This window comes from Aptenodytes patagonicus, chromosome W, assembly GCF_965638725.1.
Source record: "Aptenodytes patagonicus chromosome W, bAptPat1.pri.cur, whole genome shotgun sequence".
Lineage (NCBI taxonomy): Eukaryota > Metazoa > Chordata > Aves > Sphenisciformes > Spheniscidae > Aptenodytes > Aptenodytes patagonicus.
In genome coordinates, this window is record NC_134981.1 from 1,907,539 (window position 1) to 3,050,031 (window position 1,142,493).

The 1,142,493-nt window shown below is 44.1% G+C and overlaps 9 protein-coding genes across 22 annotated transcripts; 2 read left to right on the top strand and 7 right to left on the bottom strand.

Annotated features, from left to right (window-relative positions):
• Positions 1–85,777: 85,777 nt before the first annotated feature.
• On the bottom strand, positions 85,778–661,485 carry LOC143172078 (netrin receptor DCC-like). Of its 2 annotated transcripts, none has more exons than XM_076361323.1 (29): positions 661,297–661,485; positions 448,162–448,482; positions 391,461–391,745; positions 376,536–376,686; positions 376,036–376,172; positions 311,065–311,219; positions 309,410–309,530; positions 263,881–264,037; positions 256,467–256,621; positions 239,273–239,421; positions 237,900–238,038; positions 228,990–229,039; positions 182,626–182,767; positions 179,945–180,055; positions 174,715–174,909; positions 158,920–159,015; positions 154,776–154,921; positions 150,411–150,549; positions 146,192–146,299; positions 143,196–143,390; positions 138,045–138,077; positions 127,622–127,687; positions 125,154–125,316; positions 118,830–119,056; positions 116,200–116,316; positions 111,819–111,974; positions 103,214–103,426; positions 89,407–89,549; positions 85,778–87,030 (listed from the first exon to the last, which is right to left on the bottom strand). In XM_076361323.1, exons 1-29 carry the CDS (start codon positions 661,385–661,387, stop codon positions 86,941–86,943), a joined length of 4,251 nt encoding a protein of 1,416 aa, XP_076217438.1. In that variant the 5' UTR covers positions 661,388–661,485; the 3' UTR covers positions 85,778–86,940. The 2 variants fall into 2 exon arrangements, with proteins under 2 accessions (XP_076217438.1, XP_076217437.1); XM_076361322.1 differs by having other exon boundaries at positions 154,776–155,014.
• Positions 661,486–888,890: 227,405 nt separating this feature from the next.
• LOC143172050 (RNA-binding E3 ubiquitin-protein ligase MEX3C-like) lies at positions 888,891–906,174 on the top strand. The gene is made up of 2 exons (XM_076361273.1): positions 888,891–889,569; positions 904,356–906,174. Exons 1-2 carry the CDS (start codon positions 888,891–888,893, stop codon positions 905,579–905,581), a joined length of 1,905 nt encoding a protein of 634 aa, XP_076217388.1. The 3' UTR covers positions 905,582–906,174.
• A 10,117-nt stretch (positions 906,175–916,291) lies between these two features.
• On the bottom strand, positions 916,292–943,730 carry LOC143172275 (mothers against decapentaplegic homolog 4). Of its 3 annotated transcripts, none has more exons than XM_076361500.1 (12): positions 943,666–943,730; positions 933,630–933,995; positions 932,553–932,727; positions 932,102–932,131; positions 930,264–930,479; positions 928,348–928,443; positions 928,106–928,216; positions 926,225–926,275; positions 923,929–924,112; positions 922,782–922,950; positions 921,395–921,533; positions 916,292–920,208 (listed from the first exon to the last, which is right to left on the bottom strand). In XM_076361500.1, exons 2-12 carry the CDS (start codon positions 933,876–933,878, stop codon positions 919,997–919,999), a joined length of 1,632 nt encoding a protein of 543 aa, XP_076217615.1. In that variant the 5' UTR covers positions 933,879–933,995; positions 943,666–943,730; the 3' UTR covers positions 916,292–919,996. The 3 variants fall into 3 exon arrangements, with proteins under 3 accessions (XP_076217615.1, XP_076217613.1, XP_076217616.1); XM_076361498.1 differs by having other exon boundaries at positions 928,348–928,467; XM_076361501.1 differs by lacking the exon at positions 928,348–928,443.
• Positions 943,731–950,663: 6,933 nt separating this feature from the next.
• On the bottom strand, positions 950,664–955,886 carry LOC143172285 (zinc phosphodiesterase ELAC protein 1-like). Of its 6 annotated transcripts, none has more exons than XM_076361534.1 (5): positions 955,399–955,755; positions 954,931–955,253; positions 954,140–954,318; positions 952,279–952,746; positions 950,664–951,655 (listed from the first exon to the last, which is right to left on the bottom strand). In XM_076361534.1, exons 3-5 carry the CDS (start codon positions 954,294–954,296, stop codon positions 951,192–951,194), a joined length of 1,089 nt encoding a protein of 362 aa, XP_076217649.1. In that variant the 5' UTR covers positions 954,297–954,318; positions 954,931–955,253; positions 955,399–955,755; the 3' UTR covers positions 950,664–951,191. The 6 variants fall into 6 exon arrangements, with proteins under 6 accessions (XP_076217649.1, XP_076217646.1, XP_076217645.1 ...); XM_076361531.1 differs by having other exon boundaries at positions 955,192–955,253; positions 955,394–955,755; XM_076361530.1 differs by having other exon boundaries at positions 955,394–955,755.
• Positions 955,887–959,180: 3,294 nt separating this feature from the next.
• On the bottom strand, positions 959,181–992,977 carry LOC143172284 (NAD-dependent malic enzyme, mitochondrial-like). Of its 3 annotated transcripts, none has more exons than XM_076361528.1 (16): positions 992,872–992,977; positions 985,255–985,382; positions 975,317–975,450; positions 973,758–973,907; positions 972,055–972,130; positions 971,136–971,297; positions 970,506–970,609; positions 970,050–970,159; positions 969,843–969,940; positions 968,686–968,799; positions 968,479–968,593; positions 967,197–967,339; positions 963,611–963,713; positions 962,897–962,967; positions 962,086–962,184; positions 959,181–961,703 (listed from the first exon to the last, which is right to left on the bottom strand). In XM_076361528.1, exons 2-16 carry the CDS (start codon positions 985,360–985,362, stop codon positions 961,554–961,556), a joined length of 1,737 nt encoding a protein of 578 aa, XP_076217643.1. In that variant the 5' UTR covers positions 985,363–985,382; positions 992,872–992,977; the 3' UTR covers positions 959,181–961,553. The 3 variants fall into 3 exon arrangements, 2 of the variants coding, with proteins under 2 accessions (XP_076217643.1, XP_076217644.1); XM_076361529.1 differs by having other exon boundaries at positions 992,857–992,977; XR_012997312.1 differs by lacking the exon at positions 962,897–962,967 and having other exon boundaries at positions 961,616–961,703.
• Positions 992,978–1,008,068: 15,091 nt separating this feature from the next.
• Positions 1,008,069–1,052,646, bottom strand: LOC143172048 (mitogen-activated protein kinase 4-like). Of its 3 annotated transcripts, XM_076361266.1 has the most exons (6): positions 1,052,583–1,052,646; positions 1,030,478–1,031,904; positions 1,021,735–1,021,879; positions 1,015,729–1,015,890; positions 1,013,394–1,013,595; positions 1,008,069–1,011,531 (listed from the first exon to the last, which is right to left on the bottom strand). In XM_076361266.1, the coding sequence occupies exons 2-6, from the start codon at positions 1,031,021–1,031,023 to the stop codon at positions 1,010,844–1,010,846; spliced, it is 1,743 nt and encodes a 580-aa protein (XP_076217381.1). In that variant the 5' UTR covers positions 1,031,024–1,031,904; positions 1,052,583–1,052,646; the 3' UTR covers positions 1,008,069–1,010,843. The 3 variants fall into 3 exon arrangements, with proteins under 3 accessions (XP_076217381.1, XP_076217382.1, XP_076217383.1); XM_076361267.1 differs by lacking the exon at positions 1,030,478–1,031,904 and having other exon boundaries at positions 1,052,583–1,052,634; XM_076361268.1 differs by lacking the exons at positions 1,008,069–1,011,531; positions 1,013,394–1,013,595; positions 1,015,729–1,015,890 and adding an exon at positions 1,017,756–1,018,030.
• A 20,791-nt stretch (positions 1,052,647–1,073,437) lies between these two features.
• LOC143171935 (SKA complex subunit 1-like) lies at positions 1,073,438–1,090,798 on the bottom strand. The gene is made up of 7 exons (XM_076361122.1): positions 1,090,697–1,090,798; positions 1,089,684–1,089,788; positions 1,088,595–1,088,719; positions 1,087,790–1,087,881; positions 1,084,167–1,084,304; positions 1,079,184–1,079,353; positions 1,073,438–1,074,485 (listed from the first exon to the last, which is right to left on the bottom strand). Exons 2-7 carry the CDS (start codon positions 1,089,769–1,089,771, stop codon positions 1,074,337–1,074,339), a joined length of 762 nt encoding a protein of 253 aa, XP_076217237.1. The 5' UTR covers positions 1,089,772–1,089,788; positions 1,090,697–1,090,798; the 3' UTR covers positions 1,073,438–1,074,336.
• Positions 1,090,799–1,091,004: 206 nt separating this feature from the next.
• Positions 1,091,005–1,111,317, bottom strand: LOC143172065 (tetraspanin-36-like). Its single transcript, XM_076361299.1, has 7 exons — positions 1,111,231–1,111,317; positions 1,097,154–1,097,345; positions 1,096,220–1,096,294; positions 1,095,656–1,095,751; positions 1,094,925–1,095,077; positions 1,094,116–1,094,199; positions 1,091,005–1,092,699 (listed from the first exon to the last, which is right to left on the bottom strand). Exons 1-7 carry the CDS (start codon positions 1,111,288–1,111,290, stop codon positions 1,092,613–1,092,615), a joined length of 747 nt encoding a protein of 248 aa, XP_076217414.1. The 5' UTR covers positions 1,111,291–1,111,317; the 3' UTR covers positions 1,091,005–1,092,612.
• Positions 1,111,318–1,119,472: 8,155 nt separating this feature from the next.
• LOC143172072 (cilia- and flagella-associated protein 53-like) lies at positions 1,119,473–1,137,233 on the top strand. Of its 2 annotated transcripts, none has more exons than XM_076361314.1 (8): positions 1,119,473–1,119,550; positions 1,120,211–1,120,440; positions 1,122,781–1,122,954; positions 1,129,327–1,129,630; positions 1,133,062–1,133,280; positions 1,134,369–1,134,585; positions 1,135,107–1,135,209; positions 1,136,695–1,137,233. In XM_076361314.1, exons 1-8 carry the CDS (start codon positions 1,119,488–1,119,490, stop codon positions 1,136,933–1,136,935), a joined length of 1,551 nt encoding a protein of 516 aa, XP_076217429.1. In that variant the 5' UTR covers positions 1,119,473–1,119,487; the 3' UTR covers positions 1,136,936–1,137,233. The 2 variants fall into 2 exon arrangements, with proteins under 2 accessions (XP_076217429.1, XP_076217428.1); XM_076361313.1 differs by having other exon boundaries at positions 1,119,486–1,119,550; positions 1,134,372–1,134,585.
• The last annotated feature ends 5,260 nt before the right edge of the window (positions 1,137,234–1,142,493 follow it).

The window sequence follows — 1,142,493 nt, forward strand, 5'->3', positions numbered from 1 at the left end:
CCTGTGCATAGTGCATAAACAATATAATAAAAACTAATAAATATACTCGGAGATATTTAAAGCTTTCTCAGGTAAGCCGTGACAGTTAGTTTAGTTACATTTAGAAGGAAAAGGAAAATATAAAATATATTGTGAAGACACAGCACAATTCGGTTTTTGTTCTTACAGTTCTACCCACCATCATCAACAGAGCTCTGATACGCTTGTCTGGTAGTTATATTATCCCAGGTAACTTCAGACCATAGAGACAAGAGGATGGAGAGGGAAGACCTAACCAAGCACAGCAGGGAAATTTAATCATTCATCATGGCATCTTGAAACTAGTCCTCACTTCTTGGATATACACAAGTGGTTGAAGGGCATATCTTCTTGTTAACCAGGCTCCAAGTCAGCCAGCTACACACCAAATCTGCTCTGGAAACTGTCCATGGCATGGGCAAGTGAGAGTCTGCCTCAGCCAGGCAAGGAACATCAGCCGTCACCTCACTCGCCTCTGCTCAGCAGCAGACACACATCCCTTCTGCTCACCAACCCTTCCAGGTGAGGAAGTGCTGTAATCTCTTCTACAGAGAGGAGATCAGGTTAAAGAACACCAAAGCCACACCAGTATAGCCTTTGTAGGCAGGCTGGAAGTCTTGCAGCTCCTGAGCTAGAAGATACCACCTCAGTCATGTCTGTGCTGTCAAAGTTGCCTTTGTGTTGGACTGACCTCTTTGCTGTACTTTTTCCACGGAATTGTTTGTCCGCAGCAGAGCTATGTGAGTTTTGTTCCTTGACAGCACATGCCCCTCCTGCCTGCACCCACTTCAGCTCCAGGGAGAGCCTCATGCAAAAACAATGGCTACCAAAACATGTTTCATTGAATCCAAGAATCATGGAATAATTTAGGTTGAAAGGACCTCTGAGGGTCGTGTGGTCCAGCCTCCACTAAGCAGAGGGCAACTAGGAGGACTAACTAGATCAGGTTGTCCATGGCCATGACTGTCAGTCTCCTGGTTGGCTTCTTGCTGTGTACTCGCTGTATTCATACAATCCTGAGCCTAAATTCCCTTTGTGACTCCAGCTTTGAGGACCTAAATGCTCAAAAGGATCATATTGACCTCCATCAGAATAATAAAATGCTGCAATCAAACTAATGTAAGCCAGACCAACTCATCAAAAATTCCTACAAATTTAAAAAAAATATTAATCAGCTATATTAAAATAAGATGTGGATGCATTGATTCACCTCACTGTAGTGGGTATTTGGGCATCCGCTTGCAGGAATTCTGCTGAAGCTTGCAGAGAAACTAATCCACCTTTCAGCTTAACATCTGTTTTTAGCAGAGGGCAATAAGTGATACATGAGATACCTCTGAAGATAAAGTAACAAATCAGTATAGATAGCAAAATGTTCTTTGAGATGAAGATGATATTCAGTAGCCTCAAGGCAAGGAATATATTTTCAGTGCTGAGAGAAATAAAGACTACTTGCAGAAAGCAATTCATGCAGCTACAAAGGCCATAAAGAAAATTGTGGTAGCAAAGAACGTGTACTGCAAAGGTGAGCAAAAAAACATACAAGCAAGACAAGAGCTGGCAACGTGGTAAGTGTCTTTAAATATAGCGAGCAATGAACTGTTATGTGGAAAAATATGAAAAAAAGCCATCTGAAACAAGTAGATGAACATGTCAGAGTGTTCCCTTACCCAAGGTGAATGGAGTGAAACATCTGAGCTGACAGAGAGAAGCGTTGGGCAAACTTACTAACACCTTCAGCCATTGACAAGTTTACTCTCAACCTTCCTCAGCAGTGATTATCCCCTTGTTGGATAATTACAGTGTTCGTATCAGGCTGGTTTCACACAACATGGATGGAACAACACTTCTTAGGTGGTGGTGGTGCAATCCACCACCAAAGGACCTATCCGTATCGCTCCAGTAAGTGTTTGCAGTATGAACGGTGCCAATGAACACTGGGGATTTTACTCAAGTAGAAGATCGTGCCGTTTAGAAATCAATATACTCAAGTGGCATATGTCAAGAACATACTGATAAAATGCGAAGTTTTGAATGCCTAGAATTAGGCACTTATTTTTATATAATCACTGCCTCTATGGTGATTGGATTCATTCAGCTTCTCCTCAATCAAAACTGGTTTCACTCTTTCTGCCTCAGAAAGAGCTCCCCGAAGGTGAGGTGAGCACACGGGGTCCTGCCCCGGCAGTCAGGCCCTGACCATGGTCCAGAGCAGAGTTTAGCGTGGATTTACAGAGGGAAAGGTCTTGCTGTGACACTGCAATGGAATAGACACCTGGTGACAGGGGAATGTGTTTAAAAAAAAAAAAAAAGTTTCTCCACATGCAAACTTATTTGATTTAGAAAAGTTTAGATATTTTTATTGTTGTTACATTATCCTAACTGGCCCTTCCATCACTAAGTATTAATCTCAAATGTATTTATATAGCTGTTACTCCAGAAAGAGCATTTCATTTGAAACTCGCTTTAGCAATAGAGAGAGGAATTCATTGCTGTGCTCTATCTTTGTGCCTAATCAACTCCTTTCAACACAGAACCTTATTAGCAAATCCCTTGAGGAGCGGTTCTTGTTTGTGTTGGAAAGCAAAATAAAGTTCTTGTGCATTCAGTGATAACGGGTTAGTTGCCACATTTTATGAAGGGCATTATCTCTAATGTGTGTCATTTCAAAAAGACTGGAATAGCCATTTATTTGATAGTGAAAAATGAGTTCTAGAAAGTGACAAAAGTTTGTGATTACTCTGATCAGACCCAATTTCAAATTTTCTGAGTTAAGAAGAAAAAAGTCTGCCTAGTTCAATGAGGAAATAAAAAGAACATAACCTGATGAATACCTAAATGAACCTAACTGAACTAAACAAGCTCAAAATTCATGTAGTTCAGAGAAGAGGCCACATAGAATGGATGATGTTCTGCTTTTCCTCTTTGCTAAAATATGAGATTCAGAGGCTAAATGGGACAAAATGATTTTTTGTTACACCTATATAATTCCTGACTAATATTTGATCTGTTCTTAAGGCTTCTTCAAATGCTGGATAATCTACCATTTCCCTAGGAAATCTCTTAGAGTGCTTAACAGGTACGTACGCATCATCTCATGCTCTATCCATTTTGCAGACCTGTGAAAGCGTGGAGGAAAGTGAGTTCTCTCACTTTCAGCCAAGAAACCACCATATAATTCTCTAAGCCCCCTGTCACCCCACCAGGATTGATGGGGACACAATCTACTAACTGTGGGTGGAGGGGAAATCCATGGAATTTGTGTTTCACCCTTTAGTACAAAGGGAACAACCTAGTGCACAAACTACTCTGCCACCCCACCCTACCCCACATTTATCAGAGAGCTATGAAGTACTTGTTCCGCTTTGGACTTTTTATTATAGTAATACAATTACTTTTGTCAAGAAATATATCACTTAACCTGATTCTAAGAAAAAATGGGCAAGGATTCTTAATAATTAATAAAATGACATCCCTTTAAAAAATGTCACCAACTTTATTATACTGAGGTTGGCATTCACAGTCACTTAACTACCTACAGAATGAGAATTTCTTTAGCTGTTACTGAAATCTGCAGAGAAGCGGGACATGAGCTTGTTGGATGACAAATGCTAAAATTTTGGTGAAAGACCAAGCAGGGTCTTTGCAAAAGCTGAGGTTTTATCCATCCAATTAGAGTGAGATAGCAGGAGCTAAGTCCACCTAATGAAAGCCATAACTTCAGATTCTTGTGTATTTAGGAACTCAACTGCTAATGATTTATGCTAAATTCAGGAGCCTAAACCCCCTTACGTTCCTCACTACAGTGTTGACTAGACCAAGGTCTGTATTCCTCGCACACATGCAGGTAAAATTCTTGTTGGTATTGACTAAAATTTTGTAGATTAATATAGTGTTTGATGGGCATATAGCAGATACACGCTAGCTACAGGGGCTGCTCTGTCACATCTTGCACTGATTTTTTTTCCATCTGATTTCAGGCAATCCATCCATGAACTAAGATTTGAGAGTTGAAAGACATGTTCAGCTGTCAGCTTTTAGCTTGGCTCGGTGTAGATGTTGCTCCGACTCTCAATTATTACCTAATCTAGAAGACCTACAAAGCAGGTAGATATGACCTTTGAAAATAATCCTTTTACAGAGGCTTGTGAAGATGGAATATGTACTCGAGTTGCTTGACCTGATTTCATCAGCAAATGCCGTTTCATTGAAATAAAAACATTTTGCAGGAAATACAGCAGTTTTGATGGAACTTTCACTAATTCACAGGCAGCTTGTGGGAAATGGCTGCTTTTAGACCAGCTCACCTGTCTGCTTGGAGGTAATCCACTCTCTGTAACTCCAAGACATCCCTACCCATGGCTTGCGGGCAAATTCTTCCTCCTGTTTCCAATGGCAGCAGGTACACTGAGGCTCCCAGATCCCTCCCTGTGTTTAATGGGTCTTTGCTATGGAGGTGAGAACTCTGGTTCCAGCCAGAAAAACTACCCACCTGTGCAAACTTTCTGCAATGTTGAGGTCTAGCTCCGCCTTACCTAGCTTCCAGCCAGTTGGTGAAGATCAGAGCTAGGACTACAGCTGTCTTCATCTGTACGCTGAACTTTGTTAGGGGCAGGCACTTTCAAGGAGCAATCTAGGCCACCTGAGGTCTGAATCTGTCTGTGGAAGTGTCAGTTCTCTCCATTTGTTGTACAACATGACTGCACTCTGAAACAAGGCACAGCTCTAGGTACTTGAACTTAGGCATTGTGAACTGAGACCAAATGAACTTCAGTGAGAACTGCGCCTTGGGAGATCTCTTTAATGACAATTTTGCTAACAGCTTTTTTGGTATGGCTACCGCCTGATTATTTTAACCCTTTCTATGTAGAGTCTCATCCTAAATTCTTATAATGAATGACTTGTAACTTGTGTGACCTTTCATACCAATATATTACCAGAGACTATATTAATGATACTTTATAGGCAAGGAGAGATTTACCATGTCAGGCTGTCTGTCGCATTAAGTGCAACGTGCTTCAGTCCAAGTAAATGGCAAGACTGGACCCAAATTACACCCACATACATATATAATATATGAGAAGTCCTAAATTCATTTGGATACCTTCAAGGAAGCTGAACCCTGCACAGATTAAATTGCAATAAACCAGCAATTACTGTGCATGCCACTCTTCAGAGAGGGGAAAAAGTCTTGGCTGTAAGAACCATTTAAAAGCAAAATAGATCAGTTGCTAAGTAGTTGCCAAGATCTGAGCCTGAAATCAAACCCCTTTAAATGCTAAGTACGAGAAATAAAGCATTGTAATTATTTACACAATACTTCTTGTGTTGGGCTTGCCCTTGACACTTCGTTACTGAAAATGGGGATGAAATGAAAATCTGTGTCCTGACTCGCATGCTTTGCAGCAGTATGAAGTCCTTGAAAACTGGGCTGTCACTGCATACCCCACAGCTGAATCGCTGGCTGGAGGGCTCCAAGGGATGCACAGAGCCACCGAGTTTGTAACAGGCTTGTCTTCCAGGCAGGCATCCCAAATTCAGTAGTGTGACTCTCCCTGACTTTTCTGTGCGTGTTTAATGAGCTGCCCGTGCTGCACTTTCCTCCCTCTCCCCTCCTCTCTCCAAGAGGATATCAAGGTTGCGAAAGAGCAGAACATGAATAGTCAGCTAATCAAATCAGCGAACACCGAAAAGGTCAAAGCCGTTGAGGGAGAGTGTTGACTTTCACAAGCTGTCACGAAAGGGAACTGCGGCATTTGAACACTGTGCAGAGAATTCAACCCAAATTTGAAAGGGAAATACGAGGTGCCTCTCTACTCTGGGTGCTGAACTAGCAGGAGCAGCAAGCAAGAGCCTCACTGATCACACCTTCACAGCTCTCTATTCCATCTCCCGAAAGCCCAGGGCCCGGATCCCCTGTTGCTGACCTATTGCTGCGCACCGGCAGTAACTTACTGGGGTGATCCTTGCTGGCACCAGCCGAGGCACAGCCTGCTGTGCTGCCTCCGGACCCCAATCCCATTACCCAGCTACTCACTGAAACAATTCAGGGAGCGCCATATGGAATTTACTTATTGATGCCATTTAGTTTCCCCAGCATGGACATAACTCTCAGAAACTACTTTGTGTGGAGCTGGGGAATGAGTATTTGCCACAACGGACAGAAGACGAGAGTGAGGGCTTGTGTATTTTTAGCGAACACATTATTCCTGGCACTCTTTTGCAGTAGACCCAGTTGTTAAAGCCTCTGTTCATCCATCCAGCTTCCCTGTTTAAATACAGTCTGCCACTTCTCATCTGCTCCTCTCTGGGCTGGTGGTTAGTCACTTAATCACTTGATTCTTGAGGAATAAATGGGAAAAAGAAACAGACTAGCAAAAATCTGAACTTCTTCAGTAGCTGGATATCAAAGGGTGGAAAAGCTGATGTATTTTGAAACCCGCTGGCAATAGTGTCAAACGGAAGCCACTGGGAAGCCATCATGGGTTTTGTTGTTATTGTTTTAATAAAAGACTAGATGATTGACTTCTCTGTCTAAATGAAGTAATAACTTACACTGAAAGGCTCTACCACCATGCAGCTACTTGCACCTAACGCAGTTTAGCTGAACAGTTTAGCCTAAACCAGGCTGGAGTGAGATAGTTTAGTCTGAGCAGCTTTGGAATTAGGCTGTTCATCACATTGTGTGTCTTGTTTCAAAGCAAGGGAAAGCTTTATTTCTGCTGGGCAAAATGAGTGGGCCCCCCTTTGCCTAAACAGTTACCGGATAATGAATAATAGATGTCTGTTTCTCTTAATAGATATTTCTTAATAACCAGTCTAGTACAGTATCCATGACTGATATTCAGAAATATTTAAGCACTGGAAAAGAAAAATTATTCAAAAACATGTATTTAAAAAATACCACCCCACTTTGTTGACAAGTACATCGCCAAACTGAAAAATACAGACCACTTCTGTATAACGCTTTCCTTTGAAAACAGGGAAGCTTCTGAATTTCATTGAAATCAGGCCTGTGTTTCTGGGTAAATTCTGGTTTCCCCATCATTTTTTTAATTCTGGCTTAGACCGTTGGAGACAACTTGATCCAGGGTCAGTGTCAGACAGAAGACGTGCAGAAATGGTAGCAAGACCCTGCGTTTTGAGTAACCTGGTCTTCTTCATGCCTCTCATTGCAATTGTTTTCTGTGCTCCCTGTTCTTGCAGCCATCTCCTTTGGACCAGAAGGGCAGAAGCCCCCCTGCCCCGGAGCCGATGCCAGCATCCCTCTCGGGATGCCTGCCGGGTGGTGCTGCATCTCCCCGCCTTGTGAGCTGGGGACATCGCTACCCGTACACGTTAACTAATTCCAGAAGGAGATGTTTCCTGGTTTTGCCCTTCTCAGCCTAATCTGTTTAATAACATTTAAGGTTTATTCAGTTCCGATGTTTTGTAACACTGCAGAGATGCACCAGTTTGAGTCGTATCAGCCTCCTCACAGCCAGCCTGGCCACACAGTGCCTCCAGCTTGGCTCAGCGATGTTCCTTCTTGAGTCCAGCTGCATGCTGCTGGGGAAAAGGAGAGAAGCACTGTCCATGTTGCAGAACAGATAAATTCTGAAATATTAAAACTTGTTTCCCTGCACCTGTGAGTCAGAAAATTTTCAACATTTTAACATGTACCATGCTCAATTATTAAAAAAATTTTCCTGAGCTGGTATTAGAGATCTTTCTCTCAGCAAAGATAACCATATTAAAACACATTTCATACCATGGGATACTCTGATCCTCAGGCTAGCTTCATTTACACTGCTGTAAAGCAGCAGTGATGTTATTGAAATCAGTGTATCACCTTCAGGCCTAAGTAGTGAGGCAGAGGAAAGGTAATGCATTATTCTAAGATAAACAGCAAATTAGGAGCAAGCAATAACCCTGACAGCCCTGTAAGTTCTGAGTCTTGGTTTAGATTCATCACACTTCTAGCAGGATCCCTCCCTGTGTCATCCAAGATCATTATTGTCTCTGTCCAGATGATAAAATCCTGTAAATCTGAGGGTAAAATGCTTTGCTTTCCCATTTATTGTTTTTTCCTGAATATCATTTTGTGCACCCAGGGAGAAAACAGCTGCTTTTCCTTTGCTTTCTTTTCTTAAAGGGATGCAGGTAAACAGAGAACGAGATAAATATATATAAATATTTGTTGAATTTTATCAGACAAGCAATTCCCTTCAAGGGCATAAAAGATTTCCTCCTGTAGATGGCATTACCTCCTTTGTGCCTTTAGCAGGAGGTATGGAAGAAGGGATGACAGACTTGCTAAACCCTCCTCATCCCTGATAAGTTAATGCTTGCAAATGCAGGAGCTGCTTAGGGTAAACTGGCAGCGTGTGCTATGGGCTAACTTTGAATAAATGGGCTGGGGCACAGCTGCTACGGCCGGGCACTCAGACAGGCTACTTATCTCGGAGGAGACACCACCATGGGTAGTTTCTCTTGAGCCTGGAGGAACTTCTTAGGGCTCCTCTGCTGCAACCTACCGCTCAGGTATGTTGGTAAAATGGGTCTGGAGATCCCAAATCCCTGAGGTTTCCAGCTGGGTCCCCCCAGGCTCTGGCTGTGCTGCTCCAGCCTCTGCTGTAGACCAGGAGCATTTTCCCAAGGAGGGCTGGCAGCAGGTGGGAGGCTCTATGCTTGCTTTCCAACAAAAGATGTGTGTGCCTTCTGTAAGAATACATGAATTTTGTTAAATTGGTACCTTTGAACAGAGAAAACATTCTGCTGAAAGGCTGAGGGCTTCTGGAGCAGGCTATCGCTCTTCTTGATCACTCCCACAGCCTTCTCCTTGTGCTGCTATAATATGTACCTTGCTGCAGGTGATAAAGCTCTCCAGTTAAAAAGAAAAATAAAAATTGTGTATCATATTCTGTTCTGCATGGCATAATGTGGGTATGAGAAAACAGCAGGGCTTGCTCTTGATTTGCATACGCTAAAATGGTGGAAGATTTTTGGTGGTGTTTTTCTTTAATTACTATTTTTCAGCCTTATTAAAAACCCAGTTTTAAATAAAGCCTGTATGCCATTTCCCCCAAGCGGGTGTGATCACAAAATGTCTGTCCCAGGCTGCCTTGTCTTCCACTTTTTCGAAGTGGGAGTTTTTATCCCTCAGCATATGAATAATGCTGAGGAATGGAGTGGCTCATCACAGCCCGTTAGCTCGCACTAAAATTTTTCTCCATCAACAGCTTTTTGACTAAGCTGTGGCTTGAATTTAAAACAGCCAAGTGACTGTGCTGTTTGCTTTGCTGAGACGGTTTTATTAGTGCCGCAGGATAAGGGGTAGGATCTTTACAGGAGTTTTTGCCATCGATTCAGAGTGAGCAGAGTTGGTGGAGGGACAAGCCCTTCTGAAAGCCCTCGTCTGCTATTCAGACTCCGAAGGTTCAGGTGCATCACGCACAGGCAGCAAGCTCAGATTACTAAAGCTTTTGGTTTCTATCCTTTATGAAATGTAACATCCATCAGAATGCACAACGTGTCATTTTAATGAGGGATGTTTGCAGAGAGTCTTGGACCTCTGTGTTTTGGCATCATTTATTTAGAAAAAGAAAAACAAACACTAATATCCTTCTGATTCCTAAAAAAACCCAAAATAACCCCCCCCACCAAAACCCAAGGAGAACAACAGCACTAGCATTCCACCAACATGGCTTAGAAGTAGAATTTCTTAAAAAAAAAAAAAAAAATCTACTGATTGATTTGGCTAATTGGCAAAAATATCTTGTCTACTTATCTTGTGCTGTAGCAGTTCCAAGCAGCTCCATCTTTCCCTGGCTTTTTCTTACCCTGAAGAACCCTCAAAGGACAGATGTCGTTGCACAGCCCCGCATCTGGGGTCTCTCCTGGAGCACCAGTTGAGCCCTTGCCATCAGCCCCTGTTATCCTTCTCCTTCTTTTGCCTCTATGACAAGATGGCTGGTGGGACTGGAAAGCAAGCTAGCCAGTAGCAGGACACCAATGAGCTTTTTTTTTTCTCAGGAGAAGGCTTGATCACTCTGACGGTTCCCACAAGCCCTCCCTTTTCCCGTGGTGTTATTATCCCGGCAGCGTGGGCAGATGTGTTCCCTCCTGCGAAATCCTTCCAGCACAAAGCCTTTTGTGATTTAGTGATATGAAAAGTGAAAATGCTTGAACCAAATTATTATAGTTGCGCTTGCAATATTTTCTTATTAAAAATAACTTCCTCTCTGGAACATCATTTGGAGTGGGGAGGGAAGGAAGGGACATGGCTTTAGGTGTAACCCAGGGCATGAAGGGCTTCCACTGCAAAATGAGCGGAGCTGTGCTCCCCCTTCTGCCACTGCCCTTCTCTCCAAGCTCAGCCCAGGGATGAGGCTCTCCTCAATACCACAGTTGCTTCTCTTGCAAGGGGGGTTGAAGATGATTCCTGCCTCCATTTAATAATAATAATAATAATAATAATAATAATAATAATAATAATAATAATAATAACAACAACAACAACAACAACAACAACAACAATAAAAAAATCCTGAATCTAAACTAGATGTGTAAATTGTGCAAGTTAGCATTCTAGTTCCCCACCATGTGCTAGGGTACCAGTATCACAGGCTTAAATACCCACGGTAATAGAAAATGATGTGTATATACACCATGCATCTAATTCCAGCAATTCCTACTCAATGGTAGCCAGAGAGAGGAGATTTGTGGAGCAAGCTTACAAAGTCAAAATGGTATCGCTATGCTAATTAATTTTAATTGAGCCCAAATAAATCTCTCCCTTCTTTTTCCAACAAAGAGATTTTATGTTTCTCTTCCCTCAATATCTCCTCCAGAACCTCAGTGGAAATATTCCTTTGTATGCATTTTTTTCCTACGTGTGCAGAGGATTTATGAAAGGAAGAAGGTTCCTCAAATTGTCATGCAGAGGAAGCTTTTCTTCACCCTTTCCTGGGCACAGTCCTGTTCTCCCAAGAGCTGCAATAATTCTAACGCTAAAGTGGCAGCTCACATTTCTGAAGTGACATGTCTTTTTCTCCTGCCAAATTAACATTTTCTCCCATTACTGCACCCCTCAAGAAGGACGTTTATAATCGGCTCTTCCAGGTCTGCTCATCCAACAGCAACGCAGAGACGTGTACAACAGCTGGTGCTCGATGATTATTCACGTGTCTGGAAAGGTGACTGTCACACAGGCATCCTCACTGGTGTTTTTAAAGGACTCCTTTCTGTCACACATATGGTTGAACTCAAACTGGAAGCTCTATCATGGGGGCGAACGAGCGTGCGTGTTTTTCCCAGCTGGATGAAGTCACTCTCACCTGGACGGGTGAGTACCGCACCAGTGCCCAATGCCACCGCACAGGTAGTGGCCCAGTCTCTTTTCATTTCTACTTTGCATGATGTAATCAGTTGGGTCAAACTGGAGCTTACTGAAATCAGTGGGGTTATTGCTGCTGAGTTTTTAATGGGATCACAATTAAGCTAAACTCCAGCTCAACCTTTCCAGGATTTCCTTGTTAATTTTGGCCTGATATGCTCATATAGCATTACAAAAACAGACAGATGCTGGATAATTAAAGAAAAATAACTGTTTATCTTTTAAATGTGGACATGTGAAGTGTTGTCTTGATGAGGAGTGTCAAAGCAGAGCCCATCTCCGGACCCTGCAGATCTAACTCATTTCAATGCTTAGGTCAGTGCTCTGTAACTCTCTTCTGGCAATTAACCTACATAAGAGGCTACAGGACACAGTTTCACAAGCATTTCTTTAGGTAATAAAACCAGTTTAAGGAGATGAAGACTTTTTGCCCTCCGTGTTGTTCCCTCTCTCGCAGTGCCCAGTAGCAGCAGTATCATCAGATAAACAAGATTTGGGAACTATCAACACAAGACCAATTTTGACCCAAGAAAAGTGATTATTGGTATTCCAGATCCATTTAGTAGTCCAGGACAGCCTGTGACTGTGCAAATATTTAAGCTCCCAAATGGTTAGCCCTCTACTAGTCACTACCTTCTCCTGACGACTGTCCTGAACTTGGACGCTCGTTCAGCCACCAGATTTCCCAAGCAGTGCTGTCCTGGCCGCAGGCATTTCCAGAGAGCAGAGCCAGGACTGCGCCTAGTGCCTGGCAGTATGGGAGAGCAATGGGTTTCCCTGTAGAGCTGGACTGGAAAATGCTACTAGGTTTTAAAGTAATTTTGAAAGTGCTATTCAGTGAAGAGAAACATTGAAACCTTATAAAACTGCCACGATTTGGGTCAGCAAATGAACATCTCTGCTTAGGAGGGATGATATGCAGAAATAAGTGCTTTATCTGTTGTATTTCAGGATGCAATCAGCCTGGTTCACAGAGATCTTTATTGCAGTTTGGGACTGCTACAGACCACTGCAATCCAAATAATCATCACCAGTAGTAAGGGCCTGGGGAATCAGTCTGTTCGTGAAAAAACAAGCTCCTTTGAGATTGAAGATGGAGAAAAAGCAATGCACCATTTAGCTGGAAAAAGCAAAGCACAGTTTATTGGAAGAAGTGTAAAACAGGGATGTTTTGATCTAGGAGAAAAGCATTAAGGTAAGTGTAAGCAAGAGGCCGGAGTGAGGACGAGCTGAGCTCTGTGCTCCGAGTCCTGGCACAGACTCTCTGCATCGCACTAAAATCCATGTCTAGTGCCTCTGCACCTCTCGCAGCCCCGGTGCGATCCTGCCCTCCCCGAACAGAGCAGCTCTGACTGCAGAGACAGGACTGCACCCCGAATCCCGGTGTCCTTGAAGGTCTGATACAGTTCAGTGAGGGTTTGGGACCTCTAATATCAGATAGCCCGTGTTCTCATGGGGTGGGAGGAATGGCAGCTTTGCTCCCCGGGGGTATAGGGCATAAGCAGTGTCTTTGATCTGTTGTTATGTCTGTGCAGGATACAGAAAGAAAGGGGGTGAAAAAGCAATTTGATACACATGCCCAGGCTTTGAAAAAAAAAAAAAAAAATTGCATTTTGGGTTTATTCAAATAAACCAAAACATCTGAAATAAATGTAAGATTCCAAAATTCACTTTGCATGATTAATGCTTTTGAATATTTACGTTTAACTTTCCAAGAAATGAGAATCTTTAGTTTCCTGTTAGATAGCTGTTGCTCGATAAAAGATTCTGAAATTGGATGTTACAGGTCATGGAATTGTATTTATATACCTATTTCATGCTTCAGAAAATCAGCTTCTTAAAATGTAATACTTGATTACAGAAAAATTCTGCCTATCAAAATAAATAAATAAAATGGCTGCTGTGCCTTCTGCTATCAGAGGCGGGATGTGGCGGCTGAGGTGAGCTGTGAGAACTATCATCAAAATGCCAGCTGCTCTAATGAAGTTGTTATGCTTACCCTTTTAAAAACAAGTGGCAAGTTCTGTTTATTAGAAAATGGGTTCCCTGGTGTATAATAAAGCAGGCGCCCAGGAACGGCTGTGAACCAGCCAGAGGATTTCAAAGTGTGTCTTTGCTGGATGGGATGATGCTAACCCGTGATTTGTAGTTTGCTCTTGCTTCCACAGACGCAATAAGCTTTTAACAGCGGTTCCCGGGCTGAGCCTCTCGGGATGGCGTTACGGATCGTGCAGCGCTTGTGAAACCACCGCGCCAGAGGGGTGGTGAGATACTCTCGTTAAAGAAAATGGCCCGGGCTCATCTCTTCTCCTCCCGCGGTCCTTCCTCGCCTCTTTCTTTAGGAAAATCCCCCCCGGGAGGTCCCTGGCCTGCGGTGGCTGGGCAGTGGAGTCTGCTGGAGCAGGCTCCTCACCCAGCAGATGCGTCAAGGCATTTCTGTTACTGCACTAAAGGAAGGGTCGATGCTCACGTGCAGATATCTCCTACCACGTGGCCTGTAGCTGCTTGGTTTGCTACAGGCACCGCTGCTACCATCCTTCCCTCCGGCTGCGTTTCACAGGCACGTGCAGCGCCTGTGCTTTCCCCGAGCGAGCATTGCCCCTGGCCGGAGGTGCCACCCTCTGCCTTCCCCCTCCTGGGGCTTCAGGAAGTTTTTAGTAATGTTCCTTTGAGTTTTCTCAGGCTTTTTAAAATTTATTTCCTCAGACGTGAGGAATTACAGCTTAGAAGATACTGCTTAACGTTACATATTGCTAATTTAACTGTGATTGAGATCCTGAGCTGGCAAAAAACTTTCTTAGTTGTTGGTGGTTTTTTTTTTAACCTCTATTAATTACAAACGTGTAGCTTGGTAGTCACCTTTCTTAGGGCCTGAGGTACACGGACAGTTATAGATCAGTGTAATATTTACCACTTCTTCATTTAATCAGACTTTATATGGATTCTTTCTTAATTTTGTGCCTTCATAATACTGAAACTTCATTTTAAGCAAAAATATCAGACTACATGGCTATTTCTAGATCTAAAGACATTCAGGGCAAAAGTATGCTTCTTCTGAAAAAAATTATATTCTTTCCTTTGGGAATTATCTTAGTAGACACCTTTGGAAATGATTGCATACAGCGGCCTTAAAGGGAGGTAAAAATGATAAATTTCAGGTTGATTTTGTATTTTAACACAAATATTTTATCATGTACTCATCAGCATATGGATGAGGAAGAACAATGTGTGAAGAACGTGGCTAATCTGCTCTAAAAGAGAGGCTGGACCCAGAAAGATGCTCCTGCATCGCACAGAATTACTAATGCAATCAGTATCTCGCAGTCTCGCCTTTCAGCCCGGTTCTGGAGGCACAATAAACTCGGAAAGTAAGATTTTTTGTCTTTTTATTTTTTTCTCTGACAGCAGTTTGAAATTCTCCTTCAGAGGGATCCCAGCACTATTTAGCACTGGTAAATTAAGTTTTCCTGGCCGGCGTGTCCCTGAGTTCTGCTGCGCTGGACGTTTTGCTTTGCTGGGAGGTGCCGGTGCTGCCTTTTATCAAAGGCAATCTTGCACCGTGTCAAGTCCCTGTGTTCGGAGCGTACTTCTGAACGGGGCGGGAGAGGATGGCACTACTTTTTGTAGCAAAGCAGCTAGAAATAGTGGAGGCTACCACCCAAAGCATTTGTGAGGTCTTGTGTGCAGATGAACTGCCTCAATTTACAGGTATTTCCTTCCTGAACAAAAGGAGTGAGTTCACAGCCTGGTGCTACAAGCACAGCAAAAATTACCAGGAGGCAAAAAATTACCAATGGGTATGAGTAGGCAATTATCTGTAAAGTTCCAGTAGCAATGTGAGAACTCAGCATTTAAATCAAAAAGGGGATGTGATTTCAGGCTGCCCATATTGTCAGCTCAGCTTTTGATTTGCAGATCTTGCACGATGGTTGGATTTTTAATATGAGAAGTTTCTTTTAATGTTCTTTTCTCTTCTGAAAATGTTGAAGGCTCCAAAGAAAAATGATGCCACACAGTGTTGGAACAAGAAAAAAAAAAGACTTCCGTATCTACTTGGATTATGCATGCAATCATATTATGCAATCTCTATCTCACCGTGTAAATTCATCACCACCTCATCTTTCGTCAAAAAGGTGATCTGCCACCTCAGTGTAATTCATTTCCATCTCTCATACTGATGAATTGAAAATCAGTTAAAAAAAAAACAAACCAAAAAAAAAGAGGCAAAACCCAGGAAGGGATATACCAAGGACGTTCAGAATATGAAACTAAGTGCTGTAATATCTAGTGCTTTGCAAGAATCTCTCCTGTAACTTTAGGGTCTTCAACTTATGAGAATTCCTCTCCATTTACGTAACAGGAATGGCCTGGCTAATTTTTCCCTCCCTGAACCTTTTTCCCAGTGTCCATTTGTACATCAAGGCTGCAATCTAAATTTGACTGGGCAAGCTATTTAAGTTATGGTGGCAAAGCCCTTGCAATCCATAATGGATGTTTCTGTGCGTATGGCTCAAGTTCCCACCTGCTGTGCAAATTGCTGTAGTGAAAGAAAGCACCCAGAAAGTGGAAGAAGGCAAGGGGTTAAAGATATTTTATTTTTCTGAAAATAGGATTAATGCCATTACAGAGCTTAGAGCACAATAACAAACATTAGTCTTAGCAGGCAGGCTGTCACATCAGGCGGGAGCTGCAGCAGTGCCCTGTCGCTGCTGTGGCGATGGATGTGGCTTGAAACCTTGAGGAACTGAAAAATTTGAAGTCTCCGGGAAAGAATGAGTAAGAAATTTTTGCAACGAAGCGAGCACATAGTTTTGTTTAAGTATCTTTGCCTAAAACCTGCTTTTGAGGACTGAACATGTTGTGATGAGTAAAAGCGAAAAGGCCACCTATTGTGTCTCACCAGGACTTTGTGAAGGCTGCTGATGAAGTCCTCGGCTGCGCTGTTTGGCTTCTCTTCCCCAGCTGACAGTGGTCACTTATACCAAGCCCTAGGCAGAGAGCAGAAATCCCACCTAAGTCCATTTTATCGCTGTTTTGTGTGGACTAGTATTTTCATCTTCTCAGACTCTTCAAAGCACTTGCAAAGGCACTCAGCCATTGACTTAGCATGGGTTAAGAGTTTAGGTCACTGAATTGTATATCTGTCCTTGGTTTTTCTCTGGTCTGCTCAAGAAGTGTTGAAGTCCACAAGCATCTCCCTACCAAGCTATGAGAAAAAGTTGTTATCGGAGACGGGGATGTTTGCTGTCCTTGAGATGTGGATATTGACTCTATTGGTGGGAACTGCTTGAGTAATCCAAGTTTTTACTGAGCCACTCTTTTAAGGGTTTGCTCTGCTTTCTCTGAATTCCTTTTCAGTCCTAAAATAAAACAAAGGAAAACTGGTTTAAAAAAAAATAAGGAATATATTTGGGGGGAAGTTTGGAGGGGAAGGGAGAAGGTAAGGAACAAACCCCTCCATCCCTGAAGTGACAAAGTTTGGGTGTTTTTCCCAATTGAAAGCATTTTTTAGGATATTTTTTCTCAAAAGGCTTTGGTTGGGGGAATGACAATATCTGGGCAGGATTAATTCAGTGAAGATGTCCAATATTAAATTTACTAATGAACACAGGCTTCTCAATTCAGCTGCATCCGCACAGACGTCAAAGAAAGCTTTTGGGTTTCCTGTATTGAAAGATTTATCTGCTGTTCTTTTCTGCCTTATTGTATTACAATTAACTGTAACCAATTTCTTTTTGTTATTCCAGTCTTTGTCAGACTCCAATCTCTTAAAAGGCAAAAAAAAAAAAAAAAAAAGAGATTACCAGCATCATTATTGCTGCTACATGAGATGTCTATTTTTAAGCTACTTCTATGAAGGCTTTATAATTAAGCTTTATCAAGGAATGCAAAAGTTAAACTTCCCTTCCATGAGATTTTTTTTTTTTAATCTTCAATCTCTTTGCTTTGGTAGTCCTACAGGAAAAAGAAAACAAAAGTTAATACCCTGAAAAGACTGTGGTCATTCTTTTAAAGACAAAGAATAAAAAACATTACTGCAATGAAAGAGGTAATAGTCTTGTCTCCCATTCTGGACAATAATTCTATCCCTTATCTTTATTAAATAGTAATGCATTTGCCAGTATAAACAGCTTCAAAAAGGGAAACTTATGAGCATACAGGGAGATGGAAATTGGAGCGTGTTGGCAAGGGCTGGGGTGAAATGAAGCAGAAAGCACCACACAGATCCCAGGGGTTGGCACTCAAGTCAAACCCGAGCATTTCTGGTCTGAGGCTGAACCCAGTTTTAGGTGCCCCTGGGTATTTCTGGGCTCCGTGGCATCCGTGGAAATGCTTCGTAGCTGAAGGGAGACTGCTGGGAGGAGGACAGACACTGAGGATGCTCTCTGTAGCGAGATGAGAGCAGTCAAGTTGCTGAAATCCTTCCCAATATGCAACATCTCTCTCTGTAATGGGAGCCCTGGTTCTTACCAAACAGGGGTGGGCAGAAGGACTCTTATACCTACCTGACTGTTTGCATCTTGTGCACGTTTTCAAAGACAGTCTGGTCTGCAAAGGCCGCGTACATGGGACCTGTGGGTGGATTTTGAGAGGAAACAGGTTGTACTTCTCCTTAAGAGAAAGGAATGAGACAGCCAGTTACAGAAGAGGTAATTTTCTAACACAGATGCGAGCTGAGGTGGAGTTGTTCAAAGCCTTGCAATTGAAGAAGTTTAATTTAGAGTTGACAGTAGGAGAGTTTAGAGGGAGAAGGTTGAAACATAGAGATAATGGGCGACTCGCAGAATGGCCTGCCTTTGTTCTGCATGTGAGAGGGTTATCAGGTGTTATGCTGCAGAGATGTGGAATTACTCCACCTTTAGACTCCACCTGAAAATTGCCTTTAACATCTCTCTCTCTATAATGGAGAGATTTTTCCTTTTTTTTTCCTGTTGCAGTCTCCTTGCAGATGAGATCACTAGTCCTTATGGTCGCTTTCTTAGCATTTTTTCAATGGCTGCAAGTTTGTTATGATAAATGCAAAAAATCTCCTGAGCAAAAGATAATAGCGGAATTTAGCGAAAACTAGAGATGAACTTTATGCTCGCACGGACAACGATAAAATGTCTCACACATGCACCGCTGAAATCCTTTTCCTGTGATACTGTACGCCTGTTGCACTGAAAGACAAGGGCATTGTGCAGAGTCGGGTTAATGCCGCTATAACACAACCAGAAGATAACCATGTTGTTTAAGTTCTGTGCAAACCCTCTCCTCCGGAATGAATGTCCCCTTAGATGCATTTGCAGAAGCAGCATGAACAAGAGCTATATTGATCAAGAGTCTGAAGCAAAGCCGGAGCTGCGGCTCTACAACTGTTGCTCCTAGATTAAAACCCTGGCAAGAATTCAACACGCCGGAAAGGGTAACGATGGGGGGAAAGCATGTCCCAGGAAAACAGACTGTGAATGTGTGGGACTGACATCTCCATCTCCTTGCTGCCAATCCTGGCCTGGAAGCAGGGTCCTGCAGGAAAGGCAGGACTGGAATACTTTTGGGAGAGGCATCCGAGTGTTGTAACCTTTAATGTCACACTTTTGTCATACCCGCTTGTCACACCTGATAACGAAGGGAAGCGATGTGATCTACAGCATGCTGCTACAAGCAAGATGGCACATAAATAAATTGCCTAGCTGATAATACAGTCCACTGCTGGAGGTAAGGGGAAGGGTTTAGGCAGGGGAGGTTTAGATTGGATGTAAGGAAAAATTTCTTTACTGAAAGAGTGGTGAAACATTGGAACAGGCTGCCCAGGGAAGTGGTGGAGTCCCCATCCCTGGAGGTTTTTAAAAGACGTGTAGATGAGGCGCTTAGGGACATGGTTTAGTGGGCATGGTGGTGTTGGGTTGACGGTTGGACTCGATGATCTTAGAGGTCTTTTCCAACCTCAATGATTCTATGATTCTAAGGGTGATGTGTTCGTAACAAGGAACATCCCATCAAAAGCAGCTGGATTTCTCACAAGCTGTGCCTATCAATAAGTCACTTTTTCTACAGTTTTGAAAAATATCAGGCTGTAGTGAAGAAGATGGAAAAGGAGTGAATGTCATGGAAAACCCGCAGGGTGAGATTGCCAAGTGCTCCTAGTGAGCAATGTTTGTCAGGATGACTGAGAGCCGTCACAAGTAACAACGGCTCCAAGGGGTGAGATGGGCTTTTAGCAGCTTCGTAGGGAGAGAAGAGAAGAAAAGAAGCTACTTTGGGCCGTAGCAGAAGATGATCTTATGTTCAGAGTTTCTCATTCTGTATTGTAGAAGATTAGGAAGAAATTATTAAGACTTTTTCACTGTTAGTTAGTAACAAAATATGAAAAGGAGAAATATGCTGACGGTTCCATTACTTTCTTTACAGACCTTATCAGGCCCAGGGCATTGGACGTTTTTGTAGGGGCTGTAGGGAGCATGATTTTCAAGCATTCAGATAGGAGGTTAGGAGATAAAGATGTCATGCAATGTTGGACACTGACTTCCCCTGGCTTTGGCAAGTCCCTTTGACCTAATGCAGAATATGTGGACTGTTTACTGACTGGACATTGGATGTCTAAGGTTGGGATCCAGCCTTCCTGCCCTCAGCTTTACACTGGGGATAAGATGTTTTTGGACGCCTTCAGAGGCATCTAACCTTCTCTACTGGTTTGACAGGTAATTTAGGCACTTACGTTAGTAGGACATTTACATGAGGCATCTAAACTTTAACCTTATGAGTGATGAGTGATTAGGGAGGGAAAAGGTAGGCACTTCTCTTTGAGGAAAATCTTTCCGTTCTGTACTTCCTATCTTTGTTTTGCAGCAGCCTATTTATAGAAGTGACATCAGCTCAAATTTAAGTATTCAGTTAATGACAAATGCTGCACTTCGGCTGTCTTGCATCTCAGACGCTGCTTTTCATCCTAGTAGGCTTTCAGTGACCTTTGACTGGTGCAAGTGGCCGAAGGATGGGTTCATTGCTGAGAGTTACACTTCTGTAAGAGTGAATGAGCACCATTTGCCTCTGTGAGAAAGCATGGGCAGCTGAGTACAGAGAGAAATGAAAATGTTTATGATACTGGAGGAAGCACAAGAATGTTATAAGAAAAAGGAGAGCTTCTCCTGAGAGTAGACAGGCGGTAGGATTCAGAAATCACCATAATAGCCTTAAATTTTGACCTGAGTTAAGCAAAGCCTGATTTGCTTTTTGTGCATGAGCGATTGTCACCCAGAGGTAGATGTGCATGATTTTACCGCTTTTGTGTACTCTGAAAAAGCCATTAGCATTTTTCAAAATAGGGGCATTGCACAGGTGGTGATCCCCTTGAAAAAACATACAGCCCTGAGTGGCTACATGTAGATTATCACATACTGTTCCCACCAGAGCTCTGGGGCTTACTGATTTCTTCTGAATAATTAGTTTCCCAACATATCCTGTCTGAATTTTCACATATGAATCAATTTCCCACAGAGCAGTGTAAATAGTGCTTTATTTGGGAATGGTCTAATCTTCTGCGTCATTGACTATTCTTTGCTTTGCCCATCACCTTGATCTATTAATATTTCCAGTGCCTACCCGAAAGTAGCAAAAGAGTAACAATATAATTACTCGGAAAATTAATTAACTGCTTATTGTTATTAATTATTTATATGTTCGTAGAGACTAGGAGCTTGGATGAATCATGGAATAATTCTCCATCACGTTATATAAAGTCACGGGAAAAAGATGGTGCTGTCATGAAGAGTTTATAGTTTTGATAATCCAAGTATGCATTGTACCATAAACCAATTTTTCCTTTGCATTCTTCATTACCGGTCAATAAGAGGCATTTAAGAGCCATAACACTCCATAGCCAAGACTAAGTTAATAGGAGCGATGAATAATCTTATAATTGCAACTTTTGACTTCTGAATTTACGATGTAGAAGAAAATCTTCAAAGAAGCATGACAATAAAAATGACACAGTTTTCTTCCAAAATGTGACCTAAGGTAGTTCCTTACCTTTCAGAACTGTAGACACCTGAACATGCAGCTGGGTAAGACCACTTGGCTACTGTGTGCAATTGTTGAGCTGCCCTTCTTGGGGAAGTCTATTACAGTAAATTCATAGGACAGCAACAAAAATGATGAATGGATGAGGTAGTTATTTATGGTTCAAGTGTACAAGATAAATATCTGCATAGTGTCTTGATTAAATGGTGTCTAAACAGTGTAAGTGCAGGATTACATATTTCTAAGAGGAGGAGTTGCATGAAAATGAAGAGGTGATATTGCATTCTGTGTAGTGTTTGTAAAGACAATAAATGGGTCTAGTTCTGGGATCTGCGTTATAAGGAAAATGATGAAGAAGTGAAAGGAGGACAGAGACAAACCCCTAAAATGATTTGAGGCCAGAAATTTTGCCCTGTGTGGAAAACTCTCTATTTTACCAAGAGTGATCATAGGGTATAAGAACTCTATTCTGCAAAAAGTGTAAAATGATTAAAATGCACAGCCTGATAAATTCCAGTTAGAAATGAGGTGCCAGTCTTTAACGGAGAAATTGAGTAACCATTGAACCAAACTTCCGATGATTGCAACAGCATGATCATCTCTTCAGCTCAAGCCTGGGTACTTGCCTTGACATTTTATCTTAGTGTTGACTTGGTGAAGGATGAGCTAGATGAAATCACAGAGGCTGGGTGATTCAGAAAGTCCAGATGAACTGATATGAGTGTCACTGTGAAGTAATCACTTTGTGAATGGCACTATTTGTTATGGTCCAAGAGGTGTTGGAGTAGTAGGGTGAAATGATAGGTTTCCGGGCTCCCTCTGCACTTGGTGAGGACACAAGCTCTTCCAAAGAGCAGGTTACTCCATCCCCTGATAGAACAAGTGGGTGGCATTGCTGTTTGGGGGTCTGTCACTTTGCAGTGATTGTGGAAGAAGGTGTGAAGACAGTTCACTTCAAAAGGCTAAGAATAAATTGCAGTTTTGACCAAATTAAAAAAAAAAAAAAAGGTAGCATTGTCTCTCCAGAATGAGTCATGGATGATTTGTCTTTCAAAATAGTGAAATAAAAGGGTTAACCGAAGAACTGTGCTTTATACTATGTGAAATACATACTTTGAATTACAAGTCAGAGTGTCATTCTTCTGGTATATAAAATCAGATATAGAGATAAAGAAGTTGAAATGTGATTGGTATGACGAAGAGCATGAAGGGCATGCCTTACGAGGAGAAAAAGAATAAAAAAAGGACTCCTCAGTTTGGAGAAGAGTGAGATTGGTGTATGAGCAGATAAAAGAAGTACTTTACACAGTGGAGCCCCCCTGGCAGGAGTAGAACAGTGCCTGCTTTCTCGATCCAGGCAGCTTAGCCCTGAGATAGGTACAACGGCACTTCCAGGGAAGCCAAGAGGAATTCGTACTTTAATGTGAAAGACTGATGCTTGTATAGAGCTCGTGCGTATCTGTTAGTTGTTGAGATGTTTTGGGGTGGTATTCTGGATTTGCCAAGGTGTCTAGTTTCTTTCAGAGACTTGGAGCCAAGTCCAGTAGAGGAGTCCTTCCACTTCTCCATTTTGGGAGAGTGATCAGAACCTGACGTGTCCTGAATACTCACCATTAAGAGAAGCTGTGATCAGTGTAACAGCAACGAGGACATTATGCATCAAAGCATCGTTTCCTCTTGGGCTGCAATCTGAAAGGCCAGAAACCTCCATCTTTTGTGTAGCTCTTTTGTTATTGAAAAGACGAATTGTTATCTTTGTTCCATCCAGTGTCAGCCATCATTGTGACCCCATCAAAACTCCAATATTATAATCTATTTCTTGTAAGACAATGCCTACAGAATAAGAAAATGATTTACTGAATCTTTTTCATTGCCTTTTACAAACACCTGTTGGGTGGTTCGACGTAAAAACACTTTGCCCGAGCTTTCAGGTTTTCTACAGTGCTGTAAAAATAATGTGCAAAATTTCACTTAAGATCACCCTACTGATAAACTCTCCCTTCGTCCCAGCTGTACTCAGTGCTGCAGCATACTTAATAAATCAGTTCAGCTACCAGGACTGTCCCTGTCCCAGTCCTACAGCTAAGCTGCTGCCGTGCACACCTTGACTCACGTAAAGGAATGTGGAGGTGATGTTTTTCCAGCCCAGTCTGGAAAAACAAGGAAGGAGGTATCAGAAACATCCCGTCAGCCTTCGCTTTGTCTGCGCTTCTGTCAGTGTTTCGGTGGCATTTTAAAATAAAGAAAATGTCAGCTTGCTCTTCGTATCTCCCTGTCGTATCTGTCGTCATCAGAGATGTTTAAGTCAGGTCCTGGTCGTTAGGACTCCGGGATTCTCTTCCCATCTGTAGTCCAAAATAGCCTGAAATTTATGACTTCTGGGCACTCTGCAGAAGACACTTTTTGACAGATTTTTGCATGTAAGTAAGAGGAATGGAAAAGATTTGAATAAAAGGTTGTTTGGCAATGTGCACTTGTGTTTAAGTGCTCCCCAGGATATGTTGTGATACGAAATCCTGGTCGCACTGAAGTTCATAGCAATTTTGTCATTGAATTCTAGGGAGGATTGGTTTAAAATCAATTTAAAATCAAAATTTAAATAGCTAAATTTTTTTTTCTCAACACACTGTTTGAGTAATTCCACTTAATTCTCTTTAATTTAAGTTCAGCTATCTAAGAGTGTGTTGATTACATATGGGAGTATTAACTTCATTGGGAGGAGGAATGATGAACAACAAAAACTTGTTTAGCTGTAGAGCACTTTAAGCTGGAGGGCAATTTAGAGAAACACACAGCGATGACATTAGTCGTGAGCAAATCTAGTGTGGAAATTAGGAGAAGGTTGCCAACCGTGGATGGGGGAGACTTCAGGAACGGCTTTCTGGAGGCAGAACAAAGGCAGGAAACACAAGCTGGACTTTGATGCTTTATAAATGTTGTTATATGATGTGGATGCTCATGACAGCGAGGAGCTGGGCTGCACTGCCTGGCAGTCCCTTGGAGCCAGGCAGCTGGACAGATATCTGCTTCGTTCAGGAACAGTTTGGCATTCAGCATGGAGCAGCGTGAGCCATTGCCTGGGGGGGTGACACGTTCCAGCTGGTTTCTGGAGGTCCCTGAAAGTCATGGTGAAAGTCTCCAAATGGTGTATTCAGGCCGCATGACAAGGACAGTTCCTTCTGGTTTATGTTGTTTGACTGACCTTGTCTCCTCAGTAAACATTTATTTTCTCTTTTCCCTCAGCTAGTATTTTCCCCTTCCTAAACTCCTGTTCTTGTCTCTAGAGACTTCTCTTCCTGCGCAATGTTAGTGACAGTGAAAGGATCTGATCTTCTTGGAGGATATCTTGATATCTTGGAAGGCAATTAATAAATTGTGTTTAAATGATAGCTATAAATTTTCATTGAGTTATAAAATACATGTCATTTCAGGTCTGTCTTTTGTTACATGTGCTGAACCATCCTCAGTTAAATGATTTAGAATCAGAGCTGGGTCCCTATTGGTTTAAGTCCAGTTATTACGGGGCACTAGTCTCTGTTATGGCATAAATTTTAAAAGAAAGCATTTTTGTAACAGGTTTTCCTCAATACTATCTACTACAAAAAAAACCCCCACGGAGCAAACTTGGAACAAAGTGACAGGAATGCGTTTATTGTCAGGAGGAACGTAATTCAACAGAGTCTTTTGAAAAAGATGCTAGCACAAACTTTAGCGATGAATAGGATGGTTCCTGATCATGAGATTGCTAATGAAAAACCCGTGGCAGCTTGAAACCTCATTTAGTGAACAATGCACTCTTAGGTGGCAGCGAGCTAGCTCACAGGTTGGGGAATTTAAAATGAGTGTGAAAGCTTTGAAAGAAAACCTTGAATTCTTCTGACTTGGGTTTGTTAGAGTTGTTACAGCCTATTTCCTACACAATAACCAAATGGCCCGTTTACGCCATCTGCCAAGGTGCTGGGAAGTGAAGTAGAAAACCGAAGCTTTGGTTTCCTTCCTGTCTTCCTAAACAAAACTCGCACTTGTCAGACAACAGCCAGTGTTACTGAACAAAGGCTTGACAGCTATGGGGGAAAGCAGATTGCTTCTCCATTACCCTGCTTTATCCCTGAGGTAGCAGGGTACCCCAGCAGCACGCTGATTGCATGCTGCTTTACACCGGCTTGCCTGTCGTGGGGAAACTTAAAGCACTGTCAATCCAGGCCAAATTTTCTAATTAACCTTTCTCGTTGGATAGATTTGACCATTAACTGTCTTCTGTTAAACTGGGTAACTCACACACCAGTTATTTAAAGCCCTTTTATGCAGGGGTATGACTCCAGAGCCATCTAGACCTGTGGAAGGACAGGTCTCCCTTGCCAGGAGAGCAGCGCTTGCAGCAGGGAATTGTCCTCTTAGAGACGGGACGGTGGAGTTTATATCTGAATTTAGTTGCACTGGGGTAAAGTAAGATGAGGGCCAGGACATACTGATGCTCACTGCCAGAGGAACAAAAATATAAAATAAAAACCCACTAAAATATAGTGCAGCCCATCCGTTGATGAGAGTGTGTCCTGGTTTCATAATAGCTGTTCTGCTGGCAGAGGAGGGGAAGATACTGCTTGGCAATATCCAACCTGTCAAAACCAATGAGGGATATCGTTGTCCCTTTTAATCAGAGATTCCAATACATTTTTCACTTAAGAAACTAACAGACAGATAACACGTTTATATGGGTATATTTTACGGCTGGAGAGAAGCACACATTAATTGTTTTTAAGAGCAAAACAGTACTAAAGTCTACCGAAAAAGGCACGTGAAGTCCTGCTGAAAACCTCTCCAGTCCTGCTCAGATGAATCTCGCACAGCTGTTCAGCTGGGTGCTCGGGAATTAACTTTGTCTCTGTTCATTATGAATTATTCCATGCAGCTATGATGTCTCATAATAGATAGACTATGGAGGGGAGCGACTGTTTTTGATAAATTTTTTCCCCAAAAAAAATCTTTGATTAAACAGAGTATAGTGCTACCACTTGGGCCATACATAGATAGAGAAGTAGGGGATCCACATGTAGACAGATGAAGGCAGTGGCGCTGTGTGGTGATGGCAGCTCTTCACTGAAGGATCTTGAAGCACTTTTTACTTGTATGTTATAGAGTTATGTGCACCTTTTTTTTCTTTTTTCTTTTTAGAGCTATGAAGTGAGTCTTTATTCACATTTGCACAGAGCTGAGCACTATGGATTTCTGGGGTTTTTTTTTTCCTCACTCCAGGCCCTCTTGCAGAAAGCACAATAAATAGGACTGCTGCAAGGCGGATGCCGTCTGTACAGCTCCGTGCCCCACTCACTGCGATGCAGCCACGCTTTCAACAGACTGCAGCGTCTGCTCAGGTTCACATGGCTTAGAAAAAAGGATGTAAAATAGTGTACCTGATTGGGAATTTTGCCGTGGCACTGCCAGCATAATCACAAAACAGCACCGTGTAGATGTTGACGAGCATAAAATAGTTTGGACTGTTCTCCCGCTCAAGTATCCTGAAATACTGAATGCAGGTTTAGAGACATGAGGAATTGTGGCCTAAAGAATAATTTTCGGAAAGTTGTAGCTGCCAGACGAGAGGTGCTTAGAAGGAAATTGCTGTCTCAGCCTGTGCTTGATGGCAACAAGTTAGTGACAGAGAAGGGATGTTACACAGGAGGCTGCTCCATAGGAACAGCATATTATTTTTGCAAGAGGAACAGCAGAATGTGTTATTCTGAAATCTCGGCTTGTTAGAACTGAGTTCTTTTTAGGCTCAAATTAGAGATGATTTATAGGGGAAAAAAAACCCCAATTTTATTGCAAGAGGTGAATGGGAAGAAAGTAATAAAATTTGTGTGGTAAATGCCACATTTCTTACAGCCAACATGAACTTTTAGCAAACAGATGGATTATTGACACAGTATGGAGGTTTAGTGATTGATATTCTGTTTCCATCACAGATGCATTTTCTGTCTAAAATTAAATTTTGATTCACCTGCAATTGATTTGATTTTTAAACCAGCTTAGGAAAAATAAACTTTGACTTTGTAAATAGAAGAGAAAAGAAAAGATCACACTCCAGTTGGCTTTGGCTTACCTGCTGCTGCCTTGGTAACAATATAACCAGAACCAAGATGGTTTTAGCCATTTCTTACTGTCTGTTCCCAAATCTTTATGCTCAGCCTCAGCAGCATTGCCCACCATAAATGAGGGTAAAATCTCCCACTGACTTCTGTGGGTCTCTGGAGGCGAGTGGGAGCTCAGCGTTTTTGGATGAGGCCAGAGAATGAAGGACGGAGCAACTGTGGGTCCTTGCGGTAAGAAAGGGCAACTTGGGCTGTATTAGCCAGGCCACAGCCAGCACGTCAAGGCGAGGAATGCTTCCTCTCTGGTGGACGCTTACGAAACTGCATCTGGAGTGATGTCTCCAGTTTTGGGCTTCCCATCAAAAGAAAGGCATTGATGGTTGGGGGACTGGAGAATATGACCAGAAGAGGCTGAGATGACTATGTTCACTCAGCTTGGAGGAGAGAAGGCCTGGGGAAATGTTATGGCTATCTACAACTACCTGATCAGAGGACACAGCAACGATGGAGCCAAACTCCTCTCAGAGGTGAGTAGTTGTAGGATGAGAGGCAACGGACGCAAGCTGGCACATGGTGGATTCTGATTAGATGTTGGGAATAAATGTTTTACCATGAGGGTGGCCAAACATTGGAAGAGATTGCCCAGGGAGACCCTGGAATCTCCACCGTTGGAGGTGTTTAAGGCTGGATGGGTCACAGCCCTGAGCAGGACTGCATGACCTCCAGGTGCTCCTTCCAGCCCAAAGTGCTCTATGACTCTGTTTTAGAAACCGTGACAATGAAAGTCGTCCTCTCCTGCAAGATGAAGTGTAGGAAGGTGTTTGGAACATCTTTCAGAAGGAAGATGAGTTTTATTGACCTCAAGGCTGGAAATTATCCACATTCTTGGATTTAAAAAGAAATAATATGAGCTGAAGAGTGAAGCTGACATTCAGGTATTAAGCACAGCGGTGTATGGAAAGGGTCTTTTTTTTCCTGGAAATACAATGTTTTTACATTTCCCAACACTTTTTATCTTGAATTTCTTGTTTGGAAGGATTGTAGATAAATTTTGTTTGATAGACAGAATTGGACTTGGTCTGAGGTTTGGACTGGAACCTTGCTGAAAAACAAAAAATGTGTTTCCTGTGAACAGAAAATTTAGGCTTTCAGTCAGTTAAACCAACATCTGACAACTGGTTCAGCATCTTGCGTTATTGTGATGGGAGAAGACACAGCCTGTGACCCCAAACCATTGCACTCGATGTGAACTGGGCTGCTTGCAGGCAGTGTGGCAGCGGTCCAAAAGTGAATCATTACACACAACATCTGCTTAACTGTTCATGCCACAGTTCTCTTTTTAATTCAGAATCAGTGAACCAGTCCACCGCCTTTTATACTCTGACTAGTCTGATGCTGCAGAACAACGGCTGCGCCGCTGCTGCTTTCTACCACTGCTGACTTCATTGATGTTAAGTATAACAAAACAGATTGGCATATAATTCATCATTGCCTTGGCCAGCGTATACCTAACTGGATGCTGCTTTGACTGATGCTCAGGCTTCCATCTGCAAGGAAGCCTGCTAGCAGTACATCCTTCATTACAGACAAGTTGCTGAGCAACACAAAAAAAGCTTTAAATAATAGTTGCTATATTTAAAAACAGTGTTTTGGAGTTCAATGCAGAACAAAACTTTTGTGTTGTTGTGGGCTCTGGCAGCACCTTAGCTTTCAAAGGCCCTGCCAGATGGAAAGAATGGCCTCATGGCAAATCTCCATACAAAATGAAAGTCAGGCTAAATCTGATAAAGGACTCAGGCAGCATTTTAGGCATACTGTATCCCAAAGAGTGCTAAAAAAGTTGCTGCCAATCCCCGTAGGTGATCAAACACCAGTGCTGCTTTACCTTTTTCTCGTTGGAAGTTTTCTCCCTGTTTCTGTGCATTCCCAAAGCTGTGAACATGTTCAGCCTGCGCCTACGCACTGAAAAATAACTGGGCTTTATCCGAAGTCCCAAGGGGGTGCAGTATGTTAAGCTTCTCAGATTCTGCATAGGAAGAGCCAAAAGGTTGTAACCCTCACGTAAAAGGATGCAGACCCTCTTTTCATGGAGACTTAGACTACCATCACAGGAGGTGGGGGACGACAGACGTTCAAATCCCGATTCACCTTTTTTACAGATAGCTATAAGCCACTCCTGGCAGGAATTCAGAACATCAGACAAAGGTATTGGTGCAGGTATACGGTGGATGAGAGCGTGCCTTGAGCCCTTCCTCTCACACTGAAGCAAAGCATCACGTAGCAGGAGGTCACTCCAGCAAGGAACTATAACTTGTTGCCTGAAAGTTAAAACACCTTGAAAAAGGATCCCTGGCATCTGGCCTCTTCCTTCAGGCTTATGTTTGCCCGGAGTCATTCCCCGGAGAAAGGTATAGACTCACCTCAGCCAAATTTGAGCTAAAAACCAGGCGTATTTTCCTTTGTGCTCTCTGCCAGGCTCAGGAGTCTTTAATCTTCTCCTGTATAAGGGGCTGGCTTTTGAGATGAGATAAAGGTGATGGCCCCCCGGAGCAGCCTAGACCTGGTTTGCATTTCTGTTCGGGGGCTTCCAGCTTTCCTGGCATATTGTGCAGGAAGCTTAGTTGCCTACCACAGGATTTGGTTTTTACTCAAGGAGCCAAGCATTTCAAAGTTATTAAAACGATCTTTTATTGTTTCTGGCCCTAACGGTTTTGCAGCTGAAGGTCCGTGGAGATACTAGGTGAAGGAACGGTTCTCTGCAGTAAACCTCTCATTTCCCTTCATATCCCGCTGCGCACACGTATAGTAAACAACTATGACAACAAGGACAGTTAACAGGGAGAACGATCCTGGAAGGGCATTTAATATTGCATGAAAACTCTCATTTCTCCGCTGTATTTTTCAGTAGGGGGTGTTATGGACTGTTACGCATTCCCTCGTATTACTCTGATTATTATTCTTGACTGTTATGCTGAGTTTAAGATTTAGCTGAGAAGCCTTAGTATTATTTAGGCAGATTACTCAATCTCATCTTCTTTAAAAAAAAAAAAAAATTAATGCAGAGCATAAATACTAGAACTGAGACTAAATTCATATGATTAAAGCAGAAGCAGCTAAAAAAAAAGATCCATTTTTCTGGTGTTTGTACTCATGTATGACTTCGGGACAAAAGGAGACTTCCTTAAAAAGGAAGGACACTTTAAGGAGAATTCTTTAAAAAGCTTATGCAGTGCTGAATTTTAAATATTTAGCCTTGACATTAACTAGAATTCCAATGGCCACAAATCCACATATTCTTCAAGCCAAGGAATCAATGCTCTTTTACACTATCTAAGGAGAGAAGCCAATATGCTTAATGGGAATTAACTCAAGTGTTAAAACGACTTCCCTGCTCATGACCAAGCGTAGCGACGGTGGAGTTGATGAAATTTTTGGTTCTGTGCAGACTTCAGACTCTCTCCTGGATCAGACGAGCACCATTGCTAGTTGGGCAAGGCCCTGTATAAGTGAAAGCAGGAAGACTGTAACCTACATCTAACTTCATGTCCTTTCCCGCAGATACGTCGTCCTGGCAGTCCTGGAGAAAGTGGTAGAGGTAGACTCTGCCTTCACACAGGAGCAAATGCAAGGGCACGAGGTTTTTATGGGAGCAGGGTTTTATCTCACACATGTGACACGATCCAAAGCCAGAAAAATGCAAAGGAAAGTCACTAAACTTTGAATTACAGCCCTGTGAATGCAGTTCTTACAAAGAACTACATTTTTCCTGGTTTCTCAATGAAATTAAGTGTACGCAACAGCATGGTTTGATAGTCTCTGCATGCCCAAAACCCTTCATGCACTGACCAGTTTCAACCAAACGTGCCAGAAGGATGGAAGTTTCAAACACAAGAAGTTTTATGAAAACTCATGTTTTAGCAGAAAAGAGTCAGTGCCTCTGCTTAGGGAAAAAAGTGAGAAACTCTCTTTCCTCCGGTCTGCAAACCAGGCAAGGGGGCATCGCACAGGTAGGGCTCAGCGCCAGCCCAGGGGGGGCTGCTCCTTCCCCCCAGGGCTGAGGGTACCTGGGAGGCAGCAGGAGCCACCGCAGGAACCACCAGCTCATTTATTTTCCATTTGGGTGAGGAACAAGGTACTGATTTAGAAACGATGCCGCACCTCTGTAAACGCCACAGCTAAGTGCCGTTGCTTACTAGTCTATTCTGAAATTTAAAAGAAAACCACCGCTGTGGAGCTTATAGTGAGTTTAAGCATAAATTGGTAAACAAGCAAATGAAGAATCAATGGCATTTCTTGCAGAAGGTGTAAACATTATGAGCTAAAAACTTTTACTAAACTAACTAGAACTTATCCAGTATAATTACCAGATTAAGGTCACAATTGATTCAGTAACTTAAGGCATTTACAACAAAATTGGGTTGCCAATTAATCAGGTAGTCACATTCTTAAAGACACAAATCAAATGATGAGATTACTACAGGAAATTCGTGATTAGCGCCTGCAACTGCTGACAGTAGTAAAGTCAGAAGTGAATAGTTTTACTCAGCGACCTCGTAATCAATATATAGACCCTTCTGCGTTCCTGTAGTTAGCAGGTATAGGGTTGGCTTCCTTCCCAGGTGAAGCAGTGCTTTCAGGAGACCTGGGTTTGTTTTCTGATCCTATCGCTGGTTTGCCAAGTGTTATTGGCTAAGTAATTCCACCTCTCCGACCCTCATTTTTTCATGTGAAAACTGGCATAACAATAATAACAATACTGACCTCTGTTATTAAGCATTTGGATCCCAGCAATAAAAAAAAATATTAAAAGATCTGTCATTACCCCACAAATAATGTATACTACCTTAGTTAACAGAAACACATTGTTGGCTAACATGCACTAAAATTTATACATACAGGTGTGGAAGCACCCATGGTCCCCACGATCAGTACTGTAAATTTGGTGTTAATAATTCCAGAAAGAGAGCTGCAGTTTTATACTGAGAGACATAAATGTCACTGGAGGATGCTCCTTTTCAGCAAGTTGTATGCTAGAAGTTTTGGGTTATGAGTTTCATGGAACAAACGAGCAGGTATGAATTTAGTAAAGATTAAAACAAAAAAAAAAATCTCAAAAAGCACTTCCATGTACCCGATGTGCTTTTGAAATAGCTTTTGCTAACTTAGCATTATACTTGGTGTTCTGCCCTTGGCAAATCTGCCAACGCTTGCTGGAAGCTCAGTATGGGTCTTTTGGAAACTGTCTCCCTCCATTTGATTTAAATAGAGCTGCACCTCATCGTTCATCGCTGTTGCAAACTCACTTGTTAAACTCCACGAGATAGCTGCCATTTGTCAGGAGCTCTGCTCTTCATCATGATCCTGAATGTGCCCATTAGGCTTATGATAGAAAGAAAAAAACTTAAATGACCTAAATTACAGGACCAAGGGCCAGGAAATTATTAAGCAAGCTGTTCTGTTGATTAATGGGAAACAAAAGGATGCTTGTCACAATCAGATAGGTCAGCTGATGGGCAGAAAAGATTTGTGGATGGTTCAGCAAGCTGTGTTATCAAAGATTTGGTGTACACTTTATCACGGTTAATTGGACAGTCTGCAGGTAAATGAGAGATGTCCTTTGTGAGATTCTTACTGCATCGAAACCAAGAAAAGCATTTTTAATATTTCTTAACATAGTTTCTATGTACAACGGTGATCACAAAAGATGCTTAAAAGCTACTCTAGTAGGTTTAAAATCCTGACGTGTTTCCAATGGAGTAAGGAGGCGTGGACTGTCAAGCTAGTAGAAATGGTCTATGCTGAAGCAACTCGAGGTAGGTTTGTAATTTCCCTGCGTCTGCACATTTCTGTCTCAAAACCAATGTCAACTAATATGACGTGATTGTATTCACCTTTCTAACAGCTACACATATTCTACCAGCTATGCATGTTTTCTTCTTATTTGTTTAATGCAACATCTAGTTTTGAAAACATCATCGATGATTGTTGCAGAGAACTATGCTTTTATTTTTCAAACTAAGTGTGCTTCTGTGGATTTTCCACATCTGCAGAGAAGTAGTGGAGAACAGGTGAGGGCAAGAGGCGCAAAGATAGTTAGAGCATCATCTTCTTTGAGCTCCGGCTTTCCCATTTTTCTATTTTTTTCCACCAAAGTGCAGAAATCGGGTGTGGAATTTTCAAATCTGTTAACTGTAGCCCTGCTTCTGCCAGTGAAATGAAATACTTTCAAGGCAGTAAAAGAAACTGCCAAGCATAGCCAGTACAAGAAGAATTAAATTGATCATTAAGACTTTAATCTAGGGGTTTTACAACAGCATACACTTTCAGTAGTGTAACTCAGGCTGCACTCTTGGTTGGAGGAAAGGTGTTGTAGACTAATGCTGAGCAAGGCGCTCTCTACATTACCACCTCCTGAAGGAAAAAGAAATTAGAATTTCTGCAAATTTTGCTAAGCTGGAAGCCAAGACGGTAGGGGAAAATGATGAAAAAGTTCACAGTTTAGGCAGCAAAATCTAATTAACTGAAAACTTCATCTCTCAAGTACTCATGCAGCTTCAAGATGATTCAAGGGCACTACTGCTGCTGAGTGTCAATGGGAACACTTATGACAAAAAAAATAGATCTAAGAGGTGGTAGTGCCAAGTGTCTCTCCCCAGAAAGAGGATTTCGGCTGGTGTTCTGCTAAGGTAATATGTATGCCAGAAGTTCTCTTTAGGGATAAAAAAGGATGAGCTTGCAGAAAGCCTCCGATAAGGAAATTTCCAATTCTGAAGTAGAATACGTAACTATCATAACTTTGATTAGAGCAATCAAGGCAGATGTTTGCTTCTTGAATGCTCTTGAGTGAAGATGGTGGTTTGGTCCTTTAGATTTTATTTTTCGGAGGGACTGCAGCAGTACCTCAGGCTTTGAGATAACTTGAGAGGAAAACACAACTTTGTAGACAAAGGAAAAGAAGGTTCTCTATTTTAGATAGCAAAGCTCAGTTTCTTTCACTTGGAAATGACATACATTCAGAGATCCAACATCACCCTACAGCACCCAAGGCTCTGCATTTCCACCCCACAGTAATGCTGTGAAAGGCAGGAGATCTTGGCGATGCGAAGGTGTACTAAACCTCTACGCAGACCGGGATCCTACCAGCCTTGGGAAACAGCAGAAAATCCCATTTCTTTGTAATCTCAGCCTTCCCCGGACTGGAGAATGGAGGATCAACATCAGAGGAGGCAGAATTCTGCAGGAAGAGGAGACTCCTTGTCATTGCAAAGAAAATGAGCCCAGATTTTGTACTTAAGGCTGGAGAACAAACTGTAGGGAGGGCACTGCAGAGCCTGTAAGAGTTGGCCACCACCCAACAAGTGCTTCATTTTGAACTAAGGTCATGGAGTTGGAGGAAAGATTGGGAAATAAGGGCTCTGTTAAGCAATTAGGATTCTTGTCACCCTCCCATTAGCATGAGATTCTGCTAAGAAAGCCGTTGGAAAAGTCCATGGTTTGGAAAAAATCTTGGATAAATCCTGGTTTCTTGTAGTATCTAAGAGTATAGAATATATTCTTAGTATAGAGTACTTAATCCAGGAGCATAATCCCCATCAAACAGCGAATAACTAGCCACAGCTGAGACATGACATTGTGAATAAAATTAACCCCATACGGCTGATCTTTTCCCTCGTTTTTGTCCTTGCTCAAGAAGACTTGGTCTAGGCATTAAGTAGCAAAGCACTCTGTCATGCTATTTATCTTTGCTAGGTATATTTATTTTATTGATCTGCCTGTATTTTATTGATCTGTGATAAAAGGAAGACTAGGGAAAATGTGGGCCCTCTCTGGGAGGAAACGGGTGACCTGGTTACCTGGAATATGGAGAAGGCTGAGGTACTCAATGACTTTTTTGCATCAGTCTTCACCGGCAAGTTCTCAAGCCACACTGCACAAGTTGCAAAAGGCAAAGGCAGGGACTGGGAGAATGAAGAACCACCCACTGTAGAAGATCAGGTCCGAGACCATCTAAGGAACCTGAAGGTGCACAAGTCCATGGGACCCCATGAGATGCCTCCACGGGTCCTGAGGGAACTGGCAGATGAAATTGCTAAGCCACTATCTGTCATATTTGAGAAGTTGTGGCAGTCCGGTGAAGTTCCCACTGGCTGGAAAAGGGGAAACATAACCGCTATTTTGAAAAAGGGAAAAAGGGAAGACCCGGGGAACTACAGGCCAGTCAGTCTCACCTCTGTGCCCGGCAAGACTATGGAGGAGATCCTCCTGGAAGCTATGCTAAGGCACATGGAAAGTAAGGAGGTGATTGGTGACAGCCAACATGGCTTCACTAAGGGCAAATCGTGCCTGACAAATTTGGTGGCCTTCTACGACGGGGTTACAGCGTTGAGATAAGGGAAGAGCGACTGACATCATCTACCTGGACTTGTGCAAAGCATTCGACACTGTCCCACATGACATCCTTGTCTCTAAATTGGAGAGACATGGGTTTGATGATTTGACAGATGGACCACTCGGTGGATAAGGAATTGGCTGGATGGTTGCACTCAAAGAGTTGTGGTCAATGGCTTGATGTCCGAGTGGAGACCAGTGATGAGTGGCGCTGCTCAGGGGTCGGTATTGGGACTGGCACTGTTTAACATTTTCGTCGGTGCCATGGACAGTGGGATCAAATGCACCCTCAGTAAGTTTGCTGACAACACCAAGCTGTGTGGTGTGGTTGACACGCTGGAGGGATGGGATACCATCCAGAGGGACCTTGACAGGCTTGAAAAGTGGGCCCGTGTGAACCTCATGAGGTTTAACAAGGCCAAGTGCAAGGTCCTGCACATGGGTTGGAGCAATCCCAAGCACAAATACAGGCTGGGCAGAGAATGGATTGAGAGCAGCCCTGAGGAGAAGGACTTGGGGGTGTTGGTCGATGAGAAGCTCAACATGACCCAGCAATCACAGAATCATAGATTAATAAAATCATAGAATCATTAAGGTTGGAAAAGTCCTCTAAGATCATCAAGTCCAACCGTCAACCCAACACCACCATGCCCACTAAACCATGTCCCTAAGCACCATGTCTACATGTTTTTTAAATACTTCCAGGGATGGTGACTCAACCACTTCCCTGGGCAGCCTGTTCCAATGTTTAACCACTCTTTCAGTAAAGAAATTTTTCCTCATGTCCAATCTAAACCTCCCCTGGCACAACTTGAGGCCATTTCCTCTCGTCCTATCGCTTGTGACTTGGGAGAAGAGACCGACCCCCCACCTCGCTACAACCTCCTTTCAGGGGGTTGTAGAGAGCGATGAGGTCTCCCCTCAGCCTCCTTTTCTGCAGGCTAAACAACCCCAGTTCCTTCAGCCGCTCCTCATCAGACTTGTTCTCCAGACCCCTCACCAGCCTCGTTGCCCTTCTCTGGACACGCTCCAGCACCTCGACGTCCTTCTTGTAGTGAGGGGCCCAAAACTGAACACAGTATTCGAGGTGCGGCCTCACCAGTGCCGAGTACAGGGGCACGATCACTCCCCTACTCCTGCTGGCCACACTATTTCTGATACAGGCCAAGATGCCGTTGGCCTTCTTGGCCACCTGGGCACACTGCCGGCTCATGTTCAGCTGGCTGTCGACCAGCACCCCCAGGTCCTTTTCCGACAGGCATCGGAAATGTGCGCTTACAGCCCAGAAAGCCAACCGTATCCTGGGCTGCATCAAAAGAAGCATGTCCAGCAGGTTGAGGGAAGTGATTCTGCCCCTCCGCTCCACTCTCGTGAGACCCCACCTGGAGCACTGAGTTCAGCTCTGGGGCCCCCAATGTAAGAAGGACATGGCTCTGTTGGAGCGACTCCAGAGGAGGGCCATGAAGATGATCAGAGGGCTGGAGCACCTCTCCTATGAAGAAAGGCTGAGAGAGTTGGGATTATTCAGCCTGGAAAAGAGAAGGCTCCAGGGAGACCTTATAGCAGCCTTCCAGTACCTGAAGGCGCCTACAAGAAAGCTGGAGAGGGACTTTTTCCAAGGGCATGTAGTGATAGGACAAGGGGTAATGGCTTTAAACTGAAAGAAGGTCGGTCTAGATTAGATATAAGGAAGAAATCCTTCACTGTGAGGGTGGTGAGGCACTGGAACAGGTTGCCCAGAGAAGTTGTGGCTGCCCCATCCCTGGAAGTGTTCCAGGCCAGGTTGGACGGGGCTTTGAGCAACCTGCTCTAGTGGAAGGTGTCCCTGCTCATGGCAGGGGGCTTGAAACTAGATGATCTTTAAGGTCTCTTCCAACCCAAACCATTCTATGACATTAGTTCTATGTCTACATTGGCCTAACAGGCCACAGAAGACACTTCCGAAAAAGTAGGTATATAATGATTTATTTCTTGTTAAAAATACTGGTTATTTTTAATGTTATACAATAATTTACTTTTCTTCTTTTATCATGCTGAACTCTTTGAATTTCACATGAAATGAGCAATCAAGCTGTGGTGGCTAAAGAGAAGAAAATTAATATTCCTACAACATTGTCCACACAAAAGTGCATCTGATTCCTACCTGGTCGCTCCCTACCTACTCTCTGCTTGGTACTGGGAAGCATAAAAAGATAAGGATGTAATGGGTTTTAATTCGTGCATGTAACTCTCATACCTTTATACCTTGATGCTATAGGCTTTTCCATTATTGAATTTCTCATCAATAAGAACAGAAGCTGAGGACAGCGTTGAGGTGGATGTATCAGCACCCTGGGGCCATTGTGAGATTCATTAATTAGTTGCCTGTAAAACAACCCGCAAACCTTTTGAATCAAAAGTGGGGTTTCTTGTGAATCAAAGCTTTATTGCTAGGTAACTGCTGGGATGGGGATGGTTTGCTGTGACTGCTATCAACAATTTGAGCAAATCTTCTGGGAGCCATTCTGAAATGGCCCATTTAGTTCTCAAATATCCAGCACAATCTAGACCAGTGCATGAGAGTATCTGGGGAATTGCTGGCTCAGCTTTTCAGAGATGAGGTCTGCTCGTATATTCAGGTCTTCAGCACCAAGCCACGGTCATCTTGTGGCACTGATGCTAAAGGGTGATTCTGTGCAGCAGCACAAGCACTGTTAAACAGAGCAATTTCTGTAACTGCAGTGGTGGTGGTGCTCAATATGCTGAAGAGCTACAGTAACACAGTAGCCTGAAAGTGTGACTTCCTGAAGATGGAGTAATATGAGATTTTTGTCTCAAAAACAAGTGCACACAATCACAAGCCTTTCACTTGAGCTGCTCTTTGTTCCACCTTCTGGTGAGAAAATATCACCAGAAGTTAATAATTCACTGGAAAGAAGGCCGGAGGAGAGTCAATAGAACTGAAATAAAATCTATACTGTTGTATCTGCATGTACTAATGCTGCTGGCTTTGATCAGATGACTAGTAGAATTGAAAAATAGATGCCTCATAACTGATAGGTATTTTAGATTACCCTCTGCAAATATAGCAACCTCTTCTGAACTGAAGAGGTGGGTATACTTACGTAGATGGGTCTTCCCTATGGAAATGATGATATAGGAAAAGCTTATCGTGTAATTAGGAAAAAACAAATCAGAATTTAGATCCTGTAAGTCAAGTTCACTGCTGCAGTTAAAGGGAATAGGAACCTAAGTGCTTCTCATCAGTGAGAAGTGCTCGAGAAAAATATGTGAAGAGGTGGTAAATAGATCGCGTTGGTTTGGAATGGAATAAACTAATAAGTGTCACAAGTAAGAATGGTCACTTAGCATCAGCTTCTGGGACTTTCAAATGTCGCAAAAAGGTGATTTAAACTTTACAACTCACTGAACCAAATTCTGGTCTTTGTTAGGAAGGTGGTACAGCATCAAACAGCAGGTAAATTGTCACATAAAATTAAAATTTAGTGTCTCTAATTTTTTTTGTTTAAAGGTCTGCAACCATTACTGAACATGCCTATATGCTTCCTTACTGGTGACATCAATTCCTTGCTGCTCTGAAGTTAAATAGGTGTCGGCTAATGAGTTATCGATCATTTGATTGAAAGTGAGGGGTTGAATAGACTGATATCATGGAAGGATAACCCTCTAACTGCCAAATTCACACAGTCATCAATCATGGATTATCAAAATTAGACATTAAAAAAATCCTACTAGGTCATCTAATCTGCCTGCCGATATTGCCTGTAAGCAGGGCTGGTCAAGAAAAAGGATAAAACCACTGTTTGCTAAATTGAAATGTTCTGTATGGATACACCTATTTGGAGAAAAAAAAAAAAAAAGAAGTTATTTTTTAAAATATGCAAAATGGAAATAGTTTTATTAGACTTTCTCATTCTGTTTTTCATTCTGATTTTTGTTACTAAACTGACCTTGTAAAAATGAATGTGTTGATTTCACAGAGGAATCTAATTTTCATTCATTTGTTGCAGTGCTCTTTATCCTGATATTTTGTGATTTACATTATGACAATCTTATTTCAATTTTGGAAAAAAATCAAATTTAGAAATACAGGACATTTTTGTGGAAACAGAAGTACTATTTTCTAGTCGGGTCCATTTAAAAACACTTTGACTAATCTCTTTTTAAACACCCTTTAAATGTGCAACACTAGCTTTCTAACCATATGAAAATTTCTCTCCAGCCTTGAGCAAGAAGCTCATGTCTGTAAGAAGCTACCAATTTAGACATTTCCTACTGAATAGCTTATGTGATTTTCTATTCATTTTGCTGGTTAGTATGTAGCTCCTAAGCTGATCTGTAATTCATGTAGAAAGCCTGAGTACCTAGTTCTAGGGTTTTGATTCTTTTCTGTGTGTAGCTGTCTAAAAACTGGGTGAAATATGCAGTGTTGCAAATCTAGAGTTTGTTGTAGACCGAGACGTAAGTTCTGTCCTACATACAGCTGGTGAGTTACTAAGCATTGGGATGGGGGGGGGGTGTGTTATTTAGTTTTATTTTTAAAACTCCCATTTCCTAGAATCTTTTCAGCACTGTGGAAACAGCGGAAACCAGGCAGAGCTGAAAACGGGTCTTACTGTTTCCTTCAAGACTCTAGACTTTTTGGGCTGGCTGAGGTTTGGACTGATTTGGAAGGGAGGAGGGTGGAGAATCACAAGAGTGGGGTATGTCCAGATATGAGCTATCATCTGTCTAGATGACTCTTCCAGTGAAGAGAAATAGGCACTTCTAGCATAGGATTCCTATTGCCATTGCAGAACACCAGACAACCAATGCAGATAACGACGTTTTCATGGTAGCCAATTAAAATTAAGTAAGTTATATTCAGGAGGGCTGAATATAAACAACATAATTCATTAAAGCCACTGTGCTTTGGTTGAAATGCATAGTGGAAAAAATACACAAATAAATCCTCAATATTGTATTAGTATTGGATAGTTAGTAAAGGAGGGTGCAGGAGGAAAATAAATCAAAATAGTTGCAGCTTGATAGAGGATATGTTGCATTTCACTCTGTGAAGCTGAATGAAGAGCGTGGTGGGGAAAGCAGCAGTAGCGGAGGGATGCACCTGGGCTTTGAGACTTGCAGATTGGATTGTCTTGTCCAATTATTCTCTTGCCCAAAGCTGAGTACTGTCCCACAACACAGTTAGCTGTTGTCCCAGCACCAAGGGAACCCACACTTCACCTGATTTTCTTGTGCTTTGTTGTTTTCCCTGACTGGAAACAACCTGACTTTTGATTTATGGTATCACTCCAGAGGGATCTTTATGCCCACTCACCCTATTAGACACAGCCCCTTTTGTTTGCTGTTTTTCTGACAGCATGTCAGACACCATCCCTTTTAAAAAAATTTCCCCAGTGGTTGCAACTATCAGTTGTAAAAGATGACCTGGAGAGAAAGTCCTTCCACTCTGGATCACTGCCCAGAGAAGCGCATCAGTGCAGCGAGGTTCTGGAAGAGGGATTTGGGAGGAGCAGCAGACATGGGGAACCCTCCACCCCAACCCTCTCATGAGGCGGACATCAATAAGTTTATAATGCTGTAGTTGCCTATGACAACTGGATCCGGCCTCAGTGATGCAGAAAGTCTCTTGCCCTGTTTTGTTACGCTAACTGCAGCAGTCTCTGCAAACCCAAGTCAGCCGCTGTGTGTCTCCATGTATTTCATTTGTTTCCTTTGCCCAGCAAATGCCTCTTCATACTGGCTAGTCCAGGAACCTGCGGTGCAGGTAAAAATTGATAGTATTCCTTGATTCAGCTGAAGAGGCGGAAGATTGCTGTTATATATAATGCAAGCTTTTTAACATCATGGGACTTCAGAAACAGAAAAGGGACTGAATTTTTTTCCTCCACAAATAAAATGTATTCTATCCGTTCCCTTCTGCAAGAAATTATGTATACTCCATTTCATAGAATCATACAATCATTTAGGTTGGAAAAGACCTTTAAGATCATCGAGTCCAGCCGTTAACCCAGCACTGCCAAGTCCACCACTAAGCCATGTCCCTGAGCACCACATCTACGTGTCTTTTAAATACCTCCAGGGGTGGTGACTCCACCGCTTCCCTGGGCAGCCTCTTCCAATGCTTGACAACCCTTTTGGTGAAGAAATTTTTCCTCACGTCCAATCTAAACCTCCCCTGGTGCAACTTGAGGCCATTTCCTCTCGTCCTATCGCTTGTTACTTGGGAGAAGAGACCGACCCCCACCTCGCTACAACCTCCTTTCAGGGGGTTGTAGAGAGCGATGAGGTCTCCCCTCAGCCTCCTCTTCTCCAGGCTGAACAACCCCAGTTCCCTCAGCCGCTCTTCATAAGACTTGTGCTCTAGACTTGTGCTCAACCCAGCTTCATTGCCCTTCTTTGAACACGCAATTTCAGTCAATATACAATTTACATGAATCTGCTTTGCCTAATTCATGCGTGTAACGTGCCAGCTCTGTTTAGGAGTGGAGCAGGGTTTAAAAACCTTTGAGGAAGAAGAAACCCAAAGTATTTGTTCAGCTATTTGGAACAAAATATGAGCTGCTCTAGGCTGATGAAAATGTTGTTTTTAAGCTTTTAAAAATGATTTATCTGCAATGTCCAATTAAAGTATACAGTTGTAAAATGGCTTTTTAAGGGAACTGATGCCTAATTCTCATGCACATTTAATTTTCATTTTGTTTGAACTGGTGACTGATAGAAAACAGTTCTGTGAACTTGTTTCAAACCAGAATTACCTCTAGGTATTTTTTTAATCAAGCATTGAAATATAAGCCCCTTACATAATGACTATGTGCACAGATTTTTAAGAGGAGTGGAGAGTTTGGGAAAGGAGGAAGAATGGTCTCAAATTAGCCTACTGAACGACTAAGTCAAAAAATAAAAAATAAATAAGTTAAAAATCAGTTCATTTGATCTTGCCTGCAGGCAGCTTTCTCTGGGGTGTGTTATTCCCAGAACCAATTCAGAAAGAAACATGAGCTGCTCTTGAACATTTTCTCTGATACAGGATATGAGATAAACATGTATTTGCCTGGGACTATCAGCATGCATTTTCTTTTTTTTCCCATAGAACAACCTTTTTACTCTAGCAAAAGAGTAAAAACCTCTTTTATTCATAAAGCAGCCCCTCACTATCTGTGAATTAGCCCCAGCTGATTATGAAGCGTTGCTGAGCTCCAGCAGTACCTGACTTAGGAGCAGGGAGACAGTGGGTTGAACAGGTACGTACTTGGGGCAAGATTGACAAGTGGAGAAGAGATATAAGAAATATAAATAACTAACATGATTCTCAGCCAATACAGATGATTCTTAGTCAATATAGGCAATGCCAGTAGACTATCTCGAACGAAAGCTTTTGTTTGACCCGTCTAACTTCCACTGCAGTCAACGAAGAGACCTTCATGGAGTTACTTAGTCACTGGTGGTTCTGACTCACGGCCAGAGAGAAAAATATCTCTCTTTCTCTCAGTTAACTGAACAGGTAACATAGAACAATTAGGCTTCTAGCTCTGTTAAATGCCCGTTTAGCTAGCTAGAGGAAATAAATCTAGATTTAGGTTTAACTGTGATACATAGTTGAAGAATTATTTTTGTTCATGCTAAGTTATGAAGCCATATCTCTACCATTACTCAGAATAAGATGTTTTTGTTAGGGACAAAAGCATAAATAAAACAATTTGTGTTCTGCACTTGGGATACCCTGGTTAAGCAAAAGGAAGGCATTTTGTCTATTAAATCAGGTTAGGAAAGATCAAAAAGCTTTTTCTAGCTTGTTTATTAAGCCAAGTGGGAAATAATCATCTTTGAGCATTCGTTTTTGAGTCAGAGCTTGGAAGTACACTTACTGTTATTTGTATCGGTTTTATCAGGTTAACAACCTGATCGTATTTGCCTAGCTGAAGCTTTGAATATTATCAATATTGAATCCTACAAAGGCTTATTGTGCCAAGGGTATCTCAGAATGGCTGACAAATGTTTCATCAAGAAAGAACATTTCTTTATGCTGTACACACTTCATTTTCAAGAAGGGTAATTGTTTATACCTATTATAAATTAATTTGTTAATTTTTATATCTGAGGCTAGATTTAATATAAGCGTTACAAGTAAGAGTCCGCAGCAGCTGTTTGAAAACAATGGCACTAGGCTAGATTTGCATCAATGCAATTTAGCTCAAAATCTGTGTCTAAATCCAGAATATCTTTTCATTGCCCCGGCGTCAGTCTGGTATGCATGCTGTACAATGCACTGTTTGCCCGGTAAAGCCTAGCTCTGGCTTTGCATATGCAGCTATTGTGCAGAGATTCAGCTAAGGCAAGTTGCAGTCTCTGGTTTGTGGGGCTCACAAGCCAGCTTGAGAGCCCAGCCTTTCTGCTTGCCATGCTTTGGCTCTCCCACTGCGAGTGGCAACCAGCCCATGGAACCAGAGCAGCACAAGGCTGAACCAAAACCCCTTGGAAATGCATTGGGGCATTAGGTCCTCAGGACCAGACGTTGTGCTCTGCAGATCTTCTCCGACCGGACAACACAACCGGCCAGTGTAGGCACAGCCACAGAAGAGTTCTGAGAGTTTGACAAGAAAGATTGCCCATGATAAAGTGAGGTCTTGGGAGACTCAGTTGTCTGGCCATCAGCTGCCTAAGAAAAAGATACTGGTCCAAATTTAAGACGTGCTGCGTGTTGTGGTTTGACCGTATCTTATCTGCGTTTAACACAACTGAAAAGTTCTGGAAGAAGAGACTACAATCCAGAGTAATGTACCTTAAAGTAGGCTACAAAATCTCTCCATTTTCTCATTTTTTTCTTCCAATTTTACCTCTTTTCTATTTCTGTCTCTCGTTAAAAATTTATAATTGTCAAAAGCTGCAGTAACAAAAGCCACATAGATAAATACGTCGCTATGAGATTCTCTAAGCTAATTGAATCTAAATCTAAGTGAAATATTTTAAAGGAAATTCAAGCATGCTTTTTGTGATTCTTCAGTACTGAAAGTGTACTCAGATTTATCTAAATCTACTTTTCCAAGTGCAATCTTGTACGCAAACACAAAAAAATCCAAGCACTTTTTAAAGGTGGATTGGGAAAATGACTTTCACCTTGCTGAAAGCCTAGGTTCGGTTAGTAAACAACTCTATTAAATATTTGAAACATCGGTAAAAAAGGTCGTCATAACATAGGAAGATCATCTTTCCATACCGTTAATGTTTTCTGTCCTTTTTTTCCCTAAAAGAGGGACAAAAATATAATGCATTAGCTGGTTCAGAGCACAAACCGTTTACTAAGAGGATACATAAAACCCCATGAACTGTATATGTCACTATCCCAGGAAGTAAAACAAACTTTATAGCCAAGAAAAAATAATGTCATTTCCAGGCAGGTAAACCGTTGGAAAAAGCATTGAGGAACTTTGTCCTCGCAGTTGTAAAGCAAATCTCACTATTTATTAGAGGACTCGCTGCTTGGAATATTGGATGGCACATTGTGACCAAATCCTAGAGGGTGCAAGTGATACATATATCCGGTTAAAATCAGGACTGGAAGTCTTCATGGGGGGATATTTCATAGTGAGAGCAGGAGCCAGAACCGGGGAGCGCAGAATAGGAGCTCTAACCTGCTTTGCATTACCTTGAATGAGTCGTTTAACTTTGCTGTGCCTCTGTGCCATCTGTAAAAAGGCAGGATGACAATAATACCGGCTATTTTACTAACGTGTTAACTATGCAGGAGAGTATAATTAAGGACAGGACAGCTCTGCTCAAGGTTAAGCCTACTATTACATCGTCTCAAGAGCACATTGGAAGAGGACACGTCTCTGCTACTAGAACATGGTAGAGCCAGGACTACAGCTGTAGCCTCTGAGGCCCAGCTTACATTAAGCTTTTCCTTGTTACAGGAAAGCTTCTTTACTCTATTTGTAAAGCATACCTCGAGCTGAGGCAGCAATCATGGCAAAACTGTGATTGGTACCAATATCATAACCTTCTCCAGCTGAAATAACAAATGGCTGCAATATAAGCGTAAGCCAACGTAAAGCTGTGCCATGCACCAGAAAGGCAACACCTGCAGTTTGAGTTCTCTCAAGCATACGCATTTTAGATAACGGTGCACAGAAATAAAATATTATCACTTTCTAAGTCTTTCTCCTGAATTCCTCTCAGGCTCAAGCAGACATGAGGCAGAGCCCAGGCGAGACTGTTCTGCCTCCCTTTTTTATAAGAATGGCAGGTGATGCAGTGCTAAAAGCCTTTCTAAGTGTTTTTGTAGTCATCTCCTGCTTCTTCCTTATCTCCAAGGCCACAACCCTGTCATGGAAGGAAATTAGATTTGTTTGACATGATTTGTTCCTAAAAAAAACCCCAGTGATGGCTGTCTCCTTGTTTTTCTCCTAAGTGTTTGGCAAAATTCTATAACCCCGATCCTGCCCACAGCATCTTATCAAACAGCCAGGGTTTCTGAGGTCAGAAAGCATCAAAAAGCCCTGGACAGCCCAGAGGATTCTTGACCCAACACATGTGATTAATACCCTGCTTTTCCCAGCTGATGCAGAGAGTCACGAGCAGCTGCTGTCATTCCTGACCAGAAAATGTAGTGGCTTATTTAACAAAATAAACTTTTCTTTCCCTTTCGTTCAAACAGCAGCATGGCCAGTACTGAAAGAATTAACCTTGGTACGTCAGCTCTTCCCTATGGTTGCTCCAGAGCCACACCTGCCATTCCTGTGCAAAATCTGTGCAGAATCTGTCAAAAGATTAAATACAAATTCATCTCACTGAACCTAGTATCTAGTACTTGGCACATTCTGGATTCCAGCTGGAATTCAGACTTGAACAGCTCTAGTGGCAATGATGGATGATTTCCTCTTGTTAGTAAACATTTTCATTATTTTAGACCTCCCTGAAGCCCTTTGCATTGTCAGCCATGAGATATTACCTCCCACTTGAGAGAGTGCCAGGAAAGCTACAGGAATAGCTGTTGTTCCTCCACAAGGGACACCTTCAAAGAACAGGGATAGAAAAATACATCTTCAGCATTAAGTCTCTCATCTCTGAAGCCCGTGAAGGTCACTTTCTCGCTGGTCCTGTTCAACATCTATCTACATGAAGATCGCTTGGATCAAAAAGAGCCAGTTAAAAGTGGACCTCATTAAAGAGGCAATCACTTGGAACGTATGATGTTTGGATATTGTATAGCTTGGGTGAAGGTACAAACTGACAAGTGGTCAGTTCAGTCCAAAAACTGACCTTTGTTTTCTGTTTGATTGCAAGCTCTCATCTAAAAATCTGAAATGACTTCTGTCCTCTCCATTTGCCAAGGAAATGTCACCTCATCTCTTACATACCTTTTTCACCATCTCTTACATATCTTTTCACCTCTTTCCTGAACTTCAGCAATAGGATGTTCAAGCTATCAGTCATTCAGAAACTGATTAATAAGGAAGTGCTTCCATGCAAGACATCAATAAACAAAATATGTCAGCCTGCCCTCCACTGGGTACTTCAATACGGACCTGGAGTGTACTGAATCAAGTGCAAGATCTCAGGTTTTATCTTCAACTTCCATAATGGTCTGGGTCCAAGGTACTAAAATATCTACTGAAGTTCCTGGATGAAGGCTGAGAATGGTTAGTTGATTCCTCAGATCAGCACAACTTTCTGCAATAAGGGTAAAAGTCCTCTCTGCAGAAGACAGAAGACCTTCCTTTCTGAGGGCTGATGCAAACTCAGGGATGATATTCAGCAGGAATGAATGACCACTGCAAACCTCACTGTTTTGTCCTCCAAGCATAAAGTGTACTTCTTTGACCTGCCTGCCATAATACCAATACCAGCTAGCACCTACAGTTTAAAAACAAGTCTCACCAGCACTTCATATTCCATTAAATAAAGTTTCTTACCCTTTATTCCCTCTTGAGGAGAAGATGAGGCAATGACATAGGCATCAGCAGCAGGAGATAATCAGGTACTCCCATGAGGAGGAAGGTGTATAATTGCTATTTCCTTGAAAAAAAATTCATTTTAAAAGTGTATTGAAAATTGGCCTCAGCTTTTGACTGCAGCTGGCTTTTACATCACTCAAGCTGCCTCTTCGCAAAACCATCTTCTCATCTCCCACATGTCAGATATTGGAGCAGATGGTGAGACCGAAAGTTGGACCATGGAATTGCTCATGAAACCTTTTACTGCCTATTTCCACAAATGGGTCTTCAATGAGCCCCACAGGAGATAAGAACATCACCAGGTCATGAAACTTCAAGGGATTCTTACTCATAATGACCCTCACTTAGAAAGTGCATGCTAGGGAGGATCCACAATGCAAGGGAAATATATTGTAAAATAGCAGTTTCACAGGTTTCAAGAAAAATAAAATATTTGACAATATAATAAATTACTGCAGTTTCGTTACCATGGTATTTATCTAGTCATTACAATTTCACTGCAATAGCTCTTGCCTTATCAAAATGTTTCAGTGAATCAGGTGTTCTGGCTGCTTCTGATACGGGATAAGAGCCCTGGCCCCTTGGTCAATACATTTGTTTCTGCTAATCATTTCCAAGTTGTCAAAGGGATAAATATCTAAAACAATCGTGCATTCAAAACATCACAATTTAAAGGCTTAAACCACATCATCAGGTTTCCAGCATCACAAACTAAAGTTTCTGAGCAAATATTATAGAACCAAGCTGAGAAGCAGGATGAAGGCTCTACATTTGTTCCAGATTGCCTCTGATCTGTTATGGGAATGGAAAAAAGAGGGGACATTCAGGCATCCACATCCAGTAACAGATTTGGCCTCCAAAGTATGGTGCCAAATTCTGTCAAGAACACAAAATCTAACATTGATCAGTCAGACCCCTCTACAGGGGACCCCGTAGGGCTCAACTGCTCAGGACAGAGGTCCTTCAAGGTTGGGCAGTAGCTATGTTTTGGGTGGGGAATGCTGGATTGAATTTGCTATTAGAATCATAGAATCATAGAATAGTTTGGGTTGGAAGGGAGCTGTACGAACCTGTGTTGAGCCAAATGATGCTGTGAGTTCCCAGCTGTTCTGCGAGGTTGACATACGGGGAGGGATGAGATGTCCATAGCAGCTTTGTATGAAGTGTTTACAAGGAAAAAGGAAGCTAAGAGTCCTGAAGGTGCCCAGGGTGCTGAGCAGTGAAGAAATGCATCTGTGTTTCTGGCTATTTTGGCACCGGGAAGTATTGCAGAAACCTGCCTGGGGCGTCTGCTGGAAGGGACCAAGGCTTCCAGAGGCCACCCAGTACCACCCCTCTGGGCACGGCATGGTGGGCGTACATCTCTGCTGCCTCTGACTGCTCATCAGGGACCCTGCAGTGCAGCAGACTCTGCTCGCAGTTTCACAAGGGGCATGGAGTGGGCAGTGTGGGGCTGAAGTAAATTAGTGATATAGGGGTGGCTGCAGATGGCCCATTCTTACATGCTAGAGCCCTTTACAGGTCAGTCTCACAACTTCACTAGCAACTTTTTTTAAGTGCTATTGCTATCTTCCGGATAGGTAAGCTGAGGCATAGATGGGGAAAGTAAGGATAAGTGGCTTGCCCAAGGTCACAGATGAAGTGACTGACAGAGCTGAAAATAGTACCCAGGAGTCCTAATTACCAGCTCTCTGTTCCAGCCACTAAATAGCAATCAAGAATGATTATGCGGCAAAGGCTCTCGCACATGGGAACTGTCTTACCAGAGGGTTAATTCCGCCGTAGCTACTTACTGTGAGCTGACACATGGTGGTGCAATGAGAACATTAGCCTTTCACCCTTTCGGGATGTTGTTTGATGAGGTGCTAGTCTGGAAAACAAAAGCAAGAAGCAGAGAGGAAGCAGCCAGCAGCTGTAAGTGGCAGCTCAAGAGGAAAGAGTCAGGCGTAGCGGGACTGCTTTAGGTGAGCACAGCCTGGTAGGGCTGGGGGAAGAGGTTCGTGGACTGTCTGCTCCACAGCACTGCATAGGGTCTTCTCTAGCTTGAGGGGATGGTACTGTTTACTAAACTTTTAGTTCTGGAAGCCCTCTTTCAAGCATATTTTTAGCAAAAGGCCTCGTGGGCAGGTTATTCCATTGCAGTCAGACCCTCTCTGACACAAGTGTCAAAATAAGGATACAGCATCACATTTGGCTCTGCTCTGATTCTGTACGACAATTCCTTTGCTCTCATTTTCCTAAATACAAACAGTTGAGTGATTTCCTCTGCACATCACTCGAACAACTGCATTTAAACGTGAGGTCTGTGTGCTGGCCTCTCAGCACTGCCTCCCCTCATTTCAATATTTCTTGCAACAGCCACTAAAAAATTATATTAGCTGATTCCCAATTCTCATTTTGGGCCGGTTTTCTAGAGTTAGATGTTATTTCTTATGCTATAATTCCAACTCTCAATTCAACAGATAGTATTAGTTAGTGAATTTATGGCTTTCAAGCCATACGAGTAATACAATCAATACTCATGAAGTAATGGGTTGGGTAACCATGCCAACACAACTTTCATGCAAGACTGGAGGGCAGGTTAGTTTTTAAAACATTGAAAGGAAAGGTAATTAAGTCTGATCCTGACAAGACATACAGACAAATGAGAAAGCACTGCAAGTCACACGAAAATCTTTTCAATGAAGAAATAAGGCTAATGCTGCAAATAAAATTAATTCAGTGGATAATGCTGTAAAAAATGTTCCCTTGCTCAAGCAGCCATCAGGAAAGTTTTCTTCCTCATCTTGCATATTTGCCTGAACATTGATCTTCCTTTCGTTGCATGGACATCTAGATTTTCTAAGGATTGTTTCTTACCCAGTGGATTTTATGTGTGGATGTGCTTTGTCAGAAAAATAATAGCCAAGTCAATGACTGGGTGATGTGCTCTTCTTACTGTCTCTTGGAAAGAAGGTATTCCAAAGCATGATCCAGTGTATGTAAGACCCATAATTTCTTAACAGAGCTTCTCTATTTTGTCCTTAGAGACTTTCAGTGATGGTGATTCCCCTAGCAGTTCATTCCAGGGCTAAACTCTACTGTTGGAAACATTTCTATCTTTACCTGTGATATGGACCCTAAAGTTCCTTTGCTACAAGTGATGGCAATACGGCAGAGGTTGGCTGTCAGTAAGGAAAGGATCTGTGGGAAGGAGATGTTCGGGTGAAGAAGGGTAAGTTCAGAAGCAACTAGCTATGTGGTGCCGGAGAAGCAGGCGATAGCTTCACATCAAGGTGGAGCATGTGGGAGAAGGTACAAAGGCAAAGGTGGAAGAAGAACACAGAGCGCCAACAGAAAGGTCATGCGGTAACTCAGACACCAGACTGTGATGGAATAACAAAATACTAACAATTCGTGATGCTTTCTGCTCTACTCCACAATGCTGCATCTTCCTGTACTTCTCCCCAAACCTTTCGATACATTCCTCCTGTGCGCTGCTCTGTGCTGACCCTCTGACCCGCTCCAGACTCTCTGAAGACATCAGTGTCATCTCTCCCTTCAGACTCCGGTTTGCCATTCTGCTTGTGGGGAAATCCAGGTGTTTATTTTATCCATGTCTAGCTAAATAGATATTTACTCATCTATTCGCAGGCTGAGAGCATCATGAAATAGAGAACATCTGCTTTTGAATGTCTTGGCAACATCTAGCATAATATCAGACCTACAATAATGCAATAGAGACATTCTGCAAATAATAATGTAGCTGTTGAATATGTAGGTACGGGTGGCCAGGGAACAGAGAGGCGCAGGCAGACCACGAGCACGAGGAAAGGCCAGTCTGAGCCGATAAATGGTTGGAGACTGGGTCTCACTTTACTGCATGCTCAAGGCCTGGACCAACTGCTCCGACAATGTCGGATCGAACCTGGCTTCTGTGAACGAGGATCAGGACTCTGACCTTTTTTCCCAAAGTCCCCTCCTCATGCTTTGCACGAAAGAACTCCCGTGGTTGATATCGGCAGAAGTGTCCTCAACCTCTTTACGGACAGTCATGCCAGGGATTATCATATAAGCATTAAAAGCAATGACAGCCAAGGAATGACAGGCATATAGGGATGAAAAAGAGGGATGGTGTCTCGGTGGAAAAAATATCAAACACCTAATTCTCAGTTACATTTACAAATAATGTTGTGCATTTGGCCCCATATTCGCACTATGAACATGATAATAACAGCTGTCAAATCCGTTGTGCCTTGCTTCTGCGTTGCAGCTTTTAATTTTATTTAAGAATAACATCAGCTGGAAGCTGGCAGAGGGAGTCAGAGTTACCATGTGATGTCTAGGAGGTCCATAAAACCACAACCTGGATTTGATAGCTGGAGCTGTGAGTATTGGCTAATGAACTCTTCACAAGGGCCGTGGGGGCATAGTTAGAAAATACAGTTTGGTGTTATGGAGGCAGAGAGGTAAAATATTAATGCGTTGTATTTTTTCAGGCTTTAAAAAGAGTACAGACCCAAGAAGGGGACCTGTCTTCCGCAAATTATAGTTCAAACAAATCGCTATCAAAATCAGCCCATTTTTCCCAAATAAAGACATCATTGTCAAGTTTGAAGGCTTCTTACCTATGTTATAGTATCTTGCCTCGTCTATGAAACCTGTGCTTCATTTCACAGTAAATATCCTGTGAATATCAGAGACGTACCACTTGGGGATGTACCAATTAAAAAGTGCTATCTTTTCCTGCCAACTAAGCACCAGCTAATAGGTTGCAGTAGTTTGCACAGCTCTGGCAGCTGTTTCTAACGCTGGGGATGCTCTGCCACGGGCCTGAGGTGTACCACGCGCCGCTTGGACCACTGGGCGTGGATTAGAGACGGGCTTCTTGTGCAATACCAGTGCCTGATCCTGCGATTAGTTGTATAAGAGCAAACACCTGTACTTGCTTAAAACCTCAGTGATATTTTTGACAGACCAGATTTCTGTTCCTTTTTTTATTTTATAATCACGTTGCAGATCCCATGGGGAAGAACAATTTAGCTGCACATACCAAATAGCAGGACTGGGGCCTGACACCCCTCTGCTCAACTTCCAGCATTTCTTGTTCTTTCTGTGTTATCTTTACCCTTCTTTATGGCTTTCTTTATCAATTATAATTAATCCACTGAGCTCATTTTCCTGGGATTTATTTTCTTCCCTCTGGGTTGCAGGAGACTGTTGTCCTCTGAGCCCTTTGTTCTACGTGCCTCACGTGTCTTTCTAATTTATATAATTTCTCATGCTTGGCACTGTAATTGCCTGGTCATGTACACTATCTTCTCTGAGCAAGCTCGGAAGAAAACCTGAATAGGTATTTTTTTTAATGTAATTTAATTTAATAAATGAACATAGGTACATCTAACACTGTTCTTCTAACTCTTAGTTGTTCCAAGCACAATTTTGATTTTGTCTTTCTCTGGGCTGGCAGCCTTTCCCTCCTACTCACAGGTACCAATCACCTCTCAGATGGTTTAACTGATTAAGATACAGAGTTCAATTCAGAGCTGTTGTTCTTCGCTTTGAAGATTACTGCTCCAATTTCAGACCTGCACGCTTGTCTGTTTCTTATAAATACATCAGCTGGTCTAATGGAGAGGTATTATCCCTCCTCACTACCTGGCATCATTTACCTTCTTAGAGCATGACAGCTGTAAGAGCATTGCTGCTACCAGCTGCAGCGAATGCAGTTCAGGTCTAAGCCCAGGCTGCGGGTGGCAAAAGTATATCCACCCGTTGTCTTATTTATTGATTCAGATTAGGAGTCAGGCAGTTTGGTATTTGCTTTCCTCTGTGAGCAATGTAAAAGAAACCAGCGGAAGGTGGGAAAACCCACATAAAGGCAATATCTATATCACTGAGAAGCTTTGTCGTGAAATGTGAGAGTTCATGTCCCTTCTAAAAAGCCAGCTGGCCTTGAATGAATGTAGACTGAAATGAAACCTTTTTTTTTTGTGTGTAAGCAATGACATTTTCAAACATCTTTCCCATAAGGGCGATGGAAAGGAGAAAGCTCAGCTACTTTCAAGATGAAGCTTGAATAACACGTGAAAGAGATGATCTAAGTTGCCTAAAATAAGAGGAAGCTGGGCAATGAAGTTACTATTATAACTTTGCATTTCTCTGTTCTCATCTATCTATATGACTTCATAGTTTTAACACTTTAGCTGGATTAGCGTACGAAGAGAGGGTAGGTTTTCAAATTGTTTGTGGTTGTATACTCACACAGCAGTTATAGTTGTCATTTCCACTTGTTAAAGAAGGCATAATAAAGTTCCCGAGTGGTGGGGGAAAGTGGGACAAGAAGCTGGTGTAGAGCTGTGCCAGCACCTCCTCTCTGCCTCTAGTTTATTTAGTTGGCTGTTTTAAAGGGGGGGGGGGGGTGTCTATTTTGTTAGCACCACTTACGAAAGCTGATTTTCAGCTCCTCTCCCTTTTTTTCTCGTCAGCAGCTGCTGTGCGGGGCAATTGCTGGATCAACAGTTTATGGTGCCTCTCCCTGACTCCCAAAGCTCTGCGGGATCCTGATGGGTATTTATTTTCATTTTGATTTGGTTTTTAATTGTATTTCCTTTGCTGGTGTTTGCTGCAATTAATCACCAGGATTTTGCTGCTGTGGTGCTCCCTATTGAGTTTTCAAGTCCTTAGCGTTGCTGCTCTCCCCTGTGAGATACTTAACGGAGGCTTTGAATGTCTTTTGCTGATCTCTGGCTTGGGAACCTTTGCTTTCTATACCTTTCTCTCGCTTACTGGGTCAAATGGTGCTCCTTGCTGGATGTATTGCCATCGAAGTGCAAAAACTACGAAGGACACTGAAGGATAAATCTCTAACTAAATTTGGTGGGAGGGAAGCCAGCTTGTGCACTGGGGATTGCTTTCTATTCTGAGGCAGTGAAAGCTAATAGTTCTGGACTGTTAATATTAATGGTTACGTCTTTATCTGCTTCCCTGATTGACTTTCCTTCTGCGTTTCAGCACTGGAAATTAGTCTGTATTAAACTTACTTTTGGGAACAATAGAAAATTGAAGAAGCTAAAAGAAATCATAGCTTCCATGGTTTTTATCATATTTTATAGTCTTCTATTTATTACTCTCCATTTATAACAAAACCCCCTATTTTTTCACAAACCAGTTTATATTAGCAACATTGGCTGTAGGCTGCCTTGGTTTTCTAAGTCTGAACTGATATTTCAAGCTGAAAGAAGGGAGGAAAAGAACAGGGAAAGAAGGTGGGAAGAGGATATATAGCAACAGAAACAGGCTATCTGGGAGTGGGAAAGACGTAGGTGGGAATGAGGAGCTTCAGGTCTTCATTTGCTGCAGCCAGGGTTTCAGGAGGGGTTTGAGCCTTTCCCTACCAGTCCTCAAAAACAGATCTCCAATAAATAAAAAAAAAGTTGCATTTTTTTTTTCTTTTCCATGTGTTTTGGTGTCAAAATGAACTCAGTTTTTTAACACTATATATTAACTCGGAGTAGCCGCAAAGACATCAGCAGTGTCATATAGGCAGGACTCTGTCTTGGTGAAACCAGCATTTTCTATATGCCCAATGATTTCAGTATTAAAGTTACAAGTTTTTTTCAGAAATCAGGCATGGTTATAATAATGCCATTTGTAGCAAAAATATTATGGTTTTTTTCTACAAATGGTACTATTATGAGGGGGGAAGGGAATGACTAGTGTCACATTTTTCTGGACTTGTTTCTCGCAGAAGCAAACTCCTACAATTTCAAGCAAAATGTTCCGTCGTTTCCCACCTGCTGCTTTCCCACGTCAGGCTGTGCTCCTGCAGCTTGGCTCTTCCAGGTCTTGTTTGCCTTCCCTGCCCACGGTCTTTTACTGCTCTCTCCCGGTTCAGCCCTGAACAGACTCATCGAGCCAATTCCTCCGCACAGGGCTCGGTAACTCAATGGAAGCGGGAGAAGGATGGGATCCAGCTTCCATCGGCTGTCATCTCTGCTGTTACCACACAGTCCTGCCTTGCTGCTGAAGGGAAGGAATGGCAATACCTTAACATTTAAAAATTTTACTCTTAAGTTGTTCTTGTGGAGTAGCGAACTGATAGCCTTATTTTTACAGATAGGCAATAGATAGGAGGCACTGGTAGGAATAAGGGTTTAGCTTCAGGGCCAGAGAACTGTCCCTTCCCTGCTTAATTTACTTGTATCTGCCGCAGGATTAGTACTATCTGCAGTCCAGATATAGACAGGACATGCTGGTATGCTGATGCTCTTGAAGTAACGAGCTGTGCCAAGAGCCTAAGGTTATTATCTGGGTTAATGTGGCCAGGCTGCACGGCAGCGGTGAGAAGCGTGTTGTACAGGGTAGACTCGTTAGGTCTCTCTGCTGGCTCGGACAAATCTGCACACGCCTGGCAAGGTGGTTTTGGATGCAGCAGAAGCATCCTGGCCTCTTAGGACCAAGTGCTACCATCCACTAAAATATCCTGCCTATCCTTTTCTACCTCCTGTTCAGACCGGAGTCACTAGTGTCATCCCGACCTGTCCAGCCAGGATACTCTGCCCATACAATAAGTCCGAGGCAGGGTAAAGGATTCTTCCTGGGTAGGTGAACTTAGCCCTTATTAGCTGCATCCTTTTTTTCTTTTTCTTTCATAAACAATGAGTGGGAGAGATGGGATTAAAATGAATACCATTTCCTGTTGCAAGAAATGCAAAGACAGACTTTTCACGCTGCTAGGAGAAATTATTGCTCTGCACCTGTGTTGTCTGCTCTCTGAACAGAAATGGCTGTCGCTATATTGCAAACAGGGAGTGGACTTGGGAAAGGTTCAATACAATGTGCAAAGCTGCCGGATGAGAAACTGTTAGAGCAAAGACTAGCAAGAGGTGCACCAGAACACGTGCCTGGGGACCCAGGCTCTATTCCCGGCTCCAGAGATGACCCAGCAGGTCATCCCATTGACATGTTTTACCTGGCTTTTTCTTCCCGTCCTTGGTTTGCACTGTTTGTCTAGGTTGGAAACAGAGTAGAGACTCTCCCTTATTAAGTGCTTGTTTATGTGCCCATCCCAAAGGACTCACTGTGGCATCCAAGACTTCTAGGTGCTACTGTAAATACTCATGTTGGGAGATAAATGAAAAATAAGCCGCCATGTAGTGCAAGAGTGGAATGATTTCTGACACGGTTAACGTGTGTCTGCTGAGAATCAGCTGAAGTAGGCTCTTAAGCAAGTTGTCTGAAAACATTCACTTTGCAGGAGTTCACAGCCAGAGTCCCATGAAATATTCAAGCCAGAGTTACTAGTTAATTAAATCACTGACTTTTTTTTTCCACAAGGCAGCAATAAATAGATTCCTTTTTATGAAAATGAAATATCAAAGTAATAATGTCATTGAAAATAAATGCTGTAACTGGTAATGATCTCCTACTGCAAGATAAGTGTCAAGTCATTTATGGAAAATAAACACAGAGAGGAGGCAGGGAAATAGATTACTATACTTTGGAAGTAAGCTTCATCTGGTTCCAAACTCCACTCCAGGAACTTTATTGCCAATCTACCAAATGAACACGTAAAGAAAATACAGAAGAACAAAAACAAATGTAAAATGGAAAAAGGAAAAAGGAGGCACTAGCAGGCATGATGTAGTGCTTTGAAGATGTGGGCTGAAATCTCTCAAGTCATTCAAGAGAGTCATGTTGGCTTCCACGGACGTGGGATCAAGACTTACTAAAAAAACTTTATTCCAATAGGCTCAGGAGAATCTGCACTGGGACGAATAGGCAGTAATACCCAAGCATATTTTTTCTTTCATACAAGCTAACGTGTGGACCATGCCATCAGCATCTCCTAGACTCGCATGAACGCGTATGGCTGAGGCTGCCCCCACTGCCCTGTCACTTGGCACCGCTGTACGTTGGAGGAAATAAAGAAAACAGCTTGTCATGAAAGTGCCTATTACCGTGCCGATGTCTGCCTGGGTTCGCCTGCTAGCACAGTCCTGGCAGCCTTTCCAAACCTATTGCTGCGGCGGGGCAGTTGCAAAGGCTGAAGCCCTTTGGACTGTTACTGCCAGCAGAAATTGCTCTGGGAGTTGCGAAGAGGAAAGCTGAGCCAGTACTGCCTGGTGCTTAGGAAGACTGTAGAGAAGACTTTTTTTGGGTTTTTAATATTGTCTCATGATCTTTGTGACTATAAAGACAAGGAAGTAGATAAAGACACTCCTCTGTCACACTGTGCAACACCTTGAAGTCAACAAAAGTTTAAGGGCCTAAGTTTTGTTTTGCTTCTTTTTCACTCGGGAACCGCAAGTCCTGCAGACCTTCCGCAACTTGTTCAAGTTACTAAGACCTCAGGAAAGAAGCATGCCAAACTGCTGTGAGGTATTGATTTAACTGATATTTTCAATCCCAAGGTATCGTCTCTACCATGCTGATGTATACTGAAGAACCATGCCAAAGATTAATCGTGATGGATGATTCTTAAAATGCTTTCAAAATCGGTTTATTTCTATTTACAAAGCTGGCCAGAAAGCACCCCTATAACTTGTCCTAATCACCTCTTTGGTCTGGAAGCAAATTTGTTAAATCTAAGTCCCTTCAGAGACCTGACCTGCAGTCCCGCCCTGTTTTAACATCAAGGCAAATAAGAGCTGTAAAGCAGCAGGAACAAAAAAATAAATTCCACGGGGAACAAATGAACAATTAATTTATTTAACAATAAATATTTTGTATGAGCTCTTAACAGTAGAAACACAACCCCTTTCCTTCCTGCTGATTGTTTCTTCTTTTTTTCCTTTTGCAACAACAGAAAAAAAAGGCATGAGGACTATAAACCGCTCCGCTGGCTTTCACACTTCCTTAACTGAAGCTACCGCCTGGTGGAACGAACTACTGATGGAAGAAGTGAGTTGCACATCCCTGGAAGTCCATGAGCTGCAAACCTCCAGAGGCCAGGTCTGTGTTGCAGGGAGGTGCCAGCACGCCCCTGCTCACCCACAAAGCTTCACTGGCCACGGGTCTGACTGTTCTAGTTCTGACGGTCAAAGTTTTCACACCAAGATTGTATGTTTTACCAGAAGGTAAAATTTAGTCAAACACATCTCATGAAGTATGAAGGTAATTGGATGAAATTACACGGCCTCTGATATGAAGGTCAGACCAAATAATCCAGCATGCATGAACCTAAGAAGAGGTAGACTAAAGGTTAATCTAGCCCAGTGCCTCATTTTGCTCAGGATTTAAATTATACATTTTATATATAATACGAGTTCATATAAATATGAAGTCTTTCACATAATTCTCATCCCCAGTCCCTTGTTCCATCCCCATACACAGCTGCTGTGGGTTTTCATGATGAATTATGGACTGGTTGTGAAGACGCTAATTTTACACCCCTGAAGGACGTAGCTAGATGTCAAGCCTTGGCCTTGCAGACCTGCAGTGCATCCAGCAGCTCTCAAGCCAGGAACAAGTGAGAGCCCGAGGAAGATCAGCCGAAGCGGTACCTCCTTCTCGCCAATGTGCTTGTCGTGGCAGGAGCTGCCAGCCAAGGTGGTTACTAGTGCCAGATACGTAACTGTATTCCCTTGTGAGCTGTACATTTCAGACACATTACTGAATTAATGGGTTTTAATCCTTACCAATGCGGGTTACCTTGCTTGTGGGGTGAATAACCAGTTTTAACGGCCGTTAGGCATCTACGCATCTGGCTGCAGGTTTAAACCCTCACAGTCAATCCTGAAACTCACTTGAAGCTCATACCTGTCGGAATAATCGTGCTGAATCCAGGTTATCTGCATGTGCCAGGAATATTCTGGTGACTGTTTTCCAAAAGTATAGTTGTATCTTTCTACACTTGGTAAAACAGGATATTGATATTAACTTGTGTATTTATGATGATGATGATGATGATGATGATGATGATGATGATGATGATGCACCCTGATTGTCTGCACCAGGAGTGGTGGATCACATGCAGCTTCTGGGAAACACCCCAGCACCAAGCAAGGAGGTGGAAGAAACGGCTTTAACTAAAGCCATCACTGATTAGTCTTGAATTTAACTTTTGGAAGTGTTTTATGCAAATCTGGGTTTGATTCTAACCAACAGTGCATAATAATTCAGCTCCTGACGTCTTTAAAAAGCTCGTGCTTCTTGCCCAGATTGTTTGGTCAGAGGATCAGGACAGCAGATCAGGCTCTTGCAACACTGACCACTGCAATACGTTTCTGATGGGAGACTTGGGAAAAGGCATGTGAGCAGAAAGCAGAGCCACCCACAGCTCCTTCCGTTCTCATCTCACTTTGTTTTTGCAAGCTGGCAGTAGCTCAGGCTGGAGCAATAGAAATGATGGTTGTTAGGATTATGAGAAAAAGAAACAGCCACCTAAAACAAATATTATTATTATAAATCATTTTAATAGAACAGCCAGCTAACTTCTGTGGCTGTTAAAGTACACCTTCAGTTTCTGGTCAAACTGTTTTGTTTTTGTCAAAATCAGATGCCTGGTCACTGAACCTTTCCTGTGCATGCTGCACTGCTACCCGGAGAGCTGGAAATCATCGGGCACTGCAGCCGGCTACCGTGTACCGTGCAGGAATGCATGGCTTTCTATTTTCCAGAGAATTGGAAACTGGAAGTTACTGCCAAAATACCTCATTTGAGATGCACATTTAATGGAATAATTACTTTCTAGTAAATCCTGAGAGTGACAGGGATAGTTTTTTTCTGCCTAAATGTCTAGCACAGATCATCCACTCACCGGCTCCCCCTCATCTTTGCACGGGAATGAAGACGCTCGTATGGGGCTTCAAACCTCAGGCCCGTCCTTTTCCCTGCTGTTGTCTCTCCAGGCCTGCGAGCTCCCAGGGATGGCCCTTGCCCCACTGCTTTCGCATCCCCAAACTGTAGTGCTCTCTGTAGCACTAAACAGCTTTGCTGGTGCTTCGGCACCCAAGCGCCTGTGCTGGGGTGGGCAGGCAGGGGCTAACATGGGGTGCAGGACGCACCGCTAGCAATGCTCCACTTCCAGAGATGGAAAGCCTGGTAGCTCTGAAGTCCAACACCTGGATGAGCAAGGGAAATGTGAGCACAGCACCAGGGAAAAGGGGTAGAAATTAAGCAGCATGTATATTACAAATAAAATTGTATTGTCGCTCTCATTGAGACTTTCTCTGTGTAAAAATACTCAAACTGTACTAGTTTGTCTTTTTCTGTAACAATTAGAACTAACCTAATAATAATCCTTGAATTAGAGTGTTAAGATTGCAAATTATACTGACAGTAAATTCTTTTTTTTATTTACTGTGCTTCCTTTTTGCCCATAAACAGGACTTCAGGTGTAACATTAGCCACAGTGCTAGCAGCAGTGGTAGTGTTAGCATCCATCGCAGGTGCATTCAGAGTAGAAGTACATTAGTTTGCTCAAATGCTCAAATACTAGTGACAGACGCCATGCAACTGCATTAGAAATAATAATAAAAATAATAAGGCATACAATACTGATGACTATGGTAACTACATATTTGGAAAAAGAATTTGGAACTTAGTTATGTCCAAACCCATAGTAAAATACTTAGTTAACATCTCTTCCTTCTCCTCCTCAGAGAGATTTGCTGAAAGGAACATTTGCTATCATCATTCTTCACTCTGCTTCTGTATCACCTCCTCACCCCAGTTTTGTTTGTCCTCTCTAGTTAGGTTTTTATTAAAAACCACGCAAATCTTGGCGCAATATAGTCCTTTTTTTTTCCTTAGCAGACCATTGAGCAGTAGCGTAAGAAATATGATTCTGTAAAGGAGAGCACTCTAAAGAAATGGCTTGGTTATTGGGAGTGCTATGGACCCACAGTTTCTGTCAGCACTAATAAAAGCTAAAGATTCACATCTACTCAGTTGCTTAAATATCTTTGTATTGCAAAGAGATGGGCTGCCCAGTGAGAATCACCATGGCAGATAGATACCCTGGCTTGCTTTGGAGCTTACCATGGAGCATGATAAATATACAGAGATTTATATATAAGCATTTATCACTTTTTCCACCCAAACAATTCCCTCATACATTAGATTTAGTGGCTGGTTAAGTATTAACTCTTAGAGAAGGAAGGTTGGAGCTGTCTCTCTTTTGCAATAAGCGACTACTTGTGCTCTTCCCTTCTGTCAGGTCTTTGTGTAGCTGTTTGTTATTCCCACATCGTACTGATTTCATCTTTCACCCTTGTGATACTTCCAGGCTTCCTCTCCGAATTAGAACTTCAGCAGCTTTTACTTGACCTTCAAAAAAGATAAATTTTTTGGGCACTGTGTGTCTTTGAGCTGTAACAGAACCAAAGAAACGTAGACAATATTGGTTGTGCTCCTCCCCTTGCTGTCTCAGCCTCTTTCTCTTGGCTAATTTAAAAAAATTCCTTTTCTGGTGCTTGAGGGCCAGCTTGTCACTCACCTCAGCTTTGATCCTAGGAGGTGACTTATGCCTATATTTAATTTTGCATGCTTTAGAAGCCTGTTCACTTCAAAGTTAAACACATCAACAGGCTGTTCATTCGATCAAGGTCTACATTTATCTTGTCTTACTCTGGTCATTTCCACAACTGCTGCTGTTCATCACTTACCTTTGGAAAGTATTCATATAAGATTTTTGAAGCACAGTCTCTCCTCACCAAAGTTAATGGAAAAGCTGATCCTAATTTTGGTAGAAGCAGGATCAAGACTTTTCGTCCAAGGTTTGAAACAGGCATGTCTGTTTTGGATCAGTTTTCTTTCCTCGCTGAACTGTGTACTTAAGCCATTAGCCAGCTGAAGTGGGAATTCATCAGGAGATTTCCCTCTCAGGCAAGATGCTTAGCTCACTTAAAAATTGCTGTCTGATTGTGGAGTTATCACACGATCCTTTTAGCTTAAAGTTTCTGCTTCCTTTGCTTCTACAAAACACCTGCACCCGGATTATTATTTTTGGGCTTCTCAAGCTGTGAGTGCTTTTTTTCTTTTTTCCATCTTTCATCATGCACTTCCCATCTGCAGTGCAATCAAGCATGCAGTTCCTAATCTTAGGGAACATTTCAAAATGATGATTTGTTGTTAGGAGCACGGAGCTGGCTGTTAAAATTTAAAGCAAGGGTATCAGAGTTATTTCAGCTGTCGACCTCACGGAGGACCTCGGCAACGAGCTGCAGCCAGCTCCTGCCCGTGCCCCTCTCAGCTTTCTGTCATCTTCATCCTAAAAGCAACCTGTGGGGTACCCCTGGCTGGAGGCAGTTCCAAAGTATCTCACTGCAAAAAAATACATTTTGCTGCTTTTTCTGTTGAAAGGGCCTCAAAAGCTGCAGTCACATCACCTCTATGCTGCATGCCTTTGGAGGAGATGGGCGACATGTGGGATGCCCTGAGTGGGGACCTCTGTGGTGGGACCTGTGGTGGGGGCATGGGTGTGTGGTGCTTCTAAACAAAGGGGTCACCTGTCTGGCAGACACAAAGGCATGGAAACCTGGTTTTACACTGCCCATAAGGAAAAGCTACAGGACGAGTGTCTTGACCCTGGCACACAGACAAGGAACACAGCCTCAAATCTTAAGGTTTGCAGGAGAAAAAAAATCCAAGACAAACAAGTGCTGTAGTATCAGACAAGGAACAAAAGCAAGAAGCATGGAGCTTTCATATGCCCGACCTGCAGGGTTATTTCTTCCCATCTTTCCTCCCAGACCCCCAAAAAATTTAACCAAAAAAGCCCACTTAGAGAAGTTATGTGCTGTGAGACTCTGACATCCCACCTCTGCTATTTGTCTACTCACAGAAAAAAGTTCCCCCTCAAAAGCATTTGCTTGACATTTAACTGCTCCAAAGCGCAATATTTCTGCAACCGCCTTAAGTGGTTTTCTTTAAAGGTACGTGTGTTTGAGGTGGAAGATCGCAGATGGCTCCGTTGGTGCAGGCTGTGCTCCTCGTGTGTCGCTGGACGAGCTGCTTCACGCTCGTCCCTCAGCGAGCCCTCCCGTACCTGCGGTTATCGGCAGCACCGGGACACGCCTGTGGCTGGGCACAGCCTGCCCAGCACCCCAGCCTCTCCGGGGAAAGCACCGGCAAGGGAATAGATGGAAAAGTGGGTGATTGTGTTCTCCATAACCCAAACCACATGCTTGCCCCATGCCTGCAAGTCTGTTAAGCCAGAAAAAACAAATTATCTTTGAAAAAGTTGATACCGGAGGAGAGAGACTGTGTGAGCAACAGCGAGAGCTGCTACCAAGCTGCAGACGAGAGGAGGGGGATTGGCAGGATTTGAAATAAAGAGGAACAGAAGATCACTGAGGACTCAGCCATAGCTTTGCAACGCGGGCTAAGAGATACATCTACTATCCCAGAGCAGAGCTGAGAGCTAATCACTTTTTTTTTCCACTTCAGCCACTGAAAGTGTTGAAAAGTATTTTGGGTTTGGCTCAGCATTCATGCAGATCTCACCAGAACAAAAAAAGAGGAAATAAATCCTTTCATCTGCATCAAGTGTTAAGAAGGTCTGGAAAACCACCGCTTTCATACTGGAGGCAAATACCAAGAGAAATGAAGGACTCGGTTCACACGCCTGCAGGTGTCGGAGGTGCGTCCTTCGAGTGCCCGTGGCACCTACGGGGAGAGGACTTGTGAGAGCCCCTCAGCTTCTGCACTGAGACATCCCTGGGGTCACTGTGTGACTAAATCAGCATTCACGTGGGCGATGAGCTGAGCCTGTGGGAGGCCTGGGCATCCACAGGTGGGTAACATTAGTCCTGTTTTCCCATGACATGTTAAAAAAGCAGGCTCGAAACTATTGCTGGGTGCCCACCATGGCACAGCATTTGGCAGGTGAACATGGTTGGGGTTTTGAAGACAAGTCTGGGTCTGCCTTGGCCTCTGGCAAATAATTGACGTTCTACATCTTTCAGATCTGTTACAAAAGATCCAAAAAAGAAGAAAAAAAGTTATAGCATTTGGAAAATAAAGAACTAAGGCATTCATATTAACAATATCTTTTATTCTTTTTGTCTTCAAATGCTGAGGGTTTAAGAAAAAAAAAAAAAATCCTGTTTGACGATCTCTTGGATGGCACTACAGACGGGAAATAAAAAAGTTTCCTGAAACAAGCTGGAGTGCTTGTTACTGCAGTTGTTTTTGAAGTCCTGGGCTGTTTCCCTGCATACCGACCAAGACTAATGAATGCATAAAAAGGGAAGAGAATAAACAGCAACATTAGAAAATGTTCTTTTCTATTTGTGGACCAGACTTTTCAGGCACCTTCGCCACTGGAGAACAAAGCCATGGGCCATGCCTGTCAGCCATCCCAAGCCCTGCAAACCTGCAGCTGCTTTGGGGTCTCTTGCGCCTGGCTGCCTTGTTCGGTTGCAGGCTTGCATCAATTTTACAAAGAGCCTTTGTTTTACAAAAGTGACCTTGGCTGGCCAAACCAGATCCTTACTGCATGGAAAGCAAGAAGGGAGAGGTACAAAGAAAAGAAATAAAACCAGAAGGAAAAGCTCGCAGCAGCAATGATATGTTTTGTATTATAGGAGTTATACGGGACTTAAACAAAGCCAGAGAAAGAAGAGAAAGGTCACATTGTCCCCAGTCTCTGGTTTGGTGCCATTAAAAAAGAGTAAAATCCAGATGACAAAGGCCCATTGAGGTTGTTGTCTCAGGACATGGTCTGGCTTTCATTTTAAGGTGATGCTGACTCAGAAGTTGCCCTGCCCTGCTCTCCTGCCTCTTCGTCACACCACACTCCATGGTCTCCAAGCCTGCAGAAGCATTTGTTGTCTCCTGTTGACCAGTTTCTGATGCACTGGTTTTTGGCTCACTGGTTTTGGGTGCCACACCACTCCTACTTAGAAGACCTCAATGGACTTACTGGAGAAAAGGTCTTGTTGGTAACCTATTAGCTTGCGATAATCATTCTTTCTGCCTTTAACTCTTGCTGCTCCCTCCATATACGCTCTTCTAAGAGAGGCTGAGCAGAGCTTCTGCAGCTCCCAGTGCCCCTTGTGCGAGAGCAGCGAGGGAAGCCCATCCCCTCCATGGCACTGGTGCGTGGGCTGAGTGGTACCGCAGCAAGCCTTCCCTGCGCACCGTGTGGCCTTCGGGGGCTACGGAGGGAGCCAAGCTGTAGGAGGGGACGCTACCCAGATTTGCGGCTTCTGCGGGATTGCCAAATACGTTGGGAAAAGATTTCCCTGCCAGATTGCAACTTCTGTTCTTCCCCATAAATTAACTTGCCTTCAGGAGAGATGTCTGCAAACAAGATTGTCTTTAATGAGCTTATTCCCGAACATGTTTTGGAAGAGCATCCTTTCCCTTCAGCAGCACCTCCTACTCCTCATGAGCAATGTTTTTATGCAGTTCAGTTTGTGGTGGGGGCTTGGGGGACACAAAAATAAGGAGACCTTTTACTTAGGCAATCTGTGCCTGAACGGCGCGTCGGGGTAAAGTGGAGATGGGCAGCACTGGAAGGAGAAGCAAGGATCTCACACTGCCTGAGTCCCCTCCAGCCCTAAGAGGGACAGCTTTACACAAGCAAAATGGCTCTTTACGCAGTGACTACTTAATGCTATTAAGGGTACCAAAAACCAAGTCCAACACAAAGCTCCTGTGACAGCTGGAGGGGTACATCCCAGGGCAAGAACTAATCCTGTGGGGTAGGTATTAATTTTTATTTGGGTATATCATGATGCATAGAGGCAGGCTCCTTCTGCACTTCAATAATTATTTCAGTTGTGCCTGAATGCAAAGGTTTTGGCTGGGAAACAAATGCACCAAGCCCCCGACCCATGGGATGGGAGGGGGAGGCACGGAGGCTGCCCGGCACCACTCACCCGTGGGAACACAGTGGGTCCCTCTCCTCTCTGACTCCCATCACTTCCGATTTCCCTCCAAACAGGAGCTTTTTATTAATAGAAAAGTTTCCAAGCATGTATAACACATTATTTTCCACTCAGATTCTCGGAAAAGAATGAGGTTGCTTAAATCCTTTAAGATTTAGTTACTACACTCAGGTGCCTTTGAAAATCCCAGTTTTATTTAACAGTATGGTGAGTTTTCTAATTTTCTCAGTCTACCCTGACTCACACGTTAGCACACGTGAATCCCCGGCAGAGATGGGAGCTGTCCATTTATTTAGCAGTGGAAACTACTAGCTTCTGCCTGAAGACAAAGAGTTGTTTTACAGGGCTTATGAAATTGCGACGTGCTTTGTCAGACTTTAATTTATGAAAAGTTATGAAAACAAAACCCAGAAGACCATGAACAGTCCCATCCTCTGCTTGTGACTAAAACTGAGCAGTCCCCTGAGCGAGTTAGTCTTCAAACACGTTCCTGGAAATTTGGGCTCCCTGAAGTGCAGGCTGCGGCTCGGATGCCTGTTCCCCTGGCGCGATGCAAAGGCATTTGATGCGCACCAAAGCGCTGATGCTTTAGTTGGAGCTGTATCTAAACCAGCTCTGTTTTCTGCTGCCCGTGGCTTGCAGGTGGCCACGCTTCGTGCTGAGCTTCAAAACCTGGCTGCTCTCCCAGAGGGAGAGAGCAAATGCACTTTTATCCCCTCGCACGCCTTTAGTCTCACTACTTCAAAACGCATCAGCACCCCCACCCAGGTAATAAAATTGATGCATGAACCGCTGCATAAGTCACTGATCAGTGCAATATAGAAAGTCAAACTACACGTATGAAATAATCCCTTCAGCCCTTAAAGCTGTGTGAAATCCTTCCTTGGCTAGAGAGTCCTTTCTAGAACTGTGAAAGATTTTCTGGCTACTTTACTTTAAATGGAGATGTCTTCAGAAAAGATTCCCTAAGGTTGAGGCGGGAAAAAAAAAGTAAAGACAGAGAATCAAAGACTCAGCAGGTAATACTGCAAAGACCTGTTATCCACATGGCTCTGAGTTGCAGTCAATTTTGTTCTTTAATGGGATTATTTCTTTGTCAGATATTTATATTCTCCTGCATGGAAAGTTTGTAGAACACGCAGCATTGATATATTAGTGCCAAGCAGATTTATTCATTTAGCTGCTCAAATACTCATTGTAGCCCTGCTGGGAAGGGAAGATTTTTCTCAACTTAATAGTCTTTTTCCTTATCAGATATTCATTTAAATCATTTGCCTATAAATACAGGACATGTTGAGACACGTATGCTATAAATATTTCAGAAGATTTATGCTTGCATTAGGCATTCCTTTAGCCGGACATTAATGTATTGCAGCTACTACAGCCAACTTAAAACAAAAACTCCAGTTATTGAAAATAAAAAGTTCACATGGTTTCAGAGAAGGAGGGTTGCCTGTGTCTCGGCATGTGCCCACCGTTCAGCTATAACCCTCTTTGCCCTTGAAGATAGAAAAGACATGGACGTGTTCTCAGCTGCTGTCAGACGTGGCGGACACTTGCCTTCTCATGGCGTGCCTGTTGAGCAGTACTTGCAACCAAAGTACAAGGAGACGCGGCAAAGCCAAGCCACAGAACTGCAGGTTATCATCAAGTTTTAGCCCTGGTACGTATGCCAGGTAAATAACCGGACCGTATTATTTGCCTGCAGAATCTCAGTGGCAGGTCTGGAGTTAGGTGTCTATCTTAAATTAATGACTTAGCATTCCCCCCGTCAACGGAGAGACACAAGTTCCGGCAGAGGACAATTAAAATGGGATTCATTCCCCCTTGAAGATGCCTACCTATACATTTACTAGAGCCCACGTGACCTGTCGTGGTGTAACCCCAGCCAGCAACTAAGCCCCACACAGCCGCTTGCTCACCCACCCCCCCCCCCCACAGCGGGATGGGGGGGAAGAGAATTGGAAGGGTAAAAGTGAAAAAAGTTGTGGATTGAGATAAGAACCGTTTAATAATTGAAATGTTGTAATAATAATAATAATAATAATAATAATAATAATAATAATAATAATAATAATAATAATAATAATAATAATATTGTAATAAAAGGAAAACAACAAAGAGAGAGAAATAAAACCCAAGAAAGACAAGTGATGCAAATGAAAACAATTGCTCACCACCAACCAACCGATGCCCAGTTAGGCCCCAAGCAGCAGCCCCCCCCGACCTCCCCCCTAGTTTTATTGCTGAGCATGACGCCATACAGTGTGGGATATCCCTTTGGTCAGTTGGGGTCAGCTGTCCCGGCCGTGTCCCCTCCCAACTTCTTGTGCCCCCCCAGCCTGCTCGCTGGTGGGGTGGGGTGAGGAGCAGAAAAGGCCTTGACTCTGTGTCAGCACTGCTCAGCAGGAACGAAAACATCCCCGTGTTATCAACACTGTTTCCAGCACAAATCCAAAGCACAGCCCCATGCTAGCTACTGGGAAGAAAATTAACTCTACCCCAGCCAAAACCAGCACAGACCTATTACACAAGGTGTGATAAATTTAACTCTCAGATACCAGAATGAATAAAACAGAAAAAGAAATACAATGGGATAGAATAGAATAACTAGAACGAGACCCCAAAACAATATCTGCATGGTATTTAAGAGCTCTGAAAAAAACCCACACGTGTTACTCAGCACTTTTTCACCCACATTTTTTTTTTAGCTTGGCTATGAAATGTACAGCTGCTTCCAAACACTGCAGAAATTGAACAGAGACAGCAGGAGGAAACATAACAAAAGTCCAGAGGAAACCATTTCATGAAGAGCCCAAGGTTAAATCTTTACTGGAGGAAGTTTACTGATAGGAAATTGAAAATGCAAGGTGACAAGTGGCATGCTTTTAAGTAAATAAAAATCATTACCGACACCTTGCTTTAATATTAATTTAAACATGTCTGATCATTTTGAATGTGCATTTCAAAGTGGCTGTGAACACCCATTTCTTTGGTTCAAGTTACGCAGGTAAAGGTTAACTGGTCTTCTCAGGTGCACAGCGGGAAGGCTTTTCCTCCTGACAGCCTACAGGTTCTTGGGATATAGGTATTTCTTACTTTTTTTTTGCTTTTTAACTTCCTCCTTTCACAGAGAGTAAACCCACATGCAAGTCTGGGGGGGGGGCAGGTGCTAAGGTTTGGTTGCTTAGATGTAGACCTGTGTGTGATGCCCTTTGAGATACCCTAAAGTTGCTTGCAGCCGCTGGTCCTGATAGATGTGGGTTTTCTGCAAGAGCCGAGTCCCATCCGCTGGCCCTGGGAGATGTCCTGGACTAGCAGACACCTGCCATGAATAGCGGTAGATAACTGTGCTTGGGTAACTGAGTCGCAGCTGGATTTTTCATTGTGCCAGAGCATCGTTGTTTGGCACGCTGGAGAGGAGCATCTCTGTACCACCTCAGACACCTGTGTTGTCAAACAAGGTGCACCAGGGCACGGTGTGTCTGAGCACAGTGGTGTCTCCGACCCCACCTCTCCTGAAGCCATTCACTGACCAGCAAACACTGACCAGTACTCATTCTCAGTATGTTTACAGGACCACACAAAGCCTACGTGCCCAAGAGGCGCCCAGTGGTACCCCAGTGCCAAGCTGGTCACTAAACCCAGGGCTTGTGTAGTCCACAGAAACTGAGATGTTTTTCCAGCCTTACAGCTGAATTTAGGCTTCTCATCTTACACTGCTGCTGCCCTTGGTACTTCCACTGTGACTAAAAGGAGTCAGTCTTCAGGGAGCTGTTCTGTTACCTTTAATTAGGAACACATTCACTTAACTCCCCCTAAACTCTTCCCCATGACAACAGGGATAACAGCTTAAAATTGCACCTGACTTCCACTAAGCGTCTGTGTGCCTGCACCTGATCCCAGGCTACGGGAAGCTATTTAGCGTGGGTTTAGCCGGACAGCTTTAGTCTTGCGTCCGGTGAATTAGAGAGGTATCGACAGACGCATCCCCCCACCACTCCAGGGGCGTATTGCCTAGGCTGGAGAACAAAATCAGAAGGCACGCACATCCCACCGTGGGCTAAACATTCTCCACCTGTTCTGTTAACACGTGCTCTGCAGAGCCAACCAGCCTGGTTTGCTTTGACGATGTAGGGAGACTCCACCTTTCCGTGAGCAGTTTGTTCCAGGGGTTAATTACACTTGCTGCTAAAAGCATAGCGGTCACTTCTAACTTAGGGGGTTTTTGCCTTCAGCTGCCAGCCATGGTCCCTGCCACCCCTCCTCTGCTAGATTTAACAGCCATTAGGTTGCAGTACTAATGTCCTGTAATCCAATCGCCTTGTCATCCTCTTTTTCGAAAAGTTAACAAAACGGAGAATTTTAAGGCACAGAAAGGTACCGTTTCCAGCCCCCCAGTCGTTATTGTGGTGCTGGCATTTTTCAGCCTCTCCCATCTTTCGGTAAAAGCAGAGAGAGCGGATTTGGTGTCAGAGCCGTTGGTGCTGCCTGCAGAGACAAGTCAGACCACCACCACCTTTTCTTGCTGAATATTAGCCCAGTCTTTGAGAATTGATTTTTTTCCCCAACCGTCAGAAGGGTTCCAATTAGATGTAATTAATTAAATTTAACTTTTTAAAGATTTTAGTTATTTTTTTTAAACTAAGTTTTTAGTTTAATTAAATTAAACTAGAAGTTTTTAATTGGGCAAAGGGCACGTCATCAAAACTATAATAATATTTGTTCTGATTGAAAAGCCGTTTAGTATCTGAGGAAACGGGAGCAGCCAGCAGGAACAGGGATAACAACCCTAGAAGCAGGGTTCGAATCCCTGGTTTTCCTGTGTGCAAATTGAATACTTTAAGCTATCAACCTTTCTGTGGAATACTTTTCTTTTTGAAGTACTGTTTCTGGATTGCCAGGAGACTGCCTACGTTGCCAGGTGACTAATTCGAGCAATATCTCACGTGTCTAAGGGGTTTCACGGATGTTTGCTTTAGGTAGTAAGAGGTAAGAAAGAGTTGTTTCTAGACCAAATAAATCCATTTTTCCAACTGTATCTCGTTGTTCTCAAGTACAAAGGAAAACAATTCTTACAATGTAAAAATATCTCTCTTCATGACAAGCTTTATTTTCTTTTCAGTGCTAAGGTTGTGTCTCTTGCCCTTTGTTTTTTAATGAATATGGCAAATACGCAGAGTTTTGAATAAAGAAATTATGAAAAAAAAATTGCAGCTGAAATGTGTAATGATTCAGACAAGACCCTATTATCTTAATCCAATTTCATTAGCAGCAATATAAAATTGTTTCTACTTACTCAGGCTTTCTTTTTTAATGAAACTTGGTGAGCTGGAAAGTTAAATGTTTGTATTTACAGACGCTGCAGATCATCTCATGACCTGATCCCACAAGCTGTTGACTTCTCGGGCTCCAGTTCAGCATGTGCTTAGCTTCAGGCTTCACCACAGGAAGGAGAACTGTCCCACCAGGCCCTGGGTGCCCACCTTGGTCTCACCCATACCAGGAGGGGACATGCTCTGCTCTTGGTGACTTTGCACTGACACAGGAGCAGGGGACAACTGCGGGCTACAAAGGTGGTGGCAGCACCCTGGTACGGGTAGTGACCAAAGTTGGTGGCTGTAGCATGTCACACCACGTCCACGAAACAGTGTCTTAGGGAAGGCAAAACACCTCTTCCTGCTTATCTGGGGAAATTCCAGCTCGGTGCAAGGTCTGGAACCAGCTGGACCAGAGGCGTTTGCGGTGGGAGGGCCACCATTGCCATTGCATCATCTCTCCATCCCTGGTCCCGGGGCAGGGTGTCCCCACGGTCTGGCAGAGCAGTGCTGGGACACCACCCTCTGGGAAGGGGCTCCCAGTGCATCCCCCGTCGCACCCTCCCACAGGTGCCCTCTCGAGCTCTGCTCCGGTGAGCGGAGACATCCTCCTGAGCTGGTGCTAAAAGATGTGCTTAGGCTACACCAATTATTATGCTTCCAGCTCACGCTGTTCCTCCTTGGTTACTAAAATATTCATGTCTGGCGCAGGGTGCTGGGAGGCCGGGTAGCACATTGTCATAATAAAGGGATACTGAATTTTACATGCCTACTTCTTTTTTTTTTTTGTATGGTCCAAACATAATAACTTAAATTTGTATTGCCCAAATAAAGAACCAGAGTTTCATTCCAGACTTGAGAAAGGGTGTAATTTATTAAATCAGATAAACCGTCCCTTCTTTCAAATTATGCCCAGACACTTAAAATTAACGTATACATTAACCTGCTCTGTCATTACATCGGAGGAATGACTTTCCTTTTCTTACAAACATTTTCATGATTTTATAGTCATTCCCACTCTGCCTCTGAAGTTTTTCATGGAAAAGGAGGCGATGAGAGGGGGAAAGCTCACTGGGGGTAGCTGTGGCGTGATGTTCAGAGCCCAGGGGGGCTATGGGGGCAGCTCAGAGCCCTGCACGCCCCACGGGGAGGCTGCAGAGCCGTCCATAGCCCAGGGCAGCCACAGCCCAAAACAAGGCATGGAGTTGCTCTCCAACAGCAACTGTAAATGTCTGCAGTAGCAGCACACGACCATTGTCTTTCTCTTATTTCTCTGACTGGTTTTAATTGGAACTCCATGCAGAAAAACCTGCTCTTCGGGCTTGTGGATCAGCATTTCTTGGCAAGAAGCAGTTTTGTTGGGAAGTTCCTCTGAGTCAAAGCAGAGAGCAAAGCAAACCAGGGATTTAATGCAACACTGAGAACAGCGCTCAGGGTGTCCACCTTACCATGCCACCACGTTTCTGCTGACGCATTTGGGCCTTAAAGTAGACATTCGCCACGTGTCTCCCACCATGCACGTTACCAAATCCTGCCACTCTGGGCACTGCCCCAGGCAACATGCCGCGGTCCCACTCCCCACCGAATCAGCATCCTCCAAGCAGTAATTTACAGACAATGCATCAGCGCTACTTGAGCCGCTTGCTCTGACTGCGCTCTTTGCTCAGTTTGCTGGTGAGAAAGGCACTCACATTAACTCCCACGTGGAAAGAAATGTGCAATTAACTGCTTCATTGCCCCCCCGGTCTCAGAGAAGAGGGAGAGCGTCCACAACGGCTGATGGGGTCCCAGAGCTGACATCCCTGCCTGCTGAAAGCACGGGCACGCAGACCTGAAGAAATGGATAAATTCTGCAAGTACAGCAAAAAGCTTGTTCCCACCTGGCCCGAAGTAGGTTTACAGCTCATGAGATTAAATCTCCACTATATCTCACTGTGGTCTGAGGTACCTGAACAAATCAGCCAGGTCAGCTGGATTTCCATGGACAGGAGAGTGCAGGAGTTGTCCAAGAGTAAGGAAACTCAATCTGCCGCTCTGCTTGGAGCTTCACCCCCAGCCAGGGTACAACATCTCCTGTCCAAGTGATGTCTGGGGTCTCAGGATGAAGCCCAGCTATCCGGAGGTGTTTCGTCAAACAGTAGAACATGCCACCAAACCAGGGGTAACACGATATGCTAGGAAGGTTGTTTGCCTTTCACTTGGTTGCTACAGATGGACCGTCTTGCCTGGGGTGCCAGCAACAGCAGATGTAGCAGAGCATATTGGTTTAAGACTGCTAGCAAATTGAATAGCTATTCCACAATGGAGCCAAAATCTGTTTTCATCCCAAACCAGGGTGAAAAATGAAAAATTCATAGATTTCTTTAAAAAGAAATATTGTGAAGGTATTTGATTTACTCACTTTCTATTTCAGCAAAGTCAGAACATTTTCTTCTGACTTTTACATCTGGACTTTTGCATTACAATATCAGCCGGAACATATGTAGCTTTAAAGCATGATACATGAAAAAAAGTCAAAATATTTATAACACAGCCAAATACTTTGCCACATTGAAACAAGACTGAAATAAAACATTGTGATAATTTCCTGAGCATATTCTGTAAAATACAATATGTTTCAGTGAAATACTTGAGTAGCCTCAAATCAACAGTTTCTGATGTTCGAAAGGAAAAAAAAAAAGACCATTTTTATAATGCACTTAGTGAACAGCATTGTGGCTTGGGACTTCAGCAGAAAGGCAGCCGGAGCCTGGCATGACCGTGGGGCTCTGCCTCCTTGGCTCGGGGAAACTAACTGCTTTTAAAATAGAATAACTTCCTCAGAGAGGTGTAGTTATGCATCTAAGTCCCGCCTGTTCTTAAAGAGGACTTTCGTAAGGCAGTGCCTGTTGCTAGAAAATGTCTAAGTTCATTTCTTTTCTTTCTTTGCAAGATGAGACTGCATATCCCAGCCTCAGGAAAGCCTCCCAGACAATCTGCTGCTTACAAGCTTATGTGCATGAAGGCCTGCCCTCAAAGCTACCCCCAAGGAACAGAATTATATTTATTAAAAAGATTGTGCTACTCCAGTGTACTTGAGCTGGCAAAGCCAGGAGCAGTCTACGGAGACATAGCTCTATGCAGTCCCAGCCCAAAATGCAGCTCAGCCATCCCCAGCTATGACCCCCAGGCGCCTGGGTTGGAGGTTGCTTATGTATTCCAGCAATGACATCGTCTGCTCCTGCAAATACCTCAGCTCCCAGTGCTTCAGCCTGCTTGAAACCAGCTGGAAATAAAAGCAGACATGGAGGACATGCTCCATGCCCAGGCGTAACCAGTGATGGTGCTGGGTTGCATCCCAACCCTTTCCTATTTTACTGCCGGCGTGCTCCTGTGCAACTGCTATAATAAAAATCACCACGAGGTGCTTTTGCGCAACAGCAGATTCGCCTCCTTGCATTTCCCAGGTTTGCTTCTTTTATGGACTGGGCTAAGGGGAAGTTTTTACACACACACAAAACATGTAAGTGCGTGCTCTCCCGAGCTGCTTCCCATGCTGGTGCTTGTCCAGGGAGTGATTTTTGCATACAGGCTCTGCACCTCCTGTCAAACCACCAGCTCTTTTTACTATGTTTGACTTCATTTTGTAGCCACGCGCTTCAGCATCTTGCTGTGGAGTCATCATGAAATCATAGCTGGAGAAATTCTGAGGGAAAAGCCACCGGTGAGCTGCCGAGCCTCTCAGGAGGTAGTCTGCAAATTACTTTACAAAGAAAACACACTGATGGCCAGCTCAGATTTGTTATTATTTTCGGCCCGTGGCTAACTGCCTGGTTCACAGCCAGGCGAGCGGCACCTGGCTCCTCCGTGGTGCATCTGTAGCAAGCTGATTGCTAAAGCGCCGGAGTCACCAGCCACCAAATGCAGGGCTCGAACCCATCCGTGAGTGGCTGCGGGTCACTCACGCTTGGAAAACAATGTCTCAGCCACAGATGCTCATTCATTTATTATGATGGTTTAATATTTACAGGCTGGCTGCAGCCTCTTCTTCTTGACACCGGGAAAAGCAAGGTGATGGACATGCAATGCTTCCCCCAAAAAAACCCACACTGCGACCGCAAATACTGAAGGCAAAGGTCTTCTGACCAAAACACATTGATCCAGCAGTCAGTTGGACTTAAAGTAAAGCAACACTTTCCTCTAAACCATCCACTGATTCATTTCCTATGCTAGCACTATTTTGTTACATGAAAAGCTCAAATAGGTTTAATTTATTGGCCCCAAGAGGGGTTGCCATCTTTTTGTGCATGAAGAAAAATATTCCCACCTGACCAATAAAATCCTGAACCATGATAAATTTATTAGAATGCCACCATTTAAAATTCAAACTAAAGCCTCAACGCATGCAGTTCATCATGGGTTGGTTTACCCTACAGCCATATTCCTCTGTGCTTAAACGTGGTGTACTAGAACGGGCTTCCATTAGTCCCCACTAACAACCCCAAATAGAGCCTTTTGAAGGACTCCAGCATAAAAACAAAAGCAATGGTTTAGGGCATCCCCCCCGATTTTTTTCCTAGATCCTCCTTTGGGACAATGACCCACCTTTGCTTCCCGCAGGATGCAGCAGCCCTGCCTTCAGCCCAAGAAACCAAACTGCAGGCAGCTCATGCCCTTCTTTGGAGGAAAGTCACACTGTGATGCCAGCTTGAGCTCTTTTATTAGGGTATCTGAGGGGGCCTTTCCCTTCCTACAGAGGAGAACCTAACATTTACAAAGTGCCATGAAGGCAAAAGCCCCCAAAGCTTGCATTTCATAGAATCGTTTAGGTTGGAAAAGACCCTTAAGATCATCAAGTCCAACCGTTAACCCAGCACTGCCAAGTCCACCACTAAACCATGTCCCTAAGCACCACGTCTACGTGTCTTTTAAATACCTCCAGGGATGGGGACTCCACCACTTCCCTGGGCAGCCTCTTCCAATGCTTGACAGCCCTTTCAGTGAAGAAATTTTTCCTCATGTCCAATCTAAACCTCCCCTGGCGCAACTTGAGGCCATTTCCTCTCGTCCTATCGCTTGTGACTTGGGAGAAGAGACTGACCCCCACCTCGCTACAACCTCCTTTCAGGGGGTTGTAGAGAGCGATGAGGTCTCCCCTCAGCCTCCTCTTCTCCAGGCTAAACAGTCCCAGTTCCCTCAGCCGCTCCTCATCAGACTTGTTCTCCAGACCCCTCACCAGCCTCGTTGCCCTTCTCTGGACACGCTCCAGCACCTCGACGTCCTTCTTGGAGTGAGGGGCCCAAGACTGAACACAGTATTCGAGGTGCGGCCTCACCAGTGCCGAGTACAGGGGGATGATCACTTCCCTACTCCTGCTGGCCACACTATTTCTGATACAGGATGCCATTGGCCTTCTTGGCCGCCTGGGCACACTGCCGGCTCATGTTCAGCCGGCTGTCGACCAACACCCCCAGGTCCTTTTCCGACAGGCAGCTTTCCAGCCACTCTTCCCCAAGCCTGTAGCGCTGCATGGGGTTGTTGTGGCCGAAGTGCAGGACCCGGCACTTGGCCTTGTTGAATCTCATACAATTGGCCTTGGCCCATCGATCCAGCCTGTCCAGGTCCCTCTGCAGAGCCTTCCTACCCTCGAGCAGATCAACACTCCCACCCAACTCGGTGTCATTTGCAAACTTACTGAGGGTGCACTCAATCCCCTCATCCAGATCATTGATAAAGATATTGAACAGGACTGGCCTCAATACTGAGCCCTGGGGAACACTGCTCGTGACCGGCCGCCAACTGGATTGAACTCCATTCACCACAACTCTTCAGGCCCGGCCATCCAGCCAGATTTTTACCCAGCGTCACATTTGCTAACCTCCAGTCAACAGGGACTTCCCTGGTTAGGCAGGACTGCTGATAAAGGATAGAAAGTGGCTTGGTGAGCACTTCTGCCAGCTCCCTCAGCACCCTTGGGTGGATCCCATCCGGCCCCATAGACTTGTGTGTGTCTAAGTGGTGTAGCAGGTCACTAACCGTTTCCCCTTGGATTATGGGAGCTTCATTCTGCTCCCCGTCCCTGTCTTCCAGCTCAGGGGGCTGGGTACCCCGAGAACAACTGGTCTTACTATTAAAGACTGATGCAAAGAGGCATTAAGTACCTCAGCCTTTTCCTCAGCCTTTGTCTCTATGTTTCCCCCCACATCCAATAAAAGATGAAGATTCTCCTTAGCCCTCCTTTTGTTGCTAATGTATTTATAGAAATATTTTTTATTGTCTTTTACGGCAGTAGCCAGATTAAGTTCTAGTTGGGCTTTGGCCCTTCTAATTTTCTCCCTGCGTAACCTCACGACATCCTTGTAGTCCTCCTGAGTTGCCTGCCCCTTCTTCCAAAGTTCATAAACTGTCCTTTTTTTCCTGAGTTCCAGCCAAATCTCTGTTCAGCCAGGCCGGTCTTCTTCCCCACCAGCTCATCTTTCAGCACATGGGGACGGCCTGCTCCTGCGCCTTGAAGATTTCCTTCTTGAAGAATGTCCAGCCTTCCTGGACTCCTCTGCCCTTCAGAACTGTCTCCCAAGGGACTCTGTCAACCCGGCTCCTGAACAGGCCAAAGTCTGCCCTCCGGGAGTCCAAGGGAGCAGTTCTGCTGACCCTCCTCCTTACTTCTCCAAGAATCAAAAACTCTATCATTTTGTGATTGCTATGCCCAAGATGGCCTCCAACCATCACATCACCCACAAGTCCTCCTCTGTTCGCAAACAACAGGTCCACGGGGCGCCTTCCCCAGTTGGGTCCCTCACCAGCTGTCAGGAAGTTATCATCTTCCACACACTCCAGGAACCTCCTGGACTGTTTCCTCTCTGCTGTATTGTATTATTTCCAGCAGATATCTGGTAAGTTGAAGTCCCCATGAGAACAAGGGCTAGCGATTGTGAGACTTCTCCCAGCTGCTTATAGAATATTTCATCTGTCTCTTCATCCTGGTTGGGTGGTCTATAACAGACCCCCACCACGATATCTGCCTTGTTGGCCTTCCCCCTGATTCTTACCCATAAACACTTGACCCTATCGTCACCATCATTAACAGCTCTAGACAATCAAAACACTCCTTAACATACAGGGCTACCCCACCGCCTCTCCTTCCTTGCTGAGCACAGCCCTGGGCACACGACAATAGCTCCCACTGAGCACCGAGGTCCCCAGCGCCTGGTCCCTGCCTGGATGGGAATGTGCTCGGGTGGGCAGAGGACGAGCACGTGGGATGGGCAGCCTGCGGCCAGCCAGTCTTGCTCAGACCCTACCTGCCTCTGTCACTCTCAACACTGCAAATGTACAAAACTGTCAGGTTTTGCCTTGCTTCAAAAGCAGGATTAATACCCTCATCTATCTACAGAGATAGCTTCTTATTTCTCTTTATATCTCAGTCTTCAAAAACAAAAATCCTCCCACTCGCTTGATGTGATGATTTGGTACCTGCCACCGCTTGGAGTTTAGAAATAAAAGTAGTTTTGATATTAAAAAAGGTTGTGCCAAGAAGATAAAAAGGGCTTCAGAATCCACAAAGTGGTATTAATTTTTAGAAATGAACATGAAAGCTCTGGCCCCATAAACCGCACTGCTTTTTTTGGACAAGACCTTGAAAGAGCAAACAGCAAGAGAAGAAAAGCAATTCCTTCCAGAGAGTCATATTTTTTTATGCAGCCCTAAAAGTTGAGAATAATGGGGGAAAAAAGCCGCCCCCTCCCCCCCCCCCCCAAATGTTCACTTTACACAGAATCTTCCAAATTAGATGAGAAAGAAAAGCTTTGTGTGAAAGAACAAATACGGGCACGCCAGGGAGTTCGCCATGACGTTGAGCATGAGGAATGATTCTGCTGGGAAGCAGAGACACCGAGGAGGATGCGACACCAGCCACGGGGGCTGCAGCGGTGGGCACCAGCTCCTCAGAACTTGCACAGCTTAGAGAGTTGCTCTAATTGTGTTTTATTCAGAATATGGACTTGGCCCTGTCTCCTCTGATCCGATGAGAAGGCACCCATTCTCAGCACCCATATGGGACAGCGAGAGACAGGAGGGGTTTGGGCATAATGTATGTAAAACGCGCCCTTCCCACCTAGTCCTCATTGCAAACTGATTGCAGGGCAAAACCTGGAAACCTGGGAAGCCGATGCATTTTGGGTCCGTTGGCTTAGCAATGAAAACGCCCATGACTCTAGTGGCAGAGCACAAGGGCACTCTGGTAAAGGAGAAACAATTGCAACAACAGAAATGGGGCACAAGAGGAAAGAAGGCTGTAAATTGTAATGAGGGACCAAACCAGCTGCCTTAGTTACCCGTCAGGGTCTGGAGAACATTTGCTGCATGCAGTCCTTGGGCTACGGGGTCAGAGGAGGAGCTGGCAGCACCGTCCCTCTTGGCTGCTGCCTCCTGCGGGTGCTCACAGGTAGGATGGCTGTTGAAATCCATGTGTTGAGTGCTTAGAGCTCAACAGTAATGTTTTGAGGTTGCTCACGTCACCCAACACTGTTTTGGATAACTTCACTACTAAGTCATGATGCCTGCGGAAGGCAGGGTAGATAGGCTCCACAATCACTGGGAAACAACAGTAGGATCAAGGTGCAATGGGAAGAGAGGGGAGCAGAAATAAATCCCAATCCCGGCTCCTCACTACAGGGAGATTGAAAATAGATCGTGAAATGTAATAGCTGGAGGAGCGTCTTGGAAGCCTCTCGTGCCCAACTCAGGGACATCAAAAGTGCCGGACGTTAAAGCTCCCGGGTTTGCAGCACAGCCTGAGCATGGCCGAGGGCAGAGCTGCTGCCGAGCAGCCACAGCCGCTGCGGCTGCTTTAGCACTCTGCTTGCTGGTGGCATTGAGAAGCCAAGCCCAGCACGACTTTTTTCTACTAATACGGGGCTGATTCCCAAGCATGTGAAATTACCTTCCTGCACAACCGTTTGCATGGTGGCATCTTGTTCTCCTACGCAAGAAGTCGTCTTCTTCCCTTCCAATGCCTTCCCCAAATCGACACAGCTCCTGCAGCATCCAGAGTGTACCCTGATATTCACCTTAAATTGACCCCTAAATTGCAAATTGCCTTTACACGGGGCTTGGGGCGGGGAGCAACGCAGCAGGGATGGAGCCAGCAGATGCTGCGGGGCTGGACGGGATGTGCTGGGGTGGGAGATGCCGGGCTGCCCTGGGATGCAGGGACCGATAGCCAGTGCTTGTTGTACAACGTACCAGACAAAGAGAGAGAATTTGTATCAAAACTTTATTTATTAAACAAAAAAATGCACCATTGGAATAACATTTCTATAAAAAATGAATATGAGACTGTTCTACAGTGCATTACAAAACCCCCTTTTTCTTCATGTAGTAGTATACAAGATTGTGTGTAGAAACAGTCATTTATTTTTAAACCGTAAGCAAGTTTCCTTTCTCATAGAACAAGATTTACACTTAAATATTGCAGTCACTATTCTAATTTGGTTAACAATGCTAGAGTCTGACAATTTAAAGAAACTGTTTATAGGCTCAAAATGCCATCTTTAGGCCTTCTGTAACAACAAGATCTTTTTTTTTTTAAACTAAGGCTAGTTAAAGCTGTAGTATAACCCATTTCTATCAGATAAACATATCACTAGTATGCTAAGAATTTTTGAATTACCTTGCAAAGCCCTTTAAATGGCACTCACCAGTGCCAGGACATCGAGTTAGCAGGCTGGAGCCGGTGCTTCACAGCAGCCGTGGGGTGTGTGTGACAGTCGCGGTGACCGGTGACTCAGTGGCACGGTCCCGCTGCCCGACCCTCCCGAATCCTCTCGCTCGGGGTGCGTAATGCAGGGCCAGAGCCCAGCACGCGGGGACATGGGCACACTGCAGCTTTAACAGCCCGCTCTAGGTTTCCAGCCAGGTATCCCTTGTATCATAAATTATCCAAAAGAAAACACTCTAAATAATAAATTAAATATTACTTATAAAAAGTACACCCTCCCCCCCAACCGCCCCATCCCAAACATGGTGGCAATTCGCAAACGTAGGAATTGCCAGGTCTATTTTACAATAATAAAAACAGCATCGTTCCTTCTCCTACCGACGTTGCTTCCTCGCGCTTGGAAATACATGTACAGCATACAGTGAAGCACGCTGGCTCGTGCTGCCTCGCGACGTGTGGGCTGTACCGTGCTCTCCAGCCAGCCAAGACCAGAATGAGGATGTGTTCAATGCCTTTTGCCGAGAACGTTAAAAAAAAAAAGTCATGGAGCCTCCGAGAACCCAGTTCAACACCAGACAGGACACTGAGCAGCTAACGGGGACGCGGGGAAACAAGGCTGACGGGAAAAATAATCTCTGATCACCTATGAAGCAACGATTTTTTTTTTTAAAAAAACCCTTCTTCCATCCAGCTTCCAGGTATCCATTTCAGAAATGAGGCCGAGGGGGTTGCAGTTTCGCCGCCTTCCGCTACCCACTGGCGTTGCCCGCAGAGCGCTTCCCTTACCCACATCTACTTCGGGATTTAATGAGCGCCTCGGTAAGCCAGCTCTCACCCTGCAAACGCTTGTGCCTGGTTTTACCATGGGTATTGCGAAAGGTGGTTCGTGCCTGTTCACGGCAGCATGTGCGAGCATCTGCGTATGGATTTGCAGGATTCAGCGTTAGGTGCCAGCTAGGAGGGCGTCCCAGGAAAGGACCCGCGGTGAGCTACAGCAGGAATTACACCATCAGCTCTGACTACAGAAGAACACGTCTGACGCTTCCCAAGGGCTGGAAGGACCCAGAAATGGCCTCACTGTTCACTCACTCCCATCCTTCCACGTGTGAACAAGCGCTGCCATCGTTTTGCCTGGTGTTTTCTGGGTTGCAGCGTGTGTTTTGGTAGAACATGTAGGAGCAAGTGAGCATGCACTGCAAACATGTCCAGAAGCTCTGGAGAAATGTTTTAAAAAATCATCTAGTCTTTAAAAATGTCAAGGAGAGAATCAGGCCAGACATGCAGCATCCTACCTAAGCTGGTTTTTAAGGAGCTGGCTCTGGGAAGGGGTTGGTGAAAACATGCTCCTGTAAACAACTAAAGACAAGGCTACTAAAAGAAGAGGCTCAAGGAGTGCCCACGCAAAGAACAGCCACTTTGCGGCAGAATCTTATTGCAGCGTCCGACACACGATGGCCCAAGCCGCACAGGAGCCTCGTGGCTGAGATTTCCTTTGCTACCAGAGCAAATTTGCCAGAGCATACTGGGACGTGCATTGCCGCTGGCGGTGGGCTGGGTGCCGTGGGGAGAGCAAGGACCAAGCTTCGAAGCATTTGCAAACCTGTTGGGAAACTCTGGAGCGGGCAATCCTGCTCGGAGCTACAAGACTATCCCTGTGCTTCTCCAATTTCTGGCTGCCTTTTAGTTGGGAATTACCAGTTCCCAAACGTGAGGGTGCACAAACAGCCAGACCGGTATAGGGGATATGATGGTCCTCGCTGCCTGAGAAGTGACACCACAAACCCTACGGCAAAATTTTGGCAGTATCGATGTCCAGCCCCAAATCATGACATAGTCAAGATCATCTGCAAGAACAACAAGCAGATTATCCTCCTCCTTCCAAAAATTAAGTAGCTTCTCAAAGACTGAACCTTTTCCCCAGAAGTGAACAATCTAAGCAGTCCACAGACAAAGACGCTGAGCTAGGGAGCGCCCAGCCTTTTGAACCATTGATATTGCTCCATTTTTAGGTCTTGGAGCAATAAAAACCAGGGGAAAAAAAGAGAAGAAAAAATAAAACATATATCCTATTTTGGCTGCTGGGTTTTTTTTTCCCCACCTATTTATGGCAGCCCTGTTGTATTGATTAGCTAATGATCTTCCACGGTAACACCGAGCTTCACAAGCCTGTCATGCACTGACACATTTCTCATTACATTTTTCTGGGAGCGTCCATGGCTGAGATAGTCACAGGCTATAAGTATTCTGACAGTTGAGGAATTTGTCAAAATCCAAAGAAATTCTCAGCTGAGCTCACTGCAAATAAATAGAGCATCAGCAAAATATAATGTGGAAGATTTATGCTAAAACACTCGTTTGAGTTTTGCAAGTTATGTAGTTCACACATAAGGTGAAATTTTAGAAGAAATGCCTGCTTACTAATTAGTTAGGAATTGTACTAAGATCATCCTCAAATGAAGGTTGGGAATGTCTCCAGGGCTTCTTAGGACAACGACACCCAAATTTAGTGTCATGGGGCTCAGGGGAGGTGAAGGGTACAGCCCTTTCTTGGCTGTCAAGTGAAGGTCTGAAGGAAAATTAAAAAAAAACCCAAAACCTACCCCAAAACTCAGTGTTTATACGGAATAATTTAGTTTTACCGACAGATGCTGAACTTAAATTGAAGCAGAAATTTCTTACTAATTTATTAGAAACGGGGGTTGGGGAGCGGCTGTGTCTTGCTCGGGCTGAGCCGATAGAGTTGTTCCTTCCCGCGGACAGAGTACATGAGGACTTGTTTCGGTGTGGACCTCGGCCTTGGTCTGCAAGTGTTACTGATTGAAATGGGCTGAGCCTGAAAATAGATATGCTTCAAATGGCAGAAGAAAGGCTGCGCTCAGAGGAGTGCCAGATCAATCTGCAGACTTTCAGGGCTTAGCGTTTAAGTTGAAGAGAGATGCCTGAACAAAACGAAGAGGCTGATCAATACCAAAGCACCTGGACACTGCAACGCTTTTGTCCAAAACTAACAAAATCCAACTTGCAAACCTCTTTGTGGCTCGTCTTATTTTAGGCGATTTGGGGTTGTTATACACTTGGTCCTGGATGGGTATTGCGTGATTAAAAAAGGTGCAGTGCTGCTCTTTAACGTCCTGGGGGCAGTTTCTGTTCCCAGCTATCCTGCTGCAAATCCAGGGTAAAAGTTATTTCATAAATGATAAGTGAGAGACAGATTTGACCTTATGTTCCTATTTCAACAATGTCAATCTCTGCAAATATGGATGGGGAGCTATTCAAAAGCTGCATTAAGCCTTCTTTCTTCAAGTTAAAATGGAGGTAGTGATTTTATAGGTTCTAACAGCTGAGCTGGGTTTTCATCGGGAAAGATTTGTGCATTTTATTTTTAGTAGAGGTTTTTGATTACAAAACTTTCAGAACTGGAAAGCTCAGCCTCCCATGCAAATGAGATTTCCTCACTCTCACGAAATATTTCATTAAAATCTTAGTAAATTGAATAACAGGGTATTTTTAAAGGAGCATTTTCACAAACACACTAGAGTTCTTAATGAAGCATTTGAATTCCTCCTTGACATCTGATTTCCTTTCCAGCACAGGGCCGTAGAAAATAATCTGAATTATTACTTCTGTTGCAGTGCCATTTTACTCAAAATATTTTATTCGGAGATTCACATATAATTACCCACCTAATAAAAGGAGCTATTAGGTTGTAAAGATCCTATCCTTTCCATGCTCTTTTAAAATTATGACCCACTCAAGCTTGAAATCAAAGGCAGAGCTGAATGGAATAATTCATCTGAAACTCTCTTATTAGGTTTTGCAGCCTCCTAACTGATAAATATGCAAATTCGTTCCCTTTTGGTGATTCAGCTGCATAAACAGGGATTAACGCTGAATGCAGCTGAAAATTTAGCAATAAAATGTATGCACACAAAATTTAGTCAATTCAACCAGTTATCGTTGTCAATAAACACTGTAATGCGCAGCTAAAGCACTAGGACAAGAGGGAGAGGGAATCCCTAAAGGTGGTTCATGGTGTCCTGCTGCTCACCGCTCTTCGCTTGCTGTTCTCACGGAGTACTGCCAATCTCAACCAGGAAATACTACGCTTGCGGAAAAGCCCTCCTAATTAATTTATCACCTGTTTACCGGCCTCTGCGGTTCTTCCCCCGGGCTCGTGTCCTGCCTGCGGGAAGCGCCTGCTGCCCCTTCACCCTCCTCATCCTCCACCCATCACCATCCCGGGTGGATGGGCCCTCGGAGCAGAGCCATCCCGGGGGGATGTGGGGATGGGAAAGGCTCGGGGAAACTTCAGCTCCATTTTTCCCTCTGCTCCGGCTCGCGGTGGCCCCAGCAGTGCTTCCCAATGTCATCACAGGGCAGTCTGGCACAAAGGCCACCCATACGCAGACGTGTTTTATTACAAGCTTAAGCATGTAATGACTGCGTGTCAGAGAAGATTGCATATTATGTCCTCTTTCTGCAAGTGTACACTGGCTGGCTGGCAGCAGGCCACCAATGCAGACTTTTTTTTTTTTCTTTTTTCTTTTTTTTTTTACATTCCTGGTTCTCTCTTTGCCATACATAAAACATTAACTACGGGAGGATTTACAAACGCTTGCTAAAATGGCTGAATTTTACAGCAACTCGCTAATCCCCACCACTCGTGCGAGATGAGTGACGGAGACGACAAAAGAAATTAGTAATTTGTCTTTTCATTTTGTGCTGTTGGGAAAACTTCCAAATTTTTGGTGTGGTGGTGTGATTATTTGCTATGGGTGTTTCTGTAGTCAGTAATTACATATTTAAAAAAAAAAAACAAACAAACGAGTGACCTACAACACTGTCTAATTAACGGCATGGTCTATGTTTAAAAACATACTCGCATGAGGTAAGACTAGATCTATACAAAGAGCTACAAACCTCTACGGAGTAAAACATGAGTTAGTCATGACAACTTGAGCTCTACGAAGACTAGTAGATCAAAATGAGCAATCCGGTGGCATCAGCTACGACTCCGCAGTGATGATGTCATTCGCCTTGCCACGCTTTCATCACTTTAGATGCCAGATCTACAGTTCTGTAACATTTCCATTATTATTCTTTCCTTTTTCGTCTTTTTATCATTCCTTTTAGGACTTTGCAGGAATCTTCCTTGCACTGAAGGAGTGGTACGGGGAACAAGATGATTTTATGGGGTGGTGTACGTGGGTGGTATGCGTGAAATCCTGGTATGCTGCAATGCTCCGGGATAATTATCGCTTCATCAAGATCTGTTAGAAGGCTGAGCCTGTGATAGCATTGAGTTGCTTCATTAGCCCCTCCAAACTGGCCATCTGTTCACTCAGATCATCCTGCTCATAAACCTGCGAGTGAACAAACACACACAGGTAAGCGGGCAGCGGGATGGGAACCGAAAACCCCTGCACAGAGCCCGGGACATGGCCCGTGGCAGGGACCTCCCGAGGCCCCCCCACCCGAACATCTTCTCTGCATGGCCCTCAGGGACCTGGAGCGTTCAGGGGTGGGCTGACGCTTACAGGCTGGATAACAAAGCCTCTCTGGGCTCAACGCGTGAGCTGAAAACCAGGGGTGACCATGCTAGAGCAGTATTAAATGTTAACGGCCCTTCCCTGCGTCCCCATTTCCCCAGCTCCCTCCCTTACGTTACGTGTGTCCGTGCTTGGGGGGGACTATGAAAACATTTTTTAGCACCCAACAGAGACATCAAATGCTCACCTAAACATGCCCTCTCCTGGGGCAGGCTGCAACAGTTCGTTCAGCAATTAGCTGAACTTCTCAGCCCTTGCTAGTGGTTGGGAATTTCCACGATCGCTTTCAGTGGGAGCAGAAGACTGGGAACAGTTTTCAGAGGCACCTAACTGGGCTGGAAGAAAGTAACCCTTTGGGGTACGGTCCACTGAGAATCTGCAGCGGAACCTAAAATTACCAGCACTGCACCTATTCTTGGGAACCACTGGCCTCAAAAATTACCAAGGCAAGAGCAAGAGGAGTGGTCCTCTGCTTTCAGACACTGAGAGGGAGCTCAAACATTAGTTATTTACGTGGGTTTTACCAAGTAAAAGATCTGAAAGCGCTGTATAAGCCCTGCAGTCCCCGAGGTGGGATGGAGAAGGCAGCTTAAAAGAGCACCCGCAGCGTCAAGCTTAAAAAAAAAATTCCCCAAATTTTAGACTTTCTCCCCAAATTCTGACCACCCAATGAGCTTGCTGCCTGCACCGGCATTGCCTGTAACTGCCTTCACGCTTGTGGAGCTTGAGCAGTGTCTCTCTTGAGAGCTAAATCGTGCTGCTGTGATAAAATATGGTACTGAGAGCTGAAATCGCACTTTGTGTTATCAAATGTCCTGTGTTAAATTACTCCTTATGACAGCAGTTTTACCACGGAGGGCATTTTCCTTCCCGTTCCCATTCCAGTAGGAGATTCCATGTCTCTTACATCATCCTGCATCTCTTTTTCCCAGCAAAACGTGAGAATCCTTCTGCAACTATATGCAGAAGTGTATTTTTATGCCGTTGGTAATGACAAGCAGGAATCAAACACTGTTGTCCTGCATTCATCAGGCGGCAGACCCAAACCCTCCATATGTACGTCTAAAGCAAATCTTTTTTCTTTCCCTTTAGCCAGGCTGAAACCATAACAGGATTCACGAACAAGATGTTGGACAAATCACTGCTATAGTGCCTAGCAAAAAATTCTCCTGTGCAAGTAGATGAAAAGAGGTGATATACAACAAGTATTTAATATAAAGGCTGAGAGAGTTGGGGTTGTTCAGCCTGGAGAAGAGAAGGCTCCGGGGAGACCTTATTGAAGCCTGTCAGTACTTAAGGGGGGCTTATAAAAAAGATGGCGGCAAACGTTTTAGCAGGGCCTGTTGCGACAGGCCAAGGGGGAATGGCTTTCAACTAAAGGGGGGTAGATTTAGACTAGATAGAAGGAAGAAATTTTTTACGCTGAGGGTGGTGAAGCACTGGCCCAGGTTGCCCAGAGAGGTGGTGGATGCCCCATCCCTGGAAACATTCCAGGTCAGGTTGGACGGGGCTCTGAGCAACCTGATCTAGTTGAAGATGTCCCTGCTCGTTGCAGGGGGGTTGGACTAGATGGCCTTTAGAGGTCCCTTCCAACCCAAACCATTCTATGATTCTATATTTCTTTTTTTCCTTATTCCTTTTCTTTTGCACTATTTTGTCTTCTGAATCACATGAGACCTTTCTCTAAGAAAGTCTTAATAGGAGTGAAAAGATTATTCTAATTTCACCACCTTTTCAGTTTCACTTATCTACTTCTTCAATGTTATTTTTCTCACCATTATCTGGTTTTACTATATACTCATTTTTCCTGCCAAAATTATTTTCTTCCCTTATCGCACTTCTCACCCCCTCTTTCTCTTCTCCCGGTATCTCAGGGCGCTCGGGAGAGGCCGTTCAAGTTGTCCCGTGGATAATATTAACACAGAATTGAAGCACTCGCTTCTCCCCTGTATCGCACACGCCAAAGTCCATTAAAGTCAACAGCGAAATTTTACCGGCTGCCAGAACTTTTTGCTAGCTCCCTAAGAGCTATCAGCTCCAGCGTTACACCTTAGGTAAGAAGGGACAGATCGTTATCTAAAACTTAATGTGCAGATTGAGTTTAGGATTAGAGAATTGTGCAGGATTAGAGAATATAACTCGATGGTGACAAGGCTTGCAAGAGGGCTGGCTCTGAAAGATGGTTCTTACGTTTGCGGAGTCCTCCGTCTGCTTGTGGCCCTCTTCTGCGACCTCCGGGGCCGTGGGCACCGAGACGGGCAGCAGAGGTGACCTGGCTTTTCCTGCCAAGCCAAGGGATGCTGTTTTAACCTGAGCCTTGGGGAGGTTAGGCCCTGGAAGAAGAAACAAAAGTCACATTGAGAACCTGTAGGTATGGAAAAGGGGATTGCAGTGAAATTTGGGGATTATAGGCAAAATGCAGCTGGTTTTACCATTGCCGCTTGTGTTTTCAGTTGTAAACGTACAGTCCCCTTCCTAGACAGACACTACTTCTTCCTGGAGGAGCATCAGAGCCAACACAAACACTTCCTAAAAACTCTTCAATGATATTTCATGGCCTCCGCTCCTGAAAGCAGACTCACAGTCGCAGCAGGTTTGCAATTTTCTGTTGTCATTACTTTTTGGTGAAGAATGCTATTCTGCAAACCCAAAAGTTTTCATATGGAAATTTGAGATTTTCCTGGGAAAAATACCTACAAACCCGGTACTCCTGGAAGATAATGAAAACCTGGGCTCCGTGGCCCCTGCCTGGCAGGGAACTGTCAGACCTACGTTGTGTTTGAGGGAGAAAGTGAGACCGAAGAGCAGAGAGCAGTGGTCAGGCTGGGGGAATGGCAGTTATTTCCATGGTTCTCGTCTATTTTTGTTTCTAACTCCCTCAAGCTGACAGCAGCCCTCCAGGTGGGTTACTGAACAAGCCAAAATAAAAATTGTATTTCAACTTTCTCCAAAAAAACAGTTGTTTCTGACTTTTTATCCCAGCTTGGAAGGAGGGAAAAAAATAAAAATTGATTTATTTTTTTGACAGAAAGGGACTTCTTCCCTTCTTAAGCATCTCTGCTGAAACTCCTCCTGCCCACCGCACCGAGCCGCACTACTGCTGCTTGGCAAAAGAGGTGTCGGCAGCAGCACTGTTTGAAGTGCTGCCCTTTAAAGATGCATCAACTGAGATGTCTCAGCTCTCTTCTAGAGGAAATTAAAAATTCTTTGTCTCTTTTAATGATTTAAAACATCAAAGTATAGAAACTTTGTCCTGGACAGTCTGCCTCCACTCAGCACAAAGTGCCTGGCTCTACGCAGGACTCTGTGGAGACACGAGGGCTGTCAGCTGAAACAGAGGCACACAAGACATTTATTCTGAGTACACTGGGATAGCTTTAAAGTTGCCATACAAAGCCAAACTGAGATCATGTATATCTCATGCATCATAGATTCAAGGCCAAAAATGGGGACGGCAATTTCAAGCTTTCTTGCTGCCAGAGTAATCCTGCTCCCCCTGAAGCTACGGCTTAAACATCCCTACACCTGCGCAAGGCCAAACTCATTCCAGTGAGGGTCCTTGGCACTTCTTTCAACCACCTAGGTCCCCAAAATTTATTCTTCCCACTTTCTCTCTATCGACATTAAACCACTTTGATGCCTACTCGTGCCCTAAGGCAAGTTTTGTGTTCATATCTCTAAATATGCAAACTTCAGGCTGATACTAGCTCGGCAGGGGACATCACGTACTGATGTCAAATCCCCCCAGTCTCCCCACCAGGCAACAGCAAATCCCCTCTGGCACAGGGGATGACTCTGGAGTCTCACAGGGCAAGTTTCCGTCTCCCATGGGACTTGGGCACAATTTTTGTTCTGCTCATTTGACTCCCGTTGAAATAAAGAAGACAAATCATAAATAAATAGCTTTTTTCTATGTCTTTCCTCCACTATGACCTTCAGCAAGTTCCCTGCCTTTTTTTCTATTAAGAAAATGTGTACCGTAATAATGATGGTAACAACAGCCATCGCTTTAGTAGCTGATTGTGCTTAGTAGAGGTATTAAAAGGCATCAGCCTCAGCAAGTCAAACAGGCTACCGGACATTGCATCAGAATTGGACCCAGAAAGAGAAAAATAGGTCTTGAGACACTCCAGCCATAAAATGTGCATAGAGGAAGGGGTGTCCCAAGGACGAGCCACAGGACAGGTTTGTATGAGGATGCCTGTGGCTCTGGAGCTGAGACGCAGGGACCAGGAGCATGGGAGATGTCTCCATCCACACGGGACGCACACAGGCTCACTCCAAAATCCACGTCTCAGATCAGAAACCCACCCAGTTTCCATGCAAAACCAAACCGTCTTTTTATGAATCTTAACTTTAAACACCTATTTGTTTTCTTCATCTTTAGATTCCCACCTGATTACCTCTCTTTTCTTATTGATCATTAACATATCATGAAAGCAATGCTCCTGAGCCCGGAGCGGCACTGCCTGGAGAATAACGCCAGCGTAGGAAGGCAGGCAGCTGCTGCAGCTGGAGCAGCCACGGCTCTTGCTCCCCAAATCCCACCAAATCATTGCAGTCATGACAGCTCTCCGCATCCTTACAGCTCCAGCGAGTAGCCAGGAGACAAGAGTTGCAGATTAATCTTCCGGTATTTCAAAGAATTGCGTTTATATTTTTAATTAGTTTAAGGCAGACAAAACACAATGGAGCAGAAGAGAAAACAAAATCCCTCCCGACATCCAGTTGCCAACAGCCTGTTCATTAAAAGTTCCAGTAAAGAGCTACAAGACGGGGGCAGAGAGGGAGAGACTCACAAACACCCTCTCTGTAAGGCTGAGAATCGCAGATAACTCCCGTTTAGCTGAAGCTATGAACGTGTGAAAGCTCAATACAAGCTAAAAGAGATCGCCAGAAAGATACGCTTACTCTTCCACCTCCAGTTTAATAGATAAAAGACTTCTTTAATAACTACTGGGCCTTCAAACTTCCCTGTATCTTAGAGTAAGAGTAGAAGATACAGCGATCCCCAAAGATTCAATCTTCTAAGTGCTGCACATTCAAATCAGTTTTTAAAAAAAGGAAATGTTTTTCACTTCCATTTCTTAATAAAAAAAGCTTATTTCCAAAGAAGCGGCGGGGGGGGGGGGGGATACACACACACTGACACTCGAAACCTGCACCCAGCAGCTACACACTGAGAAACGCAACAGCCTGATCCTAAAAAGCAAAGTGACGAAGCTGCCACCGCAGGCAAATTAACTCTAAGCTGCCTGGCGCACAGACTGTAGCGTCTCAACGGTTTTTTCCCCCTATTTGAAAATACCTGCAGCGCTCAGCAAAGAAGTAAACTGCAGCTGCGGCCCCTGCAGCTGGCAGCTGTGGTGGTACCTCTGTTCTAGTAGCGCTCACGTGCCCTGCTAAAGAGAGATTTGTCCGATTCCTGTCACAGGGAATCTGGATTGCGTCCTGGGATATCACTGTGGCGTGGAGAATAAATAATAAGATACAGCCACCGCAGAAAATTGCATCCATGCTGTTCATTGGTTAGATAATGGACCCAAACAGGCTTTTTTTATACAAGTGACTTCGCATTGCGACTTGTTTGATTTTCATGGGCCGGTGGCGAAGTAAATATTTGCTGTGGTGGTGAGGAGCTCATGTGCAATGCAGAGCATGTTGCTATTGTAATCCTCTAAATCTCGTGGTAAAAATCATGTTTCTCATATGTAACTCATTAATTGTAGTAATTGGACTTAAAGACCCACTTTTCTGCACAAAGACAGATGTTCCCTCCTGGATATTGTTAATGAGAAGCCATAATGATGATTAGTAAGTTCAGTTTGTGCATATTTTTGCCCTTTAGCTCACAAAAAGCGACAGGCAAATCGTAATGCTCATAACTAAAATGAAGCTGAGAAAATTTTCCTTATGCATAGCTGCATATTTCAAGTTCTTCAGCAAATGTTTTACAGCGGTGACCGTTTTCCAAGGTAATGCCTGTAATACGTAATTAGTACAACAGTTGAGCCCTCTTTCCCCAAAGGACGTTAAAAAGACCAAGCAGGCCTCTCAAAGAGAATTCTGGACGCAGAAGGTTGACGTGCTAAGTAAACTAATTTATGCAAAAGAGTAGCTAATTAAATTAAAATCACTTTGGTTTCTAATGTTCTCCAACTCAGCGGGAGTCTCACAAGTAAAAAAGAGGAAACCTTGGAACTTGGGGCCGCAAGAGGCAGAAGATGCCAATACCGATCAGGTGTAACTCTGAGCAGCCCCAGCATGGATGTACTGTTTAAAAGTTGCCTTTTCTCAGCAGGGTTATTAAGCACTTCATCGGCTCATTAGCTAGATGATATATGGCTACCAGGTGCAAACCCCAGCTACCACCGCCTCTCCGAGGCCCGTACTGAACTCACTGCAGTATCATCCTCGGTATTTCAGGAGCACTGCACATCAGTGCAATCCTGCGTCAAGTCAAAAAGAAGCAGTTTTCTAAATCTATATGCATTTGTGCGTATCAGGCCATATGTTATCATGATGGACACCAAGTAAAACCAATATAGCATCCATCCTCTTGATAGCAATACTTTGGGAGAGCTACTTGGCGTTATTTTATTTTGAGATCTGTCAAATGGGAACGTGAGATGACGTACTCAGCCAGGTAAGAACAACTCATTCCAGGGAGAGGGCTCAGGGTTTCTGCTGTTCACGTTGTAGGGTTTCCAAAGGCCAGGCCCTGGCAGCAGGGAGCACGGTGAGCTGGAAACTCAGAAAGTGTCAAAAAACGCTATGTTAGCACTCAATGGATCTAGGGTCTGTATCAAACTTGAAGACCAAAAATTCTTGTGTGGTTCATGCGTTACAGGCATTCTGGGTGACGATGCAAAACAGTGACATGGAAAAAAAGAGTTAAAGTGGAGAAACTGAAGATGAATGCAAAAATTGAAAGGAGCTAGTTTATGGCGAGACGGCAAGAAATCATGCTCAATGGAGAATACTGGAGTAGAAGGCGGCTACCAGTGGAATTCCTCAAGATCCGGATCTAGGACCGATTCTTAATATTTTGATATATACAATACGTGTGTGATTATGAAACCGATTTACTAGCAAAAGCTTGGAAATACAGCTGGAGCTGGAGTAACACGAAGAGAACTGCACGAACCTTTCTGCCTATCTGCTGCTCAGCCAAACTTTCAGACTTTCACAGCAAGGAGGCGAGACCGTGTTTCACATCCCTTCAGCTGAATTTCACATCGCTTCAGCTGTTTAAAAGTGAGGGATGAGTCTCTGCTGGTTCTTTCATCTCCCTCGGTAATCTATGGAAAGAAGCACCTTCCAAAGTCTGCGGAGAGGTTGGGCGAATTGTCTTTCAGGAGATCCTCTCTCTCTCCTTTGGCTGCACAGTGAGCTTATGTGACTGGCACAGAGCAGACACCTATTCATCAGAAGTCTAAAATTAGCTAGGAATGAGTCATATCTCGGAGAAAAAGGAACGGGAAGTTTTGCCATAAATCCTGTTGGGTCTAACAGAAGGAAACCAGGGAAGAGAAAAGCCTGGACGCTTCTGATTTCAAGCCTACAAGTGGGTATGTGCCTCAGAGAAGTCAACTACAATCTTTGGATGTGTGAGGGAAGCAACGTTTGGCAGAAGCAAGGTAAATAGCAATGCCGTTTTACAAAGCATTGGGAAGATCCTGTCTGGAAAGCTCTGTACAAGCCTGAGGACTGGCACGCAGTAAAAAATGAACTGTACAAAGTGTTGAGAGGGGTTTACTAACTGCCAGTGACACAGAGGAAGAGTCTATACGATATGGAACAGAGAATGTGATAGAATCAGCTTTGCCTGTGAATCCCGCGCTTCTCAGAAAGATTGCGGGAATTTGGTTTCGCCAGGTGGTAATGCAAAACTCAAAGGCAGTGAGAGTCTTTCCATTAACCTCAGCGAGATGTGGATCAAGCTCGCAATGCCAACGTGTTCTTCACAGAGATCACTGGCAGTTGGGCTTAGGAAGGACGTATCTAGACTAAAACATCAGATAGTGACCACAGTAATAGAAAGGACATCTAGCATTTTTAAAACCTAATATTCTGCTCTCGGTAAACACGTACAACCATCATCAAATACAATGTCTGACAGCAGACAGGACACCGGAGAAACTCTGAAAAGAGGATTTTGCAGTAAGATGCGTTGTGCTGTATATGGGCTACTGGTTCCAGTTTTTAACCTGCAGCCATTTTAGTCTACTGATTCCAGAGTTGGACAAAATGCTCTGTTCAGTATTTGATTAATCTCAAGCTGATTTTTTTGTTGTTGGTTTAGGATTTTCAACAAAGCAAAAAGTATTTTGGATCAGGCAATGTATTTGCGGGCATGTCTCATAAAACCGATTTGGAAATTTAAATAGAAAATTTCCAAACTGGGGATACAGATATATTCTTATATTCAATAGCCCAACAGACAGGGCATGCATCAAAGATGTGAAGTTGAAGATCTGCAGTTGAAGATCACCTGGTCTGAAGAAGCAGCTGAAAATTGATCTACCTACTGGGGTGCAAACAAGCCTTTGTCTTCATAAGAACTGAGAAGATTCTTGGAGGATGAAGAGTACCAAGATGAATCCTCTATAATGAGACTACAAAAGTCAAAATAAGCTGCAGAAATCAGAAGGTAATGTCAGACTTGTAACTAAATGAGGATAATCTTTTCTGGCCCTGCATCTCACACCTTTTCCGCATTTTTTTCTATCCAACAGGACAAAAGACAAACACTATCCGTGTCATTAACTAGAGCTGCTTCTAGTAACGAAGATCTGCAGGCACGGGGGAATCTGCAAGGATGCTCCCACAGAGATATGTCACAGCTTGCAAAACTGAAAGCGATCAATCTGGAAAATTAAAATTATTTAAGAATTTCGTCTGTCCCAGATGCTTCTGACAGTAAGGAGACTGGCAGCCTTAACTTCAAGCGTGGGGAAGGAGGGCTGTATAGCGATGCAAAGCCAGATGTTTTCCCTACTAAGTAATCAAAGCTGGTGGGGTATACTGCTTACCTTGCAGTCTGAAGAGGTAATTTTCTCATAAAAGTACAACAGAAAATCACAAAAGGATCAAATGCCACTTACAGGTTATTTGACATTTCCACCTGTAAAAACAGCATCAGTTTAAATGACTTAAAAGTTGAAACATAAAGATGAGAATAACATATAGAAGTGAGCTTACTTGTGGCAGGATGTTCCTGTTTAAGTAAGACGGTGCCTCTGAGGGGAACAGAATATGTAACTATATGAAAAATATTATTTGAAGACTCAGCTGTTTTACATTACAGGTGGGAAAAATATTTTTCATTTTCTAAATGAAAAAATATTTTCAGTTTCAGTTTCTAAAAATGATTTTTGAAGCGATAATCAATGGAGGCTTGGCTCATTCCGCAAAGGAAATTGTTCTAGAAAAAGGCAAAGTTCAATTTAGAAATATTAGATAGTAGGAGAAATAAAGTAAAAAGAAAACACAAAAGAGAAAGAGGTCATTTAATCACTCTCCAGAACACGGTACCAAGCAAGCACTGGGACTGCCTATTGGGGAGGCTTTTGAAATAGCACTGATGAACTTCACACATTTTTACGTGCTACGGCTTCAAAATAGGTATAGAAACAGTGAGCTTGGAAAGGACACTTCGAGACAAAAACAACACAGACTGCTCAAGTATGTGGAAACATGAGAGAGATTTGGTCTCTCTCTTCGCAGCTGCTCTTCATGTTTTTAATCTATTTGCTGGAAATACTATGTGGGATAAATAAGTATTAGGGCAAAAGTGACTCGTTGGCTGCAACTGCTCAGTGATAACACACACAGTCCCAAATTAATATGGAGAAATTGTACACGCAGTGGAAAAAGTTTTACTTCTCTGCTTATGAAACACAGGAAGATGGAACGGCCCATCATTAAATCTTTCTATGGATTTACAGTATAATTAGCCAGATAAATATTTTTAATGATTTGACTGCTGCCTTGTATTGAAATAGATCATTTATATCAAAAGGGAATCGGTTCATGTATCCAGACAAGCACCTAAATCCACACTTCACTTTACACCTTCCAGTAGTCCCGTGGATTTTGCTGAGACGACTCAGGTGTCTCAAGTTATCTGCAGGCGAATTGAACCTTGCTGGACCGGGGCCAGGTTTCTCTAATAGACAGGACTGACCCTTTCATGACACTTCTGTGTCAATGTATCTCCCAGATGAGTGAGGAAAGCTTGTTTTCATAAAAAGAAACGTGGAAGAAAAAAACATTTCAAAATTGAAGGGGGGGGGGGGGGGGCAGGTAAAGGCTTATGAAATAAAAGAATAATTTGCCTTTGAATCTGCAAGTTACCAGTGCAAAAAGCTAGGATTTCAGAATAAAAGGTTCAAGAATGAATCATTTCCATATTTTCAGTGAATTTATAGACCTTGCTTGTAGACTATGATAAAAGAAGTCCATAATCTCATTTACACCCATCGTTAAAATAAGAAAAAAAACCCCTACGACAGAAAGATTTTTATGCCCTATTAACAAAAGAGTTCTTAGTTGCCTTTCAATTCAATGGCTGAATTCAAATTAGAAGCAATAGGTTTTCATTTGCGTTTCATATTGGCACTGGCATTTTTTTATTGTGAATGGTAAACTTCCAAGAAAAAAAAAAAAAGGACCCAGAATTTGGTTGTATAGCTAATTAATTAGAGCTAATTGATTGTTCAGAATAAATGCACTCACAAATTAACTCCCCACTTTGTATGAGAGGGGATTAAACACTCTAAAAAATGGATAGCAATTAAATGCATAAATTGAGCACCAGAGAGTTCTAAATTCATGTCTCCAAAATTTGCCTAATTTGCAGCCAAAAGTTTTGTTCTTGGAATTTCCACCTCTAAACGCTCCACCTGAGACCCGATATTCAAGATACTTGTGTAACAATGATTTTACCAATGCTCCTGTGAGGAGCAGTCTATTTTCAGCACGACTGAAAAATTCTTTCAATACTCTTTCTATATTCACTCTTTTAAGGATCGCTGTAATTTCAGCATCTACTGTGGCCCCAAAGCCTTGCTACTTGAGAGCATTATGGCCCAGGATTCACTGCTTAATACCAATATACCCTTTTTTCTTCTTGATTTCATCCCTTATTTACTTGACCGTTAGCTCATGGTTTTAACACTGGCTTTGTGAACCTTTGCTCTTATCTTGTTTTTCTGGTTCTTTTCTTACAATAGCTATAGGGGAAAAAAAAAAAAAGGCAGCACAAAAAACACCTCATGGAGCTCATTTTCTTATCAGGCTTTCTTATCCCATTTGGTAATGAAAACAGTGTCTGGGCCAGCCTGGATATGGGAAGGATTTGTACTAATGTCCAGGCAATATCCAGCTGCTGCTTTTTACACAGGGATGTTTACTGCCAGATTTCTTCACCTCATTCTTCACTTTTACTCCCCAAGCCACCTGACATCGAAAAGACAGGATTTTTTTCCAAAGCGGCAAAGAAATAAATCTTGTGCAGTTCATCTGCAGTGCAACCCTTCCCCTGCACTCGAGCCCACAGCCAGTTTGGGGCATACCCTAGCGCTGAGCAGGAGGAAGGAAAATCGAGCTCAATATTGCTGTACAATAAAGTGGTTTTTAACTCTGGGGTATCACTGAGTGATTCCAGGAAGACCGAGGGGACGACAATTTAGATTTCCAACTACACTTTTTTGGTGGAGTAGCGACAGAAAAAATGCAGCATTTTTACAGTCTCACAAAAGATACGGGAGCCTGAAAAGGCTGAAGTTTTAGAACTGTGACACAATATGAAAACCACCACTTCACAGGCGGTATTTTCTGTCACCTCACGCTTGCTTCTGCAGAAGAAAAATGACCTCCTAATTCAGGTTCATTTAAAATGCAGCTGATCATCAAGACCTAAAGGGAATTTTCATTTGTGAGGGGAAAAAAAAAAATCCTTCCTGTCCATTTGTGGAATTTATGTCAGATCTATAATGCAATAAGCTCAACACTCCATCAAACATTTTCTATTTAACCTGAAAGGGGACTAAGTCAAATCACTTATATGCCTATGTGTATGATTTGCAAAGAGGAGCAAGTGCAGCCACAGTGGGGACTGGAAATACCATGGAGCGATTCTCACGCCTTCAGAATAAGTATTAGGAACCTCAAGTGCTCGATCACAAAGCAGTGATGAAAAGGTGAGATCTCCTATAAAACATCAATGGGAAGGGCTTAATGTGAAGAGTTCAGATTTACTGGGCTCAAGCAAAATAAAAAGGAAAAAAAAAAAAAGAAGAAAAATGGCAGATTTTAGCTCTGGATTAGGCTGATGTCATGACCCAAAACCAGGAGCACAGCCTTTTAAATATTTATTCATATCCTCATGGCAAAATCCCCCGCAACTGAATAATGATCTCTGTATGTCTTTTTTATGAACCATATGATAGAGTTTAACAGCTAATTATAATGCCACTACAGAGATATACTGAACAGATAAAATATTGGAGGAGATACCTCCTTTTAGCATCAGGTCAATCAAAGCCAAGAAAAAGCCCTGTACTCATCTATCCTCTGGGCAGGATCCAAAAATTAATTTCAATACTAATGTTGTATGAGGGCAAGTGTTAGACACCAGCTCCAGGACTATAATCTCAATATACAAATACATCTGGAGCTTCAGCAGGCAGTTGGCTGTGGGGCAGGCGGTGGGGATGGTTGAGGACCAGAGGACACCACTGCCTGGCATTTCCATACAAGCTACTCTATAAAAGGAGATGTAAAACTCATAGGGCTAGACGGAGGAGAGTCTGCAAACCAGCAGTGAAGGGATTTCAAGGGAAAGGTCCACTTAACTTCACGTTCCTGCTTTTTAAAGTCTTTGCTGGAAATCTCTGGATCAATCTCTGCAGTTCTCTGTTGCTTTCTCCCCTTCTGAATTCTGCAGGATTGTTCCATTAGAGTTATGTATTGTCTGAAGGGATAAGACACCTGATTGACATGCATTTAAAAAATAGGAGAGCAAAGCAAAGAGTAGTTTAATTGGTTTAAGTGATGATGAGTCCATTACTTATTGTGCTATTACTTTATTACGGAGGATATGTAAAAATGTCTTGAGTTTAAGAAAAATGTAATGAAAATTTAATTAATTCTATCTAGCTGGTTAAGGAAAGTAACAGTTATTCCAACATGGGAATTTCCTAAGAGCCTTTTAAACCTGAGATGTCCGTAAGTGGGGTATAATTAGCAGACGCGGTCCATAAGGGAATTTGCTCAGCTGGCCTGCAGAGAGCTCGGCCACTTTTGCTCTGCCAGTGGGGACTAGGGAGGAGCGACTGTGCAGGGACGTGTCAGTCATCTTTTCTAGGAGCTTTGCTCAAATAGACAAATACATCACAAGCTTCGTAAAGTCACAAGTATCTTCAAAATTTCCCTTTCATGGGTACCTAACAATGGCTGAGATATCAGCCATATATGTTCAGCCTGGAGAAGAGAAGGCTCCGGGGAGACCTTATAGCAGCCTTCCAGTACCTGAAGGGGCCTACAGGAAAGCTGGAGAGGGGCTTTTTACAAGGGCATGTAGTGATAGGACAAGGGGTGATGGCTTTAAACTGAAAGAAGGTCGGTCTAGATTAGATATAAGGAAGAAATCCTTCACTGTGAGGGTGGTGAGGCACTGGAACAGGTTGCCCAGAGAAGCTGTGGCTGCCCCATCCCTGGCAGTGTTCGAGGCCAGGTTGGACGGGGCTTTGAGCAACCTGGTCTAGTGGAAGGTGTCCCTGCCCATGGCAGGGGGCTTGGAACTAGATGATCTTTAAGATCCCTTCCAACCCAAACCATTCTATGATCCCATCATCATGCTAATGGCTAGTATTAAATACTCAAAATTGCTGGTGAAACAAAGTGCTCTTTCTCAACATCTCTTTTTCAATGCTTTCTCTCTCCACTCCCATTTTAAGTGAAAAGAAGAGTTCCAGAGGAATGGGATTCAGGAGTGGGTACTGAAAGAGCAACCTAGTTTTGAGGGATCATGTGCAGGACCAGGATCAGTTCTGCACACCCCACTGCCCCGAGGCACAAATAGAAGTTAACATTTACAAAGGAAACCTTTCTACAAGAAACTGGTAAAGGAAACAACATCAGTCTGGCTAATGACTCTGAGGACAAGTACCTTGAGAAAAGCAAGAGAAACCATACATAGAGAGAAATAAATAGCCCCCAACACCGCAAAATAGCCCGAGGCAGATCAGAAATGAAGTTATACACAATTCTAAAAAGTAAAAATTGTGGTTTCAGTATAACAGTGAGTACAATAGTTTGAATGCCATATATAACCCAGCAACACGTTTTCGTCTATGTGACAGAATCCAGAAAAACAGATTTTTTCATTGCTTTAGCATTTGCTTTATTTATTTCCATTGCTTTATGGCAGATTATTGCCATCAACTTTCAAGTCTTAATTTTGCCTAGCAACAAAGTTCTGCACGTTGTTTGTAGGAAACATTGTATCCGCTTACGTGAGATTACTTACTCAAAAAAAGGCAATTTTATTTTTCAGGATGATGGGGTTCTTTATGAAGATAAGTAACATGCCCCGACCTCCTCTCTCTTTACCACGCCTGCTAATTATAATGGTTAAAATATAAACTCTGATTGCCTTAGAGAACAAACAGTCCTTTCGAGGTAACCAGGCTTACTCACTAGAGTAAGACAAGTAGAATTGGATCCTCATAAAGTAAAATGCAGTACTGCATAAAGATGAATGGACTCTGTTATATATAAAAAATAATTCACCAGCACTACTTGGCAAAAGCAGTTCTCCAACAAATAAGGATTTATGTACTTCTGTCCGCTGTCAGAAACTGGATTACTTGCTGATGGATAGCAGGTGTTTCTAGTAAAAATGCAGAGATGTTTTGGTAGCTTTCTTGTTGCAAACATCGACCTAACATATGCTGTATGGCAAGAAAGCTATGCTCGGAGAGCAGCATTAGAATAGAAAAGAGTAAAGCTGAAATCTCAAAGGTTGTCTGAGCCAAACTAGAGATTATCCAAGCTGAAGGAGTAGGGCAAACAGTTAAAATGAGATACCAGCCTGCAACCCCCCCCCTTTTTTTTTCCTTAATAGCTCTAGTAGTTAGGGTCACGAAGGCAAATGTTGTTACTCAAATTATACCAGTCCATGTGAAGAACAATTCTAGCACTGGGCCTACTTTACGAACAAAGCAGATACCATATATATATATATAATAGAAATGTCCTCATTTGATCCAACGGCGAAGTTTTAAAACAGCTCTCTAGAAATGGTGCTGCTCTGGAAACAAACCCAGGAATGAGCTGGAGAGGCACCGCTCCCTCTTGCTCTGCCGTGCCCCACGCTGCCATGCCCCCCACCCAGGAACGGATGCTTCACTACAGCCATACGCAGCCATTTCATCTAACCCCGAAACCAGCCCACGGCTTCATTCAACAGTGGCACTATTCTACAGCCCTGTTTTGTTTTGGGTTTTTTTAAATAATAATTTTCTTTCTGTTCCTTGCACGCTTGCTATTTAATTTTTAAGTAGGTTGCACACTGGAGTGGACTGCAGTCAGTTCTTCTCCAGCATACATAAATGGTCCTTTCATTATTGAACAGGCAAGCCTTGAAACAAGAGTCAAGCATTTGGCACTCGTTCAAGTTACTGTAGCATAACAGGAGACTGGAAACAAGACCAAGTGATTAATTTGGCATCGCATCTAATTCATTTTTATCACTTACTTGTTAACTCTGATTTTAAGCTATTGCCTTGTCCTGAGTTTTTATTCCAGATTGTCAGAATGAAATACTAGATTATGATCATAAAATTGTATATATCCACTTTCCATTCTGCCACAACTTACAGATATTTCTTCAAGGTATGGGACAGTCTTGTGCTCTCTATTTTTTCCTGAATTGAAAGTCAGTGGTTCAGATGAGCGGTACCGGAGACTTTTCCCCCATCACTCTTACCTGTTTGAGACAGAAGTGGTGTGTAAGGGACTTTCGGTTCTATTGCACTCATGGGCGGAGGTAGCAAGGGGTTGGCAAAGCTGCGGAGAGGGTGCGTAGGGCGGACGCAGGCGGTGGGGATGGTTCTGCTCGGGGCGTCCTCGTTGTTGGAGTGCTCAGGCTGCGTCTGCGGTAGCAAGGACGGCTGCTGTGGTGCTGGTCCTTCGCTCACAGCTGCAAGAGAAGAGTCAAAAAAAAAAAAAAAAAGAAAAAACAAAGAACTATCATTGATGTGGTTTTTATGTCCCATTTCCTACTTTTATGGTCATTTTCAGCAGAAGGGACAGCATTAGCCTCCACCCTCCAAGAAGGTGCAGGAAATGTGCAAACAGTTCCATCAAAATTAAAAACCAGATGTCCCTCAGAGCGGCCGTGTACCATGTGAAAGTCAATGCATCTTCCTTTAAAGAAAAAAACAAAAACCGAGCATGATATTTTTATCTCCTTCTCTCTATCTTTCCTCTCTATATGGTTTTAAATATTAAAAATCAATAAACACATAAATACATCATGTGGAGATTGAAACAAGGTACGACTATGGAAACATATTCAGCACAATGGTGCTGTTCTAGTCATAGTGGAGAAAAGCTAGAGACAAAGAAAGGAGTTAATTAATTTCCACATAACCGATCACCAATATTGTTTTTCCTTGAGACAGTTGTAACATTTAGTGTGCCAAAGGAGTAGGTTGCTGTTTTATTAGCCTATATTCAAAGTCAATTCTTCAGAGACTGAAATGTTCCATGTCAACCTTCTAATATACAAGGCAGCTTCCCTATATTCTGCAGTGTTTCTTAAAAGAAGCTTTCAGTATCAACCTCTGTCATGGACTTTCCATGGCAGAAAACAGAAGGAAATGTAGTATTAAGGAAAACAAAGGTTGAGACAAAGAGAAAAGCCCTTTATTTCTACAGCCCTCTAGAAACCCATGTTGTACCCAAACTATAAATTACAATATGATTGTGATTGTACAGGAGTTTTCAGGATGGGTATGGCCCACAGCGTTGTCTAACATCACCAGTACTTTGAATGCAGAAAAAGGTTCTCCTGAGGTTTATTAGATGCAAAATCTTCTAATCCTGTAGTCTAAAATTAGAGCGTCTTCTATGGAGTGTGTGCAGTGAAGAAGATGCTGCGTAGGAAGAGGGATAGAAGACAACAAGAGGCGGGATGCACACTCACACATCCCGGTGGCATCGCCCAGATTTATGGCACTGCTCTTTACCTAACACTGACTCTTGGTCACGAAGAGAAACTCACTGCTGCTGTTTACACAGCAGTGTAAACAATACTGTACCACATTACTCAGACTTTAAGAAGTTTAAGAAAATAAACAAAGACAGAAAGAAGAATCCCAAAGAAAACATTATTTTGCTCTTGTAAGGGAACTGTAATTGGAATAAACAACCATCTTCAAAGTTTTGAGAAATTTAAAATCTGTTCCTGACCACTATGCCTACCATGACAAGCCGAACTAGTTAAGAATTAATTACAAGGGGGACTGATAAGTGTAAGTCTGCTGTGGTGCTTTATGGATGGCAGCAAGAAGTTCATTTCCCCATGCCACAGGAAAGAGCCTGCCACTTCTACCTCTATTTTCTTCCTATTGCAGGACGAGAATAAGTGAATTGGATTGAAAACACCATCTCATATCTTCTTTTCCAAATCCTGCATCACGAGTGCCGTTGAGGCTTCCCCAGAGCTCGGGTCTGTGGCCTCTCCTGGCCCCTCTCCCAGCTCCTGCCCCACTGCCCCAAGGAGCAGCACTGGAGAAAGTTCTCCCCTTGGTGAGAGTGCCCACAAGGCCTGACATTATTTGCAAGCAGAACAGTGGAAGGAAGCAAACTGGTTAGTGAAGAGCCTGATCACAACAGGAGCTTACTTAATTTGAGCGTGTTGGTGTTGTCTGGTGTCTCCACAGTATCTATGCCAGCCAGGATGGCTCACAGCACAACCGTTAATCATGCAGCTTGTGGCAGGAAACAGAAAACTAGCAAAAGCTCAACCTTTTACTGAAGAAAACAACCTTCCTGACACACAGATATCAGAATTAGTTATTATACTGGGACCCAAAATGCTCCAGAGGATCTGGTTTCTTTCAAAGCCTGCTGCAACAACCAGAACTCATTGTGCAAATAACATGCAATTACACAGCCAAGTCAAATCTCAAGGCATTTTATAATAATTAATGTCAAAGTATATAAGTAATTACAGCCTACTAAGTGGCAAAACCATTTTGAAAAATGGAAATGAGGATTTCTCCTCATTTCCACAGCCCCGTTGTTTGTTCCTATGGCAATATCGCAGACATCCCTGGCAATATTGAACACCACGGATAGGAACCCAACTACAGGATCAGACCAAGGTCAAAATCATCTACAGTTTGTAAAAGTTTGCCCGGCTGTGGCTCATTTTCCTTGGTTCCACCTTCAAGGCTCTTTGCATTATCATGCCATCACCCAAGCTCTGCTTTTCCATTTCCTTCCTTGCCCAGCAGACCCCTCTCTGTTTTCTTCTCCGAGGACTAACACTCTCCTTAAGGAGGCCAGAGGTATTGAGGTTATTTGTAACAGGGTAGAGCAGGATGATAGTTTAGCTCATTCCACCCTTACTCACTGCTCACACATTCAAGAAGGTGTTGCTGTGTACGTTGCAGCGTGTTGCTGCTCTAAGCTACCATGGGCATTGGGCTCTTCTCTCCCTTCACCCTGTCCCAGCCAAGGAAGATGCAAAATAGCATGTGAGTCTCACAGAGGTATGCATCTGAGGTTACAATGCTTTCTGGAGCAAATCCTTGGCAAGGCCTTCGCTTAAAGTAAAAATAAAGCCTTTTGTCTATGCTTTTAGCCTCAAAACGTCTTTCAACATGTTTGTCAAAGTCTGAACTTCCTACGCAGCCCAACGCTTTTCGTTGTGTCCTTAAGGACAGTTCTTTTGGGATGCTCTTGACCTGCTTGGAGAAACAAGTAAATCAGACACTTACTGCTACTCGCCATCAAATACCTTCTTGGTATTTTCTGCAGTGGTGCTCTCAGATAACAAAGCTTCGTCAGCTTTATCAGCTCGCATCAGCGTAACGGTCTCTGCATTAAAAGCCTTTGTATTAAATTACTGGTTTAGCATATGGGTATGTTTTATCTTATGGATTTAGTTGTAAAATCTGGAGACCTACATAACTGTTATTACATAAAAGACTTCAGGTTCTCCTCCAGCTATTACTGAAGAGAAAGGTGTGATGACTCTATTAAAATTAGAAGCTAGAGTTGGGATTTAAATATTGAAGGTAAGTGGCCTAATGAAGGTGCTTCATGCTTGAGAAGACTTTTTTCTAAAATAAGATGTGCACACTTGCAAACATAATGAGAACCATCAATTTGCAATTCACACAAGTCCCTGCAGGAAGAGAGGATGGATTGTTTATTTGAAGGATGGATGAAGACGAGCACATCGCTGCTGCTGCCTGCATCACCTACAAGAATCCCCTGCCTAGCAGCCAGATATTTGCCTTCATACACCTCAAAAAAAGTGCCCAAGAATTCTGATTATTTCTACTAATCCAATTATTACCTTTTTTTTTTACAGAAAGTAGACTCCCAATTGACCTTTAAGATGAAGCAGATAATACCATGCTGCATTCCAGTTGTGATCTTTCGCTCTTGAATTTAGTAAAATATTTTACCACAGTAAAGAAAATATTATGCTATACATGAAGATCTGTTCTAAAGCCCAGTAAAACCAATTAGGGTCTCTCATTGCTTTGGAGAAGCCTTGCATAAAGCCCTACTTGCATTCACTTTACGTGTGAGGAACACTGAGAATGAGCTTGCTTTGAACTTCAATAGCCATGGACACTGCTCACCAAGCAGAAGAATAAATATCTGATACCAAGTCTTTTGATCTTCCCTTCACTTTTGCATAATTGTTGGTTGGTACAATGCTGTTAACCAGTTTAAAGAATTTAGGTCTCTGAACATATTTTTACAGTGTATATCTTCTATTCAGAAGTAACACTGGAAATACTCCCACTTGGATTTGTAGCTATCGGCTCTGCCACAGTCCGAGGTAATGAAAAATCAATACGGATTGAACACAAAAGGTAGTAACAATTCAAAGTACGTGATGGTAGATGGGGACTTAAAATGACTGAACTTTATTCCATATCTGCTAATGACTTTCTGTGTATTTTTGAACTTATACAGGTTATAAATGTCATGTGACCAAGACTATATACCTCTTTAATGCTGACAAACCAGGGCCTCGTTCCTGTTGGGATCTCTGGATGTTATCGTAGCACAAGCAGCAATATTTTTTTAATGCATCTATTGTCAGGTTACTACTCATGTGCAATTTTAGGTATGTCCCAAAGAATACTTTTGAGAAATACTTTTAAAAAATTGCTAATCTAAACCTGAATCACGGGAACATGGCAGAAGCATTTTTAAATCATATGTGGTTACATCCAAAGAATTACATACTGAAAAAAATAAATTGCTTTGCTGATGATTCTGTTGGCAAAGGAAAACAAAGAAAGCGAGGCGCTAAACAGGACCTTACCCACAACTCCATTACAGCACTCATCCCGCTTCTGTGAGATGTGGCATCCCCTGCTGAAACCAAACTGGACCGTTGAATAAAAATGACCATTTCCACTAAGTCCAGAACGCAGCTACTATGGTAGAAGGGTTTTAAGCTTCCCAGCTGGATGGGCTCGCTGCAGAGCTGACTGTTCACAGCCAGAAAGCCAGCTCCAAGAGGAAATGTGCTCAGGAAATATTTGCTTTAGTGCACCTCACTTTAACAGATTAATGTAGGTAAAGTTATCTCCATTCCATAATACTTTTCTATGGCTGTCTCAAGCTATTAATATAATTGTTGTTTTATTGTTCTGGTTTACACTATTTTCCATCTTTCTTTTTAATACTAGAAAATAATGTATCTTTATTTTTAAAAAAACGTATTTTCTGAACATCTCCAAGTTTTCATTATGTGGATTATTAGGGCGATACACTGATGAATGGCTCCCTCTAAAAATGGTGCTGTTAGACCAGTTGTCATCTTTACGATTAGCCTGAAGAAAAGTACTCTGCCTCCTGTAGAAGTGTGATCAGGATGGGGCCAGAACACAATCTGTTTCTGCTGACCAGCACGTGGATGGGGATGGGGCAGGATGGGGATGGGGCCACCCCAGTACCTCCCAAGTGGGAGATGGTTTCCTCCAGCTCTCTTCTTTCCCTGCTGGAGACCGTGATGGCTCAGCATCTCCAGTACCTGCGGCAGAGGAAGAAAAAGAACATCTTCTTCCTTCTGTAACACATGGCAAACTAGGCATGTCACCATCTTCCCCTACCTGTCTTGATAAAATTGTAAGCAGCGGGTGCGACGGAGCTCTGCAGGAGACTGAAGAAGAAGGCAAACCATGGGAAGGATTGCTGACCAGACAACAGTCACTTTATTACGGCTCAGACATGTTTTCTGTCTGGAAAAAAATGATATTTAGCAATTGTATTTTATGGCTAGTAGTGTCATCAGCAGTAATTAAACAGGCAAGACAGCTTGCCCCAGCTCTGGCTGGGGCCTGACACTCCTTTCCATTTTCTTTAGTTTCCTCTTCAGTAGAACATTTGTCCTAAAGATAAGTTGCAGCGCTCGAATCTTCGGGTCAATGAAAAAGGCCTTCAGAAACAGAGGAAGGTGTTCGAGCATTGTCTGTACGGCAGGATGCAGAGCAACACCCTTGCTAATGGCATGGCATATGATTTATTCAGGGATTGCTACATCTTGATCAATAGGGTGCTCGGTCATGCAGTACCGCAGGTAGGCTCTGTCTCGGAGGAGTTATCACTGGGTATTTCTTTTTCAGACACAGCTGCAATTGGTCAAGCGTCAAGTGAATTTTTCACTGAGGGGTAAAACACACGAAAAAGCTTTATGTATCATCTCTACAGTCTCTTTAACTGCTAGTTGCTCTCAACTGCATGATCATATTAAGAAAACAGACAAAAAAGAAATAAACTCAAAGTGTTAGAGTACTTTTGTTGATCTATCCCCATTCTCTGCTGCAGCGAGGTGGTCAGTGAGGCAGTGGGAGGTGAGCCACAAACGAAGCAGCTGCTTTTCAGTCGGATGCGCTGGAGATTGACTGCTCCCCCAGATGGGCTGACATCGCCAGCGCCAGCATTCGGCAGCAACAGCACCGGTGCTGAGAAAAGCTTCAGGCATCATATTAGAAATGTACTTTTTCTATCCCTTCATCCCTCCTCGGACTGAAAAGTAATGAACACTGCCATTATATAAACCTAGAGAACCGCTTGGCTGGTTGTGACGGTGTCAAGTGTCACTAGAAAACAAACACTATTTCCACGTCCTTGTCTGCGGCTCCGCTTCATTGCCGTGGCGGTGAAAATGTAAGGCACAGCGAAGGAAGAGAATATGTCATTTGGAGGTATTCTGTATGATCTGGGAGCTTTGGAAGTCAATAGCCTTTGCTAGAGAGCACAACTGCAATGGCTGTAACAGGTTGTCATTGCACATTGTAACGGGCTTAGATAATTCTCGAAATACCACAGAGTCTTCATTACCCAGCCCTCAATAATCTGAAACTAGCCGTTATCCAAACAAGCCTATGTCCACTGCTTTTGAATTATTTAATGGGAAATTGCCTAAATTATCTGAAGTCTTCACTGCTTGAGCTTTTCCAAGGCCCATCAGGTCTTCTGAATAATTAAAGCTGTTTTGTAATCGAGCTTCTTGCAGAAAACTTTTGTGTATTAGCAATCATCTGTTCAGCTCGCAAGCATGCTGCACTTGAAAGACTTGGGCAAACCCAGACCTTTCTATACAGACCTTCCCGCAGGAACAGCCACTGGATCCAACAGGATCTCAAAGACATTCCTCTTTTTGAAAATCTCACCTCCAGACTACTACACCTGTAAATCTAGTGGCCGGACCAGGCAGAAGCTGGATGCACCAGGCATGTGTGATTTTGGGGGTTGTGCCTAACCGATCCCTCAGCAATCGTGTCCCTGCCAGCACTCCGTATGGTATTTACCAGCTGAGCTGCCTGCAACCCTGAGGCATCAGCAGAACTAGGGAAACCTCCCTCACTTTCACAGCTAGACTTTGGATCTGAGGACTGAAGATGCTCAGGTCCTTTACGAGCAAGCCGAGATGATGATGGCTGAGCAAACAATTCAGTCTTCAAATTTTTCTTCTTCCGTCTCCATGATCAGGCAGGGGGTAGTTACTTTTATTTTTTTTTTTCCCCCCAACATTCAGTGTGTGCCAAGCAAGAAACTGAATCTACTTTGTTTCTGTGCATTGCATTTGTGGTGGATTTGGTATTAATTTAAGCAGCAGATCAAAACCTGATTATGCCAGCGAGGCCCTCCAGGGGAAATTGCCGTCTAGCTTTGAAAGGGCCTCAGCAACCACGCTGAAGAGAGGGGGAATGGCATTAGGGTGATGACTAGGACACCAGAACCCACCTTTTACCTACAATCCCACCACTGGATTTCAATCACCGGCCCCCAAGGACCTGTCTGAACTGACTGAAAGCAACAATCAAACAGGAAAAATCAGTCATTTCAAGATGAGTTCCCCATGGACCAGCAGCACAGACTCTGTGATGTGAAAAAAATGTGTAACAGATTGACATTCATCTGTCAATAACTCAGACTTGATATGCAGTAGAGTTAAGGGAGAAGTATAAGAAAATATGAGCCCTCCAACTGTAATTAATGTGCCAGAGCACGCTCGTTAGGCTTGAACAAAGAACAGATGGCTGCCGGTGGGGAAGAGGCTTACAAGTAAGTTGTGAAGGTGAGGCCGGGGGCTCGCGCTGCGTGCGTGCACTTTCCCCAGACCATGAGAAGGTGAAGAACAGTTATGGGAACACACGAGCCACAAATCTATTACTGCAGAGGAGCAAATATGAATATAGAGCTCGCTCTAGAAAAGAGGCGAGGTGAGACAGGATAACACTATTCAAATGTATACAGGGATCTGCAAAAGGAAGAAAATAAACTGTTCTCTATGCCTGCTATAAGCGAAACAAGAAACAATTGGCTTAAATTTTAGCAAGTTAGATATTAAAGAAAATGTTCGTAGCAGTGAGGGCAGCTAAGCCCGGGAAGACACTGTGTGGAGAGGTCGTGTAAGTGCTATCATGGATGAATTTAATGCGTGATGATACTAGATTCTGCCTTGGGATGAAGAAGAGCTCGTGAAGCCTGCATTTTTCTGGGAATATCCTTATGAATAAAGCAAAGGAAATGAAAGAACAGTGAAATGACTGACAGACCTGCAGAAAAGACAAGATTGAATTAGAGATGCAGTGACTTTTAACCTTTAAGGTGTTCAGTAAAGATTGGAAATTCCAACTGGAGCTGCTGCTGGAGAAGAGGCAGCCCATGGCCAGTTGCTGCTACCCAGACCGGACTTACCCTGGCTCCCAAAAAGCAGGGCAGCATGATTTGCATTGGCTAGAACTTATACATCCCAATGATACAAAGCAACCTATTTCCAAGCACTTTAATAGCGAAGAGCAGAAGAAAAGCACTGTACTGACTTCTTCCTGCTCCAAAGGTCCTGTCCACAGAGAGGGTCGGGAACGGCACCGGCCGAAGGGTGAACTGCGGGTGCGGGTATCCGCAGGTCGGGGACGGCAGGATCCCGGGGTACTGGGCACTTTCTAGTGTTGGCACCGGAATGGCACTGACCACAGCTAAAAGGAAAGAAGGAGAGAGAGATTAAATGGGTGCTTTCGTAAAATCAAAAAAAAAGTCCTTAGAGGGTCAGTAGGGAACCAGAAACAACCATGTTTCGCAAGCGAAGTACCCAAATGCTCGGTATAAAACGTGCCTCTGCCCACAGAAGCCACCTCTGTATACAGAAATACGCCTCTTTGGTACACATCGGATAACTGCAAGTGCAGTCTGCTATTATCTGTAAAATTAAATAGCTTTTTGTCTGTGTTCCAGCTATTCAGCCGCATTTCGGGGGGTGCTTTATATCCCTTGACAAATAAGCGAGAAGGAATGGATCAGGCCATTTAAGGGCTTATTTCAGTTGTCTAAGCACAGGTCCCTGGTGCCATTTCTGATGCCTTAGGAGAGCCTGCTGCCCTCAGCCGCTGCTCTGGAGGAGTGTGGGCTCCTGCAACTCTTCCATCATGTCTGCCAGCTTCACACCAATGTCCCTGACACCCTCGGATGTCCCCAGTGGCACAGGACCCCCCTGTTTACCCATCAGCTGAGGCTGTCTGGGCATCATTCCCCACTCAGGAATGCCCAAGCCTGTAAGGAACAGGGGTGAGGTGTGCCAGCAAACCGGTAGCTAAAAGTCTGAAGTTGAAGTTGAGTTGAATCGAAGTGAAACGCTTTGATTTGAAAATCTCAAAACATTCATCACAGCATGATGAATTCAGGCTTTCCTGTGAGTTATCTCCTTTATTTTCAACAGTCAACGCTTGAAGAGTGGGTGATAATAATGCTATACAAATCATAAATTCCTGTGTAGCTTTTAGGAAAAACTTGGAAACTCTCATTAAAGTTTTGCCCAGCTAAACAATAAGTAGAGATTTTTGGGTCATTGATGATAAGGTTTGGCTTATCTAGCACCTTTCACACATGAATTATAAACAATGCTGTAAACCTTAAGATAGTAATTACAATTACTTCTAGCTCCTACTACATCCATTACACAGAGTGGCGAATTGGGCTACCTGCCCAAGGTCACGCAAGAAGCCATGACGGTGCCAAGACTTTACGAGGGTGTTTTTAAGCACACGGCTTTCAGCGAGACAATGCTGCACTTCCAGAGGTAACGGACAAGTGTGGAGATGAAAAAAACTCATGAAGAAATGCTAACCTGGGTGATTTGAGCTTCAGAGTTGTCTGGGTTCAATTCAACCACTCTTAGAAGAGAATTTCTACTATTCAGACATTTCATTTTGTCTGTATAAGACATTTTTATTGACAATATTTATAACCTTGCTGACAGTGAAAAATATCACTCTTTATTGAATCCTATTAAAGAACAACTTGTTTTTCAAAGTCCATTCCTTCATTTCTTTTTAGGCTGTAGATACCTAGCGCTTTCATTTTTAAAATAAGACCGGATTACTATTCATTGCAGTACTCTCTTGTAGAGAAGCTGGAGAAAAGGTAACATCAAACATTTTCAATAAATCTTTGCAATTTCAAGCAGGTATGACAACAAATCTGTTCTGTCATAGCCTGTCAGCAATTGAATTTGCACTTAATATTGATATACTGAGACACTGAAAACAGAAATTCTCTGACCAAATCATGGAGCTCCCTAAACACTGGTCTACATTTACAATGTACTGTATCATCTAAAAAAAGCAGCACCCAAGAACAGCTTACAGAAATGACAAAGTAGGACACTCTGGATTGCATTCAAGCACCCCAGAGGCTGCCAAAGCAACTGAGTCGACATGTTCGTATTTCCCTGAAAAAAAGAATTGTTGTGATTTTCTGCCTTTTTAGGGAGGGCGATAAACAGAAAAAAACCTCCCCCAAAACAGCAGAAGTCTCTCTCCAAACTGATTTACTCTGCAAGCATTTTATTTTCGTCTTCCGTAAGTAAAGATTACAAACAGAAAACAGGAGAATTGCAATACTTGAATGCAAAACCCTGCAAAGACTTTCTCAATTATTTTTCTCTGTATATACTCCTCTCCATACGACAGCCTTGGTATTTGTCACTGCCTGTATTTCAGTAGCATTAGAGCCATCAAAGACATCACTAAAATCTTATCAAATTTATCTGGTTCATGCTCCTTCCACTTCAGTATGCAAAGGCGCATTATGGAGTATATTTGTTCTCAAAGACTGCAAATACTGATTACTGAGATGAGCGTGAATACTTCCAGATTTGGTATTTAACAATTAACAGTATGCGTTTTTTACTTCAGAATTATGATGTTGCTTCTTCAATCCATTTACTCGCTCACTGCTGACAATTTCTTTCAGTATCAGGCAAACGGAGAGAAATTAATTAAAGCATCTAATCTGACAAAGCCTCGATTCTATTTTCTGGGGAAAGAAACATATTAAGTGTAACTCAGCCTGCACAAATGCACAAACAAGACTTTTATAAATCTGAGTTTATTTATTTGCAAACAATCATAATATGTTGTCACTGTAGATTAGATTTATACTGTTGAAAATATAAATATATAGAAAAGAGGACATCATTTGTCAAAATGCATCATTTGACTGAAAAAACTAAGTATGTTTAAGAGCACTTTTATCTATAAGCTGTAGAACAATGTTGACTTGACTTGTACTTAACTAACACTGCTATTGACCCGTTGTAATTACAACTGATTTGGTTCCGATTTTGCTTACACCGCTCCAAATCCATCCATTTTCTTGGACTGCTGCCCTCCTTCAACCCAGGCCAACCCAGGAGGATTCCCACTGAGCAAAGGGCAAATTGCCTGATTGTGAGATTAGTGTGGTTACAAGATGGGAATACTTCCCGCGGCATGGTCAGGTGGAGTAAGAGCTTTCTCCCCCTCAACCCAGAGGTCTTCCTTCCAGACCATAAAGAGGGTGGAGGCTGAAATGTGGAGATATGTCCAGCCCAAGGCATGAAGAACTGGCATCCAGTCTCTCCCTGGGCACTTGTGGTTTATCCTCGCAAGGGCTGGGTACTGAGGCTGAGCAGCACGACCTGAACCTCACCCATAATGAACACAAATCGGAGGAACCAATACTAGCTCCTACTAACTAATTTACTGAACAAAGCCATGGCAGGTTATTCCCTCCCCTCCCCTTCATTCAGTTCCTTCTGGTTTTTTTTAATATATCATTTGTGATGTGCCCTTCCATAAACCTACAAACAGTCACTTTCATTTAACCATCAGAGCTAGAAAGAAATTTTGTGATGAAACGGATTTCTGTCAGTGTATGTTCATTTTTCTTAACTCCGACTATTTACACGGATGTACCAATTCCTATAGATTTTCCATCGGGTCTATTTTGTGAGGTCAAAGGTAGAACTTCTAGCTAAAAGCTGAGAGCTACCAAGAGACTGATCACAGGGCTGCTCAGAGGAAAGGTGGAGACCTGAAGCCTCATCCTCCCCCAGGAACCTGATCAGTGCCAAACCCTGTCTCCAGTGCCTCGGGCTCGCACGTATCCCTTTCCTTTGCTCAGATGTGGAACAAGGTCACTTCAGAAATTTTAATAAGTTCTGCAGGATGGGAGAACCTATCTAATGTTCTCCAGCCTTCCTGTCTTTCTTGCGTGCTTTGCTGCTTTGAAAAAGATTCACTTCACCTATGAAATTTGTTCAATGATAAACGCTCTGTGGTCACTAAAATTTAACACCTATTAAAAATATCTTGTCTCCTCATTTACTTGGCTTTATAAGAGAGCTGCCCCATATTAAAAAAGCATATAGTGGCGTGGCCAACTACTATAGACAAAAGAAAATACAGCAGAAACTGCAATAATGTCCAGCTGATTATAATGATGATGATGATGATGATAATAATAATAATAATAATAATAATAATATCATCACAATTTACATGTGCGTATTGCAAAGCCTTCTGCTCTGGCAGCTTGAACTCTTAGCCCTGTTTTTAAAATTTTATGGGAGGGAGACGGGGGGATTTATCCATCACTATCCACCTGGCAAAAATAGGAAAGATGACTCTTTAGGCTTAGCCTGGGCTGAGTCTAGCAGAAGTATGGTTTCTGAATTCTCTCCATGGTTTTTCCACTGATGCGTTGTGAAGCCCTGGCAAGCTTCCAGACCTTATACTTTTTTTTAGATGAAGAAAATACTGCTAATGCTATTTAACTTTATGAGGCATAACTAGATCATATTCGAAAGATCGTATGAGATCTTCAGATGGGTGAGCGTGGCTTGTGGGGTGCAGAAGGGGGCTGGGGGAAGGTCTTGGTACTCACGAGGGTTGTTTGGTTGGGAATCCATGGGGATCATGAGCTTGGCACGGGTGGCTCTGCGGGCAGCAAGCGAGCGCTCTAACGTGGACATGCTGCTTCCAACATCTTCTGTCTCAGGACCTAGAGAAAAACAACACGATAGCTCAGCTGAAAATGCTGTAAATGCATGCTTCTCTTCACCCTACATCTAGCAGAACGATCAACAGGCTTTTTTAGAATTCAGTTATTTTAACCGATCATTAAATATCACCACTTGCAAAGAGCTGCACAGACGATTTTGGCTGCCTTTTCTGAATAAAATTATTGTTTGCATTTTTCTGTAAGAGAATTAAGATATCATGTCCCCTTTTTCTTTGCCTCTGAAATTATCTTCATAATAAGATAAATAAATATTCGCTTCATAAAAATAGGACATTTTTCTTGTAACTTCCCTTTTATAAACTTATTTTAAAATTCAAGTATCAAGACCAGAAAAAGGCTGCATAAATTCAGGTGCCTACCAAACCTGGCAGCCAAGAATTGTCTTTGAAATACATCAGAAGGATGAAAATGACCTTCCTTGTGAGATGCCACAAAGTCCCATGTCCTGATTGTCCGGTAATTCACGGTGGCTCTTCCAGCCTGTGCATCTTTTTTTTTCTACAGAAACCATGGCAAGTTAAAGATGTGCCTGGATCTTCCCCTTATTTGGTCCTGGATCACAACTAGCACATCTAGATCAGAGAGCTGAGATAAGCTGCCTAATGTCCGATCCAATTCAAAACTGTCCCAGCAGCTATAGAAATGAGCTATTCTGTTTAGGTATTGAAATATGGATGCTCTAATTTAGTCACATTAGTATAGGATACTGGACGTATTCAAAAATTCTAGAGAATACACTTGTCAGAAAGAAAGTGTGCCTGGAACTGGATGTTCGGTGGAGTAATTTGCAAGGAAATAAAAGCTGTATTTCTCTCTTCGTACCTTGTTTCACATGAACCTTGTATTTATGTTACTTTTGCTATTTGAATAAACCATGGGTGAAGTCAGTTTAGTACTGTCATACAGTTAAGCTTAATGCCCACTCAGAATATTCATCTCAGATGTACCCAAGCAAACACATATCCCTTAAAAAAGAAAGAAAAAGATTTGCATGAAAAGACTATTTTTTTCCCAAATCACTCTTCTCTGAATTGCAGGACTGAAATGCCAAGTCTTCTATCGATGGCCATCCAAAGACCTAATTGCTAGTGAAAAGCCAGGGACAGTAGTACTGAACTGTGTATGCCAGAATGGGAAGAAACATAAAGGCATTTATTTACAGTCCAAGGCGTTTACACGTAAAATATCTAGCCCAGCCTTCGTCGTTAACTTGCTCATATGCTGTGATGACTTCCTACCCTGCACTCGACTGCAAGCCTACTGCAATCAATGCAGCTCTCACACTGATCTTTCTGGATCCTGGCTCAGCTCTCCTGATCATCAGCAATATCTGTTTAGGCAAAGGGAAACTTCTGGTTATGTTTTCCCAATGTCTAATACCACGAGGACCTTTGCATCAAAACCAACAGAAATCACCGTCACAATTATCTTCTAAATGGTAAACTATCAGCCCAAAACACAATGTCAGAAAAAGAAAATTAGATCCATTTAGACATTTGAAAACTGTTCCTTTTTAACTTTTCTTTCCTTGCAAGAACAGGAGCTACGGAAAAGGGACAAAAACATCAGAGGCGTCTGAAAAAGTCACCTTCATTATTTACAGCCCCAGCTGATATTCTGGAATTATTTCACCCCGTCACCCACAAGCAATGTGTTCATGATGAACTCAAGACAAATATGTTTATGTTTTCAACTTCCATGCTGTGTTTCACCCTCCGTCCCCCTCTGTACACACCACCTGTCTCTCCCAAGTCTTTCTATTATTATGGTGGAAAAAATGTTATCAGCTAAAGTGAAACCCGTGATGTGCTGTGTGCACTAAGGTTAAAAAAAGGAGGAGGAAACTTCACTGAAACTACACTTTTCTTACAGAATTTCTTTCTTCATATCTGTAAGTTTTCTCAGTCTCCCTGGCTCAAATTCTGCTCCTGGTGATGCTGCTGACCTTCTTCCTGATCACGTTCTCCCTTTGCTCCATTTTTCATTTCTTTTTTCCCCCGCTTACTTCTCCGTGCCCCCTTTTTCCTCTCTGTTTTTCTTAATACGGTATGCAAATTTAATAACATTTGACTTCCAGTTGAATTCCTGAACTTAAAAAGTTAGAATGGTGTAAAAATAAAAAACGATGGGTATTCCCCTAGTCTGAAACCACTGCAAAAATCATCTAGGAACATCTCTCCTGGCACCCGTAGCAGAGCTGTCAATTCTTCCAGTCTCCTCCTGGATCTTGCCAGGTTTAGCCCTCTGTTAGAGACTCCACGTGCTGGGCTAAGGTCACTAATCAGCAATATCAAATTAATTTAAAGAAAATTTATATCCTGGTGATGGAGAAAAAAAAATTGGGAGTACCTGGAATGGGGTTGGACCAGACGACCTTTAAGGTCCCTTCCAAGCCAAACCATTCTATGATTCTACGATTCTAATTTCCCCAACTCTACAGAGCAAGTGAAGACCAGCCAATTTCCATCCCTCCTGCCCTCGGAGCCCCTCACCGGGCTGCGGGGTGCTCTTGCTGCCCAGCTGCGTTTCCGACTGGCTGTGGCTGACGGGGGTGATGTCCTGGCAGCTCTGCATCGGGGAGTCCCTTCCTGCAGGGTCCGAGCCTGCCGGCTTCTCGATGTTCTTCATTTCCATCTCCTCGTGGTGTATCCACAGATCCGGGGGTCTCAGGTCCTTCTGGCTGCCCTTCCTTTTACCAGCGCTGTGGGTTGCACGTTTCCTGCAGCGAACAAAGATCAAAACTGCCACGTAAGAACGTTTTTCCCCTTTATAAGACCAAAAAAGTGATGTCTCCTCATTGGTGTCTCTCTAAGGAGCCCCTCTGGTTGTGTCCTTCAAAGGACAGCAGTTATCTTGGTGTGGCCCTATGCTTCCTGGAGTCTGCTCCAGGGGATGGGCCTGGGGCTCAGCAGGGTGGCTCATTTTTTGCACCCCCTGATGTAGAAGCTGGGGGAAACCACTCTTCCCGGAACAGAAGGGAAGTGGCCGGTTTCATCTCGGGAAGAGCAGCACTTGTGGAGTGCCTGCATCTAAAAACAGCGACTGAAAACTGCTGAGCTCATTTCCGCCAGGTTATGTGCATCTTATACCCCCCGCAACTGCGTGCAGCATGTGTTGTATTTCTTTAAATATACACTAAAGCGGTATTTTTATTACAGAAAAGCTCAGAAATCCAGAGTAGCATTTCCCAGAGCGACATTAACTCTCCTCTCTTTATGCATAGGTATTACAATACGCCCTCGTGTCAGCGGGCCACCTGCTCCGGGGAGCACACACCAAAGAAAACCTTGATCTCCAGGGGTACTGAGTGCTCTCAGCTACTCGTTATTCCCGTCTACGTTCACCCCAAAACACAGCTGTGCACCTCCTGAAGGGAAGGCTCTTTCCCGAATCCATGGAAAGCAATGCAAAACCATTCACCGGCGTCCCTAGGACTCGCTCCGCGTGCGTCATTTGAGTACGTGTGCTCAGATAACTGCCCTTCCTATCACAGGTGCAGGCAATATTGTGGAAGGTGGCATGGGGTTATTTTAGCAGAAGAAAGTTTGAGGAAATTTTAAACTTTGAGAAACTCCAATTGTTGGAGTCAATTTCTGTTCTTTTCTAAATTTTCTCAGTCTGGTCTAGAAAGCAAGAGATGCGTGTCACAACTACGTGCATCACCAAACATTTTGCTTTCAAGAGAAGGAACAAACACATCCTATAATTTAAAATGTCACCGAGGGCACAGCCCTGTCTCAGCCCCAGGAGCCGATGGCAATGACAGCAGAAATATCCCAGTCCTCAAACTGCCACCCTTAAAGGCAGAAATTGTTTTAGGTCCTTTGACTGGTCGGTACCCCAAAAGCTCTTCAAGGGTCAAAAGATTAATTTTAAAATGCGATCTGGAAAGTTAGCAGCGGAGGCGACGCTGAGGTCGTTCAGAGATTTTTGTTTATAGCCCACAAGAAATAAGAGTGATGGCCTCTGGTCATAGCTGCTTCCTATGTTTAGTCTGTTACTTGCTAATTGCCAAAACTTAATTTAAAATGACAGTATTGCAAACAACAGGAAGAAAGAACACGGAATAAAGACAGTTCTTTAACGCCTTCTTGCACAGACCCTAGTACCATCCTGATTAACACCTACAAGAATAATTATGAGCACTTTCATTCAAACCTTCAGGTATGACCCTCCTGAAGTTAAAAAGTAAAGTTGTTCTTTCTGTCTCATTCAAAAAAAGACCGTAATTTTGGTTCTAAACAAGGAATTACTTTCTTCACTTCGGGATACAGCAGCTTTTTTGTCACTTGCAATTGAAAAGAATTCATTTCTCTAGACTTGAGCTAGGCAAAAGAAATTTCAGCCCCAAAGTAATTTTAGACACAACTGTAAATAAGGGGTCATAATGAATGTGTCATTCCAGCCATAACTATAAAACCACTACAGCAATGATATCATTTAAAAATATATGCAATGATCTAGCTTGGTTTGCATTGTTTTTTCTCACAAATTATTGATGTTCTGACAGCTCGTGGGTAGCAAATTGAATCAGAGCCAGGAGCGCATACGAAAAGGTCATCAATAACAGATGAAAATAAATCCTCCCCTGGAATGTTTTGTTTATGCAATGCAGAAGTTGAGGTTCAGCTTCTGAAAATGCATCTACCCTCAATTTCAGGGAGAGGCAGGACCTTTGCTGCGCCAGGCGAGCACATTATATCTACAGAAGACAGTCATAAAAGCTTCAACATCAGCTTCAAACCTCAGCTGCAGCAATGGAAACTCATGCTTTGGAACTTGAGTGTTGATATTTACAGTGGGATTCAAATTTAGTCCATTATCCATATTATAACTGGATTGGGAAGACAAAGAATTTGGAATAGAAAAATTGATCTTGGATGGCAGCGTTTCTGTTGTTCAATTATTTTACAACATTAAGTGCATCCTGCTTGCATACTATAATGATATACATTCTTTTCCCAAGGATGGATATAAAAACAGAGTTCAGCTCTGCCCTTAAATTATATATTATGGTCACGCAATCTTGAATAACGACAGCAGAACTTAAGCTGTACTTTCAAAACAAATAAACTCTCTGGATAGGAAACTCTCGTTGTCTCTTTCTATGGTTTCCAGCACAACACCGCCTGGGCAGTGACTCCAGCAATTATACAGCACACCCACATAGGTCCTAACAATATACACATGCTACATAGAATAATTTTTCAAATACGCCAGAGTGAGATTACTCTTCATTGCCTTCATTTTGGAGTTACATTACCCCAGAGAAAACAGTTACGGTTATAACAACTCAGCCTAGTTTATTTTTTTAACAACAACTGAAGATGTCTCCATCTGAAGATCTCAGAAATAAACTGTTCTCCTGGGCAAAACAAGTTTTTGCTTGTAAAAAAAACCCCATGGGTAACCACCCAGTCCCGGTGCGATCAGATGCCTTTCTCATGGAGCAGGGACAGTTTCGGAGGCAGGACACAGAAGCAATGGCCCCATAAGACGTAACCGCCTCCCACACGAACCCTGAGCCTCCTGTGCTACTGTTTGCAAAGCACTTTGAAGATACTCAACAATGAATGTGAACATTACTTCACCTTAGTTATCCCTCTGATGCATGGGTTAGTATTTTATATTTTTTGCTCTTTACTCTTAACCTGGCAAAAAAATGTGCACTTTGCCTTTTGGGCCGTATTAAAGGCAATTCAACTCGTATAGAAGTCCTGTACACAAAAAAAAAAGAAGACAAAACGATTCTTTCTCCAGAAAATCTCCCCCAGTGTTTACAGATGAAAAATTATTTCATTTTGGCCTCTTTATTACCTGCCAGCCATCCTGAAAAGCTGAAACACCAGTACCTGTCTCTCCCATCATCTGGCTTCGTGCTCCTCTCCCCCGTGGTGAGATCCAGCCTCACGCCACCGTGCAAGAGATGGGGCAGAGGCCACAGCTAGCGAGCAACCCCGGCGTGGAGGAAGCACAGAAACCAGGAGTATCTCCAGGGAACACAGCAGTGACATACGGAGGCTCTTTAGTGGCTGCCAACTCATTCCCCGCTAGTTTGAGTTTGATTACGCTGTGGTTAATGCCTCCCCCGAGCCTTCCCAAATGTATACTGACACAACCCTATTACTTACACAGGACTTAAACTAGTCTTAGCTTATTTTTTGCAGCCTCTTTTTACACCGCCCCCCCACCCAGCACACTAATTGGCTGGGCACTTGTCCAAGACTATGCTTCATTTTTAATGGTTTAAATATGCACTATTTACATACCAGGCTCGGACTAGATGTCCACCTTCACCTTCTCTCCCATGTAGTCATAACCTCGTGTTACCAGTCCACAGGCTAATTGTTCTGGCATGTTGCAAATTTTTGTTACACCCTGAAGCCTTAAAAAATTCCTGGAAGAAGCAGGTCCTGCAGTTCGGGTGTATGCTGTACAAAGCGGTATTTTCCCTTATTTTAAGATTCAACGGGGATTCGTCTTCTCTAAGCTTAAGCTCTGAACTGACCTGCCTGGACCAGGAGTGCACTGAAGGACGGAGCTGATGGGTGGCCCCGTCCTCCGTCCTCTATGGCACCACATCAGCAGACACTGCCAGCACAAGGCAGCGAGCATCTCGTGCTGCGGAAGATGTAATTACGGTGAGGGTATGAATCTCAGTTACTGCAGGAGCCATACGTTCCCCTTATGCACAACTGGCTAAGTTATTGCACCTGAATCTTTACTCACATTTTTCTCCCCTATTTTTTTACTGTCGTCAAACTGTCACAGGGTTTGTATGGCTGATATTTCATTCTTCCCTAGATGGCAGAGACAGAAAATACCTACTAAGCCACCCAGGTCAGTACCAGGTTGTTCTGTATAATATGCTTTATTGTGCTTTGTTCAGCCAAGTTTTAATTAACTTAAGAAATATGACTTTCCTCCACTGAAGGCTTACAGGAGATCATTCCATCACCTGCAAGTTTTTGCTCTGGGGAAGGACATACGCATTATCCAACGAGACCTGGCCTCTACCCTTACCGCAGTCCTTTTGTTCAGTAGTTCATCAGTGATTTTAAACTAAGAACCAGCTGCCAATAAAAGTCTGAATCTAAACTCTTTGTATCACAGTATGCATCTCTCCAGGCAGGTCAGAAACAAAGTAATTCCCACCAACAACCTCTGTTTTGAGGAAGTCAATGTTTTTTCCTGTTGTGCTAAATTTAAGGTCCACTGTTTAATTTTTATTGCCCTATATTTTCCCCACTTTCAGTGCAGAAACGGTTGGTTTAGGGTAACTTGGGTGCGATTCACCTGCCCATAGTATAGACATTTAGACGTTAAACAGCAAATCCAAATCCACCAGCTTCACATTTTTTTAATCAATGGACAGCAATAAGCATCTTCAGACGGCAAGTCTTCCGACGTCTTAGGATAAGACGAATGATTCTTTGAACGCTCCTGTTCCTCCCCAGGGGCTACAGAAGAGGTCAAGGTTGATTAATTCAAACTTGGATATTTAAGTTTTAGACACCTAATTCTGGATAGATTAATCTCTCTATTTGCTTCTCTTTCTTGTAATTCCCTTTTCCCTGTTAGAAACTCAAAAGAGCTTTAGCCTTGATTCACCAAACACTACTCAGAAGAATTTCCACTGCCTTCACATGATGGCCTGATTTTCACATGTTAAGACTCACAATAGAAACAGATTTTCAAATCAGTCCATCATTCAACTACCTCAGCACTCCTAAAAGCACGGGCCCTTACTTTTCTGCCTAAATGAGAGCTTTCTTATTTAAAAAATCTAGCCTCAAACATCCATCTTTAGAGAAAGCTCTTCCCCCAGGGACCGTAGAACACTACAAGCTGCCACCTGCCTGTGCTCGACCAGCCCAAAGCTGATTTCAGCAAACATGGGAGCTGTTCAGTCCCCCGACCATCGCTTCTTTCCTTGTGCCACACTTTAAGCATCAGTGCAAATCAATGTAATAACGTCTTGCCCTTAGTGCGAACATGTATTGTTCTTGTGGGAAGGCTATCACTAAACTTTCTCATGTCCAGTCTTTCACAATGGTATAATAATACAATGAAGTAATAGTAGAATAATGAATAGTATCCTAATTTTCAATTAATTAAATGTGTCAAGCCCACCTCCATTTCAAACCCACCTCTAATTTCTCATAAAAACTGAAAAAACCTTTGCGCTTTAGGCTGCTGCCCTTTTATAGCCTTTAAGAAGAATCCTAAAGGTTTTTTCCCCATATTTTTCTATAGACTTTTATTTTTTCAAGTATATGAGAATTATCTGGAGAAATAGTTGTTGATGCTTTTTACTGGAAGACTTTTGGAGACAGACTGTCTGGAGAGGATAACGTCCTCACAAAGGTTAGCCAGTGAGCAGGACTGTCTGTTTCTCAGCTGTGCAGGTGCACGGCTGTGGAGTTAGAAAGTCCGACAGCATCACCAGGCACAGACAAGTACTATTTTTTTTCCTTTAAATCAATGGAATTGATTCGTTCCTGTGTCTGAATTACACTTGACAATACAAACAACAGAGAGCTGTGCATGGCAGACTTATTTTTCAAGGCTCGCCGTGTCAGGGGTACTTATTCTCCATGGATTACTCTGCAGCCTTGGGGACAGGGGACATTCTCCACACACCAGCGATGGCCAGCTTCCCCAAGCCCAGCCTCCAAAAACTACAAGAGATCCAGACCCAAAATGCAGTTTGGTCCCAGAACCCACGTCTCCACAGTATGAATGTTATTGCCCATATCTGTTTTGAAGCTGAGCATCACTGCCTTTTCCTTCTGTCCCGTGATTTCAGAACATACTTCCTCTGCTGCGCCGAGGAGCGCCTGGTGCAGATGACGGCCACCACCACCACCACCACCACGGTGATGACGCCGATGGTGACGACGATGATGACGAGGAGGTTGCTGTTCTTCTGGGGCGTGACGCTGCCGTGGGGAGGGTGCATCTGCCCGATGGGAGGCTCTGAAAGAAGATAGACAATGAGGGGATGGTTAGCGCTGGATTTGCTCCCCTCCCTCTTTAGGAGTCACCCATAAAATAAAACCCATAAAGCCTGTCAGGTGGCCTGAATTCCTCTGAAAAAGCAGACGGAGGGTACAGAAGGGTGTCAGAAAGAGCTGAAATTTATGTCTTGCTGCATTTCAGTGGCACAGCAAACAGGAAAATATTTAAACAGTAATGACTGTGCATTTTCTGGGTGTTAATAACCTGATGTTGGGAGTCAATAACTCTCAGCTCATTTTTGCTATTATCAGCTGAAAATGGAAATACAGGGACTATGGATTTTTTCTTTATGGCCCGTATAGTCTTTCCCGGCATTTGCAGGCAAATACATAACCTTGTGTATCAGCCAACCTGAACGCCTGCTTCATTTGTCAGTACTGCATTCACCCCACAGCCAGTCTCACATCACATTATATTTCGTTTCTTGCTATGCTGACCAGATCCCTGTGCAACGCTCGAGCAGGTTAAGGGCTCAATCTTTTGAAGTGATGAGCTTCCTTAGTTTCAATGCAGCAGCAAGACTGGGACTGAAAATAGCATCATTTCTGGTGTCAAGTCGCAGTCAAACTGACTTCAAGTGGTCACTTCACACCGGTCCCTTGCTTTCAGCCGTATTTTCCCCATTGCACTGGCAATAGCACAGTTTGTATTTTTATAATCTTGTTGGATGACGCCTCTATTTACACAGCGTTGGGCCAAACGTTACAGACACCTGCACAAAACAGCGGGTGATCCTTTTGCTCTGTCTGCTAAGGCGATCTTATAGGCATCCTATAAGATTACAAACTCACAAACCGCAAAATATCCTTCCACTTAAGCTTAGAGAAAAACCGAATATTTGGTGCAATGGGATGCCAAGGGAAGAGCTGTGCTACAGAATGTCCAAGATTTCAAAAGAAAAGTAACTCAAGAGTTTTCATATGGCATCATCCCCACCACGTCCCATGAATAAACTAAACAATACTTGTCTGGGATTTCATTTTGCCTTTAGTACAACTGAATGTGAAAGGAAAAAAGGACAAATCTTTCCAAATAACAGTTTTAGCTAGCGATAGACGTAATTTAATTGTAATATTCTGCCTTGATTTTCTGACCTAATAGCCTTTCTTTACTTAACTAATTATGCTGTTTAAATAATTTGCCCTTTTCTCATAGCTTTGTCAGGCAACTGAATAAGACAAGCAGCTGCGAGTGCCATCCTTTCAGCATTACAACGCTCTAGTACAGAAATCCCAAAGATTTGGGGGTTTGGTTTCTTTTCATTTCCATGCTGAGTAAAAGGCATTGAAGGAATATACCACACAAAATACAGCAACTATCAAGAAAAGCACATTTTTTTCTCTCCCTACCCTTTATTGCAGGCCCTGGAACTCTCTTTACTTCTCAAAAGTCCGTTTTCCTATATTTATGAGGAGCTGCTATAAAGAGCAGGAGAAAAGCCTAAAACAGTGGTGTGTTGGCTGCAGCAAAGTACGACAGAAAAAGGTAACAAAATTTTGCATTCCCTCCTTGTCTTGACTAAGGAAAATAATCACTGTGAGTTAATCAGCTATGTGCCTTGTAATTATTTTGTACTTTGAAACCTCACTTGATACCACATTTGAGGGAATCCTGTCTGTTGTTTCATTCGATAATGTGAGATGACAATGCTCCATTAGGTAACGGAGATGGGGTCAGGAATAAGAAGTTACTGATAGCGTATCTACACCCCAGCTGGCACTGATTAGGTTCAGTTAATTTTTGTTAATCCACAGGGTTTCCTCTCATGTCTTCCTATTTTAGGGCAGGATTAATGATTAAAAAATGGTATTTTCTGCAGAAAGCTTAAATTGAAATATAATAATGTAAAATGCATTTCACAATTGTTTTAAAGCTGTTATTTTTTTAGAGGCATTCCCATGGCCTGAGATGTATCTAAAACTTTTCTTGCGATGGGATTATCATACCCAGTGACAGACTTTTGGGAGTACTGCATCAGCTGGAAATCTGTTGGGTAGTTTGGGGATCCGCTTTAAGAAAGCCGAAACAGAATATATGGTGTCCTGACCCTATTTTTTGTTAACATTTCTGGTTAAAACTACTGTCTTTCAACAGCTGAGATAACTCTTCCCTACAAAACAGCGAGCGTGAGACCTGTGGGCACGTTGGGTGGCCTCCAAACCATGAGAGAAGAATGAGAGAGCAATAAAGAGAAGAAAAGTAGGAGGTTATCACCAAAACTGCACTTAATTATGGAGGGCGGTTGGACGGAGCCTGTATTTACCGTTCAGACTGCTCCTGTCAATCAGGTTGGTGTCCACCGGCCAGTAGGAGCCATCCCCGTGACGACCTGTTGGCAGAAAAAATGCATCAGACACGGCGTGGCAGGTAAACCAGCAAAGTCAAGTTTGCTGCTTGAGACAGCGCCTGTCTGACAACGTTTAAACCATTAAACAGTGCGGGAAAAGCCATCCCATATGTGCTGGGGAAAATCTGTCATCAAAGCAGGCTTTGGAAAGCAAGCTGAATTTCAGTCCTTTGAGCGGCTTGCCTTGTTCTGTTGGTTTTTTTCCCTCCTCCAGATGTCAGAGTGACAAACTAAGGTGTGATGGCAGCACCCGGCTGTGCCCCCTCCACGGGTGATGGGAATAATTCAGCTGCTTTTGCACACAAGCGGCTGGAACTGCGGCAGAGGGACGGGGCTGTACAGAAAATCACCGGCACGTTCTCCACCTGCCAGGTGGCTTTCCACCACTATCAAGCAAGCTTTCTTTAATTTGTTTTCCCGCTTGTGGAAACACAGTTGTGGAAATACAACTCCGCAACTGCTTGCTTTTAACAAAAAGATTGCCTCTTTTCTAACCCTGACGTAAAAAAAAAAAAAAGGCAAAAAGAAGGGATACGATTATTATTCCATAAATGTTTTGGCTGTTGAGGCAACATTTGCACTCCAAATTAATATAGTAAAATTTGAGGTGTTCATCTTTTCCTCTGCTTTATTTTCTCCTATTTATCAGCTTTGGGCTGAATAGCCGCGATTGTATGTCCATGTTTCTGCCAAGAGCAGCATCTCTGCTTCCTCATGTCTGACAGAAGAAGAATCGCAAAGGTTGGTAAAGTCCTACCAAGCACCTCTTCGTCTCTACCGGTATGGGATTGAGTAGTCAAAGTCCACGGCAGAAGAGGTTTGGGGTAAAAGCCGCTCTTTCTGGCAAAGACCAAGCTTATGCCAACAGCACGCTCTCGGTATGGGCATACTGCACTATAGCAAAGCCCAGAACGTGGCCATCTCATTCCTCCAAAGCGAATTATTTTTTCATTTAAGTCAAATGAGCCTTCCCAGGTGGCACAGTCTCAGCTGACGCAGTCGCGCTCTGCTAGGACAGTGGTTCGGGGAAAAGACATCTTCCCCCGGGACGGGCAGAGGCTGCCGGAGCAGCACATCAACACCGACTGCATAAGACCCCTGGGCACTGTCTTTTTTGGCTCTGCCATCCCTCAGGTCAGACAAATAGTACCTGAGGGTGGGTTTGGGTTGGTGAAGGGATTATGTAAAAATTCTGAAAACTTAGCGCAGGGCAGGGAATTACCAGGGATTATTGCAGATAACTTCTACCTCAGACAACCACCATCTACATCAGATCTCTTGGCAGATTAGCAAAAAAACCCCCCATTTTCTCACTTTCCTGCAGTTGTTTGTTGCTGCTGTGCACTGCTAAATAACTGCCATATTCCTCTCCAGAGGTACTTGTATTTCTGTGGATCACAAAGTCAGTCACGTGCATAACTTTGTCTACCAATTTGGAAAGTATTTTGTGATGAATGGCCCTAAATAAATGGCAGATGATTATCATCAGAAGAGACTTCAATGTAATCATCTTTTCAATCAGCATAATTGCACAGCTACAACAACTTCATCCCAAGAAAGCAAGGTTGCAAAACGTTTAGCTGCAAAAGCAGACAAAATAGAGATAAATGTAAGGTATACAGTAATTCTGTTTACCGAGGTGATGCTCTAAAGCAGTCCTATTCATAGTGCTACACTGCAGCGAGTGAATACGTTGTGACCCCGGGGTTATATTGTGCTGAGGAAACTGGGTATCTCCATGGGACATTGCTAAATGTTACTATTTTTTATATTTAGCCCACACTGAAACATCTTAGCGGGAGCCTAACACATTGGAAAATTTAGTCAGGATATTGGAGACTTAAAAAAACTAAACCTGCATGCCCGGCTCTGAAGTTTAGTACTTTTTTAATTAACGTTAGAACACTTTTCAAGGCATTATACATGACACTTTCATTGTAAAAGTATTTGTGTAAACAGCCGCCCATTTCATTCCTGGCTCTAATACGGTGACTGGCACCTGGAGATGCCATTTATTTGGGAGGGCTGCGACACGGAGGCAGCCAGGCAGCAACCGGGGAAAGGTTCGGGCTACACCGTCCATCTCGGAGGGTTCTTGGGCTAGAAATGTTTCTGAAACGATTTATGTTTTAAAACCATCCCAAGGCAGCAGAGTCTTCCAGTTTTACTCACTGAGGGTAACTCTTTCAAAAGGCCCAGCTTCTGATCAGAGGCAATTTCACTGATAAGAGACAGGAAAGCAAATAACTCTTAACAAACAGTATTTCAACAACACTGTTTGTCAGGGATAGCCAAGATTGAATTTATGGTAATTCAGCTCTGTTCTGCTATTAAGACATACAAACATTATTCAATATTTGGATGAACACGGAAATCTAAGCACTTAGGAGATGGGAGGTAAATCTCTGATGCATTGTAAGGTTTTATATGTTAAAGGGTAGGTAGGGCTTAAACTCCTAAGGATTATCCATGCTCTGTTCCAAGCCAACACCCCTCCACGGATCATTTCTATCTTTAGCTTTCACTCGGCAACAGTTTAGGTTATATTTCCCTTTAAAAAACTCAAATGACGTGCAAGAGCATTGCTACTTCGAGGCTATTGCTTCATCCAGTTTCAAGGCCCCAGGTTTCGACTACCTTTATAATAATCTAATTTAAAAAGTAAGCTAACCTGTGTGCTTCCACTTAATCTTCAACACCTTTACCGCGCTCACCTGTTCACACTGTACTCACTATTGCTGTCGCTCTCCACCTCCTTCCCAAATCCACCAGTGGGTTTTTTGTCTTACAGAAGACAAGTACAAAACTCCTGTCCCACTGAGTTTAGATGTAAACCCTCGGTGTCAGCCGGAAAGTCACGTACAAGGTGGGCATAACTCCACAGACGCGTCCAGATCTCATGTGGGTTTTTTTGGGGTCAGACAATGGACTCCCTCTTCAACTTCCACCAGTTTCCAGTGGAGCTTTTTGTCTTTGTATTATTCCATCTTTTGGAACAAACCATTATAAAATCTTGACTAATCAGCTGTTTCTTTGAGAACTGCCTTTTTAAATGGAGGTTAAACAGTCTTTAAACTTGATTTTCCTACTTTTTTAATGAGTTGTATTAAAGGTGGTAACATAACTTTCAGAGGTACGAAAACCTGCATCCATATGAACCTACATATCATTTCTCACCTCTCACTTCTCTGTTTAACTTCTGTTTTTCCCCAGGTCTGTCTTTCAAATGTTTCAGTAACTCGAGTCTTTCTCTGAAAAAGTGTATCCTTTTCCCACAGCTGTATCTCAGGTGCCATTATATGAAATAAACATTTCAACTTGGTCTTGTCAAGGCAAAAAAAATCAAGTTGTGGGTGACAACAACAGTTCTTCATCCTCTCAGGTCTCCAGCACTTGGAAATTGGCCAAAAATTCTGTTGTCATTTTGCTGTAAATCTCTTTCCTTTTGCATGCTTTACTCGAGCAGCCTCCTTATTTGCAAACTTCAGGTATCCCCGCGCGGCACGAGCAGATTGGCAGACGTTGAGCGAATGCTCTCTCCTTGCAAAACACTTGCTGCAAGCCAACTACCTGAGCTGGAGAGCTGGAGGGGGAATGACGCTTGCCGTTGTATCGTCTGCCTCTTCTGAACCAGGCATGGCCCTGCACTACCACTGTTGCTGTATTTTGCCTTAAACAGTCCAAAATACAGAGAAAATTAGCTGAGTAATATTCTCATATGAGACAGCAGAGACTGTAAGTGATATTTCCTGCCCCATGGGTGTCCCCAGCGAGGTTCAAGCATGCAAACTAAGTCATTGGCTCTCACAGCCAACACAAGCTGTCAGGCATACGGTGCCATCAGAAAAGCTGCTCTTCTGCTTCCACGGAAAAGCTGAGCTCCCTTAGTTATGGCGCTGAGCACTTGGAAACCTGCTCCAGGATAGAGCAGAAGATAGAAGATAGCAAGTTGCCTTCAGGGGGCAGCTCTAGCTCGCTGCTGACCTGCAGCCCTCCTAGAAACCTGGTGGAATAAGGAAGCTCAGACATAGCAGAGTAAAAGCCGAGTAAGGAGGATGGCTGAAAAGAAAGGCACAATGGGAGCTTCTGCCCAGAGCAGACACGCAGACATCTGAGAAAAAGAAAGCAAACCCCTAGCACATTGTTCCAATTCGGTATCATCTTCTGGGAAGGCAGAAATACAAGTCAGAAGTCAGAAAGGTTGAATAAGACATGTTATGCAGTTCAGTATCGCTCCAGAGGCTGCTCTTCATCCTGGAAGATGGACACCAGATCAGCCTGAGATGGGAAATGCTGTGCGGCCACATCGCATATTCGCACACCCAGCCGGGAGGAGGAGCGGTGGGTCACACGCTGACTTCAGAGAGCACCAAGGTGAGGATCCACCTCCATGTGCACGGCCATTCACAAGTTCCCTCTTTGGTCAACGATGAGAGAAGGAAACCTCACAACCACAATTGAACCTGCTTATCTTGGATGGGAAAAGCTGGTTTTTGAAGGTACCCCCCTCTCCCCCTTGACCACACTATATGGCAGACTTTGGGATGTACAATATTAGCTTTCACCGCTGAGGTTCTGCATCTATTAGCGTTTAAACAAGTCAGAGCACGAGGACTTGTGTCTTCTTGATGAGAGGAAATGGCCTCAAGTTGTGCCAGGGGAGGTTTAGATTGGATGTAAGGAAAAATTTCTTTACTGAAAGAGTGGTTAAACATTGGACCAGGCTGCCCGGGGAAGTGGTGGAGTCCCCATCCCTGGAGGTATTTAAAAGACGAGTAGATGAGGCGCTTAGGGACATGGTTTAGTGGGCATGGTGGTGTTGGGTTGACGGTTGGACTCGATGATCTTAGAGGTCTTTTCCAACCTCAATGATTCTATGATTCTATGATTCTTCCCGTCTATGGTCAGCACCTGATCACGAAGGAGACACCCACGTTGTCCTGGTGACAGCTGAAGAGCTCAGTGAAGGCAGGGGTGTTTGCAAGTTTGCTTATCAGCAAGTATAAACTGGCAGACTTCTTGGCACGATGCTGGGGCTCAGGGCAGAGATACAAGATTAGGTGAGCAGATACCACAATACCTGTTGACTTTCTAGTCCTTCTGTATCAAGTGCATCCAGAGATAGTTGTCTCAACTATGTCTCAGCGTAGCAGGAAACACAACCAGTATGCAGGAATAACCCTTCTTCTTTAAATTTCAAGCATGCCTTGCCTTCTGAGATGCTTTCCATTGTTTGGACCTTTAGAAAGAGTTCCTACACCTGCTTGGTAAACATAGCCAGATGACAGAGTTTAAAAGGCTTTTTTTTTCTTTTTCCCCCCCAGAAGGGGTTATTCTGATAAATGGGATGTTTTTTATTTCTTTTCTCTAGCGAAAAGTGTTACAGACCACTGCATTATTTGTTTAGGAAGCAGCTCTTTGAAAAAGATCTGAACTGCTCATCCTTTCACTCCTGCTACACTCAGAGTTTGCAAAATAGCTTCAGAACCGAAAGCCCAGAGCCATCAAAAGCTTTAACAGAGAAAAAGAGGCAAACTTGATGCCTTCTGCAGTCACAGTATGAGACGATGTGACTGTTTTGGGGCTGATATCAGGCTGTAGAGGTACCGGCAGCCGTTTTCACGCAGGAAGGCATGTGCAGAAACGCCAGCACAGGAAGGTTTCAAATGGGCAAACAGCCAACACGCCTGCAATAATCCAACATGGCAAAGGTTGAATTGCAAAAGCCAAATTCCAGGCATGACTAGACTGCGCTTCAAACCCTCTTGCTCTGAAAGCTGAAACAAGTGGTGCACTGTTAACTCGTGAGATGGGGAGCACCGAGGTGTAAAATAGCAGGTCTGCGGTCAAGTACCCAGCGTCCATCCCCTGTTCAGGAGAGGCAAAGTCCCCCAGCATCACTTGGAAACCCTTCCATGTGCCTCCAGACTGGATGCAAAACAATGCAGACCCCCGTTTTCCTCGGGATTTGGAAACAAAAGCTGTGGATTTCTGTCTCGGATGATCTTCTCCACGGGTTTTTTGTGGAGCCTGTGTATGGTCACTGGCCCTGCTCCGGGCATGGGGAACAGGAGACCTCCCACTGGCCTCACCATGGCAGTAAACATTAAATCTGAACTTGTAAATGTCCAGTTTATGGTTTAAAAGGAGTAATGTCATACAAAAAAAAATCGTACCTGTATTCCAAATGTAACAGTTTTCCATAGTGATACACGAATTTATCTAGATAGTTTATATGACCCATTTCATGGGAGGCACGTTTTCAGAAAACAATTGAACAATCAAAACATATTGAAATTTCCTAAGATAAGGAGAAACATTTGTTCAAAATTGTGTATGTTTCCTTTTATCAGCATTTACAGGGGACCTTATAAAACATTTGGAGTCCAAAAGCAGAAATCAGCTTTTTCTGCTCTTGCAGCGATCGAATTCCGATGGCAACACATAACTGTTGACAAGTCCTATACTGACAAAATATGGACTAAAGAATTTAATATTGTTTTATCAAATGGAAACTGGGGCAAGATAAAACACAATGAATTAATCTCTTCTTTGCCCAGTTTGCCTCTATATATTTCAGATGAAAATCATAAATAGAGTTTTTAGACTCCAGGAAGCCTCTACCACAGCTCATCTGAAAGCAGCTTGTCGTGTCCCACATGCATAAGGATTGTGACAAAAATTCTCTCTTGAGCATCTGAAACTGTAATTTTATTCTTACTTTTATATTACCATTTTTGCTACCTTTGAATATGCCCTGCTCTACCAGTTGCATACAGGCAAAATAAAAATCTGAAAGGAAGCTGACACATTTACGGGCTTGGCACCCACTTCAGATTTAAGGGCTCTCTTGGGAAATGTGTGATTTGATTCTCTAGATGCCGACGCTCCTCTTTTTGCCCTTTGGATAACAGAGTTTGCACCCTGGAAGCATTATTTGCATTTCATCAACAGGATTTCTCATTCTCCCTCAGACAGCTGTAGACCAAAGCTTCCACAGGACGGGACGTCCATCACTTATGGGCAAGAATGAAGTAACAGAGGTTATGTATCTCCTGCCTCCTTCCTCTTCTCAGTGGTAGCCCCTTCTTGCAGCGGCTGGTCTCTGCTCTCCCAGGGAGCTGCAGCAACAGGGAGCACATTTGCCCTGACCAAGAAACCTCTGAAGTTCTCCCTAAACTCTCCTCTCCTCCCCATCTCCTTTTTTGCATCTAAGGATGGCAGCAGTTGTACCGGCCCTTCTAGCTGACCCCACATCTGGGATCTTCAAAGCTCTACCACCTCATGCCCTGAAACCTCCGTGTCTCTGCCCAAAGCCCCTCGCATGTCCCACACCCTCCAACAGTGCTTTGCTGCCACGTAAGTGCATTTTGCTTCCTGAACTCGGGAACCACGAGCCGGCTTTAGAGACAGATGACCTACCAGAGTTAATTCGTGTCACTCAATAAGAATTGCATTTGTGGCAGGGATGGCCCTAAGGACCTTGTCCAAAGCACAGAGTAATTTAAAAGGCTCCCACTGCCTTCAGTAGGCATTGGTTCAGGATGATTAAAGAATTAGCTCTGATGATTTCTAAGACAAATGAGCTTTTAGAAACTTTGACTTTGTTTGTCTTAATGCTTGTGCTTGGAGTACAGTTACAGCGAGACCTGGCCCCATCGACTTCTCTTTAACAGAGTTGCCTAAAGATCAAGTAAACGCCAGTGAAGACCTCAGACTCCGTCTTATTAGAATTCATCATCGGGGGCACATAAAAATGGAAACTGGGTTTAAATATCAACAAGGCTATGGAAGATATAACAAAAGGCTGAGAATTTCTCCTCCTTATATACTACAGTCCTAAAGAACGAAAACGCAGTGTATTTCAAGTACCCAGGTGAAAGACAGTTTTTATGTACTAGGAGTGACTGTGTTTAACTCATGCTCTGCATACCTGCTGTCTGCTGAAGACACGCTAACCTAATTTCATTTTTGTAAGTTATTTCACTCAAATCAAATAAAAAAAAAAACCCACCGTACCTGAAGCAATTGGGAATTCACAGGCTACGGCTGCAATCCCAACACACAGTTACCACCCAGGGGGTATGCTTCAGCCAGACATCACGCTGCAAGTAGTTGTACCAGACTGCTTGAAATCTTTCCTGTTTTAAAGTCTATACGGAGTATCGTTCACTGAATAGGTTGCAAACACTGCTCAGGCTGTACAAGAACAATGAATTATTCTGGTGACAGTTTTTCCATAGCAAGGAAAACCTGAGCAAGGGGCGCAGCGTTCCCAGAGGAACACGATGCGCAGAAGGAAAACGACCCAGACCTCTTTTTTTCTGTGGTAGTTTGAGGAATATGTATTCACTTACCACATACAGCGTAGCTGCACTTAATCTGTCATGCTTATTTACATCTCCCCATTAATTAAACTACAGCACAAGGTGGGATAGGCCGGTCTCTGTGCAGAGGATCTGATTCTTTATATCCTTGTGACGGACATAAGTTCACCACTCCGTGGAACATAAAAACGCTTTTTCACATTGCCTACATTTTTTTTCTTTCCCATAAAGCATCACAAAAGTAGTATGTAGAGCATCCAAGAAGTTCGGGATTTTCTGCAGCGTTACATGGCAAGAAGCAAGCAGAAACTCAGGAACAAGCCTGACGCTGCTTTCACAGATATCTGCCTCACCAGCAGACGACGTGGGACAAGTATTGAGAAAGAACGGACCATGTCTATAGGAGCGGTTGTCCTGCGATGGCTACAGCAGGTTACGCCTGGCAGCCTGCTGTGACTCTGGTGCTGGCTTTGCCACTGGAAATCACAATCTGCGGAGAAGGCAGATGCTCCACGTGCTATGCCGTGAGGTCCATTAAATAGCACTACAGCATGGCCATACAACCATACAGTTATGCTGAAACAGAGCTACGCGCTCAGTGAAGGACTAAAACACAAACCCTGATTTCCATCCAGCCTTACTTTTTTTCCCTTTTTTTTTTTTAAACTGAACTTGACACTTTTTCAGCCCTGTTTACCAGATGATACCTCGTGCTGAAGCCTCTCCTAGGTTTTCCAAACCTGCCTGAAAACATTTTAAATGCAAATTTGAGAAAAATATACCGACAAGTTACATTCAGGCTTCTTTGTAACCTAACACTTTTACCCTTTAAGAATAGTTTTTATCTATTCAAACCTGACATTTTCAATTTGTGTGTGCCGTGGTGCAAAAAATCATACTGAGAAAAACCAGCTTTTAATTTTATAATATGTATACTTCTACTTCTTTCAGCAAACCATATGCTGAAATCAGAGGGTGCTTTTCCAAAACTGGCTGAGAGCGGGTCTCTCCAATGTGCTACCTTGCTGTGAGACTGCATGTGGTACCTGGTACAAAGCAAAACCCTAATGAAGAAATATGCTCTCGGTTACCTCCAGGGATGCTCCAGGTCAAAGTAAAACCTGTGAAAGGGCCTAGAGTTGACTTTGATCTTCTAAATAACGCTTTCTTGTCTTCCCTAGGAATTATCTATTGCGGGTTAATTCAACTCACTAAATTGGGATAAGACGGGAGCTGTTACGTGAAGCCAGGAATTTGAGGTTGACACCTCACTTTGCCTTTTAAACTAGTGTGAAGTGAGAGTTCAAATCCAAATAAACCTCCCAAGATCAGGCCTGAGTTTTCCAAATGTCACCGTGACTGTTTCCTTGGGCAGATGTCACACAAACGTACAATGCTCTAGCTGTAATTGAAAGAAATACTTAGGAATAATTGGTCTAAAGTAAAAAAAGGAAAAAATATCCTAGCAACCGACTTCAAAAGTATTCAAAAGGAGATAGGAGCAAAGGAACTGTGACTAGTCAGACATATATTCATATTCGGAAAACGTAATGATAATGCCTTGAAAAGTTGACTAAGCTTCGCTATTACTAAACAGGAGCTGCTGGTTTGAGAGAAAAGATGATTTATGATTTCTCACTGTGAGGCTTTTGAACTTTAATCTATAACCCACGAAAGGGTGCAAGAGGAGCCTTGAAATTATGCTGAGCTTAATTATACTTAATGTGAATTATTCAGAAGTGCAGCAGAGAGACTAAAAATGTATTTCATACAAAGAAGCTTGACATTTTAATTGGTCCTTCAGAAAAGAGACAAAACAATTTTCTCTCCCGAAAATTTACATCTTCCCCATCAAAGCAGCAGCCTCAGCCAAGCAGAACTTCATTAACAAGATTAATTATCACGCCAGCGTCTGCCTCATCAGGTGTGCAGCCCAGGTGAAAAGCGCGGCCCCCTCCCCGGCGCGCCCCCGAGGCTCTGGCAGGAAAGGCGACAGATTGAGGGCACCGTACCTTGGTCATTAGCCATTTTGTCAGGGTGCTCGACTGCAAGAAAGAGACAATGTCATTAGAGGCTGACAGCTCCTCGCAGGCAAGCCGACACATCGCATGAACTATTGTGTTAGGAGGTTGGCGCGGGGCGGTGCTGCCTTCCCGCACCGGGGGCGGGCGGCGCAGGAGGACAGGGTGAGCTTTACCGTTCCCTTTTTCAGAGAGATCCTGGAGAACTGAGGGGACAAACACAGAATCACAGAACCACAGAATCACAGAGCATCTCGCGTTGGAAGGGACCCGTAAGGATCCTCGAGTCCAACTCCCTGCTCCTCACAGGACTACCCGAAACTAAACCATCTGGCTAAGAGCGTCGTCCAGACACGCCTTGAACTCTGAACACAGGTTGAACCATGCCTTATACCAGGTATTTTCACCAAGTTCTTCCAAATGTGAACCCTTTACCGCAGCATTTTTTCATTCTCTTGTTCTTTTTCGGTATGATCTGGGAAGTTTAATTAAGCAAGAAGGGAAAGAGAGAGAGACACTGCTTCTTTAAATAATTACAGTCAAATCACCTACAAGTTGAAGGCTCAGTCTGACTTACATTATCATTGTTCCAGCTTTTTACAAAGGGGTTTAAAACTATTTACATGTTTTTGCATAATAACCATAAAAGATAACGTGATCTGAAGTGCACCAGACAAGACTTCAAAATTCAATAGATATATTAAAAGCTTTCCTGCACAGCTACAACTTCTGACTATTTATGATATGGCTGAGGGAATTAAACTTTCCTTGGATTCATAAGTAGATACCATCGTAGAGCATTAACGAGTCCTCTGCTTAATAAATTATGCAAGAATCTTAAGCACAGGAAATTGGGGGAAAAAGAAGTGGTTTGGCACATGAATCTGGAAGTCAAATAACCACTGCCTGCAGGTGCAGAGCGTGCTGCTCCCCTCGCTGCTAAAATCACGACAAAACCTCCTCTAGATCATGGCATCACGCTAGGAACAAACGGAGGTTCTGAACTAGCAGTATTTTACATTTACAGACACAGCTGTGAGCTCCATGCCTGTGGCAGAGGGGGAATAGCTCCTTCGATGACCCCCAAACCCTCAGCTAATTTTTTTTTTCCCCTCTCAGACTTTTTCACATGGATGCAGAGAAGCAGGGTATATGGAGCACATTGCCTCCAACTTTCTAGAAATCTGTGAGCCTGCGCTTCCCCACTGAGCCGTACCTGGGTTATCACCTTTCCCTTAGGACAAATGTATTCATGAAAACATGAAACCTTGCTCGTGACTGCAGTTACCTCCGTCCGAGCGCCGATGCCACTTAGACGCCGCCCTGGCACCACTCGGCGTTCGCTGCCTTCTCCAGGCGATGGAGGAGGCGAAACCCCTGACACCTCCAGTGCCATGAAATGCCGCAGCCCGGCTGGGTAATATCTGCTTCTGGCCGGTCATGGGGGTTCACGTTTGGTGCCGGTTATGAACCGGGATGCGCTGTTGAACCACGACGCCAAGGCAGCATTAGAGGGCACTGCAGTGCTAGAAATGCTGCCCCACACCATCCTTGCCAAAAGGGGGGTTCCAGGGGCGGACCGGCATCGTCTGCGATTTCAGGGCTCTTTTTGAAATGGTACAGTGGCAACTTTTAATCTGGTGTCCTGTAGAAAGCCCATGAATACAGTTTTCCTTGCCCAGATTAGCACGATGGGAATATCTGAGAGTGTACTGAAGCTCAGCCCATGACCTCTTCCTCCCCCTCTCTCCCCCTTTCCACTCATCCCTTGGAAAACACATCTGATCCAGTGTTTTATTCACGCTTGACATTATGTCTATAGGTGCATTAACAGGCAACTTTTTTCAGGTTGTATGTATTGATGTAATGTTTTGTGTGATTCCGATAGGCAGAATGCTACTCTTTAATTTTCTGTAATTAAAGGAGCTCAGCACTCGGGGAAGGTCTGTTTGTAAATGCTGGCTGAAATCCAGAATAGGTACGGCTGAGCAGAAGAAAGCATAAGCACATTTAGTAAGTGCAGTTCTGAGACTTGCTTGTTTCTGTAATAGATGAGAAAAAAAAATCGCTGACAAGTTATTTAAAAGATGGAGGAAATCCTCCTTCCTGCCTGCCTGTCACCGGTTCGTTCATTCACTCTTTAGTTGTCACGTTTCAGTGGGCAGTTGCACATAAATTTCAGGCTATTTATTTACTTCTGCAACTTAACAAATTTCTGAAAATTTACATGCCATAAAAGTAACGTAACATCGAGAGTTGGAATGTAACTTCAGGGGCAATCCGTGACAATACACTGCGAAAGGCTGCAAAATACACATACTATTTGGGCACCCTCTGCTTCTCTTCCATATACACATATACATATATACATGTATACATAATATTTACTGAAGTCATCCAGACTCAGTAAGGAGTAAGAAAAATCCTAGTAACGACCTCAAATTTTGGCCCAAATAATATAACAAAAAAAAGGTGGGATGTTCAATCACATTCTACCCTTCTATTCCAGGTCCTTAGGAATGTGTGTATCAGATTCTTCATCCTTTAAGTGATAAATTTAACCAGCCAGAGCATACAAAGCAGATCCTCAACTGATGTAAACTGTCGTAGATTGATTGAAGTTCACAGTTTAACGACAATTTACATAAGCTAAGGATTTGCCCATTTGCCTCTGTGTTATCATCAGTGGAGCTGAGGTGGAAGAATAGAAACTCATTGCTCTGTGGTAGTGTTATTTACTACTAAACATATCTCTTTCTCACAGATCACTACATTTTCATTAGTAAAGGAAAGTCCCTACAAATACTCACATCGCAATTACAACACAAGTAATGGCTTGGTTTCCTTGGAGGAGCTTTATGTGCTATGATACATGAAACGAGACAGTGGGTGACTTAGGGGATCTTTGACGCTTGTTTAGTTCCTCGTGATTTAAAACTCCCTCTGATCAGGACATAGATTTGCCATCAGAGCACACATTACCATATGGCACGTACGCATCTTCTGTTAATAATCATTAAGGGCAGGATACCAACATTTTTGCATAATTCAGAATGCACTCAAGACTTCAGAAAGTCTTTTCACCTCAAGTGTAGGGATAGATTTGTCAAAAAAACAGTTGAATATTATTGAACGTGACATATTTAGGGTGGATATCATTAAGCATTCATGGCAGGGTATTAGACATAGTCCTTGTAGGCTATTACAAGATGTAACAAATGTATAAATTCATCTTTTTGGTATCTGTTGATGCTGTCTGATCCAGAATTCATTTCCTAAATGAGTTTTATGGTACTTTGTGTAAACATTACAAAGTAGGTGATATCAAGTGCATTAATCTTTTGGTCTAGTTAGATACCCGGGTCTCTGTATCTTCTCATATCTCATTAGTCTGCAGTTATTATATTTTGATGCCTTGGCTCATTTTAAACTCAGTCTAATAGACTTCTTCTGCTTGGCACAAATTGTGAGCATGAAATTAAGTTGGCACCATCCGCTTGATAGAGATGAAGCACCCACAAAGTGCTATCTCTTCACATTTCATGGCAGTGGAGAATGAATAATCAGGATCTTACCAATAATTCATTCAAAGTGAAACATGACTTGGACAAGTAAGTCCTGCAAACCTGGGCAGGCGGTGATAAGCTCAGAACAAATTGATACAATTTTTCATTTTTTTCTGACTCTTGCTAATTTGTGAAAACTGTTGTATGAGGCTTTTCACTCCCAGCCTGAATGGTCGATAGCATGCTTTAGAGACACTGATATCAGTGAAGCAAAAAGGGCAAGCTCGCTGCCAGTGCTGCTGAGAACACTGGCTCATTCACTGAAATCCTTCCTGAAAATGGAGCTTCCCCTCCTTCCCTCAGAGGCAGCAGAAAAATTTGCTATTCATATGAAGGTTTGCTGAAAGACAAACTCAAATACAAGCTCTCGCCAAACAAACAAGCAAATCCCCCAAAGGGAATGATGTGGGGTTGTGTGTCACCCCTTCTCTGCAGTCATTTTGCTTGGCTTTTGTACAGCTCGCGTTAAATGAAGTCACTTACAATTGATTAAAAAGAGGCTTGCGTGTGAACGCTAATTCCAAGCCTCTCAGGCACAGGTTGGAGTCTGAATTTCCCTAATTTCCCTCCAGTCATGACTCCTCGGGCCCAGCCTGCGTCCAGTTTCAATTACCTTCTGCCAAGATGTTATTTTTATATACAGATCCCTGGATTTTCTCTAGAGAAGACACAGCAATAACGTGCTCTCTCATATGCCATGCTTCTTTCCTGGAACAGGTTCGCTGTTTATGTCATTTGAGTTTTTCATTAATTACACATCTTTTTAAAAGTAATTTCATACCTTTGTGCAAATGAATGAGTGACAGTTAAAATATAAGGAGCAGAGCTGCGGCAAGCACCCTGCTTCCCACGCACAGTAATATTGCTTACATCTTCATAACTAATAATTTCTGGGTAGATCATGTCAGGGCTTCACACAGACAGGCAGCGGGGAAGAGAGAAGAGGAATATCTCTCCATGTTAATTTGAAATTGAGTCTGATACAAGTGCAGTCCTTTGCTCTCATAAACACATTGGTGCTGAAATACCAGCCAAAAAAAATGGGTGCCCCTGTTTTGCCTGCTCCTTCTCACTGGTCACACTAAGGGAGAGGGATCAGGTATTAATTAGTCTGTTAATAACAGGTACTGAAAAACATGTTGAAAACCAACAACTTTCCCCACGCAAAGTCAAGTTGCATCTCAGTTTGCTGAGATTTTTAATCATAATTTTGCATGCCTACTCTGTTGATAGGAGTGAGTCATTACAGGTTCCTACAGCCACCGGAGGATCCAAACCGAAAAGGGACCTCCCTAGAGAAATCCAGTCAGATCCAATCAGCTTTATTATTGATGGTAGAAAGTTAGGTGGTGTCAGAACGCTTTCCCCCAGCTGACTGAATCTAAAAATATAGTTACTGCCTCATTATGTGGTTTACTTTTGTCAACTACTGTATATAGCATTTTGCTTTTATCTCTCAATAATAGTTTCAAGTAGTAGGATCTCTTCTGGCTGACACGGAATTAATTGCAAAGCTCCCACAGAGGCATTAGAAAATTCTATGTATCATTAATATCCAGATGACACAGATCCAAACCTTTCAGCGTCCGGAAGAAAACAGGATCGGAGAGGGGCCCGACTCCCTTGGCGTTGCGAGCTTGGATTCTGAAGTAGTAGACGGTGTCCAGGTTGAGGTCCATGATCTGGTGGGTGAGCCGGTCGCCGCTGATGGACTCCATAATCCAGTCGTCAATTGGAGCATTCTTGTCCAAAGTATAGAAGAGGATGTAAGCTGAATAAACACAGTCTCTCAGTTAGTACCGCAATCAAATTTTAACGTGCTTCCGTTACGAAACACATATAAAAATCAGATTTCTTAAACATCAGGGGTTTCTTTTTAAAAGCAGTGATGGCAGGTCTCCGATAAAAATAGCTTTGAGGAACATTATGACAATACGCATCTGTCTATTTTTAGAACAAAATCACAATTACAGTATTCACTGTAAGAAATATAGATTTAACAAATATAAAAATAGGTAGCACACATTAAAAGGCTGTTACAAGTGCATTTCTCAAATGCAGGCGCACCATTCGGTCTGATAGCGGCCATAAACCATACGATGTAAGTCTTTAGTGTTTCACTGCCGAAATAAAACTAAACGGCATTAATGATACACATCAATTACTGGCTGCTTATGGGAAGCCATACAATATTTCTTGGCAACTATAGGGGAAAGTATTTTGGGGAAAAGAATGAAGAATTAAAAATTTTGGTAACTCAGAATTTTGTTAACTTAAGAGTACTATGATAACTACTTACCACTGAATAAAACTTGAAAGTTTTAGAACTCAGAGAGTAGAAGTACCAGTGTCAGGAAACGATACTAGTTTGTAGGAATTACCTTGCCAGCAAATGAAATTTTGGGAAGAAGAAAAAAGCCTGTGAGCAAGGCTGAGAAGTCTGGCACACCCTCTGTGCCAACCCAGCCCCAGCTGGGGACCTGCAACGCCAGGCGCTGCCTAAAGTTGAAAACATTTTCTTTTTTTTTTTTTCCCCTCCTTTCTTTTTCTTTCCTGTTTTTCCTGAAAGGCTCCCTGGCAAATCAGTCATACGCAAAAAACCCACTCTAAGTCCAGTCTTCAGTGCTGTGCCGCAGGAGTGAGCTACTGGAGCAGAGGGAGACCGAGCAGGTCTTTTGGGCTTCATCTTTGTGCCTGGATCCAAAGTTACTACAAAATTGGTGTAAGCCTTATTACTGCTATTTCCCTATTCTTTTCTGAAACAAAGATGCTTTTCAAAACTTATTCCACATGAATGGTTACACTGGTCATGGACAAGCAGAGTTAGGATGGAAATGATATGTTTTTGTGTTGTTTTTTTTTTTTTCTTGTTTTATATTATGGGATTTTATTTAGAGGCTTGTAGTTTGGGGCTACTAAAGCAGTTTCTCTGACCATGACATTTGAATTAATATATATAAAGTTATGAAAATATAGATATGTTTCTCAAATTAACACAAAAACACTCGCTCAAGCATTTGCAGGGATGAAGATTTGGTTGTTAGGGACATTCCTACTCTCCACAAGGAGTTGTTTCCCCTGGTTGATATGGCTAGGAAACATTTGACCCCATATGCAGTAAAAAAATCCCTATGAGAGTCATTCTTCAACCAAGTGCTACAAGGAGAAGTTTGTGCATGGATGTCAGGGGACCCAGTCTGCTCTCAGGTCTGAATGCCGCTGTCGATGGAAAAACTCTATATAAAAGTTGCTACCGTGGAGTCATTTCACACCTTGGAAGTCAGGAAAGCTTTTATTTTATTTTGTCTTTTAGTCATAGGGAATCAGGACCATTAGCACTCATTTCAGTGTGTTGCCCATCAGAATGATCGTTTCTTCTCTCTAACGGCTAAATTAGGTTAGTGTAAACAGAGCCATTTCATAAAACATCCTCCTTTCGGACACGGTCACAGAGTGTCAAGCGCTGATGATAATGTAGAGTGAAATTATACACAGTTATGCAAGTCTAACCTAGGAATCGTTATTGCTGGGCGATGTCCACACGGAAATATATCCTTATTTTATCGGTGACATAAAGTGAGATACCTTCCTGGTGTAACTCACAACAGCTCATCTGATGCCAGTGAAGCCCTGCCGAGTTACAACCGTTAAAATCTGACCCAGCGCTCCTCACTTCTAATGGCTCACACGGGACGTCATTCTGAAGCATTCTTCCTCTTACACTGACATTTCTCACTGCTTCAGCAGCGTGTCGCTGGGATTACCAGCAGTAATGGTGACGTGTGCACGCTTTCTCCCACACGAAAATATGTTGTAGAACTGGTCTAACCCAACTGTTTGTAGTAATGTGAACATAATGTGCACGTTTTTGAAGATGAGCCGTATTTCTCCTAATAATTATATGCCTCTGAGATGTCTATTAACAGACTAAAATGATCATTTAAATGCAAAATCTCAGATAGAACTCTACTATATTTTTCAAACTAAATTAACATTAAAGGTTTGTAATGGATTTCTTAATTAGGCACTAAGGTTATGTGCAATATTTTGGAAAATAAAATCTGTCATTGTGAAGCACCTATTAAGTTCAGTTCTTGTCAGTCAATATTAGGGTTTTTTTCCTGATCATTGCTGCCTTAAATTGTTATTGTGAAGTTAAATATCTACCAATAAATTCTCCCATTATGTGCTGCACCGAGCAACCTATCATTATGTATATTATGTATTGCATTATTGCCAAAGTACTTATTAGTCATTTCTAATTATCATTGAGCAGCACGTACCACATAACCTTTGCTTAAAGTGCTGCATTTTTAAACTTATATTACTGCTCTTAGCATTCAAAAATATAAGATCTACATCCTCTAAGTTCTAGATCTTGCAGTATTCTAACATTGCCTTGAATCCTAGACCAAGTTGGCTGATAAAAGCAGGATAAAATAAAATAACGTCAGATCAAATAGCATTCTAGAAAAAAACCAGAGATGTTTCCACAGAAAATAGGGAACAAAAGCAGCACATGATCAGAACAGTAAAATAAAAAGGAGAATGCAGGATAATGTAAATGTTTACCAGTAATTTTGCCATTGGCTTCCAACGGCGGCTGCCAGCTGACAATGACGGCCCGGGGCTTCCCTTCCCGTGTAATGACTGTCAAATCCTTGGGAGCAGAGGTTGGAGCTGAAAATAGTGAAAATAATTGAAAACAGAAGTTATTCACCTTCTTTTGAATTCCTTACACACTGTAGCAGGCGTGAACTACCCAGTAGGCTTTTACCGCTTTGTTAGATCCTTTCAAACGCGAGTGTCCTTAGATGCATTTCAAACATGTAACATATGATTTGTCCAGAAGTGATATTTTAAAAGTGGCAATTGTACAAAACACTGCGTGTGGACACGTTAGGATGTGGTGGATAGCTCTGATCCTCTTACCATTCATATCGGTCCTTACAGCTGAACAACCGCCGAGGTATCCAAGAACACCTAATACTCTGGGAGCCCTATACATTTAATAACAGTAATAATATTGTGGCCTCTCTGTTAGGAACATTTGTAGGTAGGTACCAGTATAAAACAAATATAATTGTGTATATTCATTAAACACATGCTCAGCTTGGGACATTTTAGACACGATAGAAAATTCTTAGCTTTTCTATTTCTACTGCATTGAAGACGGAAGGCTGGATTTCTGAGCCTGCAGTGTCTGCTTTGCACCCTGCTTTACTAATGCTGGCCATGAGGTCTTGCACAGCATCTCAGGTACTTTAAAATCATATCGCAAGACTGTGAGGAGAAAGGAAAAATGGGCAGTTATTAAAAAATAATTGAGAGAGAGGGGTAATATATTGGTGCTGAGTTCATCGTTTGTTTACTTAGTTTTGATACAGGTTGTCGATGACTTAGAGCATATAGATACCATAACAGCACGGAGAACACAGCGTACGAGCATCCCATCATCTGTGTCCTACCCATATGGCCACTAAACAACTTTCTTGAATGTTCGAAGAACTGCTCCAAAGTCACTTTACGAGGTAAAGCTCTAAAAATCTGTTGGATCGTGCTGAGCTAAACCAGCCCGGTCTAAAGCACAGACACAAATCTTCAGGGTGACGAACATTTAATGATCTTAAACAACAAGAAGGAAGGAAAGAGCCAGTTGCCGTACAGGCTCTGGTCACAAGGAATCGATCCCTTTGAAATACCACCGAGCAGATGGTCTCACGGTACTTGCACCAGCTGAACTTTTCAAAAGTGGGAACCAGAAAGCAACCAAGAAATCTGTACACAGAAAACAAAAGTTTCTTTACCATTGTTGTATTACTAAGCAGGCGACTACTCGTCAGCTGGTGCTCTCTGTGGCAGGTTTGTGGTGGATTATCTCTTTGCTATATGTGCTGGAACAACACCTTCAGTCTGGTATGTCCACAGCCAGCACCAATGGGACTCCCAGTGTTTCACTTTAGTCTCGTCACATTAGCGGCTCCTCGCTGGAAGCATCTTTCTTAGCCTGAAGCAGGCAGGCCACAACACAAGCTCACAGATCATAGAATCATAGAATAGTTTGGGTTGGAAGGGACCTCTAAAGGTCATTTAGTCCAACCCCCCTGCCGTGGACAGGGACATCTTCAACTAGATCTTTGAGAGGTCTCTTAATCCTCGGCAATGCCCAGCATGACGTGAGCTCCCACATTGCTAGGGAAGTTTGCATTATTGTTAATGTAATTAAGTATTATTATCATCATTATTATTATTATTATTATGCCTTGAGAAGGTTGTGTTGCATTTAAAAGCTACTCAGCTTATAGCCAGCTTGGGACACTGGTTCATCAGTTTAACATACTAGAAGAAACATCTTGGACTGCCTTGCTATTTCAGGGAACTGCAAGAGAGAACCCTTTTCATAAACTAATCACACTCGATTTTAAAACTAGAATTGTCCTCCTTTACTTTTGCTTAAGCTTATTCTGCAATATTCTCCACCTTCATATAAATGATTGTATTTCTACCAAAGTGCATCCATCTGTCTGTATGGAAACAGCATCTTTATCTTAAATACTGTTTTCTGACATTAGCCCTTTTTGACACATTTTCATGAACTAACCCTTTCCCCTCCTAGGCTTTCTGCCTTTTGTGAGGTTAAAATTGTAAAGCTTGTAAAAATTGTAAAGCCCTTTCTATACCATAGGCTTTCCATGCTGGTGATTACCACGTGAGTCCCACTGAGCGGCTGAAGCTGAGCTCTGCTTTCAGCAGATTGTGAACATAAGATATCATGAGAAAAATCAAAGCTTTAGATGTTTCCCTTAGCACTCATTAACACCCCTCATATCAGTAAGACTTGTGTAGGCAGATCTGGGGATGGAACTTGGCTCTGATAGTTGCTTTTGAATTATGGGCATAGCAACTCTCCCCAGCCGTGGTAGTAACCTCCAGTGAATTCTGTATCGATGCTGATATGTACGTTCTTTAATATCATTACGGGAAATTCAACATGCGGAATGGGTACAAAACAGGCAATAAAGATCAGCAGTGCAGGATGCCCTTAATTAACAGAGCTGCTCCATCAAGCTCAGATAATTGCATTGCAATCACATGGGAAAATCTAAGGACACATATATTCCCTCTTATTTTCCCTTTGTTAATTAACTGGCGTGTACTGTGGTTTTCATTAAAAAAAAAAAAAACAACAAATCAATATTTACCAGCAGACTTCATTTGGTATCTGCTGGTAGAAACTGATTTGCAATGGCACCTAGAGTGTTTTCAAGGCCACTAGTCACCCTCAGGAAAATATAGCATGTACTATGCTACACTGGTGTCCAAAGGTACATATTGCTGGCTACAACGGATGAAGAAGAAAAATATTTTAAACAAAACCATAGGCATTCTTATCTATGGACTAGGGACTACAGCAAGACGTACAGGCAATCATAAAGGCTGTGGAAAATCTAGTAGTTCTGCGGTATACGGCCTCATGCAGTTCAGTGGATTTACTTAAAAGCAAATCTTCTTGGGATTTTCAAAAGGTGGGCTCAACAGCTTATTCTAAAAGAAATGCAAATTTAATGGAAGACCCTGCCCTTGTTTAAAGACAGCCTAGGGATCAGGATACGTGCTTCCATTAACGCCTATGTGATAACTAGAAGTAAAGCCCAGGCATACCATTTCCCTACTGCAGTTAACTGACGGCACACAAAAGAGAAAGAAACAATTATGTTTTGGAGAGGATGTTCTTATCTGCAGAGATCACTACGTCTCCATCCCTTTTCAAATATTTTTATCCCACTGAACTAGGGTTACATATAATATGCATCTGGTGTCTGTCATCTGTTATCAAAACAGCATTTAGTCCCCTTCAGAATCTGAAGTATCTTTCAGGTCATAGCTTCCTGCTTGGAAAATACCACTCAAACGCTTGAGAAGAGCAGCTAAATTAAGCCTTCCAAGAGTATTTGTTTATTGTAAGCATATTGTTAATCTTAACAATGGCTGCTTGCTGGAAATGAAATACAGATGTATAAAACCACTGAGCACAGGAAAGATGCCTTACCAAACTGCCAGCAGGGCATTTATACAAGTCAACGTTCTGCAGAGGGTAGATAATTGTGTCTTTACAATAAATAATGTACAAGCTGAAAAGACTGCTCAGTTGACACCCTGCCCCCCCCCCCATTTCTGTCTCTAATTTTGCACACACAGTTTCAGTCGCTGTAACTGTAGGTCTTGGCTGGACGGGTGCGTTGGTCACCAGCACAGTGCACAGCAAACAGCTAAAATGTGTCCACGTAGTATTATGATCAGACCTGTGGTTGTTCAGTTTTTAAACACACCCCTTGAGTCAAGAAGGACGTGCGTTACATAGAAGCAGCCATTGTGCCCTTTTTACTAGGCGGGTAAGATGGGAACTCATGGGAGACACGTAGAGCTTCATAAGTCAAAATTTTAAAGTAGCAAAATCAGTATCTAATAATAAGGGAATAACTGTTCTCACCTGATCTTGGGTTTCTTTGAAAAGTGAAAAATATTTTAAATCATTAGCATTAAATGTCACAGATACTCATTATATTATTGGGCAAAGTATTACACACGTACTACCATCTCCTACCTTCTTGCAGTGACACCAGAGCTCAGTAGACTGACTGCTCTGCTTTGCTACCCGTGAAAAAAAGTGAAGAAATACAGTTAGTTTTGTACGTACGCTGTGGGTTTATGCAGTTCGGATGAACTTGTACAAGGCTTTTGATGACAAATAGAAAACCAAAGCAAGCCCTTCCAGCAGCTCTTGCCGTACCTGCTTCATAGGTGGTGGCGTGCGCGGTCATGCTCCAGGTGCTGGACCGCCGACCTTTGGTGACCATGACGGAGAACTCGTACATGGTGTTTGGCTTCAGACCTATCACGGTGTGACTCAGAGCGGTCGTATCTGCCGACTGCAAAGAGATGGAGCGGAGAATGTCTTTAAAGCCACTCTTTTTGCTGATAGCCAAGCAAAACACTGTTACAATGGATTCCTTTTTTCAAGCAAAATAGCTCTATGGCTACTGTGTACCTTAACGGGAGTATTTTTAGTACCATAAATATGATACTAAACTTGCTACCTATAATTTAGGCAGTTAAATAAATTATTGTGATGCTTTCTCGTTCTCTTTTCCCAGACAAAGCAATTTGCCATGCGTTTTTTTCAAATGTAAATTGGAAGCTAATGCTATGTCCTTCATCTATGCCCATATGAGGGAAAAGAATAGGAACATTTCCATAACTTAAACACTCATTTCCAGCCTCTTTGATGGGTTCCTTCTAAAAAAAAAAAAGTTTTTAATATCTACGGATTTTTAGTGGAGGCTCAGAAAGCATTTTTACCCCTAGAATGGTCCTGACTAAGGCTTCCCAGTTCCTGGGGTTAACACATATTTATGATAGAGATCAAAATATGACCCAGGACCCCTGCATAAAGATGCATTTTTGTATTCATAAGACACAGTTTTGCTTGGTTAAATGTAATATGTTTATATATTAGATTATATTTGAAGCATATTATTGATCTGCCTCACTGTGATGAACAACTAAACATATTGATGTTGATGTGAATATTACATTGTACGTTTATTTTTAGCTGATTTAGCTTTTAACCTCAGCCTGCAGTAAGGAACAATTCGAGGCAAACTGCACTAGTATCAAAAGAGACGAGTGAGAAGAATATTATGGGACAAATTGGTGACAACTGAATAAAATCAATCCCCACGCTTTTCAAGCTGCAGAGCCTGGTGTGCAACCCTCCAGCGTCAACAACTTACAGGCCAGTGAGTTAAAGGTGCCGTGCACTTTCACACATTTATATACCGATGGACCTAAAGTTTACTGAGTAAGGACAACTTATACACGACTTTGCATTGGTTGACTACCTTGGTGTTCACATTTGGGACGCAGTTCAGAAGAAGGCATCTTGCTGGCATGCACCAGTAATGCCATTCTGATGCTAATCATCAGATGATTCCAAAATAAATCGACCTTTACTAAAAATGGTACCTCAAGTTGCCAGCACACCACGGAATAAAGCAGTGACATTCAAGGGGGCGTGGGAGGAATTTGCTTTGCAGAGACATTAATGAATGGGCTATATATGCCTACACGGTACGCTGTTTTATCACAAGTGCTCTGACAGATGTTTTGCATGCTACTTAATAGGAAGACTTAATGCAATACCAGATTTTATCTTCTTCATGCTCCATTAAAATTCCTAGTTCTTGGAACTAAGCAGTTTTGCAACTTACCTGTACTAGGGGTTTACTCCAGCAGAGAATGTCCCTCTATAAAAAGTCTTACTGAAGCAAAGACAGCACTTATAACCTACGTGTTCATAAACTACTCAACCAAACTACTCAGCCACTTGCCAAAGATGGCAAAATCTACCTGCTAGAGTTTATACAAATTATTCTTTGACTAAAGGCTGGATTTAAATATGGGGAACAATAATTTTCTCCCCCAGGAAAGATTTTGGAAGAAATTAAATTATTTACGGCATAAAATACTCCTCAGCATGACTGAGGGTAACTAAATCTGTTAACTATCACTGTGGAAGTGATATGATATCTGATATGCTCAGATATTACAGGATCAGGAAAAACGCACATGGAAAAAACAATAGGGTTTGAACCTATTCCTGGACAAAATAGTCTTTAGTGGAACATAAAGACATTGGGTTCTTTTTTTGGAAAAAGAAAGTTATTTGTCTCCAGCTGAGTGTTTTTCTTTGACTGTTTCGCTCAATACTAAATATTAGCATTTCAATAGCCACAAACATCCTTGAAGTTAATATCACATTGAGATGAAGGGGGTGTAACTGTAGCAAGTACCTTTAGTAACGCCACCCCATGCCTGTTTGGGACAGTTTGTACAAAGTAAAGTTGGCAGGGCAAAGTTAAATTTATAAACTTCCAACTTCAATGGGAAAGGCTAAACCCTTCATTATATTAGATGTGATATATATTTTTGAAGCAATGGGAGACTTTAATGGGAAAATCTCAAAAGAATTGGAAATTCAATGCCAATGCATAGGCAAGTGCTACGGGAACCTATTTGTGAGCCTGATCCAAACCCCTCTGAAGAAAACGGAAGTTTTCCCCGCTGTTTTCAAAGAATAACATAATAGGTTTTATCTTCTTTTCTTGAAAAAATGTGGTTATTTCAAGAAAGCAGACCCTCTTGAAAGATTTTTGATTGTTTCTGCTTCTGGGTGATTGAACTGGAATAAATGAATCAGACCAGCTCTTTACATGCTACCCACAGACTGGTCAAACTAGAGACGATGGCAAAAAAAGGCAGTTTCACTCTTGCTCCTCTCCTCTTCTCCTGCTCCTTGATGGCTCCCGGAGCCCTGTGTGGTGGCTCTGCGAGAGATGTCCACCTGCTCGTTTTAGCAGAAGGCCAACAAGCTCGACACCTCTGAGCAGGACATGCTTCTCCTGCACAGCAAATTAATAGGGCTATTTTTGATCAATTTTGCCTGTTACCCACCATTTTCCACTGCATGCAGCTCAGCAAATGCATTGGGAAACCAGAGAAAACGTTCTGATTGACTGTGATTGGCAAAACATAATGCTGTCTTTTCTGGAGCTTTGATTTCATCACTAGAGCTGCAAACTGTGACCCGCTGTACTTCCCTGTGCTATACTCTGCATTTTGTTGGGCATGGAAATCCATCTGTAAGTAGGAGTCGGATCAAGGTACGGCATTCAAAACATTACAATGCATCGTTTTGGCATCCTTAATTACCTAAGAGCTTGCTACAACTGCATGAGCATACAAAATTTGGGTCTAATATTGCAGACCATCATGCCAGCATCTGAGGGTGTCAGAAGTACGGCAGTAGACGTAAAAGCAAAGTATGGGCTTTATACTTTGTAAAGATGTGCTATTATTATTTAAAAGCTTTACAGTGGGTCAGCACCTGCAGCAAAAAGCCAGCTGGCCTGAGCCTCCTCTCAGCTGACGTGAATGCAAATCAGGGGTAATGCAACTGCAATCAATAGTTCACGGCAGCACACGGACTCAGCCGAGAGCCAGCCAGCCAAATTCTGATGGAGATGTGTGAGGGGGAGAGCTGAAAAATCACAATCAGAAAAGAGACTGAAGGCAAGAGCTTCTCCACCATCATTCCCACTTCGTCCAAAAATTACCTGGGAAAGGTCTCGAGATGAGAGTCTGTGAGTACAGCTGTACCCCAAACCTAACGAGGCGGCGAGCCATCCTCTGGGGTTTAGAAATGCCAACCTTTATTTAGACACATCATTCAGGCTCTAATCGGAGGAGCCTCGGTGCTGGATAGAGCACGGCCTGTTCCACAGTCCTTGTAAAAATGACTTGTACGAGGCCGCTTTTGTTAGGACAGAGAACAGTAAAAAATGAGGCATCCACTTGCAGTATAAAAATACATCCATAGCAAACAACTCACTATGGATCAATACGATCCCTCAGACAAGCGAAAACAACTATTATGGTAGGGCACGGGAGGAAGGACATGCTCATCATGGGGAAGGTGGGTGTTACATGAGATGCAATATATAAGCTGACGATAGTGGGGAAAGGTAGCTTATTGTCCAAAACCAAGCAAACAAAAAAGCCTAAAGGCTGTGCTTGTTCCTTCCCATTCCCTGTCCCACCGTATCTCTTCGCTGCACCGCACGGGTTTTGGTACTGCTTTCATTAGGACTTGAGAAGAAATTCTCATACAGAAAGTAGCATGCTGCTGTCATATCCACTCAAATTGAGTTTTCTCATAAACTAACCTTCATTTTTTCCGATTTGGGAATACATGATATGGGTGAGTGGAATTGCCATATGGTGTGGGTGGGTTTGCAATTGGTATTTCTTCCTATTCACTCTACGATATTGTGCTACCAAATCTGTGACTAATTTATATGTGATTGGTAAAGATTAAAGATCAAAACTTTCAACAGTTGGCATGTGGAATTAAAGTACAGCATTTTCATCCAACTAAACACATAGGTTTCTAGGAAGCAGTAATTAGTCAAGTCTCCTTTTGACCGAAATGGGAATTTTGCTTGAGGGAAGTTCATAAAAGCCAATTCAGAGCCTTTGCAAATAAAATATGAACAGACGAAATAGCTCATAAATTCATAACGTGTTAAAATTTCACCTTGTACTTAGCACTCGTCGAATAGCTCGTTCTCCATCGGACTGTGTAGAAGCGAACCTCCGTAGTCTTTTGGTTCTTTGGGACAGAGTTGTCTGCCCAGATGACCCTCACTGCATCATGCGTAAGTGCAACAGCCTGGACACCTACTGGTGGGAGCATGGGGGTGGAGATATCTGGGACTGAGGTAGGGAAATCATCAAGCAAAGGATAAAAATCAACTTCTAATGGATCAATGGGGTCTGGGTCCATACATCACCAAATGAGCATTCCAAAATAAATGAATAGGTAAGTTAAACAGAAAAACAAACCAAAACAAACCAAAACACAAACAGCCACCAAGGGGCACACATCACAATGGGTTAAATGCATGGCATTAATGAGGAGGAGGAACATGAGGAGAACAGAAAGAAAGGCATTAATGCAAAATGAGAACGCATCAGCAACATTTCAGTTACATCGCTACAACAAAACTAACCAGCGCTAAGTGCTATTTTTCATGACTTGTTTAAATACTTCCAGGTATGCTGCGTTTTCTTCACACGAGATGAAGTCAATGCACAGTGTCTCTCCTTAAAATGATTTACATTTTCTGAAAAAATTCAATCACTTAAATGATACATTATTGGAAACACCTACAGAGTGGAGAGTGTGTCATCTTCCAACTTGATTTACAGACATGACATACTCTCACGTGTAGGAGTTACCTATGCTTTTCTCTCTCAGCAGCCTCTTTCAGGCTCTTTTGCTGTTTTAGGCCCTTGAAAGGAACATATTCTGCATCTGCTTAAACGTTTGTTAGGCAAAACAACATAACAATTTCACTGCTGAAGTGAAGAACTTGGAATTGTTGGTTTAATACTGTCAGCGTGTTAGATGTGCACATCCAGGCGTGGAGACATGGGTTATTTTCAAGTGGGCTTCTTCCTCGAGGAACAAGAACAGTTCCTCTCCCATGTGTCTGTGATCGGGTGGTCTTTGGGGAGCAAGACGCTGAGCACCATGCGCAGGCCACGCCGGTGCGCTATGCAATGTCAGAGGAAAATTCTGGGTGGCTTAATTATCGGGACAGTGGCACATTTCATTTCACTTCCAAAAGTTCAGGCCTGAGTGGCGTGCTGACACATCCAGTTAACTGAGCCTGTCCAGATTTCTGTGGCCACGCTTCTCCTTCCACTTCGTTGCAGAGGAGTTTTCTCTGAGTTACGGTGGCGTGAGAGAGGAACCAGACATTGTGTCAGCAGCAGATTCCTGCTCTTACAGTCACGGGAAAAAAAACACCAACCACCCGTGTACAGAGTTCCTCTCCTGATCAGCGTTCGGTTCGGCCCCGATGACATCCACGCTCTTGGCTTCTCTGGGGCTCTGCCTCTGCGCTTTGGGGCTGCACGGCGATGGCACCCAGGCAGGAACCAGAGACCGCTTCTGCTCGGTTTAAATACCTCTGTCCTTGTTGAAGCACCCAGTCAACTTCTGGCCTATCACTTAAAACTATACTTACTGACTCACTATTTACCAGTTGTGATTTTTCCAAATACAGTTTCAAAATGCAGTGGGTAAAGTGCAGCAAAAGCACTCCAAAAGGTTGCCTGGGGGTTTTTCCCCCTAAAATAATGTGCTAATTAATTAATCAAAGCATAAATGACTCTAATATTTCCTCACTGACAGTTGCTACAGTTTGTCTGCTCCATGTGCAATTCCAGCTCCTGACACTCTTTGATCACTCCTGTTTTATGGTTTTGTAATTCTTACTCAGAACTTCTGGAGGTCCCAGCCTTTGGAAGGAAAAACAGAGGAGACAAGGATGTTTAAAACGTATGATAAGCCATTAGGTTCAACCTGCTTCTTGTGTTGCTTCTTCCATCAAAAACTGCTTTGTAAGAAGTTTGAATATGAGTGTTGAAGGAAATGAAGCAACCCGGTTGTTGTTGCAGTGATCCAAAACTCAAACACACGATCCACACGGGAAGGAATGGGCAGCTGAATCTTTTTTGTGCCCCAACCTGGTGAATCGAGCTTCTGCAAGCTGAAAGTTAACAGTTTCTTTTCCTGAACTGAAGTTTTCCAAGAGAATTGGCTGTAAACTTTGGAAGGTGAGCAATACCTGTTTCTGCTGGGTTTTTTTTTTACAAACTTATGATGGGAGCTGATGTGACTGGAGCTGAGTTGATATTTTAGCAAATACTGCACTTCCTTTCTCTTTTTCTTTCCCATACTGAAAACTTCAGTCCCGCTGTAGAGGAGATTATGAAGAGAGGCTGGGTTTAGCAAAATAAATGGTCAGACTCAATCAAGATAATTCAGTTTCTGAAACACGTCACCACTGACCTGAGGAAGAAGGAAATGTCTATAATCCACCGGTGCTGAAAATAGGTCTCTAAATATTGCCTCCATTTTCCACCAAAGTTTCATTTGCTATTATTTATGCGTGGACATCTGCCATTTGGAAATTGCAATCTCTTGACAGAAAACAGTTTCTTGCTCTCTTTGGAGTTGTTTTGCGAATATTGCACGTTAGGTAACTTTAGTTTGCACACCACATCCACACAAGCAGACACCAAAGGATGTCTATGTATATGCTAAACGGACACACAGAGACACAGTTTTCGGTTTTCTTCGGTGCCCAGAGTGCATCAGCTCATCCGCTGCTTGGGGAACACAGTCCCTGTGCCTTTTTTGAGATGTTCCTCCATGAAGGACCCAGGCCACCGGCTCCTTTCAGAGGCTGCATCCCGTGGGTGGGAGGTGGTGGGAACCTCCGGGTACGGACGTCTCTCAGCAATAAGAGAGAAGCAGCGAGGTGGACTTCTCGCAGATGATCATCGGGTCAGTTCACCAAAACAGAGCCCCAGCCTGAATTACCTTTTTCACACCTGGGTATCGTTTTGTTTATGAGAGGTTATATACAGACATAAAATCAAATCCCACGGGCCAGCCGGCCAATTTTTAAATAGAATTGACAGGGAACAAAAACCTTAAAAATAAAAGTATATATGGATCCTGAGGCAAACTCACTGGAAAAAGATTTTACAAGACACACACTCAGCAAGAATGACCTCTGTAGACTCCAGACAAGAAAAAAGATTAATAATTTTGAGCCATAAGTTCCCTGACACTTATTATATCTAATGTAGCTTGTTACGGTTGCCCTTGATTGTGTAATTAATCACTTTTTTTTTCTTTCTCCTTCTGTCTTTCCAAGATTTCGTATGGGAATACTTCACAAAACCATATGGATAAAAGCTGTTTTTCCTTGCAGAGCCACAGAAGTGCCATTTGGTTGAGTTATTCCTCGTGGTCCACCCAAGCCAGCGTCAGTGATCGGGTTTGCTCTCAGTGACACAGCTCCCCTTCCAGGCAGCTCTGAACACCATGGGTGAAACGCGAGAAAAAAACTTCACCAAATGATGGTGTCGCTCCAGAGGAAAAACACGTTTATTTTTCTCAGTTCTGTTCTTCTAACCCCTCGTCAGTCCCACCCACGCACCAGCGATTGCACAAAAACCACGAGACAGTCCTGAAGACAGTGCTACACAAGAACAATTCTGGTTTTACAACTTTTCTAGCATCCCAACAACGTATCTGTGAGAAACAGCTGCCTAAAAGCACCCTGCTCCATTACTGCTGGGTAATCCCTTCTGCGAGCCTTCTCCTGCCAGGAAAATCTTACCAGTATATTCCTTCACCTTTTGCAACCCCTCTACATGCTTCTGTAAATGGGCATGATGACAGTGTGTTTTTAACTAATTCATTTCAATTTAAGCTGCTTTAAAAATGAAGAAAAAAAAATAATTTCATCTGGGCTTAATTCAGCAAAGTTATTCACCACTATTCTGCCCTGATCTTTAAATATTTAAATTGTTTGGGAGTCATGCTTCTCCCAAGCCACCCCACACCAAAGAGCACGCAATTGTGAGCATCCCATTAAATTTATACAGCCAATTTCTGGAAAGGGTAAATAATTCATTCTATCTGCGTAGTTAGAATAACGTGGAAAACGAAGCTGATTTATTCTAGCAAGGGACCTGGAGGTTGCAGAGCTCTTTTCTTCCCTTGCCTTGACCAAAATGTTTTGCCTAATGTGCACCTTTGTAAGGCTAATGTTCACTGACGGGGAGCAGATTATGAACCAGCATTTGCAACTCACCTGTCATCGACCTGGTGGTGGCACTTTCGTACAGAGGCACCCCTTCGCCGGCGTTGTTGAAGGCCTTTAAGGAAATCACGTAGTGGGAACTGGGCTCTGCAGGAGAAAACAAATGAGGCAAAACAAAGCACACACTGTTAAAGTCAGATCTGGGATGCGGAACGGACGAGTGCTTTCCTGAAAAACAAGAAAAAAGAAAAGAGTTAAGCAAACGCCTGTGCAAAGTAAGCGATGAGCACAACTGCTGCCCATCGTTTTCCTTTCCCTTCCAAAGGCTTTATTTATCTCAGTCTCCTGGTGCTATCTTCATCAATAGTGGGCTGAAGTTCTCCTTTAAATCATCTGCAGCTTTGCCTGCATAAGAAAGCTGGAACCAACTTTGTGCATCAGCCGTACCTCCTGACCCATCGCTCTGAGCAGAGGAAGCCTCAGACGCGGTGCTACGTGCAGTGCTACACGGAGGCGAGGGATGCTGCGGGGTGCCAGTGCCTTTCCGCCGGCTCCCGGCATGCTGCCGGATGGAGCTGGGGGAGCCAGGGCCGCGGCGCTGAGCTCCGGTGGGCAGGGAGGCATCCAGCCCCGCACAGCCCCTCACGAGGACGCGCTGCTGTCCCGGGGATGATGCGGGAAGAGATGGTTGAGGGTCACCAGCGATGTGTTGCCTTGGGATCCTCGACCTGTGGCAGCGAACCGCAGGCGTCCAGCTCTCCAGCGCTGCGTGGGTGGAACTCGTGCTCCTGAAGCCAGCCCAGAACAGTTCATGCACCCCTGTAATCGCTTGCCGGACACTGAGCAAAAAGCCTCCCTCCCTAATTTCTTGATGTCAGAATTACATTGGTAATAGCCATTTTAACCCTTTTTACCTCACCAAGAACACCTCACGCTCTGTTGTAAATAAGAAGGATGTGGCAGACAACAAATAACACACAGGAATTAACTTCTGGGTGCACGGATGTGCTGCGCTGGTTTGCGTGTCCCAGGTTATCACGGGGCTACTCTAAATATATCCCTAAATGAAAACAAAGTGAAATGAGCGTGTCAGTTCCACATTGTTTTTTGCTACTGTTTTCTGAGAAAAACAAGGCAATCCATTTTCCTGATTTTTCCCATGTGAATTGCTTGATCTCCCCACCTTATTTTTTTTTTTTTAGCTGTTAATTCTATTTGTACAGAAGAAAATTGCAGCTGAATACAGTGGGTGCTCATACACCTGCCAAAGATGGGAACTGCCTCCTCAAAGTTCTTTACGGAAAAATAACAAATGTGTGTATGTGAGGAGGCATTTATTAACATGACATTGCAAAAGACCTGCTGCAGAATTACATATTTCATCTACATTAACACCAAATCAGCTCAGCATGATTAATACTATTACAGTGAATCTGAAATGAGTAAATAATCTTTAAGTACTTATTGCATATTGTTACTAATATCCTTTCCACCCACATATTTTGTACTTAATTTTACGTCCAGAAGAAACAGTGACATATTTGTTTAATATTCAGGTGACTTCTGTGCTTCTATCACAAAAGAGCTAAACTTTAAAAATTGCCAAATGGATGACTCGTGCATTAATAACTCCCTGCGCTAAGTATTCTATGGTTATTAATTCAGTTGGTACTCACTGTAATATCATTAGTCATAAGGAAATTATTTTGTATTCAGAGAGATGTAGTACATATTTTCATATGATTTCCACCATATATTAGCATACTACTTTTAATTTCTAATTTAACTAAGTGTTGTAACTCTCCAGATTCCACACGAAGATTTATTTATTGAGACACGAAGTCATTATTTAGCTGAGAGTTTAATAATGTCACATTCAGTAGTTTCTGCAGAAGAAAAAGAAATTCATATGCACAGCCTAGACCGACTCCATCTCTTCCTTCTACCCATGTCCCAGCTGTAGTGCCCATTTAGGAGTTTTGAAAGACGTCTGGCAGAGTGATGCAAGGGGTTAATACAGACCATTCACTAGGTTAGACTGTGGCAAACGCAGGGAAGAATACCAAAAGACGAAGTTTTAGGACTTTGAGACATACTATTTGCTATTACCAGCAGTGAACTCGGTGACTATATTGAAGGGGACACACAGAGACGGACAGTGGATTAATCTTACTGCCTTCTGTCAGCTAAGCACGTGGTTTAGTTTATAAGGGCTGTCCCTATAGTGACTGGAGAGACAAGCACCTCTGAAGAACAATTCATCCCATGCTAAGATAGGTATTCAAGAAATATAAGATGAATCAGCCTCTAAGGGTTGGTACATATCTCCACTGATTATGGCCAGAGCACAGATGTCCGGCCGTCGCTTGGCTTAAATTGTAAATAACGAGACATTAGTCAGAAAAGAATGTCACGCTGAACACTGATTTTTTAAATGTTAAAGATGACTCGAGAAACCTGATTCTAGAAATTACTGTCAAAACCCCCAAAAGCCCACAGAGCTGTCACGTCTAATCAAAAAACATTGTGAATTCCCAGTAATGAATAAGCAAAACGAGTGAATTACTATTAATTTGATCATGAAAAATATACTCACAGAAATTGATAAATTAGGTGGAAAAATGTGGTAAGTTCATGGAAAATTTAAAAATGGAGACTATATAGCACATACCTCATTACAACTGCCCATACAGCACAATATATAGTCCATCAAATTTTATAAATTGAACAGACTGACATGACATATGATTTATGTTTATAACTAGGCTGGGCAAGGTTACATTTGCAAAAATGAGCTGAGGTTGGGATGAGGATGCAGTCGGTAGCTTTCTGTTAAAAACATGAAAAATTCAGGTGGTTAATTTGAGCTGCTGCTAACTGGAGCAATAAATAATTGCTTGAGTCTCCTCTTAGATAAGAGGGAAAAAGGCAATTTGCCACGGTACAGTGTTTGAACACAGTATTAGAGTTCAGTTTAGTCCAATACAATGAAAAAGTGAAAAAGCATTCGTATTTTCATGTGGCAGACAGTTGCTTGTAACACTTACGGGGTCATTCTGGTGCTCTTTTTGGTAAAATGCCACTGACTGGACCGCGAGTTCAAACGAGGAAAGCTTTTTAGTGTAAACCTACTAGTAAGTGCAGCAGCTAATGGAGCAGAAGGGTCATTAGCGCTCCTGGCAGAAACAACGCAAAGAAAGAAAGAAACGGGGGCTTTAGAGATGACAGTTGCAGTGCAGCTGCAAGAATTCAGAGGTAAATTCTGACTGTTTCTCCACCTGTAACAATGACGTTACCATTTGTATTTGCTATTCTGGAGCAGGAGAGGCAGAGAATTATACGCTTTTTTTTTCAGAAGAAATCTCTTCTTGCCTTTGAAGAAGCCGAGCAAAGAATTCAGCTTTAATTAGAGCATCAGCCAAGAATCCCCATCTCAGTGTTGGTGTGGAACATGCTCTGGAAATAAAGTTGTGTTCTGCAGTTCAACTTAAAAAAAGAAAAAGGACAAGAAGTTCAAACTAAGCATGAACAAAATTGATTTCTTCTACTGACAGATGTTGTTACTGGAAAGAAAATAATCAACAAATAGCAACTCATTCAAGATACCACAGTTATTTTCTTCTTTAAGAGTGCAAAATTGTGACATCCCTACAGCCATTACATGGGGTCTTTTGACAAATGTTGAGTTTTCATGTAGAATTTAATTTCCTCTTTAAACTATAAATATAAAATAAACGCTTGACAACTAGATGGGAACCCCAATCCAAGGAAAGCTCCTCGCCTTAAACTACAGTGTTGGAAAGAGGGTAGCGCACTCTGCTGATTTTCCAGATCAGCTTCTTTCTCTCTCAAATAAAAATTCATTCTCAAGTCCTCTTCTCATTTCCTGTTTTAACAATTACCTGACACGAGGGACCTGCAGAGTGCTCTACAGATCGGTACCCTGGGAGAGCCGAAGCTAAGATGGGGTCTCCTGATCATCATGAAAACGTTGCTCATCCCATCATACCACTCAGAGCCACTGTCTTGCATTTAAAAACATCTGAATTTCTTCTAATGCAATGTAGCCAATAAAATAACAACAAAGATAAGTTATACGTTCAATAATCTTCTCCCAACGCCTTTGCCAGTGCCTTTCCTGATCCTAACCAAAAGTGAAGTAGCAGTTCATTGAGATCTGATCCCTTCTACTCTGCTTGAGCACCAGCGTGTATCTACGAGTACAGTGTAATAACGTGCTCATGCTGCCAGAGCTTGCTGAGGAGGAAACCTGCCATCTTTTGCTCCCCCCCCGAAGCTGTTTTTAACTGTAGGCTACAGGAGTCTACCCTTGGGATGGCAGAGACAGTAGTAAGGTATCCATCATGAGGAGCTATGGCCTCCCTGTAGACAAAGTAGAAACAAAGATATCTTGTCAAAACAGATGGGGTCTGACAATATCCTCCAGTAAAAGGACAAGGTGGGAATTGCAGCAAGAGAAATTCTTGTTAGTTATTAGGAAAAAAATAAATATGAGGGTTGTCAGGCACTGAGGCAGGGGTCCAGAGAGGTTGTGGAACGCCCATCCTTGAAGGTGCTCAGAAGTCAGCTGCAGATGACAGCGGTGTGACCCAGAGCTACCTTCGACGCTGGCCCTGCTTTGAACAAAGACTTGGACCATATGACTTGAGAGATCCCTTCCAACCTCAGTAATTCTATGATAATTAATACCTGCTCACATAAACATGGTGAGAGCAGAAACCTGGCTTTGCTGCTGAGCTGAGGAGGCAGTTCTAAGCCAGCTGCTGACAGAGGACCCCTCTGTCCTCTCTGTTGCTCTCACCGTTTGCTTCACCAAAAGCATGCTGACTCCCCTTTATTGGCAATGAAAGGAGTGGAAACACAAATGCTAGATTTTGTTGTAAGCAGAGTAACTCCTGCGGGAAATGCTCTTTTAAAAGAGAGAGGGTCTTCAAGAGAATTATGTCTATGCTCTGCGTGTCCTGCCAGCGTCACTGATGCTGAAAGACCCTCTAAAGGGCAGAAAAGCAGTCATTCACAATTATCTCAAAAAGCAACCAGAGAACAGCCTCATTTATTCCTGTCTGGGTTTGTGAGAACATTACACCTAGTAATCAATAGCACCAGTACCAGTTCCTAGACCTAGTAACATTAGTTTATTGCCAGGGAAAGGTAATCTATCTATAGGACAAATGTCAAATTGAAGTATAAACTCTGCAGACAAAGGTTATTGAATTCTGAGAAATCGGGAGAGAAAAGCACTTCCAACATCAGTCTCAGATGTAGCGTACTTCTTCGGTAACCTAGACCTGAAACGCAGGGTTGTAGGTAGGGCTGTGGCTGCCCAGACTGCCAGGGCTGGGGAACGCTCCCAGGAACACGGAAACCACCCTATATGCGTTAAGGAGCCCAAAGCACAGTTTACAATAAAGTTTACAACAAGCCCAAAGCCGGTGGCGTTCCTCCTGGAGATCCTGCTGCGTGGGACAGCTCAGAGGGAATCGGAGGGGTTTCTCTGCAAATTCAGGAGGAATCTCTTCACAAGGGAGGGTGCCTGGGTCAGACCTTGGAGAAAACATTCTGCATTTAGCAGACTACTAAATAAATCTGTGCTTTGAGAGCTGCAGTGTCAGGGCTAGCCAGATATCCAGGCATAATACACTGTGCCACATATGATGTTAGAGCATCAGCAGTGTCTTGCCTGGAGCAATTTGGCCTCCTCTGTGCAGAAATTACCATCAGCCCAAAAATAATGGCGCCTTGACTCTGATTTTACAAATATCCACCAGGCACCTAATGGCCAGCAGATTAAACCCCATTAAAAGAAACAAGAAGTGATGTATTCCACTCCTTGGACAACATACACTTCCTCTGGAGAGCAAAGCTTAGAAGCACATTTTAGCATGTCTAGGGAAATGATATCGACATAAAAAAAAAAAAATCTTTTAATCATATTAGCAAATTTAACTATAAATATTCCACTAGAATAGACTATCACGGTGAAATTCTCCAAATTAGTTTCTCCCATGTTGTCAGCTAGAGAAAAACAGTTTTATTTTATTCCTTCTAGGCGCTTTGTACATCAGCAACGGCTGCATTTCAGGGGTGGATGAGGAGATAATTTCTGTGATATTATTTCATCGAATATATCAGGTAATTTGGAAGGGAGTCACTATCAGAAAGGCTAAAATGGGTAATAAAGAGCTCATGATCACCTTCAATAAAATAAGAGACCTACCTGTGAATTATCCTTTCTCTAACACAACAGAATTAGCATATATTTACATCTTCTGGTGAACTGAACAATCCATAATAACAGATAAGAACTTTGTTCAATTAAGTTGAACTTGCCAAATGCTGTAAAATTCAAGAATGCATTTTCCAAGGTTACAGAGGATGGGCCTAATCTCTTCTTTGCGAATGGAAAGCACAAAATGTAAGTTTTGGAAATTTGGCACATTTTTTCCATGCCAAAAGGTTTCATCCAGCGTTTAAACAAAGTCAGCTAAATAAAACGTTTTTTAAGCATCAGGAGTACTAGTATCTCCTGAAAATCAATTCCTTCTGTTTAGGATCCGGAAAAGTAGAGTGCTGACTGAGGCATCCAAACCTGAAACTTTTGTCCTGGGAAAATTCCCGAGTGTTAAACCCCTCTTTAGAAAAAAGCATTTGTTTTGAAAGTGAATATAGAGAACAGTGGGAACTTGGCTTCAGATCTGCAGTATGTCACAAACGTCTCAAGAAATGATGGACAAGTCACTGGGTTTTGTGTGTCTTCAGTCCCTGTGGTATTAACTTTTTTTTTCTTCTATTTCCTTTAGTCTTTTGCCTATAAGCTCTTTGAAGTAGCGCCTTACACTGTGTTTCTATGTTAACTAGACAATGAAACCCCAATCTCGCCTCGAACCTCTGGGTATTACTGTTGCACAAATAGTAAAGATATGTTAATACACCGACACGCTTAAAGTATCTCCTAAAGTTAATTGAAAATTGTCCCTCAGGAGCGCAGTTCTGCCGTCTGCTTCACAGAGATGTGAGGGACGAGGGACGGAGGGGGGTCCTACACGTCTACACTTCAAACAAATACTACCTAACCTGTAACTTTTAATCCAATCTCACCGTTGAATCTGTTACAACTGTTGAGGGCATGTCCGAGCTCTTTGGACGATAAACTAGGATTTCAGTCATCTTCCAAAAATCTGGTTAGACAGCAATACCTGGGGCTTTGCCTTACTCTGCTACAGTGTGAGCTCCAGCAACGTCCTTCAGCAACAGCACCTCCTTGTCTTCTCACAGGCTGCGTCTCGGCAAGACATCTCTCAGTGAAGTACCCTGTGAAGTCAACACAGACCTACCCCGGAGCCATGGTGCCTTTGGGTGGGCGCACCATGCAACGCAGGGAGGACATGACCCTGCAGTGAACCAGTGAAGGTCACGGCATCAAAACAGGTCGCTGCAGCTGGGTGACAATGATGTGCCCCACTATTCTGGGGGTGCCTGTATATTTGTAGGTACTCAGGCTGATTCTGGAAATATTTAACTTCTAAAACGCTAGGGAAAGTGTTTAACAGAGCAAAGAGAATTTATAATGAGAATCTGTTAAGTGCTTTTATTTTAGTGTCGTTCAGGAGATGAACAGCAAATCCATATTTACAGTTGTTTTTAAGATGTCATCTCATCATATATTATGCCTGCTTGCTGATTTCTCTTGTGAGCTATGTCCTGTGTGCATTATAACAAAGTGTGCAGGGCTTTTTTTTAAGCAAAGGCTGTAATTTGAGCATGCTTAGAAATAGGTCTTGTCTCCTGCGGAGATGTGAACCTTTACAACTCCCGTGGTGCATTGCAAGCTCAGTGCACTCCGTGTCGGTAGGGATGCGAAACAACAAAAAAAATCCCTATGCGTATCACATACATTTGTTATTGATGTTACAAATGCAGCCAAACTCAGGAAAAGTAAAGTAGTGTAGCAGAAAATGAAGTGTAAGACATATGGACAAATGAATAAAAAATGAATAGCCGTGACTCGAGATGCTTTCCGACATCAGAGGAAGCGCCATTAATGTACCACGAGGGTTAACTTGTGTGTGGGCAAGGTTTCTTCAGGTACTCGTACACAAAAAATAACAATGAAAGTTGCACGACGAGGAGAGGTTGTGTTGTCCTTTGCAAAAAATAAGTCTTTCATCCAAGCTAATGCGCATCTATAAGCCTGGGTCACTTAGCTGTTTTGATCTCCTTGGCATCTGTGACTGAGACATCAGTAAGACCGGAGAAGGCAAAGCACAGTGTCGTATCCATCCTTTTCGCTGAAAACTAAGCCTTGCAACAAAGCTTCCTTTTTTTTGTTTTGTCGATGAATGAATATAAAGAAAAAAATATTCTTGGCTATCTGTATTATTTATATTATAATTTGGGATTAAGAGTTATTCTTAGGCATTCTGTTCTTTACCAACGAAGAAGAGCAATATTCAGCTCTTCCGTTCCATCTGTTGTCAATAGATCCTAAACATTTTGTCAGGGAAGCCTGTTTTGCTATTTTTTACAGCTGGAGAATTGAGGTGTAAACAAACTAAAATCTCTTGCAGAAAGTCAGCCAGAGTGAAGTGTATGAGCGGATTCCTACACACGGGCACTTGGGCAGGCTAAAAATCACTTTAACGTGAGGACACTCTTAAAATCCACACAGTATCTGATTTGGGGGTGTTACGCAAGATCTGTTCGTAATGTAAATAGTGTGTGGATCTCAAACTGACCCTTTGCTTGTGAGCCATTTCTCCATACTCTGTAAGCAAAGCAAAGTCAGGGAGAAATGAAAGGAAATTGTTGCATGAAGTATTTGCAGAAATGGCAGCATTCTTTAAATGACAGTCAGTTTTCAAAGGCAAGAAAGAAAATGAACAGTCCCTGGAGTCTCAAAGTGCCTTTACTTGTTAGTGTTGTGCTTTAATGTGATCTATGAGGGAAACAATGAGATGCATAAAATTTAACATATTTTTGTTTGATTTTCACTGCTCCATTTTGTATTAAAAATGCAAAGAGAAGAAAACAACCCAAAACTACATTCAAAAGCTTTTTTGTTGCCTTTCATGTCTTTGTTATAATCCACAACTGTCATCTGCAAAGATTAAAGAAAATTAAGAACCTTCTTTCCCTCCCTTCGCAATAAAACAAAATGCTTTTTTGCCTCGTCTATGCATAAGGGTCAAATTTAATCTGATCCGCAGTTAAGATGAAGGTGAATTTGATGGAACCCTTTGTATTCCTACTGGTACGTTTGCTAAAATAGAAATTCAGATCTAAAAGCTTTATCTTCATTTCTTGTCACTTGTAATTGTTGATTATTTTTTTAAGTTTTATTCCTTGAATAAGGCAGGGATCTGTAAAGTTTAATGTTTGAGCCATCCAAAACGCTAGTGCATTACCTGAACAGTAACACTTGCGTCAAGGTATGCAAAGACAAAACCATCCCGACTGCCAATCTCTCGCCGTGTCGTATAGAGCCCCTTACGCCGGTCCGCATAGACCAGGGGGGACCGTGCAGCCCCCTCCAGCATTATAAAATGACTTACCGGTGTGAGTTGTTAATACGTTCTTATTATTTATATGGTAGCTCTAATTCTCCAAACTACTAATTAAGCAGAAATCATTCACATCCATTAGATTTTCTCTTCAGAGTTTAAAATTTTCAGATGTGCGTAGCTTCAGGCTTTGTGGGAGGAGAGGGAGTAACTTTGAAAAGTCTTTGCTAGATTTTGCTGCATATTAGGCACTTTGCTTTCATTGCTGGGCCAGGAGGATCAAAGGTTCAAGTTAAAGAGAGACATGAAAATAGTATTTCAAGACGTGCACGCCAGCTTCCCGATCAAACTCTTTCAAGAGGGTGCATACGAATTCCTACACACTCGAGGAGATGAATGTAGCTTTTTCTTAGGTCACGCAAAGGCAGCTGTACTTAAAAACTCTTTCTAAAATTACACCTTGTTCTTCTGTTCTCACATACGTAAGGGGGGAGGAAGGGAAGTGCTCTGAAGAAGAAAGTCCACATTTCTGTAAGACTCTGGGATTTGGTACAGCTTTCCCATCATGTTTAGTTTTTAAATGGTCTGAATATCTGTAAAATAGTCTGAATATCTGTAAAATAGTCATTTCTATACACATTTTCTCATGGAAAGACTTAGGGCATTTTACAGGTGGAGGTATTATTATGGATGCCAGAGGAATTACCTCTTCTGATCAGCTTAAAACTGAGTCTTGGGTTTTCAAATCTGCACCTCTCTGCTTTCTCTCACATGGTGCAAACTCCCTGTCGTCAGCTGCAGAATTATTCTATTGTTCCTATTCAAACGCTTTTTTAAAGCATTTTTGCTGTTGGGATGTCACTAACGTGAGGCCACAGCGTGCAGCAACGGGAGGCTAATGGTCATTCTCCAAGCCTCCTTGTGCCCAGCCTCCCACCCTTCTCATGTCAGCCTCCCACCTTTTTCCCTTATTCCAGCAAGTTATTAAAATATTCTTGACTGACTTATCAAAATATCCCAGCATGACATAACAATGTTGTTAACATATTGGAAGACGCCATGATAAAGTTACCATGTTTCATTTTATCAATACATTGCTTAAAAATACAACTTTGTGATCTACTAAAAGTTTTATGCAAATTATTACAGCTAGTGTGGTGTTTCAGATATTTTGGGGTTTATGTCTGCAGAATCATAGAATCATTGAATAGTTTGGATTGGAAGGGACCTTTAAAGGTCATCTAGTCCAGCCCCCCTGAATCGGTAAATGGAAATCTCCTCGGCATACTTCTTCCCTTTTCTTTTAAACTTTTCTTTCATGAGTAAGCTTTAATACAAAGCTCCATGGAGATGAGCCCAGTCAGCTCATTTACTACGCTTAACGCCTTCTGAATTGGATCAGTACAGAAACCGTTACTTCTAATGCATAAAAGATCAGAATTGACATCTGTGAATTTTCCAATATTATTAAAACCACCATTAATCAGCCAATAACCTTGCCATTTATAATCACAAGCACAGAATTAAAGAATATTAAAAAAAAAAGAAAAGAAAATGAAGTGGCTCACTAGAAGTGGGTCTCCTTGTTAGAATTATTCATTGGAGAGTCAGTCAAGCACTGATTTCGCTGTCACAGAAAAGGTTGAATGAGAGCAGGGGATGCTTGCTCCTGAAATTTATGAGACTGACATGAAATATCTTTCATACACTTCAGAAAGAAAATACAACAAATTCTTCACTGACAAAGCTGAAGTCTCTGGATATTCTTATATTCTTCAGCACCTGTGGAGAGTGTCTCCAAGGCAATAGGACCACTCAGTCATGAGAAAATCACTCTAATTCATTCTAGAGTACAAGTGTTACCTCTATATAGTTGTATTCACGATGATCATTGCACAGAATGAAGTTCTCAATCACTATTATGAAAGACTGAGTACTTTTCTTCATGTTTTTGAAGTGATTTATTCAGTAGCTGAAGTGTACTACTCAGACAAGTGCTGTAACAGCTTGGGTACAGGCCGATTCAGGCACTAAAAAAGTTTTGCTTGAAGGAAGTAATCAATTAAGTACCTGAAAAGTGATGCAAGGCTGCCATATGCCTTGTGCGTATTGGTGTTGCACTTGCATTATCAAGAGGGAAGGAATTAAAAAGCTGGCCACTCTGTGAGCGTGTAGGTCTCCATCCTTCCCCTACGGGTGATCTACTTGAGGAGATCGTCCATCGCTTTCAAGCCTTCTACTTTCAAGCAGAGTTTTAAAAGTATTTAGGATTACGAAGGTGCAGTGAAGTGTCTAATAGGATTTCTAAAGAGACTTCGATACCTGACTCCCATCCAAAACCAGTAACTACTACACAGAAAGCATTTTTAGTTGATCATTAGCAGCAGACTGAAGGTGCAAAGATGTTTGGAATTTCATAATTAGCTCTAGAACGGCAAATCCTGATGCGCAACAATGCACACGATGGCTAAGTTACCATTATGGACATCCACCATGGTCAACAGGGAGAAAAAAAATCAGATGATGGGGCTGTTGAATGGGCTGAACTATCCTTGCTGTTGTCTTTTCCTGCTTGATGGACTAGAGAAGGAACGCGGGCTGATATGGCTCAAACTCAGGTGACTCAGTTAAACATCTGAAGTTGGGTAAAATAAATAAACTGTCTAGAGTGTAGGTCAGAGAGTTTATCATTAGTTCTGCCCTATCACAAAGGTTTCACTACCGAACACTGACAGATCGCGACCATAAGTAAAGCTACCGTCTTCTCTACAACCTGACTGCAGAGAAAATAAACAGTCCTGAGCTTAAACCATGGGCTACGTTTTGCTTCTGGCTCTGCCTCAAGTTCACTTTGTGATACCAGGAAGTAATTTAGGATTAGATTTTAGAATTATAGAATTTTGCATAAAAATACAAATCGCAACAAATTACTGTACTTCCAGACATGTGTAACAGTCGTACCCAACCATCCGCATTCGTAGGGTGTGCGTGCAGGTGGCCAACAATGACCCGCGGCTGCACAAACAACTTAGGGAAGGAGGAACAAAACCCGCACAAATATCGCCACGAGGAACTGCAGCCTTACATATCCAACAAGCCGGAACTGCTACAGCAACCCTATCGCACATCTATGGCAGGAACCGCCACACAAAGGGGGATCACGAAGGCAGGAATTTCCAGGGCAACCGTATCGCCGATGCTGGGAAGGGAATAAAGCCAGTGGGCCAGCCTGGGGGCTGGTAGCTTCCACTTTCAACACCCATGTGCATCCCTCTCCTCAATCTCTCAACTGTAAGGTCTTTGGAAAGATGTCCAGGAGGTGTTATTGTGCAGGTCTGAGCACAAAGAGAAGAAAATTGTTCCCAGGAAAAAGATCAGTCATGCATGTATGCACACAGGTATGGTGTCAGGGTGTTTCGCATCCCTGTTCAACCCGGAGTTCTTCACCATCACTGCTCCCAGGACTTATAGCAGTAAAATAATGCCTGACATGGACCTGGATTATCGGGTTTGGGCATCTGTGCACGAAAACAGTGACTGTAAATGAGAGTCAGGCAGGATTTCTGAAAGGCAGCCAATGTCAAACAAATCTGATTGCTCTTTAATGAAAGTATCTACCGCGCTAGAATCTAAATGATACATAGGTTTGCAGCGTGCTTCAAAATAGCATACAAAGGAAAAATAAAAAGCAGCACTGCAGTGAACCTCAGGAAGCTGCAAAACTTCAATTTTTCAGCTACATACATCACAGACTGGATTGAGGCCAAGTGGGGTGACCTCTCCGCAGTCTCTGTCTCATGACACAAAGGAGAGCTGGGGAGCCAAGAGGAAGCAGTCGCTGAAAGCCACGAGGATCAAAAGGGATGAGGTCTTTGGAGGGGAGAGAAAACTCACTGAAGTTCATCATTTATTTAGGTATCAGACTTCATTGTCGCTTTCGCAGATTACATTTAAGATCATGTATACCCCTCGTGCAGAGGTTTCATAGGAAATTTTACAACAGGTGGGATGAGTCCACGTAACATCTAGGAAATACTTTTTCCCCTCATTCCTGCCAGCAGCACATTTTGATTCATAACCTTATCGAAAACAGTATTTTTATTAGGAAAAGAATTCTGTCTCATCATATTGTATAATTTTCTTGTAATGGTTTCTAATAAAGTGGGTGAATAACGCAGGAAGCGTTGGCAACTGTTGTAATTTTTTAAAAGCTTTCTCTGGGCCCTTGGTCACATCCATCTGGGGTTCATTTTCTGTGGATATTTAAATGATGGAATTTAATTAGTGCAATTACTCATGGAAATTGATTTTCAAAGTTGTACATGTGAATGTTCAGAGAAGTTGAATTTAAAATGTGCACGTCAGGATTTGTGACCAAAGTGCTTGTATCCTTATCCAGTTAGGGACCAGATGCATGCGGCTTATCTGGACAATGACAATTAAGTCACACTGCTCACATTTTGAATATTTGCAATCAAACCAAAAAATGTACAATGAAAAGATACTTTCCATTTGAATAATTAATAACTTCCATGAAACCTCAGTCTGTTGGAGGATGCTCAGCAAAAAACCAACCAACCCTGATTTCAGTGACTGAATTATTTGTTACTAAATATTTGATATGATCAAAACAGTTTCTTGACATTTTCTAGATGTCCGAGTGTTACTTCTGTAATTAAAGTATATTAGTGAAACATCCTCCCTGACTTGCTGGACTTTCTACGTACTTCTGCCTGTCGGCACAGCCAAGAATATAGAAGAACCCTTTTAATCCACAGAAACAGTTCTAATAGCTGAAGTACACCATCAGCTTTCCACAAATACCGAGTGTAGTTACCCTATTAGAAGGCTTTTATATCTGCAAGTTGTTCCCAGCGTATCTTCCACCTGATGGTAGTGGCTATCAGAGGTGCTGTGAGCAAATATAGTCACTGGTCATTTAATACATGAAGGAAGACAAACACCAAAGCTTCACAAACCCCAAGACATTTCTCCAGTTGTTAATCAAGACACTTTTAGTGAGAGATGACCGTTTAGAACTCTATAAAATTGACCTGTGCAGGCATCTCCTCCTTAGCTTTGGCCAAAGCCAGAGCACATTGGCTTAGATAGCTCTGTCCATATAATTCTCTCTTCTAGTACTTCTGGGTCAACCGTGGTGAAAGACTCAACTGAAAACTCATTAAAGACATGAAATAACTTAAAATAGGCTTGGGAGAATTTAAATCCCTTTTGGAATTAAAAAAAATACTTTGCATTTAATCCTGACCATTAGTTATTAGACACACACGTTCATTAGCAATAGCTTTTATCTTTATATTCCACAAAATTTCTTCCATAGTCCAGTCAGACATCTTTCCATTTTGCATAATAACTTCACACTTGCACAAAACATTATCAAATCTGCCACCTTCTGTAGAACCCACTGAATATTTGGGAGTGTTTATGCATGGCTCTTTGCAAATACCTCCATCATGAAATATACACCTGGACACAGAGGAGCTGTTTGATGAAGTAACAGTGAAAACAGTTTATTCTACTCTCCAGGTTTCCCCAAGAAAACAGCAAAAAGGTTGGATGATGCAGTTTCATGGTGCTATAAAAAAACAATTCCAAAGAAAAGTGTCCCCAGATATCAGAGAGTTTCAGTCCTATAGAATTGAGTCTAGCTGTGCACCCCTAATGCACCAAGTTAATGAATCTTCCCGTAGTATCTGATCGTTCCCAGATTACTAAGCAGAAAACTTACCATTTTTACCTGGAATAGAAGGGCTAAAGAAGAAATGACAAGGAAACCTTTAAACTTTTTGACTTCCTTTAAACTTTGAACTGTTTTCCCAGTGCTAGGAGAACGGTCCGTCACCACTGGAAGGATCCAGGTCCCTGAGTACCATGCTCAGAATTCAGATGAACTGTCACAGAGGCTGTGCCATGAATAATGGATAACCACCTCTCTCTTGGCACCATTTTGACAGACACAAAATAGGAGTTTAGCGATTGCCATTCAATTCAAACATGGGGGGCCAGCCCGGGGAATAACATCTTTAGGTCCAGCTCTCTGCATAAGTGGGAGTCAGTATTAGGAGTACACGACCTAGTAAGATCTACTGAATAAAAAGAATATTTTATCAGAGAAATTTGACATGTTTAAGCGTATCCAGAGTTTTGAAGGTAAGACCAAATGTAAAACGGAATGCAGAAACAGCCTAAGAAAGCAACGTATAAAGGAAGCACCAGTGATAGCCTGAAAATAAACCTACAAAAATAGCATAATCTCAGAGGAACCTCTTTTCATGAAATGAAATGAATGAAAACAATTACTTACCCAAATTTTCAATGGAATAATAACGCTGTTTACTGTCCACCCGCACAGTCTCAGCATACGGACTGCCGACGCCATAGCCGATAATGTACCCGCGAACGACAATGTTTGGGTTCAGCGGCGGAGTCCAACTCATGACGATACTTGTTGTCAAGGGCCTGACATGAAGAGAGCTTGGCTGGTCAGGAACCTGAGATTCTGCGATTAAAAAAAAAAAGAAAAAAAGGATCAATTAATATTCGATTCATTCAATTTTACTATTCATAAAGTTTGAGTTTAGATAAAAATATTTGCCCCAGAGTTACATGCAGAGCTTACGCGCAATTTCATTTCTGAGCTACATCCTTCCCTTCCAAGAGCACTGATATGCCTCATCCTGTTTTAAACAGAGTATCTCCCAGTGCTTTCCACTTTTAGCATAAGGCTACAAGAGAGATTTAAAACGATGTAGGAAAATGAAAGATGACCTGCAAGAGAATCTCCAGTAGGACAACGTTTCTCCTCCTTGGTCTATGTGCAAGTTCAGCAGGATCCTGACAGCTGATTGTATGAATTGTCTTTGTGCTCACAGACTATTTAACAAGACGGTTTACTTTGTTAGCGATATATACTAGTATATTCTGGCAATAATCTGTCTTTTTCCCATGAAAACAAGAAGTGAATTTTAACTCTTGGACATGCATGTCTTGCTTTGAAGCTGCTTTAAATAATATGCCAACACTTCATAAATGAAATGATAGAATATTTTATTTACAGGTATTCCCAGGTAAAATTCATTACTTTAAGTAGTAATTAATCACTTGAAGTCTATTTGCCTTCTATAAGCCTAATTTTACTGTAAAAGACGAGTAGATGCCTTTTGTTTGAGTTTACCCGATAACTACCATATCACAAGTCTCTTCAGAGGAGCCGCACAGTAGCTTGTCTTTTTGAGAGCAGAAAGAGACAAGTTACTATTTTTCCCCAGTAAAAAGGCTTGCAATATAATAGATGAAAGCTTATACGGAAGGCAACAAGGACAGGGTAGGAAAACCAGTAATAATATAAAATGACGTAAACTCCAACAAAAGACAATTCACAGTTGTGAAGCATTCCCACTGTAAACCTTGGAAAAGGTAATAAAAAGAAGAATTAACCCTTTTCAATAACAAGTGCCATACATGCGCCCTTGGTATTTTATGTGCTTTCAGATGAATTCTTATGAATTAGACACATTAGAGTACTCTGAAAACCTGTTGCACCTCCAGGGAAGTCTGATTAGTACATTACCAGTCTGAAACACCCAGCAACTTTAGAAGTCCTTTGCATTCAACCCCTTAAAATTGCAAAGCATGGGTCTTGTTTAAAGGTTGAAGAAAATTCACTGAAAAGTAGCTACTCACACAAAGAAGAAACAGATTGCACCAGTAGTGCCACTGTAAGTCACGTTAAGTTGCCATTTACCCCAACTCCACTCCCAAACTTTGTTTTAATGCAGAAGCAAAAGTTACTTGAGCAGCTATTCCTGAACAGCGCTGTTTGAAAAACAAATGACAGAAGCATTTCTTACAAGCCCCAAAGATAAAACAACAGTTTAATGCCTTGAAATGAGAAGCTGGATAACGTAGCAATACTGCAATTCCTCGAACTTCCTAAAAGCAGCAATTTGCAGGCAGCAAAGGAGGCCAGAGCATTCAAAGAAGCGATTGCCTTCAAATGATAATTTTTACATCTGACACAACACAGGGATTTCAGCTGCAGTACAGATACCTCTAGGCAGCCGTTTGGGTTAAAACTACTTTATTCAAACATTTCCTATTTTTTATTTCAAACAATTCAAAGATACAATTCATGCACTTCAGAGCAAAATCAGGACTTCTTGTTTCAGAAAGCAAAAGGCAGTTTAACTTCTTGTACCCTTCTCGTGAATTAAGTCTGTAAAATGAAGCTGGGGTGAACAACATTTTTGAACTACTTTTCGAATATTAAAGTTTCATAAACACGGCTATTTTTTGAAGATGCATTTTTTTGCCTCAGCTTTCTGTATAAAGCAATTTTAATTACATTTTAATTAGCTTTACTTTCAAACATTTTCTGGAAAAAACATTTTTCTTATTCTGAAACAGCTCCAAATTTTAGAATTTGTGTCATGTATTTCACAACCCAAAGTTAAAAGTCAAAATCAACTTTTTTTTTTCCCCTCAAACAAAATATTTTTTGGTTCTCCTTAGAGCGAAGCACGTCTTCCACAGTAAGGACTTCCGCAATCATGACATACAACCAAACATCTAAATCCCTCAGTTCTTCAGGAAACTGGACCATCCAGCCTTTGCATGGCTGTGCTGATTTTCAGTGTCCCAGCACTCAGATATCCAGGAGTAAAACTCGTATTGAAACATGCATCTCACATTCCTGCTTTCGTTGCGAGGCTATTTCCTTGCAGTTCTAGACCAATACGTTTACTTTTGTTTCTCCTGGGCTTGAACATGATGCCGGAACTACTAAGAAGCAACCTTGAGATCCCGTTCTCCTACGTGAAGTGCCAAAGGAGTTCTTCATCCTAAGTCCCAAATAAGCCAAATTTGCAGTCCCCCTCTTAACTGCGCCAAAAGTTTATCACTTGCTCTCATGCGGGGAAGTCTTTGAGTACTTGTACGCAAATGCTGTGCTCAGACACCCGAGCTGTGGATGTCAGCCAGCCCCACAAACCAGCATCTGGCACACAGGAGGAGAGTTCCTCAGTAGATCTGCCTATGAAACCAGATTTCGTGATGCTGCATTTCTTACCCTCTCCCCTCATGGACAGTTAGGTTCCCAGAAAATGGAAGCTGAAGTTCTGTGTCACTGCCTGGTGTGACATCTCCTCCTGGGATGCCATGTCCACTCACAGGTGCCTCTGAGTCCTTCGCTGTGTTGCTACGTGACGGTTTGAGCACCCACGCCTTCCATCCAGGGAATAGTGCACGTAGTGCTACTTAAAGGTCCCTAATTCCACCGGTAAACTTGAAAAATGCTTTACGTTTGGGTCACTTCAGCAATTTTCTTAGACATTCAAAGATGTGTATTTTACAAAGTCAGGGTGGTTTTAACTCGTCGCATTCTGTTCACATATTTCCCCAATCACTTTTCAGTATAAATCACAATATGACAGCAGTCTAGCCTGTCATGCTCTTAAAGCACTAATTTAGAGCTGAAGCTAAACGGTATCACCATCTAATATGTATAACAGCTTCCATCTGTTCAACGCAGTAATCAGAAACCAAGCGCCCTAAACCCATTTTCCTGGAGGATACCTTTGCAAAGTTGATCAGAGATTCTCTTGCATCCTTGCTCAAGCTATTTAAATCACACCCTCTGGGGAAAGCATTGCTTTCAATTTCTATTTTTTCCTTTTTAAAGCACGAAATTTGAGTTAAAATAAATATTTAAAACCTTCCCAGCTGTCAGTAAAGGCACGCGAGATTTCTAGGGAACCTTGAAGAAGCAGCTATGTTTGGATTTCTAATCACTTTAACAAAACACACTAATTAAAATGAATATCCATTGGGAGTTGATGCCGTTCTCCAGGATACTGTTCGTCTTCGTGTTGCTGGTGCCAACCAGGCTTCCGGTGACAGCGAGAGACACCGCGTTAGCCATAGCAGCAGAGAGGGGACTGCAGTTACCAGCCTGTGCTCCAGCCTTTCCCTGGTTAGCTGACACCTGCAGGGCTCTGCATGGCTACAGTAATAAGTCGATTTCTCCCCCGGGTTCATCAGAGCATTTGAATCTAGTATGCAACACGGTGCATTCCCAGCATCAGGCTGCTGCAGCTTCACGGGGATAATTCAGCACTACTGCAAATGCAAATGCATGTAAATACGATACATGAACAAAACGGCTTTGCCTGAATTTATTCGCATGCACCTACTTCCATCGCGTACCTCCTGTGATTACTCGATTAACATCTTTGCATGCACACGTGTACTCGGGCACAAAAACTTCAAAGCAATGTAGTGTGTACTAAATGCAAATCAAAACGAATGTGCTCAAATGTGTTACTTTCTTTTTGCATACTGCCGTGTGTTCAGAATTTGTCTTGTACTCTCGCCAGTGAGAAGTCAGCTGTTTACACCTTAACAACATCATTTCTCAAATTGCTGTCTAGCCAAAGCATAATTAGAAAGATATCATCATGCACCGCGGCATGTTGTGAGCTGTTGGTATAGTTACAACGTGTCTAGAAGCATCGCGTCTTCTTTAAAACCTTGATGAGAAAGCACAGGTAGTGGTTCTCCCATTTTGCGTGCCATGCACTGCAGTCACTCCCGCTCTGCTGGAAAATTGCGTTTGGACATAGGGAAAGGCAGAAATTCTTCAATTTGCAAGGGTTGATTTTGAGATCATAGGGAAATCCGGCCAGTCAAAAGAAAGGCGACATCAAGCACTACAGTGCATTTAAACTGATTATTTATTTATTCTTTCATCCAGTTTGCCTTTGATCCTTTTTAGGTAACTTATTTTGTTTAAAAAATCATAGCAATTTTCATCAGTTTCCTTTCATTTTCTATTCATCTCCTTTCCACTACATATTTGCTTCTTATGGATTGTCTGTAGTTTTGCCGTGACTTCCATCTGTCAGATTCTTTGTTCCATTTGATTTGCACTCCGTTTAATTTTTTTAGGTAGACTTTTTCACTACTCTCCTTTTATTCCTTTACTACTGCAAATATTCCAGTCATTTTACCTAACCCTTTCATTTCAGTGTTTTTCCTCCCTTTTGTGTCAGCGTCTGCACTGATTTATACGGCCCACAGTTTTCAGGTATCTGCGTCCCGTCATCTTTCACTAATTATTCAGCTTCATTGCCAACCTGCATTTCTAATATCTGCAAATAAAGGCTGGGAAACAGGATTTGACCTATTTGAATATTTACTTAGTGAATTGTTAGGATTCTTGGCATCATTTTCATTGTTTCTTTGACTGATTACATTTATCATTTACGAAGTTACAGATTCCCTTCGCTGTCTCAGGAGCTAAATTCTGGCAGGGAATTATTTTAACAAAGGTTTCTGACTCCTTGGTCCTGGTGACGATGGAGAAACACAACACAAGGCATATGGGATCCAGGAGTATAAGAAAACATCTGTTGGTGGGTGTTTAGACCTCGGGCATCTCACCCTAGCATCGGCCTGGGTGACAACTGCAGTGACACCCCTCGGCTATACGCTAGAAGGCTTTTGGGGACAGCAGCTTTTAAAAGAGATGCATTTACCGTCGAGATCGTTCTCGGGTGTTTCTGCTGTGTACCAGTCCGAGGGGGGCCCTGTCCCATTCACTGTCATGGCAGCCACCTGGAAACTGTACTGGCTTCCTTTCTCAAGTCCTGTTTAAAAAGAAAAGGTGAATAAAAATTCATGCAGAAAGAAGAAGACGAAAAGAACAAATTAATGACAATGCCGGAGTTTGCAATAGACTTTGCGTACAATGAAATCTCTAGCAATAGTCCATTGGATTTCCGTAAGGAAATATATAAATATGCATAATATACGCATATATATAGAAAATATATATGCAAATATATAGAAACGCATTCCCCCCGCACACCGCAGCCCCACGCAGTGTCTCACTGCCCGGTTTGCAGACTGTGCTCTACGGCACACGCACGTGGGGATGTCGTATGGGCAGCACCCTCCGGGCGGGCGCCTGGGCAGGGGTGCAGCAGAACGGCTCTGGGGGGCAGGTCGTTATCCACGCGGGAGAAGGAGATTTTTGACCAAAAGAAAAGGCTTCAAATTGAATGAGGGCTGCATTGGCCCAGGTCTAGTTTGGGTCGTAGTTCCCATCGGTTGCGCTCATACATACAAAATTAACGGAAGTCCAAATAGTAGAGAAATGAAGCGTTGTTCTACACAACTAAGCCATTAATTGCACACTTAACAAAAACAGCTCACCGCTTTTAACATGCAGGGGACTGCAGGTACGCTCTCCTTATGCATAAAATTTGCAGGCTAGGAACTAGGTTAGCAACTGAAGAGCGTTTTGCTTTCCGGTGCTCCTGATTACCTTCAGAGCACACAGTTCAGGCAAAAAACATAAAGTCTTCGCAATATTATGAAATAAGCATGAATTCAGAAACAGACGTTTTCCTCTGTGGCTAAAGCCATCAGAAAACAATTACTGCAGCGTTCCTGAACGTGCCACAAGACTTCCACGTCCCTGAGGTGGGGAAATAGGTTTATCTTTTTGCTCAGTCTATACTGACCACAAAGCACAGGAAAAACCCGTTTCATTTAATTGCAAACATTCTCCGGAGAAGAACGCTCATAATTAAAAAGACCAGTTTAACATTTAGCTGACATGGAAGCCTACTCTAAAATTGATAGCGGCTATTTAAAAACCTGCATTGTAACTCTAAACCCCTCTGCTATTGCAGTTGTTCTTATTATCCTGTAAAGCACCTGCCTACCAAATAGGATTGCAGCAAAGATGTGAAGTGACTACATGTTAATATTTAAAATGTCCGTTTAAAAGAGCCATGTAGCTCCATCCCCAGCAATCACAACATATGCACGCAGAAAGTAATAACGAGATCTGGATATTTTTCTTAATTGCTTTCTAAGATACGTATTCCCAAGCTTCGTGAAGCAAAGCACTTCACTTTGGGCTGCACGGAGGCGAGCTGCGTCGGGGCTGCGGCAGCCGGGGCAGGCAGGAGGGCTGGGGGCTGCCTGCAGCCCACAGTCCCACCAGGATTCCCGCAGCTCTTCAAGCCCGGAATAATTCATGTGAAAGAAAGAGTTTGCTCAGGACGTGGGGATCTACCACAATAGAGATTAATGCGCTCTGCTTCCACAGGGATGGGATCTGCAGGGATGGTGGCAGTGGAGCTACGGAGGTACGTGCCTTCGCTCTGGGGCTCTGACTGCATCGCTATGTTTTCTCCTCTAAACCAGCAGAGCAGCAGCAACTCAAACATCTGAGCAGCTTTCATCATTATTTCTACTTTATCTGCCAGAAAATAGATCCTTTCCAACTTGTCAAACATGCTTAACATGCTATCTCCCCCCCAAAAGTAGTTGTTTGTTGGGTAGCTATTAGTTATGTAGCCTTCACGAGGGCTCCCATGGGGACTTTGGTCAAGAGCCTAGGTTAGATGACCACGTTGAGATTTCAATATTTAAGGTCTTCCTCATAAAAATGTTCTACTTTTACTTTCATTTAATTTTGAAATAAAATACTGCTTTTCCTTATGAAACAGAAAATGATACGGTTTATTCTGAAATATGCAATTTAGAATTACTTCCGATTCTCACAGATTACACTTTACATGTGAAAGTAAACATAATGCAGGTCATTTGAGGTGAAATCATGGTTATACTGAATTCAGGGGCAAAACTTTGACAAAGTTTAATTTTCTCCCTTGATGCTTTGCTGCTTTCTCAGTTGTGTCTTGGGCATAATGCAAGAACCCAGCTGAATTTCATTTTCACCTACCAGAATTCACCGTTACCCTTATGATACTCATCTGGCTACTTTCATTCATCGCAATTATAGTTTTGCTATGATCTACTGTTGCACTTTTTATTCTGTGAGGAGATATTTTCCATTGAAAATCTTGGAAAAGAAACTAGGGAAATCGGTATTTTTGCACCCATGAGAAAACAGGAGATGTTGACTGAGTGCTCTAAAAGAAACGACTGAGGCTTAAGATACTGGACACAAGAAATCCAGCTTCAAATTAATTAATGATAAAATCCAGGAGACAAACATATGATAAAAGCATTAAGGAAAAGATTGGTTTGAAAAAAGCACCATAAAGACTGTCTTTGTACAACACAATAAATGCTACCTGCCAGCAAAGAAATCAATGTTCCCTTGAAGTGAAAGTATATTTTATTCCCAAAGCATTTAATTCATCAAAACCTTGCAAGGCTGTACCATGTGAACACTGACCTGTGAACAAGTACCAGAGGTTGTTTGGCTCCAGTGTTTCAATCTCACCCCTGCGGGTAGTCTTTCTATGTCGGATTTTATAGCCCGTAATAAATCCATTTTGAGTACCCGGTGGTGGAGGCAACCAGCTAACTTTGATGCTCTGTAAAAGAAGAGATATTATTGTTGATTTTTTTTTTCCCAAAGAAATGACAGAAATAAAGCACATAAAATGAATGTAAAGAAAAGGAAAAAGAAAAAAAGCTATATTTTTCTAATAACAACATGTATTCAACTAAGTTATTATTTTGAGAAGAAAACCAAATCAAATCTAAAAAGATGCACACTGGCGTAAAGAAAACTGTACATTCTCTAGCACTGGATGGCTAGATAGACAATGGATTCATATAGTAAATTTTCTCCCTTTTCAGGAATTTTTCACTTCAACAGGCCACTAGAATACCGACGGTACGAGAAATATCAGCTCTGGGGTTGCATAGACTCTGCAACTCATTTCGCTTTGCAGCCCAAAGTGCCAAAGTCGCCTCTTTTTGACTGTAGGATACAAACATCAACCTGAGCAGTTCTAACAATTCTGTGCCATTTTAATTCCACAGACATTCATGGAGACGTTACTGCACCCTCATTATACCGATGTAAAGAGAGTCAAACCTCTTGGGAATAAACTTATTGCCGATCCTAACACGTAAGAGAATTTCCGCTGAGCCATTCGTCAGTCAGCAGCAATGCAATTAACCAAGACCAATCACTTTTTTTTTCCTAAATGTTGCTTGCCAGATCGTAAGAGGGATCTTATCTCAGCCAATAGCCCAAACTGAAACCGTCCCTTCGTGATGGCTCCTGACACTCCCCTACACGGCCAGACACCCGGCTCTGCCACCCCTCTCCTCGGAGAAAGGTCTGAAGGAATTTTGTCACTGTGATACAGAAGCCCGTCCATGTACTCGGCGATTCCTGTCACCCTCTCTTGTACCTTTTCTTCCTTCCCGTGTTTGGCAGAGGGTGCACGGCAGGTTTGCGCAGCACTGCAGTGATAGTTTTCTTTTCATCCCTGTTCATTTTCCGATAAACCCCAACACCCAGCGGTGCTTTTACCGCCGCGGACCACTGTGCTTCCAGACTTTTAACAGCAAGTCCTCCTTCCCGAGCAGCAGCAGCTAGCTCAGGGCACAGCAGCGGGTACGCATGTTTTCTCTGCATCACTTTATATTTACCACACAGAATTTCATTTACTTTTTTATCTCCCAGTCACTCAGCGTTTTAAGGATTTTTAGCAATCAGCTTTCACTTTTGCTACACCAAATTGCTGACCCTTGTTTCCTCACTCTCCATCCCGTGCACTAGCCAGCGTGGACCCCAGCCCACATCGCCGGGTGACCCCACCGCCGGCGCTCCTCAGCCGAGACAAGCCAACGCCTTCTCCATCCTTTGTTCTCTGTCGCATCAGTTGCTTATCACAAAGGGATCTTTTTCCTTATACTGCAGCAACTGATTTCTTCAGGAGCGTTTTGTGAGGGATCTTATCAAAAGGCTTTAGGAAATCCAAGCCATTGATATCAACTGGATCTCCTTGCCCATGTGCTCAATGGACTTTTATGTGCTTCAAAGGACTTTAATAGGCATGTGAAGCAGGACTTTACTCCACAAAAGCTGTATTGATCCCTCCTCGTCATATCATGTTCATCCATATGTCTTTTCATTCTATTCTTTATTACAGTTTCTATCAATTTGTCCGGGAAAACCACCAGATTTACTGGGCTGGACAGATAAGAGAGCTGATATTGTACATCAACATTTCTCTGCTAAAACAATCTGGGCACCAGCTGTTCCTTGCAAGTCTCCAATCCTTCGAGAGTTTTTACTCAGCATGATATAAGGTATTCAGGGTGTTACGGGCTTGGCTTCTCATGGAGCAAGGCCTCACAATTGTATCTATACTATCTCTTACAGCACTGCATTACAAATTTTTAGACAAAGAGAAAAGTTGACCACATCACAGTGGATAGTTTTTGACCAAATACAATTTATTACCATTATTGAGTTGCTTAGTCCCTGCATAAATATGTTATAGCACATATCAAATTAATTATTGCAACAGAAAAATAAATTTTGCACATATACTGCCCCGTGATTTATTGTTACAATCAATTATACATTTCAAAATCAATACTACAGGTTTTCATTGCTGAGTGAAATAATGCTGAGGTTTTTTGCATTAGGGCAGAACAAACTCCATTTTTCAAACCAGAGAACAATTGTTTTAAAAACAGATTTAGTCACTTTGCATACTGAAATTGCCTGCATATAAAATGCTTATGGGAGAATGCAAACCCAGAGAGTGGCTTTAAAACATATTTCTGTTGACAGCTCTGAGGATGTCTACAGGTAAGTCATTGTTTGATACTGGTGCATTCCCAACTCTTCTGGTCTCTGCACAACATTGAGCCACGCTCTCGTCATGGGGACCTCAGCATTTGTTTATATTCCAGCCCAGCTATGAGGAGAAGACACTTTGACTGCCCCATTTCCCAGGGAGAGAAGAATGCAGAGCATTTAGATGTTTTCTCAGAGAAGGAGAGGAAAGAACAACTCCATCCTTCCCCTGCCCCTTCCACGAGCAACAAGAAAAGCACTTCTGAAATCCCAGCTGCACCCATCCTGCAGCACTGACCTAAAAACAGGATGGAAGAGTGAAAACAGGAGCCCATGACATTATTTACCCTTGAACCTTGGAGTATCCTGAGAGGTTGAAGATAAGAAAAAAATATATATGGAGAAGAAACAGTAAAGAAGTGGAGGGACGGGAATGCTTTCAGGGACTTGTTGCACAGCTCGTGCAGGTAGGTGGTTGCAGGAATGATTTGTGGATTGAAAAATTCCATGAGAAGAGACAAATCATGCTGATCTCTCAGTTTGGAAAGCGCACTAACAAACACCCACTTTTACCCAAAGGTGCTGCTTATAGAAAATTTAGAACTGAATCAGCTGATAGAAACCACAAGTGAATTTTGAAAGAAATCCCATAATTTGGAAGACCTTCCGACGACCCGGACTTTTGAGTGGATCTTTGGGTGGTCCACCATTGTTTCCAAACCACAGGCTCCATTTTGCCCATTTATTTCAGACAAAAATGACTGCTGAGCTGTATGTGAGCTAAAACAGCTAGGAGGCCCCAAGACAATTTATTGTCCTCCAGGAGAGCTAGCAACAGTGTTGGTTATGCTCGTTCAGAGGTAGGGTTCTTCAGAACAGTGTCCACCCAAACAAAGAAAAGAGTTTCTTGCAAATGGAACAATACTCAAGCCACGGATCTGCCATTGGGTTGCTTTCACAACTTGATGGGGCCAGCCAGCAACCATTTCAGAGACCTATAGATGGTATAATCATTTTGAAACTGTGTAAAACAAGCAGGAGTGGCTCCAGCCTCTCTTAAGCCATTTCAGCATCAGGTTGCACGAGCTTGGGGTGCTCCATGTGGGACCCTGAGCAGGCAGCGGCGGTCCTACCTTTCTGAGCAGAGAAAACTCTGAAGGCTCCCAAAGGAAGGGCGCTCCGGCATAAGTCACAGTGTCCGAGTATGTTCTCCAAGCATGTGCCCAAACACAGCAGAGGACAAAGCCTGTTGCACACAGGCATAGTACTACACACGCACAGTTACTTGTGAGGTTTATACATGCATAGTTTTTAGGGATATAAGGAACTATTGCAGCCATACTATTTCTAACCTGAACTTGACGCTAATTTGATTTAAAAAAGACAAACAAGAGTTCCAGCAGAAGCATCCAAGCACTTGGAGCTGCGACACCTGCAAGCACTGAGCGGTTTTTATGAGACCCCAAATATCCCTTCCTCTGCCTTGAAGTCAACAGTGACTGCATCTCCCTGCACAGCAGGTCTCACAGAAGCAATGGGTTTGATCTAACGCTCAAGGTAGAATAAATAAGATATTCCTTATGATTAGAGGAAAAAACAGGTTCTTTACAGATCCACCTAAAGCTGTCACTGTAACAGTAACAGTTCACTTTCACCCCAACCTGGTCTCCATGGATACCGCAACGATGTTTTTTATCAATAGTACTTAACATGTGACCCTTTGCTCCAGGAAAATCAATGACTAAGGTTCTGATGGGCTTCTTGTCCTTTCTTCTGCTTAAGAGAGAGCAGTAATGACTACTGCTCTAATCCTTCACGCTTTATGCGAGGAGTAACCAACAGAAAGAAAATATTTCCTTTCTGTTATACCAGGATCCCTAAGGAAACCACAAAATGAAGCCAGCTTCAAGAGAATTTCAGGAACCTGTTAGTCCTGGTTGGAACGCAACGTGGAAAAGCATTGTAAAAGGTTGCTGGCCACATCCGCTTGCTGAAATGATTCTTCTTCAATGGGAGCGTGGTCCCTTCCTTGCACCATTGGGAAATCACCCTGAGCAGCTCAGCGTGAGTGCGGACACCCAGCACTGCCCTCGCTCAGGGCTGCGAATGCCCTGGACATTGCAAAATGGCCCTTTACAGATTGCAAACTACATGGCATGATCCCTCCTAGTTCAACTGTATTTGATAAACCTTTACAGGGAGAACAGACCTTGGCCCAACAGATCTAACCAAACCTGAGCTGAACCCTTAACGTCTCTCCTGTAGTTTCCAAAACCATAGGATACTTTCATTTTCCCATTTTCATGATTGTTTAGTAGAGTAAGAAAAAGCTGAGATATCATCTCTACATTGATTGGAAATGTGGAGCATCAGTAATCTCATGAATTTTATCAGATAAAAGTTTCTGGATGTGCAAAGACCATCTGTCAGTTTATTTTGGTCAATAATCCTCTGGACATAAATATTCATTAACAGGTATTTGCAAATATTCATTCAGTTATGGTAGCAGACGACTAGTACTCGCTTTATGAAGTCTATCTGTTGCACTTTGTCTCTGAACATATGCTTTTCTTCTGATTTTTTCTTTACTAAGTCCATTCTGTGGATTTTTTTTTTTCAATGGAAGTCCAAGTATGTACAATCAAACCAGCTAGATACACAAATCAAGTATTTGATACAATAGAGCCTTGAAGCGATACGCTGGAGGAAGACTCCAAAAACTCACTAAGATTTTAAGTAGAGGCAATCACATGCCTTAAGGGTGTGGGCTATTCTGCCTGAAAAGCAGAGCCAAACTAAACCAAACCGGGAATAACATCTGTGTAAAAACACCCAGGGCACACCGTGAGCTGCCAGAGAGCACAGGGATGGGATGGGATGGAATGGGATGGGATGGGGCTCACAGAGCTCCTAGGACCTTTAAAGGGTACAACAGGCGCTACCCAGGATCAAAGCCCATTAGATCAAAGCCCATTCTGCATTTTTGGAAGAAATTTTGTGGGTTAAAATTTCCCACCTACCAGCTGATGGTGAACTGTATACTGGATGCTTGAGTCAACGCATGTTAACTCAGGTTAAAAGGCAAAGCCTGAACAATTGCAAGGTTGGGTAAGGGAAATAAAGCTAGAGTAAGAGAGTCTGTTGTGAATTTATGTAGATTAAGCATCTAGAACACACTCACCTCCTTTGTAAAAAGTTGGAAAAAGTTCAAAAAAGGAATAACTTGATGATTTCATGCAACAACAAAATGGGCTATTACCCTCCACATACAGCCAGCAGCAAACAATAGCACATTTCTCACTCCAAATATGACCCATCCATGAGCTGGGATTTGAAACTAATTTCCTGAGTCAGGCAGCAGATTTGGGAGCCGGGTGTGCTCTGCGCTCGGTAAGGGACTCAAGCAACGATCTCACAGAAACACTGAACACGCTCCTTCTGTATGGAAACTAGGAATAACCTTTAGGTTACTTTCATAAAGTGTTCTGAGATTTTGCAGAGCTATTTTAAATCTTACGTATTCCTACTGGTGGTGTTTAGCTTTTATTAGTAATAGCAACGGGCACTGAAGATATCCAAGGTCTGTCAAATGCTGTAGTGACACGCATTAAATATTCTTAAGAACAGCAATAAATAAAAAACCCTCAACGCTACAGCCCCTCCGAAGTATCAGTGGTTTCAATACACCAGAGGGCAAGTGTTCCCCTCCTAAGGTTGCGAGCTGAAATAGGGCTATAGGCTTGAAGAAATTAAAATTTAAATACTAGCATAAATAAGCTGGACCTGTCAGAAGCAAGGCTTATAGCCAAAACCACAATACGCTGCCCAAGAAGCAGTTGCAAATAATTACAAGCCCCCAGGACACTGAATAGAAAGTTTCATGACCTTTCACCCTTAAAAAAACCCCTTGGGAGCTGGGTACGCACGTCAGACTGGTCACCACCGAACGCAGAGATGCATCCCACAGAAGGGCTCCTAATGATCTGCTAAGGGCATTCAGAAGTTGTCCTGTGCCTCTGAGAACGAGCCCTTCTGTGCTTGCCAAAATTCATGGGAATGGCTAACTGTGGCTTTTTTAACTGCTATTAATTAATCTTGGCCTCAATAATCTCCTCTGGGTGAACTGTGCATTCAGAGGCATTCAGGCTCCATTTTTGCTAACAATTAACTACTTGAACAGCTCATAAAACATGCATTATCTCCCAAATCAGGTACGTTTTGAAGAACAGCCAGGACTCAAGAAGGGACTTTAAAAAAGACAGTATTTAAAAAATACATATAATCTGCATACATATAATATAGTGCTTGAGAAAATATTAAAATCAATGTGTCATTTGTGCAATAAAATGTGCTAAGCCTGGCATAACTGCAAAATAATAGATTTTACCAAGAAATTAAGCATCCCAAGGTAAAGGATGCTTAATATACTAGCTTTTTGCTATGTGTGAGTTCTCTCCTGAAAGAGAAGACAAATTCCCGGGCAATACTCTATTCTATGCATGTGGCACAGAAGCTTATTACCCTAATGCTATAAGGAAGGTCAAAACTATTTAGAAGTCAGACCTACGGAGCCTACAGAGATCCTGTATGATGTTTTTTTACGAAATGAGGGTTTCTTACTTTGAAAGACTTGAAGTCATTATTTTCAATGCTCTGGGAGAACAAACTAAGATCCGTTATTTGTTAATGGCATCTTGACCATCAACAGTTTAACATGCGTTTGCATGCAATGCGGTTCAGGCTGCCAGCTGTGGACATGTTAGGTTAGACCCGTGTGGGACACAGAAGTGCCTTGCGAAAATACAGGAGGCCTAGGGCAAGGAAGGAAAAAGAAGAGCATTTCCCAGTATGTGCTGTGACCACCCAAAGCCCTGCTAGAAACATCTGAAAGCATCGGTGGTCGAAGCAGACAGGACCTATCACGTGCTGATTTGCAGGTTGAAGAGTGGAAGGGATGAGGTTTGGATCCATTTTTTCCGACCAGTTCTGCTCTTTTACGACCCTTACTGAAATACTTTCCAGCAATGTGATTCCTGGACTTTGATCCCGCGCCTTCGGGCGCAGCCCTGGACTCCACCTGGGCAGCTGTAATAGACTGCTTTATTCCCTGGGCATCCGTCCCCACACCCCTCCACTCGCACCGCCCCGCAGGGAAGGGGCTATTCTTCTACAACCAACGTGTAAACTGCAAATTAATGTATAAATACACGTTGAGGCTGTTGGCAGTTGCCTTGGATACCAGCAATTTTCAAGTCCCCAGCCATGGTGTTTCATAAAACCACTTATTTTCGCCCCAAGAGAAGATAAGAAGGAGCAAAAAAATTGGGAGAACTGTTAAGATATGAAGACCTTTTCAGCCAGTATTATCTCCTCAGGGTATTTCTCTTCTGCACTACGTCTCCCAACTGCTCTTATATTCAAATTGCATGATCAAATACTTAAACCATTTGATCACCACAGTCTTAAAAAAAAAAGAAAAGAAAAGTGATAGTAATGATAAACTGGGGAAAAAAACTTAAGGATAAAAATGCCTCTGGGTGTCTTCACCAACTTGAAAAGACGACAGGATGAAACATAACCAAATACAAGGCTTAGAAGAGTCAGGAACCTCAGGCAAATACTTGGTTATGGTGGCAAAGGAACAAAACAAACAGAAAATAGTGAGGTTTGAAAACAAATAACGAAAAAAGTAATAATTTTCCCTCTCTCTGCAAATACAGAAACTTGTAAGGCACAACAGCTTCCAAAATTTTGTTCTATATATTTAAAAAAGACTTGGGAAATAATCATGTACAGTGCAACTGAGTGCTTTTTAGCTGGGTGACATATGGACATTTCAGAACAGTACGCTTAGACCACCATTTAAAACAATTTTAATGTTTCAAAATCGGTGAGACTCCTCTGAGCTAAGTTCAGACACTTAAAATTAACATGCCAGGCTCTTTTTAGAGTTGATGGTGAAAAAAAGGAATGTCCAAAGAAATTCACCTCCGGTGCCTGCCCCTGGAATTGCCCATTTTCCCCCGACTGCATGGGACAGCTGGCCTAGCCACGGATATCTGACTTTCAGAAGTCCAAGTTAGGACAGGTGAACCTTGCGTTCAGTTTCTCATTCTATTAAGCAGAAAAGAGTAATTGTGGTTTTTTACACATTTTTAGATATTTTAGGGCATTTTTAGACATTTCATTATACAATTAAAACTCACTTGTACTCATTTTGTAAGTACATTTGCAAACAAAACCTTTTGAAGTAACTAAGAGATACCATTAACTTGAAATGCTCTTTACTTTTAAAGAACATCATATTCACAAAAATTTCCAAAGCTTTAACTTCTCATTCAAAGTTGGGCTAGAAAGTTTTCATTAAGAAAAAAGAACCTGTAATAGGAAAACCCATCTATGATATATTTCCATAGCTGTAGCAATATATTTCTTTTCATTTTAACTCATTCTTGTGTGAACGACACCGAACGTTTGCTCTCAGCTCTTCCTCCCTCCGCTGAGGATGCTCTAGGTTTGAGCGACTTGGGGTGCGTGGAGTTGTGAACGCCTGGAAAGCCGACCAGCAAACGGGCACGGACGCTGCCGGCAGCCTCCCGGCCAGGCAGGAGTCCTGTCCCTGCTCAACGGCTGCTGCGCTGCCTGTACAGCCGGCGACGTCGCCTGGACGGCATTTGCCAACGTCAGATGTACAGAGGCAGCAAAACCACCTGCAGAGAGCTGCCTGTCAACATGCAAACTCCTTAAAGCCATTCAACGGCTGGCAAAAACACTTCTGCTCTACGGTACCATTTTTAACGACATCCGCTAGGCAAGGAAAGGTTGATTTTCACCTCCCCAAATATTGCAAACTTGTAAAGAGTTTCAGTCAACTATAAGAAAACAAACTGCAACTTTACAGGCCCAGGGATCAAAGTAACTATCAATACTTCAATCAAGTTTTCAATTACAAATGCACTTAATTGATTAGCACTTAGCAGCACCTGTAGTTGGCTATCACTTTAATTACTGATTATACTGATGCTGATTACTTAAACGATATCTGCCTGAGAGCCTCGTGATTAAGAGTTTATAAAGCAAAGGGCACAATAATTTCAAAATAATTAGGCTATTAAGAGTCAGATTAAAATCAAAATCTCAGGAATATTAAAAAAAAAAAATCCATTTTAAATAATGTTAATGCATGCACCCTTATTATGCTGCGCTGATACCAGGAGCTGCGCAGAGATCCCTCAAAGGCCGCTAACTCCCTCTTTCTCTGGAGGAAGGTGTTAGCTGCCCCGCAGCACAAACGACTGAACACCACCACCGCCACAAACAAAAAGAGGAAATCAAAAAAGCACAATGAAATAATGCATCCCTAAACCTGTTTATTACATATTTATGCTCCTGCAGCGGTAAAGGAGGTTCCTCCTGTTATAACATACGCAACGGAGTGGTGCACGCTGCATCTGGAGACCGACAGAGTTCCTGTGTCCATGGCCTGCGTGCCAGAACCTGTCTCAGCTTTGACGCTAATTCTCTGTGCGATTTTTTATACAGCCGCTGACACTCTCCTTTTTGCAAATTACACATTTTCATAACAATACGACCAAAATACTAACTGCAACAGAGGTTTGCGAGGCTTAGCGTGCGTGAAGGTTATTGTGGTAAGGTAACGCAGGAGCGCAAAGCATACCTGCGTCTCATGATGTGCTGTTAACCTGGAGACCGTGTCTTTGGGCCTCTTATGTAAAAAGCATAAAGGTAGCTCGCCAGCAGAAACGCCTAGATTTAAAGGCCTAATTCGGTAGCAGAAAAGACGCTATTTTGGGTACAGAGGTTAGCTAGTGAGTTTCTGAAGAGAAAGGAACCATCTGGTGCTATTCAGTGCGCATCGTGCGCTGGAACAGCTCCCTGAGCCCAAACGTGGGCATTGAGAGAGGGCTGGGAAAGGATTTGGACAGGATCGTGAGCAAACAGCTAAAAAGAGATAAATTCTACAAATGGGTATAAAGCTTTTGTTGAATTGCTCAAAGATGGAAGATGATGATGAATAATCCTATTAAAAAGGCCAGGGAAACAAGAAGGTATTGAAACATTTGCGGAAGGAAGGGAAAAACTGCCAGATGTTGCCAGGGTTGGCAAGTTTTATCTCCGAAGAGGAATATTCTGGATTGCACTTTTTACAACCAGGGTCCAAACTGATTTATTATCCAAGCGACTGAAGTTACTCATCCTCACTCCTCTCCATGACCAGCTCCTTGGCTTAAGTAAATAATAAACAATTTCACATTCTCCATTTCTTGAGAATAAACAATATGAAAGGCAGAAGAACGAAAGATGCATTAGGGATGATGGAATGGAAAGATCTGAAAGAATCAGCTTGCTTTGCCAGCACCGAAGCGCGGGGAGAGCTCTGCTCCTCGTTTCAGACGTGTGGCAGGATTACAAACGCTTCCTCCTCCTTTTTAACTTGCTACATGCCACGCACCAACACTCTCCTTAAAGAACATTACTACTTCCAATTGATTTTCAGGAGAATTACAGGTGTGCTATGGGGTAACAGGGAAGACAGGACTCAAGTAGTGAGCTACTTCTACTCAATTTTACTCAAACCCAATATTCACATTTTTTTAAAGCTCGAGATCTGAATGTGAAATGACGCCCTGCCCCTGACACCAATGCTGCAGGGGATTTTTAACCTCCCGGTGCAGAACTTCAAGTGCATTTACAGTGGCTTCTCTGCTTGGGAGACAGGGGTAAGAGCCAGTGCACCCAGCAGTGCTTCCGACACACACAAGACATCAGAAGATGCAGGGACAATTAGCCGGGCTGTGGATCTTAAAGTTAAAAACTTCTGCCTCTGAAAAATTTCAGGTTAGGCTAGGACAAGTCCCACCCGGGGACCGCAGAGCATTGCAGAGCAGTATCCAGGGGAAGGAAAGCCCCCTCTCAAGGAATGCAGATACCAGGTATGGGGAGGAACATCGCTACATGTCTGTGTAACACTGAGTTATTTCTGTTTCTTTTCTTTCTGTAACAAAAAGCATACCCTGTGAAATACCTCCTTAAGTTTTGCTGACAAAACTTTATTTCTTAAATTTCTTTGACAACATCTCTGAATTGCATGCATTTTCTGTGCCCTATTGAAAAGTGGCACTTTGAAGTACTTCTGAGCTTTGTTACATCCATCTATTCACAGAAGCATGTTACTTTTCCTTTTGATTATATGAATACATCTCCTATCACTAGGTTTGGGCCTGAATGCTAATAAAATGTGGTTTTGTACAACTGTGTTTTAATGATCACATAGCGGTGAAGTTTATGACTATGAGAAGACCTGAAATATGCATGTACACTGACCTTGTCTCCAATTAAGTCGCCGGGAGAAGTTCAAATGAAACGAGAAGGGCAGGTCCTGGCCCTGTTCTTAAGTTAGTTATCAAACAACTGGCTGGGGGCTGGTGATTGTAAAGTTTAATTGGAAACAAAAATGGAGCGCGAAGACCCACAGGTAGACTTCCAAATTCAAACAAATACCATCAAAAGTAATTTGTGATTCTCTACTCTTACCTCTCACGTGCCACGACTACACGCTGCTTTCGGACTGTATATGCATGCTTCTGTGGCAGCTATAAAACAACTTTATTTACCTGTTTATTCAATACAGTGCATCCAGAACTTACAGGACGGCGGCTCCTCCGACGTCCCAGGCAGGTGCTGGGTGGAAGGTTCCTAACGCTGCCGTCATATATCAAACGCAGCCTCGAAATAAGGGGCTTCTCACACATATGGCTAGGTTATCTAAACGGACACAGAGGCAATTCTCATGGCTCACATCTCCGATGAAAAAGTAAAATTTGGCAGTTCATGAGAAATGAAGGCGATCTGCCATCTTCCCTGGGGTAAATCAGAATACTTAATTCGTCCCAGAGACCAAGGGCAATCCCACTCCAGGGCCCCATCCCTCAGCCTATGTTTATTATCTTAGCATTTTAAAAACTGCCCACTGCTTAATTCCTCCCCATTTTGTACCCCAAGGCTGATCTTATTCATTAATTCTGATTGAACATTATCTGTGCTTCTGCCTTCAGCTTTCCAAGTCTCTCGAACACTGACTGAAATACAAGAGTAGTCCAGGTATCACACGTTGCCTTAAATAACTCTAGCTCCAGCCAGCTGTGAAAATACATAATCTTCAGTAATTATTTCTGGTTTTATCTCTACATTTTTTTGTTTAATTATGTTTCTCTTTAAAACTTGAAGCGCTGGAGGTCCCTGTAATTATCGTGGCACCCAGACGCCAAATTCTTCTGGGAAACGTAAATGACTGGAAGTCACTAGACAACCTAACATACTATATTGATTTTTAGGATTAATGACAAGGGTCATTAGGGTAGACCTTTAAATTTTGCACCCATTGGCATCTGTTTAATCAAAGACTTTTCATTCCCTATGGACATTCAATAACATTAAGCGGGGCTCCAGAAAACGTCAACTCGGACATAGAAATGTATTTTCTATTTTCTAGTTCTTCTAACACGCACTTTTGCTTTAGGGACCTGCAGCTAGACATTTTGCCTCAGCATCAGAGCTGCTGTTGGGACACGTTTGGTATAATTTTTCTCCCCACAAAAATCAGCCTGAATTTGCAGAATTCAATGGAATTTGCCTAATTCTCTGCACACCCAGAAACTATACCAGTCAGTGATAAGCTTAAGGCAAATCTTTGAGGCTTGAAAGTCTTGTCCTGAAGACCCCCTATTAGATGCATTTATAATTGGTACCTTAGTTGATATACAGACCTGCAGAAGGATATTCTTCTACAGTGAAGGACACTGGATCTAGTCCAGCCTCAACTGTTTACTACTAGAGCTGAAAAGTTCAATTTTGTTATAAATCTGCTGCTGGACATTCAAGGTTGGGTTCATCCCCAATTAATTTATGTACATAGCTGAAGCATCCCAGTACTTGGCCAGAGAAGGATGTATCGTCTATCTGAACCACTCTTCAGGAGCTGCTTGCACCTTATCACTAAAAAAAGCAGCACATAGGGTGCTGCATTTCAAATGACTAAATTAAGTGCCTAAGTTTAGGTGGAAGGATCAGGCACTCCATTAACCTGGATTTGCATCTGACCCATGCTGGAAGAGAAGTTAATATCAAAATGACAATGGCAAGCAACAGAAATGTCACTGAAGTACAGAACGGTGTGGGCTGGAAGGGATGTCTGGGGGTCACCTACTCCAACCCCCAAGTATTTATTTAACGCTTTTTCAGAGACACCCATCGTGGTCAATATTTCCAAAGGCAACCTGTGCTGCTGACGTTTCCCCCGTGTTTCGTGGTGACCCGGCCGACTTGGTGTCCCGCCGCGGATGGCTAGCGGATGCTTCCCAAAATGAGAGACTGTAGCCCACACCACACTTTAGAGAGTGCCAGTCCTCGTTAGCAGCCTCGTTATCTTGAATTAAGAACATAAACATGATTATTTAGTTCCGTTTTCTGGGGGCATCACAACCCTCCCATCCGGCAGCTCCCATCCTTAGGCTCAGTATTGCACGTGCCGGGCGTCCCTGCACCCTCCAGCCCTCCCAGCGGAAGAGACCGAGCCTTTTAGCCATTATTTTAGCCATTATTTCCTTGGAAGCAGAGCCCAGATTCACAGATTCACAGGCCAGAAGGGTTCTCTGCAACCGTCCCCTGCCCTGTGTAACAGAGTCTGTCTGGATTAATTCTTGTCTGAACGGGATAAAGGAGGAATCTGGTTATGCCTGACCTTGGGAGAGGCGACAGCTCTGTTCAGTTAAACACACAAAAATGGCTTACTTGGGTATATTTTGGAAGTTTTATCGTATTTTCAAGGAAGAGACAGACTTGCACAATGTCACCAGAATGAGTGACTGGCCAAACTTTGGTTACAGCCCTGCCACCCAGTGCCACTATATTAAAAAAGTTATTTTCCTTTCAGAAGATTTAATGTCATAATGTTACCAATAAAGGAAGGCACAATAGAGTTGTCAACAAAAATGAGAAATAATCCCAGCTACAGACCTGAACAAAGCCCTCCAAAGTACAGAGTGCCTAGCACCCGGTTGTTATTCTTTGACTGGGTAATAAATATAGCAACCTTTAAAAATGGATTTTAGAAAAGAACCTGTTACATTAACAATGGGGTGGATTCCCACCTGATGATCACAATTAACCACCCCAGTCGGGAAGATCGCTAAAAAGAAATGTCTCAGAATAGCAGAGGTAGCATTTCTGGCAGTTTTGACCCTTAGGGCTATATCCCTTTCAAAGAAAAAGCTGCAGTGTAAGAATTATAAAGACAGTGATGTATCTGAGTCCTGCCTGCTCTCATTATCATGGGCACAATATTTAGGTCCTTGAGGGAGAAGAACTGTCAATATCCGAAAAAATTCAAAGTTTTCAGAATTCACCAAATAACTTTATGGCGCTGTGCACAACGTACTTGTTCACTAAGTAAATTAAGCGGCTGGTTTCAAAGCAAGTACGTTTTATTACATCAGACTGCCATAACATCCTCCCTTCACAGGAGCAGATCCTGGAAGAAGCTGCTCTACACCTTTATTCATGCCATTTAAGAGCTTAGGGCTGGGTGGTGGAAAGCCACTGCAGCGGTGGGACTGGAGCCTGCCACCAGCAGCCTTCCCTGGAGTTTGTCTGAATGGAGTGAAGGATCAGGCACCTTCCGGCAAAATATCTATAAATACAGAGAAATGGTGCATGGCGAGTCATAATCAGCTGCTATCATCTCTACTCAGCAAAGCATTGCTCCATAAACGTTACCATCATAGCCCATCCTATACAATTTCCCACTTAGGAAAGGCACGGGACCAGCGCCTGCATACTCTGACCTCTGGTAGTTTTACTAAAAGGCAGAGTAAAGAAGCAGATATTGCAGTCATGATAAATCAAGATCACATTTGATGTTAACGTCTTCTTTTGAGTGAACATGCTGGTTTCTTTTTTTTTTTTCTTTTCTTTTTTTTTTTTCTCCTTACCTTTTCATTTGATTTGCAAGTGGCACTTGATTACTTGGGTACCATCCAGTAGATAAAGAGGGAAATTTTCACTTCACAATACCATATCACGTTGCTAATTTGTCTTAACTTTACAAGAAGAAGAAAGCAACCATTAAGAAATTAGAAACCTTTGTCACACACTGCTTGTGGAGAAATAATTTCAGAGATTTTCCAGTTTGAGTAAATTACACCAGATGTCAACTCTTAGAAATTCCAGGCTGTCATTACTATGTCAGAAGTAAGTATTTTGGTCCTGTTTTTATCTGATGGCAAAACAAGCTATACAGCAAAGATAAACAGTCAGAATAAAATATTATTCCAAAAATCCTGCAAATTTCACTCAAGAGCACAGCTCAGTCTTGTCACACAGATGAAGTCATTCATACCCTACAGATGAACCAACAGAGATGCAACAAGAGCCCAACAGAGATGCAACAAGAGCAGTTAGCAGTTGGGCTTAATGTAGGACTTTACAAACACAGATTTCAGCAGACTTAAGAGCCTCCTCATCAACTGGCAAAACCGTCTCAAGTGCAGAGAGGTCCAAATTGCAAAATCTGTAGCTGTATTTCATCTCCTCGGTGTTCAGAAATGCTTGGGCCAGGATCAAACCTTAACTTCACATATGTGAAGGCACAGTGTAATGCAGAGTATGTACCAGAATGATAAAGCTTTGCCAAAGGTTGGCAATTCTGGTTAAATGGCTTTATCTCCCATTCATAGCTACCGAACAGTGCTGAGAGCAACGATATATTCTACCAGCATGCATTTATTTCCTGACAAAGAAAAGGTTGCAAAAATAGCAAGCATTTATTATAATTAATGCACATGCATCCACAAAAAAATTGCTGAAGACTTACAAGAAGGTGTAAACCAAATAAATACCAAACCCCTAATACCACCTACCGAGGAGTAGTCTTTGTGTAGGGTAAACACTTTTTCTGATACCGCATGAGTTTTTCTTTTAAAATACTCATGTGACCCAGCAGCACTGTTCATCCAAAACCCACACTCCTTATCGCCGTGACTCTGGCACGCCCGCGATGCCAGCGCTTATTGTGGAAACGCTCAGGATTTGCATGGGGATGTGCAGCATATGCCCTGGTCCACAGAAATGCTATTTCTCTTGGTGAACGCTGTACAACCTCTATTTCAATAACTCACTTGGGCAAAAGAAGCAAGGTGAAGAGTATTGCTGTGTGTAAATGGAATCCTTACTGAGGACAAAATAAAAAGGCAGCAGAGAAAGAACACGGGAGACTAAGCATTCACAGAAAAGATCAGAAGTAAATATTTTAGAGTGTACGGAGAAATACAGGAAACAGTTTAATAAATCAAAACAAAGCACGTGAGCAGATTTGGAGATACATATATGTGAGCATACATTTGGAGATACACAGTTCAGAAGGGACTTATTGAATCGAAGTGCTTCAGCTGCTGCTGCAGACGATGATGGAGTCTCCTTCCCCCAGGTGAGGTAGGAGATACCCAGCATCATTTGCCTTTGCTATTTAAACAATACCATAGTACTTATCTCTGTATTTAGTAAGTTTTATGATTCCTGCAAACTACTACAGCTTCAAAAAAGTGGTTCTATATAAGTATCAGATTTTACATACCATCTTTTTCTTCACCATCTAAAGAAAAACCGTGGTTAACAAACACTGCACAGCACTCTGCTTCGCATCTCCTGAACCAAAGTTCCCTAAAGCCAAGAACATTTTTTCTCTTTTAGTTTCAATGGATGCTGGATTGGGCCCATAAACTGTATAATTAGGCACACAATCAGCACCATTTACTCTTCCATTAAATCGTATCCTTGTACACTGATGAAATCATCGACATCTCAAAGATCACTTAGAAGGCAGGTGACAAATCTGTTCCTTACAAGTTTTATTAGATAATCTGCTCACTGGAGATGGCTGAACTGCCTACGTACAGCAGGCAAATACTGAGTTGGCACAAGTCGATTTTACCTTTATTTCAGAACTTTACTCCTGATAACTGTAAATTCCTTTAAAGAAATTATGGCAATTGTTTTGGAAGCACATTGGACTGACACCAAGTGCTCTGCAATGAGAAAGTGTAGGGTGGGCAGAATTGCTGCTGCAAACTCAGGGACACTTCAGGAATGCTTCTCAAATAACTCAGACAACGTCATGACAACTTCCGCCCAGTGAATGGAAAAAAAAAAAAATATATATATATATAAACTAATTCTCTCCTATTGCCACCTACTTTAAAAAAAAAAGAACCACCAAGATAACCTGAAGAGCACTGGAGAATATTACTAGAGCATAAATACAGATTTTCATCATAGACTTTCCAAATTCTCTGTGAAAGATAACATTAAGCTCGTGAAAAGAGTTAATTATGCATTAAAAGGGCACTCTGGGAGTTAAGGCGACTTTCAAAATTCTGAAGCAAAGCTAATTCTGGCATGAATGTTTCCATAAATATCATGTAATTTAAGCCCAGAAATAGACTGTTTTATAATTGTTTTATTCTCTAGAGACTGCTCTGTGGATTTTAAAGATGGGAGCACATATCCTTTTGGCTTCAGTAGAGCTGTGGGATCCAAACATTGGTTTTAGGGAACCAATTTTGGTCTTAGGTTTTTGTTTCTATCCACCCACCCCCCCCAACCCCATTAGGCAAGGCTATTTTTATAACATCCAAAATCTTTTATGGCTTCCCTTTTCATTGGTTCTGCAACATAAATTAACAAGAAACATTATTCCCAATGCCATATACACAATTATCAACAAGGAATAAGAAAAACAACAACAAAAAAGCAAAAAACCCCTTAGGTTATATATAATTAAGACAAAAAGTCGTAAAAGTCATTAAATGGAAAAAGAAAGAAACCCCAGGTCCTGATTTTCATTTAGACCAAGAAATCTTCCACCCATTCTGGCTGTGCAAAAAGGCCTCAAGGAGGCAAGAGTAAATTTACAACTCTTTTCAGGTACCTTCATCCTCCCAGAAGGGCATAAGCAGCAGTTGCATAAATAGAAACCAGATAATAAATCTACTGGAAACAGTTTTATTTTATGTTCCAAATCTTTGGTTGTCTTATAGGACCCTCCAGCAAGTCAGGCCAAGTCAATGCTACGAGGGGAGGCTCCATGATACAGGAGGTGCTGGGATGCCCTCGCTCCCACCCGGTGGGTGCTGGGTGCGGGACCCACACGCCGCTGGGCACCCTGTACCAGGGACAGGCCACCCCCTCTCCCACCCCTGTGCCAAAAGCAAGGGGCTTTCCAGCTCAGGAGTTTTATTAGCACTTTATAAGGCTTAAAACTCTACGAGACACCCACACTGGTTTTGGGGGATGCAAGAATGAAATCCAGACAGTGTATTCAGATTTACAGACCCACTAGAAAAAACAAACCAACCAACCAACCATATTCCATGTTTGTCAAGATGGCCAAAAACATACCAAAAAGTCTGCCCTACAGCTCTTGACTGCAATCAAGATCCAGGCCAAATTTCATAACTATTCAGTAAAAGTGTGATGCCTTTCCTTCATTCCATTAAATGTCATTTCTCAGCTGAACCAAACGAAGTGTGATGACCCCGGCAGCTCCTGCCAGTGAAAGGAGATGCTGGCACCATCCCCATGGTGCACGGGGCGAGGGATAGCCTGGGCAGTGCGGGGGCCCTGGTCTGCACCCCGCGTGGGCACCCGTATGAGCAGATCAGAGAGAAGGGGGTTGCAGGAGGGATGAAGCTATGAAAGAGTGAGACGATGGGTCTCACTTCGCCTTGACCGGTTATCGCAAACGGCAAAACCCCAATGCTTGAGTCAAGACACGTGAAGGTAGGTGTTTTAACAGTGGTATCAACAGTCACACTATCACCAAATACTTTCTCCATCTGGGAGATAATTATATTGTCTTAACATTGCGACCACAGAGGCAAAGACCCAGAGCCATAAATCTTCGAGACGCCTAAAAAGGAATTTTAGACAAACTAAGTGAAAATGCCAGTGGACTCCGAGGTCAGGCTTGGGAACCCCAGCACCAGCCACATCCTACCACCTCCTCGCCAGCGTCTAGCTGAACCCCAAAGCACAGCAGCAAACCCTCCTCTGCCCACGTCCCAGTCCCCTGGGCTTTGGGTACCACGTACAGGGTGGCATTGCTGCACCCCAGAAACCAGCCGAGGGGGACGGATCCCAGCTCCATTTAATGTGTGTCCAACGAAATGTTCTGGTTCTGCTTTGCTGAACTATTTTCATCCCATTTCTGGAGCTAGATTTGCAGCCACGCCATAGCCCCTGCTTCTACTGGATCTGGCCCCAAAGCGTAAGAGAAGCAGTAATATTTTTCCTTCCAACTTCCCATCCCGGCTGAATCCTGTCCTGCAGTTGACATTTCTGCTGAGACCAACTCTTCATTAATGGAGTCTATTCTTTTATATTTTGCCTTAAAAAATGCATTTCTAGTAGAAATTACTTGAAGAACAGTCCATAAAGGGTAATTGCCCTTTTTTTCCACACAGCCTGCTCATTCATCCTCATTTCACTGGGATCCTAAGACCAGAGAAATATTTGGCTTTATTTCTGCTGCTACACGATGTCAGCTAATGCCGCGGTTAGGATTCCTGTGAATGTCATTTTAAAGTCTCAGCAATAACACAGGAAAAATGGTGCATCCGAAATTAAAGTGATTGCCCAGGTTTCCTCGGCAGCGACACTCCTCTTTGCTATTCAGGTGACAGAAGCAGTGCCCAGACACGAATGTTGCTGCATTTTACAGAAGGCAAGGAGGAAGTTTTGTACGTGAAAATCCTGAAGGACAGACGAAGAGGATGAATGTAATAAAGTTTGATAAGAAGGAAAAACAAACCAACCCAGCTGATCCCCATAACTGGAGGCATGTAGGGTATTATTACATCAACAATTATATTTCTTTCTATTTATACAGAAAAGGTGTAAGCTGATTTTTATTAAAAAATCAAATAAATGCCGCTAGTGAAACATTAAATCTGCACAGATAAGATCTCGCAGAATAAGGAAATGCAAAAATTAAGTTTCCGAGAGTAATCACAAAGCCTTTCTACTCTGCAGCGCAGTCTCCTTTCCTGGCTAATTTATTTATGCCTTAAATGCCTCTTTTAAAGCGTACATTATATGCAGTTTAGACAAGCTAACATTTTACTGAAGTCTTAAACACACTTCTCTTCCCCCTCTGTGACTTTGACTGCACATATTTAACAACATAACCATACAGTTTTTAGCACCTAATGTTTTTAATTTTAATAAGAAAGTTTTGTGTTGTTTTTCTTTCTTTTTTAAAGACTGGTTTAGCATGTGTGTATAATGAAATAGGGAAAAATGCAGGGAAAATTTAAATAATTATTAGTATTTTCCCTGGCTCCTTTAAAAACTTGATGTTCCACAACATACGGGGAAACAAATACCGCATCCTTATGATCCGACTGGCTGCTAGAAGAGATGTGATGGGAAGGAAGGAGAAGACCTCAGTGTTTACAGCTGCAGAGCAATCATACCCCAATATGCCATGTTACTGAATATGGCTCAATCTCTCTCCAAATCATCCTTGAACAGAAGGATAAAACTGAAAGAAACCAGGGACAAGCCCCATCCGCCCCAAGGAGTGCAGGGACTTGATAAAAAACCCAAAATATCTGAACTGCTTTGGTTTTGCTCTAATGAACTCTAACTTCAGCCTGTGATAAAGATGTAAGATTACTTGAGACCGCATGTAAGCATAAACTACTCAAGGTGCAAAATCCTTATTCCACTAGTGCTTTTTCTCAGCTACTAAGAGTGAAATGTTGTCCAAAATACATGCAGTCTTCTACAGGACAGCAAAACCGACAGTCACTAACATCATGGGATAATTGATTTTTTCCACACCGGTGATTTCATTCCCATTCCTGACACTCTGGAGCTTCTTCAGAAGACACCAAGGCCAGTTGCATTGGCCTGTAAAATCTAAAAACTAAGAGTTTTCACTGGTTAACTTTCAACAAATTCCATTATGTTACTTTTTCTAGAGATGAACTTTCTCCATCCCTTAGGAGCCTCCATACCGAGCATTTAGTCTCTTAAACATTAGGCTGAATGAAGAATGAGATAGTTTTACACAGTTCACCCCACACAGAAAATTTGAGAAGAATTTGAGACTATCCCACGAGCTCTCTAACAAAACCTGTTTCCTAATAATAAAACAATAATAAATGCAGATGTCATTAAGTAAGTTCTTATATTGCCTCTAAATGAAATTAAGGCCTGACTGTGGTGAAGGTACAGCCGGAGCCGCAGGCGCTGCCCCAGAGGGCTTTCTGTCTCGACGGACAGCACAAACACCTTAGGGTGAGAGGGCACCAGGAGAAACGAAGTGCAATGCTTGAGGCAAGCAGGATGCTCCAGCAGCCTTGCGGCTCCTCGCTTCAGCATCACGCTCTGCCCCGGGTAGACAAGTCACACCAAGGCTTGCTATGCAGCCTCCCTCTGCATGGGAATCCACCCCCCTATCCATCCGTCCATCCATCCGACTCTCATTTTTAGAATAAACCCGATTTTCCTTTTCAAAATGAACTCCTTGAATCTTGCCTATATGCTCCAAAACTTAAACGAGTAGGAAATAAAGTTTCATTTTTCACTTTCCCCCAGTAATCATCTTGAAGAAAGCCACAGACAGTTCTTAATATAAATCTTGTTCCTGGGTAAATTTACCGTAGAGACCTATCAGGTACTTATTTCACTTGCCTGTGTTCAAGAAATCAGTTTTAATGGATACAGCAGGAGCTCTAAGCCAGGTCAAAACAATGAGGCTGCTACAGCACTTCTCAGAGAGGAACCCGAGCTCCAGGTACCTCCTTTTCATAACTTGGAAACAATTATTTCTGTGGCCGAAACACAAAGGAGTCTTCTCCAAATGAAACAAATCTCCTCAAGGTTCAAGCACCTCTAACAGAGGTGCCATTAGAGCATCGTCCTTTGAAATATTGCCAAGCAAGTATGGAAATACCTCAATTTCCACATCGTTGGATTTGACAAGCCAAGACACATATGGCAACATCTCTTTCATATGTGTTTTCAGGGGTTCCCTCCCCATAACTGGAGGATTTGGTCTAAGCCAGAAGTGAAGGTTAAAATCAGATTTTGGAAACTGGAAATCCAAACGACGATACACGTTTTAGGCCAGATGGGTAGTATCTTGAGATGGGTCACGTAGCACAAACAGCAACAGCGTGTGCCAGTGACCTTTGCAGCTGGTCTCATCGCGGCAGCGGTGGGTTGTCCTGCTTTGAGTGAAGAGCAGCGAAGCTCTGAGACAACACTGTATCTGAGGCATACGCCGTGAGCATCGATACGGAGAAAGCCACATGGAGAAAGCTGCACTCCCCTCTCAGGATCCCCTGCTTGCCCATCCGCTGCAGGATGACGAATCACGGCTTCTGCACGCAGCTCCGTGTACGAGCTGTTGGCTCACAGACTCCATCAGCATCATCAGAAAACGGTGGGTTTCATGTCTAAAACCTGGGGCAGAACCTCTGATTAGCACTCCAGAGGACAGTCAGGAGGAGGCTTGGCTTCAACAACTTGGCCTCAATTCCTGGTGCCCGGGAGGCACAGATGCCCTTCTGATCCATCCCCTCCGGCACCAAAATCGTAGTTTCTTTCACCAGAATGCTGCACACACCCCATTATGTTTCCCCTTCCCTGCTCCATTCCACCACGCCTGTTGAACCCGAGCTGCACTCTACTGGCAGTGCCGCTCTGACAGCGCTACGTGCTCTGCGAGATGATCGGTAAAATCACCTCCGTGACCAACTTGCTCACTAGCTGGAGACTGTATGTAAAGTTCAAGCACTGGTGATGCTATTTACTGAGCTCTAAAACAGGAGAAAGTGTATAATATTGTGTATTATTCAAGATATGGAAAGGCTGGGAAGTAGTAAATCAGACAGAAGACAGAGAGTGACTATGGCAGTAATTATTAGTGAACTAAAATGCGGGCTTATTTGCAAATATCTTAATAGCAGCCATGCAGAAAGGTATTCTGAACTACCAGAAATCCCTCTAATTTTGGGGCAAAGGCTGTTATTGTGTTGTTTTGTCATGTTGTCTAGCACAGTGAGGTCTTGAGCCTGTATTTGTACATGTCTGGAGTGCATATATTCCACATTAATACAGGTAATAATAACAGCAACTGCAGTAATTGCGTGCAGTAATGTAACGGGTTTTTTTTTTCTTGCCCGTTTTAATGAAAATCTGTCCTGCAGGGAACTCGGCACACAAGTACTGGGGGAAGAGAAGAGCATGAAGTGTATACAAACTATAAATGTCAACAGCAAGGCATCGCTCACGATGGTACCCAGGGGCATAACTAGGAGCAGCAGAATAACATTAAGAAAGGGAAAATTTAGGGTGTCTCAGGAAAGACAAATAGTGATATCCAGTGAGACGTATGACAGTGACACTCAAAGAGTCCCCCAGCAAACGTGGTGGGAAAACACCAGCACTTAAATGCTTTATCAGTACCTGGGGGAGGTGGGGGAAGAGAGGTAGAGGAGAGGAAAATAAAAAACCCAAACCCATAAAACTGACTGCTGGGACTAGCGGTGCGTCAGCAGCGGTACCGGAGGACACAACAACTCCTTCCAACTCTCATTTCAGTCATTTTGCAGGGGAAACCTTGACCCAGAAATTATCTGCTGATTTGCCACAACTGTAAAAACAACCTTCTTACATGCACTCGGTTAACCTCAGATACAAGTTCCCTTATCCTCCGTTACAGCCAGGTTCAGGTGAGCATGTAACTTCATCACCGAAATGACAAATAAAAACCTCCCCGCCAAGGTTATTCCTGATTTTTTTGTATTACTGCAGATTACAATTTTCTTCTTTCAAAGGCCAATATAAATGGAAAAATTATCTTGAATACCAGCAATTAAAATGCTACAGTGGAAATACACGAAGACAATAAACCAATACGGCCGCATTTTTACTGACACTGCCCAACCTTTTGCAATCGTTTGAGTATGAGAAATGTTCCTATTTCGTTAACTGTCCTGGGCGCATATTGCACTGCAAGATGCGGTGGTTTCGCTTCTGGCCTTCTGGTCCGTGCTGAAAAACTAATAAAATTATTGAGCCACACGACAATTAGTTTATTACCAAGGGGGCGGGGGGGGGAGCGCGCCTCCTTCACCCCAGTCCAAGACAGTGGCTATCACCATCTCTCTTAAATTAATAGCAGCAGCTGAGTCAGGTCACCGCTGACCCCAGCTATGAGCTGGGAACACGCACCATTTGTTAGAGTTACACGTGCAGCCAAGGGTGAATGAGAGAATATTTTTACTCGGTGTTTTCTACTGTACCAGCAGAATAAAGCTGTAACTTTTAATCATGGGCACAAAACCTGGCAGAGGAACTGGGCTGGAATAGAGACATAAAACATACAAAATGCAGCTTCTGTGAGCGGACAGAAGACCCGCACCTCTGCGTAGAAACTCTCCGTAATTACAGTTCTCTTCTTGAATGCAAAATCAATAGGGAGTTAATGGTGGTGTGATACTACCCGCGGAGGAGGGGGCAGGCGGAGCCACGGCTGATGTGCACCCCGCAGCCGAGCAGGAGAAGTGCTGGAGTTACCTCCCTGTGCCACCGAGGAGCCACGTCCACCCCATCCTCCCATTTTGTCCGTCCAAGGGGAAGCCAAGGCAGGCGTGACACAAAGCGGGCGACCGAGGTCATCGCTTGAGCTGCCCCTGCTGCAGGACCAGCCCTCTTCTGGGTAGAGAAGATCGTCTTGCACTCATCTACAATTTTTCCACCTTTGCACCAATTTTTGACTCACTTCTTGCTTTTATACTTTAACTTGATCTCAGATATCTGAAAGTCTTCGTACAGAGTCTACTAACCCCTCTTATCAAAGATAAGACACGTAATCATCAGAGGCTGATAGCGTCTGACTGAAAGCACAAACACACACGAGAGAGAAATAATACTTCAATTACCAAGCCCAACATTACCCAAAAATGCAACAGGAACGTCCCAACTTTAGTCTGAATGGCAACACCAGCCAATAGAAGACACTATTGCTCACACTCAGCTCACCTTGCAACACATTCTCAGCTGCATTTAGGCATCTCTTCATTCTATGTGATATATTAAAATTCTGCCAAGTATTCAACACTCCTAAACTTGTTTAGTTTATAAATTAAAGAAAAACAATGTATAAACCAGCAAAGAACAAGTCTCTGCGAACACAGATCTATTTTTCAAGAACTATCCTCTTTTGGCGAGTAAAACGACCTAGTCAGGTGGTTGTGCGTGTGTAACCATGTGCTGTGGCTACACTGCAAACCCCCCAGGCCCAGAGCTCAGCTGAAAATGTGATGGAAAGCATTCAAATTTACCTGTAAAAAAAGGAGCATAGTTAAAACAGGGTATTTGTCAGCTTCAGAGTTCTAACTTCAATTCCACCACAGCCTGTCGGCTTGTATGTTGCTACAAGCTAAGAGCCAGTTATTTCATGCAACCACTTGTTATTGCTTCAGTATTTCAACCATCTTTATAGCATCTTTAGGAAACGCTCCCCCAAGGAGCTCAGTCAGAGAACTGGAGCTATGGGAGAAGTCAACGCAACCAGTAAACTGGAAGTTCTTCTGATTTTCTTTTCTATTCAGGTATTGCATTTTTCAGTTTTATTTTGTATCGGCCATTTCTATTGCCAAGCACTGAGGAAGCGTTGGGGTGTGCAGAAGGCATCCAAGGCCACCTCAAACCTTGGAGTAGCAATCTGCCTCCTAGGATTGGACCTTTTTTATTCCCTTAATTAAGTTTCTAGGAAAAAACAGCAGTTTCAACAGGCTTTTTACAGACAGACTTCCAGGGCTCTTTCCTTTTAGATGGAAGGAAGACATGAAAAAGCAAAACTAACAAATAAAGCAGACAACTCCCACTTTTACGCACACACACACACTTGCAGCTCGTTTTTCCTAGGAAATGAGAGCGCCCAGGCGGTCCCCTCCAGCCTGGATGCTGCAGCCTAAGGAAGTTTGCTCCTGGTTGCCTTATGACTCGCTGCGTGTCCTGCCCTGCGTTTCAGTCCCCGCTTCCTTGTCTGCCAATAGCTTGAATCTGTGAATCCGCAGCTTTCTGAACCCAACATCTTCTTGCTCTTTTTGTGACTCAAGCAGATACAGCCGCTACTCTGCAGTCGTCTAATTAGGTACGAGACGCCTGCCAAACCCCACAGCTTCCCGGATCACTCTCTTTTCCAAGGTGCGCCAAATATTTTTGAAGAAGGGTATACGAAACAGTTGCCATTAAATGTCATGAAGTACACAGCCGTCCTCTGCTATCATTTAGCGACACCGATAGATTCACCTGCGAGCCCAGGCTCGCTGCTGTGATTACTTCCCCCAGGCTTTGGCAGTGCGCGCCCACGGGCAGGCAGGCAGTGAAAAGGCAGGGAGAGCCCTGCCTGCAGCAGCGGGTACTTCTGGTGGTGCTCCGATTTCGACAGCAGAGATTTGCTTTGTACATCCACTAGCTTTAGGGAAAATAAGCAGTAACAGACGGGTGTCAACCGTCTTACCCATTCAGAGTTGCTGACATTAAGGACAGACTACATCTCTGCATCCACCCGCCCCTCCCCAACAGCTTTTATCACTAAAATAATTTCGTCTGCTTCTATGAGCACCCCAGACTTTGAGAAATGGAAACGCAGACCAACAAACATGCCTGTCCACCCCTGGAAAGGTGTGCATGACACATGCAACGTCCTGCTTACAGATCGGTTAGCAGGAGTTCTGCTAACTTCTGTTCAGCAGTTTGTTGTATACGGCGCCTCAAGAGTGTTCGGCGTTCGCAAGAGATGAGGATTGCCAGCATTCAGGGCATTTCTAAAATAATTTTCTCTTATATTACCATACCATTTGCTATTAATTGCTGATGATACGGGCAAGAAAACAAAACAGTTTGGCATTATCTCATGACCTTGCATCGTATGTACTTTTAAGCAAATAAATTACATGTAAGGAACTGGAGACAAAAGAGAACATGAAGGGTAAATGGCATCAAACACTCCTAAGTGCCTCTAACAATGATATTCCCATCCTGAAGGACAGGAGGAATTTCACCACTATGGAGCAGCTTTTATTTTTTTAATTTTGCATGCATTCTTCTTTACAGTAATAAAAAAATAATTATGGAAAATGTCAAAAATCGTATAAATCTGTACACTCTACTGTCAAACGGCAGAAGATAAATTTTCTTTTATAAATGGCACCAGGCCAATATATTTGAGGATGATAAAAGAACATATTGCCAGTGTGTATCTCTACATAAAAGGCAATTAAAATATGATGTTAAGAAATGCTAAAGAAAATGAGGGAAGCACAAGCACTTGCTGTCTCTTTTTTTTATATACTAAATAATACAATAAAAACAAAATCCAATTAAAAAACTCTGCCAATGCCGCAGAAATCTTATGACTCATTACAAGCCATCGGAAATCAAAGGCAGATAGACACCCAAATTATCTTGCATCTTGAACCACGAGTGCTCAGACTGAGCCCCAGAATGAATTACTTCTGTGTTTATTCGATCATACAGCAGGATCCTGACTCAGTAAACTATTACGACAAGCCGTTCCCAAATTTCTGATGGCTCATTTTATTGTGTTTCAGTGGAGCAAAAGAGCGTTGTCCTAATGAGCGAAGGAATAGCTGTTCGTCATAAACACTCGGGCAGCAGTACGGAGCCAGTTATTTGAAAGGACACATCATTTAGGCTGAGCTTGCTCCATATGCTTCATCTCCTGATATGAATGGGGAAAAAAGCAGGAATTTGCAAGTGCTAGGGCACAGGAGTTAGCGCCAGGAATACGTATTTGTGCTGTGCCACCCTCTCCCTGCGCTACGCCGGCTCGTCGCAGATCCTCCCGTCCAGCCGTTGCAAACAGGGTACATTTAATCCCAGATCTAAAGAGGTTTGGGGAGCATGGAGATGTGCAAAATTCAGCTTTGAACAGGACTTCCCCCAAATGAAATACGATTTTCTGCTTCTATTTCTGTACCAGTTTTTTTCTTATCTCAAATAGTTTTTAACTGTAAGTCAATCAAACCATCCCAACTTCCACAGTTTGGATGCAAAAATCATAAAGTATTGAGCTCAGTCAAAAGAAATTGATAAGCATTTTTTCAAAGGTATTCTCCACTGAATAACAGCAGCTAACCAACTCTGCACTGGGCAAATTGCTTGCTGGCCTGATTAAATCACGGTTCCTCAGAAGCAACACGCCTGTCAGTCTTCATTGAATTTGGCTGCATTAATACAGTTTTACTTCTTTAATGTAATTAGCAATAAATTCAATAAGAGGCTTAGATAACATCTTTCAAAATAAATAGGTAATGAGAAAATGCTGGGAAGAATAATCCAGCGCTGCCTTTATAAACCCTGCTCGCAGCTCCCCGTGTGCTGGGCTGGCGTTGCAGAGCATCCGCAGAGCCAGACGCTACGGGCAGTAGAGTTACAGATCCAGGGGCGAAGTGCAGGAGGAAATCACAACCATCCAACAGCCTGCACTGGGTTTTTCATTTGTAAAAAAAAAAAAAAAAAAAAAAATATTATGATCTTTATAATTCTACGGAAGAGCCACGTAAGGTTTTTCTAAAAAGCCCTTTCTTTTAACCTTTCCAGGCCAAGCAGTGCATGAGCTCTGGCTGTCTTGCGGGTGTATAAATCCAGGCTGCCACCAGTCACTACAAGCTGCTGGAGACAGCCTTCCCCCTCAGCCCTTGCAAACACAAACCTGGAAATAAAACCATAACTGCCCCTTTGCTCAGAGGCATCCTGGTTTACACCAACTGTTGGCCATTAAAGTCCCCTTCACCACAGTGATATTTCTGGAAGACACCTTTCTAGAAACAATACTCCTTCTGTCAGCAAGACTGACATCCTTCAATAGCGAAAATGTTACAATTTCTAAAACTTCCCAAATTTTTAGGTCCACGTGAGTATCATTCTACCTTGGCGGCCAACAAAGAGCATTTGCAAACAGTGAAATGCTGAAACCAGCAGCAATTGCTGCAGTGATCCATGGGGGGGGGACGACACGTAAGCGGTGCTTGCTGGAGCCAGGGAAGCTCTCCCAGTGTCCTGGGAGGACTCTGGAGAAGACCTAAAGGAAGAAAATACCTAACTTATTCATCAGCTTCTGACCAGCCTTGGGGTTACAGGTCCCCATATTTGACTGAGTCAACTTAATTCTCTTGTGCCTGAAAGAAAATATTCTCCCAGCATCCAAGAGATTTGCGTCCTACAATTAATCCTGATTCTCAATTAATTCTAAAAACTTCTTAAGCTCAAAAGATGAGTAGGGTGAAAGCTGCCTGGCACCATCAGCTGCAGCGATGGGCCCCTCCGTGCCCGTGGGGTACTCCCAGCCCCTACCTTAGCACGGCGCAGAGTGGCACGGGGTGGAAAGCGAAGCATCCCTTTACTGCCTCTAGCATGCTCCGTTACAGCAAACCCATCGCAAAAAATAAATAGGAACAAAAGAGGTGGCATGCCTATTCATTTTCAGGCAGTATTATTCTTTACCTTGGAAGTACAGATAGCCTCGACCAACAACTTAGAAAATCACATTTTTCTAATATATCTTTCAGCACAGCAGCTGCTCTGGCAAACTCCTTTTTTTGCTGTGTTCTCACTCTGGTTTGGGTTCCGTTCCTCTTTATGGCACATAACAAACAGGAAACGTTATGCTGGTACTTCACTGCAATGATGTTTTGACTCTTTTTTACAACACTGAAAGCATATTTCGGCTCTGCACTCAACTGTGGCACATAGGAGCTCTGACAAGGTTTTTAAACAGCTGGAAACTTCTGAGAACTTCTATAGAGATGCTGAATATAATTAACACGTAAGAGGAGCTACAGAACATCCGTGCTGAAAATAAGCTTATGAATATGCATGAGACTTACCAAAGTTTGTTCCAGGATATTGGAAGGGAGCAGTAACGTTCAAATGGAAGGTAAAGAAGCAGACAGCAAGCAGAAAAATGTGACTTTTTAGATTAAAAGAAATCTGTTTGATGATGGAACAACTGAAGGAGCAATGACTCCCTTAGACAAGGCAGTGAAACCTCTGCAACAGCAAATTTTGAAGCAGATGAAACATGTAGGACTGAATTACCTTCATTACTAGTGAAGATAACTGCCTCAGGCTGAACTGCTGCAGAAAATTTCAATTAAAAATTTCAACTGCTTCTAAGACCAAAGTACTGAAAAAGTTACTTTGTTCTAGTTAAAAGTATACATATATTCTGGTATAAGGGTTTTTTTCTCCCCACCTGAAGGTTCTGTGAGCCGCACCTGGAAACGCTGCAGGAGGTTGCGTTTGTCCTGGGGCTGTGCCTTTGTTGTTCCCACCCAGCTTCATCCACGCTGGACAGAAAGCCATCCAATGTTTTTGCCAACCTAGAAATCTTCAAAACCAACCCAACCCATTTATAAATCTGGTGGCAGTTACAACCATATATATATACACACACACACATATTTGTTTTGCATGAGATTTCAGCCACGCTGAATGTGTTTGTGCCTGATCTCTGCTCTGGACCACCGTGAGAAAGGACCCCGGGCACCCACCCTGGAGCAGGTTGGATGCGGATTGTTTCACAGTCAACTTCTGCTCCGAGCAACGTGGCTATTATTAGCTGAAACGGCAGAGATCTGCAGAATGGGGCTAAAAACTTTCGTCCTGTTTACAGAACACAAATTTTGTCATGTGATACCCACATGGAGTTATTTTTTCCCCATTTATTTTCTCAATAAGCTAGGAAACCTTTGTAAAAACCATACTGAAATGTCATCATCTTGTGAAGTCAGGATGTAACGGTTAGGAAATGCTGGGAAGCCTTGCCGAGTCCCACGTACCCCGACTTCACTGCTCCCAACCCTTACCTGACTCGTTGCACAGAATCTGACTCGTTTAACTAACAGATACTCATTAGTTTGCTTTCACTGTGCTCGCTCAACTTACTTTTCAATCTTGGTCAAGAGATAGGGTTACTGAGTTCCTCCGGGGATTTCTATCAAAATCTTTGCAAACACTAATGAATTTTAACTTACGTGTTTGTTTATGAGTTTATTTTCACAGCACTCCTGTGGAAAGGATGACATTATCCCCTTCTTCCATTTGACTGGGAAAGATTAAGCTCCACTACTTTAGTGTGCTTTATGATGCTTACTGTGCAATTCTTTAACAATTTTGCTCTGATTTTAGCTGTATTGGAGTCCTTTATTTGTTCAAACCACCACTTTGCAACTGTGTCTGCTCAATACTTGAAAATGAGAGCTCCCAGCCCAAGCTGGTCACCAGAAAATGCAGAAGGCAACTACTGTGGTCACATCTGAAAGACTGACCAGCCCAGTACAAAACCAGGGGCAGGAATAAAACCAGCTCCTAACCACAGGGTCAAACTCTGCAAGGGTCCCTTGCTGTTCACATGCAAAGAAACTCTACGCGATCAACCACCTCCACACAAGCTGACCACGGCCTTGCAAGATGTGGAGGCAACTAGTCATCCACACTTAGCTTAATATATTTCAAAGAGATGTGGCAGCAGGAAGAAAGTCTAAGCCATTACATCAGGGATGGAGGATTTGACTTTTTAAGGTATTATCACACCGTTCTGGCTCCATTTATCTACGTGTGTTTGTGCATGACTGAGCAAAGGATGATATCTGATGGCCACTGGCAAACATGGGTACAGAGGTTTCCAAACCCCGATGGCACGCTCTGCACCAAGCACGGGGCAGGCGTCCACGGGAAAACATGTGAATGGATACAGGCTGAACCTCTGTGTCCTAAGACATGTGCAGAAAGAATCAGTCAAGGTTTCACCATGAAGTCATGTCCCACACTTTGTCTGACTATTCAAACTCATGTTTACTTCTCCTGCAGCAGAGCTGCACGCACATCTAATTTCATATAGATTGCTATACAGACAGCATATATAGTGCCTTGAGGGGGGTGCTCAGCAGCGTAGACAGCTTTGGGCTAGGGAAGCAAATCAAAAAGTTTTTTATGCTCTTCCTTAAAATCAGCCTACTGAGACCAGCAGTGGGATGGCAGCCATCGGCCACCGCCTTGTTAGGCCTTGATTGGTGTCTGCAGAAGCAGATAGCATCGTCCTCCTAAAGAGGTTCAGTGTTGAGGCAGCACTTTTCCAAAGCTAATTGCTTCCCATGCATGAAACCATGCTAACATCCCATGAGGGAACTGCGGGGATTAATTAGCTCTTATTTGTTAACCACTTTGAAGATGAAAAACACTTTATGAAAGTCAATTGTTACTACTCGGTTATTTTTCCTCACCAAGCCAGTGTGTTCTTCCAGCAGAGCTTTCTCTCCTTTGCATTTCAACCACTGCGCTGCTCCAACATACACGTAGATACATCTGAAGAGGAAACTCGGTTTATACTGTGGAAAATCTCTCCTGTTGTTCACATTTTTGCAGATAATCATCCGCCAGAAGTCATACTGTAGCCTCGAGAAGCTGCTTCGACAGCATCTCTACCCTCGCTTCCCATACAGTCCTGTACAGGATCACCATTCAGGCTTTTCTGTTTTATATTCCAGTCATCCCTTCAGAAATAAAGTGGCAAATTGTGCCAATTTGTTTCACCGCGTTTGCTATCTGCCTAGAGAAACTGTGCACGCGCCCGTGACCGCGGCAGACAGCTGAAACGGCAGCCGCAGCGCGGGGCTGGAAAAATGCCTTCATTCCAGATCTACCACAGTTATCAGCCAAATGTCGCGCAGCCCATCATCACACTGCTTGGACCAATTTGCTTCAATCTGGTCTCCTGGTCGTTGCACGCCACATCATGAAAGGCAAGCGCAGTCGCCACTCTCAAAGAATCACAGAATGATTTGGGTGGGAAGGGACCTCTAAAGGCCATCTAGTCCAACCCCCCTGCTGTGGGCAGGGACATCTTCAACTAGATCAGGTCGCTCAGAGCCCCGTCCAGCCTGACCTGGAATGTCTCCAGGGATGGGGCATCCACCACCTCTCTGGGCAACCTGTGCCAGTGCTTCACCACCCTCAGCGTAAAACATTTCTTCCTTATATCCAGTCTGAATCTACCCTTTTTTAGTTTAAAACCATTCCCCCTTGTCCTATCATTACAGGCCCTGCTAAAAGGTCTGTCCCCCTCTTTTTCATAAGCCTTCTTTAAGTATCAAAAGATCGTAATAAGACCAAGCGCATCTCCAGAGGTCCTGAATGCTGCCAAACCTGACCTTCCCAATTGTGAACTCTCTTGCCCCAGCCATACAGCATTCCTTCACAGGCTTTTTATTACCTATTTATTCTTTATTAAAACTTTACAAGCAGTGTTGCTATTGAGGTAGAAATCTTGTGGATAACGCAAATGAAGATTTCCTTTTTTCCCCTCGTCGCTTCTCTTTCTCCACTAAAACCCGCCAACGCAGTACTCAAAGAGCATCCCTTCACCCCGACCCGCAGGCACTCACCGCCGCAGAAGAGGGAACGGGGTTGCTGCAGGGACCAGCCCGTCCCCGAGCTGCCCCTCGGCAGAGATGCCCACGTTCTGCACATCTATTCGAAGGGAGGTGCCGAGTTTCAGATGGGAAACCTGGCCCTTTTATTGGAGTTCATCAAAGGTCGGCTGCTAGATTACATAATCAAATTGAAATAATTCAGGAGTCCTTCCTATGAATAACAATTTTAGAAGGTTATAGTAATTTCTCACACAAACGAGTCACACTGAGTAAGAGACTACTTTTTTTTTTTTTTAAATAAGGTCATTCAAAGCCCCCAGTTTTACTCACTGGACTTTAGCCAAAGAAATCTACATAAATATATGTGATTATAAAAAAATATCACATTAATTTCCCTGTTATGTGTTCCCCCCTTAAAAAAAAACCAGAGGGCCAAATAGAAGAGTGGCATATGAAGGGAGGGCAAGTTAGCCCCGGCTGGCTGTTAAAGGGAAACGTGCAGAAGAGGCGTTTAGGGACACAGGGATGAAAGGGAAGCCACTCTAAACCAGCTTAAGAAGATCTGTATTACATCTGAAATATTAACAATTTCTTGCTATGTTTATTTGTTCACAGCAATTGATTGAACTAGCATATCACTGAGCAGAGAATAATATCCGTGACGCTGGGGAAGCGTCAGGCTCTCAAGCTCTGCTGACGTTCAATACTAAAGAGCTGCGTGGAGGCAGCTCTTGGCAGCCTTTAGGGTGGTGTTAGCTGCAGGATGAGGTGCTGAAGACAGGCAGCTCAGGGACCCTCTAACATGGAAATAATAATAAAAGCAACAATGTACAGACGCGACTGCACACTGTTACCGCCCATCAGCTGGTAGGGGATGGGAAGAGCATGGAGCCGAGGGGGTGAGTTTGGTTCTACTTCATGGGGAAGAGCATGGAGCCGAGGGGGTGAGTTTGGTTCTACTTCGTGGGTCTGACCATCATCATAAAAAATGTCATTCCCCCATTCTAGCACCTGGAAGATGAAAATCTGTTTGTGAAAGGGGGGACCGCTTTAGCAACCATAGGCTGCTTTTCTATGGTTTGACAACAGAAGAAAGTAAAAGGAATTATTTTGAAGAGTGAAGTTAACACCCATAAATTAAAAAGCATCGAACTCTGGCGTGGATGCCCTCCTTCAGAAATAAATTGGCCTTCATTTGCCAGTGTTCCAAGGATGCTCACGCTTCACTGAAACCACAACTTTACATCTGACCGAGAGCATCCGTATGGGGGTTTAATGCCCTTTAATTTATGTCCATTAACTTTACAGCTTTCATTAATTTCCCTTTGCTCCCTAAGCGGGTAACTCCCTTGATTCATTTAAAAAAGGAGCAAATCAAGTCACAACACTGACAAGCGGGACCAGCCCCAGGCTAGTGAGTGTGCCGCTGGCACCGAGCAGCTCTGGGGGGTTCCCTCTATACCAGGGCTCTGAGATTACACTGACGTGCCCCGACGTCGTGCAAGCGATGCGTTCCACACAGCCCATCGGACCTAAAAATCCACAACCCCAAAGCGCCTTTAATTTGCTGCCGGGAAGCTGGAGCGGCACTGGATGCCAAAAGCAAGTCCGACCCCTGTCGTGGTTCTGTTCTGGTATTTTTTTCCACTTGGCCTTGCCCGTGTTCGGATGCTCGGTCTTATTTGTCTCTTCAGCTGTAATAGGAGTGTTACTCTCTTTTACAACCCTGCTGTTCATTTTTTTTTTTTTCTTTTAATTGCAAGATGTTCCCTAGTCAAAACAATTACAGAAAAGGCATTAGAGCACAGAGGACTAAATAACAAAGAAAACCAAAGCAAGCAGTGTGGAATAAAATCTGGCAGTATTGCAAAATTAAAACAGAGAGAACCAGAATTAGAGATGAGTGAATTATTTACAGTGAGTAATTTGTCTTCCTGTCTGCTCGCAAAAGAGGAAAAGTTTGTTGCTTCCTCCACATCATTCAAGAAATCTGAACAAAACATGTTTCTTCACGATTCCCTTATACGCGATATATAGGCTGATGGAAATTCTCTCTATAGGTCACCTAGCATCACGTCTGCTTCTTACAGGACAAGCGTGGAAGCATTTTGACGGTGACAACTTGGATGGCTACATTTAGAGTCTGGTTTCTACCAGATAATGCTGTGGCACTGAAACGGCGCGAAAGCACGGTGCACACCATACGGCTGCAGGGGGAAGAGCAAGCCACTCGCCAGATCACGGTCAATAATATAAACAACATTTTGCTCTGAGACAGAATGAGCACTTTGCAAGATCAATGCAATTCTGGAAGGCGATTAAATCCCTAATTCAAGGCCAAATTGTAACAGGGATCAGAAAGCTAACACTGACAAAAATGTTTTGAAGATGCTTACATAACTTCTAAATGCAAGAGGACTTTATCAAGCTCCAAATTTTGGAAAGAGAAAGTAGGGCACTGCCATAGACAGATGGAACCAACCGACAGAATTAAACCTTTTCTCCTAAACCAGCTGGGATTAAAACACAGACCTACCAGCTCCCAGTTCTCAACTAAAAGTATCGCTTGTTTATATTAGGTTTAAATTTTTTTGCTGGGAAAAGAGGCAGCTCTGCTAAGTTTGTCCGATATTAAAAACAATGTTGTGCTTATCGGGACTAACGTTATGCCGGTAATTTTCAAGGAATGTATTTATAAATGAATAAACTGTTTACCACAACACATCAAATTAAGGAGAAATATATTTAGGAACAGGTTTGCACTGCTTTGGTTGTTATGATTATAAATTATTTTGTCAGTCTAACTGCCTAATTGCAAAAGGATAAGGATCTCTTAAGGGAGCAAAAGTAAATATTGGAACAACTGAATGATGTGCAGCATCCAAACGCGTCTCCTGGCAGGGACGGAGGAATTTGTGCCAACCGGCTTACGGGTTTTGAGGAACTTCTGACAACACGAAGACCCTCATGAAGTGAAGGGTTTTTTTGGGAGGATCTGAATCCTTCTATGTCTGCGTGAAGCAGAGAGCAGAGCCAGAGCTGACAACTGCATGCCCCGGGAAGAGCATGAGACAGACAGATCGCCATGGGACAGACTGAAGGGAGGCCACAGCGCCAGAAAAACTCTTTATTGTCTCAGCAGTTTTCTAAGGCATCGTTTTTTCTGCTCCTTCTTTCCAGCCCAAGCAGTAATCGGCTGAGTGAACTTGGAGGTTTTTACAATGACAAGAAATGGGAGAGCCCTGCTCAAGGCCGGAGTTTTACTGACCGTGTAAATATTAGATTTTGAAGAAAACCATCATTCAGTTGCTCAAAGGAACTACTGCAGGTCAAAAATATCTTTTCCGGATAGAAACACAAAGCAGACAGCTTTCCACGTTCAATGGGCATTAAACACCCTCTCTCTTCTCACTTTGGATGGAGCCTGTGATGGCCAAGCGCATGGCCATGGTACTTCGGTGCCCACGGGTGAGAATTACTGTTTGGCAACATCCTAAACCAAAGATAAACTTTTAACCTCTCTTTCATATTGGAAGTCTCATAATCAAAATATGCTGCTGTATACATCTCAGTCAAAAACCCAGATCTACTCTGACTGAAACCACTGCTCTGTGTACGTCATATGCCGGAGGCAGAGTTTTCAACCAGATGAGCTGCATTAACCTTAGGTACAACTGCATGGAGCATTGGAAACGGCTGTCTTCAGTCCCTTACCAAACCGTGCTGAAGTTGAAGGAAAAAAAAAAACACCAAACACCAAAACCAAATGACATTTTTGTGATTCAGGAAAGTGATTTTTTTTTTTTTTTTTAATATCCTGGAACTTATTTTATACTCATAATCTAGAAGTGAAGTCTATTCTTTGGGGTATATTTGTTTGTTTGGTTTTTAGTATTTAGTGCCTTCTTGATACCATGACTCTTAACTACATCTAATCCATAGATGTAAAATTAAAATATAAAAACATGCAATATAAAGATACTGTGCACTTTTAGTAAATATGGACTGTATCAAAACAGCCTCCTCCGAGAATACAGGAAAAGATTCAAAAGTTGCACATGAGAAAGTGTAAAGAATTACCAAAGTAATACTGGAAACTGCGACGGCTGGGAGTCCAGAGGGAAACACCACAAGCTGTCAAACTGCTGGTTCAGCATCACCCAGCTGCCTCTGGCCGCCCTGTGGTACAGCACATCACTGCAGCCAGGCACAACTGCCTAGAGGCATGCTAGATAACAATTTTAATAATATTTTCCTGGTATCAAGCTTCTACGTAGAGCAGTTACAATCATTTCCCAGGGTCAGTAGGCTGAATATTTTTGCTACTGTTTATATCCCTTTGTGATCCGTGAAGTTTGACTCAGAAGCTTTCCACGTTGCTCACGTTAGAAAGGATATTGGTACTTTCACCTGGTAGCTTTCTTTATTTCCAAAGGCATGCAGAATTTGCGTTGTCCTGAGCACGGAAAAAAAAATCCCAGCATTTAGCCCAGCATCTCCTTCCTCTTGGCTTTGGGTCGGAGGCGCCAGGGAGAGAGGCAGAGCAGCATGCACTATCTGCTCCCCTGCCCATTCCTCCTGACCTTGTCTTTCTCCTTCCCTAGTCTTTTTATTGTTTCTCTCAGAGATACCCAGGAACATATAGCTCTACTAATCAGTGCCATAGCTCATTAATTTGCTTTATTGGTCTCTGGGTAAACCTCTCGAGCTACACTGTTCAGAAGCTACCGAGTCTTTATCATTAAGAAATAACTGCCCAAAGCTCCTACTCTGTGTGTTGCCTGGGTGCATTAAGTGGCTTAATAGTATCTCTAAATTTATCTTAAATGGAAAGGTGGCCAGAACATTCATCACCTTGAACAAGATTTAATCAAATCCCATAACATAATGAATCTGTCCTGTTTTGACACCATAACCTTTGAGAGTTTATATGTACTCAGCAGTGAGGTGTGGGAGGTGGACGATACCTTTAAAGTGCCACAAAAAAATTATCGTGCTATTCAAGATAAATAGCTCTTTGCACTTGTGTGATTCAAGTATTTTGAAGTGCACAATTCTAATGCTTTCTTGATAACGACTCATCTTGCAGCAGGATTAGTTCAAGGGATATTTTCTAAGACAATGACCCACAAACAGTTCTGGTCTCAGAAACGTGTATAATTAAAAGTGAGAATCAGAAGGTACTGATCTACAAGTTTCAGCAAGTTTTCTCCTTTTAAAGGTTAAGCTCAATGCTTGTTTCTATCCTTTCTGATAAGTAATAGATTTAAAGGTTAAAGAGCTCTTTCTCTGTGGTTTCGCCGTAAGTAATATATTTAAAGGTTACATACATTGTTTCTAGAGGACACATCTCTAAATAGTGGTGAGAGTCATTTTGATTTTACTTTTTGGTTCTTTTAAACTACTTATTTGATATCAATTCCTTTACGAGGACTCCAATCTCCATTTCCAGCTCACAGCTCATCCTTTCCTACAGTCACAACATTTATGTATATCTGAGAGCTTCAGTCTCCATGGCGCTTTACAAATATTAGCTAATTAAATAAATTACTATGTTTTTCACACTTTGCAAATACCATGTTAAAATCCAGCTTAACTACCCTGCTGTTCCTCCATCCTTGCCACGAAACGCCAGACAGAAATATCACAGGGCAGCCTTGTGCACAGGGTTAGCCCAAGAAAGCACTTGAACTTATTACTCGGCTGTCATCGCTGCTGAGCTCTCGTGGCTTTTTCATACTTATCGACTCACCATCCCTGCTGGAAGGTGTTTCTTGGTGAATGGTGAAGGTGTGGTTTGTTTGACAGTATAACCTACCAGCTATACTACCTCAATTTTTCCCAAAATAAACTGTTTCATTACGTCTAAGTGTCTCATCACTTAGTAACTTTGTTAGTATTTCACACTTTGCAAAAGTGCTTCAGGTCTCAGTCTTTCTGTCTCTAAAATGGGATACCAGCAGGCTGGGCAACTGCTGTGCTTCGGGTCCAGAACGGGCTCTGCTCCTAGCACGTCTGTAGCTGTGAAACTCAGCACCCGACACGACCGCAGCTGAAGGATGAATCGGTGCTTTGCAAACCTCACCCGCGAGGCCGGAGGGGAGGGCCGGAGGGGCTCCCCATCAGCTGGATGGGAGACAGCTCCTCTGCCCCAGGCCAGATCATTGCACGCCCTGCTTTCTTAGGCAGTTTTAAACGCCATTGGCAAGATAAGGGATAATTATAGAATAGAAAAGAATTAGAATAGAAAAGAATTAGAACAGAAATAGAATATTTTCAGTTGGAAGGGACCTACAACGATCGTCTAGTCCAACTGCCTGACCACTTCAGGGCCTACCAAAAGTTAAAGCATGTTATTAAGGGCATTGTCCAAATGCCTCTTAAACACTGACAGGCTCGGGGCATTGACCACCTCTCTAGGAAGCCTGTTCCAGGGTTTGACCACCCTCTTGGTAAAGAAATGCTTCCTAACATCCAGTTTGAGCATTATAAATAATGCTCATTCAGGGGAAAAATACTTCCCACACCAACCAAATGTTTCACATGTGATAAAAGATGCTAAACAGAATATATAGCACCTACTTCAAGCAGTCTGTCCAGCCTTAAAAGAAACATTCTCTCTTGATATTTCTTTATCATAAAGGGCCAAATCCATCCTCATCCTCCAGTGAGCCAGTGGCACTACACGGGGATGATGTACAGCTCAGCAACAATTCCTCTGAAGGTTTAGGATGCATTAATAGCACATTTTAATGTACATTTAGTAGCAGAGCAATTTTAAGCAGCTGAGCTAAATGCAATCTGACAGAATGGTTGATCTCTTTGGCTGTGCCAGAGCGTATCACTTGCCGTCAGTGCAAAGCAGCCTCCAGACCCAGATGCCAAGCAATGAAATAAAATATTTTTGCAGTGGCAACATCTGGCTCCTGCGTGCCTCACGTCTGTCACGGAGCATCCCAAGGCAAGTCTCCTCGCATCTGCATCTTTCTCAACAGCAGAAATCAATGTGGGGACCAAAATGAGAGGGGCAGGAGGAGAAACTTAATAAAATTTTACTCTGACAGCTTAAAAATTGTGAAGGCTTTGTTCCACTGACTGTCAAAGAGCCGATAGTTTGGTGATGACTTGAATTTGGAGACCGCTAAACGTTTCCCAACCGAGTGGCAGACCTATGTGTAGATGATGTAAAACTCCTGACAAGAGGCTTGTTTCCTTTAGGTCCCATCAGCAGATCCTCTCTGGCCACAGACTGGCAAATATGGGTTAATGTAAAATGTCCCGTAGGGGAGCGGCCTATGAGAGCAGGCAGCCAGATGCCTAACTTCAAGTGCCAAACTCCTTTGGATAAAATAATTTAGAAAAAGGACAGAGAAACAACATAAAAAAATCAATGTGATTTAAAAAAGTATAGCTAGCTCCAAAGTACCTATCTACCCTAAGATACTCTGCAGCACTCATCACCTTAGGCACTGTTCTTCATTACAAAATGTTAAGATGTTTGAACATAATTAAAAATGGAGTTAGCTGACGTGCCGCTGACCACAATCTGCCCTTGTCTGGGCCGATCCCAAAGTGAAGCTCAGCCTTAGGCCAGCCAGCCACGATTAAACCCCCGGCCCGCAGGGCTCGGGCTTGACTAGCTGCTTTGCCGCTGGCAGCGATTCGCCCTGCTCTACCTCCCCCCAAAGACACAGCCTCATGTTTAACTCATTCAACTCTCCAAAATTTTTGGTCCAAAGGCAATAACACCTTGCAGCCCTGAGCGGGTCAAAGTTGCCGTGAATACAGAGCATTTCCAGAAGGCACGTACCTGTGTGTTTAAGCAGTGTGGAATTCAGTGATTTGCTAGGGGCGGAGGTCCTGATACGCACTAGCCCACCCCTTCTGACAGTAAAATACACTCTCCATAGCTGCAGAGACTTTGCTAGGAATAATTGACCACATGAGGCAGAAAGAAGGGGAGAGTTTTGCTCAGGGAATGTTAAACCATACAATTATTCACACTGGAAAGAGCTACGGAGAATACTCAACAAAGTGTTGCGAATGTGGAGTTCAAGTCTACGATCCACAGCCATTGCCAGCTGAAGCCACCTTCTCCTTTGTTAAATTCGATACAAACCCCTGCAATTTTATTAATGTGAACTAATGATTAAGGTAACTCTTCCTTCAGTTTATTTATAGGTATTTTTAAAATCTCATGAACAGCACAAATTCTGATTTGCGGCACGATTCTGCAAACATTATGGGCCGTAATGACTGTGAAGGGTTTTTTATGTATAGATACAAACACGCACACACAAAAGAAATGACAAAAAAACAGATTCATCGCGTGTCTCTCAACCTTCCCCAGAAGAACGTTACCGGTTATGTTCTCAGAGCCCTAACCGTCCTATGAAAAATCTTACCCTAGAAGCAATTCCCATTCATCAAAGGGAAACTACATCCCTGGATTAAATCACTACTAAGTACAACCAAAGGCATTTTGCTTCTACAGCCAGTTACAATTACTTCTTCACTTTTCTCTGTATTTGAAAAGGGGGAGGAGAAATAAAGTTACATACAGTTTTAATTAGATAAATCTGATAGCTATTTATGCGCTTCAGATTTGCTAATTAGTAACATGTATCTAAAAAACGACAGAAATTAAAACGACACCAATATTTAAAGCAAGGAAGTAGAGAAGTAAACAAATACATAAATAGCCACAAACAGTTGCCTTCACGCTGGTGCTTGAAAAGGGTGGAAGAAACAAGCTCAAGGGAAGAATAAAGTCTCCTCAAATAAAAGACAAAATGAGCAAACTCTCAGCTTTGTAGCTCGCAGCCCCCAGCTACAGCAACAGCTGGGCTGTCGCAGAAATCGTATGCCTGCCTAAAAGAGTGTAGATCTGTCGGATCTCCCCCAAAATAAGAATATCTTTTTTTGTTGTTGTTGTTGCCACAGCTAGAGCAAAGTGCAGATCTCCCTGTTCTCTTAACAGGTTAAAGTTTAAAAAAAAAAACTTACCTTTTAAAAGATACAACTTTCGATAATTAGTTTAGCTTAGAATTGCAGGTCTTACACTTTTTTTGGTTTTCTAAAAGCCCACTAATAAAAATGTTTCCCCTTTTTGACCTCCTCTGCTGATCAAAATGTGGTAATTGCCACATCGTTTCTGCCAGAAGGAGAAGCTGTTGGTGCAGATGCTTCTTGGACGAAACTCTATTCACCTATTGAGCATTGTAGACGTCCTTTTCCTTAAGCAAAGGAGGGTATTTTCAAACAAAAGAAATTGGAAATAAATCCCTCATTTCTTATTAGAAACAATCCATGTTATGAAAAAGCGAGGACAAAAAGGGCCGTTTTCAGTTTTCGTGTTGAATTTGGTTCACGCACAGAATTTAATGCCAAGACAGCCATTCGTACACGCGCACGTACATACCCCTCCCATCACCGCGCTCTTTTGCTAAACAAGACACTGCACGCGATTAACTTATAGGAGAAGAAAATCCAGAACGACCTCGAATTATGCAGAAAGTTTTGCAATAAAAATTTTTCATTAAATTAACTCTTGGTCATTTACTACCGAGAGGCCAGTTGCGGTTATGTCTAAAAACCAGCCAGCCCTGATCATCTCTCTCTAATTAAAACTCCGCGCAAGCACCCTATGCATTTTGCCAGCTTCTGACACCCACTTGCCCGCTTACTTGTCTCAGCCGCTTCTGTGCTGCATTTTACAGTGAAATCTCTTTTAGGCAGGGAACTGTATTTCTGTCACAGTCCTCACCGCTATCAATTCTGATCTGACCGAGGTCTCCAGTCACAGAACACCATCAATATTAAGCAATAATCATGATAATAGTAATTCATATCGAGCATCTTCCATTTGCTTGGCCATCTCCGTTATGTTATTAAATTAATAGATCTGCCACCGCCAAAGAAAAAAATAGCATAAAGAGAGAAATCTTATTAAACGAGAGATAAAATTTTAAACAATTCTGGGAACTGCCAAGGCCAGCCTTTGGGCTCGTCTGTGCACCGCTCAAATCCAGTTAGCAAACTATGAGGGTTATTTAGTTATTTGTTTGATTTAATCAGTTTGTGAATTATAAGTGTTTAATCAAATTAATTCTGACTGCTGCCAAGACAGAAGAAAAGCAAGAACATGATAAAAAACGGACTGCAGAAATACAATATTCTGGGTTATTGCAGCCTTTTACAAGAGCGGGAGACTGCATTACAGCTCTTTACAACGTTAGGAGTTTAGTTGTGCCTCAACTACAAATGCCACAGGAGCTGTACTGCAAAAGAATGGGCAAAGGTATTTTGGGATATGGTCTTTCAGGCCGATTCTTCTGCTTGAAAAACCATTTTATTCCTTAAGATTTAGTGAGTCTGGTTCATTTCTGTATTTGTTGTTCCAAATTACCTAGGTGTAAGTGTTTAAATTCTATTCAAGCTTTATCAAGATTTGCTGGAATACATGGGTATCTGTACTTTCCTATGTCCGCAGGAAAAAGCCCAAAAAGAGTCCCAAAAGGTTTCACATCTCTCTCTCTCTCTGATAAAGATCCCCATTCCATACGTACACCCTTAAAATACCTCTTTACACAGTTATTATGTCACACATGGTGCCAGCTTGAGAGCTTAGAAACTGATACTCTGCCTCACGAGAGGGATGCTTTGGAAGGTCTCAGATCTCCCTCCACACAGACGACGTGTTTTGGAGCGGAGGTAAAGGCAGACTCCAGCTGCCCACGGCCACCCTTGCCTCAATCCATGGGCGATGGAGAAGTCCTCGCATCACCCCCGGTGTAGTTCTCCAGCACTCGCGCTTGGTCACATAGAGGAGGGCTGAGACACATTTCTTTTGCCTGTCACGAAACAGCAGCCCTGCACAGCGCAGTTCAGCCAAACACTCAGATCAACATGTAAGCCCATCTTTGTCCAGTACAGCACTTATATCTGCAAATTAATACCTCATCAAGACTTCCAACATTTAGTACTCTGTGATTAGGAGCAGACTGACGACCTCTGATGATGGTGGGCAGGGGGAAGATTTACGCACAGCCCATCCTTTCTTATCCCATCTGTATAAAGTATCTCCACCTGTAAGTACCAACAATGCAATAATACATCCTAGGGTAGGAGCATCCGCACACCACCCCGTGCAGCATCGTACCCTGCAGCTTGTTTCCTATTTTCGTTCTAAGTACTTTAAATGTAAATGATCACCACAAAAGGTCACAAAACACGATCGGCTGCTCTGTGACATTTTACCCTGAGAATAAGGAAGAAAAGGTAAACACAAAGGTTGGGAACAAGATGCGCCAAGACATCAATGCCCTTTGGGCACTATGTGTAAGAGGAATTTAAAAGTAACTGGAGCTGGGTGCACTAAAGCAAAATAAAAATAAATCAGATTATACGTTTGATACCATGAAAATGAGCAGTGGAAGAGAAAGATCAAACTGGCAGGTACTCGGTGTTCCCAGCAACTCAGAGATTATATAAATGTTCCTTAAGCTGCAGTTTATCCTTGTCAGCGAGCTTGGGGCTCCTACTCCTTGGTAGCTGTGCAAGTGGAAATCTCCAAAGATCCAAGGGGACATCCTGACAGGATGCTACGCGGGGGGGGTTTGTGCCTTTCTTTCACGCTCTGAAGTGTGAGCTTTTCCATGTTCAAATGGGCCTATCATTGAAATCAGCTACAGAATAAAAGCTCGTGTAGTTCTAGTAACTGGAAGGAATGAATAAACAGAATAAAAACTTATGTAGTTCCAGTAAATGGAAGGAACGAATAAAAAGAAAATAAACAATCTCAAGATTTTTTCAGAATATATTCAGAAACAGCACCCAACAAGTGGTAAGCATAATTAACACCTATGTACAATATTATATTATGAAATAATATCAACCACTTAATCAGTGATATGGAAATGCTAGACTTTTTTTAAGAAGGAAAGGAGGGGATTTAAGAGAAAGGAATGCACCTTTCAGAAGAAAACAAATACATTTGTTAGAATAAGCAAGATTACAACAGACCTACCTGCCCGTGGTGCATATAACCTACCAACAAAATATTTCTTTCCCGCACCTCCTTTCCCCCAGGAACAGCTCTGCTTCTCGTTATTCCCTGAGATTGTTCCATCTAATCAAAGCGCAGTTACGTTTATTGCAGATGTTAATCTGCAATCAGGGAACAGTTTCTGCTTGTTCACTTAAGTTTAAGTGATACCACTGTTGCTGAAGCCTCTGGAAAAATCACTGCTTCTCTCTACAACATTTCTGGGGTGTTCCAGTTCTTATTTTAACATGATCTCCCGGACAAGCGAAGGGAACCTTCTGCAAGGTGCAGGCTGGGTCTCTTTGTACGTGAAAAAGCTACACAAAGTAGGAATACCTACACAAATACCCGTGATCACTGGCCGTGAGGTGCTGAGCACGTGGCAGACTTACCCTGGAGTTAACCACTTCCAAGGAGACGTTCTGAGGCATCGCGCTGGGCACTGAAAGGGAAGAACAGCAAAAAGAAATGGGAAATATTGCCGTTAGTGTCTAAGTCAGAATAGGTTACATCAAATTTTTCTCTTTTTGGAAAGAAAAGAGTGCAGCTTTTACACCTAGTTTATAATCCGATCACAACCGTGCAGCTAATCCAGGTGGCACTTCAGAGGTCCCCTAGGGAGAGAAAAAACAAACGCATCTGTTCATTTCTTCCCATTTTTGATAGACCTATTAGTAAGCCCTTTAAACAGCCAGTCAGCAGGCTCCCTGCAGCGAGACCAGCTACGTGAATTCAGTTACTTGTTATAAACTTGGTCAGAAATAAACAAGAACGTGCCGCAATTTCTCTGGCTTTTATGTATTAAAGTGCATTTCAGAACATACATTATATACAGACAGAGCAGGGTGTTCCTCTCTCAGTGGCACCGGTGCGCCCCTTTTTACAAGGATGCCTAAGGGGAAGAAGAAAAGAAACTTTGTCTTTAGGTATTATTTAAAAAATAATGTTTCGCATTAGGGCTCTGCCTGTCATACATATTATAATCCATACCTCATTTTATACCACTAAAATTTGTTATATCCGTTCTGATAAATACACCTTAATCCTTAAATGGGACTAATAGCTGTTCAACACATGGTCTTACAAAGATGCCTCAAGAGGCATTAATGAGATGGTCTGGCACCCACGGCTTTAAATAAAGCAAATGGTTCTGACTCAATTTTTTTTTTCCATCATAAAAGTTCCTTTACTCTCACGCTCTCTCCAGCTACAGTCATAGGAAAAACCCGTACGGTGCAGACTCATTTATCCCATCCATCCTGCCGGCTCCCTCCCTGCGAAGGATCGGGCTCACAGGGAGACACGGCGTGGGTACCGGTGAGCGCTCAGCATCTGCACGGCTGGACAGGCCATTAGCAACTAACTATTTACTGACAAATCTCTGCCTGTTTTCCACTGTATCTCTGTATATATATCTCCAATACGCTTGTGCAACGACAGTTCAAATGTATATTCCTCCAGCTGGTGGCAAATATTAATTCAACCACTGAGGAGCCAAGAACTTTAAAAATAAGTTTGTAGTTGGAGATGCATCAACTGCCTGACGTGAACCTTTAAGCTTTAAACCTAAAGCTTTAGCTTTATTTTCCTTTCAGAGAAATAATGCCTGCCTGCTAACCTGGGCTACTGAACACTTGAAAAGCAGCGATGTAGTTTGCACTTACAGGAAGGCGGCTCTGAAAAAAGAGCTGAAAAAGGATCATGGTGAATACCCAATTTAAGAACAGTTTGCAATGCAATGTATTAGGGAAAATGAGAGAAAGTTATTTTTCAAGTATGAATATATCAAGTCAAAGCAAAGTTGTTTAAACCATTTTTATATGATATTGACAAGAAGACTAGGGCAAAATCATTCTCATTGCAGTTGCCCACACATTTGAATTGGTTCAGCAAAGATCTCCAAGAATGATCTGAGACCTGAAACATCCTGGAGACCAAAGAAATGAATTTTATTTAAACAAATGTAGTGTTTAGAAGTGCGTGGATTGTTATCTATCGTTACCTGAATGGGGAAAGGACTTCTGGCTGTAGACAATAATTTAATAGGCAAAGAGCTACGAGCTGGAATCCATCTACACTAGAAACCAGGCATACCTTTCTTCTCAACTTCTTCAGTCTCCACTGAAAATTGCTGTCTAGAAGTGCGGGCCATACACCACCAAGCAAAATGTATACATAAGTATTTCTGTAAATCACTTATTCTGGCCAAAACTTTCACCAGAATGGACTGGTGAGATTCTATGTACTGTGTAGAGGTGGATGTAATGGGGGCTGTTGTCTGTATTGTCTCTGTTTATAGTCTATATTGTCCATATAAGCTGCCAGCTGCGGCAGATGGAAACGATCAGCGCTCAACGTCAGCGCTCTGGAAGAGGCAGGCTGCATCTACCGTGAGGAGTCACCTCTGACCTTGACCTCTATGACTCTCTAAATAATGTAATAGGCACTAATAGGATAAGAAACACCCCTGCGCAGTCACTAAATGGAAGGATCGCAGCAGGTCGTATAAATGAGACTTTCCCCAGATCATTTGAAGCGGCGCTGGTCAGACGGCTCCTCCGCTGGACTCCGTCTAGTCACGTCTACGTTCGACAAACAAATTCCCAAAGTGCAGCACTTTGCAGCATCCTCAGAGCATGCTGCTATTTAAGGATTTAAGTCAGTCAGAGCTAAGTCATTTGTCAGTGCTAAAAAGAAAATAGTATTTTAAATACAGGCTACAGAAGAGTAAAAGTAACAATAGCTAAACAGGAGGGTCCCACTGGCAGCAAAGTCCCACGTTAACAACATTGTCCTTCATGAAGGCTCTGTGGATCATAAAAAGGGGGAAAAAAAAGAAAAAAATTGCATTTGAATCAAAATAATCTGAAAACTCAAGATCGTTTGGAGGCAGAGGTACAGCAAAGTGGGTGACAAGGAATACAGAAACTCTTCCTCAGTCTGGGGATCCCAAGTCACAGAGATTCAAAGTTGGAGAAGATCCAGGGTAAGCAATAGCCTGAGTCAGCTGGGCGCTCCTGAAAACAGCACCTGAGTCTCTGGACTCTTTTGTTAATCCTGCCACAGTTTGATTTGAAGGTATGTGTTCAAGGAATATGCAAAACTAACTTGACATCCTGCATTTTAACCACTCAGACCTGCATCTCCGTCAGAGCGGGTGGTCCAGGCTGGGGGACACGAGCATCCTTGGCTGCAGGACCCGAGCCCTGCTCTCAGCTCTGCCCCGACCTGCCGGGGCTCCGCACGCAAAGTGTTTCCCTGTTCAGTCTCTTTTTTTCTCTCTCCAGATTAGCAGCTTTAGAAACTAGTTGGTCCCTCTAGTGCAGGGACTATTCTTTATTTCTTTCCATACTGCCTACAACAATGCAAAGCTGATCTAAGGCATTGCTGCTGCAACAGTACCGGCAGCAGCAAACAGTATACGAAACATTTCGTCTCCCTTAACGCAGAGGAGATGTCCTTGCTCACACTCCCCTCGTTTTGAAAAATACCAGACAGAAAACTGTCCCTGTGATGTACTTCGTATTGCAAGGAAAAACTGAGATATTTCTGGACATTTCTGAATTAGCTGGATCTGGCAAACGCCGATATCTCCCAGAAAAGCCTTTTCTCACTGGAGAATATTTGCTCTTGTTTCTGAGCAAGTCAGACCTGCTCAGAGCCCCAGTTTCTCAGACGTGATTCCTCTTTTTCTCTCCCCTCTCCTTGTGGGCAGCAAAGGCTTATCGCGACATTTAGCCATTGTCACCTGAAACCTTTCCCTCTCATTACTGACTTTCAAGTTTTATTGCTACTACATATTCTTCCCCTACCAAACTTCTCTTCATTTTTCTTTTTTTTCTTCTTTTTTTTACTATTTGTTTGTCTTTCTATTATTTTGATTATTTCTCCTTGGTGAACGCTTGTCATATTTCCCAATTCTGTTGCATACATGAACATAACTGATGCACTCCTTATCTTTTCTTCCAGATTTTCAATCAAAATGAGAAATAAATCCAGACCTGACCCAGCATCGAACTCAATCACTTCCACAGCAATACTGGGTGCCTTTATTCCTTGCTCGCTGTTCAGTCGAGGAGACGTTTTGCTTTACCAAATCAGAGACCCTGATTTAATATCTCGGGTTGCATAACAATCAGAGCGCTCCCCCGGCAGACCCAGTGCCTGCGAGATTACAATTACTTCCTCCAGTTTTATATCTTGATCAAATAAAGAAATTGGATGCACCTGGTAAAATTTGTTTTTCATTTATTATTCACAGCTTAATGATACCATTAGAAATTAGAGCAGAACTCTTTACCTAGCGTTAGCTATGCAATAAGCAATGAACAGGGACAGATGCATCCAGGGATAACTCAGCCCCTTTGTCTCGTCATGGGGTGACTCAGCGGTGGAAGAAGCCTTGAATATCCCACAGGAGGAGCCTTGCTGCCTGCCTTGGGCCAGGCGTCTAAAGGTAGGTGAGATGAGCCTCGCTGCTGGAGACCTACTGATGGGAAGAAGGTTCGTACGGCAAGGTACTCAGGTTTGTTGGTTTTTTTTCTCTTTTCTATCTGGTGAAATTAAAAAAAAAAAAATATTTCCAGGTGCCCATCAGATGAATCCACATCCTTTGTGGTTTTGCTGTTTGTTTGTTGTTCTTTAGTTGTAGAGCAGAATGGTCCAGAAGGAATGAGACGGCTGAGCAAGTCCCCTGAGTATTTCCCTGCAGCACAGAGACCACCCAGGTCCCCAGGCTGCTGTTTCGGGAGAGGCACAGGAGGGGCAGAGGCACTAACCGGGGACAGCGAGCCGGGACGCAAGAGGGCCAGAGCCAGGTCCCCGATCCAATGAAGACAGAAATGTGTACGCCGGGTAACCAAGCCTTGCCGGTGCTGGCACGAACTCCAGCCACCCAGCCTTCCCACGGAGGCTTCGTTACAGCCTGCACCGTTCCCCAACAGGTTTCAGGGCTGACGCTCACACCAAAAAATGTTTTGCATCAGGAAGCTCCTGCGTAATTCTTGCAGGGGAAGAGGAGGAGGAGGGAAACGGGCCAGTACTTCTTCCAAACAGATAAAGATGGATCGGGTAGTCTGGGGGGGATTCACTATACCAAGAGGCTGGGCTACCGGGGTGGTACGATAAGGGACTTGGTCCCCAGCAGGGTCGTGGCCATGACACCATTCACCTCCGGTAAGTCCATGCTTGTGGCTCCGAGCGATGGGCTTTGCGCACGCCCACATAAATGCCCTCGCAGCTCGGTCCTCCTCGCCCCGCTCTCAGCTCTCGTGCAAACACAGGGATGGCTACCGACATCTGAAAAACTTCACAGGCTGTCTCCTGTGTCAATCTGAACTTCAATCTTCAATTTTTACTTAAAAAAAAAAAGCATTCATATTATAATTATGGATATAAATTATATTTAAATCAAGTACTCAGGAAGCATGAAATAAGACTGTCTGCCAATTGCTGGGATTAAATGCATTTTGATAAATTCATGAGCATGATAGCTCAAAGCATTTCTGAAATGGCACGCAGCTTGGCCAAATATTATCTGAGCTGTATTTTAAACTGAAAATTAAGCATTAAAGATACAGTATGTTCCTTGATCTGGTGAATGCTGCCTGGTGTCTGCAGCTGCCACACTAAATCCCTTTGACTGGGGTGCATTGCTCAGACTATAGATTACAGCCCAGAGCTTCATGGAAAATTTCTGCCTACGGTCCTGCAGGAACTAAGAGTACAGGCTTTTTTTTTGTGCAACTACGTACTGTATCGTACGCTATACAGCAAAGGATTGGCATGGAAAAAATAACTGGCTCAAGCACGCACACTCTCAAGAGGAAGGCAGACTTAAAAATGATCCTGTCATTTTTACAAGAGGAAAGACAGACCAATCTTCAGGACTTTTCTCCCATTTTTGACATTTACTTCTGTTTCAAACCAGCTTTCAGAAAAGCAGCGCGGGAGTCGCTGCCCTTCGAGAGCATCCCGGCTCCTTGCCTGGGGGCTGCCCTCCGGGTTTGGCTACCGCTGCGAAAATAAACTGCCAGAGACCGCATGGACCGAGATGCAAAGACGACATGAAGCGAAGACCAAAGGGAGCCAGTCATGACAAGGCAAGGTGCTCCTCGTTACGGTTGTCTGGTGGCAAAAGCACCAGGCAGGAGCCGGGAAAGGCGGCCAGCTCCCGTCCCTCTGACAGCGGCGGTCCCTGACTGATGAAGCTGCCAAATCTCAATTTAAGCTGGAGGGTGGGTTGCAATCAAAAAAACATAGCGGGGCAGCCTGGGGAGCGTCTCTCCTCCACGGGGAGGGTGGTGGCAGGTGACGCAGGAACAAAACCTGCCCAAAACCCAGATGTGTATACGGGCAACTACAGGCTTTCTCCTTCTTTTATCTCTCACCTATAAAACAGGACGGATTAAATGTCTTTGTCTTTCCTCTACGTAGGCTGTTAGCTCGCCCACGCAGGAGTTATTTCTTGCTGTTTTATTGTGCATCCTTCCAGCAGAAGGGACCTTAACCCTGGGGAAGGTCTCTGCGTAGTACCGTAAAAGGAGAAACTGCAGAAAGTTTTGGTGCTGCAGACTTGCTCTCTCCATTCCCGCCTTTCCTTCTCAGCAGTGGGACAGCTAGGACCAACGCCACCTTCACCCAGACTCGGCCAAAGCCAGGCTCTCGCTGCGGCCCTTTGGCTGCTCTTCTTCGTGCGAGACACCAAAGTGGTTTCAGGCAAACCCAGAATAAGGAGGGTGAAAAGATACCCCCCTAAAGGGATTTTCTCTTCTTTTACACCTGCTCCAAAAAAACAGAAGGTGGCTGGGAAGGCTGCAGCCAACTGACTTCTTTGCAGAACAGCCTTTTGCTTAACTAAAGGAAAAAATAAATACCATCATCTTCCAGATTCCCGAAACAAGGGCACCTACGCACACTCCTGTTTTCTGGAATAGTCTCATGCAAACCTTCTCGTTAGCAATGATTTTTGTTCGCAGACAGGTGAAGTGTCTGAAACGCTTGCAGAGGCCAATTTTCATACTCATGAATAACAATCTTTCCCTTTCTCACTTACGGTGACATTTAAAACCAAAGTGGAGTACAGGGCCGCAGTTCTACACTTCATGGTGTGAATTAAATCTACATACATTATGCAAAATATTCATTTTCACTTGTTTTCCTTTTGTTTTTATAATTATAAGTGTGAAGTAATTTATTCTGCCAAGATCCAGCCTGTATTACAAGGGAAAACTGAATTTGCTGGGTAGACAAGTAGCACTTGAAAAAATATTGCAGAGGTGTCAAACGTAAAATCACAGTGCCGACCGAGCCGGGGGTCTCACGGATGAATCCCACTGAAGATACAGCCCGGAATAAAGCAGATTAAGACAGCGCTGGGGTTCACCAGCTCCCTTGCTCGGGGTTCCCCACACCCCCGGCGCCCTCCACGTCGCTCTTCGAGGGGTCTATTTTAGAGGCTCCTGACAGCTCTCCTCCAGTTCCCTGCATCGAGGTGCCTATTTATTTCTGAATTAAACTTAGGGCAGACTGGCTCAGCCTTTTCAAAATGAAAGCACTGCTCCTCCTGACCCCCCGCAGCCTCACCGCCCTGCCGAAGCCCCCCCTTGCAGACCATGCTTTCTCCACCGCTGCTCCTTCAGAGGCTCAAGGAGACCCGGGGGGGACCCGCAGAGCACAGGGTAATTCAGGGTGGCAGCAATTCCACCGGGAGCGGGCAGATGTGATACAGGAGCACCGCTTCCGTAGGGGATGTCACCAGCCCACGTGTGACCCAGGGACACCTGCAGAAGTGCTCTGTGCTGTAGATGCGCTCAACACACACAAGAGCTTCTCCAGATACCCGGCTCTGCTGATTTTCTCCAGGATCTATACAGCTTCTACAAACACTGCCCAGAAATTAATATTTTTAGTTGATCAGGCAGCATCTAGAAGCAACTGGGTTACCAAGACAGACAGAAATTGCCAATTCTTAACCTCATACAAACGTTCAGCTGTTTTAGGTAGAATAACAAGGGAGAGTTATCAACTTTGTAATAAAATTAGACAAATATTTGTAAATATAAAGGGATAAATCTCAGTCACCCTGGTTCTCCATTCAATTTTTTTCCTCTAGCATCAATCTACAGAATGGAAAGGAACAACAGTGAAATTTTTATGTGACTGAGGCACATGCCGGGCACCGTTTCCAAATGTGCTCCTTAGCACAGGTTATCTGCTATACTTCTGAGGGGAGAAAAGCTCAGCAAGTTGAACATAGCTAGTCGAAGCCCACGGCAACATATTTCTTGCCTACTCCCTGATTTTATACCCTCATGTAAAAGTAAACATTTTTTTCCCTGTGAAAATTACCTTAAATTAGTGATCCAAACACAGCCCAGGGCCACCTGAACTCCCATACCTTGCTTTATTAGCATGAATGAAAAAAAAAGTTATCCAAATTTTTATCAGAAGGAAAATTAACTGTTTATAAATCCCACTTTAAAAGCTTTGTTGGCACCTCATGTCATTTTTAAATAAAATATTGCTATGGAAGAAAACCCCCTGGCTGTGGGGCTCAGTCAGGAGCTGGCACATCCCTGAGGCCTCTGGAGCCTGTCTCTAGTCTGGCTTCTGCTTTATGAACTCTCACTAACCCTGCTGAAAGAATTTTTCCTTCATTTTTATGGAGTTTACACTTTTGTAGCCCAAATGACTCCAATGAAGTTATTCCTGTTTTAGCCAGGTGTGGGGATGAGGCTCAGTGACTTCAAGAGGAGTCAGGCGTGCCTAAGTTTTGTGATATCAGACACAACTAAGTGCTTCCGAATGCAAAATAAAATTCAATTTCTCGCCCGGAGCTTGCGAGCCACAGGAGCATGGCGCGAGCTCGGGGAAGGATGACGGTGCAGCTGCGGTGACAAGCAGAGATTGAAGCCCTGGCACATTTGCTACCCCTGTGTTTAAAGCACAAGGGAAACCCAGGCAGTTGGCTCTTCAAATGCAGCTGTAATAAAACAGCTTCTGTTGAAAAGCTGAAAGGATACACCTTGTGCCTAAGTTAAAGAGAAAATAAGGAGAGAAGTACACTACCCTCATCACTAGACATAGGAATAATGAACCGAACCAATTACCCTTGAAGACGAACACCAGCTCAGAGGGTACCACTGCTGGCAAGTACTGAACCTGATTTCTATCCTGCACATTCAATAACCTCCTCGTGTCATCGCTGCCTCGTCCAAAATACGGTGGCAGAAGAAAAAGTCTGACGATTGCAACCAACAGACGCAACCTGCCCACCCTGGGGCCCCTCCGTCCCCACTCACCATCCGAAAGCGTGGTGACCGTCACGTCCTCGGTGGAGACACCCGGGCCGTAGCGGTTGTAGGCGAGGAAGCGCAAGGTGTACTCGGTGAACTTCTTCAGCCCCTCCAGGCGGTAGGAGAGCCCGTCCACCTCCACGTTCTAGCACACAGAGACAATAAACCAAGGGGAAACGTGACAGCCAGCGCCACAGCCATGCCGCGGGATGAGCGGATTAGAGGCGAGCTTTTCACTCTTTGAGAAGTAGAGCTAAATCCTTATTTAAGTTGATATAAAAGGCAATTTGTAACAGAGTGGCTTGTTACAGCTCGGTTCTTGGCACTCGTCCGCAGCCCTGCCCACGGCTTCAGGACAGGGGATTTCAGCGCCTCAGAGTTGTGTTTAGTTACTTAGGGCACAGGAGAAAAGGGTTGGTTTTTTTTTTTTAGTTAAGCCAGTTACTGCCACTCCACAGGTACATGATAGGGAAAGAAGAAAATAAAGGCAAAGAGTCAAAGGGGAATTTTGGAGAAAAGAAGGAAGTAAAATAAAGCAAGAACACAAAAAATGGGGATGGTATAAAAGTTCCCATAAGACTGCTGAAGCAACTGCCACAAGACTGCTGATGCCTGTGATTATCACGTGCTATCAGGCCAGAAAAAAAAGATGTCTCCGCTTTCTTTCCTGCCCTATTCTTTGCTAAAAACCTATTCAGGCCATACTCTACCCACAGAGCTCATCTCCACTACTATTGCTGCACTCCTATCAAACAGCAGTTATTAAATGTCTGAGCAGGTTATTAAAGCCTCTGAGCAGTTTGCAACCCGCAAAAAGCAAGGCCGCTTGTTTGCCACTCGAAAGCATGTGGTCACGGCAGAGTTAGGAGCGCAATTAAGTGCACAGCATCAACACCAATTTTTACTACGAGCATCTGTTAGTCTGGAGAGAAAATGTATCATTTCTAGCCTGGATTCGTATTATTTTACCCTCCTACTTAAAAGAAATTACAAGAAGCAACTAAAAATACATATTCTACAAAGATCACATGTACAAACTGCCATTAATGTGTTGATGGTTTCGCACAACGTAAAGGGGGAGTCTAAAGGGTCTTTAAATGCTCTTCGGCGTTATTCTGAAATTTCACTGTAAAGCTAAGGAGTGGTTAATATATAAGAGGCTGCCTCCTCTACCTCCTGAACCCATTTTATACTGGTGAAAATTTATTTTGCTTGCTCTGATCTTTTACCACCGGTCTGCACAACATTTACCTAACCTGGAGGATTAATCTGTAAAACCTCTCACTTTGAGCCTTTACAGCGCTCTAAAGACCTGCAGATGCCTACACCAAATATCTCCTTTTCACAGGGAGAGCAGAGCTGCTCCGGTCACCACTCACCTGCTCTCTTCCAGTCGCCGTCTCCGTACAGAAGAGCCTGTAGCCTTGAACGGGGCCATTTGCATAGGCAGGGGGATCCCAGGAGATGAGAATCGAGGTAGGTGAGGTAGACACAGCCCGCAGGTTTTCCACCGGCCCGGGAACTTGCACTGCACAGAAAGGAAAGGACGGCGTGAAAGCCCCGTTCCCGCATCACCCACCACTGCACCCCGGCCCCCAACACGGCAGGACCCAGCCCAGGACACACCTCCGGGGGATGCCGATAACAGCACTGCTTCAGCACCGTACACCTCAGAAACCCCAGACAAAATACAAAAGGGATGATAAACCCATGGAAAATACACTGCGGAAAGAGTGTTGCAGATTTAGCACCATGAATACAGGAAATACTGAAAAGGGTTGTTCCACCTAGGCAACATCTCTGTGCCTTTGGCTCAGAGGATGGGCTTCAGCTTAAAATTGAATTTCTGGGAAATAATTAGCACAAATATCTAACGCACGCAATAGGTGCATTTACCTTGCGGTAGTAGGAAATCGGAGGCATGCAAATCTGATCATCCAAGGCCAGCTCAAGCTAAGGACTGCCTTTAGAAAAACCCGCAGGTAAACACCAACACACAACCCAACACAACTGAAGTCACCTCATAAACACACTAACTCCGAGCTTAAAGTTGCTTTCATGAGAGGCACCGCTTAGCTGTGTGTGTTTCTGTCCCAGCTCTGTACGTACCAGCTTGATGCTATTAAATTACAAATTGATTTGGTGCACCGCAGCAGGCTTTGGTTTCTTTTAGCAAGCAATTAGCCTTCAAAATCCCTCTCCTAGCTTCCACTTACACCATTTGCACATATTGTGCACGTGTATCTGTTTATGCTATCTGTTTAAACTCCTTTACACGTTACTCACTCTATTTTAGCTGCCTGAGGGATCACAGATGATGGCTGAGATGAAGCATTAAGGGCAGTCCTTGGCACGCTCTAGTGAACGAGGGAGCCCACAAATGCTGGGCTCTAGGCCGGTAGCCCCCCGGTTTAGCAGTGGCATGAGACTGCTCCTGCAAAGTCACAAGAACCTGGCAGCACGGAGCAAGGCGATGGATTTGGTCAGAAGACATCATACAGCTCTTCACATAAAGCCCTGGGTGACTGGGCTGATCTCGGAGCTGACCTGCTTTGAGCAGGGGCTGGACCGGAGACCTCTCATCACCTGCAAACCCTAATTTGCCCTTAGAAGTTAGGTCTCAGTAGCATAAGCTCCAATATTAATATGTAGTCCCAGTTCTGCTCTTAAATAATACTCCTGTGTTTGCACGGTGCCCAGCACTTACAGAACTCACCTCATCTTATAAACCAAATAACAACAATAAAAGTGTTAAAATATCCCATCCTTGAAACTATTATCTGGTTTGATTAGTTCTGAAAATACAGAGGTTTGCAAGAGGTTTAGCCTTAAGTAGAGATCATTTGAAATGCAAAATTCAGATTGCCTTGACACCAGATCATGCTGGTGTGTGAAGAAGCATGCAACTCCTTTTCAAATGACAACACAAAACAATCCCTTATAATTGTTAAGGAAACCACACTAGGTCACCTTTTGTTATACAGACTATCTTAAAATGCTCCAATTTCACTCTGAATGCAAATTATCACACATCAACTACATCACGCTTTTGGATGTCAGCTTAAATCGCTTATTGAAACAAAAGAGCTAAAAAAGTTTAATAAACTCCTGTAACTACAAGCAGTACCAGAAACTCACTCCCTGCACGTCTCTGCTGGACCTAACCCCAGTGATAACTGATGCTGGAGATGAGGCTATCTGTAGCTTATCTATGCCTTCATCTCGAACTCAAGCAACACTGGAAGAAAAAAAAACAAATTATAATTGTGGCAAAAATGCAAAGGTCAAGCAGAAGGTTATTTCTGAAAATCTTCAACATCAAATAGTACCTTTTCACTTTCAATAGGGAGGGTGCTGTGGCATAAAACAAACTCACAAGCTATTGGGCGACCGGCAGATAACAGAATTACAGCTCCTAGAACAGGCTTTCTGCAAAGTTACATCCCCATTACAAGGCAGTTTCACACTAACAGCTCTCTTTTGTAAATCTGTAAGCGTGCGGTGAGCAGCGATAGCCAAGGATCGCCTGACCCTGCGCTCCCTGGGTCCATCCCTCTCCTGCAGAACAGGGATGGCAGAGCTGGGCATCCGAGAAAGGCAACGAAATACAGATAGCCTTTGATCACAAGTAATTTCAGGTTTAGATGCAGTGTAGATATATTTAAAATATTTTTATTTCCTTCGCCCAGCTTTCCTTTTAATTCTATTGCAATATTTCTGACAGGCACTCTAACGTGCTTAAGGTCTCAGTATTTTCAGCACACACAAAGCATTTAATAATCTCTCCTGATCCCTTCTGTCAAATAATAATCTGGTGAAAATTGGCATTAAGTTTTAAATCTTTTCCTAAATTATTCTTTTTCTAAATAGCAGAGAGGCCCTAGAATTGCTTTACATTCCATTAAAACAAGACATTAAATCGTGTTTCTTCTGAAGTCAGTCTTTTACAACTAACAGCATCCTTTCTCTAAGAAAAAAGGATAAACAGAAGAGGGCAGGCAGATGACTGATGCATTTTCTTTTACCATGGGCTCCACATAATGCTTCAATATATTCCAAAAACCACTGCTCCTCTGAGAATGCCCTTCCGCTCCCATAAAAGATCAGTTCAGCGCCTCAGACTGTTTCATAAATACAAGCTACAACAACTGCTTGCAGAGTTTGATGCTGCTCTCGACTGCCAGTTTTGGGGTTATTTGGTGGAATTACTCCTATTCAGTAGCCGCAAAGGCAATCAGGCCCAAAGCCAGAAATGGTCGAATACTTTACTTCCCCCCCCCCAATGCTGATTTTAGAAATATGCATTAACTGCCTTCCTGTTATTGCTAATGTTAGCTGTGAGTGTGGCTGATCTTGTACTGGGGTGAACAGCTGTATCCACACTGTGCTGTAAGAATTCGCCTCACGCTGCCCCAAAAGCCACTGTTCCTGGGGCGGAAAGATGATACTTACCATAGGCACCTGATATATACCTTGATTTTAGCTATATATTATTGCAGAAATAAGTACCTGTGTATTGCAGAGCAGTACCGTTGTGTTTCTAATCTGAGCTGGCCCCAGCAAAGAGGGCTGTCCTCTACATAAATGGTGTGTCTTGCTTTTAATCTTCCAGCAGTTCTCAAATCGTACAGACTATGGGCTATTTTTGGAGCTAACCTCCTGCCAGCAGTCCGTATAAACCCAAAGAGGTCATGTGCAGCTGGCAATAGGTGAAGTGCCTCCAGAGAACGTCCATAACTCATTCCCTCCCTCCATCTTACAGAGCAGGAGTGCTGCACATCTGTGTCCTGTCCCGGCTGCTGATGCACCGCACACACGGGGCAAGCTGGGAGCCTCTGGCAGGAGAAACAACACTCACATTCATACCTGCAGAGTACAAGTTGAGTCAATGCAGCTTGACTTTGGGGTCAGCAGACCCAGAGGAGCTCAGCAGGAGGGCTTCACAGCTTGAAGTGGGCAATAGCTGCTGGGAAGACCCAGCCACTTGTAGGGTATCGGGGCTTATAAAACCTCTAGTAACCCTGCAAAGTTTGTTTTATTGTAGGAGCAGAAAGGGCTGGCATCTCTGTATGCCAGTGAAAGCACTTCCTTACCGAGAGACTGGTATTGACCCCGCTCATTTTCAGTTGCATAAAACCAGATGTCCACGTAGTCAACTGCTCCTCGAAACCTGCAGGAACACAATTTCTGCTCTCATGAGCCTTCACTGCTCTTGCACAGAGATTTCCTCTTTGCTATTGTTCACTTAAACCTTTGATAATAATAGTTAAAAAGATATAAGAAAGATACAAGTGCCTAAAATAGGAATATAGGCAACTACGTCAAAAATTGCTTGGCAACTGCCTAAATGTGCTAAATATCTCTCTCAAACCTGACATCTTTGTAAGTTTCTGAAGCTCTGCCTTCTGCACCCCGGGCCACCCTGCCTGCGCTGGTGGGAATCCGGCTCATACTGGAGACCCGGGAGAGGAGCACCTGAACTCCATGAGCAGCACAGCTCTGGCATGTAAAGAGTTAGTTACCCCAAGACCACTGCCTTAAGCTCTATCACAAGACACTGACCTTCTTTCAGAGCTATTCATGAGTTCCAGCCTTGGGCTCTAAGGTGTACTGATGCAGAATAATGCACGGCAGCCTTTGGACAAGAAAGCAGAGTCCTAAAAACCACTTTGAAGTTGAATGCCCGAATATGAGGTGAAAAAGGATCACGGTCCTACTTGTTTTCTCTCTCTCCTTCTGGTTCCAGGGGTCTTGACTTTTGCCGCCTATAGTCCAAACCAACCTCCTGCCTAATGGCCATGATGCTCCTGCACCAAGTGCGCCCTTCAAGGCATTCATGCTCTGAATCCTTTCAGGTAGAAGAGAGCATTAAACCTTTGCATTAAACCTTCCCAGGAGAGAGCACGTACCACCGAGCACATACCACCACCATGCTTTTATAAGGAAAACAAAACCACTTATCCCATCTCAATTTTTTAAAAGGAATATGCCTGTTAATTCTGAGTTAGACTTCCTTGGTCTCCAGCTTTGTGTCAGGCTAGCCATCTCCATCAAGAAGGATGCTTTTTTAAAACATTTTTCCTAGTGATCCATTCTTCTCTATAATGAGATGCAATGATTAAAATGTTCTTGTTATTACATTTCACTTTTCGTTTAAACAGCTGGTTCTGTGCTGATCTGCACTGAAAACATTTCAAACATAAAACATTTATGAAGCCATTTGCAGTTATTGATAATAGAGTGCATGCTTTGATTGCGCCTTTGATTTTTTTCCTCCCTTCTTTCTCTGTAGTTAACAGCTTTAACGATATTTCATTAAAATCTGGTTCCATGCTGCACAGAAAGATGCAACTTCAGAGAGCCTGCAGGCAGTGTAATTATTAACACAGTGAAACCTGCTTCCCCGCACTGGACACGCTCTGAAGACATGACAGTTGTTTGGCAGGACTGCCCCGGATGCCTCCAGTGCTATCCACAAGAGCTGGCGTTGGAGTCAGCTTTTGGAAGTGGCTGTCATTTATATTTTCACACAGCCTTCTGGTTTTCATTAGTTTGCCCTTTAACTCTTCACGTGGTGCCCAGCTGCACACCACAGATGGATGCGCGAATCTAATATTCTTCGTGTGAATCTAATATTCTTCGATTTGTTAAGGAACACGGGACCAGGGACGGTACCACCAAGCAATGTGATGGAGGTGGCTCAGCTCCGAACTCTGCAGCGAAGGGAAAGTGCCTCCTTGGAGCTGCCTTTACCGGAGGAGGTTTGGAAACGCGTCCTCCTCCTCCACCCTCCCGTTGTGGAGGGGCAGAGGCTCCAGGGCTCGGGCAGAGGACGGGGACCTGTGCATCGCCAGACCCCAAATGTGCCAGTGAGGCACAATACCACAATACAAATTCTAGAAAGTTTGGACCAAGAGGCAGGTGGGAGTATGGTGTTATCTTCTTATCCTGGTATCCAAGGACAGGACGCGTGGGAACGGTTCAGAGCTGCGCCAGGGGAGGTCTAGGCTGGACATGAGGAAGCATTTCTTTACCGAGAGGGTGGTCAAACCCTGGAACAGGCTTCCTGGAGAGGTGGTCGGTGCCCCGAGCCTGTCAGTGTTTAAGAGGCATTTGGACAATGCCCTTAACAACGTGCTTTAATGTTTGGTCAGCCCTGAAGTGGTCAGGCAGTTGGACTAGACGATCGTTGTAGGCCCCTTCCAACTGAAATAGTCTAGTCTATTCTATTCTTGCCAAATAAATCCTTGGCCAGAAATGGGTAAAACAGTGGCAGCAGAAGCAACTCAACACCTATACAGGCTCTTAATTAATAAAGAAACTTTTGAAAGTATCTTCAGTACCCAGCATTTCCACTCCCATACTTATTTTGCCTGACTTTCAAACATTTCAGCCTATAGCACAGTGCACAGTTCTAGGAATTGAACCGCTGTAACCAACCTGCTACTAAACTCAGAAAGAGAACAATATTTTAAATGTTTTCCTACTATTATTATTATTACAAGATGCTGATGGGCTGTATTTGTGGCAGGAAAGCCACAAGACTGTGGATGGAGGAAGAAGCAGTCTACTGTAACAGTTTGCACTGGGGAGAAAATGTCTCTGCGTATCAAAATTTGTTAAGATTTCACTAATGTCAATAAGCTATTTGAAAGCAAAGATGGGGTGCAAACATGAACACCAAAATAATGTCATCAACGAAGAAATAGTCTGCAGTCAGTGAGACAAATTCATTTCGAAAACAAGCTTTTGTTACAATATCCATCTGCTTCTGGGTGTCCAAACACACCCTGCATTTGTTTGAGGTCTAAAAAATGGAAGGGAAACCTTTCTGAATGGAAGAGCATTTACAACGGCTGGAGGCCCTGCTATGCACTTATGTGAAATGTAGCATCCGCAGAACTAAAAAGCAACTCCTATTGACTTCAATAGGGACAGAAATTCAACCTTTTATTTTGAGAAACAGTGCACAGAAAGATAGGTTACAGCAATCCTGGCTCTGGCTCAGACTTCCAGAGGGAGTTGGGATAAATAATTTAATGCTTTTATGCTTCAATTTCCTTCCCATAAAATGGCATAATAATGTATCTCCTACCCATTCTTTATCTTACCTATTTATATTGTAAGGTTTCTGGGGTAGGAAGAAAGGCCCAGATAAAACAAAGATGAATGCATGTCAAATGGAACTGAGACAGAATTTCAATTCCTACGTCCAAAGCTATTTTAGAAATGCTCGGCAGCAGCCCATTTTACAGGACATCTTTTCTTTGACCTTCTCCTCCTCATGGTGCCGTGCTACTGCTCCTGCAGAGGACCAGAGCAGTTGCAGCTGAGCACCTCATACCCTCCTAACCCCTGGTAAGGCAGGACTGGTGATGGCAGCAGTCAGGTCCCTGATGGGACCTGAGCGGGATGGTTAATCAAACACCTCTGTGACAAAGTGATGGGCTCGGATATCCCACAGAGACAACCGATATGGAAGGGGCCAATGGACCTGCCTGAATTGTTTAAATGATTTGGCACTTCCCAGGAATAGTAGGCTGGAGTGCATCCCTTGCTCAACTGCAGAGATTCAAGAGTCTGTCTTCTATCTCAGGTCTAGTCCCTCCGTTAAATTTGTAGAAATCATAGCACAATTGGCCTCGATCATAATTTAGGTCTCTAGACACAGCTGTCCTACAAATAAAACCTGCCTCTCCATAGAGATTGCTTTGTTTCTGATCAAAAGGTTTGAGAAGAGCTTTGTACCACCATTCAGTAAAATTTGGTGGCATTGGATCAGCTGGAGGCACTGAGCAGGTCTCTTCCCGGTGCCCAAAGCAGGCTCGGTGAGTTTATTTCATTTCCAGCCCATTACCGGTGCCCCCATCGCCATTGTTTTAAGAAAGCTGTAGGGAGACAAATACATCCCAGTGGTCTGCAGCTCAGCAGAGATTTTGGGATGAATGTCAGCAAAGTGACGCACCAGTGCTCTCGTGCAGAGAAAGGTCAGACAGTGCCAAAGCTAACTGCCCGATCTGGCTGGTGACACGCTGCCCTGTGTCTCACCAGCACCGAGTGGAAAGGACGGCCACGCTGCCCGAGGGCTGCGGCATCAAAACGCTCCCTTGAGGGACATAAGGACGAAGTAAACGGACCCTCGTGCAAACGGGCTTCCAACTGCAACATACTTCATACCGGTAAGGTGACATCTTCATCGCTGTCAACCGCCTCTCAGTGCTTACCCACACCCCCGAACCGCCATCTTCTCTGCAGGCGGGGTAAATCCTGCCTTGGCGAGGGGTGCCAAGGGTGGTCCGTCTGTCCTACACCGCTCCTGGTTGAGGGGGATCCAGGCAGGGCCACTGTGCCTCTGCATTACTGTTTGCATCAGGGACCTATAAATATGGAGATTTCATGCAAATGGTGCAGTGCCTTGATTTGCATAGTTGATTAAGATATGCTCATCTGTTCTGCATTTTTCTTTTTTCAGATAAAAGTGGCTTTAATTTTCTGCTCCTTCTCGGCAAGTCAGTCAAAGCAAAGTATTTTACTTGGCATAATGGTGCCTTGGCACCTCAGCAAACCTGGAGCAGAATTACAATGTACTTTGAGCCAGTGAAGCTTATTATTTATAAAAAGCAATGACTAGGTAACAAGCACTGAATTCTTCATATCAACCACCTCCATGAACCACTAAAAGGCAGGAGCGTGCGGTGTAGACAAACCTCAGAAATGGAAAATCCCTCTTCTCATTTAAAGCATTTAGAATATTTTCACTGAAGCAGATGATTTCTGGTAAACACGGTCTTCACAGACATCAAAACATTTGGAAAAAATAGTGACAATTTTTGCTTAACAAGAAAAATGAAGCAAAGTAATTCCATAACGCTGAAACATCCAGTAATGACATTTTCAAACCAAAATATTTCTTTTCTAAATAATTTTTAAATTACTCGCACCTATTTTGGTGTAAGCTTTTCACAAGTTTTACATACTGGACGACAGAATGAAATATATTGTTTCATTAAAGCAAAAAAAAGGAAAGCAATCAAGAATTGTTTTTGCTGTACTTCAAAATACAAGAGAGCCTCCAGCATAATTGCATGTGAACCCCAAACCGCTGGTCCTTGCCCTAACTCTTGCTATCCTCAACCTGTATTTAAAGAGTCTGATGAAAAACACAAAATAGTTTTGAAAAAGAAGTAGGCACAGAGAGAAATGTTTCTAATAAAAAATACTGTCACTATTCTTTCACAAGTAAATTTTAAGTTCATGAAAAATGGGCAGAGACTATTGTGAGGAGAGAAGATCTGTTAAAAACAATAGGAAAAAATATTTAATTTAACGCTATTTAAAATCCCTGGGAAATATCTGTAAGATCCCTCCCCAGAGAAAAGGTGGCTCTCCGCAGCGGGATGTGCAGCAGGGATGTCTGTCACACTGGCCGAGGCTCAGCAGATGGGAGGAGGAGGAGGTTTCCCCTGCTTGTCGCGGTGCAGCTCCGGGATGGAGGCAGCAAGATCGCACCGAGAGCGAGGGCTATGGCTGAGCAGAGGGTTTACAGTGGGAAACAGGGCCGGATCGTTCTCAGAATCTCACTCAGGCCGACTCCTCTGGAGCACGAGGAAATAAAACACAACTGCTTTTACTGCTTCTGTTATAACTCTCACCAAGGATGCGGTAGCTGATGCTGGGATTTTCAGGGACCTTTGAAAGAACATCTCGAAACCTCTCAGGAATGATGAGGGTCAGAGGTATTTTCAAACCTTACCAAAGCAAAAGGGTTTTTTTACATTTTCTTTTCCAGCAGATATGAAAAGATGGGTACGTGTCTCAGACGAGAAAGTCTTTCTGGTACAGCGACAACCTCAGTAATTAGAAGGAAAACAATGCTTGAGACTGGCACTGATTTGCCTTGCGTTGAATGTACCAGCAATTCTGCCCCAAGCGTGAAGCCACGGAGATACCTACTCGCGACTGCAGCAGCAAGGACTCAGTGAACACCCCTGATATAAAATGTATTCCTCATCTACTGGGTTTCTTCCTCTGTGCAACTGAGGACGCCAAGACTTAAGAAGGTCTCATAAAAGGGATGCAGTGTCATTGGAATTCATTCTTAATTACAATATTTCATAGAGCAATGCAACTTTCTAATGAGACTGACACTTCTCAAAGGAGGCAGAAGAGCTGGTCAGAAAAAAAAAAATCAACCAAACAAAACCCCCAAAAGGAAAGATTTTGACTGCATTATTTCAGTTAATTAAGATGAATGATGAGCAGCAAGCAATTCGTGGTTCTTTCAATTGAACCCAAGACAATTTGAAAACGAACAATTTTACTTTCTGGGTTTGATTCGTTTTTCACTTTAACTCTTAGCCTACCAAGGTGGTAACAAATTCTCCCACTATTAATAAGCCGAATCCACCCTCCTAACTCACAGAAAAGAAGGGCTTGCAGGACATCTTCAAAGGATTAAGATTCCAGCATGTCTTCACCGCTGTGCCCGTTTTAGAAACAAAGGGATGACGATGTAGAGGAATGAAACACCTTGCTCAGTGTCATTGCACACGCCAGCTGGAAACGTCAGCTCCACAGAGCCTCTGGAGTTAGCACTATCGACCGGTCAGAATTAAATAAGTATTTCATCAGGTCCTTTTACAGCTTCAGCGGCACATCGGTGCAGGAGAGGGAGAGCTGGGGCAAGACGGCAACGGGGCAGCACCGCTGTGGCAAGATGCAGGGTGGAAACACACTCAGAAATGAAGACGTCTCAGGAAGATGGAAATTTTTCAACTGAGTACATATCTTTAAGAATCTGATCATGGTGGGGTTTACAGAAATACTGGAAGAACTGACCACACGCTCACCTGGTCACTTTTTTTTGCTGCTTAAACGAGAGGTGAGAATCAATCTAAGCTTCAAGAAAGATGTGCAGAATATTTTCCTCTCCTTTGCGACTTTTTTCCAAAGTCTCTAGGAAGCAGCACAACATAAATTTTCATTTTTCTCTTATTTAATCCCTCCTTGTTGTAAACGGCCTTTAGAAAAGCCTTAATCAGCCCCCCCATGATGCCCAGGGAACCACATATTCAGTGGGTAAGTGCAGATGGAGTCGCTGAATCTGGCTTAAGGTACTGCATTCTGTTCCACAAGAGAAACTAGAAATTCAATGAGAAATAGAAAGAAAAAAAGAAAAGAGAAAAAAAAGGCCATGGCACTAAAGCTAGCCAGAGCCTGAAGAATAAAACAGCACGAGATGATCTTTAATCTCAATTATCAATGCTAACAGTCTCTATTACCCAGCCCTGACTCAAGTTTAAACATACCTAAAAAGCAAAAGCTGGCCTGACCGCCCTCGCGGCACGTACAGACCCAGCCCCGACGTGGCAGAGGTGGACGGGGAGTGCGGGAGCTGGGAACGGGAGCGGGCAGATCGCTTGCCATGGGGAAAATGGCTCAGATTCCCCACAAAATGAAATAAATTTCTACTTTATTTGAAATTAAACCTGGTGTAAAAACAAAACCACAGGAAACAAAAGACAAAATTCATACCACAGATGCGTCCAGGGGATCTGAATTCGTATTTTCCATTGCACAAGAGAGCACTAAGGACACCAGGGCCAGGGCAGACGCATTACGCGGACCTGCGCTGGGGACACCACCGGTGTCCTCATGACCAGGCTAGAGCGAGACCTCATCCTGCTCCTGCAGCAACCTTCTGCAAAGCGAAGCACCTTCCAAGAGTTGAGACTGAAGCAACTCTTCTCTCTCAAGGAAAAGACAAAAAAAAATTAAAAGCCCAGGAAAAAAGAGTGGACGGGAAGCCAAAAGCAGGAATCAAGGGCAGACAGAAAAACAGACGTCACCATCTTTTCCTTTAGGTCTGCCCAACTTGTAGAAAGGAAGATATGTTTAATTAAAATTTAAAGCAATTTAAAACCTCCCCCCCGCCAATGCTACACATAAATTACTCATAAAATTAAAGAACCATGTAAGAATAGCATAAAGTTACCCCAGGGTGTATTTTACTGAGCCATTATGGAAGAATACACACAAATGAGGAGGATATTAATGACTCCACAGAACACTTTTTTCAGTACTGCTTCACCCTTTCATCAAACGACAAGAAAAATTCACTTCCAAGGCACTACACCAGAGATGCTTATGTTTCTGCCTGCCCCAGCTCTTTCATATATTGATAAATATATGAAAAAAATATATAAATATATAAATACCCCTGCACCTTGCAAAAGGGACACTGTCCAAAACCAAAGTGGCCATTCGTTATTCCAGGGATCTTTTTGCACACACAAAATTTGGCAGGGTGAGGGTGCAGACTCAGACAGAGACTTTTTTTCCTTTAAAATAGTGTATGTAATGTTGTTGTAAACTGATGGACGGAGAGCAGGAGCGCCATGTCCTCACTTCATTGCCATGACAGCCGACGCGGGATGGGCTGCAGTAGAGAAGGCTCCTGATGGAGCCCATGGCTCCCTCGTTAGATGGGACTACCTGCAGGTCTTGTAAAAATTGCTATTTTTTTGTTACATCAGTACATGATGGAAAGGGAAATCCCTGCCACAAAGAATATTGTTTAAGCAGCACGGATAGACCTGTACCTGGGCATGAAGAAGGAGAGAGGGAAAGTCATAGACTCAACAAATAACCCAGGTTGAGAGGGACGTTGGAAGATCATCTGGTCCAAGCTTTTGCCAACATTGCTCACTTATGTCCCAGGGATAGAGAAACCAAGAAGCTTCAATGATCTGCCCAAAGCCACAGAGCCTTGCCTCCAGCCCTCCCAACTTCTTAAACACAAGCTCAGCTTTTTCTCCGCCCAGATCCATGGCCATTTTGCACTGGAGAAAGGTGCTTCTCATCTCCCTGTTCCCAAAAACCTGATCAAGCCCACCTTGGTGGGAGGTTTTATAGATAATCTGCAGTGCCTGCCCAAACTCATCCCAGGGCTCTCCTTTCAGCAAGACCCTGACTATCATGAGATCATTTATAGCAACAATGTTATCATCACTGTGACTGAAACTGGTACCCAAAATAGCTGAGTAGGAAGCTGTCCTGGTTTTGGCTGGGATAGAGTTAATTTTCTTCCTAGTACCTGGTATAGTGCTGTGTTTTGGATTTAGAATGACAGTAATGTTGATAAGATACTGATGTTTTAGTTGTTGCTGAGCAGGGCTTACACTAAGTCAAGGACTTTTCAGCTTCTCACACTGCCCCGCCAGCGACCAGGCTGGAGGTGCACAAGAAGCTGGGAGGGGGCACAGCCAGGACAGCTGACCCAAACTGGCCAAAGGGACATTCCATACCATGGGACGTCATGCTGAACAAAAACTGGGGGGAGCTGGCTGGGGGAGCGGGGGCAGCATTGCCACTGCTCAGGAACTGGCTGGGCATTGATCAGCGGGTGGTGAGCAACTGCATTGTGCATCGCTTGTTTTGTATATTCTTTTATCATTATCATCATTATTTTCCCTTCCTTTTCTGTCCTATTAAATTATCTTTATCTCAACCCACGAGTTTTACCTTTTTTCCGATTCTCTCCCCCATCCCACTGCGGGGGAGTGAGCAAACGCCTGCCTGGTGTTTAGCTGCCTGCTGGGTTACACCACGACAGAAGCAAAGGAAGCGCCACCAGTGCCCTCTGAAATATTCAGCATCTGACAGCGGCAGGGACCGGCCTTGCCTGGGGACCCTGGCCAGCCCCGAGAGGTAAAATATCTGGCACCGTCTCTGCACTGGTGTCTAAAATGGACGGGTTTGCTAGGAGACTTCAGAAAATTCAATTACTCCAGCACATGTTTATTCTGCAAACTTAATTTGCGCAGATCAACATATATGCAACTGATTACTGCTTGATAAAATTGTCATCTATGTGGGCTTTAAAGACATCCCTGCCTTCCCTTGCTTTTTCATGTGAAATTTCACTGCATTAATTTTAATGGCCTTTTAATTTTCTATGCGGTTTTGACATCTGTATAAGAAATGCAAGAGATTGCAGTTGAAATTTTGTCTAGGTCTTTTTAACATTTCCTGTGCAATAACTTCAAAGAATATTGTCTCCACTGAAAACACTTGTAGCAAAAAAAAGCCACCACCAAACCCAAAAACTTTAATAGCTTCTGGTGCAATTGCTTTAATGCAGTATTGATGGTAGTTTTTGCTGCCGGTTGTCTTAGCAAGAAAATTCAGGTGCAGCCAGTCAGTGATAAAAAATAAATAAATAATAAATGCTTCTCCACCATTATCAGAAAAAAATGAAATTCTGAAATGACAAAGGGCCCGATTTCTGAGGTTAGATGCACCAGCCCCTAATGGGAATTGAAAGTAATTACAAAAGTATCCAGGCAGGTGTGGATCTTCATGACCAAAGTCACCCAAGTCATCTCTGCAAGTAAGATCACCCTCTAGCTGCTGCAAAATGCCCCACTCACTACATCAATCCACCCCAAATCTCTATATTTCTGTTTCAGAATTTCCATTTTCAGGACATTGGGGTGGGGAGCACAGCTCCTCCCAGCTGCTCCCCACCTCGGGGGCAACCATGGGGGGTCAGAGATTTGCTGCTCGCAGCATAGCACAGGAGGGGGGAGACATATGGGTACACAGCTGGGCTTCTCTTAAGTAGGTATAATAATACTTCCCTACCTCAGAAGGATACAGTAATTAATTATTCCTTATAAAGCCCTTAAAGATGCGCGGGTAGAAGTTGAGATGTCAGTGCACACTAAATTGATTTCACTGGAAGGGAGATAATAAGAGGCGACTTTATGAGGCTGGAGTGATGCCGTCAAGTTTCTTTGGGGCACACCAACATGCCTTCCTATTCATCTTCTCTTTCACCAACTAACACACACCTCACGGAGACAGAGATTTATTAGGAAACTGGTTTTAATTCGTAAGGGCTGTGAAAAGAAGTGAGCTGGTCCCACAGCAGGGAACTGCTTTCAAAGCTCGGACGGACAATGTCAATCCTCCTTGCGAGAATAGATGCGTTTCTTTATTCTCTACTACCAAGCTGCTTTAACAGCATCTTGGTGAGCCAAAATAATAACTCACAAAGTCTCCACATGTGGTATGAAAAGATTAGACATGGCTTAAGCAGGCAGGGATTTAAATCCAGACTGATAATGCCGTAGTGAAATTATATACCATAAAGGCAGAGAAAAAGGGGTCGTAGTTTACTAAAAAAAAAAAAAAAAAAAAAAAAAAAAGAAGGGGGGGTATTAATCTGGGGACAAAAACCTTCATATAAATCCAGCCCATATATTCTGGATGATTATTTCAAAAAGCTAGAACTTGTTCTGTTGATCTTTTAAACTGATTACTGAGCAAATGTATGCACTTTTAGAAACAGGCACTGACAGACATGAATTTCAGATGTCCTTTTTCATCAGCGTTTTCTTCTTTAACAATGCCAGATTGCATAATACTTCTGATATTCTCAAATAATGTGGAAATTCAATTTATGTGCAGCCTTGTAATTTACTGTACAGTAGTTACAGCAAGTTCTAAAAGACAGCCACATAGAGGCTGACTGCCTCCCAGGACCAGAGAGACTTGTTTCAAAATAAGATAATTTGGTCAACAGTAAAAAGTGAAAAAAAATGGAAAGCAGTACCTTCTCCACGCTCAAACGGGACACTTCAGAGAAATCTTGAAGTTATTAAGTAGGAAAGATATTCCAAATGTCTACACTGTGCATTTAACAGAGCCGGTAACCACGCCGTGGCAGCTTCAGACGGTATCAGCAGGGGGTAGCGGTGCCTGCTTTTCACTGGGGCTTTGCAAGGGGGAAGGCATTTTTCCGACCAAAATGTTATTTTACTTCTGTAAATATATATATATATTATATATTTAAAAAATTCAAACATATACAGAAATGTGTATAGATGCATTTGTGCGTGTGTCTAAGCAGAGATAAATTACTAATAGATAAATGATGCTGACGGTTAGTTACTTAATACTTTACTTTCAAAACACCCAGATTCATAAACTGACGTTCAAGATTTTTTTCCCCAAAAAGGGCCGGGATACAACCTTGCTTATGTTCGCACATGGCAGTTGCGTAACTGCAAATAAATGCCGTAAGTGTCAGAGCAGTCTCAGAGCAGGAGCTGAAGACGTATCTAAAACGCAAGGCCATGCAGAACAACAGAAAGCGCCACGTCTCGGGTGATATTTCACTAACATCACTGCTCTCGGGGGTTTGGGAAGTGATGGCAGGGAGTAAAATTCGTGTTTCGTGATAAACAAAGCTATAGACACAAAATCACAGAATAATGTAAGTTGAAAGGTCCTTTCTCCCCTTGTTCACAACATCCCTTGCCTGGTTAGGGGATGCCGCACGTGCTCTGACTGCCCCTAACAGACACCTTTCCCGGGGCTCAGCTTAGCTGTAAAAGGAACCGCACAGTTCAAAAGCCACCTAAAGCCACCTCCGGAGGCTCGCCTTATCACAGGATTTCCATCCAAGCTCCTCTTCTCCTCCACCCCCCCTGTAGAGAGCCATTCCCACCTCCTCTACCTGCTCCCAGCAACAAGTCACCTGCGGCAATGGAGCAAGAGAACACATTTCAGAGGTTTCCAGCACAGCTGTTGTCTTCACACAACGAGCGGTTTTCAGACAAATACTGCCTTTCAGTTAAACTTCTGCACATGGCAATGTGTGACAATGTAAAACAGTTCCTGCGCTTCTGTTCAGCGTTAGATTTCTCCCCTTACTACAGAGGGTGAGCGTATTCTGGCAGGGGCTCGCTGAAGGAGCATAAAAGCACCTGAGCATCCCACCCTTCACCCCTTCGATTCGCCAAAGCAGACCAGTGCCCATCAGTATGAAGCACAGCACCCATCTCTGCACTGAGCTAGATACCACTCCCATTTTTACGGCCAATTCTTCTGAATAACTAATTTTGCCGTGGAAGGGCTCAAATGATGTTTCAATCCTCTCTGCAACAGCCCTTCTTGGACTTTCCAAGAGAGAAAAACTGCAACAGGACAAACTCAACTGGAAGAAATTTCTCTTCTTTCTGGAGACCAGACATGTGGAAATACTTACAAGCACATGAAACGTACAGAAAGAGAAAAGTGTCTACTGAAAGCTTCCACCTACTCCAAAGATTTATAAAACACACTTAGAGTTAAATGTTAACTAATAAAAAATATTTGCTTTTAAACACCAATGAGCCAAAACATTTACTCCAGTGGAAAGTTTTTGTATCTTTCAGTAAGTTTATCATGTTTCCTAGCGAAAACCAACTCCTTATGTACCATAGCACAGCTTTTGCTATCACTTACGCTGTCACATAATAGAAAATGGGATGTGTGATCATCAAAATCATGACACAAACTAGCAACACGCTGCTGTTGAGCAGCTAGATGCTCTGCAAGAACTGCAAGAAATATTACAAATTGAGGAAAGGTTTTATTTACCACGCATAAGGACTGGGCCGTGTTTTCTAAGAGGAGCTATATGAAAACCTTAAACCAACGCACTATGAGAACCGCAGAGCTGCAGTTCAAGGCTACAGCCGTTGCTGCCACCCTCGCCAAGACCCTGTTCCTGCGCACACTCACGCTCCGGCTGCGTGGCGACCTTGATGGGCTGCGAGCTCTCTCCAGGTCCCCACTCGTTGTATGCCACCACTCGGAAGGTGTAGGTCTCCTCCGGCTTCAGGTTGCCCACGGTAAGTTGAAGCGTCCCAGACTGAGATGTGTTGACTGCCCGTTCCCTAAAATAAAAAAAAAACCACAACAACAACAAAAAAATTGTACAATGCATTTGGATCTTAAAGAGTTACTTATTTATGCAGCTGGTAGTCTGCAAGGTATGATTACTTATCAAACTTCAGTTTGAGGCTTGTTTATCTGCAGGTTTTTTTTTATTTTTACTTTAAAAAGCCTAATTCAAGTAATGGGACCCACTGGGAATGCTGCAAGCACTACAAAGACGACTCGTATCTTAACACTTCATAAGGTATATAGTATATTGGTTCTTTGCCTTTCTTAATATAATAAAAATGGAAAATTGATGGAAAGAAATGGCTATTCAGTAAAGGAACACATCTCTGATATAGGAAGTGAGATGCATATTGGACTGTAAACATCCAGCTAATGAAAACTGGGTTTGGATTGCTCTGCAAATCGAGCCCTTCTCAGTGCTCCTGCTACAGCTGTACCTGCAAAACCACCCCCACCCTGCTGTTTCACAGGCAAAGGGACCACGCAGAATTGTTTCTAAGACGGAGCTCCCACTCACCATTTCAGAGGTGAAAAATGAAAACCCGTTTGCGGAGTCTGCACTATGCTCCCCTTTGGCAAAACGAGCACCCAGGCAGTTCAGGGGCAGCTTTCTCCTAATGCAGAAAGCTGGTCAGACACCATCCCATGTATGCAAGCTTGGCCATCAGCTGCTGGGAAACTGGTGCACAGGGGCAGCAGGTTCTTCTCCTCCCGAGCAGCAACAGCGAGCCTGCCTGGTGACCGGCACCAAATTTGTTTCAAGAAACACTGCCTGCATCAGCCAGGTTTCTATTTCTGCCCAACTTGGCCAGCAGTTTGCTATCACTCAGCCACGGCAAAAAATGCAATTGACGCTCCTCCATCAGCTGCTCCCAGTGGCGAGCCCTGGGGTAACTGGCCCGTGGTGGTCTCCAGAGGAAAGGTACAGCCCAGACACTGGGAGGTGGCAGCCCCTGGCCAGGGAGACGCACAGGACATCGTCCTCCCATCGGGGCAAGAGCCACGTGGGTTTTCCTGGCACCATAAGCACCCAGAGCTAAAGGAGTATCTGCACCCTGGCACTGGCTTCTCTGCCTTGGGTCAGGCAAAGCTCTGCCTAGCTGCGGCTTTGCGCCGCTCAGTGAGAGAAAACGATTGGTGAGAAAGATACAGACCTAGAGTTATTAACGTGGGATTACCCGGGAAAAACACAATCCCTAAACAGTAAAGCAGGGTTTAAATTGGATGAAATCACAGTCATTTCATGGACAATCTGCAAACAGAAGTAGGTAAAATTGCTTTTGTAACTGATTTATTATGGGCGGTGTGAGTCGCTCCTCTCCTTTACTAGAAGCCCTCTGAAAAGCAACAACAAGAAGGTAGATTTCATGCTGCAGAAAAAAAAAAATCATTTAAGACCGAATCAACTAATTGTCAAACTTCACGTAGCGCTGCTGCGGTTCTCTGGGCTGCAATAAGCATATAGCAGCAATTCAGAGAACAGAGATTATTGTTCCTTTGGGAAACGTTGCCTCAAAATGAAATTTCTCAGACCAAAGAACGGTCCTGTCCTCCGAGCACCAGGCTCCACCGCGCTCCAGCCCTCCGAGGACTGACTGAACAAAGCTTGGGTGAATGTTCCCTGGGGATAAATGGTCAGATCGTCCCTTAGCAGAGACAATGGGAGTTTAATGCCGGCAGAAAGGTTTTCTGTTGTGCTTGGTAACGCGAAAGCAGAGCTGTGGACGGCTGCTGCTCCCCGACGAGGACACTGGCAGGCAAAGCCTTTGCTCTTTCTACCTGTGCAAGCTGAGCTGTGCTTGACCAACTCGGCTAATTTATTCTCTTGCCTCTTACCTCTGGTGTCTATTTGCAAGCGGTGTAAGTAGGAACCCAGTTGCATTGAAAATGGCTCCAACAGATTTGTAACCAACTAATCGACTCTGAAAGCAGCGGTACTGCCGGGGGGTCAGATGGCCGGTAACACTGAACGGCTACGATATTCTCACAAACCCTTTAACGTGCAGGAACCCCCAGCAGTAAGAGAGAAAACAAAAAGGGTCTTTCTCCCTTGAGCTCCAGTGACCTGCCCCGCTGGCACGCGCTCAGGCTGAAGTTAGGCGAGACGAGCGTCACCCACGTGCAAAAGTCCATCGTGCGCTCCTGCTTACCGGCAAGGGGTTAATGCGCTACAGATGCTACAGCAACGCAGGGATAATCTAAAAAGCACCAAACATCCTTGAATCAGGCACCTTTACATTTGGGTTGGGTTTTTTTCCCCCCAAACCCATCTTGGCCATAAATTACAGTCTAAAAATAAAAGACCTTGACTAAAGTCATCCACTTTCTTGTAAAATGGAGGCTTCGACATGTAATTTCCAGTGACTAAAGATCATGTTACATTATGGCATCAGCACGTAAAAAAAGATAATTACAATTCCCATATATCTCTTAGGTGTGTAACAAATGCTTTTATAATGTTTCAAACACCTAATTAGTTACTTCAAGTAAGACAAGTCATGTTAATGCTCCTTGCTGTGAAATGAATACTATTAATTTTAAAATGGACGGACTTTTACTACCTCGAGTTCTTTTTTTATCTCCCATTATCATTCTCCCACAAAATAATATAAAGTCCTTGATTATAATAAGCAAACCTCAAAACTAATGTAAATAGATCATCTGGGAATGATACTTTAGAACTTCAGCTGAATTCTGAAGACAGGCTTTAATCAAATATAAGTTTTTGTTTCAACTAAGTGGTCCCTTGACTCATTTCTTCAGTCTGCAACATGCAGGAAGCTAAACTCGGAGATCTATTAGCTTGTTGCGGCTATCTATGCGTTTATCAATTTGTTACTGAAAACAAGGTCTAGTGAATGTTTGACTAAAAATAAAACTGGTCCCAATCTTGCAAAAGCATCCTTCGTCAAAGGGTTTTGCATTCAGCTGTAATACTGCTGGTTTCCAGGGCCATTTTCTTCTTCTTCTTCTTTTTTTATTTCTTTTAAGATCAGAGCGTTTAATTTCATTTATTGGGAAAAATGTTTGCTAACAGCCAGTTAAAAAAGAAGGATAGCTAGAAATCAGGACCCATCATTTAAGCAACTTGACATTTCAAAGGTTGCAATCAAAAACTGAATGGTATTTTTGGGCTCTGTGTCTCATCTAAAATGCTAAACAGAAATGTATTACTGTGCAAATATTTCTCATTGTTTATAAATAAATACAGTGAATTTTTTATTGTAAATTAAATTTTTAAAATAGTGACATAAATTCTCACCGGGAAGACAGAATTCATTTAAAACTATGCACAGGTAATTAAATATGTCTTGAGATTACATCTGAGGAGTTATTTTTTGGTTTAGAGATAGATCAAGAGCAAATCGGCAAAAATAAACGTCTCTTTCTTTGCGGTGACTAACACGCTACCGCATAAATACCAAATGCCTGCGCGAATCAATGCTTGCTCATTGAGAAGCAAACCAGCAGAGACAGACGAGAAGAGGGAGCAAACAGTGAGGCTGAGAGCAAATCCGAACATCAAAATCGGATCAAAACTTGAACCTGCCTGTGGAGTGAAATATCGAATGTGGCTCATTTTGCAAATGCTCAGAACAAAAAATCGCTGCTCTAAATCAGTTTGCAGGTAAACGTGGGCAACAGCCAGACACAAATGCTGTTGGTTCGGAGGGGGTTTAAAGATGGAGATGGATTTAAAAAAAAAAAAAAAAAAGGAATTAAAACTACAGTTTCAACAGCATGTGGATGTGAGAGGTGCCGGAGATGATGCAGCACCTCCGCCCGCGCAGCACACAGGGACGGCCCGCTCCCAAGAGCTCACCACCTGGGCAGCGTCCCAGCAGTCAAATGGGAAACCAATCAAAAAGGCAAAGATTTACCCATTACACATTGGTGAACTCTGCGTTTTTAATCTTTTGGGTAACCTTATTACTTGGGCAGAAAAGAGTTGGTTTTTTTTCTTTTTCAGTGAGCTTCTAACATCAAGTGAAACCTAAAATAGCTCCTTTCTCTTCTGGAACAGTTCTCCTGTATGGCAGGATGGATTTTTACAGTCTATGTGCGTGCGTACACGTGTATACCTTGACGAGTGACATCCATCAAAATTCACGCGTTATATTCTACTGTTATATTTCACTATATTTTAACAGAAAATAAGCACAATCAAATGTATAGTGTTACGTATCTAATAATGCTATACATGAAATCCTCTATTTCTGCTCATTTTTTCATCCAGTCTGCTATTATCAGCAAATGTTATAGACTACATCATATAGAATATATCATTCTAAATCTGAACTTTTATCTCAACCAGAAACTTCCCTGAGTGCAAGTGTATTGGTTGACTGTTTACTTATTTCCTAATAGATTTAAGGTTTGTTTTAGCCTTTTCTGAGACGCTTGCCTTTTACCTTTAAGTGCTCTTTCCAATCATCCTTATCAGCAAGCAAAACCATTTGATCCCACGCAGGATGCCTAGCACGAAGATTAAAGAAGCATCCCATCAGAAGGGCTCTGGTGATTACTCTACGGCAGTAAGTGCAATCACTTCCAAAAGAGGTTTGTTTGAAAGGGCTAAGCCAAAAAACCCTTATGAGAGTTCAAAACACGGGAGACTATTTTTCCGGACAGTCCCTGAAATGGCCGTGTGCCCTCTGTGTTGCGTCGGCCTTGGTGGTGCTGCCAGCTGTCTGTCAGGCAAATCCTCCCTGCTCTCGAACCCGGGAAGGTCGCCTTACTCCAGACTTACAGTAATTTCTCTGACAATTCCTTTGCATCCCTGAGGTTAATGTCAAATCCAATATTTATTTTTGCAAACAGAAAAACAGCTCTTTTGTAAAAATAACGTGTAAACAATAAATAATTCAAAAATCCCATGGAAGCTTTTAAAGGAAAACTATGTTAATTTTCTCCGGCTGTTTGCTTGAAAGTTTGCAGAACTACGAGTGCTGCTCACTGCACTGAACTGGGAGGTGCATAGTCAAAAGTTTTAAACCACAGGTGGTATTTTGAGTCTCTTGCTGGAGGGAGCATAGTGGAATTTTTATTTTATCTATTTATTTGTTTAGTTATTTTAACACAGAGCCCGCAGTCTTCTGCAGGAGACTCTCTAACTAGGGACGCATTTAGTTGGGAGTGGGACTAAGGCATCCTTCTGGTACCCAGGACTTTGAGCAGCACACCATGGAAATTCTGGAAGAAAATTATTTTGAAGTGTAAGGGAATCTGGGGTGAGCTCTTTTTACATCTTTTTTAACCTCAGAAACACCACTATTTAAAGGCCTCATATTAGTATTTTCTCTTCACTGCTAAACTAAAAGGCTGAGTCAGAATATGCTTCAATCCGGCCGTGTGTGGCAACTCTGATGTTTTTAAGACAGAGTCAAAACAAATGAGACGTGATTACAACAGCGCCCTGTTCCACTGCTACCGGTGGCGGTGGCTGCAGACAAACGTTAAGTCCCATATGTGCAAAAACATTTGATTCAGCCGTGTGAACCCCGGGTTGGTACCCACTCTGGGAGCAACGAGGGAGCTGCTGAGCATCTTCACTTCCCCCACTGAACTCATTCATCGCTCCTTCTGCATCAGTTACTTTTCTAGGGGCGATTGATACCTTCCCTGAGCGCCTTACGACCTTCAATATATCCCCTTCCTGACGCTCCGCTGAGGTGTCGTTCTCATTTCATACAAACTGGTCACAACTGGAGACTCGACCTGAGGCAGGATGGAGATCTGAACTCTGAACCTCTGCCCCATCTGTCTCGCTCTGCTCCTGTCACTCCTCTCTGCTCAGTCAGGCTCGGGGGGGGTTGTGGAAGGTGAGATGCCCGTGTCTGACCTGTGAACCAAACCCAACAAGCCTGGCTCCCACCCCATGTTTTCACCACAAACCCTCCCCCCTGCCTACGTGCCGTTTATCCCACAAGTGACACCCTGCTGCAGAAGACGCTTGCCTCCAGCACCGGCCTCAGAAATGCCAACTTGAATTTAAGAGCTTTCTGTTACAGAGGGAGGGTGCGTTTCACACTCTTATCCCAAGTGCTTTGGGTGTTGCATCCTTTCGAGGCTGCTCAGCTGGACGAGACAGACACACGTTTCTATTTAGGATACCTGCCTCTTGCAGCAGGTACCACTGCTGTAGCTATCAATGCCTACAAGCTTTGAAACAAATAAAACCCAACATATATGGCTATAAAGGAAAGCTGGACGTTGTTGGAGATTAAGATGAGAAGCTTGTGAATGTCCAGGCAGGGGCAGGAAATTTTGCCTGCAAGACTGAGCCCTTTTGGATGAAGGATAAGCCCCCGCTGCGGCAAAGGGGAGCTCACTGATAACTGCTGGGTCCCACCTTCTTTAGCTCTCATGAATCCAATGTACATCCACTCATTTTTCAATTAGATATAGATTCCGTTTCAAGTCCCCTCAGAAGCTGAGCTGCCATCAGCACACACACAAGTACTAGTCACCAGCCAGTAGCTGAAGTATATCATAAGTGCAGTGAAATACAGGACAGGATACGTCAAGTGAGTTCTTCATAATGATGTACAAGAAGAGAAAAACCCAAGATTATCCTCAGGCATAAAATCATTTACGAAGTTAGGAAAAGAAAACAAAAACCAGGTAAATATGCAGTACCTTTTGGAGTGTGAAATGAGCATATACGATGAAGAATCATGCAAACACCAAACAATCTATAGGGCCATTATCACAAAAGAGCTATCTGCTGTGCAGCTCTAATCCCCATGGCCAGAACAGCCCAGGCTGCTCCACTGGGTTTGCAATCATGTAAAGTCTTCACAACCCACTCCCTAGCCGTTTTCAAGGCCTTACACCGTTTGCACGGCTCTAAAAGCAGTCCTCCTCTCCGGCTGATATGGGCTCAACGAATTCACTTCTGCCAGCGATGCAAAGAACACTCGAGCCTGTGTCTTCAGAGGAAGATGAAAGGCAAAATATGGAGCTAACAATACCTTATGTTAGACGGTCAAGTAATAGCTGGTGGAGGTGAGATCCATAGACGTCGCTGTCAACACAAATGGTCCTTCATACCAAGGCAATGAGCACTGTTATATAAATGTTGATACGATGTCTATAAAAATATACAGCAACAAAAGGCATTTCTAGCCTCACACTTCTTTTACCACGGGACGAAGAACACAAGGCTGAGAACCATTTGGAAGATAGTTGTAAAGACGTTAGGACCATCCCCCCGTCCAGAGGAGACCCGTGGTCTGTTGACGCCTACCTGTTGACGCCATCCCTGGAGAAGAAGACCGTGTACGTCTGGACGCTGCCTCTGGCTTCTGCGGGTGGGCGCCAGCTGAGACGGACAAATCGGCTGGAGACCAAAACAGGGACCACATCTCGGGGGGCAGAGGGGAGGACACTGGAACTTGGGACAGCTGGAGGGGAAGGAGAGGAGTCAGTCAGAGAGACCGGTGGCACGGGGGTGTCGGGGTGGGCGGGAGGTGCTGTGGTGGCCACGACTGAGGTGGTACGGAATAAAGGGCCAAGGTGGCACGGAATAAGCGTGAATAAAGTGACAGGGGATGAAAGAGAGAGAAAAAAACTAACAGTAAAATCACACCTAAAAATACACCATCCTCTAAATTGAACAGCAACATGCAAAACTAGAGTAGGCTACTTCCTTGGGATACTTGGAAATTATTTCTTGCACGAGCGATCAGTGTGATATGTTCCTTTGTTCGCTCCTATTTCACTGGTTTTGTCTCTTGCGCCCCAAGCAGCAGAAGTATTTAACCTCACGAACAACCACGGACTGACCACTCAAAGCCTGAAGCCTACAAACCGACTGGTCTGGGAAGAGCAGAAACTTAAGTAGGGTGCTTCAGCACACGACTTATTAGATAATTGCATCAAAGTGGGATAAAATGAAAAGAAAACAGACAGTGACACTTCATATTAACACCGGTCCCCATGGAAAAGTGCTCAGTCTATGTGCAAAATCCAGAAATGTCTAAACTGCAGATTCAAGTGGTAAAATTAATTTTAGAACATTTAAACTTGATAAACTCTTTACAGGGTTTAAGAGTTTGGTTGTTGCCCACCAAGTCCATGTGAAAGCTGGCCCATAAACATAAATGTAAAAAAAAAATTTTCTTTTTTTTTTTTAAATAATTTAGGTGATCAGCTACCTCCTAATTTAGCACATGCATCTTACGAAGCATCCACAGTCATCTTCTCTGAAGGCCAACATGATGTATAAGGTCTGATTTCACAGGCCACACCAGCCCTGAAAAGCAGGTTTTCACCATTGGCATCGAACCAAAAAGCAACTTATTTTTTTCATTATTGCAAATCTTTTTTGGTCAGTGCCCATGCATATACTGTGAACTATATTAGTAGCATTAATTTACTGTGAGATCATTAACAGCGTTGTATTATCTAAACAGCTTATGAAGAATAGCTTTATGTAAAAAGCATGACGTTCACTGAATACTAGCTTAGCATTTTCTTATATTATCCCTAAATTATCATTAAAAACCATGAATATTGCTATTATTAATAACAAATATTATTACCCCTTATTTATTGTCATCAATCCAAAACCAGAGGGAATTAAGGAATTTCCCAGTGGCATTTCCAGAGTAATGATGTGATGAAAGAAAATATCGAGCCATAGTCTCAGCTCCTTTAGCTGCAAAGTTGTGATCCATTATTTGCACTGAGGTTGTGTTTAGCGTCCTTAGTCACGGGCCACTGATCTAAATAATGTGCAAACACAAGACTAAAGTATAATTCTGTGTACACTTATATTATGACGACGCAACTATTTTGCTTCACGGTCAGAGCAAGCAGATTTGGGCTTCTGGTCTATTCTATATGTTGACTCATGTATTACAAGCGTAAGTGTGTTGTCTTCTTCTAAGAAGGGCTGCGGTAGGTAAACATCTCTAGAGAAGTACCATGGGCATGACTGGATAAAAACACACGGACAAACCTACAAGGCTTTTTCAGTTGAGTTCTGGTACTTAAATCAAACACAGCAATTCAGAAAAAGCCCCGTTATTAACTATTTTGGCACCTGAGGGTCTGTAGAAACTCTTGAGTTCCACCACAAAACACCCCGGTCCGTGGTTCCTCCACCAAAGAGCCATCCTCCTGGTGGAGCACAGCAGTCTGGCACTTCTCTTCCATCAAAACCCATTTAGTATTCAGAAACTTGCACTATGATCAGCCCCAAGTCCAGACATGTACATTTAGGTGACTACAAGTACGTGACTACATATATACGGGTGTCTAAGCTCCCCCCATAGAAAATGAGGACATCTAGCTAACACAGATGATGGAGCCCAAAGAGCTACTCAAACTACCAAACAAGGGGATCTACCTTTAAACACGCTGAATAAAATCTGGAGGTGAATCCGTACCCTTCGTGAGCTCATGCCCGTGAACGTGGCGGCGGCTGACCTGCTAGGTGTCAGCTTATGAAAATAATAGTGAAAAATTGAGGTGAAAAGCAGCAAGACTGGGACTGAAGCTCCAGTCCACTAAGCATGTGTTTTACTCTGGCTTTCAGTAAACTCTGTAGAGCTATCACTGACAAAAGCAATTTCACTTTTATTGTTGCTAACAGTGAATAGCAAACATATACAGTACAACAGTACAATATAGAGAGACATATAACCTGAAATTATCTCAGCAAGTAATGTCTGAAATCCTTCAACCTTTCATATGACTACACAAGATCAATCCACCACTGGTTAAACCATCTTCATCAGAGTCTGACAGGCTCTGATTTTAGCCTGGTGTGGTTCATATTAACTCCTTGCAAAGTGCATCTTTCTCTGCTCTCGTGGCAGTGTGAATAATCATCTACCTCTGTACAAAGCGAGCATAAAACTGGACTGTTTGATTCATTTTCCACATATGTAAATGACTATACAATCAACAGAGGAGGTCTGAATATAGGCCTGATAGGAACCGATCTTCCTGTTTCCATTTAGGAAGCCAAATGGAGCACCTCAAATCCAGAACCAAATCCCCCATTCTTTATAATGCAGAGTCAGCCGTGAGTTTTGTGACCTTATTATTATTATTATTTTGCCAGTAGGACCCATCCTTGCACTCCTAAAGCAAAAGTTCTTCAAAAATGTAGAAATATGCTTGATGCAGGTGTTCAGGACCAGCTTGTTTACAGCTTTTATTTGTAAGATACAGACCAGTTATAAAACATGCGCAAGGCCAACGATTTATGGGGTTTTAAAACAACTAAAGGCAAAACATCGTGCGTGACATCCCATTTCACCACTGCTTCCCATACACAGCAGTCATGGGCTGTCTGTAATTAAAAATAATAGGAATAGGAGACCTAGTTCAAAGAGACAAGGTGTTCGGGGGTTTTTTAATACTTTTCATAGGTTGGTTTGTTTTTTGGTTTTGTTTGGGTTTTTAACATATATGTAAGTGTCTGCCAGCAGGTAGGGAGGAGATCCTATTAGCAGCAGCTGCCTACCCTTTAAACGGTGTTTTTAGAGACCAGCAAAAGCTTATGTGGGATATACAAGAAGAGATGATGAAAGAATGAAAAAAAAAAAAAACCAAATTGTAATTATATCCCACAAGGGATTTGGTATCAAGAAGATATAACATTATTATTGCTAAGCAGAGGTGGCAATAGATGGCATGGGTTTATTCATGAGCCTCTCCTGGTAAAAGACATGGGTGCAAATCCTCTAAATCCAAGTTATAAAACATCTCATTCTCACCTGAGTGCTCACAGGGACTTTTTATATATATTTTTATATATAGATATACACACACGCACCCCCAGACCTCAGCACAGTTTTTGTACCTCTGTACAAAAAAAATATTAATTTGCTTTTCTTTTTCCCCCTACATATTTACCAAGTTGACAGAAAAGGGAAAGAAGTTTAAGGAAAGTTTAAGGAAAGAAGTTTTAAGTTTAAGATGGAAAAATAAGTTGAGAAGTTACTGTGCATACAGAAAATGTTGCTCTTGGATATCAGTAATATTGATCTAAAAGCTGTCCTGGTAATCTGCATTGAGTACCAAGTTCTGAACTGATAAAGATGAATTTGACTTTTCTGCTTTAAAAGCAATTAAAATTTGCCTTTTTTTAGTTACTCGTGTTTAATTCACATAGAACATTTAAGCCTGTTATACACATACCACGTTGCCACACGCCTAAATTAAAAATTATATTCATTTTTCAGGGGGATAAATTACTACAGAGAGAGATTGGGCTATATATAGGAACTGTCTGTATCTCCCAGAAAGTGGTTAATGGTCATGACATTACCCATTTAGTATTTTTTTTCAAATTATAACCTTACCTAAGCGAAGGCTATTCAAGCAATTGCCAGTTTTACACTTAGAGTCTGTTAAAATAAGAACATCTACTATAGGCTATCTATACTTTTAAAATACTGTCACAATTAGAGCTTGCCGATAAGATTTGAAACTCGATACTTTTTCAGCAAAAATGAGAAAACTATCACACTTACAATCTTCAGCCTCCTGCTGCAAATCACACTTTCCCTAAATATCCCACGTACCCTGATGCCAAAATGACATTTCAAGACATCAAATGAAATTTTTCAGCTAAGACACTACTTCAAAATATTTTTTATGCCTTCTAATGACTACTTCAATTCCTTGATTTGAATTTTTTTTAATATCGAGATGAATTTTTTATCTATTTCCATTTTAAAAGACTTTGGAAAATTTCACTGAAAGTATTTAAACATAAAAGGAACACTCAGGGTTTAAGCTAAGCATTTCATTTCAGAAAAAACAAGATGTTTTATTCAAGTTAAAATATAAACCTTGTAGATTAATTCAAGACTCTTCCCTGCAATATTTTCCTTGGGTTTAGCACCTTAAATCAGTTATTTGTACAGCACGAATTTCAAGCATGACAAAAGAACATGAATCTCTTCTCGTCTCCAAATCCTCAGTGTTAAAAGGAAAAGCAATTTACATGGAATTTTAATTCCAGAAATAACATCAAATACGTGCTTGTTGTCTGCTGTTGCTCAGTACAGCCATAACCTGGTCAATCCAGTCTTTTGTTACACTCCCGCATTCAGAGAGTTTAGTCTTTTTTTTCTTTTTTTTTTTTTCCCCAGAACCTTTTTGACCCATCTTACACCTTCCATAGAGCAAACTGTGAAAGTTATAAGCGCGAAAAGAGCTCGCTGCAGGAATATCTGTAACTCAAGAGGTGCTGCATACGTAACACCTAGGACCTGAAAAAGCGAGGCACTCTTCCAGTAAAATATCCTTAAAGAAGATGATCTGTAATAGACACCAATTTTGGTGGATTCGTCATTTTTTAGAATGTAGGCACTTTGGAAAGAATTATTCCCATTTCATTTTACAGAATGCCCTTTTATTTTAAGGGGGCTATGCCATTAAATGGCAGAACTGCGGGCAGCTCAGGAAGCCGAGGGGCCGACAGCGATTCCTGGGGGGAAGCCTCAGAGACGGTTACAGACCCACAGTTGTCACCCACATGGCAATGATGGAATAAAAACTTTAATTAAAATTTTTACTAACTTTAGAAAGGGGATTAAAAAAAAATTCTTATATTCTTTAAAAAAAAAAAATCAATATTCATGTACATTAGGAAAATAAATAGAACAACTCTAAACAAAACATAAAGTTGGGATGTAGAGCATGAGTTGCCTAATTTTACCTTGCACTGGCTATCACACAAATATGAATTTGCAATTATATTAAATTCGTAACACATCACAAATTGTTTCTAATTTAACAGACCGCACCGAGATCAGCAGATGAGAGGAGCTGTATTTTTACACAGAGTTACTTTAACACTGGAAGATTCATTAGACAAACTCAGAATATCAAGGCAATTCACGACTTACACATTCCAGATACACCCACGAGCAGGTTGGGATGGTAATCAAGACCTGTTTTCCTTCAGATCGAGGAAAACAGCCAAGGACAGAGGGTTTGTGCCACTAAAGAACCTGGTTTCGGCATATCCTTTGGCGCAGGGGTCCTGGGGCCTGAAGCCCATCTGTCTGGAGGCACCACTGATGTTAAACCATCTAGTACATGCCTTGAGAGGGGAACACAAGGAAAAATTCTGCATTTCACGCAGGCAGTTAAAAATTTCATCTGAAATTTCATGATGAAATGATGGATTTCATCACCCATCCTCCATGCCGCTTCTAAAACCCAACGCTAACCTGCAGCAGGAAGACATTCCCCGGGAAAGCCCTGGGACATGGATCCACGAGCTCTCATCATCCCACATTAAGTGATTAAATGGGTGACAATTGGTGCAATGGAGAAACAAGAACCAAATGAAATGCGGTGTTTTGGTCTGGTCATTAAATAATTAAATTTTGGTCTTGTTTCCAACACCTAGGAAAAAAGCAGATGTTCTATCAGATGACCTTTACAGAGATATGGAATAGGTGTAATTTACTGTCTCAAGTAAGTGTCAGATTGGACAAGTTACTGGTAGCTCGTTACTTACGGTCAAACGAAATGCTCTTTTCCGCACAAACAACTTCTATTACCTTTCCTGGGGACCATTTACAAAATTTGGCCTCTCCGGTTTTTATCCAGACGAATAATCATACAACACAGTTTCAAAGCATCGCATTCAAAAAGCATTCCTTCAGGCGTTGCGTGCTCAAATCCATCCTCCAAATGCCAGCAGAGATCACGTTGGCACAGCTCGTATGCAAGTGCACGCATCTACATTTGATGTGTTCACACGCATCAGGTTTTACCAACGACACGGAGCACATGCCAGGGTGTCAGGGTACATCAGCATATGTTTAGAGATTTTCAGCCCATATGCAGCAATACTAATTTACCAAATAAAAGATCTGTCCTCGTTGCCATACGTACTTCCTCCCTTCTGGCTTCTTGCACAGTAATTCATTATTACTTGGTGCCATAATGATGTTCTTAGAAACAAGTCATGCAGTACTAATTTTCATTATGCCTCTTTTATGACATTACGAACCTTGCTATAAATCACTGAAGTTCATGTGTGTCAACAACGCCTGATGCTACTGTACGAGGAATTCACTCCTGACTCAGCACCTCGCAGGATTAGGCCAATAGCGCTTTGGAAACAGCACGTACGTATCTGAAATACAAAACCTCACGGAGACCAGGGAGATTTTGATAGTTCCACCCTATGCAGTAACAACCACATCAGAAGCTAAATACACACTAGTGCTTCTCTGTTCTCTCCAGCCTCATTTTCTCAAATACAAGCAAGAGAGATGCACGTAAGGATAACAGCTTAATTGCTGAGTTGTGATAGAGGGAGGAAGGAGGCTAGTTATCTGCTAAACGGCGTGATCTCAAACTAGTAAACAGGGACACCTCCACGAAAGGCAAGCCAGTTTATCTCCTCCTACACACTCCTCTTGATAGGGAGGTGTTGCTCATGCTCACAGAGGAGCACACAGGATCTGTCCCCAGGATGGAGCACGAGACTCTGCAGCTGCAACCGCAGTTAGTGAAGGAAAAATGCCTGGAGGGCCACACCACAAAACCCAGCACCAACACACCCTTCCCCGTCCCTGTGAAACTCAGGACGTCTGAACTGCCCTCTAGCCTACACCTGCAATACAGCCGTACTTTTCTAGGGTTTTAGTCTCCGCTCATCACTGCAACGTCTGACCACCTTGCAGCAGCAGGTGGAAAACCAAGACGAACATCCGTCAAACATTTACTCTTTCAACCTCCAGCCCTGCTTTGTGCATGGACAGGCACTGGAGGGAAGACAGACGGAGAAGACGACCACATTGCACCTTCACTTCTCCCAGAGAAGAGTCAACAGCTTTCATTTTTTCCTCGTCTTCCACGGGGGAGAGAGCCTGAAGGGGTGACAAAGCATATGGAAGACAAGAGAAGGATAAATGTCTGGGAAACGGGATGCCCACTGCAAGATCTGAAAGCTGAGGTATGCTGGGGTGGGGAGCAAGAAGAGAGGCCAGGAGGAAAGTCCATGGAAGAGCACACGTCAGGTGGTCAGAGAGGCAAAAGGATAAGGTCAGGCCAAAGGCGGCTACAATAACTATCAAAGGAATAGCACAGGTTAAAATATAATTTGCCTGGATCTCCTATAAGAGTCAAAAGATGTGCTGTCTGTGTTTACTTTGAAATTCAGCAGTGCAATACAGAACTACAAGACCCCATAATTCCTATTAATCCAGGGCAGTTTTGGCCAATGGTTATACTGAAAGCTATTTTAAGGAAGTTGCAACCCGGACACTTACCTGCTGTTAAATGTGCAAAACAATACCTTGTACAACTGTGGCCCCTTCGGGGAGTTAAGAGTAATTATTTGAACCTGTAGCAGGACGTAAGCAGGAAAGGCAAGGCACAGAGCTTTGCGCAGGGGCCGAAAGGAGGAGAGCATCTGTGGGGATGATAGTATTTGCATTGTCACGGTAAAGCTGCTCGGTCAGAGTTAGAAGGAAGCGATTTTATTTTTCTCAGATCATTAACTATTGTCACCTAAGAGCTACTCTATGCAAAAAACCAGGCTGGGTCAAGGCAATGAAGATGAAGTCCTGCTGACCAAGGTCTAAGGACGCTGGGTGTGAAGAGCTGCCTGGCACCACTATTCCAGCAAAGTTCCAGGTGTTTCTCCACCAGAAAAGGAGACATTTTAGTGGTTTCAGTTACTTTTGGAGAGCTGGTGTTCCCCAGGCTGGCAGCTGCAGCCCTCCACGGACACATGCTACATCCACACGCCCATCACTGCTGTGCCAGCACAGCAACAGCACTATTAGCACAGGCACAGCCACTACCCACTATTTTATTTTAAAAAGTCACCTATAAATGATACAAACTACTTCCATATCATTTCTTTAACTGCAGTAAATCTGAGATATTTCTGTTTTCATACCTGAGCTTGTTTTGGACACAGCTTGGCCAGGAGTTCTCCAAGGGGAGACTCGGACAGGCTGGTATGTGCATGTGCTTCTCTCTTCCCCTGCATGTGAGAGACAGGCACGCCGGTATGCACATCTGTCTGCATATTATATTCCATTTCTTTCCTTTTACAGCTGAGAAAATTGCTATTCACATTTGCAAGAAAAAAAAATCAATGGCAAATATGGCCTTAATGGCTGCTTACGTTCATGCAGTGAAGAGATCTTATTAATTAACTGACACTGCACTGTAAAAAAAATTAAAAAACCAATGGGCAAACCCACCACTGATCAGCTCTCGTGTTCAGAGAAGCGCTATCACTCTCCCCCTTGGAGCTGTGAAGGCAGGGCTGGCGTCACCGTGCAGGTGACATCTGTCATCATCAATTAGTCACCAAGAAAAATGGGGGGGCGAGGGGCAATGGGCTGTTGATTGCAAGAAATTCAATCACCCGCAAATGCTCCCTGAGGAAATGCTGGTCAGTTAATCTAGTCAGCCATCTCCGACCCACCGAACAATAGCTGCCGCCCACGGAAAAAGCAGAAATAAACTAAAGATTTTTAAAGCAGCCAAGGGACTTGGAAGGCATTTCATGGTCAAATGCCAACAGTGTTAAACAGCAACCATAAATGTTGTCATCATCTGTGGTGTTCAAAATACAGCAGGAGAGAGCGAGCACGTTCATTATTTTTGCAAGCGAAACTCAGGGGTGCAGCAGCTGCCTCTAGTAACGACAGGGAGAGTGGCTGGAAGGTCAAGTATTTCCCACTGTTCGTGATCAGCTTCTTGTCTTCTTCCTCCCTGTGACCACCAGCTCTCCTGCAACAGAGTGCTGTGCGTGGCTTTTTTTTTTTTTTTTAGCAAAAGTTAAACTTGCTTTAAAACTGAGCCCTGAAGGGTTTCAAGCTATTCATGAATGTAATGAGGTTGAATAACAGTTTTTGCTGAGGAAAAAAAAACATAGAGGGAAAAATTTGAAAGCATGACAGCGTGAGATGTTCTTATTCTGAGAAATAACCATTTCTTTTAAGAAATATTATAGTATGTCTCAGTTTGTTCTCAGTGAAACTTTCTGACTTTTGATTTTTAAATATCTTCTCATTTTCAATATTTGGATTATATTTGAATCAAAACTGCACCCCCTTGGCTTTCTTCTTTAGAGCACCCCGAAACAGCATAAGCTTGGAGCACCTACCCAGGGGACCGCAACTTGCTGCCACATTTGAGGTTTGGGCACTCTGATGTCTGGTGGACTTTTCAGGGGGGCAGACTATGTACTTAAAACATTTACTCACACTTAGAAATGTCAATCAAGATCCATCTCTCAGTCTCTCTTTTACCTCAAGTTATATTCACAGCAGCATGTAGCCACAGAAGTCCAACATTTAGCACCAATGAGACCTTCAAAGGTCTTCAGCCAACTGCTATTTGAATGTATGAGAAAGTAAAATCTCTAAATTATACTGAACATATACTCATTGCTGCTACTAAACTCCCACAAGGTTTTGCCGATAGACACACACGAGCCTCCAAGCCTTGACACCGTCAACTCACGTGAACCTTCAGCTCACGCACGCCTTGGCAGCTCTTCCAGGAATGGAGCCTCCTCACCAAGCCTAGCCTAGGCTGACAGCAGGATTTAAAGATTTGCTGCTGCCTTTAATATTGGGCTAAACCCTTTGCTTTCAGAGAGAGCGGAACAAAGCAGGTCCCTCTGTGTCAATAAGGTATTTTACAGCAGACTTAAAAATAATAATAATAATTAATAATAACAACTCCAATCTAAGAATCCCAAGTAAAGCAACAAAATGCTTCAGCATCACACTCTCTTCTTAACAGCATTTCTCCTAATGTGGCTAAATGAGGTTTTTACTCAGTATTTTAGTTCTTGTGGTTTCTATCCTTAGGCACCTAATTCTTCTCAAATACTGTACAATAAATTAGTCCTTTTCTGTAGCTCAGGCTTCCACCAGGCACGTTACTCCTTTTATTTTATTTTATTTTATTTTATTTTATTTTATTTTATTTTATTTCTTAATGTTACTCAAAGTTTTGGCAGAAGGTGGCATGTGTTACCTGATTTGTTCAGCAAATTATTTATCAAAATCACTGACACGAGTGTGAATTTTCAAGGCAGCCATGCATGGCTAACGGCGATGCTTTTGAGATCAATCTTTCTGCACCTCTCCTCCTCATCTGAAAAATGGAGAATTGTGAAACCAAGTGTGTTCATCGTTGCACAGAGGTTCATACATTCTGGTACCGAGCACCGGAGAAAAGACCAGGAAAAAAAATTAGTAACACCATCTTCAAAGCAGGGTTTAAACAGCATGAAGGAAATAAGGAACAAGAAGACAAAGCTAAACCTGCAGAGCCATACAAAGTATGGAGTGTTTCCAGTACTGAAGCATCATCTTGTACTCAAGTGAGAAGCTTTAGGACCTTACAATCGCAAGGGCAGCCACGAAGCGTCAGGGAGGCCAACTCCAAGGTGTGCTTTGCAACAGCAGGAATTTATCATACTTCGCTAAAATACCTGTGGATAGCCTGGCAAACTGACCTCTCTCCACCACGCCATCATGAGGTAGCAGCCCGCAAGCTTGATTTTTTTTACTCCCAAAAATTAAATCAAACTTTCCTGCAGCGACTCTTCTTAAACGCACAAGGCTTTGAAAGCTGGTACGTGATGGGAATGGCTTTGAAGAAAAATGGAAAGATACTGGATCTCCCAGTCTTTTAAATTACCTGCCTTTGGTAGGAAATCCCTGAATCAGCCACGTGCTGCCTCCTCACGGGTGACCACATGAAGGCTCCAACACTGCGTGGGCTCGGAGCATCTCCTTCAGCCGTCCCTCTCCTCCAGCGTATATCTGCTAAGGCTTATCGCCTCAATTCACTGGCTGTTTATTATTATTCTTTCCCTAAAATCTTTGCTCAGTCTGCCTCAGCCTCCCACCCACCTCTGTCTCACAGAGAGGAGACCTATCTCCGTGACTTGCCTTGGCAACAACAAGCCTGGTCCCAGACCTGGTTAACTAATGCTGCTCAGGAGCTGCTCCCGTGATGAACCTGATCTTAACCAACCCCTACAGCACCCGCTTCTATGGCTACACGCCGGAATGAACCGATGAATAAATGAATCAAGCCTTTTACAGCAATTTTCCCAAGAAAGTATTTTGAGTTCCTCAATGGAACCATGGTCCACAACGCTTCTTAGGTCTCTCAATAAACTGCAAAAACCTGCCAACTGGTTTTGCTTGACTGAGCATCTGCCATGTCTCGGCCCCACGAAAACTAGGGGAAGAGCAAAGATGAATTCATGAGCTGCTTTACTGCAAACAATATTTATCTGTAAAGGACCAGGTTTGACCTGCCTCAAAACCATCTACATTTCAACCAGATAGCCCAAAGCAGAGATGGAAAAAGAAGAAAGATGGCGGTGTAATAAAGGCACATTTTGCCTGGATTATAGGTGTCCCGGGTTCAGCTGCTAGCTCTGCAAGATTTTCGGTATAACATAGATCACATCTTACACTGCTCCTATCTTTTCCCATCTGCACAATGAAATAATCATACGTATTTTTCATTGCTTTTTTATGACGTGAATTACAACATACAGCGTTCCTCAGGCAGGCAATAAAAAAAGCTCCCAAATCACTTAGCTTGAGACAGGAGTCAGCGTGTAAGTAAACTCAGTAATGTGAAATGCTCAGATCTCACAGAAATAAAAGTATCAAAAGAGACTAATGAGGATCTAAGAGGTCTTCCATCTGCAATTGCTCAGGTGCCATGACTACTTTGCTCTTACTACTACCTTTTTCCTGACATAGGAATTACATCAATTCAGTCACTTTGAATTTCCTATTCGGCCCATCATTTTATTGTATGCTCTGTGTAAAACTGCATGAAATAAACGCTACCATCCAGCTTGAAAATAAACAAAGAGAAGAGAAACATCTGAGTCCAAATTTCCTGGAAAGTGCAAAGTGAGATTTTAAATAATCCAGACAGCTCTTGAACGCTTTCATTTTTTGTAAGACGTGCCACCTTCAGCGAGATGCCAGGAGAGAACCGCAGAGGAGCCAGGTCAGCCGTGAAATCAGCCAACAACTCACAGATGCGCAGCCCGCAGTGCAGCTCCAAAAGCTCCGTGTCCCCCAGCTGTTTCCAGTGCTTGATAGCAAAGCTATACGGAGGGGTCCTGGAGGGAGCCCCCTTCCCTTTCCCGCAGCTGCCCACCACCTCGGGACGTGGGAACAGCTCAGCTCTCCCTCCTGCACCTCCAGGACTGACTCTGATGGCCCCTCTCTGCCCACCTGGCAGTTTTAAAGGGATTCAAAATCTTTGGTCTTCACCCTTTCTATCAGCATTTTAAATTGCCCAACTGAAAATAAATAACTAAAAAGGAGAGGAAGGAAGGTGAGAGGCAGAGGCAGACAGATGGGACACCCAGCTGGTACACTCACATAACCCTTATTTCTTCAGCAGCCTAAAACATCCTACAAGCCAGCAGTGAAAACCAGTTTTGAGGGCCAGCACAGCCGTGATGCGATGTGACGGCACAGAGAGCCGGGTGGCAATCGCGGCACAAGGGTGCACCAGCAAGCCCACGGTGCGTCAGCACGCCCGGCGCCATCCCGCAGCTCCGCTGGGATCTACGATGCTGCTCATCAAGCACCGGGGGCTCAAACAGGTCTGTCAGGAGTGAGACAAGAAGTCTGCCGCAAAAGAGCAGCAGCCTTAATAGACGAAGACGTGTTTAATGTAAAGGAAAGGCAATGCCTACCCAGGATAAGAGAGTTGTGGGTGCGTTTTTCCTCCCCCTGTGTCATAGAAATAACTGGTTTAATAAAGCCTGCAAATCTTCAGCAGAGTAAGCAAAATCATCCAGGAGCTGGAAAACTTCCAGATGCCCTGTGCGAGACGTGCATTGCACACCAAGGTACCTCGAGGATAGCACTTCTAAGAGAGAAAGATTTGCGGTTACTTTGACCTTCCACACTTTTAAAAACAAACTATATGACTGCGCCCAGCATACAAACAATTTGCGGAGATGTAATTTTTTAACAGTAAAAGGTTCTCGCAATCAGCAGATGACCCAGCCGTTACCTCCAAGGTAAGCAGGCAGGCTCAGCATCCCACCACGCACGTACCTTCAGGAGCTCATGAAAGGCCTAGCTATTACTGCTGGGACAGACCTGGGGCTCTGTTCATATTTAACTCAGGAAAAGTCTGTATAAACTCACTAGACTTGTCCTGGTGCACGTGCTAGTTTTAGGAAGACAGGTATGCTGAGCCTCCCCTCCCAGCCTGCCACCCCTATCCCACATCAGGTTGAACGAGCTAAACATGTACTTCACAACCCCAAAGGCTCGGCTAAAAGGCACTAATTGCTGTTTCTTCTTCCACAGAAATCTTCTACAGTTTCCTGAGCTGCGAGCAGGGCAGAGTTGAGACGGGAAGAATGTTTTCTGCCGTGTTGGGAGGAAGAGGGAGTCACAGAAAAAAGAAAATTATTCCCTTTCCATAGAATATAACGTAGCGAAACAATGGTCTCACTAAAACAGCAGGAAAAAATGGCATTGCTCCCTGGTCCTGGCTAATGCTGGAGAGAGTCTCTGCTCCCAAAGCGTCCTATTCATTACGTCTACAGCACCAGATGCGCAACATCCAGCATTTCTCTCCCCAGAAGCCCACAGGGATGCAAAGTCCACACCAAGCCTGGGGCAGGCAGAGGGAAGGGACAGGGGACAGTGCCGTACGAGTCTCAGCTCTGTTGTTATAGAATATATAATACAACCACTGAAGCAGTCAGCGTCCCAGCGAGGTGAGGGGCTGCCCATCCAGCAGGTCCAGGACTCAAAAGACTGATGAACACCAGAGAGGCAAAACACCAAAGGGCTGCTTGTTGTAATCTGCCCTCCGGGGTCCGACGGCTTTGAGAAGTGAAATTACAGCTGCTGCTAAACTGCAGGAGACTGAAGCACTGACCCTAACTGGTCCTAAAGAGAGACTGAACACAAAATTAAATATTTCATTGACTATCGGAATGGCCAGACACAAAAATGGTAAAAGTCCTTACCCCAAAACCCAAAAATTTAAGCCCTAGATTGAAACCCCTGTATGAAATCATCTTTCATGGCAGTTGTTGCCATTTTATATTTTTAACTTTGATTTTTAAGGAAAGCAAGCTTAATGATCATCCCATCTGCCTGTCTTTTAAACCCTCTATGGCAGCTGTTGCGTTTTGGCCAATTCTAACCAAATTTCTCAAGAGATTAAGGATCTCAAATAAAGGAAGTCGTCATGAGTTTAATGAAAATCAATTCTTGGGTGCGGTGTCCCCACTGATGAAAAGGCTTCAATGGGAACTCAATGACCGTCTCCTCAGCCTGATGTACGGGTTTGGCTGATGTCAGCTTTGCACCGGTACCAAAAATGTGATCCCCCATCAGCTGCTTCTTGGTAGGTGGTAGTCAAAAGTGGTGGGGCTGATCGCGTTCATACCTGCTGGGGCCCCAGGGTGTGCTCCTGGGGTGGGAAAAGGGGTCAGAAAAGGACCCCAGCGAAGATGACTCCAGTTTCGAGGCACAGGCTCGTAGGAGGCAAGTCTATAGGAAAGCAGGCTTCATCGGTTACACTGCTCCCAGAACAATTGTTCCACCATACGAGTAACAAAATTAGTAATTAAGAGGATTCCCAACCTGAGAGAATTAGTGCCTCCAATCTATAATAAACCTATTAGAAAGCTCAATGGCAGATCACGCTGCCGCAGGAAAAAAAGAGTCAGCAGAGATTTTAGTGCCCTGTCCTTTCTAAAAATTATCTCCCCACCTAAGCCAGTTTAAAAAAATAGCAATCGAATGGGCTGAATACTAATTCTGAGACCATTACATGGTAGAAAGCACTGAAAAAAAATACAGTAACAAGTTACATATTTCTTAAGGTAAGTTTTTTTTCTAGGATATTGAATTTACAGATAAAAGCAAGAAACCAGCAGAACTAATCTATACATTAATGAAACTCACTGTGCCCCATTAGAAAAGCAGTTATTCTGAGACAACAGGAATGATATTTATAGCGGTGTGTAGTGATACTAATAGTTTTGTTAACGTTATCTACTTTGCCATAGACTTAAAAAGAATTATACATAATAGTGGTAGTTACAGTAGCATCTTAAAAATTGCTGGCTTTCTGCCATTCTAATTCTCTCTTCAATCACCTGTAATTTTCAACCTTTTTCTCACCTATTAGGTTGCAATTTTTCAGTGGAGAATCACCCACTAGTATTTTACGAGGAGAAGGATATGGGGGATCTAATGGGAGAAATATTTTACTCAGTACAGGGCAAAAAAAAAAAAATTTGAACCTATTTTACTTTATATAGGAGCTACTGAGTCAAAATTTGATCTGGAAATAATTCTACTGAATGATCACGTAGGAGTCTGGAAAAAATTATCCTTATTGAAGAAAAATCCCATTCCACCTGGACAAATGGGCACAGCAAGCCCGTGAGATGTGCCAGTGAGGAAGACCCTGACGTCCCCCACATGCACAAGTCTGGCCTGTTGCCGAGGAATGCTCAGTGCCACCCAAAACAGTTTACAAAACCCACAAGTGGCAGGGGCAAGGCGGGCAGGGAGGGCACCCTCCAGTGGAGCTCCCACATGGGACAGCATGGATGGACACCATCAAGGAGAGAAGCAATGGGTGATGGTCAACCACAACAGCGTCTTCTGGGGAAGCCTGCCCTGGTCTTACACTTCTCCCCCATGCATCCTGTTAAGGGCTGTTAGGACAGGCTTCGGTCTGCCCCGGTACCTCTGTTCTTGTGTACCGCAAGCTGCATAAATAGTCCATGAAAGACCTTAAAAGGATCAGAGCAAAACAGAGATGAAGTTTGGGAGAGCAAGCTCAGGGGATTTTAGAGGGACTCGAAGTGAGGCTAAGACATGGAAGACAGAACCAAATAAAATCACTCTTTTTGCACACAACTCTATACAACCAGTACATAAAGTTTCCCTTTTTTTTTTTTTAAACCTCTAAGACACCTCACCGCTATAGTAAACAATTTCTGAATAACTAAAGTGTTTCATTTCCCTTTCTCAAACCCAAGGGTTCCTCAACCGTTCCCTCTGCCCCACCAACCCTATTGCATCCCCAGTTCTCTGCGAAAACTGGGGAGAGATGCTGCCCATGGGGCGGCTGAGATACCTGCAACACCTGGACAGGGCTGACTAGTGCTGGAAAGCCGAGCAGCTCTGACATGTTGTCATTTGAATTTGCTACAGAGGGCTTGCTGGTACAAGCTGTATCAACAGCAGTCTTATCAACTTTGACAAATATTAATACATAATTCACATTTTTAGTACAGATACTTTTTTTTTTTTTTAAAGAAGTTGACAACACAATCCTCTTCCCCCAGTTCTGTTCCTTGGAGAACATAATCACAGCACTTTGGTTTGAAATGTTGCTTGCTTTCTATTCCTCCTGGATAATGCTTTGAAATAAAATAGCATTTCTTAGCAGAAAAATTGGAGGACTAAGGAAAGAATCCTTCCTTTTGAAATATTAAATGCAATTTTATTTTGAACTGCAATGATAAAAAAAACCCAAAAGCTGCTGTGGCTGGGGTTATGGTTCCTCATCATGTAAGACGATAGACTTAAAGCGAGTTTATAATTGTCAGGGAGCTTTAAATAATTGAACAGTAAAACACAGCATGGGAGGGTGTGTTTTTATTGTGTAATAACATCTCAGGATTCATTATTCATAATAATTATGATTATTAGTCTTGCAAGTTTTATACTGTTTCCTTTGAAAATTACAAGACTGATTGTACGAGGAAAGAGAATTTAGAATAACACAGTTAATTTGCTTTTAGTTTATTACGTTCCCCTGCATTAAGTTCATTACCAGAGGGAATAGTCCTCTAACATGCAAAAGCAGAGAAAACAAACTCCTTAATAAAAAAAATTAAGTCCTCTACAGCTCAGTTAAAAATAGCCTGTTTAGGTATGATTCGGCACCTCTTTGGCCTGAAGTCAAGGGCAAACTCCTTGTTGTTTTCAAAGGTACAAAGTAGGCCCATATAAATCTATAAAGAATTAAAAATTACAGTAAAACATTTGACGTTGGAGGGATGAATTATGATAGCCTTACTCATACTGAACCGTGCTTACACTGCGAACGCTTTGATATCAATGGGGCTCTCCATGCCCGACGTTATTATTCAGAGCCAGACAGAAGTGCTTTTCCTGTCTGGAGAAGAAATTTGAGATAAAAGAGAGAGACGTTTCTGCATTCGGATGAGCCCAAGACCTTTAGAAGTTTTTTCAAGCAGAAAGGGAGAGGGAGCTGCTGCCCAGAGCTGTGGGAGAATCCCTCGGCAGAACAAGCCTCCAGCTCCATCATCCCCACCAAAATGAGCATCCTACCTTCGCATCCCCTCGCACGCCCTCAGAAAAGGGACAACTCTCATCAGCTCTGCCATCCTGAACAACGACTGGCTCCAGACGGGGCGTTAACGGCGAGGCTGGAACTGGAGACACATCAGCGGAGAAGGAAAATAGCTGAATACGTCCCTCTTATTAATAGCGTGCATTAGAATGGGAAAGTTGAAACAAAGCAACGGAACAAAACGTGATTAAGTTGGTTCAAGAACAAGAAAGTTTTTCAATCGAGGTATTTCAGGCTGCAGTTAAGATGACAGAAAAATAAATAATTTTTTCCCCACAGTACTTATGAAAGATGATTCACCAAAGATTGCAGTCAGATATAAACAATCACCAACCCCGTCAGCGGAGCTATTTCCCAGCTATTCGCTGATGGGAAAACGGAACTAAATATTTCACTCCCAGCGCTCTTCAGCAGAGGCTGCAATGGCTCAAACCTAAAGCAGCACCATTTGTGCCACCAAAATCTTTAACCTCTCAGAAAGTAACTCACTTCCGCAGTGCAAGCTGGTGCGTAAAACAAGTTGTCCAAGATGCCCAGACATTTACGGAGGTTTAATCTTGGCTTGAAATTTTAAAGTCAGTCTGAAACTCTGCTCTGCGATGTGGGAAAGGATGCCCAGCGAAATATGGAGGAAACCCGCAGGTTTTTTTCTTTCCTGTGTCTTTCTCAAGCTTCATGATTCAAAATGGAAATTCTCAAGCTGAAGGACTAAGGGAATAATGGAATTTTCTTCAACTAAAGATTTCATAGTTCCGAGAACAGATTTTTTGCTTCTAAAACGATACTAAACTTTTCATGTTTTATTTACAAAGGGAGACAAATTACTCAGACTTTAAAGTGGGATGAGTATTTTTTGGCAGGAGAACGCAATAAACACATTTCTGAAAGGATTCAAGAACTCAGAGAACTTAAGAAAATATTTTTATGGATCTTGCTGAAGAAAATTTTTTTATGGATCTTGCTGAAAAAACTGAATTCCGTGACTCCATCTAATAAGGGGGACAGAATATAAATCAGGAATTTATATTTTTAAAAATTACAATTGATACTGAATTCTGGACAGTCAAGTGCTACTAGCATAGCAAGCTAAGCTAATGAAAACGCAAGGCAACCAGAAAAGAAATGGAAACACAATGGATTTTTTTATGTAAAAGAAAAAAGAAACATGTTTTATGAAGAAAAAGGAAGCATCATTTAAAAGAAAGGAAAAAAAAAACCACCTTCTTAAAAACTCATTGACTCCTTGCAGATTGTGATGACAAAGATCATTACAGTATGGGTGATATGGGTGATACATTCTCCACAAAAAGTATGGACATGTAAGCATGAAAGAAAAGAAAGACTTGGAGAACTGTCTGTACAAACCCTGGAGTTGAAGCAATAGATGAGGAAAATAAAAAAAAAGATTATTCTTTTCGGGTCTTTGTACCCAGTAATTGAATATTATGTCCTGAGGAGCTGAAAAAGTGCAAGATATTTCTTACGGGTATTCGAGACCTTTTATCAAGCTTTTATCATGTGTCATAACGTAAAAACATCATACCATGTCATGAGCTCAGAAACGTCAGGCTAGCAACTAGTAACCTTAGGGAACAGCTAATTTATCTCATTGAACTGGAAGCCTGTGAGAACGAAGGCAAGGAGCATGCACTGGTGATTACCTGCTCCATCGGAAGTCACTCCTGAGAAGGAGCCACATCCATCGTCTTCAGACAATAGTCTTAGAAAACTGGAGTTGTGTTCTCTGAAAATAAGACAGCTTGAAAGAGAGGAATATATCGTAGCGTAGTGATAGCCCTCAAGCTTCCTTGAGACAAGGAAGGATGAGAGGAAAGATATCTAATAATGAGAGTAAATACCATCCTGGTGGCTATTACAACCATGGAAGAACATCCTGCTGGAGCCTGAGGAGGTTCCTACTGCTTGAGAAGTTTTCCCTGCTACTGCAGATGGGAAATGCAAAGTGGTGTCATGAGTGGGAGATCAGTCCCTCCCTGGGAGCTGTTTCCAGCCTGGGGCTCTCCTTGTAGGAAGAAATAAGGACGACAACAGACATCCAGAAAAAGTCTTGGAGATGTTTACGAAAGCCACCTACATGTTGGAATAATGACTGCTAAGAAAAGTAAGAAATACAGTGCATAAGTTGCATTTTAGGAGATGTTCACGTGACACCAAGGGAGGTGGCTTGGTCAGAACTTGGTCCAGCACTTGGGGAGTGGACATGAGACATGGCTCACGGAGATGACTTAGCAACAACAGGGAGTCTACATGTGTCCTGCGGCTCACGCTATTACTCATCTTTTGACAACAGCTCATGTTGGTCTCGCTGACTAAATAGAACTACTTTGATAAAGAAGAAACAAGCAAAAATACAGAAACGATACTTAGGAATGATTCTGCATGATGACAGAGGAAAATGAGCCAAAAATCAACATTTCCTGTAAACAGAAACCAATCAAACAAAAAACAAGAAAAGAGAACAAATTCCCGTCCATATGATTGGAAAATGGTGAGGCTGCATGTTTGTGTAGCTCTACTGTGCTGGTTTCTAAGCAGGAAATTATCTGGGGCTCATCACAAGAATTCTAAATCAAAATCTAAGTATGGAAACAATTTCATGCGCTTGTCCTTAAGAAAGCCTGCAAAAATATGCGCCAAGCACAAGGTAAATGAGAGCTACGGTGTTAACGAGCAGCACTGCTTCGCACGGCAGCCACCGCGAGGTTGTGTGCTCGTCCTGACTGCAGCGGGTCTCAGCTCTCAAAATTCAAGGTAATCATTACATTTGAACTTTTTTTTTTTTTTTAATCAGACACATGAAATTCCTTCACGTGTATTCCATTTGGCCCAAAATAAATGAACTGACTTATTTTTATAAATTTGTGAATCCAACCAGAAATGTAATCAAGCAGAGAGGCCTGCAGAAATCTATAGCTGCAGCCCAAGCTATTCAAACTGATTTGAAGGCCTGAGTTATTCTATACAGGAGCAACTCAGCACAGCGTGCCAGGGCTGATCTGCATGTAAATAATCCACCACGAGGGCCTGAAACAATGACAGGCTGCTGCTTGTTTTGCAGCCCCGAAGAGCCATTAGCTTTGTCTCTGTCACGCTGCTGCCACACAACTCCCCTTTTTACCTCCTTTCCAAAGGAGCTTTGGATTTTTGCACCTCCTCAGCTGACGACGCATAGACTTGCCCTCTACCCGCTCCAGGTTGTCCTATATAAGAGCCAGAGCAAGAGAGCAAAATCATTTTGGTTTGCTTACTTACATGGAATTACCTTTCCATGCGAAGACTGCTAACTTATGCAGGAGCTGGTTCTCCGGGGAACACATTATGTTGCTGGCAAACATTTGCTATTCTCCTGCATGCTAACCATCTTCTACAAAGCAGAAAACAGCCATTTAAATCTCATTCCATTTCTGCTGGCATCGCTCATACGCCGCAATAAGGGAAGGGGGAAGTTTTCATTAAAAGCGGGTATCGTTTTCAAACAGGGCATTGCCAAGGTTTGAAACAAATCCTACCAACTGGTGCTGTTAATGCATATTTGGCTGAAAATCATCAAATCCACATGAAAATGAATACATTATGTTTTGCTACTATCACAAAGGGACACAGGACAACACTAACTATATACTCACATTGTGTTTTCTTATTGCAGTGCTGAAATATGGCCTGGTTCACAGAAAGCATAACACCACATTGCAACGCGCCTAATCCCATAACCACTTAAGGATGTCTACCCTTCACAGTGCTGTGCAGAAACTCTCAGTGTACTCAAAGCAATATAACCACATTACTATAGTATCCACTTCTGCTTATTCGACTAGCCGAGAAGGTTGCATTAACCTGGGCAAAGACCTGCGCCCATGCAGCAGTGCTGCAATCCGTGCTGGCTCTCCCAGCTGGTATCTCGAGCAGGTACCACAACAGAGCTACATCTTGCAGCCAGAAACATCTGTAAGCGAGATCAGAAGAGGATTTAAAATCATAGTTGGATCCTGTTGTATGGCACCAACTACAAACACTGCCCGTGAGCCGCCTTCTGGCACAGTGCACCTTTTGCAACGGTGAAAGACAAGCTGAAAACTATCACGCGTTAAAACAAAGCCCCCCTCCAATGGCAGAGAAGGATTGCATCCCACCCCAGCTCAAGAATATGGCCATCAGCAGAGACCTTCGCAACGTAGTATTAAGCCGTGTTCCTTTAATAATTTATTAGGAAGGAGCTAAAGAGATAAGACTTCTCATAATTGCATTATGTTGGATTAATATGCCTTCATTTAATTGCCTACTGTCAATTAATTCTCAGTAGGGAATGCAGAAACCACTACAGGTAAAGGGAGTTCCAGCTTTTGTTGTCACTTCTGGCAAATTAACAGACAGAAACTGGAGAAGTGAAGCATCAGTGAGCTGAACAAGCAACCGGACACATGGCCATACTTCACATATCCCTCGAATGCCTACATATAGCTTCGACAGCAATCTTAGACAATATATGGATGCAGCAAGAACGATGCAGTGACAAAAATAAACCTGTGCAGGCACTAGAAAACATTATGAGCAAAATGACAGACCTGAGCGATGTTTGGTAAGTGGCAAGAAGGATCCTCTGTCACAGCCAGTCTTGGTTATTTAGACAGGCACAAGGAAAAGCAAGAATCACTGAGGCTCGCTCGCCCCAAGACCAGCTCTATGTGAGCTCCAGCACAGGACAGAGAAAAAACAGGGCTCTGTTCCTGTATCCCCTTCCTGACGGGTGCAAAATGCACCAAATTTATTTTGGATAGAATGTCTTACTGCTGGTAAGTCATAGTGAACTTCACTCAGTTCTCTTGAGGAAAAGACACGATGTAAAATGTTTGCTCCTCTTTCCTTATGAATGGAAATACCATAGCAGGAGAAAATAACAAACTCCTCAGCATAGGTACAACTCCCTGGATTTATGTGATGTTCCCTAAATGAAAAGGGGGTGGTTTGATATAGTTTCAAATTCATATATTCAAGTAAAGTTAAAAAAAAAGAAAAAAAGAAGTTAAGACTTGCTTAATGCAAAACACTCCTTTAAACAGTATACCATTTTCTGCTTTACAGATTGTGCTTGCTTTCTCAGGTCATCGGGGTAATGTAAGAAATGGCAGGCAGACAAACTGCCTCCAGCAAAACTCGGGAGTAAACCAAAGAGTACATTCAAACAATGGTCACACTAGAATAATTCTCCCAAGTCTGGTGTGATGGCAAAAAGCAAAGCGTTAGAACAGAAATTGGCAGAGACTGATAAGAAAATAATCTATCTACAGCAAAAAGGCATTAAGTTTTCCAACCTCTAGAAATTCACGCTAAGCTGAAAAGACAAAACAAAAAACCCCGCCACTCCAAGGCTGGCAATGAAAACACATAACTTACTGAAAGTGCAAGAGAACAGTTCTGATAATCAAGATTTAGATCAGATTAAGAGGAGTTGGGGAGGGGGGTGGGTTATGAACAGCTTTTTAAGGGTCAGCTTGCAATCCATTTGCTTTATATTGCATGTTAAAAATTCCACCTAATCAAGTACAGCTAATTTATAAGATTCCAAGAAAAAAAAATCCTAAACGCTACTTTTCTAGGCTTTGCAAACTCCGTGCTCTGTGTGATGAAGGCAACAAACCATGGATAAAAACCCATGCGTTTCAGGTATGCCCTGTGCGGTACGACCAAGGAGTCTTGACATGGAAGGGGATTTTCATCAGTTATGAAGGACCAGCTGAGTGCAGGTTTTATACCAACAAAGTCTTCAGTGAAAGGAAAATACCTACCCTTGGTCTATCCAATAGAGGTTAGAAACCGGGTAGTATCATGGGAGAGCTGCCTCAGTCTGGTGCTTGCTAATGTCCTAAAGCTGCCATGTCTAATGCTTTAAAAGCTGTTTCCTTCACAGCCTCCACTCTTTGGATAATTGCATACGCTCAAGCGGTAGGTCAGGGGGGACACTGTTGTCCTATACGTGCCAAGTTGAAGAAAATTGATTTCATTCCCAAAAGAAAGGAAGAGCTGGCAAGACTGACATTAAACAATATTGATTCTGTGGCACAAGGGTCTTGGAAAGCAGAGCCAAAACAAACAAGCATGCTTTTGGATGCAGCATCCATAATATATCATCAGCCCAGACGGATCTGAAACGGCTCAGCACAGGACACGGCTCTTTTCCCTTTCCTTGCTACAGCGAAAAGATGCACAAAGCTCCTGGTACAAAATCAAACCAGGTCATGTGTAGAGCAGAATACAGCCCAATAGTTTTAACGAAAAAGAAAATGCTGGGAAAATACTCATGCATATCTGATGATGAAGGGAAGCCAGGGTGTGACTAACATATTGGAAAAGCATTTTCCTCTTCATACAGCGATTGCCCCAGCAAATTCTGTCAAGGTTACAAAGACCTTGCATTACAGTTTCTGTAAAGGAACAGCTGTCTACAAACAGACTTGCAAATGTACTTGCGCATCTCAATATTTTTCCCTTATTTTAAACCTTTAGTAGGACTTACTTATTTCAGTAGTTCCCTTTGTTAGCATCAACTATAGCTCCTTCCCCTCTCTCTCTTAAGAGATTTCCATAATAGAGGAGTTTTCTAGAATGGTATCTTCAGTACCCTGTTTAAAAAAATAACAATCATATAGGTGAGAGTACACTACACTTCATTAAACGTGACAATCGCATTCCTCCACACAGTTGGTCTCACAGAATGCATTCTGTCTAATCCAGCTACCTACACCCTGTTTAAACTATCAGCACAAACAATGAATTTTGTTGTAACACAGGAAGAGCAAAATATGCCTTTTAGCTATCCCACTAAGGCTCCTGGAAGAAGAAAACACCCTTCCCTCCACCAGTACCACCCCTCCTCTCCAACATCCCAAACTACCATACTAGCTGAATGAATTTTCATGTCTGAAAGCAGTTGCAATGAAAATAGCAATCTCTACGAGTCTGAATTGTCTTCATTTTTTTCTGAAATGTTTCATTTTACTTCCGAAATATAAATGTGAAGTATTTAATTTTTTATTAATTTCATTTTTACTTAATTTCATTTTTGCCAATTAAATGAACATATTTTAGCTTAAATCAACTCAGTAAAACATTTTTTGGTACTCTCTCTCGCCGGACAGACATCTGTTCTCTCTGCTGGGCCAAACTCACTTTCCACACACAGTTTAGATTGCCCACAGGCAGCTCTCGGGGTTGCACCTCTGCAGTAATATAACACTGGACTCACCATGGATTCTGTGCCCAGTATCGTGTTTAAACGACTTGTGTTTAGCTGAAGGGTATCTTGGAGAAAGCCAGCTGAACCCTCCTTTGGAGAAAGACACCCAGCCCTGACTGCAGAGATGGTCTCGAGAGCGCTGTGGGGAGGCATCACAGCAGCTCCCTCCTCCTGCTCACTAATCCTCCGCTTAGATACCCAAATTAATGCATTTAACGCATTTATCCCTCCTCTTCATAGCACTCATGGGGATTCCTGTTTGAATGCATTGTTCCTCCTCCATCCTTTCCAGGGCGATTGCTTTCCGCAGTATTCCTCTAAGTATTGTCTGCTTTCTTATTCGTATATATATTATTTTGTAATTAGCTATAGTTAAAACACATCATTTGAATAGGCTCAGTTTGCTCAACTGTCCAAGTCACTCTGTGTGTCCGTCTCTAACCCATTTAACTTCGGTAATAAGAAGTTCATATTTATTTTCAGGTAATTGCTCCTAGGCACTGAACAGCATCAGGCCCAATGCCAATCTCTGCTCAATGCCACCACCAACATACCCATCCAGCGATGATTCCCAAGTCAGTAACTTGTCAAGAGCTAGCCAATTTTTAAGCCATTAAACATATGCCAGACTGACAGTGAACAGTGTTTCTGTTTTGAACGAGAACTTCAGGCAGCTCCAGCCGAGCACCTTCCATGCACCAGAGCCTATGTGGTGCTCTCCATCGATCAAACATGTAATCGCATCAAGGAAGGGGATCGGGTTGATTTCTCGACATCATTTTCCACAGAGCCCTCTCTGCAGCTACTGTATCTCCGTTCTTTTTATTCATTAAAAACTGATTCCTGTCTCGGATTGCCTCCCCCGTCCTTCTTGCCAGTATAAGCCAGGTTGGTTAATACTTTCAGAAGTTGCTCACTTGCCATTTTTTAACATCGGCAGAGCAATATATATGTTCACGGTTTTCCTTTCTAGACAGCTTCCATTTTCCCACTCAAGATTTAGGCTGAAAATAAGCATTGAAATATCTTAATTCCCCACTACATGAATTCTGCGGTTTGCTCAGTCCACCTGTAGCTTCCCTGCAGAAAGCCCACGTGGAAGACAAGAGGAGCTTAAAGCCTTACGCAATATTACATTGTTTTACTTATATCCAGTCAAATGCAGGTATTTTAATTTCTTCTCTCCTTTTAGTATTTTCATGCTAGCGATACTTCAGATCAACTGGTGGGTTTGGTTTTTTTTTTTTGATAAAAACTCCTGTTTTCTTTTCCTTCCCAGCACATTCTCCTTCCTTTCCGAAGCCAATCACATCAGTGTTAGCAGAAGAACCTGCTTCTTTCCAAACCTACATACGCATTTTCTCTTATCCCGCTTTAAATGATCCGTCTTCGCCTCTTTCTAAATTCTGTCAACCCAGCTACTCGTCTTAAGTATTTCCTACCTGATTATATATGTAGAATCTTTTTAATCATGAACATCATCTTGCAGTAAGTCTACAATCATATTTTCCTTCTTTTCCCAAGTATTTTAACTCTTTCTTTCCTTTACTCCTTTGCAATTTTTCTCAGCCGTGTTTTAATTACTTTTAACACTTTACAATATTTCTTTGTGAATAAAACAATCAGAAATAATACCCTGCATGTTAAAGTGACTATGATAGTTTTTGCCTCCTTATTTCAATATTAGAATCTTGGGCAAACATTGCAATGCAGGATAAGCATGGCACTTTTTTTTTTTAAATTACAAAAAACAGTTCAACAATTTTCCCCAGTATCAAACCTGTTGCTACAGGACTCTAATGCCCTTCGCTATTTACCACCCCGTCATTCTGTCCTCTCTCTCATGCTCAGTGCGTGCCACACGTTAAATTTCCGAATGTCCTCCTTTCGCATACATGACGACAACAAGGGTGGCACAGACCCCGGGAATAATAAAACACGTGGTATTTCATACAACTGCGCTGCGTTGCTTTAGAAACCCGTTTCAAAGGCATTGTGAAGAGCTTCCGCCGCCGGCTCTATCAGCCAGGACAGATGTTCTGCCAGCGACTGCTGCGGGCTGCCCAGAGGGAGATAACCAGGCCCCCGCGCTCCCTCGTCATCCCCAAAAACCCTTAATGACCCGAATAAGCCACGGGTACTCAGTTATGGCGTGTGGACTGTTTGTCCATGTGCAACAGGAATCACTTATGAGAACTGCATGAACTTAGTCAAGATAAAACATATCGACTGATACAATGGACTGAACTATTCAATTTGTGACAAAAATGTGTGTGCTTGTGTATATGTATATATTTGTATATTATATATACGTTTTCCAGATTGATGCAGAAGTAACCGGTGGAGACTCCTGACCTCAGTCCAGTGCGTAATCACATTCAGCAAATACAGAACATACAATAAAGCAAAAATGGCGGAAAAAACCCAGACCTACCCAAACCTACCGCCTATTACCCAGGATTCTTCAGGACAGGAGGTCCAGTGCAACAGCTGAGCTGCAAATACTGGGCTCAGTGCTGGAGACAGCCAGCACAGTAAGTCAGTAAGTTCACACCGGCCTCTGTGGATATCTAACAGCGTATTGTTAATGCACAGATACATACTGCACGCACACGTTACTGACTGCAGACACAACTGAGCGTACAGCGCAGGAGGAAAATTGTTTGCTGTGATGTTCAATGGCTGACTCTTCCCATTGCAGCAAATCATCCCAAAGCAGCTTTTCCGGAAACCAGAATCTAAAGAAGTTTCCAGGTTAAATTCAGATTTGGCCTGAAGTCTAAACTTTTTTTCTGACCTGGGAAACCATTAAAAACCAGAAACGGTGAGAGGTTAAGAGGTACGCTAACCAAAGCGTTACAAGGAGAGAAGGGCAGGGAAGCGATGGCAGGTGACGGGCACACAGGGTTTCCCCCCGTGCCTGCTCAATATTGTACCAAAGCCCGAAACGCAAGTTTTAGTGCTCAAGGGCTCTACCCCATTACATACCCACGTGGAAACTTAAAGCTAAAACGTATTGTTCCACAGCAGGAGGGCGTTGGCATTTCAGCCCATATATTAGCCTGTTTCACCATAGGGTAACATGACTATATTCCTCAGGTTTGATTGCCTTGAGCGTCCTCCTCCTGAAAGCTCCTGGCATGTCGGCTTGCAGCGAGCGCCTTTCTTCACAATGCATTTTTATTCTTACACCAGAGATATTTTCTTATTAGTTATTCTCTCAGGCTGCATCGCTTCGTCCCCGTTTCCAAGGCGACAGACAGGAAGCAGGAGTTAAGCAGAATCTTTCATCTGGGAGGGGATGATGGGAATGGATGAGGGAGTTTGAGCAAGGTCAGGCATTTACCGCTGAATACAAATCTGTCACGCCTAATAGATGAAGCTCTTTAGTTTCCGAGCTACTCAGGCTGCTCCCAGCATCCAAGGAGAAAATAAAAAGACACTCAAGCATGAATGCCAATCAGCTTGTGCTGGCAACAGTGATGTATATACATGTGCCATAGCAGCTGTACAGGCTTGGCCATGGATGAAAGGAGAAACTAAATAGGTGTCAATAATTATAGAAGGTCAGGATCTAAATCCCTGAATACTAAATATATTTTAATAATATTGGATGGTGAGGCAGAGAAGTTATTAAAAGCCAGGAGGCTCAAGAGGCCTCGACCCAGAGTACAATGAGATGCCGGGGACGCGGCAGCAGAAAAGCGGTGGCACACAGAGGGATCCTGAAAAGCAATGGGGACACTACGCACATATTTAGCAAATACAGCTCTTTTGACTGGCCTGGCCAAACAGCCGTGGCTATGCTGGCTGTGCAAACAAGGGCAGCAAAGTGATGGCTGTAGCCGGAAGATTTGCTGAAGCCAGGGAGAGCTTTGCTGAAGAAAAAACAGGAAGGCGAGAAAACACATCCCAGGGCGTTCCCGGCTGGTTTGCTGTTTGACACAGCCACCGGAGGGTTGCAGACATCAGAGCATAGAGGGGACAGGTATGTCAGGTAATACCTTCCTCCCCTGCCCAGAACTGGGAATCCACATTCAAGATTTATCATCGTGCACAAAACCAAAACTCACAGTGGTCCATCGCCCCCATGAATGCGGTCAGTCGGCCGTAGCTGCAGCTGTGGGCTGTCTGTGGGGTCTCAGGGCAATGGCATGGCCACCTCCTCCCTCCGAACCTGACACTGCCCCAGGGGGATGTCCTCCTGCAGCTTGTCGCTGCAGACGGTGCTGCTGTCGCAGGAGACCCCCTTTGCCTGTAAACGAAGCCAGGAATGGGGTGCAATGCGGACGATACTCTGCAGCTTGCCATCCCCTCCCTGTGGCCGCAGCCTGAGAGATGAATACGCACTACACTTGGCATCATTTACAGAAAAAAAAGGGTTGGTTTCCATGACAAAATATTTTGTGGGGCATATTCCACCCGGCACCACTCAGCAACTTGCAAACTTTACAGAGAGCAAGAAGATTGGTTTAGAATAAGCCACAAAATAAAACATTAGAAACTCCTGGGTGGACAATTCTTCTGGTGGAAAAGAGGCAGCGGGCAGGCATCCCCCCATTAGATGTTTGCTACAAGGACTACTTTCAGCCCAAAGCTTCACGCCCAAGGGAGTGAAGAGATCACTCCCTGCTCGCACACAAGGGGACATGTGTTGCTCCAGAGACAGCAGAATAAATTGCGCCTGCTCCACCCCTGTCCATAGCCACATGCAAACTTGGACCTTCCCTGCTAAAACTGTCTCCTCCGAACCAACGTGCTAGAGTCAGGGTTGCACAGCTCTGCTCCGAAAGCCAGCCGGGATGAACGGCATCGTTTGCTCCTCTGCTTTTCCAGAGAAGCCAGTGGACAAGGGCAGCTCCTTGCTTTGGGAAAAGATCTGTCACAGCACAAACCGATTCGTTGCCCTCCATCCCGCACTAATTATGAACAAAAACCAGATGAAGTGACTAAACCGCGGGCTAAACTGAACCCTCTTGCATGCTGAAGGCAAGGCTTAATGGGATTTCAGTACTGAAAGGCACAGGATAACTACAGTAGTGCAAATAAACAATATTACATATGGAACATTAATTTTTATATGGCTTCATATTTCTGTGAAAAAGCTTGGTTTAAAGTTGGCATTATTAAGCATGCCTTCAACATGATAGAAAAATATCTTAATTTGGGGGTATCAGCAGGTTGATTTTGCTTTTTACTAGAATTACGCAATTACACACAAAGATAAATGTCACAAAGCTAGCTCAATAATATAGTCTTGCAAAAATACCAACAGCAGTAAAATATAATAAGCCGGATTCTCATCTCATACATAGTAGTCAAAATCCAAAAGAGTTGGTTTAATTTTGAGCAACTTCACATCAGAATAATTCAAGCTAGAAATGAGAGTAATTCCTCCTGGCAGACTGGCTATACGTTGTCATTGATTTTTAGGAAACACGTATAGCAAAGGGTCCTGGGACCGGATTAAAGACAGACCTGGCTAACGGTATCTTTTTTGTCCCCTGTTACTATTTTTGGTTTTGTCCTCTCGGCTTCTTCGGTGGATTTTACTTTTGACCGTTCTTCCGCCCTCCGGCGGAAAATTATACCAGTGGACCCCTGGCAGATATTTGTCAAATGACATTTAATGATGGAGATGCCATAACTTCTCAGACACGGTGTCCTGAAGCATCATTAAGACATCGATGTTTCATCAGCCTCACCATCAGAGAGGCTGGGGCATTGCGGTACCCCGTGCCCTGAATCCCGCTTCCTGCAGTGGGGTTTGGAGAGCAAACGATGTTCTTCACTTTTCCATTGCTGCTTGTAAATTTGCAAACTGGGATCGTGTCTCTTCTCAGTCACCTGTTTCCGTACCTAAATTAAAGTCTCCCAGTTCTTTTGGTCTTTCTCCTCTGAACCTCTGATAATTCCCATGGTTTTCCTCTCCGGTGTCTCTCTGGTCCCTTCAGTGAAGGGCTCAAAACTGGAGACCGGACTTCATCCCAAGGCCTGGCCAACAGCGACTAGAGCAGACTTTCATTCATCTTGTCGACCATGCCGCTTCCCACACTGCAATTTGGCTTTTTCAGACAAAGCTGTTTTAAGGAGGATTCATTTTAATTTATTATTTGAAACGTGTACTTTTATCTGGTCACGGATAATAGAAATTAATTTAGGTTTTATTATTTCATAATCTGGCTTGAAAAATGATCGGATTTGATAGTCATACTGCAGCAAAGACTTTGCTTCATGTTACACATCTGGGCTCCAGGTCTGTGAGGAAAATAAGGGGATTTCCCACCGCCACTGGTGTGCGGGGAGATCTCCCGAACACAGCACTGCTGAGGGCAAATCACGGCCGCTGAAGGGAATCTATAGAATTAAACATTGTCCTAATTAAGCCATTAAATTCAGCAGGTTCCATCTGCCTTTACCTTGGTGTGACAGATAATGTTTTGGCCCACAGCGATTATTTCCCATAAAAGAGAAAATGGAGTCTCACATCACCGGCACAGGGGATGTAGGGTCAGGCTCTCCGCGCCCTACCCATGCAAACCACGTCGTTAATTGTCCTATTTCTTGTAATAATTACAAAAAGGCACCCATCATCTCCCAATTCTCAGGCTCTTTACCCAATTCCTGTTTCTTTCCAGAGTTAACAGCTGTGGCAGATGATTCAAAATCCTTCTCCATTCTTCCACACCACTAGATTAGCAAAATTTTGCTCTATTCAACTGAAACTGCTGCTGTAGATGTTTTAACTGACAACAACTGTGAACAGCTGTTGCTACCTGAAGGACAGATACTAAGTTTTGTCAGGGAAAATCCTGCCAACTGTTTCTGTAATGATATTGTTAATATCTCCGAACCGCTCAGAAATCCGACATACGTTAAATTACAAAGAACAGGGGAAAAAAAACCACCAAGAACCCCAAAGCAAAAACAAACAAAAAGGGAAACAAAGGATATCTAAGCTTCCCTTAATCCTGGTTTAAAAAAAAAAAAAAAGATAAGTGTAAGGATATTAAAAGTCTGAATTCCTTAGAAGCAGACCAAGGCACAGCTCCTAACAGTGGCTCCGGTCCTGCAAGGAGATGGATTTATTCCCAGGCAGCCGTTGCAAATCAGGAATACAGCCACCTAAAGTCAACATGGGTAAGCCAACATCTATATACGTGGGACGTTAATTTAATGCCCAGAATAGCTGACAGTACAATAGTTTATCCAGCATTCTTCAGCCATGAGATGCTCACTCTGGTAGGGAGCAAAGGGTCCCTCTCTCTGTTCCTGAGGACGGGAGGGATGCAACGGGGGGGGCTCCAGGTTGGCAGAGGAGCCCTCGGGGTGACCCGAGCAGGCGAGGGGCCTCGGTCTAGCAGGGGAAAGATTGTGGCAGCCCATGGAGATGCAATTCAGCAATGACACCACGTCCTGTGTCCATTCTGTGAGCTACATCCCCAAATCTGGTTCTCCCTTCATTTCCCAGCATATGTCTAAATAGCTAGCGTACCTCTGAATGATCGCTTGGCTATCAGAGGTTCCTTAGTGCCAAAGGTAACTGCAAAGCACTTGTACTCTAAATACAGTATTTTGAAGATTTTTAAAAGATTCTGCCCACAGAGATGTCACAAGCTCGAGACAAGCAAAAAGCGCATGGAAAGCCCAAGTACACGCCCTCCTCCCTCCCTGCTTTCTCAACGGATGACGCTACAGAAGGATGGAGAGGACAGAAACACGTGTATTTTTAGTTTGGGACCAAAGGGGAGAGAGGGAAATAATTCTTTTCCACAGTTTCTCTTTACAAAATATTATTTTCTTTTTCATGTCAAACTGGATTTGCTTGTACGTGGCTTTAAAAGCTTTTAGAGCTATCACCTCCCCCCACCTTTTTTAAAAGAATTTTTTTTTAAATTAAAGAGCTAGATAGATGAAATCCTGGAGCTTTGACAACGTCAGTTCAGACCCTTGCAGTGGGTTGAGCAGATCTGCGCTGTTGGGAGGCGAGGACTCTTTCATCCTCACATTGAAGCTGTCCCATGTATAAAGTAGTATAAAATAGTTACCTCCTCACCAAACTAGAAAACAGGGGCAAAGGAATAACTCTCTAGCAGGGCTTTAGGAAATTCAGTGGAGAAATGTGTGAACTTCTTGAACCTAGTCTTTGCTCTAACTAACTTTTCTTTCTGCAGACAGGAGCCCCATGAATATGAAATGAAATGAACTGAAAACACCTTTCACCCAAAAATCCGCAGGAGGATTAGAACACCCCTCGTGGGATTACGGGTTCAAATCCCTTTAGGTAGAAGACAGCGTTGCCATACACTGCGTGCGGTGGCTGCAGATGCAATTCTGGGGAAAAGATAATTACATTAAAGAATTTGCAGAAAGTAGACCCACGAGAAAGAGAAATCCTTCAAAGTGAATAAAATGTGATGAAATTGAAAGAAGAAAAATATTTCCTCCTGGAGGGGCCAGCACATTTAATTTTGACAGGACGAATTTCAGAGTACGTGCTCCGGGACAGTAGATGGTAACTTTTGATGGCTGCTCACCTCGGCCCTCTATTCCTCAGAGAATCAGGGTGTTTTCTGAACAAACAATGGCTCTCACTGCTTTCAAACCACCCCTCCCTGGCCCAATCTTCCACTCCCAGGGAAAGGAACAGCAAGGCGAGAACGCTGCTGAATATAAATAGGAGTAAAGCACATTATAATTACAGATCTGGCTATCCAATGTACAGCTCTAAACCCTGAAATGATAGGCTGACACTGTCAACCCAACCCAGACACCAATTACAATTACATCTAACCGAGGCCACTGAGCCAGACAGGGGAAGGGGTGGATGAAAGATGCCCCATTCTCAGGGATTCATCTCCTAAACTTCCAAGAAATATCATTCTGCAAATTGTTAGCAAATCACCTGAGCTAAATAATTAATGTTTAAACAAGGGGCATGAAATTATTCCTAAATGGGGGTGGGGGTGATGGGGAATGGGAGAGAAGGAAGGGATGGAGGAGAGGAAGGGGGAGAATATGAGAAGCCTGCTTTTTTTCTTTTCCTGTCACTCAGATAAGACATTTGCATTCCTAGAAGAAACGTGCCTGCTTCCTCCCTTAGGAGCTTGCACAAGGCGCTTTTTTGTGATTTTTTTTTTTTAAATTTTATTTTATTCCCCCTTATTACTCTCTGATCCCACAGATGTAAATAAACATACAAACAGAAAAAGTCCTAATAGGTCTGAATCAACATCAGGAAAGACAGAAAGACAGAAAGACAGAAAGACAGAAAGACAGAAAGACAGAAAGACAGAAAGACAGAAAGACAGAAAGACAGAAAGACAGAAAGACAGAAAGACAGAAAGACAGAAAGACAGAAAGACAGAAAGAAAGAAAAACAACCTCATCATCTTCACCCCCAAGCCCGTGCTCGGCAGCATCAGAAGGCAGGAGCACTGCTTTGATCTTAACAAGAGACTGTCTGCTCCTAAACTCTAAACCGAGCTTGTGCTGCAAAATCAATTTGTGAGCTCATTACATAAATCCATATTAAACTATTTAGTCTATATTTAACACTATAACAAGGATAGTCAGGGTGAATTAAATGGATTTTATTCCAGGTGGCGAAGAGCCAAAGTTTGCCCTTCCTCTTTTAATTCTTTCCCAGACCCATCTTCTGCAACACTGAAAAATTACTTTTTGCACATAGGAGAGCACACACAAACACGCGTACACAGGGATGACAAAGCTCACAACCTTTCATTGTTTGAGCTGTGGGTCCTAATGAAGTCAATATACTCTAGTCTTCAGAGTGATATTGGCAGCCTGTTTTTGTACCTCGTGCATGTTCTCCACGTGTCGCCCTGTACCATTGGCCCTAAGTATGAATAAAAGCAAAACGAATATAATACCGAGCAGTTTCCTAAATGGGGCCACGTGCAAGCCTACACATTTGGGGGTTATTTTCCCTAAATCTTTCCCCTCAGGGAGCAAAGACAGAAAGTTAGTATCACTGACAAATACGCCCAAAGATTAATTTGCTGTTTCCCCCATAAACCAAACACATTCAGCTATTTCTTACCCTTTCTTATCGTTGATCAAATGGCAGCTCAGCAAATAGGTTTCTGCTGGGAAGGTGACAAGGTAGTGCACTACATATAAAAACCCATCAGCGCTCAGGACTGCAGACAATGCATCTCCTGACCTTATTACTCCTGAACTCTGCAGTGCAACTTCATCTACGCTTCTAAAGGAAACTGTTGTGTTTAGGGAAAAACGAGCACCTGCAAAAGGGGGAAAATAGATGACAAAGAGAGGAGTTAACTTAAAAATTAAGTGTGCTCTGGCTTGCGAAGTGGCAGGCGAAGTCAGAAGCCAGGGATGAAACACCCAGCTGTACATGGCCAAATGAACAAGACTAGAAGGACACGAGCCGTACAGAGGTGAATAACGCTTCAATAACTTAAATGCCTAGCCAGAGTCCAGCTACAGAATATATGAACACCTCATGCTTTCTAACGTAGTTATTTTTAGGACACCTTTGATAAACAGGCAAATACTATTGAACTCATTCGATCAGTAGGCATCCCAGTGAGTTACTGGGAGGTTTGTGGCAAAACTGTTGTCGCACCAGGGTCAGACTAGCAGCTTAGGCACCGGTCTGTCTTTCCTCTCTAAGGCTTTTCTCTGTATTTTTCCCCCAATTCCTTCTTTAGAGGCAGTTTAAAGGAAGAAAGTCTATGCCCACACAAGCTGTAAAGTCCAGCAGAACTCCCTAACAACTTACTATTAAATTGTTGAAACTCAGGCCACAGATCTTTCCCTGGACATAAGGGCAGAAGGATCTTGGCCTATGGCCAACCCTCAGAGCCTACAGGTACATTCAAGAATGACCGTGGCTTCGCTGAAACTTGTGCTGTCACCTCTCCTGACAGTAAATCCCCCTCCACCAGTGTCAGCGGAATCACAGCAGGCCTCCTTGCAGGAGCTACAGTCTGTAGTCTCCCCCAATTTTCATTTGGTTTCTTCTTTTCCCACATTTGTAAGATCAGCTGCCTCTGATGCTCTCTTTAATAATTAAATCGAGTGCATTAATACACCTGAGGTCTCTTCTAAACTCCTGATTGTCTGATACCTTTAAAATAAAGAATCAAAAAGGCTATCACATCTTCACAGTCTACTCAAGTCACTTGTATGTAAAAATACCAACCAACCAAACCACTTTCACATGTAGACCGCATGCACAGTGGCTCTTCCCCTTTGTAAGTATGAAGTTCAATTACATAGATATATGGCTATATATAGACACACACAGCTTCCTTCAAGCCGCAAGGAGTCTGACGTTCACAACCCAGGGAAGAAAACAAACCCGCCGGCCTTCGGAGAGCAGAAGACGGGGGCTGCTCCACGCAGAGCTGAGGGGAAGCAGATGCACAAGCGCTAGACCCAGGTGACAGCAGACACCCACAGCCCAAACTCTGAGACTTAGCTGACCTCACCTCCAACTCGAGCTTCTTCAGAACTTGGCTCAGCACCTTTTATGCATTTTTCTACAGCGTTACTTCACCGTGTGATACGTTGCATTGCTCTCGCGAAAACATAAAACGCTGAGGTTATGCCAAACCCGAACGAGCAACTCCTCAATGAACTGTTTGTAAAAGCCTGTTTTCTTTGCACTCAAATTCCTATATGAAAAACGAAGCTTTCTGGTACGCAAGCCTAGTCATTCACACAATACTTGGGAAACCCAAAATCTCCTTTTCACAGTTTAAAAAAACAAAAACCCCACAAACCCAATAAAATACTCATAGTAAGAGTTCCTATATGAAGTCATTATATTCAGTTATCTGCACCAAACTCATATAGGACTAAAAAGTACATCACACTTTCTTTATAACATAGTCGTTTCAGTTCTGCTATTCTGACAAATTAAATTCTAACAGATCTCAAAGTCTTAGAACCAATTGTGCAGTTATTCATTCTATCTTGTGATTATTCTGACATTACCATGTAAAGTCAATATACAGTAACCGATATTTTAATTAACAACACTTAAGCCCTAATTGTATTCCAGTTCCCCATGATTATTATTTATCAACATATATCCTTTATTAAAGACAAAAAATCATGGTAAGGCTGGATTCTAAATGGTTAACGGCATTATAGGAGATTATTACCCTTCTCTGTCTTTTTTTCAAATTATCCTAAATCTATTTTAATGCATAGTTTGTTCCTGTTAGAGTACAGGCAACAGCTCTTTCTCTCCTACGTGCAATAGCTTTCACAGTATTTTCTGTAAAATTCTATCATGTCTCTACAGAACCTTTGTGCTTGGAACACTCTTTAATTGTATGTTTTGGTTTTTTTAAAGAAAGCACAAACATGTTCGTAAACGATTCAGGAAGCACGAACGTTCTTACGTGTCTAACTGACACCTTAGATGACTAAGGTAACCTCAAAAGCGGCTTCTAAAATTTCCATCTGCCAGTCCTGCATTCATCTGCCGTTGACTGCTGAAGGCCCAAGAGCTCCCCAAATACTTCAATCTCTCCCAGGAGCTCCTGGCTCACCTGAACTTCTCTCCCTGGTTGTACAAACCTGCACCCAACTCCTGAGAGCTCCCTGCCTGCCCGAGGCACTGGTGCGTTCGCCCATCTCATCGGGGGTACATTAGTGGTGCCAGAAGAGACACGCAACCCAAAACCCAAGGCGAAAGCACTGAAGCCTCCCACGCCGCACAGCAGCCACCCATCAGCAGCACTCCACAGGGATGGGGAACGTCCAGGTCCACCTGCTTCCTAATTCAGACTTGTAAAAGCTACAAGTACACCCCTCCTACTCATGACAGGACCATTAATTTTGGGCTGCACTCTTCTCTCTCCTGTTGAAGCTGTCTATAAATACCCATCCTGTTCACCTTACCCAGGTCTTTCACATGCAGCAAGGCAGCTCCAGCACAGCTGAGAAACAGCTCACCCCAGAATACCTGACATTTCATAGGAATACATCCATCAACGAGAGGGGAGACATCCTACTTCAGACCAGGAGACATCTCCTGGTCTCACCACACTCTCGCGTGACCCCTCTCCCCAGACCAGGACCGACCTCCCTCTTGCTGAATTTCTCCCCGACTGTCCGAATGTTCAAAATTTTGCCTGCACTGCAATTTCACTCAGTCGGGGGAAAGCAGTGACTCCAGCACTGAAGCTCATCTCCTGAGCTTCAGAGGAGACTGTGGTGGTGTAGAAACCCAGCTGCCAGGTTTTTAAACCATTATAGCTCTTACAGAACAAAGCCACCGATTTTTATATCAGTATTTTAAGACAAGATCAAGCATCTCTAACCGCATCTTTCCAGAATCCGTTACAGTCCAAAGTTTCCAGCAATGCTCGCTAGATCAATGGAAAGCGGAACCAGACATGATCTCATGAACTCAACTAATCCTTTCCTACACCCCATGGCCGGATGAAAACCATCCCTAGCAGATGTTTACCTAACTTGTTCTTAAAGACCTGCAAAGATGGAAGCTCCAAAAATCTTCCAAGATAATCCCTTGCAGTGCGTCTATCTTTTTAAGATGGCCTCTACATACCAACTTTTTAACTAGAAAAATATTCCACTGATTTTGCATTTTTGCATACGTCTGTTATAAATCCCCAGTAAGGTGTCATAATATTATGGCAAAGACCACCATAAAAGCATATAAACAAAATTTATTCTTACTATTATCATGATTATTACTGCTTATGCGGTGCAATAAATATGAACAGCTTACCAGTTGTGCATACCAAAATAAGGACGTTAAATCTCGTTTCAACACAAAAAATCCTGACGCTACGGTTCAGGAGGTTATTCTTCTCCCCATCCCTGAGCAACACATGCTTCTACCACTTTTTGCTGCCAGCAGTTTCCCCCGAAGCACTTCTTTGGCCATCACCAGTGGTGGGGCTCCAGACAGGATGGTGATACAGCACATTAAATTCCTCCAGGGTCCAGAGCCACCAGGTACAGCCCCCCCACAGGCCCCCACTGCCTGGGGCTGTCACCTCACCTTTGGGAATAAATGATCGTGTCTGGGCTACATCGCACTCCATCCTTGGACCTGCATCCCATGGAAGGCTACACCTCATATCCCAAAGGTATATTTACAACTTTGCATGATTTCTTTCCTTTCAAAGCATCTTAAATACTCAAGGCTGTGTTGCAGCTCAGTAGAGTGCAGCTTTTATAGCATAAAACCAGAGATGGGTTGCATGCCATAGGATATGTCAGGGGAAACTCTCCTGCAGCTAGGAGCAGACTTGGAGGGCGCCGAGTCTGCTCAGATAGTGCTGGAGAACCGTGTGCGATGGAGAGTGACACGGCACACCATCTCCCTGTCCCTCCTTGGGAACAGCACCCCAGAGCCATGCACAAGTTTTCTACCTGGCAACGTCCAAACCAGAGGCAGGGAGTGAGCCACCAGCTCGGTGGTGCGAAGGGTCCCTGGTCCAGTGCAGGACTTTGCCCCCACGCTCTTTAATTTAGTGGAAGTCCATATGGTCAGTACAACTTGCACCACATCACTAAATAAGCCTTTGAAAAATAAATACATTTCCACATCCCAGTAGAACTACCATTCTCTGCATTGGGGGGGGGAATATATATATATATATTGTACTCTGAAATTTATGAGCGGGATCTTGAAATAGTCTCTCACTTCTTTCTTCTGCTTTGTCTCTGCCTGCACAATGTGAAGTACCTAGTGCATAGTGAAATTTGCTATTTCTAATTCGGGGCATAAAGAGCAGACTGACGAGACAGCACATTCCAGCTTCCTCTGCGAAGGCAGGATCAGGATTACTAGCACAAAGATATATCTGCCCAACCTCTTTTTAAAATTTCCAATAGAAAGCATTCCTCATGACTACTTTTTTCACTGTTTTATCAATTGTTAAAAAAAACCACACACAACTGTTTTTCCTGATATTTGAAATCATGGGGTTTATTTCAGACTAATTTTAAGGCTAACCATACACAAGCATGTGGTTTGGCTTTCCAACAGGCTTGCAAGGACTGAAAATCTGAAGTTTTAATGCCAATATAAGCTCAGTTTCTTAACATAGAGAAAGATTTTATTTTCTGATTGTTTTTTTAATTGGGAAGTAATTATAAATAATAAGTAATAGAATAAGTAATTATAAATAATACTTACGATAATAAAGGGAGGGGAAATGGTGCCTCACAGAATGTTTTTGTAATAGGAATTCAGGGAGAGAGGAAGGCTTTTGAAAAGTGAGTCAACCCCTGTTTCTTTAGCAAAGAAAAGTAATTCACAGGTTTCCCAATCTAAGTCTTATCATACAGAAATGCAAAGTCTTTGCAAAGATCTTGTGCATGCAAAAATGTTAAATCTGCTAGCTGCTAAGCTGAAAATCAGACGTGAGAAGGAGCTATGCAACTTGTAAGTAGAGGAATTAAAAAGAAAGAAAAAGTACGTGACAAAAATGACAAAGTGAATGGCACAGAAAGCTGAGCCCGAGCAGCAGGGCTTGGAGTTAAACACCCACTCGAGGGGGACCAGCCATCAAGGACCAGGCCACCCACAAGCTTCAGCTCTCCGTACCCTCCCCTGTCTCCCCGCAACATCCATCTTTAGACATCCTCAAACGTCTGGAGATCATCCGCGGATGGACATGCAATCCTTTCTTCAAATAATTCTGGCACTGTGTCCCCTCCTTGCGCAGCAGCACAAACAGCCCGGGTACTGGTTAGTTATGCTACATAAGAGATCATTTTCTTTGTTGCTCTGTTTGTCAAATTAGCTGCTGCTTATAACGCCAAGAGTGAAGACTGATTTACAGCACTTTTACCAGTCTCTGGGAGAGGGTGTCTTCCTAAGCCGAAGATTTTTCTAGCAAGGAATTTATTGCAGGAACATAGCTAATAATTATCCTACCATATACACAAGCTGATTATTTCAGGGCTGTCTTTATCTCATCTTTCACCTGCTAGAATAAAACAATCCCTCCGCACGTCTCGTGGATATCTGAAGGATGGATCCATGAGAAGCCACCGGCATAAAGCAAATAACTGTCTGGGATTTCTTTATAGGAAGGATTTTCCTCTGGGACACTCTCCTCATCTGAAGTTATGCATGTCCATCACTCACCACCACACTGTTCTCTGTTCATTTTCTAGGTGTGCAAATAACAGGTTTTATACAGTTATAAAAATAAGACAGTCAGCTGAGATCTCTTTCATCTGCTTTTTCTTGCTGAGAATTTGTTTTCCAGTACATGTAACCAGAAGTACATATTGTAGGCTTTACTCCTGGTACCTGCTCAATACGATCACGCATGCCCATAGACCATCTAAAGCCCATCGCCCTTTAGCAGAGTTAGAGAGTAGAAACAGAGGAAGCCAAGCAGCCGAGAGGCCTGAGAAACCCAGAATGTGTGTGTTGGAGATGAGAGAACTGAAATCCTTAAACCTGGCTCATTTATTGCTTTTTTTTTTACAGAAATAAGAAGCATTTAAAGTTGCGGGTTTTTTCTCGTTACAAACTGGTGAGCAATCTCTTCCTAAGAGGGTATCATTAAGGTTGTTAATGGGAAAGAAAGGAAAAAGGAGAAGAAACAATCCCAAGCGCCTTTTCCCCAAGTGTGCTGTAATCCACAAACGTACTTTGATTTACTGACTAATGCGTGTATTGCAGACCATCCACCATCACTTATGTTACTCTAACTCATAATACGCTGTTAAGTACAATGCCTCTCCAGTCATCATCTCAGTTTAAAAGGACAGAAATTTTATATTTCTCAGGGACCTCGTTGGCTTTTTATAGTCCAAGCAACACATATCGAAACAGTTTTGAGCATCCTATAGCCACATCTGGAATACTAAAAGTGGAAGCTATTATCTGCGTGAGCTCACAGTCCCTTTGGCTTTCACTTCTCATTTCAGTATTGTCTAATTCCAATTTAGCATCGCTGCCTTAACAAGGGGTATATTTGGTCTCAATCTGAGCTCATTTATACTTGTTTTAATGCCAACTTCTGTGCTGCTACTTCAGGTCCTACAGTTAAAGGTGGTCGGCAGTGGACGTGAATCTACACGTCCGCATAACAACGGTAGTAGGAGCAATCAGACTGATTACACCCTTCTACCTGAACAAAACTTCCAAAATCCCCCAACAGAACATACACAACATACTTAGCCTGCTGGATGGTCCAAATTATTTGCAACAAATAAAAGCAAAAACTATCTGTAGTCTTATGAATCACCAAAAAAAAAAAGTGACTATTTTACCCTGATGTAAGTTTGGGGTAGAAATCACTGTTAGTTTAATAAAGGGTTTATTTGACCCTGGCTTTCAGAGAAAGGAAGCTCAGATAAGCCTTCAGCGTGTCTCCGTTCATGCCACCTCCACATTAATGGCTCCAGAAAGGGATGATAGCTATTAATGAGTATATTGAAACTTCATTGGGCTCTCATAAAAACACGCCAACAGCAAGCGTGAGCTCTGCTGGGTCGTCGCCTGCCCCAGGCAGGGGAGAGCCCCTGCCACAGCCCCCCGGCCAGACGCCAGCTACTCGATGGTGCCACGCAGAGCTCAAGCTAAGCGCCAAACACGTGCTGAGCATGGCCCAACAAAATCAAAGCAGAGGGGGCTGCGTTCTTCCCGCCACGGCCAGCCCCACCACTTCATTTGAATTTACAGCTGGCTTCTCCACCATCTCTGCATGCTGGCCCTCCCTCCATCTCAGAGGAACTGGAGTGGCGTTGTTTGAAGATCTGATCAAATAGCCAGAAAAAAGTAATTCGTCACTTAAAAAGGGAAATGGAGACAGTTTACAATGGTGTCCCGTAGCTCTTTAGGATTTTCTTTTCATTTTCTTCTATTTTAATTTTAATCCAATACCAAACATAACAAACACCAACACAGAGCGTAAAATTTACTGACAGCGTTTCACTTGCAATAACTAGCTGGGAGCTGCAATGAGTTATCCAGTGTCCCCCAGGAAGATCCTAGCATCAGATTAAACCCCACTACAGTAGGAGATGGTCTGTTTCCTTCAGATGTTCATGCGTGTAAATATAATCCCAGTGCACGAACTGAATATGAGATTCGGCTTAAAAGAAAGCAGAAAGAAAACAAACAAAAAACAAAGGCAAAACAACTGCGCATCTCCCCACCGTGAGATCTGAAGTGGAGCAGGTTGTTTCTGAGCAGGATGACGATCCCAGCCAGCCTTCCTCAATATCACAAAGACATTTTTTCTGTCAGTGAAATCTAGTTTGTAAGTGCCTTCTCATTTTCACATTCATCCCGAAGGGAAAATAACCTCATCATCACCTCTGCACAGAGGGAAACACTCATCTGGCAAGATCCTGCACTGCACCAGGTGGAGGGCACGTACGAAAGCGGGAACCCAAATAAATATCTGCCTCTTGATCCCGATACCCAACCACCAACCTCAGTTAGCCAATTAGCACTACAGAGCAGGGCGAGGAGGGAGCCCAGGCTGGAGGGTCACGCTAGCAGGAGGAGGATAATAATGACGACTCCATATGGACATTACATTTCTTCTCCATTTACCCCCCTCCTGGATCTCCCACTAAGCTGCATAGTTTCATGGCTGCAAAGTGTCTGCGGCACGAGCATCTAGGTAAGAGGGAGAGAGGAGCTGAGAGGTCTCTGACAATTCCCCAGTTGCTACTGGAGTTGCTTTCAGGCAGTGGAGAGAAAACAAAGAGGCGAGGCTTAGAAAGGAGAGATGCTGAATCACAAGGGAGAAGGAGTAAGAGGGAGGCGAGCTTCAAAGATGTGCAAAATCCATGTTCAGCCTTTCATTTGGGACCAAGACAGAAAACAGAGGGAGAAACCTTAGCCCTGTTCCCATTTTCATTTGCCTTAAGTATTTGCATGGAGGGGACTTTGCAGACTGGGGATCCGAGGCTTCCAGTGGTGCTTGTTCCTCACTTTTGTCTACCAGGTGAACTCAGCTATGGCCATGTGGTACTGCCACCTCCCTCCGTACTGCCTGGAACAACTCTGGAAAATAGGGCTCATACCACAACAGCTTACAGGACTGAACTTTGATGGACCTCAGCAAACGTTCCTGCTCGGTGTTCAGACAGGAGTCCTTAAGAGTCAGACTTCTGCAGCTAACAAGAACGTGGACCATGGCCATACTTATTTCTCCATTTCCAGAAGGCCAGATTTTCTGCAAAGCTTTAAAACTTCACACTGATGCCGGGTGGAAACTTTTCAAAGGATTTCCCAAAGAAATTCTATGGTACGAGCTATCAGGCTGGGTTAATTGATCTCAGTAGGGCTGTCTCGATTGAGTATTTGTGGGCTACCAAGATTCTGCTCTTCCCAGTCCAAATCGGAGAACGAACAACACTTCAGCATGTTCTCTTGTTCTCAGCTTACTGGCATAATCCATGAGAAGTAGCATGGACGTAAGCGTAACCTGCAGCCCAGTGCAGGTCATTAATCATTTACAACCCAGAAATTTTGAAAGGCTTTTATCCATGTTTTACATATCATCTAGCTTAAGATGAAGATTTCTGTTACTTAAAAACCCATAAAGCAGTAAACACTTACGCTGCTGCACAGTGCAGTCCATAAAACCAAACGCCTATTAATTTCAGAGCAACAAAAAAAAATTAATCCTTCCAGCACATAGACAAAAACCTTCTGATCTCAACGGTTGGCTGTACTTGATATCCCGCTGCCAAACTGTTCTTTTTCTTCCTCTCTTTTTCTTCTCCTCCCTTTCCCCGAGACAAATGTTCTACAACAGCTTAATGCAGAACTATGCATGATATAATTTTCTATTGTTTATGGACTACTTTATTCCATCACCTCACCCATTTGCGATCACCTTCTCATACTTCAGCAGGATAAAGCCCACCAATAGATAGTAAGACATTGCCGTTGGCTTTTCATGCAGGTTTAGTTGGCCTCCAGAGTACTTTCTAGGACAAGGCCAGCATTTGTAATTGCCCCAGTGAACAAAATGCCTCAAACTATCTGATAGCCTGGACATGCTTTTAACTGCAGCCAGCCAGCTGGATAAGTAAGAGGGAGTAAAGAATAGTAGCTGCTCATTTGGGATTTCTATGTTAATAGCATTAATTACATCTGCAATTCTGTACGTCCTTTGCATCTTACCAGGCTCTGGGATGATTAGCTGTGCACTGGCCTGTGCATTTCCAGCTTCATTTTCAGCTACACACTGATAAAAACCTTCATCTGACTTTACCAAGCCCAGAATCCGTAAGTTGCTGCCACCCTAGAGAGACAGCAAAAGAGAAAGAAAGGAAGTGGAGAGAATTAATTAGAAAAACACCATGCAAAGTGAATGCGGATTATAAAACCTTTCCAGAACAGCTATTCTGTGAAACATGGTACTGTGTATGCAATCTCAGCTCCAGCTCACATAGCCCTGGTCCTTAGAGGGCTGTAACCATAAGCCCTTTCTTCAGAAATCTCTTGACACCTGGTGGTCTTTGCATTTTGTTCGATGGTGCCTATGGGCCAAGGGTGAATTCACTTTCCCGCGCAGAGTCCATCCAACACCTTTCTGAAGACTTAAGCTCCAAATTACAGCCGTCACTGGAGTAGTGCTCTGAATTTTGCCTTGGCCCTTTGCTGCAGGGAAGATTTAAAAGAACTTTCAACTTCTGATCTTTGAACAAATACTGTTCTGAAGGTCAAACCCTCCTGATGCCTCGAGGCCTGGAGATGCTCAAGAAAAGGTCACTCTACACTTACTTAATTTGAAAAAGATTTAACTTTTAACTTCTGTTAGCACAAGCAGGAGCCAATTATGTTGGGTTAAAAAAAAAATCTCAAGTGAGGGGTATGCTCTGGCTAAAATGTACCTTCCGTTAACTATTAAGTGAAATGATTTTCTAACACCTCCACCACACAACCACGACAGCTGTAGAGCTGTCCTTTCCTTGGACAGCTTCTGGCTGCTTTTTAATAAGCAATGATGTATAAAAAGGATTGAATTTGCTATTGTATATGGCAGAATAAGTCTATACTGCATGAAAAGCACATTAGAAAGAATCTTTTTTTTTTTTAAATAGGAAATTAAAAGACATGATGATAACCAATATTATTTGTTACAAGGTGAAAAATGAGAAAACGCTGAACCAAGCCACGTCTCTGAACAAGCCGCACCTCGTGGCCTATGGACAGCGACTCAAGTTTTCAGGAGTGTTCCCCAACATCTCAGCTCACTTACAAGTGACACTGCTTTCAGGAGAGGCCAGCTAGATCAACCCTTTTATAAAACACAGCATAAATTCTTAGCCCGTATAATAGCAACCTTTAAACTAAAAGAGGTTGGAGTCTTGGATGGGGATGTTACTTTGGGTAGGGTGCACAACAATTCTCTTTGAAAAGTTGTAATTATGTCAAATGACCCTTACCATTTTCAACCCCCTGTGTCAGAGTACCATTTCCTTGGAGGAGAGATCTATTGTTTTTGTTCACCGAGGACAATGGTGAATGAGGGAAGTCATTAACGCGTGGTAAACAATATTATTAATAGCAACTCAGAGCATGACCTGACGCTGTTATTTCTCCACGAAAAGACCAGGTTCAGCTCTCACTAAAACTGGGAGACAATGTCAACGCACTTGACCTAACACATCTCAATGCAACGTGCCTTCTTTGTGTTAGGAGGCAGCAGAAATTTTGTTTTCTTTGGGAAGACCAATATGTTTATGAAGGCAACGACTGGGTCAAATATCAGAACACATTTCACAACTTAGTAAAAAAAAAAAATTTCTAATAAGTGAAAGCCAGATAATTACCACTATCTGAAAATAGTCGCTGGGAATGACCACTTCTCCATTCTTGATCCACTCCACCGTAGGAACAGGCTTACCGGACACGGCACATTCAAACTCAACATCCATACTCTCGTAGGCATAAAGATTTGAAGGGCGAATTAAAAACCATGGTGGAACTGCAAAAAAGACGGGGAAAAAATGAAAGTGGCAATGAGTGGATATAAATTAAGGCTTAGCAAGTAAATAATTTCAATAAGCCTGAAGAACATTAGACATAAATAGAAAACATATCTGTAATTCAAATTATTCTCTTTAACCCTGAGACTATTAAAAATGAAATCTAGGGAAAGCATTTAGTCTAGAAAATACACTTAAAACAGTTGATGTCAACATTTTTTTTTTGGTCAAAAGAATTAAACCCTCAATTTAGAAGACATGTAAGACTTATGTATAACAAAATATATATATATAATTCTCACTAAGTGAGCATGGGGGTAATAAAATCTCACGCATTTCAAAGGATCAGATGCCAACCGCATACATAACAAGGTCCTACAAGTCAACATATGGACAGGCACATACAGGTACAAAACAAGTCCACTGACAAAAGATACACAATTAGAAGTATTTAGAGTAGACACATTTTCGTATAACCAAGGTAAGGACTGCTGACTGGGTTTACAGAAGATGAGATAATCAATAACCAGGAAAACTGTCCCTAGTGATTGGAAGAAGGAAAAGGTTGAATTATCTTTGCTGAAAATGAATTCTTATTAAGCTAGCAATTATCTGTTGCCTTGTATTACTATAATGTATTCACAGTTTTTCAGTATGCTATATGATATGCTAATTTAATTTAATTTCATCATTATTGTAATACTAGGATGATGGAAATTAGCAATTTGAGGAAAACTGTTAGTAACATCATATTTCTAATGAGCCCCTCCCCATCGTACTGAAAACACATGCAAAAACTCAGCAGCCCACGTACATTTTGTCAGTTTTTGCAGGGGAACGACAGTCTCTCTTATGAATATCCATAGTTGCCAGGAAGCCAGAATAGACTAATTTTTAAGTACCATCCATGACTTATCATTTCAGACAGAAAATCTAATTGTATTTCTTGAGCCATCATTCCCGATGTCTGATTATAATATTTATAAAGCCATAGTATCAAAAACCCCTCTAAATTAAAACAAGGTAAAGATTATAAAATAAATTGCACAGAAGCTAAGAAACCTTCGAATCGAGGTTGCCCTCGCTTCCCTAACTCAGGCCCCAGGTTTGCAAGGATTACAGCGCACTCCTCAATTACACAATCAAATTCTGTTTTTCCGCAGCCTCCCTCGGCACTCCAGGAGGACCCCGCTCGCCCAAAGAGCAATTCAGGATTTAACTGCAAGCTTCCTATTTAGTACGTGGCTTCATACTTTCTAGTTTTCAAACTTTTCTCTGCAAACAAAATGATTGATTTCCCAGTGGGTTTTTTTCCTCTGGTTCCTATTTCTACAATACCTGCGTGATCCACAAATGTTTTTAAACTTGTAGGAGCTGGACACCAAGACGTGCTACTGGCCAAGCTAACAGTGAAAAGGCAAAAGTAGCCCCCTCGTTTTTCTTGTCCCGTTAGGTATGATTTAGAGCAGTCTCTGTTATACAGTATTCAATATCCTATAATGTGGGGGTTTTTGCACATCAGACCAAAAAGTCTCATTGGGGATGCAGAAAATGAGGAAAACAGTTGCAACATATGAACGTGTGGTGTAAGCGACCAAGCCCACGTGCGGTAGGAACGCTATGGCAGACGTACAGATAAAATTGTGTTCTTCAAGGTTTGCATTTCATCACCTTAACTACAAAACTCTTTATTTTGCCTTATTGATAATAGAGTTTCCAGCTTTAGTAATAAATGAAGGCAGAGTCCTAGACAGCATCACCCTCTTCAATCATACGCTCCCAATTAATCCTGAGTGCTCTCCAAACTTGTGCGCGCAATGAGGTAGAAATACCGTTGAGAAATTGAGATTATTTTATTTTAAAATGGTGCATAATGCATAAAACCAAGCAGATCAAAGTAAGACTGCAAAGTTTTTATGTCAGCATTTTCTTGATTTTAGCAATTATTTCTGCTTTTGTGCTAAGTTACCTACACTTAAATAAGCATCTGCCCTGGGCCCCTCCAGCACTGTTCCCATGCCCCATCTTCTCTATTCCTCTTTCAGATTCGTCTCTTGTTTACCATCTATTTAATAATTTAGGATACCTAGTAGCTCCCGAGCCAGTTCAGATCAAACCCAATGGGTGCAAATTAAAACTGATGAGGTGTCCTGATTAACTTAGCTGCCTAATTTCCTATCGGAATGGCTCAGATGGATGCGTGTGCGCGGATCAGAAACGCTCCAGGCTGGGCTCTTCTTGCTCCGCGGCCATACAGACATTAGATCAGGGTCTCCAGACCACGCAGCCACAATGCAGGAAATTTTGTAGATGATTTTTCAAATAAAGCATCACTCATAAGGGAACACCGGTAACTAGGATGCTGATCAAGAGGTTTTTAAAAGAGAGTATCACTTGCACTAGCGATGTACAAAAAGAGACAATTTAGTGGCAGAGTCATGAAGAATCAGCATTGAATAGAATGGCTCAAGGAAAAAGAAACAAGCTGTTTGGGTAAGAAAAAGCTGAAGAAAAAAAATTTAAGCCAGAATCACATTCATATGTTAATTTTTAACACTTTTTTTTTTTTTTTACACTAGAGTCCTAGTATAATTTATTCAACAAACTCACATAAAACCACCAGTATCTATGTAGTTTCTAAACCATATAATTTTTCAGAGCTCTGACAAAATCATAAACTACTCAATCTTCATTAGTATGGTTTATTGCAATGTCACCAGAAGCCTGCAATTAATTTATAGACATGTAATTCATAGATTCCTGCCAGTTATTCTTTACGACGCACACGCTCCAGGACCCTGACCCCGCTTGTCTGCAGCTTTTCATTCCCTCCACCCGAACTGTTGCTCCTCTCCCCCCCATTTCTCTCCCCTTTTTTTTTTAATTGCTGCCATTTTTTCCAGACTGCTAGAAAGCTTGATGCTTTCTTTTTTTATGGTGTATGTTCAGTACATGCATACCTGGGTGTTGAGTTTCATACAAAATGGATGTATTTAACAAATATAACGCACTCACCAACACGTTTCCTACAGCGGGGTAGGTGTGCCCTGTATTTTTCTTAAGGACACCATTAAAGTGAGTAATTTGCATAATTACTTTGGTGGAAATTAGGCAGGTTTAAACACAGGTAAGACACCACAAATAAGGACAATGTAACACCCTAAAGCAGACAGATGTAACACATTTAGACTGGGAATATGTATGCATATATATATATAAAATGTCAAGCACTATAAATATACATTCTATAAATATTTTATATATCAATAAATGTCAAGCACTGCCATATTTGCTCTCTATGTGTTTTTTCTCAGTACTGAATATTTTAAAGGCATGCATATGTGAAGAAGGCTGGCGAGGGAGGTTGCAAAGGAATAAAAACACATGCTGTTTTCATGTTCCTTCTAATTATATTGTGGCAATATGAAAAGGCTTGAACAAACTGCAGACTTTTTTTCCCAAAACCTTACGATGTTTCACAGAAATGTTTTTTTTTTTTTTTTTTCAGAAAATGTCTGTGAATTGTTGGAAAGTGGGAGTTTAGTGAGATTTTTCCAGAACAGCCTCGCACCGTAGGATGCCTATATTGTACTTTGTCCTGGCTCTGGGTGAAAGCCTTAAAATTCTATCTTCAGACAAAAATAATTTAAAATAACATCTCACAAGGTTACACTTATTCCATATCAGGATGAAAACACTTTTCCAAACACTCATTTTCATTATTTCATGTCAACCCAGCCCTATCAAAACGCCCCAGTTGCAGACTGAAGATATTTTACGCTACATACTGCCAAAAAAGGGAGAAACAAACCCCAAAAGGTTAATGGAGATCTATAAAAGATGATGTCCATGAGATTTGGGGTTTAACGGAATTCATATCAGCAAGTAGTATCAAAGCCCTCATGAAACATCTTTGGATAAAGGATTAGGACAGACCCCAGTGTGCAACCCTATTGACTCGGGAGGATTTTTATTCGTGTGAAAGGTGTAACTTAAATGAAATACAAGATAGGAGCCATTTTGCAGCTAAGTAGTTTTGTATAAAAGCGTATGCAAAAGTTTAAAGTTCTCTGTACTACAGTAAATGCTCTTGGTGGGTGCTCAGTTGCCAAGGTTGTCCCCCAGCAGACAGCACATCAGTACGTGGTATCGCAGGCTCCGAGATTCAAAACGCAATAACTTACCCGTGTGCCAGCAGATCCCTGACACCTCTGGCAGAGAAAGAGTGCTTCGTTTTCCGCAGTGCAAGAAAAAAGCAAATTTGAAAATTAATGTGTATACTCCTGTAAAGATCACGCTACAGCCCTGACCTTCACTTGCCCGAAGGTCCCTCAGATGAAGAAGAACGTGCTCTAAAGTCTGTCCTGTTTGCAGGTCAGTACTGAAGCAGGTTGTCACTCTGCGTGGTCTTCTACACAACTCCTCGCAAAGCTGCGTGGGAATTCCGCGATGCCGCGGAAAGCAGGTGTGGGTCTGGGTCTTGGGTCTCGAACACCGGCTTCGAACAAATGGGCTTTTCCCTTTAAGGACCACAGCAGGCTGCGTTTGTTACCAAAAGTGTCAAAGATTGGTTGTAATGAGCCTGCAGCAGAGACTCGGGGACTAATCGAACAATTGCCAGCAGAAACAGCTAGTTTAGAGAGCTGTTTGTTGGGATGACCTCCCTATTTCTAGAAATACCTTTTGCGAGTTGCCAGCTGATCTTGCGACAAGAGGAAACAATTTTAACTCAGAGAAATGTCAGCGTTTCCTAATGCAAAGTGTCTTCTCTTTGCATGTTTGAATAAGGAATGTGTTTCTACTGACCCAAGAAAGGTAACTGCTGTCAGCAAGTAGCCAACCCTGTCAGCCTTCTGAATGGGAAGACTTTCAATTGCACGTACTTAAAGGGTGGCTTTGTCATCTCATAGATTCAACTCCTTTTTAAGAAAAAAAAAAAATCCCTTGTACTTTTCACTGCTAACTTGCACAAACCGTGAATTTAAAATAAAGTTACATCAAGTGAATGTGCCAGGTTGTGCCTGCCTTAAAGGGAGTCAGCACAATCTAACACAAAGCCAATGGAGTTCCTCCAGATCTAAAAATGACAGGAGAATTGAATATTTATATGAATATATTTATACATATATATGTATTTACTACTCTTCCCTATTATAAATGGTAATTCAGGAACTGTGTTATTATTGCAAGAAGTTAAAGAAAAAAAAAACTATAAATGGCGTTACAATGCACAACTCTTTGGAGAGAGTATGAGGCATAAAAAAACCCCTAAAACTCCACTAATGTGTCTTCAAAAAACAGATTAAAATTACTATCTTTCTATCTCTTACCACAGCTCTGTATCTTTGTCTTACTCTAAACTCCATGCCTGACAGGCAGAAAGACAATATGATCTCTATGTATCTCCCCTCAGACCAGCCTTGAAGAAATAAAAGAAAAATGAAGCTGTTATTCTATGTAAAACTCCATTCTTCACCTAAATAAAGGTTATTGCTTGTCTTATTTAATGATTTAGATTATTTTCATGCTTCTTTAGTTCTCAACATGAAGGTCAGCTTATACTATTACTGCAGAACAGCACAAGTTCACGGTTCCCAAGAGAAAAAGAACTGAGCCACCAAAAATTCAAATGATACATCATCGCAATCGCAGGGGCATGAAAGAAGAGAAGATGAGGAGACAACTCCCGCAGCTAGAGCAGGGCTTTTGTAGTCAAAGCGTTCTCACCGGAGACACGCATCCCACTTTGTACTGAATGTATTAGAAAGGTATTTTAATCAGTCTGAATTTCCAGTTCTGCAACCAAAATACACCTGCGTCCCTCAGCATAACTTGGAGCAGCCTTTAAACTTCCAGAGTTGCGCATGGTTTCAAACGCATCCGTACAGTAAAATACTGGGAGCCGAGCAGAGACTGGGGAGAAAAGGCAAAGAAAGCAGCAGAAAAATCCACCGGAGGGGAGAGAACAGAAAGTATCATCGCTTGTTTCCCACTTTGCATTTTCTACGGCAAGCTTTAGCCAACTGAAAAGCTGCTGAACTTTCCACTCTAGCACTACGTAAGTGAAAAATAATCAAATTAAGATATTTTATTGTCACCGAGTACATTACCAGATGTACTTCTATGAATGAGTGCACTGATGACATGCTTAAGGAAAAATACAGTTTCAGTTTTATAAATAATTATGAAGATTCTTCATCATTACATCCAGAAAATACAGTGAAAAGCAAAGCTTATCATCGCTCCCACTTCTCTTTCCAAAAGGTAGAAATCCCTCTGAAACGCTGCGATGATCTGCGCTATACTCGAATTGCTAATAGTCTTGATCTTATCTAAATAAATAGGTACTTTCTCACGGATTTGTAGAAGCCAGCCCCTCACCCCAGTGCAGAGGAAAAGGCGACACTGTTTACGTAAGGAAAACTTGTTATTGTCTCTGTACTGGTTCAGATTGCAGCTATCCTACGAAAGCTCGAACGGGATAAGATTACTTGTAAAGTTTTCAGATGGGGTCAGAGCAGTAGCGAAGGACGGGCTCCGCTGCAGGACCGTACCTCAACAACAAGCAAGGCTGTTAAGAAAACAGAACTTTCTTAGTAATTCACATCAACAATGATTTCATTCATAGATCAGGAATCGAGTAAGAAATTCGTCTCGCAAAATAATACTTCCTCATAGATGTTGCCACTTTGTGTCATTTGCCTCTCTAATAAGAACTAACAACTAATAACAGCTAATGGCTAATAACAACTCCCACTTTTTTGCCCTCCTGGTAGCCAGGCCCTACTAAGTTCAGCAAGGTTGATGACGATCCTGCGAAATCGCTGGGAGCTCCATCTGGCTGCTGCTGGGCTACCGCAATGTCAGCATTGAGGAGCAGATGCAGCAGTTACACGCGTTCATCCTCGCAGAAAAAGTCTATACAGTTAAAAGGTATTGAAACCAGATCAATGGAGGGCAAGTTTCAAGGTCTGGGTAGGGAACGCGTGCACACACTTCATCTACAAGTTTCTGTAGAGTACGCTCTGTATAATTGCTATGAGCAGTATTGAATAAAACCTAGCCACCTCATAGACCACCATATTCATAGAATCATAGCATCATTGAGATTGGAAAAGACCTCTAAGATCGTTGAGTCCAACCATCGACCCAACACCCCCATGCCCACTAAACCATGTCCCTAAGTGCCTCATCTACTCGTCTTTTAAATACCTCCAGGGATGGGGACTCCACCACTTCCCTGGGCAGCCTGTTCCAATGTTTAACCACTCTTTCAGTAAAGAAATTTTTCCTCATGTCCAAACACGTACCACAGCGTAGAATATTTCAGGATTAATGTAAATGTCTGTAAATTTCTGAGTTTACAAACAAATCAGGAGCATAAGTCTTTCAAATGGATCATAATACTAAAATGTTATTTTAACAACAATATTCTGGAGGACTTGTGAAATACAAGGACTTCCCCACCACCAATAGAGAAGTTCGGCACGGAAAGAGGATTTTTCCCCATTAAAACATTGTTTCACGTATGACCACAAAGTTAAAAACAACATAAAGATGAAATAAAGCATCCCCGCCCCTTGTACTAGGTAAAAATGTTGGTCCAGCTCCTGAATGGGTTTGCCTGGCTGGAGACCACAGAAGCAGGATGCTAATAAATGTTCCTTTTGCGTAATGCACCGATAATGGACAGCCTGGGAAGAGAAAACTAAGGTCACCGATATCTGTCAATTTATAACTACCTAAAGATTTTATTTTATTGCTGCCTTTGTGACTTATAGCACAGACAACAGTTATTGACCACATACCATCTGCCCTGGGAACAAATGAGCATTTCATAATTGTGTATTGGGTCAAACTTGTATCTTTAGATGCATTAACGTTATTTCTGTCAACCCCTGTGTAATAGGAACACATGCATCACAGAACAGGCTTTCTGAAGGCTAATATGATACTGACAATTACCTAAACTTTGAGTAAATAACATGAAAGAGAAAATTAGGTTGTAAGAAAGTTGCAGCTAGAGCTGAATCATCTCCTCTTTTTTTTTTTTTAAGTAACATTTTGCCTGTGTACCTAAGGATAGCCTAAATGGATATTAAGGTAGTGGGAACACAAAACTGAAACATAACATAAGGCCACAAAGACTTCCCAAGGTCTCGGAAGGCATACTTGGTGTTTTTTCTTTCTTTCTTTCCCTTCATAAAAACATCAAGATACCCTGAGTTAATTCAAGATAAGTACTTACAGGCACCAACCTTCATCTCATCAAGAAGACCCCAAGAAAAAACAAAAATGCAAGAATATTCTACCACCTTTCCTCCTACGCATCTGTGCAAGAGGCAGTATTTGTGGTTAGATAGAAAAAATAACTGTTGACCCTGGATGCTACACGTTCTCTCTCCTGTTCCCCACGGTACGTTAAGGACCAGCAAAGGATCTTTTCCAGAGCTCTTTGCTGAGATTCGGGCTGACACCAGCATGCACCATGCTATCAGACTTGATAATTGCAACTATAATGCATTTCATTTGGGGATCTCAAAGCAATTTGTAGACATTAAATAATTCACAAGCATTTTACAGATAGATACACACACGTAGAGTAAATGACTTGCTCAAGGTCGTGTAACATATCAGTGACAGATAATTAAAAGCCAGCGTAATTAATAGATGTCCCTGAGGGATTTCTGTATATCTGACTCCCTTCCCTCTCTAGCTGGAAGAGAAAGCCACCTCTTTGCAGTACGGATTTCCCAGGTTTACTTTTGGACTTTCTCTCTGAAAATCATTGTCAGGATCTGCACATCTTCACCGCGATTGCATCCAGTAAAGTCACACCAGCCAGAGCCTGCCGTCACTGGAGCAGGAGCCTGGTCCCTCCGCAAGCCCCGCATTGGGCAGTGGGGACCAGCTCTCGTTTGTGAGCGGGTCAGTTAATGAGCCAGCACCACCCCGCTCCATACAGCTCTCCTCCTCCCCCAGCACTCCTCATTAAGGTTAAACGCAACTGCTGTAACCTCATCAAAAAGAAAATTGGAGAGGCTGAAAACAGATAAAAACAGATTAAAAAAAAACAGACGCGAGGGGAACACTGTATGAGTTTATTACTCTCTTTGTAGCAGTCCTGATCTCTAATAAAGGCTTTTTTACTGCTGTTATTCACAATTTCATTCCTTTTCCACGTTTGCAATGCAACGTTGGTGTGGAGGGACATTTCATGGCTTTCCCCACGGGGAAGCAGCAGGGCCAGAGGGAACGTGGTGGTGCAGCCAGGGACAAGGCACCGCCACAGCTCCCCTGCCATCAACCTCCACTTCTTGTCGGCGTTTCCTTATTTTTTCCACGGTGTCCGAGGGCTGCAGAGCCCATGACAACAGGCTGGGGAAACGAGACACCAGTGAGATAAAAAGTGCACATGAAGGTGGTGGTAGTGGGGGGAACAACACCAAAAAGTACAACAAATTGGGAGTTGCTCACAGAAGGTGCCTTCAGAAACTTATCCTGGCTGATGAGGTGTTTTTAATTCAGTAGCACAATTTCCAAATAAAACGATCAAGAATTGAAGGTGTACAGAAAGTAGCTCGCTGGATTCACTCAGTGACTCAGCCAGGTCCACACACCAGCAGAACATGGATCTGAGCTTGCTCAGGCTCATCGTCACACCCCAAAAGAACAAGGAAACCACACTTTTACCTTGAGAGCCTCCTCCACTCTTAGAAGTGCAAAAAAGAAGAAAAATATTTTTAAAAAAAAAAGCATGGCAGCCCCTCTGTATTTTCCTTTCTTTAATTTCATTCTATTACTCACCAAACCACTTTTTCTTATAATCAAAATCACCCGTCGATCACATATCAATAACCTTTACAGAAGTATGCAAGCCGGTTTCTGGAACAACCCAAAACGTACATTAAGCTGTTAATCCGCTTGAATGACCCCATGTGTAGTTTGCCTGGCAGACTGACATTCTGCCTGGAGGAAGTCCAGTACTAAAGACTGGCAACAGTTTGTCACTCTGCAAGAGGAAAATATTGAGAAAGTGTGCCGAAAAGGTACTTATTTTTGAGCTATTCCTTTGCATGGCCTCAATCTCCATTTTATCACGCTGTCTTAAAAGAAAGGGAAATGAGAAACTGAGGAGCAAATAGATAAGACAGAATATATATTACAGCAGGATATATAATATTGGACATGTTTCTGCAGTCTGTTATGAAACTTACTATACTTTCAGACCCCTTGATGTACCTGGCAGTTAATGGGTGGATTCTCATGTTATTTATTCAGGCTAGTACGTCAACTTTTGAATTATCCCATTCAAACAAAATCATTAACACAAACCGAGGACAGATGCTCAGAATGAGTACCTTGGAAAAGAAAGACTTGAGCCGTGCATGAAAGGCTTTACAAACTAAGCGGTGTAGAACACAGAGAATGAAGAAGTCATTACCAAAACGTAATAAAACCTTCCAATTCCATTTTAAGAACCCAGAAATATTCAGGAGGAATTGCTGGCTTCCAAGCTACCACAGCCCCTAGGTAAAGCACAAGATAGCAGCAGGGTGCGATGCCAGAGCTCTCCCAGTCCTCATTTACCTGTCTCCTAACTCCAGTGCTCATCTCCTTTGAGGAGGAACTGCTCCTCATCCCAGCCAGGTGAATGAAGTAAGCCCTTTTTAAACTGACAATATGAGTTTTATCCCCCCACGTATAATTAAGGAGGAGTCGGGAGCTGCAGGGCGACAGCTGACAGGAGCCGTGGTGGTCACTGCCAGGTTATCATGCTCAGAAGTCAAGCGAAAAATATACTCCGCTCCACTCTACATCAGACTAACGCCAGCTCTTGTTTTAGATGTCAGGCCAGTTAGTGGATACGCAGCTGTCTGTCCATGCTAGCCTTTAAATAAATAAATAAAAAGTAATTTCATCTTCCTTAGAGAGATAAGGCTAACAGCTAGCAAGTGCTAGGTCTTAATGAAAGCTTCTAAAAGCTCCATTTAGTTTAAAAACTAAAAGCATACGCTAGGCAGATTTATTTTGGTTTATTTGGTTAACAGTCCTACCTGCCAACTCTGTACACAAATGTGAGCACAGGCAGAATATGAATTATGGAAAAGACTGCGGATGCTTTCGGTGCAGCTGGCGCGAACCTCCCTCTCCACTGGCTGCTCTGGCACAGGATGACCTTTGTTCTCGGCACTAAAAGTGAAGTGCAGATAGATGAAAGGGACTCAGAGCAGCCCTTGCAGCTACAGGCACTCCATTACACGACCCCCCTTCAGCTCTGGGTGAGGCAGTTGCATTTTGATCAAAGAGAAAGGAATCAACAAGCTCTAATTCGATTAGCAAGCAAAAACATCAAGTGATTTTTAAGTAATCCAAGGTCACTGAGAATAGAAGTGACTGAGGTATACACACACTGTTCACCAAAATATAAATCAGACAGCTATTCTCTCGATAGCAGCTAAGTTGCCTACTACAGGAACCAAGAGCATAACTCTGTTTTCCATTAATTCACCCGAAAGGCGGGACTAAAGCAGCTGACAGCTCTTGTACCACACGGCGAGATGAAACGGGGTGAAGAACTGCCTGTCCTGCAGGCACTGCCGTACAGACCTCGCTACAACCCTCTGTCCCCGGATTCCCTGTGTGCAACCACCAAAGCAGAGGAAAAAAAATGCAGGTTGCTTCAGCAAAGCAGGGAGAAGGGCAGGATGAAGCCAGCGTGCCTCCCGCTGCCCAGCCCTGCATCCCACACCTGGGGGAAACCAGGTCTGAGCTGGCAGCAGCCAAGCGCCGAGCCAACGGAGGATGGTGCCTCCTGAAACACACTTACACAGCTCAGAGAGCAACCAGAAAAGGGGGAATAAATGAAAACTAAGAGCTAGGTCTTAGAAAACACCATGCTTCATTCAATTCTTCCCCAGGATAAGACACGTTAATTTTTAAAAATTGATATAAATTAAACAGACTAAAGGAACGTGTATTCTGTGTCTGCATAATGTCCTTTAGTGCGCTGCTTCTGAATCACAACATTAATACACCACAAACCACACAAATGTAGCTTAAATGGATCAAGCGAGTTGAATTACTGTCAGCCAGCGTCACAGGCAGCTCACTTCTTCCAACTGCCTTAACCTTTGATGCAAAAGTAATAATAGTTTAATTGCTATGACACATTCCGCCTGTAGATATTAATGCGTTTGCAATACCCAAGTGAAGGAGATTGACACCTCACTGTCACTTTACCAACGGGAAAATGAGAGCACATGGATCAGACTTATCAGGAAGGTATGTTATGATGATCTAGTCCAACCTAACGTATAAATCAGAATAGGACTTCCCCAAATTAATCACTTCTTGAATTACTGTGTATATTTTAGGAAACTCATTCATTTTCTCCTAGTGCTACAAAATACACCATGGCCCTTGGTACATTGTTCTACTGATTAATTATTCTCATTTAAGAAAAAAAGTGTTATCTTACTTCTAGTCACTACTTCTCCTTTTTCAACAGTGGATGTTCTTCATATCTTTGTCAGGTAGACCGTAAGGCTCTATTATTAGATTTCTGTTCTTCGCACAGATAGCTACAGACCATGATCAAACCCCTCTGTAACCTTCTCTGACAAATTAAATAAATAAAAGGGGCTCTTTCATCTTAAGTATCTTTTCCAATTCTTTAACCAATGTCATGGTTCACCCTGGATGCCTTTATCACTTCTTTAATTTTCTTCTTGAACTACGGATGCAATTCTTCAGCGGGGTTTTTCCCCAGTGCCAGGTACAGAGGTGCTAGGCTTCCTCAAGGGTCCCGTCTTCATAAAGCCCAAAAAATCACATCAACAGTTTTGGCTGCTGCATTGTGCTGGGTGTGATGTCCAGCTGCTCAGCAGCCAGGACCCTCAAGACTTTCCCAGTCTGTATTTTCCAGCAAAGCCTGCAGTCTGTACAGCTGGCCTCTTTAATCCAGAGTACACATCCGTATGCATAGCATTTGCTTGCACCGAGCTCCCCTCATTACTCTAGATCCGTGACATGTTTTCTTCATTAATTCTTGCTCTCGCAAAACAATGTTATCTGCGCTTGTGTTATCGATGAACTTTGGCAATGCTTTGTTTTCTTTCAGGTCACGGGTCAAAATATTAGAAAAATATTTTATCTGATGTGGAGCCCACAAGCACCGAGGCATCCCCTCCTTGGTCTTTTCAAACCTCAGCACGCAAGCAGCTCTCCTCCTGCCTTCCATGATTTCCCACTATTTCAAGAATTACTAAAAAAGGAACATTTATAATTTAGACACTTGTTCAACCAGTTCTTTTGAAGTTCTTGAATACAATATATTTAGACAAGCTAATTTGAAATTAGACATTTGAAGATGTCTGGTTTAGGTACTTCTGTTAGAATTTCCTGATCTACCATTTAACTCTTACTGAAGCTCCCTTGATGCCGTGCTGTGCTCTGGATATATCATCCACCTTCTCCTCTGATCACATGGAATATCGGCATATCCACAGCTTTACTGAAAATCCCACCGTATATAAACGTACAGCCCAGCAAAACGCAGATCTGCGCCAAACACTGGAGCTGCCGGGGCACAACCCACCTCCTGAAATGGGGCGTGGGTCCAGGCTAATTAGTCCTGCTGCGAGCCCCAGCTTGGGCAGGAGACTGAGCCAGTAACAGTGCACTGGCCCCGCGGGTCCTTGCCAGACATGGCAGCTCGCTCAGGTCTGGACATCTAAATGGTGCTTCAGTAACACTTAGCCCCGCAGTCCAAGGTGTTCTCCAGCTTACAGAAGAAATCTGCTCTCCCACTGCGAAACCGTGGCTTTTTGGAAAGAAGCATAGCTTTAATAAAGTCCCTAATTATCATTTGCATTTTCCTTCTGTCTGATTGGCCTCTGAATTTTCTTTAATTTCATGAATTTGAAGCCTTTTAAGCATCAAGTGTGTATTCGGCATCTATGGGCTTTACTGTCCACACAGAGCTTTCAGAGCCAACATTTTAAGTTAGGGAAGGGAGTAGCTCTTCACTGGCCTTGGACAGGTGCAGGATCAAGAACTTCACCCTGAGCTGTCCTAAGTACCTCAGAAAAAGTAGCAGAGGTAGTGATATCCTCCGATTGCCTTTTGTGAACTATTGACACCGCGGTGTAGGGTCAGAGAGGGGCTTCCTAAATCTGCTCCGTCTTCTCCGCAGGGGTGAGCTCATGCTGGGAGCAGTAAGGGTGAGCATCTCCATTCCCCTACTCCCCAATCTCGGTAGTTAAGACCACCTCGGACAGGGGTGGCACAGCCTGGAGGGAACTAGGCAGGGCAGGGAGCAAAGTGTTCCTCCAGGGATGCCCGGTTTCCTCCCCATCCTTCCTTTGGAGCACTTTATAGAATTACAGCCCATGCCACAACGTCGGGACAGCGAGTTAAGGATCGGCACTTGGCATGAGGTACCCAAGCACTGGTGCATTTTCCAACCACACTTCCTCTCCCAAAATGAGCTGGTGTCAAAATGCATAGGTGCATGAGGTATTCTAAAAACACAAAAGAAAGCTCAGGTGAATACAAGCCTACTGCGTAAGTAAAGCATTAAAACAACAATAAAATTCAAATACAACCCTTCGGTTTTACAGCGAGGTTGATAGGTTACTTCTTGCCAAATTCAATTCAGGTATAGATATGTGCATGCAAGTGTGTATGAATTTTTACAGATGAAACCACTCTTAAAATATATGCATGTATACATATACACACAAGTACGTATTTCCCCCGGCTCACCGTCTTATTTATAGTCTAGATATTATTTATGTGAAACCAAAAGTGACTCCTCAAAAGTACAGCTGCCGATTTCATAATCACTACTGCCCAATATTTTCCTGACAGTTATCTGAGTTATCAGTGTTTTCCTATGTGACCTACCTCAATACGCTGTAGGACAGAGATGTCAATTATACACAGTAATCGGTTGTGTCACACAGCATTCAGGTCTCTAACAATCACAGTCTAGCATCTCTAAAATGTTTTCAAATTTTATCTCACTGTCCTTGGCTATTTTGACCCCTTATTTTCTCCTAATATAATCTCTGCAATTTTCAGCATATGATTGCATCAGGAAATAGTATTAGTTAATTACAGCTTATCGCATTTGCAACTTGGCCTTTTGTTGTGACTCTAAAAGCTCTCAGTGCACCAAGGAGATACGGGAAGTCCTTGTATTTACCAGATAAGCTAAGCTTTGTCTCCACATGTAAAACCAGCTTGCAGCTGAGCCTGCTGCTACAGGTGAGGTGCCAGAAGAGGCGTTCAAGTTAACTCGAGCAGAGCTGGGCGGCCTGCAACCTCGAAATGTCCTCAGAGCAGGTGCTGGTTCACCAGCGGGTGGTGGATCTTCATGGAGATCATCTATTGCACCACAGAAAAAGATAATAGAGCGCAAAGGCACCTGAGCACAAGCATCCTACACACCCATGGGCAGCCTCTTCACCTCTGCCAGGCAGGTGCTAACCCTCTCGTAATGCTTCATTTCTACGGATGTCGCCAAAGTAATTCGTCTGGTTAAAGCTAGGCAAGTGTTTTGCTGAATTAGGGTCACATTACTGAATTTCAGTCTCTGAATTACTAAAACTCTTCCCTGAATTACTAAATCAATGCTCTATCATGCTAGTGGGGACACTGGACTGCTGGGAGCGCTGTCTCTTTTTAATTAAAAATTAAAACTGAAGCCCTCACCATTACTGGTGATGATTAAAATATCTGCAGCACTTTTTTTTTTTTTTTTTTTTTTTTTTTTACACAAAGGGCAGCATTAACTTTAAAATCCTGAATGAATATCAGCAGGAGGAATTAAACTTGTCCACGTATATCTCTCATTCCTTCATATACAATACTTAAAAGCATCGGTGCACATTGCAATACCGTTTTTACAGCTCTTGTATTCCCAGCAGTTTACAGAAGAAATAAAAGCTATAATCTATAACCCTAAGGTCTTACCAGTATGATCCCAAACCTGCAGGCTCCGATTGTATTACTAGGATTAGTGTTTACTACTTCAAGTAATGCTCTTGACCCCTGTTTAATAATAGATATTTCATCTCCTCTGTTCAAACAGCCCACTAATTCACGGACTGTGGGTAAAATTCACCTTTGCGCACAAAGCACGACTATTTCCTTGAAGGTTTGTACAGAATCTAAGATGGACACACAGGCTCTCTGCTAAGCAATGGATTTCATCCAAAGAGCGTCCTTTTGAAGGAACTGTTAATTATTTTCACAGGAAAAGACTACCTTTAAAACAGGACTGGAAGGAGGTACTGGGCTGCTTCTCCCACCCGCCGTGCGATTGCTCATACCTTAATTTATGCACAAGACAAAATTTTCATCTACTTTAAGTACTCAGCTGCTGAGATGTGATACTAATCGCTCTGACAGCTGTCACTCCTCCCATCACCACTTAACACATTTAGCTGTTGAAGGGAAAAGCAGGCTAGCACACAAATAAAAAGGCTTATTCCGCAACAAAGAGTTTAAAGATTTGGCCCTGGAAAGTCTCAGGAAAATTACAGTTTTAAAAGTGTAGATAAGAAAAAAAAAAAAAGAAAAGCTGAAAAAGCTGATGGAAATATTAGTAAAAACCAGCTTGAGTTTTAAGGAATTGTGTGTATCAATCAAAATTCACTGCACTTCAGGGGATGTAAGGAACAATTTATCAATTTATGAAATGCATTTTGATTCTTACTCAAGTGTCTCATTTATTGAGGTAGGAAAACATACTCATACGACTAATTCAGAACATGTATGCAACTCTCCTACCATACGAACTGCCTTGCTGAAGTCCAGTTACTCCCTGAAATACTGTGCTGAATGCCATCGCAATGAGACACTCGGCACAGAGCAAACAGAACATAAAGCCATTGCCTCTGCTGGGCAGGAGCAAACCTGCAAGAAATCTCAATGGCAACCAAACTTTCACCTAAAACTCTCGGTTTAAAGATGTGCTTTCTGAAACCAGATCATGAAGACAGGCAATGGTCAGTGGGGGGCGGGGGGAAGATTCATGCAATGAAAGCAGATCATCGTGAAAAGAGAAAGACTGTTTCCTACAATTAATGCAAAAACTGCACAATTCCAGCTGTGCATGCAGATACGACTCACCAGGGCAAACCCACTAAGTAGCCACTGTGGGTTTATTTGCTTTTTTCCTTTTTATATTCCTATTTTTTCCCTTTAATAATTACTTCTATCAGAACTTGTTGTATTAATTATCAGAAAAATTTCTTTACTGAAAGAGTGGTTAAACATTGGCACAGGCTGCCCAGGGAAGTGGTTGAGTCCCCATCCCTGGAGGTATTTAAAAGACGTGTAGATGAGGCACTTAGGGACATGGTTTAGTGGGCATGGTGGTGTTGGGTCAACGGTTGGACTCAATGATCTTAGAGGTCTTTTCCAACCTTAATGATTCTATGATTATTGGGAGATATTGCATATATACTTGGCAGAGATCCAAGGTTTCACTCCTGTGCGTTCACTTTCTGCCTACTAAGAAAATGAGCCTCTACTGAAAAGTCATCCTCAGCACCACTCTTCTTGAATAGGTTTTGAAAATGAAGTAAAAGCTTTGAAGTTGAGATAAACTTCTCCTGAAAGCATGACTCAGCTCACCATTTAAGCCATGGCTCCGTTTCCTCCGGCAGATAATGTTACTGTGCCTGGAACGAGGAAATTTTCAACACGGTTTTGTGAAACGGTATATAGCTAATGGTTTTGTCTGATGTACTCTGCCATTTAATAGGTGTTCAGTACCCAAGAAAATCACTATTCACTTTCCTAGGGGCGACAGAGCTTCCGGGAAAATCATATATCATCTTAGGACAACACACATGTACACACACACAAAAAATACGACCCCTGCTTTTTCTCCTGTCTGAACTCAACAAAACAAGATGTCTGGTATTTGCTAACAAATACCTTTTAGGCCCTTAATGCAGAGTTGAAAGCCAGGTTTGAAAGAATCCTGTATATAAGTTTATATTCCTTTTGCTACTTCATTAAACAAATGCACCTTTAGTTGTCTTTTTTCTGTCATATTTTAAGTCTTCATTTTCTTTTGTTCTTTTTGCTTTTTTTTCTAAAGAAACACAAATCTTTTAAAAGAAGTTATAGAGTAACAGAAAATATGTTGAAGGCCAAAAACCTTGGCGAAAAAAACCTTGAGAAGCTTTTTTGTTGAAAATTAAGAGCAGAGATGAAGGAAAAAGGAAAACATCCAACGTCATACACAAAGCTTTACAGGTATCAGAAGGAATTTGCCATTTGTCTGGAAAATTCTGACACCCAACATCCAGTTGGGAAAAATGAAGAGATTGGGTTAGAAGACAAGCAGATACGAGCTCATGTCCAAACCTCAGGCTGCATTTCTCTCAAATCTTGATTAAAAGTTTGGGAAATATTTCACTGTTCATAGGTAGGCATGAAAATCCACTGTACGATGGCAGCAATCCCCTCTGTTCTGCGTCTGAAGTATTTCGTTTTAGCACATGTTAACTTTAATTTTTAAAATATCTTCTGAATGACTTACTGGATCGAAATTAGGAACCCTTTCAAAAAAAGCCACACACCCCCAAAAACCATAACAAAACCCCAATCATAATCAGAAAGCCCCACACCAAAGGAACATCAGCCCAGCAATTCTTCCAGACGTACAGGTTGCTCTCGCCTAAGCAAAGCCTCCAGCAGCGCCGGGCGGCTCCTCCACCGTGGCTCCCAGCCCCGGGCTGGGCTGTGCCAGCTGCCCCTGAGCTCACGCAAAGCATCAGCTCCGCTCTCCCGTGACTTTAATGATTTATATTCCCTTCTGCTGATGGATCTCAATAACATCTTTGCCATTTTACTCTATCAAAAAGCTAAAATGATGGCCTCAAGGATTTTCCTATTATAGTCACATGTACTCTGTAGCTTGGTTCATTGCCTCCAGACTTATTTCACATTTGTCTGCATTACACTGTATGTTTTCATGTAATTTTCCCAATAACCGTGAAGCCTAAAACCTTCTAAATGTGGTTGCATTATTTCTCATTAAACACAAAATTGAAATTGATGACAAAGCAGGTTCCAAACTGGAGCGGAGGACATTATAAGCCACAAAAAAATTCTGTACATACGTAAGACCCTAATTTTGTCTCATTAGTCCAAATTTGATATAATCAAATGTTTAATTACTTCTCTTTCCATCCATTTTATTCAGTATATGCAATTATCTATATATATTAGATTTATACATACAAATACCCAAGTAAATGACTTACTTTCATGATCTTTTCATGTAGAATTACTATTTACAGTTTCCAATACGCTGGATCTGTTTTATACACAACGTCCAATTTTACTGTGACTTAGTGTCACAACTCTGAACCTAATCCCAAAATTTTAGTCCCTCGGCTACATGAGGAACTTAGTAAACGGGTCTGAAAGACTTGTAACATCCACTGCCTTGCTCTGGCCTACCAAAAAGGAATATAATGAGAAACCAACAGGTTACTAGACGTTACCAGAGTTAACTTCTCATATTGACTGGTTCTAGTCAAGTTATGTTCTGTCATGACAACTTACACCGTTTTGTTTTGTTATTAACACGTTAGCAATACATATGTATAAATAAAAAACTTTCATTTTTATATATACGAAAATTATTATTCAGAATCATCACTGATGCTACCCAAGAAATTCTGTAGCCTAAGCAGTACTTGGACAACTAATTTCCAACGCCTCGGACCCAATTTAACACTCCCTGAAAATTCAGGTGGCATGCAGCCACGCAGAGCAGCTGAACCAAGCCCTTCAGGGAGCACTTGCAGTGACACGTGCCCTTGCCGACAGCACTCTATTTGTTCTGCTCAGGGGATAAAACTGATCTGCCTTAAATTAAAAAACTCAGGGGGACAACTCCTGTTATGTTATATTTTCAAATACACATCCCCTTCCAGATTTGTTTTTTCTTAAGAATACATGAAAAATGCTACTGGAAATGCCATGAGATATCCTTCCCTCCTAGCTCACTTGAGCGTTTGCCCTCATCACTAGACAAGAACAATAAGGCCCCTAATTTTCAATTTAACCCCTGTATCTGCCCATCCCAAGTAGGAACAATGAGATGGTAGATAAGATTGCCTGTCCTAATCAGAATACACGGACGACTTCTTTTCAATTCAACAGGAAAAATACTGGGAATATTTTACTCTCGCTACTCCTTCAAGCAGAAGAGGAGAAAGATATGGAGAAAAGCCCTTAAGTCTCCTTTGCCTTCTTTTTACCCAGGGAATTTTATGTAAAATATTAATACTTATTTTAATTGTATTTGCATAGATTCAGGAAATAAGGTAGAGAAAAAAAGAATCGCCAACTTGAGCAAATATTTGTCCAGGAAAATGTAGTTTAGGCAATTATTAAAAGACACCTACCTGATGTCTCTACATCTGTCATCTACATCTGATCCTCATCCGCAGGAACACCAAATATTCCGCACTCATGCTGCTTGAAAGAAATTTCTTTTGACGCTGGTAGACTGCAACGACTAATAGACACAATACTAAAAAGAACAGTGCTTGTACTTCTGTATTTCTAGAAAATTCATATTTTAATACTCACTTGCACATTTTCCCTAACATATCTCTCATTAAACTTACTCCTCGCCCTGTAAGCTCAGTCACCAGAGAATGCAATTTCTCTTGGGGTGTGTGGAATAACTGACGGGCACGCAGGCTGCGGCATGTTTGACCACGAGCAGGTCAGCATCCCTTAAGTCAGAGAGGATACGTGACCTTTAATATATAATCTGCCTTTGAAGAAGTCATCAGAGAAGCACGCGCATTTTCAGAGTGCAAACATCCAAACGTGTTTATTTTTCAGAAAAAGAAATGCCGAGTCTTAAACACCCCATAGCCAACGTTGAGGCAATCTCACCTCTTCCAGCTCTCTGCTTAACACGCTGACTTAGGGTGTTCCTAATCTGGTGTATCCTTAAGCAGATGGCAACACTCCACCCTACCCACTCTCTAAGATTTGCTTTCATGAATGACAGCTTTACAGAACGATTTCGTTTGCACACATCACACCAATCTCTCAAATGATACTAAAGGCGAAAGCCAAGAAGCAAATCTCCATCTCCAGTTACAACCTCGTAAGGGAAGGACAACATGCACATTTCCACAGGGATGGTCCTTCGGGTGCAGGAAATTGCAGTAGAAAAAGAAAGTGCGTGAGTTATAGGAGAGGAATCTTTTCTTGTAGGGGAGAATGGGAGCACAGCTCCCTAAATTTTTAACAACTGTAGGAAACAGTTTGATATTGAACTGCTGTCACCTTTTTCAGACTATTTCATAAGTAAAAATCATTATACTGAAGATGGAAAACGTCGAACAAACTTCAGATGAATGAAGAGACTCAAAATCTTCCCAGGGTTTGTGACAACTGCAAAATATAACGTCAGCCAGGAATTCATAGGCAATTTTTTTTCTGGTTGACATCCATTGGCAAGCATGCTCACCCCTAGGTTACAAAATATTCAGGTTAAGTTTAAGAATCCACCTTTTATACTCATGGGTATGTATTTAGGTATTTCAGCGTATTTAGCAACCTATACTCTACCCTTAATTCTTGAGGGTATTTTATAATACTTATATAATTTTATAACCACAATTACTGTGATGATTTTTTTTTTTTAGGGGGTGTCCAGCTGAATATGTCTTTGCTCCCTCAAATGAATACTACAGGTCTGTTCAACGTCATCTCCAACAGATAGGTAAAAAAAGCATCGCGGAAGCTTGCGAATCCCACAGAGCAGTTGTCTCAGATTTTCCAGATACAAGAAAGGAAGAAACCATTTATACCTTTCTGCTAGCAAGCAAAAGGTTAGGGTTTGACCTTTTGGAAGTCATTGTTTTCATCCAACAGAAACTGTATTTACAGTGGCTGGAAGACCACTGAGAACCAAGACTCTGATTCACTAATGGTTTGTAAGCTGCAAGGAGATGTAAGCTGCAACCTGCCGGACTGAAAAACCCCGACATGACATTTAACTACTGCATGGCTGGGATCTGTGGGAGAGGCAGCATCCCCTCGCGGCAGGCACTATTGCCGCTCATGGAAATCCCACGTTTATTTGGGAGCATGAACACAGCGTGCGATGCAAAAGGAGCCTGCGTGGCTTCAGGATAATTAGCTTCTCCAAATTTCCCCTGCATCTTTTAGGAAAGGTATTACACAGTTTGCTGTTGTTAACAGATGTGTAACCCTGCAAGAGGCACTTAAATGCTTTACCACTGAAGTTAAAATTGGAGGCCTGAACCTCAGCTAGCGAGGCTCCTCCTGAGCTGAGGGAAGCTGGCTGCCCTCCGATGTCCAAGCCTGCAGTAGCTAATGTGCAGTCCCAAACCTGCCATCCATCACCCAGGACATGATGCCTTTTGCTGTGCCCTCGGGGTTTCTCAGCGTTCAGCCACAACAGTCCCACTGCAGAACTCATTGATAAATTTAACCCAAGGTTCAGAATCCAAATTACAGTTTAAATCTTGCCCATCTCAATGCGTGTTTCAACACGCTTGTTGCAATTACTGGGGAATCCATAGCTTTGCTCTTCTGAACTCCACTTTATCGGGCATTCGTTGCTTCAGTTTGTACATATTGATTATTTTTTTTATAAAGTGATTTCAAAATACATGTTGTGAAAGTGCTATAAAATCAAAGCACGACATTATTCTTGTTAATGCCTGCAGTCCAAGAAAATAGGCAGAACCCTAATATTTTCTACTTCAGTACCCTGACAGTCTTAAATACAGTACAGATCAAAAAGCTATGAGTACTGGAGAATTAACTCTCTCCAGCCCCAACCTAACAGAGTGTATGCTTAAAAATAAGTCTAGTGGGTTCTAGATCTGGAGAACAGAATCTGGAAGACTGAAGCTTTCAGTTAGGACATCACTGTGTGGCAAAATAATTCCAGATGCCTGAAACAAGCAGGACTATTACTAGAATAATTAAAAACATGACTGCCCTGATCTCAAAAGCGTCATACGTGGGTTTTTTTTCCCTACTGCTGTGTATCGACCAGCCTTCCCAACAACTCTGTTTTTAAAGTCTTAGCACCCCTAAGCCCAGCTCAGCAATATCACTCCTTTCTTCTTCTTCTACATTTTGCCCACGTATCCTGCCTTCATAGCTTGTCTTGTTCAATGGAAATACCCGCATAGTATTAGGAGACTTTTCAGTGCGAGTATATGGCTCACAATCTGGCTATTAATTTGAAAGGAGCTTGCACGTTCATTTATTGTATTAATACTTTACACTTTTGTGGCATTTTTCCATTTAAGAATCACAAAGTACTGTATAAAAAAACTAATAAATTAAATCTCACTATGCTCCTCTGAGATAGCTATTATTAACCGCATTACACACGGGGTGGGGGGGGGGGGGAACCTTACAGAAAGGCTAAATGAATTACCCAAGGTCAGATAAGAAGTTGGTAACAGAGCTCAAAATGAAAAAGTAAATTTTAGCTCATGCTTTTGACAATTCCTCTCAAAAGTCACAAGTACATCCCAGAGAAACCAAAAGATATGGGAGTGAATCCTGCAACTCTTAATGAATCAGTTGGGATTTTCCCTACATACAACTGAGCCTACAAGATCGGCTAAAGCTTTACTAAGGTCAGGATCGGTATTTCCTTAAGGACAGTGCACAGCCCAAAAAAGAAACAAGTGGGGTTTGAGTTATAGCCGCAAGAAGGGATCCGTGTTAGTGGGAGCTGTACTGCACAGCTAAAAGAAACAGTTCTGGGGTAAAAACCCAATGGTAGCAATGCTGATCCAAACACTGCCGTCAGCTATGAGTCAAGGTTCTACTCCAATGGAAGTCTGTCTTAATTAAATATGCTGGCATGTGTCCCACGGACACATAACGAGGATGTGCAAATCCACCTAACTCTCCTGCAGTAACTTCAGATTTTAATAACGTCAAGATCTTTTGTGTGTGTATTTTATATATGTATATAAAATAAATGCACACACACATCTCCCAAATACACCTACAATTAAGCATGTTTCTAACCGCATGCTTTGCTCAAGCTTAGTAATTCTAGCAGGTGGATGCTCAGACTAAATACAGAAAGGCTGTTCCACCTTTTTTTTTTATTAAAAACAAGCAAAACTAAACAAACAGCTTTCTGTGATTAAAATGTCGTTAATATTTTTGCAAGAGCAGTTCCCTCTTGTAAGGCTTCCTGCCCATCTTGAAAGATTTGAGAGGGCCAGAGCAGCACTCAGTTTTAATGAGGCGATACTCCCCTATACACTGGAAATACATAAGTTGTTAACAGAAAACAATTTTAAAAAGTTGATAGAGAGGGGGGTCACTGATAAAACTGGCAAGTAAAATCCAAGATAGAATTCTCCTCCAATTTAAATGCCAACTAAACAATTCAAGTAAAATAATAAGAATATAATTTGGTCTACCATACTTTAAATGTAATGGAGAGAGAAAGAGAAAAAATTCCATAATCCAAATATTTTGATGGCCAGTCATACTTCAAAGAAAAAATACAACACATTATGCAAATAATACCTCCAAGAGTAAGATGAAGCCTGTAATTTGGGACACAACAGAAGAAAATTAAGAGTTGGTTACCTGAAATTTGCAATTCTTTGGACAGATTTACCTCATACAGTTCTTCATTAGGCTAAATATTATAATCCACTATAGGATCCGCAGAAAGCTACTAGTAAAGCCAGAAATTACTAAAAACATACGCTGCAAGCAGTAAACATTGTTTTTCACAGTGAAGAAGCAGTTAACCTCTGCCCTTTACCCCAAAATACCCCATTCCGTCAATCAAATGTTTAATAAAAACAGGCTTTCATCCAATTTTTCTAGAAGTTGGATAATCCCGCTCTGCTTGGAAAGAAATCAGCCAAAGTTATTTCTCAGTTAACCAGAAATGCTGATGAAATTTCAGAGCGACACCGTTCATTCAATTCCCTTTACAACCGCCACCAGGGACCCCAAGCTCTGCTGGTGGCATCGCTCAGCAGAGCCCAGGCAGCCACGGGGCACGAATCGCCGGCTCTTCACACCAACGAAACCACACTGGACTGCTCTGGGTTAAGCCTCTGTTTACCTCCCACAGGACACAGCATCAGAACGGTGATAAACCCCAAGCCACATTGCACTTATGTTTCTCCCATCTGATAAAGAGGAAGACAAATTTTTCTATTTATTAGTGTTTGCATGCAAATATTTTGAAAATACTCCAGTGGTACTTATTAAACAAGTTCTCCTCCGAGAACGGAGGCACACACAGACAATACATCCCACAGCTTGCAGCAAGACAGATGTTTGCAGATCCTGAGCCCAATTTTGTTCCTGCGACTTTCAAACCAAAGACACACCAACCGGCGCAGCATTAGCCTCATGCCTCGCTGTGTGCATTTAGATGCAGCATTTATCTGTAACACACTAAGCACTCTCTACAACCTACAACGCAGTATGCAAGGGTGCAAAAGTTGCGATGAGGAGACCACATCCAGACGCTGGCCAGGCAACCGAGGCAGGACAAGCCATGAGGAATACACTGCTGGAGGTGGAGGAGGACTGAAGAAGCACTTGGTTCTCTCTGAAGATCCACCTCAGCGGCAAGGGCAGAGAACAGGCACGGGAGGGGATGGAGTGGCCCATCCTCCATATGCATTTATCACCTATTTCTCAGTTTCAGCAGTGTCGGGACACATCTGATCACCAAGAATCCCCACCTAAATTAGCATTAAAATGCAGTGAATGGTTCAAAACATCCTCCTCCTCTAAATTAAGATATTCAAACACCTTTCAGAAAAGATCAGGCTGTTCACTCCAGGGAAACATGAGCCTACGCACCACTTACAGGAGTGCTGTAGCCCCAAGGAAATGTCACCTCCTGAAGAGCTGCAATGCAAAGTGCTTGCACCCATAGCCCAGGTGTCCCCTCCCTGCCTCACCTTCAATCCTCCTAATTAATGGCACCGGTCTGAAAACAGTTTTTGTTTCTAAAAGGTATTTCCTACCTGCAGAAGTTTATTCCACTGTAAGAAGAAGAAATCATTAAGCTATCAAAAGCCATCCCTTTTAAAGCAAACACATTTTCAGGAACTGAGATTTGTGACTTCAGGTGTGAGATAAGCAGCATGGGCAAACAAACGTGGAAAACAACATCAGGTTTCATCCAGATTTGTTAAGTGTAAAAAATAAGAAAAAAACCAAGAAAATGTAGAACATAAAATGTAAATTGTTTCTAAATAGAATGTTTATTGAAGATTTTTCAAAGGAATGAGTAGTTCTTTACGTGGTGAGTTATTGGTTTCCCACAGATTATATGTTATACAATCAAATTGAATTATTGAAATGCCTTCCATCCACCAATCTATTTACATCAAATATACTGTGTTATTTTTCATACTGTGATCCCGGCCTTCACAGGAAGTCTTTCCAAAATGTTTTTCAGTGCCTTTTGTTCATAATAGTGACATTTTTACAGTCATTTAATATATGGAATCCAGCCTATTAATGTATTTATCCTGTTTCACCACAGTTATTAAATCTTTAAAGCCACACAGGATTTCTTCTTTTCTTTTTTTTCTTTTTTTTTTTTTTAAAAGACAGTGAAACAAAAGCTCAAGACAAGGAAAAACAAAATACGATATACTGGCATGCATTTAAAAGAGTATTCTGAAAGACAGCAGGGTGGTCTGATGGTCCGACCAAAGACTTGCCCAGAGCGTCGATATCCCACGCGACTACAGCAGCTTGCTCGCTCTGCGACCGCAGGCGATGCACTTACATTCAGAGGTCTCAAACAGCCACAACGTGAGCTCTTAGTACACCGTGGTGGCTAAAAAAGCTTGTGTAAGCCTTGGATGTTTAAAAAGAACAACATCAAGGAGAAGAAAGGGTCTGATCTTGCCTGACTACGTAGCCTTTCTGAGACCACTACTACAGCAGCGTGCATAGCACTGGTACCCGCTTCGAGGGAGATACGGGGATACCAGACCGAGGGAGCACAAAGGAAGGCCACAGAAACAATCCAGGAGCCGAGGACTGTGAGACTTCACGTGTTTAATGTCTTCAGCTGATTGAAAATGCTGAGAGGCGACTGCATTGCTGTGAAGAGCGACTGTATTTAAAAGACTTGTGGCTTACCCAGAAGACTGATAATGCTTTCCATCTTAAGCAACCAGCTAACATTTTTTACACCATTTTGAAATGGTCCATACTTGAAGGATTGCAGAGACGCTATTACATGCTATTTATGTGGATGCTGCTGGAGAAGGCGTGCGACCAGTTTTGTCTCACATGCAGCTACAGCACATGACGCTGCGTGGTCCCCACGCTGAGCAGCGAGCAGACGGCCGGGCTGCCCTTCCGTGCACACCCTGCCTAAGCTGCTCCACTTTGCTTTCTGTCAAAACAAGCTCAAACCTGAATTAAGTACATTAAACACCAAGCTCTATTACCTCTTCACGGAGTCCTTTTTGACTGGAAGGAAGTTAGGAAAAACCTTTGTAGGTTGGTATCAACGGAGAACAAGGTTCAGCCATGGTAGGGAGAGGGAAGGAGCTCGATGGCAGCGGGCTGGGAGGGATTAAAATGGTGTTTAGGATTTGATTTTGCAACTGATCAGCGACAGATCAGTGTCCAACCAACGTGATGATTCACCAATGCTCGGAAAGGACGAGGCTAATCATGTAATTGTTAGCTACTGACTTGGGTTCATTTTAAACTCCAGGAGCACATTCCTGCTGCTAGACAAATGCTAAGCAATCTTATTTCACCTAAAACATAGCAAGCGTAAAAGGTTTTATTCATGCACCAGTAATAATTAGATGTCAGGGTTGCATTTATTCTACTAGTTCATTCAAGAGAGACATTCGCACTTTTTGTCAAAGTTGAAGATATTATTCATTAAAGCCCATATCCATTGCCCAAGTGCTTACAGCAGAGCAATGACAAGTGCTGTGAAGCGCATTTATTCCATGTTCCCCAAAATAAGACAAAAGAAAGTAACAAAGGACTGTATCTGCCTTATTAGAGACTTATTCTTCAAAACAATAATTAGATTAATTATCCCAAACTCGTGAAGAGATAATTTTATTATTCTGTAACAAAACTCCCTAAACCTGCTGTTACTCTAAATCAAGATAACGTATCTGATTAGACAGGGGGGTTGTTGCATTAGATTTTGACAAACTGATCATGGCATGAAAGCAGTCCAGGGATGAATTAGATTTTTGCTAAGATTAATTGCAACATTAACAAAACAAAACCAAACCAGCATGAGGCAATATCACACAACTGGGCCTAATCACTTTCTAAGCAAATTTTAAATAGTAATACATGATATATTTGATTAAGAAAACATCTGTCACGCATACTTTAGAGAGATGTTCCCCTGGCCTTGCTGCATCTTCCCACTAGAGGAAAAAAAAAAAACACTGCAGGGAAGCTCAAATAATGCCAACACCAACAGCACTGACATTTTAAGATCTTCATCTGCTCAACAATCATATAAGGACACACATTGCTTCCCATCAGATTTTTTGGAGAACCGAGTATTTTACTTCCTTCATTAAAATAAGCCCAACATGACATAATTTCTCTTGCCCTTAGAGTACATGCATAAATCATAGCGGTTTAAGACTAGATTGCTGTCATCAAATTGCAATACTTATGCCACTGTGAGGGAGTACCTTCATGATGATTTTGATTTTCTTCCACTTTAATATCTCCTTCTAGCTCTATAGCCCATGGTATCAAAAGGTGATAAAAGAACAAATGAAACTGTTAGAGCAATGTCTGTAAATGTCTCTTTCTAGACACACAGGAGCAAAATGTGATGTTATGACAATGCCATCTCTGTTTTTATTCTACTCTAGATAATTTGGGGAATTTCATGCATAAGGTGAAAGAGATCGTTTTACCACATCAGTTGCCAGTTCCAAGACATTTTACTAACAGGAAAAGACCAGCGCAAAATTTATGGTTACCCCGTATCTCCATTACTGTCTACCATGGCCTTTAAATCAAAGCCTTTCTGTCAGGCAGGAGGTGGGCGCACTGGGGGCAATGGAGGGAAGACCAACGCAGGGACAACCTCGGGGACACACTTCCTCACTGGATGGTGCTGTGCCAAGGACCAGCGCGGTTTAACCCCGGGGAATCACTGAAGCTTTGAGAAAAGTGGCATTTTAATTCCCAAATCAAATTCTTCAGGATGATGGATGAGTAAAGAACGAAACAAAATGAAAACAAATGGTGGCTTGCCAGTATTGACAAGAAAAGGGAAATCTCCTTCCAGCCTAGCCTCCAGCTTTGAAAATCAAACGTACCAGTATAAGAAAGATCGTGCTGGCGCTGAAACTGGAAAGCCGGGCAGCAAGTCACAGTAGGTTTTGTTTTTATTCAGTGGCTTATGGCTAAAACCATCCAGGCAGTGAACATCAGCCTAATCCCCACATTTCCTACACACGATGTCCTTCCTTCTCTTGCACTGCTGAGGACCAAGGGCAGTGGTTGCAGAAGACACACGCTGCCTTTACCCACTCTTGTCCATCCCACACTGGCACCTTCGGCCGAGGAAGGGAATGAGATCCTCCTCGCGAGGATCCCTGCTGCCTCCCACCCAGTGAAGAGTGACGCTGGCCCGTGCCAGGAGCATCTCCTGGATGCAAAATTTCCATTTGGCAGCGCTGCGTGTTATAAACCTCATTTAAATTTCTTGCAGATCTGATCTCTTCCGTCTCATACATCAGCACAGAGACAGTTTTACAGCAGCTGATCTGTTGTCACTGCTCCCAAGCTGCACTGTACCACAACCCTTTCGAAATAGCAAACATTCACAAGTGATGTCACGTCTGGGGCCTTTTGGCTTTTCCTTTCTTTCAGTAGCTTCCACTTTGAAGACTATCAGCTAGGGCAGACTCCCAGATTTATTCTCTCCCTTTGAATTGTACTTCACAAATTCCACCCATCACCCTCTTCTAACCAACTCCTCATGCCTTGATGGATTCTTTCGTTAACTTTCCAGCTCTTACCAAATGATGGAACGGGCTCTTGATACAACTGACAGTTCACAGCAAACAAATTGATGGCCTCCAGTGGGAATGCCGTATCTGCCTTCTGCATATTCAGCTGATGACATCCACATCTGACCTTATTGAAGATTTGCTCTCATATTTTTCAGTGTCAATTTTTCCTATTACCCCAGCAACCTTACGGCTTTAAATTATTGTATCCACATCTAAATCTTCTCTGGTACCTAAAGATTAACATGCAGTCCAATCTTGCCGCCTGTTTGCGAACAGGCAGCTGAAGTACAATATGCTCTTTTCATGAATGCTGTGATTTTTGGGGCACCCACGTGTAAAGCAGACACCTCTCCTCTATCCACGTTCATTTTTGTAGTCCTTCTGTAACAATCCGACATTTCCACCGAATTACACCCAGTAATTCAGAAGGCACTGTTGGTACACACCCAGCCTGATAGCGTGGTGATCTGAAGGTTGCTAAATAATTCCTCCAGCTCTCCAGGGTCATTATCATTTGTTAGGGCACAGCACAAACCTACGGAGACCTTGTCATGCCCTGACTGAACTGAACCAGCTGCCGGATATTTATTGACAGGGCCCATGACTTAAACCTTTCCTCACCAGAGCTGACAAGGTCAGAGCAGCTCGCTGGTGCTAAACTAGCTGGCCAGATCGGCTGCTATATGAGGCGGCTTTGCTAGCAGCCTTTCCTTCTCCAATATAGTTCCTCTGAAATAGAAAACATCTTTTACGCATGAATTGCTCTAGTTTTAGGCAACTTCCAGTGAACGGGCTCTGGATAGCAAACTCATCAGAGAAGTATGACATCTACTAAAGAGATCTGCATGTAGTACGAAGATTTGTTTCTTCATTTTGTATCTTCTGGCAAAGTTGAGTCCTCCCTTAACCTCCTTAAACTCTCTTAACCTTGCTTGGGACTTTCTTTTCTCATAACTCAGCCCTCAAAAAGTACGAGAGGAGATTAATGTCATTCTCTCGGGGTAAGCATTCCCAGGATGTAAACGATATCGTTAAGGAAACTTTCAAGCCACCTCTACTTTGCTCTGATTTGGGAAATTGTAGGGGCTGGAGCTCGCTCCAGGATAACTTGCACGCCCACAGTTATTTTGTAGAACCCTATTTGTCAACTTTAACCAAAACCCGCAAACGTCTTCTCTCAGATCTTAATTTAAAGCACCTCAGAGGCTGATGATCAGTTTTAGCACAGCCGATATGGATATCCCTTGTATTGTTTGTGTCATCAAAAGGTCTCGGATGTTCAAAAAAAATAGCTAAGAGAGAACAGGGCTAAGAAAGGCAGAAACAGTCATTCCTCTGCCTTGGCAGAAGGAAAACGCAAGCAGGATGTGCTAAAGCCTTAGCAAGAGCCTCGGAGATAGTCTCGCCTCGCTGCGCTCCCATTGGCTTCGTCATCGTCTCCCCCAGCAAAGCCAGGCTTTCCCTTACTGAACGGTGGCCTCAATGGGAGATGCCGTGGGAATGGCATTGATTTTCACTCCTCCTTGCTGACATTTAAGGTACACTGGGCTTTGCTCATGGGGGCCGGCAAAGTGGAACAATAACCCCTGTGAGCCACACATGATTAGCGACCTCAGCAGAAAAGAGAATGAAAAGCTACATTTCAGCAGGAAACGGGCATGAAGCAACTCAACTCTAAGCCCTTCTGTGGGACCAAATATGATTTTCTTTCCCAGGACATTTTATTTTATATGAAACATCAACGATTGCGTAAGTTGGTAATTAAGAACATAAGCCAGTGAGGAGCGGTGCCCCAGCGATGATGTGGGAATTGCAGGTATCTGACACCACTCCCTAGTTTGGAAATAACACCTATTGAAAACAAGGAAAATATAAATGAGGATTTCAGCATGAAGCTTTAGACACGTTAAGGTACCATCTAAACAACACTTATTTCAAACCATGTTTTTCTTTCAAATATGCACACATCCACCTCTCAAATCATTTGTTAAATAGTAAAACGCATTTAGATCCACCAGTAGGAAACACTTTGTTACTCAAAAAACTCTTGTTTCTCTCAAAGAAACAAGAGGCCACCGCCACCGCAGCCACCCAGACCCCCAGCAGCAGTAACGGGGAGATGCAGTTCCTTGCAGCCCACCCCAGGAACGAGGCAGGAGCTCACACCACCACATGCCAAAGCCAATCAAAGCCTATTCTCCACGGAGCACACTTGGCACTTCTTACAAAAAGGTTGAGAAAGATGATCATGCTGCTTCAACAAGAAGCACGGAGCTCTCCACGGAGAAATAATGAAAGCAGTATGAACATCAGCGGTCGTGCTGCACTGGGGGACGTCTCTGCAGTCACTTGTGCGATGGGGTTATCCCACAGCTGAAAGCTAGACCAGCGGTGTCTACCATAATAACCCTCATCGTAAAAACACCCAAAACAAAGCAACAACAAAAAACCCAACCCCAAACAACCCACAGAGAGATCAAAATACCTGGGGGGTTTTTGTCCCCAAAAAGCACAAGAGAAAGCTGTCACTGAAGGCAGCTGTCACCCTGGGCAAAGGACAGCTTTTGTCCTTTTGCTGGGCTGCCAGCCACAACTTGCAAGGTTTTTTGGTTTGGTTTGTTTTTTTTTTTTTTTTTAGAGGCAGAGCAAACCCAACACAGGAGAAGAGAGAGCATAACGATGCCCTGCCTCACCCAACGCAGCCTCCATCCCTGCCCAGCGGGTCCACCACACAGCTGCAGGATGGGACAGCACCCACATAGCTTTGCTTCCTTCATTGCCACGAGGAATGTTCATGCCTAACTGCAGCAGACCTTATGAAAGCAATGATGACCTTCTGAGTCACCAAACCCACTTTACAGAGGAATAGCATCCAGCCACAGAGTGCTTTAAACCTGTTTGCTGCTTTGAGCAGGACTTAAGATGTACAGCAAGTGCCAGGGAGCCCTGAGACAAAAAGCTTTCATTCCTCTGTTGCTAGCGCCCTTCTGGCATTTTCCATCCAAACATGTCACCTTTCTAAATAACAGGTGTAAACAGAGATAGGCATATAATAGCATAAAGGCCTTTTTCTTCCTCATTTCTGGATGTTTACTGAATTCTAACAGCAGTGAGATTATTGTGTCCGATGCTCCAGTCTTTTTATCTTCAGGTGCTAACATCTTTGCCACACTTGAAACAGCCTCTGTTCTGCCTCCTGCTGACCAGCGTTCATTTGTGGTGTAGCCATTGGTCATTAGGAACAGGCATCACTCTACAAGGAAATTTGTCTTTCTACGGACAGAGAGATTTTTTCCTTTGTTTTGTGTTTTTTGTGGGGGTTTTTTGTTTGTTGGGTTTTTTGTTGGGTTTTTTTTTGGCTGCATGACACCAAGATCTATATTTCAGTATCTTCCCACAAACAAGATTATTATTCACAAGTATCATTTCTTTCCCTCAGATTTGTGCAGAAGTTAATTAACCCTAGCAAATAACAGTGCAAAATTTATTAGCGTGGTCATGATGGCCATAATTATAATTTTTGAGTGTTTGAACTTCCCATGAAATTCGTCTTCATGTGTTCAGCCTGTCTGCCTGAGATACAGTTGGGGGGGTACAGAGGGAAGGGGGGATAGATTTAGACTTTTTCAAAGGCAGACCCTGGAAGAAATGTAAAGCAAAGAATCATGCTTTCTCTCAGACAAAAGACATTCCTCTCAGCCCCTTTTCTGCTGCTTTTTTTCCTTGGTTCTCCTGTATTTGGATCACCACAGAGCATTTTCAGAAGAAAACCACCGGAGAAGTACATCTCTCTCTTGCTGTTTGCTGGGGCTGAGCCCATCCTCTTCCAACAGAACCATCTCCTGACTGTGCCTACCGGCAGCAGGGACATCTTGAAAATCCTCTTTCTACGGAATCCTAGCTTTTTTTTGCACACACACACCCTTTTTTTTTTTTTTTTTAAATAAACCCCATATGAACAACAACAAAAAAGCCCTCGGCACAAAAGCAGCGAGAACTTACTGCCCTCCTTCACCAAACCAGTTTCTGTTTATATCTCTACACGAAACAGTCTCTTCCATTCAACAAGCTTTGGATGGCCACCAGAAAAGATGAGCTGAAACAGACACTGCGTTTCTTTCACAACCTTTATCTTTTGAAGACGACTGCAATGGACTGTGAAACTACTCACTGTACTAGATATTCGCAAAAGGCATGTCAAGGTTGAAACAGATATCCTTTGTTAAACTTTAAAAATACTCAATAAATTAACAGAAAGAGGCAAAATGGTTTGACTAGAAAGCAAGCCAATACAAGTGGGATTCTGTGGGTTTGCATAACTCCAGGCTAACTTCTTTTAAAAAAAAGAAAAAATAGTAAGACAGCTCTGCTAGCCCTTTTCTTCTTTTAAGCAAAAAAATGAAGTAGGAAAAGGTTTTTTTTTTTTCATAGAGTTAGAAACCACGATCAATGAAGAATAAATATTCAAGTGCTAATGGTTGATGTGGACCATAAAGCGTAGGTCTTATTTTTAAGTGTGAGTTATCAGCTTTCATGCCAGCTTACATACAGAGGGGAGGGGATTCTCGTGACATGGCTTATTCAAGCCAGGTTATCTAACAAGTTTATTCTAACCCCTTCAGAAGTGCGTTTGACACAGAATCACTTAATGGAAGTACCATGATCTGAGCTATGCAGAAAGTCAGATTAAATGCTTTGCCTGACCTTAAATTTCCATATGTTTATGAGACACGTCCTTGATAAAGATAACGGAGTCTGCCACTGACAATCCATTCTGCAAGTATTGTCAGTACTCATTGAAAGAGAAAGGCATTAATTTACACATAAATAATGCAGGAAATTATGTTTTAATATCAAGTGTCATCTTTTATCTTGAAAAAATCTAGCGGGTTTACAGTACGGTAAAATAGCCAAAACAGTTGCAGGTACTCTGCTTACCACAATTAACTGTGTAAAAGAAAGTTGGGATTTCAGTGGTTTCGCCTCCTGCATCACGAGTGTGAGCCCCGGACCCAGCTCCTGCAAAACAGACCCGTCGGCCTTGGCCCTTTCTGTTTAACAGCCTTTCCAATCGTTTATTGATGGCTTTCTTTCAATAGTCAAATATTAAACTAATGATTATTTGGAGCATTTCTAGTAAAAGCAAATGACTGTCTAGGGGCTCTCACAATGCCAAGGAAAACCCTTGGGAAAGCTGATTTATTATAGCACAGTTTTGGACTGGAGTTTCCGAGAACATCAATTTTAATGTATTTTTAGATAAATATCAAGTCCAGCACCACACATATTCATCTTGTGTCTTCTTGGTTTCTACATCCAAGTTTCAAATACAGGCTCCAAAGGCCGAGATCTCGGCTTTTCACCAGCTCGCTGCCTACTGGCAGCGATTTCAGATCTGTAACCGTCTTAAATGAACCCTGGGTTACGGAGTGGTTTCAAAGTCTCATTCCCTCGCACACACCCTCACACGTATGCATCTGTCATACAAATCATAACCCACCCATGGCAATACAATTATTTTTTTGAACAATGAATGTCTTTTTTTCTTTGCTGTGTCTAACAAGTCTTTTCTTGGGCTCTCAGCTGGAATGAACAGATAATAGTAGCTCTGACACATTAAAACGCGTGCCTTGTGCAAGAGGGGAACAGCGCATGGGTGCGCCGTCAGTATGGACATGAGTTTAATCTCTACACTTGAGCTCCTCACAGCAATGAGCTGTAGTCCCTCTGTTATTATGTAGTGCAGCAGATTAAGGCTGGGCTTGCCATGATCTAAATCAGAATAAGCTGCTTGGGTAGAACGCACGCACATTGATATGAGGCGGGGGCTGGCTGTCTCCCCTATCAGCGCTATTGACTATACGGATCTCTACACCACTTCGGTTCACTCCTGAAAGGAGCCATATGCCCGTCTTTCAAACCAGAGGTAAAATGTCATGACAAACAAGAAAAATCACACTGTTCAGGTGCAGGGTGAATGTATGCAGCCTTCCCGTACGCGAGTACATTAGGAATTAAATCCATCAATGATGGACATAAATAAAAAGGAAATTACTATTCAAAAAGAATAAATATGGGGGGAAATGGAGATAAATGCATACTGGCAGCTTTAGACTGATGGCAGTCATTAAGACAAGTCACTCAGTCTGCAAATTAGTCTTTTTTTCCCCCCCCAAAGAGCAATTCTATTAATAAGAATAATAATATGACTACTAAGAATAAAAAAACTCATTGAGAATTATAAATGCAACAGGGCTATAATTATTATAGCTACAACTATCACAATATGTAAAAATAAATTTATTTATGCATGCAACATGGATAACTTTATAGCATCTTTACAAAACCAGAACACCAATTAAAGATTTTTAATATATACGTGTATAAAATTAAACCATCCTCCTACTATTCTATAGCATCCCGCCTTGCTTATCTTTCTGGGACAAAAATTTCCCTCTTGCCATTAATAGCTGTAGGTCACTGGGGAAAAAGACTGTATGTTTTAAGAAGAATTAAATACACTGAGAAGGAGAAATGCTGCCTATATGAAGGTTAAGGAGACGCTTCTATTTTTCCCAAGACAATCATGCACAAGGAGAAAGCTTTTTTCAAAAGGGAATACTTACCTCCTCTCTTCACGTACCTCCACGAGAACTCCCAATCCGAGACAATTTTGGCCGCTACTCAGACTCTCGCCCTTTCTGGGAAGAGCCCAAACCTACACTGGGAATCTTTGGCCACACGCTCTTCTGGCATTATATCATGATACTAAATTCTTCATCAAAACTACCAAAAAAGGAAGGTTAATGGGTTGCACGTTCTCATTGCTGGAAAGCTTTAATTAACGTACACATTTTAAAAACAAAAACGTTTTACATTTTTATCAGACTGAAATTTTCTTCCCTTTGAAGAAAAAGGATGTACCCTGGACATCACTGGTAAAAAAGGACATGAATATATTTACAGCTGTCCTTCAATTCCTTATCCTGTATCTGTCTTGCTCAGTTGTATGTTAGAGCCAAAAGATACCTGAATATTTGCACGGTAAAATGCATCGCAGCTCAGGGCACAGCAGGAATCCCTAGTTCAGGCCGTCTGATCTCCAACTTGAGCATCCAAAGTAAACAACTGACCCCGGCCCTAAATTTGTAAGCTGATATAGTAAAGATACATTGTCTTTTCCTCATGATGAAGCATGATCTAAGACTTTCTCAGTGTGTTGCAGAGCTGTCAGTCACTATTTAGCTGAACGCTCTACACTTTCATGACAATGACAAAATGCACTAGAGCACCGATTTCTCAACCATGAACTAGCAGAACAAGAGATGGTTAATTTACATTTACTTGAGGGTAAAACTTTTATTACTGAAGTTAAAGCTTACACTCTGAACACAATGTATACTTCTTTCAACCCTCTGCTTTCAACTGGGAAGGAACCAGTTATCTCCAAAAAAGCACAGGTCAAAGTCTGAGCTCTGTAAAACGAGTAAAAATCACGGCTATATTTGAAAGAAAATGTTTAACACCAGTAAGATTCACCTAAGAGCCCTAAAAGCTCGTTTTCAGCTGGACAGCATCTAAGTCTGTTACTGGATTAGACTCAAACTCAAGATCCGGAGTGGCTCCCATTCAAAGTAACGGAACTCTCAAGACGCACAGACCCAGAATTTCCATTTATTTATAAAAGATCCATGATTTCTTGTTTTATTTTTTTAAGAGATCATAATTATTTACTCTAAAGGGAAAAAGAAATATTGAGATTGACTTGAATTCTAACTGATGATAGCTGTTTTCCATCTATCCAGATCACTGTGACATCCAAAAGAAGCTTTTATTCTTTCTCTGTAGAACTTTAATTTAAATAAAAGAGAGAAAACTAAACAGAATATTACAAAATATCCAGAAGAGTTTCAATGAATATTTTTCCTCTCTGAAACAGAGGCACTGGTTATCAGTGGCCTATTGGAAAACGCATCACAGTACAAGCTATAGGAAGCACGCCCCATGAGTGAGAGCAAGCTAAATCCCAGCCTAAAATACAGCACTTGCTTGACAGAGTCAGGTGCTGAATGTTAGTCTTCACTATTTTTTTTAGCCTTAAAACATACTCCTCCATAGTCTTTATATACTAAGCACACTCGGATAAAAACGTGTGAAAGCAAAATACAGGAAATAGAAAATAGCAGCAGCTTAGACCTTTTATTTGATCATTTCTTCAATAAATCCCTGATATGGACTCAAAGGAAAAGTCAACAAATGACACAAAAGAAAATAAGGCACGGGCTTATTGTCCTGTTTGGCAGGCAGGTTTTTGGGTGGGGGTTTTTTGAGACATTTTTTCACCTTTCACATGTTAGAACAAGAGAAATGCAACTGATTGGAAAGGTCTGGAAACCTAAAAGCATTGTCTCCAGCCTTCAGGGAGATAAGAGAAACAGAAAGCTTGCAGTAAGAGCCACGGAGGCCAAATTTTGGGAAAAATGGCTTAAATAAATTACAAGTAGGAGGGTTTTTTTGCAGATCATAGATGAACAGAGGCGATTTTTGCATATACATGACCAAAATTCTCCAGGTATGCACAGGAATATGCAGAGGATAAAACTGAGCCTAAGTTTTTCACAGGATGGAAGATCAACTGCAGTGCTAAGAAAGAAGCTCACCACATCCAGACACACACGCAACAAAAAAAAAAAATTATAACGGAGTTGTTTCTGCTTTCAGCGACTGCACGGACTGTTGCACATTACTCCCTTTTCTCTTCCTGGACTTCAGGTGGCTGAAACAGAAATAAGGCGAGAGCAGGGCCAAAGCGACCTGCTCCTCTGCAGGGAAACATCAGGAAACTCAGGTGTCTGCTCATCCCGGGTTCCAACACAACCTCCCGTGCAACACCGTCTGTGCCTACGCTGACAGCCCAGGCTGCATGTCAAAACTCATTCCCATACCTGTTATCAAACAGGAGTTCCCTACAAATTATCCATGAGATCAAACCCCAACAGAGGAGAAGTTAGAGTCCTCCGGAGCACCTGGGGCCCATGTCAGCACTCACGACTTCTGCTCATGAGGGCAACGTGCTTTTCTCTTGAAAAGACTAAAGGCGCTGTCAGAAGAGCAGAGTAGCTGGTGCTTGCTGTCATTTAACATGCGGCTCTGCAGCACTCTGAAAACATAAAAGTTACTGACATGTCTGAATTCCTGAATGATTTAGGCTTTGCTTTCTAAGAGGATGTCTACAGCTTTAGCAAGAAAATAGCATACAACGAATAAATTCTGATACATCAGAATAAGTAAGGGATACTAAACTGACCCCAAGCTGTAGATGCCAAGATACCATCTTCATATTCTGACGAAATTATTCTGTAAGAAAGTGGAGTAAAATATGTTGCCGGATAAAGTTTAAGGTAGGCAGTGTGGTACAGACCAAACGTTTTATTCTTCAGTAATTCTAGCAAACATGAGCTTACAGAAAAGATACACTGATGGAAAAAAAAGAAAATACATCCATATTATCTCTTCCCCCAGTGGTGTACTACAGCTATTCCCTAGAAGAAAAATAAAACAAAAGAAAAAACCCAATAACATCAACTGAAAAACAAAAGGCTGCTAAAAGCTCAAATCCAACATCCAGGACGTGCTTTTAAACCAAAACATATGCCCTTGTTTTTAGCTTTGTCTAGAATTTGAGCATGTTTGCAGAGAGCATTACTCTCTTGGAAGCAGAGAAAAAATTAAGCAAACAAAATTCTAGGAACACTGTAGGAATGCTATTCCGACCATTCAGGAATAACTCCAGCTCGAGTCAGACCCAAAACCTCATCTTGCAATATCAAAGAGCTTGCAAAGACAAATACCCTTCTCTTGGGTATATTATCCAATATAACATGTAAGTCATAAGAATCGTTTTGTCAGTATTAGGTCTCAACACGAAGGGACATAACATCCCCTCAGCTGGAACATCGCGAGTACCTTTCATAAATTCATACAGCATAACAGTCATTTTGAAAGGAGTAGTTTTCATGCGAGTAAAATCACCCATAGACACTGAAAAATTTTCTTCCTTGACACTCTTTGCTCTTTTGTAATGCTTATAAGAATCTAGATGCATATTTAGGAAACGAACAGGCAGCACAGCTCAAAAATTCCCATCGATTTTCCTGTGAATTCCTAGAATGAGGCAGCAATAGATTTTCATTTCATACGTTAAAATGTAGACAAGCCCTGACAACATGTCATAGGCAGAATTTCAATTTGAAGTCATGTCATACATAAGCAATATGTTGATTGCTCTAACCAGCAATTTCTGTGCCATCATTGATCCAGATGCTGAACTAGATCACAATTTGTCACTTGATGCTATGCAAACTAGACTGTAAACACTAATTTTCTTTGCTGTCCCACAAAGATAGGTCAAGCGTAACTCCAATGTCCCTATCCACAGGAGTACGAGGACTGCTACCTTCCCAAAAGTCGGCTCACAGATTTGTTTCACGTTGCACCCATCAGCACAAGTTGTTTGATTTATTCCCAGTGGAGATCTGTGTTCTGTCCCAAAGGCTAAGGCAACTCTACAGTCCCCCACAGCAGACCACCATGACGAGACACGACCTAGCTGTTTAGCCCATGTCCACCCCAGAAGCGAAGAAACCTCCAGCCTCCACCTGCTCTGACAACACTGTCCATCAGGTTGACAGCGCATCAGGTTGTAAACTGTCAGCTACTGCCCAAATGTTGCCATCATGGTGTTTGTCTCCTTTTAACCTTAAGACTGAAGCTACTTCACAAGTTTTCAAAAACTTCTCCAGCATGTCTGATCAAGAAATTCCCCGTTTTTCAGACTCAATACGCAATCTCTCAAAGGAAGGAAGAGAATCGCTTAAAAGGATGAAAAACTAGACTACAGACATCGTATCTTTATCTGCTCCATCCAGTCTCACGCTATTCCTTTCTGTTAACTTCTGTGTTCCCTAGTACATACCACAAAACGATTACGTTTGGCTCTAGAAACATTTATTTTTAATCATTCCTTATCAAGCCAGATGAGGCAAGACACCTATCCTTGGGGACATATAATACTTTAATTCAACGTATTAACAAATCTTTCCCTTATACTGTGATGTTAGGACAAATCTTTCACAGTAAAGGAAAGTAACAAATAGAAGATTTAAAGCAACAACAAAGTCAGAGCTGGTATCTTTTAAAGGAGCATTCGCCCCAGAGAAGATCCTGGTATTACTTACAGCAGGACCAGATTATCTGGCCGCTTAGATAGGACTCTAAGTAGTCATTCGATAAAACTAACCATACTGCGTAAGTGCAAAGAAGCCAAAAGAAGAATAGATGTCTTGCAAGAAATGTGAAACGAAAAGGGAACCACTAGATCACTTAAAATTAAAAAAAAAAAAAGACAAACCACTAAAAATCCGTGCTTTGAAACCTTCTTGCTTTGTTTTACCCCAAAGGGAAAAGAACATATACTACACTCATAGCAGCGACTGAATAATAAATACCAATACAGCTTAAAACAAGATTCAAACCCAAATTCAGTCTTGACTCACCTCTTTGTTAGCATGGTTTTATACTCAGTTTGTCCTAACCCAAAGAACTACTAATTTGTAAAGCAGAGAAAGACGAGGTGAGAATAAAGGGAAATGTAAAACAATAAATCTATCAATAAAAGATTGAAGTTATTCAAGGAACTGAACTCGCTGTGACACCCTGAGTTTACTTTTCCAACTTCCACAAAGGAAATACTTTTGCAAGTAGGAGCTGAAGTCACAGAGGCTGGAAGTGTTTTGAAACGTATGCGAGATGACAGAAAGAGAAGAATTACAGAAAATAACTGAATGCCCTGGCGCCTTTATTGCAACAAAGGGACAAAGTAGCATATTTTGAGGACGAACAACGCAGATGGAGACATCATTGTGCAGAATGCTGGAGGTAATTTAATTTGAAAGATGGAGACAACTCATTGTAATTAAACAAAGACAAGAATAACGCAGCCCGAGCAATGACCTAGGTAAGTGGCTTGGACAATTGCCTTTGGATTTGGCTGCTGCCTTTGGGCTTAACTGAAGGAAAAAGCATGTTCAGATGTTAATTAGCACCATACTGCTGGAGATTTGGTTATGTTTCACACTAACCACTTAAAAATCAGCAGGAAGCCAAATTTTGAAACCACATCAAAATTAAATTCCCCCTGGATTAGCTGTTTAGATCAAAGACAATGAAGGTCAGAACTCAGGGGTTTAAAAGTAGGAAAATTATTATTTTTTTTTAATCACAAAGAAATAATCCTTTCAAGACAAATATGTAGGACATGATTCCCCCCCCCCCATAGGCTTTTTTTGGAAGAGGGAAAAATAATCTACCTGGTGGATTAGAAGAAAAATCTCTGGGGTTGCCAATTTTTTTTTTTTTTTTTTTTAGTTTATTTTTAATATAGCACTCCCACTGATCCGAAAGAGTAAGATCTAGTCATTTCTAGGGCACCCATTAGGAATACAAACACGGTGGAAATTATTTGCCAGCTTCTCGAGCCTTCATCTGTTCGTTTCCTTCTCAAGAGCAGCGCAGAAAATGCACATGCTGTGCCATGTATCCATGTGGCAGGGGACCGATATTCAACACATTCAGTTTCATCCACAGTGACAACATAGTCCTGTTTGCACGATTCCCTCCTCTTCTGGGGAAAGAGGAGCTGATCCACGCCATACACTGCCGACGCTTGCATCGGTTCCTCCAGGGCATCTAGATAATTCTCTGCTTCAGCCTGATACGCCTTCTGCAATTTAGAAACTCGGGAACGTGTTAATGACAGACCCTGCTTATGCCTTCCATTCTCCTGCATGGCACACGTCGCATACCAGAGCTGGAAGGCTCTCCAGTCTCACAAGTTTGTCTTTATTCCCACACTGGTGGACAGGAGTGGACCTCTAACTGTTTTTGTAGGAAAGAGAAAGTAGTCATCCAACCAAAAGCAACAGGAGTCCCTTCCGGATCCTCATTTTCTCTTTCCTTAATGATCCAATGAAATTATAACCAACTGGACCTCCTAGAGTCCCAGCTTTGCCAATCAAGAATTAAGAGTGTTGCAGCCAAACAGCTGGGACCCAAGATGGGTTGGTTCATCCGCGGTTTATATCGCTTTGCCCCATGGCTTGTGCTGTCCTGCTAAGGAGGCCTGCAGAGAGGTTTCCATGGGGTCAGAAGCCGTAACACCACCCATGGGTAGAAACTGCTTTTTTGTTTAGAGAAGGGGAGAACTTGGTGGGCTTTTTGGAAGCGTTTGACCACCTTGCTATTCTTCGCCAGATAGCAAGAAATAAAACCCTGGACATTGCCTGTTAGACTAGTATGTTATCTGCTTCTCTGCAGAGGTTACTATTACGAGAGTGCCCTAAGGGGTCCGCCAAACAGGGGACAGTTTGCATGGATTGTACAAAAACACAGTAGGTCCACTAAGTTTATGCTTTAATATTAAAATCCAAGAATCTGAACAGCTGAAACCAATAAAAAGAGCACCTTAAGATATCTTTAAAAAGAAAGTCCAAGCAATAATGCTTTGTCAATTGATTCAAAATAATAGTGCAAGCTGAGGGAAGACCTTCCTGCTCAAGGGAAAGCCGCTGCAGCGGGGTCAGGAGAGCCGGGTTCTGGCACCACTACCCAAAGCCCGTGTTTTTTTCCCTAGCTTTTACCTCCTCGGTCTGAATGACAAACTGTTTAGATTGCATCAGGTTATTTTTCACATATATATCATATAGAGTATAACAGGCCATTACTCTCAGGTACTATTTCTAGGCTCTACTATCGTGCTGGCAGTAACATTAAACATAATGAATCGTCAGTGGAGTTTTTAAAAAGTCATCAGTGGAAACAGTACAGTTTCTTCTCCAGCTACCATGAAAAACATCCTCAGGATCCAAAACAAGTGCAACACAAATCCAACCATACTTACCCAGGCACCAGCTCCCATTGGCATCAGAGTGGCCTTCTGTAGAATGGACATTTTAAAAACCAGACCTCAAAAATTACAGTTAATTGCCCAGACCGCGCAAACCATACAAGAAGCTACTCTTAGCCTCCTGCTTTCAAATGAATCGGTGGACAGATCACAGACAAGCCTTTACTGTTTGCTGGGTCCCTGGTGGTGTTTTTCAAAAGAATACTTACAGTCTTACGATGTGCTTTAAATAAAAAACTTGCTCAATAGGTGTAGCTTTAGTTGCTGCGATTTGATATAGAGCAAACAAAACAAGCCCGGTATTGCTCATTGCGCTGTTAGAAAATATAGCGCAGGAGGCAGTGAAAAACGACCAGTCATTTCTTTTCTCCCAGCTGATACATATCTTATTTATTCTTTCTCATAATGTGTGAATGCTGTGCCGTGCCCTATTTTGTCTTCTGCCTCAATTAAAATGTAAATTTCTGCAGCCCATCTCTGTAATTCCAAACTGCTCCAGGCAGGGGAATTTAAACTGCTTTTAATAAAACCAACTACAGATGCTGCAATAAGGTTCTTTTCAGAACATTTGAAATCTATATTTTTAATAGTATTCTGTGTATTACACAGTTATGTCACTGCTCTGAACTTTCCCATTAAAGCAGGATCTGGAAAGACTACGCATGACCCAATAAATAACGGGCAGAATCCCAGCTGGCTCCGTGTATACATACGCACACCCCCCCCCACGCCCAAACACCATACGCGCCTCCCACCCCAACAATTACTTACATTAATTGCTGTTTCTTTTACTTTCAGAAGATGCAATATAATACCCTTTGGTCTGCGTGCTTGAGCTTGGCATCTTAAAAATTCTCAAAGCCTTTTCACCAGCCAAGATCTACAACTAATCTTTGGCAAATTAAGTTTTCGGTTAAGAATCCACAAACCTGCATTGACAAGAAGTTGTGCTGGATATTCCCTAATTTTCTTTTTCCCTCTTGCATCAATTCTGTAAAGTTGGGAAGTTCAGATGTGTCCTGCTGAGTTAGTGTACTTAAAAGGTAAGAGTCACACTCAAATTTATAATAATGACATGTGAAGCGCTCTTGAAGTGCCTATTTCTGACAGCGCAGTCCCAACTGCCCAGCTACCTCTAACAAACTCTACAACCGCAACTCAAAATAAACCCCTGCCCATCATACACCCGGGGGAAACCCTCACACCGACAAACCCTGCCTACCTCCCTCCACGACACGGAGACGATGTCGCGTTTATAGAAGTGGTCCCTGAAGAAACAGAGGAGTGGCAAAAGTCCCATACACCAAAAAACTAGAGGATTTACTGCCAAGCTAAGAAATAAAAGTCAAGACACCCATAGGTATCGATTACATTTGTCCCAGGCAAAATCCTACAAAGGAAGCACCAAAATACTAAATTTAACCAACACGCAGACCTACAGCGTATAACAACGTGTTACACACGCTGAGAGCATCCCACTTTAAAGCACAGACGAGCCCATGGAAATATTCACAGTGCTGTTTATCACTTCCTGAATAGCTGGAAAACAAGTGTTTCACTCTAAAACCCTTTCTAATGCAGATTTGCGCAGAGAATAAGAGATGGTTCAGATCCTGGCGTGTACTGCTTACTAGGTATCTAAATTCGTACTTGCAGGTCTCATTCTGAATTTTGTTTCACCTCTACGCTTTTTGATGATAGTTCGTTTTCCACCAGATTTTCCCCCGGCAAATACTGAAGAGGGTAAAAAGCCCAAAACCAAACCCCAAAGAATTAACAGTGCCAGCAGCTAATGAGAGCTGCCAATTTTGGAAACATTTCCAGCTGGGATGCTCTGAAGTGACAAACCAGGGAAAAGAGGGCTTGTAATCGAGGTGGTGCTTCCACTCTCCACCTGCCTCCGCAGGGTACCCGGAGCTCTCCTGGCATCTCCCCCCACCCAGCCTGGAAAGTATTTTTAGTTTCAAATCCAGAAGCAACGTTCATCTGTATTTTTTAGTCAAGAGAATGACAAAGTGATAACTGCCAGCATTGAGATTTAAAAATTAAGAGAAAAAGATTCAACAAAGCAACGCTTGAGAGCCTGAAATCTCTCCTCGATCAGTCTCGGACTCAAATGGGAATCTGACGAGCGAGAATTCACACCATGTTGATATTTGTTTCTTCATTAGCATAAAATCCTGACAGTCAAGATAGACCTTTGAACCTGAGTGCTGGAAAAGCCAAGGTATTTAGTTCAGAGAGGGACTGAAGTGTTTATATTAACAAACTGCCTATTATTGCATTTCTTCTAAACTGTTTTGTCCTTCGGTCACTGTTTGACATTTCTGTTACAAAGGATGACCAATCTTGTCGCTTTTTCATTGATTTTAAACATTTGATTCAGTAAGGTTTTAGACAGCGCAACATTCAAACAAATTTGGCAGGTGTAAAACAGTTACTTAACTGAAATTAATAGAAATGTTACTACATAATATCTAAAAAGCACGTGCGTTGCTGCGGGTTAGTCTGTTGACACGTACATCCACATGCGTTTTGCTGATATTTCAGGTTTCCCATAAAACTGGCCACATATGATCAACACATTAAATACCTGAAACCCTAATTCTGTACCTAAATCAGATGTAAACAAAAGCAAAGTGCAACTCCCTCTATTACTCTGAACACTTCCACATGCAGCAAGCTACCACACTCGTCATCCTTAGAAATGCTTTGCACTTTATGGGATGTAACATGAATTAAAACCTCAAAACTCCAGGCAGGTAAAGAGGAAAAAAAAAGAAAAAAAAAAAAAGAAAAGATCAACCACAGCCCTTATTTGCCTCTCAGGGATTGAACTTTGGTCTTTTTTGTGCGACCCCAATTCAAGTATTTGAAAGACAACTTAAAAGCTGCAATCTCAGACACCTGCATTCCAGGAACTTAGTAATTTTAATTCCCCATCACTAGTTCAGCCAACCCACAGAGAACTGGAAACCCTTGTTCCACCAATGTAAATATGAGAAAACCTTTACCTTCTTTCCAAGGAGATTTTAATAGCTTTTTCAGGGGTGCACGGGGTGAACCCCCTTCTCTCAGATTCACGTGACGCCACGTTCTGCAGGACACCCCTAATGCGGGTGCCACCCCCGAGCACCCTCCTGGTGCCTGGCCAGGCTGCCTCGGGAGTGAATGGCATTTTCGGTACTTGCTCTAGGAAAACTGCCACAGTATTTAAACCTCTTCTCTATATAAAGGGAGCGAGACAGAGAGCTACTTCAAAGCTACGATACCAGCATTTGATTTATCGCATATTTTAAGTTGCCATCTACCTGGATTGCCAACTTCCAGCAGAAGTTTTTAGCTGTAATCCATTTCTATTTGCCCTGGATACATGGTTTGTATGGAGGTTTAACAGCATGACGCAGCTTTATTTAGATGAATATAAACCATATACGCTAGCTAATAACCCTAGGTGAACATGAGCTGCATTCAGTCTGCTTAGATTAGACACTCCTTCAGATGGAGCGAGGACATTGGAAGAATTAACACTATCCTTCTGGATGAGACAGGGTGTGCTGGATATAAATACATATCCCTTTTCAGAGCTCAACGCCTGCGTGCCAGCACCCGTACCCCAGCCGTGGCCGTGGTGCAGTGCCAGGCTGCTACCTGCAGCTCGCTCTCTACTATTTCCAGACCAAGAGGGAACAGCTGAGCAGGGAAATATGGGTCTATATGTCTTCTCCCTTGAAGCTATCATTAGTTTGCAGTTGTCCAGGTCGAAGTGCAGTGTTCAAACTGCAACCCTGGGCAGGGGGGTTGACCCACACAGGTAGGGCACACATTTCCGTGTCAGCAGGTGAATGAGAGGCAATGCAACAAGCATCATTTTGGGGAAAATTCTGCCGATGAATAAAGGTGGGAACCACGTATCTAGACACAGGCATCAAGCATCATCCGTAACATCCAAAATTATTTGAGATGTGGGCAAATATCTCACAGGACCTTTGGGAAACCTGTACTGACCTGGAGCAAAAGCTGGTAGCCAGGCATGTAAAGTGAAGTCTCCGCTTGCCCTTACTGCAATGCAGCACAAGGGGCCACTGCACAAACCTGTTAGAGCAGCTCTTCCGATCCGAATCCAGCTTTTGTTAATATTATGTTTGCTAATAAAAGGACAGATGTTTCCATGCATTCCTTTCAATAGCAGCACTCACGATTTATAAAGAAAACTACTGCAAAATATTGAAGATGACCGTGGTACCTGTGAAATTTATTTTGGTCAACTTGCTAATTGAAATTATATTTTCAGCAGCTCCTTGTTAAAAAAAAAAATAAAAAATGAAGAGTTCAGAAAGCTTCCTGATTTTTTTCTCTCTCTAGAAACCTGGGGGCTAAACTGCATTTTTCTTTGTTTTATTATACGCAACAACAGCCACAAATACAAAGCAAATCACTGCAATAGTAGCAATAGCACAGAACTAACAAAAGGAGGACAGACACGCTGGTGTGTCAAGAAGCATGCTGTTATACATGTGTGCATCTCTACCGCTAAAGCAGTGATGAATTTTCTATCACAAAACCTAAAAATAAGGGCCCTTTCCAAGGTGTGAAACACACTGGAGAACAAGATCTGCAAAGCGCTCAGCTCTGCTAGGCTCAACTTTAAAAAAAAGTGAGAAAACTCTCTTAAGAAAATATTTTTTCTGCATCTTTGTTATTGCAGAAGTATTTTCCAGGTCTAATAAATCCACAAATAATGAATATGCCCTTATAATTATGATTTTAGAAAAAAGTAATTATCTTTTTTTGTAAAGGTTAAGGACTTGCTAATTAGGTTTAATTTTGTTATAAAAGGCTGAGGTTCTTGAACCAAAGACGAAGCATTAAAAAAAATAAAGGGTTTCTTTATGAATTTTCAAGTATTGTTTTTGACATCCAGATACTATAATGCTTTGTTTTTATACGCCCAGATATCGTGGCAATCACTTGTATTAAGAGTGAAAGGACAAAACGCTGTTCTATAAGGGAAAAATCTGTAGTACTCCTCCCAAGTTTTCTATATCCAATATACGCTAAGGATAGGAACATTAAATCTAAATCAGAAGTTCGAAATATCCATTCACCTAGGCAATTTGCATTCTTGCTTCGCTAGACACAATCTACAAGCAATTCTTGCTTCTCCAGACACGATCCAGTTAGTTAACACCATCCTCCCACCAGCCGAAGCCAGGAGCGGTCAGCAGAGGTCCGTATGCAGGGCGTAATTCCCCTTTTCTCTCCCTGAAGTGAAAGGCAGCAAGAAGAAAACCAAATCTTCCCTTTCCCCATCTGCACACTGAAGACAAGGAAGACACTTCATCGTCCTTAAACCCTGGGGGAATAAGGTGGGGATGTCTCTTCTCTCCCTAACCAGAACATCTAGGACCCATTCCTTCTGATTTACTAGTTGATTGACACCGCGGACCCGAGAGAAGCAGTCCTGTGAAATATTATTAGAGTTGCAGAACTGATGTGCAGGGATGAGCAAAGTATGAGCCTCAGGATTTAGCACTGCCCTGCTTGCTAATCCTTCTCTCCTCGGCTGAGCTGTTCCTTCTTCCTCCTCGGTTTCATTTTGTTTTGAATGCAGATGAAGCAAAGTTAACAGTCTGCTGCCCCACATTAAAAAAAAAAAAAAAAAGATATGCAGCCAAAGAGACATTCAACATTGGATTCAATGATGCATTTGAAGATAATGTGGCACAACAAAGACACAAAGCAGACTTAATTACAAACGCTGTATAAATATCATTTCTGCTTTTAGAAAAGAACTTGCCAGGGCCAAAGGCGAATGCAAAGTGCATGCTATGTGAAGGGCAACGGGAAAACAGAAAAGCAGGAAAAAGGGAAAAGAGACTACGTTAGATAGCGGTTTCCTCTGAAAAAGAGCTTTTATCCAAGAGCACCTCACAAAGATGCTCTTATCACACACATGTATAAGCTGCTCAGAGTTTTTATCCCTCTCTTTTGAAGATAAAGATTCAGACCTTGCAGGTCTGATACAAACAAGGCTCCCGCTGATCTCCGTGGATATTTTGGTTGTGTAAAACCATAGGGATGCGGCGTGATCTCTCTCAGATAGCTTCCTTAGAATATCTTCTCTTTTCGTGAGTTAGCCAAACCATGCCCCTCGGGTTTCCACTGGGAATGGCTAGAAGGTCACCGGGAAACAGAGGAACGTGGACACCCCCTGCGCTAACCCGGCCATGGTTCCAGTGGTGCTGAGCCCGTGGGGTTTCGGGTCACAGTTAGTAACTCCCAACAGATAGCTGGGGAGCAGCGAAACTGTGACACCTTGCAAAGCGACTAATCAATCGGGACATGAAGGCTCTTAAAGAGAGAACTTTGAATAAATGCAACAGTAGATACAAAAAAGATCTGAACTGGCTCTGCTAAAAGTCAAGTCTAATACAGAAAATGAGTTTTCTCAGTATTAGCTGTTAAAGGAACATCGCTGGGACAAAAAACCCTAAACAACATCCCGCCATTCCACTGCCCCAAAAACCACCACCACCAGAAAAGACAAAAAATAGTGACTTATCCCCATCTACATTTAGCAGTAGTAACATATTAGTATACCGGTCCCCTAGGGTTTGCATAAACATGCTCACAGGATGATTTTATTTTACAGATATGACTTGCGCTTGTCTATGGAGCTAAATAAAGCCTTTCACGGAGAGCGAGGCAGCTTCGCAGGCTTCCCACCACTGTCCCGAGGCTGAGCGACAACCAGCACCCACAAAGCAGGGTCAGCCCCGAGTCCTTCAGGGGACCTGCTGGCACTGCGCGAGGAAAGGCCACAGAGGCAGAGCAGTTCCTACCTCCTACCCGCTACAAAATTATAGCGTTTGGATGCAAGACCATAGCGATGTCCCATTACTAGTAACCTGCATCAAGTTTTAACTATTATACCTTACAGCCAAAGCCGAAGGGTGAGGGGAACGGCTAATCCTCATCTTACCCCCGTACATTCTCCACGCCACCCACGTTAAAACAATTGATTTTTTTTTTTCTTTAGAAGATGGTTTTTATGGTTTCAGTTGCAAGTTTAAGAAATAAAACAAAATCCAAACCCTCACTGGGAAAATGCTAAATCCTCTTCGTATTTGTCAGTCCATATGAAGAGCTCTTCCATTGGGAACAGCAGAGCAAGGTCCAGGCAAATCAACTGATACATCCAGGAAAGCATTTCAAGCATTCAAAATATCATACAGACAGTCTGATATGAAAAACGTTTCGTTTCCTAAATAATTTGATATATTAATTTTCAGTTGCTGAAAAGCGACTGTGGAAGCTATTTCTAGCCCACAAATCTTGTCAATGATTTCCAGCGCTGTCGGCCATGCTCCTCCTCTTGAAATTTCATCTTTCGGTGGTTTCCAGGGCTCTGCTCTCGCCCAGCTCCCGCTATCTTTATAATTATTCCCTAAATGCATCTTTCAGATGCTTCTCCTAACCTTCCTGCGACACACGAGCTTGGCCTCGACAGCGGTCCAGCAGCATTTGCGTAACGCTTCACACCAGGGCAGCACCGCAGCCTCCAGCTCCAGCCTAGGGCCCAAAGATCACATCTTATTGCACCCCAGACAGCTACTGTCTGCAAAAGAAAATGACCAAGTTCTTTTATCGTTTTATCAGTAGAGAGTAGTTATTACAGCATCCAGGCTCACAAAATAAGTCACATCTTACACTTCTCAAAGGACATCAGGTTTTTACATGGGGAAACAGCAGGGAGCAGTGGCTTGTCCAAGGTCCCTCAAGAAATGATTTGTGTAGGTGGGCACCGAAAAGAGATTTTCTGAGTTGTGGCTTCCCTAGTTACAAGGCACAGTGACAGTCTGGATAGAGCTGTATACAAGCTGCTGGCCTGCAATCCTCTGCATTTGCATGCAAGAAATGCCGAGCTTTCTCCTGAAGGGCTTTGCCTCTCCTGCCGTCCTTGGAGTTCAGAAAGTCCTTTCGGAGCAGATGACACATGAGGTGTCCAGCAGGAGCCTGCTCGGTCTGGCAGTTACCTCCATATCCTCTCCTACCCTGCAGGATGACATTCTTTTTCCTAACAACCTGATTCAACAGAAAAAAGATTACTTCCCTTTTTCTTTAAAGGGAATCATTTTCTGTTATCTTCAACAAAGTAGACTTTTTGCACGTAATAGCCACCTCTTCTTCAGTTAATCCGTACAAATCGGTGGGGAGAGGAACAGGAAAATGGAAGTTAAATAACTAAATATTTTGAAGAGGTCACAGAAGAAATAACTTCACATTAAAGAGCATATTTACTAGACAGATGTCCGTGGGCTGGTGCATAGAGATGACCAAAGAAATCTCCCATGTTGCAAATTAGTGTGAACTAGAGACTGAAGATTTAGGCAAATGATACATGGGTAGGAACGTAAAAACAAAAAAAGGTAAAAGAAAGGAAAAAAGATGACTAGAGCGAACCAACTGAGCAAAAAGCTATTGAAAAAATATTCAAACCGCTGTTTTAAAAAAGATACACCGCTCAACAGCGTTTGACAATTTCACATAACTGAGTTTTAAAACTTCCCTTGCTTTACGTATCAAAAGCATCTGCACCATGAATGAATACACTTTTCCAATATTTAAAGATAGCGGAAGGAAAAATAAACACAAGTTGCCACAGGCCCCCTGCTAACTTAATCAACCTGCAGCCTCTGAGACTTCTCTGTTTGGAACAAAAGATATTAGCTGAAATTAATACAATTTTATTATGCACCTATTAATAAATGATTAATTTTCAGACTTCAAACAGATCCTGTTTTGCGGAGACCTACATTTCCAGCAGCTCAACGCAGTAGAAGTCCAACTCATTTTTTGTACAATAAGCAATTTAGAAGAGGCAGGTTCAAAAGTTAAAGAAATGAAAATTAGCCTAACAAAACCGAGCCCAGCTCACAGTGCTGCAAGACTGTGCTAATTGCATTCTGGTAAACAGGGCTGCAGACACACAATTTACTAAGCCAAATTTGGTGGAAAAAGTAATAGAAATGCAGATTATTGGACTGACCTATTTTGAAGACATTCTTTTGGAAGGAAGATTGGATTCATGGGCCAACTGCCAGTGTGCTAACGTTCCCCTCGGCCTCCAGCTCCAGAATGACGCCAACGAGCTGGGAGCCTGAGAAATACCCTAAATATTGAGAGGAGACACAGCTCCATCCGAGACACCACCTAAAAACCAGACCTTCTGTTCCCAAAAGCGCTGTGGGTCTTTCCTCACCTCTGTGGGTTTGCTTTTTTCCATCCTCAAGCCTTCCCCTCCCCTCCTTCTACCCATCCTTCAGAAGTCCAGCTTGGCCAAACAGCCGATCTTTTCTAATGATCTTTTCTGCTTTGAAAGAGGCAGCTAAAATAAATATTTTAAAAATAGCTTGACACTTGGACAAGGGTCTCAATGATGGATAGAGCAGTACGGTCCTACCCAGAGAGGGTATGAGTAACAGGTCAGAACCACAAAGAAAAGCTGCATTTTCTGGTTTTGCTGTGCTTTTCCTTTCTGTGCATGGCTGTCTACCAGGACCAGAGGGAAACAGCTTAAAAATTGCAACGAGAGCTCCCCCCCATCTCAATTCTCTTCTTTCTTCCCCAAAATTGCATGCAAATAAGGACAATGGTTTGAATGAAATATTTATATTATTTTTCCTCTTCTCTTGTTCTGGCTATTTACAAAAGTTCCCAGAAAAAAAATCACGCAGACAGACTATCATCACAGCAATGAGGGTCAAGTCCTTTTACCCCAAACCTGAACCCCGTGTGAATCTCAGCACTACACATCTCAGCAGTCTGTGCCATTCCATTCACAATTTTGCAAAACTCATGGAGAACCAAAATATGCAAGCTTATTTACTCATTTATTTTTTTAAGGCTCGCCTCTCTGTCCAGTTTTATAAACACCTGCAGTGAACTTTTACTTCAAGTTCATTCTGATCCAGAGCTCAGGTTCAAAGCGCCCAAAAGAGGAGCTCCTGCACAGATTTACCTTCAATTCTTGGGTATCATCCGTGACAAGATACTGAACTCAACCGCTGCCAACACATTATGAGCTCCAGCATTTTTAAGTATCAGTTCAACTCCAGTTTACAAACCTCCGAGTTAATTTGGAAGAAACATTCTCCATGAAAACAAATTTGTTTTCATGATTTCTTCTCTTATGTATAAAAAGGTGGTTAAAAACACGCATGGTTGTGTCTAATTGCCCTACAGCTATGCTTTAATTAGGTAAGTTGTGAGAAAATGTTGCTCACAAACCCCATGCTGTGCATACCTAATACACCTCTCCAAGGTTTAAAAGGGAGTAAAAAAAAGAAAAATAGATGTCAGCCATACAAGTCCTTCAAAACTAACTTAAGTCAAAGTTATTTAAAGTATGTTAGAAATGCTGCACATTTTAAAATCTGGCTTTGACTGAATGTGCTTCTACTGTTCCTAGCCCTTCCCACCTGATGGGCCGTGGTTGTTTCAAATGCCTGTAGCTGCTGTATAGCTGAGGATAAAGCAAGCTTTGCTCGGGTGATGCCGTCGGTATCCTCAACATCACCCTGCCGCTGGGGCTAATATTCAGTGCAGTTGGCATTTCACCGAAATTTTAAGTGCCTCTGTGTGTATATAATAAATACTATCACCACGCACTGCCTGGCTGCATTCATTCTCCACTGGAGAACTTCGCCACTTCAGCAGCTTTTCTGGAGTCCAGGACCACGTTATAGTCAGACTTTGCAATAAGATACGGAATTACAGGAAGAACAAAAGTGATTTTCTGTTAACTGTGTAACTATATATCTAAATATACTCATGAAAATGAACTTGTGCTTGTGTTGAACATCTCCCTTGGGCAGCAGGAAAAAAGAAATCCTGTTATTTCAAAAGCCGCAATTATTTAGCAGTCATAGCGAATTCAGTGCCAGCTTGTTTATGCAGTTCCTGTGAACGATGATGCAGCCAGTGTCTAAATTGAGTTCGCTCTTTCCCCCGGCATAGCAAACTGTTTGTCTAAGCTAATAAATGTACATATTAACCCAGCCACCTCGTAGGAAGCCTGCTCTACGCTCTGTTCAATATTTTCCAGTTAAACTAATCAGAACCATTTGTTCAAAAGTCTTTTGAGAGCCTCTCCCTCGCAACTGGACTACACGTACTTCATATGCTGAATCCGAGTAGCCTCGAAGTCCCAAGTGGTTTTAACAGATCGCCACTACTGTGAGCTGTAAATACTTTCCCAGCGAGCCGTAAGCGTACCGCTGAAGCCAACATAACACACTTTTAGGAATCTGAAAAACAGCAAAAGCTAGGAAAAGTCATGGGAATAGCGCTAGATACTTTCGTTAAGAGTAACAAATTTTTCAGTCTTGGACACTCTCCTGCCTTCTTTTTTAATAATTGAATTTTAGCAGCTGTGTTAATTCATGTTAACTATGTAGTTTAACGGGAACTACTCCATAACATAGTGCAGTTCACCATTCATTTCATTTAGGACCTTTTATAGCCATTAATCAAACCGATGGCCAATCATTCTTGTCACACTGAATCAAACCAGAGCCAAAAGGCAAAGGGAACAAAAAAAGGTCTAATGAACGCTGCCATTCATCTCGTGTTATAAACAGAGAGTACAGAGAATCACAACGGCATGTAAGCGCAGTGATGACAAGTCTCCTCTTACCTGTGAAACTCTGCCCTAACTCTGATTTTAAAGATGTGATATTTCAGGAAAAAAAAAAAGGTTTTGTCCTCCATCAACAAAACTACTCTGCTAACGATAAAAGGGATGACGAAAATCAGGCTGGAAGGGACCCTGAGAAGTCACAGTCCACCCCACTGCCCCTTAGCAGGATCTGCTTTCATTTACACATGCCTGATAACCGCCTGTGCAACCTGTTCTTAAAACTACACACACGTCTTTGGAAACTAAAAGAAGCTGTAATATGCAGACACAGAAGTTACTGATTTATTTTTAAACGACGTGAGTGTGCTTTGCAATGAGATCTGCATATTTTGACTGTCTTATGAAAGTTCCAGGGTGACTTACGCTCAAGCACCTTGCTGCAGAAAGTACTCTGGAGAGCTCGGGAACAGACAGCAAACCACTCCAAGGGCAAAAGAAACCACTTCTCTTGTTACAACAGATATTCATGCAGTTCTCAATTTATAGTACAAGAGATAAAGGATTATTCTCAGAAGTAACCCAGCTGTAAGCTCTTCTCTCCACTGAGACAAAGAAACAAACTAGAAAGTCAGAGCTCAACAGCCAAGGGTCAGGTTAAGTACGGGGAACCACTCCTCCCTGAGGAAGCCTTCTGTTTAAAACATTTCGTTTAAAAAAAAAAAAAAAGCTTTGTTTCTTTGTTGGTTTTGGGGTTTTGTTTTATTTTGTTTTAAACAAGCTGTTTAAAATGTATGTCGACATCTGTTGTTTTTATTTCTCAAATCCGGCCAGCAATATGGGGAAACTCTCATTTCATTTGTGTCGTCTTTACTTATCGTTTTCCATTTTTTTGGAAAGCATATAACATGCTCTCCCTTATTGGCAAGAGCATGGTGCTAAACCGTGCTAATATATTAATTATAATACCATACTATGAAAGATTCCTAGTGTCATTATTAGATGTTCACAGAAGCAGCTGGATGCTACAGAGCAGATGCCATTGCCGAGGAGCTGCACAGTGAAAGAAAATAGACCTCTTCTCTGGGTTTTGTTGTGGTTTTTCTTATCCTGTTTAACGCTCAGAAAAGAGAGGTTTAATTCATACTTAAATGTAAATACCAAAATGCAGTAACTAGTGTAATGCAACAATTACACAGTTATAAAGTAATAATGCTAGCGCTTTTAAAAACAGAGAATTTATAAAGAAAATATGTATTTTTTTTAATACCAATATACATTAAAAGTTGGTGAAATAGCAGCTATAGGTCTTCTGGTGTCATATATGGCTCAGTCCTATCACTGAAGCTAAGCTTTTCCCACTACCTCTAATGCAAAAGACCCACATCCTCCACTTTGAGCTTTCCATATCAACACTGTTCAAAAACCTTCTGTACAACACAATTTTAAAGGGGATGTTTAGTGGTAAAAGGAGATATTTGGTGGTAAAATTTTGAAAAGTGCATTAGACCTACGAAGGAGATTCTCAAACGGGCACTTCAGCTCCCAAACCTCACTGAAGGTCAAGCTGACCCACAACAGCTAACCCACATTTTGATGCCAAAGACACTTCACTGACCCCGCGTTAACAGTAACGTTTGCACACAAGATTCACAGCTCCCCCCGGCATGTTACTCAAGGTCGTATTTAAAAAAACAAACCAAGCAGCAAGCAAGCAAACAGAAAAAACAAAGATTTCTATCTCCAAAGGGTAAGGAGCTTCTCAGTATTGCTCAGGGTCAGACTTGGCTCCCAAAGTTATTTAGGCACTTCTCTAAATCTCATTTAGCACCTTTGCCCATAAGCAAAAACCAATCTTAAGAAATCTATGCAAAGCCCTACAGAGCCTAGAGCCAAAATAGATGTTAAGTTAGAGATGGCTGAAGTAGGTAGCTGGGACAGCAAACTGTGCCATCGCCTGTTGGGATGGGGAACATCTCCGTTGGTCCCATGCTATATTCAAGAGTTACACGGGCAGGACCGTGCACGGCACTACTCTCCCCGTGGCCCCTACAGGAAATCAGCCCGCGGTCACCACGATGGCTCCGCACATGAACACACCAACGCACTCGATGTTTCTGGCAGCAGAAAAGCTCCCTTGTCAGAGAGAAAATAGCTTCTTTAACAAGCTATTTGGCAGAGTATCTCTGCAACTATTGCAGGCTGATCCACACAATTAAAAGTTTAAAAGTCAGACTATGCATAGACCTGGTATAGTTAACTTTCCAACATTCATTCACCTTTGGATTCAAAGGGATTTCTGTATGAATATTTTTTCCCTTAAACATAAACCTGTAGAACATAACCAGACACAGCAATTTTCCTATGATCAGCCAAGTGAGCATCGGTATCACAGAGCTCGGTAGGTATATTTATTTTTAATAGGCTTGAATTTAAACACCATTAGCAGAAAATGGCAACACTGGAGTTTCACTTGAGTACTTTCTACAACTGTCAGGTGCTGAGTAAGCATTTGATACTCTTGATGCATTGACAAGAATTACATTTCCAGAATGGTCTGAATTCGGCACTCGACTCCCATTCCATCCATGGCAATAAAAATTAGCTGACTGTCCTTCAATCGCACATGGGATTAAAGGGATGAGCTTCCCTTTACCTGCGAGTAGGCATTCACCTCATTATTCACAGACTCCATTTAAAGGAAAATCACTCAGAACAAATTCTTCAAACTGCTCTAAAAGCAAAACAAGATATTAAACAGGATTGGAAAAAAAATAACTGTATGGGAATTCGCAAAGATCAGACTGCTGTTCGTTCCAGTCCAGCCTCACTGCCAGTAACAAGCCAGTATCAACAGCAGAGTAAGCTGGGAGAAACTTTGTGGTAAATAGGTATAGAATAATATGTGCTTATATTCTATTATTATATAATAAATATACATAATTATTATATTGTATTATTATATGGAAGTGGATGCTTCTTCCCACAAAGGATTAAGTCAACCCTGAAGTTCACACACACAAAAATATATATAAATATAGATATGCATATATATATCTTCTGTCTATATATATAAAAGCCACACACACAGAAGAGAGACTGTTGAAATCCTATTTTCTATGTTGTTCAATGTGCTCATATCCAATAAAACAATACCAAATCTTGACTCAATCTACAAATCTGTTGGTCCCAAAGCTATACTCCGATAGGAAGCTCCACAGATTAACATAACACTGCTTAAAAGGGAAAAAAAAATAATAGTCTCATCACCTTTAAATTTGCAGCAGAGATGTCAGCACTCATGCCTACTCAAATATTTTGTCTGCCTCAAGGGCATTCAGTCATGACATGAGTTTCCTGACTCATTGAGGATGCCCGATAAGTCAGTCATTCTGCTCGGACCGCTTGGCTGCACTGCTTTATGTAGTTTAAGATATATTTAAAAGAAAAAAAAAATCCATCAGAGCATCAAGCGTCTTCACACGTAAAAGAAAACTGCAAAAATTTCTGCAAAACTCTGCTGATTCCAATACTTGCCCTGACTCAGCACGACTGCAGCAGCGCCAGGCATTTAGTTATGCATATGCTATCTTGTACCCCATCTTCAAGCGTCCTATTAATAAAATACTCTTCACGCACCGCTCTCAGCAAGGACAGCCCCTTTCCCCCCCACCACCCTTTGAAACTGTTGCCACCCTTATGTTTTTCCTCTTTTCAGTTGCACCACTCCAGAAAGCAAAACAAGTCTGAGGTCAAGAGAAACAGAGGAACTTACAGTAAAAACCTGCCAGGGCTCAGCCAGCTTTACCGCAGAAAACCTGTGGCACTACGCGGTGCTTTACAGTTTACTGTTTGTGCCAGCAGAGACCCCCGTTAGTGCCAGAATTCATCAATTCTGTCATAGGGTTACACAGTTCTAGTACTGTGATTTTTAATTTCTTAAGTATAAAAAAAAAAATCCTTGAAGGGAGTAGCTAATGTTTTGAGATCAGCTAGAGGGTACCCCCCCAACACTATTTTACTGTAACTACTTGTATTTAGCACTGTGCGACCGTACCATGCTCCCCGTTAGCAATGCAACGGTAGATAACTGATTTCAAAGGGAAATATTTCAGCTTCAGTTGCATAAAATTCATTTTAAACACTGTCCAAATATATTTTTCCTGGATGGAAAATATAACTGGCTTCTATGAAGCCATTGAATGCTATTGATTAGGTAATACATTTTTTAAATTCTCTAAATAAAGGGGAGTGAACACAGAAAGAGTTATTGACCCATCTAGTCCAGCACCTTCATCTTAGAAAGCCTGGTTATATTTCAGCAAGTAAACCCAGTATTTCCAACAGTTTGGGTTGCCTGTCCCACATTGATACCCTGATCAAGAAGTCTCTTCCCAAAGCCTAATTTAAATATTTGACTTTCATATTTTCAGGTGACAGAACCATTAATTTTCTCTCATCTCAGAGCTAGATACCTCAGCTCCATCAACCTTCTGGGAAAGGGCTTAAGAACAACAGATTGGACACTTCTGTCCGCTTGACTTGACAGAGGAGCTGTAGGGATGGAAAACCTACGTTGCTACGTCACAGACTCAAAGTTACACCTGGAAGAAATATAATGAATGGCATCAATGTTTCCGTTTACACCAAACTTTTCAGTATTGAAACTTAACAGGAAAACAAATGGAAGAGAGGCAAGTCTTTGCTTTGGGGAGAGATTGGGTTTTATGTTCATTTGTCTCATTTTTGCCTGAAGTAAACCATCATGAGATTTATTGTAGATTACTGCGCCAGCTCACATATACGTATGCCCTGTTCCATAAAGAACTATAAACTCAGAGCAGAGGATAATTAAATAGTCTATTCTGTGTTTGGTTTCTTCAACAAGATCGCAAGACACGAGCAAGTTTGATTTACCCCACGGAGCGGGATCACAGAGGAACAGAACCTCAGGTTACTCAAATTTTCTTGGGTTCACCAGTTTCGGCAGAGCTGCTGCAATGTCCATCCGCTGAGGATCCGCCTGCTTCTCTACAGGCAATAGGATAGCTCTGGAAATTATGTTTCAATGAGTATATGCTAATAGGGTACATCACTGGGTTTGACTTTTAACATTAGCAGTAGACTATAACTGCTTGTGTAAATATTTCAGGACTAGTGCGTTTGTGCAAGGTCAGCTGAAGCAGCGCTCACAACAGAAACATCAGAAGGTTTCTCATTTTTCATGCTTTCATTGCTGTGTCAAACCACGTTATGGTGATGCAGGCTTCCTTCTTAATACTACTCTCTACCTAAGTGCTTCACACACAACAACGTGATCCATGCCTGCTTTATTCAGTGCTTTCCGTGACCTTGATCCCTGAATAACCATTTTGCTACAGGAATTTATGCAGCAGAGTCAGAAGTAAAACTGATTTGACCAAGATGCACAGTGCTTACAATCGTTCATTCTTGTCAAAAAGACTTAGGTGATTTTATAAGCCACTTGTCTCACGTGGCCTTACCTTTGATGTAGCTTTTCTTCTGCAATGGCAAACAAAACTAGTGCTAAAACCACTTCATATTAAAAACTCCCTAGTAAAAGGCATTTGCATAGAAAAAAATGCTTCCAAATTGCAGTCATTTGTAGCTTATACATATGGATGCTCGGTAAAAGTTAGCAACAGTGTTTTTCTGCAAACACTGTCTTTCAGATTTTTTTTTTTTTTTTTTTTTGCTTTTTGCTACTACTTTCTCTTACTTTAGGCAATGACCTAAAATTATCTCAAACCAGCATTCCTGACCCAACCCTACTGGTAAACTGTTCCCTTCTCTGGTCCTCCTTAAGGGACATTTTAGGAAGAGAAGATAAAAAAAAATATATATTACCTCAATCTTGATCCGTTTAAAAATAGCTGCCTGATTCAAAGGCATTGATGGTGTAATTCTGAATATATGCATTATTATGCAAAGAATAGTTGACAAAGCTCTCAACCTCAGAAGCAGCAATGCTCTTCTCCTGCCGCGCCAACACTATTAGAGCTATAGTTTGGTCTTTGACCCAAATAAGGGATAGTCCAAATACTCAACAGAAAGAAAAAGAAATGATGAATGATGGCATATAAGCAAATCTATCAGTTCAGTTATGACCACCTACAGAAACCTGGATTTATAGAACTAGATCTCTACCAGGACCCAAAACCCCAGGGTTTTATCCCACCGCCAGACCGGGCTGCAATCAGAGTGAGATCCCACAAGTAGGTAGAGGGTATGGAAAACTTTTTTCTGGATTTATCTCACTTCCAGAACACTTATGGAGTTGGGGCAGGGGGGTTCTTTGCTAAAACAGCTAAGCAGACTTTCAGTCCCGCTTTACAAGACACGAAACAAAAAAGCTATATAAAAAAAAGCCAAACCCTTCAGAGGCCAAAAGGGAACAAGCCCAAAATCCACTTCTGAAAGCCAGAAAACAGAAAATAATTGTAGCTGACACTGGTTAACACATTTAATCATCTTGAAACATTTGTTTAAACACTAAGCTCTCTAAAGCTACCGAGTACGCAGATGATTTATACAGTAACTAGGTAACCTGCACCGGACCTTTTAATTTTCATTACACAGGGAGATGTGGCTAAAATATTGCCAAAAGGCCACAACGCAACATTAAAATTTAGCAAAATACATTCTCTTCTTGCAAATTCATTTGCCTCTTGCAATTTTAGGCCTATGTCCAACACAGAAGGGGTTATTTTTAGCTCTTTAAAAGAACTAACAGGAACTCCATTGTGAAACACACTCTGTTTCTTGCAAATAGCCTCATTATTTAAAAGATCAAAAGCATCTTGGTACCATGTGATGTAACTAACTTTGATCTGATGTTGTCTACTCAGACTTCAGAGGAGATAATTATTGGACTGTTAAATTTTTTTGCACTCAGACTGCAAATGTCTCACTTATCCCTCTTCGCACTACAGATACATTAACAATTAAAGGTTTACATCAATATTAAAAAATGTGAGTCTTGCAACAAAATACTGATGGGCAATTTACAGTTTGTTAAATAAACAAGCATATTAACTCTAAGGAAACACAGAAATATCTGCATTTGTATCTAGCCAAAGAAGAAAATAAAACTATCAATTAATTATTCTGTTTATGAGATATAATGATTACATGAGAAACTTTAGTGCATTTGAGAGTTTCCTACTGGTAAGGATGGATTCAACAAACAAACAGGTTCTGAGCAAGTTCGTAGCCCTGGTATATTGCTCTGGAAAGACAGATATCGGGGATCGCTGTCATCATCTCTCCAGTTTAGTCATGTAATTTCTTTTGAATCCTTTGAACATTTTCTGTTATTAATACAAACATACCTGAACACGATGTTTCATTTCCAGTTAAGTCTGTCACCAATGAGTGATCTAACTCATGAAAATAAGAAATGTACATCAATACTGTGCCTAAGTTACAGCTCCGTTTTCTTTCCATCTGCTCCATATCTGTGAATTCCATATGCGAACACAAACTTTACCAAAGAAACCTCTGATCTACCAACAGGGTCGATACAGTTGCACTGTGCCACAGCAATGCAGTTTTGGTTTCCCCTTGAGACTGCAAAGAGTCAGCAGAGGTGGCATCTTTCACCTTTGTGTCGGTCTAGTTTCATCCTTAGCACTATCTTGGCATTCTGTCATCATCTTCTCCTGGAGATTTTCATCATCTTGTATTCATCCCTGCAGTTGTGTCATACTGCCGTCACATACCTCTCAATGTGCATGAAAGTTTATGTACCTTTAATTTCTACATGGCACACTCACAGCAGAAGGCATAACGAAGCCAAAGCTAGACGCGTTACAGACTGAATGCAGACGGGAACAAATTTTTCAAAAGGTACGTAAAGGACTTAAGATGCAAAACTCCCATTAATTTTCATGAGAACTCCATGGTCAGAAACCATCTATGCAATAATGCATACAACGATCCCGCAGCCACAGTTGCTCTTACCAATAGATACTGCAATCTATTGTTGGGGTGAAATATCAGTGTAATTTACTGCACACTAGATTTGAAATCAACATATTTCAGTAAGGCAAATAAAGTATACTGCCCAACAACTTACCTGCCTTTTCAATATTTGATTCCTTAAAATGAAAACAATTCCATAATAAATGAACTTCCACAATTACAAAGCCACATTTTTATTTTTATCCAGTAAAACAATGTATTACATTAATGTACCTAAAGAAATAGAACTGAACCCTCCATCACCAGTAATTATTGTATTTTATTATGGCTTGATAAAAGGATATTGTTATACAAGCATTGAATATCCTATAATCCAAATTAAGGCTCTATTCACTAATGAAAGTGTTTTTCATGCATAAGCTTTAAAGCCAGAATGCAAAATGAACAGCACATTGAAATATGTTATTGTTTGACTAAGTATTAACTATGCCGTTCTTTAGATCTGACTGAATAACACTAATGTAGCCCGCTATTGTTCAATGGTTTAAACAATGAAAAAAGAAAAAAGACGGCTATTAGGTTTAAGCATATTTCGGATTCCATTAATATTTGCCATGAGGAAGGAGCGTGGGGGAAGCAGGTTCTGTCGGGAGGGCACTTTCATAAGACTTAACAGTGGGAACCCTCGGAGCACCACTGCTGAGTGAGGACTTCGATGAATTTACTTGGACTTTTGTTCATTTGGTGAGAAGACACTAAATACGTTGATTTTTCTTATCTTACCATATTGACTGTTCGTGACCCAAAAAAAAGCAGCTACAAAACCTGATTTTCAACCCACTGTGCTTGACATCGTGCACAACAGGGACATCCGTTGTACTGCCAAAAATAAGGCTTCAGGAAGGAGAAATAAAGGGAAAGGACCGTGCACAGAAGGCAGTAGCAATTAGCATCCGATACCATAAGATGTTCGGCCACAGCAAGGCTACCAGGCACCGGGGGAGTTATTCAAAGATTTACAGGACTTGGTTTCCATGGGTGTGAATACCTGATCAAAGCAGGGAAGGGACTTGTACAGTTTGCAGTTACTTGGAGTTCTGAAAATTAAGTCATTCTGGAAAAGGGAATAATTAAAAATGTTCTTGGAACAGCAAAGTGGGTGCAGTTCATGTACTCACCCATCACTGACAGCTCTGCGGAGCCACTGCTGTTCTCGTTTTTGTAGGTGACTACACATGTGTATGTCCCAGAATCATCGTCAGTCACGTTTGATATGAGTAGGTTACTGCCAGCCAGTAACGAATACTTTTTGGACCTGAAACATTGATAACACATGTCCGCAACGTGTTAAGGTGCTACCTCTATGTAGAAAAAATACACAGAGTAAATTATGCTGTAAGTAATTCTCAGCTGTGATTTTTGCTCTTAATAGCTTTACACTTCCATTTTAAATACCAGCCAGGTGACATTTATGACCAATTTCCACCCTTGGATTCGGTGCAGAGATGAGTTATAGCAGCAGGTTAAGAGACACGTCTAGTCTCATCATTATTTCGGAGGAAAACCTCACGGCCTCCAAGTCTGCCCCACTGAATTTAAATCATTACTCAGTGCCTTGCCTGTACTTTGCTCAAGGAAACGTAGTGTTAGAGATGCGACCCACAAAGGACTGAGCTACCTGACAGGGAGCACTTCATCTCCTCGCAGCCACGTGAAGGTGGGAGGGGGGTACCCAGAAACGCAGCACTCCAGAACAGCATCCTTCCCTTCCATGGCCACCACGTTCGACGGTCGCTGAAGGAAAAACTGCTGCCTGTGCAAGCCTGGATCTACGAGAGCAAGAGAGACAGTTATCATCCATAAAAAAACCCCAACAAAACAAAACAACATTCTTTTTGTTGGGAATGGGGAATGTAAAACGCCTGATCAATAACAGGCCCGAGAGACCACAGCTTTCACAGATTCTTACTGATGGGAAAATAGAAAAATCATAGTACGGACATATAAAAAGTCTATCAAATGGCAATCTTAGAGCTGCTTACAGGTTGAACCCAAGGGAGCAATTTGAAGGCAGAAAAATACCAGCTTTTGGGAAAGCGAGAAAGGACTGTTTGCAGCCTGGTATTAAAGTCAGGTCTTTGAAAGCCACGGGAAAAGGCAGAGTCGTGGCAAGAAAAGACAGAGATATACATAAGGTTAAGAGTGGTGCTGGATTAACGACACTATTTTGGAGTTGCAAGAGGGAAGTTCATAAATACAGCAGGTGAGAGAAGACAAGGAAAGCTTCAAGTCAGGAAAACACAGAAAATGAAGAATGAAATAACTTGAAAAATGTGAATTGAGAAGGAATATGTAGAGAGATTAGTGCCCCAAATTCTCCTTCGCCTGACCGAAGGCGTCCACACGGACGCCCGCATGTCGGAGGCTGTCTGACAGCCCTAGACACCTACCTGTGGGCAAGCGAGCCGAGCTTTAAGATGAGCTAAATCTCTCCATAGTGCCTCTGACTGCCATGGGTGGATCACCACTGACCAGGGGACAACCCACATTCAGGTGACAAGCTAGACCCAAACCCCACCCATTGTGCCCGAGGTACCAGCAACCAGAACCATACACCAAGGAAATCAGTTGGGTTTGTTTGCTGTTTAAAGGATCTGTTCTTTCTCTCAAAAATGACTTCATTTTCTTATCACAGATGTTGAAACAAATGTGCTGGACTACAGCCATTAAACATTACTCCTTGTTTCCTGACACAAACATAAAAATTACACTATATAAGTGAATATTCCCACCAAATTAACAACTACAAGATCTTCCAGGATCATCTGCAAGTAATTAGCTGGTTCTCCCATACAAGTAGAAAGAAACCGTAACTAGCTGCATGCATTTGTTACGGATTTACAACAGCATATTTCAATTTCTTACTGTAACCAGATGGACATGCAATTTCCAGCCATCAGTAAGTGCAACTGATGCAGAAGTTACCACACACGACTCAACAGCTTCAGTCTGTGAAGACATCTTAGCTCATCACAGCGACGCCTTTGGCCTGTGAATGGCATAGTATCTCTTGCGATAACCGCAAATACACATACGACCTTAACATCTGCTAGTTAGCTACCATGTATTTAATTGCATAAAACCAAAGCTTTTTTGTTTGGTTGGTTGGTTTCTTGTTTTATTTTTTTTAAAGTCAGTTGTCCAAAGATGAAAACAGATGTCCAAAAGCAGAAAGCAAACAAAATCCGTAAATAGTATCCAGACCTTAATACGGGAGTGTCTCCTTCCCTTCAAAAGTACTTAGTTCTGAAAACGCAAAGAGGTCGTCTTTGATTAAAATAATGATCCTAGTTAGGACGGAATATGTGAGCAGCAGTAAGAAGCACAGCAATAAAAATATAGGGAAAATTACATCAATGAAGATCAAATTTGAAGTTAGAAAAAGCAGATGATTGATTACTGAAACCAAATGCTTTAGTAGAATACATTTGGCTGAAAAAGTTCTTCAAATACATCCGCAATAAATGGAATCCCAGAGCTGGTATAGGCTGGATATCAGACAAAGTTGCAAAATCCTAAAACACACAGAAGTAGCTCAAAACGTATTTCTGTTCTGTACTTGGATAAAGCAGGATAGCACATTCATATTTTACAGTGACGCAAAATACATTTTTGTTGTATTGGAGACTAGAAACAATGTTAATGAGACATCACTACTGTCTTAACTCCTCCAATGAAAATAATGTTTTCATTATAACTCTGTCAACAATCTGAAGATCAGTTAATAACTAGCACAGATTAAAGCCACACCATACTTCAAGCAAAGTGAAAACCAACAGTATTTTATTTGGGATTTTTCTTCTCTCTTGTGATTTGCCTGGCAAAATTTTGGACATTCTTGAGGGACATAACTGAATGAACATCCCAGTGAAAGCAAAACTGTTAGCGTTAAGGTATGCAGGCAGATGGCTAGACCAAGCACCAAGCCCAAGGTTAAACTAAGAGGGTACCAGCGTGAGAAACTGCCAAACACTGGAAGAGGAAAGTCACTGTCCAACACCAAACTGGGACTCAAATATTTAGACAATAATGGCAGGTAACAGAGGATGGACTCAAAGCTAGGTAAGTATTTTTAATTATTTCGGGATCCTTTAATTAACCTAAAATCATCAAAAGGGCTTTAGTCTAAAATGCATTTCAGATTAGGTTTTTTATTTAACGGGTAGTGTCACATCATTTCAGCATGAGAAAATACCACTACTATACATCCCTGTAACACCTCTGCTTTTATCCCCGCTAAAGCTTACATTTAATAATCATCTTGTCGCTTGCCTAGCTCCCTTTTCCAACACTTATTCTCGTTTCGGACAGCTCCTTTTGCCTCCAGCAGCCATTCGTGCCTGTAACGTGGCAGTGCCTCGGGCTGGCTGCTGCTCACCTGCTCTGCAGAGAAATGCCCCATTGCCTGGAGGAGGGACAGGGTCCCGTGCTCTGCCATAGCACTGCTATCGCCCGCTCTTCATCATTTCCATCTCTTGCTCCATTCAAGACTCACAAACAGAAGCCTAAGCTTGTATTTGAACTTTTCCAAACTCCCTAATGATATAGCCGCTAGCTGAAAAGGTGGCATCTTCTCCATGTCCCTCTTTCATCTGGAAACACAGCTCAAAAGCAGATGGAAACCAAACATCTCAGTTGTGAAGCAACGTTTTGCTGCTTGATTTCCAGTTGAATAGAGAGTGCAGGGTGCAGCCAAAGTTAGCAGCTTAAAGCCACACAGAGTTGAAGAAAATATCTGTTACAGGAAGGAAAAAAGAAAACTCATCTTTTTCAGAAAATAATAGGAGGGAGAGAGTTGTGGTTTCAAACGCACGAAGATCAGAACTTGCGCATTATTCAGGCAAGTCCCCAGCAGGGGCCAAACCTCCCAGGAGGTGGCAGCTGCGCCCTCCGGCATCACTCAGCATCGACTGCGCTGAACACAGCCCACAGAAATCAGTCGGTCCTTTTGGCCGCGTGGTAAAGGCTAGCATCAGTTTTACTACCAGAGGGGTCTGGATGGAATAACTAACACGTTTTGTTTAAGCATCAAGAAGCAAAACCACAGCTTTCATGAGACAAAATGCTAGTTTCCCATGAGTACTTAGTAAGGAAGACTATTAAAGTTGGCATATCACAACCTCTGGCTTTGTACCACCTTCCAAAAAACCAGAGGTGGTCTAAAACCAGAGCTCAGTAACTAGGACATGAAAGGCAGCGTTATCTGAAGCTACAATTACTTAACTATAACCTTACAAAGAACCAAGGAGTCTCCAAAGGCACCCCTTCCTTAAAGCGGACATCCACAATTTCCCCTCAGAGCTGAGATCCAACTTGAACAAGGGGATGGTGCTGGATGTTAAAAGAATTCATTGACCAAAAAAGTCTGTGGGACCACAGACTGCAAACTCTGCAGTAGAGTGTGCCACTGAAGGTGGTGCAGTCTCCACCCACTTATGTTTGGCAGGGGAAAAAATAAAACAAATAATTAAAAAAAAAATCACTTAACATGTTCTGAGTAAACTCTACAAAAAAGCGCCGTGACACAACAGACCTCGTGAGGAAATCAGGCCTTTTTGTGGGCTTAAGGAAGCGGTACACATCAGCACACAATTTCAGCACCTGGTTCAGATTTGTCTGATAAAACTCCTCACAGTTGCACCAAGTGCAACCAGTTATTTCCAGCTGAGAAATAAAAAAGATCAGACCATCAAATTAGATTTTTACATTCGAGAGGAAGGAAAAACGAGTGAGGAGATTTAAAAGACTAAAGGGCCATTAAATCTTGTTTCTTGTATAAGACAGGCCACCGAATCACACCCATCCTGAGCTCAAAAGCATGTTTGAATAAAGCGCATTCCTCAGGAAGGCACCCAGTCTTGATTATAAAGATATCCAAGGTCTTGTTATGCCCTTCTCCACTTGATTAAAGAGCACTCAGTGTATTCTCCCTGACAAGGTACTTGTAACACCATAATCAAGCCCACATAATCAAGTAGCTATGGAGTAGCTTTAGCAGATGAGATGCCCTATGCATGAAGCCCTGGCTCCATTGGAGGCATTGACTTCGTTTCAGCCATGGTTTAATCTGTCATGCCCCAACACGTCATTCGTGGCCTGAGCTCACAGCTACGATGCCCCCATCCACGGGGACGTGACAGGACACCTCTTGGTCTTTTTCAGCATTAGCTTTTCAAGCAAACTGCTTGACTGGGACCACGCGGAGCAAGCTGCTCCCCCCGAGGGGCCACAGACCCCCGTCGCTGCCTGTGCTCACGACGCACACGCTCGGAGCCTGACGCTGGACCAGCGCCTGGGCTGGAAGCACGGGCTACGCTGACTTCCCAGCCTGCAGAGCACCCATCACGTTGCTGGCATTTGTTGACTTTATTTTATATATTAACGTTTAAGAATGAAGAGATATACCTAAAGCCAATTATAAAGCAGTGAGCTGTAAGAACTTATTTTCCCCAAAGCAAAACCTCTCATTTCATATTTAGCATTTTTCTTGAGCACACGATGTGTGGTACAGCTATACACATATTTTCCATGCTTGTTAAATCAATGACAGCTGAAATTCAAAACCACAAATAGGATTTGCGAATGCGTATGTGATTTCAGTAGTCCCCATTACACCGATATCTGAGAATACCACACTATTCGCAAAAAAATATATACCTTCACAAAGCCTTATTAGGATAAGTCTTTTCATCTCCTTTTTATAGACGGCTAATGGAGTAATTGAGATAGTCTGTGATGTAACTAAGGACATATATGTATTCTGCAGCAGGGAAAGGTCCTGAATTATCTTTTTTTCCTCATTCTTACGTTAAAGGCATAGCTTCTGTCATTTTACCAGCATACTTTGTAGTCAATCACTGATCATTCTCTCAGCAAACCCTCAGATTTGTGTCAATATGCATTGATAAGAGTTGAGGACGTACTTAACTCTCGTACCAAATTGGTCTTAAGCAAGTGGAACTCGAGGCAATGCAATTTATTTCTGTCTTCCAAGGAAAATGAAGTTGCAAGGAGTTCACTTGGATTCAGCCATACAGATACAGCTCTTCAGCACTCGAGGAGAAAAATGTTACTGCAGTATTTTAGCCACATTATATACTGGAAAAAAGGAAACGCTTTCATAAAAATGTTTTGCATCCTGTTGTATGGCATCTTATTGTGCTAAGCTACTTCGTGCTACACTGCATTTGTAAGCGTTCTTCAATTGACAAAAGACTCCCATCATATCATACCCATGAACAATTTTCTGAACATATTTGGATAATATTGTACTTTGGCTGGTACAATCTTATTTTTTTATTGCAGCAGTTTTTATATTGCAAATTGCAGAACCGAGATGCCTTTAATGTGACACTGATGTGACGGAATATCTCTAAGTGTTCATAGTCACATTTCTAAATTCGATTAGAAGATATAAAGATTTATACCAAATAAAACCCAATTTTGCTCTCTGCTGTCACTGAAGAAAGGCCAGTAAAATTCCCCAACCTGATCTCACCATCGTGCCTAGAGGCTGAACACTTAATCCCAACGAGAAAGCAAGGGTCATACGTGAACAGCGTTCGAGAAATCTGTCATTAAAATGATATCGATCTCTCAATATACAGAATGCATTAAAATGTATAACCAGAATGCAGTTACTACTTCGGGATTTTGCTTTTTTGCCTCCGCCTCCCAACCCCCTCACCAGCATTTTTCTGCTTCAGCCCTTCTGCCCTCCCCTCCCAAAAAAACCCAAGCCTGGCTCAGCAGAGCTCTGGGATGTGACATGACCAGGAGCATGTAAGTAATAAGGACACACAAAGATCGTAACATTAGCACCGACATGAATCTGGGCGTTAAGACATTCTTCTTACTGTAGTAACTTCAAAATACATTAACTAAAGTGCAAGGAAAATTGTGCCAAGTTCTGCTGCAACAATGAGACTATACATCAGGGGTCCTATTTCTAGCTTTAATGATGATTTCTTGCGAGACACTCAGTTTCCTCGTCCATAATGAAGACAAAAATATTTACAGCCCTTTGGTATGTTCTTCGAGATCCTTAGGTAAAAGAATAACATAAAATTTATTACTGCAGGGGTAGAGAAGGGACATTTTGCTGGTATGTATTTACAAGACAAAAGGAGGAAGCTTTTTCTCTAGCCATTAAAGTTTTGGAGGCAAAATTGAAACAGAATGAGGAACTGTTCCACAACTACATTATCTTCTATCCGGAAAATGGAGAACAGAGCTGAGGCAAGAAAGTAGCAACACATTTACAGTTACTTTCAGCTGAGCAGCAGAGCTTTGGCAGACTTTATTTTAGACCTACATCATCCTTGAGATGCAAAGACACAAGCAATTAAAGAGCAGTGGTTTGATCCAGGTAGTAACTGAATCCAGAGAAGGACCTAATACAAGATTTTCGATGCGGCTCCATGAATATAACTGGAGAGGAAAGAGATTTTACTCCCGGTCCTAGTCTGTTTTGAGTTGAAAAAATAAAAATAATTTAAAAAGAAAATCAAAGACTAGCTTAAGTTAACTTTCAGAAACAAGTAGCAGCCCCAAACTCATTCATAGCTTGTAAGTGGGACAATCTTTTAAATCATTTTTATGGCCATTCTCTAAGCCTCCTCCAAACCTCCTGCAACATTTCTGAAAACGTGGTCGCCTGTCAGACCCACCACGTCACACTGACCTCAGCATGGAAGTCACACGTCTCCTGTACCACGACCCAGCCGTCACCGGCATTACCCTTACCAGGATCTCATTAGCCACTCTCACAGCACTGTCTCACCCATGTTCTGCTGATTACTCAAGATGAACCTCCAAGATTTTTGTCATAGGATAGGGTTTGCTCCAGCCCCTAGGCTCTCTTATGATATGGCCAACAGGACCAGTCACATTAAAGTATTCCTTTCTTTTTTTCTTATTCTGCCCCATTTATAGAGTTCTGTCTAGTGATCCACATTTTCAGTATTTACCACCTCTGTGATAAAAGCATATGCCTTCAATTGCAGTTTTATTGTTATATGGTATATTAGAGAGTACAGGATCGAGAATACATCCCTGGCTCATAGTGAGGACTCCCACTAAGAAAAAAACCGTATCTGCTCAGTAACCATTTCTATTTGGAGACTTGATGGCTATGAATCTGGTCTAGCATATAGATGCTACATTGATTTTCAATTTCTCTATTGTCTTAGGCAAGAAATCCTCCCAGAAATCTACTATAATGTTACAAATTATCACCAAAAACTATGTTGACATCTGTTTCCATACACTGATATCGACTGGTTTTAATTGCAGGGACCATCCTATTATTTCGTGTCTCAAAGGTGCCAGCCTGACAGACCATCAGGTACTCAAGGGTTGCTTTGATCCAGACCACTGGAATCTTCCCTATTCAAAATTTACGGTCAAGAAATAAGTCCTGAAAATTTCTCAGCTCCTCCAGGAGCTACATTTTTATTTGGATATAATGACCTGAAAACATCTGGGTTTGGACAAGCTTTTTAAGCCACTCATGTCAAGATAATACTCATTTTTTTTAAAATATAAAAATATCTTTAAATAATCAATGTCATACGTACAAGCACATATCTTTTCAAAAATTAGGGTGGTTTTTTTTTATTTTTCTGCCTTGTAAATATTGAAACAAGTTCTACCACTTTCACCCATTCATAGTAATATTGTTTCAGTTATATTTGAAAAACATTTGTACCCTGAACTTTACTAATTCTCGCTATCTTCCATGTCTCCGATTCCTTTGACTCTCCACAAATTGTTGTTTAATTCATAACTCCTATTATCGGATTACTTGCTCCAATTTTTAGATTTTTTCTAATTTCTTTGTAACCAGACTGCCGAGGGTTTCAAATAAGACTGCCTTTCCTTTCAGTGTGTTATAGTAACGTTGTATTGTGTATATATAAAATATACTTGCAATTCCCCAGTAGCCATTGGATTCATTCCACCGAAGTTCTCTCTGCCTGCTAACTTGACTCCTGCACGCGGGCGTTCTCCCCTGGTTTGAGAGACAACTTTACGACATGTAGTGGCGATGAGACAGTTGCGTATGTCTTGCTAGCAAAGTGGGCTAATGGCAGAGAAGCAAGCAATGTGTTTCATGCAATTAAATAAAACAAAACAGAAGCCCTCAGAAAACCAAACCAAAACCTACAAGTTCATAAAATGCCACACCTGGATGCAACCTTCAGTTGCATCCCTCATCTCTGATGTTTAAGATCTATAATAGTAATAAGTCATTAATAGTCACTACTAGTCTATTAGTATGTTATTATTGGTTATAATTATTATTAGTATGAAATGGTCCATATTAAAGCTCTAACACCACTATTTAGCATAAAACAAATCTCAAAGCAGGAATGCAAAGACTGTTCCAACACTACAGAATTCCCTTTTGTTCGGGATGCTTTGCAGACTGCATTTTGAGAGCAGAATCAGTGATAAATTTAAAGCGAACTACCTTGTCTTCTCTGTACACCCAAACTGGCAGGCCAGCCTATGGTCCACCAGTTGACAATATCGGCATCCCCAAGCTAGCTCAATTTCATAAGGTTAATCATAAAACAGGAACCTTCCCATAACAATTAACGCTTTCAAAGACATTCAGAAATAAGTTACGTAATATTCTTAAGGCCCTTGTTCTGAACTCAACCTGCGCTTCAAACGTAAGTACTAAACCCAATCCCATTTAGAGCAATCACCGAAACCCCTATGCATACTTCATAAACAAACACACTAATCTGGCAACCAGCCAGGGAGCTGCTGAGCAAACAGCGCTGTAGTAGATATTAGTTATTGTTCTGGTGACTGCACTGATCTTGAGATCAGCTCCGTGCTAAGGGGACGCGCTGCCTGCGCGTACGTCTCTGCCTGCCTGCTCATTTTTATTTCCAGCCAGGCAAGCTGCTGTAACATGGGAAACTGATATTTATATGTATTATGTAAGAGATTACTTAAGCGCTAAGACGACTTATCTTAGGGGAGAGAGGCAAAAGAGCTCATTCCCCAGGACTGTTAATAAGTATTTTAAATTTAACCTTTTTTTGTTAAAGGTCAAAAGATAGCTAGCTTATAAAGTGACCCCAGCAACGCTATTCATTTGGGCAGCTGGAAGTAGGGATAACCCAGACACTGGAAGTTATTACACGGATCTTTTGTAACTAGGAATTTATCTTGTAAGAATACACGTGGAAAGACAACAGCACGTGTGCGTGTGTGAATACTCTCCCACTGCTGCCTTGTTTTCAAACGTGACTTCAACAGAAGACACCTTCGGAGGATATATTTACCAAACAAGAAAATATTTTTCCCCCAATCCACCTAAATTCTACTAATAATTAAAAAAAAAAATCAGAGTAATTACACTATTGCTAAGTAAACACAGCACGTTCTGTGACAGGGCATACCCCATGCAAATGGTTCTCCCCTAATGAGGTAAAAATGAAACCTTTAACAGAAATTATATCAATTCAGCAGCACAAGTGATGCCTACGCCGGGTGCGCTGCTCAGAACAAGGCTTTTGATCCATTTGTTGCTCGGTTTGAAAGGCAGGAGGAGCAGCGACTAAAAATCCAACCTTGATTTAAATGCAATTGACAGAAAATTCAGTACAAAAATAAACAGTTCCAATGGCTATTATTGGTTTTAAGTGTTTAACTTTTTTCTACTTGCAAGAATATAGCTTCAGGTTTCCAGTCATTAGTTTTTCACCTAGTTCATAAAAGACTGCCGATTAAAGAGCCTCTTCCCCCAAGTGAGTGCTTACAGAGCACACTACCAGCAAGTCTATAAAGACCTGGATAAAGTACAAAATTTCCCATGCATTTACCAAAAGGCAGGCTACGTACAGTAAACACAATAGTTCTTTTCTGAACTAGTATTAATTTATCAATATTCGCTCCTTCAGCTACTGCCTCAAACTGGAAGCTCATGTTCAGCTGGTATTCAGATTTCTGGTAACAGAAATCCCTTCCAAAGCATCCTTAGCTCCAAAGAGAGGCGTAGCACGCTTGCGTGCATCACCTTGCTGGTAAACAAACATCAAAATACACGTGGTGCCAACGAGTTCAGCTTATACCATGCTCTGGATCCATCTGTGAAGGGAACCTGACTCTAGTCTCGTGCATCACCCCTGCAATTTCTGCATCTGTAAGTGACACTTTTTTTTTTTGCTGGGGTTTTTGTTTGGGGTTTTTTTGTTGTTGGTTGGTTGGTTTTTATATGTACTAATCAGAATTAGGGCAAGGCACCCCCTGCAGGACATAGGCACTGGAGAACATAAACGTGAAGCTGGTCAGATTTAAAAAAAAAATTCACAAGTTCAGTATGTATTTTAAGTGGACCACATCTCTTGGAAATCTGTTTTCATCTAAGAATAAACACTGTAAAGCACTAGCTGTTGAGGTTAAGAACAAGGTAAAGACCCGACTTGGACAATCACTGGCTGTTAGGGAACGTCCATCAACACAGGGATCCTCCCAGGGTATAAAAGATGAGAAGAAATCTTTAAGTTATCTTTGCACCTGATGCAAGCTCAGTGTGTTGCATGAGGAACTGACGGCTGAGCTTCAAAGAGATTGCGTGCTTGAGCTTAGCCAGACCTTCCTAAAGACTAAGTTTAACTATAAAACTCATATTAAACAACAAACTCATATCAAACAACATAATTCAGTATATTCCACCCCTATCATTTCCCATACAGACATTTACCAAATGGGATGTCCTCAGATAAGGTGCTTCCTGTACTTGCATGACTATTCAAAATCAAGCTAAAACAGTGGTAACTGCAAAACTCTGTCAGTACCACGATGTTACGCTGCATTTAAGTAAGTCTAACATTACAATCGCTCTTCTTCTAAAAAGTGGAATCACTTAAGCATCAGAGCAAGCCTGAGCTCACGAGGCAGCTTCCGTTGCGGGCAGTTACTTAAACATGACCATCAACCTCTTCTTCGTAATTCCTTCTCATGGGATCCATTTCAATGCGGTCCTTTTTGCTGCTGTTATCCTTCCCTCCTCAGAAGCGCAACCGCGGGGAAGGAGCTGAATCACACAGCAGCAACCAAACTCTATTCGCATTAAACAGGAAGGAATTACATGATATTGTTACCTTATCTTGCACTGCAGCTCAGAGTGAGAGAAGGAACCTCCATAACAGACAATACTACAGCGGCAGATTACTTGAACGTCTAAATGATAAATGCAGGATTTTTATTTATAAATAGAGAATTAATAGCTTTCAGGCACCAAACTACTCAACTTTTGCTTTTAAAATATAATCTGTATTTCTGAAGTGTACAGACCTCCCAAAGAAACTTACTCATTAATTCACAGAAGCAATGAATTCAGCTAAGAATTAATTCCTTAGTACTGGTTTGTACAAGATACCCCCCCCCCTTTTTTTACAGTAACATTATTTCCTCTAAATTAATTAGGTGAGTGCATGTAGTTATCTGAATATGTATTGCCTCATGTTTTCAGTATTTGCCAAAACTTTTCACCTGGGATTAAGTTTCTGGACCCCAGAGAAAAGAAGAGCACTTCAATTAGAAAGGTGAAAAAATGTGCATTTGAAATGAGCTTTCTGCAAAAAGCTGCAATAGCTGCTCTTAAAATTAAGAGCAATAGATAAAACCTGACACATTAAAAACTCCTCAAGAGTTTTGCTTAGGTTTGTTGGGCTTTTTTATACAAGTTCTTCAAAATCTGTTCTCGCATGGCCTGCGTGCTTCTACAGGCACATGGTTTCTGATGGAGGATTTAGCGAGGCTGAAGCTTTTTGTAAAAATGTGTTTATTGATGTGCTGGGGGGAGAATCAGCCCCTTCCAGAGCTTCCCCGGGCAGAATCAAACCGCACATCGGAAACACACTTGCAAATGGTCCCTTGTAAAGTGTCTTTTAGTTATCAACGTAAAAACTTCCTGCTCAGTGCTTTGCCCCCCCGCTAGACACATTCATACACCTACAAACCACTTCTCTTTGGTAATGGAGGTTGAAGGCTCAACTATTCCTTCATTTACATGGTGAGTTAAAACTACAGGTTTGGGTCTGGTAGGGTGAATCTTACTTTTTCGTCCAGGCAATCAGTAATTTCTTCATCCAAATATTTTGTTTTTCTAACCTGTGTCATGTCGGATGATTAATTTTTTCTATCAAGAGGAGATCCAGGTATCTCCAGACCCACCATAATGTCAAATCAAATATTTAAGCCACAGGCACTTCAACTAAAGAAACTAAATGACTGAAGATGTTCCCTCGTTCTTTTTTCTTGCATTCTGTTTGGAAGCTGTAGAGAAGATGAGAAATTATTTGCCAGGATTGTGGTCCATTTCGCCACAAATCCTGACAGATATGCTGTGGGTTCAAACAAACCACAACCACTATCTGTGGAAGAAGCAGCATTTTAAAAACACAGAATTATGATATACTACCTACACTTTTTTTGTTGTTTTGTTGCCTATTCCTTTGAATAAGATTTAAGGCTTTTCTTTTTTTTCCTCTCCGCTAGGGGAAAAAGGCCAACCAGAGTATTCCGCCTTCACTAATTATGGAAGAGGAGAGCTGCAACTGAAGACAGATTTCTACCAACAAGCGAAAACAGGAGAAGCAGAATTACCAGCAAAGTATCAGATAGCTCTGAACCATCAAAGCATGCACATGAGAACAAAATTCCCAATAGGCTTAATAAGATCTGAATTTTTGTTTCAGGAGCACCACTCATTTCCTATAAGAGCTGCTGTCTGCTCAAATTATCCTGAAATGAGACCTTGTGCTGCTTGCCCTAAGCCAAAGTCTGACGGACTCCACTAGTCCCTTGTTCTATATTTTCCTCATTATTTGCTCCAGTGTTTCCCTGTTATAAAATTTTAACATGCCGGGAAGACATAAATTAACTCCCTTCTCTCCTGTAGACAGCCTGAGAGAGGCCATTTAGCCAGGATGTTAATGACCGAACCTGGGAAAAGGAACAAACATCAATCCGTCCACAAATAAGCAGAAATGTAGATGCATGGCAAACTAACAATGCTCTGAGGAGGCCGAGAGAAGTCTTCCAAAGTCTGTCTAAAATAAAGTTTTATGATTTTCTTAATTTTAATCGAGACATCTGAAAAAAAATTTTTTCCCTGTGGATCTCAAACTGCCATTAATAACCGCGGAGGCAGGAATGCCTCAGTGCTGCCCGATGCATAAGGAGCAGCACAGGGCTCTAAGGCTCACGGTGAGCTTGGAAGCCCCAAGAACAGCCACCCTGGGGCAGCCCGTTAGATAAACCAACAAACGGGGAACAGGTCCACGCTACAGAGATCGGGCACAAACCCTGGTCACCAAAAGATAGGGAAGAACCTGCAGGTAACTCTAGGTGATGTGGTCATCCCCTGTTGCCAGCTGTTCTGGCCGTTATTTTGCTTTGCAGCTCCAAAAAGGATCAATACCTACTACTGTAGCAGAAAGTGAGGACATGGGCTTTGGTTTGTAATCCTAGGTTTAGAGGGGGGGTGGTTTGTTTCTTTTGGTGTCAAATCGCAAACACAGAAGAAACTGTAATCCCCCAAATTCCACTGCAATAAATCCCAGAGCTATTACAAACCACTCTTAGAAGTGAGGATGAACTCAAGTTTCACATGTTGTTAGTATATGGACACTTCCCTAGGACTGAGCCTGGCCTTCCTGACTTCTATAGCATTTGGACCGTCTCAGAAGTCTGAGAATCCTGCTCAGTTACCCCCTCACTTAGTGAGAAATCACGCAAACCAACAACATTACTCTAGAAAATGCATATATAAAAAAATTTCTAAAAATACATCATCCCTGTCCCATTTAATTAGTGGTTACACGCATGTAGAACTAGAAGGGAAGGAGATTTTGCAGCAATACCTTTTTCAAACCACTCTTTTGGTGCTCAGATCTTGATAGTAAACTGCCATGGTAACCATCTATTTAGCTGATGAGTTTATTAAGAGGGAGAGCAAGATGCTCACTTGACCATGAATTTAGGAACATTACCTGTCACAGTTAAACTGTGTCAGAGCCCAAACTGCGGTCTGGGCAACCTGGCAGATCACATCAGGCACTGAAGTATCCAAGCAACCTAACTTGGAGTAGGTAAATTCAGCAGCTAGTCCCAACAGATTGCCTTTCCAGTTAATGGAGTGAGAGGAGCTCTTCCAGAGAGTGCTCAGGGAAAATAATTCCAGTGCTCTCACCAACACTGTGAGATGGGAAGTACTTGCCTCTCTCCATTGACCATGTAAAAGAGACCAGCTTCATACATATCTAAATTTGGTACTTGAAGTTAGGCAGCATGAATACTTTCCTAAGGTGTCAACTCCTCACCTTTGCATCCAACTGCTTCTAAAGGTCTCCAGGCTCTTCCATGTGAAGAAGAACTTGGAAGCTTGTAGAAGTAACTGGAAAGAAAGTGGGATAAATCAGCCTAGCTGCCCCAGGAGGAGTGACTGCTCTTTCAGAGAACCAAAGGACACGACCAGACAAAAGAGAAAGGCAGTGTAGAAGGGTCCAGTTCTTACCTGCCAAAACTCTGACTTCTGCATCATTTCCAGTTCTCGAACTGGCTGGGTTTTTCGCCAGGCATCTGTAGATCCCGCTGTCCCCATGCTGAATCCTGCTGATCTGTAAAGCTCCGGAGGGCAGGACGGCCACCCGCGTGTCGGCCGGGCTCAGGAACAAGTCGTCCTGGTTTCGCTGCCAGTGCACCACAGGCATGGGCTCTCCAACAACTTCACACTTCAGAAGAACGGTGTCTCCTGCAAAAGCCGTGACAGATTCTGTCTGGGAAAGAAACCTCAGCGGTCCTGCAAACACAAGCAAAAAAAGCAATTATATAGCTGCTGATAATAGAAGTTGCATGCTGTTTCCATGCTGATTTGGATTTTGTTAACAATCCAGAGTAAAAAAAAAAATAAAAAATTTACGTGATATTCTGAAAACTACTTGGAGATCGCTATAATGGTGGCGTAACTAACACTTTCCTTTGGACATTACACTCATTAACATCAAAGAAAAGATGTGTTATCAACATAGAGTAACAAATTGCACCTGTTACAAACTCAGTCAGGAACAGCTTTAACGAAGTACAGACACACAATCATGCAATACAAACTGTTCAGAACAGGGTGGCATTCAAAGGAACACACAACTAAACCTATGTAAGGTTAGGGAAATGTTACAGTCGCATCTTGCTGTATTTCTCCTTCCCTATGCTCTTCCCTCAACATAAAAGGAAAAATACTCCAAAAAGCCTCTGCTAAATAAATCACTTGGGTCACATAATCAAAGACTTCAAATGAGGAATGGCCCGTGTCTGTTCTTCCATGAAACGTTTTTGACTCGCGAGGTAAGGAGAGCAGAGCTGGGAGCTTTAATTGCACAACCTCCAGCTGCCCCAGCCTCACTCGGTGCAAAAACCTGAGGACCACGTCCTTCACGTGCTACAGGAGAGAAACCCGGGCAAGAACAGGACACGGTCTGCAAGATTCAAAGTGCAAGCGAAAGATGATGTCAAGATCATGGACTTTATTACCTGGAAGCGTCGTTGCTTTACAAAGAGCATAGATAAACTCGCAAAGAAGGAAAATAAAAGAAAAAAAGGAAAAAAAAAAATCAGCCCTCTTTGCAGCCAAGTATGAGAAGGACAAATCAAGAAGACAGGCTGAAGCACCTGCTTGGATGAGGGATGTGCTAGAGATGGTGTGGACATACCTGGGGGACCTGCCCTGGCTCTAGTCCTGGCCAGTCCCTAGAAACGACCCTACCAGCCCCCAGCCCGGCCGGGCACACTCGCCTGCCTGCAGGGACAATTTGAAGCCATACCAGTAAATACGATCACTCAGAAGTGTTTACAAACACACACCAAGTGTTTGACAGAGTGAAAAACTTAGAAGACGACACTAAAAGCAACTAAAAAGTATATAGGAAACAAGCATCTTTTAGATTGTATCAGCCAGCATACAGTGACAGCTTTCAAAAAGGAGCTGTCAGTAGAGGCTATTAAGCAGCTGAGGAAGCAAAGAATAAAGACCCCAGCTTCCCAGACAGTAAAATGCCACCCAAACGTTTGGCAAAAGCAACGTACTGGGGAATGATCACATACCGAAAAGACATTTGAGTGGGAGCCCCAAGGTGATTTCCTGGTTCAAACACCTATTTTCTGGTGTGATTTTGGCCACCCACCTCTCGTCTCGGTTCTCCTCCTCAAACACGTTGCTCCTACCTCCCAGAGCATCTGCAAGGATGAGATCTCGCAACCCGGGTGAAGCGCTTCCATGAGCTGAAGCGGGGAAATTCTTCAGCAAGACTGAAAGTGGCTCAGTGAAGGCTTCCTAATGGCATTTCCACACGTGAAAAAGAGCCTACGTGAATCTACTGTTGTGTGGACAGCAGTATTTCCCAATTGCCATGTTTACAAGTTATCCCTATGAACAAAGCGAGTGAAGAAAAGGCAGTCGTTCCCAAACCCATCCATGCAAGCCCTGCCACCCGCTGCACCCTCGCACACGTTCCCGTTACAGCGAGGATGCTACTTTCCAGCCGAGCTATTGGCACAGATGCACAAGCAACAGCTTTTCACCACCAGCAAAGCTGGTGCAAGCTAGAAAAACAGAAGCATTCAACACTTCAATTAAAAAAAAACTGAAGATAAACGCAGTGTGAACAGTGATGGGAAGCTGTTGAAAACTGCAGACTTTTCCAGGAGGAAAGACAGCTAAATTTAACAATTTACTGTAAAAACTAGGACTAAAACAATTGCCACAGAGGGACCTTTTTTCCATGGCAGCACCATACCTGCCATGCCCCTGCGCACAGCCAGCTCACGCTTTGCCCTGTCTCTGCACCACCTCCCTTTCTGCAGGTGCCCCCACTCTTTTTCTTTTAAAGCTTAAAAAACCGTAATAAAATCTATGCGTAACAAATCAGGACGTTGCAAAAAACCTTTTGCTGTGTCCCAGTGAAAAGACACTGACCACCTTTTTCCATGGTTACATTCAAAACTTGTTCATCTCTCTGCAGGACCGTAATACGAGATCTTAAAACTATCACTGGGTCTTTACAGCTCTCCTGGCTTACGCCGATTTATTTTAAAGACAGTTTCTGAAGCTACACAGATGTTTAGGTTGTCGGGAGCTGGCTCAGGGGAATGGACCAACAAATACACTCTGAGAAAGTCACTTTCCGAGACAGACTCTGGAAGGAAACACTGCAGATCCTCAGTGATGCTTCGCTCCGTAGCCAAAGGGTCACAGATGCACCTCCCTGCATTATACTCAAACCTACTTAGGAAACTTAATTGAAAGCGGTACCCAACTCCGATTTACCATGCAGTCTGGTTGGCAGCCTATCAGGATCCCCATCTTTCCTTACAGAAGACCCAATTATTAAGCAATTAAAGTTCACTTAATAAAAAGGCTTATCATTTGGGGGACAGACCTCGGGGTCTGGAACATGTTTGGCTATTGAATATTCAGCAATTTAGTAGCACTCAGTACAATCCCCCAGAGAAGAACTGCTTTAAATGCTTTGTTTGTTTCAAATTAAAGTCTGCAAGGTTACTTAACATCAAGACAAGACCTTTTTTCCCACTTCCAATTCACATAATAGCTGAAGGGCAAGAAACCAAGGTAATGAAAGAGAGTGATTTCTTTCTGCTTGCTTCAGAAAATAGGAAAGAGCGAGCATGGGTGAGTGAATCTGGAAATGTAAATATTTTAGAAACTGCTGTCTAATGCTCTCTTCCACGGACTGGTTTCCAAAAGGGTGCTATACTTTAGTTACTCTATATTCTTTTTTGTTTGCTAGCTCCCATTTACAATTCTGAAAAGATTTGCACCAGGTAATGTGCAGCAGAAGTATCAGAACAAGACCTACAGACTTCACCAAATAATTCAAGTACAGACGTGGTGTTTGGGTTCATTCATAGAAACGGGAGCCAAATAAAACTGTTCCCCCTTCTTGTTGCAAACCCCATCTTATGGGACTGGAAGCCGTACATCTCAGAGAAGATAAAACTGATGAAAAGCTGGACACTCAGATTTCTGATTTAGAAGAAACTAATTGGGGGGAATCAAGTTACCAATATGCATTTAGCAATAGTTCTATAAAGTATTGCCAACCAGGGAATTCCTGCAGTACGGTACCAGACAGCCACTCCTAGTACCGCCTGTCAGCCTAATGAGAAGGACTCATAAGGGAAATATTTTAATATTACAATAAAATGAACATTAATAAGGTATTTTATGCCTTTGCATTTTTTTATACATGAAATTCATAGAATCACAGAATGGTTTGGGTTGGAAGGGACCTCTAAAGGTCATCTAGTCCCACCCCCCTGCCGTGGGCAGGGACATCTTCAACTAGATCAGGTCGCTCAGAGCCCCGTCCAACCTGACCTGGAATGTTTCCAGGGATGGGGCATCCACCACCTCTCTGGGCAACCTGGGCCAGTGCTTCACCACACTCAGCGTAAAACATTTCTTCCTTAGATCTAGTCTGAATCTCCCCTCTTTTAGTTTAAAGCCATTCCCCCTTGGCCTGTTGCAACAGGCCCTGCTAAAAAGTCTGTCCCCATCTTTCTTATAAGCCCCCCTTAAGTACTGACAGGCTGCAATAAGGTCTCCCCGAAGCCTTCTCTTCTCTAGGCTGGACAACCCCAACTCTCTCAGCCTGTCATCATAGCAGAGGTGCTCCAGCCCTCTGATCATTTTTGTGCCTTCCTCTGGACCCGCTCCATCAGGTCCGTGTCTTTCCTGTGCTGAGGGCTCCAGAGCTGGACACAGTACTCCGGGGGGGTCTCACCAGAGCAGAGTAGAGGGGCAGAATCCCCTCCCTCGACCTGCTGGCCACGCTGCTTTGGATACAGCCCAGGATGGAAGTTAAACGAATTTGCCACAAAGGGCACCTCGGTGCGAAGTGAAGGAGAGGAAGGTGCCTTACCGTCTGAGAAGCTGAGGATGGAAACCTGCCCAGTGTTTCAAGAGCAGACGAGGCCAGAAGGTGACACATCAGGTAATCATAGACCTATTTACTATTACCTATTTTCAACAGCAGAAAAGTTCAATCGCTCCTCAAACTTGCATCTGATATTGGAAATACTTCAGCCTGCTAGGAGCTGAATATTTCAAATAATACTTATCCCCATCAGCTGGGACTATACTCAAACTACACCAGAGGAAACAAAATCTTAGCAAGGAGATGCTACTTTGCTCTACAGTCCCAGTTTCCAGCTGCTCTCTTTGCTTCAGCCATTGGCCTGGTATACAGGAGACCATGAATGATCTCTTCCTATTAGCCCTCAATTTTCATCAAATTCACATGCCCAAGCTAAAAATATATAAACAGCATTAATATGTGAGCATTTGTCCTTCACGCCTAAATTAGACCGCCCATCTCCCAAGGGCTTCCTATATACTCGGTGCAGAGAGTAGGGCTTTCCTCTAGACAGGCAGAGAGGAATCCTTCTTGCCTTCACCTGGATGGGGAACCCATGGGGATTACCCTAATTAGGTGACAACATATTAATTGTATTAATACCCAGATGGGATTAATCAATTAAGAGCTCATGACCACTACAAACAGGGCAACATGACTTTTTTTTTTTTAAACACAAACCACATTCAGTACTCTGACTACGCAGAGCACATTTAAATCCTGACAAACTTCACCCTTGAACACCAAGTACTGCAACCCAGCCTGCAATGCACAGACACGGTCCCTGCTGGTAGATGACATCACATACAAATACAGCGTGAAACAGGGAATACGCAGGCCTCTGATGGTTGTGATTTATGATGTGAACATATGATTGCCTGGATTCCTCCTGACTGTGGAGATGCACATAAGCAAAATTAACTAGAAGTTAACACGGCTGTTTGAAAGAACATAAATTATGGGTAATGACTATATAGTCAACATCACATATCAACTGTATCCTAAACCGGTCCATCAGAAAAATAAGATATTGAAAAGTAACTGAGAATTTCAAAGAAAGAGAGCAACACAGCATCCTTAGAAATAAACTTATACAACTCTAAATTTGCTATCTTTTGTTTTCCCCAGGTCTCGGGTGTTATTTTTGCAGCAACCCGGTTGTAACCCACCATCGCAGCCCTCTAGAGATACCAAAATGCAGCCGACTGCTCCACTGAGCATCCAGCAGCTGCAACCAAAGGGAGAACAGACACAGTTTAAAGTCTGGAAGTTTGATTTAAGAAGTCAGACTTCAACAAGAATGACTCTGGCCTATGGCCCTGTCTGCAGGAGATAAGGATCGACACAGGCTTGGCATTAAAATTGTGTAATGAGATCCAAGTAATTACTTATGAAGCACAGTGGCAGGCAGATCCAAATAGCTCCAGATTAACTGAAGTACAGCTACGTACATAGTCACGTACACAATTATTTCAATTATTTTATATGTGTGTATATATATAAAAAAAAATCTGAGTGCATCAGTCTTTAATTTGTATTATGTAAACAAGAGACAATATCATTTCAATTTCTCAGATGAACTGAGTCTCTAAGATACAGTTTAAAATATTGAAAGGCAGCATAGCCACAGAAACTGGCATCCCACTAGCTTATAAAATGTGGCAGCTTCTAACCAAGAAGAGTTCCTGGGGCTTTTTAGGCACTTTTAGAAATGCTACAGTGACTGACTTGCTCGCTCAAGGTCACAGCAGAAACCCAGGTAAGCAGGGGTTTGAACCAGGCTTTCCCAAGCTCTTCTGTGAATATACTAGTGTTTGTTTCTTTCCTATAAAGCTCAGTGGGAGTTTCTTTTGGGGTACCCACAGACGGAAACAAACTGAAATACAGTTCAAGGGCAGCCCAGGAGGGAGAGGAAGGTTGGGTTCATGCCGAGTTCTCAGTTTTTCAGCAGAAAGGAGAGAAATCCTCCTAAGGGAATGAGCTTAAAGTACAATTCAAGCCTGTGGGCTCTGCTGAAGAGGGGTCGAAAATCTACTTCCTGCAAAGAAAACTTAGGGACCACCATCACCAGATACCCTAAAAATAAAACAATACAGGAAGAGTTTAAACAGACACTATTATGTTTAATATTCATTGAACAAGTGTCAAAAAAATACCCACTTAACATGCTTTTCTGCTCTCCTCTTAGCATGTGTCTCATTGCTTTTGGATTGAGGAGTGACTCATCCTGCTTTGTGCCAGGGGAGTTGAAAGCAGCTTAGATGTTTTCAGCCAGACTCATCCCAAACTCCAAGCCAAACAAAGCATTTGGCCTCATTTCAGGAGAACCAAACTGTGATAGCTTTTTTAGCCTACACATTTAAGGGCGAGACAATTATTTTTGCAACTTGTATTTAGCATTCAATTATCATACTAGAAAATGCATCTTGCCATTCTCACTGTGAAGTCCTCCCGTCTTTAGACGGCCCTCAGAGATCCACTGTGAAGACTGAAAGGGGCAGTCCCTGCACTTCCCTCTCTGCAGCCCTTTTGGGAGGAGGATAATTTAGTTGACCTCAAATAGCAGCACAGCGCTGGAGGGAATCTCAGTACTGGGTCAATTTATAACAAAGTCAAAGAAACAAGACACAGATTTTATAGTTGACTGTAAAAGCAATAGTGTGTATATATAAATAGATACATGAGAGAGGATTCAGGGGAAAGTTTAGGCTCAAACACTTAAGCTGTGTTGCAACCCTGATGCTACTTAGCCATGGAAGTGCCCCAGTTCCCCAGGCATCCTCACCTTTTGAGGACGTTTTAATCCTGATAGTTTACTATTACATCAGATTCCTCATATAAATGCCAGGAGAGCCACCGTGTCTCCTCTTAAACTACATGGAGAGGAAGGTCAGAAGCCATCTATTCCTCCATCAGCCCTACCCTCATGTGGACACGTTCACAGGTTCACTGTTGAACTCGCTGTAGATGAGATAGAAACTGTACTCAGGAACAGACAATTCAGAACATCCCACTTCGGAAGAAAGTTTCCCCTTTTCTAGTACGGGGGCACACCAAGGTCTCCTCCAGCACAGCAATTCCCTCCCAGCGTGTAGAGTCCATTACAAATATTATAGTATCAACTCTTGGCAGCAATTTAATTCCACCAAGAAAGGCTAGCTGGAGGAAGATGGAGCCAGGATCTGCCCTTTGATGCCTCTTACTTATCACCGGAAATAAATGAACTTATTTTTCTGAAAAAGACTTTTCCCTAACCTGTGTTACCGATGTCAGCTCAGATTATCAAAACAGCAAGAATTTTAAAATCTAATTTACTTGTCACCTTTTATGCGGCTCGCTTACTGGCTTCGCTCAGCATAACACATGGAAACAATCTATTTTTTTCCATCCACATATTTATGCTGTAGGGGGATTTTCATCAAGCATTCAATGCCTTCATAGTCAGTTCTACTTAGTCTTCGCAGATCTTTCTTTCTGATTCAAAGCACTAGCACAAAGCTGTTGTGCCCGAACACTCCACACATGCAGGATACATTCAGAACAACAAAAATTTCAATTTTAACTGAATCATTCAAGTACAACCCTTAAGATTGCTTTTCTCTTCATTATACAGATTTTTCAGCATTGCAGAGCTCATGAGAACCAAATTTGTCATTCTTCAAGATCACGGCTTGAAACTATGACCACCTTATAGCCACAGGCAAAAACGAATCTCCAGAGCTCCCCGCCTGTAGCTCTCCAGGGCTGTTCAGTCAACGGGTTGGATCTAGTTCCTCTCTCTCACAATTCCTACAAGATACAGTCTTAAGCTGAAAGCTGTGGCTATTGGCTGATTTCTCAAAGAGAAGGGGGAAAAGCACAGTGGATATTCAAAGCAACAAAACTGCTAATATTTATTAACAAGCCTACGTGCTATACTGAATCTCTGGGAGTGTAACTCCCTGTCAGTCACAGTAGCACAATACACCTGTGTGGGGAAAAGAAATACTACCCTAAATTTTTATCATCCACCGACAAGCCCACCTACTGCTTTGCCCCTGTTAATACACAAATCAGAGGGTGTAAATCTCTTCATCTTCCTGTCGGCTGCTCTTGCCAGCACTCGTGGCTTGCAGCCAGCGAGGAGAACAGGCTTCCCGCCAGTCGCCAATGAAATCATCAAATCTGCTCCTCAAACAGGAAATAAGCAAGAAAATAGGCCTTTCTATATTGCTGAAGAATCTAAAAAGGGCCATATTTCAAAATCTCTAGAACAATAAAAAAAAAAGCAGGCTCCCTCATTCATGCGCCATGCACTGGGAGTTCGCTGGTATTAGCATCGTTTAGTCCATTATGTTTAAAGCCCTGCACTTGGAGCAGTGACTTTGCTTTCATAAAGCACCGCAGAAGTAGTATAAAGATGTCCTGAGCAGACCCGCAATCTCTTGATGTAACAGTCTACAAATGTAACATGATATTTTTGTGACTTGCCTCATTTAAAGTACTTCAGAAGCACCTTGAAAAGACCTTCAGAGCAATTAGGTGTAATTCCAGCCACACCTTCCCATAAACCGACAAAGTCTTCAAACAGGACAGAGGCATCTCCAGCTCTGGAGGAAAAGAACAAGCGATGCAGTCGCCCCTGCCTCCAATGAGCAGGGATTGCTCCTGGGCTACCACCAAGCTGAGCAGTACCACGGAACAACAGCAGCCAGAGCTGAAACCCTGTCAAATTGGCGCCGAATGCATAGGCAAGCCATTGCCCAAGCGAAGCTTGCACGGCACGACAGCCCTAGTTACCCCAGCAGATGCAGTAAGGGCTAGTGTGGTCTGCGAGACTACCACAAACCTCTCTACCATGCAAACCCTATCTGTTGCGGCGTCTGAATCCACCTGTCTGCTTTGAGCCTCATCTTTCAGAAACCTGGAATGTCTAACGTGACGTGAACTGTGGTTTATTCTCCAGTGATGGCAGTAGATGTTTCTGATGTGACAGACCAGTTCTGACATATCAAAGGTCGATCTGTTCAGAGAAAGGAGGGGCAGGACTCTGCTACCATGAATAACAGATTCTGCCTAGACAGCAGAGACAATGTTTATGCATGTTCCCTTCCTCTCCCTCAATCCAGTTCATGGACTATCCTTATACAGTGTTTTGGAGAGCCAGAACGTATATAAATTACTACTAATGCAACTCACAGCAAAAGGCTTCTTCTCTGCTCCCTCCTCCACTGACTATCCATAGAAGATCAAATTAAGTTCAAGGCATCAGCCCTCTAGTTTAAGGCACTTAATGGTACGGGCTCAAGATATCTATTTAAAGAAAAGATCCATTCAAAACTCTCAATTATCAAATACCATTCATCTTCAGCAGACATTCATCTCACTTGTGCTGAAGACCAGACTTTCTCAAGGACTGGGACAGACCATGAAGCAAACTCTTGCAAGAAGAAAGATTCATCAGAGATTTCAAAATCTTCAAGACACAAGCACAAGGGGAAATTTATTTTAAGTCATCGAGTGCAACCATAGGGCATCTCACATATGCAGGGTGTGATGGATAAGTGTGCAAGGTATATGTGGCTCTTTCTTAAATGCCTGAATGCAGAGAAAGAGGCCAGACAGCCCAAGCACTGGGGTTGCTCGGGAGAAGATGCAGAGAGGGTTGTGCAAGGTGGTAATAAACAAGTGAAGAAGATGGGGAACACTGGAGTAGAAGATGCACATGCAGCAACTGATGTTCTGGCTGCTGCCCATTTGCTTACTTTCAGCTATTTTATGCTTTTAGGGTTTGTTTCAGTGGGCATCCATATTCACGGCTCTTGCCTGGTGAAAATCTTTGAAAGCCACTTATTCTGCTAAAGCTAACTGCAACTCCTCAGGGGCAGGACATGCCACTAGCGATTAAAGGGACACCACAGGTCAGGGAACTTTGTTTGGACAAGCTTTCAAGAGTATGAATATTAAGCCTTTGACTCCACAAATGGAGTCAATTCCCAATGGGCTGGGAATATCTTACATCACTAATAAAGATGAGACCAACAGGATGTTTAGACATTGTACGCAAACCCACGGGATGTGAAGCAGCTCAACCCTCGATAGGTTTAACTATGCCAAAGGAGGCATTCATTCTCTCAAGTGCTGCAACACAGCTCAAAAGACAAGGAGGGAAAAAAAACCTAAAAGTTCATCTTTTCTCTAGACCACTATCTGACATGCTGCACGAAAGCACACTTGAGTTCCATCTCGCCTCATTCCAGACACTGAGAAGGTGCAAAGCATATCCACCAACTTATCGTACCTGCTTCCCGGTGCGATCCGAGCACCATGGACGTGACTATTCATCCCTGCAGCATCCCTGAAAGGTGGGAACTCCCCTCAGCCCATCGTCGGCCACGGTCCTACGGGGACCGGCAATGCACCTGGAGACAGCGCACTTCAGCCATGCACCCACGGGACAGCTCTTCACCTCAAACACCTAACTCCTCTCTTCTTACATCCTCTTCACATGAGGATATAAGCCACAAGATATTTTACCCGACAGCAAAAACTAGAGAAAACTATAGAGAGAACAAATTAATTGAAAAAGCAAATTCTGACAGATTCCACGTGATACTATGGTGCCCATCCGAAAACTCAAAGTCACGCAGCAAACCACATTCTCAGAAATAATATAAGACTTAAATGAGACGTTAAATGGGATGCTAAATTATTTTTCTCAGTTGGCTAACACTTTTGAACTTACTTTCATATTTTTAAGATCTTCCATTTCAGCTATATTCTTTCCCTTATAGTGTAAAGCCTGTGTATTCTGCTAATCATAAGCTAAGGGTTAAGGACAGCCAGACAATACCCCCCCTCCCCTTAGTTACTAGAAGTATGCCCAAAATACAAGAATTGGCTAAATTTTTTTTTTTAATTAAATTGGCTTGAATTTTTTTTTTAATTTGTCTTCAAAGACAAATTGCAACAGCATATGATCCATATTAGGGAAGACATCACACACTACTCAGCTGAACACATAAGAATCAAGTTAGAATTGTTTTACCATTATAGGTAGCAATATTTCTCTAAAAAAATCAATTCCTCATAAGCCCATAGTATTTACTTATGGGAGATCTATTTAAATGTGCTTTTCCACACATTAGGATTCAGCCTCCACCCTCTTTTTCCCCATCATTAAAACTAGCAAAATTACTATTGCCCCCACCTCCAAGAAATCAGTGGCTTCCTCAGGAAAGCCACTAAAACCAGCTAATAATTTGGGTTTGACAGATTTACCAATGTATCTGCAGGCCAGTGAAGCATTTGAATCATGTGACATATCTTTTTATGAGACAAATTTGGTAAAAGCATGTCAAAGCCCAATCCTGAAATACAGCTCAATAAATGAATTAACTGAGCACAGCGTACTCTCTGTGGCCATTAAAACTGGAAGAAACGCAGGCGGAGGCAAATACCAACTTGAGAAATGCAGACACAATTGGCATTTTATTGAACATTAGCAGGCAACCCTAAATCACCGGCTATGGTTGTGTATAAGTAACCATTTAGCAGCAGTGGTATTTGTGTTACAGCAATTCCCGGGGCCCCAGTGGGCTCTGTTGTTCCATTATTACATACAAACACAGGACCGGTTCAATGCAGCATAGGCACCGGGCACTGCACGTGGAAGTGGAAAGAATAAGGAAAGTGCAAGGAGAGGGAGGTGAGAACTGGCGGCTAACGTAGTGCCACGCTGGCAAAAAACTCCTGACCAAGCACCAGAGCCAGGCCTGGGGAGAGAAAATTGACAGAATCTGTACGTCCTCAGATATGGACACTATTTGCCCATATTTTCCCCATTTTATTCTACAATACATACATAAAGCATATGCTATGCTGCCAGTTCAGGTCGTCTCTGAGCCCAGCTCCGTGTCCTAATTTGCTGAACATCAGCCACTAGGTCTGGACGATGGTAGCTTCTAGCTCGAACTTCAGCCCTTGGGGAAGCCAGCGAAGAGGAGAGCTCATCCTCTGCAGCGACCTGCTGCTCCCCATCAGCTGCGGGGTGGTACAAAACAGCCTCTTCACGTCCTCCCATCCTTCCTGGGCTGTAAGAGCTCTCCTTGCCCCTATCCGTGCAAAGACAAACTCATCTGCTTAAAGCACAACGATTTAAGTTGGCTTGTTCGATTGTGGCAGAAAGGCAAACGGTTCACACCACCGGGTACAGCTGCAACACTGCACAGAAACTGGTCCTTACGGTTTTCCAGCTCACATCTGCCATGACTTGCCGAAGCAGGTCTGTCTAGTATGGACAAAACAGAAGCAGCAACTCAAAAGCCCTGCGGATTTATTGCCTTGAAGACAAGCAATAGACATTTTAGCAATAGCCTGGAAAACAATTTGGAAACAGAGTAGGAGGAAAAAAAAGTATTAAAGTTATACCAGGAGAAACCATCTAACACCAACTTCATAAACCGCAGAATAATCCGGTCCCTGATGCTTTCCCTGGCTTTCATGCACACTTTATCTTCCATTGGCATGTGTCCTCGAACACTGCATCCTCTCCCTCCTCCTTCCACAGGGACCATGTAAGGACTAACAAGGTTACCTCAGGCTTTAATGTGTATGCCATTTTAGTCCACAAAACCATTTAGCAAACGAGTGACCAACGTACCCGTTTCTGACTGCGATGCACTGCCGCAGAGCAGGCAAGGCAGAGGAAGAGAGGTGCGAGATCCAGCCAGAAAACGGTACGTGCTGCATGGTGTCCTGGCCTTGGTCTAGCAACCTCTGTCTCAGGAGATCAGACACTGTCCTGGCACCCAGGAAAAGCCACTGGCTACTCTTGAAACTCTTGTATGCAAGGAGTCAAATCCTGCTTTATTTATGTACACGTTTTCAATGATTTAAGTGCTACTGACTTTAATCATAGAATGGTTTGGGTTGGAAGGGACCTCTAAAGGCCATCTAGTCCCACCCCCCCGCAACGAGCAGGGACATCTTCAACTAGATCAGGTCGCTCAGAGCCCCGTCCAACCTGACCTGGAATGTTTCCAGGGATGGGGCATCCACCACCTCTCTGGGCAACCTGGGCCAGTGCTTCACCACCCTCAGCGTAAAACATTTCTTCCTTAGATCTAGTCTGAATCTGCCCCCCTTTAGTTGAAAGCCATTCCCCCTTGTCCTGTCACAGCAGGCCCTGCTAAAAAGTCTGTCCCCATCTTTTTTATAAGCCCCCCTTAAGTACTGAAAGGCCGCAATAAGGTCTCCCCGGAGCCTTCTCTTCTCCAGGCTGGACAAGCCCAACTCTCTCAGCCTTTCTTCAGAGCAGAGGTGTTCCATCCCCCTGATCATTTTCGTGACCCTCCTCTGGACCCGCTCCAACAGGTCCGTGTCTTTCTTATGCTGAGGGCTCCAGAGCTGGACGCAGGGCTCCAGGTGGGCTCTCACCAGAGCAGAGAGGCAGAATCCCCCCCTCCCTCGCCCTGCTGGCCACGCTGCTTTGGATGCAGCCCAGGATACGATTGGCCTTCTGGGCTGCGAGCGCACATTGCTGGCTCATGTCCAGCTTTTCATCCACCAGTACCCCCAAGTCCTTCTCGGCAGGGCTGCTCTCAATCCCTTCATCCCCCAGCCTGTATTGATACTGGGGGTTGCCCTGACCCAGGTGCAGGACCTTACACTTGGCCTTGTTCAACCTCATGAGGTTCACACGGGCCCACTTCTCAAGCTTGTCCAGGTATAATGGGATGCTCCCTTCTGTCACGGGCCACTTTCTTGCCCATAGCACCAACAAACCTCTGCTGATAAAATGGTCTGTTCCGACAGGGCTTAGCTCTTCTCTGAAAGGAAAAGGTAATGATGATAACAGTAATAACATCACTGGAAACCACAGCCCATTAAAATGCAGCAACCTGCTAGCTCCGTTCTGGTGGAATACTACAGCATTGTCATGCTTTACCACAAATCTAAGATGAATCAGCAGTAGCTTCAGCACCAGTAAATAACTTGAATATTTTTATAGCGTAGCATCTCCGACTTCAGGTTTGCTCTTTATCAATAGCACAGGATAGGTTACATCAAACCAAACTGCCCCAGCAAGTGCCGCAGCGTTACATTTTCTGCACAGGTTTATCCTCATTTCCCCTCCTTCTTTATGACCGCATACAGAATATTATATGCGCCATGTTTGCATTTCTCTGCTCCATATGTCAGGGTTAGACAAGGATATATTGTAGTGATACTAGAGGTACTTAGTGCAAAATAAAGAAAGTTGCCCCCAAGTGCAACTCAGGTGGCCTTGTCAGTTCAGAGGAGAAAGTCATACAACATGTGAAAAGCAGCCTTTTTCCTTCCTTCCCCAAGTGGGAACGCCAGCATTTCGGAAGGAGCTGTTCAAAATCAGCCTTCTAACATCAAAAAGGATGTTGAGTGCAAATAAATAAAATCAGAGAGAGAAAACAGGATCAGAGTAGTTAAAAGGCACGGTGGCATCTTTTTAGCTTTTGCAGGTAATATACAGTGCATTTACACAAGGCTATTTATCCACTGATCTCAAAATAATTTATAAAGTGTTAATTGACTCATGAAGCTTCGCAATTTTCCCCTGGGAGAAAAAGTAAAAACATCATTTATATTACATGAGAGCTGCTCGGGAATTTTTCAGCGTGATGGTGTCTCATCATGATTTTTCCACTTGGTCAGTGGTGATTCTGCAGAGCACAGACCTGGACGGCGCTGAGCTCCCGTCGGCTCTCCTGCCCAACAGCTCGCAGGCAGCTCTGGAGCTGCTAGGCCAACACTACTTCAGCCCTGCCATGCGATTTCTTCCAAGACAGAGACCCGCGGGTCCCCAGGACCCCTATCACAACATCACAAGTCTACAAGCAGTGACTCCAGCAACCTCGCTGTGTACACGGGGCAAGAGGGAGGTGGACTGCAGGCGCAGCATCTCCAGCACACACCAGGCTGTTCTGTGGGCAGGAAAGGCAGCGCTGCCCACCGGGCAGATCATGGGACCGACGTTCTGCAGCCCTTGTGATACCTTATTGCTTCTCTTTTCGGTTTGGGAGGCGAGTTCAGGAAAGTCACTTCCCTGTGCTTCATTCTCTCCCTCTGCACAACTGGGAGCAAGGACAGGATAGAATGTTGTGCCACCTCCTGAGGAAAGGCATTACCTAAGATTCAGGGGACCTTACCTCTATCCTGAAATCAAAGGAAGAACAAAAAAAAAGATTTCCCATTTAAGATGCCTAACTCACAGGGTAGCTACCTCCCCGTCACCGCTGAACAATGGTGCCTATTGTGCGACAATTTACTTGCAATTAAAAGCCAGAAAAACGCTGACACAGTCATGCTGTTTACCGGCACCTGCCAGAACGCAGAAATCTCCACGTTCCAGAAAAGCCGTAGCAACAGGCACAAGGAAGAGGGAAGTTTGCTTCCAATTTGCTCTTGGCACGAATCCCACCCCAGCCGGCAGCGAAAGGCGACTCACTCGACCAGAGAGCGCAGCGTGCGCTCGCTGAAGCCCCCATATCCAGCCCACGCACAGGAACGGGCTCTCAAAGATATGTCAAATCTGGTTTTGCCACAGAAGAGGTTGAGAATATTGCCCCCAAATGAACCACATGACTGCTTCACCTGCCCTGCCCCTAGTAATCAGCCTCAGATCCACATTTGTGCTCTCCATGTTTTCTCTTCTTGGTTGAAGTGACTGAAGTGGAACCAAGCACATTGTAAACTTGTTTTAAAAGCCTCCCTTGCTCCAGAACATAGATCCCCGTTAGAAATGAGCACGGCTTCTTCTCTCCTGTCTGAAACAAGATTTTTGACATTTTCCAACTTCACCTAGAGCCGCTGCAAAACCAAAGAGCTTACGGGACATAAATAACTTCTGCTGGCCCACTCTAGTGGAGTGACTTCCACCCTCTTTAAGCAACTTGGAAATTCGTTATACAAAATTTCTTACTTTTTACTGACAAACAGTACAATTTCCCAGGACTGTCCAGCATGCGTGACCACGTCATCAGGAGACAAATATATTTTTCAGTAGTACCAAGGAAATCCAAAGCAAACGCACACACCTATTCCCCTCCATTTGAGTTTACCTTTACCACCTGCAGGAAACTGATTTTGCGTGACATTTTCAATCATATTTTGCAGCAGACTTCCTCGATCTTCATCTTAAAAACCCAGAAAGGATATGCAAAAGCAGCATTCTGTGGCTCTGGACCACGTGATGGATAAACATAATAGTATACCCCAACTTCCAAAAGTATCTTAACACTGGAAATGCCCTTTTACTATGAATGTGCAACATAGCCACAGGTTTGAGTTAAGAAGTATGATTATGTTGTTCTAATGCCAGTTCAAATATATGCGTTATTGCTAGGGCTGGCAGATACAGGTTCCTAGTTCAGAAAATACGTGGTTATAACTACTGAAAAAAAAAAAATCAAGCTGCAAGACCTTGCTCCGTAACTTCAGCTATCCATAACCCAGATGAACGATCTGTTACCCACTCACCTTTCCCTTTCTGGCTGTCTTGCCTTGCCAACTCTTTCCCCCTCACTAACCCCGAAGTCACGCGCATACACCCTCGTGCCTTTACCATGGCAGAGGTCCTTCTTGCAGCTCCCTTATCTGTCAAACATCCTCCTGACTGCTTCCTTCTGGCTTTCTGGCATTTGAACCCATTCTTCTATCTGGAAAAATTCTATTTAATCTTGTGAACTAAATTTGTAGCTGTTCATTTCTAAATCATTACATGGGGGAGAGGTGATCAGAGCATTCCCAAAACCACCGACACCATTGAGAAGTTTATTAATACACCCACACTAGTGTCGTGCCACACAAAAATGACCCTTTGGTAGCCCACAGCGCAGGCTCTCTACCATGAGTCCTTACAAAGCTGTCTCGCCTGATCAGGAAACACTAAAAGGAAGAGAACTGAAAGCCCACCAAGTTATTACTGCAGTTAACAGAAAAGGAGAAGCAAAGTGCAAAACCAGGAACATAAAATACCTCTGTCTCCCTAATGTGAAGGGCCAGAATCCTCTAGAAGACAATAAAAAAAGAAAGCTTTAGGATGGTGGCTCTGACAAGGACTCTTACATTACAGCATTAAAGTCACATTCCCTGCTCCCTGCAAGTCATGAACCACAGCTCGCAAAGTTGAAGATTGATTTACTTTAACATCTTTTTTTACTTTACCTTTGGAAATTATGATGTTGCGCACAGGCAAGGGTGAGACTGCCACAACCAAAGTCTCCTGGAGTTACAACAAAACACCTGCTCTTTCACATACTGCTGCACTTCCAACTTTGCTCGCCAAGCGACAGTGCTCCTGTTAGTTTCCCCTTGGTCTAATGTTCACAAAGGAGAAATCTCTACTTGTACATCACCATTTATCTCCATAGCCAAATAAAAACTCACAGGAGTTCCACGATCTTTAAAGTCACTACCATTCTGTCAAATTAGGTTTAAATCACCCAAAACGTTCAAAAGTCACCAGGAGGAAGGAAAAACAAGTCTGGAATGTCTTTTCCTTAAGAAAAGAAAAAAAAAAAATACATGCTATTCAGCATCTACCAAGATAGCACATCTTCACCTTAGAAATCACTTCCCAATACCTTTCTGTATTTCACCAGACTATAACAACTTAACAGCACAACACTTCACAACTGAAACAAACTTCAGAGGACTCTGCTAATTCTACCCTGAAAGAAAAAGCTGAAATATTACTATTTTCTTTACTTCTTTCCAATGTATTTAGTATATCTCACAATATATTAAATTATGTACTCCTTTAACCAAAGATTGTTATTTACAGTCAACGTTTGGTTCTTTAACTACAAGATTATTATTATTTTCTTATTGGTACTCTCATTTGGCTCATTAGAGCTCTAATCACTTTTCTTTATCTCGGAGAGAGCTGGTAACCTTTTTGATGACTTTGCTAGTAAAATTTTTTACTCTGCTTCCAAGACAAGACTCGCCTACCCCCGAAAGCTGTACACACAGCGCCTTCGACACCCATGAAGGGTCCACAGCACTCAGCATCCCCTATAGCAGGTGTTTCCATAGGGAACCAGGGCATCACGAGGCAGACCGACCATGACATTACCAGGCAGCAAGTTACAGAAGGAGCTTGCAAACAAATTGCCTCTCATCACGCCTAGTGATTGCTCAGGACATCAAGCATGCTTCATATTTGTGGCTCCTTAAGACTACAGTGTTTGATTTTAATTATATGATATATCACAGAAGCACCTAGCAAGAACAGTCTAATTCCAGCCAGCTTATATCTTCTCAATGCTCCGACCATATCATCGCCAGGATGTTCACAGAATTCTGCCTTATGGGTTTAAATATTTTAAGAGGCAGCAAATCACGTACTGAAGTCTTTGCAGGAGTATATGTTAAGATTATGATATCTATTATTTCAAAAACTAATACAGAAAACTGAAGAGTAATTTTGTTAGCGTAGTTATCATTCCAATATTTTGTAAGAAAAGTCACTAAAACCAGTTTTACAACTCCATCTGTACCAATAACACATCTGTATATCATACAGCTTCATATTATCACCAGAACTTAACGGTGAAGTTCGGTTTATTTGTTTTGCCCAAGCACTGTTTATGTCCCTATAGCTATTTACAGCAGCACGTGGATTTTTCCCCACTTTCTCACAAGACTTTATTTCAATTAGCATTCCTTAGGAAGAAAACACAGATAATATATTATACAAATTCTGAAGTGGTTCATATTCTGCGTTTTTAATAAGAGAACAATGCTGCAACTACTCACAGGGAAGAGTTTCCAATGTCCTTACACATACTGAACATAATTGAATCCCTCATGTAGTCTTACTGAAGTCACTGCAGCGAGGATTAATACTTTACAGAAATAAAGGTGGCAGAATATCTGGAGAAATGTAGTAAATGGTAGCTTTATTGTTCCAGAGACAATTTATTTTCTGTAAGCCAATAAAAACTACCCTCAGCAGTAGAAGTTCAGCATGAGGTGTTCAAATAGACAAGACCTGTACATTTGTTATAAAGTAGTACAAGTTATTTTATTCCTCATTGACTACTTGTTGGATGATGTAGTTACCTTATGCCCCAGGGGCATTTTTAGCAACTGCTGATCGAGGAAGGATTAGGGACTGACTGTGAAGACACAAGACTGTGAAGACCCAAGACCTGTATTTTCGCTAGATTGCTCCACCGGCAACATCCCCAGAAAGCCTGGGAGACGTTACTCCTTGGGCTTCACAACCCTACCAGAACTACTGAAAACTAGTGCTGAGACTAGTCGTACATAATCACTATTTTATCCCTTGGCATTATGTTTAACTCACCTTTTTCTTATAAAAAAAATAAACCCAACAGCTTATTCATTAACATTAATGACTCTTCCAAGTTAATTAAGATGAAACTCCCCCTCGTCACCCCCCCCCAGCAATCAAACCATCGATTTCTTTTCAAACAAATCTGCACTGAAGGCAAAAATAAAAGCCAACTCAAGTTAAATAAAAAAAATGAGCGTCCAAGGTAGCAATTTAAAGCACCTGAAATGGTTCAAATATTTAACATATAGGTAAGTGTGAACAGGCAACCTGGGCAGGGACTTGAAAGTCAGGGAAAGAGGCAGGTGAATGAAAATTTGAGTCAAAATAGTCGTCATCATAGGTGTACAAGAAAAACTTGAAATCTTAGTAAGCGTCATTACGATAATGTCTGCACACCCCAGTGCTGGGGCTACACAGCATCCGTGGCTGGATTCCCAGCCACAAACCAGCACGGCATTTCACTGTATGAGTGTCCATGACCAGTAGAAATCACTTTTTTTTCTTAATTAAAAAAAACAGTCCCTACTGTGTTTGGTGCAGAGGGCTTTTCAGAGTCAGGAATTTCAGCTGGATTATAACTACTTATTAAACACCACCAGAGCGCTGAGGCCAGAGAGGGTGCCAGCACCACGAGCCTGCACATGCACAAGCATCTCTGGGGCCACCAAGCACAACGTCTGCTCCGCTGCTGGAGGTGATGCTGGGAACAGGGGTGCCACATCTTGAATCTTAATGGCACACCTCAGGTCTCAGTCTTTGTGTTCCCGGCTGGTTTTGCTCAGTACTGTTCCCCTGCCAACCCAAAAATCTCAGAAAGGGACTTTCCGTCCCCCGGGTTTTGTTTCATGCAGTCCCTTCCCACTCACAGCTGTGCTCCTTCAAGAACATTATTTACTGTTTCTACTTCACTGTCTCTGACAATACCAACAAAGGTATTTACTTCCCAAACCAAACACAGATGTCATGTTAGAAAGGCACTATGTGAACAAAGTTACTGTGGAAACAGAGCTATTAATCACCACAAGCAGTTTGGAAATAGAGAAGTAAGTGCCTCATTCTCATCAATGTCATTTTACCTAAAACTACCAAAAAAGCAAGTCATGCTTTCTGACAATTTTAAAGACATCTAATTTTTTTTCCTCTTTTTTTTTTTTATTTTACACCAGAAACTCGTTTTATACTAAAACACCATCCTACCAACCCTCTCCATTCAAGTACCAATTTCACGGAACACTGAAAGAATGTTAATATTTTCTGTAAACAGTCTTTCACCTGTATTTATTAAACGGATATTTTCAGGCCCGCATAGCTATTATAGAAAATATCTGGGCTTTGCATGCTGAAAGCACCAAGCTCATCTCTGTTCAAAGATAATTTTGGGGCTCCTGGAGACTGTAGAAACAAGCGAAGAAGTCACCAGAAGCCTTTTCACAAGCTGAGGGATGAGAAAAACAGAATTTAATTTGGAAAGATATGACTATAAAGTAGAAGTTAAATTGGATCTTCTAAGGAAAGACATTTGATAACAGAGTAACTGAATACATACCTGGCTAAGGGCCCAGTGCTTACCCTGCCTCATAATTTTACTATGATTTATCAAGTCCTAATTTTATGAAGATGTGAACTTGTGCTGAACTTCAGTGATCAAATTTCAGAAGTTTACTGTACCCAAGGGATGAGAGCTGTTTCGACACGAGGATCCTTTTTTATTTCCTGGGATACAGTAGTGTATGCACATATCCATACCCTTCCGGCTCAGCACCAAAACCATCTGTTTACTCTCAGTAAGTGATAATTTCCTGCCCATGCATTAGGGAAAATAAAACAGTCTATTTCTGAAGTCATCCTAATGAAATGACTCCTCTTTAAATACCTTTACTAAATGAGATTTCTGAAAGTCTACTGAGGCAGTCTTAAAATCATCACTTCACTGTGAATAACCAGTCAAAATATTACTACAAATATGACAATTTCAAAACAGATTTTAAAAGTTAAAGACTACTTATGTTTAGAATTATAGAAGCGATGAGTAACTAGATTAATTAGCTTTCCTCCCTGAGAACTGGGAGTACCTCCAGATTTTGCAGAGAAACATGGCTGCACTTCTGTAGAAAATCCGACATAAAATCCTTCCTTGATGAACAATCTTAGAGATGCCTTCTCATAATCTAAGTTTAAACACAGAAATACATACCAGGCACAACTGTCTCGCACCACTATTCAGTAACTCAGACTTCTAACACAGAAGCAGCTAAATAAAACACAGATGTGACGAGAGCATCCCAAACCAGACCCAGCAGAGCCCCAAGGGATCCAGTAATGATGGACATGGATATCCCACACAGGCGAGTGGCTGGGACCAGGAGGGGAGTACTTGGAATTAAAAAGCACAGAGAACTTAGGCATAGCTAGACACGTAGACGTACAAGCACCAAACTGCCAGCACCTTGCAAACCATGCCATAGCTACCAGGCACTGGGTACCTCCGTTGGTTGACTTTGAGCCAGACTATGTCAGCAGGACTACAGCGCAGTTTATACACGTCAAGAGCACCTTGCATGAAACCAGTAGCAATCAGTTCTCCTTCAGCCCCCAACCCGCTAAGTGAACTCTGACCTTGATTTTGTTTCACTCGAATGCGGGAGTTCCCAAAGCTCCCCTCTAAGTGGTACCACCATAAAGGCAGCGGGGACCGACACAGGCGGCAGCCGCAGGAGCACACCCCGGCTCTGCGCGAGGTCGTGTACCGCGTTGAACCCACCAGCCTGCATCTGGCATTAAATGTGGGGGACCCCGTGTCCATACGCGATATTGTAACAGAAATACTGTGCTTTAGAAAAAGGAAGGAAAGAAAGGAATGCAGCAAAAAGGAATGTCAAGGAACAGCGAGGACTTTCCACTGCCTAATCAAGGTATAACAGCACCATTTACGAGCCAACGCACAAAAAGCAATATACTATATTGCCTGTAATGCTCTGGGTGATTTAAACGTCAGTCACAGTATTCAACTCATTTATATTTAAGTGTATTATTTTGTTCAATCATTAGGAAAATGTTTGCATGAGCTGCTTTATGCTTGTGGTTACCAGATTTAATAACTATCTCAGACAGCATCAGTGAATGGCTGCACAATTTCTCTCAGGGGTAAGGAGAAGAAAGGCGGTATCAGACTACTTAGTAAAGCGCACATAAGAAACAAGACAGGCAAAGCCTGTAGTTATATTTTTAAGTTTAAACAGCAGGTGCATGTGCATATTTAGCCCCAAGTGTCATAGCGTGGGTACAAAAGACTATTGCACAGTAAGATTGCACACCGAAGGACATAGAAAAACTGTGAATCAGGTGCTACGCCAACAGGATTGCTGAAAGTATTAAGCTCAATGGAATAAAACCTAAGAATGAGACACTAAAAAAAACCCACCAACTATGTCATTTCAGTTTGGAAGGTGAGGTCAGATACTTTAGCCCCTCAAGCTACTGAGTCAATATTTTTCCCTTGCCTAAAAAAAATAAAAAATAAAAAAAAAATTGAGAAAAGCAGCTTACAACCCAGACCACAGATGCTGGCAGACTACACAGTTATTTGATTAGTTAAGCTGGAACCAGCAGAGAAATCAAACAACTAGAATCTGCAATTATTTAACCATTTATTTTTCCCACAGTTTTACTTCTGGAATTCAGATAAGCCAGAAGAACTTGCATTTTTTCCATATTCTCTTTATATTTTCATTTTCAGATAAAATTTGAATCAAATACCTTAACATCCCATCATTCTTCACAATATATCTTCTCATCCCCATAAACTTGAATCACCATTAAAAGCAATAATGAGAGGAAGCCGTATCTAATGATATTTTTCATTTGCTTTTCAAGATCATTGTTTTAGAAGATAATATTTGCATTTTTAAGTTATATAAGGAAATATAAATGCACATACACATCAATATACACAAATTGTTTAGAGACCAATATAAGCAGTACCCAGCTGGGACATACAACCAGCGTTTCTGTAGGTATGACTGCTGTCACATCTCATGAAAGAATGCCCTCTACACACCTGAAACCGGTATTTTTGAAGGATTCAGCAGCTCTTCATAGGAGCCAGCCAGCCATTTTGGTTGTGTCTGTACTCCTGTTGGCCTTCACAGACGCCAGCATAAAGACACAGGCATATTTATGGGAATGCTCAGTTTCCTGTACTTTCAGAATCAGGGAAGAGTTCATTAGAAAAATCAGCCTGTGTGCTCCAAGTACTAGTTCTCTTGGTGATCGGGTCCCAAGATGACAAAACCTTTCCTTTTTGTTCAGAGCGCCTGAAACCAGAGCAGCAGCAGCATCCTTCCCTCCCTCCGCTCTACAACTTGCACGGCATTACCAAGTGACAAACCTTGTAAATTAAAAGACAAATCCAAGGCACAGCTTAAAAATTCTAAATATTTATATAGATTCAGACACAAATGCCTTTATTGGGTATAATGCTGTGCTGGAAACCACACAAGCGGAAACGAAGAGACAGACACCGCTGCTATGCTAGGTGCATCTGAGAATCACATTAGTTGAATAAAAAACCTGCTCGAAAATTAAGGCAGAATCAAGCTTCAAAGTAACAAGCAGCATCCAAAAGTGACTGGGTATAAAAAGTGCTTGTATGCACCTATACGTTTCCTTCAGTTTAGTGAGTATGATATATATTATTGGCAGCTATCTAGGGCTGCTCCCCATCATAGCTTCATAAATAAATTGATTTCTTATAGCTTCAATGAATCACGAAGAGGGAATCTGAAGGATGAGAGAGTACAGGTTTATAAACTATTCTTTTAATAAAGTGTTGTGTAAAAATGTAGTAGAGATATTAAAAGTATCTGAAAGTTGGAAATGACACAAGCTAGTGAAAAAACAGGGAGAACCGGTGGGGAACCTGAAAAGACGAAGGGAAGGTTTTTCCTCTGCTAACCTGCAGATTGAATCTGGGGGGCTAACAGCAAAGGTGGCCACAGAGGTGAAGGCAGGAGAGGGGGGGAACTTGGATGGAGACAACAGCTCGAAGGAGTTTAAGAGCTAAATGGAATGGTGAAAAAATTTGGAGGAAAAAGCAGCAGGATCTGGACATACGGAGCAGAAGCTGGGTGAGAGATGATCCTTTGGTGCCATTTACAGCGACAGAGCAGATGACCGTAGCTGGCAGGTCAGGGAATGGGCCAATACATCAAACAACAACAACAGGACTTTGGTCTCTTCAGAATAATTCAACATGAATCCAGCAGGTAAAACAGATCTTTCCTACTCAGCATGGGTCTCTCAGATTTATATCTGTACAAGACATCACCACGTATGAAACTACTTGTTAACTATTTTATCTGGCCATCTGGCCCTATCCCCTGATCTCTGACCCAATGCTATCACTTGATTAACAGCTGATTTCTAAGTTACCACCCGGCATGTGCAGCGAAAGAGGAGCGCAAGGCTCAGTCCCCTGCGCAGGTGCACCGCTCTGCACGGGACCGCTGGCGGTGACAGGATGCAGAAAGAGGGGTTACAGGCACAGCAAATGCTTCAGTTTTTACAGTTTCAGTTTATGAATGAGCTTCAAATTAAAAAAGTGATTCATGCTAGAAAGACCTCCTTCTACACTCTGTAAAAAAATGTTTCTCAGCTTAATAAGCTGTATTTTGAAAGTTTTAATTGCACGGCTGTATTTTTTCACCAGATGGTATGTATTCAACACTTAAGGCTTTTTTGAAGTCTATATTTGTGTGACAGCACAATTCAGTATTTATTTTAAACACAGAAGTATGCTTTCCCTATAGTATCCAAGCATTTTGGTCAAACTTTTCTTGAAGTGATACAACAATTACGTTATGAAGCACAGAGTGTTGATAACATCTTCCAGTCACCTACTCAGGTATGAAGAACATGTAGCAGACGATTGTAAAATTCATCAGTGAGAGGTATTACAGATGGTTATAAGCATCTGGTTAATCTGCAAGACTCCAATAGTCTAAGAGCTGATTAACTATTCATTAAAGAAATGTTAACCATTCATTAACCCTTTGTGAAGTACGTATGCTCAGCAACTTCATATTATGCATCACCAGCTTCGCAGGGAGTTTGTTCCTAGCGTGAAACAGTCACCAGCTCTCTGTGCTTACTGGTTTTCAGCGATGCCATCGAGCAATGAAATCAAGCTTCATTGTCCATCTGCTCTGCCACGGTCCGTTCAAAGTATCTGTTTTATAGGTGATTTGATGTACAAGGTTGACAACTTGGACACCTACTTCACCCTTACTGTCAGCTGACAATATTTTGGATTTTTTCAGCTCTTAAACAAGACTAGTGGCAATACAGAGCTAGTTCCCAGCTAAGAAGGATCTCGTGTCCCTGGTATTTCTGTGCGCATCCTGGGAACCAAGTCAGGAAGAGATGCCCAAAGAGAAATGGAAAGACAAAGAGTAAGAGATTAAAACATCCCAATGGACAATTCACAGTTCGGGGGTTCTCTCACCAGCTTACTGGGAATTTACTTGGCATCTTCCATTAAACTTTACCATTAAGATCCCACCCTCCGGCTCCACGCATTTGCCCCCAGGAGTTTAAAGCTGGTCTCACCAGCACTTACACTGCGTTACAACAGGTCTCTCCGACCCCGGCAGCATTACAAAGGTTATATGGGTGAATAGTTTCTTCCAACGTATTAAACAGTAAAAAAAGACTTCTTTCCAGCACCCTGCCTGCTTGCCTTTGCAAAGCCTTTCTTCAAAATATGTTTATTGCCAGCAATACCAGACAAACCTGACTCTACAGTAGTGCTTAAAGCTCCACCATGGCCCACTTTTTCCATATCGTGTTGGGGAGGGTATGATCAAATGAGCTTGTGTGTGTCAACACTACGGTGCCTTCTGCAGGTATTTGCCTCATTAGGCTGAAACGAAGGGCAGTGGAATAACCTCACCCCAGACAAAGGACTAAGTTCAGCTCTGGGCAAGATCTCTATTAACTCTGGGGTTCTAGGTTTGCTCTGGGGCTGCCACATAGGCAGGCAATTCTGTATTTGTCTACGTCACAAATTATCAAAAGTTATCAACCAGCAAATTATTTGGCCTGTATGAAAATAATAAAAACCCCAGCATTTCATACATTAATATTTCAACTCCAGTAACAAAAATAGCACCAAACATTCTTGTTGACAGATTTAGCCATATTCCAGCTGGTCAGAGATCTGCAACCCCAAGGGCTATGGCTCAGAAGGACACTAGACAGCATTGTCTTTCAGTAGACTCTGTTATCAGAGAAAAAAAAAAAAGTGTTTTGGAAAGGCACTTCAACTCTGGCAACGATTTTGTTGGAAAAGACCCTCCTCGCCTCCCCTGCTAGGGGCACCGACCTGGGAGGAAAGGCAGCCGGGCTACGGTCCAAGAGATTATTCTGGTACAACTCCTGTTCTTACAAAAACATTTAAATATATATTTGGTTGTCCTTGAACAAAAAGGGATTCTAAAACCTATCAAGCTGTGGCAAAACAGAAAAATCACTGCAGTCTTCCTGCTGTTAGAGAGACTGTAATGAGGAAAGGTCCCTGAACATCCCAGCAGCCGGAGATCACAGTGTGCAACGCACCCGTCTCCTGCCACATTCTAGGGACATGCAAGATTTGAATGAGGGGAAAGAAAAAGTGTTGGTTCCGCCCATTAGCAAGGACCGGTAAAGGGGGAACAGAAAAGTGTTCAGGGCAAGCGGGACTGATGGCTGACAAACAATAGCATCTTTAGGAAAGCAGAGATATCGCTGACTTCCCCCCAAATAAATTATTCAGTGTTGTTTGTGACAGCAAGACAACGCTTGTGCTCTTACAAATAGGCTTTAAAAATCCCTGCTGAGTTCCCCTGCAGGTGAATGGCGGGTCTGTTGTCATACAGGGCTGATATCCCACTTGCTAAAATCACATATGGCTTCATAAAATCTCCTCCTGGAGTACTGAAAAGCTGAAAGCCGAGAGGAGCTAAAAAGGGAGCCTTAGAGATTGGTTTATTCTGCTTGTTTATGTTTTTAAATAAGATTTCCCCGTCTGTTACTCAAGCATATTAGAACTCAGACAGGACCCTGTTAGCGCATGCAGCCTTGTGGGCATTAACCACGGTCACTCGCTTAACCCAGCGGCTTCTGCTGAACCCAGCTTCCCTCTCCCACCCTATAAAGTGGGAGTGCTCAACCTGAGCCCACCACGTCTAAGCAACCCTACGGTAACAACGCAGCACATGCAAGGGTGAAGAAAATTTCAGGAAGGAATTTCCAGGTTCTGTTTTCAAAGAAATAAATAGTAACTGAAAAAAAGGGAACACAGATTTAAAAGGTGTTTTCTTAACATCAGTTGTTTCCAAATCTATTGCGCTATGGAATTAATCCTCGAGCAATCAGTCTCAATAAGATAACTCCACCTAAACTATTCAAAATACATACTTGATAAGACTCTCCAATGTCCAAGGCAGCAGCGGGGTGGGTTGAGCCCAAGTCCTCCAGCAAACATCCGTCAGCTAATCACCATCTCTGGCTGTGCAACCACCGCCGCTAACGAAGGGTTTGCAGTTGTCACTGGTGATGGCTTTAAACATCATTGCTAATTAGTGCTGGAGGGAAAAGGTTCCACAACCCAAAGTTCACGTTGCTCCTTTGTCAAGAAAAGTCTTAGTCTTTTTGCATGTTTTAGCTGACGGGAGGCTGTTTCCTTCGCTGTTTATTGCCGGCGAGGCCTAGCATACAGGCGCACACACCAAGCCACCCCTAATTGGGGAATTACTTCTGCCTCGGTAAAGTGTCTCCAAAATCCGCTTCATCTTCCAAACGTGCAGAGACAGCACATATGAGTTCTCATAAGCTGAGCGCTGCCCTTGATAATACACTAAAAAGATTTTTCTATATCTGATTTCTGTTCTTCAGTATTTCAATCGAGAAAACTTCAAAACGAGATAAGAAAAAAGCACAACTATTCTCTCTCAAACTAAAAAACAATCTGGTTAGGAATCACAAAATACAGGTTAATCCTCTGTTGCGATACAACTGGTAGCAAAATAGCAGATGTTTTCAGGTAAAGACCACGTGGATTTTTTTTATATTGATTCATAGGATAAATAAGACACTGCTTTCACAGAAAAACTGTCAGCTAGAAATATATCCTAGCACATGTAACACAGGCACAAATCCCAAACATCCCACTTTTAACCCATAGCTGATTCATTCCCCTTCCCCCTTCCCAAAAGCCTGTGAACCCATTGGCCCCTTCCAACAAATCTGAGTTGTAGGGCTCAAAGAAACCAGATCCTACAAGTTTCCAGGAGAACAAGAGCTTCCTAGACCAAAACGAATGCTGCATCAGCTGCAAAACTTGCCGTTTGAGTTAACGCCACACACAACACGGGCCAGTTCCCATCCACGTACCTGGGAGTACCCACAGAAGATGCTGCCTGCGGCCCAGCACAGAAGCAACCTCCAGGTACCTTGGTGGGGAGGGACGGGGGACATGCGCTCTGGAGAGGAGACTTCCCTGCTACTCTTCCCACTGAATCCAAAGGGTGTGGTAAGAAGTATGGTCAAAAATCAGGAAAAAAGGAATATATGCTACAAAGGAGTGGGACAGGCTGGGACCACTGAACAGGGGGGTTGGACACAGCCGAGGAAGCAGGTGGATGACTGGCCTGGTGCTGGTTCTTGATAACGCCCAAAATCAAAGAACATCTACTAGCATCATCTTCTACACCAGCTAATGGTGTTGAACAAGATAGAACAATCAGGCACACTGAGGTATTTCTATATGCTATGAGTAGATACTATAGGCAGGGGAATAATAATTTCCAGATTCTCACTGGGAAAGGGGTAAAAAAAAAAAAGCAGCCTAGGACAGCCAGAAGTACCGGGCATAAATGAGGCATTGAGGGAATGCCTTCAGGGCAGAGAGCAGCCCAACTGTCAGATTATAACACGGATCTCCAATATCTAAGTCCCACTTGAAGCACCGTGTACATATATACACGTGTACATATGCATACATGTATATGCCATCATCAAGAGGTAAAATTCAGAATCCATTTCAAGAGCATGGGTTCGAGCGAGATTGCTGCAGTACACCCAGCCCATTTCGGTCTGATCACAAATGGAGCAGATTTTCTGACAGCAGAAGAGAAGACAAGGCTCCGAGAGCAAAACTAACAGCTCCAGGAGCGGCAGCCCCTGGAGAAGAGGCGGGGAGGAGGAGGATGTTCAGGACCAAAACAACAGGCTGCGAAAAAATTATTTGTGCATCTCTACTGTGATGTGGCACGTCAAGCAAGACTGCATTTGTAAAGGTCACTGAAAAGAGAAAGGAGCAATGATCAGGATTTAGATGCTGCTGCAGGGAAAAAGAGACTTTGAAGAATAACGTAGTTAAGAAAAGGAAAGGATTTGGACCTTTACACCAAAGGAATAAGGTCAATCATTTTGCTTACATGATGACAACCTTAAAACAGGAAAGTAATTTCACAGAAGTCCAAATAGTCATAAATCCTGCAAGAACAGGCACACGGGGTATGGACTGTGAGGTGAGCCGCTGAGAGTTCAGCTGATGAGTAAAGGGCAAAAAGAGTCGAGGACAGAGAAGGATGAGAATCATACCAAAGAAGCCAACATAGCAAAGGGCAGAGGAAGAGGGAAGAGATGAGTTGTTGCCTTCCCACGTGTGAATAATCCCAGTGATACCATTCACACACAGAAAAAGCTAAAACAGTACATATTGTAGACTTAAGGTCTTAAAGCAGGAGTTACCACTTTGCCTACAGCAAAAGTCTTCAGAGTGGAACTCCTCATCATGACAGTCTTGCGTGAACATCTGCCAACAGATTACACCATGATTAGTTTGTACTATGCTACTTCATATGTTACATGATAGTCCCACATTAATGCTCGAAGAGCATCGCATTGTTAAACAATATTAAAATAGGGCTTGAATGCAGAAAGAGGGCCCTAAAGCAACACCGGCCTATTTACATGTGACAACTAACTCTTTGAGTAGATCCATAGCCAATAGTTACTTGTTTGCATTCTTCTCAACCATCACAGGAAAGAAAAATCAGACAAGCAGATCTTGTGCCTGTGCTGGTAAATGCCTGCGACTATTTTGCAATGCTGTATTATACAGATTTCATCATGCTACCAATTTTCCATGATATTGTCATCATCTGCAGTTTAATGTCAAGTAACACATCAATATTCCTTTTGCAGTGCAATTCCCAGGGCCTCCAGCCTGTAACATTAATATGAGGGAATAGAAAGTCACCAGAACTTTCTTCTCGGATTTGTATATCAAAGCCACCGATGCTTATTCTTATTTTGTTCTCGGTAATGAGTATAGAAATAGGAGGAGGAACTTCCCTCCACACAAATGCATACATAAGTCAAGGAGGTTCATGCAGCTAGAGCATAAGGACAATATTCGAGGTATTTTTGCCCAAACACTAGCCTTGCCTTCCCACTCAGGGTGTACATTACTCACAAATCTACCATCAAATGTGATTTTTTTTAAAATAATAATCATTGTGGATTTTAATTAACATGCACAGCACTGACAACCATGGACAAGAGCAGCGAGATCTATTGACCCGAGGGATGCATTATGATCAAGGAAAACAGAGTGCAGTTATTGTTTGGTTTTAACCTTAGAAACTAATAAACTTGAAGCTCACTGAAATATGAAATTATGTAACTGCAATTATTGAGGTCATTAGAAAAATCCTACACACTTCCCATTTCTCCAGTGTGTTTTGTCAGAAGTGTAACGAGCTTTTTAATTCAGTGGTTACTTATTACTCTATATACTCAGAGGAAAGAAGTTTAAAAGCTATTATTCAAGATCTAAGAAGAATTTATTTGGGGGGAAAATGTCATCGCATCCAGAGATGACGGATGCCATCCTACAGCACAGATTTGACTTTGGTTGCAAGCGGGACGTCACTAATATTACGCAGCGTGCGGAAACTTCAAGACTTGCTCTTGCTGTTCCGGCACTACAGAGCGTGAGCGTTATGTTTTTGTCTTATCAAGTTTATATCGAATCTGTGGAACATCATTTCATTATATGAAGTTTCTCTGAAGTTCTGGAGCATTTCAGAGACTGATTAGAACCGCTGGAGTATTTACTAATAACCAGGGAAAGATGAGAGGAGCTTGGCTCCACAGATCAAAAAACCCACAGAATTAAAATTCAGGCTTCTTCTTACTTTCCTCTAATGCAGGCAATTACATACCTAAACTGATTATTATTCTTATTTCATAAATTAATTTTCAGTTCCATCTATAGAAGAAAGGTTTGGCTTAACCTACAACGGTAGTGTGTTAGGCTGCACTAGAGTTCCTCTCTTCCAAGCATCGCTAGAATATTTGGAAGTTTTGCCTTTTTTTTTTTTTTTTTAAAACATTTGGGGATTTACACAGGAAACTGATTTAAGATTACAGGAAAAGCTGAACATCCATATGACTAAAATATCATAGAAACATTTAGGTTGGAAAAGACCTTTAAGATCGTCAAGTCCATGTATATAATTATACATAGTCTATATATATGATAATATACATTTTAGATGTTAATTATCTTTACATTTAGGGACTATCTTATCCAAAAATAAGAAGTAACTTTATTTTAAGGTTTGCGAATAATTAATACATTTACATTTAGTAGAATGAGCTTCACACTTGAAACATCATATAGCAACACAACTGAAAATCATTTCTCAATGAGACGACAACCAGAAAAGTTTGACCATTGCAGTCAATTAATATTTCCTGAAAAGCCACGATTGAGTAACGCAACAGGAAACAGGCAGAACAGAAATACACTCACAATAATTCTGATAAAACAGATGTTTCCACGTGCTGTTACCTGCTGAAAGCAATGTGACACAGAACATGCAAAAATCTGTTTAGTTGAGTTTTGGCGTTCAAAATTTATCTTTCTCTCCCTTCAACGGTAGAAAACGTGCTACCCAGTTGCTGTAGAATTACGTGTTCTCATCCACTACAGTCCAGCTCAGACACCCTTAAACTATGTTGCCTACCTGTAAAGCAACTATATTAAAGGAAAAAAGCCTCTCAAGTATTTAACTATTGTACATTTGTGTTGGTTTTGTTTTGTTTTTTAAAAAAAGCACTTAAATACTACTCTTATTCCAGGTTGCAACATCAAAAAACTACAGCCTCAAACTGCGATACGTTTCACCTGCTCAGAGATCAGATGGCAACATTTCTTTACCATTTCTTTTTGACAGTAAATTAAAATGCAATGCAGGTTTTACCTGCATTTAGTCTTGTGCTCAGGCAAACCGGTATAGCTTTGGATGTATTATTTCTTCGCATAGTGAATATGCAGCTCATGGCAACATTTCTCCTTTCTTGAATGATGCATTGGGAAGAAAATAAAGATTGTCCACAAGGCAAGACGACGACTAAGTTGTCAGAGAGATCAAAAACTATTACAGAAAAAAATTAGGTCCTCAGTTTTCAGGCAAAGCAATTGAAGCAATGAACCTTCCATAGAGCTTTCAATAAAATTAATGTTTGCTGGCAGTTTTAATATTTTCTCTTTTACATCATCATGGGCATCGTCACACCCTGATGTTCCAGACAGTTCCATAGAAACAATGAGAATAACCAGGGCTGGACAAAAATCTTCCCACCATAACATTTTCTCTTTAGAAAACTGAATTTTTTACTAAATATATTCCTTCTGTGTACAGGTACCACTTTTTCAGAAATTATATTAAAACATTTCAAAGCATTCATAAGAAACCAGATGACTAAACTAAAACGGTCCATCAAGCATTTGGTTGATAGTAAAAATAATTTTGTTTTAACATCCTACCACGCTGCTTCATGGAGCTACATTTGGATTCCTTCCTGCACAAAAGCTCCTCTAGTATATGAGATGCATCTCCCATCACACACCCTAATAAAAAATCCTGGGAATTCAATTATTGGGGTACTGTCCCTCAAAACAAAGTTCAGTCAGTAAGTTCAGCTTACAGACTAGTAGCATGAATCACTTATATGATAATTGTAAAGGGGCATTAAAGTAATACTGCTTAATTAAAACATTTCAGTTTACATTTCAGTATTTCAGGATGAAGTTTCATTTCAGTTTTCTAAGCTTTCTTGAAGAAAAATACTTTCCCCCCATATAAATATATTCCACTAGGAAAAAGTTCCTACATCTACTAGCTCTAAAAATATGCACTTATTTCATCTAAAAAATAAAGCTACATATCAGGGGGGACAGGACGGACATGTGCTACCACAACAGCAGGCTGAGTTGGGACCCCGAGCGCAGCAGGTGGGACATGGCAAGGAGCAAAGGCACAACGTGATTCTTCACCAACACATCTCCTGGCTTCCAGGTTCTTTTGGTTTTGTTTGGTTCAAATTAAAAAACAAATCACACCCTTTTCAATGAACTACTAAATAGTGTAACAGCCTTCTACTGACATAAGTGGTACCAACTCGTACGTTTTCTCACCAAATCAGTACTGTGCATCTTGCTTGTGCTACTCACAGTATTCATTAATTTTCAAAATTAGCTATTTTAGTTCCATTAGAAAGGTTATTTTTTGAACTAGAACACTAAGGGTCCCCCCCCCCGCCACGTACACAGTTTATTTAAGTTTATCTTTAATCAGCTGCTCATTAAAGAGTTGACAATAAAACTCAGTAACTGTATTTCATATCTTGCATTTGTTCCTGGAAGACATGTTCAAGAATTCATCAGAACACTAATTCTCCAAATCCCCTTGATCCAGATGGGATGAAAAGGCATTAACTAATGCTTAACGAGCACCGCACGAGTACCCACCCTGCTCAGCACACACACACTTGGCCAACACCCAGCGGTAAGCCATGCTTGGATTCATCAGGCAAAGACCGAGGAAGTCGGATGTTTTCACTAGCTCAGCCCCTCTTTGAGCACCAACCTCAAGCTCCGTCTTCCTCCTCACACTGAAGCATTTCTGTTTCCAAAGCACAACATTTGCAGCCCCTCACTGCACCCACAACACATTGACCCTCTTCCGCACCGGCTCCTCCACTCCTGGGAGCCAGACGCGGGCTCCAGCGACAAGGCTGGTGTGTCACAGCACAGTACTGTCTGCCTCTCTCCTGCTCCTCCCTGCTGGCTCCAGGCCTCCTCTTCTCCAAACTGTCCACCCAACCTACCCACTCTTCTCAGTTTTCATGGAAGAAATAGCAGTGGGAGTGGTGAGACATGAGGACACAGGGATGGCGAGACACCCACCCACGTCTGCTTCCATGGATGCAGAAAACTCATCACGACAGTCCTTCATGAACTGAACAGAGAGCTTTTTATGGCTATGCCCCACTTCTTTCAGCTCTAAATACTGCGTTTCTATCCAAAACTTTACAACTTTTAAAAACGTGACTATTGGATGTAGGATTCCAGTAGCAGCATCCACAATTTAGCGGTCAGATGTACGGTCACTTCTCTGCTCCTGACCTGTTGCTGCTTCTGTTCCCCTCTGAGCAACTTTCTGCAAAATCCCGACTGGCAACAAAAAGAACGAGATTCAATTTCTACAAGTGAAGTGCCATCTGTTTGGGGTTTCCCCTGCCCCCTTCATTCCCAATCACTTCAACATTTCATGCTGCTTCTACAAATCTCTTTTTATAAAACAACTTCTTTTCTTACCCAAAGCAATGAGTTTGCCCTCTGGGGTCTCCCAAACAGAAGATTCTCTTGATTTAAGTCAGCTTTAAGTTAGGGTTATAGATACTGCAGCTTTTTTTTTGTTTTCTAATTGGTATTCCCACAAGTTTTTACTCCAATACGTGCATATAAGTTCCTCAACCTCTTCGTCTGACACACCGCTTTGTTGTTATTTGCCATCAGAGGCCAGAAGGACTGCGGCTGCAGCCTGCTCCTCGCTGGGGTCCGTGGCACCGTCTGTCCTGAGCCCTGTTTATGGACTCACCGTTCACCAAATAACAAGGGGCCACAAGTCACTTCCCAACCACAAAGTGCAGGGGAGAGTTTTAGCAATACAAAGCATTAGCGGCCATAGCAACCATAATGCAATGACCTTTTGGCTATTTTATTACAGCATCAATCAGTATTTCTGCCTCGGGAGAAAAACTGGGGCAGTCCACACTAGCCTAGAAGATGCATCTAAGAGTGGAATATTATTTTTTCCATATTAAGATTAGAAATAGTTGTTATACAACAGGATGAGCCTTTAGCCACGAACGGAAAAAAATAATTAAAAAAAATTACACTAAACTCTTGAACTTGCACCTATGTTAGAACCCAGAGCCTACCAAAGGCTGGGATAAGCACTTGTTTGTGTCAGAGTTTGTAAAATTACACAGTGCTCCGGGATTATTATGGATCTTGTCAAAACTACTCCAGAGGCAGAGGGGAGGATTATGGCGGGGAATTGACTTTCTCTGACTGATTTTAATGAGAAGTCAGATTTCTGAGACAACGTTATAATAATGCTTCCACTTCTCCCCGCAGCCTGAAGTGCCTCTGTCTTTCTCCCCCCCTCGCTTGTCTGTCCCTAAGCTGATATCAGCACTTTGATGTGCCTTTTACTGCGGGAGCTGGTCCCCTCCCTCCCCAGCCCTTGCTGCAATACATATGATCGCCAGCCCATAAATATGACTGCGCCGTGTCAGGCTGATCAAAGTGTCAGACTGTCACATCTGCCTGAAAAAAGCAGCAGTTTGCACTTGATCCATAACATATGTAGGACATAGAAATGCTTAACTATAAAATTACTCATCTTAAACACTGCAATAATCAGGCATGGCTGCTACAGATAGCCTGTTATTATAAATGTGTTTAAAATTCAGATAAGGAAAGTCTTGTTATTACTTTTACAAACCCACACAGCATCCTGGTTTCCCCAAGCAACATTAACCAGCCTACTACTGAAAGGACACTGTTTTACAAAGGGACTCCACTCCTTCTCCTAAGAGGATGTTTACACTAGGGTTACACCCTCATTAAACCCAGGAGAGAATTGTGTCAACATGAATAAGTGCAGCGTACTCCCACTTTCTCCACTGCCTTTTATTCTTTAATTGCCACTTCTTCTATCATATGTATGTTTACATATAGATTTACACCTATCCCCAAAGCTTTATGATGAGTGGGGGGGGGGGGGAAGAGGGTTGTTGTTGTTGCTTGGGGATTTTCCTGTTTGTTTTTTTTTTTCTCCCCAAGATCACAGCAAAACATCATACTGGCAATCTCACAATTACATAGTACATTTTGGGAAACCAGCGTCAGGCCGCTAATGAAGCCTCGTGCCTTCCTCGCAGGGTGAACCGGGAGATAATCTGGCAACACTGGCAGAAGAGCTTTTATTCAAATTCACGTGTATGCTATCACAGACAGCACAAAAAAAAAAAAGGCTACCTCACTTTGAGCATAACTATCCTCAGTTTCGGGGTTTGGTTGGTTGTTTGGTTTTTTTCCTTTAAATAAGTGCATTGTCAAATTTGTTTTGGGGCACAGGCTGCAAGTACACAGGCTTTAGGCTTTATTTTGTCGTCGACATGATTTGCAAGCACAGCACCAGCAAGCTAGCGCCAGGCTGCCCCGCAGGCTCCGCCGCAATTAGGGCTCTCTCCCACCTCCGCATTGCTTCTCCTCCTCTCTCCTAATACATTCACTTTGCCTTCTTGTTACCGGGTACATAATGAGCCATTTCTTCCCAGAAGAAACCTCGGAGCGTGCCGCAAGGAGCCAGCACCTGCTTGCGCATTGGGGAGTTTCAGCTCTGCTTTGCCTGCCCTCCCTGGTGTCCTCCAGGCGCACGCATGGACCCTGCGCCATGCCCTGTGCCTCGGAGAGCACAAGCTTACTACTGTACTGAACGTAAGGAAGAAAATAAGTTTAAACTGCTGCTGTGTTCCCCATGCACAGTGAAACAAGGAGTCAATTTTAATGAAAATACTTAAGTTACCACAGAAGGCAAAAAAAAAGCTTCTATTTTTTCTTTATCGGGGTCTGGAAGAAAAGAGAAACCTGGTGATGGCTCTGCCCAGTGCCACTGTGGGATGGGAATCCCAGGGTCAGGTCACCCCAATGATGATGAGAGTTTAACGAGGCTCTCCCCTGCCCCCTTTAAGAGCCATTAGCATTTTGACCAGAGCTGACTTATAACTGATCTAAGGACAGTTTTACCCAAAAAAATCAGCGTTATTGCAGCTAAACACTTGTTTTCAATATATTTTCTTATGAAACCACTATCAAAAAATGCAAAGCATCACCTACCAAAATAATTTTGAGGCACAGGTTCAAAATCCCTACTGAAATTATTTCTAAAAGAGTACGTCTCCAGGAGGCATGTATTGCAGCTCTGCTGAAATAGGACGACCAGATTTCACCACTATTCGCCTCAGTTTCTCAAGTTAAGCAGTAAATAAGCAAACAAAAAGCCCCAACCACAACCACCCCTATTGCTTCATCTCCTTTTTGTTGGACTTCACACAGAAAATGCCGCTTCCTTCCATCGCTCCCTGCCTGCTTGGAAATCAGCCGCGACCTCAAAAGGTAGTCAGGATTTGTATGACATACCGTGCTAACGATCGCTGGCTTGTTCCTAAGGCACCACAGGAAGAGCAGATGAGCTCTCCCATACCCTCAGCCTCCGAACGGCCCACGTTTGCGTCATGCTGGCAGATAAGACATGGCAAAAAACCCTCATACACTCCGAGAAACAGACTTTATAAAATTAATTTTACATCTCATTGCCTACCATACCACTTTGGACTCATTTATCTCAGCAGTGCCAAATTACTCAGCACTTAATAAAAATTGCAAACTTTTTTTAAAAAACACCACACTAAACATATTGAGAAGTAGTTTTGCACTCAAAGCCATCACCGAAGTAAGACCTTGAACTGAAGGCCTGTACTGGATTTCCCACTTTGAAATACTCTCCTTTGAAAACGTCCTATTATTTGTACTACATAGCGACTCAAAGCTTTAACAGCTTGAATCGAAAACATTGGCGCTAGGTGCTGCACACAGAGGGGAAAAACACATTCATCCCAAAGACAAGCAGTGTTGGTTGGTGGCATATAGGGAAGCACTGCTGCCCAGTTGCACAAAGGGACTTAAGAGGAGACTAAGCATTTATTTCAGATTTACCACCTGAAAAAGTTACTTGCTTTCACAACATGGCTACAGGCTCCTTTTAAACCAGCTGTCATGGTAATTCGTGAGCTCTTCCATCTCCTGGGTCAGTCAGGAGCTATGAGAAGTCAACTTGTATTCTCTCCTCCTTCTGCATCGCCTGTTTCATTAGCAATACACAGCGCTTCAAGCAGCAAGGCTTATACAAACATGTTTTACCAGCCACAACATCAGAGCAACATTACATGGCCAAGTCCGTGCGGGTCCCAACCTGCCCAGCGCACTCCAGGTCTCTTGTCCCTTCATGACGACGACATCAAGTAGCAAATTAAATCCTACTTCTCAGGACTTTCCACCACCTCCACCTGAGTGGAGATTCCACCATTCACCTGAGTCCTACTGAGTGACACACACCACCACATCACTGCTGTTACGAGTTTACATGTGCATAACAGAAAGGACTCCCTCTTAGCTTCGTGCTTTTAAAGTATGTAGAAAGCACTGAACATTTATTTTTGTCATTGAAGAGATAACTCCCAACTTTTAGAGAGAACATGGTGGTTTAGTCAGAAAGTATCATTTTTACACAACCACTTAATTATGAACAAAGATGCACTTCAAAAATATTGCTCTCAAGAAGCATCGATATAAAGGCTTCCTTTGTTGACAAAGTACTTGTGGGCAGAAAATACAGTCAGTAAACAAATTTCTACCTTTGGCAGTTCTGTTCTAGCTTTGTATTTTCTTTTTAGATACTGCAGACTTCATCCTTTTGCCAGGCTTCTGCCTTCATCGGGTGCTCATGCAAAAGGACATCACACTATGTCATGACATAGTTCCTGCTTATCTTAAGAGTAGGAATTTTAAAAGTCCTTTATTTAAGAGGTTGATTTTTTTTAATGAGGATTTATTTTCTGGGTAGCCTGAAAGGAAGGAAACATCTCTTACTAACAATTCCTTCCATTCCTTTAAAGTCTCCTTTGTCCTACTCCAAGAATTTTTTTTAGACTTCCAAACAACAAACCAGAAGCATCTTGCTGGGGCAAAGCAAGGCCATATCCAGAGGACTTTTCTTGCACTAATAAGCACAGGCTATTGGAGCATTTCCTATTTAACTGGTACATACAAGAATTTACCCCCAGGAAAAGGAAATGCCGAAAAACGTGCCTTTGCGCCATCATTTGGGAAAAGCTTGAAAGAGCGATACACAGATCCAGCCTCAGCTCCCACGCAGTCCCTCCTCTGCAGTTACCACCCTGGAGAGCAAGGAGAGTCCCACGCCAACATGAAAATGTGGACAAGCCTGTGGCAGTCTGGATACCACGTGCATTCCCGCCGTGTGGTACAGAGCAAGCTCTCTGCTGTGAATCGTACCCCTCCAGCACCGAGGTGGACAGGCTTTCGCCTGCCCTTGCTGGTGAAGCACCCCACCTGACGGGTTACTTTGGATTTTTAGCCCACACACCATCGGCTCAGCCTGGAGGGTCGTCCTTGGGTCCACACTCCAGAACATAAATTTTAGGCTGTAGGACCATTAAACTGCAACACCAATCGCTACGTCATTTCTGCCATAAAGTTAAGCAATCCCCAGAAACAGCTTTAACTGGGTCCTCTTAGAAATAAGTTGTTTCTCGCCATGTACCCTTTTCTGGCCTCTTGTAATTGTCCTCCTGATATTCATGGTTTACTGGCTGGCTTTAATCATAGTAAAATGAAACCCTGTTGAAAGGATAGCTGTGAATGTGGGACTGCCAGGCTATGAAGTGCTCAGTCCTGCCTGACAATTTTTACTTGCCTAAAAGTTCTTCACTGTAATGTCTCCCTCGGTAAGTAGAGCCCATCCCGCAGCGTAGAAGGGAGACCCGTTGTTTGAAAAGTACTTAATGAACAAGCTTGCAGGCTGAATCCAATTCCAGAAGCTGCATCCATAAATAACAAAGGATGAAGACACATAAAAGTGTTAAAGTTCAGGCTACAAATTCAGAGGATTAGAGGAAACATTTCAAACGGAGATGGAAAGAAGATGAAAATCATTTAAAACAAATTTCTTTTCTGTAAGAGGATTTGGCCAAATTGCTGGTCGCTTCCAACAGCATAGAAACATTCCCTCTGAATCTGAGAGACTAGCGAGAGTAAAGACAGATTGCAATGGAAATAAATTCATTTCAGTCAACTATGGATGCTGCCACTACTGTTTTTCATAAAATAAAAAAAATAACGTTTGATCACAGTGTAAGATGCCAATGAAAAAAATCTACACTCACTAAGCAAAACAGCTACTCATTAGTTCTGGTCCAAATTTAAAGAAACAGCTTCTGGAAACAAGAACTTGAAGGAGAGCTTCATTTTCTTTTCTGTTCTGTCTTAAAATCAATTATTTCTAGTCTTGCCAACTGTGGAAAAAGCTGAAACATGTACATCTCCAATTCCGTAGCCAGACAACACATAAAAAGCATTCAACCAGATTTCGTATTTTAAAGCCAATTTCATAGCTTTTTGCTGTCCAGGCAGTGATTGCTCAATGTCCGAGGAAAGCACCACAGGAGGAGGTGCGTGCTACTTGCAACCAGGTAAACCTACATTTTGCATTCAGATTCCAGAGAGCTGCAAACTTTGTCTGCTGGGATGCTCCTGGAAACGTCCTATATATTTTAAACATTTTAAATGTTTACCTTCTAAATATCTAAAAATGTGATGACACACACCTTCCGTTCATTAATTTAAGGACTCTGCATATACACACTATCTGGATAAAGCGAGGCAAGAGAAAGAGTTAAGCACCATATCCCTATTCTGCCTCCCAAAAATAGATAAAATATTCTGTCTTCCACAATTCGGTTCAGGAATCCAGATCAAATCCGTCAAATAGATCTCGCTAGAGAGCAGACTGGAAGTTGTGATTACTACTCTTTACTCAACAAGTCCATGTCCTTCATACCTTCACGCACATGACAGGTCTGACCCTCTGGGGACTCGATTTCACCCAGCCCGGCCTTCCAAGTCACTGCCCCCCACCCCAAGCTACTGAATGTTTTTGGGCAGAATCCTCTTAGAACTTGACCACTTAATTTTTCTCTGCTTGAGCAGAGCATCAGAACACAGTCTAAACCTCAAGGACGCACTGTCCAGCCCCGAAGCTGGAGTCGTTCCTTCCGTACACCTCGAGGTAAAACCGCATCGCAAAGCGCAGTGTAACGTAAAGGTGTCCGAGTTAGCTTTAAATGAGCTAAAGAGGGAAATAAAGTGAGAAAAACAAACCAGGTTGGAAACTGAAATATCCCTGCTGAACTTTTGATTTCATTACTTACTCTATAACCTGAGGCATGATTCTCCCTTGATTTTTCTTCTATAAGATCTGACTAGTAACCACAGTCACTAACAACGAAAAAGTGACTCAAAAATGATGTGTTAAAAGTTTTATGCAAGATCATAAGCATAGCACTGAAGAAAAGAGGCAATGCCCATTTTAAAATCCCTAGTTAACTCAGATCTAGCCAAACAACGTTATTTTCCAAAGGTGCAAAATACTCATTTCTGACTGAAGATCTTGGATGCCAGACACCAGCCCAGGTGAGCTTTTAGGACTGAATTATGAACTCATGAAAATAAGAGTTTATAATGGAAATACTGACAGACTCTCAGCTACAGCTACACTAGTGGGAACCACTATAATAAAATGAATGCAATCACTCATCTCGTTTTTACCAGATTTTATTGCTGTAGAGAAAATTATGAAACTTAACATCTTGCTCTCCACTAAATTGCTTTTTCTTCCCCAGACTTTTTGGTGTGCCCTTTGTGATACCACTTACTTGTAAACATCCTCATTTTTGTCTGTGTGTTAAAACACAAGCATTTAGAGGTTTAAATTAGGATTTTTCTCTCTATAGTGTTTAACTTCCTATCTGGCCACTTTATTCTGAATCTTATTCAAATTAAAGCAGGGCTATTATGCAAGGCACAAAAGTTCAATTTGAGTAAAATCTGGGCAGGATTTTCTTTTTTGCATGAAAACAACAGCATAATAAATGCTAATCATTATAATCTTTGAAAAGTGAAAGCTTTTCAAGAGTATTTTTGCATTTACGAATATAAAACATGCTTCCAATTTACATTCTAAAGGTTTGCATAGAATCCGAGATTAGAGATGGAAGAGACCTATATGTCATCCCTTCAATCCCCTGTCAGTGCTGGATTGTATCATCTGCTGGTAAATATGGAATAAGAAGGTTTAAGAATTATACATTTTAGCTTGTAAACCCATAATCATCCTACATCAATCACCGCATGCAGAGAAATTTGGAAACCTGCATTTCTGTACTGCTACATGTCAATCAAGTCCCAAACTAGCACATACGCCAACTGCTCCTCTTAGTCAGATACGGGCACCAACTGGGGTAGAGAAACCTGACCCCTTGAAATTAAGTTGCTTAGATGATATGTTTTATGAAACTTGAAGACTGACCCAGCTAATTTAAATCTCTCTCCCCTGGAGCGACACAGTGGCATCACAACTGGCCTATTTCTCATTTGCTCAACAGAGGTCATCAAGGACAAATGAGAGGGTTGTAAACAGCTTCTCTCATCTTATTAAACTTCACTTCAGAAACATGTCTAGATTTCGACTAAGCAAGGTCAAGAAACCATTAGAAAGGTTAAATTGGAAACAAGAGAGCATGCAAGGTGGTCACAAGATTGTTCCAAGTCAGAAAATTAAATTAACCTAAAGAAATCCCTGAAGGTGACTACATCTTCATTACTTTTATTAGGGACAAAAGTAAAATCAAGAAATAGGGGAAGACCTATTGGAAAAAAAAAAAGATGCAAAGCACCAGCTACCCAGAAAGCCTTGCCAATTTTGAATTCCCCCCTACCTCCATCTGATCGTGTTTGTTCAGTGTTTCATGTTCACTCTTCATAAGCGATTGCTGCAGTTTTACCAGTACAGATGTCAGCATAAAGCAAACAAATCACATGGAGACACATTTCAAAGTCTGCTGCATTTGTACTCATCCTCAAATGCATTGCACACTCATCCAAAACAGGGATCAGAAGAATACTGCAGGCAAAATAGCACTTAGACACCTAAAGAATACGCTTATTCAGAACTTGGTCAGCTAAACTAGAAAGAGCAAGCCAAAAACACTCCGCAGGACCCACTTAAGCAAATTAAGTGGTATAGATGACTAAGCTGTTGCCAGAAAACATACTTCAGTACCTAAAATGATACTGCTGAATATATCCCAAAGCTTTTCTGCTCTGGCTGACTCAGCTCTCTGAACACTTAGGAGTTTATGCTCCTTGAGATAAGCAAAATTTACAGAACCACCCACTTTCCCAGGCACGCAAGGGAACATTTGACAGAACCCAATGTGCTCTACAGCCACTTTCATTAAAAATGTGTAAAAACGGGCCCCCCGTCCTAAGCTCTTGCAAACTGGCATTTTTGGCCAGACTGCGTTGCAGTTTCACAGGAAGGATAACGGAGATATTCTCCTGGAGAATGGGTGCAACGGGTTCAGACCCCTCCACCAGAATGGGTTTGAAACCCAAATCTCCCCTTTCATTTGCAAGAATTTCAACAAAATAAACATGGCTACTTCTTCTTCTAATGATGCTACAACAAGAACAATCATTCCACCTATGCCCAAGCGTGTGCTATTTTAAGTACAGAAGGTAGTTTCCAGCTCTGGAGCCCAGTAAAGGAAGGAGATGAGGCTGCAGACACATTCCTCCTCAGCGGACGTTGGCATTCAGCACACCAGCTCCTACAAATCTCACTCTCTAGCATTTAAGTCTCCCCAGTCACTGTAAATGACACTTAGGATCCAATTCATCATTATAGATGCTATTCAGAGAGCCAGGTCCCTAATGTTCAGGATACGCAGGGTGAGCAATTTAAGTCTAGATTCACTGTGAACTCCAGATATTATATCCAACTACCCCAAACTACGTGACACCAAGTTTGAAATTTAAGTATCAAATTATACTGAACTGCTCACGGTTAAGAAAATAACACATTTCAGCAAATGTAGCCAAAGCATTTCCAAAGAAATAGCTCTTTGTTCTTCCATAATCTTAGAAGATAAATACAGCTATAAAATTATTCATTTTTACTGGCTTTACATCTATAGGCTTTTTTCAGGAAAAGAGTCCTGGTTGTTTATTGTATATTAGACATGCATGCAAGACATCTAACATTTTAACCCTTGTCAGTAATAATTGCACTACACATTGCCTGGAAGAACAGTTTCAAGAGCCTCCCCATAACACGTTGTTAACATATATACAAATATCCCCCACTTCTTTCCTGCTACCTTGTGCCTTAAGACACTAACAGCACTGCTGTTGGATAAATGTGTATAATCTGGACAGCCACCTAAGCAACAAAACCAGTAAGATACTCGGGAAGATGATGTATACGTCAGTTTAATCAAGTTTGTTTAGTCCAGAAAAAGTAAGAGTAAGGATGAGGGGTCTGAGCAAGAGGTTCAACAGATTTTTAACGTGTTAGATTGTAATTAAAGAAGTTATGATCCCTCTATTCTTCATGATCATAAGTAGAAGGATTAGATCAGATTCCTTAATATTAGATGTAGGTTGGACATCAGAAAATTTGTTAGTGTACCGAAACAAAGCCAGGCCGTTGACTGCTCCACTGTCGTTATGAGCACTGTGATACCTGGAGCACTGTGCAGAAGGGCAAGCGCAGCTCCTCCAGCTTTTGATGCCCATCACCATCTCCCACAGAGGGCCTGATCCTGCCTGCATGGACAAGGCATGCTGGGACTACCCGCTGTGCAATAAGTATCAAGGGGAGAAAGGCAGATGAATGTCTCCTTTCCCACCGAGCTAAGAAATGAGAGGGGCACCCGGCTCCTGCACGCTGTCAGGGCTGAGCAGACATGCACGGGATGGAGCAACCGAGGAAACACAGAGGTCAACACTGCCGTAACTTTGGGCTTTAATTGCTTCCATGGTCAGACAGCAACTGAGCAGGAATTTCAGGGGAGCAAATTTAAATGTCAGCATCTAAATAGGAGCAAGCCTTCTTTTTTTCTTTATTGCTTTTTTTTTTTTAAATCTATTCTTTATTTATTTTCCCCAGTTGTAAAGCTGGGGTAAATATCGCTTCTGATAGCATTATGTCTGTTTCTGCAAAAGATTTTGTAGCAATAGGCTGACAAATACATCTGAAGCGCTTGTATACCACACCGAGAAAGGCTCATAGGAAACAGAGGAGGAGGACGTCGACCTCTGCAAATTCAGGTGTGAGCATTGCTACTTCTAGAGAACAAAAAAAAGATCCTAAAGACGACAAATGTTAAACAATAATCTTTAAACAGAAAAAGTCCGGAGCCCTTGGAAACGTCAAGTATATAACTGGAAGCAAGGAAGGCTGGAGGCACGAACAGTGCAGTGGTTCGAGCTCCACGGCGCTGCTCGGACCCAGCAGCGGCACAGCCTGCCCTGCCAGCCGGGAGCCGGAGACCGGCCTCGGGCAGAGGGTTTGTTCACAACAGCAAAGGAAAGTGCTCCTAAATGAAAACTACCTTCAACAGACTGAACTTGAAGCTGACAGTGCCGGGAACTAAATGCAGGTAGGTCGTCCTTCGCTCAAATGACTGCCACTGGGAGATGGACTGTGGGAGGAGAGGAGACGACACTAAAAAAATGCAGCAAAGAGTAGAAAGGTTTTCAGCAAGTCTCAGAGAAGCAACAGGGCCTGGGAAGGTGAGAATCACGAAGGCTTTTTCTCATTAAAATTACTGCATCAGTTATCACCTGTTCCATCACAGCAGCCCCAGGAACACGGGCGACTTGAACGGTACTTTTATATCAGGAAGAAAAATTTAAAAAGTTTATTTATACCCCAAAAGAAATCAGAAGTCAAGCATTTGTTTCCAGGCTTAGACCATTATACCCAAACAGCACCTTTGTCCTGCACGATAGAGGACAAAGTGATGACACTAAGAAAACTGAGGATTAATTTCCAGAAAAAACATCCTGACAGATCTATTAGACAGTAGGACACAGTCCCAAGGGAGACCACAGGAGTCTTCTCACTTAGGGCTTGTAAAACCAGACCAGACAGATGATCAGCAAACAGGGCGTGGGAACAATCCTTTCCTGGAAGGTAAACTGGCCAGATGATCTATGGGCTGATCGCCATCTCCAGTGCCTATGATCTATTACACCCCATTATTTTAATTCACTGAAACTGCATGGCCTCACTAACCAAGGCTGCTCCTTCTTCGATCCAATCTCCTCAAGTTCAGCCTAAGTAAATCTCTGCCAGGCACTGAAAACGAAAGCAAAACCTTTTTCCTAAATGAAATTTGCTAATTAAAGCCACGTTTCTATGCAGCACAAGAACAGGAAGAGCAGGAATTGCGGTGGCATGCATTCCCGCTGAGCATTTCTCAACAGCCCGATACTAGAAGGGAATACAGTGCAGAAAAGACGGCGCTTCTGTTGACGCTTCACACCCAAACAGGAGGAGTGTTGTACAGAAATGCAGGTCTCAAACATTATTACTCTGGAATGTCGCTCTCCTATGGGTTGACAAACTCATGAAACTGAAAAGGATGAAAGAATCAGTGTGTTGACACAAATTTCATAATTTTAGCTACTGATTTTCAAACTTCCATTTGTATGAGCAAAATAATTTCTGGCTCGCTGATGTCCATTTAAAAACAAACTACAAAAGTTCCATTTTTACCCTAGCTATTTAAGTGTCATAAGTACCAGCAATCCTGCCACTGAGTATGAAAACATGGGATTGCAAAAAGGCAGGCAGTCCCCTCGCGGGGCTGCTACCATCAGTGCTTTACTGCCACTCACTGTGCTGCAGAAGCTTGCAGAAGAGCAGCCAGAAACATGCCAACACCGCGAACAGGAATAAAGGCACGTCCACACCGTGCAGTCAAGAGACACCAAGCACGACAAACAGGAGTACTGAACACCAGCCTCAGTCTTGGAAGAGGCCACAGAGAATACAGGATAAAAAACTTGCTTCTCTCCAAAGATATCTCCTGCTTCAATTGTAAAGTTAAGAGACACAGATGGATGGCGGGCAAGAGAACAAGGTGAAGTAACGAGACAATACTACGCAACAGGAGGAGTATCGCTTCAGACCGCTTGCTTCAGCATTGTCTCAGCATTCGTACATCTTACTGCAAAGAAGGGTGTTACGGAAGGACCGCAGCATATGGGTAGACGCAAAATAGATGCAGTTACAATTTAAGCTTGCAGAAGCAACAGCACTGTAGATGTCCAGCCATCTCCTTGGGGGCACCTTCCCAGCAGAGCTCTAATCCCTGGCTACGCGGCGTCCCAGCGGCACAGCTCATGGGGAGGAACTGCCCAAGCCAACAGAAGAGGATAGCACTAAGCAACCGGAGAGACAAAACAGGATGAAACGTGGTGTCCTGGTACAGGGAAAGACATTTAGGACAGGCAGTCAAAAGCACTGATACAAGCTCGCTGAACACCCCCCTTTGCCCTGCTGAAAGTGGAAAATAAGCACGTGAAATAGTAAGTTTGGCTCAAAGCATCTGTTACCCAGCACTGGGTTTCTGCTCAGTCCTCAGAGGGGAGGAGAGGAGAACACAGAGCAGAGCCTTGACGGTTATGAATCCAGAAGCACCTTTGCTGGCGTGACAGAATGGGAGCCAGCACCTGGGTATGCCTCCGCCCACCGCCTCGGGGATCCCCAAGGACTTGCAGCATTAATGCAGATGAACAGATAGCTGTTTATTTTTGTGTTAAATGTAGAGTTAGTTATTCCTCCTCCTGACAGAAAGCGTACCCAAGAGCAACGCGCACGGATACACATCAAGAGATGTGTGACTGGAGCGGTCCTCTGGAGTCTGCTGCTCCCAAGTCACTCGCTACAGTAATTTTAAAGTCAACAACAAAAGTGAAATTATAAGCTGATGAAAGTGTTTCTGCTAATTATTGTGTTGGTGTTCAGGTACTTGAACACAAGGTGGAATATTAGCAAAGACCTATCTTCAGACATAGCCTACTTCTTCACTTGCTATTTTAAAACCAGTGAAACGTTATGGTGGAGCTATTCCCAATTCACACTGGCAGGGGGAGCAGGCGGGGGGGGAGCAGGTCAGTGTTTAATGGAAAGGTATAGATAGTGCTAGAAAGGTTGATTTGGGGGGGGGGAACAACAGGAAAACAAATGAAGAGTAGGGACTATGTACAGAGAGTTGAAATAGAAGAATGAGTCAAAGCCAGAATTGTGTGTTAATTGAACACCGTAGGGGCTGTCACAGACGTGCTTCCTTCTGACCTCATCTCCAAGGGACCCCCAAGTCATTGGATTCTTAGCACATTTGAAGAGACTTTGCTTCTAATAATTTTTACAGCAAAATAAAATACTCGTTTAAGTAACTGTAGTATTTTTGTCACCTTTAAATATTTAAGTGGCATGTTTAAAGTGAAGGTTAAGCAAAATATCTGATTAGTTGTACTGTTTCTAGACTATACCATACCTAAATAACAACCAACATAACGCTCAGCCTTCTCTACTTCTTGCCATTTGAGCCTACTTTCTATCCGATTCTTCACCCAGCAGGCTTTGATGACTGGCTCCAAATACTCCAAAGCCGCTTTATTCCTTTTACCTGTTCCAAATGAAGAATCTGAGATTTTCAGTGATGGGGCAGAAGTTGGCTGCCACATTTCTCTTGGCACTAGAAGTCAGTAGACACGTATCATTAAAAGCTGCTAATTCTCTTCAAAACCACTTGGTGCTTAGTGGTAACTGTGTTTACGAACAGCCAGTCACCAAAAGGAGCCAGTTACTTATTCCTGAATTTTCACTGGAGTGGATATTCAAGATATAAGTGTTCTGATATTCAATGGTCAATTAAGTATCGAAGTAATACAAGCAGGAGTATCTTGCCTTCTTCCCTAAGTTAGAGTTACTCTCAAGGAAGTAAAACCATCACCTACAAGCTCTTGTGTCCCGCAATGAGAGATCCCATCACAGCTTACCAGGGCGACCTGCGGCAGCTCTGTATATGAGGCACCCAGAGGAGCCACTTCAGTTCCACAAGACTAAAGTTGGGACAAAAGCATAGAGGAATTAAGGATGTAACTCAAAGCCTGTTGCACGCAAGTGGCCATGCAGAACATAAACCTTTCCCACAGCTTTTCCCTTTATATAGTCAAAGCAATAGCCATGAACAATGTTGAAAATTACCATTTAAAAGGAAAAAAAAAAAATCAGCAATCGCATCAAAAGGACAACTACCTTACCAGACATGCTGGGCATTTTGTTTGGGGAGGGTTTTGGTTGCCTATCTCCCTACACCCCCATTTACATGAGAGAAAGTAGGTGCACCTTACACACAAGACAGTGGAAAAAAATTGGGACCAGAACGGCATGTAAAGAGTCAAACATTTACCTGATTTGCTGATGTTTCCTTTCACATTTCAGATCTGTTTTTAAATACAAATGTGCTAATGAGCTTTAATGGCATGACAGGGTATACGTTTGTGCATGCGTGATGCACGTGGATCTTACAAATACAACAAAGGACCATTATTCAGCAGCGATAGCACGGAGCGAGCACTCGGGAATCGTCCGTTCCATTAAGCGAAAAAACTATTAAGCACTACAGGTCATCAAGTGATGTAAAAAGCAGTCCCACAGGCATACATTATTACGGAACGTAGCAAAAAGAAAAGAGAAAAAAAATCTACTACATCAGCTAGCTAGATCATAAACACTGAACTTAACCAGTTCCTGATAGAGTCCTAAGTGGTGCTCGATGCACTAGTACACGCTGTGCGCGCCATATGTATTTATATAAAATAGAAACATAAAAAAGCATACTAGAGGAAAACCTGTCAGCCAAAAGTTCATAAACGTCCATCTGTTTTACTGAATTCACTGTCAAGGGGTGGTACTTTTAATCTAAGTTTTCCAGCTATAATGTCTGTGTTCTACAGAGTTATTCAGACTTACTTTTTTTTTTATTTATTTATTTTGCCATTTATCAAGAAAATCAATTTTTGGAGCTCCAAAATGAGTTTGGGAGGGAAGTGGCATTTGTTTTAGTTTTGTTCACTACTTTTATTATGGCTTATGAATTCACATTAAATAGCCTAAAATTGCCTGCGATTAGGGATCAAAAAAGGTAGGAATAAAAAAAGATTAAGTCAGTATTGGCTAATTTTAGCTGTTATAGATCAACTTATACCTCCCAAATGATTAATTCCTGAAAGTAATTGTCCTCCTTTATAAAAACAGAAAATTACTATCACAGATCCGGGGACACTGTAGACTATGTTTTGTTTACTCTGTCCAACACAGTATTTCCTAAATTTGGGTATAGCAGGTTTCCTGTGTTTATCCTGTAGTTTCTTACAAGAGGTACCTCCTTGTGTCACTTCAAATGATTCCATTTTATCCTTAGTTCATTAAAAACCAAAAATACTGGTAGGCAATAGTATCTAATATTATAGTTCATAATTTCTTAGCCATTCTGTGTGCGCTTAAGTACATCTTTTGGAATTATCAGTGGATTTATGATAGTCTAAAAATAATTTAGTGTTACAGCTTCGTTGTTTTCCTAAACGGGGTTTAAAATTTCTTCACATCTGCAAGACTTTAACCTTGGGTTCCACAGCTGTCCTAGCTACTAGTCTTCTGTTACCTGAAGTCTGGCAGTGCTGTTACAGAAACAGCAATACAGCACGAGGTGCAATCACAATAAATACAGGGCTGTAATTTTTAAGTCCAGTTACCTCGTCTCTTTGGAAACTGCTTGTGTTCTGTCTAGACAAGTACACAATAAAGTTTTGATTCTCACCAGCACAGTTACAAAACACTCCTTGGGGTTTTTTTTATTTTTCTAATACTGATGAAGCAACGTGATAAAACACCGTGGCACGAGCAGCAGCCTCGCGTTCAAAGCTGAGGGACACACTGACGGTGTCAAACACCGTCTAAAAATATCTTTTAAATCATTTAAAGCTCTTGAAGAAATAAGTTGCTGCTTGGCTGACATTTTTGGGGGAGCATATGGGCCGACTTTCAGCTGAAGGAGAAATGTGACAAATGTTTTTTGTTTATTCCGTGGTACTTGCTCAATACATATACCACTTTAGTCCCAGAATAAACGCGGTTGCAACAGCAATTTGAGAAGTCCCCTCTTTTTTCTTCCCTGGATACTAACCTCCAGAACAACATTTCTCCCAAAACCCAGAAAGTTCCTTCTGCGATAAAGAAGTCTAGTGAGACTGCACAGAAGGTGCCATCTTGTGACGCCCGCCGTAACACCACGTTAATAGTCTTTCAGGAGCTCCAGGGGCAACGCTGGCCAGCTGCACTTCTCCACTGACTTCATCAGACAGGAAATATTTTCAACTTCTTTGACCAAGTACGTCTCAACTATTGTTATTCTTAATGGTCTCTTCAGCCGACAACAAACATACACATTAAGTTCGGAATGCTGAAGCTGCGTCTTCCACTTAAGTTGAAGCAAGATTAAACTTCCCCATAGCCCTTCCAGGGACACTCCACATTTGCTTTGTACCATCTTTAAACAGCAGAATGGAGTCCACATTGTTATCTTAAAGGGACACAAGCTAGGTGGGTTTTTTTGTTGGGTTCCCCCTCCCCCCCAAAGTAACCTCTGATTTCAGGCAGGACTGAATCCGTGGCAATATACAAGCGCAAGGAATGTAATGCTGAAAGTCTATATGGGTCAAGGAAGACAAATTTCTTGAAGAAAAAACTAATTAAGAGGCACTTAAACATACAAATGCTACATTCACAACTCAAGAATTTAGAATCATAGAATCACAGAATGGTTTGGGGGTTGGAAGGGACCTTTAAAGGCCATCTAGTCCAACACCCCCGGCACAGAGAACAGGAACAAATTCATCAACACACAGCCCACACTGGCAACTGGTAGAATATTCAGGTGAACTATATGGATATACACTGTTCCTAGAGTCTCTAGACATCTGCTACTGGTGATTACCAGAGCCAGGACATTGGTCTAAATGGGTCTACAGCTGTGATGTAGCTTATCCATTCTTTGGTTCGGAAAAGAAAAATATTCTAAAAAATTTTCAGCATAAATCATTTTCTAGTTATAAGTCATCACCACACACAAAAAATTCCTATCGCATCACATCGGAGAGCCGGTCTTCACCAAGGGGCTGGATGCTCACATGTGGGAATTTCCCTATAAAGCAACCATGGATTCTGCTTTTTATCATCCTCTGGAAGACCAACATTTCAGATTAACAGTAAAGCCAGAACCTTTGAAGGACTGATCCTGCAACAGTCTATAAATAGAGACAACATAAGACAGGGTAGCGTGGTTTCTATCTGAAATCCTACCAATTACTAGAAATACCAATATTCAGCAGTCTGTTAAATTGGGAGTTTTAATAAGATGCTGGAGAAGGAAGCAGTTCTTAGTTTCTATCCAGTGCTCTCATTTCCATTTCAGCCTGGAACACTTTTACAGCTGAAGCACGTCAGGGCCGTAAGGACCCTCAAAAAGTTCTTCGAAACAGTGTATTTTCCCATACATGGCAGGCTTCATGCATAAAATTCTCTACTGATTAAAAACAGTTTTCATTTGCTACATTTTCTTTATTGAAAGCACTTTAAGCCATGAAAGTATAAGGGGAAGGGTTTTAAAAGGGCGATATACTTTCAGTACCCCGAGCAGTCTGCTCCACGCAGAGTTGACTGTTACCTTTTAGCAGTGACTGCTTTATTGACTGTTAATGCTTTAAAAAGCGTGGTGGAATCACGTTCACAGTCTTTACTGCGAGAAAGATATATGTCCCTTATGCATACCAGTGGTTTGGCAATTTCAACCTCCAAAGACATAAATGTTGATGTATTCTATGTTGCCAAACAGCACAGTAAGTACTTAAAATGCTGTGAACAGACCTATAGTTTAAAAGTGACACTACCCAAGATTAGACTGTAATTCAGTGAATGAATCTCTTCCTAAAACCTGCCTGAAATATTAAAGCTCATGATCCTTCCTTTAAAATCTTGCAAGAATGAAATCTTGCATAGAAGTGGGAGACTAAGTGAAATGAGGATATGTACTGTTGACACGAACACCATCTTCCACTCATCAGGACAGTGCAATCACACATACCGTCATCTCCTCCTTTGGAGGAGAGCATCAGGCTGTCCAGAAAAAGTCTGTTTAGCAGCAATACCTCGTACACCACACAATGGGTCAGAAAGATGCAGTTTTCAAGTGTTATCATACTAAACGTAGCTCTGTCTGATCCAAATCCTCATCTCTCTAAAAGGAGGCTTTTCTGAACATCGGAAGTTTATTTGCTTTGCCAAGCAATGATTAACACAACATACTGGAGTGCGAGACCTTCATTTCTCCTCTTGCCCTCTTTCCCTTACTGCTGTGTTTCCATCTGCCAGTGCCTTAACTCAATGATGTTCTGCCAACATTACACAGTGACTCCCTCAAAAAAACCCCAAACAAAACCACAAACCCACAAAAAATTCTGCTCGCTCAGGAATACGTCCTTCAGAGAGCAAAATACCATTTCTGCTTGGAGAACTTGTTGCCAGTTTTAAATGCCATACACCTTATATTCCACCTTATAATATGAACCATTTTCATACAATCAGGAAAAAAAATAAAAGTCAGAATCACCAAGGTCAGAAGGCCCCTGCAGAGATCGTCTAAGTCCAGCGCCCTGCAAAAAGCAGGGGCAGCTACCAGCACATTGTGCTGGGTTGTGTCCAACTGGGTCTTGAGTATCTCCAAGATGGAGACTCCACAGCACGCCTGGGCAACCCATTTCACTGTGTGATCACCCTTATAGGAAAAATACTTATGTTTAAACAAATTTCCAGTACTTCACTTCGCGTGCATTGCCTCTTGTCCTTTTCACTGTCTTTCCAATTAAGAAATCTTTATCAGTTCTCCCAGTTTCAGCCAAATTGTTCTTGAACAGAGTAAATCCTGTCCTCCCCCTCCAAACTTCCCACCATCACTGCAGAGATACAAGATCGGGACCTGCCACGCAAAGCACAGTTCTTCCTATGAAAAGATCAAAATTACAGAGCTGGGCACAGCGCAACAGGGAACACTCACGTACGTGCATTCACTTAAAAAGAATAACTGAAGTGATTTTATTCGTTAGTGGTCGCCAACGACCAAGATCAAGGCCAAATAACAACTTGAACTGGCAAAAAGCCCTACTTGGCAAAGTGTGGCTCTGCAGGCTCCCTCCGAGAGTGACTTGATAACAGAATCACCAATTTCTTTGCATCTGTGGGGCTCTCCATCACTTTGGGTAGGAATCATAGCACAGGAGTACATACAGTGCTGAGGATGTGAGGTTAAACGACCAGAGATTCAGACAGAAAAGTGGTGGGGAGAAGGTAGATTAGAAAAGAGCCAAAACTCTTATTACTATTTTAATCGGGTACCATGAGAAAACATGGCTTTTCTAGCTGGTAGAGAAGGGTTTGGAGGAGGGGAAGTGATCTTCAGTTTAAGGGACCTAAGACTGGAAAAGGCACCAAGTTCCCGAGGGACACTGGAGAGACCAGCTGAGAAGAGCTGCCTGGGCTCCCTCCCAGTATCACTGGTGAGAGTTTAGGAAGACACAGGATGGCAAAACGCTGCAGAGCTCCTAGACTGAACTGGATTGAACTTCAGTTTAATTTTACATCCCCATGTTGTTCAAAATGCGGCAGGACAGCAAGACTAGGTGATGCGTAGACTGGATGCCCGGAGACCTGGAGAAAAGTGCATCTCCCCCCCGACAGGCTACGTGAGCCCAGCCAGGCAAGGCTGAAAGCTTCGATACAGCCTGCCTTTTAACTTTTCCTTAACGTAAACGCAAGCTGCTCCTTCACATAACCAGTGTGCCTGAACAAACTCATGGCTCACCTAGGCACTAAAGGCTATCGGTGTCTATCTTCTCCGCAGCATAAAAGAATATTTTATCCTCTTTTTCCCAAGGTTACTAAGTTGGCACCTGTGGATGGCTGCTCAACCCCTGTCAAGGCAAGGCAACCAGGGCATTCTTTAACAGGTCTAAGTTAGAGCAATCGGCAATACACAGTAGCTCCATCTATACAGAAACATACAGAGAGCATAGAAAAAAGCCTCCCCTTAGAGTTTGCAAAATTCTTAAATAATGATCATAAAGAAAATTATTCTGAACTCTAGCACATTCTAGTTGGTATTAGTTACCAAGTGATTTGATTAGTTACCAAGTTTCTTTGTACCTTTTATTTGAAGGATTTCCAGATATTTTTCTCCCCAATAATTAGATGATTAAAGACTCACTACAGACTGATGAAGAGGCAAAAAGACCTTTTACAAAGGTATTTGTTAAGTCGATGAGAAGCTGTAAGTGTTCTCAGATGCCTGGAAACAAACTTCTGTCCTTTCTGCCATATACGTACACAAGTACTTTAAAGGAAATACAAAGAGGCTGCCAATTCCAGTAAGCTGCATAATGAGTTCTTGCCTATGAAAAAGTTCAGAGGTTCATCTATTTTGAAGACAATAAATAGGCAGCAAATAACTCACAGCAACAAAGAGGTGATTAGACATATTTAAACAAGAATAATACCTTGTCAGAAATAAGTTACTGTCACAGAAGTGTCATATCTAGCTTTACTTCTTGTGGAGGGGGCGGGGGGGGCAGGGAGAAAACCCACAGTACATTTTTTGCTCTTATTTTTTAAAGAAGCAGCTTCTCAAACAGTATTTCCAGCAATCCAAAAGGTAGGAAAGTTTCTGCCTACCTGCTACCATGACCTTAGCTGTCCGACTGATGATAGCTCCAATGCCTTCTAGAGATGCTTCACACTGGTAGAGACCTTCATCTGGCTTGTGGTGCCTGGAGTGGACTATGTTTTGTATCAAGAGGGATCCGTTGGCCAGCTGCTGCCTCCTTTCATCTACTGCCAGGTTTAAGAAGACTGCGTCTTTCTTCCATTTAATAACTGGGGCTCCTTGATCTGATTCTGCTATGCAGTTCAACAGCACGTTGCTTCCACGCATGGTGACAGCATCTGAAGGCTCAATCAAGAACCTCAATGATGTGAAAGTTTTAATCTGTGAACCTGAAACAGCAAAACCATAAGAGACACAGAGTAAATATTGGTTATATGTTTCTATGGAGGAAGAAACATACTACATTCTGTACAGAAACTCAATATAGGGAACCCCCAGAGGCACCATAGATATGACTGGCAAATATTATAAGAAATTAAGCTATGTTTCTCTGCAAATTGTTAACACACACAAAAAACCCAAGCATAAATTCTATTTTTATCCCATCGCTACGAAAACAATATTTGTAGATAAATAGATCTTTGATATGTAAAACATGGAAATAAAGCAAAGCTAAAAATCTGCACAACTATCTACAGCTGAGTTGGAAATTAGCATAAACCACCATACCTCTTGAGGTTTATTTGGAGAAATTAATTCCTCACAGCACCTACTCTTGCCACATGCACCGAGATGCATTTCAGCATGACAAGCACAAAAATAGCGTTGGGCCTCGCTTTGTTTGCTGTTAGCAAACAAGCGGGAGGAAAGCATGCAAGAGTGCAGTCTGACCATCTATCAGAAACAGTGCCAAAACCTCAAACCTGGTGGATCTTCTTCCACCTCACCAGAACAGCGTTCTCCTCACAACCAACTAGTCTGGCCGCTGCTCTCCAGTAGGCAGCAAGACAAAAACCACGCGAGCACGTCCTTTGTATAGAGGAGAGGCAGGGGAGAGGTGTCGAGAGTGCCAGCTCTGCAAGCTGCACACCATCCCTACCACGGCACTGAAGGCCCGAGATTTCCACCTGCTGCAAGAATGCAGAGGTCAAATTCTTACGTGACACTTTGGTAACAGGACGCCAGTCAACTTTGTGTAGTTAGGAGATGAATCAGACTGTAAAGGCAGAGCGAGACGCTCTCAGAGCAGAGCTACAATACGAGGTCTGCTAAAGAGTAGAAAAATCATTAAAATGCTTAAGAACACGTTGATGCAGTTTTATCAAAGGGCTCAATTCAAAACAACATAAGTGGTCCTTTTTCTTTACTGCATCAAGCATTTTCTAATAGTTTATAAACGGGCAAAGCACATACAACTTGTATTTTTAGATGGTCTTATCACAGAATGGTTTGGGTTGGAAGGGACCTCTAAAGGCCATCTAGTCCAACCCCTCTGCCGTGGGTAGGGACATCGTCAACTAGATCAGGTTGCTCAGAGCCCCGTCCAACCTGACCTGGAATGTTTCCAGGGATGGGGCATCCACCACCTCTCTGTCCAGTGTTCTCAATTCTCACTGACTATACTTCAGTAAGAAACTAGCAGAGTAGTTTCTACTATATCATAACAAAAGCAAAGTTTCTGACACATCACCAGCTTGCCTATCCCACCCTGTCCAGGGGCAGCACCTCTGAGTGCTTCCAGGTTTAGATATAGACCTCTGGTTCCCAGACAGACAGGCTGCTCCCCCACCTCCACGCTAGCGACAGCGCTGCCATTCTGCACTCTAGTGCATGGGGAACGGCGTTTTGAAACAGCCGCATATGAATGCAAAAGTGGCTTTTTTCCTTCTTCATCATCAAATAACTCTTTTTACCTCGTTAGAGCAAATGAAAACAAAAAGTTATGTGATAAAAAGAATCAAAAAACCTTTTAGTCCTAAAAAAGATTAATTGTTTCTATTTTATACCTCAAACCAAAGTTTTCTATGAATGTATGTATAACAATGCATAAACAGCCACTTGGCATTTTCTTTATAGAAATTAATTTTATTGTCAAGTACTTGGTTCCACCCGTACACTAATTGAAGTAGCTAGGTACCAGATTTTCCTTCAAAGACTATAAACAAAAACGTTGTGGCTTCAAAAAATTAATAAAATTTAGCAAAGGAGAAAGCAAGAGTCGGAAGCCTCAACCTGTAGAGTATTTCAGGCACAATAACAATAGCACCGTAAGAACTTAGAATAAAATGTATTGTCTAATAACATCAAGAAGAGTTATCAAATCCAGATTTGTTTTTCATCTGTCTTAACGCTTTGATTTCAGTTACTGGAGGAAGCACATCAGAATTAGGCCCAAAAGCTGCCCGCTGGCACAGGGCACTTTTGCCACAAAACACGGGTAATAGTATAGAGGTATATTTACAATGCATGAAAGAGTAGTTATTTTAAAAACATGTTTTCCTTTCCCTTCTCCCAAAGGCAACTGTGTTCTGTTTGTAAATCACAGCTTCTTGTTGGGCATGTTATTTATGTCACCAACACTTATAACAGTTTAACACAGCTGTTTATGACAGCATGTTAATGATTTTATGTGGCTATTATCACAAGTAAATAATCCACTTCTGCAGGAGAAATGGGGTTATGACAGCTTCCAGTGCAGCAAATGCAGAAGTTACAGAAGTTAAACAAAGATTAACTTTCTTTTCGTGCAATTACCCTCACAGTTCAGTTGCAATTTCAGCCATTCACATCCTTTGCAAAAGGCATATTTAACCTAAATTGCTTTACTACGAGGAACCTAACAGCTTGAATAACCTGGAAAGCTTTCTGAATGTGAGGAAAATTCAAATCTTCTTGGAAATATTATTCCTGGAGATGGAAGTAATGGTGCCATCTTAAAAATGGAAGAAAATGACCATGTATTTTCAGAAGAGATTACTTGGAAGGATAAGAATCTAATGGCCATGTTTTTCTAGTATGTAGCTGCTGAAGGAGAAAGGTAGAAAAGTATTTGAAAATCCCATTAGTACCTATTTGCATATTTGAACTATTAGCTCAGTTTGGAAAGCCCAGCTGCAACATTACACCTGAAGGCAGGGCAGCCTGGACAGCTCTCTCAATAACACATCATCTTATCGCACCCTTGACTTCCACAAAATTTTCTCCCTAATTTTTACCTCAAGCAGCAAACACTAAACCTGATTCCTCTAGACCAGGTTACAAGAAGGAATATATTACATCTAATACATAAACCTATTTCAGCACCTGGAAAAAAAATTCAAGTGATTTCACAATACAGCCCAGGATAATTCAACACAGGCCGAGTTTAAGGGAGAGACAAATCCCAGACTTGATCAGACCAGACCACGACAGACTTCCACACCTTCCTTCTATATGCGTAAAACTAAGGACCGTCACCTGAAGAACAAAAGATCCACATATCAAATTAAGTTTTAAACTTTACTTGCAGTAAGAAACCAAACTCTGCTAGAGCAGTTTACGAAATGCACATTGAACACGCTCTGACCAGGCTGACGGAAATTTCAGCTGCTGTAGAGGACAAGTAGCCATACGATACGGCCCAATATCTAGAAGACTACTTCAACACAGTTTGCCTCAAAAAAATGCTTACTTACAGCTGCTTATTATTGGGGGATTCTTCTCAGGGGGCAAATTTCTCAATGAAGATTTCTGTATTCAAGAAATACGGAATACACACACACCCCCAAACCAAAACTGAACCTATGAAAGAATTCCTAAGACATTGTACAAAACACAAGCGAGTACAATTTCTCCAGCAACTTTTCTTAATGGTACATGTAATTTGAGGCCTAAGTCCGAGTTCAGAAGCATTTCCCTGGATCCCTTTTCTCCAGTATACTACCTATCCATCCTGTTTAAAGTGTCAGGATTTCAGTTCATGCTCAAGCCTAAGCTAAACATCACCCATGCTACTGCTACCCCAGGGTAAGCCAACTGAGAAAGTGCGGCAGAACAGCCCGTACTTACGCTGCTCCTATGGATCCTTCGGGTCTCTACTGCCTAAAATCCCCTTGTTCCGAGAACAAGACCAAAACAAAGCTCCAGGTTATGGAGGTCTTTCCTCCCAAGGCACTCGCTGCAGTATACTTTCTCCTTCCACATTCTCCAAAAGCAGGAGCACTGTCTCCAAAACACCCAGTGCCTCCACCCCTGCGTAGTGGAAATCCAGGGTGAAACTCCCAGTCACAGCCAAGGAGGCAGGAGCAGCCTTTCAGTCTCCAGCCTGAATATCAGGCTTGCAAAGCGGAGCCCAGACAGACAGCCGCCTCTCCAGCTACCTATTGCACAGCCTTTTAATAGCTGGAAACGTGAAGATGATGAAAAAGTTCTTTAATATCTCTCCTGGTCCTTGGGCAGCTTCTTCGCCATTGTACATTACAGTAAGCATCTCGAAGCTGAAACAGCTGCAACTGTAAGCTACTTTGCCATTTTCATAAGCAGGGTAGGGGACTCATTTTAAAACAGAGATGCTACAGCTACAATTTAACCCTTATTGCAATAGCTCAGCTGAAACAGAAGGCAAGGAGGGAAGAAAAAAAGGTGGCAGCCAGGCAGGAGAAGTGAGATGAAGAGCTCTTCTAAAAGTTGCTGTAAAACACACTTGTCTTTTCTGTTTCCAAGTTTTGCTCTCAGTGGGAGTAGGTCTCTCCCTTTACTTGGCATTTTTGCCAATACCCTTAATTTTTCATCTGCACTTACTTGCAATCCCTCGGAGCTCCAAGACATTGAACAGCTAAAAAAGGCTATGGCCATTAACAGTCACCAAGTTGTGGAGAATGCACTTGTTCACGGTTACATCGAGCCCTGGTTTGACGTTCCCCAGTATGGTTTGCAAAAAACAACCTACACCCATAGCAGTTAACACTTTCTTCTACCACCTGCACCGCAGTAAGGCCATCCTTACAGCAGCCTCAGGACACCCTGCCTTCCCTGGGCCTTCCCTCCAGGCTCTTTGCCTCTCAGAGGCTCTAAAAGTCAGAACAAGAGAGGGAAGTGCTGTTATAGCTGCTTCATCTGTTGTGGTAAATATATTCACCTTTTATGTGCATGCTCACAGCTGTCATTTGAGGTCCAGCACTCTCATATTCGAGAAAAAACAGACTTAAAGGATATTAAGAGTCCTGCAAACCGGAGGCTGCCGAAACCGATGGGTCCAGGGCACCTTAATGCTTCCTTTTTCCTCTGACTACAGTGTACACAGAACAACTACAAACAGATTTATGAGATCTATGGCTTAACTACAAACTTGAATGGAAGCGTTGTAAAGATTAAATATCTCCTACACAAAGCTACCGTGTCAGCGATTCCAAGCACATCCGTGTCATCAAACAAGCCTGTAGCACTGCTTGGAGATCTGAAGCTCCGAGGTCAAGGAGAGCACCCTTGGCAATAGCCCACATGTCCTTTAGCCAAATAAAGGAGAAGAAAATTTGAAGCTAAAAAGACCCCATCCTCGGTCCCTTGCTGCTTTAGCAACCAAGACATTATCCTATGTGATGACCTGCTTTGTGATACGGGAATAAAACTAATGGGCTTCTCACCCTGACAGGTAACATCAGAGTAACTTCAAGGTTATCATTCTCCAGGCCACAGACAAAATTAACATCTAAAAGATGATCTCTGATGTGCTTCTTAATCAGTCCCTTGCTTTGAATCCTCCACTTTCTGTTCCACCTTTATGAAATGTAATCTTTCAGGATGGGTTTGTTTTTTTTTTTTTTTTATGTTCTGCATCAGTTGCTTCCATTATAGAGAGGGAAGAGATGTCACAGTTGTAAAAGCATTTCACCAGGCCACCCCTGGAGCTTTCTTCTTTTTCCAATAAACATTAAGAAAAGACTTTTGCACACAGACCATTTGAAATCTGTGAATACAGAAATACCCCCCCAGTCTAACTGAAATTTGGTAGCAGAGCATTGTAGCTGAACTAAGTCTGTTACAATGAAGTGTATTTATGGACACTCAGCGTATACATTTTCTCAGAGGATTCCCCCCCCCCCCCTTCATCTACAGAGCCTGCATCAATAAGCTTAAAGGCCAGGCTAATAAGCATTTATTTACATGCTTAGGTAATGCAGAATATACAGCAAAACTCGATACAGTTTTATCTGTTTGCACAAAATACAGTAATATGAAGCTTAATATGTATTAAAAGGAGAACTCTTGTTTTAATGTTTTTATTATAACTTATGATGTGCCTTCTGGGGTGCTGAATATTTCATTTCAGCTCTATGAAATTTTGAAAATCTAGCTTCATGCCTGCATTTGATGTTCAGATGTGGAAATAAAAATTCCTGCTCCAAGAAGTGTACAATGCAACACACAAGCATGTGGTACATGGAAGCATTGTTCAATTTTTATATAAGAACAACATATACTTTTTATCAGGACTTTATCACAGCATTCCAAATCACTGAATTTTTAAGTGGTGCTATCACAGGATTTTGGACTGTACTAGAAGTGCTTGTAACACCAGTTCCATTATAACTCCTCTATATTCAATGCATCATTAGGAACACAGAGCGACTGGCTGTCTGATTTTCACTTGAAAGCTTTAGTTTGATAAAAATAAGGTTTTTAGGTGATTTATCACTAAGGGTAGTGCGCCTCCACACCACAGTACCCCACTGCTTATATCCAGAGCACTCAAAACATCGGTTACAAAGAACTTTTGCTGGGTACAATTGACGAGCAACACTTAGGAAAAGGGCTTTATCAGGGCCAAGTCCGAGAGCACTGAGCAGATCCATCATCCCACCCACAGGTTCAAGCCACCCCTCTAGTGTAAAAATCACAGTCATATAAAAAGAGTAAACGAACCCCGTGAACTAAACAAGCTGAGTTTCATGTGTAGTTCTCCTTGCCAAAGAAAGAGTGACTGACCCCTATGCAACAGATGGGTTTGTCTCACCACCTTACACGCTCAGTGCTCAGACTTAGGCTGCAGATGTTAAACGAACACTGATGGGCTAAGAGGGTTGAGGGCGCACACACGCAGATGCTCCTTTCCACTACCCCTCTGACCACCGAGGTCTCTAAAAGCACTGTTTATTGATTGGACCCGTTTGACTCCTTTCCCAGCAAAGGTATTTGGAGCGGCTGACTAATTCGGAGAACAGCTCCATGGCTGACCTAAGCTGATCTCTGACCACGGTGCAGCAAAAGGGGCACTCCTTCCCTTCCTCCAGCCCCAGCCGTACGCTCCTGGGGCTTCCCTCGCTTTGGCTCCAGCAAGTGGGAAAACACAAGAGCCAGCTTGACCTACTGACCCTCAAAAGAAAACCACTATTCTCAGTCAGATCAGATGCCTTCTAACTGAACCATAAAACACAAGGCAGAGGGCAAGAGCACAACGATTTGGAGGACAAGGGCCGAGGAGGGGAAAAAAAAAAGAGACCAAGTCTTCTGGCAGCTGCCTGCTGTTAATCTGGTTTGGGCAAGAGACAACACATTGGCTAGGCTACCTAAAACGATTCAAACAAGCACCTACACGCACCCACAGTTTGCTTGCTTTGCCCATGCGCTCAGTGAAACTCAGTCTATGGCAGCCTCTGGAAGAGACAGAGCTCAGGTCCTCTGAGCTGAGATCATCTGATGTCAGGCGTAGGTAGGCTTGCCTTAAAACAGTACGAGTGATTCTCATTGCCTAGTTTTAGCCGAATCAGTTTGAACAAAATCTAGTCTCCCCGACCAACAAGCCCTGCAGTATACACTGCTTCTTCAAGCTCCTACATCGATTGAAGTTACAAGTTCATGGGAACAAATTCAGAAGATCCAGTTATCCCTGGAACGAAATGAGAGAATCATTTTGCTTCCTGCGCAGCACAGAGGATGTACGGCACAAGGGTATTGGGCTACATTAAAAAATATGGGTAGCATTGGAGGAGGACTGAGATTTCCTCAATACAGAAGGATAGAGCAACTCTTCTGGTCCAAAGCTTTCCAGAACTTCAGGTAGCAGCCACTGCAGACCTCACTGTCTGTGGGGAAACCCAAACAGAGCCTGGTGTTTTCTTACAGTGGAGGAGGCGGCAAATTGGATTTTCATTTTGAGCCCCCAGAGGAGACTGTTGAACAGTTAATTGCACTGACTCGGCAGTGCAGTTTTTTCCTACGTGCTTTTGTTTCAAACGCTTTAATTACATTATCGGAAAATCATATTACTTGCTGGGTTTCCTGTTTTCCTCAAGATAACCAGTACCTGCACTTGCCAATTTGCACATACGAGTTCCACAAAGAAAGAAGAGATATATACACCCCTGTACAGACAGCAGCACAGCATTGTTGGTACTTTAGTATTTCCCATATATTAGATTTAATATACTTTTCAAGATTAAAGAAATGTAAAAGCATAGCCAAACATGCAAATTCCTGGAGAATAACAACATTTTAAGATGTCTGAAAGCGGTATGACCAACTAGGATGTTATCATAATTTTGAACAATCCCATGAAGTTTTCAAACAGCTCTCAGCAGAAGAGTCCAGCAGAGAAGAGGCTGCGTTAAGCTCGTTTCCCCAAGGTACATCACAACACCAGTGTGTTGCTGGTTTCAGTGTTCTCCCCAGCAGATGCTTTCTGTCTTTCTGACAGTGAAAGAATTTACTCTCACGACTGTTAAATACACATCCAAGACACACCAGATTTCAGGTTTGCCTATCAGAAATGGTCTGTTTTCCAAAGTAGTGCATTTGAGGAATCAGCAGAGTGTGGCCCTGTAACACAGGGCTGAAAAGTCAACTCCATCCTGACAGCTACCGTGTGCCAAAAGCTGTCTACCAACACCCTCTCTCACATCTCGGAGACCTACAGCGCAACCTTCTCATTTAGTAAGTTATGAAAGAGATATGCCTACACTGAATCTTCAAAGCCCCAGCCTCCCCCTGACAGTGTTTCAGTCTGCTGCATCCCAAAGATACATTTCACAGTCCAGACCAGCAGAAGAAAATGCAGAAGAGACACCCCAAGAGGTGCCTGGCTACAGATACGGGACTAAATAAAGCAGAGCAAAGAGAAGTGAATTTTGGGTATAACCGTGGAGGCAGACAATGAAACAAAAGAAAGTCACTTAAATTATTAGATTACATTATTATTAGATTAAATCACCTAGGTAAAAAACACGCATGGGGAGGGGATGAGGGAATCGGGGCAGAGCGGTAAGCAATACCAAGAATGAGAAGGAAGAGGAAATCCCCCAGGGCAGTGGTGAAGGAACAGTCAAGAAGCAGGGAGAAAAAGAAAAGAAAGAAATAAATCAATCCAGCACTGAATCCAAGCCAAGCAGAAAAGGGCTACAAGGGGAGAGAGTTGAATGGAATATAAACAAGAAAAGGCCCACAGATCGGGCCAGATGCAGGTTTTTACCAGTCATTGTGGAAAAAGTCAGACTGCAAGAAGGAGACATGAGCCAACAGAACAGACATCCGTGCTTAGATGAAAGGGCAAAGGAGGGCAAGGGCATAGAAACATATGTAAAGGAAAAAAGTCAGGTGAGAGAAAGAATAAAGAGGATGAAAAGATAACGAAGAGCAAGAGATACTGAGTTAAAACACCAAAAGAACACATCAGTTGCTGAAAAAGGAAATCCCTTGGAAGAGCTTTAAGCTACAGAAACAGGCAGAAGGAGCAAAACCAATGCCCGTATTTCCACAGCTTGATTTTTTTTTTTGAGATGGTGACGCATTTAGGGAAAAAAAGAGCAGAGAAAGAAGCAAGAGTGAAGGGGGTGGGGGAAAAACCAGCCTCCATGAAGAGAACTCTGTGCTGAATTTAAGAGCATTATAGCTCAGAACAGCCTATAGCACAAATACTGCAGCACTCGGAACAAACCCACTTCTCGGGAAGACAAAACATTTAGACAGGGGGTTTTTTGTTTTCATATTTGTTCATTTCTTAAATGCATTCCTCCTTCCTTGCAGGCCATTTGGTAATGCAATAAATTAATTTGTACTTTAGAGCGAACTCTAATCCTTTTTGTTCTCTCCCCTCCCCATCAAATGCATACTACTGAATTTGCATGCATTAGCATAATGAAACATTAATTACATAGCATTTTGGATAGGACAAGCATAGAGCTTCAATCAATCTCAATAACTCACATCAGGAAGGTGAAAACCACTGGCCAAGCTTATCAGGACAAGTTAATAGACACAAACACATCAACGGTGCCTGTTGTGGGTGCGATTTAAACCCAGCATCCGAAACCAAAAAACACTCAGGAAATTACAAAGAAAGTAATAATTATCAATTATGTTAATGATACACAGACAAATTGTTTTCTCCTGGTTTTGTTAGAAACTAGAGCTGTGTTTGCACTGAAGGATGAGCGGGACTGATCTGGCACATCCGACCCGGGGGGTGGGTTATCTCCTTCAACATATTGGGTGACATAGCTGCCAAAAATAACGCGTGCGTACCCTCCAGCAGCAAACTCTTCAATGACATTACAAAGACGGCTTCTGGTCTCAGTTACCATCTCATCTGCAGCCTTCTCAAGCACCTTCAACATATCGGATGCTATCGCTGTGCCCTGCGTTGTAGGGTGCCCCTGCCAGGGCACTCCATGGTACGGAGGGACCACCCAGGGCCCCGCAACCAGAAAGACCTCACAAGCGTGCCTGCGTCTCCTCGTGCATAGCCAAGGCTGACACATGCATAAAGCAAACCAGCACCCAAGGTAAGGTAACAGGAGCTCAGTTGTGCCCTCCTCCCGTTACTGTGCATACAATATCTTTATTATAACATTCTCTCTATTCCCATTTACAAAACAGAGAAAGACAGTTTCTCATTCAATCCTTGAAATTAAAATTCTCCCACTTCTATTTAGTAAAAGGCTCCTGGGAACGCCAGAATGGTGTTCATTAAGGAAACAAACTGCAGTGCTACAATAATGTATGTGAACGTTAAAGAAACAAATGGGGACTTCACTGCAGATGTAGAGCCCTTCCCTCTTTGCACAATGAAAGCACACAGCAAAGCCGATGGACTGTGTGCCCTGAATGCATCATTTCAGCTTTTGAAAAACCCAAAAGAATTAAGATAAAAAAGTCTAATCTGAGCATAATCTGAGTCATAAAACATCCAACAGCAATCGAGACTGCTGTTGTGAGGGATAACCAATGAATATCAAACTGTTCCCATCACACTCCCTTAATGCATCAGCCTTTCCAGCAGGAAAAAAAACACTACTCCATTTTGTTTCATAATAAATCACAGTTTCCTTGGTTTACATTCTTTTAACTCCATCTCTCTCAACTACAGTAACAGAAAAATTGAGGGACTAGACTAGATGACCTCCTGGAGGTCCCTTCTAACCTAAACGATTCGATGAGTCCAACAAAAAGACAAAAAAGCCAACACCCCCCACAACCCTAAGAAGAATCCAGACCTCAAAAAAAAATTAAAAAAAAAAAATAATCACCAGCTAGGAAATGAAGCTCTCCTTTGGGAGTCAGGCACATATCACAAGCCCCAGGACAATGGATTTGTCTCCAACTGAGCAACCTTATAATTTAAGCATAGCCCTATCTCCCTTACTTTTCAGTTTTGCACCAGCATTGGAGGCCTGATTTTTGTTTCGCTGGATAAGCATAACGCTAAAACTTGAGTTCCACGTGTTTTAGAGGAGATCAAGCCCGATATATGATGGGTCAGATTTTGACTTGCACAGTGATGTTAAATTAATTTACATGCACAAAGTATCTGGATCTATATTTTGAAGTTTGCAACATGACATGGTGGAGAGCTTTTCCTGAAAACCACAAAGTAAGAGGACTGGCTTTTGTGGCAGATCCATATTCACAAGTCATTTATAAAGATCTAACGAAAAAGTATTAAATACCATTGTGTTTCAAAGATATCACACAGCCTAGAAGAGACATCGTCCAAATAACATCCAAAGCTGTCAATATGAGTTTACTTGCTGGTTATATAGTTTTTAGTTGGAAATTGGCTTTCTGCAACCTGCACACAGTAAGCAGTATTTCTCATCACACCTGTCCTTTGGGCAGAAATGTCTTCAAAGCCCAAGCCTCATTCTCTGCCAGCTACCAAACACCAATTAAATGAGAATTTCCTAACAAGGAGAAAAAAAAAAAAAAAAGAAAAAAGGAATCAACTCAGCAAATTTTGATCACTGAGCACAGAAGACAGCAGAGCTCATCTGCCTCAGCTTTGGTTGTGCAATGCAGGCTTCCAGCAAAGACTGAGAAGTCATTCTCACCCGGGACTAGAAAGGGGATAAGGAATCCCAAAAGACTATTCTGTGATCAAGCAGCCACCTCTCCTTGTTAGTAGTGAGGTTTCAAGGAAAATAAGCTTCTATGGGGAAAAAGAAACCATTTCTGCCCAGGAATTGAAACACCTTGAATGAGCCCTCCAGCATTCCCACTTCAGACATGCTAAAACAGTGGATTTGCTTGTACCGGGCTAGCTACAACATTTATTTTAATGCACTTGCAAAGTTTCTCATCAAATTGTAAGACAGCATATAGCTTTTAAGTGTTTTGTTCCTGGTCACTCCCTGAACATATGCTGTATTTCAATGGTAGCAAAGAGCATGAAGGAAACCCCCAGGTAAGGTTTACCGCTCCCTCTCCTCTTCCGCGTACATGTCTCCTGATGAACAGTCGTTAACTTGACTCAAAGGACATTTTCTCCTCCTTATTCTGCTCTGAGTTACTTGTCCTCCAAAGGACAAAAAGTCTCAGGCTCTCTCCAACCAAAAGTTTTTCCACTGTGCTTTACTCATCTCTTTTCCTCTTCCCATCTCTCTTTGTAAAGGTGAAGATGCTCCCTCCAAGCTTTCGCAACAACTGAAGGATGCTCTCCTCAAACCCCTCAAGAGCCAGATCACTTTTCCGTTCCTTATCTAACCACAGCCAAAGGAATCAGACTGTACTCCCTCAGGTCCTCCTACCACCAAAGCACTGAGCAAGCACTGAATGAGCCCAGAGATAGTTAAAAAACAAAGTCAAGGCACCACCAAGTAACGCCCCCAAGCATCTGCCACCACACTTGGTGTAGGAACAAATACACAAGGAGCCCTTCTGCCCCTCTCCTGCCCTCTCAGACTGGGATCGGTGGTCACTTGGCCATGCAAGAAGCAGGACTTCTTGCACCCAGCTTCCCTGGCTACTTGCACAAAGATGCATGACCGGAGCCCAAACGGTTCGGGATGAATTGCATTGATTTATGCCCAATTCCTACTGCAGGTCTGCTGAAGAAAACACCTCGCTGTCAAATCACCACAGAGTCACTGTGACCGAGACAGAGCGTCCTGTTGCCTTCGGGCAAGCTGGCCCAAGAACTGGCGTGCACTGAGGCTCAAAACACCCAGAAGGCAAACGCCGAGTTTGCCGTGCAATTTTGGTTTAACCATGGATACTGTTGTATTGTCTCACTAACCTGCTTCTGTAACAACTAAACAGAGACAAATCTGTATCACTCTTCGAGACCCTTGGACATGAAAGTCTTCAGGGTATTGTCCAAGTTCACTTCCAATTCTGCTGAACGTGTGTTTTAAGAACGATCAAGTAAGAGGAGCAGCACAGCACCTGTAGGAAGATAAGTCCTTCACCCATATAACAACAACAGAATTACTGTGTGAAAGCTCAGCTGTTAAAAATGTCTTTTGAGACTAGGAAAAGCTTAGAACTCAGAGCACAAAATTCAGTCACTCTTATTAAAACGTTGTGCATTAATAGTAACTTCCACTCAATTTTATATGTGGAGCAAATAAATCCAAAACATCCTGATGTCCTATTCCCAACCTGAGAAGTTTCCTCAAAATAAAGTTATTTTTAGAAGTTTGCCAGCTCCGAGGGAAAACAGAAGGAGCAGTCCGACATTATATTATTCACTTGAATGAGTTTCCAAATTGAAATCACTAAGATTGCAAACACAGGGTTGTAACTACATGGGAAACCATTTGAAATAATTTCAGATCTGAATATTGCCATACGGTCCCGTTGATTTCGATGAAGAAAACCTACTCATGTGGATAATACTATGCAGATGGGGCAGTGGCTTTGGGGCCTTTTGCCAAGGCTGTGCCTGCTCTTGGCCACCCCTGCAACTAAATGCCTTTTGATTACAAGTATTTCTGGGACAAAAAAAGGCTCTATACCAAAAGTATTTACATCCCTAAGCTATGGACTCAGACTTATGTTGTAGCAGTACATGTGACCTGCTTCGCTATTTGAAGTTCTGGAAAATCAAAAATCAAGGCTGTGGTTGGAGGGGTTTAGTTGGGGTTTTTTGTTTGTTTTGTTGTTGTTTTAAGTAACAAGCAGGGTCAAAATAAATAAAAAAAACTAAATCGAGGCTTGTAAACCAAAAGCACCAAACAAAACCACCCCAGCACATAGAGGCACAAGAACATACAGACACAAAATCTTGCAGACCTCGTTCCTGCAAACCTTGCTCCCACAAACACACTTTGTCCAAGGCACCAGCCTGAACGCACAGACCGGGGAGGTGAAGCCTGCATCAGGATAGATGGTGCGTGTCCTCCAGGTAAAACGGTGAATTGCTAAACCGGTCTAAATGAAGCACTGCACAAACTGTTGAAGAAATAAAGTATTTTTTTCCCAGATCTCCATTCCTGCCTCTGATCACTCTTTCCTTCACACGAGAAAGTTGACTTGCGCAAAAAAGCATCACTCTGACCCCACGCGAGAGGATTTCCTCCAACTCCACTACAGATTAGAAAGGCTCTTTACTTACTTCAATGACATTATAAACTGCACTGTGGTTTAATAAGCTATAAGAGGTGTTTAAGCACATAGCAACCGAACATGCCAATTGCTTTACAGACGACAACCAGTTTCTGCCTCCCCTCACCCAACCCATCCCCAAAGTGCTGCTCTTGCTTTACGCTACAATTTCTGCACATCTCTTTTGCCATTAAGGCTGTGTAATTGGTTTCTGCACCCTGTTTGCTTGTTCAGACAAATCCTGGCCGAGCTACAGAAAGCCACGTTGGCACATCCTACAGCAAACTCCCACAACCAGCCGGGACAAGACAGGTTTTATTTAACATTTCTCTTTGGTGCCTTCCAGCTCTCCACCTGGTTCAAGCTGGGCAAAGGTTTAATTCACACAATTTCAGAAAAAAAGAAAAAATCCAAACCCTGAGCTACATGAGAGGCAGGTAACAGGAGAAGGAAATGTTTGTTACAGTTTTCAGTGAAGTTGTGAAAAATGCAATTACTAACTTAGAAAGACAGTTGGGGGGGGAGCCCCAGACATCGTTTCATAACCTTTACCATCGGTAACAGCTTCTTTTAAATGCAAATTCTGAAATCAGTGCATGCTACGGCTGCAGTGGTACCTCGAGACCCCGGCAGCCATCAAACAGTGCCCCATTGTAGCAGGCGCTGCGCGAGCACACAATACGGACCTTATTCAGTGAACCTCCTACAGAAAGTGGGTTGCGGTATTCTGCAGCTGAGCGAAAGCCACTAGCGTTACCCCGGCTGCCCTGAATACCAATAACCCTCAGGGCGTCAGTCCACCCTACGTACTCTCCGGCTGCAAAGTTTCGAAAGTCTTCTAAAACAATCTCTGTTTGAAAGGCAGTTTTGTTCACCGTGAATTGCTGCGACTCCACCTTGCAGCCCAGCCTCCGCAAGCCACCGCACTGGTACAACTGGGGATGACATCTTTTTAGGCTAAGATCACCAAAATGACAATGCTGAATTGAGAAGCAGCTGCCAAGAGCAGAGCGCAAGTCTGCAACTTCTTAAATTGTCTACTTTGGTTTACACTAACCATGGTAATTAATGAAATTAAAACCCGCTAGTCTGCTTGCTATAGCTGCACACTTGAAACAACATCCCATTCTGCATATTGGTTTTGCATGTCTAATGGTACAACTCAGTCATTAAAAACCTCCCTTCAAAAACAGGACACATCATCCTCCCACTAGACAGCCTTCCTTCCCCAGTAAGAAAACAGAAATCCATCTGACACAAATATTGGGGTAACACCACACTGCAGGTTTATTAAAATTCATAGCGCTGAATAAGCCGATTAGCACATGACATCTAAAAATCAACATAACCTTCATAATCTTTAAGAAGTAGAGAAATATTTCACTTATCAGAACAAAAAAGTCAGAATAAAAAAGAAACTAGGTGAACCCAAGAGTATTTAGCTCCCTGTGATCAGTAGATCAGGATGCCTTCTAACTCCACGGTGCTTCCTTCCTATGCGAAGGAAGCATAATTAATCATATAAAGTTGTTTTGAACTTGATTCACAAATTAAAAGCAGAACAACAAAAGAGGTTTAGACTTGTACCTTTTTGAAAGCACAGCACTAACGTGATTTCAGACACTATCATCATTTACTTAACTAAATTATTAGTCCATCAGTACTCCTTTTCCTTTCTGACATAGCAACGCACATCAAAAGAACCACCGCGCAGCAGCGGGTGGAGAAGAAATCAGAGTCCACACAACCGCAGCTCAGCCAGGTTCCTCTGTTTGGGTTTTTTTCAGAATTAAGGAAAAAAGAGCAAGTTTCAAACACCCCATGAGCCTGTTCTTGAAGAACATCATCACTTTAAAAGCTCCATCTTTAATTAACAAATTCAAATGTTGCCATTTTTTTCCTTTGTTTTGTAAGCTCCACAACAGCTTTCTCAAAGCCCAGTACATTGCTGGCACAGCCCTTGGAGACTCGGTTCCCCGTATTCCTTAACTGCTATGTGTAAATAAAAGCACGTCAATACTGATGGTCTCCGGCTTCCTATATAAGAGGGAAAGTGGGAGACGTGAAATACAAAAACTTGGTGATACTGGAACAAAAAGAACACAAATAAAATCGCTTGCTGTGGTAAGAACAAAGGTTAGGATCAAACATTTTAATTTAAATTACTGACACTTGTGTAGATAAACAGTATTTGGTAATTTCTCTTAAGTACTAAAAGGGTTTTCACTCCCAAATGGCCCATTTCTACCAATTATGCCAATTAATTAGAAAAAAAGATTGAATAGAGGTGCTTTGGTTTCTCTATGAACAAAGATAGGAAGAATGGAAAGCCATTTACATTAATAAGTATCCATCAAAATACTCCGACTGACAGCCAGTGTAATGGAGCAGTTATAGCCCATATGGTTCGTAACCGGCTCCCTCATCGCATCCTTTCCGCGCACTCCACAGAAACCTGTCTGCACAGGGCTCCTCTGCGACGGGAAATAATTGCCATTTCTGTGTTAAATATGGATGCGGCCACATTTAAAACAGAAAAAGTACAAAGAGGAAACTTTTTTCCCCCCAATTTGACCATCTATAACGATTTCCAATCAGTATTTTGCCCCCGCTGTCAGAAGGGTAACTCGCTTCACAGCCAGCAAATATCGTGCCTCATATTTTAACTTATTTAATGATTGGATCAGGAAGAAACACCTATTAAAAACAGATGTTTCTCCACAATTAAGTAGAAGTATCCCCTGAAAATCCCAGTTCAAGAAGCAAATTTCAGATAAGACTTCTTTAGAAATACAAACACTATCACTGTAGTGATAAACAAAATTTTATTCCATCTATACTGTATCTTTCCCCAAAATGCTGTGTTTTAGATTACACACAATCATTAGCAGCAAAGTGCAGCAAGCGTCACTGGGGCAAGTGTCTGCTGGCCAGACTTTCAAGCTGGCCGAGCTTTCGCTGTGGCATGCAGCGACCACAGCCTGGTGTCCAGCACCCAGCTGAGACAGGACCATGCCTTCACAGTGCATTTGTTCTTCAGCCAGACACTATTTTTTTTTTTTTTTTTTTTTAAGCCCTGTCCTGCACTGTGGATCTCTGAGCCCACAAAGGAGATTGGCTTTATCACACCTACCCTGAAGGTCTCCTGAGAAAGACAGTGACTTGAGATACTTTGATACAAGTAGTACGAGGTGGTCGTACGCCTACAGAGATTGCACTGACACACACATCTGGGTTCAGCATAACCGGGGCAACATAACCCAGAGCTGCCGGGTGCCACACCAAGTTATAAGGGCCATGCACAGCCTCCACGGAGGCTGCAAGAGCCTCGGGGACAAAGCAGCCAGAGTGGACCACCTACGGGATGCCACCTCAAGGTGGCTTGCGGCACGAGGGAAACCCCCCAAAGTCTTGTCTGCCATAGGCAACCGAAAGAAAAGTTACCCAGCCTAGTTTCCTTCAAAGAGTAGACTGCTCGCAAGAGATGGTATGGATGTCAAATGCTGTGGTATACCTTAATTTCACATATTCCTGAAGCCACTGTACCACGTGTGCAGCATGGACACAGCCCATTTGAGATGGCAGCTTCAATCAAGAGTTGGTTCTGGCTCTCTAAAGCAGAGCTCCTGGCAAGGGAAAAGAAGTTGTTCCCCACTCGAGAAAAATGCCATGGAAAGTGCATAAAAGAAAAATCACGCTTATATAATTATATAGATTATCTATCTTTAAGCATTACAGCAATTTCTGTGCAAAGCTTCGTTGCATGCAATGAAGCAAGTGTCTGTTCTCCAGTTGAATTGCTTTGTTTAAAAAAAAAATCAGACCTCAGTTTTCATGCAAACATATTGTTTCCCAGGTCCCTTTCCAAACACCCACATGAAACAAACATATTATGTCTCTACTTGCAGAGACAAAGAGGGCACAGACAGCTTACTAGGAGTCCAGGGTGCCATTCTGTAGTGACTAATGGCATTTAGTGTCTCATTTTTACATTTCAGTACATAAATATTTTTTCAGAATATTTTATGGCAGAGATCCCATCCATTCCAAACAAAGTTTGAAACAATCATCATGCAGAACTGATTTTCTTTTTTTGCCTCGCTTCAACTTTTTAATAACTGAATCCAGCGTGGAGATGCGGGTGCACATTCCAGTGAATCAGATAAGAATTTAATCCATTCAGCCTTTGCATTTCTTCCTCCAAGTACAGGTTTTAGTCCTTCTATTTGTTCAAAATCTGACCTGATTTTTAGGCAAAAATCTTGATTCAACACCTTTTATTTTGTGAAGCCAGTTGCATTAAAAAAGCTACCCATCTCTTACTCAATTTGGATGCATCTTCTGGTTTTCATCCCTACTCTAGTCTTTTCTGTATTGTATTATACCGATTTCAGCCATCACACAAAATGCTGTAACAAAAATACTAGCTAGTGAAAGTATTTAAGTATTGATTTATCCTGCAGGGTTTTTTTAAATCAAGCGCAAGCAACCAGCAGAAGTAGGATAAGCAACTACAAGTAGGATACCGAACGAGAACAAAATACTCTGTTTTGACACATCCACTTGTGTATTGATAGTCCCGTCTGTATCCGGCAGGCTCCAGACCTCCAAGAGCCACCAAACAGACCTCTTGGCAGCTGGTTTTTCAGGACGGGTGATTACAGCAAGCAAACAAAGTCAGAGCCCGCTTGGACATCAGCCTTGGAGGAGCTGCATCAGGGAGCGTTTGATCCCTGCTCCAGAGGATGCATCATCCAACTGTTCCCGCTCCAGCCCGGCTCTAGGGAATCCTTGGATGACACAACACAAATGTATCTCGCGCTACATCACCCATTCTTCACACCTACCATCTGCTGAGCAGGACAGCCATTTGTAGCACACAGGTGATGAAGTGGCTGCTTGAAATGACTGCGTAACTCTGGCTAGCTTTCAGGACACTTCGCAGTGAAACAGGGAACATCTTGTTCCATTTTAATAGGATGTCAGAAGAAGAAAATGCGTCTAGATGCTATTTTTTCTTTCCTTCCTTTTCAGCTACTACAAATGACAAACATGTATTTTCTAACCAAAATGCACAGCATCATTGCTGCTATTGTGTGATGCAATTGCATTCATTGCACAGAAATATGTTTTTAGTAAAATATACCCAGTGACAACGAAATCTGCAGTTATATAATATTTGAATGCAAGAGTAAAAGCAGTTTGAAGTTAAACTTCAAAGCAATAAAATAATCTGTCACATCAGAAAATTCAGTTAGAAATGCCTGTAGTTATCAAGAAAAAAAACTCAGAAAAATCAAGGAAAATAATTCAGAAGAGTAGCTGTTGATCATATCGCATAACATTTACACCATCAAAATGTTTATTATTGTGTTTATGATTTAGCTTCCACTGGATATAAATATGCAGATGCATATGTTCAATACAGTTCAGTCAGAGGCATGCTTTTACCGTTTGAACAGCTGCAGTTTTAAACCTTCCCCAGTGCCATCGCTGTAATCAAGCAAGATCCCAGGGGGTGAGGAGACGTCGAGTTTTCAGTCTTGTATGATTTGGGATAGGGACAATCCATGTTTTACCAACATTGTGTTCTGAAATCCTCAGCTTTATTCGTATCCCTCCATAAAACGATAATTCATTTTGCTTGCTGAATAGTTTTTTTTTACATTTAAGGCTATTGAGGTTTTACAGCAGCACCCCCAGGCAGTCCCAGGGATTTCCAGGTGCTGCTTGCTGTGGCCAACAGGGTGCCAGGGCAGCCCGTGCAGACGCGGGATGAGCCTGAGCTCAGCGATACCTTTCTGGTACAACTGCTGCTCTCCCCTACCTCAGCCAAGTCCCCGGTATGCACAGCATGGGGTTTGAGCATCCTTAAGCATTATTTTCATGGCTCTACAAAATCCTGCTTTGGCAGATGTCTCAAATCTTAAGCCCCAGGACATTTCTTTCTAAAAGTCTGGATCTATTTCTTCTTTATTTTCCGCACCACTATTGTTAATTCCCTTCCCCCCCTGCCCTGCCAGCATTTAAGGTACTTTAGAGCACATAAGTCACCAATACTACTCACTCACAGCTCTGCCAGAGCCCATCTATTCAATATTTGGATGTACAAGCATGGAAGAAAGATGTTAAGTAATACAGCAGTCTTGTCCCTGCCAGGAACTTTCATGAGTCAGTGCTTATGTGTTTTTTTAGAAGGACGCGATATAGATCAGAAGGAACGGCCAGAGTCTGGGATTAGGTATTTCACTTTTGGCTATTTTTGAATAGCCAGACACTGAATTAAAAGCAAGAGCCGCACAGTCATAAGACATTATCTAACCAAAACCACTATCTGCCTTTGTACTAAATCCCATTTCAAAATTACTATCAGCCTCTATACTAAATCCCATTTTAAAAGCATTTAGAGCTGAAAACTTAAAATATATTGCAATTATATAGCAGCTATTAGTAATACATGTTATGCAGTTTTATGAAGTGTTAATAAACTCAATAATAAAAATATATTAATATGCAGTGAATTTTTAATTGTGAAATGCAATTACAGGTCATTTGTTTGCTTTTAATCATGCTGAGTAATTGGCTCCCTTGCTTCCCACTGATGCATTTATCATTCTTTAGAGAAGTAGCTTTAACACAATATATATGGCCAGTAATGTTTTATACCTGCTTCACACCTACGCGGACAACTGCAAAAGATATAGGGCAGTAGTGAGAATAGGCATTCACCGAGAATGAAACACCACCATCTGGCAATCAGTGCTTGACACTCACTTTACACAGGTAGAATTGACTACACGGGCCAGGACTGGAGAACCCAGCTCACAGCATCTGGTGTGATTTAGTGAGGCAACCTGTAGGACAAGGGGAAGGGAGAATTTATGGCAGGACTTGAAAACCATCCAGCAAAAAGCACAGATACTGATGGGCTGCAGCTCTCTAAAGAGACAGGCTAGAATTTACAATGCCTAAAATCACTCAGGCATTATACCCTGGAATACTTTTATATCGTACTCAAAACCCTGCACTCAAATATGGAGAGTGAATTTCACCACTTGCTACAGAAACATTACAGGTTTCTGCTTCCACAGCGAGGTGAGAAACAAAGCCTTTTTGAGGCTGCGAAACCCATGTGGCACACAGATAGCGCTGCATGTGAAACTGCTTGAGACACGTCCGGGAGCCTGCGGATAACGAAGCATCCTGCCAAACGCGTTGACCGTTGTACCTCTGGATCTCTATCACATTGCTTAAAGAAGAGAGATGTGAGAAATCTGAACCCACGGGCCCTAGGACAGACAGAAAATGACGGATGAGAGAAATCTCTAGGGCAGGAACAGCAAATGAAGTGCCAGAAGCGGTCATTTAACAAATGAGGAGCTGTCAAGTGAAACAATTCTTCAGATCTTTTAAGCAAAATGTTTTTAAATTACAGCCCGAACATGTCAGGGGCTCAACAGGGCAGGTGTTCAGTGGACTTCTGAAGAGTAAGCTGACTATGGTCAACTACACGAGGAGATTTAGACAGGACTAATTAAGAGGTCCACTTAAGTAGATAGGTAGATAAATGAAGAAGCATGAAGTCAATCCTTACTCCAGGCTTCTGTGAAAGCCACCCCAGATACAGAATGAGACGGCAGCTGTGCCTGAACACAAACATCTCTTTTCTGTACTTGTAGGTACAAATCACAGACTTTCCGAGCTCAGGGGCACCACGACTGACTGCCTAAAAGGTACCAGACAGCACTCTTATCCCAGATTGGAGAGGCACCGTCTCCTGCTAGCGGAATTGCAAGACCTTTCTTTCTTCTCTAAATAATTAACACCAAATGAAGTAAGGAGTGGAGCATCACCAGGATACTCTGAAGAACAGGTCTTGCTGATTAACTGAAAGAGGAAAGAAATCTCAGAATATATGCCTATAATTCAGATGCTTTCATTGACCAAATTTCTGCCAGCTTTTAGCTTCCAAAGGAGAAACTGGTCAAGAATAATTAAAAAAAAAAAATCACAACTTGAACATCAAAGAAGGTTTGAATTAAAACCTGAGGCAGGATCCTAACTTTTTTTCTGGCCTACATGTACAGAATAGCAAGTGTTTGAGGTCTGGCCCTCCACAATCCCAGACCAGAAGTGCCACTCCAAAGGCCTATATTTGCTGGGAAAATATAACAGTGAAAGGGCATTGTGATCTTTTAAATATCTGTAACATACGGCAATTCACACGTAACCCTTCTTTGGAAACCTGTACACTCAGCATTTCTGCAAAAAGCAGCTTTAGTACCTCTAAAGGCAAACAAAAAGCAGGTTGCTTTGAAACAATGCGATTTCAAAGCATCCTTTAGTTTTAAAAAAGGAACAGTTCTCTATTCCAGGGCTACATCCTTAACGTTAATTCCCTATTACCAGTACCTGAAGGGGTTTTTTGCTCTATTATATAAGACTGACTGAACAAATATCTAGTTCTTAAATGGCCATTAGTTCTCTTAATTACAGTGAAAATACATGGTTTGCTAAGGCTGTTGCCTTAGCATCAAAATAAGCCCAAAAACATTGTGTTCAGGATATGTAGAATACACTAAATGCTACACATCCTAAAGAAGAAGTATTACATAAAGCTGATTTCGCTAGGAGGAAATTCTCTCTCCATAATTAGAGATGCTGAAAACTCCTGCAGTCTGCTGAGTGACAAGCCCATTTCTTACTAACCAGGTTATTATTCAACAGTAAAATACAGGAGTAAAATGCCAGTCAAGATCCATCGGTCCTCAGAATAATTTATCTCTGTACTGTAACTTTCCCCAGAATATCAAACTTCACATGCATCACACCACACCTGAAAAGATGAGTAGTTTGGCAGGTGCCAAGTTTGAGCTAAGAATGAAGTGGTTACAGTGGTGGCAGCGAGGATTTTTGCAAGCAATACTAAAGAGCAACAAAGCTATCCATCAAAAACAGCAACGCAGCAAAAAGGAGGTATGGCACAGGAGGAATAAGCCCTTACTCACCTTAGTCTTGATGCTGAAAAACAACTCCCCAGAGGAGTGGGGCTTGGACCAACACCCCCTTTCTCACCAGTAGGCATGAAAGCTTCAATACCTGAAACACCAACCTAGGATGCTTCCACCTTGTCCTCTGCTGGCAAGAGTCGGGCGTCCCTTTCCCTTGCGCCGAGTTAGGCCTATGGCTTTTGCCCAGGCTGCCCTAGCTCTAAAGGCAGCCCCGTGTCCCAGGAGGCATCGCTGCAGCCCAAGGACATGCACGACTGTCACTCCCACAGACTCTCGTGAGGGGCTCAGTCCAAACCTTTCTTTGTTCCTGGCTGTCATCTACCCACCTGATTACTGTAATCCCCCTCCATAGCCTCAGGGAGAGGAGCCGTCCTTCCTCACATGATTGTCAACAGTAAAACTACTGAAAAATGCATAGAGAAGATAAAGCACAGGGAAACAAATAACTAGCAGGTAGTATAACTGCAGCCCATACCACCAACCAGCTCTTAAGGAGAGAGAGGGGACAAGGATGCAGCAGCATCCCTAAGGGGGGGGGGGGGGGGGAACGGGGAACGACCCACCCTCCAAAAAAGCACAATACAAATGCACTGAGAAAAGAAACTGCACAGATGTGTAACATCATAGTAACGGCTGCAGAAACAGCTACAAAAATCCACTGTGTCTAGATATCTCTCAGGTTTGTTTTGTCATGAAATGGGAGTCAGACACACCTAGCCCATAAAAAAGACTGCAAATATGGTCTTTAAAAAGATTAGCTCAAAACTGGTCCTACTGAGGTTAATATTTTCTGTTCAATTCTTAAAATAATTTATACAGAATCTCATCATATTTTTTAATATGAAACTATTTTATTTCAAGTTCTTAAAGCAAATCTTTATCAGCCGGTACAAAAGTAGTACACTTTTCCAGGACCATCCCATCTGAGCCAAATATCCGTGATAAACACTCCAAACCAAAGCACTTTCACAAGCTTTCACTTCTTTCAGCGACTTAGCCTCCTATTGTTTGAACACTAATTTCAAAGAGAAAGGAAGCTCTTGTGTCTTCTGCAGTCAGCACTACAGTCTACGGCTTTTCAGAAAAGCCAGAGAAGGTCCCACCCCTGCCCCAGCTGCAGATGCAGCATTACCTGGGGCAGTAGCAGTAATTACTGCAGAAGCCGCAGTAATTACGAAAATTTTACTGGAGGGAGCCAGTTTCCTCCCTTTTAAGAAACAAACCCCCATAACACGGCACGTGCTCATGAGGGAGATGCAGCCAGTCACCACCAAGAGCAAGACCGAGCAGATGCAACTCCTGAAGAGGCAAGCACAGGCAAGGATGGATGTACCTCAATTAGCAGCTGATTAACACAGTTGAAAGGTACCTACCAAGCAACTCCAAACCTGGGGGTTCACCACATACAGAGGAGGGCTGTGACAGGGGCTTGGCAGAAGTCTAAAAGCTGGAACCAGTCTGCATATCAACGTTTCACTTAAATGCACAGGCTGCAATAGCTCCTTACAGACTGTTCTGTCCTCGAAGCACCAAATTTGCTTAACTGTACGAGTTTACCAGGACAATATTGGTCATCATGCCCAAGTGGAATTAGCCTACAGAATTTCACAGGAGCTAAACTAACAGGATTTCATTGAAGTTATTCTAAAAGCACATAGAATTTAATAGAAACCGAGCACCTTTCTATAGGCTGGGGAAGGCTGCTGTTATTTAGTTTGGAAGGTGGTCTTAAATTCTGTAAAATGGTCCTGTATATCTATAGAAAGGCTCTTATTGCCGGGAAACCACTGCAGAGCTTTTACCATCGGGAGAAACAGCAATAAAAAAAAAGCAAGACCCAACTATCAGCAGGTAACCTAGCACCTTAGTAGGCAAGCAGACCTCTTCCTAACTAACAGCTAATTCTCTAAGCCTGCCTTACTTGCCCGGTGGATAGCACATTTGGGGTAACAAAGCACAGCCCACTTGTTCCCTGCACCAACCCTCCCAATGCACTCGCATGCATCCCCACTTAAGCTATGATTTATTGTACCTGGCAGGACGAAGCAGCATTGAACAGCCACCTACAGGGAAGAGGAAAACAATAGCAAAATATTTGAGAACAAGTTCTTTAGAAAACAGGGGTCTAGCCACCTCTGAAGGGGCTGAAGCCAGAGGCATCCAGCCTGTGGGCTGAGGTGGGTGGCAGATAATTCAGCTCCTGCACATCTGTAGTGTACAAGGGACTCCACTGAAGTATATAACAGCATCATATCAAAGGTAGCTTTAAAAGGGGCAAACCTTATAGAGGAATACCCTGAAACTGAATGATCAAAGACACCAGACAACACGCGAAAAGAAAAGGAGATAGATTTTAGTTTCCTTCATTCCCGTAGCGCAAGGAATCATTATCGCCTTATCTGCCAGCCAGCGCCTGAGACTCCCCAGTGCTCCCGAGCGCTCACACGCCACTAACGCTGTGGGTTATAGTTCTTCAAATGCCAGGAGATTCCCAACCCGCATTCCTTAAGGAGCTCAAGACAGCCGTGCATTTATTGATTCCCATTCAGCAACACCTTGATCTCACTGCTAGTCCCCCAGCGTCACCTGCGCACCGCTGGAATCTGCAGGACCAAGATTTCTGCTGCAGGGGCTGAGTTTTGATCCCACTTACACACAATCTGCAGTGAGCTCAGGTGCCTGCACTTGTGGAAAAAGGTCAAGATCCTGGGGCTCAACAGCATGCCTTCTGATTAAGAACATTAGTAGAGATCTGTATCAAATAAAACATTTTGATTAAGAGGCAAAATTTGGCTCAGATAAACAAAACGAGCAGGCAGTCTTGCAGTCTTCATTCATGCAGTAAAGCCAGCAGACAGGGACTGCATTTAAAAAAAAATAGAAGTTTTTGATTTATCTAATCAATATTCACTTTCTGTTTTCAAAAATCATAGCTCAAGGGAATGAATATGAATTTTTTTTGTCATTAGCACTTGAAACAGATAAACTGCCTGCATCTCCAGGAGACTTCTTTCTATATGAGTTCTTATTTATCTCAGATGAATACTTTAGCGGGGAACACCATCTTTTAGCTGGCTCATCCCTTTCTCCTGAGCGTCAAATCGACACCTACAAAAAGGACAAGTTTGCAGAACCACTGCCAAGGAACCTTGCTTTGCCAGTCTTGAGTAGTGTCAGACAAAATGTCAGAGACTCCAGAACCGCTCTTGGCAATGCACAAGATGGAAACCGTCCAAATTCAAGCAGCTGAAAAGGCTGCACAATCGCTGCACAAAGGAACTGATGTATTGCATATTGAATTGTGTCAATGATTACATATAATTGTATCATTACCTAGAGTGAAATTAATGGAAGTTACCATTCAGGAAAATAAGAAAGAAATTAGCTTTGAAGTAGTATAATGAAAGATTTAAGTTAAGGAAGAAATCAGTCACATATTTTAAATTACTGGTTATAGTGCCACCAAACACACACCATCCAAACCCTGTTTGTCACTTGGACATGACGACTTTCTCTCTCCTTGAAACCACAGTGTTATTCGACAAGAGTCAAGCATGAATAACTGTCTTTACCCTGATTCTCAAATATACAGGCACACACAAATGAATTTGCAGGTGAACGAAAAACTATTGTCGGATCCATGAGAAAAGACACCGTTTAGAGGATCTTTTACAGGAGAAATTCTATTCAAATGCTAGTCAAGCGTCCCATCGCAAAGGGAATTGCATCACTGAGTATACAACTGCACACCTTTCACAGATCAAAGCCATTCAGTAATTGGTCAACAGTTTGCAATGTATATTAAAACTGTTACCGTTAAGGAAAAATAAGATTTACAATTTACAACTTGACATCATTATTTCAGAATAGGTCCCACACATCCTCGCCGGAATGATGTGACTTTATCGTTCTTTGAAATATGTTTGAACAAGTCACAGCAATTTTATTTCAACTAAGCTCATACTATTCCACTATTTCTTATAGATCAGGTTCAAGACAGTCCAATTCAAAAACCTGGGTAAAACACAGGCAGTTCTACTTCTTACATATTTACTAATTGCACATTAGCAGCATTTACAAAGCTGAATGCATCCATCCGAGAGCCAGTTACAACTTTCAAAGCCCTCAAGGCAAAACTAGTTGAAAGCACAGGTAGTAAACTCCAGCCTAACTAACTAGAGAGAGGAAAGAAAAGCACTACATAGAGTTTAACTTACTGTCATTTTGGTGGGTTTCATGAACCCATGAGACCATCAGCTCTGCAGCGAGGGCTGCTGCGGTTAGCCAAGAGCAGCTCTCCACCCTGCGTGCGGCTGTGTGCTGCGTCCCCCCGTGCGACAGTTAATCACATTACAGAACAAGCTGGCAGCAAGGGCTCTGACTCTCCTCCAACTCAGCCAAGTAAGGCTGCTTGCCTCCGGCCTCCCCGCAGCAGTGAAGCTGGATCAGTGGTACCACCAGAACTCCTGTTCTTGGCTTTTAAATATAATGAAACAATGGGAACTCATCTGAAGGCCTTCCAAGGCGCTTCACACCGAGCCAGCTGGAGCTTGCCCTAAAAGCTGTGCACAGACTTCAAAATGTGCCTGATTTATTTCTAGAAATAATAGGGCAAGCTAGACACGCCACTGCTTTATTCAGGGACAACCTCCTAGATGAACAGTAAGGTTTAAGCATCTTATATACCGCCAACAGTACTCAACAATTTCGTAACCCGTTACTGCAAATAGACAAAAAATATCTTCCCCAATTTTGATGCAGAACTTATAAAACACTTTAAGCTTTTTACATCTTTGACATTACTTTTGAGTTGTCATACTTTGCAATTTTTGATTGCACTAAAAAAAAACCCTGCACATCTGTCACCTGATTTTGATATGAATCCATAAGTCAGCTCATGTCTGAAGCTTTTGCTAAGCCTGAAGAAGAATCAGATGAACTAACCTGAGTTAACAACAGAGTTTGTGATACGCTTGGTCGCCATTAGCAGAACTGGGTAGATTCTTGTATTTGATATTAGTGCAACTATGTGCAAAGTCATACCCTTTCAAACTTCTACAGTAAAAAAAAAAAGACCAACAATTTATTGTAGACAGCACTTCTAAAAACTGCGCTGGAGTGAGATGTATCTGGCTTGAAAACAACGTTGTTTTTCTTGGGTTAGTTACCATTTGAAAAAACAGTTTCAATAACCGAAACCCTAACATACATGATTGATATTGTATCAAAACATCTGTTTTGATGTTCATCTATTGTAGAAGTTACGAGACACAGAAGTAGTCAGCTGAAATCTTACAACACTGGGATTCCTCTCAAAACTGCAGTACTTCAGGGAGAGAGGGAAGACACCCGTATTAGCAGCGCAACTTGGATCTCAATAGCACTTTTCAAAGCTCCTTACATCTCTGACCCGCTGTGCTCGATCCACATGGTGGAGCAGTCTTCGAGCACGTAAACTGGATTCCTTCCAGCTGAAGCTAAACCTGAAGCTGTGCTGTACGCATCCACAGGCCCCTGGGATCAGACTGCAGCTTGTTCAAGAAAAGCCTCCCAAAATACACATCACGTGGACACCAGACCCTCTCCACCAGCTGCCTTGCTTTGGTGCTGCTCAACCTGCTAATGCAAACGCAGATATTGCCATGCTCTTTGATTATCACCCAGTTTTCCGCATTGCTATTTCCGGCATCATCTAGGAGGAGAACAGGGTTAATACAGAAAATAATAAAAAAAAATTGTTTGGATCTCAGCAAGTACTTAATTTGGATCCAGCTTGATTTCTGGAGAAGTATTTGGCTGAACAACGATGGCACAGCTCATCAGGCAGCTCGTATAAACGGGCACTGAAGAAATTGCAAAAGTGGACTCCACACATTAACTCTCTTGAAATCTAAAATATTTTAAAACGGGGGGCAAATCAAGATGCTATAAGTAATTCTGATTATCCTTCAAAAGCAGGACTCCGGTTGCTAGAACGCACCTTCTCTGTTCCCTCACTCCCATAAATAATATTCTTTCAAGGGAAATTGTGAAGCCCTGGGGTAAAACTAATATTTTAAAGTTTTATCCCTGGTAGGTTACAAAACTTCTCTGCTGACCCTATATTCTTGGGTCTATATTGATTTTTCAATTAAAAATTTATCAGGACTAGAGGAAGTAATAAAACAGCCAAAGTCACTATGGGAGACCCAGAGATGAAAAAAATAAGGTTGTTTCAGAGACCGAGACAGGCTAGAGCTAGCAAAAGCAGTTCATGCATGCAGTATCTAAATACAGGCAGCACAATTGCTCTACCACAAAGAGAACAAGAAAGAAAGGAAAGGGAGGAGGAAGCAGAAGACAATCAATGGAGTTAGATTTATAGTGAAAAGGTTAATTAAATCTTTTGCTGACTTTTACTTTGGAAGTCACTTTTCCTAATGTAAATATATAAAATGCCCTTTTCTGAGGCTCCAGTTTCAAAAATACTTGGTGCATACAAAACCACCCCACAATAAATCACCACTTCACTTTCTGAAAGGTAACGTGGTGCAACTGTATAGCAGTTGACCTGCAAATAAATCTTACTAGCTAGACATGTCCCCTTCTGCCTAGCACTGTAACTACTGGAGGCATTTCTTCCCTTTAAACAACAGAAACCTTATAACATAGGATTATGGCTATCAGAAAGGATCTGTGCAGGCCTGCACACGTAAATCTGTTCAGATAGAGCAGCCAAGTTACTTCTCCAAAGCTTAAAGAACACAATTTTATAAACCGAAGAAATAGTGAACTTGCACAGTATCATCTTCAAAGGTCAAGAGCAACATCGCAGGAGCAGTATTTTCTCCAGCCCCCCTTTCAGCCAAGCCTCAGCGCCCTTACCATGCCTGTAAATGATGGAAAACAAGAGATTTAAGTTGCCCCAGAATGATGTTCGTGGAAAACACCATCGTAGAACAATTGGGGGATGGAAATCCATACAAATAACATCATCACCCAGAGAAGCCTGTAGGATGCACGGAAGTGGGTCATCCCATTTCGGTGAAAACAGCACAGTTTAAGGACAAAAAACCCTGAATCCAGCCTCCAATTTGTTTTGACTGTATCTTCAGTAACAGATCAATTTTTAATGCTATTCTTGATTTATGTATTTTGAAAGTTATAGAGTCCTCCTGCTACTAAAATAATTGTACACGATGGAGCTGGAAGAGGTGCGGGGCAGGAGGAGGGAAAGAAAAAGGGGAAAATTACTGCACTTTTTTCCCCCTAAACAACATGCCAACATTCATAGATTCTCACACGCTTGAATAGGAACCTCTCATGTGTAAAATCAAAACTGAGGGATGCAGTTTCTTCGCAGAGCTGATCTTTCCTTCTCCTCTTGCCAGACATATGCAAACATATAAGGCTATCCAAACACCGTATCACAAGCTACTTTGTTCAGCCTCAAAACAGATCTTAATAGCTTCATCTTCTAAAGAGGCGGCTATCACACCCTTCCAGCTGCGGAGGAGGTATTGTGGTTTTTTCAGTGATGACTAAAAGTCAACAGTGAAGAAATGGTTGAGCTGGGCTCACAGCTCCCTCCAAGTGCTGGTGTTTCTCCTGGAAGGGTGGAGGGGAGACAGATGAAGCGAGTGCCACAATTATACCTTGCTGATAAGCTATATGCCTCCATAATTTTAAGCCCTGCCACCACTCAGACGGGGGCCAAGGAAAGTCACGTCTACAACATGCTCTGAGGATTATGAAGTGTTGGGAAAAAAAAAAGAAAAAAGAATAAGCCCCAGATGCTACCACCCCCAACGACACCAGCTCCCCCCACTCCCTCAACAAGTGCAGGCAGGGAACAGGCTCAAGCATCCCCTCCATCTCGCCTGCTGGGCACGCACGGAGTCGAGATGCGTGCTTCCCACAGGGACAACCGAGTGACAGCCGTGAAATACGCGATTACACAATATCAGTGTCCAGCATCTGTCACCTTCACTTTTTGTTTTGTTTTCCATGGGCTAAGAAGGAGCAAAGCTTCCCAAAAGGCTCCAGATGCAAAAACCCTGTTTTAACAAACAAAAAGGCCACATTTGTAGCTGGTGTGTCTCCTCTTGGTATACGTGGCTCAGATCCCCAGGGTGTAAAGACCTACACTTGGGGTGAGGTGAAGGAAAACCAGTGTTTTGGGTCAGCTTTGAAACAGAATGTAAATCTACAGATAACAAGGTAACCCTTTCTGACCTTGGGTCCTGAAAAGCACTCGGAAAACTTGAGTTTCTCTCACACTGGTTATTGATAATTATTACCTGCACAGAGAGGCAAGAAGTGCCAAAGTGCTGCCCAAATCTTCCGCGCACACAGATGCGGAGCAAACAACGACCATGGTCACGGGGCAACTCACGCACGGTCTGTCTGTCAGGACTTCCGACCATACCACCTGCTCGCGCCTACGCTTGCACAGGAGACTGTTGTAGAACCAGCGCGAGAAGAGAGCTCAGTCTTCAAAACATTTTTTTTTTTTAATACACGTTTCTTTGGATACGCCTGTAGAGTGGAAGAGAGAAATAGGAGGTTTTCCCATAACATTGTAAGAAAACCACTTAATATTACATATAGCAATTGTTAAATTATTCTATTGGATTTCTAGGGTAAGAAAAGAAAATAAGCTTGAAGTTTCCACTCCTTCCTCCCTGGCAAGAATTTTTTTCCTCTTTAAATACGCTGCTTACAGAAATCAATGCTGGCACATATACCTAAATGATGCCCCTGTAAGGACAAGTAGCATTCAGAAGAAGAAACGGCATCATCTAGACCTTTTAATGTTTTTTTAAGAAAGAAGCAATACAATAGAAGAGAGGGATCAGAAATCATACTTAGCATATTCCATAGAACAAAGACAATCAGCTCATCAGAAGGAATCAAGAGGAACCAGTCAGAGCTATTACATTTTACCATATATGTCCTGTTGTAATTGGTCACAGACAGCATCACCCACTTCGTGTGACTGGCAAGAGAGGCATTTTTTCCCCAAAGATTACTATTCCATGGCCTAGGATCAGAAAGACACAGTGAAAAGGGTGGATTGTTTGTCTTTTTAACCTTTTTTTTTACAAAAACTCATCATATAGCCCAAAATACACTATTTTTCATAAAAAGAAACAGAGATACCTGACTCTTTAAGTCTTCCCCAGCAGGGGTCACTGAATTAATAACGAATATGAAATAAAACTAAAACGTAGACATTTATTCTTCAAAAAAACCTTCTCGCTGCCTTTTAATCTTATGTTTGCATCGATGCCCCTTAAAATGTAAAATTCTTTGTGCAAAAGTCATTAAGAAAATTCTGAGTCAAACCTGACTGACGCAGCTTTATGAGCAGAGTAATAAACACATCATTAACACGGAACAACTACAAATTCCAAATCAGCAGGTGCCCATTGCATACGGCATATAAAAGTCAATTTAACCTTGTCTCTTCTTGTCCCTGTTTCTTTTTATCTAGCTTTTTGATTTGGGTTTTCTTTTTTTCAGGATCACAAAAAGCAGAACAGTCTCAGCTGGTGTAAATTAGCATAGTTGAAGTCTTAGGCCTAAGACTTCAGAATTATGCAAGTATTTACCATCTGTACATCTGGACCCAATCTCTCAGAAGAAATAAAGGTAAAATTGTCTCATTGTGTCTGCTATCTAACTATAAAGCTTAATATTTCCAAAGATCAGAGAAAGTTGACAGGGAATTAGTGTATTTTTAAACAATTCTTTAACTTTTAGTATCAACTCTAACAAACTGGCATCATCTCTGCCACTTTTTTCACCTACACAGCATGTCCTCCTTCTACAAACCTCACTTTGTCAGCTGGAATTTGAACAATTTGTTTGCTGATCTTTCCAAAACAAGACAAAAAAAAAGTAGGGAAGTTTCTGCTCAGTAAATTTTATTTGAGCTTTAAATTAAAGAGGGGGAAATAAGGTGTTTCTCCGTGCAAGTGCTCGAGAGCCAACATTTCTATTCCCCTTTCTAATAAAAACGCACATTTCTCTAAGTTGCATTGTTCGAGCTGAAGTGGTTCCCATTGTTTCCTCCCTCGCTCTAACGAGGGCTCCTGACAGATGACCCACGCAGGGTTTGCTTCTTTGTCTTCCAACCTCCTTATCACCCTTAATTTCTACTGAAAAGGGGCAATCTGCTTGGCCTACAGCCTCTTCCTGGGAGTAGCAGTTGGTAAGCCGGGGTCTCCTCATACCCCTTGGCTTTTATGCAGAGCATGTCCGCATCCCAATTATCCCAGGAGAAGTTCTGCATAAATTAGTTGATATTGTTACTAAAGCTGTCAGGAATAAATTGTTCTTATTTGCCACAACTGTCAAACGGAGGGAGGGGGCTCCGAGATGAGCTTTGACACGCCACTGCTGCTCAAAGGCAGAGATGCAAATGCTACCTCCTGCCAGGGTGTTGTCCTGACGACTCCTAGCCATGCTTGGTAGATGATAATAACAATACTAAAACACACACATACCCACAGCTGCCTTAGCGACTGCAGATATCTAGCAGAATCATCCTCTGGAATATGAATTAAAAAATTATAATAAGAAAATCTGGCATCGGGACAGAGCTCTAAATAACCATGTCTATTCTCAAAACTTGCAGCTACATCTAGGCAGAGTTTTGAGCCGTATGCCCATGGCTTTTAACACAGGTTTTGCATTATCCATGGGCGGGTGTAGGGTTCAGTCTTGATGCTAGTTTAAAAAAAAAAGGAGAAACTTTAAAAAAGAAACAAAACCCAGTATTGTTCTAAGCTGACTTTAATTAACACGTCTACTTAAAGATTTTGTACTTAATTTGCTAAGATGCTGCACTCGCATAACAAACCCTGGCAAAAATAGGTGTAAAGTGGACATAAAACGGTAGCCAAAATACATCATTCACTCCTGTGGGAGACAATTTTCAGGGGAAGAGGAAAGAATTCAGACCATCACTGGGTGACACTCATAGCTCGGATGAGCATCCTTCAACTTGCTTACTCCACTTCTTGCGTAAACTGGAATAAATTCTGCTTAACCAAAACTATTAGATATAAGAATGGAAGAAAAAAAAATAATCTGCTTTGTACTATAAACTAAAGAAAGCTTTCAAAGCATAAAACCACCGCACTCCTGGTTAGTTAATACAGCCATTTTGATTCATACGTGTATGCATAAAGAAAGTCTGACCCAAGACCGTTGCATCTTGCTACCACGTAACAGCTAGATAGCCTGGCTAAAAATTAGTGGTACTACAGGAGGAAGTTACTAGCAATCTACAGCCACAGACATTAGCATGCAGAAGGAACAGAAGCAAAAACATTATAGAGAGAAAAGCAATTTGGTTCTCCCAAGAAATCTGGGGCCAAAGCAAAATATAGTGTTCTTGAAAGTCTTTCCTACTTTAAAAATAAAAATCTTTCCCATACACCAAAAGTAAATCTTGCCCCCACCCCCAAAGCCTCACATTTCGTTTCCCTTCCCACTAGAGTAACAAAGAAAAAGTTTCAGAAGATAAACCAAGAAGTCTTTCCAAAGTGACATTTCAAAGAACTCACAAAATTGTGAATTAAACATGATTAACATAATAATATCCTCAGATTACTTTTCAACTTCCCACTCACCGTATGCCCCATGTATTTCCCAAACTCGGCAAAAGTAAACATATTGTACAGGGGGAAAAACCCAAATATCCACAAAAACCACCCCCAAAACCCCACAACTTTGCTTCCTTACACACAAAAAAAATGTTAATCAGTTTTCTACGGGCTCTACTAGCTGTCCACAGCCCACCAGTACATAACGCCCCAAACAGGAGCGTGTTAACTGCACGGCGCCTTCTTTGACTGGGGAACACGATGGAAAGTCTTCAGCATTTCGCATCTGGTTGCTAATTCCTGCACAACAATTTCAATAGGATGGATCATACCCTTAGTCTTTGTGATCATGTTTTATGCTAATTATAAACCAATACTTTATTAGGAACTGATAGGCATGAAGGAATAACTGCAATAAATTGCACAGGTTAACCTGTTTCCCACCCTTTGTCCACAGAACACTGCACAGGTTCAGTACATATTATTATGTTCATAAATTATATCCAAAAACAAAGCCATGAAGAGGTTTGGTTTTTTGGAGTTTTTTGTTTGGTTTGGGTTTTTTGGGGTTTGGTTTGTTTGGTTTTTAACAACTACATGTATTCCATAGGAATTAGAGTCCCATCAAACCCAGAACATCTTGCAGACTTATCAACGTAATTTCAGAAGAAAAAAAAAAATCTGTCAGTATCAAAAAACGTCCTGACCTTTTGGAATGAAACATTTTTATTTTTCATTTTCAAGGGGTTTTTTGCACCATGTAAGAGCTACGCTGTGCATTATTACAACATGAACATATTGCTTTGCACACACCAGAACTCTAGAAACTTAATTTCCTGATAAATTACATCCCATTTTCTTACACTGCCACCTCATTAATTCCTCCTCTCTCCATTGAGTCACCTCCAATACCCCAGCTCCCTCCCCCCCGCCAGCACCATGGCTGCCTACCGCGGTGGTGAGGTGCCCCCTCAGCACGCTCTGCTCAGGAGACCAGCCATGGTCTCCACCCAAACCCACGCCAAGAGGACATTCGGCTACTGTCCCCCAGCACCGCTGAAACACTCGGTCCTGCCTTTTCTTCAGGCACAGCACTCATTTGGATCTCTCCTTTACTCAGCTATTGATCTCCATTAATTCTGTAGGAACTTAATATTTCTTGAATACTTCCTCCTCCGTCAAGTTTGGCTGAAATCAGACAACACGTTGAAGAGTTAATATTGGCAGGGAGAAGGACTCGTAGATAGGCAGAGGAGTGAAATTCATTTTGTGCTGTAGGAAGCAGGCAAAAATAGTCAGAGTTAAGACACAGCCGTTTTATACAAGATATTTAAATTATTTTAAAAAAATCATCCCAAAGGTTATTACCATTTTTGTATGTGGGGAATTTTGATGTTAGCTTCTTAAAATTTTAAAATTAAGCCAGATTTTGAAATCACGTCCTTCATGAAAACTCCACCTGCTGCACAGCTTTGTCCAGCAGCCTGACCAACATTTCCACTACATTAATGGGAACATCACGCCTTATTCCAAGGAACCTATACCAAATTCTCTCTTTTACTACTACTACTAATCTCAAAACACCCAGTATCACAAGTTAGTCTAAATCTACCCTTTCTGAAATGAAGAGTCAAATTCATTCATTTCAGTAGGGTAACCACTCAAAATGCTTCTGAAAAATCCATAAATTGATTTGAAAGCAATATCTTCCAACACAAACTGAAGGGAAAGAAAAAGTTTAAAACTGGACTCTTCACCTATATAGTTAATGCAATCTATTCCTGTATCGACCAAAACCGGCAACTCTAGGCTCCTTTTCTTGCACTAATGTGTTTGTGGTTTTTCACTTGGCTTTATGGTGGTGGTTTTTTTTTTCCTTCCCCCCAAACTAGGGTTAGTCACTGATTTTCCACCATTTTCTGTGAACAGAATGAATGACTGTACTGGAAGATCTGAGCCCAGAGCATCTACTTATGGACATTAGGGAATAATGTCACTAGACATCTAGTTTCTTTACGGTAATAATGCAGATCCAAAAATACATTGCCCTAGTGATAATAGATTGTTGGCTTATTAATTATTTAATATTGCTATAAAACCTATAAATCTAAACATTATCAAGGCGTTTGACACTAGAATTCTTCAGGAAATTAATTTGTCTTGTTAAACGGAAGATAAGCTTTGATCTCAGTGAAATCGTTCGAGATGCGTGATGAAGACTCTGCTATCCTGTCCTTCTTAGACTTTGTGAGAACATTAATTATGACTCACGTTCACTGTGTATTTCAGCAAACATAAATCAATTAAGTACTTGAACCCACCTCCTCCAAAAGGACATATTACAAAGATTGAAGTTTTTTATTTTGAACTAATTCTATAGTATTTCCACTAGTTATAGTTTCTTACCAGTTTTGTTGGGCAAATGAGTCATTAATGCTTATGTCCATGTCATATAACCAATATACTTCATTTTCCAGAACGGCCTTGACAACAGCGAGCCTTCAGCGGTCCCTCCTCACTCAGAAGTCACTTACCCACAACAGTTTCACATGTTTGTTTGTCCTCTTTACCCAAAGCTGCCATAGCAAGCTGCTTAGTTCACATTTCTATGTTCGCATACTGAGTATTTCTGAAATAGGCCCTTACCCTCATGCATATTCAAGAAAGATGGATATTCTTTGCTTAACTGCCAGCTCTGAAGCACACATGCACCATGGGGACAGGGTTGCCATCGGCAGCTCAGCTGCAGACCTGGCCTTGCCTGCCCTGGTGCGGGGGACCAGCCACAAGCATCTCTCTTCAGAGCAGGGTCCAACACCACGTCAGTGCTCCGATTCAGTTTTCAGGACTGAGAACTGCAAAGATATTGTGCACTTGGAGAAACCCTGGCTGAGAAAGGGTGATATAATGGGAGAGTTCACCCCAGATGAGATCTTGCTCAGGACAGGCAAAGGCTAACGATAAGGCTGTCTCAAGGACCAAATCTCAGCCTTATGGACCTGCTCAAATTGCCCTACAAGCCACCTTGACCGAAGAGTCTGCTATCAGCAGGGAACATGGGAACCACCTTGGTGCCAAAGCCAGACAAGATATAGCTGTAAGGGATGTTCTAGTTTCAGTTCTCCATATCCACCTTTAAATACATTACCCAACTTTCTTGCACTCCAACAGAACAAAGCAAAAGGCAGATGGAGCCTGAAGTTGGCACAGCATCAAAAGTGCTTTCCAAGAGGCTGGTGACTGCCTAGAGAGCTGCTGCCCGGGATTGGTGCAGCAGGGTCCCACCGCCACACCAAGGACGGGGGCTCTTGGGGGACATGGCAGGAACCACGTCCCCAAGAATCTCCTCAGTGTTTCAAGGGCCACTGTGGAAGAATAACCAGCACAGCAGGCAGGGACAGGAGCAACTCACTGGCAAACGTTAACCAGAACCTCTTTGGCACGCCCCACCGCAAGGGAAGCCGACAGAGAGAATAAGGGTCCGCGCTTTGCAGTGTAAGGCCTGCAGAGTAGAAAAGTCTCGGCAAGTATTCTTTCACTAGGCAAGGACACAGCCCTTTGCAGATACCTCTTCCACTCACTCTGCCCTGCAATGGAAGCATCATTGGTCTGGACCCATGCTGCAGCACGGACATGAGCTCCACCCCCTCGTGCTCAGCCTTCAGTGCTGCAGAGACACAGATACGTGCTGCTGGAAGAGCAAAACAGGACTGCACCTCTCATTGCCCAAGTCAGGGAGTCAGCAGCTTTCCCAGGCATGCATTCACTGCCCCTCCCAGCAGCAGCCTGCCCATCCATCCCAAGGGTCAATACTGGATTTATATTACGGGACCAACGCTAAACAGGCTCCCCCTCCCCCTTAAAAGGAAGAACAAATCCATTTTTTTTCATGCTCCTCACAGCATCCTGGAGGCTTAGGGGAAAAAAAAAAGTAGGATGACAGCAAGAGTACATTAAATACTAAAGAGAAGAGAAGGCAATGAATATTATGGCCAGCCATGGCTGCTTTCCAGCACAACTCTGAGTCTTTCAGCAGCCAGCTGCAAGGGAATAAGTGCAAGAGCAGAAGGAAGGAAGAGCAGCTGCTTCTCAGACTGCATGGGGAGAAAAGGTTGTCAGTCTCAGCTGACCCCCTTCACTTTCTCAGGTGGAGAGATGCATGACTCATAACCAAATTGCATCAGAAACTGAGTAACAGGGCTCTAAATACAGCCAAAGCTCACTCCTTCGTTACACATCCAGTGCTAAATGAGAGACCGTTTAGCCCCACACAGAATCCAACCTGGTAACACGCATGGTAGAAAATGGGAGCGCTCTCTTCACTCCTCCTTTCCCTTCCCCTATCACCTGCAGCACTCATTACAGTTACATGTTTTTCCATCTGGCTGCATCTGACAACCCAAATTCACCAGGTATTTAAATGATGGCATATTTGATTTATACAGACCTTTGGTTAAACTCACAGAAGGAGATATGGTTCAGCTCCTTCTGACTCGATACAAGTGTCCAATTAAGAAACAGAAGTCACCTAAATTCTCAGCACCTTCGAAGAGGATTAATACTCTATCACTGAGTATTATTTTGCAGATATAGTAATATAATCAATCCTGTGATATGAAATATCTCATTAGACAGGGATCCAAAAATAACACAGTGCCAGGCATTAGCAAACAGAAAAGGGGGCATCGGCTCTTGGGAACATGGACTCACGCTGATGTTAATTATGATCTAACACTTAAAATCATTACATGGAATTCTATCGTCTCTACCTGGACAGTCTACATCTATCCGCTCTCCATACATATGTCAACGTTTATGTAGGTACGTTAACCACTGTTGGAATAAATCAATATCAGATTACCCAGTTAATAATTGCCAACTTCTGGATGACTTCCAGACTCTTCCATGCACATCTGCTCCACACATTAACAAAATGTACAGCAACCAATGCTGCACAATTCAACACAACAATTTAAATATTTTGTAGAATTAATTATATGTAATTAAATTTAACATCATTACATTTGTGTTCTCAGAGGCAAGTATTTTATAATTGCTGTAATGTCAACAAATTACTTTTTTCCCCCTAGATCAAAAAACAGCTTGGTGAATGGTATCACCATACACACTTAACAGTATTTGTTAAATAACCGTACTACAGAACAGCGGAGAAACAGCCCAATTCATCAGCTTCTCTCTCTCTCTATATATATATACGCTCTTCCCTCACCAACGAGCACGTCACTACAAATATTAGTGCCTTTCCATGCAGGCTGCTCAGCACTCACAAACGAGAACATCGCCGCCTCCGCTCTCCCCGCTTGCCAGGAGATGGGCAGAGCTCCCAGGTACGCCATCACTCAGCACAGCCGGAGCCACGGCTTCGTACCTGCCAACCTCCACGGGTCAGGATTTTAATTAGCATGCAGTGCTGAGAGAGCAGCTGCTTGGTGGCTGTTTCCTCATTTATTTATAGCCCCACCTTTGCATCCTGAGTGTGTAGTGGGTTGTTTTTTTGTTTTTTTTTTTTTTTTTTAAACCCCACATTTGCATGATGAAGATGCATGCAGTGCAACTTCGCCAGCACCATCTCAGAAGACTTTCTGCACTTAAACTAATGGCCCATATATCACTGAGAATAGCAATGAAAAGGTGTCAGTAAGATTTCAGTTTTGAGGCTTTTGTTCTATTGGGACTGATTTATGAGGTAGTTATCTAATAAAAAGCTCTTACAGGCTTTCCTATGACTGCAAAAGTGTTGTATATTATGACCCGACCTCCTTTCTTTAATGGATAACTTGGATTCAGTAGCCGTCAATTCCTTATGACGACTGATTCTCCTGCACTGTTAACCTACTTCTACATTTCCTGATCTACAGAGTTGTAGAAAAGGTAGTTTTCATTTTGCAGATACCTTCCGTATTTCAAGTTTAAGTTTTGTTCTAGTTTGGGTAACTTGATCAAGAGCCAAATCCCTAAACATAACAAGTTTCTATATGTTGGCAGACACGGGGTAATAAGCTGCCTGTGTATGTCCTAGTTTATAGCAAATACGAGGTTATATAAATGGTCCTAAGCCTGTGTCATTTCAAGCCCTACCGCGTTGCTCCTCCTTGCGTTTGCCAGGGGTTAGCACTGTAAGTAGATGCACCACTACTACTTATTAACTACGAAGCTCATCTCCTTTTCCTAAACTGTGGCAATTGCAATGAAACCCTTCCCACACCCACCCCAGCAGGGACCTCTTGGGAGTCTTTTAAACAAACCCAATGGGCAAGTCTAAAATGAGCCTGGCATTTAGACTGGGCCACTGGTTATTTTAATACCACCACCCTTGTCTCGGCTTCTCTCTGGAGCTCTAGGTATTGGCATAGTCCAGAGTTGCACTTGTCTGTCTCTGTCACGTGAGGCTGAAGATCCTGCTCCATTTTTTATAAGAATGATTTCACTGTTACAGCACACCTAGAAACTAAGTGAATCTAATTTTAGTTAGGGGAAAAAAACACCAAAAAAAAATTGTAACAAAAGTCTTGAGCTGGTTTTGTTTGCTTTTAAACAAGCATGGCATTCCACACCCCCGTATATTCCGTACTAGTTTTCTACCTGGTGTTTTAGCATCCTCTAAGAATTGTCAAAAACATTTAAAAGTTTGAGACACTCGTTTGACCTTCTACTTCACGTTTTGAAACCACCGAGGCTGCTTTATATTTTTTCATAAGCGCTCCCTGCAAAAACAACTCCTTTCTGTATTGCTTGCTTACCATTTTAGGGATTGCATAGTGGTGAATTACCATTATGACGGTATGATTGCACAGTGTTGAATCATTGCTTAGAAATAGCTGCACCTCAGCATATAAATGCAACAGCTCACTGAACCAGAGTTTTAAGCCAACGGGAGTACTCCGATTTCAATGGTGAAGCTGCAGCATAAAACTGGAACACGGGACCTGGTCAATCTACTGAGACACGAAGAAGTTTTGCAGTCCATCCAATATCACCATGACCTAATACACCTCTCAAACCTCTCAGCTACACACTGTTAGCATTACTAACTTAATTCCATTACAAAGAGAACCCAAATTCAGCAATGGGAGTAAATAAAATATTAAGTCAATAGTTTCCTCAATCAAAAAAGTGACCTTCCTTATTTGAGAATTACAGTTATTCAGTGTAACAGACAAAGGCTGAGAGTCTGATCCCATCTGTGCTGATAAGTCAAAGAAAGTGAATAGATTTATGATTTACATTTATATCACCTTTCTCCAAGGTAATCAAACTACCTTATTTCTTAGCTTTGTAAGATTAATTACTAACCCTCCAAATAAACAAGTTTTTCAGAAGGGCTTCACGCCATATGACAAAAAATAAAGAATCCACAGCCACACGTAGACTGAAGACCTCCCTCCTACTGTAAATAGAGCCGTATACAGTGTTCATGACAGCGGCTGCAGCACCAAAACCCCAGAGCTCTTTCAGAATTGTGACATTACATGTTACAAATAAAATTCGATTATAGTCTCATGCATGTATTTCAGAAGAATTACTCTTGGTTTTACACCACTTTACATCAGGCCGGAATCAGAAAGAGACCTGAATCAGGCCTTTCAGGAGCTTCCTACACAAGTTTATTACAGAGATCACACGAAGATAAAATTTGAACAAGCCGAAGTTAAAAAATAAAACCAGAACAAAACAGAGAAGCATAAGTCACACAGTGAGGAGTTTAACAGACTGAGTAATACGAAAAACTGTATCCCGCAACGGAAAGCTTTGAATAACCTTAATTACAGGCAGCGCACCTACACTAGTAACACATCGGACAGCGTCCCAGCTGCTGCAAGCAGAATTTGTTTCTATAATCAATAGAAAATAAGCTTTAGTCAGTAAGAACTGCTACCTTCAAATTTGCTTTTAAACAAGCATGGCATTCCACACCCCTGTATATTCTGTACTAGTTTTCTACCTGGTGTTTTAGCATCCTCTAAGAATTGTCAAAAACTTCTAAATGTTTGAGACGCTCATTTGACCTTCTACTTCACGTGAAACATTTAAGTGAGCAACTTTCTCTGGAAACTGTCTTACACAAAAATAATGGCTTAATATTAATAACATTAGTTTATCCTGACAAGCGTCTGAGGAAGTAACATCTGATTTCCCAGGAAAGGATGTGTAAGTCAAACCTTTATCTGTACAAGTTTCAGAAACTGCAAGAAGAATTAAGGTTATTTAAAGCATCTTGGATACAAACCTTCCAAAACAGCAAGGGTCACTTAAGAGGAAGCTCTGTTGCCAGGAGACCATAATGATAAAGAGTGAACATAAAGGCTGTTTATTTTCATTTTTAAAAATTCAGAAACATACAAGGAGCGTACTTATCTAACAAGGCCTAAAGTTACTAGCATCATAAGAAGTTTAAATTCATAGCAGAGGTAAAAGTCCAGAGCTATAGTAAGCAGCAACTAGATATTCATGTACTAAATGTCTCCTCCTACATCCATTTAACAGCCAGTCAACAAGATATGGGTAAATTACAACATCCAAATGAGGGGTTTAATCTTTGAGCTCAATCAGCTGATGCCTGGTTCTTCAGTCCCAGAGGTCTAAGGTTCAACCAGCAGCAACACCCACTCCAGCAGTTACTTCAGCTCTGGCCTCCCTCTACAATAACAATAGCTTTTCAGATTATGATACTTGCACTTTAAGTATATTTCTTTTATAACTACATGACACTAATCGTAGAGACACTTCTATCACTGAACACCCACATGTACTGTACTCGCATAAACTATTTAAATGAGAGCGGGGGGCTGGGGGGCAGAAAAGAGCTATGATTTTTCTGCTGCATACCTTAACAATTCTGAATAAGTTTTCCCTGCATTATATCACCTGGAGCGTAAAACCTTCTGTTTTGCAGAAGAAAAATAAGGGGTCTTATTGCTTCATCACCTACAACTCTGCTGAATGAGCTTTAATTTATAGTGCCAAATGCATCAGCCTTAAAAAACTCAAGGTAATTGTTTGAAAGGCAAAGGAGGTACATGGGTTAATGGAAAAAGGCAAGGGTTCAACTGCTCAGCATGGTGCATTCACCCTTTATGAGTGCTTCAATTCCACTACACAGCACAGAAAATTTATTCCTGCAGTCATGCATGGAGGATTTAAGGCTGGCAGATTTGTATTTATGGCATGTTGCAAAATAAACAACATAAGCAGTTTCATTGCACAGGTGGTAAGGGTGCTTGCTTGAGAAAATACTTCAAGAGAACCAAAATCTCCATTTGATTTTTTTTTTTTTAATTAGAAACGAAAATAAGAGTCAAAACTTCATGTGAAAGGAGACATCTGAAAGTTTTAAGTATAGTCACTAAAGCATTTCAAGTTCAATTTTCTGTAAATAATTTCAGATTCCTGTTATGATGATTCAAGGATTTCACACTGAATGTAAAATGACTAAAATTTAGCATGCTAGTTTTAGAAGGAAAGTTTCATTCTTTGGCCTTTTTTTTTTTTTTTTAAATTGATGGAATTCTTTGAGATGAGCTTGCCTTTGTACACTGAAGAACCAGTTCTGTGGAATAACATATAGGCAGGTAAGCCAGGGATGAAAATCCATTTATTGGCCGAGGACAACTAGCTGAGAACAAGCATATGTGAAGTTACAACCACTCACGTGTTGAAAAAGGAATACAAAACAGTTGCTCAGTTGGAGAAACTGCATGGAATTCAAATCCAAGTTTACAATGAGATTTTTGCCACCGAAATCTATAAATTGTTTCACTCCTATATGTTATCATCTTTTTTTACCTATGTACACTCCTAGTGCATCTGTAAATCCCAGGAAAAAACCTACAGCTATATATATTGAAGTATGCACTATTCTCCATTAACAAGTGCATTTAATAACCGATACCACTCAGACCCTAAGGCTGGATGAGACAGTTTGATCTTCTCATCTGTTCAACTATCTAACAAAGATCATTCAATTAGCGATTTATTAATTCCAAGAGCTTGTCTTTGAACTAAGTATATTGTACAAGAAGGAGGCAGGCGTTAAGAGAGCACGGCAACTGTTCCTGTGGCTAGCCAGCCTCACTTATAACATCCATCTTGCTTCTCATTTGAATTTGCCTCATTTTAACTTCCATTTATTAGTTCCCAATGTTCTCTTCAGCATTAGGTTTAGGAACTCACTGGTTTCTGGCACTTTCTCCTTTTTGTCATCGTTTTGCCTCTCAAGTCACTGACAGCTGGAAAAAGGCCATTGCAGACCTTTTTGCCAACCCACAAATCAGGCTTGTAGCTCTCTATTATGTTTACTATGGTTAAAAAAACCCCAAAGTAATGATAACCCACTATTAAGTACACAATACTAGTAAAGACATCATTGTTAATATTGGACAGAAGAAGGATTTTTTTTTTTTTAAAAGGATGCTAAATCTGAATATGCCTGAGCTAGGCATTTCAAAAAGGCTTCCCAAATTGATACACCATCCAGACTCCTTTGTCCAGAAGCAGCACGCAGGCAGGTTTGGCAACAGACTCTGGTATCTTCCGAAACGCTTCCCATGCCGTTCCGTTCGCTCCCTCTGCGATATTGGCAGCCATCTCGCTTTGTCTCCAGCCTGGAAACAGCGTGAGCGCTGTGAGGCTGAATGGGTGAATCTCAATAGACCCAGAACTAGATCACCTGCAGCATCGGGCTGGTGTCTGTTTGATCAATTATCTGAAGATTACTGCTCTCAGACTCAGAAATGATACCCTGTTCTGCTCAGAGAGGTATGTACATCTTGCCCTCCTGCCCTCAAAGTTGCCAGAGGGAAAAGGGACAGTTTTCCTCAGGAACCAATACCTTCCAACAAGCACCGCAGAAGATAAATAATGCTCAAATAATTAAAACTAAGACATTTGTTAGACATCCCTTCTCAATATCCACAGAACAAAGGCAGTCTTCAGATGGGAGTACTCAAAAGTCATGTTCTGTACTGCTCCCGTCTTCCTGTTTTGCACCAAACCAGGTTACAGATGCTCTGGATTACTTTGTAGAGGCTTAGATGGAACAATTTTTTTGAGCTCCTATGACAAATCTTACCTTCCCATCAAGATTTAACAGCCAGGAGCATGATCACATGCAGAACAATGACTGAAAATCCTATTAGGCCACTGGTCTGCCCTAACATTATAAAGGAAGAAAAAAAAGAAGGCTTCCTGGGTTGGTTTGTTTTTTTTTTTGTGCAAGACAAACTCAATCCGCATCCTCGGAAGCAAAACATTTTAGCCATTAGCTTTAGTAAAAATCCCCACCACCATTCTTCCCTCAATTACAGTAAGGCTGATGGCAATTTAAGAGGCAGAGGAAATGCAAAGCTTGAGCCAGTCAGTAATGAGCAACTGGTTTCAGGAGAGGAGAGTGTTTAACATGTCCCCGGGTACATGTCCATCATCTTAGTGCAGCATGAGCGATAAGGAAGCAAATTGTGCAGGAACACACGCACGTCCCATGAAAACGATGAGAGGTTTTTTTCCGGTGAAAGATTTGTCAGTTGCAAATGCAGGATGAAATACCCAGAATTGCATATGCATAACTATACATCACAGCTTGACCGGCTTTAGTGCAGGTCACATGGGAATCGCTTGACATACAGCCTGAAGAGCATGCCTAACATGTAAAGAAAACCCCACGTGCAGTTTGAGACACCCACTTGCTTTTAATTTCTTCCCTTACACCCTCATTCTCTGCCATTTTCTTGCATTCTGTAGCAATTGCCCCAAAACACAGAAGGAAACAAGATGGTGCCATCTCTGAAAAAAAAAATCATTGGGATGGAACTGTATGCATAATTTATGTTGTGTGATGTTCCAGAAAAACCTTATGCACAGAATTGCATTTTGATACTAAAGGGACCTGATTAGTTCAGTATTTTACCAAACTCTAGTCAGCAATAATCATCTAATAAAAGTTTAATGACGTATGGCCCCAAAGTTGCAACAATGTGATTTTATTCATAGTTACATCAATAACGATACACATAAGGGATTCTTTCCAACATACCCTAAGGAAGTATTAACTACAGCGCTAACCCATGGGTAGCATGGTGCACAGTATTTGTAAAAATTTAATAGCAAATAGTAAAAAACAAAATACAAAAGCAACATAATATTTACATTTCAAATTTTCACTTTAAGCTAATTTATTGATTTAAAGGATTAAGAAGAAATAAAGAGTTTAAAGCTAAATTAACTCTGGAAATTTCCCGTTTGTAATATTTCACTAAGATCCTTGGTGGGTTTGCTTTTTGGCTTCGTCCAGGGTTTGCGGGCATGGTGGCGTTTTGTTTTTTAAATGAGGCACATTTCATGTTTCCCCCAAGTCCTCAAAGCCTGATACCATGTTTAGAGGTAGCATTAAAAAAGCTTACCTAACAAGATCTCTAAAGAGAACACCTTTATTCAAAATTATTTAAGCACAAAAGTAAGTGTATTAAAAAAACCTGCTCTGTATCCCAGAAGGGTTTTAAAAATATCTCCCTTGGCTAATATTAAAATTCCACGGTTATCAATAGACATGGTCATTTAACCACTCGAGTGCCTTTGGATGTGTAACAGAAACCCTGGGAATTGACATTTATTCAGCCTAAGAATACACAATTTGGATTTTTCTACTCTTACTGCTTCAGAGATCACAGCAGGGATCCCTTTAAAACAGGTCGCCACTGGCATGTGCCAAACTGTACTTAGCGAAGGATTTGGCATTTAGAGAGACAATTTAGTTGCCTGATAATTTGCATAATACCACACGCACCCTAGTTTCCATGTCAAAATATGAGAGACTGCTAACCCTCCTGGAGTGTCAAGAAGCACCACAAGAACTGAATAAAATGTGGCAACTAAGCCGAAATAAAATAACCTTCTGCACAAGAGCCGAGTAGTATTCCGTAGGCATCCTTTAAACTACCTCCATCTTCAGCTTCACCCCACAGATTAAGACCAAAGCAGTCTAAATTTATCAAGACACTAATACTGACTGGATACATTGACTCTTCTCCTTGTTTGAGTGATTTTTCCATGGCTTTGAAGAAAAGAAAACAAAAATCCCTTATTACTCAGAGGCTGGCAGATTTCTTATGCGTGTTTCTAGACTAGCAGAAAACACTGATTTGAGAGGTTTGAAGGGATCTGTTGTCTCGTGCTCTCAATTGTACCTGCTAAAGGACACACTTTATTCTCTTCTTTTTGAAGAGCTCTAGACAAACCTATGAGCATGGGCTGCGACTGAAGTGCTGCTACTGTTTTATAACGCTTTAAACTTCGAAGATACAGAATTTCTAGATGATTAAAATGCTTTGTAAGAGGTCTAAAGAGAAAATATCCATACACATACTACACAATTATGCAAGTGCATGATTAGTAAAAATCTATTGCACATTTTTTTTTTTACACTATGTTTTCCAGTAACTATTAAAAAGAACAGTAGAAGTTTATCTTGCTATAAATTTTTAACCTACAGCAAGACCCTAGCAAATTTTAAAATATGTATTTCCCTGAGGTATAATCTACCCATGCAGGAAAACCTATATGCCATGCAAGTCTTAAGATGTGGCTTTAATTTCCCCACAGATACCATGGATAACTGGCATTATTCAAGGACTAACAACTAACTTCACTGGGACATACCTTATTGTAACTAAATACTATTAAAAAGAAAGAAAAAACTTTACTTGACATGGAGTCTAAAATATATCCAGAGTTCTGTATCAGCAAATAATGAACCAGGATGAACCAAACACTTTATCAGCTTGGTTTAAGAGTCTACCTTGCTTAAGCAAGACAGACCACGTTGCATATGGCAGTAGACTGCGACCAGCATTAGAAGGGAAGGCAAACAACATCCCCAAATCTAACTTGCTGTCCCAGCAGCAAAAAAAAATAATTCGAGTTCTGGAGATAATCAAAGTTTCAATTTTGTAAATTTGCAATTGTACCTCTGAACAGAGGGATCTTGCAGCCCAATTCAGTTCCATATTGCCACGTGTTACACAAAAACATGTATGGGAATTCTAGGGGTTGCCTTGCTGCTCTCGAGCATTGCACAAGAGAAGACCACGGATTTCAAGGTCTAGTCATTACTATTTGTACTTTAATTCAGTGATATTGGGGAGGGCGGAAGCCATGCTATTTAATTCTTGTGTCATCCAATTAACACTAACGATTGTCCCAATCAAAAAAAATAAGCAATAGCACAGAGAAATTTTAAAACCTTCCTGTGGTCACTTTTCAGCTTTGCCTCTAGAAGTGCAAAGGCAGAATTAAGAAATTTGTAGATTATCCTCTTCTAGGGACCTCAAAAACTTAAGCTATTCTTAACAGATGGCCCCAAACTGAGTTCTGCAGTAGGTATCTAGGCAATGTTTTATTTATTGTTTCATTTCCTGTTGTTTAGAACAATCACTTACATTTGCAAAATAAAAGGCGGAACAAATGAGGAAAAAGAGTAGTATGCTCATCATGTCTTACTGTGAAGACATCAGAAAAAGTCTCTGAATTCCCCTAGGCTGCTGAAGAGCTTCAATGAATTCAGGACACGGAAATAGCACAAGACAACTAGAAATAAACTATCTGAAGAAAATATTGAAGGAAATAAGAAAATATTATCATTCTCAGGAGAGATTCTGTACAATAGTACCTGGAACCTATGAAATATAGCTAAGCAAAACTTGTAAGAAAGAAATTATGAAGACACATATGCAAGTTCTAGTAGTTGAGCTCAATGCAACGCTGCATCTATCCAAGTTCATCTATGGAAGAGAGAAACTATGGTAAGCTGAAAAAAACCAAAGAAATGTCAGGACTGAAACAAGCAGAAGAAAAAGATTCCCCTGAGTCCATATGATGTAGCAGATAGATCACTGGGCTGTAATAATCTTGCACCTTTGCCACTGACCAGCCTTAAATTTTCCTCACATACATGCCAGTTTACAAACATTATTTAAGCCTTGCAACACCTCCACGAGCAGGTAAATATTATTGGCCCCAGGGAGGATAATGGGGAAATTGAGGCTTAGTAAGTGTCTTCCCTAAAAAAAATCACACAACAAATCAATACTGTAAACAAGGTCTTTTTGACTCCAAGCACCATCCTCCACTCAACTAAGCAGCAGTACCTCGTGCATCAAAATTCACTGCATTGGGTCGTTTAACCTTTGCATGTCCCATTTTCTCCCTATTTAGGGGGAGCATATTAACACTCAGTTAACTACACAGCAATGCTGATGGTGGGCTGCCCACAGCCACCTCTGTCATGACATTAAAAATGTTTCCTCTCACAAACATTCTGGCCCCACAGAGTATCAGAGAGCTCTACATCCTGGAACCTCCACCTGCTTCTGCCAAGAAAGAATGGCCACCAGTATTCCTCCAGCTTAAGAGGAGCCTGTACCTTCAGTCTTTCCAGACAGCATCAAACAACACTAGAGAACAGATGGGTGAGGATGATTCTGCATGAACTTGGACACTTCACTGGGATTGTTCCACCACCAACTTCTGCTTCACTCTGACAAGAGACAACAAAATTGTTGTCTTATCATCACACAGACTTCCTTAAAAAACAGAAATGCACTTAAAGAAATTACCTAGCAACATGTCATTTGCCCTTTATGACTTGGGAACAAAGCATTTCAACCTTCTGTAACCAGGCAGAAGCTGATGTCACTGCATCCACCTGGGCAGCGCACACACAAGTTGTGAGCAGGCAAGCACACGCACACACACGTGCACGTTCTCCTCCTCCCCTTAGATCCAGTTTACGAGGACTGGAAGTCTGGCACAGCCCAAGCTACAAAGCCAAGACAGACTCTCTAATTGTGGCTTTATTGGTTACGTGTCCTTTGAGGTCAGACAAGAGGACTTAAAGCCCCACACCTTCCAATAGCTTAAATATTTCATTAATGGCAGAGGGAATCAAGTAAAGCCATTTATATTCAATAGTGTGGACTAGCAGCCACAACACAAGGCTATGAAGTGCTTTCAAAGGAGCCCTTCATTAACAAACACATGCAGCTCTGAAACACTACGGTCTCCCACATAGCTTCTCAAGTCACTTGTCCTTTTACATGTAAATTATGGGTTCGGACCACAAGTTACACGAGGAGTGACAACTGAAGTCGATGCAGAAATATCCTTTCACTGGGGGAGGAGAATCATACTGCTGACTTAAGTGCGAGGCTATGTTGCAGATAATGAAGTTATTTTTCTCCCAGTTACACCACTGTAATTTTGCATATGAGCACCTATCTGCCTATGAAATTTGAATCGAACACTCTCAAAAGCATTTGGAGATCAGAGAGAGAAAGCAGGACATTTCAAAGTGGTTCCCTGGCCTACGGCAATGACCTGTCCTCAAGTTTGAGCTCAGTCATTGAACTAGATTTCTAATACACTTGCTAACAATCCTTTGGCATTTGAACTGTTACACAGCCTACTATCATTTTCCCCTACCACGTGTATGAAACACATTTAACATTCACGTTTGTACTTCTCTCCCCATACATATGATGATAGGTTTCTTACTAGATTTATTAATATATTTGGCAATGTATTTGCAAAATTCCAGACAGGTATTTGATGGGCTGTACCATAAAACCACTGTGGAAACTATATACATTATTCATGAGGCTCGTGACAATATCCTGCCAAAAGGAGCAACTGACAAACAGCAATAAATTTGAAAAGTAGCCATCAAATTAAATTTATAGCCAGTGATAGTACTCCCTGCGAACATTGCACAATCTAGACTATTCATACACTGGCATTCACACCAGTTACTGGATCATTCAGACGCCTTTGAAGGGTCTGGAAAAAACCCTTAACAATTAATGAAGACATTTAGAAGTTACTTCCCATTAAAACACCTGAAGGGCAAAAGTTAGACATCCAGAAAGAACCCAAAAGGAAAGATTTTCTTCCTAGCAGAAGTGTCTGCCAACAATAGAAATTGCAATAGGAAAAACGAACTATGGATTAACTGAAAGGGTATAGCATCCCAAAGTGACAGATTCACATGGAACAGGCAGTATTTATTTTAATTGCTGGTTTGGTCATTCTATTCTGGTCATGCTAGGCACTGGATGCACCTGTAATAACAAAAAATCTGCCTTGCACAGATGTCAGTCTGAGAACAAGAACAGAAAAAACAATGCAGAAATAAAAATTTTGTCCTAATTTTAAAGGTAGACAGCTTGCTAAAATAATCTGTCAAACTGAAATAAACTGATGTTACCATTTAATTCCTTATCTGTTCCCAAGAATCCTTCCTTTCTAAAACAGAGAGGAGGAACACCTGAAGAAAAGCATTAGGATAAAACATTTTCAAAGTTAAGTATTTGCAGAATTGGCATTTTATCCAAGATATATTAATTATACCAGGAAAAAAAGGCAGGAACATTATTGGCACAACAGAACTAAATTCCTTTGCAAGCCACATACGCTCTGAAGAAAACTGTTTTCCAGCTTCTGGTATACGCTGGCATACAGACAGCACAGACACAGCCACATTTTTGGCATCTCATCAGTGAGAAGCGCTCCTAGGCCTGTTACACACGCTCACAGAGTTGCACTCTCTTCCAAAACACGACTACGCAATCCAGAGCTGCACCGTGAGCTAAGGTCAGATCAGGTTTGAATAAGGATCCGTCTTATGGACGTGTATAAGACTGAGCTCAGACTCCGAAACTGCAACTCCTCACACACGTCTTGTGCTATATTGTATGGGGAAAAAAAGATGACAAGAGGATGGAAAATTCTGTATTTAAGATGACATTTGGCATGAGTTCAGTTGAAATTCGTCATAGTTACGCTTTGGAAATGAAAAGGGCAACAAAGACCAGCATGGTTGAGGCAGGGATATAGAGATTAGCATAATCAATCACAAAGCTTTACAGAAAATATGAACAACTTTCACAAAGGGTACTGAAGTTCCATGGAATAAGGTGAACCGTGTTTTAAGGATCTTTAGCAAAACAAAGAAGTGCTGAATGCAGAGTCACCGTTTCCAGACATTTATTTCACCAGACGTGCCAAAACGCACAAGTGCCTGTGTCAGGAATCAGAAAAACTAAGGAGGCTACACTCACAGAAGTTACCGCTTCAGTCAGTCGTCCTTTAACTAACATCTTTCAATTACTTTGAAGCTGTCTGGAGAAAACATTATTCCTCACTCACGAAGACCTACCTGCCAATAGCTCCACTAGCAGTAAAGGAGAAGCCTGATGAAAACCAAGTAGGAAGATAAAATGTACACGTTGCAAAACCAATTGTATTGTAGTATCAGCTTATTTGACTTGATCACTTTGATTTTTTTTTTTTTTAAATGCTCTCATTTTTCAGGTATTTTTGCATTGTCCTTATCACAGAGATTACAGATGGAGCCTCCTAGATGACATAATACAAATAAGTATATGAAGAAAAAAATGAATAGTACTAACGCTGAGAAATTAATCAGTATGCCCAAATCACTGAATGAGCAGTTTTACTGTAATCTTATACAAATAAGCCAAAAAATATATGTTTTAGTGATACAAGAGAATAAAAAATACTTGAAGATAAAACTCTGAATTTTCATACTACTTATTTTTGGGAGCCCCGTTCCTTTAGCATAAAAACATTGACATTAATAAAATGAAAGCTATTAAGGTTTATTTTACAATGTTGAAAGATATCCATCGACATTAGAGATCACAGTCCAAAGAATGAGCGGCAAGGATTTTCTAAAAATACTTACAAAAATTGAATCCAAAGCACTGTAAAATACTGTTGTTTCAGCAGGGATTTTCTCTGCTTTATTTCATTAGAGTCCTTCAGATGCAAAAGTAAAGTTTTTAGGTGCCAGTTCTCTCAAAATAAGCTTCTGGAGCTCCATGAATGTAATAAAATTGATATTACAAAGCTGAGACACCTTCTAGAGCTCTTTAACCAAAACGGGCGTATTTCCAGTATACTTATAGTTCTTCATAGAGCCAGAAATGTACAGAGAGATCATGAATCTACAGATATAGATAACTGAGTACTACAATTCAGTTTAATATTATTTTCATTGCGATTCAGAACACATTCTTTAATGAAATACATAAATCAGGGACTATATCTGGGAAAACATTTTAAATACAAAACGCTAAATGGAACAGGTTTTTAATGTGTTTCCAGATTATTGTCAATAAAACTACTTAATACCACCTACCGCAGTAGATGAACTGCAGCCAAATAATGACGTGACATAATTACTGTGGTCCAATTTGTTTTTTCTAAATGAGCTTCCAGAATAACTTGGCCGTTTTTCACTTTCCCAAGAAGGATCTTTACGGCCTTCAGGAAGGTGCAACGAAGGACAAATTTTTGAAGACAGTTTCAGGGCTTTATTCCATTGTTTCCACGATTACATGTGGAAAACAAGTTGTTCATGTTCTCCCCAAAGCAGCAAGCCTACTTTAAGAGGACTTTAGGAGAATAAATAAGGTTAAAATACCTAACTTTCTCAGAAAGACCTAGTTCCAGCTGAAAAATCTGAATGGCACCTTGAACTTCCTCCAATTGTTCAGAAGCCTGAGCGGAAAACAAGATGCACAGCTCTATAAAGAGGGAGACTGGGTTTCAGTAATGACTGATGGAGTTTTAAGCAGCCAATAAACCAGAGTTATCAGGGCAGGTTATATGGTAAACATTTATTGCCTGGTAAGATAACAAATTCAAACTTTTGCAAATTAAAGTGGGGTGTTTCCCCCCCCCCCCCCCCCCAGCTGCAATTAGACTTTTGACAGATCCACTGTCAAGGCAAAAGACCGAAAGCTGGAATCATTTTAAAAAGGGAACGGTGAATTAGGAAGCAACAGCGGCCTGCCTCATCCATCCGTGCTGCGAGCAGCAGAGGGAAGTTGCTGAAGTCTGCTGACAACGTTAAAACCCACCGGTAGAAACCAGCTCTCTTGCAGGCAGCCTTGGAAGGGGAGTGAAGGACACCGAGTATATGGTAACCAAGATATCCTCTGACCCCGCAGTGTGGCATCTGGGTCAGGAATGAAACCCATCGTTAGCCCGTCAGCATGCGAAAGGCTGATAAGAAAAGAGATTATTTCAGATCGCCATGGTTATTAATCCCATCACAAAACGAAGGGGTCAAGCTTGTTACACACCAACGGCATTTTCTGAAGCTTTGGAACAAAGATGCTCCAGCGCTTCCAGGGGCTGCTTATCCAGGAGCACAAAAAGCAATTTCTGCCCTCCGAGCCCTTCGCAGCAAGCCATATTCCTTTAAGATCCCAGCCTAAAGACCACTAATATCCCTGGGCTTTCAAACAGTGCCATACTAATATTATATTTCTCATTTCTTTTAAAGACCTGAGGCTCCGCTATCCTTAGAGATTTTCACTTTCACACTTCCTTTGTTACAAAAATATTTTTATCTGAAGTCATTGCTACTGGGATTGCCATGAAGACCTTTTGTCCTCATTTTGAGAAACACTTGGTAGCGAAGAGAGCTATTTCCTACTACCCCATTCCGATACACACAGGCATCTTTCGTCTCTGAAAATACGGGCACATAAAAAAAGGAAATAGAAGTGTCAATTTATATTTCGGTCTAGAGGAACCTTCGCAGTTTTAATTACAGCATGCAAGTCTCAACTGAGTCATTTAATTCTTGCTGGGATTTATGAGGACGCACTCATTTAACAGAGTTTGCACTGGAGCACTTAAAAATGCTTTATTGGGAGAATTTCATATTCATGATTTACTACATGGATTTAGGCTTCTCAGGCTGGTGTTCCCTTCCCCTCCCCCTAATGCCAAAGGTGGATCATTGCCCTCGAAGTGAAATTTCTGTTTGGAGACCACAGGAGGATGCAACGCATTTGCTGCCAGTCTGAGCAAACACAGAAAATTCAAGTGCAACAACAACAACCACCAGCATTACCTGAGCAGCCTCCGGTTTGTTTGTTTATTTATTGTGGCGAGTAGGGGGATATCTTCCTAATGGACCCAATGCATGCTTCTGCACCAATGATTAATTCCACTGTCCTCCCTGACTTTATGGTAAGCCTTAAAGCAGTCTTGCAATGAAAAGATGATACATCGTACTGCCAAACTCAAGAAAATTATTCTTTTGGACAAGAAAAAGGTGAGGGAAACAACAGACGGAAACTTGAAAACATGAAAATGAAAGGTTGACTATAAGGAAAATGAGAAAGTGTTCCTAGAAAAAAAAATTCTATCCACATACAGTATCCTTGAATAACCTTGTTAGAAAATTGCATAAAAATAAGCCAATGTATGTAATCCCGTTACAAACCTTTAGCTTACCGGCTTTATGCAGAGGAACTGTGTAACGAGATTAAACCACAAACATACCCAGCTGTAGCTTGCCGAATTGGACAGTTAAAAAGAAACCTAAAACAAAAAGCCCTAACTGGACAAATACCTGTTACCTACTTCTAAGCCAAGAGCAATTAAGTGGGAAGATGGAGGATGCATTTGTATCGCCACACACTTTTCTGCATGTTCTAGTACAGTTTTCCTAGCCTCGCTTATTTCTTAATGTCTAAGTTACTTCTCAAACATACACAAAGTAGCTAATTGCTCTTAATGAGTATTTCCTATGCTCTCAAAGAGTGGTTCCCAGAAAACCACTTTTTTCCCCCCTTCATTTTTGTCCCTTAAATAGCACTATATTCCCAGCTGATCATTAAGGAGTATTTGATGGGGTTTTTCTTTTTCCAGGTGACATTGCCAAAACAGGCCACAACCATCAGTCCCCTGCTTCCTTACTTTTAACCAACATTCGTTGACACACATACGTTGCTCTTTGACAATTACACATCAATCTCTATCGAAAGCTGCCCAGCACAGAAGCAGAACCTGGTCATAGCAGCAGGTTGCCAGTCTCGGATCTCCCTCCTTCATCAAGATCCCCATCCACCAAGGTAGACGGTGACCACTGCCCTTTGCACATCTCCATCTGACAATATACACTCCTCACACATTTTAAAGTGCTAAAAAGGTAAATAATTATGAAACTGAAGAGTTAGCTTTTTCCCCCAAAATAAGGCACTTTATGGTATTTTAGTACTCTTGCAGTCATTCTATTCTTTTTTCTACCTCTCACTACAGGTTCTTTATCACACCGTGTCCTCCATTTCAGACTCTCCAGGTTCAAGTGTGCTGTGAAGGTGAAAAGTTTGAATTCAATATCCAAACAAATAAAACAGAGACACTTAGAGCAGCAGGGAGAATGACTTATCACAACATCAGCAGAGTAACGAAAACTCTGTAGCTGGAACTTCTTACCTGTGGCAAGCAAAGATGGGGTGCAGCTTAAGCATCTACATGCAAGCCAGCTGCCTAAGTTCCAATTATAGTCAACTAAAAAAACCACAACAAGATCTAGACACCAATTTAATTGACCAGCTTCTAGAAACAGTTTGGCTGCCTGTATGTGGGCTTTACTTCCTTATGATGCCCTAAATCTAGCCTAACTCTAACCATCCTGGGAAAGTCCTCTGAATTCATTACTTCAGATGCTGACCACAACCACCTGAATGACTAAAGGTCATGAGTTGTGTGATGTTTTCTGCACTTAAATGGCCTGCAGCTATTACAACTTCCACTGACAGCCTATAGCCTCAGGTCTCCCTTGTTTATACCAACAACCACCTTACAATTGACATATCAGACAAATTTATAAGAGTAAACAGCGTGTTCCACAACTTCATCCATTAATCAAAAGCTCAGATCTCATCCAATACTCGTTGAAGTCATCCAAAACCTAACGAATGTCTTGTCCTACTAGAACAAAGTTTTTTAAACTGTATTACCTTCTTCAAAGCTATAATGACATTATAAACATCACTGCGTTCTCATGTAGATCCCTACCCTGTCCTGCTGTCACACTAGGGAACAACAACAAACAACCCCCCCCCCAAAGTAATCGCATGCCAACTGCCTACAGATAGGGGGTGACCGATCCAGAGAAAACAGCTTTCAACAGAAACAGATGCTTAGGTAAACCCGTCCCATTTACCTCTACTTCTTTCATGTGTCTATAGTGGAAGACAGACTTTCAGAAGACCTGAACCGTTTCAGAAGTCAGCAAGCGCCTTTCCCTGCCAAACTTTCACACCAATACACATGTACTATTCCTGAAGCCTTGATATTTTTAAACTGAGAATTGACGTTTCAGCGGTGTTTGGGCTACATTATATTTTCATGAAAGCTGTTGTCAGGCAGGTGGAAATCTGACATTTAAGTGACATTTTCTACTGAACAAGACAGAGCTCATGCCTTTATTTAGCATTTGAGAAAAAGTATTTCAGTAGCATCCTCCTCGTGGATGCTGGTGCAGCTGTTGTGCACCATCACTGCATAGATCCTAAGTCAGTACAACTCTTCGTAGAGTTCTTGCTACATCAGCATTTTCTTACCAAAGAAGCAACTGAGATTCAGTTTCAGATTATCATCTTGTCCTTTTACAGTCACCACACTTCAGTTTTGTTTAAAAGCAGAAAAGAGTTTTGGGTTTTTTTTTCCTACAAAAGACAAGAACTTTGGTTTTGAAATAGCTGCTCAAGCTTCATGTATAAACCGTTTATATTTCTAAAAAGTGTTTCATAGAAATGACACTAACCTTTTTCACAGCAGTTACTGTTCTACTACTAGAACAAATACAGCTTTGTAACCCAAGCTTAAGGGAAAAAGGAAGAGTGTCAAGGGTATAGGAGGAAAGGAACAAGGGAGAACTGAAGACTTTAGTACAAGCAGTGGTCTATTCTACTGTGACTATAACTGGTGAAATAAAAAAAAGGAAGTGTCAAGAGAGTAAAAGAAAAAGCACAAAATACCTTACCTAGAAATTATTCACCCATCCAACCATCTCGGAAAGTAGTAAATTGCATTAGGGGAGCCTGAAGATTAGACCACATACCTCTTGTGCTTAAAAAATGCCATGACAACTACTTTTGAGCAACTCCGGCTACCACGCTGTCGGCAGCAGGCTTTCGAGTTGCAGCGAGGCAAGCGCCCGCAGGCAAGCGAAGGGCCCCCTCTTGCCCCATGGTGTTTGGCAACGTGGCTAAGACAAGCAAGGAAAATGATGGAAGGAAATGCCGGCATTTCCCAGCCTAGGAAAATTAGGTAGCCTGCCAAAATAAATGGGCATTTCTATTCCCAGCTTAAGTCTATAGTCCCAGCAAAGCAGCATTCCCAGCACCACCAGGAACATCATACATGACGACAGCAGCATGTCCCGCTCCTTCCTTATCCAAGGTCTGTTCTGTAACTGTACACGTTACGGTGATTCTGGCATACCCCAACTTTCTACTTGTTTAGCTAAACAAGTAACTTTCCAGCAGACATCGCAGTGCCAGTATTAATAGCATACCTGCTATTAATATTATTAATATTATTATTATGCTATACATACAGAACCCAGACTCCCATCCATTGTATTTTTATTAAATACAAATTGCTCTCATCTTTCAAATTTCTCACACTTCTGGCATACATTTCTGAAATACCGTATTCCTTGTATGAACTATTCTACTCTGATTACTTCATCTGAATTTGTACATCTTTGACTCTTCTTTATATCTCATCAGTGCTGACTGCTTTCAAAAATAACATTTAAAAGCAAAGCATTATTTATTTTAACAGTAAACTGAAGCATTTAGTAGAAACCAAAGGTGAATCTATGCATCTGTATTTTCCTCCAATGCTTACTATACCATGAAAATAACCAGAGCAGACCTGCGATTTTGAGATCTCCCCAGTCGGGCGCCTACCTGTGAACATTAATCCTTCACACAAACTCTTTGACCCTTCTCAATAAAATCAGTTTTGAGTCTGACAGGGCCCAAAGGGGGTGGGGAAAAAAAGTCATCAAATCTTACAAATCCAGTACTTTTATTTACTAGCACTTCAGTGCTTACCAAAGAACAGTTTATTCTAAGCTGTTCTTTCTCCTGCTACTTGTTTTTTCCCGACACCCACCTCAAATTAAATCAATATATTTGTGTAGTAAGTATTCCCCACAGTCCAGCAGAAATACAGTTTTCATAGATCATCACAGAGCTGCTCCAATCTAATTTTTATTTTAGTCTAAGTATTTGGGAAGAATGTAAAAGCCATTAACTAGGAATGTCCATGGCCTCTCACCAACTGCAATCCACGCTGGGCAGGGCCATTAGAGCTCTCTGGTAGAAGTCTCCCAATTTTTCCCTTCATTTATCACAATTGGTCTGCGCTTCTACTGAAGGTATTTGAGGGCAGAATTTATTCTCTGTATAAAACTGACTCATGGAACGCCCTCAATATTGCTGGGTAATAATACTATAACGCACGCTTGCAGTCTTGTAAAACAGCTCTGAGGCAGCATTATACTGATCTGAACGACATTACACCAAGTTTAGATACCTCTTAGTGACTTGAATTTGTAAAGGGATGTAAAGGAGCAAGATGGAAGTAAATACATTGGTTTTCATCTGTGTAAACCAGCTTGAGTTTCACCAGATTTTGCTATTTGCTGGATAAATTAATTTTTGTCCTTCAACCACTATAGCTGGGCTGCGAGTAGGCAGGTAAATATGACAGGCATTGGAAAAACATTAAATAGAATTTACAGATTAAAAAAAGAACCACCGTTACCTCTTCCTTAGTGGGCTGTAGAAAGTCTGCTGTATTCAAAATTAACGTGCAATGAAAAATGGCTCAAAAGCAACACTACGACTACAGCTGTGAATGTAGAATCAGCTACAGATACGCAGTTGTGATAGCAAAACCCTCTTCTAGCATGTAATCAAGGCAGTGGAAATAACTGTGGCAGCAGGTAATGAACTTTGGTTTTTACACTTAGGACTGAAGTTCTGCAAAGAGCACCAACTTCAAAAGGTCAGGCTCCCCAGGTTTGCTTTGTCTGCCCAGCCCCGCTACTTGTGGGCGCGCTGTCAGTTTGCAAACAGTAGCTGTGAGGCTACAGTGCCATGGCTGCGTCAGGCTGTAATTCAACACACCGGGAAGAATTGCTCACCCGCTGAGCGCTGCCCTTCAAGTGTCCTTATTGCTTCTTTAGAAGCCACATGCAAAATGACCTGAAACCCAGCGCTCCTCATTTAAGGACTCTTGCCCCCACCCTTCCCTAAGGAAAAAAGTCAGAATATATAATCTCAACAAGTGTCCTCTGATACGTTATTCTTAGGAGGCTACGATGGTAGGTGCCACGAGCCAGGCTGCGGCCAAAGTTTCTGCACACAAACCTTAGGACTGCATGCAAATACATGGACACCAGCAAGCGGCACAAGTATTCCCGTTTCCTACTGGTCTCCTATTTATTTGCCTCATTCCCCACTATCTTCCATCAGCCACTGCCATTAGAAGGCAAATATGACCTCACGAAACTTTAAAACCCTCAGTGTTTAGTTTTAATCCGTGCATTTGAGGCCACCATTTCATATCAGACCTTCAGCTACATGTGAGTGGACCTCTAAATCAATGGTATTAAATTCAATAGGAACTCCCACGCAAGGCCAGGCTACAAGAAACCCTACCAAATTAAACAGTCTAGTTACTCCGATCTGAATTTGGCCCATAAATGCAACAGGTGAAAATCCACAGCAATTCCACCACAGAGATGGTGCACAAGCAGCTTTAATTCTTATTTGAAGCATGGAAGCATCCTGCAGATCAACTTGTCTGCATTGCAGCCAAGATAATCCTTCATTTGAGCTGCTTATCCGAGATCCACCCTGCTGTTTGGATAGGAGGATTTAGCTCTTAAGGGACTATTCTTCAAGATACTGAGCCACTCCTGACAGATACTCAGCCTCCTCAGCTCTTAATGAAATCAGCAGCAGAGGGACTGTTCAGAGCCATGCACAGGCAAGGCAGGACCGCACAGGATGAGGCCCTCCAGTTGCCTGGAGTTCATGGTAGCTTAAAAGAGCCACTTAACTAACCTACTACAGCTCTGCTAAAGGAGAAATGTTTTTATTTTTAAATTATAGCTTTATTATTACCTTCTAATAAAGAAATAAAAGCAAAAGTATTCTCCCATCATTATATAAAAACATTGTTTTGCTTTGCAGGGGAAAAACCAACGCTGCTTAAGGCTGTATGAAAATAAAGGAAATCAGTGCCTGAATCCGTATCTTTCCATAAGATACGGAGGTGAAAGCTCAGCGTTATCAGTTAATCCCCTCCCCCTTTTTTTTAAGCCTTGTATGTCTTCTGATGAGTTCTAATTAATATTCTTCAAAAATATTTTATTTCAGGAATTTCTTCCGCACATTTACCACACGGTATTTTCCATTCTGATTTTTTTTTTTACTAGCACCTAAGGGAATTAAGTAATCAATTCCCAATTTTCCTTATGCCCACCAATATTTAATAACTGCCATGTAACGTTGCTTTTAAGCAATAAGAGGGTGGTGTCTTTATATGTCTTTTATGTAATTGCCTATAGCAGTAAACTATTAAGTAAAGCAATATACAGCCATGAATTTAACACAGAATTCATACGCTGTTACTAAATGTTGAACTCCATGTAATTTATTGCATGTTGCCAAACAGTAAGCAAACATGCATCCCAAAAAAAGGATCATTTAGAAAATTGGCTCCGATTATGAAAATGCCCTAGAAATTCAATTCTCAGGACTGGGTACTTACTCGGTTTCAAGACAAACTCTGCAAAGTAATTTGCAGTACCAGCTCCCAGTGGAGTAGAGGTTAACGAGTAACTCCTACAATACAAGACAAATCCCAGAGCCCTGGACGACCCCAGTGGAAGTTATGGATGCTAAGCAAGTCTCTCATCCACGCACATACTCTATTATTGCAACTCAGTGTAAGTATTTACGATAACACTTCATCACGGGCTACTGAAGCCTCAGCACCATTAAGAAATTGTCCGTGTTTCAGCACTTTACTCGTCTTGCAGATAGATGCCCCTCGTAGCTGCAATTTTCAGAACAGAAGTCATAGTCAGGCAGTGGGACAGATTACCCAGCAAGGCTGGGCAGCCTGCATCTTTGGAGGTTTTGAAGACCCAACTGGTTAATCCCTAACCTTTAAGCAGAAGATGGACTAGATGACCTCCCGGTCCCTCCCAGCCTGAACTAGCCTATGGTGAAACAGTCACTGATGAATGACCACAGTTGCATTCTTCAGCTATTTGCCTACCATACCTTGAAGTAACAGCCACGTACAAGGCATTAGAAACAACCTGGCTATTGATGCCAGTTACTGATGTCTCACAACCTCCAAAGACATCCTTTATTTTTTGTCTCTGTACTGGACTGCTAGGTGATCATGAGCATTTCATTTCAAATCTCTGCAGGAGTCTGTTTCTTCAACTTTAAAATAGGGATAAGTGATACTGGAACCCCAGGCAAAGTAATTAAGAATTTACATTAAAACTCTAGCAATAAAAATATCTACCTGTTACTAATACCTGGCTGGTACTTAGTAAACTGTAACCAGCCCTAATAACTAGGCTATAGCGACATGCTGTTGTGCAGTATTTCCTCCACAACGACCTAACTTTTGAAGTGAGACAATTACAAATAGACAATTTTGAAGCGCATCCACTATTTCAGTATGACATCAAAAGCAACGCGTCATCCAATATGACATTAAAAGCAAAATTAGTATGATCTTCTTGGGACATGTTGCCTTAGTTATACATCTCCAGAACAGGTAACACAGACTTGAAATAAGGGCTACTGAAAAGCTACAGTAAAGTGAACTTATGTCAACCACCTGAACACTGCTGAAACTACAAATAAACAAGGCAATCCATTCCCCAGCAGAGAAAACAAGAGAAGAGACACAGCAGTAGTTGAATTAGGACCCTGTCAAGGGACCGTCATATATTCTGTATTATTTTGGCAAGGAGTGAACAAAGTGTGGTTGACATGACAGCAGAAATATACGTTCAGATTTTAACAGAGATAAACTATTGACGCTAACTCTCTGCCTCTGCTCGCAGACACATGTTTTTGTTCTGGACTTCTGATCATCAGGCAGCTATGCAGATACGTTCAGTAGATTTAAACCACTTGGGGCTTTAAACGCTGTGCCTGAGCACCATATAGTGCTGGTAAGAGCTGCACAAGAGCCCCCTCCGAATCAATATTAAATGCAGTTTAAAGGGTATTTAATTAGCATACCGGAAACATAATTACAGTTCTATTTTTCCATATAAGGCACATTTACACATACGTATTTGTGCATTTTGTATAAGACACAGTCATCACAATTACTATGATGAACTGCCACAAGACTCCCAGGCAGCCTTCCTATAATTGCCAGAAGACAGGAGCCCTGACCTCAGATGGCAACCTATATCATCACCGCAGAGAAGACCTAAGCAACTGTATTGATTGGGTTTCTGAAGGATACCGCAGCAGGATGGAGTGCTGGATTAAATTTTAACTACTCCCATTATCCCTAATCAATTATGTCTTTAATCATGTAACATTCACTGTATGACATCCAAAATCAAGTCAAGACACAGCAATGAAAGATTTAGAGTCAGGAGGCAAACTAGAATCTGACAGACCAGAGCCAGACAGCAGCCAGTTAAAAATAGAGAGAATTATGAATAAAGTCCGTATTATAGAAATGCCAATACACATCACTTCAGGCTGGTGGCTCTGGACAGTTTTGAACCTGCTTTATGGCATTTCATCCATTTGCTATCAAGTTGGGCTTATGATTACTCGCATCCTACATTTATTACGTAGTTTCAGTGTCCTAAGCTACTCACCATTTCAGCAATACCTGAACAAGTAAAAAGCAGTAAAAAGTTTAACTTTTTCATATCGCAACTTACGATTACAGGTTCTTTCTAGTCAAAAAGTATCTACGCTTACACACTGTCATGAGTTATTAGGGGAAAGTTATGTTGTACGATCTAATGACAAGTTAATTTAAAGCAACCTCTGCCGATGACAATTTGAGATATTGCACTACAAAGCTTGCATTGTGAAAAGCAGGTTTTTACTAAACAAACTCATTAGTTTGAATGGCACAGTATTTTCCCTCAGTCTAACACGCTACATTTGATCACACAAACAGAAAAAGCTAAACATCGCTATCTGCCTCTTGAACAGTGACAGCTTAAGCTTCAGTTTAGCTTAGTTGCAAATAGGGAGCAAATTAAAAATTCAAGAGAAAACAAGCTTTTCTTTCGTAAGAAGATATTCATAACCTGATGGGTACACAAAGAAGGAGACAACCAGGTTGGTAAACTTGCAAATAAGAGATTATACTGCTTCATGCACACCCTCTGAAGAAAGTTTTATTTTCTTTTGCATGAAATTTATTCTACCACTTCAAGGGCAGCATTTGTTCACTCCTGCCTGTTTCCTTTTCCATTTCAAGACGAAGGATTTTCTTTTCAAAGCAATCTTTCATTTGTTTCTCAGTTGTGTTCTTTTGGTTTTGGGGGGGTTTTGTTGGTTCATTGTTTTTTTTTTTTAATTTTTTAAAACTTCTTTCCTTTTCTTCCTCTTCTCAAACATCCCCTCACTATAACAAAATTAATTCTAAGAGAGTTTAAAAGAGCTTCATTTTGTTTGAAAGAGCTAAAGGCCACCACACAGAGGTCAGAAAAAACCCTGATCCAAGACCCTTAACAAAGGTCTTCCCATATGTCACTGTTGAGAAAGATCGCATCAGCATCTGCAGTGTTTTAAAGTAAAACTGCACAACCGGTAAGCCCAGCCCTGCCAACACATCCAGTATGACCCAAGCATACGCAACAGACTGGTGCCCTCAAAACTGAGTTGGAGACACACAAGCGAGTTCTGGCAAGAGATCAGCCTCTCAAAGATCAGCTTTGGTAAGAAAGCTGAACTCTGAGGTTTGCATTGGAGGCATTACACTTATTTTCCGAGAATAAAAAGTTGTGTTGATTGCTTCTAAAATACATAGGTTAGATTTTTACCCCATCCCCCAGTTCATGCCATGCCAGTCATCTACTTCCTCCACGGTGAACCTTGTGCATAAACGTGCTATTTTGAATCTCGCTGCAAATACTGAGTGGTGAAACATTGGAACAGGCTGCCCAGGGAAGTGGTGGAGTCCCCATCCCTGGAGGTATTTAAAAGAGGTGTAGATGAGACGCTTAGGGACATGGTTTAGTGGGCATGGTGGTGTTGGGTTGACAGTTGGACTCTATGATCTTAGAGGTCTTTTCCAACCTTAATGATTCTGTGATTCTATGAAATTTCTAAAACATACAGTGCAAACTCAGTGATCTTGTTCTCAAGTTTAGTGATTCTACCCTACAACCATTACTGCGAAAAGGAGGAAGAAAAAAAAAGATATTATCAAATCCAAATCATTACACCACCAACAGCTCCCTGGTAATTCACAGCACATATCTCGCTGGTCTTACACACATCCTTCCCAGCAGTGGGAAGGAAAAATGCATACGTGTCTTACATTTATACACGTTTCATTATGTCCTAAACTGGAGGAACATGAGGTCCGGGTCAAATTCACTACTACCACAAACGAACAAAGATACGCTTCTGGGATCCGAGCTCAAGAGCCTCTGTACACTTCATGGGCACTATTTCAGCTCCATCATCTAAATTGCCCTGCGCTGTGCCACGAGGACATGCTGTCTGTGTTGCCTCCACACTGATGATATGAATCAGAGGGGACAGGATTCTCGCTTGTTATGGTCAACAAATTAAATTCTATTCCCAGTCACGCCATTGTAATTTGTTTTAATTTCTAGTCAATGAGGCAAATATCTACCCTTACCCTATGAAAAGAGATAATGTTTAGCGTGAGAGCAAAACGTAACCCAGAGGATTTGTTACAGACCGACAAAGCTACGAGAGCAGAATTTGATCACCATCTTGTTTCTCACTCTACAGAAGCTAGTAACGCTGCAGCCACGCCAGTTATTTCAGAAACTCCAGCCAGTAGGGTTTTTAACATGCTTTTCCCGTTTTAAAATCCTGAGCCTTGTTTGCCAGCAAGAAGGAATGCAGAGAAAAGATTGAGTAAACATCCTAATTGGTGTGATAGCATATTTTCTGCATTGTGAGAAGTGACAGCAGTAATATTGACCGATCACTGCCAGCTGACAGCGAAATGTCAAGACAGGGTTGGAACAATATACTTCATAATGAACCAACTCTGAATACAAAGTCGAGCAGGGAAAGCAGAAATCAAGTGAGAATGAAAAAGTATAAACACTTCTGATTAACAGCCAATAGCACCAGCTGGAACAGGCAATATAACAGTCCTGTTGGAGCAGAGGGGTCAGCTCCACCGGTGACAGGCTTGGCAACACAACCTTGTTAGCAGCGAGATGAAACCTCATTTGCTCACAAATTTCAGAGGATGTTTCTCAGGCGTCCACAGCAAATTGATGTCAGTATATGAAATTGCATTTAGCCCTGACTTCCTGGCACCCGTCCCCAAAACAACCAACCAAGCCACAGCCACGTTGAACAAGATGACAACTGGCCGGCAAAGCACGTAGGAGAGGCAGGTGCTCGACGGCACTCACAGCACAACCAGCCCAAGTTCTGTAGGTAGGACTGTACGACAGCTTCCCTAGGAAACCCTCCTGAGCGGGCTCCTCTTGACTGGACTCGCACCATACGCCACCCGCCGCCAAGAAAACTTACTCTTCAGCAAGAAAAAAAAAAGGAATTGAATGCTGCTAAACTTTACAGCTCCATTCAGAAGCAGCGTTGTCAGTCAGCTGACAGTGCTACTTCCAGAAAGTCTTTTATAAGTAGGCTTTAATTACAGACAGTTAAAAAATTAACCTCATAAATATTATAATATCTGAATGGTATCCGTCTATAGAAAGTGCTTTATCAAGATCTCATTTTAAAAATAAATGCTAATTTCTGGTCTCCCAAGGTCTCTTTTCAGCACCCCAGCTCTGTAACTCTGCTATCCATTTGTACTTCAGAGCTAAAAATCCATGCAGAATTTTAGCAAATAAGCACACCAGAATTAAAGGAATGTTTTCCAGTAAAATGACTGCGAACCAACAGCCGTCTAGTTCTTCATATTACTGCAATACCAAACGAGGCAGAATTGGACTCCGCAGTCTCTGGGGAGACTTCCATCAACTTCGACTTGGAACATGAACCACAGTCAGTGGGCAGATCCTCGACCGAGATAAACAGGGATAGCTCTACTGCACATCAATTATTAAAAAACACTTAGAGATCTACAAATAAAACAACAGTTAGAGACTACGGTTATTGCTCTGAAGCACGCTGAACGCTACAGGACTGGAGGAGAACCCGCCTGTTTTGAGGGCAGAGCCCGGTGGCAGCTGGCGGGACAAGCAGCCCCCAGGGGAGCGGCTCTCTCCCTGGCAGGTGCTCAGGCTGCACAAGAGGAATTGTTTTTTTTTCCCAGATGTTATGGAACAACCCAAAATTTGATGAGCCCGTCTTTGCATTTCATTGTCTCTTATCTTTAATAGGCTGGAAAGAGACTGTAAACACACCTTTAAGCCACGTGATGCCAGGAACCCCGTGGCTGCAACACAAACACTTGTGTTTCCTTCCCTTTTTCCTTCCTGCTTCCCCCTTCCCTCCCTCAAAGGTATTAGTCTATTAACTTACTTGGAAAGGCCTGAAAATAGTATGTGACATTTGCCTTTTGAGACAGGTAAGTTTCCATGTCCATTTTCCAGAACCTGATATTTTGTATAACCATTTATATTTGCTAAGACTTGTTCTTTAAAGTAATAAAAAAGTCCCTCACGTTACAAAGATAGGGAAAGCATTTTTCTTTTCCCTTTCTTTTCTAAAATCAGATCTCCTATAAACAGAAAACAAGTTCTACCAGCATGTAAAACTACTTTTCTTGTCTAATGCACATTCTTTTTATTAAAAGAATGAGTAAATAATTGGTGAAGTGTCCAAGAATGACTGACTGCTGATTATGAAGAATAATTTATAATTCTCATTAGTTTTGTTTCATTTACTGAAAAGTCCATTAATTACTTTTTAAGGACTTGAATCAGCTGTGCGTTACATTATTAGGAAAACAATTAAGTAGCCCCAACAGCAATAAATGCTACTAACATAGCATTTATAACCAACAGATACTAATATTTTGTATGTTTTCTTATTGGTACAACTGTTCTCATAGCCTCCTGGGAGAGATTTATTCCAACATTTACTTCTACTTTCCTAGAACTCCTAGGAAAAAAAAAAAGTGAGTCATGCAGCTGCACACAGGCCCTTTAATAACAAGGCCTGTAGTTCTGTAAAGACAGACATCCTCTTGGGTACCAAGTCTCAGATTTCTAAGCTAGTATTTGCATCCTCTTACTGAAAACACTGGAACTGGAGGCTTGTTTGCTCTTCTGAGCCTGGCAGAGCATCTAAGAAGTGTAGCAACTTACTCATCTTCCTCTGAAAGCAGTTTAAAAAGTTAGATCAGAAACCTTTTTTGTAAATGCTTTTAATATAAAAAAGTACTTTCAAGTGGCAAACCTTCACCCAGAAGAACTTTGCTGTGCAAACTCTACCTGAATTACAAGAGAGCTGGGTAAGTCAGAAAAATTTCACTGAAGGTAAAGGTAGATACTTCCAGAATTCGGATCTCCAAATCAGACCACACCAGGAGTACAAGAGACCAGGTGAAGCACCACTAAAACACAGCTAAAATAAGCAGCTCCCCAGTTACCTATCAAGCTGATAGGACAGGGAAAAACCCACACCCAGAAGACAAACTTCACAGTGACTGCAGCAAAGCAAGAATTCAGATTCCACCTGCCTGGATGAAAACACAGGGGACATTCACAGAATCATAGCATCATTAAGGTTGGAAAAAACCTCTAAGATCATCGAGTCCAACCGTCAACCCAACACCCCCATGCCCACTAAACCATGTCCCTAAGTGCCTCATCTACACGTCTTTTAAATACCTCCAGGGATGGGGACTCCACCACTTCCCTGGGCAGCCTGTTCCAATGTTTCACCACTCTTTCAGTAAAGACATTTTTCCTTACATCCAATCTAAACCTCCCCTGGCGCAACTTGAGGCCGTTTCCTCTCATCCTAAAAAAAAAAAGAGACTGGGATAAATGAACTGAGCTGTGTTTCAATCAGGATACTGGGATTAATTAATTGGAGCAAGGATTAAGAAAAAAAAAATGTGTAATTTATTAGAGAAATGAAGGCTTGGTGGCTTTGGCTCTAGACAGGGAATTGAATGTCTTTCCACTTACTCCAGTGAGGCTCTTAAATAACTCTGAATTAGTCAATAAATACCCTTTTTTTTAAAAATGGTGTTGCACAAGGAAACCCTGCCCTCTGGCTAGAAGGATTTAAGGTCAGCTACAAGCTTTTCCACAGTAACACTGAGCAACTGACTCATCTCCTGTTCTTCACTTACCATAATTAAAGTAAGGGAAATAATCAGTTATCTTCCTACCCTCTTTCCCCTATGTCGATTTAGAGATCAAATCTTCAAGGCAGGGACTTTACCCTACGTATCACGCATAAAGAATTATATGCTGTACGACCACAGACACTTGGCTTCAGTGTGGTGTCTAGATGCTAGCACAAACCACACTGGCCTTAGCGGTGTTAATGTACTTGCTTGCATAAGATACTTGTGAGGATTCAACCTTTAGATGTTTACAAAGCAGAGTTGCAAAGCAGCTACGAAAACTGTTGATAGGTTCTTGACCTTCTAAAGGTTTTACTGTTTCTCAACTTCCACTTCCAGCTTTGCCAGTTCAACTGACTCCACACGCTCAGAAGACAACCACTGGATTTGGTCTTACATGCCGAAAGGCTGTAACGTTCACATGATTTTGAAGAAAAAAAACCCCAATAAATCAATTCAGGCTGGTCTGAAGCACGACCTATGACTGTCCGAAAGGTCAAGGAGGTTTAGAGAATCTTTTGCAGTAACAGACAGAGCTTAGGCATAAAGCAAAAAAACAATAATCAAAAGACACCAGAAATCAAACCTCTCTCAACTTCTATGTTCGATAGCTGTGCCCACACCCAAACAAGCCACACAATGTGATCAGGTGATTTTTTGCACAGGGTTTTCCCTCCCTCTTTCTAAAAGGATCACACGGCATGCCCTGGATCTTAATATTCCTTCACCATACGATGATTAAGTTCCAGGGCTGGGTTTTGATTCCATCTGTAAATTAAACAACCAGGTAGCAGAATATATTATCAGCTGATGTATATCCTTGCACAGCTCCGCAGGCAGGCCTTGATGCCAAAAGCTAATTTGTATATAACATTTAAAAGGATTAAGAAACATGAAGGGCTCCCACTTTGGTAACACATTTGTTCTGTCTGGTCACCAGCGCTCCGATTTCATTGCTAAAAGCTTCAACAAATTTCTATTTGCTCTTCCATTTATGGCACTATGCAAATATTATGAAATGGTTTAGTGCCACATGCGAGCTCCTAATGCTTTTTCTGTCTTCTCCGAGATGGCCTTTAATTAGTCAATAATTGCTTGAAGGCACCAATTGATTGGCATTAGAAACACAGGAAAATGAAAATGGTCCTTTTATTTCAGAGCTGTATTTAAGGTTTTAGTAGGAGGTTAGCAGCATATCATTAAGTAGAACAGAGCAAAGTAGTCTACAAAGCACATTTAAGAAGCATGACTAAACACCACACTATCCTGCTTTACTTTTCAGATTAGGATAGTGACAAGTAGTAAATGAGGATTATGCATGTGCAGTTCTAGGAAACATCAAAAAACTGTATCCCGTATTGTCTCACTCATAAATACCCCCACAATTCAGCAGAACCTGACAAGCAGCTGCAAACACTCAGCAGGTTTTTTGGTGTCATTTCTGGAGATTTATGTTCTCTTTAGCTCTAGAATGCTATATGTTCATTTTATAAAAGCAGAAATAGGCTTCATCTGTGGTTCTGTTTCTGTGAATTCATTTATCTCTTGTCAGGGCCTAATGAAAAACATTTTAAGCTGGTATTTCTGGAGGTGTCAGGCCACATTCATTTTCCAAACCTACACTTTTCTACTCTTCCTTTATTTCCTTTTTTTTTTTTTTTGCCCCCTACAGAAACCACAGCAGCTGAAGTTCTTACACTAATCACTGATAACACTAACCACTGATAACACACACCACCTGACACTTTTAAACACCAAGATCTTGCTGATCAGTAGTATATATAATATTTTCATGAGGTAGGTGACCAACTCTAAACAGAACAAAAGATTTACACAATTATTTTTCCTGCCTGTAAATAAAATACTTCATACTTCATTCAGGTTTAGACCTGTACCTATGAAGGCCAAAATACATCTTTATGTAAGTGTAACTTAGTTCAAAGTCAACTGAAATCTGTCCAGGCTTCAAGACCACGATTGGGCAAACGCAATTTCTACACAAAGGCTACGCGCCACGCTTGTGAGGTTTCTGCAGGTGTAAACCCGGAGCCAAAGACCTGCACGAGGAAGCGTAACGTCAATTTTTATCCTCTCTCCCAGACTAGATTAAATCATCAGCAGGAAACTGTTGCCCAGTGGTAAGGAAAAAAAAAAAAAGAACAAAAAGAATGTTTCAGAGCACTGTCAACAGAAACATTTTTATACAAGTTTTACCTGTAAGCTATTCAGCTCCAAAGCAAGTCAATACCGATAAGAGAATATTGTTTAAATCTGTGCAGGCTCAGAAGCCAGCGTAGAAAGACAACCACCACACACAGGTATCCCACAGCCCACCACCACCTCTGAGCACCATCCGGCTAGGAGCAGTACCGAGACGTGAACGAGCATCACAGACTGACCAACCAGTCCTTCCCTCCCAGGGCTGCGGTGGCCACCAACCTGGCACCTGCTATTCCCTACTCTATATATCACTCCCCCCCCCCCTTTTTTTTTTAAAGGAAAGAAAAAGCATTCCATATTAGACTATAACATCATTCATTGAACCCCTTTGGCATGGCTTAATATTCCACCACCCCCAAAATGATAGTAACTCGCAATATGAGGAGATTAGGCAGAATATCTCTTTTTACATAAGCAACCAAAACACACTGAGGACAGACGCCAGACTCTACTTATCTCCACACAAACACCGTCCTATCAACAGGCCAAGGGCAGTGCTCTGCAATAAGGGGTCTCCCACAAACCAAACAAACCCTTTCCCCAGTTTTTACCTGGTGAGGTTTCTCTCCCCAGCTCATTTCACCTCCTGCAGCTGTGACCTGGGTGTTTAATTCCCCACTGCTACAGCACCACCAGAACAGGCACACAGTGGTTATTTTAAAGGCATCCATCTCGCTTCTCCTCTCCATACAGTCCTTCCACACAACATTGGGCACATTTACCTTGCTCAAATGCTGACTTTTCAGCAAATTAACTTGCAAGCCCACCTCTAACTCACCCACAATTACCTACAACTAAAGAAACCCATTGCAGCAATGCTTCACTGCTTCGCAGCTACCATAATAAGCTAAAATAGAAGTACTCATGAAATAAAAACAGCGGTTTTTCTTTACCTTGTGTTTTCACAAGGAGTGCCAAGGCTCAGCCACCCACCTCTCCCCGGCGCACACTGTGGAGCAGTTATGGTGCAGTCACTCTTTCCTCTCCCAAAATCCCCCCCAACTGTGGGTGAGGGCTCATTAATGAGCTCTGGCTCGTTAACAGCTCAAGAGCTGAAGGTGAGAGATTGGGGGTTTCAAATGGCACCAGGTGAGGGCCCTCACAACACTAAGGGCATCATTTGCCCCAAGCAGCCTCACCTGGACCTCACTCCCCCCAGTGCCTTTCAGCTGGGGCCAGCCATGGACTCTAGGTGGGTCCCATGGGCCTGGCCTAGCTCAGCTCAGCTCAGCTCAGCACCATCCCTGGCTGCTCCTGGCCTGGCTTCCCAGGGGTACGCGGTTCCCCGACCCTGGTGGGGCTGCAAGGTCTGGCCGCACAGCTCCCCGTAACCAGGCGCCATGCTGGCACAGGTACCCTTCTGAAGTGTCCCCCTCTGGAGATGTTTTGGATGTCCTGCATCAAGCGTGGCATGTCCAAGCTGATGCGTACTAACCACTTTCAGACACCTGGCTGGCCAGGTTTTACCCGTTTTGAGGCATTTTGGTATGTGCCAGCAGAGCACCCACCTCTGTGTTTGTTTAGATGTGCTTTTCCCAGGCCCCGTTTGTAGAGGCCACACTGCTGGAAAACCCGGGGAGCTCTGGCCCGCGCTGCTGCCCCCAAAACAGGCCCCGGCCACGACAAGCGCACGGTAATTTTGTCAGAAGACAGCCCATCTTTCCTATTTATTTCCCATTTTTAAATTTTTTAATACATACTCTAGTTATCAATAGAAAAATCCCTACTGTAGAGAGCTCACGCGTTAGCGTGTGCGTTGTTGATAGATGGATACCACCACTAAAAAAGAACAGCCAGCTTCTGGACATCATCTCCCCGGCTGACCCGAGCGCTAGGTGAAATACGCTCCGCTTACACATGCAAAGTAGCACGGCAAAGGGGACGGTGTTTAAAAAGGACGTGCCACGCTCCTGCAGGCCGACTCCGGCCAGGTACCGGGGTGGCATCCCCCTGACGCACAATACACACGCCACCTTCACTCATTGGTGCCTTTTTTTGTTTTAAAGAGATGAATCAGGAGGCTGTAAAATTCAGGTGGGCACATGACGGCGTACCGGCTTGTGAAGTGACAGGAGAAATTGTGTCCAGAGACTGATCGGTGAGCGCTGCGGAACACAGCCAGCTGCCAGTCACCACCGCGTCCCTGCAGAGCCGCAGCCCGGCCTCCCGCTGAAAGCGAAGTCTGTATTATAAGCAAGCCCAGGAGAGCCATTTTCCAGGATATTTCTCTTCATTAGAAGCTTTTTTTTTTAATTTTTTAATTGTATGAAAACACAAACAGTATTAGTTGGATAGCATTAAAAAACATTATTCATTAACCATCCATCTTTGGAGGCTTTCCCTCATCAAGCTACAGCAAGGCATTAGGGAAATTAGGCAGCAGCATTTCAATTAAATTTAAAATGTTTCAGATTTGGGAAAGAAACAGTGGTTTGTTTTGTGATAAATTAATAAAACAAGCTAGTTTTTAAATGGCTATCCTGCTCCTTGTCAGATGATTTCAAATGGGGTTTCCCTGATACGGCTGTAATAGCATTACATTGTTCTAATCCCACAAGGTAGCTTAGATGTCCTCAACGCATTTTCATCATTTCTCCCACCTACTATATCCCATTTTCACTATTTGACAGACACTGTAGAATAAAAACTTAGAGCCTGTATTCTCTGTAACGAAGCCATCTCCTAGACAGCCGTGATGAAAATCAGAAACAGAAAAATGTAAAGCCAACCTAATAAATAGAGAAGGATGAAAGCATTTTATTTTCATCTATCGCCAAAACAGTTCTCACTATCACGTACTAACAAATTTCATAACGAAATATTCCTCATGGTTACAGTACCAGGGTTTGGCCTTGGAAGTGTAGGTTCTCTTTTCAGCTTTCCTGAGTGACCCTGGGTCACCCTGAGTGACCTTCCTGTGCTTCAATTTTTCTCATCTCTCAAATGAAAATAATTCTCAATATTCATCTCGCAGCAGGATTCTGCTGTTTAATCAGAGCTACTGTGCAGAATTTTAATACGAGTCTGAATTCCTCAGTGGTCTGTCGCACAGTAGGACTGCAAGGCTGCATTTGTAGTGGGTGCCACTGACTACATAGATTTTCTTACTGAAAAGAATTTTTACCGTTCTGCCTCTGCCCTGCCGGTTTTGAGGACCAAAGCATCCTGAGCAAAGGGGTACAGCATGAACGACGATTATTTCAGTATCTTCAAGGACTGCAGCTGTTCCTGGATGTTGAAGGGACATTCAAAGGACCTCTCCTATCTTGGGGAAAACAGCTTTTGTGTACGAATAATTTCAATTTCTGTCTTTCAAGTCTACATCTCAAAAGGGTTCATCAGTTCCTCAGAACAACTCAAAATATGTTGTTAAGGCACAGATATCTTCTTTTCTATTTCAGTTTATGCTCTTATTTATACTTGACATGCCAGAATAACCCCATGATAAGTGAAATACTATTAAACTTATTTTGCAGAAAGGAACAGCAGCACGAACCTAAATTGCAGACCCTCAAAGGAGTCAATGACAATTGTACCTAAGCAGATTTTAAAAGCTGAAATTACACTAAAAAACCTGTAACAAAACTCAGGATTGAAACTTCTCCCAAGTTACAACTCTTGAGTATCTTCTCGTAGTAAGAATATTTGCAGTAATTCTTGATCAAATGTGTTCATTTCTTGTTTCTCACTTCCCTGAATCTTCAAACTTTTTCTGTTCCCATAAACGCTCGTTTAACTCTTCTTTTTCAAGGGCTGACACCCCATCACTGATGAGTGAGGACGGAAGAGGAGTCTCGAGCTCTTTGTTGCTTTACCATGCATGACCGTCACCAGAGCTCCTGTTCCGATGATGTATCCAGAGAACACAAGATACCATTTTTCCCGTACTGTAAACTCCGATGTAGAAGAGGGCAACAAATGTAAAGACTACAAAAGAGCAGAGTGTCTCCTTCAGTGTAAGTCGGAGCCACACTGAGAACAAAATGGCCACTGTGCTTGGAGCAGAAGACAAATTTTGAATATAAAAGTGTGGAGAGCAGAATCACTGCTTCAGAGCATGAGACGTGCGTAAACACTGCACCAAGGGCAACAAGGACTGTCCAAAAGTTGTACATTTAGTCTAAGCTTGCTATGTGCCTTCCCTTTATCTTTAACAGATAAGCACTTCCATATGGCAAGTTTCCCATCTATTTCTGGATAGGATTAATCACCCTTTCATGGTACCCGTATCGCTGTCTATGGGGGAAGCTTAGACTATCAGCCATCTACTCAAAGCCAAAGTTAGATGAGACCAATCCCACCATAACTGATTTATCCAAAGACTCACAAAATACACCTGGCAGAATCAGAAACAAAATGCCTGAATTAGCACTCACTCAGGCCCACTATGTTACAGTTTTTCTTTAAACTGGCTCTGGGGACTTATATATCTCACATTATCCTACTGACTCACTGGAACTGGAAGAATGTCAAGGATTAATACAGTTAACCTGATTCCCCGCCTATCTATCTGTGGTTTTTTCCCCAGTGTTAAGTTTAATTTATTTAGAAGGTAGGAGGGTTTATTTCAGACCATCTCCTGGCTTAAAATGGTAGCAGCCTGGCTTTTTTTGCACGATATACACTTTTCAGGGATGTAAATTTGCACCTGAGAGGACAGTGAAACTGGGAATCCTCTAGAGCTGCAGGGACAAAACACAAACTTAACCCAACGTTTACATAGCAATTGTTTTCCAGCCACCTTGTTGATTATTATAAGGTTGATGCTTTCCTGAACAGCAGTAACATCTCTGAAGAGGTTCATGCTCAATCCTTGTGACAGAAGTTTCTAAAGTAATGCTCACCGTTAATTTTCTGACACCCAGCAGAACCACTTGCTAGAGCAGAGCAGCAGGAAACATCCTGATTATTCCCCCTCGGAAAAACCCCACTCCCTTCTGTGCCGAGCCGGGACTCTCGTTCCTTGTTCAGCAGTCTTGTTTCATTGTTCCATCCGCAAATTAATTCTGAACTATAGTTACTGCCTTATTTGTGTATCAATAATTACTTGAGTAAGTTGTAATTGCTTGTCTGCACCAGCCTTGGAGAGCACAGAGCCTGTGCTCCAAAAGATGAGTAACCGATGCTTTTCTGCTTTCCTCTCTGAACTGCAGACCATGGGCAGCGTTAAAGGGCTTTGTAAGGGTTTAGTTTCAACAGTAAATATTAAATAAAGTCTTTGTAATGACAATGCATGTTACGTAGCAAATCAGAAAGTACAGCTATCCTTGAAAGACACAAAGCTGTAAAACCCAATCTTTCATGTTACCTTGTCAAAGAACTATCCACGCCGCTTCACAGGCTGGCGTTTTTCTCTTCCTTTGTTTTCTTGCAGTTTTAAAAATACCAAGTATTGTGTAATAAGAACAGAGTGAAAGGCATCATCTTTTAACTCAGGCTCGGCTCTGCCAATCAAGAGACTTACATACTGTTTTAGATTCTGCTACAAATTTCCTGCCCAATGCTGGACAAGCCATTTACGTTTGTCATGGATCACCTTCACCGATAATGAAAGACAGCTCCTGATGCTGTCGCATCTCAGTGTTTTTAAGTGATGTTCATAGGTTCGTTCATTCATGTTAACAACATCTCTCTGTGAGGGAAGAAAAGGGTTGATACTGGTTTGGACTTGGGAATGGATGCATAGGTGCAGCTAATGGAAATTAGCACTGGGTGTACATCGGTAGATATACACTAGCTCTGTTTTTGTAGCTCGTAAGTGGATGTATTTCAGGGGTTGCTTGTTTTCACAGAGATCTTATCCTGCTGGAGTAAAATAAACACACTGGCTTTATTTGGCACAGACAAATTTCACTTTGTGAACACAGAAACTAAACTGGCCTTTGTAAACAACATTTTTTCAGTACAGCTGCCTTCCAACTGTCCACCTATGGAAAATTTAAAGCTCTGATTCAAAACTCTTTACTGAATGTTAACTTAATAACTATGTTGAGACATGCACTTTTTTTTTTTTTTTTTATTTCACAGTATGTTACATATAAAGCTTCTGGAAAAAATTGATCGCTAAGACAAAACTGACAGGAAATCTTCAACAAGTAAATATCACTTTTCTTTTCCTGCAGAAGATGACACTTGCACAAAGGACGTTATCTTTAGTGCAACAAAGCCAACAGAGCAGTGAGGTCAAGATAAGTCATTTAGAAATGCTTATCTGAATTCAAAACACAGAGATTATTAAACAGAAGGAGGGAGGAAGTCCAAGATGCTTTTAATGACTAATGTTGCCTCCAAAGCGACCACTGATACAAGCACAACCAGGCCTTTTATAAAATTAGAGCAGGATGACAGGAATGATGAGAGATACGGTGTGGTTTTCATTCCCAGGAGGGACTCAACAGGCTGGGACTCCTTGGAAGACAGACAGTGGTGTGAAAGGATCTACCGGAGACTTATAAAACTATCAGTGGTTCAGGGAAGTTAAATAGGGAATCATTATTCACCATGTCATGAACACGAGAACTGAGAGGTCCCAGTGAAATCACTGCTGAATTTTTTAAATAAATAAACTGAATAATTTGTATGTGCAATGCATAATTAAATTTGGGAACTCTGAGCTGCAGGATGTTATGGAGCCAAATGGTTCAAAGGAGATGAGACAAATACAGAGGGAAGAGCTGATGATGATATTGAACATGACAGACTGAAAGCAGCATTTAGCTCTGTCAGTTCCTGCGTGCCATCTGCCAAAGGAGGGAGGACACGCCAAGGCAAGACCACTCTAAACTTGTCTCTTCTTTAATTGCCCGTTGCTTCTGTCCTGGTTTCAGCAGGGATAGAGTTAATTTCCTTCCTAGTAGCTGGTACAGTGTTTTGGATTTAGGATGAGAACAATGTTGATAACACACCGATGGTTTAGTTGTTGCTGAGCAGTGCTTACACTAGTCAAGGACTTTTCAGCTTCCCATGCTCTACCGACTGAGCAGGCTGGAGGTGCACAAGAAGCTGGGAGGGGGCACAGCCAGGACAGCTGCCCCAAACTGGCCAAAGGACATTCCATACCATATGACGTCATGCTCAGCATATAAAGCTGGGGGAAGAAGGAGGAAGGGGGGGGATGTTTGGAGTGATGGCATTTGTCTTCCCAAGTCACCGTTAGGCGTGATGGAGCCCTGCTTTCCTGGAGATGGCTGAACACCTGCCTGCCCATGGGAAGTAGTCAATGAATTCCTTGTTTTGCTTTGCTTGCGTGCGCGGCTTTTGCTTTCCCTATTAAACTGTCTTTATCTCAACCCACGAGTTTTCTCACTTTTACCCTTCCGATTCTCTCCCCCATCCCACCGGGGGGGAGTGAGCGAGCGGCTGGGTGGGGCTTAGTTGCCGACTGAGGTTAAACCACAACAGCTTCCCATTCCAGGGAGACAGGCCACTGACCTAGACAGGTTTTGTAATCTAATCAAATTGCTGGCCATCTTAAAGCCATCCTGAATTCATGGCTGACTACAAAACTAGTAAAAACTTACTCTCCCTTCCACTTTTATTATAAGCGCTCATGAGACAGAGGCAAGCAGCTAGGTCACTGGACGTAAGCTTTTGGAAGTTACAGTAACCAAAAAGGACCATGTTGATTATACTGGTTCTCAGCCCACACATTCCTAACTCTGCATTTCAGTGCAGGGCGAGCAGCTGCACCAATACCATCCCCAACAGTTTCTATGACATCTACGACAGTTTCAGCTCTTCCCACATCGGTCACTAGCAAGGATAACTTGCCTGTGTCTTCCCAAATGCTCCCAGCAACTTCTGAAGTAGCTGTAGCTCCCAGCCATAGTGGTTTTGCAGGCATTGTACAGCCAAAATTGTTTGCTAGTATTTGGTTGGATTATTGGTTGGTTGCTTGCTTCTTTCAAAGACGTGCCCATTGTTTGTGGCATAGCCTGCTAGTTAGAAATTGTATTCATGTTTCAGAAATATTGGAATTAATTCTCTCAGCCTGCAGAAATGCTAGCTCGTTATCTCCCACCTCCAAAGACAGCAGAGCGAAGACTACTTGGTGCAGAGTATTCTGCGTCGGGATACCATCACGTGAAATTGGACAACTGCACAGCAATCGAAGCAGCACCCTTCTGAGTAGAGGCAAAGCAGGCAAGAAGGAGCTTTACTCTGTATACAGCTGTAAGGAGGGGAGACCTGAGTTCCGCTTCCAGTACCAGCCATAGATTTTATTCTACTTACTGCCTAAAAAGAGAAAAAATGTCTATGACTAAGGAAGAGGAGGTCCAGGTATAGCAAGGAACTTAACAGGAATTTTCCGAGCCTACAGACCTAACTCACACCATTGGAACAAATCCCATAGAGCAACCTCAGTCTGTATTACTTCAGAAAGTATATGGAGAACTGCAAATTCCTAATTTTTAATAGCAGTGTCTTTCTTCTCCCCTGAAAACCATGTCTTAATACTGGTTAAAGACATCTTGAACAAAGAGGAAGAAGAAACAAAAGAGAAAAGCACATCATTATACAGAATCAGTGCAGATATCACCAGCTTAAAACATGGTCATGTTGATAACAAATTCTGAGGGTGGCTAGCACAAATAATGCAAGAAAGACAGGCAGAGACAGCGTAGTGCGCGAGCACAAACATCTACTATTATTACCAAAGGAAGCCTATTACTAGCGTGGAGAGATTCACCTTGATTTACTCATTGAAAAGGTGGCATATTTGCCAGTAAAACTGTTCAAATAGGGGAGGGTATACTGTCAGTAAATTGTGGCTCTTCAGCGATGTATTGTCTACTCTATTACAACCTGCATCACAAAAGAAAAAACTTTAGCCTACCTCTTGGCAGCAAAGGACAAGATGACTGACTATCAGTTTGTATCTTTAAACACAGTGAACCAGGACAGAAAAAAAGCAACAGAGTTGTTGCAGTGAATTCATCCCCTATTCCCGGGGCTCTGGAGTTCTGAAAGTTTTATAGTGTTGAAATATTCTAAACCCAGGAAAGCACTGACTTGGTGGACTGGATTTATTTCCACGAGATTTCTTGTTAAACCTAAATCTGTCCAGTTTTATAATTCACTCCCCGAGATTCTTGAACTCTTCCACATTTTGGATTTTAGAAACTATTGCTGTGCCTAACAATTTATGAAGAAGGTTGTGTATGAGTTGAAATGGTGCTAAGGGGAAAAAAAGATGATGTTGGACAGAATTACTGCTAAAAAACCAAACTGACTTGGAAACCGTACAGATGTTGTGAATTCTGCTGCAGCCAATATGATTTTACTTGAGGAACTTGATTTTCACATAGCCCTCCATACAGCTTCTATTGGCTTTAAAGGTACATTTTTTCTCTGCAAAATGTCAGTGCTACCTTTCTGTGCCTGTAATTAATCTCAGATACAGGCTGTAATAGTTACTTTGCAGGTGCAAGCTGATACGACCATTGTTGATACTCCCCAGAAGCCTTGGGGAAACTGGGTAAGAAAGGATTTTATTATCTCAGAAACAGTTTTCAATTTAAAAAAAAAAAAATCCACTTTGCTTCAGGAAAAAGAAAAGAATCAAAATAAAACATAATCTGTCAAAGATATGCTCTAAAGGAAAGAAAGCCTCTATAAAATCTCAAAGTAGCCATTGTAGTCAAGGTGCTTTGCTAGGACTGGGAAACCTTGCCTGAATTAGGAGGAAAAGGGTCGGTACCCAAAAAAATTCACACCCCGGACCAAGCCAATGACTGACTCAATGAGCCCCCTCTCTGCGTCTAAGCCGAAATTCAACACAGGAAATAAGAAACACTTCTCAACAAAAGAGTTCAACAAAACATCAACAGCACTTCTACAACTTTACTCACAAAAGCTAAAAAAAGCAGAAAGATGGCCATGAGCACACACAAATGGCATGACCACAAACACGTGTAGAACAAAAATAACAAAAGTAACCCCTGGATAAAAAGGTTCCTAAATTTCAATATACACTGTTTTACTGAAAATATTACACGTACATGTCCTCACTGGATTGCAGCCAACAGTGATACAGCAAGAACAGAAAAGTTCCAGTTCCAAGGATTTTAATTAGAAACACATTTACGTGTGAGTTTATTATGTACAGAAGAAGAAGAAAAATGCATGAATTAAAAACATAGAGTTGCTAAGTGGATCAGTGGCATGCATTATTTATTTATACTCTAGGGCAAAGGGATTAATACCAGATTACAGTATGCAGGGTTCTCCCCATGTGAGCATGACCCTTCACACGCGTCCCTAGAAAAGATCATGCTCCTTCAATTGATCTTTCCTATCACTAATTGATAATGCATACTGTATACAATTAGCCTCCATGTCATAACCTATTAAGCAGAAATGCAGTCGTTCCTGTTGAAAACTCCCAAACTGTGAATGCCATGTTAACCCATGCTTAGACCACGTGTATGAAATGATCATGCCTACAAGACTCAGCAATTTCTGCAGAATACCAGTGCAGCCACATACTATGTAGCGTTTTTTAGGGTTTTGTTTTGTTTGAAATCAGTGCTGTTAGGAAAATATTAGCACCATGTTACATTTGGGAAGCTGAAGTGCCAACAGTTTAAATCAACAGCACAACAAAGAACAGAAAAGTGCTTTCTATGACTTTCATGTTCCCTTCATTCCCTTCAATGTTATCCCATCACTCATAATAGTCACTAAATTCAACTGCCTAGGAATCAGATAATTATAGTTTTGGACTCTTGTCTTTTATATGTAGCATGATAAATACATCTTTGATCAGTTCCAAATTTGGAAATACAGTAAAGTTGTCAGATCCCTAAACTGCCAACTGAAGCCAAGCAATGCTGTGGGCAACCTTACCTTTCCTTTAGTCTCCAACGATTGCTGACATTTCTTAGAAGCGATGTTTGCTTTCCAGTAGAAAGCGGAAAGATGCCTGCAGAAAAACTTCTGCTAAGTTGGAGTAGGTGGTTTACAATGTGAAATGCGAAGTAAAGGGAAAATGAGAACGAGGGCTACGTTTCACCCGTATTGTTGCTCCACTGAATTCGACACAGCTATGCCACCTGCATATGTGGAATGAAAGATTCTTCAGTAGAAACTTTCCAAGTGATTAATGATCTATTTAAAATCAGCTTCTCCCTCAAAAAAAGCTTTAAAAAAATGAAAAAAACTTTTAAAAATGTAACATTATGTATGAATTCTTAATACGCTTCCGGAATGAGATGGTCATTATAAATTGCACTATGGAGGAATTAATACAGCATTGTTACCAATTATTTTTCTGCACCATTCTACTACAAAGAATCAATGAACTCAGAAAGATATTTTCATCAGAAATATCAAGGGGCAGAATTGTTTACAGCTTGTTTACCATTAAAATTTCACGCAGAAGCAACAAACTACGGTACCATTTAAAATTAATTTGATGCTTGGTATTGCACTTCATTTCTGGTACAGGAACACTCCTATTGTACATGTAACTGCTGCTCCATGTCACCAGCAAAACTATCAGGGATTTCAATGTAAGTACCATTTAACATGTCATCAGGCCAGGGTATCCAAAAAGCACAACCAACAATCTAATGGAAAGGATGTGCAGTTACTGGTGTCTTGAATTAGTCAATACGCAACTGGAGGTTCATCATTAGCCTGTAATATTTTATGAACTGAATTGTTTAAATAAATGTGTTTGATAAATAGCAATTAAATTAGCAGAGTCCGAGCTGGCGTGTCAGGCTAAGCTTATCTAAAACCACTGAAAAAAAACTGTTTGACTGGTAAAGCTCAATGATAAATACATAACATGCAGTACAGTGTTTGTTGAGCCACGCTCTTCCTGCAAATTCTTTCTACAGCTCACCATTTCTCTAAGACAAAATGAATATAAGCCCTTAAACATTAATGTTCAGGAAGGAGAGACAGTGCAAGAAGAAGAAAAATGTCTGAGGTACACAATTAGAGAGAGGGACTGAATCCAGAACTATTTTTTCTAATTTCAGTTTTCTATGGAACCATCAAAACACAGTATTTCAAAATTCAAAACACATTATAATTAGATCCAAGCCACTCTGGACTGAACTCTACCCAATACCATTTTGTAAGAAAAGATGTATAATGCTGTCCTTCTACCCAATGCTATAAAATATTTGATTTATTTATATACTGAGCTCCAAAATTACTTGCTCAATGCATGGAACCAAACTTACTGCAGAAAGAACTGTCTCGATAGCCCATCAGGAAGGACCTTCACAAGACCTCATTCTTTTGCCCATCTTTGAGGAATCATCTTGTATGACAAGATGATTGCATGACAGGAGCTTTCAATCACCAAGTTTCCCATCATTTTGCATAATAGAATCATAAAATGAAGGAACAGCTTCTACGTTTGAGTCTTGTATTCTAAAACAGACAAAGAAAAGGATTTCAGTGAAAGAGAAAGCACCAGCTTCAGCCTCCGTGGTTCGGAAGCACTTTGTAAGTGACCGAGTTACCAGTGGGCTGTCCAGACTTTGCACCATTTGCTCCAAAGTCTCCTTTGGCCTCTTGACAATGCAGACTCCTTCGGGCAATGGCAAACAAAAATGGAAAGTCAACTTAAAAGAAGAGGGTAGAATCAGATGAATTTGTAACTTTTAACAAGCCTGAACAAGACATTCTGCCTGACTAACATAAACATATTGCTGGAACCTGTTGGCCAGTGAGCCTTTTTAATTGTACCTAACTGTAGCATAGATGGTAAAGCTCCAAATAATTTCATGGAAGAGACATAAGATGCAACCCTGGTATTCCTAGGTTTTTTCATTTTAGTGATCAAAATGAGTAAAGTTGTTGTTCTTCACTAATACAAGACCAGCAAAGGTAAAACAGATTCAAAGGTTTTTATGAGAATTCTACAAATTCCAGCATACCGTGCCTTGAAAACTAAATGAGACATTAACAGAGAATACCAAAGCTTCATTTCTATTGTCATCTAATTTTTATAGATTAAAGTTTTCAGAAAACTTTCAACTTCAAGCAGTAGGACACTTGGCTGCCTTCTGATTTCATTATTCAAATGGAGAAAAAAGCCTGACCAACACAGCTACAGCAGTCACCAGTATTTAACATTCACAAGAAATCGGAAATTAGACACAGCAAAAGAAAAATTCACAGGCACGCACATCTATCAGATCTTCTCGTGCCCTCTATGGCTGTGGATCTGACTGCTTCAGGCTGTCTTGTAAGGAGAGAACAGTTCAAGTAATACAGAAATTTCAGTTCATGATAGTGCGGCAATCCATTTCAACAGCAGCGAAATCCCATTTTATTCCAGTCCTTTTGTCTTTACAGGAATGTTTCTTATATTCTTTTTACGAATCTATTTTAATGCTACCTTTGCACTCCTAGATACTGCCATTCAGGATTTTGGCTCTTAACTCTATAGGAAACAAACTCCAATTTCAGCTAATCATCTTACATAATATAATAAGCTAAACACAGAGAACAAGTATTTCCTGAAGGGGTAAAATAATTCTCAGGGAAAGAATAATCTTGCTCGCTAAATTTAATTGAGGACTTTATCTTCCCTACAGATCATCCACTGCAATCCTAAGTATTTCTTTTCCTCCAGCACCCCCTGTAACTAAAACCCCCAGGAAGGTTTTGTTTAATTTCAGTCTCAAATAAGGTAGGATTAATCAGTTTAAAAACCATTAGACTCTCCCACCATCATCTGGTTTGGTGCTGAATTAAAAATGAAGCCATACATGTTGCTTCTTTCCATATCTTTCTGAAGCAAGGTGTGCAAATAGTGAAATAACGCGAGCAAAACTCTTTTCATGATGTCTGCATAGCACTGGAAGCAGTGTGAGAAGGGTATCAGCCCAAAATTTAATTTTGCAAGATTTTTCTGTCCAGTCTGCATACTTTCAGACATGTAGGCATGGGGGGATTTTCATTCCTACTTATCACAAACTTAAAATCCAGGTTTTTGGATAATCGCCTTTAAAAGTTGCTAAAGAAAACAGTACAGAAAACTGTGCAAAAATAAACCTACAGTCATACACAGTGAGATGTGTGCATTTTAATTTGTTACCAACTACAAAACTTTTCAGTCCCTGGGTTTTCTCTCCGATTACCACCAAAACGAAGTCATAATCTTTAAACACAGGGTGAGAGAGTTTGAGCTGTGCACCGGCAATCCGAGACGAGAAGCATTTTGAATGCTTGGAAGCGAGGAGATACACATCTTCAGAGGTTTCATCAGGGACGCTTCTAACTTAAAGCCCCCAGCGTTATCTGGCATTACAATGAAAGAAGGCAGCAATACGATACTACGTGGCCGTGACCAGTTTCCATGCTCTCCTGCCTAACATCTTCAGAAATGCTTGCTCTCCACTAGCACACTCTGAGTTGTAGTTTTCTGACGAACCCCAAAACAGAGGCAAGTTTTGTACAGTTCTAAATTCTGTATCAATACTGCAAATTTCTGATAATTACTGCTGGGAAAAAAAATATATATAAAATTGCAGCTACCAGAAAACTACTTCCTTACCCCTATAAAGGGTAAGAGCCAGTGAAGAGATGCTCTGGACCACTTACTTCTTTAACAGAAATACTTCTGTAATAAAGATTTAAAAAGTAAAATAAAATAAAACCCAGCCATTTTTTTCTCCCACCCCTTAAATGAAGGGGAGAAAGCAGAAGGAGAAGCAGTGTCAAGGCTTACCGCCCCGGCTGGCCTGGAGATACGTGTTACCCATATGACAACCTGAGCTTATCACAGTGGGGGGACTTCAGCAGGAGATGAACATCTTGAAATGAAGGGGTGAAGAGAAAAAAGGAAGGAAATGCCAAAGAAAATGATCTGAAAATGGGAGAAAACGACCTATTATCGCTTCTTTTTTATATCACACCACTGAGTAGGACTCAGACTAGCTGTCAAAAAGCTTTCTTTGCTGAAAGAAACTAACAGGGGGTCCTGAGAGTCTCGTGGGACAGTAAGTGACAGGAGAAAGGAAAGGGTACTATAAAATGCGAAGGAGAAAGAAGCAGAGAAAAGAAAGGTCTGAAATGGTTAAGGGTGTCAGGCAGCAAGCAGACACAGACATCTCCAGGGAAAAATGGTTTGGGAAAAAAACCCAACCACAAAGCACTAAGAGCGAGCGGCAGAAAAAACACTGCCTACCTAGAAACTGCAGTGCTTGGCCCCATAGAAAACGTTTTTCCTGTCCTACGCCCCTTCCAGCCTCCTGTCAATGTGCACCGAAAGTCTGGATTCTCTTTTCTGAGCGCCCCTAGCCTTGCTTCAGATCCCAGGGAGTTACGTGTGTGTCGGGGAAAGGGTTGGGTCCCCCTTCCTGCAGGTCCCAACATCCAAATCATCGTCAGTCTGCGGCTGCCTCGCTGTTCGCAAGGAGTACTGCAGCCATCTTTTATGTTTCTGACTTCCTCAGCAAAAATACAGGCGTGTTGGTATTTACACTATGAAAGGACTTCTCTTTGCCACAGACTCATCCGCTCAGTGCAAAGCTCTTCACCAGCTAACGCAGGCTGCCTGTTCTCCTGCGCAGAAGAGCCATTATTCTTCTACAGATGGGGAAACAAAATACCAGGGAGTCAGTCCTCTTGATTATACGCATACAGAAAATTTAAGTAAAAAATTGATAATTCAGGTCAGGTCACTTGTTCTTTTTTGGCCGTTACCTAAAAGACACTGTTCCCCTGTACTTGCTAAGGTTGTTATTCAAGATGGGTGCATTAACGTAGCTAACGTTGCGTGGCTCTGAAGAGCATACAATGCGCTTGAATCTCCAGAACAAGACAACCTCATTTTTTGAGTAGACTTCTGAATGGTTTCTGAGGAAAACCTGTATTTTTACCCCAGGAGGAACTGAGGGTTCAGCAGCAGCCACGTGCCTTTCCCACTCCTGCCCTCGAGCAGCCTGTGCTGCTGCACACATGTAGCATTTTTCATGAAGAAATTGAGGACTGGTTAGGGTGGATCTCAAGCATGAACCTGTGCTCTGAGCTGGGTTTGGGGCATCCCAGTGTCCAGGGGGTGCAGAAATACAACTAGTGAACTGGTGCTGGGATGACCGGAGCCATACAGGTCTCTCTAGTGCACGGGGTCTGTTTGACCACGTGGCGAGTACAGAAGGACTCTGGTATCGGTGTGTTGGCCCTTGACGTCCATCCTCTCCTGAGAAGCAAGCTGGAAGAGAAGAGAAAACACGCACAATACTGCCCTGCAGGCATCAGAGGCTTTGCAGGGGAGGACTGATCTCCTGACCACTGCCCCAGCCTCAGGACTGGGCAGGTATCGTATCACCGGGGCTGGAGCTGCTTCCAGCGGCTGGCAGAGCCGTTTACTCTCCACTGCTCTGCCTGTGCCGCTCTGCCTGCTCCTCTGGAGAAGAGGAAAGCTCCTAGAGGGTCCTCTGACAGGCAGAGCAAAAGCCTACCTGGCAGCCCGGTGGCAGAGCTGGAAATGAGGAGGTGAGAGTGGGCACCCAGGGGATGCAGAAAGAGGCAGCAGCTCTCTGTGTCTACACTAACACCGTGGGGACACATCTTTACATATTTTTATTGTTTGGGGGGGAGGCAGGTCATAACACGGGATCCGGAGATAAATGGAAGAATGCTGAAGCCCAGTCGCCTCTTGCTGATCATGCTGCTATTCTCCCTCAGCTGTAAACCCTCTCGCCCGCAGCACAGAGCCGGCCATCATCCCCAGGAGCCGTCTCCCTGCACTCGGCTGGAAGCGTCCATTTCCACAAACTCTCACACGCTGCTCAGCAGGGGCTGCAGGAACGAAATTGCCGTGCACCACTGCCATCCCTGCAAATACACTCACATCTGCAAAACGGAGCTCTCCTCCCCAGCGTCCCATCTGCTGCTTTGTCATTAGAGACTTTGTTCACCCCATGTTAACACTCATTATCCAAAACACCGTAGTCATCACTGGGGGCCTTAATTTTCCCTATCAGAGCTGTACAAGCATCAGAGTTTAAATGCGAGAACTGCTCTGAATTACAACCAATGCTGTGAAAAACTCTTTAGTAGTAATAAACTGGTTGAAAAGACCGTGTTTTGTAAGGAAAAAAAAAAGTAGTCTAGTGAGACTAGTCAGTAGGATCCCCAGGCATCTCCTCTTACTGTGGCCACAAGGCAATGTCTCATATCTCCTCCATTTCAGATTCCTGGCTTTCACAATAAAATCAAGACCATTTTTGTTAGGCACCAAGATCTCTTTCTATTGCAAGGGGAGAGCAAGGGTGCCAGAAAATGCAATCCCAGAAATGCAATGCACGGGGAGATAGCTGAGCGGGAGGCTGCCTTGAACCAGCCAAAGAGGCCATGCTGACGTGAGTGTGAAATAAAGCCGCTCTCAGGGATGTGCCAGGATGCCCGTGTCCCACCGGCAGCCCACTACTCTCTTCTGAAGCCAAGACCCCAAGCTCTTCCCTTTAAAAACTGTTTTTTTTCCTTAAGACCTAACCAGAGAAGTTCCCATTTTATACAGCAGCTCAGAAAACATCGTGCGTTATGAAGCGCCCAGGCTCAGCTCTACCAGGCTGCGCCATCCTGGGGTGCCCCACAAGGACTGGGGGGCCTCCCTCTCCCACAGCATCACCATTCTTCAGCCCTATTGGAAATAATCCAGGTTTAGTGAGCAGACAGAGGGAAGAAAAGCACTTGAGGTTAAGGCACTTACTCAGAAAGGGAAGATCTGCATTTCAACACCTGACTCGAAACCCTGTATACAAGTTACTGGACAAAACACAACAAAACAGGGGGACTGAAAATAGATTTTCACACCTTCCAAAGCAGTATGAACAGCTGTTTTTCCTCTCACCCCAAGCCTGTAGCTCAAACAAACCACAAATGTTTTTCTGGAAAGAGCATCAGCTTTGTCAGTGTAGGGGAGAGTGTGTCTTGCCCCACCAAGCTCCATGCAAACCACTGCAAAACCAGCTGCAGCCTGCTCTCGAGACGCACTGCGAGGTGACCAGACTGTGGGTTTAAATTTTTTAGCCAGCAATGAAGAAATTGAAGCTTTGTTCATCCCTCCTAAGGGCTGCTCTGTGCTGGAGCTTTTCTGTATGAACGGAAGTGAAGTTCCAGTTTTGGTGCCCAGGTCTTTTTGGGTTTCTGCTTGAAAACATCAGAGTACAAATTTAAAGTACCATATATTCATTCTGGTATAATGTCTCACAGATATTTTCAGGGCCTTGTGGAATCAGAAAGTCTGTATCAGGACTTGAATATATATACGTCAGTCCTTCTGGCTAGTCAAAACCCAGGCTTCTCTGCATCCCATAAAAACCACGGGAGACCAGTCTTCCCCTCTACCTCTCCTCTCTCCTGGATTTCTGCAAGGCTGAATATATTTATGCTTTGAAAGTACTTGGAAGTCCTTGGCTGGAAATTGCTACATAAATGCAAAATATTGTCTCTTAAAAAAACAAAACCAAAAAAAACAACCCAGCCCTACCCATATTTAGGTGATGCCTTAAAAAAAAAAAAAAAAAACACCTTATTGCCACATGCAAGACAGAAGATCGATGCTTTTGATAAAAACAAGCACCAATGGAAGGCTCTCTTCCAACCAGATGGGAAGTGGGGGAGAGAGGCCAGCAAAAAATCCCATGGAGACTCATGATTGATTGCAGAATTGCAATACTGATTTGATTTCCTTTAAATAGTGATATTACAGCTTTAATCAAGATCGAATCAAATGACAAATAATAAATCACCGTGCAGAGTTCGGACCTGAATAAATAAGTAACTTGGGGGTGGGTGGAAGAAATGCTTAAGATACTAAGAAGGTTTCAGAGTGGTAACGCTCTCATAATTTTTCTGCAGACTTTTAGCAGTAATAGTGAACGGATCGCGACGCAATATTTACCTGTCTGCCGGATGAGTGCGTACGTCCAAAGAATACTTCAGGCCGGCTCAGATCTGCTGCGAGCAGGCCCAGAGCACCAGGAGAGACAAACATTCTAACCTGAGGTTTTCACTTTTTCTCACTGGATCTCAAGCAGGAGGGTAAGGACGTGTTTTGGGGGCAATTCGGTAATTTGCTAAGGAGTTTGTGGGTGCGGAGCAGAAGCGGTGGCAGGAGGAAGCAGCGGAGGCTCTCACTGAGGTGGTGACACCCCACCAGCTGCATAAAGCTCTCTCAGCACTGAGCCGTCACCGATTTCCTCCTTGCCCCACCTCTCTGCTCCTCGGCAGCTCTTTTTCTTTTCCAAACACCTCCCTCGTGCACCCAGTTTGAGATGGCTCCTATTCTCCTGCTGTGATTAGAAAACTGGTGGCAAAGGTCTCGTTCCTCTCAGGGATTATTTCCAGCGATTCCTCAGCTCGCTGAGCATGGAAACTCATGCGTTTGGGAAGTCATCACCGCCGCTATATCCAATATTGAAAATGAACTCCTTTTCAAGATCTGTTCCAAATAATCTTTTCCAATGCAGATCAAAAAGCAAGGGCAGAAAATTGCAAATAACATTTAATTATGGCAGTACCTTTTACTCAAGGATCTCAACAGCTCATTAATTAAAATCACACCCTGCTCGTGTGGCACATGTGTTGGTAAGCTGAATCACAAATGAGCAAGCACAGCTGTGAAAAGAATAATGACAAAGACCACTTTTTTTTTTAAATTACTTTTTAAAACACAAGTCAATGGGAAATAGCTTCCTTAAAGTCTCAGATGAGGACTGAGACCTGCAAAACAAGGGCCAACACAAGGTGCACCAGAAGCCTGAACAGAATTTTTTCTTTCCTTATCTCACATATATCTTAAAATTATTAACCAATTTTTTTCCCCCCCTTGCTTTTCCTGGTTCTGTTCTCTCATACAACTGACTTGTAGGACTTCAGAAGCATAACTAGGTATATAATTTTCTAACAGCGAAGTCTTCCAAAACCACAGATGATCAGATCAGCCCACATGGCAAGCGGCTGCCAAAGCCAACAACAGAAACCCGAACGCAGCCCGAGCGCCTCGGCCGTGGCTCAGCCAGTCATCATTTCTACCAGTCACTAGGAGGAACAGCCCTCATTTTCAGCCACTGGCCAAAATCAGGGCGTCTGTCCGCCTGGCATTGGCTGTACGGCACAAAACTGCCTCTCACTCACAAAAAGGCACACACTTGCACGAACTTTAAAATACAGAAACAAAAAGACGTATTAGGTTAGAAGTCTACAAAGGGTTTAAAATCGATGACTTTGTACATCGCTGCAGCTGTTTTTCTCAGTGCGGTTTTTAAGACAAAGGTGATCATGCAAAGCCGCTCCTTCGCCAGGACCTCTGCCTCCCCTCCTTTCTCACTGTTGCTTCCAAAACCAAACAGTACAGAACCCGGAGTTTCTAAACTCTTCTAAGCTAAACGCTGGGAGTGCTTCAGGTCATATCTGCCTTCAACAGCCCACCAAGACGCCTCAGAGGTGCAAATCCCAGCAGACGTACAGATGGGAGAAGGTTTCTGCTAGCTGCGTCATTGCCCACAGGCGATAGAGACGCTACGAAGAACTCGGTTACTTGGCAGTAGCACAAAGGAAACTTTATTTTGGAGGGTTTAATTGCGATACACACAAATCTATTTGAGCATCAAGGACAGGAAAACTAATGATTTTACTCTGTTGTCCCAATGTACGTACAGGGTAAACGGAGGTGTATATAATGTGTAAGAGGAAGATTTGCAAGAGTCAAACCAGCTTCTGCAAATCAATTCAAAAAGTTCAAAAGCGGCTCTGGTTACTATGACTGTGACATTTTTCTTACTTTCTGAGTTTACCGTAAAACCTCTCTGGGCAATGAAGACAAATACCAGTTTCAATGTATAAAGAGAAAATCCTAGAAAAATGGACTGAGTAGTAATATCTGAGTTTCTGGTATCTTGGCTAGCCAAGAGCAGAACAAAAATAAGAAAATCTCCACGTGTTTGTAAATGGCTCCTGAAGAGCTAAGTTGTTGAAGCAGAACAAATTTTAGTCGTCTTTTTTTATGAGCTTGCATGTTCAAAGCACCCACAAAAATTAGGGATGGAGGTTTTCAAGTTTGCAGAATTCTCATTAATTCCTCTTAATTTCACAGGCATCTTTGAGAAATCCTTCTTAATTCATTCTTCCATCATTCTGATGGAACAGGGGTCAGCTGAACACATTTCACAGATAGGAAACCACAGCAGAGAGGTGAGGTGACACTGAGTTACCTTATGACCTTTTTTGTATAAATTCATCTTTTATAAATTCATCATCCCTGGCTTTTTTCATGTCTCCATTTCGTCTATGACGGTGCATGCATATCTCTAAGGCATGCTTGGACTCCTAAGGGGAAGGTTTTCATTTGTATGTAATGTGTGGTGGTGTATGAATAAATAAAAAATAGGAATAATTAATAAATGCTAAGTTTATATTTTCAGCAGCATCCATTTTCATCTGCAAACTTTTAGACAGGGTGTGATCTTAGGGTGCTTTTTATTTATTCCAAAGGAGAAAAATGGTTTCCCCACCTTTTTACTGTGAACATGTCACAGGTCTTAGAAGGCTGGATGGATTTGCCTTCAAATTTTCCAGCATAATCAAGTCTGAATAAACATCAAACACTGGCATTTCAAATCCGGTGAGAATTGACTCAGGAAGCGATGCACGTGTGAACCCAAGAGACTAGATCAGAACAGAGCTTTCTAACATTAGCTATAGGCACTTGGTTTTTTCCAGCAATGGTCCAGAGTACAAATCCCAACGGTAAACATATACTACCAAAGGCCAGCTATGAAAAGCAAATAGCTGCCCCTATACAGATAGCTCTCATGAAATAAGCATTATAATTGCACAAGGGACTTTGCACCGCGCCCCCCTGCAGCGGGACCGTGGTCACGCATCTCCAGCACAGCACCGAGGGGTCACCCCACGACCCCACATCCAAAAAGCGTGTGTGACCCCGCGCAGTCCTGTCCTGTGCTCAGAGGCTAAAATACTTCAGAGCCTTGCACGCACTCAAGAGAGACAGGACTGTGAAAACTGTAGCCAAATACTCCTGCCACCGTAAAACGTATAATGAAAAATAATAATATTCCAGTCTACTTTTTTTTTTTAAGGCAGACACAAGCATGTTTACCATCCAGCCTCATTACTAGCAGACCGAAGGAGAGCTACGAAACCCCAGCAGCGCTGCTTTCTTCCTGCAGCTGGAGGAACAACACAGAGAAGACAAGATGCCACATTTTGCAGGGTCACCGTGATGTGTGGCTTTTTCTTTCCCAAACTCAAAGATGAACACCAGTGCCGAGAAGACCTCAGAGCCTTTCCACGCGGATGGATGCGTGGGACCATTTTAATCATGCCCCTCTGCAAAATCCCTGGGCTAAGGCTGTGAGGAGCGGTGTGCAGTGACACGCAGGGATCGTTTGTAGGAGGGCAGCAAAGGGCTGCCGTGCAGCTCTGCCCAAGGTGCTAAGGTTGCCTTCGACACAGAGGATATCCACCTTCAAAGGAAGAGCAAGCCCAGCCCTGATGCTCTATATTCAACTGCATTTTTTTGCTGTTACTCCCTTAATTGCCACTCTGAAATGCTGACAACATTACCTAAAAGTTTAGGACTGCTGGCATTTTCCAGAACACAAAGAAAATCACAGGGAAGTAAATCTGCTTAAAGAGAAGCATCTATAATTTTCAACAGCAGCACGGAGTAACCATGTTGAAAAGTGATGTATGATTACTGTCACAAGTGGTTTGATTGATTATTGATTGCAATCATCTCCTCGCTTCCACGATGAAATTGGCTACAATTCCTTCATGCAGCCCCTGATAAGATGGTGTGCCTCCCGCTCCGGTGCGGTGGGTGCGTGCTGCACCAGATAAATGCCTCTGCAGACAGAGATACCCCCTGCCACAAGGCACCCGCAGGGCTTTGCCAGGCACACGGTGATGCTGCAGGCTCAGGTGGGCACAGGAGGGGAAAAATCCCCTCCTGGAGCCCTGATTCAGGGCAGCAGGGACCATCCCTGGGGCTCACGCCCCACGGCTCTGCAGCGCTGGTGCCCCCCTGCAGCCACTGCTGCCCCACGCTCCCTGGGGCACCTTCCAGGTTGAAATCCCACGGGAGACCAAGCAAAGACCCACCAAGCGTCGCCCAGCCCAACCGTCCCCCTGGGCATCCCCATACACGTGGGGCTGAGCTCTGCGGGAAAGCTGGGGAAAGCCAGCACCCGCCGTCCTCCCGGGGCCTTCGCCACTCCGCTTTGGGGACAGCAAGGATTTAACCTGTGAGGAAACACCGGCACGTCCACCTCCTTTGGGATTTTACACCTCTCCACGTCAGGAACACTTATTCAGGGACAAAAGTAGGGGAATTCTGGTCTTTTCGACTTCATGACTGGGACAGCGCCTTCCTACTGAGTCAGCTGTTCACTCCTGAAATATCAAGCGATACAGAGTCAGTATTTTATTATGCCACGATAATGCATGGAAATAATCACTAAATAATATGGCATAACAAGGAGAAAGATAAAACCTTTTCTCCCTGAAATGTCAAACGATTGCTGAGTGTTCTTCTTTCTTTTTCCTTCTATTGTGTGTTAATAATTTACACGGAAAACTTCTTCCCATATTAATTGTTGCTGCAAGCCAGCAGAGCAACCCAAATCACTGTTTGAGCACCTAATGCAAGACAATTTTAGCAGGCATTAGGAAACAGAACAGGGCAAACGGATCTGATACTTCCCCTCTAATACCCCAACACCTACCCTTCAAATATTTTTATTGTAGGGATTTTCTTAAGTTCTGGGGATTTTTTTCCCAATGCTTAGATTAAAGGGACATTTTCAGCAGCATTTTCTTGTTCACTGGAAATAATTTGTCCTTCTATTATGTGGCAAACAAATTGTTGTCTTTCATTCTGACTGCAGCCTGAATTAACATAGTTCTTTGACTTAATTCCAACTTATCAAAAGTAACCCGGTTATAAACAAACATCTTTATTTGTCTGTCACCCTTATCAGATGATGACAAGTACAGTTCTGAGGATCTGCATTAGTTGACAGCTGCTGAAAAGCCTGCAAAGCAAGCACAAAGCGCTGTATTTTACAGTAACTTCAAACTATGTGCGTAACACCAGGAGTATTATAAATAACACAGAATCCAAGCTCATACTGGTCTCAATGCAAACCTTTACACTAACAAAGCAAAGGAAAACTTCGTATCACTTCTTGTTGGCCATTCATCATGTGTCACCTAAGTTTTCAGGTAAGTTTAGGCTCTGTTGAATGCATCACAGGGAGGCACATAGGCTTCATCAAAGCCTTTCATGCTCAGAGAGATGAAGACAACTACGATGTGCCCCGTTTATTTAAGCTATGACCTTCAGACCACCAAGGAGATGACACCGTCACGCGTGGTTGAACAGTACGCATTCAGGAGGGCTATCTAATTTCGTATTTTGGTAAGGAAAGGTGCCATCAGGACAGGCCAGTCACTTTTTTAATATATGTATATATACCTACACATATATATCCATAGAGATGCACATACATATATAAAACACATACACTACATATACGGTATATAGTTTAACTTCTTCCTCAAAATCAAAATGATTTCTCTTAAATCTTTTCCCTGTTCCTGCCCAAATGTGGCATGGGAGGTGCAGTCTCGGTGCCCCTTCAGCCATGTGTTCAGTGCACAGTAGTACATTTAATTACACATGTAAGAATTAATACACCCATTTAACAACTACTGAACTCCAGGTTTTCCTACCACATTTATTTTCATTCACATTGCTAACAAACGCTGCGATAAACAATGGAATAATACCCCATCGATTAAGTATAATTAAGCTTAATAATTGCTTAAACTTGTCATCCATAAATCATGACCAGTAAACCATTATGAACCAATTAATCATTAGTGGCATCATTAAGTATGTTTATTTATAGAGTATTTATAGAAAACCTAATCATGTGGTAGAAAAGATTAATAAGTACAAGCTGGCAAAGGGAGGGATGGGGGAGAGGTGTTGTACAAGAGCAGGGAAGCCTTGAATGAGATCACGTCAGACAAATAACCATAACGCCTCTATTGCATCCATTAGACATTTAATCTATGAGACAGAAACAGGTGGGAGAATCCAATCAAGGTGTCAAGGAAAAAATTGCAGCTATTAAAGACTTTGCAACAAACAAATAAAACCCTTAAATTTAAATTTGAGACCGGGATGTATTTATTTGTACTGCGGCAAGTGTCTATAAACCCAAGAGAAATGGTCCAATAATTCGCTGTGCTAAAGACTGCAACAGCACTAAACAAAAGGACGGTGCTTTCCCCCAAAAGCACAAGGTCACAATTTAAAGTCAATAATTGACATTTCCAAAGAAACTAGGGAAATTAAACTCTAAAATATCACTGAAAGAAGAGGCAACGGGAAGAGGCACCTAAGCTGCTCTTTGGCTCCTCGGAAAGTCCTAGCATGGATCTTTCCATCTTAAACGCCTGCTTATATTTTACCTTTTTTTTTTTGCAAGGTCAAGATTTCTTCCTCTAGCCCCTAAACTTGTTCCTACCGATAGGTATTTATTTGAACATCCTAAGGGGTTTAGAACATGAGAGTCTAAGTGGAGACAGATTAGGGAGCCAAAGAAATGTATGAATGTTAATGTAATTGACTTTTTTTAATAGACTTTTGAGTTTAAGAAATTAAACTCCTGCTTGGGAACTGGGCTCTGCGAACAAAACAATCTATCCATTGATCCAGCGGTTCACGAGGCTACTCATCACCAAATTAAGACAGCTAAGGAATGGACTGCGTAATGCATACCCGATACTGGCGTTTATTTCAGTGTGCCTCTGGTCTCCTATCTGAATATTTCTTACCGTTATTTATGACATGCCATCTTATTGTCTAAAGACATTTCACTACAGCAGTAGCCCCTTATTTGTTTAACTAGAAATTTCTCCATCACATATACTCTACACAGTTTAAAATAACTACGTTCAGCCTTTAGCCCTGGACCTAGCATGTCTCAGGCCAGTGAAACTTCATCATGAGAAAAAAATTGAAAAAGCAGACTTTAAAAAAAAAATCCACTATTTTCTAAGCTTTCTAGCTCTTCTCCCATTAGGAGGACACAAATGCTTGCTTTTAATTTCCATTTTCTACCACCCTATTATTTCCAAATGCATCTTTCTGTTTTTCATGAGAGTAAACAAGAGTATAGTTTTCAATAAGACCAACATTTCCAATCCTCCTGACCTACCAGCCGAGTCCATGTTTTGCCATTAGCCTACAGCATACTGAATTTGTCATCTTGAAAACAAGCAATTCTGCGTACTCTTCCTAAAATTGCAGCAAACTGCAATTAGCCCTGTGGCGAAGGGCAGAACAACCCAGCAGAGATCAAGGCACAAGCGCAGCTGCATCCAGGGGTGCGGCGTCCAGCGCTGCCACGAAGCGCCAAAACTCTCCTTACATTGACAGGCACATTGCCTTCCTTAGCTAAACAAAACTACCAACATTATGAAGTTAAATAGGTCAAACTGGCAATTGATACCTGGTTTATAAATCAGGCAGCTGACATCTGTTAAAGCCAGGGTTCGCAAAGTGAACCCATAAACGTGTCCGTGACCCTGTTCATCACTCATTACTTCGGCCTAAAAACCCAACAGCAGTCAAATAAAAGATGCCTTATCTCTTATTGAATGGTAGTCCCAATTTCCTTGATATTATCAATAAATAAACTTTAGAAATACAAATGTTAGTCACTGATCCAATGCCAAAAAGCTGTCAGCGTTGTATAAATTAGCATGAACATATGTTAATGCATAATTCACCGTTTGCAACAGGGCTTTGTTGAAAAATTGATGAAAATTCATGAAAGAACCTTTCCAGATTAAGTTGCACAATAAACACGTAGCCAGCGGCATTCATAATGTAAAGGTAATAGTTTAGATATACCCTCTGAACATTTTGTATATTCAGAGACCGTACATTAAAATTTTAACCATCAAACCCAAACACTGAATTACAACGCAGCAGCATGTGTGTATAAGTAAGTGGGTGTTTGCGTGCGTGCTGCAGGTATACATTTCCACCGCTTTGCAAAATACTGCTGCTTTCTACAGCTGTTTTCTATCTTTGCCACACAATAACGTTTTTCAGAAACATACAGCTTTTGTAGAAGAGTAGAAAACTTTCAGTATTTCACCGAGCACCATATGTAAATAGAAGTGGTAGAAGATGTTCTGTCTAGCCCTATTTACTGAATATTGATAACTGTATTACATTTTTGAGAGAGAAAAGTAGCTTGCTGCCCCAGCCCATCCAAAGACATACTGAGTTCAAATTATGCCACAAGCAGTAGTATCTAATGTCCAGGCAATGTTAGAAATCCTGAATACAATATCAGAGAGTCTCTGGGAATCTTTATCCCCTTTGAAATAAATTCAGTGCTTGTACTGAAAGTTTTGGGTTGATTTGAAGTGACCTAATTCATTAAATTAATAAAAGAGAATTTGGATCTTTTCCAAAGAAGTTATATAGTATTTCCACTCCAAACAGCTTGTTCATCTTAAAGAGCTATATTTCCATTGACAGAGTTACATGCATTTGGAAAAAACTAATTTCTCTTGCAAATTCAATGATGGAACGTGTATTTCACCACATTCAACCAACTCCTTGCTAAACTGAGTCCCCAAAACAACTACCTTTAGTCACAGGTGGTTTTGAAGCCCCTTTACAATTTCTTCGCAGGAAGTTGTAAATGGAACTAATATTTTTAAAGACATATTTCTGCCAGTGCATACAGTTAAAAATGAAAGATTATTCATACTAATGGCATAGTTGTGCTCCAGAGGCCAAATGCCTACAGAGACATTATGTCTACCTGGAAGGGCTTCAGATCTAAAAGAACAATACAGGATAGGAGGGGAAGGCAGTCATTCAAACCACAGTCATCATTTGTAAGTGTGTAGTGAATTTATAAAAGCATAGTTGTCTTTTTTTTTTTGTCTAAAAGCACGTTGGAAAGGGGAAAAAACAAATTCTTAGAGTGATAAAAAAAATTAGGTGGGGCTTTCTTGAATTTTCCCACTACTAATCGCGATCTTCAATAGGAAAATGTGCAGAAAACACTTGACATGTCTCAACTTTATGCTGAAATCCAGCTGCAACAATTGCAAGCCAGTATATTACAACTGTTAAACAGTGCCCACACCTTCCCATCCTTGAAGCTGTTATCTTTGATAGGTTGAAGCCACATGATACCAGAGGTGATGGCATTACCACTGAGACCCATTCAGAGAGAAAAAAACCCATGTATTTTCTTTCTCTGTCTCTCTCTCTCTGATGGCTTCTGTCCATCACGGTTCACTAGAAGTTCTTCATCCCCAAATCATGCCTCCCTCAGCTGCCAGGCAGCCCCCAGCCAGCATGGCAATTAGCCAGATGTCAGCAGTCCTATTATCTCCATTCCTCACTTCTACATTATTTAGGCGCTGCACGATAAGAAAGAATTACAGCAGAGGATCCCACCAGGACTCCACTTTAGAAACCTGCATGGAGCCTGAAGGAGGGCCAGAAGAGAGACCAAAATGATGCAAAAGTAGCTAAATACTGTCTCCTTTCCTGATGGCACCCAAGTGCTTCTTTAACTTCTCCTTGGGAACAAGAGCAGGTTGGGGAGATTATAAAGGCATAGCAAACAGTTATTTTTTCCTTGTCACACTTCTCTGCAGCTCCACAAACAGCTCTCTGCTTTTTTCCTGCAATACTGGCATAGGAGAGTAACATCTGATAATGGGAGGGCAACAGGCTGCAGAGAGGCACGGAATCATACATCAGATGGAAAATGCATTAAGTTTTGGGGGGGTTTTTTGCATAAAACAAAATATCATACACAGATTTTGAGTTTAAAACCCAAAGGGTTATGATTTGCCATTCCTGGTAGTTTGTTTTATACAAATTCTGCCTTGCCCATCTGGGGAGGGAGCAAAATCCCATACTAAAGACAAAGGAAAACTTTGCATTTCTGCCTACAAAATATGCCTGGTGAGGGTTTTCTTTTGCATACAAAAAAGCATTTAAGCACAGGGGCATGCTAGTTAGTATTTCTGGGTCATCATCTGGGTCATCAATTAATCAGTACTTCAGATGTCCAGACAGGCAATTCATCAGTGGCTTGAGCAAAAGATAGACTGTGGATGGAAAGTAAATATGACAGCAACACTCTGTAAATACTTAGACTATGATTAATACCTAAAAAGTGACTCTCAAAGCGCCTTTCTTCTCATTTTCTCTCTCATACGGAGTCTTTTACAGAGACAAAGAGTCTTCTTTCTTGCCACTGACATCTTACACGCCACCAACGGCTTAAAATAAAGATGCCTCATTTCCCCTCTTGCCTCATTCCATCTCGCGCTTCCCGCTGGAGGACCCAAAGTGCTTTATCAACATTAATGAACTGAACCTCAGGACAGTCCTGTGAGAAAAGCAGCTTTTATTATTATTAATCCTCTTGGGTAGATACGGAAATCGAGGAAGAGAGAAATTAAGTGGTTCGTTCCCAGGCGCAGGCTGTGATCCCGCTCCAGAGGAGGGAGCAGCCGAGCAGAGCTACGTCCTGGCACTGGGAAGGTGGGGGAAAGGGACATGGAAGGGGGGCACAGGGACACAGACAGGGAGCTCCCGGGACCATATACTGCATTTCCAGGTCTTCATTTTAAGCTGAGTCCAAGGCAGCCCGAGCATCTCAGAGGAGCATGAAAACAGTATTCTGGTAGTGATAGGATCTAAAACTCCGCATGCTCTGCTGGAAGCCTCCTATCGGGTATCCTTCTCAACTCCATCATGATGGCTGTTTTAAGAAGTTTTAAGATTTCCATGAGACGCTGGCATTTCAGAGATTTAAATCCAGAGCCCAGTTATCCCATTAGAGCTCCCAAAGGCAGGTTGGGCAGACCGACGTCTTTGTTGAGCCCCCAGCACCAGTAACTGCTGCTCACCTTCTGAAAGCCCCAGCGACACGAAGTCCTTCGTGGTGGGCCATGATGGCCGCTCTCAGAAGAGGAATATAGCCATTGCATGGAAGAGGGGGTGGCAATGAAGGAGGAGGTAAAGAAGATAGGATCTTGCTGCAACTGGAGGGGGAAAATCAGTTCTGGAGAGATAGGAAGTGTCTAAGGGAGGCTGTGTTTATCTTGTCCAGGCTCACAGCCTAGCTAGGACTTGGGCTGGGGCTAACATCTGTACGGAGCTCAGCAAATAAACCCCCATCACAGAAACCTCCGCACTGCGAGAGCTGCCCCGGAGCAGCCTCTTGCACCACTGCCCCAGCCCCCGTCTCTCCCCAGGGGGAAAACCCAAGGGCGAGAAGCCATTCCCCAGGCGGCATCACACTTCTGAACTCTTCAGCCCAGCAAACCCCTCTTCACCCCAGCATTGCAGATGGGAGCTCTGAAGACCTGTGCGAGGACATGATTTTCTTCTTACCTGTATTTCCATGTTATAGTACTCAATTTTTAGCCTCTCTTGTAGCTCATAGTCCCAAAATAATGCTTATTGATAACATAAGAAAGAAAACACGGGGGAAATAAATGCAACATCTCCTGTGTTGGCTTACTCTATTGTCTCCCTAACTTCATCTGCCATTTACTGTATTAATTGTTCCAGTAACACACAGACCAGCCACGCATTTTGCATTCCAACCTGCTGCCTGCTCTCCTGACAGCACCGTATTTGCAAACACTCAACTAACATGCTTCGCTGTGTTTTGAAAATTCAAAAAAGTGACGGGGAAATAACATCCCATTTCCCGTCTTCTTGCTTACCAGATTTTGACACATTTGATGTGAGTAATTAGTTAAACCTGATTGGTTTGCATTAAAAAGGAAGACAGCTGAACTGCGATCAAAGACATCATTAAATAAGTCAGTTGTTTCTCAACATACCTGAGCTATGGACATCTTCAATTTTTATTTGCTATGACAAGCAGGCAGCACGGTGCAGGGGTTGGAAAGGGACAGACACGGGGACTGTGAGACGGTCCTGAGCTTGTTATCATCTCGGTCACAGGCAAATGCTAAAATCTTGACAAAAATCTCTACATCTCTTAATCGCATCACCTTACATAAAGCTGATGGAGAAGCCCGACATCGTGGAGTTACAGACCACTGAATAAATACAAACCAATCCTCTAGTCCAGGGCATTTAACCATTAGATTTATCATTTTCAGTTAAACAAAAACGTTTCAGATACATACTGCGTAGGTGTATCCATTCATGACAGCCCTTAAAAACTCAAGTGACACTCACAGCGTGTGACAACCAAAAACCATCCTGTTGACCACGTTCACCCACCAGCAAATTCATCTCCCATGCTGCGGCCGCGGAGCCAGCTGTCCACGGACAGCTGAAAATAATGGGACATTTCACAAAATGCCCTGAGGATCCCTGAACTTTTGCTCAGCGGGACAGGTCTTGCTCAGATCTGCGGAGGCACCAAATGGAGGAGCCACAGCTGAGCCTGCCCTGCCAGCAGCCAGCCCCGGGGGGCACGTTTTTAACACTCCCAGATGGAAAAGCTCTCCTGCTATCTGAAATCCAGCTGCCAGTGCAGCTCCACAGTACATCTGGCTACCTACCCTCAATCAATACGAACCATTATGAGACTGGACTTTAAATGCAATTATCTAAAATATCAATGATTCACATACAACAACTGTCACTTCAGATTACCTATACATTTTATCGTCGGTGATTGTTCTTGAATATTTCATTGAAATGCAGGGGGTGCGGTAGGGACAAGAAGTTACAGCAATGGCTAGAGAGAGAGCGCAAGAAGAGATGACAAATTAGCACAGCCATTAATTGTGGCAGCATCAACAAGCTGCACTGAGGTTTCTTCCCGATGACACATTTTTAAAGCATAAAGATCACTGTGGTCTAATTTGCCAATTCCCTCATGAAAATACCTGCTGAAAAGCATCTATCATGGAGAGAAACACGATTAGTCCTGGCCTGTGCAGCTGCTCAAGTGGCTGACAAAATTATTGTTAAATAGATTGCCCCGAGCACTGGAGGTGGTGTGGGGAGAAACACGGACGTGGGGGGCAGAAAGCACCTCAGCAAGGTATTGGGGAGAATCAGACAACCTGAAGCATCCCCGACTGATTCTTGCCTCTCCTGCCCTTAAGAACCGCCAAAGAAAACTTTTCCATAATTATTTTGATATTTGGAAAGCTTTTTCCTAAGATCCAGCTCAAACCTTTGCTGGTTAAGCTGGCCTCTAACAGCAGTGTCCCCAGTAGATGGAAAATAACTGGTAACATCCTCTCTACAACAAAATTTTCTTTATTGTAAGATCATCTCGTGCTTCAAACTTCTCCTTCTGCCTCAACCAGCCCAGAGTTTAAACCTTCCCTTAAAGGTCACCGTTTCCCAAACCCCTAAACACTCCCCAGACTGCCGCAGATTGCCTGCAGAGTTTTAAAGTGCAGTGCCCAAACCTGAGCCCTGTTTTCCAGCTGCGGCCTCATCAGTCTCAAGTGGAGAGAAATAACTCCCTCCGCGCGCTGCTGCACATGACACTTCAGTTAACACAGCAATATTTGCCTTTTTCACAACAGCATCATGCTTTTGGTTACGGGATCCACCATCTCCTCCAGATCCTCTTTTGGCAACAGTGCTGTCAAGCCCAAACCTTTGTCAACCTGTACCCATGCTCTTGTAGGCATGAAGCCCCCATCTTCTTCCCTTTATTTCACTTTATCTCGCCAATTTGGTATCATTTCTGCAGGCTATCATTCCAGTATCAAGTCTGGCTCCTTCCTTCCCAGGTTCTGCCCAGGCTGGTGACACCAGATTTGCTAACGGTACTTTCCATTTTGCTTCCTTAGTCATTTAGAAAGTGAGAGTTGGGTTTTATTCCCAGCTTTGTCGCTGACAAAGCCTTTGGGCAAATTGCTTATGGTGTTTCCCTGCTCCGTGAGGGAAAAGAGAAGCTCAGGAATGTGCAAACACCGAGACCCTGCAGCGCGGGACGGGAGCGGCAGAGCCACCTGCGAGCTCCCGACCTGGGAGGAACTCAGCGGAGAACCCAAAGTCCTCTCCTTGCAGCATCTCCACCTGCCCCCTCATTTCTGTGGGCTTTACACTCCCCTGATCAGGCTGCAGCAACCCATTTATTCTGATATAAATGACAAGCCCTAGTATATTTTATACCTTGGCATAAATCTTTGAAGCATTAGACAGCATAGTAAGACTAGCTATGTATACTCCTTATTCTACACAGTATTTCTGTCACAGCTTTATTTAGGGCAATTTTTTTATTAATATTATTATTATTCCACCAGAAAGTTCTTATTTGTCAGAAGAATGAAGTTTCCTAAGATAAGCTGAAAACCTAATGAGCACACACTGTGACATTAATTGGGACGCTATTACCTGTTTTGCTATAAACACTGCTAATATAATAATACACCTCCAAATCTTTCACTTACAGAGAACGTTATTCACATTAATCATTTAATAATTATTGCACAGACGTTAGGATCTTCTCACAGGATCTAATCTTGAAGCTTTTTATTCAGCCTGTACTTATTCAGTGGAGATTTTTCAGTGCAGTAGGTGAAAATGCCTTTAGTGAACTCAAACCACACCATGGGAACGGATTGGTATAGGTGTCATATGGAAAGAAACAGAAAATTGAGAAACACTAAGCTGAAGCATTGTAAACTGCACACTGCGCTTTCAAAATCAGTTATTTAGCCAACCTTCATTCCCTAAAATAAAAGCAGACAACTTATTAACATGGCAAAACTATGACTATTGGCTTAGTGCTCATCCCTTGGGAGTTTTGGACTGCAAGACCAGAAAAATCAGACAAGATGCTACAGGCACATGAATATATATAATTTTTGCAGAAACTCCAAGCTGTAGATGTGAACATGGTCACAGGGGGGGACACCTGTGCCACAGCCCACCCTACCTGTGAGCAAAATTTGCAGATTTTTGTAAATGGCCTCTTTAACAGACTGGCATATGCATTAGCAAGTCATCTGAAAGTACCACAGCTGTTTCACAGCTTCTTTCTTTTTGTTGATTTTTTTTCCCCTTCTTCAAAACAAAGAACTATTGGACTTCATTTCTCATGCTCAGGCCAATTTGCAGAACACAAAACAGCTCTTCAGATCCTTAAAACAATAGCTCTCAGGTCCATCCCCTCTCTCCCCTCCCCTTACATCTCTCTATATTATAAAGAACCCATTTTACAGCATAGGAAGCGCCGACATCCCGGGAGCAGGGAACACGCGTGGGGCGATGAGGGACTCAGGGACTGAACCCAAGCCCCCCAGTCCACAGGACAACACTGAGGAGCAAGGGAGCAGCATCTCCCAGAGGCTTAGGACAGCCCAAAGACCCTGAGGAATTTAACTGCCGTGGGGATACACGAGACCCAGAGGAAAAGCACATCTTAAGGCTTCTTGCAAATGTCACCTTTTCGATTAATGGTGAAACTTGTCCCCATTCCCGGCAGTGGCAATACTCCCATCACCTTCTCTGCAGCACAGTGTTGCCCAGGACCGGGCAGTGCCAAGACGTCAAGGATCGGAGACGCTTGGGTCAACAACCACCACAGGGTAAACCGAGCAATTATCGTGCTGACAAAGAAGGAACAAGGAAAAACTCCTACAGCAGCAGAATAGCCCCTAATTGCCTACAATTACCTACGTGTGCACATATGGTACGTTTAAGCCCGACACAGCCCACTCAAAAGCAGCCCCGGTGCTCATCCAAGTTAGCAGATCTCTTTCCTCCAGGTCAGTGAGCAAAACAGAAATGACTAGTATAGGACTGTGAAAACCTAATGCCGTATCTTGAGTGTATAATGTAGCTTCACTAATGGAATAGGGCTGGGGAGGAACAGCTCTGTGCTTTCAGTTAATGTGTCAAACATATTTGCTCAGGAACAAGTGATTACTACTTTTTGGCATCTTTGCATTTGAGCTGTGCCGTGGGGCTCCCAAGCAGAACGGGACGGGGTGGCTCAGCGGACAGCAAGCTCGGGAACCGTGCTGCAGGTCTGCCAGCAATTCATGTGCGCCCAAACCCCCCAGATCCCTTCTGCAGCAAAGCATCACAGACCAGCCCCAGGTTTATGCACGTGAATTAATCCCTTACTCAGAAGCACCTGCCCAGCCTCTACATCAAACAAATTCCCTCTACGCTTTTTCTGACAAAATAACGATCTTCCTGGGATACCTTTTCCCAGTCACTGTCACTGCATACATCCTATGCCACCCAGCTATTTTTTCTCTCTATGGCTGAAAGAATAAGAAACGGTTGGCGGATCTACCGTCAGCATGTTGAGAAATTCGCTGGTCTATCGCTAATGGCAGGCATCAGAGGAAACCGGGGAGATGCTGGCAAGGTGTCAGAGAGGGATATCGTGAGTATGTGCAAGTGGAAACAGCATTCAAATCTAGATAGATTGATGCAGTTGCTGTTGCATAGAGAACAGACTGGGATCTTGCAACTCTAATTTAATTTACTATCCTCCAAAACCTAGAAGGTGCCAGCTTGTCAGCCAAGCAAGTATTTGACAGTGGTACCTAGCTATAAAGCAGTACGTAGTCTTCCAGACGTACATGAATCAGCCCTGGAGAAATTCAGCTGCAAAGAGCAGATAAAGGTGGAAGAATTCCTGCCTGTCTCAGGCGCTTTCATACCTGGATCGTCTCTGTCCGCTGGATACTGATTCCAGGAGCTGGGAATCCTCTCTCCCCACTTAGAAAGGCTAATGTGGGAAAGGATTTACATAAATGACAGATTCTCAATAATAAAGAGCTGCACTCCCACAGAAAGGCACCGTACGACAGGCACGTTACAGGCATGTTACCTGTCGGCACCAGAAGGAAATCTGAATTAAGCAAAAAGCTCACCAAAGCCTGGTAACCAACAAAGAGCAGACCACAAAAATGAATTTTCTTCTACCATTTCAAAGGAAATTACAATAAAATAATTATTCACTTAATTATCTGACACCTAGTGACAGAATGAATCCTCAGTGTGAAACTGTGAAGGCCAGAGGTCTTACTGCAGGGATGAACTCGGCTGCTGGAGACACCTCAGAAGTCTGCCATTAAAGTGGGGAGGATGAAACAGCAAGGTTGTATGTATCCGTGAGGAAGATGGAGAAAGAAAGATACTTTCAGGTGCTCAGAAATCTCCCCAAGGCCTGGTTAATAGGAACACAGAAATCAGAATATGTAGGAATTTATGCCTCCGGGGCCCCAACATACCTCCCCAGAAGTATACGATGTACCAAGCCGTGCTGTGCATATAAAACTTCAGGCAATATCACGTCAGTGCAGCCAGGCAGCAGCAAGGCCCCTGCAAGCATGCTGCAAAAATATTACACCATTACACATAGCAGGCAGTATTTTCTGTCCTCCTCTCTGCATCACAAGCTTGGATTAAATAATCTTTATCTGTGAATAACTTATCATTGGGCTGAGCTTTCCAAATAGTTTACGTTTGTCACAAAAGCTTGAACTACATTAACTCAAGGAAGAAGAGTACAACCTTGGCCCCTTCGCCTTTTCCAGCAGCCCAAAGGCCCTGACAGCCACCCAGGGCATCGGGTACCTCCAGTTTAGCTCTTCAGAGCCAGGGAGCATTCGTACCCACATCACCCATAAAGGCACCAAATCTGTCACAACGACGGGGATATCTTTAGTCTTTCCTACAGACACTATTAACTTTATGTAAAATACAGTATATTTAGTGAGAGAAAAGGACCATGTCGTCGAATAGAGAGGCAGGAGGGTTGTCACCAACCCCTACTTCGCTGGGAGCTCAAGGGGTTTACACAAGAAGGACCCACCATCTGCAGACAGATGAATGAAGTCCCATCTTGAAAGTATGCCTTAATATGATAATCCATATACGTTGCAATTATATTTTGCTTTGTTTCTATTTAGTAGCCACCACTGGACAGAGATCCTACGCTAGGGAAACAGCGTGCAAATATCATCTATAAAATGGAGCCGTGAATGCTTTTCCTTTGGTTTCAAGGGCAATAACGCACTCCCACGACAGCACTGAGCATTTAATGATCTTAAGTGCTGACACTTCGGAGAAGAGGATCTGGCAAGCAGAGGTTAAATCGCTTGCCCACGGCCACGCTGCAAGTCAGCTTCAGAGATGGCAAAGTTGGATGCCATAAGACTCCGGTGCTACCCTCCTCCTCTAGTGCCTGGGCTCTCACGGCACGCCGGAGAAACCCTGAAACAAGCGCCACTGCAAGTACCTGCTAATTCTCTGGAGGAGTCTTGAGCTTCACTTGAACTGTTGCTGGCAATTTAATGGTATCAAACACAAATTAGACTTTTTCTCATGCGAGCAGCTCACTTTTCCTTCTTCCATCCCATTCGAAAGGCAATACTCCATCACTACAATTCAGGTCAAAACCAGTCTTCATAATCCAGAGTAAATGGAGTAACTTCTCCTTTTAGGATGACCATATAAAAGCTGGGAAGGATTTCTGGTAGTCCAGAAACGACCACCTCCAGGTCTGACAGCAACCAGAGACACAGACCACTGCTGCAGCACCCAGCAGGTGGAGCTGGAGGCAGGAAGGCACCTCTCCAAACTGGAGAGATGAGCTGGAAACTTCACTGCAACTGAAGGACATCCTAAACCTTGCCTTGGGAGATGCAATGCCTGCAAACAGAAGGGGACAGATCCAGATAGAAATCAGGTCCACCTAGGACAGGGGAAGAAGTCCTCTCCAGGACTGGGAGATGCCCTGCAGCCCATGCTTTCTGCTGTCTGTCACCCACAGTTAGTGGCACCTTGCACCGCTTGCAGCACCAAGAGCCCACCAGGAGATGTGGCTCCAACTCTCCCATTGTCTTGCACAGAAAATACAGTCCCAAATGTTCAAAATCCCTTCTTTTGCATGCTGCTCAATGGGATTCTTGTAAATTGGTTTCCAGTGGAATTATGGTTGTTTCTTCTGACAGTCTTTTATATTTTAGATTTCTCTAGTACAACACTCAAAGAGACCTCAGAACGTGCTGGTTTGCACATCCCCATCATTCAGTTGTCACTTGCTCAGGCATAAAACTGTAGCAATTCCATCTGGGAGTGCAATTACGTTCTGTCCCTGAGCTTATACACAACTTCAAGAGTCTGAAGGTGCTTTAGTTTCACAGTATGAAGAATATTTAAATTATTTTTTTCCTGGCAAAAATCCATTATTGTATCATGCATGACATCTGTAAAACCATTTTCTTTTATTTTACTTTACATTAAGCCTTAAGGGCCAGCGCCTCCTTCACAAAATGATAAATTCTATAAATTAAATAGGAAGAAGCAAATTTCTATGTAACAAATCACATCCTAATTTGCTAATCCATTACTACCTAGTCAGGGATTCTCTGTTCCAAGTCTTCATTTGTAATTCATGAATATTTCACAGGCACCCATGCATTACCAGAGAAACGCTGCGCAGCATTGTTTGCAGACGTTTTACAGGCATCGACTGTGCATGTAGGATGGAGAAAAATAAAAGGTGTGTTGTCTTTCTGCTGAGTCGCTGAAAGGAAACCGGAACACTTGCTCTCTGTCACCTGCAATGATACTCCTCAGCACGGAGAGACAGGAAAACTAATGACAATTATGATAGTATTATACTGTCACTATATACAGGGCACACATTACAGGTGGAAAACCTCCTACTGAAGCGTAGCAGTAATCACTGGTAAAGTGAGCAGGTGTTTGTAGGGATCTCCCATCAACAAAACCATTCCCTTGTCAAAGAACTAGTGTTCCCTGTAATACGTTCCCCAGTTCGTGGCTTAGCCCACTTTTCAATATCACAAGCAACAAGGCCACCTACCACTTTCCCAGGCGAGCTGACACGAAAGCATCAGGGGGAAAGTCTGGCTACCAGCCTGCAGCATTATTGCAATGCTTTTCACTTTTAGCAAAAAATACAACATAGGAATTTAATATTGACTGTGCAGGTCTGGTAAAGCCCATCCTGTGCAGCAGTCTGCCTCCAACAGCTGATGGTGCTTGACAGTTCAGAAGAAGCAAGGGGAAAGAAATCCTCATGGCAAGCAAATTACAGCATAACCTGCTGATGAGAGTCCCAGGGAGACTGGCAGAGCGTTCACGTACATCACTACCCCCGCAGGGCAAAATGCCTCTCGGCCGTAAGGGTCCCCAAGTCACATCCACAGCGACCGGCGCTGGGCTAAGCTGCCCCTCGCCTGGAAAACCTGGGCTCCTCTTGGAAGCTCCGTGCACCTTTTGGCTTGCTGCACCCTCCAAGATTGTCTCACTGCTCTTTTTGCGGTGGGAAACCAATGTGAGCAGCCCTGTACTTGGGAATGACCCTGCAATACCGAGCCAGATTGCATCAGGGCAACTGAGAAAACACCACGCAGACGCCGAACAGATTTTGTATTCCCAGGCAGTTGCCACCAAACATGAGTTAGGACAGGGATGCAAGTGCTATCTCTGAAAATACTTCAGGAACAAGGCAGACCAAACAACACAACTCATCTCAGAGTCCAACCTGCTCTTTTTTTTTTTTTCTCTTTTGTGCAAGAGTGGCTTATGCCGGCTGCAGCTACATCCCAAATCCTGGACACACACGTTGCCCTCCCCAGCATCTCTGTATCCCCAACGCTGAGCATCCCCACCCCACCAGCTCTTGTCTCTCCTGACACGAAGCATGAATTCTGGCACCTTGAATACCATCCTCCTAAAGTGTACTGCTGCTTTTTTTTTTTTTTTTTTTTTTTTTTTTTAAAAAAAAAGCTGTTTGAAATGGTTGGCTTTGATCAAGATTTCAAAAATACACTGAGCATCTGATGACACCTATTACCACTGCCAAGGCCAGTCTTTATTCTTGTTGAAGTTTGTGGGCCCTTTATTATTGTCTTCAGAGGCAGCAGAGAGCATAATTATGTCCGTGCCGGCTCTCAGCATCAGCTTCTGTCCTCCAGCTCCTCTCTGCTACTCCCTCTTGATATATCTAAATGTCCAAACAATTGCAGACTGGGTTTGGAGAGGAGACATTTTCATCATGAAGCTGACATGCACGACCTTAAGGAAAGTCTTTATAGTGAACCAATTGTAAGTAAATACTGGAATTTAAACTGATGAGAAACAGATTGTGTGTTGCCTGTCAGAGCCCCAAAGGCCACATAATAAATGGCTAGGTAACAACGGCTCTGGCTCATTGAAATGCAGACGTTATTCGCTGAAATTTCATATGCACGGCTTACTCTCCACTGCCTCCTTAACAGATGTCAATGAATCAGATATACATGCTCAGTGAAATGAAGTGCAAATACCACTGCAAAAATTAGGGGGAGGCGGGAAGGGAGGCTCAGCCCTGCACATCCCTCCATGCCTCCTGGCTCCAGCAAGTCTGTGGTCCTGCCCCGGCCCTGCAGCCCCCTCCTGCGCTGCCCAAGCAGGAGATGCTCGCATGCACAGTCCACGCAGACGCACCCAAAAGCTTATCTGGTTTTAAGTTTCATATAAACTCATCAAGAGATATTCTAAAATCAGACTGCCACGTGGTTGAAAAAGGAGAACATTTTATACCTACGCATCCCTGAGACTCAAAGCCCCCAGGATGATTTCTGCCATGAAATCTTAAAGTATCAGGATACACTTTTTCACCAAGGGATGTTGAAAGTTGAATTATTCAGTGTTGTGACTAAAAAATCAGTGCAGGGCTCCAGGCAAGCCTGTGTGCCACCAGCAAGGAGATGCTGAGCACGGGAGAGTATTCCCTGTGCCAAGCACCATCTGAACCAGGTATAAAACACACCATTTCCTTCTTGCCCTGTCCCTCCGTTCACTCTGGTTTTTCACAGCTTGCTGGAACGTATCCCAGACTTAGAGCCCTCCATGCATTATAGAACAGGTTTCTTTAGGTCCAACGTGCTATCTCTTCATTGAAGCCAATGGCTAGGCATTAATTCACACCGGCAGAGAACCTGGCAGTATATTTAGTTTCCATTATGTGATTCGACTCCTTGCGTTCAAACATCAAGAAGTTCTTTTCTGAAGCTGCTATGAAATGCCTTACCTTTATATAACTCTTGAAAGGAATATCCTCAACTTAAATATCACCTATGTGTTGATCTAAAATTGTTTAACTTAATAGAACAAATACCACCTAGTTTTGCCATAACTGAAAGCAAATAGAGGGGAAAACACCTCCCTCTGTGTTTGCTTTTCTGCATTTGAACAGATTTGCTGCATACTCAGTTTCACGGTTCTTCCAAGCATCACTCAGTAACTTTCTCTCCCACGCTCCTCACTGCTTCGAGGGGATTCAGATCCCTTAACACAGTAAGAAAACATAACTGTAGTAATTACCAGTGAAAGCTGAAGGTTACTAAATACTTCACAAATTGTAAATGCTAATGGAGATGAATTTCAAATGTGAATTTGACTGTAAATCAGGATGAGTCCCTCCAGCATACTCACATAGCAGCAGAGCAGGACCAAAGGACGGGCTACTGGTGAAGGTTTCTGCCTGAAATACTTGCTGTGTGATGGAGGACAAGTCTCACCTGGCCACAAACAGCTCTGCAGGCAACACAAGGAGGTCTTGCGGGTGACCGCGGATTAGAGGCAGGTGGCTCCGGTCTCTACCAAAGCTGCTGCTTAAGAGTGACAGGGCACAACCTGTGTGCCTCAGGACACGGCTGCAAAACCACCTTCATCACACAACCCCATCCTGGTGCTGCCCCGTGCTCCTGCTGACCGAAACACGGTGCGACCACCTGACAATCCCAACCATGGAAATCATCCCCGTGACTCCAGACTTGCTTTTTGGCTGGGCTAGTTTCATTTAGCCCATAAACCAAACAGAAAATACAGCCGCTTCTTAACAAAATAAAACCTTGTTGAGTTTGTAATCCTTGCCTTGAAATTATAGAGCATTTCTTAATGAGCTTTTACAGGACTGATGTCCTGAGTCAGAGATTCACCATTCACTTCAGTCACTTCACTCCCACTGCTCTTACGTTATAAAATTGCTCTTATTGGTACACAGCCTAAGAGCACCACCCAGGGAGGCATCTATGAAAGTCTACAACTCTCCATAGTCACTCTTACAGCCCCGAATTTACTGCTACCTCACGCAACGCTGGTGTTTTACCACCTTTGTTGTCATAAAATATTTTCATGGTGATTAAGGAATCTGACAACGTACCATAAAACCCATCATTTAAGCTAGAGAAACCCATAAAAAAATCTAAGTGATTAAGGCGTATTGCTTGGAGGGGGGAGGTCACCCAAGCTCCCAAGCTGGACGGGTGAGTCCCTGGTGCCAGGAGCATCCCCAGGTCTCAGGCTGCTGCTCGGACCGAGGTGCGCAAGAAGGGTGAGTGCCCCTCACCAACCGTGTTTTGAAGTCGTTCAGCTTTGCACAGAAAAATCTCAAGGTTTGATGGTCCAGAGGGAATGAGAGCTGGAGTGTAACTGTAGTCCTCTTTCGGAGAAGGAAGGAAAAGGCAGTCCCAAGGCTGCTCCAGGAATTGTTAATAGATTTTTATAAAATGCCAGTTTAAGGCACACTGTAAAAGCAATTTGTAGTTGTGATGCCAGGGACAATCTGTCCAGCCCTTAGAAATCTGCAGAGATTTGGGGAATAGAGGCTCCTAGTACCCTGGGTCTTTGGGGGTTTAATATCTATTTTGGATCCTGGTGCCTAAGCCCCACTTGAGACACACACAGCCCAGTGTGATGCACCCCGCAAACCTCAGCCTGGCTCCCGGGATGCTCCGGGGCTCCCTGCATGGCACACGGCCACCCCGGTGCTCCCCACTGGGTCTGCCTGCCAGGGCACAGCCTGGGGACAGGAACCATGTCTCAGCTCCGCTCCTCTGGGACAGCGCTGGGAATTGGTCCAGATTCCCAAACTCTTGGAGGTTCCTGGTTCCCGGGGAGGGTCTGGAGCTCTCCTGCCTAAAGCATGTACTTAAACCACCGACTGATGGGCACAGAGCCCAAACAGCAATCAGCTGGGGGCCTGTTGGCCTCAGGCAAAAGAGACATAATTTCAGTACGTGCTCTTCTCCTGGGTTTCCCTGCTCATTTTGAGACAAAGAAACGTGCTTATTGCAGGGCCGGGAAATGCAGACTCTGCTGTCAGGTACAGGGGGTGAATTTGGGAGCGGACCCCTGCAAGTCGCCCAGCCGCAGCGGAGCAGACGCCAGCCTGCTACTCGCCTCCTTCTGTGCTCCTGCGGCAAGATTCACTTCTTGATGCTGTTCAAAACTTTCCTGATAGGGACACAAATGATCTTAAATCCTCAGGCAGATCACAAGGCTTACATTTTCTAATCCTATAAGGAGATATCCAGAATAATTTTGACATAGTTCAGGAGGTCCTAGTTCAAAGTCTTCAATGCACCTATTAAAGAATATCTGAGACTTACAAAGCCAAATGCACTTGGGTATATTCAGAAAATTCCGTATGTGCAGCTTTAACAGTTCCCAGATGATGTTCCCCACAAGTACTGAAACTCGGATAACCACCCTGTTGTGGCAAACAGGAACTACTCTTCTTTGTCTTTTCTGCCTCCGGTACAATATGAGCAATACCATTTTTCAACCTCGTTAAAAGCTGCTTTTATATAAATTGCTGGATCTATTAGTATATCTTAATTATGGCATCCTGAGCTGCTCTTAGCCTCTTGTGGGACAAAAATGTCATGATTTATACTATACTAGCAATGATATTTTTACATTAGTAAGCAATTAAAGGACTAAACAGCACCCACGGGAAGTCTAGAAAATCTTGGAAAGACCACCATCGTTCTGAGTTATATCTAGTTTAATTGTATTTACAGAAACCTTATGAAAGAATAATAACTTGTCAAAATATTTGCAGCGTTCAGAATAAATGTGTGTATAAAGAGCAGCATTAATGGCTTGAATTTATGATAAAAGGAAATCATAAAGGGGAAAAAAAATGGCCCCTGATAAGGTCACAAAGAGAAGATGATCACAGGGCTTTAGATTTGTCAGCCTGGATTGTTAGAAAATGTGGGTCATTTTCAGGCAGGTCTTTGCTAGCAATGCAGAGATGACAGGTGTCATCATTACAGCTTGTATTTTTAATGTTATTACAGCAATGACGGCTGTACCGTATTAGCTGCAGCGATGCTCTGACTGCGGCATACATTCGTGGGGACAGGCTGGAATCAAAGCTGGCAATATTTTCCCAGAAAGGCACGGCGCATGGGGCAGATGCTCCTTCCTCTTGTACGGGCTTCTGCACCTCCCAGCAACGAGATGTAAAAAGCTCAGGAAAGGTATCAGACTGTTTTTCAGATGTCTCATAGAGTATCAATGAAAAAAAGAAGTCATAGCCAGACTTGGGCATAGAAACGAAGGAATCCTTGACTGGTTACAGAACTACAAAAGGATTTCTTCTGCCATTGAAACCCCTGGGGGGAAGGGGCAACCATTAGAATTGCCAGGCAGTGGGGTTTTGTGTTCAGTAAGCAGTCCAAAGACATGCCAGATGAACATAATTAGGAGGTTTGGGTCTGTGCTTGTACAATCCAACTCCCAACAATGTAACAGAAATAAGCTACGATCCGCTACCCCAAGAAAGTGTAAAACTCAAAGCACCTGGAAACATTTGAGGGTTGTCGCCAAAAAGACCATTTTTGTACTCTACGAGACAGCCATCTCATTGCCTTGGGATCCTCTGTGGGACCAGTGTGCTCCTGCCATGGGGCAACCTTTGCTCAGGTTGCTCACTGGCGGAGAAATTCATCCAGAAGCAGTAGGTAAAACAGGACGTGGATGCGGCGCTGCTTCTCTCCCTTCGCCTGTCCTTTGCTCTCAGTCCCAGTGCTCCCACGGAGCCCAGAAATGCCGACAGCCAGGCTGGAGAGGGCTCTGAGAGGCTTCATGCTGGGCAGTGAGAGAGGAAGGAGGAGGGTGGGCACGCGGGCACGCACCCAGACCCACTCCCCATGTAGGACATCCCTGTTCGCCATCAAACCTAGATGTCTTCCTGCACCGCCTGGGTGGAGGGGGAAATAATTTTCAACCTCGTATCTATAGATATACATATTTATTTGTCATCACTTCATGGGCACTAAAACCTCAGAAATTTGGTCCCAAGAGACCAAATTCACTGAGTTCTTAGAAAAAAACATCGGCAACTCGCTGGGAGTACACAAGGCGACCTGCTGCCTTGGCTCCACGCATCTTGCCATCGCATCCTCCGACCATCACCTGCCTGGAAAAGAGACTGTCTTTTTCTTTTCCTGGGATTTCTGCAGCCTTCCCAAGGATCGAGGATAACATTTTATTATTATTCTGAAACAGAAATGTGCTCTTACACGAGAGGTTAACAAGGTTTTAAAACCACTCTGCTCATCTTCTGGTACAAATGTAAAACAAGCCATTTCGACTGATGGTGAAAATGTCACCTCTTGCATGAATTATGGGGCTCACACCTTCACAGCAAGAACAAAACTGTTACTCCATTGCGTGCCTTTCCAGATAAATGAAATTTGTCCAGTCTCCTCTGAAGCATTACACATCCTTAAGTAGAAATACTAGAGTAAGACTAAAGACGTGGATCAGTGTTTAGTCCTTCCAATTAAGTATCACAACCTTGATTTTATCACTGTAATGGCAGTTTAAGGAAAACTTGGAAGGCCAGTTAGACTTATTAAGTACATATAATCTAAATAAGCTCCCGGTTCTCTGCTCCTCATAACCAATCCAGCTGAATATTCACTGTCTGGTGTTCCCCAAAATGATTAGTTTGTTCAGGTTAGCTCATATATAAATGCCAATGTAGTCAGAATAGCTGTCCTTTCCCTTTTAGCCTTCACTTTATCCTTTCATGCCTATCTGCGGCAGCACAGAGCAGTGCAAGAGGGTTTCGCTCGCTCACATTGCTGTAGCTCTGCTAATCAGTGGTCTAATGGTGTGCAAGAGTTCAGTGAATCAGAATTCTTCTTAATTAGTTTTTTTGCTCCCTCCGCGATGGAGGTGCAACTCCAATGAAAAATAGGTTTTAATTATTGCAAGTTTCCTATTGAATTTAATTAGTCATGCGGTCGGAACCCCACACCTCACTCTAAAAAATTAGAGCTATTGGTTTCCTAAATGAATGGCAGTAAATATCGCTGCTAAAAGGAAATGCTTTCATGGAAGAAGCGATGACCCTCATAATTCAGTATGCAAATCACAGAAAAAAGCAATACCCACTTTCCTCATCAATCTTACATATCCTAAGAGGCGTAACAATATTATATCTAACTACCAATGCGTATGGAAAAAATAACGGATCGAAACAGGTGATGTTATAGCAATGGTACCAAGAGTCCCATTAATAAAAAGCAAAGAAGAAAAGAATAAAAGATGTAAAACTTAATACTTCTGCTGTAGAAACGGGAAACAGGGCATCAAGAAATAATCTGGTCAGACTATCACGGATTATTTGGGTTGGAAGGGATTTCTGGCAGATGAGTAAATCTGGACCCGGGTTCTGCGGCACGATAGCCCAAGCTGTCTGCAGGCAATGGATTTTTGAGCCTTGCATACCTGTGATGATACATTTCTTCCGTGTTTTGGTATCTTAATTCCTGACTTTGCGTAATTTCCCAGAAGATACAGAAACTTCAAAGGACACTATCGAAACAGCTTTTCACAAAACAATGTTTGCAACCAGACTGAATTTGTTTCTAAAAAACTTCCCTTTAATTTTTTTCTGGATGCATGTTTAGTAGAGAACTAAATGACTGAACTGCATGAATGAATAACGTCTTCGTATAAAAGACTGAGGTTTCAAAGTACAAAGCCATGAATCTGAAAACTCGTGCATGTGAAAAGACGAACGGGGAACGCAATTACTATTTTTGCAGTTCGTATATCTATTCAATTTGAGGTTCCTTTGAAATATTTGAAATACTAGGAAATAATGAATACATTCAAGCAATTTTAAAATGGTACTGAAAGTGCTGCAATACATAAATATACATTTACATGCATAGGGCATCTGTGCATAAGATTTCTCAGCTAAATGGGAAACATAACTGTTGACTGCTTCTAAATATATATAAGTAACATATGCAATCACAACAAATGCACGTACAGAATAAGTAGGTATCTAGCATATATTTTGCAACGGAGTCTTGCAAAATTGCCTGTTCTTCTGAAAATCATCCGCAGATCCCCAAAAGCTTTAGAAATGAGTGTATTTTTACTGCATCTGTATCTTCTGGTGGCCAAAATACACGGAGAGAAAAGACGGCTGCATGACTTCCATCCAGTCCCTTGAGGGAGGGTGCACGGCCGGCGGCTGGAAATGAAAACCCAGCTCCTGCTTCTCATGAGCAGAGCAAATGTTACGTGGCACCATCGAGAGACGATGGATATAGATGGACTCCTCCAGCGGCTTTATTTATTCAAACAGATTGAATATCCAGAGTGGAAACAAATTTCCTACAAAGTCTATCTTCTTTTGGTCCTTTGCCAGGCAATAAAAATCATACAAATAGTAGGAATATAATCATGTTGATGTCCTTGACTACATGACAATTCTCACCAGGCACAGCGGTAAGTTGGTTAAAATTTAGAGCACTGAGCGGGCCCACAGATCCCATCTAAACTTCGGTCCTAGTGCAGTTACAGAATGGCCTTACTTCATTCAGGCTACAAAAGCTGGTCGTGCCACCACTGCAGCCACTGCTACTGTAGCATGACTGGTCATGAGACAAGTGTCCTGAACAGTGTCACTTTTTTTTTTCCATTAGAAAATGCTTTTTATATGATAGTGTGAATGTATCAGTATCAGAAACGCTCACTAGAAAGTATGAATTTTTAATGAAACTCCTATTATAGAAGATTTTCAAGTCCCAGTATGCATGGTCAACATAGGAAAGAAAGAAAGAAGAAAAAAAAGAATTTAACTCATAAAATGTAGTAATTTAGACTCTCATCTAGGATACTGGAAAACATCAGGTTACTTGAACCATATCTTTTGCCTTTGGATATATACATACATGCATTTGGTGTTGGATGGAGGTAGTCCATAGATCTCAGGCTCTGTAGGCTGAAATCGCTGTTTGTCTCTGAATCATCTCCCTTTGGGGATGATTCTGAACCCGTTTATAACAGTATATATATGGGTAATTACTAAGATGAGATAGCTAGACTTATCTTCCTTTAAAAGAAAGATCTTTTCTTCCAAAGAAACACTGTCCTCAAGAAAAAAAAGTCTCTATCTCCAGTGCTCTGAGAGAATGGAAGTGTTATCCTTATCGCGGCAAGTAATTACCACTACCAGAATATGCAGCCCTTACATTTTCACATAACAGCACATGTACATCAACCACAGCCATCTCTATCCACAAAAGCATCTTCTCAACCTGTAGACGGCTGAGATAAGACCTTTTTAGCGATTCTGCACTAACGTAGCCACTTTGAAGTGGACGAAAACTTTGGTTTTGGCTTCGACAGGGTACGCGTACCTGCTGTGTCTCTGCAGCAGGATCTGACCATGGCTGAAAGGCAGCCTCGGAGGGGCAGGGTGGCACGTGAGCTGCCACAGACCAGCAACCCCCATAACAAACCTGGCTTTAAACGCGTCTTCGCTTATTAGCCCAGCCAACCGGCATGGGATGGCGAGTGAGGCGGTGAAACCATCAGTCCTCACGCGCCGCACCATGATTAAAGAGCAAAATACTGTTTTTTCTCCTCCATGAACTAACAAGGAAAGGTCCCAGAGCCCACAGAGCTGGCCCCACCGATGTGCAACTTCACGCTTGTCTGTTCAGACCCTGGGGAAAAGCCGCGCTGCTGCCCATCGGTGGCTGGGTCCTGCGCTGCTGAATGCAAAGGAGGTTTTAGCACAATCCCTTTTGAAATTTCTGTGTAATCTCAAATACGAATAATCAGGGAGTGATTTAATATCTGGTACGCTGGGGTCAGAGTCTTGCAGAATCACATAGCACAACATTTTCCTAAATTGAAAATGATTTTTCTTTGCCGCATTACGCTCTATAATCTGTATTTAATACTGCCCATATCTTCAACTGCTGAAGACACCGTATCATTGGTGTAACTGGTCCATCCAGTACAGAGTAAAATGAGATTTTCCCCATATTTTCTACCAATTGTTACTTTACAGCTCGGGCTAGTTTGCTGCAGCTAGTCTGCTCTGTCTGTTCTAGCAGGCTTTCCTGCATGCGATGGGGATTTATACACCATTAAATACCATAGCTCCTGGGTTTATTCCCTGGCCCTGGTCAGCCACATTGCAGAGATGCTGATTCACTGGAGGACACTCTTTTGGAGAGAAACCACTAACTCCCTCCAAGATGAAGTCTAGTTGTGGATCTGCAGATAAATTGCTCTAAGGATCATTGCTGATAAGCACTAGGGTAAAAAAACCCAAACAAACCCAAACAAAAAAAAAAAAAGAAAAGCCAGTTTTCTTTTTCTGACTACCTCCAAAATCCTCCAACACTACCCCGGCATGCCTTGGATGCTCATTCCTGCACATGCCTTTCTCCTACTTCTCAGGTCAAGCAACACGAGGCCTCAGCTCCACGTCACTCCAGTGCCCTGTCACCTGGTGCCTCCTTTTTCAGGGCTTTGAACTGAAAAAAGTACTATCATGTCTTAAGCTCTCAGGAACCCACAAGGAGCACAGAAGAGCTGAACCACAACTTACATTAAATAGACGGACAAGCCCAGTCTGGAGGGGTTCATCCGGGTGAAAGCCATGCTGCACCCCGGGACACAGGGCCAGCAATCACCAGGCAGATCCTGTCTATGTTTTCAATTTACACTGTTTCTGATATCCTTAGACAATCTTACGATTTTTATAGCCAATATTTATTTTGCCCTGACCAATATGCATATATGCATTGAAACCCTGTGTTGTGGGCTATGCCTACATACAGGTCCATGAAGAAGGATTGCTATTTCTATTTCTTATCCCTCTCGTGAAGAAGTTCAGTACACAGAGTGAAAATTAGGCTCCAAAATCATCCCCAGCTATCAACAGAGCTGAGATACCACAAGCTTTGGGACTTTTTTACATTCAGCATCAACAGCCTCGGGTCTCAAGCTCCTAAACACAGAAATCTTTTAGAAATGTATCTGATCGCTACCTGTTATGAGGCATTTACCTATATAGCCTAGCCAAAATTCTTACAAACAAGGTTATCAAGAGACTTCCTCAATTCTGGCAAGTCCAGAAATAATGCAAAACCCATAAATTTTGTACTTGTCAAAGCTTCTGGATGGAAGCTCAAAGGGCAAAGATGAATACAGTGAAAGAGAATATAAAGTAGAAGTGAATATAAAAGGTTAACCGGAAAAGCCCAAAGTCTGATTGATATTTCTGTTTGAAGGTTAATTTTCTTTCTAGATGTTGCTAGAAATTTGGAGATGTTAGAAGCTAGTGTTTAAGCCTGTTGAGCATAATTTGAAGTCTCTCACGTTTCCTCTGCAGCACTGAAACAAGAAGACCTGTGGGAGGTGACTACTCGATTTTCTGGCATGCAGAACCTCAAAAGGATTTTGTTTGCTCTGTCTTTTTTTTAATGAGAGGATAAGCTGCTGCCTCTTAGGATGCAGAGATGTGTCTCCAAAGGCAACTGATCCCTGCGCTGCAGGGTTGCACAGGGAGAGCTCGCAGGGCTATTCCATGGCCAAGCTGGAAACTTCGATGCTCCTGCAGATGGTTACACCAACACAGCTCCTCCTGTGCTGCATCCCCTTGCAAGGTGAGGACACAGCACACAACGCACACATGCAAAGAAAACATCTCTGCTCCCAACAGACTGTTAGATAAAGTTTAGATAAAGGATGCATCTTAAGACAGACTCTGGGGACTTACCTCTTGCGATGATACTCCATGATTGCATACAGCCTACTGGAAATGAATTTCCAGCCTGAAAATTCAAACGGTGCTATGCACAGTAACTGCAGCTTCTGGATCTCCTCCGGACTTTGGGTGCCTCCCACTCCAGTGCTTGTTAGAGTAGGAGTGAAGAAACTCCATCATGTTTGACAGACTGGATACGCTTGATAACACTATAAATAATTCTCATGTATATGTATCTGGTGATATAAATCTAGAGAGGGGACTGGGAGAAATGGAAATCAGTGCAAGGCAGGATGAGGTGGAAGGAGCAGTCTAACATTACATCCTTCCCTTCCTCCCTGTATGCCTCCTGAGAAGCTATCTGTGCCTTTAGCCATTGTGAGCCTCTCCTTTTTATATGTAGAGTTGCGTGCATTTTTACCACTGAAAAAAAAAACCCCTAACAATCCAAAGGTGGGTTATACATGGCTGCTGAAAAGGTTGAGAGGCATATAACCTGGAGACAAAGAAGGAGATGGAGAGAGAAAGAAAAACAAACCCCGGTGAAGGGCAAGTAAGAAATATATTCCACCAACAGGGAAAGACAGTCAGAAGATTTTCTCTTCTAATTGCTCTTGCTCTCTCGGTAGGGATTCCTTGCCTAGAAACCTTCCTAACAGCCCCTCTCCTCCTAATTCTTTTCTTTCCAGTGAGGGAGATTAATGGGCAGTGCCCTGATTGCAATAAGGTGCTCCCCAGTGTTGAGTCAGTGTCCTCAGTGATTCACCTCCCCGCCAGCTGACTGCGATGCCCCGTCACCCGAACGGATACCTAATGTGCACCTGTACTGCTCTGATGTCACGGTAATAACGGGGCTGGAGTCCCGATGACAGCGATGGGCATTTCAAAATACTGAGGGATCAGCCACTGTGATGCTGAATCAGGCGTACAACCTACTGATAGAACTATCTCAGTGGAGAGCTGCTAAAGCAACCCGATGGGACTGATGCTGTTAGGTGTCTGCAGAAAATTACTAAGTTTGTACAGAAATCTGACTTTCTGAAAACACTGAGAATTTAATTAATATATACTATTAAATTGTGAAGTACAGAGTTCTGTGCAGGGGTATAATTTAACAGTAAACGCTATAAAAATTAAGAACTTATTTTCCATTGCGCTGTAAAGGATTTTCGCACAGAAGTCTACACAATAGCAAAGGGGAAGTTCACGTGTTGAGCTGTTGAACCAGTCCTACTCTGTAATTAATTAACAGCACGCGATGAAAAGACCATCATTCTTTTGTTTCCTCCATTCAAAATATGTACCCAAGAACATGAATGCTGACTAACAGCAATTATAATATTCTAGAACATGACACAGAGTTTATGGATAGTTGGAATAACAAACGACGGTGAAGACACAGGCACTCCCCACCACGCTGGGGGGTCTCTCATGCTCCTCTCTATTTCCTCTATTGATTTTCCACTGCAGGCATGTTAGGACAGCAAAGATCAAATTCAAGCTAACAGAGCATGTTGTCGGTATTTATCCATCAACTCTGGCTTAATGGATTAGTTATGGGAGAAAAAAAAAATCTTTGCAAACATAATTTTGGAATTAGCAGCAGAAGAATATGAAGTCCAGGTCATGGGGAGAGCTGGGTCGAAGATGCTAGCGGTCAGCACGGTGTGCCACGGCACGCACCTCTCGCCAGCCCTGGAGATTGCCAGGGAACAGATTCCTCAGTTTTTGCCGGGAAAAATTTTAAAATTAAAGGAAAAAAGCTGTTCTGGTAAAATTGAAATGGAAAGCTTAGAAGCATTTTGCTGAATGAGCTCCTCCCACTGCTGTCCCTCAAACATTTATTTTGCATTGAGGTGAAATGCTCTGTTTCACCCGAAATTGAGTATTTCATTCCACATTTAACTTATTTAACCTTTATGTTTGACATTTTTTTCCCATTAAACATAAGGTGCTGCTCAAAATGAAATACTGAAAAGTTTCATTGGAAGATGTGAAAATTAAACATTTAAAGCTTTTAAAATAACACGTATGTTTGGGTATTTTCTACATCCTATGTGCCATATCTAAATGCGCTTCTTAGCCAAACTATAAGCTGTAGTTGACCTGAATTATTCAAAAGTTGTTGTTCTGGAAGGCAGGAGGTGCAAAATAAACTGGGCTGCCTTTGGGTTGGCATTGTTAATTTGTCCCCTGGTTTGTTTTATAGTCTTTTGTGGAAGATGGAAAAGCAAGCTGTGTTATGAGCATCATGCCTCCCAACAGTGGGAAAGCATTTCTGAAAATAAGGCTATTTTCCAGCATTTCCTGAAGACAGATTGGATCCAACCATGCACTTCTGGAAAATAATTTTGCAGTCCAACCTCAGTGACTACGGATGCCTCATTCCCAGCACCGGCACGCTGCAGCCAGCGCTCTCCTCCCGCACAGCACTGTCCTGCTGCACAAGTACGAACTGGGCACTGTCCTGGTCTCATCCCATGAGCCAAAAGGAACCTTTTTCTGACCTTAATGGGCTCTGGGTAAATGCTTACCATGGCTGTCCCTTCCAGTAATTATATTTATTACAGTGAGACTTCCCCAAAGCGAGGACTGCTGGGAGTCAGCCCAGGAAACGAGCGGAACGATCCACCAGTAAAGAAGATACAGGCACCAAAATTAATGAAGTCTGCCGTGCAGCATCTTCACCACCAACGATGGTGTTTAAGCTGCAAAGAATCTGCTCCGAGCTCTCGGGACGGACAGGATAAGTGAGTCCGAGCTTGTAAACAGCCAATGCGGTAGGGGAGCTGTGGCGATCAGCAAAAATGGCCTTCCAAAGTGCCACTTCAAAGTTGCTTTTTAGAGTTAAGGTAACCTAAAACTAAGAAAGCAAGTAAAAAATGGAACCAATTTATAAATTTTAAGTGCTAGAGATACCACATGATCCTTTTATCTCTAACGTCAATGGCACGTGAAAACTGACCTTGCACCTCTGGAGCTGAAGGAGTCCCATTTCGGTACTGCCATTTGTTCTTCCCTTCCGTCAGGGTGTATAAAGCATCGTGAGGACTGTTCAAAGGATGCTCGTGTCTTTGACAGTTTTACTGAATTACCAGCAAATGTACGTCTGGATTTCACAAGGGAAAACTCTAAAATCAGTGAAATTTAGATTTCTGTCAAAGTAGTCAAGAGAACAAGTGGGATGAGACTTCTTCCGCACTGCAGGAGTAAGGTAGCTCCCATCAGCCTGCCATTTCTGCAGCATCTCTGCATAAGTGCAACCATATCCGGTCACAAACAGCACTCCCTACAATTCTGCCAGCTGCTTTCTAAAGCGAGAGGGCAAACATCTTGCATGTTTACCATGCAGTGATCCCACATGTTCTGCACACCGTGCAAAGATCAGATGAGAAGGATGCAAGGCCGGCAGTGGTCCCCACTGTTGCTTCTAAAGGTACCTGGGGACCACGCGCTGCACTTTTCTCCTCTCGTGCAACCAGATTTGCTTCAACCAGAGGATGAAAATACAATTGCCCTGACCACACCACACTGCACAACGACCAAATAACGGAGCAAAACAGCTTGCATATGTTTGCCATGTCTGCCAGCCACCTTCATACGGCTGGAGGCACACCAGGCTTAGCAGGACTGAGCCCAGCAGAACCACAACAACCCGGCACCTCTGAAGAACAAAAAAACTGCCCAGTTTCTACACAACTCAAGGCAAGTAGAGGTAACATCTACTGCTAATTTTGGGGCAAACGACCAAGGAACCTCAGTGCTTGGAGGTCATGAAACCCGTCAATTCAAAACTTCCCTAATGTTCACAGAGCCTTCTAACACCAATTCAATAACAAATCAGGGTGGAGCGTGCCTTCTGCGATGCTGGTAACTTATTGGTGGGTATTCAAGGAAAGTTTTTATGCAAGTAGTGATTGATAGAAGTCTCTCAGCTTGAGAGACAAAATCTCTTTGGAGCCCCAAGTGCTATTGCTTCAGGAGATGCATATGAAGATCATTAATTACTGTCTCACAACTTGGCTGTGGACCCAGCAGTTTTTCATCTTCTTTGGAGTACTCGGTTTCTATTTGAAACACTGCGGAATTGAGGATAATGAGTGTCGATTATAAGGGGTGGAAGCAGCAACATTGCTTTATTATAACACAGCATGCTAAATGGTTATGAACTGGAAAGGAAAGAATTAGTCCCCCTCTGAAAAAAAACGTGCATGTTAATTGCTTGCTGACCGCAAATATTTCTTCTCAAGATTTTCTTTTGAAATTCACATCATGCTTCGGCATTTCGCAGCAGCACTGGAACTGGAGGGCCCAAGCAAGGAAAACAAGCAGGTATTTTGGAAGGTTTTTCTGAATTTTAGTATCCTACTGCCCTGCAGGAGGCTGTACTCAAGCAATGGTAAATATACACAGTCCTTTCTTCCAAAGCAAGTAAGATGGAGATTTAGTAGTTAAGTGGCATCTTTCTTCATTACGGTGTGAAAGAAGAGAAGGAATGAATGAGTTTTAAAGTAAGTGCCATAGAAAAAAACCTTACTGTCACTGAGGTTAATGGCAAAAAAGCCATTAACTTCAAAGGACAAATATTTCATTTTATGTTTCTCTATTACCAGAAAAGCAGCATTTCATAACTACCTAACTCTGCTATTACTTATGTCTGGTGGTCTCAATGAAAGAAGGCAAAATCAGAGACAGGCTGTGCCCCCCCCCGCCCCCAAGTTGGTATCAGTTATTTCCCATTCCAGCTGAGCAGGGCGAAAATTGTGCCATTGCACCTGCAGAAGATGAGGCTCTCTCTAGAGTTTACAGGTTTCCACAGAATTTGCAGTATTTCTGAAAGAAAACTTTGTGGGAATTAGCATATGGTTTAAAAGTTAAGTTTGCATTAATGGTTCTTAGTGGGAAAATGGGAAGCGTTTATTAACAGACACAGTAATAATAACTGTTGATCAATGACTACCACTGTTTACTGTTATGCCTTTTGTTTTCTGCTCTAATTAAAACCTCCAGTGGTTTTCTATCAAAATACTTAACCCCACTGCTAATGATTTGTTTTTATTTTGCTTGCCATTCCATTGTACGTATTTGTTTTAAATAACAAACAAAATAGAATGAAAACCCACATCATCTCTTGGCAACAAATACAACCTTGACCGTGAACTCAGATTTACCCACCCCGTGCAGGGCTATCTCTTGCAGATTAATTAAGGGGAGCAAGATTATTATTTTGCATAGCAATTTTTGTCACAAAGACAAATTAAGGGAGCCGGGTCAGGTTATAACGATGGAAGCTGGAGACAATCAAGAAAAGCCATCAGAGACTTACACTTGACAAGCGCGGCAGCAAGCCATCCTCCCACCGTCACCCCAGACAAGTTGAATTTTCTGCTCGTTTTCATTGTCTGAAATTTAATTTGGCCTCTCCCATGCCAGCACGGCGCTGGCCCAGCGCCGGCCGAGCCCCCTCGGTGAAGGAGACCCAGCTGATACCCCATGTCGAGAGGCCACGTGGGCTGCCATGAAAATTCATTGCCGTCACGAGATTGAAGGCCCAAACTGATGCTTTTGACAAGCCTGAAATCAGCAAATGAGGACGGTGAGGAGAAAAAGGCGTGAAACGTTGGCTAATTTTAAAGGCTGGGTCTCTTTTTCTCTGTCCCCACTTGTTTCTTTTTCATTTAAACGAGTGTAACATTAAATGAATTGCTTTTATTTTCTCCTACTAAGCCTATTAGGATTTAACTATGGAAAGTTGAAGCAATTTTTTCCTGCTTAAGTTCCCTCCATCGCACAAGGCCAGGCTCCAGCTGTCAGCCCTCCTGAAGATTCAATGAGATTAGTCCTAAATGTTCTTAGCATCATTTCAGAGGTTGTAACCGCATTACTTCCTCAGACAAAATTGTTTTATCGCTTCCCTAAGTCGAGTAAGAGGTCAGAGATGAATATAAGCGGTTTTGAGATGACCGAAGTTTTCAACATTGTGAAGCTCTCGGTGGCTCCCAAAGGGAAGTAAGATATGGGGTGCTGCCAAAACTGCTTTCGCGTGGTCTGCACCAGCCTCCTCCAGCCTCACCAGCGTATGCGGTGCCAAGGACCCATCAGTTACTCGTGGTTTACAATGTCATAATGCAGAAAAGATTCACATCCATAGGGCATAAGCGAAAACAAGGTCCAACCCTACTAAAATCAAGAAAGCATCAGACTTTGGCGTAAGGGCAAACACAATGAGCTGAAGTACAACCCTAAATCAAGGCCACCTCTCCGTATCCACCAGGTGTGGTCTCAGTCTTTACCTGTTGCAGCAGAGGGACCTGCTCTAATGAGCTACAACAAGTTATTCAGACAAAATGTGACAGAAATTTGTGCTGTTGGAGAACCCTTGTGCTAAGGAAAGGCAAAGCGTTATCCCAAGACGCATGAAACTCCCTGACGTCCTTCTGGATAAGAGCATTATGTATAGTATAAAGAGGTGACAAACATGCCCCAACTCACGAAACCCGTGAGAACTTCTTAGATTTGAGAGACCTGGTCTGTCAAACGCAACGCAGGCAGTCAGAGAAAGGGGTCGGTCACCCACAGCTGCGAGGGGCACTTGCAGACAGGACAGGCTGCCTCCCCACATCGCACCTCCAAGGGCTCATTTCCGAGGGCTAAAAATACGTTCTGTATTTTCAGGGGTAAACAGCCAGGCTTTTTTCAGTATTGGCAATAACTACGCTGCCTCCTGTAAATAAAACCATGAAGCGATGAAGCTTTTCACATGCATGGATTAACTCCCAAACCTGCTAAACTCGAGCAGAACAGCGGTGTGGGTTTGTGAGTGCCCACCATGCACGTGCCAACACCGAGCAGCTTTGGCCATGTAACTGCATGAGAACCATGATAAAACCATCTTTGGAAGTTCACAGGGACAACGTATTTTTGTTTTCATTCTGAACTGATGCCTTTGAAGTTTAGGCAATGAATTTTTTATGCTCTTCATTAGGACTTGCATCTGATCTCCAGTCCACCTCCAAACAGCAGTGCTCTGAGGTTGCTAATTTGGGCAGTGAGATTAGCCCTGCTTAGTTCAGCTCTTTCTTGTTTGTTGGAACAAGGCTGTTGGTGATAGAGGAAACCTCAATTTGCATGTTAATGAGAGCATAAGCAGATTGAGGCCATTCATGCCAGTGTCCATCTCCAATTAGCTGAAGAATTTCCATTCTCAGCTTAAAGAGTTAAATAGTCCCATCAAGGAAACAGCACTTCGTTTAGGCAAGGAGTCAAAAGGACAGACAGCCTGTTCGGGAAGCGTATGCATGACTTCCTAATCCCTCCTCATTTAATAATAACTGCTAAACCATTTGGTCAGTACTTAGGGCTAACAAAAAAACCACCTTGCAGATCCCCAGAGCTTATTTTGAGGAAGGATCATGTACCAACTCACTTGAAAAGCACCCAAATGGCCAAAAAAACCCAAGCTCCTGTTGCAAACAGACAAACCTCAACACAAAGTGCGTGCTTAGCTCCTTGTTTTGCTTCATCAGCGATAAATATGTTCGCTACACTCTCAGCATGCTTTAAAGCACTAAGAAATTCTTGTTGTCAAGCAACCCCTTTGTTCATAGTTGTTTTTTTTTTTAATTATCATTAAGCTTCGAACAAAAATGCAAATTAAATATTTAAAACAGCACTCTGCAGCGTCCACTAGAGAAGAATATTATCTCCTAGCGAAGTGAAAGGGACTTTTTATATATTCTATTTAACCACAGTGGTGTGGGAAACACAATAAAGCAACACAGCTTTCTCACAAAGAGGTCTGAGCATGTGTAGTATTTCACAGGAGGTACAGAACAGAAATGAAGTGGTTTAGGAATATGCTAATCATGGTGAGAAGCCAGCATACAGGGGAGAAATGCAACGTACTGAAGGAGAGACACTAGAAGAAGATAGAAAAGTCCTGAGTTTGGTCCTCAGGTTGGTCTGTTACATGACCCAGGAAAATTTCTCTAACTCTTTGCACTTCTCTTCCACTATTAAATTTTGTTTGTTTAGTGGGACGATGCTGGTCATAGGAAATGCTGATTTGGGGAAGGCAAACCCATATGGCTGCACATCAGTCGCCAGCACGCTCTGTTGGTTTACACTTTTGCGTGCAACAGGAGAAGTCTTTAGAGCTGTTGATCAGCCCAAATTGTGGAGCTCTACTGATACAATGCAAATGGGAATTAATATTCGTTTAATGTCAATACACCGCAAGGTGCGCTCTTTCATGGACCTTTAAAGGGCTTTCAAGCCTCTGAACACAAAGCAATTCAAAGAGGCAGGAGGTGAGGGGGAGGCTGTGGTGGGAGCAACCCCCTGTCGTGCCCACCAGGCCCAGGAGATCTCCAGCACTCACCCTCCCTCAGCACCCAGCAGGTGGAGATGCTTTGTCTCGCTCCACCGGCCACCCTGGGAACCCAGAGAGCAGTTTTAAGGAAAGGAGCTATTTAGAGCAGGGTGGTCCCAGCGTACCTCCCTGCTCATCCTAAACCTCCTCGAGAAGCAGTAGTGCTTTGGTGTAACGGCTCAGCATCAGTTATCCCCCTTGTGCACAGGGGTATATGTCCCAAGCATGATGCTGATTTAGAGCTGGCAAAGAAATACCTCAGGGAGAGGGTGGGAAGAGAAAGAAGATGTACCTGACTGCAGCAGGAGAGGAGATTCCAAGAAAAACAGGTCCCTGTTTAGGACCACCACCTCGACTCCTGCTCCTGCGATGTGGTAGGAGCAGCGCAGGGCTACGTCCCCCCAGCCCCAACCTCGCCGCGGTGGGCACTGATTAAGAGCAATCAGACCTCAGATAGTCAGTGGGCATTTTACTATTTACCTGACAAATATATGAAAAAGCAGCTCTTCTGCTGATCGCTTCTGCAACCTCAAACGTGTTGGGCCCGATCCTGACCTGGCTGTCTGTAGTGTCCATAGTCCCCAGCAAATAACTGATCAATGGCATGAGCAGAGAAGAGTTACCAGGGGGTTCAGTCTGTATTTATGCTGGTGCAATCAAGGACAGAGCCAGCTACATGGTTCAGAGACAGCTAAGAAAGAAATGCAATTGCTCCAGACATTCCCGCAGCGTTCCTCCTGTTAGCTCAGTATTAGACAGCCATTGGACACAGCAGCAGGCAGTTAAGGAGCAGAAAACTCTTGTAAACAAACTCAGCAAAAGCCACGTATGCACCAAAAAAAAACCCAAATCAACTTTCCTTGCTTTTCCCTTTCAGAAAGTGTTATATTCCCGCTAAACAACGCAAGGGGCAATTCAAAAGGATGAGACCAACTCCAGCAGGTTGAATAGAGCCAATAGGTCTAGAGGACTAGACCTTAAACAGATGCTTCTTTTTCTCATATAAAGGCCCTATGGCTTCTTTAGGTAGCCATTGTCTCAGCCGGCTCCCCTGGGGACCGCTTAAAAAACTACCTCCTCCCATCGACAAGATGTGTCTATTGTGTGTGTCCAACTGCACAGTGTGGTCCTGTGCCGGCCCCGCACCTGGGGGCAGCTGCTGGCAGCCCCGGGGGCTGGCAACCCAGCCTGGCGCTGGCAGATGCGGGGTCCCACGCCGGGAGACCCCCAAGAGACCTCATGGCGGCGGTGCGGCCATCCCGGCTGAGACCACCAATGTCCTCCCCATTTATTTCGCCCTCGGCCGTGGCTCGGGGGCTCTCCTGCCCACGCGACATGCACTACAAAAGAGCAGCAGGAGATCTGCTGGGATTTACATCCTGGTGTTGCTGAAATTAAGGAAAATAGGGCCATTTCCTAGAATATAAAAATATATTTCATTATGTAACACAATGTGCCCCAAGTCACATATATATAAAAATATATATACATCACTTGAATGAGCAAAGACCTAAATTCATTCCTTTTACACCACAAAAAGTTAAACATCACTCTACTATTTACTCATAACTTTAATTATGTGAAAACTACAATGTGGGTAGTTATGAGTCAGCTAACAAAAGACAACGGCGTAAGTAATTCCATATAAATAATACTGGAAAGTTAATACCCCACTGCTCACATTTAAAAATACCCACTAATGTTTAGAATTTTAAAGTAAATGCTGACATATGTGTTAGCAGGCTGCATCTGCATTTTTCCCCTTTCTGTGTTATGTTTTAAGAGAGAAATTGGAAATAGGGTAATTCTGCACCTTTTGCACGCAGAGTGACACATCTATATTCCCCAGCTTTTCACTCAGGCAACAAAGGAGCCAGGGAGAACGGTGTTGTTTCCTTCTGCTGTTTGAAGTGGCATTTTAGCTAACTACAAGGGAGTCATTTCCTTTACGGGGACCAAAACACACCTGCGTGAGGAAAGCAATGGGAAAAAGTGGGAACTGTTGTGCAGCGATGCTGTACAACGCCCGTCCTTCTGCGGCAACGCAGTTAATGTCCCCCGCGTGTGCCCAGGTGGGCTTGTGGACTCCTCCTGGTCCAGTGTTGGCTGCAAGTGATGCCTTGAGGAATGGCTTCCTCGGAGGACCACGTCTGAGTCACCTTTGCTCTCGGGCAAATAAATGCTGACACGCGACTCTATCCTGTGAGCTGCACAGCAGCCAGGTCCAGGGAACTCGTATTTTTAACCATCCTTTTGATTGACTGCAACAGTGAGGGACTCATGAGCTGAGGGCATTGCCCGGCACGAAGAAGAGCTGCCTCCCACGGCACCAGGGCCGGCCGTGCCCTCCCGCTCCCCCTCCAGCAAAGGCAAGCGGCTGGGTGGTAACCCAGGGGCCGAGCAATTACGGCATCGACCGGGGGCCGCAGTCCCTAAGTAGCAGCAGTGACGATCTGCCTGCCTGCCAGATGCCCAAAATACATGGGGTGTCCCATTAATCAAAGGACATCTGCCCTCATGCTTTCTCGGTAGCTCCACAACCCCTCGCTCCCCCGGGGACAGCGTGTCCATCTATAATTGACTCTGCTCCTGAGTCTACGTTCTTACTATTATGTAGGAGAGGAGTATTTAGCCCAGGGACAAGGATAACACGGCAAATTCATTTCCACATCTGAACAGATTGTTTTAATGAGACTATGTATGTGTTTAAATGCTCTGCTGGAGTTTTCCCAAGATCTCAGACCTTTACAAATCAAACCCCATACTTCAGTCTCCAGACAGCGCTAAGGTCAGACAGTATATGCTGAGCGAGGCACAACCATCCTAGCAAAAACTAATCCTTGGTTTTGCTCCACGCACACAAAATTTTTTCCCTCTGTAATAAAAAATTTATCAGATCCCCTACCTTGCTATACACTGCTAAATTAAATATGCATACGGAGGATTGAAATCAGCTGGCTTTCTACACTTGCACAACAGCAGAGCCAAATTCGGACATTTCCAAGACACCTCACACTCTCACAGAGCACAAAGGTGAGAGACATCTCACTTATCCCCTACCACTGCGACATAAATCCCTATAGAAAACCTATTATTATTTTTAACAGCCAATAGTCCACACAGTCAATTCTTACCTTCAAGATTCACCAACTCTATCCTTAACAGAAAATTCCTGTAGCTTTCTGAAGGTCTAGAAACTCTGTGGAATCAATGGCGTATCCATTCAATTGTCTTAAACGTTACACGTTACACAAACAGGGATCCTGACAACTATACAATTCTGCCAAAAGATAAACTCTTTGTAATTGTATCTAAGTAGTAGCGCTTTACAAAAACAGTCTGCATTATCTAGGATATGTTGCTAGTGTTATTCACTCAAATACAAGCTTTTCTTCCATGGTAAGGAAGAGGCTGCATCTATCAAAGCTATTTCTTCTACCCCCTCCTATTCTGTTATGCTCAAAAGTTGGGAACTAACTTCTTTTTAGGGAAAGAGTATCCCATTTTCTGAATGCCAACATAAAACAACAACAACAAAATCAGTAATGTTTGGTTTTGTACAATACTTTTTCTTTCCTCTAAAAATAATGCTGGTATAGCCTGTATTCATATGTTTCTAATTAAAAAAGACAGAGATTCAAGAAAAAATATTGTTCATACATGTTGAAACAAGACAGTGCCTTCAGAACAAAAATGAAGCAAACAAAAGATTGCTCCTTTTAGGCCTTTTCTGTTTTAACTTTGTTCTTCAGCCACTCTGCCAACCAGATGTACTAAAAATAGGTATTATTCGTGTTTGCAAAGCAGTATTACTCAATTAAAACTCCCTGCTTAATGGACCAGAATTCAATTTCACACCACTAAAGAGGCCCGAATTTCAACAGGCTGATTCCTTCCCTATCTTGCAGCACTTTCTGCATTTCCTAGCTTTCCCTGAAGGTCCCCATACTGCTCTCCAGGAGCTCAGCTCCCGTCTGGTGGCCCACGTACGGTGCTTCAAGGCTCAGACGCACCCACCGCCCTTTCCACGAAGGCGGCATCCTGGTGTAAAACCTTTCGCGCCCTGCTTGCTGGCGCGGGGATTACGGCGGTGATTTATCAGCTGCCAGACGAAGCAGGCAACGCAGCTTATCCCCTTAATGTCTGCTCCACGCATCGCACCACGGGAGTCCAATTCTTCCACTCTCTCTGCTCTGATTGTGTCTTTTTTTTTTTTTTTTTTTTTTAATTAAAGATTTCACTGACGCTTATTATGAATAGGCATTCATGACTGCAAACGACTCCTCTGGGCTGTAGCTCTGTGAAAAGAGAATCGATGGCAAAGAGCAAGCTTTCCCTCCCCTACCGCTGCACAGGTGGGAAACCTTTCCCTTGCTGGCAGCGAAGAGGCATTTCAAAGGACTGGGACGCAGTGTAGGTTAACACTCACCTTACTTCTATCCAAAATACATTAAAGTTAAAAAACATTGAAAAAGTCACGTGGCCATGAGCCACGCAAAATGAATTTGCAGGTTTTATTCAGCCTACAGGCCAGAAATTTCTTATTCTGCCCTGTAATATATCTGATTGGTTAACTACAGTGGAAAAAAATGAACCGTGTTCACTTCCAGACACCTCAAGCACTAAAGGAGGAGAAGAAAATCTGGTAAATGCAGAAATACTAAAATCCAAGTGAAAATTTGTTCGGCGGAAGGGATACCCACCATCTCTTGCCTAGTCTCCAGCAGTGGGTCTCCATCACCCACAACTCCTTTTCCACGGAGCAGGGCGGCCAGCCTGCATGTGCTGATGTCATCATACAGGCACAAAATATTAAATGAGGAGCAAATATTACTTGTATGAAGAAATCTTACAGCAGCAGATGAAATTATATGGACTGAACTAGTGAAGTTCTCCATAGTTGCAGCTGAAGACGACAAGGGGGCGCTACACTGGCTGGTCTGTGGTCGCACACCATTACATTTCACTGACTTACACCTACATTAAGCCCAAAGATTTTAGCTACATTAAGGCATCTCAAACCACACGTGACTCAACTAGGTGCCAGACGCGAAAGAACAGGAAGATCCACCGTTGTCTGAGGCCTCGCAACCATTTCCACAGCAATCACTAATCCCCAGGGGCCTCATCAGGAGCTGATCTCCCCCCGTCACCTTTAGCAGAGGTTTTTATAGCATCACTCGCCATCGTCACTCTAAATACCGAAAGGAAAGCCATCTTCATCAGATTAATGTCGAAAAAGTCAGACAGCCACATTTTCTCCACCCCAAGGCCACCGAGGCAGGATGAACACACGCATACAACACAGAGCTCCAAGAGGAACTAGAGCATTCAGGATCTGATTTGCAGGTTTCTCTCCTGTTTGGGACAGTTTGGCTCACACTTCCCATACAAACACATGCCAAAAATGCTTCTGCCACTTTTTAGTGCTGCCAGTTAGTTTTGCTGGTAATAAATTATGTTATTCGACTCGTTTCATTTCCAAACATGCTGGTGTAACGCAATGCTGTGCTAGCTATTGAACAGGGAGAATTTAAAACAAATCTAACTGAGTTAATGTATAAAGACAATGCAATGGTGAGAAGCTGCTTCCATCCCTTTGTTCGTTTAATGCCAACAGTCACTTTTGATTTCTACCCATTATGAAAATCAAGTGCTAAAGGTACAACTGTATGCAGCACCCAAAGATTCATATTCAAATAACACATCTGCAGACCTTTAAAGCTTTTCAGATGAAAACTGGGGTAGAAATCTACTGTCTTGTAGTAGATCTGAAGTCAGGAATGGATTGCCTTGCAGGCTGGGACACAGACTTGCTGAGCCCTAGACTCGCTGAGCCCTTCATGCCTCCACATCACAGAAACCAAAATCCTCGTGTTAGCATGTGTAAAGGGTTGTTGGGAGCTGTAAGTGCTCATGCATCGCTCCATCACATCCAAAGACAGCAAGGAAATGGTGCTGTGCTATAAGCTCTCCTGTAGCTGACAATACTTCTGGAATTTGACATGGGTAAGACAAGCAAAATTACCATTAACATTGCATAAAAATCAGGAAACATGTTGTGTCTCTTATTTAACCTTCCTCCTCTCACATTCCTTTTTATTCAGCTCGTATCTTGATGCACTTATTGTTCATTCATTTTTCATGGATTTAGTTTCCATACTCTCATGCAGATTTAACTGTCTTGCAGTCTGTCATTTTTTAAATCTCCCTTCTTTTAACTTTCCTTGCAGCACATTTACCCTTTCGAGCCTTGTCTTTATGTCAGTATTTTTATCCTATAGTCTCTCTATCATACTGCTGAGCTTCCACAGTGAGCCCAGCTGCAGAGGTTGGTAAGAGCTGTACCTCAACAGGCAAAGGAGAACATATGTATGTTTAAATATGCCGATTCATGACCCTGCAAAACACGAGCAGGAATTTTTCAGTGTCATTAGAGTATATCTACCCACTGAGACCAGCCAGACGTGTTAGAGCCACTCCGTTCTAGAGAGACAGTGGTGTCACTGGAAAAGAGAGGAGAGGACAAAGAGCGAAGTGACTCAACAAGGTCAGTGAAATATCCAGGAATTTAACTCATTTCTTCCAGGTTTAGCTGTGTTTCCAACCTGGAGTGGTTTTTATCTCCCCGAAGGCATGGAATTACCTTTGTCCCTGCAGCTATGCCCAGACTGTGCTTTGCAAAATTAGGTCCAACTCCTAAAAACAAAATTGTGCTGCAGAACTAAAGCAAGAAATCAGCTCATGAGCAATGGATTCAAACGGTTTAAAATGGAAATAAATCTTTTTTGTTAAACCTGATCAATTTAATGTAATAAATGCAAATATAAACACACACGTGTTTTATGTATTCATTTGCAACCTCACCTGTAGTTGCCACTTACTAGCTTTTCAACTACTGGGACTGTATGTTCACAGTCATTCGTTCGATGGCCATCAAGAACAAAACATCCGGGACCGAACAGAGGATTTTCATAGGTAAAAGCTGTAATCTGTTGCAATCTGAGCCGAAGACTTAAGTCTTTTTGAGTTAGAGCTGGAACGCCCCTCCTGTATCCTCTCTGATGTGAGGACCAGTGTACAATGTACATTGGTGACAGTGGATGAAGACCCTTAGTGAGGTCTCTGGGCTCTGCTGCAGTTTTAGTCATAGACCTAAATAGTAGCACTAACTTCAGCTCACAGTGGAGTAAAGAAGTACAATTTATAATAAGTACACGTACGAGACCTGCCCAGACATATCTGAGACTGCCATGGACGTGAGCTGTAAAATGCATACTCAGCTGTTTGTAGAGGCTAAGGTTTCTGCATACATTCAAATATAAATTTGGCTTGCAAAGAGCATCTGATCTCACGCAACACTTATTTTATGTATCAATCACAACTGCAGATTTTCAGATGGCTCCTTGGAAGGAAGTCATTCACGAGCTCTGCTCAGACAATTCATACTCCTTCCTATACAGCAGAACACATTTCTTATATGTCAGCGCCATGGAATTAAGGTTAGAGAAAGAGATCATTAATAAACCTTGGGGAAGCATAACTGATCTGTGGAAATTGTAATGACAACTCCAAATGATAAAATACAAAACAACTCTTCGCCACTCCATCACCACGCAGGTTTTCACCAGCAGGGACGATGGGTTCAGTTGAAAAGGCAAAGTCTTAACTTCACTAATGGTATCATGTAAAACCTTTCTGTTGCAAGATATGATGGACTTCCTTATTAATTAGGCAGGCATTTTTGCAGCCCTGAATACATTTCACAGAAAGGAAAGAAGCTTTTTATGTCATTCTGTTAATCCTACAGAAAATTTGTCCCACCTGTCCCTATCCCACACGCATGCCCCAGCTACTAGACTGAAATAGCAACTAATTACATCAAAAATCAATTGCTAATTATGCCAAAAGATAACATTTCAACTAAAGAAGTCTGCAGCTCCCCTGGAAAAAAAAATAGCTCTTTTGCTCCCATCAGTAGCATCTTGCAGCGAAGGCTGTTGAATTCTTACTCCCAAACTCAACAGTGGATCTTAATCTGCATGCTAACGGGGCAGGGCAGGTGGCGGTGAGCAGCAGTAGCTACGGAAATGAGATGAAGTGCTGCACCTTAGGAGGAAGGTCTGGCTAAAAGCGAGGGCACATCATATCATTCACTGCCTTCTAATTTAGCAGTGCTCTAAATGATCCCGTAGATGCCAGCTCCTTCTCCAGCCTCTCTCGCCTTTGTCAGCCAAAGAGGGGTTGCATGGAGATGTCCGCTTAATGGGTCCCTTTCCATTGATTAGGAGCCGTGTCGGTGGAAAATGGAGCAGACGTCATTAGACTTCATTACAGAGCGCAGCTCATCTTATGGCTGGCGATGATGAGGCTGTCAGCGTTGTATTTATTCGTTAATAATGGGTAAGCTTTCCAGGGCTGATGCGTCTTGCAGATGAGGGGAGATGGCTTTTTTCACTGAAAACACAGCACTAAACGTCAGAGGACCAGTGCTATGCTTCCCGTTCCTTCAGGATTATGCCATGTAACAGGGGAAAGTCAGGTGCGCTATGGGTTGGGTTCCTTAGTCTCAACGAGAAACCTTCTGCAGCTCTCTGGGATGGGGATAGCACAAGCACCCATCCTACAAAGGCCCTTGGGCATGCTGCAGCCATCAAAGCTCATCTTTATTATCCCTCCAATATTTTGAAAGGATTTCACTGCATTTTTTCACTGCATTTCACTCATCTTTTTTATCCTCCAATATTTTGACAGGGTCTCACTGCAACCCATTCATTAAAAGGCATCCCTGTGACATGGGCTCACAGAAAAGCTGAGCAGTCAAGTATCCAAGTTCCTCTATCGCTTTCTTAACTACAAAACAGCTAGATACACCTGCTCTGAAGTGGGCATCGTGAACCTAAACAACTAATGCTAGCAAAGTGCTTTGATGCTCCTAATCTCTCCTACTCTTCTCCTGCAGCAAAAGATAGTTGGGGCTTTTGGTCTTTTATGATAGGTGCCCTGAGTTGTCTGAGGGATGTGGAGAGGAGCTCTGTGGGCTCGTCTGCACCAAAAAGCTTGCATTTCCAGGGACCTGGCCTCCCCGACACACCGGTCCTTCCAATTCTGCATTGTTATTCTTGGCTAGAAAGCAATATAGTTAACGTACACAGTGATTATCACCAGGTATTCACAAAATGTCACGCATTCCTACGGCACAGTGGAAAACAAAAATGTTTGGGTTTATGTCAACGTGTTAACGGAATGAAATAAACACTGTGTTAGGGCCAGTAAAAGATTGCAAGTCAAATCAAACTATTTCAATTTAAATATTTCACTATACCGACCCTGTGTTTCCTAAATTTCATTTCAGTTCTACTAGTGTTATTTCTTTTTGGTTAGGCAAACAAACAGAATTCATTAGTCCCTTGGCACTGCAAAGACAAACCTGTGCCAAAATAGATTTGATGCTCTGAAACCTGGTTGATATTGCTCCAAAGTGGGGCATGTCTCTGAAAAGCTCTTTCTGCTTCTTCAATGGGATTAAGAGACTAATTTCACAAACTCAGAGAGTGATGGAGGCCTCCCCTAGGTGAAGAGAGAAGAACCTTCGATCCATCCCTTCCTTCACCCAACACAGCATAGATTAATTATCAATACCTGATCACTAAAATATTAACAACATATCATGATTTCAACTTATTTTTACCTTTCTAGAGCTTCTCTGTGCATTTTTATGATATACTTGCCTCATCTAAATTTTTACTTTGATTTCTTTTCTTTTCAAATTTTTAAAACACTCTTTTCTACTTTCTTTCTCTGAGATGTGATATGCTGCAAGATATACAAAACCTCAGTATCTGGGCACACATGCATTATCTGGGCACCGATCCATCATGAAATATCTTATCAGTGGCAACAAAGCTGGAACAATGATAAACAAAAATGACAGTTTTTTACCTACATCCTTCTAGAAGTTGTTTTAGGGTGAAGGAGACCACAGGGAAGGACAAAATGGTCGTAATCCTGACTCCAGTTGGGTTTCCTATCTGCTTCACGTTGTTTCAGATATGAGCAGAAATGAAAGAAATACTGCCAAGTATCCCCCTGTTATTATTCTTCCCACTAAGACTGCTGCAGCTCTGTTATCCCGAGACTTCCTGTGCAGATCCAGCGCTCAGAGGCCCCTCTCCATACTTGGGTTAAAATCCTGACTCTGAACTTCCTCTGACCAGAAGAAGGACTTAAACAGGAACTCCATCTCTTCGGTCCATCACTACACTTACGCCGTATGTTATAGGTCTAACTTTAATCTGCACGAGAAGTTTAAGGAGAGGGATCATGTTTTACATAACTGAAAAAGTAACAGCAAATTTGGAAAAAATAAGTGTTGTATTTCATTTTGTCTTAATATTCCATATGAGTTAGCCAAGCTGGGAGGAATATACAACTTATTTCCCGCATTACTGAAGGAAAAGGATACATGCTTATCATATACCTATTACTCTACCTTTTATGTCACGTAATTGCTCTCAGTACCATAACAATCGCCCATACCCTAAACACAACTTTAACATAACTAAGGAATTTTTCTTACTCAAACAAAGCAGCATGTGGATGTTTTGCGAATGCAGCTCCTAGCCCCTATTTGTTAATCCCAGCAGGACGATTAATGAGTCAGGATCACTCGTTACACCACTATCCTTACCAAATACCACTGACCTGAAAGCTTTGGAGCCGCAATCTTGCTTCACATTTTCCATCTGCACGGCAGGTTAGCGGCAGCACCCCTGCCGCTGGGACTGCAGCCTGCAGGGTTGCCCCACCGCAGAGAGGACGGCAGGGTCCCTGAGCCGTTTATGACCCACTGCAGTTTTGTGGGAAACCGCTCTGGCTTTTCCCCGCACTCTGGAGCCTGGATCACTTTTCTGGACTCGTTGGCAGAAGACCCCTTTTTCCTCAGCTCTAATTCATCCCGGTTCACTTTCCCGGCAGCAATTGCATGAAACGAGGTGGCAGATAATGGCAAAGACTGGTAACTAAATAACAATATCCACCCATATATCTTTAAAGAAAAAGCATCGAGGAGAGATAAGATGTTATCCTGAGGTTAAAACACTCGTTAGTATTTTATTTATGTTTTTTTTCCCTAAGTCTGTTCACTTGTTGTGTCCTTTTGAGTCATCACCTCTCTGTAACATCTCCAATAACCCACGGTGAGCACACTCTCGAAGGACGGCAGCACCGGTGCAGATCACAGGTCCATCCAGCCCCTACCCTGCCTCTGATCGTCAACAACACTGGGAAATACAGGGCAATCCGATAGAAATACCTCCCCTGAATATTGTCCGAGCTCCCATCGAACTGCCATTCGTTAAAGTCCTCAGCCTGAGGGTATCTTTATAGAAAGAACATTTGAAATATATTTGTAACTACCTTCCTCCCTCCACCTTTTCTCTCTCGGGTCTCTATCAGCATTTTTTTTTTAATTTAACTGAAAAAAGGGGAGTATTTTCATAGATTAGAACATGTCGCAGGGGTGGCTCGTGGAGTCTCATTGATTTCAGTATGAATACAAGTTTCTCACCACTTTGCAGTGTTAGGCCTCAGGGGAACAACTGAAAGAATGAATTCATATTTATCGTGGTTTTTAAGGCCTGTTAGGTTTTATTTCTGTCAGCCACAATGGTGTGTTTTTAACTAAGATGAATTATAAACATATGCAAAGAAAATACTGATTGCAGCAGAGAAAGTGAGTAGATACATCACAAACAGCTTCGTCTCGAGAGCAGACATGTGGCACGTGTGTTATTCCATCAAAAATGCAATCAGAAGCACAAGAAAGATACTTATGGTTGGGCTGCAAAAAGCCGTATGTTTAAGCCATGCCAAAATAGGAAGAGAAGGCTATCAAGGATATTGTAATAATCAAGGCAGGCTATATTTTTCTTGCCTTGTGTCCTCGTCAATACTTCTTTTTTTTTTTTTTTTTAATTCTTTAAATGGGCAATAACAAGGACTCCACCTCATCTGAAATACAGTTTTTCAAACCAATGGGAAGAGTCTTACATCTCCGTAAAACCAAAAAAGAAATTTTTTTACAAATCTCATCATCACAGCCTCAAAGCATGAATGCTGTTTATCATTTTCTTCCAAATTTCTAAACATAATGTAGACAATGGGGAGAAGAAAAGTTCAAATAATCCCAAGCTTTCATGAGCCTTTCCATGGTAGGAGCATCTGCAGCCACTGCTGAACGCTTACTCCTTCAAAATTCTTGTTGACTGTAACTGAAGTTTGTTAACCCCAATGAATCAGGAGTCAGGAAGGTCTCCAGGATGCTTTTCTGCACCTCCTCTGTACGCTCTTAAACACTGAGCATGCAAAATTACCATTGGGGAAACCCGGTTTTCTAAAATTGTTCAACATTACACTGATCTGAGCAACAAATATCTCAGTTGCTGGAGCTGGCGGTTCCCTTGAAGGTTGTCTAAAGGGCTTCCTCTGAGATTTCTGTGATAATGTTAATTTCGGTCATTTGTTTCCATGCATTGGCATATGTTCTCCTCACGTTACTTGACTGCATTCAGCTTCACCCAATGAGCCACAATCTAGCAGAGACTGCACATTTGTTCAACATCCCAGGATTCATTCGGAAAATGATAATGGTCATGCCACAATGTTTGCATCCAGTTCTACCAAAGCTTGAACTAAATCATTATTTTACTACTGACCAGACTATATTACCTAGCTTGGGCTAAATTATTGCATTCAAACGGTGTGGCTGCATCAAAAAGTTCAGGCATTACTTAACGTGAGTGAAGAAGGAATTCGCAATTCAGTATTTTATTGTCATCCAGGTGCTTCTGAAGAAGTTACTCAGCTTTCACTCCATTAATAGTCTTCAGCCCAATCTTGGGCACTGTCTGCACGTATTCCAACCAATTATTTCACCTTGCCATTGTGCATGAACTGCAGCGGAGGCAGTTTGACTCTTTGCTCGCAGAACTGCTAAGGGGAAAAATACTTTCTGAAGTCAAAAAGTGTTAGCCTAATTTTGTCTTAGGAAGCTGCCCTCAAAGTGATGTTAAACGGTCGGTAAAGGTCCTCATCATCACCCGGCGCAGACGCTGGCCAAGCCCAGAGGCAGCGGGGAGTTGAGAAGCCCCACTCGTGCCAGGCAGGGGACAGCAGCGGGACGAAGGATTTCCTGGGGCACGAAACCAAAAATCAGTCAGCTGAATTCAAATGCCTCTTTGGGCCTTGCATGCAATACAGCCCTCCGTTCCCCCAGGAGACGTGATTGTGCTAGGCTCCCTCCTGATTGAACTACGAGGGAGACAAACGACCTCAGATTTGTGCCTGTGGCAGCACCGTCAGTACCGGCCGGGTCTAACATGCTTGTTTATGAGTCAGATCTTTCGAGGGTGGCAAAGGAAATGAGGGCAGCACACTGCCAGCCCCCTCCTTCTCTCGGGTTGATTTTCCTGGCCTGATTTGACCAAATTACTCGTACTAGAGGTTCTGATATTCACATACCTTCCTTTGACCCTTCCCTTTGTCCTACCCTGCAAATGGTAGGGCACTGCTCTGCCGTCCCTGTCTACCCATGCCATCCCCTTCCCTGCTGCTGACCCACCACGCTCTGGGACAGCTGAAACCCCGAGGTCCAGCTGGTCCCCAGCCCCATGGCCCAACCCAAAGGGCTTTCATTTCCACAGTGGCCCTGGAGCTTGGCAGTCTCATCTATCTTGCTCGATACTCGATGGCTTGACAGAAAATCAGGAGTTTAGGATTTCACTTTTACTCTGTGACGGGATGCTCTTGCCCCATTTCAGCAGGTTTTGGTGCTTTGCGGAGCGCAGGTGAGCTGTACAGGTGCCTCCCCGGGTGGAAGACAGCTCTGGGTACAGGCTTGTTAGACAAAATTGGCACAGTGCTGGAAACACACATTTCCAGTGCTAAAAACCTGATTTTTTTACCGGACTCAGCAGAAGTTAATGTAAATAATTGCCTGTGTTAGTACAAAGTAAGGACTTGCACTCTCGCAATGTGCTGACTTCGATACGCAGTGACGTGGGGGTTTGCTGGGCTCCTGAACAGCCTGTTTCAATTGCGTTACCCAAGATCTGAGGGACTTTGCATAGAAGCTCACTGTCCTGGGCAGTTTAGGGGGTGTTTGTGTGTGGAGGGGGTGTTAGGATAAAATGCATAGTGCTTTTAGCTGATTGCAGTTCATCTTTCAGTTTTGCCCACAGCTCAAAGACAGCCGTCCAATATTTTTAGTAGCATCGTAAAGACTGGTCAGGAGTTCAAATTCAAGAGCATGAAGAATTCTGTGATAGATATACAAGATGCCACATAAATATATGATCCCAGGTTCAGGAACACATAAATCACAGGAAAAAATAATCTAATGTTACCTATTATTTTAGAGGGAAAAATAATTTTTTTTAACCTTTCTCTCAGGGGGTTAACAAACATAATTCAACATAATATCAAACATAAAGGAAGATGCATAAAACATAAGATTAGAAGGCTTTGAGAAAAGCTGGATCTTTCATTTAGTTCTTTTATCTCATCACTCAGCAATTTGAAGTGAAGAAACGCTGCTGGCACTGTTTAGCAACAATTCATCAATCTTTTCTCAATGAAAGTCAAGTGCTCCTTACTCCAATCCCAGATTCTGGAGAGCCTCCTTTCTTGCTTTCACTTTTAACTTCGGCTCCTCATGGCTTTTTTTGTTTGCAGAGCAACGCAGCAGGTTGGGGTGGCAGCGGAGGCGGCAGATTAACCAGTCCCGCCGAGCAGGGAAACTGCTATTGCCAATCCTCGGCGAGAGAATTAATAAATGCCCTCATTAAAGCAACTTTAGGAGCTGAATAAGTTTCATGTATTTCAGAAAGACCCATTTTACACTGCAAACCAACAGTAATCCCACGGCCCCTTAATGCAGGCAAAACATTTACCTAGGTGAACAGAGCAGGTTCAGACAGCAGCGGAAATCTGGAATAATGCCACTGAATCGTATTAAGGAAACTTGGGATTTTCTGTTTCGACAGATCAGAGTTTAGCCTGGCGAATGGGGGACTGAGGTGTTTAATTCTCACGTGCAGAGATCCTCAGGTGTAAAAGGAACACCTCGCCGGGGTGGCTTACGCCGTGCCACATTGCAGGGATATGGGGAAGCACGCGCTGTGCCCAGAGGGTTTTTCTAAACACTGGCTTATGCATCATTAATAGCAAACAGCCATGAACTTTGATTTTAATATAACACTACTTAGTTGTAGCATTTGCCATTTAATGAACGCTGAAAGCAATAATAGGCTAAAATCAGGGTAAGGGCTTTTTTACAGCAAAGGCACTGCATCTGGTGGGTCCATCTCTGCATTATGGCTTAGCTTTCGAAAGGGCAATGGCATGAATAAATGTCTCATGCCGTGGCCACGTTCCCTCTTCCCCTCATCCCAACCAAAGGACGCAGGACCGCTGAGCTCTAACAACACACCTTTCATTGACTGTGCCCAACCGGCCTTTTATCCAGCACAAACTACTTCGTCGTGATGGATGGCTATGGTTTACGGTGCCCATCTCATCTGCAGGCAGAATTTGGAAGCCCTCCTTCACCGGCAGCATCCTGATGAAGGCCTCTGTATCATTACCGCCTGCTGAACTCATTAGAGGGAGAGGAAAGAGAGGGTGGGCTGGGATTTATGAACCACCTCCTAATCTTGCGTCAAAAAATAAATTCAGTTTTTCTTTGCGGGTCTGACACATCCTGAACTTTTGTTCCTTATTAAACGTGAACTCACTTCAAAGGTTGAAAACTCAGGCAGGCTTCTTTTTATGTTTTTAAGGTCAAGGAAGGAGAAGGAGAACAAAACCAAGACAAAAATACCCTCTTAGAAAGAAACTTAACTTCATTGATTATGTCAATGAAGAGCAGATGCAAGAAAGACGCTGCTAGCAGAAGACATCAGATGTGTCTGTTGAGGAAAAATAAGATGGAAGTGGGGATAACTGGTTTAGGAGGTCTCCAACTACTAGTGAGGCACTAGCAGTTTTAAAACAGTGAAGATTTAACTGTTTTTAACAAAAAGAAAAAAAGGAGTAAGGAGCAGCAGTTCATTCAGCCAAGAAAGAAAGATGCAACTTGGTAAAAGCCCGTGCAGCAACGGGCTCTGTACAGGTGGATCGATAGTCACACTCCTCGTCCCAAATGGGTCCGTGGCATTTCCACAGGGCTCCTACACCAACCTTTCTGACACTGCAGCATTTTGGTAAGAACCTCCGATCCTTCAAAGAAATGTCTTTGGACAAATCATCCTCCTGTGGTCACAGCCCTCGCTTCAAAACTCCCGGGACAAGGCACTGCCACCCCACGATTCGCTGGGAAATCCCCAAGAAATAAATCAGTGGAGTCAGGCTGTTTCCTAAGCCAACAATCAAAGCAAAGCTAAACACAGCTAATGGACTCCTGAACTGCCGTTTATAAATGAACAGCAGATTAGGCAGTAATTTCTTCCTGTAAGTACCTCTTGGTAGTTTCTATCAACAAACATCTATTTTAAAACACTTTGGAGGTGCTCTCTGGGCTTCACACATAGACTGAAGGGCCCACTTCTTTCAGAATAATTCACATGAACTCTTTTTGGAGCTGTGAGAAAAACTAAATTCGTAAACCAAAGTTAACCGCACCCAGAGCATCCTCCGCCAGCCCTGGAGGATGCTGAAGCACCGAGGGCATCCGCGTGTCCCCCGGAGCTGCCACAGTGCTCACAGATCACTGCAGCGCTCATCCAAATGCACAAAAACGTCCTCCCCAAATGTCATATGCCCTGTAATATTCTTGGTGAGTTCAGCTTTGGGATTTTCAATGCAAGTCCCATAATAAATCTTGCCACGCTTCCGCGGTCTCCTTATGACAGTATCACACACAGATCTGCTTCATGTATTACCACTGTTTCGTGTAACCCAAATATACTCTTAGAGCAGCAGTGCTACTATAAACACAGGTATCAGCAAATTCATTCTGTATTATGACTGCCATAAATCTATCAGGACTTGTCAGCTGCAGAAGGGCCCGAATTGTCCATAAAGCAACAGTGCTTAAAGCTCAGAAATCTCAGTAACATAAAAACAAAATCAAAAGCACGCTGCTAAATGTTGCAGGTCAGACACCACCCAATTTTTTAAGGGAAAAAAAAAAACCAAACCAAAACCAACGTAACAATTGCCTTTCTCTGCAGAGAGAGGCAGCTGACAGATGGACTACGCCATCAAATGTCAGCGCTATAACTCAAACCCCGAGCGCGAGCAAACAGCCCCGCTCACGGGTCTGTTTACCCCAGCCCATTAACTGCCCATGAATCTCACCACCGCTTCGGACTCACCCACCTCAAAGAGCTTCTCCGCACATCCCATGAGTTCACAATGTTTAACTATAGTGACTAATTCATCACTAATTCATCACATCTGGTATTTTAGGCTTCTGCTTCTTCACGATTTAAGGACACGAGGCAGGAAAGCAGAAAAATATAGACTGAGAGCGGGATGCCAAAAGCTCTATCCCTAAATCAGTTAGGAGCACAAGCCCTGTTAGCGAGCAGCTCTTACATCTCCTGAGCGCTGTCAGGAAGCATAACCTTTGCTTTCAGATACTCCACCCAAGGCCACACATCATATTAGTTATTGATATGAAATGATCTCTTAGCCTTCACTTCATGCAAACCTGTCTGAGCAAGGGTTATGATTTCTGAAATGATCTCATTTCTGTGTTTTGTATTAAAAATGTTTGTTTCAAGGGTTTTAGGTATTGTAGTCTGCACTTGATTGCAATGGATTACTGAATATTGCAGATTGGCCCCATGCAAAGAGATCCTGTGAGCAAAGCAGGGGTGCAACAATGCACAAAATGAATAAAGTTGTGCTTCAGAGGTGCAGAAGGATCTCTTTACAGCCCTCTGTGCAACCCAAACTAACATCTGCTTCAGCTCCATCCGCAGGAGGAATTCTCTAGGATTCTGCTGATTAAAGCCAGGAGCTGAAATGGAGGATGGGCGTTTCGGGATGCCTGCATTCATTTTGCATGAAGCAAAAGTGTGATTGCATCTGACTGCACTGCCAGCACAATGGAACAGGAGGCAAAGAAAAAAAGCAGCAAGTGTAAGGAACAGAAGAGCCCTGGATTGGTTTCCTTTAACGAGGCAATCCTGATGGAAAAAGCAGTGTGCTTTAATCATCTATGCCGCACGCTACATCTTCTACCTGAAAGAAATGATTTCTTGTCAGACATAAATAGTCATGTTTCACTGAAGGAAGTTGAGTCTCGCTGGGGTATGTAATGAGGCAAGAAGGAAGAACGTTATTGCTTGGGACAGCTGAAGCTGAATTGGATATCACACCACAAAGGCACCTGAAAAACACACAATGGGGAAAAATCTGCACTGACAGGTAGGGAGGAGTAGATTAGATGACCAGAATACCCTATCTCGACTCTTTATTATTCTATGAACCTGTTTGATTCTCAGGAACAGTTCAAATTCTTACCCCAACAAAGGATGAGTTTAGCTTGGCAAAGAAAAAGGCAAGCCTCTGATTTTTATTATCCCTGTATCTCCTTTTGACAGAGCTCCTCAGGTGGTGATGTGAATAGCGTATTGAAAGCCGCAAGAGAAAGGGTGGGCTGGGGCCAGGATGGTAATCGGAGGTGGGGAAATGGAGTAGCTATTCTATCTTGCACAGAGACAGTAACACTCATTTTAGATAATGTGTCTACAGTAACCCAAATAATCTGGATCATAGGGAATGGCAAGTATCAATCTCAGCAACAGCTAGAAAGCAAGCATCGCCCAGGAGGAGGCAGCCAGCAAAGCGGATTGCTATCATTACAGTGATGAATGGGAAATTCTCCACGACGTTACAGGTGTAGGTCGGGGAACAACTCACTCGTCTGCAGAATCGCTAGTAAGAAAGAGCTTTGCAGGCACGTCGGCGCTGCCACGCCGTAAAGCTGCCCCAGCCTCTTCTGTGACCCTACCCAACGGGGGCTGCGGGAGCCAGGGAAAGGGAGGGAACAGAGATTCCCTATTTTAGTGCTTTTGTCTTCTTTGCCACCTGTTAAAAAACAGCAGAGAAACAAAACAAATCCTTCCACCGCTGGGAGTGCAATGGCTGCTCTTTGCAGAGTACAGCCTCATGAAGCAGAGATGTTTTTTCCTACTTAGACACACGTGGGCATGGATAGAGGCAGTTTGGAGAGGGAGCTTCTGAAGGATCCAGTATAGAAAAGCAATCGGTCGGTTGGCAGAGACAATTTTTGGAGCAGCAATTTTCTAAGTCGGAAGGGTAAGAAGGTTAGCAGATGACAGAAAAGACTTAAAAAGCATCAGCATTGCTACTTGACACTAAGATGACAACAGCAAGGGGCGGAAAAAGTCAGAGTCCTTCTTCTGAGCTCAGCTCGGAGAGGAGTGGGTGGGATGAGCTGGATCTGTCTACCAACCAGCGGGAAAACTAATAACAGTTGCAGAGGCAAAGTTGACCGGGGGCGGGAGGGAACGGGTAACACAGCATCTCTGCAAAGCCTGGCAAAGTTTGGAGGCTGGCCAGTCACTATTAATAATAAATAGTGGTTGTTGCAGATTTGCACCTATACAGATACATATGACCTGTGGTTCTGCTTGCACCACCTCTCAGAGTGCTTATATTAATAACCTCCATCCTATCAAAACTGGTAAGACATTCGATGAAGCTAAGAGCTGGGAAGAACCGAAGCCTCACGGGCTTTCAAATAAGGCTGTTCTGGATGTGCTGCGGTCTGGGTCTTGAAGAGATGAGGATTTTTTTTTTTTTTTATTAAGTGGAGAATAAAACAAGATTAGAACAAAAAGGACATGAGAAGACTTCATGGCGAATTGAGGAACCCCTCAAGATCCCACTTCTGTTCCACTGTGTGTGCTCCACCAAAGGCACGGTTTATTCTGGTGTCACAAGAGACGACAGGCGACACCACCGCCTCAGCAGCCCAGCGCTTTCGCCTCAGCCAAATCCTGCCATATACCCAAGAATAAGACAGACCAATTTTATAAATGCCACTATAGGGCACTTAGGTAACTGAAAATAGATGAAAGTTAAAAAAAAAAGCTTTTTGGTTTTATTTTGTTAGAATTTCAACTTCAAAGGAAAACACATGCATTAGACTAATAAGGTACAGCAAGCACCTGGAGTCTGTGGCTGAATAGAAAATGTGCTCCTACATAAAGGATTCAGCGTCTATAGGGTACAGTGCCACCTTATTTCAGCACCCCATGGGCATCTCCAGGCTGAATGGGGGGAGCGAATGCATTACTGAAGAAACATTAAGAGCAAGCATGCAAGACGTCGAAGATAAGCAGCGGTCAACGGAAATTTCACGAGAGGTACAAGGATCAGCTAATGGGAGATGCGATGTTTTCAAAGCCTGGACAGCAGTGGAAAAAGCATCCTGTCAGGGAGAGAAAGATAAAAGTGGCAAACAGGGCAGCAAAAGTGAGCAGCAGATAAAATAGGGAAGAGGGGAAATCAACAAAGGCAGATCTGACATTTCCGATGCTCTGCTGAAACGCACTTAGGTTTCGGGGATGTCAAGGGCTGAGATCATATTTTCTGCCATGAAGCTTAAAAGGACCACACCACGAGAGTTTGGAAACCGAAGTCTCCGTCACCTTCACGCGTTTTGCCAAGTAAAAGATTCATCAAGTGACCTGAGATATTCAGATATATGCTTCTCTCTGGCAAAACGCATGAGGTGGAGAGCAAATCTGCCCAGTTAGGAGAGCCCAAGGCTTTTCTTTCTCCTTTGTATGCTCACATTTCATATGAAAATGCTTTCCATGCATTTAAATAGGGTACTGATGTCATAGGCACTTCAGAAAATCCTCTCAGTGTCTGGAAGTAAAAGGATATTACCAAAAAAAAATGCTAGACAAGGATAACACAAAGTGCTACAACAACTGCTAAATGCCACAACGATCAAATCAGATGTGCCGCGCCAAGAGGACCCCCTTTGTTCCAGAGCTCTCCTGCGGCACCCAGCCCTTCCCCAGCTGCGCTATTTACACAAGGTGGCATCAAGGCAGGACTTAAACCTGGCTCATCTTGCTCAGACAAGTGGAATCCCCACCAGCTTTAATCACGCTGCTCCAGCTGGGCAGGAAAAGCAGGAGCAGCCACAGCTCTTGGATTGCTGCCGTTTCTAAACGAGACTTCTCGAAGATGACTGAGGGCACTGGCTAGTGGTGCAGCAGCTACAGGAGTAGATTCGCCCAATTCAGCTGGTGGCGAGGTCCCCGCAGCCCCAGCAGCAGCGACACAGCACCGGGACAAGCTCAGCAGGCTGCTTTCTGGGATTTAGCAATACCAGGACTAGCTGGTTCAAAGCTACCCTTGCTCTGGCACCACGACCTGGCCTCACACGCTGATCTCTGCATCAACACAAACCACCGCAGCGGGGTATGACCCTCCTGGTGTAAGGCACTCTCCTTTCCCTCTCATGTGCCAGTTTTCCTTTGGACAGGAGCTGTCACTGTCATACTGTTATTGCCCTCGCTTGTAACCGAGGAACTATGAATGACAGGATCTGGCAAACAGGAATGTAAAGGAAGCAAATGCACACACCCAGCAATTCCCCTCAAGCAATACTAGCTGTGAATACAGTATTTTTGGCCATCCCAACTAGCCCAAGCTATTACTTGCTATGCTTTAAACGTACTAGAACCTTTCTGAGCCTAAAAATCCATTGTGCAACCATCTAACCACTTTCGCTGCAGTAACCAATCGAGACTATAATGACTGCAGCTTGCTGGCACAGCAGGTTGTGTTTGGAGACCACTGATTCAGACCTGAAAGGCTGAGAAAAAGAGAGACAAAAAAAAATCATTCAAGAAACTTGAATGGTCTTGGGAAAGGTCAGAAAGGCTGTGGAGCAGACGAGGGTCTGAGACTCACCGATGATAAATATGGGGGGGAAGAAGCTTTGGCATCAGGAGTGAATTGAGATTTGTAATCCAAACTCAGAAGGAGTCACTGTGTACTATCCCCATTCTGATTAGATGATGTTCTTCCAAAAAAATGAATCAGAAACAATCACAGAGATTGTGCGCTGCTCTATGGACTTGGAGCTGTAAGACACAACGAGGTTGCAGCTGAAAAGCATCTTTATGATCCACCATGCAGCCAAGTGAGTCGGGACCAGTTTACTGCAAAGAAGGGCACTCACGGCACTCTGTAGATGAATCCTGCAGTGATTGCTATCGTCATCAAAGATGCAATGGAACTGATTAAAGTGGAGACATCTCCTAGAAAGAGTCTGCATAGAAGGATAACAATTAGCAATTTTCCTCAAATCGGCAAAGCGGCACTCACGGGATGAATTAGTGCCAGCAGTTTCACACAGCAATTCAAGTACCACCGAGGACAGAAAAGAGGCAGCAGCTCCTCAGTCATATATTTATCAGGAAATAAAATACATTATAGAGGAAGTGGATTATCTAGAGATGCCATTTCTCTCTTAGAGAAACATGCAATTGAAAAATGAAGATTTTTGAATATAAAGTGTAAGATTTACTCAGCAGCTTTGGAAACTCTGTCTCCTGATTTTGCAGCCATGCTCTGATGAGGTCTGAGCACACCCATCGCCTTGCTGGGGGAAGGGGTAACAAAAGAAGCAGGAGAAAACTTCTCCTCAAGTGGGGTGGGGGGATGGAGGAGCAAAGGGGGGTAGGAGGGAGTCATTACCTTCACATTTCCTTTTTTCCTGTTTTTCAAGAAGTTACAAAAACTTCCCTCAGCTACCCCATTATTTGTGCTTCCTATAATACACGATTCAGATAAAAATCGTCCCTTTTCTCGCAGAAAATATAGTCTCTTCTAGCAGGGAGACTTGATACTTAGGTACATTGTCAGCAGGATCCTGGTTTATTAATTATTATATTAATAATATAATTGTATAATTAATTAATACAAATTAATTTTGTATGCAAGTCAAAAAACGGAAGGTAACATGCACAGAGACTCCCTTGTCCTCCCTAACCTTGAGTGAGAGGGAACAGGTAAGGGAGAAAACCAAGCAGCTGCTTCTAACCCCAGAGGAAAAGCCCAAAAGCAGAACTTGAAGATCTTGCTGAAGGTCTGGACCTCGGCCAGTCCAGCCCAGCGTTTTCCTAAGGTAGAGAGCGGGAGAAAAGGTGCATATAACCCATGTCCTCTTCCTACACAAGGGATAGGAGAACGTGAACCAGCTTGAGGGGTACAGACAACTTGCTGAGGATAAAAAAGAAAATAGATAAATTAAGAAATAATATGGCAAAGGACTGCGGTGCAGTTATTCCTGGGACAAATGATGCATCATAACTGGAGCCCCATAAAAGCCCAGCAATACAGCTTGCACAAACGTTATTTTGAAGGGTCTCCTTCCACCCACGGCCATGACAACTTCAGCCAGCGGTATAACCTCTTTGCTACAGTCCTGGGACCCTCCCCTTGTTCCTGATACCAACCCAGCAGCTCAGGCCTGGCTAATCATCCAGGCCTAACAGCACTGTGCCCAAGGAAGGCTAATCCTGCTTTCTGGACAGCCTCTGCCAAGCTCTGGGTCCCTGTGGCTGTGGGTGTCTTTGCCCATCAGCAGAAACCAGCTTGGGAGCATCTCCGTTACTCTGCGGTGACTGGAGGCCCCACAAAGCTCTCAGAAGAGGAGGGGACCACTGAAGAGCACGGGAGATGGAAAAAACCAAAATATACTTGACAATTACAGCTCTTTCTGATGTCCCTAATAAGGTATAAAGATGCCTCAGCAAAGCAAAAGGAAAAAAAAAAAGAAAGAAAAAAGCCAAAGTCAAAGCCTCTGATGACCCAACAAGAGCATTTTTCCTGACACAAATGCGCAAGTCTGACCAGGAAGAGCGGAGAGAAAAAAAGGAAGATTTTCAGCATTTTAGGCAACACAGACTCCCAGGACCCTGCCAAATCCATCTTCTTTAGTAGCCTCCAACAACACCTTGATAACTTTGTCTCCTCTGGTCGCAGCTGTACTGGAAATATCTTCAGAAGAAAGATCTTTCCTTTAGAGAAAACACTACAGAACACATGATAAAGAGGGACTTTCTTCTGTCTGTCAATTCTAAATGCCCTTAAAGATCCTATGAACTTCAATGTAGGCAGGACTTGAATTTAAATGCCAAGTGCAAATGCTGTCTGGAATGTACATCTCCGGCAAACAAAGGAGAAAATACTTTTGGCACGGGTGTCCAGAGCTGTCTAGTTAAATAAGCACCTCAGGAAAAGAATTAATAAGATGGAATGATTTTGAAATGGACTGGCAAAGAAAGTACCCTTTCAGAGGTCAAAAAGTGGAGGGCTAACACTGGAACAGCTGAATACCGAGCGAGTGAGATGTCTAAGAGGAAACCAGAAGTATTTTTCGACATATAGGTAACCTGCCAGGTTAGACACTTCTTTTTACTGCTATTTAACAGTTTATATAGCTGGAACATCATCAAAGGAGATGGTGAGATCTCAGCCGCAGCCTACTCCTCAGGTTAGCCATTAGGCCATTCTCACAGCAGGAGAGAGATGTGTCTTCACATCCTCTGCAGCAGGAGAAGGAATTTGAACCTTGGTCTGAAGCATCCCAAGCGAGTAGTCTACTGAGATATTGGGTAAAGAGGCAATGATCTTCCTCCAGCAGATTTGCTGCTTTTTAATTGCTTCGTTGGTTTTTTTTTCATTGAATGTTTGATTTGGAGCCAAATGGAACATGGCACATGGACTGAAACAAAACGCCGAACATTGCCCATTCCAACAACTGTTCAGTCTTTCATCCTTCTGCATCAGCAAGTGGGCTGAAAAAACAGTTATTTACAGAACCGTTTATGTGAACAAGAAGGGAACATACTTTCCGCATCTACTCAACCTCCTTCAGGCACCCACTCTATCCCTTGAGCTCTTCACCCATGTATGTGTAAGGTAAGCGGGGAGAGGGAGCGAGGGTGGTGCTGGGCAAGTCCTGTAACTGTTGTGCTCGAGGCGGCAAGACGCAGCCACCGAGACCTCTTCACATATAACACCAGGGATACGATTCTGCACACTCCAGCAATCTGGGAAATCTATTTGACTACAGTACCACCTACTGTCATATAGTCGGTGTGCTGATTAAAAGAAAAAAGGTGATCTTACTAATACCTGCGTGAAGATGGTTTGCTTCTCCACCTCCTTATCAGTGAGTACAGAATCCCAGCCTAAAACAGACTTTCCAAAGAGTAGTTCAGTCAAATATGATTTCCAATTGGCACTTCTATTTGCTTTATTCTGGGGTATTTTTAAAGCTCTTTTGCTCTTAAAAAAAATAAACAAATAAGTAAAAGTAAGGAAGCAGAGCCTATCTTCAGACAAGTTGAGATTTATTTTCCTCGTGAATTTTACTAAATACAAAAGGAAGCCGAAGCCAAAACAACAAACAGCAGACAGCTATTTAATTAAAGTAATTCCTGCCTAGGTGAGGTTCACACAAGGACTACACTAAATAAGGTTCTGGGTGTTACTGAGCAGAAAAATTAGACGGCTAGTAACTATGCAGGGAGGCACACTCAGTTGTAGTAAGGCTGTGGAAGGATGATGGTTTGTGGATAGAGGACAAAAGATAAGTGAATGGGGGAAAAAAAAAAAGAGATAAGGAAGGTAGCATTCAAAATGCAAGGCCAAGGAAGAAGTGAAGATGTGTGCCAAGACACGAGGAGAGACAATTGAGCTGCGGGGACGTGACAGGAATGAGCAGCGGCGAGATTTGTTGAGGGTTTTTCTCCTGGTTCCAGATCAGCAGTGTGAAAGATTACTCTGTTTGTCTCGTAACATGTTAAGGAAATCCTTCAGCCAACTTCTCTTGAAAAGAACATTCATGGCGAGAGAAACGAGAAGTGAGAGCCTGGATGCAGGATGTAGGTCAAGGATTAAACCAGAGCAAGGACGTGGGGGATGGGAGAAGAGGGGAGAGGGGATCCTCCAGCTGGGGACTTACTCATTTCTCTGCAAATAGGAGGACTTACTCTTCTTTTTCAAGAGAAATTATCAACTCACAGCAGGTATTTACCTAGAATATGAACCACATCTTTTCTCTATACATCAGGCTATGTACCTACAGCTACACTGATACAGTGATACCCGAACAGATTTTCGTCTACTCCTTTGGGGAATGTAATTCTTGTACCTTCCTCCGAAGAAAGCAAGCGATCAAAGGAAAAGCAAGCAAGCAAGGTGTCCTGGCCCCGAGGACACTCGCTGGCCCTAATGTCCCTGCCCAGCCTCCCCCGGGCCTCCCCCAGCCCTGCCCATGGCGGGACCCCATTTCAGCCCAGGCCGGGGGCATCAGTACCTGCCCCAGTGATGTCCAGATGCGAGAAAAGAAATATGTTATGCCACATACAGCTGCGGGGTAAAGAGAGAGGGCAACACACACACAACCTGTTTCCAACTACCACAGCGATGGTGCTGACACTTCCCTTCAAGTGCCAGCTGACAACAGAAACAAAATACTTTGGGAGTGAGAGGCGACACCGGCTCCAGCATCTGAGGCTGCAGGTCTATCCCTTGCTGAGACAATCAGGTTTTTAGGGAAACATCATAAAAAAAAGATAAATTATAAATTCAGGTCTAGATCAGCTTGTGCACTTTGGCATTGATGATGCATACAAAATAAAAACCTCGAGGCCAAATTCCTTTCCGCTGTGAAAAAACAGTGAAAGAGCCTGGAGAGAAATGACAGAGCTCGGCTCCCTCCTTGCACAGTTGGGCTTGTCACAGATTTTCCTCTCTCTAAGCCATATAAGCCGGACAAACAAAACCAGTGATCAACCAGAAGACGTGAGTAATAGAAATGAGTAATAAAATGCTCATACTAACTACGCACAACTACCATCTTGTAATATTTAAAGTAAATCCACTGCAGGAGTTGACACTTGGGGCAAGTTTTATCCCTTTTACTCAGCCGCGTCCCCGTGTACTTGCAGCAGGGCTGTAGGCATTAGCAACAGTTACTCACGTGGCTCCTACAATGTCTCCCTTAGAAATGCTGTCAGTATGATCCAGGCCTGTTATGCTTACACAGTATTTCCAGTCTCCTGTAACTGTCCCTGTCATGGGAAAAGGAAGGGTCCCAGAGGAATTACACCACCAGATCAGACGTAGCCCAGGGTCTCGTCTGAAGCAGACAACAGGAACAGATGCATTTGAAGAAGATCAAAGATGCCTCGCTCCATCCCTGCTTCATCCCCAGGTACAATCATTAGAAAGCAAAGTAAGAGACTTCATAGCCCTTCTGACGTTTTTGTTAGCTTTACCTCTATCAGCTCAGGACGCTCGGGCAATACACATGCAGCCCAGTGCTGCAAACCGTGAGCGTTATGGTGTGCCTTAAACAGCTCTGGGTTTTTAAACGTGACACTATTGTAACTACAATAATTACTGGAACTGCAAACGATAGCAACAGAGGCCTGTACAAAAGTAAAGGCCAAGTGGACATGTGGTTAATTTGCTGGTGCAGACACAGCTTCAGAGGTGCTCTTGCTCTCGCTGCCTGCAGAGGAGCTGAGGAGGGCATCTCCAGCAGCGATACCTGCCTCGGACATCTCTGACGCTGAGTGCAATGAATCCCATCTGCTGTGAATCAGGATCCTCCCCATGTAAAACTTGCCTTAGTAGAGAAATGGCTATGTTTAATGAGCTCTGCATCATGCAAAGAAAGGGAGGAGCAAGGCATATGTTTAAAATACATTCCCATGTTCCTACCAGAAGAGCAAACTCTCCTCCTAGCTGCTGTGCCGCAACACCCCCATGACCAAGGCAGTAGCTTACGCAAGGTTTTCCCTGAGAGCAAAGACTGTTCTGATTAAAACAAGACTGAATTTTGCTGGTGACGTGGATTAGCCACCAAGTTCTTTTACTCATGTTACAGATTTAACCTAAAGGAAACATCCAAAGCACTCTTCAAGAGTGCTGTTGTACTCCACTGCCAATTTCAGTGCTGAAAACCAGACAGAACTGAGGTCAAAATGAGATTCATTCCTTAATTTTTAATGTAAGAAAATCAATGTGCTTTGACCAAAGAAAATAAAAGCCTTGAAAAGAGTTCAATAAGAAGCACTCATTTTGATGAAGGCACCAGTAAACAGTATCAGAAAGCGTGGAATGAAGTGACCCAGAATGAGAGGAAATTGTACAATTTTGGCAGGTATAGCAGTTATAAAACTAGAAAGTTGTGAACTTTCCATACAGAAATTACCATAAAAATGATTACAAAATAAAACGGTTCTTTACACCACCGTTTGGTTTCCTTCCCACTGAAGAATCGCTGCGGCAATGCCGAAGGTCCCAGCAGTTGACATAAACCCAAACCACATTCAAGGTTTTGGTGGAGCCTAGAGGGGAAGGAGCACAAGGGAGCCCACGCAAGCTGGTGGGCAAATACCACATTTTGCTCTTCTGCTCTGAAGCGACCGACTTCTAAAAAATGCTCTTGTACCCCCCAGGGAGCAGACCCTTAATGCCTGAGATTGGAGGCCTTACAAAATCGTTCAGGGAAGCAGTTAAGGAATGGAGAAAACTGACACTCCATAAACTGCTCAGAGGATATTTATAATACTCAGGGTCCTTCATGTACTCTTCCTGTTTTATTGATCATAAAAAAAAAATCAATCCATAAACTACATATGTATACAAATATAATACACTGACTCTTCTTAAGGGAATTATAGTACAAACCTAAACCAAAATGCACTAAAATGGATCCCAAAATGCATCTGAATGTCTGCAGGCGCTCCCCTGGCCACAGAGCCGGGCAGCCGGTGCGGCGCAGAGCCCTCGGCAGCTGGAGGCACCGGCATCGGCACCGCCGAGGGCCAAAACCAGGTTAATACGGTGAGTGAATCAACTCTCTTAATAGATACATGGCTAAGTTCATAGGCAGGGCAATGAGGGGAAGCTCGCGGCATAGCTCTCTGCAATACGACGGGTCTACAGATAAAAACACCGCAGTCTGCAACGCTGCCAGCTATTTAAGTTTTATTGCATAAACAGTCAATCATGGCTTCTTAAAAAAAACCCCACCCAAATCCCCTCATTCAGACAGGTTTAATTGATTGCTGTTCTTCAGAGAGAGTTCAGAAAAATGAAAGATGTTCTTATCTAAATCCCTTCTTTTAATAGCCCTAATTTTGCACACTACCAGTAGTATGTATTTATATATCAAAGCCTCAAGTCCTGAGGATTTTTGCTTGACTCTTGAGAATTTTCAATATTTGATCCTGAACTGAGGATAGAAAATTAACTTGCAACCTAAATTGTAATCATTTAAAGTGAAAGTAATACAAAGTGGAGAGAAGAGCTGCAGTGTAAAGTGGATGCACCCGGGGATCCCATGGCCAAGCAGGATGCCGCGGGCAGCTCCCTCCAAGCCTGCATCAGGCATGCTGCAAACTTACTGTGTGTTACAATAAATACAACACCTAGGGGAAAAGAAGAATTTATCTGGATTAGAGCCACAAAGACCTTATGAAACAGTTTCTCGGGCTGGTGTAACTCAGTGGCAGTCTCCACTCCGGCTCCAGCAGCCGCCCTACATAACCCAAGCCCGCACCCGCTGCTCTTTGGCAGCTCACTTGCACGGACGAGCCACAACCAGGCACGTTCCTCATCCTGATTAGATGTGCTGTGCTGTGCATTTGGTATTCTCTACAACGTTGCTCGTGATATGACTGTCAGGCTTTTCTTTTTTTTCTTTTCCCCCTTTTTTTTCTTTCTTCCCTGGCTATCTGTGCCGGCACGCGTCTCAGATTGAAACACTAGGGTAACCCACGGGAGCCGGAAATTTATGACACAGAAAACAGTGCCGTTTCAATAACCATTCCATTTTTTCCCCTCATTTCACATCACAGTGCTAATATTACTTATTTATTTACATGTACCTACTCTGTATATATATCCTCCTGGTCTCAACAGTACTGCAGAGTAACAATTTTTTTCTCCTCTGAAGTCTAAGATGAAAATACACCCTGACTAAAAATGTCGCATTTAGTACACTTCAGCTGTGAAGATTCAGAAAAATCAAAGGGAATAAATTAACCTTACGGTCGGATTAACAGCTAATTCATTAGATTAATTCCAGATTTTGGTGTTTATCTGGGTATCGCCTCCTACTCAGTAAAAACCTACATGGCTTCACATCCATGTTTTCATGATGATTTTGATTTGTGCATAAGAGATGGGTTTAGTAGCAGGTTTGTTGTCTCTCTTATTTTTGTTTATCTGTCTCTCTAGTCTTAATCGCCATACCTTAAAAACAAATAAAAGAGTATTAATATTTCTGGATATCTCCCTCTGCATCTTCATGACCTTCAAGATACGCCTTGTATTTTGTCCTCTGTATTTACTGAGCTGGGGGTTGAACTACGCATTGGCATAACAATGCTGAAAAATATTTTTGTGTTGCAGACGAACACCTAAGTGCTTATGTTCTTCGGATACCACTCAAATCTATTCTATACTTAATTTTAAACACTTTTGCCCAAATAGGTTGAATTGGGTGATTCTTAGAAGAAACCAGCCTGCTAGGCATGTACCTCTGTTCTTTTAGAATCAGAGAGTCACTGACGTTGGAAAAGACCCTGAAGATCATTGAGTCCAACCGCTAACCTAACACTGCCAAGTCCACCACTACACCATGTCCCTAAGCGCCACGTCTACACGTCAAGAGGTGATGCTCCACCCTGCTCTGCCAGCCCCCCCGGTCCCCACGCCCACCCAGCACCCCGGCCCCGCCACCGCTGCTCTGCTGCCATCAGGAGGCAGTGGCGGCGGCAACGTTCAAAGTGTTTCTTTCCTTCCAGATCGACTTTCCATTTCAAAGCGTGGCGGGCACGCCGTTGGTCTCCTGCTCTCTGCATTTTTCTGTCTTTCCAAATCACCATCGGGTTAGCTTGCTTTGCGTATCATTTCCCCTCTTGGAGATCCCGAGACATCATCACAGGTAATGGATGCAGTCCAAAGTGCCTGGCTGCCACCGGGATCGGGGAACGGCTGTCGCGTTGAGCTCAGAGATTATCCAGCCATCAGACATTATAACCGGTAATATTCAGATGCCATATGCTTTTTTTTTTTAACAGCAGATGAGATGACATTTGGAAAAAAAATTAAAAAATAAAGACAGCTATGAGTCCAGATGGCTTGAAACCTACAACAAGGATGAAAAAACTGACAGATCTGTGGGGAAAGAAAGGAAGGAAAGGATGAAAGGGGAAAAAAACCCAATGCGGACCTGGCTGGGTAGGTAGAGCACGGCGCAAAGGAAGCCTGTTGTATTTAGAAAGCCAAGCACCATAAATCCAAGAACACCCTCTTAAAACACACATATATTCACCCACATTTGTAAGCTGATGAGAGAAGTGGCAAAAATACTAATTTCATGGTGTGATCATAGCCTCCGATCTCTAAAACAAGCCAACTGGTATCCTCGTCTCTATTGTGAGTACAAGATTGCGTTAGAGGGAAACACAAACCAGTGAAATGTCAAGAGCAATTAACTGCTGCATTTTTCATGCAACACAAAATGGGAAAATTTTATAGGGCTCCTATAATTAAAGTTAATAAAAATGAACATACAATTCCCTGAAGGACTGTAGGTGATAGAAGTTTCTCTAGCCTCAACATAGCCGTGCCCTCCCTGGTTACCTGGTGCTCCATTAAAACACTGGAAAATGTTCTTTTGCCACATTTCTCACAGCTCTGGAGCTGAGTTTTTGAGCCACCCAGGAAACTCTCAGCAGATTTCTCTTTGTGAAATCCACTTTAAAACAGCTTGCTCCTCACCATTGAGCAACCCTTTATTAACTCGGCAATTGTGGCAGCAAGCTGAGCAGGCAGAGGAGTGACACAGAGCGGGGACGGATGAAACACTGAGCAGTGTGATAAGGTGCAAGACGAGGTTTTGGTCCGGGCGCCTGGGGACAGGCTCTTTGAAGGCAGACGATGCTTTGTTTGTCACCGAGGACTGACAGGAGCCCTCCGCTCCCGCCTGACCCCAGGCAGCTCATGTATCACTACATGCTTCAATTTAATGACTTTAAAACATCCATAGAAAGCTAAAGAAGAGGAACTGTTGGCAAGTAGTGAATCTACCAAAAAGAAGCCAATGTGGGCAGTCGGGAAACAATTTGTGTTTCCTCCTGCATTTGAAGGAGAAAATGCAAAGAAAGAAAGGCGGCGAACAGAAAGAAGGCGGTGTCAAGGCTTCTTGGTCCCGTTATGGTGCTGGCTTCCTTCCTCTGCCTACAGGAGCACAAGCCCTCCTCTCCTCCTGCTCAGGGAAATGCCATCATTTTTAGGCTCTGAGATATTTTGGGTGCTGCTGGCAATGCCAGACACCCTGCAGAGTAATACTGATTGATCCCAAGTCCAGGACTTTAATTTCCCATCACACAGGCGAGTAGAGGGACAGAAAGTTACCCCCTCTTCTAAATACTCAAACAACTGGAAGTGGAAAAGCTCTGTGGGAAGAGCCACGAAGCCCCTCCACCCCCAGAGGATTTGGGGCACTTCCAGATGGGGTGGGGGACCAGCCCCATCCCCACCACCACCACCACGCAGCCCCCGGCACAGGCTGTCGGACAGAAAGTACCGGCTCTCTCCCCATCTCCTCAGTGAGTCATTTCTGCAGTCCTTCATTTCTCAGAAAGACTGAGAGCGTAACACGCTGGTGTGGGTTGAGCAGAAAACGTCTTTTGACGTTAATTGAATTTTTCAGATGTTAGTTTTTATCAGGAAAGAAAAAAAGATACATAAGATACATTTTCAATCTGGTTTGATCCAACCCCCTTTTTCTTTCCATTTCAGCTGCTGAACCAGCACAGTCGGATGCAAACGCTTCCCCACCAGAGGAAGGCCCTGTGGATTCTGCTGTGAGTGAGATCCCCATACAGCAGAACAGAGAACGGTGCTTATTAACCCAGGATATCTTTCCACTTTTCATCTCTTATTCTGCTAGTATTTTTACAAAACACTTAAATCTGCGTAAATTTTTGATCTGGGCTATGATGAAATACCTCCTCCAGCTGTGCCAGCATCTTGGGAATACCTGCAAGAGGGAAAGCCAGAGCCAGAGCAGTGACCAAAGCCAGGCAAGAGATGTGATCTCCACATGGGCTTGTCCACCGTGCATCCATCCCGCAGAAGAGCCTCCTGGCTGTGCGACGGGAGGCGTGGGCGGTCAATATCGTGTATGCCCTTGTTTTGTGTGCAAAGCCATAGTTTTACTTTCACATGGACAGAGCAGAGAAATGCACAAATTTTTGGTACACTTCCACCTCCAGAATAACCTCGCAGGGTCGCTCCCGGCTTTGCTTGAAGAAGCTTCGCTCCCAGGAGGGCTGTGGGAGTTCATTCCTGATACAATTCCCCTTTCCTGATTGTTCTTCACATCTCAAACCCACTGACACGCCAGTACAGAGCTCCCACAACTTCCCCATCAGCCCAGGCAGCCAAGAGCTGGCCAGCCTGAAAACCAAAGCCATGCTGGCTACCTACAGATGAGTCTTCACCCACGATCTCCTTGGGTCAGCAGGTGGAGAAATGCTTCTCAGCAGACAATCCTCTGGCTAAGAACTTCATTAAAAAAGACGGAGAGAGACACAAACAAATCTCTTTCTTGGTGAACCTTGATTATTCCTTCTTACGATGCAGTCCACACAAGCGGCTCCATATGCAGCAGGCCATCAAACGGCATCTGTCCCGGAACCACTCTGCAGCAGAATACAGAGTGCCACATGGTGTCCTGAGCCTGCTCGGGCATATTTTAACAGCAGGAGACACGAGTAAGCTAGTGAGCACTGCAATGTCTCTTATCAATTCCTTTTTTCTTTTTCTTTTTTTTTGTCTTTTTCTTTTTTTTCTTTGATGTTGTTTAAAAAAAGCCGAACGGTAATATCAAACAGAACAGACCTTTCAAAAGGTTTTGATAACAGCAGCCTGCTGAGTCCTTTTTAAATGCAATTATTTTATGTGGGACTAATTCAGAGATAAAAGTCAGCTCTGTCAATAGAGCTTAAATCCATTCCTTGCAAAACAGGCCCTTGAATTACTCCTGTTTTGAATAAACTCATTGATACGACACGTTCGCTGGATAGCAGCAGTGGAATGACCCATCATGAATCCCACTGCCATGTGCCTTGCAGAGCCCACATCATCCCAGCAGGAAAAAAAGCCTGCAATGGCTTAACCTGCTTCGTGATACGGTAAAACAGAGGGAAGCAAGAGGGTCTGCCCGGCCGCTCAGCCACAGGGCTGCTTGCTAGAAGCAGCTCCTGCTCTCCAGGGGTCCGGGCAGCGCCGGGGGCTCTGTAACCACCGACTGCATTCAGATTTAGGGCTTAAATTTAGCTGCTACTTGGAAGGACAGAGCGCGGCTGTTTCTCACGCTTTGCTTGGGAAGACAGTATAAATGGGCCACTTATGAGAGCGCTTCTTATGTACGAGTGCTCATACATTTGAGGATGTACCAGCACTTCTTAATTTACTCTTCAGCTACAGTTGAAATCCCCTTCTGTCAGGCAGGTTTTCTGTGTAAAACCTAGTTTGTACCGATTTCTGGGCACCTTGCCACCCAAGCTAGATTATACACAAACAAGCATGCGCGCGCACACATAATCAGGGCCTGCAATCACATATTTAATCAGGAATGGATTAGGCAACCTTTACAAAGTTCAAGCTGCAGACTGAAATAAAAACCACCATGCTGAAAAAAAAAAAAGGTGTTATAAATGGTTTAATGGACTTGGCATTAGGGATGCAAACTCGTGTCTTTACCCAAATGGCACTTTTAAACCCTTTTTTCAGCCGTTTCTTTTGGAAGCGATCAACGCTGGTTTACACCAGCTCGCATTTCAGTGCTAATAATATCGGCCTACAGAGTTTTAATTAAAGGAAGATCCTCCTGTAAAGAAATCGCATGACTATTTTAACAGTGCGTTCACTAGAGCCTTTTGCTGGCTGAGAGACAGCCAAAGGGATTTCGCATTGCCGGTGGACAGTAACACCTACCAGGTTAGGCATCACTACCCGCTGCTACCCAAACTACCTGCCGATGTCTGGGCACACACATGTCCACGCAATGCTGAGTTCTGGTAGATACAAGCCGTAATAAATTCCCAGGCATCAGAAGGGAAAAGCCAACACATGGGAACCGAATTGCCATTGTCTGTGAAATACTTCAGCAGAGCATTTTAATTAAACAATTTAATTAAAGCTAAATTAAAACAATAAAAAAATTAGTTTCTCATGGTTTTGGCAAAAGCTACTTAAGAGTTTTGATCTGTTTTCCTTTCTTCTCAGGTAAACATCTTAATCCCTCACTGGTGTAAATATAAGATATACTCTTCTACATTGATCTTCAACTGCAAAGAAACATCATTCACGCTTCAGTATTTTTGTTCATTGTAATTTTGGTTCTGCCGTAGCAAAGCCTTCCTCTCCCCGTGGAGCAGACAAGCTCTCCCGGAGCCAGGATGTCTGCCCACCACAGTGGTCACCAGCCTTTGCACGGGCTGGGGCAGGGCAGGGCGAAGGCTCCATCACCTGGGGGACCTGCGCTAACAGAAGTCCCTCTCTGACTCAGATCAAATGACTTGAAATCTTGATGACCAAGCCAAGACAACCTTCATACGCCCTAACACCCACAACTGTTGTACAAGTGATGGTAGAGGTTACATCCCAGCTAGTCCCCTAGCACCCGCTTATGGACCTGCCACCATCCATGAATTGCTCTAAACCCTTTTTTCCCGCAGACACCCCTGCAGCTACGACCACAAACTCCCTCCCCACTGCACAAAGAAGCACTTCATCTCTATTTTTAACTCACACCTTTTATTTCTTCTCTCTCTGTGTCATACAAACCAGCGAGGCCCCAAATACTGGATAACCAGTGCACCAAAGATGGGGAACAACAGATAACACCAAACCCAAATTTGCCAAGTCACAATTTACCAAGGCCACCCGGGTGATCTGGCCCCACGGCATTTCCCTGGAGCTCACATCAGCCACGTTCGACTCTCATCCTATACGCGGTGACTTCACCTCCCACTCTTTACCCACTCAAAACCCACCACCACCTGCAGTGGGAACAGTCAATAGGCGAGGAACGGGGAAATGTGCCCTGCACGCAATATTTAATCCCACACCTTAGACATAACCTGAAAAGAACACAGGTTTGCCGTTTATAGTGACACTGAAAAGGAGTAGCATTTTTGTTGTCTCATCAAGTAAGATTTAAAGTTGAGAAAAGCATAAGTTGGTTCATTTTGTCATAAAAAATAGCCCCGATATTCTTCAGCTGTTTTCCAGCTTTGCAGGCTTTCCAGGCACTGACTGCTGATGGATTCCAGTAAGTCCTTCCTGTTGAGTGAATGATTATTATTCACACAGTACGGTGAGGGAAGTCGTCAAGGCTAAACACTTCAATCTCTAGTGTCAAAAAGTTGGATTAACTCAGGAGTGCTGAGGGCTGGCAGCTCCTCTTTGGAGGAGCTTTTTACGCAGCTGAAATGGGAACCACACTGCCCTTCGCAGCCTGGGATTTCTGGACTCTGTGATTTGGGCAAAACCACGATCGGAGCCTTGATCATCTGGGTTAGACCAAAAAATGGCCTGGAACAATTCTGAAATGCTTGGAGCAGAATGAATCCAAATGGTGTCGCAAGCTCCCAGCAAGGTGACGGGACATTGCTCATTTTCGGGCTGCAGCCATTCCTATCCGTCCAGGCACGGAGCAGGACAGAGTTGCCAACGCTGCCCCACCACTGTAAAAAGACCAGAATAAAGTGCCACATGCATCTGCTACCCATCTGCCTCCGGTTTTTTTCCCAGCCTTCAGATATATTTGGCATATCGTTCGGGTATCCATAGCAGTTATTGTAAGAATGGGGCTATAATTTTTAAGACAGTCTCATTAATGAAAAGCTGGAAAAGAGACAAGACAAAATAGAGAACATAAAACACCCAGTAGCTAATTTACAATCTTTTATTTCTGGATCTTAGATGCATTTGCTTCATAACAAGAATATATTCTCTGCTCCTCTCTTTCCCCCATTTTCAATTTCCTGGGTTACTAAAGTTGAAAAATTCATTAATGAAAGCTCTTTGCATCCATAAGTCAGGACATAGAGCTTCTTTTCAAACCTGGCAATAAAGCGTCATTTATAGCTGGAAAGAGTTAGGGCTGGTTAGATCAAATACCAACCTAATCCCACTGAAAGAAACAATGTTGCAAAAGTAATTGCTTGTTAGTAATCACCCCCCAGCTGCAGCACTGTATACTGCTGCCTTTGAGGCATGCAATGCAATGTCAAAGGAGACGCACTGATAGAAAGAAAAAACTTCGGAAAATCAGAGAAATCCATTTGTGCTTCAAATGCGTAATCCAGCAAAGGAACTGGCAGGAAGAGAGCTTGCCCACGATATGATGTTGAAGGAACCCAATGTGCTCTGGGCTTGGGCGAATCAAGAATACAAAAAGACACCTCAGTATTTTTTCTTCATTTTTAAAGATTACATTCAACCTAGACGGGGAAACTTACCATCGGCATGTAAACCGAGACCACGATTTACTCCAGCTCTAGTTCAAAGGAATATGTTTATATCCAAAGGTGTAAGGGCAGAACCTGCTACCAAGCTGTGGCAGGTACCTTCACCTCCTTCCCCGGCATGCAAACCTTGTCTATGCCGCTTCTCGCTGGTAGCCACGGGCACAGATAATGCAGCATTTCCAGACTGATTTTGTGTCTATTGTTGTGCCAAATACAAAAAGGAACCAAAATTTCGTCTCTATTTTTTGCCATTTGATTTTCTGTGCGCACATTGATAGCTAGCACAAGGCACTGAGTGTAAACACTGTCCCTACATCTATTTTCGCAGTTAGGATAATATAACCACAACATTTTGCTAGGGTGTATCACCACTCAGAGTGTTTTTGCCTATTGACTGTCTTACTGAGTGATGGCAAGAGAAACAATCTTATTAATAGAAGTGACATCACGCCTTGATTTTCTCCCCTCCTGTTTCTTCTGAAGTCTCGAGGTTAGAATAAATCCACGTCCCCGCTGCTTTCAGTGGGACAGACAGAAACAAGAGTGGCACAATGGTGCAATAATTACCATTTCAGCTTGTTTACACACATGCACACACACATACACATACTTGCACACTTTCTTTCCCCCAAAAAGTCTTCTGAAACAAGCAACCAGCTTGGTCTACGTCTGGAAGGTCAGTCGCTTAATGATGCATGTTTAATTGCAATTCATTACATCTCAGCGCTATGTAAATTATTACTCTCCTGCTTTAAATAGGATAAAAGGTTTTAGTAATCCTCTGCGTTTAAGTAAACAAAGTTGAGGTTTGCTATCTGGGGCTGCACCTCAGGTCTGTGTCTCTGTTCCCGGGGCTCAGGGAACAACCGTGTTTCCACCCCTCTTCCGCCGCTCTCGCTCGGCTTGAGCATCCCGCCAGCCCTGTCCTTCCTCAAATACACAGGACTTTTGGTCTTCAGGAAAATGACTATTTTTAGCTCACAAAATATGGTATAAATCACCGTATGGGTCAATGCTTGCTAATTACCCATGACTAAGTCCCAATTTAATGTGTACTGACATAGAGATTTCCAAATAATAATGCCTTCTCCCTTGTTGCACTACAGTCGTAAAATATACATTAAAGAGGCCTTCTTTTAGGAGAGCAGGTGCTGAGACTAAGCACTGACAAAAAGGCACTTCTGGGGTGTGAAATACGTTATTGAATTAGCAGCGAATGCATTAGTTAGGTCTCAGTTATGCTTTGAACGTCTAAGACACATGCAGCCATGCCAACTCCCTCCTCACCCTTTCAGCCCATCTTCAGGGTGCAAATTTCACTTGTCGCCTGCTGAATACGATATGGGCATAGAAAAGGGCATGCAGAAAGCCGCGTGAAGAAGGATTAGAGCCATGGGATGTTGGGATGTTTGAAGGAAATAGACTGTGAGGAAAAATGAAGGTTGTGTTGCACGTACAGAGAAGGTGAAACTATCAGGCTGCTGTTAGCCTGCAAGGGGAGACTGGTCCCCAACGCCCTTGCTGCAGCAAGTCGGAGAGACAGGATCTGTTCCCAACTCAATGGGCGACCTCACGCAAGTTTATTCTTAATGCCATTTAAAAAAGAAAACCCAACTTTTAAGGCTGCTAAATGAGAGCAACGCAACTGTCTATCACATCATCTAGAAACCCCAAGCAGCTAAAGCCAGGGGAATGAATAGTTAATGACATCATAAATCTTACGCTGCCACATAAACATAAACACATTTTTTCTTGTCATGTGTGAAGGAATAAATGTTTTATCACACCTTAACCCTGCCGCATTGAATTATTTCCCCATTATTATTACTATTTTAAGGCAAGTATGTATTTCCTCCAAAGAGGCTCTTTTAGGAACAAGTTACCCAGTTATTTATTTGTGAATGGACATCCTCAGCCAAGTCCTTCTGTGGAGATCTAGGCATGTCCAATGTAAGACTAAACAGAAATTTGTCTGACAACAGCAACTGGAAGTTGTAAGAGAGACTCCCTGGCCATTTAGGAGGTGAGACAAGAGAGAAGAACACAGGTCTGGATTGGCACTTCTTGCCTGTGCCAGAGAAGAAGAGGAGATGATAGCTTGTGTGGAAGGCAAGAGCTCTGGGGTTTCTCTCTTGTAATACCCCACAGGGCTCAGCAGCAAGAAATGCCTACGGACAGGTGTTTTGCCTCTGAAATTGGGGAAAAAAAAATCTGTGTATTTCTTAGGATAAACTCAAAAGAAGTGACCGGTTTTTGGAGCCCTCGGGAGTAGGTGCACATCTTTGCTACAGCTGCTGTCCCGGGGGCCGAGCGGTACCCAAAGGACTGCACGCAGAGAAAGGATGCGTATAAGCTACCGGCAGCCAGAATGAAGACTGCAGGATCCCATTTCCATGATGGTGTAAAAGAAAGGGCCCATTCAGGGAAGCAGGGGAAATAATAGCTGTGAAATGGCAGCTCCGTTTCTGCCGGGCAGAAAGGGCACACTCCTGTCTTGGGAGAGCACCAAGTTCATAACTCACCTCTGCGTTCAGGGCATGTCACGTGCAACTTTCTGAGGCTGCACAGAGAAAATTTTACCACCTTTGTAAAACACTTTGAAATCTGAGTGAAAACTATTATTTAAGTGCAAAATATAATTACAGTGAAGATCAGCACGTAGAATGCTGCTGGGGAAAGGGGTGTGACATTACTCTTAACAATTAGGCAGAGAAACACAGAGGAAATGGATTGTAAATAAAAAAGGAAAGAAAGAGAGACAAGGATAAATTAAGCTTAACTAGCAGAAAAACCCTTTCAGAGACTGTTTGGTATTGTGTCTAAACCAGCAAAGTAGAGTTGATCTCCGCCACTAATTCAGTGTGCGTCATCTGGACCCTTTTCTCAATGTCTTTATCTGCAAAATACAGGCTAATAATTGTTATGAATTTTTGATAGGCACAAGTAGCAATACGACAGCTAGCTTTGATTTACTGTCACATATACTTCGAGAATTTCCCTAAAGTACTCTCAGTTCTTTGTGTGAAAGAACTGCTGCAGAGGTGCAAAGTATTATTATTATCATTATTGTGCAGAACATTTCAAACGTGGTACAATAAAACTTGTGGCTAGCAAACCAGTTCCCAGAAAAGCAAGCCTTTACAGCAAAATTGCATCAACTAACGAACTCCCCACAAAAAAGAAATACTTGGATTGAGAGACGACTTCGTATGAAGGGGTGGACCACCAGAGTCAGTCAGATGAAGTCCATACTCTCCCAAGCATATAATATAGATGCCACTGATCTCTACATAGCGCGTAGAGACAGTTAACTATTTTAAGAACTTTTCAATACACAGAGGCTCTGTATAACCTGTTTATAAGGTAACCAAGCTAGATAGCTAGAATTATACAAGGCAAGCCCCTCCAAGCTCCTTTTGAAGCACTGTCAGGTATCACTTAAGTACCATCATGATTCTTTCCATGTATTGGGTGCCAAATAGGAACAAGAGGACCAGGGCAGGCAGCTGTAGGATTAAGGGTAACAACCTGAGCCTTGTAGGTCCAGCTTGTAAAGCCCTGCAGGCTAGTATTTCCCAGCGCCTGGAAGGTTTGCACGATCATCACGTTGTGAACAGTCCCTACTGCACTGCCACAATTAATCCACTCCAAGCCTTTCCCTGCCTATAATCAGGTCAATTCCACCTATATTGAGACAGATAATTACTGTTTAAGGGCCTTTTCTCCACGGCTCCCTACAGGTTTTGAAAAAGCAGACTCCCTCCAACTCCCGGAATATCTTGCAGGCTGTGCAGACCACGAGCACGCGTGCATCCAGGGTGTGCGTGCTCAGGACATCGGGCAAATGCAGCCTTCCAGCATGTTTTCCTCCTCGGTAACATTTCCCAGGAAAGCTGCGTTTCTGGTAGCCCCTCAAAGAGATTTCAGTCCAGACTCTCTTAGCAGCACCTCATCCACTTGGTCATTTGAGAGGCGATGCGGGGCAGGGGGGCTGTAGCAAACGCCCCTCAGGCACACAAGCACGAGCTGCTTTTCCAGCGAAAGCCTTCCTCCCGTTTCTGGACCCTTTGCGCTTTCCCCAGGCATCCAAGGACTACACGGAGCTGCACAGGGCTGTAACTCACATGATGAAGTCCAACCCAGTTAGCTTATGTGATATGAGGTTCCTTGACTACGCCGGCCTATTGATTAGTTTGTCCGAAAATGCTGCCTCATTTATTACTGTTTGATTTAAGCAGATAGAGCGCACCAGAAAGGTCACTCATTTTTATCCATTCCTAGCAAACACCACCCCCAATTCCATTACTACTATTTCCAAATCAATGCTGCTTTACTTTTCCCTTCTGAGCCTCTGGAGCATAGCTAGGATCGATGCTTGTTCTGCCGTCTGTGTGTGAAACATTGCTTAGATGCTGTTGCAGGGAAAGGCTGCTCCTCCGCTTGCTGCTACAGCACAGACGCCACCTCCCATTTGCTCATGCAAACACAGGCAGCTGGATAACGAATGCCATATTCAAATGCATTTGTTAGTGGTTTGATCCTCAGAATGGATTAAAAGATTTGTGCTAGAAAGGTTTCATACTTTTTTCCCCCCCAAAGCCTTAAAATGTAACCAAACCAAACCCTTCCCCACCCCAAAATCGACACTGCCAGGATCCATTTTTCCAAAACATGTTAAGTAACTACGTTGGTGAAATACTCTCTGTTCGCAGAAGACACAATTCCCAGTTTGAGCAAAACGAGAAGTTTGAAAACGGGTCACAATTCCAAAGCAACATATTGTAAGTAAATTTCCAAACTTTCTGGCACAATTATCCTCCACCTCTGTCTTTTTCATATTTAAACCAAACCCAATGTTTGGCTCTCGGCAATAAAAGCAGATTCAGGATATATGGGCTGCCCTCAGCTCTTGCAGGTGAGGATGAAGAAGGGGGATTATCTGCATCGCTGGCCTGTGCCGTTTGCCTGGATTACAGTCTATTTTGATAGACTATCTTCAATGTCATTGTCATTTTGAAGCCAGTAAAAAACCTCTCTGGGTTGTTCTTTAGTCCCTAAGTGGTATTTAAGAACCTTCTTTTACCCCATCGCTACATTACACATTAGGTAACGCAGCATTTGCTCCACCGTCAGAAGGGACTTGTTTTTTAACCAGACTGCCCTGCACATCTCGGGCTGGGGACGTTGCTTCCCTGCTTTCTCACCTAACACCAGTGACACGTTAGCAGCTGTCCATCCCTTCCCAGCTCCCATCTCAGATTCCGGGATACAGCCCCAAGCGAAGCACTCCTGGTGCTGCCTCCCGCCTGCTGGTGTGATCACCGGAGGGGAAGAGATGTGCAAACCCCTCTCTCCCTTACTCAGCCATTTATTAATTAACCTCTCGTTATAAAAAAGGCTAATCACGGTTACCTACGCTGAGTCAGAGGGCTCTTTAACCACCAGCCAAGAACTCTAGGAAAGTTTCCTCTTCTAAGCACTAAATGCAATCACTATCATGTCTCAAATTCCCGTCCCCGCTCACCTCTCGCAATCCATTAAGTGCCGCAGCTTCGCCAGCGGCCGGTGTCAAAATCCAGGTTCCCTTCCCGCCGGGGCCGGAGGCTCCAGCCACCTCCCTCTCCCCGGGATCCTCCCAGCGCCTTTCAGCTCCGCATCGGCTTTTACTGGCCCCATTCTTCCCTTCAGCCCCTTTTCATCCTGAACGTGAACCCATCACTGTGGGTGACACTCAGAGAAAGTTTGCTTCATTTAATATATATATTCCACCGGTGCTATGCAAGTTACACCAAAGTTTGGGGGACCTGGACTTAATTATACATACAAGCCAATGTATGCTGGGAAGACAGCAGTCCAGGCATGCAAAATAGTAACTTCATATGTATGTGCCTTCTAGGGATATTTTCTGGAAAATTGGGAATTTTCTACGAAAGGAGCTAAAATGGGGCTTCTTTGTGAGCAGAGGAGGGAGAGGAGGCACACGGGGCCAAGCACAGGCAGCAGGATCAGTCCAGGACTGTGGAAAGCAAGGAGAGAGCAAATCTCCCTTCACCGCTGTTTGCATAAATAGCATAAAAACCCAAACAAAAAAATCTAGCCGCATTCCCACCCGGGGCGAGCTGTAGCTTCGGGGCTCATGTCCAGCAACCGAGCCAACAAGCGGCTCCTACTGATGCCAGCACACACTCAGACATACACACACGTGCACACGCACACACACGCAGAGTATCTGAGCTAATTGGCCAGCTCTGCTACTCTGTGCAGACAGCAGCTGCACGGGTAATGGTGTTACTATAATCAGCTGTTATAAACCTCCCGATCGGAAACGATAGGAAGTCAGAATAAAACGTGCTCTCTTTGCCTCTGACCTGTGCACGATTCCTGACACTCTGCGACTCTGACCGCAGCACCAGCCCTTATTAAAACTGCAACACGGAAAAACAAATGCAGATGTTGCGAGGCAGTGTGGTTTTGCTCCCTGCACTGCTGTGCCCTCTCACTGCCACCGCAAAATGCCTCGCAGGGTTGCTGCTGAATAATGCAATTACAGAGTCAAGTCACTGGAGACGGAGAGCGAAAAGCAAGAAAAATGCCAGAGTTTCGGTGAAGCTGTGACCACAGTAGGAGAAGCTGCAGGGAAGGAAGAAGCCAGGCAGCTGTTCTCACCGGGAGAAAGTCAGGGGAGGACCTTCACCAGCTGTTACAGGACTGCACGGGCTGAGCCTGGGCGCAGGAACAGGGCAGAACGGGATGGCCGTGGCACTGGGGCTGTTTGCAAAGGCAGCGAGCAGAGAGCTGCTAAAAGAAGGCAGTGCTAATGAATGCGGAGAGAAAAGCAGGAAGATATCAGAAGTGGAAAAGGTCACTCATACGAGACATGGTAATTCACCTCACTTCATGGTGCCACTTTGACGAGGAGCTGAGTCACCCTCCGCTCCCCTCCAGCACCAAGGGGAAGCCGGCACTGCCCACCACCACTGGCCTGGGCTACAGCGGAGCCTGCACACCCCCAATTTCTGCATCTCCATCGGTCCCAGAGTTCCCTAGACCAGTTGGTTATATATCCTCTGGTAGCACACTTGACCCTGACAAAAAATACCAGTTAGGGATCCATAAAGCTGTGGATCCTTTCCTTCTTCGTATCTCTACTTCCTCATGTCACGCCTGCTTTTCCAAAACAGCTCTCTAACACCATCCTGAATCACTGTAAGAGAATGGGTGCATCTGAAGGAAGAAACTGCTGTGTTTGTTAGATATTTTACATAACAAAATAACAAACTGCTCAGAAACATCCACGGCAGACTACGATGGCATACCGCTCGTGCCACAGTATGATGATAATACACACGCTGACTATCAGTGCTTATTGCCCACATGTTTTATAGCTCCCCATCCCTTGCTATTTTTCTAAACTGATTTTACTGCAAACTGCAGAGGAGTTTACCTCCTCTACGGGCAGAAAAACCCAGCCAAGAAAGCAGCACAAAACTTTAACCAGTGCAGTGGCCAGGCCTACGGTAGATGTGGAGGTGAGAAGCTGAAGTGCTGCTGTGGCTTTGATGCCTTCTCCACCAAAGGCATCGTTGATCGCCCCTGCAGCTGAGGAACTACACAACACCTTCCAGCCCTTTATTAACCTGGTACTGTCAGGACAGGGAGATCAAATATCTGAAATGGGAAGGACATGGCAGTGAAGAATGTTGTTCTGGCAGAATTAAGGATGTTTATTCCCTCCCCCCCGCCCCCGTCATCTGAGCAGTGTGTGATACACCAGGCATGGCTATGGCCTGTTTGGAACAAAACTGTGGTGTAGAAGTTCTCAGCTGCTGTCAGTGTTCATCAACACCCCTCCTAAAAATGCCCATACCAGACACAATTTTTCTTTCGTTTTTGTTCTTGAGGACCAGTGGAGGGATAGTGTAGTTTGGATGCTGGGAGAGAGAACGGTCTCTTAAACGTGAGTTGGTGAATTAATATTTAAAGTAAGTGATGGAACTAAACAGACCAGGGACCAAACAATGCGTTCCTCACGCTGCTCTCCACTCCCTCCCATTTCTTTAACTTGCACCTTGCCAATTAAGCTGGAGTCACACCAGAAATGAACTCCAACGCACTACAGAACAAGCCAGACAGAGCAGGAACATGGCCACAAACATCACTGCAGGGTCAGGCTTGAAGCTGCAAGGTCTTAGGGACAACTTTCCCATACGGATAGACCATCCCAGCAGCTAAATAATAATTAGGCCATGTTTAAATTTGCTGTTTTGATGTGCTTTGCCATGTGACAGGCTATTTTAGCAGCACTATGACATCAAAGTGGGCAAAAGCACAGGAAATTTCCAGCATCTGGGTACTACTCAAAAGTTTTCAGCTCAAAAATCCTCTACCACATCACACAAAAGCACACCTTCCCTATTGCAGGAGTCTGTATTTTGCTTTTCTTTCATTTCAAGTTCCGTCACTTGTATTTATCTTCTCCTCTCATCATTTGTTTCCCTCCAGGTTTACTTTTCCTTTTTGCTGGTTGCTCTCTGTGCTGATACAGCACCTATTGTTATAAATCATTAAAGTTTGACTACACTGTTAATATTGGTATTCATGCGGAGTTGACACTTTAATAGCATCCACATGCAGAGATGCGGCATAGAGATTTCCTAATGGTTTGTGTTACCTTTGTTAACATGATTGCTCCTCATTTAACTACAAACCTTAAGACATTTGCCAGCGTGGAGCTCCTGTCATTAGGTGGAGCAATATCAATATTTCAGCGCATTGAATTACATGCCCAAAGTTCAATGAAATTAGCTAGTATCTACCCAAACTCTGCCATCCGTCATGACACACACACATTTATCTGGGACCTCCGCTTCTGCCACTTTACTGAATCCTTCCTAAAAAGGTATTTTTGTCATGGTGACAATAAAATGCTTCACACCGGTGGGGTTATCAGGTATTGATTGCTGTGCAGCTATTGCCTGTCTAATGGATCACTTTCTTCTCCCCTGCTTTCCTCCAGCCGCTTGTGACGCAGCCTGTGTTTCGTCCTGATTTAGCACACACCATTTTTACATGGAGGATCGCTATTTCAAATATATGTGTTCATTAGCCTACAAACAAGTGCCGTTCTTGCCTCTAGGCATCCTAACACCACAAGCAAACGATAGCCAGCAATTGTGTGTCAGCCCCAATCAGTACAAGCCTGGCCCTGCTTCAGGTGAGCAAAACCGAAGAAGAAACACCCAAATTCGGCCGTTCCTCTACGCACATGGGACCTCGCTCGAGCCTTGTTCAGGCAGCACAGCCTTGGCTGAATAACAGCTCTGAGATGGGGCTCCCTTTTATTAATAGTGGTATGGGACAGACACGGAAAGAAAAAAGCTCCTTCTTAAAATCTTGGCGATTCTATAATGTTACTCGTATCTTCCAGCAATCCCACTAATTTCCAACGGCAGACACCAGGTTGGATGTGCGGCACCTGGTCACAGACCTTCACACATGAGGTCCCACGTCTGTGCAAAGACAGCTACAGCAGGTTACTTTACCTAGTGATCTGAGACATTACTTTAATGTAGACATCCGAGACATCTGAAGATTACTTTAAAGACAGCCATTATCCGGTTCAGTTTTAAATGATCAAGGCAATACATCTTCAACAATTTTACATTAGGAAATGGTTCTACAATCCCATTTATCTCATCACATGGGAAACTCTCTGGGTATCAGCCTGAAATCACCTGCGTCCTATACCTTACTTGTAGCATTACCAGCATTTCTTTTCTCTCCTCGTTCATTGTGAAACTCTTTTGATACCTTGCCCTCTTTATAAGTTGGGAAGCAACACATCAGAAAGCTGCATTGGCTTCAGAAGATCCCCATCACAGCCAGGTAGTGCCCTCAAAGCCTGCACATTTCCACAGGACACTTAAAACACCCAAAAAGCCACAGCTTTCCTGGACAATGCCGTTGCAACAAATTGTCGTGACAAGCTCCAGAAACCACAAATGCCATGCTTTCTCCCTAATAGGATCCTTTCTTTGCACAAACCCAGTGGTAACCTCATTCCATTATGGCTAAAGGGCAGATATCTATCTGCCACACTAACACAGCTTACCAGTGCATTTGCTCGAGATTGATTCTTCCACTGGGGGAATAACTGCCTTAATTTTTAATTTATTTATTTAGCCTTCACAGTTTTAGTAAAGAGGCTTCATCACTGGGCTCAGAGGGCACAGAGCAGGAGCGCGGCAGCTGCTTGCTATTCCTCTCGTGCCTCAGCAAACGTCTTTGGAAAGGTGTGCTTTGCTAACGGGACTCTGCACTGCCTCCGCACAGCAAGGTGTGGTGGAGAGAGAGGGGAGAATCATTACCACGATAAATGAAGGCGGCGAAGTTAAGTGACCTGCTTTTGGTGCAGGACACTGTCAGCATCACGGTCATGATCAAAACGGAGAGGTTCCTCAACTCCCGTTACGCATTTGGGGAGCGCAGATTGGGGTGTGCCGATTTCCCATCCACTTCACCGCACAATCAGGCAAGCAGACAGCTTTGCAAAGAGCCCACCGTGTCCTGTCCTGCTCTTTGGGGAAAACCTGGAGAAGAAAAGGAGCTGGTGGATGCCAATTACCCTTCAAAATCTGCCCCTATCAAGGGCGCTCTTTATAACCTGATCCAAAGCAATAACAGCAGAAAACACAACGTATGTGAGCAGGCTTTGAATGTGCTTTTTTCCTTTCTTTCCCTTGTTTAGTGTTTATTGCCTTCAGAACTCATCTACAAAAAAAAAAATGCATTCCTCTTAGCCAGAAAAGAGAAACATATTCTCCTCATAACATTTTGTTCTCAGAAGAAAATGAACTATATCTTGATTGTCAGGTAGCAATGAAGCTCAGAAACTAAGATACAGAGTTAGCCAAAAAGGAGGAGATTTTGCAGTTATCAGCAGCATCAGGCTGTGTCAGAGGGAATTTGATTTAAAAAAGAAAGTAATACTCAGATTTGGTTTACAGAATCTGAACGTAACATAGACAGAGCCAATGAAAAATCAAAACTTGCCCCCTACCTAATCCTGCTGCCGTTGCTCAGGGTTTCCTCTGGAGCTTCCCGTCCCAGCTGAAGAAGGTTGGCTTTTAGCCACAATCTTTCAAGGTGCCTCCAGAAGCTACATGGGGAATTTGAGGCTCTTAACTTCCCTCTAGACAGCCCAACCTTACAGTAATGCTCCTAGCTCAACCTTTGAGGTCTGGGCTTGGGAGCAATCGCTCCGTATTCTTTTAATCCAAGGTGAACATAGGGACTTAGGCTGGGAAGGGCCCGCAGAGGTCCTTTGGTCCAATCCCTGCTCAGGGCACAGATGAGGACAGGCAGAAGGACGCGGTCAGCTCACTGAGCACCACGATGCTACTCAGGCAAGAGCAGTCCAAGGAGTCTTCTGCGTCTTCTGGTTGGAAGGACAATGATGAAAATGAAACCAGTGTGAAGAGGCTGGATGGAGCAGGAAGGTGCAAAAGCCTTAAAAACAACTTCAGCAAGTGTGTGCCCTTCCAAAAGTGCCCGTGCTGTCATGTCCACATTGTCACGCTCGTGTTGTCACATCTAAGCCAGCTGAGCCCCATGAATCCCTCTGACGCCTTTTTTAACATGCACAGATCCTAAGTTGCAAAACCAACTTCTCTACATGAAAAAGCCTAACAGGGACGTTTCTCAAGCCTATTATGGGCAAATCTGGCTTTTGGAGTCACTGTTATCTGGGGGGGCGGTTCACAGGCAAAGGTATTTCAAGTTCAACTTGAGTTTGCAGCAGGGCTACATGATTTATGATTACTTAAACATCTGTTATTTAAATATATCCATTAATGCTATCTGTGCAAATTGATACTACCTTTTATTATGTTCTGAGGAGACATTTTATATACTCATTGTGTTTTTCAGTCAAATTCCAATAAAAAAATAGAAGTAGAGGAATAGAAGATGGAAAAGCTCAATATAATCTGCATTTGTATGTATTTTTATTGTGAATTTAAATTAATTTTCCTCTGGGTCTTAAGGCACTTCATGTTGATGCCATAAAGCAGCTAAGTCAAAATACCTGAAAAATTTAGATTTTGGGCCTTAATATAATACAGACATATCTCCCTTAGTTGGCAAATATCTTTCTGACCTTCATTAATGCCCATAAATATTTTTTTTTACTGCAGTGATTTAATCTCTTGGTAGTCTGCAGAATTGTTAATGAAGGGAGGCTGTGGGAGGGAGCCACCTCCACCATAACGCACTACTGTCTCAGGCATCTCTGAAGGTATTTGAAATACGTCAGGACACACACTGATAATATAAGCTGCCCCGATGCATGATATTATTTTCACCGGCAGGGAAAAGAAAGAAGGAGAATCCAATGATGCTGCTCTCAAATCTGGCAACATATTTAACAGCCACCTCTACAGCTCTCGGCTTGTCTTGTTTCTTCTCTGAGCACGTGCTTGCAGACCACAAGGAGGGAATGGCATAACAGAGCCAGTGAGAGGTTCGTTTGCAGCACAGGGTTGCTCCTCTGCATTGTACGGATTTATTACTCGCGTTGTGTTGAGGGTGGCCCTGGCCCACACAAGTCCTCGCACAGGGACAGACCTCACCCACCCTGTTGCACACAACCTCTGCGTGGGTCTTCCATGCAGGCTTCGAGGGATCAATCCAGCAAATTTAGCAGGGAACCAAGTGGTCTCCTCTGATATTCGGCCACAAGTATTCAATCTCTTCTCAAGTTTTCAGCCATCCTCGCCATACACTACTCAAATTCCCATGTCCACCTCTGGATCAGAGGGAGTCGGTGAGCCTCCAGGCTGGTGCCCAGGAGACAGGTTGGTGGCACGGCACCAGGGACACGTGCAGGTCCATGCCCAACTGTAGCTCTCTGTCCCACCACCACCGGGACCTGACACCTTTGACGATGGCTTCAGCTGCCCTGCGAGCTCTTCAGCAAGGGATGACATCTATCGACATGGACGTCCGTCCTTCATGACAGCTGTGAGCCCCGCTGATCACCAAGCAATTCCAGCGCATAGGAGATGTGGCTTTGCGATGGCCGCGGCTCTCCGCAGCGGCTTCCCCATCCCACATCTCAGCAGCTTCAGCACTGTCTGAGGTTTGAGGAAATAGTGCTAAAAAGAAATTCCAGCTATGGACTCCACATACAAAAATACTATTTAAAAATAATTAGGGACCTTTTCTTGCTTTTCAAATTAGTACCTTGGTTCCAGGCGCCTGGCAAAGGTTACAATGGCAAGCTGCACCTTGTGATTTTTTTATTGATCTCAGTATGATCCCTAATGGGAGGTTTATCATCAATTCTCTTCATTTAAGTCTGAGCACACAAAGCCTATTCAGTTGTAGGGGGGAAAAAAAGGGTTCGAGAAAAGCCTTTAATTTCTCCTGTGTCCCACAAGAGAGTTTCAGCAGTAGAGAGAGACTTTGTAGGAACACCAACTCACAGACCTGTTGGGCAGAAGAATCAAACCGTGTCTCGTTTACTTCCACAAATAAGTTGGCTGAAGCAATGAAAGTAGAATAAATAGCACAAATGCATCACTAGTAACCTGCAGCAGGCGATATATGAACATGACAGAGTATAACTCATTTATCATGCTCTTTAGTTAGTAGCGACCATGTGCATTTCCATTTATCCACTGTTTAATTATGCACAGCAGCTCCTTTCCCATATATAGACATACCAAACGCAGCCATTCATCATTTCTATAGTTTATGTCTTATTCCATTTCGCTTCTCTCTTGTCTTTACTAGAGTTTAAATAGGAGCTTTTGTTCACGCATCTAACCCTCTTTTTTTTTTTCCTTACAAAAAGGAGCCGCCTGCCCCCCCCCCCCCCCCGCAGCACATATGTATCCTCCTCTCCATCCCCTAATCCCTACACGTCCATCCCACATCTGGCTGTCCCACATCTGGCTGCTGCTGAAACCAGGGGGGAATTTTGTCGTGTGCTTCATGGAGCAACAGGATGGGAATTGGAATCTCTGAAGGAAAAGAGGTGAGGGAGGTAGATTTCCCAAGGATTTTACTCTTGGGGAAGAGTCCTCAGCCATCTACCGTGGTGTTACTTCCCCGGGCAAGAAAAGGGGGAAGCCAAGAGTACATCCCCGCGCTCCCAGCATCCTTACGGCCAGCGAGGCAGGTAGCCTCTCCTCCCTGGGCATGCATCTACTCCCCCAACATTTTCTTTCCATTGTGCTCCCTCTCACTCCTCCTCCCCCACCATCTCGTTTTCTGTCTCTCTCTGTCCCACACCTCCCCCACATTCTTCTGGGTCTATTCTCCTCCCGGTATATAACTCACATTAATGTCAATTGGAGTTATGCACGCGTACGAAGGGGAGAATGGACCTCTTGGAGCGGAGCTAATTAAGCTCTTCTTTAGAAGTCAGAGCCTGTAATCTCACAGACATCAGTAGCCTGCTGTCAATCAAGGTGCATCCTGGGCTGCCAGAGATTCGTGCCTACCTGTTCACTTCTGGGTTTCTGACAATTACTGATCAGCTGCAATGGGGGCAGGGAGGGCAGCAGGTGCGCTGGATTTGGCCTCAGCTCCAGCAAAGCCTTAAAGCAGCCCCTTGAATGGACTCTGATTTTTGAAAATGCCTTGAATATGCATATTGCCGGCTAAATTCTGACTCCAGTCAAATCCGTGTAACTCCTCCAGTGCCACTGAACTGCATATACTGAAGGGAGCAATTTGCATTTAACTGTCTAGAAACTTTACTTCCTGCTAGCAGGCATCAGACAATGACATTGCCTTTGAAAAGCCATCTCAGCGTAAGCAGAAAAGGCACCACCAAGGTGCTTGCTGTTCAATTCAAGTTCAATTTATTTCTTCTCCATTCACCAACAGCCAGCCCAGCCTGCAAACCTCCCCACGAACAAGCTGCCACTGCCTCTACCTGCGCTGAGCAAAGCCACACTGGGCTGGGACACCAACAGGACCCTTCCTCCCGCCACCACCCCTGAGCCCTGTGCTTCTCTCCATCAGTTGCAAGCCGGCAGGCTGGGCACAACCTTAGAGTCCTGGCACAGACAGTCCCTTCCAAGCCCTGGTCTAAGAGTCAGAGATGTTCAACAGAAACCCCTTGTCCAGGTAGGCAGCCCTTCTCCCAGCTGCACGCGGGTTCGCTCCCCAAGGGACCAGCACTGCTTTTTTGGTGTCTTCCTCCAATCCCAACTTGCACAAGAGCTCAGTCTTCCAGTAAGTCTGAATGCCTCTGTAATTTCCAAACTGCAGGAAATAATGGATTGGCCATTTCGTTCCATGTAAGTACTTAATAACACAACTTGAATCCAGGGAAATCCCTTTGAAATGTCTGGATTCACCTTCAGTTCATCTTTGAAAGATCATCTACCAACTTGGCACAGTGAACACTGTCACCACTCTCGTCTATCTCACCTTCCCTCCAACAGCTGCAGTTGTGCCTTCAATTTTACAACATTTTTGTCCCAAATTCCCTCTCAGTTACACCATAAAACCAAAGCACCATCAGAGGCATGGACAGCCCTGCGGCAGCCACAGGATCCAGCCGTCACCAGCGCCCTGCAAAACCTCTCTGCAGCTCCTGCCACCACCACCAAGTTTCTGATCAGGAGCCACACGGAAAAAGCAATGTCCGATGCACCATGGGACACTGGACTGAACAACCACACCAGCTTTTTCTAGCCTCATATTCGGTGAAACCTAACTAAAAAATACAAAAATGCAGCTGTAAAATCATTTAGTAACAAGCTGAAAAAGAGCTCACATTGAATACCAAGTAAGGGGAAGGAATTATTTTAGAAGTTATAAAATATTCCTTTGGTGATTAACCCAAAGTAATCCTGAAGGAAATGCACTGTGGTTTGCAATGATCTGTAAATATGCTGTTTTCATTTGCACGTTTTATGGATATAAAAACTTCAGTATTTAAATCTCAGCTGTGAAGTGAAAGGCATAAATATTATATCAGATACACACTCTATTTAATACAGCTTAAGGAAAGGTGAAGGTCCAAGTGAAGTCCCTGCGGCTTAGAATAGATATATGAGAATGTGAAACATGTGACTACGTCTTATACCAAAAAGCCCACTCTAGCTGTGAAAACACTGGTGCCCTCTTCCCTAAGGCTTTTACTGTGTTTCATTCTTCTCCTTACAGGGAACAGCATCGCTGTCTAGCTTAGTGTGGTATTTTGCTGGAGATTTAGAATGGAAAATAACCTAATGATCTAAATTCACCTAAGTGAAATTGGGAGAAAATCCACTGAGTTCAATTAATTGGTTCATTTTCTCTGGCTCCAGATTTGTCACTTTGATTAAACTGCATGTTCAGTAGGCAGGTGGCTTGTGGGAACACGGATATCAGGTAATATGAGTTATTTCCCTTAGTGTCGAATGAAGAAGTCCAAAACACCAACAGAAAATCCAGCCCAGAATCACATTCCCCCCACCCTGGTATCAGCTGATTAAAAGTCATATGAATTCTCAGTAGCAGCCTGTGTCAGTCCAGAGTCCCCAAAATAGGTCCCAGTTCCTCTAGGAAGAAACAACGGGCTCTAGCGAGGAGGTAGCATGGGGTCCTGGTGCTTGCAGAAGTGGGAGAGGGAGGGAAGGGTCCCTGGGTCTCTTGAAGCACCCTGGAGAATTCAATTCAAGGACTACGTTACCGTCAGCCAGAAACTCCCCTTCCCTTCCAGAAACCGCACTCTTTTTGCGAAAAGACTTGATGTTTCAGCTGTCACAACTCATGGGGTATGGGACTCTGCCCATGGGGTGGGAATGGGGACGCAACAAGCCTTGCTATGTCAGTTACCATCCATTTTATTTTATGGCCCGATTTACTACCAAAAATCCACTTTCTATGCAGTTCTCCACTTGACCTGAGTTGTATGTAGGAGATGGATGCCAGGGAAGCCCAGACACTCAGCTCCCCAGATGCTCAGTCCCAGGCACAAGGGAAGGGAACCTTCTGCCCCAGGGGATCCTGGAAAAGTCCCCTTTTCCCCCAGACTTGCAGGAGTGGCTGGTAAATCAGAGCGCTGGCCAAGCTTGTCTCCGAGGGCTTCATTCACTTGTCAAGTTCTCAGCTAGAACTCTCCAGCCTCTTCTCAAAATCTTACCTGTGTAGCCCCAAGCTACAGTCTCAAAAACAGCAAGAGTGATTGTGCTTTCTCATTTACAGTGATGCTGTGAAATTAATTTCATTATGAAGTGCTTTGTTATCCCTAGACTCAAGACAACGCAGAAGTACTTGGCAAATAAATATGATTGCTTGACAATTGCCAGGATTTCATCTGCAGTTATTAACCAAAGAGACTTGATTTCAGTGTTACTCACTAAGCTTTGGGTTTGGGTGGGTTTTTTTAATTCACTGCCTGGTACTTTGCAAAAGACATCTGGTATGGGATCCTGTAATGATCTCAAACAGCACAGAAAATGCTCAACAGCTAATTGAGTTCTGCTTTTAGATGAATCAAAAATCCTGCTATCCAGTACACATTTGTAGACATGTTCCTGCGTGGCCCAGGCACCGTCAGGGACCAGAGCTGGGGTGCAGCCCCTCACCACAGGCTAAGCACCCATGGGGGGCTGTCAGTGGACCCGGACAGCATCTCCGTGGGTCTGGGCAGAGCCACCAGCACGGGGGTGCTGGGTTCCCGGCGCTGCAGAGGGAAGCGCGGTGGTGCTGGGCTCTGCAGGGACTGCGGCAAGGGGTACAGCGGAGACCCAGCAAAACCCCCCGGTCACGCAGGGGGCAGTGGGCAGCTCTTCAGAGCAGGGAAAGGGAAACAGAGACCATGCTCTGCTGCACTTCTGTTAGTCTCTCCTGAAGAGTGGGAGTGAGGATGCTCATCCATTTCATTTATCAATGTCACCTACAGACATAACTAAACAGAGCTGTACACAATAGCTTTTACCTAACATTAATATCTGCTATTAGTATCTGTTGCATAACATCTGTGATTGACTTTGTCTCTCTGTACATACCAGTGCAACCCTTCCTCTTTCTGTTCTTCAGCGGGAGCCAGACCCGCAGAAATTACAACAGTAACTTAAAATTCATAAACTTGAAAGCTACGTTCTTAGGGGCTTGGGAGTTTTCTGCTGAATTTAAAGCCGTATTGTCCCAAAAATGCAGGTCAGGAAATGAATTCCTGTGAGAGAATAAGACTGTGTAGGATACAAGAGCCTTGTATCCAGGATGAGTAATACTGAAAATGTGAAATTATTTTGTCAATAATAAAAAAATCTTTATTATAGGATTGGATAGAACATTAGAGCTCTGGCAGCAAAATCCTTCTACAGTTAATTCTACTCGGAAAAAATTGCATTAAAACTTTATTTAATTTTTTTAAGCCCAAGATACGGAGATGATCACTGAACACTTGTTCAGTTAATACAATGCTTGAAGATGAAATGACAGAAGTGCTACAACTAATTAAACTCTAAAATTTTGTAATATGAGCCAAATTCAAATCCTCCATCATTTGCCTTGTTCATTACCACATCTTGGACAAAAAATACTCTAGGTTTCTGGAAATACTTTTAACATTCTTATAGCCTTTGGTTTTATTCTGACCTTTCTGTAGTAACTGACTGGGTTATACATTTATTCACACAAGTCAGACTTTGGTACCTATGTCCCCCTGAGAGTAACCCAGTACCTAAAAATCTCCCCACAGTCCCTTATCTATCTATAGGTAACTATAAGCGTGCAATTGTCTGTGTGTATGTATATGTGGTTTTATCTACACCTATTTATCTGTACCAAAATATCTCTGAATTAAATATAAAGTTCTGAAAAGACACTTTTAACCAAGATGCTCATAAATGCAATCATCTAAGTGCCACACCGGGTCTGGCAGGCGCTGATGAATACCAGAGTGCTAGTTCTGATCATCTCCATTCGCAAACAGAGGACGGTGACCTTAGCTCAGGAGAAAATCAAAATACAAGGGGAAAAACAGTCCTTTCTGCCTTCCAGTCAAATCTCCTTCTGTGTTGTCCTCACATGAATCTTTTTATCTAAGACAAAGCGTCTCCTGGGCGAAAAGACTTGGATATACACAGAAGGACAGGGGTACCCGAGAGAACCAAAAGCTTCAGCTAATGAACAAAATTAGCGCACCTTAGCTGTGCAGTAAATAGGCTTTCCTGCCCCGAGACCACACGCTGGAAGGAGTAATGTTCAGCCATAATAAGCTGATGTATAATACAATTCCTACTAATAAAATTGGACCCAAAGCTCATTCATAAATCCTCTGGAAAGTACTTACGAAAATTGTAGGGGCCAAATCCTGCTGTTCTTGTCAGAAAATACGTCCCCTTGAAGCCACGAGAGCTCTGAGTGACTGAGCCGTGCAGATCCTGGTCTCTGTTGCCTGCAAATGAATGACTACTGTCTGAATCTATCCCAGCTATTGATTTCCAGTCTCCACACTCGCCTGTCCATCACTGCAATCAAGGTCCTGCTTAGGGGAGAGCAATTTATCGCTAGACTCTCTTAAGACAAGTAGCACAAATTTAGGATCCTCATACTTTCCCCATCACTCACTGAATAATATTGAATTGATTCAGATAGGTTTTCTTTTATCATTCTTAGCTTATTGTCATTTTGTCCTCCGTGATTTCCACACTGCCCCATGACATAAAGCTCAAAGTCAAAACATGGGCAGTGCTTGTTGCTAAGCTGACGCTGTCACCCGCGTTACACAAGTTGCTTGTCCCTCTGATTTTTGACTCCTCAGGAAGGTCAGTTTATAAATCAGCCATGAGATTCCATCACCCATAAAGGGCCACAGGTATGCACAACATTCACAGGGTCTATAAGGTATAGACGTTCCCTAATCCTTATCCATATGTACGTCAGTAATTCATACAGAGAACTGCATGTCCTCTGCCTTGGCAATTATTCTCTGTTGGGTTCGCTTAAACAGCTTGTGAGACGTCTCACCATGACCTTACGGTTCACCCAGCACTGGGCACCAGCGGAGGTGCCTGCTCACCAGCCCTGCCCCTCCTGCTCCTCTGCTGCTAACGGAGAGCAAAGGGCCCCTTCAGAGGGGCTGTCAGATCATTAGCGAGTCCTGGTGGGGTCCGTCTTCCTTCACCGACCGCTTAGGAGGCAGAAGAGGGTCTGCTGGGGAAATCCGGTCCCTCTAATTTGGTCTCCAGCACACATCTGAATGTTGGTGCCTACCGAAGCAGTCAGCAGCCTGAAGCCTTTCAAGACCTCCCGGGGCCAGCCTGCCTGCCTAGCTCATGGCACTAACTTGACAGACAGGATTTTCCTCTGGAGGTCTTTAAAGTAACCTCATTTTCTCCCATGACTAAAGAGGGAGCTTAGGCATTTGCTTTAGGAGGACTGTTTCTTTGGGCACCTAGTATTTAGGGGTAGGTCAAATACCCGAGTGAGGCAGACGGGCTCCGGCTCTGTGTTGCCACAGCAGGTAGACACCACAAGCTAGGCTGGATGACTCTGGGCCACCATAACCTGTGTATAAGGACAGCGTACACTGAAAGAAATGACGCTCACAAGAAAACTGAGGCCACTCCCCGAAGTGCACGGGGCAGTCCTCCCCCTCCACATCCCCACGGGTGAAGGCAGAAGGCAAGTGGAGCAGAGTACTGGGATGGGGGAACACCCAGTACCTGTGTCCTTAAATAGTTTAAGTGTCTTATCCACGTCATCTAGCTAAGGCGTAACTTTGCAAGAGATAGCAGCAAATACTCCTGAGAAAAGTAAAGTGGGAATCATTACATGCACTTATTTATTATGCACTTGATTTACTGAAATATATTACTTCTGTTTTCTGGCTTCAAGGACAAGCCTTTTTTAAAACAGTAACAAAAATTTTAAAAAGCCAAAGCATTCCAGTAAACTAAGGGACAATGTTCAAAAGCCTCCTTAATCTTTCCAAGAACATAAAAATCTCCCACAGTTAAGCCCCATGGATGCAACCTTCCCTTCCCAAAACAGCCCTCAGACCAACAGAAAACAAACAGCTGGATCAAGAAATCCACACAACCAAAGAAGCGATTGGTATCTGTCCAGCTCAGATATGAGAAGCCAAACACTGATTCCCCTTCCAAAAGCTGATCCTTTCCCATCCTTGGAAGCAAACCCAAAGCAATTTCTCCTTGAAAAGTTATTAGATCATTTTTACCACACAAGCCCCTCAGAGATTCCTTTCCCCAGACCCCTCTATCACACATTAAGGACTTTTTGCTTCTGACCATTAATAAACAGGGAACTTTTGGGAAAATATTCCTGTCGGTGGGAAAATATTTTTCAGGTTTCAAAAGAGCGCAGGTAAATCAGGGTAATAACAGGATTTATGCTGCAGTAAAGCACTGAAAAGCTTCGCAGCTTCCCGCAAGAGCACAAATAATTCAGCCTCTGGGCTGGCCCGGCATTGACACTAGGAATATGATGCTCCCGGTCCTCAACAAAAGGCACATCTGCCCATGCTTGATAAATGCCCATACACTTGACGCTGTATTTATTTTAAAGATATTGGGTTGGATTCAGCTCTTGGATAAACCATGCTAGCCAACATAGCCTCCCACAACCCGGGGAGGGCAGGACAATGTGGAGCCAGCTCTCTGGTGAGATAAATGCCCTTCAACGACACCAACCCAAGAAGCAATTTCTGCTTCTGGTTATTGTGTCCAGTACCACACACAATGTCCACAGTCCTACCTCTGCTCCAGAGGCGCATCCTTCCATACATCCCTACCTCTAATCACCAGTGACAGCACTGCTAGAAAAGGCATCCTGATTTTTATTTGCAAAATCTACTGCTCCTCTAGAAATCCCTTCCCTGTATGGACAAACAGGACACAAATGTCAGCCAGTCCTGGCTTTTCACTGACTTAAACAGCACAAGGGACTGATCATTAACTCACATCCCACCATTCCCACTCTCCCACAGGACTGGTCACTTTCTGGAAGTCATTCTCCAAACTTTTTGCTATTTAGTTTGTTATTTAGGCATCAGACATTTGTATGAGCATCCATCAGACGTTTGATCTCTGAGCTCAGAGTCACAGCACAGCCCTGAGCTCATCCATCACGGCAGCCCAGCATGCATACGGTTGAACATTCAAAACAGGTCTCTTAAAAAACACCATGTTTTGGCTTCTTGCAGAGGGTGATTAATTTTTAGAACAAAATTTGCATAAAATCTTTTCACTCTGTTTGCAATTACCAGAAATTGAAACAAGTGACAAACAGCTTTGAGCACTTGTTTTCAGCTGGGTGTTAACCAGAAAAAGCTCCAACTAATTGAAACCCAAAGTTTCAATTAAGAAATTTGAAATACGACTTTTAAGTACTCGAAAGCCCACGGATCTTAAGAATCCAACTTATTCTACTGAAAAGAAATACACAGGGGTTATGTATATTTGGAAATCCACTGGTATACGGAGTGCACATACGCACGTGCACACGTGTATGTGGGGTAGTGGAGAGAAAGGTTCTGTCACTGAGATCTCTTAGTAGAGATGTGCAAATAATTACTTTTTGGGTCAGTGAATGCAAACACAAACATTAGGTTGACAAAGATGGTTTTGCACAAAATGGAAAAAAAAATCAACAGTGAAATATGCAGACGATGTATTTTTTCCAGCTGAAACTATTCACAAGTTTTCCTTGAATTCAACCCAAAAGTGTACGTGTATGTGCTTTAATGAGTGGAAATAGAAGGGACTGTATTTAAGAACGAGGGAGTTACCGTTTCAGTGTAACACGCGTAGCTGTTCCCTGTTATTCTGCCCTGTACAAAGCCTACACTGTGCAATGCACATATGTGTATTCACACCCATTTCTACCGTATTAACACAAGGGTATCCCTCCTCATTTAGGCAGTGCGCCTCTAACCTGCCTGGCCGCTCCACGCATTTCCATTCCATAGGCAGTGTCCTCGTGCTTTGCAATTTGCCTTGTTTCTCACCATTTCACCTCACTTCTCACTTCACTAGTTTCCTATAAATTGGTTCTTTCATGTTAAAAATTACTGCTGTTGCATTTAATCTGGACATCCGACTCTCTTCTCCAGCTTCTCTCTGACTTTCTTCTTTATGCAATTCTTTCTCTTTCTTCTGAGCATCTCGTGCAACAACTCACTTAGAAATAACTGCCCCGGTAAGTTTTTCTGGAAGAGCTTTCACTGTTACCTGCCACCACAATCAGATTATATAGGATCTGCCCAATTAACGCCATCTCAGATAAATGCTACACGATCGACCCAGTTTCAGAGCTGAAGAAAGATGAATCAAGGAAAAGCGAAAGACTTGCTACAAAGTGAGCAGCAGAGCCCGGGCAGAACCGCCGCCTCCTGCCCACCTCCATGGGGTGGAAAATACCGCTGCTGGCAAATCCATCCCACGAGGGCATATAGAGGCTGACTAAATCCCCCTTTCCTTCTTCTGTGGGTTTTTCTATCCGACTGCTTTTGGCCTTAAAAGAAATGAAGAGTATATGCAAGAAGAGGTGTCTTACAGTAAATGGAGATGGTTTATTATGCAGTCTTTGCTGTTCTTACTGCTATTTTTTTCCCCTGGAGAGAAGGAACATAAATAACATGAGAAGTCATTCTGGGGCAGAACCAGCGTGAGCAACCACACTCCATCCCTCAGAGCCCAAACACGCTCCTGCCTTTCATACAATGCAGAAACCATCAAAGCACCCAAGTCACTGAATGCCGAAGAGGCCTTGACAGCAAACACCCGTAGCCTTCCTGCTTTATTCAGTAACAAAGTAGGGAAGACTCTGCTCTATTTCCACCCGGCCCAGTTAATCTAAACCGGCGTAAACATCGCGCCCCTTCGGCCCGGTGAGTCCAGTCCTGCACAGGGCGCATCCTCACCGCGTCTGCTGCACGGGGCTCCTGGTCACCCAGGCATATGGCTGAGCAAGATGGGGATTAACCAGGTCTGACTGCATTTAATTTCTAATACAAACAGCCCAGTGGGAGCCGCAGCAAATCCTCCGTGAGGGGGAAGGAAGACATCACTGCTCTCAATTAAAGACAAGAGCTGGCAGAATTTTTTACTGTGCTCTGGCTGGCCCTGGACAGGATCATGTTGTTCTGTTTTTTAAAAGAGTTAAAAATGGCTTGCTTTAAGGATTTTGGATACTGCTGTTACCATGATTAACTTTGTAAAGTTCCACAACAAATGTCTGACTTGTCCCATTATTAAATAAACCACTGGGGTTGGCGGTGGGCCAGCAACAGCAGGAACCAAATCCAGGTCTTCTGCAGAGCAGAGGACAAGCAAGAGCTGGAAGCCCAGCTCTGTTCTGAGGCTGATACTACGTTAAAACAGCCCTTTCACTGGGACAGAGGAGCACTGCACTGAACGATGCTGTTCCCACTCTTCTCCAATACAGACACATCTGCCAGCAGCCAAAGTCTCAGAGTCCGGCTTGGTGTCTCGATTTTGGGTCTCCTTCCGTTTCCCAAGAAGCATACAGACATTGCTGCCTCTCCTTGGGCGGCTCTTCATAACCATCTATGGGTCTCAAACACCCCATTTCCCTAGCAGTTTAACCCCTCAGTCAAATTTGAGCAAAAAAGAGCCTCTGAGCTCCACAGTTAAGATGAAACCTATCTGGACAATGTGGTCTCCTGCTTACTTGAGTCCTTTCAAGAAAGTTTGCCAAAGGACTTTTCAGCATTCTCGGAAAGATCCCAGCACATCGATGGAGCTCCATGCCAAGAGAGGATATTTTCTAGAGGTTTGGTCGCAGCAGACATTCAACCGTAGTTTTCCTGTCCTTTGACTTCACAAAATGACAAAATAAAGGAAGAGAAATCCGCAGTTACAGAAGATGATGTCATGTACCTTTACTCTGATATTGATTGCCCATTTACAGTACTTCACTTTAAAATAATGAGCAACCCAGAAATAGAAACATAACCAATCGATTATTCTGTCCTTCTAATTACTCAAAGCCAAATCTGGTGGAAACGCTGACTTGCACACCAGCTTCTATGGCATGAGAAAGCCCCTTTAGATCCTTATGAAGAAGTGGGAAGACACAGCATTGCAAACTTTACTTCACTGCAACATAAGCCTGAATAGCAGCCGGCATCCCCGACCGTGGCACGGATCAGCTAACCACACACAGGCACTCCTACAGCTCACGTGCTGTAAGGGGACATTTACTTAAGCTTTTCTACCTGTGCAGCATTTGGGTTGTGCAGAATGGGATTTAAGCAAGTGCTTCATTTGTTCACGAACAAGAGAGATTCTGTGTCTTTGTTTCACCTTGTAAGTGCCAGAACTTCAAGTTGTTGAACTGCTTAAGAAATTTAAGTCCAAACTGAATGTTAAGTGCTTGAAAACCTGGCCCCGCTGTTGTGCAAACCAAAAGCAATGAGAGTGCTGCTCGGCTGCAGCCGTGTTGGCACCCTCACGGTTACAGGACAGTATGATGGGAAAAGATTTTCATCTTACAGCGATTCCACTGTCAGGCCGAATATTAATCAGCATGTTCATATAACACACTAAACCCACCCATCGCCAATTTCAATCTGGAAAATACTGAATATCTACAACCAAATATTCTTGCGAGACGGGCATTTCCATCACAAAATACGGGAGCCAAATTATGTATGTAAAGCTCAGGCTTAATGAATTACAAATCAATGTTTCTCCTTTCCCTCTCCACATTTACCATCTCTGCTCATATAAAGCCAATCATCTCGTGAAACACAGGTGTGAGAAAATTATTCTGATTTCTACAAGAAGTCAGTTGGAATCAAGTTCTATCAAATAGAATAAATCCATGTTAGACAGAAGCTGAAATCTCCACAAGTGTCTATCAAGCCTAAAGCCCTGATCCTAATCCCAAATTCAACCTCAGCTGAGATCGTTGGCGTGACAGGGATTTATCACGGAGCAGAATTTATGCCTCGTGCACATGATTCCTGTTCCAGCATTTCTATGTGTGCAACCACTTTCAGTTAAGGTGACTAGTGATTTGCAGGAACAGGAGGGACCAACAGATTCTGCTTTTCCAAGGTACTTCTTCCAGCCTGTGCTCAAAGTCCGCTCTAACATGGGAAACACCTCAGAACATCAACAGCTTTTTTCCTATCACATAAGAAGCAGCTTTTACAGAGCTCCAGACTTAGACGTGCAAGGAAAAACACTGAAAGAGATTGCAAAGACAATAAAACTTGTACAGAAAAAGTTTGGCACAGGTATAAACGCAGAGGCCAGTTTTTCCTTTAAAAGTCAAAGTTTACCTCACAGTAATTTCATCCCACAGCAATTTTCTAATTGTTCATTAAAAACACATTAATTGTATGTAGAAGGCATAATTTATCGCTGTTTGGAAGTGAAAATAGAAAACCCCAGGGGGGCAAAAGTTGGCACAAAGTCATACTTCCGATATATCCCTATAAAATCTGTCCCTTAGTACTGTTAATTATTATAACTTACAGGAGAAGACACTAAATTTCTATTTAAAAAAATATTTTTAATTAATCCATACATTGATCATGAATATACAATTCTGTAATAAAGCACTACATCTTTCAGTGAAAATCTTATGTTTATTATACTTAGCTCACAAAGCCAGATTTTTGCATGAGTGCAAAACCAATATTCAGTATTTGTAATTCCAAAAAAACCCCACCTAGCAACAAAAGAACGACAGAAAACCCTGCACCATCACGCTGCATGTTCTCATGATTATTGTCTCCTCTTTTAATGAAGACGTAGCACACCACTTTGTAGGCCTAATTTACACTATAGATCAAAACCATGTGAAATATTCTAATTCTCTACGGGGGGAGGGAGACTGCCACCTCTATGGCTTTCAACGCACACTATTATTTCAGTTTACAAAATTAGCATCTGTGTACAGTGGCAAAAGATTGCTAGGATGTGTCTAATCTGGCATTGAACTTCTGATTCTCAGAAGACCAAATAATATTATTGTCATGATTTAACCCCAGCCAGCAGCTAAGCCCCCCCCAGCCGCTCGCTCACTTCCCCCCAATGGGATGGGGGAGAGAATCGGAAGAGTAAAAGTGAGAAGACTCGTGGGTTGAGATAAAGACAGTTTAACAGGTAAAGCAAAAGCCGCGCACACAAGCGAAGCAAAACAAGGGATCCATTCACTCCTTCCCATGGGCAGGCAGGTGTTCAGCCATCCCCAGGAAAGCAGGGCTCCATCACGCCTAACGGTGACTTGGGAAGACAAACACCATCACTCCAAACATCCCCCCCTTCCTCCTTCTTCCCCCAGCTTTATATTCTGAGCATGACGCCATACAGTGTGGAATATCCCTTTGGTCAGTTGGGGTCAGCTGTCCCGGCCATGTCCCCTCCCAGCTTCTTGTGCCCCCCCAGCCTGCTCGCTGGTGGGGTGGGGTGAGGAGCAGAAAAGGCCTTGACTCTGTGTCAGCACTGCTCAGCAGGAACGAAAACATCCCCGTGTTATCAGCACTGTTTCCAGCACAAATCCAAAGCACAGCCCCATCCTAGCTACTGGGAAGAAAATTAACTCTACCCCAGCCAAAACCAGCACAATTACGACTATTTTACCCCTACGGATAATAACTGAAACCTTCAGTTCAAGTCAAATCTTTCTAGCTTATTTTTTTAAATGTTAGCTCACAGTCTAAAGGAAAAAAGTAATTAACACAGTAGTGCGCATTTGCAATTTTTCTTTCAGCTCTTCTAGCAAGCTGGTTTGCTTTTCTAACTATAGTCTACTAAGAATTTGCATTTTCTCTCTCACTGTAGATATATGTGCGTGCGCATACATTATATACCTGTATGTGCACATATGCATATGTGTATCTATATGTATACACCCAGGTATATCTGAGATACAAAAGCACACGCAAGTACAGCAATGCACACACAAACGTACCTACTTACATGCGTACAAAGTCACCATATACAGAATTTAAACCACCTTTGTTCATAGGACTGCGTTTCATCCCCTGTCCACACGTGCACAGCACCCACAGAAGTCATCAGATGGCAAAATGCTGCCCACACACTCTGAAGGGACTGTCAGGCCCCAAACGAACACCAGGAATTAAAGCAGGATTTTGTCTAATCAGGTGCCTGGAGCATCGCTCCGTGAATCTCAGTGGTGATTCCTGGATAATGCCGGTGAAGCTGATCTGCCCTACCTGATTCATTCTCAGAAGAGGAATAGGTATTTTGGTACATCATTTGGTCTTATCAGAAAACAAGCATTTTCTGAATCATTACAACTGTTTTAAGAGCAACATGGAGCTTCAGCATACAGCAAACAACTATGCACTTCTCTATACAGTAGGCTAAGGAGGTTTTTTTATTTTTTTTTAAATCTGCTTAAGTGCAGAGTCATCCAAATGTCCATTTATTCCATCAGGTCATGAAAACAACTGATTTCCTGACACACTAAATGCCAGCGTGCTGCATGCCAGGAGTATGAGAAATGGCCTGCAACGTACTCCTTGCAGGGGGAGGCCACCTTCCAGGGTTAGGAGCAGCCGAAGACCCCGAGTGCCTCCGCTGGCTTTGCTCAACCCCCTGGCCATCCACTGCCACCCATCCACATCAGCCCGGGACAGCTGCTAACAGCTGGAGACAGGCAGGGTGGGAGCCAGGGCTGCACGCACCATGAGGATACGGGCACTGACAGCTACAACTCGCTCAAATACTACTTCTCCTTCAGGGATGAAGAGAAGAGAGAAAGTCTGCGTGTTTATGTTTTAATCTTCATACACCTTCTTCATTACGATCCACACTCACTGCTTACCGCGGTAAGATTGGCAGTAAGTTGTCTCACTTTACATGTTGGCAGGAGGGAAATGTCCTGGTTCAGTTTGGCAGAAAGTATATTTCTGTTTATTTTACATTTAGTTTGTTACAAAAAGAATAAAATAAATAAATAATCTCTTACTATGGGACACTTACAAAGTCTTTCATTAAAAAAAAAAAAAAAAAAAGACAATTCCCTGAGTGATTCACTACCTAAAATGAGGAGGGTGTCCTCGAAGCAAACAGGTCACTCTCAGCAGTGTTGCAGGAATGGCTTGAAAACATTGGCAGAGGAAATTGCCTTTTGCTCTTTTCTAACGTACAGGAGAGTTTGTCGACTTTCAGCTCCTTTTCTTTAGCGTGATCTAGTAGACAACAAAGTTTCAAGAGGATCTGCCCTAACTCTCTGATAATAAGCATTTCCTTGCCTCTGCTTCCACTTACAGATTCTTGCTTGAGGCATCTGGTGCTCCAAGGCAAGCTTTGATAAAAGAGCCTTGCTGTCTGCAGTGCCCCTAATTACAGCGGTTCCGTTTTCTCGTTTGCCCGTGCTCTGTGCTCTAGGTAAATGCCACAAAGGTCACTTTGTTAATTCAATACCAAGCCCACATTAGAAATCATTTACACAAGGCTGAAAAAGTCAGTGTGTTTTTGAATACTGATGTTAAGGTTTTCTTAATACTATACAGTCATAGATACGAATTTCAATTACGGAGGAATAAAGTAGGTACCTTGTGCAGGTTACTGTTCTCCCGAGATAGACATCAAGGCAGGTCAGACGATCCACCACCTGCAGGTGACTATTTTTCTCCACAGATTAACATACGTTACTATGCCTCAAACAACAAGCTTCCAGGAATGTGAAGTTAAAAGAGATTATTTCCCACCGGGTATCACTCACAGCAGGGAGGTCCCAGCAGGCAGGGCTCCAATTTGACCCAACATGTAGAAGGAATGATCCCGCATGGGGCTTTGGATGGGATGGGACAACCACGGTCATCATGCCTACTTCACAGAAGAGCTACCGAATGGACACCTACAGCAGAAAGGTCCACAGAGCTTCACCGCAAGCCATGAACCCCCAGAATACTTGAAGGCACCCTTCTTAAGATCTCGTAAAGACCAGAAACTATAACTACCAGAGGAGATGTGGGAATACTGATGTCCCTGAATATCGCACAAGATGCTAGGAAGCCCAGCAGACCCCACTCTACAGGAAAGGGGGGAAAAAAGAGTCCCTGGCAATCTGACCATTAGGGGAAAATTCCTTTCTGATCCCAAATCTGGCAGCTGTTTATAACTGTGGGTGTACAAGCAGAAGACGGCAGCTAGGCATCTGCAAGGGCTGATGCTAACAGGACTGCAACGGCCCCTTCCTCCACTCTTCCTCCAACCTGCCTCTTTTGTGATCATTTAAGGAGTTTTCTCCCCTAGACATCATATGCGGATTTGTTATGTATTTAAGGACATGCACCAAACTAAAGCCCAAAGCTACAAGACACAAAAAAGACGTCGTAGCATTTAGAGCTGCTGGGCTAGATCCAGAGTCCAGCCTTCACCGGGCTTTACAGCACACGTTGAGCACAGCGCTGCCGTGTGCTGTACTGTCCTACTCTCTTCTCCTCTGCTTAAATCAACTTTCTGTCACGATGAACAAAACTACCACAGGACAAAAAAAAAAAGTACAAAGCAGGATTTACAAGAGGGTAGAAGCAGAGGACGGGATGTTTTCATTAGCGGTAGCCCTTCTAGTCCCGACAGTTGACAATTAAGTCCTGGGCTGGAAATATCGTGGTTATTCCTGAAGTACAAACCGTGAAGCAATAGTTGATACTTACCCTCAGTTTTGTTATTCGCCTGTTGGCTTGCCATTTTTATTTCATGCGAGATTACTGTGCATCTGCTCAGGAAGGCCATTAACGAGCAGAAAAATGACACTACGAGCAATGCTGAGAAGTCACCTGTTGCTGCTCAAAGGAACACAGAGGGGTATTTTTCATCCCCTCTTCAGCTTATTAGGGCTGTGAATGCCAGGAATGTATTTCATGTAGTAACAGAGGGGTGAGGGAAGGCCTTCAGCACTTACCATTTTAAGCCTAATGACCACAAAGAAGGAACATGGGTTTTTCAGTCATAGTTTTGGGAGGCATCTGCCAAAGATTTTTGGGAAAACGTTTACCGATTATAATTTTAAAAGACCGACTTCCTCCCAGGAGCCAAATAAGCTATTCCTAGGGATGGATTTTGGAAACCGTTAGCTGCTCACTTTTTTTATATTACAGAGTAACGTATACGCCATCAAGAAATGTTCTACAAAAAAATGAGAAACAAATTCAGATAAGTTGCTGACAGATCGTGTACTAAGAGGCCAAATTTTCGTCATACATTCACGCAATTACCTTTTCAAATCTAATTTATTGTCAGGCTAACTCTAGTCTCATTCGGAGCTTACTAGCGTTAGGATGATCAGCATTTTATGACAGCCATACATTACAGTTGCGTCGTACCCTTTTACTACGGGAATCTCAAAGCATTTTACCATCCTTCATAGGTCTTCGCAGTTGTTTAGCCTTAACTGTCATAAGCACCTCCCCATCCTCATTTAACTTCGTGGAAAAGCGGCAACGGAACACTTACAAGGCTGTGGCAGCATCACAGAGCAGTTTGGGAAAATGAGATTTTAGAACTGGTATGATTAAAAACCTAATAGAAAATTAGAGAAAAAACTATACCTCAAAGGGGACTGGTCTCAGCATCAGGTTTACTCATGGGAAGGACCGCAGGACCTTTAGCTCTACAGCTCAGCCAAGGAGAAGCACTTGGGATGGAAACCTCTGCATCAGCATTCATGTAGCTGACCGAGAAAACAGGGAAAGTTAACCCCAGCTCCAGGAGTGTCTGGCTGCATTTTTTGATGTTTTTTAGTCATGCAATGACCCAGACTGACCTTGTATAAAGGTTTACTTATTTCTGACACAACCCATTTACCTACCATATGGGAACAGAGCATTTAGTGGCAAAGCCTGGAGCCCAGCAAAGGGTGATGCAGGGAAACTTCTGGCGATGTAGGAGATGTCAGGAACAATCAGAACTAATGAAATAGTTATTGCTATCAGGTATTTGGCATATTAATGCAAAGAGACAGATCTCATTTACTGAGACAGAGTCTGGCAATGTAAATTATTGGACACTCAAATACTGTCATGCTCCACATTTAAGGGCCATTTGAATTGTACTCAGGTAGTTTCACTCATCTGCAATCTGAGGAATGTGTTAATAAATACAGGACTGAATCACACCATTGATTTGTAAGTGGAATTTCCCATTAAAACCTGTCAAGGGTATTACTTTAAAAAAAATTAATGGTATAATATAGCCCAGGGTTCTGCTATAACATACTCCTGGCGGTATAGCTCTCTGAGTCTCATGGGTGATGGATAATCTTGTTTGTTCTGTATTGTCACTGTAGTATCTTTCTTTTGCACTTCTGCTGCAGCCAGAAGTCTCGCTGCCACCAGTAGTAGTCGGTGTCCGTCTCTGGTGGGCAGCAAATTAAACAACCAAGCGAGAGTCTACACCTTTCTTTCCGCTTCCCTGAGAAGCAATGTTTCGTTTGTATGAAATGTATCTCCAACTCAGCAAAAAAATGGAAATCCACCGCTCTGATACTGCCACTTTGGACTCTGCTCCGGTTTCTCTCTGTTTGGATTTGAGCTTGTTCTCCCAAGTCTCATGGGTTTGGTGTCTTTTGGAAAACTAGCTAGTTTTGTCGTTATTGACAGATGCACTTGTCATTCCTGGGCTGTTCTGTGAGCTCTGATATAAAAAGGAGGAGCAATGTGAGTAACAACACAACACCAACAGCCCGGACTTGGCACGCCCAGGGATGCCCCCTGTGATTCCTCGTCGATGGCCTCACTCCACAGTACTTCAAGAATTTGTGATAAAGACAGATTAAGCTTACTTAAGGAGCACCAGAAAAAAAAAAAAAAGAAAAAAAAAGCCAGAGTATTATTTTTTTGCATGTTTGAGATCAAAACTATTTCATACTTGAGTCACAAAAAACAATTTGCCATGAAGCGACCGTGCCAAGGGATTTGGGTGGCTCCAAGCCAGCGTGCCCATTTAAGACGGAAACCTCCCCTCGGTCAGGATCAGAAAATTTGCTCATTAAGAGAGTCATGGTGCTGCCCCATTTGTGACTGGTTGGTTGAGCACAAAGCATTACTCTCAACCTCGAGTGGCCACTGTCCTTGCAGTGATATCATTTTCCATTGATTGTAATTGAGTTCTATTAATGATGTAATTCAATTAGACACAAATCAAGAGATAACTAATACTTTTAATAACATAACACCAGCTTCTGACAAATTCCCTACACAGATGGAAAAGCTTGATAGAGTTACTGGTAACAGAATATCCCCCTCTGGAGAGATGTTAACAACCCTTTTAATATCAATACACCTGCTATAGCAAAGCTATTTGGTTGCAGAGAATCCATGTCTATGGGAGCGTATAAGGAATGCAAATGATCAACAGCAAATTGTGTTAGGAGGATTTTGTTGATGTGAAGGTCTCTCCGCGGAAGTCAGTGAAGATTTATTCAGGTTGAGAATCTGGCCTAACCTATTGAAACAACCATTCTCTCTCTTTTTATAATTGTTTAAATCATTAAAATTTGATGGATTAAAAAAAATCTGATTTATTCTCCATTACTGTGGGCTTAGAGAATTGTGTGGGCAGTATGGAAATACAGCTGTTTACCCAGTTTTCTCCTGAATCTTTCATCCAGATGACCTTTATTTCAGATTAATGAAAACAAAGAATGAATAACGTTTGCGTGAGGGGGAGATCACAGCAAACTGCCGTGTGTAACAGTCTCCGCCAGAACTGAATATATTTCTTATAACACACACCTGCTATTTAGTCCAAAGCGCAGAGTTGTTTTAATTTCCACAAACTGAGTATCCCCTTACTTTTAATGTCAAAAACAACCAGCATCAGAAATCTAAAAACATAAAACCGTATGATTTTTGCAAAAAGCACTGCATGTACAACACCCTCAGTCCTACAGCACTTTAAAATCCCGTGCATGAATACCTTTTTCTAAGCATCCCTATACTGCTGGTTTGCTAAATGTCCTATCAACGCTTGGATCATGGGAAATATCAATCAGCCTCTCTTGGCGTCTCCGTCACAGGCACAGAAAATTTTCTGTGTTTATAAATCTCTGTGGACACTGAAAAAAGCCATTCTGACACTCTCCAGCGGTATGAAACCGTCTCCGTTTTGCATCCTCCTAATCACGAACGGTAAAACAAGAGCTGTCAGATTCAGTTAATTTTTTAACTTACTTCACACTGTTTCTCACACAGGAGGACGCAGTATTCACTGTGTCCAGGGAAAATAAAAAGGTCTGGAGCCCCCATAAATAAATATATAAAAATCCCAATGTCCTTTTCAACAGCAAAGTCTAACTCTAAGACCGTTAGCTACTTTCATATGTACAACAGACTCCTCTTCAATAATTCATCTAAACTTTTTCAATCTTCTGAGCAGAAAACCACGTAGGAAGCTCCCTTCCAAAGCAGAATGGGGGATCGTGGGCCTTTTTGCCAAATTTATAAACAACACAGAGGATATTAGGACAACCAGTCGCGCCAACAGCACGTTCAGCAGCATCTATAATACAATAAAGGAGGGACAAACTAGGGAAAAGGATTTTCAGTTTGGGTAAGAGAAACACAAGCACCATGACATTTGGAAAACGAGTATGAAATTTACAGAATTTGATGAATAGGGGGAAAACCCCACATCACTGCAACCTAAAATATATACACTCCTCCTAAAATATATACATATATACACACCTGAAATGCCACCTACACCCATCTCCCAAAATGCACATCCCCATCTGCTGGACCACCCTCCTCCACAGCCCTCGCGCAGGCCGTTCTGCAGGTGATTCAGCACAAACCCCAGCCAAAACACTGATTACTAATTACAGTCCTACAGAAAAGTTGCATCGGTCCTTCCCTGGGATCTGACACAAGCGCCTGCCGCCAAGACAACAACAATCAAAACCTCAAGCCAAGCAGGAAAATGCGCTGCTTCTTCAGCAGTCAACAGGTTGGTGCATTTGGGTCTCACCACGACCGCGGCCTGTCGGGTGTCTTCAGCACCAGGGAAGAGCAGAGGGAAAGTTTTGAGGGCTTTTTTCCTCTTCTTCTGAGCATCAGAAGGCAGAGAAGAAAAAAAAAAAAAAGGAAGTGAATATGGACGAAGGCCCCTCAGAGCCTTTTTAAATGTCTGTCTTCTTCCCCTGATGCTTCTAAGAGGAAAAAAAGAATTAATATTGTGGATAGAAACTCAGAAGAATGCTTTCAAAATGCTTTTTAGTCTTTGGCTAGTGAGGAGAAGAGTGTCACAGAGAGACTCAGGGGGAAGGAGGTTCATGCATGAACTCTGCACAGAACGAGCCCTTTTGGGTAGCTGTGGGCTAAGGATGAAACACCCAACTCTGCTCGATAACTGTTGCCAGCCCCAAGACAGCCCACTCCTTGCTCGTATGTCAACTCCACTCCTAGGGAAGCAATCTTCAGCTTTTAATTACAAGGTTTTGGGACTCCTGCCTCTAGAAAGAAACACTTTACACAATTGTATCAATTGACCTTGTCCAGAGCTGTCATATTTCATCTAACTACTGCTCTCAGAGCTTCACAGCCAGACAGAAATGCCCACCAGTTTAGCTGCAGGTCACACTGTTAACGTAGCCACGAGCCTTCAGACGCTTTTCGAACCGAGATTTCGCCGATTCACTGAACCAGATTTGGTTGCTGGGCACTTCTGTGTTCCTCCTCAAAATACACTCCAAGAAAAAGGGACAAGGAACCTGGACTAAGCCTCTGAAAAAAATATTTATGAGGTCGGTTTTCAGCTATGCAAAGAGCAACCACCTCTGGCTCACTAGGATTGCTCCTGCCGGCAGCAGAGCTATCGGCACAGGATGGGCCAGGGACGGGCACAGGCTCCGGCTGCACAGGCAGCAGCACAGGCAGATCAGGCATCTGCATCCGTCCAGGATCAATCTGTTCAGCTTGTCAGAAAGGTTATGAAGGTGCCTTCACTGTACTTCACACCTTCTCAGGGAGAGTACACTTAATTTAGCGGGGAAAGGCACAGCAAGAACCAGTGGCAAGAAACTGAAGCCAAGCAAATTCAAATGAGAAACAAAGGAAAAACAAGCAAGCCAAAAGCAACCCAGTGAATGCAATTAGCTATGCCAAGGGAGAATGTTCTCCAGCCCATCGCAGCGCTGCAAGGTGAATAGGTGAAGTTATATGGACTGTCCATACACAGAACAGACTAAATGAGCAAATGATTCCTCTTTTAGTGGAAACATTGTCTGCTCCCATCCTGACCGCGAGACCTCAAGCACATGCACAAGTGTATCGCATACAGGACTCAAGAGGGGACTTGACCTTAGTTCCTTTGCCTTGGGACTCACATCTGTGACCAGCCAGGCAGAGGATACAAACTTCGTGCCACTATTTTTTATGACAATCTCTCTCTACTCAGTGTACCCAAGAGCAAGCAGGGAACTGCAAAATAATAGTTAGCTTTAGCCCAATTTATAATGCTATAATCTCTCTCCCTTCTTAATCTTTCATCATAGAAACTACCCATATCCAAGAGTAACCTTGCTGCTACTTCTACCAAAACAGTCTGTACTTGCAGTGCTGCACTGAGATTTCATCAGGCAACTGTGGACATGGCGGAAGGTACGTGGTGGGAGTAAACAAAAACTTGAGAAATAGGAGACAAGAACGGAGCTATGATATCGAGGGGAAAAAAGGAAAGCAATAAGCAAAGGCAACTTGGAAATACCGAAATGTAGCTCCTCACCCGTGCAGGACAAACACAGTCCCTGTCAGCACATCATCTGAAGCCCCCATTGCCTGACAGGGTACACAGAACATGGACACCAGGCTGTGAAACTATTATTATATATAAATGACAAAAATATGAACTAGGAGACTGTCATTCATTGCAGAGCTCTTCTGGCAATTGAAGAGCTGACCTTAGCTCAGCTAATCTACAGAGCCTCTCAAAAGAGTCATAACCCTGCAATTTATAAAGCTCTCCATCCACTCCCCAACAAGCAGCCTCACCTCCCACGGTACGTCCTCATCCCATGGTACATCCACGTTGTGCAAGCACCACCTCTGTGATTTGGATAAATTCTGCATTTCGTAACAGCGTCACATTAAGTGTCCAACTACCCTACCCTCTCCAACTGAAACAAATGTTTTCATACACACCTGCATTAGTGGTTGGGGGTTGTTTCACTGACCAGGAAGCTAAGTGCACAGAGCAGGAGTTATTCTGTGTCATTTCCAGTATCTTTATTTTACACTTTACCTATCTGTGTCACCCTTTGTTCTTGCTGTAAGACCCCGGAGGAGAATGACAGCGAGGATCTGTTTCAATGAGTGAAACTTCTTGGCTAGTCACGATGCAGTTTCCCAAGACAGAAATTGATATCAAAGCTTTGTTGGTTGATACCAAAGCAAAGTTGGTTGTTGTTCACCTGATTCCAAGCTGGGAGAGGAGGCACCCTGTGAGCCCTCGAGCCCGGGAAAGTGTGACCATGGGCTGGGTGCACGTGATCAAACCAGTGAATCTGATTGTTCATAAAGCACCATAAAAGTAAACAAAATCATCAAAACATCAGTAATCTCCCTGGTTTTAAACTCTACTTTGCAGGGAGAGAAGATACCCAGTTTTCAGCCAGTAATGCGATTCCCAAGAAGATACTATTCCTTCAGCTTCTCTCTTTGACAACCAATATTTTGCTGAAATTTTGGGCAGCAATTTAGAGCAGTTTTCAATGTATTTTGAATACTTCAGAGCATTTATAAAATTACAGCACATATTGGCATTACCATCAACAAATGACTGCCATCAACCGAGACAGAAATTGAGACATTTAACTGTGCGTTTATCGCGCCTCTCCAAGAATTCAGCTTCCTTTACAGTGCAGACATCTCTAAACTCTCGAGCGAGATGTTCTGTCATTAGCCCAATTTAGCTGTAGCCCTTCACATCAAAGCTGAAATTGAGAAACGTTGTCAGAAAGAAACAATTCTGCTAGGTTTACAATTATCTGATGTGTTATCTTTCAGGAATAATATACTCTATTTTACCAGTGAATTTGCTGTCAGAAATCAAGAGATACACTTCACTTTCAGTCACCGCTTTCCATAATTTGTTCGTTTTCCTTACAGGAGGCTGTGCAGAAGACCCAAAGCAGCAAATCTCAAATGCCCGAGCCTCTCCACCCATATTAAAAAAAAGATGCCCAAGCATTGAGCTTCCTTTATCTTGCAGAGGAGACCACAGTTGCTTTTCAACAGCAGAAGTGGTAAAAAAGACTGTGAGGTTTATAGAAGGGGATGGGGAGGAGGAGATGGGTAATGGACACATAAAGCAGATTTATTTCCCGAGGACCAGAACCAGTAACAATTTAAGCCATCCCCACAACAAACATTTGAGAAGAAATTCTTTAAAGTGAACATTAGAAACATTCACCAGGGAGCCGGATAGAAAATAGCATAAACACCAGTACTGAAGCCAGTTCCCTGCAAACCACCTGAGCTCACCTCTGCCTGCGACACAACCTCACAGTTCAGATGAGGAACGTTGTGGCACTTATTTTTTGGCAGATGAATTTTCAGGCCAGCATGGAGAAAGGAATTCCCTTGGGCAAAGTAGAAGTAAGGGTGTTCAGAGGCTCCGGGAACAGCAAACAGCAGCTGGTGGCAGATGCCTTCCAGAGGAGCGGGGATCGCTCTGCACCCCGCAGACTTGGGTGCTGCCTCCCAAGCTGACGCTCTTGCTCCTGGGCAGGAGCACCTCCGTCCAGCCCGGGGCACCATGGCTGCGGGAAGAGGGATGTAAGGGAAACGAGGACAGGGCCAGCGTGTTTACTTTGGATTCCAATGGAAATAAAAAATTTGGGTCAATGTTTCACCCAAGGGATAATTTTAACACAGCAAGTGAATTTTTTTGCTTTTAGTTAATTAATCATGAAAGCCTCAGTGGAATTTGTCAGTATACTTTTTATTCAGGCAAGGCCAACATTTTAAGAAATTTACATCTATTTGTATTACAACAAAGAGACTGGCTGCACTGACTCATGCTGTTACAGATCTGCATTTCAGCAGAAGGGAAAATTAGGCATGTGAAAACGTGGTCCCCTCTTTGAGTGTCAGCTTCCTTCACAACCACTTCGTTCAATACATGAAGTGACTCACTTCTGTAAATCGCATCAATCGAGGGATTTGCAACAGCAAACCTGAGGCAAGAACCTACCTGTTGGCTCATGCGTAGCCTTTGAGTCTGAGTGTCCCTACACCTGCACGGTGGCACAGCTAAGCCTTGTCTTAGGCTAGCATGAAGGGGAACTGGTGAGCTTTAGTCTGGTAAGATGTTAAAATACCAGGAAAGGGCAAACTTCTTTCACAGCTTACTCACATTAGCACATTTGCTAAGTCTCCACAACAACCTCTTCCACCAAGAATGGAGGTGCAAACCCATTGCAGAGTTTTATCCTTGCAGCTGGATATGCCACACAAGCAGGCACATACTAAACACTCAATTTTGCGGCGTTATTTTATCTCATAAAAATTACATTTAAAAAATCAGTACTGGCCCTCTAAAGGACATCTGGTGGAAAATCCGTGTGCCGAGCATCTGATGAATGACTCTGAAAGAGTTATTTTAGCTGTCATGTCACTGGATTGACAGCAGTCTCCCGTTAGAAGAGGCCAACCCAGGTGTCGCATGTAACACATGCTTCAGGGACCAAGCTCAGGCAGAACCCAGATTATTGCAGGATGGTGTTAAACAACAGGCTACTGGGAAATACCAGCCCACCTACAGCACCATCTTTTGCCAGTCAAAATATGAGACAGGACGGGGATGTAAAACAAGGCTCTCCGCCTTCTTGGCAGTGGAGTGAAAGCCTGGGTGGGTTGGGAGAAGGCGGCACTTGCTCCTCCATCTCCACCCGGGCCGCTCCAGGGAAATGCAAACAGCAAGGTCAGCGCACGAGCTCTGAACTTAAGCTCGGTCAGATGATGCAAAGAACTCACCTGGATTGCAAGTTGCACCTGGAACGAGCAGTCCCACAGGTTTTCTTCCCTAAGTTTGAGAATTGCAGATGTATTTATTAATCATTTTGATCCTGGAAGCCCTCACTGCAGACCATGATCCTGCTGTGAATCTGCAAAGCAAAGCCCTTACAGTCCTGCTCCAAAGATCTTACTGTCCCAGCGTAAAACAGGCAATCAAAGAAGAGTTCAGACAAACAGAGAAATACAAGGAGAGTATCTTGATGGCACTGCCATGTCTTGGGCCCTGGAATAGACCTTTCACACTAAGTTTTGTGTTAGGAAGGAGAAGGGAGTAGCAGTCAAGGATAAATGAACTAAGTGTGAAATCTGGACATCATTACGCTTGGCATAATCTCACCGAAAACAAACATTCCTGACTGTGTATTTGAAGTCAGCGTTGGTCCTGTTTCTGTATGGACGTGAAGAAGGAAAGACATAAACCAGGAAGAGCTGTATACAAAAATATTCAAGAAACTATAGAAAGACGACGACTACTCAAATGTAAATTGCTCGTCCTCAGCTAAGCTTATTTCCATTTTTAAAAATACTCCCGCGAATGCAGAGGTTACCCCACTCCTGCAATACATGTGGTGGCTCACATGCCTCGTAACACAGAGGGCAACTGCAGCGCATGTGAAATGGATGCTGTGACAGGTCACTGGTGATTTATACTGCACCACTCACAGAAGTGATTGCCATAGTACCCAGACATCGCTGGGCTCTGACATGCTGCACTAACACTAGATTTCTCACCAAGATCTAGTGGGAGTCAAAGACACCAAACACAGAAGCCATTCACAAAAAGCCTTTGAGATGGAGTTAAATTCCCACCTACAGACAAAAAAAAGGGGAAGGTATTTTGTGGTTACTTTAATACATTCACAGAATAAACCATAGAGCATGATAATGATCAAACACTACATAATTTACATCTGCCTTTGTCAGGAACACATTTTCCATGGTCTCTTTCCAAGATGGCAAACACTGTCCGTCATCTGTTCTTCTGTCCACATATACATGTTTTTAACCAGGGAAAGTCCAATGTTGTGCTTTACTTTTTGTCTCATCCCCCACAACGTTTTGCCCCTCACGCACAATGGCAAACGACAGGCGCAGGACTTGACTCCGGCGCAGAAGCAGCGTGTCCCTGCCCGCACATGGATGCGCCACTGCCCTTCGGCACCAAAGTTTTGAATGCACCCCTGCATGCCCACAGCAGCTCCGGGCTTTGGGCAGGGAGCAAGAGAGGAGCCGGCCCCATTGTGCAGCATCTCCGGGAGCCCTTTGTTAGCGGCGCTCACTGCCTACCCGTGCCCTGCTGCGCAGGGACCGTGCCAGGCACAGCGCACTGCCCGCGCCTCCTGCCCACAGCGCACCAGCTCACGGGTGGAGTGGAAACGCCACAGTGAGCGAGCAGAGGCCACAGCCTTGCCCGAGAGGGGCAAGATCTGCTTTATTCGGTTTTGTCGGCTGACTTGGGATGGCGACAGGGAAGCAGAAACTCTTGACGGCCCCCGGGGCTGCGACGCTGGGAAAACTTTGCCCACTTGCAGCTTGTGAAGCACAGTGCAAGGAACTGGGTGCAACGCAAAGATGCCACCTTCAAAAACAGTGCAATAAACACCTGTGTATCGTAGATGGGGTGTGAAACGCACAACCAATATGCACAGCTGGAAAACAGCCTGTTTCTTCCACATACCACAAAACAATACTGATGCTGTGGGAGCAATGGGTTTGCAGCATGTCTGGCCCCTGACACAGCACACGGCTTCCTTCCCTCCTCAGGCACTCACACACAGAGGCTCTCACTCCATCCCCTCCTTTGGCAGCAAAGGAGCCTGCAAGTCAATCATCTTGCACGAAGGAGGATCACTGCCATGTCTCCCATCTCCCAGCCTTTAAGCTGGAAAGGCAAGAGAGACACTTATTCATTACTGTACTCCCACTGCCCGGGTCCCACCTTCCACGCAAGTAATTGCAGAGGACAACGCTGGCGACACGCATGCACAAGCGCGCACACACGCGCATGCAAAATAAACCTCCTGGTTTGGCAGAGAAGCATCTTCCAGTTTACTTGCTAACTCCCCAAAATCGGGACAACCAAAAGATACACCCACTGGTGTAAAGGAAGCACCACCTCCATGGGCGATTGCCATTTACATACAGCTGATAACCTGAGCTTTGCCAGAAGACACCACGGACCTTTTTGCAAAACGCTTCATATGCAGCACTTTCCCCATCACAAAAACCTGCTTTAGTGCTGGTGTGCATGGTGTGGGGAGTTGGTTCCCATTGTTCCTCCATCGCTGCTGCGAAAGCAGTGTGCACAGACGTGTGCTCGGATCCTTTTTCGTATTTTCCAGACTCCCCCATCCCCAGGTTTCTCCTACTGAAGTGTTACTCGTTTTCTTTTGGAGAAAATTAAATAAGCACTAGAGAATAGTATTTCCTTGCACGCATCTCCCTCCACCATGCACTCACACCCCGAGCCTCCTGCAAATCAAAGCTGCACTTTCTTAGTTCCCGGCACTTCTTGGCTCACGCTCCCGTTTCTCTTTTCTTTCTTTTTGAATAAGAGATCTGTGTACTGCCGAGCCCTTCTCTACCTCCTGCACAGCTAGCCCCAGTGCATCACTGTGTCAGTTCCCTCCGTTCCTGCCCTACCCCAGTTCCACACGCAACCGGCTTTGCCATTTTTAATTAGAAAATGTGCCTGCCAAGTGTGGCGAGAGCGGTGCAGCCCCAAAGAATCGCAGCCTAATAGAGTTGGCAGATGCTTTGCAGATAACTGCGTTTTCTGCCTTGCTAACTCATCTGCTGCTTTTATTCCTTTACCCAGTAAAAGCAACCCCTTCCCTTGGTTTCAGCACATAGACCCAAAAAGCTACAGGCAAACATAGCCAACCGCAAGCGGGATCAGGTGCAAAAGAGAACGGGAACTAACCCTACCACCGCCACTGCACACACACTTACACACCTATTATGCCCCCTCCTGCCACAGTTCTCCTTTATTTTCCGTGGATTTCCTTCTTTCCAGCGCTGCCCTTTCTCTCCAAGGCTACACAAGGCGCTCCTAACCCCGGTGCCCCCTTCCCATCTGTGGGAAGTGATGCAAAAGCTCACACTAGCGAGCAACGACAACAACAAAACCCCCCGAAAAACCAAATCACGCTCGCGGAGGGTGAGAAAAGTCCATTAGCACAAGAGAAACGGGCACATTGTTTTGGGATGCGGCGAAAAATCAACCTCACCCCGGAGCGCAAAGGCAAATAAGGCAGAACTGACTTACCGGAGACTCGAGGATGCAGGCTCGCCAGCGTAAACCCGAAGAGGAGAAAAGCCAGCTTTGGTACCCAAACACATCCAAGACTATTCTCCATATTTCAACACGCACCTACAGATTCGGGTCCTGAGCACCAGCAGCAACCACACATGCACGCACAGCCCCTTCCTCCTCCTCCTCGCCGGGGCTTTTTTTTTTTTCGGTCCCTGCTGACAGGGATCAGCAAAGGGGGAAGGGGTGCGGAGGGAGGAAAAAAAGTTGCATTCAGTCCAGGAGGCTCCGAGGCTCCCGAGCGTGCAGGGAACTAACTCAAGGAGACGGGCAAGGATGGGGAAGGGTCCTCCCACCGCTGGAAAACCATACAGAGGAAAATCCTGCCAAAAAAAAGCCGCCCGGCGTGCATCAAAAGAGTCGCGGCGGCTCCATGTCCAACGCCGTGCGAAGTACCAAAATAAATAAATAAATAAATAAGAACAGGGGGGCGAGAAGCCCCGATGCAGGCGTAGAAAAAGCCGGAGCGGTGCAACCCGGGGAGCGTGCGGCTCTGCCTCCTTCCCGGCAGGCGCGGGGCAGCGCCGCAAGCAGCCGCCGGAGGAAGGGCTGCGGCGTCTCACTTGTTACGGGCGCCGCCGCCCGCAGCCTGCGAGCCCGGACGTGCAGCCGCGGCGGCCATGGGGGCGGGGGCCGCGGAGCGGGGGAGGCGGTGGCAGCGGCGGCGCGGGCGGCGGGAGGGAGGACGGGCCGGGCCCCGGGAGGGAGGACGGGCCGGGCCGGGCCCCGGGAGGGAGGGAGGGAGGGAGGGAAGACGGGCCGGGCCGGGCCGGGCCGCGCTCGGCAGCGGCCGCCGCAGCGCCCCGCCGGGGAGCGGGGGCGCCCTCTGGGGGCCGCTCGGGGAACCGCCGCGCCCCTGCCCGCGGCCCTGCCGCGGGGAGCGGGGCGGGCAGGAAGCGGTGCCCGGCGGCGGGCGGGGTGCGGCCGCCCCGCCTCGGGGGAGCGGGAACCCGCCGCCGGCCCCGGCTGCTCTGCGCCAGGTGCTCCGAAATCGGGGCCGCCTCTGCCTCGCTTATTGCGGTACTGAGGATCCGGCAATTCTACTTCTTTCCTTGTTCTCCTTCCACTTCCCCGCTCCGCGCTTCTGCAGCGCCTCTTCTGTTCCCGCCACCCAACCCATCTCCTGCTCTCTCCCGTGGGACGTCCTCAGCTCCCAGCTTCCTCCAAACACCTCAAGCCATCGCAGCGGTGTTTTTACGGCTATTCAACTGGCCCCTGTGAATTCTCAGGTTAAAGAAACCCACGCAGACAGTTCTCCTAGGACAGAGAACTGTTTTGAACGAGGAAGGCAGGACTCTCCCAAACATCTAATCTTGCGCTTGAGAAAAAAAATTCTCTAAAGAGGAGAGAATCAGAAAGCAAGACCAAGAGACCGTAGGCTCGGACAACGCAAGTCGGCCCAGAGGTCAGCAGAGCCCTGGGAAGATCCTGCAGTGGAGGATCGGCACCAACGCTTCAGAAGCAAGAAACATCAGGGCTCAGGATGCGGGGTCCAGAGCAGCTAAAAGGGCTGTATTAAACCTTAGGGGGGGCTGAATGGCAGCCCAAATACAGCACTGAATACACATGATGTAACCCAGAAAAATACATAATTTGGGGTGAAATGTTAAGAAAAAAGGATTGAGCACTTCCAGTTGCAATCAGGCAGCGAGTAAGCTGGATCTCAGACGGTAAATTGATGTTGAGGAGCTCTCGGGCTGTTTCAGGATAACCTGTCGCAGTTCACAAGTGCTGAATGCTTGAGGTGCTGAGACCCCGTGCAGCCCCACAGCAGCTCCCGTCGCCGGCTGTCGGGGATGAGAGCGTGCTGCGGCATCGCTGGATGTACTTGCACGTGAAGGCGGGATGGAGGGTACTCATCGTCCAGGGCCATGGCCAGGCAGCCTTCTCCTGCAGAGAAAGAGCACCAAGCCGTGGTGGTGGCACCGGCTGTTTCTTCTCTTGAGCGTGAGTTTTGGATGAGTGAGAATCAACAGCTCCAACATTACATAAAGTGCACCTCAGGGGAAACAGGATTCAAATCGCAGGCAGAAGTCTGCAGCTCGGATGTTTTTCTTCTGGGATTCTGACTTTCAGCATGACTTTATGCAAGAATAATTTAAAATAACCAGCAAACCAATATGCTCAGCCTGCAGTCGTTGCTTTGTCTTAATTAGAGCGTGTCATGCCTTAGGTCAAACTGTGGTCTCCACAGCAGCAAAAGCATTGCCAGCAGCCGAGGAACCCCAACCTTGTACAGCTTACTTGGCCGCTCTCCGCTCGCTTTTCCTGCAAGCGGCACATACCGAGCTGCCACATGCATCTCAGTAACTTTTTGGCTGCTGGAAAAAGCACAGGTTGGGTAGGAAGTGAAAGCCGAGGAGCTCAGACAACTAACTGACTAAGTGAATTTCCACTGGTCAGGCACAAGTCTTCTGGAAATGCCTTTTTTACCTGCCTATAGACTTCTCCACACAGGGGAGGTTTCTCTCTAGAAGTTACCCAGGCCAGACTTCAGGGCAAGAGCAGGACGAGGGCACCAAGGGCCCTGGGGAAGGCACCCTGCCACCCTCTTCACTGACTGACCTTGCTCCACCACCCTTGCCATTCCCTGCTTTCAAGGGTGCTCCCGTTGCCGTCCCCAGGAGCTTTCACACACCCAATCCCCCGCACTGGCTTTGCAAGACATCCCTTTCTGCTAAGATTGTTTCTGGCACTTGTTGCTGTTTGTCTGCAATTTGCCTCTGCTGTTCTCTGGTTTTGCTCCTATTTTGGTCTTTTTCCTCACTTCCTCTGTGACCTGCCTTATCTCTGTTTTCAGTAGCACCATCACTACTTCTGCACATGCACCAAAATTATAGCCTGAGCGTTCAACGCAGCTGTCGCAATGACGACTTTCTTACTGGCGGTCAGACACCTCCGTGCTCTGGACTCCTACAGATGCACAAAGGGACTTTCTCTGAACAGCCTTGCTCCATCTTCTATTCTCAGTAAGTATCCTGCAATGTGAGATAACTGCATGAGAAGTTGCATCTGGTCCATTATCATGAAGGTTAAAGGAAAGCAGCCCTTATTGAAAGGGAAAGGACTGCATGCAGCAGGCATTTGTAGTTGGGGATGGGTTTTCTCCTTTCTGCTTTCCCGGCACGATCCAACATGCAGTTCTGTAATTCTGCAGTGCCACGCAACAACATAGTCCTCAGTGTGAGCTCCAAGTGGTTCTTCACAACCTGTTTCTAAAAACTACCCTTCCAAAATCAGCCTTTCCTTGAGCGTCTGCTCATGTAGCAGAAACACTTTTCATCCTGCAAAGCCTAATTTTACAAATACAAAAATGCCTTAACTCTAAATACAGATTTGGCTCCAAGGAAATAGCAAGCTGAGCAAATGCAGGCTTCTGTTTTACACAGAACCAAGACTTCTGCCAGTATGTGGCCAAGACCCTTTCTATTTGAACACACAGAGCAACATATGGTGATAATCTTACAACTTGTAGCCACATTGAGATGGGAGTTTCTCTCTGAGATTCTACTAGTCCTTTGGAGAGCAGACCTTTCCCTAAGAAATAGCACGATTGTCTTCAAAGCACGGGGATCGTCTGCAAGTGCAAGTCTGTCTGACCAAGAATACCACAAGCTGGACTCGAATCTATCACCCAGCACATGACTTTATGCACTATGTGAAGCCTAAAGAGCAAAATGTGGTCAGGGCAAAGCAAGCAAATTTTCTCACTTATAAAAAAGACACACAGAATTTGGATTGGTCAGCCTACGGCTAACGAGTAAACAGGACTGTTGGTACAACCACGCCATTGCAGCTCAGCTGTTTCAAGGTGACACTGAGAGTTTTTGCATTGCAGTTTGCAAGTTCCTATTTCACTTTTGTATGTATTCTAGTAGCGGAAACATAGTAAGTCTTGCTGAATGGCATATGAAAGTAAATGATGAGCAAAGACCGAGTATTAGAAGCAGCCGTTCTCTCTCAAGCTGTCTGGTGGAGTTATATGGTAATTGTGTACTTTTTCCAACTTCTGAGTGAATATTAGTGGAAGACAAACAGAACTGATGTGAACCAAGCAGAAAATAGGCGAGCGCTGTGCTTTCTTCTGACATGTGATCTCTCTTATTTTTGCCTTGAGCTTCTTCAGGAACAGACTGCCAATTGTGCTGCGCTGTGCACTGGGGGTTTATGAGCTTCACAAATGGGTGAGCAGGTTTTCACCACGAAACTCATTTTTTGCTTTCAATCTGAATGCAGATCCTGAGGGATAAAAGGCTGGCGTGTGCCTTAAAACAAACAGGCTCCACGTCAGTGAAAGTAAGCATCGCTGGTCTTTCGGGAAGTAAGGGGATACAGAGACCCGTAAAGCCAAATCTGGGTCTTAGGACAAACAACTGCCCAGTCAGCCACTGCATCATGATGTGGCAAGATGGGTGACAACTGCCTGAGTTGCTCAGCTGCCCTCTTCCCTTAGGCGATGGAAAAGTCTTGCTGTTTTGCCTACAGCCCCAGAGCCAAGCCCTGGGAAGGGTCTTCAAGTCAGATCCAGATCCTATAAACTGCAGTAGATCCTGCAATGGAGATTAAAAATCAGCCCTAGGTTTACTTTTAGTCTTATTGCCAACAGGCTTTTTGCACATACATGTTCTCCAGTAAAACCTGCTGCCTTCCTCAGCCAAAACCCATCCCTTCTACTGTGCCAGAAAAAACCTGGAGATTCTTGGGCTGAGAACTTACATGAGCAAGTGTGACCCTGAAGGTGAGGGGTGAAAAGCACTCACTAGGCTGGAGGAGATTTCCATCGCTGTCCACGAAATGAAAATCTCGTATCCGCCAGCCACTGGCTACAGCCGATATTCTGATCGGCACCGTGGAGTCTGCCCCAGAGCCATAGGAGTTCAGCTCCACAGTGATGGTTTCCATCATGTATGATTTCCTTTGTACATCTCGGCCAGTATGAACAAGTAGGCTTTTCCTTCTCTAACCCCCATGGTGTGCAGTGCTCAACAGAGTATTCAAGGCAGAAGTCTGCAGAGTTTACTCTGTAACACATTACCGCTTTTTCTAGGATCTGGTTCCTTCTACCTCAAGAGACCTGTTCAAAAACTTGAACATTTCTTTTACTGACTTTTACATCCCAATAACCATGTTTAAGGTACTATTATCCAGTGTAAGATTATGTGCAATTACCTCCTTCTCATGTAATTTTGTTCTCCAGAATTACCACTCCCCTTTCATTTGTTACAAGGAATATTTTATACACCTTTATGAATTCATCCAACTATGCAGTAGATCAGAACACGTAATTTCATCACACTTACTTAAGTGCCTTTTAAACATAATTAGAAAATTGGCGCAAGTCAAACTAAGCTGCAGCGAAGTTTTCTCCTTTCCTGCCTGTTTTTCTTCCCACCAATCCTCAACGTGCTGCTCTCCCTGATGTGGGCTCCCGTCAATCCCAGGGCCTCATTCCTCACTGGCTCTCCGCTGTTAGCGTGGTGACCCTCCTGCTAGCAGTGTCCCAGTCACTGCACATGCAATTTGCCATCTCCACCTGCTGCCAAGCATACCTTCTCCTACCGGGTACGGTGGGAATGCTTTTAAAGATCAAAACATCCTGTGTATATTCTTCCACATCTGTGGCATCTTTCCATTATGAAGTGCCACCTAATGAATCGTACAGAGTTGTTGTTGTTGTTGTTATCATTAACTTAATTTCTTTCTTCTTTCTGTTTAGCTCACAGTTTTCTTAATGTAAGCATTAAGTAGCCACAATAACAGCCACATTGATGTTACTCCAGGATTACGGAAACACACCTCAGAGCAGAATTTAGTCCCTCTTACAAAGAACCTTAAATTAACTAAATAGCTTACAATTAATGAGCTTATTAGACAGATGAGATAAAGAGTCTCTAGTTTCCATGCAAAAGAGAAAATGCTTTTCGCTTTGGCAGGACAAGCAACTACTTCAGTTGCCTCGGCACATTTTTTTGAAAGCAGCAGTGCGTCTGTGGCTTCACCCTCCTCTAGAGTAGAGTATTGGATTTGCTGCCTTGAGAAATCTAGGTCTAACGCTGTATGATAAGTTCTTGTTTTCCTGTGATTAGAGTCTAATCACCATTCCTGTTTTGCCACTTGTGAGTCAAGCTGGTAAATCTAAATGTTGTTTCTCTTCTGCACAGCCCTTGCATTGGTTCACATTCTCCTGTGCACCAAGCAGCTTCTAAATAAGTGTCCACACAGCACTTAAGCTGAAATAACTCCTTCCTGAGTAATAAAACTGTCAAATCATCGTAGGTAAAGGTAGCCATTCGCCAGGCTGCTGCCAGTGGTCAGGCCCTCCCGCAAGCACACATCCTCCGCGCTTTTGAATGCCCTGCGGCTGAGCACAGTCAGGTACCGTCCCTGGTTCTCAGCGCTGGGAGAAGGCAGCCGCTTGCCTATATCATACATCCATGCTGGTCCGGAGAGCCCTTCACAGATCACATGCACCCTCAGCCCAAGCTCCGACTTTACAGGCAACCTCACCTAGCAAGGGGTAACTACTGATCTATCACACAGGCTTTGCAACCGCTGCACTGCCAGCAACAGCAGAGAAGATACCACAATATGTGGATAGTGGCCATACTTGTCCTGCAGTTCACTTTTCAGGTTATAGGGACGCAGCTGCATTTTGGACCTTACTGTTATCTCCCTTATTTCATCGAAATAAATGAGTTCTTCCCCTCTCCTCCTACAACTTTTTAATTTGAACAAAGGACAGTAAATCTGCTGTAACAAATAGGATTAAATGGTTTGTCTGCTGCAATATCTAAACTTTTAAAGATGCCAGTCATTCCTCTTTTGATGATCCTGGACCTCAGCAGCTGAGATCCTCTCAAAGTTATCAAGCACAAGCAGCGAGAGATGCCTCAGCAAAGTTCACTCACATGCTGCTCTTCTCAAGGTCAGCACTCTTGCATTTTCACTGATCCTCATTATAATTCTACATGGGCATTTTCTTAGGAAAAGTTTCCTTCCTGTAAATTACATGAAGGTACAACTGGCATTTCTCCAGAGGATCACGAACAAAAACTGCCGACTTTTCTGTTCTTATGCAAGTGGGTACTGGTCCTGTCCCAGCTGGATGAACTGTGGACTTTTCTGGACATCAAACCATGTGGGAGCCAGCTCAGCCTTATAAATTTATGAAAGTGACCTTCTTTCAGAGTAAAACGTAGCTGTGAAATTCTCAGTGACTTACCATCAGATGTTCAGTTACCTCTGGTGCATTATGTTCTCTGATGGATTGCCAAGATGTTTCTTCTCCTAAAGCAGTTTTGAAGTCTCCTGGAAAGATTTGTTTTCCCTAAAGAGAGTGAGGGCAAAGTCTGGAGTACCTTGTGCCAGCACATGCTACAAAAAATCAGCAATTCATGCCTCCCTCTGCAAAAGGCACAGCTTCTCTCTCTGCATTTTCCTGAAGGTTATCTTGAAGTCTACTTGTGCTCAACACACTGTGTCGTGCCCCCATGGTTTACTGAAATCAGAGCACACCCTTTGAGAAATTCTCATGCTTACGTGAGGAAGCTGCCTGTAAGAGTTAGGCTGAAGAGTGAATTTGCTTCATTTTTAATGATTTTGGAAACTACGCTCATTTATGACAGCTTTCGGGAACCAGTTCAGTACATTTTCTGGGTTCCAGATGCCCTTTCTGTACTCTGCCCTCCAGGGAGCAAAGCCTTCTGAGCCAGAGCGTCTCCTCTTACCAGCCCTCTCCCCCAGACAGACTCCTGTAGCCCTAGCTAGTCCTACCCACCACAGGCACCTCTCCCTGCAAGCACTGGTTTCCCTTCAGGAACCTGTGCATCCCCTCCGTGGATTTCAAGTTCTGAGTTTTTTCAGAGTTCAGAGCAAATCCTGATCACTGTATCCTCATCCTCAGCAAACACTGCTGCTCCCCAGAGGAGGTGCTGGAGGAACTCTAGCATTGTCCCAAACTGCCCTGGGAGATAAGCGACAGTGCTGACAGCGAAAGCTGGATTGCCCACGTACTGGCAAAGGCTTAGCAAAGTTCTTTTTACTTAAATCTTCAGCATGTAAAATGCAGATGTCTCCACCTGACCTCATCATCTGAGGTTCTTCATTACAGTCAAGAGAGTGAAAAAACACAGTTTCAATGCGTCTCTCTCAGACACCTCGTTTAGGATCAGGTGATCCAAACTCTGGAAGAGCCTAATCCTTTCCGTTGACCCTCATGCTCAGCCAGATGACCCCTCTGTTTGGAAACAAAGCCATTTTTATACAAATAGCAGGGCACAGAAATTACTCGTAGACAGATTGCCAAAAGACTCTCAGGGACATGCCTGATTTTAAGTGCATGAACAATCAGACAAACCCCACTGATGTCAACAGATTAGTCACAAAAACAAAAGGAAGCAAGAGCTGAAAAGCTTTGCTAAATCATACTCTCACGCAGTAGCAAGCCTCAGGGGATTACAGCTAATGCTATACTAATGTATTAAAATACAGATATTTTATAGCTACTATTAAATGATAAGAAAATCATTTATGACCTCTAAATTTAAATGCCAGAAATTTTGTAAGGAAGTGCCTGCAACTCTTATAAATCAGAGATGGAAGAGATTTCCGTTAGATCCAGCTGAGTTCACAATTGGCCACACCTTACTGCCAAATTGTGACAGACCCAATACTCTTGTGTATGTGGCCCTCCAGTCCCTTTGCTTAGGGCAGCAGCTGATTTTGACACCTCAGGGCACACTTGCCCATCTGACAGCATCTAATCTTTGTGAGCGAGGCTGCACAATCACAATGTCCTCTTGCACCCGACCTTTAGAAGAAACTACACTTTTACTGTAGCTATGACTTCGAATCCTGTGTTAGCGTTATCAGTGATCCCAAGATGTTGTCAGTAATGGAAGCGAAGCCACATGCCCCGTTTTGCTCTTGGCTGTGTTTCTTTGGCCTTGAACCCGTCCCTGTGGAAATCAGCAGGAAAAGTGACAGCACTCATAGTGGGTAATTACGGGATCAAAAAGGATATTAGGTACCCACAGGCAGAGGTGGTCCCTGCGATGAGTGCCTAGAGCCATACCTCTACCTCAGGCAAGGGACCACAGGGTCACAGGGCGCACTTATGGCTCACTTTGGGAAAACTCCTTGCCACTGACTACAGACTGTCAAAACTACTGAGATCCTCTCGCATATCTCACGCAAATGTTGCCTGACTGGGTTGGGGCAGGCGCAATGGTTGGTATGGGTTAAACCAGGGCTGTGTGACCACAGCGCAGATTGCCCTCCACCAGCTTTACGAGCTAAGCCTCTTTTCTGCCTTCCTCTGGATTTTCTCATGTCATGGCTCAGAAGACACCTGTCCCAACACCCAGTGAACTCAGAGCAGTCATGCTGACGACAAATTACACTACTGAACAAATTTTGTTTTCATCTCCTGTCACCTCCCTTTGGAAATTGTTTTGTCCGTGCCTCATTCTTTACACCATCCAGTCCCCAGCCAAAATGTCAAGTCTGCATTATCTACCTCTGAATGACTGCCAGGGCTTGAACTGCTCATTAGGTACATCAAACTTGACGGTTAGACCACTGCGCTCTTCCCTCTGGGAAAGAGACAAACATCTGGTCATTTTTTTCTTTTCTGTGTTGGACTGTTCAGGCTGAGAAGCAGTTTGTTCAAATGTGAAGTCCTTTACTAGGAGGACTGTGTCCAAGATGAGACAAAATTACAGTGAAAGGAAAAATAGCCCACAGCGGCTCAGCTCGCCAACCGAGCCAGGACTCCCAATGAGAAACAGAATACGCTGCCTAATGCTAGTCCAAATGTTAGCCAGTAGTTATTTGACACTTCAAAACCTCTTTTTCCTATAGACCCCCTGTTGTTTTAAAATCCATGTTTCAGCTTGAAGAGCCACCATATTTTTTAATGGAAAGTAAACTGATACTTGCAGACAAATTATCATTACATCTGTTTAATCTCATTGTACTATTGTTGGGCTGCCAAAGAATCGGTCATTAACAATCCACTTACTCAAAGTTACACTTTCCCATTGCTGGAATAAATTCAGCACCTGCAGCTATCTCAGTCAGCAGAGGCTGCCATGGGTTTAATGTTTCTCCATGTAACTATCCAGCATTGGTCACTCCATGCTGGCAGGAGACGTCCACGCTTTTCCCCCAGATACAACAGCTGACAGTCCACAAGGCAGCTGTGGCAACTGAAATCTGCCACATGCTCCTGAGAGCATGCTAAATAACACTTCTCTTCCTAAAATGGATCTTTTTTTCTCTATTTTAGATCAATCTGTTATTATTAAGACATTTGTGGGTTTTACACTTGCACTGGGAGTTAAGGCATGGAAGGTTCTAACACTTCTTTTCCTTGACTTTTGGAAAGTTACCCAGAAGAAGATTTTTGAGACTTCAAACAGATCTTGGAACCCAAAAAAACCCTAACGGAGACCTGACTTTTACAGATAATGGCCCTTTTCTATAGGATATGTTTCTTCTGGGAGCATTTCAACATTCTGAATCAGACGCAACCCCAAAGGTACCTAATTTTTCTCCACTGGCTCCATAAGAAAATCAGGCTTCTGACTTTGTTCAAACACAACTCAATTAGTTGCCTAATGCTGCCTAAAATAGAGGTGTGAATCTTCACTCTCACTCTCCGTCCCCAGAGGCCATTCCTGGGAAATACTGAGTGCTCTAACCATAATTTAATGACAGGAGTTGCTCAACACCTCTCAAAATCAGCATTCCAGACATTACATTTGCTGCCGAATGAAGTATGTGATATGTCCTTCACTGGGACGGACGCTCGCACGCTCAGTATGTCCAGAGCCTTCGAACCAAGGCAGACCAAAGGGGGTTCCCACTGCTATTGCTGTTTTACCATCAGAGCACAGCTTGCAGTCTCAGCGCTTCAAAATGGATGCCAAAATACTCCAATTAGATAAGCACGTGAAACTCATTAACTAACGTCCAAACACTTACATCTTCAGACACAACCCACTATTTTCTAATTTGTTAATCTATTTATTTCTATAAATCGATCATATCACTTCATCCAAAATCAGAAGCAACAAGGTCTTTGCTATCTAAGGTAGCAAGAGAAGACCAGGAATGCAAAAGAGCCTTTCAAATTTCAGCAGTGATACGGGAAGTAACAGGCAAAGATAATATGATAACCTATTTGATGTTATACATGTTGTATAATGTCCCTTCTCTTTGTATTTAGATTATATTTCTCAATGAATATAAATCAATATAGCTCCTAGGTGTCAATTCATATCAAGTTCTATTCCAGATTTTCTCATCCCTCTCCACTTCTTTTGATGTTAATTCAAATTATCATACAAATATAATGGAAGTACCATAATAGTTTGAGAAATATAACCAGCAAGAAGACAAGAGGAGTACAGCACAGGGGAATGTTCTGCTTTAGAAGAGAAAATCATCCTCTCTGCCTCGTAGTTATAGCTCTGGCTATGGAAACTGGCTAGGGAAATGTCTCACTGTATAGTCATTCATGCTAAATGGCCATGGCTTCTGTAATCCCTGCTTGAGACCTGTAGTTTTTAATTAGCTTTCACTTATTTCCAGCATGAAGGCTGATTTCAGGGAATCACTCTACAAAAAAAGTCTTATCATCTCATGATGTCAGGATTAACTTATTTCTCCCAATGCTCCACAGATGTTGGGAAGTGCTTTATTAGGTTTATCAAATGCCCGATAATCAAGTCAATGCAATAACCAGCCCTGCATGCCAGGGGCAACAAGAGATGTCCCGGTGTGATAGGTGTCAAATAAAAGTCTTTTGTAAATCTTCCAGATCACAAAACAGTAACACTTTCAAGGAATTTGTAGCACACAATAAAAAGCTTACCACTGAATACCTGAGCAGAACAACTGAAACCTAAAATAAACATAAAATCCATCTCTTATACTGATATTAAGGATGAGTTTTGGTTTTTTATGTAGCTCAGAAAGGATGTATGCAACGAGAGCTGACATTCAGGAGCAGAGTGAAACAGTAGATTAAGAGAGATGTGAGCTTCCAGAAATCTGGATAAATATCGGTAGCTGTGTGTGTACAGGATTTCCATTTGTGCTATACCTGTGTAATGAAACAGAATATACAACCTCCAGAAGTGGAAATATGGAATATAGCATAACATACATTGCCTCCTTCAGGCATGCTCTATATCAAAACACCCAATGCATGATTTCTTTGACAGAGTTTGCGTTGAAAATGAATTCAGCAGACAAACTTCTACGTGTTGGTTGGTTGGGAGTTTTGCCAACACTACTTTTTGATCATATCTAGTAGAGTTCGGAAAAAAAAATAAGTAACAGGAAAATTTGAAGAATAATGAATGACCTGAGGTACATCACAGGTTGGTCCCTTCCCTACCAGTGGAACATCTATGGTGAGACACTGCCTCCTTACACAGAACAAGGAGCAGAGCCTGCCTGGCCAGTGTAGGCAGAAATAGGTCACTGCTCCCACCAGGAACAAGAACGGTGCAGTTTGGCCATTTCTTATAAAGTTACATCTTTCTTCAGCTATATGCATGAGTTTACACCAACCTCCCACTCGTATGAACTCCAGCACCATCTTTCATTACGTCTTTGAAGACCTTATCAGAGAATGTATGAGGAAGTACATATGTATTAATACAGTGTTAAGCAAATACTGTATTTTTGCTATACACTACAGGAGTTTGCCTTAAAATGTCATATACATTGGTTGCAGCTGCTGATAGCTCTCCTGTCTCCTCTATAGGAAAAAAATAAAATAAAGACAAGTATCAGCCTCAGGGGGAAGTAATCTATACACAATTAAAATGAGATATTTCCCTTATTAAAATGTCAGGCTTAGAGCTCGCTTGGCACACTTCCTTCTCTGACATGGTTTGCACCTATACACAATGGTGCGCAATACTTTTCATAACGGAGCAGTCCTTGTGGTCTACATGCATCGTGCAGCCTTTTAAGGGAGCTTGTTATCAAGGCTGCTTTTTTATTTCCCTCTCTCCTGCTGTAGATCATGTAATGTCATTGCCAATGCTTGGAACATCATGAAGCGTTCCCCCAGAACACCTCCCCAACCAGAGGTTGTTATTTGAATGCAGACATGAAGAGAGTTTACAGACCACAGCCATTTTTTTTATATATATATATATATATGTAGTGTAAAATGTAGGACAGCTGTGGAACAAGGGCTTCTGAAACACACACACAAGCAGAGGCACTTTGCTTTGTTAATGTTTCTCATACTTAAAATTTCATGCATCTGTGTTACGTGCCAGATGCCAATAAAAGTTGTTACGATAATGAACTTGAACTCTCACTAAACGTTTAACCCCAAGATGTCAGTTACTTATCACTGCGAGATGGCAAGTTATGGTCATAGCAGCGCTGTCTCCTGGGGCGAGCCTGATGCACGGTACAGGGCTTGTATTTCCGTGGGCAAGTCCTCTCCCTGGGTAGGAAGCGCCTGGAGCTGCACCCAGGGACCCTCTGACTCCAACCTTCTCCAACAACCAAATCATTGGGCTTTTGAAGTGAAGTTTGTCAACGATCACCCAGGAACCACGGCTGGTAGGTCAATAAAACATTGCTAGTGTGTGTGTAACAGCAAAAGCTCTCAGGGTTCAGCTGGAACTCAAGCTGGACAATACACAATATGCGCAATGTAGCTCCTGTTAATACTACCGGGAGTTGTTCAGGGTTATGGAGCTACCACGATGCTCATGTACAGGAACATACATGGTGTTCAGGAATGCAGAAACAGGTAGAGCAAAAAGCCATCCACCCCCTTCCAGCTCTTAACCTTTGCCACCTACGCCTCTGGGGATAACTCCATTTGCCTTGGCATTCCATGAAGAGTCAGGGCACAGCACGACTGACCCTCTCAGAAACTGGAGGAGCACAGAGGAATTAGATGGGCGACGCGGGAATTAGAAATGGCTTTTTCAGAAGCTTTCTGTATTGGCCTCTGCTGGAATCCTTGCCAACTGCAGGACAGTTAGACCAAAAATGAGTCTGTTTGACTCATTTGACACTACAGCAATTGCAGGTCTCAGGGTCGGCATGTGCTTCCTAGGACTCCTCCGGGCTTCCCTCAGGCTTCACAGCTCCTGTCTCGCTATGCTACATGCTGGCATTTGAAAGCTACAGTCCCGCATCATGCAACATGCAAATTGTGATAATTACATGCAGTCCAAGAGCAAAGTTGGAAAAAAATAAAAGCAGGAAAGAGACATTTCATCTTAGGGCACGGTGATAAAAAGGCATAGGTTCCGTACAGCACAAGCTACAGATTTTAATTCCCAGGAGCCTACAATTCTTATGACAACAAGCAGGTTTTGTTTTGTTTTATTTATTTATCAGGACTGTTATTACTATGCTGCTCGTTATTTACCTCTAACTGTACCTACTGCAGTGGTAATCACAGCATGCGGAGTGGTCTGTGCCTGGCTCGGGGGTTTATGGAGACACCGCAGGCAGAGGATCAGCCAGGCACCTGCCAATTTACAGGAGGTCACTATATAGTCCATAACCTACAGGGCACCAATATCCCTGCATCGCGCTGCCTCGAGGGGGACCACTCTGTCCACGGGCCTGGACTCACGTCTGCAAATAACTCTCACCCTTCTCCCTGCTTCCCAAACCACTCCTTGGAGCACGCTCCCTGTTATGCTTCCAAGGGCATAATAATGGCATAATGTAATTCTTTGATGACTTCTTTTCCCACAAGGTCTCCCTTTGCCAGAAACACATAATACACATTTTTCATTGCACCAACTGCTTGGGAAAAATGGAGTTTTATTTGTGCCGTCTAGCACTTTTTGAAATCAGCATATTACCTATGTTGTTGCTTCTTTGTAGACCTTTTTCTACCATAGTATAGATGTTTAATTATGATTATTTTGTCTCCACCTATTTTATTGTACATTTTCTCCTATTTTCTGCTTCCCTTCCCCTCTTTTTGGCATATAAAAGAAGCTATTTCAGTACCTTCGTTCCATCATGCAATTAACTCTCACTTTTGGCTATTTGCTTACTGTTGAGGGAAACCTGCCGTCTCCAGATTGATAGAGCCTCTGCCCCCTCTATGGCATGTTCTGAATAAAATGGGTTTTCTAGGGGTGAAGGCAAAAGAGCAAATTTTGCCAATTTTTGTTTACATATAAGTTCAAAATAAATTTAAGTGATTTGTAAGAGTTTGATAACTGTGTGTATATATATTGTTTAAATATTCATTTTATATAGTAACGTATAGTAATGTCGCAATTAAAATGTGTATTTGTAGGCACATCAAATGTTACTACTTTTCATCTCTAAATCTCACAGCACTTCCCAAATAACACCTCTCAAGTTTTCTGAGATTTATGAAAGGGGAAAGTGAGGCACAGGGAGATTAAGTGACCTGCCCAAGTCACACAGCAAATAAGTGGCCTGAATCCCACTTCCACATCCAGGCCACTGGGACCTGGATCCTTTATAATGATTTGAACATCAGTTATGGTTAGTTTTTGTTTTCAGAAGGAGGTAAGTTAGTTTCTAGGAGCCTATATAACCAGAGCGGCACAAATCTCTCTACCTCTTCTCACTGCAGGCATGCAAATCCCACTTTTTCATGATTGCGCTACAGCCCAGGGCTCCAGCGAGGGCTAGAGTAAACCCTCCAAACGAAACCACGTCCGTTCAGAGATCTGCACAGAAACCTGTGGATTTACATAGCGCTGACAGCCAGAAATCAAAGTCTTGTGGACTGTAACAGATTACTGAATTATGAAAATGGAGGAGTGCAAACTCATAGCTTGGAAATGATGAATCTGCAGATGGCTCTGAAGAAACAGCAGGCTTTCGTTATCTGAAATGAGCACTAGCAATTAAGGGCTGGCTCCACTGATGTACTGAGAAGTTTTACCTTTCGTTTCAGCAGGAGAAATTTAACCCTCAGCTCCTTCAATTAGTCGTATCTGAATGCAGTTGTGTAAAAGTTCTAACTGACAGATGCGATTATAACAGGCATGTATTTATATATGTCAGGCAACAGGTCTGCTTCCAAAAAGCTTGAAATAAAAGATTCTGGCATAATACAGATGATCTGGGAGGCGAGAGTCTACTAACGTCTTGCAATAGATGTCTTCTCATGAGAATTGAACACTCATTGTTATGGGCAACCTGTAAAGCCAAACTACTGGTCATTTTGCACTACAGCCAGTGCACAGAGCACTGGGCCAGGGCTCAGCAACGGAGGCATATAATCACCTCTGCACCGCATCCTTGCAGCAGTATCTCCTTTCATATCTGCCTTGCTTTTCCCCATGGGAACTGTAAATTGTAAAATTGCAATTACAGTTGGAAATTGTAAAATGAGGTCATGATGCTGGCTTCCCAGGTGAGGCCCTGGGAAATTTTAAACCAAAAGAACTACATAGGAGTGCAATTTATTATTAATTTCAACAGTTATAATTATTGAATCAGTAGTTCCTGGAAAATTAAACCTTGACTTTAGCTTCCTCGTATTTCCACCCAAGACAGCAGCAATCAAAGCTTTCCTGTACTCTCTCCTGATGTTGTTTGATCCTGAGCGGCCTGGGCCAGAGCTTGTGGGATAAGCTGGAAGCTCATTTTCTGTTTTCATGTCTGTTCAGGCTCTTGGACTGCGGGCTGAGTTTGCAACAAAGGTGAAAACGGGGACCAAGAGTAATAAAGTGCTTTGTGAAGGGCGTCAGTCCACCAGGATGCAGGCTAGACTGATCCTCCTAATTCATTTCATGTCAGGGATTTGAATCCGACACGGAGATGAAAAGCTCTGCCTGCTATTACAGCCGTACGAACCATCTCTCCCAGACACACGTTATCACACGCTGCACCAGCAATCATGTCATGCCCAATGTACTCCACTCGGTATCAATTACTTCACCATAATGAAATCACAACGAAGGAAGCTATTCAACTACACACAAATAAATATGTACTCAAGACAGAAAAAGAAATTAGAGGCTGTATTTTGACCACAAGGTCTGCGCTGGTTGTGGCTTAGGGAAGATTAGCGAGCCCGGCCCCATGCCCCCGCAGCCCACAGCGGGCTCGGTGGCGAGATAGGACAGCTAATCTGGTTTTCTATTTCGGCAGTGTCGTTTACTGAACCTTTTAGGGCTCGTATTAGGTGACAAAAAGTGACCATGAGCCCCGTTTGTGCTGCCTCAGCAGAATGATATTTGAAAAAGTTACTCAAGCCATTAATCCTTTAGTGCCAGGAATCTGTATCTGCCAGGGAGCAGCGTTTTCTGGACGGCAGTTATTTATTCGCGATTCCCGATGTATGAAACAGCAACGTGGCAGTAACTTACACTTGCTGCACTTCAGAAACAAACAGACAAAACCCACACACCTGCTCATCACAGCACCACATCTAATACACAACAGATAAACTCCCTCATTTCATCCTGCCTCTGTCCTGCCCTCTCTCTAAATGCCTGAAAGGGAAGGCTGGATTTCCCACACCGCTGAACGAGATGGAAGTACATCTTCTGGTTTTACTGGACACGGCTCCAGCCCCAGCCTTTGATGCAAATATTCTCAGGGGTACGAGAAGTTTTGAGCCCGTAACCGGGTCCGGACTGATTTCCTCCTCGTTCTCGCGCTGTGTGTTGAATTGGCACGGTAGAGCAAGGCGTGCTGCAGAAATTTAAAGAAGGGATTTCTTTCTCCTAAATCTGGCATATGAAAATTAGTTATCTTAGCCCAAGCTCAGCACCTTAGCCCCGTGCAATGCTAATGCACAAATGCAGGTCCTTCTAAAGGCAATTCACCTGACCTGGCATTAAACTTGTCTCAGGGCAAGATGAATTACCCTTCATAGGACTATACAAAGTCTCATTCGGACTTTCACAGCATTCCTATAAAATAGCCGGGTCTAAGGTCTTGTTCTAGCCAGAATTCTTTACTGAAACTCATTCTTTTTTTCTCCTTGCAGTGCAGTGATTTTGGAAAAAAAAGGAACATTTTTAAGACAGAAAAAAAGATCTCATGAGACAAAATAGAAAATTTTGTATTGGAAAAAATACCCACCCATATTCTGAAGTTATACAAGTGTAACTAACGTGTTTTAAAATTACTTTACATCTTTGATGTCACAGTATAGCATTAAAATTAAATAGTTAAAATATTGTATTCTGAATAATTAAGGGCAGCTGCACTTTAGTGCTCACTGAAGTGTGCTGCTTTATTTTCTGGATTAAAACAGCTCTGATAAAATGAAGTAACACTTTTAGGCTGTTGTCATTAGAGCAAAAATAAAGTAGAGGTAGTAGAGATATGTGTGAAGCAATACCAAGGCAGAAATACTAGTCTATTAGTTTGTCACTCCGTGCGCATTGCAAAATAAGAGATATATGAGCATAAGCCATATAATACCTTTTCAAACAAAATTTCATTAAAAAATTGACATGAGAGTTTTTGGAAGTACCCATGGACTTAAATTTGCCTCAGCCATAGTTTGAATGCTGTGGGCTCTCCGACACATTTTCCAATTACCCAGCTACACCTAAAGATTAGGAAAAGGAAAAAAAAAAACACCAACTATTGAGGTCACTACAAAACTGCAAGTGGTAAAAAGTGCACAATACCATCGGCAGAAATTAGCGTCTTGAAACCCATCATCTACCCAAACACAGCTTTGCTTCTCTCTTGTTGAACAGCAGGTCTGTTCCTAGCAAAGTTTGCTTGATTTTACTTGCCCACAGCAGACTCCCCAAGGGAAGCCGGAGCAATTCTGACAGCTTGGCTCAGCAGTTTGCCAGCTCCAGACAAAAACAAGAATTGACCTTTTATTTCAGTCAACACCAGCCTCTCCAGAACATCCAGGTTCCCCCAACGCTGCCTTTTAAAACCATATTCCTTTGTCTCATGTCTCCTTTCATCACATGAATTCATTTTTGTTGCAAAATGCTGTATCAGCATGAATCCCTTGTATGGATTTCATATAATTACTATTATGCTTTCGTTATACTTCTCATGTGCTTTAGCAAGAGGTATTTTATAAATCATGTAGATTTTCCAATCAGTTTCCTTTGAATGTTATCACCCAAGCCTTTTTCTCCATGGGAATCTATTATAATACCTGTTGTAATGAGCAGAATGATACAGTCAAAGATTTTCCTTGAGGTCTAAAATGTCTTGAGATAACAAATTGCTCTTCATTTATACATAAGAACAGATTCCACTTTCACCAGTAAAACTAGCAAGACCTATAGGCTTTCAAATGCTAATTATATTCTGTCCGATGGACTAAATCCTGCCAAAATGCAGCAGGACCACAAGTGACTACATACCATGGTACATTAAAAAATAAAGCTGGGCTAATCCAAACCTCAGCTAATAATCCTGCCAGACAAGCAGTTCTGTCTTTAATGGGTAATTTAATCGCTCATCAGCGACATGTTCAGAAAGCATCCCAGTTCAGGAGAAAACCTGCCACTTCTGGCACGCGCTTACTTCCCTCGACAGCAACGGCCTTCCCTAGAGCTACGGCAGCACCCAGACGTGCGGGACGTGTTGGAGACCAGGAAGGAGAGAGGCTCAAAATGTGTAACTGAATCCAGGAAAACAGGAGAAAGTACCATTTGGAGAAGGAGGAAAACAACCAGAAATCCCCCAGACACAATAGGTTAATGTTTAAAACAGCGGTGCCATGGTCCACGCGGTCCATCCGTGAGGATGCATCTGCTAAAAGCAGGGGGAACACATTCCCTCTGCTCCAGGGACCCCCATCCTGGCTCTGCGTTTCTATCGGAATGCATTTACTCCCAGCTGGAACCCAAACAGGCAATACTGAAGGAGCATTTCTCCAATAACCCAGCTGAATATTTCAGCTGCTGCCTGGCCTCTCCTGCGGCAGTGGCTGGTGCACACGGGGAGGCAGGCAGCCTTGTTCTTGCCCTCCAGACTGCTGGAGAGATCCAAATCCTCTATGAGATCGCACTTCAGAGGAGCATCATTCAACCAGAAGAGCTATGAGGACAGATGGGCGCCCAGGCTAGTCATGGCCGTTTTAAATACATGATTGTGCCCTATTGAACTTTATCCAACACACTGATCACTTTTCAGTGTTTTAATGGAGAATTCAGGAAGCTATTTGGTTTTTTCCCCATAACATACTGTAACCTTCAAGGATCTCAATCACCTCCGTAAACCAAATTTCAAGAAGGCCATTTGAACAGTATTTAGAAGAATTTCCAGGTTATGTCACCTCCCCAGAAGGACTGAAGACAAATCCAAGAAAATTTCAACAGCACTGCTTTCACTTACAGATCTTTGCAAAAATGCAACATTTTCACAACTGATTCACTAAAGACTCCTCCCAGGAAATCACCCCCCTGCATGCTTGTTAAAGAAGCGGATGAAATCTGTGTGGGCACTAGTGGTATTTGAAACCCTTAATTAAACCTAACCAGTTTCTTGTTATAGGCTCACACACATCTCATTATTCCTTGGGAGTATGATGGTAGCAACCCATTAGCCCTCAGGCATCACTTCACCTTTATGTACAATATTCCAATTAACACCTGAAGAAATGTAATTACAGTATTTTTTTAGAAAAACTCATTAGCAACCAAAGACGTGCATCGGATGAGGTACGACAAAAGACACCGTGGCCAATCCAAGTAGATCTGAGGAGAAACTTTAAACAGCGACTTTCAGACATTTATTTTTGTCAGACAAACAAATCATCGGTGTTGGTTTTGTCACAGCAAACAGCTAAAGGCTGGTAGCACAGTCCCTCTCTCATCCCTCTGTATCTATTGCCAAGGAAGCTGCCCACCCCACAGCCTCCAAAATTTCATTCACAGGGTCTGCCAGGTCCCATGACTCTGTCTCAAGAGGGACCATTTACTCCCATGTACAGGAAGTAACTGCTTACAGAGTCTGGTTACTGACGTTTGAACTGATGTTTTTCACGTGGGAATCCTTTACCGTGCCTGACAAATTTGCCTGCAACAACTTTACTCATTCTCCTACCAACCAGCCTCTCTGTCTCTCCTGATAGATGACGCAGTCACAGCTACTTCTGACCTACTTCAAGCTCTGTGTCAAATCCAACAACATTTATAAACCCATTTGAAAGACAAAAGGTGGCTTTCAGGCAGGGATTTTCTTGAGATTCATGGAGCCGCAGGGCACAATCTGCATGCACGTCTTGAATAAGTGCAAAGAAAACTTACAATATGCAAAAAGCCAGACTGTTCTCGAGCCACATTTATCACGCAGCAGAGCTGCGAGTAAGGCCAGCCACCGCGTGCATCTGAAGTTGCTCAGTGGATTCACAGCGGGCTTCATATGTTTGGTATCCAGTGGTGAACCCTTGCAAACCAAGGGGCCTGGAGCAGAGTAACACCACCAAGAAACCCCAACCAGATGGGGGAGGTAATATCTCTGGGCATCACCTGGACAGATACAGACATCTTGTCCACCTGAGCAGCAGATCACCAGTTTCTGGAACAGTGTCTGCTGAAATATATCCAGTTACCTTCTGTTTTGATTTCGCCTCTGGTTTTGGGGTCCATTCTACATTTTGTACAATATTTGAGAAACTCTTGCTAGGTGGTTGCTTGTGAATTATCTAAACTCCACTTCCACCTGCACTTCTGGTAGTCTGGAACTGGTGAAATAACCGGTTACAAAAAAACTGGAGAATGCAATTTCCTAGTTAATGAAAAAGCAACCGCCCTCTCCTCTGGGACTACGGAAATCGGCAGGATTTCCCAATGCCCTTTGAGCTGACCTTCTGCTTCAAAGTACCCAGAGAAACCCGGTCTGTCCCTTGCAGGAAGGGATGTCTTTCAGCAGGGAGGTACCATGACTCCCGTAATTACTCCCAGTGAGACACCCATTCCTACCAACAGTCCTGGATAAAACGCTCGCGTGATTACTCCAGAGGCATTACAGATGTCCCACCTGAACCTCACAACGGCATGGGAGGGTTCAGAATAAATTAAAACCGGAGCTGTCCAAAGGCCAGCAGACCAAAGGGTTAGTTAATAACACATTCCCAAATGCACAGCCGGTGGTAATTTGAATTCTTTACTACCCAATGGTGAGTAGACCTAAAGCTTTTCAAAAATGCCTGGTGCATCCAGTCCAGCTGCCGGCAAACCAGCGTCGGCACCACAGTGACCAGCACATTTGCAGCACTGGTTGGGAAACCTACTAAAAAAGAGCCAAGGGGGATGTGTCAGCTGAGCGACAGCTGGTCAGAAAAGGGCAATGCAAAGAATATGTGTATGATTTTGCTGCCATTTTTACTCCTTTTGAAGGATATCCTAGGACACGTGAGGCAGAACGAGTGACTATCAGCAGCTGACCTGGAGCTGCTGGAGGAGCAATGTGTGAGGTGATGGGAGTTAGGAGCTACAGAAGTGGTTTCCCAAGTCACAGATCCACAACAGATGTCACGCCTGTCGTGGGGTACCTTTGCATACCAAGTTAAAAACAAGACCTTGTGCTGTCCTAACACATTTTCTCCAAGAATTGGAGAAAGTTCTCCAAAGAACTTTCAAGATTTCCACAAATTCATGTGAGAGATTTAGGATTAATGCTTAGTTAATCAATTTGCACATATTCTGATGAAGCTGTGGCAAACCTGAGGAAGGTGCAGCAATCGCAGACCAAAGTGCTGTGCAAAAACCTGGACAGCTGGCAAAGGTCTTCACTTTCAAGTGTTGTCAGTATAATAGTAAATTCATAGAAAAGGTTCAAATCAAGATCATTTCATCCTTTTGCATGTTTTTAATGTGGTTTCTTAAGGAAACAAGGACTATTGGAACACGATCCATCTATTTGTCTTTCTGTCTTTTCTCTCTTTTTTTTTTTTAAGATGTTGGTTCCCTGGAACTGAATTTGATAGAATAGAAATATATTATAAATAGCCCACATTAAAGCAAGAAAAGCCTCAGTCAGAGGTTAATAGTCAGTAGAAAATCCTATCCAGGAGACACAGAGCTATTGAAAAAACAGAAATCTCTCCTATGCACACATCTGCTCAGAAAATAAGTTATTATATTATTGATCTACTCAGCAGAAAAGCAAGCCCCTATTGCACAGACAATCCCTGCCACATAGTGATCAAAAGCTAAATAGACATGACCAAGGCTAAGAAAAAAATTCAGCAGGAACAGCCATGTCACATAATACCAACTACAAACCTTCCTTAAATCCAGGATTTCTGCTGGGGCGCACACAGCCCCCAGTCACCTGCTTTCTCTTTTCTGGCCCTTTCAGAACAAAGAAGAAATTGTACTTCTATGTGGTTCAACTCTAATTCCTACCAGCTGCTACCTGACAACTTGGATTTAGTTCCGGCTGGGTCTAGATTGTTCTTCTTGTTCTAAATCAGCCCTTTCTTACAGGCACATTTGTCTCTGTTCTCCTCTTCCAAACCCGCTATACCTTCCGCCAACCACAGCTCTGCTGAAGTAGGAGATCTGCCCAAAAAATTCACGTAGAAAACCATCATGTCCTCCTTCTCTAAAACCTTGAATGCGTATGTCAAATCTGGCAGGAAACTTGTTGCAAAATAGTGATTTTAAAATAGAAAATGTAAGCTTATGCTTTGATCTAACACATTTCCCTTCCTCCACAGCTGAAAAAAACAAATCCAGGAAAATCCAAATCCTGTCCCTTGGCCTGATCACTTCACAGTTACTTTAATCTGTGTTGGTGAGAGATTCCTCTTCTACCTTTCAAAAAAGCTCAGGCTTTTCTTGGGAGCCCATTCAAAATAGTATGATCAGGGAGAAACAAGCAGTTGCTCAGTAATTTATACTAAAGTGTATAACCAGCATGCTTGGCATTTGCAGTCACATTTTCAGAACAGCAGAATTGAGAAACGTGCGTCCACTTCTGCCTCTGAATTTCCTGACACCAAAATTGGTGACTTAATAGATGGGGCTATGACACAGGAAACATCCAAAAATCAGTATCCAAAGCACTTTCCCAATCACTTGTGTAGGATACCGCTTCCAGCTTGCTTCTACAGTTTCCAAAACCCCACCACTAGCAGTTTTATTTGCAAAGCCCATGTGTTCTCGTGTTTCCCACTAAGAGCACCGGAGGTGCGCCAAACACAACAGCTACTCCTGCTTCAGCTCTTGGTTTCATTCGCACTCTCAGCTTGATTAGTGCTTGAAAATCATTAATTCACTCATTCGGTGGAGAAGACTTGCCGTCTTCTCTGAAAGTAGGGGGAAGCTCTCTCCGAGGTCCCACACACGGCTGCGCAGAGCTTAGGTCCCTGAACAGACAGCACGTTCAGGCTGAGACCAGCTTTGCCAACCGGCCTCGACATCGGAGCTGCTGATACTGGCCAGTGCACTGGCACAGCCTGGGTACACTCAGGCCCCAGGTGAAGCTGCTTGAAATACCTGGGAAGCACACCAGGAAGGGTTAACCTTTGTTACGCTTATGACAGATTTTGGGATTACTCAGCACACTGAGGACATGTCACTGAGAGACCCTGTCCCCTGCCATTTGGGAATCCAGATTCCTGCTCTTTCTTGCAGTAGCGACATTGGTTTTGCCCCAAGGTCTTCAGCCAACATTTTCTTTCCTTGTGCTGCAAGGCAGCCTGCTGTGCACTATTAACCCATCTGCCTTCTGTCCTGCATCCCAAAGGTGCCTGGCAGCTTTTCAGTGCTACCACATGTAGAGCTTGTAGGGCCAACTTCTGCCCTCAGATGTGCGTGTCCAGCTCCCATTGACTTTGTTTGGAATTTTATGCTTTAATCCAAGACCAAATTTTGGCCGTCAAACTGATGCACTTTGGGATGCCGACAGATGATAGATGGTAAAAAACGTAAACTGTTTTAGTCATTATATTTTCAGTCATCATTTTATTGTCTATTGCATTTAACTTAGGAAGAAAGGACATACATACAAACATTCCCTACATCATAAGGAACATACATAACAGTACATCGACTGTTATTCAGCAGCAGAAACATGGCGGTTTTGGATCCAAGCCTTGAAGGCTTGGATGCTTCAAGCTATACTTCCAAGCCTGTGGACAGGTACTCTATAGAACAGACTGGTATTTAGAGGCTTAGAGTACCCCAAACTTCACTGCTTTCAATTACAAGGCAACCATTTAGCTCATCCAAATGTTCATACTGTGCTTCACTGCCTTGTGCATCATGTGGCATTGTACTTCAATCTGCTCTTTTCCAAAGTGCACCAATCTAAAAGCCTGAAAAAAATGTCATTTATACAAGGCCCCTGAGAGTTTTAAGCGTTACTGAATCTGACTATTATATCTAAGATACCTGTCTCACTTCTTAACTTTTAGGATAAAGTTCAGATTTTACTTTATCTATTAACTTAAACAGCCCATTGAAATATAGATTGAGAGGCCTGAAGGTAAGCTTCTGAGTTTAGAAATGTCATCCGTAGCCCTTTATGACATAACACTAATTATCACAAATATAAAAATGAGAAGAATTTATGGAGCCATTAGCAGAAGCCTTCTGTGTGCCAACAGAGTGATGGAATTAACTATTAAGACTGTGGTGATGGTAACTCACTCACAAACACTGATTATTCCTTTACAGCCTGGAATTTAGCCAAGGTAAAGCAAATTTAAAGGTAAGTTGTACAGTCATTCTTTTCTTCATTCTAATTCACGCCACTTTTAAAAAAAACACATAGGATGCTTAGTGACTGTATTTCACCTCTTTGTTCTATAATTAGGCAAAAGAAAGCAGAATGGGAAAAAAATGTCAGTGCATGCAATGTAACTGTAATTTTCTGTCTGAAGAAGAAAAGTACAAAGGAGAAGTGTATATACACACACATAAATAGATCTTTTTTATGGAAAGCTTATTAGAGAACTTACAGCACCTCATTAAAAATAACACATGTAAAAATTGTCAGTGAAATTTGATCACCAAGTGACATCAAAGGGACTGACGTCTTCCATTATTCCCAGTACCCGAGCTCCGCCGAGCCACAGTGGCCACAGACTCCTGGCGTTCCAGGGCATTACAGACAAACTGCCCTGAGAGATGCTGCTGCTTGCAGAAAAATAAGCAGAGTGAGACCCTTAGTACAAAGCCAAAAGTTTCACCCCTAAAAGAAGACAACCAAGAGTCAAGGCACACACCAAACCCCCAAAATCTGTGTCTATTTTTGGCCCTCGGGGGTAGCACTGAGCAGAAGATAATCTTTGGAGCTAGAGAGCAAGGCTGGCACAACAACTATGGCCCAGCCAAGCACATGAGCTTCTTGGAACAGCTGAACGTTATGGAGAGAAGGGTGAGCAAGTAAAGGGGAAGTCGAGGGATGATACGACACGGTTGCTTGCGATAAGAGAGAGCTGGAATTTAGGAAATTCTTCCCCCACCAAGCTGCTGAGTTACAGGAAAGCGATGCACGCAGAGCATACCTGACTCTGCTCTCCTGTGGCAATAAGAAAAGGGTCATAATACAAAGGAACCTGCAAGTATTTTCTCTATCGGGTATCTTCATACTTCTCAAGAGGGAATACTGATTTTGCTGATTAACATGAATATATAATAGGCTCACATTTACAAAGCAAAACATTACCTCCCTGAGAAGAGGAAGCTATTAGAATGCACTTATAAACCATAGCAAGTGATAAAGCAGTTTACAGTCCACTGTGCTAATGAGATGCTCAGCTGGCAAAGTGCACCATCATGCTTACAAATCATTTGTTTCAGTGACACTTCAGATAGCAATTTACAAAGAAGCAAGCATTAAAACCATAACCATCACCACTTCATCATTTTTAACTCCAGAGTTTCAGGAGCTGTGCAAGTCGCAGCAACAATAAATGTTAGCGGCATAGTAATGGTGGATTATTCTTTTTACCATGCAAAGCCATTTGGGTGTCAGGAGCTCGTAGATTTTTGACACTAGAGTGTTGAGAGTTCAGTAACCTTCTTTCCATAAAATGAACATACCAATTAAACTAAATAGCATCATAGCAGATCTGCAATTTGTAATTTTAGGATCTGTTCAGAGGAAAGACAGTGTAGGTCAATGAACAATTGAAGGTCCATGGCTCCGTAACCTCTAGTTCATTTGTCACCTCCATAATGAGCAGTACAGAGCAGGAGGAGATAGGGAAGGAGAAGAAAAGCTGCTTTGGAAGGTACAACTTTTAAAATTACTAATGAGGAAGGAGCAGCACAGTTCCAAATCTGAACTATCACAGTAGACCTGCTTGCAAGGGAAGACCTTGGAGAGACACAGCCCCTAGCTCAAGGAGGAAAAAGACAAGACACATGGCCAGGACACCGGGGGTAGTGAAGAGTCCCATTGATGTGCATTACTTCAGGCTTCCCCCTGCACCCTCTGCCTTCCCCCCCTGCTTTTAACCTATTAATTCTCACCCCTGCACTTCCATGACTTCAGTGATGACTGTGCTCTATCTTCCTCTCACGCTGCTAATAGACCTCGATATAATAACCAAGTCAAAACTTCTGTGACTTCAGGTCACAGCCCTGAAAGTGAAAACTATTTGAGATTCATTTGAATATTACTTTAATAATCTAATATCTGCTGCCCTTAAGATTAGTCATGCTCTAAGCCGCTGGCTTCTTCACCTCCTCTTCCCGAGAGATGAAGAGATGGTTTATTTTTCTCCAGGTTTCAGAAGGCTCAGCAACATGTTGCACTTTTAATTTCTCAAGCCTTGGCTGGAGCAGCACTTTCGCAGTTCACCCACCAGCAAAACATTTAACCAGAGTGCCTATTTCACTGGACTACTTACAAAACTTCAGTAGTTATTATCTTGTGAAATACTTTGTGAAATTTAAATGCAAGGCACTAGAAGAAGCACAAAGAAGGTACCACCAGCCAAGCCATCGCCTGCAGCCACGCAGCTGCCCGGCCCCAGGTGCTGAGCTGGAGCATGCCCAGCTCACACGGACATCTGGCAGAGGAGGCTCACCCCTGCTCGCAATACACTCGCAAACATATTAGAATTATGCCAATAGCAAATATTTCCTAGAAAAAGCAGCCCCACTTAAACAAACATTTGCAGTGAGATCACTTCAGCATGTAGACAATTTTAACAAGTCATGGGTAGTTAAAGGGGATCCAGGAGAGAGGCGAGTCCAAATTTCTGGATCAGGCCCCCAACAACTTCATATTCTGCCTCCCTCTCCGAAGCTGTACTGGGAGCACAGCACCACGTACAGCAGGGACTAATCACTGCTGGAAACTACCAGCAGTACGTGACCAGCTCTGCTCTCCCTTGCTCAAAGCAAGGTGGAATTTCCACCACTTTAAATACACCGTGGAGCGCAGTTTGGGATCCAATATTGCATATGGCAGAGATGAGGCATAATCACGAGCCTCCATTAATCACCCCGCAGTTTTTCGTTCTGCTCATGCAAGCACTGGACCAAGCTTATTTCCTTGGTCAACAAAGGAGGGAAATTTATCGGTAACAATCTTCATCTGCTTGCTATCAATATGCACACACTGGAGCTCTACTCAAGCCCCTGCACAGGCTCTGTAAAGGGATCTCTGGCACTGGGCATCACTGCACAAGCTGCCTCACTGTAGTTATTTTACACCTGAAAGGATTACCTGTCATCCAGGTGCAGACTACAGCTATCACTCCCAGTCTCATCTGATGAGTCAGCAGAGAAGGTTTTGGGTTGGGATCCTTTTTTCCTTCTGCTACCTTTGATGCTGTAACTGAAAAGGTCTTTTTTTTGCATCTCTGTGAAATTGCTGTCTGAACAAATTAGGCAACTCTGGTGACAGGTGACACAGACACCCCTCCATGGTCTCAGAGTGAAATCCGGCCACACTAGATCTATGTTCACAGGCAGGTGCAGTATCAACAGCATCCAGGGGCCATCAACAGCGGCAAAAGACAATGAAGCATGACACTAATCCTTGGAAAAACTTTTCTTCTTGGTGGCCTTTCAAGCAGGCTCAGGCTCCCTGAGGAAACGGTGCATGGGAGCAGGTGGGTGCTTCAGGTTTCCCTAAGCACCCAGCCATGCTGGAACAAGCAGTGACACCAGCCCAGGGCCAACCTGCCACGGCAGTACCTGCAGGGGGTTACAACAGTGTTTTAGTTTGGGGCAGGAAAGTGGTCTCTGGCCATACCCACTCCCAAGCTTTGGTTTGCATTGCAGAGTGCTCCCAGGGCACACAAACTAGATTCCTTTTGGTTAAAATTAAGCAGAATTAGCAAGTTCCAATTGCTAATGGGACCAGAGCAGAGAGAGTCTCAAATGAGCTCTCCCTCAAATGTGCAATGTAGAGATCGAGTCCTCCGCACCAGCTGTCTCACCCTGCAGACCAGCCCCGCTGCCCGTGAAGCTCCTTTGCCACAGACTTGAGCCTATTGCCCAAGGACTAGACTGGGAGCCCCAGGTCACATCAGTCACAATGTGGTACTTTTCACTCAAAACCAGTATCAGGGTACAAACTGATGCCGCAAGTTCCCCAGGATACCTCTCCTTAGAGCAAATATGCACATGAGAAATACAAATGGCCACCACTTGGACAAACTTCTCTCTATACCCTTTAACAGAAGCCAGACCTTATCCCTTGAATACCCCTGAGACGAGCTGAAGTGTAAACAACTTCATACTGCTGTCTTGCAAGCAAAGTATGCAAACACCTCTATCTGCTCCATCTTTGTCTTGTACGCTGCTGTTTGTTCATATTTGAATTACTACTATGCTCTCTCCATTTGCTCTGGGTCTCGTGTCCTTTATGTTTACCCAATAAGCCATTTCTTTCAGATTTAATTTAGTTGAGTCAGTAACAATGCTGAAACTCTGTATTGCAATAAAAGCTATGTACAGCCCACTTGCACATGCGGGGCCTTAGGACCTTGCTCATACATAATTCTTAGGTTCAAAAGACCTGCCATGTAAAACGCACACTGAGAAAATTATGCAGTTGCATAATTCAAGAGCAAGAAAACCTAGTAAAATTGGCGAGCAGGTTGTGTTTTCATATCAGTTCCCAGCTCCGTGGTGTTTCTTTACACAGCTGGGCAGAAAGGAGAGCAAAAAGGTTTTGTCCCTCAGAGCTTCTTTTCCCCGAACGCCCTTTGCTAAAGCCTCTGGTGCTTAGAGGTGGAGAAGAGAAAACATTTGGGCTCTTCCAGGGATGCCCACTCTCCCACTCACGTAATAAACTTGTCAACACAGTCAGAAATAACATGTTGAAACTCCGAAGAGAAATCAAGGGAAGTCACGTAAAAACAGTTCTCTGCTCAACCAAGTTCTATTACGTTAAAAGGCTCCATTCAGAGAAATGATACAAAAAACCAAACAGGTAGAACGCATTCTGTCATCACAGCTATTAGAGATCCACAACACACAGTCAAACAGGCAACGGTGCAGCATTTGTACAAGGTACAGCTTTCCCCGGGATGCACTGATCTGCCGAATGCCTCAGGAGCCCGCTGTACCGGGGAGAGCAGCAGAGCAGAGAGAGATGTCTGAAAACATCCATCCCGGGTACCTGCACGTGCCCAAAAAGCCCTTCCTCCTGGAAGGACAAATAGTAACTTCTGCACGCTGCTGCCCGTATACATAATTCTTCCTATGCCAAGAAAATGGTTCCCTTCAATGATAAATCAGTTAAGTAGGAAAAGTGTCTTTGCATTATACAACCCGTAACACAGCAGGGATGTTTAAAATCAAAGCACTGAGGCCAGCTGATCGCTGTGTCCTGCAGACTACTGGACTGTGATATGCTGTTGTCATATGCACAGCAGCAAACCAGCTATAAAAATAACTTATGCCTCTATTCAAATGTCCCTAGAATACTGTCAGCCATAACAAAGGAAGACAAAAATGTTTATTCATAGACCTTTCATTGTTGCAAACATCGCAGACACATTAATCCACAAGTTAGCACAGGCCAGGGAAGGTTTCCCAATCGAACGCAATAGGAAGAGGAAAAGCAGGCATGGGGAATGCGCTTATCCAAAGCTGGACATCAGAGTAACACCACTATCCAGACCCAAACACGCTGCCATCTGAAGCAATCAAGACCTCAATTTTTCAATTTCATTTAAAATACTGTATCATCAACAGGCTACATTTGGTTACAAGTATTTTGTTATACCAATAAAGATAAATTAGAAATAAAATTGCCCCAGTGATTAATGCTGTATACAAGTAGAGAACAGGAGACATTTTGTAGTAGAGAGAAATTTAAAACAACGCAACAGAAAGACAGGACACTTGAAGAGCTGAGAACACCCCAGCTGGTTGGAATTTCACGGTATAACCTGTTTGATAAGGAAAATAACTCTCAAACTTTTTTTTTTTAATACCTCTGTGACATCTGGCACTGAACACTGTGGAAGAAGGGTCCCAGACTGGGTGGGCAGCAGATCTAACCCAGTGTATTCTTGCCCTTGACTGGTTGAGCTGCTTCTGCTGCCGCCTCCACAGCCCCGTGCCTGGCTGTCCGGGTCCCTGCACGAGCCCCAAAGCAATCCTGATTGACGCTGCTTCGCAGAGCGGCCGTGGAAGAAAGTAATACATCCGCAGCAGGCCGCAGTATGAAATGGCAACAGTGGGAATTTCAAGATTTTTTTTTCATCCTCTTTTGAGCATAACTACTTGTTTTTCCCTAGTGACTACCTGCTAGGTACAGTTAGAAAGTGCTGAAGCTGCATGTTTTTGACACAACTCATCACCTGAAAGTTAGGTGCTTCACATAAATACACTGAGGACATTTGGCCTCCAAATACAAAAAAATGCATCTGAACTCTTATTAAGGGTATGTGGTGTGCAGTGAGGACCAGCTGCAGAGCCAGGGGCACAGAATTAGTTTCTAAGGTGCTGACCTAAATAGATCATTTAAGCTTAAGATAAAAAGATTTGTTTCAAATGTAATTGATCTGACTTGTACTGACAACACGGGCAGCCTCTGCTGCAACACATGGCTCCTTCAAACTGATTGACAGGCACCTCATTTTACTCAAGTTATCCAGCTCAGACCATGAAGGACTGGGCTGTCAAAACCTTCAGCACCCAATCCTCAGTGTGTGTCAATGGCAGTAATGTAAATGCATATTTACGTGGTGACATTATTAAAGGAGGGCAGGCGAAGAAGAGGAAGAAAAACTCTAGAGCGAAGCATTTCACAGCCTCCCAAAATCAGAGACAGTTGCATCAAATAAACCCTAACAGTCAGTGGAAACCTTAGGCTGAAATAACCATCCTGTCTTGCCTACGTTTGTGTAAGAAGATCCTTAAACTTGGTGAGGACTGCGATATTTTTACTACTCCCTAATGCTTAAGCCCATCAAACAAGGATCAAAAAAATCAAGCCTTAGGATGATGCTGAAATTGCAGCATCAGCAGTACCTCGTGTTTCTTGAACAAATGCCTAACGCATTGGAGTGAAGCCGTCACCCTGGCTCCCATGAAGGCGACCAAATACCTCGTCACTCACTTGGCAGCAGAGGATCCCCGCCCCTCAGTCTGTACTTTCCCCTCGCACCTCTCGAAGTAAATTTGGATGATGCCCAGAAAGATAAGCGAGTATCAAACGTGAGCAGGCCCTGTGAAGTCAATCGATCGATGAATCAATAGGAACATGTGGGGAAAGGTACTGCAGGCAAGGAATGCGGTGAAGCTATTGCAGAAGAGCTCCTCGTCCGCAGTGCGGCTGTGCGTAAGCACTGTGCACGGATTCCCCAGTGGCAGCGAATACCTGGGCAGCTAGACAGGTCATGAAGTTAACTGAACCTGACCTATGCCTATCATTAAAATATGAGCAAAGTTTTCAGGAAAAATTAAGATTTGCTCTTCCAACAAGAAATGGTTTGTCCCGTTTCATAGCTCAGATTACTTTGTTATTCCAATTAAAACTGTATATTTTAGCAATATTTATTAAATGTTTGTAGTGGAGAAGACGATTTATTTTATGGTGCAAAGAACTATGAAAATTTAAAACCACTTTTTGACACTGGAGATGCTTTACTGCAGGGAAATCTGCTGGACTGCAGATCATGGATTAAGCTATTCTCTAACAGCTTTCTATGGGAAAAACACTATAGTCTGCAATGAAAGCATATACACATGGGAGCGGGTAGGATGTGAATTTTATGCTGATATTATATAACTCCGGAACTACAAGCAAAGAAGGCTTATGTTTTCCCAACACAGAGATGTGCTCAACGCATTTCACCTTTTAGGGGTATTGCATTTTTATATACGTATACATGTGTCTCTCTATATATACATACATATACGTAGAGGACATTAAAGGGCAAATAATCACTCGTTACTATATCAAAATTCAACTGTTCCATCAACATAATTTAATTCTGAGCTACACAACATCATTTAGACAACCGTTCAAGTCATGATTTAAAGACTTCGAGTGACGGAGAAGCCATCGTACCCCGAGGTAGATTATCCCAACAGTTAATTGCATTCATTGTTAAAATTGTGCACGTTATTTTTTCTCAATCCATCTTGCTTTGGCTTCCAATCTGTGACTCTTGACCCTTTAACCCTGCGAACTTGTCTGAGACGACAAAGACTGACGTCTGCCTTCCAGCACAGATGAGCACCAAATTCAAGCAGGAAGACAAAATTGTCAGAATATGGCAAAAGCTTCTTTTTGCCAAAATAATCTTCAATGGGTTTTGTAAAACGTATGAATAAATAGCATCAAAATGGTTGGTTGGGTTTGAGGGTTTTTTTCCCTTTTTATATGGAGTTTAGGAATCATTTTGTCTTTCTGCATGATTCAATGTCATCTCTTTACTGGAACTGAAATCTCCCCCAGTGTTTCCACTAAAACCGCTTTTTAAAATCCCATCACCAAATTGGAAGGAAGGTTGGGCCGATTTCCCTGCCCCGGTAATGCTAATCCCTGTCTGGATATATTGCTAATTCATCAGTGCCAGCGACGATTTAGCCCGGAGGGTCACAGAACTACTTCTAAAGAACATATTTTTTTCTTTTGCCACGGGTGCAGAACAGATTGCGGCAAACGGCAACGTTTCCCAAAGATTTCCCAGGATGGGAATTTACTGGCTCCCTTGGAGGTACATTTAACTTTCTCTTGTATCCTCAACATACAATATTTTTTTGGAACAAAGCGGGAAGGTTTCCAACAAGTCTGTAAAACATATGTTTGTTTGCCTGCCCACTTGGATCCTGGATATGAGGAAGAGCTTTTGTCTAAAATGGGGAAAGAAACAAACTCCCTTCTGTCAGTACGAGGAGGTTTGTCGTGGGTGGCTGATTAACAGTTTTGTTTGAAGCCCCTGGTTAAAAATATTGGCAACAACCACCTTTGTGCTGTGTGGTTCCTGGTAATGAGGTATTTTAGAAATAAGGAGACAGAAAGGATTTGCTATGAAAAATTATAGGTATCAAAACTGCAAGGACTTTTATCAGCTGCCGTAAAGCAAATAGGCATAGGTTCAATTTGGGAGCACCTCCAAATTTACTGTTTGGCCCTTCAAGCTTTCTCTTCCTTTTTTAGGGCACTCTATGTACAGTCTATAAGGCAAATACAAAGAACCATGTGATAGTGTATGGTGCGTAGGAGAGAATAAATCACTGCATAATGTTTCCTGGTGAGGTTTCTGTACTAATTACCACTTTTCTTTTTTTGTTTTGTTTTCTCCAACTACATTTTTCCAGAATAATGAAATTTTCTCTTGCAAAAGTTTCCATGACAGTTGCTTTTTAAACAATGCAGGAAAATATGTATTTTAAAGCTATAATTATCCAGAATTGATGCATGCAACAAGAAGTTCAGTTTCACTTCTCTGCAATTCAACTTTCAGCATTCTAGGTGGAAAGTATTATTATATAATTTACTTTTAAAAATAATTTGAAAAAGAAGGTAAAGAAGAGTCTCCAGTAACGAAACTACCTTCAACAATTATAGCTAAAAAAAGTTTCTGATACTGTATGCCAGATGTCACTACGATCGGACCCGATGGGTTCTGGGATTATATTTGAACAATGGGAAACCATCAGGAGAGCTGGTAAGAAAGCTGCGATCACCTTGTTCAAGGCTATCGCTGGCCCACCAATATTTCAACAATACTATGGCTTCTTGACATAATAATGCGCTCTCAGCCAGTTGCTTTTACTTGAGCTGCTGGGGATAGATATTATTTTCTTCACCTACCTGAAGAAATTGTTTTAAATCAGCAAATAAAGCAAAATTTGATTGGTATTTGGGTATTTCCAGGTTAATGTAGCTCCAAATTTGAACAGCTTTGGAGAAGTGCTTTTTTAGCACAGATACATATTCCCACTGACAGCAGGGTCTCCACACTTTCATGTGTAGCATTGGCTGTGACTTTCATACTCTAGCACATTTTTCTTTTAATTCTTCTAATAGCAAATGATAACCGATGCCTCAGTTCCCTGATAGCAAGGAGGGATTCCAAGGTGAATGCAGCATAAAAACAACTGCTTTTAGCAAGAAGTTAAATTCAACTATTTGAGCGACATGAAAGATGAGTATTCTAGTTTATTAGCTAACTCCACCCACTCAAAGTTTGTTCCAAGACATCTACAAATAGATTTACATTCTCAGCAAACGCCACGTAATTTCAGGCAGATCTCTATTTGCTGTCTGTTCTGTTCTTCCAGCACATGCTAAAGAAGGAAAGGTTAATGCCAGAGGTTACTGCAAACTAAATAGAAAATAGATTAACACTTTAATATATTGAATCCAATAGAAGACAGTGCAGTAACATGAATGCATTAACTACTCTTGGGATAACATCCTCAGATACCAAGCTAGATGATGATTTCTCTGTGCTGCAGCCTTATTCCAGTCCCTGATGCTGCAGGCCAGGCAACTGCCCTTGGACTTGAAGACAGGGTTTTGCTCTATTTACCCTACCAATCTTGTCAAAGTGAAGAGGTATGGATAGGCAAGTCATAAATTCACTCCCCTCTTCACCAGCATCAGCAGGATATATAAATTACTGTGTTCCTCCGACGGACTGGAGTGCTTCACTATCACAGTCCCCTTGCTGGGGCTGAGAAGATGGGAAGCCAGTGGAAGACAGATGGTCTCAACACTGGTGAGGAGGGACACACTAGCTGGTGTCTTAAGAGCATCCTAGCTCTACCACAGGAAGAACCAGCACTTTCTGCTTCACCTTACAGTTACACAGATAATTCTCTTAAAGACAGTGAATTGCTCAGACCTTAGAGTAGTGGGGACTGCGTAAGCAGCTTCGGAGGAAAGAGAAGGGGTTCATTTGACATTGCACAGCACCTGACTCTACAACAACCAGCCAGAAAGAACAGTTTGCAGCTTTGGACCTTCAAGTCCAACACTTAGATCCCCGGTGCAACATCTGAAACAGCCGCCCTGCTCGCAGGGACGTGGAGAATCCCCAGTTGATAATGGCCTCTCTCTCTGCATGTCCCCTCCCCTCCACCCTGCACTCAGCTTTGATGCAGATGCCACACTGGGAAGCCCGGTGGAGGACCGCTCTGGTACTGCCATCAAAACCAGCAGCTGAGGGGTTGGCAAGAGACAGTCCACCCGACGCCAAACCAAATAAAGGTGTCTTGCAACACAGCCTGCACGCAGCAAAGGATATATTCTGGCCGAGGTCTGGCAGAAACGTGTCTCAGGGGCAGGGGATCACCACTACAGAGGTAATCCAACAGTGCCCGTGTTCATTTCAAGGGGCAAAAAGAAACAGTGTTTTTAAATTATTGCACTTTGATCCTGTTACAAAGAAGCAGTCAGTATGGTGCACTACCTCGAGCAATTCAAGAGAAAAAGCAAGAGCCACTGCTCCAAATATTGCTCCAGCAGAGGACAGGCCCTTCGAAAGGATCTGCCAGTCCAGCCTATGCTTTGTCGCTTGGTGCATCATCTGCCTAAGAACATATGGATTAAGAGCTCTAATGCATGGTGTGGAGATGAACGTGCAAAAAACCCCTTTCATTTCAGGATGAATATCATCCTAGGCTGATCTTCTTCTGTGATGTATTCATAGACATAAAACCAAAAAAAAACCCCCTTTAGAATCCTTCATTTCAAAAAGAGAAGTTTTTTTCTTGGATCTTTGTTTCATTTTGCTTTATTTTATTTTGCCAATTTTTGTATGCATGAGTATGCATTTTTATATACACACCTCCATATGGCAGTGGAGAAGCAAGGATTCCTACCAAAAAAGAAAACTTTTTGCTTTCTTGTACTGGAGAATATTTCATGAGCAACTCCAAGAGATAGGAGAGGGAATTAGAGCAGCCACCAATGGGAGCTGTAAATACTTCTGTAATAGCTGAATTACGCCGCTTTTGCTGAAAAATTCCAGCTGTGCAAAGGCCTGTGATGTCGCTGCAAGTGACTTCAGTGTTTGTGAAGATGCGTCCAGCAAAAGGTGCCAGTTTGGCAGTGACAGGCTGCTCCGCAGCAGCCGGCACCTACAAGGGGTGTTTACGGTTCCCTACTCTCAGGTCTGTGCCAAGATGCTGAACACGAGATGTGTTTGCTAGATACAAGCTCTGTGGCTCCTGTTCAGAAGTACCAAGTTAGGAGAAAAATTTGGGAGGGCTGAGGCCAAGGTGCTGAGGCACCTCTCTGAAACACACTGAATTCCTCCGGCTTCTTTTGAAAATCCCATTGTATCAGCATGGCTGTACGTCCCACCTCGCCACTTGGGAGTTTTTCACCCCCTCGTTGCTGGACAAGGCCATCCTGCAGATTTTCCAAAATCCCGTTGTCCCAGGAAGCCGCTGCCTCGCATTTCTATATTCAGACAAAGCTGCTCAGACGGGAAGTGTCTCTCCCTCAGCCTGCACAGAGCTGAGGAGCTGCAGCCCTCACGCAGTGCCAGGCCCTGCCATCAGACAGCTCACAAGCATCCAGGCATCTCTCCCTGGCAGCAAATTCCAGGGAGACCCAGGAGGAAGAGGGAATGAGGTCCCACACTCCTCCCTGGGCTTGGGGCAGGTGCCCCAACTCTGACGATTTAGAGCCCTGGCTTAGTCTGAACCAGCCCTGCCTGGATTTCTAATTTCTCCTCCGAATGTTGCTGCTCTGTGTAGTTACAGCTTAAAAAAAACCTCAATTCAGCACACCCTAAAACCCTGTGGTTTAACAAGCAGACACCATCTTACAGACTATTCGACAATGCCTTCATTAACCTGAGTATTCACATTTGTGTGTATTTTTGTGTACCTAGCATAAAAAACACAGCAACTTTAAAATGTTGGACACTAGTCACTGGCATCTCCTGACTTTTCTAATAGGGCAGGTTTTCCTTTGCTTTTGTCCCATATGTGATTCAGGCTTAGTCTGTTTTTTTTTTTAAGAAGGATGAAAAATTGCATGGGTGGATGCCCTGTGGACCACTAGAGCATTGTTTTTTCTATGCATGCACATGCACGTTTCTATAACACTGCAAGCATGCAAGCTAATGCAAATTATTAATTGCCCATTCTCTGTTTTACATGCCCACGTCTGGCAGACTATAGGTCACGGTAAAAGCATAAAGCAAAAAAGATGAAAGGTGCATGTTGATTACCACTCAGAATTGAACAGGCTGCTGATCGGTGGGACCGTAATACCTCATAAAGATGATAATGATTCTTCCCCCTCCTTTTCCATCTTCATAAACAAGCTCAATTCCATCAGGTTGCATAAAGAGCTCGAAGAACAATGAACAAACATAATCAAAATTCCAATATGTTTGCATTAAGACTGAAATGAGCAATGACATACCTGCACTGTTTAATGTCTATGCCTTGTGTCCTGGAGTAAAGAAAAAGATATATCTTTCTCTTCAAAAAACGAAGAGGAAGGGCAATTAATTATTCAAGGCTTCTTACTAGTGACCAGACTTGATGCCTAGTCCAACAAACTGGAGCTGGATATCTGTTATGTGTTGCTGTCACCAAGTCACCATGGCCCAACTTTCTGGCTTATGAATTTCCATGGAGAAACTAATGCATTATTTTGCAAAGTAGATGTTAGTTGGAGTTTCTGCTTTATAATCAGTTCTAATCACAAGCTGAACTAATCACTGATGTCCCTCTCACAGCATTCCTTCTGTGAAATCATATTTCTCATCACTGAAGGCAAATTCACTCCCCAGCACAAAAATCAGTGTTGAATTCTCCACTGTTTATAGCTACAAGCTGTACCTTTCCTTCTCTGCTATAATTCTCACCTGCAAAGGACTCTGGGAGACAGTGCCTCCAAGCACCTCTCAAAGCACTGGAGGAGGCAACGCTGGTGAGTTTGGCCCTGGCACTGCTCCTCTCCAGTCTTCATGAACAGCATATGCTTGCCCTGTGTTTAGGAGCAGTGCTTCTACAGGCATCTGTGCTTTTACACTCTCGCTCAACCCTATGCTTTAATGGTCATTCAGCTTTCAAAGTTGTTCCGTGGAAGGCTGCGACTATTTTTAAAATAGTTGGCCTCAATACATCAACTCTGAGAAGCCTTCTGCGAGACAAGCCTTGGGCTCTCACCCTCTACCTGCCATCTCTGAAACACCCCAGGTAAGGCTGAAGTTCCGACCATCGACAGGACGGCACCCAGCTCTTCGACCCACCTGCTCTTTATACCACTGCATTACAGTCAGAAAAGATCCCTCCTGCAGCTGGCCCTAAACATTCATTACCCACGGACCTCTCACACCACCACAGCCCTGCGGGCTAGGAATCCTCCCTCAGGCTCCCGAGCATCTTTGAATGCTGACAAAATGGAATCAAGTCCCTCTTTTGTCGAGGCGGCTCCTGGAGCCTCTCTTCCCGGGCTCGCCCTCCTAATGCTTTGATAAGCCTTGTAACGCTGCCTTTACACTCTGGTGATATTGTGAATATCCTTCTTTAAACCCACTGCCCAGTGCTGGACATGATATTTCAAATGAGGTTTTACAAAGGCTTTGTATAATGAAACCATTCTCTCTCTTGATTTTAACTAATCCTCTTGCTTATTCGCCATAAGACCTGATTAGCTCCTCTTGCATCTGCCACACACTTGGATCTCTACCTTCTAATTATCACATGCTTTTATCCCTAAGTCTCCTTCCTTTGCTGTTTTTGCACATCTGTTATTCAAAGCACATCTTCCTTTCCTTCAAGCTGCCTCAGCTTACCTGCACATGCATTGCAATTTCTAGGACTGTGTCCCAGATCTAAGGGTCTTCTTAAAAATGTCTTCACTTGACAGAATAAAAGTGTTTTAAACACGAACTCATCAACATCACATTGTCTTCCTGAGTCTGCAGACAGCCTACAACAATAATTCATTCCCTTCAGCACCACCTCACTTATCCCGCTCATTTGTTGACTTCAAAGCTTAAATAGGGTGATTTAAAGGTCAACACTCTTAGCTAGTCACTTAACCATAATTTTAGCAGAATTTATTCTGTTAACGTACTTCTTTTCCATCTCAAATTGCCTCCCCAGAGGTCAGAAACCCCATCTGTCTCTACCCTTCCAAAACCTCCAGCTGTGATTTTACAGTGATAAATTGTCAATACAAATATTTTTAACGTATTGAGAAAGCTGAAATGTTCGGCACAGTAAAACAAATACGACTGAAGGGTCTACAGCACTGATTATGTTACCCAGTTGTCTATTTGGTTCATTAAAAAATATCATGCCTATATCTAAATAAAACTACCCCACAATTTCCATTTGTTGCACTAGCAAGCGGCAGAGCTCAGGCTCCTGAACACAACCCTCTTTGGGTTTCCATTATCATTGCCTGAAGGGACTACTGTCATCACCAGGGGCGACCTCTTCCATGCTAGCGGCCACACAACTTCACTCGGTGACCCTGGCTGTAAGCCCAATAACCGCTAGCTGAATTATAGTCTGTGTTTCAGAAAAGTATGTGATATTCAGGTAAAGACCTTGGGAAACAGATATTCTGAAAGGGTATTCCAATGTTATGCCAATGGTTAATTACCCTCACTGTTAGAAATGTGTGCCTTATTTCCAGTTTCTGTATCATTTACAATCCATCTTTGTATCCCTGTACGAAACAGAAGTCTTTTCGGTTGAATATGCACATAAGTACACGTACATGCATGTACAACCCTTAAAGAGAAAAGAGAAGACAGGCTCACAGACACTGTGAATATGAAAAACTGCGTAGCTGACAAGTCTCAGGCTCTGGACATTGTCCATCTCTATGGAAAGCGGTCCCAGCTGAGGGAGCTCTGACAGCAGAACCCTGCCAAGTGCCATTGCTAAGGTCATCTGTAAAACCATCAGGCCCACAACCACCCACGCAGTGTGGATCCATTGAAGCGCAGCATAATTTAACTCAGCCTCAACTTCTCCTATAGAAAAGCGCAGATAAAATGATGATTACATGACGGTCTGAGACAGCAAGGGAGAGTACTCAGGAGAGCAGGAGAGCCCTCACAGTCTCACATTCCTAAAATGAGCCAAAAAAATGGAAAGAAAATCCTCACCAGGAGGATCTGTATCAATTTCTGCAATACAGTTGATAAATTATTAGCTGTTCATCCTTCATCTGTTACCTCATTTATTCCCTCAGACAGCTGTGTCAGATTAGTCAGGACTTATTTTTAGGGACCCCATGGCAGGACGCGGTTGTCACCACCCGCTTCCTGCTCAGCAATGCATCACCTTTTCTCCAGGAACTGATTCAGCGCTGTACCTGAATGGAGTCAAGCCAGATATTGGTAGCTTTTTACGTGCCTTAAATAACGAACACAGGCTTTTGGTCCCCGCTGTCGGACCTCGACATTAGCTGAGGCCGTGCAGAAGCCAGCTGCGAGGGCCACTGCTCAGGTCACACCATTTACCTAGGAGCATCAAAATACGTGGCACTTGGCTGCATGCAGCTTGTTTGCTGGCTTGCTGCCGGCTACAGCCTTGGACTAACCACGTCCTCCTCCCGTCACTCTTCAGTGAAATTGCACAGATGAAACGTAAAATAGAAAATGCAAATCACTGACTGGAGACAAAGGACTCCAGGCAACTAATGATGAGGATTTCAGCCGCCATCAGGAACGACCAACACATGAACTCGCATGCCCAGGTAGCTCAGGTCGCCTCAGGAAACCAATACAAGACAAACCCATCAACAGTTCTCCAGCATAGCTGCAGACGGGGCATTGCTCCGCCCATCAACCTCTGTTTTTAAGAAGGTCTCATAGTAACTAGCTCTCAGCTAAACTGCACTTTGACATTTATTATCTCCAACTAAACACACCCATTAGTCTCTGACAAAGTCTGCCTTTGACAAAACATTTAAGGAATCGGTCAACGGCAACAGAAGCAAGTCACCAGGGCAGAAAGACCTGGTGACCTGGGCACAGATGCTTTAACATGACCAATGGCTCAGCACAAAGCCATTTGCCACAAATCCAAGCCAATACTGCAGGATATAATTGCATGGCAGGATTGTCTCCCCTGCAAACCAGCTCTTCTAGAAGGACCTAGGGAGCGATCATCGTGGATAATCTGTTAAATGAGAGCTCTCTGTACAACACTGGAGTGAACGACAAAAGACAATAATGACTAAGAGTGACAAAACTAAATAATCTTGGAGTAGGAGAAGTGAAATTACCTTTGGGAATGGCTCTGGGGATAACAACACTGTGTCCTGCCCTGTGCTACCAGTCAGGAAGGGTACGGGAAAACTCTCGAAGACTCAAACAAAAGCCTCAAGACTAATTAAAGAGTAAGAGAAAAGCTGTAATATTCTAGCTTGTCAGAAAGAAGATTAAGGGGTAAATAAGGATAACCACAGAGGACTCAAAATTAGTAGAGGACTTCTCAGTTTAGCGTGCAATATGTTGTGACAAGAACCAACAGCTGGAAGTTCTGGCCACAAAAGGAAATTCAACCTAAAGTATGGTACAACTTTTCAAGAGCGACAGTAACGTAACCATGGGACCAGGCTAGCAAGGCCTGCGGTGGGTTCTCTACTGACAACATTCATTTTGTTGGCATGGGTACTTTTTTTTTTTGTAACATCATCTTTCACCTCAGCACACTTATTGAACTGGAAGAAAAAATAATACCACGGCCATTTCATACTCTGTCCTGCCCAAGGAGTCAAACCAAATAGTCACGGTGATGCTGCAAGGTCAACACCCAGCAACTCACCCCCAGGGAAAATTTTGTCCTTAACCCAAGCGATTAGAAGCTTACTTATGAAAAGAAGAGTTTATAGCTCTTTTTTCAAAAGAAACAAGGAAAAATGTTATTCCAGTTTCATACAAACGAAACACGTCTGAATCAGGAAGAGAGTCCATCAGTCCACCCTCAGCAACGCAGCACAGAGCAGAGCTGATCCTATATGGAGGCGAGAGGAAATCTTCCTGTGCCCGAGACACCACTAACAGGATGTCAGTCCATTTGGAAGAACTATTTGATTTATACAGACAACTCTAGAGAAAATAAATCAGAGTAAGGTTTAATTTCTCTTCCTCTTCATTTCCTAAGCGTACACATATCGGTGTATCATCTTTACCCATTAAGAAGCAGTCTGAGATCCAAAACTGATTTTATTGTAGGATTTATGTCTTTAATTTCAATACAAGTAGAATAAATGCCTCTGAAGAAACTTTTTGACCCTGTAAGGACATGCTATTGCAGTAAAAGATTGGACCTGGCCCTGCCGAGTGTGCACTAAGTCCACTTGTCTTAACATGGTGGGTTAACTGACTAACAGAAAGTGTGATGACAGACCAAGACAGAAAGAGAAAACCTGCAAATTCACACTGTCCCCACACCGGCAGGCACTGCTCCAGCCTGCCATGCCATCCTGTCCTGCTACCCCTGTTCCTCCTGGGGCGTTGTATCTAACGGGGATTAATTCAGCTAAAGGGCAGCTTGGTCTCTCTGCTTTAGTCTGAGCAACCAGGCGGGTTTGTAACATTCCTGCGGAGGTGATGCTGAGCAAGCTGTCCTCCCCATAGCACCTCCACGCTGGACCAGACATGCCTGCAGCCCCACCGACCTCACTTTTGACAGCCCGGTGCTAATACCTGCTTTTGCACTTGCACCTTGCAGATCTTAGGTAGAGACACAGCTCCCCAACAAACATCTCATCTCACTCCCATCCTCACTCCCTTGCATTCCTCCCCAGTTACTGAAGTATGCTGCAAACTGTTTTTGCATTGGCCCCTTTAACAAAACTGACTTTCTTTAATCTGCATCTTTGTCCACACTGCATCCAAGGGGGATCTTTGCTTACAAAAAGTCCCACTGGCTTTTTATTCACTGGCCTTGCTGTGCTAGGTAACGGTCCTAGCTTTTTTTTAAAACCCTACAAATCAGGAAATGCTTTCAGACACAGTAGGATTTTTTTGGTTTGTTTCCTTCTCCCCTTTTTTGCATCAAATTCCTGAATCCTGGCAGTCATCAGATAGCCAAGAGAGACTTTTTTTTCATAAGGCAAACTAAAAAAAATAGCACATCTCTAAAAAAAGCAAGACTTGTAGTAGTACGTTATGAGGGAAAAGAGCTCACTGCTAGCCTCAACTAGCCTTAGACTGTGATTTTTGCTGGAGAAGGGTTTGCCCTCTCTCCCTCTCAAAGTCACTTCTCCCTGCTCTAATTTAATAGAATTTTCAAAAAAACCTCATTATTTTAAAGAGTCTATCACCTGGACACTCCAGCGTGGTAGGAGGGCTGCTTTGCATTATAAGCAGTGCCTGCTGCAGCAGGCTAGCACACACAAAGCAGGGCACAAGCAATTTCTTTCCTGTAGGAAGAGAAATAAACATAGTATGAGACCCAGAGGAAGTCTGAGAGGAGCCTTCAGGAACTTTAGCGTCAACCACCAAATATCCAGTTTTGTCTTAGATACGCTGAGAAAGGCGATTGTAGTGCTGCTCTGAAAAGGGCATCCCACCGCTCATCACCGTCACTAAGGTGTTGATTTGGTAACACGCTTCAGCACGTGCTGAACTTTAACATAAGAGCCGTGAGTGAAGCTACACATATGCTGTAAGTACTTTGCTATGTGTGCGCCAAATCTCTTCAATGAAATTCTCACCCGCCTCCTCCTGGCCCCCCACAGCTTCCTTACCTTTCAAAGACAGTTGCCATTAATTTTGGACAAGGATACTAGACCCAAGGATTTAGACCTATGACTGCATCCTGGACAGCAGCTCTTTTCTTTTTTTTTTTTTTGAAACAGACTTTCCCACTTCATCCAAGAGATAGGAAGGCCAGGTGTATTCAGTTAAGAAAGGGATCCCTGTTTTGCTACAGGACTCCTCATATGAAGAGTGCGGCTGAGCATCTCGGCCCCTCTCCCCAACCTGCAGATCTCTGCCCTAAGCGTGCAACAGCCACGACGGTTTCCCAGGCATTGGCCGCTGCATGCTACCTGTTTCTATGCGTATGTATTCATAAAAGAGAACAAACATGGGAATGACTTAAGGTGAAAAATAGAGTTAAGTATCACAACAGAAGAGGGAAGAAGTAAATCCCAAAATATCAGGTTAGTTTTAGTGGACAATTTTATTTATATGCTGCAATGATCACTTACACCGAACTGGAAACTCAGCTGCTGCTGAAAGATTGAGGGATTGCAGCATTCGCCTCACAAGATGTGATTTGAGGATGAATTTTATTTTTCCTAAGGTAACTTGATATTTTTCAATGTTTTCATGTCCCCCCACCCCCAAGTTAAATAATTTGGTTTAATTCCCACATTCTTAATGCATACCTGGTTGGCTTTCTCAGATTACAGTGCTCTGAGAACACAGGGTCTCTGTATCTCACGTGATGGACTTATAAGAGAGTTTCTGTCTCAAAAAGCTCGTCTAAACTAGGCAAGGTAGACTGAGGGAGGCAGGAGATGCCTCCCCGCCATCACCAAATGAACTGAATCGAGTCGGGGTAGGGCCGGTACCTGCAGACTCCCACAGTGGAGGATGACAGCTGGCTTGGGAGCAGGAGGAGAAAGGAGACCACGAGGAGTCAGAACTTTCTGCTTTGGCCAAACAGTGTCTAGATGTGGTGGGCTGACCAGAGAATGAGAAGTTAAAGCCACCATCGGGCTCTCCCAAACCGAAGCCTAACTGGGACTCATCTACATCTCAACATGAATTAGAGCAATCAGAAAGTTAATCAGATTTATGGCTGGATGCTGTAGCCCCAGTGAAGCATTCTGGCAAGAGGATCGCTGTCAAGTCCTCTTTTCCCCCTTTGCTAGAAAGCTGCTTTGGCAATATTATGCTCTCAAGATCCTCTTTGCACAAAGGTAATTTTCAAGAGCCATTTAAACATATTTTTGGCTGCTCTGTACTGTCAGATCAGTGCTAAGCAGCCAGAATACACCAAGAATCAGCATATGACGGAAGAAGAAGTTGGCTGGTGCTCACTGCTGAGACCGCGTGGGGCAGGACACGATCCAGCAGATACAACCATCAGGTTAACACGCAGGGCTACGTCTGCAGTAGTACACCAACCAGGGTCACAGCAAGGACTCGAACACTGACCCACAGTCATCCAGACAGTTCAGCTGTTAGCATGATTCCTGGAAGTGCTTTGGCCCAGGGGAATGAGCACCGGGCAGTGCCCTGGCAGGATCCGAAGGACAAAAGAAACCAAGGGCTATTCCCATTAGGTTGCACATGAACCGTGCTGGGCCATTTGCCCCCAGGACAAGAGAAATGGGCTCTGCCTACAGCATAGTTGTAACCTAGGCTATGAAGGCTACAATTCCAGTTTTGCTACTGGTTTTGCTGCTCATCTTTAGACTTCCATTCAGTCTCTCTCTTGTTCTTTTGCTTTCCTACAGGTAGTCTTTGATTTTGGACTGTAAGATACAAGTCCATTGCGGAGGGCTGGGAAAAGTGTCTTTCCCCAGCACAGTTCTGGATGGAGACCTGATGATTTTACAGATAAAAAGCAAGAAATAACACAGTTAAAATTGCATTTGCTCAAATTTAAATTTGAGCAATGGGTGGCTAGTGCGTACATGCACACACACTAACACAAATGCTATCAATTTCCTCAGAGCTACTTTACAGGAATCTGAGGTAAAGATTATGTTCAAGAACGAGGTTCATCTCCTCTTTGTACTTGCACTGTTTCCTAAACCATGGACCCATGTACTTGGAGCTGGTGTTTTTATAGTAGTTTGGGGACTGCTTGGCTCCCTTACTGGCTGGTGAAGGAGCTGCAGCACAAGGCACAAGTAAGCATGACCAAGCTATATAGGAGAATGAAGAATTTAGGGGAAACTGAAGACGACAGTGCCCAAGGAACGTGAGCTGGAGGAAGAGAGTACATAGATGCCGTGGCTCCTCACTTACAGTAGCTTAAGTGACTTACTCAAGGTCAGCAGAAACTGAGGCCTGGGCCCCAGACTACCCTAGTAATTGCTGAGCCAACTTCTCTTTCTGCTTCTCTTCCCCATTTTTATTTGCAGGCTGTACCTTTCCAGCTGGAAAATATCAACCCAGTGGGACACAGATTGCCTGTGAGGCAATTTGGATGGCTGCTAAATTAACTGGAGGAAAAGAGTCTGCAGCATATCTTCCCTCCAGTGGTAGATCAGCTCATGCCTAGAGGAGGTTTTGCTTTCGAAAGAGATACAACACACATGCATGATTCAGATAAATCACAGCTGTCTCAAAGTGGTCCACCGCTCACACATGAGAAACCCCATAACCGCAGGCGCTGCCCAGATAAAAGGAACCATCTGTCCCCTACCTTTCCAGGATAAAACAAGAAAGGTAAGATAAATAACCTGTGCACGCTGAAAACCGCATAGGCATACAGCACCCTGCCCGAGCATCACTTGACAAAACATTGCTAGCCAGTCTTGGCAGGCTGCCAGTAGGCCCTTCTCCCATTTTAACCCAATCCAATCTAAAGCACCAAGAGGTGTAAATGACTTACTCGAAGCCGTGCCACAAGTGAGTAGCAGAAGTGGACTCCTGAAATCCCAGATCCCTGTTCTCACTTCTGCACTTGAACCCCGACAAGTCTGCTACCAGACCTGGCAGGGCAGAGCAATAGAAAAGGAGAGTTAAGGTGTATCATAAAAACCATTCTATCATGAACTCCAGGACCATCAATACTACTTTATGAATTTCAGTTCCCTGGCTCCCCTTCTCCAGACTATTTTTGTAGTGCTCTGTCAAGAAACAGAGCATGGCAGTCAGTGGGGGAATGGTTATTGCGTGAGAAACATTCCCCCACTGATAAACCCATACAATATCACTTTGCCTTCACCTTCAGCCTAAATTTTCCCTTTGATTTCCTGCCACTTCTGTTGCAGAGCCTGCAGATACCTACACCCAGAGCTCATCATTCCTCCCTACATAAAGCTCCTTTCCAAACAGCTCCATTCCCTTTTAGTTCATTGTGTGACTGCAACCACAAAAACTCAAGAAAGAAATCCCTCTTCTATTTCACATAAGAGAATTAAGAAAGTCCCTGCTTCTAAGAAGTTCACAAAACCACTGCAAGCTGGATTGAAGGGGTCTGTCAGATCTCTGGGTTGTCTCAGCATGAATCAAATGTGCAAACTATGCTCAGTCTAGCATCAGGGAAGGCTTTTTGGCGGCAACAATAGATAACTTTCCACCCTTCTATTAAAAGCATATGGAGTCACGTCAGCTGGATCACAGGACTTGCCATAATAATCCTTGCCTCGCATCCAACAATGTCACATCCTGGATTCTTTGCAAATAGAAGCAAATCCCCTGAAGTTTACCAAAATTATGGCATAGAGTCCCCCTAAGGGAGAACTTCTGCATCTCTGAGTCTGGCAATGAGTCTTAAGCCTCAAGGCATAAGGATGGAGCCTCACAAATTTTATCCTCCCTAAGCTGCCAGTATTACTCATGTGAAAAATGTCATCCAGTCTATTTTCAATTCAAATGTTGTTTGTTATCTGATAACTTTAAAAAGAGAGTGAGTGAACAAAATGTGTTGAGGGCAGGATTTACTGATGGTGAAACTGTGGGACTGGGAGACTCCAAAATAGTGAGTTCTCCGTGCTCTGTAAGCAGAGACGGTACAGGAGATATCCGTGTGTAACAAGGCGTGAGGCCAGCTGGATCATTTGAGTTATGTCAGGGATGAATTAGTAGCATTGATTTCAGATGTTACCATGACCATAGGGAGTGTCTAAGAAAGGGAGCAGGGACCTGCCTGAGCTTTCAGGATGATACAGTTACTATCCTTCAAAATCAAAGTCACTAGCTTTTCTCTCTCTCTCTATACAGGGAACAGATAATACCATCAAAGCCTAAAATATTGTCAAAAGTATTGCTCTGGGGTTAGTTCATAAGCAATGCACCACAATAACAAATGAAGTATGTGTATAAATATAAAAAAGAACATTTCCAGAAGATCAAGACTATGGGAATGAAAAGAATATATACTCTCAGCAGAGGGTAGCTCCAATGACAGCTAAAGGACAGCAAGAGCTTGAATTATCAGGAGCAAAGTTTAGGAGAAATTTTATTACTCTTCTAACTTCTGATCAGTGTCAGGAGAGAATTTGCCTCCACACAGATGGTGGTGAGGCAGGAGGAGGACGCATACTGCAGAGAAGAAAGATACTTGCAGATCAAGGTGTTGGCATGGGAAATCGGCTTTTTCTCCTGAGTCTCAGCACATGAGATAGGCAGGGAACCAACCTGTACAAGCAAAAGGCCATGTCGTATTGAGCAATACCCTGAGCGACTCATTGATTCCGGAAAGTTCCTTTGTGCCTCAGCAATCACACTGGGAGAGAAAAAAAAAAAAACAAACCAAACTCTCTTTCACCAGCTTGTTGAATTTTTTTCACAAATTTTTAATGACAGGTGCAATTTCTTACCATGGCTGTATTCCATATGTAGCATGCTGAGGCTTTGACTTCCTTTTGAGATTGCTTAGTTTCTCCAGACAGAAATTAATAAAACAGCTGCCTTATGAATATTATTCTGCCTTAACTGGCGTTGGATCTCAAGAGCTAAGAATGTAGCATAATTGTTTTGGAAGAAAAAAAAAATCCGTTTCGCAACATACAGACCCATTTTGGCAGAATACTTACACTCATTTCTTGCATTTTCCCCCATCCTTTTGCTTTCTACGAGTGAGAACCTTGCAACCTTGTTTGTGTAAAGTCCATCTGCTCCTGTACCTGAAAGTGCCATAATCCTCCTTCTGTGACATCACTATAATTTCTTCCCCACTACTGTCATATCAAAAGCAGGATTATGACTTCAGGTGGGGGAAATAAGCAGCAAGAGCAGATGGGCCCTTAAGGAACAAAGATCACAAAGATCCTCTTCTCATGCAAATGCACCGACATACTAAAGAACAACTGGGGAGAAATGAAGAGAATTATATGATTCCAGCCCAGCATAATCTGGATGACAGCATAACGTTTCTCAACCCATCTGTAGGGGTAAAACAGAATGTGATGGGAACAAAGTCAGAGAAAAAAAATTTCATCAGGAATAAAGCAGAGAGCAGGGGAAAACGGTCAGAATTTTAAAATGGATGGCAGAGCCAACTCTATGGCAGGCATAGACCAGTATAGGTCAAATGTTTTTAAAGGAGTTACCCTAATTTATACCAGGGAAGAATATGTTGGGCTGTGATGAATGTTAACAATCGCCAACTGAAGTATCACTTGGAAATTATTTATCCCAGGAAGCTGATGTCGACAAAGGAATGAAGACCCTTTCTACCAGCCACATGCATTATAGTTCACTTGGAGATAAGGTCTGGATTCCACTACTGACTTTATGGTATGAGTCTCATCAGCTGGAAGTCCTTAGTCATTGCATTACAGTTTGTCACCTTTACAAGTCTGGTAATCTGCCTACTTAGTTTTTCCAGGTCAGCTAACCCAAGTCCACTTCAGTGTCTTCTCTGCAGCCCAAAGAACAGTTGTATCTTCATTCGCTAGTGCTCTCATTCTGGGGGGGGGGGGGGAACCCACACCAAAAACCTTTACGTAGCTTTGCATTAGTTTTGCCCAAACCAGTGACTCATGCAAGCTCACTCAGGTTTCAACTTCCTCCTGGTTCTGTTTCTCATGCTCCTAAAGAACCTCTTTTCTACAATCCTGCCTGCCTGCTGCTCCACTTCAGAGCTTTTTATAAAACACAAAACCAGCTCAATCAGACTTCCAGACGCAGTCACTCACAAAGCCAAATACCCAGGCTCTGGCTTGGTTTTGGCTGGTTTGGAAAGTTAATGGGAAATCAATCGCTTCCAGCAGCCGCTGGAAGGTAGCTCGTCCCCTCCGTTCTTCAACAACTTGTGTGGCATATTTCTCCAGAGGAAAGTCAGTCCTTACCAAGGTCTCGCTCTGCAGAACTCGGAAGATTCAGGGTACAGCACCCATTGCTCTTGAGGCCGTCTTTCTGCTTCCAGTATGCGGCAGTTTGGGATGCTTCAGACTTCTTGGCTCATCTCCGCTGAACTGTCATATATTTTCAGAATTCTGATCTGTCGCAGTACTGACAAGGTGTTCACATTGCTTTTTATACATAAATAAATGTGTGCTCGTTTATTTTTCCGTCTGTGAAGAATTGCAGCCCATGTGCTGTCAATCTAAATTAGATCAGTTAAGAGCACTTTGTCATATAAAATAAAGCTATAAAGTGGAATTGCATGGGGAGATGGTAATTGTGGATTCTGTTGAGCAACTGTTTTGTATTAGTGGGTGACTTTTACAGTAATCCGTTAATGCCTGTGTGTGCAGTTGCCTAACATGACTGAAGCAAGAGGGTTATCTCTGAAGGAAGGAGGAGGGCATTTAGGGCAACAGTAACCTGAAATGGCACTGACCGCTGCCATTATAATCCCTGGTAAACTCAAGAACGAGAGAGGAGCTCACAGAAATGAGCTATATGTGCAAAGCTTACATAGCTGTTTCAGCAGTAGACTTCCACAGACTCCGAAGGTCATATTCTCAAGGTACTGCACAGTGCTGGGTCTTTCTGTTGTTTTTAGGAATATGCCTTACAGTAATTCCTTATGGCGTAGGTGTTACAAACAAAGATAAATCCAGGCTTAGAGGGTCTGCATAGTTAGTTCCTAAAGCCTGGAGTGGAGCTTGTTACCAGCTTCTGGGTAATTGGAGACCTGGTCACCATGGCTTACTACTGAAATCTACTGGGTGGAAGAGATGGATGGAGCAGAAAACCAGCGTGCATATACCCCCATGCAAGGGGCCTGCCCCTGAAGTCCAATTCACAACGTGTTCACGAGTTCTTTTATGGCATTCTGAGACTGGACAAACAAACCTGAAGCTTAAAACCTGTCACAAACCAGAACCATCATGCCCCAGACAATTTTTACAGCGAGCAAGAGAGGAGAGAGAAAAAAATAAATCACATATTTCACAAGGACATTTAGATTTGTTCTCAGAACAGAGAAGTTGAAGAATTCATTGCCCTTTTAGAGCTCACCAGAAATACAGTAAGGCTTCTCTCAGCCAGCAAAGGCAAAATTTTAAAATATATTTCATCTCAATGAATTTTCAGTTAGGAGGAGCAAGATCAAACTGATTTCTACGCAGGCAAAAACATTCACTTAGAAATTCCCTTTCCTGATCATACTATACTTCAATTACTGACAATATATTTTGTCCTAGAGTGGGTGGGTGTATAGGGAGCTGTTTATAGAGTAAGTTGTTTCTCTAAAGCTGGACCATCTTTGTTATGCTGCAGATCACTTGTGCAAAATAACATCAATTCTTCCATCAGTAGGAAAAGGGATTAGTGCTTTACCCAAGCAGTCTTCAAAGGGGATCTATACACTTTGGTTAGACTCACAGATTTTCCTGAAAGGACCGCTAAAACGTCTAGTGTGACTGCTGTATAACACATGCCATAGGATTTCAGGCTACCGCTATAATAAGCCCCGTAATTCCTCTTTGAAGCACATGTTCTGAGAAGGCATCATGACCTTACAGTCCAAAACGGCATAGTCTGAGTAAATCAGTATCATTATGAAGCTTTTGCCCTTTTTTCCTTGATCAGTGCAATGAGATAAAGGAGTTTTCAATAATGTTTTTCATATACTCTGAGAATTCATGAGACACTTTCATATTATAAGCTCTTCAATATTTATGAGATGAAATACATAAACACAATTAAGCAATAGCAGAGACAAAAAACCCAAACGATGCCAAGGTTTTGCTTTACTATAAAGCACTGCCTTTTGACGGTGAAATAGGCAGAGAGAAAAAGGAGTTGGCACCATAGGACGAAGTCAACCTTGCAGCAGTAGTTAACCTGTAGTGTCAGACTGTAAACGTGGGCTTCTTTGTAGACTTCATTATATTCTTCCCCTTCGTTTGTGCAGCTGACCTGAAAAACGGCCATACCCTTTTGACCCCTTGTTTCCAACGTGTAGGTTCTCCAATAGTCATGTGTCACAAATACACTTTTATTCAAGGTGCGCATTCAGTGATCCAGGAAAAGAGCTGGTTTCTGTAAAAGTGCATGTGGGAGTATCATTATAGTGTGTATTTTTCCTTTTAACTTCTCTACTTCTGACAATAAGTGATTTTGACACAGAATATCTGCAATATGTATGTTAGAGAAACGGCAAAAAATGATGACTTCTGGGTGAATCAAGAAATTTTTTTTCCAGCTATTAAACTCTTCCATGCTGTGCTTGAGTCAGTTTTTAACAGCTGGCTTAGGTTCAGCCCCACACTGGGAATCTGAAGGTCGCACCACAAATAAGGAGCTTGGTTCACATGCCATGGCACCAGCTTCTATGTCATCGCTACCGCTTAGGTCATTGCCAGCTGGATCTGCTGGCAGTCCGGTGGGCAACAGAGTCATCGGTTCTTTTGCTCGTCAGCTGTAAAGGCGGCAGCGAGATGGAAAATGGTGGAAACAGCTCTGTTGACCACACACTGGATCGCAGCTGAGCACCTAAAATCTGCTCCTGGTGTTCGGCATGTCACCCTTTTTGCAGGAAACGAATCACCACAGCTGCAGGAGAGGACATCAGGGGTCGGCACTGCACCCGCTCAGCCCCTTGTGCTTTGCTTTGAGGAGGTTAAACAGCTCTAGCACACAGGCGAGCACAGAGTGTGGGCACTTGCAGTCTCAGCATTGCTGCCATACAGAGATTGTTGCTTAATACAAAGAGCCTTTGTGTTTCCGGAAGGACAACTCGTGTTTCTTCTCTCCTGTCCAGATGACAAAGGAGCTGTTAGAGCTTTACAAGAAGGAAATCCCAGCCAGGTAAGAAACATCCCCAAAGTGCCTTGAATACAATCACCATTATTCCACATTGGAGGAACATAAAAATAAGATGTAAAAATCAGGAAGAATGTGGTCCAGCACCTTGGTGTTTGTCCGTAGTTTGGGCTGTATTTCAGCAGAACATAAGAGGTCTGTGCAGAAGAAAACTGTCACAGCGGAGAGAGAGCCTCCCTGCAAAGGGTCGTGCCCTTGGCTCTTCTGTGCTTGGACTTGCAGCCCGACGCTCCCGCCTCTGCTCATGTCAGCATCTCCCCTCCCTGCACAGCTCTGCCTTAAGCTGGATCTTGCTGCTCCAGGTACCCAAGGATAGCTGACAGCCTGAAGGATTGCCGGCAGGTCCACTTTTCACAGAGATTAAACTTGACTAAGAATCCGGGAAACGGAGATTCTTTACATTTATTTTGAAGTAACAATTTGCTTAAGTCTCTGCCTTCTTCTTTAGGTCATCAGTGGAGATTAACAAACCAAAGTGCACTGCACTGCCCACTCTGAATGGGCAAAAGACTTCAAAATTTGCATGTGAAGACAACTTTGTGGCTAGGTTTTTTTCAAAGTAAATTAAGTTGCAGAACCAGAGACACAAAGAGACAATCCATTCCTGAGGAGCACACCTATCCTGACACAGCCAGTGACTATTTAAAAAAGTACTGGAATAGATGAGCAATCACAAAGTTACCAAATATAAAAAGCAAAATAGCTTCTGAAGTACCCCTTCTAGGGAACTAGGTAATATTTAGAAAGCACAAAGCAAGACAAACCACAGAAATTATTTAGGAAAAGAAATAACTGTCAGTTATTCGTCAACATTAATTGAATTCACTGATGTTTCTCCTACACTGGCTTCAGTCCAGCAAGCAGAAAGGTCAGTGAGGCTGGAGACCATCTCTTGACACATGAACAAAATCTATGACATTGTGACTTCCTTCTTCTAAGCAAACTACCACGAGTCTGAGTCACCCCTGAATGATCATTTAATTCTTCTAAAGATTTACTAGTCAGCAGGCACTGATGTGCCCTGTTTTTACAGATGATCTACAAGAGCAGTAGCAACGAGGAGACACAGGAGAAGAGGAATGACAAGCATGAGGAAGCAGTGAGCTATCTTGCCGGCAGTGGCACTAAAGCTCCTTCCAGTAGAGGTGGTGGCTGGGGTTGGATTGTAGGAAGACACAGCCAAAAACCAGCTCAGTTTCCACATCCCCCAGGACAAGGACTCAGCACAGACCATAACCTCCGCACAGATAGATCAGAAGCGCCGCATCAGAAGTTCACTACAGCTGTCACCCCACCTGTACCCCATTTTCCACCTTTCTGGCATCAGATACTGTTGTCCAAGAGATGGGAAAGATCTGTACGACCAGTGGGCGGTAAAGTTTATCATTTCAAGTTACTGACGGAGTATGCCCCCCGCCTTGGCCTGTTACTGTCCTGGCAGATTGCTCTGTTTAGCTCACGTTTAAATGCTTTAGAAATAGCTAGATTCTGGGAGAGACCGATAGCACCGAGAGGCCTTTATGCTGCTTGGGGTAACGCAGAAGGGTATTTCTGAGGCAGAGAATATTATAAGTCCCTAACTGGATTGAGGAAAAAAATAAGTTGTAAAAATAATGCAACTAATAGCAACAGCCTATAATCCCATTTAACTGCCACTGTGGAGGCAGCACCATTTCTATAGCACATTCCTCTGAGGGAGAGACAAAATTGCCGCGGGAACAGAAGTTACTTAATCCGGATGCAGACTGCTGGGCAGTGGAATGACTGTATTCAGAGCTCCAAACGTTAAAGAAAGGTAAACAGACAGATTCTGATCTCAATTACCGTAGCTAATTTGGCTCCATTGACATCAGTGAAAAGATTTTTTGCCCTGAAAAGTCAATTTAAACAGCCCAGAATAGCACCAACATCAAAATTTACTTTCCACCCAATACGTCATGTTTGTGCGTTTGAGCTTCAGCATCCAAAACACACTTTGCTGCCTGAAAACCTCAGGGAAAGAAATCCCAACACCGAAGAAGAAATTAACTTTATCAAAACAGAGAGTTTACAACCTAGAGGAAGTCATGGCAATGAGGGAGATGACTAAAAGGAGGAACTGTGATATAGCTGAATCCCCCACATACTCTGTGTTTTTTATCTTGGAGAGCTGCACTCTTAAAATCTGGACTGCTTTTGCTTTCCTCCTATTTTTGTCTGTGCGGCTCAGTTGTATATATCCAAATATGAAGTGATAGCTTGTTTTCTATTCACTCTCAAACTTTTTCCTTTTTTTTCTTTTTAGTGCTTGTCCTCACACGTTTCACTCCAGCTCTAATTCTCTCGCCTGTCTTTGCCAACGGGCCTCCTCCCTCCCTGCTCACCCACATCTTTTCACTTCTTTTACAGCCTGACGGTTTCCTACCGGTTGAGGGACGCTAGTCCTCTGTCAAACTTTCATCACGAGTCGGGAGCGAGAGTGGCTACACTCAAAGGCCCATGTGTTGGGCCTTCCGTAATCATCTTTCTTTGTTCTTTGTTACGGCTCCTCTACCACATGCAGTTTATCTGACAAAAGGGAGCATCATACATGCAAATGGATTTTGCACACTCTGGCTTGCTGGTAGCATCATTGTTTGCTCTGCTTACAGTGGCTGCCTGGCCCCTGAACCGACCAGAGGCCGTTCCTGCCCTTTTGTGTCTTCTGCTCCATACTCCTCTTGCTTTTTAAGTATCAGCAAGTTGCCCTTCCCTTGCTAGATTTAGACAACGCAGTAGGAGAAGCTACAGCCACTGAGCAGCATTTGACTGAGGCCATGCTCCCTGGGTTTGCAGCTACCCATGGCCACATCTCTCTTCATATGAAAAACTTCTTTTTCCCCCAACACGGTACAAATACCTCTTATCACTCTTATTCCTCTCCTGGTTATGCACCTTTCAGATAAAAGTCTCACACATGCTATCACTCGCATTTCTCTTGAATCTCTTAAACACCAGAAGGTTCCCTTAGAGGATCAACGCTCAGAATTAGACCTCTAGGTTCAATAATAAAAAGTGGGTGCATACTACCCCAGAAAGAGAAAAAAGAGAAACCTCCTCACATGAGATATCTCAAAACACCGGACAAAGCACCAATAAATATAATATAGGAAAAAATGATAGTGTCAATGCATCAAAAAGGACTTCCATGTTTTCTGTATCTGTATTATCTGCAAGCATTACAGAAGAATATGAAGCCTAACTGATAGAGTTTGAAAAGTCTATTCCCTTTCAGGAGGCAACACAGAGTAACACGCAATTAAAGAAGATGTTACACCACAAAGAAAGAATACAAAGTAAAGGTATTTTAGTATATCCATGTACTATTGAAAGTCCATCCTTGTGACAATGAATTTTGATGAAAAATGAAAGTAACACCCAATAAATCTCTACAGAGAACCACCTACGCTAATAGTCAATGAGGCAGGTCTCTCTACGATCACCTTTTCCAAAGTTTCTCTACTGATCAATGCTAATTTACATGAAGGAGGCAATAATGTTTGAAGAGTATCAGCCAATGTGTATGGCCTCGAGCAGCACTGTTGCCACATATTAGGCTCAGCACTTTACCTAACAAAGGAAGGTTATAGCTCTCCCATTGCCACTGTTAAGCACAGCAGATTAAAAAAAAAAAAACAATTCTGAGATGCAGAAAATGATCTGATGAATTATTTGGGAAAAGATGAGCTTTTTGGTGGAGTAGTTTTAAAATAAATGTACACTCACATTTTTAGCGGATTTACGTGATAAATTTTCACTGGAACTATTGGTTGCTAATGAACGAGTTGAGAAGGCGGGGGGATCTGAACGCAAAGCTCTGACAGACCTGCGTGCCCCACTGAGCCCCACGGTGCTCAGTGTTGTGTCCTTTGTGGAAAGAAAACACCTAACACGGCAGCCGTGCCCCTCTGCTTGCCCCACAGCCTGGTGCACAGCTTCGCTGGCAGTACAAATGTGCATGTGCCCCAGAAGTCCGTCCCTTCCTGCTCTTGACTTGCTCCTAGGAGAGAGGGCAGCTAAGGACCCAGGATACCACTGTGGTCAGTTTAAACGGACATGCTTTATTGGAGATGATCAAGTTAATACCAAGTATTTTGTAACCAGACACTCTATTTAAACACCTTTCTCCACACAGTGGCAGCTCATGACTGGAGTAGGTTGGGACTGGCTTGCCATATGCTCACTTTGGCTTTAGTTCAATTTCTTAATCTCTTCAGTGATTAGCACCAAACAATAAATCTTCATGGTGACCTGTTTCATCATGGTTACTGAAGGGAAGAGTGAATATATTTTGATCCTGTTGATGAGTCAAGTAGAGTCTAAATTTGTATCTGCAGCACAATGCCCAGCTAAGCTCACTGCTTTCACAGCCCAGTCTCCAGACCTTGCAGTCGTGTAAGTGGTATAAACGAGAACGGAACCGTACGCAGGTTTTGGCAAACAGAGCAAATCCTGCCAGCCAGAGCCTGCCTGTTGGTTACAGGCCAAATGTGTGGGGGGCAGAACAGACCCCTCATAAAACTTGTATAAGGGCTGGCAGGAGCCCAGCCCGGTGCTGCAGGGAGCAGGAGACCCGCAGCAGTGACAAAGGACTGCTCTCATCTCTCAGCCCTACACGACAGAGCCAGTACATTGTATTTTCCTACGCAAAACAGCATGCCTTGCACCTCCGGAGGATGTTGCACGGGATCCCTTCTCCCCGGGAAGCTCCCCAGGGATGCTTGCCTCCCTTTTGCTCAGCACTAGGTTTTTCAAGTGCTCCGCACGTGCAGCCAAGGCCAGATGTTGTGAAGATTTCTGCACCCAGTTAGATACCTAAATAAAAGCTGGATATTCAGAGGCGCTGGTGGTTCCCTCTGTGACATTTTAAATGCCAGCCAGTGTTGACGCTGCAGTAAAGCTGGCTTTGAGCAATTAACACAGTGTAGTCCTGTAGTTTTAAATCTATGTAGTTAATATTCTCTCCCTATTTCATGCCATTTAGACATTCCTTTCAAGCTGTTCCAATTGCACTTAGCTCTTTTGTTCGTGTGTCTGTACTATCAGCTGTGAGAAGTGCTATTAAGTTGAAAATAACTTTTATAACAGGTAGGAATCCCTTCAGCAAAATCTATTTTGCTTTAATGCTCTTTTATTTCCTTTTTTCATCAACATCACCACCTGTTGTTTCTCCCATGTTTTGCCAATGAACTGGCGAGATTTAGCTTTGCTACAGGAAAGGGACTGACAGGTTGTCAGAGGTGTTAACTTTAGCATGTTTGTTAAGGATGCTCTTTTACCTGAATAGTTAGAATCCATGTTTATCTACCAGAAAAATATCTTCTGGAAGTTTGGGACAAAAAGTAAATGTTTTATTTCACTGACTACTTCATTGCAACGTTTCTCAAAGCATCCGTTTCCCAGTGGCCACTCAAGAGAAGACACCAATTCCCTGGCCTGACCCAGTGCCATTATTCTCAGGTTTTTCAACTGCAGTCATGAACTAATGATGCAGTAACTTCTAAAGCCATAGCACAGCATTCACGTATACAATTATACACAAATCCAAGGAATCAGACATGATTAGGAAAAAAAAAAAAAAAGAGATTGGTTGAGTCAATCGCCCACCAGCTTCTGCCATATTACACTGCATCCACCATCACGACTTAGATTTGTGCCTTGCCTTCAAAGTGAAATAAACACAAGAGTTCCTCCTACACATGCTAGCAACCATTACGTTCCCACACTTGTAAAGAAATAACAGCCTCTTTTGTTGTTAATTAACATTACTACATAAATAACAACAATGGATAAGAGAAACAGGCTTTCTTCCCCAACAGAAGCACGAAGAGAAGACAATATTTAACATGTTCGGCATGTTACTTGCTCTTAGAAGTGCCCTGCCAGGTTCAGCCTCTTCCCTTCAATTTATTCATAAAATGACTTTGTAAAATTAAGTTAATTCAGTTTATTACAGAACCCACCAGAGTGCATTCTTATCTGAGCATGTTAGATCTATACACAACTCCCACAGCAAGGATATGAGAGGAAAGTTATGTGTGCTTGTGCTTCTATTAAACGGAAAAGTAAATCTCCAAAGTTTCTAGGTATACAGAGAAATAAGCCTTTCAGAAAAGGACGGGAAAGTAAGAAGTGAGAAGGAAACACATTCCTATTTTTTCTTCATGCACAACTGCAGCAAATAACACCCTGTAGCCCCTGACATGCAGGAGCACCCAGTACTCCAAGTACTCCTCCAGAATAATTTGGATGGTCTACATGAGAGAAGATTTGCAAAAATCTCCAGGTTCCCTCCTCTTAATCAAAGATTAAGAGAATGGAGCATTTGGTAAAATCATCGTATTTTGCAGAATCATCATATTTAGAGTAACTGCCTGTACCAGCAAGATACAACCTTAGTTAAATCACATTTGGGGATGATGTGGGACAGTTTGGGCAAATGCAGTACTCACAGTCAAGATCCACATGCTGCAGTGAGCATCCTCACCGTGGCACGACTACAGCCCACAGGCTCCCAACAAAAATGCAGCCAACCTTCATCAGGTGGAAGCACAAACCCCATGTGTACGTGAGAACAGAGGAAGAGTAAGGGGGACGAGACAACAACCTCTGCCAGAAGACCTTCACGTTACCAACTCCAACCCCACGCACCTCTGCTGAGATGCTTCCTCCTGCCTTGTGGTGCCTTACAGAAGCAGGGCAGGATACAAAGCACCTCCAACATAGTCCAGTATCGCAGCTACGAGGATAGAAAGACCGCTAAATACAAAGGCAAATGGAAAATAGCCTGACATAAGTCAGGACAAAACCAGAATTATTTACAAAATCCAAATAACATGGTCTCAGATGCTGTTTCTTGTCATCGATCCCAGCACCAGCAGCTTCTCCCATTCTCACCAAGATCACAAGCCTTGGACGTCTACCTAGCTGTGTGTTTAAAATCATGTTTTTCTGCAAGCTTTACATCTTCCACAGGCTGCACTACAGCAGCCTACCCCAGACTGGGAATGCATTTGCTCTTGTATCTAATCCCTTCTTTCAGGTTTCCTTGGGGCTCCATTTAAATTCAAAATCCTTCCCCTCAGGCTATTTTGTTCCTTGACTTAATTAGAAGGCAGTTTCAGCCCTCCTCCTACTGTACTACTGACTGCCGCAGCATTTCAGCGAGCTAGTCACAAGGCATTTACCTTTCCCAAGGTCAAACACCCTCTTGCCCAGCACGGCCGTGCGCAAGTCCTGTCCCTTTTGCACAACGCATTTTATATTTTGCATATCAGCAGCCACACCGCGTACAATCATGTAAGAGGGATTCGTGCATGGGGCTCATGACCATCCTCTTCTCTCAGCCAGTAATCAGTCACTCTGGGAGCAATTGCGGGCAGGGGAGTGACAGACACCTCACTCCATCTTTGAGAGATGCCATGGCAGGTACTAGAGCTGAAGTTGGGATGAAAAGTTTCCCTACGCATTACGCATCTGGTCTTTGATTCACATCACTATTCCCATCCACAATAACCCTTGAACATCTGCTTAAGTCACACCAGCCATCGGTTTCAGCTGGATTTAGCCACCAGGGACCAGATCTAAGCATTGCCTAAGTATGCTACAAGTGGGCAGTATATGCAGGACTTCCCCAGTACAGCCTAGATTAAATGCACCCATCATTTGACATAAGAAACCCCTATGTCTACTTGGGGAAAAAAAAAAGTCTTCTGTAAACTCTGTCTTCTGTAAAGGTTCCCACATAGCTGGAGGCATTGCTCTCACCTCCCTCCACCACCCTATCATTAGTATTATGGCATCTAATTGACCCACTGTCTAATTGGCATGTCCCTTATTTGCTTGTCACAGCTAAAGACGCTGTTATTAACCCACATCCTGGTATAGGCAGTTCAACTTGGAAGTCTTCGGAGCTCCCTCACAACCTGGAGCACAGTCTGGGGAGGCAAGAATCGGGAAAGGAGGAAGACTTCAGGTTTTTGCCAGTTGTTTGATGAGCTAATAAACTAACGGGAAGAGGGAAGATTAACCTTTCTGTCACTTTGCAGAAGTAAAAGTAAGTGTGAAAATAGTTCCCCTGTAGCCACAGCTGTACGGCTCAACATCTGTTATTTCTGTATTTCAGGTACCGAATTCACATATGCTATTTCCAACATGCAGCACCTGCCTCATTTAAAAGATAAAACAGACAACATAATTAAAAATGTGCATTCATTTTAAAGGCAACTCAACCGAAACAAAATTCAATCTCAAAAAACAAACAACAAGCAAATAATAGCCTCACCTGGAAGCCAGGTCACAGATGAATTAAACAGAAGTTGACAGAGTACCATGATAATCTTTAAAGCTCTAATCAGAAGCTGACTTGAAACATCTGCACCTCCATGAAGGTTTTTTTACAGGAAGTACCTACTGTAAAACTCTATCAATTGAAAGTAAAATTCTCCCAAAGCATCTAAGGAAGCAGACAGTGGTGCTGACGACAGCTGGTAACAAACACATTTTTCTAATTCACAACCATTCTTGCATCTTTTGAGCTGCATAGAAATTTCTCCCACTCCAAAGCCATCATCTCAGGTTCAGGTGCTGGTTTGTGGCAGATGTAGCAATATAATGACACAGAAAATTGAAACCAACACTGGAAACAACAATGCTGATCACAAAGGCAGCCCCAACATCAACTAGAACATACAAAATAAATATCAAGCAAGCAATATTCATCAGAGTTAAAAGCTGATAGCAGGGTCCACCACCACCCCCAAGAAATGTAATTTAACACTTACGCTGTCACATCATCTTACTTTAATTTGTTACAGGACTATATTGCTGCCTGGCAGCTAAATCAAACCTCATTTCACTTTGCAGTCAATACTACTGTTGTCTGAATTCGAGCACTCACTGCTAGTTTCTGATAATGATTTTCACGAGCTTGGACAGCACTAAAGGCTTGTTTCATAAAACCAGAGAAACCTGCAGCTCTGCAGGTAAAACCTCTGTGGGAGCCACTTCTGCTCGGCAGATGGATGCCTCCCGCTTAGGGCTGGACACACACCAGGGCAGTAGCAAGAAAGAGAGCACTGCTGTTACCGAGTGCCACGCAACTATACAACAAAGAGGTTCTACCTGAGAGTTATTAGTTTCAGCAGCAGGTGACAAACACATGGGGAATATAAAGAAACTATGTAATGGTTCTGGCTGGCATGGGTTGCTGGCAGTCACAGTGCTCTCACCAAAACCTGAGCCTCGCTTGATGTTCCCCTTGCCCTGGGTGATTATTTGCACCATTTCAGAGCAAGTGTAAAATACTCCAGAATACAAGTTACTTCGCAATCGATGCAAGCAGTCCTACACAAAAGGCAGGAAAGAAACCACCTCCCTGTACAGAGGCAGGAACCCTGCTCGGTCTCGACTACATGGGAAGCAGCTGGGGAAGAGGACAGAGGCAGCCACTGATTGCTATCTGCTCTTTCCCAGCTAATACAGGCTTTTGGGGTGGGGATGCCATAATCTCTCCTCTCTAACATCACGAGGCCAGTTGCCTTCCAACACCACTTGCAGCTGAAAAGCATTCCCTCTCCTATCCAGAGATGCCCACCAGCCCCACTGCTCACCGAGGCCCGGCAGACATGCCAGTCACTGAACCTGGCAAGGCCCGAGCATCACCACACAGCTTGCTCTCCCCTCCACCCCGCAGAATGAACATGTCTAAACAGTGGGGGGGGGGGGGGGGGGGAGCAAGCAGTAAATGGTTGCATTTGCTGTTCACCGCAGCAGAGACGCTTCTGAGCGCACCAAGGCAGGGAACCTGCTGAGTAAAAAGGCCATTTCCACATAATCACTTTACAGGTGCGAGTCCAACTTGGACAGAGCTCTAATAACAGTAATCACCTTACTGAGCCTGGACCAGCTTGAGTCTTTAGATCAGCCCTCCCTTTCCCTCCTTCCTCTAATAGCATTATAGTCCCTCATGCCACAACAATAACGTTAGAGAAATGTGTTTCTATCCAAACCAGTTTCCTATTAGTATACTAGAATTAGGTAGATTTTTGGTAGGGTATCAAACTGACAGCTGCTACAGGCACTATGGACATCTTTACACTATTTTAAGGGTATTTTCCTCTGAAGGCAAAAGAAAAAAAAATCCGCCCATATCTTCAGAGAGAGATGTCAGATTGGTTTCAGTGAATTTCTGCCTTGCCTCATAAGTTTGACAAAACCTGACTCTGAGTTTGAACGCTTATGTTTTAATATATTTTAATACAGTCTTTATGATTTCCCAGCTACCGCAAAGTCAGCATCCTTCTCCAGCAGCAGGGCTCCCACTTCTCCGGCTTACTACCTACGGCATCAGCTGGGCTTTGCTCAGAGGTGAGCTCCATTCATTTGGTCCAAAATACTGACTTTTCCTCTTGCTTTCACCCATATTTTCAGTGCTGTTGATCCATGAAGGTCCCTGATCCCCACCAGCTTCACACGAGCTCCAGTGACAGCCACCATCACTGCACCGAGCCCCCAGCAGGCTTCTGTTTAAGACATCTAGCGTTTTCTATGACGGAAGAAAAAAATTGTGGGCTGTATTCAACAACCACCTTTGAAGATAATGCACTTCCAGCCCCCTCCAGCCTATGCTGGGCAAGGGGAGATGCTCATCGGCAGAAAAGGAAGGAGCCTGAAGGCCCACTTGCCCGGGAAGGGCTGTAAACTCCGTGCCATGCCAGGAAACACCAGTGCACAACAGGGAGGCCTCGACATAGCTCCCGCAATAACTCTTTCCCCTAAATGATTTCGCAACTCTATGCTTATCAGCTAAATTAAGCTTTAATGAAAAACAGAACAGTTTGTTTTCAGATTCTACAGGTTTCCAGTAATAAAGATTACTAATGCTTCATTTTGGGGCACTGGTTAGTGTCGTGGTTTAACCCCAGCCAGCAGCTAAGCCCCCCCCAGCCGCTCGCTCACTCCCCCCCGGTGCGATGGGGGAGAGAATTGGAAGGGTAAAAGTGAAAAAACTCATGGGTTGAGATAAAGACAGTTTAACAGGTAAAGCAAAAGCCACGCACACAAGCAAAGCAAAACAAGGAATCCATTCACTCCTTCCCATGGGCAGGCAGGTGTTCAGCCATCCCCAGGAAAGCAGGGCTCCATCACGCCTAACGGTGACTTGGGAAGACAAACGCCATCACTCCAAACATCCCCCCCTTCCTCCTCCTTCCCCCAGCTTTATATTCTGAGCATGACGCCATACAGTGTGGAATATCCCTTTGGTCAGCTGGGGTCGGCTGTCCTGGCTGTGTCCCCTCCCAACTTCTTGTGCCCCCCCAGCCTGCTCGCTGGTGGGGTGGGGTGAGGAGCAGAAAAGGCCTTGACTCTGTGTCAGCACTGCTCAGCAGTAACAAAAACATCCCTGTGTTATCAACACTGTTTCCAGCACAAATCCAAAGCACAGCCCCATGCTAGCTACTGGGAAGAAAATTAACTCTACCCCAGCCAAAACCAGGACAGTTAGCTAATTTAAACTTTTTTCTCATTACACAGACAATTCATTTAATTTGAAGAGGCCCGGTTCTTTCTAATTTTATTAGTGTTTGGCCCTCTTCCAGCTTGTCTTAATCAAAATGTTCATTATTTTTGCCTGGCTGTTGAGGCTAATCTAGCTATTATATGGATACTAAATTGGAAGCAGAAGGAAGAATTTTGTTCCTACCAAACAGCTGCATTGCTCCGTGTATACGAGCCCCATTCAGCCACATCCCACACAGCCATTCCCAGGCAGCAGCATCCCTGCTGCTCCAGCATGCTGCTATCAAGGGAGAGCGACCGTTTGTGCTAATGCAGGGCAAACTGCAGATCTTTGCTTTCCACACAGGGAACAATTGCCTTCGCTTTCCCCCTTGTCTTTTGGGAGGCAGAAAGGTCTAACACATAAGAACAAGTTAAAACTGTAAATGGCAAGGAGCGGAGACCCAGCTTACAAGTTCTGACAGCAATAAATTCCCTCTCCCTCTGAGGGCCACGTTATCCCTCCCCAGCTGCTAACCCCCACTACCCTCTGCTCCAAGCAGCCACTCTTCTCTCTCCCACAGTCCAAATGATTATCGTATCTGGTTAAACTCAGAGCAATAGTCTTCAAATTGTATCTAGCTTTGAACATTGCTGCTTGTGAGCCTCAGGCTCTCCTGTTTTTCTGAACTGTATCAATTCATCTAATAAAAGATATTACCTCCTTCCACAAACCTTGCCAGGTTCACAAACCTGCCAGCCTTCTGCTGTTAGGGCATTTTTTTCACTTAGATTGCTTTCTAATCGTTTATTTGGATGCAAGCAACTTGTTCATGGCCAAGACCTGCGTATTTCTGCTGTCCTGCATCACTAAGCAGCCCCACAAAGGCCACTCCATGTCACTTCTTTAATTCAGTGGGTGTGTGTGTACACAGGTGACCCACAGAGACCAGCAAAAGGCAGCACTATCTTGTGCAAGTGGGGGGGGAAAAATATCAACAGTCTATTTCCTCCTCTCTGCTGGACTAGTTTGCAATAAAACAGCTCCCTGGTCTGACAGTAGAGGCTTGGCTGGGGATCTAAAAGACAGAAAGGTAATCTGAGCCAAAGAGATGGTGAGACAATAGAGAAGAACTGTGCAAGAGCAGGCAAGGAAGGAAAATGGAGTGCAGAAAAGCAGGTCTCAGGTCATCGAACAATCTGGTAGTGAAGTCGCTTGGGAAGATAGCATGGAAGAAGGCAGCAGAGCAGGCAGGGAGACATCACAGAAACGCACAGCCAGCAAGCCAGCCCCACACCACGGAGCACAGGAGGGGACAGCCGGGGCTGCTTCAGGGACCTCTTCAGTGACCTTCACAACTGGAACAGAAAGAAAGGGAAAAGGAGAGGGGGAGATAAGTCCTGCAAAGAGAGGAACCAAGGACCCAAACTACCTCAGGATAGAGGAATGGCAGAAGCATGGGAGGCAAAATGAGAAAAGACAGTCAATGTTTCAGTCAGTAAGGATCAGAAAAGGCAAAAAGAATAGAAGCTATAAACTCAGAGGAAAGGAGGGTAAAGTTAGGTTATGCCCAGGTACTTAACAGCAGCTTTTGGAACAAGGAGATGGATCTTGCCAACAAATCTGTGGAATAGATTAGAGAATATCTATTCCACTGGGTATCATGAAATTCAATTTGGACTTCTAGTACTTGAACCTCAGTGATTTATTCCCGTGACAAGAAACGCTGCAGTCAGGGAAAAGCTCCAGACATCAGAACCCTTAAAGTTTTACCTTTCACACCTTCTTGTAAAGCAACCTAGAAAACTACCTAGCTGCAGTTTCTACAAGTGGGTACAAATCTGATTCCTGATGATAGAGTAGTCGCTAGTGGTTCACTGCAAAATCAGAACTGTGTATCATTCCCCTTCTGACAAGCTATCCCGTATTTTCATTAACACCTGCAACAATTAAATTGTGAGTATTCTTATTAAACTGTGAAGAATAAACCAAGCTATACAGAGCTGCAAGTCTTTTGCAGGGTGGTATTTGAATTCAGAAATTTTCAAATTGTATTAACAGAGTGGAAAAAGAAATAGGATGCAATTCAAAACGGCAGTAGAAGTACAGCATACTTCTGTATGGTAAAAACTATCAGTTGTGCAAATACAGGATGAGAAATGAGAGACTGAACACCAGCTCTGCAGAAAAGGATCTAAGGATTACAGCAGGTCACCGGCCAAACAGGAGTTGGTTTCCACTGTTATGAAAAGGGTGAATAACACAGTAAGAATAAACAAAATCGGAGCATGCTAAGACAACTGAAAAAAAAATCAGCAGTGAACAGAAATCTAGAAAACACAGCCTGTAAACGAAGTACGTGAGAACAGAGGGAGTTTAGTCCAGAAAAGGGAAATCTACGGAGAGACATAATAACTTTCCAAATAGGGAAAATGCTGACGCAATGGTAACGGCGATAAGTCTGTTTCTCCTGTCCTCTGCAGATAGTATATGAAGTAACAGGCTTAAGTTACAGACCTAGAGATGCAAGACTTAGATTACGTGTCAGGAAAAACTTTCTAACAGTAAGGATAGTTAAAAATAGGCATACATTGCTTTTCCCTAGTCCTCTGGGATTTCCCTCTTCACTTACAATTTTTGAAGACAGCTGCTTATCAGGAATCCTAGCAAACAGAGCCAGCCCTTCAACGCATTTCCATTTCCTCAGCTAAAGCAAAGTCATATTGAGTGTGTGTTTGTCTAACCCATCCTTAAAAACCTCCACCAGCAGATTCTACCACCTCATGAAGTAAATACTGTTTTCACTTAGAAAAGCAAGCCATTGTTTCAGCCACTTTTCCATTCCAACTATTTAAAGATTCTAGAAGAAGCTATGGGAGTGCTCAGTTTGCAATACCAAAAAGAAAGTAAGGTTCATAGTAGAAAGTAAAAGTAAAAACAAACCAAGGAGAATACATCACATGGAACACAGCTATATGCCTTTGAATCCACTCCAGTGTCCTTCGTGATAACAGTGCTGTAAAAGAGGCAAGCACAATAGGATGCAGGACAAAAAAATGCCGTATGTGACATACACACCCCAGCCTTCTCCTCCATTTGCTACGAGCTAGACTTGGGATTCTCCAAAGAAGCCCCAGGCAACAGGGACTGACCCTGGGACACCCCAGAAGAGGTGGGAACTCTGCAGGATTGAAATCCACCACTGTCAGCATTTCCACGCAAATGGCTTGGGAGAAAGAGGATGTAATTAAGAGGAACGTGCAAACTGTTATATGAAAAGACATGATATGCGTATGTGTGTATATGGAGAAGTATGAATAACTAACACTAATTACAGAGCAGGAAACAACTGAAAAGACACGATTCTGAAAAAAAGTCTCTGAAAGCTTTGTTGTGGCATGGAAGAGGGAATCACTTGAAGTACCTATTTGCATCTTTAAGGGTCCGCATATTTTTGCGGACAAGCACCAAGCTGTGGTACAAACTTCTCAGAAATCCTTTTCAGCAGGCTGCCAGCACTGCCTTCACTTGTACAGACGCCATTTCTACAAATAGATGCATATGACTTTCCATGTATAGCTGCATGCATGCTGGCCCCACAATACAGTTGGCAAAGTCACTGCCTGCACAGCTGTTTTTACATGGGAAAATCCTTCTTCTGCTACAGATCAATAGGCAGGGAGGCACAACAGAAGGCAGATCCAGCCCCAGCCATGTCTCTCAGCACTTGCGTACTTTTGGAGAGGTTTTTGCGCCAGAAAGCAAGATAACCTTCAGCCAGGTCCAGTTAGACAGGCAGTTCAATGGAAGTGTCCTGTGCTTTGGCTTGCAGGGCACTGATACATCTCACGTTCATTCTACATTTACGGTTCAAATTTACAGTCCTCTTTAGGCAATATGGAAGCGTTTATTTTTGCTGCATCCTTGAACATTAGCAGAAGTCGGGGCATGGGATCGGACTGTCACACCATGTTCCCCCACCTCACTCCCATCTGCACTCAGGTGTAAGCTTTAGGGTGCAGTTTGATGTTTTGGGGGATGAACGGAGAGCAGTGACCAGATGGACAGAGGCCCAGAGTTGCCACTGAGGTCACCTTTTACTGTGTCTCCAGTAACTGCACAGGAACAGCCACACCCTGCACGTCAGCAGGAGCCCATAAACCGGGCTCTCCAATTGCCCTACACTGACATACCAAAGAAGTGATGGAGAGCAAACATGAGCTATGGAGGGAAGCGGGAAATGAGTCAGTGCAAATGTTCATGAAACTGCCAGGACTGGCCAAGGGTTAATAAAGTTCCCAACAGCCCAGAGAGAGTTGGGGTGGGAAGAAAGCACATCACACACCCCTTCCATCACCGAGCAGCCCTGCACTGTTCCACAAAGGGCTCACCGTACCTCCCAGCACCCGGGCTACACAGGTCCTTTTCCTCTGAGAGAGTCTGAGCCCTCCACGCTCTCTCACAGCAGCCTGCATTGGCAAATGGAGATCCTTAAAAACTGCTGTAAGTTGCAGGCAATAACCCCTGCAGCATCCTAGCTAGAAGTGAGAAATCCTCCTCCACTTTTCCAGGGGTTCATACTGCAAAATGCCTGATGCTGGCTGGCACTGAAATCAGCTCCCTGGAGCACAGCAGCTTTCTGGCTAGCACCTCTCAAGGAGGAGGTCGGTTTGCTTATAAACCAGGTCAGATCTCTGCCTTGATTTGTGTTTAAACATCCAAACCCTCCCACAGAGAGCTTCTGCCACCAGTTCTTGGGCCAGTGATTTGGCGGAGAGAAGGACACTACGCCTTTTTGCCCGACTTCTAGAAGCATTTCATATTTAAATAGGCAGTTGCTTGCTAGAGTGTAGAGAAAAGGAGAGGGATAAATTCAAATTAGTCATAATTTATACTGACAAACATTCCAAATAAAATATACAACAAACCCAAGGGAACAGTGACTGTAATTTTTTTTTTAATGAATCAGGTTTTGAAGTCATTAGCTTGTTGCCATAAAGCTCTCTTCTGGTAATTCACCACTAACATTTTTTAAATAGTTCTATAAAAGTAAATGAGTTGCTGGAATAGAGTGAGCTGTATTTTTTCCCCACTTCTCTGAAAGGCTCACATCTCAGCTGGTTTTTCTGAGGGGCTGAGCATTACCTGGGTGCTTCAGCTCTGACTACAGGGCTTTTCTTTCCTCGCACTATTTCTTGTTATGGTCTCAATTAAATGAAAGTTTCTTGCTTCATAGCTTGGCTTGACAGCTGTTCTTTCCACAGATAAGTCCTCGTACAGACATGCCGCTCTCCATAGTATCTCCCCCGTGCTTCCCATTGCATCGATTCATATGAGCAGTCAAAACTCACCATCACTGGTTACCCCTCTCAGAGGGCAATTTGGGGAAGGACTTCTGACAAGGACCATCTAAACATCATCTTTACAGGAATTTGCACCAAGTCTTGGTTTTTTTGCAGGAAAGCAAGGTACCTGAGTGGTATTTTGATTGGGTGCCATAACAGCTAAAGAAGAAAAAGAAGAAGAAAAAAAAAGAAGCAGAGAACAGTGTGCCTGAAGTCCCGGCTGTCACCAAGCTCGGTTGCAAACCTCTTTCAGACAGATTCGGTATCCAACCGCCCCGCTGGCCCTTATACCCCTGGTGTGGGTAAGCAGGTCATTTTCCTTCCCTGCCCTCCATAAAATTCAGTGGACACGCATGCCTTTGTACATCAGCCAGCTACCACAGGATCCCCAAGGGCTGCATCTGGCCTGCCTGGGTTTGAACTTTCACATCCCAAGAAACGAAGTGCCCTTGCCCCCCAACAGGCAAGAATGCTGTTTTGCAAAGCCAGGTCACTGCATGGGCACAAGCAGCACCAGCAGAAAAGGCAGCATGAAGAGACATGGAAAAAGGGAGCACAGAAATCAGCCCACTCCCTCTTTCCCTGCCTGCGTCACGCTGCCCATATGGCTCTCCTGCCTTTCCCCAGCTTTGTCGGCACCCACCTGTGACAGTTATTTGCAACCTAAGCTTATACCCACAAAACTAGTTTTGAGTATGTTCTCCGAATTTCAAAGCCTTTCCCCTACCCCATCCCTTTCCTCTCATCTACCCTGCATTTACACAAGTCTTTGTACTGCCTGATTTTTACCTCCACCTCTTTTTGAGCAGGCTGTTAACCTTCTTCCCCCCTAAGAGTTTATTTTTGAAGGGTTAACAATCAACCCACATTGTTTTAAACAACAGAACCGTTAACCTCCCCCGCATCCTCCCCGGTCTGCTGGAGAAGCTTCGTAACACCGAGTGTCTCACCATTCCATCCTCCCTGTTGTCTGGCATCACTAATATTTTTTTATTATGAAGTTTTATGAATTCTGTATGGTGTGCCATACTGAATAAATGTTTGATAATGCTACACCGAGAGGTGCAATGGGTCTTGCATGCCTGACTCTGTTAAAGTCAAGGGGCGTGTGGCACACTGTTTCTCAGCTCCGTGGAAGGAGCGATCAAGGCTTTTGTGGCGCTGCACACAATGGGGACAGGCCACATGTTGTGTTAAAGCTCAGCCTGAACCGCAAACAGGGAGATGGAGGGAAGTCCCCACTTGCAGGCTCTGCACACACAAGTCCAACCACTGCCACCTCCCTTTTGGCTTTCTCTTAACAAAGAATCTTCTCTCCAAAACACAAAGCGTGAAGTTCTTCCCCCACAGTACTGAGGGAAGATGTTATTCCTTGACTCTCATGAACAGCAATGACCAAAAAGTTACAGAAATAAGAGGCAGAAAAGCTAATAAGTTTCTCTGGTTTAGTTTAGTGCCAGCTCCAAATGACTCCCTGAAGAATTTTATCCAGAACAGCTTCAAGCCACAGGATTCAAAGCAAAAGAAAAAAGCATCCTAACAGGAGTTATTCAGCTGTTTCAAGGCTAGTAAACATGGAAGATACTTAAATGCTCTTAGTATGCACCAGGAGTAGCTCTCTGCAGCAGTACATTTGCTCCGCTTTCAAAGTGGAGAAAGCAGAGCCACACAGGAGGGCTCAGGATAAGCTACCGTCGACATGGGACACGAGCATACAGCAGCCTGTGCAGCAAACACTCACACGTCGCTTTAACGCATGCTAATAACCCATGCAGAAATGCAGGCAATGTTGCGGGGGGGGAGTTGGTTTTGGGTTTTTTTGGGTTGTGTTTTTTTTTTTTTTGTTGTTGTTGTTTTTGTTTTTTGGGTTTTTTTTAAATCAACCTATTTTGGCCCTTCGCAACACAGCCGTTACCAAGGTATCTGAGCACTGTCCCCTGTTCTCCATGTTCCTTGCCCCAGGGTACAGCGTCCCAGCAGGGTTCGCTTTTTCTGTAGTTATAAATCATTATTGCTGCACCTATGGAGAGCTGCTGATGTGCACCTGCTGACAGCCTGACCTCAGCGAGGCACTTTCAATTCATTAACATTCCCAACAACCAGGCTAATCTTTTAAGGAAAAAAACCCACACTCATTTTTTTTCTACTTATGACTATCATACTTTTGAGACCTCTAACCCGAGCCACACGCAGGTTGAGTCTGCATCCGCAATGTGTTTGCAGGCTATTATGCTCTCAAGTCCAACTACCCGTATTTTTTGTTCAGGTTTACATTTAGCCAGTATTGCCCAAGCCCAGGAGCCAGCCCTTTGGTGCTACAAGTTATTCAGTTTTCTTCAAAGTCCCCCCATACAGTACGCTTGTTTATGTGTAGTGCATAAATAAGACTGCAGCTATTATGAATAAATAACCTCCACCTCCAGCACTGAAGCCCAGCTGGCCTGACTCGCCGTCCCTGCCCTCCTGCCTTCAGAGGAGCAGCACGCCTTTGGCTCTATTATTAGTGAGCCTTTTCCATATTAACTAGGTGATTTAAACTGTAAGTGCATATAATTGTAACTGGACTAATAATACCCATTAGTTGTATTTTGATAAGATTAAGACTTTTATTGGACTAACATATTCAAAACACTGCATTTAAGGTGTGTTCCTTTTTGCCTGTTAACAACGTTTTGAGCATAACACAAAGCTCCTTTCTTATTTCCAAAGCTTATACCGATCCTAGCCCAACGCAATTCCACTGGTAACAGAGTTAATTCTGATTAACTCTCACATTAAAAACAGCAGTATCAGACCCTGTATTTTCCTCAAATCTATGCAAGCAAGAAAACAGCAACACAGTTAAAATGTTCCAGTGATGAGCACCATAACAAAACCCTAAGCAAAACAGTATAAACAGTTTAACTTGACAATTAATCATCGTGTTTGCTGCTTGTTTCCGTTTTCCCATCCCCACCTCAGTCAGAGAAAACAAATACTGCAACTGCTGTTAATTAAAGATTCCTTTAACAACAAACGTGCCAAATAAGCCACTTCGCACATAGCAGGGCATGAACTCTATTCTTCGCATGCAGCAAATTGTGCCACCCAATAAGTAGCATTAAAATGGTAATGTTAGCTAGCTGAGCCCTTAATTGGCCGAATCAGAGAGCCAGGAGCATGCTTGTGCAATCAAGAGACCCCTGTCTGGCCTAAATGCTGAGTTTTAAACAGATGTCTTAAAAAGAAAAGGGGAGGGAGAAACCAAGGCAAGGGAATATAAAAGGATTTTGCAAATAGGCTAATCTCAGCCTCTGTATGCATAGATGCAAAAAGAAGATATTCTCCCCCAATGCCGCTTTGAAGTCTTCTGACCTGGGCAGCATGGATCACAGGTGGCGGCTTATGCAGGCACCCTTATGCTAGGGAAAAATAAATTCATAGACAACTCTTTAGTGTAAACATTTTTCTGGCTATAGGGCTGGTAATACTTACTAAGTCTTATGCCAGGACTATTGAATGCCTGTTTCATAACTGAAAGGAAATTTTTGCCATATGACTTCCATGAGAAAAAAGAAACCTCTCTTATCCACACACATTGTAAGTTACAAGGACCTGGCACTTTAGCTTGTGAAGAGTCTCACGTTTCTTCCCCATATCCCCAAAATAAATGCTTTTTCTTTTTACGCATTTCCAGACTTTGTGGAAGAAAACCAGATTGCAGTGTTGGATGTGGGAGATAGATTTCTGCTCATCTTTATGGCTTCTGTCTACTACCTTTCTTGGTTAGCATAAAAACTTTCACTGAATACAAGCTTCAAAGAAGAATTGCCAAGTTTGATACTATCCCTAAGTGCAGAGCAAGCTCCATCATTGCTGCCCTCTGTTATCCAGCAGTTCCCGATACAGAAAATGCCTCACCGCTTTTCTTCCCCTTGAGGGTGGGAGGGAAAAGCCATCCGCACGCCAGGGGACCCATCCCAGGGACCCCCAGCTCCCAGAACGGGTGCAGGGAGAGCAAACCCAACTCACCAGAACCCTCCCTCTCAACGGCTAGGGAAGCCCTGGCCCTTTAACCTTGAGTTTTGCTTCCTTCCTTTTACATGAGGACCTTATCTTTTAGATAGGGATAGAAAGACTAGCGGGGAAGAGACAGCTTCCAAGGGCCAGATCCAGGGACAGGGCTAGGAAGAAGCCCCTGCAGCAGGCAGGGATGAACCCCAGCCCAACCGTGCAGGGGGCACAAAGGGTCTTTGGGGGTCACCAAGAGCTCTGCAGAGCGCTCCTGGACTCTCCTACACCAGAAGCAAACCAGGAATCAGGGCAGGAATGTCCCAGCTAGATTTCCCAAAAGCCAGGAAATGGAAGAAGAGTGGAGATGCACAAGAGGAAAGGCCGAGTCCCCTTCTGAGCAAAGAAGGGAGGTATCGTTCCCACAGCATGCGAACAGCAAGTGTTTTGCAGAAGCCAGTGAACCCATGCAAAAGCCACGGTTCCTTTGGGCTGTAACCTTTGCACAAGGTTATAGCCCAAGACTAATATTAATCAATGAAGCACATAACACGCAGAAACCCCATGCCTCATTTGTCTATGCACGGCGTGAGGGCAGGCGAGCCACACAGGAGCGGAGTCCTAGCCAGGTTTGTACCAAGGACACCGTGTGGCAAGATCAACGGGTGCAGAGACCAAGTCACTGCTTACAGCTATTTAAGAAAGTGTCTGGCAGGGAAGATGAGTGACACTCCTAAATTATATTGCTGGTTCAAGTTCCTAGCAAGACAGCAGAAATTATTCTGAGTTATGAAGCAGTGTCCTAACAGACAAAGCACAGCCCGTGTAACTGTCAGTGCAGTCTTCAGTTAGCAAAAAATTTCAAGCCCATATAACAGTATTAAAAGAGCCTTCAAAGACATAAAAGTTATAGATTCGCATTTCTTAACCCAATATTGCAGCCATGATGGAGGTATGGAAAGGAGGACAGAGTCACATGTTGGTCATCTTCTTAGTAAATAAGAAGGAATTGACCACAAAATTGGAATTCAGCTGTTTCTTGAGTGCAAGTGATCATGACTTGATTACATTTATTATGTGAAGGGAAAGGATAGTCTACACCGTAATCACACACACAGAGCTTTGTAAGGGCCAATTTCACAAAGCTCAAAATGATTATAAGTCAAATCAGTGAGGATAAAAAAAATAATAAATAGAAATTATTCTCTGTTATCATATGCTTTTAAAAAAAAAAAAAAAACACACAAAAAACCCTAGATGCCCAAACCACAGTTTCACAAAAGGAAAGAAAAAAAAAATCTCTATTTTTGCTTTATAATAGTGTTGCCAGTCTTCCTTAAAGGGAAAGCAACTAAAACAAATATTTTTAATTATCATTTAAAAACTCAAGAGGAAGCTAATGGTAATCAATATGTGACAGAATCTGGGAACTGTAGAGTACAGATAAGGGGAGTAAAAGGACAATAAAAAGAAGTCTGTGACTGACGTAATTGAAACAATCTGGGATGTTATTCTTTTCAAAGACACCACCTACATCTTACTAGCAAATGAATCCATTTAGTGGATTTATCCATATTAGTTTAGCCCATTACTAGACACAAGTGGTAGAACTGATAATAGAAAAAGGCAGTAGTGTTCAACAAATAGATCCCACAACTGGGAAAGAGCCAGCCGACATAAGGCTATCAGAGAATGAAATACACAACATCATCACAATTACTTTTGGAATGTAGAAATATGAGAGATGACACCACATTACCCAATTTCATCTTTTATTAATGCCTATCAACAGGAGCTTTGAGAAACTAGTGTTTACTTTGCAGAGTATCTTGCCAGCATTAAGGTCTGTTTATTGGCAAAGACATCCTTCTTAAACATTTCACTCCGTAGTGCATGATGTCTGATCAAGTAAGGAGGACAACACAAAAAAAGAAAATCAGCTTAGGTCATGCTAAATGGATTAAAGACATACCTGAGAAAGGGAATCCTCTCTGACAGTGGAGCAGGCGCATTCCCCACTGCGGTTCCACAACGGCCACTCCTGGGAACATACTGTGCAGCGGGTTTGGGATCTGGGGAAAAGAAAACAAATAACAAACAACTGTCAGGAACTCTAGTTTCCAGGTACCACCAGAAGTGAGAGAGCAATAAATAGGAGAGGTCAGCAAAAAAAACACCATCTAGATCATTTGGCAAGCTATGCTCAGCTGCGTGACATGCTTTTCACATTGCAGCACAGCCAAAGCAGCACTGGGGGCTGCAGGAGGAGCACAGTCTGTTCCTGCAGTGCAGGAAACATCAGCTTGAGTAAAGAACTGACACCGCAACCTGGTGCCCCACCAAGCTAAAGCCATTTTTTGGTGTGAGTGGGAAAAATACTGAAGAGGAGCCAGCTGCAGCACTACTTCAATATTGTAGGCAGCTCCAGTAGCCATAACTCAAAGAGAAAGTTTGGAAGAATGAGAGAGATGAACAAAAACAATTATTAAGGAATTAGTAACCACGTTTGATAATAAGACGCTAAAGGAGTCTCTCTTACATTTCACAGAGGAAGGTTCAAGGAAAGATAACAAACTGAAATCACCAAATGAATAATGTAAGTTGGACAGTCAAGGACTCTTCAGTCTCAGAGTACATTGTCCAGTGGTGGACACGGCTAACTCACAGATACAGAAACAACGAACCACTTATATTACTAAAGCAACTGTCACATAACAGCTAACAGCTTGATCGATTGGGCATTCACACAGCATGCCAAAGATGTGGATGCACATCCTTTCACCATTTCATTTGGAGCAGGAGATTCATCTGGACCTGCCACGCTAGGAAGAGTGTCCAACCTGACTGCTGTGCAAGAAGCAACAGCATTTCTTGTTCTGACCAGGAACTCCATTCCTGGGGACGGAAAGCCTTCCTTGTCAAAGCTGATGTATGCGTCCCTCTGGAAGGAGTGGAGATTTTAGCTAAAATATTCCATTTGTTCCAATTTCAAAAGAAAGCCCTGACTGCCTTTGCCGTAATAGCCCCACAGTCCCATCCTTCCCCTCTAACAAGGTTGCAGACAGCACATGGCTTTGCAGAAGTGAAGCACTGCCTTCACAAATGACCAGCACTGCCCTTAATTAATCCAAATAGGAACGGTAGAACACGTCCAGACACAGAAATGGAGATTTCACCATGAGAGCAAGTCCAAAAACAAGCTTCGATGCGAGCAAAAATTGCAGCTGAACTGCAGCTGCAGGCATGGAGCCAACGCAACCGGCAGCGACCGCAGCCCACCTCCTGCAGGCAGGTTACCGATGGCTGCCTCCTCCAGCGCAGACAGAGTTTCCGATACCCCTTAACCCAGTATGTCATTATCAGCCGCACGCTCAAGTGAAGAAGAACGAGGTGCCAGGGATGGCAAACAAATGGGCTGTGACAAAGTTACAGACATGACACAGAATGCAGAGTGCAAAATCAGATTTCCCCCGGCCGCTACAGAGTGACGGGGAGATTCTCTCTCTGGTGATTTATACCCTAATTTTGCCCAATAATGTCTGCATTTGTCTCTATACTAGTTATTAGCTTCCCCAAGGAAAGCAAAAATCGGAAGGTTTTTGAAAGCTTTGAGAGAAAGACTGCTCTTCCTTCCTCACCTAGCAGGCGTATTTATGGCATAATCCAAAGGAATAATTACTCCAAATGGTAGACCATCTCTCCATGCGATCAGCAGGACGGTGTGAAGCCACAATCAATGCTGAAAATATATGTCCCAGTATTTATCACAGGACAGTCCATCTAAATTTGAGAAACCTGGTTCCCCTCCCTCCTTCCCACCTCATTTCAAAGTTGGAGGTGGTTTTGCCTTGGAAATTAGAAGGCATAGCCACACACCAGGGCCCTCTCCCACAAAAGAAATACTGTTTTAAATTATTAACGGCTGAAGCACTACACTAAAATCAAACGCAGCCTATGAGAAATACAAAGAAAGATAAGACGACGTTTACAGTAACAAAAAAACCTTTGGAAATGAGTAATTGGTCTATTTGTTTCTCTGCACATACACAGAAGATGCTGCGCATAGGAAGCTTAGTTAACAAGTTCCGCCCTTTATTTGCAAATCATCAGCGTTCCTCAGCATTGGGGGTTCCCAGAGAAATAGGTTTGTCTGCCCCAATTACAGGAATCCCCAAAGAATTCTCACTTTCAAAACAGTTGCATAAAATATTAATTACTTGTATTTGGAGTAAATGAACATAAGCTAATAAATTTACAAATTCAATTACCACGAGCTATCAGATGACTTTTTATTTAATTGCTATGGATTGCCCTTTAGACATCATAATGAAATTAATAGAACATGCTGGTAATCGATAGTTACCGATTAATCGATTCAGAGCAGCTCTTACGAAGACTCTTTAACCCCGAGACATCATTATTTATTACCTTATAATGCAAGTGCAGGCATTCACGGGGCAAATAGATACATGACATATTTAGGAGTGCAGCAAAGGTATCTGGCTGTTATACAAAGTTCAAGGTGTGGCAATATGGGATTCTGCATATATATATATATAGGGTATCTCACCCTTGAAGGTTAAGTATTATACTCATTAATATATGGTCAAAGTCTTCTCATGAGTGGAATAAACAGTCATCCTTCATGGGTGATCTACTTCTATTTATTCCATGAGGAATATTTAAAACATTAAACTTCATCACAGTATCTGTTCGGTGCCTCTCAGCACTTATGGAAAACACGCGCTATTTAAATATTTTCACATGTGCACAGACTTTCTAGGAATCTGCATGCTGAAGTACAAAATTCGGAAACCAGTGGGAGTAACTCACTCGATGCCAACAGTATATAGCATTTTTATGCTAACAGTAGCTTCCCTGTCTAAAACACTTGTGCCCATCATTAGAGCAAAAACTTGTCCCATCTCTGTTGTAAAGGAACGCTGTAGAAATGAAACATCTTCCAGTGAAAAACTAACACCTTGATCTTAGGTAGTTATATTCACAGATTGCAAAAAAGAAAAGCCTTTAAAAAGAAAGCAAGCAATGCCCTACAGACCTGACTCCAATCTGCAAAGACCTTTGATTTTGCCAAGATCATTCAGCAGCGCAGTTTTAATACCACGCTGTATCTAGCGGGCTGCACTGCCCTTTGCAGAGGGCACAGCACAAGGGTGCACAGCATCGCCTCTCCCATCACAGTGGGAGGCCACGAGGTTAGCATGGACCTTTGGTAATAACAGACCAGGCTTCCCCTTTCTTCTCTCGCAGAGAGAAGCAGCGACGCAGCTGGCGTCATGCAGGTCCTCCTCCTTTTAACGCATGCAACAGTTCAGCAGATCTGTTCTGAGAGAAAAGTTAGAAAAAGCCAGCCTTGGCCCAAAAGCCCAGACCTTTACTTACAGACAACTTTGGCAGTAAAGACCTCTTACATCATCTGTGGCTTCCGCCCAGTTTCCTGTCCAGCCATATCCCCAGCGTCCCCCTAGCTACTTCACTTGGCAGACAGCCCGCCCAGTTTTTCGGCACCTGCATCTCAGGGCAGACCTCCAGGCAGACAGCTCTCACACCAGGGACTCCAGGCTTGCTCTCTAAGTAACTCCCCATTATGAATCAGTATGAAACTAAATCCAAAAGTAATGTTTTTTTTAAAGTATCAGCGCCATCCATGAACAGGAACGGTCTCTCTCCCTGTCCCCCCCCACCTCTAGCAAGACACTGCTCACGTCAGGGTGGTGGGAGAAGCAGCAAGACCTGCACCCAGAGAGGCAGCTGTTCCCATGCCCACAAATTCCTGGCTGAGTAAAGGCCACCTACCAAAATTACGGATGGGAGGGCACCTCTGCACAGGGGAGGGGACAGGGAGGTGAAATTAAGGGTATTTGGTCAGCCTGCAGTTTCCTGGTGTCCCACCACCAGCCTGTGCAGCCCATACCTCACCTTCCAGAGATCTTAGCCGTGATGCTCTCCAGCAGAGAGATTTCATTGCTCTGCCCATACAATAAAGAGCCAGAGAGCACTAAAGCTTGCCCTCATCCAGCAGGCTGGGTAGCTAGGTCCTGTGAATAGCTGTGATGCGCAGATGCTTTTTTTTTTATGCTTTCCCAGAGGATCTGAAAGCATTTAACTATCGTAAGATCTCTTCACTGCCCCAGTCTGCTGGCCCTGGCCCTGCCCGTGCAGAAAAGCAGCGCACCAGAAACCCACACAGCTCACAGAAAACTTCCCCAAGTCTCCCCCAGGCAGGGCAGCACATTGGCCAGGGTGAGCCAGGCTGGTGGGAGGTCGCACTAACCTACAGACAGTGTTTGCAAAATTGCTGCAGAAGTAAAGCACAAAGCTGGGTCCGGGAAACAATGTAAATTGAGTTTGTCTGCACTGACAATAGCTCTTGATTAGAGGCTTCCAGAGCTCCTGAGGAGCTTGCAAATTCTTTTCTTCCCCCCCCCCCAGTCACAGACCACAGCAGTCTCAGGATCAGAAAGAGTCCGCATGCACAGACGGGAAGGGGAGTGGGGTGCTGCGCTCATAGCACACCTCTCCGAGCCTGCCAGGTCCAGCTGTGGGCCCAAACTCCACTTTCACAGGGGCTGCACAAGTACAGGAGAGAGAAACAAACCTTCCAGCATCTCCCAAGCTGCAGGACAAGGTCATGAGATGAATTCAAAGAGCGTATCGAGGTTTAGTGTTTTCTCCTCATGAACAGGTCAAGACAAGAGAGGAAAAAAAAATAAAAAGGCATTTCAGTATTTTAAATGTTGTCAAATTTGCAAGCAAATGCTTTGAAATACAAAGGCTTTCTTTATGGAATACATTTTCTGGTGTTTAAACAAAGCAAGTACCTGGCAACAAAACCCCAAGCCAAATTATTGTTAACAGTGAAACAACAATTGCAGCAATGAATAGTATACATTGAAAATTATAGCAGCCTGAAAACATTTACCCCATCTGACAATATATGGGACTATTTAGCTCTTGGTGAGCAACATAATTTCTGTTTTTACTATTATATAGAGACTCCTGCAAAGTTGTCATACACATCCATAAAAAAAAAATATATATGGAGTGAAGTTATTTCAGGGAGATGCACTTTTATCTTCACTAAGTAAACTTTTTGCTGGATGCTGTTGTCCTCATTACCTGGTCATGCGTTATAACAACTTCCTCAGCCCTCCTTATTTCTGGAGCAGGTTTTGGTTCACTCCAGGTGAAGCCAACATGTTATCGATTAAGTACATCAACTAAAGTTATAGACTGTTCACAGTTGCTTATATTTCCATTATTATAACGGGGTATTACAGCATAGTGCCATGTGGCGCTCTGCAATATGTCACATTTCTTCAAACAACGGTCGCAATCCTGCTAAACGCTATTTATAGTGCTGCGTATGCACAGAACTTATGGCACTGAGCTAGGAAAAATAGCTTCCCACGGGTGCAAAGCCACGGTCGGGCCCTTCACCTCCTGCATCTGATCGCTGCCTCAAACCAGGGGCTTATCCAAGGCTCCTTCTACACTCAGAAACCCTCAGTTCTTTGGTGTCTTTGAAAAATAACCTTCCTGTTTCATAGCAAAACGTAGCAGTGCATTTATGCATACAGCCACTGGGCATATTGACTGCCTGTTTCTCGCCCTCCAGGTGCAGATCTTTCCAGGTACAGATCTTTCCAGGTACCCACCCCACAACACAGCAAAAAGTCTAAGTGTAAAGAGAAACAACATACTTCGCCGGGGTTTTCTGTTAGGAAAAAAAAATCCTGCCCTCTTGAAATGCGTGCCTTTTCCTGCCATGGGCTGTAACCACTGTTCTGGGCACACGGTGATCAACCCTGCATGCTTCATGGGAGCCGAGCAGCCCAGAGCTTCATGCTAGCACTTAGCAACTGCTAAATATCAACATGCAGATTTTACATGACCGTAATAAGCTCCCCCAGCACTGCACAAGGAGCTCCTATTCCCACAGACACTTTTAGATGCCAATGGTGCCTGTGGTCAGGTGCACGAGCCACGGACATTGCGGCACCCACGTTTTATGTGCATAAATCCTTACTGGATCCATCCTAAGTACTTGACAAAAGTACTTCTCATTTTCATTAACGATGAAAGAAATTCTGCATCACGTAGGGACCCAGCATGAATGTTACCTTTACCTCAGCCCTACCACCAGAAAACTACAGTCCCCTATCTTCCTCATAATAGTATCACAAATTAGTAAATATTTGTACAGCGTTTTAAAAGATGTAAAAACACCACTTTAATGCTAACTATCATCATATCCAAAGATAAGCATTTTAACTGCCACATTATTCCTGAAAATTGTTTGGGGTTTTTTTTTTTTACTGTTTTGATTATTGCAGATATTAGAAACTCTTGTTCCTTCAGAAGTTTAAAGTATCTTTTTTTACATTTGTATCATAAGGTAGTGCTCAACTATTTTTCGAACTTGATATCGTTCTTCATCTCAGCTGGCTTTATTACAGCAATACAGAATGAGACAGAATTGCAATACAAAGTAATTCACCAAAAAATGAGTATACTAACAACGAGGAACAAGTACTGTCTTCGCTTCCCAAACAAAAAATGCACACGTGCAAAGGGACAGAAAGAAAAGTTAAATTTAGGAGACATGACCTTGCAGCAAATGTCTCCTGCCCAGGACATTTTAAAAGGGAAGACATATCCACCCTTTGAAACATTTACAACGAGTGTAGTTCATGGCCCTACACATAAATGTCTAAAAACAGCATTACAGGTGTGACTTCCATCACAAGGAAGATGTAAGTCTAAAATGAATCCAGACACGAAATATTAGAAGTAAAAATTCTAATAGCTAGTATACTGCAGTAATGCTGGCAGTCCCAGGCACAGTCTCTATATTAACATGCATGCATTTGCAGGCACCTACATGGAAAATAATACAAGTCCCGTGCACGTTAGCTGCTCTAGGATGGTTCTTGTTTAAATCAGTCCAAAATCTACAAGGCAAAGATTTAGTATTTTAGACAGGTGCGTTAGAAACTGTGGTATCCAAACAATGCATCATTAAAAAAAATAAACTGTTTACAGCAAACCAAAGCAAGCAACATAGATTTTTTCAGAGTGCTCCATCTTCAAACTGTGCGTGCCGACACATCCTTGCTGTAACACAGGCACCAGCCCATCAAGCCTGCTCATGTCAGCATCACTTACAGCTATGATTCCTAAGGCTGCGTTACGCAGGAGCTTTGGGCCTGCCACACAGGACCAAATCACTGCTCCAGCCCACCGAACGTCCTTTCTGCAATGGCCAATAGCTGATGCTGATAAGGAAAATAATCCTTTTCATGCCATTTCCATATAGTTGGTATGATCCGTTGTGCCTGGAAGGAAGTAGGAACATTTTTTTTTCCCAGGGGCAGAATTACACCTCCAAAATGTAAGACTTCGATGCACCAGTTGCACTCTTAACTAGGATAGCTACTACTGGTAGTAATGATCATTAGACTGCTTAATCAGTTCAAACTATGAGGTAATTGTAATTCCTGCTAACGAGCAAGTATCTTGAGAATAGTCCTAACATCTAAAGCACACCAAGCCGCTTCAAACTCACAGGGACAGATGAGACAGAGACCTGCAGATAAGGAAATCATTAACAATTCCCCGTGACACAAGGACAGCTCTTCAGCCTCCACGACACACGCGTACCCCAAATCCTGCAATGCCACTTACGTAGCAACAACTCGCTTTCTGCCCAAGACCTTCTGCAGTCCCTTTGCAAAACTTCCTGCTTTTCCAGCACCTTCAGTTAAGACAGCAATCGTCAGGGAGGTCTCCCTACCTGTTACCTGGCAAAGCACCAGCTCCTTACTCTGCATCCCATTTGCGGGGCTACATAACAGCCAGTGCTACCTGAGGTTGGACGCGCTGTGCATGTGGGAGACGGAAGACACAACTGACATCGGGCCGTGATGACTCAGGAGACGCTAAATAACCTGAACTCTGTCCCCAGGCAGAAAGGCTGCCAAGCCCAAGCTAAGGGATCTCCAGGGCATTTCGCTGTACATCTCACCCAGCCTCACCTTTCCCCAGGGCAGGGAAAGCCCCGAGGGGCGATGGCTATCCCCACCCGGGGCTGCTCGCCGCCTGCCTCGCTGAGCTGCGCTCGGTGCATTGCAGAGCCTAGCCACGTGAAGATTTTTCTAACCCACACACAGAGTCAGGAAAGGCAGCCAGCTTCCACTACTTCAACCTAACCTTTACTTTCTCACTCGCGTGAGAGAGACAGCTCTTATTACCACTTTTGTTAAGGCTTTCTTCTTCAGTTTTGAGTTTCCTTCGCAAGGTGGTTGGTTTTTTTAAAAAAACCAAATAACCCTTTTAACTCACACATTCAACAATGGTTTCTCTGGTATTTGTAGATTTAAAAGGGGTGGAGAAAAAAAAATGAACTATCCAGTCACTCTATCCTAGACAATGATAAATTTAACAGAGCTGTATCATATAAAAACACTCAGGTTGCAACTGACTGTGGCTAAAATAGGAGGCTATAGCTCCAGGCCACTTAGAAGTAGGAGACAGCCCCATTACTGCAGCTTTGCACCAGGGTAGCACCATTGGTGTTGACGGACCTCCCCCTGATTCATGGTGCAGTAATTAAGTCTGAAAGTAAAGCTGTAAATTGGTCCAACATGGGTGAAGTAAAACATAATATAGTAATAGCATTTGCTTTCACTGCCAAACTTTTGTTGTGACACATAAAAGTACTTTCAAGATACTGCATTTAATTATAGTTTTATAGCACCTATGAAAAAACATGCTCTAAATGCATCTGAGATTGACTTTTGCATTTCCCTCCCCTTCGTTCCTCCTCTCTACTCTGTTGCTTTATGGTTCCCTTCTTCCTCCACCTCCTCGTCTTTGAAAGACTCAAGTAATCATTCTTATTCAACAAATAAAAAAATGCTGTGATGCATAAGAAGGGGAACTCAAAAACATCTCCATCAAGAAAGAGACCAAAAGCTCTATTTCTCTAGTTTATTTTCTAGATGTTATGAGAAAATATTACAGTCAGTGTAATAGGCTGGACAGGTGCCACAAAGTCTTCTGTGTCTTCACTGTACTTTTAAAGCTTTATAAGGTCATTTTACAAAGGAAGAGCATGGAAAAGGTTTGAGGAATCAGATCTGACAACAGAGGGCTGGTGTATGGTCATAAAGGTTAAATCTCCCCTTGTTGATTTAGAAATGTGCCGGCAGGGTGAGGATCGGCCAGGATTCCCGAGGTGACCATGGCGAGAGGGCATTCCAGCTGCAGTGGGGAGAGCAGAAAAGCAGGAGCCTGGGGTGTATGCACGCAAGAATTTTTAACCTAAACAGAAAACGGGGAGACAATAAAACTTCCAGGCTGTGGTACCTCAACAGTGGCCTCACTAAATTGTTACGGGAATGACACGCGTAGGCTGCCACACAGCCAGCCTTGGACACAGTGGGGAAGAGGAGCCAAGACCTGTCTTTATCAAAAAAAACCAGGAGGTTCAGCCCAAGTCCCTCAGCAGGGACAACCCCAGACCAGGCCAGCACAGGAAAGCGATCGTGCCCTTGTACTCGGCACTGGTGAGGCCGCACCTCGAATACTGTGTTCAGTTTTGGGCCCCTCACTACAAGAAGGACATTGAGGTGCTGGAGCGTGTCCAGAGAAGGGCAATGAAGCTGGTGAAGGGTCTGGAGAACAAGTCTTATGAGGAGCGGCTGAGGGAACTGGGGTTGTTTAGCCTGGAAAAGAGGAGGCTCAGGGGAGACCTCATCGCTCTCTACAACTACCTGAAAGGAGGTTGTAGCGAGGTGGGTGTCAGTCTCTTCTCCCAAGTAACTAGTGATAGGACAAGAGGAAACAGCCTCAAGTTGTGCCAGGGGAGGTTTAGATTGGATGTGAGGAAAAATGTCTTTACTGAAAGAGTGGTGAAACATTGGAACAGGCTGCCCAAGGAAGTGGTTGAGTCCCCATCCCTGAAGTATTTAAAAGAGGTGTAGATGAGGCACTTAGGGACATGGTTTAGTGGGCATGGTGGTGTTGGGTTGATGGTTGGACTTGATGATCTTAGAGGTCTTTTCCAACCTTAATGATTCTATGATTCTAGGGGCAAGCAGGGACTCCCTGCTGAAGGGACACAAGGCACCCCAAAGGCAATCGGGTGTATGACACTGAGGTGCTATACATCTAACCTCTACTTTGGCTCTTCTTACCCTCTCACTATCACCAATTCAAAGAGCCACGTTCTAAAATAAGTATTATTTGGGTTATTTTCTTCCTTTTTTGATCATAGAAAAGCAATTTGGTTACAGAACAAGAGTTTTCAGAATAAAGGAAGGATTTACAAATCTTTAAGGAGAGAGTGTGTGTATATATATATATATAATATTAAAAAAACCTTACAGAGCACCATACAGGCTGCTATGAAGAAAATTAACTCCATCCCAGCCAGACTCAGTTCACCATTATATGCTTATATATACGCACATATACACACACACAGAGTGTATATATGCACATATATACATGTGTATATATACGCACATATATACACACATATATATGTGCATATATATTTACACAGAGCCCATACATAGACCACAGAGAAAGGCAGGCTCTCTGGAAGGTGATTCAGAAGACTATCTTTTCTGCAAATTGCAAGCTGAGGCTTCTGGTTTACATGAGTCATACACCTAGATTATATGGATATTTAATAAATGTTCCCTTAAACATAACTGCCCTCTCGGAATGCAGCACACAGAGCATCGGTGTGAGCTTGGGCAACTTGGTTTTTCATCCCACAACCCACAGGGTGACCCCTCAGGAAGGTTCTTCACCCCGCTGCTGACCTGGAGCCAGGAGGGCAGATGCCCAAGCTCGGTGCCACAGGGTGGCCACAGGGCACTGCGTCACTGCCTGTGCTCAGATGCCACTGAGCAGCTCTCACTGCACCCCAGGGCATGCAGTGACCAGAAAACCTCAGCAGGAAAATGGCGTGGGAGCAGAGAAGCCTCCCAGAGCAATAGGTTTGGGTTTGCAAGGGAGCTATCTCCACTGCCTTCAGGGAAACAGAACCTAGTGCACATCTTCCTGTAATTAAACAGGGGCTAAAAGAAGTGGACTTTATTATAATGAGTCAAACACTTAAAATCTTAAGCTAGGTCTTAATAAATCCACTGTGGCTATCCACTCAAACCAGTGGGGGAACCTGTTCAGGCTCCAGTTCACATCCTGTGCAATCACTCAAACTTCAGTTTTCTTCCAGCTTCCTTTGCATGCCCTTCCATCATGTTGCCATGCCACTGCCCGGTTTTGAATTATTCCCTCTGCAGAAGAACCTCGCAACACACACTCAAATGCCTTACTCCCCAGCAGATCCCCCTTCCAACACACACTGGGACCAGCCTCTAGCACTGAGATACTTGCATCAGAAAAGCTTGCAGTATACATCAGAAGAATCATTTTCTAGTGGAAAAGGTAATGAGAACCACTGACAGGCAACTCATCTCTTCTTGTGAGGCACTAGGCTCAACTCACAACTGCTCACATCTACCTGTAAGGATGATATGGAGTGACTCCAAATGCACCTCTACTGCTGCCTCTCCGCTTTTCCTTTGTTAAGTCAGTCAACAGCTGAAGCATCGCTACAAACACCAGGCACAGTGGTCTGAGCTGCAATTTAGTATTTCTCCTGGCAGTTTCACCCTTAGTCAGTTACATTATCCAATTCCATCTACAAATACCTGCTCTTAAATGTATATAAATATCATTTAGTTCAAAGGATCCACAAACACACAGGTACAAGCTATATGCCAGGCTCCATTGCAACTGCTGTGAAATAGGGCTATCTCTGAGGTAATTGCATCAGCTGCCTTGTGGCACCCAACAGTTTTGGGAGGAGAAGTGAAGAACAGGAGTGAACATTACCGGCTCCTCACTAAGGAGCAGCATCAGGCACAAAATGCTGTGAAATATTTTCAGCTGGCAGTAAGGGTAAACAAGGTACCAAACTATGTGAGATAATACCAAAATACTTTAACTGAAAAAAGTGAATTTCCAGTCAACATGCACAAGTGCTCCTGAGTCAGGTGGGGTTATTGTGGGGCAAGACCCATCTTCATCTCCACTGCCTGCCAAGGAGATGTCAGCAAGCCTCTTGCACAACAGCATCCAAATGGTCAGGAACACTCCCCATCAGACCTGCAGCAGCTCAGTAACACTTCCAGATTTGCTGGGAAAGCTCACCAGATTGGTGACCAGGACCTCTCTACACAAACTGAGTGCTCACTTAGTAGTTACAGATTTCTGATCCATTTTTATGAACCTACACGAGTGACTGAAAGCCGTCTCCACTTCTGCGATAACCACTTGGCATAGTGTTTTGTGAGGGATGCCAATCCTCCTCCAGAAAATGAAGGAATCTGCATGGCCTGTTTAATGACTACAATACCCACAGACATATTTTAACAGGCAGGGAAAGATGGGGAGCATTCCCCTGGGAAACTAGTGCCACTTAGTCCATGCCACTCTTCATGCAGTCAGTCCCAACAGGTCCTCTCCCACGGGATACTCCAAACACCCTGCCTACCTGCTTTCCTGATCATAGCCTCGCTCAGCCCACCCTCCCCTGCCCTGCTGCCAGGCTCGTCTGGCATCTCTTGAAACCATAAGGTGGGCTGTGGGCAAAATCCTGGGAGCACATGATATCTGACATTTTGGAAGCTGTAATTCTCAAGCTGATTGAGGTTAAAAACAAGTAATACTTAACACTCCTACTTACTGCTACATGCATACCTTTGTGGGTTGGGGGTCTTTTTGTTGTTGGTTTTCTTTTTCCACCCCACCCCCCCCAAAAAAAAAAAAATCAGACAGTAAAATATGTAGCGATAAACACAACTCAAGTTGTCCATGTTTCACACAGTTATTAAGCAATATAAGAGAGATGTTTCTAGGATGGAGCACTGTTTATCACTGTTTGTAACATGTGTTTCAGCTGCAGTGCTCCCGTTTATAGCATTTTCTCCATTCTTTATTAAATACCCTGAAGACAGGATTATTAGTTTCCTCACAGCTTTCATACCATGCTCATGATCACACTAAGTTCTTCACAAATATTATTTAGTTTTACAACAACCAAGGAGGCTAGAGGCTGTTAGCATCTCTGCTTCACCGAGGCAGAGAGATCAAGCTGAAAAAGTTGACTCTATTTTAGGGTGTAGCCTGAGCTGCCCAAGACATAATTTTTCAAAATACCCCAGTATCACAGACTGCCTTGGGTGTCGGAATCATGGCTCCTGCCAAGTTTAGTTAAAGCTCCTGGAACGTGGCACTTTAATTAGATCCTGCAGTCTTAAGTCAGGACATACACCCCAAAAAGGAGAAAATACTCACAAAAGGCAAGTTTTAAACAATTTTCCCCTCATCCCATTGAACGCAGCAGCAGCAGGGACAAGATCAATCTCTCCAAGGCAGCCCCCAGTCTCGCACACAAAGCTATCCATTTGCTCCTGGTGACCACCTTGCACTTAACACAGCTGACAGGGCCACAAAGGATGCCAGCGTCCTGCTGACAGATGTCCGCCAAGCGTGGCTCAGGGCCCTTCATCCCATGCAGGGGGGAGACAGGCACTCAGCGAAGAAAGAACGAGGCAGCCCTGCAGAGCCTGGGGGGAGCCAGCCCCACCGAGATTCAGCTTTCTACTTCTGACACATTTCTACATTTACTGCTTAGTCAGTGGAGAGAACCAGGCTCTTCGAGGGAGTGATTCATTTGACCCTTTCTAGATGGTCCACTGTTACATTAACAAGCTCTCTGCTGACTATAAAGGGACCCTAGGGAACCCTACAGATTTCTCCTGCTAGTCCCACAATCCACACCATAGGTATCCTGCCTATTAAACCTAGCCAATTTATAAACCATCAAAAAAATTAATCATGTTCTAGGGATGCCTACTTTTCTCCATTATAGTGGGAGACTAAACAGCTAAGTTTTAGACGGTAGTAGAGTCAGAGGAGACAAAACCCACCTTGTATCCCAGTGCATGCCGGCAAGAAGACAACTTTGTCTTCCAGAAAACATTTGCTCTGGCACTTTTTCGGTTTTGAACACCTCTTTGTAACTTCAGTTTTTAAAAATACATTTTGGATGCAATCACCTAGGATTTGGGGGTCTCATTTGATTCCCTGCACTGGAACACCAGTACCTTCATGGAACAGGCTAAGACACTGAATTATCAGCCGAGGCGAATGAGAGGGAAGGCCAAGACATACCCAGGGGGTTTCAGAGGCACTTATTGACAGGAGCTGATAATACCACATTTGGCAAGAGTGGATAAATAGCCTGGCCCCATACTCACCAAAGCTGACGTCTTCAACTCTGGCCCACCTTGATTTTTGGCCACATGCAGTTCTTTGTTACAGAGCTCTCTGCTTTCCCCAGCCTTAAACCTCCTCCCTGCTGTCTCCCATCTGATTGCCCACTCTATCCCACTATCACACCCGTGCCCCAGAGCACCGTTTCCACCCTGCTGTCCTTATCAGCACCAATGCAGTTCCCCGTGTTCTTGGTCAGCTCACGAAACACGTGGCAAGCAGCCTGGCTAATCTCTTTCCATGCTGTCTGGGTGGGACTACAACAGACTCAGGCCCCTGCTTCTCAAGTGTGAAACCTTCAGAGGCTCCAGCTACTAAAGCCTCATACGTTCATATGGCAACATGGAGACCAATTGCCTGGGAGAGCTTCATACCTACATCCAGAATAGATATTGCCAGGGAAACAACAAAAAGTACAAACAACAAAATCCTATCTGCTGGCCAGCTGCAGATTATTATTAAATGGAAGAAGATATTTTTCCCTGAAAAAATGATTCTCAAATGCCTAAATCATTGCTGTTGAAATAGTCATTAAAAATAGTCTGCAGCACATTAGGCTGAAGAGCAATCAGTTGAAGACTGATGAAATTACATGCAATTACAATAAGATTTTGTAAAATGAACGAGTGAGTTCAGCTCATGAGTAATCTTAAGCGTATCCTGCACAAATAATTCTTTTTTTCCTGAACTTGCTACCCTAGCATTAAAAAAAGAAAGACAAAACCAGCAAAGCTTTGCTATCCTGACGATGGTTAAACATCTTCCTGTCTTTTAACTTCTGCAGGCAAGATATCATCTGGCAGGGGGAAAATCGTTCCTTTTACTGCAAGAAAGGTTCATTTCCTCTTGTTCTCAGTTTCCCCGTTCTGCAACGCAAACCTGTGCTGGCCAGCTGGACTGACAGGGATCGGCTGCTGACTGCACGTTTACTTTGATCAGTTTAACTAAAAGGAGAGATGTGATAAAAAAAAATCACGGGCCTTGCATAACATTTGCCATCGTTAACACAACGTACAGTCTGAATTCTGTGACATATTTGTTTCCTGTCCTTTGCTGCTTCTATTAGACTGTCAGGTCTTCCAAGCCTGCGTGGCAGAGACTGCTACTCCAGATCAGTGCAGTGATCAGGACAGGAGGGACTTTTGCAGATGGTCTAAAGGCACTGCCACAACGTGGAAAGTAACAGGGTAACTTTGTGATATAAGAAAACAAAATCCTAAACTGTTTCAGTGCACTGCAACATATAAAATGCAATTCCCGTAACAGGGAAATTCTCAGAGCAAAGCTGCTCTCTGAAATTATTAATAATTCGCTATAGGGAGTTCCAGCATACTCAGCGAGCGAGATCAAGGAGTTCAGCACTAGGTAAACATGTTTTGACTGCAGAATGATTATTGTAACCTACAGGTCAGCCACAACTAGAGCTGCGGGAATACGGCAATGAAATTCCACAAGTGCTTGTTTAGATCTGTAAACAAAATCACCTCAGTTATGGTTACACTCCTCTTTGTGAATGTTTCTAGGTAATATTTTCCCGTGGTTTTTTAGACTTTTAAACAAAAACATGCCATTTTCCTTTTTTCTTCCTCCTTCCCACCAAAAAGTCATTATTTTTATTCCTGAATATTCCAGGTTGACACTTCTCGTTAAAGGATAATTCTTCCCATTATTCTATTTTAGAAGCAGACTACTATGCCTGCGGTACAAGTGCAACAGTCCAGCAAGCAGCGCAAGTCAGCCACATCCCTCGAGGACAAACTCCTGCCTTTTGCGACTCCGAGTGCTGTGGACACACAGAAAAGCCAGGCCAGCTCCCAGGTTAGCCTGGCTCTGGCACCTGCCTGCACACATCCTAATCTCTTGCACAGACATGAATGCAGCAGCACCAGAAGCTGCCAGCTGGAGGAAGGCACTGCCACGACGGGGACGGCGGCTGGATTTCACTGCCTGCACACTGGGACTCCTGATACAACTCGGCTGTCTCTGGCTGCTCTGCCCACATCTGCCCTCCCAGCTCCCCTGAGGGAGGCAGTGGAGATGATTCTCTGAGTCTCGAGGTCTCATTGGGTGGAGAAGAAATCACCCACTGCAGTCACTGGCAGTGACAAGCCATGGTAACTATGGAGGAATATAAGAGGTGTTTGACAGGCCAGTGTCTTACCCCAGAATCAACCTCATACTCAACACCTTATAGGCAGGATGAGACCTCTTTGAAACTACTGAGCATCAGTTACCCTTCCCTCAAGTTAAGCGTGAAAAACAAAGGGTGTTTCAGGAACAGATATGAAATAAAATAAAAGCCTGCCAGCACTGCAAGTTCAGAAGGGATTTGCTGAGATTTGCTCTGGCAAGTACAAGGGGGGGGGGGGGGGGGGGGGGAGATATGCCACTCAGAAAACAGCAAAGGAGCAGGTTCAGCTTTCCAGCTGCAGCTGACATCAGAAGAAGGAAAAATGCCAAAGGACCTTTGAAGCATTTTTGCACCTTCCTCGGGCTTGAGCTGGTGGGTTATTAGGTAATGGTGAGAATATACACAAGTGACACCAACGGCCCACTGCTCAAAAAAATCACTGATGTACAGGGACATCCCAGTAAAACCTTCTCCCGTTTTGTTCCATGCTATCTGCAGATTTAGGGAGAGCATGTTATACCCCAACGCCGTGCAAACAAGCTGAAGCACAGGCACAGCTCCAGAGCAGGGTCTTCTTGTTGCTGCATCTGGGTTCTGCTTAGCCTGCAGGAGTACTGAAGGGAGCGTGGACAGAGAGAGCCGAAGCTGTCTGCAGGAGGAAGGGGCATGCTGTTTCCACCACGGGGAGGAAAAAAAAAAAAAGATCCTTGAGTAGGAACATATTGAATATTCTGCCTTGAGTTTATCTCCACTGATTCAATACTTCAGCAGCCGTATAAAGCAGGGAGTCTTATTATTATCACTTTCATATAAACACGGATATTCCCATGTCCAGAAAGAGTAAAGGATTTCTTTGGACACAGGGAGATGAAATAAGCAGGAAGATGCACTTTCATGCTGGAGCAAGTGTCCCACAAGTGAAACTCCCACCCCAGAACGACCATACTTCCAGTAAACGTTTATGTAGACAAAACTTGTTATTCACTCATAATGCCTCAAGAACCCCTTTTTTACACTACGCCTTCCTCAGCTTTTTTAGCCCTTACCCTCTTGTCCCTTCACTACATCCTCCCTCCACCCGCCAGCACTCTTCAGGATTTAGGGTTTTTTAGCAGATACAGCCTCTCAATTTTCAATTATGTGACTCTGGACTACTTCAAGCAATAATCAAGACTTGGTACTGAGAATAAAAATTATACAACTAAGCTAAAAACCATATCCTGCAGATTCTAGAGGTAGCTAGGGAGAGTTATGAGCCATCTGTATTCTTCAGAGCCACATGAAATGTGCTTGCACTGTATTTGTTCACCAATTCCAGTGGCTTCAGCCTAAATTGTGCCATCGCTTAGTTTTTGGATACTTGTATTTCTCAGCATTTAAATGTCATTCTCCCTTGCAAATTACAAAAGAGGTGCCCTGCCGTGAGCATTCTACTTGCTACAATTATTTCAACCCGGCTAAGAGCTTATTTCAAACGATTTTACTGCTCAAGTTGTCTCCACCTCATTTATCATAAGAGCCCTTTCTGTTTCTAATGGAAGCCGCAACTTCATTCTGAGGTCTCATGTCAATGAGGCTGCACGTGAAAGCCAACCAGGGACAAATTAGGTACTGTTTTATTACTAGCATGGGAAGAGACAAAAAGCAGCATGGCCCCAAGCCATATGCATGTGCCACTTGGGTTCCAGTAAGAGCAGTGATAGCTTTTTGTACACGTCAGACCCCGTTTCTGGCAAAGCAGCTCACCACAGCTTTGCATCCACCAAATGAGAACACCGTGGCTTTAACTAGCTATTCCCATTTAAAATTATAAATGAGATTAAATGGTCCAAGATGAAGTAATACTATTATTAGGGAGTGGTTTGAGTGAGCCAAGCTGCAACGCTGGGACAGTGATTGTAGTTTAGCCATCATTATTTTCAGTTCCCTGGGGATATGTGTACGCAGGCACCCGGCTGCATGGACACGTCGGCCTCTATAACAGCAGCAGCAGCTGGTCCTGGGCTATACGTATGTCTGCTTATGGAGAATTATAGAAAACTGCTCTTTTCAACTTGTAAATTTGAGAAAAGTCAACCTTGTGTCAAATATGACAGCCAGAAGCACCTGCCGCAGGGTCAATCAATTGCATATACTTACTCCACGTTAAAACAAAACCTACAGAGGCTCACCCTTCAGTAAGGAAGGAAATCCTTACAAGCTAAAACTAGGTAGTGACTTTGATGTAGCACCCACAGCCGATCAGACGGCTTGTTTAAAAATTGCTTCTCTATGTTTCTTCGCGGTGAGTCTAACCTCTCTCGCAGGCATGCAATACTATGTGAGGAAGCATTAAAGAATGAACATCTAATGTCACCACAGTTTTTGTAAAACCCTTTACCCAGGAGACTTCAGATCAGATGTGCTATCTGAGTTTCACCGAGGTTTCTGCTTTCTTTTCCTAATTTTCCAGCTGGGTTAACTAGGCAGGAGGAGGTCAAGTACTTTACAGAAAAATCACACAAAGTGTCAGAGCCGCAACCAAAAGCCAGGATCCTCCAAACACCTGCTCTTTTGCTGTCACCATGCTATGTGTTTCCCAGGTTTTAGGGTTTATTTGCCTTTTATTACACATAAGGCTGATTATATTTCTGTTTATTAGTACTCAGTAATGGTTTTCTCACTTTTCCACTAGCACTAAAGTGGCTTTAGCATGAGAATCCCACGATTCTTGCTGCTGTTCTGCATTGTCTTTACCCAACTAGGGAAAAAATAAAAAAGACCAGAAGTTTTCCACATCAACCTTGCAGAGTAGTAAGCAACTACGTTCTCTGCAGCTGTGCAGGGTATCACATCTTACAAGATTTCTCCTTCCAGATCAGGCTGAAATATGAAAGCAGAGAAAGCAGTGCCCTTCAGATATGTTCTCATAGCGAAGAAAGTGATAAAAGCCACCAGCAACACTACTCAATTGATTCCTTCTTTAAACAATAACAGCACTGTGCTGCGCCCGGAGAAGTAATGAACTGAAAACGTATCTAGAGGCAGAACTTCTCCTGATTAGTATCAACTATTCACATTTAAGTAAAGACAAATAAAACGCTAACCACTGCCCAGTACTGTAGTTTTGCCATCTACCTGCGAGCACCGTTCATCACTTGCACACTGTCTCATGGCTCATTTTAACCATAATTGCTTATCAGGCTGAATGCAATCAGCAGAAGGCCCAATAATAAGGAGCAACCACAATAATAGTACAATGAATTGGGTTTAAATAGGGCCTTTAGTTTCAAAGGAACCCCCTCATTTCTCATTAACAGGCACTTAAGCGCCAAGCCAGACCACAGCTCGCACCGCACTGATGAGCCCTCAAAATAGCCCCCATAGCTGGCTTTGCACTTTGCAAAGAAATTTGTCATCAGGTCCCTTCTAATTTGCAAGGGCAGCCCTGCCTTCCCTGGGCTTCCCCATACGGGGGTTGCAGCTGAAGGCCAGCTGGGCACAGAGCAAAATTGGGTGGCACGACGCTAGCACAGATGAGGCACAGGCAGCCTGGCCTGGGGCCTGCGGGGATGAGGCCCTGGGGATTCACCAGCACCAAATATAGTTTATCATCCACACAAAGCATTTTTTCTTTTCTTCTTCCCATGGAATTAGTCTCACGCCAATCCAGTACTGCTGAAGTCAGCAGATGGCTGGCACTCAAAGAGGGGCCATCCCTGGACATCACCACCCAGAGCAAGAAGCACCAAAGCATGAACTACAAGACCACTGTGCACACGAAATGTCACGCCGAGGCTCAAATGTGTTCAAGGGACCTCAGTGAGGCCGAGCTCCAGTGCTTCGTGACTTGCCCCAAAGCAGCACCCCCTGTGCCAGCACCCCCCTGACCCCCCCAGGGGCTTCCCCCAGAGAACGCCCCCGGGTCCCAGCTGCCACAGCTCATCCTGCCCCTTCAGCCGTGCATGTCTGGAAGGGCCAATTCCCTGTTTCCATGCATGGGCTGCTGTTACACAGTGAGCCCCTAACAGGATGACAGGCCCCCCACAGCACCACATGCCAGCTCACCACTTTTGACTGCATTTTTCTTTCTTTTTCTAATGAAATATCTTCGCTTTTTAACATATGATTTTATCTGGCAACTACTACAACATCTCAAAGTCTAAAAAGATCATTGTAAGAACAGCACACACTACACTGAACGCAAAAGAGTGCAGGAAAAGAGCATCTGCCGCCCTAACGGCTTTAAATCCTCCTTCCCTCATTTCTCTAGGCACCCACATGTGACACAGCAGTAAAGCAATACCGTGGTAAAGAATTTGGCTTCAAAGCCCAGACTCTGTCCTGATGAACTCTGCAAAAACCCACCTGACATAGCTTTCCACTGGCTTCTCTCAGCTCATGTCATGCTCTCTTCCTGCCTGTTTCAGATGTTCCCATTTTAATAAAATGCACATAGCCAATAATTCAGAGGAAAACAACAGAGAGGGAGAAAAAACATAAGCTAAGATTTCTCTTGAGAGGTCTCCAAACCATGAGATACACAAACACAGAAGTTGCTTCTGTTTGCAAAGCTCGACACACAGGGCACACCCCTGCAACCCAGAAATCCCACTTGCTCTCCTTCATAACCTTCCTGAAAATCCAGCCCAGGAATATTTGCAAAAGCTTAGCCCACATAGGCTTGGCTGAGCGCCATTTGGGAACTTCAGCATTATTTTTAGTACTAATGATTGTGGAGGTCCCAGTTACAACTGGGGGCATGCAAAAACCCACACTTAAAACTACATTCAGCACTGTTGAGACACAGCCTCTATTCAGAGATCTCCCTCACTTCGTAAACAGCAGCCACCCTTCTCTGAAAGCTAGCAATACTGCTGTCTGAGAAGTTACAAGAGATTGCTATAAATGCTTAAAGGCTGCTCACAAAGTGCTAGGGGCACGTGAGTATATAATAAACACTTCCATTTACCAGTACTAATCTTATTGCACTGTGAATATATTTGTGTTACGCAGTGCATAAAAGTGACAACGGTTCTTACGTCTTCATTATAACACAGCAGCAAGGTAATGAATCCATTATGATATTATTATTTGGAAGACAAGTAATTGGCCATGTCAGCCTACACTCTGCTATTTGAAGCTATCAAGTGTGAAGTTTTTTATGGTACTTTGACATTTAACAATATGCAATGCTTTCGTTTATTTTTTAAAAGGCTATAAAAATACAAAGTGTAAGAAATTGTGGCCTCAACTGTTGATTTGAATAATCTATCCTGAACTTGATATTGAATTCCTCCCTCAAAAGATACATTAGAGACGATCATAGGTTGTACTAGTAAACTCAATTGTTAACCTTGTGGGAAGATACATGACCTCACGTCAATTCTGTAGTGTTATTCCAAAAGACAGTAAAGAGATGAAACATTAAATACCGTGTGGATTTAACTTACAATACAATCTGCATGTACACTTGCATGGCCATGGGTTCTTCCCAACAGCAACAGATCCGGTATTCTGATAAAGTTATCTTATAGAAAAAATAATGTAATACACCGCATAACTTTTTTAGACTTTGAAGCATGTACCAATCCCTGGTATCCCGTATTTTTCCATGCATCTGAAAGCTCTAGCCAAGAGAGACAGTACACTTATACAGTAAACACATTGTCTGAGACGGAGCAAATTCCCCTTGCCGTGCTCTCCAGTGGATGCTCCCTTAGGTTTATGCCAGCCAGTCAGCTTTCAGCCCACAAGCGTTGGTGTTTACTCCTAACACACACCCCACCTAGCACAGACATGCTGAAACCACACCCGAAAACCAACGATCCTCTGGTAACAGAAGCCCAACCACCAGCTTTAGGAAATTCAGATTCAAATCCCTGTGCCACCAGGGATTTTTGGTCAGAGATCGAGTAAGGTGCAGCTTTGTTGGCCAAGATTGCCTCAGGAGGCAACATATTTTTCTTGGAAGTATTTTCAAGAAGCTAGATTTTTTCAGGAAGCACTCATTAGGGTTGCAACAAACAGAAAGCTTATCTGGCAATTAGCCAAAATGAATTTGCTTTTTACTTGCTAAAATATCTTTTAAATCAACATAACTTATTAATCTTAAAGCTTGTTTGGTTGGGTTTTTTTTTTAAATAAAGGCAAAGGAAACTTCAAAACACACTTTTAAAAAGCTTGTTCAGAGTTTTCTTCTTTAGGAAGATGCCCAGTCTTGACAAAATTAACATTTCCCTTCTTTAATGAAATAGATGCAAGTTCCTAAAACATTTCGGTTTGGTCATATCTGAATTCTTGCAAAATACATTTTGTCCAGGACCTATCACAAGATACTGCACCGAGTTCCCCCTTTGGGAGCACCAGGGCCCCCCCACATTGGCAGGGGCCAAGCTGTGTGTTCACAGGGGGCATTTCACCAAGTTTTAACCTCCATTACTGAGTTCTTCACCTGCAGAGTGCACTTACAAGCTTCCCAGCCTCACATTTTAATATCACAATATCAGAACACCCCAAAATATTTAAGGAAGCTTTACAGTAGCCAAAATAGATACTTTAAATGCTGTTTCAGGGTTCAGAAGCAGTCTTTAAAGCCTGAAGCACAGAACAACTCAGTAAAAGCAATAATGAGCCTAGCTAGTATATTTCCGTAAAAATATTTTCATACACACATATAAACATAATATATGGACAAGCATTTTCCTCACTGAGAAACCACGCCATTTGTCTGTGTCAGATTCCTTATTTTGCTTGTAACAAGCTTGCTTATTTTCTAGTCTCAAAACATTTTGGTTGCATGTGTTTATCTTGCACTCATCAGTACATCCACTGAAGGCAAAAAAAATAAACACCAAAGCTTTCACCAGGCAATTAGATAAAAGGGCACGATGTGTTTTAGCAGAGTTTTGTGCACATTACTCACCAAGCCCCCAAAAGCAATACCAGCAGATCTGCCTGGCATTAAAGACCAAAACACTGAATTATAACTATTTTTTTGCAATAACGGCACAGCTCCAGGCCCTCCCCAGGGGCCTCAACTGCCCCCCACCCCAAGCTCAGCCTCAGCACACCCCCAAAGCACCAGGTTCCAATACCATTTACCAGAAGAACATTAGGAAAAGAGGGCATAAACAAAAAAAAAAAAACAAACCCAAAAAAGAGAGACAGTTCTCCAGAGAGCAGCAAGCGCCTCCGACGAGGCACAGTTACCTGCGGTGAAGCCCCACGGCGGCAGCAGGCCCATGGCCGCCCTTTGTGATTGAAATGAGGGCCAGGGCCTCCCACCGGGCCTCCCTCCTCCTGAGCCGGCCTTGATGAGGAGCACACGGCCCCGCTTTTATGAACACCTGTGTCTAAAGCCCACAAATAATTAGCTTAGCCTCCCTGTTTCCCTCCAATAATGGTGTAATTTGCCATGCCTTTCAGCCCCGGGACAGCTGGTGCTATTGAAAATCACCTCAGGATTAGGCCGCAACTCCCGGCCTCTCTCTTCGGGGGCTTCTCACATCTCCATGGCAACACACTTAGGCTGCAAATTATCACCTCTAATAATAACAGGGAAAGTCTATCATATTTTATTCCGGTTATATCCATAATAAAAGACAATGCGTGAAAATTGAATGGAGGTCTAGAAGCTGGGAAAGATCCTTGCCTGGCCCGGGAAAGAGGCTCGCGAGCAGATGGGAGGGCCTCTGGGGTGCGGCGGGGGGCTTGGGGCTGGGGTTTCGGTGGGGTTTCGCTCGTACCTGGGTCCAGCTGCAGCCCTGCGACCCCATGCCAGGGCCCCTGGAGGCAGCCACCCCCAGCAGCGCCATGACATGGGGGCAGTCACGGGCGCCTCTGTCATGGAGAGCCGTGCAGGCGCGCTCCCCCCACAAAACCCTCAAACATCCCCAGCACGCTGCTGGGCATTTGGGGCCACGCTGACGAAGGCCGCTGCGTGACGAAGCCCCGGCCGTAACACACAGGAAGCATCCTCCTCAAAGAAGTGAGAGGCTCTTCTCCCCCTGTCCCTCCTACTCACCGGGAACGAAGAAAATGGAGGTGGCCCAAATCCCACAGTGGTGCGAGGGAAGGTTAAGTTTGGCCTGAAAATGCCATCTTTCACTCCTTGGTGTGACGCTGCAGGCAAGAAGACGGGGAGGATCCATGCCAAGGCCACCCCAGTGAAGGGTCCCCCTCTCCCCTACCGCCCTTGCAGCTCCCCACACACATCATCTCCTGCTGGCACTCACACCCCTCTTCTTTTAAATGTTTGGGGTTTTAATGGACTCTGGTTAGTCACAAATATTGATATGAACATTGACTTCATGGCCACACTTGAAACAAGATATCTACAGACAGGAGGAAACCCTAATTTTTTCACCTTCTCTCTTCAGAGAAGGCCCCACGTCCCCTAAACATCAATTACATGCCTGGCCACTGACCTACCACGGGCAGAGGGCTGCCTCTTCCAGCTGAAGGGAATTTGTTCCCAAGTATCAACCTGGGGAAAATTCAACACTCTTTGCTTCCTACATTAGAGCAGTTGGCAGCACTTGACAGCGTACTCCTTCCTTATTTGTGAAAAGGCACAGAGTAATAATAAAAAACTAGGAAATAAACTAATACATAGCTATAGTTATATCTAAAATATAACTATATTAATTATTAATATAACAATTAAAATATTTCCTGAGCAGAATTTTATCTGCACTTGAAGTGTCTTGATAAAGCCAAGAAAGTAGAGGGAAAAAGAAATGTGACTTTTTACCTTCCTTTGAGCTAATAAACTGGGCAGGACTCTGAGGCAAGACTAATGCGATCTGAGATGGCTCTGAATTACATCAGATTCTTGCAATTTAGGAAGTGAAGGGTGGTCAGAGCTCAGAGCCTTCTATGCATTGGAATAGCCACCATGTGATGGGGAGAGCATCCCTGGGGTGGAGGAGCCCTTGGACCTGGGGAGACGGGGTTTCAGCATGCCTGCACATGGGCAAGCTGCCCTGGTTTGATCAGCCACCTTTGACTACCACATGCTGGAAGGAAGCAGCCTTGCTGAAAAATCCTACAGAAGATATCTGAGTGGCTTTTCCTCCCAGGCAGATGCTCTCCCAGGAACAGCCCTGTGCTGGGAGGAGAACTATTTAATTTTTCCCCCTGTATCTGCTTCCTACCTTTAGTTTTCAGACAGATGCCTGCCCTGTGGCTTCTTGTTTAGAGCCCTGTTTGCTAACACAGCAAGAACCCCTTCAAAGTTCACATCATGTTTTCATTACTAAGTGCAAAAAAGACTTGGGGTCGCAGGGGAGGAGGTAAGGGTGAAGGGCATGCAGAGATGAGTGACCAAAACAAATCCCTTGGTCAGATGCTGCTCTCAGAAGGACAATGCCCAGGATGGGCAAACAGCAGTGCAGAGGGAGGTGATGGTGACAAGGAGGGCCCCTGTTCTGCTGTCTGGGACAACCGCAGGGCCTCGTGCTGTCCATTGTGTGACACCTCAGATCTGCTCAGCTGTAAGTTGGTTGCTGAAAGGGGAGGTCCTACTCTGTCCCAAGAGACCTCCCTTCTACCTTCAACTCACTAAATCAGCAGAAAACATCTTTTTTGCTCTCCCAGACTCTCCCATCCTGCTGGGTTAGTGAGCTGAACTGGCTCACTGACGGTGGCAAGCGAGCATTCAGGCTAGCAGAAGGCAAGACTCAAAATGCCTGGGAAGGAGTTGGATAGGTCCAGCTACAGTGTGAAGCTTCACCCTTCCAGGCTGTGAGCATCACTGGGTCCAGGCACAGGAAAGCCAGGCATGCACAGGAGTGTTACTGTCACATCTGTACAAAATGACAGCAAAGGCACAGCGAGACTGAAGCATCACAGAGACAGCTCCTACAAAGCAAAATCTGAGCCCAGCTTTTCTAAATCCCTGCCTGCTTTCATAGCCAGATCATTTATTTTTATCCTCAAAGAGCCCCAGAGCTCCTTCCCATGTTTCATGGCCTCTGCCCCTGGGTTTCGCCCATGCGGTCCATATTGTCTGTGTATGAGTGAGGACAACATGCAGTTCTGAACAGCAACAGGGAGGTGGAGAGGAGGCAGCGTGAAAGGGCAAGATACACTCAGACATGAAGGCAAAATGTAGAAATCATCAGAGAAGTCAGGTGCTTAAGTCCACATCACCCCCTGACCAGAGCTGACATGGCAGTTAATTCATGCAAGCCGGTGACCTTGGCTACACTACAAAGGTAATGTTTTCTCAAGGATGAAATGTCGCTGTGTAACTCCCGTAGTGCATTCAGGGGGAAACGGCAAACATCTGACAGTAGAGCTTCTTGTTTCTTTCCTTTCTTTGTAAACACCGTTATTGTGACCAGCAAAAACTATTTTCAGTCAAAGGCTTTATCAAATTTAGGAATCTCTCTCCATCCTCTAGGACCTGTCTCGCCTCAGGAAGAAGCAGCTCTTTTTGCAAAGCTGTCCTCATGCCAGCATGGGGGAGGACCTCATCGGAGATCTTCCCCCAGGGCAGCCAGGCAGCAGCTATGCCACGGGGAGGCATTTACCACAGCCTCCCAAAAACCTTATGGCTCCCAGTGCCAAAACAACCTTGGGTGAGCTGACTCGGGGCAATACATAGGGTAGTGTAAGTCATGCTTTGGAATGACACCACTGCAGCATCTCCTCAACCTGGTGTCCTAAGGACCTTGATCTTCCTCTTCCTCCTCACTTGGCTCAGCCAGATCAAGTATCTTCCCACTTTGCAGCTGCAGTCTGGCCCTACTCCCTTCAGGTTACTATTAGGCCAGCCCACATCCCATAATGACCACAGGAATCATATTTGTGAAGAGCTGAAAGCAACTCTTCATTGACTTATAGCAATTCAACATCTAGGATGCACAGCTAAGCAGCTCTAGGTCTGGTCAATAGAGAGCAAAACTGTGAACTGACCAGCTTAAATAGGGGTTTTAAAGTCAACTGTCTTCTCTTCCACTGCAAGACACATAACCATCAATATTTGAAAAAACAGGTTCCAAACACAATTTGTTTAAAAGCAGATTTATAGAAAACACCTAAAATCAGCTGCAATCCAGAGCTGCAGGACTGTTACTCATTTCCGTTACTTCAGTGCTGGGATGGTGAATCACAGGCAGCACTTGGCACTTACCTTCACAATTAGATGGGGGTTTTTATCTGCTTTTACGAAACTTGACAAAACATCCTTAGAACATTTAATTTGATTTTCCTTCTTATCTGATTGGCCTGGGAGTGTGTGAGCTTCCCCTTTCAGAAGCTGAATGACCTCTCAGCAGGGCATCCTGCAGCATCTTCTGGCTGCATCTTTATGCCTCTTCCTCCACCTCAACTCTTTGGGGCAGATTAGGCCTTTGGGGAAACCAAGCCCAGCAGGAGCGGGACTAATTCACCAGCACATCAGAAACATTCATACCTAAAAAGCGGCATTAATGCTGGTTCTAGCAGCAAACCTGAGAGTGAAATCCCCTCTTGCACCCAGCGCAGGTGGCCTCATGGGTGCTGTACCACCGTGCTGCAGGCTGGCTGCAGCACATACCAAGGGAGAGCCACGCCAAGACTCGGCTTCCACGTGGCATTTCCTGAGCTACAGAGGTTCCCGGCAGTCTGTGGTAGTTGGACAGATTTACTGGTACTGCTAAAGCCAACAAGAAATATGTCAAAAGCAAGAGGAGATGGTGTCAGCAGCTGAAGGTGGAGAGAGGAAGGTTGGAGGGAAATCATCAATCCAAACTTGACTGAGGTGAAAAAGAAGGATGGAAAAGGAGAAGGACTTACTCCAACTCAGTGAGGTCTGGGGCTTTGCTAGTTTTCATAAGCGACCCTCAGCTCCAAAAATGTGAAAAGCCATTTCTGTAAAAGTCAAAGTCCAATTCTACATGAGCTTTCAGTTTAGAAAGCAAAACCAGAAAAATACACGTACTCTTGCTGGCTGCCAGGAAAACACGATTCAGAGAAATTGTGCAATGCCCAAACTCCATTTAGCTGTTAGCAGGCTATATCTAAAAAATATACAATTAACAGGCTTGAGCATCTGGGAAGACCAAACGGCTTTAAAATATACCATATTGTTGCTGCACTCATATCAAAAGCGCTTTGAAAGAAAATAGACCTTCGACAAGTCAACCTTTGAGCCGAAGCATCATCCCTAGTGTGGGAATCATAATGCCAATGCTTTGGTGCAACCCAGGAGAGAAAAGCAGTGCAGTTAAGATAGTTTGCAACTTTGAAAATAAAATGCATCGAGACAATAAACCAGCTTTGCAGAAATAAAAGCAAATTTTTCAGGGGTTAACATGACTTGACAGCTAAAAGAGAAAAAGAGCAAAGCAAAACCCAGTGTGTTGTTTTTACAGCTTTGCTATATTTAAAGAAACTCTTTAATCCTCCCCAAAAATGCATGTGGGGAAAACGTACCTGTAAGATCGCAATGTGATGATAGTAGAAAGAGCTGAGGTAGAAAAAATGTTGCCCATCAGTGAAAGCACCCCAGCTTTAGTTTGTTTTCCTGTTTCCACAACGACCTCCATTCTGGCCTCGGGATAGTCCCACGCTCATTTTCCAGGTAAGGAGTGGGTGTTCTGGCAGGGTGTTCTGCCGTTTGCCAGTGGCCATTCCCATCTGAACACCTCCGTCAGTGAGCTGAGCTGCAGGACAATACAATATTTTAAATAGTTAATTTCTATAGACCCTGTTTAATTTTAAATTTATGTACAACTTTAATCTGAGAAGTGTCTGAAAATTAATCCCTGCCCTGAGGGTGGAGCCCGGCTGCTTTCTTGGGGTCTCTGAATGCATGAATGGACCGGCCCCACTGACACAAATAAGCAGGACCTTCACACCAGGTTGGGATGAATGCTGTCCTGTTCAGGTTTGCACCTCAAGGACCTCTGCATCTGAGGAAAGGCAGAGAAGGAGGAGGTATAGCTAAAGTCCCATCATCAACTTTCTGCAAGGCTTGGCTCCAGACCTAGGTAGCAAACAAAAATGAACAAAAATTTACACATGTCAAGGAAGGTGGAGGAGGTGATGAGCTGAATTTGTGGTTCCCTCCCACGCCCAGACTGAGCAGTCCTGTCACACAGGGAGAGGGGAGGCAGATGGAGAGAAATACAAACTTGTACAGGAAAAAAATACGTAACAACAAAAAATACAGTAAGAAAGACTGATCCCTCCCTTCTCCTTCAATTCCAAGCAGCTGGAGAGGAAGGACAGGTCTGAGCTATCTGTACTTCTGTTTCATGTGAGTTCTGGTAGCGTTACATGCGAGTGCTGCTAAAGGCAGTGCTGTGTCTGTGGCAGTTTGTGCAGCCAGACATGTTTGTGTGTCTGCGCGTGTACCTCTGTGGGATACAGGCTGTCTTGCTACTGGCTGGACCTGGAAATGAGACAGCAGCAGCCACATCCATCAGCCTGGGACAGAGACACCTGGATCTCCAGGTGGCCTGGGCTGGGCTTCAGCTGGTAGGAGAAATCCCCAGGTCCTGGACTCTGCTGGATTTGGGAGCTCCCTTAACATGCTTAACACAAAGTATCATGCAAAATTCCTCCTCGTGTCTACTCACTAGACTCAAGCAAATTGCTGTGAATACATATTTTCTGCAAAACAGCGTTCCAACTGTCCCAAAACTGTGGAGATTCTAGCTGCGTTTTCCAAATACCCTGAACTTGAAAAACAAGGAGAAAAAGAAGAAAGCGTTTTAAAAACTGCTCCTGTAAAGTTTTCCCGTTTGCGTCCAATAGCTTGGCTTCCTAATGGCTTCCAATTCCCAAGGGTTGACCCACTGTGCGGTAGATCTTGGTTCAATCCCTCTGTCTGTGAGAGTCGTACAGTCTTGTACTGCACTGCTCTTCCTTCTGCTCCAGTCTGCATGGGTCGCCTTAAGGATGCACTGAGCAAAAATAAAGGACTTGCGTGCTAATGGCTGGCAGGAAATCAGACCCAAATGCAAGTCCCTGGCCAGTTTGTAACAGATCTCCAAACCAAGGTGTCTTGCAGTTCTGCTAGGGACTTAGATCCTGATGTAACCCCTAACCCTGCAGTCCTCATGCAGTCCTTCCGATTGCACAGAATAACCTCCCTTGGGCAGCAAGACCGTGGGGCTACACCTATAAGGTATCTGAAAGGGGCTATTTTCAGAATGGGCCGAAGGGTCCACAGGGCAGTGCTGCCTCACAGGATGACTTCAGGCTCTTTACAAACCCCACGTCATCTTATAGCAGACCAGGTCAGGAATGGCTTTGGATCATCTTGTCTACATAGTATTGCTCCTGTGATGGCACTGCAGGGCAGATGGAGCATGCTAGGACCTGTCTGCCTTTTAGGAAGGTGCGTGCTCCTACGCTCACAAAACCACAGGGCGTACATTTGAAGTTTCCTCCCTCCCATCCATCCTATGTCCTGGTGCAGCAGTGGTTTGTCCTAAATTCAGCTCCCACTGCCCTGCTGAGGGTAAACAGTTTGGACAGCTGGAAAATTCGGTATTGAGGTTGCTCTTAAAAAACAACACAGATACGGTCTCATGTCTGGACCAGGGAATGCTCCATTGCTCCTAAAATCTGAAACAATATCACTAGGCAAGAAGGAGGGAAACTTAATAAAAAATGATCTGTCATCTGAGGCACTCTCCTGGGAAATAAGAGGACGTTAAAATTCATCTTCCAAACCAGACAGAAGCCAGCATTTACCTTAGTGCCAGGAAACACGCTGGTCATGGGACTATCAAAGACCGTTGCTGCCAGTCCTCACAGGGCAGAAACCTGGCCTCATGTTGAGTTCAGTCACTCATTAATTTAGACCTGGCAGGACAAGGCAAGCCACAAAGGTTAAAAATTGGTCCCTCTTCTTCCTTGAGAGAGGTGTGGAGGCACAATAAACAGAAGGACATGGAAGCTGCTTTTCCGCTCTTCTCCAACAGGCCTCCCAGGACAGCAGACCGAGTGTGAAATGCAGAGCTCCAGTGTCTCTCCGTGCTTTTCTCTCACTCCATTCAAGGGAGAAAAAGGGCTTTAAGCAGATCAGAGGAAGTGGATCTGTCTATTGGGACACATGTATATCTGCCAGGATAAGGAGGTGTTTGTATAGTATGATAGCCTAAAGATATATTTTTATCTTGCATTCCTTTCAAAATGTTTTTTTCAAAACATTTAATGAGTTTAAATTGATTTTCACACAACCTCTGCATTATAGCACAGTCATTTCACATTGCAGCGCAGCCACCCCCACAGACCATCAACAACCTCAAGGACTGGTGAATCCAAGGTGAATGGAGTTCAATCCAGTTGGCGGCCGGTCACGAGCAGTGTTCCCCAGGGCTCAGTTTTGGGGCCGGTCTTGTTCAATATCTTTATCGATGATCTGGATGAGGGGATCGAGTGCACCCTCAGTCAGTTTGCAGACGACACCAAGTTGGGCGGGAGTGTTGATCTGCTCGAGGGTAGGAAGGCTCTGCAGAGGGACCTGGACAGGCTGGATCGATGGGCCCAGGCCAACTGTATGAGGTTCAACAAGGCCAAGTGCCGGGTCCTGCACTTCGGCCACAACAACCCCATGCAGCGCTACAGGCTTGGGGAAGAGTGGCTGGAAAGCTGCCTGGCGGAAAAGGACCTGGGGGTGTTAGTCGACAGCCGGCTGAACATGAGCCAGCAGTGTGCCCAGGCGGCCAAGAAGACCAATGGCATCCTGGCCTGTATCAGAAACAGTGTGGCCAGCAGGAGTAGGGAAGTGATCGTGTCCCTGTACTCGGCACTGGCGAGGCCGCACCTCGAATACTGTGTTCAGTTTTGGGCCCCTCACGACAAGAAGGACGTCGAGGTGCTGGAGCGTGTCCAGAGAAGGGCAACGAGGCTGGTGAGGGGTCTGGAGAACAAGTCTGATGAGGAGCAGCTGAGGGAACTGGGGTTGTTTAGCCTGGAAAAGAGGAGGCTGAGGGGAGACCTCATCGCTCTCTACAACTCCCTGAAAGGAGGTTGTAGCGAGGTGGGTGTCAGTCTCTTCTCCCAAGTAACTAGTGATAGGACGAGAGGAAACAGCCTCAAGTTGTGCCAGGGGAGGTTTAGATTGGACATGAGGAAAAATTTCTTTACTGAAAGAGTGGTTAAACATTGGAACAGGCTGCCCAGGGAAGTGGTTGAGTCCCCATCCCTGGAGGTATTTAAAAGACGTGTAGATGAGGCGCTTAGGGACATGGTTTAGTGGGTGGTGGTGTTGGGTCGGCGGTTGGACTCGATGATCTTAGAGGTCTTTTCCAACCTCAATGATTCTATGATTCTATGACTGGAGGAATTGCCTATACTGCTCTCTGGTGTGTGACCTTCTGGAATTCATGCTTTGAAGCCATTTCCACTTTTCCTCATGACTAGAAACATTTTTTACTGGTTAATAACAAGTCTTGTGTAACCGCTCAACTCCAAAAGCTCAGACTTTTAAAAAAATCACATATGTGATAGTTAATGTTTTTTGTGATTGTTGACATATTTTACAGAAAGCTCTTGCATTCCTCACAGCTTGAAAACATCAAAAGACAGGCAGATATGTGTTCAGCCACAAATTATGTGAGTCTGATATACTAGCAGCCAGGCTGTCTTCCCTCTTTAGCTTGTCCTGCAGCCTCCCATGTCTGTCTGGGGAGGTTCCTCCAGCCCAACACCTGATGGGTTGACCTGCACGCAAAGTGCAATATACACATGGAAAGAGAAGTAGAGCGACCTAGTCTGTCGCTGGTTAGATATTGGTCACATAAGAAACTAATCATAGAGATCAATGCACATTCCTGGGAAGCAGGCATTTCATTTGCTCTTTGTTGTGCACCTGAGCCCTCTTCCATCGCCTTCGTCTTTGCACAGTGCTGCCTGTTTCTGCAATGAGTCCCCAACAGCACCTCATCGCCTCCACCACAGTTCCCTTTGCCTCCCCTGCTCCTCACTGCAGTTTCTGTCCCTATGCAAAACAATATGCGGTACATAGAGAACTCACGGACCATTAAACTCCTGCTAATCTGACTCTAATGATATACTTACCTGCAGGTCCCTTATTAATGGCAGATTTGTTTTCGGGAAGCAGGTTCCAAAGCAGCTCGGAGATTGCTGATCCAGGAATTAATGAGCCTACTTATTTATCACCCATCCTCTTCTCATTTTTACCTGCATTTGCCTGGTTTAGTGCACTCATGTTTCTGCAGGGAAAGTGGTATGTAATGCCATGAGCAGCTGAGGAGGAGCCAGGCTCCAGGGTTCCTTCCCTGGTTCTCTGAAGCCAGTCTGCTGTTTGGCTTTGAACAACTAATTTATCCTTTCTGCCTGCTTTTTTTTCCTCAGCTATCTTTCTGTAAACAGGACAGATGGTTTACACGGACTTTCAGAAAACCTTTGACAACTCCCTCATGAGATGCTATTAAGGAAGCTAAGTAGACATGGGGCGAAAGGTAAAGTATTGTCATAGAAACTAGCTAAAAGACAGAAACCAGGGAGTATGAATACATGTTCAATTTTTTTAATCTAACCAAAAGCTGCCAGCAGAACTGGCCTGATATTTTCTAAAGGAAAAAAAAAATTAGAAAAGCCAGATTCCAAAAAATTGAACCTTTGCGTTGGGAAATACTATTTTGCAGAAGGTGTTCTTGTGTATACACATATACGTGTATACATATGTGAATGTGTACATTTTTATGTGTGTGTTCATTTATATTTACATCATGAAAATCAGAATGATTATTTCCTTTTCGTCACACGTACAAAGCCGAATAAGAACAGGATGAATAGTTACCTGGAAATAGTCCCCAGGAAACTCAAGAGAAAATTATCATTAATTTCTAGAAAAATTAAGGCATGTGAAGTCATCACAATGAGGTATTCATTGATTCTGAGAAAATAAATTAGAAAGCTTCACAAAACATCAAGGAATCATCTGGAACAACCTCCTGTGCCAAGGCAGCAGCAGCTCTGCTGGTGGCACTCCTGGAAGGCTGCTGCTCTAGACATTTGTCCTTAAGAACTGCCAGCGGCAGAGGAGAACCTCAGTTCCCCGGGAACGCTCATCCAGGACTGTTGAGACACCTCTGCCATGCCAAATTCCAGCTTATCCAGGCGATGCCATGTCCCAGCCACCTTTTTTACCATTCCACCAACTCTGGCAGAACCTGCACACTATGCACAGCAGCGTTTGTATTTTCCTGCGGATGATCAATTACAATTATTTAGGAGTACATTACCAAGAATGAATTTCTGCACAACTCCAGGAGAAACATTTTCTTTAGATGAGAATTTCCCTATCACGGCTATTTTCATCTACTCAATAAATAAATTGTAATCTAATACTGACTAAACTGATGCTGTATATCGCTAGGGTTGATCAAAATAGCCTGTGGAACTGCAGTGTTATGAAAATCTAAGTAAATTCTGTCAGTGTGGTTGCCTGTGCGTTGTTGTAAGGGGTTTTTTTGCCATTATTACTCATTATTTCAGACAAGAAATAAACAATAAGATGGCACAAACTGCAGTTGACCCAAAGTGTTTCAATTACCTGAGGGAAAGCAAAAGAATTGAAGAGGGACCTAGGTGAAAGAACCACATAAATGCAGATGAAGATTTGGGAATTTCTGGCAAATACGCTGTGCGTTGGAAGACCTGACCCATACTATCCACACATCTTGCTGAATGCTGAGCACGCTATAGCCATTATTCCACAAAAAAAGGCAAACACATAACAACAAACAAAACAATTCAGTGAAAGTCTGTGTAACGTACAGGCAGGTAAAGTGCTATGACAAAAAATGGGGCAGAAAATAACACTGGAAGTGCTAAAGCACCATCCAGAAAAATATTGGCTTGCCCTCAACTGGAAAGCTGTTGGTTTTCTTTTTTTGAACTGAACCAATTCAGAAGAGGAAAGAGGGGCTTCTTGAGAGACTGGAAGTGAAAAGATTAGAACCAGGGACACAAATGAACAGATATGTAATAGAAACAAGGATATAATTAATAGCAAGTACAGGCAGCAAGCTTCAGAGAGGCAGAATAAAACTTTTCTCACCTTAGACATCTAACCTACATGCATTCAAGATTGTAATTCAAGCTCCTATACAGTCAGCAGAGAGAGTCGCGTAGCTCCAGGCAGGGGGGTCCTGAGAGCCAAAGTTCGATGGTATAAATACACTGTTAAGTATGTGCTGCTGCTGGCACTGACCTTCTCCTGATACCAGGGACCCCGACACTGCAGCGACTGCCTTATCTGCTTCGCTTTATGCGCTGCACATAGCTGCAATGAGGTCAGTTTGGGTTTTAATTTGAAAAGCCCTGACTTCCTCCCCCCCCGTCCCCCAATAATACCGTGAAGAGCACTTCCCATTCAGACACTGATTAGGAGCTGGACATTGATTCTCTAAATTTATTCTTTAACTATATGGACCAAAATATCTCTTCCATATAACCCTACTGAACACAAACTTATAGAAGGAATGTGGTTAGCCTATAGCAAAGCCCATGGTTCTGAGTGGAGAATTCCCATCAGATTAAAACTGGACAGAAAGAAATGGTAACGGTTTCCTATTTTCATCCAAAGAGGACCAACTTTTCAAATTTTTATAAACATCCCAATTAGACCTTCATCAAAAGCACCTTGGCACAAATGATATAGAAAGAACTACTTGTAAAAAATCAGTAAGTGATGAAAAAGAAAAAAAAAGTAGGTCTTTGAAGGATTTTAATTTTTTAAGTCTTTTCAGAATTAAAAAAGCTTGTTAAACATTTTGAGAAAGGCAAGGAGCACTTCACAGTAGACAAAACTTTTTTCACCATATTGATTATGGTAAGGGGAGGTGGTTTTTCCCCCCCCAGAAAATAAACCCTTTTTCTGACAGAAAGAAAAGACGGCTATAAAGTGCTACCAAGGTCTGTGCTGGAGTCAATAAGAGCGTACTCGTATATTTGACAAAGAGCCTTACTTTTACATTGCTTTCATCTGCTTTTTGTCAAGTGTTCATTAAAGTTGGCTAAAAACCCAAGAATTCTGTTCATGCAGAAGAAAAAGAAGTTTGAAAACATGTAATTCTGTGAGCCGTAAAATACACGAAGCCTGTTTTCCTGGAGCTTTTCATTCGGAGCAGCTTTCTTCTTCATGCTCTCTCTGGTTTCAGATAAGGGCTGAAGGCTGATGGCAGTCGTCTTCCTCCTACCAACACACTTGGGCTCTTCTCCTTTATCCGGCCGTTCCCACCAAACAGCAGCAAAAGCTATTAGGGGTGGACGGATGAAGAGAGACACGCAGTGGGATTTTCTAAATTATCGTAGAATCATAGACATAATTATGACAATTACGGCGATTATCAACAAATTATGATGATTTCCGTAGGAAAACAATGTATCCTATTCAGCAAGAAAGCTAAGGCTTTGAGTTTGGGGTTGGTTTTGTTTGGTTGGTTGGTTTTTATGGACAGATCCACCACAGAGTAATGCAGCGATGGGACACAGATGTAAAGATGAATCTCTGTTATACCTTTATCCAGGTCAAGATCTTATCATGAGGTCTCGTAGATGTAAGAGAATTGCCCCAGCCATCTAGTTAATGACTATACTGAGACAAGTTTTCTATACTGATGTGAAGAAAATTCTCTGCTGGAAAGCTCTGAGTATTTTTATATATAGGCAAAAATATATAAATCAACATATAAAGGGAACGCCCTTTAAAATTATCTCACCCAGTGTTCATATTAACTCCCCCTTTTCTTTTTACAGCCTCCACAAAGCCCAGTATACTTACTCTTGGTACCATTATTTGACTGAATACTCAAATTTGTATAACTCGGATTCCCATTCTGTATAACACACATCAGCATCACACACGTCCTTTTCCTCCTGACCTGATAAGCCTGCCTGCTGTGATATATGCAGCCACAGAACTAAAAGGAGATGTCATTTTTCCTGATGGATATCACAATTTTAAATATAACCAACTGTCCCTGCCCAGTTAATCTTGCAGCTACAGTTCATTTCAGATTCACAAGCTGAAAATGTTCGTTTCTGTGACCTCTTTCCTGGAGAATTTTTCTGTGGTTGTGATTGTTGTTTCCCTTTGATCTAAAATTAGTTGCCCAAATTGAAAAATACAGGCTTTGCTCTTTGTTTATGAAAAACATACCATTCATGTTTATATCCTCCTTATACTCCCAAAATCAAAAAGTGTTTCAAAAACTAGTCACTAGTCAAGATTGCTGAGTAACAATGACATTTACAAAACCTGTGCTGCACTTAAAGGTAAGGATATAATGAGAATATTTAAGGCTATCATATATTTTTATTATAAGCAAACAAACCCGTTATTCTCATCAAATGAAATGAAACAACTTCAAGTCCGTGCCAGGGATTTAAAAGTATTTTTTCTGGTATTTCGTTCTGGTCTGTGAATATTTCTTGTGAAGGGATGCAATTAGATGGGAACTCATCGCTCTGATTAAAGCGTAGCTGTTATAATTCAACGGTTGTGGTTGTTGTTTTAGTTTTGGGGTTTGGGTTTTTTTTAATTGAAGGGCTTACAATTAAACCGAATGCTGAGAACAGGCTATGGTGTTAATGTAGGGAAGTAGTTTCACTCAGTGAGCCTTTGAATGTGTAAAAAACAGATGCTTCAGAAGGCGCGATGGGTGGTACCCACGCAGGATGCTGTGGGAACCCAGCGGCCGCATCCAGGTAGCGCTCACTGGGGCCAAGGAAGCAGGTGCCTGGGCATTAGCGTGTGCACAGCACCACGCAGAAAGCCAGGAAGAAAGCCCTGAAGAACCTGCGCTTCAGCCTCTTGCGAAAAAACATCACATACATGAATACAGACATGAAAAATCCCCTCTTCCCTCCACCCTTTGCCTCTTCCCTCTGCCAGCGGGAAGCAAGGTGGGAGGCGGAGAGGCAGGTCATATGGCAGGAGACATGGAACTTCATTTTGCTTTTTCCCCCTCAAAACTCAGACAAGAGCCGTCAAACACATACACAGCTTCCCCAGCTGCATACGAGATCAGCTAGAGAGGGAGTGCAGGGCAGAGCTCCCAAGGCATCCTGGAGCAGAATTACAGTGAGGAGCTGCAAACAAACAGCAGTGGTTTGCTGCTGTCTATGCCAGGGAGGTTTCCACGCAGAGACGGCACAACCTGCGGCGTCAGAGGCCACGCGCAGTTCCAGCACTCACTGTGTGTTTTCTTCATCGCCAGGTATGAGCATCCCCAGCAGGGCTGCATCTGCAGCACCTGTGATGCCGTAGGACTGAGATCCCGCGGGGAACAGTACGCTCCAGAATCCTGTCTCCAGGATGTATCATCACAACTTCCAAAACAGAAAAATGGGAAATGGTTATACTTGAATTTGCTTATGAATTTGAACGATGCTCGAATTCTGCGTCTTGTTCTGAATGCCTTTTTTATTTTTATTGCTGGGCTCTGACATCCCTAAGTCATTGTCTTTCCCTGCCACGAGCCAAGAATGATCACCGTTTCTTCTTAGCTACACTTCCCCGAGGTAGAGGCTGCTGGATCCCAGCACGTCACAGCAGCACCCAAATCCAAGGATTACAGAAACATTGGGACCTCTGGAGGTCTCTGGTCCCAGCTCCTGCTCCACACAGGGCTCTTGGCAGCAACAAGGCCATCAGTTTCAGCTTTGCCTAGCTGAGTCCTGGAAAACCTCCAAGGACAGAGGCGCCACCCTCTTCAGGTCTGTGTCACCCTCCTCATCAAGAAGCATTTTCCAGTATCTGAGCTGAAGTTCCTAAGGCACAATTTGTGGCCATTGTTTTATATCTGACACTACCAAGAAGAGTTTGTCTCCATCAGTTTCGCAACTGCTCTTCAAGTGCTGGTGGGCTGCTGTGGGATCACCCTTAGCTCCCTCTTCACCACGCTAAAACAGCCCTCAAGCCCCTCCTTGCAGTCATACTCCCTAACTCCTGACCATCCTCACCACCTCCTCTAGGTCCTCCATGCTTCCCCTATCCCCTGGAAATCAAAAGTAATGGAAACACAGCAAAGGTGACTCCTTCTTGCCTCTGTAATCATCTCCATACAGGTTCCCAAGCAGAAGATGTCAAAATGAGCTTTGTTTTGTCCAAACAGCAAATACCCCCTCTCCCCAGTAATAAAATTGAAAGAGCAAAGAAAACTCAAAGTCTCAGTCTAAACCTTTGAATTTTCCAACAGTAGATACTCCAGAGAAGAACTTCCTTTTTTCCCGCATCACTTCATCATCTACATATTTATTTGAAATCATTTTCATGCATAGCTACATAGACACATTTTTCATTACTGGGTAAAACCCAGCACATTCACACTAGTTTTCCTGAGCCCAATCATGTTATATGACCGGAACAGGACCTTATAAAGAAAGTTAGCACCTTTATTTTGGAAATGCCAAGCAAAAATAGAAGCTTCATTTCCTCTTAATAGGATTTCGGTGTAAAATTCAAATCTGTATTCAAACAAAGGAAGGTAGTAAATTATCACTGTGAGCCTAATATTTTCTCCCAGAGGAAAGCTATTTCTGCTTGTCACCTTTATTATTTCCACACGCTTCATAATTCAGGTATTGCTGTTGCTCATTATGTATAACCTTGATTGATCATTTACACTAATTTTAGAAACAATAATGAATGCAGCATGGCTGATACTAATAGATGTTTTCTTTCAGTAATGAATGATTTGACATCAATTCTGCACGCTGGCTGTCCCTGGGTCAAGCGAGAAGTAAAAGCGCAAGCGGTCTTGTTTTGTGATGCCAAGCGGCATTTGGGGTCCAGGAAAAACACGCAGTTGTGGTTAACGACACCCGTCAGCCACCACCGAAGATCTATGCTTAGACGGTGGGAACCTTCACAGACCGAGGATTTTGTTGGATGCGCAAGTCCCATTAATGCAAGTTGGAAAGTGTAGTATGGAGTAAACTGCCCAACATCCATATTTTTATCCAACAGATTTGAGACATATCCGCAGATTACATGAGCAACAGGTTAATAAGTGAGCACAGTGGAAGTTCAGGTGAGGAATTTCTGGCCTCCCTACACCTGGGATGCAGCAGCTACACACAGTAAAAGCACGGGAACAGATGCGGACCTTGGGCTCCTCCAAATAACAAGCTGATCTGACCCTAGGTCTGAGCAAACAGCAGCCAGGGCGAGGGATTTTATGCCAGCCGCACAAAAGATCTCATTTTGCACAGTCTCAGCCATTTCAGACAGAATATTTCTTTCTGATGTTAAAACTCTGACTCGGTCACAGCAGGTTGTATCTGAAATTAAAACTGATGGAAAAAGATGGATGCGAGGAGGATTTTCTTTGTGCTTGAAAGGCTGTCTTTTTCTTCATGTTTCAAATTTCAGTGATTTTCTGTGAAGTGCAAAAAATGTCAAGTGGTTCCATATTTGCCCAAAACTGGGGGGGTGGGGGCAGGGAATGTTCACTAAATTTATAGAAACATTTCCTAGTGATACAGGTTTCATGAACAGGAGCCAGAGAGAATAGCTGCAGTAAAATTAAGATTAAATTATTGTGAACAAAACTAATTTTTGGACTATCCACTACCAAACTCTGGTCTTCACCCATCACCCTTAATGACAAGGTCCACAGCCCGAAATATGAAAACTCCTGATTTCTGGGGAAATGTAAGTCTATGAACCAGCCTTGCAGCTCTGAGGCTCCTCCAATTAAATGGAGCTTGATTTAAAAGCTGTGTTTGGTGTATCAGCATGATCTATGTGGGCCTCAGAACAGAAGTATTTGAGCATTTCTCAGCCGTTGATGGGTACGTGCTGACAGATACCCCTGCGAGGCAGAACTGCTGCTCTCTGTTGCCTGCTGGGAACCTGCCCTCGACCCGTTCCCAGTGGCAGGGGAAGTCTGGGGCATCACAGCCCACCCCTCCCATCTGCAATACCATTTTTATGTCAAGTCAATGCATTTTTACTGTTTGCAATGAAACGAGGCGTTCTCAGGAGCGGAATCATTTCTGCCAGCACTTTCCTGATCGCTGTGCAACAACACTTGTGCTGTGAGCGAGGATAGCTGCTGAGCCTTATCCCCTCTGGAGAGGGCAGTGTAAGAGGCAGAATCTTTTTTCCCAGCTACATCCCTTGCTGTCACTTTCTAATAATTTTCCCTCCAATTATTGGATTAGAAGAATTGATTATGAACTGAAGTTGCACTGCTTTGGGGAATTAAGTTACTTAAAAGGTTTGATAGAATTGATTATAACCTGTCAACAAGCCCAGCTGCCTGGCGCAGGAACGTCATGGTCTGCCTGCAGAAATGGTGTGCACATTCACCCCCACGGCAGGGAGGAGGGGTCGCTTTTGCTGCTGTTATAATTCATAAGTACCTGGTGAAAACCCTCTGTTCCCGTCCATGGGACGCTGTCAGCAATGCCCATCGCAGTCTCTGCGATGCTGCCTGGTTTCTTCCAGTGCAGGCAGGGCTGAGCCAGGGGCTGCTGGCTTCGCTGCACCCATGCCAGAGGGCAGCAATACATTCATTTCTCAGCTATTTCAGGTCTCTGGAGCAGGTCTATGTTCCCAGCTCTGACTGCTCCCCTCCTCACCCTCCACAGCGTCCATAGTTGGCCATGCTCCTACAGTCTGCAGCCGGTCACCGGCACCATTGCCGGCACCATGCACGCACGCTAGCAGAGTGCAGTCGGAGCCCCTCAAAGCTGCAACAGCTTTTGAGGTGGCAACTGGCAGTCCTCAACCACTGCACTTGAAGTAGAGATCAGAAAATGAACCCAGTAAATGCAGAAAAATGAGCACAGTTTGTAAATAAGGTCCCATTTGCTGCGCCAGCTCGATTCATTTCACTGTTGCTTTGTTTTCCTTTGCAATATTACAGTCCAAATTAATTCACTGAGGCCTTCAAACGGGCCAGTGCAATTCTGGGATTCACCACCTACTTCCCCCAGAGACAGGGAAGCGTTAATGCCTTTCACTGAACAAGGCATGAGGGAGACCTCCTCTGGAATAGCACACACAATTCAGGTCCCCCTCGACTTTGAGAGATTAATTCAAACCTGTGCAGGTGCAGAGAAGGCTTCCCAGGCTTACAAAAGGAGGCAAAAGCCTACTTTATCATGCAAAAGGAAACTCTAAAAGCGTCACTTGTGGAACCTAGCAATGGCAAAAGCTGAAAGGGTTTGGCATCCTGTCTAAGCACCAGGGATGAGAGGAGCTGGGTCAGGTAAAAAAAATGCTGGTGCAGGAGCCTGTGGATATAAATTAGAAAAGGGGCTCATGTAGTGTCAAAATAAGGAAGAGCTTTCTTGCCATCAAAGCTGAGAAGGCTCAGGGAGAGGCTCCTAACAGCAGCCACGTAGCCAAGAAAGTAACCAGTTTGCAGCACCAGTAATTTGACTTATTTATCCGGCCCTGAAGACCTACCCAGTTCTAGCTCACGTGTCCCAGTATCTTCTGCTGCAGCAGGTTCAAAAGTGCATTTTATTTGCAGTGTTGAATTTCAGAAGGCAGAAGTCATCCTCTTATTGCATAAAGCTCTGATGAGGGTAGTCACATCATTTTAGATGTCTGATTTACGAGCATGAAATAGGCACCTCGCTGCCCTATCAATGTGGTCCCGTAAAATGATTCAAACCACTTAGTTCCATTAATCATACAGGGAGCACAGCAGTTCTCTGAACTGCTCTCCATGTAACCACTTAATTAACTGAAATGACAGATATGTGCCAGAATCTGAATCCGGCTCTAAGTCCAAGTTTTGGATTAAAGTCCTTTTCCAAAGGAAGACTTTCTCTAATGCGAACGTGCAGGAGCCAATAAACACTGTAGGAGAGAGGACGTACGCAACCCAGCCTCGGTCAGGCTGCACAAAGTCACTACCAGGTTATTTGCACAGAGCTGTCAATTTATTATCTACACAGAAAATTGGGTTTCAGTATCCCAGGATCACCTGTAATAAGTAGGTATCAGGCTGAAGAAAGCGCTGCCAGAGGGCTCCTCTGTGACAGTGATTTTTCTTAACCTAACTATATATAAAGCAAAGCTACAGGCACCATGAGAGAAGTTAGATCAACTTCTGTAACCGCAAAGGGAAGCCCCACTGTGTTTTTGTGGCACAACGTAGCAGAAGATGGGCAAAGTCTTTGAAAGAATTCAGCAGATTGAGCTTTCAACCGACGTGTCATATAAAAAGCTGAACTGGAAAAAAAAGCGAGACTAGGGAAAGCCAGACCAAATGCTGTTTCTTTGGTTAGAAAGGACAAGCATTGCCCAGGGCTTATCTGAAGTGTCACTGTATCTCCAAAGCAGCAAAAAACAAAGGGGGGCTTATAGAGGAATCTGCATTTCTTTGGCCAGGTATTTGGATTTAATGTACTAAGGCATCCAAACCTGCTCAAATGAACAGCAGCCTGCCTACAAATCCTTTGGACATCATTTATCTCCACATTTAAACTGCTACCATCAGCCCATAATAAAAAGACCCGAGGGACACTGGCCCACAAACTGAACGTGGTCCTAATCCCTCCACACCAGATGGCATGCATTTACACACCATATAATCCTTCTAGTTTACCTGGGGGTCTGTGCCAAACAAGAGATAGAAAACTTCATCTCTGCCTGTCTTCCCAAGGCTTTGAACAACGCTAGTTGAAGATAAATTTATTTCCTAATATTCCACAATATCACATTATCAGATAAAGGACTTTCATGTCTACTGCAAGCAGCACAGGCAAGACTGCTCTTCCCCCCATCATGAGACTTGATAAAACAGTTGGGTCACATCCACCGTCCAACGGAGACAGCGATAAGAGCTACAGCTTCAAGCAAGTCACCTTGAAGCCGATAACAGCACTCACAAGACTCCTTTGAGTATCAGTTCAGTGCTAACGAGTTGGAACTAACAAACATGTGGGGAGGCACCGTGGATGGACGAGCTTGGGATACGGCTGCACTGGGATACAGCTGTTCTCCACTTAACCTTGGGGTGGGTAACACGGGGATGAAGTGGGCAGGATCATGGGCACTGTATCGCCCCGCTCTGCCCTTGACCAGCTATTTTCAGCAGGAGCCACGCAGTCCACAGCAGGGAGAGCAGCCCCAGTTGCTGTGTGCATCACTACCATTGCATGGCAGAAACATTTCTGACCTGAGGAGGACGGGAATAAGAAAAAAAGCCATGTTTCATAAGACTCCGGCATATGCCTCAAAACGAGCCTCAAGAAGACCTACCACAACGACAAAGAAAACCTCCTTGGCACACTTCACGCCCAGCTCCTCGGCTATCCCACTGTGCGTGAATCATGGAAAAAATGAAAACGCATTGCCTACGAGATAACCCCAGAGATGGTGGTTATTGTCAGAGATGCTCCGGTGTTTCACTCCACTTATCAGACCCAGCCGACATCAGCCATCCGGTGCCACGGTGAATCATTTCCTCCAGCCGTGCCTGTTTAGGTGAACCACCTACAGATGACTCACAGGATCCGCTCCAAATCTGGTAAACAGAAAATATCCCCTAAAAAAGGTTCTTTCACCATTATCAGAGATGTGAGGGCTACCTTTCCACTCCTGTGTGCTGAGCACTGCCAGCCACAGGAGCTGGCCATCCTTATTCGCATCTTCTATCTAGGACATAAAATAGCAAGGAGAGATACTGCTGCTAATGAGTCAGAGGCTGGATAAAATTAAAGCTCTCTGAAAGTCTCCTTTAGCAAAGAACTTCATTTAAGCCACATAAAGTATAGCCAGACCCCTGGCAGCACAATGAACTTATTCAATAAAATAATTGCTTTTGGCAAAACCACGGTAATAACATCACTTTGGCGAAAATGTGTTTATAGAGCCATCTTCATAGATTACTCCCTTTCTGTCACAGGATAATCGGCTGGGAGAGATCAAGATGCTCCTGGCTCACAGCTTCTGCTCCCTTGGCAGCACAGCCCACGCGGCCAGCAGAGACCAGGCAGAGGACAAGGAATAAATGACTTGGGACCAGCGGGCATCTGTCTCACAGGGGAGGAAAGCAGTCCTTGTGCCTTGCCCCAGGACTGAATTTCCCCGCAGAAGAAAATCAATTCATGGACTGACGTGAGAAAAGGCATCTTGAAAGGAGCTGAGCATCCTGCTAAAAGTAATCCCCCATACCCTGTACTCACAAGTCGCGGCTACAAACCTTAACGCACCGTCTTTTCTCTGGCCGCGTGGCCTTGAATACCAAGAAGAAATAGCGACAGCCGCAAGGATACAAGACCCAAATCATCTGGGGCATCTGCCATTTTTTCACGCCGCAAACTTCTGTTCCGCTCTTGAGCAACACCAGGAAAAGGCATCCTCTGCCCGGCCCTGCCCTTCCTTTACACCTCTCCTCACCAGGGCTCGTGCTGCCTCCCCTGCCTGCACCGCTGCCTTCGCACAGCATCATGCCCTTACTGGCTGCTCCAGCCTTGTCCTGCCCTCCTCACATCCTTTGTGGGTTTCTTCCAGCCATCCACATCAAACTCAACGTCTCATTTGCTCTGCTTCTACCAATACTGATTCCTTTACATTCTGGCGCTTTCCTCCTTATTCCTTTTATTCTTATTACGTGCGACAGAATTACAGCTCGCTTTATCCCGTCTCCCACATTTGAACGCTTCCTTCTACCCCACAGCCTTTTTGTAGACTTCCCAAATTTTTCTTGCTTGCACACACCTGTTCTCTCTTCTCTTCTTCATTCCCTAGGTGAAACACATCTAAATCCATTAAGATATAAATGAAATTAAAAGAGTTTTGGAATTCATACAGCAAACAAAGCTGTCTGAATAATCACTGTTATAGCTCTGCCAAGGCAAAAAAGATATTTCAGAGTAGATATAGTTTGGGATTAACCTGAAATGAGAATACTGCTGCTCTCTCCAAAATAGCAACAGAAAATCCTTTAAAACCTTCCCTTTTCTTTTTTGTCGTTGAACAAAATGTTCCTTCAAAAGAAAACAAGAGGTGTAGGTCTTTTTATAAGGGGATTATCCTTTTTTTAACCTTATTTAATATAAACGGGTGAGAATTGGAAGCATTTTTGAAAACAAAAAGACTCAAGTAAAACCGAAATGCTTCAGGTTTAAAATGTTGTAATTAAACAACCCAGTTATTTGGTTTGTTTGTAGTCCCTGGTTGTTATGCGTTACCTGGTTAAACCCAAATGGTTTCAGTTCCCCAAGAGGACAACCGCTTTCTGCTTTGCCGTCAGCCTCGCGCATCCCTGGCAGCTCCAGCATTCAGACATTTCTGCCACAGGCCTCTTCAGCAGTGAGAAGAGCGTAAGGGTGGAACAAGTAGGGAAAGATAACGATGAGATCTCTCCAATGGGTCTTGTTCATCTCACCGAGGTGACAGCACGCAACACCTGAAATTAGTGGATCGTGAGACTCTCTGAACAGTCTCTCCAACATCTTTTCCTCAGACGTTCATCTGACCATCTTCAGACAGACTCAGTTCCCCATTAGCGCAAAGGAGCATGGCATTTACCAGAAAAAGCTTTCTGCTGCATAATCAGCAAATGGAAGACTTGGAGAAAAAAGGTGCAATTCCGCTCCAAAACCTGGTCGTGAAAAGAAAAAAGAAAAATTACAGAAAGATGTAAGAAACCTTATAGCTTCGCTCATCTCCATTACGTTGTTAGCAGAGAGCAGAATGTAGAAACTAGCACCAAAGAGGCTAAGTAATTTTACCAGCAAGATTTTTTTCCTGTGCAAATGTAGACTTGTAACAGCATCGAAATATCTTAAGCTGCTAAAGCCGTTTACACCTTCCACGTTGTTCAGGGAAAGTTGGTTATTGGCTGCTCAAACATCCTTGGTGAATAACTATTTTGTATTAATACCTGAATACATTGCTACGGTTGAGTCATTTAAAATGAATAAGTTGAACTGCTCAGGAAGCAACTCTTACAGACGTTTTTATGGTACACAAAGATGGTAACAGTACTGTATTAAACATGTTTGTAAATCAACGTTGCTGAAAGCTCGGTGGTAACCCACGTTATTTTTCTAGTGGTCACAGTGATGAGACCTTCCATGAGCCAACGTTACAGAAAACATGCACTGACACAATGGGCGAGAGTATTACCAGGGCTTTGCTCAATGCCTTGCTTGGCATCACTATAGTAGTAACCCCTCAAATTTTTATAAAACAATGGACTTTTTCATGCTTCGAGCAACTTTCTCCCCAGGGGAACTCTGCATATTTCCCACACCCCGCTGACCCCAAGCTCCTTGCATCAAAGAGGCTCCTGCACCTTAGAGATGCAGAAGCATCAGCCCAGGAGCCACAGGCAGGTGGGGAATGGGAACATGTCCTAACTCATTGGTGGGCCGTGGTGAAGCCTGGCAGGGCTTCAAGGCACAAGAGCTGCAGACTAGATGGAAACGGGTCTCTGCACACAAAATTTTGCGCTTCCTACAAGCTCAAGCACAAAATAACCAGATCTTGCATTGGTAGGATAGCCAAAATTCCTACTGACGCTTATTGAAAATTAGGTTAAGCCTGGAAATTACTGGCCCATAATATGTAAGCATCACGTTCTCCTTCACCACAAAACTCATCCGTAGTACCAAAATGAGCACAACATATGTTAACGTGATCCTGAACTAGCCACTTCAAACTATTTCAAAAGAAATGTTTCCTATACCTCTCCCAGAATAGCTGCTCACAGATTAGATGTGCACGTGAAGGAAGATCATTAGTCATTTACAACAATTTAATATAAGTAAATAAGAAGGACAATGAAGGCTTTAATATTTCATCTAACAGACACATAAGAAAACACTAATTACATTGAATAAGACTCTTATCGCACTATCTAAATATTTACTCTGCATTAATCAAAGGAGGGGGAGGTGCCCGCAGACCAAAGGCAGGTACGTGCCAAGCACTGCAGTTAATATGCACTGCGTGCATGTAGGCACCAGCAGCCCGGTAAAAAAAAAATACTGGCACCCTTCGTCAGGCAGCGGTGAGGGGAAGATGAAGAGCCTTTTGGGAAGAGTATCGATCAGTCAGGACTGAGCACTGCATGCTGCCTTCACTGCGTTTGCAGAGGGCTGGCTGGATATTTCCCCGAGCAGGCAGCGGGCACAAGGGAAGAGGGGACAGCACGTGGTCACCATCGCAGGCGCTGGGATGTGGAGACCTGCCCAGTGCTGACTTACTGCTTATATGTGGGAATTGGAAGATGCAGCCCTGCGCTGGCAGGACTGGGGTGGCAGAGAGAGGGCCTCTGCCTCACACCCACATCTGGCCACACAAATCCTTCCTTTCATGTCCCAAACATGGGCTGCACGGGTTACTGTGGGTGCCTTAACTTTGGTGGATACATCCAGGAAACGTGTCTAAAAAAATGTACTTCAGTGTTTTTCCCAGGCCAGATGGTGTCCATGCTGCCATGATGGGGTAGCACACGGGAGTGACGCAGGAGACTTCATCCTTGCACCCAGGCGTGCATGACAACTCGGATTTTATGAAGGGTCACGCAAGGGGATCAATCCCAAGCAGCTCTGGGGTGGGTATAGGGCTACTCTTCCTCCTCTCCTACCGGGGTGCAGGAGCAATCGGGGCTTTTGAAGCTCTGCACAACCAGTAGCTTCATTTTTCTAAACTTGGTATGCAAGTTTGAGTGCATTTATCAGGAAACTCAGCTCCTCCACTGAGAAATTGCTTTCTCTGCTTGGACGTTAATTTTTCCTTCACTCCCAGCAAAGGAGGAATATTTATTTATTGGTCTCTTGAGCAATTTTTACATTACATTTGCCATTGTTCAACAAAAATAAATCTTGTATTTGACTATCAGTTGCCAAAGATTGCAATTGTCCTATTACAGCAAAGTATGTGAAGTTATTTACTGCAATTTGCATAAGCCTGAATTTTCAGACCCTTGAAATTGGATGGAAAGAGATTCACTGCAATTGTGTAAAAGCCCTGTAGCTCTAATGTGTTCTGGAACAGAGTAATACAGGGATATAAGTGTCTAGTATTTGCCTTCCACCATTTTTGGAGAGCACAACTGAGAGTGCGCCTTTTCTTCAATAATATAGATATTGAAAATCTGTTTGGCTTCAACCGCTGACCCTTTCAAAGGTCTGTTAGCACACTCATAAAATAAACAGATCCTGCATTAAATTGGTCCTTTTGAGATCAATTGTGGGTAGCAGTTGGTACAAATCATACTCTGTCTGAAAAGCCTCTTTCACTAAAGCTGTAAACAGAAGACCATATATTGACACTTCTCATTCAATACTTGCATGGCCTGGCTCAAGACCATAAATTTTTTTGGCGTTTCTTTGACAAAGGGTCCTTTAGAGCAAGTGCTATTAATTTCCCAAACAGAGCTATCTCTCAATTGCTCCCAAAACAAAGATTCATTTGAGACTATCAGAAGGAAAAAGATACTTGAATTAATCATTCCCTCCTGTTTGGCTTCTCCCACACGTACAGATGTGCTCCAAGCTCTCTTCTTCCTCTCCACCTGAAGCACGAGTGAGAGCCAGACCCACTCCATATCCCTGTATAACTCAAAAACAAGCACTGATTATTGCGCAGGAGCCTAGAGTGATAAATAACGCAGCGGTCTGAGGAGCAGCCTCTTAGACCAAGATGAATAATAATCTACAGCCAGCAAGTGCAAGTCTGATGTAAAAGATATTTCTTACAGCACAGCAAGATGATGTACACTTCAGTAGAAAGCATGGTCCCCACTTAACATTTGTATCAGAGATACCCGCTTGTCCAACAGCTTCACTCCATCTTGAGTTAAAACCTCCAGACCAGGGTGCATCGGAGCCAGCAGGACCGAGAGCTTCTTGTCCAGGGTACCACAAGCCCAGGGAGACTCTGCAAACAACCTCAGCAGAGGACAAAGCAGGGGAGAATGAGAGGAACAAAAAAAAAAAACCCCACTCTGTCAAAACAGCAACCAAAAGCATGGGAAAAAAACCCAAACAAAACAGCCAGAGCTACAAAACCTGTCCCCTTTGTGCATAAAGTGAATTACGCTCTGTGTTAGCAACAAATGCTTGAAGAAAAAAATTGAACAGCCACCAAGACCATGGCTAGAGTGGAGCAGCAGATGCCTTCCCAGTAGGGCCATGGGCTCTGGTGCTGGCCATGGGACTCCCTGCTAGCCCCCACTCCCTCTCTCCCCCCTCCATCACCCCAACTGCCGTGTCAGATGGGCTTCTGCCAGCAAACGGCATGGGGCTGGAGGAACCTCTCTGAGCATCGAACCCACGCATGTGCGAGCAGAGCTGCCAGCACACATGTGCCTGCCATGGCATAGAGACAGGGAACCACCCCAGCTCCTCCAGGAGTGACCCTTTCTTCTAGGCAAACAGATTAGGAAACACAGAAATAAAATTGGAGTTTGCGGAGAGCAACTGTGGGCATGGGGTGTGTGTGTGTGTGTATCTATATGTATGTATATAATATCTGGGTTTCATCTCCTGCATGGTGCTTGCTGCCCACGTGTGTGTCCTGCTGCAGCACCAGCCCCCAGCAAGGGTGACCCTCTGCCTGTGCCATCTGAGAGACCCTCACCTGCAGGGTCTGAAGGTCTCCTCGATGAACAAGGTTGACCTGGTGGCACAGGGCAGGATATCTGAAAACTTGGACTTGCTGGAAGACTGGGAAATTCAGGAAGAATGGTCTGTACAATAACAGTTTGTCTACCTTTTCTGTAAGGTTTTAATGTGATATTTAATCACACAATGGTTTCTGGCTCCCTAACAGGCTTCCTGCCCCAGCCAGTGCCATGATAGCCCTGCTTTAGGCATGGTTAGGGTTAGGCGGGTCCTCCCGGCAGCAGCATCTTCCAAAGTCCCTCTCTGTGGAAGGAGGCAAAGCACCTCCTGCTCCATCACGGCACCTTGCAGGTAATTAATGTTGGAGAAGAGCTTGACTAGGATGAGTTTTGGAGAAAAGCCCAAGGAGAAAATAATAATTCTGTCCCCAGGGGCACCTTCACAGTATCACACTGTGATGTTGGGGTGCTTGGCTTCGAAACCTTCAGTGTTGTGTTGGCAGAGCCGGCGTGGGCTTGGTTCGGGACTGATTTATGCTGCTTCAAAGTCCCAACTCCCAAATTGTTTATTATGTGAAGCAACGGGTGTAATCTCCAGAGCTCAGCTGTGCAAAGGGAGGTCCCCAACACCTCTAAGTCCACAGACTTGGACAAAAGCTAAAGACACAGTGCCTTGCTATACCCAGCCCCTCCCCAGTACCCCCAACCATGCTATTAAAATCCACGCTGAAGGCCTTCCTGATTTTCTCAATCCCTTCTTCACAGTCTGAGGGACATTATTTATCACAGCTCAAAGAACAATGCCAACTTTTAAGGCTTTTACTGGCTGTTTTGCTCTGCTGCAAGCAGGTTTTTCACTTTTTCTTCCTAGCACCTTCCTCTCCGCAAGCAAATTGAATCCTGAAACCCGGGGCAGTGACCTTACTCTTCTTCCATAAATAGCAAAGACACAATTCACACAGGCTTTCAGCAATATCAATTTCCTCGCTCACAACTGCCTATGTCTTAAATGCCACACAGATGCTTTGCCTCTTGTGTACCCCCAAAATGTTGTCATTTCCCCTGGACAACCTGGGGCAGGCTCATGCTGGGTTATAAAACTATCCCAAAAAACTACAGTTTGTAGAGCCCAGTAATATGCTGAACAGAGCAATTCCCCTATTGACACGCTTGCAGGCACGCAGCGGTTTCACTGCTTTCTTTGCAGCATTTCATCCTCTGCCACTGCCATGTATGAAGTTAAATAGAGCCTGAGTCCTGCTGAGCACCAGGGCTGTCCTCAGCAGGCAAGTGAGCAGGGATTTTATCCCCAGCATCCCACGGATTTTAAGCCAAAGATGCCGCAGTGCCGAACGCCAGAGCCCCTTCTCCATCCCATCCCGTGCATCACACCATCCCCGGCTATGTCTGGGGCTGCTCCACCATCACCACTCTTGATACCATCCGGTATAACGTCTGTGCCATCTCCCACAGCCCACCAAGGCTTTGATTGTTGCTTATTACCTTTTTATTTGTCTCCATTCCCCATAAGATACCTGTTACTATTTTTCTTCATTGCAATTTGATTCACATTAGGAAATTACTTAACATTAAACACTGTTCTTCATGCAGTTACTGCGGTCCCCATTACTCCTGCATCCCCTTGTACCTTTTGATCTGGGATGATTTAAGATGACAGTGTAAGTTCGGGTGCTCATGGGTGCACGAGTTCGACAGCGTCAAGTGATCGGTGCCAGCTGCAGATCTGGGCCACAAGGTTTTATTGTCTCTGCAGCTCAGGCTGCACTCCACCATGCTGAAACAGTGAAGAGGCTTTTAAGCATCCTTAAGCATCCACGTCAGTGTACTTTGATGTCCTTCAGCTTGCTTGCTGGGCAAAATGGCCTTACTGCTAATGAGAGCAAGGGCCCCTGCTTTCCTCAAATGTCATAACAAGTTCTTAACAACCTCTTAAGCTCCTGAAGACATCCACCCTCAGCCTAGAGACCATTTCCAGCTCTTAGAATCAAAGAATCATTTAGGTTGGAAAAGACCCTTAAGATCGAGTCCAACCATTAACCCAGCACTGCCAAGTCCACCACTACACCACGTCCCTAAGTGCCACGTCTACACATCTTTTAAACACCTCCAGGAATGGTGAGTCCACCATTTCCCTGGGCAGCCTGTTCCAGCGCTTGACAACCCTTTCAGTGAAGAAATTTTTCCTAATATCCAATCTAAACCTCTTGTCCTACTACAGGCCAAGTGCAGAGCCAAGCACCCATAAGCCCCACAAATGCCACGAGCTCTGCATTTCCACATGGCCATCGGCTTTATTTGTCTGGAGACACTTTTGCACTCCCCGGTTTATGAGTTTAATTCCCTCCCTGCACACACTCATTCATGAGAGAAATTAGCTGCTCTTTAACTGCTGATTCCCCTTCTCTCCTTTGCTGCATCTTCACCCCATTCCTTGCTGCCTTCGCATTGCCGGTGCAGCTTGCTTCTCCCCGTGCATCACTCAGGCACCACTTTCCCCAGGAGCATTGCCTACATATTTTTCAGATGAAACTCTACCCCCTTTGCGCAGATGGAATTTGTCTCGCAATCCATTTACAACACAGCAGAGATGCGAAACCCTTCCTTTAACAGCGCTTTGATAGAGCGATCATTGAAAGGGGTGAGGGCTCGGCGGAGCCAGCGCCATGCAGCACACACAAAGGCAAGAATAAGGAAGCACATCCGGAGTATCGAACCCATCAGGAGCTTTAGCAACATCCCACAAGATGTAGCACCTGTGTTATCTTTATCTTTTCATTCCCACAAACCCATATTTACTCACTAAAAGCCTCCCTTTATCCTGACTCTGTAGGTCTCATTATTTCTTGCTGGCAAGAAACACAAGCATTGCCCATGACCTACACGAGGAGGTGTAGCAGCTGGAGAGGAAGCTATTTTTCTTAATAATCAGCCTTATATCACAAAAGTTTTGTCAAGATTGGGACTGGAAATTGCCAGATTGTAATCGATAAACTGCAAAGGGAAACAAGAACTATTTTAAGATGCGTTTTTTTTAAAGGAATGAAAGCACAGCAAGTACAGATCTGAGAAGTGTCACTTGGGAGAGCAGTCAAACCACATCAGGATGTGAAGGAATGACAGGAACAGCTTTAGGTAATTTTAGATTCATGTAGCAGATCAATGAGAATAAGGAAACCTGGTTTTCAACCAGAGGTGATTTGTGTGTAGGAAAAGAAAATGATGGCAATAGAAATATTAGAGAGGTAGAAAAGGAAGGCTGTCATGTAAAATCCCACTCAAAAGTTACCGTTCGGGGGGGAGAAGGGCAATTCCCCCCTCCCCACACAGCCAGCCCTCTGCTGACCCGCCTGCTGAGGTCAGCCCAAGTCAGCTTAACAGAGATGTAGATATGCTCAGAGGTAATAAGGTGTGTATCTTGCCCTGTTCACTGCTTTTATATAGTGTTTCAGCTGGCTATTTTCCATTAAAACTAATCATTTAATAGGTGTACAAGTCTCTTTTACGAAGTAACTTCATGTCCTCCCGGTACCATTCAAGTTTGACCATTTTTGGTGACTAATCGAAAGAGAAGTTGAACTGTGCGTGGACTTACCAGTAGCTGTGTATAATTAAATTATTAAATTACCCCTTCTAGTTTTGCTATTTTCAGGTTACTTTCCATACACGTTTGATACCAGATAATATTCTAACAAACATCTGGATCGCTGCTAGGAAAGCTAACCTCTCGTGCAGGCGGAGGTGGTGGGGATGCTCGAGGGCGGCATTGCTGCGGGGAAGGTGAACGGAGGAGACAGAGGTTTGGGAATTACCGAGGACACTTCCCAGCGTGCCCATGCACAATGCTGCCCGTAACCCCGTGCCTATTTGAAGGCAGACATCACTGCCCCAATTTTTCTGACATATTATCACAGAGATGCCAAGGGCAGTACATGTGATTTTACCCAAGGTACCTTCACCTCTTTTGTCATTTCGCTCAAATAATATATATATATATTATACACACAATTGGTCCTCTGAAAATCTGTCCCAAAAGATGCAGCCCTCAAGGCACGACCAGGGGATGAATCCTCCCACAGCACAACGCCTCTGTGCAGAATTTCCCAGCTGACTTCCCATCGCGTGCTCCGGTGATGCGCCTTTCCACCTGCACGTTGAAATAGCCAAGGTGAAAAATGCATTTTCCTTCTGTGTCCTTGGCAAAAGGCCAGTGACTCCAGCCCCCAAAACTTCCAAAGACCTGCATCATAAATCTTGTGGGCTTAATTGATTTGATTTCGTTGGCTGGCAAATTTTTCAACATTCGGTCTGAATGCATGCTGGGCCAGTATATAAACTTAATAAAAAGATGATTCAGGGTTTTCTAATTCCTAAATGGCTTGCTAGGGAAAAGCCACAAGGTACTTTCAAAGTAATATTCTGAATAGCACCTGGCGAGCAGACCTGCGGTCTCTAAAGGTAAAAAAAATTTACCACTGCAGTAACAGTGCCAGTACTCATCAAAAATTACGCTAAATATTTTGTTTTCCACCGACAATATTGTACCACACACCTCACAAGTCCTTGTGACTGCATTGCAGTGAAGTTGCTTCTAAGTCCACAGGAGGGGATGGTACCTCAGTTTTAATATTGCTGGATGATACAACAGGAGCAAAGATCAAAAATGATTTGGCATCTCAGAAGAGTTTCCGAACGGCCCAGCTGGATTTCATGTTTGATGATCCCTGGTACCTGCTTTGCAAAAGAAAATCGGGGTGGGCCAGAAGCAGCTTGTTCCTGCACTGTGGCAGCCTGCACAGCCTGCAGCGGTGACCCCCATCCCGTGCATTGTCCAAGTGCAAAGGGGTCCAAGGCGAAGACATGACTTTTTTAGGCTGTTATGGGCACACAAACACACAAAGCAAGATGTAGACATCACTTCCAGCTGTTACAGCTGTGCTGTGAGGGTAGGACAAGCTCCTGCACCAGTAGCTACTTGAATTAAAATGAACCAAAACACAGAGCAAGCCGTTAAGAGCACCTGCATTACCTCAAATCGATTTGTCCAATTAACAACATGGAAAAACATGTTAAGGTTTCCTTCCTATTTTTCCAAGCCATTAAGAGTCAAAATTCAGCCAGAAAGAGAATTAGCACCAAGGTCACCCTGGACAGAAGTTGTCACTGCAAAAAATCAAGTGTTTTCCTACTTGGTTCAGAGCAGAGGAAGCAGATGTTATGATGTTTAATCTCTCCTGTAAGATTCATTTGAATTACTAGATGACCCAATGCCACAACAGCTAATTACCTCACAGTCTTCAGCATATCCATCTTCATATCCAAGTCAGGTAAGAAGGAATGATTATCTTCATTTTACTGATGAGAAAATGAGGCACTAGGATATTGAGTGATTTGCCTGAGGTCACATAGGAGAAACAGAAACAGACAGGGCCTGAAATCCCGAGTTTTTTGGGGTGTCAGCCTGCTCTGCCACCTCAGCCATCCTTCCCCAGGGAGTGGTGGCACCCCCCAGCCTCCTGCCTGGCCCTCACCTCATCACCAGGGAATGCAGAAGTGGGAAGATTCTCCTAAATTATAAGTGTGTGAGTAGGTCAGGCTGAGATGTAGGCATCCATAGGGGGTTTTTTCCTCCCTATTTAAATAAGGAGGTGCTTGCTGCCACCTTGGGAGGTAGTTGGTGTTAGGTTGCTCCATGGAGACATCACTTGCTCACTTGTTTTTGCTTCAGGGTGTTTGTCCCCATCACATATAAAACACTCCGGCTGAAACTGTATAGTCATGCTTTGCAAATGAAGGAAAAAATACAGCAAAAGCCATGCAGTGTTACAGGTACAACTATTTATCCCAATGTTATTACTTTGTAGTAGAGAGAGAGGAAGGGAGGGAAGGATAGGGGGAGGGAGCTGAGAAAATGAACATATCTATTTCCAAAGGAAAATGTTCATGTTTTACATGAGAAAACAAGAATCAGGCCCTGAAAGCACGTGGATGATAAATGATGACAGTGGATATGAAATCCAAGCGTAGGTGGCCAGATGCAGCACTCCGGGCTTGTGGTAGTGATCCCCTTTGGCCTCTGCCCCAGGGAGGGTGGGCGTCCACGACCGCCCCAGGGCAAGGAGGGTTTGCCGAGCTGGGGCAGCTCCTGCTGGAGCTCCACACATTTCCATCACCAGCTGATACGGTGGCCTTCACCTCCCACAGGTCTACCAGAAAGGGGGCACTCAACAAGTGTGAGCACTTGGTTGCTGCAAAGGACCAGATCCTGCAAAAATTTTAGCTGATTTTTTTTTTTTTAACCTTGGGGACAGAAATGGGATTTAAATGTGGACCACCTGATTGAGTCCTGTGTGTTAGTTGCCCTTCACACAGCATCTCGTTCGTAGACAACTGCCAGATTTGTAGCATATGAACCACGTTTCTCCCACAAACGCCAGCTTGGTGCTCACGCCATCGCTTATTCACGTACCTTTTCAAACCTGACAAACAGAACTCACGGTGCTATTATCAACACAAATACTAACTGGCTAAATAAACCCCCTGGAGAGACGTGCATATGGCTTAGCAAGATATTGATCTCAATTTCCAAACTATGTGTTAGCAGACTTTACCTTCAGTCATTCTTGCAACTCTGCCAATTAGAGAGGGAAAGGAGGAACGGGGGTAACGTGGAGCAGATTTTGTTGGCGCTTAGCAGGATTTTCATTTCGAGTGACAGAAGCATGCCTATTCCTCTGACAAAATAGCAATTAAAAAAACAAAAGCAAAAACCTGCATCATTGTTTCCGGCACCAACAGATGTCCTTCAAGCGTTCATCTAAACAATATTGCAAGGGTTATTGCAAAATGTTATGAACTCATATAAGGCAGCTGAAACATTATGCTCGGTACATTCATCTGTGCTCACAATTAAGAAACATGGAGAAATATGGTCAATAAACCTTCTCCATGTACAAACAATAAAAAAACTGAGACTTGATTGGGATGAACCTAAAAAAAGAAATAAAAGATCTTCTCATATATGCAGTGATCTCTTTGTATGCATAATAAACTGATGTTTACGCAGGATAGAATAAAACATTTTGCACAATGTTTGACTTTTGTTTGTACTGGAGGACTACGGAGCAATCCCTGAGTGCCAGGCTGGGTGCGAAGCTGAGCCCTTCTCCCTGACCCAGCTCACCGGCTGCCAGGAGACATGAGACGAGGTGGGTTCTTGTGCCATGTCGTGGGGGATAAAGCTGGATGGCCTTTTTTCAGCAAAATTCATCTGGTCCAAGGACTCTTGTTCCTCAAAACCTAAATTAGCCATTGCAAAGAGCCGTTTTTTTACCAGGAACTTGCTGAAAAAGCTTTGAAATGGTGAACAATTCTTTTTATAATATCCTTAAAATGAGATACCAGTTTTCAATTTAAGTTGATTATATTGTTTTAAAAATGTTTTTCAAACTGACTGAAGAGAAACAGCCCGAATAACACAGATGATGTCATCTTTGGTTTAAATTGCCAGTTCACACAAAACTCAACTTCTTTCTGTACTTACCTCAGGAAAACATTCAAAACTTGAACATTTGCAGGAATGGAAAGATTGTTCTTCTACTAACTGTTGCACTTGTAACATTTTTCCTCTTCAAACCCATTCCCCATCTCAAAACCCCCCTGAGATAACAGCCTTGCACAGATGTAGCATCTCCCATTATAGGCAACTCAAGTCTCACAAATTAAAAACTAATTTTTGGCTGGGATAGGGAACCTGTGCTGGCCATAACTGCTGTATCCATGGACTCTGCTGCGGCTTTCAATCCCACAGAAATCTCTCTGGTCCCCATCTCCGAGAGCTAAGTTTTTAATGTTTTATTCTCATGCCGGTTTTGGCAGGTAAACCAGTACTGCTGCCTCACCTTGCACATGGGAACTGGGGTGCAGAGGCCACTTCCATCCTAGAAAAATCGAGATATCTCGTCAAAAACACTAATCACCTCCCTTCAGTGCAAGAATCTGAAATAAACCCCAGATACAACATTACCAGGTCATCCTCCTTTCCTCTTCCATGTGATGCCATTTCCCCAAAGCAGCGGTTCACATGCAGGCTGGCGCTAACCAGCCTGCAAGACGCAGAAGCAATCAGCTTCCTTAGCTTCAGCCTAGTTTACAGGTTTGCCTGAAGTGGCTGTATTTTATTAGTCACGCCATAATCTCGCACAGTTTTCTGGAGAAGTCCCGATCCTCAGTCAAGCATCACCTGGGCTTCGCCCTGATGTGTGGTCAACGGCACGCTTGCAACCTTCAGGTCCCTCTGGAAGGATGCTGGAAGAGATGTCACCAAAACCAGGCTCTTCTCTGGAGGGTGGTGGCACCGCGCGCTGTACCTTCTTTGGAAAAAAACCCCAACTTTTAAATAGTTTTGCAAGCTTGAAGGGCCTTTGGTGACTTTTAACATCATTCAAAAATCTCTTGCATAAGAAGAGGAGTAAAGGGATTAGGGAGAAAAATGTCACCATCTGAGCTTGTCTTGGGCCTTAGCGCAAGGAGGCAGCCGAGGCTCTGCTGAATATTTAGCGACTATTTGCAGCGCGCCACGTTGAATATATCATCAACACATTAAATTCAGCACCGTCACTGGGCAGCCACGGCAAGGCAGAAGGCTCAAAAGAGCCTTTCATGGATTTAGAGCTTTAAAACATGATGCCTATGAAAAACTGTAGATTAACTTGAATCTGAATGCAGACACACTCACTTAAACCTCTCAGGGAAACGTAATCAAGGGAATTTAAACCTTTAGTGCAATTCCTGCTCCCGATGCTTCGCCCTCCCAGGAAATCTACATCCATTTTAGTTGCTGTTTGTTAAAATGATAGAAATCAGAGCTAAAGTAGTTTTACCTTGTACAGAGGCAGAAGATATACAAAAGTTACAGGAGAAACATAACCTTCTAAACAGGAATTAATTTAATAAGAAAGAAAAAAACGCAGGTATAAAAATATAGCGAATGCTGAGGTTTTCAGTCCACAGAATATTTCAAGTTAAGCGTGTTCCCCGCAGTGTGCTTTTTAGGTAAATACAACTAAACCTGGGAATGATTTACACTGATTTTCTTCTCTGGGGGCAATGCTGATGGGGAGTTTCTACCTACATACACATTTATTCTGGCACCCACCACAAATTAGGAATAAAAGCATCTTCCAAAGGGGAACGTGGACCCTTTGCCTCACCCATTCAACCAAGCGACTTACCTGCGTCCTCGGGGTGACCGGGGCACTCCAAGGTGCCTATCGTTCATCATTATTATTATGAATGATTACTGTCGTAGTACTGAAATAATTATTGGTATTATTAATAATCTTAATAATAAAGTGTTGCTCATGCTGTTCATTAACTGTTATTAATTACTTACAGTCACAAAGTGCCATGTTTGCTCAGCTCCCATTTTCTCTACACCCACAGCAAAACCAAAATTGTCATGATTTATATAGGTGAATTTAGCAGCTTTTTCAGTCTTGATTTGACTGCGATATAAATCAACTCCCGAGCTTTCTGTTCAGGAATGAATTACTTGTTAACAGAATAAATATGTATTAGCAGATCAGACGTGGATAAATTGTTTGTTGCGCTGCTCACAGGGTATGAGATTCATATTGCTGTGCATGGGTTCGTCTGGCTGAGTTTGTTCCTCTCTGCATGCCAGTCACAGCCGAGCAGGAGGGGCTGGAGCTTGTTTGCAGCTCCCACCGCCCCTGCGTGACCTGAACTGAGCCTGCACAGACCACGTTCACCTCCTGCATTTCTTGGGGGGTTCAGGGGAGCTGGAGCAAAGCTGGTGGCAAGGGACAGGGATGGCGCACAGGACATGAGAACAGAGCAGACCCAACACTCACCATCTGCAGATGCTCCTCTCCTTCATACCGAGAGGTAACAGAAGAGTTGACACGTAGATCGTGCAGATCCACCTCCAAGCTGATGTTTGCAAGAGCCAGAATTGCAAGGTACAGGACATTTCTAATTCTTCTTACTTCGTCATATCATTGCAAGAGAGTACAGAGTTTTAGTTCCTGGGTTTTCATTTCAATCCCTCTAAATTCCTTTTTTTTTTTTAAAAACACTTTTTTTTTTAGGCTACCAACTCCTGGAGATGGGCAGGCTGGAAGCAGGTGTGCAGGCATGGAGATGCGGATGGTCGGAGGTCTGCCGGTGCCCTGCCGGAGAAGCAATTGGCACAGCCGGGCTCCCTCACCTTGCCTTCCCAGCTGGGTGGCCCAAGACACCTCTCCTGGGATGACAAAGTTGCCGTAAAGTCAACAAGGTCTCAGAGGAGGCGCAGCGTCGCAGATGGGGACATTTCTGAACAGAATTGGTCAAAAGCTGCAATTTTCCTCCAGGGAGAAACTCAGACTTTACAACCAGCTTTTGCTTCCTTCGAGCTTTTTTGGTTTTGCTTCTTTTTTGCTTCCTTCAAGCACAGGGAAATCCTCCCATCCCCTTGGAAAACATGCCTGAGATCTTTCAAATCCCAACACGTCAGCCGCTGCACCTGGAAAGCAATAACAGATATTTGACACCCGACGTGCCGAAAGCAGAGACAGCATTTCAGCAGATGACACTTTAACAGGAACCCCAATGTGAATCAGCAAGAACACATGTTTTCAATGATAACAGCTTAAATGAGTCTTTAATCTTTCACACACAAAATAAACTAAGAAAAAAACCCCTGACCACATTCTTGCCAAGGAACAGCATTGGAAGAACCAGCCTAAAATAACAATCCGGAGAAATCCAATGCATATTTTAAAATGTAATAATGAATTGAGTTCTCTCGTTTAATCTTCTCCAGATAATGGGGGAAATTGTACATGGCAACTATGAAATGAAATATTGACTATTCACTTTCTATAAAATGGTAATTTCTTCTATTTGTCACAAAAGATCTAGGGACCGTGTCCCCATCCAGGGATGTCTGTCAAATTATAGGAAAAGTCTATACCTGACTGTTTTTATAAAATAAACAGCTATTAACTGGTTTGAGGGAACAAAGAGGAAACTGGTCTTGGCGAAGACAAGGTCTCACTGAAGCACACCATGAACATGCCACTTGTGAGAGGTTTTACTCGAGCACCGTGTAAAAACAAAGATAAAAATTAATTTAGTAGCATCAACTGCCTTTCCCAAAGACACCAAGTGATCAATGTCAAGAGCAAGTCTGGGTAAATGGAGCTTTTTATAAACAGATGTTTTCCGTAAGTCCCTGATTTCATGGATACTCATGGATGGATGGGAGTCACAGCTTTGTGGTGAGTATCTGCTGGCATCTCAGGTGACCTGCCATCATCCGAGACACCGATGGGGGTTGGCAGACACAACGTGGGATTTAGAGGGTACCTCCCTGGGGTGGGAACTGGCAGCTAAGGAGGATATCACGGTGTACCTAAAATAAGACAAAATACCTGTATTTAGACAGTTGAGTCAGATTTGAAGCACCTTTAATTTTAGGCAAAGTGTCTGATGGATGATGCAGCAACACAACGCAGATAGCAGACCTCGAGGATGTGCAGAGGCCAAGGAGCAGAGCACAAAGCATGTTGAGCAGGTCAGCATCTGTTTTCACCCTCCTTTCTCCATAAAGGCTGTGGAGGAAATTGGTGAATCCCCATGGATTCCTCTAAAATAGCCCAACATCTGCGTTCAGTGCTTCAAACCCCAAAGACAACACATGTGAATTAATTTGCACCCTGGTTAAAAATTATTCAAAGCCATTACTTAATTTGAGCTGGCTAAAACATTCAGATCAAATGAGGAGGGGGAGAGTGGGAGAACGAAGGAAGGGAGCATCCGATACAGCACAGCCACTGCTCCGGGGTCAGGCACCTCCAGCAGAAAGGGCTTCCCCTCTCAAAAAAAACCAACCCCAAAACTCTGCAAAAGGCTTTGCCTTTTTAATTTTATTTTTGGCGGGGCGCAGGCTGCCGGAGATTTGCCAGAGCAGCTTCTGCCGGACACCTTCGCCTTTTCCTTCCCCTCGTAGAGGCTGTTCAATTGGCATCTGCTTTTCTTGAGACTTTTGGCACAGGGAGAAAAGGGGTCAGCAAGTTAACAAATTAGACACGTTCCACCTGGACAAGCCATCAAAAAGCTAATTTTACTTGGTCGCATCGTAACCTACCCTCTATAACTTGATATGTACCTAAAATGATGGAAAGCACCACTCAGATTCATAAAATATTTTACCGAGAGTAAAACAGATCTAATAGACCTATTTCTCATTAAAAAGGTCAATGCAGTGAACATCTGATGCTGTATAACTGTCTGATTCAATTCAGCAGGTCAAGCTTCACTAATCCAAAGCTCTGATTGGTCCGAATTCATTTCTGCTGGGGGGAAAAAAAAAAAGAAAAAAGCAATTTTCCAACAAACTGTCAGAATTATGTACTCTAGCCCTATATTTTTACAAGGCATCACCAGCACGTTGATCAAACCAAATCCGCCTGTTCTGCAAAACCGAGCAAAAGTTTTGTGTTACAAGTTAACACTCGGAATCAATAAATAAAGAGACATAAATCCCATCAGGAATCAGAATACATATTTACCTCAGCCAGGAGCAGAGGCAGCGAAAGCCTTGGGAAGAAACCGATCCAAGTGTTGGGATTTGAAGCAGGGGATGATGTTTTGAAACATGTTGTTGGGTGTTAGAGCAGCGTCTCCCACCCAGCACGGGGAATTTTAAGTGCTCTTGTTTTTATTTCTTATCTAAAATGTGGGGGCGTTTAATGGTTTGGGGGAGTTGCTTTTACATCATGGTTTCTGTGGCTTTTTTTGATGGGTTTAGATCTGCTTTTCCTTTTAGTCTTCAGGGAGGAGCTGACAGCACATCCTCATGCATTTCCCATTACAAGGAACAGGAATTCCTCATAATCATCCCATTTCTCACCATTACAAGGCAGCTTTCGCTGTCAATGGGGGACCAGGATATTCCCTTTCTTAGAAAGCCTGGAGTGAGGAAAGGAGGTGACCTTTGTGGGACCCCGCAAGCCGGGATGTCCCCAGGGCTCCGGGCAGGGGGAGACCCCAGGAGCAGGCGATGCTTTGGGCTCTTCTCTGCATTTATGTAAAGGCACAAATGCTCATTTTCAGCAAGGATAAAGCCGCTTAGGACAGAAACCCCATCAACATGGCTCGGTCCAATCCAGAATTTACAACATATTAATTATCATTTCAACAAAACAGATTTTTTTAAAGGAAAAAGCCATTCCTGCTGCAACGTATTGCAGCAGGAGTAAAACCTCACCAGGTGGTTGTCTGTGCGCAGGGATCTGAGCGCAGCACAAACTGCTCTCGGTCAATTAGAAGCACTTGCAAACTTTACTGGGAGGCTGCACAGGGTGAAAGAGCTGCCAAGAGGGAAAGGGGAAGCAAGACGTTTTTAAACAGCAGTACAGGATACGTCAGTAAGTAGCTTGCCAGATTAGAAAGACTCTAAAGGAGTCAAAAATGCGCGTATCTGGAGACTTTAGAGGTAATTGCATTATCCCCAAGCAAGGTCTGCCCAGCTTCCTATTGGGGAAACTGAGGCAGGTTTAAATTAAAGGCTTGAAAGCGAACCAGAATTCTTTGCCTCGAATGAACCTCAATTCTTTGCTCCGTCAGCAACGGAGCAAAAAGTTATATATTTACAAATCACCTATCAGGTCTGCCACATGCAGTTCAGTATCAAAACTTGACCTCTAACATCCACCTTCCCCTGAAGGGCAGCTTACAGCTTTTGCAGGCTGTTCCCCATGGGACGTACATGTAGGATAGTTTATGGCTTCGGTTCACACCCTGCAAGTACCTCCACGCTGCGGCTTTTGTCCACTGAATGCAGCTGACCTGCTACATTATTCCTAATAACCAGGAATGTATTTTCCCAGTTCCTTTCTGCATTGCCCTCCAAACCAACGTCCCTTATCGTGGCACTTTATCCACCAAGGCAGCGAAGGAGAAATCACCATCTATGAGCGATGCCGTCGCACCTTGGAGACCAGGCTGGGAAGACCATGACCGTCACACTGCCTCACTAGGGTTTCGGTAATAGACTGGAATAAAACTATGGCAGAGCTGGATCACAGCACAGCTCAGAAAACCACCAGTACAAACGTATCCCTCCTGCAGCCGCGCCAAGAGCAACGAAGACATATGGACATCTCATTTCCAAGCAGTTTGCTTTCCTGGGCACCCTCAACAGATACGGGAAGCTGTGAAAAAGGAAAAACAGCAAGCATAAAAGAAGTCCTAAAAGTTAGCGAAAGCTAACTTCTCTAAGTACCGAGTCAGTTATTTAGTGTGGCAGTCCCTTCCTCGAAGCAATTATATACCCAAGCACCTAGGCGTTACCCTGAAGGGAAACAAAATTGCATGTAAAACTTGTTTGGGAGTGACCGACAGACCATCAGCATGACATATGGCAGGGACAAGCCGTTATATAGCTCCCTCCAAGCCTGGAGCCACAGCAAACTGCACAGGGGCTATCAGCAAGCAAACAAACAGGGCTTTGCTTTTCAACCACTGAGAGCAATGGGGCTGCTTTCCCATTTAATTGCATCCAGCTTTTCCCATCCAGGGCTCTTCTTTTTAGGGTGCAACTTCTATTTATTTCATGAGGTCACCCCAAGCGTTCGGAGTGCTGCATGGGTGCAGGGATCGTAGCCAGCCTGAAATGTTTCTACGACGGAAGATACAGATTTCTTTAAAAAATAGCAATAAAAGTCACGGTGTTGTGTTCACATGTGGAGCCGGGGATGGGGGCGAGCCCTCAACCAGAGAGCACTCAGCTCCATGAACCCCCAATACTCATTTTCCCTAACTCAGGACATCTAATAGTGCTGATAAAAGCAGCTGTTGGCACCTTGCTCCATGCTGGCCCCAAATTCTCCTATTTATGCTGGGATCTAACCCACTGCACAGAAAAAGACACCGCATTTACCGACTCCAGCACAGTGCTTCACTGCTTCTGGTGAGTCTTGCAAGGATCTTGAGATGGCTGGAAAACCCTCAGTAAGTCCAAATTAGTATTATGAGGATTATTTATTAGATATTATGTATTATTAGCAGTATTATGTTGTTCTCTCTCATTTCAGTTGCAAGCTCACTGTAAACCTGCTGTGGCTCAGCCAGCATGCATCCTGGCTGGAGCACTTCATCTTTAACGTCCCCAAACTGGTGACATGCACCATGACTTTGGTATTTGACCCCTGCAGCCCCTCATTCACAGCAGGTGCCCTCCTGGGGGCTGTCACGTCTGTTGGGGTCGTCTTCTCAAGAAAGGACAGATTATCTCCCTCCAGCATATCACAAGCCGCTGGCTCAGAGGCAGGTAAGCGATCCCAAAGCCACGGTCATTTTGACAGACCTTTATTTCCAGGACAGGTTTCTGCATTTCACCCAGGCAGAACGGACCAGAATGCAATATTCCTAATGCCGTCTAAACTGCAAACACTAAATAAGCAGAGCAAAGGATTTCAAACCCTCTTCCCAATTACTATTCGCCTAGTGAGGTTTTCATGCCAAATATAAAATCTTTACAGTTCTTCCCTGGCTAGACAGGGCTCACTGCTGCAAGTTAAAGTATATATTTATATAAGTATATGCACACACCTATATTTATCTAGGTATGTATAGATGTACATGGCACAGCTGTAGGCAGGGGCTTTAGGACCTTGAGAGAAGACAGAGAGCTCTTTTTGGGGGAGCAGCGAAGAGAAGGGTCCAACTCATGGTGAGAGAGGAAGGGGAAGGGACCTCCAGCGGTGCCGACCTGCCAGGGGCCATCGTGCCCCTGGCCTCGCTGAGGCAGCAGTATGGGGGAGCAGGCAGCAGTATGGGGGAGCAGGCAGCAGTATGGGGGAGCAGCCTCCCTCTGCGCCTTCACCATAAAAAGATGTTGGCCTTCCACGTTAAGCTGGTTTTGAATATAAGTATTTTCTAGTATGTATTGCAGAATAACATTCCTGCACCTAGTAATTTAACCATCAAACTCACCTTCCCCCTCCTCTTTCCACTCACTTCCTCATTAGGTGTTTAAAGTACAAATTAGGAAATTACTGAAATTACAGACTGGACACCAGGTCACCGTTAAGGACCAGGGGGACATCACACGCTCAAGGCAGTGCCTTCTGCCCTGTGCCATCCTGGGGCTGGATCGCATTGGCTTCGTATGGAGTGTGCACATGTAGTGTACAGTATAGGACCTGTATCCATGTGTGCACGTATGCACAGAAGCATGCACAGCCCTGCCACGCAGCATACACTCATGGGTACGCACCCTCCTTCCCCAGCATTTGGGGGTCCACCACCTCCTTGGCCAGTTAGGTGGGAGCACCAGGTCCTGTCTCCTGCGCACCCCTCCCCGCTGCCCCGATAACCCAAAATGTCACCCTCTGCCAGACCGTGGACCCTCCGTCCCTCATACTCCCACACCAGCTCTCCAGGACAGGACTGTCCTTTCCCTATTTCCCTGTAACATACCAATGCTACACTCCCAGCCCTCCCACGGCCCATGGGCTCCTGGGCAAGATGCCACTACGTGTAAAGGGTCAAAGAGAAGAACTTGAAGGGGTTTTGACAGAGCTGAAAGAACACATTTAAGTCCTATTTAAAGCTGCCATCAGCCCCATCCAGTCCCCCCAGTTTCAGCTGGTGGGATATGGGCTGATTTGTGCTCTTCACAAGTCACCAACACAGCTCAACACTGAGCAAAGGCAAACAGGCTCACAGCGAAGCAGCCGAGATGTCTCCCATAAAGAGAGGAAGGAAACTACACCCTTGCCCATGGCCTGGGTGAGAGAGACCTCATCTGAGCAAACCTGTGCAGTTACTGCCATCCGTCTGCAAGGAACTTTAATCCCAGCTGGAGAGGGCTTCCCACACAGCTATAGGGACCAAGCCCATTCTGCCAGAGGGGTTGAAGTGACCCCAGAGCATTGCTGGTCCCAGTCTGTGCCAGCAAGCAGGGGCTGGCAGCCTCACACCGACGTGAGGACAGTTGCACGCTCATTGGCATCCTATCAAACGCTTACCACTAAAGCTGTGTCTTTAACCTAGCAATAATGAAAACCAAGGTAATAAATGCTAAAAGGAACCCAGGAATTTTCTGCTGCTGAGCTCCCAAAGAGGAGCTGAGATCCCTCCTGCAAACTCTATAACATGATATATTACAGTAGAGTTACCAGCTTTTTACTAGCACCCTGAAGCCGTCGCATTACATTGCTGAGCTCTCAGTGAACAGCAGACTAAGTTAATAACATCAAGACCAGCAACAGCTTAGAGAGAGGGATACAAGGACCCCAAGGATGACTGATAAGACAAGAGGTAATGGTTCTAAGCCAAAAGAGGGTAGATTCAGACTAGAGATAAAGAAGAAATTTTTTCTATGAGGGTGATGAAACACTGGCCCAGGTTGCCCAGAGAGGTGGTGGATGCCCCATCCCTGGAAACATTCCAGGTCAGGTTGGACGGGGCTCTGAGCAACCTGCTCTAGTTGAAGATGTCCCTGTGTATGGCAGGAAGGTTGGACTAGATGGCCTTTAGAGGTCCCTTCCAACCCAAACTACTCTGTGATTTACATCGACAGATGAGAAACAAGAGTTCAGCCCCAAACCCCTCTGCCAGAACAGCAGTGATGCCCACAGCAGGGCTGCTCCACGCCCCTGCCATCAGCTGGGGCCACGCACCAGTCTATGCCACCCCAGAGGCCCCAACACCTCTTGCACCCCAGCAGCGACCTGCCTTCATCAGAAACAGAATATTTTTATTAGTGCCATTGTTGCTGCAGTCACTGCACTGCACCCACACTCCCCAGCCCCATTTCTGAGCACAGCCCAAGCAAAAGCTATTATCTTGCTAACAATCAATAAATAGATCAAGGATTATAGCTAGAGGAGGAAAAACCAACACCACCTTTAGAGCGGGATTTTGTACAAAGCAGAATTCCAGGTTGTGAACACCAGGATCCCTGAGCAGGATGCGTTCAGAATCCCGACTTCCATGCAGATATTTAAGCAGCGCCCTTAGCACAAGTGCTAAGATACTGTGACTGCTGCTGGAAGAAAACCTCTCATCTTTCCCATCCTGGTCCCACCTCTGCAAAGCGCAGCCGGTTCCCAGGGAGCTCCCCCCAGCAGAGACGGTCACCCCATGAACGTGCAATGACAGCATGAGGCTCCGCAAGCTGCCAGGCAGCAGTGAAGTCTGGGATCAGTGACAGAAAAAAAATACGGATGCCCATAGAGAGACCAAGCAAAGAAGGGCCAATTTCCAGAGCTTGGTGGGGAAACAGCTTCCTTACTTTGCTGTGATGGTCGCTGAAAAGTCCAGTTTCCTTATTCAAACTGCACAATGCAGATGCAGCAAGGAAAGAAAGGGATATTCTATTTATCCTTACCCATCTATTATTTATGTTGTACTTGCAATCTACTAGGCAATTAATAATCAGCTCCAGGTAAACCAGCAAACCTGTATCCTCACCCCAAGCATCTTAACTGGGGGCTCTGCAGCAACCCCTTCACTGCAGATAGGGAGATCCTGACATGCTTTTTCTTCTAAATTGCATTGAAAACAAAAAATTAAAGCTTCCCTTGAAATACAGTTCCAGAGAGAGAAAAGCACTGTATGAAAGGGTATCATTTCTTTCTGCGCTTTCAAAGTGGAGCTGTGCCTGGGAAGCCGAGGCCAGGATCGCGGCTGCTGCTCTGCGATCATTAATATTGGATCCGGGTGCCATGGCAAGCGGCGAACAGCAAACAGCAGGAAGCTGGGGCTAGCTTGAAGCATTTTGTGCTAGCTGGAGAAGAAATTAAACCTGATCCAGGATAAAAACTGGAGGAAACCAATACCTGATCCAGAATAACACTTTCTGGTACAAAAATCAGTCCAGAAAAAGAGAGTTTCCACCAGCAAACCGAGTTTGCGGTACATCGAGGTGGTCACCAGCAGAAAGCTCTTTGTGGGATGTCTCCAAGGAGAGGCTCAGTGCAGATGAATTAAAAGCTGGTCTTTGTGAGGGATTTTCTCATCTTTTCTACTTAAAACACAGGGTCATGTAACAGTGACTCTTCAATGCTGCAAAACGCTTTTGACATTTTGACAGCTCCACCCTCCAGGGACTGGTGCCTATTTTTGTGCTCCCTCAGTTTACGGTCTCAGATGTTTGCCCCAAAGAGCCTCCTGAAGGGCTTCAAGGGGTCAAGTCAAAATTGACAACAACTGCCCACGATGAACACCATATGATGTTACACAGCTGACTGTGTGGGCTGGCTCTTCCCGGCCTCAGCTAACACTGACACCAGGCACTTTATCTGTTCTAAAGAAAACCATGTGCATCGTACCTGGCAAGCTACCTCTGCAGCAACTCCTCTGTTCTCACCCCACCAAGGGCTCTGTCACCCTCCCTGCAGAAATATCCCACCCCAAACAAAACCGGAGCAATGATTTTGCTAAAAACCACCAAAAAGGTAAGGGGATGGCAAGGGGGTTTGACCCAAAACTTGTCCAGGATTGATCCCGCTGAGCTGGGTGAAGAGTTAAAAAGATCTCAATTATTTGCATGAACCCCAAATTACAAGTATTAATAAAGTAAATACATAAAAATTTTTGCTTCCGATTTTCTGCACTGATTTTTCATCTTTTTGAAATAACTAGGCTCACTCTTCTCAGCAAGGGGGAGTCACTTTGAACCCATGAGTGGACCTTCTTTGAAATGCCTTTTGGAATAGGACATTCCTCTTCCCAAACTGCTTTAGTAATTGGAAAATTCAACAAAGCTTATGTGCAACAGCATGAGCTTCAGCATTTTCTGCTGCAAAAGCATTAGTTGAGAATGTATCAACCTGCTTGGGATAAATCCTGCTGCAGTATGAAGGTCTTTAGCAGTACAGGAGGCACAGTTTGCATCAGCCACAATCACTCAGGTGGGAGCTATTGCTAATTTAAACATCAGTGATGCACCAATTTGTGCCGATTTAAGGAATGAATGCTGATCAAGGCAATTATATGATTTATCCAAGTTCACTATGGAGTTTGCTGTTAAAACCAGAAAGACCTCCAAGCTTGACTCCTTGCTTCTGATCATTTGATGTCTCCCTGCTATCGGGCAGTGATGTGTACAGATATTTTGCTTTTGAGTATTTATGTTTCCATTTTGCGCTCTTATTTCAGCACAGCATCAAAACCAAAGGGCAGTCTTTAACAGCAATCCAAAAGCAAAAATGCAGAGACATCTTTAACAGCAGCACCTGTAACCCTCGAAGCTGGAACATGAACCAGGAGCTCTCTACACTTGTTATAAGAGGTTGCACTCAAACTTAAAGTTTTAGAAGGAGCTTCAAAGTTAAACACCATGAAAATGGTGTTCTCAGGCAAACCTGAGATAAAGCCAAATGTGATTAATCCCACTTTACTGGGGACTCTGAAAGAAAATTACTTTGCTATTTACTATAGTTTTTGATATAGAAGCAAATTCAGGTTTGGTTTGTTTGGGTTTTTTTAGAAGAAAAAAAAAAAACCCCAGCCATTTGCCTCTTAAGCTCAAACAGTCATCAGGAGCAACAATTAACATTCCTGCAGCCAGAGTCAAGCTCCACTTGCAGCCCAGGGTTCTCAGCCCACAGGGGTATTGATTGTGAGAATCAATTTTGCATATAAATTAAAAAAGGCGTAATCATTAAAGCGTATAAGATTTAGTTATAAGGGCAGAACCACTGTGTCATGCAAAGGGACTGCAACAGTCTGAGGTTCGGGAACAGGCTGAGATTTAAGGTGGGGGGGAGATTCCCAACACCTGCTGGATCTCAGTAGGGCTCAGTAGACCAACTCCAATAAATGCCTTGATAAAACAAGCTGGGGCCTCTGGCATCTTAAAGGACTGGCATCTTAAAGGACTTTGAAAATATGGAGCATTTAAAACCTGACCTCTCCAGGTACAGGTTTTGGCGGTCACATCCATGATTTAAAAACTAAGTCAACACTCTAGGCTTAACTGTTGTACACGCGGAAGTTTTTCTGTAATAAAAGTGGTATCAAATGGCCCTCTAAACAGGCATCTTCACAGCGCTTCTCACCTTCCCCTCCTGGTCTCCTTCCATGATGTGCCAGCACTGGGAACACCCATCAGGTCCTACAGGTGTCCTCCTCCTCCCTGTGGAAGGTCTTTGTTCACAGACCCCCGGACCCTCCTTCTAGGAAGCCTTCAAAACTCTCACTGAATAGAATAGAAATATATAGATCTATAACAGAAAATAAAATATAAGGGAGAACAGGAAAGAGGTGCCAGGCACAACTTCCCTACTAATTTTTTGCACACTTCATCACTATTTTGCATGGTCTCCAGCTGCCGCTGTCAGCACATCTTAGAGCTGCATCCCCTCCCTGACCAAGCTGAAAGGTTTAGAGGTTTAACACATTTCTGGGAGGACAGCCTGGTGGGATGGATAAGCTGCAGCTGGGGAAAGCAATGGCATCCCTGGGTATCCGGAGGCTGCAGGATCCCATCTCCACTTTGCTCCCCTTGGAGAACTGGGATTTATGACTTTTGGCCAGAAACAGAGGTGCCATTGCACCAGATAAAAGTTCATCAAACCCAAACTCTTCATGGAAATGTTTGCGGCAAAGATGATATTTCTGAGGTCCACTTGTGACAGCCTGGAAGGTAAGGTCCTCCCTGGGGCCAGCACCCCAAAGGGCCTGGCAGCGCAGTGGAAGCCGGAGAGGAGAGCCACAAAGCTCATTGCCCGCCACAGCATCCACACAAACACTAATTGCCAAGCCCAGGAGATAGGAGTGCTGCTTCGCCACAGATGTCAGCATGGCTGGATAGATTAGAGAATTAAAATACAATGGTCACAGCTTCGATATTTTTAAGCCAAACCTCTCCAGCAGACAGTGTAATGAAGAGAGCTACCTTATTAAAAATTAAATAGAAACAGCAAATTATCTCCAAGTCATTTTACAAACGTGCATTAAACACTCCGACAAATAGTATTATTAATAAAACTCAGCAGCAGTCTGCACAGTAAGTGAAAATAACATTAACAGCAAAAGTAAATAAGACTTTTTCCCATTTATGTGGCAACAAGCAATGATGAAATAGGCAAATGGGTTAAAAGCTGAGATGAGAAGCAAGACTTCAGGTTATTAGACCTGTAGGGCGGACACAGATTTGGTTATTTTGGCCAAGAGCGCAGGGGGCACTTGCGGCGAGAGCGATGGTGGAGCCCCAGAGCTGCCGTTTAGGGGGACCTGGGCAGGCTGGAGAGACAGGCCAGGAGGAACCTCTTGATGTTCCAACAAGGGGAAGTGCCAGGTCCTGCCCCTGGGGAGGAACAGCCCCATGCGCCAGTACATGGTGGGGGTGAGCTCTGCAGAGAAAGACCTGGGGTGCCGGTGGACACCAGGCTGAACATGAACATCCTCCCTGCACAGCACTGGTGAGGCACATCTGGAGTACTGGGTCTGGGCTCCCCAGTACAAGAGAGGCAAGGACATACTGGGTATGCTCTCAATACAGTTGAACACTGGAGCAGGTCAGCCAGAGAGGTTGTGGAGTCTCCATCCTTGGAAATATTCAAAATCCAACTGGACACAGTCCTGGGCAGCTGGCTGTAGCTGATCCTGCTTGAGCAGAGGTGGGACTGGACAATCCCACGAGGTTGGTGCCTCCAACCTCAGCCATTCTGTGATTCCCTTAAACAGGCTGTCCTCAAAGGCTGGCTTTGGCTCCAGCAGGAAGAATGGAGAGCTGTTGCTTCGCTTGAACCATCATTTCAAGCTTTCCAGATTAAACTGTGGACTTCACTGGGATGAAGACAAAAAAAAAATCTTCAAAGGACCTTGCACAAGCCTGGAAAAGCCATATTTTTGTTATTATTGTCAGGCTGTCAGAATAGCTTGTTTTGGCCAGGTCTATAACACAGAACTATCATTAAGGAGACCCAGATACGATGGATGCCTGTGGAAGGGTTGGGGAAGCCTGTGGAATACCCGTTATACCTATTTACCCCAATCAGGGAATTGCCTCCAGATCTCTAGGAAAGAAATGCTACACAGGGACCGGGTTCATATAATCCAACTCAGGCTGTTAACTGGAACTATCTTATACTACAGAGAAAAACTCTAAATCTAGTTTCCAGTGGTGCTACAGTCACAATCCCTTCCCCGTTTTCTGACGCAGACTCCTGCAGTATGGTAAGTGACAATTTCTAAGGCGGATATTAAAGCAGCCTTTCTCAGAAGCTTGCCAGCAGAAACCAAGGAATATTTCTCATGCCAAGTCATTTTTCCTAACAGAAGGTAATTATTAGCTAAATCTTGCCTAAACGCTGTAGTGGCAAGAAGGTCTCTGACGGAGGGAGGCTTAAAAAAAAGAATTAACTGGTTGAGGGAAAGGCAATCATGATCTTCAGGGTCTGCAGAAGGTGCTTGGAGCCAATAGAAACTAGCAGAGATGTTTCACAGCATACCTAAAATATATATGCATGTAACATATACAGAAATAAAAGACAATGTATGTGTGCATACACATAATACATGCATTTTCCCAAAGCAAAAGCACCACCATTGCTCTTGCTGCACGGTACACACACACACACACACCAGCCTGCCCTTTGCATCAGGGCTCACAATTCCCAAAGCCATGGAAAGGATCCTGCCCCAGCAGCATCCCACCACACCGAGCTCTGTTACAACTGAAAAGTCATATTAAGGAAAAAAAACCCACCACATTGTTTCACCAGGTTTTCTGCTGCTTCAGCAGTGCCTCATTGTGCTCGTTTTGGCTGGGGTAGAGTTAATTTTCTTCCCAGTAGCTAGCATGGGGCTGTGCTTTGGATTTGTGCTGGAAACAGTGTTGATAACACAGGGATGTTTTTGTTACTGCTGAGCAGTGCTGACACAGAGTCAAGGCCTTTTCTTCTCCTCACCCCACCCCACCAGCGAGCAGGCTGGGGGGGCACAAGAAGTTGGGAGGGGACACGGCCAGGACAGCCGACCCCAGCTGACCAAAGGGATATCCCACACCATATGGCATCATGCTCAGAATATAAAGCTGGGGAAAGGAGGAGGAAGGGGGGGATGTTTGGAGTGATGGTGTTTGTCTTCCCAAGTCACTGTTACATGTGATGGAGCCCTGCTTTCCTGGGGATGGCTGAACACCTGCCTGCCCATGGGAAGGAGTGAATGGATCCCTTGTTTTGCTTTGCTTGTGTGTGCGGCTTTTGCTTTACCTGTTAAACTGTCTTTATCTCAACCCACGAGTCTTCTCACTTTTACTCTTCCGATTCTCTCCCCCATCCCATTGGGGGGGAGTGAGCGAGCGGCTGGGGGGGGCTTAGCTGCTGGCTGGGGTTAAACCACGACACTCCTCCTGCTGGAGCACAGCAGCAGGGGCTGCTCAGAAGTCATAAGTGACTATAACAACTGTAATAAGTTAATGAAATAACTATGAACTCTGAAAATCCCTCTTTTGTTCCCAGCTGGCTCAGTTATATCAGCACTGATCAAAACCAAGTGATTGACAGGCAGCTAATTTTGCTGTCAGCTTGCATGTGCAGCACATGCAGCTTTTGGGGAGCCAGCCCCCTCACTGCCAGTGCCCTCCATCTCCGCCCAGGGTATCCCAAACTCACACAGATCATTGCTGGTCACCTGCTTACCACAGTCCTGAAGTGATATTTGTTCAGCTGTAAAGCTGGCTTTTGAAAAAAATAATTGGGATATCGGCAGTTTTCATTTCCTGACACGCTGTCACACGTGCCAGCAATAACACCAAAGGAAGAGAGCTGCCCACGCTGGAAAGGCAAAGGAGAAATGGGGAAGTCCAGCAGGTCCTCGAGCTCAGAGGCAATTCAATGTGCCACAGATTAGATCTCATGGGCTGCGATGTCCTGTCAATGGGAATGATCAGTAAATCAATAGCTGCCTTTTTAATGGTGTTGACACTCATTCCTCGCTCACCCTGGCAGGGGAGCACCAGTCCCCAGCCGGCCGCTAGCTCTCCAGGCAGAGGCAGAAATCACTCAAGGGGGACAGAGCATTCCCCCCTTTTGCTGACATGGTTGGTTGGGGTTGTTGTTTTTTTTTTTTTTAAACAATCTGATCTTTGATTTTTAGTCTCCATTGCTTCTGTTCCCATTGCTTTCCAGGAAGGTTTGCCACAGTTAAGTCCCACATGCAAAAGGCAGAAGATACTACCACCACAGTGCAGACAGTTAAACACTTTTTCCTATAGCTAGGTTCACACCCAGAGGTTTTTTTTTAATCTAGGTTTTGGTGGGTTTTTTTTTTATTTCAAAAGCCCATCTTTCTCCTGCTATTTCTTTCTTTAAACACCAAAATGACTACACCAGTAAAGCCATCCCTGTTCCTATCAGGTTTCCATTTGACTTGGGCAGCACAGGTTACATAGCAACATTGACAAAGGGAGAAGATAAAAGCATCACAGACTTTATTCTGATAATAGCTTGGAATTAACAAGGGTGCTGAAAGACTCACTGGAGCAAACTAGCTGAATAGCAATGGTTTTAAATACTTGTCCTTTGTAATAGATAATTGATTTGCTAGTGTTTGCAGTTTTCCAGGACCATTGCAGTAGATATTTCATCTGAATATTTCTAAAGGCTAAATCCTCCCATCGGATCTGCTGGGAAACCCTGGGATCCACATGTTAAATGGGATATTATCTCAGGTGCAACATGCAAAGGGAGATCCTGAGGAGTTGCTCAGGGTTCAAGGGGCTTTCAGTGTCTGCAGCCATGGTCTGGGCTGGAGATAAGGAGCATGGCACTGGGCTCAGTTGTCCCCTGGGAGATGAAGCACCACAGCCAAAACTTGCCATTTTCCAGAGGATGGGATGAAAGTCCAGGCAGATGAGGCCCTGCTGTCAGAACACAGCTGGGGTGAGGGCACAACGCCTTTGCCAGCCCACATCTGGTTGCATTTGACCATATGAAATAGGAGCCATCCTTTTTGGCAGGTCCTTATCTCCTGACTAGCAGGAGAGCAAAGCAACAAATCTGTGACCAGCCAGGGTGGCATCCTACCAGCCACCTTTGGGTTATCCCTCTCCTCGTACAGGTATTGCAGCTGAGTTCATGTATCATTTTCCACTTGGAGCCTAAAACTTGGTGCCTAAGCCAAAAAACAGGCAGGATTGGTATGTGCCATGCAAACCCTATTTGCTACCAATACAATTTGCAGTTTTGCTATCACCATCAAATGCCCGACCATGCCAGGAGTCCCATGTCCCAGATTCCCCCAAAAAACCCCAACCCTCTCCCCCTTGCTTTTTTTCCTGAACACCCTGAACTGCTCTCCCTGATAATACATCCCCAATGCCCCATTTTCAGGCTCTCCAGTGACATTTTTCTTTCAGAAACACTGCAACCAGCCAAATTGTGAAATATTGCCTGCAAACCAGATAAACCCAGCTCAGGGCTAGAGTTTCACTGTTCTCAAATCACGAGAGCAGCAAGCACCAGGGCAGATCACTCTGTATTAGGTTAGCTCAGCCCTGCCAGCCTCGCTGAGAAACTCAGCTTGTTGCCAGTGCTACCAAACTGCTACAGACTTGAAAATTTTGGCACACTGAACCACCCTGCTAGGTCAGAAAAAATAATAATTCTTTCCTAGGGGGAAGGAAAAACCTGTTCAGCCCATACTCACTGTAAAACAGGAGCTGCTCAAGCACCGCACTCTTCATCCCGGCACATCCACAGGGCATGGGAAGCTGAGCCCGGCTCCCTTCACCGCTGCTCCCAGAGGGGCCAGCTTCAGAGCCCTTCACCCCACACGGGGAAACGACACTCACAGATGCACAAGCCATCCCGCTCCATCCATATCTGCAAATTAAAAGCCGTAGTAGGCAATGTTCATGTCCACCACCACTGCTGAGTGATTAATCTGGTCCCTAGCACAGCTTTCATCCCAGCCCGTGGGCAATTTCTTGGAATTCTCCCAGGCTGTGGCTCCTCATGGCCCAAGGGACTAGTGTGCACCCCCAGGGTGGCACCTGGGGTGCAGGGGGGGCTGGATTCAGCTCAGCTCTCCTCCTTCGGTCCTGTGCCCAGAAGCATCAGCACCAGCAGGGATGTGCCCCAGGACAAATAAAGGAGAAGCCCTCCTTCCAGGGCATGCGTCCCATCACCCCATACACCCCATGTCTGTACAATGGGGTCTGAAGGGAAAAGGGGTATCCCAAGATTTTCCCAAATGATGGACTTCTGAGCCTAATATTCTATAGAGTCTCCTGTCTCCTCAGAGACCAGGAAGAACTAAAAAAAAACCAAAACCCCCCCAAACACCTAAAAAACCCCCCTCCCCAGGATGGGCAGGTACTTCATCTCTCAGTCCAAGATCCACGAAGGACCAGAACTCCTGCTGTAATAAGCTCTCCTGGGAGGAGCTTTGAGCAGGGCTGGGTAGGCAGAGGGAGCTGCAATTACAGCTAGCAGCAATGTAAATCCAGTCCCAAAAGAGTCAGGGGAATGGGCAAAAGCTCTCTTGAGGTGGTTAGCAGCCACCAGTGAAGACAAAAACAATGATTTCAAAGGATGCAGGAGGTTCTTGGGGTTGATCTTCCCCAGTCCAACCCAAAGACCCTCGCACTAAGCATGGCAAGACAGCGAGAGCACTTGCTTCAGCTGTCTGCGAGGACACTTCACTTTAGCATAGGGGGTAGAAATAGTCAAAGAACATACATATCTAAATACATGCAAAAAATATCTGTCCTTGAGCTAAAAAAAAATGCACCCCTTTGAGGGGGAGATCTGAGACAGCTGGGGCACTTGGGGAGCTGCAGCACATGGTGGCTGCCATCCCCGTAAGTCTTTGCTGTGTCAATAGGGGCTCGTAGGCTTGTCTGGCCAGCAGCAGCCCTACCATCAAAGACATCATTTTCTCTCTCTTCTCAGGAGAGATTTTACCCAGGAAATCAGCCCCTTGATTGCCACTGAAGAACTGCAGCAGGACAGAGGAACTCCCTTATCTGCCACGCAAAGCCATGAGCTTGCAAAAGAGGCACTCCCCTGCCCAGGGAAATCCAACCCCTTTGCTTCTTTTCTTTCAGAGCGCTGTTTGAAAACTCCTACTCTGTCTTCCTCTGAGCCTCTGCTACAACTACAGCTCTTGGGCCAGGGTAAGAAAAAAATATATTACAACTCTACCTAAGGGACTTAATACCTCCTTTGAACCCCCTTCCATGGTTAGTATTAGCAAACTTGGAGCTGGGCTTTGCCTTAAAACCTGCCCTAGGTTGCCCTCCTTTAGGCATAAAGAGTCTCTCTCAGAAAGCAGTGTGTAAGATTTGGAGGTTGGGGGGTGTGACCTTGGTCTTGAAGCCTTTGACATGAAGAAACAAACCAAACAGCTCTTAAGCACAATGGGAACCAAAACACCGAGGGAAGATCCCACAGCTGTACCAGGCATCACCACACAACCCAGAAGTGACCGGGGACTTATTTGCGGGGCTGGAGGCAAGTAAAGATACTTGACCAGCCTTTTTGATACAACATCATTTCCTAATGATATGATTGCATATAAAATGCCATAAATTCAACAACCTTAACCTCTAAGCCACACTGACACTGCATTAAAAATTCAGCTAACTCCTCTTTGGTGAACAATTATCTCACTCAGTGGTTTGATTCACTGATATCTTAATGACAGCCTCCCCCATTGTTGTTTTTTTAACGTTTAAAATATGAAATAAATGAACCCTGTCAGGCTGAAAATTCTGGGTAGGCTATAGTAGCTGTTTTCAATAAATAATGATGAGAAGTTTCAATTTACCCATCATCTGGCATATCGCATGACGAGGTTGTCATCTCCTTTCAAGCTTAAAAATCCATTCCTAGCCATCTTGATAACGTCACTAAATATTGTGGCACAGGCACTGAAGTTGCTGTTTAAAAGTAAATCTCGCTCTGTCAGTAAATAGCGGTGCTAAGGGAGAAGCACAACCACAGGAGGACAAGGCACCATGTTGGAGAAAAGCCCCATGTCCCAAAGAGCCAGGGGCTCCCTGCCCCTTCCAGAAAAGGGTCTGCCACCCTCCCTACCCCTCCTTGCTTTGGCATGAAGATGCAATTATTAGTTATTCCTCATGCCCTGTTCCAGCAGGGACTGTACAAGCTACGGAGGGGAGTATCCTGCAAAAAGGAAACCGGTTTGATGCCATGGATTGGCCTGGACCATGGCAACAGTAGAAAAGCTTGCGGGCAAACTGAGCCCGAGCATTAATTGCTCATCTGCAACACAAAGCTTCTGCTTTGCAACAGCCCTCGTTATAGACAAAGAAAAATATTCTGGTTTTGGTCCAGTAAATAAGATCCTTTTGGTTTTCTCAGAGTGTTTTTCTTCAATGAAGTTTGTCCGCACCACAAGTTTAGCTCCATCCCACTTCCAGGCAGGAGAATGCCTGCAGGGATGGCTGAGTGTGAAAACCCGCCGGGGACTCAACGAGGGGGAAGAAGCAACCCAAAAAAAGTACAGTTTATGCTCTGTATCAAAGGGGGAGTAACCTGAAATGCAGAACATCAATTACAAAGAAAGCATTAACGTTAGAGCAATAGCAGCAAGCGGCCATGCTGCTGGACATCAACACACCCAGGGAGGTAATCACCCTCGCCAGCTCCATCCCACAACAATTGGGCTCTCCCCGCCAGCCCCAGCACCCCTTAGCACATCCCACACCAGCCTCCGGGAAGGTGACGAGTCGTCCCAAGCTCTGATCCGTACACCCCACTAATGTTATATTAGTCTTTTTCCCCCCACTTAAAGCCATTCCCTTCCATTCACAATATATCACGTGGCGGCAGGTTGCACGCGCAGCATTGCACATGCAGCTCACGGGCATCATCTCATGCAAATCTCTTTAGCTGTTTCATCCAGGCAGCTTTAAAAAAAAATCTCAGCAGATTATATCAAAGGCTTCATCAGATTCCTATTGTCCTGGGTGTGCCACATAATCCAAATGGTTTCAAAAGAAAACTGCTACCTGCTGATAGCCAGAGTGGCTGCCAGTTACCAGATGTCTGACTTTTGTTGTCTGTAACTGGTATAATTTTTTTGCACAAAAATGAAAATGGTTTTGATCCTGCAGAACAAGATGCACTGTGGATCAATTCATTGCAAAAGGCCTTTTTTTAAGGATGTCTGCATGGACGGAAATTTTGTTTTAGTGGGATGATTGGCTCTATTTAATTTAAACCTGTATTTATACTGAAAATTCAAATAATGCTCCCTACTTTGCATTTCAAAAAGAATCTCAGTGTTTATGAAATCACTTTTGAGTCGCAATTACAGTTATTTGTCTCTGGGACACACAACATGTAATTGGGTCAACATTGTTAATGAGCTAGTAGCATTATTGTTAATGAGCTACTAGTGTTAGTTTCAGTGTTTCATCCCCAGCAGGCAGCAAATACAGTATGTTAAGATAGATAATTATGTTAATGTTACAAATATCCACAGACCAAAGAAGTCATTAAAAATATTAAACAAAGAGGTTAAGTGAGACAATTGCGTGGAGCGAACTCTCCGCAGCAGCAGGCAGGGACCCATGCTGCTTGGACATGGAGGTGTTTTCTCCCAGCACCCTTGGGCACCGGGAACAAACCCTTCGCTTTATTGATCACGGGCTGGAGCTGCCCCATTTCATGCAGCGTGGCAGGAATTTCATGAAAATAAGGCCTTGGTTGCAGGCACCCACACAAAAGCGCACAAAGAGGGGAAAGACCTCCTGAGCATCATCTTGTACATGAAGACCGCTTGATGGCAATGGTAATGTTTTAAGAAGGTGGACCCCATTAAGAATGAGAGCCACTTTGGTTTATTCACATTAAGCACATCACTCACTCATTTTATCTGCTGTCCCCTAATCCCCATGTCAAAACAGCTGGCGATGAGCTGTTCCCCATTGACTTCTCCAAACCACTCATCATTTTGCAGGTTTTATTTCAGGAGTCATTTTTGCATTTAAAATAATACATATGGACCCAAATACTTCTGATGAAGCTCCAACACTTGCAGCTGGTGAGAACAAATGAAGAAGGAAAGGTCTTTGGCTCTCCCACCTCAGGTCAGAAGAGGGCACCAGTGGTGGGAAGTGTTTTCTATAAGGAGCAGTCTCTACAGGGTCCTAAAATGTGGGGGCTTTGCTGACATTCAGGCAGGTTTTTAAGGGTTTTCTCTTTAAGCCAGACCATAAAAAGGAAACAGGAGTTAATTTGTTGTCTCAGATAAAATGTGTATTTGGAGGACCTTAAAATAAAGTACTACACTGTAGTACTCTGGTTTCATTCAGTGCTACAAGTGACAGTGAATGATTGATGAAAAAATGATCAATCATGAAAAATGAGAAGTTATTGAGGAATTAATGAAAGATAGTGGAAGTGATTGTATTCTGAAATAATTAAAAATATTAACAAAATAATCGGAGTGTGCAGATGGTTATAGCCGAGAGCATCTGTGGAGAAATGCTATTTATTTGGCAATAGCTAAATACCAAGGAATTTAAACCAAACCACTCTTTCCTTACACACACATTGTAAACAAAGCTTTCAACCAGGCCCAATTGCCAATAATAAAATTGTACAGTTTTTCTGAGAGCCACAGCAAGGAATAAAGGTGAGCTAACCCCCCCAAAAAAGAATTCAAAATGAACAAAGTTAAAACATTTGATCTCTAGAGGAGATGCTAATAGCTGCAGCCTAAGTTCCCCAAACATTTTAATTGCTGCAGAATTAAACCCTCCAGGACAACCTGCAGCTCCCACTGTGTTCAGGTACACAGCATAGCCTCCAAATGCTTTTTTTCCCAAAAAAAGCTAAATACAAAGGAGGAGAAAGGCTCCATGCTACAGGGAAAGTACAAACTCAAAGTCTCCCTTGTTAGGTCAGCCATCAGTAAAAACATCTGATCCTCAAGTGTTGCTCTGCTCAAAATTCATCTGCAAGGGGAAGCAATGTTGCAAGCACACACGTGTGCTGGTTTTACACAATTACTCAAGTTCAGTGCGTTAATTCCCAACAACCACCATTCACCATCCTTGTCTGAGGGGTTATCCTAGTGGGTAGCTGCTTTGCTCGCAAGACCTCCTCTCATTAAACATGAGATTTAGTCCTGGATTAAAACACCAAAAGGCAGGGTCCACCTGCGAGCGGCTTACTGTTTTGCAAACTGCATGATGGGGTCCTTCTTTATCCCCCCTTCAGTGCTATAAACACTTCCCTTCTCTTCCCAGGGCAGGAGATCCCAGATCTAAACGTAGCCTTTCATTTTGCTTTTCAAGGAATTCCCTGGAGCTCACGTGGCATCTTCAGCTTCCTACAGCCACATCATTAGTGCCTTCAAAAAAAAAGCACTTCCTTTTTAGTTTTTCCCCCAAAAGAAACAGAATAAACCTGGAGAAACAGGATCCAAGAGACCAGCTGGAGCAACAAGTCAGCATGGGATCAAAATGACACAGGGGGAAGGAGCTGGTCATGCTGCATCCATAGCCATGCACAGACCCCTGCGCCGGAGCCCCCCACCCACCCAGAGGGGGTTGCGCTCAGCAAGCCCCGAATTTCTCATCTGGAGCAGGTACACTTGTGTGACAGACTCATAGCAAAGAGATTAATTTGTCAGCTGGTTTAATCAGATTGAAAGTTTCATTATTTAAAAACAGCAATACAGAAGACAGGTTGTTTTCAAGGCCAGGTTCAAGGTTCTCTCCTGCAACATACAATCATACCGATTTCACCCTGGACAGCCCTTTAGCTTCCATTTTTTACTTCTCCAGGAGACCCAGTAGCTCAAGCCCTGAGGACTCTGGGAGACAGCGGTGGCCAAGCACCAGCCTCGGCTTCAGCAAAACTGTATTTCAGCAGGTCCCTTCCCACCTCCATCACGCCAGCGTTGCCCTCAGGCCCTTCCCATCCCGGCTGTACCCCAAACAGAGCCAGGAGCGCAGGCTGCACTGCAAGGTCCCGCTGCTGCTCAGATCACTACAAAATAAGAATCAGAAGAGATGCAAAACACAGGGCAAGAGGGGCATATGGAAGAACTGCTCCAGAGGGTGAAGAGGAAGAGCTCTGAACTCATGAGTCTCCCATGCTGTAGTAGAAACTACATCACTGGAAGAAGGAAAATTCAATGTATAGGACTTCCAAAATTGAACTTTTGGAAGAAATAGATAATCCCCACCTTCAAATACCAGAACAGTTGTTGCACAATACTCAGCTCTAGCAACACCAGTCCCAGCTCTGGGGTGACATCATTGGATTGCAAATTGGGCGATATCAGGCATTTAAGTTAGGAGGAAAGTGTGATCTGGATACCCACAAATCTAATCTCTCAGAGCATAAAAAGAACAATTAAAATCATTAAAGTATCTGGAAAACAGGAGAAAATAGTGCAGGTTTTTCCAAAAGAAGATCATGCCAGTCCAGCCCCATACTGTTCTCTGCTAGAATAAACTATTTCCGAGACAAAAAGCAACATGGCAGATACTACCACTCAAGGCTTAAGAAAAAATAAAGCATCTCGTATGTAGTCACAGGGAAAACCATTAGTAAGACAGCAAAAACAGTGATTAACACAGACTTTGAGAGGGACTGAACTGGAAGTTTATCATCACAGGCTGTGCTGGAAGAGAGGATTGAGGCTAAAAGCTGAACCTGGAGGAAAGCCAACCTGTGTCTGCTCCATTTAATGTTTGTCTTAATGAACTTAATGGGAAAAAGAGAAGCACAGGGATGAGTTTTAATGCTTAGTTGTGAAACATCAACAATATGGAGAAGGTTCAGAATATTAGGCAGAATTGGAAAAGCAAAGTGCAAATCAATAGCGTAGTGTGCAAAATTGTGCATCTGGTATTAACTACGGTGATTCTAGCTCTAACAGAAGAATTGAAACGGCTACCTTGTCCAGAGTATTTTATGATCTCACTTGGTGGTCCACAATTTTCCTGCAGACAGCCCAATGGGCACATTCCTCCAAGAAAACAGTAGACCACCAGCATGGTGCACCTGTGAAGAGTGTCAACGCGATCCTAAGGCCCACCAGACAGGTAACCCACACTATTTCTAAATTGTGGGAAGCATTCCTGCTATGGTAGGAGACAGTGGTGGGGCTCCGGTGGAAAGTCACTGGCCAAACTGGCCTTCCTCATGCAGGTGAGATGGATCCAGACTGGACCAAGCCCACAAAAGATCCATCAGAGCAATACGGAAGACATTTACCAGTGGATGCTGAAAAACTCAGCTTGGTCAGAGTGATATATTAGGAGCAATTTCTACAATTACACTTTGAAAGAAGATAACCAGATGGGAAAAATGAGCACTTTTGGCTCAGAAAGGGTTGATAAAAGTATGCAAACTTGCTACAAATTCAAAGGCTTCTGATTTTAAAACAAATTTAAGTATCAAAAGGCTTGGGTTCTGGTTCAGCCTTCCAGTAAGATTAGTGGAGAAAAAAACCTAATTAGCTTTAAGGAATAGCTCAATCAATTTACAAAGCAGTTCGTGCAGCAGTGTTGGCCGATACAGGATTGGACACAAATGGTATTTTTTAATCCTACATCTTAGGTCCCTACAACCCAATGTAAAAACATTTGGGATTGGAAAAGAAGTTCAATGCGCAGAAGAAAGAGGGAAAGGAACCGTCCATTTCACAAAGACCATAATCCTACAAATGTGGGCTTTTCTCCCCTGTTAGGGACGGCAGCTCTAAATGGAAGCCATACAGCAGTGTAAGGACTTGCCTGGTTTCATTGGGGCTGCAAGGAGCACGTAGGAAAACGCATGCACGTATTGAAAGATGGGAGAGGGAAAAGAGCACCCATCCCTTACAGAAAAGGCAGCCTCAGTGCTGGGGTGATCCTCCCCCAAAACACTGCCTGCAGGGTTCAGGCATGCCTGCATAGCCCTTTATGGATGGTTGGCCCCCAGGACAACATCCTCACCAACATACCTGTTGGTGGTAGACAGAAAGCCTACAAATAACAACAGAGCAGGAAAATCTGCAGGATTACCCCAAGGGAGATGCACATGGCACACGGACAAGTCCCTGACAAGCTGCAATACACTGCAATTTTATTTATAACCTGACTTTGGGAAAAAAACCACAGAAACCCCAAAGCATAAGTGATATGACCCATTCCTTACATGGCTAAAAATAAATTCTTCTACTGAATAATTTAGTGACTCATCTTTGCCAAGTCCCAAAGTACTTTTGGAAAGAAGTCAAACATTTTCCCATTAACCTCCTACAAATGCAGGTTTACAGTTCATAATCAGACCTAAATATGTACAGTTACTCAGCAGGAGATTTTTAAAAGTAGTCCCCACCACAAACATTTGTTAAGCGGCAAAAGTAGCCAGGCTATTGGGCACTAAAAGATTTTTTTTGACCAAAGGACATCCCCAGACTTGTGTCCTTCAGCAGCCCCACAGGTACATGAATGAGGAGGGATGAAATGGGGGATTTGGGGCAGAACTAGTCCTTGGTGTAAGTCACCAGTTTTACGGTGACATTTTCAGCCTCCAACCCCGCTCTGCAATTAGCGATGCCCATGGCACACCTCTCGTCTCCACAGCCTCAGAGATGTTCTTAATGGACAAAGTTTCAGCTTCACAAAATCCTCTCCTATTAAATCTAATTTAAATGCATAAGTTAAGATTCCTACATAGACATATTACAGAGATTTAAAAAGACAGTTAATGCATGTTAAATATAACCAATTCCGGGGGATGAATAGTAATATGTTTTAGGAATCACAGCATAACAGATTAAGATACATAGCCTATTACTGATCTAATAATTAAGAGAATTACTGCCTATTTAAACCTCAGTAAAACGTGTCAGAAAACAAGACTTTCACTTTAAAATTAGATATAAAGGTATCCAGTGATTTAAGTGCTATCATTTTTGATGCAATTCAAAGGAGTCTTGTTTTCAGGAACTGCAGAGCATTCCCTTTGAGACACCCAAACTTTCTCAGGCAAACAAGGGTGCCCACATGACCCCAAATCACTGCGAGTTCCTCAAAATTTAGGCTGCGAGAATAAGTTTGGTTTAAGTGTGCACCACATCACTTTGGTGCTAGAAGAAATTCATATACCCAATATAAGTTGCCAATCAAGATTTCTTATAACATTAATATCTGAATAAATAATTGCAAGAGTTTGGCTTGAGAAAAAAAAATCAAGTTTACATGGTAGGGTCTCACTTCACCCAAAGCTCCAGCAATGAAGACTGTCCAAAGCGTCATTTATCTTCTTGGCCGTGTATCTTTCCGTGCATTTCTTTGTTTTAAGTGCTGTTGGTAAATCAGAACATGCCATTTTCCTCATCCACTGAAACTCAAATGGATTTAAGTATGACATCTAAAATTGAAGATGTTAAAATAGTTGGAACAATAAATCAGATGGGAGGGCAAAAGATGAATAAATGCAAGTTGAACACATGGGACAGTTTGTCAAGTGCTTGCACCCAAGTCAGGTGCTGACCATACACGGTCAGAGTTGGAGCAAGGCTGAACCTTGAGCTGTGCCATCAAAGCACAGGCACAAATCCATAGACACTGCTGTTATGAGCAGGAGAGTAGCTCCCAGCAAGAGCTGGGGAAGAGCCAGTCAAAATCATTTCTTTGGGGTATTGTCGTGGCTGTATCTTAAGGCAGCAACCACAGGACTTCAAATGCTTTCATCTGCATCTTCAAATGGAGGGCTGTACGCCGTCTTGTATTTCAGGACTTGACAAATCGTTTCCTTTCTGCAAGTTTTTCTATTCTATAAGCAAACAGCTTGTTTTAGGTTGGAGAAAATGTGTTACAAGTAACAGCCTTAATTAAAGTTTTCTTTGCTGTCCAACACTCATGTGGGAGAGGCCAACGAGGAAGCCAAGGGAGTGCTAAATAGGGAGTCTTTAGTCAAGATTTGCCACATATGAAAACAAGTGACTCATGTAACATTGATTACATCTACAAGCTCATGGCTGAGGACAGCCATCAGCAGCATAGCTCTGCTTCTGGCAGGTTTGGAGGGTATGCACATCCCTGCAATTAGGCTGAAACATGTACCACACAGAGGAAGAAAACAAGCAAGCACAAACACATGATTTCATCTTAGAGGAAGAGCATCGTGTGTCTCATTCCGGCATCCACTCCTGTCTCAAAGTTCACAGGCTGCAAGAGAAGACCTCAGCAGCCAGCCTAACCCCCCATGGCTCCACATGGCCCTGCCGGCTGTGCCCAGCGTCACCAGGTTCACAAGCAAAGGGACCCATTTTCAGCAAACTCAAGTCATTGGTCAAGTAGAGAAAGACTAGGGGATCATGGGACCTGGCCACCATGCTCATTCCTGGTGGGCTATCCATGTCTCTGCCCACCATGGGGCTGCTCCCACCTCACTTGCCCCCACAGCTAAGCAACACAGCAGTGGAGAAGACAGTACAATTTTTCTGCTTCCCCCCCATCCCTGCAATGGAATAGCTATGAACTGACAGTCTCGAGATTCCTTGGCAGAAGAACCTAACAGGCAGCTCTCACTCCAGAGCCATCACTGCAGCCTGTCTAAACTCAAAACTTTACCTGGGATGTGTGGTATCAAAGTTTCATAATCTAAACAGCATCTGGCTTTAACAGGAAAAAAAACCAGCAGGCAATTAGAAAATTCATTTACTTCCTACATCAGGGCAGGTGCCACACCATAGCCCCAAGCTACCAGCTCTACCCTGCTCCCCCAGTCCTCATCCCTCTCAGCACATGGCTCCTCACAAAAGGAAAAAGCTGTGAAACTGCAATTTTGGATCCTAGAGAGGCTTTTTTGTGAACAAGCCCTCCTGTTGAGAGCATTCACCCCAAATTTGTCAAAAGCTTTCTGCTGTTACTTGAAGGAAGCAGAAATCTGTTTGCTGAAGCTCCACGAGCAGAAGATATCAGATAAATTATTCATTGTGAATTACTCACTTGGCACATGTTAAGAAATTACTTGTTTTCACAAAGTTTGCATCAGATTAATTCCTTATTTATTTCATTTATTTAGACGTCTTAAGCTGGCAAAGGGGTATAGATACTAAAAATGCAGAATAAAGGTTTTCAAAATAGATTCTACATCTAATCCACAGGTGACCACTACTTGAGCAAATTAGCAAAACCACTCAGTTCCAGGGCAGTGTAGAAAGGTGCATTTCCAGAAACAGCAATCTTGAGCAACTTTATTATCATTGCAATTACCTCCAAGTAGATTAACAAGTGAATCTGACTTCATTACATTAGCTTGATATTAAATAAGTATGAAGTTTCAATTTAATAGGCATATTAATTGGTCAAAATTATAGGAATCGTAAGAGCACAATATCAGAAGTACCAACACACAGTTAATAAAGCGTGCTTAAAACTACCTGCTACCAAGGAGGCTGTAATCCCTGTATCAGCCTGATATCCTACCCACTGTCTCTGTTTTGGTCTGATTTACCTTAGGGCAGGGAATAAATACATTTTCACCCACCCCACCCAGGCATGACTCCCAAACTTCACATGATTCTTTGGGAAACACACAGCATCCCATTGCCAGCCCCCAGCTCACACTTGCTCAGGGCTTACCTTCAACAGGCCCTTCACAGATAATTCAACATAATAGACTAGTTGCTTCCAAAGAAACATGTACATTAAAATAGTTATTCTGAAAATTAAAATAGCAAGGTTTGCTTTCAAGGTGCAGCTGCTTTCAGAGATTAGTTATGGCACCAGAAACCCAGGATTTTTTCAAGATTCTCTCAATCTATCAAACTCAGACACTTCTGCCCAAGCTTTTTTTTTTTAAGTTATTACTGAGCCATTTTATCCACAGAGCTAGGACTTGAGCATTGTAACAATATTCACTTGAGATTCAGAGACTGCTTTTAAGCGACTGCCCTCCCTGGCAGTAACTCCTCTACCTGCTCTCACCATTGCAGCTACTCTTGTGAAGAGATTTGCAGCCTGCTGCTCCCATTCCTTTCAGGCACATGGGGAGAGAACTTAGCTGTAACTCACTGTCAGGAGAAACCCAAGGTGCTGTAACATCACCATTATATAAGGAAATCTGATACAAAGACACTATAGCCTGCAGCTGAGCCTGCTATAAATATACCTGTTAAATTGAACGTTGCAGACTGACATCTCAGTTGCACAGTGGTTGGGGTTGGTCTGCTGGGGACCGGTGTTCCTCCCAAGTGCCAAGAAAAAGTCGGCTCTTGAGGGAACAACAGCTACTCTTCTGCAAACAGCCAGGTCCTCCATGCATCTCCCTTACGTGCAAGTTTATAGCACGCACAAACATTTAAAGGTATCCTACTTCTATAGTCTGAAATTTCTCCTTGCTGTTATCTCACAAGCCCAGTGCCACTGGGAGGAATGGGAGAGAGAAAGCTGGAGGTTGATCATGTTGATGAGGTTGGGCGCAGTAAATCTGGTTCAACCTTCAGCTGAAACTTTGTAAATCTGGTTCAACCTTCCAGCTCCTCCATGGAAACTTTGTGGAGCTGTAGACAAGTCCCCTAGAGCCCTTTATCCTGCCAAGCAGGAGGGCAGCAGGCATCCAGGATTAGTGGCCATGGTGCCACCCAGATTACATGCATGCAGTCACCTTGGCTCAGGCTATAAGGGGTCTTTCAAGGCTCACCAAGGCACATTTTGGGGCAGCCCAGGCCACGCTGCCCTCACACAGATCTGTGTGCAAGCCTGCTAGCCCACTGCTGAAGAATACCACTGCCTATTTACACCTCAGTTCCCTCCTGTTTTGGCAGCTAACGAAACAGCCACTCCTGGACTTTAAAACCCTTTTTCATCACTGCTGAAAGCGTCCAAGTCACCTGCTCCTTCCTGCCCAGCCACATCAACCTCAGCAAATAGGGCCCCAGAAAGCTCAGCTGCATGTAAGGCATCATCAACTCCCTGGCATCTCTGAGCCACCTCCAAGACAACATTGTTCCCCAGCTCTGACCTTCCTGCCACTTTGGGTGGAGAGCACAAGGAAATAGTTGCCTGGGTGCTTGGGTTTTCATCCAACCAAGACCACAGGCAGCCCCATCTCCCATGCGGCCAGAGGCCACCTCTGAAGCTCAGGTGCTGCCTGTACCCCAGCACTGCCTGAAGTGCTCTGACCTGATGCTCTCAGCCACTGCATGGCAGAGCTGCTCTGCTTTGTGTGGTAATTAAGTATTTATCAGGCCAGCAAGCAGCATTGCAGCTCTGCAGGCAGGGCAGTCAGCTGGGGTGTGGGAGAGTTGGCTTCAACACTGCAGCAATTAATATTTAATGAGCTGGGTGAGGTAGAAGGGCTTCACCAGAAGAGAAAGAGGGACACATCCACCCCTCCCACCCTGGACTTGTGTTCAGAAGAACCAACCCCCAGCAGGTCTGAACCCTGCAAACCTGCAGCCTGAATCATGAGAGGCACAAAGTGGAGGGCATATCCAGGCACCCCAGCTTGCTCCCTGACAGGCACCGAGCCCAGCACCAGGATGGGATTTAGTTAATCTTGACCAAGCAGCAGTCCCACCGGGAGCATGCATGGGAACAAGGTGCACATGTGGGAAGTGCTGGAGTTCACCCAGATACCCTTTAAATTTGACATGAAGGAATAAAACAACTTCAGTGCCCCATAAATGCAAGAGGTCTGCCTGACTCTGGCCTTCATGGTAGCTGTCCTAAGAGAAAAAACACTCAGTTAGGTCCAGTTTAGGTCCAGCCACAACATGCTCACCCACAGTAGACCCTGGATGGTTGAGCAAACAGCAACAGCAGAAACATGGGTATTTTTGGCACTTACAGGCTGAATACTGGGCTCAGGTGTCTAAAAGTCAGTTTTATGGATGTTTAGTAGTTTAGTCCCAATATTGTCTCGGCTTTTTACCCATCCTAAAGTTCTCACTATTTTTCAAATGTTTAATTCGGTCCCCCCCAAGCAGATTTTGCTGCCACTTTAATTGCCAGAAAGCATATTAGTTATTAGTCTTTTCTGCCCAAGCAATGAGTGCCTTTCCCTGGCGCTGTGTGTGCAGCTCAAGTAGTGTTTAGGGATATTCCTCACAGAAAAGACGCACATGAATATTAAACATTGTAATTGAGTGCAGTGAAGTTCCTCCAGATTTGCAGAGAAATAACTCAGGGCCAACTTCTACCTGATAAAATTTAAAAGCAGTTTTCCCTCAGATCTCCCAGCTTACTGTTGAAATCAAGCTAAAATAATACTTTAATGGCTGCACAACATTGGTTGTTTCTTGTCCTAGTCTCCTGACACTCCCATAGAGTTTGCTTTTCCTTGTTCCTTTGATACCAGGAGATTAAGGATGCTGCTTGTACAGCAGCACGAGTTCTTCAAAGTACACAGGACCGTACACTCGCATCGGTAAAGCTTCCCAGTCCAGCAGCAGATTCAGGAGGAGATTTGGCCCACATCAGAGCATGGTTTTGGCTGGTGAGGAGTGCAGTTTGGCAGTAGATGTGCTCTGAGCAGCTCTCCTCAGTTTCTGGGGTACAGCATATTTTCTGCAGGCTCCGGCTGATACAGTGGACATTAATTGAATAAGCATTAATTCTCCTCCGAGGACCAGCTCACAAACTCCTCTCAGAAACCAGGGCAACAGCACCATCTAGCAGAGCAGCCCAAAAAGTGCTGGAGGGACTCGCTGCCCATGAAGAAAAGGGGGCACCAGGGCTGGGTGACAGCAAGATAAGGACTTTTGGGTCCAGCCAGTGATGGTCTTGCACACCAGCAACCCCATTTCCACCTTCAGACACCTGACTCGCCCTCAGCATCTGCTGTTTCCTTCTTGACTTCTCCAAAACCTCTTATGGTGCTTCTATGCTGGACCGTAGTTTTTCAGCATCACCCCAGGAGAGAGAAACAGCCTCTGCCTTGTACCACTTGTCACCCTGGGATGTCATTGTGTCACACAGCAGATGTCGTCACTGCAGAACCACAGTAAGCACTTGCCTGTGGCATAACCTTGGTTTCAAAAAAACCCCTAAACTTTCTACACGTGGAATGTTCTTTAGAAAATAATCCAGATCTGGTCTCTCTGATCAGTGAAGTCATGAGCAGAGGGTGGAAATAGCCCAGGGAGCTGCTGATAAGCTAAGAGGAGGAAAGAAACCTTCTCACCAGCATCTTCTGCATGGCAGGGTACAAAGAGTGTTTTCAGCCTGGCTGGAATTTCAGAGGGAATCCTTTGGAAAAAAAAAAAAACTGTTTTCTGAACTTTTTCTCCCCTCCTTTTTTTTCCTCAGAAGGGAATTCCCTTCCCCTCAACCTCATATAAGACCCCAATCTAGCATTTACTGCATCATACAATTACCAGGAGCATATTAATTCTAATCGTCTTTAGGCGTTTTACTCTCCTGTAAAGTAACTTGAAGCTGGCTTCCTCACACCACCCAGTTTTGTGGTATTCCCCAACATTAGAAAGTGGAAGAACAGCCCCGCTGACGGATAACTTGCACCACGTAGCGGAGACATGAGGAAGGCCGCTGGATCATACAACCAAAAACAACTTTTGCCTCTCTCCTTGAGAGAGCAACACATCCCCAAGGATGGGAAAGGGGGATATTGGAGAGTTATCCAAATTTATTAAGAGGAAGGTGCTTCAAGCTCCAAATTTCTTCTTTGGTCCAGCCTATGCGTTTGCATGGTTTGTGCTCATGGACAACTACAAACTTTAATGTTCATTTTCCTGTAGTATCTCCCTGAATGGAAAATTGACTCCAACATCTAAAGCTCTGCACAAGACAAATTGTGAGAAATTGTATCTCAGTATTATAATGAATGGAAATTTATACTTGCCAATCTATTTTGTCTGTTTGGTTTTTACTCCCCATGCAGGGAAAATAATGGCATTGTCACATCAGGCAAACATCAGGTTCTCTTTAGCCCCTTGTAATTCCTTTTCTGATATTGCTGATACTCATACAATGAAATCTTTGTTGATTTTTTGCTGAATGAAACTGGTAATTGCTTAAACCGACTTCCACATTTTATAGGGCTGGGCAATTCCTCTATTGCACCACAGTCTGGGATGCAGTTACAGCATTTATTTTAAGAAAATATTAAGCTCCAGTTTTGATCAAATCCCATCGCAACCCCAGAAAGGACGTTCTGTGTGTTAATTACCCTCACAGCATGATATGTGCCTCCTCTGCCTAGGCTGAAATTACTGGCTTCAGGCTTTGTCTTTTAGCAATACTTCTGATTTTTGCGATGCATTGTCCCCATTAGAAGTTATGCTTCCTGGGAAGATTATAACAAGTTCATCCACCTTTTTCTTTCAGAAAAACTGAACAGACTTTCTCTTAATGGAGCACAAACCAATTTTACCAGGGCTTTCTTGGTCCCTTTCTGGCTTGCTGGCACCTTTGGGAGAGGCAGATACAGGGGGAGGATGCAGTGTTACCCTAACAGCCTTGGCTGATCTGTTTGAGTCCCACAATCTGTTCAAGCCTTGTTCTCACAGTGGCACCACTAAATGGGGCACCCACTCAGATCAACAAGCCTGGTAAGAAAATTAATTTCCTTTCTCCAAAGCACCTTTCCAAATCATAAATCTCAGGATAAGTCAAGTTCTAAAGATGCAATTTGAACACATCTCAAAATATTTCAGACAAATAAACCTCTCATCCCAAATAAAACATCTCAAACCGAAATGTTTTGTCCTGGTTTCCTACAGTGAGACAAATGCAATTTGTTCCAAGTCATCTCAACACAAAATTGTGTTTCCCTAACCTTAAATGCCTTCACTGCAGGAGCCGTAGCTGCGGCTCCTCATCTGAACAGGCTCAACAGCCAAGATCTCCTGTTAGGTACCACAGGCACAGGACACTCAGGAAACCACAAAACCTGCCCTTTTGATGCTTTATGGAGGCTGCAGTCCCAGTCTCATTCTCTTCTGAGCTATGCATCCCAGAATTAATATATCCCACACTTTATGGAAAGGTCTGCCTGCCTTCACATGAGTCATATGGTTTTATTACACCATGGGTAATACAGCCCCATCAAGAAAGCCCTATCCTCCAAGAAGAACAGAAGCTAGAACCATCTTCTCCATTTTGCAAGTCCCATGTGCTAGAGAAGCACACCTTACCATTAAAGGGAGTCAAGTCCCAACAGAGCTTTTCAGCAAAATAGCCGGGAAGTGCATCAGAACAGATGGAGAATTAAACACTTAAATTTTCATTGATAAACATTTTGGAATAAGTAGGACAAAAACCCTACAGACATTTCAAACCTGCAGGGAAAATCCCAGCAGTACAGGACTTGGGGCCCTGTGGTTCCAAATCCTGGAAGGAGGGACTGCAGCACTTGGGTGGATTAATCAGCTTGGTAATCTCTACCCACCCTCAGTCTGGCCCAAAATCAGGGAGAAAGACTAGCAGGGTGCTCTGGGGAACCACAGCTAAACCCCATGCAGTTCATGCAGGTCACCTCATGGAGGATGCTACTGTTCCATTCCCATCAGCCATCCTGGTTTGTAGGCCAGATTCTCCCACATGTCAGCAGCAAAACCACCTGTGAAGGCAACTCAGACATCCCTTTCTTCTCCACACCACCTTTTCCATGTCTTACATTAGCATGGTACCACCACAGAAAACCCACAGGTCTGTAGCAGCTGAGCTGGTGTTTGTTCATCTCTCTCCTCTTTGCATTTTCCTCCAGTCTCTTGGAGGACAAAATTTCATCTGGAGCTGGTTTTACTGACTATTGAAACTCACAATTTGTGGAGGAGCCTTTCCCGTGACAGGAGTCTCCCTTTCAGGGAAATGAGATAATTTCCAATAATCAGTCTGGGACAGAAATCAGGATAAAATTATTTCAACAAGAATTTAATTGAGTCTTAATGACTTTAAACATCAAGTCTATGAACTCTGTCTTGGGGCTGGAAAAGCAGCACACTGCAAGATGTCAAGCCAAACTGTGCCTTTCCCTTGCTGCCCATTATATATCATACCTTTCCCACAACTCTGGTGCAATACAGAGCCTTCCTTTTGCCTGCTGAGACCACCACACCAAGAAATGCTGCCATTTGAGTCAGATTATGGCTGGATTTTTAAACCAGGGGCACTTAGCTCTATGGCCACTATGAAAATACATGTTCTTCACCACTGGTTAATAAAGATAACACGTACTCATAGTTTAAGGTGAAAGGAGGGATACACTCCTATCCCTATACTGCCCGTATAGCAGTGTACACCAGTGCAGTAACTGTTACAGAAGCAGTCAGTAAATCAGAGGTCACCCATTGCTGGAGGGTAGAAGGGCTCATGCTCCAGCACAGAAGATCTCGGCTGAGGAAGGGATGGACACCCAAGCCCCCCCACACGCCAGTACAGGACTCAGCAAGGGCTCAACACAGATAGTTTACTGCAGCAAGCAGTAACAGACACAAGATATGCAATTCTCACACCCCTTCTCCATTTTAGGGACCCCTCTCAGGACCAAGCCACACATCTTCCTTTCCCAGCTGCCACCTTTCCTGGTCAGAACTGCTGCCTTGATACATCTCTGACACAGCTCTGCTCACAACTATTTCAGAAATTTTTATTTCAGCTCAAGAATGGATTTATTCTCTCACAGCACAAATAGCACAGCTATTTCAAGCCTGTCTACATGGTTTTCAAAAGAGACCATTTTTATATTTGAGCAGATTGCGTCTGCTCTGGTGGAGGCACTAGGTTACTAGAAATAGGAGACAAAAACTAGTGTTCACACACGGATTTCCACCGGTTTGCTACAAAGAGCATACAGCAGATAAGTACCAGCAGCTCCTGGAACCACAACAGAAGAGCCTAAATACAAGAAGCTTTGCAGAGATGACTCAGAAATAATTTTTCATCTGTAGATCTGTTGCCCCCTGTAGTGATCCTTGACCTGCCCTGGGGTGTCAAGCGCTTTTCCTACCTGCAGATGCCCTTCTGCCATGAAGCTTCACCTCTTTAGGTCCCTTTCCGTGTAAGTACACTGGGGACTAGAGAAGAATTAAAAGACAACCTTGCGGTTTGGCATGCAGTCTTATTTCTCTCCTTTCCCAAGGTGAAAAGCTACCAGACCTACAACACTCATTTGAGCTGCCTGGTCCCAGAAACCACTTGAAGATCACCTGGAAACACACTCCAGGCATTAACATTTTCTGTATTGGCAAAATGAACTCAGGCTGAGATTAATTAGCTTAGAAATCCCAGCTATGGTCAGCAGAAGCAAAATCAGGGCCAGAGCAAGAAGCTTCAAGGCTGCCCAAGATGCAGATGATCCGGATAACAGACACTCACAAAAAACTTGTGACCCTGCCACAAGACCACACATTTCTTCAGGATAAGCTCTATTGGGCAGCACTCTGGAGTCCTATTCCCGCACGGTACAGACATACCCAACTTATCATAGAATAGAGTCATAGAATCATTGAGGTTGGAAAAGACCTCTAAGATCATCGAGTCCAACCGTCAACCCAACACCACCAGGCCCACTAAACCATGTCCCTAAGCGCCGCATCTACACGTCTTTTAAATACCTCCAGGGATGGGGACTCCACCACTTCCCTGGGCAGCCTGGTCCAATGTTTCACCACTCTTTCAGTAAAGAAATTTTTCCTCACGTCCAATCTAAACCTCCCCTGGCACAACTTGAGGCCATTTCCTCTCGCCCTATCGCTTGTTACTTGGGAGAAAAGACCAACACCCACCTCGCTACAACCTCCTTTCAGGGAGTTGTAGAGAGCGATGAGGTCTCCCCTCAGCCTCCTTTTCTCCAGGCTAAACAACCCCAGTTCCCTCAGCCGCTCCTCAGACTTGTTCTCCAGACCCCTCACCAGCCTCGTTGCCCTTCTCTGGACACGCTTCAGCACCTCAACGTCCTTCTTGTAGTGAGGGGCCCAAAACTGAACACAGTATTCGAGGTGCGGCCTCGCCAGTGCTGAGTACAGGGGCACAATCACTTCCCTACTCCTACTGGCCACACTATTTCTGATACAGGCCAGGATGCCATTGGCCTTCTTGGCCACCTGGGCACACTGCCGGCTCATGTTCAGCCGGCTGTCGACCAACACCCCCAGGTCTTATCCAGAACAGCCAAGTTGTCTCCACAGCATGTAGAAAAGCCAGCAAGACCCCAATAGGAAATGATGGAAGATGGCTACAAGGAGCCGTCAAGTGCCAAGCCAAAGTCTTTCATACAAAAAAATTGGTTAAAGATCAACCAACCTTCTCCCTTCTTATGTCAGAAACCACTCGTGCATTACACTGACTGGTATGGACATTTCACTCTGCTCGTATCTCATGTTAGAGCAGTACACTTAAGCTTCTGTAGATAAGGTTGGGTTAACATTGCCATTAAAAGTTCCCTCTGCCCCTTCCCTTGGGGCAAGGGGCTTTCAGCCTTGCTCAGGGATGAAAGTTGACAGAAATTGGAGGAGTTTGTTTACAAGTATTTTCCTCCATATAGATTTGACCATTTTCTCTCGTAAAAACCTAAACTACAGAAACTTCAGATGTTTCATGAGTTTTATTGCGGTCTATGCATTTCAGATCCAATTCCAATGAGCTGAGCAACCAGCTTTGTGTTATTTTTGGAAGCAATTCAGAGGAATTCAACTGCTGAGATAAACAAGATGCAAACAGGAGAAAAAGGTGAAGTGGAGGTTAGCCCATCAAGCTGAAGTCTCTCCAGCAACAGTTGTCTCTCTTTAAATGAGCAAAGCCTGCCAAGTGGACCAATATCAAACACCTGCATGTAGGGGAAGTTCTCCCTAACCAGAACACAACTAGTGATCAATTTATGCCCTCTAGCTAAAGGGTTTTTTTTAAAACTACAGATTCCATACATTATCTACACTCTGTAAAATAACTCGGAGAAACTCTCCTTTGCTACACAAATGTATGACTTAATCTGAATCCTCCTCACCGTTTTCCATCACAATCCAGATACAGACCAGGAGCATCCGTAACACTCCCATCACTTCTCAATCCCCAGTCACTCTATACTGTCCATATGGAGCCATAGGCTTAGACCCCACATAGTTCAGTTATTTGTTTCATGGAGATCGTAATCTACCAGCCACATATTTCATCGATGCCCTTTACCTTCCCTTACATGTCAGAGAGATCTGAACCTAATCCCACATTCCTTACCATTTATCCCACTTTCCCCTCTTTTATGCTCCTCCATAACAGTGTTTCCATAGGTTTGCCATTAAGCTCAAGGTTTTGGGGGCACTCAGTAGGGTGCTCTTCCTCAGTTCAGGTTTTTTCTCTAGTACTTCTCATTTAATTTCCATTCACTTACATCCACAGCAGTTTAAAGCTTTGGGTAGCTCAAACTTTAATAGTCCCCAAATTACGCATCAGCAGTCAAAGCCATTTTCTTTCCTGCACAAAGGAAGCATTGATATAACCTGACCAGTTGAGCTGATAGATTTCCAACCTCTTTGTCTATTGAAATGAGGTCAATATTCAATTATCCAGAGTTCGGTACACAGTTTCTACATTAGGAAAGCATCGTATTTCAAGATTTCTAAGGAAGCTTTGTAACTGAGGGCCTGAGAGGTCCAGCAAGTGTTCCCAGGTTTAAGTGGCATGAGAAAACTCAGATTAAATTCCTCTGTTTTGGACAGAGACTAAGAGAGTTCACCCAGTCAGCTTGCCCCACAGCTGATCCATGGAGCTCTATCAATTACCCCATCCTGGGGTCACTAAAACCAATCATGATATTCTGTTCAAGAAAACCTTTAGACATGCCACAATTTTTCAACAGCCTATAACACTATAGCAGAAAACCATGTCTCAAAATATCCTTACTCCCCATCCAGTCCCTAAGAACAAGTTGTAGTCACTGCATTGACTATTCCCCTACCACATAACCCACCTCACCAACCACCCACCACCTCTCACACCAGCTGCACTGGGTTTCTTTTCAGATGTGAACATGCCCAGTCCCTTTTACTAGTCACATCACAAGCCAGTATGTATAAAAAGGCAAATTTTAAACACATGGCTTTCATGCTGCTCTGGGTTCAGCTTAGTTTTGTTCCCAGGACCTTGAAGCTGCCTTCTCCATTGGGGCAGTCAGTAGACCACACCATTTTCAGGTTGCTAGTTGGGAAACCAGCAGGCTGATGGGCAGCACTTCACTACAGTCCCACCTCACCACAAAACCCAAATATTATCGCTCACCCACAGATCACTCACTGCTTCAGTCGTTTACCACCTCTAGGGTCATCTTCTTCCCCCTTTCTCCCGGAAAGGGCTGGAGCTGAGCTGAAATAGGCTCCTGGGCCATCATTGTCCCCCCCCCAGCCCTGCTGTCTTCTGCAACTCTTTTCCTCCAAGTGCTTCTTGCAATTATGTTCTGTCAAACAATTACTCAGCAGCTATTTATCTTTTCCATACTTCCACTCAAGGATGGAAAGCTTTCAGAGATACTCTGCAGTTTTGCGCTTGTCAGGAAAAAGATGAACTCTCCATGCACTAGGCCAAAAGAATATCTTGAAAGATACTGGAAAATTGCTCGTGCTAACTTATGTGGGCCAGATCCTCACCTCCTACACAGAGCTACACCAGGTGACAACTGGTGAGGACCTTGCTCCTGCCCAGCAGTTTCCCCAGGTGAACAGACTTTTTTTTTGGACAGGTCATGTAAAATAACATTAGCTTGTATATCACTACTCTCATTATCAATTATCTTTACAGGAAGGGTGAGCAAATGGGCCTGGGTGAACAAATTTTTTGCCTGGGCCACTAAATTTCCAGTAAGAGCCTGTAATGCTTCAGTAACCAGGACCGTGGTCTGACTCCCCCCTCACACATTCATCCAACTCAAGAGCAAGCCCACAGAGCTCAGGGAAAACACCAGGGTACAAAACTAGCACATAAGGAAATTCAAGCCCGAAGATACCGCATTACAAGGGGAAAAAAGTCAATTAGCATCTGTTATAACCACATTTGCACCCACATAAGTCAGGAGCAACTCCACTAAAGCCAGTGAGCCCAATTATTCTCTGCCTGAAACACAGATATTAATTTAGACTTACGCAACCCATACTCAGGCTGTTAATCCTTCTCCTGCAGTGAGAATATAAGATAAGAGAAAGAGCAAAAGAAAGGTACAGGGCAGCTGCAGCCTCCGCAAAGCTCTTCGCTCTTACCTTGCAACTGAGAAGCAGCTCCTCACCAACTCGGGGAAGAAACCAAACCACCCCAGCCTTCCAGAGCACAGGAACATCAGGCTACCTGGCTACTCTTATTAAATAAACTAACTTAATCAAGCCCAGGTGTGCTGAGTTTGGCCCTGCCCTCATTCCCCTGGTGCAGAGCAGGATCAGCTCGTTAGAAGCAATGAGGTCAAGGTGGTGGCCAAGCAGGAAGCCAATTCCAAAGGACGATGTCAGGTCACCCTTGTCAAACACCGCTTCCCTGAAACGGCTGGTGTTCTCCATCTCCAGAGCAGACTTTGCTCAGAGAATTTTTGCTATGAGAATTTTGATGCACCAAAAAAAAAAGTGTACGAGAGCTTTTTTTACTTTTTTAATTGTGCACTTTGAGTTCTTCCTCTGCTCCCTATTTCAGAGCTGGTAGGACATGTGCTGACCCTTTCGTGCATATGTTTCTAAGTCCAAAATGCAAGTGGAGGGGTTCATGGGGATCCAGATGCTGGCACTCAAGGGACACGTGGGGCTATTGCTGCAGCAATGCGACCGGGCCTCTTTCCCACCAGCTTTCAGGCTGGAAAATGCAATTAATGGCTTCTCCTGCCCAGTGTCTGGGGGCTGCTGGGCAAGGAGGGATGGGGGACGGGCTGCACACCTAAAACCACGATGTCTTACAGGAAGGCAGACACCTGTCCATATAGTAAACAAGGGTTTGGGTTACGCTGAGACTGATGGAAGTAACATGACCCAAAGCATGAAAAGCACTGGGGGTCTGGAGAAAAGACAAATGGAGCTCCATGAAAATTAGACAGGAAAGCACTATTGCACTCAACTATCCCCTAAAAAGCAATGACTGCATATTTCTATTACACTTATTAACGTCTTCCTCACCTCTAAAAAATTGCACCCTGTCCAAAGAGTGTTAACAGTGTAATACATGTTTTTGCTGCTAAGTATGATTACTTTTAATTTAGCTTCTTTATTTTACTGAGCGCGGTATAAATTACTCTACCAAGTGCTCGCCCGGGCTGTTTTGTTACATGTGCTGTGTATTTAAGTTAGTGGTTATGGATGGAAAAAAAAACCCAAACAGCTTTTCCAGTTCCTTTCACGTAATTCAATCCCCAGCCCCAAGTTAAATCAATTAGAGCCGTGGTGCTGGGATTTGTCACACACACTCACGTAACTCCAAATGGTTTCGTTTTCCTTACGTTTGCTGGGGAAATGGGAATTGTCTTTGGAGCGGGTGTCGAGAGGAGCTTTACCTTAAGGAGGCTGAGGGGAGACCTCATCGCTCTCTACAACTCCCTGAAAGGAGGTTGTAGCGAGGCGGGGGTCGGTCTCTTCTCCCAAGTAACTAGTGATAGGACGAGAGGAAATGGCCTCAAGTTGCGCCAGGGGAGGTTTAGATTGGATGTGAGGAAAAATTTCTTTACTGAAAGAGTGGTTAAACATTGGCACAGGCTGCCCAGGGAAGTGGTGGAGTCCCCATCCCCGGAGGTATTTAAAAGACGTGTAGATGCGGCGCTTAGGGACATGGTTTAGTGGGTGGTGGTGTTGGGTTGACGGTTGGACTCGATGATCTTAGAGGTCTTTTCCAACCTCAATGATTCTATGATTCTATGATTCTATTCTACCTCATCAGAAATCTTGTGGCTGTGAAATACAAGTCAAGCCACTGCCAAATTTTAAAGCTTTTCCTCTGACCGGTCTCCGTCGCAGCAGCTCCCATCAGACCAGGGGCTTTTTGCCCTTTATGCTTTCCAGATTTCTACCCCAGCCACCAAAGCTGAAATTTGGTGCTGCACTGGGGCAAATGGCAGAGCAGCAAAAGCAAAGCGATGCTTCACCCTCGTAAAATTGGCTTTTCGCTCATTTTTGTATCCCCGCGGTTTGGCACCGCTGACCCACGACTCCCAGGGTGAACATTGTGCTTCCAGGTGGTCACCGATAAAATAGTTTGAGGATGTGACTCCTACCAGCCCTACAAAGATCCCTGCAGAAAAAGGTCTATTAAATGTTGGTTGTCACATTGCATTTGGGGGAAAAACATAAAAACATTACTTTTTATAATAAACAACTTTCCAGCACATTTCCATTAACAATTGCTGCTCTGTGGAAGGAGTTATTTAAGTGAAAGGGTAAATGAATTCCGTGTATAATACACATTTCCATTAAATATTTCTGCATCACACAAGCAGTTTTAAGCAAAAGAGTAAGTAAACATTCCCTGTACGTATAACACATTTCCATTAAGTACGTCTGTAAGGTAGAGATTTTTATGATGATTATAGTTATTTTTCCTTCATAAAAGCTCCATAAGCATTTTTAATCCATTACAGCTTGTGAAAGCGCATATTTACATTTATGGTAATCCTGAATTTTACTTTGCGAGGGGTTCTGCCATTTGGGGAGAAACGGGACCAAATAACCCCTTCCTGTAAAAATACAGGTGAACTCCACGCTTGGATCCAGGCTCGCCCCAGCTGGCAGCAGCAGTTGGTTATTTTATACCAGCCAGGTTTATCCACCTCCGAGTTAGGCTCGTGCAAAGCATCCCAGCTCCACCGCCAGCATCTGCTGATGGACTTTTAGGAAGATGTCTGTGGGAAGCAGGAATTTGGCCCGTTATATATATTTTTAACCGTTTTCCCAATGGCAATGAGTCGCATGGTTTGTCTGTCAGATCCCTCTTCCACCTCCCCAGTGCTTCTCTCCTTCCCTCCCCACAGAGCTGGGAGGTTTGGGTGGGCTCAGGCGAGCACCCAGCCTACAGTGCTAAATTTAATGGTAGTATTTACTCCAAATGCCTTTTTTATTCATTTGAATGAACGTAGATTAAACTACAACACCTCAGTGCCTTCCGTGCAAGGGTAACTTAACTACCTGCAGGTCCTGAAGTTAATGGGGACCTTGTGCTATTGGAATAAATAAAATATGACAACTGTTATTATTGTTATAGATGAAAATATATGTTGTGAAATGCACAGTCGGGTCCCAGGCTGCAGTTATCTCTGCTTTCTTTGCCTTTTAGTGATATCGTGTGCAGCCACTGCAGGATCTCTTTTGTTTATGGGAATTATAATTTTTTAGTGACTCTGGGAATACCCTAAAGCATTAAAAATAGGTACCTCATTATTTTGCACTTCTGAATAATTTGTAAATGTTTTATGCCGTGGAGTTTGTCCATCTGGATGGCAGCCTGCAGCCCCGGGGGGGGGCTGGGAGGGAGGGCAGAGCCAGCCCTGACCCTGAGGACCAGGAAAGAGAGAGATGCTGGTGGTTAAATGAGCGTGCAGCTATTAATGGATATTATATTGCTATGTAAGATGGGATGTTTTTCAGGAATGAACGGATATCCTAGTTACAGGTCATGAAAAATCCGCAGTGTTTCTGATTCCTTTCAAAATATTTGCGCATCTATAGCCTGGAGAGAGACCAAGCCTTGTTGTGCCTCTCATAAGGATTTTTGTTTCTGATGCCCTGTACCATGCCCAGCACACAGCTCACGGAGATTTTTAAGGTCCTACTACCCCAGCAAGCTGAGCTGAGCAATATTCTGTGCTTTTGCTTATCAGGGCGTCCAGCACAAATCCTCCAGGGTGCCTCAGCCGTGCTTTTCCCACAGCCCAACCTCCGCTTCCCGATGTGGGCTTGGAGAGAACCCAGCAGCTCAAAGGAAAACAGAGCTAAACCCTGAGAGCCTTCACCTTCTGCCATGCCAAAACTTCACAGAGTCATGAATTTCTCATCAACGAGGGAAAATACAAAGCTTTTGCTTGAAAACCAGATCTGGGTTGGTGGCAAAATTAATCTAACGTGAGCCTCTCTTAGAAAAGCAAAAATTAGGTGAGCTTAGCACCAGCTTTGGAGTTGCAGCCTGAGTGTTGCCCCGAGGCGGTTGCAGAAGTCGGGGTTTTTCCAGAAAGCATGTGCCCAGCATGGAGGGCAATCAGGCCGAGCTCATTAGAGAGCAGGCGGATGGTCATGACGATCACTGAGATGCAATTTCCAGTCCCGTGAATCCAATCGCCCATCAGTTTTAATCCATCAGCACAACGCGTGGGTTACACGCCGCGTTACAGCCTCCTCAGCTGCCAAGCCTTGGGCTTCGCTATCGGCATAACTTTGTTGAATGCAAAAGAAACCTTTGAGTGCCATCTCCACCCGATACTTTAATAACAACTCGTTTCTCCCACAGACTTCTTGGTAAGGGGCTAATGCGTAGGTGCAACGTACAACATGCTTTCCTCCAGCTGCCACTTGGTACAGAAGAAAGAGCAAGAAGAAATAGGGCCAAAGCAAAAATCATTATTCTCGGGGTTTTTTTGAAAAGCTCAACCTCTGGAAACCTTCTTGCTACTTTCCTAATATAGTCAGGGTATTTATGCAGTAAGAAAACACTCAAAACGTACCTACTCAAGGGTGTGTATGCAGTAGTATCATTTTATAATATAACAAATGCTGGGTGCCACCAGGAAAGGATTTCACCACTGACTGCCTTTCTTTCCTTCATTATTATGGGAAGCGTAACCTCAGCCCTCTCCAAAACCACTACAGACAGTAATTATTTCGAAAGGAGAAGTGACTGTTAGGTACCAACAGCTGGTGGGGTGGAGGATGGGGAGGAGAGGGCGCGCACGTGTCCGTGCCCTCGCATTCATTTGGGAAGATGGAGAGGAAAAGCCGTGGCTCAGAGGAAGTGCACTGGGGATGTCTGTGTGTGTTTGCACTCATTCTTTACATTTGTTAAAACAATAGAGAAACGTTTCCCTTTGGAAAAAGTTTGTACCTCCCATTGTCTTTATTTTTTTGCAAATTCACTTTTGTTCCTGGAAGAGGAGCAAATGATGGAGTGCTCTGTCAAAACTCGATGAATTGCTGGTTCCCTTTCTTTTCATTTGAAAACTTAAACTACCTTTTTTTTTTTTTTTTTTTTAAAACTCCCTCTTCTCCTTTCCAAATCAAATAAAACAAAGAATTGCATGCATCTATAACCTTTGGTTCTGCTGTCACTGACAGCCAATAACAGATTTCTGTGCAGCAAAAGAAAAAGCTCCCAGTTATAGCAAGAAGACAGAAAAATCTTCCCTGTCTCTGCTCAAGAGCCTCAGCATCGTCCCTGAGCAACGCCCCAGCCAGGGGCGTAAATCAAGAGCACATTCAAATGGGGATAAAACTGAATAAAGGTGTGGATTTAAGAGCCTGTTAAGGGTTGGGTAGGCAACGAAACGCTCCTGGGTTTATTAAATTCCCATCCTGACACTGTACGAATTTCACCAGCTGGTTGCATTGCACAACACATCTGGGTGCCGGTGAGTAACCCTGCGAGAGGGCAGAGGCAAAGAAACCCAAAATGGGCCTGCGTAGGTTAGAGGGGGGAGTGCAGAGGCTGGGGACATCCTTTTCCATTGCTCAGCAATTCAGCCCCAAAGGGGCATCTTGGAGGGACAAGGTGTACGGCACCTCCCTGGGCGAGCAAAGGGTGATGCCGCACAACCCTGCGGCTCCCTCCTCCACCCCCATTTCCCTCCCCCCAAATTGCCGTTCAGCCCAGACACATGCACGTTGCGCCCAGGCTTGGAGGGAGCAGCTGCTGCCGATGAGCTCACCTATATTTATGCAAATCACAATAATTACCGTTTGATAGCACTTGCCACGGAGTCTGATTACATGGCATGTTGGGTGATGAGTCCCAGCTCTCGCAGCGGTACCCGAGGAGCAGAGCTGGGGGCCGCAGCAGCATGGCCATGCCTGCCGGGGACCTGCTGCTGCCTGCCCAAGGCGGTCTGAGACCGTGGGCTGCCTCGGGAAGAGCACGAGAAGCCAGGTTACGGCTGCGTATCAACCCCCACCTAGCCTCCAGTAAATGCAAAGAGCTCTCTTTGGCTATGAACACAGCTGCTTGTGTTATTTTGGGACTGATTTGTCCATTCTGGGAGCACAGGAGTCATGCCAGGCTGCGTGGGACCTCAGGCTGTGTGCTCAGGAGCCCATCAGGGTGGTTATTCCAGCCCAGTGCTGGCTAATAGCACTTGTATTGCTTTGAAAAGAGAGAAAAGGCTTGCTATTCCGGGCTGCAGAGGGCTGCATGTTCTGTCAGCTCCATACTAGGGTGTCACTATCCCGGCAGGGTCCCACCAGGAGAGGCTTCCTCGTTTCCTACGGGTTTCAGAGCTGATCTTCATCACCCTTCAACTTCTGCAGTAGCTGTGAGATAAACAGCTCAGCGAGCTCCTGTTGCCCACTCACTTCACCATCAGAGAAGATATTTGATGGACTATCTGTTGAGGACATCAGGGACCAGGGCCATGGGAGACGGTCCCCACCAGAGGGACTTGGAGAAACAGTGGGGCCAGTCCGGAGAAGGGCCATCTCCCAAAGGCACCTCGCCTGGGCACCTGAGAGATGGATGGAGAATCACGATGTTGGAGGACAACGCTTCAGTCTGGGCTACTCATTTCTCAATGAGATTCACTGGGTTTTGTTCGGTTTTCCCAATATTGTACGTAATAAGGCCCTGGGTGCTGTTGAAGGGAATAAAAACTCCTGTGCTTAGAGTTACAGCTGAGGAAACTAATATTTTGTGTGATCTTTTAGGTAAAACATGGCTTTGGGAAGAAAATGGAAACTTTCATGGCATCGTCTTAGAAATTTCCAAGTCTTCAAATTAAAAAAAAATAAAAAATAAGAAACATTTCAGCTGGAGAACGCTCTTCCATGAACGTGTGATTCCTCAGATTCTTTTCTGCTGAAATCTGAAAAAAGCTTTGAGATTGGTCTTTCAAAACCAGGTTTGCTGTGGGTGGGAGTGTCCAAAAAGAGAATTTCAATGGGAAACTCCACAAAGCAATTTTCCTTTTCCATGTAAAGGCGATGACGTCTTTACCAGCTTTAATTCTGTGTTATGATGGATTGCACGGGATTGTGTACAAAGGTCCACGAGGCGATGTGGGCTTTGCTTTCTGCCTTTCCCCAGCGATGCACTTGGATAAAGGCTCTTAGCCAACAGCTGCCTAAAAGGCGTAGCAGTTTCAAACCTCCTTTTGGCTATCGGCAGCCTCACGGTACCCGTCCCCAGCGCCTTGCACACAGCTGTAACGCTCCTCCAGTTTATAGCCGGGATTTCCCGACCTAAGGTTTAGGTGTTATCTTCTCACCTTGGCAAGATTAGAAGTAAACCACCACAGAATTGCTAAATATCCATTTAATTGCTAAAGATTACATATTTGTGCGGTCTGTCCCCTTGAAGCTTGTCTCTCCTGTCCCGAGGTGGGCTCGTGGAAGCTGAATATGGTTTGTGCCGTGTTATGCATAGATCCCCTCAACTTCATCCCAACATGGCAAGAGATGGAGATTTGTTCTCTTAGTTCTTGCTAACGAAATCAAATTAATTCGCCTGTGCAGTGAAACGTGACCGCCATCCGGAAATTAACACCGTGGATGTGTTTAGCACCATTTAATTATATCATCTGAAGATAATTAGGAGGCTCGCTCTCACACCGCCGTCTGTCTGGCCCATGGAGCAGGGATGCTCCAGTGCAAGGCGTGATGCCGGACTGTGGTACCCACCACACTGGGGACACATAACTATTTGCAAGCTGTTTGCGTCATGCACTTTGCCACGTCTGACCTCTTTGCCATTGGAGAAATTCGCCGGGATGGCTTTTTAAAGCAATCCATGAACAAATGCATGTGAGATCTACCATGCAGGAGTCCCTCGGCGGCCAATTGCCCAAGACCTAGTTCCCACCAGCAAATTTCCAGGATGCAAAATCAGTCCAGGGCAGGTATTTTTAGGCCCCCATCACATCATAGCCAGCAGACAGCATCGCATAAGGCTATTTATAGTAGTATCCAGACATGACTTACAGTAAGCTACATCATATTTCTATACCTGTCTCATGCTATCTAAAATGGAGCAGCAGCAGTGGGAACCATCACCCATTGCTATTTACATAAGCTTTTGGAGATCCACAGATAGAAGCTGCTGTTGGAGTGAAAAATTCAAACCTCCACAGAAAGTAAGTAGCACTGAGCCTTTATAAATAGTCTGTGATGCAGGGAAACTTGGGAAAAGTCTCTGCAACTTGAAAGTGCATTTATTTTTGTAAGCATGCAAGAAGATGATAAATGATTTCTTTTGATCCTTTTCACTTCTGTGCTTACAGCTGTAAAAAATATGCTAAAGGCTGCTTCTGGTTTTTTCCCCTCTGAATCTATTGGTGAGTGAAAAATCCTACAGCACAAAGCAAAGCGTTTTGGATAAAAGGAAGCGTTGGAGCACCACTCAGCCCTTAGCAGGACTGCTAGGATTTATTTCACTGCTTCCTTGCATTAACAAATTACCCTGAACGTCTCTTCAAGTTCTCGCCAACTCTTTTACAGCCTTTTGTACTTATATGGGAGAAATTCCTTCCCTTATTAATTTGGGACAAAATTTGACTGTTGTTCCCAGCCCTTCCCAGCTGCAGGCTCCCAGGCTGGGAGCACGGTCTTGGTCCTGGCACAGGAACGGGGCATTTCACCTCCTCACTAGGTAGGAAAGATTTGCCTTTTTCCCCTCAAATATTTAATATTATTACTACATCGTGTCATGAATTGAGCGCAGTGAGGAGAAAAATCAAACTTCTGGTTTTTTAATGGTTTGCTTTGATACTCTTGCAGGGATTCAGGGGGGGAAATGCTTATAACTTCACATATGCATAATAAAATCAGTGTATTAAGGGAGGAAGGACCTGGAGCAGCTATATTGTGGCCAATTCTGCTGAGTGAGCAAGGAGATGATGCTTAACGTGCACAATTACACCCATTCTCACTGCAATAACCAGGGTCTGCAATTTGGTGGCAGAGGCAATCAATGTATTTTTGCATAAGATTTACTGGATCCAAGAGTAAAGAGAGAGCTTTGCCCCTCTCCCCATGTGCATGTTAATCACAACAAACTCATTTAACAAATAAATAATGCTAAAGCAAAAGTGCACAAGCCCTTTTTAATTAAAAAGTGGCTGCTGCCTTGACGTTATTCCAATAAACTTGAAGCGGGTAGAATTAAGGTCCCGATCCTGCAACTCCAGCTCAGGAGAAATGGGAGGAGTCATGGAAGCAATTTTTTAAGTAATTTTGTTACGGTTCCTCCTGCCTCCTCCCGAAACCGCTGCCTTCTCCCGCCTGCCCCTAAGCCCAAGTGCAAGCCAGGAAAAGGCTTTAAAAAGGCTGGGAGCAGGAGGGTTTCCCTGATTTTCTACAAATGTTCACGTTCACGCCTGAAAAGACAAGAAGCATTTCTACCCTTACCCCATTTCTCGCAACAAAAAGAGCTTTTGCCCTCAACGAGGTTTCCCAGGTGTGAACCTCTAAACTTCTCTGATGTTCTCTGTGCTTCGGGGCCAATTAGTGGAAGGGTGATTGGAAAAGTTTTACAAATAAGGAAATTATCCTGTGTGTCTCCGACTTTAAAAAAAAAATCAAGGAAAATAAAAAGAGCTGCGGGGATTTTGTTCAGACACCCCCCAAAATAATTCACTCTCAGGTGGGCACCAACCATGTTATCGTTTTGCATCAGCAAGCTTCAGCCTGAAGCGTATTTCATTATAAATAAGGTATAAGCCTCCAAAAATCTAAGAAGGAAAGGGAAATTTTATTAGAAATCCTGAAAATCCTTAACTCCGAGGGGGCTCGCGGGCTCGGCTATAATTAAACACTGTACTGAATAGCTGTATAGGCTTTAATCAGGTTTGTGACAAACTCAGGGTGAGTTTGCCTCAGTAAAAGGTTATGTTTGCTTCATTAAAATCTGGATTCTGGCTTTGTCCTTGATATGCTCTTGCTCCAGTTTCTTTCATCAGTTCAGTCTTCGGGAGAGTTACAGAACATCGCCCATGAAGGATGCCGAGAAGTAGGTGCTTAAAAAAAGTTACCAATTAAATATCCCTTCCGAGCTCTGCTCTCATTTTTTGCACCTTAAGTGCAAAACCTGAATAAAATCCCCTCGCCGGTGATCTTCCAGGTGCTGAAGAAGCCGGTAAAATTGGGATGGTCTCCCTCCTTTCAGCCACTTGGTAACTACATTACATGAATAATACAAAACTACACAAACTGGTGTTCGTGGGGCAGCGATGGGGATACGGTTAAAAACCATAACGCCGCCCCTTACACCATGCACGGGTCCTTGCAGCACCGATTTCGGCGGAGGAATCCCACTGGAAATATCACCGTTTGCTGCTGATTTCCTCCTGACAGCCCCTCTCGGAGACCTGTCAGTTAGCCAGCCCTCCATCCATTTAATGTGCCCGTTATTGATAGCTTACCACGATAAATGTTAATCAGAGTGTCAGCCCGCGCTGCACTAACTGCTTTAGAGGAGTCTATTACCTCAACACAGTCACTTTTATCAACCAAATGTGTTATCTCATCAAAGAATGAAATCACATTTCTTTGACAAGATCTATTTTCCATAAACCCATTTTGACTGGCATTAATTACACTCCTGTGCTTTAATTCTTTATCTATCACATCTGATGTCACCTTTTCCATTCTTTCACCCAGAAATTGTCAGGCAGCCCAACCGACGCTCGCCCGGAGCCTCCTGCCTGCCCTGCTTTCATCTGCCGCTCCGGCACAGCAACGCTCCCCGTCTCCTCGTGGGATGTTCATACAAGGGGCACCAGCGGGTGGTCACCAAACCAGCTCTCCTGCCCGGGTCAGATAGCCCAGCCTTGAAGATTTAGACACGTCCATCCCCGCTCGCTGGTGTTTAATATCCTCCATGACTGCTAACGGGTTGGAAATTTCCCTGCCGTCCTCACGTGACACAACAAATCGCCCCAGTTCTTTCAAAATGCAGAACAAAGGCAATTGCTGGAAGGTCCTCATGTTCATCACCGTACTAATAATCCCCCCGGTTGCCTTTTCTGGCTGCAGGATATCTTCCCAGGACACTCGATAGAAACCCCTTACTGTCTTGCCATCCCAGTGGGTTTTTTTTCCCCCTGATGAAAACTGTCCTTTTCCAGCTCTACAGCTAATATCTTTGAATCATTGAACAGGTGCTATTTCCAATTCTTTTTCATGCTTTGAATGGCACTTTTTTGTTTCTAATTACAGCCTTTGCTTTACAAGTAGACAATATTGTGTCCTTCCATGATTCTAAAGGCACAATTTGGCAATCCTGTAGATTCCTCTTAAAGAACAGCCAGGATTTATTTACTCCGTTTATTTATGCTTTCATCCCAGGGAAAGTCATTTATCACTTTCCCCTGCTTTGGGAAATCAGGATCTTTGAAGCATGGGGTGTATCCCTCACAGCGCTGCATGCCAGCACCCATATCAGGACCAGCAGTGGCTGGAGAGGTTCCAAAATCAAACCACCTATTTCAAAATAAATGGTCTAAAATCATCAATCACAGGGCAAGCTGGAAGTGCTACAAGTTTGAGGCCGATTAATATCTTCCCAGCTTATTTTCAACTTTCTTCTTAATGTCTCCAGATGTGTTACCCCTGTTACGTTGCCAGATTTACTACTCATGTTGCCAGGGTAATTTCTACTACTCGATTTATAACTCATAGCTCTTTAAGCCTGAGTTTGGGTGGTTACAAAAATCTATTCTCATAACTATAAATATGAGTCTTATTAAAGAAAAGTCTGAGAAAGGTCTAAATTTCAAACACGGCTCCAGTCCTCCTCACTTTATCTCGGTTTTCACACCCGCAGTGGCTGGCGCTGGGGGATGCACAAGGCCAACTACCGTGCATCAGATATGAGCCATCGAACAACGTTCCTGGGCAGGGCACGTTCCCTCTGAAGCTTTACTTTATTTCTAGCGACTGTAATTAGGCCGTGATGACTTCCAGACCCAGGAAACAAATCCCTCCATCACAGTCCCCGAAGCAGAGACGGCTGGGTGGAGCGGGGGGCTTTTCCCGTTAGAGGTGGTCAGCTATCATGATGAGAAATTCTCACGGTGTTTTACTTACCGGCTTCAGGAGTCCACGACCGTCCCATATTTTAAAAAACTGGTGCTGCCCTTTCCTTGGCTCCACGTCGCCTTCGTGAACCCCCCAAGTGATGCAGCCCAAGGGGCACCTACTCCTGAATGTACTCAGACCCAAATAAGCTCTACAGCTGAGTTGTCTGAATAAGACCTACAGCTATTTCTTGCTCTGTGGATAAAGATTGACATAATCTTCACATATATTGATGTCTTTTAGGCTTCAATTACTAAATAACTGCGGTTAGTAAGACAATTCCCATGGCATATTGCTGTATATTTTTTAAAAGGGGTACATTTACACTTTCAATTCTGAAGGTTTTTGTCCTAAGCACCATTTTAGGAAAAAAAAAACCCTGGGCAAATGGAGTTGTTGTGCCGTATCTGCTGCAGGACAACAGTTCCTGTGTCCTAAATGACATCGCAGTACCGGAGCACCAGTACCAGGACGGGAAAAGATGGACTGTACGCATTAAAAAAAGATGGCTTTTGATGTGTGCTCTTCACTCACCACATCACTGGCAGCATGCACGAGCGGTTCATGAAGCATGGCAAGGTGTTACGGGAAATGATCATTATGAAATCTCCACGTGGAAATTTAGTGTTTTCATCTGTTTTTAAAATACATATATTTGCTTGTCTCCAAGAGACCTAGTCCTGCAAATACCTATGTACTAATTTTACTCCACTGAGTGATGCCCAGGGCAGCCAGTGAGAACATTTTGGAAAAACCAGTTATCTGCCTGCACACATGCCTGAAGGGTAGAGCCTCCATGAAGCACCCACGTGCACCATCCATCGGTGTATTGAGCAGAGCCCTCTACAATTTGCTTAAACCTTACTGACCACCCATGGCATTTAAGTACTGCTCCGAGACAGATATTTTTAAAATATTTAGACACCTAAAATGCATCTAGATGGATTTCTAATTGAGCCTATTGAAAATCTCCCCTTTGTGCCTGTTGTTGTTAATATTGAAAACAATCATCTGGCCATAGGTACGCTGATAAACAGGGACAGAATTAAGCCCCAGCTTAAATGCTTTGCTAGAATGAATTTAGCACATAACAAGTAGCCAACACATGCAGGAATTTTGCAATGCCATATGCCCGTGTCGGTTAAAGTCAAAGGATTTAAGGACCACACTAAGGCATGAGTTGGGAGCCCTGTATTAGCTCTAGAGACAGGACATTTTTAACTACAGGCAGGAAAGGTGTCAACCCTCAAAAACTATTTTGCAAGATATGACCATCCCTAACAGAGCTCATCTACCCTCTCCACACTAAAAGCAAAGGCAATTGGCTGTGGCAGGTGTCTCTAGACAGCTTAATACAACCATAATAAAGTGTTTGAAGGAGACCTCTCATTGAGTTAGTTACTTTATTAAAAAGCGCATCTTCGTCACTGTCATTGGTTCAAGGGCAGCCCAATGTACGCCACGTCAGGGACATGGTACAAGCACTGCAGTTTGCACAATTTATAGCCCGTGCTACAAATTAAAATCCAATAAGCCTTTTATAAAGGCTGCTTTAGGAGTATCAAGTTCTTTCCACGGTGCTCATATTTTAGGTGATAGATTTGTATAACGACTTTACAGTCGATAAAAAAATGTGTAATTCGCTAAACTTCTGTCCATATTGGTTGTAAAATAGTTACATAAATCTATTGTCTGAAGGTGTAGGCAGTATGGAAGGAATATGGGGTATATCAAATGTATATGCAGGTGCAGCCAGTTGACGTAGCTGAAGTTCTGCCTCTTGGTTCACTTCACTTCGCTCTTTTAAACGGCAAAATGAGCTCACAGCTTCAGGGCCGTCCCTGCTGCGGCTGCAACGTGACTTTATGCACAACAAATGCTCCCCATAAATCCCACACAGCGACTTTGGGGAGTCTTGGGGGGACGCATCCTGCTGCTCACCCATAAATGACTGGCTCATTTTTGGATCGCAGACTAATGGTGTCTGGTTTCCAGTACTCTCCTGCTCAACTCCGGTCTTTTCAAAGGCACTTAAAACCCCCAGGAGGACCATATTTCTAACACCTGCAGGTAAAGTGAAGTCCCAGTTTCCTTAGCGCTCTCCAAAATGATGTCTCACCGAAAATTGTTGGGATTGATTTGTTTATCTGGTTTGGCATACGGGGTCAGGGAGGTTAGTCCTCAACCTGGACCTATTTAATCCCATCCCACTGTGACACCAGAAGTAGACCCCCTCCCAGAAGAGAAGAGGGACCCACAAGGTCCACATGCACCTGAATCTCTTACTCCAGTCTTACCCTTTTTTTGCTGCTTTGGTGGAACAAAGAGAAGCCACAGAGTGAGGTAGAAATATTAAAGCAAGAAGGATTATGTTCTTAATTGTAAACTGAGATGGAAGATTAAGCCTGAAGAAAGAATTACTTATGTGGGGGCCTGTTGGGACCTGTTCCTCACAGCTCACTTCACACCAGCTAAGCAATTTTAACCCTCTGCCTTCCCCACTGCTTCGCTCTTACCCCCATCACAGCTGAAGGAATTTACTTTATTAAAGGACATCATTAAAAGCCGAGCTGCATTTCTGTTGACCCGAAGGATGGGTTCAGGCTTCTCACGTTTTCTTTCAGAATTTAAAGAATATGTGCACTCCCCAATTAAGGGACTTGAGAAGGGACGACATGAGCACGGGGACAGGTCTGCAGTGAGAGCAGGAGCTGCGGCTTGGCAGGACCCCAAATATCAGGAGCCACAGCCGAAGCCTCGCTGCACGCCAGGCTTGTCCCCATGCTGTCCCCAGCCGTCCCCAGCCATCCCCAGCTGTCCCACTCCCCTGTGGACCCAAAGCACATGGGCACGGTGCCCAGGACATCATGGCCATCAATCTTTTGTTGAGTTGCAGTTCAGTCTCTGATTTTTCTAATGTTCTCCAGTATCTCCAGACTCCAGGATGTGAAGCTGCGGAAAAGAGCCAGATCACAGCAGATTAATAACAAAATCATAAGAGTTGGGAACTCTACAAGTACAAGTTGTCACGCTTTTGTGACTCGAAGGGAACACCAGAAAATGTGACCCAAAAGCTCCCAAACCAGAAACAACACAAAAACACTTAATCAGAAATGTCAAGTTCTTCTGGCATATGACTCATGATTTTTGACGCTGATTTTGAATGCTGAATGTGTACACTGTGGCCTTTCTTTGATTACTGAAGTTATTACAGTACACCTTGAAAAGCTGTACTAGTTCAAGGCAGTCCGTCAGGGTTTTCCTGGGCTGTCCTGGGCAGCACGGTGAACCCACGACCACAGGAGAAGGAAGGAGAGCAGTTATTTTGGAGAGGCCCAGTAGCTTCTTGGGAACTGATGTGTATTTGTATATTTACAACTGATGGATATTTGCTCCAAGAAATCCCAATTTCAGGGTCAGACCAGGAAGAGTGGAGGGCTCCAGCCCATCAGTCTCCCAGCTGCACATCAGCACGGATCTCCATTTTAAGGTGACTCCCGATGGATGTCCCAGGGGAAATCCCTTTGCTCTCATCTCTTGATGCAAACCACGTCACACCAGATAACTCCCTGGCCCAAAACAGGGCCATAACGAAGAGGCACGGGCCCCGCGAGGTGGGGCCACCTTGGATCTTTCACACCGGGGAGAAGCACCAGCAAAGACTCAGAAGATCCTACAGAATTTGCTTCAGCCACATTTTCATCCCCTTTTTGTTTGCTTTCTATGAGTATTTTTTAGGAAGCGGATTTGTTGTTGAGCATATTTACAGCAGGTAATTTTAGGAGACAATTATTAGAGAGAACTCATTGAGAATTACATTTTCAGACTAGGATCCACAACTACTTGCTGTGGAGAGCCGACTCCAAACCCCAGGTGAACCCATTCAGAAACAAGATGTGATATTGTGCGACAAGGGTGTCTGCTGAGGTTAATTAACATCTTAAGTGCCCATAATATAAAATAGCTCTAAAATAGCTATATGGTGAAAGTTATTCATTGAAGTTATTTGGTGCTTAAAATTTCACGTAAATAAAACAATAATTAGAATTAGTTGGTTAGAAGGATTGTGAGGCAAAAAAAAATTAAGCCGAATTAATGATCTTAGAGGTCTTTTCCAACCTCAATGATTCTATGATTCTATGATTCTATGACTCAGTTATTCACTGTAAATTATTTGCTCCATCCTGCTTTGCTATCGCACTAGCAAATGCATTTAATAAAATTGTGGCACCTTGAAATTCCCTTCTGCATGCACCCTTTTTTTTTTAACAAAAAGTGGAAATCTTTGCAGACTGAAAGAGAATACTTGATTTCCCCTGCAGAGGAGCAACAGAAGTGAGCCCGTCAAGCACATTTCACAGCAAAGCTCCGGAGCGGTGAGAGGCACTGGAGTTACAAAACCCGCAACTGGGAAAAGCCTTTCAAAAGGCGGTTCGAGGGCAAAGCCACCCACGTAGGTACCTGTGCTGGAGCTGTAGGCTGAATTGCCATTTGTATTAATTAACTAAATTAAACACATGTCGCCCTGTCCCTCGTCAACTTTGCAAATAGACATTATTGCTGTCGCACTGAGGCTCCGAGCGGTCGAGGGAGCGCAGATTTTCTCCAGCAGCAGGCGGGTATTGACATATCTTGTACCCCCACTCGGTACAACGTCTTGGGGATTTTTTGGCCACCTGTCTATGGAAAACACCGGCGGCATTTATCCTAAAGGGAAAATCCCGTCCCACACGGGGGAGCCCGAGCCATGAGCTCCCGCCAAGTCTGCAGTGATGGGCAAAACACAGCACACAGCGATGTTTTACCTTCTCCTTTGCACACCTCTGCAGCATCGCAGGCAGAAGGATCAAGGTAAGCCTTGCCATTAAACAGGGCACGTCAGATTTTCAGAGGAAAAATAGGTAAGCAGATTTGTCGGGTGTATTTAGGGCGACCCTGAGCAGCGCTGAGCTCTGCCTCCCCAGGGCAAAAGTGGTGTCAGCCCAGGTTCATAAAAGATAATTACTGCCACGTACCCAAAAATCCATATTCCCAAATGCGGTGATAGCACGAGCCCAGCTTTGTGCCCATGGCTGCACTCAAGCTGACACACAACTGAAGCTATATGTACATATACAGGCTACATGCATTTTACCTGTGTCAGTGGTCTCACCACCTAGGCAAGCCGCCTAATCCCTCTTCCTGATTGCAGTAAAAAGTGGTGAGTTTATCTTTTTGCTGAATTTTACCCTAAACTGAACGTTGCTATCTACAGCTAGAAAGGAAGATAGTGTCAAGCAGCTGGAGCCATGGACTTAGTGCACCACGGATGTTTTCACTTCGGTCCTGAAAGGTCCTATTATTTTGTTTTAGGTAATGTGAGAGCAAGGTTGGAAGAGAGAGTCATTATCTCTGAATAAGTCTAAAGTATCTTCTCCCTCCCATCCCTTTGCCCATTCACTTTGGATTTGTGACTTTTTAAAGACCTCAGCCTCCCTTGGATACTTTCCCTTACAAAACAGGAACGGGTTTCCCATCCTTGGGTGGAGAAAACCTTAAACAGCCTTTTGCAGAGCTCTTTCGGCCAGTCTAGAGGAAGAAAAGCTCCTCCCTGCAAATGGTCTTTGCATTTCTTTCCCCACCAGAAATACCTTTTCTCTGCCTGTGATGTGCTGAAGTCTGATGTTGTGCAAGTTCCTTTCCGAGAAAGAGAGAAACAAACGGAGACGCAGGATGAAACCAGTAAGAGGCAGTTTGGAAATACGATAAGAGACGGCATTTTTTTTTCATTGATGGTCACCAGTATTTTCAGTTTTGCTTTCATTTTCTACTTGCAGATGGTATTCTGTGATGCTGATGAGCATCCCACCAGCCACGCCGCTCTAAACAAAAGCTTAAATAACCTTAAAAAGGGAAATGGAGTCAGCTCTGTAATAACACTTGGCTAATGAGGAGTTCCCTGGCACACAGCTTGCTTTCCTGGAGACCTGAGGGACTCTGTCCCACGTTATACGGTAGAGGTTGATGGGAGACCAGACTTGCAATACCTATCACCGTTTGGTGGGCCATGGACTGTTCACCATATGACAGGCCCCTGCGTGGTGGGGTTGAGCTGGCCCTCCCCAAAGCGGAGATGCTGCGTCCACGCGTTAATCTCAAGGCTGAGACTGAACTCTAAAAACTCCCCGCCTCCCTTGGACTCAGAGGTGAACAAAACCTCTGAATTACGTGGCTTAGACCTGTTTACACCCACTGGCCAAGGTTCATGGCCAGAGAAAGCTATGCTAGAAACATGAAGTGAAAATGAAAGTTTCACCTACCATTTTCTCTTCCCCTTCCCACCCTACGCACTCAGGGAGGCTTAACCTGCCTGTAGCAGATGTCCATGAGTTTAAGAAAACATTCCTCACCCCGTGGTTTTTATCGGATGAGTGATGCCCATACAATAGCTGCTTGGATGTTTCCTGCTTTTTTCCAACACCATCAGGGAGAAAATGAAATAATAACGCGGGGATCCCTTGTGTGGAGCTCCAAGCACCGAGCCCACTTCACCTCCCCCAGGAAAACCAGCCTCCAGGTGCTCTACAGCTCAAAAAAGCCTTTATCTTCTTCTCATACCTTATCACCCGCTCAGCAATACGGTCTCACGCTGGAAACTGTTTGGCCCTCTTGAACTGTAGCAGGACTTTTTGTCCCTAAGGAAATACTATTCTGAAGACAGCCACTTGCTTTCTTTACATGCAAGTTTTAGCAGCATCATAAAGATGAACTTCTTGAAAGTACATCTCCTGAAAAAAAAAAATTATATGGGAAGACTACTTAATTATTACATATATCTTTGGCACGCTTGATGAGAAGCCTTTTAGTGTGTAGGTGTAGCTTTAGCAGAGAAAGCAGGATTAAATTTATACAGAGTGATAAAGTTATTCTACGCAATTACAGCCTGCCTTTGAGACCCTTCCCTGGAGAGAGCGTGTCGCAGAGCTGGATAGGGCCTTACCCATGACACCAGTACTCGCTCTTCTTCCAGAAATACAGTGTTCTTCACATGTAATGCCCTTGTCAAGATTTAACTGAGTTATTGTCAATGATAACTCCAAGTTCATACGTCAGCGATAACGCCCAGACCATCCAGTAGCCTGTCCATGCGTTGGGTTGAGTTGGGTTGGCCACCTGCAGGCAATGCCCAGCTGGAAATTTGGGGTTACTATGACGTCTTCTTCAGCTGCATGACACGATTCACCTCAAAATACTCCATAACACTGGAGATATTCAATAGTTGTCTTTGCTTTGAGGGTATCTGAGCACTTCAGAAACACTGCAGTGCCCAAGCCTTGGTTCCCAAAGTGCAGGCAGCTGAAACGGTTCTCTGCTTGGGTTGTGCACGCTCACCCGCCCAGCAAAACCCTTCCAAAGGGGACACAAAGCGTTGCTATAACCTTTTCCCAGGAGGTGTGACTGTGTTTGCACACCCAAGAGAGAAGCCCATTACTCCGTTCGCCAAGTGAAATCACCATCCGATGTGAAAACCTTTCGAGGAGCAGACGAACCCTCCAGCGACAGAAGGGCAGCGTTTGCCCCCGCGGTTCCTGCAGAAAACAGGAGCAGATCTGAGCGGCAGATGGGGAAGCACAAGGCAACAGATGCCTGTGAGGAGCATCACAAGCAGCGCGCGGCGGCCGCCTGACTATTGTTGAGCTGTCGTAGGCAGAGCAGGGGACGGGGGGACAAAGCCAGCGTCTGTGCCAGGGAACGAAGCAGTGCCAGGGAACACAAGGCACTGCGACGGGACGGTCTGTGCTGCTAAACCCCCCGAGAGCCCGGCGTGCCATCAGCCTGGGCACACGGAGGAGTCTGCCCCGAGGGCTGGGGGACCGACACAGCCCCACCGCAGGCACCGGACCTGCCCCGTTCCATCACCCTCGACAGGAGATGCTGCAGGGGAGTTCATCGGTGCAACCTTCAGACAGACTCTGCAAAGCAAACGGCTTGCGTCCAAACCCTGTGAGATTTTGAAAACAGCCACGTAGACCTGGAAAACTGCAGAAAACGTAAAAATCCACAAATTGGCACCCAGCCTCTCAGGATCCCTGAGCTGAAATGCAGCGTGCACCTAGTTTTTGCTTGCTTTAGTATTTTTGTTACTATGTCTTTGTGACAACTGTACGGCAGGCAAGGTGTTTCCCACCACATCGGGAACAGAAATACTGTGGGAAACGGCTGCTTTGTGCACATCATACACACGAATCCTGAATGTCAGTGTCAGAACTGTTTCAAAAAATCGTTTGAAATGGGTTCATGAAAGCTTCTCAGCCTGGCAGTCTCTTCAAAAGGAGAACTTTTCATCCCCAAGTCATCCCTGTTTCCTAAAGCAGAGAAGGAGCTTCCCTTGCTTAATGGGAGCATCAGCAGGACTCTCCACCCTTTGGGTTTCTCCTGGTGCTCTGAGCATCTTCTGGGAAGGACGGCAAGACCAGGACATCACTTCAGGGTGGGCAGCTGAGAGGCTGATTTTCCAGGCACTGGACACTTCTTAAGTAAAAGCACTGAGATTTAATAATAACGAGAAAGGCGGTTAACGGGGAGATGCTCTGACCGGGGCTGCAGGAACTCACAGGTGATTTTGGCTGGAAGACCACCTAGCATGACAGCGCAGTTGGGGGATGGCCAAAACCAGGCTTAATCCTAAGTCAAATTGAACTGTGAGCTGCAGCCGGCGAGGGGGAAAAGGGATTTTAAAAAATAATTTCATGTTTAGATTTATCTGAAGGTGATACTTGAATTCTGAATTGGATGCACTTTATTTCAAATAAGGTTTCTAAAAGGCTCAGCCATGCAAAGAAGAAACGCACTTAGGGTGGATACAAAGTGCACCTTTGTGTTGCACTTAGGGTTGAATGAAATGTTTCAATCAACCAAAACAGAATTGTTTAAAATATTTTTGACTAAGTCACTGAGTCAAAGGTTCCACAATTACAGCAAATGCAAAATACATACATAAAAAGGCAGCGGGATATGCTCCACCTGCTTCCTCCCCTTTAGCATCTTACCAAATCCATGCTGAGAAACCCAACTACGACACAGCATGTACGAGGATGCAAAAAACACTCACTTTGTCGAGTCAAGAGGGAAGAGAAACTAAGAAGCGAATAACCTGGGTCATGTTTTTCAAAGCAACGGGGAAACAAAACCGGAGGGAGAAGCAAAACTACGAGGCGCAAGAAGGAAGGGAGAGAGAAATTCCTTCATTACAACTGGCTACTCGGTCAAAGTGACAGGTCCTCAAAAGTGATTTACAGACATCAGGAGACAAGTTTTTCTGTATACAAAAGAAAATACTTGGAAAACAACTTATAAGGAAGGCCTTATATAAAAGAGAACGTATTGCATGGGAAGCATTTGGGGGATCCAGTTTCACTTATTTTACAGCAACCGAGTGGTCTCCAACGAGTCCAGCAGCCCAAGAGGAGGCCAACGTTGAGTCAAGAGGCTGAAGTGATTTAGGGTTTGCTTCCAGGGAACGTTGGAGGGGATGCTGGGGGGAGCCTGGGCTAAGCCAGACCCCGCAGCCCCGGGCAGGGGAAGGATGCTCGTCTTCAGGGACCATTGCAGGGACCCCAGCCCTGAGCCATCTGCCCAGACCTCCCGGCTCATCCTTGGCTGTAATTATCTGTTTTAGCAATTGAAATTTCCCAGCACAGCGGGGTAATGACTTCCTCACCGGTCACAGAGCAGTCATTGCGTCGGCTTGCCAGACCAGCACATTTCAAAGTCATACATCTCGCCCAAAAAACAGTTCTGCCATGGTAGGCGAATAAATTGTTGAGCCATTAAAAACACAGCTGTCAAAAGCTCAGCCAGGCCTGCGTGTTGTCAAGCATCAGGTCAACGATGCTGTGCTAACGCTAGGAAAAAAATGCCCTCATTAGAAAGAAAAATACATCTCGCCATCACCCCGAACACAGCAAAATGGTGGAAAAAAACCCCAACCCTGCAGATGTAAACACAGAAAGTTAAAAGGGGAAATAAAGAGAAGTGATGGGATACAGCCCGCGGTGCAGGGAAGGGAGCACAGAGCAGGAGTTCAGAGCTGAGCTGTAATCCCCGCTCAGCCTCCGAGGCGCCTTAGGAAATCATTTAACCCCTGTGATCCTGTTATCTGAAAATGGGGATAATCGTTCTTACCCACCTACATCCCTTGCAGGGGTGTGATAGGATTAGTTAGCAGCAGATCTAGAAAATGCAAATTGCTAAGCACGCTAACGAACCGCATGCGTCTCCGCTCCGGTGCTGGCTCCTGGGTGGGATGAAACAAGCTCTGTTCTTCTCACTGATGTTTTATCTTTCTTTTGTGGATGCCCAGAGGAGCCCGGCTGCATGTTGCCATCAGAAAGCATAACCATAAGGATGCCTCAACCCATGCCCCGCTCATGTGGGGACAGCCCTTATCCAGGCAGCAATTCCCAATGCAGCTGAGAAACCACGTCCTGCGCTGATGCTCACATTGCTACGTTACTCAGAAGTCCCAACCACAAAAAACCCAGAAAACAATTTATTCCCTTCCTGCATCACATTGTGCGTTGCAAAACCACCACCATGTCTCTCCTCCACCTCCTCCAGAGTTACACAGGACACACAGCCCCCAAGATGCTCCTTGGACCCCATTTCTCCGCTCCTCCTCACTGCTCTCTTCTGGACTGGTGCTCAACCCTGCACCCAGGACACCAGCTGGGGCTTCGCCAGCACCGAGACGAGCAGGATTGTCCCCGAGCTGTTACGGATACTTGCAATATGCCTATTTCGGCAGCCCATGGTGATGGTCACCCCCAGCACAAAGGTTTGGTTGGCGACTATGACATCCCCAAGCCTTCACCTCTCCTGTTACGTCCCAGCTCACACTGGATCGCTGAGCCACATGCGTTGCATTTACCTTACTGAATAGCACCACATCATTTTTGAGACCATTTCTCCACTTTGCCAAGATCCTTTCAAATTCTAGCCCTGTCCTGCAAAGCCCTTGAAGCTTTTCCCAGTCTGGAATGACCTGCAAATTTGATAAGCACGTTACTGCATCACCAATACCACCCCCAAAAGCCAGAGATGAGTGCCCACCCCAGGACAGCCCTGGGTAACCCCCAAACACACTCAAGGCTGTTTCCATTTCAACGGGCAGTCACTGATGACTACTGTCCGATGGCGATTTCCTACCCATTTCCATCCCTACCTTAAAAGGCTTTCTTCTGGACCACGCTGCCCTATTTACCTTGCCAAACTGCCATTTGACACATCATTAAATGCCTTATTACAGTGGCAGGAGACAAAAGCCAGATGCACACTCGACCACGGCAGCCTCCAACGTCGCGTTAACGCTTGCCGGTGGAGTAGAGACCTTAGAAATAAATCAGTTATCGCAAATGAACTATCGCTTCCCGGCGGTTTGCTGACTTGGAGCTCAGGCAAGTCGCTGAGCCAAAAGGTCAGCGGGGACCCAGCGGAAAGTAAAGACTTTATCATCAGCTGGAGCGGGATTCAGCTCCCTTGACTCAAGGCATCTGCAATGTAGATGTCTCCATCAGAGCTAATCACGCCCTGATTCCTTTAGTCAGCAAAGAGAAACAGGTGCTTTTAGGGAGTGATTCATCGAATCTATTTTAAATGTCTTCTGCGGGATGAGATAAATCGCACCTAGAAATCTCGGTTTCTCACATTCGGTCGGAGGGGTCCTACCGCTATTGTCAAGATGCCCCATTTCATGGGCTTTAAATTAATAAGGAAATCACCTTGGAAGGTGTAACCGTTATAGTTGTTTTCTTTGAATTCAAATCCAGCCCTCCACTTCTATAATTAAATGAAAAAAAAATATATATAGTAATAATATAAAATATATATAATGTATACATATATGCCCTGTGAGCATCCCCCCTGCTTCTCAGGGCTCAGATGCCATCACCAACCAGGCGCCATCTCTCTGTTTTCCTTCACTCCATTTCTCTTTGCCTACAACTATAAAAAATTAATATTTTCTGTCCCAGATGTGAGGTTTAACATTTGTTACTGGCAGTTAGTACATGCTTGAATTATTGTGCTGGCTGCTAACAGAAAAAGATTTAGTAGGATTAATATGGTGAACAAATGAAAAAAATTGCTGAAGGTGGTGAGGGGACGGCAAGAAAACTGCCAGAGAGCGGCTCGCCTCTCCATCCTGATGATTTATCTTTTTCATTTTAGCACTCAATGAGAATTTTCGTATTAGCATTGGAAACAACCTCTTAACGAAAACTGGGCAAGGAAAGAAGCATTTCATACCCAAAAGCTCCCTATTACTGGGAGGTGGAGAAAAGAATAATTAATATTGCGGGGGGGCATTGCACTGGGGTTGTTCATGCGGTTGGAAATCGGGCTTATGGGGTAAGACCAGGGCAGCTCCCGTGGGACCGCGGGGCCCCGTTACGTCTGCCCCCGTGCAAGGGGAAGCTCTGAAAAGGCCATCAAGCAGGGACCTAGAGTCCCTCAGCCAGGCACATCCGAACATGACACCTCGGGTTTAGAGGTAGCATCTAGTCTGGGGAAATTTCTCTTTTCTCCTTCTTTTTGAGCATCAGGTAAGGATAAAGCAAGAGCTTCAACAGGCTCTGGTTGCCCCACGAGCGTGCCTTGCAACACAGATGCTGCCAGATGACAGCGCAACCACCAACTCTGTGCCTGCAAACATCAAATCCCAAATATTTTAAGCTGGATTTCAAAGGGCAGAAAATATTTTCTTTGCAAATCTCCAAGTTTCAGAAGGAAAAAAAAAAAAAAAGGGCAAAAAACTGCTGAAACCAGTTGCGAAATCACCAACATTGCCATCCTCCCGGGACACTTTCCACAGACTGGCACCACGGTTGTTTAAACCACACAACGCAGAGGACGTGGCTGCTGGAGAACTGGTTTAAGCCTCTCCCCAGCTTCACTCTGTCCTGGTTTTGGCTGGGATAAAGTTAATTCTCTTCCTAGTAGCTGGCACAGTGCTGTGTTTTGGATTTAGCATGAGAATAATGTGATAACGCACTGATGTTTTAGCTGTTGCTAAGCAGTGCTTATACTAAGTCAAGAACTTTTCGGCTTCCCATACTCTGCCAGCGAGGAGGTGCGCAAGAATCTGGAGGGGGCACAGCCAGGACAGCTGACCCCAGCTGGCCAAAGGGCTATTCCATACCATGGGACGTCATGCGCAGTATATAAACTGGGGGGAGTTGGCCGGCGGGCAGCGATCGCTGCTCGGGCACTGGCTGGGCATCGGACGGCGGGTGGTGAGCGGTTGCATCACATGTTTTTCCTGGGTTTTGTTCCTCTCTCTCTCTTTTGTTGTTTTCCTTTTCATTACAATATTATTATTATTATTATTAATAATAATAATAATATTTTATTTCAATTATTAAACTGTTCTTATCTCAACCCATGAGTTTTCTTACTTTTGCTCTTCCGATTCTCTCCCCCATCCCACCGGGAGGGGGGCGGGGAGGGTGAACAAGCAGCGGTGTGGTGCTTGGTTGCCGACTGGGGTTAAACCACGACAGTCCATTTTGGCGCCCAACGTGGGGCTCGAAGGGTTGAGGTAACGACAGATCTGACCAGAGCGTGTTAAAATAAATTTGTCATAAGCATTCATTATATTAGTTTAATAGTCGCTGGTCACAATGTTCTTTTATTTGTCTGCAGGGTTGTGTTATGTGAATCCTCACTTGCAGTAGGTATTCCCTGCGGTGCTGTTCATCACTTCTAGGAGATGGGTCAGGATTATCATTTTGCTGTACTGTGTAACATCAGCTTACGATACGATAATATTGCTGGTCAAAAGACTAATTTGGTATTTGTATTTGGTATTGCTGTCATCTCCGTACCTCGGGCTCCATCTCTCAGCAATTATTAAGAATGACACTCTTCACCTTCTCTCCTCGGAGAACCAATCTATGGGGAAGACAGGGGGGATGCTTTCCGCCATTCTTTTGCTTTCCCTTTCTCCTCCAGGCTAGTTACACCAGCTCTCAAGAATTTTGAATATCCTTGGGGTGTTCAAGCCAACATGCTCCTATTGCTACGTCTCCTGAATGTGTTTCAGGTCTTGTTTAGGGTTAAACAACTATTTAAAAAAATCACCCAGAGATCTGTCCCGAGGCTGGATGGTCGTGGGTAGCACGGCATGTGGGAGAATATGGGCAGGTGCTTAGAGAACTTCTCACCTCCAACGGTCTGGAACTTCACTCCTGAACAACTACAGGATCCTGATGAAGTGACAGAATGCTTGGAAAAAAAAAAAAATGCCGTGGTTATTCCGAAGAGGCACAACTTAACGCACTGTGCTGGGCCTTGGCTAGCATCTGCCAAACACTGCTCGGTATTATGCAGCACCCTCAGGGAGAAGAGAGGGAAAACAAACCAACAGGCACTGCGGCTACTCCAGCCCCCACGACAGGCACTGCGGCTGAACCAGAGAATCAAACCGTGCCGGTATCAGTCGCCCCTACACACAAGAAGAAATGTTGGAAGCGAAAGTCAGCTCGTTTAGTCAGGGATGATGAAAAGGCAGGGCCATCAAAAGGAGAGGAGGAGGAAGAGGAAGAACTCGTAAATGAGACGGAAACCACCCGATCTCTATCCCTGAGTGAGCTGCGAGATATGCGAAAAGATTTCAGTCGTCGTCCAGGCGAGCACATTGTCACCTGGCTGCTCCGATGCCGGGATAACGGGGCCAGTAGCCTGGAATTAGAGGGTAGGGAAGCCAAGCAGCTGGGATCCCCTTCTAGGGACGGGGGCATTGACAAAGCGATTGGAAAAGGGACACGAGTCCTCAGCCTCTGGAGGCGACTCCTGTCAGGTGTGAAGGAAAGGTATTCCTGGGGTTAAACCACAACACACTCGAAAATCCAACTGTAAGTCCACAAGCGCTTGCCTCCCCGTGACACCCCATGCGCTGGGGACAGCGGCAACCGCAGCATCCTTCGTCGATGAGAATGCAGGGAGATGCTCCCTCAGCACCATCCGGACGAGAAGGACACAGTCACTTATACCCCGCTATTTTTCAGGAGGGGTGTCCGGCGGAGGCTGGGGTGCATGTCACTAACCCTGCTTGGGGACAACGCTCTCGGGAAAATCTCCTTCTCAGGTGCCACGGTCAAGTCTCAGCACTATTGTCCCACCCACGCAGGCTAAACCTGTCTAAGCTGGGGTAACTGATACAGGGAGGCAAACTCCCCTTCCCGACACATCCTCGGAAGATGGGGAGGAAAAAGGAGAGAGGCAGAGATTTAGGGGAGCTGGCTCAGTTGCAGGCACTGACCCAGCAACTGATCCGAGACACAAACCAAAGCCTCTACACCACCAACTTGAGCAGGTGCCGGGGTGACCACGGATGGACGTAGTCTATGAGTGAAGGCTGTGATGATGGTTGTGCACGGCTGTGCAAGGTTTGCATGGGACCCGCAGGTTTCTTCTCATCCCAGGGATGCCAGCATGGCACCAGGGCAGCCTCTGAAACATAAGGAGAGCAGCAAAGAATAAAAAGACGTTTCTAAAACAGCTAAGCAGCTACTGCGTGTGACAGAGGAACAGCCACACGGAGCCAGCTCGCCCTCAAAGGGAAGGCTGCAATCAGTAACACTGTTAAAAATAAAGACCTCTCTTGCTGACGCTGCAGTTACAGCTCGAAACAATCAAATCCTACACAAAGGCTTCATCTACTGAGGAATTGCAAAATAGCACACAGTCCTGCCTCCGGTTTCCTCAAATAACAAACAGCTCGATAGCCAGGGATGTGGGAAGGAGTTTATCCAAAGAGACCCTTCCCAATTCATTTTCGGAAGATCAGTGATGCTTCATGGCTGAATCGAGCCCCGGCACAGGGCCAGCAGGAGCGAGGAGAGGGGCAGCCCCTTCCCCGCTGGCATCACTCATTTCTTCTTGAAGCATCACCAACCATCCCTTCCCCTGGAGATCCTTGAGAATCCTCCCAACCTGCTTTTATACTTTTAAATAAATTGGGATGATGGTCCGGGAGGGCCACCAGCACCATCACCTCCAGCATCATCCCATCGCCAGCCTCAAAGCCAAGTCCAGCAGCTGAGTGCCACCAGCAAATGCAGCTTCAGAGACAGTGCAACTGATTTGATTAATGACACCCTGCTTTGAAAAAATGTCAGGTTTATTAATTCAGCTCCAGCACAAGGTAAGGCATCCTCACAGCTTGCCAACCCTACTGCAATAGCAGCAGGAGCAGTCAGGCCATCCTTGTCTACTGTAGCGGTGTCTACAACCGAACCGGGCACCCTAACTTGTTCCATAGCTGGTAAGAAAGAAACAGGCACTTCTAGGGAATAAGTTTTTGGGTTTTCTCATCTCAGTGTAGACACCTGGGATCAGTCAGACAAGTCACCTGCTGCAAGTCAGAGCAGCTCTGGGGCAAACATCCAACAGCAGCCAAGGGCTGAGGAAGAGAAACCTGGTACCTTGAGGTCTTGGAAGGGCTGAGAAACCTGGGAACAGCCAGATCAGTGAGATGAAAGTCAGCAATTACCATCCAAGGAAATAAACCATCAGCCTCCTCAGCTGATCTGAATGTGGTCTGGGACGAGAGGCTGTCCCATAGGTCCACAGCTAGCAGGTAAAATTGAGGAAGAGAGCAGAAGTATCGTAAAAATCAGGGGGAAGGGTAATGGTGACACATGCCTTTGCAGTCTCACACTTGCATTTTATTTATATACACACATCTAACTAAGCAAATGCCCATGGAAACCCATTTTAGAACACTTTCTGACAGCAAATTGCTCTGCGTGGCTCAGCAGAGACATTGTCCCTTCTCTCCGGGGGACTCTCTGCTCGTGGGAGGTTGCACACCTTCTTCTGATGATCATCATGGCCTATGTAAAAAATCCAAGACTGGCTTTAAATTGCTGTCCCGGCACTAAAAGTACAGATCCAAGACCCCACAAGGTTGGTGTTCAAACCCAGATTTCTAAGCCTCCATTTTGGAAGAGCTCAGACCAGGCTTGGGCTTAGTCCACCACAGAAATGGGACTTTTGTTGGTTCTCCTATTGATGTAAGAGAAGCCGGAGCAGGTAATGCTTTGATATTAACTTTGGTAGTGGGAATGAGAAAAAGAAAAAAGAAGAAAAACAGGAGGTTTTTCCTTCTCCCTTTTAACTCTGCAGCAGTTAAAAGCAGTTGCAAAGAAGGTTAAGACCCTCACATTTACAATCTTCTACATTATACCTCTTTTTTACAACCGTAATTTGGAAAGAGTGAAGAGATGGACTCTGTTTTCAAGCAGACAGATGACAGGGTGTCCACCCAAAACTTAAAGCCTGCTAATTGGTAGTAGGTTGTTTTGGGAGAATGAAGCCTCACTCCTGTCCTGAGGATGTAATTACAAGAGGAAGATTGATGTTTCATACTCGGATCTGCAGGAGCCGCTCCAGAGGGACATTTATAGATCACAACGCGACCGCAGTAATCATGCGGGGACGTTAATGACACCCAACTGAGTTCTGCAAATATGCTTCAGAGAGGTGTCCAAATACAAGGGGGAGGAATTAATCTTCCAGGAGAATTATTTAAGACTTATAATCTGTTGAGAAAGGAATTACCGGCTGAGTGCTATGCAAAGCTGTGGTAATTATGCTAACAAATTAGAAGTACATTTATCTACTTTCAAAGATGTTCATCAACATTGTATGTTTGGCTTTCCCCATACGCAGTTATGGGCAGAAATCATTATTCTTTGCAGGCTGCCACATACCAGCCCCACAACATAATAGACCTTTTTCACTAGGTAATCAGCCAACAGAAAATCCCACTTTTAGGTCACATAATCTCCAAGACTCATCTCAAGTGCATCCTGCAGCGATCTGACTTTTGATGCCTGCAACGTAAGGATGTCACTGTCACCGACCTGTCCTGATGCCGAGGGCTGGCAGCAAAAATTTCCCTGAAATGCAAAAAGCTTGATCCAGTTAAAAAATAAAAAATAAACAATAATAAATAAATAAATGCTTGTACAAAGTGCTGTGGATAAATATGCATGTCTAATTATAAATGGTAAAGGTCAAAGTTGTATTTTTCTTCTTCACTTTTTTCTGGAAAATTGGCATATCATTAGTCGAAGCACTGGTTTTGAGAAAGGCGACTATATTCTCTTCTGCTCCTATGCAAAGTCCATTCTTATCGTATTTTTAGATTGATAAAATAGTTCATTCAGCCATCATTCCCGTGCAGCAGCGTGGGGAGGTTTTCTGGTCGAACCTTATCCTGGCTGAGAGCACCATGGTGAGTCACCGGTTTAGAGCCCACGGGGAAGGTTTGAAAACATTTATTTTCCACTTGCCAATGTATCTCTAGTTAAAGCACAACATGGGACCATGGGTTTATTGAAATCCTGCTAGAAAGCCTGACAGGTTTCTTACAAAATTTTATCTAACAAGTAGGCAGATTTTAAAAAAAAAAAAAAAAAAAAATATCTGACTTATTTTCGGGGCTGGAGAGCATCGTGTAAAGCCTGACGCCTCATCTCTCGAGCCCACAAGCTCCCAGCAGCCTGTCTCGTGCAGCCCCCGAGCACAATCGGCTCCAGCGCTCAAGCTCCCAGCAGAGTAAGGGAGAAAACAGCAATCATCTTCTGTCAAATGTCAGATCTGGGGGCTTGTCCCTCTGCAGGTGTCTCAGCCAGGAGGTGCCACCTTGCACCCACCTGTGCATCAGGGACCTGGCACCACATGCTGCTGCCGTCAGAGATGCAGCAGCAGCTCAGCACCCAGCAAGAGCTGCTCTGTGGCCCTCAGAGCCTCCCAGGGGTGGATTTTGATAGCACCCAAGGACCCCTTCCCATCACAAGACACCACCTCTGTCAGGACCAATACGCTCAACGGGACCCCGCTCCCAATGTCCTTCACTTCCCAGGGACAGCACCAGGAGCAAAACTGCTGCTCCTCGAAAGCGTCTTGTAGGTTATTAGCTTCTAAATGAGCCAATCTACTAAAAAAAGCTTATAATGCACCAGGACTGTGGAGCCCATCTCCATCACGCCTCCCAGAGAGCACGACAGCCCAAGAAACACGCAGGCAGCAGGAGTAAAACCTCTGGTACGCCGCGGCGTGACCTTCCCCCAGCACCGCCGGAGGAACACGGGCTCAGCCCCCCTGACACCCTGCTCCAGAGGAGGTCCCAGCTGTGCTTTCCCAAGCAATCCCAGGCCTTATCTCCTGGGATTTCACCCAGGACAACGATCCTGGCCTGGCACATGCTGTAGCTGGACCCTGCCCAAGGGTCCATCCACGCTATGACAAGGAAGAGTCTCAAAAACACCAAGATGCCTGGTTCGGACATCAGGTTACCAAGCGGAGGAGCTGGAGCATCAGAACTGCTGGAGCATTGGCACTGTTGGGAAGGGATGCAGAAGGGTGCGGGGCTGTCCCCAGACTGGGGACTCACCTCACGCCTCCCTTTTTCCTGGGGAAGTTCAGAAACAGGATCACTTAGAAACTTGCAGCGAGCATATATACGCTGACGTTTTAGTATTGCAGTGGAAGTGGCTATTGTTCCTCGAGAAGGGCAGGAGGAAGGCTGTCACCATTAACTGTGCATACTCAAACTGATGCCTCCCAAGGATGCGAGGTAGGAGGTAAATATATTTACACTTAGTAAAAACAAATTGGTTACGTGCAATGAGAAAATATGTGCATGCAACTAATCGCTCGAGGAAAAGCTGGTTAAATCTCATCAGGTTGCTTTCGAAACATGATGTCTTCCTAAATCAGGGAGGTAGGAGGCAGGAGAGGTCCCAGCTCACAGCGAGGGCAGACGCGGCAGCCCGGCACTAGCTATCACTGCATGGGCTGGGACGCCAACCCAGCGCAGACCAGCCAGGGTGGACCTGACGTTACTTAAACTGTTGCTAAATCCAGTCTCTGCCTTCTTTGCCTCCGGTTTGGTGCTGTAAACGTGCCCCGAGGGCCGTGCCGGCGGTCTGACCGGAGCCCCTTTGATCTCTCCCCGCACACCCAGGTTGTAATTTCCTGAGGACCGCAGCCTACAGCAGTTTCATTGTAGGCTTTGCTGACGAGCCTGATGTCCAAGGGGAAAGCCGGCTGCCGGATAGCGTGCAAGGACATATTGTGACACGAAACTTCGCTCCAGGACGGGATTATCAGCCTCTTGTCAGAACTCAAACCGCTTAATTACTCTGTGGAGAGATGGCTGCGCTGCAGCGATGGGGAAGATGAGTTGTCCCTGCAGCGAGGGAGGAGGCAGGTTTGCTCACGCAGCGGCCAGCATCTCCAGGGGAGGTGGAAACCCTCAGGCATGGTCCCGGGGACAGGACAACCACCTTCTCGACTCTCTCCAGCCACCATCACACTGTCTTTGAAGATGCCAACTAGAAAACGTAAGAGGGGAGGACTTTTCAACCAACATGCCATTTTGGTCACAGGAGTGTCCTCGCCCCCTTCTTAAAGCGGTGCAAAATCCATACGGGAGGTGCTTCCATTTAATTAAGAAATAAGTAGGATTGTTTTTTAATTGCCTTATTATTTTCCAGAGCCAACCAAGTGCTTCCTGCAACAGGCAGTGGAAAGACGTCGGTTATTTTACAAGATACCAATTTGCACGTTGCATGGTAAATATAAGTACACCATGAACACAAGCCGCAAGATGATTATAGTGTGACGGAACAACGGAGACAGAAAATAAAATAAATTGAGGGCAAGGCCACTACCCACAATGGGTATTCTGTATTTTGGATCTAAAAATACTGTGCTCAAATAAGGAGGCTTTAACTTACCCCTGACCAAAGCAAATAAAATCAGGTTGAGGCTACGTTCAGCAGAGAGGTCAGGAATAGAATATGTATGGCTTTTTTTAGGATATTGATGTTTTATTTTAAATCCATCCTTTATTCACCCAGTTATCTGCAGCTGTTATGGTGTATCTTTTTTTCCTGTACACAGAGCAGGGATATGCAGAGGCAATTGTCTGAGGGGAGAAAGCCTGGTTTGTTGCTCAGACTTTTTATATCTCAGATAAAGTGGTAGAAGGCACAGTTATTTCCTCGTGCCAGCAAAAGAGTGACTGCGAGATAAAGTATAGGAACAGAGCCGAGCCTCCAAGCTACAGCCTCCCACATTCCGGATTACAGCCCCAAACCTCACTTTTTAGGACATGGGGCATTCATATCCTCCCAGAAAAAAAATCTTTTACAGAAAATCAGTGTGGCCAGTGAAAAAATCTGACTGAAATCCCACTTTTCCATCCAAGAAAAGTTTCCAAGAGAAAGCGACCTCCCCAGCTTATTACAGCACCTCTTAATTCTTTTCTTGTTCTCCGCAGTTGATCCATTTTTAGTGAAGCGCTTCAGTTGTCACCATAAAGAAGCAGAAGGTCTTTCTATTTCAATTAATTTTGTTTATTTATGCTTGACAACCACACTTTTATACCAGCTGTCTCTGTTTGGGACCATCTTTATTGGCTGCTGTCAAAGGACTCCAAATAAGTAAAAGCCTAATAAGTAAAATAAGTAAGATTTATATTGCTATATCTGCACCCTGGCTTCACCTGGGGGGAAGCACTACAGTACCAGGGTTTGCATTTATTTTCCTGCCCATCCTGGCACCGCAGCATGCAGTCGAGAAGCCAGAGATGAAAAAGATGTACTAGAAAAAAGTTGAAGTCAAAGATAAAAATACCATGTTAGCATGTAAAGCGTGTAGTGAGCCTATAGAGCATCTTGCCAGCAGCTCCATCCTTGGGGTGCAGCATGGAGAAGAGCACGCTCTGTACGCTGTCCCCCATCACCGGCCACGGAGGAGCAGGGGGAAAATGCTATTATTCATTTCTGGAGCTGCAGAATTGCTTTTCACTCTTAAAACAGCAACTTTTAAGACGGCGGCGCCCAGCCTGCTCCTCCTCACCGTTACATCCGCTACTCAAAAACAGTCACCGTGCGCAGCTGAATCCTCCCGTACGTGGGAGATGTATTTACATATATATTTTGCAGTGCTCATCCTCTGCCCTGGGAAATTCAATGACTGAAGAAATGACATTAGCATTGGCCAAAATATTTATGAAGAGGCTGCACACGGCAATACAGAAAATAAACATCTCCCATGGAGGACTGGAAGACACTTAGTAACAAATGTTTGCTGTTGGTTATTAAATTTCCCAGTTTACTGAAACATTGATGTCCATAAGGGTCTTAAGGGTCTTTTCCAACCTAAAAGATTCTATGATTAACGTGTGTCCTGCTAAAGGCTGTTCCACCTCTGCAATGTTGGCCACTGCTCAGGTGGAAGCTTTGTTGGATGAGAGGAGAGAGGACAGCGCCCAAATGCATGATCTTACTTTTCTCATTATTATCTCCCGAAGATAAGATATCTGACCCAAACACCCCAGGGTTCATGGGAACGCGTCCGATCGCTTCAGCAGGTTATGCACCAAACCTCCCAGGGATGTGCAGATCCCACTGAAGTCATGGAGAATCTTTACAACTCCCCCAGCAGACCTGGCATCAGCCCCTACGAGGAGCTGAAGCAGCTACCAAGCCATCCCAAAAAGCTATCAAAGCCATAGCAACAGTTTCAGCAATGCGGGTTAATTATTTAGGGCTACGTGCTTGCTGGAGAAGACAGTCGGTCCAGCCCCATCTCCCTGGTGGTTCTTTCCCGGGGACATCTGTTCACGCCGGTTGCCACTTGATTTCTCAAAATAATTTCACGTTACCGCTGTGTTTTCCAAGCTCGGCATACGCTGAGCATGGCCAGCTCCTGGAAACAGTGTCGGGAGGGGACGTGAGCAACGAACAGGCCATCTCGGATCACAGAAATTGGAGTGGTCGCCTCCCCAAGGGAGCTCTTCCACAGGAACCAGCATCTCCCACGTATGGCAAATGTCCTGATCCTCTTTCTCCTGTTTTTAAAAAAGGACTTCAAGCAAGGTTCCCTATTCCCCAGCCTCTGACGTCCCCGCTGAGCAATGCAAAATAGGGAGACAGCAACACTGGACCTATGTCTTCAGTAAAAACAAAATTATTTGTATAAAGTCAGCATCACAAACCACCGCTTTTACATGCACAATGATGTTATTAGTTTGCATATTCATAAGGCAACATAAGTTTACGCATCTTCATAAATATTAGGGAAGAACAAATTTTCTATTCTTAGGAGAAAAAATAAATACGGATTTGGGTAAGTGCCTTCTTAAACGAGGCTGTTAAGAAGTGCTCCCTCTTCCAGCGCCGTGCAAAGGGGGTTTGGCTCAGAAATTCTTTGAATTTCATCATTTGGAGATGTGCTTGACTCCTCTCACAGCTAGTGTAAGTGCGCCTCGGGGAGTTTCAATCTCTCAACCCAAATAACAAGTGAACAAGCGCCAGGTCAGCTGGGACACCCTGACACCTCCTCATGCAACAGCACGGAGGGAGGAGTTTTAGCCAGTTCCTGGGATTTTGGGGCCGATGGCAAAATCATCCTTGCCTGCAACCTAAGAAAAGCTGAGCAATTATGCAAATACCAGCAACGTCTCGAAAGTATATTATTACATTAGGGTGTAATTCTCAGGATTTAGCTCAAAATCCCGTAGGCAGATGTGAACATCCTCACTCACCCCTGCACCACAGCGTAAGTTCTCCTTAGCAGGAACAAGCCACTCAACACGGGTCTCCTAAACACACTAATGAACAGCACTCGGCTCGGAACATTATGAATTCGATAAATTCATTTATCGAAGATGTCCAATCAGCCTAGGCAAGGCAGTATTTTCTTCATGGCGTCTTGGAGGGAGGTGGTAAGCTTTACCTATCTGTTGAAAAATGGGTTGATTTGTGTGTCCTGTATATGCGGTTTCCTCAATTTACAGTAGGATCCCATTAATCTCATATCTGTGTTTCTTCTCCGTACCAGGATAAAACATGATGGACTTGATTATCCTTACGGGTCCCTTCCAACTTGAGATATTCTATGATTCTATGATGCAGAAAGACGGCACCTGGAAGCAATATGAACGCCAGGGACACGAGGAGGTGACTCTCCCCACGCAGATGCCACGGGACGGGTGGCAGAGTCCTCTCGCTGCCACCTCGGGCGCCGCCACCACAGGTCCGTGTCTGCTGGGACAAGAGACACAATGCCACCGCCCTTCGCCATGCCAGCAGGGCAGGCCACCACCGCTCCAGGTGCTGAAGATGAGGACAGGGGTCAAGAGGGACTTTCAGGAGGAGAAATAGAAATAATATACATAATAAGTCCCTGAACAGGTTTTGTTCGGACATGAGCATCTGTTTATCACAGGCTGCACAGCCACTTCACTCCCTTGTGTGTGTATATATATATATACTCCCTTAAATAGCCCATTTAAGCTCATTTTTATCCTATTTCTGCGGGCAGACTGGAACCCCTGTTTTAAAGGTGCTGATTAAGTATCAGCACAATCACTCCCTAGCAGCCCGCTTCAGTGCAGCGCTTGATTAGCTCTGCTCTAATTAACCTCTTCACCTCCCCACGCATTAGCAGGTAAATGTATTTACACTCACGAGTAGGCACAAATCCACGTATTGCCAGACTCCGAATTCCTCGATTTTAGGTTTCTGTTCATTGTCGCCTACTTGGAGGCCAAGATGCGGTATCTGTACACACGTGGCTTTTACTGGACCCGATACCAACGATTCAAATCTCCCTGAGCCACCACTTGGAAATCAAAAGCTAAGACTGAGCATGATTTTTCGGAGGCGAGGACTCTTCTCTGCCTAGCAGTGACGGCACCCTAATTAAAACGGGTTCAGAAGACATCCCCATCCCCTGCTCTTTCCACGTATGAGACCAGAGTTGAACTAGTCTGGTTGAAATGGTTACACACGGAGTTGAACTAAAAACAGTAAGTAATATAGAATAAGAAATAATATAGAATAATATAGAAATAGTAAGAAATAATATAGTAATATAGAATAAGAAATAAAAGCAGTTGAGTAATATTTGCTCTTAAAAAGAAGGATTTGGGGTCTTTTTTCATTCGGAAGCCGTTCAGCCTCCTGTTGAGTTCGATATGAGCCATGGCGAGGGTGGGATGAGACCTGGATCACCGATGGTTTCTGCTGGTTGCTGGTTGAACAGGCAATGGATTGTGTCTGCTCACCAGCACAGCTCCAGGCCAGACAGATTTGGGAAAAAAAACCCCAAACCTCCAAATCTAGGACTTTTACTGATGAAGATGCACAAGCAGATGCTTTTTCAGATGTTGCTTGGAAGATAAGGATGTTGAAGCTTGCTACGATACCGTGGCTTTCTATGTGGCTGCAGGATGCTTGACTCCAGCATCCCGTGCTGGCTGGCAATAACCATCCGTCACCACCGAAACGGCTGATGGATTGTAATGGGCTGCGCTGACACGCACGAGTGGGAGGGAAGGAAAAATTCTGTGCCATGGTTGTGTCAAGTTGATTTAACTTTTTAAGCCATCTGTAACTGTAAAAACAAGACGCCGCATCCACAAACGAAGCAGGCAGATGGTGGATTTGGGACGGCAACCAGCCTGCGGGGATGCAGCAGCGTGTGATGGCTTTCCTTTGAATCAGCCGTCCAAGAGTGGATCGACTGCCTTCAAAAAGCGTAACTCCCTGACACCTTTGCATATACACTCTGATATTAGCAGGATAAGCCAAAAATCCTGACTTCCTTGGCGTGAAGGGCTTGTCTGGATCCCTCTCTCAGCCTGGCTATCTGGCCGTGACTGCACTCCCTAGCAGACAGGACAACCCGTCGTCCCTTTGTCCGTCTCCTCCTGCCACCACCGCAGCTTCCATGGGCAGAGCCTGGGTTTTTCTAACCAGCACTAGAGCTGGTCCTAGACTGATAGGAAATATCCCCAAATAATATTGGGGATATTCAAGAAATACGTGTGCACCAAAAGAAAAGTTTCGGCAACGCCACATCACGGTGACCCTTTAAATTAAACCTCCCATGGAAATCCCCATCCTGCGGCAGAGGGCCCACCGCCAGCAGGCTGGCAGGGATGGGTGGCTGCGTTACCTCCTCCTGCTTACTCCAACTGCTTATAAAAATGTCCTTCTTCATTGCAGAAGAAGCTGGACGCCTACCTAGCTGGCAGAGAAAGATTAGATCATTCAGGGTCGCTGCTAAATAACAAGAGGAGATGAAGTAGGAAAATCCACCCCAAACTGGAGTGCTGATCCGACTGGCCAGCAGAAAGTTGAAAGGAATGAGGCAAACAGAGAACATCCCTGAAACGGAGAGGAAAAAGGCATCCAGAGAGCTCAGCGGGTTTCAAAGATCAAGGAGAAATCCCACCTGATCAGCTTAAAAACTCCCAAGGCACTAAAGATCATAAATGCAAGCCCTGGGTCTGGAAACTTTGTTTTTGAACATGAAAGAAACCAGCTGCAATCCAGCCATCATCGCAGGAGCTGGGACACCACTAAAAACATCAAGTTTCACGAGCTTTGCAAGAAAAATCCTGGGGCTTGGCAAGGTTGAGGGTGCCCGGAGGGGAGGAGGACCAGACAGCGCTGCCGAGGCCGCGCGGGAGAGATGGACCATATGGCACCGAGGGATGTTCGGGGAAGCAGGGGAGGAGAGGAGACGAGCAGATGGGAGGGGGAGCTGAAACGCAAACCGAAGGAGACAGCGTGTTTGGGTTTATTCTGCAGGAAGGGAGACGGCGGCGCAGGGGAGGCGGTTTGAGAGACGGTGCTCCCATCGCCGCTTGGGCTGGCGGGCAGCGGGGTGGTCCCCCCCCAGGGTGGACTAAAACCACACCGAACACAATCGGGCAGGGAAAATACCAGGCATGTCTGGATTGTATCCGTACAAGTTACCATCAAAACCACTCCCAAATTTCCTTTTGTTGTATACTCAACCTCTCCTCTGCCCTAGCTTTATCCACGCCAGGTCCACGAAGCATCGTGGCGGCTTCTGGACCACATGTGGGAAGAAAAATGAATGTGAAGTGTGTGTTCAACCACGGGGCGCTTCCCTCCTGCCGCACACCCTTATCGCCGGCACAGCTCACCCTGCTTTTATTTGCTCGGAAAGCATTGCTTTCAAAGCTACCGGAGCTGCTTTGGCTCTTCATTTGGCTCCATGTGCTCTTCCCAGCAGGAGCATCGCAGCGGGGCGGCAGCCGGCAGAGCTGGTCCCTTGGCATCACGGTGCGATGGGATCCGCTGCCCGTGGAGGATGCTCCGGCAGCGTAAGGACCGAGCAGGTTCTCGCCTGGCGCAGGCCATCTCCAACGCGCGGTGTTTCGCGCCCCGGCTGGCCGGAGGCCATGCCTGCAATCCACAGCAAAAACTGAATTACATAAACTTAAATTCCTGGCATGACTAGGCTGCCTTGCAAACCCCGCTGTCCTGAAAGCTGAAACAATTAGTATACTGTTTATTCATAAGATTAGACCCAGTGAGGTGTAAAACAGCAGCGGTAGTGTCAAGCACAAGGCATTATTTCACTGCCACAAAACAGACACAAGCCCGGGCTCCTGGCCGCGTCTCCAGCAATGCTTTCTCACTCACCTGGAATGAAGGAGCTCACTGTCTTTTTTTTTTTAGACACACGGGGATAAATCCTTGGCTTTAGGAAGGGAACGGGGCGGTCCATCCTCCACAAAGCCTTCCACTGGCAATGGATTTGAAGAAATATTTCCCTTTTATAACCCCATTAAAACTCCCTCCTTATGCAACAAGATCATTATGGAACTGGTACAAGAGAAAGGATTATAAGAAGAATTACATATGTAGAGTCTGTAGCTGGCACAGCCCTGCTACACAGCTGACAAAACTGTTGATTCTGGGCCGATCCGGTTATTTATATTCACAGTACACACGGTGAACTCCCACTCCCCGGCAAGCCAGGTGGTACAGAGCTTTCCTTGGCTTCCCAGGTCACTGCTGGCAGGCCACCCCACTGCTCTGTTTTACTCTAATGATGAGAATTATGTTTCCATAATGCCCAAGAATAAATCAAAAGGTCAAATAATACAGCCAGTATCAGTCATTTCTCAGCTTTCAGGTTAAGGAAGCCAATTAGATCAACCAGCCTCATCTCCCGTTCCCCGTAATCCACCCAGTTCCTCCCTGATTACGTTGCAGTGACTGATTCTTGCCAGGCTGAGTTGGCTTTATTCTCCAGAAACTGAACTTTTGGGTGCTATGGGCAAAGAAGATGGGCTGAAGTGCCAGCAGTGCCTGAGCACTGCACCGGCAAGGACGTTGCTGCATGAGCTATGGCTGGAGGACCGGATCTGGCCCCCTGCGCCACATCTTGCGGAAGGCAGCAAAAAGTCCCTTCCGATCTGATTTGGGAAAAACCTTTGTTCTGATCCCATATCTTATATGGGATTGACCCAGGTCATGGGTCAATATAGCAGCTGGGGGGTCAGAAACGATACCCAAAAGCTTCTCTGCTTTGCCAGCACATTAGCATCTCCAGGAGAAGACATCACCACCCCAGGGGAACCGGCTTCTGTACCCAACCACGGGGCCCTGCCGGGCCCCATCTCCAGCTGCAACCAGCCTCGGATGCCTCCAGAAAAACAAAACAGGAAAACAAACTCATAAACCAAACCCAGCAAATACCCACTGATTGTGCCCTGGGGGGAAAAAGTCCTCCCTGACCCTCGCAGGCTGCTGGCTGGAGCCCAAAATATCACAATTGATCGTAGTAACTGTCAAGCCAGATGATCGTAATGGTCTCTTCTGACCTCAGAAATCTATTAAATATATTAGATAACAGCTGTTTCCATGCCAGGTGATGTCAAGACAACATCACTGCCCCAGGTCATTTGGATGGCGAAGAAAATCGCCTAAGGTCACTGTCTCTGCTGGAAGCCGTGCTCGGATGCTCGGCCGCCTGAAGGCAGAAAAAACCCTTTTCTCTTCCTCAGTTGGCACCAATGTTGTCTCAGAGCCCCAAGAAGTCTCCAAAATAGGTGTTTTCATCAGTGCTGTGTGCTTAAATAGATAGTCATCCCTATATTCTGTATCAGGATATCTTCTACATCATTTACATGGTAGACTAAAACAAAGCTTGGGATCAATTAGAGTACCTGAAAAATACTCTTACTGGTGGAATATATTAGTCTGTTCAGGCTACACAGAAGGTGGGGGCAGTGTTGTTAATCAAGTGCTTAAAATAGGCTCAGCACTGTACAAACATGCAGGGCTGAGCTAAAACTCCATCTGAGCCATTCTTACCAAAATGGGGTTTGGCTCAGCACGGCCTGCAAGGAAGAGTCTCAGAAAAGTGGCTTCAACAAAACCTGGTGGATTTTGGCTGAAAAATCAAAACCTAGGGTTTTTTTAACATGCACCACCACGTGTTTAAGCCAGAATTGTTCTGGAGATTGGCTGAAACGTCATGGAAAAAGATATCTGTCCTCCTGACCCCCCCACGCCCAGGCAGGCTACGTTAAGTGATGTGACTGTGGTTCTTTCACTTAAAAACCAAGCAAATGCCCAGGCTGTGCATCTCCAGGACATCAGCGGGCCCAGCGACAAAAAAACCTGCTTCTTTTCCTATCATGCCAAGGGTGAGAAAAGGAGAGAGAGGCATCCCGCTGTCCCTGCAGAGAGATGCTGCTGCCCGCACCCGCTGCCAGCCCGTGCGGCAGGGATGCAGGCAGTCGTCACCCCACGCTGGAGCAGCCTCCCATAGTCACCGCAGTGCTGCTGCTTTCCTTTCTGGGCAACAGTTCACTTCCAATCATCTTTCTTGTTCACCATTTTATGAGTGCTTGCAGGGATGCACGTGTGTTTGCATGTCTATCTGGCAAAGAGCATTTTTTTTCTCATGGAAATACCTGCATTCAAACATGCTCATCGCTTGCTACGCCTTAATAAACCCTGTGAAGCCTTTACCTGTCCGATACAGGAAAGGAAGCAATCCCAGGTGACAGAAATCATACCTACGATGAATAATCAACCTTAATAATCCACACACTTCATCAACGGATATTAATCTGTATATAAATAGATATTCAGGCAAAAAAAATTAAGGCTCCGCTGTTTATAAAAAAATCAACCCGCTGTGGAGACACACGCGCTCACACAAAACAGGCACAATTTTTCAAGAGGTCCAAATGAGATGATGAGATGAAATGGTGCCAGCTGACTTACACATTATAAACATTTTACCTCTGTTTTTCCACTGAAATCAATTGCAGGCTCCAATGTTACATAATTTCTTTGCTTTTTATTTCTTTCCTTGCTTGGCTCTTTCAATACAGTTTTGGTGCTACAGCCTTGCAGGAGAAAACCTGCAAGCTGAAGAATATGAAGCTATTTCAGCTCTTTCTTTGCTACAGGGAACCATCTGCCTCCCAGGCATAATCCCAGTCTACACTTGGTAGGAAACCAGTCTGGTTGCTGGCCGTGTAACTGGATCCACACGGAGAGGTGTTTGGCCAAGTGGTTTTCATGTTTATACCAACAGCCAGCCAGAATTATGCTTCTCTTTCCAGTGGAGCGGGTCTGGCTTTCAACCAGAGTATTTTTAATCAGGTCACTCATTAGCATTTCCTCAGGTACCTGCTACCTGCAGCTTCGGTCTCAAAAATGCAGAAGCCACGCTGAGTTTAAAGTCGTTCCCAAATGCTCCAAAGAGCTCGCCCCTCCTCATACCCACACAAGATCTCTGAGAAGGCAAAACCTCCCTGAAATTCTGCCTCTTTTCTGAAAGAAGTGAGTAGGAACAGTTTTCTCACCCTACAGGCTTCACAGCTCCTTTAAGTTCACGCAGTCCCTGAACCTTCGCTGCCGAAAAGGTGTTGGAAAAGTCTGTAACCCGCATCCCTCCTCTGCTTTGCCCGCAGGTACCGGATAGCATCATTCAACCCCCAAATTTTCAGACGTGCTCCTTTGTGTTTCCTCCAACACTGACTCCAAACGACTCCCTGGCTCCTCTGCACCCCTCTTCTGGGACGCCCTGAAGGGGGGTGATGCTCAGAGCATCGCGTGCTGGGGGCATCGCCTCTCGCCCCAGCGGGCTCCCGTTGCCCCCCAGAGCTCCGCGTATCCACATGGACAGAAACACTCACACAAACACAAACCAGCACCAACGGCTTCATCCTGTTCTCCTCTCTGGCTGAGCAGGATAAAGGCTCCTTAGTGGGAAATACATACATACATATACAATACAGGTATATCTTCACCATCTAGGCTGCCTTGGTGTCTGCTAGCGATCCCACGCTGGCTGGCATACCCACGCTCATGCCCTCGACCCGTGGTCCCGCTGCAGTCCTGGCACTCAGACCCTCGTACACACAGAAGAGAGTCCCTCACCCAGGAAATAATTAGAATTGGATTTTAATGAGCGCACAGGACAGACCGAACTGCTCACACGCAGGGCACAGCCAAGGGTGCCGACCAGCAACCTGCTTACACACAACCAGCCCTTTTCAGCCTATTTTCCCACCCTTGTTCCCCTGCAGAACACCTTGATCCCTGCCTTTGTTTCCTCCCCTAAACATCCCATAACAAGTCTTGCACAATCCTAAAATGCTCTTCCCCGATGTGTCCCATAGCCTTAGGCAGTGACCTCCCCCAGTCCAAAAGATGCTCCGGAGAGCAGCTCGACGGAGGCATCATTCGGGCTCCCCCACCTGCCACCCCTCCTCTGCGCGTGCAGGGGAGGGTCCTATGGCACAACCCACCAGCAACCCCCCGCCGGGCTCCGGCTGCTGGCTGCGACAGTCACACCAAGAAGGAACTGCATTTTCATCCTGGATCTCCACCCCATGATGGCAGGAACAGAATGAGGTGACACCGGCTTTGTAGTCCTTCCAAGCCTTTGATGAGGATGCGATCAGTGTTGGGCTGCTCGAAGCATACCTGGCAGCCCCGAGCTGTTAGCTTCCCCTTCCTTTCCTACTCCGCAGAAATGTTTGCAGCCTCCGGCCATCTCCTCCTCCTGCTAGTGAGATCTTGCTCTTGGCAGCCGGTGGGACCAGGGCTTTCTAACCCAAGTGTCCTCCCGCTGCCGCCTGCCCGACGTGTGTGCTGCGGTGCTACCGAGAAAACGACCACCAGACTAGAAGAATGAAGGGGAAAAAAGGAAGAAATCTGAAAAAAGCATCAAGAATTTGGGAGAAGGGAGCAGGGAACCGTTTGTGAAGAGCAGCCAGAGACGGCACGTCGGGGCAGGAGGTAAGAAAGTTAATAAATCCAGTCAAAAAGCAAAGTTCAGCTACACAGAAATGGGATGGATTTTGATGCTCCACAGAAGTTGGAGAAGAAACCTCTTTTCCCCCAGGAGTCACTTCTCACGGCTAGGAGCCCTCGGGCACCCTGAGCACTGGTTTCAGGGAGGCAGGTTCAAGGTTAATGCTGAAAACAGCAGAATTGTTAGCAGGGCAAATAACATACCTCAGTAAGGAGATGAACAACATCTGGGCAGATGTCACCGAGGTTAACCTTCGTCTTTGGGAAAGCAAGATCCTGACTTAGGGGCTGGCACCAACGGATTTAGATCCAAGAGATTTTCTTAAGTAAAAGCTTCTGGATGGGAATTAGTTTGATGCTTGAAAAATTGGCGGGTCTTAATAATGGAGGTGAAGGAAATGTTGCAGTGAGAGATCAAAGGGTACTTTGATTCCACTTCTACCTGGTGACTTAGGATGGACAGAAAGAAAATTACTATTCAATAAATGGAAAGCAAACCATTTTGAAACACCCTGACAGCCCAGCTCTAACATTTGGTATGCAATCTGGAAACAACACAAGAAAAATACTGTCTACAAGTCACCACGATATCCAGAGGCGTTTCCAGAGAACTGGAAATACGGCCACCCCAAAGCCTTCAGCCAGTGCAAAAAGCTCTAGGCAACACTAGTGCAGAGACTTGTGCAAAATACATGATGGGCAGAGCGCAGAGGAGGGAAGGAGAGCAAGGAAATGGTCTGGAGAACATCCACTGCTGCGCAACCAGCGCTCAGCCTAACAATAGCCTTCACTTATTCTTCGTGTGCTCCTCACTTGTTTCCCAACCAACAGCGATGGGCAGAACTGGATGAAATCATGGAAACTTTGACAGAGTTCATAGGAAAAAAGGAGCTTTCAGGCCATCGAATCCAATCGCAGAACTTCACCCAGTTACCACGGCTGTAACCTAGTAATTCGTGTATAAATATCTTATAGAGATCCATTATTCTTCATTTCAGGTCATCGAAAGCTGAAGACTCTACTGCTCCCCTTTAGTCTCATATTTAATCCTCTTCTCAATGCTTTTGCAAATGCTGTCAAAATAAATTTTCATTTATTTATCAGCTTTAGAGGGCTTCAAAAGCTATGGCCAAATAGTAGCGCTTGTCTGCAGAAGACAACGTGACTGCCATTTACTCCACTTAAGAACAAGTCTTTAAAGTCACAAAGAAATACTGTATGTAATGTACAGTTATGGTCCAGTTTCGCTTTTTCCAACACAAAACAAGAGTTTCCTGCCGTGGAGGGGACACGCCGATGGATCAGAAGGAGGATGGGGAGAGAAGGGAGGAGGGGGAACAGCTGAACAGGTTCCTCTGGCTACCACCAAACCAGGGCACCCAGAAACACTCTCCAGCTCCTCGGTTTGGGCGAACGCCCCGGCTGCCTTGTGATGTTATTTCAGAGCAAGACCTACGAATGCATCAACTAGCTCTTTTTCCCTGCCGACTCCCCGCAGCGCTCCCCTTCCCACGGGAAGAAAACCTGGGGGAACAGGCCAAAGGGAGCTGCCGTGCACGGCAACGTGTCTGGACAAGGCAGAAATCAGCACTGTAGGGCATATCATGGAAAAAACCCACCACGAAGAGGGAGCCTCTCGTTTCTCTTCCTTCCTCGTAAGGAAATTGTCCTGTCTTGCCCTGCTTGTCCCCCCGCACTGTTGGACACCTCCCAAGCACCCGCAGGGAGTGTTTGAAAATACGTGGAAACTCCAGAAGCCCCCCGGAAAAGGTCCCTGCAGGTGTCCTTACTATCAGCACGTTAATGCACAGGGCATTAATGCAAAGGGCATCCCTTTGATGCTCCGAGATCTGCAGCTCAAGGCAAGCTGAACAGCAGAGTTGTTCTGCTCACGTGTACCTGAAACCCCTGCCCTTCCCACCCAGGGAAACATAAGAAAAACACATTTATTTCACCATTCCCTTCCTTTCACATTACCTCTCTGCTTCACAAATAATTTTTTTTTTTTCTTAAATCTGAAGTCACCTAGAGCAGACAACGCCGGGAATGGAGGATTTTACGTGGCACGGGAGAGGAGTTCCAGGCTCCAGCCACGAGGTCACCTTGGGACAGCAGGTCACCCAAGGCTGGGTGCACCTCCAAACCCCACAACCCTCCGCCTGTACATACTTGTGCCTAAGTACAAGTGGGAGAGTTCCCACGGAGCCTGACTTTAGATTTTAAAATGAATGCTACGGAACACCAAATTTAATCTATAATGAAATAGCAGAGGGAAGCATTTGAATTTGAGTGGTATTTATTAAGAAAAGCATAAGTGGTGGCACTGCACAACATGTTCCACACAGTATAAAGGTCCAACTGAGCCTTTCTCTACATCTGAGTTTATCAAGAAAGGAAAAAAAAAAAAAAAGCAGCAAGAACACAAAAGCCTGTGTGAGCCTTATCAACAGCCTGGGGAGGATTCATCCCTGCAGCAATCTCTCTATGCTCTCTTCCTCAAACCTACTTTCACCTCCCTCACAGCACAAGAACCCCTTCTTAACATAATTAGCAATTTTAATATATGGATTGTTTCAAGCCAATTACAGCCGTCCATTATAGGCGGTTTCACGAAGCTGCATTTATAATTCCAGTAATTTACGCTTGGAAACAAAGATATATAAAGGGAAAAGGTTACTGGAGGTTCTCAAAATAATTAAGAGCTTTGGTTATTAGTGACGCTTTTGAAATACAACCTGAAGTCTAACAGTGGTGTCGGGAAAGTCTTTGCTGAGTATTTGCGTAGGCTAATGGAGCATATGTGAGCAGGGGGAGTAAAAGCCTCTCTCTCACTGCATCCAGGGTTTTTGGCTGTTACCTCTGACCCGAGGTAGGAATGATGTTTTCAGCCCCCATTGCTCAAAAACTATTTCCGAGAACACTTTTTGTCTTGACCACGGGCTCCGGCAGGCAATTATCTAATCCTCGTTTTTACAAGTATTTTCCACAAGTAGAAATAGGGGCTATTGTGCTCATTTATCTATTTACGAGTTGAAAAGGGGAAACGAAGGCCCCCGCTCGTCTGGAGCCCAGCGCGGGCGCTGTGCCCCCAGCACGGTGACCTAGAGAGCGTCTCCACGAAGGTCCAGGAGTTCTGCTCGGCTCTGACCTGGAAGGAGGACCTCTGAGGACAAGTGTCGGCTCCCACTGATGGAGCGGTTGCAGCAAGGCAATTTGGACATCGGTCTCGCTGCGAGCAGCATCCACCCAGGTGCCAGTTAACACCCCCGGTGACTGCAATGACGTGGACATCTGGCTGCTGAGAAGAACACGCGCCGAGTCCAACTGCTGCTGTCTGGAGAGCTTTTCCTCTAGTTCAGACCTCGTTTCTTTTCAAAAGTCTTCCACCCCGACACCCTACGGGCTTTGCCACGCTTGCCAGACCTCCTTCTCCTGGACCTACCAGCCACCTGCAGCACAGTAAATCATGCTCCTCCCTTGGAAATCTCCCCTTCCCTTGCTGACGGTGCACAGGCTGATCCTTCTACTGCAGACCTCTGCCTTTCTACCCCAGCTAAAGATCTGCCATCCCTCTCACATCTCGTGGTTGTCTGCCAGCTCCCAGCTACGTGGTGAATACAGAACTTTTCATCTCTTTTGGCTGAGGGAACTGGGGTTGTTTAGCCTGGAGAAGAGGAGGCTGAGGGGAGACCTCATCGCTCTCTACAACTACCTGAATGGAGGTTGTAGCGAGGTGGGGGTCGGTCTCTTCTCCCAAGTAACAAGCGATAGGACGAGAGGAAACGGCCTCAAGTTGCGCCAGGGGAGGTTTAGATTGGACGTGAGGAAAAATGTCTTTACTGAAAGAGTGGTGAAACATTGGAACAGGCTGCCCAGGGAAGTGGTGGAGTCCCCATCCCTGGAGGTGTTTAAAAGACGAGTAGATGAGGCGCTGAGGGACATGGTTTAGTGGGCATGGTGGTGTTGGGTTGACAGTTGGACTCGATGATCTTAGAGGTCTTTTCCAACCTTAATGATGCTATGATTCTATGATCTCTGCCAGCCCAACGTCTCCCTTTGCCAGCACTGGGAACAACACTGGCACCTCTGACCTAGACTTGGACTTTTCCCCAGAACCTTTTCTCAGCATAACATCTTCAGGGAGCAGCTACGCAACCCCAATTCTCGCTCCGATGTTCATATTTCAACCATTTGCACGTGGCTTTCCTTGACTATATCAAGAACAACCCTGCTCCACTCACACCGACCCTGAAGGCCGCTGTTGAAGACCCTTTTCCAGTCTGTTTTTGTGGAGGACCATGTCACCCTCTGCTTTGTGTTCCTCCCCTGCACGTGGAACAGGAGCTAGTGGTCTTCACTCCCTGCTCATCATTTCACTTCAGAGTCAAGAGGTCCCTTCTCATTTCTGACTCTTCATGACAGCGCAATCACATTTTCAGACAAGTTTCTTCATGTTTTGCCTGAAAATTTTCACCTGTGACTTGAACAAACATACACGAAGGGGCCGATACGAAAAATTGCACAGCTCCAACTCGTTCCTGCATCAGAAAGCCTTCACCTCAGGCGGGGAAGCACACGACGAAATATGAGGGGAAGGAGGGCATCCCATCGAAGGCTTCTGGGGTTTTTTTTATCTTTTTTGGGGGGCTCACGCCGTTTCACCAGGGTGGGTGAACTTAAACCCGGGACGACCAGGCTGGCTTTCCTCACAGATCCCCCGCCCCCGAGGACCTGAGGCCGAGGGCCCGGAGGGCCCGGTGACGGCCGCCGGCAGCCGCCCGCCCTCCCCCGCCTCGCTGCCGCCCGACGCGCCCCGGCCCCACGGGCCCCGCCCACCCCCACCCCGCCCCGCCCCGCCCCGCCCAGGAACCGGCTCCGCCGCCCAATGGCGCGGCGGCGAGCGCGGGGCGGGGCCGCACCGCCTCCTCCCCCTCCTCCTCCTCGCCCCCCCCCCCCCGCCGCCGCCGCCGCCGCCGCCCGCGGCCGCCGCCGAAGGGAGCGCCATGGGACAAAAGGCGCGCTGAGGAGCGCGGCCCTAGCGCCCAGGCCGCGCCCGCCACGCTCGGTGCCCGCCGCGGCATGGCGGCCCCGCGCCGCTAGGCTCGGCCCGGCCCGGCCCGGCCCGCAGCGCCTCCCCCGCCATGCCGAGCGGCAGCGCCGCCGCGGCCTCCCCCGCCGCCGAGCCCGTCGAGCCGCCGCGCCTCCCCCCCCACCCGCCGCCGCCGCTGCTGCTGCTCCAGCAGCGCCTCGCCGGCCTCGGCCTCCGCGACCGCGGCCTGCCCGCCGGTGGCGGAGGGGCGGGGGCGGCCCGGCGGCAAGCCCGGCGGCGGCGGGCGGGCTTGACGCCGCCGCTCCCCGACCCCCCCGGAGAGCCGGGGCCTGGCGGGGCGGAGGAGGAGGAGGAGGAGGAGGAGGCGGTGGGGGACGAGGGAGACCTGGAGCTGGAGGAGGAGCTGCTGGCGGGGGAGGACGAGGAGGAGGAGGAGGACCCGGCCGCGCTGCTGCTGCTCTCCTCGTCCTCCTCGCCCTCCCAGCCGCTCCCGCTGCTGCCGGCGCTGGGCTCCGTCCTGCTCTCGCCCTCCTTCGATGCGCAGGAGGCGGCGGCGGCGGGGGCGCTCTGCGGGGCGGACGATCCTCAGGGCATGATGGCGGCGATGCTGTCCCACGCCTGCGGCGGCGGCGGCCTGGGCGGCGGCGGCGGGGGGGCGGCGGGCCTCAACGGCGAGCAGGCGGCGCTGCTCCGCCGAAAGAGCGTCAACACCACGGAGTGCGTGCCCGTGCCCAGCTCCGAGCATGTGGCCGAGATCGTGGGCCGCCAGGGTGAGTGGGGGACCGGGGCGGGGGGACACCCCCGGTCCCCGGGCGGGGGGCGGGCGGAGGTGCGCCGCGGCCTGGCCTGGGCCTGCTGCCCTTCCCCGGGGGTTCGTGGCAGGCCTCTCCCCGCACGCCCCCGGGGTGTGCCCGTTCGGTGCCGACTGGAGGAGCCCCTCGCCCCGGTAGTAGCTTCGTGCCCGTGGGGCCTACCTCTCCTCTCCCAAACCCCGGCTTCCCCCACGGGGGACGGGGTGCCGGCACCAGGCCGGCCCTGCTTGAGAAGCCGAGAGGCGAGAGCGAGCACTGGGTTAGCTCAAACCTTCGGTTATTGTTAATTTGAGCTGTAAAACACAGTGTATATTCTGGCAGTGCACAGGTAGGTGTTGGCACAGGCTTTGGTCTTCAGTGACACTCGGCCTGTGGCCTTCAGTAAGGAGCTGCCTTTCACCGGAGGAACTTTTAGACCGTGTTTTACAAAGACTTTTGGGTGAAGGACTTTAACTTGCTTGCCTTGCAGAGCAGGGTGTGGGCTGATGCCGTTCCTACGCTTTTCCACCGTGCTCGCCGAGACAAAGTGGGACCTCGGGAGCCAGCGAGACGGAGAAAGGAGCCACGTGCGGCCCTCTTCTGTGTGAAAGCCCTTGTCTTTCTGCTCGGGTTGTGGCTTCCTGTTGATCGCTATTGCTACACTCCATGGGGCTCTATTACACCGTTAGGATAAGGTCATATCGGTGATGTCACGTTCGTTGTTGGCCTTTCATGTGGTCTCGTGGGTGCGGTGCTCTTAACTCCTCCAGGAGTTAGAAAGATGACGTTTTGCGCCAGCTTTCTGGCGGTGAACCGAATTTTAAAAGCACTTTTTATATATTAAGAGAAGCGCTGAGCGGTGTCAAGTGTAGGTGTGGAAACACAGACAATGAAGTTGCCGCTCTCTTCCTCTTCCCTTTCTGTGTTGTTCTTTATTGGTTTGGGGGTGGTGTGTCTCGTTTGCTGATCGGCTCTGATAACGAGCGGTTATGCTGTCTGGTCTCTCTCCATCAATGTGGCTTTTGTTTCTTTTTTTTTTTTCCTTGAGTATAGAAGAAATGGTAAAATCGGTCTAAACCAATGTGGTACTAAAGGAATGCCCGCTGAGCACCGATGCTTAGGCAGACTTCTGTTTTTTCTTCCTACATTTATTTTAGGCTCTTAGCAGTCAAGGGTAGGTTTTTTGCTGGGTGTGTCAAAGGAGAACCAAAAGCCCTGCTGCAGAAACTGGCAGGTAGCTTCCTCTGATGCAGGCAAGTCTGTTCTGTTCAAGCGGAAAATATCTTTTCCAAGAAATAGTGTTTGAATGTCTTAAGACTTTGCTCATGTGTCATTGGGGATGGCGGGGGGGGGGAGATGGAAAACAGAACTGAAAATGGTTATTGCTACAGTCCTCTAAAAGGGAAATACAAACTATTGGCCTTCGAGGACCAATTAGGCTGCTGTGTTTATTCTCCACCAGATCAGGATTGTTCTCTGTAGTATATTTTTCAGTACTTTGAGTCACTTAAAAACAAGATAATGGAGTTTGCATAAAAATAGGATCATTGTTCCTGAAGAGCTCATTTGCTGCTTCTGCTTTTATTTCTTATCTGATGTCACACTGTTTGGCTTGTGATAAAATATTTCGCCTCGGTGGGGAGGGATTGTATCATAAAAAGAATTGGAGCTGCAAAAGAGGAAGGAGCAGAAGGAGTGGAGGGAGAGCTAAAAAAATTGTTACTGAATATACTTGCGTGAAAGCTTTGCGTAAGGAGGTCCTTCGAAATTCTTATTCAAGGGAGACTTATGCTTAGAGACCGACTTACGTAAGTTGTATTAGTTCCACTAAATATTTGTCAAATTTCTTAGAAATACTAGTGCTTGCATCTCCTTTTATGGCCCAGAGCTGTGCCAGCTCATTGCATGGACCAGAGGCTCTCGCTCTCTCGTCCACCTGCTTTGCATGTGTCTGTGCTGTAGCCTGGCAAAGTGGTGTCAGCTGTAGCGCAGCTTGGTCTGCCTCGAGCGAGGCTGGCCGGAGCTGCATCCTTTGCCGATCGTTCTGCTCTCTCTAAAAATGAAGATGCTGCCTATTCTCTTCCTAGCACACATCGTAACCGGCTGGTTGCATTATCTTGAACAAATTCAGCTTAAGTTTTATGCCAGACTCCTCTGTGCTGTAATACTTTAATAACTAATTATGTAAGGGCGATGCAGTTGGAATGTTACTTCTGATGGATTTTCATGAAGATTAAGTTTATATTCGTTCTGTTGCTGTCTTTGTGAGGTATAAAAAGAACTTGAAATGTCTGCAGCCCGAAAACATCAGCTCTGAAATACCAGGAATGCTGAGTTTGATCTCGGCTTTGCTGGAGGCCTCACTGCTGTGTCTGAAAGCATGTTTATTGTAAGTCCTAATGCTCTAACTGAAAGAGTAATGATAACCGGAATTCTACGGTATTCTTTACCCAAATTGAATTTTTTGCACCGAGGAAGAGAATTTCCAGACACTGTTTATCAGACCAAAGGAGCCCCTGATTCCCAAGAGAGCTGTAAACAAGCAAAAACCTTATGGTGCTTGTATTTAACACTCTTTCAATTACGTGCAAGTTTCAGAAATAAATATAGCACTTCAGGCAGTGAAGTGGTGTTCCCACAGCCCTGCTCTAGGTCGCTGTGTTGCAGGTTCCCACGTGGGTAGCTGCACTTAACGAATCTGTGCTGGTAGCTGTGCACAGATGTGGGATGTCGCAGCTGTAGAAAGTGTGGAGTGCCTGAATGTACGTTGTGGTTGATGGTTTTCTTGTGAAGCTACAATGGAGGCTGCTGGGTTACTGTGACAGTAGTTTAATGTGTTGCTGCTGGAAGCACTTACATCACTGGAAAAGGCTTAAGTAAGATTTTCTTTTAATGAATAGTAGGTGTTCCTTATTTAAAAAAAAAAAACCAAACCTCCTGTAGTATTTCTGAAACCTGGCGGGTTTTTGTGGCTTTTCTGGTTTTTTTTTAAATCTTAAATGTTCTCAACCTTTTCTTATTCCCCTTGCCCCTCAAAAATGAAGCCGACAGACACTGGTTGGGGTAGTGTAGTATAATTCTTTGTAGTCTTTGAAATGGAAGAATCTCAAAGGTGAACAACAAAGGAAAAGATATTTGTATCCTTTTATTCTTGTTAAGGCATGTGACTGGGAGCCAGGAAAACTAGATTCCATTCACGGCATTGTACAGGCTTCCTGTATGAATTTGAACTAGCTGTTGAATCCAACCTTTGGTAAGTTGGCCAGTCGTCATGCTGATCAGAAAAGTGACTTCCTTTTTGTGCGTGCAGGATTTTTAGCTGCTGACAGCAGCTGCATTGGTTTAAAAAAATAAAAGTTGGAGAAAGTGCTCTTGAGAAGTGGTAGCAAGAAAGCTGCATTGCCGAGGAGGTGACCTTGTTTGCCTGAGAAAAGCTGGCATAGGGCGTATACCCAAAATTATATAAGCATGTATCCAGACTTAAAAAAAAAAAAACAAACTTCTGGAGATCTAACTTGGAAGGTTTTGTTTTAATCTCCAAATCATGTGAAGGACTTGCGAAAGTCCACTGTGGATCACCTGAAAACTGTTTCCCATGTGTGAAGTTGGTGGTGGTGATTTTCTGTGACAATCGTGCCATGGCCTGGTGGGCCTTGAGAAGGATTTGACAAGTTTAACTGGAGTCTTCAGTGCCCCCCTGCTATTTTCTTTACACTAAAAAGGCATGTTTAAACACTAAAAGCTCTTCTGAATAATGCCAAAAGAGGGGTGGTATCTGAAGACATGAACAGAAAACCTGGAAGATGCTGGGAGGGACAAAAGGCTGTGCTGTAGAGAGATGCTGCATCCCCGAGTGTATTAACTGTCTTCAGATAATGATTGCTGGAATATATTTGCTAATGCATTCCACTGCTGTGACTATCCAAGTAACGTGATTTTCCAAGTGTTTATATCCTTGATAAAGCTGACAGTAGTGTTTTTTCCTCCTTAAGACATCACTTGAGTTGGAGCTACTTAACTCTAAAGCCTGATGCTTCTCTTTCTTCAGTAAGGATAGTTCGGATGATGGCTCCAGAACTTGAAACAGGCAGGGCAGTCTCTAAACCCCAGATGAGTAAGAGGAGGAGGAATGATATCATCCCATTTCACCGATTAAATCGATAATGACAAATCTGCTTTGCATGAGATGGCCTTGCAACTAAAATAACGTTTTTATGCATATTTAATGATCTTGGACTCATTTTTGCTCTTTGATTTTTGAATGTGGGCTCTTGAGCAAAATATTACTTTCATAGGATCATCGAATGGTTTGGGTTGGAAGGGACCTTAAAGATCATCTAGTTCCAAGCCCCCTGCCATGGGCAGGGACACCTTCCACTAGACCAGGTTGCTCAAAGCCCCGTCCAACCTGGCCTCGAACACTGCCAGGGATGGGGCAGCCACAGCTTCTCCGGGCAACCTGTTCCAGTGCCTCACCACCCTCATAGTGAAGGATTTCTTCCTTATATCTAATCTAGACGGACACTCTTTCAGTTTAAAGCCATTACCCCTTGTCCTATCACCACATGCCCTTGTAAAAAGCCCCTCTCCAGCTTTCCTGTAGGTCCCTTCAGTTACTGGAAGGCTGCTATAAGGTCTCCCCGGAGCCTTCTCTTCTCCAGGCTGGACAACCCCAACTCTCTCAGCCTTTCTTCATAGGAGAGGTGTTGCAGCCCCCTGATCATCTTCATGCCTCTCCTCTGGACCTGTTCCAACAGGTCCATGTCCTTCTTATGTTGGGGGCCCCAGAGCTGAACGCAGTAGTCCAGGTGGGGTCCTGTAACTTGAAACAAAAAAATAATTCTGGTAAGTTGGTAGCTGATAACTATCTAGCATAGCTGAACAGCCAAATAAAAACAATGGCTGTCACCCTCGGAGAGTGGAAACAGTGCTAAAACAATCCTGGAGCAAATACTTGTGTTAGCTGAGGACAATACTTAGATGTCCTATGGTAGGATAATGGTAGTCCTTTCAAAATGAACTATATGTCTAGTTTTATGTCTTGATGTATTGTGATAATAATTTTACTGAATTACTGAATACTTACGTGGCCTTGATTGGTTATTAATTGCAGACCTGTAAGAAGTAGTCAGCATGAGCATAGCTAGCTAGACTGAATTGCATATTGTTGTTTTTTTTTTAAACTGAATGCTTAAGACTTCCACTCTCAAGAATAAGTTTAATTTGCATGACTGAGGCCATCACATATCTCTGTCAGTTGATTGCCACAGACAGCAAAGACCACAGGTTCTGCTAACTTACGTTAAGTGAAAGCTGACAAGGCAATTAAACTTCAGATTTTTTTGTTGCATCTTCTATAATAAGCAGGTTGTTAAATGCTATATTAAATGCTTATTCTAAAGCAGGAAAGAAAACTTGAGCTATTTGTTGAAATCTAATATAAAGGCTGTTTTTCTGAGAAGCTGAAGTCTTGTCATTTTTAGAGCCTGGAACTCCAGGAACTGAAACACGTGAGCATACCGTGGCCTGGCACAGTCTGAAATTGGTGCTGAAGTTTCAGTGGCCTATTGCTCTGGTACTGTGTAACAAACATCATTTCAGCTCTGCTGTTTGTCATTTGTGCTATGCAAAGATCCAACTCAAGTTGCAAAGTGTGTCAGAAGGGTGCAGGTTCTCCAGCTGGGATCATAAATCCTCAGTCATAAATGCTGCTCTTGTCTGGCTTGTTGGAGGGGAAGCACACCAAACACAGTGCACACTCGAGAGGTTTTTCTCTTTGTGTAGTCTGCCAGAAATTCTGTAGATTTTCACATACGAATACCAGAAGTGAATACCTGCACAAGTAAGATTTTTGGATGAAGCTGAAATTAAAATAATAAAAATCTTGAGATATAAAATGCTAATTTCTTATCCTCTGGTCCTTTTGTTTTTCTTGTAAAATTGCTGTGTTCTAAAAGAGTATTTTTTTTTTAAGTTTATAACATCCACATACAAAAGAAATCCTGATTAATGTGCTGTTGAACTGCACTGGATTAACCTGTGTGTGGCATGAGAAAATGGTGATGAATTTTTCCAAGCTGTTAGGGAAGTCAGCAGATGTTGTATGTTTCCCTGTCTTAGCCCTCGTTACCCTCTCTTCTAGTACACTGTGGTCTGAATTTCTGGAAGAGAAACTTTGTTCTAAACAAAGTGTTGGATATCTCAAAGATCTTAAATTTGCTTTTGATGCAATATCCACCACACAGGGCCAATTCCCCATTGCAGGCAAAAAATTTAACAGGGATAGGGTTGCAAACTTGCCGTAGCAAAAAAAGAAGGCTGCTGAGCACTAGAACACTTTTATTTATCCAAAAGAAAAAGGCCGAAAAGCTCTAAATCAAGCATTTGTTTCCAATTTCAGTTACTCTTTAAGACTGTCTTCCTTTTCTCTCTTTCTCAGGTATTCCTTTAAGTTCATGAGATCTTGCCAGCGTCTGAGATCTCGGTTTCCTTCCCTGGTGTGAGTCAGTAATTCTGCGGTCTGCACCAAGTTCTGGGCTGCTCCTTTGAACAAAGACACAGTATCTCTTACTTTTTACCTTCTAGTTCATTTTACATTTGACAATACACTGTGGAATTTTGTGTATAAAAACACAGGTCTAGCAGCATTTTTGTATCAGGGATTTGGTGTAGGTGAAGACTTGCATGGTTTTTTTTTTTCAGTCTTCCTTTTATTGGCCATCTTGGCATGCTGCATGGCATGTTGAATGGTGGTCCTTCTTAATATCCTCCGTGTGCGGGTCAGGTTTCCCAACACTGTTGCTCACACTGGTGTGTTTCATTCACTAGGTCAATGTTCTTAATGAAAACAACTTTTTTCCTGTAGCTATTTTATTTGTTGGATGTACTCCCCCTCTTAAAACTTGCTTTTCTACTACTGCATCTTTCTAATTTTGCTCAGCAGCTGCTACCTTAGTCTTGGTGCTGCAGTAGTGCAAGTAATTAATAATACGAGTTGCTGCCCTCTGACTCTTTTGCTGCATGTAACTTGTTTACTGAGTTGCCATCTGTCTTGGGAATTGGAGTGTTCCTCTGCCTGTGAGATTGCTGGCTTGATAGATTGTCCCAGGCTGACACATAGAAGGAAACAGTGTGCAGGCTGACTACTTCATTCTGTAGTGGATTGATGTATAAATCGATTGATAAATTGATACATACCTAAGAAATCTTTAATAAAGAGTTTGTACATGGTTCTTGAACCAGGGCTTTTGTTTTCCAGAAGACGGAAACATCTCCAAGAGCTTGTGAGCAGCCTTCCCTTGGGAAGCTTTCTCCAGCATCTTCAGAGACTCTTAAAGCTCCCCTTTCCCATCTGTTAGCTTGGCAGCACTAGGGCCAAACAACGTCCTGTTCCCTGTCGTCTGGCACAGCCGAGAGGCTGACCGTGATTCCTTGGCTTTTGGTTAAGGTGCTTGAGATCTCCAGGTTGTCCTCCTTCCTGGTACCTCGGCAAGCCCACGCAGCTCCAGCATCTGGTGCACTCAAGCTTGAAGTACTTGTCTGGAAAGTATCTTGTCTAAAAACCCTTCTGCAGTTCTAGCTGAATGATGACAAGTAGGAAAGTCATGTATCATCTTGGCATTCGTACATGTGAAAAATACAGAGCGAAATAAGTGGTCAGTAGCTCGTCAGAAATGGGTAAGCGTGACAGAATTATAATGGGAGCAGTCTCGGTCGCTATATATAGCGTGAGTCATATTGAAATGTTCCACAGGCAGGCACAGGGGTTTGGTAACTGCAGCGTAACTAAAAGCATTTGATTGCAGTGGTGAGTTAATGATGGGGTCAGGAGGCAGGGAAAAATGTCTTTTGGTATAAAATGCTCTAATTTTTATTTTTCTTGAAAGACCTGTATGTCATCTTTCCTTCTCTTGGAATAACTTCATCAGAGTGGCTGTCAGTTGAGTTTTCCTTTGCCCTCTACACTAGTCACTAATGTACCTACTTGTAGCATTGCTTATTGTAGTGTCGTTATAGTTAGAAGTGAAAGATGGTGATTACCAGTGTACAGCACTTCTGAGTTACAGTCGTTGTCTGAAACCATTAATACAGCCACAGTCCAGAGCAGAGAGCCAGAACTTTGTTCCCAAGTTTTGGGTTGTAATGGTATCAGTGTCGCATTTTTGGATCGTAAATTTGAGAAGAAGCTCTGCTTGGCGGGTTCTCATTATGAAGCATCCCTACTGTGATAAATAGAAAATTTCATCTAAAAAATAGAACCTGCTGAAGGGCAGGAGCACATACTAGCACTCGGGTAGCTTGCAGGAAAAGCCTTTGCCCCGGGATATGAACCTCGCAACTCGACTTGTGCGTTTCATGTGGCCATCTCCAAGGAACCGCACCTTGGGTACCACCGGGGAGGAGATAGCTTTGGTTTGTTAGGTGATGAACAAAACAGCTGTTCCTTAAAATCTGCCTATATCTGTGCCCCCATTTAAGCAGTTAGCCTGCTCTCTTCTTCTCTGGGGACCGTCACCTACTGTTTCCAAACCTGCCAGCGGCCTGCCCCATGAGCTTGAGCAAATCCCAGCTGCGAGCTGCGCCTGTCTCTTGGTGTATTCATATTTGTTAGCTCTCTGGCATGTATCATGTCTAGTTGTCACACGGGAGCCCTAATCTTACTGGCTAATTAACCCAAATAGCTATCGGATTATTATCTGTACTATAGAATGCTAATGGGGAGCTGTTAAAGCTGTTGGTGGTTGGTCGAGTCCTGTCTTCAGGATGGATGCTGTGCTCTGTGATGAGGTGTCTCTCAGCTTACCTCTGGCTGTAGAGAAGGCTGAATAACAATAAATGAAAACTTGCTTTCAGAAAATGCTGTTTGTTAATTATTATCCGAGTTTAGGCTGTCTCTTAAAACTGTTTAAAAATAAAATTTAAAAGCAACATTTTTACAGCCTTCGTTCCTAAAATCAAAATGCTGGAGGGGGTCATAAATAGCTGCCTGAGTACGTAGATCTAGGCTTTTGTGCAGATCAGCAGCTTTTGCAAGTGCGGAGAAATGACTTTCTTCATCTTCCTTGAATCAACTAACAGTTGAACTAATCAATTCAACAGCCAGTTGAAAAAAAAATTGTCAGGAGTTGAAATTTTCCAGTCCATGAATTAAAACAAGGTGTGAAATGAATTAATTGATCTTAGGTGAAAGGCAATGGTAACCAGAGTCAGTCTATCAACTGACCAGACAACAGGTAGTATTTCATATGACTTTAATGACCCAGTGAAGTGCCAAAAATGTTCTGGTCTTAATTTTCTCGTGTAGCCAGCCTGCTTGAGGAGGTGTAACCATTAAACAGTTTAGAATAGGACTTCACCTTCTGTCCCAATGCAGCTTCACCTCTGCTTAATAAATGGGGCATATATCAGTTTTCTACTGTATAATCACAAACTGGACAGATATTTTTAACCATGTCACAACTGAGAGGAAGCACTCTGTTTAAGCAAAAGAATGCAGCTTGTACCACCAGTGGGAATGAGCTCTTCTGAAAAATACGTAGAGCAGTCATTCTTAATGAAGTAGATTAACAAACAAAGAAAAATTAATCAGGTGGGCAGTGTTACGGTCTGCAGACCCAGCAGCCGTTGGCCTTACCGTACATCCAGTGTTTCAGTCTCTCCAAATCCTTCGTTACCTTAGCTGCAGGAGTTCTCACTTTCAAGTTAAAAGCTTTGGGGCAACCTAGCAATGAAATAAGGGCTGTGCCAGCTTAACAGACTCTACTTTTAAAGCCATGTCCATACACAACAAGTTGCAGGTTCACAGAAGACAAATGCCTGCGCAGTCCCCTCTTCCCCTTGGCACGCCCGGCGATGCTGTGCCATCTCCTGCGGGTCTGCGAGGGACTTCCCAGACCCTGCCCTTGCTTTCTAGGCAAGGAATTAGCCATGGCTCTACTAGCAGCTCGTGGTTCCAGGTTGATGTCACTAATTAATTCTGTCGCCGCCTCCTTACTTGGTGTCAGCATATTGCAAAATCAGTGGTCAGCGTGCTAAAGACCGTATTCAGGGTGGAGGCTGTAATACAGTATTGCCTTTCATCAGATAACGGCAAAGCTACGGAAAAATACATTCCTGTGAACTACGGCTTTCTCTTTAGTGCTAACAACCCGTGGAGGCCGATCTGTGAGATCTCCACTTTGCCCGTGGTTGCTCTGGGGCCGAGTTGGAGGATGCCAGGTTTGGTCAGGGCTGCTCATCGGCCCTGCCTCCCGAGTAAGAGACGAGTTGGTGCTAATGCAACTTCACCCTGCTCTTGCTGCTCTTACAGCCCAGGCAGTACTGGTGTCTTACCACAGGATTTGTGTGTCTAAAGAGCCGCAGGAGGTTCTCAGTTTTGACCCCCTTAGCTCGGTACCCCTCAGGAGCGGGGAAGGAGAACAAACTGGTGTTGTCATTTGATTGTGGTTCACAGGGGCTGCCCACTGAATTTTTACCCACCATGACTTCCAGGCTTCTATTTATCTAAACTTTTTTCCCCAGGGTTGGGGTTTTTTTTTTCCCCAAAGCCGTATGTAATTGGGGAGGCAAGGTTAAACAGACATGATGGTAAGAAGGCTTGGGTTCCCGTGCGTGCCTGAATGCCCGTTTCACAGCGCTTGGCAAGAGCTGCAGGAGGAACGTGGGTATGAGGTGTGTGTCCCTGCTTTGACAGGCTGCATTTTGCTGATGTTGGTACTCAGAAGCGTGAAGGATTCCCTTCCCCTGGTGTAGCTGTTTGGAAGAGACCGCGCAACGAAGGGATCCTCATCTGTAAATCAATCCTTGTCCCATTCCCAGTGTGTGGCATTGAGGTGAATTCAGCAGAAGAAATGGGGTGGGGGGAAGGTTCCATTTCTCCGGGGCTACCGCCATGGCTGTGCAGAGGAGGAGTCTGTGGGATGCTTTTTTGGGCGGTTCTTGGCTCACGGCAGCAGGTCGGCTGGTGTGGTGCGAGGCAGGCGTGCACAGGGTTCCCGCTGCGGTCGCTTGGCTCTGCTGGCTCCGTTGGGGAATTTCCCTTGTGGAGTAAATGGCCTGAGACTGCGGTTGATGTATCTCGTCCTGTTTGTGATGATGAAAGGTGAAAGTCGGAGTGAAGGCTGAGCTGGCCATCACTGTGTGATGGGTGAGGACCACTGGTGCTGTGGCTGTTATGCTTAACTCTCACTTCGGCGGAGGGGTGGGAAATCCATCTTCCTATTTGTTCATTTAAAATTGGTAGTGCAGGAGGTAAATAATTCCTTCAGAGCTACCCTTAAGTTTCTTGGGGAGTATAATGTTTGTAGTGTGTTTAAAATGTTTGGTCAAATAATCCTCTTCAGGGAAAAATGGGGAGGAGGCTTGAGAAGAATGATACAAATGAGCCGGCACAGGATGAATACTGCCTGCAGGGCTCGGCATGGGCTCGGCTCCTCGTCGGGTGCCTAGGCAGGCAAGTCTTCACCTAAACAAAAGCAAAACTAAAGGGTTTTGCTTTAACTATGTCAGTATGTACTTATAGCTGAGTGTGCTGGTTAGGAATGCTTATACTGCTGAACCAAGTATGGTAACTTGTATTGAATAGGCTTCCATTATCATACCAAAACTAAAATTACTTTGAAAGGTTTGATTAAATTGAATTTCCAATCTAGAAGTCCTCTCTTCAGGCTCTTTTATCTCTGTACTTCAAAATCTTGGATACAGTGATGTGATGATTTATTGCAAAAGTGTGGGGCAGTGTATTGGGTCTTTTTTTTTTTTTCCCTTTGTCTTTCTGTGTCTAAGCTCAGGAGATTTGGAAACTTCTTGATTCATCCTTTGACCACATGACTTCATAGCTGGCCGACCTCGTGTCATTGTGGCCGCAGCGCCTCTGGATGCCGTGAATTGTCGGAGAGGGAGTGGGATCAGCCGTGCTTCATATCGTGGCCTCGGTAGTGAGTAATGGAGGAGGGTGGGAAACCAGAGCAGCTGAGTAAAAGCAAATAGAAAGGTCATCCTGCTGGAGTGGTGTAATGGGCTACTGACCTTGTGTTTTGACATGACGTCTGTTGTGGGGTTTTCCAGCGCTCCTTGCAGACAAAACCCAGTGGGTATTGACTGACTCATTCAGAAATGTTGGGTTTCGTATGTGGCGACTTTCTTCAGATCTTTCTAACTTTCCAGATAAAGTTTGAGAGTTGACCTTGACGGTCTGTGGAGTCAGCTTTCCATTGAAGCCAGCTTTCTGACGTTTAAAAGTCTTGTTCTGTTGCTGCAGGGAGTTGAGGCAGTGTTTGGCCTCTGCTTTCTAGCTTTGTGACTCGTACCTTAAAAGAAAAGCTCTGCCCACCTTGGTCTGTGCTGTTCTGCAGCCTGAGGAGGAAAGGCGAGAAGGCTTTTCTTCGCGCCGGAGGGGTTTGGAAATGTGGCTCTGGCAAAGCAATCTCGGGGAATTTGCAGCTGAAATGGGGAATGGAGCTGAAGGTGCAGCCTTCTAACTTGATTTGAGTTTCTAAACCATCGGGAAAATCTTGTCTAAAACGTAAACTATAAGAATTGGTAAGGCACTTTGGAATCTAGAATTAAGTAGGCTCTGAACTGTGGTATATAATAAAGAATTATATAGCTATTTATAGATGTGTGTGTCTTGTGCTAGATGCTCCTAGTATTCTTTAAATGCTGCCTCTGTAATTTTTAGGAAATAAGGATATGTACTTGGGTGGAATGGAGTAAATGAAAGTAATATGTGTAAATTGGAGACTAATTGATACACATCAGGAGACTGATGGTTTTAGCTGTTCCGGTAAAGAGGGCTTGATTGGTGTGAAAACTTCAGCGGCACTGCTTCAGGGATCCTTGTGGGTTTAAGGTTTGAGCCCACCATCTTTTCTGAGTAACTGTGAAAGAACGGGAAGCAGAGCGGGCGAGCAGATTTACTTAGAGGGAGAAATGCAAACAAAGAAATGGAGGGAGCGAAGGCAAATTAACCAAAGTGAGGTGCTGCTGTCTGTTAGGAGCAGGGAAGTGGCGTGGCTTCAAAGGCTGCGTGCTTTGCTGCTTCCATAAGGCATCTCACGCCTGCGTTTCCCCTTTTTTATCTAGTAGCGCGCTAGCACCCTTCTCAGTGGGCTGTAGTGGGAGGTCGAGGCTTACAGGTTTGTTCCCTCCTGCAGATAACTTGCTCTTCATGCTGAACTTCTTGTTCTGCTCGGGGGTCTGCATCCCCTCCTTTGCGCGGATCTGCCTGTGCCTCACTCCTTCCCTTGGCGGGAGCCCTCCCATGCTCCTCCGTGCACGTTCTGGTGGAGGTAGGGCCTCCGAGAGCCCTCCCGACGAGCTGTTGAAGATAATGAACTTCCTCTCCAGCTGTGTCCTGGACACAAAGGGCTGTTGTGCTCAGCCTTTGTCCTTGCTGTGTGCAGGGGCCCTGCAAGAAGCAGCTCTTCCTTCCCTCTATTCCAGCCAGCATCTGCATATTTGGTATTTTTTTTTTTATTATTAGTAGATAGTCCTGAATAAAGTGCATCTTTGAGTGGCTTTCTAACTGTAAAATTGTTATCGCTAGTGGTACCTCGGGTGCAAGGGACTGACAAAACGCTGTTTCGAGAGACTATTTTGTGTACCCAGACAGTTATGAGATACTTAAGGCAAATGAGGGAAATGGGAACAAATTTCACTCTGCAAGTGAAATGATGCTTGAAACACTTGATCTGCAAACGTTGCTTATAGTTGTTTCAAGATGAGGTTCGCTATAAAATGACGTTTAGTGTGACGTGCTTTTGAATTTGTTTTAACATAGGCTAAATTCAGTTAAGACTGATTCCAGTAGACTGTCTTGCATGACGCGGACCTGCTTGTGTCTCTTAATTTTTGCACTGCCTGCTTTTCTGGTCCTGTGATGGGTAAAAGGTGCTTCTGTACGCACCATGCCGAAACGCCTTAAGCATCTCAGGAAAGAGCCTGCCGCCACTGTGTCCTAGCAAATTTTGTAATTCCGTCCCCAAAAATCAAAGACAAATGTTCCATTAACTTTTTTGCTTCTCTTTCAGACCGTATTTACCCAGTTAAGGAGAGAAATTCCACGTAGGCACGTAATATTACATAGTAAGCCTTATTTGCATGCAAAAAACTGCTTGAACTCCTACTTGACAGTTCAAGGAGTGGCTCCTTCATCCCACGGGGAAGAGTAAGGTTTAAATAACACTTTCTGATAACAGGAAGCAAATGAAGAGTTCTCAGTAAATCAATAATTTTGTCTATATCCTACGCAGGTGGTGATGCAGACCCTTCTCTCACTTGTAAATGTTTAATTTGCTTTTAGGTCATGCTTGTCAGTGAAAGGCTAGCGTATCAGCGGACTTACGTGTGTGTATATGTGAGCCTTTGCTCCTTCTGCAGGATCTTAGAAATAACTGAAGGGCACCCAGTCAATGGAAGAAATATAAACCCAGCAGTATTTCTGGGATAACCATGAACGTGTCTGTCATAGAGAAAAAGCCGTCCACGTTTATTCACCGTCTAATAGCAATTGAGGAGATGATGGGCTAAACCAGCCCAAGAAACGTTGCTAAAATAGTTTGTGGCCGTGTCAGAGGTCTGTTTGGAAATAATAGGCAGAAGTTGTTACCGCTTTCTCTAGTGTGGGTTGCAGAGAGAAAAAACAGCTGCTTCTGGTTTCACCCTACAGTTTCTTGAAGCTCTCAAACAGCTTAAAATAGACGGCTTTCTTGTGGCTTTCTAAACTTAGATGTCTTGCTAAACTTGCATGTGTTTCCTTTAAACAGGTTGCAAAATAAAAGCACTAAGGGCCAAGACAAATACTTACATTAAGACCCCCGTTCGTGGAGAAGAACCCATCTTTGTTGTCACTGGACGAAAAGAAGACGTAGCCATGGCCAAAAGGGAAATTCTCTCAGCTGCTGAACACTTCTCCATGATCAGAGCGTCACGCAACAAGAACGGTCCTGCCCTGGGAGGCTTGCCATGTACCCCCAACCTGCCGGGTCAGACGACGGTCCAAGTCAGGGTGCCTTACCGTGTAGTTGGGCTGGTGGTCGGACCGAAAGGAGCTACAATCAAAAGAATTCAGCAGCAGACCCATACCTACATAGTCACTCCCAGCAGAGACAAGGAGCCTGTCTTCGAAGTTACGGGAATGCCTGAAAACGTCGACCGTGCGCGCGAGGAGATCGAGATGCATATAGCCATGCGTACCGGGAACTACATTGAGCTGAACGAAGAGAACGATTTCCATTACAACGGTACGGATGTGAGCTTTGAAGGAGGCACTCTCGGATCTGCATGGCTTGCTTCTAATCCTGTCCCTCCTAGCCGCACCAGAATGATTTCTAATTATAGAAATGACAGCTCCAGCTCCTTGGGAAGTGGCTCCACAGATTCCTATTTTGGAAGCAATAGATTGGCTGACTTCAGCCCAACGAGTCCGTTCAGCACAGGCAACTTCTGGTTTGGAGAAACGCTGCCTTCGGTGGGCACGGAAGACCTTGCGGTCGACTCTCCCGCGTATGACTCCTTACCAGCGCCTTCCCAAACCATTTGGACCCCTTTTGAACCTGTAAACCCACTCTCTGGCTTTGGCAGCGACCCTGCTAGTAATGCCAAGCCTCAGCGCCGAGGGAGCCAGCCATCTACCCCTCGCCTGTCGCCCACATTTCCAGAAGGTCTGGATCACCCGCTGGCTAGGAGAGTGCGGAGCGACCCACCTAGCACCGGCCACCAAGCCGGCCTTCCCATATACATCCCCGCTTTCTCCAACGGTACCAACAGCTATTCCTCTTCCAACGGCGGCTCCACGTCCAGCTCGCCCCCCGAGTCGAGACGGAAGCACGACTGCGTGATCTGCTTCGAGAGCGAAGTCATTGCGGCCCTGGTCCCCTGCGGCCACAATCTCTTCTGCATGGAGTGTGCCAACAAAATCTGTGAAAAGGAAACGCCATCGTGTCCCGTTTGCCAGACAGCTGTTACTCAGGCAATCCAAATTCACTCTTAAATATATATAGATATTATTATATACGGACTTTTTAAAACTCTTACAGGCATGGGTGTAATGGTACCCTCTAGTAAACTTCCTAATGAATTCTGACTGTTGGGCTTTCTTGGGATTAGGCTGAAGTTGTTAATAAATTTCTACTTTCTCAAAAGGCTGCTACGGTAACACTAAACCTAGGTGGTCTCTGTCGGGTTCAGTGTAAGCGGATGGCATGTTTAGCAGAGACACATCTGGTGTGATGTTATGGCACAGTGAGGGGAAGTTTTCATCGATTACACAACCGAAAAAAACAAACTTTGCAGGCTTTCTAAAGGATCTCTGTTAAGCGTTTGACTCCTGTGTGCTGGCAGCAATGAACCTCACTGCCTAAACGCAGAAGTACTCGTCTGCCGTGGAGGGTTTGTGGCATTATCAATATATCAAACAACACTTCCAATGCTGCCTTCTTTACACTGCCAGTTCTGAAAAACAGGTTTGGGGAAATCATGTTTGCTTCGTGCGACAACTTACGCCTAATTCTTCAGCATTGCAAATACCTTTTTTTAAAGCATAGTTTGATTTATTGAAATGGATGATGTTATCGGCAGGTTCAGATAATAAATTACAGGGGGGGGGGGGGGGGGCGGGGAGGGAAGCTGCCCGATGCACCTCTGTTTCGCCCGACGTGTTACGGGCAGTAACGTTCGGAGGATCAGGAACATCTCGCTTTGTGAATTCCTACCCACTGCTTTTCTTAATGTAATGTGGAAAAGTCTGGCTGGCTTCATCCCATTTCAGTAAGGGCTTTGGGATGCACATACTTCGACTAATAGTGAGGATGCTGACATTCCGTTCATTAGTCCGATCAAGCTGTTCTTAAATTACATTTTTAGAGAGTATATAGTTCAAAATGTGAAGCATTTTTATGTTCAATCCATATTTGTCTTGCACATATATAAATATATATTTTATTTTTAGTAAGGAAAAGGAAAAAGGGGGAGTTGCGTACGTGCCCTTGTATTATTCATGACAGCAGCTGTGACAGTGGCCCTGCAATCAGTTTACTTCATTTCAAAACTGTCTTTCCAATCATAAGGAAGAAAAAAAAAAATGTCTTTTGAATGAGCTTCTTACATTTCAACCTGTGGATGTTTCGAGCTTTTTCATCCTCAGTACGTTCCCAAATCTGTGCTGGCATATGTTAAAACAACAAAAACAAACAAAAAAAAAAGACACAAAGTGGAGTTCTGGTGGATTTTTTCTATTTTTTTTGAAGCATTATTTTCCCAAGACAAGACAAAGCTTTTTTCTCAGTATAACAAAAAGAAATTCTATCTGTATTGAGCTAGTAAATATACAGAAAATTTTATTTTTTATTTCCACTTGAAGAGTTACATTTCGTATAAAAGTTTACAAATAACGGTTTTTATTTTATGATTTTCAGTATAAGAGTTGCCTTGACGGCATATTATGTACTGCATAACTTTAATGCTATAATTGCTTGTAGAATAGTTACATGTCAGTATTGAAACCTAATCTCTAGCTGCGGTCTTGTAGATACGAACAAACGTTCACCGAGCATGTCTTTTGTATTTTATTGCATCGTACACCGCAACTAATAAGCCAAGGAATCGACAGACATTAGGTGCGTGTACCATTTCTATAAACCACAAACTAAGAATGATAAACTATCAATATAGTTTAGTATTTGCTAATTTTACTACACTTTTTGTTATGTATATGTAGGGAGGTCATAGGGATTATAAATTCAATTTGAGTAAAGTTTAAAAACCATATATTTTATGATAAAGGGCCTTTAACTTATGATGGCCAAAGCACTGATATTATATATTTGCTGTAAAGAGAATTATAAGAGTTTTATTTTTCTGATATTAAAAGTTACTTAATAAAGACTTGTTTCCATTAACTTGAATGTTTTGCTGTCTTCATGGTTGTCACTTGGAGCGGCCCGTGGAGGCTGGGGCTGGCTGACATCCCTCCTTCCCTCCCACCCACCCACCCACCAAAGGGGTTTCCCACCGGGGCCCTGCCTTCGCGTGCGAGGAATCTTGTTTTCCATTAATTGCTGGCTTTACGTGCTGCCCTTAAAAAGCAACTTGTGGTCTTCCAGAGGGCACAGCTGTGGCTTGCTGCAGTGCCCAGGAGCTCGCATTTCGGAGTTATTTCAGTGCAGCTGGGAGAGAAACTCCATGCACTTGGATTTGTGAGCATCAACCAGCAGCAGGAATCGGAATGGTTTGGGTTGGATTGAAGATCATCTAGTTCCAAGCCCCCCTGCCATGGGCAGGGACACCTTCCACTAGACCAGGTTGCTCAAAGCCCCGTCCAGCCTGGCCTCGAACACTTCCAGGGATGGGGCAGCCACAGCTTCTCCGGGCAACCTGTTCCAGTGCCTCACCACCCTCACAGTGAAGGATTTCTTCCTTATATCTAATCTAGATTGACCCTCGTTCAGTTTAAAGCCATTACCCCTTGTCCTATCACCACATGCCCTTGTAAAAAGCCCCTCTCCAGCTTTCCTGTAGGCCCCTTCAGGTACTGGAAGGCTGCTATAAGGTCTCCCGGGAGCCTTCTCTTCTCCAGGCTGAACAACCCCAACTCTCTCAGCCTGTTTTCATAGGAGGGTTGTTCCATCCCTCGGATCATCTTCGTGGCCCTCCATGGACCAGTTCCAATGGAGCGTTGCGAAAGGACCTCCTGATGTCAAGTTGCATGGGTCTCCCGTTGCGTTTCCTCCCAGTCCGATGGCGGTTTGCACCCTTGGTGCAGAGTGCTTTAATGTTTCCTTCAAGAGTCATGATGTCCCCTCTTCGCCTTCTCTCTTCTCTTCCAACTCGGTGTTGCGCTGGCTGGTGTTGCAGTGTGCTTGGATAATTCAGTGGTGTTCAGACAGATTTATTCGTGCTCCCTGTTGAAGCGTCCTTCCCCGTTTCTCACCAACGGGGACCTGCGAGAGGGAGCAGTTCCCCTCCGGGAAGGAGGTTTGCAGCAAAGCAGAGCACCCGGATGGCTGAGGGACTCTTCCTGGGATGGAGGAGACCGACAGCACTTAATAGGAAAAGGCATTTTAAGGCCATCTGGCTTCAAAGGTGTATATTTATAAATACTGCTTGTAACGCTGCCGGAGGCTGTTTCCTGCAGCCTGGCGGTGGGGCAGGCTCTGCTCCCCATGCAGCTGCTGACGGGCACCCTTGCCGGGCCTCCGTGGTGGGGTAGGTACAGTGGGGTGCTGCTAAGGGTTTTTTTTTTTTGCCAGCATCTATCTCTGATTATTCTTTGGGGGGGGGGGAGGATTAAAATAAATAGCTGCTCCTTGCTGGCAGTACACGCAAATGCATGGACTTGAATTTCTCCTGCTTGGCCAAGGATTTTAGATGCCCGAGGGCCACTTTGTGCCGGGGGATGTTTCACCCCGCCTTCATCATCAACTGTTCAAACATCCCCGGGGTATATGGAGGTGGTGGAGCCTGCGCGCCTGCCTGTGGTCCTCAAAGCCACCGCCCTGGAGCTCGTGTCCTCAAAGCTAAACTCTCTGTTCACTTTCTTCAGGAGGACGGAGAGAGGAATATTTCTTTTTAACTGCTTTTTTAATAGTAAGTCTTGGGAAGAGATCAAAGAGTATTTAAATTTACTTCACTTGGGTCTTGGGGCAGTTTTAGTGTTGCAGCAAGAGGCCTCAGACATAAAACCTCAGGCAGCGGGGAGATGTAACCTCGTTATTTCTAGATGTACATCAACCATCTTAAATCCCAACCCCTCCAACACGTTTTATTTAGCAGAGCAAGTAGCACTGTGGTTACTTCAGAGTTGCATAAGACAGGCATGGGCTTAAAGACCTCCAGTTCTCAATTTGTTGTAGTGAATTTATTTTTCCATGCTCAGGAGCACTTGTGATGGGTGAGTAACCCGCCTGGAATTTTAACTCTTGGTCATGGAAAGGGAAGCACTCGCCACCGGGCATCGGCGTGAGCCGGTCTGCCCCGCTGCCAGTTGGGCTGGTTAGGAGAGCTAAACGTTTCTAATTTCTTTTTTTATTATTATTTCAAGGTGAAGTTTTAAGGAAGCATTAAGCTTGTATTTTTCCTTTTAGCTTTCCTGGCTGGGCTCTGCGCTGGCCCGGGAGCTCCTGCAGCAGCTCTCCCCGGGCAGGGAGGGCGCTGGTGAGGCTGGTTTGGCATTGGCAAGGCCGGTTTGGCATTGGCAAGGCTGGTTTGGCATCGGCGAAGCTGGTTTGGCATCAGCCAAAAACCCCGCAGGACCTTCACCTGGCAGGGTGTCTCCCAGCCCTGCCCTGCTGCAACAGCATCTGGCTGGTCCGAAAGCCCAGTCCTGGCCCTGGGAAACCTCCTCCGGCTCCTTGTTGGGAGCGAGGGGGAAATAGGGATGGGAAACTTCTCCCGGCTGCCGGGGAAGGAACTCAGGGTTGTTTTCTGCTTGATGTTGCAGATACTGCTCGCTAGCCGTTGTAGGAACGTCAGGGTGGGAGGCAGTGCAGGCTGTGCCTGGAATGGCACGTCCCCGTGCTCAGCGTCTGCCGTTGGGTCCTGAAAAATCAGCCAGGGTTAGGCTGTTCCTGCTCAGCTATCCACAGGGTTCAAAGGCAGTAGGTACAGCGCAGGAGCTGGCAACAAAATGCTTTAAGTTTAAAAAAATAAAAATAAATCCCTTCTGTGCTTCATGCTGTTCTTTTATTTCTGCGAGAAATCGGGCTGGTGCACCGGGGCAGGGAGCTGCGCTCAGAAATCCTCTCCCTCCTTGGAACCAAAACTCCCTTCTCCACGTCTAGTGAGGATGCTTGCGTCGTCTGTAGCTCTGGCAGAGGTCGAAGGGCGATGCTTCCCTTGGGATGAGACCGCCAACGCATCAAGACTCAGGAGCCGAGCTGGCTTTTGGGGTTGGAAAGGTTGGAATGGAGAGTCTGGGGGGGGAAAAGCGCCTGTAGGTGAGTGAGCTCTTGCCTCGGGCCCCGTGTCCCAGGAAGGAGCTCCCTGCCCACGGGCACCTCCTAATCCCCATCCTGCAGCACTTCTGCTCGTCAGCTCGCTGGAGCTGCCAGGAGAATCAGGTGCCAGGACAACCGCCGGTGCTGGTAAGGTGGGGAGCACTTTTGGTGGCAGAGGCTGCAGGAAAAGCTCGATCCTTCCTCTGCGGCTGGGACCTGTGGGCAGGGTGGCAGGTTGGTTCGCGCTGGCAAGGTGCAGGCAGCTGGTGGCAGGGCCGGCGAGAGGCAAGGGGCCGAGCACCCAGCTCCCGGCTCCGGCTGAGCCCGGCTCCGGTACAACACGGAGAGAGCTCAGGCTGGTGGGATCTCATACCAGTGCTGCAGAGCTCCACTCCTGAAAGAAGCATAACTGGTATAAACAAAAAAAATGAGGGTTTTTTTTGTTTGTTTGTTTGGGTGGGGTTTTTTTTCCAAAATATCCCTGGCCCAATTTTTTTCCAAAGAAGTTGCAGTGCGTTTCCAGGAGCTGCTTGGGTAAAGTTTAAAATAAATAAATGCAAAAGGAGCTGAAGGAGCTGGGGGTGCAAAGAAAACAAATGGGTTTGGGCCAAATGAGCTACGCCAAGGGGCTGTAGGAAATCCCACATGCTGAGGCCAGCAGGTGACTGCTCCAAGGCATGAAATACAGCATGGGAGCGTTAGGGATGGCGGGGCCGGGAGAGGGGGAATGCAAAGCTGCAAAAGCGAAAGGAAAGTCTAAGCTTTGTTCTCTGACTGCGATGCTTTGAGGAGGAGCAATGTGCAGGTGGCGGCTGAGGCCGTGGTTCGGCGCAGCCGGGCAGGTCAGGCTGCCTGAAGTCAAGGAAAGAGTGAAATTGGGTCATCAGCTAACCACGTGTCCGTAATTGAAGGCAAACAAACAAAACATATGTGCATCAAGTTGATTGTGGCGGCTGCCCAGGAGCACCCAGGGAGGATCATAGAATCATTTAGGTTGGAAAAGACCTTTAAGATCATCAAGTCCAGCCATTAACCTAACACTGCCAAGTCCACCACTAAACTATGTCCCTGAGCGCCACGTCTACACGTCTTTTAAACACCTCCAGGGATGGGGACTCAACCACTTCCCTGGGCAGCCTCTTCCAATGCTTGACAACCCTTTCGGTGAAGAAATTTTTCCTAATATCCAATCTAAGCCTCCCCTGGCGCAGCTTGAGGCTGTTTCCTCTCATCCTTTCACTTGTTACTTGGGATGCTCCATGCCCGCTCCCTCCTCCGGGTCTGCTCCACCAGCCTGTGCTAACCCGAGCACGGTGTTTCGGTGGCGCGTCCCCTCCGCCTGCTGCTGCCACCAGCTGCCCAGGTGTCCCCACGGGTCTCCACCCACAGCCGCTGTTCCCACCTCTGCCACCGCTATGCCAGGTGTCCTTGGTCATGTCCCTGCGCCCGGGGGGGCCAGCCTCATCCTGAGCGCTGCGGTGCCGACCCCAGCACCCAAACCCGTCACCCTCGGGCCTGCGGTGCAGCTTGCCTGCCCTGAGCGTGGCCGTGCAGCTTAATGCCGCTTTGTCTGCATTTACTGTGATAAAGAGCTTCACCCTGACGCCTCAAATCAACAAAACCACCCCAAATTGTTAGGCGCTGACCTGGGGTGTCCCCGTCCCCTGCTAACATCCTGTGACCATGGAGACCATGACCGAAAGGGGACGTGGCCCTCACCGGCTGTGGGACGGCCCCGCTCCCGAAGCCACTGGGTCCCCACGCTGCTGCACCCCCATGAGCCCCCTCGGTCTGGCCCGAGGGGCTGCTGTGGCCCTGGGTGGGCTTGGGCCTCTTTCCCCGCACACAGCAGGTTTCCCACGGTGGCAGATGGAGCACTAAGGACATCTAGTGGCACCTGTCCTGGAGGCCCCGAGGCATCCGGCACCGCACAGCAGCCCCAAAACCCCCCCCTGGGGCACGGCCACGGCCCCGCAGCAGCACCCCGGCCAGGCTCCCCAGGACGGCAGCCTTGTGCCCCTTGGGTCATCCCAGTGCTCCCATGGGAATGCAAACGGCACCGGCGGGTGGGCAGGGGTCTGGCATGGGGACGGGGACGTCCCCAGCCCCTCGGGCAGCGCAGAGGCCCTCTTGACCCAGACGTGAGGCACAAACGTGAGGTGGGACAGTGCCACCACCACCGGGCTATCACTGCGGAGCTGCAGCGCTTGCCGGCTGAGGATGGCTTCGGTGGCGCCTGTCCCCAGCCCTTCCATGCCAGGGGAACCCCAGCAGCCGCAGGACCCACCGGCACCATGTCCCTTAAAGGCTTCCGAGGGCACACACGTGTGACACCGTCTCCGCACACCCTTCTGCGGGAGCAGCTATGGAGCAGCATGCCCACATCTCCGGTTCCGTCGCGCTGCAGCTGCAGGTGAAAAAAAAAAACCACAAACAAACCCAACCACCAAAACCAATCCCCAAACCCCTTAGTTTCTGCAGGATTTCAAATTGCCGCAGCTCGCTGTGCCAGGCTGGCACCATCCTGCCCAAACCCGGGGCGGGTTGGGGCTCCCACCTCCAGCAGCCGGGTAAGCACAACACCGGGCACGCTCGTGGGCCCGAGCTGCCGCTCAAGAGCTGTTGAACACCCGGGACGGCGCAGGGACCTCGCAGCCGCCCCGGCCATCTGCTCCCTCCAATTGCCGGCGCAGCGGAGCGCAAACATCGTTAACATACGAGGCCATTTAGGAGGGGTCACAGTTCAAGCACTGGTGACAACTGACAGTACAAACCCCTCCAGCTTTGCACGGCTGCGGGCTGCAGCTGGGGAGCGGGACCGGCAGGGCGTTAGCGGGGCCTGGGAACCGCATCGACCGGCAGCAAGGCTACGGACGAGGCTGAAAGAGGGATTTTTGCCGTGGGCACAGACTGTACCGGCAGCTGGCAACGGGGCCAGGGCTCCGCTGGGAAAACCAGGCAGTTTATCCCCAGTGCTGCATCCCCCCCACCCTGTGCAGCATCTCCCCCACCCTGTACGGCGCGCATGCCATCAGCAGGGGAAAAAAAATATGCGTTTCTACAATGTTTGTATGTGCAGGTCAAGGAAAGAGGAAAAAATACAATCCAGACTCGTGATCTTTTTTTGCCCAGAAAGGGAAGCCCACACTTCACCCGCAGGATGATGGGTCAGGAGGAGCCGGTGCTCGGACTGAGACTTTTTGGTCCTGCTTTAGCTTCCTGCCATGGATTTACCCCAAGCCTACAGCCACACGGTCGTGTCAGGGGAGTCAAATGTTCAGCATCATGTGCCGGCAGACAGTTGCTCAGTGCTCTAGAGGGTAACACCAGTGTGAGCTCCGATGGTTTTACATTGGCCACGACCAGCCAGCAGTTACAGAAGGGTCGCTAGCAGCGCCGGGAGGGAGGGTCTGGAAAACTTTCTGGAGAGGTAAGGAGCTAAAACTGGTTTAAGGTGGCAATTGCTGAGCTTACGGAGGGACTGTGCATCTGAACAGGAGAGCCTCGGCGACGGGAAATTAATCTGTGAGGAGAACTCCAGTATTTGATGTTTCTGTACGTCCAGGAAGATGTTTCGGGGTGAAGTATCTCCATTTGCATGACAGGAATTAGTCTCACGCCTCAGGACACGCGATGACCTGCGCACCGGTGCCCTCCATCCCTCCACAGCTACCTGTGAAGCCCCAGCTGCGGACAGAGTGGGTGCGTGCACTGAAGCCGCTCTGACGTAGCCGTTCCTGCCGAGTTAAACAGGCCACCAGATCTGCGGTTAAGAAGGAATTTTCTCCCTGCCTCATGCTCGTAAATCACTGGGGTTCAGAGCATTGTTTTGCTTTTTTCCCCCTTTCTCTAACCTCGGTTAGAGGTTGCTTACCGAGATCAGCGGAGACCCGGAGCATTACAAATGCATCGCCTGTCTCCTGCTTTATTCCTAGATCCCATGCCTTGCCGTGGTTGGTATTTTATTCATTTATTCGTTGCAGCCTGGCGACTGCAGGAGTCGATGGAGTAGAGCTCCCGTGCACCTTTTAACACAAGATGGCAATCACTCACCGGCACGTACAGCCACGGAGACCTGGTACTTGCTCCGGTCTCTGGTCCTTGCTCCCAGACCACTTCATATTCTCTCTCTCACAACACACACACACACGGAGCTTTGGCTTGGCTGAAAGTTTTAAAGAAATGCTTCCCATTAACGTGAGCACCCGCAAAGCTGGTGTGCCGCACCAGCTTAAGACAGACTGGTACCGGCGTGCCTTCAGGTGCACGGAGAGCCCACCACGCTGGACACTGCACTTGGGTTTGTGTTCGATGCTGGTTGCACCCAAGTATCTGACACGGGAGACTCCGAGAACAGGACCCTCTGAAATCGCAGTCCTGCCCCGCAGAGCTCTGCTAGCCACGACACACTTCAAGACTGCGGCTAGCAGTTCCGACAGCCGGCCAGAAACAGGGTAAAAGCTCTCCACTGAATGAAATAAAGAAGCCAAAGACTTGAATCTTTACCTTTTTTAATCAAAAACATACTCTGTTACAGAATTTCAGGAAAGTTAACTACAGTATATTATCCACAAACTAGGTCTAATGAAAAACATACAGTAAGCTACAAAGGAACTACTGGGAATTCTGTTGACCACTTATCAAAAGGCAATGGCTAAAAGAAACGCTTAACTAGGCTTTCATGCTCAAAAAACCCTCTCACGGTGAGTTTTGGGTTATGGGTACTTCGCAGCTCTCAATCCAGCCGAATCACAACTTAGTAGTGCTACCAAACTTCACCAAAAAGACACAGAAAAAGGTACTGGAGCAAGAAAGCGCTAGGTGATTTTGGTGAGCTTGAAAGAATTAAGTCCTGTAAATTTAGGAGCGATGTATCACTCACAAGGCACAACAGCAGCCAGCAGTGCCAAAACCTCTGGAGATTTTGTCGACAGTAGTTCTGCTTTCCACCGGGTCTCACCAAGTGAAACTTTCATAGCGCTGAAAAGTCAAGTCAGTTCTTGGGGACCGCAGCAGCATCGTATGCGGCAGCTTTGACTCGGGGTGGTCGCACCTCCCAGACCGTTTTCAGAAACGGGCAATCAAGAATAGCGTTTTGGAGGTGGATGACACGACGATTCAGCATCCAGCTCCTACATGACTGGTGGAGAAGTGCTTTCCATTGCTTTCGTTTCCCTGTCCAGGACCAAAGTGCCGACTACCCGCACCAGGGGTAGAAGCCACCAGCTTAGTGCTCATGAATAACGCAAATGCCTACAATAGGCAACTCGCAAATCTCAGTCCCAAGAACAGTGCCACGGTCCTCGAAAACCCGTTACCGGTCACGGAAACACTCCCGTTATTGGCAGGACCAGGCAAGACCATCGCTTTTAATGTTGGAGTCCTCCTTTAAAAGACAAAGTAACCTCTCAAAAATTGTGTCCTTAACAATACCTGACAACTAAGCACCTTGTAATTTTATAGAGCAGATGCTAAGTAGCATGGGGCCTGACAGGAGAAGGAGGGGAGGAAAGAGGATTTCTTAAAGGGAGCCTGAATCCCACTTAGGGGAAGGCCCATCTGGCTGTCTTTAACTGGTTGCATTAAAGAAGTGACCGGCGATCCCAGTCACTCTGCGTAGCAGAGTAAAAACGCAAAGCAAGGAGACAGTCCTTTCTAAAGCGCTTACTCTTCAAAGAAGAGATTAAAGATGTCTCAATAAAGACCACCATCAAGACGTAAACAACATTTGAAGGGTCCAGAGGCAGAAGCCCCCCCTGGGGCAGGAATTTTTTAACAGTTCCTAGTAAAAGAATTGAGGCAGTCGTTCCTGAGCTACGCAGAGAGGACGCTGTCGTCTTCAGAAGTGTCACAAGAAGTAAGATGGTCTCAGAGGTAAGGCACAGGAGTCGGACACAGGTTCAATGACTACTGCTGCTACAGACCTGTTCGGTGACTGGGGGAGACCGTGGTCTCCTTTGTACTTTAGGTCCCTCGCTATAAAGCAGCCAGCGTACTTCCCAGCTTTTCAGTAGGCTAGAGCCGTCAACGACGTGATTTGTACCGCAGCCAGGGGGTCCAGGTCCCTAAGCACATCGTTCTTACCAAGCCCGGAAAAGCGATGTAAGGAACAAGCGTTTCTAACCAGCACCGCTTAGCGGTTACGGCTCCTTCCAAGGGATTCCTCTTCGAATTAAGTATTTTTAAACCATTCCGGCGAAAAGGTTTCCTCTCCTACATCTCTACCGTGTTAACTTTAAATGCCCTTGCTTTCAAAACTAACACCACCACGGCTAAAGCCGGCTAAACCTTCTGGTGCTAATCCCAGCTCTCCAGTACATGAAGCGAAATTACAAAGTACTCCAGCACAATGCTTTTTTTGAGGAGCGCATAATTGAGGGTGAGAAACACGGGGGTAATTGCTTCATCGAAAGGACTAAGCAGAGCAGACATGGGAGCAGGATCGCAAGCAAGAGACTGGTAGCTGAAAAAATACTTGTTGAATTCACTGAATTTGAGACATTCGGAGCTGAAGAGGAGACGGGATTCTGGCATTCTTGACATCCCTGCCTACAGTGCGTATGGGGATCGTCACGGCTGTCAAGTAGCTGTAGCTCTTTTTTGAATCTCAGAAAAAGACGTAAATGCAAGACTGTCAAAGATTCAGTGTGCTGCTGCTGAAGGGTTTCCAATCCATTATGCGCTGCCTTTTATGCCTTGCCATAAGAAGTGGAAGCACAAGAATTAAGTTAAAGGCATATTAAAAACGAAGAGCGAGATTCTCTCATTTTGCCCTTTAACAGTTAGGATTGCATCTTACCGGTCACTGCCTGGTGGGTAAGATGGATGCCATTTCAGTATTTTTACTGCCTCACACAACGTTCAGATTTGTCCCGATGTGGAGCCTGTGAGTTCTTGGTTCCGATAAACTCATCTGATGTTATTTTGTTGTTCTATTCTGCACGTTTTTTGGCCATCTGAATACTACGCTGTAGGTACCATTCACTGTAGGTAGAGACTTAAGGAGACTTGCAAAACATCTGCAGAAAAACCTAGTCTTAACAGCTGAATTCTTTCAGACTGTAATACCGGCAAGAACACCAACAGGCGGAAGCAGTCTTTCATTATTTTATCAAAGTTTGGCACAATCAAAACTTACACAACTGGTACAGAGGGTTTTCTGTGAAGTGGCTATATACCCATCAGTCATCCTCCAAGATAAGCACCTTGCAAAACCACCAAGGTAAACAGGGAATAAGCTCAGGGACTCCTAATCAAACGAACAGTCTGTTTAAGCAATTCATCACTCAGAAGGCTAGACACTTCCCAAAAGCCGAGGCACCTCGAAGCCAGGGGTAAGAGCAGGGCAGACAATTCAAAAGGGAGGTTGGCAAGAAAAACGTGTAGTCAGGCTTTTCATTTCTTCCCCCAAATCAAGTTTTCTGCTGTGGATGAAGCGTAACCGAGCGGCTGGTTAATAAGCTTCTCTGAGGATGTAGTCAGAATCCTCGACTGAAAGTGTTCCTCAAGAATCTGAAGAAACTTGCTTTTCGGACAAACTAGATCATTAGGAGAGAAAGGAAAGCAAAAAAGGTTTTAAACTAAAGGCCTTGAGAAAAGCAAACGCTATTTTTCCAAACATCAAGAAGTTGCCCCATAAGAGGAAAAACAAAAGTGATCTCTTTAGAAGTTAGTCTGAAGGCGGCAACACTGTCAACGAAAACACGGAGAAAACTCATCCATTCCTGGCCATCACCCCGAAGTCATCTGTCTTCTGTGCTTCCACGCCTAGGACAGAAACAATGCCTGCTGACCTCTTTCGTAAGAATTTCAGCCGACGGGGGAAGCAATACCTAAACGCCGTGTGTCATAGCCCTCTACGGATTCCTGAAACCGTGCAAGAAGCTTGGCAGAAAGCTTCTGAACAATCTCTTCCCAGACTTCCACTTATGTTAACCACTGCAACTGTGCTGCCAGGTTGGCTCAGTACAGTACGGCAGGCAGAGCGAACTGGCAGCGCTTGAAGGACTTGGGTTGGAGTCTCCGCGCTTGTAAGCCTGTTTAACTAAGCTCCACCTCCACACACGCTGAAAAATAAGGAATTCCTGCTCCCTCTTCATACCCCATCGAATAGCCAAAAGAGATATCCTCAGGACGTGCTTTTTTTGAGAAGCAGTGAAAGTAAGAAAAATTGGACTTGCTTCCTGGCAAGTTTAAACCCACAAAAATTCCTACCACCACCGGCTGCTGCTGCTGCTGGTCTTGCAAAGGAAAGTAATCCATCACTCAAGATCAATGGTTTCGAGGTGCAGAATTACATAACAGAAGCAAACTAAATTTATAAAAATCAGGGTTTTCATAATTTTATTTATACTATCAACTAGAGAGAAAGCATACATATTGTATCTGTCATACAGTCAATACATTTGCATTTTTCTACTATAAATTCTCTATACAAAGTCATTGCCAATTGATATGGTCATTGATGGCATAGGGCTTAAAATAACCAAGAGGTATAAAAACAAGTTTGCCATCTTGCCCTGAGTGGAAATGGTGAACAGATACAAAAACTGGATCCTAAATGTTGATGTAATATTAGACATGATTTAATGGTATATGCAAGTAAAAAGAGTCATGCAACTTTTTAAAATACCTGCCAAGTTTTACTTGAGTAAAATCATAGAAGTCAGTAGTAGTTATGAAAATATGTTCCTGCCATTAGGTACTCATTATGCAATTTCAGTGGCAACTTCGCAGACTGGGTATTTCACGTCGTATTTAAACTGAGTGCCAGCACTGAAAGTATCCGTTCCCTTTAGTGTTTTAAAACTCATGTGTCTATATAAATAAAAATTTAAGATATCTGTTTTAAAAACTAGTGAAGGAAAAGCCACATTTCTTTTCCTCGCTATTTTTAATCAATGCCAACAACGTATGTCTCATCCCTCACTTTTTGGCAGCTTCTACGTTTTAATCTGGAAAAACCGTAACAAGATAGTCAACAAAATAAAGAAGTCTTCTGTTAACTATTGTTCCCTAAAAAGAACATCACAAATCAGTTGGAATTTTAAAGTTGCTATAAGGTAAATGTTTATAACTATTAGAAGGGATTTTCAGATATAAATATATATATAATATATATTCTGCATACAAAAGGCTCCCGTGAGGCTTATCACCAAGATGCCGTAATAGAGAAGGAAAGTTTCAAAGGGAACAAACCCAATACTGTAAAGTCTCTATAAGGCGTTTACCTTTCACTTTAAGCCCTGAGCCATGTATTATGACAATTAAGTTCTGAAAATAACTGAAATCCAAATTCTGCATGTTCGGTTTCTTTCTGCTAAGAGCAAGGCGGCAAACACATTTTTAAAACCTGGTTTTAGAAGATTAAGCAGAACAAAAGTAAAATATATCTTCAGGTTATAAACAGAATTGTATTTTACAATCCACCATCCTCACAATATAACGGCCCACAGCAGTGCAGCAGAGGGATCTCAGTCTAAAGGTTGTGGGTCTGCAATAGGCATGGTATGAAGTACTTCATCTAGAAGCTGGAGGGCACGGTGTAAGTGAATCTCAATCCAGCACGGTGTCTCTTTGATGCTCTGTCTTGGGTAATCAGGTCCCCAACCTTTTACAAAACTCATCCTGAGTATGCATAAGCGGCGAAGGTCATCTACGCCAATTCCAGCAGCAGCTGACAAACCTAAACAGGAGAGGTTTCAAGTAAGTGTTCACAGACATGCTCTGTTATCATCTGTTTGTTTAGCCATTCCTCTTTGCTTGGCTCTTTCTTCATGTACAATTCCCTCTCACCACAGCCGAGGCCAGTCCGTATTTCTAGATCTCTGCTACAAGCGACAGGGCAACCATTTTGCATTTCTTCCAATCAAATTTTTTTTTCATCATTCTGCAATCTTGAAAGTGTGTTGAAGTATAAAACTCCTTATAACACAGCGGACACGATGAAACCTAACGTCTTACGTGATACAGTGCCTGTAAACCTTATTTAGGAAATATGGTAAAAAAAATACTTATTCTTGAGGTTTGCCAAATGCTGCATTTCCAGCATAAGAACTCAAGACTGATCACCTACAGGGAGCTGGGTTAACAAATTACACTACTTGCATCTAATAAAATAAAAAGATGAATACAGCTGTCAAACTTCAAATCACAAGTATGGCTAAGACAGAAGTTAAATACATTCCCTCAAATGCCTTCAGCAATTTATAGATAGCTGGAAAGAGCCATTTGGCAAAACAAGGAATCCAGAAAACACTACGGCACATAAAGCAGTCCCAGACACATAAGTAGTTACACTTTTAAAAGTACTTAGGTATAGTTTCAAGGACCTAGAATTCAGCAACTAAGAAAACCCTAGCCCAGAATAACTTTAAAAGAAAAAAAAGAAAAAAACCCACCCTCACACTCTCTTCCTCCTGTTCTCGAGAATCTTAATATTAAGTTTCCCTAAACGTAGTCAAGGACTTTATTGCTCAGTAATCCCCATTGTTTTGAGTAATGTTTTTATGAGCTTAGATCTCAAAGATCATTTTTCAAGCTTGGGTCTAAGCAGCCAAAAGTATCTCTGTTTAAAGTAACAGGGTTACGCTATTTGACCTTGTATATAAATGTTTTCTGTTGTACCGCATATCCAACATCCCCTGAGGACTAGAGAGGGACAACTGGTGTGTGGAGCAGGTACAAAGTGAATGAATACAGACTTACCACGATGCCACCCCAGCCCCAATCCTGCCACCTCATTCCAAGTTCACTTGTACTGTTTGCAGGGGCAGTGGGTGGATGGGGGGGGGGTGTGCTGTCATGAGGGAGAGCTGTGTTACTTGTTTTCAGGTAAGGAAAAAAGGAGACCGAGCAGTTAATGTACTTACTAATGGCTGGGGCTATTCCGCCTACTGATCCTGGTCCAGGGATGTTTCCGGCTACTGCTGCAGCCTGAGCAGCAGCAGCAGCTTGGGCAGTGGCAGCCTGCTGTTGCATCTGACGATGACATTGGCGTAAATCAAACACCTTTAAAAAAAAAAAAAAATCAAACTATGTAGACTTACCGAAATCAATGAAGGAAAGAATTCCTCAGCTCCCATCCCCAATAATCTGGACCTCTGCCCTCCCAAAGCAACTGCTACAGTCTCACCATACACTTGGGTAAAAGCAAACCTTCCCTGACTAGTTTAATTTCTAACAGAAATAATCCATTAAAGCTGATTCTTAGAGACTCTTCTCATATGACGTTACCACCACTGGCAATACCAGAACCTGGCTGAGCTGAGCAGGCCAAGGCAGCACCCTGTGCGGAACTGACTGGAGGATCAAAGTCTGAAGGATGCTACAGGCTGATAAAATCCTGACTTTTTAGTTAAATCCCAGGATTTCCAGAAGACAGGCATATAAATGAAAATGGAAACCAGCAAGTCCTGCTTAACTTTGTCAGACTTTATTCTTCTTCACCGCTTTACTGAAATGTGTTAAGTCTATTTAAAAGAAATACCAATAACTGATAGGCCTGAAGTTTCAGCAGCTAGGTTTCAGGTCGGTGGCATTTTGTATCTTTGTGATCAGGCTTGGCACTAATGCATACAGGAACTCTGTTCTCATACTAGAAAGCTTGTACATAGAGGCCAGTGGGGTTTCTTTCACCTTCCTTACACAACCTGCCTGCAAAACTGAGGATTTAAAAAAAAAAAAAAAAAAAATCACTGCAAACTTCAAGCAGTTTATCTCTAATTCAAGAATGATTTTTGTTACAAGTGTGACTTGTCCTAAATAAAGTTTCAAGTCTGGCAGAGGCATGTCCAAGTAAGAATCTCCTGAAAATAATTTGTTTCCATGCAACTTTCTGTGACCCCTGGATCACTTCATGTTCGTAACACTTTAACGCATGCTTTACACTTCTTCTGCATCTACTTTCCCAACTTTTTTTGTTTTGGAGAGGGAGTAAAGAAACAGATAACCTATGCTAAAAATTTTAGTAGCAGTTAATTTAAAACTGTAAAGCTAAAAATACAAAAAACTGCTATCAAGATTATTTGTTACAAAATACAAAATTAGTTACTGTCGTAGTATCTAGATGATACTTTCAGTTTAGAGTCATTTAAAAAAGTCGTCTTAAGTGACTTGTCAAATGGAAAGCTTTAGGGTTTTTTTAAAGGATAATCAAAAGCAAAGTTACATTTACTTCAGCGTCTCATAGCTTCCCTAAACAAGAACCAAAGGTATGCTATTTCCCCCACAATTTTCATCTAGCAACGTCAAACCAACCTTTATATATGCACTTGGGTAAATCTTGTGAACAGCATCCCCTGGTGCACGCCCTGCTTCTCTATCCAGGTAGTAACTCTGAACGAAGACCGCATGGTCACTGAGGCATCTAACCCACACGTCACCTTCTCCTTTGCACTCCAACTGCACCCCTTTACCTATGTGCAACCTGAAAAAGAAAAACAGTTCCAATGCACCTGTGTATACATACTATAAATCAGATCTTTACTAAATAAACCATAAACAATTCTCCAGCTCTCAGTCATCTGCAATACCTTAATTTACACTCCACTCACACAAGGACTTGAAATTGTAGTTATCATCTCAGGTATAACTTAGTATACAGTTACACAAAATCTGTCAAGTAAAAAACCATCTGTAATACCATGTAAAGATCTATGGGAAACACAGAATGTAGAAGCAATGATACTCGAGTAGGAACTACTGCACTCACTGCCAATACAGAGCTGGGATATCAAACGCAGTCAGTTCTGTTCAGAAGTGTAAAATCCCACAAGTATTCTAGTATAGAAAGTCACTCAAGTACATAGACAAAGCCACATTTTAATGCAGAACTGTATATTCATTTGGATCACATCAGAGCAATCTAGCATTTTGACTGTCATAATGCAACATTTCTGAAGACATGGAATCATTTTATTCCTTTTCGTTTCAAAGAAGAAAAAGAAGTCGCAAGATTGCTTCGGTTCTCTATGCTTCCACATCAAAGCCTAGCACATGCACGGTGAGAATGAATGAATATCCAGCTAGCTCTCTATCAACCTTCCTTTGCTCCTTTGACAAATCTATATATTGCAGTTATTCTCACATCGCTCTGTGGTGTGGAGAGCTAATATTCAGCTTGCATACGTAATGGCACGAGTTGCTAATTTTATCCTTGTAAGGCACAGCCTTTGAAAGCAATGAAAAGCAATACGCTATTGCAAAGCACTGAAGGTCTTCATCACACAGTTCACATTTTGAATGTATTACAGCAGTGGCCTAGAAAGATATGCTCTACTATAGTTAATTCAGTTCAAAAAACCATACCATACTTGTAATTTCACAAGGGAGGCACACACTGAAGGCAAAACAAAATATCATCAAATACCACAGACAGCTGGAGCTTTTGGGATCTGCAGAATACCTTGCTCTCTCGATGGCTTCTGTTCTATGCACGTTGGAAAGCTGGCCCAGGCAAAAACGGTCTCCTCCAGAAGGATCCACGTATCCATCAACAGTAACAATTGGACAGCTTGAAGGGACCTTAAATGTTTCTCCAACTTGCACATCCATTTCAAAATAGGCGATTGAACACCAATATTCTGGAGCTAAAGAATATATACAATCAACTGACTGAAAGGCACAAAAACCCCCCAAGTATAAACCCATTCCAGACAATCAATTAAGCCTTCTGTAACTGCATTTGTCATTCCGATTAAGAATGCACGTTCATATAAGCAAGTTCAGATAGACAGACGTGTCTGCTAGCACAGAAAAAATACTACATACTACAACGAACATGGGCCGGTCGTTTTTATTTGAGCACACATCAATGCTAGACTTCTTTGTAGTTAAGATCTTACAAGTCTTTGTACAGTTTATAATTCCCGTTAGATGTTGTAAACCATCTGCATTCCCGCACCTTATGACTATAGCTTGATTTTGTCCTCCTTTAGCATAAAGAAGTAATACATGTATGCCTATTCATGGCTAGGCTCTCAAACAGATCTGGCTTAAGATATAAGAGTAACTACCTCCTAGGTGAAGTCAGTTTTCTCTATCCTCCCTGCAAAGCAAACCGGATTTGGAAAGCAGGGCAATGGGGGGAAAAAAATCAAAGATCACATACTGATCTTGTCTGCACACAAGAAAGTCAGGTATGGGGTAAAACAAGGAAGTATTAAGCCAGGGAGCAGAACAAAATGGCATGTTTTAGTAGCAAAGAGGTGCCTTTTAACTCGTACTATTTTAAAAAGAAAAACTGGCTACAAAGGAAAGACGGTACTTGGAAGAAGCTACCATGTGAGGAAAGGAAACCCAAACACCCAAGTAAGCGAGGAAACCTGACAAAGCACGCAAAGTGATTTTGTACATGTGTATCTGCTGCTTGTGTGCTACCTGGGAGCAACCGGCTTGTCAAGCCTTCTGCACAGTTTGTTGCGCGTGCTTTCAGCGTTACGAGTTTCTCTCTTCAGACATACTAAAACCTAGAGTTGCCATAAAGCTTAATCACTGGGGATTTCGGGGACTCAGCACCTTTGCTGACTGTAAGGGCCCATTTCCACAAGAGTAACAGGGCTGGCACTTAAGCAGCTTGTTGGGTAGGGCAAAGAAAATCAGCACTACAGTGAACTCAACCTAGGGGAAGCAGAAGAGCTAACGCGATAGGACCTAAACGCAGCAGCCTGATAAGCCAACAGGAAAAAGAGCTCTCCCAGTGCCGTAAGTGGTACTCGTTCATTACAAACTGCAGCACCCAACAGCACACCTACTTATCTTAGGAAACTGCTGTTCTGTTTTTATTAGAAAAGAATAAACCAAGGTGCCTGAATTCCTTTAAGTTTTTTTATCTTCAAATAAATACTCATGTCTCTGAGGACTGAATAGGGTAAAATCAATAGGTGAATCAATAGGGTGAAAAAGACATACTAAATAATATGAAATACAATTTAGCTACAGTTAAGCTCAGCCAGCAATTATCAACAGTGTTATTTCTGGTACTGATTTAGTCACTGGCCAATGAATAAATGAGTTAAACTTTTAGGCTTTTCAACTATGCAGCTCCCCCTGTACAGGCAACAGCTTTGCTGTCGTTAAAAACAGAATACCGCCTTGCACCTGCAATGGAGCTAGCTTGTACCGCAAGACGAGACCTCATCGGTTCCATGAACTGCTACCATTAATGAAGACTCTTGGAAAGAGCAAGCTTGTATGCAAAGGTCCAAAGAGGAACTTCAGCACCCAAATACTAAGAAGGGCAATACCTATCTTTCAGGGTATCTGGCTGTGATGATGGACTTCTGGATCATGGATCCAAGAGGGCTTTGGCATGACCTAAACTCCATGATGTTTCTAAGCAGGCAAAAAGTGCAACTTCAGGCACCCTGCAAAGTTAGGATCGAGGACATTCAGAGTTCAGACACCTCCAGGATAGGAACACCAGCGCAGCGTGGGTTTGAGGACTGCCATTTTTGACTTGGGCATTGAAATTAAATTCAGTTCATAGAATATGTCACTATTTCAAAACAGAGGTCCGAATTCAAAAGACAACTTATCACAAAATGGTTCCTCTCTTTCCTTTCTCCTCTTTTGAACATATCTCTCACAAATTTCAGAGTACTTGATACGAAAAAAAAAAAAAGAAAAGAAAAAAATCAGACTCAAACCAGAAAGTTATTAGCTTCCACAATACTTAGCATTACTTGTCAGATTTTACTCACCAGGATGATTTGATATAGGAGGCTGGAATGCAAGTTCATTGTGAACTGGCCCTTTAAAAGAAAACATGCAATTTGTTTTACATGAGGAAAAATAAGGTTTTCTTTCTTAACTCGTTTTCCTATGAAAAAAGACTTGTGAGGATGCCAGATGTTATAAATCCCAGTAATTTCTGAATTAATTGGCCAAATCTGACAGGGGAGAAAAACGCCCACAGAAGAATTACACTCTTAGAGGTTTCCTAAAAATTCAGAAGTTGAGTAGAGCAAAGAGCTCCATTAGTAACCCAGGAAGAAAGGCTGCATGCTGCTCAAGCCAGACCCAGCTCCAGGAGAGAGCCGAAACCAGATGTAGCATGGAGATGTAATGGAAATAGGACGTAGGCTTCACATCTGCCCCCAAGTTGGGCAAGGAGAGAATCATTGTACAGAGGCATGTGATATATAAATCTGTCAGAAACCAGACTTCATTAGTTTCATCAATCACAGAACAAGTTGCCCAGCACGCTGCAGACTGGACCATAAGAAACACTCCCTGAAGAGGGAAAAAAAGCCCTAGAGAACTCATTTTCTAAAGAAAAAAATATTAAATATGGCCTTGGTATCGGTCAGTTTATTCTCTCCACTTTTATAAAATAACTAGGTCCCTTACAGGCAGCAGAGAACAAGAAGGAAAGACTTGAACATAGTATTATAAGTAACAGCAGCTTTTGCAACAAGATGTCAAAACAGGCACAATGTTGGTAGGTGTCAAAACATGCGACTTTCTGAAGTGAGAAATGGCAGCAGGCAAGAAAAGCTCTATGTGGTATCACCAGCCAGTTACAAATATTAATTATGGAAAGATACATGCACTGAGAAACATTTATAGAGTATCTACAGCACCACTAAAGTTTTTACATTCTTGCATATCTGACAAATAAGATGATAAATGAAGTGGGATCCTAACAGAACAAAATAATGAAACTTAATAACCATATCTAAACCACAATTTTCTTGATAGAGACAAGCTGAAAAGTTATTCTAACATTAACTCACAGTATATTCTCCCCCCCACTAACAAGCATTGCTGCAAACAGGTGATCTGGTTAAGTACTACATCAGGAAATAAAGAACTGTTTTAGCCTTTTGCCAGAAAATTTAGAAAAACTATCATTTGGGTGGGGGTTTTTTGCACTATACTCTCATAATGCATATACTGTGCTAGACACTTACACTAGAAGTTTGATCACTTTATTTTTTTCCTTCCCATCTCCTGTACCTTAAAACAAGAGGTTGTGGTCCTATTTCGTAGATGAAAAAGATTTTCAAGTTTGTGTGCCAAATGTACCCATGAATCAGGCTGTGGCAAGACCACTTTATTGACAAGTACTTTACTGCACGAGCTTTCACAAAGTTCTTTTAAATCGGCTAGTGTACATGGACACACATCTTCCAAAGCTTCATGTAGATCGTTACATCGTTAAGACATGACTTCAAAATTTCTAGAAAATAAAAACAGCCAGGAACTTCCAAGTTTTGAAAGAAAAATATCCAAACAACACATTCTCAATCAACTTCCTCTTCCGCAAAGGAAATATTTACTACAAGACTGCAAAGCTTTAAAAACAGAGGTTTAGAAAGGAAATGCAAGTTTTGTTAGGTATAGTAAGACATCTATAATATAGATGGTATCCCTATAGCTACCTGAACTTCTAGTCTCTTCTGCTTTAACAGAGGAAAATCCATCAAGCTCTTATATTTAACTGTCAGAATAGACTAAACATAGTAATGGTAGTTCTATAATGAAAAAAAAAGGATTTGGGGGTAAAGAATAATCACAAATGAGCCCCCACCATTCAACAACATTGAAAACAAAGTGATTTGAAAATCTGCACTACTTACAGTAATGTCCAGGATGCATAGGTGGATGATGCTGAAGATGGCCATTCTGGTGGTGAGGTATGGTAGGTGTGTAGGCTGCCGTCCGACTTCCAGTCCAAGTTGTAGTACTATCTAGAAAAAGAAAGGAGTGGTTGGTTTTTAAGGGAGTTTTTCCGCATCTCACTTCTAATCCTCTATTTCTCCTGAACATTGGGAAACCGGTTTTAGAAAACTAAGAAGAGTGCACGTATGTATATACTCACTGTGATGGTAAGTAGCTGGCTGAGCTGTAAACCCATTCTGCTGAGTTCCTGGCTGAGGCCCTGAAGCAATCTGTAAGAGTCCATCACTATGGCTACCTGTCAATATACTGGTAGGTTGACCTGGTAAAAGAACACACTACCTATTCATGAACGTTCCAAAATTTTAATTAAGAAGAGCTCAGCACTACTGGGTAGGAAAATACACCCAACTAAGGGCACTGCAATACACAGTTCCTACAAGTTCGGTTTCAGTATTTTTTTCCACCCACCAGAGTGTCTTAGGAAACTTGAAGCAAGATGCTCTGCATCAGCTAATTTTGACTCTGACACCCTTAATATTTTAGGAGTAGAAGTATGCAGAGAACTCTGTTTATCAACCGCATCTTTGTTTTGTTCACATCTCATTTTTCAGTTTGAAAGGAAAGAAGAAGAGATGTCACAGGTTTTATTCAATAACGTAGCTGGAGTAGATTTGGTATGAATCCAAACAGGCCAACAGTAGGTCCAATAAGTTGCTTATTTTCAACATGCTGTAACCACTGTTCCCAAGGAGGACACTCACTTAAATTTACGTTCCTCCAAGACATACTGAACAGTATTTTATTTTTAAAAATAGTGCTTGAATAGAGCTGCATACATCACTGGACTCCTTCCTGAGAAAGTTGCTGGGTTTTTTTTTTCTCCCAAATAAGTATTTCAAGAATTGTCTAAGCTTTAAAGTAAAACTACAGATATTTCAGAACAGGTTAACAGAATTTGATTTTAAAAGGCTTCAGCTCAGCTGTTAACACTAAACTGATCAGCAGTTTCACAAGTACACTTGCACTCTCAAACTGTTGTGGCTAGCAGAATTTAACACACTGAAAACTTGAACTAAAACCTAAAAACGAGCTTTTTTTTCCTGTCCACTTGGCTCCAACAATTATAGCACTGATGAGAAAAAGTTATCGACTATAAACTGTTGTGCAAAGGCAATACAATTAAACTGCCTATCCTTTTTTCTCTGGAGACAAATACAGACATCGTATCTCAGCTTGGCAAAACCATCATTAGTTTTAGCAAAAAAGTTGCCAGCTAAAATTAAAGAACATTATCAAAACACCATGTCACCATAATTCAATTTGGTAACGTGAAATCCATTATATTCACACATCTTTGATATCAAAGTGACGGAGAATATGTGAAACCCCTCCAAACTTCACGGTTTCCCTACATCAGGGCTGCAGGACACTGCATACGTAACTGCTTTACTGTCCTGCTGGAGTGAAGTGTGAGGTTTGATGTTGGTAAGCCAGACTCTTCCACTTGTACCAAATACACATAGAAAAGTAAGAAAAACTTCAACGCAGCACTCCACCGGACTCATGAAAATATTAATTAGGGCTGTCACTTTGGTAGCACAGTGGGCCATTACAAAAAATAATCAAGTTAAAACTGGAAGACTCATTTTGTCAGCTGTGGAACACTAAGGAATTGTCTGAAAACCTCTCGATACTGCCATCTTGCAGCATATCTGTTTGTTGTCCCGCTTGCTGTTGTAATAAAATAATAAAATTCTTCCATTCCTACAGCAATTATTCCAGTAATAGCCATAGTGTTTTGTCAGCGGTCAATGTTTTAACACTGTATCACTGAACCTTTGGCGTATCCACAACAATCTTGTAACACTCATGTAATGTCAGTCTCTTTGAAAAAAAGACTGAGTCACCAGGAAAAGTTACTCCAATTATGCTCCAAGTTAAAACCTTATGTTAACACTTACGAGACTGCCTAGGTCATATTGCCACACACTTTATCAGTGTAGTGTGGCAGCAGCACAGTTCCAATGCAAGACCTACTTTGGCAAAAATCAGTGGTTATCTTTGAGCTTTCACATTTTCACAGTTTAGTATTTCATATAGTCTCGATGATCTTACTTGTTGAAGCCACAGGAATGTTGGGAAAGTTAGTGGTGCTGGTAGTGCTAGCCTCAGTAGGAGCTAACATGGCTGGGGTGCTATAAGGCTCTGTAGATGCCCTGTTACTTGGTGGATGCTGGATGGTTTGGACTGAATGGCCTTCGGCAGAAGACAATGACGGCTGCCCCTCGTAGTCATGAACGTATTCGTCTTTCACCAACATGCTTGATGGAGCTGTGAAGAAGCAAACGGTTAAACATGCAAAGGAAATCTATTTTCAAGATTTAACTACAAATTGCACTACTACCTTCAAGCTATAACAGTGCTATTAAAACTACCGGGGGGAGGATTTAACCTAGATAAACATTGCTAAAGCACTCCTCTAAATTACAAATAAACACTTCAAGTCAGAAGCAGGAAATTTTGAAGCATAACTGGATAGAAAAGCAAACTGTTTATTTTGCTTACTGCTATCAAACAAGTAGTTTAGTCCCAGAGTAGTAGACTCCAATAGCATTTTGTTTCCTAGTCCATCATTGTGCGATTGGACATGGTTAATAAAAGGGAAAAACATACTTTTTGTCGAGCACCTAAATATATGTTAATGCAGTAGCTAACAAACCAATTCCTAGTATACAAGTAAGAACATACATAAAGCTCCTATGAAAAATGTAATTCATGAACACAGCACATAAAATACTTCATGCATCCCTTAAGTAATTTTAAGCAACTCCCATCCAAATTGACTCGAAACATCAAATGCATATTCAAAAACAACGTAACACTACTCTATATCTGACAATGTAGCCACTCATTCAGAATATTCCACATACAGCATAAGGAAATTACTACCATCGCCACTACAAGAATTTATTTCTATATATCCTATCGAGCATGTTCAAGTAAAACACTTACACTACATTAGCTCCCATGCCCATTTTTAAAGCAGCCTTAAATATATTAAAATCTGACAGTAATTTTCTGTTTCCTGCTGCAAAAACAGTAGCACAAGAAGAAAACACTTATTATGTATTTAGCTGCTGGCTGGTAAGCTTTGATGCTGTACATAAGGATCATTTTTCAGAAGACACAGGTAACAATGCAAATTAGCAAAGACGAGCACGCAAGTTAAAGCTTGTGAAGTTAACAGTTTGTTGGGTTGTTTTTAAGTCATTTTTGCTTGAATACTTCTAATAATGTGCTAAAAACACTGGACTACCCAAATTTCCTTCTCTGTGAACTTCTTCTGGAAGGGGAAAAAAAAATTCAGTTTTGAAATAAAGCAGTTACCAGCTGCATAATCTCAGATTCTGAAAAATGTTCATTGGACATTTAATGTCCAATTTCTCTCAAGTTTCAGGGAGAGGAAGATTATTAGACTGCTTCATTCAACTGCATATTAATTACAGAATTTCTGTTATTTTCTTGTTAAACTACTTATTGAATCATAAGTATCTATTATTCCCAATTCAATTAATTAGTATATCATATGGGTGCACACGTTTTTGGGTGTGTGTTTGGTTTGGTTGGTTGTTTTTTTGTTTGTTTTTTTTTTCAGTTAGCAGCATTCAACAGTGAGGTTTTTGTTTTTCCTTTTCGTTGGGGTTTATAAGTTGCAGGCAATGAAAACAGAACATAGCTACAAGCTGAGCTGAAGCCTCAATTTAAAGAGTTCATCAATACTTGCCTCTCATACGCTACTTCGCTGCTTTTCCAAAACCGGAGAGACAAATGCATTTCCATCTGCTCTCTATACTCCCTCCCAAGGAGATGCACAGGAATAAACTGTGTACATACTGAAGAGTTTTAACACAGTTTGTGCTCATAGAAATGCAGTAGTAAACAGAGCTACTTACCAGAACTCTGTAGTGTCAATCCTGAGAGATCTTTAAAAAGAAAAAGAAAAGGGGGTGTGGAGCATTATATACGCAGAGATCTTCAACAACGTTTGAACATTAGGTTTATAAGCCTTTACAAATTAGTACTACAGACTCTACGTATTATACCCCCTCCATCACAAGACAAGTCTCCATGCTAAGTTATTCCTGGGATACACATTAACTGCAAGAACTGTGTGCAAAGCCAACAGAAAGGCTTAAACAAAAGCCACAAACTGTTCTTTCAAATCTGGAATAAAGGTAAAAGAATAATTCCATTAAGAAGATGGACAAGAGCATATGAGCGTAATTTATAATTACATCATTAAAAGTTAATGTTTCCAATTTAGGCCTGTATTTTCTACACTCAAAAGGGAAACATTTTACATTTTATTCCCACTGTTCCATTTTAAATCAAGAGTCTACTTACCGATGCCAGGCGATACTACACGCTCATAATGGTAAGGATTTACACAGACACTGTCACATTTTAAGTCAAAAGCATACTGACAATATTTAACATGCTTGAGTTCATTTTTATGAAGATCAGGCCACCTCCAAAGACGAGCGTAAATCACATGAGGGAATCCCTTGCGACCAGCCACCTAAAAAGTTAGACACAAAAGTTGATTGGGAAAGTAGCAAGACATTTCGCTTTACTTAGTGAGGAGCAAAGCTGGAAGAGGACAAACAACAACACAACCTCTCTCCATCATCAAAATATGAAAAAAAAAAGGTGGTGTCGAGTTTACCCAAGTTCTGTACTCAACAGAAATAAATTTCTATTAGGGTTTTGCTACGGTTAAGCCAACACTGAGATTCTTAAGAAAAAATACTGGATACAAAATGGCAGAAGCAGAATTTGTGCTTAATGTAGTATGTATGGTCACCTTCCCCACCATGGATGATGAAGGAGCTTTGCCCCAGAAGAAGAGGAACGAGGCACTAAGCTACACTATAAGGAATTTACAAGTAGAAGAATGCCAATCCATTATACTGGAAAAAAAAAAAAAAATGCTTCTAGGGTAGACAGAAAGCTAGCCAGCAAACATGACATCTGTCCTGGAACAAGGAAATCGCAACCCAAGCTATACAGGTACTGAGTACTGATGATATAAGGCTAACATAAATCCTCAGTGCAGACTCCTTGGAGTACCTTAGCAAGGGATCATAGGTCTTTCTTCACACTGCTGACCAACACAGAGCTAACAGAAGCTTGTAGTGAAAATACCAGGATAAACAGCCGAATTTGTTACGTGACCCTGCTTTTTACTGCCACACACACACTCGTTTAGAACGGCTGATCCAACGCCTTCTGCTCCTTTTGAAAAAAAATAATCAACTACTGCAGCAGTCCAGAGCTCCAGCCACAAAACATGCCTACAAATGGGGGCGAGGGGGGATGCAAGAGAAGAGCTACTCTTCCTCAACACTCTAGGATCCTGCATCACTCACTTTTGCTCCAGCTTCACTAGGAGGAAAACATCTGATTTTCACTTGTACTAACCTGAAGCCTCCCATCCAGCGTTCTCTGTATTGTAACACACTTGCTAGGATGAGCTCCATTTGTGGTTATAGCTGTAATCAAAGAATCCAATTCATCTTTTTTCTCCTTTAGCTTTTTAACTAAACTTTCAATTGCGCGTTTTGCAAAAGTTTCACTCTCTCCACCTTGTCGATGGCACATCAAGCTGTGAACAATGCTCAGACAAGCATCATTACTTGTTGGCGTGTTAGTAATAGACATATTGTCCATTTGTCACAGCTTTTTCTTTCAGATCAAATGTCAGTTTTGGGGGCTGTTATGATTTTCAAGCTGATGAACAAGAGATGATCCAAGTTAAGTGTTAGATGTACTGTCTCTTGGTAAAACCTAGGAGGAAAAAATATCTACATTAGAATTGTTTTTAACAAATTGCAGATCATGTTTCTAAGGAAGTCTGTGGCTTTTTGCTTCTTTTATTTTCAAGCTAAGTGCAGGATATTAAAAGCACATGAAAAAACTGCATTGCTTGTCCCATGATAGCTAAAACACGCTTAAGACACTGCTTGCACAGTTTTAGATATAAGATTTTTTTTCCCCTAGTAACAATATTTAAATAAAGGTTATAGTTTATATACATGTACACATAGTATGTACATATAGAAAGGTAGGGATTATTAGATGAACAGGCTCTGAATCAGGAAAAGGAGAACAGTGACAATGATTTCCTATGTTTTATACTGGTAGGATGAAAGCAAGTGAAAATACTGACTGGGAATCAAGGGGCATTGATTTAAACAAAATTTGAATAGTGAAGAAGCATGAATGCACACCAGAATCATCTGTCATCTTTATTTAATAATCCTGTTCAAATAGTTCAGCTATGTTCTGACCTCAGACTAACTCTATTTCTCTTTGCTAATCAGAAAGGCAAAAATTGTACCTGGCCGTTAGCTTAATACACATTTATGTAAATTAGTACCGTGTGTATCTTTCTATACGAAAAATCCCAACTGGCACATTTGTCTTTACTTGTTTGGATCCAGCTTCTTCTGGATCAAGACAAATCAACTGAAGTCACTAAAAAAGCACTTCTGAATTGTCTCAAACAGAACTGCCTCATTTGCGCTAAATATAAGATAAGGAGTAAGTCCGTCCTAACACATTTGGCCTTTAAACTCCATTTGTTAAGAACCTGCAGTGGTTTCTGGTCATGAAGTCATTCTTCTCAAAGCCAGCAGACCTCATCCTTTTGAGGTTTCCTTTAATTCACAAATTAGAAGAGCTGGCCTGATTTTCTCAATTCTGAATGAGCTAATTACTACGCTTTATCTTGCTTTATCCAGAAACACAGGACAGCAGGTTTTGTGCACTCACAGAAAAGGAGTCTATTGTTGTCAAAAAGCTGCTCTGGTTCTTCAAGCACCTCTGGCTTCAGGTAGTCATGCACTAACACCATTCTACCAACTATGTGGTCTGACTTTCCTAAGGCACTGGCAGCAAATACACAGAAGTGATTTTACTACATTTACATTTTCTGAGTAAGCTTAAAATATAAGCCTTTCTGAAACTAACATGTTGTTCTCAGCAATGTAAATAAAATATATTTGGTATTAATAGTTAAGGAAAAAAAGTTTGTTCGTGTTATCTGAGGAACACATCCAGTCAAAGACCTGTTACTGCACTGGAATTTTCCATGTTATTAGAGATACAGTAGTAGCAGCTATTTATTGGAAACAAATGCGTTGCACAAAAATAAGAGTGGGACATTAACTTAGAAAGTTAACGCATCACACAAATTACAGTGTGAATGCATGGCTTCCCTTCTTGTACAAGGAATACCGTAACACAAATCCAGCACAATTATAAAAGGAAACAAAATCTTCCCTGTTTAATATTTTGTCCAATTTCAACTTCAATACAGCACACTTTGGTATACTTGGAAAAAACACATCACAAATCCTTCCCCCCCCCTCCATTTTCAATACTTCTCTTCTTTTGTAAGGATGCTCCTGGACCTAATTTCTCCCAAAGGAAAACAATTACCTAAAAGTTTGAGTAAGATCATTTTACCTAGCTATTAAAGTTTCCCCTCAATGCTAGGGGTTTTTTCGCGCTTCAACTCAATAAGCCTCTTTTCAAAGTCAAGCTTAACCTGCCAGTCATTCTCCATGGCAACTCGCACTCGCTTAAGTCCATAAAAGCTTGCCAGCTAAAACAGAATAGAACATCATTTTCCTTAAATATAAAACAGCATCCCAGATAGATATGCATAAGTAATCACAAGTAAGTGACTTGATAAAGCTATTAGCCAAAAGAGCATTAAATAAAGAGATGCTTAAAATTAACCATGCAGCTCTATCTTCTACATCCCTAAACTTATGAATGACAATTTTGCTTGCTGGCTTTCAGAAGACTAAGACCAAGCAAATAAATCTTCATTTAAGTGGAATGATCTTCAGAAATGTTGAGTCACCCCTCAGCTGCCACCGCGCTCAACAGGAGCTTCTGACTGTTCAGCACTTTTAAAAGCCAGGCCACTTGTTTAGGATTTTGAATACTGTTACACACTGCTGGTGTGTAATTGCACGGTAATTCAGGAGCCTTCCTTTAGATGTCCCCTCTACAGAAATCCTGTGTTTAATCTTGCAATTTCGATCCCCAGAAAAAGGGGGTGAGGTCAGTGGCTACCAACCTGGCACATATTGATAAATGCTGCGACATATTTCTTCTGAAGCACCAGAAGCATTAGTATATTTTGCAGACAAGCCAAGTTTTTACGTTCCACAAATTTAGTTTCTCACAAAATAGCTCTACAAGCCTATCTTTGACTGAGTCACACATTCAAGAGGTGCCTTAACACCTTCTTACTATATTGCTTTCATGTGTGCAAATAAAAGCAAAATGCAATCTTAAGGCGTTATATTTTTAGAAGATAGCCTTTGAAGATAAGGCTCCAGCATGCCCTCAGACATGGAGTGCTAGATGTTCTGCAAAACAACAGTACGCTTGTGTGATTTAACGTTTATTTGATGCGAGCATGAAACTTCAAATTTGTTCCTTAGCACGCTCCCTGCCCAAGTGGGTGATCCCACACTACAGCTCAAGCTTAGATTTACAGTGGAACAGGTAGGGCCGAACATATTGAGCAAAGATCTTCTTACTTCCCTCTACCCAGGAATTTCATGGAAACAGCAGTGGGCGAGAGAGTGCTTTAGGGGAAAAGGGGCAGAGAGAAGAGACAGGGAACATGAGAAAAGCAGCAGCAGGAGACAGCCCTTTTGAAGTGAAGCTCTCAGCTTCGCCTACCAAGGAACAAAAAGGTATTTCTCTCCCTTTTGCTATAGTGTGATGCAAGCAGAACACAGAAGGAAAAAAAAAAAAAGGAACAAGCTAACATAAATGCTGACAAGTTACAAAGTTATAGAGAAGTACCTCATTATGTTATAGAAAGTAATTTATTTCAACAACTAAGTATTAACAGGTATGTTACAAAACAAGTGAACAACTAGTGTTCTGCGATAGTCTAAGTATTGTAACAAGAATAAGATCCTCTGAAGAGGAGATAAATCTGAAAGACAAAAGAAGTTAAGATTGCCAGGTAATTAACAACACCTTTGATGATCTGCAGCAAACATGCTACTATCTCAGAGAACTGATAAGTAACCATTAACTGAAACTCTTCCTCCAAGACTGATGCAGACTTGAACGAATACTGTAATTCTTCCGTACATCCTACTCCTCCACGGCTGCCTTGCTGAAGGGTGATGTATCTTTTTAGCCTGTGCAATGAAATTCAAAACATGAAGCAGCTGTCTAAAATTAAAAATGCAACACTGGTGCCACATGCCGCATTTTCATGTCTGTGGATAATTCTGCCAGAAATGGTTACCTGAACAATACAAATAGATTCTAAAAACATAGGCACCTATAATAGTATGCTACCTCATATAACTAAAATCAAATATATTATCGACTTATCTACCTGGAAGTAACATTACTGAGCTCTCACACCAGTGCCCTCGTTGCACTTCCATTTATCTTATGGGCAGGAAAGCAAAATAAGCACCATACTGACTCAAACTGTTCCACTGTTCTCAGATCAACTGCTACATTCCGTCTCTCAAAACAGCAATCATTTTACTAGCGTGACTAGAAAACAGAGACCAGGTTTAATGTTCAGCATCTTCTGCAAAAGCTATGAAAACCGAGTGCTAGCTCAGAGCTCCAGGAGAGCATTCCCATTTGTGGAAGCAAGGTGCTTCTGATCGACTAGACAAAACTGAGCAAAGTCCAAAAAGCAGATGAGATGTCACCCAAAGGGATAATTAATGCATTTATGGAACAGAAAATTAATATTCCACCTTGTTTGCCAGTGTCTCTTCAGCTGCACCAGCAAGTTAATAATAAAAGCTAAGACTGCTTAGGAACAAGTGCTTTTACATGCCAAAAACCAAGGGTAACAAAAACAGCGTGAGCCATGACTTCCAAATATTTGCAGCAACTCTTCAGGCAGCATACTAGGTATTTAAGAGATACGATCATTTGGAAGGCCTCACACGAGGCCCGAGAGTTGCTGAGGTATATTGTCGTTTGAAATTCTTCATCAAAAAAGCATGCAGACACATACAGACATAGACAGACACACACGCACGGTCTGAAGAAGGTACAAGGGTTTTAGAAAGAGAAAAAAGTTTTTCTGCTTTTCATGGTTAGAAAAAACACACGGACTTGATTGCCTTGCTTTTACAGAGGTATTACTAAAGTTGTACAGAAGCCCAACTGAGACCTAAGGGCAGAGGCTGGTAAAAAAATACAAAGACTTCACCTAAACCCCTGTCAACGTGCCCTAGCCATTCAGCCAAGCAAATTTTGAAACTTCTCTGAAAAATCCCTTCCTCCAAACAATTCCCATTTCCAATTCTCTAATGCGGTTGAAATTTACTGAGAAGTTACAAATCCAGATTTCTTAAAAAGAACTCACGTTCTTTTCTACATATTAAGAACAACCTTAAATGAATAGTTTTTACACTCACAAGTCACTTATCTTCCCCCTCTCCTCCCACAAAAACCACACTTTGCAATTTGGGGAGAACGATCAACCCCAAACAAGAAAAGGAAATACTACACTTACACAGACAACCCCAGGCGGTTATGGATGGAGCTGGAAGTCAGGGACGTAACCCAAAGGAATATGATCCAGGCAATCAGCAATCCAACAGCTTGGGCAAGACGGTTAATCCAAGCCCGACGCTGATACGATACACTACCCTATTCATTTACAGTAGGGTTTAGGCCAATCGCAGCTGCAGAGGGATCAAATTCACCAAGAAACTCAGTCTAAAAATGTGACAGTCCAAATGCCACTGGATAATTACTTTAAGATGTGGGCAAAAGGCCAAACCCCCCTACATGTCACTTTCTTAGCATATATTTTATTCATTACATTTCGACAGCAAACTAGGTATTTTCCAAAGAGACAACTTGAGACTCTTGGAGACTTCATTGTTTGCAGGACAAACTACATGAGAAATAGTGTGATTAGGAGTGACCAAGTAACACTTTTTTTAAAATAAGAATTGTGAAGTGCTGTATTTAAAGGAAGAAAAAAAGTCGAAAAATATAGTACAGCCTTGGCACAACTGGAAAAATAGTTCCTGCAGGTGTCAGGGCAGCAACGACCCTTTGAAAAGCTTTTGATGGAGAAAGAGAAGCAGTCTTGCAGACCAGCTCAGAAAAGAGGGTCCTGACAGAGATATGGCGCTAAAGGTCCAGAGATGCTGGCGGGGAAGGCTGATAAACATGGGGGGAGGCAGGGGAACGTGCAGCATACACTGACACATCAGAAGCGAATGAAGAATGCAAGATGGATTTGCAACCGCATGTACAAGAAGCCTGAAATAAACAGTTGTGATGGAAATCCAACCAGTCTGCAAAGTCAAAATCAAAGAAAAAAAAAAGATTTTACGCGTGCTAAGTATCAGATGACACATTGGGGGCTCAGGAAGCCTTTAAACAGCAAGGCTGAGAAAGATTTGCCACCTTTTTGTACAAACTGATCAGACAACAGTCCTGTGTCACCTTAGCGCATTTCAAACGATCATCAGCAGATGATCGTCGTAGGTCTCTTCCAACTGAACTGTTCTGTCCCAAATAACATGAACGCGGATTTTTAGCAGCAGTTATGCAAAAGTGTTCTACGATGCACGTAAACATATAAGCCTGAGAATTTTTAGTACTGGTATATCCACATAAGGGCTGGTGTTACAAACATGTAAAGGGATGCTAAAGACGATAACGTAAGGCAAGTAAGTCTGTCTAATGGCATTTACCAGGTACAATACAGCATTTCTGTCTACGCTATGAATCTTGAGGTAACTTGGCCATTATCTGTTGTAAGATGTTGTAGAAAGGTCTAAGCAAGTCAGAAAATTTGCAGGCAGAATATTCTTTGAGATGAGCCATGACTTAAATGAATATTACTACTATAGTCCTCCAAAAAAAAAAAAAAAAAAGCTCATACCATCTGAGCTTCCAAGGAGAAAAGAAAATAAGAACATGTATATTGCAGTAACAAAGAAAGACCACAGCCAGATCAAGGCCTGTGGTGCCATATGATATCGAAGGGAAAGGAAGATGTACACAGCCTGCATTTCTGGGGAGTCACATACTGGGGGGAGGAGAGAAATGAATTTATGCAAAAAATATCTTTACGACCAAAAACGGATTTCCAAGTTGCAAATATGAAGGTAATTTTTGGAAAAATATATCTAAGAAAGAGTAAGAATCGTTTGCTTGAAGCTGCCACTGATGCTCTGGGAGCACAATTTACCAGTAACAGCCATCCCAGCCACAGATTTCCAGCATTTTGATACCAGGCAGTAATGCAATGCTAACGAACTGGCTAATTAGAATAGCGTACAAATTGACATCTTGCTAGAACATTTCACACGAATAAAGGACAAGAAAGGCTCTTGCATAAGCTGTTGCCTCCAAAATTAGACAAACACAAAGATGTCAGCAAAGCAGCACACACATTTGATAGCTTTTAACCACCAAAACATTACTACAGAGTTTTGCTGTTTAATAATGCAGTGGTAGAAGTTTTATGATAAACATGATAAAGAAAAATCCATAAACCAATAAAACAAAAGGCAGCTCGTGATTTGATGAAGATATGAATAAGTGATTAAACTGCAGATACTTTCCAGCACATTAGACTATTATCTACTTGCCCAAAGGGTGAACAGGAACAAGATGTTTGTAGACATAAGAACAATTAGCATTGAAGAGCCAGAGAAACAGTGCTAAGAAGGTACTGCACTCCCGCTCTTCTGTACAGTAAGAGCTAACATTCCCCAGAATACTATTTTTGTGCGTGTATCTGAATCATCAGTATCAATTCTGCTCATCTCACTGTCAGTAGCTACAAAAATTTGAGACACATGACAGCATAAAAGGAACCGGAGAAGAGTTTTAAGACAACTCTGAGTGGTAACTCTTTCATCTTAACATAAATCCACGGTTAAAAAGTGCGAGCAGCCATTTCTTTGTGGAAGAAACTGATCTGATATAGCTGCCCAACTGCAGCTCTCAGCATCTTTACTCCTCTCAGCTTCCACCTGTGCACTTCAACTGCTTTCAAAAGCACATTACAAATGCAACAGACCGATCCTGTAAATGGAGCAAACACTTTCTGCTGCACAAGGTTCCAGGGTTTTTTAATCTCGTTCAAGAAACTAACACAACAGTGAAAAACACATCCAAATCCTTATCTTGCCTTTGAATGCGTGGGGGGCAGGACACGATGAAAAAGGTAGCACTACTATGCTGATGTGACTACATACGCACACGTTTTAAACCCTAGAAAGTTGTGTTTTTCATTTTGGTTCCCCTTTCCTCTCTCTACTTTTTATTTTTGAGAAAGCATACAGCTGAAAAAAACCACTCCTCTTTTCAATACAGGCTTCTGTATGGTCAGAGAAGGAAGACCACTGCACGTTACACCACCAGAGTGGGAAGGGCAGTAAACTCCTCTACAACTAGACCTACTTCCACAAGACAGATCTAGGCACCTCGCACCACCTCACCTCCGAAAGGGCACCCTTGGTGCCCCACCGAGCAAGAGATCATCCCCTCCCCGTCCTAGCACCCGTGGGGAAGGAGGGGATGAAAACCTGGGAACGGCAGGAGACCACGTTCAGAAAGCAGAAGGTGGTGGAAGTCCTTGCCGTAGAATGACAGAGCAAACATGAACTGAGTTCTCCCTCAGAGTATCCTGCAAGACCCATCCTCTTGCAGAAGGCTTCCTTCAGCAAGGACAAATAGTAATTTGTCAAAACCTCACAAACAGAGGAAACAATTGTGGCTACGCCAAGCAATAAAAGGAAGAGTCAAACCTTGCTCAGGCAGAAGTGGTGTGATTTTTCACTTGTACGTAATGTTTCGATACCCTAGCAATAGGTGTATTAGATAACATCTGTTCTTTATTGTAATCTGCACAGGGATAATGTTCTCTGCATTTGTTCGAGCTTAAAAAAAAAAAAATCACCTCTGGGCAAAGCAAGCATGGAAAATTCCAGCCCCAACCAAAAGCAGAGTTTTTCACAAGGTTAACAACATAGGAAAACACAGTCCTAAAATTCCAGCAGGACCTTAACAACAGCACGGCGAAGGCTGCTCCTCACCAGGATCCACCAATCTGCTCTCAGCACCTTTGTTCTCCACTAAATCTGTTGATACCTCTCAAAACTCCCATCCCTGTTGTGTTAGCTGCGCTTGAATGCATTATGTAAAGAGCCATCCACTTAAAAAAGGAATTCTAATCAGTTTGAGACATTTACTGCTTCTCTTTAGGTTTCAGCTCTTTGAAATAAAGTTTCTATATCAATATTAAACACACATGCTTATGCAACAAGCAAATCAAAAGAGGTTCATGAATGCAAAGCGAGAAGAAACTCCTTCCAGTAGCAATCCGGCCAAGATAAGAGGAGGGCCAGAAGGACAAGTTGCCTACTTATCATGACGCTGGAGTATGAAAGCACGTTTAGTTTTATAGGGCAGGATAGCTATTTCAACAACCTTGCATGGAATTATCTACATTACTGAATGAAGTAACAACAGTACAAGAGTCTTACCATTGAAAAGGTGACAGCTATTGCAGAGTCTGAAATCACTCTTGCCTGTTGACAGTGTCACACCGTTCTTAACCACGATAATGTGAGAAGCGGTGGTAAAAGACACCACGATCCTACTCCAGCCGTATGTGTTTGACAACAATTGGTTTGCAGTAGTACAATTTGGGCTCTAAGTAATAACACACCTAACCCACAACCTAGATTACCCCATAAATTAACCAGCCTTCCATGGTAAAACCTGTAAGACTCAACTATGCAGCAAGTCACAAACCTCCCCAAAAACCCAACACCCCCAGAAACGGGGATGGGAAGGAAAACCAGTGAAGATGGCATAATCTTTAATTAACACCCCTTGTGCTGAGCAGCCCCACGCCGTCCGAAAATCAGCTAAAAGCACCGTTCCCTGTTATTGCAAATAAGATGGCAGATTTCGGAGAACTAAACGCGAAGCGGCTCACACAAAACCATCCAGGGCATTTTCCAGCGTGCGGGAGAGAGCACGAAGAGAGCGGTCTGCACGAACGGCAGCGGAGGAAAGTTTAACTGGGGACAGGCCGGCTGCAGAGCCTTTACGAGAGGGCACCGAGATTTTTAAAAAATAATACTAAAAGTTCGGGGGCGGGGGGGGGGGGGGGGGGGGGGGGAGAAGGGATCATATTTTTTTCTCGCTCAGGGAAAGCGGGGGAGGTGGGGAAGGAGCCGGGGAGGGGAACCCAGCGCAGCGGGGCCGAGGAGAAGCCCCCGGGCGGCGGGTGAGGGGCGGGGGGGGGCCGCTGCCCCGGCTCCCCGGAGCGGCAGCCGGCACGCCCCCGGCGCGGCCCGGCGGCTCCCCAAGGCCCGAGGCGGCGGGGGAGGCGGGCGGGAGGAGGGGGCGCGCTGCGGGCGGCCTCGGCGGGCGGGCGGGAGCCGAGAGCGGATGTTACCTGGGCCGCGGGCGGCGGCGGAGCGGCCGCTCTCCGGGCGCGGCCTGCGGCTGTGGTGAGGGGCGGCGGCGGCGGCGGCGGCGGCGGGGCGGGGGGGGAGCCTTCCCTCGCCTCAGCCGGCCCCGGTGCGGCGGAGCGGGCCAGGCCTCCGCCCCCCCGCCCTCCCCTCCCCGGGCTGCGGCCGGGCCGGGCCGGCGGGGCGGCGCTCACAGGCCCGCAGCGCGGGGGAGGGGGGGACCCGGCCGCCCTGCGACGGCCGCCCCCGTCGTCGCCGCCGCCTTGTTGTTCTTGTTGTTGTTGTTGTTGTTGTTGTTGTCGTTGCCGCGGCTCCGGCCGCTCGCGCTCCGCGGCCGCCGCCGACACGTCCAGCCGCCACCGCGCATGCGCGACATCCGGGTAACACACACCCCCCGCCGCCACCGCCGCCGCCACAGCCGAGAGCCTCCGCGCCGCCGCCACCCCCGCGCCGCCACTGCGCCTGCGCGTCCGCCGCCCCGCGGTTGCCGAGCCGCCGGCAGCCGGAGAGCGGGGCGAGCGGGCGCGTTCGGGGGTTTATTTTTGTGGTTGGCGTCCGGCGGCGACGCGCCGGGCGGGGCAGGCGGCGCTCCTGGGACGGCAAGCGCGGCCCCGAAAAGGCACAGCTCCAAAAATGCAACCCCGACAAATGCACGGGTCCGCAAACGCAGCCCCTGCGAGTGCAAAAAACCCGAAAATGCAATCGCCGTAGATGCGCAGCCCCACAAATGCAACCCCCAGGAGCGTAAAAACCCCACAAATGCAACCCCCAGAAGTTGAAAGCCCTGCAAATGCAACCCCCACAAATGCACAGGGCCACAAGTGCAACCCCCACAAATGCACAGGGCCACAAGTGCAACCCCCATAAATGCAGAACCCCGCAACTGCAACCCCCATATAAACGTATGGCCCCGGAAATACAACCCCCGTAAGCGCAAAGCCCCGCAAGCGCAACCCCCACAGACGCACGGTGCCGCAAGTGCAACCCCTGCGAGTGCAAAACCCCGAAAACGCAACCCCAACAAATGCACAGCCCCGCAAATGCAAGGCCCACAAGCGCAAAGCCCCACAAACGCAACCCCCAGAAGCCGACAGCCCTGCAAATGCAACCCCAGCAAACGCACAGCCCCGCAAATGCAAAGCTCCACAAACGCGAGCCCCCTAAGCGCAAAGCCCCACAAACGCAACCCCCAGAAGCCGACAGCCCTGCAAATGCAACCCCAACAAATGCACAGCCCCGCAAATGCAAGGCCCACAAGCGCAAAGCCCCACAAATGCAACCCCCAGAAGCCGACAGCCCTGCAAATGCAACCCCAGCAAACGCGCAGCCCCGCAAATGCAACCTCCAAAAGCGCGAAGCCCCACAAAGCCAACCCCAACAAATGCACCGGGCCGCAAACGCAACCGCTTTTCCCGTTCCTCATCACCTCGTCCAGCAAAAGCACACTCTCCAGAGGAGTTCAGCTGAAAAGGGAAAGAGTCATTTTTTAAAAAACTAGAAGGTTACATCTTTCTACCTTTGTGGTGTCGGGCCACCGTTAGAATACAAAACGAAAAGGAAAAGGTGCGCAAAATACCATATCCACTGCAAAACGCAACATATTTTGGCTAAATAAGTGGGGTGTTTGGCAAGGTGCTGGTGTGCTGTCGCAGCTACTCTGATAAGAACTAAGAATGATGGAAATTTTAAAAAATCGTTATATTGCCATACCAGAATTTCCTGCTCACGCTGTTAAGTCATTTATAGTCACTTCCACATCCTTAAGAAGGTCTCAGTGATGAAAAGCAATGTAAAATGCTGCTATATTTGTCATCTTTTCCTGGGTAGGTGTAATTGAAGCCTCTTCACACCAGGGTTTGCTGAGTGCGTTGCAAATTATCTACTTCTAGAGTTTGTGAAGCGTTACGGACGGGAGATGAGAGCTCCGGTTCAACGGGGAGCGTGTCCCGTGCAGGACTCGTGGACCACAGCGCAGCAAATCCACGTGCTCACAGGCTGCCTACACCAGCCTCTGCGCTGGCAAGTTACACCAGCGCTTCCCCTCCCTCTCCAAGGTGTATCATTTAAAAAAAAAAAAAAATCATTAAATAATTTGCAATTCGTAAGCACGGTCTCTTCCCCCTTGCGCTTGCAGAACCAGCTGCAGCCCCTCATCCAGGGAGACGACTTAGAATCATAGAATCATAGAATCACTGAGGTTGGAAAAGACCTCTAAGATCATCGAGTCCAACCGTCGACCCAACACCACCACCCACTAAACCATGTCCCTAAGCGCCTCATCTACTCGTCTTTTAAAGACTTGCTCAAATACGTGGATGAAAGCTGCAAAATGTTAACGCTGAGCACCAAGCGGTATAATTTTCCAATTGCCCACTGGTTGTACAACGACAAATTATAAGTCTAAATATAATACATTAAATTTCCTTCCATCGGCAATAGCCCTGGTTTGCTTTCAAGGCGTACCACGAACCACATCCCATCGGGATGCCACCAACCGCCATTACTAACGCTGTGTTTTAAGCACCTTTTCAACGGGCAGCTGTCTTTATACACAAAACTTTGCTTTTAAGAGTGGAGACGAACGGGTGTTGGGAAATTCGGCGCAATCTTTCACCGTATTTCACAAGCAGGTGTGAACAAGCTGCAAATTCAAGGAGGAAATCCCCAGTGATGACACTGCAGCTGGGTTATGGGGTAGTGCGATTAATTCGCTTCTGTAGCACATATGAAATCTGAAAGGATCTGAATCGGGTATCTTAAAAGCACCGTACGCGTCGCAGTAACTCTCTGTCTTTATACATATGTCTACTTTGAGGTTCATAAAGCGGTCATTGCGACGTCCTGCTCAACCGGATGGTAAAACGTGGGATTTGGGGGTGCGCAAGCCGTTGAGCCGGTGCCACCATCGGTCTCCGGCGTCCCGAGCTCGGCACGGTGTCCACGAGCCTCCGTGCGCGGCGGCTGTTGGGGACACGCGGCGAATCCCACCGCAGCCGGCACCAGCACACGAGGAAAGGACTGACCTGGAGCTGTAAAGGGGCTGGGGTGACCACCAGGTAAGTGCTTCACCAGGGAAGACGCTGAGCTGCTGCTTCCTATTTATCCAAACCCAAACAGCTCCAGCAACAGTTAGTCCAGGGAATGACCTTCGTAGGCCGTTAAGGTGATTTTGAAAGGCTGCAGGGATACCGTGTCCAACAAAATGGTACTTTTTCCAACCACACCTAAACTCCTTTGAACTCAAACGTTTTTCAAATATCAAATGCTGGTACTAGCAGGATCAATTTACCATGTTGTGGTTTAGCATCTGTCCCCGCCCCCCTCCCCAAAATGTTACTTTGATCAAATTTCTGCAACTTGTTCTACCTCAAGATCCCAATCAATACGTTTTTATTATTAATAAAAAATGCATTAACTTGTTCTAGTGACTATGTGCCAAACCACCGATTTCAGTGAGACCCGGATGAGTCCTACCACCTCGCCAGAAATTAGATTTCTAGAATGAAGCCACCCGAGGTAAATAATTAATATCCTTTTCCTTATAAATGAACATAATTCAGTAAGAGCAAATTATTTTAAAAGTCTGTTTAAAAAAAATAAAAATGCTCCCAAATGAAGATCGTATTTCTTCTGCATTGACAGATGAAGAGTCCCACCGTGGGACTCAGGGAGCGGTTGATACCAGAGGCTGAACCACCTCTAGCATCAAGGATCCCTTTCCCAGCTGGATTCAGACTCGATCTAGAGCTCTTCATCCTCGACACAGACGGCACCACACTCGGAGCAGCTAACCAACCATTTTTGTGCTGCAGGTAACTTATTTCTCAACCTTTTTTGCAAGCTCATGCAGATCTCAGCAGAAGGAAGATTTGCCCTCGCTCCCTTTGATCAGCGCTCATCCATTCGGTTCGCAGCTACACGTAAAACGCAGGAACGTCTCTGCTGTTACAAAACTCTTCACGTTTTATTTCCTCCCTCCTCCTCCTCTTTCCCGTAACACAAAAAGCTTCTTTCGCAGTTTATCAAGTCCCTCCGCTAGTACCAGCTAAAAAAGGAACCAAACTTAGAGGAACTCTTCCAGGAAAGCAGAAGAATTTTTAAAATAAGTTATTCAAAGCTAAAAAAAAATCTTCATTTACATACCCAGAACTTGTTAAAACACCCTCCCGGTCCCTACGGGACCAGACCGGAGTCCTTTACCTGCTGTCAGACAAAATACTCTCAGGCAAATATATTTTAATGCAATGGAATTTTGTTCTCTGGTAATTAACAAACGGTTAATGGAAAGATAAACTCATTGAGAAAACAGACAATTTATGGTCCAAATTTTTCTGCCCTTACTGGCGCACATGTTCCCATTAATTTAATTCAAGTCTCACTAGCAGTCAGATTTATGAAGTAATTTAGTATCCAGACTTAAGAGGGAAGAGTGGACCATGGTAAGCAAAGACACATGGATCTGCTAAGAAAGAGACAACTATAACTTGATTACAAATACTAAAATATATTCAATTGAAAATACAGGAATTTCACATAACTCCAGCACGAAATGTACCCTCTTTCACCAACATACCAAAAAGAAAGTGTTTTAAAAAATGACAGCCATATAGTTAATCCAGCCTTCAACAGAGACCAGGCAACTTATAGCTTTTCTTCTCAGCTTAGATGAAACGAGCATTTCCTCCCTTGATTGTCCATGCGGAATAAATTGCCATAAAAAACGCACTAACACATCAACTCTGGGCAACAAAGTCCCCAGACCTAATACTTCAAGAGGACCTGGCCTGCTGCTTCAATTTGGTACGCTCTTCCCCTTGCTCTTCTTTAGCCATATTGACTGGTTCTTATTTAGGTCCCAAAACATATTTAGGATGTAGCTATGTGGTAGGACTGACCCAATCTATCAGCTCACTACTGCTAAAAAGGGGGGTCCCAAGCAGCTCCCCATTTCTGGCCACGCGCTTCTGCACCCTCCTTCGTTCAGCCCTTGTACGAGTCGTGCAGCAAGACAGCTCGCTGATCGACTCAGTAATCCAGCCGAAAATTAGCCCAGAGGCCGTTTTCTTGCAGGCTAGCAAGAACGAGTGGTTGTTTAGCCAGGCGAGCACCGGACCGGCACGCTGAGCTGGACCACGGGGGCACCGGGACCGCGGGGCACGGAGGAGCGAGGCTCCCTCCACGCTGGGAGCCTGCGCCGTCGATTCATCTCGCACATCTACCCACACCCTCCGTCATTTGAATGGGAACTGGAGATATTCCTGAATTCGCAGCAATTAACTAACCACACGAATGCAAAAATGTATTTACCGCTGGGATGGATAACCCAGTTCTGGAGCAGCGTGATCCAGCACTGCGGGGAGATGAGCTGCGGCGGTGGGTGCACACATTTTGGGTTGCATAGGCTTTTGGATTGTCCCTTGGTTTTATTTCCATCCTTTGATTTTGTCATTTGCAGGTGGCATCCAGTGAATTTCCACAAAGCCTTGAAGTTGTTCCCTAAACTTCGTATCACAACTGTAAATGGCTTGGAAATAGGAATTTTCGGTTGTTCCAGTGTGGAAGCAGACGTAGCAGAGGAGCTCAGGACAACGAAGAAAATTATTCTTTCACCGTATGAAACATAGACTTGCTGGAGTCTGCTCAGCTTTTGACTACATAAAGCAGAGCGTGGTAGCAAGATCTCTGCACCTGCCATTAATTTTTAACTTACAAAAGAAAAACAATTTATGGGGGGAAAGAACGTGCCACTGCACAATCTGTAGACTCTGCCCGCTTTACACCATTTCTAAGAGAGAAGTCATAGAGATCAGTGAGTTTCTGCTCCAGAAGTCACGTTCTTCAAGTTTGCAACTCTTCCCGGTTTTTTTTTTTTACAGAAATCAAAGACTTCCTCTACATTTGAAGCATATTTGAAGCACGAAATATTAATATTGGTGTAATTCAGTTCAGAGTTACCGTAACCGCAGGTAAGACAGAGTCTGTTTGAAGGGTGGGGATAAGACATCCAATTCAAGTCAATCCCTTTAGTCAAACACTAGGAGATCACGCTCCTTTTCTTTTTCTTCAAAGACCATTGCTTAAGTACAGCCAAGTACATTCTTAGCGAAGAAAACGTGGAGAGTATAGAAAAATTATCCGCAGGATTTAACTTCCTCATCTCCCCAGCTCGGTCTGGGTGAGGATTACCGCTGCACACAAACCACCCTCGAGCGGTGCACCATTTACAAGGGAGAGATCTTTAAAGTGGGAGTGTTTTCGGTTTTTGGAGCGTTGATATTCCACATTTGAAGCAGGGAGGGAAATTGTGTATTAAACCCGGTTCATTTTCCACCTGCATTACCATCAACTCAACAAAAGTAGGAGCACAAACGCTAGCAGCTGTACTTAAGCCTGTCAGAGTTTTCAGTGTTTATTAGAAAGCTATGGAGCGTTTCAGCTTGCAGGAATCCAGGCTAGGGGAAACAGTTAGGTTTTCCAAAAGCCCCGATTTTACTTTTGACCAGAAAACTGAGCTAAAATTTGGGAAACTCCCAACTTGTAGTTTGGTTTGAGGAGGGAAGGAAAGGAGGTAAAGTTGGCCTACATGTCCCTTAACTGAAAGAATGAAGTCATTGCAGAAACAGACTGAGCTACGCATCGGTGAAATTCCTCCCGTAGGGGTATTTCTACAAAGAGAAATATGCTTTTATCAGGATAACTTGTCTTTGAAAATGCACTTGGAGGAACACTTTAGGAAAGACTACTTGTCATCTGCCTACAGACTTCCAGAGCATACTTCCCAAACTTCACTGATGCAGGGAGTAAGTAGGCAAACTTAGGGCTCACACTTCAGAGCTTTAAATGAATCAAATTGTTAAGAGTGATTCACTTCTGACAGGAAGCCTAAACTGTATTTGTTTATGAGAAAGCTTCATATGCAAAGGGAGAACCATAAGAGCTCCTCAACTTGAGCGTAGCAACACCCCCAGTTACAAACACTTGGCAGAGTTATAAATACTTTATTAGTTTCAGTATAATAGTCCTCTTACACAGAAATCGGGTAACAAAATACTTACAAGTTACAAAATACTGTATACAAGTTTGAAGTAGATGTTATTCAAAAGCTTGTAACAGGCAAGTTATCTTCAATTCTGGCGCAGAACACAAGCCTTCCCGAGGGCTGTATTAAGCCAAACGATCCAGTGCTCTGCTCTAGGAATCCGTGGTCCAAGGAAAACCCCTGGGCTGTGAAGACTCGCACCAGCCTGCACATTGGGTTTCTGGGGAGGCTAGGTGTCCCAAACCATCGCTTACGAATTTATTCCAAGTTCCAGATGTTTGAGTATCCTTTTTTCTTGCTTTAGAAAAGCAATGCTAACTGTACCCGGTACTCTCTCCAGTTTGCAACGGTTCTCTGCGTGCCACGGGAAAGAACTAATTTGGATACCAGAAACCCCACCGTTATTTTTAAGTGCTATCCAACACCATCCTACTTCATGTCTTCATACAGAGCTTGCTAACGCTACTATTTTTATTTTTTCATTGGAATTTCTATTGTCATAAAATCCTCAGCTAGTGTAACTTCTTGACCATCTAACACTGACTCTGCCTGTCTCTTCAGTTCGGCGATGTCCGTGTCTCCCTCGCCTCTCTGAGCAGCTGGTTTATACCGCTGACTGAAGTGAGTCAAAACCAGTTTCTTCACTTTACACAATTTTGCAAATTCTGATGCCATTTTTGGAGTGCTGTGACCATGCTCCCTGGCCTTTTCCTCTTGGGTATCGTCCAACGTGGCTTCATGTATCAGTACATCTGCTTCACAGCAAAGCTTCGTGGCCGCATCTCCAACCACCCCTGAACAATCCCCCAAAATGCAAATCTTTCTTCCAGGAATAGGGTCTTCTAAGACGTCTGAAGGAGAAATCGTTACTCCGTTTTCTAGAACGATTGCTGTTCCATCCTTCAGTTTCCCATATAAAGGACCTGGTTGAACTCCTGGTAAATAAAGGCAAAAGAGTCCGTAAGTATTATGATGAGTGTCAGGTTTAAAAAAAAAAATTGCTTAAGAAGAGATACGCTATATATAGAGCTGTCTCACTGAAAAAATACAACCTCAATATAAATAGCAATTGATATTTCACATACTTCATACAAATAAAGAGCTTGTAACGTTAGCAGGAAGTGAGTTTGAAGAAAAGCTATATTCTTCATATTAAAGTCAATAAAGTTATGCAAATACACTGGCCATACATTTCCCTGAAAGCCACGTTGTGCTTTTTAAACTTTAACATCTGAACTTGTTTGCTCTTCCCAGTATGAGAATGGTCTGCAATATTCATCGGCCCTAGTGTTACTCACCAATTCAGACTGCTCCATTGGTATGAAGTATGAAAATGTCTTTAATAGAAAATGGAAAATTGAATTAAAACGGATTACAGAGAGATACAGCAGCTCTAATTTGCTAGAACCCCTAGAAAAGTGGTCATGAAAAGATTTCAGCTGCCTGTGAACCCGATTTTGTTACATTTGCTGAAAATCGGGAGTCACTACTCAGCTTGAACACATGCATTTAGGCATTTAAAAAATTAAAAAGAGGAAAAATAAGTCAAAGTAGTTACCAAGGTCTTTCAGTTTCTGTACATTGAGTTTACCGGTCCGGGGCTTCTCTTCCACCACAAAGCCAAAGGAAGGAATGCGGTGAAATAGGCGAAATGCTTTCAGAACTAGCTGCTCATCCTCAACCAGCAAGTAAGAGTTTTCTACTGGATCCAGCTGGAGTATTCTCCCTTGTGCTCCCTGGGGAGACACCTCATCTCCGTCCAAGCAAGAAAACTCTTTAAATTCTTCCGCGGGGCACTGGTCCCGTGTGGGTACCAGTTCATGAACAGTGTAGGGAAAGAGAAGTTGCGAGTGGGAAAGCTCCATGCTCCTCCGTATGAAATTTCGCAGTCCTAATGGCCCATAAATATCAACAGGTGGTTTGTTTGGGTCAGGGCTACTTTGGAGGCTAAGTGTACACAGCAGGCCAGGAAGTCCAAAAAAGTGGTCACCGTGAAGATGAGTTATGAAAATCTTGGTAACTCTGCCTATTGATTAGAACAACAGGAAAAGAAAAACAAACCAGAAAGAGACAGGAGAATAGATGAACACCGTAACAACTCAGAAATAATCACTTTTTGGCAAGAAGTAGGAAATAAGGAAGGAGGGAAATGAAAATAAAACCAGTGTTTAAGAAATAAATCCCAAACCACAAGGTATTTTTTTTCCACAGCAGCAATAAATTTCCACACAGGGTTTATTTTGGCTTGATTTGTCAAGAAAAGGCTGCCGAAGCAAAAGTTTTAGTTGCTTCTAAACAAGTGTGCTACCATCGACTGGTAACATCTGCCATATTAAAATGCAAAGAAGTGCTGGAAAGTGGTTGTGCTTTCATACATCACGTGGAAACTGTAGACTAATGAGAAACAAAGTGGAATTTCTGTTGTTCCTCGTTTTGAATCTAGCGCACGAAATGAACATAATTTAAAAAAAAAAAAAAAAAAAAGCACCCAGTTTGGATTTCAAAGTTTTTTTAAAAGGCAAGAACCCCACGGTTCCCGACTGATTTGTTTCTAACAGATGAAAAATTGCACTTAAAGATTTGGGCTTTGTTTCGCGCCTGAGTTTGTCTCACTCCAGCTCTCAGGCACCGGGCCCTGCTCCTGCTAGATTAAAAAAAGCCCAGAATTTTCTCTCACTACAGACACGTGTATTTTAATCATGCTGCCTCAGTCTCCTCTGCTAGCCGAGTTCCCGCTTCCTCGCGATAAGGCATCTGTTAGGACCGAGCAGTAGGAAGGACACAATCTCCTTGTTTTAAGAACAATTTAGCAAAAATCAGTAAATTTAGTAAAAATTAAGTCTATTCAATTGGTCATTAAATCCCCCGATAGCTTCAGACTTTGGGGGAGCAGGAGGTTGGTTTTCTGTTTATAATTGATAAACCCATCTTTATAACTTGAGTGTCTGAAGTCTGCTCTTGCCGCTGTAGACTGCAAAAGCACAGCTACTGAAGGCAAGTCTGGCTTCTACTTTATTTGCCAAAATGTAAAAGTTACCATGAATACACACAACTTTACTTGAAAACAAAAGCACAACATTTATAGACAGGAAGACTCACAGCAGGTATTGTCTAGAGCTGTCTTCAGTCAAATACAAACTGTGCCAGTTTAAAGCCGGTCTGTGGCCCCCGTTTGAAATTACAAAGCCCAAGAAATTAATTCAGGAGAGTTTGGTTCTCGAACGCAATTCTTTACCACAGGGCAATCAAGGATTACTGCACAGCAGGTTCAGCAACTGCCACCCATACGCAGCACCTTCAGACGCTCCTGCATGTTTAGCATGCATTCAAATACCATGAGCGCGAGGACAAAGTATTTTGTTTAGATCTCATGAAACCTTCCCCCTTCCCTCATCACAATACCTTTCAACAGCACAAACCTGCTTTGAGATGGCTCTTCATGAATTGTGTTTGAGTTCCCTCTCCGCAGTCGAAGAGCCAGCACTCTCCTTCCCTGCGAAGCACTAACGCCGATGCTCCTCTTGTTGGAGAGGGATATGCCGAGCCTGTGCCGAGGAAAGTTATATCCATCGACATTTTAAGTATGTCGGTATGCCACCTGAAAGAGAGATTTTGAGCTGCTGAACATATGTATTTATGCTGGGAAAGAAACTTTTCTGCTTTAAATGAAGGCATCCTATGTACTTTGGCATGAGGATCAAACTCCCCTTCCCTTAAAAAATAAAAATAAAACCTCCCTGGAGTAGGATATGACTTTCAGACAACACAGTATTTACAAGCAGCAGATTTCCTTTTTATGTCAATGGAAGGTTGCAAACACGCAGCCCAAACGTAAGACACGACCTTTGTTCACTACCTAAAGAAACAGCCCTAGCCAGTTGGAAATGCTCCAGTCTTTAAGCCCACTATTCTGCCTTCTTCTTTGCTTTATTTAAACTTTGGATTTTCCTGCCTGCGCTTTCCTCTAAAAGCCTTTTCAGAATGACTAACACCAAACAGCCACTGCTGACATTTAAATGCCGTTTCTGGACGTCAGGAGCGGACAGCCCAGCAAGGCAGAGGGGAAAGATTCGCTCCCCTCACAACAACTTCAGAGACCGCAAGAGGCAGGAGCGACCTGATTCACTTCGCCTTTGCGACGGGCGTCCTTGAGAGCGATCGATGGTTTACTTCTTATCAGTGCTAAGTGAAAAATTAAATACTACCAAACCTTTACGTAGCCTGAAGGCTGTGTGACAGATCACGGGACACCTACTGCAGCAGCAGGACCTATACAATCAGCTGCCACACCCCAGCTGTTTATGCATCCACGCTATATTGCCCAGCTGAGGAGCCCGGCCGGTCTGCAGGAGCAGGACAAGCTTTGGAAAGCTGCGTTAGGAGCAGAACTTCCACGTGCACGACTCCGGCGCCGTCCCGCCTTACGGGGTGTGCTTCCTCCAGCCTTAGTCTTCCCAGACTGAGTTCCTACCTCGTTGTCAGACGTATTTCCACCTCATTTCAAACTCCAGGCGCCTCAACGGCTTCAGATACCTTTCAAGCAAAACAATCACCATTTCTCAGGTTTAGTTGCTTTTAGAGGAGCTGCCACAGCTTTCCAAAGGAAAGCAGTCCTCCTCCCTGGTGTGCTAGCAGGGTCCTCCCAAGCACACCGAGGGGCAACATGTAATTACCTGACCTTGGGGGGCAGGATAAACGTCCATCACACCCCCGAAAGGCAGAAAAACCCGTTTTGCTTCCTTTTCCTCAGTGTAAAAGCAGATTAACAGTTTCTCAGCTGAACCGGCCTCGGGCCTTACGCCGCGAATTTGTGTCCGTGGGCTGGGACGCGGGACCAGCCCTACCGCCGAGACCTGCCGAGGTCTAACCTCTCCTGAAACACCTCACGACTGCCCGACCACCCGCACTCACGGCCGCGCCGGGCCTCGCCCTGCCGCCGCCTCCACCCCCCCGCCCCGGGCCGCGGCCCTCCGCCGCTCCCCCAGGGCGCTCGCGGGGAACGGCCCGTGGCGGGAGAGGGGCTGGCGGGAAGGACGAGGCCGCGACGCCGCGGCGAGCGAACGCGGTTCCGGGGACGGCAGGGTTTAGTCAAGAAAACGCCTAACGCGCAGGCCCGCCGGCTCCCCGGCCCGCCTGCCTGCCTACCTCCCCCGGGCGGCGGCAGGCGGAGCCCGCGCTGCGCGGCCCGCCCCGGCCCCGCCGCCTCCGCGCCCTCCCAGGCAGCGCTGCAGGCCGGGAAGGGCGGGCGGGGCCCCGCTCTGGCGGGAGAGGCCGCCGGCCCCCTCTCAGAGTCGGGTTGAAATAGGGCCGCAGCTCCTCCTGCCCCCCTCTTGAAGGGGTCCTTTGTAAAGCGCTGTCAAACAGCCGGGAGTCTCCGAAAACCAGTTTTGAGATCACATTGTAACTGCTTTACCTACAGCCCAAGCACCGGTTGTGTCGGCTGATCATTTGCAAGGGAGAAAAGGAAAAAAAAAAAAGCATCGGTGATTTAGGCAATCGCGTCCCAATGCGGTATAGGTCAAGCATTATTTTGTCAGAATAAAACAAAATCAAATGCAATTTAGGCAAAGGGAATGCATTTTACTAAGAAAATAGAAGACCAGAACACACATTTCAAGAGAGTTACAACATTATAATGGAGAAAAAAAAAACCCAATTGGTTCACATTTAAATACAATTTTAGTTTCAGCTGAGCAACGACCCTCCCGGGTAAAGCCAAGCCCGGACAGCTAGGCAGGAACTGTTCTCACAAGCACTCCAGTAGACCTCGGTTTATTTGCGTAAGGTAGATATGTTTAAGATAGAAATAAATGTAAATTATTTTGACATTTTATTTCTTGACAAACTGGCCATCTTACTATGTGTAGTCCTAAAAATATTTTTATTTTCATTAGAAAGGAACTACTTAAAGGACGGATAAGTCAAAGTCAAAGGTACTCGGAGAGTTCAGTTCAATCCAGCGCCCCCTTTGCGTACGGGGAATATAAACGCACACCACGGGGTTCCTGCACCGCAAGCAAAACGTCTGATGCGAGAGCGCTTTTTACACGAGCTGTAGCCGTGGTCCACCGTGCCACCGGATTCCCCACGTACCATCTAGCTGTTCGCACACGTTCCTCCGGAGAAGGCACGAGTAAGCTGCATCCTCACCGCGTGCTGCCATTCGGGAAGCGAGGGCAGGAAGCAGAGGTCTAAAGCGTGCTGAATTTTCCTCGCGGTTCACCAAGAACATCTGCAGGCTTTCCGACACCATGGTAATGTGTATTTCGGGAGTAGGTAGGTAGGTCAAGGTAGATCCCTACAGAATTAGATGCCCCTTCACCAGCGGCAGCTGAATAACATTGCTCAAATTCAGCTGTCAAGTGGGTGCAATTAGAGCTTTGCTCTAGATTTTCTCCTTGCTCCAGTATTCAATGTAACACCAGTCCCTGCCTATTACGTACGGCTGTTATGAAATGGGACAGCAATACGCATCATCTTAAAAAGAGTCCAAAAACGACAGTGGTTTTCTTAAACTTAGGAATAGCACTTATAGCTGAGACAGAACAGGAGTCCAAACTGTACTGTTCTTACAGTCCAATCTGACAATCTCGTAGATGCCTTTATCTGAATGACAGAGGTGCTTAAATCTGCACCTTTGAAGTCAAGAAGACCCAGCGCAAATGAAAGACGACAACTTGGATTTACTTAGGCCCAGAGTCAGCTGAACTAAAATTCACAGTTGTAGCTGTACAACAGAGATCCCCACTCTCCCACAGGAGTAGTCACTAAATAGGGCCGCTAAATGACACACCTTTTAGTTTTTCATTATCTTCACAGTTACCACCAGAGGAATGTGACAAAGGGTTACTTTACCCGCTCCTGCAAAACAGCATGCTGGAAAAAAAAAAACCAAACAGTAGAAAGACACACACCTACCACAGGAAACTTGTTAAACACTGATCTGGCGTGTGAAGTGTCGCTTTGTTTTACACTTGGAAGACAAACACAACATCATGAAACATCACTGTTCACAAACGTAACCAAGAACTTACGCGAGGAGCCACATTTGGGTTTTAAAATCTGTCAGACACATTATTTTATTAGTCTTCCTCTACACGTCAATTGTTGGCATGCGGGCATACGCTTCAGGAACACACAAACCTTCGTAACATCTTTGAACACGATCACACATATTTCATAACAAAAGGCTGCGCTCCCTTAGCTACCTTTCTTCTCCTCCCCTAGACATTTCTGTATATTGCTGCCAAGAGGCTCAGTCCGGCTCCTGTCGATTTTAAGGAAGCAAGTCTTGGACCAGCCCTGGAAAAGACCGAGCTACTGACCTTAGTGGGAGTCTCTGATCCTCTCGGAAGTGTTCTGTACATCCAGAATAGTATCCTCACAGAAGAGACATGAAAGACAGACTTCTATACCATTCAGAGGGCAAAAGTCACCAGGCTGTGTGAAGAGCTAGAACACTAGTCATCCTTTAGGTGACAGTATAAGCTTAACTTACGCTATGTAGCATTACAAAACGCATCTTCTGCACACTGCATAAGAGAATTTTCTGTATAGATACAGATCGGTAAATGCTTTTGAATAAGCCAGCAAATAGAAAAAAATCAGGTTAAGTAGAATACGAAAAAGGATACTGTGGTTCCTCACTAAGCGGCAAGATTAGCAGTTGTAATTAATTCAAAGATTAATTAGATCTGAAGAATACACAAACCCAAAGATAAATCTATATATTTTATAAAACAAAAAAATCTGAAAAAGATGAAAGGGAGAGTGAAATGCACTTAAAACTTTGTGAGCTGACATGTTACCTGTTGCTAACCGAAAACAATGGCTATACATTAAAGGTAAAATTCCACCGTGTCTATATTGCAAGCTATAGATGATCCACAGAACCTGATTAAACAACGTCCACGGGTGCGTATGCATAGATGAAATCTAACCGGTACCACTTAGCTGCCGGAACTGGGACAGGTTAGAGAGACACAGTCAGGCCTTCTCTACTCTAGAGCTCCGACACATCTCCAGCCCCATCAGGGCAGGGCTGCATTGTAACTGGAGCCTCTGAGTCGGTTAAAGACTGGTTTTTTCCTCACCTGTGCAGTGGGATTTCAAAAAAAATCATGCAGGAACATCTGTACTTGGGAAAATCCCACTGCTGGCCAGTTCTGAACAATGCCTCTTGGCATTTGCTTAAAGACAGCAGGGAGCCCGTGCCAGGAAGGGAAAGGACTGCACTTCACGAAACGGGCATCTTCCCTCGGCTTGACAGCAACCGCTGTGAATTTCCTGCACGGTAGCTCTCTTTGGGAACCGAAACCACTCTTGCCCAAAGCAAGACTCCCGCTGCGCGCAGGTAATGCTATTTTCCCAAGCGCCAGGTTTTCCTGAGTACTATCAATGCCCACTGATTATGAACCATAACCGCACTTCTTGCCTGAAAAAAAAAATAATCAGACTGAATACATGGATGCAGATCTTTATTTTGTAAGACAGAGTTATGATTACGGACCGACTGCCCTGCCTCTGTGATCGTTCTCAGCCGGGACACAAGATCAGTGCATGGGATATTTTTGTAACTCGTCTGCCTAATTAGTATGTTGGCAGAAGTGAGGAAGTGTGCGTTCCCAATATACTTGAATCTAATGATGCAGAACTCTGCTGACACACTGCAACAGGCTTCAGCTAGAGTTGAATTTTCAGAAGGTAAAAATAATTTGTACACTAAATAAATAATTTTTCAGTAAGATCACAAATTTAAATACAATAAAAACCAGGCATAGCAAAAATAGATGAAAAAAAAGCATTCTCTGTAAAAACATCATATGTGTGTGTTGGTCTTTTTTGTACATACACTTACATATACAAATTGCAAACCACGTACGTTGCCCAACTTGGCAATGTAGCATTTCGAGCCCCACCAGACAGCACTTTACCGCAGTTTGAATACGCATTTTTTCCCCACATCACTATTTTCTGTGTTTATATAATCAGTCTTCTTTCCTCACTTAGGTAAAGCCTTCCCAAAGTTTACTGTTCTTTTTATCTAATACATGAACGTAATCTTACAATCAGGTACTAGGTAGCAAGCGACAGAGACCATGTCCAGGGGGGTACAGAGATTATTTTCCCTGTTCTATTTTGGACCTATTCTGTGGAGACTGCATTTTCCAATATAAATGAGGATATGAGAGAGGTGCTTGCCATGGGTAAATCCTAAGCAAGCTTTACTTCATCTCTTTGGGTTCCGGCTTCAAGTTTGGCAATATAGCCCTTTTACATCTATCTATTTGTTTATTTTTGTCCTTTTTTGCCTTGATGCGGCAAACTATGGAACAGCATGTTATCTTTATTTCTGTTCCTGACATACCATTGTTCTTGTTCCGGAGACCAGATTTAGAGAAGTCGCAGACTGTAACTATCGCCGTGTGTCCTTGCCTGCTAATAAAAAGTAATGGAGGGCACTCAAACCTGCTATGAACAAAATGAAAAGGAATGCACATTGTGGTATCTGTATCAAATGTGCAGTACCACTCATCACAAGGAAAAATTCAACTCGCAATTTTTGTTTTTACACAAAAAACCTGACAAATTAAACCTGTAAACGGAGTGAAGAAGACGAAGTGATCAACTTAGAGCTTCAGAGCATTAGATCTTTTGAGTCCTGTATTCAAACTGAACTGAATATACTGGACTGAGACCACAAGAAACATTCAGTCAAACTTCTGTAAATGTGCGTGTCGATAGCTGCCTGTAACGCTTTCTGTTGCAGCTTCACCAGCTGCGGGTGGGGGCTTTGTTCGAAGTGGCAAGTGAGTCCACTCAGGAGTTTTTCAGTCAGCGATGTCATGAAAACATCACACACAAGTCTTTTTGTGAGAACAAGGGTATGCAAGGGAGACAACAATTTAGCTTAGAAGAAACAGAACCTTGAAAAAATTAACAAATGAAACAAAAAATCCTTTGGTACATCACCTTGGAGTCCACTGCAGAAAATCTCCTTGTAAAATCTCTAAAAGATTTCCATAAATTACTTCAGATCCTGCCTTTATGTGGTAAGACTTATTACGCAACAGCATAGCTTTGTTTTTAAAAGCTGTTAAGTCATTAATATTATTTTCTGGCTTTCCAAGGATAATTTTAACTAGTTCACATTTTTCCTGATAATGGATTTCACACAACGATGAAAACACGAAATACAAACATCGCTGCAGCTTCCACATGTGCACACCATGCTGCTCCTCAAAGCACTCTGTTTCAGAGAAACAGAGCAGCCAATGCCACAAGGAAGTCTGGACGTGGGCGTCTTTAAACGTCAGCCAAAACAGAAAGCCCATTAGACTGTTAAATTTGTCTTAAGCTGTCCTTTTTTTTTTTTTTTTTGGACAAATGCTCTCTGGTGATGTCATAGATAATGCAGTGTGACAACACTCGGACAATTAGAAGACTGATTATTAAAAGCAGAAATAAATCATCCTGGAAATCAGCAGTGATGAGAGAGCTATAGTTCGTCAAACGCACTCAGCTAAAACATCATTAATGGAATTCTTTAGTGTGGTGCGGGTTGTAAGCTAGAAATGCAATGTCATTATTTAAATTAATTTTGGAGAGCTCTCTCATTCCTGTGACGGATGCCATCATCCATACAGTTTATCAGGTACTTGGGAGAGTGGGGAGAAATCTACATCAAGTGAAAAACAGGGTAGAAGGGAAAAAAAGACAACAAAATGAGCGAAAATAAATTACAGGACTCAAAGATCATGATTTAAATTGGTCTGAAAAAGGGATCCCTGCAGAGTAGAAGATACTGCCTGAGGAGTGCGATCTTCTGATACATTAGTGAACCTTAGATTCAGGCCAGTCATACACATCTGGCATGAAGGATTCGTATTCGTAGGTCCAAACCTTTGATCGAATGTAACGGTTCTTGTCAGCAGGTTCAGGGTAATGGAAAGCCATGTTGTTTGCGTACAAAAATTCCATAACCTGAAAAGTTATGGAAAAACCATGCAGTTTGTGCCTTTTACGACATTCACATAACATCCACGCTTCCGCTGCAATATGTTTAGGGCTCACAAACTGGATAAAGACAAACACCAAAGTCTTTTTACAATTCCTGAATGCCTTACCAGGGATCTGAAATCTTAATTTCGGGAATCAAAGGACCATAATTTTGGCCCATCATCGCTGCCAAACTGAAGCATCCAGCAAACCCAAGATTTTTATAAGTGGCTCTTATTAAAGGCACAAAGAACTGGGTATCTTCTGCCCAAGCACCTAGTGTTCAAGGGTCATACTGTGCAATTCAGCAAGTTAATGCACACATAAAACACTTTTAGTACAGTCCGCTTTTATGCTTCATACTCACCTTGACAGCAATATAAATAGAAACTTCCCTGATATTAGACAGTGGAGGATAAAGTCTTCCTTGTGCAAGTTCTTCATCGGTCAACTGTTCTGTCAATGCCTGAGTTAGAAAAACAAACAAGTTCTATTTACTGCACCCCAAATGGGATCAATAACACGTTAAAAACACTTGGGAGAAACAAGTTGCCGTGTTCTTACTACTAGAGTGCTCCCAAAGCACTAGAATAAGGCAGTCAAAATCTCAAAATTCCTAAAGATCAACCCTGCCATCTGTGCCCATATCAGCAAATTCTGCTTGTAAGCATTTAGCAAAGTAAGATCCTGGTTTTTTTGGAGGCTGAACTACCCATAACCATGGAAGCTGTAAGAACACAACATGCCTGCAGAACTGTTTGGCCAGTTGATGCGCTGGCTACTCAATGTGGTAGGTGCTCCTGCTCCAGAGTGGAAAGGCAGGAGAGGATGGGAGCCTGGGGGCCACGTGCATCCCTGACCACACCGCCAGCTCTGGAACCCAGAGCGGGGCAGGAGGAGGAGGCAGGCCTCCTGCCAGACCTACGAGGCTGGGAGGCAATTTACACATGGACAGATTTCTTATTTGGGTGTTTGGATGAAAAAATTAAAGTTGCAATGGAAGCTGATATTTTTCACAATTTTGTTTGATCAAAATCCATTTTTTTCCCGTTGGGGAGGGATAAAACCAACAGAAATCAAACAGGAAACCATAGAGTTTCAGCAAGATTTGAGAAATTGCCCATCACGTCATCCACCATCATGTCAGAAGCCACAGCCTACTCTGCTTCCACACTTACCTTAGCAGCCTCTAGGAAAACCTTATCACTAATATGTCGAACACTGCTGAGGATCACAGCGAGAGCCACGCCTACAATAAAATTATTGCCAATTAGGGCCACATCATTTTAAAATATGCAGCCTGCTGCCGAGAAGCTGCGAGTCATCTAGAATGTTATTTTTAAAAATCTTCCCATAGCTTTCTACACACATTTGCAAAACTATTACCATGTGTGCTAGTCATTTACCATAATAGGTGGCTTTTGACAAGGGGTTAGAGCTGACAAGGGGTTAGAGCTTAGCAGCTCAGGGAGAAAAGGGAGAGAAGGGGAAAGGCAGAGAAATATCCCTAGTGCTTCTTTTGTACCCTCACTTGTGCAGGCATAACTTCAAGAGGAGCGTATTGACACTTATTTTCTCCTTCCCCCCCCAAAACAAGCAGAAGAACCCATAATGCAGCAGCTTTCAAAGCCTTTAGTAAGACCCTTTTGTTTTAGAAATACCCAGTTGGGTGAGCTCACTGTGTGCATGTCGCATACGTAGCTGCACATGCCTAACATCCATCCTTAACTGATTTTCTTTCGTTCATTCTTCTGACTGAGTTCTCAGCTTTAAATGCTGGTAACACTTCTTCACGCTGCTTCACTAACTGTGCCTAGTGTAGCAAGGGAACCCAAGAAGAGCTGCTAATAGCCTAGTCTTCAAGATTAAAAGACGACAATTTTATTTATTACCTGGAAAAATATAAGCGTTGTTTCCTTGGCCTGGTTTGAAGGTTCTTCCATCTTTCAGAGTCACCAGCTCGAAGGGACTGCCACTGGCAAACAAGCAACGGCCCTGTTAAACAGAGGAATAATCACAGTCAGGCAGCTTCTGAAGAGCCAACAGTATGGAGCAATACAGTCATTATGAAATACAGGGACACCAGAGTCCTACAGCTCCCAGCCAGCTCTAGGACTGGGTCAGGAAGGTACTCGAGCACACAGCCAAATGCAAAAAGGCAAACGGCCCTACTGAATGCAACTGGATTCAAGCACATTACTTAAATCCCTTGCTGACTCAGTTTCTACAATCCCAGAATGACAACAACCAAACCCACCCTTTCCAGTCAGGCCTGGAAGAGATACAAGCATCAGTAAGCATCTGCATGTTTCTGCAGCTGCAGAACATGCGATGTTTCTGCAGCAAACATCTGGAAAGCAAGAGGCAAGCACACACATTGAATTGTGCAACCTTCTAAGGAATGGAAGCAATCTATTTGTTTTATCATTCATTGTTCTTTAAGACAGCAATGACTTAGAGGAACTACTCACACACAAAATAAAGTACTTGTGTGTTAACCATTATTATAACCATAACCATCTATCAGGAACCATGGCCACAAGCCAGGACCCACCGCAGTAGGGACTGTACAAAGACAGCTGAATAATGGCCACTTCCAAAAGGAGACTGAAATAGAAGTACGGTAACAAAAGGTCACTTGTTTACTGATGGGTGGGAGGGTGAAGGGAGGGACTGCTGTATCATACTTTTATTGCTGAGAGCTCTGAGAAGAGCGAATAGTGCAGTTTGCTTATCCTTCCTTTGAAAAGGATTTTAATCAGCATGAAGTATTAAAACAAATCCAGAGTTTGGAGCGTGAAATATACCCTCCAGATAAATGACCCTTTCCTCAAGCAGTAAAACCCCTGTAAGCAAAAAAATCTTGACTTTCTTTTGAGTAACAGGTTTAATAACGTTACTTTAAAATATTTAAGGCTCCCCAGGACTACTACCTTTGAGAACAAATTACCAAAGAAGCTAAAGACTCGGGAACTATGTTTGAATGTTAGGGCACACCCATGACCATAGCCTTTTTGTGTAGGGAGCAAAACATATGGATGTATTTGAGGACAGGACCAAAAGACAACGAAAATGAAAATTAAAACACAACAAAAGCCCACACAATACACAGTGGCAGAGGGCACTGTGTCAGGCTTTTTGCAGGTGCCATCTAGTGGAAAAAGAATAAGGAATAGAAGGTTAGTGATGATACCTTCGCTTCCTTACTGACTTCCTAGTTTAGCCTAAGATTTCATACCAGCCAGGATTGGGCTATTCCTGAGGCCAGGAGACACATGGGGCTGACAGCTCTGATCCCTAATGGCCTGACAAACTTTGTTAGTTAAACAACGAAGTAAGTAACGTCAGAGAGGATTTTGTAGGTAATTACTGTATCTTGAAGGGAAAATATCATACATTTTCAAGGGCAAACTATAGGTAAATTGAGTACATTTCAGAGAACTAAAGAGCATGATGAAAACAAACATTAGACATGGAGAAAGGTCTAAAGAGCCAGAAACATTACAAAATTTATTAATAAGGACTGGAACAAAATTACACCCGTTCATTTACTGACAAGTAATATTTAATGGTCCAAATAAGCCATCTATAAATCATAACTTATGGAAAATCATGAATAAAAGGACATATGGATCCAATACAGGAAAAAAGCCAAAGATCCTCTCTCCATTTGGCACAAACTTTTTAAATAGCACTATGCTCACACAGCTACTTCAGTGAAGACATGTTACCACAGCTGAATCTAACCAGCACTGTCTTGCTTCTGCATCTGATAGCGACAACTACCCTGAGGTCCAACTCCTTGGGACTCAACACACAGCCATGGGGAAAAAAAATGAGCCTCTTCCCTTAAAACATGTATTGCTCTGCTGATATTCTATAAAAAGTACAAGCAAAAATTAGGCTGATTCTCCCTCTAATAGTGCTGCTGGCCTCCTTCAGCCATCAGAGATGCCAGTAGTTTTTACATTTATTTATGACAGCTAAAGGCTTGGCTGTATAACTAACTCTTGTTTACTTTCTATCCAAGATACTGGAATTTAATTTTATGTACTGAAACACTGCCCAACTCACTATTCTGGCTAATGCAATATATCTGAGAGATATTAAACCATCCTCATTTAAAAGTGTTCTCATTTACTATTAAAAGCTAAGGTCTAGATCTTGTCCAGAGGCTGTTGTTCCTGCCTAGGGCTCACTCTGGATCTGCAAATCTCTGTAGCAGGAGTTCCCTCCGAGCTGACAGGCCCAGTAACATGGAAGAGAATCTGGGTGCCAACTGGAGACGACAGAGTTCTACCCTTCCCGGTGTAAAGCTAACGCTGCTGAGGTTGTAATGCTGGAAACTCAGCCACGCTAACAGTGGAAGGAAGGAGTTCATAGTTCTGCATCAAGAAACAAGGAAAGATCTCCACCCACTCATTTTCACATATGAGTCACTTGATTTGGGACTGTATTTAAAAAAAAGAAAAAAAAAGAAAAAAGAGAAAAAAGAAGTCTCTTCATGAGCCCCACCCCTGAAGTCTGCAGGTGGGCCCTGTGCACAGGGGAGAGATGACAGTGAGCTGGAGTCTACAACATAGAGGAGAGGCATTACCAGCCAGTTCAAAGAGTTAAAGCTAGTGCTCTGTCTGCCTGATGCTCCCTCGCCCCCACCTCCTTCCCCTCAGGCTCTCAAAGATGATTAGTTTTATATAAAAAGTGGTGCAGAAGGGTAAAAGACTTGCTTCATTAAAGGCAAAACCAAGGTCTGGATGTGCTGGTGATAGTGTTATTAAAAAACCCACCCCAAAACCCCAACTTCCAAGCCCCCCCAAGCACCCCACAGTGTAATGGCTTTGAGGTGAGAGTGCTGGACGAGGTGTGTTTGTTCTTGGTTCACTCGTTTCAACGTTTGGTGGTGCCAGCGTATGACAGACAGACGTCGCGAGGGGCGAACACAAGGACAGAGGGCCACCACAGACTCCTGCACTGGAAGCACAGGTCTTCACAGGTCACTGTTAACGATACGAGTTCTGACCTGCAGTCACTAGGAAGTGACTGACTGCAAAGCAGAATTCCTGGATTGATGCGAGGACATTACCTGCTTTAAGGCCTTTACTCACAACGTGGCAGCCGCTACCTTTTACTAGTATCTATTACAATGTTAACATAAGATGTTTCTTTAAAAACCAAAATAATTAAAAAGCGTGGTGGGAAACAGTTAATTGATCAAAGCTATGAAACAGTACCTAGTGGTCATTCTTTTAAAAAGTAGTAAGATTTAGGCTATTTTAAGCTTTGCACAATGTCATCATTTAAAAATCAAGACTTCTTTTCAAATCACCCCCATTTACTTTTGCCAGAAGACAGGAAAGATCTGCATTATGTCAGTAAGTCCAGGTAATAATAAAATAATTTGAGTTCTTGCATTCTTACACTCAGTAAACAGTTCTATCACTAAGTGCCAATAGATCAACATTTCTAAACATTACATACCTCTGTCAATGTATATGCTTCCTCTGCTGTGCATTCAGCTTTCACTGTAGGGTTACTTAGTGCAAATATTATGGGTCGCTCATTGATAGAGGCCATTGCTTTGATCACATCCTGAGAGAAGAGACGTCCAGCTCCTGCAACTCCTGAAGTAAATGGAAACACGTAAAAATAGAATCAATACTTGACTGCCTCAGGGCAGATGACAGCGACTGTAGATTTAGTTCATGTCACCCCTGAAATCTCCCACTCAGAGCAAAGCATTCCAGGCTTTTCTAGCAGCAGGAGATGGAAACCAGGCACTGTTCCGTTAGTGGCTGCTTAAAATTCTCATTTTCACAGGAACATCTAATTAATGTGTTCCAAAAGCCTATTTTACATGATTTTTTGTATTGAACGCTTATCACTGCCCTGGATAAGCAAGTGGGAACTCCAGGTTCTTCACAGATGATTCATCCTAGCTGGGTGTTAACTGTGCCATGCACATTTCCCCGATACTGGTATCTCTGACCACACCCAAACACATAGGTACAAATACATAAAAATGATGTACATTTGTACACCGGCTACAAACTCCAGGGTAGCTACTCAGCCAAAAAACTTTTCTTTTCCAAATAAATCACGTGCAAAGGAAATTGCAGAGTTGTACCAGGAAATATCTGTAATCCCATCCGACCTCTGCAGACAGCCACAGTTATAAATCAATACCTACATACGTCAGTGACCTAACTGGTATTGGTGATCTGCAGTATGAAACAGCTCCTTCAAGCCATACTGCTGGCAGATTCTGGCCAGAGAAGCTGACTGGGGGAAGGAAGATCAGAAAAAAAGAAAATTACTCAAGTTAGGGAACTCCTGTAAAGCAGAAAATGCGGTGTTTGTGACTGCTCTCTCCCTTGCTGCTTGTGTAGGGCATGTGTCTGGGAAAAAGGTTATATTTTTGTCTTCCTGACTCTTAGTGCCCTTCATTACAGTTTCAGTTCATTGTGGCCATGTGGTTCCTGAGAACACACTCAGTTTTCTAAGAAAGGTCCAACACCAGCTGGACCAAGGACTAGAGGACGCAGTTAACAAGGAACACCACAGCTGCAATGTAGGATGCACTGAGAGCTAACCTGCAGCTTAGTATATTTTCAAGCAAGAAAACTGACCTCACATTTTCATCTTATTTACACCAGCAGAAATGCAGCTCACTGTCACCAACCTCCTTGGAGCCCCGTTAGCAAATTAAATGCAGCAAATAACCAAATGATGGAAACACAGAAACAAAAATAACCTTACTTACCAATGATAGCTGAAGGCCGAAGTACATTCACTGCCTCTCCAAATGTCTTTGGTATCTGCTCTGGAGCCTGATGTGTAAATGGTTCTTGATTGGAATCTACCTTTTGTTCTCGCCCCTATAGATAAAAAGTTGATTCTTTTTGTGAGAAGGACACGGAAAGCACTGGCTGTCTGCATTGTGGTATTTCAAGGCATGGTGCACCCCTACCTGAACCAGTAAACCATATTTGTCAAACATCCATATTCTCCTGTAGGCTTCCTCAGCAGAAACACCGCTTTCCATCATAGCCATAACAATGAGGTTTGCAATTCCCAGGGCGGCCTTGTGGATAAAAGGACTTTGATTTTTAACAAGTCACAAGAGAGGTCTGTCATCACAAACACCACGCTGTTCAAGATCCCCACAAAAATCATTTAGTAAGTCACCTCTGAAACACAAGCAATGTTTGCCTAGATGGGGGCAGACTCCTGGGATCAACAGCATCATGTCTTCAGGCAAAACAAAGAGGCAGCTCTTCTGGATACTGTGCCCCCATGTCTGTACCAGTTCAGCAGCCACAATAAAGCAGCCCAACCAGACAATAAGTTAGTGCTGCAGCCCTCCTGTCAAGAAACCACGGCGCAGCGTTTTGTGCCCAACTGCTTTCGGAACCCCTCTCTGCTCCCGCTGCCTGTGATAAAGCCCTTGCAGACAGAGGGCAGAAAGTGAATGCTGGAAGGGCTTCCCCCCACATCCCTTCTCTTGGCTCGCTCTACATGCTGCTAAGTCTGGCAGGAGAAATGAGGTAGAGGGAAGTGCAGAGCAGGGCTCGGTGCTCAGGCATCAACACAACACCGGCCAATTATGGTGGTCTGGACCTTCCCCAGCTGGAGAAATTTTCAGCTAATTAAGTTATTTTGTCAGCACCATAGAAGCAATTTTGCTGATACACCAAGAAGCATGGTGCTGGTCCTGACGCTGCTGCCCCAGTAACTAACTAGCGTCTGCTGCAAACAGCCACTGATTTAACTTGCTAAGAAACCCACTGTGTACTTCTCTCCAATGCTATAAAAATAAACAAGATGTTCTTATGCCCTTTCTTACTAAATCATAAGTTTATGGTAAATTCCCCTTCAACTACACCCAAGTCCCTGATGCTTTTTTCAAGTCCATGTAAGAAAGTGAAAAACTTGAGTCCTTGCAAATGTCAAACACCTTTCAAATAATTTTTAAGCAAGTAGTCCCTCCTGTTAATGTATTTCAGCAGGCCTTATATAAAGAATTCTGCAATGGAATTCAGAGAATGTAAATCTCCACAAGTCCCACAGAACCAGAAAATGCACAGTTAAATCTCTTGTTGCTCTAGAGCCCTTAAGAGAACTCACCTCTCCTGCTCCAAGGAACAGCACTTTCTGCTCTGCAAGTGGTTTACCAGTGGCTTTCTGTGCTGCCAGCAGTCCTGCCAAGGCCACTGAAGCTGTCCCTGTAAAAGCAGTACAAATCTAAGGAGAGCTGAACAGATCTACATGGCAGATTATGGCTTTAAGCAAGGTTTTTGCATATACATTAAGGAACATAAACAAAGGGTATACCTTGAATATCGTCATTGAAGGTACAATATTTCTCTCTGTATTTTCTTAAAAACCGAAAAGCATTATGGTTTCCAAAGTCTTCAAATTGGATAAGGGTGTTCTGGCCATACCTACAGAACACAGCAAATACTCTTATCACTAGACACATAAAGAAATAAAATCCTTTTAAAACAAATCCTGCATGTAATCAATTATCTTTGGAAAGAAGATGTCCTCAGGCCTTTCACTGCTTAAAACAGTTCCATCTCCGTTCTGTGCACATTTAACAGATAACTACAAGCAACATGTTCCAGGTCACAGAGAAAAATCACTACTGAGCCAGAAATACAGCCATGTCTCTTGACTTCTAGTCCTATCCTGATTCCTTAAATGACTGTTTCAAAGACAGTGTGTTACGGGGGGGTTTTTTGCCAGCAGTTTTGGCCATAATTCCATGCAGAATATTCAGTGTCATACCTGTCTGTAATGGCTTCCATAAATTCATCAATTAGGTCATCATAGACCTGCGAGCGATCCCTTTTTTGGTATAGGCCCATATAAAATGGATCTTTTAAGAGTGTCTGAAAAAGAATAAATCAATGACAGCAGCAGGATGAATCATTTCTTCAAGATACACTTTCCAGAGTTCACAGTAACACATTTCACCAAAGATACTGCATTTATATAGCCACTGTAACTGCCTCCAGTCTATATCAATGTTCAGTAATTTCAGCTGGCACTTGAGGTTGGTGATGGCTGCTTTTAAAATGGAACAAATCAATACTGTGAACAATAAACTGCTTTAATAAATCTGATTCACATTTCCAGCTTCTTAAAGTCAGGTCAACCTGACTGTCTATTTTACAGTGTTCCAGCATTCGAATTACTTCCAAATGCACCATTTCACTGATAAATTAACTGGCGTTTTTCAATCACTGATATTTAAGTGTATAGTGAATTCCAAATTATTTCGCCTTACATAAAATACTTGGTTTTATCTTAAATAAAAGTGCTCAAATAAAAATCTTCTCTTCTAGTACTAAGTACTCTTAAATGAATACTTTTCATAAGGATAACTTATGGCAGGCAAAGTTCAGTCAAACTCACTGTATTATCAGTTCCAACGTCGATGCACACAGGCAAGCATTTATCTGGATGTATTCCTGCACAGGCTGTATACAGACACAGTTTTCCTACAGGAATTCCCATCCCATACACACCTAGGTCTCCAAGACCCAATATTCTTTCTCCATCAGTGACGACAACAGCCTGAAAACAAAAGCAGGTGAAATTATATATAATCACTGAAATTTATAAAGTTTAGAGCAATACCAGTTGTGTTTTTCTCCAGGCAAAAATTCAGGTATGTTTGCACAGTCAAAGAATAGATTAGAAGGAATATTTTACTTGAAGCATTAATGCTTAATGTTAGAATCTGCTTTGCTCCTTTTTCTTTGCTCAAATCCACTGCCCAAATCCTTGAAAGCTAAGTGGGAAGGATCCAAGCTGCCGTGTGAAACTGCAGCTTGTAACTTGGGTTTATGATTTCCACTTGTAAATCCAAACATCGAAAAGTTTGTGTAAGCGTCATTCACGTTATCTCCCCTTGTGGTTCTCGACCCAGCTGGGTCATACAAGATTTAATAGCAAAATCTGGGCCTCCCAACTCCCACTTCTGTGTCCTAATCTGAGGACAAGATCACCTCTCCTACTGCTATGTAACACAGTAAGACCAGAGGTGCATCCCCCGACACCTCCCCAAAAGGTGGAATAATGAAGTAAAATAAAGAGTTTGGCAAGTCTAGTTCTCATCATCACTGTTTACCGAAACCATAAACCTCATATTTAGGATAAAACACTGCTCTTCAAGATACGCATTATCTTCATTAACTGTATTTTGCCATCATTGTCAAACAGCCAAGGATGCATTATTTAGTATTTACATTTCCATCAAATACTAACAAATCTTAAGAAACTCAACTGCGATTAAGTAACAACTAGAAAAAAAATTATACAGCGGTAGTACCTTAACGTCATTCTCTGGCCAGTTGTTCACAATTGACCTTATATGGCCTCTGTCTGAGATAGAAATAAATAATCCTCTGAAAGAGAAATATTTTATAGGTGGCAATTAGAAATTTCACCTTGCTTTGTAAAACTTAATGTCAAACAGTACAATTTTCTTAAAATTGAAAGCGTTGCAATCACTGACATAAATCACTCAAAGGACAATTTCTAATACACAAGTCTATTCGGCTACTTTGACACTCTAAAATAAGAACACAGAGAAAATACTCTTCATGGTGCTACCTGGATTTTACACTACTACAGATATTCACCTTTAATACTCCTCTAGGGCAAAACACCTCTGGTGTTAGTGTCAGACGTGACAGGATCTACGCTCCCCTGTAAGGGTATGACAAGGGAACATGATCCTAAGCCTGGCTTTACCCTAGTGAATCTTCGTTCACGACATTACACAAGGTGAGGGGAAGGGAAAAGAAAGGAAAGAGAAAGACAGGGACTGAGCATACTGTCTTCTCCAAGACCAGGAGAACAGTGCTTCCCACTGCTGAGTGCTCCTCCATGGGAACATCGGAGGGGAAGTAAAGGAGCAGAAAGGAGCAGAGGTGAAGAGAAGTGTCTGTATTTCTTCTGCTCGAGCAAGCCCTCTGTTGTTAGGAGGAAAGGGGGCACAAAAGCCTCAGCAGAGGTGGTAACAGATAAATTACCAACACTTGGAAAGTGCTGGTTCTCGGAAAGAAAGGGGCACATCCTGAGTTCCAACCCATGCTGCTGTTTCTTGTAGAGACAACTTCTAGAAGGGGACAGTTTTCAAACTGGTCTATAATACATACAGAGACGTGGAAGAGGAACGGAAGTAAGTGAGAGCTAAGAGTACATCTTTCACATCCCCTGCCCCAGATCAGGAGCAAAACCATGAGTTTCTTACTGTCTTTATCACAGCAGCCGCGTCCTCATGGCAGCGAAGGATTAGCCCTTCTTTCTCACAGCACTAAAGCCCTCAAGCGAGAGGGCTCTAGAAATACACTTTGAATTGCAGTGAGAGTATCATGGAAATGAGCCAAAATGACTGCCAGTCTGAACTGGTTTCTTCAACACAGAGCTAATAACCTGAATGGTTGTTTTCAAGCCACTGCTGAACCCAAACCAGATCCCAGCCAAGTGTCAGAATAACTGCAGGCTGACTCCTGGTAGCAACCGCTTTAATACACGGACTATCTGCACCCAGCGGAGTCTCCTGAGCTACCATGAGTCAAAGCCTCTCCCTTCCTGCTTTGCCAACATCTCTCCTCACACACTGCTCGCTGGCCTCTGCTCCTACACCCAAGATGTCATGCTGTGCTGCTCTGCAGAGCATCCTGAGAATCTCTCCAGCACCGGAACCCTTTGCCATCAGCAGGAACGTGTTGGTCACGGCTTCGATTCTGCCGGGACCGTGGTTAGCCTGAGCTTCCTCCAGCAAAATCCGCTGTAGGGGTGTGCGTGCACTCCTGTTCCTGCCTCTCTGCGCAGGCTGCGTGCAGGTGTGCATTTAATGGTGAGTTACCCCTCCTGAGCAGAGGGGTAACTTTACTGCCCTGAATTGGCACAACTCTTGTATAGCTGAATCGAAATGAAAATGAAATAAAACATTTCCAAACCTCAGGCAAGTATATAGAGAAAATGACAATAAAAGTAGCAGCAATAGATATCTATTGTTCTTACTTTGGTCTCCTGAAGATGTGTCCATACTGGGAGCAGGCAAGGCCTACTGTTGGTGTGTATACAATTGGCATTAACCGCTCAATATCATCTTGTAATACCCTATAGAATAATTTTTCATTTCTCTCTTGGATTCCCATTATGTAGATATACCTGAAATCAAGCAAGAGAAAAAAAACCCACTTACTGTTTCACATTTATGCTTATTTAAAACAATGTGAAAAACGTCAAAGCAAAAAAACGAACTTGCTTCTTATTATTTCTTCATGAAATTCCTGCCTCCGCTCAAGTCCGGCTTTGAGCACTAAACAAAAGTTGGAAAAGAGAGTAGCAGTACTAAAAAGCTGAAATAAAAATAGTGGATATGACATACCATGCATGCTAAAAACTTAATGCACAAACATGCATTGCGATAAAAGATAACCCATGGATTTATTACAGGATGCAGCTGGGAGTCTCGCTACTGTTAAAAAACAAAGTTACCAGTGAAAGAATTTTTCATCCAAAAAAGTAAGGTCCTGACAATAAGGTCTTGTTAATCCTAACATTAACACAGTTGTAAAATGAATTAACTCCTAACAAAAAGTTCATTTTGAAGGACCTACCTAGGTGTGTAAATTAAACCTGCATTTTTGCAAATTTACCTACCAATCTACCGTGTATCAATTCATATTCAGCCTTGATGACCCAACAACATAAAGATAATGAATTAGTGATTTGTCTTAGGCTACAGCAACGGGGCACTTTGCCAATACAGATGACATGACTGTTTCAGATCAGCAAGTGACATGATGGGGACTTAAAAGTCATCTTTTGGTTTTCATGAGAACAAAAGAGTTTTGATGCGGTCCAGTAAGCCTCAAACCATTCCAATGCTCCTCTCGCCTTTAGGAGACTGCATATTTTTACATGCAGATATACATAGGCTTGTATGAAAACAGTAACAGGATGCTAAAAACATGCCATTCTAAAAAAAAAAAACAAATCAAAATCCTTCACATTTTTTTCACCAAACCAGTGGGTTAAACAAAAAAGATATTAAAAAATTACCTATTATGAGACTCAAAATTCTAACCCTGTAATGCCCTTCTAGCAGTGACTACTGTGTATGATAAAGACTATTTTTCACACCTAATTATCAAACCCTCAATTTGCCTTCACTCTCACATATTTTTCTAGCATGCACTACTTGCCCCCTTCCCCCCCTCCAATAGTTCTGTGCTCTAACAACCTGCCGCCCAAATCTTACACATTACAGAAATACATATTACAGCAAGGTTTGCAGCTTTGTTACTGGCTAATTTGTGCACACTCTTTTTCGTTACCTTATGACTATGGAATACAAGGAAAAAAGCTCCCCAACCTCATTTAGCCGCATGATGAATGCATGCTTGATGAAAGCATGCTTGGTGAAAGCAGTTTTCTGTGCAAAAGTGAAAATAGCCTCCAACAACTGAAAAACCCAGTGGAGGCATAGAAACCTTGTTTGGTTATCCCCATGAAATATTTTACAGTACTTTCCATTTACTTGCATGACAAAACAAGGCCAGAGGAGTGCTTACTTTTCCAAGGGGTCAGTCATTTTTGCCAAATTCTTATGAAAGCGTAAGGCTTGAATGTCTTGTGTCTCTATTTTAGGAGGTAGAAGTCCTTGCAACCCAAGCATCTGTCGTTCATGTAATGTAAAGGCCATACCCTGAAAACAAGAGAGGTGAGAAATAATTAGCAGTTCTTCCTCTGGCATTTCTATTTATAATGTCTTTTTGCCATTTCAGACTATCCACTGCATCCTTTTCTCATGGCAGGTGCCACAGAAGGCATACAGTTGGATATAGCTGCCTCTGCTGGGGTTCTCCTCATCCTTTGTGGGTATCCCTTTTGACCACAGCTTTTCCACATCTCCGAGGCCTCATGCCCTTTGCCAGATTTCATTTTCCTCTGTGAAACTGGGGAACAGCTAAGAGATCCCACTGCAGACAGGCTAAGGTTTAAAATAACAGCTGCTTCTTGAATTGTTTCATAGGAACATAAGGTTGACATGTGGGTCACCCAGTCTGGTCCCCACAATCACAGACAGGAATATTCAGTCCAGAGAGCTTTCTCTGAATTGCTCCATTTGCTGCTTTTTTTTACATGCTTTCGGGAATCCAGCCAGATCCCAAAGTTACTGAATTGCCCTAATGCTTCTATTGAGATCGCAATTCAACCCAAATCCTTCATTTTTACTTGGGCTAGAACTAATCTATTCGTCTTCAACTGTACTTGTCTACTACCAAAAAGCCTCATTTATAACAAGTTAAGTTTCAGAAGAGTTAAACCACAAAAATATCCCGGCATTTACATTCTTCTCTGTTTCAAGGTGGATGAAGAGTTTAATTCATTGTTATTTAAATACTAATTTGAATTATTTAACAATAACACTCAATAAAACTGGCTTTTCACTTAGTACATGTAACAGCCTGCTGTGAGGTACCTGCTAGTGGAGGCATCTTTACGGGGCAGTTAACTCGAGGTGTAATGTTGCAAAACATTAACTGATCCGAGCCCGGACTCACAGCCAACCTGGCTCAAAGTGCTGACCCCATTTCCGACAACTGACCCCACGTTAAATTTGCCACTTCCAAAAGAACAATGATAAACTCTCCTTATTTCAGTTTATCCAACCGGGTCAGTTCAGTCAATGATTAAAGCAATAGTTGTGAACGCAGGAGCTGAAAACCCAGGAAAGCCTTTGCTGTGCATCAATCCGTGAGCAAAAGCAGAATCTGAAAGGGAAAGGTCTGCTAGTTGCAATGTTTTGAAAGAGATGGAAAGAAGAAACATCAGTTCTGCTCACAAACACCACTTCCTTTGTTTACTAAGGCAGCTAGATCAAAAAACAAGAGCTCGTTTTCCCGAATTTCCCCATGCTGGAAACAGATTCTTACTGCCAAGTTAAAAAAAAAGGTTTAAAAAAAAGCTTTCTAAGGTTTGTTTTATGCCTTGTAATTATAGTCCAAATTCCTCCTGCAATCAGAAAAATCACAAGAAAAATATGAGTATTTCCCCACTTTAGAATAAAAGACAAATTCAGATTAGTATATAGTTTCACCTCTGCTTATGTTTGAATAGACTTTCACAGGTATTTGTAGAAAGCATGCCCATTAACAAAAAATGCCTAATTTAGAGTCTATACTTAGTGTAATTCAGCACACTTGAATGGTTTATAACCAATATAACTACTCCTTAGGTAAAAACGTAATTAAAATAATTAATATTTTTGCATATTTTTTCTCTTTGCTTATTTAAATCACATTTAATATCAGTTGTTTTGACTACACCGATTTAAGCAGTCCACCTGCTTTTCTGTACTAATTCTATACTATGTTCTAAAGTAATAAAATATTTGATGAGTTAGAAAGCAAGAAAAAAATGCAACAAAACCAAAAAACTTCAGTGCTTTGCAAAAAACACCTGCAAATACCTTCTTGCAAAAAACCTGTAAGTATTTAACCCTAAACTAGGTCAATGCTTTGTATTTCTGACAACCTTCCACGTAATAGATTTGACATTAAATACTGAACTCAATTTATCCTTTTTCTACTAGCCGCGAGTCATTCGCAAACCATTGTTTTCTTTCCTCATGTAATTGTTATTCTCAAGTATTCTTCCAATATTGTCTGTAAATAAATTTCAGATGACGGCTTATTCCTGAACTTTTTACCCTTGCTGCTGGTCTTTTGCTGGGTGTAACAGTCACTTTAGCCACATGGTAATTTTTCTGAAAACCGGTTTGAATAATCCAAAACTTCTACTGGGAACACAACCACGTAAGCAGCACCGGCATGAGAAAGAGAAACATGAGGAACACACTGAATGCCGTATTTTTTTTTTCCTATATCGCAAAGGATCTACTTTAGTTTCCCTTCCGCATACTTCACAAGAAATATTGAAAGATTCTCTGGGAATGTAAACGCATCTGCCAAAGTTGCACGGAAGCGAACCATGCAAACACGCATCTCGGCTATCTTCCCCTTTTCCTTAAGTACCCCCTAATTTGTCACCATCAGCAGTTTATGTCTTTTTAAACCAGGCATTTCTCAACATAAACTGTACTTGCGGCGCAAGTGATTTAGGATACAAAGCTGAGTACAGCAGGGAAACATCCCTAATATTTTGACTCTTACTTTAGGCACTACAAAACCAAAAATGATGCCAAAAGATTTACAATGTTAAGAAGAAACAAAAAAAAAGCTTAGTCTCTTTTCAGAAGATACATAAACGCTGGTCAGTAAAGCCACTAATGTCACTAGTTTAAGGTGTGTCAAAGGCCAGAATCCCTTCAGTGGTACCACACCGGCTACACTGACATTTCACTCTAAACTAGCTGAAATATCTCACTAGCAAAACCTACGTTCTCCCCATCAAAAACTCTCAAGTTCCTTAAAAATAAAGTCTACCTAATTTCTAATTTCCACTATCAGCATGACACTGGGACATGGCTTTTCTTTAATTTCCCTGTACAGTGAAACCAGTGACCTTACGCTACCTGGGTCCTTAATAATATCAAATGAGCCCTGAGGTTAGTACTAAGCAGAACAGCTACCCATCTTTATTCAGTTTATTCACATTTTTTCCAAAATGTTTTCCAAAACCCGGTTTTTCAGTGTATCTGGAGTTACAGTAACATTAAACACAGTGAATTCTTTAAGTGGTACTAAGTACTTCCAGCTGTTTATTTATGTGGCAATTAGATCTTACCACATTAAAAAAATGCTTTAATTTTTGCCCAGGCCTAACTCAGGAACCTGAATGCCATCAGCCTCCATATAGAAATTTAACCCTCGCTCCGACTAGAACAGAACAAGTTTAGTCCAGAGCAGCACTATAAAAAACCCAGAGCCTTTCCAACACTTGCTGCATTCCCATTCATTATCTTTGTCCATGACCGTCAGCTGCCTCTTGTTTTGGATTTGGGATTGCGGCTTGTTCCCCATACAGTACCTCGCTGGACAGAGATTTTCCTTAAACCAGTGTGCCTAGGAGCTGCAGTATTACAAATTTCCTAGCCTTTTCCCCCCCATTTTATAAACCCCAGTACAGTTTGACAGAACCAGCGATCCGTTCCCAGTGAATCAGGAGGCACTCAGCAATTTGCAGCACTGGGACTGATGTTCTCAAAGGCACTTAAGATCCTAGCACCTACTTAAGGGCCAAATTCCCTCTGGTTTCCGCTGGGGTTAAATGCCTAAATACTGTAATGATTTGGGCTTAAGTCACAGGGATCACTTTTTGGTTTCCTTCGACCCACAGTGTTAGGTGTCCTTTCTCTGAGTGTTATCCACTGACTTTCACTTAGATTAGTTTCCTTAATCCTCCTTACAGCTCAGAAAAAACAGGTGTCCTTTATAAGACAGTACAGACAAAGCAGGGAGCGCACCTAGGAGAAAACCCAGCACGCTTCAAAGACCACAAATGAATGAATTAATACGCACGGACAAATTTATTGCAACAAAACCAACGTACTGCTGGGGGCGGGGGGGGGAAGGCAAGTAAAATTAAGTGCTGACAGTTTTTTAGTTAAGACAAGTTCACATCGACTCACCACGTGCTGTGCCTTTAATCCACAAACTATCTGGCACTGGGACCTCATGTTAGCCCTAACAACTGGGCTCTATTACACAAAGCGAGTGGTGCTATAAATACCAGCAAATAAAAATTCTAGTTGCCTACTTTGCATGTAAGTGAACAGGAGACCTGAATCCTGCAAGCATGATTTTATAGCACAACTGAGTAAGTAATATTGAGAGGTTTCTAAGCAGACAAGTACTAGTGGTGATAATTTTTTCCCCCATCTGCAAAGTCTTGCAGGCATATTTTACCTGATACCATAAATACTCTCAAGCATTCTGAAAACCTGTACAGTTTATAACATATAACCCATTCAAAGCCCCTGATAAAGATGTAAATGCAGAATATATCCAAACATGCCACTGTCTGGAAAATGAGTTAGCCTACTTCACAGGGAAGATTTAATCAAATGGTTTTCACTTAACTTGTAGTCATTGTTATAACACATTCAGCAGTGTATCACAGGCTTTGAAGTAGCATCATAAATGTTTTTAAAATAAAGTAGATTTTATATTGGATTGTGGGCTGCTTCTCTTAACTCTGCCTCCGTTTGCTAAATCACAAAGTTCACTATTGCACAACGTCTCCACTGCAAATTAATAAAGTTCATTCATATGAATCAAAGGTGCATTTGCTATCTCAACCATAGATTCAAAGTTTCTCTGTGCTTATGAGAACAGTGTAGAATATGGAAATCTCCTTTGATTTCTTTCCTCCTTCATTTTTTAAACTCAATTTCATATCTTTATTCTTCCAGAAACAGCATAGTATACATATACTGGAGGGTATGGCTGACGCAGCACAGCAATCTACTCCCCGCTGAACTGTGAAACGACCCAGACCTCCCCCAGGTTATTAAGCCTTTGAAGACCTTAGTCTCTCTACAGGCAAAGATGCCACCAGTTCTTGTACCGCCTCTGTATGTGTGGAACCAGACGTAAATCACTTTGGCTGCTGAACCAGACTTAGCTAACCCACAGTAGCTCTCATTTACTAATGATGTGTCTTCAACTAAAAGCATTCCCCTGCAGAAAATGGGAAAAAGTCAAAACAGAAAGCCGTTACACACCAGCAAGAAAGTCATCCAGCCTCTCTAGGGTTTGTTTCCAAGCACCAACAGTTATGGTAAAGCTGTACTTTGCAAATCATGAGCATGATGGGCCGAAATGCTTCATCTACACCGTATAGCATCACTGAACACCTCAGAGACATTTCATTAAACTGCTATTTTTCTAACTGAGCAGATGCCATTGCTTTTGTTCTCCTTTAATGGCATTAAGCCTACAATAAAAAAAAGAAATCGAAAAAAAATTAAAAAAACAAGACAGCTTGCTTCCTTCCTTCCTCCACCCACCGTCTCAGCAGCTCACGAGTCCTGAGCAGGACAGCTGATCTAAGTTAAATGAGGTGCAATACTACCTGCCACCTTTGGCACTTACAGCATCTTTTCAGACAGATGATAAAAGCTGTTTACAGATTAAACGGTTCCATCTTTCCACATTTAATTCCTTTTAAAAAAGCATGCAGATCTCAAGGAAGTTGGGAAAAGCTGCAGATGCATGGCCGTGCAACCTCCATCCAACGATCCCTCCATCTCCAAACCATTTGGGCAGGACACAAAACTTGTGGCGGGACTTTTGGGCTGGGCGTGCACATGCGCAAGGAAACGAGCAGTTTCTATCAGTTTCCTGCCTTCTAGGTTCCTTCCTCGCAACTGATCAGAAACTGCTGGTAGTATTTCAAGCACTGCATTTCTTAGCGACATGACAATTACCATCTGCAGTACATCTCCACATCCTGTTTATCCTGGTTTCCCCAGGAGGGCAGACGGGCATTGCGTAGTCTACAGCCTGGCCGCTCAAGCCAACTGACACAGTCTAAAAAAGTATTAAAATAAAAGAATCAAATGTGTCAAAAAATAGCATGGTGAGAAAGGGCAGGGGAAAGGGAGCATCTGCTTTTAGATCTTCAAGTTCATACAATCTTTCTTCACATTCTCTTGTCCTACCCTATTTATTTTGTCCAACTAGCTTTAACTTTGGGTTGGGGTTTGTTTGTTTGTCTTTTATTCTGAATTGGAAACATACTGTTTGGATATTTGCCAGAAGTCAGTGAGGCCAGGTACATCTTTGTTAAGAGAACTGGTTCTTTAAACAAAGGTAATCTATCAGAGTTTCTGGAAGTATTCAGTAAGGCATAGATGAAAATAAATTGGGCTGAAAAAGCCGGCAATGAATAAAGACGATTAATGGTCTAGCTAAATACAACGTATGAGAAGATGACCACCCATATGGAAGATAGTCACTGGGACAGTTCCTCAGGAATCGGTCTGGGATTAAACTGCCACTTGTGACATCGTCAGTGAATTCTTTTTTAAAATTTATCATGTATTCCCACGCACATGTGCCCAGGCATATACAGACATACAAATATGTGCGCATGCATGTGTGTGTTTAATGCAATGTCCTAAAGATAGTTGCTGAAGCTAAAAAATTGAGAGGCATTGTCAGTACAGGAGAACGATATTAAAGAGTGAAATAACCAAACAATATCGAGGAACAGAGTAATAGAAAAAGGGGTAATGGAATCAACTGTACAAAATACAGTCATGCACTTTGAGAGTAACAAGAAGAATTGATGCCACAAGGTAGAAAAATCGCCACCTAAAATACAGAAAGTGTCACAAGTTATTGAGAGCCACAAATTTGCTGCAAGCACACAGAAAGCAAACATATGAATAATGTCACAGGTCACCTATTTCCAGTGAAGATAAAGACACACTGATGCCACTCTACATGGCAGAATGGACATCGCCATGGTCAGGGATCATCTACTCATGCATCACCTGTTCTGTGCTGGAAGAAGAAATCCTGGCCCTTGAGTGAGAATCCAAAGCATTACCACAATATAAATAACAATTTAATTGCCAGTACTAAACAAACGAGATTGTCCTAACAGCATTCTAAGCGCCCAACAAGCTTAAAATGCTGCCCTGGCACAGCAGGGATCTCCAGCAGAATAAAAGGTCCTGAAGCCAATTAACTGTAATGTGAATCCCTGTCACAGAGCAGAAATCAAACATCATGGAAGATCATAAATATACATGGATGCCAGCAATGCAGTTACAGTATGTTCTGCAATTGTTTGGCTACAACAGCAAGGGCATTACTGATATAGCTCGTGACCTCTTCTGAGCCGCCCTGACAATAAACACTTGAAAGCTGGCCTTCAAACATAAAAACCCAAACCAGTTGATGTAGGTGTAGTATGTACCTGCAAGAGACAGGTAAGGATGGGAAAGAAAAGAAAGAAAAACTAACAGTAAGAGAAAAACCTACTCCAATGGCAAAGAACAGGAGCAGATTAATTTGCACAAGGGGAAGGGGTGGTTTTCTGTTAGTGATGCTGCCATCTTGCAGTTCTTATTTTAGGGCCCACGTATATTAAAAGGAGACCAAATGTTCTGTAGAGTTGATAGGGACTGTAAAAACTAAACATAAGCAACTAAAACCCGAGTCATAAAATGATGATCTCAACAAGCTGCCAGCAAGAGATAGAGCCCTTTATCTGTGCCTGTATGTATGAGATATATATATGCACATGAGGCACTGTGGGCAAGAAAAGCACAAAGGGTAAAGTACTTTCCATATTTAGTCAATCATTTATTTCTCTGCTGAATTTCCAAAATACATTTCTATACAGACACTGCATCCAGTATCAAGCAGTATCACTTAACTAGCTTACAGATCCATTCAAACAAGTGTCAGCCTTAATGACAGACTGATACAACAGAGCCGAACAAATGTGGAAAGATTTTTTTCCCCTCTCACGAGTATCATTTCTTGGGAGACAATAAAAAAATTAAGAAAACAACTGCTATTAATAAGTAGCTCTCTGTTCTTCCCACCTCCTCAAAAACACCCATTAAAAATACTGCATTGTGCTCAGTCCACCAGAGAATTACAGGCTTAAAAAAAAACTGGAAAGATATTACCACTAGAAAAACAGTAAGAAATGACCTATTGTTTTTGTTTCTGAATACTGTTGCATAATCAGCACTTGGAAAAGCTTACAGGGCTTGAAATAATTTCCACCGGCACGTCAAAGTGTTTATAGCTCAGAAAAGTCTCGAGATAATCTGATCTTGACAAATCACACCAATCTATTCTTTTCTCCTTCCCCAACATGGCAATCCCAATTTTATTTTTGCAGTCAGCCAGTCTCTAACTTCTACAGCTCTCTCTATATGCGCAACCTGCATTCATGCCATATCAAGGCATCTCACACTACACTATACTGTGCAAGAAACAGTAAGAAACATGACCACAGGTCTACATTTTGTTGTCTTCCTTTCTTTTCAGGGCACTCAGGAATCACTTTTGCCAAAAGAAACACGAGCAATTCTCCCTGTAGTTATGGGGTGGACACAAGGAGATGCCGCTTGTGGTTCCTAGCTTGATCTCCTCCCCAGATATTTTAAGCCCACTGGCCAACTTCTAATTCGGGGGAAAAGGGGGGGAAAAGGGGGGGAAAAGGGGGGGAAAAGGGGGGGAAAAGGGGGGGAAAAGGGGGGGAAAAGGGGGGGAAAAGGGGGGGAAAAGGGGGGGAAAAGGGGGGGAAAAGGGGGGGAAAAGGGGGGGAAAAGGGGGGGAAAAGGGGGGGAAAAGGGGGGGAAAAGGGGGGGAAAAGGGGGGGAAAAGGGGGGGAAAAGGGGGGGAAAAGGGTTTTCCTGTGCAGAGGAAAGAGCCAGCCTAGCCCTTCTGCTGAGAGAAAGGCTCGGGGTTACGTGTCTGGCTTGCCGGCTGGCCAATTTATAGCATGTGCTTTATTGCATCTAGGCAAAGGGGACATGGGAAGGAGCTAAGAATACAGGGGGAGAGGAGTAGTCAGGGCCATGGGCAGAAAAGGAAGGGAAGGAAATTTACAGTGAAGGGGAAATATAAGGCATTACAGGAGTGGAAAAATATAAAGTCAGAGAATGAGGAAGAGGAGAAAAGCGACATTAAAAACATAGGACAAAGCTATGGAAGTCCAGCTTCCATAGCTCCATTGCTCATGAAATACCCTGTCAGAGGCAGCTAGATTTGTCACCTTTCTTGACCACTGTAGATGTCTTGGATCAGCTACCAAAAGCCCTCAACTCGTTTCTTACTAGTTCTAGTTTACACATTAATCGTTTCAATATTCCTGAAGGCTACTACTACAGTGGAAAAAAAAGAGATTGGGAATGGGGCTGTGGAAATAGGAAAATTTTTGTGAAGGAAAAAACCCTATTTCTTAGGAGAAGTTCCTCCCAATGCACAGAATTAACATAATGTCTCTACCTCCCAGCTAGCTCCTTTCAAGGCTTATTTTTACACGCTCTCTGTCCGACTCTCTGCACAGGGATGTTTCTTACTGATATGGCTCGGTCCCAATTCAGTCTTGCAGGAAAAAGCCAGGACTAGGACAGAGGGGCTAACGCTTTCTATCGCTAGCAAGACTGAATTCAGAATGAACTTTTGCAAACTATGAAATAAGACTCTATCTGCTAAAGCTTTACTTCAATTCAACCAGCCCAAAAACTAAGCCAGTAATCAGCAAGAATCAGCGACTCTTCCATTTGGCACAAGGAAGCAGCAGTATTGATTGTGGAAACCACAGCAAACCAGGGGAAGCGCAGGCTGACAGAAGCAGAAAGTGTTATCGGAAGTCCTCGTACTGTAGGTGTCCATGTATGGACATGTATGTCCATGTATTCAACTTGAAATGATCACTGACTCCTCCATCTTCTCTACCCTTTTTTGGCTGTGGCCCAGTACACCTCCTGGAAGTGGTTTAACCCTGAAACAAGGTCCACTGGACAATTACCAGATGAAGATAAGATATTTGATAATCACACACTACCAACCTTGTTTGTTCGTGGGTTTAACATCAGTGGCTTGCCTTTTTCTTTCGTATGTGCGCTGCGACGTGCCATCACACAGGGAGTGGCAGCTACTCTTAGTCGGGAGAACATTTTTTTTTTTTATACTGCACCTGGGAAAAGGAAAAGAAAATCATTCAGATACAGAGGCAGTGGGACTACTGTTCGTATTTGTAGGCCAACTGTTGTAAAAGAAATAGGTACATACTAGATAAGACTCTTTGCTCTAACACCGTGATAATAACCCAAAATTGCCTTGCAGCAGCCGGGAGGAAGAAAAAGAAGGAAGGCTTTACGACGACAAGAACACATGAGTGGAGAGAACATACAGGGATACTGATGTGAGCTAGCATTATTCTGTGGGCTGCAGTCAGCCAGCATTCACTAGGTATTGTCTTTTAGCTGCACCATAAACCCAGGGCAGAATTGCCATTAGCAAATATTAACCTTCCGTGGTGAACCACGCAACTGGCACCAGTGCAAATACCAGGGAGGACAGAATGACTTGGGCTAGTGCAGCAAGAGAATTTAAGCTGAGTTTCTCCAATAGCTTTCTTACAATGAAATCTTGTGGCCTGGACAACAGAAAGGAAAGAAACTATGTCTATTAGCATATTAAAACTAGATTAGAACAAAATGGAGAATTAAAATGGTCAAAAATTCACTGAACTCTGGATTCCATGCTTAGATTTTTTTAAATTCCAAACCTGAAAACAAGGTTATTTTCAGAGAGAATATATCCTTTCCAATAAAGGATATGTTTCCCTAACAAAATAAAAAAATTGTTAGTACCACTCAAAAGCTTAGTTCTTAATCTTGCCAGGTGATAACCACTCTCAAACCCATTTTATTGAACTATTAATTGCAAGCTCTTTGGAGCAGAAATTACCATTTATTACATGCTTGTATAACACAGTACCACCAGGGAATGTGTACCGACTCGTCTCTAAACATCATTTCACTGACACAGAGAGACAATAGCGATGACAGCGAGACCTCACACAGGACCACGGCCTGTATGAAGACACATTCAGATGGCAAGCCAGAAAGGACAGACGTACATAGCTCGGATGCAGTACCATGCAGAATCCTGACATGGGGAGAGGAAAAAAAAATAGATCCCTTTAGCAACAGGCCTATACAGTCAGTGGAGGAAGACAGAGATCCAGGATCAGCATGGCTGAGAACCCCTCTCGCTCTCCATTGCAGCTGGCGTGGGTGGGGGACCCCCGCAGCCGGTGCTCCATCATCCCCTGGCCCAGCTATATGTTCACATCCAAGATACACGCAAGGACAGTAAAGCAGGTATGAGACATTTTTAAGGAATGAAATGATACATGGTTTGGATTTTTAATTTCTTCCAGATGGAAGCCAAAATTAGATTAAGAAACAAAACTTCATTATCTTAAATATAGCCTGAATATTTAGGAAGACCTTTCTATAATCAAATTTACACATAATCAGCTTTTAAGATGGCAGACTGATCTTACAAGTTACAATCTGAGGATTTTCTTAAAAATCTTTCCAAGCATTAAAAGAACACGCAAACATCTTATGTTTTTCATCATCAGTTATACCCGAGTTTCTCTTCTACCCATTATAAAGCGTTAGACGAAAGCAGCGCTGACATTCAGCGGGATCCCTTTCTCTCATCCTTTATTTGTTTGTTTAGGCCTTGCAACTGAAAAAAGTTCCACTCAAAACCCATGTGTTTAGTTGTCTGGTGGTAAAGAACATAAATTTACTGCGTGGAGACAGGACGAATGGAAGCCTCACCAGCACTACAAACAAATGTTGCTCCCCCCTAAACCAGCTAGCAGTGGACTAAACACAGCTGGTCTGCAGAACTCAGGGCAGCTGGAAACCAGGATCAGATAAGCAAAATTAATTTTGTGCTGCAAAACAACCAGCCTTTAGGAATGGCAAATTCGGTCGTAACTGTTTTTAATTCTGAATGCCCATTTGCCATCGTTACCCAATTGCGAGTCCATCTCCTCATGCACGTGAGGCTAAAAATGATCTGCGATTACAGTGTCGCAGCAAGCCTCAGCCTGCAACGCATCAGTCTGGTGTCAGGGTGGCTTCAATCTGACATGAGCAAATACCTTAAACAAGGAATTAAAAAGTAGGCCAAACACCACACCTTATCTTACTCTAATTAAATTTAAATTAATTCATTGCAATTAATGAGCATTTAAGAACCAAACCAGATTGTGGTCCGGATTTCTCCTAACTTCATCAATTAAGTCTCTAGTCAACAAGAGACACCGACAGAGACTTTTCAGGAGGGTGATTCAAATCTTACTTTCTTCTCTATGAGAGAGGAGACTTGCTCCTCTCCTCTGAGGTGCCATACAGGCACCTAAAATGATTCTCTTGGTGGAGGCATCTCAGATGTATACAGCAAGTGGGAGAATCAGGCTTTGTTTTCCACTCAGTCCCTCCCTGTTTAGATCCAAGAGATATGATCCCAGTTAATTTATACCCACCATAAAACCTGACTGGTTACTCAGTCCTGAGTTCTCCTTCCCCTGCTCTTCTAATTGTTTCCTATTTCTGTCTCATCTCCCATCTTGCACATCTCCTCTAACTCCTTCTGTCGCAGACTTTAAAACATTTTTTAGCAAGAAACTGCCCCCAAAACTCACCTTAACATGACCTACCCTGAAAGCACAAAGCAAGCATCCTTCCCCACCCCCTGTCCATACTCCTCCGCAGGAGGGCCAAAAGCTCTGCGCTTTGACCGCGTGGCCGTGGCCCTCCGTGACTCACCTACCTTCTCCTCCCGGCTCTGCTGGCCACCAACCTGGCAAGAACAAGCCACCCATCTGCCCAGGTCCTCCTGCTTTAAAAGTCCTAATTCCTCCTCAAGAATACATGCACAGGACAATCCAGCAACCCTCATGATTAAAAATCAAGGCTCCATCTATACATGCCGCTAGTAGTTTAATGCTTTTTAAAACAGACTAAAAAAAACTTTAAAGCAGTTTAATGCTTTTAAAACTCCCAGGCTGACTCCATTCATGCCCAGCTGAGGCTCACAGGATGGCTTGAGCCAGATGCAGCACCGGGGTAGACATAAAAACGGCTCACATCTAACAGCTTCTCAGATGAAAAATACCACCAGACAATAAAAATACTTTAGATGCAGCATGGTCCGACTGACAGCAAATAAGCTGCCCTGGGCAGCTCCGCTTCTCCTCTGGCCTCGTGGGAAAGGGCGAAGGGACATGAAGACTCAGGCCCGGTGACTCATATTTGCCAGCCCTGTTTCTGGGAAGCACTTCGGGCAGGCAGCAAGCTGCAAGGACAGGTCTGGAAGAAAGGTCCAAACCGGTACCTGGTTTCAAGGAGATGAAAGGGTTGGGTCATGCTGCTTTGTGGGAAGGTTTTTAAATGGTTTATAATGGGTTTCGTAGAAGAGAGGCCAGGGTTGAGATGGTGGTACTTTAACCATAAGAAAAAGGAGAGATGATTTTAACGGTAGAGGCTGGTAGAGAAGGGGGAAGGATGTCAACTGAGGGAAAGACAGGGGGTTGCAATGATGTGAAAACAGATACAGAGAGGACTGAGGTTGTGCAATGTCCTGTGAGGAGGAATTAGGAAAAAAGCAGAGGAATTGAAAGAGGAATAACATTCCTGCTAAAACATGTGTCAGCATAACCAGAACAAGGATTTCTTTTCTTCTTTTAGTACTTGACAATGGTAAGGACTAAACAAGACTGTGGTGCACCACTAGACTTAATCCAATACAACTGGTAATTTTTGACTTGTTACCAAATACATGCTGGTCACAATTTGAGAGAATTAAATTCTTCAGCATACCAGTTGACAGCTCTCGTCTGTGCCTTATCAGGAGGCATCTGGCCAGGTCAAACTAATTACCAATACAGCACAAGTGCCCTTATCTAGGAGCAAATGTTTTGCTGCTGCAATTATGGATTCGTTAAGTTGCAAAAGCTACTTTTAAGGGAAAGGTTCATCATACTTTTAAAAGGTACAATTACATTGCTCAGAGAGTCAGGAAGCTCTGTGTCAATTAAAGCAAGGTCTGCTTCAATTACTGCACAGGCTGGCTGACTTGTGGATTATACCTTAACACTAAGGAGTATCTCTCACTGGACAGCAACTTACACTTGATGACTTTGCAGTCTTCCTTCAGTTTGAAGGACGGCTAAACATAAATATACTTCAAGTATTCCTGAAATCCTGCGTAAATGAACAGCCCCAGTCTTTCTTTCATGTACAGAAACTACCAAGACCTGTGTGTTAACAGGAGCTTGTTCTTGATAACACAAGCTGGGATTATTAATTAAAGACCATACAGGCCTCACAGGTTTCCAGTCCTCCTGGCCTCAACCGGTTTTGTTTTTTTAAGCACCACTGCTCTAGGGTCAACAAACATTTTCTCTTACATACCCACAGCAATCTATCCTGTGAGTCTGCACTACCCCGAGTCTGGTGTGGATGCACTATTGCACTCTAGTCTTTTTTTTTTTTAAATAAACAGACAAGCTTTGCCTACCCAAGCATGACACAAACCAGGCACACACTAGCTGGCTTCATCACTTCAGTAATGAGAAAGCAGTCTAAAGTTATGACATTAGGCTAGTACCCACTATAAATGTGTCTCCCAATGAGACTTTTACTTAAAGCTCTCCCTGCACCCACCACCCTGCAGCACTGCAGCAGGTGCTTTGCGGATCAACGGGGAAGAGGGCACTTCCATTTTGCAATGGGAGCACCCCAGCGCGTACATGTGCGGAGGAAGGAGCAGAAGGATGAGGCCGGACGATGCAGTTCTGCACAGCAACTCAGCACCTCTGACTCCCCGAGCTGACCAGATGCTGTCAGGGGAAGTTAGCAGAAAATGGTTGTAATAATATTTCAGGTTCCTTCCAGCAAAGTCCTGAGCCGTCATTTTAAAGGACGTTTCTAAGGTACCTTGAGATCTAGAAAGTAAAACCAATAATCGTATTGGGGGGGGTGTTACTAATAAAGTGTTCAGCAGTGGTGAGCGGGTCATTTTGGAAGCAGATCTTGAAACTACTTTTCTTCCCTCTTATTCTGAGGCAACCAGTTCAACAAGGAGAAAAGTTAGACACAGAGTACTTAAGCAGAGTAAGTTCACAATTTGAGGCTTGAAACATTCAGCAAATAAAACACACTTAGGTGAATTCAAATGAGAATAATTTCAGAACACCTCTGTAAAAAGAGCATATGTACTTTACATTAACTTACAATATTAGCAAACTTCTCGCAGTACAATTAGAAAGTAGTGCTAAATCGTTTGGTGTTGGAGTCTTGGTTCATAAAAGCTCTTACCGCACAACATCAGAGAGCTATTTTTTTATACGTTAATGGATCTGTCCTAAATATTTTTCTTAAGCTTCAGAAAGTCCATTATCTTGTACAGTGGAAGTATTTTTGGCCTACTCTGACAAGATGTATTCACATTCTTGATTTTATTCCATTTGTCTTACCGGGAGGGCTCCCAGTAGTAAAGCTAAGCGCATCTATGTATGCGGGACAAAGGCCTTATCCTGCAGAATCCTCAGAAAGACTGCAGAATAGTAAATTCCTCCAAATAAACAGAAAGCCACTGTTGCTTTATTCTGAAGAACTGGTACACAGCTGTACTAGAGCTGTTTTCTTCAGTTCAAAAATACAGATTTTTTGGATGTAAGTCAAGAGAGAAACAAGGATGTTCTCAACAACCGCTGCACACTTACAAAAGGGAATTCGTCCTGGGAGAATAACTCACGGAGAATAAAGCACGGAGAAACTGAGCTGCTTGCTAATTCAGTGCCAATCAGGTGAAGGGTAAGCCTGTCAACCACTTACCAACCTTGGTGTGCACTACAGTTAGGACTTCAAAAAAAATCCTGCTTAAATTACGGAAGAATCTGAAAAACTATCCATACGCAATTAGTTACCAGCCCAAGTCACAGCAAAGTGTTCCTTCTGTTGCAATAAAGGTGCTGCTACCAGTAGTAAAGATGAACGTTCAATTAGTACTTGCTCAAGCATGGCACAGAAATAAACGTTTTCACAGTTTATTTCTTAGTTTGCAGAAGAAAAAGCTTCAAATCTTGCCTGCACTCACACTGCCGACTCATAACGCTACCACACAGGATTATCAGAAGTTTTGTCCTGGGACTGTAAGACACACTTTCTCTTAAAATACGAGCTCAGGCTAACTTTCTATAGACCTGACCACATCTAATAAGAGCCAACAACACGTTAGACACTGCTGGCTGCACACACACACGGATTACCTGCAGAGTTTCATTCCCTGCCTAGCTCTTTGTATTACCCATGTGTCTATACACATACATAGAAAACTTCCCTTTGCTGTTCACTACTAACTTTTTGGAATTAAGACCACAAAGATACCAAATAGTTAACAGCTTGCTTGGCTGCAAGATTGGCCTTTTTTATCAGCCCTTTGTCGACTGTATGCTGTATGTTTTGGGGTTTCTTCAAATAGTTAAGAGATTCGTGCCGTGACATAACACACCAAGTTACTCAGAGACCAGCGCTTGTTTTGCGCCATTTAACGTCACGGTGCAGCGAGGCCAAGAGGAGCGTGGGACCTGCGACAGTGGCATTTCAAACAGCCACCGCCACTTCTTTTAACAAATAGCCGAGAGGCAAAACCCAAGGACCGCAGAGACTAGCTCTAAAAATACCAGGCAGCCTGACGGTGTTTCCTCTTCCAACACCGCACCAGCGGCTCTGCTACTTCCCAACTTTTACTCTCTAGCTTTTAGGGACGCGCCATAAAAGTTCACCGCAGGTTGAAAGTCGGCACGGGGACCAGTGGCCAACGCTGAGGAGCTGCAGAAGCAGCTGCGCCCTGAATTCGGTGAGCTTGGGGGAGCATCCTCCCAGGCTTGACCCGCAGAGCTGCTGCAAACAAGAGGGGCCGTTCTCGGAGGGTGGCTGCTGAATTTGTCACCCATTTTGACAGCTGGTAAACACGCACCCCCGCACGGCTTAGGCAGCGCATGTCCTCTTTCCTCCGAAGCAAAACAGCCGCCTTCGGCGTTTTCCACCTGCCGCCGGGGCCGGCCGGGCCGAGGGCAGCGGGCCGCGGCGGGCGGGCGGCCTCCGCTGCCCCCGAGGGGGGCTCCCCGCAGCAGGCCGAGCCTCGGGGCCTCCCAAAAAACGGGGGGGGGTTGGGAGGGCGAGCTGCTGCTTTGGTGCGACTTCAGTCGGCCCCGGGGGACCGGACCGAGGGACACGGAGCTCCCTCCGTCCCCCTCCCCGCTCCCGGGTGGGCCTCGTGCCCCCTCACGGCAGGACGGGGCTGGCCCCGCGCCCGGGCCCTCCCGGCCCCGGTCCTGCCCACCGCACACCTCCGGCTACAGCTCGGTGGCACACTCGGCCAGGGCGCGAAGCGGACGCCCTCTCCTCACCCTGGCAACACGCAGGCGGCAGGGCCGGGGGAGAGGTTTCAAAGGGGGCAGGCACTCGAGGAGGAAAGGCAGCAAGGGTCGAGGCTCTGGAGAAAACGCCCCCAAGATACGGGTTTGTAAAGAGACAGAGGCCTTTCGTACGCCATTGTAATTGTAAAATTGTTACCAGAACGGGATCTACCTCCTCCTGCGGCTGCTGCCCTCTGAGTGATGCTGGCCGAGGACCTGTTTCTATTGTGCAACAGCAGCTCCCATCCGCCGGAGCTCCGTCCGCCTCGGAACCCACCACTGAATGGAGCAAACAAGGAGGCACCAGGGAGGGACACCCGGGAGGGCGGGCGTTCCCCATGACTGACAACCCGACGCAGCCAATGACAAGGAAGCCAGCTCGCCGGCCGACGGCCGCGCTCGGCCAATGAACCTTCTTTCCCGCGGCTCCCCGCCCTGACAGAGGGGAAACGAGGCCAGACGCGGCCGGGCGCGGCCTATTATATGTTAATTAGGCTAGGCGCGACAGCGAATCAGCGTGGAGGAGCGGGGCGCGGAACCCGGCGCCGAGGGGCGGTGCTCCAGAAAGGGGGCGGGGCGAGGGGTTGTGTGAGGGGACCGGGGTGGTGAGGGGACCGGGGCCGTGAGGGGACGGGGGTTGTGAGGGGACGGGGGTTGTGAGAGGACCGGGGCCGTGAGGGGACGGGGGTTGTGAGGGGACGGGGGTTGTGAGGGGACCGGGGCCGTGAGGGGACGGGGGCCGTGAGAGGATGGGGGCTGTGGGGGAACGGGGGTTGTGAGGGGACCGGGGTTGTGAGGGGACGGGGGCCGTGAGAGGATGGGGGCTGTGGGGGGACGGGGGTTGTGAGAGGACCGGGGTTGTGAGGGGACAGAGGTTGTGAGGGGCCAGGGGCCGTGAGGGCTGCCGGGTGGCACCCGGGATGGCGAGGGAGCCGCAGCTCCCGAGGGGCGGCACGCTGGGGAGGAGGGCGAGGCAAGAAAGGCAAAGCAGGAGGAAGGTAGCAGAGAGCAGGTGTCTTGGTGGCGGGGAAACGGGGTCCCCCCCCGTGTATAGTTACTTGAAGCAAGATGGATGCCGCTTCCCAAGGGTCGGGGCCGCAGTGCTGGATCCCCTACACCGACTAGGGCTCTTCAAAACATGCAGAGCAACAGCACTGAGGAGTTAACCTCCGTCTCGTGTGTTGCCATACAGAGCCTGAAGGGCTGGAATACCCATAATGTACAGCACGTTGGATTAAAACAGAAGGCTTGGCAGAAGACGGCAAGGCAGCTAATGCTGCAGGTCAGCACTAAAATTGCCAGGCCCAGGAAAGAATCGCGGTCTGAAAAAGCATCACTTTTCATAATAACATAGGGCTGTTTGTCCTAACACTGGTCTCGCCTTCTTAATAGAAATGATACCCTTCCCCAGCTAAGCTTTCACAGTGTTTGGAGAGGGAAGGTACGACGGCATGAAACGTGACCGCTCGGCTCATCTGAGGCTTCGTCCGTCTCCCCTCCAGCCCAAACTCTGAGATGTTTTCCAGTGTTGCAAATTGTGAGGCTGTTAATTCTCTTCTGGCACTTAACGTGATTTAAATTGTTAGATGTACGAATGAGCGCTGTGCAGTTAAAAGCAGCAGAGTTGCTATAGTAACTGTAACAATAAATATGTAAACCCACTTAATCAAAACCTCCTCTTCTAATCATGATTTTGAGGCCTGTCATGAAGTACATATTCTGCTGCTTTCCCCCCCGTCAGCATGACTCTGATGGCTTTGAAACATTTCTGAATAATGTGGTGCTGCACCTATAAACAAAGGAGAATGCTAAAATAACATGCGAGGTCATGACTTTGTGCCTGACTAAAAATAGCCCAAATTAAAGGCATTTAAAAACGCCGGACTTCATACCCGAGTAGCATTAATCAGTATTGCTGCAAACCCATACGTTTTAGACTGGTTGAGGATCTTGCCCAATATACCTAATGAACAGTTAATGCCTTGCTGAAATGTACTGCATAACGCTTCCTTGTGAAAGAATGACTGCCCTGAAAGCTGTGTTGTAATTAGTCCCGGAAGAGAAAAACCTCCACCCCAGGGAACGGGATTTGGCAGGGCTGCGGGGTCTGAAACTCCCAGCAACCTTTTTTAACGGGAGGGAGAGCTTTCATTTCTAGATGGCACACCCACTACTTCTGCACCAGGGTTTTCTCCCAGCAGCTCTTTGGTATCAGCTAAATTCATTCTCCAATCCAGACTCCAGTCCACCAAACCTTTTTTCAAGCGACGGGTTGTTGCGGCGAGGAGGTCTGGACCATGCTTCATGCCTTAACGCAACCCCAGTCTTGTACAACTGGGCAGCAGCGTCACGGAGCGATGCCTACCGCCTGATAACCCAAACTTGGCTTGTCCTGAGGCAACGGGGGTGCTTTACGTCTGATCCATAGGGACAGCAATCCCATATAGCGTGGGACCCTGCTTTCTCAAGCCTGTTCTTCATCTCACGCTACTACACAGCCACCGAGCGACTGTAACATTCATAGCTAATTCATGCAACTGCCTGTGCTATAGAACAAGAGAAGCAGTCGTTTCTTCTTCCTCCTGAGGACTTTTATCACCATATTTGGTCCTCAACGCAGAAGAGTTTCTTTTGGCGCACACGATGTTGCTTTGCTGTTGCTAAGAGAACAACTGGGAGCCCTCGGCATTCCTCAACCCCTTAAAGCCAACTGTCACGGCTCTGCCGTCTCTCCTGGCTGTGCAGGAGCGGCCTTGGGCAGTTTTACAGCTCGCTCGCCACGGGGCGCGAATTCATTCAGAAATTTTTAATACGACAGGAGACTATTCGATTATCGTGGCACATTTCCCACACGTACAGGCCATTGCATTTTACTGGGGTTCCCCTTCAGAGGAAGCCAGTGGTTTGTGCTGAAGTAAAATGCATCTCCCCAAAGCCATCCGACCGCAGTTTGAAGGTGTACATCAAGGTGCTTAAACCACTCACTCTCCTAAAACCGTGCCGTATTTCCCATTTGAGTTTTCCTGGACTTTGGATCATTTGCTGCTTGTTCTGTCTCTCTTTGCTAAATCACGGTCGGATACTTCCTGATGCATTTTTCTCATGATAAACCTTACAGATTGCACCGAGTCTGTCTGATAAATCAAGCAGAAGGCTTTTGTTTCCCATCCTTGAGATAATTTTGTCTGTCCTTTCTGTAACATTTCTGTTTTTTCAAGTATCCTATTTAAAGCAACACCACCAGAGCCGGACCCAGTGTTCTTATTTTTTATATCACTGATTCTTAATGTGAATTTATAAAAAAAAAAAAAAAATCACTTCTCTGTTCTACTACGCACCTAGATCCAGGGCTCTTTTTCTTCCCTCCATAGTGCTGCCTCAACACCCACACTGTCACTCCCATAAATACACTGATAATCTAGCTATATATACACAGCTACCGGACAAATAATTATTTAAGCAGTCATGTTAGTTTTTATCTACCTCCAGTCTCAGAAATTTTTACAGTTCAGACTGGCAGACAAGCCATCTCTCAGGAAGAAAGTTTCTGCCGCTTGATAAAAACTGGCATCTTCACTTTCCACTCTTTATTTCTGTTAAAAAGTGCTGAGGCTTAACTATATGGTTAGAGTAACCCTCACAGAGAGAGAGGACCCTACTGACTCTCCTCATTTACATTATGAGACTGCAGCAGGAACAAGGCAGTGAAGATGATCGTGACCTCGAGGCAAGGTTTGTGAAGAAAAATAGTATCTTTTATTAGACAAATTCCACTAAAAGATATTACTTCTCTCCACAAACCTTGCCTCTTTTACATCTTTAGAGCAACAACACTGCTAATTACCTTTACACTGTTTCCATTATTTTGATTCTACTTCTGCCTAGTAATTTTGTTCTATCTTTTGAAGTTATTCTACTTAAAATTTCTCATGTAGCGTTTTTGCAATCAAATGTGTCCAGACTATTCTCTGGCTCCGAGACCAGCTCGCGTGGGAACAGCCCACATCCATGCTATTCAAGTGTTTTACCATCCAAACCAACGTTCACATGCAGACTGCATTTTGGGAATAGTGGGCTAATTCTCACACTGTCTCCAGCAATTGTTTGGGAAAATGCTAGCTGGGCTGATCCAGAACTATGCCTGGGATTGTGCTAACGATTTAACAGCGTAGATGACAAAGCTCCAGCTCCTGGGGACACTTTGTGGCACTGTTAAAGGGATGATGTTGCTTAAACACATATCCATACGTGTCTGTAAGCCTTCCCAGTTAGGGAGCTTTGGCGTGCATGGCTACAAATCCCTCCCCTCCCTAGTTCTGATGAATTCCTTTGTCAGTGGCCCACGTAACTGTCGTTGTAGGTTAACAGGTCTGGCATTTGCTGCTTTTTAATTTATGTTTTACTTTCTCTGCTTTTGATCCGGAGCCTCTTTTTAGGCTGGTGACCCGTTTGACCTCAGATCATCAGTTGCTTCTACTCTGCTGAGCTCCTGAACAGCCAGGGATGTGGTGACAGAACCTGAGACGGTCCAACCAGGTGGTATTTCATCTTGCTTTTCTGGCTATTCCTCCATTTCCTTCAACGTTCAGTTTCTTCAGCCCACCTCCAGCACTGCATCGCACTACTTTACTTATCCTGACCAATGACCGTCTCCTCCCTCCTCATTTTTGCTCCATTAATACGGCCACACACCAAGTAGAGATACGGTTGCAGTTTGCACGGACTTACCTGTACTGGAGCTAATCGATGTCCGCCGTGGTGGGGGCAGAAGCAAGTGCACTGTAAAGGAAAGGCTGCCCAGCTCCTGCCTTACCGCTCGGGGCAGAGACCACAGGTATCGCACACAGTGGCCTTCGCAGGGGGAGGCCACAGCCTTTTTGGTACCTTCATCCCCTAATAAATCTCCTTTTCTGCTGGGAACCAGGGTAAACCCCTTCCTCGTCTCCACTGCTGTTAGTTGTATTAGTTGCATTAAAATCGGGTAGATTCGTACGTGCTGTGGTCACAGCTCTCAGCTCTGGCACAGCCACACACTGACCTTTTCCTACACCATCTTCACAACTGGGAGCTTTCTTCCAGAGGTCATCTACAGCACCTCTCTGCCCTTCTGAATCGTCTTCCTTGACATCACGTTCATTATATTTCTTCTCAAGTGGCTGAGCTCCTTAACTGTCTTGATGGAAGGGCAGAAGGACACGGGGCCTGAACTGAGGCTGGCAATTTAGGCTCAGGAGAGAAACCGTGTGTCTTTAATGTGCCTCCTTTAACCGCAGAAGTAACCCATTAATTTTCATCGTGAGGCTGGAATGGTTTATCGCTCTGTCGCCCTTTTGTGTGATTATCCGTGAGGGGGCTGAGGACTAACGTAATCCTCGCAGATATTCCATACTGGCAGCTCTGCAGTGAAAATAGAGATAGAAAGTGCAGCTTTGTCGGTAGAACTGTGTTGGCGGTGGGCCCTACTCCAGCGCAGCGGTGTCATTCTGGGGTTGCATCTATCCACGTCCCCGACCAGTGTAACCGTATCAGCACAAGTCTGCAGCATCGACTTGGGGCTTTGAGACCGTCAATTCAAGCATGAAGTAGAGCAGGTACAGAGGGGAAGGACTGCCCTCTTCTGATTGCTCAGTATATATCAAGTCGGGATTGTCCTGCCTTTATTTGACCAAAGCGTGTAGAAAAAGCACCAAAAACTTAACACTAAACTCACTATGAGTTTAGAAGTCCTAAAGTCCAACTGACTTCTGTTAGACTGGAAAGAGGTGTTACTCAGACACCTCAGGGGAGAGTCTGACCCCACCGGTAAGGGTTTGGTGACATTGCATCCGAGTTTAAGGTCTTGAAATCAGCATACAGTGCTTTTCTGTCTCTCCCTCATCTGATACAGTCTGCATGTGTACTGCAGAATGAGAACGGACCTCACAGGGACTGATCAGAGCCGGTGTTGAGACTTGAAAGTTAAAGGGTGAGTCCCATCAGCATATGCACACTCAACGACGCTTGCTTCTGCTTTCACTGATGGACACCACACTCTCAGCCTGGGCTCCCAGGCAATTACACTGGTGGCTCAGGCTTGAAACTCCGATGACAACAGCGTGCTTTTGTCTCCATATGGCAGCGACAGCAAATAATAGAGAAACCTGCCAACAAAGATCCATTAACCTTCAAAGGGCTCCAAATTGTACTGGCTTGAGAGGCCAAAGAGTGAATTTTCTGGACTTGTTAGCACAATATCATCATCTCCACCCTGACTTCTCTATAAGGCTAGCAAAGGATAGTATCCTAACCAGAGCAAATCAACTCAGTTTCCTACCAAAGAAGTGAAAAAAGAGACTATAAGCTGATAAGCAGAGCACCAGCTTGGCACTAAAGAGAAACGGCTTTTGCTTTTGGAGCTACCATTTGCCCGCCAAACGTTGCTGGAGGCAAAGCAACCCATGGGACTCTGCTAAAGCAGAGCTGTAGCTGCTGACCCACAATGTCACATCTATGTCCTGCTTGGACTCTTTCGCATTTCAGGTCATTCGACATGTATTCTCACTGGCCACATATTCCTAGCTGAATCGTAAAATCTAACTCCTCCTGCAGGAGAAGGTTGATATTAAAAACGTGATCAAGGAGAAACAATTACATGATGAGTTTTTATATCTCAAATAAACAATAAAAGCCATAAATCCTTTAGATCCGATTGTGCATCATATCGCTTTCCAGAATGCGCAGACATCTGGATTTGGAACAGTGTCAGACATCTTAGTTATGAGCTATCTGGATAGAGAGTTATGAGCCAGCTACAAAACCCCTGCTATAAAGCGAGCTTTGGCACTTATTCAGAAGCTCTTCTGTAGTTTAAATTAGAGAGACCTTAACTCCCTCAAGATTTCATCAGCACTGCTGTGAACGGGTCTCCGATTCTTGACAGCTTCCACAAACAAGACTTTTCTCTTTTCCGAGAGCGAGGGAACTTGAGTCTCTTGAAAATTCAGACCTATTTAGCCAGTAAATTTTTTTCCAGTTTAGGCTTATTTTCCTCAATCCAAGGATCAGGTGGGCTGAGGCTGAATGAAGCCACTGCCGAAAGGCACTTGAGGATAAAAGATGGCATGACACAGAGCTGCAGAAGCCACAGAACCTCTGCTCTGAGCCTGCTGGCCAGAGGTCTTAAGGCAGCGTGCTGAAAGAAGAAAGCCATCAGGCAGCCATCACAGAAAGCTGTTAGGAGCAATTTACCCTCGGTAAATCCATGATGTCGGTTGTTCCCGACCACCTTTATCCACTTCAGGTGCTTGGAAATGGCTTCCAGAAGGATTTACTCCCTTTTCTTTGCAGGACCTCAGCTGAGGCTGCCTGACCCGCAGGCTTGGGCAATCCCTTCTGTCCTGAGGAGGGTTTTGGGGTCCCTTTGCACCCCTGCTGTTATTTAATGCCCTCATTTAATGCACTCCCAGGGCTGCTCCTCCACCGCTCCAGGAGTCAGTTGAAGACAAAAGGTGCTGGCAGCCCCTAATCGGGAAACTGCCAGCAGAAGCTGTCAGACGCTGTCAGAAGCAAAAGCCTCCAGATGCCAACCCTCACCGCAGCGGTCCCCCGAGTCCCCAGGGAAAGCGTGTGGCCAGGCCTGGAGGCGGGTGCGCGGGACTGCAGTCAGTGTGTATTTTCTGCATGGCTGAGCCCAGGAGAGTCGGTTCATTACTCTCCCTCAGTCTCAGTCGTTCCCCACAGCTCCTGCAGACTGCTAATTGCAGCCGTCGGAGAATACTCACGGGGGTATGAGCAGCTGTACGTGTTGCTTTTTGGCTACTTTACTTTCCAGCAGTGCATACAAAGGCCTGAGCAACGAGACGTTGTACTTTTTCAACTGCTGATAAACTCGTGTGAATGTGAGCTGTACATTATCCCTGTCCCAAATATCTGGAGGGGGGTGTGTGTGCGCAGAGTTAATGAGCAAACTGGTGGCAGCACCTGATTACTGTTCAGAAAGATTTGGACTTCTTATTTTGAGCTCCCCCAATAGATCACATGCTTCCCTCTGTGAGAGAAAAAGCAGTCTCCAACATAATTTTTTAAATATTGCTACAAAGCATGAGCCTCTGGGGTTTTAAAAGCCACCTAATTTAGCAGGTACCCCTATCAGTTCAGTCCCACGTGGGAAGAGGTTCCTCCCTTCTGCCTTCTTTGTCAGAGGGTGCGGTGAACGTACTGTCAAAGCCGAAGATGGGAATTTATATTTTTTAGACACATTGATACAATCCAGGCGGCCTCAGCGCCTGCGCAGTGCGGACTCAGGCCACCAGAAACGGCATAATTTCCTTTTCTGTTTCTAACCCCTGTTACTTAAATACCAACCCAGGCGAACAAAGCGCTTAGCCACACGCATGCACGCAACAACGCGCAAGAGTAATCCCCATTGACCTAAATGACCCTGCCGGCCTGCTTGACGAGGGTGGTGAGGCACTGGAACAGGTTGCCCGGAGAAGTTGTGGCTGCCCCATCCCTGGAAGGTTGGACGGGGCTTTGAGCAACCTGGTCTAGTGGAAGGTGTCCCTGCCCATGGCAGGGGGCTTGGAACTAAATGATCTTTAAGGTCCCTTCCAACCCAAACCATTCTGTGATTCTACGATGACGTGCTTAAATACTTTGCTGGAGAAAACCTACCAGATGCGATTCAGCAAGACAAAGCACCTCCTGGCTTCACTCACAGGAGCAGGGAACACTCACCACCCTGCAAACCCAGACCTACAGCCGCTCCTCACTGCTCACACATGCCAAATAGGTGTGACCCCATTATTTCTCCCTGCAGGGGGAAAAGCGTGATGTCGAATCACCGACCGCTGGTACACCCTCGCCCTGCAGCTCTTCTGCACATCGCAGGTACTAAAAATGGAAGTCTGCTGGAAGATGTAAGGTCATAGCGGGGCTCTCACCCTGGGTGGTCATCAGTTTGAGTCCCCTGTGGGGTTGAGCTGTAGGGTTTAATCCAGGCGGTGAATTAGCAAGGCCACTAATTAGCGAACCCCGCTTTTATCAGCTCCCCTGCAGAGGGCGGTCCGTCCTCACCTAAGACAGCTCACAGCTCCAAGAGCTGCACGACTCTGACGTCAAACAGATTTTTAACCGGGAAACACAATTCTTCCCACCTGCCCAGTGGCTGGGAAAGAGCTGCCCTCCGGAGCGACAGCCCTGGCTTGGGGACATCCTCCCGAAGGAGACCTTTGTCTGGCCGCAGTTCTGCACCCCAGACGCCCCAGATGCAAACAGGCCTCCAGGACCTGGTGGGAGTCCCTGAATCCACCACTCGGCTCCACTTCTTCTATCCGCCTGCTCAGCTCCCTACCCCCTCGGCTTCCTCTCTCCCCGGTTTCTCCCTCCACCCCTTCTTTTCTCCATTCATCTCCTCAAAGAGCAGATCCTGGCTCTTTTATGGCTGCTGCTGAGCAAACGGCTCTGGAGGTCCGGCAGGAGCCTCGGCCAGAAACGGAGTCACAGTAGCTGGGGCGTGTGGGCTCGGTGTCTGCCCTTCCCTGGATGAGCTGGTGCAGGAGGTGGGTTCCCTGCACGCTGCCGCTCAGCCCATTCATAACTTCACTGCCCTAAACTAGATGATCTTTAAAGGTCCCTTCCAACCCAAACCGTTTTATGATTCTATAAAAGCTTAATGATTGGAGGAGAAAACCAGAGGATACCTCACTCTTTTCATCAATCAGTCTAAAAGCAGTTTTTTTTACATCTCCCATTTTACAGATGAGGTTAAAGACAGACACCCAGAGCTGGGGTGATTTTACCCCTGGGCACCCAGCAGACCAGGCTGCAGAGCGAGCCCCAGAGCAGCGCTCTGCCTTGCTCCTGACCACTGAGTCGGGAAATAAGGGTTGGCTAATGGAAACGGAGTAGGCGCACAGTGACGCTCATCTGAAGATGCAGCAGCACAGAGAGACCACATAGCTCCTGGGGGAGCAACTCAAAGTGGCAGGTGAGAGGATGGACCATCTTAGCATCTACTGGCAGCTACTGTGTTTGTGGGGCTGAGGAACAATCATTTAGAGCAACAAAGTACCTGCTGCGGGAAGGGACCCTCGCCCTGTGGAGAGATGACGAGCAGGTCTTGCCTATGTCTGGTTTATAATGAGCCAGTTCAGTTGGTGTGAAATGTCAGTCGGTGTCTCTGGAGACAGAGAAGTCACAGCCAAAAGAAGAAACTAAGGCTCCTGCTGTTCAGCCCCTCTGTAAATGGCTCTGTGATTAAATATTTCAGTTTGTTGCTCAGCAGCTCACGGGCTGACATTTTTGCCACCATTCCCTTCGGTTTCCCGTTTGTTTTTTCATCGGAGACTGAGCGAAGGCACAGCCTGGCAGAGGATTAAGGGGTGACACGCAAATAAAATGCCACTGCCAGCTCTCTGCAGACGCACAACTCCACGTGCCAGCACTGTCTCTGTTCCCAGCCAAGCCTGTCCCTCTGCCACGGGAGGATGAAGAAGCTCACCCAGACCAGGCAAAGCCCGTCCGGCTCCGGTGGCACTCAGGAAGGCGGTGGGGTGCAGCTCCAGAAGCAGATAGCGGGATGAGATGCGCAGCAGCCATGTCCGAGAGACGGCATGGACCATGCACGGGCGGCGTGAGCCCCTGATTTGCTGCTAATTTGGGCCAGAAAAGCTACTTTCTCTGCATCCTTTTGTAGGAAGAGAATGATGCGCTATCTTGGTTGGTGGGACCACAGAGGGCTCCAGCTGCTCAGCATGCTGAATTAGTGGCAGAAGCACTCAAATGCAAGGCTGTTTTGTTTTGCTGCAGTGACAGCCTTTTCAGCCTGCGATGAATAACCATCATACACCGTCTTCTCTGAAGAGAAAGGCTTTTCTTCTTCCTTCCTTTCACAGCTGACAGTTGCATGGGATTACACAAGGAAAATCTGGAAGCCCCTCCAAATCATTTTTAACTGTTTCCAGGAGGGTTGTCTCTTGTTTCTAGACGTCCCTGGAGACTGTTTAACTACACCGGACAGATGGCAGGAGTCCGCGTGTCCCTCTTGCCTTGCCTAGCCTTCCTCACACCCAGCTCTGCCAAACGATTGACTCTTGAGCCTGAGGAGACCTTCCCAGTTGAAGGTCTCCTCCTCCCCAGCAGTGACTGCTCTGGGGACTGATGAGTCTTCCTTGGTAGGATGCGAATGCTGCCCATCCACAAACACGGTTAGGCTCATCAAACTCCTAAAAATATGGGCTACTCACTCGGGGATGGAATAGCTCAAGTATCAACCACCTCCAGCAAGCTGAAAAAGCAGATGATTTGTATGTGGACAGCTCGGATTCTCGGTGCGTTTGCTTTGTCGTATCCCAGGCTCCTGGTGTTCTTATTCCTACAACAGTGCCAAGAAGCTCTCATCATGGAGAAGGAATTCACAGCTCCAGAGGCGAAGGAGGCTGAAGAGATGTGGCTGAGCTTTGTGATGAGAGGGAAAGGTGGAACTATAAGGATGGAAATAAACTTTTCCAATCCAGAGGCCTGATCCAGAGGCTCACCCAGGCCTTCAGCACACGAAACACGTGCATTTCTACATGTGCACACGTGCACAGATCATCTGCTGTGCTTGGCCGAGTCCAGCTCATGCACATGGCATGTTTCCTTTCACCTTCCACCTCCTGCAATGCTGTTGAGTGTTTTAGAGACGGACCTACCTGGATGACCAGCAGCTTCCCAGCACCCAGCCGCTCATGAGCACAGGTCCCTTGCAGAACAGAGCAAGAATACTTTGGGCTGAAACCATTTTCTTCCCTTACTGCATGTTATTGCTGGGCAGGGGAATTTCATCACCTCTGTATGCTCACGTGCTCTCTTCCCCTTCCCATCTCCCATCGGCAGTGTGTTTTCACTGTCCTTCTTCTCACATGGGGGGATGCAGCACTGAACTTGTCTAGGGCAAGGGGCGTTTTACTGTGGCTCTGTCCTGGGCATTCCTCCTGGCACTGAAGCAGTTAACAGTGGCCAGCAGGATCTGGGGGCAGACAGCATATATTTTTGAAGGGAAGTTTTCTTTATTAAATTGTCATTCCACCACCTACTTCACCCCGTCCATCTGACATCGACCCCCCCTATTCTTGCTCCAAGAGCAGCAGGGTGACTGCACGGAAACACGACGGCGCTGCCTGTCCCATCACCCAGCCCCCTTTGCAGCCAGATGGCTACTCGTCCTGGAGCTCAACCTCCCTTTATAATTGGACCTGGCTGAATTCAAGCTCTCCCATTGATCTCCACTTCCCTCCTGAAGTGCCAGCGGGACTAACAGAAATGCCTCAGGATTTTGAAATAGTTACTGCAATAACCACGGAGAAGCAGCCAGCCCGGCATTGCCTGCTCTGTCCCGGAGCCGCAGAGCTTGCCGCCGGAGGCGCGGCGTTCCCAGGGTGTTCGCTAACCCGGCATTGCCCTTCTTGCGCTGAAATGTCAAAGTGCAGCAGAGGAGAAACGGCAGAGGGAAAAAAAAAATGTGAACACGGTCGGCATTACACCCACGTTTGTTGAGTCAAAAACCAAACTGGTTTGCATACAGTTAGAAATGTAGACCAGCTCCTTTTAAATAGTTTTAAGAATTGCCCAGCGGTGCCTTGCTGGTTTTTGGTGGCAGTTATGGAAGGAACTGCCATAACAGGCAGTGAGGGATGGAAAAGCACGGGCCATGGCAGTGAGACAGGGCGTCACCACCAGCTCGTTCCCTCCTGCTCCCTGTGCACCCCTGGCAGAACTGGCAGTGGCTAATGGGTGTCTACAGTGCTACGGACGAGGTGGTGGCAGCCCCAGGTGCCCAAGCAGCCCGTGCCAACGGGGGATGCGAGACAGGGGTGAAGGCTCTGCAGAGTTTGAAGATTTTGCATTTTTAGCAGCTGTTTTGTGACGGTGGTTTTAGCCAAGCCGCGAGGTTCAGGCTGCTCCGCTGTGGACTGTTTTCATGAGGCTTGGCACTAGACTTAGGCTGTTCAAATCAGTTTTATAAAGTGTCCTTCTAGTGCAGAGCTGTATAAAAATACGATATCTTGAGAAACTCCTTATTCCTCAAAAAAAACCCAAATAAATCACAGTTCTTCCCTCTGCTCCCCCGATCACAGAGCCAATCCCACACACCGGTTATTCTTACCTGCTCCATTCTGCAGACTGGACTATCAAAGTTTTGTTTAATTACTCCAGATTTTGCCCCAGATATTTATACCACCAGCAGCATGATCTACGTAGGAATTCCCACAAACACGAGCATAGAGCTGGCACCCAAGCACTAACCAGTCATCAGACATGCCCCGAGTGGTTCTCTCCCGTGGACACCGAGGCACAGAGGGTAGGCAGAGAGTACAAATCGCACTTTGAAGCACCTTTACCCACATCTATGGCCATTTTCTGGGAGGAATATTTTATATTGCTTAAACTTAAAACAATATACCATCTGTGTGTATGCACAAACACTTCACGCAACAGTGACATATCACAGGAATTAATTATATTTTTACGTATAGTCCGCCCTGTCAAAGAGGTACTCGGATATATTCTCTCCAAAGAGAGAATAAATAATAAAAATGTATACAGACTTCCTAAAACACCTGCTTATTTTCACTGCAAGATTAATCAAAGCAACCCTTTTGAATTCCTTTTGTTGCGATCTATTCTGCCGCAACCCAAGAGCTGACGGAATAAGCCCCCGTGAGAATAGGTCGGTTTTTTAAGACAGATTCTCCTTTTTTTGATAAATAAAATCCTACTCTTTGAATTTAGCAATGGGATTGTTATAACCCAGCTCCGACAGCGGCCAGATGGCAGTTCAAAATGAGCCTGGTCTTGGAAAGTGATGATGCACTTTGAGAGGACTGCATTCACCCGAGTGTTGTACCACTTCAAAATCAAACTCTGCCTTTGAAAATGTCAAAGGCAACTATTCACGAGCAAACACCATATGGTGTATTTGTCCTCTTCAATTCCTCTCACAATCAATGGGAGGAAAAAAGAAAAAAAAGAACATTTCAGACCTGAAATGACTGCATGCCACATTATACAGTGTTCTCACCGCAAGCTCTCCAAAACGTTAGCTGGTGGCATAAAGTTGCTCAAATACGTGTTTGTCTTGGGTTAAAAGGGACAGAAATTATCATTAGCAGTCCAGTCTCCAATAGCTCCGCTTGTAATATTCATTGACGCTCCTGTTGTGGTTTTACGCTGGGATCCGGGTGTGACTTGCGTAGGAAACACTTCCCAGGATGTCCCTACAACCGTATTGGAAAGTAAGCTGAAGTTGATTTTTTTCATGACTCTAATGGTAAAGCTCTGAAGATCTGGCTAATGCAGCTCTGTGACGGTGTAACAGCTGCTAAATCCCAACACGATTAAAAATACACTGCAGTGAAAACAGTCACGTATTTGTGACTGGGGAAGAACAATCACCGGGCTGGTAACTGAACCGTTGGAGGCATCATTTTGACATTTAAAGGTGTTTTTAAGAGCAGCTGAGCAGGCAGCTGCACCCTCGTCTCCCTGACGGATTCCCAGTCCCCGACTTGTGGCCGGTGGGTGGCTGTAGTGGAAGGACAGACCCTTGCATGGAGGCCACCATGAGCAGCTCCCACAGGTTCGGGGAGGAGGGATGCCGCTCCCTCTGTTCTTCTTCAAATAAAACCATGTAAAAGGCCGGCCACAACGGCTGGGACCCACAAGGGCGCTTACATACCTGATCACTGGCTTAAACGCCAGCCTCTCAACTTGAGGTCCTCCTCGGCTTGGAGACATCTGCAGTCCCTCCGCTTCTGCCAGTGAAGTCCCCCTGCGTTGTCATTGCGGTGCCTCCCCACGTCACCGCACGGGACCGCATCGCTCACTCCTGAGCCTCGGAGATCAAAACAAGCACCCTCTGTCCCTCCTGCCTCTGCCCAGCACACCCATGCCGGCACACCTCTAAATCCAGGGCGTCCACCCATCCCAGTGCCACGTGGCCTCAGTGGCCTGTCACAGCGTCTGTATTATTAACTATAGCAACGCTCCCTTTTTTCTCTTTTGCAGATAAGTAACATCTGCAAATTCATTGAAATACCCGATGGTTAACCTCGCACTGAAATGATTCTTCAAACACCCGCAAGAAGCAGCGGTTTGCAGAAATCACCGTGTTGGTGACGAGGTCTAAATTCCCTCCCCGTGACCCTGAGCACTCAGATGGCCTGCACCAGCCGAAGCAAAGCTCGGCGAAAAGCCACCCAACACCAAATAACCCCAGAATGCAAATATTCATGCGATGCACACGCTAATTCAGGTGTTGGTGATCATTTGCAGAAGAAACCTAGATGCGAGTACCGGAATAAACATTTCAAGTCTCATAAGCAAAATAATTACACGCTACCAAGCAAGGAAGGCTCAGGCCTTAAATTTTATTGTTGTAGATGAGAAATAAATCTGGCTTGTGATCGGCTGAGGACCCTCAGCTAACAAATTAAAGCCACCCCTCTCGTTCCTCTCCTTTCCCAGCACGTGACGCCGAGCTTTTGGAACAATGTTAAATAACAGCTCACGAACCGAGATGGAAAATCTGGAGCAGTGGCAATAAGCTCCGTTTGCTTCTTGTGAAGTTAATATTAGACTTTAACTGTGGGCCCCCAAGCTCCCACTCCTCCTTAGAAGATAATATTCAAAACCAAAACTGTTACTTTCATGGTCATAATAAATAGTCCCGTACGCCTCCGGTGAAGACGTTCAGGCTGAATGTAACAACCCATGGAAAATGGCTTCTGGTTTCAGAGGACGTGGCGACTGATGTCCGCCGAGGAAAACGCTGGCGTGGTTTGATCGCTGCTGATTTCACATGTCAGCGCGTCTCCGTGTTTAACCCAGCGGTAGCAAATAGTTGCTGAATCTGCCAGAAGAGAGTTTTAAAAGTCAGCTCTCGCATTGCTGATCTTATCCTTCAGGTTTAAACTCCATCGGCTCCCAAACATCTAATTTTCAGTTGATGCCTCCGGCTGCAGCGTTTGTGCGTCTCCCATCAGAGGCTGGGCGTTATCCGCTCCTCCCAGGGCGGCACCATGGAGTGACAGAGCACAACTGCAGCCGCTGCCGCCGCCTCCTCCTCTCTGGGCACACACTCACTCGAGCGCCGGCAGTCCCGTTCCCAGCCTTTGCTGGCCGCTGCCGGGCACACGGCGAAGCTGAGCGGGATGGCGGGCGGTGAGTCGTGGGCTGCCGGGGCCAGATTCGGATCCGCTCCACTGCAGGGGCGGCCGCTCCTTCGGCGTCTGAATTTCTCCCACCACGAGTAAAAGTGCTGAGCTTTAGCTGAGGTATATCGATAATCTGCAACACCCTGGAAACCAACCCTCTGTTTCTCCCTTGTTGCCCCTTTCTAAACCACCGTGGGGGACGTCCAAACACTCAAAAGCAAAGAGCAGAGCCCAATGGCTTTGCCTTCCAGATGCCTTCTCCACCCCTGCCCCGGGACTTCCACCCCATCCCATCCATGCAGCCGGCAGCCTTCACACCTATGCTGCTTATCAGCTGGAGTAACGGCATTTCAATCAGCCTAAGGAGAGACCTGCACGATGAGAACAAGTTTTTGGGCTCGTCAGTGCCTCTCCTACAGCTAAACCTGATCCCACCAAGAACAGAAACCAGGGTTAGTACAGTAAATGCTGCTGTTAGTTATCATCCGAGTCTCACGTGAGTTTTCTTCACATCTCAGAACATTTAGTAGATTGCTTGTTAAAAGGGTAGAAGTAAGTCGTATAGGAACAATAGTTAAATATGGACCTTGGAGTTACTAAGTACGGCAGTTTCTCTTTTACAAATGAAAAGTAGTGCCGCCGTGCTGGAGAGCACAGTGACACGATGGCAAGGAAAGCGGAGATTGGCTTTTATGACACTATTTACAGGTTTTCCATTTAAAAAACTGCTGAGTTTGATTAAATAGAAGTATAGAACGTTTCTTCCGTATACAAACTCTTGTTAGCTGATTAATTATTAAGGTGCTCAGGAGCGTGGATGAAAACAGAAGTTACAGTAGATCAGTTGTGTTTGTGTCTATTTACAAACCGCGCTCGGTTGCCTGCTGACACCAGCATCTTCCAAAGAAGCTGGAAGCAAAGTGGCCAGTTACGGATCTAATGCCACAGGAACTGTTGTTTTCTTCACACCACCTTTGTCAGAAGGGAAAACAGTAGTACTTTCATTCCTTTTTTTACTAGCAAAGGTGGGTGCCCTTGCTGAGTCTGTGTAGCTGGTGGTGCCAGGCAGCACCGCACCGTGAGACACCCTGTTTCTAGCTCTCGACTCCTGTCCAGCCCTTACCACCAGAATTTGGGGGTCTGCTGGGCAGCTGCCCGAGACAGGACTCGCAGCACCAGGTTGTTACACGGAAACACATCGTACGGGGCCTCCTAAGTACTCGGAGAGCTCAGATCTACCCCGTACAACAGAAGGGAGAACTGATGTGCGAGAAACCAAACGAGGAGAGTGCGCTTAGCAAAAATTTTGTCTTCCAATCAGAAAAAACAAAATAAAATCCCAAGTGGCCCATATTTTGTAGGTCAAATTCCTTCCCCATTAACATTCTCGAAGAGTTATTTTCTGTCTGATGGCCAAACTCTACCTCTAGTTCCATTCTCTGCTGACTGACGGCTGACCGCGGACGCTACTTGGCACCGCTTCTCTCCGTACTGCCTGTCCTCACACGGGTGCCTCAGAGGAGCTCAAAGTTTGGCGTTTTGGGAACCCGTCAAACCAGGAGGGTGTCTGACCATAATGAAAATGCTGATTTTGTCCTCGTCATTTTAAGATGCTATAGAAAAAGAAAGGAAAAAAAGTTGATTTGACTTCTGTTTGTAAACTTATCATGTACTGTCGTCTTTCCCTTGTACATTTAAGTTTCAAACAGGTCCCAGAGATTGCAAGGCAAGAGTGTTAAGGCAGTATAAGAAACTCGGTATTTCATTCACACCTCTTGATTCCCTTAAAGGTATTTCTAAGGCATCAAAAGGGGCATGTGGTTTGTGCTTGCCTTTTCAGAAAAAGGCGTTGGGTATAGTGTAAAAAACGGATGCTCAGTGACAGACGGAAGCCACTCAGCCCCGGGCAATGGCCACACCATCAGAGAGGAACAGGGAGATACAGCGGGGTTTCCTGGGTGCGGGTTCCTCACCATCGCTCTTTCTGGTACACCTCTGTTTGTACAATCTCACCGGGGTGCTCAGATATGCAGGCTCCGTTGATGTCATTGAGCTTGTTGTCTGGAAGATCCTCGGGTTTTGTGCAAAGTTTCAGCGCCCTGGAGATGAAGACGTCCAAGTCAAACTCAGGGTCTGTTTCACTGTTCACCTCTGTGGGTTCTTTGTGGAGATGGTGAGGAGAAGATGGCAGGCTCCGTTCCTGAAGCTCCGGAAGAGGACTGGGACACTCGAGACCCACCTGCGTGCTCTTCACCCACTGAGCGATCTCCAGAAAGAGGTTGGATGGTTCTTCTTCCAGCGATAGCTCAGCTGCGGGTGCTATGGTTGCTCTTTTCCAGTGGGATAAATCTAAAATTAGCTTGGGCTCTGAGTAATGATGGGGCTTATTGTCTCTCCACAGCAATTTGTCCAAGTAGGAAGGTGACCCCACTTTATAATCACACGATTTCCCACAATCGGCATCAAATACTCGGTCCATGGATGAGTGGGATAGCTCCAAGAACCTCTCCGAGCTGCTTTGTGAGTATTTCCGCGGATCAACTTGTGCTTCTTCAGCGATGGATTCAGACCCGGCCCGGGGGTCCCGCTGAACCTCATCCATGTCGTGGTATTTATCGTGTCTCCATTCCAAATCAGAGGAGAGGCTTACGTGATACCTGCGAAAGACACGCTGCTATTAGACACGCAGATGATGGCTTCCTTAGAAACAGCAGTGCTCAAACAGATACGCACGCTGCTGCTGCTGCTATTTTTACCTTTTTCTTACTAATATGCCGCTTACCTACAGATCTTTAAGTTCTTATTAATATTAGAGACCTTTTTCTTGTGTGTTAAAAAAGGCAGGGGGGCTGAGTGATTTATGAGTTGGGCTTGCCCAAGCTGCATGGACAGGACCAGTAGCGGGAATAAAAGCCCAACAACCAAACCAACTGGCCCCTTCCTTTAGCCCCTCATCATCTTCTCTCCACTTGGGATTAAAACATGATTAACAATATTAACAATCAAACTGTCCCTCGGCCCAGAGACAAGCACCCACAGTGTGAGTGCTCCTTGATTGTGGCCACAGAAGTAAAAAAGATGAGGTTAAATCACCACTGAGATTGGACATCACCAGTTTACTCTGACGTCGTGGACCAAGAGCATCCCTGAAGGGTCTCCTTGCCAAGTGATAACTTCTCAAGCCAGTCGAACTCCCTTGATTGCAATTACCCGACAACACCCATTCTTAGACACGGTTTTCAAAGTGACATCTAATTTCCTGGCTCCTAACCGAGCCAGTATTTAAAATTTAAAAGATGTGTTATCCCAGGTATTGGGGCTCTATGTCCCGGCAATGAAACGCTCTTCAGGTGTCCCACAACACACAGGCAAAACCATTTCCCGTCTCTAATACACTGGGCTTGTGTTGCGAAATTTAGGGCCCTACGGCAGATGTCCCCAGCTGGGTGGCAGGACCAACAGTCTAGGTCCCAGCTTCTTGTGTCACACCAAGAAAGCCAAGAGATAAAAAGGTGTCAGGGTGACTTCCAGCAACTGATTTGCTGCTTTGGGGACTATAACTGGCAGGGATGCCGGAGCTGTGGCGATACACCGAAGATAGATATCCCGAGAAAAGCTTCCAGCTTTCCTCTTTACCTAATTTACCTGGTTGTCCCCCCCAGCCTCCACCCTGATACTTGTTCACCCAGGCAAAGAGATTAATAATAGCAAAGGCAAGGGATTTCTTTAGATTATTTTTTCAATGCTGGTGAAATATAGTGAATTAAGGCGGCGAGGAGATTTAATTGCTATGCAGAGAGGAACGATGCCACAGACATCCTCAGCCAGCTCACCCCGCTCAGCTGGAAGGAGCTCTATAGGAAAGTGAACGTAGTTAATTCTTAGCTGCTTATTTTGTCCTACCTGCTGCGGTACTGGGACTGGCCTAGTCACTGGGGTAATCATCTAGGACACGAGAGACCTCAGCTCAAGGCTTTGATCTGCTCTAAATTTCCTGTACAACTTTCAGCAAACCATTTAAAAGTCAATACAATTAAGGATTTTTTTAAGAGACCCCAGATCTGTGGCCTCTGGGGCTCACGCACCTTGAAAAGTGATAAATATAGAGCTCCAAATCAGGCCCGGTCCCCAAAAGGTACAAGAATTGCATTGTCTTATAACTTGTATTACAGGGACAGAGGGAAGAACCGTAGCGTCACTTAAACAGATGTAACTCAAATGAAGACAATATAGGCTGTGAATAAAACCAAGAGCAGAAAGATACTCAGTAACTGGAACGTGCAGACTCAACATCTGCTCCCTGTGGAAATCAATGACGAACCTCTCGGTGGCTTCAGCAAGGTGCCAGCTTGGGCTAGAATTACAATATGGCATAAAGAAGGAAAAGCAGGTGTCTTTCGTGGGTCTGGAACACGTGTGACTGAACCCAATCAAGAGCAGGTCAGAGACTCACCAGCCAAGTTCTGCCTAAAGAATTTAAGCCAGTATCTGGTCTCTGGCCCAGCCTTGGGTACCATACCTGTCCCAGTTAGACATCTGGCTCTGGTTGGCTTCCATCAGTAAAATATCATCAATCTCATCCTCAATCCGGAACGGATGCTGAGACACTGGTTCATCCTCGGGGCAGGAATACGGACTCATGTAAGGATGCTGCAGACCCATCTCAGCCGTTAATCGATCCATAGGGTTAAACGTCAGTATTTTCTCCAGAAAATCAATAGCTGTGAAGCAGAGAGAAACAAGCTCACTAATTCCTCAAAAGCAATACCAGCTTCCTTTCCAGGATGAGCCTCGTGAATCCCCCATAACAAATCCCCTCGAAGTAAGGAAGGAATTAAAGGTCACATCCCGTGTGCATCTAAAACGGGCACTTCTGTCCTTGCTGCATCCGTCTTACCCCCCAGGGGAGCTGCGCGCTTGCAGTGGAGCAATCCTGCAGCCCGCAGGTGTCAAGTCATCGAGCGAGGCAGGAGAAATGACTGTGAGAGCATCACACCTCCACAGGACAGCATATACGTGTTATACCTGGTGCTGCGATCCCGGGCCAGAACGCTAAACTCGTACCCCAAAAAGACCTTTGGACGGTGTCGGCATTTGATTCCACGCTCTCGGATCCATTCGACAAGCACACTGCGTTTCAGACAACTGATTTCACATCTTTATGTGCAGCTGAAGCGGGATGAGATTTAAAGTGCAATTTTTAAAAGTCTTCGGCGTGACCAACACTATGAAATGATTTTGCCCATTAATATTTATAGAATTCTGAGTGCCTAAAATTATTTTAGAAAGATTGTGGAGCATGAACTCTTTCTATGATGATGAAGGAAGAAATTAAGCGCAATTAAAGTGACTAGAATTAAACCTAAATGTAGAGGGTTTGTTGTGATTTCCTTGATGATTCCTTTTACTGAGGTTATGTGAAAAGATCAAAACCTGTCATTAAAGATGTCGCTTATTCAGTTGATTCTTGGTGCATGAAGAGTCCCTTGGAGTTCAGATAATACAAGTAGGAATATGCCTTTCTTCAGTTACAACTTTTGCATTGTACCTTCAGAAATATCCCCATTAAAGATGTAATTGTGTGAATGGGACAGTTTCTTTAGGGGCAAAATCACTCAGCAGAAAGGGCGGGCCATACCTATTGCCTCAGTGCTTAAACATTAACCAATATCCGATTGTCTCCCACGAGATTATTTCATTGCTTGGACTAATTAAGTAGCTTCATAAGGTCACTGACTGCGGGCAGGAAGCATGGCGGAACGATATATTACGCGTTATATATTACGGGTCAGAGAGGCAGAAAAATGTCAATGAATTATGTGAGGGGCGCAGGTGACCTTTCTTCCCACAGTGACGACAGGGAATAAATCCATTCCTGCTTGCCGGAGGCTGACGCGGTCCCTGGGTAACCTGGGCCGACGGGTATCACATTGCCAAGCCCATATAGCGGATGCCTTATAATGAAGAGTCACGCCAGCGAACACAAGCCGGGCTTGGTCTTGACGTCTTCCCAAAAGCCGGTGGCCAGGTCCACCAGCCCCGGTTTAAGCCTTGGAAGGAATTCGGAAGAGCTGGCGTGCCCTGGTCCACACTGCTCAACTCCGGCCGCCGCCCTGCAAGCTCTCACTGCCTACAAAGCTGCTCCGGGCAAAAGTTCAGGTCCAAAAGCCTGTGGAACCCGCAGCCCCCTCGCAGCAACACACTGCTGATTTTTTTTTTTTTTTAAGCTTTAGCCAAAGGAGGGAAGTGGCTGAAGTGGTATTCGAGCATTGCAGGCTGCGACAGCCCGACGCGAGTGATGTCCAAGCCTCGGAGCACCTGGACGTTTCTGCCTGTAGCAACCACCTCAAAGAGTTCAGGTATTTGTGAAGTAAAAGCATTTATTTCCTTGTACTATACAATTGCGCTCATGCAAAAAGTGCAGCAAGAAAATGAACGGGACTTGAAAATAACCTCTGGGCTGAACCCTCACTTACAGCTCAAGAAGAGGCGCAGGAAGGCAGGGATGCACCTTGAAAGTGTCTTGGAATAGTCCCAGAAGACTATTTCACCCTTATTTCTGTATGAGCTACCTGCGAGAAAGCTACTGCATCATGAGTGCCGTCCTGCAGCTCATGCCTTCCCCAGTGGGACGGCGAGCAGGACCCGGGGGGACAGCGGTGGGGACGCGTGAGCTCCAGGCGGGAGCAAGCATTGCAGACCCTCAGATATCTGAACTCTCATTCACCAGCATTCATGTGCTTGGCCTTATAGGACGATTCCTGTGACCCCCTGGGGAAATAGGTCTGAAAACACGGCAGGCGGGGGAAGTCCCAGGGGAAGGACATTGCCGAAGCCAGCGGGCACTACGGTACCTTCACTGTCCACTTCGGGGAGTAGCTTGCGCAGCGGCTTCCTCACTTCCCAGGTGCTGTTGATGAACGTGGGCATCACTTTGAGCAACTCCTCTTTGTCTTCCTCGTGGATAACGGGGATCGTCTCCAGAATAAGCTGCATCTGTTCCAGCTCATGACCCCCTAAACGGGTAGAAAACAGGCAGTGAGTTGAGACCCAGAAGTTAAATCGGGGGGTGGGGTGGTGGTGGTATTATCAGCCACGTCACCGCAGCGCTGCATCTCCCGGCAGCCCCTCCACGCTGATGCATCCCCGCATTAGCCACCACTCTTTGCTCCAAGGAAAATGCGGTGGGACTCCCAGCTGGGTCACCTCTTTCTAAGGGTGAAAGCATTAACCTAGACAATTTGCCCTCCTGGTGTAATCACCCTGAGGCTGTCTGTGCAGCTTTTCGAGTAACCTAGCCATCTATTTAAAATGGCTATGACGCAGAAACCGTACCCGACTGAAATCACGGGGCATGGGAGCTATTACCCATCGGTGGGGTCCATCCTGCATGATGGAAGGTGACAGATATCTAACGGCCTCAAAATGATGACCCTCTTTAAGCAACACTATGGGTGGGCTCGTTCGTAACCCCAAATGAAGCATCCTGGCTCACACGGCTGCGGCCAGGCAGGGCAGTGCCCGATGCTGTCACCACACGTCCCCGCCACGTGCTGTGCTACACCAAGAAGCAAAGCCCCTCTGTGCAGCAGCGACAAAAAGTGCTGCCACAACCTCAGCGATAACAAGAAGATCGTGAACCCAGCTCCAGGAGTCCCAAAGGCTTCATCTTTAAATGAATGCAAGTGCCTGACCTCTGCTCTCTCCCGATGGGAAAGGGGTTTTCTGACCGGGTCCCACCTGGCTGCTGGGCACCAAGTCAAGGCTCTGATGGTGAGGATCCCCACAGCTGCTACGAACAATCATGTATTTTTTAATCCTTTCCTTCAGGACATATTTATCCACACATCCCTAAGCCCCCGCTCAGGACTGGCGATCAGTCATTGAGAGGAGAGAAGCAGCAGTGCCAGCGGAGCGGAGCCAACCGCCTCATTAATGAACGTTAATCCCATTCTTTAGCACACTATTGGACGTGACCAAGAGCTCCGCGGCTGATTTCCAGCTTCCTGCGTATACAGAGAAGCAGCCTGGCAGAAATACCGAGTCCCACTATTGATTTTCTGTCTGCCAGAAACGCCGGTTATAAATATTCTGTCATTAGAGGCAGGACTATCTATTAAGACAGCGAGCTGGCTGGGGCAGACAAACCAACGGGGATTTTTGGGCTACCAAGTCCCTGCTGTCCAAGTCATGGATTTCAGGCTGCTTCACTGGCAAGCAGCGCCTGGCTGATCCACAGCAAGAGGAGTGAACCTCATTTATGGCACAGCACTTCTAATCAGTCTGCAGGGAGGGTGGAGAGGCCAGCTCGTAGGGGATGGTGGAGACCATCGCTGGCATCAAGCCCTCAAGCAACCCCATCCCTTTGGAGGTCCCTGGCACCTCACAGGGGCTGCCCTTCCCAGCCCAGAGCTCCCCTGTGGGTCTGCAGGAGGTTTCCAGACTCACATCCATGGAGCTGACCCCAAACACACACCCACTGGGCAAGGGTAGGTCCAAACGTTGAAGCTGGGACAGGGTCTCCATCCATCGTGGCCTCATCACTCCAACAAGGTTTGGTTCAATGCAGTCGTGGCCACTTTCACCCCGAATGGCAGAGCTCTGAGCCAGGACACGGCAATGAACTTAGACAACCCCAAACCAACACTGACATTAGCACAGCTGGTCACCATCACACCACAGGTCTGCTCAGAACAAAGCCTCAGAAGAAGATAGAGCAACAGGAAAAGCAAAAAAGACAGAGGGACACCCTCCTAAGATCAATCCCGGGCAAATGAATTCACTTTCCTATAGGAAAACTAATTTCAGGTCATTTAGAGGTTCACAGCATGGCTCCAGGAGAAACTAAAGATGACCATCAGGAAACAAACACCTTGTTAGTCATGCTAGTTCCCAAACCGTGATCAAAATTACAGGGTATTAAAAGTCACAAAGGCGTTGTGGCTGTTCTCCTCTCAGTGCAGCTCCAGCCACTGCTCACTGAAGGTCCCTGGCAGCCGAAAGGCACCGTGTTCAGTCACACAAAGAAGCTGCTAATGCAACTCTGGAAGCGTTGAATTACGGCTCTCAGGAACCCAATCCTCCACCATTATCCTTTATTTATGTAATTCCTAGGGACCTTCCGGAGGCATTAATTCCTGAAAAGAAAAACATGAACTACAGACAGAATAAACGCAACGTGCTGTCGTTACCCGAGGAGAGAATGAGGAGCTCTGCATCGTGTCTTGGAAAAGGCAACCCTTCCCCGGGCTTGCAGCCAAGTCCCGCGTGAGCACCCAAGCCCTGCTAGCGACTCCTCTAGGAGCAAGCGCTGATCCCATGGGAAAAGCCACCGTGCCACCTCCTAGCTCTTGGTCACGGGCACGGCCCCACTGGCGATCCCCACGGAGACCTGCGAGGACAGGCAGCTTTTTTCTTTCTCTTATTTTCTCTTGCTTCTGCTGGCGATGCTTTCAGATACGCTTCGGCAGCAGAGGGTGGAAAAGTCACCGGAGGGAGCTGTAGCCGCTCAGTTACGGATGCTCTTCCCTGTTTTCCATGCTGCTCATGGTGGGGAGCTCTCCAAAGGTCTGCAAACCAGATTTTAGCTGTTGGAGACGTGCTACGCTCCTGTGAGCTTTGGGTTAGCCAAATTTCTTGTGCCCTCCCGGGGCTCTGCCAAACCCAAAGCTGCTCCTGCCACCACACGGCCTAGAGAAGGGGCTGCGGGGAGGGCAAGGGGGCTGGGAGTCCCTCTCTGCTGGGTATTCGTTAACTTGTGTAGGAGAATGAAAGCAGCGAGTGACATCTATTCCTAATAACCGATCACCTTAATTTAACTGCGTTGCTTAAGCACCCCAGATAGACTACTGAGTTAATTATATTGACTTATGCTAAGCACCCAATTTAAATTGTGCCGCTGACGCGTACTCAAAAAACAATTTATCCAGGGTAAGGCAATTACTGGAGGTTTGCAACTTTCTGGGAACTACATCGCTGTTATTTCCCACGGGGTGTTTGTTGGTGACCCAGTCTCCTTCTGGGTCTCATCCTGCAGTGATGGGGGCTGCGGCTGGCCGGGGGCAAACTCCTTCTCCCAAGCACAGAGGAGAAAAGCAAAAGCAAAGATGAACCCACGCTGCCATGCAAGTGTTTGCCAGTTTTAGCTATTCTGAGTGGTTGGGTTTTATTCTCCTCCTCTTTGGACGCCAGCAGATGAAAGATGGTACTTGGCATGGGACACCACGGGCACCCTGCCCCACTGCCAGCTCCCACCCTGGCTCTTCTTTATTTACTGGTATAGGAGGAGGCCAGGAAAACGGTGCACGGGGCCAGGACATTCTCGTAACAACTCTACAGACTATTTTTAAAGCAACCCAAAAGGAATATGTATTTTGAGCTTCAGTTTTGATCCGCCCCCCATTAACTAAGTATCCTGCCATCATCTGGGAGCTTATTAAGCGATTGCACAGGGCTGGAGAGCAGAGAAGCAGGGGTGCTCGCAGCACTTGTCTGGCTGAACCCAGTCTATGGTCTGCCAAATCCCATCTCCTGATCTCGAACCTGCTGTGGACACTCAGGAACCAACCTGCAAAGCAGGTTCCTGTATGGCTGCTCTGGGGCATCTTGCCCAGGCAGCCGGGACAGGACTGATCTCACCTGTAGCCACATGCAACACCAGCATGGGCACTTCAGCTCATTCTCCAGATGCTCTTTGTGAGCAGTAGTGGAAAAATAAATATTTCTAAGGCACAATCTCAGCTGAAGGCAGACAGCTAACAGAGGCCAGATGAAGCACATCCTGGAGCTGCCTTTGCCTCTGCCTTGACCATGAAGGGAGCTTTAGGGACCAGCTCGGACACCTAGGCAGTAGATGGCTGGTGTCAGCCAAGGTAGCTTCTACCCCTGGGGTCCAGAAACAGCACGAAAACCAAGCTGGGGCTGAGAGAGGGGTCAAGCACAGTTTGGAAAACCAGGATAAAGATGAGTGCTTGGGTGCTCTGATGGGGACGGCCAGAGAAGGACCTGGACGAGCCAGTCTTGTTTTGCTGTTTGACATGAGGAGCAAGTATAGGAAAAGAGAGACTGACTTAAGAGCCCAAAAGGATTTCCCTGGGGCTCCAGCTACACCCAGTTTAATACGAGGCGGCGCATTGCTCTGGTCTGGTGCAACTCCTGCAAGACCAGGACCCTGCCATCTGTGCTGGGGTTTGCTTCTGCTGCTCTGGTTTACCTGGGGCTAGTTCGGGTCCGGTGCCCTGGACTGGCAGAGCCTTAGCTCTGCCCTGGAAAGGCATCGTCCAGTTTGTTTCCACCCAAAAAGCTCGGAGACTCTTCCATGGTGCAAACCACAGCTCGGCAAGGGGAGGCGGCTGGCAGAGCTGCCTTGGGAGCTCACTCATGTGCAGCATCTCCCAGCGAGACCAGAAAATGCCCTGCGCCTGTAGGGACAAGTGGCATGTGGAGATGTCCCCGCTCCTGGAATGTATCCCGAGGAGGCAGCAGGAGCAGCCAGGTCTGATGCATAATTTTCAGAGCTGAAGTCCCTGGACTTGAAAATTTTGGGGAGGGAAGACTGGGGACAAGAGGAAGGAAGGAGAGGGAGGCAATTTTAATGATCTCTTCAAAATGATACCGACTGCTTAATTTTCAGCTTTCACAAAAGAAATATGGAAGCTGCAAGCGGGAGCGACAGAGCAGCTACAATCAAACACCGGCTGCGGAGCTCTGCGGTGCACTGAAATATTTGTGAAGAAAATGTCCTTCTCCATTATTAATGGGTCTAATTATTTATTTACACAAAACTGCGAACAGCTGCTCACGAAATGCGTCAAACCTTGTCATTCAAAACGCTAATGGGCGATGGAGAGACAACCAAGGAGGAGCACTGCTGCAGACCTTGGGCAGGGAGGCGGCTTGTTCAACAGGCAGAGAGCGGCTGCTTCATTCCTGAAGGAGCGGCTCCATGTCCCAGCTTGGGAAGCAGAGCTTTGCTCCTGACAGTAGCATTTGTGGAATTGTATTAAATAAAGATTTGCTTCTCAAGAACATCAGAGTTGAGCTTCAAATGCTGCACTGATAATTATGCGCTCCTTGCCGGTGCTTTTTTTTGTCTCCTTTTCCTTGCACTGCACTTTTACAACTCCAATACCCGCTTATAGGAATGCTGAAAATGGCTGAAAATGGGTAGTGGCATTCAAATGTCTTCCCTCAAAGAAAAGAAATACCTTGAAGACACCAATCACAATTCAAATCCATGGCATAGAGTACAAACCTCTTGGGACAGGGCCACTTTATCTCTTGCCCTTATACTCCACCCTATGATATTTTTTTAGCATCCTCCCTCCCAACAAAAAGCTCTTATTTTCTGTTGGAAACCCAGAAACAGAAAAAGGTTTTGTTGTTTCATCAGAACTGTTCTTTGTTTCGGGTTTTGCTTTTGGCAGCAGACCGTCCCTGCCCGGCAAGGCTCGGCACAGAGGCATCGCCGACCCTGGCCAGCCTCGGGCACCCCAACGGCCGTTGGCTTCCCACCGGGTGCCATCACACCCATACCACCACGTGTCCTTCCCAAGCACAAGAAGGCTGAGTGCAAATCAAGACGGTAACTCTTCTCTGTCCCCAGGGACCTGCCTGTATCAGGGAAGTTTGCACCGACCAAGGGTCCCTCTAATAGCAGAGGTTGTGCAAGTGAAGTTTGTTCTCGAGACAGCTCTCGTGTCTAATAACCAACCACAGGATCCCTGTAGCAATGCTACAAGCGTTGCCTTGGCTGGCAAGGAGAGGGGAATTCCCTCTGCCATGCTAAAAAGCCTTCGAATTGGGTAGCGAGGAAGGAGGGAAGGAGAAAAAAAATGAATCAACGGAAGCCAGAAACCTACCAGCGAAGAGCATCCTTCCCGTCAGCATCTCGGCCAGGATGCAGCCGGCCGCCCACATATCGATGGCTTTGGTGTAGTTGTTTGGTGAGAGGAGGAGGCGGGGGGAGCGATACCATTTTGTTACTAAGCCTTCGGAAAGGTAACCCTGAAAAAGCAGAGACAGAGACGTCAGCAACCTTGCAAGAGAGCTCCTCCGCTCCTCCCCGGTCAGCCCTCACTGCCCGCCGCGGCCCCACCATCGGATCCTGCAGAGAAACCTGCCCACCGCGCTTGTGCTGCATCTGTGGCAGGCTGCGGTTGTATATCTTGCAGGAAGCAAAGAGGTGAGACATACACCACTAGAAACAGAGATGCTTCGGTGCTCCAGGAGGTAAAGCACTTGCCGCTCCCCAAAAACTTATCTGCTGTTTGTCAGTGTGGTATTGAAGCGTCTTCTGCAAAGGACAAATGGCTTTAATAGCTCAGATTTGCAGATCACACCTGCAAAAGTTATTTCAGGTCACTATTAGAAGACTTAGATGTATTATATAAATCCCAATTTGACCATCTGAGACATTTTGGAAGTTAAGCACATTATTTAAGTACTTTGCTGGGTCCCAGCTATAACCCACCGGTGCGTGAAGGAAGCCTTTCCCAGCTCAGTACCCGCAAGCACAGTGCTTGGATTTCCAGAAGTTACCAGTCTGCAATCTTCTCCCGATTCCACCTCTAGTTAAGCATATGTCTATAGTCCCTCCATAGCTACCTAAACCGCTGGTAACAGCAAGCTACGTGGCGCTGAATTCCCACAGATCCAACTCCCAGCACTGATGCTGAAATTGAATTTTTGAAGGGCAGGAGCTCCCTGGGGAGCCCACGCAAGAGCAGCTGCCCGTGGGTCAGCCCTGGCTGGGCACAAACCCACGGCGAGCACCGGGGGACACACGAGACCGGAGCAGAGGTGGCACGGGGAGCACACGGGGCTCCCAAGCGGGCAGCGCTCAGCAGGATCCGGCCTCTCACAGATGCCAGGCGAGTTCGCCCCGCCTGCACCCTCGGGATGCTGCTGCAGTGAACCCCGCTTCGGTTTGGGGCATGCGCTGGGAACTGCGGACGAGCCCATGCGGAATCTTACAGGGGTGAGATGTGGGATCTTGTCATAAAGAGAAGAACAAGGGGACCGGCAGAAAAACACATTTATGGAGGAAAATCACTGCCGCCTGGAAGGAAAGTCTCCTGGACCAGCACATGTCTTAAAGCGTCGCCGAGCGGGTAACACAGCCCCGCAAGGGCTTCTAGCCAAGACTCTTGAAAATAAGGCACCACGGGATAAGTGGGAAAGCCCTTTCAGGGATTAGCTAGCTGATGAAGAGCTAGGAAACCCTGCCCTTTCTGCGCTGAGCCTGAGTCCTGCCTAATAAATCGCCTCCCTCCCTCGCCACCCAGCCGCTGGGGCCCCAGCATCGCCTCTGGCAGCCGAGTGGCGTGGGGCAGGTCCTCGTCCTCCGTCCTACTTTGCTTACAGTCAGGCTGGTCGGCGGGGATGCTTGACCTGGTTTTAAAGGAGAAGCCCTCAGCAGCAGCCCATGGGACAAAGACCGAGCGCCGTCGTCTCTTTGGACCACGGCCCTCCCGTTCCTGAACTTACCCAGGAGATTTAACACAAGTGCCAAGCGCTCAGCAGCTCCCGCTGAAATCAAGGGGATGCGTTCAATCCTGCAAATAACGCTGGCACCGTAAGGGACGTCCCAGCGCTCCCGGCTTCGCCCTCCGGCCAAGCTCCGGATGCGTGGGTGCCACGCCGGGGTTGGACATGAACGGTTATTTCATGAGGATAATGTTGGAATATTCATAAGTGGTATTTTCTATATTAAATATAACGCATTAACAGAACGCGGTAGATTGAAACACAGTAGAAAAGACAAAATAAAATGAAATTATAAAGTTGAATTGCATTTAAATGCCATGAAGCATTTGGAGAGTATCAAAATGCAATGACAGCATGAATACAGCTCACGTAAAAACTCAGTTGAAAACTCCACCCCAACTGATATAGTTTCATAAACTGTTTTCAGTTGCGATATAACTGCGGATGCAGTTATGCTCTGTAACATCTCCTAGGATGTTACAGGACACATCTCTCAGCGTAAATGCGAGAGCAGTGTGCCGTCACAAACAATATGAGGTTTATAACGCCCCTCCTATATTTATAACCCAATGCAGGTTTTTGTTCCAATTTCCGAACGTGCAAGTCGTCAAGCTTTCAATCATAAAGGGTTTGCTTTTAAAAGAACTTTTCAATTTTGGTCTCCTCAAGAGAAGTCGTAATGGAGACTGATTAGCTGAGAAGTTTCATTTAATGCTGTTATATTTTTGCTAATGCTTGCTGAATCAGAACTGGCACAAAAGCCCCCAGACATTATCCGATCAGACCGCTGCTTTTCAGCTACTGCAATTATTCCCAACAATGGAGACGTTGGTATTTATTGGAAAAATCCTAAGAAAATAAACTTTGGGGATAGTGACCCAGGGCAATTCCTGGCTGGAGCAATTTCCTCCCTTTCCCAGCACAGGAATGCCACTCTCCTTACAGATTTAACGCTCGGTTCATACATTTCTCCTCTCTGACAGCAAGATGGATTTGAGTTCTTGAGGGTGTGTGCACCATGCAAAATGTATGAGCAATACACTGCAAATATCTATATGTTGCAACAAGCCAAACCTTTTCTTCCCAGGCACCTCTCATGCATCGGAGAAAATTCCCTGCAAAAACTCACCAAATATTTTGGACACGTCTTCAACCCCTCCCCTGCCGCGTGAGGTTACTGGTGGTAATTAATCAGCAGTGCTTCTCATTGTGCTTCCCTCTTCTGTTACCCATCACTGGGTATTTGACTGTCGTCTCCCTGCTTTCATCTGCTGAATAACCCAGACCATTGGGTCACCCACCACCAAGCCCAGGAAGGACCCGTGGAGAGGAGCAACCTACAGCTTCCCTCCATCCCACCGACTCGTGGACCGTACAGTTGGACCCCCCCCTTGCTTCCCACGGCATTCCGCTGCTGGGCTCTGGGTTATCCCTCCTCTTTCTCAGGGGGAAAATACTGGGAAGGGCTGATGGGAGGTTTGAAAATCAAGACTTTTCCGACCTGGCCCGAGCGGCTGGGAGTGCCCCCCGGCTGGGCAGCATGGCACCCCAGTCCTGAGCGGCTTGTACAGCCCCAACACTGATGTCTGCTCTGCCTCCACGGTGGCTAAAAACATGGGCTAGATCTTTATTTTTACAAAATACCTAAGTTCCTGTCCTACCACCTGGAGGAAGTAACTACAGTCCTGTGGACTATCAAGTCCTATGGAGAAATATCACCACAGCTCTGGGAGCCGGGATCATGCAGTCGCCGGCACAGCCGCAGGATGCTTGGCTAAGGATCCACTTACACCTGGGTTAGGTACAGGCTCAGCTCTTACCCGTGGTGCCAAGACTTACACGAGGGCAGCAGCCGTGCCAGAATGGAGAGCCCGAGCACTTCCAGCCACCACCTACGCAAGGCATAGGCTTTAGCACAAGGATGTCACCATTTACGTAGATTCAACCAGACAGAAAGACCAAGAGCAGAAGCATACTAATTAGTTCTAATTAAGATGGAACATACATCTTCATGACAATATTCTGTGGATTCAGCACAGCCCTTTCTGAACTGAAGAACCACTGGAGTCTCTTTAAAAACTGATATAATGGAGTTAATTTTAAAACAGAAATAGTTTCAAGTCCAAGGCTTGCTCTCAAGCCCGCCCGTGCTATTTTTTTTTTTTTTTTTGCAGTTTTCAAGTACCATTTCCCTGCTTCTCCTCTGCTCCTGCGGCATGTCCAGGAACAGCTCAGGCAATCTGTAAAGGTGATGAATTCACTACAGGTAGGATAAGCATCAAGTCGTATCAAACAGCACAGCAAGGAAACTGAAAAGCAAAGAAAAATGAATGCTTTTTCTAACCTTTACACAACACGGATTTTGTGCGCTGCTTGTAACAGCAGGAGGAGAATTTCGGATGGGTGCGGGTGCTGCTGCATCCCGGTGTCACACTGGTCACGGCACACTGGACCGCCTGCATCCCGAGCACGCCGAGGGAAGCTGGCACGGCATGGCAGCACATGGGGAGCACAGCAAGACCAGCCGGTGCTCTGCAACATCCATCGCCCAAGCCCGGAGCTCCTCCTTGGAGCTCGAGGGACCAAGGGCAGGTCTCCTTGAGGCAGACGCCGAAATTCAGGATCCCACCTACTGCAAACCAAGCAGCCCCTGACGCCACAGCCCAAAGCCTCTCCTGAGCGTATTTCACACCAAAATCCATCTTTCTGCACTCAAAAAGCCACAGCGGTGCAGACCAGGTGCCCGTGAACTGGAACTCCAGCAGGATCCAGACACAGCCCGCGTATCCGCACCTCCGTCCCCAGCCACGAACGGGATTCCTGCTGCTGCACCCGCGGGAGCCGGGTCGGCTCCTGGTGCAGGCGGCTGCAGTGCCAAGAGGGGACTCAAAATAGCAACAACCCCAAGCTTTCGGAATAATCCTGGTGCAGCAGCAGACTGCTGCCTCTTCAGAGCATGTTTTTTAAGCTTATTTTTTTAAAAGGCAGGTAGGGCAGTTCTAGGAGAGGCTGGGAAAGACGCCGGGTTTGCAGGAATGTTGCTCCATAATAAAATAATAAAACTGCCGTTGTGCATGGCTCCAGCAACGTGACGTGTGTTCTCATCGTTTTGGGATGACAGAGCGCATTTATTTCAGGACCACAGACTATTACGTGCTTCATCAGAGGACAGAGAAGGAGAATAACCGAGTCGGGGTCACAGCAGGAAGGCTCGGCGCTGGCTGCACGGGGCCATGGGCAGCTGCCCAAGTGCTGAACGTGGAGGGTGGTCCCCTCCAGGGCGACTATGGAGCAACATCCCACATCCTCATCTCCTTTGAAGGCCTCCTCATGATGACCCACCTGGGAATTTTATTATTTTACTGGATGAACTGGAAGCTATTATGTTTGCACTGATTAGCAAGTACAAAACGAAGGGAGGACTTCAAAGGTTTGAAGATGTTCTGGAAACTATTTACCACAAGAACTCCCCCTAAAAGGGCTGCTGCACCCTCCTTAGCATGGAATTTCTGCCAATTAATTCTGTAATTAATGTTGCCAATAGGCAAAGGGAGAGAGGGTCCCCTGGCAGGCCCATGCAGATGCCCCCAAGCGCTTTGGGGCACCAGGCAGAGCCCCAAGACAAGGTAATCTATCTTGTACAACATGGGCAGGCTAAGGAGCATCCCATTTCGCTGTCTTGTCACCCGAGTAAAGAGATTCAGCAAGTCTCCGTATCTTCATACAACAGGCATTTCTGTTGTCTTCTCAGGCAGGACCACCCAACCCAACGGCTCCTCTCTGACCAGGCAACACGCCACGTGGGATGCATGGCCGGGGCTGAGTCTGCCCTCTGAAACTTTTATTATTTTTAAGTCTAGCCATTCATTAGTATTTATCCCAATTTTTAATGCTTGACTTTGCTATCTCCCTGCTCTCCCATCCCTCCTGCCCACCACGAGCTCAAGGGAGGACAGCATCTCACTTTTACATCTCCTTCCCCTCCAAACTTGGGGCAGATCACATCTGGACTCTCTTTTGGAGCCAAAGATATTTATTAGGGCCTAAGAGTGAGGATGGACAGGTAGATGGGCACCTACACACACCCAGGCAGCCTCTGAAGAAATGCAGGCAGGGGCTGGACCATGGGGGGAAGGCAGCGAGGTGTGGGGCAGGCAGGACCACGAGGCTGCAGGTGGAGGGGGCATTGCAGAGCGCTCCGATGGTGAAGGCGAGATGCCTGCATTCAATAAGGAGGTGGTTTATGAAAAGGGAAATGCTCAGCTTTGACTGTTTTGCATAAGGATAAGGACCTCATGGAGGCCTTATCTTCATCTCCAGCGCTCCTCCGCTCACCGTTTGGGCGCCAAGTCGCACAGCAAAGCGTTCAGACCACAAACAGCGGCAACCAGGTAAAAAGGGATTAATGTGGAGATGTTCTAGAGGGATAAACAGCAGGATTAGTGACTCCCGAGGATAAAAAGAGTAGTAAGAAGGAAGAGAAAGGAGCCTGCGCGGCTGGATGCCGAGAGCATCAGGGAAGGGACAGGGTGACAGAGAGAGGGGTATGCGCTGTCGCGTCTAAGCAGCCTGTGAAGGTACAGACCCAGATCCGGTCATGACCTTGGCAGCTTGAAATTCACCTCATCTACTACTGGGAAGTTTCAAATGAACAGATGCCCCCACGCTGCTCTTACCACATGGAGAAAGGGATTTGAGCAGCGAACACCGGCCAAATGGTGGGAAAAACGCAGGCGAAGCTGCTCTGCTTCAAAGCTGGCGAAGGCCAGTACCCCGCTGCGGTCCAGGGCATCTCCCAGAGTAGGAGAGCTCTCCCTTTCCCACCAAATTATCCTAATTAAATGGTTGCCTGCTGCAAGTCATGTAAACAAGACACATTGCCAAGTAAGAACTATTATTTAGGTGGTATATGTATTTCTAAACCGTGTTTAAAACTCTGCTCACAATCTACCGCAGTTATTATTTGCCATTTTAACACTCAGCAGGATGGTTTGGGATTTGAGAAACATCGGGTCACAAGAGCTGTGACCTTTCAGATGGATGACAACACGCAACCTGCAATTTTTTATGTTAGCAGAACCCAGCCATCAGTCTAAGCACATTCCAGATACAAACTATCATAAAGGAAAAAAAGTCCAAGCGACAAAAGTCCAAGACAACCCTTCCTCACTGCAAAGGCTTGCAAGCAAAGTATTATTCTAGAGCTGTAGCTCTGCGCTGCCTTCAGAGGTTTGGATCTACTGGGTCTTTTCAGCAATTATTTACCCAGGGAGCAGGATTTCATCTGCTTTTGGGCAGCTCTGCATTAGCACCTGCTGGCAGCACCAAAATTTGGGGCGTAAGGATCCTCGTTCCGCTCAATGCTGGTCAGCAGCGGGGTGGAGGCTCAGCAGCTTCAGACACGGTGGTGCTCTGGTCCTCTCCCTCTTGCTGATGCTTTCTGCGAGAGCACAGACCAAGGAGCTTATAAATCTGTATGAGCCCTTGAGGAAAGTGGAGGTCAGAAGAGAAATACGGAAAGTAATTGATTTTTCCGAGTCACCTGAGAAGAGCTGGAAATCAAAGGCAGGACTGACCCAAGTCCCATCCAAGCCCTCCTGTCGTATCTCTGCCTTTGCAGTGCCCGTCACCTGGCTTCGGCAAACACAGAACTCCCCATCGCCAGAATTTACAAATAACTGACATTATTTGTGGTGCTGAATGCTCACCACAGCGCTGCTATTTTCGGCTCTGCTCTGGAGCGGTATCCAGGTCTCGCTGCACAGTGGGGATCTGCCGTTTTTTTGCACTGATGCTCCAGCCTCCCACCCCTGGGAGGAATCGGAGGATGCTTGTGCAATGGCATCTTGCAAAGTTATGTCCTACCATGAAGCTGCAGCCTTGGCCATCCTCCTGACAGCTCTTTCCCACTGCACTGGCTGTTATTGAGGCGACAGAGAATTGCTTAGAAATAACAATAATTCTGCAGCAGACACAGACAGACGACTCCTACCCTGATCCTGCAGTCTCTGACATGATGACGCTCCTTAAATCAGTGACTTTCTGCGTTCACGTCGTGCTGCCTTATTTGCAGGGGTTTTCTCTGGGAGTTACCCTCCCTTGGGAAAAGCCTCTGAATGCACCTGACTTTAAAAAAAAACAACCAACCCAAACAACAGACACTTAAAAAGCCGGGAGCCTCTTCCTGAGCTGGGTAATAAATAACCGGTGAGGAAGGGAGCACAGGAGGGGCAGGCAGCAGTGACAAGGACCCCGCACTCACTCCCCGATGTCCCTTGCAACCTTCTTCCTTTTCCCCAGGCTTTCTTTCACCCCAAACTCGAAACCAGAATAGATCAGGGCTCACCTTCAGGATCACGAGATTGTCTTTTCGCCACCCTTTTCCCTCTCCCCTTCCCTGCCTCCCTGCGCAAAGCAACGGTGCCCAAATAAGAGCCGCGCTGGGCAGAAACCCACTGGCAAACGCAAAACGCATTTAAACCTCGGCACAGGCGCAACGGTGGGTCCATGGGGGACACTGAACTCGTCCACACAAACATCCAGCTCAAGAAAATAGATTTTTATCTTATCTTACCTTACAATACCAAACAGAAGTGAGGACAAAGACAAGCAGAGTGGCTGCGGACGAGCCAGGTACGCTTTCCACGTGTTTCCACTGTGGGAATGAATGGCAGCTCGTGTTTTATAAAAGCAGCAAAGCAAGCAGCACAGAGCTTAGTCATTTAAGTAAAGCGAGCAAACGCACGCCTTCCCACAGTCCATTGCTGGGATGGAATAAAATACATGAGTATGTATTTGATATATGTGATATAAAGCAATGAAAAACACCTGAATGGCACTTGAACCTTTCCTGTTGAAGCAGCACTGGAGAACCCTAGGGCATGCTTGGCAGAGCTCAACCCGTGGGCTATGCCCGGGAAACACGTCGTGGCTTGGGGCAGGGAGGGCGACCACCCCAGCAGGGCTTACAGCTGCCCAAACAGGCTCAAGGACCAGTTTCTCCCGAGAAGACCCACTACGGTCCGACCACTTCACCCTACACACGTTCAACGCCTCCCCGTGCCGGCCGGCAGCTTGCCGAGCCAGCACCGGCCTCAGCAATTTGGCATTGCCTACCTTGTGCGAGTAATGCTGATCCACGATTCTGGCCAGCCCAAAGTCGCCGATCTTCAGCACCAGGTCCTCTGTGCTGATGAAAATATTGGCCGGCTTGAGATCACGGTGGAGGACGTTGGCCGAGTGGATGTACTTCAGCGCCCGCAGCAGCTGGTACATGAAGAGCTTGGCGTGCTCCTCGGCAAGCTTCCCCTGCTCCAGCAGCCGCGCCAGATCCGTCTCCATGTACTCCTGGACGATGTACACCATGTTAAACTTGAAAAAATCCCCGCGCAGGTTGGTCCCCTTCGGCCCCAACACCTCGTACACCTTCACGATGTTATCGTGGTCCAGGCGGCGGATGATTTTGATCTCCCGGAAAGCGTGCTTCATGCTCCGCGCATCGCTGATGGTGATCTTCTTCACCGCCACTTTGCGGCAACTCTTGCTGTCGAGGGCTGACAGCACCAGCCCATTGGCCCCGAAGCCCAAGGGGCGAAAATTAATGAAGCGACAGCCCAGGTCATACCCGTACATGCTGGCGATACAGTCGCACTTCTCTGCCATCGCGGGCTCCGTCCTCTTTTGGCTTTTTCCTCTTCGTCACTTGAAAAGCTGGGAGAGTCGAAGGGCTTCCAGATGGCAAATGTGGTTTGAAATCAAGCACCTCATTATTACTTACAGCTGCTCAGGGGGGTTCCCTCTGAGCCCATCACTTCAAGATGACAAGCAGATGCAGTGAAAATAGATGCGAACACACACACACACAAATAAAATGTTTTAAACTGGGTGAGAAATCAAGGGGTAGAAGAGACTTTCCAAGCAGTGTGGATAAACACAGCCCAGAGATCTCTAGCAAAACAGAAAGGATATTTTTCTTGAGACTAAAAGATCAGTGCTGCTACATTTTTCAGCCACTTTTTTGTTGTTCTTCTCCGATGTCCCCGAGACAATGCCGAAGTGTGGGTCTGGCGGTGCAGCTGGACACCCGGCCCCACGTCCCCGGCGTCTTAGTGCTGGGGCAGCCGGCCGGCCCCGCCGCGGGGCAGAGCCCAGAGCAGCCCCATGGCCCCTCCACTGCCCCAAACCGTCCCTGCCCACAAGTTTTGACAGCGTTTTCCCCACCAGCGAAGCACATCCAGGCACCGGCCAGGCTCCCCAGTGGTCAGCAAAGCTTCGCCCTTCTCGTCGCTCCCCTTTCGGTACGGGCAGACCCCATCTTCCCCGTCAGCAGATAGAAATCTTGACGGCAGCAAACATTTTGCGGACCAAAACTCGCTTTATCGGCTGCATTCAGTGCAGTAAGTTTCCACGTTTGCAGTTCCAACACCTTCCCCTTGTATGCCTTTCGCTGGCGAAGCCAAGTGCCACCTGATCTTTACAGCTTGCTGGACGAGTTCCCCGCGCTGCGCTGCCCAGTTATCCCTCAGCAGGTCTCAGTCCCGCTCCTGGAAGAAAAGAAGAGGTGGCTTCATTTGATACCAGCACTGCCGATGCCCTGCCTATGTACTGGCTTGCTGAAGGTTAACCATGAGCAAAACCGTGACCTTTCGGAGACTCATTAGTTATCCCCTCCAAAGGCACGCATCATTACCAGCATTTTTCAGATGGTTAATTTTTCCTTTTCAATTTGTAATACACAGAAAACTGTAACTCTTCCTTTCCCCTTTGTTGTTTTTTTTTTTAATTTTAATCTGTCTGAAAACGTTACAGAGCAATTTGCAGAAGGCAAAGGTTGAACAGTGCACTATGTCTCCGGCTGCCCATTTAAACTGCATCGCAAGGAAAGTTCATACCCGCGAGGGTATGAACCCTCCCTGCCGAGCAGCTGAGAGCAGAGAGTGCCACGGAGTTTCACAGCTTATAACGACCAAAATTGCTTGGGCAAACAAGGCGGTGCCACCCTGTCCGGTTTTGCAAAGAGCCTTAAAAACTGTCTGCGAGGGTGGGACTGCCCCTGAATTCGGGGTCCCACAGCAAACCTTGGCAGCAGCCTGGGGATGCCGCTGGCTCCATCCCTGCGGTCGCGGGGAGCTGCCAACCCCTTCCCCTCACGCAGCAAACCACACCATTTCAGTGCATTTATAAAGGGAGGTGCTCCAGCATTGCTCAGCCTGGGGTGCGCAAGCAGCTAACGACACAGCTCGTTTCTCCTCCAGCGTGCTCGGGGAAGGAGGAGAGCATCCTCATCGAGATGGACGAGCTGTGTCCTTAGCTGCGGGGATTTGCCATCCATTGGCAGCACCTGCGACCACAGCTCAGGCGCCCGGCTCCGCCGAGAGCCACTCGGCACAGGCAGCCATCCCGCTGCTTCTCCGGCAGCTTTGCTGGTGCTGAACGCAGGGGTGGGATGAGCCGGTGGGAAAATAGGAGCTGACTTCATCTCTCACCGTGTCCTCCATAAGGATGCGCTCAGCACCCAGCTGCCACAAGAACACTTCCCCATCTGTCCAAGTTTAGCAGCTACTACCTTCAGAGGCACAAGCCAGCTCGCAGCCTCCCAGCTTTGCTCTTCTCCTCCAGGAGGTCGTGGTTTCACAGACCCAAGAACTCCTCCATTCAAACACGTGCTACAAGACAGACATAGGGTCCTACGGTCCTCTTTGAAAGTACAGCTGAATAGATAAAAATATATATATATATAAAAAAATATATGAATGATAAAATTTAAGTTGTGGTTTTTTTCACCCCCTATTAATATGAAAAGGCTTTATGACATCCTTGGCATTGAGAAGCTGGAAAAATGAATGCGGACCCAACACAAGCAAGGTGAGCAACAGCAGTGAGTTGCGGCATCTCAGGAGCATAACCCTGTATTTCAAAGCCGCTCTGTGCTAACACACGCTCCCCTGAGCGATGGAGGAATCTCTTATCAAGGTGCGCTGGCTTTTAAAGAAAAGAAAAGCAGCAGAGCAACCTGCTGGCACCACGGCAGACCCCTCACCCAACTGCTGGCAACGGCGTAACGGGCAAATACCAACATCTGCTGGGGACGAGGATGCAGATTTAGCCAGAGGCACGGACGATCCCAGTATTTTGGGGGTTTTCCTGACAAAATGTCATTTTCCAGTGGCATGTCATCATGCAGGGGTGGCCATGGGCAAGGGACCACCTCTTGCAGACACACCAGTTAGGAAAAGATGGTTCAAAGCCCTCAAAGCACTTCAAGTTTTCTAGATAAAACACTGCAATTTTTTCACCCGCAATTAATTCGTTTAGAAACAGAATTGAACAAAAGGCACGGAGTGTTAGGAAACGACTGGGGTTTTTTCCCAGATGATCAGCTCATCGAAGCTTTCGACCTACCATGTCTCCCTGCCGATGCGTATGAATCTCAGAGGAGCAAGGACACCCTCTCCTGCCCAGCCCCTGCCCCGCTCCCAAACACCCCCCGACGCCTCGTTTTGCTGCACCCCCTCTTTGCCATGAGACCCGCGTGCAGACCAATGCCCCGTGCCACCCGCCGAGGGGACCACCAGGTCCTTCTGAAGCCAAGGAGACCTACAGGGACCACCCAGCTGCACGACAAGGGCTGTGACCTTGCACGGGGATGTCCCAGATTAGACACTGGTCCCACTGCAGCAGAGGGAAAGAAAAAAAATAAAATTTCTGTGGATCTGCTCCCGCTGTGTTCTCCATGCCAGATTAATGCCTCTGTTATAGCCCTTAATCACCAGAGCTGCTCCATTAACCCGGCAGTGGGTTCACAGCCTGGTCCTTCACTCTGCATTCCCCAAGCATCAGGCATCGCCGGCAGTACCCTCCTGCTCTCCGGCAGAAGTTACCCAGAGTAACGATAGGGAAAACCTCAAACGCTGAGCTTCGTTTTGGTTTGCAACCATCAATTATTAAAGGTGGAAGAGATGCTTCAAGCCAGCACGGAGCAGCTATTTGAAGAGGGATCCAGTTAACGGTTAAAATAAAGACGTACGGACCATATGACGGCAGAGAGGGATGTAGGCAGGGCAGGGATACCCTCCGAAGAGCATCTGTCAGCAGTTACCAAGCAGTTTGGCAAACACTGCTTGCTCCTGTAGTGAGAAGCAAAAATAATTACAGCCTCTCTTCAATTCAGCAATTACCTAATGCTGGCTTTTGCACGCAAGGACTGAACAGAGAAAGCCACTCTTGCTATTAGGAAGCGGGGCAAGCCAGAGAGGTGCCTTGGTCCATAGTCACAGGAGGGGAAAAAAAAGGATGAGAAACAAGGAGTGAAGGGGAAAAGGAAGGTAAATAAATCCCGAGGCTTTGCAAGGACAGCAGGAAAGAGCACCCTGTGCAGGAAGGTTGCCCCTGCGTTGCAACCCAGCTGCATGGCCACGGAAAGAGAGCACACGTTGCTTAAACCCCAAGGAGGCGGCGGGGGGGTTGAGGACCACGGGAAGGTTTAAGGGCAGGCTGGGAGCTGATGAGCAACCAGGGGGCTGCAAGAGGTACATCTGGCTGCAGCAAAACTGGAGCTTTTCCACTTGCGGTGCCTAACCCGAGTTTCCTAAGCCTGCACTGAAGACCTCAGTCTCTGCACGGGTCTCCTGGATGTCTGAGGAGGAAAAAAAACCCAAGAAAAATAGCAAAAATTTCCTACTGGCAAAGGGAACTCTGTGAAATAGCGCTTGGGTCAGTATGCTTCAACAAGGTGCCACGCTGGGTTTGAGATCCATCTCCGTACCGCATCTCTCAGCCCCACCACATTTCTCAGCTTTTTGGCACTATGAGCCAAACTCCACAGGGTTTGCAGAGACCAGGTAGCACCGTGTCCCGTCCAGCCCTATCTCCCACGCTGAGCTTCTTGGCTTACTCTAGATGCAATGGAAGGAAACCAAGTTTCACCTCGTCAGCTTAATTATTAATAATTAGTACAGTTCTAGTAGCACTGAAAGGGAAAATGCGATGCCTAAGACTAAAAGGGAAGAAAGAGCCCTATTTCATCTCATGAGCAAAGCGATGGCCTTCGCGGTGCTCCGGGCTACATCTCAGTTCCCAGCTGAGTGATGACCCTGCAGCATCTTCTGCAATTAGAGGGGCCGAGGCAGAATCGCCCCTAAAAGGATGGCCCCAGAGGCTGGCAAGCCACGCTCCTGTCCTCGCTCTCGTGGCTGGGTCCCTCTCACCGAACCATGCAGGAAAAAGCTGCTGGTGAATACGGGGAGATGCACCGTGGCCGAGGGACCAGCAGGCAACATGCTCCCCTGGGGCTGACCGCCATCTCTGTTTGTCCTTCTTATCTCTGCCTCCTCCAACCAAGACAACAGCAAACCCAAAGGATCAGGCTGACCAGCCTTCCCTGAAAGGCTACAAGAGTTATTTTTCCCGTGCTCTCCGTGATCCAAATCAGACATCACTTCTGACCAGTTATTTCATTAGAAGCACTAAAGAAACGAAGTAAAGCGTTGCACGCAGTCTGGGTGCTGCTCCCGAGTTATCCGAGCAGCCGATGCCTGGCAACTGCAGCGGGGGAACAACCATCTGACTATTTAAATGTGCATTTCCAGTGAAGGGCTGGATCCTGGGGCAGTACTGCAGCTAACCAAGCGGGAGTTTTGGGATGCCAGCCTCATCAGCAGCAATCCCGGTTTTTCCTCTCTTCTTGGTTCTCCAAGTCTATTGTAATGAAAAAGTATTATTCCAGTGGCCTAATGAAAATTGCTGCTGAGACCAACAGCGGTCATAAAACCAGCAGCGATGCTATTTGGCTGCAGATGACAGAAAACACGGTCTATTTTCATGAAACTATGACCCAGAGTCCCAGGGGTTTTTCAGCTGATGAGGCCAGGATCTGCCACCCACTTGAAAAGCCGAATTCAGTGGGAGCTTCAGGGCAAACTGCAGCAGAATACAGCCAACAAACAGGTCGTGAAGCACAACAGAGGGTCAGGAGCAGAGAGTAATAAAACTTGCCGTTACACCAAGACTGCATATGGGGAAAATACATCTGACTTGTTTATACCGGTAGACTCACCCCAATCTTTTGCTCGTGTGCTTGACAGAGGATTTTGCTGGGGTGCTGGAAGACGGTAAAACACAAAGGGACAATAGTTTTAAGGGATTTGAGTGCTAACTTTATTCCCATCCCCTTTCCCACCTCCTATCTATCCTAGTTTTAAAGCTAGGAAAGCTTTGGGGTACTTCCAGAAAGCATATAGCAAAAGTTTTCTCTGTTGGAAAATTCCCCTGGTCTTCAGGCCATAAATCCTGTCAGTTTAATAAATATGCGTGAGGTCAAAGTCATCGTTCAAACCTGCAGCTCGGCCAGAGGGAAGGGTCAGGAGCTCCCGCGATGCCCTGCAGAGCCCATGCTCCCACCAGCCTGCCCTCCAGCCTCCTGGGCACGGAGAGGCGACCGAGGAAGGGATGCAGTTGCTTACACAGAGAATTATACAATCAAATTCCCAAGAATCATTGTGCATACAAGAATAATGCAGGAAATGTAGAGACATGTTCCCTCTTTATGAACATTGAACATATTTTACAGTTTCAATTTACCTCTCACTTGCTTTTTCACTGAGGGTAGCATATCTGTTTCACTGTTTGCACAGCATATCCCCCCTGAGATTTTATAACCCGGACCCCTTGTGCCATACAAGGCAAGGACAAGGGAATTAAGACATTTTCTTTTATTCTTCCGTTCTTTCTCTCTCTATCCCATACCACTCTGTGCAAGGAAAGCATTTGCCCTCACATTGCTGCTGCGATTTGCGCTGATCTTTCTGCTCCCTTCACTCCTCCGAAGGCTCGGGGGGGCTCTGGGTGCCCTCGCACGGGCCCTCCGCTGCTGTCTCCCAGCGTTTCCCAGCGCAAGACCTGACCATGAGGTTGTGATGAGCTTTTCCTTTTCACCAAATCCGCTCCAAGTGGCAGCAATCTCTCTAGCTGGATGAATTCATTAAAGCTCAAGTGTAGTAACAAGATGTCTGTTATTAACAGAGCACCACAGGTGCTAATTAAAGAGGAAAACAGCAATCTCTCACTTGAACACCTTGTAAAGGGCCGGATCCTGCAAACCACTACATCTCAACAGCCTTTTTGACTGGGCCCAAGATTAAACACTGTACTGCAAAGCAGGAGGGGTCTAGCAGGGGCTCTGTTCCTTGCACGGGCTTAGCTTATTGATTCCTGTATCGGGTAGATCTGGCAGGAGCACGATGAGACTCATTTTTTCGTTCCCTCTCTTCGCCCCAGCATCCCTCCTCCCTTCAGCAAAAGCCTTTCAAACGTCCTTTATCTCTGCCTCACCGCTCCCTGCGCCGCAGCGGCAGCATCCCCGCCGTGCACGGTGAAGGCCACCTCCGACCAGGAGGAGCCGAGCAGCAGAGACCCTGCGGCGGAGGGCGCAGCGGTCTGAGACCGGCGAGTTTGGTGCCCGCCGCTCCCGTGATGGACCTGCATGTCTTTAAGAAATCTCTCCAAGCTTTAGTCACAGTAACGGAGTTACTGAAGCAGAGGGAAATACGGGCAAGTCTCCCGCAGCTCTTAGCTCCCAGGCCAGCGACTGCTTCAAGGCTGAAACTTAATTAGTCCTTCCCATCAATAAACACGGGCTCCTGGTGCTCAGTTCTGCAGGAACATCCTGCCGAGAGCCCCGGGGAGGGTCATTCTTCAGGGCTGAACGCAAGTAAAGGCAACGCTTCTGCTCTTGTCTTGGCAAACAGCCTCTTCCCTTCCCTCCTGCAGCTCAAGCTATAAACTACAGGATCTGGTTCCCTGCTTTGCAACCTCCTGCACCTCCCAGGAGTACGAGGTTTCTATCACAGAGTTAGGGGGCCCCATGCCCTGCCCATCCTGAGACCCCCCACGCGCCCTGATGCCTATGGGCTGCGCTCTGCACCAGCCCCACACTGGGCACCCCGGGAGAAGCAAGCACATCAGGAGACCAGATCTGGCAGACGGGATCCCAAGGAAACAGGAAAACGGGGGACAAGAACCCACCCCAACAAAACCGGTCTGATCTCAGAGGAACGAGCTGTTCCCCAAACCTCCTGATGAATACGGCCGGTGACAGGAACAGCTCAGCCTTCGAAGGATGCTGAAGAACAAGCGATGCTCTCTTGCTGTGTGTCCTCAGCTACCTCGCTGCTGGGGTCTCCACCAGAGACACCCCATCCCGGTACCCCTGAAAGCACCACAAGCCTGTGCACAGACACTGGCAAGCACTTGGACCAGTCTAAAAGCAAGCTGCAAATTCAGAGGGACTGCTGTTGTGAGCTCCTCTGAGTAAAGCTCTTGCTAATTATCACTGGCAGAGTCCTCCCCCCGGGCAGAATCAGACCCTCTCACGCCAGAGCTGCTTATAGCAAAGAGTCAGAGATTACTACAGTCAAATCGATGAGCTCACTCCGGGTTTCTGAACATGGGATTTCTCCTCCCAGCTTCGCTAGAGCTGCTGATGCACGGCACATCATGCACCCTGGGTGATCTGAAGTAACCTGTTCTTCATGAAGAGTTTTTTTTCCTTTGGGATCTATCATGCCCTGACAACCCGGCTGTACCAAACAACAGCCATGCAACCTGCTCAGGAGTGGATCATATACCTATTTCTCCAAAAACAGTATTTATCAGATGCCTTTAATACCACGATCCAAACGGAAACCCATTGAGGAGGAGATGAGCAGAGCTGCCACCAGCAAAAGGCCAGAAGGCACCAAGTAGCACTGCCCCAGAAGGAAGGTGAAATCTCCATAAGCCTGCAGGAAAAGCCAGATGGAGAAGGAAAAACCAAAGGGAAGCAGCATAAAAATGACCCCAGGGTCCTGGCTTGAACGGTAGTAACACACACACAATTTTCCCATGCATACCACCGTACCGTAAGCAAGCGGAACAGCATCACCCAGCACTGCAAAGCCACCTCTGCTGCCCAAACCCCTCGTAGGAAAATAGGAATTTTCCTTCTTAACGGCTAGGGCACTTGTGGCCAGGCCAAATTACACTCAGGAGAAAAAAAAAAAAAAAAAAAAAAGAAAAATCAGACAACGCTCATTAGTTCACGGAAAGAACAGAAAACAATGAAGAACTTGCTGACACTCGCAGAGATTTTAAGCAGTGCGGGAAAGCCACCCGGCTGCCCCCAGCCAGATAGCCAGTTTTGGTCAATCAGCCATGGCAGGGGGCTGTGAGCGGCTGAACACAGGCGAGACGTGGGGAGAGGTCTTGTTTCCCAGTGGGACCCAGCATGTGAAACCGCTCTGGGCTCGGCGGTCTGCAGCCAGACAGTAACCAGACAGTGCCTTGAACAAACATGGTTCAGTACGTGCGCCCAGCAGCCAACGCACCCTCTCCCACCAGCCTAAATACACTTGTTTGACGTGGTATTATGCTGGAAAAGCCCAGCTCCATCTCTATGAAGGCATCCGCCTGTGTCAAACTGTCCATGACAGTCAGACTTACATCGTAACCGGCATATTTTGCTGTACCTGTAGCCTCCATCCTGCTCCCTCTTCAGCCTTAGTCCTGCCAGCCGTGGTTTTCATGCTGCATGGGCTTTTAATGGCTGACAACACATTGATTTAAAACCAGCAGAATTATTTCCGTTACCTAAATAAAGCAATTCCTAAAATAGATGATTCAGAAGCCTCTCCCCTAGCCATAAATCAGAGTGGAAACACGATACCTCATCGGGGCAAATCACTTTGCCGTTTTGGTTTGGCACCTACAGCCTTTTCTTCTAGAAAAGAGACGAGAAGATCCGCTCTCTGCCAGCACTTCGTCGGAGAGCTGGGCCTTCGCTCCCCAGGACGCCGCGGGTCAGGACTTTGCCTGTCTTATCACTGGAGGGGCTGGACCAAGATAAGCAAAAGCAGGACGGTTATTAAAAAAAATAATTAAAAAAAAAAATAGAAACAGCCCTAGAGGTTTTTTACTGTGACTGAGGAGCCTGCATCAGGAATTTGCCCCAAAGGAGGTATGTGCAACAGGCATCGACAGCCAGAGATGGCAGAGCGACTCCTTCAACTCGCCCCTACCCTCCACGGGCCCCAAGAAGTACCTCTGCGAGCAGAGAGCCTGATGTCCTCTCAAAACACTATGCTGGGATCTCGCAAAAGTGTTTGCACTTGTGTCTCTCAAAGCCGGTCTGTAACCTCCCTCTTAATCCCTCTGCTCACTGACAAATCTCACCCAGTTTATTTTGGGGGACGGGGCTGGACCGCTTGCAGATCTGCATGCTCAGCTTGGGAAAACAACGAAGACAGGTTTTAGGGAGAGGAAAAAAACCCTGCATTTGTCTGCAGAAACCACTTTGTAAAAGGTTTCCACCCCCACTCCTCCCACTGCAGTCCCGCAGCGATGGTCCCACGCTGCTGCAGCTCCAACACGCCCGCAGGAGAGATGCTCCCCCAGCGACTGAGAGAGGAAAGGGGGTAAAACTGCATGGTGTGGAGACGTGCCCAGTGCCCCAGCCAGAAACGCCCCCCCAATACCCCTCTCTCCTCCCAGGTGGCACCACTGGCGACTTGGGGGGGCTGTACCTCCAGTCACATGCTCTTGCCTCCATCGTCCTCGAGAGGAGCGAGCGATCATACACATCCATCTACTAACAACCCTCTGGGAGGGCGATGGCAGCCTTCGCCGAACCGATGTTCCCCCAAGGCAGCGGGGCTGCCGGACCTGGGAGCACGGCTGCTGAGCACGGCCAGATCGAGTACGCAGAGAACATGACCTGTAACCCATCATAAACAGCACAGGCTGTTCAAATCTCAAGGAGAATTAATCATATGTCCAGGAGACTGACTAGACGTGGTATTTCACCATAAGCTTTGTGATATTTGGCCACTGTTGAAGAGTGAGTCCTTGATCCAAGTGTACGGGGGTTTAGGCAGCAACGTCTCCTGGAAGATGCTCCTCTTCAAGGTCAGGTTTGAGCCGCGTTTCAAGCCCAAACTGCTTCACCGCTCCTACAGACACAAGCCCTCGCTCATGGTCAGGTTTCCGTGGTGCACACCTCTGCCCCGCGTTATCTCCCAGCGCAATCGAAAGGGCAGCCCCCCCAAGCCTGACCCACGCCATCCAGCCCGCCCGCCCCATTCATCCAATCTGCCTGGGGGAGCAAGGCGGGTCCTTCCCAACGATGAGGACTCAGCATCCCAAACTTCAGCCCTTTCCTTGGTCTGACTCCCTAAAGAGCAGGGTGACAAGGTCCCACACCTGCAAACAGATGCTGGAGACCAGGAATCCCACACTAATAATTTCACACGGCAAAGCTTCCCCTCTTCTACTCTGGGAAAAAGGTCTCTGCTGTTTTAATGCTTCCCAGTCTCATCATTTTGGGAGACCGTGGTGTGTAGTCATGGGATGCCAGCAGACGGCAAAGCTGAAGGCCAGTGGCAGTGAAAGAAATGTGCTGGCATCATCAAAAATAACGCGGGAGATTTTCTAGAGATTTAAAACAAAAATGTTGTAAGTCCTAGTCCTAAAACAGCCTGAGCAAAACCAAAACACACTCCCAGAGACTTTTAGCCACCCAGATAATAGATGGGGAATAAAAGGCTTTGCTGGACCACTGCTAAAGCTTGCTCTCAGTATAATCACCTACTACTATAATGAGATTACATGGATTAGCTGCATTTTAAGGGAACGTCAATGAACTGGACAGCCTTTCTAGGCAGGTTTTTAGTGCTACGCAGAATAATACCGGAAAGACATCAAACCAGGCAGATATTTTTAGAAAGCATTCCTCTAAATAACCTATGTGGAGAGAAATTGCAAGGCAACAGAGGTGCGTTAATGCAGGCAGTAGCTGAATGAATTAATGTTGCAGGGAAAAACAGATTCATCCCTGGTTTCTCTTGGCCGGGTTGCACAAGAAATTAATTCAGTCGGACCCAAGCCTCCATTCCTCCAATGCTGTGTTGTGAAATGGCCTCAAACGTTGGAGGGAACGAGCAACACAGGACGCACTCTGCTAAGAGAGGAAAACGTGAGGCCAGCATGATCCAGGATGAAAGCGCTGGGGTTTGTGCCCGATGCCCTCGGGGCACCTGCACTCTCCCACCCCTCAGCCCTATGGAGGTGACAAGCCCCAAGTCCTCTCCCCGGCTGCAGACAGGGCACATGCCTGGGAAGGTGTCCCCCCAAATGAGTCTGAAATTAGACTTCATCATTATCACGGCATCCTTCACCACGCGGAATGCAGCAGCTATGTTCCACGCAGAGAGTGGGGGTAGTAGTTCACTGAGGTGCAGACAGACAGGCATTTGCCCAGCACTTGGAGGGACGGGTCTGTTTTATAGCCTTTGTACTCTTGCTCAGGAAACCCAGCGCTCACCTACTCACTCATTTTCTTCTAACTATCCTCAGGATTTAAGAGGAACCCTCAGAGAATCTGTTTTTTTCATTGCTTTTTGTCCACGGCGCTTACTCCTGCAAAATACCCAGCAACTTCAAAATAAACTGGACACTGCACTGTCCAAAGTCCTTTACTCTTCTTTTCCAGGATGGATCCAAGCTGGAGCCTTGGGGACTGAAGCCCAGACATTTTGCTCCCCATGTTCTATCCAGCCACATCTCTGCGCCTTCTCCCTCGTTGTGACTCAGCCAGGGCTTGTGAATAAAACCCAGTTAGGAATTAAACATCAGAGCGGCACAGCAAAAGGATGGCCCCTACCCCAGGCAGCTCACAGCCTGGGATCTTCAGCTCCCACCCTGGTGAAGCGACAAAAATAACCCATTAAAAAGTCACTTTAATTGCCTTGCCAGTGGTTTGCACAAACTCCAGCTAATGCTTGAGGTTAGAAATGAATTAAGCCTTAAATAGCAAGTTCTCTTCCATTCCTCCCACTTTTACTCTTAAATTTTAATGGGGTCATGGTGAGGCGGGAAAACAGATCCCGCCAGTCCTCCAGCTCTCATACCCAGCTCCTCTGCAACAAGGACCAGGCTCAGCGCTGCTGGGTTTGCTCCGCCACAGGCTCCCGTTGCAGACACCCAATCTGTTTTGGGACACACCACCCAGGCTGCTGCCTAGATGCAATTAAGACAGTTACAAAGTCGATATTGTTCATGCCAGAAGCAGTCCTAACCAGGATGAGAAAATTGAGAGGGTGCAACCACGCACCATGGTCCTCCAGAGCCCTGGGAAGATCTGCTCCATCCCACGTGGGGCTCGCACTTCTCAGACATTGCCCAGCACTTCGTGTCCAAGCTGACCACTACTAAGGAGGAGAAATGTTCCACCACCACGCTTTTGTTGAAAAAAAAAGATGCAAACAGGAGGTGACATATGCAGCAAAGCCCAAACGAGACCTCATAGGAGCACAAGTGGAGCACTGCCTGCCTGCTGCCTGGCTATCACTGCCTGCTACACGCGGATCATCTGAACCATCTGCCTGAGTAGTAGCAGGCACATGAGATTTATTCAGATAAAAGAGGCCAGCGTAGGAAATGAGCTTAGATTCCAGGATGTGAGCCCAAATCAGTGGGAGATTTGGCGACTCCACGGGGGACGGGCATCCCGCATCCCCAAGGAGGGATGTCCTGCGTTAAAAGCAGCATCCCCATACCCTTCCCAGGGTCTCCAGGACTGTCTGCCCTCCTCAGTGTCACGGCACTGGTGAAATGAAACAGGTGAGATGAGCAACAGTACTAGCCCACGCTTCTCCGTAGGGAAAAAGGAGAAGTTTTCCAAACTTTGCCATCACAGTTTTTCCCTAGTTGTTCCGCTACTGCATTAATCCTGCAACTGCTCCTGAGATTTGCTGAAACACACAACATTTTCGCATACTGAAAAGATCTTGCAAGTATTATAATCAGAATTTCCTTCAAATTTCTTCCCTTCTTCCAAAATGCACTCTGCCCATTTTGCTGCGTTTGAAGAGCAGACAGCAATTAGCTTTCCAGCCCAGAGATATATATTTTTTTTTTTTCATCCCTAGACCCATCTTTCTAACAGACGAGATTGTGGCCTTTCTAATGACGTAAGGAGACAAAGGCTGTAAAAGCCTTTCCCAAATGCAGAATTGCCTCCGCGCTCTCCAAACGCACAAGATAATGAGGCCCTTCAAGTGCTGCGATCAAACTCCTTTCTACCAGCCCGATTAGTGCCGCTAACAATCTTGCTTGTGTCTCCTCCACCCTCACCCAGTTCAGCAAAGCGCTCTCTGCGGCATTTACACTTTGTTAATCTGTTGGTATTTACCAGAAAACCGAGGTCACTTGTGCTGAGCTGTTCTGCCTGCTCACCTGCCTTAACATCAGGGGATGCAGCGATGCAATCGCTAAGCCCGGGCAAAACCCAGTGCTGAAGAGGCACGCAGATGGCACGGACGTCTGTCGTGCCTAAAATCAAGCAGGTATTTTGGGAGGGGGTGCGGCCACCTCGTTACTCTCAGAATTTTTGTTTGCTTTTTAAATAAGCAGAATGAGCCTCCATCTAATAACAAGAGTAGACAGGACTCAGGTGAAGCTGGAATGCGAAACAAGTTGAAAAGTCAGTAATATCAACCATTGATATCGTTTGGCAAACGTAAAGCCCATCAAGATGCCCTTTGAGATTTCCCTGCCCCTTATTCAAGCGAGAAAGGAGATGACTCAGCAATGACACCGTGCGCATCGCGATCCCTTCACAGCCACTGGAGCTTTATTTTCCTAAAGAGTCTCATCAAATTTCACATTTCCTTGTTTGCCCCTGTTACCAAAGAGCCCAAAACTGACCTCAGGTGTAAAGCAAACACAGGGGGGGAAAGAAAGAGAAATGTGCATATGAAATTTCAACTTTGCATTAAAACTTATCTCGCTGAAGTTTAGCAAACGGTGGCACGGGCGTGCAGGAGCGAGGAAGACGTGCCGGCTGCCGTTGCGAGCACAGCTGTATGCACATCTGGCCCCGGTCCTGCAGCATCCCCTTCAACCTAGCAGCAACTCTGGGAGCAACGAGAGCTGCCCCCTTCCACCTTGCAAGCATTTTTTCTGCTTCATGAAGCTTCCCTTTTTGGCTCCCCCATAAACCCGCTTCCCCGCCAGCTCCCTGGCCACCCATTTCCCGCTCCCAGCTTTCCTTAGCAAGGCGACAAGCCTTGCCTACCTTCATCCTTCATCACAGAAGCAGCAGCAGTCTGCTCCGTGCTTGCTGCCTTACTAAAAGAACATAATTATTTCTGATTTATGGCATTTCTGACCACACTCAGCCTGGGAGATATGTGGAAGGAAACTAAGGCTGGCCTGCTCATTTCAAGCTCTGAGGAAAGGCTTTCTTAAATTGATATAACCTCGAATTAAAAAAAAAAAACAGGGAGAAAGCAGAATTCCCAGAGAGCAAAAGAACTGTAATTCTTAAAATAAATTATCCGAAACACTCTCCGGGTCAGATCCATTGCTTGTAGAAGAGATGCAAACCAGTCCCAATGTTTCAACCTGCAGTGCTGACAGAAATGCAAAGAAACAACTTGGTTTGGGTTTTTTTTTTTTTTCCTCCTCTTCCCATTCTCCTTGATCTCATTTTAATTGGAACCGGTCCCAGCTGAATCAGATCCCGAGAAGCCCAGCATCTACCCTCTGTCCTTGAAGTCATTTTAAGCCAGGACCTATTTTCACATTTCCAGCCCTGCCTCCTCCCAGCAGGCCAGGGTTTAATTTACCTTTCCCCAAAGGCACTTTCTAATAGTTCAAAACTTTCCGTATTTCACAGGACGAGGCAGGGGGAGTTAATGGAGCACACAACCCCGGCGAGGGGCCGGGTACAACCGGTGCTGTGACGGCAGACGTGGCGCTGCCAGCCTGGTTTGCCGGGGTGCCGAGGACGGGGCATTCCCCCAGGTCCTTCGGGAACAGCCCGGGAGGATTTAATGCCGGGTCCCCAGGATGCAGGCACTGAGCAGGAGCGTGCCCGGCGTGCGGAGCAGGCTGCGGGACAGCAGCACGTTTGGGTCCCTTGGGAATAAAAAAGGAACGCGTCACCTCTACACCCTGCCGTCAACCACGATGCAGGCTGCGCCCTGGCTTGTGTTTTGCATCAGGCACAGTGGAAAACCTCCCAAAGCGGAGATTAATTGCTGGGAGCGACAGCTGGGACCTGCTTGGAGGCACACGCGGCCACTGGTTCCTTGCCTCCAGCAGACCTGTCCCACTTCACTTAATGTAGGAATAAACCTCTCTCAGGGTCCGGACATGATCTGCAGTTTTCTTTAGGAAGGGATTTTGGGAGGAGGGCTTAGGAAGCCTCCAGAGGGAAGCAGCCTGTACTCTGAAACATGAAATTTGATGAGGCTTTTTATCTCAGTTTACATAGCTAATTATTGCAGGTGTATCAGTTACCATGTAATTAATAGTGTTGTAAAATCAGGTGTAGCCAAGAACTGACTTGTGCAAACAATCTGAGCAGCTGGGACAGATGGACACGGACCGGTATCGGCCCCGGGGGGTTGTTTGCTCTTCCCTGAATCCAGAGGGATCCTAACATGAAGCTGAGACACAGCCAAGCCGCTCCCCTGAGAAATCATATGGATTCGGAAAGTCTCCCATCGCTTAGCCTGGGAGTAAGGCAACAGCTCGGGCAGCGGAAGGTAACTTTTCATCCACGGCAGGTCACGGCCGGCGAGGAAGGCACTAAGGGTGCAAGAGCAGATGCAAGACGAAGGGCACAAGAGCATGTGCAATGCAGGTTTCCCACCTGCATGCGGCGGATCCATACCAGGTCCCAGGAGGGGACCGCTCTCCCTGCCGCAGAGCAGCTGTGCATCCAGAAAAAACACGTGAGCATCCCTGCCAGCGACCCGACGGACACGCGTGTACCCGGGCACCGCTTCTCACACCACCGGGGATGTTCACATCAGCGCTCCGGAAAGCTTTTTTCCTTGAGTTCCCCCGCTCCTTGCCTTCCTCCCAGGAACGCCCCGAGGATAAGCACGTTAAGAGCCATGTAGCACTGGGCTGCTGCAGCGGCGTGGGCTGGCCAGCTTCCTACAGAGATGACTGTTGTGTATAATATAGAAACTGAGCTGCTTGTTCCAAGCACAACCACGCCGGCTGCTTTTTAAAGACAGGCTTAGCTCAGATGCAGAGTGCTGCAGGAACAAGCAGCGCTAATTCCCCCTGCAGCCTCCAAGCCAGGGGACGTTGTCGGTAGGGAGATTTGGGAGCTTGTCCCGCTCCTGACCCAGCCCAAAGGGCAGGGAGCGCCCGCAAGGTCATCCTGGCACCTTTTCAGCAGGGCTGAAATCAGCCCCTGTAAATCCTCGTGTGCAATTCTGCCTGGAAAGCCCCTGAAGTGGATCACTGTTAAACCTTGCCCTAGCACAGATCACGGGAAGCACACAATGGCTTCCCCGGTGCCAGGCTTGGGCTGCACCGGTCGGCATCGCACCTGCCTGGGAAGCGCAGCTGGTGGGGTTTGAAAGGCGCAGCCGTCAGTTAGGAGAAGAGTATGAAGACATCAGGGCAAAAAAGAAGAGATCTGGCGCTTAAACGCCCCCAAATAATTCAAGTAGTATGAAGTATGCAATTTTCTTCCGCAGTGGCGTCAAAGACACTCGAAGACCATTTGCCAGGCATTCGCAGGCCATAAGCACCAAATTTCACTCTCTTCTATGCGTTCAGCTGCACCAGTACAAGGAGGACAACATCTTGCCACTATTCATCGCATACATACACCCAGAGATAAAATACCACAATGCAAACAACTAATGAATAATCAATACCAAACCCAAGGAACACACCGATAAGTCCTTCGGATGAAAAGCCGCTGGTGGCACGTGGAGTAGCCCACGTTTCAGAGCTAAGTGCCCACGGAGCAGCAGCAGAGCTACGCGACAAGGATGAAGCCAAAATGAACTGCCATGTCTAATGCAAGTCCTCTTCCATTGTAGCTTCTTTCCATTTCTGTGCTAGTCACAGAAACTGTGAGCCCAAAATAATGGCAGCAGTGTCTAAATTTAAAAGGGCAAACTTTACAAAGCCGAAAGCAATCGTTAGCATCACTGAGAGTACGGGACTCGCCTAAAGCATCTACCAAAGACCCCAAAAGTTACAAATCCAGAAAAGCAGCAAGAGTTAAATCAGGCAAAAACCATTCTGGCAAAAACGAGATGTGGAAAATGCATGGAAACATGATCTTTCTAAAAGGCACAGAAAAGGAAGAGGAAAAAGAAACGGCACTGAAAAAGAAATTAATTGTAAAGTAAGGCACTTTTTAGGCATGCTAGGAACAGAATTAAGACGGCTGCTAGGTTCACTGTTAGGTACCATCAGTAAAATTGGAAGCGAGCACTGTGCTGCCGACGGGATGCTGGGGATGGGATAAAACAGTTACCAAAGAGGACAAGAGAAACTCGGTCTACAGATTAACCATGTGCACCCCACTGTGCAAAAGCAGGGTCTTTCCCAACAACCTCCTGTATAACCTGCCTTAAACCCCCTTAACGTCAGAGATTTCAGTATTGCCAAACATCTGCTAAAATAAAGCATTTTAAAATCAACCTGTGAAACACAGGGAAACTTTGTGTAGTTGCAGTATTTTAAGAAAGGACGAAAGGTGAAAGGCAGGAGCAGCAGGCAACCTGGGGTCAGCTCCGACTAGAACAGCGGGACAGAAATTTCAGGTAAATACACGAACTGGAGACTAAAAATACAATTCTAATCAGCCAGCTGAGTTTCCTGGAATGAGGTCTATTTAAAAGACTTATTTTTTCTTTGACAGCCAACAGGGCTGCATGACAGAGGCATGCCTCAGCACATCGTTTGCCCAAATTTCTCCAAAGCACATAATATTTTGAGGATAAATTTCACACCAGGTGAAACGAACCCCACAGACATTAGGTGTGTGCCAGCACAGCCTCAAGCGTGGCTGTTGACGGGGCGAGACCAGGGAGGGAAGCCAGCACCCAAGCACGGTCCTCAGGGATTTTTGTCGCTGCTCAGTCTCATCTGTGATTCCTTCTGGGGGATTATATTAAATATAAACCTGTAACACAAAAAACCCCAGTAACTAATGGATGGTTGGTTGATGACACAGTTGCATGGAGACCCAAATCACCTCGGTGGGGGTCACAATCCAACAGACCATGTTTTCGTGTGGCAAAGTAATACACGAGGCCACAAAAGGGATCTCTGCCCGAGCCAGAAAAGGATTTGGGATGAGCGTGGGGCATCTCTTCTGCATATGCAGCCAGAGCAAAGGCAGAACAAAAGGAGGTGGTCCTTGAAGGTGCAATGGGAAACACGTCCATTAGAAGTCGGAAAGCAAGCTCACACCAACACACGGCATTGCCAAGGTCACGGCTGCATCCAAACTGGTACCCGGACGATGTGGTCACACCAGCGAAGTCCCAAGGGCGGCCACAAAAACTGTACACGATGGAGCAGGAGCCGCTCAGCGTGGGGTTATAGCACCTTCAGACTCTTGAGAAGCAGGTGAAGAGGTGACTGGATCACTGCGGGCAAGGAGCTAGAAGTGACGACAAGGGCACAACAACGTCCCCCCTCTGCAAGTCAAAGCTAGATAAGTTCAACCTTGAAATGAGATAGCATCTCCCCAGAGTGAGAGCAATTAAATGTTGGCACAAGGTATGGGAGGAAGGTTGGGGGAGGGGGAGGCTCACCATTGCTCAGAGCCATTAAAACAAAATTAACAGGCTGGTTTTTAACCCAGCCTTCTGTGTCTGCAGGAGGATGAGCTGCAAACGCTTCCCTGCAGTTGCATTTCTGCAACGCCTCCCACCTGGGGACGTGGAAAGTTTCAGAAGCATTATTTATGCCTCAAAAAAGGCCTGAGTGGTAGGAGAACAGCAAGGTCATGCTAAAAAAGGAAAGATCAGGGCGAAAGGACTAAAAACCAAGGTTTGCAAGCGTTGGGCGAGATTCATCCCACTTAAATTTAGACCTCTCAAACTCAGATATCCAAGTCAGAACCAGCACCCTGAAAGGCATTTGCCTGCCCTGCGTCTGAGGTTTACCGCAGGGCGAAACAAATCCCGTTCGGGAGGTGCCTGTCCCCTCCGTTTGTGGCGGGGGACAGCTCAGACCAGACACTTTTAGATGCCCAAGTGAGGGCAAACGAATGGCATCCACCAAAACAGCTTCAACTGCAAGTGAGCTGCCTCATGCCGCCTGGAAAATCAAGACGTAATTTTGGCTCGTAATGCCAATTTTGGCGATTTTGCCTTGCTGAGTTGCCCAGCACCCAGGAGGCAGAAGCAGGATGAGAAGCTACTCCAGCACCTGGAGGCAGGTCTTCATGTCTCTCTTCCAGGTATAAAGAAGAGATGAACAGAGACCATCTGCGTGAAGGACTCAACCTGGAGAGCTTGAGGTTGGCTGAGACGCTTGCAGTTCAGCATCCTTCTTTCTGAACATGGGTTATTTGATTGGGATTTCAGACTTTATCGATCCTCACTAAGAGGCTGGGCTCAGCTTGGGGAGGGAAAGGACTGCGGTGAGCCTGACTTTTCTCTGCTTTGGCCCTGAACCCAGGCAGAGGCTCACAGTGGTGGTCTCCCAAGCACAGGAAAATCGATGGTACGTGGGTTATCACGTCCCTTTACCCTTTCCTCTTTTGCAGGGAGAGGGAACACTGATGCTCACCTGCTGGGTGTGAGACTTATCCTCAAAACATTACGTGCAACTCCAGCCCCGGCTCCTGCGATATCCTTGCTACGGTCCTGGCCTCCCTTTCCCTGCAATCCTTCGCGCACACACCTCCACGGGGCTTCCTTGTCACCTTCAAGCTGACGGACATCTGTCCATCCAAAAGGAGGAACATGCACTGCAAATCTGAGTCTCAGCTGCATCCCTTGATCATGTCCAAGGTGGTGAAAAGGATGTCACCATCCCCAGGCCTCGTTCTGCAGGAGGCTGTGCTCCTGCTGCAGACCGGGAAGGGGAAAAGCACTCTGCGTTTCCTGGGAAGTTCTCAGCTCCAGGTAGGATTAGATGTGCCTAATTAACAGTGAGGAGCAAGGAACAGAGAGCTGAATGCAGGGACCGAAACTCCCTCAGCAGCAGCCAAGCGTTGCGTGTCCAAAACCAAGCCAGCTGCTTCATCAAGAGAAACCCTTGACATTGCACATCACCTTCTCCGGCCGCGACATCCCCCAAGCGTACAGACAAGAGACAGGTAGTAGAGGTACCCGAACACCTCCAACACCCAGAAAATGCTGAACTCTGGATGCACACCGGACCCCGGGGGGGACCCCTCTCCCCTAACCCGCCCCACGCCTCGGGGCTGGAGAACGCGGCTGGGCAAAGCGCTGTGTGGGGACAGCCTGTCAGAGCCGCTGGGACATCAGGGTAAGGTTTCCCCCCCCCCCCCTTTCTGGTACCCACACTACACCAGCCCGGGATTAATCTTCCCGAGGCGCCATGCCTGCCGGCACGGCAGCCAAACACGCATTCACCACACACTGAGCACGTCTGATGCCATTAAAGCCTGGACCATCGCCACCTGCCATCTCCAGCACACGCTCTCAGACCCGAGGGTCTAGTTCAGGCGAGGAGTAAATAAATAAGACCGAGAGCAAACGCAGCCTGCCTTGGAGGGGGAAAGAGGGAGAGAAGCAGGTTTCCCTCTCCGGACGTGGGGAAGGGGGCCGGGGACCCGCCAGGCACGCTGACACCAGCTCGGTTGTACGCCGGTTTAGCGGTGCAAACCCACAAGTCTGTATGTATATGCACATAAAGCACGTACATACACATAACGCACGTATAAAACCGGAGAGAAGCAAATGTATATGTGTTCGCTCGTCCTCTGGGGCAGCAAACCGGCGCTGCAGGCGTCTTACGGATTTTAAGCCCACCGTTCCAAGGAGGGGGGTCTCCGGCAGGCGCGGCGGCGGCGGCGGCGGCAGCGGGGCCGTGCCGGGCTGGGCTGAGCCCCGGGGAAGGGCGAGGCGATACCGACACCGCCGGGCGGTTCCCGGGACGGCTCCCCAGGCGGGTCCCGGCGGACTCCCCGCTTGCCGGCCCCGAGGTCCGGTCCCGCACGGGGCAGGAGCGGCCGCCCCGGCAGGGAACCCACTCACCGAGCCCCGCAGTAACCGCCGACCTCCGACCGCCTCACTCCGCACCGCACCGCATCGCTTCCCCCCGCAAATCCCCTCACCACCGGCCCCCGGCGGGCTCAGCCCGCAGCACCGGCTCGGCGCGGGGGAAGCGGGAGCAGCGCCCGGGCGCGGCGCGGGCAAGGGGGGCAGCGGAGCGCCTCACTTACCGGGGCCGTTCCGCTCCGCACCGCTCCGCCATGGCCCGGCTCGGCTCGGCGCACCGGCACCGCGCGCCCGCCCCCGCCGCTGACGTCACCCACCGGCCTCAGCGGCCGCGCGGGGGCCACCTGCCGGGGGAGGGGCAGGGGAGGGGGCGAGCCCGGTGAGGAGCCTCCTGAGGGGATCCGCTCCCCCCGGCTACCCGCCGCCGTCCCCGGGAGGAGCCGCCTGAGGGGATCCGCTCCCCCCCGGCTACCCGCCGCCGTCCCCGGGAGGAGCCGCCTGAGGGGATCCGCTCCCCCCGGCTACCCGCCGCCGTCCCCGGGAGGAGCCGCCTGAGGGGATCCGCTCCCCCCCGGCTACCCGCCGCCGTCCCCGGGAGGAGCCGCCTGAGGGGATCCGGTTCCCCCTCACCGTCCCCGGGAGCAGCTGCCCGAGCGGATCCGGCCGTCCCCGTCCCGGCCAGCCCCTGTGAGGAGTCGCCTGAGGGAATCTGGTTCCCGCCATAGTCCCTGTGAGGACCCGCCGAGGGGGATCCCGCCTGGCCCCCCACCTCAAGGCGTCCCTCAGAGCGGGGCGGGGGGGGCCTGAGGTGAACCCCCTCACTCTCAACACAGACAATTCTGGCTGGACTTTCTGCCCTTTCCCCCACCCCTGTAGCCAACGTGTTATTTGCTTATGGGTATTAAGGTGTGGGTTTCCAGGTCTGCACCAAGCCAGCATCCCAGCAGCCCGTGAGACCATGCTGGGGCCTGCTTCGGCCCCAGGGAGCCCTGGAGCACCGCAGCATCCTTCTGTCTGTCCGCTCCTGAGGTCTGTCCCCGCTGAAGCGGGGCCTTTCCCGAGGTGAAAGGTGTAATGGATTTTGGATAGTGCCCCAAGGGGCTGAGGGCTATTACAGGTGCGGTAGTTGAGGTCTTTCCACCCCCGGGTGGCATGACCCACTGAGCAGTCTTAATGGAAAAAAATTCACCGTGCGCTGTATTTACAGTGTGAAAGAACAATTAAAGGAAGCTGCTTCAAGAGCCTAAGTGGAGGAAGCGCGATGGTTCGATAGTTATTGATCCCCTCCAGACAAGCGTGCTGCTTTGTTAGAGCTGGAGGAACTGAGCCTCCCTCGTCTTCTGCAGGGGAAACGGTGAGAAAAAATAAAAGAGAAAATGGTCCGGTAAATTAAACTCCCAGGGAATTACGCAGGAGGAAATGAAGGTGTATAAACCATTTTTGGTGGTATAGCAATCTGTAACAAGACCACTCCACTGTTTCACTGTCTAAGATTAAAATGAACGTTCCCATCCGGTTACCCCGTGAGCAGGAAGGTATTGAATTGGTGCTTCTGCCTGTGAATGCAAGGGGAAAAAAACAGAGAGAAGAAAGAGGAATAGGAGCATTAACAGTTATTGTTAAAACCTCCCAGGGAAACTGATTTCGTGTGCCCCACGTCACTGTGAGCTTAGGTGCCGCTTCCCAGTGCCTTTCAAAGCCAAGTGTGGAGGTTATTCCCCTGGTTGACGCAGGTGACAAACACACAGCCAGGGAGAACGAAGGGCACCCCGGGGCCCCCCGGGGAAGAGCTCGATGGGGGAAAACGGGGGTGTTTGGGCAAAGATATTCTCAGAAGTGACTGTTGGCTGGCACCTTGCTTCAAGGTTTTATTACAGCGAACCGTGCGGTGATACCCCCAGCCCTGACTTGACGGTCCTGGCCCGGCGTTCAGCGGAGAGGTTTCCACCGCCGGAGCGGCTGTCAGCTCTGCTCAGCTCGAGTGCCAAGTGCCGTATGGGAACGGAAAATAAATTACCATCCCGGCCGTGGGGTGAGGCTGAAGCACACAAACCCTGTGCTGTGGGAGCACGCTCTGCATCCGCGCTGGCTGGGAGTGATCCGGGGATTTGAGGACTTTTCTTCCGCAGCTTGAACGCTTTGGTTTGTGGCACTGCCATACACCGAGCCATTTTGTTTTAACAAGTAGGCCAGCGATCTCCCTCTTGCAGTTAAGTGTATGCCCACGCACATACACATTTATATTTTCTTTTAAAGGGTGGACGCTGGTTTGGTCGATATGAGTTTGGTTTTGGTGAAGAGGCTGCATATTACTGGCGCTTCAGAAAACCAGGGCAGCGCTCAGCATCTCGCAGGACCTTGGCGGTCGTCCCCGGAGCGGCGCCGCGTGAACAGCAAACTCTGGCAGTGCTGTGAATGGCGTTGCGGAGCGGCTCTCACACCACCCTAGCAACAAGCGCCGCAGCTTGGCAGGATCGGTCCCGAACGCTAACGAGATAAAGGGGCCTCCGTTCAAACGGGGTGATTAAACGGCAGTAACTCCAGGCAGCTATAGTTAGCTCGTCATCAGCCTGAAGCTGCCAAGCGTAATGAATGGAAATACCGTCTTTACGGTACGTGGTGTTGGTGCGACTCAAACTCTGCACCATAAATTGCAGGTTTTGGCACCTGTGGGTGTGTAATGGTGCTGTTACACACACACGCACGCACACACACACACACAGAGGAGCTGCCGCTCTCCGGCGTGAGGTGGGCGCAAGGGTGCGTGTTTCCAAGCAGGATGAAGAGAGACAGGATGATAACATGGTAAGTGACTTAATTAAACACTGTGGAGCCTGAATAGATAATCACAGGCCTGTGCTGCATCTTCATGCACGAGGAATTGTCTCTCTTCTTAAGCGGGGAGAAGCAAAGCTCTCAAAAACCTGCCTGAGTGTTTACATCAATTTCCTGGTGATTGGTGAGGAGGGACCCGGCGCACTTGATCAAAGCAAGCAGCGCTGTTGCCTGAAGCATGTGCCAATAACAGGAACTGTAAGAATTTCTTTTTTTTCACCCTGCCATAAACGTGGTTTTTAATCCAGGCTCTCTCCCTTCCCCCTGTGAGACAGCCGAAAGCCCGGGGAAGGCAAATGCAGAAAGGCGTAGCGTTAGCCCTGCCTGAAACCCAGCAGTTCAGCCTTCCTGCTGCAGGCTTGGACTATCGGATGCCTTCAGGAAGAGGGTGCTTTTTTCTGCTGTTTCCTTTTCCAACGCTTCTTATTTTCATTGGGAGAGGGGGCATTTTTCTTGTCTAATCACGGCATGTGCAGCATTTTATTCGGAGCCTGAAATTCACCCCTTCCACAGGCAGAGGCCGAAACCCACAGGGGTGACGTTCCAACTGTACTGGGGGACTTATACCCTGTCCAGGTGTAGATTTCACCCCGGTTGCATAATGATGCCGTTGTTACACCCGCTGCAAAATATTTCTCTTGCATAATATTATTCCGTCTCCAGTTACAGGACTTACCCAACATATTTAGGAAGTTAAATCATTAGCCACCGAAATAAATGGGACCTGAGCGTCTACAGCACGAATGAGTTCCAGAAATCCCCTGCCAGGTCCGACCTCGGCGACGGCAGGGAAGTCATACAAGCCAACCCAGCGCTGTCGTTTCCCACGGGATACAGCACATTCAGCACATCCTTTTTGACACACGTAACGCCGCCTTTTCCAGACACATCCCCGATATTTTATCAGCCCTTAGAACAAGATGCAAAACGTCAGCAGTTGCCCTGTCTATTAGTGACCTGCAGTAGCACACCCTGGGATGAATCATTAATGCTTTCACAGGTCCATAGACAACAGGCGGAGAATAAAGACTCTTTTTTTCATACCAAATTCCATAAAATGAAGCACCGGTGTAAAAGTGGCCACGTTTCCAGAGGTGCTAAGCCCGGCTGCTGGGCTTTGGGGGCACCTCAGGACCCATGGGAAAAAAAAAAAATCATGATTTTATTCATCAACACTTTGTAGGTTGCCTTCTCCTTACATAGATGGGGAATACTGTTAGGAATTGCGCCATGTTATAAGAATTTCCCATCTTACAACCGCTTTCATGTGCTTGTGGGGAACCGCAGGATAATTTATGTGGGAAGGGACCTCCGGAGTCACCTAGTCCAGCCCCTCGCCTCTTGGAGCGCGTCTCCTCAGATCAGGTTCCTCGCAGAGTTTTCCAGTTGAGTCTTGACCGTCTCCAAGGATGGAAGGTTGTACGGCGGCGTAGGGCGAAGGGGATTTAGCAGAATCGGGTTTCGTGTGTGAGGCAGCAAAAAAGAAAACAGCGTTTCTTGCTTTGGCAGCCTCCTCTTCTCTCCAGACTGCAGGCTGCCTACCCCACACGTACACGCCGCTCACCAAATTTTAGCTTTCCTCAGCACTTTGAGCTTGCAGCCCAATTTCATTCCATCAGCTGTATTATTAATCAGCAGGCTGCAAATTATGTTGCTATAACCCACGTACTTTTTGTATTTTAAACCGAAAATAAAATAAATTGGTGCATAGTAAACAAATCCCAGCTTTCCAGGAGGAGCACGCAACTGGCGCAGCAGAGCAAGGGGAGCTGCGGGTGCTACCGGGCCAGGACCGCCGGGAGCCCATGGAGAACGACCTCGTCCAGGCCGGACCCCCTTGTCAGCAGATTGAGATAATTAGTGGAGTGCTCATCCAGACAGGCTCTGTACAGATCCCGGGGCAGCAAACACACCTGCAAGACTGTCTCCCTCCTGCTTCTCACCCAAGGTGTCACTTTGTCTGCTCAGCCGGGGCAGATGAACCCAAACCCCTGCGGTTTCAGCCCAGCTGAGCAACCACGCAGAACTACCTGGAGAGCCGGGTATGGCACTTGCCTTAGCCATCCCCCAAACCTGAAACCATACCAAGTGAATAGCTCTCTAAACAGAGGGCGAAAAAGGAAAAGGACAATATAAAATATTTTAAAATCTCCTTCCTTTCGTGCAGAAAAAGGACACACAAAAATACCAAAAAAAGAGAGAGTGATTAATGGCTGGGCCAGAGCTACTCTCCCATGTCCATGTTTCCTATTCAAATGACATTTGCCCTCGTAAAGGTCAGTTTATATTTCCAGAGTCAGTGCAGCACACACTAGTTGGGCTGGGGGCAGGGGAGAAAAAAAAAAAGGCCATTTAACAACGCATAGGATTTTTCCCCTCCTGTTACTAAGAGGTGCGCTGCTTGGTAGAGCTCCGGTGCAGCTTTGGTAGTGGCATAAACACCAGCGTAAGGCACGGCTCGAGCGCGGTCTGGCCGCATTAACCCTGGCAGCTCCACTGACTCCACTGAAATTACTCCGCATTTGCACTGATGCCATCGGGAAAAGATGAATTCCCTGGGGCAGCGGGGGGAATGTGACAGTAATGTGTGAGCAGTTGCCCCGGAGTAGTATTAATGTACAAAAATAAAGTGGAAATTAAAAACAGCAAGACAGGAAAGTGCTGCGAGTGTCAAGCTGGGGAAATTAAACCACTCTAAGTCACCACGTGCGCCGTTTGCTCCTCCATGCACGCTCTGATTTCTCCCCAAAGTGTCATAAATCAAGTAAATACGTAAATGTCGGCATCTGCAAAGCAGCCGAGCAGGTGAGTCCTGGCCGGTGGGGACACGTTGGTGGAGTGAAGCCAGCTCGTCCTGCAGCGGCTGCCTGTACCCACCACATCGTGATGCTCCAACACCGCCGTCGGTGCACAGCGCCCTTCCCCTTCCCACTACGACTGAGGACATCAAAAACACGAACACAAGCTCTTTGGCGTAGGCGCCACACCTTCCTCTTTTTTTCCCTACCTTTAAAACACCGAAGACAGGTCAAGGGTTTGAGTTTATATATTTCAGAAGGAAAGAGTCGCTGCTGCAGCCCTGGCTCGGCTTTATTCTCGGGTAGCAAAGCTGGCTGAGCACGAAGCTGCCTGTTTTGCCCACCTCGCCCTGCCCACAGCAGCAGCGAGACCCTGGCTTTGGGCACAGACCGTTGCTGGAAGCCTGAACATCAGCCGAGACACGCTGCTGAGTTGTCCGCTAAGGAAACAGCTCGTAACAGAGTCTGCCTCTTCGAAACGGGAATGCTTCAAGGGAAGGAAACGTCAGAGTACAAAATCCATCAGGCACAAGCTAAGTACTACCCTCAGCCCCTGCCAGCTCCTCCAGTGCTCTGCGAGGAATGGAGAATTAAATGGAAGCGGAAGGATCCGTGCTGAATCCAGGGCTGGATAATGTGGCAGAGGACAGCACAGAGCGGCCAGTTTGAAGAACAATCGAGCGGCTGAGCAGATGTGATGCCCAAACGTCGAGCTCCTGGGGATGAGTCCATGTCATGCAAGTGGTGTCAGCAGCACAACCCCTTTACTTTCTATTTATTGCAAATAAAGAGGCCGACGCTTGTTTGCTGCCTTGTGCCCGCAGATCCTGTCCCTGCCGCTCCCCTCCCCTGTCCCTACCCCGCGCAGCTGCCTCAGCACCCTCCTTGCATCCTGAAATAATGCTGTTGATTCACTTCTTCCTCCATCTTCCCACATCACGTTTGATTTAACGCTGGTGTCAGAGCACCCACCCACCAAACCGGAGCAAGAGAAGCGACTGCTGCCGCTTGCCGGCTGCGAGGGATCCCAGCCTGCTCCTCCCGTCTCACTGGCAACAAAACCAGTCGAGAGCAAAGCTTTTGATTTCCCAAACTGTCACCAATTTGGCATCAACTTCCTTGAAGGTTTCCTTTTTTCTTCTGTCTTATTAAACTGACCTAAAACTGCCAAAGCAAAGAAAAAAGATGAAGCCTCTCTCATGTCGTAGGCAGCCACCTTTGTAAATCCTTAAGAATGAGCTTGTCACAATTCCCCGGTATGGGGGGATGCCGTTAGAGCCATCATTCTCTGCACACCCACATTTTCCACCATTTTCCACCTCCTGCTATTATTTTTTACATACACTATAACCAGCCTTTAAAGACCGTGAACCTCGTACCCGGGAGCGGAGGTGCCTGCCGGAGCGATGGCAGGAGGAGACCCCCGAGGAGATAACACGACTCCCAGCTGCGTGGCGCTGGGGGGCTCCAGGGATGGCCTCGGAGAGCCCAGATTTTGCTACGGTGCTTCCCAGTTTCTCTCCCACCCCAGAGTCAGCTCGTCGTGAGCAATTAGCGCTGGCACCAATGTGCCCCAGCAGAAGGAGCTCCCACACACCACAGCATCATCTCCCTTTCCCTGCCCAGCGTCCTTCCCCGCTTACCTGCTTACCACACAAGCCATTTATCCTGGCATCTCGATCGTTAATAGAGGTGATTAAAAGCACAGTCTCTGCCTGCCCGTAGCCCCCGATGTCGCTGGTTTAGCTGTGGCTACTGAAGCCACGACGGGCGAAGGGAGCCCAGGCGCAGCGGGAAGGGACCATGCAGGGTCTACGGCGCTGCAAGGCAATTTTGGAGACTGGTACCCGGATCAGCTGCATTCCCGGTTGCTCTAAGCATTTTGCACCCATAGCAGAAATTCAGCCACGAGAAAGAAAACCAACAGAATTATTTGAAAACTTGTGTTTTTCTTTCTAAAAGCAGATGCCTTTCTTTTGCCACGGCTGTCCCCAGCATGCCCAATCCAGACCATGCCCAGATTAAACAGCGCCACCTCAAAACTGCCGTTTCCCCAGCCTTTGGGGCAAATCCCTTGCAGCACTTGGATCCAGACTTGGCTTCAAGCAAAGGAGCTACCCAAGGAACAGCTCACCTGCTCTCGTGGGTATTTAAGTGTTTTACCAGCTCCCAGCATTTGTATTCCTGCTCGTCTGCGGGATTGAGCCTGCAGAAAACAAGCAGCCAGGTTATCATCTTTTGCGTGGACCTTCAAAAAGCATTGCTCCAAATTACCTGGGAGCAGGTAATTCCTTCTGGGAAGCAGAAGGGGAATAAAAACAGGAGTTAGTCAAGGTCTTCCTATTCATAGATTATTTCATCCATTAATTAAAGCAGAGCAGGCTTCAGAATGGGAACAGCTTCCCTGAGGTCCCAATTAAGTGGGATGGCTTTGCACCAGCCGCAGTGGGTATCCGAGGGACTGGGCGAGGACGGAGGGATTGATGGATGATAATGAAGTTGCTGTTCGAACATGTGCAAGTGAAGTTCTCAAATGACCTTAAGCAGCCTGTCTGCGCCAGGAGATGCTATCATCTCCTCCGAGAACAACCCGGCTGAGGCATCATCCAGCCCTTTATATTTTAGATCCAACGTCTTGGGAATATTTCAACGTGAGAAATAACCAACGCCAAGTGCACAGCAAGATCTTTTTTTTTTTTTTCCCAAGACTGGCCATTTCCCTGCCTTGCCATTCTAATTGTAAATAGTGTTTTTAAGCTTGAAAAGGTGTTTTGGAAGCGATGCAAACTGTCCAACCTCCCAGCCCGCAGGACTGCTAACTGACGGGGAATGGATCATGCTTCATAATCGTGGTTTCTGGCTCTCGGCCTGATGCTGGCCATCGCCGGAGACAGGTCCCTGCAGTAACAGCCATTGACCTGGCTGAAACCCGTAATTCCTATGTCTGCGCTTAGCACCCTCTCAGATCCTATGATGCACTGAAGCCCAGCAGTATTTAGCTGAGTTAGCCTTTTAATAGGGCGTCAGCTGGAATTTACAACTCAAACCAAAACCCTCCAAAGCTGGGAATGCGAAGGGGTCAAGGAGCTGACGACAACCTCCCTGCAGAAAAGTCTGCTGGTCCAACACATGGCTGGGATGTCGCACGGGGAGCACATTTGAGATAATGCCCAAGGTAGTTTGGGAAATGAGCTTTTAATTACTACTGCTGGGCCTTTTCTAGAGGCTCTCAGCTGGGAATTCAGCAGGGCAAGGTTGGCAGCGATGCTGAGCTGCTGTCTTCCAACCCAAGCCGAGAAGATGCAAAGTACCCTGCATCTGATGTGCTCATGATGGCAGCACGGCTCTTTGGGGAAGAATAGCTCAAAAGACACTCGTTTAGCCCCAGATTGCTTAAACCCTCCCTTGGACGGCGCCCATGTTATCGCTTACCAGCTGCGACGCTCCAGGTTTCAGTGTGGCTCCAGCAACGGCCCGCGGGCAGCCCGAGGACGGGATGCGGGAAGCGATGCTGCGGCTTGCTGGCGCATGGCAGCCAGCGGCACCGGGACCCGGCATCACCGGCTCCATGTCACCAGCAGCGTGAGAAAATTTGGCTGCCGACGAGGTGCTAATGATGACAGAGCTGTGAGCTTGATCTTCCCCGCCAGCCGGGTCTCCTCCGGCCATATGGTGCTGGACAAGTCTGGCAAGCCCCGGCCGTCACTGGACATGTGCAGACAGGGCTTGAGCCCCCAAATCAAGCATGGTACGTGGGGCAGGGCAGGATAGCTGAGGGTCCCCAGCCGTCCCCATCACCCCCTTCCTCCCAGTTCCCCTGGGTTGGATTTTGCTGGAGTTGTCTGAAAGGGACGGGGAGGCAACTGCTCACTCCCCCTGCACGCTTCTCCCCGCTGCCTTCTCCCGCTGGGCTCCAGACGCTGCTTTTGTGCCTGGTATTAGCCAGCAAGCCTTGCATGTCCTCATTGACCAGGGGGTCATCCTGGGAATGCCACTGCTGCGTGGGACATGGGTAGTGGCCGGTGGGGACGCATGGACTGTCTCTCCCACCTCCTTTCTTAGGTGGCCGCAGGCAAAGGCTTCACTGTGCTGGGTTGGAAAGCAGAGCTTAGGGCTCTACCCCTCAGCCTGCGGCTCCCACGTCCATGTTTTTCCTCTCGGCGGCCCCCAAGAAAGGGCAAAGACAATGTGATTTCACTGTGATATCTGTTTCGTGATGCACACCGTGGTTCATCACCGGGAAAGAGTCTGGATCAGCCAGGGCTGCTTTCTGTGAGTCGAAGGAAGCATCAGCCTTGGCTCACACGGCCCTGCCGAGCCCTGAAGGCATTTCCAGTGCTAGTTTGACCTCCCCGGTCCTCCCAAGCTTGCAAGGTGGGGAAGACATTTCCAGCTGAAGAACAAAACCAGAATAACCAGCTGGGCCACTGGTGCCAACCAGCGCCTTCAGACCGGAGAAGACTCCAGCTGCCAGACAGCTTCTACCAAAGCAAGTCCTTCGACGGCAAGTGGAGCCTGGGCAGGGTAGCGGCAGCAGATGATGCTCGACCTCTGCCAGGCCGGAGGCAAAATCTGCTCTGGGCCAAGTCACGGTGGCCCCGAGGAGGATTCGTGTGGCTCCCTTGTAGAGTGATTCCCTAACAGATGGCTGGGTGGAAAAAAATCAACATCCTCTTCTATCAGTGCCGGGTGAAAAAACAACAGCATTACTTACTGTAAAGAAGGAGAAAATTTTCTAGGGCAATTTCTCTTCCCCAAGGAGTGGGGTGAAGTGCGGCAGCGCGCATGCAGCTCCTCGCGCCCAGCCTCCATCCCAGCTCCAGCAGCAGCTCTGGAAGCCCGTCCTCCAGCATCGACCAGCCCTGTTCCTCACACCTGCTTGGAGGACTTTATTCCTCCAGCTTCCTTTCTGTGATGCCTGGTATGAACTCAGAGGCCAGGAGCAGATGGGTTTCACTCAAATTCAAGGAAGCTCTGGATTCAGCTGCCCCGTCCACCTGCTAGCCTCTGCTCGAGGTCTTATCTCGGGAAGGTCGAGGTGGCCCCAACTCCATCCACACATCCAGAGGTGCACCTCAACCCAAGCGCATGACCTGCTGCTCCCGCAGCCCCCACCAGCCCCCAAGCGAGGCACGGCCGCTTTTTGCATGATATGGGCTGAAAATTTCCATCTGAATGACATTCACCACCGGTACGTGGAGTCAAGCCAGCTCATCCTAACTCCTTTCCTCCACTGAACAGCCGGTTGGCATCACCAAGATGTTTCCTGGAAACCTGCCCTGCCGTGGCACAGACGCAGGCTGGGGAGAAGAAGCAGGACAGCGCAGGAAAGGCGATGCTGAAGGTCACGCTGCAACAGAGAAAAAGAAAAATGAAGCTGGAAGCCCCGGCTGAAAAGGCAGGACAACCTGCAGAAGGCACAGAAGACATCAAGCATCAAACCTTGGCATCGCTCTCGCCAAAGCCCACCAGTGTCAACGACAAGGCATGTGGAGGAGGAGGAGGAAGGTGCTGCAGGATTTCAGAGGAGACCTCTAAGATATATACAACAGATTAATCTGTAATTTGATGTTTTCAGCCAGGGAAATTTTGTTTACCTCATCAGCTGAGGAACTCTGTGACCTGTTTGTACATTGTCTATGTGTTTGTGGGTTGTATGCTCCCACCTAACAGCTGAGGCAAAAGCTTGGCCGCAGCAAAAGAGAATAAAAGACTATAAATGCTCCCATGGAAAAGCTGACTTGAACAGGCTGAGGAGCTTCGTGTCTGGGCTCTGTCATTAATCAAGCTAACTCAGATAAGTGAGCCATTCAAGGGATATTAGGCCCAGCAAGAAGAGCCAGAGCAAAATAATCAAGGCTTTAGAAATCTCTTGAAAATACAGACCAGATTTCTGATGGCTGCTGTGAGCACGTGTACGGAGCCAGAAAACCAGAGGGGCCGAGGGCCTGGAAGCCCAGGATATGCTTCTGAATCAGAGCACGGAGGATTTGGTGGCCACACCGAGCAAGAAAGACCCCTCAGTGCCTGGACCTGGGTGAAGTTTGGTGCAATGGCGCGTCCAATCAGCCCGGTTAAGAAAATGAAATGGTTGGGCTGGAGACTTCTAAGCACCCTTTTTCTGGCCATTGGGGATTCGCTTGCCTGCATCCGAGTTCAGAAAATAGGAATAAGTTATGATTCACCATCTCTGAAGCACCTTTGCAAGAAACTCCCCCTGCAACCAGCGCTGCCACCACCGCCCAGGTCCCCTTCCAGGCATCGTCCCCCAGACGCGGGTGCAGAGAGGAACCAGCATTTCAGCCCGTTCCCTGGCTGGTGTTTTTGGAGTGAGGAGAAGTTTGGTAGAGCTTTTGTGTCACCCCACACTGGAGTTAGATGACAGGAGGTAAAACCAGCAGAAAGCAAAGGATAAGAGGTGCTGCTCAAGCCATCTTATGGTCCCTCTGTCACCTCCCTCCGTGCTCTTTGTGCCTTGAAGTGGTATTTTGTAGAGCTGGAAAAAATAGGAAATACCTTCCCCAGCCACCAAGGGAAGATCTCCCTGCCTGGGCTCCCCATCCTTCACGCAAGGCAGCCCGGCTTCTCCCCGTGCTGCCGAAAAGCTGCGACCTCACCTTTGACTGGATGAGAATATCCCAACCAAAGGCAGATGAAGGGAAATATTGAAACCGGCATTAAAAAAGCTGCGCTACCATCACAGCAGTGGCGAGCTTAGCAAAGCCTTCAAAAACCGGCGTTTTAATCTTGATCTGCTCCGGAAGTCGGCTCTGCAAAGCCCAGCAGCTTTGCATTCCCTGCCACCTCCGCACAGTGTGCTTCCAGCTTTAAATGAAAGGGTGTTTTGCTGCATTTTGTGATGCTTCCGATACTATTTTGTAGAGCAGCTCTCCCACACTCTCCCTTTCCAGGTGAGCTTCCCAAGGTTAATAAATAATACCTTCACAGAGCTGAAAAAAACCACACAAGGGAGCAAACCTGAAGCGCAGGTGGGAGAAACACAGATGCACGTGGCTTCACACGGGGAAGGGCTCCTGCAAGCATCATCTGCACGGGGTTCGGAGGTGGGGAGTCACGGAGGTGGCGAACTGGAAAAGTGTCATTTCCCATTTCTTCCCTGCTCCCGAGGCCGGGCACAAGGACAAGAGGTTTTTCTCAGCCGTGGCTGGATTTAAACTGGATACTGGGAGAGGTTTCTTTCTGTTAAGGCGGAAAGATCCAGACTTCCCAAGTTGAAGGGGCAAAGGTGAAGCCAAGTGGGTTTAACATGGAGCTTGGCAAGTCAACGAGCAAGAAGCGGCGCTCCTCAGAAAGGGATTTGCAAGGCGAGAGCTCGGAGGAGCACAGGGAGGTGGCGGCCAGGAACAAAGCCAAGCGCTTTGCACTGCAATCTCCAGCTTCAGCTCGTGGTGTGGCCTTGGGAAGTACTTTAATGCCCTGAGGAGTCATTTTCCACTTGTACAATAGAGATAATAATACTAATCCATGCTTAGGAACCACTCCAGACATTAACGTTAAGGCATAATCACAAGAGATCCCCTCCTGGTTCATCTTGCAGCACAAAATCCTAGTAACTTCAAGTTGTTTGTGACAATTTGGGGGTGGGAAACGCTGAGGATCTCGTACAGGTGCTTGACAGAGAGCTCAGCCCATCCCAAAGCAGGAAGAAGCCCCATGAGCACGGCCTTGCAGGCAATGGAGCAGCCAAAGCATCTCAAAACCTCTAAACCCCTCCAGGAGAGAGGGACAAGCAGCCGTGGGGCCAGGCAGGGATGGAGGAGACCTGGAGCCAGGCACCCACCAGCACAGAGACAGCCCCTCGCTGGTCTTATACTTTATTAATAGACCAGGGGTGCCGCCGCACGGGCTCGGCTCGCTCTTCACATGGGAGGCTGTTTAAATTTTAATTGGCACATACATATACATTCATACCCAACCAGCTCCTGTCTGAAATGTTGCCATGGCATCTCCCAGCCCCAGGCCCAAAGCACCGGTGTTTGGCTGCCGGATCATTCACACTCGGCGCTGCTGAGTGAGAGCAGGGGGGGTCATAGCCGGGATGCACCAGCACCGGGAAAAACAGGCCGCTTTTTACATTCATGAGGCTTTAAAAAAAAATCAGTGGAAATGCCGCCGTTGTGCCTAATTACCCACTTCATTATCCGCGGGGGAAAGCAATGTTGAAACTCCAGCAATTTCCACGTTGCCCCGTTGCTGGGAGGGGAGAAGCGAGGAGCTCGGTGGGGCTGGTTCACCAGGAGAGCCCCAGCACTGGGTTTGGGATGCACCCTGTGACGAGACCCTACAGCAAGTCAGCTATATATGTATATTTATATACGTTCCCATATATTGCATCCTCCCAGCTGCAGCCTGTGTGCAGGGTCCCGGGGCCCTTTCCTGGTGGGGAGCAATCCTGAGCCTTCCTTTCCTTAAGCAACTGAGCGACAACCAGAAGGAAACGCTGCTGCAAAGAATAAACACAAAAATCAACATATTTCCAGCTTATAAGAGCCAGCACATTATTTCATTAAAAACCCTATTAAGATCAGTGTGATTTTTCAGAGGGAGAACATATTTAAATTACTGTGGTGGCTGATGCTCGCTGCAGTTATTGTAAGGACCCCCACCGTACCCGGGAGCGATGAAAGGTGGAATATTGTTAATGCTAATTCCCCGTGCAGCCAGGTTACGGGGCCATCTTCACTTTGTTGAGTCTTCCCGGGAGGTTGCATGGGCTGATAATTTACAGCCTATTTACTTGGACATATTTCAATGAGGAGCCTTTGCACCCTGTGTAAGTTTTTGGGGGTTGTAAAAGCCTTCTGACTTCCAGGATATTGCAGGAATGTATTACTGGGCATTGCTAAAGAGCTAGAAAATGTTAAGTGTAATTTTGATTTAAGCTCACCTGGAGGCATCATCTAGAAGAGCAGGTTCTTTTGCCCCCCATTTTCCTTACAAGGCACCTGGAGCTCTGACACCGTCCTGAACTATGGATTCATTTGAAGGTGAACCTGGTTTATCCACAGCAGGTGTCATCAGAAGATATGGATTTTGGGCAAAGTATTATTTAGAAATTAGAAGCTCACATGGCAGCAGCAGAGAACGAAGGGTCCCATTAGTATTTTAATTTAATTTATTTCCTTACTGCTTTTGCAAGGGTGCAGAATCAGGCCGTCGGACCTTCGATCCAGGCTGACAAGACGACCGACACAACCACGCTCTTTCCAGATGGAAGCAGACAAGAGACTAGCGATAAACCGGCTCTTAATTAAACATTTGTCTTGCAATTACATACTTCTGAGTAATTATCACCATCAAGACAAACACCAACTGGATTACACAGAGAAGAGACAGATGGTAAAGGTTAACGGGTCTTTTTCTCCCTTTGCAATTATTCCCGAGATCTTGCAGAGGGAAGGGCAGGACATCTGGAGAGCCGCTGCCACTACAAGGGAGGAACAAGCCCATTCAAGGAAGAGTTGGTCTGAACTGGCAGATTTTGAAGTTACAGGACTGAGAAGGTGAACGATGATTTCTTCGAGGTCTTGGTCCAGGCTTGGTGCAACCTAGACCATGGCCAACAGCCTCCAGCGGTTGTGCATCACCCCTCCGTAGCACCTTCCCATATTTTGTCACCCTCAAGCTCCATAAGGGTAAACCTGAGCCCACCGTTAAGGGCCCACAGCTTCGCCGCAAGGTTTTGGGCTCTGCGAACACCGAGGTTGGAAATCCCGAGGTGGCTTCCGTTTATTCTTCTTGTCCCTCCTCCCACCCCGGCCCATCTATCCCCACCGTGGGTTTAGCATAACAGCTGCTTCAGACACAGACTCATCTCCCCTCGAATCATCTCCTTCTACATTAAGTAACCCAAATTCCTTTCTTTTCCCTTAACATCAAACCTTTTTAGCCATCCTCACCTCCATCTTCTGGCTTCTCTTTAATTTGTCCTAAGATTCAACCAGGACCTCACAGAGAAGGGGTCCAAGCCAAGTCCCCACCTGTAATTAGTAGGTTGACCGGCTGCTTTCCATTTTTAACATAGAGTTCCCATTTGGTAAACCCAGTTTTAGATATATATTTATTTTTAATTGGCTTGCTTTGCAATAGCCACACGTAATTGATTCCTACTTTAACCTGTGCTCCACTATGATCATCAGGTCTCCCCCAACATATTGCTGCTGGCCCGACCTCAATTTCTCCTTACCGCGGGTATCTCTGTCTGTCATCGTCCTGAGAGGCGGCACGAGGAGAAGGTGAGGCAGCACTGTCTGGCACCGTTAGACACACCGGCTAGGGAAGCAGAATTATCTGCAAATCAGATTTTAACAAAATCCACCAACTCAGCACCTTGAAGTTCTGGATAATTCATTGCATCCAGCTGTAACCAAGAGGAGAAAGGGATGCCCAGAGAAGAGGTCTCCCTGGAGGGACCGAGGCGAGACGTAAGCAAGGAGGTACTGGACAGAGGTTTAACACCCGTATGCTCCCAGAGCAGCTATCACTCCGCAAGTCTTCCCGACGTCCCCGCGGAGCTCAAGGCGGAGGTGCTCTGGCACGGCTGAAAGCACCACATAAAAACCCAGACTATTAAAACAAAATAGGAAAATATGGATTATTAAAACCAAAACTTTTTAATAGCTCGAATAAATCTCGGACTCGCACAACAACTGAGTTTAAGTCACGCTTACTCACGGCCGTCTCCCCCAAATGAACCATCCAGAAGCAAGTTGCACGTCTCTTCCCTGCTATGAATGAATCATTTCTCTACTTAGAAAACGAAGGCTGCACAGAAAAGCAACCTCGGTGCCTTCCCAAAGGTTAATCTGATTTGCTGAGCCACAGCTGAATTATTAATCATTAGTGCTGCGGTTTCTATTAAGGAACGAGCATACAGGTAGCAGCCATTACGCCAGCAAATCTTTTAAGCCAGCACAGCTCATGTCTGTGAAGAAGCTCGTCCAACTCCTGGCCTGCTCGGGCCATGGGGAAATTTAATTATTTAGGTTTCTCAGCTGCTGCATAAATATCAGACGTAAAACATTAGTTCATAATTGAAATGCTGCTGCTCAGCACACAGCAAGAGAAGCTGCGTCAGCAGGGAGGAGCGAGAGGAGGCTGGCCAGCGCTCAGAGATACATGGGAACGGGGGCTGAGCTGCTCCCATGAGCAAATTTCCCTTGAAATTTTAAAAAAATTAATAATTAAATAGTTAGGAATAATTTAAAAAGTGAAAAAGGCAAACTTCGGAACGGATCAATCCACAAGGCTTTTCCTGAGCATGAAACAGCCTTAAAACATCGCCGGGAGAGTCCAAGCAGCTCCAGGTCACAAAGTGACTTAAAGGCCTGGACTTATCATCACTCATTAATCTCACATCAATTGAATAAGAAGCACTGGTAAACTGGAACGGAAAAAGAATTAAAGCCATCGCATCGCTATTCACCGCTAAGATATTCCCCTAGTTTATTTGCATTCAGTAAATCCACGAAGAATTGAGGAAATGGGAAAACCTGTTTCCCTGGTGCAATTCTCAATACGAGGAAGCAGAGGCTACGACCTAACACATCAAAGCACAAACACACTTAAGTATTTTGGAAAGCTGTGATCGAAACCAATTGTTTTTGTTCAGCTTTGAAAGCAACACATTGGAATAAACTTGTTCCGTGTTTCTGTCTATACATATAAAATGCATAAGCGCTTCCGCCTATACATAAACCCCAGCGTGTTTAAAGTGGTTTCATTTAAACAAGTTTTTCTGCACTTTAATTGCGTCCCAATTCCCGGCAAATTCCCTGTGACACAAGTTAGATTAAACAAAACAAAAAAAAAAGTCAATCATTTAATAAGAAAGCACCAGTTAGTTTTTGTACTTTACTGTGGAAAACGGTAAGGCTAATTACGAGGACATGAAGCTTTGTAGCTGCTTAAATGTATATTCTCCTGGTTATCACCCGCACAGCTTCCAAATTTAGCCCAGCTCTTGGTTTTGGTTGCAGTCAACATGTCTCAAGGGGTCTCGTCCGGTAAGGATCAAGCACTCAGGGAAAAAAAAAAAACCCACAAACACCCTATAAATGCAAAACCGGTTTAAAAATAATTATTTCAATCAAGGTTTCCTGCTTTTCCATGCTGCTCCTCAGCACAGGATTTCTCTAAAATAGCTGAATGGTTCTGCAGCTTGTTTGAAACACAAAGCCGTGCCACTCCTCTGATGAGGGCAAGCTCGTACACACACACGTGTATGGGGCAGGGGAAGGCAAGCACGTTCGCCTATTTATCGAGTGATTGCAATCACGATGGTACGTCAAGATTATTTAGTCCCAAAGTAAGCAGCACCCTAGAGAAAAGTTTTGGGGTGGTTTTTTTGAATTGAGAGAATAGTTCAGAGGGTCACTTGATAAAACTGCATGGGAGAGAGACCTTTCTCAACTCAGACTCTTCCGTCAAAGTCCTTGATATCAATTATCTTCTTTATCCAGCGTTCCCTTGCACAGTTGTTTACTGTCTTTGTTCAGTATTAACTCCCTGTAAGCGAAGATCCAGCGTGAATGACACGAAACGCTCATTTTCCGTTCCTCCTCGTGGGCACTATGAAAGGGAACATGTGCTCTCACAGATGGAAATCACTGCCTCCTGAAATAACACGCAGCTAAACACCGAGCTAAACACTCACGGGTAAGAGCGCTTTGAGCATTGGTTTCAACAGATAATTATTTCCATCAGTGCCTCTTCAAGAGAGGAGTTAAGGAGAACAACAAAAAAAACCTGAGCGTTTTTTAACCAACAAAACAGCAAAGCAACAGGAACAAAGAGCATTTTAAAAGACAACTTTGTTTTGTCTCAACTTTTTAGATGCCTGCGTAGGTCCCCGACAGGCACAAAACCCAACTCCCCTGGGACCGCGCACGTCGCTGGCTTTCTTCGTCCAAGCAGCACGGCCGGGCTGTTCATCAGTCCTGTTCCCGCCAGGCTCCTGCAACCTTGCTTTCTCGTCGTCCGACGGCATCTTTCCCGTCCTCCAAACCGCCCCACCGCGCACAGGGCAACAGGATTCGGTTTGATTTCTGACCGTCAAGGCCAAATTTAACAGACATTTCTTCCCGCCTCTGCCCAAGACGTTTACCACATCACATCCGATTATCGCAAACATTAAGTTCTGTGTTTTGACCGGCCCGAGGAGGTAACTTTGCTCACCGAATACGTATTCATCAACCGCTTCTCCTGTTCCTTACGGCTCCCGCTATGTCCAGGGGGTAGAGAGCAACGGGTGTGAAAGCACGAACCGAGCCACGTCCTGAGGAGAACAGATGAAGACTGCGGGAAGATCACGATTCCTTTCTCGTATATCAGGTAATTAAGTCTGCGTTACCTCAGTTTTATTTCCTTGTTTTCAGAAGCTGAAATATCAGAGAAGCTGACATTTGGAAGAGCGCACGTTAGCCCTGGAAAGCTGCAAGTTAGCTATATTTTGGAGCGGTTTTACATTAAACCATCTGGCAGGACTGTCAGAAACACTTACTGATATCTAGTGCTATTGCCAATTGTATGCTGATGAAAGGTACGGGGAGCACTAGCCAAAGAGAAAAATAAGTAAACCTACAGCAGAAGAGAGTCATCTTTTGAGGCAACTCCTGGAGACCAACGTTTTGTCCCCAAAACACTTTGGAAACCCCAAAAGCTCATTCAAGAGACGAGACAGGAACTCGCTGAGCACCTGGGACACCAGGGCATTATGCTTTTCCAGCTCGCAAGTCAGCGTGAACTTTTTGAGGAAGAAAGGTGGAAGGGTACAGTAAGTGACCACAATCCACAGCTAAACTTCCTCCTGAGAAGGAAAAGAAAGAAAACGCAACGTTAGGATAGGGGGTTAAAATAACGAGCACATTTGTGAGAATCTGCCCGAGGGAAAATAGTTTAGAAAATTAAAAACTCCACGGTAACTGACTGAAAGCTGTTAACCAACATCTAATTAATCACAAACTGTGATCCCCACAACAAAACATTAAAAGGAATTACAGGCAGGGAAAAAAAACACTCACGCAGCAACCAAGCTTACCCAGACCAAAACAAGTACTAAGAACAAAATAATAAAAAACGACCACAGTGATGATACCTGAACAGAAAAAAAAAACACAACCCTTTTGACAAAACTATCAGGACTTTGCTGTGAACAGCCATAACCAAGGTTGTGTTTTATACTGCCAGGTTTTGTTTTTTTGATATCTAGCAGAGGGCAATCTCTAGGACCCCAGCCTCAACCTAAGCATGAAAAACCCCGCTGGCAACAAGCAGCCTCTGGGCTGTGGTGAGCACAGTCACGCTGCATGCTGGCACAAGCAGTGCTCGGCCATTTTAGAAGCCCAGGTTAGTCTTTGGCTACAGTTTGCCATTACACCCGCTGCCAGAGGGCACAGTCGCTGCAAGCTCGCCTGATTTCTGTTACTCTCCCTCTACTCCAGCCTTTAAATCTGCTAGTGCAGGCTCTGTGTCTGGCCAAAAGGTCCCGCAGAGCTGCCGCAGCTGCGTTTCCCAACCCTAGTGCTACACAGGTACCACCGGACTTTCACAATCCAAAGTCCTGCTCATTTGAACAGTGAGGAATCAAACGGTTTGAGAACAGCAACTTTTAAACAATCGTGAAGAAAGGGTCTCTCATCTTTCCCTGATTATAGTAATAATAATTGAAACATTAGACACCTGTCTCAGTCTCGTTTGCCATCAACAAGTTCCTTTTTAAGCCTGCCATAACTGTCCCGTGTACTTAGACCTCTCCTTACAAAGCGTTCACTTGGACACGGTTCCTCGGGGTCCATTTGCGGCTCTTTTTGTTTCTTCCCCGCACTTTTGAAGTTAAAGCCACGTAATCACAAAGTAAATCGCGGAGGAAGAAAAGTCAACGTGCTGTAAATGCTGAAACAGCCCCACGTCCAACAGACCAACCTCCCTCTAGGGACACCTATGCAACGGGATCTCCTCCTGGTGCAGGCTGGAGAGCTGATGAGTCAGATGATGAGAGGAGAGCGGAAGGAAACAGAAGTTAGGCTGCCGGACAGTCTGGAGCAAGTCACCTGGAAAGGTCAAAACCAAACACGAAATAAAAGGCAAGCCAGTGCAACTGCTTTATGAGGAGATTTCTTTTTATTAAATAGAAGGTTGCAAGTCCTGGATCTTGAAAGGCGTTTAAGAGTACATGAAGCTGGGTAAAACAGAAACAAACAAACAATAAAAGGACCTGATGATCCATGGACCCAAACCTCTACACTTTATTTAATATAAAATAAGCTTTGCAAAAAACAGATGGACTCAACTGACACCTATGGAAACTGATTTTGCACATCCTCCTATGCTGTGCGTTTATCTGAACATGAAATATATTCCAATATGATGCAGAGTAGAGACCTCAGCTTGGATCTCAACATCCCAGAGCAAAAGACCAAGAACACCCCCCCAAAACCAACCACCTCCCAGACAAAAAAAACAACGGGAATCTAGGATTATATAGCACTCACCGGGATCTTTTTATTGAGAAAGTTCAAAGTTCATTCAGGGTCTTCTGCTCATTAAATTGTCATTTTAACACCGACAGGTTACAAAAGGAGGTATTTTAGATGAGATGTTAGGATAACAGCAGATACAGGCTCATGGAAGAAAAAGACCATAGCTTTTCTTATCAAAGAGTTTTGATTACTTGCAGAGTTGATATTTATCGCAATAATTCTACTCTGGAACTTACTACACTCATAGGTCGTTTGAAAGCAACCTTCTGTAATAAAAACTGTGACGAGTTTGACCGGTATTTTCAAAGTGAAAGTCAACATTTTCACGTGAAAACCCCCACTGCTCTACTGTTTCAGCCTAATGGGTTGGTCTGAGGGAAAAATCTGGCTGCATGATGAAGTATGAAAACCACACGGCTATCAGAACTATTGATCATCAGTCTGGAAGCGTTTAAACTACCTCAGATCTTCCTCTTCAAGCGATGCAGGAAAGTCCAAAACATACAATTAGGATAAAAAGAAAGAGATTAAGAAAAGGAAGTCTGGAAATTCGTTTGAGGGATTAAAAAATATCTGGTTTGCATTTGTAATTTACCAAAAGACAGTAGTTCCTCTCAAGTTTTCAAAACAAAATTCAAATACTTCAAGGCCATTTGACATTGCCACTCCTAATTTAGGATAGAGGTCTGAAAAAACACTTCTTGGTCCCCACCACTGCCTTTTAGAAAATAAGGGAGCTGAACGGGAATGCCTACGCATAGAATCTCTGCAGACAACAAAATCCCTCTGCATCTCAAAATACTTCTGCCTTCCGTGTCTTGGGTAAGCAGAATATGGAAAGCTCATTAGCAGATGACGTAGCGGACAAGTCTTGAGCCACGAACTTCTCTCACTCTCTGGCAGTGGCGCAGGATATTGAGGATCCTATGGAAGCGCTTATCCACTTTCAGCTGAGTGAACTCTTTGATATCAGCCTCCACAATAAAAAATTCACCTGGAAAACAAATGACGACTTTGCTATAGAAGCGACTATGTTGTAGGATACACTTAACATTTCACAAGTAACAATACAGCCTCTTCTTAACAATTCCGCACACTGATGAAAAAAAATAGAATCAGCAGTAGGACGGCCTCACACTATCTCAGAAACTTTGTTCTGCTTTCTATATTTGTCACCAGAAAGAAGAATTACCAACCCTCCCACCAAGTTCAACTACCCTGCATCGTCCACAGGCCCCATCCAGCGAGCTCCGTCTGTTGTCAGCTGCATCTACTAACATCTCTCAAACCATCCATGCTCCTCTATCAGGGTGTGAAGTCTGTAGCAGTCCAAAACACCACCCAGGGCCAGACACGAGACATTCCACGGATGTGCCAGAAGATGGGGATAGTAGAAAGCCAGTTGACAGCACACCTTGAAGGGCCTTGACGCCTAACAGTAAACTTCTCTTTGAGGCCTCGCCCAGAGGTGTTCTGCTCTCAGTGACATCCAAAGCACTGACCTGAGCAAAACCAAAGAGACGCTCAGGGCCTGCTTAAAGATCATAGCACAGCTTTACAGAGAAAGGCATCACGCTTCAGCCTTTCAATCATGGAACACAGTTGAGTAGCAGCGTGATTTGAATCCCAAGTAATTGCTTTGCAATGTCTGAAATAAGCTGTGGCCTGACGACGTTCTCTCAGCAGGCACTCAAGTTCTGGAATTGGCCCTTTGCAAATAAAAGGAAGGAGCCCTGCATACATCAGAGCTACGCAGCCCGCCGTTCCCTTGGCTGCCATCAGATTTGGAAAAGAAGAATTGTTCATTAACTAAGAAAATGCAAGAAAAAGACTAACCACTTGGAACGACATCCTCTCCGTGTCTCTAAGAAAATGGCACAGGAAGGTCCTGCACCAGAGCTGGCAGCCCATCCCTTCTTGTAGTTGATTTAACTACTTCTGAAAGGAAATTCTCATTATCAAGTGCTTGTAAGAAACCAAGGCCTTGACTGGAGTTAAAGCATTTAAAATGCCTGCAACAGAACCCCAAGAGAAGGTCCCCACAGGCTAATAGTAGACACGAGGAAGGAAGGAAGGAAGGAGTTGTTCTAAGCACTCCATAGCTCTATTCACTAGCTGTGATTTCATATTCAGTCTTTATGCGCTGCTCAGACAGGAGATAATTATAGCTCTAGTAAAATGCCTGTACATTTAATACTTCCTGTAACACGGCATAAGGTTTTAACCACGCATCTTCACAAAACCATAAGAATGAAAAGCAATCTGTAACCAGGAACATGCTAATTAAGGTATAAGAAAGAAACGTCCAATTACCTTTAAGGAGAGTAAGTAGAAGGAAAGAACATTATTCTGTAGTATCATGCTTCCAAGTCTCATGAGAAAGAAGTCACAAGGCTAGGGGTGTTCTAGCTTGGGAAAGAGAGGATGGCATTCTCCCTCTTCCTTTTACCCTTAAAGTAAGGCAGAGGCAGCATCATCTTAGATAAGATGGAGCATCTCTTCTTTCTATTAAATTATTGGACAGTCCTTCCAGTTTAACTGAGGAGAAAGTAGCTGATGCTAGCTGGAAAGCCAGAGCCGCCAGGAAAGCTTTTATTTATTTATTAAACAAGTACAATGTAGCTTTACACAGGCAAATCTGTGTTTTTCTGTAAACATTTCATCTTGAAATTTCATCTTATGAGTGATCTAACAGCACTCCACTCTGAAGGAGCATCCAGGGATGTGACGGCCATTAGAACGAAGGTCCCAGAGCGCTGCTCATAAGCATAGCGTTCCCCAAAATATTGCTCAGCCAGAGCTGAAGAATAACGGATCGTGTTTTCTCACAGACTGGGCCATTTTCAGAGTTGGTGAGACAGATGTCTAATAGGAAGTAGAATCTTCCAGAGACACTAACTGTCAAAAGCTGGAGGTCTTCCCCCAGATGGGAACTATTCTGGAATCTGAGCTTGCAACACTGCCGAATTCACATACAGATGGGAAGTGGAAAGTTCATTTACTAGGAAAAGAAAACACCTGCACAACTGCTTAAGATATAACTACAGTTGGATAGAGACCATTTGCAATTTCCAGTAATAAGGCAACACACCTAAATGGTGTTAGGAACCCAGGGATAATCCGCATACCGGTTTCACAGTCTGTTGTATCTGCGGGAGCATCAAAACGTCCTGAATGCGTGCAGAACACGATTTCTTCTTACATTTGCCCAGAATCCAGGGCAACAACATTCAGCATAGCAGGATCTTTTTTATGAAGAAACCAGAGCTGGAAAAAGGGTGGTGGTTTGGTTGGAAACAGTAGGTCCATACACTAAATAACTAGCTAAACTAACCGAGTCACCTTACTGGCTGGGAAGTTACCCTGATAAACCAGGCAGCATCTTTTCTCCTCTTGAAATCAGAGGAAGGGGTCAGCTGGCAAGCAGCCCAGTCTGAGAAACTGTGGGAATCCTAAGCAGAGACACTCACAGCAGAAATTTAAGCAAACAAATCAATGAATGCACAACCTCATCCTTAAAAATGCAATGGATAAAGACATTTAATCATTTTGTGCTGGCCAGATAAGAACCGCCTGACAGCCTGCCAGACCTTTTCTCTAGACTTTCTAGATGATTAGTCACAACAAACAAAAACAAAACAAGAAAACCTACCACACACACACACACTCTCTCTCAGATGCTGAAAATCCTAGTTTCCTAACTGAACTTTCTAACATAAACGAGAAAAATAAAGACTGTCCCTCAGGTACTTGAAGAAATTAAAAGCCTCAATTTTTCCAGACTTAAAAAAAAAAAATTCTGGTAGAAGATTATCTCTGACTAGTTGTAGCTTTCTCAAGTTGCAAGAATGGCTCCTGCATTGCAGCCGGGGCTGCCACAGATCACGGTGTGGACTAAGCAGCATTCCAGGCCGAGGAGGGCCCTTTTAGTGTTCAGCCTCTCCTCTACAGCCATGGGCTCAAGCTCCTATCGTCCCGAGGACAGTAACAGTTAAACCAAAAAGATACTGTAAGTTAAAAAGGATGCAGCAAGTATTTTGCGAAATCCCAGATTAATATGAGCCATTGTTAGACTGAAGCAGAACTTGTCTAGAAAAAACAACCCCAAACAAACTATCCGAGCCCAAATCGGAAGCCAGTCACGTGAAGTAGTCTAGCCGCATGCCTTTAGCATGCTTTTATTAAAGTTCTTTACAACACTGACTTTCATACGACATGTTTATCGCATAGGTCTCAAAATAAACCGCCAGGCATATCCATCATATCAGAATTCCTTCCCTACAGAAGAGATGCATTTAGAATCTAGAAGTTAGTGTTGTTATCACCATACCATAAATATTGAGAGTCTTGATCAGCAACAAATCCAAAGGAAGGAAGAAAAAGTCGTTGTTTGTTATAAGGGGACTCCTGAGTACCCAGTGAATGCGCAAAAAAAAAAAAAGGGGGAGAAAAAAAAAAATCGAGAGGTGGGTGCTAAGGTGTTATCAGAAAGAGAGCTTTCTTTCTGTGAGACAGAAGAGAGTTTGCTCCATGCTTTATGTCTGAACTTGGAAACATGAGGGCATTCCAAGGCCATCGCCAAGCTCGATATGTGCAGTACACCCCTCCAGGAATAATTACGTACTTGTTCTCAAAAGGAAAGGAATGTCAAAAAGGAGATTTTAATACGAGAGATTTACTGTGCTACATATCTTTGGAAAAACTAACCTGAAAGTACAGCTTGCTTTTAAATTGAGAGGCAGACATTTCGGTGCATTTTCACTCCCTCTACGCTTTTAGGTGGAGAAAACTTCTTAAGGTTATCAGACAGCCTTGTCTCTTCCACAAAGCTGCTGCAGCACGACCGGTTACCCAGATTTCCCAACTTCAGAACAAATTTTTAATAGTTTGTGTCCATTCTAGCTTAAAAACTGAAAACGCAGTTTATGCAGTTTGGTTATCAAACTAGGAGTTTCCAGAGCTTGTAGTGATTCCAAGTTAAAACTTTGTGCGCTCGCAGTTTTTGCTACAACACACCATGAAAGTGACATGTTTTCAGTGAAAACATATAAAAAGTAACCAAATCAGTTATGGGGAAAACTCTTCAGTCACAACAATAACCCTTGTTGCTACACTATAGGACTTCATCCAGAAGAGGTGACTGGATTTTACACTGACCACCCAGTTCTTCAAATAAGACATTTGTATTCCTTATGGCCTAGAATCTGATCTGGAGATGAATGTCACCTCTGTTCTCCTCCCCTGATATCAAGGGAGGACCAGAACTTTCCCCGCTCCAGACTGTCGAAGCGCTGTTTGCCCCCTGTAGTGGCCAGGAATTCTTCAGGGCCAAATCTGATTTAGACTGTGGCACCCCATGCTGGGAAGGGAGGGAAAGCCCTGCTAGGTCAACAGATTATTATTTTTTTTTTTTTCCCCTGTTCTCCATCTGAGAATAAGCGATAGCAGGTTTTCTAAAATTTTTCAGGACTGACCGTTTTAAACACTCCCACAGGTTAAACCATTCCACCAACTACCAGACTGCCTGGACGGACTATTTTCTGAGAATAAGACGCTTTAAGTTACACTATAACATGAAAAGCACGTGCCGTCATTAGTCATTCAATATCTTGTCCCGTATTTTTATACTTGTGCTGCAATATCCAAATGCTGTGAGTTTGGTACTAACAAATGAAAAAAAAAGAAAAAAAACCTTTTGTATCCTTAGTTTCTTCTTCCAGGAACCTGTGGTAGAGATTTCTGACTGCCGCATTCATAGATCTCAAAGGCTGATGCAGGATCTTGTACTTGCCCACCACAGCCTTGTTCATATCTTGAACAACCGCATTAATCTGATTGTACGTTAAACGACCTTTCATATACCTACAAATAAAAATAAAAGTCAGTAACCAGAAAGTCACAAACGAAGTTCCGTGTTTATTTTTCTCTTTCATTAGCCGTAATTGAACATGCAATTCCTAGTCAGAGGCGGTTTCTTCTGCTTTGTGTTAATGAATAAATGTAGTAGTTAATTTTGTTCGTTCCCTTGATTGTTTAATAATGTTGAAAAGCCAGAAAGATGAACCATTAGAAAGCTAAATTAAGTAGTAAAAAAAAATCCAGCACTAAAGCTGTAAGGAGCTTTTCAAAATGGAATAAAGGTTGCTTTTATAGCGTACCACTTAAACTACAAACGCAGAAAAATCAAGCAACTTTGCAGAAAACATAACATGAGCCAAAACTGAAATTAAATGTTTCTGCCTAAGAGTGCAATTTGGTTCATATTGTAATCATAAATAACCTGTGTTTGATCTTACAGCCATTCCTTTGGGTTTTTTTAAGAAATACTAGTTTTGTGTTGTTTTTCTATATTTTATTGTGCAGCCTACTGAGCTATACAAACACAGTTCTGCACTACCAACACCCGCTTCTGAACTTTCAGTTTCATAAAACCAGTACTAAAAGAATAAGATCTGTTGATAACAGCCTAGAGGTACAGGAAGCACAGAAGATAAAAAAAAGTGATGTGGAAATATTAGAACACTGGAATATTTGCAAGTAAGGCTATTCAGCATTTATAGATGTAAAGGCATGCATTCACGGAAAAGGAAACATGCTGCCAACTGAGAAGCCATTATCTAAAAATGAAATCTGAAACTCATATGACAAGCAGTAAGCTAAATACAAAACCCAAACCCCAGAAAACACTGCAGTAAAAGCCAGGGCAACCTTGCAACTGGAATTATCCTGTGATCACCATTCAGTCACTACAACAGACCAAACTTGGCTGTTTGGATTTGGTTCGGTGTCAGTTTGCAGATGTGTGGAATCAAGAACTGTTACAATTCATTTTAAGAACGAATGGGGTTCTTTAGGTCAGGACATCAGGCGGCTAAAAGCTGAAGGACAGTAAGACTGAAAAGATCGATGAACAGGAAATTCTTCCCTCATTTTAATTTGAACGGAAAAACTCAATCTTTGGAAAACATACAAAGAATTGAAAGCACAAGTAGCTAATCAATTACAAATTCAATATTCCAAACCAGAATGTGGGCAGGCATTACACAATTGCCAACTAAAAATAAGCACTTGCTGTAGATTTTAATAATAACCAGTCCCTGCCAGGGAGACAGGTCTGCGCGGGGTGTGTAAGAACTCCTGAAATCAAAGCAATTGCTCTAATTTCAGACTGAATTGCTACTGACATATTTGTAGCCAGTTTAACTTTATTGATATTTTGATTAATCCAGATTAAAAATTGGAGGTGCAGCCATTTTTATAAAAACGCTCTACTTGGCACACATAACATCTTTTCAAATAAAAGCCGCGCTACCACCCCTGAAATGCAGTCACACTCGGCATGAACGAGTAACACAGCCTACAACCACAGAAGGGCTTTGCCTGTATACATTGCTATTTATTGCCCTATCTGCATCCCTTAGCCTATTTATAAAGTCACAGGGGAACGTGCAGAGCTATGAAGATTAAGGCCAGAGGTATAAAATACCGGTATTTAAGTTCCTGTGCTCCCACTATCGGTAGACATACAGTGAATACACTTAATAAAGCCAAAAGAACACCGCAGCTCATCCTGAAGCAGATTTGGTTGCCTAAACCTAAGAACCGAGTGCTCTTTGAGAGGACCCTCAGGCATCCGGGATGCTCAGACAGGGCCAGCAGATGGGCTGGGGTTTACAGAAAATTCAGGAGCTAAAGATCTGGCAGTGCATGCTAAAGCATCTGCAATGGCACCAGACAGTTCTGCTTAGGCAACCGAAAGACGCCATGTGCAGCTAGGCAGCCGAGCCGTTTTCTGGTTTCGCTGACTGTCCTGACGTTCAGCGACAGGAGTGGGGGCACTCGGTGGGCGTGGAGACACCTGTGTCACAGACACTTAAACGTAGGCGCCTTAATCTCAAATCAAATTCTGTCAAAAGCAATTGGAATTTTTCTTCTGTGCATAGCTGTAAGGATCATAAAAACTCCAGCTGTTCCACAGTTTTCTCATGTTTCTATCCAGCCATGGCTAGCAAACCCATAAATGCTGACATTTATTTCAGTCTGTACATAGGCTAATATAAAAATACAAAGTTGAGAAGTTCCAAATTCATCCATTTAATTTAGATTTAAAATAACTTTAAAATCTGCTTCACTACATCAAAAGCGAAAACATTCAGAACTTTTTTTTTAAAAAAAACAAGTGACCCGATTTCTTTTTTTTAATCCACAGAAGCCCTTTTCAAAACATTTTTTTCCATAGGTATGAAAACCAAAGCACAGTGCTATGTTCTTCAAAGAAAACATCATCAGTATATCACATATATACCACTGGAAAAAGAGATAAACCTCCTAATGGCCAACCCTGCTCCCTCAAAAACGCTTAGGCTAAAAGAAACATATATTCCCCCAAGTTACCATCTTCTGAGACTTCAGAGTTATAATGACTGTGCAGATTCTAAAAATATCTTAAGGGGTAAGAATTTTAGAGACAGAATAAAGCAAGCATTTTCCTTTGCCTTGAATTCAAAGTTAACCGAGACATCTACTGTGCAATTTCCTTTTTCCTTCCTCCAAAAAGGATCTTTCTGCAACAGATTTGAAGGCTAAGATAATTTGCAAGTTTCTTACTGTGCGAGAGTATTCTATTTGATCAAGGTGCTCCATATCTGCACCTTAACACAGCATGCACCTTTGTTAAATACCTGCTGCAAAGTTCTAAAAATATCAAGTCACTGAAGACTGTATATCCCTTTTAGTGCCCTAATGATGCTGGGGAGAGATTCTCCTTCACTTTCAGCACAAAGGGGGTGAAAACCACCTAGATTTTTCAGTTACAATCTACCACAGCTGTAGTAGGAAGGGAGAGAAGAAGGAGACTCTTGGCTGATTCAAAACCCGCCATACCCAGCTGGTAAGGGATTTCGACACATATGTGATACATATGCACAGTTGTGCTTTATTAAGTCCCTCAGACAGGCTTAGCATAGGCACAGTCCTGTACCAGCACAGCCACGCGGCTCGGGGACCAGAGCTGTGTAAAAATGCAGCAGTATTCCCCATCGCTATTGCCAGCAGGTATAAAGAGATCCTACATCAGAACCAGTGCTGACCTGGAGAACTGGGTTATGGACCTAATTCTCATTCTTCTAGGAGAATATGTTGGGTGGGAGAAAATTTGGGTCACAAACGTGTGCTGCTTAGATTTGATTAAATAGCATGTGAAATTGCAAGCTTAGCAGACTCCCCCAATCTTGCATTACAATGCTGCCAGGCAACAGGAAAAAACTGGTAGATTAATAGATCTATTTAAATTCACATAAATCTTCCTCCACAGAACAAACATGCTTTGCCCATCCAAATAAAGATATTTCTATAGCCCCACGAGCACAATCTAAGATGCAACCTTTCTGTAAGCCAGCAATTAATATAAGAGTACCCAGCTGGCCTCTGTCCCCATTCTCCCCGGCCACAAACAGCAGTGGAAAACCTTCCACTTTCAAGGATAATGAAACACTTTAAGGGGTTATCAGGGAAGATCATAGCTTTAACTGGAGGGTTAAAACAACATTTGGCTGTAATGGTCTACATCTACTTCTCTTGCCTTAGCAGACATAAAGACCAAAAATTCCCATGCTCCAGCTTTACTTTTCCAAAATTTTATCAGGAGAGAAGTACCTAGGGGAGTAAATCCACCAAACACTGGAGATGACCTGCAGAACAAAAATACCAGGTGCATGCACTTTTAAGAAGTAACCAAAAAAAAAGTCCTTTACTATTAGCTCAACATTCAGGCCCCTTCATTTTTTGAATTGAGCAATTTGGTGGAAGAAAATGGACATTGCTCACCTGAAAATTTTGAAAGCTATAGGAAAGATGATTTGAAAGCCTCAAGTACAACACAGACTCCAAAAAAAAAAATTCTTATTGAAACAAGTGTTGCCAGGGAACACACTGAATCTAGAGTCTAGGTAACAATTTAGCCTTAGGCATCAACAGAATTTTCTCATTTTTGCAGAAATATTTGTCATTGTCCCCAAAATGCCATTGAAGAAAAGTTATTCCTACATGACAGATTTCAGATAAGGATGTCTATTAATCAGGTCCTGATGGTAGGGGAAAAAACCCACAGCTTTCTATTCCAGAAGTTTGCGATATTTCAGTGGGAGGTGTTTTTCTGCTTTTAACAAGTCTGATTTCTTCTCCTGTCCCAAAACAGATTGATAAGTCAAGACTTGAAGTTTTCAGAAACCAATAGTTGGCTCAAATAAAAACAGCATTTATCGTTATTTTTCCTTTAAGTGTAACCATACCTTTCATCTTATGAGATGATGGCTTTTTTTTTTTTTTAAATATCAGTTCTCGAAACAAGAAGTCAACCCATCTATTAGCTAATATATTTCTGTTCATACAATTAAAATGACTTTTGAGATAAGAGGTTTGGGTTTTAACTGATTAGTTCTGATCTTCCCAACATATACATACAAAAGAACCTAATGAGCTCTATTCATTTCGTTTCCAGGTTTGCCAGTATTGCATAGACTATTTGGAGCTATCATCATGATGTTTCATCCTGTGGAACATTTAAAATTTCAAAACGTCTCTGTCAGTCTCAGTTCTGCAAGAGCTCACTTTCCCAAACCTACGTTTGCCACCCAAATCAGCATGACAGGGTCTAAGAAAAGCCATGCTCACTTACGCAGGAACACTTTCAAATTCTTCTGCAGTTATTAAGGGTGCTTCTTTAATAAGTCTTGACTCTTTTGTAGGTTTCTTTGCACGTTCGAGTTCTGCAACTTTTGTTTGTTCTTCACATTTCGCAGTTAGCCCAGTGATGCTGTAAAATGAACGAATATTAAGTGTATAAATAGCAGATAAGTAGTAAGGAGAAGAGCATTATATTATCGTCTGCTTACTCACAGACCTAAGTTCCAACCCATCTGTTAGGCTGGATGAACACAATTCGTGATCTTTCCTGAAAGAAAAATAAATAAAGCGAGCCTACTCCATTTCAAATTGCATACTTTAGCTGGCTTCATTATAGCTCTTCATTTCTCTGCTAGAGAGGCTGCTAGCAGGTGAATTGGAAGCAGTCCAAATGCAGCACAGAGCAGTTAAGAATTCAATGTACCATTACATTTCACAGAACATGAGGCCTCGCTTTTTATCAGATGAACCACAGCACAGAGCTGCAGCCTAACAGGCAGATCTGAAATACTTCACAGCTCTTTGAAAGAAGTTCAAATCTTGGGAAGCCTGACTCATCCATTAATCTTCTGAAGCAAAGAAATTCAACACCATCCAGCAGGCTGGGATTTTTTTTATATATTTTTTTTTTTAGGCAAGATCCCAAAAGCCGAGGAATTTCCTGCTTTGAGCGATTATTAGAGCATTTTTTTTTTTATAAATTCACCCTTCCTCCAAACCCTCAGCTTAGAGCCTCAAACGCCGAGTTATTTGCCAGCCACCCACCTAGCTAGCTGCTGTCCTACTCATCGGTAGAAGGACAGCAAAGAGGATGCATTCGGCCAAATTCACCATCATCTGAATACAAGGATGTTACTGGGCTGCGATGCGCAACAGAAATAACTAAAGCAGTACCGAGCTGACCTGTCACAAAGAACTGATCCTCTACTTTGATCTAACCTTCCCACAAGAAGACATCTTTGTTTGATGTGGGGCCCTACAGTCAGCGAACAGCACAGCAGTGCCTCTGTTGACCTGAGGGCCGGGATTTGATGTCTCACTTGATGTGACACCCCCAAACCCAGTGTCCCATTTCCCAGGGAAGACGACTGCGGTGCGGAGGACAGCGAGTGTCACCTGCTGGACTCCCAAACTGTCTGGTCCGTGACACAGTGACAGGGGAAGCTCTGCTCCATGCCACAATGCAGAGCCCTTCCGAAATCCAGGACACCAACAGTTAAACTAATTCAGATATAAACATCTGAAAACCAAGGTGTGGCCCTGCACAAAACTAATCCCGGCACCCTGAAGCTAGCACTAGTTGCAGGGAATGTCAGCAAAGAAGAGGGAAAGGGAAGGGTGGGGATTTTTGGTGGTTTGGAATAGAAGGGTAAACACAAGGACCGAGGGAGGTGAATTTGTGTCGTAAAACTTCACTCCTCCTGTACGCTCCAATCTCCTGCCATCGTCCTCACTGCAACAAACCTCTTACCTTTTCTAGATGATTCCCCACCCCCAGGTACTTCTGCTTTGGGTTCCTACCCACTACCTTGCCTGTACATTGCTGCAGTGAGATGGTACACGTACAGCTCACTGCTGACCTGGACCATGAAAAGAAAGAACTGAAGCTTGTATTCAAAATCTGGGTTTGGAGTAGTGAGAAACTGCTCTGTCAATAGACATCTGGAACACAAAGGGCTTAGATATATTGAACTTGCTTTTTATTTCAGTGAGATTCCTCCGGTAAATAAGAACATCAAAACAAAGAACACAGGAGAGAAACAATAGCTAAAGCCATGAATTGTTCAATTCGTCTGTGTGGGAGTTTTCATTCTTTCTGAAATCTGGAGGCCTGTAGCGCCAGCGTTCAAGTGCTCGCTCTGCTTTCTGCATTACTTATCTCGTTATATTCACTCAACAGACAATTAGTATTCAGCTCCCCAAGCATTTTGGGACACAGAGGAACAGAAATGGAGAGGGTCAACAGATGAAGGTTTGGGGAAGAGGACTGAAGGCCCATTTACACCAATACAGATGGGTTCTGACCAATTACGGTCTGTCGGACACTGACAGAACAGCGGTTATAAGCTGGCAGAGCACAATCTGTAGAAAATTATTAGAAAAACTTGCCTAGTTTCACATGTGTGGTTCTGTCTAGAAAGGGAAGGACCAGCTAAACTTGCACCACAATTAACTTCTTGATCAAAAGCAGGACAAGCCTGGAAGTGAAACTAACATCCCAAAGAATGTTTTTGATATCAGAGGTAATACAATCACTAAACAAGCCTCATTTGCATGTAAACAATTCCCAGGAGCTAACATAAACTTAAGGTAAAGGTTTTTCCTAAATTAAGAAAGTAAGTTATGAAAAGAAGGCAGAACCCCAGTGATAATTCCATTCTTTCACACACAAAAAAATAAATTCTGCAACATCTAAGTCGAAAAGGAAATTGAAAAGGAACAAGACATCTCTAGACACATTTTGGGAGGCTGTTTCCTAAACTGAGGGTTCCTGTCTGAAGGGTAGCATTCAGAAAAAGTCTTCTGTACAAGTCATCTCTTTACCAGATAAGACTAGTCCAAATTTCAATACAAGCAGTACAGACACAGGTGAGAATATTGCTACACGCTACCTAAAATTACAGTTTGTTTTTCTCTTCTGTAACCTTGTTTCCACATCCTTAACCTTTTACTTTGCTGGAATACGCCTGTAATGTTTTCAGCCTGAAGCTTGTCTGGCATTAGGAGCAAGACCAGGTAAAGCCGATAGATTCAGGGCACATATTGGAAGCGCTGAATTCAAATAGACTGATGCATTGCCTTCTGACAAGCTACAAGGGTGGAAACAAGTTCTGGAATCTCCAGATGTTAGAATCTAGAAGAGACCCTCATCCGGCGTACACTAACATCACTCAAAAATAAAAAGCAATTCCAACAGGCCAAAGAAAGAGCTGACCACTCTGAGAAACACAATCAGAGTTATAATGCCTGAGAAGCCTTTTGAATAATAGCTGTTGTTCCACATTCTTGTGTCTCATCCTCTCACTTGAGCTACTTTATTCTGAACAGTTTCTTAGTACAGCCCTCTCAAAGGCAGGTGGATGTCATTGCTAGCTAAAACAAATGCCAGGCTGCTGCAGGGAAAGGAGAATAAAAATACCACAACCATAATCCAAATCCCCACAGAAAGATGATTGAATTAGAGGATTTTTTTTTTTTAAATGATATTTGGAATGGCAGTGTTGAATTTCAGTTCTAGTAACCCAGCATTTGGATCACTAACCCACCCTTCAATCCTTAGGCACTGCAGCTATCAAATCAGTGTTTGCCATTCTAAAGCAAGGAATGTTCAGATTTATTGAAGAACTAGTTTTCTACTATAACGTCACACCTGCCACTGGAAGCTTCCATCTGAACAACTTGGTATTTTACAGGTTATACCTGAAGGATTTGTTAGGGTGCTAGCACAAGCCTGGTAGTGATCAATCAAGAGCAAACTCCAGAATCAATACTTATAACAACCCTAGCTCCCAAAAGTTCACAGTTAATATACGGTAGAAGGAGTAGAGCTGTACAGTGCTGTAGCTGTACACTGCCCGGAGCAGCCCGATACCTCCATGCTCACGTACCACCTACCAGCTCTGAGTTGGTTTAGGCAGATGGGGAGGAATGTTTTCACGGAGGTGCTGCGCTTCATTTTGATCTCTCTCGGCAGACTTCTGGAGCTCCTGAAATTAACGTTAGACTTCATCAGAAATCCGAAACTTAACGTCAAGCAAGTAAAATTAGTTTACTATTAGGGCGATGCTAAAATTTTTTTTAACCTGAGGCGTCCTTTGCTCTCTCCCCATCATCTTACCTCTTTACCTCCTAATTTCCCCAAAAGCAACTAGCAAAGCTCAGAAAAACAAAGCTAAGAGTAAGAAAACATAAGCTTGTCTGTCCTTGCCCTCGAAGCATCAGAGAAATTTGAGTGGGCAAGAAGTAAACCTTTAACAATATATCCTAGCAGGTCTGGGCAGGGGAACAGCGATGGCAATGAAGAGATACTACAGGAAACTCATCTACATTCCCCAAACAACACTTTCACACACATGAAGGCACTGCAAGCACACACTAAAACAGATAAATATCCTAATTAAATCATTTTCATGGCTATTGCAAGGATGTAAAAATAGAACTGCTCTTTAGATCACAGTATCTATTATGATAAAGACATGCTTTCAATGTATTAAACCTTGAAAAATAAGATTTTTATGTTCGCTATGCTGGAGAGCTGCTTAATAAACCATCAGTAAGCCTGTTCTGAGTCCCAGTTCCACTTATAAGCAGCCTCATGCATCCTAACATATCACTTAGGATCTAGAAAAGAACAACTATGCACTTATCAAAGACTCCTTTGAATCTTTCAGTATTTTATGAACAGGAAAAGAAAGATTACTTTTAGCAAATTTTTCAGTTTTTCTTGCTGTTGAACTTCCGTTTCCATTTTATTCAGGAGATCATGCAAGAGAACCATCTCATGTCCTATTTTACAGAGCATAGATTTGAGGGATGGTTCTTGACCTGTCAAAGAGAGAACGTTAAGCCAAAAAGCCAAAACACCTCCAACACAAAACCAAAAATCCCATTTTCCTCCCCTCCACAAGCAGTGATTATCTACTAACTCCGTGCTCCCCAACCACCATATCTTCCCAGGAGAAGCAGCAGTATTCACTGGTCAAACAGTCAACCTCCTTCTCCATACAGGCAACAGAGTTCAAAGCTGCTGCAGGAATAAAGGCCCCTCTCCAGCACGATGCTGGAAAACGCTAAGCTATACCCACTGCAGGTTGCAGGTGGAGGACACAGCTTTTAAACACAGCCTGGCTTTCACAACTGCTTGGCTGCAGCACCCTGCTCTCCTTCATGATCTCCCTCTGTTTAGGGGAGCTAGAAAGCTACTGCCCTCTTTGGAAAAGGTTATAGTTCCTCTTCAAACAGGAGGTTAGCCTAGATGACCCTCCCAGCCAACATTTCAATGATCCCGTGTAACATCCATTTGTGCCTAGCAAAGGATAAGGGATGAACCTAAAACTTGCAAATCAACTTCAGCACCTCGGTTTCAATAAGTTTGTTACCCACTACATGTTTACATCACAGCCAGGCACTCCTGGAATGCTAGAACAAGACACCTGTATAAACCTCCATCTGTGCCTTTGCACATTTTTGTAATTAGGCTTAACATACTCCCCAAGATATTTTTTTCTTCTCCCATCTGGAGCTTTCCCCATCAAGTATATAGAATATAGGGTGCATTAGCCACCAGTCTCCCAAGTCCCTCAGAGGAGCATACTTTCACTTAGCTCACGTTCTCTGCTTGGCACCTGGTTCCCTGATAATGCTCCCATTTTGCCATCCTTGCTCACTTTTTTTGTTGTTCTCTATGTTTTACTTGATTTCCACTTCATGTTACATTCCTTGCCTAATTAGAGCGTTCCCGTTTCCTGCAAGGAGGTGCAAACCAAAACCCTCTCTCAATTTCTTTTACCTATGTTTCTTAATTGAAGAGTCTTTTTAATTGTTGAAATCTTTGTGTTGATGTGAAAGCATAAATCTTCCAGGTCTGAAGACGCCATATTCCTCTATTATCATACTGAGGGGAAATAAAAAAGAATGTAGTAATTTAAGAAAGACCTAAGTTGCAAACACTAAGCACACAAGCAGAATTTTAAAAAGGACCCTGGTGCATCAACGAAGCAAAGGGGACTTAAATGAATCAGTAAGTGTAGTAACTACCTCTTATTTTACTAAATTGAAAACAGGAGAGAAAGTACAAAGCGACTGGCATAAGACAAGACAAAGCAATTTCCCTGAACTCTGGAGGCAAATGCAGTGTAATATCAGTACGATTCCTCGTGAAACTGGGTAAGTCTTTATTATATTAACATGTTCACTACTAAGGGAGTTGGAAATTTACTGCAATAAACAAGAAATATCTGGTTTATATAAAGAACTGCTATAAGGCGCTCTCAGGGAGCTTGGAGCAGATGATCAATATTTAAAGAGATGTTTTTTGGTTTGTTTGTTTGGTTTTTTTTTTTTTAAAAAGACCAGTAACTAAACAAAACAAAATGTGCACTTGCTTGCTAGCAGTGTATGGAGGCACAAAAAGTAGCATTATATATCGGTTACTCTTGCGTAAGTACACTTATTAACTCCATTACAGAAAATAACTGATAAAAAAGCGTTGCCGAACTGCACCTTCCCCAATCGCAGTGCAACAAACCTCCGCCGGAGCCTATTGTCTGACAGCCCTTGTGTTCACAGCGCTCACGCGGCTCCCTCTGGTGGTTACCTCGCACCTGGAAACGAACCTTTTCTTTTGCTTTTAGTTGTAACGCACCGCGAGCTAGCACGCTTGCTAAATTAGTCGTTAGAGACCGGCCGACTTCCACACCTTAGGAGAAACCGTTACAACCCGCGGCACCCCCCCGCCCTCCGTTTTGCCTCGCGTCCCGACCCAACGCGGGTATCTCCTCCCCCGCGGCGCCCCGCTCTCACCGCCGCCAACGACCGGAGCCAGCTCGCCCGGGAGGGTGAGGAGGGAGGCGGCTCCCCGCGGGAGGACCCCGGCCGGCCCCGGCGTCTCTCGGCGGCAGCGCCGGTTCAAACCCGCCGCGCTCGGCCGGCCGTTGAAGAGCGCAGGCGCCTGCGCGGCGCATGCGCGGAAAAGCGCCGGCGAGGCGGCCGCCGGGGAAGGCGGGAAGGGCGGGCGGCGGTGCTGAGGGGGCCGGCCTCCCGCTCCCCTCCCGTCCCAGAAGGCTCCCCCCCCGCCCCGGGATTCCGCCAACAAAAAAAACCCCACAGAATTTATTAATTGGTTATATAAATTAAGTTTATTTCGGCATTCAACAAGAGACAAAGCCCTCAATAAAAGTTAAGTCACTTTTCAACATACACATAATGGTATGTCTCCTACAGAACATCATCATCACCCATTGCTTTTTTCTCGGGGGGGGGAAGAAAAGATAAATAAAGAGCTTACATTTATCCCAAACTCCTTTTCTCCTAATTAGCTGCAGATACAAAGGTTTATTGCTAAGGATAGAGTGCTTATCTCTCCAAAGAAAAACTAAGCAAATGCACTGTTGCTCTTCCACAATTCCCGAATAAAGAATAGCTCGGAGTTCCCTCCCTCCCCACATCACAGCTCTAAAACCAACCAAAAAAAACCCTGAAGAACTGAGAAACAGATTAACATGCAAATGTGTTAAGAAAGGACCGTTTTTAAAGCAGTGATGCAATCCAAGGAGTGACTGCATTCAGCAGACCTTTAAGGAGAAAGGAAAACTAGCAAACAAGGAGTCGCAGGATGCCTCCAGACAATAGGTTATTGAAAATGCCTGGTACAAGAACGCATCGTCTTAACATTTTTAGTGGTGAAAAGCAGTCAGACCTTCAGCGACGCAGGAACAGCTGCGCTAACCCCTCCAGCGGTCCTGCCTACGCAACCACACCGAGCTAACACGTCCTGCGACCCCCATCTTCCAGCCTGTATTCATCTCAGTAACTCTTGCAACTTCTACACTAAACGGAGAGACATGGTCTGTCTTTCAGACAAACCATTAAAGCATCAGTAAAAGGAGAAAAAAAATTTTCAAAAGCCCTGCTTCATAAGCAATCTTTAATGTCAAATAATAATAATAAAAAAAAAAGACAAAAAAACCCCAAGCTAAGGAGAGAAGTCCCGAGCCCAAAAGCTCAAAACACAGGTCCCCTCCTAACCTGGGATTGTTCACATTTGCTAGCTGCTTCAAAAAACAACTCAAATGTCTGTTCTAGACTTTGAACATGGGGTTGTCTTGCACTAACAACCTCTGCAGTAAACTGAATTACAACATACGACCACAAGTAGGAGGGAAAAAAAAAAAAACCACAAACCAGAAACACCATCAGATATAGAGAAAACTTATTCTAAGTCCTCACACTTATGAAAAATATTTGAACCTGGCATTCAGAAGTTTCATTTGCTGTTTAACCATGCCATGGGAATCATCTGATGTTTGTGCAGACAACTGAAACCCCTCCCACAGTCTCAATCAGTTTAGTGATTAAAAAATAACATTTCTTCTGCATGTTTTAAGGGTAGAGGAAAGAACTGCAGAAGAAAGATTTTTTCTGGAGTCTATTACACCATCTGGTGCTATCTAAAGTCACAAATCCAAATCTACAATAACCTTACAGAAAGCTGCGGTATGCAAGATCAGGGTACGTTACTGTAGGGCACTGAATATTGAAATGGCCATTTTGCGTCATCCGCAAGAAACTTTCCCAAGTCAATACACAATGTTCTTTCTGTTTCATATACATAAAATAAAATACTTAGCAAGAAGGTCATAAATTGTCCTTTAGCATTCATCTTTACAAGTCTATTTTATCATCAGGAAGCAAAAAAAAAAAGTGATCTTTGCATTTTATTAAGTAAACACCCCTGAGTAAAGAGGCTGATATCCACTGTCTTCTCTCTTGCAAGTAAGCACGCAGACACTCAGCATGCCAAAGAACTGAAAAAAAAAGAGAGAGAGAGATTTAGTTCTGCTGTATTTTGTTTCAGTCATCAGACCCAATACCTGTATGTTCATTAGACTTTTTCATCATAGTAAGGACATTCTTTTCGTATTAAGAAACACTGAGAAAATACATCTACAGAAAGGGATTTTGTGGCATATCAATTTCCAATAATAGTTCCAGCTCAACTTTTTCCTCCCTGGTTTCTCCCATTAATTCACAAATCCACATTTATTCCTAGTTATCTCACTGTGGGAAAAATTTCAGTGAAAGCATGGGATTATTCTGGACTTAAAGCGAGTTCTGTAAAATATTTAAGCATATAAAATACGCAAATAAAGGCAATCTTTAGAGATGATCACAGGAGAGATCCTGGCGGGAGGGTTCATCACAAATAGTAACGGGACATGTAATGGAGTGTAGAACTCATCACTTTTATAGAGGGAAGGGAAATGATGGAAACGACGTCGCTGAGCCATTTAAGCCCATGAGAACAAATGCTGTAAACAATCACCTCTCTGCTAGGGCCAAAATTAGGAAAAGGAAAGTTTAACTAAATCAAGCCCCAGTCCTGAGATGACATCTGGATAGATTTTGGCTTCTGCATTGAGTTCAGGAGTGGGATGTTAAACGGTAAGTGTTCTGCACTGGCTCACCTTACAGCCACTCTTTATTATAGAGAGCAGATATTCAAAGAAAAAACGCTTTGCTGTTGTTAAATGGTTCAAATCTCTGTCAACAAGGAACAAGTTACTAATCTTGGAGAACAGGTACGGGGAACAATGACAAACCACCAGGCTAAAATTTATGGGTCAAATCTTCGAAGAAATGCCTACACAACTTTGTGATGTGCCAATTGCGCGGAGTTTTACGTCAGGGCGTTCAAATCTAGTTTTCACCCACAAGATGATCTGGTTTCACATTTCATTTAATTCAATCTCATAAGTCTATAAATAGCCCTGCTGGTTTCATTCCTAGTCATATTTCTAGTCCATTTTAATTCCAGGTCTCTAAGCACAGGACTATTCATTGGGTTATATCTAAAAAACAAACTTCCATGAGCAATTTTTTAAATCCCAGTTAAATATACCAAAGCTGGTTGTTTTAATAAAGAATTCTAGATCTAGGCCTTTTAAGCACACCCAGCTTTTTGTACTTCCTACCAAATGACCAAGATGGATTCTCTGTTGACTTGCCATCCCAAATCCCCTACTAGCATTTTGCATCCCTCCCCTTATCATCATGCAGATGAAATGGAGAAAGTTGGAAGAAAACAAGCGAGGAACAGAGGACTGGGTCTACTTCAGAGCCAGGAAAAGGCTGTAGGCTAGTAGGACACGGTAGAAGAAAACGCCCCGGGATCAAAGGATAAACAGTATTATTTTCCATGAGGGAAGAAATAAAACATTTACCTTTACAATGGCAAACCCCAGGATTACAAGCATGGCATAGCTGATAACGCTCTGCAGCCCGGACTCCAGCTCTTCTGCGCAGCCCTGCCATGAAAGAGATGGGTGAAAACAAATCAAAAGATGTAATTCAGCTGGATGTTTTTTGGTTTTTTTTTCCTCCCCGACACTTAAAAGGAAGCAGGACGTTGTAGGGCCTGTCTAACCAACCACTGCACTGAGGGCTTCCATTCTTGTCTTCCAGACCCGATGGCTTGCTGTTCACCTCTTGCCTGGGGAGAGGCACTGACATTTGCTGCTTCTCAGAATCTCCTCTGGCTCAGGTCACTTAAAGAAGTGCCCAAAACTCAGGGCCAGGCAGACCAGCAGTGGTATCTATAAAAGGCAAGTTATGGGCTTGCGCCCCAGACTGAAGAACCTGGTATGCAATTCTCCAGATTCATGGTCAATCCTAGAAGAGTCTCTTCCCCTACCCCAGATCTGTTTGAACAACTACGTGCCCACAGCTAGTGCTCTAGCCTTGTCGTGTTGCTTCTGTAGTAACACGAAATGGAGGACTGTAACCAGCAGACAGACAAGGCCAAACATCCAGACTGGTGCCCCTCCTTCATCATCTAGGAGCTTTTATAGAATAATATGAGAAGGAAGTTAACTAGAGGACAACTATGAGGAGAAAGGGGCTTGGGGGACAGATTGCTGAAAAGAATTGGATGAAGTTATCCCTAAACCCTGTCTAAAGTGCTTTCCTCATTGGTTCTGGCTGGCTGAGAATGATCTGGGCCCAGCTGTGAATCCGTGCCCTTTATCCTCACCCGCGTATTGAGTTCCTGCGGCTGATCCAGACGCCCTGTGCAGTTCTTCGTATCTCGTCTGCAGCAGCTCAGAGGGACACTGTTGTTACCGGTGGAATTAAACCACCGTGTGGTTGTCCAGTCACTGTAGTTCTTCACCCCACAACAATGAAGCTGCCAAACACAGGATAGTTACAGGGATGTATGAATATATGTGAACCTGAATGCTAATGTTGGATTGAACCTCGCTTACGCATACTGGACAAGAGCTGCCCGCAGTATGCGGCAGATTTACAAGTAGCAGGATTTCAGGGAAACAGTAGTAGATACAACAGGTCAACTTCCCTTCATACACTATTACCTCCTTATTAGTTCGTTCTTTGTGAAAGCTCTAACATTAAAGTGACAGGTTGCAGGATAGAGTCTTCTGTCATCTTTCTGTTTTATGGCACAGGACTCCCAGCAGCAGTTATTCATACGTACTCATTTGGTCTGATCCAAAGGCCACTCGTGTCAACAAGATCATTCATTTACGTGAACTTCACACCAGGAGCCTGAAAATGCCAACTCTGCAAAGTGGGGAGCACCCTCAATTGCCTTGGAGAATCAGATGCTAAACACTGCTCCAGAGCCGAGTTCCAGGATACGACCATACTGACCCTCTTCCCCTCCCTTCCCAGCCCAAATTCCTTGTTTAGGACCCAATTGTTCTTTTCTAAATAATTCTTGGGACAATTTAAATGTTTTCTTACCTGTTCTTGCAAGTAATCCACAACAGTAGACTCTGGATTTTTCCCATCATACTTCTCAAAGACTGAGCGCATTGTGCCTTGCACGTCAGTTTTTACCTATTTAGAGAGGAAAAAAAAATACATATTGTTTTAACATGAGAGCTAAGAATTTTGTCGAGTGGAAACTGCAAAAGGTCTGTATCCCAACTAAGTCAGGGGGAAAAAAAAAATAAAAAAAATAAAATTCAGGCGATGTTTTAGATAAAATGCATGTAGCATTTAACCGGAATCACGTTCCTGGATAGAAGCTTGCCTCCCCTGATGGAAGAGCCCTCCTTTGTGAGCATCAACAACTGTTTAATTCAACTTAGAGATTGTTGCGATGCCTGCCAGGTACTTTATGCCTTCACCATGTTCCTGAGACTGATCCACGTACCGGATGGTGGCATCGCCATTCCCACTCGCCCTGCAGATTGCAGGATAGGGGATGAAGTGCAAGAAAACTGGATATATTGGAATGCTCTAACACCACAAGATCTATTCTCTACTTTTAGGTTAGTATAGAGATGCTAATTCTTTGCTTACCTTCTCTCTGTAAACAAATCCCAGGACAAAAGCAGATACTTCTGCAATAAAGATAACCAGGATAATGGCCAAGAACTGAAATTAAAAGAGAGAGACTGTAAGGAAGAATTCCACAGCATTTGAATTCAATTGCACATTACCCATCACATTAATTTATAGTGTTAAGTTATCGTTATCTGTTGTTGCCTCTCCAATCAAAATAATTTCCAGAAAATAATTTAGAATAGGAGATTACTGTGCACGGCTGGGACTGTGACTGTGGTTCCACAGGATCTGTGCCCAATGGGGGCAGTCTCCTGAACACTGCCATGATGTGATCTGTGTGAAGAGCCTACAAAACACTTCACAAGGAGGCTGTCGAACAGGACACTGCACAAATAAACCAGCAGCTTAGTTAGGTACGTTGGGCACTGCTTGCTGAGCTCATATTGCCTTCAAGGCATGAGCTGGGAGCCCGAAGTTACTCAGCTTGAACCTCTCTGGGTTTTTAAAAATCATTCTAGAAGAAGTGGGGGCATACTTTCAGGATTCAGAGAACTAAAATCAGCAGAAAAATCCCCCTTTTTTTTTTTTGCTTGCTTTGGAAGTTCACATCTCTTCCTGTTCCCTCACCGTCACCCTCCTTCTCAAAACTTGCTACTCTCCACACTTATCTCCAGCAAGCTAGCTGAGGCAGAGCCATGAAACTGCCCATGACTGTGGGTATTTGTCTGCACAAAGGCAGTGCAGCTAATAATTTAGCCTGCACCTCGCTCCCCATCAATCAGTGCGTCACAGCGGTACATAACTCCCACGATGGAGCGGTGCTTCAGCAGTATATTTCAAAATAATATTTTACTTTATGTTCCGTGCATCCTGAGAAGGTCTAGCGTAGCACCCCCCATATCATGCAACAGGGTGAAGAAGAGGACATGCGAGACCGTGCAACACTCACCAGCCCTAGACCAACTCGAGACTCCCGGAAGGTGGCACAGCAGCCGATCAACCCAATGATGAACATTACCACAGCAACGCAAATAATGATCACGGCTGGCAACACAGCATACTTGTCCTGCAGAAAGTTGTCGTAGCTCTTGTAGGTGTTAATGACATATGCCCCAACATAGCTGAGACCAGCTGCTGCTGCCTGAAATGCAATAGAGAAAGTTATTAGCAGTTATTTATTAAGCATCTGCCCAGGAAACTAAATATGGACCTTTTTGTAACTGTGCAATTAACATTTCAACTTTAGAAGTAATGACTACAGTATGCAAAGATCTAGAAAAAAAAAGTGCTGCATGTGAAACTAGCTACCCATTCAAACTTTAACACAGAGAAGACAAAATTCACTTCCCGTGAATCACTCCTCTACTAATGAAGCACTGCTTTAGCCGAGCTGAAACACGGGAGTCTATTCGTGTGCATCAGCCAGTGTCTCTGCAGAAGGGCCAAGTTCACACCTCCTACCCAACATCACCTACGTCCTACCCAACACTGCATTTGGAGGGAACAACTTTTAAGATGATCACCACAGGGGTGAGTTGTTGGTTTGGGGCTTTTTTTTTTTTTGTGAGAAAAACTCATCCTTTCCACTCTCACAGGAGCATTAACCACTAAGACAAGCACAAATGTTCTTGATCTCAGCAAAAACAGTCCCTCCTTTTCCTGGAGAGAACAGATTTCTGCATCTTCTAAAATAAACTCTCCTCCAAAAGGATGTTTTGCCAATTGAGGCCAACATACAGTGCACCAGTGACAGCTGCCCAACTAGCAGCCCTGGAGACCGACGGCTGTTATCCGCAGAACTGGGTACAGCCCTGGAAATAACACCGACAGGCTCACCAATGCCCTGCCAATGCCTCACCAATGGCATAAAAAAATTCTCTCAAGAGTTACAACCGCTCATCCACCCCCCATAATCCTGCAGCACAACACGACGCCTGTAAAAATGAAGGACTGTCCATACTCATGTTCTGGAAACTCGAGGGAAACCAGTCTGTTTGTTTTCAACAGACTACAGCTGGATTTCATCATGCAGCTTACAAGCAGTTCATTACTTCCCCCGGTGCTGTACGTTTTAATTAAATCAAACATTCCTCACACTGGAGCTAGGAGTTGCTAATTCTTTTACCTTGTTTGGCTCCTTCCACTCCAGCCAGGTCTGGTGCCTGCCCTTCAATTACCTCCAAGTGCAGGCAACATCCTTCATTTCAGACAGCTCTCATCCCACACCACTCTCGCATTCCTGGACACTGCCTGTACCTCTAAATTACCAGGATCAGATGCACCCAGTGATGAAACCAGGATCAAACTAACACTTAGAGACATTCAGCACACGTCAGGCAAGATCCTGCTGTGTTGGGGCTCAGATATGGCAAGTCCCCTACAAAGTGAGATATCAGGAAAATATATACTCTGCATCTAGTTTATAACTTTTTGCTTATTCCTTCGTAGTTTTTGTGCTCATTAGATTATCCCAAATCTAATGAACACAGCATTGTGAATCCTGAATCGGATCACGGCCACTCAGGACACAAGATCGAAGACGAGATGCAGGAGCTTTTATTAACCACAGAAGTGCCCTGCTCAGCTGGGCCAGCACCAGCTCGGAAAGCAGCTCATACAGTTCCTAAAAGGGTTCAGAGTTTGGCCCCCGCTCCCATGGAAGCCGTGGAAAACATCCACGTGACCACAGCAGAACAGCATGATGCTTTGGGTTGACTTTTGCATGACAAAAAAAATTACGTGAACAATGCCACAGTTAGCGTCATAGTCGTCCCGTCCTGACTGTAACCCCTGACCGCATTTGTCGCTGCGTTTTGAAGCCTTCCTGGTAAACATGGGTATGGCTGGAAAGTAGTGGTATTCTGGTCTCTTGGGTTTTTGGGGAATTTCAGGCAGGTGCACCATGACTCCCCAGCATGCACCAAGTCACAATCCTCCACCACGAACACAGACACAACATGGCGATGCTCTCGGCCACTGTGCTTGTGCCCCAGATCACCTCCTTGGTCTCTCTGCTGCTGCCATCACCACAAACCTAACGCAGAGCTGAGTTATGGCTTTACAAATTCCAGGCTAGAGAAAGTACTCCCGGGTAGTCACCCTAAGCCAAAGGTGGAGCCGGCCACCAGCAGCACGAAGCTTCCTGCACGTGCACTTTTAAACCAGGCGCTTGCATCTGGGCACAGCCACTAATGAGAACATTTTTCCTGAGGCCATCAGCCTTTGGTGCAGCTCAGCGCCCAGGTTGGGACGTCCCACCGCAGTTGTCGTCAACCGCTGAGTTGCCCACAGCCCCAGGAGAAAACCAGAAGGACTGCGAGACCCTCAGAAAGGTTCATGATGGAGGAAGGCAGTCCCCGGGGAAACGGAGCAGGGGCGACTTTACCGCAGGAAAGGCAGCACAGGCTGAATAGCCAGGGTACAAATAAAGCATAAGCCATGTTTTTGGCAAGTAAATGAGTCAGCCGCATTCAGCAACAATGTCATGTCAAAACGTGCACAACGCAACAGCTTTGTGACTTAGTTAACGTGTAAAAGTTAATGTGCAAAGTGCAAAGGTAATCGTTCGTCATCTTCAGAGAATGTCAAGCCCTGCTCTTTTGCGTAACTCTAGTCCCAGCCTTGGCAAGTAGTTCTGTACTTCTAAAGACGGTCTAAAGACCATCTGCATCACAATTTAATCTTCCCATAGGGTGTTTTACACAAAAGAATCCTCCAATATTTCCATTATCCTTCTGCGAGTGATTTAGACAACACACACATTCTTCATCTCTCCTCTCTACTTTACGCCCGGCTTTCTACCCATTTTGAGCGTGCTCAAGACACAATGCAAAGGAAGCACGCACAGGAAATGCTGAAGACGGACCAACTGTGGGAAACTAAGAAAAACCTCATTGCTAGTAAAGGCTACCACAAATTCAAAAACACACTGTGAAGCCAATTCACAGAAGTCCTATAAAGCCAGGGCTAGCAAAGCTCCATGACAGTAAGCCAACATCAGAGGGTCCAGCGTTGAGTTCAAGGAGATTCTTGCCCAAACTTTATCAATGCAAATAGAGACTGGCACTATCACAGCAGGTTTTATTGCAACATTCAGGATCGTCTGGGTTCTGGCCAGAGACGAAACACAGCCAGCAAGAGGTCTGCGGCAACAATTTCCGAACTTCTGCTTCCAAGCAGAAAAAGGAAGTGTAATGAGGTAAAAATAAAAGACTTGGGGTAAAGATCTAGCTTAAAGGAAGTTCACATTTTTTCCCCCACAAACTGAGAAACAGCCACGACTTCACCCATGGTTTTTAATTCAAAGTGAAGCTTTTGAAGCCTGAAGAGCAGGGTCACTCAGGACTGGAAGGCATTTCAGGTAACGATCTGTTCCTTGTTTTATTTTTGCAGTTGAGTCCCAGAGCCAAACTTTGAAAGCGAAGATAAATTAATATAAATTAAGTCTTCCCAGTACTTAAGGCAAGTTCAAAATCCAGTGGAGGCATTTTCCCCCAACATTGCAAAACCTTCAGCCCATTCCTAGATCTACGGTGAAACTTGTCTAGAAGAGGAGTACAACAAGAAATGTCCTTTGCACTGCTGAAGACAGGCCTTAAGTCAAGAGTAAAAAGTGTAAAGTTTCTGTTGGGTCTCAAAAAAAAAAATCTTTCACAAATACAAAGGCCAGTTTAAGCAATTACTTTTGGATCAAATAATTCTTCATGATTAAACACATCTAAAATTATATACAAGGTTGCCGGGATTATTCTGAGAAATTAATAATAGAAATTGTTATTGTTCTTTGCAATTTTTTTAGTCTCCTGCTCGGAAGTTCACTTTCAGAAAAATTCAGCGCAGAGTAGGATCACGCGATGCACGGAGAGGCTTGGCCCAATGCAGCTGGCACAAAGCCCAGCGCAGGCAGCCAAGGAGTGATGCAAGGCTGATAGGGGAGAACCAGTTCTCCTGGTCCGTGGGGCTGCATCGCTGCCTGCACGTTGCTGTGGTCCGCCAGCGACGGCAAGCAGAACATCCTAATCTTACCCCTTCCGCCCCAAACATCCCCGACTGACTCACTGGGGCTCCAGGAAAGGCTGCTGGTGTTTCTTTACAATGCTGGCGATACCCATAAGACAAGCTGAAGAGATGAGGTAAATGGAAATTTTGCAAGAAAGTCCCTTTTCACAGCTGAGTGACAAAGCCATGACCGTCTCTGCTGTCTCACCCACCACAGCTCGCATCGTTCAAGGCCCTAACGCCAGAATTACTTGCTTTTTCATATCCCACGCCCCTGACAGAAAGCAGAGATCTTAAATTGCTTGAGTGCCAACAATGAACTCCTTGTTGGGGTTGAGCGAAAAGAAAGCAAAGCCGTAACAACCGGGTTTTCCTAAGCTGATGTTTGGGCAGGACCTGGGCGGGGTTACTCACCGAATCAACTTCACCCACCTCTTCCATGCTTAGCCCGGCGGGCTGAGCCGCGGAGGCAGGTATACAGTGGTGCTCTGCTGCAGGAACGTATATAACAAGCTGGAACTCTCCCCAGCCGCATAATGCACGCACAGCACCGTGAATATTCAACCTCGCCCGTGAAACAGAAGGGGCTAAGACTGGATGGCTACGAGGAGCCCGAGCTGTCTCACTGATGCGGAACAGGACAGCCGTTGGAAAACAGTAGATTTTATATATTTTTAAAAAGCACAGCAAGATTTTTACCTTGCGTCCCACCGTCAGAAGGGTAATTTTTTTTATATGCTGATGACCACGAGCCCCTGCCCTTCTATATGGCCATGCAAATACTTCACGACACTCTGCCACTGTCACAGCCATAGGAGGAGCCCCTTAAACTTCCCTCTATACAACTGCTCTGAAAGAGAAAAATAAAAGAAACCCCAAAATTTGCATCTATCAGTCAGGCAGAGCAGATACTTTTCCACCTTCCCTTCTTTGTTTTAATAAGTTGACCTTACGCGATGGCTGGGAACAGAGGTCTGTGTTTATTTGCGTTTATCAGCATAGGCTTCTTTCTTCCTCCCACCAAACCTAAACACAATACAGCAAAAGAGCCAAACTACTAGCTATGAAATTAAAAGGCAGTGTTTGTTGTTTTGAGGTTTTGGGTTTGTTTTTTTTTTGGAAGGTTTCTCCCAGCATCTTCCAATTTCAGCGTGTTGATTTGATCATTTGGTCTGTTAATGTGGACCAGCATAGGATTTTCTTTTTAAAAGGCTGGTCAGTTAAACACAGAGTAACAAAGCTATAGCGTTAAAAGCAAAAGCTGTAAGAACAGGGTAAATTGCAAATTCACCCAACAAGTGCGTTCAGCAAGATGCATCCTCTATACAGTAAAAGAACTGAGACAATGAGACTTAAAGGCATTTCTCCCACATCAGAGAGGACTTCCCCAGGGCCAGCACTAACATCCGCCACAGCACAAAACTCGGGCTGATTTAACTTTGTCCCATATCATTAACGTTTTATGGGCAAAGAAAGATACGGTAAATAATACTGTTTATCTTTAAAGAGTAATAGCAGTTGTTTTCTGCAGCAAACTACTACAAATACCTACTGGAAGAACTATCAATATCCACACAAACACTTTCTGAACCATTCCCTTCTAGTTCTTCATTAGACAATCAGCTCACGGAGGTGTTTTAGTTAATTTTAAGGCTTGAAAACCACTTTTTTCACCAGCATCTTTGCATAGCAGTGATTTAAGTCAGAGCACCTCACCCAGTACAATACCTGATGCTGATATTTTGCCTCCACATCCAGCAACTACAGTCACTGGGATCCTATCACCTTTTCAGCAATTTTAATTAGGATATCATCTTCAATTATTAGTTTGCCAAGTCTTTGCCACTGCTGTGCTGTCCCCATGCCCCCCCATATCTAGAATCAAGCCCCAGCAACACTGGTCTCAATTACAGCTGCACACCCCCGCCTTAACGCAGGCGTTAACCCAAAGACACTCCTTTGTCTTTGGGTTTTTTGTGTGCAAAAAAGGTTTTTGATTTACTTTGACAGGCAAATACTCTGCTCAAAAGGGGTTGCACAATATTTCCTCCATAAATAGTTTATTTTATTACCCAACAGCCAGCATGCGTGGCAAGGGGAATTACCCTGACTCCCTCGCTGCTTTACCGTACTACAAGTTTTATTCTTCCATTCGCCACCAGATTTTCAAGTCCTCCCTAACTGCTGCATTACTCCATTTCCAAGGAGTCAATAGGTTTTCTAGTGACTTCGGGGGAAAACAAAGGTGCTGAGGACTTCCGAGAAAGCCTTCTTCATTTTGTGCTCACTTTAACGACTGTACAAGTCCTGTTTAAAACACCACTTGGCCCATACGGACCATGCAGCTCCCCAGACCTGACAGTCTCCCTTGGCCGGAGGCAGAGCTGTTTTATCCCCAGCAATTAGGGCAACCCTAGCTCAGCACTTCCCATCCCACTTGCACAGATTCCTCTCCCTTTTCCTGTCCCGGGTTTAAAACTCTGCCAGCTGGAAGGGACCTCCTGGCTTCAGCTACCATTTCCTACCCCGCTTACGGTATTCATTTCTCTGAACGATCAATCAATTATTTTTGCACTTGTGTGATCTGGCTTCATCCAGGACTGCGTGTGACCCTCCACCTGCGGCACAGAGCAGCGGGCAGGCTCCAGCATGCCCGTCAGCATCAGATGGCCACGCAGGCAACAACTGCTACGGAGGGGATGTACCCACCATGTGCTGCAGCTCCCGGCCGCCGCCGGACAGGCTGGCCACGCACTCGTGCAGTACGAGGTCACAGGAGCACAGAAGGGTTGGGGTGGGAAAGGACCTCTGGAGGTCATCTGGTCCAACCCCCTGCTCAAGCAGGGCCACCTAGAACTGGTTGCCCAGGACCACGTCCAGACGGCTTTTCAATATCTCCAAGGATGGAGACTCCAACACATTTCTGGGCAGCCTGTGCCAGTGCTCGGTCACCCTCACAATGAAAAAGTGTTTCCTGACGTTCAGAGGGAACCTCCTGTGTTTCAGTTTGTGCCCATTGCCTCTGGTCCTGTCACTGGGCACCACTGAGAAGAGCATGGCTCCGTCCTCTTGGCACCCTCCCTTCAGGTATTTATGTACATCAGTAAGATCCCCCTGAGCCTTCTCTTCTCCAAGATGAACAGTCCCAGCTCTCTCAGCCTTTCCTCACAGGAGAGATGGCTCCAGTCCCTTCATCACCTTCATTGCCCTCTCTCCAGTATGTCTGTCTCTCTTCTACGGGGGAGCCCAGCACTGGATCCAGCGCTCCGGCCATGGCCTCACCAGTGCTGAGCAGAGGGGAAGGACCACCTCCCTCTACCTGCTGGCAATGCTCCTCCTGATGCAGCCCAGGGCACCCTCCGCCTTCTTGCAGCCAAGGGCACATTGCTGGCTCATGGTCAGCTTGGTGCTCACCAGGAGCCCCAGGGCCTTTTCTGCCAAGCTGCTTTCCAGGACACGCACGGCTCTGCTCTGCTCCCCACTGTTCTACACAGCTCCTTTAGCTTCTGAGGCCTTGGAAGCCCATAGCTTCAAGTCTCTCTCCACTTCTTTCTACTGGGAAAAAAAGCAATCAGCAATTTAAAAACCTAGCGCACACATTTCTGTGTTCCCTCAGACTCAAGTTGTGAAAACATTGATTTGCAAAATAATAAAAAATACTGAGCTCAGCAAGTTGGCTTTGGATTAGAGCAAAACGCACCAAAGCTGTGAGCCCCTACCAGGTTGTCCTCGATTGCCAGCAGCACCAACAGCCCCAGGAGAGACTTATCACTGATCTCGTGCCAGTCACTAGCCACAATTTTAAACCCTTTAAACCACAGTCTCCTCATGTGAGGTACAGAGATAGGACCTAACCAACAAAATGGTACTGACCGTACTTACACAAAGCCATGGGAGACTCTTCAAAGTACATTATATCTAAATATTCAGCTGCGATGTGCAACTACGGGGCATGTTTCAGCTTGCCTTCAAAACACACCGCAGGGCTGCTCGGCGGGTACAGTGGGAAGCGCTTGCTTTTTCCTTTTCTTCCTCAAATGAAAACAACCAGCAACAGCCAAAAGGCTCTGAAAACCTGTGGCTTTCTTTCAGGGGAAAAAAAAAAACAACAACTAAATCAACATCTACTTGCAGTTTTTACATGCTGCAAACCCACACACTCAAGAGGGGATTCTGGTTTTAGTGGGTTTGTTTTCAAGCTATATTAAATAAATGTTCTCCTTAGAGTTGTCCAAGCATGTCTTCTTCTGTTGCCCAAGGCTAACTCCGGGGTTATCCTCCCATCCCTAAAAGGCAGCACGTATCCTACGAAGCTTGTGGTGGGATGTCCTCGTAGAGACACTGCACATCAGTGCAAAAGCAAGGAATCCTGCCCCAAATCCTGACTTCTAAAGCTTAAACCTCTGCCTTGGGGTCAGTGTGCTGGTGATAATCAAAATCAGAGCACCACGCACCTCTGAGGACAACAGGACCACTATTACGAGAAAACAGCACCACCCTTTTCACTCTTATTCTCCCGAAATACAGACACAGACTGCAGGGCAAGAGCCTGCTGCGAGTATAACTTCAGCTGAGCATGGATGGATTTATCAGCCGCTGCCAAGCTGTTTTGGATCTGAACAGCCAGTTCAGACACAAAACACCCTCTAGTTCAATATTTGCTTTCAGAACCACCCTAGCTCCTTAATAAGCTGTCCCTGGCTTAGCCACCAGATCCCACGACTTCCACCTCGCGAGCTACAAACCAAACAGCAAAGAAGTGCACCTAAACCACAGTGGAGCTAATCCTAAAGCCTGGGGAAACTTCTCCGAGCTGGTAACGGGGCAGACGCCTCTAATCTGCCCTGAAATATTGCTTGTCACCCAGCTAAAAGGGAAGGGACGTGGGGAGCAGGACCACGTGGCAGTTGTGTGCCTCTTCCCGTAAGGAAAAGCGCAGGTTGGGATTCTCCTGATGCAAAGGGATCCTGCCAGCTCCACGGTCAAGCAAACGCAGCTTGGCAGTGCCACGCTTTTGGGGAAAAATGAAGGAAATACCTGGTTCATACATCAACTACAGGAAAGAGCCCCTTTCTAGTCCCCCTGGATAAGGTCTCCTCAAGATCTGAACTTCCTGCAGAGGGGTAACAAAATGGGACCTCTCGAGCAGCTGTAATTATCAGAGGCACTTCTACAACATCAGCCTCTGGTTTTGGAGAGCTGCAAACGATGAGACTTGCGAAGGGACCAACGTGCATTGAGGGCCGGATCCATAGCCCGGCCATCCAACAGGAGCCTTTTCACAGCCTCGGGGACCGCTGGGGACAGTCAGACGAAACTTATTCCCCAGAAGCACACAGAAAAGGGTAAAGTTGCTCACACTGTATCTGCATCACCATCTGAACACTTCTCCTTTCCCGACCACACAGCACCAACATCTTCGTTTTAATTTTGTCTGTGAGGCCGCCACACATACAGCAAAGCGCGCTTTCCTGAAAGTCAGTTAAGTTCTGCTTCCTGATTTTGGGCAGAGTAGTTTGAAATAAGGAGGAACTTTGCCCTTTCAAGGCACGCTCAAGTAGATCACGCCAAAGTGCCCGGGTCCGGTACCAAGCCCTGGCATCAGCCCCGTCCAGTGACCCCTCCAGCTCACGCGGCTGTTTTTGCCCCCCCACGGTTCAGCAACGAGTTCACAGTAGAGCTGGAAACGAACCCACCACTTTCCACTTCCCACCCAACACTCCTCACGCTGGGTCAAGACGTCCCCCAGCCCTCCCCGGCTCTTCACTCTGTCGGTCCCAAGGGACCCCAGCCAGTACTACAGCTCCATCAGAGGGGCAGAAAGAAGGAGCCCGGGGGGAAGCCTGTCCCGAGCACTTTCAGAAGTGGATGAATGACCACAGCTTTACTTGCTGGATGTGCTAAAAAAAAAAACCAGAACAGCTCTTGGTTAAGCAGCTTTTTCCACCATGGAGGCTGCTGTGAGTCAGACTGAGCCTGATCCGCGGCCGATCAGCACCGTTTCCCTGACCCGGAGCGGGGAGGAGAGCTTCCACAGCTCCTCCATCTTCCTGTCAAGTATCACACACAGCGTTAACACCCGGCAGAGCTGCCTGTCCCCCACTGTCACGCGCAGCGGGCAGCTACAGGCAGGATTAAGGATTTGCCTAAGAACAGATGGAGGAAAGGTGAGAAACAGGTCACAGGGCTGCTGACACCCAGACCTCTAATGACTCTTTGGAGAATACCTCCATCCTTAAAAATAAATGTGTTTCTAGCACCAATAATCTCCAACGTAACCTTTGCTATTCACTACATTTTCAATTCCATCTAGGGATTAAAAAGTCTCCTCCTCACTGGGGTTTTTAATTTATTTTTTAAGTATCCATCTGATTTCTCTCTGACTGAGGTTTCATTCCCAAACTGCCCATCACCGGCGTGAGTGATTCCAAACCACTCACAAACGCAGGAACTTTTTTTACAGATACATTTATCCCTCCCAATTACTAAAAATTATTTAAAAGTGATACCGCAGCAATATTGCGACTGCTTGAGCTTCCAGTGCACCCTCTCACATCACTCAGCAAACCACTGTAAGGTTGAAAACAAGTAGCTTTTGGTCTTGGATGCACCAAGGGCAAAGGAGATGGATTAAGCACAGACCAGACAGACAAATACTCCTGGATGCCCAGGCCAGCCTGAGTATCTCCTCAAAGCAGAGATGACACTAATACCCCAGAGCACATTTGATTCACGCTCACTGGAAACTCCTGGGTCACAAATCCAAAGGTATTTGCAAAAACCACCTGACGTAGGGTGGAGAAGGGAGATGGGGGACAGTCGGCCACCGTGAGCTTTGCAGTGCTGGGACATTCTCAACAGGGACCAGGTGGGAAGGCAAAGCCCCTCTCTATTCTCCAGTCAATGGATGACCCTTGCAACCACCCGGAGCCAAATCCCAACGCAGGAACTGTAGTTCACACCTCTTGTTAGCAAAGAGGCAGAACCCAGCCGGGTTTTCTGAAGAGTCAATAAAGCTCCCGAACGACCTGCGATCGGCTCCAACGCACCCCGAGCGCGTGCGGGCGCAGAGGGAGCCAGGGATCGGCTGGGGAAATCCGAGTCCGGCCTCATCGCTCGCAGGTGGAGCACACCCTGCCAGGGACCAGCGCTGGGATCGCTCTCCTGGGCTTCCCCTCCTTGGACAGTCCCGTTGCTGTCAACAGATCAAATTCTGCTCTCTCAAAGCCACCGGTCCTGCTAAAACCACCCAGGCAATAACTTACCTTTATCCTTCTCTCTGCTGTCAGGCAAGTGAAGCAAGGCTGGGGATGTGCCTGCCTCTGATAAAAAGTGAATGGGGAACCTGGGCAAGGCTGCAGTGACATGTAAGGTGGCCTTTTGGCGAGGAAGTCCACAGGACTCCTAGTGGATGCCAAACCCGCTCTGGAAGCAGAGATCTGTTTAGTGACAAGCCAAGTCCCCTCACAAGACATTGCCAAGAATATCAGAGTCTCCTCCGACTCTTCCTCTTTTAGGTTACCTGAGTTAAACCAGCATCCTGTCTTCACCTAGAAGAGGCCAACACCCATTTATCAAAATAACCACACACTTGGACCTAATTAGTAGGTGCTAAAAAGCAAAATTAGAGGTGGGCAGATCTCCTACAGCTTGAAGTGCCAGCCTTGGTAACTGTGTAGTTAAAACAGCTTCAATCAATGCCTTGCTTGTGGGGGTTATGCATACCTACAGCCCCCCAGTCTCATCCCCATAGCAGAATGACCTGCAGATACGATGCTGAGCCTGGTGGGTAAGAGAGAAGTTGCTTTTTCACCTCATTTAGGAAGCCCCTATTTGTCATTCTGGAAAATCTGTCTTTCTTCACTCCTGCACAACGATAACGATCAGAGATCCAAGAGAGGATTCATTGCCTTTTCAGGACATTTCTAAGCAATAACCTTTGTCAAAGCACCGTAACTGCACTGGCTGCTGAATACGCAGGTGGTGAATTATTTTCCATAATCACTTCCAAGCTAGGCAAGATTTGCAGCAAGCAATGCCTGAGCACGAATTACTCCTTAGAGAAGAAGTCTAATGCTCCTTGCAAATCTTGTGTTTTGATAATGATCTGGAGCCTTGTGCTTGGTAGAGCCCCAACTGTTAGAAATGTTCTGAAAGAGCCTAAAAGAGTCAGTTCCCTCTTTCCCCACCCTCCTAAAACCTGAATTCCAGGTTCTGCAGTTCTGCTGCAGGAATGCGATTACCACACGTTATGATGGCAGCAGCGTCTAAATGCCGCAGGCTTTGGGGCTGCGTTGCTCTTCCTAAGGTAAAAAACAAAGGGCTGGTCTGGGTCACCCCAAATTCAGAGGCTATAGACATGCGGAAGGATAACTACTGATCGTCCGTGGATCCAGATGACCTAATGGCTTCAATCACGATTAGAGAGTTCCCCTACAGCAGAAGAAAAGGTACCAGAGACACTTCTAGGAGGACATAAGGCTGTTTGATTTTTAAAAGCCAAGCGATTATGCTAATCTGAGGTACACCTGAGCTAAAGCGCAGGGGATTTCCACACACACACACACACACAGTGGGATGCTCCCCAGTTTCTCTGCAGGTATTTCAAAAAAACCTCCACGCGACAAACATACGCGGTAAGATCACATTACTTGATGTGCAGCAGTAAACACGGCCTCCCGCGCTGCTCAGGCTAGCGATACGAGAGTTACCTGGAACACACGCAGCCATAAATTCTGCTGAACCCCCCCTAAAGGAGGCACAGGGCTGGAAGGGGGCAAGCTCCTCACTACAACCAGCAGCAAGTCCCATATTTACAAAACAGGGCACAACACCCCACGAGACCCCAGGGTTTAATTCAAGCAGTATTTCCTTCCCCCCCCCACCCCCCCCCCCCCCATGTAGCTTCTCTCTTTGGGAAACCTCTGGTTCTTCTCTTTAATTCTTCCTTGCTTCAGAAAAGCCCTCTGCCTTCCCCGTTACCCAGCCCTGCTCGGCCGGGCCACGGGGGAAGAGCAGAGTGTGGGGGGGGTGCCGCTTTGCTGAGCCCTAACCCGGGCTGTCACCGGCACGTTGAAAACATCCTGTGTAAAACAGTGTTTTGAAAATACTCGAGTGCTACAAAGCAGATGTGACTGCCCAAATCACGCTACCGATACACGTGAGGTTTCACTGGGCCCCTTCTCTGAGAGCAGCACGCAATTCCCTGGCTGATGACGGGGGGTGTGTGTGTTACGAAAACTCCCCAAAACAGGGGAAAAGCCAAGGACTGGTTACCAGAACAACCACCACCTCTTCTGAGCGGCCACCTACCCCAGGCTCCGCTGTCACCGGCACGAGGCTGCCGTGCCACGAGCCTCCGATGCTGAGCCCCCCGCAAACCAAGATGGGTTAGGCTAAAAAGTACGCAACCCCACCCTCATTTTTTTTTTGCTTGCTTGTAAGTAATTATTGAGGAAGTGGCTTAGAAAGGTGTAATTGTACCAAAACGTAGCTGGAACAAAGTTCTCGGCCATTTTCCTCCCCCTGAACTGGGAGGGCAGCCCCTGTGTAATGCCCTCACCCCGCCGCAGCCAAACAAACAGCTCCGTTCGTTTGTTTCCCACCACGAAGTTAGCTTGTAGGTTGCTTTAATGACACGCCTTTAAAAACACTACGAAAGAACCTACTACCTTAAAAACGCCCCGCAAAAAAAACCCCAAACCCCAACACCATTTTTTTTTTCCAGAAACTCGACAACCCAAATCTTCTTGTTCTTTAAAAATATCTACGTAGGGTTACCTATAGAAATGATTACGAGTCACCTGCACACCGGTAAACTAAATGCCCGATTAACTCTGGTAAGCAGAACACGGTCAGCTCCCACAGCACCGTCTCCCTCTGCCAGCGCCCATCATCGCACCCAACACCCGGGACAGCAACCCCCACGTAAACCACGTGGGTCCGGGTCCGGGTCCGGGTCCACATCCCCCCCCCGCCGCCCCCCCCCCCCCCCCCCCCCCCGGGGTCCCAGCATCCCGTCGCGGTACCCAGAAGGCGAGACTCAGCAACAGCAGCACGGTCTTGGAGGTGATCACGCCGCAGTCCATGTCGCGGGGCAGCGGCAGCAGCTCCGGGGCGGGCGAACGGGAACCGGCTTTGGGTCCCGCGTGGGGCCGCCCCCGGGCCCGCCCCGCAGCCCGGCAGCGCAGCCCGCCCGCCCCGTCTCTTCCCACCCACGGGGAAGCGGGCAGTGTCTCCCCGTGACCGACAAGGCAGTTTCCCAAGCGGGGGGGTTGGGGAGCGCCCGGGAACAAATGTCAAAGCAAACGATTGTTGACTTCGGCGTGGTTTGGCTGGGGTTTTTTTGTTGGTTTTTTTTTAACTTCTGCAACTTTCAAGCTTAGTTAAACTGAGATTTTGTGAAAAGCTCTCACTGCGGCTAAAAGGTTTCCATCAAATCTGCCTTTTGGGTTTGCTAACCCACGGCTGGGTGTCACCCTTCACCCGGCGCTTCTCAACCCTTCTGGTTTGGCACCGTGTCCTGCCCATCTTTTCAATCGCACGCACCACGAATAGCGGGAACACAGCTACAGCGTGGGTTTGGACGCTCAACAGTATGTCCTAACCACTGAAATGCGAGGCTGAGCAGCCACAGGGGGAGGGATTTGAATTTGGTGACTGCAGAGGGCTGCAAACCTTGCTTTATTTCCATCAAGCCGAGCCTCGTGCTTTTAAAAACAAGCCGAAGGTGTAGGGCTGGCAAGTAGGGGTTCATTTCGCAAAGAATCATAGCATCATTAAGGTTGGAAAAGACCTCTAAGATCATCGAGTCCAACCGTCGACCCAACACCCCCGTGCCCGCTAAACCATGTCCCTAAGCGCCGCATCTACACGTCTTTTAAATACTTCCAGGGATGGTGACTCAGAGTCAGAAGACCTCTGGCAGCCTGAACTGAGCTGAACCCAACTCTCCGCTCGGACGCAGGATGCAGCGATAACAGATTTCCCGTCTTTGCCCCCTCCCGGCAAAAAACAGCTGTGATCCAGTTTCCTCTGGGGGATATGGATTTCGGAGGGTTGTGCTGAAGTAGCTCTCCAGCAGGAAATCACGGAAAGGGAGATCACGGACAGTCTCTGCCCTCAGCCCATGAGTTTAAGCCAGGCAAAGCCGCTGCTGCTTTGAAAGGCAGCAGGAGGGGCCTGTGCCGGCTGCTGAAATCGCAGAAATCCCCACGCAGAAAGTGGGGTGAAGCCGATCTCCAGAATGAAATTCCTTTAAGAGTAAAGGATCAGCGCAAAGTCAGACCTCGATGCCAGTGCTGACAGAGCTCCTCCTGCCAGCAAGCCTTGTCTTTGCTGTGATAATTTCTGTTACAGCAATAAATATTAACAGAGTGTATGATTGTGGAGCGTTTCTTCATTAAAAAAAAATCAGCTTTTTCACTTTTCCCTCCAACGTGGCAGGCTGAGGTGTTAATAAAGAAAGGAAATCGCCTGGAAACCATTTATTTTCATAATTTTGTGGGAATGACTGGTCATCTGGGGGAAATACTTTGAATTAGAATGAAAGGGCAAATCCTGAAGTTTCATTTGAAATGAAATGTAATGGAAAAAAAACCCCAACCCACCAAAGAAACCACCTTGCCAACCAAACCCCATCTTTCTGTAATACCAAAATACCGTTTCCATTTCTGTCGCTTGTTAGTTCTCTATTTTATTTAAAAATAAAATAAAGGTAGTTTCACACTGAGAATGAAATAGCGTTCTTAATCAAAATATTACCACCTGTATGCTGTTTCTTTCAAAGCAAAATGTTATTAAAATCAACGACAGCTGATCTTGTTATTAAAGGTGGTCCAGAAAGGAACTTGCCGGAACAAGGATGTGTCCGTAGAGACACATCCCAACTGCTGCAGGCAGCCCCGGTTACGATATTCCGCACCATTCTCCACCAAATTACTCTTAAAACTAAGAGATTCCTGTTGAACATGGGATTTTAAAAAAGCAGTGAGCTGGAAATTTCACAGTCGACTTTGGAAATGAATGGGGGAAAAAGGAAATTAAAAGTATCTAACACGGTAACAGAAAGATAGCCTAAAAGGAGGCTCGGTTTCCAGAGCTGCTGTCTGCCTTGGGACCTTTTGCCCTGGATGAATTGGGTGGGTTTGTTTGGTTTTAGTCTGAATTTGGTTTAGGAAACATGTTGGGAAAACAACAGGTCTCCCGCCGATTTATTTATTGCCTGTTTTGCGACATGTAAGCTCAACCGTTTGCACTGGAAGCCGTAACGTTTGGTAGGAAAAGGATCTTTACGTTTTCCCTTATCCACCAGGCATCAATGATGTAAAGATAAAAATTCCCTTCCGCACATCAGACCACGTATCCGAAAAGATCTCTTTTTCAGTTTTCTTCCCGCTGGACTAAACCACTTGTCAGCTCTGGTATTTTCCAGACCTGATTCTCTCCCACTGAGCCTCATTTTTCTTGAAGTGCCTAAAAATGGGGAGCGTGTTCCCCGAGGGTTTAGCTGTGCCGAAGAGGATGCTGAACCCCTCTGGCCTCTTCTGCAGCGCCGTGGCGTTGCTGGACTCACTTCCAGCTTGTGATCATCTATTGCTGCAGATCTACTTCTGCCGAAGGAACCGCTTCTGAGCCAGCTGTTCCCCATCCGCTTCTCCCGATTATTCCTGCCCGGGTGGGCGACCCTGCCCTTGTCCTTTCTGCGCCACAACGGATTGTTCAGCCCTTTCCTCCAAATCCTCGAGGTCGTTTGGAAACTCCGTCCCTACCCCAGTCCTAGCCCTCGCCACCTCCACGGGCCCTCCGGATTTAAATTCTCTATTCTCTCCTCCGGGTTATTACTGAAATTAAAACCCACGAGAGGCGGGTGCAGAAGCCCAGGTGACAGCAAACCGCGGGTGACTGTCCCCGGGCTGGGGATCGCTCCTGACGGGCAGTGGGGATGAAGCCGCTGTGGGGTGCGGGGAGGCGTTAAAAGCCTTATCATATGATATTTATTGCTTCTTTCCCCGCGAGGCCTGTTACCCATCACAGAAGGAAATGAGATTAAAGTGAAACCATTCGTCCTTGACAAATCCGCGTTGGCTGGTATTCATCTCCGTGTTTTCTTCTTAGTTGCTTACGAATGATTTCCCAATTACTTAGTCCATGGTCTCTTTGATGTTGTTTTTCAGGAACTGAAGTTAATTGGCTTGTAATTTCCAAGCCCTTCCTTTTTTTTTTTTTTTTTTTTAAAATGGAGCCTTTATTCCCCCTTTCTCAGCCTGCCAGCACCTCGCCTCCCTCCCAACCCCCCCCCCGCAAACAGCTCTGAGATGGCTGGAAACACTTTTTAAGTCCTCTAGGGTGAAGTCCATCACACAAAGTTCATTTGAGATTCACCAGTTTATAAAACCTCAGCGTAACCTGTCCTCTCCTCATTCTCCCGTTGACTCTAACCCTTTATCCCCGCTTTCCGCTGTGCCGGCTGCCGATAGTGCCGGACGTTTTGGTGACCGGCGGTGCAATGGGGACAGAAAATCAGTCTCCTGTGATTGGCATGTGAGGATGACGCAGAAGCACCTTTCATAGTACATGATCTTATTTCTCAGAATCGTTTGAATCTCATGAAGAGACTTATGTAAAAATAATGGGAAGGAAAGCTTACGGTGAGCAGAGGTAGCTTTTTAGCTAAAAACATTGACATAATCTTTTATGGAGATCACAAAATTAGCAAAAAGTGAAGTTTGAAAAACTCAAATACTTTCAGTTCCTCTTTAAATACTCCAGCTGGGTTACACACTCAGTTCTTGTCCGAGTCGTGAAAAAATGTGTTTCCCAGCAACAAATATTCACATTTTCTCATTTTTACAGTAGGGAAATTGTTCCCGCACGGAGTTTAATCAGGAAGGCAAGGACTCTACATGGCTCTCCATCCCACGCCATCAGAGATCCCGCCACGGCGGCTGCGTTCACTGGAGCGCTCACGTGTGAGGGTTTGCAGTTTAGACCTTGCCATAGCGCTAGACACAGAATTTGATTTCTACCGTACTTCAGTACTCTGCTGAGCAGGTACTATAGGAAACACTGCACTGACCCCGAAGCTGTGACTGGCAGCCATTTCAAGCCCCACGCTCCGCTCCGCTCCGTCAACCCTGATTTGCTGGGAGGGGAATTTTGACCACACCACCGTTCTTACCCCACTTGCGGACGTGGTGACCGAGGACAGCCAGGTAGGACGTAGGTGACGAAACCCTGAAAGATGCCCGGTTAGCTCTCCTGTGATATTTCACTGTAGTTACAAGATACGGCTAAAGCAACTCGAAGATGTTTTGGTCTCTGGATCCCAGTGAAAGGTTGGCACCTAAAACCAGATGAGGCTCTGGGGCTGTGTCCAGCACAGGACTTAAACCAGTAGCTCCAGAGGGACAGGAATACTGGCAGCACCGCGTACCGGCAAGCCCGGGCAGGAGGACAGAGCCTTCTCAGTCAAACCTGGAGCGTGCAGGGAGGAGAAGGAGGAGAAGGTTGCTGAGCAGAGCATTGGCGGGTCAGCTCTTGGGGCAGGGAGGTAGGGAAGGACCACAGGCAGCTTTTCAGAAATAAGTGCAGTTTCAATGGCCGGATCCACCAAACTGTGTAAATGTGCTTCTGGGACAGCCCTAAGATACACTGTCCGTGTTCATGATGATCTTTTCATGCTGGGATTATTCACCCCTCCTTCAAGCTGTGCTCCCTTTTTGTGGTTACTCTTTGCCCTTTCAAGGTTGAGAGAAAGAAAGGAGAGTAACATCTACTCTACTTGCCCGTGGGTGTGGAGAGAGGAGAGCAGCTGACCTTCTCTCCCACTCCCTTCCGCTGTGCGGGTTGGGGGTGAAAAAGAGCATTTGCCTGATAGCGTCTGGCTCAGACGCGGTCGGGGAAGGACTCTGGTCCTTGCACTTCTACGTTTAAACCACAACGACCAAGCACAACCCGTGCCCACAGCTGATACCACCAGCCAAGGCCAAACGTAGACCCGTCCCATCAGCTGGCTCCTTTATTCACTCAGAAAGTTCACAGGTGTCTTTTCAGCTCCTAATATTTGAAAGCTGACCAGCGACTCCTGGGCTCCAGCTCAAAACTTCTCAGCGCTCACACGAAGCTCAGCGTTGATTAAACATTAAGAATTACTCATCTCCCAATGATGCGCCAACACCAGAAGCTTGCGTCTTGCTGCCACGCAGTTCCATGGGGAGACACATGGCTGCAACAGAAACACGTGCTTTATTACAGACGACCCCGAAGAACGCCGCTAGTCAACGCCGCTTACAGCTGCACGATGAAAACATCTGCAGGACTCTAAGGCTGCAGAACTTACTACCAGTGCAAATTCAAATTAATCACGAAGGTGAGAGGTGAGAGCCAAGACGTGAGGCTGCTTTCTCGGGGGAAACGGCACATTCCTGCTGCAGCTGGGGCTCCGCACCAAGACACAAGGTGCCAGCTGGCAGGTATCGGCTGTGACACACGGCTGAAGGAAAGGCTTTATTTTTAACTTGTATTTTTAACGTACGTTAGCATAAATTCTGAGCTCTGCTACTCACGCGAAGCATGTCAATGGAGGCATGTTTGTGTGACTCTCCTATCCCTATACCTCACTCAGCCAGTCACGTGGATCTGAGCAAACAGCAAATCCTTCCAAAAAATGAATAAAAGTACCCAAAAGACATAAAAACCAGGAGTCATGATTTCCCTAAGCAGGTATTTTGAAGATTACCTGAAGGCGCTGGCAGGAAGGATTAGAAGGGAGCATGACCGGAGGAACCTGAAACGGTCTGGAGTGTGACCGGCGAGGAAACCCCGGGGGGAATTCAGAACCAGAGAGGAACTGGCAACTTCTCAGACGCCCAGCCTGGGAAGCCCCGGGCATCTCTGGGGGGGTGAAAGACTTTAGATCCTGTAGAAGGAAGTGACCAGGTGTGCCCAAGTGCTGGCTCATGCAGCCACCACGATCCCGCACAAAAGGAATAGGCAGCCACTGCAGGAAAAGTTTTGTCCTTTAAGAGTGGTGGGGGTGACTTTGGTTCCCTTAAAGTCAGTTAATTTTTCTTCTGGAAGAAGAAGTAAAAGGTTGCTTTTGTACAAAGAAAAGGGGGAATTGTTCACCAGCTGATTATCAGCCAACTTCTTACACTTCCTTGAAGAGCAGAAAGGCTCTACTGTCCTGGCCGGATTTTCCCACCACAGGTTTTGCTCCTGAAAAAATGGCCCTGCTTTGCCGAGTTGCTTTAACTCATCACTTCGCTCATTCCCAGCCCTTCCCTCGTGCCGACGCTAGCGTTCTTGCAGCTGAGCCAAGGCAGGTCAAGCCCAAGGAGCCACGTCACCCTGTTACTAGGGTTTAGCTACATGAGCTGTATCTTTGTGCTGACCTGTCTGAACGGGGAGAGAGAGGAGAAGGCGACTCCAACCCTTTTTGTGGCTGGCTGCACTCCATTTAAAGCGGTTTGAAACCTCGGCCCACATCTAAAGCTCTGACTTTTGTGCAGTTGTTGACACCCGAGTGTCAAGTGGGGCTTTTTCCTGGAAAGTTCCTTGGCTGTTCCTTAGAGAGAGGCTTCAGGAAGGAGAATCCAAGCCAGCAAACCCAGGACAGACCATATGCTATATATATCCTATATATATTCCCCCAGTGAGGAAACCCTGGAGAGCAACGCAGCGACCAGGATCCCCTTTGGCATATAAGTTAAGGAGAACCTGTTTTTTCATCTAACGTTAATGTAAAATAAGCTCAAAGTCACAAGACATCCGTCGTGCCTTTGGACTAACATTAGCTTTTTCAGGAGGAAATCTTTTCAAAGCTGGTGGAGGGTCGTCACAAAAAACATTAATAGGAGGATTGGAAGATCCAGGCACCCCTTGTATTTTTTTAGATGGAAGTGCTGCACGTTTGTACACTGTCTATATTTATTCATTATACATAAAACTGACCTGTGGTTTTGTGTAAATGTTAAGACTGAGGCAACATTTCCCGTTAAACACCCCATAAAATATTAGGCAAAACTGTACTATACCAAGAAATTCAGCCCTCCCAACACTTAAATACGAGTTTTCAGGGGGAAAAGCCACAGTTCCCAGCAGTGAAGTTGTCTCCCTCTCCCAAACATCCCAAAGACTAAGTCACAATAGGATGACAGTGTAAGTCTCTACTGAAATAAACTCAAGAGATCCCAGTTCAAGCACTACCGCGGTGGCAGAACACATACTGCAGTGTGTAAATGCTGCGTATCATACAGCTTTGTTTGATCGTGCAACGATCCCATCGCCGATACCTGAAGTAATTGCACTGCAAATTGCAATGGAATGAGAACAAGCTTTACAGTCAACTTTAAACATTGACCTTTCTTCCTTTGGATCATTTTTTTCAACTTATCAGCCAAGTCCTGACGATCCTGCAAGAAAGCAAAGTTCGTGGCAGTATCTGCGTTCCCGGGCTTCAAAGCTTCAGCAACGGCTTTTTCCTGTGACTCCTTTGGGGGCAGTGAACTTGAAGCCATCGCTGATCCACGGCCAATGTTTTACTTCCCATTTTCCTCCACCCCGGGCAGCTCCGGAGCCTGTCCAACGGCAGGACACGTACCAGAGGCGGCCTCTACAGGGGGGGACGGGGGGGGGGGGTGGGCTGCCCGTCCCGCGCAGTGGGGTCCACGCAGCCACCTGCGGGCACAGGGAACCCATTCTCGCCATTAAACTCGGATCTTCCTTTCACGCCCTCATTAACTCAAAACTTTTTCACTCTTGTGCCCATCTGTGCCGGCCTCTGCTCCCACCAGACGCCAAAGGCACTTCGCAGCGAGGTAACGTTACACTGACGGGGGGCACCAGGGGGCTGGGCCCTGGGGGGCCCTGACTGACGCGCGGCAGGGACGGGGCCCTTGTGTGCTCCGTCACCCTCGGAGGACCCGCGGCTCCACAGCTCAGCGCCCACACGCCTGCCCCGCGGTGGCTGCGGCCCGGCAGCGCTGGCGCAGCGTGTGCGGGCCGGGGCCGGGGCCGGGGCCGGGGCCGGGCCCCCCTCCCGGCGCCATGACAGCCCCACCTCCTCCCTCAGCCCTCCCGCGCAGGCTACGCATGCGCAACACCGCGCGACCGCTTCCCCCCACCACCACCCCAAACCCCCCCGCACTTCCCTTCTGCGCTTGCGCCGGACGGGGTTGCCGCGCGCGCGGCCCCGGCGTCATGAGGTCACTTCCGCCGCCGTGCGTTGCTATAGCAACGGGCGACGCGTCGGGGGAGGCCCCGCTCGCTGGCACGGCCGCGGCTATGGAGGCGCGGCGGCGGCGGCCGCGGGAGGTGACCGGGCCGGTCCCGCACTCCTTGGCGCTGGTGAGGGACGGCGCCGGCGCGGGTGGGGTCCACTCAGCTCCCGGGCGGTGCGGGGTCCTTGGGGCGGGCACCCCAACCCGGTGCCGGTTGGGGCAGGGCCCTCTGAGAGGAGCCGGGAGCGGTGCGGGGTGGGGTTCCCGGCGGAGCCCGTCGCGGTGCGGGTTGAGGGCCTCGGGAGGACCCGCCGCCGTCCGTTGCGGGTCCCCGGGGGAGCCGGTCCGACTGTACCCGCGCGGGGCGAGGTCGCTCCTTTGCGGGGACGCGGGCCCCGCGTGTGCGCGGTGGGGTGCGGCAGCGTGCGAGGAGGCGCTCGGAGCCCCGGGGAGCTGTGCCGGAGAGGGAGGCGGCCGGAGGTTACCCGCGGTGAGAACGCTTGTTCGGTGTGCGTAAAGCGGGCCATAACCATCCCCTCGGGTGAATAGGGTAAGGCGTAAACCGCAGCCGGGGCCACAGACAAGTGCTGGCACCTGAAGCCATTTCATGCTCCCGTACTGGTGTGGTGCTCCTCAAGGTGAGGCTTGTCGGGATTGACCCCTAATTAGCCTGAACTCTCATCATTTGGTGTTACGTGCTTATTTGGTCATCAATTCAACTATAAAAAAAACCACCGCAGAATAGCTGATTACATTTTCACCACTGATAACACGCTTTCTCTTACAGAGAGCCAAGCCTCCTAAAGAACAAACAAGTGAAGCTTTTGTCTTGGCCCGCAGACAGAAAGAAAAGGAACTCCTCGAATATGCCGATTTCTTAAAGCTGTACAACCAGCATCGCACCGTCTATGAGTGGCAGCAACGCAGCGAACAAAAATGGCTGCACAGCGTCGTGCGGAGAAAGGTGGACGCGACAGTGCAGGAGTATCTGGCAGGGACTGATGAGAGACGGGAGAGGTAGCAAACAAGTAGCTAATACCAATATCTGCCCTACTGTTTTCAACTGAACTCTGTGCTTAGAGGAATGATTATGGGAAAAACACTCGGCTGAGCTCAGCTCTGTACATTACGCTGCGCGTTGCGGCATGGTATTCGTTATTCATCGTAACAGAAAGCATAGGCGTGCTTAACTGGCGGTCAAGCAGCAACGCTGAGCAAACAGTAGCCTTTGGGCTCTTGTTGCTAGTACTAGCCACTGAGCCAATCACTAGAGATACGTATTCAAACACAGTAACTAGTACAGTTTAGGCGGCATTTAGAGCCTTGTCTGTCAAATGCGAGATAAAAGTAGTAGTATGGCACTTTCGTTGCTTGATATTTTTTTTTTAAAGAGAATGAAGAGTACTTTGATAAAAGTGTCAGAAGCTCTAATTGTTGGGTGTAACTGAGGGTTTTGTTGCAACCTTGTTAAGTTAATGTTTAGGTCCTACAAGTAATACTTTGCAGCACAGGCAGTTGAAAGAAATGAAAATTTGTCAGAAGCCTGTCAAAAATAGTAAAGATGAGGCTTATTGCTGTCTTGTAAAGAACAGAATTGTGCTGTGTTGTTCTTAGGAAAAAAAAAATCGTATAGTTTAATTTCTCAGTTCCACTTTTCTTTAAAGTGACTTTGGAGCTGTGAAAGTCGTCAGTTTGGTGTCCCGGTCTGATGTATCTTCATAGGACAGGAGTTGTACATCAATGGCACAGAATCACTGAGGTTGGAAGGAACCTCCTGATATCTAGTTCAAGCCCCTTGCTCAAGCAGGCTCACCTAGAGCAGGTTGCCCAGGACTCTGTTGAGTTTTGCTTATCTCCACGCATGGAGATTCCACCATCTCTGTGGGCAACCTGTTCCAGTATTTGACCACCCTCACAGTAAAGGAAAAAAAAAGTGTTTTCTTATGTTCAGGTGGAATTTCACATGTTTTAATTTGTGCCCATTGCCTCTTGTCCTGTCACTGGGCACTACTGAGAAGAAGCTTCTCCCGTTTCTGCGTTCCCTCCCTTCAGGTATTTATATACATTGTAAGATCTCCCTGAACCTTCTCTTCTCCAGGCTGAACAGTGCCAGCTCTCTCAGGAGAGAGAGGTCTTTAGGAGAGGTTCTCCCTGTAGGAGAGATGCTCCAGTCCCTTAATCATCTTCGTGGCCCTTCCACTAAGTCTGTATCTTTCTTGCACTGGGGAGCCCAGGGTTCGACCCAGCACTCCGGATGAGATCTCATCAGAGCTGAGAGGAAGGATCACCTCCCTTTGACCTGCTGGCAGTGCTCTTCCCCATGCAGCCCAAGATGCTGTTGGCCTTCTTTGCCGCAAGGGTGCGTTGCTGGCTTATGTTCAGCTTGTCTGCCAGGATCCCCCCCCCCCAAGTCATTTTCTGCAGAGCCGCTTTCCAGCCAGACGGCCGCCAGCGTGTACCAATGCATGGGGTAATTCCTCCCCAGGTGCAGGATTTTTGTTGAACCTCAAGGGGTTTGTGTTTATTTAGCTGCTTAAGATCCCCATGCTGTCTTAGCAGGGAGACTCGGCTCGGTACATGGTGAAGAGAGTGCAATTCAGTTTCCAGAATTAGTAGGTCTTTGGCTTTGCTCCTGTAACTCCCACCAGCAGTGCCAGCGTAGGTCCATGGCACTATTGCTCACGCAGTAGCAGGGGCATCCCGTTGCGTAAAAGTGAGAGTGACTTCCCAGAGGCCGCTGTGGCATTAGGGCTGGAATTAGTGAGTCTCTGGATTCCTTAAACCCCAGGTTTCTTACTGCTAGGATTAATAGAGAGGTAAAGGGTGGTGTGTTTAAAAATTGCCAACTTGACATAATTTTCTCATCAAAGATCTTTCAGGATGAGGTGGTTTACGGAGTGATGCTAAAATAACAAAAGGTAGTTTGAGAGAAGATACAATTATAGCTGCATAGAGAAGGGTGGGTAAATACCAGGGAGGGATTATGCTGAAGGATAACAATAGGTCAAGATCAAATGGATATCAGCTGGTGACAAATGTAGTCTGGAAATTAGAAGAATTTGCTTAATGGGGGACTGAAGTTGTTAAGCAGCATTGGAAGCGGATTTGTAAGATAAGGAGCTTAAATCGTGCCAGGACAGAATCACTCATGTTGTGCTGTAAGATCCCCTCTGTGGGCACAACAGGAGCGATCCCCAAGTTAAAATTTGATGTTCCCTTGGTTGTTCCTTTCTTTGGCATTTGCAAGAAGCGTTGAAAGGAGCCCGGTACCCATTTTGCACTCATAACAAATAAACTTGAACTTCATCCTTCAACGGAAGGATTGTTTTAGCTTTTATTTAAATGTTTTCATTACAGGCTTCGTGAGCTTCTGGAGGCAGAGGAAAGTAGGTACTTAGCTGAGATGGAGTCACTTAAAGAAACGGTACTGGAGAAACAAGAGAAAATGAGGAAGCAAGCAAAATTACTGGAAGAGAAGAGAGAAAAAGAGAGACAACAGCTGGTGGCTGAAAAACGAGAGCAGCAATTCAGGTATCTTACAAAATAGAATTTGGGTGAAGTAAATACAAAGAGGCAATTTAACAAGAAGGTGGCAATAATAAACTGAGGAAGGAAAGATGAATGTGATTGAAATGATAAAACAAACAAACAAAAAAAAGAAGGTGGTTTGGATAGAGGCATATGAGCTTTGCCAGAAGTTGAAAGGCCTCAGCTACGTTGCATGCAGTGGAGCAGAGTATAGTGTTTTTCTGACTTTCGATGAAGGGGGTGAATTTCAACCAGGGATCCAAATTTGCAATGCTTTTTCAATAGAGATGAAGGCAACAGGTACAGAGAACTGTACTGCCTCCGTTAGTTGATTTAAGTGTTGAGATACCATGAAAACATTCTTCCAAGTGTAGCGCGAAACTCCTTGTCCTGTATGAGCATCCCTGCACTTTCACCTGCCAAGTCAGCTGTTTTTGTAATTCTTTGTTCTGGCGCATAGTTCTATTTCAGCTTTATACTATTGGAGTGAAAAGGGTTCATGGAAGGTTAATTTGGCCTAAATCATGCTTATTAAGCTAATACATGAAAGATTCTTGAAAAGTTAAGATTGTCCAAAAAGTCAGTGTTTTTATTTATTGCGTACTTTTCAAGAGTACCAGCCAAAGCTAAGGTTTTAATGCAGCCTGAAGTTCTGTGCCAGGTCTTCCTAGATACGGAGCTTGTCAGCATCTTTTGAAGTCATTAAGATTTGCAGGTGCTTGTCAAGCCCTGAGGCCTTGGCATGAAATCTGACTTGTTCAATTCTTGGAAATCTGGTTTTCTGAGGAAGGGATGAAAATAATATTAATGTAACTTAATTGTAATCATTTGAAGTGTCTCTTCCCAGCCTCCCACAGTGCTGTGGAAATCCACAACACCTGCTTCTCAGTGTGCAGAGGCTGGGGATAAAAATCAACACTTGCTTTCACTTGTGCATAAACTCTAATTAACTACTTTCACAGATAAATGTGGGGTTTATTGACTGAGACAGGTGTTAAGGCAGTGTGTGCACTTCTAAATTCACATGCTGGCTTTAAAATATGGCCCTCCAATTTACAGTTCCTAGTTTGTTCTCTACCCTTCATGCAAAGTGGTTGAAATTCATGTCTAAAATTGTTTAGAGGAGACGCTGCTGGAGTGCCTTTTATTTTGTACTTGTAGCTTGTCTTACATGCTAAGGAGAAGGGATTCGGCTTGTGGTTTAGACACCTAAAGGTAGGTGTCTAAGTGTTGGTATCTATATTCACTGGGAATCTGAAATCGTGTTCTACTCAGTAGATCCTCATTGAGGTCAGGACAGTTAAAGGAACCTAATGTCATCCTCAAGTAGGCATATACTGGTCTGCCAGTTGAACTGCACCCTAGCCTCCACTGACTGCATTAATTAGGTTCTCATTAATTAGAATGGGAATTTAGCTCACATGTGGATTCCTGTTCAGATGCCTAATTTTAGATATTTTAATTGCAAAATGAATCCCACCAGTGAATCTCATCATCTGGTGATACATACTTGGACTTTCATGCTGCAGTTGCCTGTCTTAATGTCTCAGGTCCTCTTTTTTTCCCAGTACAACCCTATTGAGATATGGTTCGCTCAGTCTCATGGGACCGTTCCCATCATCCTTCTACCTTTCCCAGTCTGCTTTTGGATCTAGGCAATATTCATACCACTGGAGCTTTACTGGTGGCGTTCTGCTGGCTGCAGTTCTTCAGAGGATTTAGAGGCAGTGGAATCATCTTTCTTCACAGCTGTTGTGAGTGGCAATCTGAGTATCTTTGCAAATGAATCTTCATCCTACAGTGCACAGAGTCTTTCTCTTTGAGTATCCTGATGTAATGGAAATACATTTCCATAGCCAGCTCTTCCCTCTGTTCCTCTAGCTCTGTCTCTTTCTACTTTTAAATTAAGGTCCCTATAAAAAACCCAAAACTTTAATAACACCAGCTGACAACAGTTCACCTTGTCTGTTGATCTCTCCTTCGAAAGACAGGTATCTTTCTTCATCTATATGCTTAGTAATATTTTAAAATCTTTTCTTCTCTGTCCTTCTCCAATGAGAAAGGAAGTCGTTACTGTGGCGATCGATTCTGATCAGATTAGTAACTTCTAATATCTGAATCTGCATGTATTTGTCTTTAAGTAGCCCCAAATCTTTTCCTCCCCCTGCTGTTAGCTGTTACTCTTCCTCCTAAACCATCCTGCTCCGTGCAGAGCAGGTATATTATATAATAATATATCTAGTATATTAGGTACATTATAAAACAGATGCAAAAACAGAAATTAAAAGAGGGTGAGGTAAAGATGAAATAAATAACATGAAAAATAAAAATAGTGTTTATTAATGGTACAAAACATATTTTCTTCCCGTGCCCCAATGGATTGTCTTGCACACCCCACTTTGTGCCCTAGAGCAACGGTCTCCACCCAGAGGAGCCCTGGGAGGTCCTTTCAGTAACAGGTGGATATGCACATGATTTTCTCTTTGCCTGTGAGTTTACAACTATTTTGAATGTCTTTCTGAAACCTAATACAGACTTCTTTATATTTCTTTTAACTTTAAGCAAGACGCTCCACTCTTTTGCAGGTATCAATTCTCAAACCTGAGGTATAGGAGCACCTATAGCGCACAGCGCTCCAGTACATTATTCCAGAGTACTAAAAGGCAGCTCTTTTATCAGCCATGTGGGCTGGGTTTGGAGCTGTAGCCTGAGGATGTAGATTTAACAGCTTCTCAGTAGCAATGTTAGCCAGGAACAGTCCTTCATCGCAAGGTGACAGAGGGCACGGTCCTCGGACCACCAGAGCCCTGCTGGAATTCATTTTCATGAAGGGCTACAACTTGTATGAAAGCCAGTTCTAGCCCGAGGGCACGTTCGTCATTGGTGTCTTTAAAGAAAATTGCAATGTCTTAAAATTTGCATAAACCACATATTACATCCTCTTTCTTGTGATAACATCAGAAGCATCCATACAGAGGATGTTGTTATCACAGCAGCTTTGTACTGCAGCTGTAAAATGAATAAATAACTGTTGGGGGAGGGGGAAAAAATGCAGTTTCTGTCTTTGGGAAGTGGCTACATACAGGCACAATTTTGATGTTAAGAAGCTTAGGATAGCAAAGTGAGGAAGAAAAACAGCCATCTGGGGGAGCAGATGTTTATAGGTTGCTGGAAAAGCTGCTTTGAAGGAATTATTTTGATGAAATCGAGCAATTACAGGGTTATTTTCTATTAAAATTCTAATCATGCCGAACTTTTATTTAACTTCTCTTCCCCTCTGAGAATTCAATTAAATTCAGATTAGTTTATAATCATGAAAAAGAATAACTAAGTCTTTATTCCTTCTCTGCTGAGAGAACTTTGAACCCATTGTGTTAAGGTAATACAGTTATTTCTAATGGTGTAAGTTTTCAAATCTTAATAGTGGCATGTTTCCCTCAGAACATTTGAGAAATATGTTTTTTGTGAATACTGAATTAGTACTGTAGTCTTTAATCACCACTAACTCCTACCCAGGAGTTGGAAGATAGATCCCGGTGTTAAAATGTAAGAAAACCGGCGATGACGTAGTATGTTTGACCTCCTTGAAGGCAGGGGCACCTCTTGGAGTGTGCCGTGGCTCACGGCACGCACATCGCTGTGCTGCTCTCTGCTTTTGTTGTTGGGACAACCAGTGGATGAGTAGTCAGAAGGTTCCCGTCTCATACAAGGAAGTAAAACAGCCATCCCTTTTCACTAGCCTACGCTGGCGTCTGCCCCTTCGTTCCTGTGTTTACTCGCCCTTCTCTTCTGAGGACCTGAGCTAAGGATTGTTCCTTGTTCCAGGGACAGTTTCTCCTTTAGAGGATACAAGCCCAACTCTCAGGGAAGAGCGCAACATTTGGTTAGAGGATGTGGCGTGTCCTAGGATTGGGGGAGAAAAGTGCTAAGTGTGGGAGGCTTTCTCTTAGGGAGACTTGATGTTGATGAAAGGGGACTTGGCAGATTACTGTTGTTTCTTCTCAGTCAGGAACAGTTAAGAGGCTAGAAATGACTTCTGGGTATCAAGTAAAACGAGAATTTTGTTTTCATGGCACTGCTTTCCCTTTTATCATTTGTGTATAGCGCTTAGCACCTTTCACCACTGCCTCCAGGGCATTAGGTGCTTTATAGGTAGAGGATGAAGAGAGATGCCCTTGGCCCCAGAAGCTTACAGCTGAAATGTGAGGCAGCAAACAGTGAATGCCGACAGGAAGACAATGTGGCGAGACCTCTGCTTCTGCATGAAATTACAGGTCAAGCATTGTGTTCTTTGGCTGTATCTCACTCCTGCAGCACCAAGGGAGAGTGAGGTGTAGCAATCCTTCCCCTCTGCAGTCACAGCTCTGGTTTTGCACCGCTCCACTGTAAGTTTGGCTGGTTGGATGGCTCTCGCTGTGGCACTGAGAACAGGGTCAGGCTGGCTTTTGGCACTGTCGCTTTTTCTGTCTGTCGGCAGCTTGTTCAGCTGGTTCTGAACTGGAGGAGGGCTATTCGGGGAAACGCTCTTTGTGGTTTATAAGCCCTAAGTAATTTTTATTAGGCTGGCTTAGCATGGAGTTTTATTGGTAAAGCTTCGGAAGATCTTGTAAGCCAATGCGTAATTATTACATGCTGGTAGTTGCCTCAGCCACATATTAATGATACCAGGAGCTGCGCTCGTTCTGGGCTTGTTAGCGGGAGGTGATGAAGGAGTGCTGTCAAGTAAAGAAGCCACTATTCTAGAGCATAATCTTACTAGTTTTAGGGCAGAAATGAGTTATAGACTACCGGTCACATCCTGTGTTACTAAACTCTCTCCCCATTTGCCTCGTTGCCAGTGGATATAGCAGTTGACCTCAGGGAGAGGCCAAATTTGCATCATTTCTGTAGCCTCTGTGGAGGTGTGAACCCATGGCCCCAGATAGAGAATAGTGCTCTTATTAATTCTATACCCGAAACCCAGGTCAGGGAATATAGAGGCGGGTTTAGATGGAGACAGCAGCTATTGGACTTGGGAATCATTTAGAAAAGTGAAGACTTTACGTAGACAGATCCTTAGCAAAGCCACAGAGCATGAAAAAGCAAACCACCAAATATCTATCTTTAGTGCTGGCAAACTTAGTTTTAAGTTTAAAAAAAAAATCTTAGGCAATGGAATTCATTCAGATTTTGTTTCATTGCTGTGGTTATGAAAATTAAGTAACTATCCTGATGTGGAGAATGATAGTACTATGAGATAGTTGCTTGATGAATATTTAATGTTTTTGCTACACAGGATTGTCAGCTAAACATTGTATAAAGTAATAGTATTTCACATTGTACAGGTAACTACTGCTGTCATGCAGTGGTTCAAGACTCAGTCAATGATATCTTATGATGTCTGCTATGAATTCCTAAACAGCACTGCAATAATCTGTAGAAGATGGTTTCATTCAGCGTGAAATTGTGAGATATCTTTTTACTTCACAGCATTCATGTGTGTCTATCACAGCTTACAGATCCTTAACGCTTGTAGATCTTCACCATTGTCTGCTAGTTTCACATTTTGATTTTACGAAAATCTACATCCTGGTTATAGAACAGAATTAAAATGCTTGTATATTGTTCAAATTAAATATTGTTTGATAGCATATGTGGATCTCAGTAGTGCTTTTTTTGTAAAAATAAAAGCAGGATCTCTAAATAGTGGTGTGTTCTTCAACTGAAGATAAGTATCTGCTTATATGCAACTCAATTGCAGCGAGTAAATGAAAATTGAAAGCTGTATTACTTGTTTGACTTTCTAGCTCCTCCAGGCTTTTATTGCAACTTTTCTGAATTATCCCGCAAAACTTCATTAAAAAAACTAATAAATTTCTAGTGGTTCCTGTTCAACTGTGTAACCTAAATTTCCGCTCTCAGAGTATTTTCTGAATATGAATGAGCTTTCAAGTGACTAGTAAACCTATTTTAAGTCTTCATTTGAATAAAGAGCAACCTACATGTTTGAACAAGAGTAGTGTGCATGTGGTTTATATGTTAGAAATATTATATATATATAAAAGAAACTGCACACAATGCATGTTCCAACTGCATATATAACAAACACCTTGTATATATAAAATATTTGTGTTGTGCATGTGTATATATATTATTTTTACAAGTGCAAATATAGGACCTGCTCTTCAACTGATTAAGGTCAAAATCTCCATCAAATCGGGCTCTCGGTGATTCCTTAGGCCTCACAAGGGGTCAGTGTCAGACCAGATGTAGAATGTGGCATCCTGAGCCGTAGTCCTCCGAGTAGTTATGAGCTGAGAGCCTCCATCCATCACACACCTCCAGACCTGCTTATTATTTTCAGACTTTATTTTTAACTTTTATGTTGCCTTTCAGAGAACAATGCGAGGAGCTTCGTGTACAGTGGATGAAGAAGCATCAGAAGGAATTGTGTGAAGACCGGCTGGCCCAGCTAGCTCTGAAGGAGGAATTGAAAAAGCAACAGGAGAAGGAGGAGCAGATGTTTGCAGAGCTTTGGAAAGAGGATAGGCTGGCTAAGGAAAAGCGAGAGGCGGTGGAGATGCAGAAGTCAGCAGAGCAGAATCGGGAAATCCTGAATGCGCTCAGTGCCCAGGTAGCGGTGCTCAGTGCTCACAAAGAGGAGGCGAAGCGGCTGAAGGAAGAAGAGGCTCGATTGCTGGTAATTTCCGTATCATTCTGAATTCAGGGTTGTGTATAAGGCCCTCCTAATGATAGGCTTACTAGACATTTAGATTAACCCATACCTTATTTGTATCTTCACTGATTCCATTAGTATCTGAGACTGTCCTATTATGCTAAGCCTCTTTTCCAGAGCTGTGGCAAATGCATTCCTGTTTAGAGGGAAATACATCTTTTGAAACTTAGCATTGTAAAGGATTTTGGCATTCAAAGCCTCTCGGAGCCTTTGTGGGAAATGGAAATGTTTTTAAGCTTTTGCCAGACATCTTTTCAATTTTCTCATTTCCAGTTTCCTGCGAGTTAGCTAGAGGGTCTTGTGTCCCAGCTGTAATGCGTAACACCAGATCTCAGACCATGATACGTATGTTTAATCATCACAGTAAGTGCACTGGGAGGAAGCAGCAAGAGTGTGCTGCTCCCAGAAGGGAAGGCGAGCCAGGAGCTGAAGGTGACAGCAGGGCAGGCAAGTATGCTGTCCTCCCCGACAAGAGTCCCACAGTACCCGAAGGAACAAGCCGAGCAGGTCTGCTGACAGTAACCGGGGTAATCTAACAGTCCAAACTGCTGGGCAGGTCTGCAGTGGTGAAGTCCAACATGAAGCCAGCAAGTCAAGTCAGCAGGTCTGGATCAGGATCGACCTCAGGCACAGGCGTACCTGCAGCATAGCTCACGTAGGCACCAAGGGCGAGAGACTGAGCCTAACTGCAGCTCCCAAGTGTCTCCTCTCAGCCCTTTCTCACACCGCTCTTTCCCAGCTCTCCGATCCCAGGCTCACGTCGGGGCTGGCTGTGAGCGCAGGCAGCCAAGCCCCTGCGGGGAGGTTGCAGAGCCCGTTGGTGCACTCGGGACCCTGACACATACATGAGGAGACACACTTATATGAAAAATCCCAACTGCTTATGCCCCAGCTGACTGAATTTCAGAATCTATGTCCATTCTTTTTTTTAACATTAGCAAGCAGTGCCTAAGCTTTCTTGCCTATTAGCGCTGGCTGCTGGTGGGTGTCACATCGCGGAAGGCGTTTGGCTACCTTGGCCCAACTCTTTGGCCACTACCCTTCCCCCCTCCCCCCCCCTTATCTCTCTCCAGTGTAGGCTTGCTGTAGTTGTGCTGGCTCTGGTGGGGCTTGCTAGTTCACAGTGTTGACTTTGTGAGTTATGGGAGGCTGGTTCAGACTCAGTCTTCATTTTGCAGCTATTTACATGTAGCGACTGAGTCTGTAGGCACTGGAGGCTGATGTTGGCAAGATATATACTCCACTACTTTTTAAAAATAATGACAATAATTAATCTAAAGCTCTGAAAAGCCTGGCTGTAAAACAGTGGAGTCCTTATTCCAAGCTAGACTGTAATGTTTCACTTATTTAAAAACCATGCAGAATAAAATTACTTTCTTGTAACAACTTTTAAGGCACTGCCAAACCTCCCAGGCAAAGAACACTTCTACTTAACCGGCCTTTTCAGAAAAATGCTGTTAGAATAGAAGACTTTGTAGCTTCCCCTGAAGACAGCTGCCTTGGGCTCCGTCAAGAAGATAAATTTCTGGTAAAGTGGTTTAGTGTCTGGAAAAAAGCTTTCTTCAAAGGGTCCATAAAGGAGAGTTTCTGTATTGAAAATGGGATGTAATCCTTTTTCAGCAGAAGAGGGATGTGACAGATGGCCTCATTACAAGTTTTTCAGTACAGAGCTGGTAGCCTATAATGATCAGGGGTTTCATCTGGGCGAAGGACATGCTATGGACGGCTAAGTGTCTCTGTGTATAATGGTTTCTTCTGGTTGTTGCAATGGAAATAGATTGTTTAGGGAAGCAAAACTTGCACCTTTGCCACGATAGACCATATGTGTGCATCAAGATATCTCAGGCTGGATGACAAAACGGAGACAGCAATTTTTGCATTACCTTTTTTAATTAGCTGTTACCTACATTAGCTTCCTTCATCCCCCTCTGTCTTTTTTTTTTTTCTCCCATAAAGAATTGTGATATCTTGAAGTGATGGAAATCATGTGAGACTACAGCCAGAATAACAAGTGCTAGACAAGTTTCTGCTGTAGCACTTTGGTCTTGGCTTGCAGATGGATGGTTGGTAATGATTTCTTTGTACATTTGCAATGTTGTGTCACCCCGTCGTATAAACTTTCACAGAGTAAGCACCATGGATCCCATCCTCAGCTGCTCTCATACAACTTCACTGACATCAGAATTCAGCCTAAGACGTGTGCCAGCTTGCCCAGTGGACTGCTAGCTATTTCCACCTCCTTTCCTTCTTTACTGTTCAAAGTTTTTTGGCTTACTTAGTGGCTCAAGTAATATATACTGAGTTTCAAAGCTGTTTACCAGCTTCTGAAAGTGGATTTGGCCGTTCAGGAAGATAGCAGAGTCAGCTTTGGCTTTTTTGAAACACTGGAAGAGTCAGTGGGTGCTTTATGTCCAGCATAACAAGTTATGCTCCTTAGGAGGTGCAGCTTGTACTTCCGTATGGGGAAGATTAGACACGTTGTTTATGGCAAACCTGCTGATGCATGTTAGAATATTTATTGACATTACAGAAGACACATTTAGTTTAAAAACAGGTTATCAAAAACCTGTGTATCTTCAAGACAGCTGAGGCATTGTTTCTGAGACCTGTAGATAAGCTAATGATGGCCACATACTGTTTTACAACTATGAGTGCTTGTAAGCTTATTCAAATGCAGGATGTTCAGGAATTATGCGAAGTTACTTTATTGATGCTGCTTTGGGATTTCTTTTTCTTTTGGCTAAATAATCTTGAATATACATATACCTGTTCGATCTTGAATATACATTTGCTATTTTACATTGTTTCTCTCAAGAACTCAACTTTACTGTCCATTTTCCTGTCCTTTCCAATATAAAGTGGAACGGTTTGAAGCCATGGAAATTCAGTAGCTGCCCATCAGAATATAAGGATACAATTACTTTGTGCAACCTTACGCCCGCTAGAGATGCAGTGCTCTGAACATCCGGCACAGACACAGGACAGTTAATATATGCAGAAACAGGAGGAACACATGGCTCTGTTATCGGTTAGTGGTTATGGCTGCGTGTGAAGACTTGGATATAGATCATACGTGCTGCAACGATACCCATTTCTCTAAAGAGATGACTCTGACTATCCACTTGAACTATTTGGAGTACATCGGGCATTCCGGTGTTTTGGTATTGAAGTGCATGTGATAATTAAAGAGAAAAATCCTGAATTCTAATGAATGATATGCTAAAATGTTCATGCTTTAACAGGTCTAATGGATGACACTAATTTTCTAATGTCAGTAAGAAAGGCTTTAAATATTTATCTTTGCTCTTCAATGTTCCAATTTAACTAATTCTAGTCATCACTTAGTTTGAAGTTATGCAATGACTTTTACAAGCTGGCTATTTCTACCGTTGTAGGAAGAACAGCAGCAACTGCTTAAGCTAGAAAATGAACAACTTCAGATGGAGAAACTACAGAAACAGAAGGAATGCAGGGATACGTTGCTCAGTGCAGCACGGGACAAGAAGAATCGTCTTAATGAAGAAAAACAAGGTGAACTTGCCCTAGAGATGAAGATCTTAGAAAAATCTCTTCAGGAACCCCAGGAAGACACTGAGGAGAAAACAAAAAGAAAAGTAAGGACTAGAGGTGTTCATTGTGAAGTTGTGGGGCAATACCTCATCTAGACTAATTTTGCGGCCCTTAGTGAACTGCACGGTATAAATGCGATCAGACACAAGCCCTTTTCTCTGAACAAGTTGATTCTTTTGTTGCATAGCCTGTTGCTTCTCCTCCTGCCAGCACCCTACTTCTCTGAAGAAGCCCATTATCTGTTAAAACCTCAGAGAGTACTTTAAAGCATGCGTTGCAATCAGCAAGGCTACCAGCCTAGACAAAAGAAGGGGGCTCTCAGGAAATCCTGAAATCTTGTCCCTCTGTGCTGATCTCGTTGTGTATAAATCACCCGAGCTTTTTCATCCGTATACTGCATGGACGTAATGGAGGTTAGAAAACCATTTTTTTTTTTTTGTTTCATGGACCTGATTTAATAAATGTTTGTAACTGCAGAGGAAAGTGAATATTTAACTTATTCTAATTCATTTATAATAAGAAGCGGTTTTAAATCTTTAATAGCTGGATATATAGATGCAAAACCTCACATTAAGTATCTTGGAGATGCCATGAAACCATGGATGTGTCTGTCACTTCCTAAATTTAAAATGAGTAGACTGTCCAACTTCAGGGTGAAAATGGGTCTCAAGATAACTTTGAAAGAGCAGGGATCTGCATTCATTACTCTGCTCAAGGTACTTTGAAGCTCGTGTAGGTTAGGTAAGTTGTAAAAACTTACTGTTAGACCTTGGCACAAAATTAGAGGAGGTGATATTTATTATTCTATTTATTGGATCCCAAGGCTTGTAATGCAGATGATGAAGTAGCCTGGTCAGCTGTGGAAAGTTTGTAAAATGTCTGTGTTGTAGGCAGCTGAGCTGCTATGGGGGAAGGGATCACTCTGTATTTGTCCTGCTCTTACACTGTTGTCCAGGCACTGTTGACTGGCCAGGAAGAAGATCCTGCACAGCTCTTTCCCATGGCAGGGTTTGGGATGGAGCTCTAGGCTCCCAGTTCCCACACTGGCTGCAAACCACCACTTCTCTTCACGTTTTTGAAAAGCTTTTTTGAACTCGTTTACTCAGATCTGCAAATGTCTGTGTGTTTGCAGCAGGAGCTGTTCAAGGAGCAACAGACTTACCTGGCACACCTGGCTCAACAGCTGGAGGAGGAGAGAGAGCGAGAAAAAGAAGTGGACAAACTCCTCAAAGAAGAAGCGGCGAAGGTTTGGGCCAAGAAGGCTGAGCAAACGCGATTAGAAAAGGAGGCTAGAAAGCAGCTACTGAAAGATGTCCTGGATACAAGACAACTGCAGATGGAGGAGAAGTGTAAGTAATAACAGCTCGCTGTCTGTGCACCAAACCTACCGCATGAATGCAAGTCTTGGCAAAGGCAGAGGCAGTACAACGAACTGCTTTTGGGAAGACCATCTGGCCCAGCATGCACAGGCTGTATGGTTGAGTGGGCAACAATGCTACCGTCTCTGAATCTGCTTCTGAAACTTTACTCCTACAGACATTCCTTACACTAATTTCCCATTGCTATCACCAGAGCAAAGCCTAGTAAAGTAAGGATTGCATGAGCAAGCAGTCATTATTATTAATTATGTTGTTGTTGTTGTTGTTGTTATTATTATGAAGTTCTGAATGTGAAATATTTTCTAATCTGAGTGGGTGGAAAAACAAATAAGCTGAGAATACACTTGCCATTGTTTGTGTGCCTTTTCAGAAGCAACAAAACTCAGGCTTGCTATTTAGGCTACTTGGCTCAAATACAGTCTCACTGCCCCTTCAAGCTTAGCAGTGCTGTTACCATCTAAAAGTTTGGTTTGTTGGGTTTTTTTTTTCAGTGCAGAGAAATGCAAAGGAGCAGGAAGAACTTGCTCAAGAGAGGAAGTTATTAGCTGAAGCAATCACAGAACTCAAACATACAGAAGAAGAAAAATATGCAAGGTATTTTTCTCTTATGCCATCGGTTCATTTCATGGCAGGTCAATCTTTTAAACTTGTGAGTAGTCGAATTCTCATTTTCGGATAACTTGGAGCGCTGCGTGGGCTTTCTTCTGTTCAGAGAGGCTCTGCCACCATGCAGCCTATCAGCTCCGAACTGCTCAATAGTAGCCCTGTTATATTGCAATCGGTATTAAATCACTGATTCTGATCTCATCATACAAATAATGGTGTTTCATTACACATCCTTGTTTTGGTCTTTTTGGACCATCATGTGACTTACATCGATCGTGTTTATTAAATACATCCCCTCACGCTCTGAGCTGTTATTACGAGTGGCAGAGGTCTGGGGAGGAGGGTTAATGAAAGGTTAGTTCGTTACTTACCTAGGAGAACTAGTGTGTTCAGGCTTATTGCTAAACTCCACCCACACACATCCCTTAAACAATTATATAGTCAGCCACCAAGAATACCAGACTACCACACGTAACCCAGCTGCACTGGGCTCTCCTTACCTTACAGTTCCTCAGGGTGAGAATATAGTTATACGCAGTAGCTGAAACGTTCCTCTGGGTGTCAGGCGAAGCCCAGGGCAAAGGGCCTTATTTCACTTACTCAGTTTCCCTCTTGTACTCCCGCCCTTTCTCCACACCAGTCCATGGGAGGTAAACGAGTAGCTCCTTCCAGAGCCAGTATCTGTTGTGTTCTCTGACGGCTTTATTGGTAACAATCTCCTGGATGTGGCAGAAATCTCGCCCTTCTGAGGGAAACATGCCGGGCTTCGTTTTGGATGTGCTTCACTTGGCAAAGATGGCATAAAGTGGTGTCAGTAAGTGCTGCGTGGTTCAACTGCGTGGCGTTAGCGCACAGGTCTTGACTAGACTGTTGGCATTTTAAGCGTCTGTATGCCTGAGCATGTAGGTAGGCTTCCACTGCTGTTCCAGAGGGTAGTGAAAGTATGAGTCTCGAGGTAGAATGGAGGAATGATTTCTTCTGACAGCCATTTCCTAGAATATTAGTACAAGGCCGCAGCAGGAGCCTGCACCCTGCCTTCCCCGTTGGCAGTCACTTGTTATCTTCGGAATGAGCGAGTGGAGATGGGGTGTAAGGCTGCCGCAGCAGTGAGCCTGAGCTAGCAAAGAGTCACCTGGGACCTGACACTCTCATTCTCTGTCCTCTCACTGTCACAGTGAGGGGCAGGGAAGGCGTGCTGATTGCAGGGGGTTGTTCTTGCTCTTTTTATTTTTTGTTAGGCACTGATTTTGCAATCTGCTTTATAACATACAACAGAATGCAGTTCATTCTCCAACGAATGTAAGGTTAGCATGTAGCATTTGGTTAGAGTGGTAGTTACTCTTAACACCTAAAAGGAGTTTTGAATGGTTCTTTGGTCTGAGGTTGAATGCTAGCAGATTAAATAATAATAATAAAGATGATTATTTTTTTTACCCGCACCTCATAAATAAGCTATTCGTATGTCATTTCCAGAAGAGTAAAGGAAGCAAAAGAATACCAAGAGCAGCTCCGGGCTCAAATTGCCTATCGACAACAGGCCCGTGATGCTGAGGAAGAAGAGAAGCAGCGAGAATATGAATCGGGTCTAGCAGCAGAGAGAGCTTACCAAGAAAGAGTACAGGACATTCTATCAAGGCCTTGTGAGAAACTAGCCAAGACCCACCCTTTGAGAAGAAAACTAATGTCTAACACTCAAGAAGATAAAGTACAATGATTTTTTTTTTTTAGTTCACTTGGTTGCCTTAAAAAACCCCCATTTTCTAAGGGTGTTTATAACCGACTGGAGTTAGCGGACCCCTCTCTGCTCTGATGCTCAAAATATTTAACTGGCAAATAGAAGACACGTGGTATTTTTCACGGTTATTTTCTTCCCTACTGCATTTTCTTTGACAAAATGACTGATCCAAATCAAAGTATTTGACATTTTAATACAAGAATACTGTATGTTCTCTGCAGTAATGTATTATTATGTTATGAATGATATGCAGGCATTCTTTAAAATATGCACAAAGAAAACTGTAGAAGTGTTTCAGCAAACTTTTATTAAAATGCCTTTCAAACTGCAAATATTTGCAAACCCTTTTTTGTATTTAGACAAAACGTACTTTGTGACTCATCTTCATTTTCCTTGTTAAATATAAAACTATGAATCTATTTTACTCTAGGCTAGACAGTAAAGAGCCGATATTGCTTTGCATATATTCTGATAGCTGTTGAATGATCTGTGGGATATCAGAGTCCCAAAGCTAGTCTGCGAGACCTTGGCTTGGACAGATTTAATTGTGCAGGACCGAAGTCATCTTTTTCTTGCAGAAAGGGTTTTTATTTATCACGTTGATGGCAACTCTGCCTCTTTGGGCTGCCTTGGATTGCCACCGATGCCATAGTCTGAACACACGGGAAGGGGGGGGGTCGGAGCACCAACCATATTTTAAGGCAGAGCAATATAAAATGTGGCCAGATGGCAGCAGGAATGTCTCGAAAGGGTTTTGGCAGTAGGGAGAAGGGACACCTCCTCACTGCTCTCTCAGCCCCCCCCCATGTACATGTCCAGGTTGCCCTTTATGCAGGAGGAGCAGTGAGTGGCACAAGGAGGACAGGTGGGAGCAATCCTGCTTCTCCCCACGGCATTGCCCTCGACCAGCTCCCTGGTCTGTATTTCATTAGCTTCTCCTCTGTGCTTTTCAGAGGAGGGAAGTGAAGAATCCATTTATGACCTCGTATCCTTTCTTGCTCATAGACGTTGCGGCATTCGGAAATGCTTTATCTCCTTTCTCATGTTTTTTCCATTTGAGCCTTTGCTGCTGCTTATCTGCAGATGTTTCTCTCTCTTCTTTCAAGCTTCTACCATCTTTCCTCCAGCCCCTGCTTTTCCACCCTTTTCCCCTCCAACTTCCATCCCTCGCTAAGCACTTCCTCCTCCCTTCCCCTTTCAGTGTTTGGCTCCCTGTTGGCGAGTACCAGGACTCTTGTCGTTTTGTTGTGTGGGAGCGTGAACGGATGCACAGAGCAGCTGATAAACGGCTGGGATTGGAGCCCAGGAGCCCCAGCTCCCAGGCCTTGGAATGAATCGGGAATGAACTGCTTGCACAGTCCGCCTCATCTTCCTGGTTTAAAGCAGACACCAAGCTGACAAACGCTTTTTGTCAGCCGTACAGCTCTTCGCAAAAGGCCGGGTAGAGAAATATTAATCTGAAACAGTATCAGTGATCTTAGCAGAGCAACCTAGCTAATTATGGGTGTAAATGGTGGAAGAACCTGCCTCTAAGATGTTGCCCTGCTGAGGGGCACAGCACCGACTGCGGTGAGGTTTTATCCTTGCTTACACACAAAACTTCTCTGAGATTAGCTTCCCCAGACAGCAGATGGAAGAGGGACAAGTTCACACCGTCCAGACAGGTGACTAGAGACAGCAGAGCCTCTTCATGTCTTGTTCCTTGAATCACTTGTATCCAAACAGGGTCTGTCTCCTACAGACGTAGAGGAAGGAAACGTTCATAAATGTGAAAACACTGCAGAGCGGGAGAGGTGGGTTGTTAGTCGGGACGTCTAGCCCTTACGTGGTGCCTTTCAGCAGCCATCTCCAAAGCCATACAGAGGACTTCAGAGCCGCTCCTCCTATTTTGCAGCTGGGAAAGGCCATCCCAGGTAATGGAAACAGTTTCATCAGTCCCGAGAGCTCAGGTAGTCACAGGTCTCTGCTCTCACCGCTGGGTCAAATTGGCAGAATGATTAAGAGATTAATTTCCTGGTCTGCCACAGACTCCTGGTGTGGCCCTGTGCAAGCAATGTAGATTTTTTTTTTCTTTGCTACTGTGACCCCTCTTTGAAAAATGAACATAATAGCACATTCAGAATTCCAGGATTAATTAAAGCGTGTTATTAAAGGCTGTGACACTGTCGTTGGGTACACCCAATATGAGAGACGAAAAATACCACATAGGTGAGCTCGGTGAATTTGAGCCATCCAGAACCATAATAAATCTTTTTTTAAATAAAATAATAACTCAGAAGAGGTGGTCAGAGCTATCAAGCATTTATAAAGTGCCTGAGCTCCTGCTCCTGGAGGCAAAATTCCTCTGCAATGAACGTGAAGTCTGCACAAAAGTAAAAGCTCAGACTGGAAGAGGTTTGCCTTCAGCAGAAATGAATTCCCATGGGATAACGGGCAACCAAACTCTTCTGAGAGAAAACTGGTGGCCGATGAACATGTTTCTGGGGCTGACCCCTTTGCTGCTGAGTGCTTTGTAGACCTCACGTTGGTCTAGAAGAACGGATAAGGCTCATACCGGCCTGCTGAGCGGCTGGGTGGGTCAGCGGACTCCTTTGGAAGCATCTTCTCCATGCCCCTAAGAAAGAATGATTTTCTCTGTCAAGACTGAAGAGTTTCCTTAATTGTGGTATTTCCCCTGAGCGTTTGACGGATCCTGGAGCCAAACCATCTATTAACCGGGAGCGCAGGGACACCACTGAGAAGTGAAGCAGCCTGGTCCATGGCTGGGTGACCTCTCCCTGCACCAGGGGTGTGAGCAACCTGGAGATGAAACCACTGGCGTTTAAAAACCAGGCAGTTACAGCCTCTTCATTTATACAGGTACTAGAGCTTTGCAAAATATGCTTTCCTGTATTTTTTATTCCATTCTTCATGTTGACGGAGCAAGAGCGGAGGCGTAGAGCGTGTTGGTGATTTGCCTGTGGCAGAGCCGGGAATGGCTTGTCCCCGATCACATCTTCCCAGACCCACTCCAGGGTTTGAACACCCGGCACTTGTCAAGGCTTTCTGCACCCACCCATCTGCTCATAAGGGCTTTTATGCTGACCCCAGGACTTTCCACGGTGATGCTTTTGGCCACGCATGAGGCGTTGAGCTGGGGAGCGGTTCCTGGTGCCCTGTGGCATGGTGCTGGCTTGGTCCCCGCTCCCCAGGGCTGAGCTGCAGGCTCTGGGGGCTGTGGGAGCGCTTTCGGGGCTGCAGGCTTGCTGCAAAGCCACATCCAGCTTTAGACAGAATCAGTTTTATTTGCAGCAAAATCCTTCTTTGTTAATTATTTATTGCTTTAACACCGTGATTAATTTTTCATTACTTCAACACAGGTAGGAACGCTTGCTGCAGAAACAGCCAGTGCAACCATGCCCAGGGTACGGTGACACCGCAGCCCCAGCCAGACTCGAGGGTAGTGCCCAGATGTAGCTCGTGGTGACTTCTGCACAGCCCAGGAGGAGGGAAGTCCAGCTTCGAGGTCTTTGGGACAACTCTGCAATGCAAAAATTCAGGACCTGGGGTTGCATTTAGCAACAGTCAACTCTGTCCTGATGACATTTGGAGCTGTCAGAATTGATGCCCCATATTTTTGCATTACCTGCTACCGTGCCCCGCACAGGCGGTGTCACGTACAAGAGACGAAAGCACAAACCTTTCCCTGCAAACCTTAATACACGTGCAGGGAGTTTAAAGTACTTTGAACTATGCAGATATTGCCCCTGATTTTGAGGAATGAGGTTGACTCAGCTCTCATTTTACCCCGGCCACCTGCGCTCTGCGCAGTAGATCCTGCTCCAAAGTATTTCCGCGGAGGATTTCAGGATGGGGTTATTGGTGTTGATGTACTGCTCGTGCGTTGAAATTCAATGCTGTAACTGTAGTTTGGGGGTCAGGGGATTTCGCTGCAGAAACGCTGGTTTCTACTGCCCGTCTGAATTCAATGGCAAACTCGCCTTCGCTCCTCTACCTAAATAAAACCCCAAAGCTGATGTGGAATGATGGGGTGCCTGTTGCAGAGCAGGTAACTCTGTTCCTAACCTCAAGTGCCAACCCCAGCACCCTGCCCGCCTCGCCGAGCCCTCCAGAGCCCCTCGCCGCTCCGTGCCATCATCTGTCCGTCCATCCATCTGTCCCTGGGGTCTCCATGTGTCATTGCAACACAGGGACAAGGCTGGGACCTGTGAGCATCTGGGGGAGCGCACACAACTCCAACACCCGTCCTGTACTTGCAAGGAAGCCACTGGCTCTGCTTAGAGGGGAAAAAAACCCTGGTATTTGGTTCATTTTCACCTCTAAGTGCCTTCGACGTGAATGCAAGAGGTGGTACCGTAAAATGCTATTTAAGAGTCAGTGCTCGTTAAATATTATGATCAACACAAGTTTTGATTCCCAAATGGAAAGAAATTTCCATCTCCTGAAGGAGACAATTTCCAGCAACTCAGCACTTAGGACACGCTTCAGGGATTTTGTATGTATTTTGGGGTTTTTATTTTCTAACTTTAATTAAAGTTTTAGATTATGATAAATTTGATGGAAAATCACACGCGGCACCAGCTGGTATTTCATAGGAACGGCTGTGCTTTGCCTCTGGGCTACCACTGCTACCCAGGCTTCACCGAAACCTTTACTCCTGATGGCGCCGGTACTTCACATTTTGTTTCTACAGTTGATTTAATAAAAGGAGAAGAGCAAGTTTTGTTTGCCCGACAAAGCTATCTTGGAGGCTTTGGAGAGATTACGCCGTCAAGTGTGTTACCCAGGGTAATTTCTAGACAGGGTGCAGGTTTTTCTCCCCCTCTTTGCTCCTTCCCAAACTTCCCCCAGAACCACCTGCAATTTATTTGGATTCACCAAGGACATCAGAGCTGGAAAAGAGAGATATCTGCGATGCTGGCTGTCCTCCCACCAAATCGGCGCTGCTCCCTGCCAGGCTCTGGGGTGGCTAAGGGAAAAGATGCCAAAGGGGGGAGCTGCACCCCCCAAGGGATGAGGAGCAGAGGGTGAGATGCCACCAGCTGCGGGTGCCCTGTGAGCGGCACAGCCCGAAACCACAGGAGGAGGGATCCCCACTTGCAGAGTAAACAACTGTGGCAGAGAATAAGCCCCGCTGAGCACATTTTCTGCCTGCTTAGTTAATATGCAAAATACCTTGAATGATGATGAATAGCAATAGTGATTAACTAGGAATACTTTGCATTTGCATCATCCTTCTCAGGCTCAAAAAGTGCCTTATAAGCATGAACTGAAGCACAGGGTGCTCCCAGGGGACGGAGGGAGCCAGCGTGGCCACGGACCGACAGGCCGGGGACAATTTTTGGCTGTTTCTGCCCAAGAAACAATTCCTGACGTCGGTGTAGGGTGGAGTGACACACAAGCAGTGCCCGGGAGCGCAGACAGCGTTGGTGGTGGGAACCCAAACCCACCTCCAGGCAGAAGACAGAGAAAAACCCGTCCCTGGTGCGTTCCTTGAATGCGTTTCCAGTGGGCTCATGTGGGCAACGCTGCTCGTC

Coding starts and splice junctions, on each gene's coding strand:
- LOC143172072 (XM_076361314.1), top strand. CDS start 1,119,488: ATGGAGGCGCGGCGGCGGCGGCCGCGGGAGGTGACCGGGCCGGTCCCG. Junction 1,129,631..1,133,061: donor AAGAAGAGGCTCGATTGCTG/GTAATTTCCGTA, acceptor CTACCGTTGTAG/GAAGAACAGCAGCAACTGCT. Junction 1,134,586..1,135,106: donor ACTGCAGATGGAGGAGAAGT/GTAAGTAATAAC, acceptor TTTTTTTTTCAG/TGCAGAGAAATGCAAAGGAG.
- LOC143171935 (XM_076361122.1), bottom strand. CDS start 1,089,771: ATGGCGTCTTCAGACCTGGAAGATTTATGCTTTCACATCAACACAAAG. Junction 1,084,305..1,087,789: donor CCTAAACCAACTCAGAGCTG/GTAGGTGGTACG, acceptor TTCATTTTACAG/CATCACTGGGCTAACTGCGA. Junction 1,074,486..1,079,183: donor AGAAACTAAGGATACAAAAG/GTTTTTTTTCTT, acceptor TTTGTTTTCCAG/GTGAATTTTTTATTGTGGAG.
- LOC143172078 (XM_076361322.1), bottom strand. CDS start 661,387: ATGGAGAATAGTCTTGGATGTGTTTGGGTACCAAAGCTGGCTTTTCTC. Junction 138,078..143,195: donor TTTCTTCCGGACGCTGAAAG/GTTTGGATCTGT, acceptor TCTTTCTTGCAG/TCGAGCACCCTGACAAAATG. Junction 89,550..103,213: donor ACCACTTCTGTCTCAAACAG/GTAAGAGTGATG, acceptor TTCTTCTTCCAG/GGCCTAACCTCCCCAAGGCT.
- LOC143172048 (XM_076361266.1), bottom strand. CDS start 1,031,023: ATGGCAGAGAAGTGCGACTGTATCGCCAGCATGTACGGGTATGACCTG. Junction 1,021,880..1,030,477: donor ATCAGCATTACTCGCACAAG/GTAGGCAATGCC, acceptor CTGCTTTTTCAG/GGTTACCTTTCCGAAGGCTT. Junction 1,015,891..1,021,734: donor GGGAAGGATGCTCTTCGCTG/GTAGGTTTCTGG, acceptor CTACCCGTTTAG/GGGGTCATGAGCTGGAACAG.
- LOC143172284 (XM_076361528.1), bottom strand. CDS start 985,362: ATGTTCTCCCGACTAAGAGTAGCTGCCACTCCCTGTGTGATGGCACGT. Junction 975,451..985,254: donor TAAACCCACGAACAAACAAG/GTTGGTAGTGTG, acceptor TCTTGTTTTCAG/GGTATGGCCTTTACATTACA. Junction 970,610..971,135: donor ACGTTGGAACTGATAATACA/GTGAGTTTGACT, acceptor ATTCTTTTTCAG/ACACTCTTAAAAGATCCATT.
- LOC143172065 (XM_076361299.1), bottom strand. CDS start 1,111,290: ATGGACTGCGGCGTGATCACCTCCAAGACCGTGCTGCTGTTGCTGAGT. Junction 1,097,346..1,111,230: donor TGCTGAGTCTCGCCTTCTGG/GTACCGCGACGG, acceptor ATTGCATTTCAG/GCAGCAGCAGCTGGTCTCAG. Junction 1,094,200..1,094,924: donor CGCAGGAACTCAATACGCGG/GTGAGGATAAAG, acceptor CTTTCATGGCAG/GGCTGCGCAGAAGAGCTGGA.
- LOC143172285 (XM_076361536.1), bottom strand. CDS start 954,296: ATGTCGATGGATATAACTTTCCTCGGCACAGGCTCGGCATATCCCTCT. Junction 952,747..954,139: donor GAAGAGCCATCTCAAAGCAG/GTTTGTGCTGTT, acceptor TCTAATCAATAG/GCAGAGTTACCAAGATTTTC. Junction 951,656..952,278: donor ACAGAAACTGAAAGACCTTG/GTAACTACTTTG, acceptor TTTATTTACCAG/GAGTTCAACCAGGTCCTTTA.
- LOC143172275 (XM_076361498.1), bottom strand. CDS start 933,878: ATGGACAATATGTCTATTACTAACACGCCAACAAGTAATGATGCTTGT. Junction 928,468..930,263: donor CATTCCTGTGGCTTCAACAA/GTAAGATCATCG, acceptor TTCTTTTACCAG/GTCAACCTACCAGTATATTG. Junction 920,209..921,394: donor CGGAATAGCCCCAGCCATTA/GTAAGTACATTA, acceptor TCTCCTGTTTAG/GTTTGTCAGCTGCTGCTGGA.
- LOC143172050 (XM_076361273.1), top strand. CDS start 888,891: ATGCCGAGCGGCAGCGCCGCCGCGGCCTCCCCCGCCGCCGAGCCCGTC. Junction 889,570..904,355: donor CGAGATCGTGGGCCGCCAGG/GTGAGTGGGGGA, acceptor TCCTTTAAACAG/GTTGCAAAATAAAAGCACTA.